The following is a 1153433-nucleotide window of genomic DNA, read 5'->3' on the forward strand; positions in this document are numbered from 1 at the left end:
TGTATATATCAAAATAATACAACAGATATTCAACTTCTGAGAAATTAGTTATCTAGCAGTATGCATTTTTAAATAGATTTGGACAATTAGGTTAAAAAAGTATACTTAAGGTCATTTGCAATCAAATTTAATTTTTAAAAACATTAAAAAAATTTAAAGAAGTTATTTACGTTGAAATTATATGCCTGGGAAATTTATTCTCAATTACTTGAATGACAGACTTATTTGCACATCAACCGGGAATTTTCTTTAAACTTAAGAGTAGGACAGCATGCAGTAGAAGCATAATTCAAAATCAAGCTATGTTTTTAGCCACTATGATTCAGTGAATCATTTTTATGACAAAATTATAATAAGCTAAGTATGGTATAAAATCCATCTCTTTTAACAAGGCAAGAAGATAGTACTAAATTACACCATCCTCATTACAATCCTAAGTCAGTCACTTCACATTACTTTTTCTCAGGTTGATATGCACATTCACAGTCATTGCCAGACTTCCATTACTACCTTCCCCTGTCATTTATTATTAGTGTAGGACAGAAAGCCCAAAAGAAAGCTAACGTGATAAAGAATATATAAATGAAATATAGCAAGTAGAATGAGGTGTTGCACGTAATATTCCTTGCATATTCTGCCATATTATAAATTAGAGGAAGAATAGTAGTTTTGCCTTTGTTCTCTCTCTAATATTGTAACACAACCCACATGGGAAATATGCTAATAAGATACTATTAAACAATGTATAACCATGTACCAATTTATAAATTTGTAAAGTAAATTCTAAGTAAGCTCCTTATCTCAGTCTCTCAGAATTCATGAAAATAGCAAAAAAATAAATAAAGACTGAGGTGAGATTACACTATGGGGAATTTGAACCTGAGACTAAGACACTTACCAGTAGTGAGATCCATTATCCCAAGAGTTATCCACTTAGAAGTAAATTAATCCTTGAAAGGCTAGGATGGAGAAAGATATTCTAACTATCTGGAAAAGACATAGAGCCCAGTAAATAGTATATAGGCTCTTGGGAATAGCCTATGTTATTTCAAAATTATGGGTTAATCTGTCACCAAATGATGTACATCAGTCCACAAATAATGTCATTTTGTTCATTGTTGTTTATTGTAACATTGATGAGATGCAATAGGAACTTAATAGTTTATATCAATTAGCCTGTAGTAAAAATGGTTTTATTACATAATAGTCCTTTAGAGTTCCATATCTTTATACTCTGTGTTCCCATAACTATTAAATCCATGGAGTCATCCTAATAATTGCTGCAAATCCAGCAAAAATGGATTCTGAGAAAAAAATTAAAGTAAGACAATAAATCATAAAGATCTTCACTTTAGTGATCATAAAAATACCAAATAAATTTTCATTAAATAATCAACTATACCACGAAAATAGTGACAGGTAGCCAGACAAGGAATAAGATTGAATTGCCTCAGCTATATTTAGACTCAGAGTCATTGGCTATCTGCATGAAGATTGTAATAGTGCTATGTATAAATCAAAATGTAAAATTAATCACAAGCCTCTGACTAGAGTAGAGCACATAGTTAATAATATTACAACAATGAAATAAGAAGAATGTAGGCAATTGGAACAAAGTCCAGTGTATATGTAAGGCAAGATTTTGATGAACATCCTTACTAGTGATTAACAAATTTGGAAAATCATCACCCTTAAATAGGCTTTTTTTCTCCAAAATGGAAAAAAAAATAACAAACAACAGTTTTTAAAATGGAAGTATTCCTCATTAAAGTGAAGACACTTAGATTATGTTTGATATGTTTGCTCAGTTCTCAACATCGATTTGCTCCACGTATGTGCCATACTGTATTGCAGAAACAATAATGCAAAAAACTACCTTTCCAACAATCTCTTGCTAGATGATCTAGATGCAAATTAGGTTTTAATAATTTTATGAAATAAAGATTTATTAGGTACAGGGAAGTGATATCATCTAGCTTGTGTTTTGTTCTTGTATTTAGCAAACAAAGCCTATGAGGACATAGGTGTCTCCTATTTCAGTCAGCACCTGCATGGGGTGTGTAAGAGAACTATATTGTAGATTTCGTGACAGCCTCCTGATCCTCTTTCTTAGACCTGGGACAATAGCTTCAGCAATGGCTACCTGCTTCTCACATACCTAATTTTACCAAAGGTTTTGTTAAGTTAAATATCTTTCTGTTTAAAGAGCCTTGATTAGGCCCTTGCCAAGATAAAATGGATAAAGCGTCCTTTCATTGTACTGAAGTTACGGGTTCAACCCACACTTAGGGCCTGTACAGGACACGTATGAGAAACAATCATTGAGTACACAACTAAATGGAACAACTGAGTGGAACACAGTGCTTCTCTCTCTCTCTCTCTCTTTCTCTCTCTCTCTCTCTCTCTCTCTCTGAATCAATCAAGTGGATAGACTAATTTTGATTCTTGAAATAAAGACTAATATACCAACAAAAAATGTGGAACACCAGTTAGTTTATTTCTAATGTCCAAAACAATCATAATTATTCTGCATAACAATCTACCTTTACCTGTGGAACAGACAGAAGTACCAGGTATGTAAATAGAAAAGATTAAAGTCGTTCTTTATTGTTCTGTCTTGAAATGTATTCACAAAATTATTAAATGAACAATTAATGATGCCGTGAGATCCAGTCTCTTAGGATCCACAAAATGAAAGAAACTATAAAAAAGTTGCAGAGAAAAGAGTATTACAGATGTACTACTGAAAACTTTTGCATTTAAAAAAAAACACAAAAGATGCAACAGAAATTAGTGATTATATTATAGTTGGAAAAGTTAACGTGAAAACAGAAACCACTGATTAGATTCTTATTTGAAACTTTTGATTAACAATAAAAAAATCAGCAACTATTAAGAAGAAAAACAGGATTGTCAAAGCTATTAAAAAACATCTTGGAAAGCTCTATACAAAAAATCATTTAGACATAAATTGATTAAGAAGATACCATCTCAATTTTTTCCAATAGTTATTTTTTTCTTTCTTTTTCCTTTAAATTTTTTTTTTTTAGTGAGAGATAGAGACAGAGAGAAGGACAGATAAGAGACAGACAGACAGGAAGGGAGAGAGATGAAAAACACCATTTTTTTTGTTGTGGCACCTTAGTTGTTCATTGATTGCTTTCTCATATGTGCCTTGACTGGGGGTGGGGGGGGGGCTACAGTAGAGCAAGTGACACCTTGCTCAAGCCAATGACTTTGGGCTCAAGCCAGTGACCATGAATGGGGTCATGTCTATGATCCCACACTCAAGCCAGCCACCCTGCACTCAAGCTGATAAGCCCACGCTCAAATGGATGAGCCCATGCTCGAGCTGGCAACCTTGGGATTTTGATCCTGGGTCCCCCGCGTCCCAGGCTGATGTTCTATCCACTGCACTATTACCTGGTCAGGCAAATAGTTAGTTGTTTTTTTTTTTCCTTAAAAAGAAAAGCATTAAAAGCCACATGAAATCTTATTACCTGTCAAGTAAATGCTCTGTTCAGCAAGTAATATGCATACTTTCTGCCTACAATCTTTGGCCAGAAGTAGTACAAGGAGCTATCTACAAAGCAAGGAGGTCCTAATTCTTCCAAATGCCAGAATATTTTTAAAAATGCAATTTATAAATACATCAAGCACTCTACAAGGCACTGAGTGTTTTCTTTTAGCTGAAGTAGTGTCTAGAATTTACTTTAGTGTGGGTCTGTTGCTGATGAATTTCCTGGTATTTTTTGTCTGAAAGTTAGTTTCTATAGAATGAGAATTCTGGGATAATAGCTTATTTCTTTGTAGCATTTTGAAAGTGTTACACACTGTTTCATTTTCTTGAGAAGTCAGACTCAGGCTGATTGTTTCCATTGAATTTCATTTTGCTAAGCTTACTTTCTCAACCAAATTTAAAGGTATAAGGCACAGAGAGTGTGCCTTTGCAATAGAATTAAGTTAGAACCAGGCACAAAAAGAAAACTAGAAAATACTCAATACTTGGAAATTAAGCAGTACACTCATGTATTAAGTAATATTTTGAAGTGCCATTAATAAAAACATTTCACATCAAAACTTGACTGATGCAGCTAAATAAGACAATGTGAAGATAATCTTTTAAAGCATATAATAGATAAGACTGAAAATTAATGAATTAAGCATTCTTCATAATATTTGGAAAAATATACAGCAAATTAAAATAAACATGTGGAAATAGTAAAATAATAAAGTAGAAGAAATTATTAAAATAAATATACTACATACAGAAAGTAATTAAACCAAAATTGTTTTTTGAGACTAATTAATGTATCTATAGAAACAAATCCAGAAATGTATCAAGAAGAGATAAACTAATGCAGAAGCAATATTAGTATTTAAAAAGTTATTTGGATGATGGACATACAATGCAATCAACAGCTCAAATGTTATAGAGATGTTCACCTGAAATCTATACATTCTTTTTTTTTTTAATTTTTAAAGACTTTATTTATTCAATTTTTTTCCAAATGAGAGAGAGTGAAAGAGAGAGAGAGAGAGAGAGAGAGAGAGAGAGAGAAGGGGGAGGAACAGAAAACATCAACTCTCATATGTGCCTTGACCAGGCAAGTCCAGGGTTTTGAACCGGCAACCTCAGTGTTACAAGTTGATGCTTTATCCCTCTGTGCCACCACAGGTCAGGCTTAACCTATACATTCATATTGACCAATGTCACTTCATTAAATTTAATTTCTAAATAAAATAAATTAGAGTAAAAGATAAAAATTAACTCTACTTTAGAAACTACAGTTATTATAATGTTAGTAAAATAGTCCTCTAAACAACACTGTGGAATAAATTTAAACAATATAAATTTAATGAACACATTCCTAGAAAAACAACTGTAGCCAAAACTTACACAAAAAGAAATAAAAACTTTGAACAAACACATGCATGCACACAAGCACGCACTCCTGTAATTCATAATTGTTTCCGAAGAAAACTCAAGACTCAAATGGCATCATGGTGAACACAACTTGGCATCATAATATTACTCGAAATAAAGGAAACTGACAAAAAGTGCTGCAAGTCCCAGTCACCACTCACCTTGCTTAAGACGAAAGTTCATGTTTTCAAATTAAATTTATTGAGGTGACATAGGTTAATAAGCTCATATAAGTTTCAAGTGCACATTTCTATGGTACATAATCTATATATTATATATTGTGCCCACCATTCACAGTCAAATCATCCCCATATAGTTTACCCTTTTTACCTTTAATGACTCCCACCTCCTTCCTCCTGGTAACCACCATATTATTGTCTGTGTCTACGAGTTTCAGTTTTATATCCCATATATGAGTGAAATCATATGGCTCCAAAAATTTTTGTTAAAAAATTAAAAATAAAACCAATCCATAACTGACAAAATTTTTAAATAGATTTGGGGAAATACAATGAAGATATAGAATCAATAAATTATTGGATTTTGGAACTGTTAAGTTGATCTGTAAGAAATTTTTCTTCAAAAACTACAGAAAGGATACTTACAACATAAATCCATCACTATATTAAAAATATTAATTACTAAATTAAAGAAAAATTTAATGTGTACCAATTAAAAAGAAGAAAGTTCAAATCCATATAAGGACAAAGTTGCACTAAATAGAGAAGGGCAGCACACTAGTGTAGGTTTTTATATGAGTTGGTTATTATATTTACATGTACATTGTAAGGTAGGTATAAATGAATTATATCACTGATACAATTGAGTGAAGTAGATATTATCATTATTGTCATTTAGCTTAAACTTGTCTATATTTAATTCTTACACCAGCTGTAAATTTGGTACTACTAACATCCACATTTTACAATGAGATAACTGTGTCACATGGAATATAGTTAACGCATCCAAAACCATGAAGTTCTGGGAACCAGAGAGATTACTCAAATGCACATTTGTCTGCCTTCAAAATCTGTGATCTGAACGAATGCAGTACGTTAGCTTGCCAACCTACTTTTTATTGTTTTCCTAGTTTTCAGGGTAAATATATACAACTCAATATTAGATAACAGCTTCTTTCTTTTTTTTTTTTTTTTTTTTTTTTTTTTTTTTCATTTTTCTGAAGCTGGAAACAGGGAGAGACAGTCAGACAGACTCCCGCATGCGCCCGACCGGGATCCACCCGGCACGCCCACCAGGGGCGACGCTCTGCCCACCAGGGGGCGATGCTCTGCCCATCCTGGGCATTGCCATGTTGTGACCAGAGCCACTCTAGCGCCTGAGGCAGAGGCCACAGAGCCATCCCCAGCGCCCGGGCCATCTTTGCTCCAATGGAGCCTTGGCTGCGGGATGAGAAGAGAGAGACAGAGAGGAAAGCGCGGCGGAGGGGTGGAGAAGCAAATGGGCGCTTCTCCTGTGCGCCCTGGCCGGGAATCGAACCTGGGTCCTCCACACGCTAGGCCGATGCTCTACCGCTGAGCCAACCGGCCAGGGCTACAGCTTCTTTCTAAATAGAGATAATTGAAACAAACTCTATCCAAATCAATTTTAGAGAATTGAAAGAAAAAGATGAATCGATAAGATGAACTACGTATCTCTGAAGACATTCCAGGTGAAAACCCATGATTTTATGATATCTAAGCAGAAGCATTTTTAAGTAAAGCATGCTCCTCCCAGACCTGGTTGCTTTAAATAAGCCTCAGAGATTATGGTCTCTAGACTTTTGCTATTCTTCTTTTTTAAATAGATATAGTGCCTCACCTTTTTTATCTACTAGCATATGTAATGATCTTTGAATAAAACAAAATATACCAAATAAATATTAAACAGCTTGTCAACACTGGGAGGATCTATTGCCCACAGAAAGGTGCTGTGCATCCTAATGTTTTAAGTGGATGGAGCCATACAGACATCTAATATATTATATTTTTTGATGCTAACAATAAACCAGGCAAGATACTGTTCTCTACAAATATTATGCCACTTAAGCTAATGCAGGCATGAGGCAAGGTTTTAGCATCCTTGTCTTGTAAATGAAGACATTGAGTTTCACAAAATTAAGATAACACTGGGGAACATTTTTTTTTTCATTTTCTGTTGAGTGAGATTTTAGAACTGTTTCTATATATATTTGCATTGCTGATTCTAAATCTGAAGTCCGTTTTTTGATGCATGCTCTAATTTTTATGCATTTTTAATTTATTTTTGTTACAGTTATTGGCATGCATTGTGGTTTTTTTTTTTTTTGTATTTTTCTGAAGCTGGAAACGGGGAGGCAGTCAGACAGATTCCCACATGTGCCCGACCGGGATCCACCCAGCATGCCCACCAGGGGGCGATGCTCTGCCCATCCAGGGCATCGCTCTGTTGCGACCAGAGCCACTCTAGCGCCTGGGGCAGAGGCCATGGAGCCATCCCCAGTGCCCGGGCCATCTTTTGCTCCAATGGAGCCTTGGCTGCAGGAGGGGAAGAGAGAGAGAGAAAGGAAGGAGAGGGGGAGGGGTGGAGAAGCAGATAGGCGCCTCTCCTGTGTGCCCTGGCTGGAAATTGAACCCGGGACTTCTGCACGCCAGGCCAACGCTCTACCACTGAGCCAAACGGCCAGGACCATGCATTGGTTTTTAAATTGGAGTTAAAGGGCAACAACGCTTGGATTGAACATAAGCACAAGGCAATTAATGTTTTACAAACATCACTTTTACATAATGGTAGTTATTTTTTAGTGTAAAAAATTATTATCTGATAAAAACACCCTCTTGTTTTGTTTTAAGATTGAATCATGGCTTCTTCGAGTAGGCGTAAATGTAAGAATAGTCCTGACACCTTCTGTTATATCGATATATGTGGCTGTTACACACTTCAATGTCAAAGGCGCAATATTTCATCATTTGTGACATGTACATATACTGCCTATTTTCAAGTTCCCCTTGGCGATCAAGACAAGAATTGGGCTTCTCATATTGTGTGTCATTATTGTGAAGAAATGCTTCATGACTGGACATAAGAAAAACGCAAAAGAATGCCTTTTGGTATTCCCATGGTTTGGCGTGAACCTAAGGACTGCAGCAGTGACTGTTATTTCTGTCTGATCCATACAAAGGGCATCAGCAAGAAAAACGGCATATAATTGCATATCATAATATTCCTTTAAAAATACGACCTATCCCACACTCTGAGACACTCCCAGTTCCAGTTTTCAATGGTTTTATTTCTTGTAAGGATGAAGAAAGTGATCATGGTGATCAAGTGTATTTTGATAAGATGCATGAGGAAATGGTTGTAGAATCTGAAGGGTCTTCTTCTGATGCCAAGCAGTCATTAACCCCTCAGCAGTTTAGCCAACCCGAATTGAATGACTTAGTAAGAGATTTGGGCCTATCAAAGAAAGCAGCTGAGTTATTAGCCTCCAGGCTTCAAGAAAAGAATGTACTTCACTGGTCAGCTAAAGTATCCCATTTCAGGAAGCGTGGACAAATTTTTATGGACTTCTTTTCCGAAGACAAACACTTTGTTTACTGTCATGATATCAGTAATCTTCTCAGCCAGCTAGGTGTTACCACTTACAGTCCAACAGAATGGCAGCTATTTCTTGACAGCTTTAAATGGAATCTGAAATGTGTTCTACACAACAGTAATGTTAATGCAGCGATTCCAATTTGTTATTCAACTCATCTGCGAGAAGATTATAATGACATAAAAATTGTCCTTGATTTTCTGAAGTATGAGGATCATAACTGGATCATTTGTGTGGATCTTAAAATGGTAAATTTCCTACTAGGACAACAGAGAGGTTTCAACGAAGTATCCTTGCTTTCTGTGTCTGTGGGACAGCCAAGCTTGGGAGAAACACTGAACACAGAAGGAGTGGCCAAAACATGAAACTCTGGAAGTAGGGATGCAAAATATTGTGAATGAACCTGTAGTTAATTGAGACAGGATCATTTTCCCCACTTCACATGAAACTTGGTTAATGAAGCAGTTGGTTCAGGCTTTGAATAGAGAAAGTGAATGCTTTCAACATATTATATCTGCTTTTCCTGACTTGTCTTTTGAGAAGATAAAAGCAGGTGTATTCGATGGACCTCAAATTTTAACCCTCATACATGATGAAGTATTTTCCAGGAAGATGAATAAGGAGGAGAAAGCAGCATGGCAGTCTTTTGTGGCAATTACAAAGAACTTCCTTGGCAACAAAAAAGCAGAAAACTATGAACTTCTGGTTCAAAGAATGCTGTTGGCTTTCCGCGACATTGGATGTAACGTGAGTGTTAAGATTCACTTCCTGGACAGTCACCTTGATAAGTTTCTCGAAAATCTTGGAGCTGTTAGTGATGAGCAGGGAGAATGCTTTCATCAAGATCTGAAGACAATGAAAGAGCGTTATCAGGGGCGATGGGACAGAAATATGATGGCAGACTACTGCTGGAGCATCAAATGAGATTGTACACAACAAGTACACAAATGCAAGTGCTACAAATACAAATTTTGCCTGAATAGAATTTAAATAAGTTTTGCGCAAATTTTATTTTTAAAATAAGTTTTTTAATATGTTCTATTTTGAAACTGTAAACAAATTCTGATGCAATCATATCTTTTAGTGTATTTACTGCATTATATAAATTATTATACTTTCACAAACATGATGCCCAAGAAGAAATTCTACTTCATTATGTTAAACTAAATGTTGAAAATTTTACAATATGATGAAAACCTGAAATCTTGAATTGCAAAAAAAATCCTGTAGCTTACAGAGAAAAACTAATGTCAGATTTGAGATTAGCACATTCAAATTAGGTAAGAAAAAGTGTTTTTGTGGATGCAACAAAAATTTTGTTCCCCAGTGTAATTGATTAGGGCTAAAGCTAGTTAATAATGGAATTGGTGTTCAAATCCTGGTCTAATCCAAATGTTGTTTTCTGCTTCCATCCTATATCATACTTAGAGGGAATGTGTATATAGGAATCAAAATTATTTGTAGATTAAAAAACAAAACTTTCCTCAAGTTTCTAACATTATTAGCATTGTTGAGAGAAACAACCTCCTAAGTGTGTGCAGGATACCCTCCTGGCATTTGCAAATTCAGGCTGCCTCATGGGATCACCTGAGCTTTTCCAACAGTTCAAATCATTTTCTTTTTTTCTTCTCTCTCTCTCTCTCTCTCTCTCTCTCTCTCTCTCTCTCTCTCTCTCACTTTTAGATGAGAGGAAGGGAGATAGTGAGGCAGACTCCCACATGCACCATGACTGGGATCCACCTGGCTACTCCATCTGGGGCCAGTTCTCAATTAGTGAGCTATATTTAGCACCTAAGGCTGATGCACTCCACAGATATATCCTCAGTGCCTAGGGCCATACTTGGACCAATTCAGACACTGGCTTTGAAAACGAAGAAGGGAGAGAAGGAAGAGATGAAGAGGGAGGGAAGCAGATCGTTGCTTCTTCTATGTGCCCTGACTGGAAATTCAACCTGGGACATCCATATGCTGGGCTGACTCTGTCCGTTGAGCCACTGGCCGGGACCCCAGTTGCTTTCCATTGTAGGTTTAGTCAGGATATTGGTAGCACCCTCTTGTTTTTAGTGTACCAAGAGAATCCCCTTATGGCATGCATTCTCTAATGTTTTTTCTATAGTTTACATAAGTGAGGAGAACAGTCATGCGAGAGAGAGCCAATTAATTTTTTATTGGTCTTTTACTCACACATCTAACTTTTAGGCCAGAGGGAAAACAACTGGATTTGTAAACATCAAACTCACATGAGTCTTCTGCATTTTCTTCCAATTACTGTTTACTTTCCTAAAACTCCGGAGGTTCATATCCCTATTATGCACTGTTTGCCAGTGTCTCTCTCATCATCCTAATTTATTCTCTAACTGCCACCCACTGTTATCATTTTATTTACCTACTCCAGGTACTGGGGATGTTTTCCCTGCTTTGTTTTATGAAATGGGCACGGAATGAAATAACAAATTTAAAGACATTTTCAAATTTACGGCAGTTCCTTCATGTGAGAAAGGGGCATGTAGATGTCTGAACTACAAGGAGACCTAATCTGTATTCCTCTTGTGCTGAGCTATTCCCTGCAGAGTCCTGAACAATCAATTGTTCATCGCAGCAGTGAGATTAGCAGTGCTCCCCTTCTATCTGACATTCGGTTGATTATCTCAAGTATGTCCTTGTATCACTGTCTTTATATTCTTGTTGATGAACGTTTGACAATTTGTGTCTGGTTTTATTCGTTTTCTTCTTTTTCTCATTATTATTTAGATCAGGAACAGGAGATAACAAAATTTTGGTATAATTCACTCCTCTTATTTTCCCCCTTAATCAATGGTAAACATTATTTCCCTTTTGTGTGTGATTTTCCTAAAACTATTTAGATTCTGTCTAAACTTGTGATGATTGTTTAGTGTGATGCAGAATAAGGCATATTCTAAATAATTTAAATTAGGCATTTGCACTATTAATACTCTGGGTAGTGCCCTCATGGGATCATTTATTTTCCCTTTTAATTAGAGCAGGAAAGATTGCTAAATTGGTAAGAAAGAGCAATTATCTTTCTGTGGCTTCTCTTAACATCTGTTTACAGTTATATGTTAATGTATCTTATAAGATTGGAAGCTTTTTACTTCTCTTGACTATTCCAATAGGAAGTTCAATATTATTTATGTAAACATATGTTGTTTCATGTTTAAACTGAGAAAAAGAATCAGACCTTTGCTATACAAAATCCATTAATTTTAATGGGATGGATATAACTAATGCTCTAAATATTGAATTCAATATTAAATATTAAATAGCACTTAATAAATATTAAATTATAGATTAGACTATTTGAAACAATTAACATGTAATCTTTTTAAATGTGCTAAATTGATGCTTTATAAATTATACATGATTATTTATTTCAAAATGTTAAGTGTCTGTATAGATGGCCAGTTCATTTAAAGCATATAAAAACACATGGAGAATATTGAAATGCTATTTATTCAGTCATTTATTAAAATTTCTTGGATAGATATTTTGTGCAAAAGACTTAGCTTAAGTGCTAAGAATGAGATATTTTTGGGGGAAGGTGACACCAGCGAAATATATGAAAAAAGAAATATTTTCTGTTGTTTTAGTAAATGATTGTAAATGTTTCCTAAGAAACAAAGATACATGCAATAATTCCACCTAAATTTGGCCCTGGCCAGTTGGCTCAGCGGTAGAGCGTCAGCCTGGCGTGCGGGGGACCCGAGTTCGATTCCCGGCCAGGGCACATAGGAGAAGCACCCATCTGCTTCTCCACCCCCACCCCCTCCTTCCTCTCTGTCTCTCTCTTCCCCTCCTGCAGCCAAGGCTCCATTGGAGCAAAGATGGCCTGGGCGCTAGGGATGGCTCCTTGGCCTCTGCTCCAGGTGCTAGAGTGGCTCTGGTCGCGGCAGAGTGACGCCCCGGAGGGGCAGAGCATCGCCCCCTAGTGGGCAGAGCGACGCCCCTGGTGGGTGTGCCGGGTGGATCCCGGTCGGGCGCATGCGGGAATCTGTCTGACTGTCTCTCCCCGTTTCCAGCTTCAAAAAAAAAAAAATACAAAAAAAAAATAATAATAATAATTCCACCTAAAGAGTCATGGAAATTTATTCAGGACTAATAACTGAGCTATGATGTGAGCAATACCGAATGTGATATTTCTATGAAGGACTAGAATCTAAGACACGTTAAACACATTGTTTACCTTGAGAATGGGCAGAAGTCTGCATCAGCTTCCTAGGGCTGCCTTAACAATGTACAAAACTGAGTAGCTTAAAACAATAGAAATTTACTTTCACATCTCTGGAGGTTTAAAGTATATAATCAGGGCAGGAGCCTATCCTCTGAAGCCTCTAGAGAAGAGTTCTTTCTTGCCTCTTCTAGCTCCTGGGGGTTGCCAGCAGTCCTTGGCATTGCTTGGCCTATAGCTGCAACACTCCAATCCTCTATAACCATCTGCTGTTATTCCTGTGTCCTCTCCTTTCCTATGTTCCAATCTCTTTATCCTTTTAAGGGCACCAGTCATTGGATTTAGGGCCCAACCTAAGTCTATAAGATTTTGTCTCAATTTGATCACATCTGTAAAGTTCCTAATAAAATTACACTTGGAGGTACCAGGATCAGGATTTGAACATACCTTTTGGGGAGACACAATGCAACCCATAACAGAGTCCAACCAAGGATTCTCTGGAAACAAGTTTAAAGCAGCTGAGTTTAGATTTGAGACATTAAGGAAATATCCAGATATCTGCAAAGGTTTTCATTTTTATTTAATAAAACTAAATGTTGGGGCCCTGGCCAGTTAGATCAGTCAGTTAAGAGTGTCATCCAGAAACAACAAGCTTGCAGGTTTGATCCCAGATCTGGGCACACATGGGAAGAAGCCATTGAGTGCACGACTGAGTGGAACAAATGAATGCTTCCCTTCTCCCACCTCTCTCTCTCTCTCTCTCTCTCTCTCTCCCTCTCTCTCTCTCTGTCTTTCTCTGTCTCTAAGAATCAATAAAATATTGTATGTGCCTGTAGGTCAAATAAGTTTGTAAGTATGATGTATATGTTTGCAATGGGTGTGGGGGACAGGCTGTAAGCAGGCAGGGTTGTTATAACCTAAGGCTTAGTTTTAAGACTAAGCCTTTCCCACCCTTTTAATACTAAGATCTTTTCAAAACTAAGCTTTTTCCCATACCCTTGACTGTTGCATGATGTGGGGTGGTGCACTCTCATGAGGAATCCCATTATGCCTCAGATAAGTGGCTTTGTATCAGAGACTTCCTTGTTTGTATATTGGATTAAAGGTTTTGATTTCTATACTATAAAATGGGGCAGAGGAGCCCATGTTGGAGGAGAGCAGAGAAAGGCTATGTGGAAGAAAAGAGAAGTAGCCAAGATGGTGGAATGCTGAAAGAGAAGCCAGTTTGTGCAGAAAGAAGGAAATGGGAACAGAGGTGAATAAGGCTGGTAAGGTAGAAACCTTTGATTCTAGGAAACTCAGATAAGTCAGTGGCTTTGGGAGCCTTGAATGGAAAGGAAAGTGTTTTCTCACTGTGTGTATTTCTTGCCCACCAGGTGAAAGCTAGGATTAAAGCTAATGGCCCACAAGTTCTTGGCTCCATTGTTTTATTACTGTCTGTCCGAATTAAATGCGAACCTGCATGGGCCAGGCAACTGTGATGGTGGCCGCGGCTACTGGCATTATAGTGCCCTGGCCAGATAGCTTGGTTGGTTGGAACATTGTCCAGGAGCATGGAGATTGACAGTTTGGTTCCCAATCAGGGCACATACAGGAGCAGCTTGGTTTTCCTGTGTTCCTGTCTTTGTCTCCCTGCCTCTGTTGAAGAAAGAAGAAAGAAAGAAAGAGAGAGAGAGAGGGAAGGGAAGGGAAGGGAAGAAGAGAAGAGAAGAGAAGAGAAGAGAAGAGAAGAGAAGAGAAGAGAAGAGAAGAGAAGAGAAGAGAAGGAGGGAGAAAGGAAGGGAAAGGAAAGGAAAGGAAAGGAAAGGAAAGGAAAGGAAAGGAAAGGAAAGGAAAGGAAAGGAAAGGAAAGGAAAGGAAAGGAAAGGGAAGGGAAGGGAAGGGAAAGGAAATAAAAGGAAAAGAAAGGAGGGAGAAAGGATGGAAGGAAGGAAGGAAGCAAAGAAGGAAGGAAGCAAGGAAGGAAGGAAGGAAGGGAGAGAAGGAAAAACAAAGAAAAAAGAAAACTAAATATTGAATTTGTGGGAAAAGAAATTGGAAGGTAGAAATGCATGGATTTAAGCTAAGAAAAGTCTACTAAAACTGGCAAGAGGACAAAAAAGTTGAAAAGATGGTTCAAAGCAACTGTTATGAATTTTTCAGTTTAACACTTATTAAGTGAAGCACAGAGTGTCAGATGATAAAACCCAGCTTAATAACAGACTACTAGAGGAATTGAAATAGAGAAGTTTATTACTCTTAGGTCCTGGAGGAAGTATTTGACATATATGGAAGGCTCACATGAGGAGGTGAGAGCTGAGTGCAAGCGGGGAGAGCCCTGGGGCACATGCCTTTGTTAGGGTCCATGGTAGGAATGTTCTGGAGTTCCTTAATTAAAGTCAGATTGATCAATTCATTTTGGTAAGCCACAGAGAGTTTTATCTAAGGGGAGTATAATGGGAAAGTCATAGAGGGCAGGGAGACTGTTAATCACTAGACCTTTGGGGAAGTCAAAGAAAGAATTTATTTTGCAGTTGACTCTGTGGCTGCTGTCCAGAGCATGTGTTTGCAATAGGGGCTAGGCTCAATTTAAGATCCCTGCAGGTTGCCTGGCAAAACAAAATGGAGGCAACAGTACCATGACACAGCCTACCTAAACTCTTGATGGAGAGGAAATGGGTGTGGGCTGTGTGGAAAAAGAGGAAGGAAGCAAACTTGATGCAACAGTTTGTGGCTTGGGTGATTAAGTGGAAGGCAATGCTCATATCCAGAGGGAGAATATAAGTATGTAGATTTGGAAGAAGAGAATTAGTTTGGTTTTACTTTTCTGTAAGGAAATCTTAAGATTAGGGGATGTATTAATGTAAAAAATGTTCCATAGGCAGTTGTAAATACCAATCTGGAATTCAGAAGAGGGTAAGTTGCTGAAATGATGTCATCAGATGTAAATGATGGTTGAAGCCTTGGAGACTCCATAGTATTGATCAGTTTTACTTGGATGCAAGAGAAAGATTGAAGTAGAAACATAAATAAGTCTTAGGGAAAACTCAATACTAACTCAAGTAAGACATTACCATAATTATCATATTGTTTTACAGAATTATACGAAATAAAAAAATCATTTAACTCATTTAAAACTGTGGCTGACATAAAAATGTTTTAGTAAATATTTGATAGCATTTATATAATCATCATTATTATAGTATAAATGAAGTATACTTATTTTCTATTAACCTGATAGGATTTGTACAAAGGTTTCCATATGTTTATACTCAGTCTCCCCATTGTTAAATCTTACACTACTGTAGTACATCCATTACAATAAGTGAACGATATATCTGTATTGTTATTAATTAAAATTGATAATTAAATTTTTACTAATATTTTTAATCCAATCATGTTTTTTTAGGCTCCTCTTGACTGCAAAAGTTTCTCAGACTTTATTGTTTTTGATAACCTAGACCATCTTGAAGTATTCTGGTCAGATATTTTGTAGAATGTCCATCAATTGGGATTTTTCTGATGTGTTTTTCATGTTTAGATTGAAGTTATGGGATTTGGGGAAGAACACAGCGGAGGCAAAGTGCCATTTTCATTGTATCATATTAAAAGTACATATTCTGAGCATGATTTTCACTGTCAAAAATTGACTTTGATTCCCTGGCTGTATAGTGCTCACAAAGTTTCTTTATTGTAAATTTCTATTTTTTTCTCCTATGGTAGATTTTCCTCCTATTGATAGATTTTAGAGAGATATAGAAAGAGATAGAGCAAAAAAAAACACATTAATTTGTTATTTTACTTATTTATGTGTTCATTAGTTGATTTTTTTAATGTGCTTTGAGCAAGAATTAAAACCACAACCTTGGGATATGGGTATGACACTCTAGCCAATTGAGCTACCCAGCCAGGGCTATCCTACAGAAACTTTAGAGGAAAGTCACTATGCAAAGTCCATACTTAGCAATGGGAGGTTTTGCTTCTCTTTTCTGAGAGCAGAGTATCTACATAAATCATATGAAATTCTGCATGAGACGTTTGTCTTTTCTTCCCCATTTACTTGTAATCATTATCTATGTTAGTATAGATTCAATTGTGGATTCCTTTTTTTTTTTAACTTGTCTGTGCTTTCTGGTGCTTTCCTTCTTTGGACCTAAAATCAGCCATTTCCCAGAGAACCCTGCTTTCTTTTATTAGAGAATAGTATTGAACACCAATTCTTAGTGCTATGTTTGTTTATTGCTGTAGGGGAGTCATTACTTCTATATTTATTTACCAACTGTGTATATTCATGCCTCTATAAATATTCTTATATGTAATTATTGTACATGTATAAAGCTGAACACGAATAACACTGATACCTCTAATTCTAATACATTATTACATAGATTATTGGAGATTCCTTTTCTGGTTTTTTCTAAATCTCTCTATCCAACAGTGAGAAATCTGGCCCCTACTATCCACCATCCACTTACATGGTTGTTCCATTCCAGTATACATGTATAATGGTATCAGAATTATCAATCTGAAACCCTGTGGAAAACCAGTACTATATCAAGTAGAGTCATGTGCTTTTGTACAGTCCTTTTGCCTTTAGCCTGACATATTTCAATAGCATCCAAAATTACTCAGGTTAATACCTTTTCCCAAATCTTTTTCAGTGAGTTCATTTTTTTTTATATTTGTACACACTTTTTAAAATTTTTAACAAAAATGATTTAAAAGTAATTATTAGATCTTCATATAAAAGATTCATATTTTAAGAAAATCTTAAATAATAACCATTAATAATAATTTTGAGTAGATGCAATTATAAAATAGTACTCTTCTCAAAAGCAAAAAAAGATACTTTTAATTATCATTATACTATGTTAATTCAATATTACATTGAAATTGTATTTGGCAGGATAAAAAAGGATTTTGAAATTATTTTAGTTAAGTCAAATTTTTCCAAATTATTTAAAAAAAATTTTTAAATGGCAATAGAGACTTAGTATTTATGTAAAAATTTCTGTACAACTATATTTCTGGGGTTTACAACAACTAAAAATACAACACCAACTATTTGGAGAAAAGCAAAGCAATTTGTAATGTCTTCAGGCAATCTTCATGTATCCCATTTGTTTAGATTATCAGTCAGCATTTTGGACAAACTAAACAAATTCTGAATCTTCTGAGGTTGCACTACAAAAATTAATCAAATAAAAAACCCTTATAGGTAGAAAGATCTTTCCTAATGAACTGCTAACATAGTGTTTTATTTTTTTGTGTGTGTAAAAATGTTTACTTGTACTACTGTTTAGAATTCATGAATTAAAGAAAGAAAAAAGACCTAACTCTGAAGCGGCAGTGAATGAGACCTGCCCACAGCCAAGGGGAAGGCCACTCCAGAGTGTCCAGGCATGGAGTGTCCCTCCCACCAGGCGGAAAACTGAAGAGTCAGGGTGTGAATATCTTACCAGCTGCTAGTGAGAGTGAAATGATACATACTTTATCATTTCATAATATCTTTCATCTTTCTACCTAACAAAAATACTTTGAAATTAAATATAATACGATCCTCGGCATTTGAGATTTGTTTCCCTCAGGAGCATAAAATTTCTCCTCACGGTACCCATCTTTGACAGATGACTCTTGAAATCTTACTAATTTTCTGGAAAACAATATCTAAGGTAAGATACTTAAAAAATCAAACTAAGACATGGAGGGGGTAGGGTGCAGGTAAAACCATTACTGTAAAACTGAGAAGATCTGTGTCCCAAACCTGAATTTTTCACTAAATTGTTTGTGACCTTGGGCCCCACCCTTACATTTTCGTGTCACCAATTCTTCTTTTAAAAGTTATGTATTCTAATGAATACTCTAATATGCATGTGTTATGACTTTCTATTAAAAAATTCACATGGGGCCTGACCAGGTGGTGGCGCAGTGGATAGAGCATTGGACTGGGATGCAGAGGACCCAGGTTCGAGACCCTGAGGTTGCCAGCTTGAGTGTGGGCTCATCTGGCTTGAGCAAATTAAAAAATGCTCACCAGTTTAGACCCAAGGTCGCTGGCTCGAGCAAGGGGTTACTCGGTCTGCTGAAGGCCCACAGTCAAGGCACATATGAGAAAGCAATCAATGAACAACTAAGGAGTCGCAATGAAAACCTGATGATTGATGCTTCACATCTCTCTCTGTTCCTGTCTGTCTGTCCTTATCTATCCCTCTCTCTGACTCTCTCTCTCTGTCCCTGTAAAGAAAAAAATAAAAATAAAAAAAATAAATAAACTTACTTAAAAAAATAAAATTAAAAAAAAATTCACATGCAACAGTCTCTGTTCCTCACATCATAAAACACACCACATGTAACATAGCTGCTCAAAACAAAATATTAGAAAGCAGCTAAAAAAAATCTTTATAATTCTTTTTGTTTTATTTTTTTATGAAAACCTACATAGTAATGAGCTCTACTTGTGAAATAATCATTATAATTCTGAATACAGATCTGATTATTTATCAAAATCTTATATATACCCAAGACAATCCAGTATGCCAAATATATTTTACTCTGATAACTTTTCCCAGTATGCATATTACTCCATAAAGGTGTTTAAAAATAATAGGAAGACATTGTAGAACAATTTAAAATCATTGTAGAGTCTTTTCTTGACACATAAGATTTGCTTTAGAGTCAGCTTTTTATAATTGTGTAGTTCTAAGTAATACATATCTCATATTTCAAAGCTCAATTATATAGAAACTATAAGTATATATTTATAGTACCTTGCTTAGGACCCAAGCTCTTCATCATTTGGTCCATGTCTATATCTCCAACCTCATGGCCTGCTTTTTTCCTAATAGTATACACGCTATACAGCTTTTTAAAATTACTCATGGCTGACCAAATGAGACTTTTTATCAAATACTTCATATACGTCTTCACACATGTGATTCATTTTGAATGCAATGATTTTATTTTTTATTTCTTTATCTGGATAATTTCTAAATATTAAACAGACTCATTTATTCTTTGAATGTTCCTACGTTTTGGAGTTTAACTACATTATCCTTTTTCTGATTCTAATTCTAATGCATTGTGTATTGTTGAGTAAAGAAGTCTTGCCCCTTGAGAGCGTACTCTCTTAAGACCAGGGACCATGTTATATGTTACTTATATTACCAGCACCTGATGAATGGTATAGTCACTCAGTAAATGCTTCCTGACTGAATCAGTGAATAAATAGCTTCTTAAAGATGTGTTTTTAAAAAAAAAAAAAAAAAATCTATTCTTAAAAAAAGAATACAGCCATTTACAACATACTTAATCTTTACAAGTTGAAATAGGCCCATTCACAAAAAGGACGGGGAATTAACTTCTGATCAGATTGATTCTGATTAAAATTTTTGTTATGACTTTCATTACTATGTTAAACTTAAACAAATTGCTTATGTTTTATGATATTCAGTATCCTTGTTTTAAATAAATGAATAAAAATAATTATCTGCAGCCTGACCAGGCAGTGACACAATGGATAAAGTGTCGGCGTGGGATTCCAAGGACCCTGGTTCAAAACCCCGAGGTTGTCGGCTTGAGCGCAGGCTCATCTAGCCTGAGAGCAGGCTCACACCTTGAGCACGGGGTAGCTGGCTTGAGGGTGAGATCATAGACATGACCCCGTGGTCACTGGCTTGAACCCAAGGTTGTTGGCTTGAGCAAGAGGTCATGGTTTTACTGTACCACCACCCACCTCACGTCAAGGCACATATGAGAAAGCAACCAATGAACAACTAAGGTGCTGCAACTAAGAATTGATGCTCTCATCTCTCTTCCTTCCTACATGTCTGTCCCTATCAGTCCCTCTCTCTGTCTCTCTTGCTAAAGAAAGAAAAAAAAAATTATCTGCATTGTTAAGAGGTTTGAGTAAGAAAATGACAATCTCCTCTACATGCAAGGCACAGAGTGAATACTGAGTCTATTATTCATATGCTCATTTTAAAGCTTAAATTATATTCAAAAGATTTAAATAATGTATGAGATTTATACATAATCCCCTAATCATGTAAAACTATCGGTCAATCAAGGCTTTAGATATTAATTTGTTTTATTTTATCTTAATAGTAAGTAAGTCAATAATTTTGCAAGTTAGGAGAATGCTATATTAAGGAAGTTTCATGTAGTATTTAATTAAAATAAAGTTACTAGTGTAAATGGACAAAATCAACAGATGTAATGGCCATATTAGACTACCTATTCAGAAGAAAATACAGGTAATGAGTACTGGTATCCAGTGTAAATTATTGACATTCAACTGTCTACTGTTTCAATTACTGTAGTATTTATACAATTTATATGTCATTTATATAGATTAAACTAATTTTATTAAGATGTAAACAATTAATTATTAAAAAATGGATTCAAAAGTAAAAAAGTTGATTTCTCTCAGTCACTTTTAATATATTTAGAGAGATTATCTGGAGTTTGTAGTGATTAGAATACATATTATCAAGTCATATAAAAACAATTGAAGAAAGCTGTAGATTATTTTGTTAGCTACAACATTAGATCAAAATATCAGATTTTGAAACTGAATTAAAATTTCTCCCATTTTAGACTTTCAGTGATAGCTTTAGTAATAGCTGGTTGAATAGTTAATGTCAGAATAACATATACAGTTAAATATTTAGATCAAAGTAAATGACATAAATATTCTAAAATTGTGTTATATATTTTTGACTTTTTAAAAATTTTAAACTCATACACTGTAAATTCAAAAGTTATTTTATTACAGTAAATATTAGCTATTTTGAAAACCCAAGATCTTCTACAGAGATTCCAACATCTATAACATACAAAGCCAAATGTGACCAAAACAAAAATGCAGCAATTTTTCAATTTGAAAAATATGAATACAAATCAGAAAAAACTAAGAACTATATGATTCCATACATAGGTGGGACATAAAAATGAGACTCAGAGACATGGACAAGAGTGTGGGGGTTATGGGGTGGGGGGGAGGAGAGAGAAGGGGTTGGGGGAGGGGAGGGGCACAAAGAAAACCAGTTAGAAGGTGACGGAAGACAATTGGACTTTAGGTGATGGGAATGCAGCATAATCAAATGTCAAAATAACCTAGAGATGTTTTCTCTGAACATATGTACCCTGATTTATCAATGTCACCCCATTAAAATTAATTTTAAAAAAAGAATCAACCAATGAATGTATAAATAAGTGAAACAACAAATTGATGTTTTTCTCTCTCCCTTGCTCTCTCAAATCAATAAATAAAAATTAAAAAAAAAAAATGCAGTCACACCCTCATTGATCTTCTCTAGTCTCTTGGCTTTAAATATCAATTAGCTATACTGAGTCGACTCATAAATGTATATTTTCAGTGAAAATTCTCCCCAAATTCTATATGTATATATTCAATTGCTTACTCAATATCATCATCAGAATGTCATCTCAAATTTGCCAGTCCAAAGCAGAACTCCCCTCTAAATTTGCTTATCCTACAGTGTTCTCAATTTGAGAAGCTGTACGGCCAGTGGCCGATGCAGGTTCTCATTGGATTTGGGCATAGTTAAGAAACAGTGGAGCCAAAAAATGGTGGGTCATTCCGTTTATTAGTCTTGTACCAGAGGATGAGCAAACAGGTAGGGAAGACTGCTTCCCTCTCATTCAGAGATCTCAACTCATTCTCCTGTTCCACAATCTGGAAAATATTCTTCGCTTCCTCCTGGAACCAAAGGCTCCCACCAGCCTCAGAGGAGCTCCCAAAACCCCTCAGCTCCGGTTCCACATCTGCAGTCCTTCTTCTCTTCCTGCAAAACCCAGGCTGGGAAAACAATTCCGTCTCTAGCAAACCTTAGCAATAAAATGACTCTTCCTGAGCAAGAAGGTGATCTACAATTTGCAATCTGCCGCCCTGAGGGCAAGCACCACAGCATTCACAGACTGCATCAGCCATGGCCAACATATGGCCACATCAGGTCTGCGTAATGAATTTATGCGGCCCACAATTAAATTTTTAATATTCTCTGCACTACGCACTGTGGAAATGAAATAGGTGGTACTTTGAAATCGTTATACATAAACTACGATATCTTTAGTAATCTTCAGCTGAACTTATATTTGTGAACAAACTTTTTCTTTAATGAATTTAAATAAAAGTACAACAGATCAAGGTTGAATGATTTACATTTGGAGGCTGTGTTAAGAATAGCTACTACAAGTATAGAGCCAGATATTAAAAAATAATAGGCGATGCAAAGCACCTCAATAGTCATATTAGTTCTTTTGTTAATTTGTTGTACTAAATTACTTACATTTATTCATAAACAAATTACATAATAAAATTTTGTGTACTTAAATGAATCATTTTTGTATTTAACATTTGTTCATTTTAATATTTTTCCGGCCCATGAAAATACTTTTCTTTCTAATCTGGCCCCGGGGCAAAAACTGTTGGCCACACCTGGACTATATACACATGGCACTGCCCAGGCCAATGCAAAATGTAAGCGAGCAAACCTAAAAAACACATTTTACAAATTTATTCACCTAATATTTTACCCCTTTTGCTCACTTTACAATCTATACCACAGTTATTCCTGTGCAAGTAATGAGGTACACTACATATACAAACTATAGTAACAGCAAAGGTTATAGAATTTCAACAATTACAAAGGCGCCCTTCACAATGTCTCTCTGAGCACTTTGCCCAAAGCACAAACTGGAGGCTCATTTCTAGCCCCCTACTCCACATTAGGTGAGAGGGCCTCAGGGCTGTGTCCGTGGAAACCTTACAAGTACCTTTGGGCTTGCCGGTGCAGGAAGGTCTCCACCAGAGCTGCCCCCCAAACTCCATCAGGGTCCCTCCTACTGTCCAAAAGCAGTATGTCCATCCAACAAGGGAGCCAATGCCCCCATCTGGTCGCAGTCCAAGAGTCAGTCCATGATAGACAGCCCAGCTGTCTGTGCAAATCACCAAGGTAAAGATCCATTACAGGCAACTATAATAGATTCACATGGGGTTCAGTCCTCCCCCCTCATCCCTGCCATTCTGTCAGCTCTAAAGACACTGCCCCAAGGAGGAGCATGTCGCAACAGTGGCCAACATCTCTACTTGTGCTCCAGAGAGCATGATGCCATTCACCCCTATGTCCTGCAATCACAGCAAACCTACCAGGGGCTTAGTAGGCACTCTTTGCTGCTGGGCTTTTTCCTTCTGGAGTCTGTGGATGGCAGCTTCAGCCCAAGCCTTCTTAGAAGAGGAGCTAGAAATGCCTGCTTCCGCCAACTCAGAGCAACTCTGCTGGCACAGCTCCATCGTAGGCTCCTGCAGCTGCTGGCTCTCGGCCTGTAGCTGAACCCACAGTTGTTCCTTCAACAACTGCTGCTGCCAACATTCAACTTCCAGGGCAACTGCAACTCACAAACCCATGCGGCCTCCTTTGCCAGAGCTTATTCTAGTTTCAGCCACCATTGGTGTTCAGACTGCTTCTGCAACTCGTGAACTCAGTTAGCCCCCCTTTCCAGTGCTTGCTCCAGTTCTAGGATCTGCAGCTCTTTCTCCGTGACCATTCCAGCTTCTCCATTGTTGCTGCTCGGTTTGCAGACTTTGGGCAGCCTATTGCACAGAGCTCTTTGTTTCTTCTTGCATGGCTATAAAAAAAAGCCTGCCAATGGTCCCCAAAAGGACAGCCTTGGAGAATCATAACAACAACCTGTCTTCTACACAACTTCTCATGGGTGGCTGCAGCTCCATACTGATTTGATCTGAATCCTGCCGACTACATGAGATGTATGGTATATGGCCAGTAGCTGCAGCAATCATCACAGCCACCTGGCCCATGCAGGTTTGCATTTGATTCAGACAGTTGATGATGAAACAATGGAGCCAAGAACTGGTGGGCCATTACCTTTAATCCTAGCTAGCACCCGGTGGGCAATAAAATACACACAGTAGGAAAACACTTCCCTTTCCATTCAGGGTTCCCAAAGCCTCTGACTCATGTGAGTATGCCTAGAAGCTAAGGCCCCACCAGCCTTACTCACCTCTGTTCCCTATTTTCTTCTCTTTGCATAAACTCTGCAAAAACTGGCTTCTCCTTCAGCACTTCGCCATACTAGCTGCCTCTCCTCTGCAATGCTGATGACAGGATCTCTGAGCGAGAGTGCCCTTGGTCTGCTTCATTTCATAGTGTAAAAATTAAAGCCTTTAAGCCAATATACAAATAAGGAAGACTCTGATACAAAACCCATTTATCTGAGGCATAAATGGGATTCCTCATAAGAGTGCACCACCCCACATCATATAACAGTCAAGGGTGTGGGGAAAAGCTTAGTTTTGAAATATTAGTATTAGAAGCATGTTGAAATTATCTGTAAAGCCAGTAGCTACACCCACCATCACAGCCGCCTGGCCCATGCAGGTTTGCATTAGATTCAGAGAGTCGGTAAAGAAACAATGGAGCCAGAACTGTTGGGCCATTAGCTTTAATCCTAGCTTGCACCCGGTGGGCAAGTAAAAACACACACTGAGCTCCAAAACCCACTTATTCAGTGCTCACAAAGCTACTGACTTATCCGAGTTTCCTAGAATCAAAGGTTTCTAGCTCACCAGTCTTATTCACCTCTGTTCCCCATCTCCTTCCTTCTCTCTGCACAAACTCTGTATAAACTGGTTTTTCCTTCAGCATTCTGCCATCTTGGCTGCTTCTCCTGGCCTCCTCCACGTGGCCTTTCTCTGCTCTCTCCTACAGCATGAGCTCCTCCTAGAACATAATCACTCTTCCCTTGGAACAACATGATCTCTCTTCCTTTTAAAACCTTTTGGCTCGAAAGCCCTCCCCCAACACATATTAACATAATCACGCCCATCCCAAGCAATCACAAGGGCGACGGGCTTCCACATGAGGAGCACCATCTTTAACAAAGTGAGCATAATATATTTTATCTGCCCAACATTATCTTAATATTAAAAGGGAGGGAAAAGCTTAGTCTTAAAACAGCCTTAGGCTATAATGACATTACCAGCTTATAGCCTGTCTCCCACAACACATGCAAACTATAAGCAAGCAAACATATATATCATATTTACAAACTTATTTGACTAACATATGGCCAGTGGACACCACCGTCATTGCCATGCAGGTTCTCATTGGGTTCAGGCTGACAGTAAATAAACAGTGGAGCCACGCCTGACCTGTGGTGGCACAGTAGATAAAGCGTCGACCTGGAAATGCTGAGGTCGCCGGTTTGAAACCCTGGGTTTGCCTGGTCAAGGCACATATGGGAGTTGATGCTTCCAGCTCCTCCCCACCTTCTCTCTCTGTCTCTCTCTCCTCTCTCTCTCCCTCTCTGTCTCTCTCTCTTCCTTTCTCTCTCCTCTCTAAAATGAATTTAAAAAAATAAAAAAATAAAAAGGAAACAGTGGAGCCAAAAAATGGTGGGCCATTTCGTTTATTAAAGTCTCCTATGGGCGGGACAAGCAAACAAGCAGGGAAGACCACTTCCCTCTCATTCAGAGCTCCCAAATCCCTGACACATTCTCCAGTTCCAAAACCCAGAAAATCTTCTCTGGTTCTTCCTGGAATCAAAGGCCCCCATCAGCCTCAGCAGAGCTCCCAAAGTCCCTCAGCTCCAGTTTCACATCTGTACACCTTATTTTTAATTATTAGTCACAATTTGTGTTGCCGGGGTTATTACCAAAATTAATTTGGATTTCCCTAGTATTTATGTGTTAAGCAGCAAGGATGTGATTAATGTGCAAAACAGAACTGAAAAGACCTACTGTCATGAAGTTTAAAGGCTGTATCTCCCTTCCCCAACCCCCCAAAAGTCTCAAACTCAGCATTTTCATCTGTCTAGGATTTCAGTGTGCATACTTTGAACTAGTTCTTGCAAAATGAAAAAGAATAGTTTTTGAACAGCAAACTGTTTTTTAATTTTTATTTAAAAATTTATTTGCTGGGGGAAAAAATCCCTTCTCCAGCAAACATTAACAGTACAGTGGCCCCGCCGAAGCAGGGAGCTACTCTGCAATTTACAACTTGTTGTTCTGAGGGCAAGCGCTACAGCCTTTCACAGACTACATATACATAGCCCTGCCCAGTCCAATGCAAAATATAAGCGAGCAAAACTAAAAAAAAAACAAACACATTTTACAAACTTTTTTGCCCAACAGAAGCCCTTGTATATACTTATGTTGAGAGCTCTGATCTATTTATCTGTACCCACTTCTTTCATATTGATCATGCTTGTATACGGAACACCTATATGCATGAGAATTATTACTAAACAAATTTTCCATTATATCAGACAAAAAAAAAAGTGTATAGGCCCTGAATGGGAAGATAAATCTGGGACAAAGTTCAGTGCCCTGAGGCAAAGGTCACAGTGACAATAGTACTGAATGCAGTACTGTGCAGAACACAGCACAATAGGAATAGAATTAGCAGATCTGATGAATCAGTGGGTGGGAACATTTCAGCTACTTCCTTGTCCTTAAATCTGCTCTAAAGAAGTTCACCTTTCTGATTTCCTCATTCTTGTTCCTGCTTCTATTTTGTGTGTATCAATAAATACCTATAAGGACTGGGGTTTGGACTGTCTCATGAAACTTGTATAGAGGATTGTGAAGAGGTCTCCCCTAGGTCCCTCGTTGCATGCTATGTGTTCTTTGAGTAGTCATTGACTTTGCGACAGGAAAGAGAAAAAAGGATTCATAAAAGACTACTGGGATGCCTGTTGGGAAGATAAAATGTATTATGCTCACTTTGTAAAAGATAACGCTGCCCACATGGAAGTGCCCAGGTGATATTAATGTGTGTTGGGGGCAGGCAGAATCGTTGTAGCCTGGGGCTTGGTTTTGGGATTAAGCCTTTCCCACCCTTTTTTGATGTGGGGTGGTACAATCCAATCATGCCTCAGAGAAGTGACTTTGTATTAGAGACTTCCCTATTTTGTATATTGGATTAAGAGTTTGGATTTCTACACTATAAAATGGGGACGGAGCGGGAGCTTGCGCTCTTGGTTCCTGAGATGATTAGCATGAGAGAGCAAAGGGAGCAGAGCAGAGAGCAGAAAGAGGCCATGTGGCCAGGAGAAGCAGCCAAGATGGCGGAGTGCTAAGTGAGATGCCAGTTTGTGCAGTTTGTATCTGGGATAAGGAAGGAGATGGGGAACTGAGGAGAATAAGGCTGGTGAGCTAGAAACCTTTGATTCTAGGAAACTCGGATAAGTCAGTGGCTTTGTGAGCACTGAATGTGAGTGGGTTTTGGAGCCCAGTGTGTGTTTTTACTTGCCCGCCGGGTGCAAGCTAGAGTTAAAGAAGATGACCCATTAGCTTTTGGCTCTGTTGTTTCTTTACCGACTGTCCTAATCCAATGCGAACCTGCATGGGCTGGGAGGCTGCTGTGATGGTGGCTCTGGCTGTGGCTGCTGGCTTTACAGATGCCCCACCAGGCAGTTGCATAGTGGATAGAGCATCAGACTAGGACATGGAGAACCCACATTCAAAACCTCAAGGTTGCTGGTTTAAGCGTGGGTTCATCTGGCTTGAGCACTGGCTTACTAGCTTGAACGCGTGGTAGCTGGCTTGAGCATGGGATCATAGACATGACCCCATGGTTGCTGGCTTGAGCCCAAATGTCACTGGCTTGAAGCCCAAGGTCACTTGCTTGAGCCCAAGGTTTTTGGCTTAAGCAAAGTATCACTGGCTTGGTTTGAGACACTTGGTCAAGGCTAATATGAGAAAGCAATCAATGAACAGCTATGGTACCACAATACAGAATTGATGCATCTCATCTCCCTTCTTGCTTGTCTGTTCCTATCTGTCCCTCTCTCTGTCTCTTTCTATGTCTCTGTCTTTCTTGCAAAAAAAAAAAAAAAAAAAAAGACTACTGGGCTTTCAAGCTTGCATTACAACAACGTTGGGAGCATGAAGTCTTGAATAAGGTCTTTAATATGTCAAATAAAATACCATCTCTGAAAAATCAATATAAAAAAACACTCATTAGCAGTAACAAAATCCTAGTGTAAACAGCTTTAGAAAAGGCATCAAAAAACTAGGAAAGGTCTGACCTGTGGTGGCGCAGTGGATCAAGTGTCAACTTGGAATGTTGAGGTCGCTAGTTCAAAACCCTGGGTTTGCCTAGTCAAGGCACATATGGGAGTTGATGCTTCCTGCTTCTCCCCCTTCTTTATCTCTCTCTCTATTTCTCTCTCTGTCTCTCTTCTCTAAAATGAATAAATAAATTTAAAAAATTTAAAAAAAACTAAGAAAGAAAAGTGCTGGGCAGATAAAATATATTATGCTCACTTTGTCAAAAATGGTGCTGCCCACATGGAAGCCCATTGCCCAGGTGATGGGCGTGATTATGTTAATATGTGTTGAGGGAGGGCTTTTGTGCCAAAAGGTTTTAAAAGGAAGAGAGATCATGTTGTTCTGGAGAAGAGTGATTACGTTCTAGGAGGAGCCCATGCTGGAGGAGAGCAGAAAAAGGCCACGTGGAGGAGGTCAAGGGAAGCAGCCATGATGGCGGAGTGCTGAAGGAGAAGCCAGTTTGTGTGGAGTTTGTGCAGAGAGAAGGAAATGGGGAACAGAGGTGAATAAGGCTAGTGAACTAGAAAACTTTAATCCTAGGAAACTCGGATAAGTCAGTAGCTCTGTGAACACTGAATGAGTAGGTTTTGAAGCTCAGTGTGTGTTTTTACTTGCCTGCCGGGTGCAAGCTAGGATTAAAGCTAATGGCCCACCAGTTCTTGGATCCATTGTTTCATTACCATCTGTCCGAATCTAATGCGAACCTGCATGGGCCAGGCGGCTGTGATTGTGGCTGTGGCTACTGGCCATACAAAAAGTTTGATTATTGTCTTACATAGATCAATTCAAATTTTCTCCTGATCAATATGAGGAAATATATCTTAACCTTATTTTTTCTACTCTGAAAAATTTATTCATGTAAGCAGTAAAAACATTTCAGTTTTCAAATACACTTCAGTTTCTAGAATAAATTCTTTGAGTACAGCTTTTTCCCTAAAGGCTTTGATATATAATTTACATATGATATAAAATTCACTCTTTTAAACTGTACAATTCAATGGCTTTGACTATATTTACTGAGTTATACCACATTGTAACTGACTTAAAAAATTTATTTTGTGACAGAGATAGAGAGAGAGACAGAGAAAGGGGCAAATAGGGACAGACAAACAGGAAGGGAGAGACATGAGGAGCATCAATTCTTTGTTGAGTCACCTTCATTGTCCATTGATTGCTTTCTCATATGTGTTTTGACCCAGGGGCTACAGCAGAGCAAGTGACCCTTGCTTAAGCCAGCAATCTCGGTTCAAGTCAGTGACCTTGGACTTCAAGCCAGTGATCTTTGGGCTCAAGCCAGTGACCATGGTGTCATGTCTATGATCCCATGCTTGAGCCAATGACCCCACACACAGGCTGGTGAGCCTACAATCAAGCTGGCAACCACAGGGTTTTGAAACTGGGTCCCCTGTGTCCCAGTCTGATACTCTAACCACTATACCACTACCTGGTCAGGCTGATTTTATAATATTTTATCACTGCAAAAATAAAAACCTTGTATGTAAGTTCTGATTGTGTTCCCCCTTCTCCTAACCTCTAGTATCCACTAATTCTACTTTTTGTCTCTATGGATTTCCTACTCTAGATATACCATATAAAACTAATTGTACATCATTAGTTTTTTTCTGTGACTTGTTTCTTTCATGTAGCATATTTTCAAGGTTCTTGAAGAATGTATCCATCCTTAATATTTTTATTGTCAAATATTATTTTGTCATATGGATATACCATATTTTTTATCTAGTCATCATTTTTATGAATATTTGTCTTGATTCTACTTTTAGATTATTATGAATAATGCTGATTTGAAGTTTGTATACAAATTATTGTCTAGGCATATGTTTTTAGTTCTCTTCATTATATATCTCAGAGTGGAACTGGTGAGTCATATGGTAACAGTACATTCAACTTTCTGTGGAACTACTAAACTATTTTCCAAAGTGGTTGGGCGTTTTACATTCCTTTCAACAAAATATGAGTTCTCTAATTTCTCTATATCTTCAACAACACTTACTGCCTTGCTTAAAAGAAAAAAAATTATCCTTATGTTAAGTGGCATCTCACTGAGCTTCTTTCTGTTTCTGTTTACTTTTTTATCTTTACGTATTTTTTGGTTCAAAAAAAAATCATAGACTCTCAAGTATATCATTTTGGTAAGAATATATAACAACATAAGTTTAACCATTACAAAACTAAAATAACACACACATTTCTCTTGAGTACAGGTGAAGTGTAACATCTTACCAAAAATGAATTTAGCTTCTTTCTAAACACTGGCACCAGCAGGAGCAACCTTGCCAGCCATGCTCAAGAAGGCTGCTGCTCAGCCACACTGCGGCCAACAGAGGGAGCTTTTGGGGCATGAGACTGGAGATGGCATTTGAATGGTTCATGGCATAATTCTCTTGAAATAGCTTTAATTAAACAGTAAAATAAAATGGGGCAGGGGAGAAAGATGTAAAGCTAGAAACATTTAAAAAATAATGCATTGGTGGGTATACCATGGATGGTATTATTCCTAGCAGGATGCAAACAAATGAGATGTTTTGTTTTAAATTGAGGTATAATTGATACATAACATATTAGCTTGACATGTACAGGATAATGATTTGGTATTTGTATATATTGCAAAGTAATCACTATAATTAGTTTCATTAGCATCCATTGCCATAGATAGTTACAAATTTGTGTGTGTGTGATGAAGACTTTTAAGAGCTATTCTTTTAGCAACTTGCAAATATACAATTCACTGTTACTGACTATAGTCACCAAGTTGTATATTACATCCCATGACTTATTTATTTTATAATTGGAAGTTTGTACCATTTGACCCCTTTCACCCATTTTGCCCTCTCCTTACCCTCCATATCTGTCAACCACCAACCCGTTCTCGGTACTTTTACGCTGGTATTTTCATTTGCTTGTTTATTTTAGATTCCACATATATGTGAAATAATCTGGCATTTGTCTTTCTATGTCTGTATTATCTTATTTCATTTAGCAAAATAGTCTCAAGGTCCATCCATGTTGTTGCATATGGCAAGATCTCATTCTTTTTTGTGGCTGAATAATATACCATTGTGTGTATATAATCACATTTTTACCCCATCCATCCATCCATCCATCCATCCATCCATCCATCCATCCATCCATCCATCGATGGACAGTTACATTGTTTCCATATCTTGGTTATTGTAAATAATGCTACGTAGACATGGGAGCACACAGATATTTTGAATAAATATTTTTGTTTTCTTTGGATAAACACTCAGAAGTGGAACTGTTGAATCATATATATATAAATATATTAGATCTATTTTTCATTTTTGATTTACAAAAAAAAGTAAAGGTATTAATTCACATGTCTTTAGAGACTATTTGTATTGAGCATCCTTTCATATTTTTATAGGTTATTTGTCTATATTCTTTGGAGAAATGTCTATTTAAACCTCTTACCCATATTTGAATTATATTTTATTGTTGAGTTGTAGGTGTTCTTCATATAATCTGGATTCTAGAGCCTTCTCAGATATATTTTTCCCATTCTATGGGCTATATTTTCACTTCTATACTGAAAGTATAAAAGCTTTTAATTCTGAAGGAGTTGAATTGATCTACTCATTTGTCATCTATGCTTTTGATGTCATATTTAAGATACTACTGCCTGCTGAAAGGTCATGGAAATTTATTCCTGTATTTTTTTCTAAGAATTTGATAGTTTTAGCTTATACATTCACATGTATCATGTATTTAATTAATTAATTTGACAGAGAGAGGGACAGATAGGGACAGACAGGAGGGAAGAGAGATGAGATGCATAAATTCTTCATTGTAAAATCTTAGTTGCTCATTGATTGCTTTCTCATATGTGCCTTGATTGGGAAACAAAGCAAGTGACTCTACTCAAGCCAGGGACCATGGGGTCATGTCTATGATTCCATGCTCAAGCCAGTGACTCTGCATTCTAGCTGGGTGAGCCCTTGCTCAAGCCAGCGACCTCAGAGTTTCAAACCTGGGTCCTCTGCATCTCATTTGGCTCTCTATCCACTGCACCACCACCTGGTCAGGCATATCACATATTTTAAAATAATGTTTGTATTTGGGTAAAATATGGGTCCAGCTTCATTTCTTATTTTTGCATGTGAATATACAGTTGTACTGCACTATTTGTTGAAAAAAACTATTCTTGAATTTCCCTGAAACTCGAGTCAAAATTCAATAGGCAGTAATTATAAGGGTTTACTTTTTGAATCTCAATACTATTTCATTGACTTTCGTTCTGTATCTGGAACCACATTTTTTGAGAACCACAACTTCATAGTAAGCCCTGATGTTAGGAACTATGAATACACTTATTTTGTTCACTTTAGAAGTTGTTTTTGGCTATTAAGTTTCTCTTATATTTCTTTATAATTTTAAGATCAGTTTTTGTTTTAATTTCTATAAATAGACATACATTTTATGATTTAAATACTTTTAATTTTATATGGCTTTTTAAGGCCTAATAAACTGGTCTCTTCTTAAAAATATTCCAATAAATTTTGGAAGAATTTGTTTTCTGATATTTCTAGGTTAGGTGTTTTGTCAATTTATATTAAGTCTACATGGTTTACAGTGCTCCTTAAGTCATAATTTTCCTTGATGATTTTCAGTTTATTTTTTTCTATCCATTCTGAAAGTAGGGTATTTAACTATCTAATTATTTTTTAATTAAATTTAATGCAGTGATATTGATAAATCAGGGTACATATGTTGAGAGAAAATATCTCCAGATTATTTTGACATTTGATTGTGCTGTATACCCCTAACCCAAAGTCAAATTGTCTTCTGTCACCTTCTATCTAGTTTCCTTTGTGCCCCTTCCCTGCCCCACCCCCTCTCTCCTTCCTCGCCCCCTCCCCCCTCCCCCCACCCCCACCCCCGGTGCCATCACATTTTTGTTCATGTCTCTGAGTCTCATTTTTATGTCCCATCTATGTATGGATTCATATAGTTCTTGGTTTTTTCTGATTTACTTATTTTACTCCGTATAATGTTATCAAGGTCCATCCATGTTATTGTAAATGATCCGATGTCATCATTTCTTATGGCTGAGTAGTATTCCATAGTATATATGTACCAAAACTTTTTAATCCACTCGTCCTCTGACAGACACTTGGGCTGTTTCCAGATCTTCGCTATTGTGAACAATGCTGCCACAAACATGGGGGTGCATTTCTCCTTTTGGAGCCGTTCTATAGTGTTCTTGGGGTCTATTCATAAACGTGGGATAGCTGGGTCAAAAGACAGTTTGATTTTCAGTTTTTTGAGGAATCTCCATACTGTTTTCCACAGTGACTCCACCAGTCTGCATTCCCACCAGCAGTGCAGGAGGGTTCCCTTTTCTCCACATCCTCGCCAGCACTTATTCTGTGTTGTTTTGTTGATGAGCGCCATTCTGGCTGGTGTGAGGTGATATCTCATTGTGGTTTTAATTTGCATTTCTCTAATGATTAGTGATGTTGAGCATTTCTTCATATGCCTATTGGCCATCTGTATGTCCTCTTTGGAGAAGTGTCTATTCATTTCTTGTGCCCATTTTTTGATTGGATTGTTTATCTTCCTGATGTTGAGATTTACAAGTTCTTTATAAATTTTGGTTATTAACCCCTTATCAGATGTATTGTCAAATATGTTCTCCCATTTTGTAGTTTGTCTTTTTATTCTGTTCTTATTGTCTTTAGCTGTGCAAAAGCTTTTAAGTTTGATATAGTCCCATTTGTTTATCCTGTCTTTTATTTCACTTCCCCATGGACATAAATCAGCAAATATATAGCTCCAAGAGATGTCGGAGAGCTTACTGCCTATGTTTTCTTCTATGATGCTTATGGTTTCACGGCCTACATTTAAGTATTTTATCCATTTTGAGTTTATTTTTGTAAATGGTGTAAGCTGGTGATATAGTCTCATTTTTTTGCAGGTAGCTGTCCAATTTTCCCAACACCATTTGTTAAAGAGGCTGTCTTTACTCCATTGTATTTCCTTACCTCCTTTGTCAAATATCAGTTGTCCATAGAGCTGTGGATTTATTTCTGGGTTCTCTGTTCTGTTCCATTGATCTATATGCCTGTTCTTATGCCAGTACCAGGCTGTTTTGAGTACAACGGCCTTGTAGTATAACTTGATATCAGGAAGTGTGATACCTCCACTTTATTCTTCTTTTTCAAGATTACTGAAGCTATTCGTGTTCTTTTTTGGTTCCATATAAATTTTTGGAATATGTGATCTATATCTTTGAAGTATGTCATTGGTATTTTAATTGGTATTGCATTGAATTTATAGATTGCTTTGGGTAATATAGACATTTTCATGATGTTTATTCTTCCTAACCATGAGCACAGTATATACTTCGACTTGTTTGTATCTTCCTTGATTTCTTTTATCAATGCTTTGTAATTTTCCAAGTACAAGTCTTTAGTCTCCTTGGTTAAGTTTACTCCTAGGTACTTTATTTTTTTGGTTTTAATAGTGAAGGGGATTGTTTCCTTAATTTCTTTTTCTGACTGTTCATTGTTGGTGTATAAAAATGCCTCTGATTTCTGAGTATTGATTTTATATCCTGCCACTTTGCTGAATTCATTTATCAGGTCCAGTAGTTTTTTGACTGAGACTTTAGGGTTTTCTATATACAATATCATATCATCTGCAAATAATGATAGTTTAACTTCTTCTTTTCCAACTTGAATGCCTTTTATTTCTTCTTCTTGTCTGATTGCTGTGGCTAGGACTTCCAGGACTACGTTAAATAAGAGTGGTGAAAGGGGGCACCCCTGCCTTGTTCCTGATCTTACGGGGATTGCTTTTAATTTTTGCCCATTGAGTATGATGTTGGCTGTGGGTTTGTCATAGATGGCTTTTATCATTTTGAGGTATGTTCCCTGTATTCCCACTTTGCTGAGAGTTTTGATCATGAATGGGTGCCGGATTATATCAAATGCTTTTTCTGCATCTATTGAAATTATCATATGGTTTTTCTCCTTCTTTTTGTTTATGTGATGAATCACATTGATTGATTTGTGAATATTGTACCAGCCTTGCCTCCCCAGAATAAATCCCACTTGATCATGTTGTACGATTTTTTCCATATATTGTTGGATCTGGTTTGCTAATATTTTGTTGAGGATTTTAGCATCTACATTCATCAGAGCTATTGGCCAATAATTTTCATTTTTTGTGTTATCTTTGCCTGGTTTTGGAATCAGAATTATGCTTGCCTCATAAAAGGAGCTTGGAAGTCTTCCTTCCTCTTGAATTTTTTGAAATAGTTTGAGAAGGATAGGAGTTAGTTCTTCTTTGAATATTTGGTAGAATTCAGTTGTGAAGCCATCAGGCCCAGGACTTTTCTTTGTTGGGAGTTTGTTGATAACTGTTTCGATCTCATTTGGTGTAGTCGGTCTGTTTAGGTTTTCTGATTCTTCCAGATTGATTTTTGGAAGATTGTATGTTTCAAGGAATTTGTCCATTTCATCTAGGTTGTCTAGTTTTTTGGCATACAGTTCTTCATAGTATTTTCTTACAAAATTTTGTATTTCTGTTGTGTCAGTTGTTATTTCTCCACTCTCATTTCTAATTTTATTTATTTGAGTCCTCTCTCTCTTTTTCTTGGTGATTCTAGTTAAAGGTTCATCAATCTTGTTTACCTTTTCAAAGAACCAGCTCCTGGTTTCATTGATCCTCTGTATTGTTTCTTTAGCCTCTATGTCATTTATTTCTGCTCTGATCTTTATTATTTCCTTCCTTCTACTACATTTGGGCTTTACTTGCTGTTCTTTTTCTAGTTCTTTTAGATGCAGGGTTAAGTTGTTTATTTGAGCTTTTTCTAGCTTCTTAAGGTGTGCCTGTAGTGCTATGAACTTCCCTCTCAGTACTGCTTTTGCTGTGTCCCATAAATTTTGAGTTGTTGTATGCTCACTGTCATTTGTTTCTAGGAATTATTTCATTTCTTCTTTGATCTCATTCTTAATCCATTCATTATTTAACAACCTGCTATTTAGTTTCCATGTGTTTGAGAATTTTTGAGCTTTTCTGTTGTGGTTCATTTCTAGTTTCATGCTGTTGTGATCATAGAAAGTGGTTGATATTAAATTTGTTGAGAGCACTTTTGTGCCCTAACATGTGGTCTATCCTAGAGAATGTACCATGAGCACTTGAAAAGAATGTATATTCTGCTGCTTTAGGGTGAAAGGTTCTGAAGATATGTATTAAATCGAGTTGATCTAGTGTTTCCAATAAGTCTGCTGTTTCTTTGTTAATTTTCTTTCTTGAGGATCTATCTAGTGATGTTAGTGGGGTATTGAAATACCCTACTATTATAGTATTGCTGTTGATCTTGCCCTTTAAATCCATCAAAGTCTGCTTTCTATATTTAGGTGCTCCTATATTAGGTTCATATATAATTATAATAGTTATATCTTCCTGTTGGAGCTCTCCCTTTATCATTATGTAGTGGCCTTCTTTATCTCTTACTATATCCTTTGTTTTAAAGTCCAATTTGTCTGATATAAGTATTGCTACCCCAGCTTTTTTTTTATTTCCATTTGCATGAAATGTTTTTTTCCATCCTTTTACCGTCAATCTATGTGTATCTTTTGTTTTAAGGTGTGTCTCTTGTAGACAAGATATGTACGGGTCCTGTTTTCTTATCCACGCAGCTACCCTATGTCTTTTGATTGGGTCATTTAATCTATTTACATTTAAGATTATTATTGATAAATAGTTGTTTATTGTCATTTTATTCTTTAAAGCTGTATTTCTTTTTTCCTATATTTTTTTCCACTTTGATCTGTTTACAACAGGCCCCTTATATTTGCTGCAGCATTGGTTTGGTTGTAATAAATTCCTTGAGTTGTTTTTTGTCTGGGAAGCTTTTTATTTCTCCTTCGATTTTAAATGATAGCCTTGCTGGATAAAGTAGTCTTGGTTGTAGGTTCTTGTTCTGCATTACTTTGAATATTTCTTGTCATTCCCTTCTGGCCTCAAGTATGTCTGTTGAGAAGTCAGATGTCATCCTTATGGCGGCTTTTTTGTAGGTGATAGCTTTTTTTTCTCTTGCAGCTTTTAATATTTTCTCTTTATCGCTTAGCTTTGGTATTTTAATTATGATGTGTCTTGGTGTAGGTTTCTTTGGGTTTCTCTTTAATAGAGTTCTCTGTGCTTCTTGAAGTTGTGAGAGTTTCTCCTGCATTGATTTAGGGAAGTTTTCAGCTATGATATGATTGAACAAAGTCTCTATCCCTTGTTCTTTTTCTTCTTCTTCAGGAACCCCTATGATGCGGATGTTATTTCTCTTCATGTTGTCACAGAGCTCTCTAAGAGTTTCCTCAAACTTTTTGAGTCTCTTTTATTTTTTCTTCTCTGCTTTCATGCCTTCATTCCATTTGTCTTCCAATCACTGATTCGATCCTCAGCTCTATCTATCCTGTTTTTAATTCCTTCCATTGTGGTCTTTATTTCTGATATTGTATTTGTCATCTCTGACTGATTCTTTTTATACTTTCTATTTGTTTATTTAGGTGTTCATAATGACCATTCATTGTTGTTCTAAGATCCCTAAGCATCCTTACAATTATTATTTTGAACTCTGCATCTGAGAGTTTGATTATTTCCATATCACTCAGTTCATCTTCTGAAGGTTTCATTTGGATTGCACTTTATTGTCTTCCCATTGTCTGTGTTTTGTTCGTAGAGTTGGTTGAGTCTAGGCTTGGTGTTGTCTGCCTCCAGTTTTCAGTTGTGTTATTTCTAGGTCTTCTTGGGTTGTTATAAGCTATTATTTGTAATCCACTTTTGGATTTGGGCAGCTTTGAAGTCTTGATTTGTTTGTTTTCTTAATAGGTGATAGTCTTGTTTACTGATCTCAGCAGGGGCCTTCCTTGAAACTGTATCCAGGAATGTGGTGGGTGTAACCTGAGACTCTGAAGGCCTCTTCCACCAACTAATCTCTCTGGGGGCAGGGTGTTTTTTCAGCTTCAGTAGGGGGAGATGTATCTCAGATCTCCATGGAGACTTGAGTTACTACCCCTCCTCCCCACTTCTTGTTTTCAGCTAGGTCTTGTTGCACTGATTGCAGCTGGAGAGATGTCTGGAGATCTCTGATCTGGAAGCAATTCAGTACTGTTTTGTGGGGAAGGATCATTCCCTCTCCCAGCTATGGCCGCCTCCAGCATGGATGAGTCAGCTTTTTTTAGATTGTCTCCTGCATTCCTTATCCCCTCACAGTCTGTCCCTCTCTCTCTCCTTTCCACTTGGGAGATAAGCTGGTCTTTTCAACACACCTTGCTTCCTGGTCCCCAGGCAAGTGGCTGTGAGCCATATTTTCTGCTCTTTTCCCTGGGATGAGATCCCCCCTGGGCTCTCAGTCTCACTCCCCCTTAGTAAGCAGGGGGGATTCAGGCATTCTCTACCAGGTTTGTTGTGGCTTCTTCTTTGCTTCTTGGTTTTTGAGAGCTGTTTTGTAGTCCAGAGTTGGTTTTTCATGCTGATTTTTTCTAAATTGATTTGTATTGCAGTTTAGTGGTGAAAGCTGGGTGTCTGTGCGTTCGCCTACTCCGCTGCCATCTTCAGGTCTCTTAACTATCTAATTATTATTATTAAATTGTGTATTTCTCTTTTAATAATATCAAAGCTAAAATAAATTAATACTTGATAGTAGATCAGAAGAATACACAATCATTGGCACCAGAATATTACTATATATTTTTTGAAAGGTCTGGTAACATTTTTCAAATGATACTTTGCTTTCATCTTAAAAAGGAGTCCTGTGAGTGACATCTAATTTGAACTGCCATTTTTTTTAAACTCTGTGTTCATAATTTTTTAAAAAAATTTTTAACTCCCTAACCATTTAAATCTACAGCTCTTGTGGCATAATGCTCAAGTATATAGAGTGAACTGATCTGTTTTTCTCTATTAGACTGTTATAAAAGCTAACAAAATCCCTAACAAATACTTATAATCATGTAGATTTATCTAATTAAAATATATTTCTAATATTTTCTAGACCTTGTTCATTACTAACCATTTCTTTTACTTTCCCAATGCAGCAAATTTCTCAGCTCCCAGAGAAGTATACTTAAACTTTTAACTCAGTTTTTTAACCCTGATATTTATATCCGTACCAGTTCTTCTTATATCTTTTTTAAACAATTGATGTTATATTTTTCTGTCATAATTTTTCTTCTATATCTCCACAATGTCTAAAAAATAATGAACACAGGCTTTGTCATAGATATCACCTGCAACTTCTTTCTAAAATATAATAAAGTTATTTTTTGAAACTCGAGACTTGAACTAATTTGTAATAATTGGTTCTACTTACGTAATAATTGGTTCAAGGAAGGAAATTGCCATTTACATGGTCTTATGTGCTGTTTCTAGGTGGCTGAGAGCCATGTCTTTAATGAGCTCCTACCTAAAAGACATGAAATACCCTGGATAAACTGCCAAAACAGGGAAAGGATCAGACTTTATATCTATCATAAAGGTTTTTACCTTAAGTGGGAGAACTAGATAAATTTTTTAAGAGAAATTATGGAGATATTTACCTGCCTCTGCCTTGTTCATAATGTGTAGAAAACACAGTAAATAAAAACAATCAAACAGGCAAACAAAAAACAAAAGCACAGCAACACGGAAAAAAGTGAAAAAATAAAAAAAGATTCTTACCTTATGGTGCTCCAAGTACTAACAGAAAAATATGAAGACAGAAGAAATTAAAAGTGGTTTCAGGTTGATAGTAGCCAAGGCTTAAGGCAGAACTAGATACTTTAAAAATACAGGCCTGAAAGTATTGCTACAGATACAAATAGAAAAACCATACCTAAAGAAAATTACAAGTAATCTTAGAAACAAACCATTGTGGCCCTGGCCGGTTGGCTCAGCGGTAGAGTGTCGGCCTGGCATGCAGGAGTCCTGGGTTCGATTCCTGGCCAGGGCACACAGGAGAAGCGCCCATCTGCTTCTCCACCCCTCCCCCTCTCCTTCTTCTCTGTCTCTCTCTTCCCCTCCCGCAGCCGAGGTTCCATTGGAGCAAAGATGGCCCGGGCACTGGGGATGGCTCTGTGGCCTCTGCCTCAGGCACTAGAATGGCTCTGGATGCATCAGAGTGATGCCCCAGAGGGGCAGAACATCGCCCCCTGGTGGGCATGCCAGGTGGATCCCGGTCGGGCGCATGTGAGAGTCTGTCTGACTGCCTCCCGTTTCCAGCTTCAGAAAAAAAAAAAAAGAAACAAACCACTGTGAATAAAAACCAGAAGATAGACATATAGAAACAATAAGCTATCAAGCCTCAGAGGAAACTTAAACATATATTACTGAGTGAAACCAATCTGAAAGGCTACATTCTGTATGATTCCAACTATATGACATTCTGGAAAAAACAAAACTAAGGAGGCAATGAAAAGATCAGGACTGCCAGTGAGTAAGAGAGGGGGGAGCGATGGATAGGCAGAGCACAGAGGGTTAAAGTAGTGAAACTAGTCTCTTTTAAATTATAATGGTGAATATATACCATTAGAACTATGGTCAAACCTATAGAATACACAACACAAAGATTAAACTCGAATGTAAATGATGGACTCTGGGTGATAATTGTGTGTCAGTGCAAGATCATGAATCGAAACAAACATATCTCACTTTGGTGGAGGATGCTGGTAAAGAGAGAAGCTACACTGTAGAGAGGGGTAGAGTGTATATAGCCGATCTCTGTACTTTCCACTCAGTTTTGTGGTGAACCTAAAACTGCTTTCAAAAATAAAATATTTTTTAAAAAGTCTATTTGTTATGTTTAAAGAAATAAAAAAATGATATTCGAAGCATAAGGAAGGAAGGAACAAGTATCAAAAGTGACACTTTTGAAAAAGAACCAAGTAAAACTGTATTAAACCTTAATAGAAATTAAATCCTTGAAAGTAAAATCCTGGTAGATTAAACAAAGAGAAAGAGAGAATTAATTAACTGAAAGACAAAGCAAAGATATTACACAGGAAGATAAGTGATACAATATATGCATATCAGAAAAGTAAAGATTTTAGACAAAGCCAATGAAATTTTTCTATGATATATAGAAATGATATACTGGGAAGTATAGCTGTGGTATGATTGGAGGCTAACAATAAAAAAAGTAGTTTAGTGGCGTTTACTACAGTAATGCAAACGTAAGGTTTTGAAGGCATACACTGGGGTAGAGAGAGAGGATATAGATAAAAAAGATGCAGAAGCCATTTTGAAAAAGACACTTTAGTACTTGATAGTTTATTAATAATTTTTGCAACATTTTCTTTTGATTGTGTACATTAATGAATCTAGAAAAATTGATAGACATTTTTAGAAACCAAAACTCTTTTAAATCATATTGTTTTACACCCAGACATACAGAATTAAAGTTATCTAATTTAATATAATCTGCTTGTTAAAATGCAGGGACCATTTAATTCAGTATTTGCAACCCTTTCAGGATGCATGCGTAATTTTGATTATGTTGTAACAAATAGGAAAATAATGCATTCCAGCAAAGGAAGTTTAAACATTTCAAACATTAAAATGCATATATACAAATGAACAACACTTACCTATTCTACTGCCCAAATTTCTCTGTTTGACACTGGAATATGCTTTGAAAATAATTTTTCTTCTTTATTTTAACAAAGCTAAAATACATTTTAATTTTTCTAAATCTGTCAAGTATTGATTCAGTAAAACTTACACATTGATTGACTGTATTGCAGCTGGGAATATAATTGTTGAACGACACCTTCATCAATATCTAGTTATAGAGAGAACGTAAAACATGTCTACATTTTATGTTTGTTCTCATTGTATTCTGATGGACTTTAAATGCCAATCATAATTTAATTTACCTTTAATTTATTTTCAAATTGAAAACATAAGAAAAATCTTATTAGTTCCAGAGTAGCAAAACTTTTTTTAACACTCCTCTATTTAAGAGGAAAAATGGTTACTTTCATCAATGAATTAATATGTAGCATCTTCCCTTATGGTCATCTTTCATAATCAGTTGCCCAAACTAGCTTTTTTTGTGTGTTGTGCAGGGCCAGTCACACTCACATATGGAATCCTTGAGTACATTATTCTATGTAATTTTAGAAAGTATTTACTTAATATATTTCTTTTCATCTTTCAATTATTAAATCTTTATCTGTTAGGTGAAACACCAAGACTTATTATTTTACCATATTTTGAGAATATCCATTAGAAACACGTTATTACCCATCATGTTTTGTATAGCTAGATAATGATAGGTCAAGTACTGGCTTCCGTGCTAGGAATAAAACAAGAATGGAACATAGGTACTAATTATTATTTCTATAGCACACTTTAATTTTAAACATTAGAAACATTTAGAATGAAAGTAACATTTCTTTGTAAAAAGAAAAGAACTATCAAGAATAGCATCAACAGTCTTTTGTTCCTTCTTTCCATTATACAACACATCCTGAAGAAAATGTCTTCCATGTGCCTAAGTTTGTATCAGCTTCCAACATTTTATCTTTTATGTTTTCAATGTCACGAAATATTTTCCAGAGTGTTCTAATACAGTTTCTGCTAGCATCACTCCCTCTGAGACATCTTTATCGTTTTCATCAACATCACTTTTATTATTTATTTCCATTTTTTATTTGACTAAGCCTATTTAGTCAATCTATCTGCTTATCTGGAGTCCCCTGGAGAGGGGCATTTCCATCATCTCCATACCCAGCTCTTTCTTTTATAAGTTAATTTATGTTTGATTTCAATTTTACTTCCCACATTATTGCTTTTTTTTTTTTTTTTTTTTTTTTTGGCTGCACTCTCATCTTAGTGGTCCATTTCCTTTTTTTATCATCTATGTTGGGAAATGACACATGGGTTCATCACTGAGAGAGCATGCAACCCATCTGCGTGCTTTGCTGACTGTGTGTGAGCTGAATAACATGTGTAGGGACCAATTCCTGTTGGACTTTGAAAAAAGTGACATAATTGGTTGCAGAGCATTATGTGTATCTATTATTTACTTGGTGATTGGTGGACTGAAGAGGTAGAAGTCAATCTTGTACTTCACACAGTTATGTACTTAAGGAACCATGGTAACTAAAACTGGAAAATGTTGTTGGGAGGCTGATGTTATTTAACTAAACTTGGTAACTAAATTTATGCATATCAGAATGATTTAAATCAAATGTTGCTTGCATGAAAAAAACTAAGTGAGATAAAATAAAAATATAACTTTTCATGAATATTTTCCAATAAGGATTAATAAACAAGATATCCATAGAATCTTGGTAAGATAGCTCTAGGTACTTGTATAGCTTTAGAGCTTCATAATAGTGATTTCAAAAGTTGAATATAATTAATATTACTGGTATATCTTCAAATACTTGACTATTGAAACAATAAGATCACTACAGTTAATATATATTACTAAAAATATCCTATATTCAATTCATAAAATTAGAATTATTGTCATTTTTAAATTAGCCAAGACTAAGACTAAACTGCCTATGACAGATTAATTAACTGGAAAATGCTAAAAAATCTGAGATAGATTTCTTACTTTTCAATTCCATAAACGAGAGTGCATATATGCTAAAATCTTAAGTGATCTTTTGATTTGAAATACACTATTAAATAAATCATATTGCACATGGGCAAAAATTCAATTTAAAACATTGGCCATATAGGTTTCTTTTAAGTGTACAACAGCTGGTATGCATCCCTAATTACATTTATTGTTTTCTCCTTTCAAAGATCTACTTAGTTGTGAAGAACACTGACATAATATTTAATTTTTCACATAATATAAATACATATCTTTAGTATGAAAAGCCCTTTTATATGTCAGCTATAAAACAATATACAGAAATGTTTAATAATAACAGTTATTTCATTTTAAATATAGCATGACCTGGTATACAATCACAGAACATATTTGTTGGAAAAATAAATAAGCCAAAGGTCAGGAAGAGCATGCAAAGATCCTTGACCTTCCCATTAGCCGATAGAGGGTTTGCCATAGTCTGAACTATGGCCCTCAGTGGGTTTGCAGTTACAAGAATTTAACCCATTACTCCATCTTCTACATATAACATTTTAAGCAGGTTATGTACATACTGCTGGGGCCAGGCAGTTAGGATTTAAATTCTACTTCTTTAGACAGTTTTTCTTGGAAGCACAGCTTAGGGCTCCTTTTGTACCTGGGAGAAATGACAGCCTCTGTATTTTGTGAGAGCTAGCCACTGGTGCTGTGGGTGAGTTGGCTGAAGCGCACTCTGGCAGAAGGTGAATGGGACAGGGTGGTCCAGCTATTTTTTTTATAAATTGATGCATAACAGATATTAGAAAGCAGTAGAAATGCAGAACCAACTTCCTTTCTTTCAGTTTTTTGCTGTTATTCTCAGCATTATTCCAGTACAACTAGTTCACCCCATATCTGACTTAATCTGCCATGCCCAGAACCAGGGTATGGTTCTATAGCAAGTACAAAAGTCCAAGAGCCTAAAACTCCTGTAGGTCCTGTGTATAAATGAAGGATGCTGGCATGTAAAATGGACTGGCTGCTGTCAACGTGAAGAGTGCAGACAGTCTGGTTGCCATGATAAGGAGTAATCAAAGTTCAGGATGTGGTTGTACTGCTGGTTCAAAAGTCCATAAGTTCATTGGTGGGATGAGCATAAGGCAAGCTTCTTCATGGGATTTTGGCTTCATTTTAGTACCTTTGACACAAATGACATTACTATAGCAATTTCCATTCATATTGTGCCTGGCATTTACACTGAAAATGACAAACCTTTGATATAAGAAATTAAAGAACACACCAGTAAGTGGAGAGATAATAAAAATTCAATATCATTTTACCCTTGCTAGAGCAGCTATATGAAGTTGGAACTCTCATTCATTTTTTATGGGAATGAAAGTGTAAAGTGGTACAACTTGCTATCTATAGAAAGCTATATACACGCACACTCTCACTCCTACCATGTGAGCCAACCATTCTACTCTTAAGTGTTTGTTATAGGTTAAGTTGTTTCCCTCCAGATAAAGTTATGTTAAGACTCTGACTCACAGTAGCCCAGAGCTCTACTGAAGTGTTTCATATGCATGTGTTTTTCCCTTGTCACCCTATCTAAAATAATCATTCTTCTCATTCTTTCTCTCTGCTTTATTTTTAGTCATAGCATTCATCAGCACCTACCATTTTGTGTGTGTGTATCTAAGTTTCTTGAGAGTAAAGGCATTTCTTCTTTTTCCCCTGTCTGTCACATAATAACTCCTCTATAATTACTTGAATCACTAAACAGATAAATAAGCTCAAGTGCGGGGAATATTTTTAGTTTTCATATTCCCTGGTTGTAAGATAGTCAGCATTTATAACTAACACTATGGTTTATGATGCTTATTTAGAACTCACAATGACACAAATAAAAATGAAACAAATTATTTCATGTTTGTCTTTTATATTTTAACAAAAGTAGCACCTTCCTGAAAGCAGTTACATAATTTAGCACATTGAAAAATAGTTCTGTCTACAGCACATGAGCCACATAACACAGAAGTTAAGTGTAATTAAAATTGATCAAATGGAGGCCTGCAAAAAGTTAATTTAATATTCCATACAAAAGGAAAAATAATAATTTATTTTCAAGTCACAAACAAGGATAATCAGAAAGAGGCATACTGCCAATGACCAATTAAGCTGCTTTCTATTAATGTAAGATGTTCATTGGTAACTTTGTAACAAAAAGATATTCTTGGATTAAATAAGAAAGGGCAAACCAGCGAAAGTATTATAATTTAACATGTCTTTCATAAATTTACAAAAAGTTGCCTTAAACTTGCTTAGGTATTGCCTGACTAGATGGTGGCACAGTGGATAGAGCATAGGACTGGAATGCAGAGGACCCAAGTTTGAAACCCTGAGGTCGCTGGCCTGAGCATGGGCTCATCTGGCTTGAGCACAGGATCACTGGCTTGAGTATGGGATCATAAAAATGACCCCATGGTCACTGGCTTGAGCCCAAAGTCGCTGGCTTGAGCAAGGGGTCCCTCATTCTGCTGTAGTCCCCTGGTCAAGGCACATATGAGAAAGCAGTCAATGAACAACTAAGGAGCCAGAACGAAGAATTGATGCTTCTCATCTTTCTCTCTTTCTGTCTAACTGTCTCTATCCCTCTCTCTGTCACAAAAAACAACAACAACAAAAACAAAACAAAACAAAAAAACCCACCAAAAAAACAAAAAAACTTGCCTAGGTATCATATAATTTTACTAAATTATTGTTTTCAAGAAGATAACAATATTAATAGTATTTTTCTCAAATTTTAGAGTGTTACAAAATGGCTTATAAAATATTTTAATAAAATCTGATCTACAGCACAAAGGCACAGAATAATTTATCTTTTTTTTTTTTAATTTTCTGAAGGAGGGGTGAGCAGCAGATAGGCTGACTCCCACATGCGCCCTACTGGAATCCACCCGGCATGCCCACCAGGGGCTATGCTTGGCCCATCTGGGGCATTGCCTTGCTGCAACCAGAGCCATCCTCAGCTCCTGGGCCAACTTTGCTCTCCTGGAGTCTTGGCAGCCAGAGGGGAAGAGAGAGATACAGAGAAAGGAGTTGGGGGAAGGGTGGAGAAGCAGATGGGAGCTTCTCCTGTGTGCCCTGGCCGGGAATCGAACCCGGAACTTCCACAAGCCAGGCCGATGCTAATTTATCATTTAAAGCATGTGTTGCTTGATAAATTGTTACCAGTACATTTCAACCTAATTAGAAAAAAACAAAAGATAAAAACAACTTTGGCCTATAAGCACAGCGTGATGAGTGATTTAAAATACCTACACATCTCTTTTAGCAATTTAAACTTTGTGTCAATTTCTGGAGGGACATAATGTAGATGCTTCTCATAACCAGAGTTTATAGAAAAAATAGGGAAAAAATTTGTATAGCTTGATAGGAAGATAATCTCCAGACACTCATTTGGAAACATTAAAAATTACATTTTCTTACTAACTTTATTGGTAAAAAGATATTGTAGTGTTTGTATGTACTTGTTTTTACATTTATTTAGTTTAACTTACCAATCTATGCAAATGAGATGTATTATTCATATACTTATAGCCTATCAGTCATAATAATGTGATTTATTAATCTATGGTTCTCTTTGCCACTTGTTAGAATATAAGAAGATAGTGCAGGGAGAATGAACACATATCTCAGTTCCACATGGTGTGAATTTTGGCTAATTAAACAGATTTTTTGACCTGAACTTCCTCTTCTGTATAGAAGGGATAGATTGGCTCCCACAGAAAAAGTACTAAAATATTTCAGTTTTTATTAACTGTAAATGCAGACACTTATTATTTCAAAAAATGTTGCATTATTATTAATTTTTTTATCTAAGAGAAAAATGCTATCTTCTTAGATATTCATAATGCTTAGAAAAAGAAATGCATTTGTTAAATGTTTATTTAATAAATGATTTATTGGTTCTTCTGGATGTATTTACTCTCACTACACAGAAAATATTAACAATTGGTTTCTGAATATTAGATATTAAAATGATCACTCTGTCCCTCAAGAAATTAAAAATTAACATTACAATAAAGTTTGAATACCAGGTATGACCTTCTTACAAAGTACAACTCCCAAGCATCAGACTCATGTGTGTGCTTCCATGCACACCCCAATTCCTGTCTATACTGACACAATTTCTCTCTAAGGAAACATGAAGTTAAAATGAGAATATTCCAACACCATCAACATGCACACAAAGTCCGTATGTATTCACAGTTGAAAAGTTTAAAGAATCATCTTGATAGATACATCACAAGGATTTCAAACATTTTAATTATTCACCAAGAAATCTCCAAATGAACAAAATAAGCATGTAGTAGACATAGGAATGAATTAAAATATCACTCTTCAGATTTGAGCAAAAAGGGAAAGCTGTAATAATAAAATCAGTAATAGAATGCATATTTAGACAGTAAAATTATTACTTCTTATCCTCAACTTGTATTGGCCCACTTAAAGACCTTAATTCTGTCTAAGTTCATACTAACCAGAATGCACCTGATCTGATCTGATCTCAGAAGACCTTAATTACTTTTTAGGTAATTAATATGTTTCCTAAATCCTCAATATCCTGAACTGTGATTTGGTAATCTTTCTATCTATTATCTGTCTATCTATCTATCTATCTATCATCTATCTATCTATCTATCTATCTATCTATCTATCTATCTATCATCTATGTATAGTGTGATGAATGCTGTTTAATGTATAAACATTGAGAATGAATAAATAAATGTGACACTTTTATTACTGCATAAGTGAAGCCAGCTTTTGTTAATTTTAAAAATAATCTCAACAGTATATTTTATATACTTTTATTCTTTTCAAAATGGAAGATTTTGAGCTACTCAGTATTGAATGGTGAATAATATACCATATACAAGAAAATTCATCACCAATATAATATCCTGAGTGAATGTATTTCTCTTTACCAACTAATGGCAAAAATGTCTAATATTATTATTCAGTATCCATATCAATTTAGTAAATATAGTAGTAATACCTTTATTTACTAAAAATCCTTTTTCTGTAAAAATATTGTTTGGCCTGACTGGTGGTGACACAATAAATAAAGCCTAGACCTGGGAAGCTGAGGTTTCAGGTTTGAAAGCCTGAGGTCGCTAGCTTGAGTGTGGGCTCATTTGGCTTGAGCATGGGGTCACCAGCTTGACCATGGCATCATCAACATGATTCCAAGGTGGCTGGCTTGATCCCAGATTACTGGCTTGAACAAGGTGTCATTGGCTCAGCCTGAGCCACCTCCCCCATCCCCCCCCCCCCCATAACCACCACACTCTTGTTCATATCTCTTAGTCTCGTTTTTATGTCCTACCAATGTATGGAATCATACAGTTCTTGGTTTTTTCTGATTTACTTATTTCACTCCGTATAATGTTATCAAGATCCCACCATTTTGTTGTAGATGATCCGATGTCATCATTTCTTATAGCTGAGTAGTATACCATAGCGTAAATCTGCCACATCTTCTTTATCCAGTTATATATATATATTTTTTTTACTGTGATTAAAGCCTTTAAGCAAACTCTTGGCCAATACAACCAGAATCCATAAAAGAGTAGTGTCCTTAACATGTTCACCAAGTCCAAGTTGGCACCAACACCATTCCAAATCCCTGCGAATGCAACCCAACCCCACCCTTTTAATATTATACTAAGGTCTTTTCAAAACTAAGCCTTTCCCCACACCCTTGATTGTTGCATGATAGGGGGTGGTGCACTCTTATGAGGAATCCCATTTATGACTCAGATAAGTGACTTTGTATCAGAGACTTCCTTATTTGTATATTGGATTAAAGGTTTTGATTTCTACACTATAAAATGGGGACAGACCAGAGGCTCACTCTCTCAGTTTCTGCTATCACCATTGCAGGGGCCTCCCTGATCTCTTGCCCTCTATGGGAAAAGCAGGTTTTCTGCTTTTCACTTGGCTTCTCTTGTGGCTTGCCTGTCTTGGTGAGACACCAATAAACAGAATGGCCCACCATCCTCCAACTCCGCCATTTTCTTTACCGTTTGCCCGAATTCAGTGGGAACCTGCATGTGAATGGACATGATGGTGGCTTCTGGCCTTACAGTATCACTCACAATTTACTAAATACAAACATAAAATATAATTGAAATAATAAACAAAGGTAACAAAACACATAAAATCTCTTTTCTACAAAAATGTAGAATTGCAATACCATTGTGCATTAATGCTCCATTAATTTGTAGATAGTGAGATAAACAGTAAACAGAAAAATAAGATACTAGAAGTCAATTTTATTCTACTGTATTAAATGTCTTGGAAACAGAACAAAATAAAAAAATGCCCTTACTACCAAATTCAACTTGATAAAATTGAAATATAGAAAACAGACTCTTACTAATTTAATTTTAATCTGTAGAGAATGAAACTTGAATATAGGCCATATTCATAATACACTGATAATGTAATTTAAATTAGATCAAAGTTACTTAATTGGAGACTTTTCAATAAATCTATTTATGAAATTATGAATTGATTATAGGATAAATATCAAAATAGCTTTTTGAGATATGCAAGAGATATTCTTTTCTGTAGACAAGGGTTTATTTCTTTCCCTTTTTAATCAAGATATAATTTAACCTGTTTGTAATAGTTTGATGAAGGAGATATTCGCCAAATAACTTTGTAAATATGGTGTATATGCTTGCTCAGTTCTAGTTTGCATTGGGTGTGAGAGACAGGCTGTAAGCTGGCAAAGTCATTATAGCCTAAGGCTTAGTTTTAAGATTAAGCCTTGGCCCTGGCCGGTTGGCTCAGTGGTAGAGCGTCGGCCTGGCGTGCGGAAGTCCCGGGTTCGATTCCCGGCCAGGGCACACAGGAGAGGCGCCCATCTGCTTCTCCACCCCTCCCCCTCTCCTTCCTCTCTGTCTCTCTCTTCCCCTCCTGCAGTGAGGCTCCATTGGAGCAAAGATGGCCCGGGCGCTGGGAATGGCTCCTTGGCCTCTGCCCCAGGTGCTGGAGTGGCTCTGGTCACAGCAGAGCGACACCCTGGAGGGGCAGAGCGTTGCCCCTGGTGGGCGTGCCGGGTGGATCCCTGTGGGGCGCATGTGGGAGTCTATCTGACTGCCTCCCCGTTTCCACCTTCGGAAAAAAAAAAAAAAAAAAAAAAAAAAAAAAAAAAAAGAAAAAAAACTAAGCCTTTACCACCATTTTAATACTAAGATATTTTCAACATTCTTCTAATACTAAGACCTTCTCAAAACTAAGCTTTTCCCCCACACCCTTGACTATTGCATGGGGGGGGGGTGCACTCTTATGAGGAATCCCATATATGCCTCAGATAAGTGACTTTGTATCAGAGAGTTTCTTATTTGTATATTGGCTTAAAGGCTTTAATTTTCTGCACTACAAAATGAAGCAGACGGAGGCTCTCTCTCTCAGTTCCTGCGATCAGCATTGTAGAGGAGAGGCAGCTAAGATGGTGGAGTGCTAAAGAAGAGGCCAGTTTGTGCAGAATTTATGCAGAGAGATGGAGATGGGGAACAGAGGTGAATAAGGCTGGTGAGTTTTGATTCTAGGAAAACTCAGATGAGTCAGTGGCTTTGGGAGCCCTGAATGCAAAGCAAAGTGTTTACCCACTGGTGTGAGCTAGGATTAAAGGTAATGGCCCACCAGTTCTTGGTTTTGTTGTTTCGTTCAATGAGAACCTGTATGTGAATGGGCACGATGGCAGCCTCTGGCCATACAGGAGACATAAAATGTCATATCTGATTATAAGATAAGTGTAAAGACAGTAGCCATGGCCACCATCACAGCTGCTTGGTCAATGCAGGTTCACATTTGATTCTGACAGATGGTAATGAAACAACAGGGCCAAGAACTGGTGGGCCATTAGCTTTAATCTTAGCTCACACCAGTGGGAAAACACTTTCCTTTGCATTCAGGGCTCCCAGAGCCACTGACTTATCTGAGTGTCCTAGAATCAAAGTTTCTACCTCACCAGCCCTATTCACCTCTGTTCCCCATCTCCTTCTCTCTGCACAAACTCTGCACAAACTGGCTTCTCCTTCAGTACTCTGCCATCTTGGCTGCTTCTCCTCTGTTCCATGTGGCCTTTTCTGCCCTTTTCTCTCTAATCCTAATCTCAGGAACTGTAAGAGAGCAAGCTCTCGGTCTTCCCCCATTTTATAGTGTAGAAATCAAAACCTTTAATCCAATATACAAACAAAAAAGTCTCTGATACAAAGTCACTTATCTGAGTCATAAGGGGATTCCTCATGAGAGTGCACCACCCCACATCATGCAATCAGTCAAGGGTGTGGGGAAAAGTTTAGTCTTAAAACTAAGCCGTAGATATAGTGACCTGGCCTGCTTACAGCCTGTTCCCCACACCCAATACAAACTATAAGCGAGCAAACATATATATGTATATCATATCTAAAAACTTATTTGACCAACAATAAGTCTTCAGGAAAGTCAAATTCTAAATTATTTAAAGAACATTATGTTATAGCTAAACTTAAATGTAAATTTACATTTTTATGTTATACATACAACACTGTTAAAAATAGAATTATGTATGCATGTTTCAAAATTATAAGGAAAATAACAAATTCCTCAATGAATTATAATGGGCTTATTTGCCCCATTCAAAATAACCATTATTTAATCTATTAGATTTACCATAGTTAAAAGGTAAATCCAATATAAAAGGTAAAAATAAACAATGAAAAGTTCTACAGAGGCTTCTCTAAACAATTTTAAACATCATGCTAATTAATTATAGTTTAATAGTGTAAAATGAAGTAAAACTACCTACATTGATTGCCAGTGTTCAGACTTGAGAGTATGTTGAAAGTAGATAGTCTTCATTTTAAAATGATATGTATGAGATAAGACAGAGTAATAGTACTTGAGTACCGGATATGTTCAATGTTTGTATACTCTTTTTGAATTCTCACAAAAATACTATGAGCTAAAAAGTTATAATTTACGGATGTGAAAACTGAAGTGAGTAGTCAGGATATAAAGCAATTCTGTTTGTCTTAAATGTATGTGACATTTTGCATGATGTTGGTCAAATAAGTTTTTAAATATGATATATATGTTTCCTTGCTTATAGTTTGCATTGGATGTGGAGGGACAGGCTGTAAGCAGGCATGATCCTTATAGCCTAAGGTTTAGCTTTAAGACTAAGTCTTTTTCACCATTTTTCATGTGGGTGGTACACTCTCATGAGGAATCCTCTTATGCCTCAGATAAGTAATTTTGTATCATAGACTTTCTTCTTTGAATATTGGATTAAAATTTTTGATTTCTACACTATAAAGTGGGGCAGACCAGGAGCTTGCTCTCTCATGTTTCCTGAGATTAGCATTAGAGGAGAGAGCAGAGAAAGGCCACTTGGAGGAGAGGAGAGGCAGCCAAGATGGTAGAGTGCTGAGAGAGAAGCCAGTTAGTGCAGAGTTTGTGCAGAGAAAAGGAGATGGAGAACAGAGGTGAATAAGGCTGGTGAGGTAGAAACTTTGATTCTAGGAAACTCGGATAAGTCAGTGGCTTCGTGAGCACTGAATGAATGGGTTTTGGAGCCCAGTGTGTGTTTTTACTTGCCCGCCAGTGCAGGCTAGGATTAAAGCTAATGGCCCACCAGTTCTTGGCCCCACTGTTTCATTACCATCTGTCCGATTCTAATGTGAACCTGCATGGGCCAGGCGGCTGTGATGGTGACCGTGGCTACTGGCTTTACACATGAAAAAATAGGTTGGAGAGAATAATGGTGGTTTGTGGCAATGGTGTTGGGCAGATAAAATATATTATGCTCAGTTTGTTAAAGATAACACTGCCCACATGAAAGCCTGTCGACCAGGTGATATTAATGTGTGTTGGGGTGGGCTGTGGGCAGGCAGGATCCTTGTAGCCTGGGGTTGGTTTTAGGACTAAGCCTTTCCCACCCTTTTTGATGTGGGTGGTATAATCCCATCATGCCTCAGATAAGTGACTTTGTATTAGAGACTTCCCTATTTTGTATATTTAATTAAAGGTTTTGATTTCTACACTATAAAATGGGGGCAGAACAGGAGCTTGCTCTCTCAGTTCCTGAGATTAGCATTAGAGAACAGGGAAGAGTAGAGAAAGGCCACGTGGAGAAGAGGAGAAGCAGCCAAGATGACAGAGTGCTGAAGGAGAAGCCAGTTTGTGCAGAGTTTGTGCAGGGAGAAGGAAGGAGATGGGAACATAGGTGAATTAGGCTGGTGAGCTAGAAACCTTTGATTCTAGGAAACTTGGATAAGTCAGTAGCTTTGTGAGCACTGAACGAGTGGGTTTTGGAACCCAGTGTGTGTTTTTACTTGCCCGCCGGGTGCAAGCTAGGATTAAAGATGATGGCCCACCAGTTCTTGGCTCTGTTGTTTCTTTACAGACTGTCCAAATCCAATGCAAACCTGCAAGGGCCAGGTGGCTGTGATGGTGGACCTCGATACTGGCTTTACAAATGGGTAAAATGACCAGACTCTCCATCCAGCCAGAAGCATCCTGGTTTACACCAGTTAAATGAGGATGATTATCAATGTGCCTCTTTCACTCCCCAATGTCTTCCTGTTTGGGTGACAGATTGATCTCTGGAGCATTGTGGAACCATGACAGGCTTTTTAGTGGGAAAATGATATGATGTGGACCATGCTTTCAAAAGATTAATCTGAAAGAATTGTGTAGACAGGAGTAAAGATACAAAAACCAGAAGCAGAGAAACCAATTAGGTGCCAGTTTCAATAATCTCAGTAAATGTATTGGATGTAGGGAATCACCCATCTAACCTTCAACCCTGTATGACAGGGGTTGGGAACCTATAGCTCGTGAGCCAGATGTGGCTGTTTTTTTTTTTTTTTTAAGACTAATTGCCTTGAATGAGGTTTTATTTATTTATTTTTTCAATCTTTTTTTTTCTTCACATTTTTATTTATTTATTTTTTTAGAGAGAGGAGACACAGAGAGAGAAAGAGACATAGAGAGGAAAGAAATAGAACAGAGGGAGGAGCAGGAAGCATCAACTCCCATATGTGCCTTGACCAGGCAAGCCTGGGGTTTCGAACCAGCAACCTCAGCATTCCAGGTTGACAATTTTACCCACTGTGCCACCACAGGTCATGCCCAGATGTGGCTCTTTTGATGGATGAATCTAGCACACAGACAAATCTTTAATAAAAAAAATAATAACATTAAAAATATAAAACATTCTCACATTGTACAATCCATTCATTTTTTACCGCTCATGTTTATGGTTGCGGGTGGCTGGAGACAATCACAGCTGTCCTCCAGGACAATACCAAATTTTTATTGGATAATGCTTAACGTACATGGGTTGTTGTATGCCTCTCACAGAATTACATTTTAAAATATATGGCGTTCATGGCTCTCCCAGCTGTTGGAATCCATGAGAGTCTGAAAAGACCAGAGCAACAGGCTTTATTGAAAGGAAGGAGGATGACGTCAGAGTAATGGCGCGGTAGGAAGTGATACCAATAAATCTCCCCCAAAACTCAACAAGATCTTCAACCAGAAACAGAAAAACCTATCCTTAGAGCCTCCAGATGTTTCGCAATACACCCGAAGGTATGGTTGAGTGAAAAATTGGCTAAATATATAATCAAATCCTGAAGGAAATAGGGAGTAAGAAATGCTCCGCCTTCCTCACTAACCTAAAAAGGGCTGCTTTCACTGGGAACTGAGAATATAGAAACTAAGGCAGGCAAAGGGTGTGAATAGATCCAGGCCGCGGCACAAACAGCCAAAACAGGCTGTGGCAAGGAGATCCAAGCTGAGGAAAAACTGTGCCTGTGGCAACCCAGTCAATACAAGCTAACACTCACGCCAAACCCAGACAAAGAAAGACAAGCAGGGCAGCCATTTTCCCCAATCTCCGGGTTGGCGCACGCAAATAGTGGGCGAGAGATTCCTTCGAGTGCCTCAGCAGTGGGTACTCGTGTTACCCCACAGAGAGGCAGAGTCAGAGGCCTTTGTGTGGGCCGAAGGCGGAATCTCTGGACCACCCCAGTGCCCTAAAAAAGCCGTGCATGGGAAGGGAACGAGAGCCAATTCCAACGCTGGAACTTTTCCGTGCGGGCGGGGGTTTCACTCAGAGGGTGAGGCGGCCGGCCTGATACCCTGGTCTGTGCGCACGGAGAGTGGGCAAAAGATTCCTCTGAGCACCTCAGGAGTGGGAGCCCGTGTTATCCCACAGAGGGGCAGAATCAGAGGCCTTTGTGTGGCCCAAAAGCAGAATCTCTGGGCTGCCCCAGCGCCCTGAAAAAGCCACGCACGGGGAGGGAGCGAGAGCCAATTCCAACGCGAGAACTTTACCGTGAGGGCGGGGGTTTCACTCAGAGTGTGAGACTGCTGGCCTGATATCCTGGTCTGTGTGAGCAGATTGTGAACGAGAGTTTTCTCCAAGTGCCCCGCGAGTGCGTGCCCGCCCATGTTACTGGACAGAGTGGCAGAGCCAGAGGTCTTTGATTGGGTGGAAGCCCCACCTGATTATGCTAGTAGCTCTGACTGACTGAGCCTTACCCAGAGCCCTGTGCTGAGTGGGAATAGAGTGGGGAGTGGCCAGCTCTTTGAGCCTCTTACTATCCAGGCAGAGGCAGCAGCAACCCCATAGCTGGATTATCAGGCTACTAATGGAGAGGTTCCAGGAACACAGACTCTCTCACTGTCGGAGCCTATAAATGCTAATGAGCCTCAACTGCCAACGAGACTGAAGCAAAATACATGACATCGCCATAGAGACTTATCAGCTGCAAACCTCTACCTGAGCATGCCAAAGGGGCAGAACCCGGGGTACAGAGTCACCAACCAGGAGAGGGAGAGAAAAGAAAAAGCAAGAAGATAACCTCTCAAAATCAAGAATAATCCGCAGACTTTATAACCTATCCCATTTTATTATATTTGTTCGTTTGTATCTCTTATCTTCATTCTTGATTTTTTTTTCCTCCTCCAATTTGGTTGTTTAACTCTCTGTCGGTCTTACTCTCTCCTCTCCTTGAACTTCACTACCCATAAGTGTTACATCTCCCATTATCTTTTCTTTCCTCTTCCTTTCTCTCTATGAGGATTGCACTCCAAAACCCTTAACTCTCTCTCTCTCCTCTTTTTTCTTTTTTCTTCTTTTAGTGGTTCCCTCTTTTTCTCTCTCTCTCTCTCTTTTCTCTCTCTATATTAGTTTCTTCCTTTCTCCTTTATGTCTCCTCTGATTCAAATCTCAATAACGAACAAATTATCTTATCTGGGATTCAAACTTATGTTTGTGGCATTTTGGGAGATTTTTATTTCACCTTTTTAACTCACTAGCAGTGCTCCCATCCCTGGTTCTCCATTTTATCTAGTTCTTGTTCCACTAAATACAATAGTAACTTTTTAATTTGTCCCCCCATTTTCCTGTTTCCTCTTATTCCTCTCATCATAACTCTTAGTCAACCAACACCTAAAAGCAAATCATTTTATTCTTGACCCAAAGTTTTTCCTTATATTCTTTTTGTGGGTCCATACCCCCCCTTTTTTCCCCTTTATTACTTCTCCCCAAATCAGGCCCTCCATTACAGGCATTGTTTGTTCTATTTAGTACAATATAATTCACAGTTCACCACAAGATATTCTCAAGAAAGAGGGGAGAGCAGAGGAGAGGAAAAAAGGAGGGGGGGGAGAATAATTTCCTTTTTTAAATTTTAATTTAATTTTATTTTTCTTTATTTAATTATTAATTTTAAAAAAAACAACTCTTTTCGATTTTTTATTTTTATTTTTTAACTCCTTATTCTTTATTAAATCTCATTAATACTATCAACAAAACCACTCTCAGATGCCATTAAGGAAGAGAAAATCGAATATTATGGATACAAAAGAAAGAGGGGTAACACAGATAGATGAGGAAAAATCTATGAAGAAAAAATTTAATATATTGGAAACCTTGGAGTTAAATGACAGATAATTTAAAATAGAAATCCTAAAAATCCTCCGAGATATACAAGAAAACACAGAAAGGCAATTTAGGGAGCTCAGAAAACAACTCAATGAACATAAAGAATATATTTCCCAGGAAATTGAAACTATAAAAAAATCAAAAAGAGATGAAAAACTCAATTCATGAGCTGAAAAACGAGGTAACAAGCTTAGCTAATAGAACAGGCCAAATAGAAGGTAGGATTAGTGAAAGAGAAGACAAGCAACTTGAGGCACAACAGAGAGAAGAAGAAAGAGACTCAAAAATTTTAAAAAATGAGATAGCCCTACAGGAATTATCTGACTCCATCAAAAAGAATAACATAAGAATAATAGGTATATCAGAGGGAGAAGAGAGAGAAAATGGAATGGAGAACATACTCAAACAAATAATAGATGAGAACTTCCCAAGCTTGTGAAAGAACTAAAGCCTCAAATTCAAGAAGCAAACAGAACTCTGAGTTTTCTTAACCCTAACAAACCTACTCCAAGGCACATCATAATAAAATTGGCACAAACCAACAGCAAAGAAAAAATTCTCAAGGCAGCCAGGGAAAAGAAGAATACAATATATAAAGGAAGGCCCATTAGATTATCATCAGATTTCTCAACAGAAACTCTACAAGCTAGAAGAGAATGTACCCTAATATTTAGAGTCCTGAAAGAGAGGAACTTTCAGCCATGAATACTATACCCATCAAAGCTATCCTTCAAATATGAAGGAGAAATAAAAACATTCACAGATACAGAAAAAATGAGGGAATTTATCATCAGAAAACCCCCACTCCAGGAATTACTAAAGGGGGTTCTCCAATCAGATACAAAGAACAACAAAAAAAGCCACAAGTAAAAGCTCCAAGAAGAACACAATAAAACCAAATTTAAACTGTGACAACAACAAAAAGAAAGTGGGGGGGAGAGGATGGAGATTAACAGTAGCAAAGGACTATGGAGTGCAAAAGTACTCACAAAATAGTGCACTACAATGAAAAGGGTAGGAACCCTTTTCATTACTTAAAGGTAACCACCATTGAAAAAAACACCACAGAAGTACATGATTTAAAAAAGATAGCAACAGTGGAAAGATGTATGGAATACAACCAAATAAAAACAAAAGATAGAAAAACAAAAGAGAAGGATCAAACAAGACACAAAACTAACAGAAAGCAATCTATAAAATGGCAACAGGGACCTCAAAAGTGTCAATAATTACACTAAATATAAATGGATTAAACTCACCAATAAAAAGGCACAGAGTAGCAGAATGGATTAAAAAAGAAAATCCAACTGTATGCCGCCTACAAGAAACTCATCTAAGTAACAGGATAAAAACAAATTAAAAGTGAAAGGCTAGAAAACAATACTCCAAGCAAATAACATCCAAAAAAAAGCAGGCGTAGCAATACTCATATCTGATAATGCTGACTACAAGACAGCAAAAGTACTCAGAGACAAAAATGGCCATTTCATAATGACTAAGGGGACACTGAATCAAGAAGACATAACAATTCTTAATATATATGCACCAAACCAAGGAGCACCAAAATATATAAGACAGCTACTTATGGACCTTAAAACAAAAACTGACAAAAATACAATCATACTTGGAGACCTCAATACACCACTGATGGCTCTAGATCGGTCATCCAAACAGAGAATCAACAAAGATATAGTGGCCTTAAACAAAACACTAGAGCACCTGGATATAATAGACATCTACAGGACATTTCATTCCAAAGTGACTGAGTATACATTTTTCTTCAGTGTACATGGATCATTCTAAGAATTGACCATATGTTGGGCCACAAAAACAACATCAGCAAATTCAGAAAAATCGAAGTTGTACCAAGCATATTTTCTGATCATAAAGCCTTGAAACCAGAATTTAACTGCAAAAAAGAGGGAAAAAATCCCACAAAAATGTGGAAACTAAACATACTTTTAAAAAATGAATGGGTCAAAGAAGAAATAAGTGCAGAGATCAAAAGTTATATACAGAGGCAGATGACGTCAGAGTAATGGCGGGGTAGGAAGCGATACCGATAAATCTCCCCCAAAACTCAACAAGATCTTCAACCAGAAACAGAAAAACCTATACTTGGAGCTTCCAGATGCTTCGCAATACACCCAAAGGTATGATTGAGTGAAAAATTGGCTAAATATATAACCAAACCCCGAAGGAAATAGGGAGTAAGAAATGCTCCGCCTTCCTCACTAACCTAAACAGGGCGGCTTTCTCTGGTAACTATGAATATAGAAACTGAGGCGGGCAAAGGGGGTGAATACATCCAGGCCGCGACACAAACGGCCGAACCAGGCTGTGGCACAGAGATCCAAGCCAAGGAAAATTTGATCCTGTGGCAACCCGGGCAATACAAGCTAACACTCGCGCAAAACCCAAACAAAGAAAGACAAGCGGCGCGGACATTTTACCCGGTCTCCTGGTTGGTGCGCAGTTAGTGGGCGAGAGATTTCTTCCTAAGCCCCGGAAGTGGGTGCCCGTGTTGCCCCACGGAGAGGCAGGGTCAGAGGCCTTTCTGTGGGCCGAGGGCAGAGTCTCTGGGCAGCCCCAGCGCCCTGGGAAAGCCACGCACGGGAGGGAGTGAGAACTAATTCCAACGGTGGAGATTTTCCGTACTGGAGGGTGTTTCACTCAGAGGGAAACGCGGCCGGCCTCATATCCTGGTTTGTGCGCGCAGATAAGGAGTGAGCGATTCCTCCGAGTGCCTCGGCAGTGCGCGCCCGTGTTTTCGCACAGAGGGGCAGAGTCAGGGGCCTTTGTGTGGGCCAAAGCGGAATCCCAGGCCGCCCAGCGCCTTGCAAAAGCTGCGCACGGGGACGGAGCGAGACTCAATTCCAACGCTGCAACTTTTCCCTGCGGTTGGGGGTTTCACTCAGAGCGTGAGACTGCTGGCCGGATATCCTGGTCTGCGTGCGCAGCCAGTGAGTGAGAGTTTCCTCCAAGCGCCCCGGAAGTGGGCGCCCGCTTGTGTTACCGGACAGAGTGGCAGAGCCAGAGGTCTTTGAATGGCCGGAAAGCCCGCCTGATTATGCTAGCAGCTCTGACTGACTGAGCCTTACCCAGAGCCCTGTGCTGAGTGGAAATAGAGTGGGGAGTTGCCAGCTCTTTGAGCCTCTTACTATCCAGGCAGAGGCAGCAGCAACCCCATAGATGGATTATCAGGCTACTAATTGAGGAAGGAAAGACTAGGAGAAAGGCTCCAGGAACACGGACACTCTCACAGTCGGAGCCTATAAATGCTAATAGCCTCGACTGCCAACGAGACTAAAGCACAATACATGACATTGCCATAGAGACTTATCAACTGCAAACCTCCACCTGAGCGTGGCAAAGGGGCAAAACCCGGGGTACAGAGTCACCAACCAGGAAGAGGGAGAGAAAAGAAAAAGCAAGAAGATAACCTCTCAAAATCAAGAATAATCTGCAGACTTTATAACCTATCCCATTTTATTATATTTGTTCGTTTGTTTCTCTTATCTTCATTCTTGATACTTTTTTTTTCCTCCTCCAATTTGGCCGATTAACTCTCTACCGGTCTTACTCTCTCCTCTCCTTGAACTACACTACCCATAAGTGTTACATCTCCCATTATCTTTTCTCTTCTCTTCCTTTCTCTCTATGAGGGTTGCACTCCAAAACCCTTAACTCTCTCTCTCTCTCGCTCCTTTCTTTTTTCTTCTTTTAGTGGTTCCCTCTTTTTTTCTCTCTCTCTCTCTTTCTTTTCTCCCTCTATATTAGTTTCTTCCTTTCTCCTTTACATCTCCTCTCATTCAAACCTCAATAACAAACAAATTATCTTATCTGGGATTCAAACTTATGTTTGTGGCATTTTGGGGGGTATTTACTTCACCTTTTTAACTCACTAGCAGTGCTCCCATCCCTGGCTCTCCATATTATCTAGTTCTTGTTCCACTAAATACAATAGTAATTTTTTAATTTGTCCCCCCATTTTTCTGTTTTCCTCTTAATCCTCTCATCATAACTCTTAGACAACCAACACCTAAAAGCAAATCATTTTATTCTTGACCCAAATTTTTTCCTTATTTGCTTTTTGTGGGTCCATACGCTTTTTTTTTTTTCTCTTTTTTCTTTCTTTCTTTTTTTTTTTTTTTTTTTTTTTGCCCCTTTATTACTTTTCCCCAATTCAGGCCCTCCATCACAGGCATTGTTTGTTATAATTCACAGTCCACCACAAGATTTTATCAAGAAAGAGGGGAGAGAAGAGGAGAGGAAAAAAGGAGGGAGGGAATAATTTCCTTTTTTTTTTTTTTTTAAATTTTTATTTTATTTTATTTTTCTTTATTTCATTATTATTTTTTTTAAAAAAACAACTCTTTTCAATTTTTTTATTATTTTTTTAAACTTTTTATTCTTTATTAAATCTCATTAATACTATCAACAAAACCACCCTCAGATGCCATTAAGGAAGAGAAAATCAAATATCATGGATACAAAAGAAAGAGAGGTAACACAGCTAGATGAGGAAAAATCTATGGAGAAAAAATTTAATATATTGGAAACCTTGGAGCTAAATGACAGAGAATTCAAGATAGAAATCCTAAAAATCCTCCGAGATATACAAGAAAACACAGAAAGGCAATTTAGGGAGCTCAGAAAACAACTCAATGAACACAAAGAATATATGTCCAAGGAAATTGAAACTATAAAAACAAATCAAACAGAGATGAAAAACTCAATTCACGAGCTGAAAAACGAGTAACAAGCTTAGCTAATAGAACAGGTCAGATAGAAGAGAGGATTAGTGAAATAGAAGACAAGCAACTTGAGGCACAACAGAGAGAAGAAGAAAGAGACTCAAAAATTAAAAAAAATGAGATAGCCCTACAAGAATTATCTGACTCCATCAAAAAGAATAACATAAGAATAATAGGTATATCAGAGGGAGAAGAGAGAGAAAATGGAACGGAGAACATACTCAAACAAATAATAGATGAGAACTTCCCAAGCCTGTGGAAAGAACTAAAGCCTCAAGTTCAAGAAGCAAACAGAACTCCAAGTTTTCTTAACCCCAACAAACCTACTCCAAGGCATATCATAATGAAATTGACACAAACCAACAGCAAAGAAAAAATTCTCAAGGCAGCCAGGGAAAAGAAGAATACAACATATAAAGGAAGGCCCATTAGATTATCATCAGATTTCTCAGCAGAAACTCTACAAGCTAGAAGAGAGTGGACCCCAATATTTAAAGTCCTGAAAGAGAGGAACTTTCAGCCATGAATACTATACCCATCAAAGCTATCCTTCAAATATGAAGGAGAAATAAAAACATTCACAGATACAGAAAAGATGAGGGAATTGATCATCAGAAAACCCCCACTCCAGGAATTACTAAAGGGGGTTCTCCAATCAGATACAAAGAACAAAAAAAAAACAGAGCCACAAGTAAAAGCTCCGAGAAGAACACAATAAAACCAAATTTAAACTGTGACAACAACAAAAAGAAAGAGGGGGAGAAGATGGAGATTAACAGTAGCAAATGACGATGGAGTGCAAAAGTACTCACAAAATAGTTCACTACAATGAACAGGGTAGGGACCCTTTTCATTATTCAAAGGTAACCACCATTGAAAAAACCACCACAGAAGCACATGAGATAAAAAAGATAGCAACAGTGGAAAGATGTATGGAATACAACCAAATAAAAACAAAAGATAGAAAAACAAAAGAGAAGGATCAAACAAGACACAAAACTAACAGAAAGCAAGATATAAAATGGCAATAGGGAACTCACAAGTATCAATAATTACACTAAATGTAAACGGATTAAAATCACCAATAAAAAGGCACAGAGTAGCAGAATGGATTAAAAAAGAAAATCCAACTGTATGCTGCCTACAGGAAACTCATCTAAATAACAAGAATAAAAACAAATTCAAAGTGAAAGCTGGAAAACAATACTCCAAGCAAATAACATCCAAAAAAAAGCAAGTGTAGCAATACTCATATCGGATAATGCTGACTACAAGACAGGAAAAGTACTCAGAGACAAAAATGGCCATTTCATAATGGCTAAGGGGACACTGAATCAAGAAGACATAACAATTCTTAATATATATGCACCAAACCAAGGAGCACCAAAATATATAAGACAGCTACTTATTGATCTTAAAACAGAAACTGACAAAAATACAATCATACTTGGAGACCTCAATACACCGCTGACGGCTCTAGATCGGTCATCCAAACAGAGAATCAACAAAGACATAGTGGCCTTAAACAAAACACTAGAGCACCTGGATATGATAGACATCTACAGGACATTTCATCCCAAAGTGACTGAGTATACATTTTTCTCCAGTGTACATGGATCATTCTCAAGAATTGACCATATGTTGGGCCACAAAAACAACATCAGCAAATTCAGAAAAATTGAAGTTGTACCAAGCATATTTTCTGATCATAAAGCCTTGAAACTAGAATTCAACTGCAAAAAGAGGAAAAAAATCCCACAAAAATGTGGAAACTAAACAACATACTTTTAAAAAATGAATGGGTCAAAGAAGAAATAAGTGCAGAGATCAAAAGATATATACAGACTAATGAAAATGACAATACGACATATCAGAATCTATGGGATGCAGCAAAAGCAGTGATAAGAGGGAAGTTCATATCACTTCAGGCATATATGAACAAACAAGAGAGAGCCCAAGTGAACCACTTAACTTCCCACCTTAAGGAACTAGAAAAAGAAGAACAAAGACAACCCAAAACCAGCCGAAGAAAGGAGATAATAAAAATCAGAGCAGAAATAAATGAATTAGAGAACAGAAAAACTATAGAAAAAATTAATAGAACAAGGAGCTGGTTCTTTGAAAAGATCAACAAAATTGACAAACCCTTGGCAAGACTTACCAAGGAAAAAAAGAGAAAGAACTCATATAAACAAAATCCAAAATGAAAGAGGAGAAATCACCACGGACACCGTAGATATACAAAGAATTATTGTAGAATACTATGAAAAACTTTATGCCACTAAATTCAACAACCTAGAAGAAATGGATAAATTCCTAGAAAAATACAACCTTCCTAGACTGAGTCAAGAAGAAGCAGAAAGCCTAAACAGACCTATCAGTAGAGAAGAAATAGAAAAAACCATTAAAAACCTCCCCAAAAATAAAAGTCAAGGCCCTGACGGCTATACCAGCGAATTTTATCAAACATTCAAAGAAGACTTGGTTCCTATTCTACTCAAAGTCTTCCAAAAAATTGAAGAAGAAGCAATACTTCCAAACACATTTTACGAAGCCAACATAACCCTCATACCAAAACCAGGCAAGGATGGCACAAAAAAAGAAAACTACAGACCAATATCTCTAATGAATACAGATGCTAAAATACTAAACAAAATACTAGCAAATCGAATATAACAACATATTAAAAAAATAATACATCATGATCAAGTGGGATTCATCCCAGAATCTCAAGGATGGTTCAACATACGTAAAACGGTTAATGTAATACACCATATCAACAAAACAAAGAACAAAAACCACATGATCTTATCAATAGACGCAGAAAAGACTTTCGATAAAATACAACACAATTTTATGTTTAAGACTCTCAACAAAATGGGTATAGAAGGAAAATATCTCAACATGATAAAGGCCATATATGATAAACCATCAGCTAACATCATATTAAATGGCACTAAACTGAAGCCTTTCCCCCTTAAATCAGGAACAAGACAGGGTTGTCCACTCTCTCCACTCTTATTTAATGTGGTACTAGAGGTTCTAGCCAGAGCAATCAGACAAGACAAAGAAACAAAAGGCATCCATATCGGAAAAGAAGAAGTAAAGGTATCACTTTTTGCAGATGATATGATACTATACATCAAAAACCCCAAAGAATCCACAAAAAGACTACTAGAAACAATAAGCCAATACAGTAAGGTCTCAGGATACAAAATTAACATACAGAAGTCAATAGCCTTTCTATATGCCAACAATGAAACAACTGAGAAGGAATTCAAAAGAATAATCCCCTTCACTATTGCAACAAAAAAAATAAAATACTTAGGAATAAACATAACAAAGAATGTAAAGGACTTATATAATGAAAACTATAAACCATTGTTAAGGGAAATCGAAAAAGATATAATGAGATGGAAGTATATACCTTGTTCTTGGCTAAGAAGAATAAATATAATCAAGATGGCTATATTACCCAAAGCAATATACAAATTTAATGCAATTCCCATCAAACTTCCAATGACGTTTTTTAAAGAAATAGAGCAAAAAATCATCAGATTTATATGGAACTATAAAAAACCCCGAATAGCCAAAGCAATCCTAAAGAAAAAGAATGAAACTGGGGGCATTTCAATACCTGACTTCAAACTCTATTATAGAACCACGACAATCAAAACAGCATGGTATTGGCAGAAAAATAGACACTCAGACCAATGGAACAGAATAGAAAGTCCAGAAATAAAACCACATATATATAGTCAAAAATTTTTTGATAAAGGGGCCAACAACACACAATGGAGAAAAGAAAACCTCTTCAATAAATGGTGCTGGGAAAACTGGAAAGCCACATGCAAAAGAATGAAACTGGACTACAGTCTCTCCCCCTGTACAAAAATTAACTCAAAATGGATCAAAGATCTAAACATAAGACCTGAAACAATTAAGTACATAGAAGAAGACATAGGTACTCAACTCAGGGACCTGGGTTTTAAAGAGCATTTTATGAATTTGACTCCAATGGCAAGAGAAGTGAAGGCAAAAATTAATGAATGGGACTACATCAGACTAAGAAGTTTTTGCTCAGCAAGAGAAACTGATAACAAAATAAACAGAAAGCCAACTAAATGGGAAATGATTTTTTCAAACGACAGCTCAGATAAGGGCCTAATATCCAAAATATACAAAGAACTCATAAAACTCAACAACAAACAAACAAACAATCCAATAAAAAAATGGGAAGAGGATATGAATAGACACTTCTCCCAGGAAGAAATACAAATGGCCAACAGATATATGAAAAGATGCTCATCTTCTTTAGCTATTAGAGAAATGCAAATCAAAACGGCAATGAGATACCACCTCACACCTGTTCGATTAGCTGTTATTAGCAAGTCAGGTAACAGCAAATGTTGGAGAGGCTGTGGAGAAAAAGGAACCCTCATACACTGTTGGTGGGAATGTAAAGTAGTACAACCATTATGGAAGAAAGTATGGTGGTTCCTCAAAAAACTGAAAATAGAACTACCATATGACCCAGCAATCCCTCTACTGGGTATATATCCTAAAAACTCAGAAACATTGATATGTAAAGACACATGCAGCCCCATGTTTATTGCAGCATTGTTCACAGTGGCCAGGACATGGAAACAACCAAAAAGCCCATCAATAGATGACTGGATAAAGAAGATGTGGCACATATACACTATGGAATACTACTCAGCCATAAGAAATGATGACATCGGAACATTTACAGCAAAATGGTGGGATCTTGATAACATGATACGAAGCGAAATAAGTAAATTAGAAAAAAACAGGAACTGTATTATTCCATACGTAGGTGGGACGTAATAGTGAAACTAAGAGACATTCATAAGAGTGTGGTGGTTACGGGGGGGAGGGGGGAATGGGAGAGGGATAGGGGGTGGGGAGGGGCACAAAGAAAACAAGATAGAAGGTGACAGAGGACAATCTGACTTTGGGTGGTGGGTATGCAACATAATTGAACGACAAGATAACCTGGACTTGTTATCTTTGAATATATGTATCCTGATTTATTGATGTCACCCCATTAAAAAAATAAAATTATATATAAAAAAAAAAAAAGTTATATACAGACAAATGAAAATGACAATATGACATATCAGAATCTATGGGATGCAGCAAAAGCAGTGATAAGAGGGAAGTTCATATCACTTCAGGCATATATGAACAAACAAGAGAGAGCCCAAGTGAACCACTTAACTTCACACCTTAAGGAACTAGACAAAGAAGAACAAAGACAACCCAAACCAGCCGAAGAAAGGAGATAATAAAAATCAGAGCAGAAATAAATGAAATAGAGAACAGAAAAACTATAGAAAAAATTAATAGGACAAGGAGCTGGTTCTTTGAAAAGATCAACAAAATTGACAAACCCTTGGCAAGACTTACCAAGGAAAAAAGAGAAAAAACTCATATAAACAAAATCCAAAATGAAAGAGGAGAAATCACCATGGACACCATAGATATACAAAGAATTATTGTAGAATACTATGAAAAACTTTATGCCACTAAATTCAATAACCTAGAAGAAATGGATAAATTCCTAGAACAATACAACCTTCTTAGACCTAGTCAAGAAAAAGCAGAAAGCCTAAACAGACCTATTAGTAGAGAAGAAATAGGAAAAACCATTAAAAACCTCCCCAGAAATAAAAGTCCAGGCCCAGACAGGTATACCAATAAATTTTATCAAACATTCAAAGAAGACTTGGTTCCTATTTTACTGAAAGTCTTCCAAAAAATTGAAGAAAAAGCAACACTTCCAAACACATTTTACGAGGCCAAAATATAACCCTCATATTGAAACCTGGCAAGGATGGCACAAAAAATAAAAACTACAGACCAATATCTCTAATTAATACAGATGCTAAAATACTAAACAAAATACTAGCAAATCAAATACAACAATACATTAAAAAAATAATACATCATGATCAAGTGGGACTCATCCCAGAATCTCAAGGTAGGTTCAACATACGTAAAACGGTTAATGTAATACACCATATCAACAAAACATAGAACAAAATCCACATGATCTTATCAATAGATGTAGAAAAGGCTTTTGATAAAATACAACATAATTTTATGTTTAAGACTCTCAATAAAATGGGTATAGAAGGAAAATATCTCAACATGATAAAGGCCATATATGATAAACCATCAGCTAACATCATATTAAATGGCACAAAACTGAAGGCTTTCCCCCTTAAATCAGGAACAAGATAGAGTTTTCCACTCTCTCCACTCTTATTTAATGTGGTACTAGAGGTTCTAGCTAGAGCAATCAGACAAGACAAAGAAATAAAAGGTATCCAAATCGGAAAAGAAGAAGTAAAGGTATCACTTTTTGCAGATGATATGATCCTATACATCGAAAACCCCAAGGAATCCACAAAAAGACTACTAGAAACAATAAGCCAATACAGTAAGTTCACAGGATACAAAATTAACATACAGAAGTCAATGGCCTTTCTATATGCCAACAATGAAACAATTGAGAACGAACTCAAAAGAATAAGCCCCTTCACGATTGCAACAAAAAAAAAATAAAACACTTAGGAATAAACATAACAAAGAATGTAATGGACTTATATAATGAAAACTATAAACCATTGTTAAGGGAAATCGAAAAAGATATAACGAGATGGAAGAATAAATATAATCAAGATGGCCATATTACCCAAAGCAATATACAAATTTAATGCAATTTCCATCAAAATTCCAATGACATTTTTTAAAGAAATGGAGCAAAAAATCATCAGATTTATATGGAATTATAAAAAACCCTGAATAGCCCCTGTCCGGTTGGCTCAGCAGTAGAGAGTCGGCCTGGTGTGCGGGGGACCAGGTTCGATTCCCATCCAGGGCACATTAGAGAAGCGCCCATTTGCTTCTCCACCCCCCCTCCTTCCTCTCTGTCTCTCTCTTCCCCTCCCGCAGCCAAGGCTCCATTGGAGCAAAGATGGCCCAGGCGCTGGAGATGGCTCCTTGGCCTCTGCCCCAGGCACTAGAGTGGTTCTGGTCGCGGCAGAGCGACGCCCCGGAGGGGCAGAGCATCGCCCCCTGGTGGGCAGAGCTTCGCCCCTGCTTGGCGTGCTGGGTGGATCCCGGTCAGGCGCATGCGGGAGTCTGTCTGACTGTCTCTCCCCATTTCTGGCTTCAGAAAAAAAAATGCAAAAAAAAAAAAAAAAAAAAACCGCAAAAAAACCCGAATAGCCAAAGCAATCCTAAAGAAAAAGCATGAAGCTGGGGGCATTACAATACCTGACTTCAAACTATATTATAGGGCCACGATAATCAAAACAGCATAGTATTGGCAGAAAAATAGACACTCAGACCAATGAAACAGAATAGAAAACCCAGAAATAAAACCACATATATATAGACAAATAATTTTTGATAAAGGGGCCAAAAACACACAATGGAGAAAAGAAAGTCTCTTCAATAAATGGTGCTGGGAAAACTGGAAAGCCATATGCAAAAGAATGAAACTGGACTACAGTTTGTCCCCCTGTACTAAAATTAACTCAAAATGGATCAAACATCTAAACACAAGACCTGAAACAATAAAGTACATAGAAGAAGACATAGGTACTCAACTCATGGACCTGGGTTTTAAAGAACATTTTATGAATTTGACTCCAAAGGCAAGAGAAGTGAAGGCAAAAATTAATGAATGGGACTACATCAGACTAAGAAGTTTTTGCTCAGCAAGAGAAACTGATAACAAAATAAACAGACAGCCAACTAAATGGGAAATGATATTTTCAAACAACTGCTCAGATAAGGGCCTAATATCCAAAATGTACAAAGAACTCATAAAACTCAACAACAAACAAACAAACAATCCAATAAAAAAATGGGAAGAGTACATGAACAGACACTTCTCTCAGGAAGAAATACAAATGGCCAACAGATATATGAAAAGATGCTCATCTTCTTTAGCTATTAGAGAAATGCAAATCAAAACTGCCATGAGATACCACCTCACACCTGTTAGATTAGCTATTATTAACAAGACAGGTAATAACAAATGTTGGAGAGGCTGTGGAGTAAAAGGAACCCTCATACACTGTTGGTGGGAATGTAAAGTAGTACAACCATTATGGAATAAAGTATGGTAGTTCCTCAAAAATCTGAAAATAGAACTACCTTATGACCCAGCAATCCCTCTACTGGGTATATACCCCCAAAACTCAGAAACATTGATACGTAAAGACACATGCAGCCCCATGTTCATTGCAGCATTGTTCACAGTGGCCAGGACATGGAAACAGCCTAAAAGCCCATCAATAGATGATTGGATAACGAAGATGTGGCACATATACACTATGGAATACTACTCAGCCATAAGAAATGATGACATTGGATCATTTACAGCAGGGGTCTCAAACTCGCAGCCCGCCGAACAATTATATTTTGAACTTCGTGGATTATTCTGCGGGCCACACAAAATTGTTCGGTGGGCCGCATGCGGCCCACGGGCCGCGAGTTAGACCCCTGATTAACAGCAAAATGGTGGGATCTTGATAACATTATACGAAGTGAAATAAGCAAATCCGAAAAAACAGGAACTGCATTATTCCATACGTAGGTGGGACATAAAAGTGAGACTAAGAGACATTGATAAGAGTGTGGTGGTTACGGGGTGAGGGGGGAGAGGGAGAGGGAAAGGGGTAGGGGGAGGGCCACAAAGAAAACTAGATAGAAGGTGACAGAGGACAATCTGACTTTGGGTGATGGGTATGCAACATAATTGAACGACAAGATAACCTGGACATGTTATCTTTGTATATATGTATCCTGATTTATTGATGTTGCTCCATTAAAAAAAATAAAATTATTGCAAAAAAAAAAAAAAAAAGAAAGGAAGAAAGGAACCCTGCTGGGCACTTCTTTGGGAAAAAGGGCACCAGTTACAGACTGTGAGGCAAAATTTATAGGGTTTGGGAGAATCTGAGGGGGTACTGAGTCAGAAATTCTGGTATGTTCCCATCTGCGATTTTATGATTTCGTTTTCCTGGAATGCTCCTTCTTGAGGCGGTTGATCAGCTTTCTGTTTCTGGAACTCTTCTGCCTCAGAGGCGATTATCCAGTCAGTAAGGGTGAGGTCAGGCAGCCAGGTGGAACAACCAAAGGGCAGTTGGAAGTCCTGGTAAATTCATTTATCTATCATCAGCCAAAATGGTTCCTGACCCCTGCTGTATGACTTAGATTGAGGTACTTTAGCTAAAATATCTGAGTGAATGTCTCTTGGATGCAAACACCAAAACACTGTGTGAGTGAGTGACCTTTGTGCAGACAAAAGGGAATGCATATGAACAGACTTTAGAAAATTAGCCTAGAGGTTCTAGATAGCCCCTTTCTTTGTGCTTGTAAATAAGAAAAAGAAAAAGAATGTACTGGCCAAAATTGGCCCTTTCTCCATATCAGCAAAATGGTTATTAGTCATTCTTTTATCTTATCACCTGGCCTCCCTTCCTTGTAATCCTGTTACCTCTGTTCTACTTCTGATCAATAAAAACTAAGGAAGAAGGAAGTTCAGGTCTTCTTTGCCTCCCTTGGCAGGCCTCCCCTTTTTCCTCTTGACATCAGTTTGTGTCTTGAGTACATTTTTTCCACGTGACACTGGTAGTTCCCAGCGAGGTAGAGTGCTACAACTGGAAATCTGAACTGGGACAATGACAATAGAAAGGAAAGGAGAATATACCTTATAAGCCAATTGGAGCTATAAAACAAATAGGATTTGAATGCTAAGTACTTATTATGAGGGAGATTGAGGAATTACCAGTGGTTTGTATCTTAAATTCTTGAGAATATGATACCATTCACGTGGGAATGGCATCATGACTGTTCTTGGTCAGAAGCATTTTATTCATTTACCTTTTGAAAAAGTTGCTTCAATTATTATGAATCTTCTCAGTTAATGTTTTCCTATAAATTGTTCTACTTTAAGTACCAAGATGCCAATTTATATTTGTCTGAAAAATCTCTAGCTCTGCAGGTCACTAGTATGGGTCCAGCTGATTCTAAAAACTGTATTAACATAAAAACTCTATGCTTCAATATTTTCACAATTAATTTTTTCCCTTGTTGTTTATATTATACTGCATAGCAAGCCTCTCTCCATCAGCACAAACAGTATTTTTAAAGGTTGTTATGGTGTCTATCATGTGTTCCCACACAATCAACATTATCTATCTATAGTAGAGGAGGGAAGCCCTAGATTTCTACAATCAAGTCACCAAATCAATGGTGCGATATATTGTACATTTTGTTGAAATAGCAGGATAATTATACTAGCACACTAACAGGTTAATGTTACTTAAATGCCAGGTTTATTAGTAAATAATGTTTGAGGTAATCCTGAAAATAAATGTCACTTTCCTCTGAATAAGAAAAAAATAATTTTACAAAAAAAACTGACACCTGAAAAAAATTATGCCTAAATAGAGGGTAACAATAAGATCAGGGAAAAGAGAGAGGATTGTGAAGAAAAGTGAGGCCTTTTTAATGGAATCATTCATTTATCAGCATTTACGTTGTTTCCACCTCTTGGCTATTATGTCATGCTACATTGAAGAGAGATATCAACTATTTCTTTTGCTTATATATCTGATGTATACAAATATACATATGATAATTTGTCAAGTGACCCCAATTCTGTTTTCCAGAGAAGCTATACCATTTTATGCCTACCAACAGTACACAAGTCCTGCAATTTCTTCATAACTTTGCCAACACATTTTCTGTTTTTGTTCTATTTTTATTTTTGTTTTTAATGTTTTGATAGTGATTAACTTAATGGTAGTGAGGTGATATTATAGTTTATTAAATTAAATTTATTGGGGTGACACTAGTTAACATAATTATACAGGTTATAGGTGCTCAATTCTACAACATATCTCTTATATCATATTGTGTGTTCAACCCCCAAGCCAAGGCTTCATCTATCACTGTAAAGCCAGTAGCCATGGCCACCATCACAACCACCTGGCCCATGCAGATTTGCATTGGATTTGGACAGACGGTAATGAAATAATGGAGCCAGGAACCGGTGGGCCATCATCTTTATCCTAGCTTGCACCCAGCGGTCAAGAAATACACATAGTTGGAAAACACTTCCCTTTCCATTCAGGGCTCCCAAAGCCACTGACTTATTCAAGTTTCCTAGAATCAAAGGTTTCTAGCTCATCAGCCTTATTCTCCACTTCTTCTTTAGTACTCTGCCATCTTGGCTGCTTCTCCTTGTCTCCACGTGGCCTTTCTCTGCTCTCCTCTCTAATGCTAATCTCAGGAACTGTAAGAGAGCAAGCTCCCGTCTGCCCCACTTTATAGTACAGAAATCAAAATCTTTAATCCAATATACAAACAAGGAAGTCTCTGATACAAAGTCATTTATCTGAAGCATAATGGGATTCCTCATGAGAGTGCATCACCCCATATCATGCAATCAGTCAAGAGTGTGGGGAAAAGCTTAGTCTTAAAACTAAGCCTTAGGCTATAATGACCGGACCTGCTTATAGCCTGTCCCCCACACCCAATACAAACTATAAGCGAGCAAACATATATATCATATTTACAAACTTATTTGACCAACAATCACCCTTTAACCCTAACATACACTCCTCTACCTCCTTCTGCAGTCACCACACTGTTTTCCATAAGATTTTCTCTTTCTTTTTTTTTTTGCTCAATGCCTTGACCCCACCAACCCAACCCCCCCATTTTGTCCCTTATCAACAGGGAGCAGCTTGTTATACTCCTTTATATTTCTGTGGTGTCTGTTGTTAATTCACCCCTTTCATGTCTGCTTTTCTTCATTTGGGTCCTCGGTGGTGTTTTGTTCCTGAAGAATCTAGTTAAAAGTTTATCAATTTTAGTTATTTTTTTCCTAAAACACAGCTCTTGGTTTTACTGATATTTTATGTATATATATTTTAGACTATATTTTGTTTGTTTATGCTCTGACCTTGATCATTTCCTTCTTTCTACTCACTTTGAACTTTTATTCATTGTTATTGTCTTGTTCTTTTTAATTTTATTTTTGTGTAATGTTAGATTGTTTATTTAAGATTTTTCTTGTTTCTTGAGGTCAGCTGTACTGATATAACTTTCTCTCTTAGGACTGCTTTTATTGTGTTCCATAGATTTTGGATTGTTTTGTTTTCATTTTCATTTGTTCAAGGTATCTTTTGCTTTCTTCCTTGATCTTATTGTTAACCATTTATCTTTGAGTAACATGTTATTTAGCCTTGATGCGTTTATGTATTTTTCAGTTTTTTTCCTTTAATTGATTTCTAGTTCCATAGCACTGTGGTTAGAGAATATGCTTGAGCCCAAATGTTGCCATCAATGAACAACTAAGGTCTCACAACTATGAGTTGATGTTTCTCATCTGTCTGTCTGTCTGTCTGTCCCTGTCTGTCTCTCCCTCTCCCTCTCTCACACACACACACACACAAAATTAAATAAAAGTAAAAAAGAAAATACCTTATTGAAACTAAATTCAATGAAGTTTGTACAAGTCTTTTGAAAGTCCAAGGAGTAAATGCTATTTTCTCTGACTTGTTCTTAGTTTATACATGATTATTGCTTTTTTTGTCACATCATTATCTTTATGATGACTATTATATTTTTATTTGAGCTTCATACTTATTGTTTCATCCTGCTCCTCTAACCCATCTTTAATACACATGTTGTTAGTTGACTTAAAGAAAAAATCTTTTAAGTTGTAGAAATCTCTCAAATTTGTAGACTTAAAAATTCAGTATATTCAAAACAACTTTTAGTAAGTATTGATTCTATATCATGACCCAGATACAGGTTAAGATTAGAGATTCTATAATAACATTTCTCATGGAGCTTGTGGTGTTGAAAACAGGATAGATGCTTCAATATGTAATTATACATAATATAATAAAAGCAATAATTTAAAGAAATTAAAGCTGCATTAACCATAATGTTGAGATGCACAATTAAGACTACAAAAAATAGAATCAGGAAATCTTCCTGAAGAAAGTGACATTTAAACTGGCATACAAAGAACTAAATAATTATAACCAGGTTTTAAGCTCTGTGATATATGAAAGTTTTGTTCGATAAGAAAAGAAACAAAAAGGAAAAATTTCAGTGTAGTATATGAATTTAACTTGGAATATGTTGTGTCATAGATGTCTGTGAATTATTTAATTCCAGTTGTTTAGTGAGGCATATGGCCCTAAACCCTGAATTTGGTCAATAAAATAGAGATGGTTGTAGAGGAGTGGAGGAAAATTTCAAGACAACATGTAGACTACAAAGAGAGAAGACTGGAGATTCAATCTCTGAGAAACAGCATCACAGAATAGAAAAGGAAGAGGATTGTGAGGACCAAGGAAAGATGGGAGAAAGAAAGGAAGGAGGAAGGAGGGGAGGGAGGGAAGGAGTAAGGGAGGGAGGAAAAAAAAAAAGATGAGAAAAGGAAAAAAAAGTAAAATAAAATAAAAGAAGCAACACAGAAAACAATCAGACTATTTGTTTAAAACACGAGCCTGTCATGTCACAGAAAACAAGAGAAGAATGTGTTTCAATGCAAGAGTGGTCAACAGTGTTAAATAATTCTGAAAGCTCAGGGTAGAAAAAATGCCCTTGAGATATATCGAAAAAAAGATCATTTTGACCCTGACCAGAGCCGTTTTCAAAGAATGTTTGGAGTTGCACATTAAAGATGACAGCATTTGGAAAATTAAATGAAGGAGAAAAAAGCAGAGATAGTCTATGGATTTAATTAATAATAATAATTTTTAAAAATGTCCTGTCTCATTCAATTCCTTTCCATAAACCTTATGCACACTATACTTTTCTAGACTAGATTACTTTTATAAAACAAAAAATGAGCTCTTTCATGCCCCACTTTGTTTTCCAATCCCCCCCCCCCCCCCCCCGCTGCCTGGAATACTTTTAGCCTTCTGTGAAGTTGTTCTTCTTTAACTCCTTATATCATACCTTAACAAAACAATTTTGCAGTAATAAAGGTTATGGAGATTACGTTGATGAAGTAGAAAGACTTTCTGAGTTAGGCTTGGATTAATTTTTGTTTATTTTACTTTACTTGATCTTCAATAATGGACAAATTAATTTACTTCTCTGCATTCCTGAACTGTGAATTGGGGACAGTCATAATAAACTCAAAGTATGGTGGATTATTAAAGAATCTAGCAGTGTCTGATGAAAAATGTTTTCTCATTTAATGCTAGTTCTCTTCCTTATAATTTTCACTAGATCTCTAGATGAAATTCCTTAGAAATACATTAAGTAGTTAGTTTCATCATAATGATTTTGAACTAAGATGAGTCTAGGAGGAACAGAAGAGGATTTGACAAAAGGAGACCAGCACGCTAACTTTAAAAAGCAAGGAGGCTGCTGAAATTCAGCCAGCTGGGTAAGTCACAACACTCAAAGAAGCAAGTAATTCACCATCAATTTTAAGTAGTATAAGATATTATGCATTTAACTAGCTGTTGCTTAATCAAGTGGGTGAAAGATGGAAGTAGAAAATACAAGCAAGCCCTGGCCGGTTGGCTCAGCGGTAGAGCGTCGGCCTAGCGTGCGGAGGACCCGGGTTCAATTCCCGGCCAGGGCACATAGGAGAAGCACCCATTTGCTTCTCCACCCCTCCGCCGCGCTTTCCTCTCTGTCTCTCTCTTCCCCTCCTGCAGCCAAGGCTCCATTGGAGCAAAGATGGCCCGGGCGCTGGGCATGGCTCTGTGGCCTCTGCCTCAGGCGCTAGAGTGGCTCTGGTCGCAATATGGCGACGCCCAGGATGGGCAGAGCATCGCCCCCTGGGGGGCAGAGCACCGCCCCTGGTGGGCGTGCCGGGTGGATCCCGGTCGGGCGCATGCGGGAGTCTGTCTGACTGTCTCTCCCTGTTTCCAGCTTCAGAAAAATGAAAAAAAAAAAAAAAAAAAAAAAAGAAAATACAAGCAAGCAGTAAGTACATCGAGATTCAGAGATCATGTATTTTCTATCTGAAAGCAATGTCCTTGGAAAATATCAGCAGTGCTTCAGAATGAGTTTTAAAAAACAGAACTTTAGTCTCTAGTATGAACAATCATAAGGCTCCTACTGGATGGACTGGAGTGATTCTAAGCATATTACGCTCTTTTAGTACTTATTACATTGCATTGTAATGACTTAGATGGATCTTATTTAAGGTATTACATATTCCTTGTTTTCATATATCTAACTTACATCATACTTGTTTCAGAGTAAGAAACTGATTTCTGTTTGTTGAATGGATAATTGAGGGGATATTTTGAAATAACCACCTAGGGAGAGGTTTGGTTCTTATTTGGGGGAAATATGGGTAGGTGAAAATGAAATCTTTACCTGAAAAACACTTAGCCATTATAAAAAGTGTAGAAAAAGCCAAATCATTAGTTCTAGAGTAATGTATCTGGATGAGAATGATAGAAAAATTATCTTGGTTCAGGTCAATACAGTGAAACATTGTTTTGCCAGCCTAATCTAAGATTATTTTAGAATAGATTTTTAAGAGGATAAGATTCATTTTACTTAGTTTCAAATAAAGATACAACCTAGGGAATAAATAAACTTATATATGAGGAAATCAGTGACACGTTTCAGTGACATGTTTTATTTAGGAAGCTAGAGAAGTCAGCTAATATGTAATTAAGGTGTCGTAAAGGGTTAATGCATATATAACTATTTCAAAATCAACTCAGTTACTGATATTTATCAATTGGTTTAAGTTATTTATGGTGTGGTATCAGACTAACAAACCTCCAAGCTCCAACCTGAAGCAAATTTCAAATTTTAGGACTCAAAACAATTAAGATTTATTTCTTGCTCAAGCTCCATGTCCATCATGGGTCAGTGTATTATTTGGGGTTTCTCAAAGAAACAGAACCAAAGGATGGAAAGAGAGAGAGAGAGAGAAATGGATGAATGGGCAGATGGGTGGAAGGATTGATGTATAGATAATGTTATAGGCTCACACCATTATGGACACCAAGAAGCACCACGATCTGCTGTCTGCACGCTGGAGAACCGAAAAGCTGCTGGTGTAATTTGGTACAAATCTGAAGGCCTGAGAATTGGGAAGAAGGGGAGCAATGGTGTAATATCTGGTTTGAGTTCAAAGGCCCAAGAACCTCTGGTCTGGGGACAGGAGAAGATGTATTTTCTAATTCAAAGAGAGAGTGAATTTTCCTTTCCTCTGCCTTTTTGTTTTATCCAGGCCATCGATGGATTTAATGATGCTCAGCACATTGGTGACAGACATCTTCTTTACTCAGGCTACCAAATCAAATGCTAACCTCTCCTAAAAACACCCTGACAACCGTACTCAGAAATATTGTTTTGCCCGCTATCTGGGCATCCCCATAGCCAGTCAGATTGGTACATAAAATTAAGGTGAGCAATGACCTCTCAGTTCATGATTGTCCCTCGGGAGTCCAGGCTAACTGAGCAGCTACAATCCCAAATGTTGCCTTTTTTATATATATAGAAGAAAGAAATGCTAAAAGATATTGCTATATTTTCAGCACAGAAGTGGCATATATAATTTCTACTCATAATTATATTTAGAGTAGTAGTAGATATCTGGCTCCACTCTGGAGACAATAAAATGTAATTCAAGCATATCCATAAGGAAAATTGGGATTATGAATGAGCAGCATTAATGAACACAGAAATACAGTGTGAAATTCTAATCTATTATATCAAATTGTTTCCAAGTTTTTTTATGGGCACTGTTTGATTTTTTTTTAAGTTTAAATCATTTCTGTATAATCTTACTAAACATAGAAATAGACACTATTAATGTGAGACTGCAAGAAAACTAACATATATAATATATGTTGACTTGTTCCCTAGTGTATTTCTTTCCAGATACTGCTGGTACCATTCTTGGGAACAAACTGGGACAGCTGCTTCGGCCCATGTGCTTTGGAAATATGTTACATATGGGGAAGCTAAAAATCACACAGTAAAAATAAATAATAATTGCTTACTTCTTCAAACTCATCTTTACTTCTATTCCAGGATTTAGAACTTTCTACCTATGATATTTCACTACTAATTTTCACCTGTGATCTTTCTCATATACTTCTTCTAGCTTTATTTCTATACCAATTATATAATCTTAGCTAGTTTTTATATGTTATTTAATACATGATATATTTATAATATATATTAGACATATGCTGGACCTTAAGATCCAGATCCTTTTCCATCCTTTCTCATCAGTGTGCTTGATGTGTAGCAAGTAGCTATGACAATTTGGGAAAAATTACCCCTCCATCTTGCCAAATATACTGTTCCACTTCTAACAGTATATATTCTTATACCTCTTACAACTTTTCTGAATTTGAGATTTACAGCCATAGTCTCAATATCCTTACATATTCTACTATCAAAGATCATAATGTAAAATATGATACTGTGTGTGCTTCCTTTGACATTAAAAAGTCAATTATTTTGACATTCCTAGAAAATTCAGTCTTTTCAATTAAAGACTGAAAGCAGCTAATTCAAATAGTGACATACAGATTCTAAGAGACAATGTAAATTCTGAAAATGTTGAAATGTAAATATATTACAAAAGTTTTATAAAGCCAAGTTTCATACCATATTTGTTTTCATGTATTTGCTTAATACTTTAAATATAACAATAAGCATTACCATTTTTCATCATAAATTTCTTTATTATTATGCATTTAAATAATTGTTTTGAAACAGAATTTGAGAGTACACAGGGCTGTACTCAAATTCTCATATGCAATACTAACATTGGCCAATAGATGCCCTAAGAGATCTCTTAAACACAAGAACTCGAAGAAGTAATATCACCTATTCGAGCATCAGTAAGTTCTTATGCTTTATTTTCATAGTTAATTACACTTGTGAAATGGCACGTTTTTTAGATTCCAAAGACTTCTAAGATTATCAAATACCAAACTGCCTTCCCTGAACGCTGATTATTAAAATAATAGAAGAAAGAAAAGAAAAAAATGTCCGGAATTGATTTTTAAAAACTATAGTGAAAGCTGTGATAAGGCTAAAACACTTAAATTGATTATTTCTAATTTCAACAAATGCAGCCAAAACCATAGTGCATGAATATCACTATAAGGTTAATTTTGCTTGAATAAGCTGATACATTTAAATACTTCTGGTTTTACTACAATTCCTATCATTTTCTAATAACATAGAGTGTACACTGAGCTCTACTAATGGAAGCTATTTTAACTATAGTTCTCTACTTCTAGATTTTTAATGTTAAAGTTTTTTCATAGAAAAAAAAGGTTACTCAGATATATTTGTTATATATATCTGGTAAAATGGAATTACGTTGTTTTCTATATTTCTTCACTTCATAAAAAAATTACTCCCAGATGTTTTGTTTGTTTGTTTGTTTTTCACCTAGAACCAAATTATTCCTTGCAGGACATATCATGTACATATCTATCATCTTCCTAATGAGGGGATCCCAAATCTTATAGACATGTAATTATATAAGACAATTTTTAATTTATTCAATTACATTCTCAAAAAATATCTCCTTGGTTTTTCATATCATTTGATAACTCCTTTTTGTAGAACAACACATTTTGACATCATTCCTGTAAGCCTGAGAATTCTATGCTTGGACATATTGGTAGATGACAGCTTTTATTAAAAGCTAACTCACGTTGTTTTCTGATTAAGAAAGAAAAAGAAAATATTCTTTACCAGGCCAAAACTAAAATGCCAAGTATAGCCTTGGGGAAAATTCATAGTTGTATCACTTGGAAATCAGAGGAAGTATGTCCTTAAGGAGATAAAAACACATGAGATATTGAAAACTAGATTAGCTAACACAACAGTGAGTTGGGTATATATGTCTGTTAATGTTCATTTCTCTTAATAGGCTTAGGTAAAGAGCCATTTTTCATTTTCACTTCACTTTAGAAGACAAAACTTAAAACAGTTAAGGAGCCTGACCTGTGGTGACACAGTGGATAAAGCGTAGACCTGGGAAATGCTGAGGTCGCCTGTTCAAAACCCTGGGCTTACCTGGTCAAGGCACCTATGGGAGTTGATGCTTCCAGCTCCTCCCCCCCTTCTCTCTCTCTGTCTCTCCTCTCTCTCTCTCTCTGTCTCTCCCTCTCCTCTCTAAAACGAATGAATAAATAAATAAATAAACCAGTTAAGGATACATGGTTATCATAAGAAAAATCTTAGATTTATATAGGTCTTTCCACACATAGCACCCACGGCAAAAACCTTTCATTGTAGTCAACAGTGGTCCCTTGAATGGTCCATTAAGATTTCATTCTGAATCCAAATTCAGAATTTGAATTTGACACCATATCATTGTTAATAATGACTGACAATAATGAACTCCAAATTATTGACCATATGAACAAATCTATTCCTTAAAAACCAAAAGTTCTGTTTAATGCTTTAGTTTTAGCTTTCTAGTTAAGTAGCATTCACTACATGTTTTCTCCTTTATATAATATTACCTCCATTGAAATCAACCTATTTCTTGAACCATAACTTTTATCACATTATATAGTTGCCAGGTTTCTGTGGAATTTGAAAAGCCCATTTACACACTGGAAACTAGAGTTCATATGTCCATTGATCTGAGAATTTCAAGGATAGAATAAAGAGTCATGTCCAAGTTTTAGCATGGTATTTCTGAAAACAATTGCAGATCTTTTATAAAATGTACCATTTTGATGGTGCATTCATGATTAAAAAATATAAATATATTATAGCCATATTGCTCTTTTTAATTAAAAAAGACTTGGTCACTTTTGGCTAGGGCATTTTTCCCACTCCTACTTTATTTTAATCTTCTAAAATTAAGAGTGAAAATTACCTAGAGAAAGCTGTGAACACTTGCTTTTCAAAATAAGTATTTTCTTAATTTGCAGCAAACCTCCTTATCATTGAGTCAAAAAATTAAGAAAGCACACACTGTTATTATCTTTTGAGTATTTTTAATTGAATGTACTACAAATACATTAGAATAATTATTATTTGAAAGCAGCTTGTAAAATTTGATGCCAGTACAGGAGTCCAAAAATAAAGAAATTGAAGGCTGAGTGATTAAAGGTAACTCTTTCATTCAAGTATAAATATACACATATAAGCACATAAGACAACAACAAATGAACTTCATAATTTCTGTGTATTCCATTTTAATATGCTCATGTAAATTACCTAAATTAAAATCCTTTAGTAATTGTTAGTCATTCAGCTTTGAAGACGTTTTCCTTGAGTACATTTACTTAATATTTTGGTCATCTTTCCAATGGCAATTTACAACTAAAAATCCATTTACTCACTTTCTGCATTTCTTACATTTCATTGTTGCTTTACAATTACTTTAAATATCCTGAGCAGTAATTAAATGTGTGATCTTTGAGAATATTATAATATTGCTTATATAAAAATAAGTGAATACTGTAACAGATCCATTCAGTCATCTATTTGTTTGGTCCTGGGTAGGTAAAACTTACTTTTGATATCATTAGCCTCATCTTTGGTACTAGACACTCATCCCCTCTCCACACTTCCCAAACTACTTGCCCTAAGGTCTAATTTTGAGTTTCAGTAACCAGATGCCAATCTATTGCACCATAGGGGGAAGTACTTAAGGTCTTGCATTCTAATGTAGAAATTTCTGAGGTTTTTAAATTCTAATATAGAATGACAGATATGTAAGGGATTTTAGAGATAATTTAGTGCAATTCCAAAATTTTACAAATGATAATTGGGATGAAAGCTATTAAATAACTGGCTCTGGGTCACAGAGCCAGTTAGGACAAAAATAAGTCTGAATCTCATAAGAAAGTACAGTCATCTCAATACTTTTTGGCATGTGTGCATTATAGTGCATGATTTTCAAAACAATTCTGTTTCTTTTATTTCTCTCTCTCTTTTAGAAAAATTGTCTGCCTTTCTTTCCATATTTAAAACAATTTTAGGGAAAATAGTGTTTTTTAATGTACTTATTTTGAATTTATTGGGATGACATGGTTTGCTAAACCATAGAGGTTTCAAGTGTATAACTCCATGTAACACCATCTACACCAGGGGTAGTCAACCTTTTTATACCTACTGCCCACTTTTGTATCTCTGTTAGTAGTAAAATTTTCTAACTGCCCACTAGTTCCATAGTAATGGTGATTTATAAAGTAGGGAAGTAACTTTACTTTATAAAATTTATAAAGCAGAGTTACACCAAGTTAAAGCATATAATAATAATCACTTACCAAGTACTTGATGTCAGATTTTTACTAAGTTTGGTAGAATAAATCTTTATAAAACAACTTACTATAGTTCAATCCATCTTTTTATTTATACTTTGGTTGCTCCGCTACTGCCCACCATGAAAGCTGGAACGCCCACTAGTAGTCAGTAGGGACCAGGTTGACTATCACTGATCTACACAATGCACCCTATACCTTCCACCCTTAAATCTCTTTCTGTCCCCATTTCTGCCTCTCATTTACTCTCCACCCCTTACCTCTAATGACCCCCTCACACACACACACATTCTTTCTGGTTATTACCCCACTGTTGTCTGTATCTATGTGTTTACATGTGTTTTGAGTAATCCTTTCACCAGTTTCGTCCCCTTAGGCTTTTGAATAATGTTATGCCTGCCTTAATTGAATTCCTAGCCCAAAGCAATATGATCACCAAAGTGAACTGAGTAGTAGTGTCTATTAAACAATGTATGACCCAGACTTTGGTGAAATTTTATGAGAATTTTTATAACATACTCTATATATTTCCACAGTGAACTTTTAAGTCCTTGCTGACATTTTGGCATATTGGCATGAAGCAGAACAAGAGATGCTGTGTGGCATTTCCAAAAGAAGCAGAGATCTGTGCTTTGATCAGCTTAAGTACCAGTTATACAGTTAGCTCTACTGTAGCTGCAAAAGGCCCATCTGCCTTCAATAGTCATTTTTTGTGCCCTACCATGGTGAGTGAAATCATTATTAAAATCACTTTGGGAATTGAGGTGCTTTTAGAATATGTGTGTGTATATGACTACATCTATGTAATAAGCAGTGCAGAAAGGCATGACACAAATCATTTACATACTTATATGAAATCAGTTATTGTCAGACAGCATAAAACATTGCAGATTACCTGGGTGTGATATGATCTAGATGTGTTGGAGAAATGTTCCCAGGAAATTGAATATTTAGGAAAGTAACAAACAACTTCTAGACAAAAGTTAAAAAAGAAAGGTTTATGTGGATGTAATGCAAAAAAACAAAATTCCCTCAGAAGCAAAATTACCTTTTTCCTTCAATTTTGCTCCTCTTTAAGTGACTCTTAAGAAGGAATTTATGTATATATAAAGTAAATATGCTTCATCAAATAATTTCTTAAACATCGCAGAAAATTAAATTTATTAAATCTTTTTTCTGTTAGAAGAAAAAGTGTATTCATTTCAAGAGAGTTCATGAAAATCTCATGAGCAGATCCAGTGCAAAACTATATTAGTCTCTAGGAATACAACACAGATCATATGTATGCATTTTTTGGGGGAAACAATATATTGATTGCTATAACATTTCTTGAATGAACTTTTCATGAAAAATGTTTTAACCAACTTAAAAAAATGTAGGCTTAATTTTATTTGCCCCCCCCCCCCTTTTGTACAACGAAGTCTTGATGGCTGCAGGTGGGACATAAGAGATAATATATGAATAATTACAGTTTTGGATGTTTGATCACGTCGGTTTGCCGTTTACAAGTTTAAGCAGTTAAAAATCTGCTGACATCGTATCCCCTCTTTCCTTGCTGTCAGAGCGTTACTGGGATAAGAAACAACACTTAAATGGAGAGAATTGCTAAAGGCTATGAAATACTTCCAGCATATCCCATCTTTCACAGGACAATTGATATATTAGACATAATAAATATTGCACAACTTTCAGGATTTCAGCAGTGAAAGTTGAAGCTGAGAACTTTCACTTTTTTCATTATAAAATGATTTTTATGTTAACCTTGTTTTCTCCAAATCCATTTGGCTTGACGATATAGATAAACCAGGAGAATGAAGCAAGAGGGTTCTGCACAGTTTACAGGAACGCACCTGGAAGTCTGAAATACACTATGCAGCACTCATATCAAACATTAAGAAGAGATTCTGTTTACGAATGATAATAAGCACTGCAAGCTTTCACATTTTCCCCGACACCCAAAGCATGTTTTCCTCCAAAACAAGTTTCTGCTGCAGCGCCTCCCTCTAGCTGTTCCGTGAACTGAGAAACAGGGAACGGAACACTGAACACATCCTCTCCAGTCAACAAACCGAGGCAGGAGGAGGAAAGTTTGCGCAGGAAGATCAAAAGGATTGGGGGAAATTTTGGAGTGGCTGGACAGATCCATTGTGTTCCCCGGTCCCTTCCCCACCGCCAGCCCAGCCCCTCCTCGCCGGGCTCGCCACCCCCTCCCGCGCCCGCCTTCCTGCCCGCGCTGTGCCAGCAGCAGTCTTTAGGGTGCCTACAAACGACAGTCCCAGCGAAGGCAGGGGCTCGGGCGAGGCCGAAAGCATTTAGTTTCTTTGGGACTGGTTGTGAATGGAGCGTGAGGTCCAATGATGCCCACGTTCATCAGAAACCTGGATCTTGCCGCCTGGATTGCCTCAGCTGACCCTAAGAGAAGCCGAGTCAAGAGGGTGGCCCCGAGCACCTCCCTGGGAGTTGATATGCAAAATAGTTACGTCAGCTGTGGGGGCGGGGCCATCCCGGTTGAGTGGCAGCAGTTCTTGCTTAGAGAGGAGGCGCGAGAATCAGCCTGGTTCAGTGACTGAGACAAACTGGAGGTGAGAGGAGCTGGTGCTGTCCACTGCGCTGCCGGTGCTGAACCTGGGACGCGAGTAGACCGCTTGCTTCCAGCACCTCGAGGCAACGCCCTCTGGCACCCTCTGTGCCCTGCTGGACCGCTTCACCAGCAGGACTATATCAACTTGACAAAGGAGTGTGGTAGCGGACGTGGGAGAGAGTCCTCTCTTTGCCACCTGGGCGCCCATTCAGGCGTGACTTTGGAGATTTCTGTAGTTTTAGACCAAACTATTTTCATCTTTTCCCAGTTGAGAGAATCTTTTTAGTTTTTTAAAAATTATTGTTTGTATTGTAATTTATATTTCCACACCGTTTAGGAATCTTTCTGGGAGACTTTTGTGACTGTTAAAATAAGGTAAGAAAAAATATTCTTATAAATTATTACAAATGGGAGGGGGTGCAGAGTGCCATTTAAAATTTCAAAACAAGTTATGATTGTTTTTATAATTTGAAACGGGGACTTTTGCTAATGATTGTAATAATTATTTAAATTATTGTTATCATTATTATTACAAGACCATGTATTAGTGATTATGCATTGAATTCTAGAGGGGAAGTTGAGGGCTTTGTTTTTTTGTGAAGTTAATGTCATCACATTACATCCTGCTTTATAAATATAAACATTTGTGGAGCAACACTTCCAGCATGGCTCAAGGTACAGAATCCATTCAGTGCAAACCCCCAAATATGTTAGTAAATTACATTACATAAATCAAAAACCAAGTTATTTAAAACAAATGTAATCTTAAAGAAATCTTTGAGTAGACTAATCTCTGATTAATTCTTTGGTATCTAAAGCACGGAATACAAAGTGCAGAGCTCTTTTTAACATTTTTGGAGGGGAGATGCTAGGGATAGGAGCATATATACCACGTTGGGTTCATTTAGAGGTATTGTTATGCAGTAGATCCAAATACAACTTGTGAAACTCTGTCTCAAAATTCTACACCCCAAGGTCATGTGTATTTCCAAGTTTGGGGCTGTTTGTTCTGCTATTGACTAGTAAATATCGTCCCCTCCTACCCCCTCAGGTCAGAGTTGGATGTAAATGGGAAGCTCTGATTTAATAATACAGTTTTAGCTTGCATTATAGTCGCTACTGTTGTTGGTAATTGAATGAAACTGGGAAGCGTGGGCTGAGAAAATGTCTCGCTATTTCAGCAATGTTTAACCTCTTGCATGTATAACAGAGAGCTTTTCTATACTTAGGAGGTTTTCTTTTGAAGCTGTGTTCCTTTTGTCAATTGGCAGTGTATTTTTTAGTGTGTTTGGAGAAAAAATTCAGTGCAGAAAACCACAGAATAGTACTTCTCATAGTGAACAATCCTAATGATAGAAGTTAGCTGGTACTGTGTATTTCTTGTTAGTATTAGACTCTATATGAGATGCATGATGGTTTGTCTGACAAACAGAATTATGATCTTTCATTTATGTCATTTAGTGACATTAAATTAAGTATAAATGATGGCTGGGAAAACGTTGGAATGGGGATTCCTTTACCTTCTATGGGAGAGGGTTCAGGTTGCAATCAGATGTCCTATATTAATAGAAATGGGTAAAATATAAGCTGTTGCAGAGTTAATAAGTGACTAGGGCTGTTTTTCTTTTTTTCTATAGCAATTAAAGAATACTCTAAGTATAAATATTTTTTATATTTTTAATTATCATAAAAATTTCTATGCTAGTTGCATTATACTTACAAAGATGAACTATAGCTCTAGAGTTTATGATTTAAAATAATTCCTCTGGGTAGTGATTATTTTATTACAGCACAGTCCTGCATTAGAGTTATTGCTACAAAACATGGATATTACTGCAAACACTAGAGCTCTTTAAGGTTTTCCCATGTTTTACCCTAACCACATATTCTTTGTAGGATTTGTCAGTCATGTGATCTTACATTAAATATTGCTATAAAATTTTAAAGACTAGGCAGGTGGGGGAACAAAATAAAATATGTAAAATACTGAGCCATGAAGCTTATACCAGACTTCTATCAATGTATATAGAAACATTCCTTCTATATATTTTAAAATTAAAGTTAATTAACTTGGTATAAGTACTCAGACATGGAATTTCAAATAGAATTATAGCTTCTTTTAATTTTAGCTTTGTCTTATTTTTTATTACATGGAAACTTCAGCATATATTTTTATTTTATAAATTACTTAAAAGGCTTTAGCATAGATAAACATTATATTCACCCAACTGTATGAGAATTTCATTGACTTATCTTTGCATAAAGTTTTCCAGGATGTATGTCTTTGTTTGAGTATGAACAGTTAGTTTTTATTACCAATCTGGAATTCTTTCAGGTGAAGTTTAATATTGTTAGGGTTTGATTCTTAGATGCTAAAATCAAAATACACTGCTGGTAATAATGAAATCAGCCAAAGCTAGAGTCAATGAGATTGCCAATTTAAAATATTGGAAGTATTTTCTCTTAATTATTTTATCACATTTGAGTTTTGTATTTTACTTCTGAAGAGATAAAATTAGTTGACCATAATTAGCCCAAATTTAGCCTATACAAAATATTATTTGGATACAGCATATATTTTTTACTATAATCAAATAAAACTGCCATCTTTGAAGACACCTATAAAATATTTAAATATGATGGTCCTTTATTAATTCTTTGTGTCACCAAGAAATGACCATATTTTGGAGTTATAACTTGTTTATGTGAAATTCAAAGGCATATTCAATATAATACAGAATAGCCTGCTAAAGTATTCATTTCATTACACAGGCACTGCAAATGTATATAGCACTTTTTACCTTAAGATGATGAACTTTTACAAAGTCCATAGAAAAATTACTAAAATAATTTAATTAGTTTATATGTTATCTTTCTTAATTTTTTCTCAGTTTCTTAGGACACTTTAATCTAGACCAAAAATAAAAGTTAAAAATGTTGCTGGACAAGTGTATTTTTTTTTTTTTTTTACAAATAAGATGGGTAACTGTGTGTGTTTAGTGGCATTTAATATAAAAATGAAACAATTTGGGATTTAAGTTATCAAGGCTACATATTACTTTTTTATTATGTACTAACATGTACAATTGAGAAATACTAAAAGAATAATAAGCTTAAAATATGATAAAATATTTGAGTGAATTGACTTTTTAACAGTAACTTTTATATATTTAAAAATTATGCAAGTAATAGTTTATTGACAATTTTCTTTGAATAATGGACATTTTTTAATGTTTAAGTCTCATTTATCAATAGGAGCAAAGACCTTGAAAAAGATGTTCCTATTAGTTCTTTATATTTGCCCCAAATTATCATAATAACTTTAATAATTTTTTTATTAATTAATATATTACCAAGTTCAAAAGACCTTTGTGGACAAATAGGCTAGAAAAAAGTACTTCCTGTTGTTAACTTCATTGTAACAGCTATGTGACCAATTATTCTTTACCAAACAGACTTAATCACTTCTGTTTCAACACTTCCAGTGTCCTTTGGGCATAGTCTACCTAAGGTGAGCTGCATGGTGCCCTGTGGAATATTTTTACTTTCCTATCAAATTGGTCACCACACAACAAAACAATTGGTCCCTTTGTGCTTTAATCATCTTGGTGTTGAGGAAGTTAATATTATTGTGATGGGTGAGGTAGTGTTTATGATAAATTCAGAATTCCAATATTCCTATGAGCCTTCCAATGGGTTTTCTGAGAGGAAATTAAACAATAGTATAAGCACGAGTGTGTGTGTTTGTGTATAATTTTAATAGTTTCTACTATACCATAAGCATGCAATAAGAATGATTTTGGGACATTTAAGTTCAACAAATGCTGCTTAATATAGAAATAATTTGCATAATAAGCTATAAAATATATATGTTATAGTGGCAAATATGTCTTCTAATTATTGTTATTTTTTATTTAGACTAGTATGCTTGAGCATACACCAGGTTTTTGTCATGAAGTTATCATTCAGGAGTTCTCTTGCTGATTGGCAAGGGAAGGGACAATTGGAAAAGAAAATGTGCCAGGAATAAGAAAGCAAAAGGATGTGTGCATAATTAAAAGTTTATGAGCTCTACATTGATTTTGAGAAAATATGAGTTCTGAAAGTTATTCTCTGCAAAACACACTTTAGGTTTACTTTCTACACATCTTTGGTATAAGCCATATACTGCTCAGGAACAGAGCCTGGATATCCCTACATCTAAAACATTGTTATTTCTTGTGAATCAATATTTTCATGCATAAAGGTGGTGAAATGTGGGAAGAACAACTTAACTCTAAACTTCTTTTCATTAAAACCAAGTAATTAATATTAATTTAATATGGCTTTTGGTATCAAATTATGTAAATCTCAAAAGAAAGTGGTTGCTTAGTGAGTTTATTTGTATATCAATACAGAGAATATTTTTCCAACTCATAACTTGTTCACAGCACTGCCAGTAATTCTCAAGCACAATGCAAAAGATTTGAAAATACTTTTTTCATTGAGTTTTATTTAAATATATTCAGTGTAATTGACAGTTAAGAGAATATTACTTTAGTATATATATATTTTCTCCATGTGGGTATAACTAAGGTAGTGATTAAAACATGCATACTGTAGCAATTAAAGCATACAAACCTGAACCATGTTCCCCAAAGATGATGATGAAATGGAAACAACTTACTTTTCATGGTTGGACCAGATCTACCAAACCCATTAGGTAGTTTTTAAATCCCCACCAGGGACTTATTTTTTCCAATTTCTAAAAGCCTAAGGAATGATTCTTGCTCTTATGAAGAGACAAATGCCCCCATGCACTCCATAATAATGTGGCCCTTTTTTCCCAGTCACCATAATTGATGTGATCTTGATGTCAACCAGACTCTGAATGACCTCAGTTAGGATTAAAAAGGTGGTCCCATTCGCAGTGAATTACTACTCGTAAACACATTTCCTATCTCATGATAGATTACCTATTGATATTTGGGCATAAGATCTTTAAGTCTTGATTTGAGACACATCTGTGAAGAAGAGAAGACAGATAAATATATGTTTAACTATATGTTTATTCATATTAAGACATTTCATCCATACTGCATCATGTAATATTTACATAACCATGTAAAAGGTTATATTGTCTTCATATTAGATATAAGAAAAAAACCCCTCAGATCAAAGCTTTCTACCTCCAGCCCATGGTCACACAACTAGGAACAAGTGAGTGAATCAGTTAAACCATGTTTAATTAAACTCATTTTTACCCACACTGCACTTTCTAGAACCTTTGTTTAGGTCAAATATTCAATCGGGTGTGTCTTATTTAAAACTATTTTTCTATGATACTCTCTTTGCTAAATGTGAACATCCCCAAATTTTTTCTTAATTATTGTTGTATTGTAATTATTATATAACATATATTTCTTAGTATCCCAACTTAGAATGCACAATACTAAAGTCTTTTTTTTTTCTTGTGGGAGAGACAGAGAGAGTCAGAGAGAGGGACAGATAGGGACAGATGGACAGTAAAGGAGAGAGATGACAAACATCAATTCTTTGTTGCGGTTCCTTAGTTGTTCGTTGATTGATTTCTCATATGTGCCTTGACCGGGTAGGGGACTACAGCAGACCGAGTGACCTCTTGCTTGAGCCATCGACCTTGGGCTCAAGCTGGTGAGCCTTGCTTAAACTGATGAGCCCTCGCTCTAGCTGGCGACCTCAGGGTCTCAAACCTGGGTCCTCTACACCCCAGTTCAACGCTCTATCCACTGCACCACCGCCTGGTCAGGCCACAATACTAAAGTCTTAAGGAGTTTTTTGTTCTCTGTATATAATGTTAGAGAGGTATATATTATTTATCTTATAGACTATTTAAAGTATTAGCAGCAGAAAATATTTATCTTTGTATCTCAAGTAGAATAAAAAAACAATATAATAGAGTGGTTTGTGTTTAAGGATCTTATTTCTTTGAAAAGTCCTACTGGACATCAAATTCAAATATAAAAACATGTTGAAACTTCAGCCCCCTTTTATCAGTCAGTACCTGCATTATCAAACACTACTCACATTTAAGCATTCAGACTAATTAGCTGCTGATATTTCAAATAGTCTAAGAGATCAAATAATGTAACCAAAATAAAATTAGTAGTCTTAAAATACAGTTCAAAACGAGGCAATCTCTTGAATGCTTAGGAAACATTAAATAATTTCTTATTTCTTATTCTGTTTGAGATACAAAAGGAAATATTAACCACTAGATGATACTTTTTGTTTTCATGTAGCATGTAGTTTGAGTAGAAGGGGTGAGCACTGGTGGCAGTAATTATAACACAGCTCCTGGGCGAGACACAGAGTTGCATCAGATTCCCTAGTGAATCCTCATTATCCAACTTTTGGGTTGTCCTTATTAAATGAATCCTAAAGGAGGTAGAAAAGTTTAATTTGTGCAGTAAGTTTATAAGGGCTTATATTATTTTATATATTGGTTAGCAATACCCAGTGTTTTACTTTTGAAATGAAGTCTGGTATAAACATTTTTAATCTTGAAATTTCTACGCCACTTTGTATACAATTTATTAAACTCACTGTTCCCAATTCTCTGAGGAGCCCTGCAGGAAGTTCATTCACTCAGCTACAATTATTCTCTCCTCATAGATATCTTCCAATTCTATAGCTCTGGCCCAGACCTGATCTCATTTAATATATTTACAAAGGTTTGCTAGAAATTTTAACTCTGATTCATGGTGACAACAAAACTCCATTAACTCATCATCTCATCCCTACCATGGTCCCCCACCCTAATTTTTCTGCCTGTAAATTAGACCTGCTCCTTTTTCATTCACCTAGGTCTAAAACTTCATAGGTGTTTTAAACTTACAGCATTCTTACTATACTATGTGTAACGATTCCCCAAGTTTGGACATTCCTTTGTTTATCATGTCACTTTACCTAAATCTCTGTTTTCTATTCTCTCCTTTTATTGAGTTAATCTGGACCCAGCCTGTCCCATTTCAGCCAGTATTATTCTGACATTCTCTACATTGATCTTTCCAGTTCTTGTTTCTTCTGCTGGAATAATAAATGATAGTAATAGCAACTAAAATATCGATGGTTTATAATGCATCATGAAAGATGTTCAGTGTTTATAAACATTGTTTTATTTTATATGTGCAACACCATATGAGGTGGATATTGGGAAACCAAAGCTTAAAGAGATAGGTTGCCCATAGAGCTGGGACTCAGACCAAGCTCTGCCTGAAACCAGCTGCGTGATCATAATCATTATGCTCTGCTGGTACAGACTTCAAACCTCTTCTAAATTCTTCTTGATTAAAGTAAGCTTTCAAATGTCACAGTGTTCAGAAATCATCAGTGGATCTCTACTTTTTACTATATTAAGTTGAAATTCTCTGCTTGTTTTTAAGATTATTCTAATTGATTCTACTGCTTGCAAGTAATCAGTCTGATTTTCAATTTTCTCATATATGCAATGTGCATAAGTAAAACAGTGTGGGTCAATATATAAAGTATGATTCCTTCTTTCTGTATAAACACAATGCCCTGTCTGGACTGTTGTATTTTCAGCAATCCCGACCTACACACATTCCTCTATTTCCAGCCAAGTTTTCTCATAGAAGAAGATCATATTGTGCTCATATGTGCTTTTCAGAGTCTATAATGTTGTTGCAACAAATGGCGTGTCAGTGTCACTGTGGATATCACCAAAATGTACATTTTTTATAAATGTATATATTTGTTTTATTACATAAAAATCGACATAACTTGAGTGGCTTAAATATTTATCATCTCATAGTTTCCATGGGTCACAAGGGTAGGTAGAGAATAGACTCTCTACTCAAAATTTCAAATCAAGCTTTTAGTATTTCTTTGCAGCTCAGAATCCATGGAAGATTGTTTCTTCAAGGCCAGATTATATTCTCAATGACTCCTTCAGTTTCTGACCTCTAGATCTGCACTTACAGAGCTCACCTCATTAGGTCAGGGCAGTTAGAATTATCGCCTTTTGAATATCCATAAAATCAACTGATTTGGAACCTTAATTACATCTTAAAATCTCTCCTTTTTGTCATATAACATAACATAATTGCAAGAGCATGTTACATAACCTTTGCAGTATTCTTTTGTCAAAAGCAAGTTAAGGGGTCGGTCTACCTACGCACAAGGTAAGAGTAGGTCACTGAGATTCATGTTAGAATTCTACCTACATACCTGGTTCAAATTCTACTTGAACCTCAGAGTCTTTCTCCACTGCTGTCATGCCAATAAGCTTATTTCTCTCCTCCCCAGAAATGAATGACCTGAACTATGCAGTGACAGTCTGGCATTGCTTTTGGAATTTTAAAAATGTCTCTTAGGCTATTTTTTCTAATTAATCTTAATCTCTTTTTAAAGGAAAAGGCCTAGGGATTTCATCCTGTGTACAGAACTTTGTGGTTTAGAATTTATTCATATACATATTTAATTCTCATTGAAATTCATTTCTTTTTATGTTTGCTTCAGTTGTGTAGTGTTTTGGACGTGTAAGAATATAATAGATGTCTGCTCATGAATTGATGAATGTTTTTAGATTTTGTTAATCTACTCTGATTTCACATTTTTGTTTTTCTCTAATTGTAAACCATGCAAAGGGATTTTATTTTCTTATTTCATATAACATGAAATCTTTTCATGCAAATCAGCAAATCATATTTAATATGATACTTTATAAATGACATAGAAGTTATATAGAAGGTGAAAATAATATTTATATTTACTATTTGGAAAGTACAAGAAATTTATAGTTACTTTGAAAGAAAACTTTATATTTTAAAGAATATCTTCAAAAGAATATCATATGGATAGCACTAAAAATTTTGTTCTTATTTAATTGTCTAAAGATTAGAAACTAATTGGTGACTACTTTACTAACATTAAATATACAGAAAAACTTCATTAAAATATCTTTTATAGTTTAAATATAATTAAGGTAATTTTATCTTGATCAAACCTAAAATAATTTAACTAGTGTATATATCCAATTTTTAAATTTAATAAACAATACTTTAAAATGAATAATCATATTTATTATACTAGAGAGTATTCAGTAAAGATCGAATTAAGGACTTTCTATGTTCAGGTACCCTTTAGGTGCTGGGGATTGAGCGGGAATGATAGAGACAAAGTTTCTTCTCTACTTTTTCTGTGAGAAAACAGACGATAAATTAACCGAGAAAGACAAAGGATGATGCCTGACATTGATAAGCGTTATAATGAGAAATAAGACAGGTAAAGAATTCCTAATGGATATGAGTGCCTTAGGTAAAGGTTATCTTAGGTGCCAACTTTGTCATTCTGAGGGACCCAGGAAGTAGTTTCTGATAAGTTAACATTAACTATGACTATTGTGAATAATGCTTCAATAAACACGGGAATGGTAATATGTCTTTGAGATCCTGCTTTCATTCTTTTGGGTAAGTACCCAGAAGAGTGACGGATGGTTTGTTCATATGGTAGATTAAAAAAAAATTGTGGAAACATCATACTGCTTTTCATAGTGATTGTACCAGTTTACATTTCTAACAACAGAGCATAAAGCTTCCAATGTTTTCACATTCTCAGCAATACTTACCGTTTTTAAAAAATTTATTTGATGATAGCCATCCTTACAGGTGTGAGGTGATATCTCATTGTGATTTTGTTTTGCATTTATCTGATGATTAGTAATGTCAAGCCGCTTTTCATATACCTGTTGACCACATGTATGTGTTGTTTGGAGTACTTCTCTTATATCTGAATGCCAAGTTATTGGCAAAAACCAAAATGCTTCCATCATGAAAGAAATGATAAGTTGTGATTTTTCTTTTTAAGGAATATTAGCTTCCCTCGTTGGACACTATAATATAATTAAAACAAGTTATTTAAGTAAATTTTTATTTTCATTTTTAATCACACTATACAAAACAGGTTGCAACTTAATCTGGGATTTAAGGCTAATTTATGAAAATCAATTAGTGTTCTTTGTGCATTGTACAGTTTATTTGTTCAGACCTTCACCTTCTTTCATAGAAAACTAAAGTGCTCAAAAATCTATGTTCCTTTGAGTCAGTGATCCAGTGAACTAGTATTTATATCAAATGATCCATTATCACAGACATTGTGGCATTACCAGGGAAAGAAAATGCTTAGAATGCCTTTTGGGTTTGTGCACATGCCTGAAAAACCACAGTGTTTATTAGTTATTATGCGATTGCATTTTTATTTTTTTACAAAAACTGTGACATCATGGGACCATAAAAATCTAAAGAAAATGAGTATAATAAAATACATTCACAACTTTCCAAAATAAAAACTATTAGATGCACAGTATTGTAATCTTTGGCAGATTCTCAAAAGTTAGTGCATTGACAAAAAAGTAAGGCTTAAAAGAACTTACACAAGTTTTGCCAGAGCTTTGCCTGAATTGTTTCTTGGGGTTTTTTTGGTAACATTTCTTTGGAAGCCATAATCAATTGAGCTATAAAAATTAAAAAGTGAAAGAGAAAATTTTCTAGAGAAAGCTTTGCATGTTAAGCCTACATATTTATAATTCATGGCAACAAACTGTTCAATAAATACCCTGTACAACTGTTTATTTTCTTTTGCCAAGTGCCCTATTTCTCTCTTTGTCTTGAGGCCTGAGGAAGGTGAAAAGCTTACACTGAATTTATTTCCCTGTCTTTGTACAAATATACAACTTAATTGATAATATCTGGAGTAGAACTGTGTGGCCAGCTGTGAAAACGGCTCTCAATGCTAGCACTCGACTGGACATCTCATTAATTACCTGTTTTGTTGAACATCTCGGTTAGGTTAACAACAGTCTAAAATTCAGGAGGGCATTCAGGATATGGTGATCCTAGCTTTTTAATGTCACCACGCTTTTCTTCAAAAATAGTCTTCTTTATGTATAGGAAATAAAGATATTTTTAAGTGCAAAATGATCTTTCTCAAGTTGTTAAATTCTTGACTATTCAAATAGTTGATGAACCTTCACCACTTCCCTTTAAATTGCTTTTCCCTATTTATTACAGAAGAAAAAAGAGTTTGGTTTATAAATTTTTCAAACACTTATGAAGACCGACCCTCTGTGACATTAAGGCTTTTATTGCCTTAGTTTGTTAGATCTTAGTACAGGGGTCTTGAACAGAACAGAGAACATGAAAAGTGGATGCTTGTATTCAAGGCACCTATAGAAAATATAATTAGATTTAAATCTGTGATAGTTGTACAAATATGTCACACCATACCCTAAAATTTTATGAGTTAGCTTAAATACATTGGACTTAAACACAGTTTTTGTTTTACCCCAGTAGCTATAGCAACATCCTTCCAAACATTTGAAAACTAGCACAAAGCTAAGAAGAGCAGTGCCCAGAAACTCTTGTTTTTAGTTAGCAACACCATAATAATAGCATGTCTCATATTTATATAAATTTAAAAGTAGCAACTATCTCAGGTTACGTTTACTAGGCTTTTGCTACATGATTTTTTTAGTCTTGCTGAAAATAAAAAGATGTTCATTTAAACACTTTTCCAATTAAAATTTTATTTTTTTATATATCAGAGAGTATCAAATATACCCTCAGGGCTGAAATAAAAACCTACTGTGCTGTGAGAATGAGCTATTAAATTGCAACCTTTTTGAAAACAAAGCAAACTTTTATTACTAACTTCTTAATATTGTTTCAGTGTGATAGTATTATTTAGTCCTGATTTAAACTAAATTAATATGTTCTTTTCTTGCATAATAACATTTTCAGATTTAATTGGTTTTTTAAAATATAAGACACTTAAATTCAATAGCAGCATATGTGACTTAGTAAGATCATATTAAATTTGCATATAAGTAAACTTTACACATTATTTACTGTTGTTTGGCATGGAGTTTTTATATGAATGATGAGCAATCTATTAACTTTTGAGATGCATATTTGAAATCCATTCAAAGTTTTTATTATTATACAATTTTCCCAGAACTTAAAATACTGAGTAAGGTCCCTGGGTTGTTCTTATGAGCATAAATAGCTAATATGATGTTATTTTCTATAATGATACATCAATCCACTTAGGCTAGTAATATTTGAGATATTTGGCCATAGTGTTGCATATTTTGATTTTGTTAATATAACAGTAAAAATTGCATTTTCTGGATTTTTATTTACATTTGCTTATTAGTGAATATAATGTTTTAGTATGTTTCTTAGAAGTAATTCTGTTATAAATTTTCTTTGTATGTACTTTGGCTATTAATCTAAGAGAAATCTTGCCTTGATTTTACATAATTAATGAAAATTAGATTTTATGAAATAATAATAATGGTTTATTGAATATTGATTGGGCCTTTATTTTACTAAAACTTTAGAAGATCTTTTAAGGTAGAACCAAGGCTGAGCACAAGGCTTCTGGGAAAGTTAAAGGCCACAATGTCACAGACAGAAAGGAATCACAACACAGGCCCTGGCTGGCTGGGTCAGCGGTAGAGTGTTGGGCCCACGTGTAGAAGTCCTGAGTTTGATTCCCAATCAGGGCATACAGGAGAAGCGACCATCCACCTCTCTCCATCCCCTTTCTCTCTCTCTCTCTCTCTCTCTCTCCCCCCTCCCTCAGCCATGGCTTCAATGAGGAAGGTGGCCTTGGGTGCTGCGGATGGCTCCATGGCCTCTCCTCAGGTGCTAAAAATGGCTCGGTTGCCTAGTAACAGAGCCACAGCCACAGATGGGCAGAACATCAGCCCCAGACCAGGGTTACTGGGTGGATCCTGGTCTGAGCACAAGTGGAAATCTGTGTCTCTGCCTCCCTTTCTCTCACTTGATGAAAGAAAGAAAGAAAGAAAGAAAGAAAGAAAGAAAGAAAGAAAGAAAGAAAGAAAGAAAGGAAGGAAGGAAGGAAGGAAGGAAGGAAAGGAATCACACATGGCCTCCGAAGCTCAAAACCAAAGCTGCATGACTATATATTTAATACCCTTAAATTTTAGTGTCATATTTTCCATGCAAACCTTCCCTACACCCAATATTAGATTCTTCAATATAAATACATTATGTCTGGTATGATTTTTTCTGAAAATCATTGAAGTTTCTTAAGTACATAAGTGTTTCTTCAAAGTGACTCACCTCTTGAGATTCTAAGATTCTAAACAAAGATATATTATTGAAAAGAAATCCTGATTATTTATTATTTTAATTAAGAAATAACTTGTTAGCTAAAAGCAAAAGCACCATAAATTAAAACATTCTCTATTTTATAGAGGATATAAAACTAATTTGATTAATACAATTTTGTCTCTTTGTTTTCATTTAAATCTTATCCCTAAATGGTAAAATCCCAGGACTTCTACTTCTGGCACTCTCCAAATCTTTTATCTTAGAAACAGATCTTAAACTAAATGTAATATTGAAACTGACTTACAAATAAGTAGAATTTTTTATCAGAAAAAAATATTTTAAAAAGTTGTTCTATTTTTCTAATACATATTTAGATATTTGTGTATCTACAACAATGTGCATATAAATATCTCTATAAATGAATGAGTTTACATTGATTTTTTTAGTGGCAGAAATCTTTAACACCAAATTTGATAATCAGAACTAAAATTAAGCTATTTTAATTGGGTTTAGACTCAACTGTGTATGGGTCTCATTTCAATTATTCCACACTTCCAGATTTTTACATCTAATCTTGAACAAACACATTCAGACACTTAATTTTGGGGGGTTTATTGTAATAACTTTGAACAAAAAACTGCTTTTAGGAGCCTTATAACTATGGTTACATAGTAAATGATATAGACAGAAGGTTTTGACTTTGACTTTGCCATGTTTTTCCTCATACAAGCTTGCATGCAGAGAGTAACATCAAACGTTGTTTTTTGTGTTTTCTTTTCTATGAATATCTGTTAAGGCTGAGTACTAAATGTGTACTTCTGAAGGGTTCATTTCTTGTAATCATTAAAGCACTCAAAATTCATTTCCAATTATATAAGCTGTATTGATTTGATAAATAGTTTGGTAGATTATTTCTTTTTGAAATGCAAGTTAATAATGCCTGATTCAGAAAACCAAAGGATAGTAATAAATCACATACACTTCAAGCTACTTTGTAGCTATATTGTAGGAAAATTTTGCATGTTTTCATTGAACAAAATTTTTTGTCTTCATAACTTTATATATGATAATTTATTTTTATAGTAAATAACTTTAATCATCTTTACCTTGAAATATGTTATATTCTCTTTTAATAATGTATGATATATATAAATCCTCTAAAACTTTTAAATCAGTTGGAATTATCATACTTATTAATATACTGATAAGTATATTATGAATTGAGTATTATGTTGATATATTTAAAGTTGCAGATCCACTAGAATCATGCATATAATATATATAATGGATGAAAGTGAAATAAAGCTTCAAATTCAAAGTATAGAAAGAATTTAAAATGACACAATAATTATCAAATAAAAAATACAAGTAGTGCATTTTATTCACCTTATTTTGAATTAGGTTTGAAAATTTCTTAATAATAAATTTTTAAATGATAGTTGTGGATATTGGAGAAAAGAATTGGTCTTTGATTCATTTTAATTTAATTTTTATATATGGGTACAAAGAGTAGTCTAGTTTCATTCTTTTGCATGTGGCTTTCCAATTTATCCAGCACCATTCATTGAAAAGGCTTTTGTTTTCTCCATTGTATGCTTCTGGCTCTTTTGTTAAAAATTATTTGTCCATATACATGTAGTTTTATTTCTGGGTTCTTTATTCTGTTTCATTGGTCAGTGTATCTGTTTTCTAGCCAATATCATGCTGTTTTGATTATCTTCACTCTGCAATATAATTTGAAGTCAGGGAATTGTGCTACCTGGGTTTGTACTTTTTTTTTTTTTATCAGTATTGCTTCGGCTATTTAGAGTCTTTTGTTGTTCCATACAAATCTGATCTATTGCTTTAGAAAAATGCCATTGGGATTTTGATGGGGATTGCATTAAATCTGTAAATTGCTTTGGGTAATATGGCCATTTTAGCTATGTTGCTTCTTCCAACCCAGGAACATATAATATTTTTTCATTTCTGTGTGTCATTTTCAATCTTATTAAATGATGCTTTGTAGTTTCCAGTATATAGGTTCTTCCCATCTTTTGTTAAGTTTATTTCTAGGTATTTTACTCTATTTGTTGTAGCTGCAAAAGGAATTGTTTTACCATTGCTTTTTCTGAAATTTCATGGTGAACATATATATATAATATATAATATATATATATTATATATATATATAGTGAAATACTTCTCAGCCATAAGAAACAATGAAATAACTCCATTTGTAACAACATCGATATTTTTTATTGAATTTATTAGGGTGACACTTATTAACATAACTATACAGGTTTCAGTACCCAGTTCTACAACACATCTCTGTACACCATATTGTGTTCACTCCTTAAAATCAAGTCTTTGTTCATTACCTTTTATGCCCCCTCCCTTATTCCACTTCCCTGTGTCCTGGCAATCACTACACTGTTGTCCTTGTCCGTGAGTATTTTGTTTGTTATGTTTTGTTTTGTCATGGTTTGCTCTATCCTTCCACCTCCCTCACCCAATACCCTCCTTTTTTTAATGAGAGAAAGAGAGAGAGACAAAGACAGACAGACAGAGACAGAGAGAGAGACAGATAGGGACAGACAGAAAAGAAGAGAGAGAGATGAGAAGCATCAATTCTTCTCACTATTGTGGAACCTTAGTTGTTTATTGATTGCTTTCTCATATGGGTCTTGACCTGGAGAAAGGGGCGGCTGCAGCCGAGCCAGTGACCCCTTGCTCAAGCCAGTGACCTTGGGGTCATGTTTATGATCCCACACTCAAGTTAGAGATTCCCGTGTTCAAGCTGGTGAGCCCACGCTCAAGCCAGCAACCTTGGAGTTTTGAACCTAGGTCCTCTGTACCACGCCCGGTCAGGCCCTCACCTGGTACCCTTGCCCAGCACCTCTGCCCCTTTCCCTGATAGCTGTCAGGCTGCTATCTGTGTAGGATTTGGTGTCTCTTTTGCTTTTTAATTCATTATGTTCATTAACATGGATGGATCTTAAGATTATCATGCCAACTGAAATAAGTCAGACAGAAAAAGTCAAGAACAATATAATTTCATTCATATGTGGCATATGAAACTGAAAGCAACAAATGATCAAAAAAGACAAACCAAAACTCATGACAGAGACAATATTGTGGTGGTTATCAGAGGGAAGAGGTGTAAGGGAGTAGTAAAGGGTAAAAAGGGTCAAATAGACGGTGACAAAAGAAGATTTCACTAGGTGGCAGGCACACAATGCAATGTACAAATGATGTATCAGAATTATACAATTGAAACCTATATAATTTTATTAACCAATGCCCTCAGTAAGTTTAATAAAAAAAAATTGGTCAGTCACTATAGATTAGTCTAATTTGTTCACAAATATGGAAGCTTCTGATAGCCACAAAGTTAACATATTTATATATTAGTTTTTATATCAAATTGTATTAAATATTGACCAGTTATCTACCAGATCTAGGTAACAGAGATTGTGATTTATGTAATGAAGGTGGGTCTGACAGTCAGGTATAAATAAATGCCTATTATTTACCTATAAAGTCTGCATAGTTTGAATGTTAATTTTGTAGATACAAATTAATAAATAATAGACAAAGGAAACTACAAATAATATAAAGTGCTTCTAAAATATCTCTTTATCCATAGAAAAGATATTGATCTCAGGTAGAATTTTAACTTAAATGGTATATAAAAATTTGAATCTGATTTGAAATTTTTACTCCATTTCATATTTTCTCACATCCATGGAGTGAATGTGTAATTCTATAACACAGAAAATCCCTATAGCTTATATTATAGAACATGCTTGGAAAACCAAGCACCAAAGAACTTTATAGATTAAAAATTCATTATTTGCTTATTATTGTAAGATTAGCTTCTTGTGAAATGCCTCCTGATGTTAGACTTGATTGACATTATTTGGAAAGCAACATTTCTATGTTAAGCTAGGGACAGTGTCCTAAAAGATATAGATAAATTTAAAACTAATTTCCCAATAAGAGTAACTGCAAAATATTGTAAAGGTAAAGTTGGAAAACAAGTGAGATTACAGTTAAGAACCAATAGAATCATGATGACTAAATGTCATGTGAAGTCCTCAATGAAATCTTGGCAAAGAAAAAGCTCATTAGATAAAAATAAAGACTTCATGAAAGTATGAACTTTAGTTAATAATAATTTATTGGTGTTGGTTTATTAATTTTGACAAATGTATCATATTAATGTAAAATGTCTATTAATTTTAACTAGGTTTTGGATATATGATTACTACTTAGCATATGCTCTCTGTACTATATTTGTAACTTTACTGAAAATCTAAAAGTTACAAAAATATAAAAATATTTTAAAATGTAGGAAATAAGAAAATGTGATAATAAGGCTACATTAGCTATAGATATAGTAATTTATTTTGTGAATGACCAGTAATTTTCTGTTATCAGAAAACCTTAGATTTGCACATACATTTGCAATCCTTTTTATAATGAACATAGAAACTATGACAGGTGTTATTAAGAAATTTGGAAAGAAAGTTCTATACTTGAACCTTCTATTAGATTCACCCCAATCTCAAAGGAATTTCAATTAAAGAGGAGCTATTCTTTATATAGATACATACATACATACATATATACATACATACATATGCACATATATAGAGATATAGGTAGAGATGATATTGACATGTAAATATCTTTATTCAAGTGTTAGAAAGAAAATAACTTTGTATATTGAATGGGTTAATGTCTGGGTTCCAAAAAATAGTTATATTTTCTTCATGATTATTCTATCTAAATAAGAAATTGTCATAATTAGATATATTTTAATAGTAACATATCAAAATCTTAACTACTATAGTGCAATTGTGAAATATTTTTAGCTTTTGTACTTAAGTTAACATATAACATGAACTATTTTAAGGTATGTTCATAGAAAACTAGTGCAAAAATATCCAACTCAAAATATGTTCAAGAAGTTTAGACAATTTAATATAGTCCTACTATCAGCCTTGGAAAATTATAATATATATTAGAATATTAGTAAAGGAACTGATCTGTGGTAGAAATTATTTCACAAAACTTTTTTAGTCTCCTCACTAAATGAATGTATAGAGAAAGATTGCACTGCCTTATCTTTATGAACTAGATATGGTCATGTGACCTGTTTGGCCAGTGAAAAGAGTAGGTACAGTAGGGTCACTTCTCTCTGGAAGTGTTTAATAACTGGTGTCTGATTCTCTATAATTTCTTCCCTTGCAACAGTATAGTCTATGCCTATGTTAGGATGATGATGTAATAAGTGTAAACTGGTACACATCACCATTTTTTTAATAACTCCACAAAAACATTTTTTCACATATGTATGTGTGTGTGTGTATATATATATATATTATATACACATGTATAGCACAGATAAAAATGTACTTTTTACAAAAATAGGTTCTTAAGATTTTTTTTTAGGTTCCTAAAATTTTGAAATTATTGTGTAACCTAGACAATCTTGACAATAAAAAATGTATAAAAAACCTCTATAGCCTGACGGTAGCGCAGTGGATAAAGCATCGACCTGGAATGCTGAGGTCGCTGGTTCAAAGCCCTGGGCTTGCTTGGTCAAGGCACATATGGGAGTTGATGCTTCCTGCTCCTCCCCCCTTCTCTCTCTCTCTCTCTCTCTTTCTCACACACACTCTCACTCTCTCTCCTTTCTTTCTAAAAATGAATAAATAAAGTCTAAAAAATAAAATTGAAAAGAGTGAATTAAAAGAAAAGAAAAACCTCTATAAACTTTGATTTTTATAAATTTTTGAAAATAAAGTTTTATTTTTCATTTTTATTATAGCAACTGGTAATTTTCCATAGACATTTTTTATAAATGTTTCTACTTTGATTTTTACTTCTTAAAATCCATTGTTATGATAATTATGATATATATTTTTATTTGTTAAAAATAAATTCTCATATTTTATGTTTATAACTATAATATATATATGTAAACATGCGTGCTTGTATGGATTTGCATAGTGTGTTTTCTCTGTGTGTGTGGTTGCAGAACTGGCTGTGTGTTTATTTAAAATGTGTACAAAACAGAAATTTTTAAATATTTTGAGAATTCTCACTTCTTAAATCACAATCAATATAAATAATAATTTTGTATGGATATTTACTAGCCCAAATTAGCTTCACATTCTAAAATAAATACTTTTATAAGCATTTTTATAAGGAGATTACAACCAAAAATTAGAATTTTAAAACTAATTTAATAAACCAGGTTACTATACTATATAGAGATCAGAGTTTACTTGTCTTGTTTTTTTCTGTTATTTCCTTGATATAATAGGCATCCACTTTTTTCTTATTTATTATTACATTTGTATAATCAAATTTTCAAAACAATCATGATTGTCCTGATGTTTACAACCTTATAATGAGGAAGCAAAACTTTGGCTTGTGCCCCCAGAGCTGACAAGACTGTTTAAAATATTAAGTTAAGTTTGATTCCATACTAATCACACACTCTGAGTGATTATATGCAACATAGCGTACTTTGACATGTTCGATTGTAATGAATGGAATACAGCTTCAATAGTAACCTAGAAATAAATTTCCATTTGGAATAGCCTTGTGGGAGAAAAGTTCAAATTAAATCCTCTTAGTACATTAAAATGCAAATATAAGAAGGCAATCCAATTGAGTTACATCGATAATAGAGCATATAACACAAATGGAAATTCCTCCCAAATAATTAAGTTATAGCTATATAAATCACTGATGTGTGCTTTTGAATTTTGTCCCTTTCATGCACGCTTGAAAGTTCATTAACTTTGGATCACATTAGAATATGTTTTGTTTATCTCATACAAACCAGTCACTAAGAAAGTCCTTTTCCCCACTGAGACCACTCAAGGCCCTTTGCCACTCTTCATTGCATTTACAATACTTTAACTAAAGCTTTCAACTCTGCCAGCAGGTTTTGTTTTAGACAAAATCATGGGAGCAGTGAAATTGGGGCATCACCCTGGGAGTTTTAATGTCTTGAATTTTTCCGGCAAATAGTTTTGACTCTATATACAATATTGTGCGAACAGTAATGTTCATACCCCAATGGTGTAGGTTTGAGGGAAAACAACAACAATAACAAAAAAAAAAAACTTTACAGAAAATTCTGCTTAGAAACTCTATAAAAGCATGCTTCTTCTGGGATGTGTGGTGTGTGTGTGTGTGTGTGTGGTGTAAGATAGAAGTAGAGGCAAGAGGCAATGTCACTTTTGCTGTTAGAATCTGAGATTCTAAGATTCAGTTTTTTAAAAATCTTAGATCTTAGTACTCAAAAAAATTGTGTGGCTTATAATAATTATGGAGGCCAAAGAACTATTGCATTTTTAAAAAACGGAAAGAAAATAATATATTTTGGATGTTTAAATTAGTAATGATGTCAATTACATATGCATTTAACAAAGAACATTAGCAATTATGTTGACCACTAAACATATGTAAGATTGTCTCTGTTCTTAAAAAACAATCAATTACTCTCAGATTGAAATTATATAGAGAATATAGGTAAGTGATAAAGTGAATTAATAATTAAAATTTATAAATAAAATAAAACTGAAAAAAATTAAATTTAATATAATTTATATTTAGAAAGCATATATAAATGTCTTAATGCAAATCAAGCTACACTCAACAGCCTTTAAAGTGGTATTTTTGAATTATTATATTTTAATACCTTATACTGGAAACAAAATGACCAAATTCAATATAAATTACAGACTGTTACTCATGAAAAGTAAGTGTTATTTAATCTACCATCAATACCAGTGCTTTTTAGCAAAACATATCCTATTTTAAGAAACGGTTAAGAAACTATCTTTGAGACTTTAGATAATAGTCAATACTATCTCTGAGACTTCAGATAATGATAAAAATTAAAGAAATATTTTAAGGATGAAGTAGTTGATTTTCTCATTAAAAAATCAGCACACTAATAATAATTATTTGATAGCAAAATGTGTGTCAAAGCAAATTTTTTGGTGTTATTTATATCCATTATGTTATTTAATTTATACAATAGCCTTATGAAGGAAAGATTGCACCAGTAAAAGCTGAAATAGAGAGAGTTTAAATAATTTGATTAAATTCATGTTGCTAATATTCAACAAAAGTTTTGGGCAAACAAGTGTGTTAGGCTTGCTCGCTTGTACTTTGCCTGGTTGGTGCATGAGCACGGGGCAGCACCACGTGTGTGTAGTCTGTGTAAGGCTCCAGGTGCTTGCCCTCAGGGTGGCAGATTGTAGATTGTGGATTGCCTGCCGCCATTGGGGAGGGCCATGTTTTGCTATTGTTTGTGAGAGAAGGGGTCCCCCTCCCATGCCTGTTTGCTCATTAGCTAGGAAAGAGGGAAGTGGTTTTCTTTGCCTGCTTGCTCGTCTGCCATTGCCAGGCTCTCTAATAAACCTAATGGCCCATCACCCTCCAGATCCACAGTTCTGTTACCATCTTCCCAAATCCAATGTGAACCTTCATGGCCACGGCCACCAACCTTACAAAAAGTCAAAATAAAGTCACACAGATATGCATATTTGTGATTGAGAATGCTTTTCCTTTCATATTCTAGTTCTGAAATACCTTTAGAATATATCAATTATTGGGTCACATTTTCTCTTAGCTTCTCAAGGACATTGCTCCAAGGATTCTCTCCTCCCTTTCTGCCTCATCAATTTGTTCTGCTCTGCTGGATTATTTTCATCAGCATAAAAGAATGTTGCAGTTTTCCCCTTCTGTAAACCCAATAAACAAGCAAAACTCTGTTGCCTGGGATTATCCTTCAGCTATCATTCCTTTCTCCCCTTTGTTTTAAAGCAGATTCCTTAAAAAGCAATATCTACTTACTCTCTCAAATTTCTTTCTTCAAATATATCCTCTCTTGAATACACTTTACTGATTCCTAATATCCAGACCTGTGGGAGTCAGCAGTGTCATGCAAATTACTAAAAATGTTGCTCAGTTTTTAGTTCTTAGTGTAATGCTCAAACTGTTAGTTGATTTGCTATAGTCTATCATTTCACCCTTCAAACATTTTCTTCACTTGTCAATTTCCCCAACTAGTCCTTCTTCAGCGATTTCTCAAAAGTCTTGGCTCTTTTTTCTTTCATAAGCAATTTAAAAGCAGCTTATCAAGTTCAAAGAACCCTGCTGGGATTTTGATTGGAATTGCACTGATTTCTATAGCTCAGTTCGAGCAATATTGATGTATTTATGGTAGAGAGTTCTCCTTTCCAAAATATAATCAGTCATCACTTACCTAATATTGTTTAATGTTTTCAATATAATGTTTTAATCTGTTCTGTTTTATGTATTTTTAATTGGCACTTTAAATGTTAATTATTTAAAACATATGTTTTCTAACTGAATGTTTTGGCCTAAAGAATTGCAATTATGTGTTGAATGTCAACCTTTTTATTTTGGTTCAGCAAACTTTATTTATTCTAATAAGAAAAATGCATTTGAAACTTTCTACATATACAATCACATCATTAAATATAGAGTTTTACCTATACATTTCAATTATAGATTTTATTTCTTTTTTCTTTTTTTAACTTCAATGACTAGAACCCCAGTACAATTCTAAATATAATGGTAATAACAAACATTTTTTTTGCTGTTGTTCTTATTTAGAATTACTTCAGTATATGTGATACTTAACATTTTTTCTTTTAGTTTTAAAAAATTTCATTTCTTTTTTTGTTTTTTTTTTGTGACAGAGACAGAGAGAGGGACAGAGACAGACAAGAAGGGAGAGAGATGAGAAGCAGCAATTCTTTGTTGCAGCACCTTAGTTGTTCATTGATTACTTTCTCATATGTGCTTTGACTGGGGGCTACAGCAGAGCAAGTGACCCCTTGCTCAAACTAGTGACCTTGAGCTTCAAGCAAGCAACCTTTGGGCTCAAGCCAGTGACCCTGCACTCAAGCTGGTGACCTTGAGATTTTGAACCTGGGTTCTCTGAGTCCCAGTTTGATGCTCTATCCACTGTGCCACCGCCTGATCAGGCAAAATACTTTCATTTCTTAGATTAACTTGTTATCTTTTAGTCTTAGTTTGTTCAAAGTTTACTTTTTATCATAAATTATCTTAAATTTAATCAAGGAATTATACCTGCATAAGTGAAGATGAGTTCCAATATTACCACCATTATCCTTTAATCTGTAAATGTGTTGTTATAGTAAACAGTAATCCAATTAATCAAATTAGTTAATTCTGAACTATTCTTTTCATTACACTGTGATTTCTCAAAAAAAATCTTGCTTTATATTTAGCTTAGAGCTGGATTGTTAGACTACATATATTAGCTAGGACACTTAAAAAGAGAGAATGCTTATGCTATATTTAGTTATATCTACTGTGTCTGTGTTCATGTGTGTATATGTATAAAGTGTGTGTGTGTGTATATATATATATATATATATATATATATATATATATATATACACACCAATGTATACATTTTATTATTTCTGCTCTCAAAATAGTGTTCCTTGGCTATTAGAGACTTAAGTAAAATTTTCAAGTTTGCATTAGATCTTGGCTTTGCTTCTTTTGTTTTATCCCACTTTCCCCCTAAACCCTCTGAGTGTTCATTGCAACAGAGAATCTTCCTGTTCATGGGGATACAGTGATCCCTGACATGTATTTCCATATCTGCTATCCCTAAATGTGTTTTTATTCTTCTTGAAAATGTATGTGGATTAATTTGTGATATTAGCTATTATTTTATGTTTGTAGCATAATATACCAATTTTAATTTAGTTAAAACTAACAATAGCTCTGTTTCCTTTCTATATAAATACAATTAATATATCACTAGTGTTCTATGGAATTCACTTTGGTAAATACAGCTTTGTGTAAGAAATGCATAATTTTACATTAATATTGTAAATTGGATTAACCTTCTTTTGGTGTGTGGCTTTTTGTGAAAATGGCTATATTCACAGGCCGGATTTCCTGGTACAGAGTTACAACACATTTGGCTCCTTCATTCAGTCAACTTTTTTAGAGTTCTCTGTAGGCTTTTTGTTAATCCTCTAAGCAAGTCTCCCTCTTAAACCCAACCCATCTGGTAGGAATTCTTATATCCACAACTCATCCAAAACTACAGATATGAATCCTAAATTTGTCACACTCTCAATAAATAATTTGGTTTGTTGATTTGGTTTGTTGTTTGGTTACCTCAAAAGTAACCAACATAAGCACGTTATTCCTCCAGATTGTCTTCAGTTCCTCTCATTTCATTCACAACTGGGTTCTCATTGTCTGTTGCAGCCAAGACCATTTCAGTTATAACAATTCCTTAAAGACATCACAGAGAGATGTCGTTATTTTGGGGGAGGTAAGAGGGTAAGTTTTTACTTAAGACATGTTCTTTCTGAGCTATATATGAAGTGTCAATGTGGAAAACTACAGTAAGCTGTCACATTTATAAATCCAAGAAGATAAGATCTGTGATGGATTTAGATTTAGAAAATATAACCCTCTAGAATGACAGTTGGAATCACAAGAGTGCATGGAAAGCTAGGTAGAGTATAAAAGATGAAGATGTAGAACTGAAAGTCACTATCATTAAAAGTATACAGAAAGGAACAACAGAATATAAATGGTTTTGAACACCCTTTAGTTTAAGTGATGGTTTATTGCAATGCAGCAAAGTGGAGGTATTGTTTGAAGATAAAGAACATGACCATTTATTTAACAAAATACCCAAGGAGCCATATTATGTGACACATACTGTATTAGCACTTGGTGACGATTATAAACAAGGTAGGGGTGGTCCCTGACCTCACAGAGCTTAAAATATACAATGATATTCAAGTACTTACAAAAAGGCAAGACAGATAAAATATTTAGATGTTTTCATTATATTTAACAACAATGAGTGTGTAAAAAACTCAGTGAGATAACTTTTTTGAAGCAGTAGTGGAAGAAGTTATGCTGAAATGGGTTGTACAGTAGGGCATTTATTTTAGAGAATGTGCATACAGAAAAAAACTGGGTTACACCAAAATACTAACTATTTTGTTTGTGGGCTGTGTAATTACAAGTAATTTTATGGCACTGTTTCTCATATGTGTTTTTACAAATGCCTATGATTAAGATATATCATTTTTATAATAATGAAATATATTATGTGAAACGGAAAAGATAAATTACTCTGTTCTAATAAATTATTAATTACATTTTAACCATAAATTAAATGGAAGTATAATTTATCTTTGAATAATAATATGATAAACATAAAGGGCTTAACAAAATGTTTCAAACAAATAATAACATGAACACAATCTGAGTAAATCCATTTTAATGACTTTATTATTCTGATTGGCTCTGTAATGATTTAATTAAATAGATAATTGCTAAAATTTGACTTGTACTATGCTGACAAAACACATGCACCAAAGAACTAGGGTTGCTTTAAGTTTTTAAAAAAGTGAAGTATGAGGCTTTAATTTATGTAGCTTTTAAGTTGGCACATGCTAATGCTTGCTTTCAAAATGTAGAATAGCTTCAATTCCCACCAGTTTAGTAGCTGCCATGATTATGTACATGAATCCTCCAGGAAATGGAGGAAATGGTAATAACAAACCCAGTTAACAAGAGAAGAAAAGGACTGACTGGCTGGCTGACTAAGTTTTTCATGTTAACACTGATTATAAACATCAGTGGTGGTAACCGCAGTCATTCCATGAGATTGAGCTGTGAGCATTTATGGGAAAATGAGATCAGCAGTCATGATTCCATTCTATTAAAACAACTCTTCTAAGGCTTTTGCAGAATAAGTTCCTCGTTGTTCTCCCTTCCTTCCAGCACGTTAGAGGGACTATAGAATGATCATCTCCAGGAGCCAATGGAAAAAGGGTTAAGTTGTAAACTTCTTTTAAAGTTATTGCATTGGGAAATAATACATCTTGGAAACCAATGAGCTACTAAGTTTTTTTTTCCTTCTTTTAGATACACTTCATAAACAAATGAGAACATTTTTGAAATATTCTCAGGTGGTCTCCTATGTCATTTAACAGAAAAGTGTAATTGCTAGTGCAAGATGAGAAACTATAGGGACAGTGTAATCATGGATTTTAAAATTGAATATTTTGCATTCCTGAATATACCACTAGGTCCCCTGACTAAAATTATTCTTCTCTAGCACACTTGACTCAAGCCTCCTTAGGCTGAAATATCACCATGTTTAAAATGTTCAGGATTATTATTATTATTATTATTATTATTATTATTTTGAGAGAGAGAGAAGAAGGGAGAGAGAGACAGAAAGGAAAGGAGAGAGAGAGAGAGGGAGAGAAGCATCAACTAGTTCATTGCCCCACTTAGTTGTGCATAGATTATTTCTTAAATGTGCCTTGACCAGGGATTGGATTGGTGACCTTGGGCTCAAGCAGAGCCGGTGATCTCAGGGTCAAGCCAGCAACTTTGTGCTCAAGCCAGCAAACTTGGGCTCAAGCTGGCACCGTTGGAATTCTGTTGGTGACTGCTCTCAATCCAGTGACGCAGGCTCAACCTGATGACCTCAGGTTTCCAGCCAGAGATCTCTGCATTCCAGGTTGATGCTCTATCTACTGCACCACCACTCATCAGGCCAGGATAATTCTTATTTCTCAGTATGTTACGATGTGGAGTCCCAGAGATCAACATAAGAGGAAATAAACTGTACAGAAATAGAGAGAATATTCAGAGCTATGAAATAGAAATAAGTCTTTTGAACTTGAAGAAATCATGAAGATCTGCCTGACCAGGCGGTGGCACAGTAGATAAAGCATCAACTTGGGATGCTGGGGATGCCCGTTTGAAACCCCGAGGTTGCCAGCTTGAGTGCAGTCTCACCAGCTTGAGTGTGGGGTTTCTGACTTGAGTGTGGGATCACAGACATGACCCCATGATTGCTGGCTTGAGCAAAGGGTCATTGACTTGGCTGGAGCCCCCTCCCCAGTCAAGGCATGTATGTGAAAGCAACCAATGAATAACTAAAAGTGTTGCAACTATGAGTTGATTTTTTTCATCTCTCTCTTCCTGTCTGTTTCTCTCTCTCTAATAAAATAAAATAATAAATAACTAAATAAATAGATAAATAAATAAAAGAAACCATGAAGATTTTTCATTTTAGGTACATGATTGACTGAAACACACCAAAACAATTTCAACATTTCTGCAGAGAGGCACCGAGTTGGAGGTGATCCCAGTTCCCCAGCTCTCAAGGTTAGCTGACTTCCAATGCAAGGACCAGTCCAGTTTCTTCTGAGGCAAAGCAGTCAGAGAACCTCAGAGAACTGGTGGCAAGGCACCCTGGTCATTAGGGCCCTCACAGAAAAAAAGGGGGTAAATGTTCATTCCAAGTTCTGTCATTTATATTTCAGAGCTGCTTACTTAATGTTCTTTAAAAGCAAAAACAGAAGAAATAAAGCATCTCTTTATGATACCAATTATCATGAATTTAGAAAGGTTCATAATTTCAAGGAAATGACCTGTGAAAGAGCTTTATGCCTTCACTATGCAAATATTTATTGAGTCTACCAAATGCCTGACACCAGCCAAAACTACAGACCCAGTCTGAGAGAAGGGCTGCATTTTAAAGTGTCTGGATATTTCTTTTCTTTTCTTTTTTCTTTTCTTTTCTTTTCTTTTCTTTTCTTTTCTTTTCTTTTCTTTTCTTTTCTTTTCTTTTCTTTTCTTTCTTTTCTTTCTTTCTTTCTTTCTTTCTTTCTTTCTTTCTTTCTTTCTTTCTTTCTTTCTTTCTCTTTTTCTTTCTCCTTTTTCTTTCTTCTTTTAGTTAAATGAGATTTGGGGAGGCAGAGACAGATTCCTGCATGTGCCCCGACTGGGATCCACACAGCAAGCCCCTACCAGGCAATGCTCTGCCCGGCTGGGCCACAGCTCCATTGCTCAGCAACTGAGCTATTTTAGTACCTGAGTCCAAGGCCATAAAGCCATCCTCTGCTCCTGAGGCCAACTTTGCTTAAACCATTTGAGCCATGGCTACGAGAGAGGAAGAGAGAAATAGAGGTGTAGGGGAAGGGTGAAGAAGCAGATGGTCTCTTCTCCTGTGTGCCCTGACAGGGAATCGAACCCAGGACTTCCACATGCTGGGCTGATGCTCCTCCACTGAGCCAATTAACCAGGACCTGGATATTTTTAATATTTATATTAAAATGAAATGTTACATAGAAGGCCTTTAAAACAAAAGGTGGAGGTGAGAAGAAGAAGAAGAGGAAGCCTAGGGAGTTGAGAAAAAGCCATCAGTAAACATGGTACAGTCTGCCTCTTCTGCTTTGTGTCCTGTAGAAAACAAGAGTAGGAAACATGGGACCTGAAATTTAGGGTGTGACCTTTTAATTTTCTATGTGACCTCAGAGAAGGCACCTCCCTGTTCTGTCTCAGTTGCTCAATTGCATGCTGCAGACCAAACACGCATCCCACCCCTTCTTTTAGTGTTTTTGAGAATCACATATTATTAAAAACTGAAATGCATATAAAAAATTTTAGTTCAACACTCTGAGCTTCAGAGCAAATCTTAAATTATAGAGTTATTTACTACAACTTCTCTGCTATTCATTGAGATGGTTTTGATCTATATATTTCTAATATTTAAAAAAAATCAAATAAGAAAATGATTACAATCACTTAATAGTATACAAACTTTCACAGGTTGTCCTCACTGGGTAGCTCAGTTGCTTAGAGCATTTTCCCGATAGGCCAAGGTGCAGGTCCAATCCCTGGTCAACGCACATACAAGAATCAACCATGGAATGCATGGATAGATTGAACAAATTAATGCTTTTTTCTGTCTGTTTGTCTGTCTCTCCCTTCACCTATCTTTCTAAAAGTGATAAATAAAATTTTTTTAAAAATTAAGAGTTCACAGGTTGATAATCGGGGAGCTAAACAACTTCCTTCTCTAGAGGATAAGCTAGAATTAGCTCCTCTAAGAGAGCAGATAGCAAAACCTCAAAGAGAAATATAAATGACTACAATCTTCTTGATTACAACTTCTCCATCATACCTCTAAAGATCATTTCATATGTCACCTATAGCAAAGATACTCCATTGGTAAACTCTTGGAAACAATTTGCAAGGCAGTTTTTTTGATGCCACTAACAATTTTATCTCAGGTTAGAACGATTAGATTTTTAAAATTCTAAAGTGTGCAATATTTTACCTCTTAAAGAGCACTGCAATCCTAACATTTTTTTTTCCCTATCTCTTAGCCCTGTAAATGAAAGTACTTAAATAGATTCAAGTCTGCCTGGCCCCGCTTAAATCAAGAACAAAACCAAATTTCAGGGACTGAAATCCCACAGTCAGTTTCATCAAAGAAGCAAAAATAATTACCCACAACTATTTTGCTAGACCTTGGATGCAAGTTTAATTTATATTCTTAGAGGTTAATATATTTCTTACATAAGTATAGCAAATAGCATAGTTTTTAACAAGTATAAGGCTCTATCCCACCAGGTTTGGCATCACCTTATGATGCCTTAAAATGCAGATTCTTGTATCTCGTACCAAAACCCTGAAGTCAGAATCTTTTTGTTGGACCAGAGAACCATTAACAAGGACTCCCTATCTAACTTCTCTTGCCCACCCAAAGCTGATAGTTATAGGCATCCTGGTCTGAATGCTGGGAAAGGGAGGGGAAGGCTAGGAGAGTCAGTAAGGTGGGAATGGCATAGAGCAGTGTCCATACAGACACTTGGAGGCCTTCTCATTGCACATCAAGCTTTGGACTTTATTTCAGATTCTGTCAGCATCCTTCCGGTCCAGGGACTCTTCTCTCAGTGAGAAACCCCTGCTGTTGTAGGTAGTCTCCAATTCCATACAATAATTTTATATCATTGTGACATTTGATTACTATAATCTCAGTAAAGAGAATTGAATGGCTTAGCCATGTGCTCCGGAGAATCAGAGTACATCTTTTGGAATGTGACTTTAATTCGATTTGATGCCACCAGATGGCCCATTGCAGAGAAGTCAGTGAACTTGTACCAGTGTCCAAAGGGTCCCCACAGTCTAAAACCTAGTTGATTTTGATAATTGAACATTTGCAAGCTTGTTATGACCACAATTGATATATATTTCTTTTTATATTATTAAGTATGTTGGTGTGACATTGGTTATCAGGATGATATAGTTTCAGGTATACATTGTTACCTACATAATCTGTATATTGCCTTGTGTGCCTACCACCCAAAGTCAAACCATCTTCTGTTCACTTACAATTAGCTTCCTTTACCCTTAAGTATGCCTTCACCTCCCATTTCACTGGTAACCACTGTACTATGGTCTGCGTCTGTGAGCTTCAGTTTTATATTCTATGTATGAGTGACATCATATAGTTAAGTTAGAAATATTTTTTCACTGTGTAAGGTCAAACAAATCCAGTAGTGACTCATTTATTAAATATAAAATATTAATAGAGCTTTATTAGCCCCAAAATAACAAATCACCCCACTCTCTTTATTGAGAACTCACATTCTATGATCACTCAAATTATCCAGATAATATCTGCAATTCTAGTTCTACTTAATTTAAGGGGTGACTGCATAGTAATGTGTTCCTACTTGTTTAGGTTCATTCTTATGTCTTTTAATACTGTGATTGTTGGTTAACACACATCAGAAAATGATATTAAACCCACTAAACCACCACATTTGCTGTAATACAAGTTGTATTCTAATTCAGATAGTGTGTTTGCATAAGCTATATATCTTTGGGTTAGAAAATATTACTCTCTAAAATAATAGATAATTAAAAGTAATTTTCTTTCCATTTATTCACATATCTAATGAATAATGTGGCTTGATGCTACCACAATTAGGATTCATATACATGTATAAACAAGGAGTAATCTGTATGTCTAAGGAAATAACTAAATATAGAAATATATTTGTAGCATACTTTTTTACCATATTTAATACTACATACCATATCTATAGTATAAAAATGTTTATATTATAAGCTGATAAATGATTAAAAAATATAATCAGTGCCTGTCCCATAGTAAATTGATAATTACTTATAATTTCTTGATTTTGGGGCATCGTGAATAACAAGGATCCAAATCCTTAATATGAGCCAAAATCACTGCACATCAGTCTAAGTTGTTGTTGTTTTCATAACATCAAATTGAATTAGTCATTCCATGTACTTAACATCAAGCCTTTAAGATGATAACTCAGCAAATGTTTGCTATTTTATTATTATATTGTTTTAACTCAGTAGGGCTCAGCATATCTGGAAGAGCTTTTTCTATAGTTCTCTCTGAGCTAGCACAGCTTATACAAGTATAAAAAGCAAGTAAGAAAAAATAACCACATTCACTTGGAGCTTTTTCTTATTTTATGTAGACAATCAGTCATTTAAAAATATGATTGTAAAGATAATAAGCTTCTGTTTACATAGGTCAGAGAGGTTTAGTTCACGAGTTTTCCTGATCAGTTGCATAGAAACTGCTTACAATGTTCAAGCTTGATTGAGCTTGTTTGAAAAGACTATAATTTTCAAACTCATGAAGCTATTTATTATGCACTTGATGAGGGGTGAATTTATAGTTATGATGAAAACTTTTATACAGGTAATACTAAACTTATGGATATAGGAATATTCTTTCTTCCCAGGAATGAACTCATATGGTCAGTGAAAACATAAAACAAAGTTTTTCAAAGACCAGACACAATTTTTTTTTTTCCTAAACTCTATCAAGTGTTCAGAGTGCACAATACAATCATTTTACAAGACCTTCAGTCTGTTGCTTAAAATGGCAGTATGATTTCAGGAAATGAAAAATGTTCAATACCTGTGTGGACTTTGTCCTTCCAGGTTCTCAGAATTCAATGGCTTCATATTTGTAATCTCACCAGATTGTCTTTGTAAAATGCATTTATAGTGCTAGCATGTGGCCCTTACAAAGAGCACATTCTAAACCTTGTGATGAGTGAATTGGAAAGAATTGAAGGTTGTGTTTGATTAAGCTCTTCCTCTCTTTTCCTCACAGTAGAGGTATTTGAGTTCTATCTCCAAGGCTATAAAACATGGAAAACTGTGTTTTAACTACTAGTTATTTAAATTTAACATCTGTATAAAAAATATTCATATAAAATATAAATTATTTTTATTTATACTTAAATTTATAATATGTAATTTAATTTAAATATTTAAATTTGATAAAATTTAATTTAATATTTAATAGAATTTATTTAATATAAATTATTTGATTTAAATATAACAGGTTGTTTTGTTTTTATTTTATTATGTTTTAAACAGGGAGCTGAGAGACACCTTTTATTAATGCTGTTGTGATTTAGTATTTCAAAGCCAATTCTGAAAGTTTTCACAGTTACACAGTATTGTTTTAAAACTCTTCTCTGGGGCAGACTGCAAATAATGTTCTCTTAATATATTTGATTCCTATGACTTAATTAAGAATTTGCTATTTAATATCAAGTGCACCATAAAGGTTTTTTTTCACTCATTTTTGTGAAAAACATAAAACTTGCTGAGATGTATTTGGAAATATTAAATTTCTGTTGAGTTTTCTGGGAGACATTTTCTAAACTTAAAATATAAACAATAATAAGTTACCATTATAATGTTCAAAACATTATACTTCATGTAAATTGTGGATTTGTACAAAACAAATGAGATAATTAAACATAAAACAGATCAAGTCTTAAGCAAGGAAGTATGAAAGCTAAATTTAACTAGATGACATGCTGCCAGTGTGACCAATCTCTTGTATATGAAGTCTTTTACACAATGATAAAAAAATGCATTTACAAACATTGTTACAGAAGTTTGCATACTAATTAACAAAACACATGGTAAGATTAGGACAAAGAAATTACCAGTAGCATTGTCCCAATTATTTTTTCTTTATTCAGTGAGAGGAGGGGAGGCAGAGGAAGACTCCCGGATTTACCCTCACCGACATCCACCCAACAAGCCCACTAAAGGGTGATGTTCTATCCATCTGGGGTGTTGCTCTGTTGCTCAGCAACTGAGGTCTTCTTAGTGCCTAAAGTGGAGGCCATGGAACCATGCTCAGTGCCAGGGCCAACTCACTCCAATCAAGCCATGGCTATAGGAAGAAAAAAGAGAAGCAAGGGGGGGAGGGAAACAGATGGGCACTTTTCCTGTGTGCCCTGACCGGAATCGAACCTAAGACATCCACATGCCAGGCTGATGCTCTACCACTGAGCCAACTGGCCAGGGCTGTCCCATTTTCTTAAGATAAGTATCTTTCTTCTACATATTTTATAATATTAGAATAATAATATACCGTGATTTGAGTAGAATATTCAATATATCTAGAAAAGAAATATAAGAATTAGGCACAGCGGTAGAGCGTCGGCCTGGCGTGCGGGGGACCCGGGTTTGATTCCCGGCCAGGGCACATAGGAGAAGCGCCCATTTGCTTCTCCATCCCCACCTCCTCATTCCTCTCTGTCTCTCTCTTCCCCTCCCGCAGCCAGGGCTCCATTGGAGCGAGGATGGCCCGGGCGCTGGGGATGGCTCCTTGGCCTCTGCCCCAGGCACTAGAGTGGCTCTGGTCGCGGCAGAGCGACACCCCAGAGGGGCAGAGCATCGCCCCCTGGTGGGCAGAGCATTGCCCCTGGTGGGCGTGCCGGGTGGATCCCGGTCGGGTGCATGCGGGAGTCTGTCTGACTGTCTCTCCCCATTTCCAGCTTCAGAAAAGTACAAAAAAGGAAAAAAAAAATTAGGCAATTTTATGTACAGTCATATTCCTATACATGCATCTAGAAATATTCTAGACATATTACAAGAAGTAATTAGCTAAGTGCCATCATGTTCAGCTTTATGTCACACTGACTCTTGTTCTTCATCTGTGAGAAATGACTATGGATTACATAAATTCCAGATATAAATCACAAGTAGCTCTGATGAAGAATTTTATGTGTTCCTTCAAAATGAATATGGAAGAGAAAAACATCAAGAATTTTTCTTACCCAATATCAAGGATTATTATCAAACTCTATTAATTACAATCTGTGGCATCTGCATAACAAGAAATAGGTTAATGTAATCAAATAGAGAATTTTAAAAATTCCTACAGATACAAGGAAACCCAAAACATTTAGCCAAAACAGAATGCTAAATCCAATAAACTTCTTCTGAAAATATAGTTAATGCCCTGGCCGGTTGGCTCAGTGGTAGAGCATTGGCCTGGCGTGCAGGAATCCTGAGTTCGATTCCTGGCCAGGGAACACAAGAGAAGCGCCCATCTGCTTCTCCACCCCTCCTCCTCTCCTTCCTCTCTGTCTCTCTCTTCCCCTCCGGCAGCCAACACTCCATTGGAGCAAAAGTTGGCCCCGGCGCTGAGAATGGCTCTATGGCCTCTGCCTCAGGTGCTAGAACGGCTCTGGTTGCAACAGAGCAACGTCCCAGATGGGCAGAGCATTGCCCCCTGGTGGGCATGCCGGGTGGATCCCAGTCGGGCACATGCGGGAGTCTGACTGCCTCCCCATTTCCAACTTCAGAAAAATACAATAATAATAATAATAATAATACATATATATATAGTTAAGTAGAACAAAAGTAAAAATAAAATTTACAAGTAGAATAAAATTAAGCATAATCTTCAGAATCTTTTAAAATCAATTAAAAAACTAAACTGAAAAACTTTGGATGAAAATGTGAGAATATTTTGTGAAGGGGTGGTGTTTTCTTAAACATTATAGCTTTGTTACCAACCATTAAACATGTCAAAGAATTTGTATACATTATAATTAAAAACTGTAAACATTATAATTAAAAATAAAAGTGAAAAAATAACTAAAACTTAATTTAAAAATATAAGTTTAGAAACCAAGTCTCTGGCCGGTTTTCCTAGTGAATAGAGCATTGGCCTTGCGTGTGGAAATCCCAGGTTCAATCCCCAGTTAGGGCACACAAGAAAAGCAACCATCTGCTTCTCTACTTCTCCCTCTTCTCAATCTCTCTCTCTTCCCCTCTCACAGCCAGTGGCTCAATTGGTTTAATCTTTGACCCTGGGTACTGAGGATCGTTGGGTGGTTCAAGCACTGGCCCCAGATGGGGGTTGCTGGGTGGATCCCAGTTGGGGTGCATGTGGGAATCTGTCTATCTCCCCTCCCATCATTAAATAATAAAATAAAATAAAATAATAAAATAAAATAAAGACACTATAGTTGAGGAAAGGAAGCAGTGTCCCCTGAGCCAGTTTCCATCCATTCTTTATATTCTAGTTTGCCCTCTAATATTGGCCTCACTGCTTTTTGTGTTTACTGTAGGACACTCGTGAGCTTAGTTAAGTTTGTACCTTTTTTTTCAAGAAAAATAATAAAATAAAAGAAACAGATGATTACTCGAATTACTGAGATGATCCCATTGTAAGGTATAATCATGTCAAATCCTGATATTGTACACCTGACACTAATATAGATACCCTTTGCAATAGATACCCTTATTAAAACCAATGTTAGATAGTATAGTAACTACACTTAAATAAAAATTATAAATTAAAAATAAAGAAAAGAAGTAGCTCGACCTGGGGTGGCACAGTGAATAAAGCATTGACCTGGAATGCTGAACTCATCTGTTTGAATCCCTAGCTTGCCCAGTCAAGGCACATATAAGAAGCAATTACTTTAAGTAGATGCTTCCCACTTCTAGCCCCTCTATCTCACCATCTCTTTCTCTCTCTCTCTCTCTACCCTCTCTCAAAAAATCAATAAATAAGACCTAAAAAAAGAAAGAAAAATAAATAAAAGAAACATTTTAGTGTGCTTCAGGGAAGTTTTGATAGCTTTTCAAACTAGTAGTATTTTCTTGGCTACTCTCTGGGTGTTCAAGGACCCCTTTTGCAATAGATACCCTTATTAAAAGAACTTGAGGCATTTCTCTTAGCCTCCAGCTGCAAGAAATCATTTTGGTCATTTCTGGTTTTAATTCAGTGAGAACAGAGAAAGGAAGATAAATTTTACTAGCAATTATAAGCCCAAACAGTTCTATTGGAATTTATATTCATTACCCTGAGAAAAAGAGAAATTAGAGAACCAAAGTTGCTTTAAAAATTAGTTCTCAGGGTTACTGTGAATTTTGCAGAATTGCAAGTATCCCGAAGCAGGTCATCTGTGGTGTGAATTTTGCTATTAAATTTTTGTTACAGTTATATGTAGTTAATTTCCATTCAGTATTTGTCCCTAGTTAATTAGAAGGAGTTATACAGAAAGATCTCATATGTGAGAGTCTCAGAGATCAAACTGGTATCTGTCCATGTTTTTATTTTCTTCTAGAAAAGACATTTTTGCTTCAAAAGATATATAATCTAGAGGATATTATAGATATATTGCCTGGACTCCTGTGTCTAGTCTACCAAATTTAGTAGATTTTGTGTTGATAGATTGTTCTCAGGTATGTGAAAATGTTACTGGAACAAGCCAGAATTCCTATTGTCTGTCAACCTTTTCTACCAATTTCCATAGAGACTGGGACCAAGTAGGTGTACGAGCATCGTTAATTCAAATTGCAGCAACTCAAGCAGTCAGGAGATTCCTGTACAAAAGAACTGCCTTCACAATCTTGGCTTACTGGTCAGTTGATATACTTTTGCAAGGTTAGTAACTCATCATAGAGCATGCAGTTAGTCATGTAGCAGTGTGCCAGAGGTGGAAGTCCAGTTTGCAAGGAAGCCTCTCCAGAGTGTCCTTCGGACACTGGCACAGATCTATTTGGTGTCCTTGTTACTCCAAATTGGCCAGGGTCTGGCACCTCTGCAAACGTTTTGCAAAAGAACTCCTTGTATTTCTTAGGCAACAAAGTAAAGATTAAAGTTTGTAAATTAAGCTTCTAATTAATCTATAGGCCTTCCCTTCTTACAGTAAATCCTGTGACTGGGCTCTTTCAAACAACTACAGTATTATGATTTAAGCTTCCCTTTCAGATATAAGCACCTGCCCCCCCCCCCCCTCTTGGGCAAACAAGTATGTTAGGCTTGCTTGCTTGCACTTTGCCTGATTGGTGCATGAGCACGGGGCAGCACCATGTGTATCTAGTCTATGTAAAGTTGCAGGTGCTTGCCCTCAGGGCAGCAGATAGTAGATTGTGATTGGCTGCCACCATTGGGAGGGGCTGTGTTTGCTATTGCTTGCTGGAGTAGTATTTTTTCCCCTGGTCTGTTTGTTCGACAGCTGTGAGAGAGAGAAGTGGTTTTGCCTGCCTGCTTGCTAGTCCTCCATCCTCCGTTGCAAGACTTTAATAAGTGGAATAGCCCACCATTTTCTGGCTCCACAGTTCCTTTACCGTCTGCCTGAATCTACTTGAACCTTTATGGCCATGGCCACCAGTCTTAAACCCCCTCCTACCCCCAACATCCTATAAACGTAAACTTTTTGCTGTATTTCAAAGTAAAGGCCAGTGAGTCATTAAGATAGAATAGCAAGCAGATTAACTATTTCCTAACCCTTATATATCTCCTATTCATTACAATTAAAAAGCTACTATTACCAAATCCTTGGGCTCCTGTACCAAAAGCAAGTGGCATACTTGTTTCTGGAATATGATAAATATACAATAAATACTTTTTAGCATTATATTATAAAACATAATATAATGTTTTGCATCTCCAGTTTTCTTTTTCTTTCCAAATGTGATCTAATTTATTTGAAAAATATTCAACCTTTTACTCGCAGTTTACTTTTTAAATTTGAAACACTGGTATAAAATAAAATGTAAGTTCTCTTCTGTCACTTTCTGAAAACTAACAAATTTTGCTATGTTTCTTTCTCATGACTTGTATTTTGATCACTGGCCATTGTTATCCACAGAACTAGATGAAACAATTCCTTTTAATTCCTGTTGGGAATTTCTTGGAAAGTTTCAACGATCTTGTCTGTTATTGATTCAAATCAATAAGAATTTGCTTGTCTTTTAATTAACATAGCTGAATTTTATGTGTCTGCTTTTACTCTCTACTTGATATTAATATCTATCTATTTATCTATCTATTTATTTATTTATTTATTTATTTATTTATGAGATAGAGAGAAAGGCAGAGGGACAGATAGGGGTCAAACAGGCAGGAAGGGAGAGAGATGAGAAGCATGAATTCTTCATTGTGGCTCCTTAGTTTATCATTGAATGCTTTCTCATATGGGCCTTGAAAGGGTGTGCTTCAGCCAAACTAGTGTCCCCTTGCTCAAACCAGCAACTTCAGAATTCACTCCAGTGACCTTTGGGTTCAAGCCAGTGACCATGAGGTCATGTCTATGATTCCGCACTTAAGCTGGTCACCCCACACTCAAGCTAGCAACCTTGGGGTTATGAATCTGGTAACCTCGGGGTTTGAACTTGGGTCCTCATTGTCCCCATTCAATGCTCTATCCACTGGGCTAACTCCTGGTCAGGTTCTAGTTTGATTCCGAAAAACGTTATGAAAATCCTCATATGGAACTCGGTGACATTAACATAGCTTTTCTGCACAAGAGGGTGGCCTACATCTTCTTGGGGAGTCATGAAGTCATTCAGGAAAATATCCTGTATCCCAGTGACTTTTACTGGTAACTGTGGACTTCATCCTTGGAACTTCCGCATGCTTTTCTAAATGTGAACTAGCATACCACTGAGGCTCTTGACCCGAACAAAGGGGCAGTTTTCCTTATGGGATTTCAGCCTTAAATACAGATTAAGTTGTTCCCTGTGTCTCATTTTATTACTTAACTGTGACAGAATTCTTTTCCTTATACAATAAACATAGTCTTGATTTTACTAGTCTTGATTTTAGGAATATAGGCTGCTAGAAACCTTGGTATACAATAGATTGAATTTAAAATCTGCCTGACATTGACAAAGCTTCAATAATTTTTTTTTATAGCAAATAAAATTGTTAACGTAGTACCTTTGGGATTTTAGGCAGAGTCAATCCTAAGAGCTGCATTCTTCTTTAATTTACATTTTAAGTGCTCATCAAGGTAGATGGCAATGAATTCAGAGGACAGAACCTATAATAATTTTCTTTTCTCTTGACTAAGGCAATATCTTCAAGGTCATACATTATTATTATTAAATTTAAAGCATCTCTATCATATTATGTCAAACAAAGTTATTGCAGTTTAGATACAAAGTAGGGTAACAGGTCTCTCATGCCAACCATATATTAAGAGTTAATCTTTAGCTAAAATTTTACAGTGTGCAATAAATTACACTCATCATGTTCAGGAGGAAATAATTTTTAAAAAACCACAAAACTAAGATCTATGTGACTGATAACTTTTAGTGTGCATAATTACTTCCATTTGTAACTTACTTTGAAAAGAATTAAGTAGTTTTTATAACTTTCAATTTATATTACCATGACTAGAGATGTTGTTCCTTAAAGATTCCTTGACTTATAATATTGAAAATAAAAGCTATAAAGAAAAAAATCTTTATTTTACGGATTAAATTTTTTTATGAATTTAACCTATTAAACCAATGATGTATCAGCTTTAAGAGAGTGAAAAATAAGTGGAAAAGGAGACTGCAAATGGCTAGAAAGGTGAAATTAAATCATGACAATATTGTGTGATTGAAGCTGAAGGGAGAGAGGTTAAGTAAATGCTTCACTTCTGCCCAAGCAGTTTTTATAGATTAGTTGGTAGAAACTGGAATGTATAGGTTGAGAACTGTAATGTGTTAAAAAGATCAGTATATGAACACAAACACTATTAAAATCTGTATCTTTGGACTTTAAACCTGTTGTTCTTTCTGCTATAGCTTGCTTCTGCTCAACATTAAAAATACCATCAGTACAGTTTTTTAGAAATATATATATTTTCAGTTTATCAACCACAAGAAGAAAAAGAGTCTGTTTGATGTCACATTTCTGTGAAAATAAGCCCAAGCTCAGAAAGTTAACGTGAGATAAATTGCATCCAAAAATAAAAGAAAACTATTGCAGTCACATCTTTTTTTGACCTTGTCACACATAAGCCAAGTGAGCATACAGTAGAGAAAAGCTAAGTGTAGCACGCTGAGATATATCATGTTATCTTGGCCATATTACAACATGGTTTTAATCAGTCATTTTGCATTCTGCCACAGACCACAGCTTTCAGCAAGGTGAAAGATTGATGATTCATTATGAATATGTACCAACATATATAATCCATAGTACTAAATTCAAATTTATTTTTAAATAACTTAGATTATTTGCTGTGAAAAAGAAACTGACAGCAGATGATTTAATAAACTGTATATGAAGAATTGAACAAAGTTTATTTTTAAATATTTTTTGTTGCAGGTCATCAAAGAAGTAGATCTAGGTATTTAATTTAATTTCAGGCTACACATAATATACCTTTTGACTATTGAATCATGCATGTACTGTGAAGTCTGGGGATGTCTTTAAGGAGATTGAATATGAGTTCCTGTATGTTGTGTTACCTTTTTTTTAAGGTTGAGGCACCAATGTAGACAATTTGAAACCCAGCCTATTGCAGGTTATACAATTTATAAAATTTCCTTGGTTAAATCAGCTAGACTCAAAAGTTCCTTCTGTTTTATAGTTGTTAAAGCTTCCTTAAAATATTCTATACTATATATAACTATCTGTATATAACTGTAACTATAAACATCTATGATTATGTATCTCTCAAGTTTCATATACATAAACAGATATTTACAAAAAATTAAATAAATATATAAAGTTTCTGTATAATTGCAATTATAAAAGCACAACTGTAACATCTATATATACCTTTAACCATAAATAAATATCTGTTTCCCCCGTGAAAAGCATTGTGATGAAAAAAATGCACAAAATTTTTTCCAAAAAATTGTATTTAAGCAATATGATTCTATAAATATGGAAACACTAATGTTCTTTCAGTGGATTTTTCGAAACTCTAGTGAGTAGTAAATACAAAGTTGTCAGGGCTCACAGAGATGGAGCATATGAACAATCCCTTAGACACGAAAGTACTTGTATGTTTGTTTTTTCCACAGTGAATGGATTCTGGTCAGGCATTTTGCAATATCAAAAAAAAAATAAAAAGCAGCCCTGGCCTGTTGGCTCAGTGGTAGAGTGTCAGCCTGGCGTGCTGGAGTCCCGGGTTCGATTCCTGGCCAGGGCACACAGGAGAAGCGCCCATCTGCTTCTCCACCCCTCCCCCTCTCCTTCCTCTCTGTCTCTCTCTTCCCCTCCCGCAGCCAAGGCTCCATTGGAGCAAAGTTGGCCCGGGCGCTGGGGTGGCTCTGTGGCCTCTGCCTCAGGCTCTAGAATGGCTCTGGTTGTAACAGAGCAACGCCCCAGATGGGCAGAACATCGTCCTCTGGTGGGCATGCCAGGTGGATCCTGGTCGGGCGCATGCGGGAGTCTGTCCAACTGCCTCCCTGTTTCCAACTTCAGAAAAATACAAAAAAAAAAAGCTATATGTGGAATCAGAACAGCTGTATTTGAGGCCTGCTCCTATTTGCATTACCAACACACTTTTTTTTCTCTCTCACTGATTTCTTTTTCTCCCCTATAAAAAGAAGGGACTAGGCTAGGTCTCTGGTATATTTTTTAGTTCTGTTGTTTGTGTTCTATATGTACTTTTAAATATTTTATTTAAAGTTAAATTTAAAATAATTTTATTTATTCATTTTTTAATTTATTCACTTTAGAGAGAAGAGAGAGAGAGTAAGGGGAGGAGCAGGAAGCATCAACTCCCATATGTGTCTTGACCAAGCAAGCCTAAGGTTTTGAACCGGCGGCCTCAGCATTCTAGGTCACACTTTATCCACTGCACCACCACAGGTCAGGCTAAATTTAAAATAATTTTAAAATGTAATTTTACAGTTATGAGGATAGAAAACAAAGTTTATTTTTGTACTCACCAAATATTGTGATATTTTGTATATGTACAACTATGAACTTACTTTGGCCCAACCCTGTATACTAATATAACTTTAACATCAATAGTTGTGCAAAGCAAAGATGGTTTTGTAATACAAATATTTGCTACCTTCTCATAATGTGGAGTTTTCATTTGTTAAAAGCAGTGTACATACATATTTTTAAAAATTCAATAGTCCTGGCTGGTTGGCTCAGTGGTAGAGCCTTGGCCAGCGTGTGGAAGTCCTGGGTTTGATTCCCAGTCAGGGCACACAGGAGAAGAGCCCATCTGCTTCTCTCCCCTTCTCCCTCCCTCCCCTCTTCCTCTCTTGCAGCCATGGCTTGGAAGGAGCAAAGTTGGTCCCAGGCACTGAGGATGGCTCCATGGTCTCACCTCAGGTGCTAACATAGCTCAGTTGCTGAACAACAGAGCAGTGGCCCAGCTGGGCAGAGCAGCGCCCTGTAAGGGGCTTGACAGGTGAATCCCTGTTGGGCGCAGGCAGGAGTCTGTCTCTGCCTTCTCGCTTCTCACTTAATAATAAAAAAAATTAAATTAAATTCAGCATAAATACTTTCTCCCAAAGCAAGTTTAAATTTTCCATTTTTCACTGCAGTCCCTCTGAAATGTCAGTGAATATATTTTATCTACATTTAGCGTCGTCTTTCAGCTTCAGATTAAACTGGCTATTGAAAGGTATAATTGATTAGAATCTGGACAGTTTTGTTTATTCAAATTAATAACTCAGATGTCATTGAAATTAAAGTTCTTCCTTCTTTGAAAGAGTAAAATTAATTTAATGATCATAATTCTCATTATTTAACACTTTTAATTCTTCTCTTATCTCAGATGTTGAGAAAAGAAGTGTACTACATATGTTATAATTTTTCAACATAGAGTATTACATTTAAAAGTTGTGGACACTCACAATATGAACCAATAAGCATATAATAAAGAACTAAAGAAAGTTTCATGTTTGCTATTGGTTCCATGTAGATCTGGGAAACCCTTCCTCATGCAGTCTGCACATAGAAGTCCCATAGTTATTGCTCTCTTGTTATCATTGCATTTGTTTGCCCTGCATCTTCACTTAGCTTGATCTCAAGTGAATATAAGTGAAAGATTTCTTTTCCAGTAGTATCCAGGCTGCAAAATTAGCTGTTTTTCTCCATGACTACTTCTTATAGGCTGTCTCATTATTTCTGCATCATTATGTATGTCTTTTCTTGTTAATTTTTCAATTACACTTAACTTTCAATATTACTTTGTATTAGTTTCAGATGTACAGTAGAGAGGTTAGAGAATCATATAATTTATAAAGTGCTCCCTCTGATATTTATTTATTTATTTATTTATTTATTTATTTATTTATTTATTTGGTGAGAGTAGAGGAGACAGAGATACAGACTCCTGGATGTGCCCCTACTGGGATCCACCCGGCAACCCTGTCTGGGGTTGATGCTGGAGTACTGAGCTATTTTTAGTGCTTGAGGCTGATGCACTCAGTCGAACCGAGCTATCGTCCATGCCTGAGGCCACGCTTAAACCAATCAAGCCTCTGATTATGGGAGGGAAGATGGAGAGAAGAGAAAGATAAGGGGAGAGAGAACCAGATGGTTGCTTTTTATGTGTGTCCTGACCAGAAATCGAACTCAAGGACAATCATATGCTGGGCCGACACTCTATACACTGAACAATTGCCCTCCACCAATATTTCAAGTACCCACATGGTACCATACATAGTTATTACCATGTTATTGATATTGTCTGTGTTATAAATTATGTGTGTCTTAAAAGTAGAACTATATGACAGAACCATGGGCTAAATTTGATTGGAGTCAGCCTTGGGTTCAGATACCAGTTGTGACAATAACTAGCTTTCTAAACTTGAACACTTTACCTTGATATGTTCATCTTTCTTCAAATATTGATTTAGCATAAGCAATAGTACCTATAAGAAAATATTTTTGGATAATTAAATACCACAAGCTATCATCCCAGTATGTCTAGTATGTTATATATGACCTTTTTTCTTTTGCTGTTATCCTTTATGGTTATATAACATAAGGCAATGACTCTTAGATTTCATGTTTTGTTTTGTACTCTTATTAGAATGAGCATTTAAGGTGAGTAAATTGATAAAGATAATCCACTATTCATAATAAAACTGAGTTCTTTGGGAAATAGTTTTTGTAAAAGGGATGTCATGATAGAACTTATCCACAGAGTTAAAAAATGGGTGTAAAGTTGAGTAGATAAAAGATGAAAACAGTTTCTATAACTGACTTGCCTGATAGATATAAAAGAAGTCTCTCTGGTTCTTCCAATTTCAGTTCAGCCAAGAAATGACAAGGCTGTCTGTTCTTGATATGGTAGACTTTGACAAAGGGACTTTCCATTGAAAGCCCAATTTTGATCCAAATGTAACAGAAAAGCTTTTTGTGATAAGTGCAACTTAATTTCTAGCTTGATTTCACAGTAAGTTTTAATGGTTTTTTTCAATTACATGAAGAATATTAACAATCCTTTAATGTATACCTACCATTTCAAATTAATTACTTATCACCATTAATTTATTCATCCATTTAATTATCCAAAAATATTTATTGAGCTCATGCTGTATGCTAGGTACTGCTCTAATTCACACAAGTGATTAACAAAGTACTGAATTTATGGAGTTAATATTCAGGTGGGATGCAGAGAGTAAGTAAACAAAGCAGTAAAAACATAGTAGGTCAGATGATAATAAGAGCTGTAGCTTCCAGTCATTCCTTTCCAATAAAAATTTCCATCATTGCTTTTTCCAAATTTATCATTTTACTATTTTTAGTTTCTCTACTTCTTATGAGCATTTAATCTTCTATAAATATTTTAACTAAACTTACCTGAGCACTTACAATTTGAACCTCTTCTCCCCTGTAACCTCTTTCCTCCTCATAGATAGATTAGATGACATGTCAATGTTAAGAACCCAAAACTAAAGAGGCATCTTTAGTCCACGCCTCTTTGCTGAACTTGTTTCCTGTGTTCTAATACCTATATAATATTTCCAGTTGGGCAACCAAAAGGCATCTCAAAAAACAAATTGTACTATTTTCTCTCAAACCTGTTTTCTTCCATATCTTCTGCAGAATAATGAGTTGACTCCAAATCAATAAGCTGGTACAGGTGCTAGACTATAGAGGGTCATAAATTCTCCTTACAGTTGGGGCCCAACTAAAGCAATTGGTTTTGCTTAGTCCATATTGTATGACACAGGCAGACTAGAAGTTAGTTTCTCTGTCGCATAGAATTTATAGTATATCAAAAAAAAGAGGGCACTAATGATCATTCAGGTCACCTCCGCATTACAGAACAGAGCAGAAAGAGGTCTGTGTAAGGTAAGAAATATACTATATTGTGACAGAACCAGGTTAGTGTGCTTCTTTCTATATATTATATAAGGGTGGTAGCCTTTCTTTAATCAATAACCACAGTGCAAAGTAAAAAAGTCGCATAAGGGAGATATGTAAAAATTGAAGCAGGGAACAACAAAGTCTGTGTGAGATTGACTGAGGTTTCACAAAAGAAGTGAATGGAGTTCTCTTAAAAAAACTATAGTAGTTTTCCAGTGTAGAGTAAAAGCCAGTGAGGGTACTCCAGATGAAATCCTCAGGACACTTGACTTCTCTGCAACATTTGATAATGTTGATGATGTAGGGAATTTGTTTCATCTTGACATACTTTCCAGTCATAGGCATGAAACCACAACATCCTTCCCGATCTCAAATGCTACATTTTTCCTAAGGCAATACTTTAACTCTCTTAATTTCCCCCACCCCACCGCCCCCACACACATGATTAGAATTGGGATGCTAGAGGCCCTGGTCGGTTTGCTCAGTGGTAGAGCGTCGGCCTGGCATGCGGGAGTCCTGGGTTTGATTCCCGGCTGGGGCACACAGGAGAAGCGCCCATCTGCTTCTCCACCCCTCCCCCTCTCCTTCCTCTCTGTCTCTCTCTTCCCCTCCCGCAGCCAAGGCTCCATTGGAGCAAAGTTTGCCCGGACGCTGGGGATGGCTCCATGGCCTCTGCCTCAGGCGCTAGAATGGCTCTGGTCGCAACAGAGCGACGCCCCGGAGGGGCAGAGCATCACCCCCTGGTGGGCGCATATGGGAGTCTGTCTGACTGCCTCCCCGTTTCTGACTTTGGAAAAATACAAAAAAAAAAAAAAAAAAGGCCCTGGCCGTTTGGCTCAGTGGTAGAGCATCGGCCTGGTGTGCAGAAGTCCCGGGTTCGATTCCCGGTCAGGGCACACAAGAGAAGCGCCCATCTGCTTCTCCACCCCTCCCCCTCTCCTTCCTCTCTGTCTCTCTCTTCCCCTCCCGGGGCCGAGGCTCCATTGGAGCAAAGATGGCCCGGGTGCTGGGGATGGCTCCTTGGCCTCTGCCCCAGGCGCTAGAGTGGCTCTGGTCGCAACAGAGTGACGCCCCGGAGGGGCAGAGCATCGCCCCCTGGTGGGCAGAGCGTTGCCCCCTGGTGGGCATGCCGGGTGGATCCCGGTCGGGCGCATGTGGGAGTCTGTCTGACTGTCTCTCCCCGTTTCCAGCTTCAGAAAAATACAAAAAAAAAAGTGAGATGCTAGAGAATGTGTAAACAAACCAACATCTATCAAATTTTAATTTACTAAATAACATAACTACTCTAAATCCTACCTCAATATGTAGTAGCATACCATTTGGTTTAAAAAATATATTATTTTTGAAAAAAAGAACTCTCTATCCCCTTTATCATTTTTAAGTCTAATTTTGTCAAATTTAATGTTAGGCAAATTTAAATACCTATGCATTTTGTCTTCTCAAAGTTAATAATGAGGGTGTTTTTTTCGTGCCTCCATATAAATGTTGAGGTTACAAGGAAAAGTCATAAGATCGTTATTTCACCATCTGTTGTAGCTGGTTTGTTTTAGTCATATGTTTTTTGTGGGTTCTTACTGAGCTGTCAACAATCTGCCAGTTAATTATAAAAACTTCTCAGGTTGTCAGAGGTTACTATACTGAAAAGTGAGCTACCAGCCTGTGTATCAAGGGATTGATTACTGCTGATTTACAAACAATTTCCAGAACACCTTCTGTGGATACGTAAACTTTTATAGGTGAAATCATGACATCTTTGGATCCTGTAGCTGAAGAGAACCAAGAAGATGATAATTAGTTTCCGAGCTTCCATGAAAAAAGAGCATGAATGTTTAGGTTGTTAATTGATAGCTATATAATTGGATTCAATTATTTTTCTTAGAAATATTTTAATGGAGACACTTTTGCAAAGTAGCTATTTATATAAAATAAACACAGAAACTGTCCTTTGTCTTGTTTAACAGTGCACCACTGCACTCAAATGCCTATTTGTAATAGAAATCAGAGTTCTTCTATATAAAAAAAAAGAAAAGTGGTCTGACTTTTAATATTAGTTCTGTTTTAGTTTATCTGTGATACCAAGTAAATTATTTCAATTGTCTCATAGCTTTTGCTGAAATAAAAAAAAATTATATTACATTTTATTTTTGTACAGTTCTTTTACTAAGAAATATTATACTTGGAAATCAAAATACTATCCATGAAGAAATTAATCATTGTTAACAAGATAAGAGAAGTCAATTAAAGTAGTACAAGTAGGTTGCGTATACTGCATCCAAGATTTACACACTTAGTTATTTTTATCAACTTTTTGTGAAATTTCTTAAAGCAGATATTCTAGCTGAGTGCCAGAGAAATATTTCAGTAGACAGTTGATCTAAATGTCAATGTATAGAAGTTCACTCACCCAAGGCTCATAAGTTTTTTAGTCACTTACTAAAATAAATTATTAATTTGCTGTATATTTTACATTAGATGAAACATTTTCAGCCATGTATGTATATATTTGAATATATACATACATATATATACACACATACACGTGTGTGTGTGTGTGTGTGTAGAAAAAGAGAAAGGGAGAGGGAGATAAAGAGGGAAAGAAAGAAAGAGAAACCTTTCCATGAGAAATAAGAGAATTCTAGGAAATTTACGACCTTACCTTTATCCATAGTCATCAGGGAGCAGAGCTGTTTGCATGCCTCTTCCCTCTGTTTCCTTGTTGACGACAGAAGGAGCATAGTATTCAGATACCTGAGAAAATATTCCTTCCCCTGAGCTGTTCCCATTTGCTTTATTTTTGGGCTCTATCTTGAATTCAAACTTTTCCTTTCATTTGTCATATAAACACATATTTACCTCTGAGAGAAGGATTAGACTGTATATCAAAGTGACAGCAAAGTGATGAATTACAATGAAAATATTTAGTTTTCTCAGGTTGGTTTTCAGATGTCTTGTAATACTAGTAAAAATAAGGATTCCATTCAACATTGTCAGAATACAAGAAAACATGATCCCTCTTTACCCTGAATGCAAGATGGCATTCGTTTATGCATTCATTTATTGAATATCTAGTAAGTGCAAGGTGATTTGCTAGACCCACATGATATAATGCTGAAAGAAAAAACACATTCCATAACCCTGCATTCATGAAGTTTGAATGAGAAAATAGATATATATTTAATCTAGTGAAGAAGGCCAACATTCAAGCAATCATATTAATATTGTATAATTATAAACAGATATTCTGAAATAGAGGAAAACTGACCTATGATTGTGAGTGACTAAAATCTCTAACCCAGGCTTAGTGTTGTGGGACTTGTTTGTTATGTGATGGCCTTTGGATGATAAACAGGATAGAGAAAAGGTTGCATTTCAAGTGGAGGAAATAGCATACAAAAACTGATAGTAGGAATGGACAAAATAATTTAAAGAACTGAATGAAAGTTAGTGTGGCTGAAGAACACAGATTTAGAGGATGAGAAAGGCGTGCAGGGCCTGGGCTCTGTGGGAACTTGTAGGCTATATCAGTAATTTTGTTTTTATCTTATAGTTAAATGAGTATATGTTAAAATTACTGACAAGAGCAATGACCTCATGATTGTTGGATCTGTCATGATCACTAAAGCTTTTGTGTGGAAAATGGATGGAAGGTTCATATGCATAAATGTAGAAGGATAGCAAGAATGGGATTGGGGAAATTTAGGAAGAGATAGTGCTGATAGGTTGAGCTAGGGTTGTGACTGCAGACTTGGAGAGAAACGAATGTTTGAGATATATATATATATATATTTTAAATTTATTTATTAAATTTAATGCAGTGACATTGATAAATCAGGGTACATATGTTGAGAGAAAACATCTCTAGATTATTTTGACATTTGATTGTGCTGTATACCCCTCCCCCAAAGTTAAATTGTCTTCTGTCACCTTCTATCTGGTTTTCTTTGTGCCCCTCCCCTCCCCCAACCCCTCTCTCCTTCTTCACCCCCTCCCCCCTCCCCCCACCCCCACCCCTGTTGCCATCACATTCTTGTTCATGTTCATGTCTCTGAGTCTCATTTTTATGTCCCTTCTATGTATGGATTCATATAGTTCTTAGTTTTTTTCTGATTTACTTATTTCACTCCGTATAATGTTATCAAGGTCCATCCATGTATTGTAAATGATCCGATGTCATCATTTCTTATGGCTGAGTAGTATTCCATAGTATATATGTACCAAAGCTTTTTAATCCACTCATCCCCTGACGGACACTTGGGCTGTTTCCAGATCTTCGCTATTGTGAACAATGCTGCCACAAACATGGGGGTGCATTTCTCCTTTTGGAGCCGTTCTATGGTGTCCTTGGGGTATATTCCTAAAAGTGGGATAGCTGGGTCAAAAGGCAGTTCGATTTTCAGTTTTTTGAGGAATCTCTATACTGTTTTCCACAGTAGCTGCACCAGTCTGCATTCCCACCAGCAGTGCAGGAGGGTTTCCTTTTCTCCACATCCTCACCAGCACTTATTCTGTGTTGTTCGGAGCAATATATTTGCTGATTTATCTCCACGGGGAAGTGAAATAAAAGACAGGATAAACAAATGGGACTATATCAAACTAAAAAGCTTTTGCACAGCTAAAGACAACAAGAACAGAATAAAAAGACAAACTACATAATGGGAAAACATATTTGACAATACGTCTGATAAGGGGTTAATAACCAAAATTTATAAAGAAATTGTAAATCTCAACACCAGGAAGACAAACAATGCAATCCAAAAATGGGCAAAAGAGATGAACAGACACTTCTCCAAAGAGTACATACAGATGGCCAATAGGCATATGAAAAAATGCTCAACATCACTAATCATTAGAGAAATGCAAATTAAAACCACAATGAGATATCACCTCACACCAGCCAGAATGAGAGATATATTTTGAAGGTAGAAATAACAGAACTTACTGATGGGTTTAGTATAAGAGGTGAGGGAACCAAACATGTCAAGTATGTCTGTCATTGGTTTCTGCTTGAATAAATGGATGAAGAAAAATCTGGGAAAGCATGACTTTACGTGGGGGGTATGTATACTATGAGGAGATGTATTTGAAACATAAAGGTGGGCTGTTAAGTAGGCTAGCTTTACCAATTTGGAGATTAGGTGGAAAGCAATACATGTATTTAAAACTACAGGCTATGTCAAAAAACCTATGCTGAATGGCTAGCCATGAAATTCAATAAAATATAATATTTAATAGCAAAGTAAAGGAGTAGGATTAACAGAAAATACTGAGAGATTTTCATTAATTCCATAGAAACTGAAGACAAGGTGTCATAAACACCATGCAAAGTGATTGTTTCTTGAAAAAGGAACTGTTACACATAGAAAATGACTGAAGTAGACTATGGACAGACAATGGACAGAATGAAATATACAACTCTTTACTAACAGGGTTAATCAATTGGTTAAGTTACTCAAGAAGTCAAATGTACAAATTGGCTCAGGAGGAGAAAGAGCTCCTCTATTGTCACGATAGGTACAAATATGTGTTGGGTAAAACTGGTGAAGTGAAATATAACTGAACTTGAGGAATAGGTTTGTTTGCAAAAGGGCTTAGCATTTATATAATAATAAATTTATGCCATTTTAGAATTTTCTGCTATATCCAAGAATATAGAATGTTGAAAAGAGTTATAGGATTTTTTGTTTAAAGCACCTATAAAGTAATTTTTTTAGAAAATCCTGTTTTATTTTTTAGTTAATTAATTTTTTACTTAAAGACATGCCCTTTTAGATACTATTGAGAAAATGTATTCATAACTTAATATAACCCATCTGCACAATTTCTTTTGTACCTTAGTTTATTACCAACCGTAGTACACTCTCTTGTTAACATCTCACCAATTTTTCACTAGTGAAATATAACTATAGTTTTGTTAAGCATTATTCACCAAACATACTCAGAGACAAATTCCAGATTTATACATATATTGATAATTGTATTTTGTGTGGATGGCTAAAGAGCTATCCATGGTTTAATATTTCTTTTTCTTTCTAAAATTTTCTTTAAATCTACTTTTATTAATTTTCTTCTCAATACATTTTTATTGGCCCCTATATTCTACTTACTAAGTATTGTGTAGGGCTGTATGAGTGAAAAAAGCAAACAGTATTTCTTACGATGAGGGAAATGATCATCTATATTTGGAGATGCTTACCTATTCTGGAATCAGTTCACAATGGCTGTGAAGATTTCTTTGTGTTATTTAATACTTCTTAATACATTTCTTCAATATATAATGTATTTTCTGATTATTTAAAATGTTAATTCTCACAGGTGAAAAGCAATAAGGATGTTCAAGTGCTGGTCAGCTGTTTTGTTTCTTGGATTCATATTTTTGGAGTCAGAAGGAAGGCCAAGCAAAGAAGCAGGATATGGCCTTAAATTCTATCAACCTCTAATAAGATTGCGACACAAGGTACAGTCACCATTCTGAATTTTCTCATAGTGCCTAGCAATTAGGAACTGAACTATTAGTTGTTCAGTTTATTATTCATTCACAAGCACCTGTTTCAGAATATAATTTTCATATTATGAAAATGCAAATAATATAAATAATAATTTTGAGGAGTAAATGCTTTTTGACAAACTATAGAGCTGGCTCACTTAAAACTATTAATGCTAACAAGCAATAATTATAATGAACTTATAAAAATAAGTAAATATGTTAAGACCTAATCAACCAGATAGTTTCTATTATTTTCACATTAATTAGTTTGAAACTTTTTAAACTAATGCAAATATGTTATGTTCTTAAATTCCCCATAAAGATAAATAAGAAAAAACAGATGTCTAAAACTATGTGGAAATATATAGGTTGGTATAGGATTAGTTTTTGTAGAAATGATTAAACATTTTAATTTTATCAAATAATCATAATTGTGGGCTATCTGATGTTCAGTACTCTTTTATGTTAAATAAATTGACATTTAGGCATATTATAAATTATATATATTACACACAGTAAATTATTTATTTATTTATTTATTTTCATTTTTCTGAAGCTGGAAACCGGGAGGCAGTCAGACAGACTCCCGCATGCGCCCAACCAGGATCCACCTGACACGCCCACCAGGGGGCGATGCGCTGGCCCTCTGGGGCGTCACTCTGATGCATCCAGAGCCATTCTAGCGCCTGAGGCAGAGGCCACAGAGCCATCCTCAGTGCCCCGGCCATTTTTGCTCCAATGGAGCCTCGGCTGCGGGAGGGGAAGAGAGAGACAGAGAGGAAGGAGAGGGGGAGGGGTGGAGAAGAAGATGAGCGCTTCTCCTGTGTGCCCTGGCCGGGAATCGAACCCGGGACTCCTGCACACCAGGCCAATGCTCTACCGCTGAGCCAACCGGCCAGGGCATACACACAGTAAATTAAACTAGTGCTTTTATTTTAATAACAGATCATGATATTGAACATAACAAACTCAAGTAAATATTAAATCAAATAAAAGTTTATAAAACATTTTAGTTTTCATAGAAAGTAGAAAAAAAGATGAAATACATGCTAATTATGATAGAAAATATATTTTTTAAGATTTCTTATAAACAAATTATGTGTCTTGAGGTCAAAACTATGCCTTCTACTCCTTTTATTCTTATGTTGTGAACACAGTAGATACTATTCAATTGAATCTCTGCAAGTCATTAGTTTAAATAATTAGAAATAATACATGATTGCTGGTATTAAAAGCCAGAGAAGCAGAGAAGTTCACTTAACTTGAGATAACTTGGGAGAGAAGTGAAATTAAGCAAGGAGGCATTCTGTGAGTATGTGTGGCTGTGAACATGTGGAAGTGTGTATATGAGAAGAATAAAGAAGCACCTTCCATTATGCCAGCCCCTGCAAGAACTACCAGATACTTTACACTCACACCTACACCAACCTGACCACTGGGAACTACCTTTCCTTACCCAATACCTTGACATTTAATCTCCATTATAGCCTTTAATTTTTACTTGTATCAGTCATTATTTCGATTTCAGAAATATCTGGCCATTCTTTTTTCCACTGATTATCATTCTACTTAGGCTTATATGCCTCTTGATTGGTGGGGCTTACCCAAACCATAATTGAAAATAGAACAGCCGCCTGACCAGGCAGTGGTGTAGTGGATATAGCATCGGACTGGGATGCGGAGGACCCAGGTTAGAGACTTTGAGGTCGCCAGCTTGAGCGCCGGCTCATCTGGTTTGAACAAAAGCTCAGCAGCTTGGACCTGAGGTCGCTGGCTCAAGCAAAGGTTTACTCGGTCTGCTGAAGGCCCATGGTCAAGGCACATATGAGAAAGCAATCAATGAACAACAAAGGTGTCGCAACGAAAAACTGATGATTGATGCTTCTCATCTCTCTCTGTTCCTGTCTGTCCCTATCTATCCCTCTCTCTGACTCTCTCTCTGTCTCTGTAAATAAATAAATAAATAATAAATAAATAAATATCTTAAAAAAAAAATAGAACAGCCATAAACATTACCGGTCTCTCCTTTTTAATTTATTTTCATCTGTAGAACTCATCACTGTTCCTCAAAATACATTTCACTTATTAGTTTATTGGCTGTTTCCTTCAATTAAGATGCAAGCTAGTATTCATCTTGCTGTACCCCAGCACCTAGAACAGTGTTTGGCTGATGGGAAACATTTAATAAATATATTTGAAATGAATGACTTTATCTGTTGACAAGAATAAGGCTTAAGTGAAAATGACTTATGGGCCCAGACCAGATAGGTCAGATGGTTAGAGCATTGTCCCAATATGGCAAGGTTGTAGTTTCAATCCTAGGTCAGGGCATAACAATCAACCAATGAACACACAATACAGTGTACAGAGTTGTGTTTTAGAATTGGACACCTGAAACCTGTATAATTATGTTAACCAGTGTCACCCCAGTAAAATAAAGGAAAAAGAATCAACCAATGAACACATAAATAAATGGGACAACAAATCAATCTTTCCCTTCCTCTCTTTAAAAAATAAAAAGTCAATAAATAAATATAATTAAAAAAAACATGACATATATTTTCTGCTATAGCTAATTACACATAATTGTATTATATAATTAATTACAAATTCTCTTATAATTATATATCATTAAAATTAATAAATTAATTAGGCATAATTTTCTATTATTTTATCAGAATAAATCAACATAGCAAAGCTTAGAATAATTTTATATAAATTTTTTATTTTATTTTTTTTTTTTTTTGTATTTTTCTGAAGCCGGAAACGGGGAGAGACAGTCAGACAGACTTCCGCATGTGCCCGACTGGGATCCACCCAGCACGCCCACCAGGGGTGACGCCCTGCCCACCAGGGAGCGATGCTCTGCCCCTCCGGGGCGTTGCTCTGCCGCGACCAGAGCCACTCTAGTGCCTAGGGCAGAGGCCAAGGAGCCATCCCCAGCGCCTGGGCCATCTTTTGCTCCAATGGAGCCCCAGCTGCGGGAGGGGAAGAGAGAGACAGAGAGGAAGGAGGGGTGGGGGTGGAGAAGCAAATGGGCACTTCTCCTGTGTGCCCTGACCAGGAATCAAACCCGGGTCCCCCGCACGCCAGGCCGACGCTCTACCGCTGAGCCAACTGGCCAGGGCCTATAAATTATTTTAATAGCATTAAATGAATTATTTTTTCCTATTTATTTTTTAATCTACATAGTTTTATTTAAATTGCAAAAAGTATAAATGTCTACAAAACTGGTGGAATTCACAGGAGATTTTTTTATTAGGATTAGGTTTCACTAATTTTAAGTATTATTTACTGACTAGAAAACTAAAACATAAATAATAAATACAATTTTAAAAAATGTATTTAGAGGCCTGACCTGTGGTGGCACAGTGGATTATGTGTCGACCTGGAACGCTGAGGTTGCCGTTTTGAAACCCTGGGTTTGCCTGGTCAAGGCATATATGGGAGTTGATGCTTCCTGCTCCTCCCCTCTTCTCTCTCTCTCTTTCTCTCTTCTCTCTAAAATGAATAAATACATAAAAATGTATTTAGGTATAGTTGGTATATCATTTCATATTGGTTATATTAAGGAAAAGTATACCATAAGTATAGAAAATCTTCCTAATTATATTTATTTTCCAGAAATAATTTATTCAGCTCTAAGTGGTGCCAAGATAGGGTCTTGTCTGAATTTATTGTGTTGACAAGGTTTTAAGTGTACCACTCAGCACAAAACCACATCAATTGATCTCCAGTTCTGATTAGCAACTTCCCACATCAATTGATCTCCAGTTCTGATTAGCCACTTCCCATATTTTCCCTAGAGAACTCTTAGTACTTTGAATCTTAACAACAAATATATCTATAGAACACATTTTTACCAAATATTTGTGTACCACTGTGTAATGAATCCCCTCTTGGGAGCGAAAGGTAAAATGTGAGACTTACTTCTGAGATCACATAGGCATATTGTAGATCTAAATATAAATATATATGTACATATTTATAACACTTGCAAATAGGTATTACACATATAAATAATTGAAAATATATTTGTGTCTCAAGATAAATACCAGTAACATATAAATCCATCATTATAATTGTAGAAATCTTAATTATTGTCCACAGTATGTGTCTGAAAGAGCTAATTATATACATATTTCATATAATGTGTTTATCCAACAAGCATTTATGGAATACCAAATGTAGAAATTCATTAGCACTCTAGAACTGAAAAATACAGTTACCAAATTTAAATCCTCAAAGTGGCTATCTTTTTTTTTTTTTTGTATTCCTTCTGAAGCTGGAAACGGGGAGAGACAGACAGACTCCCGCATGCGCCCGACCGGGATCCACCCGGCACGCCCACCAGGGGCGAAGCTCTGCCCACCAGGGGGCGATGCTCTGCCCCTCCGGGGCGTCGCTCTGCCGTGACCAGAGCTACTCCAGCGCCTGGGGCAGAGGCCAAGGAGCCATCCCCAGCGCCCGGGCCATCTTTGCTCCAATGGAGCCTTGGCTGCGGGAGGGGACGAGAGAGACAGAGAGGAAGGGGGGGGGGTGGAGAAGCAAATGGGCGCTTCTCCTATGTGCCCTGGCCGGGAATCGAACCCGGGTCCCGCACGCCAGGCTGACTCTCTACCGCTGAGCCAACCGGCCAGGGCAGTGGCTATCTTATTTATTATTAAAAATAAACAGTGTATACTTATATTGTGCTAAGTGCTTCATATACATTAATTGTTGTAAATTAATCTTATAATAGTCCTGGGTGAGAGGCAGAAACCATGGGCCAAACTGAAAACAGGATGCTACTGTTCCAAAAGGAAAGTTTATTTCAAAAGAGCCTGAATGCAAGCAGGCTGAGAATAGCAAAGGGTGTCAGCCTAGAACTATGGGTGGGAGTGTGTGTTAGATACAGCGGTTATTGTAAGCATTTGCTGGCATGGAGTTACCTGCACCTGGACATGCCCAGATTAGCAAATCCTGGTTTGTGGCCTTGGTTACAGACTGTCTCCCTTTCTCAACCCTCAGGTCCTTCATGATGACCTTGACCCAAAGACATTTCTCAGAACTTTCCCAGGGTGGGGAGAGTTGCTAAATGGGAGGCGGAGGTTGGACGAGGGAGATGCTGAATGAAGAAGTTATCCTAGTGGGAAGTTGGGTGAGGGGAATTTGTGTTTTAAATGGGCTCTGGATTTAAAGGAGCCCAGAACCTAAACCTAACACTGGAATGCAGGGAATATTATTTATGTTTATCCAAATGATATTATTAAAAACCCAGTGTGGTGAAGTAACTTTTCCAAGCACAAGAGAGGGAAGAGACAGAATTGAGATCAGTCAGAGTCAGATAAAAGCAAAGGTAAGCCAGAGATGGGGAAAAGCAACCAGAAAATAAATCACACTGATATCTTCCTGCCTCACTCTAAGCACAATCGCAGTATTCCTATATTCATTTCTCAACCAGACTGACAGAAATGTCTTCTCCTGAAGGTTGCCGTAGCTCTCTGGTTTAAGGCCAACTTCTCAATGAAGACTCACCAGAAATGAATAGTTACCACCCTACCTGCTCATCTCTAGCTAGGAATCTGAGTGTTGAGCATAGGGTTGTAACTATTCATTGCCCTGTGCATGGATAAAAAACTTCCGAAGTCTCTGGAAGTTTGAGCCTTTGGGAGAATTGTGGACTCAAAGCAGCCTTTATATCAGGCATATACACTAAATGCCTGATGATAAAACATCAGGCATTTAGTGTATATGAGGTGCTCGGTTAGATTCATTCTGTACCTTGGGTATTTTAATTTCGAGTATTTCCATGGGGTAAGTGACTTTTTTTTTAATTTTATTTTTTACAGAGACAAAGAGAGAGTCAGAGAGATAGACAGGGACAGACAGGAACGGAGAGATGAGAAGCATCAATCATTAGTTTTTCATTGCGCATTGCAACACCTTAGTTGTTCATTGATTGCTTTCTCATATGTGCCTTGACCGCGGGCCTTCAGCAGACTGAGTAAACCCTTGCTGGAGCCAGTGAACTTGGGCTCAAACTGGTGAGCTTTTGCTCAAACCAGATGAGCCCACGCTCAAGCTGGTGATCTTGGGGTCTCAAACCTGGGTCCTTCTGCATCCCAGTCCAACGCTCTATCCACTGCCTGGTCAGGTGGGATAAGTGACTTAATTGCTGTTTTATAGATAAAGAAACTGGGATTTACAAATGTGTATGTAGCATTTGCTTAATATCCCATACTGAACAAGTTAGGAAGCAAGATTTAGGATTTAATATACATAATATAAAATTTAACAAAAGTTTTAACAGTGAGCATCTTTGGTAGTAATTTGACCTGCATACCATATAGTTTCTATTCTCCCCTCATTCTGATCACATGGCAATAAGACAAATTTTATTTCTTGGTCCCTTTGTAGTTGAATGAGACTATATGTCAAGTTTTGGCCAAACAGTAGTGAGAAATGCCATGCAATGCATCTGGACTGAATGTTTGATTACCATCGTAAAATCTCCCTGAACTCTCTTTGACCTCTAACATCTGATCAAGATAGTGATGGCTTAATATTAAACTCCAAGTGTCTAAATAAGTAGGATAATAAACATGCAGGCAATTAATGATTCTCTCAAAATGTGAAAGGAGAGATAAAAAACAACTTGTTTTAAACTACTGAAAATCTTAAGTTGTTTGTTATCTCAGCATAATTATAGTGTACCCTTGCCAATAAAGACAAACTAGAATTCAAATTTATATCACCTAACCACAAAAACCTGTGCTCCTTTTTCTGTACCATCTTGACTTTCAGCTGCTCATTCAAGATTGTATTATTCTTTATTTTTTTCTCCATTTTTCCTTTCTTCTGTTTCTTGCTGGGTCATAATTTCCCATCCCAATTTAACATCCTGCTATATTGATAACCCTGCAATATGAATGTACTAATATGTCTGCTTTTACAATATACCTTCATTGATTGACTGTAAATCCTGTTGGCTCAATACCATATCTTACATCCCTTTTCTTTCAGCACTGGTCACACTGCTGCATTGTTAGCTGAGAATGATAAAGTCAGGCTTGAGGGAAAATATTAGGACAGTAGGAGTGCTCTTTGAGTATACCTGGTTGAACCACTTAAAGACCTTAACATGCTGACATCTTTATGTGACTGAAGAATGCTATCTCTAGCTTTACAATGCAGAGCTATTCCTGGCAAACAAAAATTGCCTTACGACTCCTTTACTACCTAAATCGAATTGTTTATTTGTGAGAGTAGTTACTGTGCAAATGGGCCAAAGAGTTTGTATAATTTAATAAGTCTTGAGGGTGTTGCTATGCACCATAATACAGTATAATTCAAGTAAGTCATTTGTGGGAGGTGATTTTTACTTTTAGTATTTAAAAAAAACAACGATAGATGTGGGTTGGTGAAGAGTGGCAGGAGGTAACTCTAGGGAAAGAGACACGCATTAAACGAGTCGTGAAAGCTGTGACTGCTTAGAGCCTGGAAACCTTCAGGCAAACCCAGGAGCATTATTTTCTGACTGAAGAAAATTTGTGTCATTCCATCTGAAATGCCCGACTGCTTGAAGCATGTTCAAGGCAAAGCCCTTTAAAACGTTCATATATTTTTCAGAGGTCAGAAAGCAATTCAGACCATTGTCTGCGAGCAAAAATGGAGGTGATGACAGGAGTAAAGTGGGTAATGGTAAAAAATTAACTAATTAAATGTTAAGGAATATACTAATTATTATTTCTTAATATATTTATTCTGTATATATTGTAATATAAATACTATTAATAAATCTCAAATGTTTTTCTACTACTGTAAATCATTTGAAAAATAAAAAAACACTTTTGAAATTCTTTTACTGGGAAATAAAATCCTAGTTTTTTCTCTGACCCCAATCCATCCCCACTTTGACACTGTGCAAGAACTATTGAAAAGTAATTTAGAAATGGGAGCCCGAGGTTAATAAAATCAAAGAACATATAAGAGTTCCAAATTCTTTATAACTAGGAGAAATTAATCTAAGCAATTTTATGAATTTTAGCAGAAATGCTTTCTTTGTCCTGTAAGAGTTTTAGGCAAAAATCAACACACAAAGATTTTTATTGAACTCTTTTTTTATTAGAAATGCCCAGCACTTAGATTTCAGATGGTGTAGATGCTTTCTTAATGTTATTAGTCTCAACCTAAATGCCTAAAAGGGACTCTCCATGTTATAATGATGATTCTATTGATAAGGGGTTATTCTTTTGAGCTTACCTGCTTCCATTTCTTCTTCTCAAAACTAGTAGGATAGAGAAATGTGTGAGGAACTTTTGTATCACTGAGTATCTTTATATACTGTCAAGAGCTGTGAGTGGTTTGAGATATTTTCCTTTTTGCAAGCTAATATGTTAGCTTGCCATGCATAGTTTCATGAACAGTGACAGAAGACACAAGACTCCTGGGTCAGAGATAAAGGAAGGTTTATTGCTCATAACAATAGCAGTAGCCAGAGTTTAAGCCGGTTCCTGGAGCCCAGTTTACATAGGGCAATGCAAGAAGGGCCAAGTTATACCAGCTCACACCATGGGGTATATATTACACAAGGAAACCTATCAGCTGAAGAATGTCAGTTCAGTTGTATGAGCCATAAGCATGCCTGGTTTTTGCACCAGAAGGAAACATTGTCTTTATTATACAGGACAGTAAGTAGCCCGGCCCTTTGCTCTGAATAAAGATACAATCTCTGTTTTCTAAGCTGTAAATGCACTTGCCCTTGGTTCCAGAGGGACCATAATTTTTATGTTCCAAGGTTGTTTGCTCAAACAGCCTTGAACAGATATTTCAGAGCAAATGCAGTCAGTGTCTCTGTGCATGAATGTGCAGAAACACGAGGGGCCCACCATGGAAGACTGTCTCTCAGTTCATTTGGAGAGTATCACCTGATTACAGGAATCAGAATTGCCATTAATGAAATCTGTCAAAAGCCAGAACTAAATGCTGTGTGGATTTTAAAGTTGATTTGAAAGCCAGTACATGACGATAGCGTCTTCGTACCTTTTCCCTGGTTAACTTAGTCCTTTTAAGAACTTTAAAGACTGCCTGACCAGGCAGTGGCGCAGTGGATAGAGCGTCAGACTGGGATGCGGAGGACGCAGGTTCGAGACCCCGAGGTCACCAGGTTGAGCATGCACTCATCTGGTTTGAGCAAAGCTCAGCAGCTTGGACCCAAGGTCGCTGGCTCGAGAAAGGGGTTACTCGGTCGGCTGTAGCCCCACAGTCAAGGCACATGAGAAAGCAATCAATGAATAACTAAGGTGTCACAACGAAAAACTGATGATTGATGCTTCTCATCTCCGTTCCTTTCTGTCTGACCCTCTCTCTGACTCTCTCTCTCTGTCTTTGTAAAAACAAACAAACAAAAAAACAACTTTAAAGAGAAAAAATATTTGTTGACCTTTGAACAAATAGTTTGCATGTTTATTATTCAAAATGGTATATTTGCTAATCTGGGTAAGATTAGCATGCAGTGGACTAAATCACTTTGCTTAACAAAAGTATCACTAAAGGAATATTTCTGACTTCTAAAATTGTCAAGAGAAGGATCTACTACAGAAAATTGTTTTATCCCTTAGGGAATGAATCTCAAAGTTGTACTATTACTAGAGAGGTGTAGGATGATATGCAAAAAGGATGTTTTTCTATACCTTTTGACCTTGTTTAAAAATATTTGAATAAAGTTTTAAAAGTACAATACTTAAAGCTCAGAATAATAGAGCTGCTTTTTAGTGAAGATTTGCTGTTTTGAAAATTTTAAAATGTGACACATTAATATTCTATTTACATCTATTTTTAAAAACAAGACAAAGTAGTCAAATAAAGAGAAAATTCATTTATTACTTTAGAGACAGGCTTGTCAGAATTCTGGAAAACTCTAGTTATGTCCCAGGCTTGAGCAAGTAGGATGTTTTTAACACTTGAATGTGGATTTTTAAGTGATCTCGGTTACAGAGCTTCTTTATAACAACTCAATAATTTTAAAAAATATATCTTGATAGTTAAAAAAAATATGGCTTTATTTCTGTTCTCTTGGTCCTTTTACTGATAGAGAAGCACCAAGATATTAATATCTACATGCAATTAAACAGTTTTTCTTTACTGTTCCTTTTCTTTTGATTGACTTCCAAAGCCTTCTTGTTTTTCAATATAGTTGTTTTTTTCTCCCCCTTTTTCTGGGAAGGCTTGTGCTAGATCCTTTCAGTTTGCTAAAGAATAACAAACTACTAATTCACTCAAACCTACATTAATTAAGTGCATTCAGCTAACTCCTATTCAAAATATAAAAGTATGGTTGTTTTTAACAGGTGAAGTAAGTAAAAATACATTTATCTAATCATTAATGTTAACGAATTGGCAAGCTAGCATTTGCATTCATTACTTAAATGTTTAAATTAATTATAAGTTGTCCCTGTATCTTTTTATTATTAAAATTCTATTATGAGTTCAATTACCAAAGTTCTGTTTTACAGATGAAAGAAATACCATGATTTATGAGGTTGACATTTTACATGTTTAGGAGATAAAACCCTCGTAGTATAGAAACTACAGTGGAAGGGAGTCGTGTTATTTTTAACTACTATAACTCACTGCTTATTTCTGGCACCAGTTCCCCTATATTTAAACTGAGTTAGTGTTTTTAGAGCCATAAGATAGTAGAAAATATTTAATTCATTAAGAAATTATATAATAGAGAAGGGAAAACTGAGAACCTAGAAAAAGAAATGAAACTTAAGTTCTTTGGTGAAGCTCACACAACCAGATACTGCTCAGCTAAGATTAAATTTCCCGTCTTCTTCTGGAACAGCTCTGTTTTCCTTTAACGCACTGCCCCATAAATTAACACTTTTCTTTAAGTTCAGTGTTTATCAACAGAAAAATACATTCATTCATTATTTCAACAAGTACTTAAGTACCTACTGCACACAAGGTACTGAGCAAAATAATTTGAGTTCTTAAACACACATTTATTTGCCTCTGATTATTGGCAAAGTGAACATCTCAAATGAATTGATTGAAAACATTATTCAAGACCTTATTTAAATGTGCAACCAGGCAATGATTCTTCAGAGAGAGCCAGTGTAAAGTTTGCACTCTAGGACCTAGGCAAAAGGGGATGACTAAGTACATTTGCTGAACTAAACACTAGAAAAAGATGCTTAATTATAATGTGGAACTAATCACCAGGTTGTCTGAAGGTGATTGCAAGTTTATCAGCTGTGTGGGTTAAACAAACAGCCCGGTCCAAGATGGGGATGTCAATCACCATACTATCAATGAGTGGAAACACAACAAAAAATGCTCTATTAAACATACTGTCAGTGAGGAGCCACTGCGCCACCTCACCCGCAGGTGTTGTAAAGTACCAAAAGCTACAGAATTAATATTAATATTTTGGGAGGCTTGAAGAACATTTTATTAATTTGGGTTAAGGTGTGTATAGAAATTGTGAGAAATAGTCCCTGTACTGTGTGATTGGCATGACCAGGATGACCCTTGGCATTGTAAATACAAAGGGGAGGAAAACATGGATTCCCAGACATTCCACCACACCTGTGGGGAAAGGGGTGAATGGCTAGCTAGGTGCAGGAAGAGAAAAGCCAAAATAAACCTTTTCTTATAGCAATGACTTGTAAATTTTGTTTTCTCCAAAATAATGTATGGCTTGCAAATTGAACGTGGTCCTATCATGTTAAAGGACATATGACTATAACCAATAGTGGTAAGGGGCTCCTAATTACAATTTTTGCTTCTGTACTTCCCACTTACAAAACTATAAAAACTAAGTAGAACAAAGGGCCAGCACGCTCTCCCTCAGATTTCTGTCTGAGTTGCTGCCACTTGACCAAGCTAGACAATAAAGCTTTGGTGTGTAATCGATGGACTTTGTTAGTGTCTTCAATGTTTCGGGTCCCTCCGGATTAGGTTTAACAGTTAGAAGTTTGTTTAAATGTGCTATTAGAAATGCTGACAATGTGTTTTTATCTTCTCTGAGGTAGAGGCCTCTTCACACTTTCTCAGTTTTTCAATAGACTATTTTTAGTTTTAGACCAGCTTTAGGTTCATGGCAAAACTGAGCCAAGAGTACAGATTGTTCCCTAGATCCTTCTCCTGGCATTACACCTATGCAAATTTCTTCACTACCAACATCAAGCACCGGAGTTGAACATTTGTTACACACCATGAGCCTACATCGTTATCACCCAAAGTCCATAAGTTACCCTAGGGGTTCACTCTTGATGTTATGCATTTTACAGATTTTGACAAATGCAAATGATTTGTATCCACAATTGTAATATCATAGAAAATAATTTTATTCTCCTAAACAACCTCTTTGCTCTGCCTATTCATTCCCCTTTCATCCTTAACCACCAAAATCACTGATCTTTTTACTGTCTCCATAACTTTGCTTCTTCCAAAATTTCACATAGGTGGAATCATGCAGTGTATAGCATTTCCAGATTGGCTTCTTTTTAATATAATATGCATAGAAATTCCTCCATATATTTTCATGAGTTGATAGTTCATTTCTTATTAATACTAAATTATACCACTTGTCTAGATGTACACAGTTTATTTATTCACTACTGAAAGATATCTTTGTTGTTTGATTTGGCAATTATAAATAAAGTTGTTATAAACATCTGTGTTCACGTTTTTGTTTGGACATAAGTTTTCAGCTCACTTGGGTAAATACCAAGGAGCACAGTTGCTGAATTATATGGTAAGAAGATGTTTAGTTTTGTAAGAAAGTGCTAACTACCTTCCAGAGTGACTGTATCACTTTGCATTCCTACCAAAGAGAATGAGAGTTCCTGTTCCACGTGCTTCAGCTTTTGGTGGGGTCATGTTTTTGGATTTTGACCATTCTAGTAAATACATTCTGATATCCCATTGTCATTTTCATTTCCAATTTACTGAATATATATAATATTTTTATACATAAATAAGTATTTTTATATACTTATTTGTCATCTGTATAGCCTTTTAAATGTGTCAGCTCAGGTCTTTTGCCCATTTAATAATTAGGTTGTTAGTTTTCTTATTGTTGTATTTCATAAATTTATCATATATTTTGAATGACATTTTCTCAGATGTGTCTCTTGACAATATTTTTTTCCTGACTGACTTATTTTTTTGTTCTCTTGGCATTGTCTTTTACAGAGAAGTTTTTAATTTTATTGAAGTTCAGTTTATCAGGTATTTCTTTCATGCATTGTACTTTTGGTGTATTTTAAAAGTCATTGCCATACTCAAGGCCATGTAGGTTTTCTCCTATGTTACTCCAAGAAGTTTTATATTTTACATTTCTATCTATGATTCATTTTGAGTTTTTATGAAAGGTTTAAGGTAGTTTGTGTCTGATTCATTTTTTTACAAGTGGATGCCCAATTGTTCTGACACCATTTGTTGAAAAGGCTACCTTTGCTTGATCATATTTGTTTTGTTTTATTTTGATCTCTGTCAGAGATCAATTGACTATATTTGTGTGGGATTCTTATGCTGTTCCATTCATCTATTTTTCTGTTTTATCACCCATACCACACTCTTGATTAGTATAGCTTTATAGTAAGTCATAAGTGGGATAGTGTTAATCCTCCAACCTTGTTCTTCTCCTTCAATATTGTGTTAGCTATTCTGGGTCTTTTGCCTTTCCAAAAAACTTTAGAATTAGTTTATCAATATTCTCAAAATAAGATGCTTTGAGTTTGGGTTGGATTGCATTGAATATATAGATCACATTAAGAAGAATGATATTTTAATATTGTCTTTCTTTCCATGAACTAGAGATATCTGTTTATTTAATTCTTGTAGCATTTTTTTCATCATGGATTTGTAGTTTTCCTCCAGTACATCTTTTGCATATTTTGTCAGATTTATACATAAGGATTTTATTTTGGGGTGTGCTAATAAAAATGATATGGTGGTTTTAATTTCAAATTCAATAAGCTTATTGTTGGTATTAGGAGATTTGATTTACTTCTGTATATTAATCTATATCCTGCAAAATTGCTATAAATCCCTTATTAGTTCCAAGAGTTATGTCAAATCTCTCAAATGTTAATTATGTCATCTGCAAAGAAAGACAGTTTTATTTCCTTCTCCTCAATCTATATACTTTTTATTTTATTTTCTTGTATTAATAAATTATTTAAGTCTTCCACATGGTGGTCAATAGTAATAGTGAGAGAATATCTTTGCCTTTTTTTTTTCTTTCTCTTTTTTTGTATTTTTCTGAAGCTAGAAACGGGGAGAGACAGTCAGACAGACTCCCGTATGCGCCCAACCGGGATCCATCCGGCACGCCCACCAGGGGTGACACTCTGGCCACCAGGGGGCGATGCTCTGCCCCTCTGGGGCGTCGCTCTGCCGTGACCAGAGCCACTCTAGCGCCTGGGGCAGAGGCCAAGGAGCCATCCCCAGAGCCAGGGCCATCTTTTGCTCCAGTGGAGCCTCGGCTGCGGGAGGGGAAGAGAGAGACAGAGAGGAAGGAGGGGGGTGGGGTGGAGAAGCAAATGGGCGCTTCTCCTATGTGCCCTGGCCAGGAATCGAACCGGGGTCCCCCGCACGCCAGGCAGACGCTCTACCGCTGAGCCAACTGGCCAGGGCCTATCTTTGCCTTTTTTTGATCTTTGCATGAAGGCTTCTAGTTCTTTACCCTTAATTGTAATGTTAACTAAGTTTTTTGTTTTGTTTGTTTTAGATGTTATTTATCAAGTTGATAAAGTTTTTCTTTCTATCAATTGGGGGAGAGTTTTTATCATGAATAGGTGCTGAATTTGGTCAAATACCTTTTCTGCATCTGTTAATATGATCATGTGATTTTCTTTGTTAACCTGCTGATACGACGGATTGCGTTTATTTATTTTTTAATGTTGAATTACTTTGCATACCTAATATGCATCTGAGTTGTTCATGGTGCATAATTCTTTTTATACATTGTTGAATTCAATTTGCTAATATTTTATTGAGGATTTCTGTATTTATGTTCATGAGAGATACTGGTCTTTAGTTTTCTTGTAATGCCTTTGTCTGGTTTTGGTTTTAGGGTAATACTGGCCTCATAGAATAAGTTAGGAAGTATTTTGTCTGCTTCCACCTTCTAGAATAGATTTTAGAGAACTGGTAAAATTTCTTCCTGAAATATTTGGTAGAATTTACCAGTAAACATGTCTGGGTAGTTCTGGCACTTTCTATTTTAATTATTGATAAAATTTCATTAACACATATAAATCTATTCAGATTGCCTATTTTTTAATGTAATTTGTGGCAGATTATATATTTCAAGAAATTTGTATATATCATGTAAATTATTGAATGTCTAAGCATATAATTGTTCATAGTTTTTATTATTCTTTTGATGTCCATAAGATCTCTCAATCATTTAAAAAACTATTTATTTTGGCCTGCCCTATGGTGGCGCAGTGGATAAAGCGTTGACCTGGAAATGCTGAGGTTGCCGGTTCGAAACCCTGGGCTTGCCTGGTCAAAGCACACATGGGAGTTGATGCTTCCAGATCCTCTCCCCCTTCATTCTCTCTGTCTCTCCTCTCTCTCTCTCTCTGTCTTTCCCTCTCCTCTCTAAAATGAATTAAAAAAAATTTAAAAATTAAAAAACTATTTATTTTGATAAATGTTTTAATGATTCAATTTACTGAAAATTCCCTATGGTTTAAAGTAGTTAAATTAAGGTCAGTCATTGGAAGATCCAAACAATATAATATTTCAAAACAACATAATTCTATTACTTGCCTAGTTCTCAGGATGTTTGCCAATAAAGCTTATATAAATCTATAAAAAGACTCACAAAAATGAGTATTCTGACAATACTACAAATAAATAATACTAAAGCAAAGAAACAAAAATTCAACAAATTTTTAAAATTTATATTTTATTTTTCTAAAATTTTAGCATAAAATTTTAAACACATAGCAAATTAGAATTTTACAGTTAGTATCCATGTAACCAATACCTAAATAAATATTTTACTCTGATTGTTTCTCAAGTATGTGTAAATTTTTTTGTGTATTTGTTCCCCTTGCTATTTTTCCATCTTATTTTTTTAAATTTCAAATTATATTATAGACATTAAACTCTCTTTCTTAAATATTTTGGTGTATAGCAATAACTAGAGTGAAATATATATTTAAATTTTTTTGATGTACTTTGATATATATTTTATATACATTGGAAAACACAGATCTATATCTTTATTCTCTGAATTTTTCCAAATGTGAAAACTTGCATAACAGACATTAAACTATAGATGTATCAATTTATAGAATGTTATTATCCTTCAAGAAAGTGTTCTCATGCCTCTTTCCTGTCAATCTCTTCCCTCATTCCCTCTGAGCTCAGGAATGTTCTAATATTTTATACCGTAGTCTAGTTCTTTGACCTAAAATTTCATGTAAATGAAATCATAGCATAAGTGAAGATTTGTTTTAATACTCCTTTCATTCATAATAATGCTATTGAGATTCATCTATTTATTTCCTTTTTATTGAATTCATTGGGTGATACTGGTTAACAAAATTATACAGGTTTCAGGTGCACAATACCACATCATCTGTACACTGTATTCATTGTGCATTCACCATCCCAAGTCAAGTCTCCCTCCATAACCACTTATACCACCATACTCCAACATGTCCCCTTTCCACTTCCACACTACACCCACAGTCACCACACTGTTGTCTGTGTCCATGATGTTTTTTTATCCTCTCTCTTTTTCTTTTTTCCTCAGTCCCTTAGTACTCTCTGACAGCTTCACCTGTTCTCTATCTATGAGTCTGTCTTTATTTTGCTTATCAGTACATTTTGTTATTGTGTCTCTCAATAGTTTAATTTCTTTTTCTTGCTGACTAGTATTTATTCATATGAATATACCACAATGTGTTTCGTTTTTAATCCACATTCCTATTGATGGAAACATGTTGAAACTTTCATTAAAAAAGCTGCTATGAACCTACTTGTTCAAGTCTTTTTGGGGGGAGATATATTATAGTTTCCCTTGTGTCAATACCTAGCAGCGGTAATCTTAAGAAACTAGCAGAACTTTTTACAAATTAGATACACAAATTGCCCTTCGCAAATTAATGCATGAAATGTATAGATATTTCACATTTTTGTAGTATTTTCTGTCCTCTCTGTTTTTAATTTTAGCCGTTCTGAAGGGTAGTATCCCCTGAATCTTTCATTTGAATGTTCTTGATGACTGGTGGCACTAAACATTTTTTCTTTTGTGTACTAGTCATTCATAAATTTTGTCTTGTTTGTAATATTATTTTATTCAGTTGTTGAAATGTTTTATGATTGCTTGATACTTCAAAGTAATAAAATTAATAAACATATTTATATCATTGTAAAATTTCACATAAGATAAAGCTACTTTGAGCCGCTTTAGTGAGATTTCATAGAAAACATTGTGAAGACAATAAAAGCAGTCCACATTTGGGTAGAAGTTTTAAATGTTCTAAATAATAATTGAAAGTGTAACTTCTAACACAAATTAGATAGGACTAAAATAATGCTATATTTTATTACAATATACCTGAAGATATATACATATTACCTTTATATATGTATATATTTATGTTATGTATATATATATATCTAAAATTATACATATATTATTATAAAACATCATATTTATTTTACCAATGTTTCATTATTAAAGATAGGAATTCAGCCCTGGCCAGTTGACTCAGTGGTAGAGCATCGGCCTGGTGTGTGGATGTCTTGGGTTTGATTTCCAATCAAGAAACACAAGAGAAGTGACCATCTGCTTCTTGACCCTCCCCCTCCCCCTCTTCTCTCTCTATCTCTCTCTTTTCTTCCTGCAGCCATGGCTCTATTGGAACACATTGGTCTCAAGTGTTCCACATTGGGGTTATTGGGGCCATTCAATATTATATTGTTTGTAAGGCTATATTGTTTGTCCATAGAACTATTCCTTTCTTAAGAATGGAGAACACACATAAATATTAGAGATCCTGAGAGAGAGTATGTAGGCATTTATGAGTTACTACAGCAAATTACTATCTCCATTCATTTTTATGCTTAGCTTTAAGGTTGTATGGACATAACCAAAATAATATGTGAAAATGAAAGGAAGCAGAAGGTTAAACATAAAGCCCATTTAATTCTACTCCCTCTTCACCTAGAAGTGGGATGGCTCCATGGCCTTGCCTCAGGCACTAAAATAACTCTGTTGCTGAGTAATGGAGCAATGGCCCCAAAGGAGCAGAGCTTTGACCCTACAGGGCTTGCCAGGTGGATTTCAGTTGGAGTATGTGCAGGAGTATGTATCTCTGCCTCCCCAATTCTCACTTAAGAAAAAAATACCTAGAAATTCATCTATAGCACTTAGTTTATGAGCTGCTAAATTTAATCAGTCACACTTAATTTAAGATCTAAAACAGTATTTCCCTAATATATCATCTCTATAACTCATTTTTCTGAGAGGATTAATGATTTGCAAACCATAAATAGAAAAAATAACATTGAAAAGAAGGAATTAAAACTTCAGTTAGAAATGAAAAGAGTGAAAGAACATATAACTATTATAATAAAAAATTTCTCTTGCTTTTTCATGTTATATTTTAGTTTTAACATCTTAAAAAGGAAGTACTATTCTATCTTTGAAGAATAAGAAAGTAAAAGATATTCAATTCTATTGAGTTCTACATTCCTGTCAGTACCTTAGGCATGTGAAAAGTGTTAATATAATTTCAACAATATACTCCTCACTGTATAAATTCTATTTCATCAATTGGGTAGCTTTTATATTTTCGTATTTATATTTTATTTTGGATTTATAGATATTTAAAAGATAGTGCTTGTTATTTTAAAGCAATATTATATTGAATATATGTAAGGCTATATTGTTTGTCCATGGAACTATTCCTTTCTTAAGAATGGAGAACACACATAAATATTAGAGATCCTGAGAGAAAGAGTATGTAGGCATTTATGAGTTACTACAGCAGATTACTATCTCCATTCAATTTTATGCTTAGCTTTAAGGTTGCTTGGACATAACCAAAATAATATGTGAAAATGAAAGGAAGCAGAAGGTTAAACATAAAGCCCATTTAATTCTACTCCCACTTCACCTAGAACATTTATGATTTATTTTTATATATTTTGATTAATAAAGTGTTTGAGTAAAATATTTTTGTTGCTTAAAAATTAAAATGTTGAAATAAATGGTCTTAATTACCTAGTAATTTTGTGAATTATGGTTTCAAATGGTTTAGATAGTTCCAAAAATCAAATTTATCTCAAAAGCATAAAAGTAAATAGCTAGAAGTAAATATATTTTTTAGCTAGCTAGAAGTAAATATATTTTTTAAACATCAAGGATAAAACCTTTTTCTAGGAGATGAATGAAACTGCTTAGAAGCATAATTGCATTTATTTAGATATTTCTTACAATAGCAATAAAGTTGAAATATAATTTATCTGTCTAGAAGTCTAATATCTTCATTTTGCTAATAAGAAATTTAAGCCCTATGTGTTATATGCTCAAGTTGCAAAATCAAATAGTAATAGATTTGGGAATAACATTTTGATTTCTAACAAAGCGTAGATAGGGACACAATACATTAATATTCTCTATAATATATGTGTTTAAAATGCTCTATCATAAGACATACGTACATGCAACATGTATGTATCATACATATAAATACTTCCATCATAGCATATTTCTACCAAGTCTACTGGGTTTACAGCTCTTATACAGAAACTTTTTCTTTCAACATTGGATATTCCAGATGGCTATATGTTCTCCCCTAAAAGCAATACCTTTGAATTCTCATTGTGAAATCTTACCTATTATTTAAATCCTTCACTGTAATAAAGCACACCCCATTTAACATAAATAAAATTCTTCTTTTGTGCTATAGTTCAAAACCTGTTGTTGAAACCAGTGTCCCTTTCTTTGGAAACTGTTCCTCAATATCTCATAAATTTTCCTTTTGATTATTATAATAAAGCCACTTATTCACAACTGAGAAGTCTATATTCATTGCCCCTGAGAACATTATTTCTCTGAAATGCTCTGCTGAAAATGGATTCTAATGACCAAGTCATTTGGAGAAAACTGCCTATTATGCTACTGTGGAAATCCACAATGCACAAAAGTATATTAAAGTCTGGGAAATATTCTAAACTTTGCTTAACCTAGAATTTCCCAACAAAATGGACTATCGAAAATTTAGAACACCTTCTGATGTTTTGAGAAACACAATTCAGGAAACTCTGCTTTTATTGTTAATCCTGCTATAAATATCAGCTGACTTTGGCTTCTCCTGAAGCTAATGATGTTAAAGATGAATGTAGCAATGTAGCAGAAATGTAGTGTTTTTATTACTCTACAGTGTCCTACTACACAAAATTCACAATTAGTTATGCATTTCACTACTGATGAATATTTGAATTGTTTCCATTTGGGTGCTATTATGACATCTATGTGCGTGCCTTTTGTTAGACATACACTCTCATTTCTCATGGAGTGTAATTCTAAGGTCATAGGTTGGCATATGTTTAATTTTAATAGATAATTCCAAAGAGTTTCCCAAAGTGTTTGTGCCAGCATATTTGTTGTTGTAAAATATTTCAGAATCACTCTTAGGAATTATTCTAATTCCAGATCTTCCTTTTATCTACCTTGATGAAAAGAAATGAGATGTGAGCAGATGTTATATTATTGCTGCTGCTGACAAATGTTGAGCAAAACAATTACAGGATGATTAAATGACTGAATATTCATCTTTCAAGAGATTAAAAAAAACTACTAAAATCTGAGCCTCCAAAATTTCTTACTAATTTTCTTTTGAAAGTTTAAGACAATTCAAACAAGTATGCAATATCTGACTCAGAAAAAGGGTCATTCTTTAATTATGAGTTTACCCGAATAATAAAAAGATCATATAACTTTATATTTTTTTCTCTAAGATATTTTCTCTGTTAACATGTCTGGAAACAGTAACTATCAATTTAAACTTCTTATAGCCTTTGTACATATTATAAACAAAAAAGGTTCTAATAAGTTATTTAATATAAAACAGTCTCTTAGGTATGATATTGCATAATTATGGCCTTTAAAATAAAATATTGAAACAGCTTCTATCTCTCCTCAATGCCTACAAGGATTGAATTTAACATTTTATTTTTGTAATGTTTGCTGACAATTAGTAAAACAAATTTTTACTATAGAAAACATTTTTCTGAATGGCAGTTTGCCACTGGAAAGCATAACATTGTATATGAGAGAAGTTTGAGATTTTTGAACTGGCATTTGACTTACCAAATAGTTCTTAGGCTAGTCCAAATTTTCCAGAAGTAAGGAACTAGCTAAGAGTCTGAGCTTACTAAAGCAATGTCAAAATCAACAAAGCAAAATTAACAACAAAAAAAGAGCACTGCATGCTTTGGTGGTTTTCATTTGTATTCATTGGAATGCCAAGTCTTACATTACTATCACATTTTTCTACCAGTACTTCTTGTGCATTCCAATATTGAGTCTACTTGATATTTACTTTGTGGATATCTTATTTTTTTCTCATAATCTTATCACTATTAACTGTAGTACTGAAATTATGTAAGTTTACAAGGTATAAGGCCTTATGCCACTGGGAGATGTTGACTCAGATCTTTTTTTAACTATGTGTCAACTGCTAGAATTACCAAGTGTCTAAAAGAAACTAATCTAGCTTCTTTTTTCTTTATCAACCTGTAAGGAAATAATTGTCTTAATCAGTTTGGGCTGGTGTAACATCAGTGGCAAATACAGGGTGACTTAAGTAGCAAACATTTTATCTATCACAAGTCAGAAGACTGGGAAGTCAAACATCAAGGTGCCAGTAGGTCTAACATCTGGTGAGAGCACTCTCTCTGATCCACACATGGCTGGCTTCCTGCTATCATCATCACGTGTTCAGGAGAGATAGAGATAGAGGAAACAAGCACTTCAGGCTTCTTATAGGGGCACTAATCTCATTTATGAAGGCTCATTCTCATGACCTAATTACTTCCCAATGGTGGCACCATTAAATGACTATTGTATGTATGTTATTAGCAGAGATTAGTCGTCAACACATGAACATTGGGGAACACAGGTATATATTCAATAGCAATAATTTCAAAATTACTTACTCCCATTGTTGTGTTATTGTTGTTATCAAGAATGTAAACCAGTTAAATGATTGTCAAAGAAAATGGTCATTTATTGGAAATTTTACCTATTCTTTGCGTGAAGAATAACACATACTACTGACTCTCAACAGAAAACTCATATTTAGTATCTTATGGGTGAAATATAGTATAAACCTTCCAAGAAAGATTTTGTATTTTTGTTGGATTCATTTCTTTTTGATGATTTAAGAATATTTCAAGAATTATAGATATACTGACTTTAAGGGTCTCTAAAACCACAGTTATAAATCTTGACAGATTATTAGAATCATCTGAGAGCATAAAAATTGCATGTGTGTGGTCCATTCCCTTAAAAAATTAAATTAGAGATTCTGAGATTGGGCCCACACATGGTTATTTATAAGGGTTTCTGAATGATTCTAAAGTGTGGTCAGGGTATATGAGCTTTATACTGATGACTAGAGTTCTGTATGCAAGAATTAAATGTTAAAAAGCCATAAGAGTATTGATTTGTGTTTAAAAAGCAGTATTCAGCATTTTTAACTTAGAAATTATATGTAATAAGTCATATAGCAAGATAATATGGAGAAAGAATGTAGAATTCTAGCATAGGTATAGAATTTCTAATATTTCTAAATTTTAAAATGTATGTATAAAATATACATATATTTATATAAAATAGACACATATTTGTGTAAGGTATGAATATATGTAAAACATACATCTATTTTATATAAATATACACATGTGCATAAAAGAGATATGTATAAAAGATATGTACAAAATATATATATTTTGTTTAAATATACATATATGTATAAAAGATACATATATACATATAGATATATAATTTGAATATAACTAATAAAGAAGAATGGTTCTATATAAAAGAAAATCATTTTGGAGAAAACTTTGTGCAGGTTGCAAATATTTTCAAAATATTTGCAAATATTTTTGGTTGCAAATGTTGGAAGACCAAAGAAAATAATAATGCAACAACATTAAGCAGATGGAATGTAAGTGTCATATGCAATAGGAGGATAGTTGAGTATAAAATGAACGTGATATTAGAGGAGGAAAATCACACCTATAATCTGTCGAGCTACAAACAGGATCTGGGATTATGAACTCCAAACAAATAATAAGAACAGAACTTTCAGAGGGATTATTTGCACCATCACTTTAATTGCCAGGTTGGCTGGGAAAAGATGCATAGAGACTTTTAATGATAACTCATAGTGAAGGAAATCTCAGATGGAGACAACACTTTGTTCAGGCCAGGTTAGTTCTGTTCATCATTAAGAAAATATATTTGTTTTTAATTGTCACTGATAGTAGTTAAGATTATTAAGCACGATGCTTATCTAAAGCTTAGATATTTAAAATTTCCCAATATTAGTATACTTTTATTTAAAACCTTACTAGTTCAGATATTTTAACAGTATAGAAAACTTAGATATTCGAAGAGATAGATAATTTAGTAAGCAAATCTTGAAGTAACTGCAGAGTGCAATGGAAGGGCACATGATGGTCATTCAGCTTGGTTTTGGAGGTATCCTAAGTGAAGAAACAACTTAGTTGAAACTCAGAAGAAACAATCATATTACTTAGTAAAAAGAAGGAGTAAAAGTTTTCTAAGCAAGAGGAAAGATATATATATATTACACACACACACACACACACACACACACACACACACACACACAGTGTGTCTGTAAAGTCATGGTGCACTTTTGACCGGTCACAGGAAAGCAACAAAAGACGATAGAAATGTGAAATCTGCACCAAATAAAAGGAAAACCCTTCCAGTTTCTGTAGGATGATGTGGCAGCATGTGCGCATGCGCAGATGATGATGTAACACCATGTAGACAGTGGAGCAGCCCACGGCCATGCCAGTCGAGATGTGGACGGTACAGAGGAAAGTTCAGTGTATTCTGTGGCTCGCTAAATTTGAATCCATGACCAAAGTGCAAGATGAATATTGCCATGTTTATAATGAAGCACCACCACATAGGAATAACATTACTCGGTGGGATAAGCAGTTGAAGGAAACCGGCAGTTTGGTGGAGAAACCCCATTCTGGTAGGCCATCAGTCAGTGACGAGTCTGTAGAGGCTATACGGGATAGCTACATAAGGAGCCCTAAAAAATCTGTGCATGAGCCCACAGTGAACTGCACTGAATAGGTATGAAACTGGGAGAGTTTTCCTTTTATTTGGTGCAGATTTCACATTTCTATCATCTTTTGTTGCTTTCCTGTGACAGGTCAAAAGTGCACCATGACTTTACGGACAGACTGTATATGTATATGTATAAATACATATAAACACACATATATTCAAAAACTCTGAGAATGAATTTAATGTTTTCAAAAATTGAATGCTTTCAACATATAGGAAAATAGGCAGAAGCCATGACTCAATTTAAAAAGATGAGAAGCAGAGAGGTAATGGGAGAGTACTATAAATAATAGTAAAAGTTTCAAATATTATTCTAGGGTTGAGAAGAAGTCAATTGAAAGGGTTTAAGAAAAAGAAATAATATATAGTTGGTAATTTCATATACTTTAAAGATTAGTAAAATATTTTTTAATGAAAGATAATTTTGTAAAGAAGCAAATTTTTATCATGCTTTATTCACCATACTTTGGGAAGCTAGCAATTCTGCACAATAGCCTGAAGCTCAAATTGCACTGCTGACTGGCTAGAAGCTTAATGATGAACTTGAAAGTTAGCAGCAGGGATACTCCAAACTCGCTTAAGTCAGTGGTTCAGAAAGTGTGATTCTAGAATTCCACCCAATTCTACTAAATTGGCCTTCTTGATAATTACAACTCATGATAAAATTTAAGAACTATTATTGCCTTAAGGACAAATCCAAGTCAAAATGTTTCTTCAAGTCTTCTTCACTTGAACATTTTAAGATAAAAATAGTCCCTTTGACCCCCAATTAAGTTAAAATTTCTAATAGGTATCTATGTGTTTAAATAATAATTGTTTCTTTTCTTAACAAACAATAAGATAATATAGTATGTTATATCTTTTGATATATTAAAAAGCATCTAGTTTACCTGATAATTACTCTTTTTTGATTGAATCCTCTCATATATGCCTGTTAAAGTCATTTAGCTTTATCATAAGTTACTTTGAATAACTTGCAACCACCAATAAGTGGATAAAACTTTGTTGCAGCTTTGAAGACAGGCTGTTTTGAGCTAAAATCTGTGTCCTTGCAGTTTAAAATTACTGGTACTAATTCAGCTTTGTGGATTATTCATAAAATAGTTATTCTCCCCACAGAGAAGCCCTTGAAATATTTAAATATGGCTGTCATATTCCTTAAAATGCTCTGTATCTCAAATGGAGCATCTCTGGTTTTTATTTATATCTCAAGTCATTATTTATATGACTTGGCTTTCAGTCTCTCTGCCTTCTTACTCTGTTGAATGCAGTCCATTTTATTCCTTCCCTGTGAAGTGTGATGATTCCTGGAATACAACCCGGAACTCTAGGTGTGATCTTCCCTCAACTACACTCAAACTTCCTTCTGGATATGACATATGTGTCAAAGTGCTTAGTTATAAATAATAAATTAGTTGCTCCTTTTTGTTTTATTAAAGATGACTCTCATTAGGTACACTAGAATCAACAATCTGGAATCAGATTACATGTGTTCAGTTTTTTTTTTAATTAATTAATTTATTTATTCATTTTAGAGAGGAGAGGGAGAGAGGAAGAGAGAGAGAGAGAGAGAGAGAGAGAGAGAGAGAAAGGAGCTGGAAGCATCAACTCCTATATGTGCCTTGACCAGGCAAGCCCAGGGTTTCAAACCGGCGACCTCAGCATTTCCAGGTCGACGCTTTATCCACTGCACCACCACAGGTCAGGCACATGTGTTCAGTTTTTGTGGGTTATTTTTGGGTGGCTGCGGTAGAGTTGTTTCTTTTCTATACTTTGTTAAGTTAGGCCATTTTATTGTGAATTTGGTGGACTCTGTATTTTGAGAGTTAAATCATTATCTTACCTTTATTTTTATTAAAGATTAAAAATTATTGTTTTATTCATTATTGCCACTTGTATTCATGTTACTTTCAAATTAATATATCATTTTTGTATATATGATAGTATCTAAGGCTATGAACACAATTTATAAAATTTTGATATAATCGTAGGCATTGAACATATAAATGATTATTCAAATAGATGCAAGGACACTTAATTGTTCTAGGATCAACCATGTAATTCAGAATTCCATAGCATATTATAAAATGTGAAATGAAGATCTATTCATCTACCCTTATGATAACCTTCAAAAAGAGAATTAAAATGTTAGTATACAGTGACTTTTATTTTACCCACTCTGCTTTCTATAGACTCTTAGTTTGTAGGCATCCAAAGCATGTTGTTCAATAATTGCTTTTGAGCCTGACAAAGTGGTGAGGCCGTGGATAGAGCATTGAACTGGGAAGTAGAAGGACCCACGTTTGAAACCTCAAGGTCTCAGGCTTGAGCACAGGCTCACCAGTTTGAGCAAGGCATCGCTGCTTGAGCATGGGATCATAGGCATGAACCCATGGTCGCTGGCTTGAAGCCCAAGGTCCCTGGCTTGCAGCCCAAGGTTGCTGGCTTGAACTCAAGGTCACTGGCTTGAACAAGAGGCCACTTGCTCTGCTGTAGCCCCATAGTCAAGGTACATAGCTGCAACAAAGAACTGATGCTTCTCATCTCTCTCCCTTCCTGTTTATCTGTCCCTCTATTTAATTCTCTCAGTTTCTCTAAAATAATAATAATAATAATTGCTTTTGAAAATTGTTCAGAACTAAACTTGAACTTTTTTTTTTGGTATGATTTGATAAATCTGTGCTTGTTTTTGGTGATTGGGGAGAGGGATGGATGGAATTCATTGAAACCATGACATTTGATTGAAACAGGAATAGTCTTTATAATTCTTTTAGTCATCTAGGGCTTTTACCTTTTACCAATATTTTTCTGAGGTTTTATTATCTTACCGGAATTCCAAACAAAGCAAAAGAATACTGACGATTTTTTCTTTTGCACAGCAATCATAATGAAACAGAGAACTTGTCATCTGCTAAATTTTCCCCAGATGCAAGTGAAGTTATAAACCAATATAATATATACCCAAAGACATTGATACTCAACATAACTTTCATTAATTAGAAGAGTCTTATATAAGCCACTATAAAAAATATTATTGCAGTATTTCATCTGGCTAAATTTAAATTACCAAATTACCTTTCTTTTTTCTTTTTTCTTTTTTTATTAAGTGAGAGGTGGGGAAGGAGGGAGGCAGAGAGACAGGCACCTACATGTGCCCAACTGGGATCCACAGGACAAGGACAAGCCCCTACTGGGCTTTGCTCTGCCTGTCTGGGGCTGTTGTTCTATTGCTCAGCAACCAAGCTATTTTAGTGCCTGAGGCAAGGCCATTGAGCCATACTCTGTGCCCAGGGCCAAATTTCTTGAACCTTTTGAGCCATGGCTGCAGAAGGGGAGAAGAGAAGAAAGAGAGAGAAGGGTAAGAAGGAGGGGTGGAGAAGTAGATGGTTACTTCTTTTACGTGCCCTGACTGGAAATCAAAACCAGGACTTCCACATAACAGGCTGACGCTGTACTGCTGAACCAACTAGTCAGGGCCCTTTCTTTTTATAAAATACTTTATTCATTTTAGAGAGGCAAGAGAGAAGGAAGCATCAATTTACACATGTGCCTTGACCAAGCAAACCTAGGGTTCTGAACTGGCAACCTCAGAGTTCAAGGTAGATGCTTTATCCACTGCACCACCACAGGCCAGGCTTGAATTACCTTTTTTCATTCAGAGGTAAGGCAGTCATGATAGTCAAGAACATAGGAAATCTACTAAATTCCAAACTCTGACTTACTGCATTTTATATACCAACAAAGCTGCTTTTTCTCATGGATTTCCTCAGATTAGGCACATCAGTAAATTAAATCTTTGTGGATACATATGAAAGGAATTTTTCTATCAGAAACAAGAGATCACTTCAGAATATTCAAAAATGGTCATCTTGGTAATTCACAAGACTATCTATAATGCTACTACTTATACACTTGGATTTTACCAAATATTCAAATAGCCTCTATTCTATTTAACCATTGAACATATTTCATCTTGCAAAATCTAAAATTATTTTCCTAAATAAAAGAGTTTATTGAGTGCAAAGGAATAAAGTTTTAAGTCTTTGAAAAAAGACAAAAATTTAGCTCTCATATCAATAAACATTTTGAAAGACAAGGAAAGCAAAAGAGGAAAAATAAAGCCCTTGGCAAAACTATATTTGGATTAGACCACAAAGACTGGCACAAATTCTGCATTAAAAAAGTAATAAAAAGGGAATTACATTTTAGACAGTGTCAGTTTTAGAAAGCATGCCACAGAGTCATCAAGCTTTAAAAAATAATAGCATGCTACATATTCATTATTCCAGAGCTGATAGTTTATAAATACCTTATATATTGTTAATGTTGCCAGTGGAATACAAGGTCAGGACATAAATGAGGAAACAAATTCTATTGTCAAAGTTAGAATTTGAGAAAGAATAGCAAAAAGAAAGGAAGAGGCAAGCAGAGGGAAAGTGAAGAAAGAGAAAGGAAATGAAGTAATGCAGAGACTGTGAGGTAGAAACAATGTAAAAAAATTGTGAGAGTATATTCTCTTTACCTCTGTTACAGAAGTTTTAATTTAGCCTGGTGGCTTGAGAAATTAAATACCTAAAGTTAATATTTTTATAAGGATTGAATAAGAACATATTACATTTATTAAATATTAAGGGAAAAGAGGAAAAAGTATTAAATATTGTATCTAGTGCCTACATTGACAATGCCCTGAGGCTAATAACAGATTCAATTCAAAGACCACCTGCCTTACATGCTGTAATTTTTTGGAAAAAAAATGATTACATTTACTTAAAAAAAAAAAGAAACTAGCTTCAAGAATCTCTACTTAATGTAACTATGACAGTTTGTGATGTAAATTAAATTACAAGATTTTATAGAACAAAATCCTGTAGCATGAAGTGTATATTTCAAAGTTACCAAATCCAAAGTTCTGCACTTTAGTATCTGGGAGACTAAATCCTTAGAGGCAGAATAAACCATCATTCAAGTAATAGAACTATTTAATAGCCGATCCACCATGACAAGGCAGGAATTCTTGGTGCCCCACTCCAAATATACAAGCACTATCATCTTTCTTTTTCACATCCTCCCCTGATAACATTTCCTGTTAATGAAGCTGGTGTTTCAGTGTCTGGCTAATGGTCATATATGAATACATTAAAGATAGATAGAAAAATTATACTGGATAATATAATTATAGGAAACTAAAATTTATATATTTAATTTTTCTTAAAAATTATTTTTTCAAATTTTTCTATACTAAAGCTAAAAGTAACCTTTTATTTAAAGAGATGATAAAAGTTTTAAATATTTAATAGATACTTAAATTTTCTTTGTTTCTTTTTCACTGTATTTTAACTTTTATTAACATATACTAATAATGGTTCCTATTATAAAGACATTAACATCTAGGCCCTAAATATTACAGGTTTTTTTTTTTAGTCTGTCATATAGCTTCAAAAATTTTTAGTGAAGAGTATTTTAAGTGACAAAAATTTTAAGTAGCCTGACCAGGCGGTGGCACAGTGGATAGAGTGTCAGACTGGGCTGCAGAGAACTAGGTTCAAAACCCTAAGGTCGCTGGCTTGAGAGCAGGCTCACTAGTTTGAGCACGGGATCTCTGGCTGAGCATGGGATCATAGACATGACCCCCTGGTCTCAGTCTTGAGCCCAAGGTCGCTGGCTTGAGCAAGGGGTCATTTGCTCTGCTGCAGTCCCCCAGTCAGGGCACATATGAGAAAGCAATCAATGAACAACTAAGGAACCGCAGGAAGAATTGATGCTTCTCATCTCTTTCCCTTCCTGCCTATATGTCCCTCTCTCTGTCTCTCTCTTTGTCTCTGTCACAAAAAGAAACAAACAAAAAAAAACCTTCAAATATTTACTGGTAATATTAAATTCTTTTATGTTTTTAAAATATTTTATTTTACTTATATAGCAATTATTTCCAATATTTTAGTCATTATGACAACTGTTATTTATTAATAGTTTATTTTTTCCCATTCTGGCACTGTGCCAAAGATAAAACATTCTGAAATATTTCTTATAAGATTAATTTAATTCTATGATTACATTTAAAAACGTAAGTATAGGCCCTAGACAATTGTCTCAGCGGTAGAGCATCGGCCTGGCGTGTGAAAGTTCCAGGTTCAATTCCTGGTAGGGCACACAGGAGAAGTGGCCATCTGTTTCTCCCCTCCTCCCCCCCTCCCTCATTCATCCTCTCCTGCAGCCATGGCTCAAATGGTTTGAGCAGAGTTGGCCCCCAGCACTGAGGATGGCTCCATGGACTTGGCCTCACACGCTAAAATAGCTAGGTTACTAGTAACAGAGCAGTGGCCCCAGAGCAACATAGCACTGGCTGGTAAGAGCTTGCTGAGTGGATCTCGGTCTGGGCGCATGTGGGAGTCTGTCTCTGCCTTCCCACCTCTCACTTAAATAAGATAAAAAAATGTAAATATACATTTCAAACAGTTTGGAAAACATCTTATTGTTGCTTTTTTGTTTAATTTTGTGTGCAGAACTTTTATTTCTCTTTTTCAAATATTAAGCATCTTTTAAAATATTATTTGTAAATTATTCATATTTCCCAACAACTTATAATGCTATTTGGTCATAAATTAAATTTCTAGATACAAATGAAACCAGGAAATGATATTCTAAATATTTTACAGTAAGCATGGTATGGGCATTGACCACTCAGAAGACCTGTTGCATGTATTTATCAACTAACAATCAGCCCTGTGACACTTATTGCCTTTAATTTATAATTTATATGATTGCCATATATTCTCATTCATTCTGGCATAAGTTCAATAGTATATAGCTTTATGATATTTTTTCTTTTTTTTTTTTTTTTTAGTGAGAGAGAGACAGCCACATAAGAATAGACAGACAGGAAGGGAGAGAGATGAGAAGCATCAACTCCTAATTGCAGCATCTTAGCTGTTCGTTGATTGCTTTTTCTTTTGTGCCTTGACTGAGGGACTCCAGCCCAGCCAGTGACTCCTTGCTCAAGGCAGTGACCTTGGATTTCAAGCCAGTGACCATGGGGTTATGTCTATGATCTCACACTCAAGCTGGCAATCTTGCCCTCAAGCTGGTAAACCCTGCATTCAAGCTAGCAACCTTGGGTTTTGAACCTGGGTCCTCTGCATCCTAAGCTGATATTCTATCCACTGTGCCACAACCTGGTCAGGCATTTTATGATACTCTTTAATATCAGAATGGGCATACTTCTTCCTTGATATAATTTACTTTTCAGAATTCTTTCTACCTACTGATATTTTCTTCCATGTGTGTGTTAGAATAATTTGGTAATTTGCAGAATGATTTATTGATGTATTGCATTAAAATGATCTATAAACTTATTTTTGTATCGAATATTTGTTGGCATTATATCAGTTTTACTTTGACAATAATAGTGAATTTAATTATTTTCTGTAATAAAAACCTAAATTTTTTTTAAAAAGAAAAATCATATTTTCTTTTAATTGGTGTTTTCATTATATCTTAGTCATATTTATAGTTACCCTAATACTGTTGCTACACATTTTGTTATGTTGATTTCTAAGAGTTTTACATGTTTTCTATTGTAAATTAGTCTATTTTAATGTTTTAAATTATTTTGTGAAAGTATCTGAAAATGATCTAGATTTTTGTAATTAATTTTTTCTTATATTCTCCTATTAATTCTCCTATATTTTTAGTTGACACTCTTGTTTTCCAGGGAGAAAATGTCTTTCAAAAGATGTTTCTCTGCATTGACTCAATTTCTTTCTATAAGTTTCTGCTGTCTTACACAGCTTAGTTGAATAAAAACATATGTTTATCAGACAACAAACTCATCTTTTAAAGTGAGGCAAATCTCAGTTTTCTTATGCTTTGATGAAGAGATGTGCATAATATTCATCCATGAGTGAACTAGAGTATGTCACGTGGTAATGCTTGTTTATTATTTTTTAAGATTCAACATTTTGAAGACTTTCATTCCATTTGCTTGACCATTAAATACAAAGCAATCATCAAGTATTTGTTAGTAGCCATATGTTTCCTGCATGTTTCTAATAGAAACATATCAATTCAATATTGCAAAAGATCATGTCCACCCATTTTGTTCACAGTGTAAAAAGGGATAAAATAGTATATTATCTTAGACATGAATATTTTTATTATAGGCTCTTTTCCTAACAAATGTCTTACAAATATTTGCCTTTGAGACAGCACTAAAAACTGGCAGTAGATTCTACTGATCTCACCCATTTAACAAGCTTATAATATTCCCCACTGTGAGGTACCTTCAAAATCACCATCTAACTTTGTATTTGATAATGGTTCACTCTGTACTGACTGAAGCATTGCCTCATTGGTTAGTTTCTGAGTGTGTTTGGATGCCAGATGAAGTTTAACGGATAAAAGTATGTTTCACTTTATTTCAAAAAAAGAAAAAAGAAAAAAATATATTTTGTGTCTTGAACTTGAACTGGTATGGATTAAATTTAATATGACTGTGTTATCAAAAGATACAGATTTTTATTTTTAATATTCTGTAACCTGTGAGTTTTCCTAGTTAATGTGTTGATGTTCCAGAGTTGTACACTCAAATGATTCTGGGAACTAAATATGTAGTATAAATGAATGAACTGGACCTGCTGAGCATTGCAAGACACTAGATTACTAAAATGAAGAGATATCATTAAACACCTTATTTATTGTAGCTCTGAAAATATAAAAATGTAATTGTTTATCTTAAAATTGGATAAAGTAAAAATCAAGTAAAATTAGGAATAAGGAATGTATGAAGTAAAAGCAAAAAATAATATGCTAGAGAAAAATTAGTAGAACAGGTAAATATTTTCAAACGCTGTTTCTTTAACTTGATAATGAAATGTATTATTATTTTTTAAGGCTGGCCAGTAAAATATTTGAACAATTATAAGAAATACCAGAAGAGCCTGACTGGTGGTAACACAGTGGATAGAGTGTCAACCTGGGACACTAAGGTTCCAGATTCAAACCATATGGTCACCAGCTTGAGTGCCAGGTTGAGCACTGGGTTGTCCACTTGAATGTGGGATTACTGACATGATCTCATGGTCGCTGGCTGGAGCCCAAGGTTGTTGGCTTGAGGAAGGTGTCAACTAGCTGGTCTGGAGCCCCGGTCAAAAGACATATGAGAGTCAGTGAACAACTAAAATGATGGAACTGTGAATTGATGCTTCTCATCTCTCTCCCTTTCTGTCTCTTTCTTTCTCTCTCCCAATCCTATCTCTCTCATTTAATAAAAAAAAGCAATTCTTACTGTAACTCAATGGTAGCAATTTAGAAATTTAGGTAAAATTGATGATTTCCTGGAAAAAATATGTTTTCAAAATCAAGTCAAGTGTAAATAAAAAACTTAATCTCTAACTATTATAAAAGACATTGAGAAGGAGATTAGAGATCAATATTGATAAAGGCACCAGAACCAGATAGTTGCACTGCTGAGCCATCTTTTTAAATTCTTTTCTTTTTAATATTTATTTATTTATTTATTTATTTATTTACAGAGACAGAGAGAGAGTCAGAGAGAGAGAGAGAGAAAGGGACAGACAGGAATGAAGAGAGATGAGAAGCATCAATCATCAGTTTTTCATTGGGACACCTTAGTTGTTCATTGATTGCTTTCTCATATGTGCCTTTATCGTGGCCCTTCAGCAGACTGAGTAGCACCTTGCTTGAGCCAGCGACTTTGGGTCCAAACTGGTGAGCTTTTTCTCAAACCAGATGAGCCCGTGCTCAAGCTGGCGACCTCAGGGTCTCGAACCTGTATTCTCCGCATCCCAGTCCAATGCTCTATCTACTGCGCCACCGCCCGGTCAGGCTTAAATTCTTAACTATAGTATCTAATTTATAAAAAACAAATAATACCAATGGGATTTAAAAATTTTCCATTTTTAATTTTGGAATGAAATACCTTAATTTTTAAATGTTGAAATTAATTTAAATATATTGTAAAGTATTTTGGGTTCAAAATAATTTTGCAAAGTATACTTTTCAGTTGTTTAAGATGTCATGTCATTAGAACCGAAGGCTGCTTAGAGGTGATTGAAATCTGTTTAGAAATCTTTGAAGTGTATATTCTTGTAAATCTGTCTACCTAAGAAAATGTGCGTATGTGTGTGTGTATGTATATATGTGTGTATGTGTGTATGTGGTATGGAGAAAGAAAGAAGAGGCTCAAGTAATTTCTTCCTAATTCTATTTTCATATACAAATTTTTTGTTTATGATATCTATGGGCAAGATTCCATACTATAAATGAGTACTTGTTTATCAAATTATTGTATTAGATCTATGGCATTGTTAAATAATAAATGGAATATGTTTGTAGTGATCTTCTTGTATTATATATTATATTGTTTGACTCTCCTGATTAAAAGTGTGAAATTTGTTTTCTACGTATTATATATGTAATATATCTTTGGGAGGGCAAATACAAAATATTGGCTGTGTTTCATTTTCTAGATATTGTTTGATTTATCTGGGTTCTGTTCACTGACAGGGAGAAATTGCTTTACAAATTGTCCTTTGACTAACCAAATGGCAGGCCAGAAATAAATGAGAATTAACATGTTTCGACTGGGTATTGCCTCTGATCTGCTTCATTAACATGGGGCCTTCCCACAGTGGTCCTTTGAACTCCTGGCTTCACTGGGATCCATTATATATTGTGCCAGTTGTGATCTGCTCTATTGGAAACTTTGCTTGTTAAAAGCACTTTGGTACCATTGACTGAGGAAAACTCTGATTTTGTGTAAACTCTAATATTGAGATTGGGATAGATGAGGAATGATTAAATATCTGTCTTTAAAAATTAGAATGCTCCTGAACTGAAGATTATTTAGAGGGAAGGAATAAAAATAAGCACTAAAATGCACTTTTTCAGCTTAACCTAATGTTGGATTCCTATCTTGGAACTTTAGCTCATATTTCCAAAAAAAATAAATCCCTTAAAATAATTTATACAGAATAATTGTGTCTAAAACAACAAGGCTTATTTATGCTTAGTTCACAGTAATGTTTTCACATGTTGGCAATTTAAATACCCTAGGGCCCTTTTAGTCAATTTATTTAGAACTTTCAGTGAAACAAAATGTGCTTTAGAAATTCATATTTAATCTACTGCATAGAGTTTGTCAAATTCACATTAAAAACTTTAATGACAAATAGAACACATGCAAATTTGGAATCGGGGAACTTTGTTCAAGTTCAGTTTTAAAATATTGATATTCAAACTAAAAAGTAATAATTTAGAAACAAGATAATGAAATATATCAGATACAAAAATAGTAAAACTTTGAAAAATGGATTGTTTTATAATAAACTTTAGGGAAAATACCAACCTATGGTTTTTAGAATGAGCCTTCTCTGTAGATTTTTTCAGATTGGTGCCCTGCTTCAGAACCTACAGAGTAAGCAACAGCAGATTCTCAATCCAGCCCCCTCTCTTTTAATTTGTCATTGCACAGTTTTGTGCACAGAAGGAAAAATATCTCCTTAAAACCATCTTGCAACCATCTTGAACTCTGCAACATGAGATTTTTTTTTTTTTTATGTATGCCACTATTTGGAGACATTTTAAGTATATTCAAAATAAATTCTTACACAGTTTGCCATGAAAATAAATATAATGAAAAAACTAAATAAAATTACCCTAAGGGTACTTGAAATAAATTGTATCTGAAGCGGAGTGGGAACCCGACATACAAAGCATCTCGATATGTTATCAGTTCAAGAGTTGCTGCTCAGTGAGTGGTTAAAAGAGACAGACTATTTGCCAGGCGTGGTGGCGCGCGCCTGTAGTCCCAGCTACTCGGGAGGCTGAGGCGGGAGGATCGCTTGAGCCCAGGAGTTCTGGGCTGTAGTGCACTATGCCGATTGTGCGTCCGCACTAAATTCGGCATCAATATGGTGACCTCCCAGGAGCTGGGGACCACCAGGTTGCCTAAGGAGGGGTGAACCGGCCCAGGTCGGAAACAGAACAGCTCAATAAAGATAGAATATTTAGAGTTTTATGTGGAGCAGCACAGAACATGTCATTTTGGGGGAGGGTGGTATAGTTTTCATGATTGCAGTTTATGGCGTTTTACTTTTTGACAAGTTATAATACCCTCAGGAATGTACACATCGTCTTTTCCATCAGTTTACTATCATTTCTGGTCTGCTTATGATTCCTTATTATTTTCTTAAAATATACAATACAATCGTTTTTATTCACCCAATCTATTGTGTTCCTAAAACAAATAATAGTTTTTCCCCCCATACTACACACTAGCATTATATCAAATTCAAAGTTGTTATTTATTATCTTAAAAAATCCTCACAATTCAATTGTATTGCATATTCTTATTAAACAATATTTTCTTCTATTCTTCCATTTTCTATAAATAAAGTTTTCTAAATCCTGCTTCCATTCTCATTTGTATAATTATTCTCTTTGTGAATTAAAAGGCCTTGAAGTTGCCTTGCCCCTATCCTGAGGAATATATAGTAATTTACCAATTAAATGATAACTGTGTCATATCCAAATATTTACACTTGCAAGTTTAAGAGAAAATAAATAGGAATCCATCTGTTTTATATTTGGATTTTTATTGGATTTTAAAAAAACCTTTATTTTTATTTATTTAAAAAATAGCGAGCAAGAGAGAAACAGAGAGAGGGACAGATAGGGACAGACAGGAAGAGAGAGATGAGAAGCATCAATTCTTCATTGCTGCGCTTTAGTTGTTAATTGATTGCTTTCTCATATGTGCCTTGCCTGGGGGATTCCAGTCCAGCCAGTGATGCCCTGCTTAAGCCAGCAACCTTGAGCTCAAACAGGCAATGTTGGGCTTCAAGCCAGTGATCTTTGGGCTCCAGCCAGCGACCATGGAGTCATGTCTATGATCCCATGCTCAAGCCAGTGACCCTGTACTCAAGCTGGTGAGCCCGCACTCATGGCAGTGACCTAGGGATTTCAAACCTGGGTCCTCTACTTCCCAGGCCAATGCTCTATCCACTGTGCCACCACCTCGTCAGGCTGAAAAAAAAAACAACCTTTAAATATATGTAATACTACAGAATATATCATAGAAACTCTGTGCTCTGAACCATCTAATGAGGCATTAACATTTTTCCAGGTTTTTTTCATATATCTTTCTGTTAAAAATGGAAGGAAATCCCCAGACATACCTGAAGACTCTCTCCCCATTCCTACCTTCTTCTCCATCTTCAGAAGCTATTTTCCCTATAATGTGATGTAGCTACCTGTCTTCCGGCACAGATCTATGTACCCAGAGGGGGATGCACTGAGTTCTATTCATCATGTAATGCCTTTGGGTTGATATTCATTGTACTAATTCATTCATAATCTTAACTTGATATGCTCTAATCTGAAAGCTACCTTAGTACGTCAACCAACACCTATAATACCTTGTGTAAAACCATAAGAGAAAGGTAGATTAACATGAAAGCACATTGGCTGATATTTATAGTAAGCACAGAATGCAAAAAAGGCAAAAACCACAGGGTTTTTTCTTTAGTTTGTAATTCTATACTGATCACAGTATCATATCTGGTGTTATAGTATCCTTCACTATTTCATGTTTTCTGGATCTTTTGGGAATGTGTAAGCATTTGGAGTTCTGTTGTTACTGTTGTGTTCTACATTAGGGTAGACTCACATTTTTTTTCTGAGGTAACTTGAGTCTTTTGTGATTTTTTTCTGTATTAGTTTGCTATAACTGGCTGTCAATATATACTGATGCATGTGAAAATATTATGAGTTAGTACAAAGGATCTTCTGAGTTCACACCAGATGCCAGTACACACAACACTATTCTTTTAAGAGTAATAGTCAATCTCCCAATTTTTTTCATTGCTTCAATTGCATAAAGATATATGGCTGTCAAGTGGCAATTTAAACATCCAATTCAATGGAAGATTTTTTTGTGTGTGACCTAGTGGGAACATTCCTCCCATGAATACTAAAGCAGCAGAATTTTCAGTTGAAGAAGGAATGAGCAAAATTCGTGAGTAGGTTATTCAGTGAAATAGTAAAAATACTTCTCCCACCCCCTTTGTTCCTTGGTATTCTGGGATATGGGGGGACAACATTATATATTACTTGCCAACTTATAATATCTATTTCATCTTGAATCATTGATTCACAAGCAATTATTTTTACTAGGTGGCAACATATCTAAGTACTCAACAAAATATGCTATTATACTTATCTGCAAAATCAGCTGCTTCTGAGTATTGGGGTTTGTGATAAGCCTAGTGAATGTCATACTTATTTTATATGAAAATAAGTTGACTTATTTGGTCCAGCATGAATACTGTATGGGATATATGGCAGTAAAAAAAGGCATTTGGTGAATCAAAAGAAGGTGACAATTTCAGAAATATTGCTGCCAGAAAAGATAAATTCATATCAGATTACTGTCTATTCTAGTGTAAAAAATATCTACCAATCCCATGATGCAATGTGACCAGCATAATCAACCTGCCACAGGTAATTGGCTGGTCCCTTTGGTACATGTCATATCAGGGATTTAGAGTTGATCTTTGCTGTTGGCATAACCATAGTGCTTTTCAAAGGTACTGGTGATCAATCGCTAGTGCATTGACAGACACTGGTCTTTCAGGGGACATTATTAAAGAGCCTGGGCCTGTAGTTTCAAGTATTCTAACTTAATTTTTTGAACTATATCAGATAAATTTAAGACTCTCAACATTTAGTATAAGGTACTACTGAGTAATCTAATTTTGGTTAATAAATCAAACAAAAGAATCAAATGCCATATTCTGAAACTAGCCTAATAAACCAAGAACACTCATAATCACATCCATATTGATAAATATAACCTTACCTACAGTCTTTTGTTTCCTATCTAATCCATTACTCTTAGATTTTATTCCCATATATATCCATCAGGTTTTTGCTGGTATAAATTATCAACATCTTGTAATTATTTTGGTGTGTGAGTCGTTTCCTTTCCAGGCAAGTTTTGTACTTGTTCCAGGGCATGCTGGATCTGACACTGAGAGCTAAGAATGGGGCAGGAAAATATTGGAATGCCATTGTTCGGACATTATTGCAAGTGAGATTATTATAATGACTGTAAGTATGGCAGGAGTACTTTGATTAGGCATATTTTGAGTTGATGGGACATGTCTCAAAATATCTATATCTATTCAAATCTATTCCAGATTTCAGAGACCTACTTCTTTCCATTTGTCTTTTAAGAGGCAGGGTGAAGTTAAAAATTCAGTTTATGTTGTAATTCAGAAATCTATAAGGTTAGATTCTGCAACTAATTTTTGGCTACATCAGCCTTCTGTCTACAAAGTAGAAGATATTATTTTAGGGAAATTATATAACCTATTTGGTCCTCTCATCTGAGTATGTGATGACTTTACATTATAATTTTCACTGTTTATTCCAAGGAAACCACTGCTCCAACCACATTTTTATATTCTTCTTTTCCTTCACAATGTTGTACCTGAGCAGATACTTTATCCACCAATGACTTGCTTCCAACTGGCCCTTTATGCCACGTGATCTTTAAGTATTTATTTGTCCCCCAAATCCTTGTGGATTTGTTTTACAGATGAGTAATCCAGAAATTAGAGAAGCTTTATGTTTTATAATGGGCTTCAAGAAACCTATTAAAGCTTTGCCTAAACATAATAAATACTATCTTTATTATATTGAATAAAAACTATCCTGCTCTCTACTCTGGAGAGAAAGAGGATTTCTGAATTTCAAAACTGGGCACTGGCCCTGGCTGGTTGGCTCAGTGGTAGAGCATCGGCCTGGCATTCAGGAGTCCCGGGTTCGATTCCTGGCCAGGGCACACAGGAGAAGCGCCCATATGCTTCTCCACTCCTCCCCCTCTCCTTCCTCTCTGTCTCTCTCTTTACCTCCCGCAGCCAAGGCTCCATTGGAGCAGAGTTGGCCCAGGTACTGAGGATGGCTCCATGGCCTCTGCCTCAGGCGCTAGAATGGCCCTGGTTGTAATAGAGCAATGCCTCAGATGGGCAGAGCATAGCCCCCTGGTGGACATGCCGGGTGGATCCTGGTCAGGTGCATGCGGCAGTCTGTCTGACTGCCTCCCTGTTTCCAACTTCAGAAAAATACAAAAAAATAAAAATAAAAAAACTGGACACCATACAAACATCTTTGACAAGATAGTTCAGAAAAAGAAGGCATTTGATGCCTTGCTCACAAAATGTGTAGACACATCCGAAACCCATGGAGAACTGTGTCCCAACCATGGGACTTTGAGATGTTACTTATGATAGGGTGTTCCTGGATTTAATAGTCCTGTTCTGGCTTCAGATTTTTACTTCTGCAGACCTTCCAATTATCTTGTAAGCTTTTAATGCCAATTTTCAAATATTTGTGCTTGAAATACCAAGAATAGTTTGTTTCCTGCCTGCTGTAATATATATCTTAATTTGGTGTCTTAGAAAGCGAAGTTGGGATAGAGATTTAGGTGCAGATGTACAGTTGGGGCATTCTCTTGGGTAAGTCAAGTTTAAGTAATTAGGGAAGCAGGATCAGGCAAAGAAATTAAACTGCAATGAAATTACAGCAGAGATTCCAGATGACCCCACAGGGATAGTCTTTTAGGGATGGCCCGACTTGAGACAAGTGTGGCAGCCTTCATATCTCTGCTATGAATCTGTCTCCACATGTGGCCGTACCTAACTAAAGGGGTGTGCAGTATCCTCATGGGAATCTCCTCATTGCCCTAGTGAGATATGAGCAGACATGGAAACCAGAATGTGCATGAAGTTCATGCTTTCAGCTCTGTCATCGTTTTAAAGTAATTTGCTTATGATCTAGGAAACTGGTATGTTCTGCCAGCATCCATGATACTGTGGAGGAAAAACATGTTAGCTTACAAGTTATGTAAATGTTCAGATACTTCTTAATTTTTGTCATCAAGAAGGTATTGGTGCTGCCACTACAGCTGACTCATATCCATGAACCTGATGACCAGACTCTGGAACATCGTATCAGTCTGTGTCTTTTGCCTTAGAACCTCATGGAAATGACTGCTGGATACTGGAATGCTAATTGTGTGTGTCTCAACTGTCTCTAGCATTCACTGTAACCACAATGCTTTCTGGAAGCAATACATCAGGAAGGTAACCTCTGCCTCAATGGTTGTGTTCCAGAGCGCACGCAAGTGTCTCTAATTTGGACAACTCAACTCAGAAGCAAACCCTCATGAAAAAGAAAGTTTGAGAAATATAAATCTTACCATTTCAGTCTATGTAACCAACAGTATGGGCAGAAAGTTGAGAGATAAGAAAGTTAAGGAATACAATCTATGGGATACATCCTAGGGTATATCCCTCTGGAAAGAATTTGGTTTTGATTCTACCTGGGGCCTTTGCAATACATTCATTCAGGGCCAAATTTTATGTTAATATCTTTTCCTGGGTTTTTATATTATACAGATATTTCATATTTAAAACCTACCCTGGTGGGCTTGTGGTTAATATTATGTGTTTTCAGAGATTTTTTCCAATCCCCCAGAAATAAATCAGAGACAGCTTTCTTCTTACTTTAGAATTTTTAGTCAGACTTTCACTAAGGGGACAGCCCACTGAAGGTGCAGATTTTTAAAAATTATCACAGATATAAACCAGTTTTTGGAAGCTCAATGTTTCATCTCCTTCTTCATATAAATGGGTAATATATCTCAAGTCCCAGAATTGCTGTGCCAGCAGATTATGGAATGTGCAGCATTAGTTTTGACTGTGGCAACTTGATTTTCACTTTTTTTCTAGTACCTTTTGTTTCTTTCTTATTAAAAGCTCAAGTATGCATTTGAATGGAAATTTGCTGCATTTTTACCAGAATTTTTATGTGTTTTTGGAGAAGTGTGAGTGTGCGTGTGTCTAATAGGTTTGAAGTTAGGGTCTACATTACCTTTATTTTAATTGTTTCATCCCACTTAACATTGCATAGTATATTTCTTTGCCCTTATTTATCGACACTCAATTTTGTCTGGTGGAAAATTGACATTTTCCTTCTACTTTTCTATTTAAAAGTGTTTTCTTATTCTTATTACCAGATTATTTGATGTCAAATTTCATTAAAGAACAACTCTCTTGATCAGCTTTGGACAATTTTCACACAGATATGAATCAAATCAGTGGGAGACGATGATGTAAACTCTATGCAGTCTTACTTGGAAAACATAAATTCTTTGAAAATGTTCTGCTGGGATAATTTCCCACATACCTAAAAATAAAAATAATGGCTTCTTTTTTTATTAAATTAATATCTTTTGTTCATTTCTGATGCTGATCATTTTGCATTGAATAAAAGATAAAAGAAAAATATATGGAACTTGCTTATAGGAAGGTCATGTCATGGTAAGATAGACACTGATTATAACAATCATGTGATGTGTATATAGTAGGAAGGACAATTAAGTCTGTTATATTTTATGGAATTTAATCTTAATAATTAAGTTTCTTTATATATATACATACATACATTAATGTCAATTTAACAAATAGTCATTAAGCTTTGGGTATATGGTGCCATTGGTATTCTATATTAAAATGTACAGTCTATACTGAAAAAATGTTTTGGTCACAGTTGTAAAATCAATATAGATAAATTTTGGACTAAACAGATGACTCAAATTAAAAATGGATAAAACTTAGCAAGCATTACTAAGAATACTACCACTTAAGCAATAGTAAATATTCAAAGGAAACTGCACAACAATGATATTAAATGCTAATAAGTGTAGCTGGCAGAAAAAGCATTTTAAAATCTCCTTAGGATAGGTAAAATGATAAATCTATAAATTACTAAGTGATGAGCAAAACACTTGTGCCTGGGGAATTGCTTGAAGTTGCAAAAGGCATAATTTAGAATCACCAAAAGTTGGAAAGTAACTGTGTCTAATCCAACTGACTTTGTGGTGGCTAATTGTGCTGAACTAATTTAATTTCTTTTTATAGTAAAATAAGAGATTTCGTAAGCAAGGAACCACTGAGATTAGAAATGCAAGTAAAAAGTTACATTTTAGGATACAAGACTTCTCATTGGCAAGCTGAAGCAATAAAATGGATCATGTTTATTTTTAAAATTCCTTGCTTCAAAAATCTCAAATTTCTCTGGAGATAGCATTTGCATTGCATTGGCAAAGACTTGCAACTACTACAAATATGTCCTGATCAAACTTATCTTATTACTGTAAAAGAGAAGTATTAAAAAAAGTATTCACTATTGCATGCACAAATTCCAAAATAAGTAGATATTTTACTTAGATCCATTAATTTTTCTACAGTTGTACCCATTACATACTAATTTGACAAAAATTAATAAAACAAAATAAACTATAACTGGTATACAACAAATATTCATTTTTTACACTTGCTATTATAATCAAAATTCTATATACTTTCTAATCAGAATCATATTTTCAAACTACAGCTGCTTAGGTCCTATATTTTTCTGCTTCTTAAAATATATTTTGATGCAGAATTTTTCTACTTTTGTAAAGACTGAATAAAAATATATATCACAGAAACATATGTACAGTTGCCTTTATATAAACAGCTATACTATGTTGTTGCAGGATAATCAATCAAATAATTTACTAAAACAATAAAACAAGAAACAGGTGACTTTCCTAAGCTATAAAATACATTTTTAAATGAAATAAATAATTATATTGAATTTATACCCATACAGACTCACACACGCACACATAGAAGCATAATGATTAACACTAATTTTTTAATAAAATGTATATTTGCATTCTGTGTTAATCATGATTCTCCAGAGAAAGAGAATGATAGGATATGTAACTATAGCTAGCTAGCTAGAGAATAGATTTATTACAAAGAATTGGCTCAGACACTTTTGGAGTCAGAGTGAGTCAGCAAACAAAGATCCAGGAGAGTAATGGTGTAGTGTCAGTGAGAGACTGAAGGCCTTAATACCAGAACAAATGGTATAGTTGGAGTCCAAACATGTGGAAGGCTTGAGAACAGTGCGAGCCAGTGTTTCAGTTCAAGTCCAAAAGACAAGGAAAAGCCAAAGTCAATATCTATGATCTAAGACAGTGGTCCCCAACCTGTTTTGGGCCATGGACCGGTTTAATGTCAGAAAATATTTTCACAGACTGGCCTTTAGGGTGGGATGAATAAATATATCATGTGACCGAGACAAGCGTCAAGAGTGAGTCTTAGACAGATGTAACAGAGGGAATCTGGTCATTTTTAAAAAATAAAACATTGTTCAGACTTAAATATAAATAAAACGGAAATAATGTAAGTTATTTATTCTTTCTCTGTGGACCGGTACCAAATGGCCCATGGACTGGTACTGGTCCATGGCCCAGGGGTTGGGGACCACTGATCTAAGGGAATCAGACAAAAAGAATTATGTCTTTTTCAGGGAGGGTTAGCCTTTTTGTTCTAGTTATGCCTTGAACTGTTTGGATTAGGCCCACCCACATTAGAACAGGCAATCTGCTTTACCCAGTGTGCTGATTCAAGTGTTAATCTCATCCAGAACCATCTCTCAGACAATCGCAGAGTACTGTAAGAACGAATGTCTGGACACTCTGTGATCCAGTCAGGGTGACACATAAAAATAACCATTACATATACCATCTGTTGATAAAAGTTCACTCCTTCTAGCAACAATCCACAGATGCAATCAGCAAAACATCATGCAGGTGTACAAAGATTAGTGTTGAGCAAGAATTCTGCATCAGTGCATTGTATCGCTGTTCTAAGAAGGAAACAACTGGCCTGAAGATGAGCCGAAAGGCTGGTGAGATAATAAAAGCTGTTGAAGAAATTTATACAGGGAGATCAAGAGAAGGAATATGAAAATACTAATGGAGAAATAGCTGAATAATGAAGAAATAAAAGAAAAGGTAGAAAATGTAAGTAAGGTAACATTGGACAAGAGAAAGAGAAATGTATTTCTTAGTTTATCTCTTTTTATTAGATCTGAGCAATCAAAGGTGAATTTAGAAATTTAACACAAGTCTCTCGAGAGAATGAACGCATGGCAGAAAAAAACACTTTCAATGAAATTTGATAGAATTCTGACAAAACAGCATTGAGTTATGGAGGAACTTAATGTGAGGGTTCTTTGTGACATCTCTGAGAATCGTATGTCTTTATTACTGTTATTATTGCATGTTTTTGTTCTGTTTTGTTTTTCTTTACGTGAGAAACAGGAGACAGAGAGATGGACTCCCACTTGTGCCCTGACCAAGATCCACCTGGCAAGCACCTACTGGATGATGCTCTGCTCTGCCCATCTGGGGCCATTGCTCCTTTGCTTGGCAACTGAGCTATTTTATTGCTGAGACGAGGCCATGCAACCATTCTTGGTGCCCAGTGTGCATGGCTGTAAGAGGGGAAGAGAGAGACTGAGAGAGAGAGAGAGAGAGAGAGAGAGAGAGAGAGAGAGAGAGGAGAGGGGGAGAGGTGTAGAAGCAGTTGGTCACTTTACTTGTGTGCCCTGACCGGGAATTGAACTGGGAACGTCCATATGCCTTGCTGAGGCTCTACTACTGAGCCAACTGGCCATAGCCTATTATTGCATGGTTTTAAAAAACATGAAAAAATTTGAAAATGTTGCTTAGAGTTTCCAACTAAGGTTTGTGCGTAAATATATATACAAGCAGATCCTTGAATAATATTGTGTTCTTCTATGTCGTTTTATAATAACATTGATGAAAAAAATAAGAGATTTCTATCTGGGGACACTCTTGGTGTAGAGTTTGCACACTTTTCTCATATCTGTGCAGCTTTTCTACTTGTACTTTGGTGTCCTGCCACATTTCCAAAGATGTGCCAATAAAGTGAATTGTAGTGTCCAAACTGTCCCAATCTGAGTGAGTATGGTATGTGTAGGGGCAACTTGAGATGGAAGAGTATCATTTTCAGGGTGAGGTCCTGCCTGGCTCCTTGAGCTGCTGGGATGGGCTCTGGCCACTAAAATCTGGAACAGGAAGGTGTGTTGGAAAAAAATTATCTTAACTTGTTTTTACTCATCTTCTTTTCTGTTTGTTCCCATTGACTTGAAAAGGGGAGAGAGAGAAAGGGAGAGAGGGAAGCATCAATTTGTCGTTCCATTTGTTCCATTTAGTTTTGCACTCATTGGTTGCCTCTCAGACGTACCTTAATCAGGAATCGAACCTGTGACCTGGGTGCTCTATCCATTGTTCAAGAGGCCCGGGCCAGGGCCTATTCGTCTTTCTTAAATGCATCTGTAGCTCACATTTTATTCAATGTTTAATATTAAAAGTGTTTTGTGTTTTTATTTAAAAGTTTGGTGATTTTCTGTGACCAGAAATATGCCATAAGAACGTATCTCTATCAGTTAGCCTATAGTCAAATTGGTTTAGTTGTATGTCATTTCACATAAAGTCACAATTTCCAAAAAATCTATCAATGAGATTAAGTGAGGACTCATTGTATTTTTAATATTCTTTTTTTTTCTTTTTTTGACAGAGACACAGAGTCAGAGAGAAGGACATATAGGGACAGACAGGAAGGGAGAGAGATTAGAAGCATCAATTCTTTGTTGCAGCTTCTTAGTTGTTCAGTGATTGCTTTCTTATATGTGCCTTGACTGAGGGGCTACTGCAGAGCATATGACCCATTGCTCAAGCCAAGACCTTGGGCTCAAGCCCATGACCTTGGGCTTCAAGTAAGCAACCTTTGGGCTCAAGACACCGATGATGGGTTCATGTTTATGATCCCACGCTCAAGCCAGAGATCCCACACTAAAGCTGGTAAGCTAGTGCTCAAGCCAGAGACCTCAGGGTTTTTAACCTGGGTCCTCTACGTCCCAGTCCTACACTCTATCCACTTGACTACTACCTGGTCAGGCTTTTTAACATTCTTTAATTAAACTTAATTTGCTTTACCTTTAATTGTAAAAGAGTACCTGAGGAAGAAAACAAAAATATTCTTTAAAATGTAATTATAATAATTTGGAATATTTTTCAAATCATTTTATTTAGAAGATGTATGAAAATGAATATGAAATGATGGAAATGTCAGGTGTGTGAATGTAAAGTGTTACAAGAAGAAACATAGAAAAAATATAAAGTGTTTATAAGCATTTACTAAAGCAATAAAAGCAACTACTCTGTTGGATAGAAACCATAATGAGAAGATTTAAATTTCTTTGTGGAAGTTCTATTGAAAATTTAAATAAGCAAAAAGCAACATAAGTATCTTGAATCACTCTGCCATATATATACTAGGAAGATGTTTTTACTTCATGCATATAATTCAGAGTTTAGAAAACACTTCTTGATCAAGTTGGCATTTGAATAAAAACTGGAAAACTCTCAAAATAGTAAGCCATTTATTTGTTTAATATTTGTATGTACATTATCAAGAGGGATGTGCTCAGCTTATTCACCATTTTAGTTTTTGAAATCAGTTAAAAAAGAAAACTAAAATTTACATGTGCAAGTAGCTAGTATAGAAGAATTGGAGGAAATTGATGACATGCTTAACCATACTCTCATTATGTTTATAATACTGTAACATATCAGTTCTTACCCTTTTCCACTTATGCACGAGTCCTATTCAGGCAAGGTTAGGTAGCTTGAAGACCTGTGACCTATGCAGTTGTGGGAGAACCCATTCTCAACAAGGCCACTGTTTGTATTTAAATGCTGCTGTCACTATCTTAAAATTCTTAAGCCTGGTGTGTTTCTACTGCACTGAGACCTGCTGCTTTTGTAGCTGACCCTGTCTTCAGGACACAAAGCCTCATTTATTTCAGGGAGTCCTGGGGTGGCAGTCCTCATTTATTTCGGGGAGTCCTCTGTGTGTGGTCTGTGCTGCTTTTGCCTTTCCATAAGAGCCCAAATAGGGACAAATGGCCCTGATGTCCTTTGCTGCACCTCACATCAACTCCCAACAGTCTGGTGCCTGAGGCATCTTGTCTGTTGCCCCAGAATAGAGATGATGATTCCTTGCATATGTCACCTGCCTTCCAACACACAGCTTCAGATAATTGCCCGTGAAAGTAGTGCCTTCAATTCCTCCTCCCTTTGTGTCTCCTGGGCAGTGAGGAGACTGTGGTCACATTTCCTCCATTACCTCAGAGTAATGGAAAAAAGAGAAAGTAATGCTCTTTCTTCTCATCATTTCTTATATTCCTCATCGTTACTCATTTTTTTCATTCTCTTCCTGTGTTTCTTTAAATGTTTCCTGCCTTTTTTATTGTAGCATCTTCTTGCCTTTTACCTGGAATCAGAGCCTTCATTTTCCTTACAAACAAGTAAACTAGCAGGCAAAATAAGAACTCAAAACCCACAAAGCATATATAAAAACTAAACTCATGTGAAATGGGTGTTTCGAAGTGAAGGAGCATTGCTGGTCTTCAATCTCCCAATATACTCAAAGTTCAATTTAATCATAGAAAAGTTACTTTGTTACAGAGGCATAAATTGAATTCTAAGTGATTCCCTGGATAAACACAAACCAATAGTTAACTTAAGAGTATTTAAAAGGAGAGTGTGTCAGCTCTCAATAATATTTATGCCAGAAATAATGTTAGTTTTTTTATATGTCAAGCCACAAGTTTGCTCAAGTAGACTACTGTTCCACTTAATAATAATGGTCACATGCTGGATTAGTTTGCCAGAGTGGCTAATAACAAATACCACCAACTGGATGACTGACGACAACAGAAATGCATTGTCTAGCAGTTCTGGAGGCTAAACATCTGATATCGGGTATTAGCCGAGTTGGTTCTTCTGAGATAAAGGGAAGGATAATGTGTTGCAGATTTTGCTCCTTTCTCTTCTAGTTCAGTGGCAATCTTCAGGGTTCCTGGTTATAGTATCCTTTCTGTACCTACCTATCATAGTCCCTCTGCACATGTATCCGTTTCCCCTTTTTACAAAGACCCCATTTATATTAGAATATATCCCGCCCTAATGAACTCATTACCTTTGTAAAAACTTTTATCTGCAATTAAGGTGACATTCTACGGTACTCGGCCTTAGGATTCCAATAGTACTGAATCTGTTTTGGGTGAATACAGTTGAGTCTATAACACATGACAACAAGAGAAAAGGAAAATTAACATTGAAAGAAAAAAAAGTGAAAAACACTCTTTAAGTACTTTATTCTGATGTAGATTTGTCCTTATTTTAAAATAAATTATGAATAAAAAAAGTGTAGGCTTATAAATATGAACTGCAATACAGTCGTCCCTCACTATATCACAGTTTACTTTTTGCGGTCTCACTGTATTGCAGATTTTTAAATTGTATACAATTTTGTATCATGGATTTTTCACTATATTGTGGGATTTTATGGTATATAGGTATTTTTATATATTTATTATTTGAATTATTTTTGTGTAAAATAAGCATTTTCTAGCCTAAAAATTGAGAACAATATAAAAATATTAATTAAAACATATTAAAAGAATATTAAATCAAAATAAAATACATAGCATACAGCAGAGTAGACAAAGACTCGCATGTATGGAAATCGCAGCTATGACCACTTTCACTTGAGCTAGTATGCCCACGTGCTCTTCTTGGCTGTGCAGTACACTCGTCTCATTGTCATCACCTTCGTTGTTATCAGTACTGCACCGCTAATTCATCATCATCTTCATCACTCAAGTTGTAGTATATTTACTGGTGAGTACCCATATAGAATTTTATGTGTTGTTTAAATTACATAGGTTTAAGAGTGTAGAGAGTCTTTAAAAGCATAGAAAGTGTTTATAAGAGTGTGGGAAAAGTTAATAACAGTGTGGGAAAGGGTTATAAGAGTGTGGGAAAGATTTATAAAGCCTTTAAATATATATAAATAATAAAATAAATATAAGGTCGCTACTTGGCGGATTTTTGCCTATCGCGGGGGGTTCTGGAACCTAACCCCTGTGATAGATAAGCACCACTGTATCTTATCCTTTTTGTTAACTGATTCATAATGTTGATTCTGAGAAACTAGACATGGTTATATTAGGGCAAGAATATCTTTTTAAAAATGTTATTACATTTAAGTAATTATCAATAAAAGAGCACTTATGCTTCTACAATATTTAAGTAGGGTCAGATATGTTTAAAATGTTCTTAAGTAACATGGTGTACCTCATAAGCTGCAGAAAGACAATAAGTGTTAGGAAATTTAAAATAACAAAAATCCAATGTAAATCCAGAGAATTTTAACAATGTAATAGGAGGAAGGCTTATAAACCAAACAAAAGAACAAAAGTGGCACCTATAGGTCTCATTTTATGAGAAAAGAAGCAAGGGCAAAGGTGTTTTAAGAAATAAAACAGGACTATTATAATCAGCACCAACTGAGAAGCTGCAGATTAGGAAGAAATTCTCTTTGAAAGTAAAATTAGTCTAGATGAGTTAGAGTTGAAAAAGTGTACAACTTATGACTGCACATTGTATTTTTTGTTTTGTTTGGCACATTGGAAACCTATGGCTTAAAACAATTATTTTATAGCCATTAGTTAAAAATAAAGTCATTTCACATCAAAAAAGGAAGAAAAATCATAATAATGGTCATATTTTTCAATACTGAACTGTAAAAGAATTTCAATTCAAAACATTTAAGAAAAAGTATTCTGAGAGTATATTTCTATTGCATTGTAGTAATTTTTAGGGTTAAGTGTCTTGAAGTAACCATGGTGGGATTCTGGCCAGCTAAAAATTTGTTTTATGGTTGAAGACACCACACTATAGCCATAGAATCTTTTGCTTTACAGTCGTTTTCTGACTTACAGTATCATAGTGTTATGTAGCTTTGTTAAATAGCCTATACCATCCTGTCTTTTTTGGTAAGAAGATAGCTCATAGGTTCACTGCTTATTGAAATCTGACATGATGCCAGATATTACTCAGATCTAAAATATGACAAGTATCAGAATGCAAAAAGTAAAGAAAATGAGTGTTACCTCCAGTAAAATATGCAACAACATGGATAGACCTAGAGGATTTCATGCTAAGTGTAATAAGTCAGAGAAAGACAAATATCATATGATTTTACTTATATGTGGAATCTGAAAAACAATGCAAACAAAACAATACAGAAACAAATTTATAGACACAGAGAACAAATGAATGGATGCCAGAAGGAAGGAAGGTGAGAGGATAGGAAAAAAAAAGGTGAAGAAGATCAACAAGAACAAACTGTCAGTTATAAAATTAGTAACAGAAAGTCCTGGCTGGATAGTTCGGTTGGTTAGAGCATCATCCCAAAGCTCAGAGGTTTTCTGTTCGGTCCCAATCATGGCACATACAGAAACAGAATGATGTCCCTTTCTATTTGTCCCTTCCTCTCTCACTGAAATGAATAAATTAAAAAAATAAAATTAGTCACAGGGATCTCATGCACAGCATAGGAAATATAGTCCATAATATAGCAATAAATATATATGGTAACAGATGGTTGCTACACTTATGAGGGTGATCACTTTGTAAGGTCTATAAATGTCTAATCACTATGTTTTATACCTAAAACTAACATAATATTTTGTGTTAACTATAATTTTAAAATAAATTTAAAAATGATTTAGTAATGTATTTATGAGCTTGCATAGAGTTATAAATATTAAGCTGGCTTTATTCTATTGGAAACTATGGAGCTCTATGATTCACTGGGGAACAATTTCTTTTAAATTTTCTGCTGCATGAGGTTTTAGAACTGTTTCTATATATTTCTGCATCACTGATTCCAAATCTGAAATCCATTTTTTGATGCATGCTCTAGTTTTTATGCAATTATAATTTCATTTTGTTACAGTTAATGGCATGCATTGGTTTTTATATTGGAATCAAAGGGCAACAACTCTTGGATTGAACATAACCACAGACAATTAATGTTTTACAAACATCACTTTTACATAATTGCAGTTGTTTTTAAATGTAAAAAATGTAAAAAATTATTATCTGATAAAAAATATATCTGAAAAAACGGCATATGATCGCATATCCTAATATACCTTCAGCAATACAACCTATCCCACACTCTGAGACCCTCCTGGTTCCAGTTTTTAATGGTTTTATTTCTTCTAAGGACGAAGAAAGTGAACGTGGTGATTAAGTGTATTTTGATAAGATGCATGAGGAAATGGTTATAGAATCAGAAGGGTCTTCTTCTGATGCCAAGCAGTCATTAACCCCTTAGCAGTTTAGCCAACCCAAATCGAATGACTTAGTAAGAGATTTTGGCCTATCAAAGAAAGCAGCTGAGTTATTAGCCTCCAGGCTTCAAGAAAAAAATGTACTTTATTGGTCAGCTAAAGTATCCCATTTCAGGAAGCGTGAACAAATTTTTGTGGACTTTTTTTGCGAAGACAAACACTTTATTTACTGTCATGATATCAGTAGTCTTCTCAGCCAGCTAGGTGTTACCACTTACAGTCCAACAGAATGGTGGCTATTTCTTGACAGCTCTAAACGGAGTCTGAAATGTGTTCTCCTACACAATGATAATGTTTATGCAGCGGTTCCAATTGGTTATTCAACTCATCTGTGAGAAGATTATAATGACATAAAAATTGTCCTCGACTTTCTGAAGTATGAGGAGCATAACTAGATCATTTGTGTGGATCTTAAAATGGTAAATTTCCTGCTAGGACAACAGAGAGGTTTCACAAAGTATCCTTGCTTTCTTTGTTTGTGGGACAGCCAAGCTTGAAAGAAACACTGGACACAGGAGTGGTCAAAACGTGAAGCTCTGGAAGTAGGGATGCAAAATATTGTGAATGAACCTGTAGTTAATCAAGACAGAATCATTTTTCCCCACTTCACATGAAACTTGGCTTAATGAAGCGGTTTGTTCAGGCTTTGAATAGAGAAAGTGATTGCTTTCAACATATTATTTATGCTTTTCCTGCCTTGTCTTTCAAGAAGATAAAAGCAGGTGTATTCAATGGACCACAAATTCGAACCCTCATATGTGACAAAGAATTTGCCAGGAAGATGAATAAGGAGGAGAAAGCAGCATGGCAGTCTTTTGTGGCAATTACAAAGAACTTCCTTGGCAACAAAAAAGCAGAAAACTATAAACTTTTGGTTCAAAGGATGCTGTTGGCTTTCTGTGACATTGGATGTAACATGAGCGTTAAGATTCACTTTCTGAATAGTCACCTTGATAAGTTTCCTGAAAATCTTGGAGCTGTTAGTGATAAGCAGACTACTGCTGGAGCATCAAACGAGATTGTCCTCAACAAGTACACAAATGCAAGAGCTATAAATGCAAATTTTTGTCTGAATAGAATTTAAATAAGTTTTGCGCAAATTTTATGATTAAAATAAGTGTTTTAATATGTTCTATTTCAAAATTGTAGACAAATTCTGATGCAATCATATCTTTTAGTGTATTAGTGTGTTTACAGCATTATATAAATTAGATATTATATTTTCACAAAGATGATGCCCAAGAAGACATTCTACTTCATTATGTTAAACCAAATGTTGAAAATTTTACAATAAGATGAAAATCTAAAATCTTGAATTGCAAAAAAACTGTAGCTTACAGAGAAACTAATAATGTTCAGATTTGAGATCAGCATACTTGAATTAGGTAAGAACAAGTGTTTTTATGGATGCAACAAAAATTTTTTCCCCACTGTTATATTAGAGAAATCCAATCACTATTCCAAAAATCAGAGAAAATATTTGGCTCTGCTATGCTATGATGCTTATGATGCTTGTAGTTTCACTCATTTATCTGCCTATCAATTACTGTTTAAATATAAAATAAGACTACAATTATTTCAAAATTTTGCAACAAAATATTTCACCTACAGGTTTTGTTTTATTAGAGCTGACATACAATATTATTTTAATTTCAGGCATATACAACATAATGATTAAATACCTGTATACATTATGAAGTGATCACCTTCTGTCAAAATTTCCCTTTTTTAAATTAAAAAAAAATTTTGTTTTATTAAGTGAGAGGTGGGGAATCAGAAAGACAGACTACCACATACACCCTGACCAGGATCCGCCTGGCAAGCCCACTATGGGGCTATACTCTGCCCATCTGGGCCCATTGCTCCATTGCTCAGAAACCAAACTATTTTAGCATCTGAGGTGAGTCCATGGTGCCATCCTCAGTGCCTGGGGCTAACTTATTCAAATGAGCCATGGCTGCAGGTGGGAGAGACAAAGGAGTGGGAGAGAAGCAGATGGTTGCTTTTTCTTTTTTTCCTGACTGGGAATCGAACCAGAGACTTCCACAAGCCATACTGATGCTCTACCACTAAGCCAGCCATCCAAGGCCTAAATTTTCCTTTTCTTATGGCTGGGTAATATTCTATTATACACCCACACACACAAATAGACATGCACATCTCCATTAATTTCTTGAGGGGCACTTCGTTTGCCTCTATATCCTGGCTGTGGTAAATAATGCTGCAACAAACACAGGGTGCATATATCTTCATACATTAGTGTTTTTTATTTATTCATATAAATATCCAGAAATGGAACTAATAGGTTGTATTTAATTATTTTTGAGGAAACTTCATACTGTTTTCCATAGTGGCTGCACCATTGTATAATCACATCTACAGGGCTCAAGGGTCCCTTTTCTCCACATCCTTGTCATTACTTTGCTATTTGTTGTCTTTTTGATAATAGCCATTCTGACAGATGTGAGGTGATATTTTATTGTAGTATTGATTTGCATTTTCCTGATAATTAGTAATAATGAGTATCTTTCCATGTGTGTGCTGAACATCTGTATGTCTTCTTAGACAAATGTATATTTGGTTTTATTTCCCATTTTTTAATTAGATTGTTTTCTAGGAGTTGAATTGTATGCATTCTTTATATATTTTGAATATTAACACTGTATCAGATCTATTATCATTTGTAAATGTCTTCTCACATCTGTAATTTGCTTTTTTGTTTTGTTGATAGTTTCCTTCTCTCTAAAAGAGATTTTTGTATTTTATGTCATCTCAGTTTATCCCTTTTGTTGTCCTAACCCAGTACACATATCCAAAATATATTGCAAAAGCCAATGTTGAAGAGTTCACTGCCTGTATTTTTTTTCATATTTTCAGATCTTAAATTTAAGTCTTTTTTACAGTTTGAATTTATTTTTTAAAAACTATGTGAGAAAGTGGTCTAGGTATTTCAATTTTTGGCATGTTCACCACATTTTTATTGATGAGATGGTTTTTCCGCATTGGATATTATGGCTTCCTTTGGGGAAGATTTATTGACCATTTAAGCATGCCTTTATTTCTGGGCTTTCTAATCTGTTCCATTGATCTATGTTTCTGTTTTTGTGCAACAACCACATTTTTTTAATTACTATAGCTTTGTAGTACAGTTTGAAATCAGAGAGTAAAATGGCTCTAATTTTGTTCTTTCTCACAATTGTTTTGGAAATTTGGGTCTTTCATGGTTCCAGTTTGAAAACTATAGTTATTAGTTCTAAGTTCAAGTTTTAGCAAACTTTAACCATGAAACTGTATTGTCCTCAGTTTTGTATTTTTGTTGTTTAGTGTTCTTTGATTCTCAATTCAATCTTATTACTAGTAATTGGTTTAGACCTCTGTAAAGATTCTTTTAACTATTGAGTCTTAGAAATTGTATTTTTCTATGTATTTATCAATTTTTTCTAGGCTGTCCAATTGGTTAGTACTTAATTGTTTATACTATCCTCATATAATTCTTTGTATTTCTGTGGTGTCAGTTGTAACTGCTTCTCTTCATTTCTGATTTTATTTATTTGAGCCACCTCTTTCTTTCTTAAAGTCTGGCTAAAGGTTAGTCTATTTTGATTATTATTTCAAAAAATTAGCTCTACGTTGCAATAAACTTCTCTATTTTTTTGTCTCTATATTATTTATTTCTGCTCTGCTATTTATTATTTCCTTTTTCCATAACTTTGTGCTTTGTCTGGTCTTTTTTCTATTTTCTTTAGGAATATGCCCCATCATTCCTCAGGAAAGGCCTCTACAATTGTGATTATCATTCCTAGTTGTACACTGCATCTCAGGGGCTTTGTTCTTGACTTGCTCTGTCCTTCCAATCCATCTCTATGGGGATTTTTTTCTATATCTGTGGAAAATTTGATCTGCACATCTTCAGATTATTCTTAGCAATAGTGACTCTCTATGTGGTTGTAGATTTGGTATGTTTGTAGGAGAAGGTGAGCTCAAGGTCTTCCTCTAATATCTTGATCTCTCAACCATAATTTTTAACCGAGTTATGAAATGAAAGACATTTAGGGACAAGAAAAACTAGCAAAACTAAAATTAAGGAATTGATTTAATACCACAGAAACATAAGCCTAATGATTCTAGCCTTTGATTACAAGTGCTTTTATGATGTTTTTGTTCCACATTTCCAAAGTAGTTTGGAGAAAATTATAATAAGTGGTTCCTATAAGGAATCTATTTTACAGATATTTTAGATAAAACGTATTGAATCAATTCACTCTTCTTGAATTGGAACCCATGGAAGTCTGCAGTTTAACAGGGCCCCCAGTGATTTTTTTTTTTCTGGATTTTTCTGAAGCCGGAAACGGGGAGAGACAGTCAGACAGAATCCCGCATGCGCCCGACCGGGATCCACCCGGCATGCCCACCAGGGGGCGATGCTCTGCCCACCAGGGGGCGATGCTCTGCCTCTCCGGGGCGTCGCTCTGTTGTGACCAGAGCCACTCTAGCGCCTGGGGCAGAGGCCGAGGAGCCATCCCCAGTGCCCGGGCCATCTTTACTTCAGTGGAGCCTCGGCTGCGGGAGGGGAAGAGAGAGACAGAGAGGAAGGAGAGGGGGAGGGGTGGAGAAGCAGATGGGCGCCTCTCCTGTGTGCCCTGGCCGGGAATTGAACCCAGGACTTCTGCACACCAGGCCGACGCTCTACCACTGAGCAAACCGGCCAGGGCCCCAGTGATTTTTAAACACACTAAAATTTGAGAAATTTGAAACTTTTTTTCAGACGTATGAGTCATACTGATGTGTGTAATTTTCTGGCTTCTTAATCTTGATTGTCTTTGAGCCCAGCTTTCCCCACAGTCTATTTGAATTTTGAGTATGTTCTTGCCCTGTCTTCTCATTGTTTATGGACATACCCTTCTCATTGCTTTGAGTTATAGGTTATACTATGTATAGACTATTATTAGCATTCCCATTCCATTGTGACTTGTGACTTTCCCTGACCTTTGTGGTTGTTTGTGCACTGACTTGATATAATATAATACTATAATAATCTGAAACAGAATGTGGTTTCCACAATGTACTTGAAAATATTGATGATAATTAGTAGACCTGTTAAATAAACAAAAATTGAAATTATCTTTATATTATTTTTCTCCTCAATTTTCAATATGAGGTTATAAAGTACAGTTATTTTCAACTGGTGTCCTAGGAAATGTTTTAAAACATAAAAAACCTATTTAGTCACTGGGGGGGCACTGACTTCTTTTTCTTTAGATTGTAAAATTTAAAAAATGACAATAGTCAACACAATAGCTGTCCAGTGTGAATGAATAAAAATTTTGTCTATTTTTTAATTTTTTATTATTAATTTTAATGCAGTGACATTGATAAAACAGGGTACATATGTTAAGAGAAAACATCTCCAGATTATTTTGACATTTGATTATGTTGCATACTCCTCACCCAAAGTCAAATTGTCTTCTATCACCTTCTATCTGGTTTTCGTTGTGCCCCTCCCTTACTCCCACCCCCTTCTCTCTCTCCTTACCCCCTCCCCAACCTCCACCCCTGTTACCAGCACATTCTTGTCCAAGTCTCTGAGTCTCATTTTTTATGTCCCATCTATGTATGGATTCATATAGTTCTTAGTTTTTTTCTGATTTACTTATTTCACTCCGTATAATATTATCAAGGTCCATCCATGTTATTGTAAGTGATCCGATGTCATCATTTCTTATGGCTGAGTAGTATTCCATAGTATATATGTACCAAAGCTTTTTAATCCACTCATCCACTGATAGACACATGGGCTGTTTCCAGATCTTCGCGATTGTGAGCAACACTACCATAAACATGGGGGTACAATTTCTCCTTTTGTTACAGTTCTATGGTGTACTTAGGGTATATTCCTAAAAGTGGGATAGCTGGGTCAAAAGGCAGTTTGATTTTTAATTTTTTGAGGAATCTCCATACTGTTTTCCACAGTGGCTGCACCAGTCTGCATTCCCACCAGCATTGCAGGAGGGTTCCCTTTTCTCCACATCCTCGCCAGCACTTAATCTGTGTTGTTTTGTTGATGAGTGCCATTCTGATTGATGTGAGGTGATATCTCATTGTGGTTTTAATTTGCATTTCTCTAATGATTAGTAATGTTGAGAATTTTTTCATATGCCTATTGGCCATCTGTATGTCCTCTTTGGAGAAGTGTCTATTCATTTCTTGTGCCCATTTTTTGATTGGATTGTTTGTCATCCTGGTGTTGAGATTTACAAGTTCTTTATAAATTTTGGTTATTAACCCCTTATCAGACGCTATGTCAAATATCTTCTCCCATTGTGTAGCTTGTCTTTTTATTCTGTTCTTATTGTCTTTAGCTGTGCAAAAGCTTTTTAGTTTGATATAGTCTCATTTGTTTATCCTGTCTTTTATTTCACTTGCTCGTAGAGATAAATCAGCAAATATATTGCTGCGAGAGATGTCGAAGAGCTTACTGCCTATGTTTTCTTCTAAGATGCTTATGGTTTCATGGCTTACATTTAAGTCTTTTATCTATTTTGAGTTTATTTTTGTGAATGGTGTAAGTTGGTGGTCTAGTTTCATTTTTTTGCGGGTAGCTGTCCAATTTTCCCAACACTATTTATTAAAGAGGCTATCTTTACTCTATTGTATACCCTTACTTCCTTTGTCAAATATCAGTTGCCCATAGAGCTGTGGTTTTATTTCTGGGTTCTCTGTTCTGTTCCATTGACCTATATGCCTGTTCTTATGCCAGTACCAGGCTGTTTTGAGTACAATGGCCTTGTAGTATAACTTTGATATCAGGAAGTGTGAAACCTCCCACTTTATTCTTCTTTTTTAAGATTGCTGAGGCTATTCGTGTTATTTTTTGGTTCCATATAAATTTTTGGAATATGTGGTGTATATCTTTAAAGTATGTCATTGGTATTTTAATTGGTATTGTATTGAATTTATAAATTGCTTTGGGTAATATAGACATTTTAATGATGTTTATTCTTCCTAACAATGAGCACGGTATATGCTTCCACTTGTTTGTGTCTTCCTTGATTTATTTTATCAATGTTTTATAATTTTCCGAGTACAAGTCTTTAATCTCCTTGGTTAAATGTACTCCTAGGTACTTTATTTTTTTGGTTTTAATAGTGAAGGGGATTGTTTCCTTAATTTCTCTTTCTGACTGTTCATTGTTGGTATATAAAAATGCCTCTGATTTCTGAGTATTAATTTTATATCCTGCCGCTTTGCTCAATTCATTTATCAGGTCCAGTAGTTTTTTGACTGAGACTTTAGAGTTTTCTATATACACTATCATATCATATGCAAATAATGATAGTTTTACTTCTTCTATTTCAACTTGAATGCCTTTTATTTCTTCTTCTTGTCTGATTGCTGTGGCTAGGACTTCCAGGACTATGTTGAATAAGAGTGGTGAAAGGGGGCACCCCTGCCTTGTTCCTGATATAAAGGGAATTGCTTTTCATTTTTGCCCATTGAGTATGATGTTGGCTGTGAGTTTCTCATAAATGGCTTTTATCATGTTGAGGTATGTTTCCTGTATTCCCACTTTGCTGAGAGTTTTGATCATGAATGGGTGCTGGGTTTTATCAAATGCTTTTTCTGCATCTATTGAAACTATCATGTAGTTTTTGTCCTTCTTTTTGTTTATGTGATGAATCACATTGATGGATTTGCGAATATTGTACCAGCCTTGCCTCCCAGAATAAATCCCACTTGATCATGGTGTATGATTTTTTCTATATATTGTTGAATCTGGTTTGCTAATACTTTGTTGAGGATTTTAGCATCTATATTCATCAGGATTACTGGCCTATAATTTTCTTTCTTTGTGTTGTCTTTGCTTGGTTTTGGAATCAGAATTATGCTCACCTCATAAAAGGAGCTTGGGAGTCATCCTCCTCTTGAATTTTTTGAAATAGTTTGTGAAGGATAACAGTTAGTTCTTCTTTGAATATTTAGTAGAATTCACTTATGAAGCCATCAGGCACAGGACTTTTCTTTGTTGGGAGATTTTTGATAACTATTTCGAATTTATTTTGTGTAATCAGTCTGTTTAGGTTTTCTGATTCTTCCAGATTGATTTTTCAAAGATTGTATGTTTCAAGGAATTTGTCCATTTCATCTAGGTTGTCTAGTTTTTTGGCATACAGTTCTTTATAGTATTTTCTTCCAATATTTTGTATTTCTGTTGTGTCAATTGTTATTTTTCCATTCTCATTTCTAATTTTATTCGAGTCCTCTCTCTTTTTTTCTTGGTGAGTCAAGTTAAAGGTTCATTGATCTTGTTTACCTTTTCAAAGAACCAGTTCCTAGTTGCGTTGGTTCACTGTATTGTTCTTTAGCCTCTATGTCATTTATTTCTGCTCTGATCTTTATTATTTTCTTCCTTCTGCTACATTTGGGCTTTACTTGCTTTTCTTTTTCTAGTTCTTTTAGATGCAGGGTTAAGTGTTTATTTGAGCTTTCTCTAGATTCTTAAAGTATGCCTGTAGGGCTATGAACTTCCTGCTCAGTACTGCTTTTGCTGTGTCCCATAAATTTTGAGTTGTTGTATGCTCATTATCATTTGTTTTTAGGATTTTTTTATTTTTTCTTTGATCTCATTCTTAATCCATTTGTTGTTTAATAACATGCTATTTAGTTTCCATGTGTTTGAGAATTTTTGAGTTTTTCTGTTATGGTTGATTTCTAGTTTCATGCCATTGTGATCAGAGAAAGTGCTTGATATGATTTCAATCTTCTTAAATTTGTTGAGACCACTTTTGTGCCCTAACATGTGGTCTATACTAGAGAATGTACCATGAGCACTTGAAAAGAATGTTTATTCTGCTTCTTTAGGGTGAAAGGTTCTGAAGATATTAAATCAAGTTGATCTAGTATGTCCTTTAATTCTTCTGTTTCTTTGTTAATTTTTTTCTTGAGAATCTATCTAGTGATGTTAGTGGGGTATTGAAATCCCCTACTATTATGGTAAAGCTTTATATCCATCAAAGTCTGCTTTATATATTTAGATGCTCTTATATTAGGTGCATAGATATTTATAATAGTTATATATTCCTGTTGGGTTGCTCCCTTTATCTTGGGTGGCCTTCTTTATCTTTTACTATATCCTTTGTTTTAAAGTCCATTTTGTCTGATATAAATATTGCCACCTCAGCTTTTTTTTATTTCCATTTGCATGAAATGTTTTTTTCCATCCTTTTACATTCAGTCTATGTGCATCTTTTGTTTTAAGGTGTGTCTCTTGTAGATAGCATATTTAGGGGTCCTGTTTTCTTATCCATGCAGCTACCCTATGTCTTTTGATTAGATTATTTCATTCATTTACATTTAAGGTTATTATTGATATATAGTTGTTTATTGCCATTTTATTCTTTAAAGCTGTTTTCCTCTTTTGGTATATTCTTTTCCCACTTTGATCTGTTTACAACAGGGCCGTTAACATTTCCTGCAGCATTGGTTTGGTTGTAATGAATTCTTTGAGTTTTTTTTTTGCCTGGGAAGCTTTTTATTTCTTCTTCAATGTTAAATGATAGCCTTGCTGGATAAAGTAGTTGGTTGTAGGTTCTTGTTCTGCATTACTTTGAATATTTCTTGCGATTCCCTGCTGGCCTCAAGTATGTCTGTTGAGAAGTCGGATGTCATCCTTATGGGAGCTCCTTTGTAGGTGATAGCCTTTTTTTCTCTAGCAGCTTTTAATATTTTCTCTTTATCACTTAGCTTTGGTATTTTAATTATGATGTGTCTTGGTGTAGGTTTCTCTGGGTTTCTCTTTAATGGAGTTCTCTGTGCTTCTTGAACTTGTGAGAGTTTCTCCTACATTAATTTAGGTAAGTTTTCAGTTATGATATGATTGAACAAAGTCTCTATCCCTTGTTCTTTCTCTTCTTCTTTGGAACCCCTATAATGCGGTTGTTATTTCTCTTCATGTTGTCACAGAGCTTTCTAAGAGTTTCCTTAGGCTTTTTTAGTCTTTTTTTTTCTTTTCTGATTTTATGCCTTCATTGAACTTGTCCTCCACCTCGCTGATTCAATCCTCAGCTGCATCTATCCTGTTTTTAATTCCTTCCATTGTGGTCTTCATTTCTGATATTGTATATGTCATCTCCAACTGATTCATTTTTAATATTTCAATATCCTTTTTTACACTGACTATTTCTTTATTTAGTTGTTGTTCATAATGACCAACCATTGTTGTTCTAAGATCCCTAAGCATCCTTATAATCATTATTTTGAACTCCACATCCAGAAGTTTGGTTACTTCCATATCACTCAGTTCATTTCCTGGAGATTTCTCTTGTGGTTTCATTTGGATTGCACTTGTCTGTCTTCTCATTATGTCTGTATGTTTGGGTGTTTTGTCTGTAGAGCTGGTTGAGTCTAGGCTTGGTGTTGTTTGCCTCCAGTTTTCCATTGTGTTATTTCTAGGTCTTCTTCAGTGAGCATCAGCTATTTTTTGTAATCCACTTTCAAATTTGGGCTGCTTTGAAGTCTTGATTTGTTTCTTTTCTTAACAGGTGATAGTCTTGTTACTGATCTCAGCAGGGGGCTTATTTGTAACTGTATCCAGGAATGTGGTGGGTGTAACCTGAGACTCTGAAGGCTTCTTCTGCCAGTTACTCTCTCTGGAGGCAGGGTGTTTTCTCAGCTTCAGTAGGAGGAGGTTTATCTCAGATCTTCATGGAGACCTGAGTTACTGCCCCTCCTCCCCAATTCTTGTTTTCAGCTTGTGTCTTGTTGCATAGGTTGGAGCTGGAGAGATGTCTGGAGATCTGTGACCCGGAAGCACTTTAGCCTTTTGTTTTGTGGAAGGATCCGCCCCTGTCCCAGCTATGGCCGCCTCCAGCTTTGGATGAGTCAGCTTCTCAGGTCGTCCCCTGCATTCCTCTGCCCCTCACTGTCCATCCCTCTCCCCCTTTCTTTTTGGAACACAAGCCAGCCCTTTCAACACACCTCGTTCCCTACTCAACAGGCAAGTGGCTGTGAGCAGTATTTTCTACTCTTTTCCTTGGAGTGAGAGCCCTTCTGGGCTCTCAGCCTCACTCCCCTCCCTCTGTTTTTGTAAGCAGGGGAGATTCAGGTGCTCCCTACCAGGTTTGTTGTGGCTTCTTCTTTGCTCCTTGGTTTTTGAGAGCTGTTCTTGTAGTCCAGAGTTGGTTTTTCTCGCTGATTGTTCCTAAATTAGTTTGTAATCCAGTTCGGTGGTGTGAGCTGTGAGTCTGTGTGTCTGCTTACTCTGCTGCTATGTTAAGAGTCAAATTTTGTCTATTTTTGTCAGATTGGCAAAAAATATATTTTTGGTGTGTCCTAGAATTTTATTAATTAGCTTATGTGTGCCATGAGATGAAAAAGGTTGAAAATTATTAAATTAGACTTTTGAACCTAATAAAATTATTCTATTGCAATTTAATTTTTTCTCTGAAATAAATTTAAAATATAAATGCTTTTACACAACTACAACACTGCTATAAAAGAAGATATGAGTTCTATGCATGATATTCTATGGCTAATATTTCAGTGGTGATAAATAAAATATTTTGACTATCAACAAGTATAAGAAATTAAAATGTTATTCTTTGGTCTTTCTCTTTTCCATATCCACCTTTCTTTTATCACAAGTATTAGTCATTTAATATATACTATAATTTAAACACCTATTAGTTTTAGATTTTCTCAGACTTCTGATATTTCTCAGACTTTTAGAAAATAAACTTGCTTCCTCATCACTTACGTCAAAGAACAGATCATATGAGTTCCTCATCTATCACTGTCTTTATTCTCATGTATCTCACTTATTACCTACACTAATCTTCACAATAATTGTACATATGTACCTTATCTAACTGCTGTGGACCAGCATGGCTAATAATTGTCCAGGTCCTGAGTGAGAATGGTGTGGAATGAAAAAATAAACTCAGAGAAAAAGGATGGGATTGGGAGGTCTCTTTGCACAGCTGATGGCTTGGAAGAGCAAAGCAAAGCCCCTAGTCTGCTTTATTATATAGTGCAGAGCCATATGCAAATAAGGACGTCTCTGATTCAAAGTCACACATCTAAGACATAAATTCTCTTAAGTCCAGGAATTCATTTAAGGCATAAACAGGAATGCCCCCACCATGCATAACTGAAATCATCCAACATCAGAACAAACAAAGGTGAAAGGAAGGGCATGTGAATTACCTCTAGCATCTTAATCAAGCAAGTGAGGTGGGAGGATGAGAGGAGTAGAAATACTCAGCTTCATAGCCAATATGGAGCTGTGGGGAAGAGCTTAACCTTTGGCTGTCTTAAACTGTGAGGGCTTTGCCAGCTTGCTGTCTCCCACATCTAACTGATAATTATTGATAGACTTAATTAAGAATGCACACACATGTGTAATTTGTAAAATACTGAAATTTTCTCATAATATGTCACACTTTTTCAGAGGGCATTCATGGCATACTACTTAGTCATTGCCAATACCACAACAGTGTATCTTTCAAACATAAAAGTACATTGACTGTTAAGTGAAATAAAGCTAAGTTTTAAAGAGCAATTGCGGGAATGTTTAATAAATAGATAGATGTATTTTATTGCCTTTTAAAGCAAAGTTGTCTAAATAGTTGTAAATATATTTAAATTGCATACTGGCCTACATTTTTCATATAACAAAGACAGTAGAAATAATTGAAAATTATTAATGCTAAGATCTTTTTAAAATTTCATTTTTAACAGTATGAAAAATTAGGCAATTAGTCTTAGCTGCTTTTTTTTACTTTAATTTGAGCTTAGGGGAATTATTTTTTTTCCAATGATGTGATAGCAGAGGATATAGAGAATTTATCAGGAGAGTAGCCATCTATGAGTAGAGTTCTTCAGGGAAATTGAGTTAAAAATAAATAAGCAGAGGGAAAGCATTTACAATCCTACTAGAAAGCTATGATTTAGTGAAATGAAGTTCCTGGAATTGAAAGATTAGATAAAAATAGAAGCTACTTGTCAGCAGCTTTCAACCTTTGTGCTAATTGGGCAGGTGGGCCACACACTGCAGCTGGGCTGTTCTGTCTCTCAGGACCTATTACAACCTGCTGCACACAGGTCTTTTTATACTACATAGCAGTTTAATCATATGCCTGTGGAGATGCACACTATTAGTTGTTTTTATGTATCAACGTATTTTTCTTTATGATAATGAAATTAACAGCAGATGTTTTAAGTCCTCGTATTTGTTTGATAGAATTTGCCATTTAAATAAATTTCTTTGTCCTTGAGTTTATTAGACTGTATTTCTAACAGACAATAACATATAAAAATAATTTAATATACCTTCCTGAATCTAACACCAAAGTAAGAAAAAATTATTTAAAGTATTGTTCAAGCCTTTCTGCACCTCTCCACAACCATATCTTTTCCTGAACAACTCTTCAAAAGTAACTGTTTTCTTGAATTTTGGGTTAAGCATGGAATTCTATTTTTTATGTTTAATGTATGAATATATTTATAAATATACTGCTCACAAAAATTAGGGGATATTTTTTCGCTTAATATTCATTTTGATATATCCCCTATTATTTTTGTGAGCAGTATAATTAATAGTGATTTATTTATTTATAGTGATTACAATTTATTTATTTTCTCTGTAGTTAATGCACAACATAAATTTCCATAGCCACCTTATGAGAGATAGTTTGTTCCAAATTTTTGTTAATAAATACAGTTTCCCAAGGAACATTCTTACATGTTTTTGCAAGGGTCCTTCATGCACAAATCATTCTTGAATACATTATTAAAAGTGAGTTTGCTATCTTATGGATATTTGCATATCCAAGTATAGCTGATATTCACAAATGACTCTAGAAAAGTTTTACTAATTTTCTCAAACAACATTTCTGATTATCTGGTGAAAGCCATCTGCATTGACTAATTCCCTTTTCTTTGGTAGACAAATCTTTGTTCAGATTTGTCTTCTATTTCTCTAGTTCTATTCAGGTCAGTGCTGTTCAACTTGTTAACTGGTTAGGTTATTTTGAACTATGCAAGTCATTGTATTTAAAAGGGTCTGTGCTATAATTACTTATGTACTCATAATTCTCTGCATCACCTTAAATATTTTTAATCTCCTCTCTTTTTTATTCTATATACAGTAATCCCAGTGTTTGAAATTTGAGGCGGCATAATTCTCTTGTTGCTTCCACTGACATTCAAATGTGTTTTATAAGTTTGGATTTAGATTGTTTTCTGTTTATTTCTGTCTTTGGGAACCTTATGTAGCATGAGTTGAGGGAACTCCATTCTAGAAATGAAAACTTCTGAGCTATAAAAGATCTTAAAGCACTGCCAAAGTGGAAACACTTTATTTCTTGAAATTTTGTGGATATTTTTACTAGTATAAATTTGTACTCCAAGTCCTTCCTAATTTCTTCTTCTTCTCTTTCTCTTTGTTGTTGTTTTTCTTCTTTTATTTTTATTCCTCAAGCCTCAATCATCTTTTTATAAACACTTGCAATGAATCTCTCTGCCTATTGGGAAGGGCGTTAAGTGTGTTTACACTTAGACTCGTGCTGTTGATCTCTGTTGTACTCATCTTCCTCACTAAGGCCCCTGGTTGCCTGAGCCCAGAGTACCTCGCATTAGTTTAGGTTCATTTGGGATACTTGGCTATAAGTCTTTTTATTGTCTAACTGCAGAATGTAGCTTTTTTAAAACAAAATATATATATATTCTCAATAATAAATGTTGTTTATTAGTAGCATCTGTAAAATATATGTTAGAAAAAGCATACTATGCTCCAGATCACTGAAAATTTAAAAATTAAATCATTAGGTTCCTATAATAATTATTACTTTTAGTCTATTTACAGACTTAATAAATTCCAAATCCAAATTTATTGAGAGATAAACAAAATGCCAAGAATTCTAATTAAAATGTCTGCATTTTAAATTATAATACTCCATTAATTTCCATGTCAAAATAATTAATTAGTGGTTTATATTTATCCCAAATTCTTTAATTGGTGATTTGTGTTAGGAAAATCATTATTTTCCACACTCCAAAAACACACTGTAGAAACCGTTATAATAATTGACACGTTAACTTAATTTCTATTGCTCTTTACCAATAGCTTCAGTTATAATATTTATGTGGGCATAAATTTTCTACTGGAGATAAGAAAATTTTTTCTTGAATATATTTTCATATATTATTTACAGGTAAAAAAGTATACAATTGACCTATGCTTAGCTATTCACAGTTTCTCCCTAAAGATGAAATATTTAATAATTCTGTGCCTTTGCACAGACTTTCCCCAGCAAATTATTTTACCATCCTTTAATTCTTAGTTCAAGGAACTCGTCACTGTGAATTCTTCCTTTGCTTAACACTCAGCATAGACAGTGGCTCTCCCCATTCTTGTTTCAATTTCATTTTGCTTCTACTGAAATAGTCTCTTATTCTGAATTTACAACCCATATTACTTAAGGGTTGTAACAAATATGAAAATTTTAATATTTTTTACTTTTGTCACCTAGCACATAGGAATCGTAATATATATATATATTATAATATATATATAACAAAAACAGCAATTTTTGTTTGGTGGTATTTTTCTAGGAAACATAATTATATGAAAGATGGGGCAAGAGTTCTAAAAAGTAATTTAAGCTAAGCAGACTACTAAAATTAGTAATTTATATCTTTATAGTTTTTTGCCCCCAAAATTTCCATTTAATTGTATATGTTTTTATTCATTCATCAATTTAAAAAAAAAAAGAAAGAGTACCTGTTTGGGTATGATAAATTTTTTTTAAAGTGACTTAAGTTTTATAGTACAAAATAGGAGGACACTTTGCTGATCATCTAATGCTTATAACTCAATGTTATCTTGGTGGGTATGATGCACTTAGAATTTACATGGTTGCTTCTCTTCCTAGAAACTTCATAGTGAGAAAGAAGAAACCAGGTAAACTATGTTTGAAGTTATTGTGGTAAGATATATAGTCTTTTTTTTAAGTGAGAAACAGACAGAGAGAGACAGGCAGAGATAGACAGGAAGGGAGAGAGGTGAGAAGCATCAACTTGTAGTTGCACCACTTTAGTTGTTCATTGATTGCTTTCTCATAATGTACCTTGAGCACAGGCTTCCACTCAAGCCAGTGACCCGCTTGCTCAAGCCAGCGACCTTAGGCTCAAACCAGTCATGTCTGTGATCCCACATTCAAGCCAGTAACCCTGTGTTCAAGCTGGATGAGCCCGCACTCAAGCTGGTGACCTTGGTTTACTGACCTGAGTCCTCAGCATCCCAGCCCGATGTCCTTTCCACTGTGCCACTACCTGGTCAGGCTACATATCTAGACTTAATCTTTTTATCATAAGAAATCAATTATTATGTGATAGCCATCATAAGATGCTAATAAATGTCATTTATAAATCCAAATGCTAGATTTAAAAACTCTTAATATCTTCCAGAGTTATATATTCTGCAAACTTAATGAACTAACAACCTGCATATTGATGTTATTTGGCTAGACTTCAGTTTGCCTGGATGCTTTAGGAATACCATATCACTTTAAAAACTGCTTTGAACTTCAACTTGACTTAATTTTGAACTGGTTAGCTAAGATCAACTTATTATAAATTTGGCCCTGGCCCGTTGGCTCAGTGGTAGAGCGTTGGCCTGACATGTAGAAGTCTTGGGTTCGATTCCCAGTCAGGGCACACTGGAAAAGCGACCATCTGGTTCTTCACCCCGTTCTCCTATTTCTCTCTCTCTCTTCCCCTCTTGCAGCCATGGCTCGAATGGTTTGAGCAAAGTTAGCTCCGTGCACTAAGGATGTCTCCACGGCCTCCACCATGGAGACGTAGCTCAGTTGCCAAGCAGCAGAGCAGCGGCCCAGACAGGCAGAGCCTCACCTGGTAGGGTGCTTGCCAGGTGGATCTCGGTCAGGGTGCATGCTGGAGTCTATGCCTATGCCTTCCGCCTCTCACTTAATTTTAAAAAAAGAAAAATTTATTAACATTTAAAAAATATTATCATACAATTGTGTGTTTTCTCTGAATCTCTTCTTCACAGCTTGTCTTTGTTCATCTTTATTATACTGCCTGCATGAATCTATTTGTTCATTTCTACCATTGAACTAAATTTCATGGACTCTATTTATGTAATTAATATAACACTTTGGGAGTCTTCCAAGAAATGATACAAAGCAAAACATGAATGGTTTGCTATTATTTGGCTTTGATACATGGCTAAAATATATTTCTTATTTTAATCCAATATCACTTTATCAGAAAAACTTTTGAAACAATATTAAAATTGAGTTATATACCAAGAGATTGGCATTCTGCTATTATGAAAAAGAACTAAGGCTTTCTAATATAAGAATATTTTTCAAATATATCATGCAGACAGGATAACAGATCTTCCTGATCACTTAAGAGTTCTCATATAAATAAATAATCACAATTTTCTCCTTCACATTTCTTCATTAAAATTAATATTTAGTCTATGACCATATCATTCTGAACACGCTGCACCTTGTCTAAAATTACCATTTAAAACAGTTTGTAAAATAAAATTGTAGAATAAAATATATTTCACCAGGTGAATAATGCAACATAGTCATAGAAGCAAGTTGAAAAACAGATATTACTTTTTAAATATTAAATTATGTATGTAAGTCTTTACTGACAGATTTCTAATACAAGTCTGGAAGTAAATGGAGTAGTTTATCCTTGTTTCTTTCTTACTTTACAAGTGTGTTCTCATTCTTCCCAGTCCAATAAATGAATAACTAATTTATCTTCTTTAAGTACAGTCTTCTGTATAATTTCTAGTTTGTATGGTATTTAAAGATATTTTTATTGGTAATTCATAAGTATATGCAAATGTGTAAAGAAAAAATTATATTTTGAGAAACAGATGCAATAAAATATAATATTCATGAGTGTTAAGCCTATTTGACTGTAGTTAAAATATGGCTAAGATTCATATCATAAATTTATGATGGTGAAACTTAGGTTTTCAAAAACACTGAGCTATTCTTCTACTCACCTACTTTCACACACACACACACACAGTAGCAGAGCATTTAAAATTTACTCTGTTTATTCAGATTTCAGACAATTCATTCTAAACTACTTAGCTGACTTTCTTTTTATTTTATAAAGGAAATAAATCACTGATTGAATATATTTAATTCAGCATATCAAACCTACAAACCTGCACCTATGGCCGTGCTTTCCTGTGCCCACCTGTTCCATTACAGGAACTGGTTCTCCTATCTAAATTCTTCCCCCACTGATGTTTGGTATTACATTTGCCATTTTAATACCCTTATAAAATCATGCATGTCATCTCTCCTTTTTAACTTAATCCTCTTAATATCTACTCTGTATCTCCTATCATTTAGATATTCTCAATTCTCAGTAGTGTAAATAATATATTATAAAGCTAAGCAAAATAAACCAAAAGACAAGCAAAAAAAAAAAAAAAACTACCTCTATGGACTTGACTTTCCTCTCCAGCTACATACGATTCCAGGGCTTTTTAGTTCTCATGTTGTTTCTCCAATTTTATTTTTACCACTTTATACATTTCTCAATCGACCAGTACTTTTTTGAAAAACATCCATTTTACTTCCAAGCCCAAAACACCACCAAAAAGGACTTTTCTTTGAAGTTAATTATTCTGTTGAATTCAATATATCCAATGAACATTGTCTTAGACATAATTGAATTTGACCTCTCAGAAGAATTCTATATTGTTGAAAATTTCCCTCTTATATAATATATCCCCTGGGATTTTATGATTCCATTCTCTCCCAGGTTTTCTTTCATAATTTGTCTCATTTTTCATTTTCTTAGTTGGCTGATTCAACCTTCTGTTTTTCTCACATTGTTTCCAATATTTCCTTTAGATAATTCATCTCTCTGTTTTCCAGATATAGTACTGATGATTTATACAGAAGCTAAATGATTTCTAAAATGATATGCCTTGTTGAGATATTGCCCATCAGTTCCAGATATTTTATTCCTCTTGCTACTTTGCATCCTCAATGTGATACTTAGGTAAAGTCAAAATCCAATATCAAATGCATAAATTTCCAGGCTCTTTATCTACTAAGAGGCAGAGTAAACAAGCATTGCTTTAAGTGAGTACCTAGAAAGGTGGAAAGATGAAAAAGATGAAAAACATGAAAAGGATGGCTAAGTAAGGGAAGATCAGAGGTTGTTTGAGATATTACAGTTCAGCTATAATATTGAATAGATATCCAAGTAGAGATGTCAAAAATAAAGTTCCATATATAAGTCTAATGTTACCCCAATAATTTAATCAAAATAAATAAATAAATAGGACTTAGTACCATTTGTACAGTATATTCCATAAGGACATATTTTATTTTCTGTTTTGTCCATCCTTTATCTCTTACTACCTGGAGCAGTATCGGGCATATAAAAGTTATTATACATATATTTTGAAAGACTGAATAACTAAATAAATATGTAAATGCTAAAAGAGAAAGAGAGAGACAGAGATTTTTAATTAACAAATACCTCTATGAAAAATGTAAATCTGCTCATCCTATAATTATAAAAGGAGAATGTATTTTTAAGGCAAATAATTTATATTTCAATTGTAATTTATTTGAACAGTAGATACTCTAAATTAAAAATAAATAATAACCAGAAAACTCAATTAATTAACAAAGGATAGAATAGCATTCAAACAGAAAAGCTGAATGAGTTAGGATAAAAGAATGAAAACACAAAAGTGCTAAAGTCTAATAGAATCATACATTGGATTAGTTGGTCCAATAAATAACATTTATCCAGATGCATTTTCTCAAATACTGACTCTGAAATTAATGCTTAAAACAAAATAAATTTTTTATATTTGTACTATGTGTATAAATTTTACCAAAATTTATTGAAATTAATAAAATTCTGCAGTCCAGTGTGAGTGTATGTATTATATATGTGTATATATATACACACATAGATACATACATATATGTAATTGTCACTTTATATTATTATAGAAACATATTTTAAAGTTATTTTTAGTTTGAGACCCTGAAACTTTTAGACAGAGTAAACTGTGCATGAATGTTAATTGAGAAGTCATAGAGTGCACAATTTCTACTTAAAAACCAAAAGCGAGCTAATTCTTTTGAGGTTGCCTGGTAACTAACAAGGAGTATGTCAAATTGAAAGACAGGTCTGACTGAAGCAGCCTTTGAATAAATAATGGAATTGTTGTCAACTTTAGCCTTAGAAAAATGAGATAGGAACCAATTCTAAGTTAAATTGAAGGAAAAACAGTTGAAACATCTTTTGTGTTTTTTAGTGAATTTGCCACTGTTTGCTCTTAAACTTTCTCACCAACAATTTATGATTAATGTGGAGATGTTGAAAGCAAATTCTGGAGACATCATTCATAATCTGTTTGTATTAAATAGAATAGCCTAAGGCATTTGAGAGGCATGACAAGTTATTTTTTATTCATTAGCCATTTGTTCATTTTTTATAAATTCATATTCATATAATGTATTGGTTTTCTAGAGAAATTTATGTCCCCTAAGAATGATTAGTACTCTAATAAAAAATTTTGACATAAGTATTTGATAAGGTAAGAATTGTATTACAATGACTTCTGGGTATATGTGCAACAAAACATTTGGATAAGTCTTTAGTTATACTGACACTTTATATCAGTCTGTTGAACATATATGCATAGATTTTGATCGATTTCTGTTTTAATTCCAGCAGGAAAAAAGTCAAGAAAGTTCAAGATACAAAGGTAAGGAATGATTGTTTTAAGATTATAGTCTCATTAATTCATGAAAGCATAGAAGAAGAAATATTAAATTTTTCATGCCACCTTGAAAATATAGCTAAAATTGAGAAAATAGTGAAAATTAATCTTCAGTGTGATTGTAAAGCCATTGTGAGCCCTTTTGGGAAATTTTAACACAATTTTTGTGTGTTCCCTGAATTATTCTCATGGAATTCTTCCACCAAGCATTGTCAATAAGAGTTGGTGTTCCGTCCCATTTATGATTTAGCAGATGACATTGTTAAAATATATAGTCACAGAGAAGTAATTATTTAGTCACTGCTGTCTTGTTTTATTTGCTATGAAAAAGTAACAGAAAATTTATTTCTATATTAAAATTGGTAATGGTTTTAATGGACCTTAGTCAACTCTAGTCAGACATAGGGAGACTTTCTTTTCTACAAAGACATTGATAAGTTTTGAAGTTTGCTCATTGAGATAATAAATGACTCTACGTAGGTTGTAATCTTATCAAACTTTGTGTTATTTTTTAGAAAATTAAAGTATGGATTGTTATTTTTTATGTGAAATTATTATACTTGTCTTTTCTCAAAATGCTTATAGCTCAGTTTTTTGCTTTTGTGTTACAAAAGGGAATTTCTATTCCAAGATGTGCTGGGTGACTAACATTTAAATAGTATAAGCATTGTAAGCATGTAAGTACATATCTTCCTCCTCATGAAAGGTCCTACTATTTCAGGTTATTCTTAAGTCATATTTATAATTTTAATATAGTTAAAATAAGTTGAGTGTAGCTTTCTTCTTGATGCTTTATTGCTGTGGGGTACATAAATCATACATTTGAAAGAGTAGAAATTATTTTTCGACTGCTGTCTAAGAACATGTTTTGCTTTATAATGTACTAAAATTTTCAAGATGACACTTGTCACTGCTTTTCACTGTTACTGGTTGACACATGGTTCCTAACTGTTACACTATGGATTCCAGACTACTGAATTCTAAGTAAATCAGTGGTACATGGTTACATCAGGACTTGTTGCCTGAGGCGGATTAAGGTTGGTTGAGACCTTGGGCACAGAAGAAAATATTGAGTCCCTTACAAAAAAGAGAGAGACAGGGAAAATAGAAATACATGTCAACCATATTTTTAAGTAAATAAAAAATATTATGTACTATTAATGTGAAAATTGCACATATGAAACCAAACTTGGTGTCATTAGAAAAAAGTGTAAAGTTGGGGTTTTGCGGGGCCCTTCAGAAGTCAGGGCCCAGGACGTGCGCCGGGCGAGCCCTCCATTAAGTCCACCTTTGCTTGTTGCTTAGTTCTACCTGGAATATCTCTACATTTTTGACCATTTATGGGAGTCCTCTTAAAATGTTATTTTAGAGTATATTATGGATAAGCCATTAAAATATTTTTTTGATAATTTTATTTTTAATGGGGCAACATCAATAAATCAGGATACATATATTCAAAGATAACTCCAGGTTATCTTGTCGTTCACTTACGTTGCACACCCATCACCCAAAGTCAGATTGTCCTGTCGCCTTCTATCTAGTTTTCTTTGTGCCCCTCCCCCTCCCCCTTTCCCTCTCCCTCTTCCCCCTCCCCCCGTAACCACCATACTCTTATCAATGTCTCTTAGTTTCACTTTTATGTCCCACCTACGTATGGAATAATGCACTTCCTGGTTTTTTCTGTTTACTTATTTCACTTCATATAATGTTATCAAGATCCCACCATTTTGCTGTAAATGATCCGATGTCATCATTTCTTATGGCTGAGTAGTATTCCATAGTGTATATGTGCCACATCTTCTTTATCCAGTCATCTATTGAAGGACTTTTTGGTTGTTTCCATGTCCTGGCCACTATGAACAATGCTGCAATGAACATGGGGCTGCATGTGTCTTTACGTATCAATGTTTCTGAGTTTTGGGGGTATATACCCAGTAGAGGGATTGCTGGGTCATAAGGTAATTCGATTTTCAGTTTTTTGAGGAACCACCATACTTTCTTCCATAATGGTTGTACTACTTTACATTCCCACCAACAGTGTATGAGGGTTCCTTTTTCTCCACAGCCTCTCCAACATTTGTTATTACCTGTCTTGTTAATAATAGCTAATCTAACAGGTGTGAGGTGGTATCTCATTGCAGTTTTGATTTGCATTTCTCTAATAACTAACGAAGATGAGCATCTTTTCATATATCTGTTGGCCATTTGTATTTCTTCCTGGGAGAAGTGTCTGTTCATGTCCTCTTCCCATTTTTTTATTGGATTGTTTGTTTGTTTGTCGTTGAGTTTTATGAGTTCTTTGTATATTTTGGATTTTAGGCCCTTATCTGAGCAGTTGTTTGAAAATATCATTTCACATTTAGTTGGCTGTCTGTTTATTTTGTTATCAGTTTCTCTTGCTGAGCAAACACTTCTTAGTCTGATGTAGTCCCATTCATTAATTTTTGCCTTCACTTCTCTTGCCATTGGAGTCAAATTCATAAAATGCTCTTTAAAACCCAGGTCCATGAGTTTAGTACCTATGTCTTCTTCTATGCACTTAATTGTTTCAGGTCTTATGTTTAGATCTTTGATTCATTTTGAGTTAATTTTAGTACAGGGGGACAGACTGTAGTCCAGTTTCATTCTTTTGCATGTGGCTTTCCAGTTTTCCCAGCACCATTTATTGAAGAGGCTTTCTTTTCTCCATTGTGTGTTCTTGGCCTCTTTATCAAAAATTATTTGACTATATATATGTGGTTTTATTTCTGGGTTTTCTATTCTGTTCCATTGGTCTGAGTGTCTATTTTTATCCCAATACCATGCTGTTTTGATTGTCGTGGCCCTATAATATAGTTTGAAGTCAGGTATTGTAATGCACCCAGCTTCATTCCTTTTCTTTAGGATTGCTTTGGCTATTCAGGGTTTTTTATACTTCCATATAAATCTGATGATTTTTTGCTCCATTTCTTTAAAAAATGTCATTGGAATTTTGATGGGAATTGCATTAAATTTGTATATTGCTTTGGGTAATATGGCCATCTTGATTATATTTATTCTTTCTAACCAAGAACAAGGTATATTCTTCCATCTCATTATATCTTTTTCGATTTCCCTTAACAATGGTTTATAGTTTTCATTATATAAGTCCACTACATTCTTTGTTATGTTTATTCCTAAGTATTTTATTTTTTTTGTTGCAATCATGAAGGAGATTGTTCTTTTGAGTTCGTTCTCAAATGTTTCATTGTTGGCATATAGAAAGGCTATGGATTTCTGTATGTTAATTTTGTATCCTGCGACCTTACTGTATTGGCTTATTGTTTCTAGTAGTCTTTTTGTGATTCTTTGGGGTTTTCGATGTATAGGATCATATCATCTGCAAAAATTGATACCTTTACTTCTTCTTTTCTGATATGGATACCTTTTATTTCTTTGTCTTGTCTGATTGCTCTGGCTAGAACCTCTAGCACCTCATTAAATAAGAGTGGAGAGAGTGGACAACCCTGTCTTGTTCCTAATTTAAGGGGGAAAGCCTTCAGTTTAGTGCCATTTAATATGATGTTAGCTGATGGTTTATCATATATGGCCTTTATCATGTTGAGATATTTTCCTTCTACACCAATTTTGTTGAGAGTCTTAAACATAAAATTGTGTTGTATTTTATTGAAAGCCTTTTCTGCATTATTGATAAGATCATGTGGTTTTTTTTCTTTGTTTTGTTGATATGATGTATTACGTTAACCGTTTTACATATGTTGAACCATCCTTGAGATTCTGGGATGAATCCCACTTGATTATGATGTATTATTTTTTTAATATGTTGTTGTATTCGATTTGCTAGTATTTTGTTTAGTATTTTAGCATCTGCATTCATTAGAGATATTGGTCTGTAGTTTTCTTTTTTTGTGCAGTCCTTGCCTGGTTTTGGTATGTGGGTTATGTTGGCCTCATAAAATGTGTTTGGAGGTATTGCTGCTTATTCAATTTTTTGGAAGACTTTCAGTAGAATAGGAACCAAGTCTTTTTTGAATGTTTGATAAAATTTGCTGGTATAGCCATCAGGGCCTGGACTTTTATTTTTGGGGAGGTTTTTAATGGTTTTTTCTATTTCTTCTCTACTAATAGGCCTGTTTAGGCTTTCTGCTTCTTCTTGACTCAGTCTAGGAAGGTTGTATTGTTCTAGGAATTTATCCATTTCTTCTAGGTTGTTGAATTTAGTGGCATAAAGTTTTTTATAGTATTCTACAATAATTCTTTGTATATCTACGGTGTCTGTGGTGATTTCTCCTCTTTCATTTTGGATTTTGTTTATATGAGTTCTTTCTCTTTTTTCCTTGGTAAGTCTTGCCAAGGGTTTGTCAATTTTGTTGATCTTTTCAAAGAACCAGCTCCTTGTTCTATTAATTTTTTCTATAGTTTTTCTGTTCTCTATTTCATTTATTTCTGCTCTGATTTTTATTATCTCCTTTCTTCGGCTGGTTTTGGGTTGTCTTTGTTCTTCTTTGTCTAGTTCCTTAAGGTGTGAAGTTAAGTGGTTCACTTGGGCTCTCTCTTGTTTGTTCATATATGCCTGAAGTGATATGAACTTCCCTCTTATCACTGCTTTTGCTGCATCCCATAGATTCTGATATGTCGTATTGTCATTTTCATTAGTCTGTATATATCTTTTGATCTCTGCACTTATTTCTTCTTTGACCCATTCATTTTTTAAAAGTATGTTGTTTAGTTTCCACATTTTTGTGGGTTTTTTTTCCTCTTTTTTGCAGTTGAATTCTAGTTTCAAGGCTTTATAATCAGAAAATATGCTTGGTACAACTTCGATTTTTCTGAATTTACTGATGTTGTTTTTGTGGCCCAACATATGGTCAATTCTTGAGAATGATCCATGCACACTGGAGAAAAATGTATACTCAGTCACTTTGGGATAAAATGTCCTGTAGATGTCTATCATATCCAGGTGCTCTAGTGTTTTGTTTAAGGCCACAATGTCTTTGTTGATTCTCTGTTTGGATGACCGATCTAGAGCTGTCAGTGGTGTATTGAGATCTCCAAGTATGATTGTATTTTTGTCAGTTTTTGTTTTAAGGTCAATAAGTAGCTGTCTCATATATTTTGGTGCTCCTTTGTTTGGTGCATATATATTAAGAATTGTTATGTCTTCTTGATTCAGTGTCCCCTTAGCCATTATGAAATGGCCATTTTTGTCTCTGAGTACTTTTGCTGTCTTGTAGTCAGCATTATCAGATATGAATATTGCTACGCCTGCTTTTTTTTGGATGTTATTTGCTTGGAGTATTGTTGTCCAGCCTTTCACTTTGGATTTGTTTTTATCCTTGTTGCTTAGATGAGTTTCTTGTAGGCAGCATACAGTTGGATTTTCTTTTTTAATCCATTCTGCTACTCTGTGCCTTTTCATTGGTGAGTTTAATCTGTTTATATTTATTGTAATTATTGACACTTGTGAGTTCCCTATTGCCATTTTATATATCTTGCTTTCTGTTAGTTTTGTGTCTTGTTTGATCCTTCTCTTTCATTTTTCTATCTTTTGTTTTTATTTGGTTGTATTCCATACATCTTTCCTCTGTTGCTATCTTTTTTAAATCATGTGCTTCTGTGGTGGTTTTTTCAATGGTGGTTCCCTTTAAGTAATGAAAAGGGTTCCTACCCTGTTCATTGTAGTGCACTATTTTGTGAGTACTTTTGCACTCTATTGTCCTTTGCTACTGTTAATCTCCATCCTCTCCCCCCCCCCCCTTTCTTTTTGTTGTTGTCACAGTTTAAATTTGGTTTTATTGTGTTCTTCTTGGAGCTTTTACTTGTGGCTTTTTTTTTTTTTTTTGTTCTTTGTATCTGATTGGAGAACCCTCTTTAGTAATTCCTGGAGTGGGTTTTTTTTTATGATAAATTCTCTCATCTTTTCTGTATCTGTGAATGTTTTTATTTCTCCTTCATATTTAAAGGATAGCTTTGATGGATAAAGTATTCGTGGCTGGAAGTTCCTCTCTTTCAGGTCTTTAAATATTGGGGCCACTCTCTTCTAGCTTGTAGAGTTTCTGCTGAGAAATCTGATGATAATCTAATGGGCCTTCCTTTATATGTTGTATTCTTCTTTTCCCTGGCTGCCTTGAGAATTTTTTCTTTGCCGTTGGTTTGTGCCAATTTCATTATGATATGCCTTGGAGTAGGTTTGTTGGGGTTAAGAAAACTCGGAGTTCTGTTTGCTTCTTGAACTTGAGGCTTTAGTTCTTTCCACAGGCTTGGGAAGTTCTCATCTATTATTTGTTTGAGTATGTTCTCCATTCCATTTTCTCTCTCTTCTCCCTCTGATATACCTATTATTCTAATGTTATTCTTTTTGATGGAGTCAGATAATTCTTGTAGGGCTATCTCATTTTTTTTAATTTTTGAGTCTCTTTCTTCTTCTCTCTGTTGTGCCTCAAGTTGCTTGTCTTCTATTTCACTAATCCTCTCTTCTATCTGGCCTGTTCTGTTTGCTAAGCTTGTTACCTCGTTTTTCAGCTCATGAATTGAGTTTTTCATCTCTGTTTGATTTGTTTTTATAGTTTCAATTTCCTTGGAAATATATTCTTTGTGTTCGTTGAGTTGTTTTCTGAGCTCCCTAAATTGCCTTTCTGTGTTTTCTTGTATATCTTGGAGAATTTTTAGGATTTCTATCTTGAATTCTCTGTCATTTAGCTCCAATGTTTCCAATATATTAAATTTTTTCTCCATAGATTTTTTCCTCATCTAGCTGTGTTACCTCTCTTTCTTTTGTATCCATGATATTCAATTTTCTCTTCCTTAATGGCATCTGAGGGTGTTTTTGTTGATAGTATTAATGAGATTTAATAAAGAATAAAAAGTTAAAAAAATAAAAAATCAAAGAGTTGGTTTTTTTTAAAAAAAATTAATAATGAAATAAAGAAAAATAAAATAAAATAAAAATAAAAAAGGAAATTATTCCCCCCTCTCCTTTTTTTCTCTCCTCTCCTCTCCTCCCTTTCTTGAGAAAATCTTGTGGTGAACTGTGAATTATATTGTACTAAATAGAACAAACAGTGCTTGTAATGGAGGGCCTGAATTGGGGAGAAGTAATAAAGGGGAAAAAAAAGCAAAAAAAAGGGCATATGGACCCACAAAAAGTAAATAAGAAAAAAAATTGGGTCAAGAATAAAGTGATTTGCTTTTAGGTGTTGGTTGACTAAGAGTTATGATGAGAGGAATAAGAGGCAAACAGGAAAATGGGGGGACAAATTAAAAAATAACTATTGTATTTAGTGGAACAAGAACTAGATAAAATGGATAGCCAGGGATGGGAGCACTGCTAGTGTGTTAAAAAGGTGAAGTAAAAAACCCCCAAAATGCCACAAACATAAGTTTGCGTCCCAGATAAGATATTGTTCGTTATTGAGGTTTGAATGAGAGGAGACGTAAAGGAGAAAGGAAGAAACTAATATAGAGGGAGAAAAGAAAGAGAGAGAGAAAAAAGAGGGAACCACTAAAAGAAGGAAAAAGAAAAAAGAGGAGAGAGAGAGAGAGAGAGAGAGAGAGAGAGTTAAGGGTTTTGGAGTGCAACCCTCATAGAGAGAAAGGAAGAAGAAAGAAAAGATAATGGGAGGTGTAACACTTATGGGTAGTGTAGTTCAAGGAGAGGAAAGAGTATGACCAGCAGAGAGTTAAATGACCAAATTGGAGGAGGAATAAAAAATATCAAGAATGAAGATAAGAGAAACAAACAAATATAACAAAATGGGTTAGGCTATAAAGTCTGCGTATTATTCTTGATTTTGAGAGGTTCTCTTCTTGCTTTTTCTTTTCTCTCCCTGTTCCTGGTCAGTGATTCTGTACCTCGGGTTCTGCCCCTTTTGCACGCTCAGGTAGAGGTTTGCAGTTGATAAGTCTCTATGGTGATGTCGTGTATTGTGCTTCAGTCTCATTGGCAGTCGAGGCTCATTAGCATTTATAGGCTCTACCATTGAGAGAGTCCGTGTTCTTGGATCCTTTTTCCTAGTCTTTCCTTCCTCAATTAGTAGCCTGATAATCCAGCTATGGGGTTGCTGCTGCCTCTGCCTGGATAGTAAGAGGCTCAAAGAGCTGGCAACTCCCCACTCTATTTCCACTCAGCACAGGGCTCTGGGTAAGGCTCAGTCAGTCAGAGCTGCTAGCATAATCAGGTGGGGCTTTCGCCCACTCAAAGATCTCTGGCTCTGCCACTCTGTGGGATAACATGGGCACGCACTGCCGAGGCACTTGGAGGAATCTCTCGCTCATTATCTGTGCGAGCAGATCAGAATATGAGGCCAGCAGTCTCACCCTCTGAGTGAAACCCCGCCCGCACAGATAAGTTCCAGCGTTGGAATTGGCTCTCGCTCCGTCCCCGGGAGCGGCTTTTTCAAGGCACTGGGGCGGCCCGAGATTCCGCTTTTTGGCCCACTCAAAGACCTCTGGCTCTGCCACTCTGTGGGATAACACGGTGGGATAACACCTCACTCCTGAGGTGGTGAGAGGAATCTTTCACTCAGTCTCCGTGTGCGCCGACCAGGATATCAGGCCAGCCGCCTCACCCTCTGAGTGAATCCCCCTCCCTCATGGAAAAGTTCGAGCGTTGGAATTAGTTCTCGCTCCCTCTCCGTGCGCAGCTTTCCCAGGGCACTGGGGCTGCCCGGAGATTCCGCTTTCGGCCCACACAAAAGCCTCTGACTCTGCCTCTCTGTGGGACAACACGGGTGCACACTCTCGGGGCTTTGGAAGGAATCTCTCGCCCACTATCTGCACACACCGACCCAGAGATCAGGGAAAATGGCTGCCCCACTTGTCTTTCTTTGTCTGGGTTTGGCGCGAGTGTTAGCTTGTATTGCCCGGGTTGCCACAGGAACAGTTTTTCCTCGGCTTGGATCTCTGTGCCACAGCCTGGTTCAGCCGTTTGTGCCACGGCCTGGATCTATTTATCCCCTTTCCCTCTCTCAGTTTCTATATTCTCAGTTCCCAGTGAAAGCCGCCCTGTTTAGGTTAGTGAGGAGGGTGGAGCATTTCTTACTCCCTATTTCCTTCGGGGTTTGATTATATATTTAGCCAATTTTTCGCTCGACCATACCTTCAGTTGTATTGCGAAACATCTGGAGGCTCCAAGGATAGGTTTATCTGTTTCTGGTTGAAGATCTTGTTGAGTTTTGGGGGAGATTTATCGGTATTGCTTCCTACTGCGCCATTACTCTGACGTCATCCCCATAAAATATATATATATATTTTTAAACATTTTTTTTAAACAAATCTTTTTTTTAAATTTTTATTTTATTTATTCATTTTAGAGAGGAGAGAGAGAGACAGAGAGAGAGAGAGAGGGGAGAGAGACAGGGGGGAGGAGCTGGAAGCATCAACTCCCATACGTGCCCTGGCCAGGCAAGCCCAGGCTTTCGAACCGGTGACCTCAGCATTTCCAGGTCGACGCTCTATCCACTGTGCCACCACAGGCCAGGCCCCATAAAATATTTTTAAATGTCAATATTAAGAAAAACAGTTGTGAGAAATTAAGTGAATTGTGGGCTATACCTAATCTGTTTAGTATGCAATTTTGAGGTTTACAGTTGTTTGAGATCCTTTCTTCAAGCGGAATTGAAGATAATAGCAGGGAAATGAAGACAGTTTCATAGTTTTGAAAGAAGGATCCACTCTTCAGGAAGCCATATTTTACAGTGTTCTTCAGTGACATTCTAGATAGGTTAAAATAGAGTACGTTATATTCTTTAAATCTATTTAGAATTTTATACACATTAGGAGGAAATGATTCCCTTTGAAAACGGTTCTAATATAAGGAGCACAAAACAATCAATTATTCTCTTCAAATATTTCACAAAGGAATATTTTAATTTGTGATTGGTTTATATATTTATCTTTATGAGTATCTTTCTAGAATTCTCAATGATAAAACAATAATAAGTTTTGAGGAAATAGCTTAAAATTCTCATAAATTGGCTGAGATTATTTTTACATTTTATTTATTCATTTTTAGAGAGAGGAGAGAGAGAGAGAGAGAGAGAGAGAGAGAGAGAAAAGGTGTGAGGAGCAGGAAGCATCAACTTCCATATGTGCCTTAACCAGGCAAGACCAGGGTTTCAAACTGGCGACCTCAGTGTTCCAGGTTGATGCTTTATCCACTATGCCACCACAGGTTAGGCTCAATTTGGTTGAGTTTTTAATTTTCCAAAATAGTTTAAAATATTTACTACAATCAGAAGGATAATATCACTGTGGCAAGCTTGTTATGGTTATGCTGTAGCATGCTCGTAAGTGTCAGCTTTACTCTTTCTCTGTCAATAAAAGTTTACTTTTTATTAAGTTTGTTGGGTGACAGTGGTCAGTAGGGTTGTATAGGTGTCCAGTGTACATTTCTATGATACATTATCTGTATATTACTTTGTGTGCCCATCACCCAAAGTCAAACCATCTTCCATCATCTTAATTTGCCAGCCTTTATTCCCTACTACCCCAAACTAAAAAGCTTCTGCACAGCAAAAGGAATAAAAGTTTATTTGTCCATTCAATAGAAAGATCCACTTACTTTTATCACACATTTTTTTCCCTATTTTCTTTTTGAGTGTATACTCTTGGCTCTTCCCATTTAGAAGTGATAAAAAATATCTATTCTCCTTTCATTCCTAGTTAAATTTTGGGTAAGTCTCTAATGATTAGGGGATATAGAGGCTGGCCTACCGTTAGGTCCTTAATAGTCACTTGCATGTTATATTAACACATATTTTATTAAATATTTAACAGATGTTGGACAGTGTACTGAGCTTTATACATAAAATGTTATCTCATTATAGTGCTCAAACATACATTATTAAGATGTAGCATTCAAACATTTCACCATTTAAAAAAAATGACACCTAAAGTAAATAATTTAGATCAATGTTATCATTTTGTTCTATTATAAATTTGGTCGTATTTTATTTAACCAATCATTGATTGTACATTAGGTGAATTTAGCATACTCTTATTAGCATTGCTTTTTACATTTTCACTGATATATATGGAAATTTCTATAAAACATATATACATTTTATTATTTATCCATTGTTTTTATTAAATGGTTACAAATATCTTGCCTACTGCCAATTTATATAAATACTGCTTAATGCTTTTTAACTTTAAGAAAAATATAGATAATTATATATGTGGCACAGTAATATTCTACAGGACATATGTAAGAATTGTGCCAGCTGATTCACTAAATACGTGTAATTTTGGATGAGTGTCTTATACCCCCAGAAGTAATGTCTTTTTATGGCAAATGTTACAATATCATACCTTATAATATAAACATCCTTTTCATATCTAATATCCCAAGGCTTATTATTCTATAAGTAAGGACATTGGACAATGCTATTGTTACAAACACTTATGCTTCAAACCTCTATTATCCTCAATTGGTTCTACATTGCAAATATTATGCCATATGTACAATGGCATACATTATGCCATTGTGTATATGAAAAAGGTAAAGTGCACTATCTTTCTTCCTGCAGTACATACATTCTAATATATATTTAACAATGGAGGAAAATATTAATGTTATAAATCTCCCTAATCAAGCCTGGCTGGTGGCTGTGCAGTGCATAAAGCATCAACCTGAAATGCTGAGGTCACCAGTTCAAAAACTTGGGCTTTCCCAGTCAAGGCACATATGAGATGCAACTATTACCAGTTGATGCTTCCCATTCCTCCTCCCACTCTTTTTCTCTCTCTCTCTCTCTTCTCACTCAAAAAAATCAATCAATAAAATCTAAAAAAAAAAAAAGAAGACCCTACCTAATCAAATTAAAAGGGCATGTTTGGGACAATATATGCTATTAAAAAACTATGGAGCCTGCATTTTTTACACTCATTCATATACACATATGAGCATACAAATGCACATACACCCTATTTTCTATTAATTCTTATACAATCATGCATTCAGATTTTCTTTTATTTCCTACTTCGCAAATTGACCACCAAGGGCATTAAAACCCATCTGATATGTATAGCGATATATATACCAGGCCAAAGGGGGGTACTATTGTGATTGGAATGCTAAACTCCTATTTTAGGTTTCCCGAAGAGTCAAAGCTCTTTTCTCTAGAATAATTTCACAGAGTTCCTGATATTAGCTCACTCCTTCAAGGTCAGGTAGCTAGTCAGGAACAGTCAGTGCATAGGAATGGACCTTCAAAGACTTATTTCTAAAGGCCATTGGATACCTTACATTAGCAAATGAAAATATTATGTAAAACTAAATGATGGTAGCTCATAGATATGAGCCCTCTAAGAGACTGCTTAATTGTTTCCTGTCTTTATATTTAGCCAGAAATAAAATATAGCCAGTATAATAAATAACACCTGAAATGGAAATATATGAAATTCACAATCACTATATTTTTAATGGATTGAAATGTCATACATTATGAATTTTAGGTTCTTTGGTATTTAGTTTAGAAAGCTATAACTGGGACAAACAATTGTTTGTAGGATTTATAAGAAATGTGTTTTATTTATTATATTCAATAGTTATAATCCTTAGGAAGTCTAATTACCTAAAAGACAAGAATGTTCACCTCTAGAAAATGTCAACCAAAGAACTGATAGATTTGTTTAATGTTTTCTTTGGTGAACAATAATTATTAATTATGAATAAATGCCAGACAAGAGTACCTCTGGAAGCTTTGTGATAATAATTCTTAAAAATAATTAAATATAAAAGAATGTATGGGGGCAATAGTGTTTTATATACATTTTATAGCATAGCAATAAAATTATGTCATAACAATTCAATTTTTACTATTTTTTATTAAAATATATTTTGGAAATTAAATGAGGGAAAATTGTATCTTATAAGTGATTACTGATTACCTTGAAGCAAAAAAATACAAAACAACAACAACAACAAAAATGTCACATATATACAACTTAATAATATATGATTGGCAACTTTTTATTTACTAGCATGAATATCTCAAATATTTCAGTTCCTTTTACTATATACCTAACTTAACAAAATGAATATAAATTGACTGTTGAGTAATGAATCAATTTAAAAAATCTAATGTTCAATTATTATAAACACGTTCTCAGACTTTTCTGATTTTAGTCACTGACATCTGTTACATTTATAATCTTTTACTTTTAAAATATGGTCACATTTCTTTATTCAAGTGATGTTTTATAAATATTTGTTGTAATATGAGTGAGTTTTTGAAAACATAATACATAGATGCAAATTTTGGAAATCACTAAATATCATTTTACTTGGAGAATAATTATTGCTTTGAAAGACTTTCAGAAATATAACAATTTATGGTCTAATGTATAACTCCATCAAAGAAAAATAAATTAATAGAAATATATTACTGGACATAATCTAAATGATGCTTTCAGTTGTCATATTCAATAACTTTTAAGTAGTGTAGATTTCATTGAAAGTAATAACTTTTTCTTAGACTTAAGGTAATATTCATTTTCCTTTATTTAAAATAATTATTTAAACAATGTGGCACAATTTTAGATGATCCTGATGCATGTCCTCCTGCCACAACCAACAGAACACAGATCCCTCTGTTCTTAATGATGCTATTATCATCACCCAGAAAGTTTCAGAAAAGTATTTGATTGCATTTTTCATTTATGTCAAAAAAGGCTCCATTTATATTAAGGCACACTCATCATTGCTCTCCCCCCATTTCATCTCAAACAATGGGTCATTTGTTTTGTTCTACATGATTAATTTTGAAGCTCACTTTGCCCACCAGGAAGCAGTGTTATCTAAAAGAAATCAAAGCATAATAGGTTTGATGATTTGGGGGAAACAACCCAGAATTACTGGATTTAATGTTTTTATCTGAATCAATAATGATTTAATGCTCTTTATAATATCAAATGAATATTGTTCATTGGCTTTTTTAAATGTAATTCAGTACTATTATACCTGGCAACTAACAACTCAACATTGATCTTCCCTTTAATCATCAATACAGAATATCTTTATTCTAGACTTTTAATAGAGCTACATGGTTTTCTGAATAAGTTTTTTAAAAATTTCACAAACTGTCTCCTAAAATAGTTGAACATCATGTTTCAAAAATGTTAAATGATAAACCAATATGTTTTTGATGACTTCATTTATTTAGCTTGACAAAATAACTTCACTTACTCCCATTGGTTAGCCTTTGTGAAAGGGCAGTTCTTGAAATGGTCATATGAAAATCACATTTTTTTTAACACAAGTCCCTGTATTATCCACCAAAAAAGATTTAATTTTCAGATTTAATTTTTGCTATCAGATTTTTCTTTTTGCTTTGTCTCCCCAGGCAATTTTCAACATAAAATTTGACTATATTAAAGAAAGTATTTTATTTGAGTTTTTAAAATAAATACTTCTGCCTACTTATTCAAGTTCTTAAATTAACATTTAATGTAATAGTATTTAAGTATTTTGTAAGTTATTTAAAATTTATTGAAGTATGAAGGATCTAAATTTTATATATAAGGGATTTTTAACTCTGTAAGTTATACTATATTTAGTGACTTCTGTGAGCCAAGCTGATGTACATTTGCTTGTCTAACTATGATGAATTAGTTAACTTGGAGTTTTAGTTACTGTGTCAAAGACCAAGTAATTTGACTTCTAAATAATTGGAAGATGCATTTCATACTCTTAACTCATTATATGAGTAATACTTAAAAATTATTTGGTGATAAGATGTAAATGTTTTTACTGGAAAATTTTATTATCATCCTAAGATTAATATTATTGTTTCTTAAATTATTGGTCTATGAAAACCTTATCCATGGAACATTGGAAAATGAGGGAAAACAGGTCAATTATGGATTGTGATATTGCAAAATTTCTCTATAATCCTCTAGTGATACTTATCTTTGCTTCATTAAGGATATTCATTGTACTGACTAAGGATCTTTTGCCTTCCATTAATCCTTTATTTTCAAGAAATAGCTATTCTCATTCAAAGCTCTAGAGTTACAAGAGCCACATTCTGAGATGAACTGATTTATATTAGGCTTTCCAAATTATATCATGGGGTGTAGATTCAGCATACTTAGGCTCAATTATTTATCCCCCACTGAAGGACTCAATCTCCTTTTATCACCTGTAATGTAAATATAATATACCACAAAATGCTATTTTTAGGATTAAATGAGTTAAAGTATATGAACATTTTGAGGAAAATAAAAACTCTTGATTTATGTGAGTTTTTACTTCAATATATTTTTGAAATGTCTGCCACTAGTTTAAATACATTATGGTAGGAACATATTTATTTTAAAAAGCTTTAATTTTATCAAATGTTAATATTAGATGTCAGAATATGTTAACTTTATTTTGCCTCATTATTTTTCATAGTTATAGGTTATAATCCACATTATTTTCTAAACTTGGAGATACCTGACCTATTGATATTAAGTAACCTCTAGGTGTCCTGTCATATTTATTCTTAGACTAAAAATTATTATTATTAAGCTCCTATTATGATGTATGGAGCTTCATAGAAGAAAAAACTAGTAGTGGATACTGCTAGTGTCCACTTTTCTTATATACAGTTTTGATATTTTTAATTTTTTGTTGTGTCAAATAAAAGAATGAATGTGGTAATATATGAGAAGTACATAGCACATTACCTGGAATTTCATAAGTATTCAATGAATGCTAATTAAATCTTAACCAAAGTTCTGTTTATAAATATATGTAGATACTTGTATAGATACACATATATAATGTTCATGTTAGGTGTACTATTAAACTTAATATAAACTGTTCACAAATATTAGGGGATATTTCAAAATGAATATGAAGCAATAAAAAAAGCATTTGTTTTTTTTTATTGAATAAGAACATAAGAAAAACAAACAAGTCAAAGAAAGTTGTTTTGGCCTATTGAAAATATGCATTAACAAAGACAATGTAGATTGGTGTAGGTTGAGCCAAACTTTTGAAATCTTAATGATGCCTAATGTAGTTAATTTGTGACAGTAATTTAATAATTGCTTTATTAGTGGCTAATTGCTTCCCTATTTTGTAGCATATTGGGTAAAAGTAAATCTTGAATAATTACAAGATGCTCTTGTTTATATATTCTAGTACATCCTGGAAACCACAAATACCATTTAAGTAATTCTCCCTTCATCCCTGTTGATATTAAAGCCTGCTTATTGTAGGTTTTTTTGTCTACTTGTATATTTCCCTGTGTTTTGTTCCTAGTAGTTTTACATTTTTATAATTAAAAAAAATAGTGCTACCTGCTAATTCAGTGTTCCTTCTCAAATTTCAGAAAGCTAGAGAAAACATTGTACATAAGCCCTAGTTTCTGTTCTCTTTGGGGCTCCACAGTTAATGCTTCATTTTGATGGTGCTACATATTTCTTTTCTTTCATTTCAGTCTAGACAGCTCTGTCTTCTTTACTAACTATGTCCATCAATCCCATACTGAATAATATTTTTTAATAACAAAACATTGAAACAAACAATCTGTAAAAGTCTAACTGGTTCACATATTTTTTATTTGGCTAGAGTATTTAATCCACTGGTATCTATCATAAATAGCTTTATCCTAGTCAAAGATTTAAATAACTTCTTAATATTGGTTTCCTAGCCCTTTAAGTATGCTACTCAAAATATTTTGGTCTGTAAAATTGACTTTTTTAGTCAGCATAAAAAACAAACAAAAAAACCACCTTTCTTTCTGAATCTAAAATATAGTATTTTTTAGAATATGGCACATATTTTCCTCATCTGAGGAAAATAGAATTTTGATAATACATGTATAATCCCTAAAGCATTTTATAAAATAAGAAGTTTGCACTGATTTTTAAACATAACATATGATCAAGATATGAATTCATTTTATAATTTATAATGAGAATGTATGCTTCCATATTTGCAAACCTACTAGGAACAAAACACAGGGAAATATACAAGTAGACAAAAAAACCTACGATAAGCAGGCTTTAATACCAACAGGGATGAAGGGAGAATTACTTAAATGGTATTTGTGGTTTCCAGGATGTACTAGAATATATTAGGTCTAACAGAAAGTTCTATCCATTTTTGGAATAAAACAAAATACAAATTTTTCTTACCGTCAATAAACTTTATTAAATAATATATTTCTACACCAATCCTATCTTCTGAATATGGTCCAAAATGGTTTGCTGAGCTGAATTAAGCCTTTCTGTGATCTCCAATGTAGTCAGAAAAGGATCTTGCTCCAACATGGTCTTAACAACATCGTCATCGATCAAAGATGGTCGCCCAGAACATGGCTTATCAGAAAGGTCGAAATCACCTGTTCCAAATTTTTTGAACCATCTTCTGCATGTCCTATCAGAAACTGTACCTTCACCAAACACTTTCAATAAATTTCTACATGCTTCTGTAGCAATTTTTTCCTTGTTGAAATTTGTATATAATACAGTGGCGTAAATGAACTTTATCAGTAGCCATGGGTACACTATCGCTTCACACTTAAGACTAACGTGAATCAACTTTGTTTAAGTTAATTTGCTATGTCAGTATGTATACATTAAGTGATAAAAATAGAGAGGCACACATGCACCAAATAAACATGTGCTTATGTGTCAAAACTTGTTGTGATAGAAACAGACAGAACTTTCTGGTAGACCTTATATAAACAAGAGCATCTTTTAATTATTCAAGATTTACTTTTACCCAATATGCTGCAAAATAGGGAAGCAATTAACCACCAATAAAGCAATTATTAAATTACTGTCACAAATTAACTACATTAGGCATCATTAAGATTTCAAAAGTTTGGCTCAACCTACACCAATCTGCATTGTCTTTGTTAATGCATGTTTTCAATAGGCTGGAATCTAAAATTTGTGGGTCCTGGACCAAGAAAGCAAATAAAGCACTCTACCTACACACCTTGGTTTGTCTTTGTCTTCTTCTTTTTTTTCTCCATATATCTACTTGCTACCCTTTCACCCATTGATATTTTTTTTTCTGTAAATTGTTTTATTTTACGTATTTCCTATTTACTTTATTAGGGTGACACTAATGCATAGAGAGGAGGCTGACTGCTCTCAGTCGGGGGAGGGGGGACTGAGTGAGGGAAGTGGAGGGAAAGATAAAAAGCCCTTAGGAATTTTTTTTTTTTACAGAGACAGAGAGTGAGTCAGAGAGAGGGATAGACAGGGACAGACAGACAGGAACGGAAAGAGATGAGAAGCATCAATCATTAGTTTTTCATTGCGCGTTGCAACACCTTAGTTGTTCATTGATTGCTTTCTCACATGTGCCTTGACTGCGGGCCTTCAGCAGACCGAGCAACCCCTTGCTGGAGCCAGCGACCTTGGGTCCAAGCTGGTGAGCCTCGCTCAAACCAGATGAGCCCGCACTCAAGCTGGTGACCTCAGGGTCTCGAACCTGGGTCCTTCCGCATCCCAGTCCGATGCTCTATCCACTGCGCCACCACCAGGTCAGGCAGGAATTTTTTTAAAAAAACTGGTCACTGAGAAATGGCCTGCACAAGTTCTAGAAGCAGGCCTGGGGCCATTGTTAGGAAATTCTAGGGTCCATTCACCTGCGACAAGGTCCAGAAGGAAGCAGAACAAAATCTTGTACTTAGCTCCATGAACTGCTTGCCTTGCCAAGAGGAGGACAGTCAAAGGAGGGCCAAGGGTGTCCTTAAATTAAAGGGCTCAAGTTGGGAATCCAACTGCCTAGCCCCAGTCAATATTGCTTGTGAAGCTATAATGAGATGAAAAATGGCACTTAAGAAACATGTACCAAATAGAAAAATTTGCATTAGGGGAAACTTAAAAAAGGGTACTACATTTGGAGAAACAGTGGCTTATCTGGAATAAATCCACAATTTGAAAACCTTGAGCATTTTGTGAACTTGTTATCAAATCTTTCTATACTAGGAAAAACTGCTATCCACTGTCGTTTGATTCTCTAAAATATTTTCCAGTCCTTGTTGACTTCATCCTCTTTTGATTCTACTATGTTGACTTCATAAGTCTGCTGAACATATAAAAATACATAGTTAAAAGGTGCAGAGAATCATATTCCTTCCAGTAAACCAACGTTGTTGCTGTTCTAAGGTTAGTCTGCATGCCTGACCTGGCGGTGGTGCAGTGGATAGAGCAACGGACTGGGATGAGGAGGAGGACTCAGGTTCGAGACCCTCGAGGTTGCCAACTTGAGCGCAGGCTCATCTGGCTTGAGCAAAAAACTCACCAGCTTGGACCCAAGGTCGCTGGCTAAAGCAAGGGGTTACTGAGTCTGCTAAAGGCCCAAGGTCAAGGCACATATGAGAAAGCAATCAATGAACAACTAAGGTATTGCAACGAAAAACTGATGATTGATACTTCTCATCTCTCTCTGTTCCTGTCTGTCTGTCCCTATCTATCCCTCTCTCTGACTCTCTCTCTGTCTCTGTAAAAAAAAAAAAAAAAAAAAAAAAAAAAAAAGAGAGAAAGAAAAAATTAGTCTGCTTTAAACTAATCTTTAAAATGTGGAAACTGTATTTTGAGTCACAGTTCCTCCATTGCATATCAAACATAAGTTCCCCTTTACGTGATCATCTCTTAGGAAACAGGCATCTTTTATAATATCTTTAATGTGATGTAATAGAATTTGAAAATATCAGGAGAAATTGTAAGAAAAAAAATACTTCCACTTATATTTTAGGGCTCTGAGTTGTCAGTGAAATCTGATAAACAAAACAAACCGAACAGAAACGCGGTCTGGTAGAGATGATGCAAAGTTTGGCTACTGTCTGGTCATTCTGGAAAGAACATTCTGGCAGATAATCTACAGGATGACAGCATACAGCCCATCTGGCATGTCGTCTGCACACCCCAGGCCCTATTATCTCAATCACAGCAGGCGGAACTTGCACCCGTGTCCACACAGACACTTGCAAAAGACTGACTTGAAAGGAAAATTACTAGATGAATAAGAAGAAAAAGAGTTTTACCTTCTTTATCTACATTTCTTAAAACTTTGCTTTTAAACTATTTAACTAAGTGATTAAGCCTAAATTCAGTCTGCAGCGGAAGCTTCCTCCCTGGAATTTACCAAGGCAGTTATAGGAGATCATGAAGTCACAAAGACAGTTTCATCTAGGGCCTCTGATGTACTGATAATTACTGTAGATTTTTTTTTCCCCCTGAAGACACTCAAATGAATCAGAAAAAAGAGCTTTAATTTTCAGACAACTCCTTTCAAATTGGAAAATCCATTTCAGTTTTTATTCCTTTTCTAAATTATGCCCTGCTATGTTGTGAACTATATTTTATCTAAAGTTATATATCAAGATTATATAGAATTAAGCCCTGGCTGGATAGTTCAGTTGGTTGGAGCACTGTCCCAAAGTAGAGGTTGCCAGTTCAATCCTCGGTCAGGGTACATTCAAGAACAGATTAATACTTCTCTCTCTCTCTTTCTCTCTCATTAATATTAATTAAAAAATATTATATAAAATTATAAACAAACTCTAAAGAAGGTCAAACCTCAGATATAATTATAAATCTCATTTTTGTTTGAAACCTGGGGAAGCCATTAAAGAAATTTAATCAAAAGGCTAAATCCCCATGTAAGTTAAAATCAGAGGTATAAAAGTTCAAACAAATTAAACTAAAAAAAAAACCCCAAACCCCCCCCCCCAACAACACCAAAATAAACATTTCTAGCCCCTTTAATTACAAAAGTTTTTTTCTTCACTTCTTAGCCTGTGGGATGTCAGAGGCTGGTTGTAATATGGCTCCTCAGCAGCTGCAGCATGGGCATCTGGCATCTGGTTTCTCCGGGGTTGGTATGGCTCTCAAATCAATGTCTCAGTTAGATAAATACCAAGTCTGATGTTCCTCTCTTTTAGAGAGTCCAAAGATGATCATAATTCATACTCTTATCCAAAAATATCATAAAAAACCTAATCTCTAGGACCCAGATGAAGTTATTTCAATCAGAATTATGTTTTGAGAACCTACGATTTAGATTTGGCAAAGACTAAAACAGAACTTCAATGCCATCTGAAAAATGAGGATAGAGAGTAAAAATATGCCATATTTCAGCCACTCTAGGATGCCAGTTATTCTTCGTCCATTGCCTATATCTGTTAACTTTGGAAGTAATTTAACCAGAAAAAGACTCTCATCGGAGCTTTTGGCACAATATTTGCCATAACTGGGAGAAAAGTAATCTCTTATAAACACTCTTCCCTTTCTCAGATAATTGCTATTGAGATAGGACCACTTTCTTTTGGAGTATGAAATATGCAGTACAATAATAACATATGTATACAATATATAATAAATGTACAATAAAATGGCTTTAGCAAGTCTTAATTCATATAGTTTTCTTCCTCATCCAGCATATTAAAACCTTTTCATTTCCTGTCTCAACTGAATTTCCCTAAAGAGTACAGCCTTTGGAAAGGCTTATGTGCTACTGTTTTATCATAAGTACATCCCTAGGAGGAGTAGAAAATATGGTAGAAGGAAAATGAATGTTGGAGAGCCATAGATGCAGTGGTCTACAAAGCTGGCCATCACACATTGCAACAAAGTAGTTATTTGGTCCAACAAGACATCTTTAATGAAACTGTACAAAGCTACTCATCTGTAAATATTTTAGCAATGGCAATGAAAGGAGAAAAAATTATCTCAATTTATCCACTGTCCTCCATGTCTATTAGTCATAGCTTGCCAGGGTGGCACTCACTGCCCCACACTGTCAGGTGGTATGCCTGCGCATGCTCAGCTGGATCTGGTGCCTCAGGATGCAAGGTGTGGTGTAGCATATGCTACTGGGGTATGCACATGGACACCGGAGAATAAGGTCAGTCACCATGGTCTATACTGAGGGCAGTGGCCAATGACTATATAACTAAGAACACACGTGAGTTGTTGGTTGAATCAGGAAGCCAACCAAGTAGGCAAACTTGGAGTAATCAATCAAACTGAATGCATTATCTTTTATCTTCCCTTGAAGCCTATGTTTCTGGTCCATCAATACTAATGAATGTGGACTCTTTTTAGTGATGGAGCCTCCGTCCTCTCTGTGGACCCAAAGTTACAGTGCCTTGTCTTAATAGGCTCATTGTACTGCCTGATCACTGTGGAACAGTTTAGACATATTAGTCTTAACCCCTGGGAAGGATTTTACTCCTATTTTGGTTCTGACATCCTCAGAAAATTTCCAACTTGAACCTGTTATTAATGATAGAATTTACAGTATGAACACAGTGAGGACATTAAGTCTTTCCTGAGTTCTTCAAGTTACTATCACTCATAATTTGAATGTTAGATCTTGAATAGTATTTCGAGCTGGTGTGTTTATGTAATAATGAGAGATAAATTCTATTGTTTTATCCTGACCTGTGGTGGCGCAGTGGATAAAGTGTCTACCTGGAAATGCTGAAGTCGCCGGTTCGAAACCCTGGGCTTGCCTGGTCAAGGCACATATGGGAGTTGAGGCTTCCAGCTCCTCCCCACCTTCTCTCTCTGTCTCTATCTCCTCTCTCTCTCCCTCTCTGTCTCTCTCTCTCCCTTTCTCTCTCCTCTCTAAAATGAATAAATAAAATTTAAAAAAATTAAAATGTGTTATATAAAAAAATTCTGTTTTATTTTTCTACTCTTTTTAGAAAAGGCATTGGTTATCTGTTTATAAATTTGATCACTTTCCTTCTCTAACGTGTAAAAAAGTTGCTATTTCTTGAATCCAAATGCCTCGCTTCTCTTACCATTATATGTTTCTGCCCAGCTTATTTATTTATTAAGACTTTAGATTCAGTATGTTGTTCTGAGTCTGCCAAATACACCCACTTTTTAAACAACTTTCCTTTCTTGGCTTAGATAATCCCATCCAGGAGATACTGCCATCTAACCACAGCATGGACTGAATTTATCATCATCCCATCTGCCTTCTTGACATATGTCTCTCTTATGCTGTGCTTTTTTTTATGGTCTCAGTTCCACAAACTTATCAAGCATGTTCTCTCAAGGCACAGCAAATTTCTGGATAGCTAACAAACTGTAACTTCATCACCTCACACTATTTTGTTACCTTTTAAAATCTCAGGCATGTGGATTAACTTCATGAATTCAAGTCTAGTTCTTCCACCGTTTCCTCTTTTGCCTTGAATGCAAAATAAAATTTGAAGCATCAAACCTAAGGCTGGCAATAATAATTTAAAACCAGAACCTCTTTAGTGTTATATAGCAAGCCTGGAATCCAGCTACCTTGAAGTATAAAAGTCATTCCCTGTAGACAAGGTTGAAAATCAAAATGCAAATGGCAAATAACTGTTCTGCTCTTTAAAGTCTCAGTGGTAGACAGGAATATAAGGAGATTCCCTTTTCCAAACACTTGGACTCTTGCTTCAGTTAAATCTGATAACTTGGGTCTCTGTAGCCCATTGGCACCATCAACACATGCCTGAAGATGGTGCAAATGAAGCTATCACAGACTGCACTCAGAGCCAGGAGTCCCTAGGACTGCCCCTATGAGGATTTTGAGTATGCTAAGGAATTTTCTGCCAACACACAGTGTCTTTTGGTTTCTGAGATCAATATAGCTTCTTTTTTGCTTAAATCCAGAATGCCTAATATCATTGCCAAGGTCAGTGCCCTTTTGCTTAAGGCCTGGTGTTTGCAGACATATCATTATATCACTTTTACAAATTGCCAATGGACAAGTCCTTTCTTAAGCTGCAATGATCAGCCAAGGCAAAAAAATAAATTGCAAATGTTGGACTTAAGGCTATTGACAGCCTAAAATTAATTTACACAGCCTAAACTAAGCTTCTACATAAACAAACAAAAAGACTCTTGTTTACTAATGTCTAGAAGAGCCATGTGCCATGACCCTAGCCTGTAAAGCCTAAATCACAGAGAGTGGAATATAATCTTTTCTTTTTTTTTAAAAAGGCACTAAACAGAATAAGCTCAATGTTTTGTTTTTTTCCCCTGAAATTCAACTCTTACAGTAGTCCTGCCTTCTCCCTAGGGAAGAATGAAAGAAGCCAGGAGAGGTTTTTGTTATTCTATTGTAGTCCCTCCATATTGGAAGGAAACATCAGGAGAGGCAGAAGTTTCTTCTACTCATTGATTGCTTCTAGTATGTGCCCAGACTAAGATACAGCTCATGACCTCTGCGTGCCAGGAAGATGCTTTATCCATTTAGCCACCCAGCCAGGGCTGAAACAATCCTGGGGGCTTCTATAAACAGTTTTAGTATTCCTGGCTTTATGGTGCTATATAGCACTCCTCAAAGTCTAATTAAACACAGACTTTCCATATGACCCAGCAATACAACTCCTAGGTATATATATAAGAAAAAATGAAAGACATATGTCCAGATGAAACTTGTACACCAATGATCTCTAACAGCAAGCAAGAAATAAACAATCTATATGTTTATTATCTAATGAATAGGTGAATAAATTTGGTTTAATGCCATGGAATATTATTCTGTAATTAAAAAAAAAAAATGAGGCCCTGGCTGGTTGGCTCACTGGTAGAGCATCGACCCATCGTGTGGAAGTCCTGGGTTTGATTCGTGTTCAGGGCACACAGGAGAGGTGCCCATCTGTATCTCCACCCTTCCCCTTCTCCTTTCTCTCTTTTTCTCTCTTCGCCTCCCACAGTCAAGGCTCCATTGAAGCAAAGTTGGCCCACATGCTGAGGATGGCTCCATTGCCTCTGCCTCAGGCGCTAGAGTGACTCCAGTCACAATGGAACAACATTCCAGATGGGCAGAGCATCGCCCCCTAGTGGACTTTCCAGGTGGATTCTGGTTGGGCACATGTGAAGTCTGTCTCTCTCCCCCACTTCTCACTTCAGAAAAATACAAAAAAAAAAAAAAAAAAAAAAAAAAAAAAAAACCCAGAAAGAAAAGGAATAAAATACTGATACGTGCTACAACACGGATGCATGAACCTTGAAAACATAACACTAAGTGAAAGAATCCGGACACAAAAAGCTATATATTGCATAGTTGCATTTATGTGAAATGCCCAGAATTAGCACATCCATGTATACAGAAAGTATATTAGTAGTTTTAGGGCAAGAGGGGTAGAGGAAAGATGTATAGGGGGTATGGAGTTTCTTTGTGGAGTGAAAAATATGTTCTAAAATTAGATGGTAGTGATGGTTGTAATATCCTTTTAATATTGTAAAAGTCACTAATTCTATACGTTAAGTGGGTGAGTGCCTGACCTGTGGTGGCACAGTGGATTAAGCGTTGACCTGGAACGCTGAGGTCGCCGGTTCAAAACCCCAGGTTTGCCTGGTCAAAGCACATATAGGAGTTGATGCTTCCTGTTCCTCCCCCCTTCTCTCTCTCTCTCTCTCTCTCTCTCTCTCTCTCTCTCTCCCTTGTCTCTCTAAATAAATAAATAACATCTAAAAAAAATGGGTGAGCTGTATGGTATGTGAATTCTCCATGATTTTTTATCCTTATAACATACAAATTATTATCCTAGACTATAACAGTTTATTTAACTTCTCTATGATCTTTAACAATAATACATCACCACCTTCAGTGCTTTGACAAATATATAACTTTATAGGGGTACAAATGCATTAAGAAACAGAAGAAAGGTTCTGAGATATATATGTATGATACAACCTTTTTATTTTGAAATAGTGTCATCTCCTAAACTCCTAAATTTAGTGTGCTGAACTCTATTAAAAGCAAATTAACCTATAGGTAGAAACAAAGCATCAAGTAATGGTTCAGAACCACCACTTATGTCTATATTCTGTATTAGTAAAGATTTAAGAACATTTTCAAAAATATGCTAGGTTCTATTTCTTAAAAGAAAATAAAAGGAAACAAAAGATACCAAGACAGTTTGCTTAAAATCACACATCAAAAACAAAACTCCTTATTCTATAAACTTAAAAAAAATTTTTTTTAGATATAGGAACAGAGAAAGACACCACAGAATGCTTTGGCTTCACCTAGCTGCAGGGATTGAACCTGCAACCTTGTCAACCATGTAGACAACACTGCAGTTACACTCGGCTTTTAGTTTTATTACTATTGATTTTATGCTGAATTTACTCCTGGGCCATAATCTTTTGTTTCTTCAGTTTCTTCTGGGATATCGTTTTCTTCTGTGCAACTTCCTCTTCTGGTTTAAGAGCAATCTGCTCTTTTTCAGTAGGATCCTCTCAGTGTGGCAGGGAGAGCTCATGTAAAGGTTCATCCACCCATGAGCTTTGTAAAGTTCTATGTCGCGCATCTCGGGAACTTTGTTCATGTGGATGTGCTCGATGACCAGAGAATCTACGACTCAACCCTTAAATTCAGCATTACTCTCTGCGTTTTAAAGCATGTGCAGCAGAAATTAGCACTCTTTTTTGGGTCACCAACCCTGTGCCCATCCCACTGTTTGGCCTGGGCCCACCTACCAACTCCACCATTGTAATGAAGGCATGGCACAAATTGCTTCTGTAAAGTGACATCCTTCAGGTACTTGGTGTCTCTGAGAATATGCATATGTTTGATGGCCTGAGGTGTTTCACGAATGTTCTTACAGTGAACAAGGCTTGAACTTTTTGATTTGCTTGATTTTGTGGGGTTTTCTGGGTCAAGTGGATAGCAAATGATTTTCAGAGGTCACTTATGGCTCATATAAGGAAGAGTGCTACTTTGTATCCTTACGGCATGCCACTATGCCACCTAATTTGTAGAAAGCTGGTCTGAAGTATATTGAATTGAAAGATTCACATAAAGTACCTAGGAAGAAACACAAAACATTAAATGATATTGAAATCTTAATGCATGCACAGAATAATTTAGGAATAAAAAAAATAATCTTAATTTTTGTGTATAGAGTTTAATTATTTTTATGATATCTATTTAATTTATCTATGAGTTAATGCTTTTAAATATTACTAATTATATATTAAGATGCATTATTTTCTCTTATATTGTCCACTGGTAATTTAAAGGCAAATCAGAGCTCTATAACCTTGAAATCTGAATCTAAGGAGTGTTTTTGTCAAAGGTGAAGTATTTTATAATTGTAGCCTTTTGCACTATGCAGGTTTCTACTGAAACAATTATTGTATTTATTTTGTGTTTTTGGCTTTTTGTAGAATGTTGCATTTCATTAACAATTAGGGTTATGTTCTGGTTCACTCCAAGTACACCTTTTGCCCCAGCCCCAGATCCTAGCAGGCTATTAATAATGCCAGCTCTGTTTAACATTTACATCAGCCTTGAGAGGCGATGTTACAGTGAAGTGCAAATTAAAGCCTGCTAAAATGCTGCTGCCAACAATTATACTGGGGCATTAGTACATTTTTTCATTTATTTCAATGGGTCAGATTAACAAGGCTGCATGCCACATTATCATAAAAGGTGGACCAGGCTGTCAGTTCTGATTATTGTTAAAAGAATGACATTTCTGGAAGGCTTCACTAAAGGAGAACACATCTATTGCTATAATGATTTAAATGTGTGAAATTATTGGACACTTTTTGTAGAATGTTAGAAGCTTCTGTCAATCAAAGTTCAATTTTTCATTTCCTCTTTTTATTTATGTTTTGTCTTTTCAATTTAATTTCTCTACAAAATCAAATCCCTTTATGTAAGCTAAATAGATAAAAGAAAAATTCTGGCATTTCAATAGCTTCTTGAGTAACTAAATCTGTTTAATTTAAAATACTATAATGAAAATTACTATTCTTGAGGAGAACTATGTAAATCAAGCCTGCATTTAGGCAATTTATCCTCCATATTAAATATTAAGAAAAAATGTGACCTAAAATCATTCATGCTGAAGGAGGTCAAAGCCCAGCATTTTTTCTATCTAGCTTTATTGTCTTTTGGATAATGATGTCTATCTCCTGAAACACAGCTGAAATTGTGTTTAATAACTCATTGTTTATTCCTGTAAAATATGAGCAAACATCACAGTGATTATGTCATTGTTTTTCTGGAACAGAAACATCAAATAAAATTTTTCTGTCCCTGTCTGAATAGTGCATGAGTTTTAAGCATCTTTAGATTAAGATAAAAAATCAAAGATGACTTTCTCTTAAATCACCTTTATGTAAGAAAAATAAATTGCAAGAATATAATTTGATGTATACCAGATCACTAAACAGAATATTACCATTCGCTCATTAATGGCTTCAAAGATAACCACAATTATGACTTCTGAAAATAAGTTTAATGTTACCTGTTTATTAACTGTATAAAAATTAAATAATTTAATTGTTTTGTGGTCAACATTCTAAAATATTTACGCACACATTTCCTATGAAACTGCAGTTTATTCATTTTTATAGCTATATAGTGTTCAATGTGTGAATACATCGCAATGTGCTTATCCATTGGGCTATCAACCAGTATTTGACTGATACAGAGCATTGATTCAGACCCAATTTTAGATATTTTTTGAAACTATACTATTTCAACTACACTTTTTTCTTTCTTTTTTTTTGTGAGAGAGAGAGAGATAGAGAGAGGGACAGAGAGGCAGGAAATGAGAAGCATCAGTTCTTTGTTGCTGTACCTTAGTCATTCATTTATTGATTTCTCATATGTGCCTTAACTGGGGGGCTATAGCAGAGTGAGTGACCCGTTGCTCAAGCCAACGACCTTGGGCTCAAGCCAGTGACCATGGGGTCATGTCAATGATCCCACGCTCAAGCTAGTGACCCTGCGCTCAAGCTGGTGAGCTTGTGTTCAAGCCAGATGAGTCCATGCTCAAGCCAGCAACCTTGGGTTTTGAACCTGGGTCCTCTGAATCCCAGTTCAATGCTCTATCCACTGCACCACCACATGTTCAGGCTACACTTTTTTCTTTAATGAGTGAAACATGGTGAAATAGGGGTTCTAGGTCCTGCAAAGTTAACATAATAAGATATACTTAACCACAATTCAAAATCTGACAAACCAAGACTGACCTGTGGTGGTGCAGTGGATAAAGTGTTGACCTGGAAATGCTTAGGTCGCTGGTTCAAAACCCTGGGCTTACCTGGTCAAGGCACATATGGGAGTTGATGCTTCCAGCTCCTCCCCCCTTCTCTCTCTCTGTCTCTCTCTCTCTCCTCTCTAAAAAAATAAATAAATAAATTTTAAAAAGTCCACAGAACAAAATCTGACAAACCACATGAAATATTTCAGTCCTCCATTTTTCCAAAAAGCTGAAGTATTCAAAAAGTTAATGGTTTTATACATTCTTATTATACACTTTTTTATGTTAAAAATTTTAATTGAAAAATACACTTTCCTGATTTGGGTAAGCATGGTACTTGCATATACTATGGTTTATAGTTTCCTACATAAATAGGTTCAGAATGTTGGGGAATAGAATTATCTTATTTTTCACCTTTTTTATGATAAGTAATAGGTTATTAAACACTGCTTATATCCTGTTTGTTAATTTGGGGCTTGATAAAGGTTGCCATCCCTTTAAACCCCTTAGATTGTAACCACCTGAAAATAAAATACTGATTATTTATCTAAAGTCAAAATATCGCAAGGACTGACATAGGATGTTAGCAGATGTTTTACACATTTAATTTGTTAATTAAAAAGTAATATTAACCGATCCAATAATTTAAAGACTTGGGCAATCCCATCATAAAGCCATAAGACTATTTTATTTTTTATTTTTTTATTTTTTTATATATATATAATTTTATTTTTTTAATGGGGTGACATCAATAAATCAGGATACATATATTCAAAGATAACAAGTCCAGGTTATCTTGTCGTTCAATTATGTTGCATACCCACCACCCAAAGTCAGATTGTCCTCTGTCACCTTCTATCTTGTTTTCTTTGTGCCCCTCCCCACCCCCTATCCCTCTCCCATTCCCCCCTCCCCCCCGTAACCACCACACTCTTATAAATGTCTCTTAGTTTCAATATTATGTCCCACCTACGTATGGAATAATACAGTTCCTGTTTTTTTCTGATTTACTTATTTCGCTTCGTATCATGTTATCAAGATCCCACCATTTTGCTGTAAATGTTCTGATGTCATCATTTCTTATGGCTGAGTAGTATTCCATAGTGTATATGTGCCACATCTTCTTTATCCAGTCATCTATTGATGGGCTTTTTGGTTGTTTCCATGTCCTGGCCACTGTGAACAATGCTGCAATAAACATGGGGCTGCATGTGTCTTTACGTATCAATGTTTCTGAGTTTTTGGGATATATACCCAGTAGAGGGATTGCTGGGTCATAAGGTAGTTCTATTTTCAGTTTTTTGAGGAACCACCATACTTTCTTCCATAATGGTTGTACTACTTTACATTCCCACCAACAGTGTATGAGGGTTCCTTTTTCTCCACAGCCTCTCCAACATTTGCTGTTACCTGACTTGCTAATAACAGCTAATCGAACAGGTGTGAGGTGGTATCTCATTGCCGTTTTGATTTGCATTTCTCTAATAGCTAAAGAAGATGAGCATCTTTTCATATATCTGTTGGCCATTTGTATTTCTTCCTGGGAGAAGTGTCTATTCATATCCTCTTCCCATTTTTTTATTGGATTGTTTGTTTGTTTGTTGTTGAGTTTTATGAGTTCTTTGTATATTTTGGATATTAGGCCCTTATCTGAGCTGTCGTTTGAAAAAATCATTTCCCATTTAGTTGGCTTTCTGTTTATTTTGTTATCAGTTTCTCTTGCTGAGCAAACACTTCTTAGTCTGATGTAGTCCCATTCATTAATTTTTGCCTTCACTTCTCTTGCCATTGGAGTCAAATTCATAAAATGCTCTTTAAAACCCAGGTCCCTGAGTTGAGTACCTATGTCTTCTTCTATGTACTTAATTGTTTCAGGTCTTATGTTTAGATCTTTGATCCATTTTGAGTTAATTTTTGTACAGGGGGAGAGACTGTAGTCCAGTTTCATTCTTTTGCATGTGGCTTTCCAGTTTTCCCAGCACCATTTATTGAAGAGGCTTTCTTTTCTCCATTGTGTGTTGTTGGCCCCTTTATCAAAAATTATTTGACTATATATATGTGGTTTTATTTCTGGACTTTCTATTCTGTTCCATTGGTCTGAGTGTCTATTTTTCTGCCAATACCATGCTGTTTTGATTGTCGTGGCCCTATAATAGAGTTTGAAGTCAGGTATTGAAATGCCCCCAGCTTCATTCTTTTTCTTTAGGATTGCTTTGGCTATTCGGGGTTTTTTATAGTTCCATATAAATCTGATGATTTTTTGCTCTATTTCTTTAAAAAATATCATTGGAAGTTTGATGGGAATTGCATTAAATTTGTATATTGCTTTGGGTAATATAGCCATCTTGATTATATTTATTCTTCCTAGCCAAGAACAAGGTATATTCTTCCATCTAATTATATCTTTTTCAATTTCCCTTAACAATGGTTTATAGTTTTCATTATATAAGTCCTTTACATTCTTTGTTATGTTTATTCCTAAGTATTTTATTTTTTTTGTTGCAATCGTGAAGGGGATTATTCTTTTGAGTTCCTTCTCAGTTGTTTCATTGTTGGCATATAGAAAGGCTATTGACTTCTGTATGTTAATTTTGTATCCTGAGACCTTACTGTATTGGCTTATTGTTTCTAGTAGTCTTTTTGTGGATTCTTTGGGGTTTTCGATGTATAGGATCATATCATCTGCAAAAAGTGATACCTTTACTTCTTCTTTTCCGATATGGATGCCTTTTATTTCTTTGTCTTGTCTGATTGCTCTGGCTAGAACCTCTAGTACCACATTAAATAAGAGTGGAGAGAGTGGACAACCCTGTCTTGTTCCTGATTTAAGGGGGAAAGCCTTCAGTTTAGTGCCATTTAATATGATGTTAGCTGATGGTTTATCATATATGGCCTTTATCATGTTGAGATATTTTCCTTCTATACCCATTTTGTTGAGAGTCTTAAACATAAAATTGTGTTGTATTTTATCGAAAGCCTTTTCTGCGTCTATTGATAAGATCATGTGGTTTTTGTTCTTTGTTTTGTTGATATGGTGTATTACATTAACCGTTTTACGTATGTTGAACCATCCTTGAGATTCTGGGATGAATCCCACTTGATCATGATGTATTATTTTTTTAATATGTTGTTGTATTCGATTTGCTAGTATTTTGTTTAGTATTTTAGCATCTGTATTCATTAGAGATATTGTTCTGTAGTTTTCTTTTTTTGTGCCATCCTTGCCTGGTTTTGGTATGAGGGTTATGTTGGCTTCGTAAAATGTGTTTGGAAGTATTGCTTCTTCTTCAATTTTTTGGAAGACTTTGAGTAGAATAGGAACCAAGTCTTCTTTGAATGTTTGATAAAATTCGCTGGTATAGCCGTCAGGGCCTGGACTTTTATTTTTGGGGAGGTTTTTAATGGTTTTTTCTATTTCTTCTCTACTGATAGGTCTGTTTAGGCTTTCTGCTTCTTCTTGACTCAGTCTAGGAAGGTTGTATTTTTCTAGGAATTTATCCATTTCTTCTAGGTTGTTGAATTTAGTAGCATAAAGTTTTTCATAGTATTCTACAATAATTCTTCGTATATCTACGGTGTCTGTGGTGATTTCTCCTCTTTCATTTTGGATTTTGTTTATATGAGTTCTTTCTCTTTTTTCCTTGGAAAGTCTTGCCAAGGGTTTGTCAATTTTGTTGATCTTTTCAAAGAACCAGCTCCTTGTTCTATTAATTTTTTCTATAGTTTTTCTGTTCTCTAATTCATTTATTTCTGCTCTGATTTTTATTATCTCCTTTCTTCGGCTGGTTTTGGGTTGTCTTTGTTCTTCTTTTTCTAGTTCCTTAAGGTGGGAAGTTAAGTGGTTCACTTGGGCTCTCTCTTGTTTGTTCATATATGCCTGAAGTGATATGAACTTCCCTCTTATCACTGCTTTTGCTGCATCCCATAGATTCTGATATGTCGTATTGTCATTTTCATTAGTCTGTATATATCTTTTGATCTCTGCACTTATTTCTTCTTTGACCCATTCATTTTTTAAAAGTATGTTGTTTAGTTTCCACATTTTTGTGGGATTTTTTTCCTCTTTTTTGCAGTTGAATTCTAGTTTCAAGGCTTTATGATCAGAAAATATGCTTGGTACAACTTCAATTTTTCTGAATTTGCTGATGTTGTTTTTGTGGCCCAACATATGGTCAATTCTTGAGAATGATCCATGTACACTGGAGAAAAATGTATACTCAGTCACTTTGGGATGAAATGTCCTGTAGATGTCTATCATATCCAGGTGCTCTAGTGTTTTGTTTAAGGCCACTATGTCTTTGTTGATTCTCTGTTTGGATGACCGATCTAGAGCCGTCAGCGGTGTATTGAGGTCTCCAAGTATGATTGTATTTTTGTCAGTTTTTGTTTTAAGATCAATAAGTAGCTGTCTTATATATTTTGGTGCTCCTTGGTTTGGTGCATATATATTAAGAATTGTTATGTCTTCTTGATTCAGTGTCCCCTTAGCCATTATGAAATGGCCATTTTTGTCTCTGAGTACTTTTCCTGTCTTGTAGTCAGCATTATCCGATATGAGTATTGCTACACCTGCTTTTTTTTGGATGTTATTTGCTTGGAGTATTGTTTTCCAGCCTTTCACTTTGAATTTGTTTTTATCCTTGTTACTTAGATGAGTTTCCTGTAGGCAGCATACAGTTGGATTTTCTTTTTTAATCCATTCTGCTACTCTGTGCCTTTTTATTGGTGAGTTTAATCCGTTTACATTTAGTGTAATTATTGATACTTGTGAGTTCCCTATTGCCATTTTATATCTTGCTTTCTGTTAGTTTTGTGTCTTGTTTGATTCTTCTCTTTTGTTTTTCTATCTTTTGTTTTTATTTGGTTGTATTCCATACATCTTTCCACTGTTGCTATCTTTTTTATCTCATGTGCTTCTGTGGTGGTTTTTTCAATGGTGGTTACCTTTGAATAATGAAAAGGGTCCCTACCCTGTTCATTGTAGCGAACTATTTTGTGAGTACTTTTGCACTCCATCGTCCTTTGCTACTGTTAATCTCCATCTTCTCCCCCTCTTTCTTTTTGTTGTTGTCACAGTTTAAATTTGGTTTTATTGTGTTCTTCTTGGAGCTTTTACTTGTGGCTCTGTTTTTTTTTTTGTTCTTTGTATCTGATTGGAGAACCCCCTTTAGTAATTCCTGGAGTGGGGGTTTTCTGATGATAAATTCCCTCATCTTTTCTGTATCTGTGAATGTTTTTATTTCTCCTTCATATTTGAAGGATAGCTTTGATGGGTATAGTATTCGTGTCTAAAAGTTCCTCTCTTTCAGGACTTTAAATATTGGGGTCCACTCTCTTCTAGCTTGTAGAGTTTCTGCTGAGAAATCTGATGATAATCTAATGGGCCTTCCTTTATATGTTGTATTCTTCTTTTCCCTGGCTGCCTTGAGAATTTTTTCTTTGCTGTTGGTTTGTGTCAATTTCATTATGATATGCCTTGGAGTAGGTTTGTTGGGGTTAAGAAAACTTGGAGTTCTGTTTGCTTCTTGAACTTGAGGCTTTAGTTCTTTCCACAGGCTTGGGAAGTTCTCATCTATTATTTGTTTGAGTATGTTCTCCATTCCATTTTCTCTCTCTTCTCCCTCTGATATACCTATTATTCTTATGTTATTCTTTTTGATGGAGTCAGATAATTCTTGTAGGGCTATCTCATTTTTTTTAATTTTTGAGTCTCTTTCTTCTTCTCTCTGTTGTGCCTCAAGTTGCTTGTCTTCTATTTCACTAATCCTCTCTTCTATCTGACCTGTTCTATTAGCTAAGCTTGTTACTTCGTTTTTCAGCTCGTGAATTGAGTTTTTCATCTCTGTTTGATTTGTTTTTATAGTTTCAATTTCCTTGGAAATATATTCTTTGTGTTCATTGAGTTGTTTTCTGAGCTCCCTAAATTGCCTTTCTGTGTTTTCTTGTATATCTTGGAGGATTTTTAGGATTTCTATCTTGAATTCTCTGTCATTTAGCTCCAATGTTTCCAATATATTAAATTTTTTCTCCATAGATTTTTTCCTCATCTAGCTGTGTTACCTCTCTTTCTTTTGTATCCATGATATTCGATTTTCTCTTCCTTAATGGCATCTGAGGGTGGTTTTGTTGATAGTATTAATGAGATTTAATAAAGAATAAAAAGTTTAAAAAAATAATAAAAAAAAATCGAAAAGAGTTGTTTTTTTAAAAAAATTAATAATGAAATAAAGAAAAATAAAATAAAATAAAAATTAAAAAAAAAAAAAAAAAAAAAAAAAAAAGGAAATTATTCCCCCCCTCCTTTTTTCCTCTCCTCTCCTCTCCCCTCTTTCTTGATAAAATCTTGTGGTGGACTGTCAATTATAACAAACAATGCCTGTGATGGAGGGCCTGAATTGGGGAAAAGTAATAAAGGGGCAAAAAAAAAAAAAAAAAAAAAAAAAAGAAAGAAAAAAGAAAAAAAAGAGCGTATGGACCCACAAAAAGCAAATAAGGAAAAAATTTGGGTCAAGAATAAAATGATTTGCTTTTAGGTGTTGGTTGTCTAAGAGTTATGATGAGAGGATTAAGAGGAAAACGGAAAAATGGGGGGACAAATTAAAAAATTACTATTGTATTTAGTGGAACAAGAACTAGATAATATGGAGAGCCAGGGATGGGAGCACTGCTAGTGAGTTAAAAAGGTGAAGTAAAAACCCCCCAAAATGCCACAAACATAAGTTTGAGTCCCAGATAAGATAATTTGTTTGTTATTGAGGTTTGAATGAGAGGAGATATAAAGGAAAAAGGAAGAAACTAATATAGAGGGAGAAAAGAAAGAGAGAGAGAGAGAAAAAAAAAGAGGGAACCACTAAAAGAAGAAAAAAGAAAGGAGAGAGAGAGAGAGAGAGAGTTAAGGGTTTTGGAGTGCAACCCTCATAGAGAGAAAGGAAGAGAAGAGAAAAGATAATGGGAGATGTAACACTTATGGGTAATGTAGTTCAAGGAGAGGAGAGAGTAAGACCGGTAGAGAGTTAATCGGCCAAATTGGAGGAGGAAAAAAAAAAGTATCAAGAATGAAGATAAGAGAAACAAACAAACAAATATAATAAAATGGGATAGGTTATAAAGTCTGCAGATTATTCTTGATTTTGAGAGGTTATCTTCTTGCTTTTTCTTTTCTCTCCCTCTTCCTGGTCGGTGACTCTGTACCCCGAGTTTTGCCCCTTTGCCACGCTCAGGTGGAGGTTTGCAGTTGATAAGTCTCTATGGCAATGTCATGTATTGTGCTTTAGTCTCGTTGGCAGTCGAGGCTATTAGCATTTATAGGCTCCGACAGTGAGAGAGTCCGTGTTCCTGGAGCCTTTCTCCTAGTCTTTCCTTCCTCAATTAGTAGCCTGATAATCCAGCTATGGGGTTGCTGCTGCCTCTGCCTGGATAGTAAGAGGCTCAAAAGGCTGGCAACTCCCCACTCTATTTCCACTCAGCACAGGGCTCTGGGTAAGGCTCAGTCAGTCAGAGCTGCTAGCATAATCAGGCGGGCTTTCCACCCACTCACAGACCTCTGGCTCTGCCACTCCGTCCGGTAACACAAGTGGGTGCCCACTTCCGGGGCGCTTGGAGAAAACTCTCACTCACTGGCTGCGCGCGCAGACCAGGATATCCGGCTAGCAGTCTCACGCTCTGAGTGAAACCCCCGACCGCAGGGAAAAGTTGCAGCGTTGAAATTGAGTCTCGCTCGGTCCCCGTGCGCGGCTTTTGCAAGGCGCTGGGGCGGCCCGAGATTCCGCTTTGGCCCACACAAAGGCCCCTGACTCTGCCCCTCTGTGCGATAACACGGGCGCGCACTGCCGAGGCACTCGGAGGAATCGCTCACTCCTTATCTGCGCGCGCAAACCAGGATATGAGGCCGGCCGCTTTCCCTCTGAGTGAAACACCCTCGGCAAGGAAAATCTCCACCATTGGAATTAGTTCTCACTCCCTCCCGTGCGTGGCTTTCCCAGGGCGCTGGGGCTGCCCAGAGACTCTGCCCTTGGCCCACAGAAAGGCCTCTGACCCTGCCTCTCCGTGGGGCAACACGGGCACTGACTCCCGGGGCCTAGGAAGAAATCTCTCGCCCACTAACTGCGCACCAACCAGGAGACCAGGTAAAATGGCCGCGCCGCTTGTCTTTCTTTGTTTGGGTTTGGCGCGAGTGTTAGCTTGTATTGCCCGGGTTGCCACAGGATCAGATTTTCCTCGGCTTGGATCTCCGTGCCACAGCCTGGTTCGGCCGTTTGTATTCACCCCCTTTGCCCGCCTCAGTTTCTATATTCACAGTTACCAGAGAAAGCCGCCCTGTTTAGGTTAGTGAGGAAGGCGGAGCATTTCTTACTCCCTATTTCCTTTGGGGTTTGGTTATATATTTAGCCAATTTTTCACTCAATCATACCTTTGGGTGTATTGCGAAGCATCTGGAAGCTCCAAGTATAGATTTTTCTGTTTCTGGTTGAAGATCTTGTTGAGTTTTGGGGGAGATTTATCGGTATCGCTTCCTACCCCGCCATTACTCTGACGTCATCTCCTATTTTATTATTTTTACCACTGTACATTATTTGAAAAAAAATCTACCACAAAAAATAGAAAATTGTGATATAGAAAATTGAATAGGATCCACAGGACTTGAATAATTGTCAAAGCCAGAAATCCTACTTGGAAAACCATTTTTAACAATATAAAAGAAATTATGTTGGTTTATTAAGCCATTTAGAGCAATGAATAACACAAGAACTTAGGAAATATGATTTTTTGTTTCTAAAAGAACACTAGTTCTAATTCCTGAATAATTGTTCTACTATAAAAACATAGGACAGTTGACATTAACCACAACTTTTTAAACTGGTATAGCAACAACATATCAATTTTCTCCTTACAAAAAAAAAACATAGAAAACTTGTATTTTCTAATTTTTATATTATTTATTTATTTCTCTGGCTCTCTATTTTTAAGCATCATAATCACTGAGTTTTACTAGTTTAATTTCAACTGAAGGTCAGAAATTTATTTTTTAATATTCTATTACTACCCTAATTTATTTTATTTTTCTCTGACTTTAAAGGGATCTAGGTCTTTATGTTTACACTAAGACAGGAAAATATTTTTTTGCATTTACTAAAATAGAAATATAACCAATAATGAAATCAAATATGATATGATAAAAGTGGCAGGAACCTCCCTAGACAAATATGAATTATGTACAAATATAATTTCTGCCTTTATATTGGGACACTATAGCATCTCACTCTTTTTTAGAGTGCTGAACTATATTATTCAATAATAAAATTCTGTTAAATTTGATTTTCCCATGAGAATTCATAAGGCTTAAAATGTAGGTATAGCTACCTCCAATTACTTGTGTATGTTTATAATGATGGTGGTGTCCCAGTTACTGGAAGCACTTCCTTAGAACAGTTACTGAACCTATCTCTGACTTAGTGGAGGTGTAAACAGTACCTATACCTCAGTGTCATACTGCATAATAAATGTCATGATGTGGAGAAAGTAGTTAGAATTGTGCCAGCCACATATTACCTATAACAGTGTTCCTCCATTTCCCAAAACAGATAAAATGAAGGGACTGAGAGAGGAAAGGGCTGCATTTGCAGTATTCTCTTCTATTCTCTTCACTTTCCCAGCCTGTTCACTGGCTTTGCATTCCTCTCAAATGCTGAAGGTTTTTGAAATCCTGTTCCCATCTCACTGGACTTTTAGTCATTCTCTCCTGTAACTTTATTCAATCACATGTTTTTATCTACCACTCACCTATTTAATAAAACATTAAATAATGGAAATAATACAGACAGAAAGAGACTGCCAAGGATATAGTGATAGATAGAACATGACTTACTGATGTTATGGTTTAAACTAAAGACAGAAAATAGACATATAAGCAGAAGGAGTTATGAGAACACTAAACACAAACATAAAAGCCTTACCTAGAGAGTGAATGGAAGACTTCTGTGTGAAATTTATATTTAAAGTTATATAAATGATATAGATAGAATGTACCTCCATATAAGAATGGCCATGTAGGACAAGCGGATAGCTAATATTACTCAGCAGTAAAAGATGAAAGCTTTTCCTCTAAGATCAAGAATGAGATAAGGGTGCCCTCTCACCACTTTTATTCAGCTTAGTACTGGGAGTTCTAACCAGAACAATTAGGCAATAAAAAAAATAAATAAAAACTCTTCAAATCAGAAAGGAAGAAACCACACTGTCCGTATTTGCAGAAAACATGCTATCTATGTATTCTGGAACCTCACCATTGTAATCTTTCAGTCTCTTTAAGACTTTGAATCCCTTCCTCTACATTAAACCGAGGCATTTCTAGCATTTCGGATTCACTCACAGTGAACCACCTTTTGGTCCATGTTTCAGCCCTCCAACCCAAAGTACTGTTGGAGCCTTTTCTAATTCTAATGGTTAGAGTTGCAACATTAAATACCCAATCTTTCCTTACTGAACCCACACCAATAAATTCAACCTGATTTAACATTATGTTTCTTCTAGTATTTCCTACACCCTTACCATCCATTCCCACACATGTTCTCAGATTTTTATCACTATAAATGAGAAAACTCAAGGGTTTTGTTTTTATTTTCTTTGTTTGTTTGTTTTTTGATTGCAGTACACCACCTCATGGGTCATACTATCTATGTGTGTCACATTTAAGTGTCTGCTGGGACATGAGTTTAGGTCTAAAAGCAAAAAGAAATGTTGGAGGATGGGTCCTGAGGAGAAATGGGATTGCCTTGAATGGCAACTGCCCCATCGTGTCTATTTCAGTTTACTTAAGCAATGTAAGGTTAACCCCCTCAGAAGTAGGTGGAGATGTTGATACCATGGGCTGGGAAGCTGCTACCACTGTGTTGGGAGAAACTTCTTCCGCTACCAAAGAAGACATCAGAATTTAAGTGCTCAGTAAATAGACCTGTCAACAAAATACAGATAATCCTATCGTTAACAAACTAAAATAAGTATTGCCATTAAATCATTGATAGGACAAGGCAAAATGTTAAGGCCACACCTAGCAGGAATTTGTATCCTCAGAAGCCCCTACTTTGGTTAGATTGGTAGAGGATGTGAACATTAATATGATACCTAAAATATGAGCACCAGTTCATATTTCATGAGATGGAAGGCTGGATTTAGAGAATTTTAGCATATATCACTTCCCCTGAATTTATTTTGAAACACTAATTTTTGTATTAGTATACTAGTTACAATTATGCAATGGAGCAGATAGTCTCATTTAATATAAAAATTGCACATAAAATAACAGTCTTTTTGAGTTTATAGTTAGTCCAAATGTTGAAATTTTTTCATATCATCTGCATACAATAAATATTCCTATATAAAATGTTAAATTCCATATCAACTGATTAAATAAAATAATTACTACTTTAAAAAATTTTAATATTTTTTATTTATTTATTTTAGAGAGGAGAGAGAAAGAGAGCGAGAAAGGGGGGAGGAGCAGGAAGCTTCAACTCCCATATGTGTCTTAGACCAGGCAAGTGCCAGGTATTGAACTGGCGACCTCAGTGTTCCAGGTCGATGATTTATCCACTGTGCCACCACAGGTCAAGCTATTTTAAGAAAATTATAGTACAAGCAATTTCAACTGATTCTTAAACAATATAAAATTATGATTACTTTTCTGAAGGCACTTTTTTTTTTTTTTTTTTTAGTGAGAGACTGACAGACATACAGACAGGAAGAGAGAGATGAGAAGCATCAACTCATAGTTGTGGATCTTTAGTTGCTCATTAATTGCTCATATGTGCCTTGACTGGGGGCTCCAGCTGAGCCAGTGACTCCTTGCTCAAGCCCATGACCTTGGTCTCAAGCCAGCGACCTTTGGACTCAAACCAGCAATCCTGGGGTCATGTCTATATGATTTCCTTTTTTAACCTAAAAAATTTTCCCAATGGTTAAGCACTTTATCCTTAGATGTCTGTGAACTACCACAATGCCTGAAATGATAACTTCCAATTAAATATGAAATTTTAAATAAAAATAGGGAAAAGGGAGACAAATTCATTATTTTTAATCTGCTTCAAACAGCAAGAGAATGAGAACTGCGTGGCTTTGGCACTAATGCAGTGGGAACACTTGTTTTGGTATAAAAATAACCCTGGGCTTAGTGCTAACACTTAAAAATAGCACTATTATTTCTTGAAGTACTAAACATGTGTACCCACACTTTTTGAATGTTATACATGTATATATACAATCCACAGGCACACACACCCACACAAGCACACACAGTATTATACACTTATTAGATGGAGCCATGTGTATATTTTCTACTTGATGGCTCATGACATATACATATTATTATTATTATTAAGCCTCTTAGAACAGTGAATAACACTGGGCCTTAAGAAATATTATTTCTTTCTTATTTGCACAAGAAAGTCAGTTTTAATTATTGAATTATCTTTTTAATTTTAATTTCTAAAATTAAAATTTAATTGCATAAATAAAATTTGTTGGTTATCCTGGTGATAATTCAGTCACATTAAAGTGTATTTATCAAATGATCATTTGTGTAAACATAATGCATTATAATATATATATGTGTGTATATATATATATTTTTCCCACTGTTAGACCCTTGAGTTGTGATTCAAATATAGAACTGTGTGACTCTTGACTACTATTCAACAATGCCTTCTTTTTGTAATTCTTTCTAACTTTTAAATGATTCCTCAATTCCACTCCATATATGATATTCTTCATACACAAACATAAAATACTTTTTTTTCCCTAAAGGGAATACAACAATATAATTTTCTAACTAGATGGCTTACTTACATTGTATTCAATGCACTAAAAATACGTTGAAAAGTTTTCTTCTTAAAAAAGTAAAATTGAGGCCCTGGCTGGGTGGCTTAAAGCATCGTCCTGGTGCACCCAGGCCATGGTTCAATCCTGGTCAGGGCACATGGGTGAAGCAACCAATGAGTGCACAACTAAATTGAACAGTTAAGTGTAATAAGATGATGTTTTTTCTCTCTCTCTTTCCCTTCCCCACTCTTTTCTCCTTCCCACAGTTTCTCTCAATTGGGAAAAAATTTTTTTAATGAATTTGATAAAAATATACCCGTAGTAGATAGATAATAATTGGTAGCTGCTAATTCTTATTTGCTATTATAAAACTAAATCAAAATTACAAAAATCTCAGGACTTCTTATCGTTATTATTGTTGTTGTTTGGATATATTTTGGAAATCAAGTTAAAGACCAATACACTTGCCAATACATTTATTTTACAATACATAGTTTCTAATATGTCTGAGTCAATGAGATATCAAAAAAATCATTGTTTTTACATAACTATATGCTACTATTTGTAATCCATTCATAGCAGTTTTAGTATTAATACCTTGACAGGCATTCTTGGGCACATTCTTTTTCTCTTTTTCTCTATCCTTATCTCTCTCTCTCTCTCTCCTATTTAACTGTTTCTTTATTTCATACCAAGGCCTGTGATTCTTGTGATTCATATTTTGCATCCACTTTTACAACTCCTGTACGGTAGTTTAAAATTGTGAATATCTCTGTAGAAAATAATAGCATTTATTTTACTAACATGATTTGTTAATCTCCCATTAATTAGAAAGCTCATTGTACAGAGGGGATTTTGTGCAATCATCCAAGAACACTAACCTTAGCTTTGCTATTTTATTTCACAGAAGTTTAATAATATATCTACTGGTAAGAAGTATAGAATTTTCAGTTTTTTATGATTGTAGGTGGTACAATGGAAAAGAGAAATATTTAATCTTCAATTTTAAAGCATAAAGTATTCAACCTTCTGGAGACTTGTGTCTCTGTGCCTGGTAGGCAGGAGTATAACCACAGAGATTTTGGCTGATGCTACCAGAAGTCAAATCTCTTGATGTCTGTTCTCTTAATAGCCCCTAAGCAAAAGAGCTTCAAATCCAATAGAACATATCACCTCATCACAGTCAATTTCAGTCTTCAATCATTTAGTACAGGCTGACCTTATGATGCCTGAAAAATCCAGCAAAAACGATGACTTGTATTTTTAAATCTTCTTGCATTTTACCTGGGAATCAGAACTGAATTTGATCAACCTCTGAAACCTTTTCTCACTTTTGACTAGAATAGAGATCTTTTTGTTGGTTTTCACAGAAATTGAGGAGAAATGAGGACAAATATGTTTTTGGCATCGTTCTTTATGTAGGCTACTAAATGTATAAAAGTCATGGATTATATTTAAATTTTTATTTCTAAACTTAATGTATAATTGAGGCATAAATAAAATGTATTGGGTATTATGGTGATAATTCAGCCATATTAAAGTATCTTAATCAAATGATTATTTATATAAACATAATGCATTGTAATTTTTCCAGAAAAAGGTAATTTTTTTCTTATTAGATTTTTGTAGACAATCTATTTGCTGATGAGTCCAAATATCTTAATGGCACCATGAAGTGTTTACTATCCATAGTTAATTTGAAAGAATTTTACTATGCAGAAAACAAGACAATTTCAAAATGAATTTGTTTTCTTATCAATATCAATTTTATTACCAGATTAAAGTTAATATTCTTTTTTATACTATCTTAAGTATATTTTTAATTTTTATATTTTAGTTAAATGTATTAGAGTGTCACAGGTTAATAGAATTATATAGATTTCAAGTGTACAATTATATGATACATAATCAGTATATAGCATTGTGTGCCCACCACCCAAAGTTAAATTTTCTTCTATCATCATATATTTGACCCCTTTTATGCTTCATACCCTCCACCCTCTTTCCTCTGGCAAGCATGATACTGTTTTCTGGATCTATCAGTTTTTGTTTGGTTTTCTTATTTGTTCATTTGTTCAGTTTTACATCCCTCATTCAAATTAAATAATATGGGTTTTACTCTTTCTGTCTGACTTATTTCACTTAGCATAATATTCTTAATATGTATCCATGTTATCACAAGTGGCAGTATTTCATCTTTTCTTATGGCTGAGTAGTATTCCACTGCATATACATACCATCATTTGGCCAAAGACACTTCAGTTGTTTCCATGTCTTGGCCATTGTGAATAATATTGTGATGAACATAAGGGTACATATATCTGTGCAAAGAAATGTTTTCAATTTTTTCAGGCAAATGCCCGGAAGATGAGTTGCTGGGTCATATGGTAACTTTAATCTAGAATTTTTGAGGTGCTTCCATACTCTTTTCCATAGTGGCTGTACCAGTTTACATTCCCGCCAGCAGTGAATAAGGCTTCCTTTTCTCCACACCTTCTCCAATACTTGTTTTTTGCTGTTGTTGTTGGTTTTTTTTTTTTTTGTGACAGAGACACAGAGAGAGAGAGACAGAGAGAGGGACAGATAAGGACAGACAGACAGAAAGGGAGAGAGATGAGAAGCATCAAGTCTTTATTGTTTCACCTTACTTGTTTATTGATTACTTTCTCATATGAGCCTTGACAGTGGGAGGGGGTGGCTCCTCAGAGCGAATGACCCCTTGCTCAAGCCAACAACCTTGGACTTCAAGCCAATGACCACAGGGTCAAGTCTATAATCCCACTCTCAAGCCAGCGACCCCATGCTCAACCCCGATCAGCCTGGTCTCAAACTGGATGAGCCTGGGCTCAAACAGGCAACCTTGAGCTTTTGAACCTAGGTCCTCTGCATCCCAGTCCTATGCTGTATCCCAGGGGCCGGGAACCTATGGCTCACGAGCCAGATGTGGCTCTTTTGATAGCTGCATCTGGCTCGCAGACAAATCTTTAATAAAAAAAATAATAACATTAAAAATATAAAACATTCTCATGTATTACAATCTATTCATTTACTACCACTCATGTTCGTGGTTGCGGGTGGCTGGAGCCAATCACAGCTGTCCTCTGGGACAACACCAAATTTTTACTGGATAATGCATAATGTACACGGGTTGTTGTATGGTTCTCACAGAATATTTTACATTTTAAAATATGTGGCATTCATGGCTCTCTCAGCCAAAAAGTTTCCTGACCCCTGCTCTATCCAATGTGCCACCACCTGGTCAGGCTCCAACACTTGTTATTACCTGTCTATGACAATAGCCATTCTAACAGGTGTGAGGTGGTATCTCATTGTAGTTTTGATTTGCATTTCCTGAATAGCTAACAAGGTTGAATATCTTTTCATATATGCTGGCCACTTGTGTGTCTTCTTGAGAGAAGTGTTTGTTCAGCTTCTCTGCCCATTGTTTAAATTAGATTGTTTAATTGTTTGCAATTGAGTTGTATGGTCATATATATATATATATATATATATATATATATATATATATATATATATATATGAAATTAACCCCTTTTCAGAGCTGTTTTTTGCAAATATCTTCTCCCATTTGGTTTATTGCCTTTTGTTTTGCTGTTGGTTTTTTTTGCTCTACTGAAACATTTTAGTTTGATATAGTCTCATTTATTTATTGCCTTTACTTCTCTTGCCTTTGGTGTCAAAATTATAAAATTGGCTTTAAGATCACAGTCCATAAGTTTAGTACCTATGCTTTCTTCTTTGTAATTTATTGTTTATCAGGTATAAAATTTAGGTCTTTAATCCATTTTGAGTTCATTTTTGTACATGGGACAAACAGTGGCCTAGTTTTATTCTTTTGCACATGGCTTTTCATTTCCCAACACCATTTTACTAAAGAGGCTTTTTTCCTCCATTATGTCTTTCTGTCTCCTTTATCGAACATTATTTGCCTATATGTGTGTGGGTTTATTTCTGGGCTCTCATTTCTGTTTCACTGGCCTGTGCATTCATTTATCTGCCTATACCATGCTGTTTTGATTATTCTCACTTTATAGTGTGTTTCAAGTCAGGTAGTGAGCTACTTCTGGGTTTGTTGTTTTCTTCTCAGGATTGCTTTAACTATTCAAGGTGTTTCATGATTCCATACAAATCTTGTGATTTGTTGTTTTTAAATTGCATTGGGATTTTAAGGGGGTTTGCATTAATTTGTGTATTGCTTTGGGTAATATGGCCATTTTAACTGTGTTGACTCTTCTAATCCGTGAACAAAGAATATCTTTCTATTTCATTGTGTTTTTTTCAATATCTTTTAATACTGTTTTGTAGTTTTCAATATATAGGTCCTTTTCATCTCATGTTATGTGTATTCCTAGGTATTTTGTCTTTTTGTGCAATTACAAAAAAATATTTTTCTGAAATTTTATTGTTAGTGTATAAGGGTGCAGTGGATTTTTGTGCATTGGTTTTTAAAAATCTCTTAATTGAATTTATTGAGGTGACATTAGTTAATAAATTATACAGGTTTCAGGTGCTCAATTCTATAATATGTCATTATAATATACATTATACATAATATAGTAATACATTTTAATGAGATGGGGATAAAATCTTTTTAAGTAAATATTTTAAAAAGTAAATTTTCTACAAAATAAAGCAAGATAACATTTATTTTAAAATTCAACTGTGAAGCAGGAGCAACATAAATATAAATTTAGAGTCTAATTTTATTATAAATATTTTCTTACCAATTAGACTGTTATAATTTATTTTGTTTAATAATATACTAAAAAGTGCTGATTTCACCTACTGGTAAAATTTGAATTCACAACATTATTTTCCAGTATGCCACTTCTTTTAACAGTTAAGCTTATTTATCAGCATTTTACATTTTTAGCTAAAGCTCACTTTGTTAATTTTTTAAAAACAAGTCTTGAGCTTTGAAAGCAATAGAATAACATTGACCTATATTATTTCTGTTAAGATTTAATCATTGGAAATTTTCCTAATTATTTAAAAATATTTTATTACTCTTACAGAATATTGATATTTTGTTTAATATATAAACACAGTAATTCCATATTTATTATTTCTAGGAATAAAAATACATATATAGTACTCAACTTGTTCATTTTTAAAAGCAAATTTAAATTTCTCTGTGTATTTTCTTTTATATAAGTCAATGACCTAGTTATTTAGCCCCATTTACATGAATGAATCAATTGAATGTGACTTGTTATTGATCCAAAAGCAATTCAAATACTCTTTTGGCTACATATATTGATTATTTAATGTGAAGAAAAATTGCACAGAACATTTTTTTAAAATGTGAACATTTTATTAAGGACTATTACAATAAGGGTCTAGACCAGTGGTAGTCAACCTGATCCCTACCGCCCACTAGTGGGTGTTCTAGCTTTCATGCTGGGTAGTAGTGGAGCAACCAAAGTATAAATAGAAGGATAGATTTAACTACAGTAAGTTGTTTTATAAAGATTTATTCTGCCAAACTTAGCAAAAATCTGGCATAAAGTACTTGGTAAGTAATTATTATTATATGCTTTCACTTGCTGTAACTCTGCTTTATAAATTTTATAAAGTTACTTCTCTACTTTATAAATCACCATTACTGTGGAACCGGTGGGTGGTTAGAAAATTTTACTACTAACAGAGATACAAAAGTGTGCAGTAGGTATAAAAAGGTTGAATACACCTGGTCTAGACTATGACAATAGGGAGAGAGATTGAATTCAACTCCACCAAAACAAAAGGTATGAGGATTTTAACTGATGAAGTGAGCTACTGGAAAAGTATGGAAAGTCTTCCTTTAATAGCTGGCCATTATGGTTAGGCCACCTCCTTTGCTAATTGTTGTTTATCAAAGTTAGGCTTCTACCTCCCACAAAGACGTGAAGGTAAGGGTACTATCATGATGACTATATTTCCAAAAGAGGGCTCCCAGATCCTTAAAAAAGACACCCCTAGGTTTTAAAAGATTTATATCACAAAAAATATATAATTGAAGATTTTCTAACATAAATTATGTAAGAAAATAGAATTCAGATATCTAGTCAGGAAAAAGCCTATTTAAAATTTAGTCAAGATGGGAGAAATCATAAAGGTATCATGGCCACTTAAGTTGCTAGTGGAAATTCTTCTAAAAGTAGACAGTCTCTTCCTTTGAATAATTTTAGATGAAGGATTATTAGAGAATTCCAACTTTGTTTGTTGTGTGGTCTAACGAGAGACCTCTGAGGCCACTCTTTCTTCATTTATGACTGTTGTGGGTGGTACAGACCTGTAATCTATGCTCACATTCACATGCACAAGTGTGCGCACGCACACACAGAAATGAAGAGAATTTAAAAACATTATTATTTGTATTACAGTATATTTGACTTACTTTCAATTGAAAGAACTATTTATAATAAGGAGCATATATATACCAACACTATTATATATAATACTGCTATATATACAGAAGATATTTAGGAATTTTACAGAGGTTGTATAAATTCTTTAAGATTGATAATGAATATGTGTTTATTTTGTATTTTTACTTAATGTTTCAGATTAATATTTTCTTAATTGTATCTATTTAGGCTACACATCTTAAAGTGTATCTTAAAACAACAAGAAAATAGATATAAAAGAAAATCTTTATATAAAAAAGTAAATTGTGTTTAATTTATCAAATAATGTGATAAAAAGTATGCTTCTAATTGTATTTATTTTTCTAATCTCTGAGGATATTATTTGTTCCATAAAAAATAATAGTAAAAGCTTAAGTAAAACATGATAAAACTATGAAATAAAAACATGAGTATATATCTGTCTGACTCATTTTATAAAAGACCTAATTAGCATGTGTTTTGAATGTACTCATAAATTTTATTGAAGTGGTGATTTCACACTTTAAATATAATTGCCTACTGAAATGGGGTGCATATTTTTACTATAAAAATAAGATTCCCCTGTCATAACATCTATCCTAAGAGAATGATTATTGTGATGTTAAAAGTATCTCCTAATTAGCAACAGATACTCTTAAGTACAGATGAAGTTCTTATTTAAAATCAAACTCTCAAGGCATGCAAAAATATAACCGCATACAAAGCAAATATACTTGGCAGATTTATCAGACAATAATCTGGGCCACTTATTCCAAAGTGGGGAGAGTGAAAACGGGGTGGTACCTAACGGCAGGCATTAGGATGCTAGGGGAAAAAAATTGATGTTTTAGGCAAAGGCTTTTGAATGATTTTAAATACAATGAGTTTTATATTATATATTGGCATGAATATATCAGCAGCTATGTGGTGCACAGATTAAACAAAGGAGATAGAAAAGGCAGGTGACGGGTGCTTGGGAGAAATATGAATGTCTAAATTATGGCAATAGTAATCAAGTTTGAGCGTGTGTGTGTTGGGCGGATGTTGTTAAGATATATGAAGGAGTTAGAGTCAGTGGTGAACATTCGGATGGCTTAGAAGTGCCTGGATATTTGCCAGACATTGCGAAGGTGAATCCTGAAAGAAAAGCATGTTCTGGAGAGTAAAATAATTTTACTGGTGAACATCATTAGTTAAAGGCACCTGCAGGCCATCCACTGAAATCTCATAGTTCATGGTTAAAATATGGTTTGGACATAAGCAGTGTTTACCTTGGGCAACTTGTTTAATATCTTGAGTGTTATTTTCTTGATATATTATACAGATTTTATAATCACTAATTTATAAAATTATTCTCAGGATTAAATTTATTAACAGATGTTACTTTTGGTTATTTGGGGTCTTGGTTCACTCATAATTGTGTTACTGCATTCACTCCAGTATACTTCTTTCTCACTAAGAAAGTGGTTTTATGTGAGGTGACTGCAGTTTAAGATTACCGGACAGCATTTGTTTAGGAGAGCAGCAGGCTCTAGGATTCTGAGAGGTGATCTGAATAGTGGTGTGGGTCCCCAGGGAGTTCTAGCTAACTCAGAGAAGTAGTGTGCTTTTCTTGGCTATTAAAGGGAATATAAATCCAACTACAAAAGAGCTCATTAAATGTTAATAAATCCTTTGGGTAACCATCAACATATTTAGGGAAATAGTAAGAGAATATTAATTAATAATTCATTAACAACTTAATGTTCTGTATCCTAATTTATATTTTTGATGTGATACAGTATCCTTTGTACAAAAGTGCTAATTATTGTATTGGTAGGTATTGAGAGATGAATAACACTGGTCCATCTGCTTAAGGCTGATAAAAACCCTTATGTACTAGACAGCATTAATTCAGAGAAGGTTTTTCTCCCAAAAGTTATAGGTGATAGATACATAAATATTTGAGACATTAATAGTAAGCCAAGCACAGCCTCTAGTGTTAGACTGGTTTGAACTCCTGATTTCTGTTTTGAAATCCTGATTCTGTTGCTTCCTCACTATGTAAAGTTGGGCAAGTCAATTCCCTTCATACTTTTCTTATTTGTAAAAAGAAATAATTCTTGATTTATCTGGGAGAATAATCATGAGTGATACCAACACTGTGCACATAGAAGTATGTACTATTATAGGTAATTAGCCTGGCATATGACACACAAAACATCATTATTTTATCATCATCATTGATTTTAACTTCAAGGTGAAGATTGGATTTTTCTTCCTAAATTTGCATCCCATCAGAGTAGTCCTTTCTTAATGACCTAAAATTTTATTGCACAAATTATTTTGAGTCAATTATATATTCTGTATGAAACAACTGTCTTACACATAGGCATGTGCATACACACAAATTCATTCACAAATGCTGAAAATCAGGTAAATGGAATTTTGCTGTTGGTTTTATTCACTGCCATTCCCCACTTCTCTCAATTTACACTACGGGTATTCTTAGTTCAAAAGCTGGTTTCTTGAGTCTCTTTGATGAGCCTGTAATAAGGTAAGACAAATTCCTATAATTACATGGGTTTAAAGTCTTTGATTTTGGCCCTGGCCAGTTGGCTCAGCGGTAGAGCGTCGGCCTGGCGTGTGGGGGACCCGGGATCGATTCCTGGCCAGGGCACACAGGCACACAGGAGAAGCGCCCATTTGCTTTTCCACCACCCCCTTCCTCTCTGTCTCTCTCTTCCCCTCCTGCAGCCAAGGCTCCATTGGAGCAAAGATGGCCCGGGCGCTGGGGATGGCTCCTTGGCCTCTGCCCCAGGCGCTAGAGTGGCTCTGGTGGCAGCAGAGCGACGCCCCGGAGGGGCAGAGCACCCCCCCCCCCCCCCCGGTGGGCAGAGCGTCGCCCCTGGTGGGCGTGCCGGGTGGATCCCGGTTGGGCACATGCAGGAGTCTGTCTGACTGTCTCTCCCCGTTTCCAGCTTCAGAAAAAAAAAAAAAAAGTCTTTGATTTCAATACACAACAGAAGAATAAGAGTTTATTGTTTTTCCATGTACTTTTGAGTAATTTACATGATGATTAAAACTCAAATAAAGGGAAAATTTCTTTTATATATAGTTTTGATGACATATATATATTTCCAGTTATAAACTATAAATCTAATTTTTCAAAGATTATGCACTATTTATTTTATGCCTTCTTACCTTCTTAGTAACTGATAAATATATTTTTTAATGGAGCTTGTTGCCATTTAGTAATAAAGTTAACTCATAAGCTTTTTAATTTTTTAACTATAACACTGTTTATTAGTGCATTTGGAATGGAGTGCAGTAATAAAACAGTATCATGATTTTTTTAGTTTGTGCACCAACCGTATCACTGCATTATTGAAAAATACATAATTATCGACAAAATACATTCTTTTGAAATCTTCATTTGCATTTGACATTTAAAGTCATGGGAATGACCACTTGATATCACATAAGGCATTATGTTTTTATAAACAAAATAAACACATGCACACCACCTATGAAACATATTAAAATATATCTAGCCTTGGCCAGTTGACTCAATGGTAGAATGTCAGTCTGGCATGTGGAAGTCCCAGGTTTGATTCCTGGTCAGGGCACATAGGAGAAGCAACCATTTGCTTCTCTACCCTTCCACCCCCCTTCTTTCTCTCTCTCTCTCTTTCTCTCCTGCAGCCATGGCTCAATTGATTTGAGCAAGTTAGCCATGGGCCTGGAGGATGGCTCCACAGCCTTGCTTCAGGTGCTAAAATAGCTCAGTTGCAGAGCAATGGAGCAGCAGCCCCAAATGGGCAGAGCATCTCCCAGTAGGGAGCTTGCCAGGTGGGTCCCGGTTGGAGAGCATGCGGAAGTCTGACTCTCTGCCCCCCCCACCTCTCACTTAATAAAAAAAAAAAAGAAATCTGAGAAAGCAATCAGTAAACAACTAAGGTGCCACAGCAAAGAATTGATGCTTGTAATATCTCTCCCTTCCTGTCTGTCACTATCAGTTGCTCTCTCTGTCTCTCTCTTTCTCTGTCACACCCACACACACAAAAGAAATATATCTATATTTGAGTAACTAAAGATATCTTAATATTGTTCTATCCAAAACAGAACACTTCTTCCTCCTCCTGCTGTCATCTCCTTCTCAGCTAATAGCCAGCCAAATCTTGCAGTCAACCCTGACTTTTTTTATTTTTTACCAGGAAATCAGTTTCTATGTTCCAAACTAACTCAATTAGCTCTAAGTTTCTCAACATTCTCAGCTTCTATTGCTTCTTTTCCAAGCCACTATGATCTCTTCTTAGAAGATATCCCAGTTACTCCCCTTGTACCCTGCCCTTCAAATTCTTTTTAGTCCATCAGCCAGAGTGATTCAGATAAAGTCACTCTTCTGCTCAAACCAGTCTAAGCCTATTTACTTAACGTGCACAAAGGTGAAAGACCTTACAGTTACTCACAAGTCCCTTTAGGACACGTTTCTGACTCTTCACTCGCTGGCCTCCACCTCATTTCTTCCCATTCACACTGTTCTTGCCAGACTACCCCCTTACTGCTCCTTGAGCAAGAACACATTAGATGGTCTCTTTCAGGGGTTTCTGCACTGTATCCCCCCTCTTTCTGAAACCTTATTTCTTTAGTTGTTTATTCCCTGTCATCCCTGTCATTTAGTTGTTATTCCCTGCGGCCATGGCTCAATTGATTTGAGCAAGTTAGCCCTGGGCATGGAGGATGGCTCCACAGCCTTGCTTCAGGTGCTAAAATAGCTCAGTTGCAGAGCAATGGAGCAGCAGCCCCAAATGGGCAGAGCATCTCCCAGTAGGGAGCTTGCCAGGTGGGTCCCGGTTGGGGAGCATGCGGAAGTCTGACTCTCTGCCCCCCCCACCTCTCACTTAATAAAAAAAAAAAGAAATCAGTTTCTATGTTCCAAACTAATTCAATAAGCTTTATCCTTGATGCTCATGTGTAAAGGCTCTATTCTCCATAAGGTCTCCCTGGCCTCCATATTAAAACCTGACATTTCTGGCCCTGGACAGTTTGCTCAGTGGTAGAGCGTCCACCCAGCATGTAGATGTCTCAGTCAGAGCACACAAGAGAAAAAACTAATTGCCTTCCCCCTTTTTTTCTCTTTCACTCTTCTTCTTCTTCTCCCACAGCCATGGCTCAGTTGGTTCAAGTGCATTGGCTCAGGTGCTGAAGATGGCTCTATGGAGTTTCTGCTTTAGATGCTAAAAAATAGCTTGGTTAGGAGCATGGCCCCAAATAGGCAGAGCATTGACCCCAGCTGGGGATTGCTGGGTTGATCCCTGTTGGGGTGCATATGAGAATCTGTCTCTGTATCTTTCCTCTTCTCACTTGGAAAAGAAAAAACAGAACAAAACAAAACAAAACAAAAAAACACCCTGAAATTTCTAAATGACAACAACAAAAATAAACTGAAAGTTTTCATTCCCTTAGCACTTCCTTTCTTTTACCCCTGCTTTCTCAAGCTTCATGGCCTTATCATTGTCCTCAAAATTGATATTTTATGTATTTATCCTGTTTATTGTCAGCCTCCCTCACTAAAATGTGAGCAACCTGAAGACAAAATTTCATCAATTTGGGTCTTTATAGTCCAGCTTGTCTGTCAAATATTAGTAGATAATATATCTTGGGAAAATATTTTTCAATAAGGTAATAATATGAAGGTTTGAATTGTATTTATATCTTACACTCTTTAATAGAATACAGAAGAAAGTTTCTCCAAATAATTATCTTCCAGTAGAAATAATGAACTGATCAAGTGAGAAAAAGAACTTACACAGTTGAGGATAATTGGTGCTGAGGGACAAATCATCTCATAACTTTGATTCTTCTAGTTTTCCTGGAACTCAGTTCTTTCTACTTCTCCCCAAGTTCAATTTTTCCTGGTATAAAACTGGGCAGAGATTAGGCAATATCATTGATTATTCAGTAAGTATTAGACAAATCAGTTAACTATGTGACCAATTTACATTAACACAAAATGTATAATTATTTGAAATTAAAACATGGTATTCCAACTTGAATACATATTCTTATAACCTATTTATTTTTATGTCTTGATGGTATTTTCAAATCAATTGAACAGAGTGATAAATATTGTTAGGAAATTAGTGTTGGGAATTTGGTTCACATCTAGAAGATTTTTTTATCACAAATTCTATTTTCATTCACTTACTTCTAGGACCTTATTATTAACATGATGTTAGTAACTGCTATATTTTGGTCTCCAGGTGCTGAAGGCAGCAGGTTTGGGCATGTACATCTAACACCTAACTAGAGAGAGTAATGATTTGGTACCTAAAACTTTGTGCTGTATCTCACACATTTCATTCTCTGGGAAGAGGTGAGGAGTGAATTGTTAATTTAGTCTACTTCTAACAAAACTTATGATGCTTCACAGTAAATTAAGCTAAAATGTTTACACAGAAAAAGAATAATATTGCATTTGAAAAGCAAAATAGACTTTCAGTGTAATATATATTTATCATCCTATGAATTTTCATATCTAATTATATTTCTTTTTATATTTCTTAATGAGCTACAATAAATAGAAATTTATATAAAGAAATTTATTCAATTGATTTGTATAAAATAAATTATATACTATATGATAATATTAAATTTATAACAGAATTAATATGTTTTATTATATTTTCACTTATGTTACCTTAATTTTTTATTGTATATGTTTTTAAAAGGTAGTATTATTTCTAGTTCATTCATATTTAAAAGTATTTAAAATTAACTTTGTTGATCATGATTTCATAGCACCATTTTATTGTCAAATGCAAAAACTGAATATAAACAAAATTGAGTGGTTTTTATTTTAGAAGTGTTTAGATTTTCAAAAATCTAGCATAGTTTATAATCGTATTTGGAAATGACAACATAAAAACTGCTTTAATATTTTTTATGTAGTCTAATTTTCTAAAACAGAGCTGTTTAAACAAGTACCCACTATAACTAGTTTGAATGAAAACCACCAGACTGCGTTGTATCTAAGTTTCATCTTGTTTTGTTGAGTATTTATATTTGACTTTAGTTAAAATTATGGGAACAGCTTCTCCAGAATTATTCCTTTTGTAATCTAAATTTATTTAATATAACTTTCAAAACAATTTTATTGAGCCCTGGCTGGAGAGCTCGATTGGTTAGAGCATCGTCCTGAAGCGCAGAAGTTGCTGGTTCAACAGATGTTCCTGTCTCTCTTTCTCCCCCACTTCCTCTCTCACTAAAATCAATGATAAAAAATAAAAATCAAAACCAACTTTACTGAGGTATAATTAAATTATAGGTGTTACCTAAATATTTTTAGTGACATATATTCAACCTTATAATATCATATACAATAGTGTCACTGCCCTCAAATTCCTTTATGCTCTGCCTATTCACCCTCCTTCCTCTGAAAACCTAAAAACACTGATCTTTTTACTGTCTCTATAGTTTCACCTTTTCCAGACTGTCATATAGTTGGAGTCATACAGCATGTAGCCCTTTTAAACGGACTTCTTTTACTTAATAATATGCAACTACGTTTTTTCCACATCCTTTCATGGCTTGATTGCTCATTTGTTTTAGTGTTGATTAATACTCCACTGTCTAGATAAATCACATTTATCCCTGTAACTAATAAAGGACATATTTGTTGCTTGTAAGGTCTGGAAATTTTGAATAAAGCTCCTCTAAAATTTACATACAAGTTTTGTTCTATGAATTTGATGATGTATTCACACATACAACCACCATCAACATAATTGAGAGATATATGAATACATGTATGTATTTATTTTTATTTATATCAATATCTATACCTATAAATATATATTCTGTCTACATACATATTTATAAAATTTATTAATATTTTCTATTTTTCATACACAGATCTGTGAGTTTTAAGACCTATTTAGCATCCTGTAATCATCCCCAAAATCAGGATACTGAACAGATTAATCACCCAGTAACACTTCCTAATGACTTTTCTCTACAGTTAAGTCCTCCCCATTCAACCTCTGCCAACCACTAATCTGTTTTCTGTTCTTACATCTTCACCTTTTCCAGAGTAACATATGAATGGAATCATGCATTATGTAACCTTTGAGATTGGACTGGCAAGTTTAATCTATCTAATCGCATTTACTATTTCAACAAAGTAGTATTTGTTAGAGTACGTAAAAGTCAATTTATAGTCAGGCATATTTTTTTAAGCTTTAATTCTATAGATATGCTTTGGCTGGTATTTAAAGTATGATAAACTGCATTTATGAAGTGTAAAACATACTGTAATCTTTTTAACAATATCTGGATTGAAAAATTCTGACATATTTTCCTCTTTGAAACATTAGCTCAAATTGACTTTAAGTGTTATATTACGAGGGCATGTTGATTATTTGGTATACAATTGACTGACCTTTTCTTTTCTTAGTGTGTTCAGAGGGAGGAAGCTTTTCATGTGCTAGTTTGTCTTTTTGAGAAGTCAATTGCAATCTTAGGCTTTCTTGCCTTGGCCCCTGTGAGAAACATTGTGAGACCCGAGGCCTGTTTATTTCCTCTAACCCTTAATTGCACCAGCAGAGAATGCCCTTTTCCAGATGTCTGCTCTATTTCTCAAGTTTTAAAAACTGTTTAAAGGTTAGTGGAATCAGAGATTCAGGTAGAATATACCCTTGGTAAAAGGGCATAAAGGTCATTGCCACATTCTATAAAATAATTATAGTTTCCCATCAGACACTTTTCAATCTAATCCAATTGTTATCAGAAAAGTCAATATTTGCATTCTGTTGAATATGACCACTAGTGTTTGAAGAAAGGTCTACTTAATATATGCACTTCTATGATTATCTTGTTTACATTCACAAGAAATTATCTGAAAATCCTCTAATGATACAGACTTGCTGTAAAGGCTTATTTCATTATTAGAATTAGTTCTGCTGCAACTTTAAATTTAACAGACTTAGCATTCCATATTCCTTAATTTAAAATAAATCACTAGATCCCTGGCCAGGTGGTTCGGTGGATAAAGCATCGTCTCAGCACACCAGGGGTGAGGGTTTGATCCCCAGTCTGGGCAAGTAGGAGAAGCAATTAATGAGTACACAACTAAATGGAACAACTAAGTAGGACAAGCTCTCTCTCTCTCTTTTCTTCTGTCCCTCCTTCCCCTCTTTCTCTCTTTCTCTTGCTTCCTCTTTCCCCCATCATCAATAAAAAAAAAAATTTTAATGTCTAAAAAATTACCAGAAAAGGAAAAAAATTAAAACATCTGAGAAATAATTTCTTTGTTTATAAATTGTTAAATATGTATGCAGAAAGATATTTTCCAAATTTTATCATATTCTTGATTGTCTTTTAATCGGAAAAGAACATGCATTAAAAGGATTTGCCTTTCCTGGGAGGTTTTCATATTTTAATAAATCCAATTAGCTTCTATTGAAAATTGTAATGTGGTAGTTTTAAATTGATAAACAATTTTTCAAGCTTTAATTTTCATCAATTTTTTTTCTTTTTGAGATTTTTGCAACTTTTTGAAAAATATTAACTATCCTTAAAATTCATTTACACATAGCCCAGGTTTGTTGTTATTGTTTTGCCTGTATCACCTTTTTATTTGTAAATGATCCATCTTCTCTTTTCAATAATACTGTTAGCTGAAATACAATGGGTATGTCTTGATCAAGTTGCCTGTCTGTGACTTCCCCATTTTAACCCTCATGTTTCGTGGTTTGTAGGCTATGAAAACAAAGATATGTTGCTAATTACCCAATGAGACCAAACCCGTGAGTTTCCTCTGTTGCTCTTTTAGCAGTTTTTAAATTTAATAATTCATTCTCACACAATAAAATTTGTAGTGGCTCTTTGTACCTTCAGTTTGAAGTTTCAAACTGTAATTACTTAAGGTTCTTTCTTCTCTGAGACTCACTTTCTAAGTCTGTAAAATGATGAGTTAGACTAGGTATACCATGAATTGGATTATCTCTAGTAGTCTTAGTCTTACTGATCTCTCAAAATCAAGCTAAAAGTGCCAAATCTTTTTTGTTCAAGAGGTATTTTGACTGAAGGTATGCTCAGGTCTGGAGTCCTTCATAAAAACTCTCAGCCGCAGGTTAGAATTTGTTGGAGCCATTGAGTTGGAATATTCCTCTGGATTCTGTCTTCCCTTATTAGCTTTGGTAAACCTAGCGGATTCTGTTTTTCTATAATATTTGGGTTGTTACTTAAGAATTATAAACCTTCCCTGTTTTTAGAAAGCTTTTTCTCCTGTCCCTAACTCTATCACTCCTTGGTTAACTGTTTCTAAAACTACTAGAAGAGATGCATATATTTGGATTACAGAAGTGCTTTTATGAAGACAAAATAATTAAAACAACAGTCACAATAAAACCTTTGTGAGTCATGTTAATATAAAGATAAAAAGCCAAATTGAGAAGTAATAAGTGTTTATTTGCAATTCAAAAAAATTGCTACTGGGAAAGTTCTGGTTATCTAGCATTATAATATAATTAATATATTATAAGCAATATAAAATTGTTATGAAAGACAAAATAATACTACACAGAAATGAGTTCATGAATACTTTTTAATGAAGTAATGAATGAAAAATCTGGCAATGTCTTTTGTAATTTTTCTTAACTTATTATCACCATAATTACTCATGCCTATAAATGAACGCTATATTCATTCCCACATCACATGTTAATTTAAGCATTATTTAAATATCATTAATGTGTTAAAATAATTGGTCATTTATAGGTATATGGATAGTTTTCTTAAACAGAAGACTATATAATATGAACATGGCCATGATTATACAAAAAGTTAGACTTCAACAAAAAGACAAGGAAGGGAGAGCATTCTTTTTTGTAAGCATAGTATGTTTCTCTTGTCCATAACTACATTGCAGAAAAAAATGACAATTATACCTAGAGAACCATTCTGTTTCTAATTGCTATCTGCCTCTTTCTCTTTACAGTAGACAGTGTTACCATTTGAGCTTCAATTTCCTGTGAGTAATATTGGTAGAAGAGCAATTCTCAAAAGCAAATTTTAAAACCAAATAAACAATCAATTGAGCAGATTGATTCTTTGTAACTGATTCTCATAACAGAACTCCTCACACAGTTTCCTTTGTTTACCCAGACCAGGTCTCAATCTGTTATTTCTGTTGCTCTTTATGAAAATATAGGTAATACTTGAAAATCATGGCCTAGCTTTTAACACAATTGCTGTACCTTTAGTTTGATCTGGAATAACCACTAAAGCCATAAGCTTCACAAAACAGGCTGTAAAATTACGTGAATCAAAGAGAAACAAATCAGAATTAACCTTTTCTATTGAAGGTTATATAAAAGTTAAACATAACATATATCAAAATATATCTATTTCTAACTGAAGAAGACTAGGACAGACTTTAAGAAATCTATAGATTTTTATATAAATCATGTTCACAATTAATATCTAACTGTGCAATTTAAACATGTAAAATACATATTAATTTTTAAGGGCTTATTTTAATGTCAACACATAATACATATACATACGTATAAGAATAAAAAAATAAAGATTATATTTAAATGCCCAAATATCAAGTTGAAGACTAAGTCCTAGTACCTGAGAAGCAAAATCTAAAACTATATTTGTTTCGAAGTATCATAATGAACTAGTCATGTGCTCTGATGTGATATTGTAATATTCATTATTCTAAAAACAAAAAGAACTTTAATGGAATATCACTAGGATAAAAGAAGAAAATATGTAAAAAATCTTGATGATTCTGGGTACGTGTGTGTGTGTGTGTTTGTGTTTAGTAACATTAGTAGCATTTTTACCAGTTATCTACACCTCCAGAATTAAAATAAGTAATTCCAAATTACGCAATGTCATGAAAACATGAAACTGTTATATTTTTATTGTAGATAATCAAAAAACAAAGAGCTTAATTAGAAAATATCTGAAAGTTTCTTCTCTACTCTGATTTCTTATTGGAAAGTTACTATAAAATGCAAATGCAAAATCATTATAACAGTAAAGCATTTTCATTATCTTTTAATAAGATCTAACTTATGATTTAGAATGTGTGCTGTGCATAATAGTCATTTTCAATTGAGGAAGCTAAGGGTTTTATATCTGTATTTTAGTAAGGAGGTAACACATGATTTAGTCAGTTGTCTTATCAAATCTTTTTCTATACTGATTTTTACAAAACTTACTTGATGAAAGTATAAACACATCATGTTTATCATTAAATTAGTTTTTTTATTTAGAAAAGAGATTGGTGCCTTGAATAAATTTATAGAATAAGCTATAGTCTAAAAATACTATTAATGCTCCTGTAATTTTACATAATACTAATGATAATGACAGCCAAAAGTTTAAATAGAAGATTATAACAAAAAAAAGAGAAGATAAAAATGCAAAGAATTACAGTAAGCAACCAAAGAGACAAAAAGGAGGAAAGAAAACCTGTCATATTTAAAAATAAAGGAAACAGAAAAAACAGGTGCTATGATGTAACTTGTCATTTGTTCTTTAGTCTTAGCAGCTGCTACTTCTTTCACCATATTTCTTTTTAAATCTAGTTGTCTCTTGATAATTCATTCAGTTCCTTAAACTTTCTTTATTTCTTTTTTTGGATGAAAAACAAAGTTTAGAAAATATTTTGGCCTTTAGATTTAAAAAATACATGATGTTGGCTTTATATTAAAGGTATCCATAGAAAATCATATTTTAAAAAAAGTATTCCATAGCTTTGTCTCCAAAAAACAGAAGAATAAGTATTTCTGAATAGCCATAAGCATCCTCTTTTTATTGAAAGCTATTTTAACACTCTAGAGAACATTTACATTTTATTATCAATAGCTTCACAAGATAAAATATAGGTATATACATATACATTTGAATAATTTATATTCTAATTTTCTTAAGTGAGACATACATAATATAATTGATGTCTAAGAAATTATCATGATTTGTGTATTGTTAGTAAGAGCTCTTAATAGCCATTAATAGCCATTATTTTTAATGGTTGTTACATACAAACTACATTAAACAGGCACAATAAGTTGTTTTTGCAGTAAAAAAACTACTAGACCTGATAAATGAATTTGCCAAGGTGGCAGGATATAAAATTAATATTTAGAAATCAGTGGTATTTTTATACAACAACAATAAACTGTCTGATATAGAAATTAAGAAAACAATCCCCTTCACTATTGCAACAAGAAAGACAATAAAGTACCTAGGAGTAAAGTTAACCAAGGAGGTAAAAGACTTGCACTCTGCAAATTAAAAGGCATTGATAAAAGAAATCAAGGAAGATAAAAACAAGTGGAAGCATATACCGTGTTCATGGATAGAAAGAGTAAACATCATTAAAATGTCTGTATTACACAAAGCAACTTATAGATTCAATGCAATTCCTATTAAAATACCAATGGTATACTTTAAAGATATAGAACAAATATTCCAAAAATTTATATGGAACCAAAAAAGAACACAAATAGCCTCAGCAATCTTAAAAATGAAGAATAAAGTGGGAGGTATCACACTTCCTGATATCAAGTTATACTACAGGGCCATAGTAATCAAAACAGCTTGGTACTGGCATAAGAACAGGCATACAGATCAATGGAACAGAACAGAGAACCCAGAATAAACCCTCACCTTGATATTTGACAAAGGAGGTAAAAGCATACAGTGGAGTAAAGACAGTCTCTTTAATAAATAGTGTTGGGAAAATTGGACAGGTATATGCAAAAAAATGAAACTAGACCCCCAACTTACACCATTCACAAAAAATTAACTCAAAATAGATAAAAGACTTAAATGTAGTTATGAAACCATAAACATCTTGGAAGAAATGATAGGCAGTAAACTCTCTGATATCTCTAGTAGCAATATTTTTGCCAATTTATCTCCACAGGCAAGTGAAATAGAGGACAAAATAAATGAATGGAACTATATCAAAATAAAACACTTTTGCACAGCAAAAGACACCATGAACAAAACAAAAAGACCACCCACACAATGAGAGAACATATTCACCAATACATCTGATATGGGATTAATAACCAAAATTTATACAAACTTCTAAAACTCAACACCAGGAAGGTAAACAATGCAATTAAAAAATGGGCAAAATAACTGAATAGACACTTCTCCAAAGAGGACATACAGGTGGCCAATAGGCATATGAAAAAATGTTCAATGTCACTAATCATTAGAGAAATACAAATTAAAACCACAATGAGATACTACCTCACACCTGTCAGATTGATACTAATTAACAAAACAACACATAATAAGTGCTGGTGAAGGTGTGGAGAAAAGGGAACCCTCCTGCACTGCTGGTGGGAATGCAGACTTGTGCAACCACTGTGGAAAACAGTATGGAGTTTCCTCAAGAAATTAAAAATTGAACTGCCTTTTGACCCAGCTATCCTACTTTTAGGGATATATACTAAGAACACCAAATCACTGGTTCAAAAGAAGATATACATTCCCATGTTTATTGCAGCATTGTTTACAATAGCCAAGATCTGGAAACAGCCCAAGTAAGTGTTCATCAGTGGATGAGTGGATTAAAAAGCAGTAGTACATATACACAATATCATGAAAAAAGAAGGAAATCTTATCTTTTGCAATGACATGGATAAACCTGACAATTATTATGCTAAGTGAAATAAGCCAGGCAGAGAAAGAGAAATATCATATGATCTCACTTATATGTAGAATCTAATGAACAAAGTGAACTGAAGAACGGAATAGAGGCAGAGGTGGGGTCACAGGGAGCAGAGGGACAGCTGTCAGAGGGAAGGGGGTTGAAGAGATGGGATCAGAGAAGGTGAAGGGATTAATGAAATTATATATACATAACATATAGTTACAGATAACAGGACAGCAAATCCCAAAGTGAAGGGGGGAGGGGGTTTGGCAGAGGGGGCCAAAGGGGTGTAATAGGGGGTAACGGGGTGAGATGAGGGAATTATATTGAGTGGGACAATTGAATCCATGTTAACACAATAAATTAAAATTAAATAAATAAATAAATAAAAGTTGCTTTTGGAGGTTTACAATTTAAGTAAAAGTAGAAAAAATAGTACTATTAATTACCTTTTGATACTCTTAGGGCAGTAACAAGAAATAAATGGATTTTGAATTATTATGATAGCATCAAATAACTTACAGATTCTAAATGGTAATTCCTGAAGTATTGTAACAGAGATATAAGCATTATGTATTCTCATTTCTAATTGATAAAGAATGTTATATATATGAAACTTTCTGGTCAGCCGAATTCTGGTTTAGAGAGGTATGGCCCATTATAAAAAGATGATGAGTTCACTTACGATTGAAACTTTATGACTTTGGTAACTGCTCTCTCTGAATGAATAATATAAAATAGCCATAATAGTCCCCAAGGAAAACAGAAAATATGGTGTTCATTTCTAGAGAAAATTGGTTATCTGGGTAGTATTAAAGGTTGAATCATGGAGACACAATCTCACTTGAATTTGTAATTCTCATATGTAGAAGACTTTCTTCTGTTTCAGAGGTCCCTTGGGGTTAGCAAGACTCATGAATATTTTTCAAACCTAACTGCACCTTCAAGTCACCTGATAAGCACTAAATATTCATGCCTGAGTCCTGCACCAAGAAATTTTGGTATCTATTTATTGAGAAACAGATTATCTCAATCTTCCTTTAGCAGCCTTTATGCATATTTGAATTAATTATCCATAATACAAAACCATCAAAGAGAGACCTTTAAGATTAGATGTAGTGAACAAAGCAATAAATAGTAGCATCTATTTCCTTTCCCCCAATACCAATCTTTATACTAAAGGGGAACATTGTCACAGTCTTGAGTTTTCCATTCCAGTTGAATGTGGGTGAGGATGAAATGCAAAGAAGTAATCAAGTGACTCCATTTAGCCCCTCTGTTTTTTTGGTTGTTCAGTTCTAGAAGGTGAGCCTGAATACAATACACACAGTTAAAGTTTTTCCCCAATTTTATCATCAGAATTGGGCGGTCCCCTCTCAGTTGCCTAACTTCTCTACCACTACCACAAATAGGAGTACTTTGCATATTCCTGAAGAATATTTGAACACTTTTTAAATAATTACTCTGCAGTTGGCTTACAACTATGTGCTTTCTAACCACAAATTCACTTAATCTTCAGCATAACCTTATGGGTTACACATAACCACAATGTAAAGTGTCATTTATATTGCTAATGCTGAACTCTTTATTGCAATGAAGAAACTAAAGCACAGGTTTGTTGAATCAATGTTGAATATTTTGAAATACTTCATTTTTCTGTGTATTGACTACCCCCTTAATTTTGTATTATTTGTAAATTGTGTATTACTTTTCATTTCCCTTAGCCACATTGTCAAAATATTTAACATAATAGGGCCTGTGTTAAGACTCAGTAATATCTTTATAACCACCACAGCTTCATTTGACACTATTTAAATATGCCTGAATTACCTTTATATGATATTGTGGGTAGAGCGCAGAGCACATTCCTAGCAGCTGTGGCTGATACAATGCTGTGAGAATACTCCAGCTCCCAGAAGCCTCCTGGGCATACCCAGGAAGGAAGCTCGTAGGCTATAAGGAAGTGACTTAGTACCAACCACGCAGCTCCCTGATCTTTTCAGCATTGGCTATGAAGGACATGCTGTAACACCCTATAGGCTGAACCTGTGTATATAAGCTAGCTTACTTCCTGAATAAAGTGGATCTGCATCACTGAACCTGGTCCCCGGAGTCAGGTCTTTGCGTCTCCTTCGTCCTCACCCCCTGCAGGACTTGTCCACATGTTATGGTGATACCTGGCCTACTAAAACTATCATTAAACATAACTTTCTATAAATAATACAAAAGATGAGACAATTTAGCAAATGACTGTGACTACATTACTAATAAGAGGATCTAAAAAATACTACCTAGAGAGAAAGATCAGAGGCTGAAGAAATGGGTAAGAGCCATATATGCAAGTTATTTTTAGGTCATATTAAAAAATATCAACTTCTTATGATCAGTGTGAAGCTATTAAACAAAGAATTTTAAGCAGTATATGGGGTTGGAAAAAGAAAGTGTAGTGATTAGTTTTACATTTTGTACACACAACTATTGCTGAATGGTGGAGAATGTTTTCAATGGTGCCAGAGAGAAGATATTAAAATATTAGCAATGCATGTGAGAGTGATGGTTACTGTGGTAACTCTATTTATGGTATTAAAATACAAACATAGAAGCTTAAAATAAAACACATTTTTATCTAACAGTTTGTATAAGTCAAAAGGCTGGGCAGAGTTTAACTGGATTCTCTACGTCTGGATCTCTTACAAGCAAGGTGTCAGCCATAGCTGGAGTCTCATCTAAACTGGGGAGGATTCACTTACAAGCTCACTTGGTTGTGGACAGCACTCAAGTCTCCTGATGGATCAAAGGTTTCTTCACTTGAGGGCCTTGGTTCTTTGCTGGCTGTTGACCAGAGACCATCATCAATATCTTAACCACATGATTCTCTCCACAGGGCAACTAACAACATGGGTGCTTGGTTTAGCAAAGTCAGCAAGAGAAAGAGTCTGCTAGGAGACAGATGTCAACCTTTTAGGGTCTATCAGTCCATTTCTCATGCTCTCTTGTTAAGAAGAGAGTCAGTTTCCTCCCACAATCAAGTGGAGAGTAGGGGGCAGATAGGAGGAGTTATACTGGTGAGTGAATATCAGCTACAGGGAACATTTAGGACCATTTTAGAATCTGTGTCATAGTAACTTTAACTTGATATAGTTACAATTGATGGAAAGTAGTATAGACAAATTGTTGAGAAAAATGGACAGTATCATCATCTTGGTAATACATTAGATAAAGTAAGGGTAAGAAAATGATTTCAAGAATTTTTGGCCATAAATTAGAAGAAATATGTTAGTATAATATTTACTGATATATAAATCAATATTTATATTATTGCTTGTTTGGCTTTTTTTGTTTAAGACATGCACAGTTTATAGCTATATTTTTGTGCATTGTTTTTGTAAAAATAATGACACTGATACCTTTTGTGTTCTGATATTTAAACAAAGGAAATTTATAGTTTTCAAAGAAGAAATCTATATTATTGATTTAAATATTTTCCCCAGGAATACTGAGGCAAACACAATTCTTATTCAGTGTTCCTGATCACCTCAAACTAATGTATTCATGTGTGAGGATTGTTCTCTGGTTTTATGAGAAAGAGAAGTTGTGGATACATTTAATAGGTATATTTTAAATAGTCCAGGATTATAAGAAATATGTTATCATCCTTAAAAGTACATTAAGAATACTTTAATATGTAATTTATAAAATTAATTTCTGGTGTCTTAAAGTGGAACTAGATGAAATTGCAGATATTTCAGTTTGTGACCCTTTAAAAAGAGCATTTTTGTGGTTCAGTGTGACACCACACAGTCAGAGTTGACTGACAACTTGTTATCAAATCTATTATCTCATTTGAGAACTGCACTTTGTATCATGAATTCTCCAATCTGTCATTTTACATTAATAAATTATACAAAATAAATGAGCATTTAGTATTTACTATTGATGTTATATCATGGTAGTTACTGATCTATGCATTAATATAAAATTATCATTTTCTAGTATAATAATTTATAAGTCCAGATGGAAAAGTAATTTCTAATGATGAGCTAGCTCTCTTTTTATGCAATTATATAACCTTCAGAAAGTACACAAATGAAATAAAATCCATAGCCAGTATTATCTATAATTTCTACATTATGCACTTGAATTACATTGTTCAAATATAACTAATGCAGAGTTGCTGAGAATATAAATTAATTTTCAATCATCTGTTGAAATCATATTACTCTTTTTGCATTGCCAAGGCTGTATTCTGAATATTTGCATGCTTTATCATGCGAATTTTATTTCTAATATTCTCTTTCTAATGGCCTTTTCCTTAAATGAGGATTAAAATTTTGTGCAATTTAGAAAAATTTCTGCTCAATATTCCAGTCTGAGAGTGTTTTGTGCAGGATAGAAAATCAGTTTCCACTGTATAGATAGATGCCTTCTCCATAAATTTTCCCCTTTTTCTCTTAGTTTGATTTGGATACCAACCTGTCTTTAATAATATAATTTTATGTGAATTAAGTATTTTTAAAATTTTTTATATCTTGAATAAAATGTAATGTGCCTAAATGAAACTTCAGTTATCACCATAGTATTGCATTTTTAAACAATATATTTCACAAATCTGTGTTATTCTCACTGCTCTTTACTTCCTAAATACAAATTAATTAATATTCAGAATCAACTACGGTTTTTCCATCCTGCAAAAAATGGAAAATATTGTTACTGATATAGTTAAGATAAACTTACCAACTGTAGAATAAATTCTGTGATTATAAATCTTCAGCGTTTTTTTTTTAATTTATTTCTACCTTTTTATTTTTACTGCCATAGTCTTGCTTCAGGCCCTTATTATCTCCATCTAGACTATTTTAATACCTGGAAACCATCTTTTATTTCACTGTTCCACACTCAGAAATATCTTCTTCATTAACATAACTCTTCTTAAAATTTTTAATAATCAAATAATTTCTCTGAATTCCCATCAAATCAAATTCATATTTCATAATCCAGCACACAAGAACTTATTCACACCAGCTTCCTCAACTTATAAACGTGTTCTTCTACACTATACAAAGAATAAACTAATTCAAGTATTCAAACTCATACCATACCTTTTATCATCTCTGATCCTCCCTCTTTGCCTTTGTAGTGTTATTATCACTACATACCTTATTTTTTTCTATTCATTTTAAAGATTGAGCTCATGAATCAATCCCTCTCCAAAAAATTCCTTACTCATCCTAAAAGTCAGTTATCTCTCTCCTATTTCCCTCCAAGGTCCTGTAATACATTCATATGGGCAGTTGTTATCTTTCTTTCTTGAACTGGAAATAAAAGTGTATCACACAATTGGTTGTATTTTAGATTCAATGAAATAGAGGAAAGGGTTGTTTCAGATTTGAGCTGTATGTTGGATCTCTTCAGTTTAACTTCCTATTACGTAAGAAATAGAAATACTTGATTTCTTCTAAAACAAAATACCGATGTGCTCCTTAAAAAGTCTGCTGTTTATCCTTCTACAACCACAATCTAAAACTTCTAGAGTCTATAAACAGATTTCTGTCCTCATTTATATAATCTTAACTTTATTTTTACCTATCCTCAAATGCTCAAAATTGCAACCAAATATTATTGGTTATTCTTTTATTGTTACATTGTTTCCTTCGGGTTGAGGGTCTATTGCTTTGGTCATACCCTCCACCTTTTTATATGCACTGCCCTGTATACTATCAACATAATCATTGTTATCTTTCCATTCTACTTTCCAATCGGCTTGGCACCACTCTGAGGGTAAGGTTTTGATATCAGAAAGATAATTTTCATATTCTGTGTATGATTGTTTTCTCAAATTTCACTACGTTTTCCTTTTCACCAACATCTCTATCTACACTACCTTTATGTCAAGTTATTTCTCCTTTTGTCTTTAACCATTTGAAATATGTCTGTGTTTGGGGTATTTTTTTATTTTTAGTGACTGGAGTCTGAGTTTTTTGAAAGAACTGTGATATTTAATTATATTATATATCTTATACTCCATGTTTTTAACACATCTCTTCCAATGATAAATAGAACCCAAACACATTAAAATATTTTCTTACAAATGCATTCTCCTTTTAAAATAAAAGCAAGATAAAGCAATTTGGATATTTGTGACTCTATATTATTGCATATTTTTAGATTACAAAGTAAATATTTGTGGAGTTTCAACATATCATGCCATTTTGATAGAAAATAAACTGTGTAACTATTGCGAAACCTCAAACGTCAATAACTTGGCGAAGTAGTTTTGTATAATCAGATCAAAGATGTTAGGTCTAACACTAGGGTGAAGAAAACACTTTGAAAATATAGGAAAAGGAAATAGTAAGGCAGCAGAAAGAGTATGAATTAAACTTACTTGTCCACACATAATTGGTCATATGATAGAGTAGATGAACTGATAGCTACACTTTCTACTAATACTCAACATGGATTCCTTTTTTTCACATATATTTAGCCTATACTTTTAAAAAAGACATATGCAGTCTTCTTCCGCTTAGAAATCATGCACAGGATATCAGTCAATGTGGTAAAAAGCTTCACAGTCAACTTCTTGGTTCCTAGTCTTTAAACATTTCTCTTGAATAAGAGATCATGTGTGTGCGCGTGCATTGTTTTATAGGTGTTAATTGGAAGCATAATAATAGGCTTTTTAAAATTTAGAGTCTATTATGACAAGAGTGGCATGCCCTTTCTTTTAAAATCTAAAAGGATTATTAATTAGAGGCTAAAGTGAATATATTTAGCTCTATGTGAACCAAATATTAGTATTTGGTTTGAATAGTTGAGATTCTAGAGACAAATTTGCCTGGCAATATGCAGTGCTGATTGTTACAAAGGTGTCTATGTAACATGGATGGAAAGATGGTTTTACTAAAATGTTTTTAACAAGATTAAATATCAGATAAATGGTTTTAGAATTTCTCTGAGGCACCTTGTAAACCCCAAATTACCTATTTCTTTTTAATATCTTCTTCTCAAATGACTAGCTTAATTATTAAGTGGAGGAATTCTGTTTTAAATTTGTGCTGTAAGAAACATCATGTTTTATTTTGTGTTTCTCCATGTAAGTTATATGCAGTACTGCATATTTGAAATAATTACCTATTTAATTTACAAATACACTGGTTTTCAACTACATGTGTTTTTTATCTCTTTTATAGATTATATAATTTATTTCAATGGTAAAATGACACTTTTTTAAGAACCTTGAATTTACATTTTATACTTGTATTTGATCTTATTCAGTGACTTAACTAATAATTAAAGTGTATTTTTTCCTAAATGAATTTCTTTGTAACATTTTTGTTACACACTGAACATTGCTTATATCATATCATTTAATTTTAAGAACAACACATTTTACACATGGGCGAACTGATGAGGAGTTTAATAAACTAATTCCTATTGTTTCATAATTAATAGGAGAGGAATTATATATTTTTAAAAATCAGAAATACACATAATTCTTATTCTTTTTAAATTTAATTAATTGTGTTTAAATAGATTCTAGAGTCACACCAAATGCATCTCCCTTCCCCCCTATTCCCCTCAACATCTCCCCTGCACCCCTCCCTACAGTGCCCTCCCCCCTTCCCTTCAGGTTTATCCCATCCTATCATCCCCTTTCCCTCTGTCCTCTTTTCCTCTGGTTCCTTTGATCCCTCCTCTGTCTCAATTCCATTCCTCAGTTCTCATTATTCCTTGGATTCCTCAAATGAGTGAGGTCATATGATATTTTTCTTTCTCTGCCTGGCTTATTTCACTCAACATAATAGTTTGCAGATCCCTCCATATTGTTGCAAAAGGTAATATTTCCTTCTTTTACATAGCCCCATAGTATTCCATTATATATATGTACCACAGCTTTTTAATTCACTCGTCTACTGATGGACACTTGGGTTGTTTCCAGATCTTCACTATTGTGAACAATGCTGCCATAAACATGGGGGTGCATTTCTTTTTTTCAGTCTGTGATATGGTGTCCTTGGGATATATTCCTATAAGTGGGGTGTCTGGGTCAAAGGGCAGTTCCATTTCTAATTTTTTGAGGAATCTCCATACTGTTTTCTACAGTGGCTGCACCAGTCTGCATTCCCACCAGAAGTGCAGGAAGGGTTCCCCTTTCTCCACATCCTCGTCAGCACCTATCCTGTTTTGTTTCATTAATGATCGCTATTCTGACTGGTGTGAGGTGGTATCTCATTGGGGTTTTAACTGGCATTTCTCTAATGATTAGTGATATTGAACATTTTTTCATCTGTTATTGGCCATTTGTATGTCCTCTTTGGAGAAGTGTCTATTCATTTCTTGTGCCCATTATTTGATTGGATTGTTTGCCTTCCTGGTGTTGAGTTTTACAAGTTCTTTATAAATTTTGGTTATTAATACATTATCAGATGTATTTTGAATATGTTCTCCCATTGTGTGGTTTGTCTATTTATTCTGTTCATATTGTCTTTAGCTGTGCAAAAGATTTTTAGTTTGATATAGTCCCATTTGTTTATTTTTTCTTTTATTTCATTTGCCTGTGGAGATAAATCAGCAAAGATATTGCTGCGGTAGATGTCGGTGAGCTTACTGCCTAAGTTTTCTTCTAGGATGCTTACGGTTTCACGATGTACATTTAAGTCCTTTGTCCATTTTGAGTTTATTTTTGTGCATGGTATAAGTTGGTGGTCGAGGTTCATTTTTTTGCAGGTAGCTGTCCAGTTTTCCCAACACCATTTGTTAAAGAGACTGTCATTACTCCACTGTATGCTCTTACCTCCTTTGTCAAATATCAATTGTCCATAAACATGCGGGTTTATTTCTGGGTTCTCTGTTCTGTTCCATTGATCTATGTGCCTATTCTTATGCCAGTACCAAGCTGCTTTGAGTACAATGGCCTTGTAGTATAACTTGATATCAGGAAGTGTGATACCACCCACTTTATTCTTCTTTTTCAAGATTGCTGAGGCTATTCGTGTTCTTTTTTGATTCCATATACACTTTTGGAATATGTGTTCTATATCTTTGAAGCATGTCATTGGTAATTTAATTGGTATTGTATTGAATTTATAAATTGCTTTGGGTAATATAGACATTTTAATGATGTTTATTCTTCCTAACCATGAGCACGATATATGCTTCCACTTGTTTATGTCTTCCTTGATTTTTTTTTAACAATGTTTTATATTTTTCTGAGTACAAGTCTTTAACATCCTTGGTTAAATTTACTCCTAGGTACTTTATTTTTTTTTGTTGCAATAGTGAAGGGAATTGTTTCCTTAATTTCTCTTTCTGACAGTTCATTGTTTGTGTATAAAAATGCCTCTGATTTCTGTATATTAATTTTATATCCTGCCACCTTGCTAAATTCATTTATCAGGTCCAGTAGTTTTTTGACTGAGACTTTAGGGTTTTTGATGTATAGGATCATATTATGTGCAAAAAGTGATACCTTTACTTCTTCTTTTCCGATATGGATGCCTTTTATTTCTTCTTTTTGTCTGATTGCTATAGCTAGGAGTTCCAGTACTGTGTTGAATAAGAGTGGTGAAAGGGGGCACCCCTGCCTTGTTCCTGATTTTAGGGGAATTGCTTTTAATTTTTGTCCATTAATTATAATGTTGGCTGTGGGTTTGTCATAGATGGCCTTTATCATGTTGAGGTATGTTCCCTGTATTCCCACTTTGCTAAGAGTTTTAATCACAAATGGGTATTGGATTTTATCAAATGCTTTTTCTGCATTTTTGAAATTATCATGTGGTTTTTCTCCTTTCTTTTTTTTATGTAGTGAATCACGTTAATTGATTTACAAATGTTGTACCATCCTTGCCTCCTCAGAATAAATCCCACTTGATCATGAAGTATGATTTTTTTCATGTATTGCTGAATCCGGTTTGCTAATATTTTGTTGAGGATTTTAGCATCTATATTCATCAGGGTTATTGGCCTATAATTTTCTTACTTTGTGTTGTTTTTGCCTGGTTTTGGAATCAGAATTATGCTCGCCTCATAAAAGGAACTTGGAAGTCTTCCTTCCTCTTGAATGTTTTGAAATAGCTTGAGAAGGATAGGAGTTAGTTCTTTGAATGTTTGGTAGAATTCACCAGTGAAGCCATTGGGCCCAGGGGCTTGGTTTTTGGGAGCTTTTTGATAACTGTTTCGATCTCTTTTGTTGTAATCAGTCTGTTTAGGTTTTCTGATTCTTCCAGATTGATTTTTGGAAGATTATATGTTTCAAGGAATTTGTCAATTTTACCTAGGTTGTTTAATTTTTTGGCATACAATTCTTTATAGTATTTTGTTACAATATTTTGTATTTCTGTTGTTTTGTTTGTTATTTCTCCACTCTCATTTCTAATTCTATTTATTTGAGTCCTCTCTCTTCTTTTGTTGGTGAGTCTTGTTAAAGTTTCATCGATCTTGTTTACCCTTTCAAAGAAACAGCTCTTGGTTTTATTGATCCTTCGTATTATTCCTTTAGAGTCTATGTCATTTATTTCTGCTCTGATATTTATTATGTACTTCCTTCTACTACCTCTGGGCCTTACTTGCTGTTCTTTTTCTAGGTCTTTTATTTTTTATTTTTTTATTTTTTTATTTTAATAATTTTATTTTTTAATGGGGTGACATCAATAAATCAGGGTACATATATTCAAAGATAACATGTCCAGGTTATCTTGTCATTCAATTATGTTGCATACCCATCACCCAAAATCAGATTGTCCTCTGTCACCTTATATCTAGTTTTCTTTGTGCCCCTTTCCCTCTCCCTCTCCCCCCTCCCCCCGTAACCACCACACTCTTATCAATGTCTCTTAGTCTCACTTTTATGTCCCACCTACGTATGGAATAATACAATTCCTGTTTTTTTCTGATTTACTTATTTCACTTCATATAATGTTATCAAGATCCCACCATTTGCTGTAAATGATCTGATGTCATCATTTCTTATGGCTGAGTAGTATTCCATAGTGTATATGTGCCACATCTTCATTATCCAGTCATCTATTGATGGGCTTTTTGGTTGTTTCCATGTCCTGGCCACTGTGAACAATGCTGCAATGAACATGGGGCTGCATGTGTCTTTACGTATCAATGTTTCTGAGTTTTGGGTGTATATACCCAGTAGAGGGATTGCTGGGTCATAAGGTAATTCTATTTTTAGTTTTTTGAGGAACCACCATACTTTCTTCCATAATGGTTGTACTGCTTTACATTCCCACCAACAGTGTATGAGGGTTCCTTTTTCTCCACAGCCTCTCCAACATTTGCTATTACCTGTTTTGTTAATAATAGCTAATCTAACAGGTGTGAGGTGGTATCTCATTGCAGTTTTGATTTGCATTTCTCTAATAACTAAAGAAGATGAGCATCTTTTCATATATTTGTTGGCCATTTGTATTTCTTCCTGGGAGAAGTGTCTGTTCATGTCCTCTTCCCATTTTTTTATTGGATTGTTTGTTGTTGAGTTTTCTGAGTTCTTTGTATATTTTGGATATTAGGTCCTTATCTGAGCTGTTGTTTGAAAATATCATTTCCCATTTAGTTGGCTGTCTGTTTATTTTGTTATCAGTTTCTCTTGCTGAGCAAAAACTTCTTAGTCTGATGTAGTCCCATTCATTAATTTTTACCTTCATTTCTCTTGCCTTTGGAGTCAAATTCATAAAATGCTCTTTAAAACCCAGGTCCATGAGTTTAGTACCTATGTCTTCTTCTATGTACTTAATTGTTTCAGGTCTTATGTTTAGATCTTTGATCCATTTTGAGTTAATTTTAGTACAGGGGGACAGACTGTAGTCCAGTTTCATTCTTTTGCATGTGGCTTTCCAGTTTTCCCAGCACCCTTTATTGAGGAGGCTTTCTTTTCTCCATTGTGTGTTGTTGGCCCCTTTATCAAAAATTATTTGACTATATATATGTGGTTTTATTTCTGGGTTTTCTATTCTGTTCCATTGGTCTGAGTGTCTATTTTTCTGCCAATACCATGCTGTTTTGATTGTCATGGCCCTATAATATAGTTTGAAGTCAGGTATTGTAATGCCCCCAGCTTCATTCTTTTTCTTTAGGATTGCTTTGGCTATTTGGGTTTTTTTATACTTCCATATAAATCTGATGATTTTTTGCTTCTTTTCTTTAAAAAATGTCATTGGTATTTTGATGGGAATTGCATTAAATTTGTATATTGCTTTGGGTAATATGGCCATCTTGATTATATTTATTCTTCCTAACCAAGAACAAGGAATATTCTTCCATTTCATTATATCTTTTTCGATTTCCCTTAACAATGGTTTATAGTTTTCATTATATAAGTCCTTTACATTCTTTGTTATGTTTATTCCTAAGTATTTTATTTTTTTTGTTGCAATCGTGAAGGGGATTATTCTTTTGAGTACGTTCTCAAATGTTTCATTGTTGGCATATAGAAAGGCTATGGACTTCTGTATGTTAATTTTGTATCCTGAGACCTTACTGTATTGGCTTATTGTTTCTAGTAGTCTTTTTGTGGATTCTTTGGGGTTTTCGATGTATAGGATCATATCATCTGCAAAAAGTGATACCTTTACTTCTTCTTTTCCGATATGGATGCCTTTTATTTCTTTGTCTTGTCTGATTGCTCTGGCTAGAACCTCTAGTACCACATTAAATAAGAGTGGAGAGAGTGGACAACCCTGTCTTGTTCCTGATTTAAGGGGGAAAGCCTTCAGTTTAGTGCCATTTAATATGATGTTAGCTGATGGTTTATCATATATGGCCTTTATCATGTTGAGATATTTTCCTTCTACACCAATTTTTTTGAGAGTCTTAAACATAAAATTATGTTGTATTTTATCGAAAGCCTTTTCTGCGTCTATTGATAAGATCATGTGGTTTTTGTTCTTTGTTTTGTTGATATGGTGTATTACATTAACCATTTTACGTATGTTGAACCATCCTTGAGATTCTGGGATGAATCCCACTTGATCATGATGTATTATTTTTTTAATATGTTGTTGTATTCGATTTGCCAGTATTTTGTTTAGTATTTTAGCATCTGTATTCATTAGAGATGTTGGTCTGTAATTTTCTTTTTTTGTGCCATCCTTGCCTGGTTTTGGTATGGGGGTTATGTTGACCTGATAAAATGTGTTTGGAAGTATTGCTTCTTCTTCAGTTTTTTGGAAGACTTTCAGTAGAATAGGAACCAAGTCTTTGAATGTTTGATAAAATTCGCTGGTATAACCATCTGGGCATGGCCTTTTATTGTTGGGAAGGTTTTTAATTGTTTTTTCTATTTCTTCTCTACTAATAGGCCTGTTTAGGCTTTCTGCTTCTTCTTGACTCAGTCTAGGAAGGTTGTATTGTTCTAGGAATTTATCCATTTCTTCTAGGTTGTTGAATTTAATGGCATAAAGTTTTTCATACTATTCTACAATAATTCTTTGTATATCTACAGTGTCCGTGGTGATTTCTCCTCTTTCATTTTGGATTTTGTTTATATGAGTTCTTTCTCTTTTTTCCTTGGTAAGTCTTGCCAAGGGTTTGTCAATTTTGTTGATCTTTTCAAAGAACCAGCTCCTTGTTCTATTAATTTTTTCTATAGTTTTTCTATTCTCTATTTCATTTATTTCTTCTCTGATTTTTATTATCTCCTTTCTTTAGCTGGTTTTGAGTTGTATTTGTTCTTCATTTTCTAGTTCCTTAAGGTGTGAAATTAAGTGGTTCACTTGGGCTCTCTCTTGTTTGTTCATATATGCCTGAAGTGATATGAACTTCCCTCTTATCACTGCTTTTGCTGCATCCCATAGATTCTGATATGTCGTATTGTCATTTTCATTTGTTTGTGTATATCTTTTGATCTCTGCACTTATTCCTCTTTGACCCATTCATTTTTTAAAAGTATGTTGTTTAGTTTCCACATTTTTGTGGGATTTTTTCCCTCTTTTTTGCAGTTGAATTCTAGTTTCAAGGCTTTATAATCAGAAAATATGCTCGGTACAACTTTGATTTTTCTGGATTTGGTAATGTTGTTTTTGTGGCCCAACATATGGTCAATTCTTGAGAATGATCTATGTACACTGGAGAAAAATGTATACTCAATCACTTTGGGATGAAATGTCCTATAGATGTCTATCATATCCAGGTGCTCTAGTGTTTTGTTTAAGGCCACTATATCTTTCTTGATTCTCTGTTTGGATGACCAATCTAGAGCCATCAGCAGTGTATTGTGGTCTCCTAGTATGATTGTATTTTTGTCAGTTTTTGTTTTAAGGTCAATAAGTAGCTGTCTCATATATTTTGGTGCTCCTTGGTTTGGTGCATATATATTAAGAATTGTTATGTCTTCTTGATTCAGTGTCCCCTTAGCCATGATGAAATGGCCATTTTCGTCTCTGAGTACTTTTGCTGTCTTGTAGTCAGCATTATCAGATATGAGTATTGCTACGCCTGCTTTTTTTTGGATGTTATTTGCTTGGAGTATTGTTTTCCAGCCTTTCACTTTGCATTTGTTTTTATCCTTGTTACTTAGATGAGTTTTTTGTAGGCAGCATACAGTTGGATTTTCTTTTTTAATCCATTCTGCTACTCTGTGCCTTTTTATTGGTGAGTTTAATCCGTTTACATTTAGTGTAATTATTGACACTTGTGAGTTCCCTATTGCCATTTTATAGATTGCTTTCTGTTAGTTTTGTGTCTTGTTTGATCCTTCTCTTTCATTTTTCTATCTTTTGTTTTTATTTGGTTGTATTCCATACATCTTTCCTCTGTTGCTATCTTTTTTAAATCATGTGCTTCTGTGGTGGTTTTTTCAATGGTGGTTCCCTTTAAGTAATGAAAAGGGTTCCTACCCTGTTCATTGTAGTGCACTATTTTGTGAGTACTTTTGCACTCCATCGTCCTTTGCTACTGTTAATCTCCATCCTCTCCTCTCCCTTTCTTTTTGTTGTTGTCACAGTTTAAATTTGGTTTTATTGTGTTCTTCTTGGAGCTTTTACTTGTGGCTTTGTTTTTTTTTTTGTTCTTTGTATTGGATTGGAGAACCCCCTTTAGTAATTCCTGGAATGGGATTTTCTGATGATAAATTTCGTCATCTTTTCTGTATCTGTGAATGTTTTTATTTTTCCTTCATATTTGAAGGATAGCTTTGATGGGTATAGTATTCATGGCTGAAAGTTCCTCTCTTTCAGGACTTTAAATATTGGGTGCCACTCTCTTCTAGCTTGTAGAGTTTCTGTTGAGAAATCTGATGATAATCTAATGGGCCTTCCTTTATATGTGGTATTCTTCTTTTCCCTGGCTGCCTTGAGAATTTTTTCTTTGCTGTTGGTTTGTGCCAATTTCATTATAATGTGCCTTGGAGTATGTTTGTTGGGGTTGAGACAACTCGGAGTTCTGTTTGCTTCTCGAATTTGAGGCTTTAGTTCTTTGAACAGGCTTGGGAAGTTCTCATCTATTGTTTGTTTGAGTATGTTCTCCATTCCATTTTCTCTCTCTTCTCCCTCTGATATACCTATTATTCTTATGTTATTCTTTTTGATGGAGTCAGATAATTCCTGTAGGGCTATCTCATTTTTTTTTAATTTTTGAGTCTCTTTCTTCTTCTCTCTGTTGTGCCTCAAGTTGCCTGTCTTCTATTTCACTAATCCTACCTTCTATCTGGCCTGTTCTATTAGCTAAGCTTGTTACCTCATTTTTCAGCTCATGAATGGAGTTTTTATCTCTGTTTTATTTGTTTTTATAATTTCAATTTCCTTGGAAATATATTCTTTGTGTTCATTGAGTTGTTTTCTGAGCTCCCAAAATTGTCTTTCTGTGTTTTCTTCTATATCTCTGAGGAGTTTTCGGATTTCTATTTTAAATTCTCTGTCATTTAACTCCAAGGTTTCCAATATATTAAATTCTTTCCCCATAGATTTTTTCTCACCTATCTGTGTTACCTCTCTTTTATATCCATGATATTCGATTTTCTCTTCCTTAATGGCATTTTTGGGTGTATTGCGAGACATCTGGAGGCTCCAAGGATAGGTTTTTCTGTTTCTGGTTGAAGATCTTGTTGAAATTTGGGGGAGATTTATCGGTATCGCTTCCTACCGTGCCATTACTCTAATGTCATCTCTAGTTATTTTAGATGAAGTGTTAGATTGTTTATTTGAGCTAACCCTTCATCTAAAAGAATGAATGCCTGTAGTGCTATGAACCCTTCATCTCTAAGAAGTAATGCCTGTAGTGCTAAGAACTTCCCTCTCAGGACTGCTTTTGCTGTGTTCCATAAATTTTGAGTTGTTGTATGCTCATTATCATTTGTTTCTAGGAATTTTTTTATTTCTTCTTTGATTTCATTGTTATCCCATTCATTATTTAATAACATGCTATTTTTTTTTATGTGTTTGAGTATTTTTTTAGACTTACTGTTGTGGTTGTTATCTAGTTTCATGCCATTGTGGTCAGAGAAAATGCTTGATAAGATTTCAATCTTCTTAATTTGTTGAGACTGCTTTTGTGTCCTAAGAGAATGTATCTATCCAAGAGAATGTATCATGAGCACTTGAAAAGAATGTATTTTCTGCTGCTTTAGGGTGAAAAGTTTTGAAGATATCTATTAAGTCGAGTTGATCTAGTGCATCCTTTAATTCTTCTGTTTCTTTGTTAATTTTCTTTCTTGAGGATCTATCTAGTGATATTAGTGGGGTATTAAAATCCCCTACTATTATGCTATTGCTGTTGATCTCACCCTTTATATCCATCAAAGTCTGCTTTATATATTTAGGTGCTCTTATATTAAGTGCATAGATATTTATAATGGTTATATCTTCCTGTTGGATTGCTCCCTTATTTTTATGTAGTGTCCTTCTTTATCTCTTACTATATCCTTTGTTTTAAAGTCCATTCTTTGTGATATAAGTATTGCTACCCCAGCTTTTTTTTTACATTTCCATTTGCATGAAATATTTTTTTCCATCCTTTTATCTTCAGTCTATGTGCATCTTTTGTTTTAAGGTGTGTCTCTTGTTGAGCGCATATATATGGGTCCTTTTTTCTTTTCCAAGCAGCTACCCTGTGTTTTTTGATTATATCATTTAATCCATTTATGTTTAAGGTTATTATCGATATATAGTTTTTTTTATTGCCATTTTATTCTTTAAAGCTGTATTCCTCTTTTGCTATTTCCTTTTCCCACTTTGATCTGTTTACAACAGGCCCTGTAACATTACCTGAAGCACTGGTTTGGTTTTAATGAATTCCTTGAGGTTTTTATTTGTCTGGGAAGCTTTTTATTTCTCCTTCAATTTTAAATGATAGCCTTGCTGGATAAAGTAGTCTTGGTTGTAGGTTCTTGTTCTGCATTACTTTGAATATTTCTTGCCATTCCCTTCTGGCCTCAAGTGTTTCTGTTGAGAAGTTGGATGTCATCCTTATGGGGGCTCCTTAGTAGCTGATAGCCTTTTTTTCTCTAGCAGCTTTAAATATTTTCTCTTTATCACTTAGCTTTGGTATTTTAATTATGATGTGTCTTGGTATAGGTTTCTTTGGGTTTCTCTTTAATGGAGTTCTCTGTGCTTCTTGAACTTGTGAGGCCCTTCCTTGCATCAATTTAAGGAAGTTTTCAACTATGATTTGATTTAATAAAGTTTCTATCCCTTGTTCTTTCTCTTCTTCTTTAGGAACCCATATGATGCGAATGTTATTTCTATTCATGTTGTCACAGAGCTCTTTTAGAGTTTCCTCATACTTTTTGAGTCTCTTTTCTTTTTTCTGCTCTGTTTCCATGCCTTTATTCATCTTGTCCTTTAACTCGCTGATTCAATCCTCAGCTTTATCTATCCTGCTTTTAAATCCTTCCATTGTAGTCTTCATTTCTGTTATTGTACTTGTCACCTCTGACTGATTCTTTCTTAATATTTCAATGTCCTTTTTTATACTTGCTATCTGTTTATTTAGGTGTTCAAAATGACCATCCATTGTTGTTCTAAGATCCCTAAGCCTCCTAACATTATTTTAAACTCTGCATACGATAGTTTGGTTATTTCTATATCACTTGGTTCCTTTTCTGGAGATTTCTCTTGTGGTTTCATTTGGATTGCACTTCTCTGTCTTCTCTTTATGTCTGTGTGTTTGGGTGTTTTGTTCGTAGGGCTGGTTAAGTCTAGGTTTGGTGTTGTCTGCCTCCAATTTTTAGTTGTGCTATTTCTAGGTTCTTGGGTTGGCATCAACTTTTGTTTGTAATCCACTGTCAGGTTTGGCTTTTCTAGTAGAGCGGCTTTGAAGTTTTGATTTGTTTCTTTTCTTCTCAGTTTTTTTTAACTTGGTTGTAGTCTTGTTTACTGATCTCAGTAGGGGTCTTATTTGAAACTATATCCAGGAATGTGGTGGGTGTAACTTGAGAGTCTGAAGGCCTACTTTGCCAGTTACTCTCTCTGGGGGTGGGGTGCTTTCTCCACTTCAGTAGGGGGTGGTGTATCTCAGATCTCCATGGAGACCTGAGTTACTGCCCCTCCTTCTCACTTCTTGTTTTCAGCTGTGTCTTGTTGCACTGATTGGTGCTGGAGAGATATCTTGAGATGGATGATCCGGAACCACTTGTCTTGTGTTATTTGGAAGGATCAATCACCTCCCCCAGCTATAGCTGCCTCCAGCACTGGATGAGTCAGCTTTTCAGGTCCTCCCATGCATTCCTTTGTCCGTCACCATCACCGTCTGTCTCTCTCTCCCCCCCTTTTCTTTTGGAAGATAAGCCAGCCCTTTCAACACACCTTGGTTCCAGGTCCCCAGGCATGTGGCTGTGAGTGATATTTTTTACTCTTTTCCTTGGAATGAGAGCTCTTCTGTGCTCTCAGCCTCACCCCCCTTCATTCCTGTAAGCAAGGGAGACTCACCGCTCCTCGGCACTTCATACCAGGCTTAGTGTGGCTTCTTCTTTGCTCCTTGGTATTTGAGAGCTGTTCTTGTAGCCCAGAGTTGGTTTTCAACCTGATTGTTCCTAAATTAATTTGTAATCTAGTTTGGTGGTATGATCTGGGAGTCTGTGCATCTGCCTACACTGCTGCCATCTTCCTCAATCCGTAATCCTTATTCTTAACTACAATACATTTAAATCAAACAAACAACAAAGAAAAAATTTATTTTCTTCTTAAAGCATATGTAAGCACAGAAAACATTTAAAGCAAATTCTTGAAAACTTTCTTATTTCTAGGCCCTGGCCGGTTGGCTCAGCGGTAGAGCATCGACCTAGCGTGCGGAGGACCTGGGTTCGATTCCCGGCCAGGGCACATAGGAGAAGCGCCCATTTGCTTCTCCACCCCTCCGCCGAGCTTTCCTCTCTGTCTCTCTCTTCCCCTCCCGCAGCCAAGGCTCCATTGGAGCAAAGATGGCCCGGGCGCTGGGGATGGCTCTGTGGCCTCTGCCTCAGGTGCTAGAGTGGCTCTGGTCGCAACATGATGACGCCAGGATGGGCAGAGCATCACCCCCTGGTGGGCAGAGCGTCGCCCCATGGTGGGCGTGCCAGGTGGATCCCGGTCGGGCGCATGCAGGAGTCTGTCTGACTGTCTCTCCCTGTTTCCAGCTTCAGAAAAATGAAAAAAAATATTTCTTATTTCTAGTATGAAATACTTTCTTTACTAATTTTTCTGAAAGAACATATATTTTTTAAAATTTAACTGCTTTTTTCAGAATAAATAGGAGGCTCTTTTAACCAACTATTTTCAATGATTAATGATTTTTTAAAAGAACTACACAAACTGTAATTCCTAAATAATAGCTAGAATACATATTTTGTCTGGCTTTATATCTTTATATTTTGTTTGTCTATTATTGCTTTACTTCACTTAACAAATCAGCAACTTGCAAAATTATTTCATTTCATATGATTGAATATTTTTTCTCTTTTCCTTAGATCTAGGACCATCTTATTTTATTACTTTCTTCTTACTTAGGGCTTTCTTTTCTTTTCTTTAATTTATTTTTTTTCTTTTTACTTTTAATTTCCTTCTCTTCTCTCTTCTTCCTTTCTCTTTCTTTCCTTATGGCTTATTTTTTATTAGTTTTTTTTGGTTTGTTTTAATGTTCAGGAAAGTATTGATTTTCTTCAGATTATAAGGAACTAAGCTACTTGTATCTAGCTCAATCAACTTTCAACATTATATATTTATAAGACAATTTTTTGAATGAGATCTAAATCTCCAATTATTAAATTAGTCAACTTTGTTTGAAATTGTTCTTTATAAAAATTAAAAATTGGGAAAGAATTAAGCTACTTTAGTTTCAAAATAGTTTATTTGTGTCATTTTCAGTGTATCAGTAATCTTTTGGAAACCTGAGAATTTACACAAAATACTAGATTATGTGTATAAAATAACATTTTTTATTTATTAAATAATTTAATTAAGATATGTTATAAAATTACTCAAATATAACTCAAAAAGACAATTCTAAAACATAGTGTTTTATTGTATTTTAATGACATCCTCATGATGCTTATAGAGCCTTTTCTACTATACAGAGCAAAAGAGGGGAGGAGAAAAAGTAAGTTAATTAACCTTGTATTATTTTTAACATGGAAAGGTTTATCAGGTTTGTTATGGGTAAGGTCATTGTGACTAAGTCTACCTTATGTAATATATTTTCACTTGAAGATCTAGATATTTTTGCACTTCAAGCAAAAGTCATTCTTTAATTTGAGTTAACTAAAACATTATTTTATAAAGATGGATAAGATGTGCCCCTCCAAAAGGATACCCAAACATGAAAGGAAGGTTTTATATATATTTGTTAAGCATGCCATTCATAGTGAAGTACCACATACTGGGTGACTTAAATAATAGGGATTAATGTTTTTCAGTTTTGGAGGCTGAAACTTCAAAATTTGAGGGCCAAGAAGGAAGGATGTGTTTTAGGATCTTTTCTTGGTTTATAGCTGGCTATCAGCAGCTTGTGTCTTCACCTTGTTTTCCCTTTATCCATATTTTGCATCCACATTTGCTTGTCTTATAATGGCACCAGTCACATTAAAGTAGGGTGAACCAAATGACTTTATTTGAAATAATTATCTTTATAAAGATCCTATGTCCAAATAAGGTCACATTAAGAGTACTGGGGGTTAAGATCTCAACATATAAATATTGGGTAAATTAACTTTGGGAAGGGAGATAATTCAGTTAATAACTGATTCTTTTTAAGTATTTTATTAAGTACTTATAAAATACTTAAGAAGATTTTTGGAGTAATTTTGTTAGTGTCTCTTTTATACGGAGCCATATAAAGTGAGGACTTAGTGAAGTATAGAATGAACAGCTAGAGATAAACAAAATTAAGAAGGATGTTCTCCAGTTGTAGATCTATAAGCTGAATATCTACATGAACTTCCCCAATCTCATGCATCTGATTAGTTTGAATCAATGAAAATATCTATATTTTGTTTTCTAGCTACATACATATTTTCTACCACAAGATGTTATTGTAACTCAGTTATCTGTTTGCCAATAAAAAAATTAAACACATGCTGAAAAACAAAATGAGAAATTTACACACATTCACAAATATACTATAATTTATTGTCCCAGGTGTTTTGCATAGAGTCTACCAAGTCAGGAACTTTCCTTAAATTAATAAACTAAATATGTGGGAACTTTATAAATGTGACAAATTATATATGGTCTACTGATAATTAGTGAAAGGAAAATATTATTTTCAAGGAATCTAAGTGAATTATTAAATATGCTTGTAGAAAATGACAAGTCTCTATCTTTTTTTATCTTTTAAATGCTTCAGCCTAGTGTTTGTTGCATGAACAAAGGCCTGAAGAGAGTTACAGTGTTCAGTATTAAGCAAGTTGGGAATTACCACTTTCTTATATGTGTATAAAAGAGTATGAAAAGCAAATAATAGCCTGCCCTGTGGTGGTGCAGTGGATAAAGCATTGACCTGGAATGCTGAGGTCGCTGTTTTGAAACCCTACACTTCTCTGGTCAAGGTACATATGGGAGTTAATGCTTCCTGCTCCTCCCCCTTTCTTGCTCTCTCTCTCTCTCTAAAATGAATAAATAAAGTTTAAAAAAAGCTTTAAATAAAGCTTAAAAATGCAAATAATAATAATAACAATGCCCTTGACAGTAGATATGTAGGCCACAATCCTCCCATATTTATTTCTACTGGGCCATAGCAAATCCATGTCTCAAGACAAAATCCATCTGAAATTCCTAGTCTCTAAAATAATATATAGTTTGTTCACACAGACATTACATTAAAAGTAAAAGATAAGACACACTAGTTAATATTCATCCCTTCTCTAGTCCAGATAAAACTTCCATTTACCATGCTAAGATGAAGCTTCCAAAACTCTTTAGCCTCCCTTAGGTTCAAATAAGATAACTAGAAGCTGTAAGTCTCTAAAATATATAATGATAGAGCTGTTCTTTAGTTGTATGAATTTAGAGCACTTAAAAAAAGTGTCTAGAAGGTGGTCATATGTCCAAGATCCTGTATATAATTTTGAAATGTATCATGAATGTTCAAATGAAGTTAAGCTTGAATATAAAGGGGAGTGGACCTGTTAGAGATATGAAGGATAAAGTATAATAAAAAATTAAACATTCTCATGAATAAACATATGTTTTAGAAAATTATTCAAAACAATTAATGTATGTTTACTGATAATTTCTCCTTTACCTGAAATAATGCTTGAAGAGACATATTAATAGGTTTATATCAACTCTGACTGCCTTATTAATTAGATAAGTATTATTTTGCTATAGAAAAAAATGAAGCAATATAACGATAAACCGGCAATTAAAGAGAGACTTATTTGTTACAAAGAAATGATTATATATTTTTTACAAACTCAAAGGAACACAATTCCGAAGAATTGTGACCATGTGTGTTACAAAATTTGGAAGTATTTTATTCTAAAATGTAACTTTTTAGACTAGAAAACTAAAATCATGTTTCGCAAATTTCTACTACTGTCATGCTGCTTCCTAGAAAGCAAACATAGGAAGCTATTAATATTTATAGACTATGAATGAAGCAAACATTATAAATTAAATATTTCTTGTTTTTATAGAAGAGCACAGTAAACTGATCAAAACCCATCAGATAATTTCTTATGGTAACAGAAAAAGAAAAACAACAGGGGGTCTTTAAAGTACTTAACCTCTGATAATATTAAAATTCCCACTTTGCTACATGCAAGAGCTTGAGATTTGAGGTAAAAAACAGCTACTCCCTAGAATTTTAGCTAAAACATTGTATTTTTTATTTCAACATAATATAGCTTCATTGTATTATGTGGTTTTGAGAGGAAGACCATAACAATCTATATGTAATTTGCAAGTTGTGTTTAGAGAGCTGTTGCAAAGCTCTGTAGAATCTAATAGAGAATTTGATAAATTGGCTGTTAATTAAATAATCAAAACCAAATATCAGTGAGCTGAAGTGTGAAGATGTCATTTTCTGCTAGAGGTGAAATATGACTTGAAATTTTCCACCTTGCTCAGATGACTGCCAATCCAGAACATACTCTCAAAGATATTCTTTAAATTATAATAAAACCACCTTCAATGCAGAAGCTTTAGGTAATATCCACTATAATTCAGGGCCACATTTAGAATTCAATAGAGGCCTAAATCATTGCAAGTATGAGTAGTCAGTATTTAACATTCATAATGTTTAAATAAAACTAGGGGAAAAAGGGCATTGCTTAAAAATTATTCTTTATTATATTTCCTGAAATCTTTGTCCCAGTAATACAAATATGTATATAATTTATAATTCATGGAGATATATTTTGAAATGCAAGTATTCTCATAAGCTCACTATTACAACCAATTTTCAAAGTCTGTTACTAAGTTCAGAAATTATTTAAATGATTACTCAGTATATTTTCCAATTAGACATGTGTCAATGATGAGCAGGAAAAAGCCTTTTGAATTTGTAAAACAGAGCTTAGTATCATATTAATACTTAGGAAGGGCCATTCAGTTATGATAATAGTAAGTATGTGCATTATGCTGAAAAAAATAGTTGGGCAAACTTTTGTGAAAAAGTAAATTTTAGGAACTCTTTCTACTAAATTGCATCAATCATTCACAAAAAGACGTTAGAAACAAACAGTTCATAGAAACATACCATTTAAAAAAATCTCATTTTTATATTTTGGTGTGTTTTTTGTTGGTTTGTTTGTTTTTGTTTTAGCGAGAGAGATAAAGAGGGAAAGGGAAAAGGTGAGGGACAGACAGAGACAGGAAAACAGAAAGAGAAAGAAATGAGATGTATCAACTCATACTTATGTCTTAGTTGTTCATTGATTATTTTGGTACTTTTTATGAGTGTTCAAACAAATATCCTAATATAAGGTTTTTTCAACAAATGTCTGAGTCTTTGTAAATTAAACATTTATTAAAGGAGGGTTGGATTATCTAAGGAGGAACCAAGTCTACTGTAGTATTTCAATCACAACAAAAATTTTACACAATAAATAACCCTGCAAATGAGGATACTAGGTAAGCATGTTTCAATTGTTTTTGATTTGTTTTAAACCTCAAAAGCTACTTCTTAAAAACTCTCTTCTTATAAGTATAGATAATATATGGGAGACTTAAAAATGTATCATTTTAATAAAGAACATTCTGTGACTTTAGGGTGACTCTATGAACTTGCTTTGAACAAAGGGAGTCTTTTTATTTTTATTTTATAGTTATTTGGTATCCATTTAAAGAAAATACAGGGAAAAAAATCACTGTCATGTATTGTAGTCAGGCATTCTACATATTTTATTCAATACTTTAATAATTTCATTTAAACTACATTAAATCTGTGAGGTCATTATTGTATTGCCTCTCTACTACAGTAAATTGGGGCTAAACAAATGACAGTTAGCCAGTGGCATATCTGGAATCCAAACTGAATTCTAAACCCAAAGCCAACATACCTACACACACTTATATCTTCCTTTGAAATATTCTTGTAAATTAAAATTAAAATATTCTTTTACTGCATGCTAAACATTTTTTCGTAGGAAAACTTACATATATTTAAATAGTATCTCTAATAAGTATTTGTATATAGAAAACAACCAATACTTATTAATTATATATCTACTTATAAAAATATATATTACTATTATTGATAAAATTCAGCTTTTAGAAGAATGGCCACTTTGTCCATAATTATAGTAATAGGTAGCTAGTTGAAAGAAAGGAAAAATGAATTCTGAGCTCAAAATGACAAATCTAGCATATAAAATTTTCACATCCATTTTTCTCAGCTGGAAAATGAATGTGTTTAAATGATAGTCCTTCAAGTGCCTTGAGAAATAAAATTTCTGTAGTCCTAGGGACATGCCCTAAATTGCACTTGTGATTATCTAAATAGTAGTGGTTTAAAGAGTATTAGGGCTAAGTTAATAAGCTGTCTCATTGACAAAATTCAATATAATTCGTGGTGCCTACCTTAAAGGGACTTAGAGGGCAGGGTATTGAGTTGTGAAAATTAAATGACAGATGACCATCAGTAAAGGTAATAATAGAAGATGCTATCATACAATGCCTATAATTCCATTTTCAAATGAGCAGATGGGCAATTATTCCTGAGTTAACAGGAAGATACAAATAAGAGTATTCTCGAGGGTTACCATAGAGGAAAAGGCATTTATTAAATTTCAGAAAGGGAACACACTTGGCTAGAGTGGCAAGCAGAAAATATTTTCTAATTTGTGTAAAAATAATCACACATTGAGAATAATGCTAAGATCTGAGACAAAATATTTAAAAAGCAAGTAAGGCTGTACTCTCATGGAATTTACAACCTATTTGGGAATCTTTATATAAACCACTGATTTTTATTATGTAACTTTCTTTTGAATAATGTAAGTTTTTAAATTTGAGAGTTGGATACACAGATACTTAGTTTATTAGATTTTAATCATATTTGACTTTTATGTGAGTATTTAGTGCTCAATTTTTATAAAATAAAGATTCTTTTGTAATAAATATATAACATGAGGTGATATTAACATTTATAATATTATAGTCAACACATATTAGCATAATTAAAATACATGTTGAACTACTAGTAGAAAAGTAATTTGTTCAGAATTACATAAGATCACCCAATTTAGGCAATAAGCAAATATATAATTACAGTATCTGTTTTATGAATTTTAATAATTATTATGGTAGAATTAAGTCATGTAATAAAGACAAGAATACTGATACGATTGTTAATTGAAGTTGGCCAGAAAAACATCTTTTTTATTAATAATAGTCAGGTAATAACCAGAATTTACAATTTTATAATAGCTAATTAACACCACATTTCAATGTGAAAAATGTTGATATTATTCTGTTCTATAGAGATCTCTTTTGCTAACAGTCAGGTTGGGGAATGAAAAGACAGTTTTCAAGGTTAAGAGAACTTCAATTTAATATGAAAAAATATATAGTCAATAAGGATGTTCTTCAGAATTGTGTGTGTATGTGTGTGTATTTATGCTTCCACTTTAAAGCGAAGTATTTACCACATTATTTATTTGCTTATCATCTCTTTAGGGTCACGTATACCAGTTAAGTTACTAAATATGCAGTGGTATCGTTCAGAATTTTAAGATATGTTATATCCAAAGTTACTCTTCAAGTTCACTTTCCTTTTCAAAATAAAGACCAAAATAAAACATATTAAAAGCATATATAATCTAAAGAGTATAAATAAGGAACCTTCGCCAAGTGGCTATATTTAATGAGATGTACATGTAGAACAATAATTCAAAATAAGAAGTTTTCATATTTAAAAACAAATGAACTCTCTGCATTCCCTTGTTTATTTTCATTATGACTCATGACTCTTTCCAATCTTGGATTGTTAACTTAGTTTTCCCACACAAAACTGAACCTTCGAAAGTTATTTTTACTGTAAACTGTCTTTTTGATGTCTTCTTAATATTTTAAAGCTATAACAGGCTTGCATTTGGTGGAAAGCAGATAATTTAGCAGGAGTTTCACTTCTATATTGAAATAAATAACAAACATTGATATACAAGAAGAGTAGTATAGTTAAATAATTTGAAAAAGCTTAGTTAATTTTTGCCAGTTACATAGCATATATGTTTCTACATAATGACCCAACATATTGGCTAGACACATCTAGGCATTCATTTATTTTGTGGTGACTATATATATAATATATAAATTATATTGTTTACTATATATTAAAATTCTGTATATTTCAACCTGTCTACTTATGTTTTAGCATAAGAATAAATAGAGAAAATATAAATAAGGTAACTGAACATTCAAGTGTTGAAATTTATTTGTATTTAATTACATTGTAGACAATAAGTGCGTATCTACCTTACTTGACTTAATTTGGAGTTTCTGTGTGATTTTAGTTTGGGATCTGGGAATGCTTTGAAATGCTAACTTTGTCATGCTTAGCATACAGGAAGTCAGAATTAGTCTTCTGTGTCAATTGCTCCCTAGATGTAAATTTAAGGCATAGTTCATTCTTCTAGGCAACTGGGACACCACTTAGTGAATTACTGTTTGTGTGAAAGGCTAATTCAATAACACACCTCTGAATTAGCTTTCTCAGTCAACCAATTCTCACCCAATAAATTTTAGGGCACAGAACTCTGGAGGTTAGAAACATTATTGAAAAAAATCTTCCAAATCATCTCTATACCAAGAAATACCTCTAATCTAAATATATAGTATTTCTCACAATATATTACTTTGTATTAATGTAGTTAGATATTACTCCTATTACTAATGTACTAATTAAAAGCTTGACTAAACTTCTTGCCATTGTTATTATCTCAATTGCTATTATAACTTCTGTTATGTAAGAGTATATATTATTTTTTAACATAAAATATAGTCAGTATGCATTAAGTAAAAAATTATTTACTTCAAGCATAACTGAGAGAAAAAAGTACAGTGAATGTAGAATGCCATTTATTCATTGTAAGACTATTTAGATACTACAAAAAATAAAATCCTGGTTCAACACTCATTTAACATCTATGTCAATTTTGGGGAAAATGTGCATCTTACTTGCAATGAAATGGGTATATTTTATTGCATATATGTCTTTGTGTAACATACTACAATAAAAGTTCTTGTCACATGGCATAAAATAATAGTGTTATAAGAGTACAAGTTCAAGATTACAAAATTTATACTTCTAGCCAAGATAAAGGAACAGGGATAGGATCCAGTCTCCTAACGGAATAAACAGAGCTAACACAGCTAGAGTTTAAAGAACAGAGTACTGGAAAGGAGGGAAATGCACAGAAAAATTATATCTGGACATCTGGACATGTAAAGAAATGTTCTTTTGGGGCTTTGAGATTTCTGAATAGCATATGCATGTGAGGAAATGATCTGTGATAGGAGAAAGAAGCTGAAGGAATTAGAGGGAACAATTCTTGGAACTCACATAGGACTAGAATTAGTTTCTTTTCCTATAATCCAAAGTAGAATACTTCACAATTCAAGAAGCAAAACCTAGGATAGAGTACTTGTAAGGCTGTTGGCTGTGGCCATGCAGGTTCACCTTGGATTCGGGCAGATGATAAAGGAACTGTGGAGTCCAAAAATGGCAGGCCATTCCACTTATTAGGGTCTTGCAATGGCAGATGAGCAAGCAGGCAGGGAAAATCACTTCCCTCTCTCAGGGTTGACAAGCAAACAGGTGGGTTGGGGTGGGGGAGACCCATTCTCTGGCAAACATTAGCAAAAATGGCCCCTCCCAATGGCGACAGGCAATTTGCAACCTACAATCTGCTACCCTGAGGGCAAGCACCTGTAGCTTTATATAGAATATACACACGTGGTGCTGCCCCATGCTCATGCACCAATCAGGCAAAGTGCAAGTGAGCAAGCCTATAGCACTATTTGCCCAACAGTACTCAAAGGAGTTTTACATGAGAAGCGAATGAAATTTAGCACTCACTTTAACAAAGCTTAAAAGCAAGTTGCAAAAGGATCCAACTGCTTCCAAAAATTTTAATTTTATCCCAGGAGAAAATTTTAGTTGTATTTATAGTAATAAAAAAAAATGAAGTGGCCCTGGCAGGTGCTCAGTTGGTTGAAAGCATAGTCCAGAGGTGACAAGGTTGAGGGTTGAATCTCTTGTCAGGGCTCACACAGAAAGCAACCAATGAGTGTATGACTGAGTCGAACAACAACTGAGTGCTTCCCTACCTCCTCCCTTCACACTCTCTTACTCTCTGTCTCCCTAAACAATCAGTAATGTGTGTATAAAGCACCCCAAAAGTAAAATTTACAATGCCTTCTATTCAATCAAAATTCAACAGACATAGAATAATAAAGAAGCTACAACACACAATGGAAAGAAATACCAATCAATTAAAAGCAACCCATGAGAGAGATGATATGATTAGTAAACAAGACATTAAAAGAAAGATTATAACTGTATTCCATAAATTTGTCACTAGAGGAAAGATTTAAGATATTAAGTAGAACATGAAATAGAAAATACAATTTGGCTAGAAGTAAAAATACAAGTTGAAAAAATACAATGGAGGAATTGGAATTAAGTGTGAATCAGACAATGCAGAAAAAAAGATTGCTAAAATTGAAGACATACTAATAAAAATTATCCAAAACATAACAAAGATAGAAATAAGAGTTGAAACAAATTAAAGAGCATTAGTGAGCTGTAGGCCAACTTCAAGCATCTTAATTTAATATGTGTAATTAAAGTCCTGGAAATCAAACATGTAATTAGAACCCTGAATATTGTTTCTAATTTGGTAAAAATTATAAATTAATATTCATGGAGCTCAGCAATCTCTAAAGGCTGGAAAAGTAAACATAAGTGTATATGTATATCAAAAATTATACTTTAAGGCCAAAGATGAGAACTCATATTATCTTGAAAAAAGATAATGACCAAAAAAATCATACTTCTATTTATAAATTTTTAAAACACAAATTTTCAGAACAATTTAAATTGTACATTGAAAATATATGTAGTTAAATTCAGATCTTTTATATCTCACTAAAGCTATTAAAATAAAAAATAATGAAGATTAAATTATAATGGTTATCTTAAATCTATTATTTTACACAAAATATATATTTTGTTTGGTTTGTCTAGGATGAACTTGGCCTTCCCCTCATACCTCTCTTTTCTTTTAGTAGCTATCCTAGGCATCTTTTTATTTATTAAGAAGCAAGAGAATCAAGAGAATAAGACTTTTTCAAGTCTCTGTTTGCATTTTTATTTCTAATATTCCATTAGCTAAAAAATGTCACATGAATGGGAGGAGGAGAAAAAAAAAATAAAGTGTATTACACTTTTGTTTCGAGACTGACATTAGAGTACAAATATTATTACCACAATATAAAGTGAAAAAAATAATATGTTTGTATGAAAGCATAATACTTAATTTTACATTCATTCAAAGGTAATATACATATATTTATTTATAAGTTTATAAATTACATTTGTCCACAGAACTAAAAATTGAAAATAAGACACCATTCTAATCACACATTCAATCTCAATCAAGTATTTACAGAGTTTTAAAAAAATCATGCTTTTGTTTATAGTCCAAGGATATTTTTATATTTTTACATCAGTTTATAAAAAGTTAATTTAGTTTTGTAAATGTTAAATTTGTTATACACTTTATATAGCTACTCTTTTATCATGGACATTTTTAAATACTATTAAAACCAATACTATGACAAATACCCTTGGGTCTAGGTTAATACAGCCAAGCTATATTTTCGTAAATAGATTTTTTTAAAAATATTTCTTAGTTATAAATTTTACATATTTAAAATTTTGCTATATAGTCTCACATCACTCTAATAAATAGTACCTACTTAAACAGACATTATCACTATTTGAGATGCCATTTTAAATGTATTTTCTTCAAAATATATTCATTATTTAACATTTAAAAATTTAGCCAATTTGATGGCTGAAAAATCAGTGCATTATTTTGCATGTCATCATTAGAGAGTCTCAGTTTTTTTTATATTAACTTCTGTTTCTCCTTCTATGAAGTAATAGTTTGTCAGTATTATTTACATCTTTTTAAATTAAACTATGCTATTATTTGTCAGTAGTAATTATTTATGTCGTAGATACTAATCCTTTTCTTAGTGTGTTAAATATGTTGCAAATATTTTTCTTCTTTTTTATTATAAAGAGGTATCTAAATTATATTTGATACAATCTATCAATATCCTCCTTTTCAATTTGAGGCAATTAAATAGGCATGCATGTGTCCCTAAATTTTTTTTATTCATTTTTTTTGTATTTTCCTATAGTGAGGTATAATGTCATTTTGTATGTCATATCAGTTTTTATATATTTTCTTTGTCTATTTTTCTATTCTTAGTTTTTAGTAGAGAACCTATATGTTTGCATTTTTAAGAATTAGATTTTGTATTAATTCTATTTACCTCTGAAATTCTTATATTTCAATTTTTCTATTCATTCTGTCTTTAATACTATTCTATTAGGTTAGCTATTTGAAAACTAAATCTCAGAGACTTAAATGAATTGCTTCTACTTTTATTTCTTCACCATAATAAAGTAGGTAACTGGCACAGAAAGTTAGTTATGATGTCAGTCCCCCATTCTCTTTTTGTTTCTCTGTTATGTTTAGAATGTGATTCTCATTCTTACATTTCTAAAGCTTAGGCACTTCCAGCCATCTCTCTGTGTTTTGAAAATGAAGAAGGGTAAGAAACAAGTGTTTATTTTGTTGATCTAAACTTTTTAAAATTTATTTTATTAATTTAATTAATTAATTTTTGAAAGAGAGAGAGAGTGAGAGGGACAGAGAGAGATGAGAAGTATCAACTTGTAGTTGGGGCATTTTAGTTGCTCATGGATTGCTTTCTCATATGTGCCATGATGGGGGACTCCAGCTGAGCCTGTGACTCCTTGCTCAAGTCAGCATACTTGCATTCAAGCCAGTGACCTTGGGCTACAAGCCAGTGCGACCTTTGGGCTCAAGCCAGCAATCATGAGGCCATGTCTACCATCCCACACTCAAGTCAGCAACCCTGCACTCAAGCTGGTGAGCCTGTGCTCAGGCCAGCAACCTGAGGGTTTCAAATGTTGGTCCTCAGCATCCCAGGTTAACACTCTATTCACTGAGCCACCGCCTTGTCAGTCATGTTGTTCAAAACTTTTAATCCTCTTATATTTCTCTTATTATTAATCAAAAACAATGTCATATGACCACCCTAACCACAAGGGTTACAGATACTAAATATCCTCAGCTGGACTCTCTTGCATATTACAAATGCAGATTCTATTTGCAGAACAACTCAACCCATTAGTTGTGTATCATATGGACATTCTATTTTAATGTGTTTTGTTGCTCATTTTGATCAAATACTTAGATTAACCTATTTCAAGACTTTTCCTTAATATTGAAATATATAAGGAAAATATTTTTGTGTCTGAAATATCTGTATCTTCTAAGTATTGCTATATAATGTTATATTTTTTAAAAATTCTAACTTTAGTTTTTATAGACTACAATATTTAAAACATATTTTTATTTATATCACTTATAGATTATTCTTTTATTATTTATTTAACATTTTATTGCCTTGAGGTCAAATAATGTAGTATGGAAGAGCTCTATTTTATGAAATTAGGGTTTCCTTTGTATGTATGTATGTAATCAATTTTTATAACTGTTTCTTAGACATAAAAGAAGAATTTACCTTCTCTGTACGGGACATAGTTTTCTTTGCCAAACCAACCTGCAATTTTAATGTACTCTTTGAAACTGTTACCAAACTCTACTAAAGTTTTATGTCTAATTTATATATCATACAATTATATAGAAAGCATTTGAAAGTCATTGTGAAGAAAACCTTTCTGTGGGATAATTATAGTGTTGGAGATATGCAATGTGAAACAATTTCATTGTTGTTCCCTCTGGACTTGAGATATGTCTACCCAATTTTTGAAGAGGTGTGTTTGTTAATTTTGTGTTGAACTACAATTCTCCAATTTTATTAAGATAACATGAAATTATTGTTATTTAACTATCAAAGCAAAATTAACCTACCAACTTAAAGAAGTATGTCAGTTCTATGAAATGCATATCTAATTTGTCAGCTGAATTCACATGGACACAGAGTTGACAGATTAGCTGTGTCTTCTATATATCTTTTATATTATATATAAAATAAATGCATTGTCCATAAAGAAATCTTTCTATATTTTATAATAGTTTTTAAATTGTTTAAGTGTAACTTATCACAAATTAATGAAATATAGAGTTACATTTTCTACTTATAAATCTAAAAGTTTCAGAAAGTTTATATTTTATAGTCATGTAATCTTACAAAGTTTTACATGAGGTAATTGTAAAAGTAACAGAAAAACTCACAGTTCTATTCCTGAAGTTGTGTACTCAAATTGAATCCACAAACTCACACATTATACTGTAGATTAGAGTACAAATCTTCAAAACGTAGAAAGCAAACAGTCATATTTTTACAGTATGCTCTAAAATACCTACTTAGAATACCTGTGATAATACATTCTTAGGGAGAAAAAGGAACTAAAATAACCCTTTGTTCAGCCATTTATCTTTAGGACTTTCAGGCAGATGAATGTCTAAATCATTCCTGTCTTGTATTATTGAAGATAAGGGACCTTGCCTTGAGCGAAGAGTAAATGGTCATATAATTTAATATGTGCTTAATTCTCTATAAACCTATCATATTTTTGTACATGGTTATATATTTAATAAAATGATAGTTCTTAAAGTTATGACTGTAATGGCTAAATTTGAGTTATATAACAGCATTTTCAGAAGCAGTTAAAAGTGAGATTCCTATTACCTGGCTTGATAGAAACTAAAACATAGCAATTAACACCTTAATCATTTTATTTCTGAGCTTAGTACCATGCCTAGGCTTTCCTTAAGTATTTGTTTAAAAAAATAAATGAATTTAATGAATTAGTTAAGTTTTATAATGAAGCTAATACCTTAACCATGTTTATTTCCAAAGCAAGGTGGCATCCCGTCACTGCACAAGAATGTTTAAATCCCAGAGATGATTTCTTATACTTTTAAAGTAGCTATTTTATATCCAAAACAAATCTCAACTAAAAGTTTCTGATATTTCACATGGCATTGGCCAAAAGTACTATGCGATATTTTTTTTCTTATTATTGTATGATAAGTTAAACTATTGTTCAATGACTTCAAATCAGTCTGTAATGGCCATTCAAAAACCACAGCATCACATTCTTTTCTTGTCTGAATTTTTATCTCTGTCTCACATTACATCTCCAGTTCTCCTGAGGCATATTTTTCAATAAGGTCAGAAAAGAACTATTGATTGTGTCTGACAAATGTCAAAAGTCTTTTCTAGCAAAAAATGAAAGACAAGAGAACAATACCAAAAGTCTGATCAAAGCTAGTAAGATGAATGGTGTCATTAAAAAGGAAGATCCATTATTTCACCACTTTCAACTCTTAAACACTGTTAGTTATTTGTCAAGTTATATTTCTGTAAAGCTTTGTTTTCTCAGAGATTATTTTTAATTTAATGTTCTTTCAAAGGGCTTATATTTTCATTACCTTCAATGGGTAAACATATGATAGATTGAAAGCTATATATATATTTCAACTAAATAAGGAGTTAGTAAATTTGATTGTACAGACATCCATATCTTTCTTCTATGCATATAACTGAGTTGGGAATTACATTAAAACATTTCTATAAAAGTAATTACTTTCCCACTGTTATTATTATAAAATCATACATAATTCTATTTTAAAAATAAAAACTGCATTTCCATGTAAGAGCACAATAATAGATAAAAATTCAAGCTACAAATTAGATAAATTTAAAATCTCAAACTATATTTCAGTAAAATTTCAGAAAAATGACTAAAAGACTTTTTAGTAAAAAGTTATGGATTTTAGCTTGACTAAGCGGTGGCTCATTGGATAGAGCATCAAACTGGGACAGAGAGGATCCAGGTTCAAAACCGTGAGATCGCCGGCTTAAGTGTGGGCTCATCTGGTTTGAGCACAGCTCACCATCTTGAACCCAAGTTCGCTGGTTGAACAAGGTGTCACTCGGTCTGCTGTAGCCCTGGTCAAGACATAAATGAGAAAACAATCAATGAACAACTAAGGTGCCACAACGAAGAATTGATGCTTCTTACCTCTCCTCCATCGTGTCTGTCTTTCTCTGTCTCTGTCACTAAAAAAAAAGTAATTATAGATTTTAACACCTTATGGCATTTGAATTTTTAACTTTATTTACACTATTGTCTTAAAGTAGCTAATAGATATAGTAATTTAAATATTAATGACTAAGTTAATTTTGAAGAAATGCTATTAGCTCAGGATCAGTTACTATACATTTAACATTAAGCATTGCAGACTTCTGTGTTTTGGTGAGACAAAGGATGCTACAAGAGAATACTATTTTCACTCTCATAATAATAGGAATCAAGTAGACTGACAAAATCATAGTTCTAAAAACCCATCAGAAATATAAGGGGTCATTCATAAACCCTAGTAATCTAAACTCCATTAAGTGATAAACCTCTCCTAGGAGAAAAGAGAGCTAAGTCTTCTTTCATCCCTGGTGGAGTGGATGAACATAGAGAAATTTGCCAGAGGACAGGGTAAGGTGAAACAAACCAAAATTAAAATGCATTAATAATAATAATAATAATAATAATAATAGCCAATGGTTGTCTGACATGGTTTAAAATCCTAAAGGGCCACAACCTCCAATCAAGTTTTTAACTACCTGCCTACTCTTTCTGAAGTCTTCACTGAGAGCCAGAGTTGTAGGCAAAACATCAAGGACAGAGCAGAAGAGTGGCGCTGAGAACCTTCCTAAGGCTCTTGAGCCATTGAAGGCTTAAGACGTGATAGTTGAGAAAAACCAAACTGAAGCATTCTGGGATTTAACTAACTAGAATGCTGTGCTGCTGCACATTGAGGTGGGGAGAAAAATTAAGATAAACTATTAAAGGATAAACAGGTAAATCCTTGAACCTTGGAAATATTAGGCAGGACTGCTATTACAGACTGTGTAGAGGATGAAATGAGAACGATTCCTCTTAGGTACATTGTGTCTTTTCAGAGTCTGAAGTACTGAAGACTAAAAATGGTGGAGGAAAGAAAAGTCCAAAGCAGACTTTTTTCAAAGCTTTCACCATATGTTGGACTACAGCCCTTATAAAACACACATACACACACATACACACATGCACACACATAACATATATGATATATCAGCTACTAGAGTATATAATGAATGTCTAACGATCAGCATACAATGATATATGATCCAATAATATGGACAAAAAACTTTGATAAACAAGAATATGAATACTGGTCCTGGCCGGTTGGTTCAGCAGTAGAGCATTTGCCAGTGTGTGGAAGTCCTGTGTTCAATTCCTGGTCAGGCACAAAGGAGAAGAGCCATCTGCTTCTCCATCTCTCCCCCTTGTCTTTCTCTCTCTCTCTCTCTCTCTTCCCCTCCCACAGCCATGGCTAGAAAGGTTCAAGCAAGTTGGCCCCTTAGCTTTGAAGATGGCTCCATGGCCTCACCTCAGGCACTAAAATTGCTCAGTTGCCGAGCAATGGAGTAGTGGCCCCAGATGGGCAAAGCCTCTCCCTGTCAGAGGCTTACTGGTGGATCCAAGTTGCGATGCATGCAGGAGTCTGTCTGTCTGCCTCCCTGACTCTCATTTAATTAAAAAAAATATGAACGCCTCATAAGTATATTAAAAGATGTTCATCATTTACCAGTAAAATTGAAATCAAAATTAATATAATGATATACCATCCCATGCCCACTATATTGACTAAAATCATTTAAGAAAGGTATAGCACATGGTGGACTTCCCTGTGAGAGTATAATATAATAAGCCACTTTGAATAGTTTGGCAGTATTTTATAAAATTAATTGCAAATGAACCATATGACAAAGAAATACCACCAATAAATATTTGTCTAAAAAATAAAAACATATTCCCACAAAAATATTTGTTTATAAATGTTCCTTGCAGCCTTATTCATCATCACTCCAAACAGGAAACAACTCAAATAAGTATCGATAGGTAAATGGACAAGAAGAAATTGATATATTCACATAAGAGAATACTACTTAGCATTGAAAATGAAAGAACAGATAGTATACATAATAAAATTTATAATCTCAAAAAAATTATGTTGAATGAAAGATGCCAAACTTAAAAAGAACATATACTTTATTATTGATTTTATTGACATGATACCCAAAGCAAACAAAACTTTTCCATTGTGATAGAAATTGAGATTCCATTATGTCTTTGTGAGCCTTAAGCACATTTGCCATAATTAACAACTTCTCCTGCAGGCAAGAGTGCATGGGGGGCACGTGCGAGGGCGTGCGCGCACACAAACACACACACACACACACACACAATTATATATACTTTATGACTCAATCAGTATAATGATGACAAATATATAACATTTTCTTTTACTTGACGTTTATTTGTCCTTTCTAATTTAAACTATATAAGTCATTTCCACGGACCCCTAAGGATGTTATGAGCACTATATCTGGACAGAAATCAGAATAGTGCTTCCTTCTCTAGGGTGGGCAGTTCAGCTTGGAAATTCAAGGAAGTCCAGAAGTGAACGTGATACAGTGATGCAAATATTATATTTCTTGATATGAATAATGTTTATATCAAGTATGTAAGATTGTCAAAACTGAGTAATTCAATCTATGCATTTATTGATATATAAATACTATCTCAAAACAAGATAAATATATAAGTCAAAACATCCAGGCCCTGGTTGATTGGCTCAGTGGTAAAGCATCAGCTGGCATGTGGATGTCCTGGTTCGATTCCTGGTTAGGGCACACAGGAAAAGTGATCATCTATTCTCCATCCTTCCCCCTTCTCTATTTCTCTCTTCCTTCATCCGTCTCAGTGATGGCTCAATTGGAGCAAGTTGTTGGCCCTGGGCTAAGAATGGCTCCATGGTCTCCGCCTCAGGTGCTAAAAAAAAAAAAAAAAAAAAAAAAAAAAAAAAAATGGCTCAGTTGCTCAGCAACTGAGCAACAGTGCCCAATGGCTGAGCATGGCCCCCTAGTGGTCCTGCCAGATGGATCCTGGTCGGTGTACATGTGGGGAGTCTGTCTCTCTGTCTCCTTTCTTCTCACTAAAATAAACAAAAAATCCATATTTAACTATATCATATCCTTAAATATATTAAAGAAATAATATTGGGTGAGATTGGGACTTAGTTCTTGCTTTCCGAAAAACCATTTTATTCCTTCATTCTCATTGCTCTATGATTGATATCCCAGATCTCACAAGAAATGTTACTGTGTCACAAAGTCCATCCTTCTGGTTCAGCTTAGTATTGTTTTTAAGTTGTCTATGCAACATAAACCTTCTCATAGTGAGACAGTACATGGCTCAATCTTTGTAAATTACAAAAATTAAACAGGAATAAATAATTAAAGGAATTTGTTCCTTCTGTCTCTAAAGATCCTTAAAAGAAAATAGCACAGTTTTTTATTTGTTTATTTTTTCCTACCTGATAATAATTACTTTTTAAAATTGCTTGGGTCAAGTTAGTAAAGCTACTTAGCCACCTTCCCATGATTTGCTTTAAAGAATGCATTCCACCACACCTGACTGCTTAGGTTACCCTTTTTGTTCTAAATGTATAGATCAGTGGTAGTCAACCTACCGCCCACTAGTGGGCGTTCCAGCTTTCATGATGGGTGGTAGAGGAGCAACCTAAGTATAAATAAAAAGATAAATTTAATTATAGGAAGTTGTTTTATAAAGATTTATTCTGCCAAACAGCGAAAATCTGACATAAAGTACTTGGTAAGTAAATATTATTATATACTTTAACTTGCTGTAACTCTGCTTTATAAATTTTATTTATTTATTTTACCACTGGTATTTATTTAATTTGAAATTCACATTTATTTTTTATTTATTTTTTTTTAGTTTTTATTTAAAATTTTTTTTTTATTTAATTAATTGTGTTTACATTGATTCTTACTTCCCTACTTTATAAATCACCTTTACTGTGGAACTGGTAGGCGGTTAGAAAATTTTACTACTAACAGAGATACAAAAGTGGGTGGTAGGTATAGAAAGGTTGACTACCCCTGGTATAGATTAAACCAGGGATGAGCACATGATTCAGTTAGGGCCAATTAGCAACCTTTTGAACAGGCCAGATCATAAAGCAGTGATTCTCAAAGTGTGCTCCAGGGCACACTGGTGTGCCCTAGAAGACTTCCAGGTACTCTCTATGGTATTCCAGAAAAATATGTGCCTGTTGGGGACCAAAAACCAACAGGGTTTTTGGGGTTCAGATTTTTGAGGGACAGAAGTGTGGGGAATTGGCTGTAAGCTGACAGTCTGCCCAACCCCTACCTCACTTGCCTGATTAGGTTGCAAAAGGCTGTTAAGCTGGGGTGCTGGATTGTTTACACTACCCACCATGTTCCCCGAAAAGACTGAAGGCAAGTTTCTTCTATCCTTTGTTTGGTGTCAAGTTAAGATGATATGTATGGTGGGGGTTTTGGGTTGATGATTAAACATAAAGAATTGTGTCTTGAAGCCTTTTAGATTTCTATAAAAGAAGAATATGTGGCAATATCTAAAAAGGCTTTGAACATTTTATTACAATTTTCAACACCCTATTTATGTGAATTAGGATTTTCTACCCTCAACACAATTAAGAGTAAAAAGAGAGGAATTCTTCAATGTATTGATGAGGAAATGAGAGTTAGCCTTTCAAATATATGCCGAAACACTGAAGAAATTGCTAGGACACATCAGGCTCATGTTTCTCATAAACACAAGAATGAAAAAACAACACATTTTCACTGAGACCTGCCGAATTTACTAAATCTTACTAAGAATGTATCAATATATATAAAAAGATAACTTTTTTGTCATTTTTAAATTTTTAACCCATCTTTTTTATGAATTCTAAAAAGCATAACAAAAAATATAGCATAAAAATGTTTTTTAATGTCAGAATAAGTTTAATTTTGTCATATTTATTTCATTTAATTACCATAAAAGCATGCTTGGACTTTATATTTTTCTTTAATATTTGACTTAATTATTAAAACATATTTCTCAGAAATTTGTATATAGTGCGCCTACAATTATTTGTAGGATTTTAAATATGCCCCTACTTCAAAAAGTTTGAGAACCACTGTCCTAAAGGATAATATCTCCTCTTGAGATAGGATGGAACTCTAGAGTACCCTGGAATCCTCTTGCTGCTGGGTGGAAAGGCTACTACAGAAAATGAGGCCAACAACAATAATAAGTTTGAAAGTATATAACAAAAATCACGATGACATGTACCAGTACCTAGAAAACAACCATGTCTAAAACCAAAAAATCCTGAGTTTCAAGTTACAAGGCCAGATATTCTGTGTTGTATACAGCCAGTTTGAGTGTGGTTCCTCTTAGTTACAAGTAAAAACAGTGTGACTAATATCATCTCTATTCAAAATCTTCACTGACACTCCCCCAAACCTTTCTAAGTACTCTCAAATTTTCTGGCAACTGCCACTATCCCTTGAATTTTTTCTGTGTAAATGTTTCACACAAACCCTGGTCAGGAGCTTCCCCTTTCTCTTTCCCACTACTCTCTACCCACTAATTATGAAATAAAGTGAACATCCCCTCACATGTGTGCTAACAAACACAAACCCTTGCTCTTAAGGAAGAAAAAAAGGTGGGCTATGGCAAGGGAAATTCAAGGAACAGTTTCACATTAATAATTTTCTGTCTTTTCTTGAAAAAATTGCTGGAAATACACCCATATTTTCAGCCATAATTATCGTTAGCTATTTATAATAATCTTAATGTGGAAATAAGAAAAACACATCTTGAATTTTAATAACTAATTTTGAGTAAAATAAATGCCATAATACTAGTATGAACATTTATGACTATTTATGTATTTTTCTATATATTTATGCACATTCATATGGGTATAAATATATGACATCTGTGCTAATATGTTTTAACACATCTGTCATCTATAGTTTAAAAAATAAAGCTAGCTTTTCTCTGAAAAAGAACACATGCCTTTTAATGTTTCAGTAAAACCTAAATTGCTGTGATGTCTTTTGTGAACTTTTGTGGGTAAAATTTTAAAACAATGTAAAACTTGTTTAAGCAACCACATGGGTATAGCAATAGAAGTAACATGTGTGCCTTTGTGATACACCTGGAACAAAATTACTTATATAGAAAGGCTAAAAGGTAATCCATTAGTCCTCGAACATTCTTATGTGTGCCCCATAATTCTATATCCATTATGTATATTAAGCAGTAGGACATCAACCATTTCTCTTCACTTATATCCCATGTCCTGTCAGTATGCTGAACTTAAGGAATATTACTTATATATAAAAAATAATATCAGGAATTGTTTTCTCCATAGCTACATTAGTATAGTTTTTATTTATTTAGAATTATATTTGCAACTTAAGGTGTTTTAAGTAATAACAAGAATAAGTGAATTAAGAATTGAGTTTAGCCTGACCAGGCAATGGAGCAGTGAATAGAGCGCTGACTGGGACGTGGAGGACCCAGGTTCTAAATCTCAAGGTTGCTGGCTTGAGTGTGGGCTCACCCAGTTTGAGCAAGGCTCACCAGCTTGAGCCCAAAATCACTGGCTTGAGTAAGGGGTCACTCGGTTTGCTGTAGCTCCCTGGTCAAGGCACATATGAGAAAGCAATCAATGAACAACTAAGGTGCCTCAATGAAGAATTGATGCTTCTCATCTCTCTCCCTTCTTGTCTGTCTGTCCCTATTTATCCCTCTCTCTGACTCTTTCTCTGTCTCTGTCAAAAAAAAAAAAAAAGAATTGTGCTTATTTGATCTAAAACTATACTTGATCTAACAGACCTGAGGCTTTATTCTTAAGATATTTTGATACTGACCAGAATCAAATATCCTGAGGCTTTAATGATTAAGGAAGGAAGTGGACAGACAGAAAGAAGAAAGGGCCATGTTATAGAAATGGAGTTTCTGCCCAGTTACATTGTTCTTAAATTACATTGTACAGACCAGATCCTACTGTAATAAAAACAAAATGACAAAATAAATGTATTTCCTATATTTTGCTAGGCTTGGAATATAGATTCATCTCTAAAGGTTCTCAAATGTAAAGTTCAAAATTCAAAAATTAGTTAAAACTGTGTGTAAAAAGCACAGTCCAAACACTCGTACCCCTTTCCAGATGTGCACCCTAAAACACTTTGAGGATTGCACGGAAGTTATGCTAACATGATTAACAGTCAACTGTGATGATTTTTTTACTTAATGATGTGAATTTACAAATTAAAAGAATTTTAAGTTTAAAATGAGAACAGGATCAAAGATCAAAGAATGGATATTCTCAAGTGCTCTTCAAAATTATTGAGGTATAGTTAACAATATTTCAAAAAGTATACCTCAATCCTCATTTCAATCTCTGAACCTCTCCTGCACATGGGGTCTCAGACTCTCTCATGTATGTGTGGTTTCCAAACATATGTGTGTATTAAATTTGGTAATTTTCTCTTACCAAATCATTTCTATTTGATTATTAGAACCCTGCGGGTAGAGGAAAGTTTCATTGTCCCCTACAATGATAATCAGACTTATTGTAGTGATCATTTCACAAGTATACAAATATCAAGTCAATAATTTTGTACATCTGATTTTAATGTAATGCTATATGTCAGTTATACCTCAATTAATAAAAATCTTTAAAAAACAAAAACATACATAACTCATTTAAATTTGCTATTTGATTTCATCAAAATATCTGTAATTCAATAAATATCTTGTGTTAGATAACTCAGTTTTTAAAAGCATACCCACTTTGAAGAGAATAGCATAAAATCATAGTAGGATTGCTTTGAAGTGGAGGAGAGGAAAGCACTTTTCTCTGCTGGTTTATGATTGGGATCGGGGAGCCTGGGAACTAATCTAACAAAGATTAACAGGAAAAAATGTTTATACATATGCATACTATTCACAGTGGAACCAACCAAAGAAGTAGCTGGCTGGGTAAAAAATAAAGTAAGGACTTCACATACCTAATGGTAGTAGGGAGAAAGAAATGGGAAGAAAAGAAACAAAAGGTTTGTTTAAGACCAGTGGGTTTTGGGAGAACAAGAATAAAATAAAGCTTCAATTAAGTTTGTTTATACAGGATAATGGTATTTCCATCTTCTTCATAGCTTTATGATAGGTTTATTTATTTATTTTTAACTTATTGATTTGAGAGAGAGAGAAACATTAACTCTGTTGTTACACTTATTTTTGCATTCATTGGTTCTTTCCTGTATGTGCCTGAACCTGCAATCAAGATGATGCTCTAACAAACTGAGCGATCTGGCGAGGGCTAATGGTAGTTTTATTCTTGTTTTCCTTTCTGGAAGTATACTGACTTGAAGAGGGAAATTATGGCAGCCTCCTTTTCCAAAAGTTGCTGGTATTTGTCACATAAGGGAAACTTGGAGGCTTCTTTTTACATCTGTTGACTCTCAATTGTCTTTAGTTCAAATAATCTTTATACCAACTCTGCGATGCCCAGGAAGTCTCTGCAGAATCAAATGAAAAACATGTTTAAAAGATCAACTGAGCTTTTTAATCCACTCATCCACTGACAGACACTTGGGCTGATTCCAGATCTTCACTATTGTGAACAATGCTGCCATAAACATGAGGATACATTTCTCCTTTTGAAACAGTGCTATGGTGTTCTTGGGGTATATACCTAAAAGTGGGATAGCTGGGTCAAAAGGCGATTTGATTTTTAATTTTTTGAGGAATCTCACTACTGTTTTCCACAGTCTGCATTCCCACCAGCAGTGCAGGAGGGTCCCCTTTTCTCCACATCCTTGCCAGCACTTATTCTGTGTTGTTTTGTTGATGAGCGCCATTCTGACTGGTGTGAGGTGATATCGCATTGTAGTTTTAATTTGCATTTCTCTAATGATTAGTGATGTTGAGCATTTCTTCATCTGCCTATTGGCCATCTGTATGTCCTCTTTGGAGAAGTGTCTATTCATTTCTTTTGCCCATTTTTGATTGGATTGTTTATCTTCCTGGTGTTGAGTTTTAGAAGTTTTTATAAATTTTGGTTATTAACCCCTTGTCAGACGTATTATCAAATATGTTCTCCCATTGTATAGTTTGTCTTACATATATACAATGGAATACTATAGGACCATGGAAAAGAAGGAAATCTTACCTTTTGCGACAACATGGATAGACATGGAAAGTATTAATGTTAAGTGAAATAAGCTAGGCAGAAAAAGAAAAATATTTTATGACCTCACTCATTTGAAGAATCCAATGAACAATATGAACTGAGGAACAGAATTGAGACAAAGGAGAGATCAGATGGACCAGAGGAAAAGAGGACAGAGGGAAGGGGGATGATAGGATGGGGTAAAGCTGAAGGGAAGGAGGGAGGGTACTATGGGGAGGGGAACAAGGGAGATGTTGAGGGGAATACGGGGCAGGGCAGATTCATTCGGGGCTACACTAGAATCTATGTAAACACAATAAATTAAAATTAATAAAAAATAATAATAAAAATAAAAGATCAACTGAGCATATTAAAAATGTTAAGGTTTTCTTTATGCAAAAATTGAAACCAAGCAGGCAGCAACCAAACAGGAGTGAAGCTCCCCACCACCAGGAGCCAGGAGATATGGAAAAAGTGTGGCAGCAAAGAAAAGAAATGATTTGATTGGCTAGCTTAAAGCTTAGTTTACTGTTTGTGAAAGGTTGTCCTTAGTTTTTTAATTTTGTAACATTAAGGCATTCACAGGCTTAGATGTTGGTTTCCTTATGTAGGCTGCCACAACATCAGAATCTCATCAGTCTGATGGCCTCCTTGTTTAATTAACTTAAAAACATAATGCTGTGGATTTGCTCATTAGAGGGCTATCTTATTCAATGATTTGGTTAACACTTTATATCTTCAGAGCCATATTAATAGAAAGAACTGGGTGAAGGACAGCAATTAATGAATACTAAATTAACCAGGTATGGCTGAAAGTTCAAAAGTCACCAGACAAAATTGGAGGCCATGAAATTTATAAATGTCATTTCAAAAATAAGTCAATAAATGAACACATTAGAGTGGTTTTTAAGTAGTTCTGACAAAGAAATTTGAAATGTGGTTTAGAGTGTGCAGGAGGAAATATACACTGCTCACAGAAATTAGGGGATCAGGGAACGTGCAGATACTCCAGTGCTTTCAGCCTTCTGTATAGTGCATTGTCACCAATGAAATAAAAGTTGGTATTGTGTTCATTTGCATAATCAAACAACTTTGACTTGTCATTTGCTTTTCTGATGTTCTTGTTTAATTTTAAAGAAATCAAATGCTTCTTTTTTATCACTTAATATTAATTTGGGAATATCCTCTAATTTTTGTGAGCAGTATATGAGTCTATAAAGAAACCACTGATAAGCTTAGGTTATATCATTTTGTGTAAATATATACTAAAATATTTTATCCATATGTAATTTTGATAATATTGATCGAAACAGGAAAAGATTGTTAGCAAAATTTTTAATTAAAATTATGATATGAAAGTGTTGTGAAATAGTCTTAAATTTCTCTCTTTCTCTGTCTCTGTTGTTTCAGAGTTCCATTTTTTTTGTTTATACTTTTCTCTTATTTCAGACCCTGATAATTTTGTGCCATCCTGCTTCAGGAATTTTCATTCCTCATTTGTAGTTTATGGCATTAGGAAAGGAGAAAATGATGTGTATAGAATTCTCCCTCATATAAAAAATCTAAAAATTAGCAATCTTGTTGTTTTATATAAGGTAAATTTTACCTGAAATATATCCCATATAATGCAGCATTTGGCTTTGAAAAATATTGTAATAGTTGCCATTTTTTGACTAATCAGAAACATTTGTTGCTAGATTATTTTAATAGCAACAACAAAATATTTCATGAAACAGTGAATCAAGTTCTCCTACATACAAATAAAAGCATTTCATGAAACAGTGAATCAAGTTCTCCTACATACAAATAAAAGCATCACCTGAAATAAATACTATGGAAAGACAGGACTGAGTTAGTTTCCCCAACTCTATCACTGAGTGTTTAGAGTTTTCCAAATTATTTTCCTGCTGTTAGCATCATATCTGGGTTGTGCAGACACTCTTGTTTCATTATGTATTTGTTCCCAGCATGGTTGGAAATTAGTTAGTGTAGGGGAGGACAAAAATAACTTTACCTTTACCCTTCTAAATTCTTGGCTGAGACAATCCCTCACTCCCCTCAGTGAGAGACAGATTAACAGGAGAAAAACAAACAAATTTTATAATATGTATGCCTCCTGAATACATGGGAGAGACCCAGGAAGACTGAGGAACTCCCTGAACTGTCCAACTTACAGCCTTAAATATCATTTCCAGCTAAAAGCATAGGATTTTAGGCCCCTTATGGAAGATTACCAGGAAAGGCATAGTAAACAAAGGTTAGGTTGATAAGTAGATTTAAGACCTTGCTTTCTTCATTAATAAAAATTTCTAGAGATTTAAATATCCTTCTCTTCCTGGTACAGGGAGGGAGAAACCCTTACAAATAGAGAGTCCCCCTGTAAATATACATACATGTCTTGTACAAAAGGGTAACTTCTACTTGTTTTGAAATGTTCTCTTTTTGTCTGCTGTTTTTTAAAAATAAACCAGTTTAATATAATCAATATTTTAGGGTGCCCTATTTTGCTCCCCTTCATAAATATTATAAATCTTTATTTTTCATATGTTCTGTGTCACAAATGATAAATAATAGATAATTTTAAATAAAAGTGATGATTTGGAGATGAGGATTTGGGAAAGGAACCTAGGCATATACAAAATATTTTACAAAGTAAAATTCATGTCAGCTATATTTATATAATATATATTATAAAGTATTAAAAATATTTTTTTTTTCTAGTGATGCATTTTAGGCATAGAAATCAGCACTTAGAAGTGTTTTGCCTGTTTACTTTGTTAGACAAAAGCTTCCATGGCCAACAGCTTTTTTTAAAGATAAGGTTTATTGAGCTAAATGCAACCCAGAAAAGGACCAGGTCCTGGGCATGCAGTCTGAACAACCAGCAGCAGGGCACAGGGCCTTCCTGGAGTTGATAGGCTCTTTTAGAAACTATGTTTTGGGAAAGAAAGATGTAAGTTTTCTTGAAAGAATTTTTATTGGCTACAGATAGGGTGGGTGGGAAAAGGTAGAGGGGATCAGTTCTAAAATAGGTGCACAGTTCATAAGACAGAAATGTTTACTGCGTTTGATTGGTTGTGAGCAATAGTCCTGTAAGTTCGTGCCTAAGCAGGGTGCAGTGGCATGGGGTGGTCCCTACAGAACTTGATTCCGAGTTTCAACATACATTCAGGAATGTGGACCAGCCTATTATTAGGTGACCCACAGCTATTAACAGGTGAAATACCCTGTTTTTTTTCTCTTATTCTTCTGCTCGCTGTAATGTAATTGAGGGCATCTCAGAATTTTTCTCCTGTCACTTTTGTCATTTCATCTCCTATTGATCTATTAGACTATGGCCTTTCATGCCAAGTAATTTTTTCTTTACTATCAATTCTATGTCAAAGGAATAAATATGTTAGTAAACTTGTATTATTTAATCAGTTTATTATTTCTCAACATTAAACATTGTACTACTCTAGCCTAACCGATGGTATCATATTTTAATCAACTGTGACACAGAAAAGATGAAAATATGTACCAATGTTTTACATGGCAGATTTTCTTATGTAATTTTTCTCAGAGATAAAATTTGTACCCCGACTATAGAAATTTTGTAGAATCATATTTGCTGAATATCTATCTATAATATATATTACTTTAAAATTATATATATATATATTTAATTTAACAATATAGTAGAATTTAATGATGCATTTTTATTTATTTTTTATTTTTTACATTTTGGAGTATAACATCATATACTATATCAAGTATTCACTTATTCACTTACAAAACATCACCAGAAACTCTGCTAAGTCCTGAGAATACAATTGTTGAACAAACCAATAGTATTTGCCCCTTAGAAGACAAATTATTGAGATACAGATTTCAACAGTAACCTTATAGCACAGTTTTGTTTAGATGCTATGGAGAAAAATACAAAGTTCTACAAAAGTTCATTGATACTAAGGAGTGCTGCTGCTGGTGGTGGTGGTGCAATATACTCTAGTAGTGAAGTAGTGTGAGGAGAGCTATAAAGGAAGGGTGTAAGTAAAGTCTCTTAGATAAGAAGACATGTAATATAAAACCTATATGATAAGCATGAGTTAGACAAAGAATCTAGATTTGTTGGTAGAAAGGGGGGATGATTTCAGAAGAGTCACCATATCAGAATATGATAAAAAGACCAGGGTATTTGCTATAGGTCGGACAACTGGCAGGGCTATAGTATGAATCAGGGAGTCAAGTAGAGCAGTCATATAGTTCAAGAGAGAGGTCTTTGCATTCTTTTGCTTCTGAGGTTATCATTTTATACCCTCAGCTCTCAAAAGTAAATCAAAGCAGAAATACATCCAAAGACAGAGAAATGTCTCCAGGATCAGGACGTAGAAGGGATAGCAGGCTCGTGGACTTCACCACCACAAGCTTTTGGTTTTCAGCTTTCTGGCTTTCCCTGTCATCGAGAATTCAGATAATTAATCCATTTTGTATGGCTGAACATTTTGTTTTTCTTTTTGGAAACTTGTAGAAAATTCTCTTTGTTTTCAATATTTAAAAATTTTACAATATGTCATTGTTTGAGTCTATTCTCATCCATTTTACTGCATACTGGGTAAACTCTGAATTTGTTAATTCATTTCCTTTAATTCTGGGAAATATTTTAATAATTTTATTAATTATTTCCTACCATCTGTTTTACTTCCTTGTCCATCTGGACCTTATTTTCTTTGGACTTTGATATTCTGGAAGTAATATCTTTTTCGTTTTATATTTTTATTTTGATGTGTAATCATTTTTTTCTATTTATTATTTTCAGTAAGACAGTCTTAACTTTATTATCCAAACTTCCTCTTTAACTTTTCATTTAAATTATCAGATTTTTTCTTTTACCTTTTTTCTTTCTTCTTTCCTTCCTTCCTTCCTTCCTTCCTTCCTTCCTTCCTTCCTTCCTTCCTTCCTTCCTTCCTTCTTTCCTTCCTTCTTTTTTTTTATTCAGTGAGAGGAGGAGAGGCAGAAACAGACTCCCGCATGCGCCTTGACAGGGATCCACCTGGCAAGCTCACTAGGGGGTGATGTTCTGTCCATCTGGGTATTGCTCTGTTGCTTAGCAACTGAGCTCTTCTTAGCACCTGAGGCCATCCTCAGAGACTGTGACCGACTTGTTTGAACCCTTTGAGCCATAGCTGCAGGGAGGAGAAAGAGAGAGAGTGAAGTGGGACAGGTAGAGAAGCGGATAGGAATTGAACCTGGGACATCCACATGCCTCTCCAGTGCTCTACCACTGAACCAATCAGCCAGGGCCACTATTAGGTTTTTAAATTCCAATTGTTCTTCATATTTTTAATACAGGTTCTTCTTACTCTTATTTCAGGAATTAACTTTATTTCTATGAGGGTATAAATACTGGGTTATTTATGATGCTTTTCTCCCTGAATATTTTTTATTTTACATTGGTTTTATCTATTTGTTTATTTTAGCTTTATTTTCCATCTTATACAGTTTACCCAGGTGTCCAATTATTACTGGCTTTCTGTTTTTTATTAAGAGGAAGAACATCAAATAGCTGATTTCAATTTCTGAGCACTAGGTAAGGTTTTTTGTTTTGTTTTGTTTCTGACAGAGATGGAGAGAGAGACAGAGAGAAGAACAGATAGGGATAGACAGAGAGAGAGATGAGAAGCATCAGTTCTTTGTTGCTGCTCCTTAGTTATTCATTGATTGCCTTCTCATATGTGTCTTTATGGGGGAAGCTATAGCAGAGTAAGTGACCCCTTGCTCAAACCAGGAACCTTGGGCTCAAGCCAACAACCTTGTGCTTAAAGCCAGCAACCTTTGGGCTTATCCAGCAACCTTTGGGCTTAATCCAGCAACTATGAGGACATGTCTATTATCCCACACTCAAGCTGGTGAGCCCGTGTTCAAGCTGGATGAGCCCATGCTCAAGCTGGCGACCTTGATGTTTCAAACCTGGGTTCTTTGCATCCCAGTCCGAAGCTCTATGCACTGCGCCACTGCAGTCAGGCTGAGTAAGATTTACAAATTTAGACTTCACTGTGGATGACCTGAGTGGATCACTTTTAGATAACTCCCTGGGTACAGCCCCCTCCCCCCCCCCCGAAGAGTTTGAATTACTTGTCTGAAAGCTATGCCTATAATTGTCAATGTGTTTGCTGATGCTTGGGTAGAAAGCACTGGGGGAAGGAACTGATCCTCTGCATTCAGCATTCAGTATTCAGATCTCATATGGTTAATGCCTCCAGCTTCTAACAGGGCCATGCAGGGGAAAAGATCTAGTAATTTAACAACTTCTCAGTTTCAGCATGTTTTAAAATCACTGTCACTCTCACTTCCTGAAGTAGTTGGTATTGCTAGTTTATGCACTTTTTGGAGGAATCTGTACAGTAAATAAGATTTTTGTGATTATCTTCTGAATTTTTAAATTTATCTTTATTAGAGCTGCTAAGTCAGTTCCCACTTAGCCATATACTTTCAGACTTCCAACATTTTGTTTTCTTTTCTCCAGTTCTTCTCATCCTTATATACACCTTTTAAAATAACTTTTTAGAGGTTTTGATGGATTTAAGCAGTAAGCCAAATGATGTTCAACATGCCGAAGTAAACCAGAAGTGCACATAGAAAAAAATAAGTATACCAGTGTATATATAATATATAATACTATAGTGAACAAATACATACTTAAATTACCTACCCTAAATAAACATACATATACTTAGATTACATATATTATATGTGTGTAAAATATATGTAAAAAAAGAAAACATTATTTTCTTAATTTTTACAACATCTAAAGTAACAATTACCCAGAAACTTTAATCTATTTAAAGTTTAAACTATTAAATAAATTTAAACTATTTAATTAAAGGAAGCTGTGTGTTAGGTGAAAGTAGTTTCCGTTTTAGTTTTTTTAAATAATGTCAGAAGAAAATTTGTTAATTGGGCCTCATTCGACAGAAGTTGAATATAAGGAAACTACAATCATATATGTAAAAAAAAAAAAGACTGAAAGTCAGAAGCAATGAAGTCATGTGCAAAGGCAGAATGTGATACCCAGAAGCTTGATAAAAGTCCTAATCTACTCTAGTAGGGCCTGTTCTATGAACAGGCCAACCTTTAGTTACCTCTTCTTGGTGATAGAGAGATGGCTTTAACTATGTAGCTCCAGATGTCTATCAGAACTTTGATTAAAGAGATGCATTCAGTGACCACCAACTTCCTTAGGTCTGTGAGGACAGTCATTGATGATCAGATGCTTATGACACAGAATAGGATATCCTTTACTAGAAAGACATCATGGGGTGGTTGATCTTGTATACTCCTTGTTGAGGAAAGGCAAGAAGTTCTGAACCATTGATGTTGTGTACCCAAGGACAGAGAATAAATTATAAACCAAAATTCTCTAGGAATCAAACTTGAGAGGAAAACCTGACCTGTGGTGGCACAGTGAATAAGGTGTCAGCCTGGAGGACTGAGATCACTGGTTCGAGGTCCTGGTCGTGCCTGGTCAGGGCACATACAAGAGGCCACAGCTTCATGCTCCTCCCCTCTTTCTCTCTTTCTCCTGTCTCTAAAATCAATAAATAAAATCTTTTAAAAATTGAGAGGAAGAATTAGTCTCCAGTGTTTGTCTTCCTATTACCTTAATGTTCTCATTCTTCTCTTTACTGACCTCTTACAAATGCCCTGCCGAATTGGAGCTGTTGTGCCAAAAAGAATCATTAAGTAAGAACTGGAAGAGTTGTCACTTTCATTACTTGATAAGTTGACAACTTGGACTGAAAATTTTCTACAGAAGAAAAAATATGGGTATGAGCGCCAAAGTTAAATAGCTGGCCCCATTTGTTTAAAAACATTTCATAAATAATAATAATAATAATAATAAATTATTATTTTATTCAGTGATAAGTGGAAAGGCAGAGACAGACTCCCACATGCACCCTGACCGGGATCCACAGAAAAGCCCACTAGGGAGCAATGCTCTGCCCATCTGGGCGTTGCTTTATTGCTAGGCAACTGAGCTTTTCTTAAAGCTTGAGGCAGAGGCCATGGAGCCATCCTCAGTGCCCGAGGCCAACTTGCTTCGGGAGGAGAAAAGAGAGAGAGTGAGAGAGACAAGAAAGGGGAGGGTGAAGAAGCAGATAGGCACTCCTCCTGTGCACCTTGGTCAGGAATCGAATCAAGGACATCTACATGCTGGAGCAACGCTCTACCATTTAGCCAACCATTCAGGGCCAATAATTATTTTCTAAAAATATCAGCAATGTGATACCATACTATTGAATCATTGCTGGCCAAGTAGAGTTTTGGGCTAACGTGGGGGTCTATCATATTAAATACTGTTTCAATGAATATTAAATAGCACATGGATTTTGAGTTATAATTCCTTTGAAAATTACCTACTTTTTTTGGTTGCTTATTAAAATAATATAAAATAACAGTAACAATTATATTGATATTAATAATGGCTAACATGAATGTTTCAGTTATTATTTAACAGGTACTATTTTAAGGGGTGTGTATGTATTAATTTATAATAACTATTTGAAACCAGTTCTGTTACCATATATTTTATTGATGAAAAAACTAAAGCAAAAAAAAAATAGAACAAGAAAACTTCCGAGATTACATAACCAGTTACTGATGGCACCTGGTTTTAACCCATGCGGTAGGATTATAGGATTCCAGGCCCAATGCTTCTAACCACTAGTAAGTAAATGACATTTTTTAAAGTTACTAGTTCCAGTTTTTCTATAATGAAAGGTGAAGGTATTCCCAATCCTCTTGAAAGTTCTTCCAAAGGCCAGTTGCTATTTTGAACTTGCCCTTGTATATATATTTGTTTTCTTACAACACATTCACTTATAACTTCATCTCTTTTTTATGTGGATGGTTGTCATATTCAGATTCCAACTTTCTTTTATTTTATTTTATTTTATTGATTTTTAGAGAGAGAGAAAAGGAGAGAGAGAGAGACAGTAACTTTCATCTGTTTCTGTTTGTGCCCTGACTGGCGATTGAACCAGTGACCTCTGTGCTTTGGGATGATGCTTTAACCAACTGAGCTATCTGGCCAGGGCCCTCTACTTTCTACTAAGCTCATTTTAATAGTTACCATTTTCTACAGTATATCTCTTATATATCCCACCAGAATTTTAACAATGAATAGGAACAAAATCCAGATAGAATACTTAATGGTTAATTGCTCAGACATGAGTTTGAAACCTTGAAACTATCACTAACCAGTTATGTTACCTAAGACATGACAATTAATCATTTTCAGCTAGTTTCTTCATTATATGTAAAACAAGAAACAAATAGCACTTATTTCAAATGTTAGTTACAATGATCAAAGAAGAGAAAATACTTAGGAAAAATGCTTATGAAAATGCTCTATTTAGCACATTGATTTGGAGATTGTTTTATTCTTCTCCACTTCAGAGCTACCACTCAAAGAACTAACCACATAGAAAAATTAACTGTATTGGTGTTGCTTTTTAGTAATTAAAAAAATATATGGTACGTAATTATTTAAAAATAAACTCTTTAAGAAGAGATATGGTGGGTTTTGCTAGATTTCCTTTATTGGAACAATAATAAGGATTGCCTTAACAAATTAGGAAAGTATCACTCTAAAATCCCTTGACTGGGTACTATAAATGACAGCAGAGTTGAGTTTTATGGGATACAAAGTATTGCTCTCCTGTCCTTTTTTAATCAATTTCTACCTGTCAAAATCTGACCTCTATTAGGATGGTTGTATTAGTTTTCCTCAAAATCAATGTATTTTTCCTCTAAAGTTCATATAACTTTATATCTCCCATTACTTTTTTACTTTATAAAGTATTTGTTTTAATTTTCTCATATCTCTGATATTATATAAAGCTATTCTGAACCTAAACAAATGATGTACATCTTATATACTTTTTAGTAATTAGGCGATTGCCTTTGTGTAGGGAATTCTATAGCATAATCTCTGTATTGCAGAAGGCGATGGTGCAGAGAACAAACAAGAATATTCACCAAGTTATAAACACCATAAAATATCACTTCAGTGGGATCCAGTGGACTTGCAGCCTAAGCGGCATAATGAGAAAAACCCCTGGAATGGAACTTTGATGCCAAATATGTTGGCAGATAGAGAGAATGAGATGCTAAATCATGAAATAATTTGTACACTTCCACTAAAACTGTCACATCTGCCTGCCAGCATGTAAAGTGAAGGAAACACAGTATTATTACCTAAGCAAATTATACATGATATGAAGGTGTATGTAAAAAAAGTAATCATATGAAAATTAAAAGATTTATAAAAATGTCTCAATGTATTGTAGTGTTTTGTTTGTAACTTGTAGAGAGTTTATTAATGGTTTAAAACTAACCAAAAGCCAATGATGGGAATAATACCAGTATCATAATATTCAGAAGGCTGAGAAAACTGCTCAATTAACCAATAAAATCAATGAAATAATCTTTTAAAATAACTGAAAAAGCTTTCATTTGAGTAATTAATTTAAAATATTGATTTTATTTTGTGGAAAAATGAAGAGTCCCAAATATGTAAAAGTCATAAACATAGAATAACTTGAAAAACCAACTTGGTTTTTCAAAAAGTGGAATATAATAAACAGAGTGACAAAGTGTTTGTAGAGCTACAGAATAGAGAGATCAATCAGAGCAAAGAACAGAAATAAATCAATAAGACCAAAGACTAGAAATCATCACAAGACATAGGCCAGATGAGATTTTAGATAGATAGATAGATAGATAGATAGATAGATAGATAGATAGATAGATAGATAGATAGATAGATAGATGATAGATAGATAGATAAATAGATAGATAATAGATAGATATTCCCTGACTAACAAAGGTTCAACCTACAGTTTTTGATTTTATGATGGTACAAAGCAATATGCATTTAGTATAAACTGTATTTAAATTAAGATTTTGAACTTTTCCTGAACTTACAACACGTGGTACAATACTTTCAGGATACTGGGTAGTGGCAGAAAACCACAGTGCCCAGTCTGCCTTGTGATTGTGGGAGTCAACAATGTATGCTCTCCAGTGAGTGTACAATGTTGCTGCATTTATTTGTATATTGTAGCTTCTGTTTTTGCATCCTATCATGTCTGCAAAACACCTATTTGTGTCTCCTGCTTCTAGTAAGAAGAAGGGGAAGGTGATTATTTTGGGGATGAAACTCATTCTAATTTTTACTGTATGTCTGTATGGTTTCTCTAATCTCACAAAACTGAAATTATACTGTATTTGTCCTTTTGTAACTGGTGTATGGACCTCTCTATACTTTCCACTCAGTTTTGCTGTGGACTTAATAGTGCTAAACAAATAAAGTCTATTAATTAAAAAAAAAGAGAGATAGAGAGAAGGCATTAAAAATACTTTCATAACAAAAAATTTTTTCAAAAGAAATAAAGCATAAAAATAATAAATTTAAGTAGATTTTAAAATTCAAACATTTAAATTCGAAAGCAATTTTCTTCTAGCACTCATGTGTTTCTATAATCATAACAGAAATTGCTATGTCTTTATCTCTTCTCGGTTTCCTATTAGCCATATGGCTGGTCTGACTCTAACAATCACCATTATTATGATATGAAGATCATCTAACCAAATCTACCCATCTATAATGTTTGATTTTTACTTAAATATTTTTATTTTCCTGTTTTAATATTTTTACCATTGTGTGAAAATAACTACATTATTTAAGAATAATCTAGCTACTGCTTTAAATAAGAAATAAGATGCTTTTAAAGTTTTGGATTTGTTACACGATCTGAAATATTTTAAATTTCACAGATGATTTTGCATGTGTCTTTCATCTCATTGTATAGAGTCATGTAATATGAAACAATTTTCTTTTATGTTTATTATTTTATTTTCTTATTTATTACCTAGATCAACATCACTTATAGGGAGGGGTGGCAGTTACAACTAAATATAAAAATGAATATCACTCAAAACATTTACAGGACGAAAGAACTTTAAAATATTTTGCTTTTAATAATCACAGTCATCTCAAAGAAGGTCTTAAATGCCATGTATTCAACTATGATCTGTGTGTGTTATCAACCTACTTGTTCATCTATCTACCTGATCTATCTGTAATGTCAAGGCAGTTCCACTTACTAAGTAAAATGATTAAATGAGATAAGTCACACAAATGATGAAAATATTTTTATCTGTTAAGCATGTAACCATACTTTCTATTCTAAGTCCTCAATAAGCTAGAGATGCTAAATTAATAGAGGAATTTTGGCTCCTAGATGGGACATGGAAAGGAGAAAAGTAATGATTAGGAAAAAATCTTTGTGTATTTTCTCACAAATGTCACAGACTGAGGTTGAAGTAAGTTTTGAGAATGTATCTTAGGTTCTTTTAGTATTCTGCTGTCATAATTAAAATAATTCTGCAGTTAAGAATATCAGTAAATGCTGTAGTAGATAATGATCTCAAATCATCAAACTTTTTAAAATGACACATCAAAATTCATCAATATTAGCAAAAATTTATTTTCATTAAAAAGTATAATTTGAATAGATGAAACTTAACTAAATCAATCCTTGACTCTTACAACGCCTTTATTTATATTTGTTTTTTTCTTCTTTTTTTTGTATTTTTTTTGAAGTTAGAAGCAAGGAGGCAGTCAGACAGACTCCTGCATGTGCCCAACAGGGATCCACCTGGCATGCCCACCAAGGGGCGATGCTCTGCCCATCTGGGGCGTTGCTCTGTTGCAACCAGAGCCATTCTAGCATCTGAGGCAGAGGCCATGGAGCCATCCTAAGAGCCCGGCCAACTTTGCTCCAATGGAGCCTTGGCTGCGGGAAGGGAAGAGAGACACAAAGAGGAGTGGAGAAGCAAACTGGAGCTTCTCCTGTGTGCTCTGGCTGGGAATCGAACCTGGGACTTCCACACACGGGGCCAACACTCTACTGCTGAGCCAACCAGCCAGGGCCTATATTTGCTTTTCTAAAAATAAATCTGATGGCCGAATTACATGCAGGAGCTTGCAGAAGTCTAATAGATTGTATGAAGTAAGACCGGAAAGATGATTCCAAATTCATTGAACTATAGATATGGTATCATTTAAACTGTCTTTCAGTAGGGACACAACTTGAAATCTTTTGGTAAGTCAGCCTTGTTTTGACTGACACACAAATTAGCAACAGGCAATACATGTCCCAATCATCAAAGGTCATAAAAATATCATACTGGGCTCAGTATTCTGCAGCATTGGAGTATTTACTTGAACGTCACTTGGCATGATGTTTTTGAGGACTGAATGTGTTTTTGTTACAGGCATTTGTATTTTGGATTTACTGTGGAGTTTTACAACTTTTCCATATGTGGGTACTGTAATGTTACCAAAATATTAGACTTATTTTAAATCAAAATAAATTATAATATAAACGTGAGCCTTTTTTTCTTCTCTCTTCTTTTCTTTTACAGACAAGGAAAAATCTCACTTAGTGAATACCTTAGAAAATTTTAAGTATATTATTTGGAAGTACACATTTTAATGTCTGTAAATACATTTCAATGGGTTTAACAGAAACTAGAATTGTCAAAGGCTGCTCTTTATTCTGATGTTTTTAAGCCAGCGTATTTTACATGCCAAATTCAGATTAAATGTTAATTCTTAATAATAATATTTGTTAACACATAGTCTATGCCAAGCACTTTTATTGCATCACCTCACATAATCTTCTCTACAACAATGTGATAATATGATTATTATTTTCTCCATTTATTTACTCATCTAAATAATACATTTATTTGTGTTCTCATTAGATAGGGAAACAGAGACTTAGTGTTTTTCTAACTTGCCTGTAATCATACTTGTAGTGACAGTTGGAATACAAATAAAGACGCTAATGTGAAAGTTCACTTTTTTAACTTTTATTTTTATTTATTTATTTATTTTTTTGTGGCAGAGACAGAGAGAGTCAGAGAGAGGGACAGATAGGGACAGACAGGAAGGGAGAGAGACGAGAAACATCAATTCTTCGTTGCGGCTTCTTAGTTGTTCATTGATTGATTTCTCATATGTGCCTTGACCGGGGGCTACAGCAGAGCGAGTGACCCCTTGCTTGAGCCAGCAACCTTGGGCTCAAGCTGGCGACCTCGGGGTCTGGAACTTGGGTCTTCCACATCCCAGTCCGACGTTCTATCCACTGCGCCACCGCCTGGTCAGGCCATTTTTTAAACTTGTAACCTGATATGAAAATAAAATAAAGGACAAAATCTTAGGGGAAAAAAATAAATTTAGAAAATCCAAGTTAAAAATAATATTGCATCTAGTATAGTTGCGGCTTTTTCTAGAGTATGTAAATATTAAAATTAAGAGAATTCTGAGTTGTCCAGTGGAGGTAAATTTAAATATTAGGCATTCTAGAGAAAGCTTACTAAATATATTTCTCAAAAATTAGCTTTTATTAGAAAGCTATGTTTTGACAAGCATTCTTGAATGAACACATTGTTTGTATGAAAGTAAAGATAAAGATGATTTATTAGTTCCTTCTTATTTTACCACTTGAATATCATACCCAAGTGGGGTCAGACAAATATAAAGTGGAAAAGCAAAGACTATAAAAGACTATAGTCCTATTCTCTGACCAGAAATTGTTTTGTTTTGTTTTTTACAAATCAAAGTTAACACAATGCTCACATTTTTTACTTTATTACTACTTATTTTTATGAGACAATACCTCAAATAACTTGGCACTTTATATCAATTATATTTATTGCTACTATAATTATTCCAGGTAGTTACCTCATCAGACTCTGGTTCTTCCCTCTCTCTGCTGTTAGTGTTTTAAATTCAGCATCAGTTTGTTTCTTACCCTGTCTATTCCTATTATCATCCTCTGAACTCCTAATTCATTCCTCAAACATAACTCAACTGTGGTTTCACACATTATCTGTGAGGTCTTACCTGATATAATCCATATCATTCTCCTCTGTGCCCCTAAAGCTGTGTCTTTCTACGGGGCCAATCTCAAATCCTGTCTTATGCCCTGTGTGAGCCACTAGAAAAAGTATCAATGACCATTCTTTTTACCCATTCTGTATCAACCTTACACATAAAAATAATTACATTTTATTAAAGTTTATTTCAATTTAGATTCACTTTAAATACCTAATTGATAGAGTATATTATATCAATAACTCAAAGAGAATATACTTATGATTTAGAATCTGAAAAAGACTATTTTTAGAATTATGCAGAATTATTTTACTTTGTGAATTGACATCTCTTATTTTTTAATGTTTTAGTTTTTTTAATTTATATTTTAGATGACTCAAAGGTATTTTTTTTCAATTTCTGTTTACTTTCAATATTATTTTGTATTGGTTTCATGTGTACAACTTAATGGTTAGACAGTCATATAGTTTATAATTGTTTCCCCTTGGTATTTCCAGTATCCACCTGGCACTATAGATAGTTTCTGCCATATTCTTAACTATTTTCCTTATGCTTTAGTTTACATCCCCAAGACTGTTTTGTAACTATGAAGTTGTACTTTTTGTTTGTTTGAAAGCTGGTGGAGGATTTTTGTAAACCTCTGAAGGCATAAAAATTATAAAATCATGTACTTGTTAAATATATAGCATTTTTGGCCCTGGCCGGTTGGCTCAGCGGTAGAGCGTCGGCCTGGCGTGCTGGAGTCCGGGATTCGATTCCCGGCCAGGGCACACAGGAGAAGCGCCCATCTGCTTCTCCACCCCTCCCCCTATCCTTCCTCTCTGTCTCTCTCTTCCCCTCCTGCAGCCGAGGCTCCATTGGAGCAAAGATGGCCCGGGCACTGGGGATGGCTCCATGGCCTCTGCCTCAGGTGCTAGAATGGCTCTGGATGCTACAGAGCGATGCCCCAGAGGGGCAGAATATCGCCCCCTGGTGGGCATGCCGGGTGGATCCCAGTCGGGCACATGCGGGAGTCTGTCTGACTGCCTCCCCGTTTCCAGCTTTGGAAAAATGAAAAAAAAAAAAAAAAAAAAAAAAAAAAATATATATATATATATATATATAGCATTTTTGTGGGAACAAATATTATTTTTTAAACTTATGAGATAGCAGGATATAAATGCTTGATTAAAATCCATTTAGCATGTTACCTCACTGAATTTATGTAAAAGAAATTTTTGACTTGTTGATTAGATTAATTTAATCTCGATTGAAACTTAAGTTCAGCATTAGTCATGGATAATTACTGACAGAAAGGATACATCTAGCTATTCAGTTATATAACATGAGTTTTCTTTTGGATTACATCTACATTAATTAAATTTTCTTTAATTATAGCAGCTATGTGCAACAAACAGCTTCTAGCTAGTGTAAAATAATTTATTAACTTCTCCAAAATAGCCAATATTCTAATATAAATCTCTGAACTGGAGTAAAGGCATTATGAAGAAAAATATTAAAAAGAGAGATATTAAAATATTAAGAGAAGCATCTCTAGGAGAGATGCTCACCATATAGATATAACAGAAATGACTTCCTTTCATAGTGGAGTATTCCTCAACTCATTCTGTGATAATAAAAAATAAGTTGGTTTTGATCATCTTAAATTCTTTAATTAAAAGCAAGAAAATCTGTGTTAGTAAAATAAAGAAAATATTAGATATAAAATTATACAAAATACACCTATGAGTCAAATTCCTATGTTATAATGGCAATCTCATTTTGAACCCTATAAGCATTAGATCAACTACTGGCTATAAAGATACTATAACTATACTATATATAACTACTGCTATAAAGATAAGGAAAATGATATTCCAAATTAAAATTGGTCATTACTGTATTATTATGATTGACAGAATTTTGGATTTTCTTTTTTAATGTACTACATTGCACATTAAAAAGTAATAATATAACGGCAGCAACATTTGCTCCATATCATTTTTTCATATCTTATCTCATTTCTTCTAAATATTTGCAGTCAATAATATGTGGCTTTAATAATAACATGAATATTTTATCTTTTCTCATCTATGAAAGAGCTTTTATAATTATTTACCTGGTCTTTTTTTCTGTATTATATTTATTTTAATTGTAAATTGGAATTTCAGTAAGTCAAAAATCCAGAAGAGTGATACCAAGTGCAACAGTATCATCATCACCTATAATCTCAGATACACAAATTTAGAGATGTACCCAGACCTACTGTCTCAGAAACTCTAAAGTTGAGTAGAGGCAGAATCTATGCTTTAACAACTTCTCTGGTGCATTCTATTGCATGCCAAACTTCAAGAACTACTGAATTAAATGCATTTTTCAAAATATCCTAAAATAGCTCAATAAGTCATTATAAGTTATTTAAGTCACACTTTTAGAAAGCTTTATTCAATAAATTATATTTTTTGTTTTAAATTTTACGTAATATTTTTTCAACAATTGGAATATAGTGTCAGAGAGTATAGTTTTTTTTTTTTTGTTTTTTTTTTTAAGTGAGAGTAGGAGAGTTAGAGAGACAGACTTCTACATGCGTCCTGGCTGGAATTCACCTGGAAACTGGCTGGGGTAAATGCTTTGCCCATCTGGGACCATGCTCGCAACTGAGGTATTTTTAGTTCCTGAGGCAGAGGCTCAACGGAACCATCATCAGTGTTCAGGGCTGACATACTTGAATCAATTGAGCTATGGCTTTGGGAGAGGAAAAGAGAGAGAGAAAGAGAAAAAAAAGAAGGGAAGGGAGAAGCAGATGATTGCCTCTCCTGTGTGTCCTGACCGGGAATTGAACTTGGGACTTCCACATTCTGGGTCAATGCTCTACCATAGAGCCAATGAGCCAGAGCCCAGATATTTTATACAATTCTAGGGGATGGTCTATCCCCTTTTTACAAATGGACAGTTTAGCACAAAGAAGTAATTTTTTCCAAGAATATAAAGCTAATAAGTGGTTGATCCAGGATTTGAACTCAGTTTAATTTTAGAGACCTTGTTCTATGGACCAAACTACACATTAGGGAAGAAGAAGAAAGCTCAAGGAGAGAAGGGGGAGGAAGGGAAGAATGACGGGAGTGTTCTGAAAAGGTTCATCTGCCGATTTTAAGTGTGTTCTCCACTGAGTACAACTGATACCTGATTGCCCTTAGATAGACAGTTTTTAAAATTTGAAACTTTGACAGGAACATATTATTTGGACATATAAATCAAAAAAACTTTCTGTTCTTTACCCTCAGGATTCCATATTCAGGATGACACTTTGGGATCTTGTGAAAATAAATATTGTGGTTTGGGAAGGCACTGTGTTATCAGCAGAGAGACAGGGCAAGCAGAATGCACCTGCATGAACCTTTGCAAACGGCACTACAAACCTGTGTGTGGATCTGATGGAGAATTCTATGAAAACCACTGTGAGGTGCACAGAGCAGCCTGCCTGAAGAAACAAAAGATTACCATCGTTCACAATGAAGACTGCTTCTTCAAAGGTAAATCCAGGGGGACCTAAAGGGTCACCCTCTCTATTTTTTTTCTCCTCTCAATTAAAGTTTTGAAATTAAAATTCTAGCATAATTTTTATATCAGCAAATGTCTGAAAAATGATAGGAAAAAAAAATGTGAGCTCAGCTACGCCAGTAAGCAGCAAGTGTGTAGAAATCTACGTGGATATAATTCGGAATCTCAGTTATGTGAACAAAGCTGGCCAAAATACGACTCAAATTTTAATATAGCTTACAGCATTGCACCAGATGGCTTCCCGAGCATGCTGTTGTCTTAGGGACATGGGGTGGTTGTCCAATTCAGTCAACAGGCCATATCCACCCAGAGAAAAGCACCTGGAGTGGGACTGAGGGAATAGTGAATGCCAAGTCATGTTGTGCTAACATCTCATTTCCTCTTTATTAAAAAGAATGGTTTCATTCATACCACATAATTCAAACAATATAGAACCCAGAAATGCCCACTATAATAAGCAAACAGGACTTAGAACCCATACTAAACTTATTTAGTAAATCTGAGACAACTGTAATTTAAAATTTGAAAGTATTGGTATTTATTTTCATGGTACACAAAATCATTGGTCCTTGTTTGTGGAAATGTACTGCTGACTTAATAATTTGACATTTTTTTAAATACGTTATATAAATAAATCACAGAACAGCTTCAGTGATTTATTTATGTTTAAATGTATTTGTTATTTTTGTTGTTGTTGTTTACTTGTCCTGGAGAGTATACTCTCTTGTTGACACTCATAATGCAGATTGCAATTCTGAAGTGTTAAATATATGGAATTTTTATTATTTGAATAGGTCAGTGATCAACCTCACTACTAATCCTTGGCTCTATTTCTCAAAATATTCCTGAACTATATTTACACTTAAAAATCTGTTGGGTGTCTTAATTCCTAGCTTAATTCATGCTCACAACATGTTGTTACACTTCATTTGCTCACCAATGAAGGTAAGTGACTATTAAACCTCGTCCTTTTTCAAATTTGCTAGAATACATAAAGTATTGTTTCTAAGGTGATGAAAGAAATTATGCACAGAGCTTTTAAATAATACAAATGAAATGCTGTGGCTACTAGAAACATTTTACTATAGAGGAAGAAAAAAATTAGGGGTAGTTTTCTTACCAGTACGACCTGTATGCATTTTACTGCGTGTTCAGATGATTTTATGAAATTAGATATTCTTCCCTGACAGAATGAACAGCTAGTTTGGTTTTAAGTTCAGCTGATCCCTCACTTCTATCAAATCTATTTTACAAATAACTAAATTTGATTTTATTAGCATTGTGCTTTACAGCACATACACGAATATTTTTTTCTATAATTTTGACCTGAGATGATGCAGTGGAAATTGTTCTATTTCACTGATGCACGATGTTTTAAAACTATGTAAATATATGCTATTAAGTTAATTTAGAATCATATTCTCCAGCAGAGATTTTTTCCAGCTGACACTAGAGAATTGATTATATGGAAATAGATGATATTATATACCACGTTAGAAAAAATCTGGTGTATTTAAATTTCTGCTTTATTGCTAGATGCTTAGGCATAATGGAACTCAATATGTAAATCAGCATGGAGCTAGATGAACTGGATATAGCTAAGAATGTTGTTGCCTTTCTTATGAGATTATACACAATGCTTTGAAAACTTTGGTCCTTCGGTCTTATACTAAGCATATTTATTAGGTCTGCAGTGGCTTCAAAATACTTTCTCAGTGTGTATAGTATTAAAATTTCATTTATTTTTCTGACTTAGTTAGCACATTTCCCGAGTCTTAACATTTGTGGGTCTGCTGTTTGTTGGCTTGTTTGTTTTGGTGTTTTGCCTAACATATATATCACCCATCAAAGGGTTTTATTTCAGCAGAGCAGAAGTAAGTATTAGAGTACAAAACAATAAATTGCCTGTCTTAGAAGTGTACAGTTGGCCAACTTTGGGGCATAAAAGAGGATTCTATATAGATGAAGGCCTGACATTGTTGTGATAGCTAAAATAAATTCTTGTGATTGTAACTTTTTCTGTGGAATTTCAGCTATTTATAGTTGCCAGTAATAGTTTTCACCAGTAATGGTGAAAAGGAAGAAACAAATTAAATCAAGTGTGGTTGGAACCAACCACACCTATTTAAGAATTGTTTTGTGGGATTTTTTACACTATAAAAGGAGAATTGTGTAGTTGTGACAGCAAGAGTTTGGTCAGCAAAGCCTAAAAATTACTTTATCTGGATCTTTTCAAAAAGAGTTTGTTAACTTCTGCTTTAAAAGATTACTAGTGCTTTAAATTCCTTTTTTTTAATTCATTTTTTAAAATGTTTGCAAATCTGTACTCTTTTGTATTTCCTTAGCTGTGGTGGACAAACACACATGATAAAATTGAATTGTAGAATACACACACCGATACACAAATGGATATAAGTGAAACAGGAAATTAATGAGAGATTACTAGATAGTATTGAAGTGGATATCCTGGTTATGATATTATATTAGACAGGGATTGGTAAAAGTAGGTTTACAGTTGTGAGTACATAAAACACAGAGTTTATTTTTGTTTAATTCTTTATAATCATTGTATTATTTTTCATATGAACAACTGTTGACTCCTTTTTGCCTACCTGTTTAGTTTTGCAAAATGTTACCATTGGTAGCAACTGAGAAGAGGATATATGGACTCTCTCTGTATTATTTCTTGTAACACATATGACTACAATAATCTCAAAATAAAAAAAAATAATAATAAAAAGGTAGTACTGAAAAAATATAGCAGAAACTGAAAACAATTTTAAAGAAAGTAAGATTTCTCTTTTTTATAATTATTTCAACTTTAAAGTAAGTTTTATTTATTTTATATGCTGAATTTATCAGATTTATATTTAGTATTTATACTTAAATATTTAAAATAGATTAAATTTGAAAAATAGATTATATTTTATAATCACTTATATTGATTCATTGTTTTAAATTTAAGATTAAAATCTTCAGTTAAAAATATATATAACTATATTTATATTTTATCTCTAAATATATTTATAATTCTATCTAAAACTATATATAACATTATTTTGTGTTAAGTATTTTACTACTTCTGTTATATGCTTAACATTTACTGTTACTGATTCTTAAATATAGACATGAATTCACTAAGAATTATCTTTCTGGTTTATGATTTGTACAACTCTAGCTAAAACATATAATACATCTACTAACATAACATCTTTCTAATTTTTTTTTCGTATTTATCTGATTACTAAAAAACCTGTCTATAGTGAGGTATACATTATTGTAGTATTTGTTTATTGGCATGAAATACTTTATGGTGATACTTAACACAGCATAATACTTTCTATTTTTATGTGATGCATTGTTATTTACTATGATAGTTTTGTCTCAGTGTCATTTCTCATCCCCACTCCCACCTTGAAAAAGGCTCGCTAGCTGCTGCGATCCCACGTCACTTATAATAGGTACAATTTCCTCTCTCCCTGACACCAGGTCAGTCTGTTACATACAGCAGAATTTACTTACTCAGAGTATAGATATTAGCTGGAGTAAGAAACTCAAGATGTAACCCATGCCAAATAGGGAATTAAACTTTTTATGAGAAGTCAATTGAATAGAAACCCTTTTGCTTTACTGTGCTGAGAATAAAACTGCCATAAAGGCAAATGTTCTGTGCACTTAAATGTGCATCACAAACAATAACAACTTGGGAAATATTGCTTTTATGGCTATATGTGTGCTCTTTGAATGAGAGCTGACATTGTGTTGTTTTTCCCTGGTATTATCTGAAGAGACATTCTTATTTCATTTTTTTAAATTAGTTGTCTTACTCTAACTTTTTATTTTCTTTAAGATAAGCCTGTAGAATTTAAGCTTAAACACTAGTCTACCAATAATATTTTAAAATATTTAAAATATATCAGTAAATGTAGTGTGCTAATCCACATTAGCTTTTAGATTGCATTTTCTTTTGGGGGGAAGGTACCTTGTAAAGCTTCTATTTTATGTGCAGTCTTTTATACATTTCATGAAACAATATCATCAAAACTATATAATTTTTTTATTTATTAGAATAATAAAACACTATACTATTTAGTATCTAAATAGAATAATGCATAATCATAATTCTATTTAGTATCTAATAGAATAATAGAATAATGCATAATAGAATAATAGAATAATGCAATAATAGAATAATAGAATAACATATAATTCTATTTAGTATCTAAATAGAATCTCAGTGGAGCTATAACAAAATTATTTTACTCCCCCACCCCCTAAATACAACTTTATTAACTAAGTTGGTTTCTTACTGCATTTAATTTTTGTCAAATTTTCCCATTTGTGACATATAAAAACTAAACTTAAATTTCAAATACATAGACTTATGTTAGTTGTACATTTTTATGTTATATCATTTTTCTTCAGTTTCAAGTTATAGACTAAGTATTTTAGTTTAATATTTTATTTCATATTTCTGCAGCTATATGAATATTTCATTAATAGTTATAAGCACAATAATCAGTAGTGACAGAAAAAATGAGAACATTAGTTCAAATAATTTGTCTTCTATCTTGAAGCTGTTTAAATATTGTATCAGTCATTACCTCTCACTGACACCTTCACTTATCATGTTTATTTCCTCAGTACCCTATTTTCAAATGCTGAATGTGATATTTATGTAACTTACAAAGTGAAGAACTTTTTTCAACAACTATTATTTTTCAATGTAGTTGATTTCACCTCTTTGGTAAGTTTTTTAGCAAAAACACAGTGATGCAAAACTTTCCATTGTTTGCACACAGATTTGCCTGCCAGTCCAAGGTTGAACTAAAATCTGTGATATGTAGAAATAATATTTAACCAAAATGTGATTATAGTTTTAATATGCATCCTGTATAATGCATTTATCTCTAATTCTTTTTTTTTTAATTTTAATTAAGTGAAAGGCAGAGAGGCAGAGAGACAGACTCCTGCATGCGCCAGACCAAGATTCACCTGGCAAGCCTCCTACTGGGTGATGCACTACCTATCTGGGGCCATTGCTCCTTTGCTCGGCAACCAAGCTATTTTCGGCCCTGAGACAAGGCCATGGTGCCATCCTCAGTGCCTGCGGCCAACATGCTCAAACCATTCCAGCCATGGCTGAGGGAGAGAGAGAAAGAGAGAGAAGCGGGAGAGGGAGGGATGAAGAAGCAGATGGTCACTACTGTGTGCCCTGACCAATAACTGAACCCGGGGCTTCCACATGCCAGGCCAAAGCTCTACCACTGAGCCAACCATCCAGGGCTATCTCTAATTCTTTTCAGAGTTATAACATGCAAAATAACTTAAAAAAAAAAAAGCCGGAAACAAATTGTCCTAACATAACACTGTGTAGTAATACTGGAAATTTCTAAATGTAAACTGTTACTTTGTTTCTACTATAAATCAATGACTTTCAAAAATCTATAATAATTTAACATAAATAAATAATTTTAAAAGCAGAGTAATGAAACAACTAATACTGTTTTTTTTAAAAAAAAAATACTTCCTAAAGATTCAGAATAATTTAAGTCCCAGATATATTTTCCTTGATGATTGTCATTCATTTAAATCATAATACTGTGCCTCAAAAGTACATAAGTGAAAGTGTAGACATTTATTTGTGAGTAACCCTTAAAAGATAGAGATAACAACTTAGTTATCTTTAGGTCAGGGAATCAAGAGGAAGATCATAATGTAATAGGCAGCCAAATCAAAATTTACAATTGAGGTCAGAATAATAAATTAAAGATCTTGGCGAATTTATAGAAAAATAATTAAAATGGTTTTACTCATAGAACAGTGAAGTAGAAAAGTTTTGCCAAAGCTGGATATTTTTGTTTGTTTTGATTTTAGATTAAGCTAGAATTTAACAGCACAGAAAAGCAAGGAGGAAGCTATAAGGTCAATTTGAACCTAATTGCCAATGCCCAATAAAAGAGATTGAGAAAATAGTGAATTGAATCAAGGTGACAAAAATGCCAGTGGTACAAGTTGTCTGTCTGTCTTAAACAATTCCCTGTGATTTGGAAATGGAGTTTAGAGTATTAATAAAATAAACTCAGCAAAAAATAAAAAATTATTTGAGAAGTCCCTTACTAAAATATGAAACATTTGGGGACACATAGATTTGGAAGTGTATATGAATATACATGTATAAAAGAATATTTATACAAATGCATATGCACTTAAGTTTAGTTAAATTTGAGTTCCTTTTAGATAAGCAAAGGAGGATGTCACTTATGCAGTTGGACATAAGTCAGAAAATCAAGGAGAGTTTGGAGCAGGATACATACATTTAGGAGTTATAAGTATATTAATAAAGAGACAAAGCAAGTTTACTCTATATAGTTGACATAAACTCTAAAATGAGTACACATTGGAAAACAGAGAGCTGAGACTACAACTCAGTTGTATTTCAACTTTTAAAAAGTCAGGAGTTGGACAAAGAAGAAGCAAAGGAAATAAATATTGGTCACCAGTAACAAAGGAGGAAAACCAAGACAAGGTAGAGAGATTTACAGAAACTAAGTAAGAAAGTTTGATGCAGGACAAAATGACATACTGAATTAAATGTTGCTGAGATCAGTATGATATGATGAGCGTTAGCAAATGATCGTTATATTTGCGAAGATTAATGCCAAAGTTAACTTTGGTAAAAATACGTAAGAGAAAACAGAGAAGTTGAGGAAGTGGGATAGCAAGAACAGAAAGCTCATTGGAAAAGTGTTCTCTGAAGAAGAGCAGATATGTGTGGGAATATCGATATATCTTGTAGATATAGGCACACATATAGGGTCAGGAGGGAGACATGGCAATAAGGATAATAAAACAGAGGGAGAAATTTACAGGGCAAGAAAAAGAGGAGGCAATTGACCAGAGCAGAGCTTTTAGATAGAAAGAATGCAATCCAATAAAGAAGGGGCAAGTTTGGATCGACTTAGGTGAGAGTATGTGGATTCAAACGGAAAGCAAAATAAGCACTTTCAGGTGCAGGTAAATGGACCTATTTCATGATATAAAAGTGTGTTGTTCTCATCATCTGGCTCCTTATATTTTCATGATGACATGAGAAATGAAGCATTCATTAAATTGACAGAAAAAAGTTATAGAGATTCAAGAAAAAACAAACAAAGAAAAGGTTATGAAATAATGAACAAGGAAAGAGAGAAAAGACTAAAGGGATATAGTAGGATTTCCAACAGTTTAAAAAAACCATATGATATCTCTGCTCATAAATTTAAAGTGAGAGGAGTCTTTTGTGGTTGTGTATTTTTTATAAATATAGTCAGCTGCTCCGATTAAGGCATTAAGAAGGTGAAGAATTGGTTTTAACCAGGACTTTTATTTTCCCAGGAAAGAATTATAGATAAAGAAAGAGTTCAAAGTCACATTTTTTATCTCTCTCAGGAGCAGTAAATTATGCAATCTATGCTTTATTATGTATACCTACTCTACTATTCAGAGATCGCCTGGTGGGTATCTTTTGCCTCAGCTTGCATATAGACCAAAATGGATTTCCCAACCATTTCTACAATCTGAAAATCATATTACTTATTTTGGCTTAAATTCCTAATGCTAACATTCAGTTTACAGCTGTGCCTCTTAGTTAAAATTTCCAGTAATAAAATCTGTTTAAATGAGTTTGTCAAGCCATACCTCTCCAAGCTATTTGGAAAGCACATAGGCCTAGAATAGCTGATTTATTTCAATAGTTTTCCATCTCTGTGATCAATTAGCAGTCATCATGATGGGCATAGTGACATAAGAAATTATCTGGAAACATATCTAACAATATCATTAATATTACTTCTATAGGGAAGCTGTAAGTCAGTGTTTTTGAGAATAACTATTGTAGGGAAGTTGCACTTTTACAAATGAAACTGCTTTATTTGGTTAAGCAAATTATTTAAAAGTTTGAGGCACTCAGGTATTTTCTACCCTAATAGTTTCACATTTAAAATGATTCGATTTATTTTATCTGTTTTAATCAGCCTGGTTCCTGATAATGTTGAAATATAATAGATTAACTTAGTGTGAATGTTTCCAGTACTGTTGGCATTTAATTCATTTTTTGAAACTTTTTTTTCTTAAAAAGAAAGAAAATGCTATTAAAAATTGAGAAAGATGCATGAGCATTTTGTGAATCTAATTGAGCATTAGTCTAATTAATTTAAAGCAATAATATTATATATGCTTGATTAATTCTAAAAATGCTCACAATTACATGCTTGTTGAAAGGCTTCAGGTAATAATTGATGTAAAGTAACTGGAGAAATAAAATACATGCATATGGGATGGTATGTATGTGCAAATATAATTTTTTAACTATTTGCTGATTATTTTTTAAAAAATTTATTTATTTATTTATTCATTATAGAGAGGGGAGAGAGAGAGTGAGAGAGAGAGAGAGAGAGAGAGAGAGAGAGAGAGAGAGAGAGAGAAGGGGGGGAGGAGCTGGAAGCATCAACTCCCATATGTGCCTTGACCAGGCAAGCCCAGGGTTTTGAACCGGCAACCTCAGCGTTTCCAGGTTGACGCTTTATCCACTGTGCCACCACAGGTCAGGCTATTCGCTGATTATTATTGACACCTATTCTTGTGGCAGACCCATTCTGAAGGCTCTATCTAAAGATGAAGATGATACAGTCCTTAACTTTCCCAATTGGGGAGAGTTGAGTAGCAAGACCAATCAATTAATGACCAATGGTGTTTTCCCCAGCGCTGGAAAAAAAATCTTGTGATTAGGTTTGATTAGGAAATGTACTTATGGTCAGGTGCATTGAACTCATTCTATATCAGAACAATTCTATCTGCCTTTTCTTGAGTGAAACCCATTTTTCCTGTAATGAGTAAGTGACACCATTGTCGCTCATTGTTGTTTATGGACATTTAGTGTTTACCCTTGGCAATTTATTATTACTGAGTATGAAGTCCAAATTATAGAGTGCAGAGATCCCTGAGAACCGTATTCAACAAGAAATGAGACAATCAAATTAAGAAAACAAGGATTGGGAAGTTAAAACTCAAAAGAAATATGTAAAGAAACAATTTCAAATTCTTATCATGCATGTTAACTCCAATAGCTTTGAAAGGCATGACGACATGTTTTTTTTTCTTTTTCCTTTCTTTATTTTTTTTATTAATTTTAATGAGGTGACATTGATAAATCAGGGTACATATATTCAGAGAAAACATCTCCAAGTTATTTTGACATTTGATTATATTGCATACCCCTCACCCAAAGTCAAATTGTCTTCTGTCACCTTCTATCTGGTTTTCTTTGTGCCCCTCCCCTCCCCCCACCCCCTCCTTCTTCTCCCCCGCCCATGGTAACCATCACATTCTTGTCCATGTCTCTGAGTCTCATTATTTTTATGTATTTACAATAACATGGATGGAACTTGATAACATTATACTGAGTGAAATAAGTAAATCAGAAAAAAACTAAGAACTATATAATTCCATACATAGATGAGACAACATTTTTTTTATAAACAGGCAAGGATCCTTTATAAGAGTTTACATCCTCAACCTTACTAAGTTTATTCTACCAACCTAGGAGATGCTGTTCATTCACTCTACTTTCAGAAAAGTTATGGTATCAGGTAAGGTGTAGTCCTGAAGCTAAGGTATACATATAAAAATCCTGAGAACCTAATGACTGTGTATGTGGAACATGGCATATTTTGACTGACTACTATAAAGAGGAGAAACAGTTTTGGAGATACTCATTTGCATTGGAGCTATCTGGTCATTGGACATTCATCTATTCCCAAACAGAATAGTACTTGAGAGCTCTAGCTTGAAGTAGAGTTTTTCTGCCTTATCAAAAGCCATAATTTATTTAATGAATCTCCTTATTTACTTATTTTCAAAATAGATATGTGGGTATAAGTTAATTATACAAGACACAACTGATCATTGTTTATTTTTCAGTTGAAAAATACTAATAGGCCTACATCAGCGAAACTTTTAGTGAATATAAAAGAACATGCAGTTTGGTATGAGAGTGTTTTCCAGTATTCAGAATAATAAATAAGGCACTTAGCTGTGATGACAGTCTACAAACATAAGAGTGTGATTTTGGGGCTTAATTAAATTTATGTCAAAATTACTTTCAAATCCTTGGAAAAATATGTTTGAATAAGATAGCACATGTTTTGGCCTTTAAAATTTTTAACAAGTGGAAACATTTACATGACATGTTGGCACAATCTGCATAGCTCAGAAACAGCTAGTATGCAACATACCAACAGCTTTGTTCATTAATGCCACAATAAATAAGCACACGGACTCATCTAAATTTGTCACTGTTGCCTCGACATCTACGGGAAGCAGAGGGGTGGGGGGGGTAGAAGTGTGTTTCATTTAAACATACTTATAAATATATGACAGAAAGATTATGCCAGGCCATTTCTATGTGATGCTAATTATTTCAACATCAGAATACTACACAAAACAAATATTTAAGTAGAAATTGTATGTAGATATACAGATACTACCTTATAAGCACAGGGCATAGAACATGGCTATATTTGACTCAGGTCATCCTAAATAATTAGAAGCTCTACTCGTAGTTATAGAAGATGGTTTGTTTCTCAGAGACAAAGCCTCTTTTCAGCCCATCCCCTTCAGCATTCCTCCTCATCCCCTGGCCCAAAGGGACCATTGCTGTCTGAGACTTGAAAGTAGTGGTCCTGACACAAATAAGTCATTACATTATGGCTTTTGGAAGGGACCACGGCATTGACCCCATTTATATTCCAATCTTTGACCCTGTTTCTTAAAAGAAGCTCAGGGGAGCCAAAGTGTTAAGTGCTTAAAAAGTAGCTTCTATTCCAACCTTATTTCCATTCAAATTAGAGTGAATGGATCAGTTTGAGCCATGGCCTTTAGCTTTTTCAAAAATCTATCTTCTTTTTACCACAGTGCCTAGCCTGAATCTTTCTGTCATTGTCATTCTCCAGCTGTCATTTCTTTCTAACTCCTTGATATTGGTGCAATCTCTTTACTTCATGTCCCCATCAGCAATTGGTAATAAAGAAAACGACGGTTCAACTGAATGATGTCAGTGAGCATTCCTAAGATCTGTTTGACTGTGGCTGGTTTCTTGTCATTTTCTTACAACACTTAGAAATGTCTTTTCCTCGGGATACTCAAATCTCTTCTCTATTCTTTTATCACACAATCTGTCTCTTATACTGACTCAGGAGTTTAGAAATTTTGAGTCTGAACTTATCATAGGTTTACACACGTGGGGCTCTAATATCAGAATTCCCATGCCAAAAATATCAGTTAAAACCTTGTCCAAAGTGGGTCCTGCAGAAGCTTCCAGGCTCAGCACAATCTGGAGTAGAAAAAAGCCTTTTTTGAAAACCAGTCTTTTCCTCATTTTTTTTTTTTTTTTTTTTTTTGGCATGGTTGTGCTTTGAATGCTCAGTGTCCTTAATAGTCAATAAATTTCAGCCGGGACTCTACTAGTCCACTCTATCATATGCCCCTTGTTTTGGATATCAGTGGCAAAGGTTATATTCTTCATTCATACCTACCTGTACATCCCCAGGGTCTTCCCATCAATAGGAGAAACAATGTTTCATTGTTTCTTTGCTTTATCTAAGCTACACATATGATAATAATCTTCTCTCAAAGTAAACGTGGCCTGTTAGCTTTATATTCCTATACAGTAGTCCTCCCTTATTCTTAGCTTTGCTTCCCACAGTTTCAGTTACCCTGCTGTTCAATCACGTTCCGAAGATATTACATGGAAATTTCCAGAAATCAACAGCGCCTAAGTTTTCCTTTGCCAGTCATTCTGAGTAGTGTGAGAAAAATCTCTCGGCAGGCACTCTGTCCCACAGGAGCTGAATCGTCTCTTTATCTAGCATGCCCATGCTTAGCTGCTCCCCACTGTTGTGGTATCACAGTGCTTGTGTTCAGGTAATCCTTATTTTATATAACAATAGTCCCAAAGCCCAAGAGTAGTGATGCTGTCATTTCGTATGCCAAAGGGAAGCCATAAAGTGCTTCTATTATGTGGAATTATAAAAACTCTCAATTTAAGAAAAGGAAAAAATTCATGCTGAGGTTGGTTAGATCTAAGATCAGAACAAATTTTCTATTTGTGAACTTGTTAAGAAGAAAAAAGAAATTTATGCTAGTTTGCTGAGAGAGAGACCACATTCTCATAACTTTTATTACACTGTATTGATATAATTGTTCTGTACTGTTAGATATTGTGGTTAATCTCTTATTCTGCCTAGTTTATAAATTAAACTTTGTTATAGGTATGAATGTATAGGAAAGAAACATATAGATTTGAGTACTGTCTGCGGTTTCAGGCATCCACTGTAGGTCTTGGAACATATCTTCTGCAGATAAGAGAGGACTATTAATAAAAACAAGCCATACAAGAGAATCTTCCTTAAACAGAGAATGTTGGTGATGTAGTCATAGCATCTTTAGGTAAACATACAAACTCCCGTTGTTTCTGACCGAACATCACCTGTTACACATGAAGTTGCATTACAGATACATGTTATTGTTCACTAAAATTGTCTGTGATTCTTGTAATTAAATTAAATAATTAACAAAAAATGCCTGACTTGTGGTGTCACAGTGGATAAAGCATCAACTTGGAATGCTGAAGTCTCCAGTTTATAACCTTGGGCTCTCCAGGTCAAGGCACGTAAAAGAAGCAACTACTACAAATTGATGCTTCCTGGGCTTACCTCACTTTCTTTCTCTCCCTTTTCTCTGTAAAAGCAATAAACAAAATATATTTTTAAAAAAAGATTAAAAAAATTTTTAAAGCAGCTCTAATATGAAAGAATATCTTCCATATAAGGATTGTTATTTGACGAATATGTTTTTTCTAGTTTACTTTATTATAAGGTAAATTTCTAATTATTTTATGTTTTTATTTTACACATCTTAATATAGGTGACTTATTTTTATCTGATTTTCTTATAAAGTAAATTTTATATATCAGTGTGATTAAAGCACTCAACTTGCTCATTACTGTGATAGTCATACAATAAATGTATAATAGTAAACAAAAATTAATTTACAAATATAAATTTAAAAATAGTAATGTATAGGTACATGTATACATATTGATATAAAACTTGAACATTTACAATAACATTAGTAATCTTTATTTTTCTAGATAGTATAACAATAGAACAATGACTTTTTTTTTTTTTTTTTTTTTGTATTTTTCTGAAGTTGGAAACAGGGAGGCAGTCAGACAGACTCCCGCATGCGCCCGACTGGGATCCACCCGGCATGCCCACCAGGGGGCAATGCTCTGCCCATCTGGGGCGTTGCTCTGTTGCAACCAGAGCCATTCTAGAGCCTGAGGCAGAAGCCATAGAGCCATCCCCAGTGCCCGGGCCAACTGCTTCAATGGAGCCTTGGCTGCAGGAGGGGAAGAGAGAGAGAGAGGAAGGAAAGGCGGAGGGATGGAGAAGCAGATGGGCGCTTCTCCTGTGTGCCCTGGCCAGGAATCGATCCTGGGACTCCTGCACGCCAGGCCAACGCTCTACCACTGAGCCAGCCGGCCAGGGCCTGAACAATGACTTTTTTAGAATAGCATTTCTGTTATGCTTATGTGCCTCAAAACTTGACTGGCCAGAAGTGCAGTGATTTTAACATAAAGTAACAAATTATATGAACAGAAATAGTAACATGCATATTATAGTCAAATCATTATTACTTTAACATTTTTTTTTCATTGAGTAAAAATGGGTGTGTATTTGGGGTTTTATTTTATTTTGTTGTTGTTTTTCTAAGAATAGCATATAAGCATTCTTTATGGTCTGAATTTTTGCTGTATACCAAACATACCTTTACTGCTAAGAAAAAGAAAAAGAAAAATTTGTGTAAACTAAACACTATCAGTATTGCTTTATATAAATAATTTACAATGAAGGAAATTTTCAACAATAAATTTTACTTATTCTGTGAAAAAGATGAATAAAATATTTTAAATAATTAGATCTAAGCATTAATCAATAATGGGTAAAATTTTGAGATAACAAACTTATTTCTAATTATCAAATCCTAAAACACTTGAATAAATTAAATTGTGAGCCACTCAAGGAATGATTTTCTTTAATCCTTAATTGTGTTTTAAGACACACAATCATCTCTCCTATGTTGTGCACCTGCAATTTCATGCTGAGATTGGCATTTAAGTACCAACACCCATGAATTTGACAGCTTCTATCAGAATATTATTTTTTGTAAATTTCTAAGTTAACAAATCCATAAATTCTAATGATAGTTAAAAAATATTTAAAGTTTTATAATTTGAGTTTATTTTAAAAAATAAGTTTTATTCCATACAGGACTATTCTAATGCATTTTAGGACATTTCAAGAAATTTTTCATTTTTTCTGATTGAATTCCCCCACCAGCTCCCCCAATGCCCCTTGTTTGACTCTTGAGTTTGTCTAGTAACACAGTTTTGGTCACTGTCATAACTCTGCCTTTCACCTTCGACTGTCTAGAACTGAAGACTTTAATAATAGGTGTGAGATCCACAGTAACACAGTAAGGGCTTCAGTGGCCAAGGACATTTAGTATCTGAATTTTAGTTAGTTATTAATCTATGCAACTCTGGATTTTGAAGTAAAAAAAAACTAAATACGTTGTGGGAAAATTCATGTATTTTCCCCCAAAGTGACATATTGCCTATGACTAAAGCAAAAAATGTTCCATGAACCTTAGTAAACACTGAAATCTAATTTGGGACACAGTCCAATGTGACTTTAATAACAAAGATACCTTTGATAAGAATTTTTATAAGTCTTTGGCACTATACAAATAATTTATGTCATATGTTTGCTATTGCTAAAAAACACATTTTTCTAAAATTCTAATATAGTTATAATAAAGGTGTTTTAATAAGCTATACCTAACCTGAGGACAGGTATATTCAAACTATTTGAATAGAACACTTAGCGCCGGTCATATCAATAATGTCTTTTAAATTTGTTAAAAGTGATGGTGCATAAGATGAGGAGAGAAATTTATAGAAGAGTTAATAACCTGACTAAAAGAAGAAAAAAAGAGAAATGAACTATATAAGAAAGTATTAGTACTTAGGATTTGATATCTGAATAACACCTATTGAAAACACATACACACAAAATCTGAAAAGGTGTTTATTATACACAGTTGTCACCTTTCACTAGGGTGAATAGCACAACTTTGCTGACCAATTAGACCTCACCATTTAAACATCTGTAAACTTCATATTGGTGGGCAAGTTTATGTCCCCTTGCTTGACCATTTAAAATAAGATATATTAAAAAAAATTAAAACACTTATCTCTATCATTGTGTAAAACAGAGAAAAGTAATTTGGCTAAGGCTTATCTATACAGAAAACCATATTTGTGGGAATCTTTGTCTTTACTTTTGAACTCAGATGAATAAATACTATTTATCAGGTTAAAAAGCCTATGATTCTATATGTTAAACTGATTTTACAGTGCCTTTTAGGTATTTATTTGTCTATCTATTTATCTATCTGTATGTCCTTGCACATTGGAATTAAAAAGGTAAAATGTAAATACACAAAATAAAATTCCCTATAATCTAAAAAGTATTAAATAAATAAAAATGCAATCTTTTTTTATAAGTACACTTTTTATGAAATTATGTAAGTACCTGATTATATAATTAGAAAATTTTAATAGTTCTCTGGTTTAAGATATTAAAATTTTCTTGTATTATTAGCTTCTGCAGCTGCAGCATTATTAAATGCAAACTCCTTGTTATATATTATAATCATTAATGTTTATTGAGAAGTGAAAACTAATTCTTAATATTATATAAAACAAAATTGAAAATAGGAACTTTTCCCAGTTGCATTAATCTGCTTTTCTAGTGATAACTTGGGAGTGTGTGTTGGGGTGGTAAACATCTCTCAAGCATTAAATAAAAAATTTAAATAGCCTGACCTGTGGTGGCACAGTGGATAAAGTGTCAACCTAGGAATGCTGAGGTCACCGGTTCAAAACCCTGGGCTTGCCTGGTCAAGGCACATATGGGAGTTGATGCTTCTAGCTCCTCCCCCCTTCTCTCTCTCTGTCTTTCTCTCTTCTCTCTAAAATGAATAAATAAATTAAAAAAAATTTAAATAAAAATTTCATATAAAGCATTAGAATATTGGTGGAGAATAATAAGTATTACCTAATAACTAAGATTAACACAGACATTTTAAAAAATAGAATATTATTAGTTTGAAGAAATTGCTAATATTCAACCATTTTCACCCAAAAAAAACAATTTTGTATTTCAATCTAACATGTTACCTATTATTTTCACCATTCATCATGGAATGAACTAGTTCTGGGAGCAAAACAATGAAGATACAAAAAAAGTTGCTTATAAAATTGTTGGCATTATTTTTTGAGAGTTTAGCATTATTATACAATTCAGAAGTTATGTTAACATATCAAAAATATTAAGGCTTTAGTACTTGATGTATTAATTATCTTGACACAGACTGATTATATGTATCTACTGTATGTTTCCATGGCCATGTAGATGAAAAGAAAACTACTACTCTCTTGTAATTCAGATGGCAGTCTGGTGTCCTTTATAAAGCCCAATATTGTCACATTGTATTTTAGTTGGTGGTGCATGGAAAGTACAAACTCTGAAATCTGGAGTACTTCTGAATCCCACCACTGTCACTTAGAAGTCAGTGGTTCTCTGGTCAATGAGTAGAACACACACAAAAAATATTGTGCACATGTGATATGTGAAAAATAATCCCAGTAGACTTTAGTGAAGATTAAAACACTAGAATGTATAAGTGTATTCATCACAGTGTTTGTTACAAAGTTAAGTATGCTCTAAAGTAATTTGAAATTATTCACCTTATTATTTTATTTTTTTGCTTCTTGCTATATTTCTGCTCTGACATATCATATATCACATCATCATCACAATTGCTGTGTAGAAGTTCTCAGGCAACTCAAAAATAATCTGTGTAAATTTAGCTTCATATTTCTCTCATAACTGAGCTCAATTTCTGCTTCTTTCTAACACTGTAGCAAGTCTTAGAACTTAACTGAGCTCCTCAGTTAAATGTTAGTCATAAACATCACTTAAAAACTGGTTCTAAATAAAAAACGATGCATAATACCTTTTTTTTTTTTACAAATTAATGCTTAATTGAAAGATAGAAAGAACTGTAACAATAGATTTTTTCTTATTCATGCAGAAAGGGCATTTCTAACATAATTCTGAAATAATAGCAATGGAGCACAGTGTAGCTAAGTGGTTAAGAGAACGGGCACTGTGGTCGGCTTGTTGTGCTTCCACTACTTATTAGCTGTGCAATGGTGAGCAAGTTAGCTAAAACTTCAAGTCGAAATTTCTTATCTGAAATATGGATGGAGATAGTAACAGTTCCTACCCTACAAGGTTGCTGTGCTAATTGAACACTGATGCATGTAACTGACAAAGCACAGTGCATGTCACATAGCAACTTGTGAACTATAATTAGAATGATTTCTCTAAGCTTCAGTTTACATTTCACAAGTACTGATAGAGCTAGGAGAGCTTTGCTAAATATTGTGCACATTCTTGAAGAAAATAATATCCTGTCTACAGAAGCTTCATGATCAATATGGGATATAGTGTAAATATGCACCACGTGAATTAGTTTGCGAGTATGCATGTGTGTCTACTGAAATACATTTCAAAGAAGTGTGTGTATCTTTGTCCACAAAGAAAGAAAGATGACCAAAAATAAAATTTTTTGAGTTGTTCAAATACTACATTAAAATAGACATTGGTGGTGGTCCTGTAGTTATGTGAGCATGAAGAATTCTGATTTTTCTAAAACCAGGATTAATTACTTGATAGCATGATGAAGAGGAACTGGAATTCTGGAATCAGGGAGGCCTGATATCAATCTATGTTCCACCTCTTACTGTGTGAATTTTCTAAGCACTCAAATTAGCATTAACTTTCCTCATCCATATATATCACATCGAGTTAAAGGAGTAGTAATATCCTCTTCATGTAAAATTCTAAAACTTAGAACTGTATACTAGCTCCAAACTTCAAAAATATTATTAATTTAGCCTATAGAAATAGAATTCAGAACACCTTTACTTATTTATTTATTTATTTTTACAACAGAAAGAATTGAATCTCTGCAGGCATTCTTTAGAAAAGTCTGACTAATGAAGTAAAAAGCTGTTTTTACCCTCCGGTTTAGAATATGAATCTTTAGAGAAAGGGAAAAAATACCAATTAACAAAAATTGCCGATGTCAACTTAGAGCACTGGAAAGGTGTAAGAGTGATTTCTGAGGGATTACTGCTGATACTGCAAATCAGTCAGCAGTATGCTGTGCTCATTTGTTTTGTTTTAATAGACTTTATATAGCTACTTTGGAATTACACTCGTAACAGAGAATGCAATAAATATATCCAATGTTGGGAAACAATTCTGAATTACCTGATAAGAAAAAAAAATGCATGTCTGCTTAGTTTTTACTAGGCAAAAGACTTTTAGTCATTTTTTTTAATGTGCTATTTAATTAGAAATAGTATGGAAACATTCTGATAATTCCAGTGGCTTAGCTGTAAGGATAATTTGATAGCTTTAGCTTACCCTGATGACAACATTAGAAAAATGAAGCAAACCCTAACCAACAAATTATAGTGAGATGACAAGTTTAAAATATTAGAATGGAATATAGAATTTGAAAACAATCTTTCCAGTGTTAAAAGCTAATTATGACTTAGAAGTTCCATTATCTGTCTTAAATTTAAAACAACTGCTAAATGGATCATTTCTCTGTTATTTAGCCATTCAAGCTTCTCTTTGATAAAGGTCTTTGCCATCCAAACGGAACATAAAGATTTTATTGGTCTCTAATGATGCCAACTACAGCTGTACAATCATTTTAGAGTCCAAGCTCTGCCTGCTCTTAGATCTGCTGTTACTTGATCACAATTGCAGAAGTATCTTTAAGTGTATTTGCTTAACCAGATGGTAAATGGCTGTAAAGGGAATACATTCATCTTTTTTACTGTATGACTAAGTGTTAAAACAGAAATTTTAGCTATGGTGAAAAAACATAGACTTGTATGATACTAAAAATAGTTTTTCTTGTTTTTTTGCAAGAAAAAGATTTAAATATCTGCAGCATGAGGATGCAACATTATGGTAAATGTATTTTAATATTCACGGAAATATTGCAATAATTATTTTAATGAAAAGTTAAATAAAACGTAAAATATTGGTACAAAATGTTACTCAATTTCTGACATATTTTTTAAACAAACCTAAATTATTTCCATTTGTATTCTTTTTAACTATTAATTTAAATTATCAGAATAACATACCTAAAACATTTATTAACATTTTAATATGATATATATTTGATGATATTCTATATGTGTATAAGTTAGTAAATGAATTTATAGTATGATGTAAAAATTGTCAAAAAATTATATGAAATACCTTGAGTTAATTTTGGGTTAATTCTTCACATTTTAAAAGCTGTGAGAATATATGGATGCATATATTTTATATATATTTGAAACTATAGACCTACAAGGTTTATATATTTAGAAGACAGCTAGGATTATAATTTCAGTGGCAAAGAAAAAACTTTGGTGGTGTCCTGTAGTAATGAATGTGAACTGAGAATTACAAATTATTACACAAAATTACATACTTTGACCCTTGTTTTTTAAAACCAAGACTTATGAACAGAGTGTAATGCATCTTGAATTATTTTAATAATTAAAATAATGTGACTAATGATTGATTTCTTTGCATAACAAAGCAAGCATTCAGTTTGTATGGGACTGTCACTAGAAGAAGAAACAAACAAAAGCTTGTGTATGTTGAGAACTTAGTAGAAAATAAGGAAATTATTGGTAGTCATTTTATACTTTCAGGTGGTATTTTAAATAATGACATGAATAAAATGAAAGCACAGAAATTTATAATCTCAGGATACTAGAGTGTAAGACACTCAAGTGTAAGATACTCAAGAACAAGCATATAAGAGAAACAAAATCTTCTGTGGACACAGATGGTTAATGAGGACTGGAAGTAATACTTCCAGGTCAAAACATATTGAAGTTACACTGCCAAAGTCAGTCATTCAAATGGCTTCTTTGTCGGTAGAAACTTGTGTGGAAGAGAGAGAGGGTAGTATCATTAGCTTTAGGTATTGAGAAGGAAATGAGTGTGAGGTGAGTAGAGAAATCTGAGAAGGGCTACATCTTTTTTATCATCTGTCTGAGCAGAACAAGGTCTGTAATCTTAGCACAAGTTCAGATTTCTGTATCTTTACTTAATAGTTGGGCTTATAAAATCTCAGATGGGATAAACTGTACAACATTAGTAAAGTGCTAATTCAATCATAATGATGAGTAGCATAAAGATGGAATATTTATTTTTTCAAAAAGTTCCACCAAATAACTGATAAAACATCTATAATTTATTGATTTCTGACAGTATGCCAATAAATGTGGATTTGCTTAAAACATAAAATGCCATCATAGATTATGTGGTATTACCACATTTAATTTACAAGAGGTTATTTTACTTATGAGATTATAATTACTTGAATAAGATCAGCATCTAGTAACTGAAGTAATTAGTGACATAGAGATTTGAAATCAAATGTATAAATCATCTTTAGCTATTATTATTGCTATAATAGTTATAGTATTTTATAATGCTATACTATACTAGTAAGTATTACTGTTATACTACCAGAGTACTTCTCCTGGCAAGTAAATTGTCTTTTCTGAAATTTTCCTAATACTCCTGCAAATAGAATAACATTATGCCTTTTATGAAAATAACAGAGCTTTTTGAATTTTCTTAATCCTATTCTGGGTAGGAAAGAACAATAGCAAAACTAAGAAAATAAAATTCTATAATCAGGAATTAATTTTTTAAGAATAGCATAGAGGCCCTAGCTGGTTGGCTCAGTGGTAGAGCGTTGGCCTGGCATGCAGGAGTCCCAGGTTCAATTCCCGGCCAGGGCACACAGGAGAAGTGCCCATCTGCTTTTCCACCCCTCCACCTCTCCTTCCTCTCTGTCTCTCTCTTCCCCTCCCGCAGCCAAGGCTCCATTGGAGCAAAGTTGGCCTGGGCACTGAGGATAGCTCTGTGGCCTCTGCTAGAATGGCTCTGGTCACAACAGAGCGATGCCCCAAGATGGGCAGAGCATCGCCCCCTGGTGGCATGCCAGGTGGATCCTGGTCGGGCGCATGCGGGAGTCTGTCTGACTGCCTCCCCGTTTCTGGCTTCGGAAAAATACAAAAAAAAAAAAAAAAAAAAAAAAGAATAGCATAGAGAAACAATGAATGAGTTGAAAAGGGAGATTTAATTGACCAAATAAAACCAAATAGAATAAAGAAGTGTAAATACATAGTAAACACTTTAGAAGCAGTAAGGAACAGACTGAATTGACAACTGAAACTCCAAATATTGACAATATCATAGTTAATGAAGATAAAAACTAAAATTGATTAAAGTAACTTGGAAACTATAGAATTTTAGACTGAAAAGATTATGAGGTTCTAGGGAAGGAAGATTAAAGCAACACCAACTATTTCATCTATGAATTCAGCATTATCAGGGTCCTATTTGATACTAGCTGTTTGCATTAAAGACACAACATATAATTTCAATGTTCAACCAAAAAGGGTGACAAATTGATAGAAAAAGATAAAAGGACACAGATTGTGAATATGAATATTTCTTCATTTTACTGGTTCCAAAGTACTTTCACTCATTTTTTTCTCATTTTATGCAAAATAATACTGGAAATAAATAAATAGGTACTTTTTTTTTTACAGAGACAGAGAGAGTCAGAGATAGAGACAGACAGACAGGAACGAAGAGAAATGAGAAGCATCAATCATCAGTTTTTCATTGGGACACCTTAGTTGTTCATTGATTGCTTTCTCATATGTGCCTTGACCGTGGGCCTTCAGTCGACCTAGTAACCCTTTGCTCAAGCCAGTGACCTTGGGTCCAAGCTGGTGAGCTTTGCTCAAAGCAGATGAGCCCGTGCTCAAGCTGGTGACCTTGGGGTCTCGAACCTGGGTCCTCCGCATCCCAGTCCAACTCTCTATCCACTGTGCCACCGCCTGGTCAGGCGAATAGATATATTTTTTAAGATGATTTGTTTCACATTAATAGAGAAAGAAGTTAACAGAGAAAAAAAAGGACATCTACTAAGGTCCATTCAAACTTGATCTGTGTGATATCTGACATCATCTTACATCTAAAATTCAGTGTGCCATCAACCTATAGCTTAGTAAAGTACATTACTGGGTACCATCAAACAAACTGTGGCATGTGAACTTCCTTAGCTTTCCAGCTCATGCCGTTCATCAAAATTGAGTTTCCTTTCCATTTGCTGACACAGGAGGCAAAGATGAATAACAATGAAACTGTATCAACTTGCTAAATCTTACATGATTCAGTACTACACCAGGCAGCTGGAATCTTTTCTTACTGTCTATGTTACTGAAACAACTTCCAGTTGGACTTTGGTGAAGTCAATGAATTAATGGGAGGAAAAAAGAGACAAAGAAATATAAACTTTAGTGAATATTACTACATAGGGACTAAATGAATCTTGATATCTTGATAAAGTATTATCCTTTCTAAACTTAACTGTCTCACTTGTTAATAAATTATTAGTAGGTGTGGTCCCTGCTGAACATTTTACTACTGAGGATTAATGGTAGGTAATCAGTCTTATGAAGACTAGTTTTAAAGAGAAATTTAATTAAGTTGGAAGATTACCAGTTGAATACGAGTGAATATTTAACTAATAAATGATATTGCTCATCAGTTTTAATAATGTATGTATTAAAGTAGAAAAATACTAGAAAATAAAGTAGACTAAATCTTAGAAAATATTAAGCGAGGTGGATCTTAAATATGTTTAAAAGATGCTATAGTTACCACTAAGGATGTAATAGCAAAAGATAAAAAGGTCTTAGAAACATTTAAGGAAATAAAGAGCCTAATATAGTATAAATAAGATAGTTAAATAGATAGATAGATAGTACATAGAGGCTCAAAAGTAGATGGAAACACTAAGTTATGAAACAATCATAATTGATCCAAAATGTGCCTGAATTGTGATGAGACAAGCTTGGCAATAGTGTATGAAACAGCATTAAGTTTTTGGTGTTCTTACTGCTGTTATTTTTCTTTCTTGATCAGTAGTCTGAATGCTAATTTATCTGTACTTAAATAACTGTCTGATACCCTTAAAAACATGCAACATTAATTTAGGTTAAATGACTCTCAGCCTTACCTGCTAATGCTGTTATGGGATTTGGGATTTGAGAATTTGCTGCACAGGCTTTCTTCAGATCCATTAAATATTGCATTACCTGTAAATTATGAAGCCAATAAAATGCTAGCCATCATAAATTTACTTATTTTAAAGCTCAAATTGACCAAGCTTGAGTAATATATTTAAACACAAAAATGTTTCATCAATACTATAATCTTTGTAGAGAAAGCTTATATCAGAAGTGTTCTGTTGATGACCAACCCAGAGAGATTCATGAATTGCCAATCAAATATTTCTGATGTGTTTGAAGATCAGATATAGCATGTGTATAACCTAAAACAGAGCATGCCCTTTTTCTTCTGCATTAGAAATGTAACCCCAGAATATACTACAAAGGTGGTGAACCTTTCAGAATATACTGAATGTTATGCTAAATGAATTATTATTAATTTACTGTAAGATACAGGTAACAAAGATCATATGTAGATGTACTCATTTGTGGTTGTCTATCATAGTTATTATAATATTACTGACTATGTCTTATGCTGTACTTTTCATTCCCATGATTGTACTGTAATTATCAATTTATACTTTTATGTCCCTTCACCTATTTCACACATTTTCAAACCTTCATCTGACAACTGTCAAAATGTTTTCTATATCTATGAGTCTGTTTCTGTTCTGCTTGTTCATTTATTTTGTTTTTTATCTTTTTATTTTTAATTGGATTAATTGAGGTGACATTGATTAATGAAATTAGATAGTTTCAGGTGTACCATTCCATGATACTCATCTGTACACTACACTGCACACTCATCACCCCAAATCAAGTCTCCTTCCATCATCATTTATCCTTCCTAGATTGAACCTATAAGTAATATCATATGGCATTTGTCTTCTTCTATATGACTTATTTCACTCAGCACAATACCTTCTTGATTCACCATACTGTTGCAGATGGCAAGATTTCATTTTTTTTTTTTATGGTTGTAAGGTTCCATTGTATATATTCACTACTTTATCTAGTCATCTGTTGATATATGATTAAATTGATTCCATATCTTTGGCTATTATAAATAATGCTGCAATGAATGTATGGGTGTATATGTCTTTTCAATTTAGTGTTTTGGGTTTCTTTATAAAATCCTAGAAGTGGAACTGCTGAGTCCTTCTAGGTCTCCCTGATAGTCTTCGTTTTAAAGATAGTTTTGTCTGGTATAAATATTGCTACTTCAGTTTATCTTTATGTTTGTTTTTATTTTCATGTAGTATCATTTTCCACCCCTTAATTCTTTCAGTCTGTGTGTATTATTCAATCCAAGGTGAGTCTCTTATAGACAATAAATTAAGGGTCTTGTTTAATTATCTATTTAGCCTCCACATTTTTAGGGTGACATTGTTTAAATAAATTAAATAGGTTTCAAGTGTGTAGTTCTATGATCCATCATCTGTACATTGCATTGAGCAATTTCCTTAAAGAGAGAAATTTTGTAGCATTGCTGTTGCTTCATGTCCAGCCTAAGAGTTGGTATTAAATAATTCTTGATTAAAAAAAAAGAATAGGTTAAGACTTCTAACTAGTTAGTTATATTATTTTTTCTTATTTATTTATTTTTTAAGACTTTATTTATTCATTTTAGAGAGGAGAGAAGGAGGAGGGAGAGAGAGAGAGAGAGAGAGAGAGAGAGAGAGAGAGAGAGAGAAGAGGGGAGGAGCAGGAAGCATCAACTCCCATATGTGCCTTGACCAGGTAATCCCAGGGTTTTGAACTGGCGACCTCAGCATTCCAGGTCAATGCTTTATCCACTGCGCCACCACAGGTCAGGCCAGTTATATTATTTTTAAGTTCTTTCAATAACTCCTCCTATCATTTCTTTCAATAACTCCTCCATTAGCTCAAAACAGGACAAGGAGAAATTTCAGATATTTTTTTAAATATTTTTTAAAAATTAGTATTTGGCCCTGGCCAGTTGGCTCAGTGGTAGAGAGTCAGTCCCGTGTGTGGAAGTTCTGGGTTTGATTCCTGGCCAGGGCACACAGGAGAAACACCCATCTGCTTCTCCACCCTTCCCCTCTCCTTTCTCTCTGTCTCTCTCTTCCTCTCCTGCAGCCAGGGCTCCATTGGTGCTAAGATGGCCTGGTGCTGAGGATGGCTTCATGGCCTCCACCTCAGGCGCTAGATATGGCTATGGTTGCAGGGGAGCAAATACTCCAGAGGGACCGAACATTGCTCCCTGGTGGGCATGCCAGGTGGATCCTGGTCAGGTGCATGCAGTAGTCTGTCTGTGCCTTCCTCCCCCACTTCTCACTTCATAAAAAGACACACACACACACACACACACACACACACACACACACACAAAGAGTATTTTACCCATTTAGCTGAGATAAAAATCTTTTTTTTGTAATTGTTTTATAAAATTCTTATTTAGTGAGAATAGTGTTGATAATATATTTTTCTTTTAATAAAATACACTTAGTAACATGGAGAGACATAAAGGAAAAGACTTTTGTTAATATTTAATACTTTCAGAATGTTTTTGTTATAGTAATTTTGTAAAAAGTTCCATTATTAAAGAGAGAGAGATGCAATCAAATCATTGTTTCACTTTGTTGTTCAATTTAGTGTGTACTCATTGATTGCTTCTCCTATGTGCCCTGACAGGCAGTCAAACCTGTGACCTCTGGCATGCCAGGTCAACACTTTATCCACTGAGCCACCTGGCCAGGGTGATATAATAGTTTCTTACATTTGTATAGTACAGAATATGAAGTTGATAAGAACCCAAGGCCTTGGCCCTGGCCGGTTGGCTCAGCGGTAGAGCGTCGGCCTAGCGTGCGGAGGACCCGGGTTCGATTCCCGGCCAGGGCACACAGGAGAAGCGCCCATTTGCTTCTCCACCCCTCCGCCGCGCTTTCCTCTCTGTCTCTCTCTTCCCCTCCCGCAGCCAAGGCTCCATTGGAGCAAGGATGGCCCGGGCGCTGGGGATGGCTCCTCGGCCTCTGCCCCAGGCGCTAGAGTGGCTCTGGTCGCAATATGGCGACGCCCAGGATGGGCAGAGCATCGCCCCCTGGTGGGCAGAGCGCCGCCCCATGGTGGGCGTGCCGGGTGGATCCCGGTCGGGCGCATGCGGGAGTCTGTCTGACTGTCTCTCCCTGTTTCCAGCTTCAGAAAAATGAAAAAAAAAAAAAAAAAAAAAAAAAAAAGAACCCAAGGCCTTTATAGCATAATAAACACTCTAGAGATTTTTAATCAAAATGAAAAATATTGGTTTCGAGAAATGTGGTATGTTCTAAATATCTTTAAAAATAATACTTTATTGGCCCTGGCCGGTTTGCTCAGTGGTAGAGCGTCTGCCTGGTGTGCAGGAGTCTGGGGTTCCATTCCCGGCCAGGGCATACAGGAGAAGCGCCCATCTGCTTCTCCACCCCTCCCCTTCTCCTTCCTCTCTGTCTCTCTCTTCCCCTCCCGCAGCCAAGGCTCCAATGGAGCAAAGTTTGCCTGGGCGCTGAGGATGGCTCTGTGGCCTCTGCCTCAGGCACTAGAATGGCTCTGATTGTGGCAGAGCGACGCCCCAAGATGGGCAGAGCATCACCCCCTGGTGGGCGTGCCAGGTGGATCCCGGTTGGGCGCATGCGGGAGTCTGACTGCCTCCCCGTTTCCAGCTTCAGAAAAAATACAAAAACAAAATAATAATAAAAGAAAAAAAAAGAATACTTTATTAAAATGTTTTTGTATATAAATTTATCTCATTTCTGAAACATTACATTTTCCATAAGTGGCCGCACGTAAATGAAAGCCCAATTTAATTAACTGGTGTTATAAGCTTAAGGCCAGCAAATATTTAAATTATATTGTTTAAACCATTTTTCTATTGCTCTTTTACTTTCTGTAGAAGGTGAACTCAATTTTAGATTCCGTTTTGCACTGTTTTCTATCAAATTTGTTTCCTAAGACAGAATAGAGGAAGAGAAAAGAGAGGCTAACATTCTAAACTGATATGGGGACATGGGCTGAATCTGGCCTCAATCTTCCATATTTGTTATCTCAGCTAATCTTGCTGCATGGCTTCTGAGGATGTACTGAATATAGTTCATATCTTTGTTTCTCTCTAGGCAATATGCTTTATAGCTCTGTTTTTGTTTAGAATTGTTTTTCTTTAAAATTGATTTTTCTGTAATTTGAAAATTATATGGCTCAGTTTAATTTTTTTGGCATTTAGTTTTCTTGTCTTGGTGTACACTCAGTTTCCCAGGTCTTTAGTTTGATGTCTGATACTAATTTGGGAGAAATTCTGTCATCATTATTGCAAATACTTCTCTGTTTTTTTTCCCTCTCTTTTCCCCATTATCTAAATGTTACACCTTTGGTAGTTGATACGCTGTCCTTGGATATTCCATTCTGTTTGTTTTCCTGATTTCTTGTTTGCTTTCCTTTTTGGTTTTCGAGAATTCCACTGGCATATCCTCTACTCTCAGCCATGTCCAGTCTACTAAAATGCTCATTAAAGGCATTCTTCATTCCTGTTACTGTATTTTTCATCTCTAGAATTTCTTTGGGTCTTTTTTAACATTTCTATTTCTACTTACATTACTCATTTGTTCTTGTATACTATGTTATTCATTAGAGCCCTTATCATTTAATAGAGATGGTTTAAATCCCAAGTCTGATTATTCTAACATCTCTGCAAGTATGTGGTTTCGATTCTTGTGTCATCTTCTCAAATTGTTTCTTTTCTTTTCTTTTCTTTTTTTTTTTTTTTTTTTTTTTTTACCTTTGTGTATGCTATGTAAGTCTTTTATGAGGGCCAGAAGTGATATCCTGGATAAAAGGAACTATTGTACTTAGACCTTTACTAATTTGATGGTAAGGTAGGGGACAGGGAAACATACAATTATGACAGCTTGGTGACTTAAAAAGACCCTTACATGAGAAACTGAAAACTAGAAGTCCATTTATGCTATTTCAAAGTTTATCTTTTACCTCCTGTTTTCAAACTTTAATATTGTGGCCTAGACAGGAAAAAAAAATCACATCTTACTAAATAATATATCCTTTCCAAATATCTAAGACATATCTTTAAGAGATTTGACCCACAAATAGAGAAGATGTATATTCTTTAGCAATTATTTCCCTGAAACTTAATAATTTTATATTGACCCAAAAGGGATATTATACTAGCATGTTGGAGAAATATCTTTTGAAGACAAAGTGAGATCAAACTATTCCTACATTTCAGTGAACCATTGAGCATTAAGTAAGCTTCATGGATAGATGACCAGAGAATCCTACTGATAATACTGCCTATTCTCTTATGCAGTCTATGGCTCTGTCCTCAACTGGAAAGATACCTTGAATTCTATAAAATGATTATTCTGTGGGACATAAAAATGGAAATATGTAGAAGAGAAAATGCATATGAAACATGTTTAAAAATTACTTTTTAGTGTTTTTGACCTATCTAAATAAGAAATATCCTTAAAATAGTATTTTTGTTTATCATTATTTAAGGGTTTAATTAAAAAATTTTTTCCTTAGCTAGCACTTGCTATGATTATCTTGGATTTATGGATAATATCATTGGGTTGAAATATTTATCCTAGATTTTAAATAGTACTATTAGGATCAACAAGTATAAAATAGCAAACAGAAAAGAAAATCTTTTAACTAAAACAGATGCCAAAGATGTGTGAATGTTTTCAATTTTCTAAATATTACAACTTTGTTTTGATACAACAGATGAAGTTTCTAAATAATCTGATGTCAGGGATTAGTTGGGGATTTGGAGTTTTCAAGAAGCAGGTCACTAGTGATTTTAGAAAATCCTGAATTAGAGGAACAATTTAAGATAAGACAGGGGATCAGCTTAAAGTCCATTATGGCTGGCTGAGGACTTAAAAAGGAAAAATATATAACTGGTGTTTACAGAGCCTGAAAAAATGTGGAAGAGAGGATGAAGATAACAAAAAACTGAGAAAAAAGGACTTGAATATAATTAAATGGTATTTAATAAAATATAACAAATATTAAAACATTATTTTGATCACTTGTAAAGCCACTAGATATTTCTGTGTTCAAACTGACTGATCAAAAAAGAATTTTAAGTGATCAGACAGAAATGAGTATGGATTTACTAACATCAGATATTCTGAAGTAATTTTGTAAAATCCCCCAATACCTGCTGACATGCTTAATAAATAATCTTTGAGAGAAAACACAAATTTACATTTAAGAAATTGCTATAGTCAGGGACAAGACACCATGAGGAGAAACCATGGAAATAGAGAAGTAAATCTTTTCTGACCCCAAATGTAACAATTGATATCAAAGGATTATGTTGCCTGTAACCTCTATTGTGACTGTAATGATGCCAGATGGCCCTAGATAAGCCTGTGTAAGTGAAAGTAATTTTCTTTCATAAAAGCAGAACAATCCCCCCACCCCCAAAAAAGACAATGACCTATGTACTTTCCTGCAATTAGTAGAATGCTAAGACTTGTGCATTTTTTACACTTGGGTATTTAAAACATCAGGCCACTGCTGACTGTCATAAATTTAAGAAAGAATAATAATAATAATAATAATAATAATCAGCAAAAACTGTGCTGAGTTTCAAATGTCAGGATTAGAAAAATCAGCATTAGTTTAAACAGTGATTTCTATAACTTAAATGTGAATGACAGAGATAGCTGTTTGCTTTTCATTGAATTGTTTTATATGGTGTCCCAGGTAATTATAATTATGGTGCTTGCAAAAATAGAAAAATATATTTACTGAATACTGTTGAATTCCCAAGTCCTAAAGTTTACTAATACAACTTCAGTATGTAATTTAACCCAGCTACCAAAAAAGTACGTATGTGCTCATGTGTGTATGCGCACATGTGTGTGGTGAGTAGAGGACAAAATATTGAATCCAAATTCAGTTGTTAAATGATTGCATGGAATTATTAAATAGCTACATCATATGCTTTTTTTAGAGTTGTCAGAATTAAGTTTCTCCCTCAGCAATATTACAAATTACTGTATTACATTATGGAACACCTTAAGGTTGATATTTTAAAATTTTACTGTGTAAAATTTATTTTTTCACCTCATTAGTATACAGCCAAACTTTATAATCAAGATACAAAGAAGTTTTCTTTTTTTTTTTTTTGTACTTTTCTGAAGCTGGAAACGGGGAGACAGACAGACAGACACCCGCATTCGCCCGACCAAGATCCACCCTGCATGCGCACCAGGGGGCGATGCTCTGTGGCGACCAGAGCCATTCTAGCGCCTGAGGCAGAGGCCACGGAGCCATCACCAGTGCCTGGGCCATCTTTGCTCCAATGGAGCCTTGGCTAGGGAAGGGGAAGAGAGAGACAGAAAGGAAGGAGGGGGGAGGGGGGAGAAGCAGATGGGCGCTTCTCCTGTGTGCCCTGGCCGGGAATCGAACCCGGGACTTCTGCACGCCAGGCCGACGCTCTACCACTGAGCCAACCAGCCAGGGTCAGCAGTTTTCTTACTTTCTAAAAATCACATTAGTTGAGTTTCTGTAGTCATACGCTTTCCTAATCTCATCATTTTTCCTATAATTTTGTGTTTTTTAGAATGTCTTATGAATGAATGGAATCATACAATGTGGGGCTATTTATTCTTTAACTTCTGATTTGCACCAAATGATTTTGTAGCTGGTTTTCAAGTGTCTAATAATCTTTAGAAAACACAATCCATTTAAACTGGATGAATGATATGTAAACTTTTCCCCATTGTGTTTATCATAATTGCTCTTGTGTAAGTATTTAAGAATGGTTGATCACCTTTTCATATCTTGACACCCTCTTGCCTTTTTTGTGACTATGTCATTCTGCAGTTCTCTTCTGAGCTCTGTGTTTTTTTGTGTGTTTGTTTGTTTATTTTGGTTGGTTTCACCTTCTCACTTTCCATTTGCTAGATATAAGTCTTCTTGGTGGGGAGGGGGTTTATTCTCAACTCATGTTATGCTCATGCCCTCTGTCCACTTACAGTCCGTAAGTTTTACTCTTATCATGGTGCATCTCTATGTATCTTTGTGTATTTGTGGTTCCTGTATCATTCAATTTTTTACTTCTGTATAATTCAACTTTTACAGCTGTTCTGAGTTATTCCACCAATGTTATACTCATAATACAACCAAAGTTGAACTCATTATTCACCCTCTCTAGTACTTTTAAAATAAGTTCATTCTGATTTATTGCACAACTTTTCCCCTATATTCAGCTTGTCTCCTTCCATTTATTATTAATAACTGTCTTTAATCTATATGCCCTGCTCTGGACTAAGTGTGACACTTATGTCATTTAATCCTCATTGAGGTAAATCATAGTATGTCCATTATATAGATGGATAAACTGAGCTTCATATGCCTTAGCTGGCTTGAATGTGGCCACACAGCTAATAAAGCATCATAATTCCAAAGCTAGTGAATGACTCCCAATCTCAGCCACCACTCCGTGCCTCTGTCAGAATAAAACTGCAATGTGTATGTTACCCTCTCATTACACCCTTCTGTGATTCCCCTAGTGCCCTCGGGATTCTATGTAACTGCTTCAATTAAAAGGTATTTCAGGATCTAGTTTGAAATAGTCTGTTTCTAAAAGATGAGTATGAAATACCTTGCTTGATATTAAGCTAACCTACAGAAAAGTAACACTGACACTGCTCTTGCCGTCTTTGGAGGCAGCTAAATAGGACCCCTTCCTCTTCACTTGGGCGACAAGAAATTTCAACAACAAAGGCTTCCCCCTACCCCCACTGATAAAATCAAGATCGAAAGACATGGCTTTATACTTGTGAGCCTAATGGTGTTAAAAATCCTAACCACAGAATTAGCCAGACCCATCCCCGGGTGCTCAAGTCCTTCCCCAGCAGAATCAAAGCTTCTGCAGAAGCCACTGAGTTGGCTCAGTCCTGGAGAGGGGCGGATCTCCTGGGAAAGATGAGGGAGTGGATCTGCGACAAGGTTGCCAAGTTATACTTTGTAAATTTGCCTACAAGATAAAGTCTACCTCCCAAGAGCGAAGCTAGTAAAAGTGAGAGAGAGGTAAATCACTTCACTTGGAAATCAAGACCTGGAAACAGCTAAATTTCTTATCCCTTGATCCCAGCTGAATATCTGTCACCTTATTTCTTTTTATTTTGCCAGCATCATTTCCAATCTGTCAGTTCTGCCACCAGCATGCCTCCCACATCTCATTCAGCCTCTCAATGTTTTCCATTTCTGTTGTTAAAACTGTAGAAACAACCTCTAACTGATTTTCCTGCTTCTTTACTTTCTTTCTGTGTTGACTTTCTCCAAGACCTGAATGCAAATATTCATCCTCCTGCGCCGCTTTGATGATGAAACCCCTTGATAAAATAAACCTGTTCTGTTATCACATGTAGTAAAAATCGGTCTGCAATCCAAGGGCTCCTATCCTCTGACATAAACCTACCTTTTTCATCATTATTATTCACTGTTTACATCTAACAGGATCATTTATTTATCCCTAAGCACAACCATCCATTTCCTAACACTGTGCCCTTTTATGATTCTTCCAATATGCCTGCAACAATATCAAAATATACAGGATTTATATTTCCATTGAAATATACATGCCTAAACATCATTGACAATAGTAAAACAAGAGGAGCAGGGAATTCTATAAAATTGGGTTTATGTGTATTTAAAAATTATTATGTATGAGGGAACAGTTTAATCAAATCAAATTGTGCTGTTATCACTGTCATTTGGTACAGAGAATAGTTTGTATTCAAGGGAGAATTGATGATACATACTTCTCTTCACTTATTCATAGCCTTATCATTTTTATTTTTCAGATAGTTAGGATTACAATAGAAGTGCATTTGTAAACTCTCCACTTATTTTCAGAAAAGATAAAAGGACAACCACTCAGAATTTTTAAGTTCTTTACAGTTTGTTTCCTTACACTGAATTCTTATAGATAATCCTTGCATATTTGAATATGCTATCTTTTTCTTAAGAGAGAGAGAGAAAGAGAGAGAAGGAGAGACAGGGACAAACCGGAAGGGATAGGTGAGAAGCATCAACTCTTTGTTGCAGTACCTTAGTTCATTGATTGCTTTTTCCTATGTGCCTTGACTGGGGGGCTCCAGCCGAGCCAGTGACCCCTTGCTCAAGCCAGTGACCTTGGGCTTCAAGCAAGTGACCTTTGGGCATAAGCCAGTGATCAAGCCAGTGACCCGGCACTCAAGCAAGATTAGCCTGTGCTAAAGTCAGTGACTTTGGGGGTTTCGAACTTGGGTCCCCAGTGTCCCAAGCCAACACTTGATCCACTGCACCACTGCCTGGTCAGGCGAATATGGTATCTTTCTGATATCAAGATATTACATGCTAGATTTTGATAGTGATGATATTAATTCTTTAAAAATAAAAGTGTAATAGAAAGTATTGAACTATTTTTATTATACCAAAAACTATTAATTACCTGGTAATTATGGATTCAAGTCTATCATTCATATTTATTCTTAAATAAAACAATTATTCATTTTTTTGGTTATATGTTTTTTTTAACTATTGAAAGCAAAAACAAAATACCACACTTTAAATATATATATGTATTTTTATAAAGTTATTAAATACATTTACTATATACATAATTAAATGAGCTGTTTTAAATGCTTTTCTATAGTATTTATTAAATGGGAAGTATTTGCATAAATAATTTATTCTCACTGAGAGTTAATTTGATCTATGTATAGCAGTTCAAGAGAAGGATTGAATTCTCTTGCATGTGATATGTTAGTTTTACCAGGTGAGGAAAGACTAATGATGTTAGATTACTTTTCAGTGAGAAAGAATGAACTAAATTTGCATCAAGGGAGAAATGATTTCTTAGCCACAGACACATGCATTGATCAGATTGTCTGTGAGTAGTTTATTCTATGTATTTATATATTTTCTTACCATCTTGCTGTCAACTATTATTATACTACATTTATCATCAGAGAATTAAAGTGAGAAAACAACTTCCAAAGACTGCTTGAAATGAGTTAAGTTTTCCCACTGAATTCTTCACCGTCTTCTCCAACAAGTGTCCAGAAGGAAGAGTCACCTCTCCCCATAAAAAATATAGCATTATCTTTATTTTTTCCCTTAAATTGGCCCGCTGAATTTTTGGTATCATATTTGAATGAGGGTCAATATCAGAGTATTTCTTCAAATTTGACTGATACCACCCAACTATTATTTAGTATTTCTGACAAGAAAAGAGAGAGGATATACCACACTCCAGTGGAATCAGAAAAAAGAGATGATAGCAACAGAAATGTTTACAGATATAGCACATACCATTTTTAATAGTAATATTTACTTGGATGTTGTATTTTTGAGAATATAATATTCTGTGGTTTTTTGTTGGTAGTAATAAATGTATACTATTCATCCAAGGTCCCTTGGGCTATGAAGATAGTATTAGTATTGCTTTGGATGTATACTTTAGCATTTACCCATTGCTAAACAATATTTCATCAGCATCTCTTGAAGTGTATGCCACATAAATATAATGTTATGGGATGTTCTGTAGGAAAAAAAATGAAGAGAAATACATGTAAGAAATATTGTATACTTTATTCTCTTCTTAGAGATTCCCCAGACAGAATATAAATGTACAAATCTGGGGAAATGGCTCAATTAATTTTTATCCAAAGGGTAGAGTATTTTATAGCCCCAGTGGCTCTGCCCTGCTATATGTTACCATTATCTTTTACATGGATTTTTTTAAATTTAGTTCTTCACCTCCTTGTTTAAGTCCCTGGAAACTTTCTCTACCCTAAATCTATACCCCAAAATCAAATCTGACCCTAATATTTCTTAATTCTTCAAGACTTCCCCATGATTTTGTAAAACATCAAAGTTTCCAATCATGGCATACAGTAACATTATGACTTACTCAACTTTGTTTCCCATCCATCTTTACTTTCTACTCTTCATTTTGGCCAAATCTGAGCTTAAACCCCATACTATCTATGGCATCTCAGAAAAGCATTGTAGTCATTGTTTTTTCCTCACTGACATCTTTCTTTTAATTGGTACAGTCTTTTTTATTTTGTAGCCCTTAATTTAAGTGGTATTTAATTTTTAAACCCTTTTTTGACATCTCACCTTAACAAATCACTCTGGGTTTTATTTCCTTCTAATATAGTGTATAGCCCACTGTACCTGCATGTGATAGTGTTTAATTGATTATATGTAGACATCAGCTTCTTCAAATTGGTTGAAAGCCTAGTACTGGTAAATAACAGTCCTGCTTAATTCATTATTTTCATCCCAACACTTAGTGTTTTGACTTTATATAGTTGAATTCTTAATTTGAATTCCTTTTCCATTTTTAAAAAAGTTGGCCTGACCTATGGTGGTGCAGTGGATAAAGCATCAACCTGGAATGCTGAGATCGCCAGTCAAAACCCTGGTCTTGCCTGGACAAGGCACATATGGGAGTAGATGTTTTTTATTCCTTCTCCTACCCTTTTCTCTTTCCCCCTACCCAGCCTCTCTAAAAATGAATAAATAACACTTTTAAGAAACTGAATAAATAAGTTTTAAAATAAAACAAAACATAATTTGGGGGGAAAAATCAAAAGATCTATTAATTGGGAGTTCCTGTTACAATAATAGTTATAAAGAAAACAACTATAGTTACCATTAGGTTAGGTTTCAGAGTTTTAAGTAACCAGATGAAAAAATTGAGAAATATACTGAAGGTCTAAAGTGACTTTTGGAAGTTTTTGTACATGGATGTAACCCAGTGTAATATGTTTTATAAGGTTAATCTGGTGGTAAAATGTATGATGACTCAAAAAGAAAAGTTTATGAGCTGAGAAAGCACTTATGAGGCTTGTAAGGTAGCACTTGTGTAAACCATAAATATAGTGCTATGATGCGAAGGGAGAGGGGAAGTATCCATCTATTCGACTAGAATAGAAATGAAGGCAGTGGGGAAGTTTGTGATGATAGGTAGGTATGCAGGGACCAGAGTAATAAGTCAAAAGTTTCACTTGTGCTACACCAAATGTTCCAAAAATTAAAAAAAAAATAAATCTGCTAAGAGACTAGGAAACAATATTAAGGAAGATTCCTAGAGAGGGTGGAAATGAGAAAGAGCAGATAAGGAACACACAAAAAGTCTCCTGAACAATATTGGTCCCAATGGAGATGGGAAACTAAACATTTGCAAAATCACCAGTTAAACATTTTATTAGATTTTCTCCAGCACTGTTCAGATGCACCCATTGACATAGAAATGAAAGCTATGTAACTGTATTACAGATTGGGGTTTAGTAAAAATTTGTGGCTGAAGGCACAGTTGAAAGAGATAAAGCTCTAGGCAAGAGAGTAGCCCCATGGGATAACAAAGGAAGAGAGAGGGATGAAGCCAGGAGCAAAGCACTCTTCTAGTAGTAAAATATGTGGCCATGTACCAGATAGCTCAGTGTATTTACATAGCTGAGCCAGTAGAATGATAAAGGTGGAAGAATTTGTGGATTGGAAATGAGAATTAGAATTAGAATTCCAGGCTAAAGCTTTTCAAGGCAGTGTATATGGAAGAGGTAAGCTAGGGTAGACTGGAGGTCAGGGTATTTTATGGAATTATTTGATTAATCTGTCTCTTCCTTTGAATTTGGTTTGCATGATGGCAGAACTTCTGTCTTCTCTAGCTCAATATGTTATACTCAGTGCCTATTATAATACCCAGCAATAGCAAGGACTCCCTAAATCCAGTTTTATGATAGTGAGTCATGCATGTAAATCATTGACTTTCAGAGTAGGGTATAAATGGTTACTCAGAAGAACTTTAAATTGTTACTTGACTAAAAATTAAGCTAAAAACCTCTTCCTCCCAATATTTAACTGATTGGCACTTGACAGTCAATGGAAGAGACAAAAATTGATAGAAACAGATGCTAGGATATAAAGTATCCTAGCATATAAAGGCCTGGAGAAAATTGGAGGAGAGACAAGTGAAAAGTACCTCGTACCTCAATAAAACATGTATTGACTTTCCATTTCAAGATCCTACTATTGAAAATAATCTGTGCACATAGCAGATACAGTCCCTGACTTTCTCAAACTTTTAATTGGTGATTGGAGGCCCAGTAGTCGCGGCCATCACCATTACCATGCAGGTTCCCATTAGATTCGGGCAGATGGTAAAGAAACTGCGGAGCTAAAAACTGGTGGGCTATTCCTTTATTCTAGGCTCGCATCTGGCAGGCAAGTAAAAACACAGAGGGCTCCAAAATCCACTCATTCAGAGCTCACAAAGCTACTGACACATCTGGGTTTTCCTAGAATCAAAGGCCCCAACCAGCTCAGTCACCTCTGGTTCCCCATTTGCCAACATGGCTTCTAACTCTGCAAAACTGTCTTTTCTCTCCTTCCTTTCCATCTTGGCTTCTTCTTCCTCCTTCTTCCTCACAAACTTTTCTTGGCATACAAACCCCTCCTCCAGCAACATTAGCATAACAATCGCCCTTCCCAAGCAGGAAGGTAATTAGCAGTTTCACCTGGCAGCACCATTTACCGGGGAAGTGGCCATATTTAACAATAAAAATGAACAAACATAAAAATCACATTTTATAAACTTATTTGCCCAACAGGGATCCAAACTTTAAATTGTTAAATTTAAAAAATGAGTAATAAAAACTGAGATAAATGTCTTAATTCTTATGTAGACTTGCAGAAAAAAATCTGTTGAAAGATATTTATACTGAGTAGAAAGAACAAGCAGCAGTTAGACCAGCGGTTCTCAACCTGTGGGTCGCGACCCTGGCGGGGGTCGAACAACCAAAACACAGGGGTCGCCTATAGCCATATGTCATTTCTGATGGCGGCCCCCACCGGGATCGCGACCCATAGGTTGAGAACCGCTGAGTTAGACTGATGAAAGGGGTGTGAAACTGGGAGGAGGTAGCATTCCATGCAGTTAAGTATAATGCAGCAGTTAAGAATGTTACAAATAATTGCCCCCCTCAGAATAATTTTTTGGAGATGTTACAAAAAATATAGTTCTACATAAATTGAAATATTTTTTTTCTGAGCTACTCAGATTAAAACTCGGAAACTATTGTTTACCCCATTCTTGCTTTTCTATCTCTCATTCCATCTCTCAGTTGGTCCTGTAGCCAACATCTTCAATATACGTATCAGATTTGATCCCTTCCCATCACATCCTCCACTGCTACTGTATCCAAGCCATTTTCATCTCTCACCTGTAAGGTAGCAGGTTTCTAGACACTACTTCTCTGTTTCCAGCTTTGCACTCAGAATGATCTTCTAAAAAAGGCAAGTCATATCATGCCAAAGCCACTTTTGAACATCCCAATGAATGAATTCTCAAGTGATTTTAAGAGTAAATCCCAAATGTCGCACAAAGACAGTGTCTCTGGCTTCTTCATCAATCTTGCACTTCCTCCCATCATTTTCTCCCCAGATTGGCTCTCCTTTTGTCTATTTGGTCTGTTTTTCCATTCCTTTAGCATTAAAACCTCATTCTCTCATTAAAATTCTCAGGGCTCTGAGTATTTTGCCTAAAGCTTCTTTCTTCAGGTGTTTGCAAGTCTCATTTTATTTGTCATTATTCTTGGTTCTGGACTCATTCATACCTTAGCTCTTTATTTGCCACTTGAACTTACTAGCTCTCTTTTATTTTTATGATAATTACTAATATTTGAGTTTACATTACTTGTTTACTTGTTTACCTGTCTGAGTACATATTTTACAATCAAAATAAGCAAACCAAAAACAAACATCAAGGCTATAAATATCTTTTTATTATTCTATTGAGCCTTATTTCTTGTTCAAACCTAGGTGCTGTTTCATAGTGTCTTCTCCTTTCCTCTGTGAACCATTCTTCCCAATCCAGCCCAAATTATGCACACTTCAATAAGTACTAGTTAAAAAATATATTCATTGATATAAGATTGCATTTAATTTTGAGTTGTCTCTTTTAGCAATCTGAGAAAGTTAAATGTTATTGAATTAACTTCATGTGATATGATTGATGTCTCTATTAGTACAATAGTCAAGTTGCTATATGATCAGGAAAAGAGGAAACTATTAAACAATGTTCAGAGTAGATAGATGTTTTAACCTTTTCTATAAGTTTCAGATATAGTTCTAGAACCATTTTTCCTCTTTACTATATTACTTTGATATTGATGTAATAAATAATTAGGTACAGATTTCTGTGAGTTCCTGTGAATTTCCAATCTAACTATAAATTATGATACAAATGTGATTCAGTACTCTGATTGCAAACAAGCACACTGACATTATATTGAATAAATAAATTCGTTTATGCTCAAAGGAGAGGCTTGTTTTGTTTCCGTGTAATCCTTATAAACCTGTATATATAATTTTCTTCTCTTGTGAAATTTCAAGGGATTGAAAATTTCAAGGGAAAGGAGCTCTGACTATGTCATTTTGAAAGCTCTTCAAAGATAATTTATGGCAGTGTTGCCCTGTATTTACATCAGCCAGGGCATCAAACTTTGCTAATCTTAATCTTCAAATGTATTGCAATATAATTAATTTACCACCAATAGCTCAATTAGAGCTTAATTGGACTCTCTTCACTTTAATATTACAACTTTGCATCAGATTCCTAAGAATATTCTCAATCTTTGTATCCAAGCTATAGAAGTTAGTAGTAACAAGACTAGAATGAAAAAAACAAACAAACTTGAAATTATATTTCTCAGAAGAAATGTGAAAATTGGCTTAGCTATGTTGTTATGTACATGTTAATTATTATCAGGTTTGGATTTAGTAAAATGATTTGGCTTTTATTTTGTTTAAAATATTTTTAAATTTTGTTTTAGTAATATATTTGAATACATCTATATGGTAAATATATGTCTGTTTTTAAAATTGTTTTTAAGATATACATAAATACCATGCAGCATATATTGAATTTCATCTATTCTAGTTTACCAACTACTGTTTTACCCAGTAGCTTAACATAATTCATTTATTCCTAGTATTTCTCATTTGAGTCAAACTCCTTGACTTGGGAAGTGTGTGCTTGTCTATGAAATTGGTGTTTTGTTGGAATAGCATGAGTAATCCCCATGGAGAACTAAACTCCCCATCACCACTATGAAATCAAATATCTTTTGTTCTCTTAGGCCACTTAAGAGTCATATAATCATTCCCAATGAATTTGAATGCTTTTAATCAAAAACACTGCCAGGAGGAATATTGTGTAGGGACTCCCCAGTAGACCACAGCACTTACCCAAAAACCAATACAGGCCTGACCTGTGGTGGCGCAGTGGATAAAGTGTCGACCTGGAAATGCTGAGGTCTCCGGTTCGAAACCCTGGGCTTACCTGGTCAAGGCACATATGGGAGTTGATGCTTCCAGCTCCTTCCCCCTTTTCTCTTTCTGTTTTTCTCTCTCCCTCTCTCTCTCCTCTCTAAAAATGAATAAATAAAAAAAAATTAAAAAAAAAAACTAATACAACTCTTTCCTGTGCAAGCAACCTCTGTGCTATGTGCTGAATTGTCTACTGAAAACCTCATTCCATACAAGAAGTCCCTGCTAAGAATGGAATGCACTTTTTTTGAGTAATGATTCTTCTTAGTTGGGAAATGAATGTCGGTCATTATTTTGTTTGTTTCCATAATGCACAGTACATATAACTGCCCAAGTCATCCTGAGTTACTCCTATCCACACCAGGCCCTTCCAGGACCTCAGCCAAAGGCTTTCTCCTCTACTGTCCAGCCTCACCCTTACCCAGCTCAGTTCTAGAATGTTTGTATTTAACATAAGAGTTATGACCCTGTGAATACAGCATCATTCTGGTGTGCCAGAGGTCATGAGTCCAACCCTTGGTCAGGGCATATATAAGAAGCAATCAACGAGTATACAACTAAATGGAACAGCTAAATGAAACAAGTTGATGCTTCTCTCTCCCTCTTCCTTCCCCTCTTTCTTTCTCTTCTTCTTCTCTCTCTCAAATCAATGGAAAAATTAAAAAAATAAATTAAAAATATGTTATAACTACAAAGCACATATACAGATTAAGATCTATATTTATAAATATGACTTCTTTTGATAGTTTGCTATTTGATATCTTGTTAGATTACTATTAGTTTCATTGTATTGGTGAAGAAAGTGAGTCTCCAAAGTTGTAGCTTATCTAAAGTTACAGAGAAACTGAATGGTAGAACTTCTATTTTCTTGTATACATATTTTTTGTTGTTGTTAGAATCTGATTAAACCATGTTAAAATGTATAGGGAAATGAAATCAGTTTTTCTGTATTTTTCTGACCAAGATGAAGAATAGTAAATATCTACCTAAGAACTAACTTTGCTCTCCTAACCATGTTAATAATTTTAAATTATTAAGAGTATAAAAATGTCGGTAGAAATTAACATATACCCAAGAAAAAAAAAATAAGTGATTAAATTTTAGGAACAATTAAAGCTTTCCCTTTTAAAAGTGAAGTGTGTATTTTTTAAAAACCAGTAAATCACTTAACACTTATTCATCTATATGATTAAGTTGTCTGGTTTCAGTACAACTTCCCTAAGGGTGAATCATATTATATTGATGTAATAGATAGAAAATGGCTGGGCTGGAAAAAATGAGACACAGTTAATTTGATAAAATTCTTCAGGGAACCTATTAGGAAACCAATTTGTCTTCTTATTACAATGGTACAAATAATACATAAGTGATGTAAATTATGAAAAGAGAACAAACCAATAAATTCTTAATTTCACCTTTGTTTATCCTAAAGGGTAAAATGCTCAGCAGAGTTATTTATTTATTTATTTTTATTTTGTTTTGGATTATATTCTATAATCTTTAAATAAGTTATTTTAGGCTGTTTCATATTTGATATTTTTTTTTAGAATTTGTGTGTATAATTTCTATCTAAGTATATATTTTATATTTTCTTGTGATAAAAGAGTATATTGAATAAACACTGAAAGGCTGAGGGTCATGTTACTAGCTTTCTTTAACAAAATGAGTTAAACTATGACAATTTTTGAATATGTTTCTTGGGTAAGTTTGAAAGAATATAATTAACCAATTTATAATGAGTTTTCTGATAATATTATAGCTTAACAAAGTTATTGAACCATCATAAAAATAAAATGCTCATAAAGTCAAAATGCAACTAAAGTAAATGAAATGCTTTTAAAAATCATGTTTGTGGGGTATGTGAGCATGCACGTGTGTGTGTGTGTGTGTGTGTGTGTGTGTGTGTGTGTGTGTGTTAAACAGGATTTTTATACTATTTGCTTGTCATTTAAAATGATTATAAAAAAGTAAAAGTATTCCTAATAGAGTTAACTGAGAGAAATCAAAGTTATAAATAAGGTAACTTACAAAGTGAAATATACTATAACTAACATTTAATTTTTCTGTTACTATAAATGTTATGCTGGTACTTAGATATTATAATAATGTTTATACTAAGATCAAGATTTAAAATTTTCAGGTGTGAAATAAATATAATAATGTGAGTTACATATGCACACACACATATATATATATGTGTGTGTGTATATATATATATATATATATATATATATATATATATATATATATTAATTTAGTGAGAGGAGGGAAGGTAGAGACAGAGACAGACTTCCACATGTGTCCAACCGGGATCTAACCAGCAAGCCTACTAGGGGGCAATGCTCTGCCCATCTGGGGCTCTTGCTCTGTTGCAACCAGGGCCATTTTTTAGCACCTGTGGTGGAGACCATGGAGCCATCCTAAGTGCCTGGGCAAACTCGCTCTATTTGAGCTTTGACTGCAAGAAGGAAGGAGAAGAGATAGAGGAGAAGTAAGAGGGGGGAAGGCTGGAGAAGCAGATGGGCGCTTCTCCTGTGTGCCCTTACCAGGAATCGAACCCAGGACATCCTTGGGTTGGCCAACGCTCTACTACTGAACAAACTGGCCAGGGCATGTATGCACAAATATATATATTATGTATGCATATAGACACAAACCTTTTGTTTTTTTTTGTTTTGGTACTGTGTCACTAAGAAAAACATATTGAACCTGTGTTTTTCAAATTGCTTGTTATTGTGCATGCCTGTGTTTGTATGATGTGACACTCACAGATATAACTGAAGATTCTCTACTCCAGCTAAATTTCATAGTAACACTGTAATAACAACATTCACATCTATATTTATGTTGTAAACATCTTACTAAGAATGTAGCTTTTATGTTTCTTTATATTTCATGTAAAAAAAAACTGTAGAGTTGTGATGATCAGTGTAAATTCTAGCTCTGTCAGTTATTAGCTAAATTATTGTGAGCAAGGAATTTACATTTTCTAAGCTTCAATTTTGTCATGTGCAACTGATGGGAACAATAATTTTTAGAGAAGACCAATTTTTACTTGAATTATTCTTGTTCTTGAAGATATGGGTAATTTAACTCAAACCACCAAAAATCTAATCCTTACTCCTCTCCAAATTTATACAGATGTTCAACTTTAATTGTTTACAATCAGCAGTGATACATTCCTGAAAAATAGTAAGTCATTTCAATAGCCTAACATTACTGTGATATTGCAATGCTGAAACTATTGTCTTTTCTTAAGACTAAATATCAAAAATAAAAATGAAATTATGTGTGCTGTATAATAGTTCTTGGATTTTTAAGTAGAAAGTATTTTAATATTATGCTGAAATTAAAATGTTAAGGTATATCTACAAATACTAAAGTAAAATTGGAAGTTACTCTGTTTTTACTATAATTCTACTTAGAGAAAGAGAGAAAATAAAACCTAAAAAAAAAAAAAACAACTGCTTTCTGAAAAGCAACTACCAGTGATCTTAGATGTGTCTTGGCTCTAAAGAGTCAGTACTGAAATTGTGGTGCTTGGGAGCCAGCCTGGAGACATTTTAACTGGTATTAAATCTCAGCTCTGCCACTTTAATATCTATGTGACCTTGAGCAAGGTACTCAACAATCCTGTGTGTGCTTCGTCATTTGTGAAATGATAGTAATAGCATCTGTCGCAGAAAAGAGTTGTATTAATTGATCTAATCTATGAAAAATACTTAGAACTATAGCTTGTACATTGGAATCACTCAACCAAAGTTATTTTTTATAACCATAATAAGAATTACCAATTCATCATTTTCTCTATAATAATTCTTTTAGAAAACTTTGGATTTAATTTTGTGTGGCCATTTCTTTCCTTTGATATTGATGTTTTCTAAATAGTTTATTGAATACAGATATTATCTAAATTAAACACAAATAAAAGTAATATAACTATTCTGACATTAAATATTTATTACTCTAGTTTGAAAGATTGTATGAGTTTAAAGGGATTAACCTATAATACTGTCAAGTACTTCCAACCAGTTCTTTGAAATAATAGTAAATCTAACATAAATTTTTAGAACACTGAAATATAACTAGAGATTAAGATTAAAGGTTAAATATATGTTTCAAAAGATATTCAAATGATATATATGCACACATTAACTTATTTTTTATCTAAAAATATATTTTCTTAATAAAGTATTAAAAAATCACACTAGACTCCTGACTCGATAATATCTGATTTCATGATTTATAGTGAACTATTGTTAATGTAGAGGTAAATGCTTAGATTCTAATCTTTTATTCAACTTTAGCTTGTTGACTTGTGTAAATACTCAAATTTTCAGTGCCTTAGTTTTCATATCTGTGTAATGTCCATAATATAAAACCTACTTGATCTTGTGGTTTTTAGAACAAAATGAAATAAAAATAAAGCCTCGGTAGAATAAATTTGTTGGTTAACCTTTCTGAATTCTCCTTATACTTATTTATGGAGTTAGTATCCATATGGTGTTTACTAGGGTAATCTAGTATTGAAATCACTGTCACTAGTGTTTGAGTACTAATGAAAACCTACAAATGCATGACATCTTAACAAAAAATCTAAAATAAATTTAAATTTAAGAGTTAGACATTCGTTTTTATAGCTTTTGATCAATGACAAAAGTTTATACCAAATCTAGATACTAAATTACTGTATATATGATTTTAGAATTTTAAAATATGGTAAATATATGGTAAAATCTAAAAACTTTGAACAAAGATGTCACTTTGAAAATAATTTTTATTGAACTTATTGGGGTGTGTAAAGCCAGTAGCCAAGGCTACCATCACAGCTGCCTGGCCCATGCAGGTTCACATTTGAAATGAAACAGATGGTAATGAAACAATGGAACCAAGAACTGATGGGCCATTAGCTTTAATCCTAGCTTGTACCCGGTGGGCAAGAAATGCACACAATGGGAAAACACTTCCCTTTCTATTCAGGGCTCCCAAAGCCACTGACTCATCCTAGTATTCCTAGAAACAAAGGTTTCTAGCTCACCAGCCTTATTCACCTCTGTTCCCTATCTCCTTCTCTCTGCACAAACTCTGCACAAACTGGCTTCTCCCTTAGCGCTCCACCATCTTGGCTGCTTCTCCTGGCCTCCTCTACATGGCCTTTCTCTGCTCTCCTCTCTAATGCTAATCTCAGGAACCAAGAGAGAGCAAGCTCCCAATCTTCTCACTTTATAGTATAGAAATCAAAACCTTTAATTCAATGTACAAACCAGGAAGTCTTTGATATAAAGTCACTTATCTGAGGCATAATGAGATTCCTCATGAGAGTGCACCACCCCACATCGTGCAGTCAGTCAAGGGTGTGGGGAAAAGCTTAGTCTTAAAACTAAGCCATAGGCTATAATGACCCTGCCTGCTTTCAGCCTGTCCCCACACCCAATACAAACTATAAGTGAGCAAACATATATATCATATTTACAAACTTATTTGACCAACAGGGTGACATTGATTAATCAAAATATAGGTTTTAGGCATACAATTCTATAATTCATCATCTGTATGTTGTATTGTGTGTTTATCACCCCAAGTCAAGTATCCTTCCATCACCACCTATCCCTCTTTTGCCCTTTTTTCTCCCCCTTTTCTCTCTTGTCATGCCCATACTGTTGTCTGTATCTGTGAATTTTATTCCTCTGTTTAATCCTTTCATATTGTTAGTCAAATAAGTTTGTAAATATGATGTATATGTTTGCTTGTTTGTGGTTTGCATTGGGTGTGGGAGGCAGGCTGTAAACTGGCAAGGTCCTCATAGCCTAAGGCAGTGGTTCTCAAAGTGTGCGCCAGAGCGCACCTGGTGTGCCCTAGTAGATTTCCAGGTGTGTCTTATGGTATTCCAGAGAAATCTGTGCCTGTTGGGGACCAAAGAACCAACAAGTTTTTGGAGTTTAGATTTTTGGGGGACAGAAGTGTGGGGAATTGGCTGTATGCTGACAGTCTGCCCAACCCTCCACCTCACTTGCTGGATTAGGTTGCAAAAGGCTGTTAAGCTGTGGTGCTGGATTGTTTATACTACCCCCCATCTTCCCCAGAAAGACTGGAGGCAAGTTTCTTCTATCTTTTGTTTGGTATAAAGATGATATGGATGGTTTGGGTTTCCTGCACTCCACACAATTAAGAGTAAAAATTAAGGAATTCTTCAATTTAATGATGAGGAAATGAGAGTTTCCCTTTCAAATATATGCTCAAATATTTCTCTAGGACACATCAGGCTCATGTTTCTCAGAAACACAAGAATGAAAAAACGTAACACATTCATTCTGGGACCTGCTTAATTTACTAAATCTTACTAAGAATATCTCTCTCTATATAAATATATAACACTTTGTTTTTTATTTTTATTTTTTAACCCCTATCTTTTAAGAATTCTAACAAGCATGACAAAAAAATGTAACATAAAAATGTTTTTTAATGTCAGAATAAATTTAATTTTGTATTTATTTCAATTAATTACCATAAAAGCACACTTGGACTTTATATTTTTTCTTTAATATTTGACTTAATTGTTATAACATATTTCTCACAAATTTGTATATAGTGCGCCTACAATTATTTATAGGATTTTAAATGCACCCCGACTTCAAAATATTTTAGAACCACAGGCTTAAGGCATAGTTTTAAGACTAAGCCTTTCCCACCCTTTTAATATTAAGATCTTCTCAAAACTAAGCTTTTCTCCACACCCTTGAATGTTGCTTGATAGGGAGTAGTGCGCTCTTATAAGGAATCCCATTTATGCCTCAGATAAGTGGCTTTGTAGTAGAGACTTCCTTATTTGTAAATTGGCTTGAAGACTTTAATTTCTACACTATAAGATGAGGCAGACCAGGGGCTCTCTTGCTCAGATAGTGTCATCAACATTGCAGAGGAGAGGCAGCCAAGCTGGTGGAATGCTGAAGGAGAAGCCAGTTTGTGTAGAGAGAGGGAGATGGGGAACAGAGGTGAATAAGGCTGGTGGGGCCTTTGATTCTAGGAGTACTTGTATGAGTCAGTGGCTTTGGGAACCCTGAATGGAAAGGGAAGTGTTTTCCCACTGTGTGTATTTCTCGCCCACTGGGTGCGAGCTAGGTTTAAAGGTAATGGCCCACCAGTTCTTGGCTTCGTTGTTTCATTACCATCTGTCCAAATTCAATGAGAACCTGCATGGGCCAGGCGGCTGTGTTAGTGGCCATGGCTACGGGCCATGCACACATTTTGCACCCAGGCCCCCAACACCCATGCCTTCTACGAATTGTCCAAGTCAGGGAAAGAAAAGTACCATATAATTTCAATTATATGTAAACAGACTAGAAATTATCTTTCCTTTATCTCAGTACACTCACACACACACACACAAACTGTTATTAACATCACAAAAAAAACCCTAAAAATAACTGCAAAAAATAACATTAGAGATTTGTGAACTAATTAGGTAGTGGGTCACATTATACACTAATATTCTTCAACTATCAAATCACAATGTAAAGGTATTGACATTTCTGAAAACATGTCTTATCTTTTGCAATTTCATCTGAATCCTAAATCAAAATGTTTCCAATATGTTCAGTGGTGGTAAATATATTTTCTTTAAAGTAGAACTCTATGCGTGGTGAATAAAATGAGTGATCAATCTCGATATCATTTGCAGAATTTTCTATTAAAGAATAAGACTGATTTCCGGTGTGACTTGGAAACTGGGTTGGGAAGCAGCTCCTAAATGGTCTGCAGACTTAAAAGACACACAATGTTCATTCTTGTTTTAAGATCACAACATTACCTTTCCCACAGCAAAAATGACAGCATAAATAAAAAGAGGCAATAGCCTTAGTTAAAAAAAAAAAACCAAAAGGGAAAAAAATGTGTTTACTTGGCTTTAAAGATATATAGGAATCAATTATTATAATTTAAAAAAGTACATTAATTTTATAGCTTGTACTACTGAAGTATATTACATAGTTTCTCAGACAGGTAATTTAAAGATCTGGACATTAAACTCAATAAAGAAATACTGTAGTATAGTATGGTTGAAATATTAAAAACAATGTTTTCTTTTTCCTGTTCTGTATTTTTTATTATTAATTTTTAATGTGTTTACATAGATTCAAGTGTTCCACTGAGTATAACTCCCTCCCCCTCCCCCACCCCTGTGTCCCTTTTTATACCCCATTTACCTCCCTCCCCTCTTTCCTCTAGGATTTGCTGTCCCGTTATTCATATATCTATCATATATAATTCATATATATATATATAATTTCACTAATCCCTTTACCTTCTCTGATTCCATACATTCTGTAAATATGAAATCAAGCAACAAATTCACAGGTATGTTATTGTCATCTAATTCTTAATAAACGATGAAGAATAGTAGCACAAAATAGCTTACTTAAATAATACGATAATTATTCAGCCCAGGCCTTTAAGAGGATATCTACAAAGTGTGTAAAATGTGTTTACAGAAAAATGCTACTACTCAACAAACATCAAAAATCTGGTTTAGCAATCCTAGGAAAGAAGATCAAAGTTTAAGGCAACATACTTCCTAATTTCAAACTTTATTACAAAGCATTTCTAATCAAAACTGTATGGTCCTGTGCAGTACTCCAGCCCGCTGGGAACTACCAGTGTCCTGTGGAAAAACCTACTCAAGACACAAACTTATTTCAAGAGGAAGAGGGGGAGGCCTGCCAAGGGAGGCAAAGAGAGACCTCCTGAATCTCCTTCTCCCTCAGCTTGTATTATCAGAAGCAGAACAGAGGTAACCGGATCACAGGGGAGGGAGGACAGGTGACCAGGGAAAAGAATGACTAATGAACTTTTTGCTGACATGGAGAAAGGGCTAATTTGGTCAGAACATTTCTTTTCTTTTGCTAATTAACAAGCACAAAGGAAGGAGCAATCCAGAACCTCTGGCCTAATTTTTTAAAGCCCGTTCACATGCATTCTTTTGTGTCTGCACAGAGATTCATCAGTCACACTTTCTTGGTATTTGCATCCAAGAGACATTCACTCAGGGCTTTTAACTAAAGTTTCCCAATCCAGTCATAGAGGGTTCAAGGTTAAATGGATGATTCTCTACAGTACTGGAATAAAAACAGACATATAGATAATTGGAATAGAATTGAAAGCCCAGAAATAAATCAAATAAATACAGTGTATGGCCAGTAGCCATGGCCAACATCACAGCTGACAGGCCAACACAGATTTGCGTTTGATTCAAAAAGATGGTAATGAAACAATGGAGCCTAGAACTGGTGGGCCATAACCTTTAATCCTAGCTTGCACCTGGCCAGTAAGAAATACACACAGTGGGAAAACATTTCCCTTTCTATTCAGGGCTCCCAAAGCCACTGACTCATCCGAATATTCCTAGAATCAAAAGTTTCTACCTCATCAGCCTTATTCACCTTTATTCCCCATCTCCATCTCTCTGCACAAACTCTGCACAAACTGGCTTTTTCTTCTGCACTTCGCCATCTTAGCTGCCTCTCCTCTGCAATGCTGATGGCAGATCTGAACAAGAGAGCCCCTGTTGGTCAAATAAGTTTATAAATATGATATATAGGTTTGCTTGCTTATAGTTTGCATTGGGTGTGGGGGACAGGCTGTAAGCAGGCAGGGTCATTATCGCCTAAGGCTTGGTTTTAAGACAGCCTTTCTCACCCTTTTGAGGAATCCCATTATGACTCAGATAAGTGACTTTGTATCAGAGACTTCCTTATTTGTATATTAGATTAAAGGTTTTGATTTCTACGCTATAAAGTGGGGCAGAGGGACCCCTGCAGGAGAGGCAATCAGAGAAAGGCCACATAGAGGAGGCCAGGAGAGCAGCCAAGATGGTGGAGTGCTGAAGAAGAAGCCAGTTTGTGCAGAGAGAAGGAGATGGGGAACAGAGTTGAATAAGGCTGGTGACGTATAAACCTTTGATCCTAGGAAAACTCAGATAAGTCAGTGGCTTTGGGAGCCCTGAATGGAAAGGGAAGTGTTTTCCCACTGTGTGTATTTCTTGCCCGCTGGGTGCAAGCTAGGATTAAAGGTAATGGCCCACCAGTTCTTGGCTCCGTCGTTTCATTACCGTCTGTCCAAATCAAATGCGAACCTCATGGGCCAGGTGGCTGTGATGGTGGCCGTGGCTACTGGCTGTACAGCCCCTGTTCTGCCTTATTTAACAGTCTAGAAATTAAAACCTTTAAACCAATTGTGAAGCCAGTAGGCACGGCCACCATCACAACCACCTGGCCCATGCAGGTTCGCATTAGATTCGGACAGACTGTAATGAAACAATGAAGCCAGTAACTGGTGGGCCATTAGCTTTAAACCTAGCTTGCACGAGCAAGCAAGTAAAAACACACACTGGGCTTCAAAACCCACTTATTCAGTGCTCACAAAGCTACTGACTTATCCAAGTTTCCTAGAATCAAAGGTTTCTCGCTCACTAGCCTTATTTACCTCTTGTTTCCCATCTCCTTCTCTCTAAACAAACTGCACAAACTGGCTTCTCTTTCAACACTCCGCCATCTTGGATGCTTCTCCTGGCCTCCTCTACATGGCCTTTCTCTGATGTCCTCCAGCATGGGCTCCTCCTAGAATGTTATCATTCTTCTCCCAAAAACCGTGATCTCTCTTCCTTTTAAAACCTTTGGTGCGAAAGCCCTCCCCCAACACATATTAACATAATCACGTCCATCCCAAGCAATCACCTGGGCTTCCACATGGGCAGCACCATCTTTAACAAAGTGAGCATAATATATTTTTTCTGCCCAACACCTGGGTCTTCTTTGTACTAGTCTGACTCTCTATTCACTGATAGAGAGAAAGACAAATACTTTATATTCTCATTTATATGTGTGATCTAAAAGAATCTGACTTAGAGAATTAGAGAATAGAATAATGATTGTCAGGTACTGGAAACTGGGGGTGTGGGGTGATCGTCATCAAAAGGTACAAACTTCCAATTTTAATATGATTAAGTCTTAGGACCTAATGTACTATTGCAGGAATCAAAGGAGGGCAAAAACACCCAGAAAACTTGATGAAGGAATTAGGATTTATTTGGCCGGTGTAGCTGCATGACCCCAAAAGAGGTGTCGGTCAAATAAATTTGTAAATATGATATATATGTTTGCTTGCTTATCATTTGCATTGGGTGTGAGAGACAGTTTTGTAAGCCTGTAAAGTCATTATAGCCTAAGGCTCAGTTTCAAGACTAAACCTTTCTTGCCCTTTTAATACTAAGGTCTTTTCAAAACTAAGCTTTTCCCCACACCCTTGACTGTTGCATGATGTGGGGTGGTGCCCTCTTATGAGGAATCCCATTTATGCCTCAGATAAGTGACTTTGTATTAGAGACTTCCTTATTTGAATATTGGCTTACAGGTTTTGATTTTTACACTATAATATGGGGCAGACTAGGGGCTCTTTCTCTCTCTTGGTACCTGAGATGAGCATTGTAGAGAAGAAGCAGCTGAGCTGGTGGAATGCTAAAGGAGAAGCCAGTTTGTGCAGAGTTTGTGCAGAGAGAAGGAGATGGGGAACAGAGGTGAATAAGGCTGGTGAAGTAGAACCTTTGAATCTAGGAAACTCAAATAAGTCAGTGACTTTGGGAGCCCTGAATGGAAAAGGAAGTGTTTTCCCATTGTGTGTATTTCTCACCCGCTGGGTGCAAGCTAGGATTAAAAGTAATGGCCCCCCAGTTCATGGCTCTGTTGTTTCATTACCATCTATCTGAATCAAATGCGAATCTGTGTGGGCCAGGCGGCTGTGATGGTGGCCATGGCTACTGACTTTACAAGAGGCAACAAAACAAGTGCTCCCCAAAGTTAGATTTCTTACATCTTATATATTTTTACAGCTTTAGCTTTCATGTGACAAATACCTGATTTCTATGACTTCTTTGTTTGCAGGCCTATGTGACTTTAGTGTCTTAGGAAGGGGAAGAAGACAGGAGACCTGAGGGTCTGTCCTTGATATTCCTATTATTCATTCTTCTTACTGTACTGGCAAGATCATTTCAACTGATAACAAGCAAGGTCTACACCTGTGGTTTGTTATTTTTCAAACTTTTCTGTCTGCTTTTGTTCCCTCAGTCAAGAACACTGAGGTCACAGGCTGGAGCTTAAGACCCCAGTTATTGTAGGCCCCTCTCTTCACAGCGTTTTTCTGGTTTCTCCTCCTTCTGTACATGTTGGTCAAATAAGTTTGTAAATATGATATATATGTTTGCTCACTTATAGTTTGCACTGGGTGTGGGAAACAGGTTGTAAGCAGGCAGGGTCGTTATAGCCTAAGGCTTAGTTTTAAGACTAAGCCTTTCCCACCATTGACTGTTGCATGATAGGAGGTGGTGCACTCTTATGAGGAATCCCATTATGCCTCAGATAAGTATCTTTGTATCAGAGACTTCCTTGTTTGTATATTGGATTAAAGATTTTGATTTCTATACTATAAAATGGGGCAGACTGGGAGCTTGCTCTCCCTTGGTTCCTGAGATTAGCATTAGAGAGGAAAGCAGAGAAGGCCACATGGAGCAGAGGAGAGGCAGCCAAGATGGTGGAGTGCTGAAGGAGAAGCCAGTTTGTGCAGAGAGAAGAAGTTGGGGAACAAAGGTGAATAAGGCTGGTGAGATAGAACCTTTGGTTCTAGGAAACTCAGATAAGTTAGTGGCTTTGGGAGCCCTGAATGGAAAGGAAAGTGTTTTCTCACTGTGTGTATTTCTTGCCCACCGGGTGCAAGCTAAGATTAAAGGTAACGGCCCACCAGTTCTTGACTTTTTTGTTTCATTACCATCTGTCCGAATCAAATGCAAACCTGCATGGGCAAGGTGGCTGTGATGGTGGCCGTGGTGGCTACTGGCTTTACAGTACATTACCATGACTATAATTACTAGTACTATATTATATAGTTTAGTGTTGCTAATAGAGTAGATTTTTAATGTTATCATCAAAAAATGGTAAGTGAATGGATAGAAGTTTTAGGTAACATTATTGTAATATCATGTAATTTCAATATATATCACATTGTACACTTTATCACATTGTACACTTTAAAGTTACATATTATGCCAGTAAGATCTCAATAATGCTGGAAAAACTATTGATCTTATTTTGCATTATTTTTAGAATTCAAGAAAGAAATATTAAATCACATGAATTAATAAAAATGTTAAAAACACAGTAGAGCAAACAGTCAAGTTGGAAAATATGTACTCAAATTATTCTGACCTTTGTATGGGTAATAGAGAAAGAATTACTGAGAACACTAGTGATTCTGCTGGGGAACTCAGGAGAGTTTCAAGTGAATAAGGTCTCAGAAAATTATTTTGTTTTATGACAGATGTCTATGTTTTTTGATAATTATAAATTATAATTGTTTAGTACAAAAATAAATGATATCAAGAAACCACTTGAATTTGTCAAAAAACAATAATAGCTGATTGTTTTTTCTCTTTGATAGGATAACATTTTGTTGGAGAAGAGAAATAATAAATTTTTAAAGGTTCTTTGAATGTAATACATTGTTAAAAGGAATATATATTTGTTTGCTTACTGACATTAAGAATAAGTTTGAAGTTAAACTTAAAATAGAGGATAGACTTAAAATAGATAGTTATTATTAAGTAGCATGTTTTTAAGTAGCCCATTTATCAAACATAAAGCGACAAATTTTATTTTGGGTGAGAGTATTTGTTTTATTTTGGATCATTTTTAATTTGAGAAATCACCTGGAAGAATGATTATACTGGTTTTTAGAAGAGCATTTTTAGGCTCATAGTCAATTCTCCATAACTGTATGGTGAACAGTACAAATGAACAGATGTTTAAAATTGCATAAACAAATATGGATAGCATGATAAAATAAAATTAAAATATTTTAAATAAAATTATATCAACAAATATGGAAGCTGACATAGATACACATTGGAATAAATTTACAGCTTTTATGCAAACAGCCATCCTGATTGCACACAGAGATTCACAGACTTTACCTTCAAAATACAATAATCACCGTCACATTTCAGTTCACATTTAGCCACCTGTTTTTGATTACTTGGTACCAGCTGTCAATGTGCAGCTATTTATATTGATGTCACAAGGTGTCCTAGTTCTGCTGGAGTCCTTCAGTTGACACCATGTAGAGTCCCTTAGTGTTTTTCCTGAAGCTCATTGTCAAGGCAACCCCAAATCCTTCAGTGCCAACACACTATCAAATCTGAACAGACATGTACCCTGCTGGGAGCAGATCTTCAGGCCCATTATGTGGGTGCCAAAGCCTCATCAGCATCAAAAACAGACATTGAAGAGCCAATGAGAAGAATACACACTAAAACATCAAACACACTCTTATTCACTATGCTTCGACTGCATTGGTCACTTTTCTGTTCTTGAAGTAACTAACTCCCTTAAAGAATCAGAAACAGCAGTGAATACTGCCTACAATTTTATGTATGTAATTTGTTTATTTGTTGCCTATATCCTCTCACCTAATTACAAGCTCTATGACAGCAGTAACCATATTTCTTTTTTCTTGCAATACATCTCCATCTCCTTGAATGCTGTCCAATAAATATCTATTGAATAAATAGAAATCATCCCCATGTTTTTATCCATGGGATTTTGGCCTCAAATATTATAGAAGAATGCTTTAGAACATATTTTGTACATATAAAATGGAACCAATTTTAAAGGATAATTTAAATAATTTTAATATTATCAGATGGAGAGGTATACATTCTTTTGTTTTTCCTGTTCTGTTTTAGTGCAATTAGGAAATTACCCACTAAATAAAACTTAGAAAATTTTCATTTATAGAAGACTGGGATTTTTCCTGCTTTCACACTTTGTTTATGACCAATGTTGCCATCATTTTAATTTCAATACATAGATCATGTTGGCCCTACAAAGATATAAATACATGACTAAGAAACTGTAACAGTAGCCTGACCTGTGGTGGCGCAGTGGATAAAGCGTCGACCTGGAAATGCTGAGGTTGCCGGTTCGAAACCCTGGGCTTGCCTGGTCAAGGCACATATGGGAGTTGATGCTTCCAGCTCCTCCTCCCCTTCTCTCTCTCTGTCTCTCCTCTCTCTCTCTCTCTCTGTCTGTCTCTCCTCTCTCTCTCTGTCTCTCCTCTCTCTCTCTGTCTCTCCCTCTCCTCTCTTAAATGAATAAAAAAAAAAAAAAAGAAAAAAAAAAAGAAAAAAGAAAAGAAAATGTCTCTAAAAAAGAAACTGTAACAGTAGAGCTCACATTTCCCTTTCCCTTTCATTTGTTTTATCAATAAAGGAGGTGAAAAAATTATCAAGTGGTTAACATTCTGTGAATTGCATAATGATACATTAGTGTTTATTTTATTGACCTTGAAAGTCAAACATATCTGCATTTTATAGATGAAGAAGTATTCATAATTTCAAGCCAGTCAGCATTGCTTCTGTGTGTAGGTAAAAGGCATTAAAAGCATAATGGAGAATATGCATCAAATGCATAGGCCATAGACTGTGTCTTTAACCTTATTCAATGCCGCAGTAAAAGTTAACCTTTATAAAGTGTTTTGTTTTTCTTTATGGTATTTCAAAAATTAGGGCTTGGTGTGTAATTGGACTGTCTTCTTCTTGAATCATAGATGTACAAAGGTAAACAGGACCTCACAGATTACATAGTATAATACTTTTATTTCACTAATAATATAAATATTTTATATAGTTTTAAATATCTTGTCTAATTTTATTATTTCAATTCCTTCCTGTCTCTTCACCTCAAATGATCTAATGCCATCTGTTTCCTAAAATCCATTGAAATTTCTTTGCCTAATTTGAGAGGCATTCTACTTAGTTATACCATATAAAATAGCATTTTTTTCAGGATTGATTTAATTTTTCATAATATTTGCAATATTGAAGCATTTTAAATAGTATCTGGGAATACTCCATAGTATTATTTTTTAAATTTTTCTCAAAACTTCTTTAATAGCATCTGAGTTTCTTTTGTGTGCTCCCATTTCTCCTTTGTTCTTAAGAAATAGTCTTTCTCAGATCCCTTACTTAGTGTTTTTTTCTTCTATAGTAAACTCTCTTTGGATAACCTCAACATCACCTCTGCTGAATTCCAAAGGATATTTTCTTTTCATTTGACAACCTAGGTTTAAATAAATAATAATTTTCTGATGGCTTCAAATATTACCTGTATTTTAATTAACTCTTAAATAGAAAATATTTCTTGAGCTTCCAGATTCATAGGTCTAAACACACAGTTAGCACCTGCAACTGGGAGTCACCCAATTGTATCTCAAACTCAGTCTATCCAGAACTGACTCATTACTGTTTCATGAAAACTGTTCCTTCTTTTTATTCTATCTCAAAATTGGAATCAATATCCACTCATTATTTAAATCATAAAATATTCCAGCTTTGGTTTTACAAAATTCTTTCTGCCCTCTTAACTATATCTTCATTGTATCTCCTTTATATATGTCCACCCTCATGTTTTATTTTACTATCTGAAAATAGTTTTTTAATCTAATATTTCACAATACCTAAAATTGTTTCTCAGCAGCCTATTATCAACATTGCTTCTAGAGTATATTTGCCAACTTCCAAACTTGATTATATAATAGCCTAGTTTAACATAGCCTCCCAGCTATAGTCTAAACTCATTAGAAGAGCTTACAAGAGTCTCCATGAACAGCTCATTAGCCACCAGACGCCATCAGCGGTTCTACCTAAGGAATGGTGCACTCTATGCAGATAAAGGAATTCATCTAACTTGTTACCACCTCCATGGATTTCTTCTTGTATTCTGGCTGTCTGGAATGATTATTTCTCCTCACAAAACATACGTTATTCTATTGTACACATCATTCTTTTAGTTCAGCTTTCATATCATCTACAAACTATTCCCTTGTCCTTGCCCTGAAACAAAAATTGATTAGTTATTCCTTTATCTGAAGTTTCCTACAAATGTCAACCATGCCTAAAGTTATTTTAACACCATGTTGCATTATAGTGGTTTTTGTATGTGTTGTGATTTTCCACCACCCTTACTATCAGGCATCTTCATCTCTAAACTACCTATATTTGACACATACTAAACAGGAGGCAATACCAATCTATTCAATGAATTAATGATCTTAATTGGATTATGTTTCCTATAATTATCCAAATCACTTAAAGGTTAATAAAATCGTAAATCATTAGTTTTTCTAGTCTTTTAGAATACAGCTTTTGGCAAATTGTCTCTAAAACCATAAGAATTTTTTTATTTTAATAATGACATAATTATTTATACTATTATCAGATACATTAATAGGCTATTCATAGGTATTTATCTTTTGAGTACAATAAAAATTATTTAATAAATGACATTACTTTAGGAAATATTCCAAACTGCTGTTAGGTTTTAGAGCTAAAATCTTGTGGAAATACACAGTAGAATAAAATATTACATTGATTTTAAATATATGTAAAAGAAATTTAACTTTAATTGGTCATGTTTAATCTCAAATATATTATAAAGCATTTTTTTGAAATTGAGAATTAAACAAAATATTAGCATTTTAAAATGTTTTTATATGACTTATATGTACTTTCTAACAACAGACAATCTTGAAAATGTGAAAATTTGCATTTTACTTCCAAATTTTGAATTTTCTCCTCCCAAAAATGGCACAAAGAAATTCATTCAGGTGGTAAAAAATGTCAATTTAAAAAGCAAGCAGATGGTGCTCGCTTGTCATATCAGATACACAATATGAGATATATTTTAAAGGGGAAAATTAAATTTAAATGTTGAAATGGAATTTACAATATGTCCATTGATTAGATATTAGAGAATGACAAAAAAGCCAAAATGTTTTTTATTTCTGAATCATGAAAGTCTCATTCAAATTTAGAAACATGTAAGAATTGTTAGTTTTAAATATACTAGGCATCAGCACTTTATTGCTAATAGGTAGCCACATGTCATCTTGTACAACTGTTTTTCTCAAAATAACAATGCAGCACCGTAGGGGTCAGAGAGATGAAATGCTGACTGATGACTGACTGATTTTCTTGAAGTCTTTAATATTCTGAGTTGTGAGGTTCAATGTGGACAGATTTAGAATGACTGTTTCCCAAACACTTTATCAAGGGACACTTCTTATTTAATTTTATGTTTTTGAACCAGTCAAGAGCATCTTGAGTGTAATACTACCAATAGTAGTTCCTTCATTTTATAGACAGATGATCTCAGGACCAGAGACTTCAAATACCTTCTGCAGGCCACAATATAAATGAACTGAGGAGCAAGGATTCTCTTCACTCATAACCAAGTGTTCTTCCCACTAAAAAAATAAACCTGCATACACAATTTCATTTTTAATTAAAATCTTAATTTAAGCAAAGCACAATAAGTTTTGTCAAGTTAAATGTTATAGACAAAAACAATAAACATTCATATTTTAAAAAATCCAATTATAGTAATAGTTACTATTAATTTTTCAATTTAAAACCTTAAAGTACATCATGACAGGTAGCAAAATCTTTGGAACTAGTTGGCAATATGTTCATTTATATCAAAGTACACATTTTAAAAATATTATATAGAGGTGTGCCAGAAGTTAAAAAAAAAAATAGTCTATACACAATTGGCCAATTGTTCTATTATAATTAAAGACTTCAAGTAACCACAGAGAGAATTCTACTTGTAAAATACCAAATACTTTTGTTTAAGTTAAAAGTCTATGAATGTTAATACATCAGAAGAAAATTTACAGATATTTGTTCCTTTTTAAATCAGTTATATTTATACATATATTTAAAAACCATTTAGAAAAAGATAATTTGGAAAGTCACTGGATATTCGCTTTCTAGTCCTTATTCATCTCAAAAATGCTTCTGATTCCAGCCTCTCACTATTATAAACTTAATTATTGCTCTTTTCTTAGGAACAAAATTGCAAAATGTGTGTGTTCCCTGTCATTGATGCATACAATCATTTAAGGGAAATTGGCAGGATGTATCTGAAATTTTGGCTCTGTGGTTTGAAGACACTTTGCTTACGCTGTGTAAAGGCAGGTGGCAAAATGTGAATCCAAAACTATATCCATTATGTTCATTTACTTTACCATTTAGAAAGCACAGATGTTAACTATATAACAACAAGGTGGTTTTATTATAATCACCTGCTGTTAGGGTCCCTCCTGGCGCAGTAGCCAAATAGATTCTTGTTTCCATCTCATTTACAAGGTGTTTGTTATTTGATGACTCAAAACAGAAAAGGAAATTATTTCTTATTCATAAGAAATGGTTAAAAGAAGGTAATTCTAAAGAAAAATCAGTATGAAATTAAATTGCATACTGTCATAGTTAATTGTATACATCTGTCATAATGTGATTTGCGTTGATTTCTAGCTTAAAATATCTGGTCCCCTCTTGGCTTATCTTTTGATTTGCTGTTGTTTTGACAAAATTTCTTCTATTCATTGACATTTCTGAAAAAAATGATGGCTTGATTTTTTTTTTCTTTTAGCTTTTACTCACAAATTGAAAAATGTTAATATTTTCATATGTGGACTAATAATTTATACTATAAAGAACTTTTGCTCTTAACTATGAAATCAGTTATAAATATGCACTTATAAACAAGTGTTCATGTAAAAAATATATTATATAACCCACATTTAATATATCTATAAGGTATACATGTCTTATAAGGATTTTTTTTAATCAGAGAAAACACTCGATATGAAATGGACAAGGACTCTGACCTTGATGTAGTCCATTTGGCTACTCTCTCTCATGATTTCTCGTGTGACCAAAACTTTTTTTTAACTCTGTCTGGGTTTTTTCCTTTTGAGTTTATTTCCCAAGTAACCCAAATTCATTACCTTTGACACTTACAAAGTACAGAGTCCTAAAGGTTTATTCATCTCAAAACTTGGCTCTTCACCTGAAGCCTGGTGAGGAACAACGCTTCATATTTTCTTCTACTGTCATTGACCGTGATATAAATTGAGCTTACTAGAATTGGTGCCTCTCTACAACTAGAGCTGTTGGTCTTTTTCATTTGCATGCATATCATAATTATAAAATGTTGAAGGGCAGGTACTGTACTAATTATATACAATAAATACAACTGCTAAGGAAAAATTTGATAAAAAGTGCATACATTTACTCTATAATTAAATAAAATGTATAGAACAGCTGCTATTTGCTAAATATAACTGAGCTCTGACCTAGAAAGATTAATAATGTACAACTCTACTCTCAGTAGCCAGGTGGGAGAAATCATAGATTCTAAAATTGTCAAATAAGTTTTCTAAACAGTCAATGCTTTTGTTATAGTCAAAAACATCCTTCTAAAAACATCATTTTAAAATATGAGTATTGGCCCTGGCCAGTTGGCTCAGTGGTAGAGCATCGGCCTGGCGTGCAGAAGTCTGGGGTTCGATTCCCGGCCAGGGAACACAGGAGAAGCGCCCATCTGCTTCTCCACCCCTCCCCTTCTCCTTCCTCTCTGTCTCTCTCTTGCCCTCCTGCAGCTGAGGCTCCATTGGAGCAAAGATGGCCCGAGTGCTGGGGATGGCTCCTTGGCCTCTGCCCCAGGCGCTAGAGTGGCTCTGGTCGCAAAAGAGCGACGCCTGGAGGGGCAGAGCATCGCCCCCTGGTGGGCAGAACGTCGCCCCCTGGTGGGCGAGCCGGGTGGATCCCGGTCGGGCGCATGTGGGAGTCTGTCTGACTGTCTCTCCCCGTTTCCAGCTTCAGAAAAATACAAAAAAGAAAATAAAAAAATAAAATAAATAAAATATGAGTATTAATATGGACCAAAAGAACTGATCAAATTTTCTTTATCTAACTCTTCATTGTCTTTATTTTTTCATTGTCTTTAAATAAAGCTGTCTTTAATCAAATATCATTATTCTAAAATATTTACAAACATAGTTTTCATTTGCAAAGCCTTTGTTTTGTAAACCACTCTTTGAATTTCAATAGAATCTTTGAAATATTACTGTATTAATTAAAGAATGCTAGGGTGTTCTAACAAATAAACAAAAACTTCATGATGGCTCATATATAGTAACCTTATACTTGTCTATCTAAAAACTAAAACATGTCTCTGAAGGACTGCTAATTCTCCTCCAAGTGCTAAATCAGGGACTCAGATTTCTTCCATCTTATAGGCTTCATTGTCTTCAGTATATGACTTCTAAATTGCCTCTGTTCACCAGCATCAGGGCCATGAAGGAAATGAGCATTGGGGACCACTTACAAGAGGCTCCTTTGATCCTAGAATTAACACATTCAGCTCCTGCTCATTTTCCACTGGCAAAATCTTTGCACTCAGCCACACCCTACAACATGAAACATTGAAAAATGCACACTCCTGTGAATCAGGGAAGGAAGAAAAAGATATTGGTTTGGTGAGCAGTTGTTCATTGTGTGTTTTAATGACCTATTTTATAATTAAAATTAGCGTGTGTGTGGATGTATACATAATATTAGTTTGCCTATATGTTGGAATTAATCCTTAAAATATACCTTTTGAATTCTGAGAATAATGAAACATTCTTAATGGTCATCTTGATTTTTTCCCCTTCCTTTATTGTTTCCATTAGTATTCTACCTTGAATATAGAGGAAACATAGGTAGTAAATCACTTTCTATATTCTTTCAAGAGTGTTTTTTAAATTTGTTTGTGAGTTAAAATTTAATTCTATGAATTGATATTACTTGAAACAGTAATATCAATGTAAAAGGAATATTCTGGTAAATTGTTGTACATAGTTTTCTGTATTCTCGAGAACTAGTTTTGGAAAGCTCCAGGATACACTACTTATTTTCCACTTTAAAAACATCCCATCAGAGAGTAAAAGATAAAAGATTCTGGCACTTTAATGGAACTAAAAGTCTTCAATGTTCTTTAAAGAAAATGACTGTGTAAGTATAAAAAATACTTAAATGATTATATGTTTTTCCTTTATATTATGACAAAAAATCTAAATATCAACTTTTGATACAGACATAATATTTTTAAAATGATTGATTCAGAAGATGTGAACTAAGTGTTCTTGAGCTAATATTATTGAAGTGTATGAATTAACTATGTATTTCTCATGAAAACTATCAGACTATACTATTCATACTTAAATTTTAAGGAAGATTACCATAGTTTAACTGTATTATTAGATGATCAAGACTAATTTTGGATTTTCTTTCCTAGTCTAAAATTTCCCCCATCTGATGTAATGGCTTTAAAATAAATTACAGTATTTCTGATTGATATATTTTTGCTAAAAAAAAATCACTTATGTATATATCAAAATGCAAATACTACTATATTTTCAAATGTTTGAAATCCATATAGAGAGACAGGAAGATTATGAAAACTGGAAAGTGAAGATTAATTTTGAGAAACTGCAGGCTCTCTTTACTTCATGTTAGTTATATAAAATAAAATTTCAGGGAACTATTTTGACTAACACTGCCATAAAATAAATGGAACCAACTCAGTGAACAAATTGCCTATTGTTTGCTAAGTAAGTTTTTTGACAAAGAAAGCTATTGCTTGTTTCCAATAGACATTCCTAATCCTCCATGAATATTAAAATATTCTAGTCCTTCAGGTTTTATAATAAAAAACAAAGAATGAATTTCACCAAAACATCATCAATTTGATAATTATTTTTAAGTAAACACATCACTTTATATATTTATATATAAAAATTAAGGTTAATTGTATATTTTATTGCAATAGGCAAATGAATGTGTAAAGCCATATATATTATTATACAGAATGGTTAAATTGTACAATAAATTTTATTTTTTTCAGTATGTGAATTTCATTTTATTTTTTATCACAAAATAAAGTTTGTATTAAGCCTCAAGAATGTGAGGAACAGAGTAAATTACTCAAAGTGGTTCCTCACTTAAAAAAATCTAGTATTTAAGGAAGTTACAATTTCTTGAGAAATATACCCAACAAAAACTAATAAGTAAATGGGGAGGGGGAGGCACCTATTAGTAGATATAAAACTCATAAAGCAAAAGTAGTTGTTGTAATTAGTGAACAGAAATACTTTAGTTTTGGAGTAACTCCCATGAGCTCATATTACAATGCAAATTTTGAGAGCCCTCAGAGGAAAGGGGATTATTCCCTGCTTCGTAAAGTAATATGTCACTCTAAGATTGACAAGGCACACTAAGATCCAATTATTTGACATAATTGAAATAACTCAAAAGTACTTGTGATCCCAGATCTTTACATCTGAAAGTCACCCCCCAACCCCCCCCCCCCCCAACACAGTATGTCACATTTAATTTTCGGGTGTGACCATCAACATTTAAATTTCTAGAAAACTAGAAAACTGTACTGTATGAATAGAATTAAACACTTTGAAAATAAAAGTGCTAAAAAGTTTTGAGATTTGAAAATAAGAATACAAGTAATCTTTCTGTTCAGAAATTTCGATCAAATGTCTCTTTTAGTTGTTGTAGAACCAAGTCAATGCTTCATCCCAGGCCATTGTTAAATGGCCACTGCTTACATCCACTGGTTTATGCTGGCCTCCTTTTGCTTCCCAGTGGTTTTGTTATGCTTTATTTACTCCTTCAATGCCTCTTTAAAATGCATTTTTTACTTTTTGACATAAGCAATATTTCTGCCGAGTTACATTTTTATCTCACCTCTAAGTGATTCTGAAGAACTATTAAACATTTTTTCTGTAATTTACAACACACTGTCATATTTGTGTGTCCACAGTGTTTCTGAAAGCCTTTTGAAGACCAGCTTCTGAAATGCTTTTTCAAATTAGTTTATGGAGTCTAAGTTTGTTCTTGCCTTTCAATTTAATTTTCCACAATCTTTTTTTCCAACCTCCACTTTGGCCCTGAATACATTGCGAATTTTGTTGTTGTTGGTGTTCTGTTTTGTTTTGTTATTCATTGTTGATGTAATCATTCTACTTGTTCTATATGTCTGGTTTTTAAACTTTGGTTGTAACGACACACTCTTTATTTTGCTCTGATTACTACACTGATGAGAAAGTTATAACTTTGGCTTATATCCTTACATGATTACTCATATTGGGATATCTATGTGGTTATAGCTCCATTCTAAGTAAGTTAGCATCTTTAAAATTAAGCATGGCTAATATATGTGATATGTCAAATCATTTATTTAATATTGCAATATACTTGATTTTTAAAATTATTTACTTTAATATTGTCTATCTTCTTAAGAAGCCAATCAGTCAAAATGTACTTATAGTGCTGAGAAATATAAAAGGCACTATTATGTCACAGGTGAGAAGGACAAGCAGATAGACATAGATTAAAAATGTCACAATATTAGACCAGATAGCTGTTCCTAAAAATTCTTTGTACTCTTTAGCCTCTCTATAAAAATAACACAAAGAATAATTTAAGGTCCATCAACATTACTATCCTTTAAAATTTTTTCTCATGATTTATCTCTCTATTCTGTTTGAATTGTAAATTTATTTTTACTTGGATTGTCTATCTAATTTCTAAGACTGTCTGTCACCCTGGGCTAAAGATTTCCATGTCCCATTCCTATTTAATTGCTCAGGTACAGCTCTTAGAGGCTTTGTTCCTGTGTGAAAAGGAATGAGGTAAGCAAATAATACCTTTAAGTTAAACTAGAAAAATTATAAACTAAAAAAATTCATTTGAAAGACACGTCTATATAATGGGAAAATGCGACTATGTCTGTATGGGAATAACCCACAAGTATTTTAATTGCTACTTGAATTTTTATAAATAAAGATATAAAACTATGGGAATTAAGCTTCAAGCATCAATGTCAATAAAAATTAAACATATTTATACCTCCTAAAATAAATAACTATATAAATAACTGTATAGTGTTCTGTTAAATATTCTATAAGATCCAAACTCAGAAAAAGTTTTGCACAGATACCTGGCCCTGCCTGCATGTAAACAAATATCTGTATCCATGTACAAGTGAGGGAGGACTCACTATATGCTGTTACATATATAAATATAAGTATACAAAAGCCTTTGAGGTGGAAAATATTTCAATATTTTAAACAAGAGTTTGAAAACATTTGAGCTTTAAAATCAATGCCATAAAAAAGTCAACATCATATGCAGCAAAAAAATAATAATTTCTTTATATAAAGCAACATTTTCTAGCACACTTCCATGAATCCACTGCAACCCAGAGTGAATGGAGAGAAATCTTCTTCTGTTTCGAAGATGTTTTATAAAGATGGCATTTGGAGTTTGTCTATTTAAAGTATTTTATGATGTCTGAAAAATCACTACAAATATTTAAAAAGAAATAATACATTAATAAGTGAGATAAAACAATTGAAAAGTGGAGGCAGACAACACCAAGCCTAGACTCAACCAGCTCTACAAACAAAACACCCAAACACACAGATATAATGCAAAGACAGAGAAGTGCAATACAAATGAAAACACAAGAGAAACATACTGGAAATGAACTGAGTGATATGGAAATAACCAAACTTCCAGATGCGGAGTTCAAAATAATGATTGTAAGGATGCATAGGGATCTGAGAACAATAATGGATGGTCATTATGAACACCTAAATAAAGAAATAGCAAGTATAAAAAAGGATATTGAAATATTAAAAAAGAATCAGTAGAAGATGACAAATACAATGATCAGAAATGAAGACCACAATGGAAGGAATTAAAAACGGGATGGATAGAGCTGAGGATCAAATCAGCAAGTTGGAGGACAACTGGAATGAAGGCATGAAAGCAGAGAAGAAAAAAGAAAAGAGACTCAAAAAGTTTGAGAAAACTCTTAGAAAGCTCTGTAACAACATAAAGAGAAATAACATCCACCATAGGGGTTCCTGAAAAAGAAGAGAAAGAACAAGAGATAGAGACTTTGTTCAATCATATCATAGCTGAAAACTTCCCTAAATTAATGCAAGACAAACTCTCACAAGTTTAAGAAGCACAGAGAACTCCATTAAAGAGGAACCCAAAGAAACCTACACTAAGACACATCATAATTAAAATACCAAAGCTAAGTGATAAAGAGAAAATATTAAAAGCTGCTAGAGAAAAAAAGGCTATCACCTACAAAGGAGCCCCCATAAGGATGACATCCAACTTTCCAACAGAAACACTTGAGGCCAGAAGGGAATGGCAAGAAATATTCAAAGTAATGTAGAACAAGAACATACAACCAACACTACTTTATCCAGCAAGGCTATCATTTAAAATTTAAGAAGAAATAAAAAGCTTCCCAGACAAAAAAAAACTCAACGAATTCATTACAACCAAACCAATGCCGCAGGAAATGTTAAGGGGCATGGTGTAAACAGATCAAAGTGAGAAAAGAATATAGCAAAAGAGGAATACAGCTTTAAAGAATAAAATGGCAATAAATGACTACATATCAATAGTAACCTTAAATGTAAATGGATTAAATGATCCAATGAAAAGACATAGGGTAACTGCATGGATAAGAAAACAGACCTGCACATATGCTGTCTACAAGAGACACACCTTAAAACAAAAGATGCACATAGACTGAAGGTAAAAGGATGGAAAAAAAATATTTCCTGCAGATAGAAATGAAAAAAAAGCTAGGGTAGCAATACTTAGACAAAATGGACTTTAAAACAAAGAATATAGTAAGAGATAAAGAAGGCCACTACATAATGATAAAGGGAGCAATCCAACAGGAAGATATAACTATTGTAAATATCTACGCACCTAATATAGGAGCACCTAAATATATAAAGCAGACCTTGATGGATATAAAAGGTGAGATCAACAGCAATATTATAATAGTAGGAGATTTTAATACCCCACTAACATCACTAGATAGAACCTCAAGAAAGAAAATTAACAAAGAAACAGCAGACTTAAAGGACATACTAGGTCAACTAGACTTAATAGATATCTTCAGAACCTTTCACCCTAAAGCAGCAGAATATACATTTTTTTCAAGTGCTCATTGTACATTCTCTAGGATAGACCATATGTTAGGACACAAAAGTGGTCTCAACAAATTTAAGAAGATTGAAATCATATCAAGCACTTTCTCTGATCACAATGGCATGAAACTAGAAATCAACCACAGCAGAAAAGCTCAAAAATTCTCAAAAACACAGAAACTAAATAGCAGGTTGTTAAATAACAAATGGATTAAGAATGAGATAAAAAAAGGAAACAACAAAATTCCTAGAAATGAATGATAATGAGCATACAACAACTCAAAATTTATGGGACACAGCAAAAGTGGTACTGAGAGGGAAGTTTTTAGCACTACAGGCACACTTTAAGAAGCTAGAAAAAGCTCAAATAAACAACTTAACACTGCATCTAAAAGAACTAGAAAAAGAACAGCAAGTAAAGCCCAAATGTAGTAGAAGAAAGGAAATAATAATGATCAGAGAAGAAATAATAGACAGAGAGGCTAAAGAAACAATACAGAGGATCAATGAAACTAGGAGCTGGTTCTTTGAAAAGGTAAACAAGATCGATGAACCTTTAACCAGACTCACCAAGAAAAAAAGAGAGAGGACACAAATAAATAAAATTAGAAATGAGAGTGGAGAAAAAACAACTGACACAACAGAAATACAAAATATTGTAAGAAAATACTATGAAGAATTGTATGCCAAAAAACTAGACAACCTAGATGAAATGGGACAATTTCTTTGAAACATAAAAACTTCAAAATATCAATCTGGAAGATTCAGAAAACCTAAACAGACTGATTACACCAAATGAGATCGAAACAGTTATCAAAAAACTCCCAACAAAGAAGAGCCCTGTGCCAGATGGCTTCACAAGTGAATTCTACCAAAATGTTCAAAGAAGAACTAACTCCTATCCTTCTCAAGCTATTTCAAAAAATTGAAGAGGAAGAAAGACTTCCAAGCTCCTCTTTATAAGGCTAGCATAATTCTGATTCCAAAACCAGGGAAAGACAACACAAAGAAAGAAAATTATAGGCCAATATCCCTGATGAATATAGATGCTAAAATCCTCAACAAAATATTAGCAAACCGGATCCAACAATATATGGAAAAAATCATACACCATGATCAAGTGGGATTTATTCTTGGGAGGAAAGGCTAGTACAATATTTGAAAGAAATCAATGTGATTCATCACATAAACAAAAGGAAGGAGAAAAACTACATGATAATTTCAATAGATGCAGAAAAAGCATTTGATAAAATCGAGCACAAATTTATGATCAAAACTCTTAGCAAAGTGGGAATACAGGGAACATACCTCCACATGATAAAAGCCATATATGACAAACCCACAGTCAACATCATACTCAATGGGCAAAAATTAAAAGCAATCCCCTTAAGATCAAGAACAAGGCAGGGGTGCCCCCTATCACCACTCTTATTCAACATAGTTCTGGAAGTCCTAGCCACAGCAATTAGACAAGAAGAAGAAATAAAAGGCATTCAAGTTGGAAAAGAAGAAGTAAAACTATCATTATTTGCAGATAATATAATATTGTATATAGAAAACCCCAAAGTCTCAGTCAAAAAACTACTGGACCTGATAAATGAATTCAGCAAAGTAGCAGGATATAAAATTAATACTCAGAAAGCAGAGGCATTTTTATACACAAGCAATGAACATTCAGAAAGAGAAATTAAGGAAACAATCCCCTTTACTATTGCAACCAAAAAAATAAAGTACCTAGGAGTACCTTTAACCAAGGAGACTAAAGACTTGTACTCGGAAAATTATAAAACATTGATAAAAGAAATCAAGGAAGATACAAACAAGTGGAAGCATATACCGTGCTCATGGTTAGGAAGAATAAACATCATTAAAATGTCTATATTACCAAAGCAATTTATACATTCAATGCAATACCAATTAAAATACCAATGACATACTTTTTTTTTTTTTTTAATTTTTCCAAAGCTGGAAACGGGGTGACAGTCAGACAGACTCCCGCATGCGCCCAACCGGGATCCACCCAGCATGCCCACCAGGGGGCAATGCTTTGCCCCTCTGGGGCATCGCTCTGTTGCATCCAGAGCCATTCTAGCACCTGAGGCAGAGGCCACAGAGCCATCCCCTGCGCCCGGGCCATCCTTGCTCCAATGGAGCCTCGGCTGTGGGAGGGGAAGAGAGAGACAGAGAGGAAGGAGAGAAGGAGGGGTGGAGAAGCAAATGGGCGCCTCTCCTGTGTGCCCTGGCCAGGAATCGAACCCGGGACTCCTGCACACCAGGCCAACACTCTACCATTGAGCCAACCGGCCAGGGCCACCAATGACATACTTTAAAGATATAGATCACATATTCCAAAATTTATATGGAACCAAAAGAGAACACGAATAGCCTCAGCAATCTTAAAAAAGAAGAATAAAGGGGGAGGTATCACAATTCCTGATATCAAGTTATACTACAAGGCCATTGTACTCAAAACAGCCTAGTGTTGGCATAAGAACAGGCACATAGATCAATGGAACAGAACTGAGAACCCAGAAATAAACCCACAGCTCTATGGACAACTGATATTTGACAAAGAAGGTAAGGGCATACAATGGACTAAAGACAGCCTCTTCAACAAATGGTATTGTGAAAATTGGACAGCTACCTGCAAAAAAATGAAACTAGACCACAACTTATACCATTCACAAAAATAAATTCAAAATGGATAAAAGACTTATATGTAAGCCATGAAACCATAAGCATCGTAGAAGAAAACATAGGCAGTAAGCTCCTTGACATCTCTCACAGCGATATATTTGCTGATTTATCTCCACAGGCAAGTGAAATAAAAGACAGGAGAAACAAATGGGACTATATCAAACTTAAAAGCTTTTGCACAGCTAAAGACAATAAGAACAGAATAAAAAGACAAACTACACAATGGGAGACCATATTTGACAATATGTCTGATAAGGGGTTAATAACCAAAATTTATAAAGAACTTGTAAATCTCAACACCAGAAAGACAAACAATCCAACCAATAAATGGGCAAAAGAAATGAATAAACACTTCTCCAAAGAGGATATACAGTTGGCCAATAGGCAGATGAAAGAATACTCAACATCACTAATCATTAGAGAAATGCAAATTCAAATCACAATGAGAAAACACCTCACACCAGTCAGAATGGCGCTCATCAACAAAACAACACAGAATAAGTGCTGGCGAGGATGTGGAGAAAAGGTAATCCTCCTGCACTGCTGATGGGAATGCAGACTGGTGCCGCCTCTGTGGAAAAACAGTATGAAGATTCCTGAAAAAATTAAAAATCGAACTGCCTTTTGACCCAGTAAACCCACTTTTAGGAATATACCCCAAGAACACCACAGAACTGTTCCAGAAGGAGAAATGCACCCCCATGTTTATGGCAACATTGTTCACAATAGCGAAGATCTGGAAACAGCCCAAGTGTCCATCTGAGGATGAGTGGATTAAAATCTTTGGTACATATATACTATGGAATACTACTCAGCCATAAGAAATTATGACATCGGATCATTTACAATAACATGGATGAACCTTGATAACATTATATGGAGTGAAATAAGTAAATCAGAAAAAACTAAGAACTATATGAACCCATACATAGATGGGACATAAAAGTGAGATTCAGAGACATGGACAAGAATGTGATGGTAACAGGAGGTGGGGTGGAGGGGTGGGGTAGGGGAAAAGAAGGAGAGAGAGGTGGTGGGGCAAGGGAGGGGCACAAAGAAAACCAGATAGGTGACCAAAGACAATTTTACTTTGGGTGAGGGGTATGCAACATAATCAAATGTCAAAATAATCTGGAGATGTTTTCTCGGAACATATGTACCCTGATTTATCAATGTCACTGCATTGAAATTAAGAAATAAAATAAATTAATAAATAAAATAAAAATAAGAAAAAAAAAGCAGTGGTACATACATAGAGTGGAATACTATGGGGCCATGAAAAAGAAGGAAATCTTACCAATTCCGATAACATAGATGGACCTGGAAACTATTATGTTAAGTGAAATAAGCCAGGCAGAAAATGAAAAATATCATATGATCTCACTCATTTGAGGAATCTAATGAGCAATGTGAACTGAGGAACAGAATTGAGATAGAGGAGAGATCAAAGGGAGTAGAGGAAAAGAGAACAGAAGGAAGGGGGATGATAGGAAAGGATAAACCTGAAGGTAATGGGGGAGGGCGCTATAGGTAGGGGGTCAAGGGAGATGTTGAGGGGAATACGGGGAGGGGAGGATGCATTCGGGGCAACACTAGAATCTACGTAAACACAATAAATTAAAATCCATAAAAAAAAAGAATTTCTCTCTGTCAACTCACTGCTTCATCTCTCCCATTGGCACCATCTCAACTCACTCTAATGTTCTGATTGATTTTTAGTCCTCATTCAAGACTCAGTTCAAGTAATAGCTTCCTTCAGAAAGTCCCCTCCCCTCAACCAGCTGAGCCCTTTTGTACTGCCATAGCACCTTATGCCTTTTATGGCATTTATCCCACTGGATTAGAGTTGTTAATTTTCTTATCTATCTCCCCTATTAAATTTGGAGCAACCTAAAGAGCTTGGCACATAGTAGATTCTCAATAAATATTTATCAAATGAGATAAAAAGGTTATGGAGATGGATGGTCTGATGGTTGCAACAACAATATGAATACACTTAATAACACTTAAAATGGTTTAAAACTATAAATTTTATGTTATATATGTTTTACTACAATAAACATGTTTATTGAATGAATAAAAAATAAAAAAATAAATAAGTGCACTAAATAACCCCCTGTTCAGGCCAGCTTGAGTCTCCCTGGATTTGTTACACAAATCATAACAGTACATTCTTGGCTAGAGCTGAATTGAATAATTGTATAAAACTATAATATATATAGTAACTTGACTGGAGATTTCAGGATTCAGGATTATTTTATCAGACTTTCACAGAGCAGCAAATGCACTGATACCTTATTTACATGCTAGTTCTCACTCTAATTTCATAGTTCTTATTCTTCTCTAGTTCTTCTTTCTTCCTTCTACTCATCTTTGTACATATTTATGTCTTCACCTATCTGACTTTATCTTCCTCAAACTTTCCATTTTCTTTTCCTTCTCTTGCTTTTCTCTTCTTCTTACTGCAATTTGTTCACTCTCTGTTCCTCCAGCTTCCTTTGCCTTACTCATTCATTTGCTAATCTGTTTTTCCTCCTTTGTATTCCTTCCTTAGCCTTTCAATATACAGAGACAAATTCTTTATTGAATAGGTGCTTTAGATGTAATTTACATTTTCTATTTAACTAAAATTTAAACAGAGAGACAGAACTAAAATATGATATGCCTTTTACTTGACTTTTCTTTCCATTTCCACTTTGTGAAGGTCAAAGATCTTCCTGAAAACTTTTTTCTCTCATTACCAATTCCTGAAATAAAATAATAATCATAATTCTGTATAATAAGAATACACTATCTCTCTGTACTCTGCTAAAAGTGATTTGTAAGTAGTTCAGCTAGATAAATTACTAAAGCCAAAATTTCTCGTCTGTAGAGGGTCGTAAGTTTCACAAGTTTAAGTCCACATGCTCTATAGTGTAGCAGTGCATAACCCACAAGATACTGAAGGGTCACAGAAGAGAAACACCAACTAGCCATTTGCACAACAACCTCAGAATGAAAGTTAAGATTCAAGGAAAATAAATAACTTTCCCACAATCACTTTGTAAGCAAGTGGTTGGTTCTGAGTTCACATTCTCTTTGCACTACAATGTGCTGCCTCTAATAACATTTTATTCAATGTAAATCTTTTAATCATTCACAGTTTAACATATTTATTAAATGTGGCCTTACGCCATTCATTAGTTTTATATCACCTTTTTCCTAATCTTGTTAGAACACCTGTTAGAGTCCATGACTCATTCAAACAGCATGGCTGACCTGAGAAGTATGTTATTATTGGTTCTTACTACTTCTGAAACAGAATCCCTTGGAGTGAGATTTGGTATCTTGAGTAAAAGTGTTCCCTTACACTTAAAGATTTGAATCTACATTCACTCAAAAAATAAGTAAGTAAATAACCTACTGAAGTATCATCTCTATAACATGAAAAATAACACAGGCCATGCTAATGTTATAAAAATGTGGAATAGGATAGTAGTGAAATGTCCTAAAACAGGATTTGGCATTAGTACATTGCTCATCAGAGATACTCCAAGGAACCATAGTGTCTTAGTTTGAGCTGCTGTAATGAAAATATCATGAACTGGGTGGCTTAAATGACAAATATTTATTCCTCACATTTCTGAAACTAGAAAGTCCAAGGTCAAAATGCCAACGGATTCAGTATGTGATGAAGGTCCTCTTTCTGGTTTGCAGATAGCCCTCTTCTTGCTAGCTTTACAAGTTAAAGAAGCGGGAGTGGGAAAGTCCTCAAGATGCTTTCTCTTTTTGTAAGGGGACTCCACCCTCATGACCTCATTAACTCCCAAAGGCCCCACCTCCAAATGCTACCACATTGGATATAAATTTTCAACATATGAATTCAAGGAAGGAGTGACACAAATATTCAATTCATAACACATTGTTATGACAGCCCACTACCAATAGGGGGGGTTCTTAGGGATGAAATACCACTTAAATCCTCAAAATATTAATTTTTAGTCTTTTTAAAAACTTCATGCAATCATTTTGTTTATTTCTTTGTGTGTGCGTGTGTTTCTTCCCCTTAATTTTAGATGGGAAAAGTGAGACACAAAGATGTTAAACAATTTGCACAAAGTCATACCTAAACAATGGCATAGCAGGGCTTTATCCCATCAGTGTGGTCACAGAGTTCAGCTCTTGGACACTCTTCCATAGTACTTGTGTACTGATTCTATTCAAAGAAATTGGGGAAAGCTGCATCTAGGTGATCCTTTCTTGAAAATTCACAGTGCTTTTATAAAAGGTCTACAAAATCTCTTTAAAGAGGTTTGCTTCAATATTTTCCCAATATATTGGTCTCATAAACTATTTTTCTATTATTATGTTTTTCTTTTTCTGCTTTTCTAAGTGAGAGGAGGAGAAATAAAGAGACAGATTGCTGCATGCGCCCCAACCAGGAGCCACATGGCAGCCCCCCCCCCCCCCCCGCACCCGTGGCAGATGCTCTGCCCATCTGGGGCCGTGCTTCCAGCTGAGCTATTTTCAACCCCTAAGGCAGCCTGACCAGGCAGTGGTGCAGTGGACAGAGCATCGAACTGGGATGAGGAAGGACCCAGGTTCGAGACCCCGAGGTCCTAGCTTGAGTGTGGGCTCATCTGGTTTGAGCAAAAGCTTACCAGCTTGGACCCAAGGCCGCTGGTTCGAGCAAGAGGTTGCTCGGTCTGCTGAAGGCCCGCGGTTGAGGCGCATATGAGAAAGCAATCAATGAACAACTAAGGTGTCACAACGCACAACAAAAAACTAATGATTGATGCTTCTCATCTCTCCATTCCTGTCTGTCTGTCCTTGTTTATCTCTCTCTCTGTCTCTGGAAAAAAAAATAAGCTCAACCCCTAAGGCAGAGGCTCCACAGAGCCATGCTCAGTGCTAGGGCAGATGCACTCAAACCAATCAAGTCAGGGCTGTGGGAAGAGAAGAAAGAGACAGATAGGTGGGGTAGGGGTGGAGAAGCAGATGGGTGCTTCTCCTGTGTGCCTTGACTGGGCATTGAACCCAGGACATCCACTCACCAGGCCAACTCTAGCACTGAGCCAACAGGCCAGGACCACTGTTTTTCTTTTAAATGAAATATTTTACAGAACTAATGTTGCCTAAAACACAGTTTGGGAACAAATCTCTCTACCAACTATTAAATTTTCAGCTATATTGCCATTTTATGTAGTTTAATATAAAAACAGAGATTCTAGGATTCTAGGAAAGAAACATTTCTCATTAATATTTATATTTTGTTCAACTATTTTCATTGTCAAATATCACTTCTACATTAAATCCCTGGTTAGAAACACTCTTAGCGTAGTCCTAGAAGTAGTTTTAGAAATAGTGATGCTTAGAACATTAAACTTGTATTCAGTGATGCAGAACTGAGAGCCAGTTAGAAATTTTTGTTATTTTAGCTATATTCTAAGTTTACATTTAATTCCTAAGATAAATATTTGAAGCTAAGGCACATTATATGTAACATTAAATATTTAGATGAATTATTTATGAAATTTGCTGATTTACAACATAATGATGGCATCTCTATGTAGTATTATTTTTTTGGTGATTTCATAGATTAACCATGTTTAATGACATATATATGTATGTATATATGTGTGTATGTATGTATATGTATATATATTTCAATCTGTGTTTTGATTTGAACATCAAATAGAATTTAGGGTCAATGTTTCATTTATGATTTCATCTCTGTGCTTTCAGACGTCTTTCTTGTACACTATGCAAAATTCACTTCCTTCTCAGCAGAGTCATTTTAAGATTAACTCTGTAGCTTGTTTCAGTGAAAGCTGAGTGAGGGGAATTTAGATTCAATTGTAGTGTATATAGAAAGTCCATTAAAATGCTGTCACAATGTACAAGTCATTCAATAATTCAAGTGCTTGGCATCTACATGAAGGGAAGACATTTAAAAAATCTCATTATAAAATAATGGTACAATTTTATTATCCTGCAAAAAAAAAAATGTAGTTTATATATTTGTAACTCTCTTCTGCTTTAACTTTAGTGAAATTGTACATGTTCGGTCCCGCTGTGGGCACTGTGGTTGTCTTTTCTTTGAATCATCTTGCTCACTGTTCAACAAAAATGGTGTTCTCTAAGACACTTTCCACAGCTCTCATTTCTTCTCAGTTTACCCACTTTGAATGAACAACAATAGGTCCTGGAGATTTTCAAGGATTTAAAGAGAAAACTCATGCAACATATTTTGGAGAGGGCTGGCAGAGTCACACAGTGAATGTTCCATGCCTCTGAAGGGTACCTGCTCTTGGAGATGGAAGCAACTTCTACTCAGTGGCAATACAAGTTTCTGCTGCATTGTCTACAACTAATTGGATATACATTTCTGCAGAGCAACAATTAGTAAACTCTGGTTTATGGGCTAAATCCAACCCACAACCATTTTTTGGAAATAACATTTTATTGGAATTCAGCCATACCCATTTACAGTATTTATGTATTTTCTATGGCTGCTTTTAGGTTAAAACAACAATGAAATATTTTCTGCAGAGATCTATGACCCACAATCCTAATTTACTGTCCAATATTTACAGAAAATATTTTCAGACCCCTGCCATTATAGTATCACAAGTTTTGCAAAATAACACCATCACAATTTCAGCCACAACTAGGATATGAATTCTGCTAAGCAATGCTTCTACATTTTCTGAGTAATGTCTATCTCCATATACCACAGTTTCAATTCCAGATGGTCTCCCTTTTCTTTATACTCTCTTAGTGAATGATCTTCAATCATCATTCAATGTGAAAAACATTGACATCAATGTTATACTTTTAAGGCAAGTGATTAGTCCATATCTAGGCCCATTGCTTTGGATACCTCCTATTAAAATAGAAGATATTCCTCTAACCCAGGCATGACTTGTCTTCCTATATCCAGGTTTGAATCCCTTTCTGGTTTTCAGATACTTTTCTTATAACTCTATCTCTTCTTTTTTTTTTTTGTATTTTTCTGAAGCTGGAAACGGGGAGACAGTCAGACAGACTCCCGCACGCGCCCAACCGGGATCCACCTGGCACGCCCACCAGGGGGCAACGCTCTGCCCACCAGGGGGCGATGCTCTGCCCCTCCAGGGGGTTGCTCTGCCCCTCCGGGGGGTCACTCTGCTGCGACCAGAGCCACTCTAGCGCCTGGGGCAGAGGCCAAGGAGCCATCCCCAGTGCCCGGGCCATCTTTGCTCCAATGGAGCTTCGGCTGCTGGAGGGGAAGAGAGAGACAGAGAGGAAGGAGAGGGGGAGGGGTGGAAAAGCAGATGGGCGCTTCTCCTGTGTGCCCTGGCCAGGAATCGAACCCAGGACCTCTGCACGCCAGGCCATTGCTTTACCACTGAGCCAACCAGCCGGGGCTCTATCTCTTCTTTAATTTCTTCTCTTCTCATTACCAATTAATCCTTTGAGTAGTTCAAACATTCATGTACATCCTCAAAGGGTTAACAAAAAACTCACTACTCAAAGGGTTAAACATTCCAATATGTGTACATACATAGGTGTGTGTGTGTGTATGGGTGTATGTGTATGTATGTGTGTATGTGTATGTATGTGTGTGTGTGTGTGTGTGTGATTACATATAAAATCTATGGTATATAAAAACATAAATTTTCTCTTGAACCAACATCTCAATTCAAATATTTCTATTGTCTCTAATCAACTCAGGTTCTGACCAACTGCAATTTGGCCTTACTTCTACCATTTCAGGGCATTTTTATAGTTATTCGTGTCTGACAACCATTATTGGTCTTTTTCTTACTTAGACTTAAAATTTCAGTCCTTTATTAAAAAATGTATTGGTTTTAGGGAGAGGAAAGAGAAAGAGAGATGGGGGAGGAGCAGGAAGCATCAACTTGTAGTAGCTGCTTCTATGTGCTTTGACTGGGCAAACATAGATAAAAGTGAAGTGGTTACCAGGGGGAGGGGCCTTAGGGGGAGGAATTTGGGAGTGGAAGAGAAGTAAAGAAGGACAAATATACAGTAACAGAAAGTGATTTGACTTTCAGTGATGAGCATACAACATGTTCAACAGTTCAAATGCTATAGAAATGTTTACCTGAACTCAGTGTTTACTGTGTACTCAGTGATCAATGTCACCCCATTAAATTTAAATTTTCCAAATAAAATTTAAAAAGAAAAGAATATCTGTCTTTCACTGTTGGACACTTATTTTCCCAAGCCTTTCTAACTTGAATTGACACATTCTATGTTTCCCTCCAATTACTCTTGACTCTTCTTTGAATTCTTGGTAAATTACATTCCCAGCAGTGGTACGGCATTGGGAAAAAGGGACACATGCACAAACAGACTTTCCAGAAACATTTTATATAAAATAATGTTTATTGTTTATTCAAGCACTTCTATTCTTTAATGTGTAATTTGAATAAATCTCTTTGTTTCTTATTTGTAACATATTTTAAGGATTAGATGACCTCCTAGGACTTAGTGTACACAAAGTGCTACAACAGTGCTTTGCACATGGTAGTATCTATAAACTATAGTGATCAGGAGTGGCCTCTGTAACCTTTCATTGACTAGCTCAGTGTTCATTGATTTTAGGATTTCCATAGTTAGAAATCCCCAAATTTTTAAGTATTTTAAGAGTTTTGCTCATAATTGACTATGATTTTCTCTTCTGTCTCATCTGATACTTAACCAAATAAACCTTCATCTCTGTTTAGAAACTAAATTTAATTATTGAAATTTATATAGATACACTTGCTTAAAACTCTCCAGCCATCTATAGCAATCAACAAATTTTTATTATATACCTCTTTATTTTTACTTAAAGGATGATAAAATACACCCATATTCTTAGCAATTAACTCATAAATAGGGCAAGTATGATAGCTGTTTTTTATTCTGAAGAAAAATGATTGTACAGATAATTTTTGATTATATGAAGAATTGCTCAAAATATAATCTGGCCATAATTTTTTAAATAAACAACAATGAGTAGAGTTTGAAAATAATGTGCAATTTAAATAATTTAATAGTGAAAAATAGAATATGTAAAATAACTCAAAAATATCTGTGGTAGACAGAAACTGTCCTCCACCCCTAAAGATACCCACATTCTGACCCCTGAATCTGTTAATATATCATGTTACACAACAAAAGGAACACTGTAGATATCATTATGGTGTGGAACCTGCATTATCTGGGTGGGTTTAACTACAAGAGCCCTAAAAAGCAATGAGCTTACTCCTGCTAAAGTCAGAGAGATGGAACAGATGGGAACATCAGAGAGTTGAAGCGTAAGAATTTAACTTGCCATTGCTGGTACTGAGGTGTAGGGGCCTCATGCATGTATTGCAGAGAGACCTGTAGTTGCTAGGATTAGTCCTACAATTTTAAACACATATATTGGTCAACAACTTGAATGGTCTTGGAAACATTTATCTCTAGAGTCTCCAGTAAGGAAGATGACCCTGATAACACCCTAATTTAAGCCTTGAACCCAGTGGAACTATGCTGTAACCAGTTATTCAAGCCAGAGAAACTGTGGAATAAGAAGTTTGAGTTGTTATAAACCACAGAATTAGTAATATTTTTTAGGGAAGCAATCCAAAGTTAATGAAATCTTACTACTATACTTTTTATGTAAATTATTGATAAGTATCTTTGCATATAAAAAAGCATCTTTTTATGCAAACTTAATGTAGTAAAATAATATTCACCATCACTAGGAATTTTTAATATTTTGAAACTTTGAAATTTGATTATTGTGAAGAGTTAGTAATAGAATATTTGATCATCAATGTTTTACAGGCTTATAGATATTAAAAGATGGTAAGATTGTATTATCTCTTACCAAGAAGGTATAGGCTATTACATTCCAATGCCTTATTTATATGGGGCCAGTTTAGATAGATTTCAAGCATGCTCTGAAACTTATTATGTTACCAGATTAATTTTACCAAGTTAATCAATCATGAAGCCAGTGATAAACACTGAGCCCTGCCATGCACAAAAAATAGAATAAAGGTTTAAGCAATTTTTGAGAAGCCTTATGCAGAAGCCATGTAGCATTCTTTTTACCATAGCAGCAAATTAATTCTTTACTGAATTTGTAAACCACGTGTCATGTACACGGGGTACTAGAATACCAGAAAAGCTCAGAGCTCAATATCTGATACTTGCACTTTAAATTCTCTCTGTAGATTCTTATCATAATCATAAGAGGAAAATAACTTTTCACAGATAGTGAATTATTAAGTTTCAAAAATTATTTTCAAGGAATTGCTTCAAAATTTATTCAACTCAGCTTTCTTCAAGTATAAAATTCAGGAGTATCCTTCTATTTAATAATGTCATGATTTTATTAGTGTTGGAACCAAATGATTTTTTTAAGTCTTTTATTCATATATGAATAATGTTTCCTCTTTCAATAACAGCTTTTGTATTCTTAGTCTCCTGTGTTCTCCCAGCAGCTAAACTTGAATATAAGACACTCTTTGATGTATAGTACTTGGCAGCCATTAAATTGTACTTAAATACACCGGAGCATTCTAGGTATTGATTGAATAATAAAGATAATTAATGCACTGGATTTAAAGGATGGACCATACGGGCTTAATAAAGTTGCTCATGTAGTAAAGTTTATTATCTCTTCATACTTAACTAGATGAACGAATATTGGAGTAGAGCAAAGGGAGAGTTCCATATCATTTTTTCTATCTCATCATTTGCCAGGATCCCCTGGTTTGAAAAATTCCAAATATGTTCAGTTTGTTATATTCAGAAAATATTACCAATATGTACACACACATACACACAAAGACAGTGACTGTACATTGACTGGTTATAGAAATGTTTAGACTAGAGTGACTATAATTAACATTCCAGAACTAAATTTTGTGGGAGACAGTTAGTTAACCTTTTTCCGTATCATGACCAATGACTATCCTTATTTTAGCCACATAACAGAAAGAGTATATGTGTAATGTGATTATATCTTCAAGAACATATGAAAAGAGAATCCAAAGACTCCATTATTTTCCTAATAAAGGAAATACCAAAGATTAACCAAAATACTCCTTTTTGCATGTAAAGAATAAAACGCTATCTATATAATATCTTAGTATACACACACATGAGAACTTTCAATGACTGCATGATTTTATTTCCTGATCATGGATTATTATAAAGTAAGATTTTATCTTTGGATACTGTGCAAAAAAGAAAAAAGACATCTGCAAAGAATGCCATATCTTATAGTTTATTTGCTGGGGAGAAGGAAGCACATTAGTACTAGAGGCACAGTAGGAATCTCTCTCCTTCATACATTTCAATCACAGCTCATTGGGTGTTCAAGAAACTTGATGAAATTACTGTTATATAGAGACATTTTTCTCTAAAAAAGCTTTTTTTTTTTTTTTGGCATGTTGTTACTATCCATGTGCTATTAACTAGGTAAGGTACTTATAAATATTTATATATAAAACAGTAATGAAATGATATATTCAACTACAATTTCACAAGAATTTATCAGTCATATTGAAAATTCTGATTCTAGTGTACTTAAAATTAAATGTGCTAGGTAAGAGATTTTAAATCTGTGACCTAGAATGTATGAAAAGAGGAGAGGATTTTTTTCTTTTTAATTAGTGATAAAACAGAAGAAATTCTTGATAGTGCAGAAATAATTATTTCTCATATTTCTCTGAGGAGTTTTTCCTCTAAAGAAGAATCCCAGAACCCTAGAAAGCATACGGCTGAGAACGGCTGCCAGAGCCCATTTATTTTTCCACAAAATAAATGTGCTTTGAGTGAATACATAAACCCAAATGGAACCCCTACTGTTTTCCAATTATGCTGTATCCTAGCCATGAAAAGATTAGGAAGAAGTAATAATATAGATCATATAGAAAATATATAGTTTGCACATTATTCTTCCCAGAAACACTACTACCCTTACAAAACATGCATGAACAACAAAAATTTAAACATTAAGATGTTTACAACAGTTAAAAAAAGGAACACCTGGGACTGCAAAAATGCTGCTTTATTTAGTTTTTATCTCTATAATGTGACAAGTGTATCACTTTTCAATACCTAATGTCATTCCCTGCAGCTGCTTAATGAAACATACCCACCATCATTTATCATTATTTTTTAATGGTTCTCAGTATTTCCACACTCCTATCTAAAGAACTAAAATTAATGTAGTCACATAGCCTATTACAAACTTATCAACTACTTAAAAGTGTGACCAAACTATATTTCATAGTAGTCACTAATTCTGTTATTTTATCAGGGATTGTGTAAGCTCTTATGAAAGTTAAATAAAATAGTTATTTATTTTGAAGGTATTTATACTATGTGCAGAACAACTTGTTCTGGTTATGTTGACACAGTTTATTGCTCACATTTTTCTAAACCAATCATTTTTCAAGACACTGTCTAAATTAAAACTTTGACCAAACCTTAATAGAAATGAACTCCTTAATTTCAAATTGCTATCTCAGTCACTTAGAAGTACTAATTTATCAAAGTTGAATTTGACATAATCTAAATTAATAGTTAACATTACTTAAGAGGTAAAGAAGACAGAGCAATTCCTTCTCAATCAAGAGAAAAAGATAGTCTTTGTATATTCATTTCCATCTGTCAACTTAAGGAAGATTTTCTTTTTTTAACGATTCTTTTAAAATTTAAATTTAGTCTACATGAAGGGTCTGAAATATCCTTTGACATAAATATCGAAAGGTGGAAATTGGCCAGACCATGTAGGGAAAGCTGCTGACAGGGCCACTTGTCTAGTGCTCACATAGAAAGAAGAAAATAAGTGTCATATTTGGAAATGTTCCTCTCAGTATCTTCTTTAAGAGTTGCTTCTCTCTGGCTTGAGAGAGTTTTATGTTATTTACTTAGATTTTCCATTTAACATAATTAATCACTGGAGACAAAATTTATAGCATACCTTTCTTTTCTTGAACCATTTACTTAAAAGTAATAGGTAAACTTTCCTTCAGATCCTCAGATCAGAAGCAAATAAAATAGAGATGGGAAAGGGATTTTATCTTGCAATAAAAATAAAATGTATAATTAATGCTTTAAGGTGAAACATCACTTTTTCAATAATCAGTTAGCCAAGTTTAATCTTTGCCTGCTTATGGAATTCTGTATAATATCTGTATGATGTGGAACCTAATTTGAACAAATGTCCTGGGTCTTTTTTTTTTTTAATCTTATTTTTATTAATTTTAATGCAGTGACATTGATAAATCAGGGTACATATGTTCAGAGAAAACATCTCCAGATTATTTTGACCTTTGATTATGCTGCATACCCCTCACTCAAAGTCAAATCTTCCTCCGTCAACTTCTATCTGGTTTTCTTTGTGCCCCTACCCTCCCCCACTCCCTCCCTCTCCTTCCTCGCCCCCTCCCCACCCTTCCACCCCACTCCCTGTTACCATCACATTCTTGTCCATATCTCTGAGTCTCATTTTTATGTCCCATCTATACACAGGTTCATATAGTCCTTAGTTTTTTTCTGATTTACTTATTTCACTCCGTATAATGTTATCAAGGTCCATCCATGTTATTGTAAATGATCTGATGTCATCATTTCTTATGGCTGAGTAGTATTCCATAGTATATATGTACCTAAGCTTTTTAATCCACTCATCCTCTGACGGACACTTGGGCTGTTTCCAGATCTTCGCTATTGTGAACAATGCTGCCATAAACATGGGGGTGCATTTCTCCTTCTGGAACAGTTCTATGGTGTCCTTGGGGTATATTCTTAAAACTGGGATGGCTAGGTCAAAAGGCAGTTCGATTTTCAATTTTTTGAGGAATCTCCATACTGTTTTTCACAGAGGCTGCACCAGTCTGCATTCCCACCAGCAATGCAGGAGGGTTCCCTCTTCTCCACATCTTTGCCAGCACTTATTCTGTGTTCTTTTGTTGATGAGCGCCATTCTAACTGGTGTGAGGTGATATCTCATTGTGGTTTTAATTTGCATTTCTCTAATGATTAATGATGTTGAGCATTTTTTCATATGCCTATTGGCCATCTGTTTATCCTCTTTGGAGAATTGTCTATTCATTTCTTTTGCACATTTTTTGATTGGATTGTTTGTCTTTCTGGTGTTGAGATTTACAAGTTCTTTATAAATTTTGGTTATTAACCCCTTATCAGATGTAGTCAAATATGTTCTCCCATTGTGTAGTTTGTCTTTTTATTCTGTTCTTATTGTCTTTGGCTGTGCAAAAGCTTTTTAGTTTGATATAGTCCCATTTGTTTATCCTGTCTTTTATTTCCCTTGCCCATGGAGATAAATCAGCAAATATATCGCTGCGAGAGATGTCAGAGAGCTTACTGCCTATGTTTTCTTCTAAGATGTTTATGGATTCACGTCTTACATTTAAGTCTTTTATCCATTTTGAGTTTATTTTTGTGACTGGTGTAAGTTGGTGGTCTAGTTTCATTTTTTTGCAGGTTGCCCCTTCACTATTACAACCAAAAAAATAAAGTACCTAGGAGTACAGTTAACCAAGGAGACTAAAGACTTATACTCGAAAAATTATAAAACATTGATAAAAAAATCAAGGAAGATACAAACAAGTGGAAGCATATACCATGCTCATGGTTAGGAAGAATAAACATCATTAAAATGTCTATATTACCCAAAGTAATTTATAAATTCAATGCAATACCAATTAAAATACCAATGACATACTTTAAAGATATAGATCTCATATTCCAAAAATTTATATGGAACCAAAAGAGAACACGAATAGCCTCAGCAATCTTAATAAAGAAGAATAAAGGGGGAGGTATCACACTTCCTGATATCAAGCTATACTACAAGGCCATTGTACTCAAAACAGCCTGGTACTGGCATAAGAACAGGCACATAGATCAATGGAACAGAACAGAGAACCCAGAAATAAACCCACAGCTCTATGGACAACTGATATTTGACAAAGGAGGTAAGGAATTACAATGGAGTAAAGACAGCCTCTTCAACAAATGGTGTTAGGAAAGTGTCCTGGGTCTTATGTCAATATTTGAATTGCTAGTATGGCTATGACTCAATATTACTTTGTAATCATCCTTATTTCAAGTGGCTTGAATCACAGTACAGAGGTTAAATACACAGACTCTGGTATTAATTGCCTGATTTGATAACTTAGCTCCATTATCCACTAACTATAACTTTTTTGGAGACTTACTCAACACTTCAACACCCTATGGACAGAATTTATCCATCCATGAAAAATAGATAGTTATTTTATAATATACTTTGCAAGGATTAAAAGTGTCAATACTCAGCTTTGTACTTATAACATGGTAAACATTCAATTATAATTGGTTGGCATTTATGTGTTCATTAGGTTTACTTCCCCATTTTCTTTTTGGAGTCAGGCAAGTCATGCATTATGCTAAAATATAGACTATGTGAACAGAATCTCTAGTGGAGAACAGGGATAGAGACAAATATCTCCTAGTTTTTACTCTCAAACCACTTGAGACAAAAAATATTTATTTTTTAATGTATATTTTATCTTTTCAAATATCAGAACTTCATAAAGGAATGTTTTTAAACTGAATTAATATCACTAACATCTAACCCCAAACAGTTGTAACTAGACTATAAGTATTTTTTATTTGATCTCTCATACTTATTGGGATGTATTTGGTTATATTAAAAGAAAAATCTAACATCTGGAGAGGAGGGGCTTAACTATGTGCCATAAACTGTGGTGAGCTCTTCACATATATAATTTTATCATTTTAAAAATGCATGAGTTAGGTTTTGATATCACTATATTAAATAAGAATCCTAAGGCATAGATATATCAAATGACTCATTCACACTTTCACAACTGGTATATATTAGAGTTAAGTTCTTAACCTAGACACCTTAGCTTTTGGTAATTGAGAACAGTTATTAAATAATATATGGTCTCAACATCCAACCTAATCCAAGGTTCACTTTTTTACCTTTTATTAGAATTTACTGTAATGACTTCTCACAGTCCATCATAATTTAACTCGAGTCCAAATTTCACCCTGCATCCTGCCTCCATAATTTCTACTTTCTTTCCATTTCATCCAGTTTAGAAGTTAATTTTTTTCTTTATTAATTCAGATTATTACAAAAAAAGAGTTTGCATTTAGTACAGGTCATGCTGAAAGATTGGCTTAGCTCATTTCTAATGTACTTAAATTTTGTGGGGTTTTTTTTTATGTTTTCAAATAAGCCTCATCACTGGATTATATTATTGTAACAACTAATGTGTTTAAAATTTGAGTTTGTTAAAACACAGAGTTTTGGACCATATACCTAGAGTTTCTGATTCATTAAGTATTGATTGGGCCTCAGAATTTGCATTTCAACCACAGTGTGATACCACTGGTAAAGATTAATATAGTACAGTTTTAAAAATATTTTTGATCACTATGTTCCTATGTATGTTTAATACCTTTTTTAGTCATTAACATTAACATTGTATTTTTAACCATTGAGAAAACTTTAGCAGAATATCTATAGTAGGTAGAGGTTGATAAACTTTTGATTCTAAGAGTATTTTTTTCTTCTCCATTTATTCTGTTGTAAAGTAGCGTACCTTAATTCCACGGGTTATGTAGAGCCAGCAAGGCAGGATACAGAAGAATTTTTAAGAGGAGATTCATTAATAAGCCGGCTGCATATGACTTACACGGGGTATAGCTGACCCAAATCGTGTAGCCTCAAATATAGCTCTAAGGCTAGTTATATACACTTAATCACATACAGGTTGGGAGGAAAAGGAGTGGGCTTACATGATGTCAGAAGATAAGTGTTTGTAAATCACCCATTAAGGAGAAATAAAGGGGAGAGGAAAGGGCTACCTAAATCTTTCTTCCTTCTCCTGCATTCCTGGCTAGCTGTTTATCTTATTCCTCACAGGTGTGGGGAAGAGAGGGGGTCCAAATCTCCTTCCATTCCATTCAAAACCTAGTACAAAAACCTCTCTATTTACAATATAATAGTCCTTCCTAAGCATGAATGCGATTGGCCATCTTGAGCTGATGTAAATCACACACAAGTATAAAAATCATATTTACAAAATCTCTCTGAATGCTTGGCCTAAATCATAAAATGCCTTTTAAGCCTCTTAGTAAAAATGGGTTTCTTATCTTAGTACATAGTACATCCTTGTAAGCCAGGAAGCTCCCACTTTCTTCTCCCTCCATTCTCCACAGAAAGAAGGGGGTAAAAAACTGACCCTTCTTTCTAAAATATTAATATTAATTTTTGCAATTCTTTGATACCTTATCACAATTTGATATGATTCTGTGTTTCATAGACTAGAAAGGAGGCTTTTGTGGAGCAGGAGGCTGAGATCCTGTTTGTCAGTTACCACTGTCTCATGTTGATCACTATCACCAGACAGGCAGTTAGGCAGCACAGATTCTGAGCCAAATTACCTAAAATTCAAATTCCAAGCCTACCATTTCTTAAACCTATCACCCTAATTAAGTTACTTAACCTCTATGTGCATAGTTTTCTGACACAAAGTATGAAACCATAACAGCATCTAACTCATTAGGTAGTTTTAATATCATATAAAATAATTTGTGTACATCACTTAAAATATATACAACAGAGGGTATATATGTTTTAGCTTTTACTTTAATGGTGATATTATGCTTTACATAGTGTAAAATGTTTTCTAGGAGAGTTTAGTACCTGGTAAGTAATGATGGACATAACAATCAAATGTCAAAATGAAATTGAAATCTCAGTTTAGCATGTTTTTGTTTTTGTTTTTATTTTTGCACTGATTTTATATTTTTAATTCAACTATATATTTCTGGAAGTTTTGTAATTGAAACATTTCTGATGGAAAATTTTTGAAAAACACTTTATTAATGAAGCACCAAATAAACTTTGTTATTTATTCTGAATAGCAATGCAGTCATTAAAAATCTATTTGAAATCCTTTAATAAACACAGTGTTCATAAAACAGAATCTACCTTTTGTTTTAAAATCCATTTTTTTTGTAAGAGTGTTTCATGTGCTTTATAACTGAACTTAATCATCAGAATGGATCAGTTGTTTGGCCAAAATTAATTTTAATTCCTAATTTTGGAGAAGACTTGTCATTTTCATGCAAGAATAGCTAATAGTGTCAGTGTGATAAAGAGTAGTGTTTTACCTGATTAAAACAAAATTAACATAAACAAACTGTTCTTGGAAAATTAAGTGCTATACTGAATATCATTAAGCAGTTCCCAGAATGTTATAGTGCCCAATTTATAATAATTTCATTATGTGTATGGACATTTAAATAATTTGAGTGAAACAGAATGCTTACTGTGCATCTTCAATAAGCTTTTTGTACCATGACCCCACTAAGTACACAGTATGAAATCTTCGATGAAAGAAATAGAACAGCCAATAAGCAGTCAGCTGTCAGAAATTTCAAAGGATTTGATGTAACTACACTAGACCTGAAGGGTTTAGTGGGTTAATGAAAGCAGGGCTGCATCATGTTTCTTTTTAGACAACATAGAAAGAATATCGAGCTATTCAAAAGTCTAAAGTAGAAAAGACACCTGAAAATGTTAACTTATACATTACTTTAACACTAATTAGATTGTAGTTGGCAATATTAAAAGCAGAGAGAGTTACAGTTTAAGCAGTTAAAAAATTAAAGTTTCCCAGAATCAGAAGAATGATAAAAAGTCCTGACTTACCTACTATTATTATGAATGGAGAACTTGCCTTATATAGTTTGTCCCCAGCCTAATCTAAGTCCTAAATAAGCCTGAGATGTGGTGGCACAGTGGGTAAAAGCATCGACCTGGAACACTGAGGTCACCGGTTCGGAACCCCGGGCTTCCCTGGTCAAGGCACATATGGGAGTTGATGCTTTCTGCTCCTCCCTCCCTTCTCTCTCTGTCTCTCTCTCTCTGTCTCTCTCTCTCTCGCTCTCTGTCTCCTCTCTCTAAAATGAATAAATAAAATCTAAAAATAAATAAATAAATAAGTCCTAAATATATCTGGTCAAGATCATGATAGGCCATTGTGGAAACAATGCATATCCATAAGAAAGTGCATGACTAAAGCAATATTTGTTGCTTTTGTGACTATGTATGAATTAAAAGAAAATATCAAATAGTGTCATATTTCTCGGCAATATGTAATGCTTACAACTTCAACATTTAACATTTATAATCTTCCAGAAAACAAAATAATGTATATTGCACATAGGTTTTATACAACCAAATGTCCTTAATATATAATATTTTCTATATGAGTTACTGAAATTTCAGAGAAAAATAGAAGTCTACTTGATAATATCTAGAGTCATTAAATAGGACAGAACAGCTGATCCATATCTCACTGAAAAAGTCTCCTCTTGACTATTTAACTACTTAACAAATAAACCAGGACTTATTTGAGAATACTGAATAATCATCTACAGAGGAACACAGACTGTTAAAATTATTTGAGTTTATTTGGTTGGTTTGGAGATAGTGGGAGGTTATTGAGGCTAGCATACATACTATGACCAATCAAAATGTTAAATGTCATAGGACACACATATGACAATATATCCTGACGGTCAGAAATACTGAAAAGAAGTAATGACAATTATCACATAATTGTGACTACCACAGGGACATGATTTTTGACAGGTGACATTTATTTAGATAAATTATGAATACATGATAATTATATTGAGATAAGAAAATTTTATAAGGTGAAATAACCCACATCCATAAAATATGTGAGATTTTTTCTCAAATCTAACAAGCTATAAATTATATATATAATTTATATTTATATTAATTTATTAATATATAATATATTATATTAATTTATTATTAATATATTATATATTATATATTAATTATATATTATAAATATATATTATAACTGGCATTAAAATTAAGATTTACAAAAATATCTGTCGTAAAACAAAACCAACTACGCTATGAATGTTGCTGTTGTGATGTTTAGTATATGGTGGTATTTGATTATGTATAGTTGTTTAAAATTAGATTTATTTTGAAAAGAATATTTCTCAATGTTAAATTTGATAGGATCAATACATGGACAGAGGTTAATGCCCATCCATGACTATCATCTACCCTGCTTGCTTAGCAAAACAAGAATAAGTTATGTGGTGTGCATGTATGTGTGTGTGGTGTGTTTGTATTAGAAAATATATCACAAAAGAAATTCTATTTTTCACTATCACTTTTGTATTTTTCTGTGATAAATAAAACAAAGAATAGCTGACATAAATTGAGGTAAAACGTATCTGAACTCTTGACTGATTAAAATGTTCAATGACTAGAAAAAGACATATGATTATGCTGATAACTAGAAATTTCTAACACCAAACCAGCTTATCAATATTGATAACACCCAGGGCTTATCAATAGACTTCAGAAAGAAATGAACTCAACCTCAGGTTTCTACTATAAACTGAGTATTAAACATAATGCTTAAGGAAGAATATTATGTTCCTATAAGAGTATATTTTTGTTGTTGTCGTCGTTTTTTTCAGACCAAGACACTATCTTTAATTGCTGCTTGATCTATATTTCCCTTGTAGAAGTATTACAGTTTTTTTTCTCTAACTGTGGTTCAGTAGGTTTGCCTGGAAATTGTATCACCATTTGATTTACATTGTTTGAAGTTATGCTGTATGCATACATAATCATAATGTTTAGGCAGGGTTGGTGAGTCATTCACATCATTATTGTACAGTGTTCCTGATTAAAGTAGGAAAAATTAAAAATCTTACCAACCAAAACACTTCTCTCTCAATATACAAGATGGGGAAAAAGCTTTATTATTGATTATGCATATCAGATCTTACGTCGTGCATGAAGGTAGTCCTCAGAAGACTGAAGTTCTCGACAAAACTCCACACACTCTTTTAGAATAACACGGAAGAAAAAACAGTTTAAGTGTTTTTTCTTGTCAAGAGACCAATAGATGCATGCAGTGGGTTTTATATACTTTATCAGAAAATTCTGTTAATTTATGAGTGATGAGCTTATAATTCCAGAGTGAGAAGTTCCTCAAATTTTCATGTATAGTCAAATCTCAAGCCTATTATTGGGCTGTCTTTGTTTTTAAGAATATGATATGGTAATTGTACTTGTTTTATAGGGTCTTTATAAAGATTAAATGAGTTATTTATAAATCTTAGAACACTACAGCATATAATAATTGCTTTGTAAGTATGTCATTATATTCCTATGACTTCACAGATATAAAGAGTATAAATTCTATAAACATTAATACAAATAATAAAATTTTCATTACAAACCACATTTTGAGTGATGTGATAAAATTTTTGAACAACACATAGTGTCAAAAGTACTAAGAAGCCGGTTCTTTTTTTTTTTTTTAGTGAGAGGAGGGAAGGCAGAGAGAGACTCCCACATGCACCCCAACTGGGATCCACCCAGCAAGCCCACTAAGGGGCAATGCTCTGCCCAACTGGGGCTATTGGTCCATTGCAACTGGAGCCATAGTTTTTTTTTAGCACCTGAAGCAGGGGCCATGTGGCCATCCTCAGCTCCTGCCGTCAACTCCTTGGAGCCATGACTGCAGGAGAATGGGGAGAGAGAGAGTATGAAAGAGAGAGAAGGTGGAGGAGTGGAAAAGCAGATGCGCTTCTCCTGTGTGCCCTGACCGGGATTCAAAGGACACCTGCTTTGTTTTGTTTCGTTTTTTGTGACAGGGACAGAGAGAGACAGAGGGACAGACAGGAACAAACAGATAAGGAGGAGAGATGAGAAGCATTAATTCTTTGTTGAGTTTAAGCCAATGACCATGAGGTCGTGTTGATGATCTCACACTCAAGCCAACCACCCTGAACTCAAGCTGGTGAGCCCACACTCAAGCCAGTGACCTCAGAGTTTTGATCTGGGTCCTCTGTGTCCCAGTCCCATGCTCTATCCCCTGCACCACCATCTCCAGGCAAAGCAGACCTGTTCTTAAGGAAGTGACTTCTTAGTTTTTACTATATTTGATGCAGTGATAATTACTTTTTTGTAACCTGGTTAATTTTTTTTTCACAATGTTGGTCAAATTATTTAAAAATTAAAGAAAACATTTTATATATTTTTATTCCTAGGATTAATATAAACCCAAGTAATATATATCAAAATATATAACCTATATAAAACATAGGCTACTACATAAAGAATGATATGATCTATGTAGTACAATGTTTTGGACAATATGCACTCACCTTTTAATAGCAATTATAGATTATAAGAAGATTGAAGGCTGACATATCATGTATAAAGTTTTGTAGGTGGGTTGCCAGAAAAAAATGAATCATTAGAAAAAAAATTCACACACTGCTTAACAGTAGCTTTTTAAAAACAATTTATGCAAAAAAATTATATTTAAAGATGTGACATTGATCAATAATAGTACATAGATTTCAGGTTAGCTTCTATATATTCTGTAGAAGATACACTTTTTCATGTGAAGTATGTATCTTCTAGGTTTTTACTCTAAAGATAGTGACTTAAAAGGTAAATTCACTGAACATCAAAATAACACATATGACCAGTTGTGATAATTAATGCTATAAGTTGTATTTATATCTGGTAAGATAAATTTACATTTTTCATTTATGTTTTCAAGCATTCTAAATAATCAGTTTCACCATTGTGCTGTGCTCTATTTTATTTTGTGGTGATTTCTGTCAGCATTCTCTGCTTGTTTACTTTATAATATGTGACTGTGTTTGGGAGAATGATGCGGTAAGGTGGAAACAGTAAGTTACAACTAAGCTGTGCACTTACTCCTATATGTGTCACCCCTTTGAAGAATAGAGTTGAAAACAGAGGATAAAGTGCCTAATCTTGTCCCCCAAAACATTTTAATTAATGTTCTCCCAGGGTTAAGAGAGCAAAGTGACTTGGTTACTAGTGTACCTTTATTGAAATTCAAATACATAATATAATTTGCTAAACTAGAAAATCAACCCTGTCTGGTTGACTCAGTGGTGGAGCATCAATCCAGCATGTGGATGTCCTGGGTTTGATTCCAGTCAAGACACATAGGAGAAACAACCATTTGCTCCTCCACCCCTCCCCCTCCTCTCTCTTTCTCTTTCTTTCTGTCTCTCTCTCCCTCTCTCCCCTTCTTTCTCTTCTCCTCCTCTAGCCATGGCGCAATTGGTTCAAGGGAGTTGGCCCCCAGTTCTGAGGATGACTCCCTGGCCTCGACCTCAGGTGCTTGAAAAAAGTAAATGCTTCAGTTGCTGAGCAACAGATCATGCCCCCTAGTGGGCTTGCCTGGTGGATCCTGGTGGCCCAGGCGTGTGGGGAAGTCAGTCTCTCTGATTCCCCTCCACTCACTAAAAAAAATAAGAAAATCAAACCATTATTTCTTTTTACTACAGCCTAAGTAGATCTAGACAGTTGTCAGTGACAATGCCATATAAGTGACAAAAGTATATCATCAGTAGTGAAGTATTTGGAGAATCAATGTTTAACTCAGAGTACTTTCCTTTTATTTCCAGTAAGATTAATTTCCAAAATTAATAAGTAAGCATGCTCATCTGATTGTTTTTAATTAGTTTCTTTTATTCAACAGTGTTTAAGGAGATAATAAATTAATCCAAATCAAATTTTGTATGTGGTAGAGTGAGGGGAGGGTAAAGCAACCAATGTCTCTTGTAAAATACAGTCATTATTGATTTTAAAAAATTCTCTGTAAAACAGAAAGGAGATATCAATACACATGTATTGTATTAGATAGAATGGCAAAACCCAGAGCATCGACTATACCAAATGCTGGTGAGAAAAAGGAGCAACAGAATCTCATACATTGCTGATGGGAACACAAAATGGTACAGACTCTTTGGAAGACAGTTTAGCAGTTTCATACAAACTAAGTGTAATCTCACCAACGATTAAGAAATTACACTATTTAATATTTACCCAAAGAGGTTTAAAAGTGAATATATATATATATATATATATATATAACTATAATATACTTTTTAAGAATATTTAATTGAAGTTCATGAAACACAAAATAATTTACAACCACCCATATCATTTTAACATTTAAATAGATATTTCAGTTAAAATTTGTCTTAACTCTGGACCCTGGCTGGTTTGCTCAGTGGTAGAGTGTTGGACCGGCATGTGGAAGTCCCGGTTTGATTCCCAGTCAGGGCACACAGGAGAAGTGCCCATCTGCTTCTCCACCCTTCCCCATCTCCTTTCTCGCTGTCTCTCATCCCCTCCCGCAGCCAAGGCTCCATTGGAGCAAACTTGGCCTGGGTGCTGAGGATGGCTCCATGGCCTCCCCAACAGGTGCTAGAATGGCTCCAGTTGCAACAGAGCAATGCCCTAGATGAGCAGAGCATATACCCTAGTGAGCTTGCTGGGTGGATCCCGGTTGGGCATATGCAGGAGTCTGTCTCTCTGCCTCCCCACTTCTTACTTCAGAAAAATACAAAAAAAAAATATTTTAAATCTGTTTAGACTGCTTTTAACCAAGATAATTTTAATTACTTCATACACACGGTTTAACAACTGACATCTTAATATGAATATAGTAGTCTTTGATATTTAATTTTTTTTATTTAATCATTTTAGAGAGATGAGAGAGAGAGAAAAAAGGGGGAAAAGGAAGAACAGGAAGCATCAGCTCCCATATATGTCTTGACCAGGCAAGCCTGGAGTTTCAAACCTGCAACCTCAGCTTTCCAAGTCAATGCTTTATCCCCTGCACCACCACAGGTCAGGCTGTGTGTTTAATTTGATTCAGATCAGCTTATTAAATCTATATACTAGTTTTGACATGCTCTTTTGCTATAAATACAAAATATGTCTAAAAGTATATAAAATAATTCTATTAGTAATTATTGAAAGGTTTGAAAAATGAGATAGTTTCAATATACTTTTCAATAATGAGTAGAATTGACAGTAAAATAAAATCATTCAATATTTATTCTTTAAATTTTTATTATTTCAACTTATATAAAAATTAAGTTAATCAAACTCTAAATATAGCCCTGGCTTATAAAGCTTTGGCCTGGTTTGTGGATCTCCTGTGTTTGATTCCTGGTCAGGACACACAGGAGAAGCACCTATCTGCTTCTCTACCCTTCCCCTTTTTTTCTCTCTTTCACTTTCTCTCTCTATTTTTCCTCTCCCACAGCCGTGGCTCCAATGGTTTGAGCAAGTGGGCCCTAGGCACTGAGAATGGCTCCATGGCCTCACCTCAGGCCTAGGGCCAATAAATGGATCAGTGGCTCCAGATGAGCAGAACATCACCCCCTGGTGGGTTTGCTGGGTGGATCCCGGTCAGGTGCATGTGGGAGTCTGTCTCTCTGCCTCCTTCTCTCCCCACCTCTCACCTAATAAAAAAAATCCCTCTAAATAAAATTCTAAATACAAATGTTAAAAAAAGAAAAATTGTATTCTTAAAAAGTTAGATTTGTATATTTTTGTACTGAAGGAAATTGGTACTTTTTATTGATGGATTGGAGGAGAAGTGTAATTTAAAAGAGATGGAAACAAATGACAGCCTTTGAAAAATTTAATAGTAAGCATAATTGATATATTCTATAATTTTTAGCATTTCTGTACTCAAAAGTAATGACTATATTATCAGATATATAAAATGCAGTTATCCTCAGTTCCATGGATACTTGGAGAGCCACTGCCAGCTATACAATGGGGGCCGTTTGAATGACAGAGTTTCTGCATCTTTCCAGACCCCACAAGGACAGATGGATTTCAACTCCCCTTGAAGATTCATTCTGAGTCAAGAATCAGCACAACGGCAGTGACATAGGAAGGAAGATGATATAGACAGTATTACATAGGGGCTTCCTTTGTCTTGTCCTCAGTGTCTAGAAGAGCATCAGCCGAGATTTCTTACTGGTCTCCCAAGCAGAAAGTGAATCAAGAAAGTATTTCTTTCCCATAGCAACACCAATGTACCACAGGCATTTAGATTAAGTGAGAAGGGAGACCTACCAAAGCATGCTAACAAGCAACCCAAAATTTCTTACCTTCCTATCTGATGTTGTTCTTAAATGAAGCCATGCTTTTTAAATATCTGTTGATGTTTATTTCTAAATATCCGTTCTTCTCACTTATTGACAGGGTTGGAATTTATTGAAAGGGTCAGAAATATATAATATTTCCAAATCTTCACTTTGTTTTTACTCCTTAACCCATTGAATTTTTAATTCTGTTCTATTTATTTACTAAAATTGTCCTTTAAAATCACCAGTTACCTCTAATATAAGCAAAGTCATGAACATGTTTTATTGTTTATCTTACTTTTATTCTAAAAGTTTTTTTTTTCCTTTAGTTTCCTCTTGAGAACCTTGGTATAATAGTTTCCTTACTTCTCAGACACTACCTTTTCTTTCGGGTTCATCTTTCTATACCTGTAATTTAAGCAGCAGTATTGCCTTGAATTTTTTATAACATTTATTTTTCACTTTAAAGATAATCCTTTGACAAACTTACTGAATCTATGTATAAGTTAATTTTAAAACTCACTTCTGAAGATAAGAGAGGTAGAGATGAATGGATAGTAAAGATATGGCTTGTGTATAATCATTCTGCTGCTTTTTTGTTCCTTAACTTTGAGTATGTTATATAATCTCTCTGAGCCTTGGCTCATTATCTGTAAAATGGTGATAATTATGTTGTTTATCTTTTTGGATTGTTGTGAGAATTAAGGGATTTAATAGGTACAAAGTTCCTGGTACATAGGATGCCTGCATTACATGTAATCTTTTATTATTAACAGATGCTCGTATCTATTACTTTAAAAAAATCTGTGAGAAATTTTTATTATTAAATTTATAAATTCTACAAAAAATTTTTATATAATTTTTAACTATTTATTATAAATTTCTGTAGGATATATATGTCTTAACTTCAAAGTTTTTATTTATATCTTCTTTGGATGGCCAGTAATACCTCAATGCTTAAACTTAGGAAACTTACAATATGGAAACAAAAGTACTATTAGAGAGATCACATTATTTGATTAGAGCAAAATGAGAATGCAACTACCCAAACTGTATCTCCTTCCCTGAAATGTTAATGTTAGTTAAAGTGTTTTCAGCATTTAAATTCTAGTTTTCATCTACCTCGCACCAACATTCTGATTCCTGGTTGCCTATGATCACAGGGCAGCACCTCCAAACTCCACCCCCACTCTGCTCCCCATATCAGTCAAATGAAAGGACATATACACTAGTTCCAGGGGCAATCATTGAAATCCCATAAGGGGCTCCTGGAGAGTCATTTATCCTTTTTCCCATTCTTTCAATACACATTTCTTTTTCTTCCTGAAGCACAGCAACATGTGCATATACACACACACACACACAGACACACACACAACGTATATACACACACCTACACAAACATATTCGAAGGCTTCTTTTGTGCTGTTTTCATGGACACCAAAATTGCTGCTTATCCTTCTAGATTTGATTTCTTCTCTCTTCTGTCAGTGATTTCTTTGCTCTGAAGAAAATATGTTCTTATTATTATTCTTTACTGAGAAGAGAATAATGTAAAATTGACTTAATCTGCAGCACAAAGTTTACATTTTGTTGTAAAAAAAGGTAGTTCCTGACAGGATTTCTAACCAATAAAATTGATGAATGACAGTAGTCATTTCACTGTCTTTGAAAAATACGGTAGTCTCTAATCTCTCTAGCAGAGATTGTTTTCTATCTTGTCTTAAAAGAGAATAAGACTTCAAATATTGCTTTTCAACTCTGGCTTCTTAGACATATATTTAAAATTCTTTAGAACTCTTCTTTTAAAATTGTAGATTCTTTCAAATCAAAATTGTCAAAGTTGGCCACAATTATAAAGTTAGCTTTTCCCTAAAAATATGTTGTAAACATTTCTTAGATAATATACCTACTATTTTATTTAGAAATTGCATTATGCACTGTATTTTCTGTAATATACTGTAGTTTATATCCTATTTGCTCTCAATGGTATGCAATATAAAAGTATAAACTTAAACTTTAGTTGTGGAGATGAAATTGGAAAAGTTAAAACTTTAAGATAGAAAATGTAAATATATATATATTATGTCATACACTGAGTGCTCCAAAAGGAGAGATAAATATATATAAGTAAATAAGTAAAGACTTTGGAAGATTATTATTATGAGCTTAGTAGAATTATAAATAGAATTAAGAAAAAATGTAAATATAGACACATATAGAAGCTTCTTCAAAAATAAACCTAAATATAAAAAACATACTTTCAGCCCTGGCCAGGTAGCATGGTGGTAACACCATGCATGGTGGTAACATTGTGCCAGCACACTGAGAGGATGGGTTTAATCCCTGGAAAGCAACCAATAAGTGCACAACTAGATGGAGCAACTAAGTAGAAGAGCGAGTTAATGCTTCTCTCTCTGAAATCAATGGAAAAGAATGCTTAAAAATATTAAAAAGCACCATGACTGGATAGCTAAGTTGATTAGAGCATCGGCCTAAAGAACAGAGGTTGCTGGTTTGATCCCCAGTTAGGCACATACAGGAATGAGTTAATATCCCTTCCCCCCCTCACATACACACACACACTCACATACACACTCACACACACATACACATACACACACATACTTCCCCTTCTTCTCTAGCTAAAATCAATCAATATTTTTTTTTAAATTTGAAAACATACTTCCAATTAAAAATGTGCTATAGAATTTTGAAGCCAGATATATATGTGTTTAAGTGCAAACTTCAGCACAAGCCCTCTGCCTTGGGCATACTGTTTCATCTTCCTGTGCCTCCTGTTCAAAACCTGTGAAACTATCAATGTAGGGATGTATTGTGAAAATTAAAACTAAGATGATATCTTTGAGAACTGGACTCAATGAGAGCTATCATGTGTTTCTAGGTCCTACATAGACCCAATGACTTGGGTATAGAGAAAATACACAGTAATTATATTGTTATTAAATTTGATACTGATGAAAAATGTCTGTCCTGCCATGCAAAATGCCTGGGTTTTTTTTCTTGCACAAATTGTAGAATATGCAAAGGAGAAACCTAGAGAAATTATGTACAAAGTATGTTATCTGTAAGATGTCAGCTTCTAAACATTAAAAAAAAATACATGGCTTGTTTTCAATAATATTGCTTGAAAATAACTTAGTTCTTTTGTTACAGGAGATAACTGCAAGATGACGGAATACAACAAGATGAAGAGCATGCTTTTAGATTTACAAAGTCAGAAATACATTACACAAGAAAATGAAAACCCTAACGATGATAACATATCTCAGAAGAAGTTGTTGGTGGATCAAATGTTTAAATATTTTGATGCTGACAGTAATGGACTTATAGGTATTAATGAACTAATTCAGGTATGTTTAATGATTTTATTAAGAGGCTTATTTAAATATAGCTTATAACATTTATATTTATATTAACTTATCCTATATTAATAAATTGTATGATATGTTTAAATCTACATTATTTGAGGTTATGGGCATACCAAATTTTTAAGAGTAAAATTTGACTACTCTGGAAGCAATGTTAATTTCAAGTAATTTTGCTATATTTTACATTTTTAACAAAGATATATTAGACAGATTTCTATACCTTAAATACATAAAAGACTTACCAGTTCTCATTCATTTTGATAAAATTTATAAATATCTTCAGGTATATTTTGGACCCTTTATAATATTTAATTTTGTATCAGTCAATAAAACCTTATTTATTCAGTATTCGAAGTAACTATTGACCAGCAATTAAGCACATCTATAACATAATGTAAATAAATTATTTAAGATAATATTGAATAGTGGACATAGTCCAGTACTTATTTCAATAACCAAGGATCAATTATAATATATTTAATTTTTATTTATTATGAAGTCCACATTATTAAATTTCATGTCTTTGAAAATTGTCACTTAAATATTTATACATGTCAAAAACTTGTTATTAAAGAGACTATATTAATAAACAAAAAGTCTTTATGTGAGCCATTTGGAAAAATAAAAATAGTTTTATGTATGTTTGTCACTGAAATAAATGGACTAGTTGTAAGGAAACAGAATCTAAACTAGTTCTGGATAGTACTGTAAATATAAAATAAGGGACATATAATTTCTCTGGAAATATGTATAGGTTTTAGGAAGAAATAGAGAGACAACCAATGTAGAGTAACTAGGAAGATAATAGCATCAAGGAATTTTGCTGACTTATCCGTATAGTGTACGTCAGGTATATTTTACTGCTGTGTGTAGCAGTTAATATAGTTTTTTTAAAAATCAATAATCTACTTCCATAACATTATACCATTCATCTTTTATGGTTAATTTTATGCCTTATTTTTAAAGTTTTCCATTATAGAATATTGGTCTTTTTATGCAAGTATTTCTAAGCTTTGAAATAGTAAAACTTAGTTTAGAGACTTCATATTAAAGTGACCTTGTGAGCAAATTGACCATAGTTTCTGTCATTCCAGTTAATTAAAATATACATCATTTTCATTATCTTTTATAATTCAACCTACATTTATTGAGTAGTTACTAAGTAGGATTTAAGCAACTAAACTCTAGAATTTTAGGGTAAAATTAGAAAACTTTTAATTATGATTTCTGTGTTGTCATATACCTTTTGATTTCTTTTTTAGGAATGAATCTCTTTGGAATTTTGTATTTATAATAATAATAACAAATTTATTTCCTTAAAATTAATTTATAATTAATACATACAGCCTAGATCTATGTGTGTCTGACACATTTGAATATACTGATTTTTTTCATTTTCCTTTTTTTATTTTTGTAATACTTTTTGTTTTATTAACATTTATAACACTGTAATCATTGACTAGGTACAAAATATGATCTGACAAAATCTAGTTTTTATCATAATACTCATATCTAAAGCCAAAAGGAAAATTGCTAGTCGTTATAGGACATTGGTAGCCCTTCCCCTGCACAAGTTTGAAATGTCTGCTCCGTTCAAGTTTGTATTAGTTTCACAGAGCGGCCATAACAAAATACATAAACTGGGTGGCTAAAACAACCTCTCTCTCAGTCTGTCCAAGTCCAGAACAAGGTGTTGGCAAGGTTTGCTCCCTCTGAAGCCTCAGGGGGAGACTTTTCCTTGTCTCCTTCAGCCTCTTCAGCCAGGCATATCTTGGCTTGTACATAACATCACTCTGTGTCACTCTGCCTTCTCTGTGTGTCTGTCTTTATATCATCCTGCCCCATAAAGGACAATAGTCATTTTGGATAAAGGTCCACTCTACTCCAGCATGACCTCATCTTAAATGACCTGTTATAGTGATCAGCAAACTCATTAGTCAACAGAGCACATATGAGCAGTACAATGATTGAAATTTCTTTTGAGAGCCAAATTTTTTAAACTTAAACTATATAGGTAGGCACATTGTTATTAACTTAATTAGGATACTCTTAAACTGGCCTTTGAGCCACACTCAAGGAGCCAAAGAGCCACATGTGGCTCACAAGCTGCGGTTTGCCGACCACTGAATAGGTCCTATTACATCTTTAACAGCCCTATTTCAAAAGAGACCACATTCTGAGGTACGGGGGATTAGGACTTTAAAATATCTTTTAGAAGGACACAATTTAACCTGTAATAAAGTTCATCACCTACAAAGTTTAGTTTTTTTTTTAACCTTTGATTGGAACTTGCTATTTCTGAAAAGTGTCCTTCCAAGTCATCTCAAAGTTATGATGTGAGAACAGAAATTGTCTTCTGAATCCCATTGATATCTTGGCCATCTATGAGGAACATGCATGCAAGAACCGGGGGAAGTAATGTCACTGACTTCTTTCTGTGTATATTCCACATCACATAAATCACTCTTTGTTTCATAAACGTATAGTGGAAATCTTACTATCTCATCCATCAGCAATCAACTATGAAAGGAGAAGGTTATAACAGGCACACTAGAGAAGATATAATAAATATCTAGCTATTTATAGCACAATTATTTTTTTTGATTTTTGTATTTTTAAGTTGCAAGTGCTTTTTAAGAGCCTACATATCACTATATAGTCAATAATTATAAGCTTTACTTATAAACTTAGAAACATATATCATAATTTCATCTAAAATATAAAAATATTTTAATTTAGAGTAAAAAGAAAGGATCTTACTGGTATATGTTAATAATTTACAAGCCATTATTAACAGAAAATGTAACCTAAGATACTGCCAATGACAAGTAAAAATTAAAGAACATGATTTGGCTGTGAGGTTTTCTAAATGCAGTGTGAATGCTAGCTGCACACATTGTTCTAACTTTACATAGGAGTACATATTCTAGAGTTGCTCTTGAAGATTTTCAAGTAAATTAGAACCTAGAGCAGGGGTCCCCAAACTAAGGCCCGTGGGCCGCATGCGGCCCCCGGAGGCCATTTATCCAGCCCCCACCGCACTTCTGGAAGGGGCACCTCTTTCATTGCTGGTCAGTGAGAGGAGCACATTGACCATCTCATTAACCAAAAGCAGGCCCAGAGTTCCCATTGAAATACTGGTCAGTTTGTTGATTTAAATTTACTTGTTCTTTTTTTTTTTTTATAATAATTTTATTTTTTTAATGGGTGACATCAATAAATCAGGATACATATATTCAAAGATAACAAGTCCAGGTTATTTTGTCGTTCAATTATGTTGCATACCCATCACACAAAGTCAGATTGTCCTCTGTCACCTTCTATCTTTTCTTTGTGCCCCTTCCCCTCCCACTTTCCTTCTCCCATTCCTCCCTCCCCCCCCCCTAACCACCACACTCTTATCAATGTCTCTTAGTTTCACTTTTATGTCCCACCTACATATGGAATAATGCAGTTCCTGGTTTTTTCTGATTTACTTATTTTGCTTCGTATCATGTTATCAGGATCCCACCATTTTGCTGTAAATGTTCCGATGTTATCATTTCTTATGGCTGAGTAGTATTCCATAGTGTATATGTGCCACATCTTCTTTATCCAGTCATCTATTGAAGGGCTTTTTGGTTGTTTCCATGTCCTGGCCACTGTGAGCAATGCTGCAATAAACATGGGGCTGCATGTGTCTTTACATATCAATGTTTCTGAGTTTTGGGGGTATATACCCAGTAGAGGGATTGCTGGGTCATAAGGTAGTTCTATTTTCAGTTTTTTGAGGAACCACCATACTTTCTTCCATAATGGTTGTACTACTTTACATTCCCAGCAACAGTGTATGAGGGTTCCTTTTTCTCCACAGCCTCTCCAACATTTGCTATTACCTGTCTTGCTAATAATAGCTAATCGAACAGGTGTGAGGTGGTATCTCATTGCAGTTTTGATTTGCATTTCTCTAATAACTAAAGAAGATGAGCATCTTTTCATATATCTGTTGGCCATTTGTATTTCTTCCTGGGAGAAGTGTCTTTGCATATCCTCTTCCCATTTTTTTATTGGATTGTTTGTTTGTTTGTTGTTGAGTTTTATGAGTTCTTTGTATATTTTGAATATTAGGCCCTTATCTGAGCTGTTGTTTGAAAATATCATTTCCCATTTAATTGGCTGTCTGTTTATTTTGTTATCAGTTTCTCTTGCTGAGCAAAAACTTCTTAGTCTGATGTAGTTCCATTCATTAATTTTTGCCTTCACTTCTCTTGCCTGTGGAATCAAATTCATAAAATGCTCTTTAAAACCCAGGTCCATGAGTTGAGTACCTATGTCTTCTTCTATGTACTTAATTGTTTCAGGTCTTATGTTTAGATCTTTGATCCATTTTGAGTTAATTTTAGTACAGGGGGACAAACTGTAGTCCAGTTTCATTCTTTTGCATGTGGCTTTCCAGTTTTCCCAGCACCATTTATTGAAGAGGCTTTCTTTTCTCCATTGTGTGTTGTTGGCCCCTTTATCAAAAATTATTTGACTATATATATGTGGTTTTATTTCTGGACTTTCTATTCTATTCCATTGGTCTGAGTGTCTATTTTTCTGCCAATACCATGCTGTTTTGATTGTCGTGGCCCTATAATAGAGTTTGAAGTCAGGTATTGTAATGCCCCCAGCTTCATTCTTTTTCTTTAGGATTGCTTTGGCTATTTGGGGTTTTTTATAGTTCCATATAAATCTGATGATTTTTTGCTCTATTTCTTTAAAAAATGTCATTGGAAGTTTGATGGGAATTGCATTAAATTTGTATATTGCTTTGGGTAATATAGCCATCTTGATTATATTTATTCTTCCTAACCAAGAACAAGGTATATTCTTCCATCTCATTATATCTTTTCCGATTTCCCTTAACAATGGTTTATAGTTTTCATTATATAAGTCCTTTACATTCTTTGTTATGTTTATTCCTAAGTATTTTATTTTTTTTGTTGCAATCGTGAAGGGGATTATTCTTTTGAGTTCGTTCTCAATTGTTTCATTGTTGGCATATAGAAAGGCTATTGACTTCTGTATGTTAATTTTGTATCCTGCGACCTTACTGTATTGGCTTATTGTTTCTAGTAGTCTTTTTGTGGATTCTTTGGGGTTTTCGATGTATAGGATCATATCATCTGCAAAAAGTGATACCTTTACTTCTTCTTTTCCGATATGGATGCCTTTTATTTCTTTGTCTTGTCTGATTGCTCTGGCTAGAACCTCTAGTACCACATTAAATAAGAGTGGAGAGAGTGGACAACCCTGTCTTGTTCCTGATTTAAGGGGGAAAGCCTTCAATTTAGTGCCATTCAATATGATGTTAGCTGATGGTTTATCATATATGGCCTTTATCATGTTGAGATATTTTCCTTCTATACCCATTTTGTTGAGAGTCTTAAACATAAAATTGTGTTGTATTTTATCAAAAGCCTTTTCTGCATCTATTGATAAGATCATGTGGTTTTTGTTCTTTGTTTTGTTGATATGGTTAACAAAACGTTAACCGTTTTACGTATATTGAACCATCCTTGAGATTCTGGGATGAATCCCACTTGATCATGATGTATTATGTTTTTAATATGTTGTTGTATTCGATTTGCTAGTATTTTGTTTAGTATATTAGCATCTGTATTCATTAGAGATATTGGTCTGTAGTTTTCTTTTTTTGTGCCATCCTTGCCAGGTTTTGGTATGAGGGTTATGTTGGCCTCATAAAATGTGTTCGGAAGTATTGCTTCTTCTTCAATTTTTTGGAAGACTTTGAGTAGAATAGGAACCAAGTCTTCTTTGAATGTTTGATAAAATTTGCTGGTATAGCCGTCAGGGCCTGGACTTTTATTTTTGGGGAGGTTTTTAATGGTTTTTTTCTATTTCTTCTCTACTGATAGGTCTGTTTAGGCTTTCTGCTTCTTCTTGACTCAGTCTAGGAAGGTTGTATTGTTCTAGGAATTTATCCATTTCTTCTAGGTTGTTGAATTTAGTGGCATAAAGTTTTTCATAGTATTCTACAATAATTCTTTGTATATCTACGATGTCCGTGGTGATTTCTCCTCTTTCATTTTGGATTTTGTTTATATGAGTTCTTTCTCTTTTTTCCTTGGTAAGTCTTACCAAGGGTTTGTCAATTTTGTTGATCTTTTCAAAGAACCAGCTCCTTGTTCTATTAATGTTTTCTATAGTTTTTCTGTTCTCTAATTCATTTATTTCTGCTCTGATTTTTATTATCTCCTTTCTTCGGCTGGTTTTGGGTTGTCTTTGTTCTTCTTTTTCTAGTTCCTTAAGGTGGGAAGTTAAGTGGTTCACTTGGGCTCTCTCTTGTTTGTTCATATATGCCTGAAGTGATATGAACTTCCCTCTTATCACTGCTTTTGCTGCATCCCATAGATTCTGATATGTCGTATTGTCATTTTCATTTGTTTGTGTATATCTTTTGATCTCTGCACTTATTTCTTCTTTGACCCATTCATTTTTTAAAAGTATGTTGTTTAGTTTCCACATTTTTGTGGGATTTTTTTCCTCTTTTTTGCAGTTGAATTCTAGTTTCAAGGCTTTATGATCAGAAAATATGCTTGGTACAACTTCAATTTTTCTGAATTTGCTGATGTTGTTTTTGTGGCCCAACATATGGTCAATTCTTGAGAATGATCCATGTATACTGGAGAAAAATGTATACTCAGTCACTTTGGGATGAAATGTCCTGTAGATGTCTATTATATCCAGGTGCTCTACTGTTTGTTTAATGCCAATATATCTTTGTTGATTCTCTGTTTGGATGACCAATCTAGAGCTGTCAGCGTTGTATTGAGGTCTCCAAGTATGATTGTACTTTTGTCATTTTTTGTTTTAAGATCAATAAGTAGCTGTCTTATATATTTTGGTGCTCCTTGGTTTGGTGCATATATATTAAGAATTGTTATGTCTTCTTGATTCAGTGTCCCCTTAGCCATTATGAAATGGCCATTTTTGTCTCTGAGTACTTTTCCTGTCTTGTAGTCAGCATTATCAGATATGAGTATTGCTACACCTGCTTTTTTTTTGGATGTTATTTGTTTGGAGTATTGTTTTCCAGCCTTTCACTTTGAATTTGTTTTTATACTTGTTACTTAGATGAGTTTCCTGTAGGCAGCATACAGTTGGATTTTCTTTTTTAATCCATTCTGCTACTCTGTGTCTTTTTATGGGTGAGTTTTATCCGTTTACATTTAGTGTAATTATTGACACTTGTGAGTTCCCTATTGCCATTTTATATATCTTGCTTTCTGTTAGTTTTGTGTCTTTTTTGATCCTTCTCTTTCGTTTTTCTATCTTTTGTTTTTATTTGGTTGTATTTCATACATCTTTCCTCTGTTGCTATCTTTTTTTATCTCATGTGCTTCTGTGGTGGTTTTTTCAATGATGGTTACCTTTGAGTAATGAAAAGGGTCCCTACCCTGTTCATTGTAGCGAACTATTTTGTGAGTACTTTTGCACTCCATCATCCTTTGCTACTGTTAATCTCCATCTTCTACCCCACTTTCTTTTTGTTGTTGTCACAGTTTAAATTTGGTTTTATTGTGTTCTTCTTGGAGCTTTTACTTGTGGCTCTGTTTTTTTTTGTTCTTTGTATCTGATTGGAGAACCCCCTTTAGTAATTCCTGGATTGGGGGTTTTCTGATGATAAATTCCCTCATCTTTTCTGTATCTGTGAATGTTTTTATTTCTCCTTCATATTTGAAGGATAGCTTTGATGGCTATAGTATTCGTGGCTGAAAGTTACTCTCTTTCAGGACTTTAAATATTGGGGTCCATTCTCTTCTAGCTTGTAGAGTTTCTGCTGAGAAATCTGATGATAATCTAATGGGCCTTCCTTTATATGTTGTATTCTTCTTTTCCCTGGCTGCCTTGAGAATTTTTTCTTTGCTGTTGGTTTGTGTCAATTTCATTATGATATGCCTTGGAGTAGGTTTTTTGGGGTTAAGAAAACTCGGAGTTCTCTTTGCTTCTTGAACTTGAGGCTTTAGTTCTTTCCACAGGCTTGGGAAGTTTTCATCTATTATTTGTTTGAGTATGTTCTCCATTCCATTTTCTCTCTCTTCTCCCTCTGATATACCTATTATTCTTATGTTATTCTTTTTGATGGAGTCAGATAATTCTTGTAGGGCTATCTCATTTTTTTTAATTTTTGAGTCTCTTTCTTCTTCTCTCTGTTGTGCCTCAAGTTGCTTGTCTTCTATTTCACTAATCCTCTCTTCTATCTGACCTGTTCTATTAGCTAAGCTTGTTACTTGTTTTTCAGCTCATGAATTGAGTTTTTCATCTCTGTTCGATTCGTTTTTATAGTTTCAATTTCCTTGGACATATATTCTTTGTGTTCATTGAGTTGTTTTCTGAGCTCCCTAAATTGCCTTTCTGTGTTTTCTTGTATATCTCGGAGGATTTTTAGGATTTCTATCTTGAATTGTCTGTCATTTAGATCCAAGGTTTCCAATATATTAAATTTTTTCTCCATGGATTTTTCCTCATCTAGCTGTGTTACCTCTCTTTCTTTTGTATCCATGATATTTGATTTCTCTTCCTTAATGGCATCTGAGGGTGGTTATGTTGATAGTATTAATGAGATTTAATAATGAATAAAAAGTTAAAAAAAATAAAAAAATAAAAAATTGAAAAGAGTTATTTTTTTAAAAAAAATTAATAATGATTTAAAGAAAAATAAAATAAAATAAAAATTTTAAAAAAAGGAAATTATTCCCCCCCTCCTTTTTTCCTCTCCTCTCCTCTCCCCTCTTTCTTGAGAAAATCTTGTGGCAAAATGTGAATTATAACAAACAATGCCTGTAATGGAGGGCCTGAATTGGGGAAAAGTAATAAAGGGGCAAAAAAAAAAAAAGAAAAAAAAAAGAAAGAAAAAGGAAGGGGGTATGGACCCACAAAAAGCAAATAAGGAAAAAATTTGAGTCAAGAATAAAATGATTTGCTTTTAGGTGTTGGTTGACTGAGAGTTATGACGAGAGGAATAAGAGGAAAACAGAAAAATGGGGGGACAAATTAAAAAATTACTATTGTATTTAGTGGAACAAGAACTAGATAAAATGGAGAGCCAGGGATGGGAGCACTGCTAGTGAGTTAAAAAGGTGAAGTAAATACCCCCCAAAATGCCACAAACATAAGTTTGAGTCCCAGATAAGATAATTTGTTTGTTATTGAGGTTTGAATGAGAGGAGATGTAAAGGAGAAAGGAAGAAACTAATATAGAGGGAGAAAAGAAAGAGAGAGAGAAAAAAAGAGGGAACCACTAAAAGAAGAAAAAAGAAAAAGAGGAGAGAGAGAGAGAGAGAGAGTTAAGGGTTTTGGCGAGCAACCCTCATAGAGAGAAAGGAAGAGGAGAGAAAAGATAATGGGAGATGTAACACTTATGGGTAGTGTAGTTCAAGGAGAGGAGAGAGTAAGACCGGCAGAGAGTTAATCGGCCAAATTGGAGGAGGAAAAAAAATATCAAGAATGAAGATAAGAGAAACAAACGAACAAATATAATAAAATGGGATAGGTTATAAAGTCTGCAGATTATTCTTGATTTTGAGAGATTATCTTCTTGCTTTTTCTTTTCTCTCCCTCTTCCTGGTCGGTGACTCTGTACCCCGGGTTCTGCCCCTTTGGCACGCTGAGGTAGAGGTTTGCAGTTGATAAGTCTCTATGGTGATATCATGTATTGTGCTTTAGTCTCGTTGGCAGTCGAGGCTCATTAGCATTTATAGGCTCCGACAGTGAGAGAGTCTGTGTTCCTGGAGCCTTTCTCCTAGTCTTTCCTTCCTCAATTAGTAGCCTGATAATCCAGCTATGGGGTTGCTGCTGCCTCTGCCTGGATAGTAAGAGGCTCAGAGAGCTGGCAACTCCCCACTCTATTTCCACTCAGCACAGGGCTCTGGGTAAGGCTCAGTCAGTCAGAGCTGCTAGCATAATCAGGCGGGGTTTCCGCCCACTCAAAGACCTCTGGCTCTGCCACTCTGTCCGGTAACACAGGTGGGCCCCCACTTCCGGGGCGCTTGGAGGAAACTCTCGCTCACTATCTGCGCGCGCAGACCAGGATATCCAGCCAGCAGTCTCACGCTCTGAGTGAAACCACCAACCGCATGGAAAAGTTGCAGCGTTGGAATTGGCTCTCGCTCCGTCCCCGTGCGCGGCTTTTGCAAGGCGCTGGGGTGGCCTGAGATTCCGCTTTGGCCCACACAAAGGCCCCTGACTCTGCCCCTCTGTGCGATAACACGGGCGCGCACTGCCAAGGCACTCAGAGGAATCTCTCACTCACTATCTGCGCGCGCAGCCCAGGATATAAGGCCGGCCGCGTTTCCCTCTGAGTGAATCCCCTACCGGCACTGAAAAGTTCCACTGTCGGAATTAGTTCTCACTCCCTCCCGTGCGCGGCTTTCCCAGGGCGCTGGGTCTGCCCAGAGATTCTGCTTTCAGCCCACAGAAAGGCCTCTGACTCTGCCTCTCTGTGGGGTAACACAGACACCCACTCCTGGGGCTTAGGAAGAAATCTCTCGGGCGCCGACCAGGAGATCGGGTAAAATGGCTGCCCCACTTGTCTTTCTTTGTTTGGTTTTGGCGCGAGTGTTAGCTTGTATTGCCCAGGTTGCCACAGGATCAGTTTTTCCTCGGCTTGGATCTCCGTGCCACAGCCTGGTTCGGCAGTTTGTGCCGCGGCCTGGATCTATTCACCCCCTTTGCCCGCCTCAGTTTCTATATTCACGGATCCCAGAGAAAGCCACCCTGTTTAGGTTAGTGAGGAAGGCAGAGCATTTCTTACTCCCTATTTCCTTCGGGGTTTGGTTATATATTTAGCCAATTTTTCGCTCAACAATACCTTCGGGTGTATTGTGGAACATCTGGAGGCTCCAAGGATAGGTTTTTCTGTTTCTGGTTGAAGATCTTGTTGAGTTTTGGGGGAGATTTATCGGTATCGCTTCCTACCCCACCATTACTCTGACGTCATCTACTTGTTCTTTATTTTAAATATTGTATTTGTCCCCATTTTGCTTTTTTACTTTAAAATAAGATATGTGCAGTGTGCATAGGGATTTGTTCATAGTTTTTTTTTATAGTCCAGCCCCCCCAACAGTCTGAGGGACAGTGAACTGGACCCCTGTGTAAAAAGTTTGGGGACCCCTGACCTAGAGGCTTGTCTACTTGAGAGAAAAAGAGAAATAGCAGAAAGCAGTAGATAAAAAGAATAAGGTCTTTAATATCATGTTTAGAGTCATGGCTGTGGAAGGGAGAGTGAAGGTGATGGAGAAATGGTCACTTCTCCTCTGTGCCCTGACCGGGAATTGAACCTGGGACTTCCACATGCCTGGTGGACACTCTACCACTGAGCCAACCGGTTATGGATATTTTTCAAAACTGATCTTTTTTATGATTATGGCATAGTAGTTAAGAACTTTGATTATAAAGCCTAGATTCAAATCACATCTCCACTACTTACCTTTGTAAGTTTTGGCAGGTTACTTAAACTCTGTCTTAGTTTCTTTTTCTATATATTGACAATGTTAACAGTACCTAATATATAAATTTAATGCGATATTTATATTATTTAGAATATGAAAGGTTCTTACATACATAACTAGCAGCTAGAAATCATAATGTAATTATTAGTGACAATTTTATTTTCAAATCTAATTATTTGTGAGAACACTGGGATAATAATGAAATAAAAAAGGCACATGTGCTTGGATTAGCAGGTGAATAATTGATCGATATTTTCATCATATTCAGCCTTTGCATTTTTTTAATGCTTACAGTTCAATGGTAGGTGAGAAAAAATCAAATATCATTAGTTAGCATTCAATATGACCTGAAAATCTATATGTACATTATTAAGCATGCAAAGAGTTAAAATACCAAGTTTTACAATTTAAAATAATGTCTTGCAAAAGAAGATTAATAGTTTTGATATTTCAATAAATCATGGAAAAAATGATAATGTCATGTTATTTATTTTGCTCGTCATTTGAAGTACTCATCTACTTATCTCATAAAGCTAGCATGAGTGCTGTTAAATCCTGAATTCTATATTAGAGACAAGTAAATGTGGTTCAGCAACCTGTGATGTTGGAAACTTTTCCCCCAGATTATGTAGTGCCCATAATTTTACAGATACAATGTTTAATTAAAGAATTATCTATTTTTTTTATTTTCAGATGATATATACTAAAATATCTCTCTATATCAAAATGTGAAATACCTAGTTTAACACAGTTTTTTCTTGCCTACAAAATTAAATTATAATAAATAAAATATATATTAACTGAGTTACAGTTATGTTAGTAGTAATAGTAATAGTTAACAGTATTATCTTATATTCAACATTTGTTGGATATAGTAATGTCTATTGTCCCTTTTTTACTTCTCTTTGAGTTACACACACAAATAAAAATATTCATTTGCAAAAAGCAATGTGAACTTCATTTAAGATGTGTAAAGGAGTCAGTAGTTGGGTTTACATCACATATTACATAAATCACAAATTAAAATCGTTCTGATGAACTTTCTACACTTTTCCCTTTCTTCGTTTTGGTCCATGCTCTGCCTTGCATCTAGTTTATCTCTCAACTTCAATGCTTCCACTTTATCCCAAGCTCCAAATTCCTAATTATGCAAAACAATATGGTTCTACTTTAGATTTTTATCCTCAATTTGCATAAACAAATAAATCACATTTCACAATTGCCAATATTTACCTTTATTAAAAACTAATGGAAAGATATAGAATATCAGAAACCAGTATCTGTCGTATTCTTCCCTAAGGAAGAAACATATCTTCAGTCCTAGAGACTAGCAGAACTTTCCAGCCTCTGTCTTCTGTCACACTTATTACACCCTCTGAGAGCAGTAAAATCCCATTATTTCTCACTTTTCTCCTGTGTATCAGACCTGCTTTTACCCATTGGCTGAGAATTTCTACCACCTCAAAGGGTATAGTGTTGGCTGGTAGGGTACTGTGAGATATCTATCAAATCATGTTTTTTTACAGAAATGAAACAAATTATTATTGTCTCTACTTCCATATAACTGTCTTAATTTCTATGTGCCAGACAAGATTTCAATCACATTTAAAGGTGTTTAGTGCACTTTTGTTTTTAAAATTCTGTTGTCCCTTTACTGGAAAACAGTTGATGGATATTTAATGTAGTCATAAGAAGCCCTACATCTTTTCTCAAGTCAGTACCCTGTTGCTTGGATCCCATTCAAAATTAAGACATCAAACTGAATGATCTCTGCCAGTCACCAATTCTTATGTTAAAGAAGATTTATGCAATTCTTATACAAAACCAAATGTTCTGGCTCTTCCTGAGGACCATTCTGATAAGGGGTGAAAACTTACTTGTTTGGTGCTCTACTTTAGTTTTGCTCTTTAAATCTAAATAGGTATCAGGTTCATATATGCTATCTGGATCTCTCTTTTTTTTTTTTTTCTTCCTGAAACTGTATTCTCCATCAGTAAGAATTCCACACTTTCTTTGGGCCTACTGTGAAATATGAACTTTAATAACACTTACTGCAGTGAAATATTTCTGGTAGCAATATATTCCAAATTGGTTGAATCTTTCAGTGCATATCTCAAAATAACTCACTGCAAAATTCTCAACAAACAGGTAAAGACTTTTCTTTCTTTGAAGCATGGTCACAAACATGACAAGGGCACCCTGGTATCCCCCCTAAATGACCTATGGATGACTAGTGTGGTCGGGCACTCAGCTCCATAATAGCACATTTGTGGTCTTCAAAACATATAATACTGGTATTCTTAAAACAGACCTGAACGTGTAATTCCTAAAATCAGAATTTCAGGATGATATCATCTAAGACAGTGGTCCCCAACCTTTTTTTGGGCCACGGGCCAGTTTAATGTCAGAAAATATTTTCACGGACGTATCATGTGACTGAGACAAGCATCAAGAGTGAGTCTTAGACGGATGTAACAGAGGGAATCTGGTCATTTAAAAAAAATAAAACATCGTTGAGACTTAAATATAAATAAAATGAAAATAATGTAAGTTTTTCATTCTTCCTCTGTGGACTGGTACCAAATGGTCCATGGACCAGTACCAGTCTGCGGCCCTGGGTTTGGGGACCACTGATGTAAGATATGAACCTGTTCCTCCTAGCAGGATGGCACATAGGAAAAGGTCATTGGAGGAGAAAAGGTTAATAAACATTTGTTGTGAAAGAGAGCATAGAGCACATCTGCTTCATTCACGTGAATATTAAAGTCACTGAGAACATTAAAAGAGTTAATAGAAGTGGACAGAAATATTGTGAATCAGAAGTTTTATCCATTCATTAATTATGGGGTAAGAATAGGAAAGAATCATGTAGCTGAATGACTTGAGATTCAAAAAGTAAGATCTATCTATCATCAGTCTATATTTATATCTATATCTATATCTATCTATCTATCTATCTATCTATCTACCTATCTATCATCTATCATCTATCTATCTATCATCTATCTATCTATCATCTATCATATATCCATCCATCCATTCATCTATCTGGTGAAGACTGGTTTGGAAAGAGGAAATAATAGCCAAATAGGGAGGCATGTAGTTATTTACCATCTTTGCACTGAGAGTATAGATCTGAGTAAAAACTATCCTCCAGTTGTTAAAATTATTGGACAAATGGTTTTTTTGAGAGAAAGCCAGAATTTTTTAAAATCAATATGGTGAAGAACATGTTTTATAAGCAAGACATGGCAGAAGAGAATGCCCTGATCAGAGCAGGATTCTCAGGGGGCACTTTGATAGGTTTGAGTTGGAAAGAAATAGAGATTGGGTCAGATTGGGAAATGTGCACAGCCACAAGAGGAGACGTGGATTTCATCGGCTCTCAGAGGTAATCCAGAAAACGAAACACAAAGGAATTTGTCCAGAATGCTTTTTGGAGAAGATTGGACAACTATTTTTTACATTGTGATCCTCAGAGAAAGATGAGAGGACACACAGGCTGATGACACTTGGTGCAATGGCACCCTTGAGTTTGTTAGCACTATTAAAAGATAAACTGAAGCATATTAAAATTTTAAGAGTTTATGTCAAGAAAGATCATTTTAAAATGAGCAGCTGTTGGGCAAATGAGTTTGTAAAATTTGTATTTTTTGAGTTTGCTCACTTTTATTGTTAAAAAATGGCACTGGGCAGCCATGTGTGTGCTTGCTCTCAGAGCAGGGGAGTTGATTGCAAATTGCTGATTGCATTCGGAGAGGCCATTGTTTTGTTAATGTTTGCTGGAGGAGGGTTCTTTGTGGACCCAGCCTGTTTTGCAGGAAGAGCAGAGAGAATGCAGATTGGTGAAGTAAAAGCCAGTTTTGCAGAGAGAGAAGAAGGAGTGCAGATGAGGAATCAGAGCTGAGGGGCTTTGCAAGCTCCACTGAGACTGGTGGGGTCTTTGATTCTAGAAGGAACTGGAGAAGATTCTCCTGGTTGTCTGAACCAGAGAATGCATCAGGGCTTTGGGAGCTCTGAGTGAAAGGGAAGTGTTTTCCCTGCCTGTTTGCTCATCGGCTAGTGTGAGACTTTAATAAAGGAACAGCCCACCACTTTTTGGATCCACTGTTTCTTTACCGTTTGCCAGAATCCAGTGTGAACCTCCATGGCCACAATTGGCTGCCCTTAGGTTTCAAGTTGGTAACCTCGAGGCATTTGTAGGCTTAGATTTTCGGTTTGCTTGTGTAGACACCTCTGCATTAGAGCTGCCTCAGTCTATTGCCTCCTTGTTTAATTAATTTAAAAGCAGCAAATATAAGATCCATAAGGTGAAATGGTATTAACAGCTTGGAAAATCTACTCCTTAGGTTTCTCTCCATTTTATAAAATAACCACCCGCAGAATTTAAATAAGCAAAATCATTCTCTCATGATTCTGAGTTTAAATAAGCATCTGTATTGAGTATATTGATTTAGCTTTTTCTTCATTTAGATTTTGTCATCTTAATTAGCCGATTCACATTAGGAATGCATATTAGAATGAAATATTTCCCTAATCTTCACACATGCCAACTCTTTATTAAAATAATAAAAAGAACTACTTGTTCACAGGACTTAGATTATTATGTTATACATATTTGACTTAAAAAGCCATTTGTTCAATGACTACCATATGTGAATACATTTATAAAATTAAATAAAAAGCAGGAATACATAAGATTAAATATTTTTAAGCTAACAATATGGGCATGGAAATGGTAATTTTTTGCAACCTTCATGCATAACAATTTTTTTTAAACAATATAAGAAATGTTACATGGGATTAGACCTTTAATCTTTATTTTGAGTTTATTAAGTCTATTACATTTTTAAAGATTTTTGTAAAAGGTTCTAATGTCTAGTCAGTGTATTTGTTTAACACTATGAGATTGGTAAGAATTGTTTTGTCTCATAAATAAAGAGCTGTCTTCCTGGGAACACATTAAATACAACTAAATAAGCACTTCTATGGATAGAAAAGAATGATAAGTGAGAACTTCCAGGAAATGCCATGTTGATTAATCTTATTTAACATTTTAAAAGCCCATAAACCAATCAGTATTCAGAAGAAGGCCATAGAAACCAGGTGTTTGAGTTAGAACAGCATTGGTGATGCCAGTAGTTGGTCCTAGTAGTACTTGGAATTTCCTTTCAATCACTAGAGATTTCAGAGTAATAATAACAGCAACAGTTAGCATTTAGGGAAAGAGGCGGCCTATAATAGTAGATTTTTGTGCAGCTTTGGGCAATAGTTTAAAAGCAGTACTTTCAATTGTATCTGGAAACATAAGTAACTGTTGCCAGAGGTAGAGTGGTCTGGACATAAGTTCTTGCTAAGTCATAGGAGATGAATTTCAGGAACTCATGTAAGAGGATTTGAGCAGTAGTGACAAGAGTTAGTAGAAGGGTGCATGGGGCATAGATGTCCCAGAAGAGGCTTTTGTACTTCCTCATCCAGAACTGGGCAAGATATAAATTCACCCTCTGGGTCTGCAGACTGCACATGGGCCCACCACACCCAGGGGGAGGCCAGGGCCAGAGATGCTGTGCCATTAACCTGACATCGGCATCCAAAGCTTCAGTAAACTAGCTCAGTCTCTGTTCCCCTCTGGCCCACTTTTTTCATGTGGCTGCCACCCAAGCCTGTGGGGCTGCTACAGGAGGAGAGAGAGGATATTTGACCTTTGTTAAGCTTTGGTTATACTTCCTTGGGCTTGGGGATGAGTAGGCTTTCTTTGAACTATGCAATGCCTTTCCTGGACCTTCTGGGGTTTCCTGCACTTATCCTATCTGATTTTCCTCCCAGATTTTCTCAGGCTAGACTCCTCCCTTTTATGGTGGCCATTTTAGCTCCTATTGTGCATGCCTCATAATTCTGCCTTGTTATCTGACTTCTGCTGCACACCTGCTTAGCAGAAGGGTTCTCCCTGTGCCATCTTGGCTTGCCATATTGTGCATGTCTCTGGAGAAGAATTCTCCTTGCTGGTTCTCTCCCCCACCCCTAATTCTCCTGGCTTCAAAGCTTCCACTTCCTCCGTAATCAGGCATTAATGTCTGAGTTCATTTGATCCCTTCCTTTGTTAGTAACTAACTGCCTAAGCTAAAAACTAGTTTTAAATATATTGAAATGCTATTTATAATATGCACAAGACAACTGAAAAATTAAAATTATTTTTGGAAAAAATTATGAGCATATAATTTGTAGCATCATTCTTTAGAATGTCAAGGTGAATTCAAATTTTTGGCATGCATGCTCAGAGGACCCCTTTGAGCTCACAAAAGGCTTTAAAAATAAAAAAAAAATACTTTTCTTCTCACTAGGTATTTAATAATGTTATTTCTTCAGCTGGTCTTTCAAAAAAATGAATGTTGCCTCTATATTATTTTTTAATGTTTTCTAACATAAAAGAGAACTCTAAATTTTTAAATATTTTTATTTAATCCTTGTATCTATTGTAGGATGACATATGTTACATACAATTAAATAATTAAATTATAATACTAATTATTTACTCTATCCTTACACCTTGTTTACTTTTGGAATACTGTGGACAATTAATTTTCTCATTTATTTAATTATTTGATTACATGTTCCTATTCATCCTCTATAGAATACTATCTCTATGAAACAAAAACAGTGTCATTCACATTTTCTTGCAAAAAAATAATAGAGGGGAAAGAAAGAAGGAAGGAGAAAAGAAGAGAGAAATTATACAAGAAGGTGTTTATTACTTAGTTCAGACTAAGTAATAAAGGAGCTAACCCATGTTGAGTATGAAGGGGAAGCTTAAAGCTAATGCCTAGAGATGGTTATTCCTACCAAAGGAATATTGTTATTTTTTTACTCTTTAGCTTTGGTGTAATGGACACATTTGCCAAGCAAAAGGGAATATATCTGCCTCTTCTCAACTTTACAAATATGATTGACTTTCTTTAAAATAGAAGAGTTCTGAGCTCTAATTTCACTAAGATCATTGAGACTTCGATATGGTGATAATTAATTTGAGAAAAAAAGTTTAGGTGATAAAGAGATCAGATAACTTGAACATATGAGTGGCATATCTGTCCATTAGTTCACAGTTGCCATCCTCATCTGTCCCTAACAAGCAAAAAAAAAGGGACATAGTACTGGTAGATTCCACTCTTCTGTCCTCTTACACTCTCTCACCTATATATAGTTTCATCACTGTGACCTGCTTTGAGACCATCAAAATCAATTCCATGTATATTATACCTTTCATGAATGCCAGTATAATAAGCTCGATTTCCAAGTCATGCCATATCTCCAGAGAGTTAATGCTCATACATCTCTATAGCAAGGAGACAATTTTCTATAGCTACCTCTGACACTTTCTATTTCTCTTTCCAGTTTTATTTATTTTTAGAAAACTTATCATCAACTGACATACTCTATGTTTAACTGGTATATTTCTTTGCTTTTCCTTCACTGGAATGTAAATTTTACATGGGCAGGATTTTTGTATGTCTTTCTGTTAGCCATTATCTGGATGTAAGAAAGTGTCTGACACATAATAGACAAAAATGATTTGTTGAATGGATGATGGAATAAACTAATGTAAAAGAATACTAAGGGAAGTAGTTTATTTTGGGGAAGAAGAATTTTTTAAAAAATTTAATTTTCTGCTTTGGAACAAAAAGAATCTAGTACCAAAATATTGAGTCATCTCTGAGTTATTACAATTCCACATACAACTTTGACAGTTCGGTTACATTGATGCTTAATGTACCCTCTCTTGAATGCTGTGTATCTGATTTCCCTTGGTGACATACATTCTGCTACTATTTCTATCTTGTCACACTGATTCTAACCTCTTCGGAGTCCCAAGATTCATGCTACTTGATGTTTAGTTAGAAAAAATTATAAAAATTTTTATTTTTGTCATCTTAATGAATTCACCAAAGCACTGGTAAGTTTAGGAAACATCTTTAATATTCTACAACAGAATACATAAAATTATGAGTAGCCTACTAGACTGAATCATCATCATAAATACTTAAATGCCAAATTATTCAATGACTCTAGTCCTGTCATGAATTATTAATTCAAAAGTAAATAACATGTTTTGTGGAGCTTAGAGTGGGGAGTTTTTGAAACGTGTTCTAAAGACAATATGAAAGAAGTTCAGGAAATTATCAAAGACCTACAAGTTTGTATCTCCTTTGCCCCCCCAAAATGCTTAATGTATTACTATATAGTGGGGAAAGAAATCTACTTAGATTTTCTAGAATGCTGTCTTCCCAGTAGTCAAATATTCATCACTGCAAGGTTAACAAAACTCTGGATATCTAAAATAATTTTTTCCTGCTATTGAAAGCTCAGTGGAAAGTGCTTCCCTCATGTGAAACACCCCAGGCTTTACAAAAGTCCCATCAGAAAACTTACAGGAGAGAAAAATTTCTGAGGAATTATGTTGTAAGTAGGCTACTTTATTGACCACAAACGAACAAATGAGGAAAACCTGTATTTAGAATACTGATGAATGGGGGAATGAATCACTTCTCTTCTGTACATGGCCATGATTCAGTGTAGATGAGTAAGGTTTTCTGTGAAAGATAACTGGCCAGACCATGAGCTTTTTGGGGCACTCTCATTAAAATAGCATGCCCAACTTAAGTTCTATAATTGTAATCAAATAAAAATCAAGCCAGTCTTATGCCAGAGCCAGAATTCAGGAAAAAGGTGGAGGTGTGTTCTCTAGGTCTAACACATGGATTTAATTGGAGTGAAAGATTTAAACAAATAGATATGAGTTTGAAAATGATGAAAAGTGTCCCTCCAACTTCCTCTTTCATCTTCATTACATTACAAAAAAGCATGAGAATAAAAGCCACTAAAAATATTAAAATGCCTTACCAAACCCTGGTGTCAATGCATGGGAAAATTATCACAATAGCATTACAAATATTCAGGTAGAGCTTAGTGAAGTATGTAAGATCAAATACATTGTTTCTCTTCCCACCCAAAGAAAGTCATTTTCCATGATCTAGCAAATAACAAGTAGAGAATGACTGAGAGTTCTGTTGCTTTCTAAGTGGTAAAGCAATATTTGCTTTCTCATTAGGCTAATAAGAAATGGCTGAAGCCATTAAGTAGTTTTGTTAATATCTCCAGCTGGACTGTCCTCAAGTGTAAGGCTTGATACTTACTATCAACAATACCTATTTATATGAATTCCCCATGATCCCTAGGCAGGGAATTTCAGTTTAACCAATGAAAGTTGAAAACAATGGTATAAGAACAGCAAAGTTCCATTAAGTTCTCAAAGCTATATTTAGTAGTGTGTGTGCTTTCATTACCTACCTTTCTTCAGGTGGCTCAAGATCGGGCTGGACTTTCTAGAGACTCAAGCTAAGCTTCATCTTCAGATCTTCAGAGCTGTCTCTACACCTTATACACACTCAGGCATGAACTTTTAACAAAGGAATATTCCAAAAAGGGTTAAAAAAAAAACCCCAACTCAAACATATCTGAGAATCTTTAGAAAGTAGAATCACAAATCTGTCATTGGTATAACAAAGAAAGACTGAAAACATTGTCCTACCAAAAGAAGCACAATATATTCACATTATATTGTGAATGCACAACCATAACTTGCACAAACTGGTGTGGAAATCTGCAGTGGATTATTTCTTTTTTTTTTTAATTTTTTTCTTTTTTTTATTAATTTTTAGAGAGGAGAGAGAGTGAGTGAGAGTGAGAGAGAGAGAGAGAGAGAGAGAGAGAGAGAGAGAAGGGGGAGGGAGGAGCAGGAAGCATCAACTCCCATATGTGCCTTGACCAGGCAAGCCCAGGGTTTTGAACCGGCGACCTCAGTGCTCCAGGTTGACGCTTTATCCACTGCATCACCACAGGTCAGGCTGCAGTGGATTATTTCAATAAGAAGAACATTATTTATAAAAGTCATTATTTTGAACTTTAAATGGTTACTTTTGAGCGTACTTTGTGTTAAGTCTTGCCTCTGACTGAATGTGTGTGTTTGAGTATAATTTTTATTACAACCAAAAGATATAGTTGTTACTATCCTCAGTTTCTAATTAAGGAAAGGTTAAATGATTTGCCAGAAATTATAGAGCTGTTATGTGGCACTGGCAGGACCTGAACCCAGAGAGGGATGACTGCAGAGCCTGAGCTTTCTGATTACACTGAATAACCTTTTGAAAAACACACACTGTGATGCACAGCTCCAAGCAGTATGAACTGCTGCCTCTATCTGTGGGAGACTGTGAAAGCCCATGGAGCAGCTATGCAGCTACCCAGAATAAATAGGAATGTTTGAGAAATCTTGGGGAGCTCCATTCTACGACAGGCAATAGTCAAAAGCAGTAGAGTATAAAAAAAAACTACCGCCTGAATCCATAGGACAGAGCACAGAGTAGAAAGCAGTTTGATGATTTTTCTCACCCATGCTTGGATAGATTTTCATCATCAAGCAGTGCATTAATTCTGTCTGGCTCCTGGAAACAGTCATTTGCTTAATAGCTTCTTACTGACCAAAGCAGTTAATGCACAATCCCAGTTTCCCCTCCAGCAGGGAGGAGTTTAAGAAAAGGAGAATAAAAAGTCTAACTTTATTTTTCACAAATAATACAAGGACAAAAGTTGGAACAAACTATTTCACTTGTTCTGTTGGAAAAGAGCCCTGTTTTATTTTGTTTTGATGCAGGACACTAAGACCTAGGAGGCTATTTTCATATGGAGGTATTTTCTTGAGTCAGTAGAAATGAAGCAAAGGGAATCAGTGAAATAAAAAAATATCCTTTTAATGTTCAGATTTTCTGTGTCCTACTGTGAGATTTTTGTTTTAGAAGTGCAGACTAAATTCTAAGTATCTATCTTTATAACTTTAAATCTTTGAAATGATTCGAGATAATTGCCCAGTAAATGAAAACCCAATTTTTTTTTAGATTCAGTTCGTTGCCAAACTGCACACTGAAAATGATCTATTAATTGATTATTACCTATAATTAATAATACTATAGAAATATCAAGACACAGATATAATTGTATGGTTATACTTTTCTTGGCAGGTGATAAAACAGGAAGAACTTGGCAAGGATCTTTCAGATTGTACTTTGTATGATCTACTGAAGTTCGATGATTTTAACTCTGACAAGCATCTGTCTCTTGAAGAATTTTATAGAACATTCCGTGAGTACAAGTTTTATTTTGTAATTCCACTTTTTTTTTTCTGTTTATTTACACATAAGGGTATGGTTGCTTGATCTAAAATACAAGCTGTTTCTTAAAGAGATGTCATATAATTGAGGTAAAATAAGTGGTCAGTGTATTGAAATATATATACAGTGTGTGCATAAAGTCATGGTGCACTTTTGACCAGTCACAGGAAAGCAACAAATGACAATAGAAATGTGAAATCTGCACCAAATAAAAGGAAAACTCTCCCAGTTTCATACCTATTCAATGCACAGATTTTTTAGGACTCCTTAAGTAGCTATCCCATATAGTCTCTACAGACTTGTCACTGACTGATGGCCTACCAGAATGGGGTTTCTTCACCAAACTGCTGGTTTTCTTCAACTGCTTATCCCACTGAATAATGTTATTCCTATGTGGTAGAGCTTCGTTAAAATGCACGGATATTCACGTTGCTCTTTGGTCACGGATTTGAATTTAGCGAGCCACAGAACACACTTTCCTCTGTACTTTCCACATCTCAACTGGCATGACCGTGGGCTGCTCTGCTGTATACACGGTGTTATGTCATCATCTGCACATGTGCACATGCTGCCACATTATCCTACAGAAACTGGGAGGATTTTCCTTTTATTTGGTGCAGATTTCACTTTTCTGTCATCTTCTTTTGCTTTCCTGTGATGGATCAAAAGTGCACCATGACTTTACAGACACACTTATAAGCTAAGGGAGTTAGTCGTTCTAAAATGAAGAGCTATGAACTTTTGGTAACCCTGATTCTAGTTTAAGACTTGAATCCACAATGCATCTTTCAATGTTGTTTTAGACTAGGAGCAGCGCCTGACCAGCTATCTGTCCTCATGTAGCAAAAACAATTTGATTATTTACTCACTGACTTTATTTTTACTTTATTAGGAAACCAAAGTAGATTAATAGAAGTTTTTATATTTTTAATTAAATTTGTTAGGGTGACATCAGCTGATAAGATTAACATAGGTTTCATGGGTACACTTATATAATACATGATGTGAATATTGCATTGTGTGCCCACTGCTCACAGTCAAATCATCTTCCAGCACCATGCATTTGACCCCCTTTACCCGTTACTACCCCCACCTCTGGTAACCTCCATATGGTGGTCTGTGCCTATGAGTTTTGGGGTTTTTTTGTTTATTCATTTGCTGCTTACACTTTTAGCCCACACATGAGTGAAATCATATGCTTCTTAACTTTTTCTGTCTGGCAGGTTATTTCATTTAGCATAATATTCTCAAGGTCCATCTGTGTTGTTGCAAATAATATATTTTGTTATGGCTGAGTAATACTCCATTGTAAATGTGTATAACATCTTCTCTATCATATATTTTTAAATACAATTCACATAAGCATGAAATTATATTATTTATATTTATTAAATATGTTCATTATATTTATTATTAAATTTATATTTATTCTATTTATATTTATTCTATTTATATTATATATTATATTTATTAAGTTCCTTTGGAATAATTTCATTATTTAAATTGCTTAAACAGTTGCTTAAAGTTGACTTTTTGTGCTTTATAAAGCAGAGTTATTTTTTTCCGTGCGCGCGCGTGTGTGTGTGTGTGTGTGTGTGTGTGTGTGACAGAGACAGAGAGATGGACAGATAGGGACTGGCAGATCCAATAAAAGGGAAAGAGATGAGAAGCATCAATTCTTCATTGTAGAACCTTAGTTTCTCATTGATTAGTTTCTCATATGTGCCTTGGCCAGGGGGCTATAGCAGACTGAGTGACCCCTTACTCAAGCCAGTGACCTTGGGCTCTAGCTGGTGAGCTTTGCTCAAAGCAGATGAGTCCGCGCTCAAGCTGGCGACCTCAGGGTTTCAAATCTGAGTCCTCTGCATCCCAGTCCAGCGCTCTATCCACTGCACCACCACCTGGTCAGGCTATAAAACAGAGTTGTAATGATGATTTGTTAAAAAAAAATTTTATTAAGGTATTCTTTTATTCTATAAAAAAGAAACAACTATGAGACAAAATACAGAAATGTTTAAGAGCTCTGTACAAAAAATATAAAAATAATTGGTTGATATTGAAAAACCCACCAAACAATCCATGTTAAATAAGATTTATTTCAGTACTTGAAACCATTATTTTATATATACACATGCATTATATATTAAAAATATATATACACATATCCAATATGCTATATATACATGCATTACATACTGCTTCCCAAATATGTATATTGCATACATATAGCTTTCCAAAAAGGCAAGAAATAGAATTTGTCCTTGGAATAAAAATATTTTTTAAATTATGACTCTGCCATCTATCAGTGGTCTGATATTGTGGAAACTTACTTAAATCTCTGAAAATCCATATGAGACCATTAATTTACTCTATCACATAATCATGTCTATTAAAACATTAAATTATATTTTATGTAATACTTGATATAAGCAAGTTAAATTATTTGTGAACTAGTTACACATTATAAGCTTTAAGGCAAGATATCACTGTGCTCCTCACATTCAATTAAATTGCATCTCTACTTTAAATGACAAGGCAGAATGCAACACGAAATGACTCAGGAAACTTATTCTTTAAAATTATTTTTTGCTAGACTACTTTTCAAAGATAACAAGAAAGCAGGATTATTCTTCCTCATTAAATGAGAAAATGGAAACAGAAAGAAGTTAAGAACTAAGAGCTGAGTTTATAATCAAACTATATCAAACTAATTGAAGTCTGTGTGTTTTTCACTAAGCTTTACTTTGTATTAAAGACTGTTTTGTGTATTCAGGATGGCAGGGAGAAGAAATTATACTTCACTAGGGAAAAATTATGCATATTATATTTAATACTGTCATGCAAAATAGAAAGGGGTAAATGTCATAGAGGCCTAAATAAGATACTAAGTGAATTGAGAATATAATCTCCAGCTCTGGAAACTAGGAGACTTTATGAAGATGGTAGTAGTTGAATTAGTCTTCAGGACGAGTGAATCTGGACTTTGGGAGATGAAAGATGGGAGATAGATGACAAGAAGAGCATAAATAAAACTAAAGTGCATGACACACCAGTGTATTGACAGAAACTAGCTCACCTACAAGATCTGTTTTAGGTCTAAAATTCAATAAAAATATATCAATTATTATTACTATTTTCCCAACTAACTAATCAAATGTTATCCCTCATGTCCATGATAATACATGGCTATGACTAATTAACAGTAGTTAAAAAGGGTAGTAATAGCAGAAAACATGTTTAATGTTATATAATTCATGAAGCATCCATAGGATAATCAAATGGATGTATATATTTGGATAGGGTTTTTTTATTCAAAATATACTTATTGTTGATGGTGGGATGATGGAGCTGGACACTAAACAAAAAGAACAATTAAAATAAGTGTAAATAATACATTATTTTTATGACAGCCAAGCCAAGACTGAGTAATGATTCCTGGCAATATCAGTAAATAAGATTCATGCCCAGAATACCACTGCTTGCAACTATCGCAAGGGAATATAACAGTGTTTAGGGAACTGTGCTTTGAAGCTGCTAAGGAAGGTAAGGTAGTCAGTATATTGTTCTGATAAATAAAACTCTGTGATTCAGAAATCTGAATCATTAAAAAACGTACTTAATAGAAAAGTAGTAAAACATTGTTTATAAAGTAGCTACATTGTGCTAGGAACTATAGGTTTGGATAGAAAATGTGTAGGGTTTTTATTAACTATTAGAAGGTAATATGGTTATGTTTATGGTGGTTATTTATAATAAATGCAGTGAATTTAATGAATATTATAATGATTTTGCTATTAAGTCAAAATTCTACAAAACACAGAAGGCCTACATTTTTAATATTTTGAGTCACAAAGATATTGGGTAATGAAAATTCTTGTAATCAGCAATCAGATTATGAGGGTTTTTTTGAGGATAATCACAAAATTATCTCTTAAGAATGATACAGTGATGCTCAGATAACTATTTAGAGAAGATAAATTTTTAAGTAATGCTGCAATTATATATAGAGCAGTGGTAGTCAACCTGAGCAACCAAAATATAAATAAAAAGATAGATTTAACTATAGTAAGTTGTTTCATAAAGATTTATTCTGCAAAACTTAGTAAAAATCTGACATAAAGTACTTGGTAAGTAATTATTATTATATGCTTTAACTTGCTGTAACTCTGCTTTATAAATTTTATAAAGTAAAGTTACTTCCCTACTTTATAAATCACCATTACTGTGGAACTGGTGGGCGGTTAGAAAATTTTACTACTAACAGACATACAAAAGTGGGCGGTAGGTATAAAAAGGTTGACCACCCCTGATATAGAGTATTTTAATATTCCTATGATCTCACCAAGCAATTTTCTGGAAGGTTGTTACATTTTCCTTGTTACATCTATGCTTAAACAGATCATCAAACTATATAATGGCCCTTCAGAGAGAGCAAAACTAACATTTTTGGATGAGTCTGCATTAGCAAAAAGGTATTTTTACTTAAATGTGAATAGAAAACATATATATTTATCTATTTCTCTCCATTTGTTACTGTGTTTTGCAACTCAACCTAATTTGTGAAGTTTAGTGGCAGGCTTTGTATAAATGGCATGATTGTCAAAAGTTACTCTATTATAAAACACTAGGTAGTATCATGAACAAAAAATGTATAACAATAGTGAGATAGCAATCTATTAAAAATTTTATATTAAGAACTTATGCATAGAGAGTATTGTGATAGTTAAAACAACTTGAAAAGATAGGATTCCTTTCCCTTAGGAATTTACTAATATATAATCTCAGGAAGTCAGTGATAAAAATGACAAATATAGTAAGAGTAAACAGTAATAATTTTTTATATCCAGAATGCGTTCCCCCTCATAGTTCCTAAAAAGAAAACTAAGAAAACTAGAAAACCCTCAAATGAATATTTACAAGAATAGACCAAGGCCAGAGAAGTTAAGAAGCTATTCTTGATTTACTGGTATACAATGACAGATTTCATGAGTTCCAGTGTTTTCTTCTTTCTGCCATGTTGTGAAATGGAATAAAGTAAAATAACAGGCAATTGGCAAACAGGAAAGCATTAATGGTAAAAAAAACCCAGTACATTATCAACTGTTAATTGTACTATTACAGTGTTATAGTACTTAGAAAGATTTTTATAAAAGAGATTTTTTTTCTGAATAAAATAAATGATTTTAATATTTCCAATAGGCATTACATGGTATTCTTCATTTTTCTCCTGAATTTTTGTAATTATTTAATATTTTTTTATTTACTAAAGTATATAAAATAAATTTTTTCTGTGAGCATCAACTTTTCTCTATCATTTATTTTTTGATGAACAAGCTTAAAACCCTACTTAATAAGATCTAATAAATCTTAAGGGAGATCAATGACATCATTTAGAATACATAGAGGAAATACTAAATCTTTGGTTGGATCAGGGACACTCCTTTCCCTGAAATTTTGTCTTAAATATTTTTAGCAAAGTGAGTAGATTTTTTTGTGCAAAGGTTTTTTTTTTTATTTTTTATTTTTTTTATAAATAAATTTTTATTTTAATGGGGTGACATCAATAAATCAGGGTACATACATTCAAAGAAAACATTTCCAGATTATCTTGTCACCTAGTCCTGTTGCATACCCATCACCCGAAGAGAGATCATCCTCCATCCAGTTCTCTCTGTACCCCACCCCTTCCCCCTCTCCCTCCTTCCCTCCCCCCACCCCCATAGCCACCACACTCCTGTCCATGCCTCTTAGTCTCGCTTTTATGTCCCACCAATGTATGGAATCCTGAAGTTCCTGTTTTTTTCTGATTTGCTTATTTCACCCCGCACAATGCTACCAAGACTCCACCATTCTTCTATAAGAGATCCGATGTCACTATTTCTCCTAGCTGAATAATATACCATGGTGTATATGTGCCCCATCTTCTTCATCCAGTCCTCTATTTTTTTTACAGTTATTAAAAGCCTTTAAGCAAACTCTTGGCCAATACAGCAAGAATCCCTAAAAGATTAGTGTCCTTAACATGTTCCCCAAGTCCAAGTTGGCCCCATCACCATGTCAAATCCCTGAAAACTGAAACCCAACCACAGTTCAGTCTGTTAGGAGCTGTCACAAGGAGCAGGAGTCCAGGAAATTTCCCCACAGGAAAAGTCCGCATGGCACTGGAATTGTTGTCACCATTCTATACTTTGCAGCTCATGTCCAAGTCCCAATGACCGCTGCTTCTAGCTGGTAATGATTCAGTAGACTGGAAAAAGCCATTTGCAGCATGCGTGGATATGGAGCTTCTGTTCTCCTCTGCCTGGAGAGTTGAGACCAGGTTGCTTTTCCCTGGAGCTCTGCGACTGTGGCCTGGTAAAGAGAACCTTGGGATACACTAAGCTGGGTGGCAAAGGTAAATTCATAATACAAGTTGGCAAAAGGAGGAAAGAGAGCTCTAAATTAGAAGTAGCTCCCAGCCTGAAATATGAGTGGGGCATTGAGGTAGGAGGGATAAAGGAAACACTATATATTAAGCAAAGCAGCAGAAAATAGGACTATCAACACCCACAACAGAGATCTTTGAGGGAAGAATAAAAAACCTGACTATTCAGGCAAAACATAGTTAAGTGGCCCTTGTGCGAATGAGATCAGTTTACCTGCTTCTTGGAAGAAATACCCTAGGCTCGTCCACAGTGTTGTAGATGGGGCCGACGGCCCTGGGCACCTTCAGCCTTCAGTGGAAAACCCCAGCTTTCTGGGCAAGGTTAGGTCATAGGTGGCTGGAGCAGGGCTGGAAGAGACTGAACCCTCCCTTAGAGGAGCGAGGGGGAAGCCTACCTTCCAGTGTCCCTGTTTCCTCACAGCAGAGGCGTGTAAGCCTGGCAGGCTTTAGCTCAATGACCTTCCTTTCCACTATTGAAGCAGGACCCAGATGGCATCCTATGAGACCCCTTTGGGGTGTTGGAGCCTTTAAGGGTGTATCCTAAAAGCTGGTAGTTCCCCTGATCTCTATTGGGCTTTTTCTGCCTCTAGGCATCTTAAAAGCCATTCTCAGAAAATCTCGCTGAGGGGTTTGAGGGTCCCCATCCGCCTATATAAATCTTTTCCATATATCTGGAGCTATTTGGAAAAAAGACAGAACAGTGTTATTAGCTAGATCTAATAAAGAAGGTAGTAGTTTGCAGGTGAAAAATATTTGGTGACTCCTGTTCATCAGCATTCAAAAGAAATGTAATTTTTTTTTTTTTTAAGTAAAAAGCATGATATGGTAGACCCGTTGGAGTCATTGGCCTGGTGTGCAGGATTCCCGGGTTCGATTCCTGGCCAGAGCACACAGGAGAAGCGCCCATCTACCTCTCCACTCCTCCCCCTCTCCTTCCTCTTCGTCTCTCTCCTCCCGCCCACAGCCAAGGCTCCACCAGAGCAAATCCACCCTGGGCACTAAGGATGGCCCCATGGCCTCCGCCCCAGTCGCTAGAATGGCTCCGGTTGTAACAGAGCAACATCCCAGATGGGCAGAGCATTCCCCCCGGTAGGCATGCCAGGTGGATCCCAGTCAGGCGCATGCAGGAGTCTGTCTGACTGCCTCCCCATCCCCATCCTCAGAAATATACAAAAAATAAATAAATAAAAGAAAAAATACTAAAAAAAAAAAAAGGGGGGGGCATTCCCTTGTGCTAAAGCTCCAGGGAGCATGGAGTGAGCTTGAGTATGTCCTATGAAACACGGAGCTCTATGTTTATATATAAGTCTTTGAAGAAGGAGGAACTGCTGAAATAGTTTATCAGCATTTGTCCCTAAGACAGCAGTCTTTATAGTGGGAACACCATATGTAAATATTTGCTGTCTGTCTATAGATTAAGGGGGGAATATGGCAAATGCTGAAAAGCCATGATCTTTGTGCCCCTCCCCCAACCCCCTCCCTCTCTACCCCCCACCCTGTAACCCCAACACTGTTGTTCATGTCTCTGAGTCTCATCTTTATGTCCCACCTATGTATGGAAACATATACTTCTTAGTTTTTTCTGATTTACTTCTTTCTCTCAGTATAATGTTATCAAGGCCCATCCATGTTGTTGTAAAAGATCCTATGTCATCATTTCTTATGGCTGAGTAGTATTCCATAGTATATATATACCAGAGCTTTTTAATCCACTCATCCTCTGATGGAGACGGGTTGTTTCCAAATCTTTGCTATTGTGAACAATACGGCCATAAACATGGGGGTGCATTTCTTCTTTTCAAACAGTGCTATGGTGTTCTTGGGGTATATTCCTAACAGTGGTATAGCTGGGTCAAAAGGCAGTTCGATTTTTAATTTCTTGAGGAATCTCCATACTGTTTTCCACAGTGGCTGCACCAGTCTGCATTCCCACCAGCAGTGCAGGAGGGTTCCCTTTTCTCCACATCCTCGCCAGCACCTATTCTGTGTTGTTTTATTGATGAGCGCCATTCTGACTGGTGTGACGTGATATCTCATTGTGGTTTTAATTTGCATTTCTCTAATCATTAGTGATGTTGAACATTTTTTCATATGCCTATTGGCCATCTGTGTGTCCTCTTTGTAGAAGTGTCTATTCATTTCTTTTGCCCATTTTTGGATTGGATTGTTTATCTTCCTGGTATTAAGTTTTACAAGTTCTTTATAAATTTTGGTTATTAACCCCTTGTCAGATGCTATGTCAAATATATTCTCCCATTGTGTAGTTTGTCTTTTTATTCTGTTCTTATTGTCTTTAGCTGTGCAGAAGCTTTTTAGTTTGATAAAGTCCCATTTGTTTATCCTGTCTTTTATTTCACTTGCCTGTGGAGACAAATCAGCAAATATATTGCTGCGAGAGATGTCAGAGAGCTTACTGCCTATGTTTTCTTCTAAGATGCTTATGGTTTCACGGCTTACATTCAAGTCTTTTATCCATTTTGAGTTTATTTTTGTGAGTGGTGTAAGTTGGTGGTCTAGTTTCATTTTTTTGCAGGTAGCTGTCCAGTTTTCCCAACACCATTTGTTGAAGAGGCTGTCTTTACTCCATTGTATTGTTTTACCTCCTTTGTCAAATATCAGTTGTCCATAGAGCTGTGGGTTTATTTGAGTTCTCTGTTCTGTTCCATTGATCTATGTACCTGTTCTTATGCCAGTACCATGCTCTTTTGAGTACAATGGCCTTATAATATATCTTGATATCTGGAAGTGTGATACCTCCCGTTTTTTTCTTCCTTTTCAGGATTGCTGAGGCTATTCGTGTTCTTTTTTGGTTCCATATAAATTTTTGGAATATGTGTTCTATGTCTTTGAAGTAAGTCATTGGTATTTTCACTGGTATTGCATTGAATTTATAAATTGCTTTGGGTAAAATAGACATTTTAATGATGTTTATTCTTCCTAACCACGAGCACAGTATATGCCTCCACTTATTCGTATCTTCCCTGATTTCTTTTATCAATGTTTTATAATTTTCCGAGTACAAGTCTTTAATCTCCTTGGTTAGATTTATTCCTAGGTACTTTATTTTTTGGTTGCAATGGTAAAGGGGATTGATTCCCTGCTTTCTCTTTCTGACAGTTCATTATTAGTGTATAAAAATGCCTCTGATTTCTGACTATTGATTTTATATCCTGCCACCTTGCCAAATTCTTTGATCAGGTCTAGTAGTTTTTTGACTGAGACTTTAGGGTTTTCTATATACAATATCATGTCATCTGCAAATAATGATAGTTTTACTTCTTCTTCTCAAATTTGGATGCCTTTTATTTCTTTTTCTTGTCTGATTGCTGTGGCTAGGACTTCCAGAACTGTGTTGAATAAGAGTGGTGAAAGGGGGCACCCCTGCCTTGTTCCTGATCTTAAGGGGATTGCTTTTAATTTTTGCCCATTGAGTATGATGTTGGCTGTGGGTTTGTCATAGATGGCCTTTATCATGTTGAGGTATGTTCCCTGTATTCCCACTTTGCTGAGAGTTTTGATCATGAATGGGTGCTGGACTTTATCAAATGCCTTTTCTGCATCTATTGAAATTATCATGTGGTTTTTCTCCTTTCTTTTGTTTATGTGATGAATCCATTGATTGATTTGCGAATATTGTACCAGCCTTGCCTCCCAAGAATAAATCCTACTTGATCATGGTGTATGATTTTTTCCATATATTGCTGGATCCGGTTTGCTAATATTTTATTGAGGATTTTTGCATCTAAGTTCATCAGGGATATTGGCCTATAATTTTCTTTTTTTGTGTTGTCTTTGCCTGGTTTTGGAATCAGAATTATGCTCGCCTCATAAAAGGAGTTTGGAAGTCTTCCTTCCTCTTGAATTTTTTGAAATAGCTTGAGAAGGATAGGAGTTAGTTCTTTGAATATTTGGTAGAATTCACTTGTGAAGCCATCAGGCCCAGGACTTTTCTTTTTTGGGAGTTTTTTGATAGCTGTTTCAATCTCATTTGTTGTAATTGGTCTGTTTAGGTTTTCTGATTCTTCCAGATTGATTTTTGGAAGATTATATGATTCAAGGAATTTGTCCATTTCATCTAGGTTGTCTAGTTTTTTGGCGTACAGTTCTTCATAGTATTTTCTTACAATATTTTGTATTTCTGTTGTGTCAGTTGTTATTTCTCCACTCTTTTTTCTAATTTTATTTATTTGAGTCCTCTCTCTTTTTTTCTTGGTGAGTCTTGTTAAAGGTTCATCGATCTTGTTTATCTTTTCAAAGAACCAGCTCCTGGTTTCATTGATCCTCTGTATTGTTTCTTTAGCCTCTATGTAATTTATTTCTGCTCTGATCTTTATTATTTCCTTCCTTCTACTAGCTCTGGGCTTTACTTGCTGTTCTTTTTCTAGTTCTTTTAGATGCAGGGTTAAGTTGTTTATTTGAGCTTTTTCTAGCTTCTTGAGGTATGCCTGTAATGCTATAAACTTCCCTCTCAGGACTGCTTTTGCTGTGTCCCATAAATTTTGAGTTGATGTATGCTCATTATCGTTTGTTTCTAGGAATTTTTTAATTTCTTCTTTGATCTCAATGTTAACCCATTCATTGTTTAATAACGTGCTATTTAGTTTCCAAGTGTTTGAATGTTTTTCAATTTTTCTATTGTGGTTGATTTCTAGTTTGATGCCATTGTGATCAGAGAAAGTGCTCGATATGATTTCAATCTTCTTAAATTTGTTGAGCCTGCTTTTGTGCCCTAACATGTGGTCTATTCTAGAGAATGTACCATGAGCTCTTGAAAAGAATGTATATTCTGCTCTTTTAGGGTGAAAGGTTCTGAAGATATCAATTAAATCGAGTTGATCTAATATGTCCTTTAAGTCTGCTATTTCTTTGTTAATTTTCTTTCTTGAGGATCTATCTAATGATGTTAATGTGGTATTGAAATCTCCTACTATTATAGTATTGCTTTTGATCTCGCCCTTTAAGTCTATCAAAGTCTGCTTTATATATTTAGGTGCTCCTATATTAGGTGCATAGATATTTATAATGGTTATATCTTCCTTTTGGATTGCTCCCTTTATCATTATGTAGTGACCTTCTTTATCTCTAACTATGGTCTTTGTTCTAAAGTCAATTTTGTCTGATATAAGTATTGCTACCCCAGCTTTTTTTTCATTTCCATTTGCGTGAAATATTTTTTTCCATCCTTTTATCTTCAGTCTGTGTGCATCTTTTGATTTAAGGTGTGTCTCTTGTAGACAGCATATGTATGGGTCCTGTTTTCTTATTCACGCAGCTACCCTATGTCTCTTGATCGGATCCTTTAATCCATTAACATTTAAGTTTATTACTGATATGTAATTGTTTATTGCCATTTTTTTTCTTTAAAACTGTTTTTCTCTTTTGCTATATTCTTTTTTTCCTTTGATCTGTTTACAACAGGTCCCTTAGCATTTCTTGCAGCCTTGGTTTGGTTGCAGTGAAATCCTTGAGGTTTTTTTTTGTCTGTAAAGCTTTTTATTTCTCCTTCAATTTTAAATGATAGCCTTGCTGGATAAAGTAGTCTTGGTTGTAGGTTCTTGTTCTGCATTACTTTGAATATTTCTTGCCATTCCCTTCTGGCCTCAAGTGTTTCTGTTGAGAAGTCAGAAGTCATCCTAATGGGGGCTCCTTTGTAAGTGATAGTCTTTTTTTCTCTAGCAGCTTTTAATATTTTCTCTTTATCCTTTAGCTTTGGTAATTTAATAATGATGTGTCTTGGTGTTGTTTTCTTTGGGTTTCTCCTTAATGGAGTTCTCTGTTCTTCCTGAACATGTGAAACGTTTTCCTGCCTTAATTGGGGGAAGTTTTCTGCTATAATATGTTTGAACAAAGTCTCTATCCCTTGTTCTTTCTCTTCTTCTTCAGGAACCCCTATGATGCGGATGTTATTTCTCTTCATGTTGTCACAGAGCTCTCTTAGAGTTTCCTCAGACTTTTTGAGTCTCTTTTCTTTTTTCTGCTCTGCTTCCATGCCTTTATTTATTGTGTCCTCTAACTCACTGATTCGATTCTCTGCTTCATCCACCCTGCTTTTAATTCCTTCCATTGTATTCTTTATTTCAGATATTGTATTTGTCATTTCTGTCTGATTCTTTTTTATTATTTCAATGTCCTTTTTTATATTTGTTATCTCTTTATTTAGGTTTTTGTAATGGCCATCTATGGTGGTTCTAATATCTTTGAGCATCCTAACAATCATTATTTTAAACTCTGCATCTGGTAATTTGGTTATATCTGATTCACTTAGGTCCTTTTCTGGGGATTTCTCTTGGTTTATTTGTGTTGTATTTCTCTCCCTCCGCATTTTCTCTTCACAGGAGTGGCTCTGATCACGTGCTCGGGTGCACAAGGGTTGGTGGCCTTGGCCTTTGCCCCGCCCCCGTGTGTGACGTTATGCTCGGTCCTGAGGGCACTGGCGAGCACCTTTGCTCAGCTGCGGGTCTCCGCCTGTTTCCGAGCTTTCGCCCTGCCTTTTCAGGATGATCCCACTCAAGGAACAGCTGCTAGCCTTGGCTCTACCACCAGGCAGGGCTGCGTGCCCAAGCTCAGCTCCATAGTGGAACTCCGCCTCTTCTGGGCTTTTGGCTCCACCCCCGCGGGAGGAGCCGGCTACCAAGTCAGACCGCAAGCCTGGGTTGCACGGGCGGGGCAGGGATGTGATCCTCTGCCCTTGCTCCGGGGCTGGTTTCTACTCTTTCTGGGTTTCCCGCCCTTCTCCCGGAGGCGGGATTACAGGCTGCCGGCAGCTGAGCTTGGCCGCTTTTGCACGCCCCCTTCTCCCTAGCCGGGCAAGGTTGAGCTCACACCTGAGCCCAGTGGTGGCCAGCCGGCTTCCAACCCTGCCAGCAGAACCGCACTTTTGTCTCCCACTGCCGCCCGCCCTCTGACGCGCCCTCAGCCGCGTGTGTGGGGGCGTTGCAGCTCGGACCCTAAGACTCACTACTGTAGACCCGAAAGCTCCCTCCTTCTATGCGACTCTGCCTTGAATGCTGCGGGGGAGCTTGTTTGGCTGCTCTCCTGCTTCCCTTTGCTGGTATTGCTGTTTCCAGGGGAAATATTCACGTCAGCTTTGGGGAGTGACTCGTCCCAGGGGTTAGGGTGGCTATCTCCCAAAATGTTTCTCCCTATGCCTCCTAGATTGCACTTTCTTGTTACTGTGGTTCTCTCCCCTCTCCCTCTGTCCCCAGGAGCCCCAGGTGAGTGTTTGTGAGAGAGATGTTCTGCGTGGTCCCTTTAAGAAGGATCCTGGGTTTGGGAAATCAGACTCTTTCTCACAAACAGTATCCTGACTTGTTTCCAGCTAAATACTGTCCTTACGCTTCTTCTGGGCTCTGGGGCTGTAGGCTGGGGCTTTGTTCCTGGGGCTCAGGACCCTTTCCCCTCTGCTAAACTCACTTCCCGCCACATGAGTCTCTCCCTGCTGCCGTTCGCTCCGAGAAGCTGGGCAGCCATCTCCGTGTTTCCGCGTTTCCGCTTTTCCTACCAGTCTCTGTGTGGCTTCTCCAGCGTTCCTTGGTTGAGGAGTCCTTTTAGTTTAGTCCAAAGTTGGTTTTTCTAGCTGATAGTTCATAAAATTAGTTTGTAATCCACTTTGGTTCTTGGAGGTAGATGCTGGTACGTCCGCCTACTCCAGCGCCATCTTGTCTCTCCTCTCTGCAAAGGTTTTTAATAAAGTTAAAAATGAGTTACTAGTGCCCTTATTAACCACAAGGACTTATATGAACATATAACAACTCATTGTTTTATTTTCTTTCCATTCAAAATTAAATTAAAATTTGTTTTATTTTAATTTTCATGGAAGACTGTATTTTTGTTTTAAATCAGTAGATAAGTCAAGTGAGTTACCATCAGACAAGGTGACCATATATGAATTCAGACATTTAATTTTAGAAGTGCTATTCAAATAAAGGTTTATATATACTTATCATTGCTATGATAAGGTGCTAATATATGGTTATTGATTTTACGAATCTTTTTGTTTTAATTTAGAATTTCTAGACAACCAAATTGAACAATCAAAGAAAGGTTATTCCTTTTGAAAATGCTTTCTCTGTAACTTTTGTTTTTTACTTAAATCATAAACTACTTTGTGGTACTAAATCTTAAAATTATATAAAATGAGGAGTTTGTGTAATTCTGATAAATTCTTGAAATCCTATTAAACTGATATGAATTGCAGTTTTCAAAACCATATGTGTGTACTTTAAGATGTGTATGTGTTCTAGTAGATCAAGTTCTAATGTCACACTTAAATAAATTTTTATCAATTCAAAATGATTTTTGTATGTGGAAAGATCCAAAGATGTGTTTCTACTAAAAATAAAATAATTAGCTCTTATCAGGCATAATGTATTAACTGTGAGCATTTATATTAAAACAAATGTCTTTCTTGAAAAGCATAGGTAATTAAGATTCTAAAGTTCAACAATATTTTAAAAAATGGAACAGTAATTTTAAATCACCTAACTATTCATGATTGTATTCAAAATGTCATCTTTATATGGAATGCATCTTAATAGAATATAGATTTGATAATGACACTATAAAGAAAAAAAATTATTTTTCTAAGATATCCAATTGCCATAATAAAATATTACTTATTGGACCATCTAATAACTGTAGAAATAAAATATGAATATTATATTAAAATATGTAAATATTAGATCATTAGTATATGAAAGACCTTTATTTTGAGAAAAATAGAGTTAGTGACCAGAATTAAGACTGTTACGGTAATACATGTCAAAGGTGATAGGGCCAGAAATGGAGAAACAGTAGTAATAATGCAATAGTAGTACTACTTGCAAATAATGTTAGAATTTACCACACTTTAAAAATAACTTATAAATTAAATAATCCTGATTTGATAAGTGGTTACATATGCATGGGAGAGAGAATGTAGAGCCAAGGATAATGTCCAGTTATCTAGCTTGTATACCATGCTGAACAATGATGCTATGTATCAAAGTAAGAAACACAGGGCGAGAAACAAGTCTGGAGACATATAAAGTTAAGACACATAGGTGGGATATAAAATTGAGACTCATGGACATAGATAAAAGTGAAGCAGTTGCCCGGGGGAAGGGGAAGGAGGGGAGAGAGGGACAAATATGTGGCAACAGAAAATGATTTCACTCTGGGTGACAGACACACAATGCAATCAACAGTTCAAATGCTATAGAGATGTTCACATGAAAACTATGTCCTCTTATTGATTAACGACACCCCATTAAATAAAATTTGTAAAAAAAAAGAAAAAAGAAAATGGCACCATATTCTATATTGCAGTTAAAGTCATCAATGAAGCCAGTCTCATTTCAGAAATTTATAACATTGCACAACAAAGTATATTCCTCCACACAAAACCTGTGTCTCTGGTCTAGGTACTAGGATTTATGCTATCAGTTTGGCAATTTTAGGACTAGCTATAATTTTATCTATATGTTAAATGAGAAATAATGTAAGAACTAAAATTCAATATTATACATCTTTGATAAACATTTATTTAGGATTTAATTTGCCATACCTGTCTTAATATAAAAATCTTTGTAAAAAAAAAAGTGAATATAAAGGAGTAAGGGGACCAGGAGGATAGAGGGGGGATAGATGATGGTCTTGGAGGCAAACTTGACTGGGGTGATGAACACAGTGCAGTGCACAGATAATCTATTATAGAATTGTTCTCTTGAAACCTATATAATATTATTAACCAATGTCACCCAATTAAAAAATTTTTAAAGTGAAAAAAATTTAAACATATTGACATTTTTAAATAGATACAATTGGTTATAAAATTTTATGGCCTCAAGCTCAAGTGGGAGCACTGGGTCACACATAGAAATATGATACATGTAGTTAAACTTTTATTCTCTGAGAAGCAGTGGGTTATTTATGTAAAGAGAAAAGAGATGAGGAAAAGAGCAGTAGGGAGCTAAAACTAAACCACAAACTATTTTGAAAAGTAGAAAGAAAGCCAAAAGCAGATAGCATATATAGTTTTTAATAAAGTTATTGATCAATAATTTCTAAGGTTGTGTTCAAGACAAGAAAGTTTACGACAGTTGAATGGCAACTGGATATAGCAAGAAGGAAGTCATTGGTGACTTTGCTCATAACATTTTCAGCTGAGGAAGGGAATAGAAGCAAAAGTACTGGAGGTTGAGAGGTAGATGTAAAGAATTGGGAAAAAACAAAGAAAACAGAACACAGAAGTATATAGCAAGTATATGTTGCTACAAAATCCAAAATAAGTAAAACTCATCTATGGTTTTAGTAGTTAGTATTATGGTTGCTTTTGGAAAAGTTGAAGGAGAACACAGGTGAGAAGTGGCCTTCGACATTGCGGGTAATGTTTTATTTTTTAACTCTATTAAAAATTCGACACTGAGTGACGTCATGGAAATGGCGCCGTGAGCAGCGCGACCGACAGATCTCCCCAAAATCACAACAAATTTATCAACTAGAAACAGGAAAATTTATCCTCGGAGCATTCCGGAGTTCCACACAAACTGAAAGCTAAAGGACTGTTATCATTTGAATCTGAGAGACGAGGGTGTGGAGGAAGCTACCGCAGGGACGTTCATTCAAACCGCGAGGAAGTGCGCCTGTGGTGAGTCAGCCCACACTCGGGAGCCGCGAGCAGCAGCCGCGAGCAGCAGCCGCAAGCAGCAGCTGTGAGCAGCAGCCACAGGCGCGCGCCCGGTTCGATTGCAGAGCGAGCACCGCCCACACTCCGGAGCGGCGAGCAGCCGCGAGCAGCAGCCGCGAGCAGCCGCAAGCAGCCGCTGGCGCGCCCGGTCCGGTTGCAGAGCGAGCACTGCTAACGTTCCCAGCGGCCCGCGCACTGCGAGTGAGAGTTGCCAGCCACCGGTGCCCGGAGCACCCCATTCGTGCGTGTACCCTGGGCATTCCACACGCCCAGAGCGCCCTGCTGGCCCACACATCCAGGGTGCCCCATCATCCTGCGCCCGGTGCGCCCCAGCCGCCAGCAGCGGGGGGAGCGGGAGAGGCCCCAGGGTGGTATTCCCTACTTGGGAGATTCTCTCCGCGGGCGGGGCACCTCACCCAGCCATTCAAGCTAACAATCAAGCCTTGGGGGAGGGGCGAGCGCAGGCAGCCTGAAATACCTTCGGGAGCACAGCTGCGACCCAATCACTGAAATTAGCTTAATCCCTGAAATCTTCCCACCCTCGGTTCTAATTGATAAGATCTCTCTCAGTTCAGCGACCCAAGACAAGAGGCGTGATATTTTTTAGTGCCTCTCGCTAAAGGGGCGGGGGCAACTTCTGATTGATAGAGCCTCCATATTCAGGGATAAACGCTAACAAGAAGGACTTGGCAGATAATAAGATCTATACTACACTAGTCACAAGCAGAGACTAGTGCCTCTTCTTCCCAGCCGAAACAGGCTACAAAGTCTGGAAAGCCTGGGTTGAGAGGTCCAACTGAATGCTAGGCGCTGAACAGTCACCTTGACAACAAGTGACTCCCACCCCTGCCTGATTACACTGGAGGCCCTGACTGCCAGAGCCTTTCCCAAAGCCTTCCACTGAGTGGGGATAGACTGGGGATTTCCCAGCTCTTTGAGCCTCTTACTCCCCAGGCAGAAGCAGTTGCAGCCTTATAGCTGGATCACCAGGCTGCTAATTCAGGAAGGGGGGACTAGGAGAGAGAATCCAGGAAAGCAAACTCTCTCATCGTTGGACCCTGCAAACGCCAACAAGCCTTGACTACCAGCAAGACTAAAGCCAATTATATGACATTGCCATAGAATCCCATCAACTGCAAATCCCTACCTAAGTGTGACACAGGGGCAGAGCCTGGGGTAGAGTCACCGACCAGGAAGAGGGAGAGAAAAGAAAAAGGAAGAAGTTAACATCTCAAAATCAAGAAAAATCCACAGACTTTACAACTTGTTCCACTAATTTTTTTTGTTGTTGTTGTTGTTTGTTCCTTCTATCTTATTGCCTTTATTTCCTCCACCTCGGTCCTTCTATTCTCTGCCCATCTTATGCTTCCCTTTTCTTGAACTACACTACCCATAAGTGTTACATTTTATTTCTCTTCTTCATCCTCACCCTCCTTTAAGTTTATACTCCAAAACACTTAACTCTCACTCTCTCCTCTTTTGTTTTATTTTGTTTTGCTTTATCTTGTTTTTTTTCTCTTCCTTTTTTATTTCTTCCTTCGTTTTTCTCTTTTTCTTATTTTTTCCTTTCTATTCGTTTTTTCTTTTCTCGTTTTACTTTCATCCCATTTAATCTTCAATCACGAACAAATTAGTTAATTTGGGACTCAAGGCTTTTTTTGGCTTTATTTTTCTTTTTCGCTTTTGTTTTTGTTTTTTTTCTTGTTTGTTTATTTTTGTGGCATTTTGGGTCCTCCCAACCCAAGGTCTCCATTGTATTTAGTCTTCGCTCCACTTAATACAACAGATTTTTACTTATCATTTTTATTTTTTTCTTCTTTATTATTCTTTTTTTTGTCCTTTTTTCTGGTTCCCTCTTATCCCTCTCATTATATCTCTTAGTTGACTATCACTCACAAGCAAATCATCTTATGCTTGTCTAAGATTTTCTTCTTTTTTTTTTTTTGCATTTAGTAGGTCCCTACTCCCCTTTTTTTGCCCCTTGAACTCTTCACCCCAAATCAGGCCCTCCATTATAGGCACGATATTTCCCTGAGGAGGGGAGAGGAGGGAAAGAGAAGAAAGAAAAAAAGGGGGAAATAATAAATTATTACTGTTTTTTTTTTTTGTGGGGTGTTTTACCTTTTTTTTTTTTTTTTTTTTTTACTTTTTACTCTTTATTAATTCTAATTAGTGCTATCAACAAGACCACCCTCAGATGCCAATAAGAAAGAGGAACTCGAATATTATGGATAAAAAAGAAAGAGAGGTAACACAAATAGATGTGGAAAAATCTATGGAGAAAATACTTAACATATTGGAAGCCTTGGAGCTAAATGACAGAGAATTTAAAATAGAAATCTTAAAAATACTCAGAGATATACAAGAAAACACAGAAAGGCAATATAGGGAGGTCAGAAAACAACTCAATGAACACAAAGAATATATTACCAAGGAAATTGAAACTATAAAAACAAATCAAACAGAAATGAAAAACTCAATTCACGAGCTGAAAAACGAGGTAACAAGCTTAGCTAGCAGAACAGCCCAGATTGAAGATAGGATTAGTGAAATAGAAGACAAACAACTTGAGGCACAACAGAGAGAAGAAGAAAGAGACTCAAAAATAATAAAAAACGAGAAAGCCCTACAGGAATTGTCTGACTCCATCAGAAAGAATAACATAAGAATAATAGGTATATCAGAGGGAGAAGAGAAAGAAAATGGAATGGAGAATATACTCAAACAAATAATAGACGAGAACTTCCCAAGCCTGTGGAAAGAACTAAAGCCGCAAATTCAAGAAGCAAACAGAACACCGAGTTTTCTTAACCCCAACAAACCCACTCCAAGGCACATCATAATAAAGATGACACACACCAATGACAAAGAAAAAATTCTCAAGGCAGCCAGGGAAAAGAAGAGTACAACATATAAAGGAAGGCCTATTAGATTATCATCAGATTTCTCAGCAGAAACTCTACAAGCTAGAAGAGAGTGGACCCCAATATTTAAAGCCCTGAAAGAGAGGAACTTTCAGCCATGAATACTATACCCATCAAAGCTATCCTTCAAGTATGAAGGAGATATAAAAACATTCACAAATTCAGAAAAGATGAGAGAATTTATCAACAGAAAGCCCCCACTCCAGGAAATACTAAAGGGGGTTTTCCAACCAGATTCAAAGAACAAAAGAAAACAACACCACAAGTAACAGCTCCACCAAGAACACAATAAAACCAAACTTAAACTGTGACAACAAAGGAAAAAAAGGGGGGAGAGGATGGAGATTAACAGTAGCAAAGGACGATGAAGTGCAGAAATACTTATAAGATAGGGTACTACAATGAATATGGTAGGTACCCTTTTCATTACTTAATGGTAACCATCCTAGAAAAAAACACCACAAAACCACTTGACTTAAAAAAGGTAGCAACAGAGGAAAGAAGTATGGAACACAAACAAACAAAAACAAATGATAGAAAAACAAAAGAGAAGAATCAAACTAGATACAAAACTAACAGAAAGCAATTTATAAAATGGCAGTAGGGAACCCACAAGTGTCAATAATTACACTAAATGTAAATGGATTAAACTTACCAATAAAAAGACACAGAGTAGCAGAATGGATTAAAAAAGAAAATCCAACTATATGCTGCCTACAAGAAACACATCTAAGCAACAAGGATAAAAACAAATTCAAAGTGAAAGGCTGGAAAACAATACTCCAAGCAAACAACACCCAAAAAAAAGCGGGTGTAATAATACTCATATCTGATAATGCTGACTACAAGACAGAAAAAGTACTCAGAGACAAAAATGGTCATTTCATAATGATTAAGGGGACACTGAATCAAGAAGACATAACAATCCTTAATATATATGCACCAAACCAAGGAGCACCAAAATATGTAAGACAGCTACTTATTGACCTTAAAACAAAAACTAACAAAAATACAATCATACTTGGAGACCTCAATACTCCGCTGACGGCTCTAGATCGGTCATCCAAACAGAGAATCAATAAAGAGATAGTGGCCTTAAACGAAATAATAGAACACCTGGATATGATAGACATCTACAGGATACTTCATCCCAAAGCGACAGAGTATACATTTTTCTCTAGTGTACATGGAACATTCTCAAGAATTGACCATATGTTGGGCCACAAAGACAATATCAGCAAATTTAGAAAAATTGAAATTGTACCAAGCATATTTTCTGATCATAAAGCCTTGAAACTAGAATTCAACTGCAAAAAAGAGGGGGAAAAACCCACAAAAATGTGGAAACTAAACAACATACTTCTAAAAAATGAATGGGTCAAAGAAGAAATAAGCGCAGAGATCAAAAGATATATACAGACAAATGAAAATGAAAATACGACATATCAGAATCTCTGGGATGCAGCAAAAGCAGTAATAAGAGGAAAGTTCATATCACTTCAGGCCTATATGAACAAACAAGAGAGAGCCGAAGTAAACCACTTAACTTCACACCTTAAGGAACTAGAAAAAGAAGAACAAAGACAACTCAAAACCAGCCGAAGAAAGGAGATAATAAAAATCAGAGCAGAAATAAATGAAATAGAGAACAGAAAAACTATAGAAAAAATCAATAAAACAAGGAGCTGGTTCTTTGAAAAGGTCAACAAAATTGACAAACCCTTGGCAAGACTCACCAAGGAAAAAAGGCACAGGACTCAAATAAATAAAATCCAAAATGAAAGAGGAGAGATCACCACAGACATCATAGATATACAAAGAATTATTGTAGAATACTATGAAAAATTATATGCCACCAAATACAACAATCTAGAAGAAATGGATAAATTCCTAGAACAATACAACCTTCCTAGACTGAGTCATGAAGAAGCAGAAAGCCTAAACAGACCAATCAGCAGGGAGGAAATAGAAAAAACTATTAAAAACATCCCCAAAAATAAAAGTCCATGCCCAGACGGTTATACTAGTGAATTCTATCAAACATTCAAAGAAGACTTGGTTCCTATTCTACTCAAAGTCTTCCAAAAAATTGAAGAAGAAGCAATACTTCCAAACACATTTTATGAGGCCAACATAACCCTCATACCAAAACCTGGCAAGGATGGCACAAAGAAAGAAAACTACAGGCCAATATCTCTAATGAATACAGATGCTAAAATTCTAAACAAAATACTGGCAAACCGAATACAACAACATATTAAAAAAATAATACATCATGATCAAGTGGGATTCATCCCAGAATCTCAAGGATGGTTCAACATACGCAAAACGGTTAACGTAATACACCATATCAACAAAACAAAGAACAAAAACCACATGATCTTATCAATAGATGCAGAAAAGGCTTTTGATAAAATACAACACAATTTTATGTTTAAGACTCTCAACAAAATGGGTATAGAAGGAAAATATCTCAACATGATAAAGGCCATATATAATAAACCATCAGCCAACATCATTTTAAACGGCATAAAACTGAGGACTTTCTACCTTAAATCAGGAACAAGACAGGGTTGTCCACTCTCTCCACTCTTATTTAATGTGGTGCTAGAAGTTCTGGCCAGAGCAATCAGACAAGACAAAGAAATAAAAGGCATCCATATCGGAAAAGAAGAAGTAAAGGTATCACTTTTTGCTGATGATATGATCCTATACATCGAAAACTCGAAGGACTCCACAAAAAGATTATTAGAAACAATAAACCAATACAGTAAGGTCGCAGGATACAAAATTAACATACAGAAGTCCATAGCCTTTCTCTATGCCAACAATGAAATATTAGAAAACGAACTCAAAAAAATAGTCCCCTTCACGATTGCAACAAAAAAAATAAAATACCTAGGAATAAACATAACAAAGAATGTAAAGGACCTATATAATGAAAATTACAAAGCATTGTTAAGGGAAATCGAAAAAGATACAATGAGATGGAAAAATATTCCTTGTTCTTGGATAGGAAGAATAAATATAATCAAAATGGCCATATTACTCAAAGCAATATACAAATTTAATGCAATTCCCATCAAAATCCTTATGAGATTTTTTAAAGAAATGGAACAAAAAATCATCAGATTTATATGGAACTATAAAAAACCCCGAATAGCCAAAACAATCCTAAGGAAAAAGAATGAAGCTGGGGGCATTACAATACCTGACTTTAAACTATATTATAGGGCCACGATAATCAAAACAGCATGGTATTGGTAGAAAAATAGACAGACCAATGGAACAGAATAGAAAGCCCAGAAATAAAACCACATATATATGGTCAAATAATCTTTGATAAAGGGGCCAACAACACACAATGGAGTAAAGAAAGCCTCTTCAACAAATGGTGTTGGGAAAACTGGAAATCCACATGCAAAAGAATGAAACTCGACTACAGCCTGTCCCCGTGTACCAAAATTAATTCAAAATGGATCAAAGACCTAAATATAAGACCTGAAACAATAAAGTACATAGAAGAAGACATAGGTACTAAACTCATGGACCTGGGTTTTAAAGAACATTTTATGAACTTGACTCCAATGGCAAGAGAAGTGAAGGCAAAGATAAATGAATGGGACTACATCAGAATAAAAAGTTTTTGCTCAGCAAGAGAAACTGATATAAAAATAAACAGACAGCCAACTAAATGGGAAATGATATTTTCAAACAACAGCTCAGATAAGGGCCTAATACCCAAAATTTACAAAGAACTCATAAAACTCAACAACAAACAAACAAACAATCCAATAAAAAAATGGGAAGAGGACATGAATAGACACTTCTCCCAGGAAGAGATACAAATGGCCAACAGATATATGAAAAGATGCTCAGCTTCATTAGTTATTAGGGAAATGCAAATCAAAACTACAATGAGATACCACCTCACCCCTGTTAGATTAGCCATTATCAACAAGACGGGTAATAGCAAATGTTGGAGAGGCTGTGGAGGAAAAGGAACCCTCATTCACTGTTGGTGGGACTGTAAAGTAGTACAACCATTATGGAGGAAAGTATGGTGGTTCCTCAAAAAACTGCAAATAGAACTACCTTATGACCCAGCAATCCCTTTACTGGGTATATACCCCAAAACCTCAGAAACATTGATACGTGAAGATACATGTAGCCCCATGTTCATTGCAGCACTGTTCACAGTGGCCAAGACATGGAAACAACCAAGAAGCCCTTCAATAGATGACTGGATAAAGAAGATGTGGCACATATACACTATGGAATACTACTCAGCCATAAGAAATGATGACATCAGATCATTCACAGCAAAATGGTGGGATCTTGATAACATTATAAGGAGTGAAATAAGTAAATCAGAAAAAAACAAGAACTACATGATTCCATACATTGGTGGAACATAAAAATGAGACTAAGAGACATGGACAAGAGTGTGGTGGTTACCAGGGGTGGGGGGAGGGAGGACAGGGGGAGAGTTAGGGGGAGGGGGAGGGTCACAGAGAACTAGATAGAGGATGGCGAAGGACAATCTGACTTTGGGCGAGGGGTATGCAACATAATCTAATGACAAAATAACCTAGACATGTTTTCTTTGAATATATGTACCCTGATTTATTAATGTCATCCCATTACCATTAATAAAAATTCATTAAAAAAAAAAATCGACACTGATTTGAGAAATACTGTGTTAGACATAAATATAGCTACTTATTTAATTAAAAAAATACACAGATCATTATTATATAAAACCTTGCAGAAAATTTATTTGGCCCATTGAGAAAATATTTTTTCTATAGTGTGATTACAAAATTAATCTACATATTTGTTTGTATGATTATAATTTTCATTGTTAGAGTTTATAAAAACTTGCCCTGACAATTTTGGGAAATACAGCTCAGCACCATTTGCTTACAGGTAAATTTCACATTATGATATTGTTACTGTTCTTTACAACTTACTGGGGACTGTCCAAAAGGTGATTATTGAGACCCAACCTATAGATATGTGTTCCAAAAGGACAGTTATTTTTTATCTTGAAAAAGATTGGTTATTTTTACATACTGTTAATAGAAAGAGAACAGGTTAAGGCAGTGCCAATTTGAACTATAACTTAAAAAAGGAAAAAGTCTTAAATTCTTCTTATTTTTAGAAGACCCTTCCTCCTCATTGTTGAGATTATTATAATGTGTAGTAGCTGGTGCACTGTTTTATTTCCCTTTTTACCTGAAGCCTCTGGCATTCTTCATACTCTGATTCTCACTGGTAAATTTTGTTTGCTGACCTATTTGTACCTCTTAAAAGCAGACACAATTAGATATTACAGCTTCTCTTTTATTTCAAGTGAAATATTCTATATATTTCTTAGGGTGTTGACTCTTTTTGACATATAGATATGGGAAGTAAGGGCTTTTCTTGAAACAAAATAAAATTGAAATTAAAGTGGTAGAGCATTGGCTCAGTGTGTAGAAGTCCCGGACTTGATTCCCGGTCATGGCACACAAGAGAAGCGACCATTTGTTGCTCCTCCATCCTCTACTTCTCTCTCTTTTTCTCTCTCCCTCTACCACATCCATGGCTCAAATAGTTCACACAAGTTGTCCCTGGGCACTAAGGGTGGCTCCATGGCTTAACTCAGGGGCTGAAATAGCTTGGTTGCTAAGCAACAAAGCCCTGGCCTCAGATGGCCAGAGCATTGTCCCAGTCAGGGCTTGCCGACTGGATCCTGGTTGGGGCACATATAGGAGTCTGTCTCTGCCTGCATCCCTCCCCTCCTCTCACTTAAAATAAATAAATAAATGAAAACGAAAAGCAATAAAATGAGAATTGAACAATCATTCTTATTTTAGATGTTGTGCCATATCTTATCAATCATAACTTAGTACATCTGACCTAAAAGTTTTTCTCCCGATTTCAGCATATTAGTTTGGCATAAAGATTGCACAAGACTGTTTTTAGACTCTCAAAATCACCTGGGTACCTTTGCTTTGTTAAACCCTAGGTTCTATTTATACCAATTTCTCAGAAACTCCTTAAATTCAACCTTGCATTATCTTTGTGTTGTTCTAAAATCTCATCGAGAAGATATCTCTTTCATAAAAGCTTTTCTGTGGAGATGGCCAGCTACATTGCTGCCCAGTCCAAGTCCTTTGGCCGTGGCAGGTTGCTCCAACTTGACGAAGCTTTAGATTCCTTTTATTTTGTTTGTTTATTTATTTATTTATTTTCCTTTTAAAAAAAATTTATTGTGGTGGCACTGGTCCAGAAAACCATACTGGTTTCAAATGTGTCACTGAAAACATCATCTGCACAGCACGATGTGTGCTTATCGCCTCAAGCAAAGTCACCTTCTGTCCCCATTTCTCCCCTTTGCCCGCCTCCTCCTCCCCCCCTCCCTTTTAGCTAACACCACACTGTTGTGTGTATGTTATATTTATATATAATATAATTATATATATATAATCTCTTCACCTTCTTGCCTCAAGCCCTCCACTTCCCCTTTCCACTGACAGCTGTCAGTCTGTTCCATGTGTCCATGCCTGTTTCAATTTTGTCATTTTATTTTGTTCATTAGATTCATTTTAATATATCTCAAATTTCCCAGTTGAGTTTCTACTAATGGCATTTAATTTTTAATTTGCCAAATATCGTTCAACAATTCAAGACAAGTTGAATGTAATATATCATGTTTCGATTGCTTGATGTTTTTCTGAATTTCTTCTCTAGATTTGTACAAAAAATGCATTTTATTTATACTTTTCAGTTGAATGTTTATAGGATTCTGCTCTGTCAAGCGATCCTTTATGGAGACATATATCTACCAACTGACGGTTATTATGAAATATAGTATCAAGTGTTTTTTAAACATATACTATAAAATAATTATACAAGTGTTTTATTTATCTGTAAAAATAAATTTTTAAAAATTCAAGAATTTGGAAGCTAGTAATTAGAAAATATATATTTGCCTAAATTACTTTACTATATAGTTATTATTCTCTACATTTTCTTTTTAACCAGATAGAGGTCTACTTTCTTGATTAAGAGAGTTCTAGCACTTTCACAAGTATAATCAGGTCAAACATGAAGCTTAAAAGAGGTCTTATCCATTGCATATAAAAATCATAATATTTAAATTGAGTACTTAACATTATATTCAGTCTATTCTGTCTTGTTGGAAAAAAAATTAATCAAACAAGAGAAATGAAGTTTTGAGTTTTCATAAATTTTAAGCCAAATAACATATTAACCAAATCAGCCAAAAGCCTTTGCTTTTTATAAACTAATACTCCATAATGCAATACCCTTTTTAACATCTATTTATTTTTTGTTGTTGTATAAGTTTAAGAAAAAAGAATAAATAGAAATCAAATTTAATTCTATCATTCAGTTTTAATTACTTTGAGATATATATAAATACACATATTTTATGAAAATGTGACTATATTAGTTTATATCTTCAAGATTTCTTTTAATTTTACCTTTTTAAATAAATATTGGGAACATACCGCAGCTTGAATAAATAAAATTTAACATTATGTTTTAATGACTTGTATTGTTGAAGGTACCATAATTATAAAATTATAATTTTTATTATAACACTGTTTATTACTATTCCCAACCTATCATTTCTCTCCTTAAATACTTACCCTGCCCATTTAAAATATAATACAAGCAAAAATTATTAGTCATCTTAATCATTTTAATTTTCTTACAGTAGTTTATAAAAGATAATAAGTAAAATTTATTTCAATAACGTTTTATTTATCCCAAAATATCAAAAAATATTATCACATATAACAAATATGATCACTATAAAAGTTTAAAAAAATACAGGTTTTCCTACTAAGTTTTGATATCTATCATGTACTTTACACATATAGCATATTTCTGTTTGGACCAGCCACATTTCAAATGTTTCATAGCCATATAGAGTTACTGGCTATCACATTAGAGAGTATAATATTAGAGAGGTAAAAAAAAATCTATGTACAATTTTATTTTAGTGATTTGAAATATGAAGTTAAGCACATATTCCAGTTATACAAAAATAACACAGTATGAACTTTATGTTCACATCTGTTTTTCAGGAAACCCGAATAACACACATGTATAAGGTAAACTTAATCATCTAATATACCCTGAACATAAATGTTTATTTTAAAAACAGATTTCAATAAAATGTATTTAACGCTACCTTATTCCAATGTCTCTCAAATGATGTATTATTCATTGATCATTTAAATCATGTGGCTCTTTCTTACAGTTAACATCTTTAAAAATATATTTTCTGATTTTTTAATAATCTTTCTTTTAAATGTACAACTATTTTTCCCCTATGCTTTAGAATGAATTCCCCAATTATTGCAAATCTTTTAGTGAGAACTTGTTCAGTCTGAGAATAAGTGTTACCCGTTTTGAGTTATTTCAGTCCCATAATTAGCAGTGAAGCACTTTTAAGGTGCCTATAACATATTTTATACCAAAAGATTAGTGTTTTATATTAATTTTTTTTACCTATTAAGAATGGCTCTGGACTATTGTTACTGCTCAGAACTCTAAAGAAACTTATGTACTACCCTGAACATAACCTGATAATGTTTTAATGGTTAGGAATTACTGACATATTTTGTCATGCCTCAGGGTCATCACAATGAAAAGAAATGCATGTACATATATATGTATTTATGTTAACAAAATATGTGCAAAGTACCTTATTAACATGCCTTAATTCAGTAATCATGCTTTGTATGGTGATTTCTTTTATATATATTCTAAAACCAGTAACAAATTAGTTTTTAACAAACATTTTAAGAATTAGCAGAATGAGTCATTAATATACTTCCTTCCATCTTTAAACCTTTATACAACTAATTATTTTGATAAATTTTTAGCTATTTAAATTACATATGTCTGACACTGTAGTAATTCCCTGTTGATTGTCGTACTCTATTTAGTCCAATAACAAAGTTTAATCTCTTAAGAAAATTATTTTACAGCTCTCTTCCTTTCTTTATAATAGACCTCTATTTCTGCAGTGCAAATTGATGAGTGAAATCTTTAGTTAAATCTACCACTACTATCATCCTTAGGAAATTTTGAAATGATCATTTTCTATAATATAAAAAGTATATTTATCTTATATTTCTAATGAATATTTGTCATTAGGTGACAATTTAAAAATAGATTGAAGTTAAATAAATTTCTCAACAGAAATGGAAAGGAAGCATTCAGACCAAAGGCTGTTTAGCTGCTTGACTGAGAATGTTGTGAGACACAAAATAGTGTTTACCATCTGCAATGTACTCACTGTGAACGTGTTTATCTTAATGGAAAATTGTTCTAATAGAAGAAAATTGCAGTAAACTGGTTACCAATCGTTCAAATAATGTAAACAGACCCCTGTTGGTGTCCAGGCAGGATTAAAGAAAGGCATTTATGATGTTGAAGGCATTACAGATATTACAGATTACAGATCATCTTGTGAGGTAATGCACATTTAGAGTGACTGCTTAAAGGACATCAGATGATTACTGTCTTTATTCTGATGTTGCTATAACTAGACATTAGTGACAATAATGCTGGAATAAATTAACAAATTAGTTAGACATCTTTGTATATGGTATATGGTACTTGTCTATTTCAAAAAGTTATTTTATTTTTTAATTTATTTTAACGGAATTTATTGAAGTGACATTGGTTAATAAAATTTTATGGGTTTTATATGTACAATTCTATAATACATCATCTATATTATGTATTGTGTATTCAGAACCCAAGTTAAGTCTCCTTCTATCACAATTTCTCTGTCCTTGATGCTCTTCTATGTGTCCTTACCCCCATTTCTTCCTGTAATCACCACATTTTTTCTTTATTTCATCCCTTCAAAAAAAAGTAAAAATGTCAGAAAGACAAGGTATAATGGAAAAGGAGGTACAGAGAGACAGAAAGAAAAGATATTGAAGAGACAGAAGAAATCCAGGCTAATAAGAAGTGTGGTTTAGTGTATGTATTTTGCAGTTTAAAATTTATGAATAGTTCAGTGCTCTAATTACATACTTATTTATATTTAAATTAAGATTTCAAGTCATAATGATTAACTGTATATGAAACAACAAACATTTGCTGTATTCTTATGTGATATTGTCAAAGCTAGTCACTATAAATATAAAGATAGAAAGAAGCCGTTTCTCTTCTCAACTCTAGGAAATTAAACAGGAAAAGCCAATTATGAAATAACATTGTGAGAGAAAAAAGTGACATATTAAATACGACAAGGCAACAAAAAATGTGACCATTCTCAGAGATGGATTCTGAACAGAAATATCTTCTGAATTAAATATACCTGTGAATATAGAAACTTTTAAGAAGAAAGTCAGAAACCAAAGCTTTTCTGCTAACAAGAATATTTCAGAAAAGACACAGGTGTGGAAATCTGAATGCAGTTAGATACTAGAGCAAGATAGAAGTGCAAAATGAAATTAGTGAAGAGAGGCTTAAGAGGGAGGTAGCATATAGCTCTCAAAATGCATGACGACAATATTGAGGAACTGAGATAATAGGCAAGATTCTGGCAGCAATATGGAATGTCAGATCTAAATTTGGAAAGATTATTCATGAAGCTGAGCACAAGATGTCGTTATAAAGCAAGATCAGAAGCAGAGACAGCAGTAGATCATTGCAATCAATGGAGTGTTAAAGTCCATGATTAAATTTTCAGAAATGTTGCTGTCAACCTGGTGTCACATTACAAACTAGAAATTGGACCATATGGGAATCTTTATACCACAGATATTGGCAAAACTATCTACAAGTTACAGCCCCACCCCTGACTCACATTGTTCCACCTCAAAGAGCTGGTTTCAAACATTTCCAAGAATTCAGACTCCAGGCTGCAATTCTCTAGGTGGTAAATTTAGAGCAACTGAACAGGGATAATTGGGTAGATAAGAAGGTGTGGATATAGAAAAACATTAAGAGAAAATATCCAAAAAGCTTGGTGAAGGATAAGGCTGATAATTTCTAGAAAAGATTCTTAGATTATATGTATTTTGCAATCCAATGTTTTTGTCCAAACTTCAAATGAAAAAATATTATCAACATATCTGAAAATTTTAATATAACATTTTATTATAGTAGACAGATGTACATGTGTAATGCAGTGGTTTTTGTTAGTTAAAAGAAGTTTTGAGAAATTTGTTGCAAAATCTTTGAGTGACTCAAGTAAGAAAAGTGTAACTTATTTTCTTACGGATGGAAAATGGAAATTGAAATGGTAAACTAAATTAGTTGAGCAAAGTAAAGATCTGTACCAATGATTGTGTTTAATGGTATATGTGCTATTCATATTTCCATTGACACAATTAAAATTACTAGAATAATCTTTTACAAAAAAATGTCTATATTAACATTCTGAAAAGCACAAAGGTGACAATTTTACACTTTTTTAAATGATTGGATTTTGCTAGAATATATGAGTGGTAATATTTCCTTTTGAGATCACTTTCTCTTACTGCTGTATTGTGGGGTTTTTTTGTTGTTTTTTTTTACTTACGGGTTGACACATTTTTTATATAAAGAATATTACTTTTGTAAAGTCTCATTAAAGGTGTAGATTATTATCTTGCCCTTTGCAGACATTTGACATTCAAATAAAAATGTATAATTAAAATTTTTAATGTCTTTTAACTATGTTTAAACAACAGATAAAAGTGCTATATACACCATTGTCTATAAATATTCACTTGTTATCATCCCATATTGTAATTAAACAACTTTATTTTAGAATCATGTTTAAAAATAGTTTTATATCAGCATTGCATGACCAGTTCTCATAACTCAAAAGTAGCATATTTTCACACACACATATATAGATAGATATAAAAAATAAACAGTGCCTGTAAAAGATTTCATATGAGATTACCCTTCCTCTTCTGTCAATATTTTTCAGTCTTTTGGGATTTTGAACACTTCCTCATTTTCTCACTTTTATTTCAAACTTGACTTGTCAAGTTATCACTTGCTGAAATATAAGAATTTTTGATATATGATAGTTTATGGAGATCATAGAATTAATTTATCAACTCTAACTGAAATTATTCTTCAAAATCCCAGTTTACACAGCCACCTTCTTTGCCCTTTTTGCAAAGAATTGCATTTTTTTTCTTCATAAACTACTTGCTCTTGCAATAAAGCAATATACATTGAATCTGATATTTCCTGTCTCTAAAACTCATTTTATAATTTATGTTATTTGGTCTTTTACCATTTTATATGCATGGGCAGCTATTTTAAAAATACCAATACCCAAAAGTATGAAAATTTGATTTTAATAGTATGTAGCTCTCTCCATAGAAACAATATCAGTTGAGATAGTATCCTTATTTTTAGAAGATAGGTAGCTTTAAAAATGTAAGTGGATTTGAACTGAAATAGTTTTATCCGTTTTTTAAATTTTATTTTAGTTGAGACATAATTTTAGAATGTTAAGAACAGACCTATGCCAATTTGGTCATTAAAAACTATTGTTTCTTGTAGTGTCTACTAGAGATTTCACATAGAGGAGAATGAATGCATTATAACACCTCCCTAACAGAAACTGCTTGCTTGGTTCCCAAGTGTTATATAAATGTTTGTATGTAATGTGCAATTTAGTATGTGACTTGCTTTCACATTTTATCACACTTTTGTTATAATACAAAGAGATATAATTAGAGATAAAGTTACATATTATTGTTGCTAATCTATTTTATAATGTTACAAAATATAACCCAACATTATAATAGCTGTAGGAAGGGAAGGAGTGTGTCAACTTTGACTCTACCAGTTAAATAGCCCCTGATATCTATCTATAGGAGTATATCATAGTCAGAAACTTTTGGTGCAGCTAGATTTCTAAAATTAGTTGGATAAGATTCTCAGAGATTGTTACTATCTAAAAAATTTTATACAGGACTTGCTCATTCCTTATGCATCCCTGACCATATGCTTTTACTACTCTTGTTTGTAATGTGAACAAGCCATCTATTAGTGAAACAAAAGAATATTTACTAACAACAACAAAACAAAACTTGTATTTGTCATGTTTTTATAATAGTTGAAGGCTTTGCACCTGGTTTAGCATAAAATTTAATGGTTCTGAAACTGTCAGCAATCTAAGCAAGTTAAATATATCAACTGGATTCTACTAGAGGGAGATAAGAAGTATGTTCTGTTATAAAAGTGTGCTACTTTAAAAAGATAATAAGTTTCAGTTAAAAATCCATCCCAGATGCAACTGCATAATTCTTCATTTTGAAAATCTTGTGAACTTTATTATCTCATCTATCAGTGTAAGAAATGACCTGTAAAATTTACAATTTTAAAAGCAAAGTATATTTATATTATAATAACTTTTCCTACAAACATGCTAGATTTAAAATATATTTGTAAGTCTCCTGGTCAGGTAGCTCAGTTGGTTAGAACATCATCCCAATATTCCAAGGTTGTGGATTCGATCCTTGGTCAGGGCACATACAAGAAGCAACCAATGAATGCATAAATTAGTGGAAAAACAAATTAATATTTCTCTCTCTCTCAAATCAATGAATCGTTTTAAAAATTTAAAATATATAGGTAAGACATTTCATGTTTATAGATTAGAAAACCTAATATAGTTAAGATTTCAGTACAGCCTAAAATGACCTACAGAGGCAATGTAATCTCTAACAACATCTGATTGGTTTTTTAAAAAGTTAAACCCAAAATTCATAAAGAATTTCAGGGGACCCTGGATAGTCTAAATAATCCTGCAAGTGAAGGACAAAGTTGAAGGCCTCACACTTTCTGCTTTTAAAACTTGGTGTAAAGCCACAGTCAATGCAGTGTGGCATTGGCATAAATACTGGCATATAGAATAGAATAGAGAGCCCAGAAGTAACCTCACATGCATGGTCAACTGATTTCAGCAAGAATGTCAAGATCATTCAATAGTTAAAGGACAGTCTTTTGAACAAGTGGCATGGGATAACTGAATATCCACATTAAAAAATATTAATAATAAATATGCCATACACAAAAATAACTTGAAATCGATCAATGACATGAAAATCTGAGCCCAACTTATAAAACTATTTGAAGAAAATATAGCAGAAAATCTTGTGACATTAGATTTGGCTGGCAATGACTTCTTGGATATGATGCAAAAACTACAGGCAACAACAACAAAAATAGATATATTGAATTTTTTTTAAATTAAAATCTTTTGTGAAAAAAATCATCAACAGAGTGAAAACGCAGTTCAGGGATTGGTAGAAATATTTTCATAACAATTATCTGATAAAGATTTATATCCAGAATATATAAAGAACTTTTACAACTCAACAACAAGGATAACAAAACCAACAACTTAATTAAAAATGGACAAAGAATTTGAATAGACATTTTTCCAAAGAAAATAGGCATATGGCCAATAGACACATAAAAATATGCTCAACATCAGTAATCATTAAGGAAATTCAAATCAAACCTACAATAAAATACTTCACATTATTATGGTTAGTATTGGAAAATCAAGAAATAATAAGTGTTGGCAAATGGAGAGATCAGAACCGTTTGCATTGCTGGGGGAAATATAAAATGCTGCAACTGCTATAGAAAATTCTAGTGATACATTAGAAAATGAAACAAAATTGCATTGCACTATGACCTGACCTGTGGTGGCGCAGTGGATAAAGTGTCAACCTGAAATGCTGAGGTCGCCAGTTCGAAACCCTGGGCTTGCCTGGTCAAAGCACATATGGTAGTTGATGTTTCCTGACTACCATCCCCCAGCTCTCTCTCTCTCTCTAAAAATGGATAAATAAAATCTAAAAAATAAAATAAATAAAATTGCAATAGGATTCAGCCATTCCACTTCTAGGCATATGCTCAAAAGTGTAAAAGCAGGGCCTGCAGAGATATTTATATACCCATAGTCATAAAAGTATTATTAACAATAGCAAAAGGTGGAAGCAACCCAAGTGTCTATCGATGGATGAATGAATGAACAAAATGTGATATATATGGACAATGAAATTTTATTCAACCTTATAAAGAAAGAAAATTATGACACATCTTTCAAAATAAGTGATCCTTGAAGACATTGTGTTACGTGAAATATGCCATTCACCAATGGACAAATATTATATGATTCCACTTATATGAAATATCCAGTTAAACTATAAGATACAGGAAATAGAACAGTGATTATCAGGAGCTGAGAGGAGGGGAAAATGATAGCTTGTGTTGATGGATACAGAGATTCAATTGGGGAAGATGAAAGGTTTTGGAGATGAGTGAAGATGATGGAGTTACAACAATATGAATGTGCCTACTACTACAGAATTGTACACCTATATGCTTAAAATAGTAAATTTTACATTATATATATTTAATTACAATGGAAAGAGATCAAAGTAAATTTATCTGTAAATATTTTGTCAAGTATATGCAAATAAGCAAAGGATATATTGACTTTTGCTACCAAAATTTTTATTTGCTGGGTAGAATGAAAAGCTTTCTACTGTTGCCTGAGGTGTCCAAGAAGCAATTAGCTATTCATTATGAGTCAGTTTTGTTAATTTTAGTTTATTGGCATCAATTAGTGCACTGCTGGAACTCCCCAAGGAGTAAAAGAAGAGAGGTCATACTTTCAAGACAAATTCATCCTTTGATCTGTATCACACTCACTTTGCTTTATTGTATCTAGTTATAAGCTAGGGACACAAGTCTATATTTCATGATATTCTCTGTATCCTTTTTTTTTTAACTATGTTCTCTAAGATCTGAGTCTAAAGTGATTTCTTCTTTTCAGTATACTTTTTATCTCTCACATGGTGATGACTACCTTACATTAATAATTTTAAGGATGTCAACTCTCTTTCCCTTTAAACAGTATACTTTCTATCAACTGTCATTATATTTGTATTCTCTTCTCATCCAAACTTTCGCAATTGCTAAGATTCACTGTTTGTACTTACCTCCCAACCTAATTCCCAGGCTGCCACTCCAATGAAGTTGTACCTGCCAATGTCAACAGTAACTTGTTTGTTATTGCACCAATGCAATGTTTTTAGACTTATTTTACTTGATGATGTCTCCTCAGTATGTGGAATTGCTTACTATTTATTCCCTCCAACTCAAATGTTTGCTTTCCCTGGTTTTTTATTCCTGGAAATCTGTTTGGAGTCATTCCTCATTTCGATGATGCATTCCTTCAGTCTCCACATTAAGGCTGAAGTTCTTCCTAGTGCTCCCCTATGACTTCCTTCATCTTGTCCAACTCACTCTCCTTTGGAGATTATGATCTATGTCCTGTACCTCCAGGCTGGACTTCTCACCAGAACTACAGCCTATCCTTGGCCCCCTGGATGCTATCTCATAGATTCTTTTCTGGTACTTCAATACCATTTGTTCAAACCTAAATTTACTGTGTGTCTCATGCAAAAGTTTACTCCTATTTCTGTGTTTGTGTCTCAGAGCATAACATCACCATATACCTTGTTACTAGAGTAATAAAAATGTATTTTTCTTCTTGACCTTATTCCTCAAGGTATCTAAAATCCATGTTAACTCTTTTTCCTAAAAAATCCAAATCAATCTGATCCCTTTTCTCTATTCTTCCTACAAGCCTCCTTGTTCAGGCCATCACCAGTTCTAAATGGAAAATGCAGCAGCTTTCTACATGATTTCCCTGTGTCCATTGTTGCTTCCTCTTAATCTGTTTCCTTCTACCAGAATACAAAGCTCATCCTGGAATCATTTTTAAAGGACTCTCAATTCCTTGAAGATACCAAGTACACCCTCCTCACTACATTTATCTGTATTTGGAGGGTTTTTTTCTTGTTTTTCTGTTTTGTTTATTCATGAGCCAAAACTTGCCATCCCAAACTACAATCCCAAAATGCCACATTTTTCTTGATTTTAGTCTTTCTACCAATGTTTATTCACCTTAAGCCATGACACTAAATCACACTTTTGTGAATTACAACTCATTCATCCTTCATGTCCCACTTCCTTCCCATTCCCTGCATTGTGTTTTGTGGACTTGCCTAAGTATTCTTATACTAATTCATATTTCTCTATTATACCACTTACTACTGTCTGCAGTGATTTCGTTTGTTTTTCAGAATTCGCCGGTTGTAGCATGCCTTTGATCAGGTATACCATCTACATGTGTTTTCTATTGTTGCCATAACAGATTACCAAAAATATAAAATTATTGGCTTAAAACTACAAGAATGTGTTATTTTTAAGTCATTGTGAGTCAAAATCTGGCATAGGTATTCCTGAGTTTCCCTTTCCTCCTGCTAAGGGTCCTTATGATATATTTGGGCCTCCTGAATATTCCCAATAACCTCCCCATTTCAAAATCAGTTGATTAGTAATCTCTGTTCAATCTGTAACTTAAATTCCCCTTTGCCATGTAGCCTCATATATTTACATGTTCTGAGGATTAAGATATGGATATCTTTTGCAAGAGGGTAAGGATAGTTACCACACTAGATAGTATCTTCTAAATATATATTTAATGACTGAAACAGTAATCACTCTATAAATTTCAAAAGATAATCAGAACCACTATTTTAATTCTGGTATAAAATGTAATGTTTTTGTGATACTAATGAAAAATCACTGCACAGACATAGCTCTACTGTGTGAGTCTGTACACTATGGTATAATATAAATACCATGGAAATGAAAGGATAGACTGGCATTTTGTCTCAGTGCTGCTTTTTACTATTCCTGATTTGAGAAAAGTTAATTTCTCTTTCTGAGTTTTTTTTTTCTTGGTTTGCTTTGCTTTTATATTGACACATGGGAGTTTGAAATAGAGACTGACATGCTTGCCCCATAAAAATGTAAAAATCAAATTAGATAGTACATTTAAAATCTCTTCTTAAATCTTATTCACAATTAGAATGTTGTCAATCAAAACCAAAAGGGGACACTATACTGTTTTCGACACTTGCGTTGTTATCTGAGATTATTTGTTTTGACTTTAAATTTAAGGATGGTTTAAGATGTAATATAGTCTACAAGAGACACAAGATAAATTTTTCTTGCCTCTATGGAGTTCAATAATACCTAGTTTTCAAAAAAAGAAAAAAGTGTGTGTTTTATTTATTTTTAAATTTAATTTTATTGAGATGGCACTGGTTAACAATTATTTTTTTACATGTTTCAAGTGCCCAATTCTTTTTTTTTTTTTTTTTTTTTTTTTTTTTTTTTTTTTTAAATTTTTTTTTTTAATTTTTATTTTATTTATTCACTTTAGAAAGGAGAGAGAGGGAGAGAGAAAGAGAGAAGAGAGAGACAGAGAGAAGGGGGGAGGAGCAGGAAGCATCAACTCCCATATGTGCCTTGACCAGGCAAGCCCAGGGTTTCGAACCGGCGACCTCAGCATTTCCAGGTCGACGCTTTATCCACTGCGCCACCACAGGTCAGGCCCCTACAAAAACAGTGGTCCTATATTCTGTGATTTCTAGTCTACTATAGGATCAGTTTTGACATATGGTTATGGTTATTTCGATCTTCCTTAGTATGAAACTTCAAAAGGTTGATTGAAGACCATGCTTTGTTTCTCTCCCCTCCCTCCACCTTTTTTTTTTATTTTCCACAGAACTGATGCAGAATGCTCTACAGAAATGCCGAATATTAGTAAAGGATTATGCCAGGGAGAATTATACATTGAAATAGAAAAAGAAAAACCTGAACTTTAGATATGACATTTCTCATAAACCAAAGCTGAAGCACCCACAGAGTTAATAGTGATTCCTTGTAAGTTTCCCTGGTTACTAACCTTCCTTGCTCTTCCTGTTCTCTGGTATTTCTCCAGAGAATTTCTTTCTTCATCAGAAGTCCATTTGGAAAATCTTTATTTAACTTTTGGCACACACATACCACAAAATGCTAGTAAGTTCCTATATCCATAGTCATAAAGAGCGAAAACATATTTTTCAAAAGTATAAAGAAACCTGGAGGATTTGCATATAATTTAAAACTATATCATAAAGCTGCAGTAATAGTTTTGTATGAATATAAATATAAACATATAGAACAATGGAATAGAAAGAAAAATCCAGGAAACAGCATATGTATATGGTTAATTCATTTTTGACAAAAGTGTAAATGCCATACGAGAAAAGAACAATCTTTTCAACAAATGCTGCTAGAACAGATGGATATGCACAGGCAAAATAAATAAACTTTGACCCTTAGCAAAAGCCATAGATGAAAATTAACATAAAGTGTATCACAGAAGTAAATTGAAGAGCTAAAACTATCAAACCTTGAAAAATATATAGAATAATTTTTTTTATTTTAATTACTTCCCTTGGGTGTGCAGATCTTGTAAAATATATATAAAAAACACCAACGACAAAAGAAATAAATAATAAAATTGCCTTTCATCTAAATCAAAACTTATGTTCATAATAAAACCCCACGACAAAAAAAAAAGACCACCACAGAATGAAAACACATTTTAAAATCATATAGCCAACAAAGGACATTATTTTAGAAACTATGAAGAATTCTTTCAACCTGATTATAGGAAGAAAAACCTCAATATTAAAAACAGACAAAATAAATAAACATTTTACTAATAAAGATATATAAATGAAAACTAATCCATATAAAAAATGTTCAATGCTATTTATCATTAGGGAGATGAAAAAATTCAATATTTATATACCTTACAAAGTGATTGCCACAATAAGTCTAGTAACTATTTATTGAATCAACTACTGATGCACAAGACAAAATGAATAAATCAAAATAATTATGCTGAGTGAAGGAAACCAGGGGGGAAAAAGTATATATTAGACTACATTTATAATATTTTAGAAAATGCAAACTAATCTATAGAGACAGAAAGAGAGTCTATGTTTCCCTGGGAATGGTGTAAGATTGTAAGTGGGGGGAATCCAATGAAGAGATTACAAAAGGATACATTAAAACTTTTGAAGAGATGAATATGTTCATTATATGGAATAATCATGGATGTGCACATATATGAAAACTCATCAAATAATATATTTACTCAAATATATGCAATTTAGTCTACATTGATTTTATCTCAATAAGAAGTAAATTTTGATATAGCAATTAAAGTAATAATAAACAAAACTCATTTGGTACTGACTGAAAATTATAAGTAAAAAATAATTAAAATAAAAATAAATGATCTCAAACTCATAGAATGTGCAACACCAAAAATAAACCCTAATGTCAACTATGGAGTTTAGGTAATTGTGATGTATCAATGTATGTAGATTCATGAATTCTAACAATTGCCACCTCTGGTGCAGAAGGTTGATAGTGAGGAAGAATATGCATGTGCAGCACAGGGGTTTATCGGGAAATCTCTATAACTTCCTCTTAATTTTGCTGTAAAGCTAAACCTGCTCTGAAAAATTAAAGTAAAAAATAATAGGCCCTTACTGGTTGGCTCAGTGGTGGAGCATCCACCCAACATGTGGTTGTCCCGGGTTTGGTACCAGTTAGGACACACAAGAAAAGAGACCATCTGCTTCTCCACTCCTCCCCCTCACCCTTCACTCTCTCTCTCTCTCTCCATTCCTCTCTCGCAGTCATGGCTCCATTTCTTTGAGCAGGAGGCAAACCAGCACTGAGGTTGGCTTCCTGGAGCTTATGCCTCAGGTGCTAAAAATAGCTGGGTTGCAGAGCAACATCTCTTGGTGATCACTCTAAGGGGCTTGCTGTATTGATCCCAGTGGGGATGCATGCAGGAGTCTGTCTCTCTGTCTCTCCACCTTGCATTAAAATAAAATAAAATGAAATATAATAATAATAGATGATCTTCAAAATTAATATACATATATATGTTTTTCTCCTTTGGATGAGCACTCACCACATATTATTTTTGTTAGCTTGTTTTGAGGTGATACGTATACCAAATTCTCAGTTTCTTCTATTTTGAATAATAGTGTTTTCATTAACAATTTTTATTATCTACCATAAGATTCCTAGTAATTCAAAATTCAGCAGCAAATCTGAAATCCTTCCAAATCTCTGTGGCTTCTAGATTCAAGGACAAGCAAAAAAAAATGTAAATTAGTATTGAGCAAAATTTATGGACACTTAGATCCAGTTTTTAGGCTTAATGAGGCAATGTATCATTTGGGAGAATGGTTAGATTTGTGAGAATCTGGCTGAAAGGGAAAGTGAAAGGTCAACACCTGAAGATTGATTCTGACAGTGACAAACGTTTTGCACTAGCTTGTCATATGAAGAGTAAAGGCCATTTATTAAGGATATACTATTGTAGGAAAATCCCAATTTGCTCAATACATTCTATATGAAAAATTATTTTAAATATATTTAAAATAATAAAAATAAATTTTACTTAAATAAAAGTATTGTAGATTAAATGAACAAAATATAAACAAATATAAAATATTTCCTCTATAAGAAATTGTTTTTGATTTAGGTGCAAGTTTTCTGTAAATGGGTTTAGAAAGTGTTGTATACCTGGAAAATGTTTTAAAACAATTATAATTCTTTTGAGATTGTATTCTACAACCAAAGTTTCCAATATAATATGAATCCTGTACAATTCTCAAAGGAATTTTAGTTTTATACAAAGCTCTTCTGCCATATAATTTAATATGTGCAAATAGAGAAGGAAGAAGAGGAGACGTAGGAGGAGGAGCCACCAAAAAAGAAAGAAATGGTAAAATTGGCATAAATCATATTCAAAGACATGAAGTTCATATGTGGAACCTAATGAACAAAAACAAACTAACAAGCAAAAGAGAAACAGACTCATACACACAGCAAGCTGACAGCGTTGGGGGGAGGGTACTTAGGTGAAAAGGTGGAGGGATCCAGCAACAAAATACAAAAAAAATGCACAATACCTCATGGACACGACCAACAGCATAGTAATGGCTGAGGAAAGGGGGCGGTGGAAGGGGGGATAGGGGATAAATGGTGATGAATGACAGCTTGACTTCAGTGATTGAACACTCAGTACAAGTGTACAGAGATGTTGAAAAATTGGGCACCAGAAACCTGTATAATTATGTTAACCAGTGTCACCCCAATACAATTCAATTAAAAAAAATTGACAAAGTAACAAAAACATTCATCTTCTAAAAGCTGAATGAAACACACAAACCCACAATTTCAACAATTGTTTAAAACATTTTAGGTCAGAATCACTTCTAATTTCTTATGAAAAATAATCATATACATTAAAAAACACTATAGTTATCTATAGGTAATGATCCCCGTTGCCTGGCCTGTCATATATCTAGGAGTCCATCACTGGTGTATTCCTCCAAATCCTCTGTATTGTGTAAGAGAACACAGGATCCTTCTCCATTGTTGCTATCTTCATGCACCTGAAGTTGCTTGGAATTCAGTTTTAATCACTAATTTCTGCCACCCAACTTCATCACAAATACCCATGGAAATAAATGAATACATGTATACAGAAAAATAAGATTTTTCTTTGCTTTTTTTTTAATCTAAAGGAAATAGTTTCTTCCACTTTTCAATAGATTTTCATAATTCAGAATTACCTTTCTTTAAAATATCTATTTGTGGTCTGCTTTCCAAATCTTTAAATCACTGAAAAGAAGAAAAAGGATATCAGTGAACATGATGAAGTGGTAATTGTCATTTTTTAAAAGTTTGCTGGGCTAGAAAGATCTGGTCTGAGGACAGAATGATTTAGAAGTATGTGTTTAAAACCCATGAAGCTTAAAATGTGACACGCTCAGCATCATAAAATATTCTCAACTGCCGGTAGCATTTGGTCCCACACACTTCTAAACTTGCACTACAGGGAAGTGATGGGTAGAGGACAGTAAAACATTCATTTTTATGAGAGTAATTTGGAGGTTATAAAAATGGAGGGGGTAGGCTAGAGAGTACGCAGTAAAACTTCCTTAAACCTAAATTTATCAACACATTTTGTTATTTGAGTAGCCCTCTCCGATGGGCTCTCTGGACTTGGAGGCAGGCAACAGGACTCAGTCTGATTGAAAGGAAACAACAGGAAGGCACACCTGGAGTATGAGTGCTGTTTTCTGAACTGAGGACTGAGATGGAGAGGTAGGCTGTACGTGCTGCCCAACAAACTGGCTTCTGTTGTAATATTTCCGAAAAGTGGTCCTAGGTTGACCATGCTTTTGTGGCAGGTTTCTGGGATTTTTTAGGCCATTTTCAGACTTATGCTTGGGTATATGCATAGGGACACAAAAAATTATCATGCTTTCCTGGTACTTTGTTTTCTTTATCTAGACACAGACACTATAAAAATTACATGCAAAACTTTTCTGTGCATTGACTTTTGCCAGAGCAGTAATGGAATCTTGGTAGGTTAGAATTCCTTGATTGAAAATAACTTCCTTGTTCTGTAGCATTTTGAAAATATCAACCTTCAGTTGCTCATTTTACTTAAACAGTTAGCAAATTAGTTACCTATTAATTTCGAGTAATGCACTTTTAACATTTATGATAATGAAAAGAATAACTCTACAATTTCTCTTTATAAAATATGTTTTAAATAATAATCATAGGTGATGCCTATAGAGTTAAACCTCTATTAATATTTTCTTCTAGCTTTTATGTTTATAATATATATAGGGTGGGGCAAAAAAAGGTTTGTAGCTTTGAGTACACAGAATTTTTCCTGTATTATTTATTAATTATTATAATATTTTCCATACAAACAACTCCAAACCTATTTTTTGTCCCACTCTATACATTTAGGATTTTCCCTCCATAATTAGATTAGATATTTTGTGAAAGTTACATTCTAATATTTTTCAATTATCATCTCATCAACATTTTTCACGTCACTACATTGTCTTTCTAGTTTGAATCCACTTCAAAAGCGCTATAAGACCAGAGAACCTGTGTTTGCATCCTGACATGGCTGCTCACTGGCTCTTTTACATTGGGCAAATTAGTTACCCAGAGTGTGTTCTTTCTTCAGCTATGAATGGGGATTATAATCCTACCAACCTCTTAGGGTTGTAATGGAAGTAAACTGAGTTAATTAATATATTATATACCGTGCTCAGAATGTTGCCCAATGTACTAACTCAGTAACTATTATCATTATTCCTAAGAATTAAGTACTCTTTCTCCTTGAATATCCAGATGGCTCCAACGATGGAAGTAGAGACTATTTTCAATTTTTATTCAAATTATAAAAGTTATTTTTTCACAAATGTACCAAATCACATTACCTGTAATGCTTTCTATATTCTTCATAAATACATTTATATACTAATTATATATGATATTACATGACATTTTAAACATAGTTTAGACATTCTATTTACATGTCAAGCAACATTTTATATGGCAAATATTTTTTAATTCTAAAATTAGATTTAACTATTTAAAATTCACACAGCTGAAAACCAGCAAGCTCTTGTAATTATATATTATGATTATTCTTTCATAAATAAAATATATTCACACACATTCATAGATGTGTGAATGTTTTATCTGTATATAGATATCTTTTCACTTACTTTGAAAATCATTTTGTCTGGAATGTGATGAATTTTTGTAATCTATGTATGTACGTTTCTTGTCGTTCCAAAAAGAAAGATTTTGGATGTAAAGGTGATCTGGCTGTGACGTCTGTCACCCCATTGATCGCCAGGGTCAATTCAGCTGATCTGACTGGCTAGGCGGATGTCCCCTCCCTCCCTCACTGCTCCGCCTGCGTCCCTCCCAAAACTGTGCTCTTGGTTGAAGAGGACGACCTTCCCAGGTAGAAGAGAGGACCATTCTTCGGTCAAGGGTATTAGAGTAGCTGGTTCCCCTGCTAGAACCTCCAAACAAGCTCTCAAAAAGAAAGATTTATTTCCTGTTAAAATTTGCATAACTTATTAAAAATGCTTATTTGATTGTTCTGCCATCTTCTCAGGAGCATGTCTAATATTTACGTTTGGCCTGCTCTCTCTCCTCCTTCTCCATCATCCCTGTTCATTTGTATTTTATTTTATTTTTTCTAGATACTTAGAGAAATTTTATCACATTTTCCCCAAATCACTCACTTGAGATTTACATGATTAAGGCTACTCTTCTGCCTTGATTTTAGTTCTTATTAAATTCTCCTGAAATTGTTTTGCTTTTTTTGTATCTTTTTTAAGAGCTTGTTCATTTCAATCCTAAATTTTACTCTCATTTCACCTTTATATCTTTTCAAAAATACTATATTAATATAGCCTTTATCTCCTTTATAATTTTCCTATTATTTTGAATTTTAGTTAATACCCAAACAGTAACTTATTTTCCTATAAAATTATCTCCCTGGGTATTTTTTCCCTCTGATTATGAACCACTTTCAAAATCCTGTGTTGGTTTGTTTTATTGGTTTCTTTCTTAAATCCAGTCTTCATAATCCAGACGTCTGTAGATGTTGATCCTCTGCAGAGGGCACTCCATGGTGGTTAACATCCACTTGCAGAGAAATAGGTGTATGTGTTTATTGATGTTCACACCTCTAAGCCCAGATCTTAGTTTGCCAGCCTTTTCCTAGCTTTTGAAGCCATTTTACTTCTGAGGATTTAGTGCATTTTAATATTCCACTCCCCAAATTCCCAAATGACTTTTAAATATTCATTTTATAAATATACATAGAAAGATAAACAGAAAGCAAAGGGAAGCAAAGTTTCTCTATATAGGATGCCCTAAAGACATTGCACCTCCCTAATATTCTGTATGGTACAAGTCCTTGACCTCCCACTTCAAGGACAGAATGAAGAAGAACAAGTTACCTATTTTATCAAAAGCGTAAATTGTCTACAGAATTTTTTTCTCTGTCAAGTACAGTCAATTTTATAGTCATTAAATGACCTTTCTAGACTCTGCTAAAATTTTCTTATCAGGCTGTTTTGTTTTAAAATTTTTTATCTATATTTTTATAGATAGGGGGGGCTGTTAATCAAATGTGTTTATAAACTTGACTTATAACTAAAAATCTTTCTATGTATATATTCATTTCTTTACAAGTAGCATTTCAGTAGGTCAAACTATGCCTTAAATGTGCACATTAATTATAAAAATGCCTTCTTATTTCAGAAATGTATTTTTTGGCTAGCCTCTTGGCCTTGCAGATTTCTGTTCTTATAAAATTATATGTACTTGCAGATTTCTGTTCTTATAAAATTATATGTACATTGATAGCAATGTAGCTGGTCTGGTCTTCTGTTAATGTAAAGGTGACACTTATAAGGGTGACACTGACTATTTTTAATAAAGACATATTTTAACAATAGCTATTCAGGGACCAGAATCCTCAGTGGTGTTCCAAAGGCCCAAAAGGATTAACATACCTCTATGATTTCCTTCTAGTGACAGTAAATTTAGCTTTGAAAGCTAATCAATCATGCCTTATGAGACATGCCATTTAAAAAAATTGGCTAAAAGTATAATTCAATATATTTCAGTGAATATAACCTGTGAGTATGATTACAGTGGAAGTTGTCTTGATGAAGGAAGTCACTAGGTAAGTTCCCTGGGGTTAGCTCTGCATATAGGCAGAACAGCAGTGCCATTACACAAAAAATGCATCATTGAAATTTACATACATCAGAATATTTAAATATTGAAAACACCAGTAGGAAAAAATCACCTAAAATAAATTAACTTAAAGGAGATTTATGAAATGTGAGCTGAATATCAAATGAGATTCATCTCCTGAGTGGGAGGAAAGATATTTAAAATTCAACAATTTTATAGTGAAAATGAACCTGGAGAGCAAAAAAAAAGACTTAGATGCCCTAACTATTTACTTTGAATCCAATCCATGTTGTGAATTAATGAAAACCTAATGGCAAATGTTGAATAAGACTCATTGTTAACACAAATAGATACAAGAGATCTTTAAAAGTGTAGAAAGAATTTTACTAAGGAAAATGTTTGAGTTTGCATTTAATTTCCCAGCTGTGTTTTTATATCAGTGAGAGGTTGAACATAATGTAATATTAACATATCTGAGAACTAATCCCAGACACCCACATAATCCTTAGAACAAGGAAGTAGGTGCTAGACATGTTATTTCAGAGAGAAATGAAAGAATAAGACGTCTTAAAAGTATTTTTAAATTTATATTTGCTTCCATATTATGTATAAGATGTTACCACTCTCTAAATATGATTTAACTCACCAGCTATCCTTTGTGACTCTTTACAATTCAATTACTTTGACCCCTGGCTCACCAGTCTAATGATACCTGATTATGCTGCTTTACACTAACCCTTTGCAAACTCTTTTAAAATTCACTCATTATGTTTGGTTTAATCATCACCAAAGGAGTAATTGGAAATTTTTTTATTACGTAGCTTTTTTCCAAAGAAAAATTTGTCTACATGAATGGTGCTTTTTTTTTTTTCTCTCTGTCACTTTTTTTTTCTGACACAAAATATCTTCTGTCCTAGTACCTGAGGTCATAGTCTTCAAAATGTGAGTCCTGGAGACTTTGCACTACAAAAAAAAAGCTGGCAGTTTTTTATAGGGAGCTTGGAAAACCTTGTATGTGGGACTTGGACTTCCTGATCAGCTTTTATCCATTTAAACATTGTGGGGTTTTTTGTTTGTTTGTTTTGTTTTTAAATTCCTAACTGGGCAAATCCTGGTGGGCAGTCACGCCCCAGGCACCCTTAGTAAAGAGTTTATCTTTGCCTTAAGTAAAGCCCTGTTCATTGTTTCTATGCATCTACATTAATACATCTTTTTTTTTCTATTTCTTTTTATTATTATTAATTTTAATGGGGTGACATTGATAAATCAGGGTACATATGTTCAGAGAAAACATTTCTGGGTTATTTGGACATTTGATTATATTGCATACCCATCGCCCAAAGTCAAATTGTCTTCCATCACCTTCTATCTGGTTTTCTTTGTGCCCCTCCTCTCCCCCCACCCGTAACAACCACCCTCTTGTCCATGTCTCTGAGTCTCATTCTTATGTCCCACCTATGTATAGAATCATATAGTTCTTAGTTTTTTTCTGATTTACTTATTTCACTCAGTATAATGTTATCAAGGTCCATCCATGTTATTGTAAATGATCTGATGTCATCATTTCTATGGCTGAGTAGTATTCCATAGTATATATACCAAAGCTTTTTAATCCAATTGTCCACTGATGGACACTTGGGCTGTTTCCAGATCTTTGCTATTGTGAACAATCCTGCCATAAACATGGGGTGCATTTTTCCTTTAGGAACAGTGCTATGGTGTTCTTAAGGTATATTCCTAAAAGTGGGTTTGCTGGGTCAAAAGGCAGTTTGATTTTTAATTTTTTGAGGAATCTTCATACTGTTTTTCCACAGTGGCTGCACCAGTCTGCATTCCCACCAGCAGTTCAGGAGGGTTCCCTTTTCTCCACATCCTCACCAGCACTTATTCTGTGTTGTTTTGTTGATGAGCGCCATTCTGACTGGTGTGAGGTGATATCTCATTGTGGTTTTAATTTGCATTTCTCTAATGCATGGGTCCCCAAACTTTTTGCACAGGGGGCCAGTTCACTGTCCCTCAGACCATTGGAGGGCCAGACTATAAAAAAACTATGAACAAATCCCTATGCATACTGCACATATCTTATTTTAAAATAAAAAAAAACAAAATGGGAACAAATACAGTATTTAAAATAAAGAACAAGTAAATTTAAATCAACAAACTGACCAGTATTTCAATGGGAACTATGGGCCTGCTTTTGGCTAATGAGATGGTCAATGTGCTCCTCTTAGAGACCACCAATGAAAGAGGTGCCCCTTCCGGAAGTGCGGTGGGGGCCGGAAAAATGGCCTCAGGGGGCTGCATGTGGCCCGCAGGCCGTAGTTTGGGGACCCCTACTCTAATGATTAATAGTGTTGAGCATTTTTTCATATGCCTATTGGCCATCTGTACGTTCTCTTTGGAGAAATGAATATTCATTTCTTTTGCCCATTTATTGATTGGATGCTTTGTCTTTCTGGTGTTGAGTTTTACAAGTTCTTTATAAATTTTGGTTATTAACCCTTATCAGACATATTATTGAATATGTTCTCCCATTGTGTAGTTTCTTTTTTTTTTTTTTTTTTTTTTGTATTTTTCTGAAGCTGGAAATGGGGAGAGACAGTCAGACAGACTCCCGCATGCACCCGACCAGGATCCACGCGGCACGCCCACCAGGGGCGATGCTCTGCCCACCAGGGGGCAATGCTCTGCCCCTCTGGGGCATCGCTCTGCTGTGACCAGAGCCACTCTAGCGCCTGGGGCAGAGGCCAAGAAGCCATCCCCAGCGCCCGGGCCATCTCTGCTCCAATGGAGCCTTGGCTGCGGGAGGGGAAGACAGAGACAGAGAGGAAGGAGGGGGGGGTGGAGAAGCAAATGGGCGCTTCTCCTATGTGCCCTGGCCGGGAATCGAACCAGGGTCCCCCACACGCCAGTCCGACGCTCTACCGCTGAGCCAACCAGCCAGGGCCTTATTGTGTAGTTTCTTTTTATTCTGTTCTTTTTGTATTTAGCTGTGCAAAAACTTTTTAGTTTGATATAGTCCCATTTGTTTATCCTATCTATATTTCACTTGCCCGTGGAGATAAATCGGCAAAATTATTGCTGCGAGAGATGTCGGAGAGCTTACTGCCTATGTTTTCTTCTAAGATGCTTATGGTTTCACGGCTTACATTTAAGTCTTTTATCCATTTTGAGTTTATTTTTGTGAATGGTGTAAGTTGGTGGTATAGTTTTATTTTTTTGCAGGTAGCTGTCCAATTTTCCCAACACAATTTGTTAAAGAGGCTGTCTTTACTCCATTGTATGCTCTTACCTCCTTTGTCAAATATCAGTTGTCCATAAAGGTGTGGGTTTATTTCTGGGTTCTGGGTTCTGTTCCATTGATCTATATGCCTGTTCTTATGCCAGTACCAAGTTGTTTTGAGTACAATGGCCTTGTAGTATAACATGATATCAGGAAGTGTGATACCTCCCACCTTATTCTTCAAGATCGCTGAGGCTATTCATGTTCTTTTTTGGTTCCATATAAGTTTTTGGAATATGTGTTCTATATCTTTGAAGTAGGTCATTGGTATTTTAATAGGAATTGCATTGAATTTTAAAATTGCTTTGGGTAATATAGACATTTTAATGATTATTCTTCCTAACCATGAGCACGGTATATGCTTCCACTTGTTTGTATCTTTCTTGATTTCTGTTATCAATGTTTTATAATTTTTCAAGTAACTGTCTCTAATCTCCTTGGTTAAATTTACTCCTAGGTACTTTATTTTTTTTGGTTGCAATAGTGAAGGGGATTGTATCCTTAATTTTCTTTCAGACAGTTCACTGTTGGTGTATAAAAATGCCTCTGATTTCTGAGTATTAATTTTATATCCTGCCACCTTCCTGAATTCATTTATCAGATCCAGTAGTTTTTTGACTGATACTTTAGGATTTTCTATAGTACATACAGTATCATATCATCTGTCCATAATGATAGTTTTACCTCTTCTTTTCCAATGTGGATGCCTTGTATCTCTTCTTCTTATTGGATTGCTGTAGCTAGGACTTCCAGTACTATGTTTATTAAGAGTGGTGAAAGGAGGCACCCCTGCCTTGTTCCTGATCTTAAGGGGATTGCTTTTAATTTTTGCTCATTGATTATGATGTTGGCAGTGGGTTTGTCATAGATGGCTTTTATCATGTTGAAGTATATTCCCTGTATTTCCACTTTGCTGAGAGTTTTGATCATGTATGGGTGCTGGATTTTAACTAATGCTTTTTCTGCATCTATTGAAATTATCATGTGGTTTTTCTACCTTTTTCTTTTTTCAGAGACAGAGAGAGAGTCAGAGAGAGGGATATATAGGGACAGACAGATAGGAACAAAGAGAGATGAGAAGCATCAATCATTAGTTTCTCGTAGCAAAACCTTAGTTGTTCATTGATTGCTTTCTCATATGTGCCTTGACCATGGAGCTACAGCAGACCCAGTAACCCCTTGCTCGAGCCAGCAACCTTGGATCCAAGCTGGTGAGCTTTGCTCAAACCAAATGAGCCTGTGCTCAAGGTGGCAACCTCGGCGTCTCGAACCTGAGTCCTTCACATCCCATTCTGACACTCTATCTGCTGTGCCACTGCCTGATCGGGTTCCTTCCTTTTGTTTATGTGATGAATCACATTGATTGATTTGCAAATTTTGTACCAGACTTGCTTCTCCAGAATAAATTCCACTTGATCATGATGTATGATTTTTTTCATATATTGCTGGATCAGGTTTGCTTTGTTGAGGATTTTAGCATCTAAATTCATCAGGGATATGGGCCTATCATTTTCTTTCTTTGTGTTGACTTTGCCTGGTTTTGGAATCAGAATTATACTCGCCTCATAAAAGGAGCTTGGAAGTCTTTCTTCCTCTTCAATTTTTTGAAATAGCTTGAGAAAGATAAGAGTTAGTTCTTCTTTGAATATTTTGTAAAATTCACCAGTGAACCATCAGGCCCAGGACTTATCTTTGTTGGGAGTTTTTTTTGATAACTGTTTCAATCTCATTTGGTGTAATTGGTCTGTTTAGCTTTTCTGATTCTTCCAGATTAATTTTTGGAAGATTATATGTTTTTATATGTTTTAAGGAATTTGTCCATTTCATCTAGGTTGTCTAGTTTTTTGCCATACAGTTCTTCATAGTATTTTCTTACAATATTTTGTATTTCTGTTGTGTCAGTTGTTATTTCTCCACTCTCACTTCTAATTTTATTTATTTAAGTCCTCTCTCTTTTTTTCTTGGTGAGTCTGTTTAAAGATTCATTGATCTTGTTTACCTTTTCATAGAACCAGTTCCTGGTTTCATTGATTCTCTGTATTGTTTCTTTAGCCTCTATGTCACTTATTTCCATGCTGATCTTTATTATTTCCTTCCTTCTACTACCTCTGGGTTTACTTGCTATTCTTTTTCTAGTTATTTTAGATGCAGGATCAAGTTGTTTATTTGAGCTATTTCTAGCTTCTTGAGGTATGCCTGTAATGCTATGAACTTCCCTCTCAGTACTTCTTTTGTTGTGTCTTGTAAATTTTGAGTTGATGTATGCTCATTCATTTCTAGAAATTTTTTTAATTTCTTTTTTTATCTCGTTAACCCATTCATTATTTAATAACATGCAATTTAGTTTCCAAGTGTTTAAGTATTTTTCAGTTTTTCTGTTGTGGTTGATTTCTAGTTTCATGCCATTGTGATTAGAGAAAATACTTGATATGATTTTCTCTAACATGTGGTCTATCCTAGAGAATGAACCATGAGCCCTTGAAAAGAATGTATATTCTACTTCTTTAGGGTGAAAGGTTCTGAAGATATCTATTAAATCCATTTGATCTAGTGTGTCCTTTAAGTCTGCTGTTTCTTTTTTAATTTTATTTCTTAAGGATCTATCTAGTGATGTTAGTGGGGTATTGAAATCCCCTACTATTATAGTATTGCTATTGATCTTGCCCTTTATATCCATCAAAGTCTGCTTTATATATTTAGGTGCTCCTGTGTTAGGTGTGTAGATATTTGTAATGGTTATATCTTCCTGTTGGATTGCTCCCTTTATCATTATGTAGTGACCTTCTTTATCTCTTACTATAGCCTTTGTATTAAAGTCCATTTTGTCTGATATAAGTATTGCTACCTTAGCTTTTTATTCATTCCATTTGCATGAAATATTTTTTTCCATCCTTTTACCTTCAGTCTATGTACATCTTTTGTTTTAAGGTGTGTCTCTTGTAGACAGCATATGTATGGGTCCTGTTTTCTTATCCATGCAGCTACCCTATGTCTTTTGATTGAATCATTTAATCCATTTACATTTAAGGTTATTATTGATATGTAGTTTATTGCAATTTTATTCTTTGAAGCTGTATTCTTTTTTTACCATATTCTTTTTCGCCTTTGATCTGTTTTCAACAGGCCCCTTAACATTTCTTGCAGCCTTGGTTTGGTTCCACTGAATTCTTTGAGTATCTTTTTTTTTTTTGTCTGGGAAGCTTTTTATTTCTCCTTCAATTTTAAACCATAGCCTTGCTGGATAAAGTAGTCTTGGAATGTAGGCTCTTGTTCTGCATTACTTTGAATATTTCTTGCCATTACCTTCTGGCCTCAATTGTTTCTATTGAGAAGTCAGATCTCATCCTTATCACTTTGAAGGTGATCTTTTTTTCTCTAGCAGCTTTTATTATTTTCTCTTTATCACTTAGCTTTGGTATTTTAATTATGATGTGTCTTGGTGTAGATTTCTTTGGGGTTCTCTTTAATGGAGTTCTCTGTGCCTCGTGAACTTGTGATACTTTTTCCTGCATTAATTTAGGGAAGTTTTCAGCTATGACATGATTGAACAAAGTCTCTATTTCTTGTTCTTTCTCTTCTTCTTCAGGAACTGCTATGATGTGGATGTTATTTCTCTTCATGTTGTCACAGAGCTCTCTTAGAGTTTTCTCAGACTTTTTGAGTCTTTTCTCTTTTTTGTGCTCTGGTTCTGTGCCTTCATCTAACTTGTCCTCTAACTTGCTGATTCTATCCTCAGCTTTATCCATCCTGTTTTTAATTTCTTCCATTGTGGTCTTCATTTCAGATATTGTGTTTGTCATTCTGACTGATTCTTTTTTATTATTTCAATGTCCTTTTTTATATTTGCTATGTCTTCATTTAGGTGTTCATAATGACCATCTATTGTTGTCCTAAGATTTTTGAGTATCCTAACAATCATTATTTTAAACTCTGCATCCAGTAATTTGGTTATATCTGACTCATTCAGTTCCTTTTCTGGGGATTTCTTGGATTCATTTGTGTTGCATTTCTCTGCCTTCTCATTTTGTCTGTGTAAAAGAAGGTTTTGGCCACTGGAGTCCAGTGGGTATGGCCTCCATGTTCCCTAAGTAGGTGTGGTTTGTCTGCAGGCTTGCCATCCCCTCTGTCAGATTGTGGTGTTTTTTGATGTAACTAAATGAAAGTTTGTACATGGATTGTTGGTGTCATTATTTCCCAAATGCAAACTATTGATTTCAACTTCAACTGGTTTCCAAAGAAATGTTAAAGAGCTTTGATTTAATCATTCTATCTTTCAAAGTAAAATTTAGTAACTAATTTGAATCTCAAGTAAACAAGTATTAGAAATTAAAAAAAGCATATAGTGATATAAAACTCTCAACACTTTTATTTGGTAGAGTATAGATGCTGGTGTACTGTCTAAATTATACTTTAATATACCATGATTTAGAGATGGGGATATAACAAATACAAACTTTGAGATCAAACAGTTTAATGAGAAACATAAAAATGATAATAATTCTGATTCTGTCAAATTGCCTCAAGATGCTACTCATAGATTAACAAAGGGCATTAATCTGAATGAATTCTTATGTAGTGTATATAGTTATCTCTAAAACTTTCAATACCATTGATAATAAACTAAAAACATGGTACAAATAATTTCCCATTTCTTTTTTTCAGTTATGAAATTAAAATTAGGCAAATCCACTATATTTAATGGAATTTGTTTTAAAACAAATTTTTCAAATTTAATATCATTACTTATAAATATCACAATTATTTTAAAAGTATGCAAATTGACTTTGAAAGATACAAAAAGCAATCATTTTATTTATCAGGTAATAAATGTAGATTATTTTTTCTGGTAGATTTCATAACATATAGTAAAAGTTTTTAGCATTTTAAAATGAATATTTCCCAGATTGAATTGATGAAGTACATACTTTTGATTACATTAGTCAAATATGTTATTTTTTAAAAGACTAAAATAAATATGTAACCTATTTAATAGGAAAATGGGTATATCTTTACATATGTAAATATCTAATTGGTAAAAACCTTTTTTAAAATTATATCTTAATCAAAAAATGAAATTTGAAATATATATATAGGATAACAATAAAAATGTAGATTTTCATCAAATTTATGAGGGTGACATTAGTTCACAAAACTATATGTTTCAAATGTACAACTCAATGAGAGATCATCAACACACACCTTATGCATCCTCTGCCCCAGGCAATGTCTCTTGCCATTCCCATTTGCCCCCACTTTGCCCATCTCCATCTACTCTTCTCCTCCTTTCCTTCTCTCTATCACCACACCATTGTCTGTGTCTATGTGTTGTGTATATATATATGTTTTTTGACTAATCCCTTCACATTCTTTCATTCAGCCGCTCAACCTCCTTCCCTTTTGAAAACTGTCAGTCTGTTCCATGCATCTAAGCCTCTGTTTGTATTTTTGAAGGCACATTTTTAAATGTCTTATTAAATTAAGATTTTAAAAAGACCAAAGGATTACATTGTTATATCTAAAAATCATATTTAACAACCTATATAAAACTGATCACAAGAAATGCATTTTTCCACTAAGTGGCTGTTCTTTGCACAATTATAAGAATCAAAGGTACCAATTTTCTAAAAAAGATCAATCCTGTTTATTTCACCTTATTGGGTTTTTGAGATGGAAATGATTGAACGTGTATTCATTTAACATTGACATGAAAGGTATGTGTTTGATGTTACATCTGTCTAGTTTAAAGAGCTATCCACTGGGACATAAGCCAGTGTGGTTAAGGCCTGCTATCACTTTAAATTCTACATTAATATAGGCATACTACTGCCACTGTAACCAGTAACAGTTTCTCATGATAAAGAGGAAAAGATCACCTTTATCTACTCAGCTATAGGAGTTCCACAGTCTTAAGTCCCCAGCATTGTATAAATATTTGTTTAGGAAAGAAAATATCTAAACAAAATATAATCTACATACATGTAGATCTGCCAATATGTTAATAAAAATTATTTAAATTTTAATTTGAATTATGGGTATTAAGGTTATGTCACTACATTCATGTCTTACCCAAGAACCAAAGGGTTTAATAAAGGCAATTTTCCAAAACAAAGCAAAAGTCTGTTCCAACATAGAGAATTTCCATCTCAAATAAAAATAAAAACAATATGTGTAGTGCTAACCTAGTGGTTTTTTTCTAGTCTAGCCATAAAAATTTTCAAAGCACTTTGAATTCTATATTGAAACTTCTGCACAGATATTTTTATGTAACCGTTTCTTGCTATCCTTGATGCCCTGACTTGAATAAGATCAGAATAACCTCTTTTCTAGACATAAGAAATAATCTCATCCATTCCGTTATTGTATTATTGGTATTGTATATCAATCACTTGCCAAGTTTGTACTTTGCACTGAGAATTTAAAAAGGGAATAAAGTACATAAAGTCTCACAGAACTCTCATTCTGTAGCATGGGTGTGTGCAGGGAGAGAGAGAGAGAGAGGGAGAAATGTATAAAATATCATGTGAAAATTATATTAAAAAGGTAAGAGATTAACAGAGAGATAGAGAACACCATTTTATATACAGTATTTGGGGAAGATCTTTTGAAAGTGGAGACAAAGAAGAGAGACCTGAATGCAGTAAAAGAAAAGGTCATCACACATTTGTGGTGGGGTGGGGAGTATTCAGTGTTATCAGATAAAGGGCGTGCGCAAAATTCCTAAATCGGGAGTGTGCTCTGTCTAGTCAAGGATCAACATGGAGACCATTTCACCAGGAGGGTGGGTATAAAAAATACATTCAGAGAGGCAGTCATTCCATCTTTTGGAACCCTGGAAAAATACTGGATTTGATTCTGAATGTGACAGGAAGCCAACTGTACTTTTTTAATGGACTTTCTCTAACAGCTCTGTAAAGAACAATTTATGGAACAAAGGGAGAACAGCATGGAAGTGAAGTGCTGGAATGGTAGTTCTGGACCTAGTCCAGGCTATATTCATATATATATTTCAAAGTTAGAACATCTCGTGATTGGATGTACAGTAGGTAAAAAAGGAATGTCAAGGATGGCTGTTAGAATTTTGCTCTGAACACTTGGACAAATGGAATTGTTGCTTCCCCAGATAGAAAAAACTAGGGAAGGACCAGATTGAGAATGTTATGTTTAGATACCTATAGACATCTCAGTGGAGATGCTCAGTGGGCCCTTAGAAGAGAGATTGACAATGAAAGTATAAATTGGAAAGTACACATTTATAAGAGATAGTCTCACCATAGAGCAGGTTTTAATGAAGAGTGAGGAGCTCACATGAATATTCTGAGTTGTGAAGGGTACTGTACTGGACAGTATAAAAGTCAAAAAAATAAAAACCTTCTAGTAATAACAGACAAAAACAAGTAGGCAGTAAAATTGTGAAGCTGGAAAGAAATGAACAAAACTAAAATGTATCATTTTGAAAACCAGATGAAGAGAGTATTTCATTAAGGTGAGAAAGATTGACTATTATCAAATACTTGGGCATTAGAAAAAACTGCATTGTTTTCTAAACTATGTGAAATTGTGTTGTTGGTCATATATCACTAGTTTTGGATAGTCATAAATTTCTGACTTTCAGTTTCCATTTTCAAGGGAGGGGAAAACCTACAAATATTTTGGATGCCTCAGAAGTATATAGTAGGCTCTCATGGTATTTCCTGCTTTCCCTCACCATTCTATTCCTCAAAATGTTTGTTGCTCATTTTCTCAATTAGAGCTGTATTCACAATATAGCAATATTAATTAGTATACATAACAAAAAATATTAGATATCCATTTTATCTAGTCTGTTTTACTACAAAAATAGTATTGCTTTAAAATTAGTAAAACCATTAAATGTACTCTTATTAAAATGGCTTTGAACACAGAGTGAAGAAGTTATTTTAAACTGACACTGAAATTACTAGTCTTTATACTTACTACATATTGAAGAGAGAAGAAAAAAATCTTAGGATCTTTGCACAAAAAGAAGTCCAAATTCATCTACACCTGCTCCGAAATCAAGCTGCACCTGTTTGCCTTTATCATCAAAAGATCATCAACAATGAAGCAAACTAATTTTTTCCTGTGCAGAAACCATAGCTTATATGAAAAACAAACATTTTTCAATTAGAGTTTATATTTTTCTGATTCCTTTTTTTTAGAAGAAACTAGTTAGTATGTAAAGGTGATAATGAGATAACCACCAAACTAAGCAGGTGACAGTATCAGACTTTAAGGCAGGAAGCGAGAATCCAGTGGGTGGCCCTGCAAATCCAGATCGCAGAGCGAGCATTGATTGCACAAGAATGGCTAATGGATTAGAAGATTTGTTAAAGGATTAGGAGATTTGAATTCCATTTTTTTTCTTTCCCTTTTTAATTCTTTACAATAGCCTTCATTGTGTATATTGTTTATGAAATGTTTTATGTCTGATCATTAATTAGGAAATTAATGTAGAATTAAGTAAGATGGAGCTTACTTTTAACAGAAAAGACAAAACTCTCCAGAGGACTCAGAATATAATGTTCTTATATGTATTCTAGTTCTAAGTACATTGAGTAAGAATTTTAGGTTTCTATTGACTTTCTCTTCACGTGAGAAAGTATGTCAGGAGATGACCTCAGACATGTCACGCACTTCAATTAGAGTTCTGCGTGCCCTCTGCGTCATCACCCCTTTGGATGAGAAGCTCCAGAAATAGCTTTTACCAAAGATTTTTGGGGAAAGAGGCAAATTAAAAAGTAGAAATGCAAGCAACAAATAAGAAAACCTCTTCAAAAAAAAAAAATAAGAAAACCTCTTCAGCTCACTAGTAAATAAAGAAAATTTTAAATGATGAGATTATTTTATACATTTACAAATGCGATAGTTTGAAAAAAACAACAACACAATTTTCAGTACTATGAATAAATTGTATTCCCTAGGACTGTAAATCATATATTTCTGGGATGAAATCCGGTACTAAAAGTCAAAAAGTTAAAATCTATATGTAACCTTTAATAATCTATTCTAAATCCAAGTAGAATAAATATAAATTAATTCTAACCTCATTAGTAGTGGACAAGTTAAATAGAATATATTATAGCCTGACCAGGCGGTGGCGCAGTGGATAGAGTGTAGAACTGGGATGCAGAGGACCCAGGTTCGAGACCTCGAGGTTGCAAGCTTGAGCGCGGGCTCGTCTGGTTTGAGCAAAGCTCACAGATTGGACCCAAGGTCGCTGGCTTGAGCAAGGGGTTACTCAGTCTGCTGTAGGCTCACGGTCAAGGCACATATGAGAAGCAATCCATGAACAACTAAGGTGTCGCAAGAAAAAACTGATGATTGATGCTTCTCATCTTTCTCCGTTCCTGTCTGTCCCTATCTATCTATCCCTCTCTCTGACACTGTCTCTTAAAAAAAAAAAAAAAGAATATATTATAGAAACAAAAACAAAGGCTAACTAAATGTAAAGATATTTATATGAAAATACACCTATTTTGTAATGCTCAGAGAAATTACGTAATATCTTATAGAGAGTAATGTAATAAATTGATTGCTTTAAATATCTTTGAGTGTATTCATAGAGATGTGTGTTTTTGTGTGGTGATTTTAAATGAATAATGAATATATTTTTGTCGCTGCGTTTGTGGGATTTCAGATTATATTCACCTTTTCATTTTTTAAATAAGGCATGCATTATGTTTTTCACTATGAAAAGAAGGGTTTTCTGTGAAAGAAAAGTTTGAAAGATATAGTGAATATTATCTTTTCACAGTAATGTCACAGAGCAAAAAAAAAAAAAAAGAAAGAAAGCCAAAAACCTTGCATTGCTCATTTTTTTCCCTCTAAATTAGTTAAACAGAAAACCTCTTTTGACAAAACTGCCTAGACAAAACATGGTCTGAGGGACATTCTCTGAGACTTCCATTCCTCAGTTTTCTGTGCAGCACCACCTCTTCCATTCCTGGCAGAATGAGTAAGAACATGCCTAGGAAGAAGATACGTTTTGCTATTTTGTTTTCCCTCACATTATTTATTATTATTCATAATGTACTGTATAAATGTTTCTATTTAAAGCAAGTTCACCAGAAAAAAAAAGGTACTGCTTTAAATCAGAGTTGTTTAGGGGAAGTTCAGACTTATTTCTGTAAACACTTCAATTAGACATGATAACTGTGTGAGCTTTGAAAACAATCACCTTTTCTGAGTGTTTTTTAGCATCAGGCAACTACTGGCATTAATATTCTAATTTTCATTTTCAAAGATCCTCAGTCTTTTTTTTTTTAAAAAAAAAACAACTTGTTTATTGATTTGAGAGAGAGAATGAGGGAGACAGACAGAAACATAGATCTGTTCCTATATGTGCCCTGACTGGGGATTGAACCCTCAACCTTCGTGCATGGGGATAGCGCTCTAACCCACTAAGCTATCTGACCAGGGCAAAAACCCTCAGTCTTAGTTCAATTCTATGATGAGACCTTCATTTCCTTTATGACATCTATGATGGTTCTTGCACAGACACTAGGAAGAATTTTGATCCTAACTGAATTTAGGAATGTTTAACCAGCATTTTTTTTTCTGTTACAGCAATTCTTGACCCTACACATTACTTTTTTTTATAAAAATGCTTTTACTTAGATGTATTTTATATACCATACTATTCACCTCACCTATTTTAAGTATACAATTCAGGCTTTTTTTTCTCTTTAGTATATTTGCAGAGTTGTAAAACTAACACCAACATCAATTTTGGAACATTTCTACAATCCCAGAAAGAAATGCCTTTTCCATTGGTAGTCAGTCTACATCTACCTCAAATGAGAAGACCTTTTGAAAACATTATTTCTTCATCCTACTCTTAGGAAGAAAGCATTAAGTCTTTCAAATTAAGCATGATGTTAACTGTGGGATTTTCATAGCTATTCTTTATCTGGTTTAGGAAGTTCCCCTAAACTTCTAGTTAATGAGCCTTGTTATCACAAAGGTTTTGGATCAGGTCAAATATGTCTTCTGTATCCAAATAATTATGTATTTTTTAATTCTATTGATACTGTGTATCACATAAATTGATTTTCTAACATTGAACCAATATTAGATTTATGGACTAAATTCCACATCATCTATATAGTTCTCTTTATATATTGCTGAATCAGGTTTGCTGTATCATGTTGAAAAATTTTGCATCCGTAGTCATAAGAGATACTGCTATGTAATTTTCTTTTCTTGTATTTTCATTGTCCAATATTTGCATTAGAATAATATGACTGCATGGAATGCATTAAGAAGGAAAGTGGTCATTTGGACAATATACTATAATAACTCTAAATATTGATTTCCTTTTCTAGAGCTTTTTGTTGCTTGCGTTTTTGCTTATTTTTTTTTTATTTAGAAATTTGGACATGATATTTAAGTGAAGTCTATTTTTCCTACAGAAAAATGTTCATCCTGTGATGTTGCAACTCCAACGACTTATTCTTGAGTTGCACACATTCACCTTGGACCCCAAAACATGTCAGTGGTTATAGTAGGACTCTCTTTGACTTCCTCTTTCCTGATGTCCTAGTTCAACTTCTAACTGATGTGCCTCTGTTCTTCCAGAATAGATGTGCTACCATGTGCTGCCTGCCATTATGACAATTTCTAGAATTTTTATTCTTTAAAAGTGACTTTTACCAGTTGTGGTTATTTTGCTCGGAAGGGAGGTGTCCATGCACCTCTTACATTGCCATTCCTGAAGTGCACTCCTTGCAGCATTTCAAAAAATTGTTTAGGAAAACACAGAAAGGAAGAAAGTGAATGTCTCATGATTTTTATATATTTGCAATATGTATGACTTTATCTTAATCAAAAACATAGTTATAATAATGTAGAAATAAAGCTCAATAATTCTATACAGAAGACTGATATAACTGAAAAGAATTATATTCAATTATCTCTCAGATAACTCAATAAACATTATATAATAAAACTACACACATACACATACATACAGTATATATATTACAAATATTTTATTGAAAAATTATTATGGATACCTATTGTTTTTGCCACCCATCACCTCTATTTGTTTTTCTTATTTCATAACCCATATTTTATATTAAGATAGGGGTTCTCTAACCTGACTAGGTATTGGAATTACCTGAACAGCTTGTTAAAAATCAGTTTGCTGGATCTCATCTCTAGAGTTCTGATCAAGTAGATCACTGTGTGACCAAGATTTGCATTTTCAAGACAAACTTTGAGAACCACTAATTTAAATAATTGTTTAGTCTCCCCTCGTAGCATATTAATCACTCATCTGGCTAATCTGAGCATCACATTCTTCCTCCATACTAATGGAAATATGACAATAAGGACCAATGACACAGTGAGTTGTTTTTTGGGTTGTTGTTTTTTTTTTTGGCATCACTGGGAGAAAAACAAGGGTTCTTTTTCTATAGAACCCTCTAGTACTAAGAATAATATTAGCCTGGCGCTGCTCACACTGCCTTATAAAGCAGATAATACAGCAAGAGGGACAGCCATAAAGTAAAATTAACCTGGTTTGATAATATTGTTTAGGACCTTTGAACAAGCAACATCTAAAGTCAGACCAGAAGTAGTCCTGACTGCCTTGTATAAAGCGCTATTATTCCATTATCATACAAACCATTTTGAGCTAGGTTTACTATTTAACTGTAACTGATATGTTGGTGGCCTATGCTGGGTAGCTCAGTTGATTAGAGCATTGTTCTGATAAGCCAAGGTTGTGGGTTCCACTCCTCAGTTGGGTCACATACAAAAATCAACCAATGAATAAATAAGGGGAACAACAACAAAAATTAAAATAAAATAACTGATACGTTGGTGTGCTTAAACTTATCTAATAATTACTATTTATTCATTATATTTTAAAAAGTATATAAAGTATTAAAAGTTCTTCAAATAAGTAATATTAAGGTGATCTTTACTGTTAGTGGCATGACTATTCCCATTAAAATGTTCATATTGTTTTCCATTTCCTGTTCTACTCTGAAGGTTCAAATAATAAAATATAACCAATTTTTTACTTTTCTAATTCAATATTATCATTTGTTAGACATGTATTTGAGAATTTATTGCATCTTGTTGATATTTTATCCTTTTTAAACACATATTCTACAAGAAAACTTTTAAATAAATGGAAGATAATATAATTTAAATACTTCATTTGATGACAATCCAATTATATTAAAAATAAGATGCATTTTTTCAAATTCATACTTATTTGTGTATTTGAAGTTATGTATCAAATTAGCTTTTGAAATATTTTCTGAAATATGTTAAACATTATAAGTAATAAAAGTGGGATAAATTTTTATTTATAAAATAAAAGTTGTCTCAGGACCACTGAAATTGTTCCAGTTATATTATGAGAAATAGCAACTAACATATTGAAAATAAACAGTGTTCAGTTTTTCTGTCACTTTAGATTATGAATAATCAATGCATAGTGGATTTTTTGCATAAATGATATTATAATAAGATGCAAAGAAAAAGTAAATCAGCAAATTACTAATATTATCTTAAATTTCACATTTTACAACTATTCTGTATAATACTCTACTCTGTTTTATGTAAGTTCACAGGAAAAAATCTATTTAGAAAAAATACTCAATATAAATTTCCATAGATCTAGAATTGACATTGTGTTTATGACTAGTAAGAAAATAAAAAAATTACTAGTTTTATTTCTACTATATAATTCATATCCCTTTCCCCAGTTACTAAAACAATACAGTTATTAGAACTGAGGGAGAAAGTCAGACAACAATTTCATAGGCACAGAAAGGAATCAAACTTAAAATGGTGATACTTATTTATATGAAAACAAATAATTTATGTAAGTGACCTTATTTGATACAAATAAATTTTGAAAAAATATAGCCTCTAAATGATACATATGTCATAAACAGCTTTTTTTTTTTTTTTTTTCTTTTCATTTTTCTGAAGCTGGAAACAGGGAGAGACAGTCAGACAGACTCCCGCATGCGCCCGACCGGGATCCACCCGGCACGCCCACCATGGGGCGACACTCTGCCCACCAGGGGGCGATGCTCTGCCCATCCTGGGCGTCGCCATGTTGCGACCAGAGCCACTCTAGCGCCTGAGGCAGAGGCCACAGCGCCCGGGCCATTTTTGCTCCAATGGAGCCTTGGCTGCGGGAGGGGAAGAGAGAGACAGAGAGGAAGGCGCGGCGGAGGGGTGGAGAAGCAAATGGGCGCTTCTCCTGTGTGCCCTGGCCGGGAATCGAACCCGGGTCCTCCGCACACTAGGCCGACGCTCTACCGCTGAGCCAGGGCTTGTCATAAACAGCTTTAAGAAGGATATTCCCTCCTCAGGGCTCACTCTTGTTCAAGTCATTGTGGGTTTATTATTTTAATTATTTTTATGTTGTTGCTCTGAATGTGTAACAGATTGAAGTACAACTATGCATTAGGTATGACAAATATTCTGTTATAGAACAGTGTTATTATATTGAGTGCAAATATAAACTATCAAACAAGTATCTGTTATTTTAAATAAATTCTAAGTAAATAGATGCAGAGGATTAATTTATTTTATGTAAGCTTAAGCTTTAAGTCAGTGGTCCCCAACTCCCGGGCCGCGGACTGGTACTGGTCCATGAGCCGTTTGGTACCAGTCCGCAGAGAAAGAATAAATAACTTACATTATTTCCATTTTATTTATATTTAAGTCTGAATGATGTTTTACTTTTTTAAAATGACCAGATTCCCTCTGTTACATCCGTCTAAGACTCACTCTTGACGCTTGTCTCGTAAGTTTGACAATTATATTTAAAAATACCACAGTTTTTATGCTGGTTGCATAATTTTATTTTGTGCATTTATTCGTCCTATCCTAAAGGCCGGTCCGTGAAAACATTTTCTGACATTAAACTGGTCCGTGGCCCAAAAAAGATTGGGGGCCACTGCTTTAAGTGGTCTGTTCTTTTCTTAAGTAAACAAGAGAAAAAAATGTAATATAAGAAAGATCTAGACATGTCACAAAGGAGCAAAGATATACAATTTTTCCTTTGCCCCTGAATTTGGGAGTAGACTCTAGCTACTTTCAGTGCTTAAGTTTAATGAAAATAAGAACTCCATTCATTTATTAATTTCCACATTGTAATAAAATGTGTTCACTTGGACTTTCTAAAATCTGTAATTTTTATAAACAGACATTATATTTCTACAACTGATAAATTATATCTTTACAAAAATTGGAAAGTATTTTGCAGGGAAAATAAGTTTTTATTCATTTCTAAAGTTTTGTTCTATATTTTTCTGTTTCATTGTTATCAGGTTTAAAAGCCAACTATCATTGAAATAAAGGGACTGTCTCCCAATTCTGTCAAAGATTTTTTTTTTTCTATTTGTTCAATGTAATATATCCTCTTATTTATGTCACCATTAAAGACATCAGTAATACTTGTTTCCCATTATGTAATAAAATTAAATTTACAAAATTCAGAAAACAAATTATATTTGGCAGAATAAGATTAAAATAGCAAGGTTTTGTGAGGAAACTTTGAAGTAAAATTTTGGAATAGAAATATGATTTCATTTTTACTAATAAGTTTTGTTAATTTATTTAAAACATTATAGGTAGGATATATTTTATTCTTTATGCCTGCTTTAAAAAGTTTTATGCCATTGAGACAATTGTCACATAATAAATAATATACAATTTCAAAATTTTATGTATTTTTCTTTTTGAACTCATTTATCTTCTAATAATTGTATCATAATAATTTTTAACTTTGTTAATAGCCAAATAGCCTAGTCATTAACAGTATAAACACAATTTCTCAATAATGCATGTCTAGCTCCTATAATAGGCGTTTGACCAAGAAACTAGATTTAAACTTCATTTCAATACGAGGTTTTTCTTACATGTGAAAATTAAACTTCTTGCTTGAGAAGTAAAAAGTATCCTTCAACTAGTAGTAATTATAAGCAATTTGCATTTATAGAAAGGTATTTTTCTCTGAACAAATTAACTTATAGATGGAAACAAATTAACTTTTGCTGAGATATTTTTGTTTAATGCTTTAGAACAGGTGTACAGTAAGGTAAATTATATTTGTAGCACTAACTACAATCTATATAAATATAATGTTAATTTATGAATTTATGACTAATAACTATATATAAATATTTAATTTTTTATGTCCTAATAATTGGATGCTGATGTTGCTAATCAGATGATTTTGATCTGTAAAAAATAATTTTGAGGCCCTGGCCAATGGCTCAATGGTTAGAGTGTTGATCCGGCATATGAATGTCCTGGGTTTGACTCCCAGTCAGGGCACATGTGAGAAGTGACCATATGCTTCTCTCCTCTTCCCACTCCACCTTCTCTCCCTGTTCGCCTCTCACAACCAGTAACTCAATTGGTTCGAACATTGGTATCAGATGCTAAAAATAGCTCAGTTGACTCGAGCATTGGCCCCAGACAGGGTTGCTGGGTGGATTCTGTTTGGGAGCATGTAGGAATCTGTCTAACTATGTCCCTTCCTCTCAGTAAAAATAGAAAAAATAATAATAATTTTGAGACCCCAGGTCAGAAGCTAAGGTTTGGATTACCCCGGATGATAGTTATTAATTTAAACAATCTAATTTAGATTTATCTCTTTGGGGTAGCAATAACTGTGATCTCCCCAAAATTAATTACATGTACCTTTTTTCTGTTTTAACTTTTAAAACCAAGTTAGTTAAAAAATATTTATAAACCATATTTAATCTACAAAAATATTTTTTAAATAATACAACATTTAGAAGAAGAATAAAAGGAGAGACATTTCAGTATTAGCAAATATTCTGTTTATCTTCTTATTTTTCTATATTATATATTGTAGAAGTTATCCTAATAAAAAAAAACTTTAGATTGATAATCGGGCATTTATGTTCTATGTTTTTTGAAACATTAATTAAATCCACAAGCTTGGATAAGTCAGTAATATTTTTAAATATTAACTACATTCTCAATAAAAATTTAAAAAATATGATAAATTATTCCTGATCCTGAAGTTAACTGATTTACTAAATAACGAATTGTCAAAAAATTACAAAGACTGCCTGACCAGGCAGTGGCACAGTGGATAGAGCGTTGGACTGGGATGCAGAGGACCCAGGTTCAAGACCCCAAGGTTGCCAGCTTGAGCGCGGGCTCATCTGGTTTGAGCAAAGCTCACCAGCTTGGACCCAAGGTTGCTGGTTTGAGAAAGGGGTTACCCAGTCTGCTGTAGCCCCACGGTCAAGGCACATATGAGAAAGCAATCAATGAACAACTAAGGTGCCACAATAAAAAACTAATAATTGATGCTTATCTCTCTCTGTTCCTGTCTGTCTCTACCTACCCCTCTCTCTGACTCTCTGTCTCTGTAAAAAAAAAAAATTACAAAAACCACATCTCTTTTAATTATAAAATTTAAAAATTATCACCTACTTTTAGACAGCTGCTTATTTGGGTTCCATATATTTACTGTTTGTACTTTATTGCATGTTCAGTTCTATATTAATCTAATGTTTTTATAAATGCTGGCAGGTATATTTCAAAAGGTGCCAGTTGAGTAAGAATTTTTTTCTCTTTTATCCTTGTTTGATTCTAAAATAAATAAACTCACAGACATAAATTCAGTGATTCATAATAGATAGCATCATAAGCCCATTATCAAAAAAGTATATTCCCTTCACCCTTATTAAAATGTAACTGTTTTTATAACCATAACTGAACTAATATTTAAAAATATTAAATACTAGTGAGGTGTGTTACATAACTTTTAACTTTCAGTAGTCCCAGTAACTCTTTCAAGGAGGTTAGCAAAGCAGGTATTATCTTTAGTATTTTATAGGTGAGCAAACTGAAATTCAAAAGATATGATTTGACCAAATCACAGACACAAAGCAGTCCAAGTGTAGGCCTGGAATTTAGGCCAAGGTCTTTATTTTGTAGGCCAAAAGTGAATTCTCTTTATAGTATCTAATAGTGTGTTTATTGTTCTTTTGAATGTGAACTGGATCATTTAAGTAGAGATAGATATTTCTTCTAACATAGTAAAGACATTTTTTTTCTATGATTTCCTAATGAGCTGTCTCTTTCTTTTCAGAATCAATTCTTCTGTTAATTTTAGTTTTGTTTGCTACTTTTTTGTGACAGTAGATGGTACAACTCATATAAATTTACTTGTAAGAAAAAATATCAATATATTCATACCTCATAATAATACATATTTTCATCTCCTCTAATTGGTTGTCATGGACAGGTTTATCCTATTTCAACATTAATTTATTTTACAGTGCTTACTGTAGAGCTGTAAATATAAATATATAAATATGTGTGCAAATTAATTTACATATAATTATAGAGTTGCAAAATGAATACTATGTCATATCTGTATCTGAGGAGTATAAAACTTACTGGGAAAGATTATTGCAAAATAATATGATCTGATTTAAAAATATAATAAAATATTTAAATACCACAGTGCAGCTGTGAATAGAGCTTCCAGAGTAAACAAATGTTGAAACACAATCTGAACTTCATTCATGATTTTTTTCAAAGGCTAGATGACTGAAGAGTAAGTGATGTCTGAATTCTAAGAATAAAAATAAGTCAGTTAAGAAAGTGTCAGGGACAACAATATTAGGAAAAGCACAGAAAAATAAACAATCTAGTGGTTCATAATGAGAGAGCAGATGGTCTCAAGTCACAGAAAGATAAGGTGGGATGAAATTTTGTTGTCATACGAATAACAACCGGTAGCTTTTCAGAAAGTAGAATTAAGCAACTGACTGATGAATTTGTCTTTAAACTGCTTAGGTAAACAAGGGTCTATAATGACCCTATTACTCTTAACAAGATTCTATATTTTTGTGTGTACATAGTTTACCAGTATTTTTAAAACAATTTTTTAAATTAAAAATTGTTGATTAGAAAAAAAACAAACTTGTTTTTCTTGGATGTCAGTTCCTTGTTGCAAGTTTGCAATAAAACTTTGACCAAAGTTAGCAATCAGTTCTAACATTCCCAAAGTGCATTTTTATAGAGTGTAAATAATATGTGAAGAGGGAGTTTTATGGTTGAATATGCTTAGTAAATTGTGGGTTAGATAAAAATTAAGGTGTATATTCAATATAAAAAAAACTTCTTTGTGATCTTAACATACCAGGTTAACATTTTCAAGTTCAAAGAAGGGGAAGTCCTATGACTGAAATGAAGATAGAGTTAGATCCTTGTATTGTAAGTTTCAATGTTATAGCAAGTAATTGAGAAATCAACTTCTATTTCGTGATGGTCTGTCCTGTGAATTCATCATGAAGTGTTAAAATGATAGCACTTCTTCTGTTAGTTATTCAGCAACATTTGGTCTGAGATTTTTCACGTATTTATGTGTCAAAAATAGAGTAATTGTCAAATGACAATCATTGTCTTACAGGCAACCATTAGGTCATTATTAGAAAAATCTACACACATAGAGGGAATAAAACTATGTCAACTGAAAAAGAGAGAGGTCATAGACTTTTTTGTTTCTCATGTTATTACTTGACCAAAAAGATGGATTTGAACCTCAGGAGCTGGATGATAAAACCCACCAGATGAAGATCACCAGGAACAAATCTGAAATCCAGCAAATTTAGGTTTCCTAACTTGCTGTGACAAGAAAGAATATAGGCAGCTAGGACTATCATAACAAAATATCACAGACTGGGTGGCTTAAACCACAGAAGTTTATTTTCTCACAGTTTCAGAGGCCACAAGTCCAAAATCAAGGGGGCAGCAGGTTTGGTGTCTCCTGGGTCCTTTCTCTTTGTTTGCAGTTGGCTACCCATCACTCTGTTCTCCCATTGTCTGTCAATCTGTGTACAAGTGCCGGGGTCCAGCCCCGGGGGGATCCAGGGGTCCCCCAGGAGGAGATGGCATCGGCGAAATCGAGTGAGAGAGCCGAATTCTTTTCTTTCTCTTTATTCTCTAGTTAGCATTTACTGCCAGGCATCTCTACCAAATGCTGGTCTAGCTTTCTTTTTATGCACACACACTAAGTTACAATCACATGGTATTTTGTTTCACTATGGTTACATGTTTCCAGATAACAGTTAATTCGTATCTATAAACTATAAATCAGGTGGTAAGTTATTCAAAGTACAGTTATACAATAGCAATAACAATATTGGTACAAACTTCTAAAAGATTAGTACTAATTAATAACTCTACTGTTGTTGTGAGTCAAGGGCGCAGAGAGAGATTAGCAGACGAAATCATTAAGGTAGTCCTTAATGTGGACTAAAAGGACCAAAGGTGGTCCAAAGGACCACCGCTTGCTTAGGCAAATGGCCTTGAGTTCATGCAGTGTCCTAATTTTTCTCACAAGACTTCAAAAGGCTTGCTTATTAAGAAATTGTCATAACATCAAGAGTAACTTTTGCTTAAAGATATATAGAGTGCACCTGCAAGATAGCTTAGTAGCAACATAATATCAGAAGGCATTAATTGCTATTGCTTCTATGGATTCTTCCATATTCCTCTTTATTATCTGAACAAAAAACCTTGGGAAAGTATATAAATCTCATGAGAATGTCTCACTGAGAAAGCCCAGTAACTGCCTTTAGTCATAAAACAAGTCTCTTAGCAAAACATTCTTTTCTTGCTGACTGCATTCTCATCCCAGGCCACGCAACAGGCCATTCTATTACTCCTTTCCTAAGATTCTATTGTCTAGTCAAATTTTATTTATTTACTATATTCACACACTAGTAAATTCTAACTATATTCTTCTTAGAGTGTACCACTATCTGCAGATCAAATAAGCAAGAAGAAAGGAAAGTTTCTCTACTCTATCACATGAAAAGACTAGGGAGGAAAAATGATGAATTAAGTGAAGGCCGAAAGGTGCTTTACGCACAGCCACTGCCTTCTACCCATTCACAAGTCACAATCTATTCTTTCTAACATGATTAAGAAGAAATTCTCCTACAAACTTAACCCTTTACGAGGGATATCATAGCCAGCCTCTTATGTTTATGAGCCCAGTTCAAGGGGCTTACAGGCTTTTCTGTGGAACTTACACCTTCTGTCTCATTTCCAAAGAAATTACTACGAATCTACAGGGAAAGCACGGTACTATTATTCCTGTGCCATAAATAATAGCACACACCCAGAAAAGGGGGGAATATAAGGCCAGATTAATTCAAAAGATTAAAGGGGGAAGTATCGTTGTGTCTTTCCTTTGCGGTGACTTTGTCAACCCACAGCTGTTGGTCTTTACTGCGGTGACTCTATCTTCTTTTGCTGTGACTTTGTCAACCAGCAGTTGTGGATCTTCTCCTGCTGTGACCTAGTTAGCCAGCATTAGTGGATCGGCTCCCGACATACAAGACTCCCAGGTGTATCTCTTTTCTCTTTATAAAGACACCAGTCACACTAGAGTAGGGACCTCAATTCTGGCCTCATCGCAAGGTATTTACTCCTTTAAAAGTCTTATTTCTCAATAACCTTATGTTCTAAGGTAGTAGGGGTTAGGGCTCCAACGTAGGAATTGAGAACACAATTGAGTCCATAACAGCTATGTGTCAATTGTTTTTGTGAGGAAGGACTAGTAACAGAAGCAGAGTTCAGCTTTGTGTTGGTTTCTGTCACAAAGAAACACAGGCTTAGCAACCAGTTAGGTCACACGTCTTTCTTTATAGAAGTCAGAATAGCAAAGTGGATCTGGCTGGAGACATCAGTGGTATGACAAGACAAGTTGCTTAATAGAAAGTGGTTCTTCTAGCTTTTTATAACAGGGGTGGCCAAAGAAACATGTTTATTACCTTTGAAGCTAGACGTGTCTGTGGTTGTTATCACCATCTGACAATGAAAAGATTTGATTCTTATTCTCTCACTCTAGAATGTGAAATGAAGTGCAGAGGGTATAAAATATTCAGTTTACTCTAAATTGTTACCCTGGTATGGCACTCCTTTGGGGGGATGGCTGCGTGACAACCCATGGATAAATGACCACTAATAAGTTGCTGTCCCTATGAGGCTCCTAAAAAACTGGCAGAGGAATTAGAAGTGTTAGGAGAGATAACTTTAAAAAGAATTTAAATGAACTAGATTGATTTGATACTTAAAAACAAATGACTATCATTGTGTAATATTCCTATCACTCTTCTCATCAACTTCAGGTAGACTTAAATTTTCATTTGATTTAAAAATATTTTTAAATTTAAATATTGGTTTATTCACCCTCGAAGTGTTGTAAAACAATCCCAAAGACATAAAACAGCTTGTACAGTGGCACCTTGACATACGAACAGACAAACATACTTTTTATTTTAAGATACGGCTGCGCCTCGGTCCGTATTTTTGTTTGAGATTCGAGCGAAATTCTGAGATATGAATCATGATTCGGGAAGCTGCTGCTAGTTGGCGCATTGGTGCACAAGTCCAGTATCAGCAGCACAACACCATCATCTCGTTTTTTCTCACGTGTTACCCACAGAATCAAGTCGAATCTCGTGCACTGTACACATTCTTGCATCATTTTTGCATTTTTTACTAACTTTTTTTGTCTGCTATCATGGGGCCAAAGAAAGTGAGTGTAAAGGACAGTGGTGAGAAGAAGAAGAGAATGATTTCGATAGAAGTAAAGGAAAAAATAATAGAAAAAAATGAGCGTGGTGTACGAGTGATTGAACTGGCAAGGCTGTATGACTGCAATACATCTGCAATTTGTACCATCCTTAAACAAAAGGATGCCATCAAAAGCACAAATCCAGTGAAAGGAACTACAGTTCTGTCCCAATTAAGGACAAATATCCATGAAGAAATGGGAAGCTTCTGCTAGTGTGGGTGAAAGAGAAAGAGCTGGCAGGAGATACAGTGACAGAGACTGTAATGTGAGAAAAGGCATGTATTATTTATGGCGACTTAAAGAAGAAAGAACCATCACCCTCAAAAGAGGCAGCAGAAGATATGTTTAAGCCAAGTCATGGCTGGATTGAAAATATCAAGAAGTGATCTGGCATCTACTTGGTGGTGAGACATGGTGAAGCTGTGAGTGCTGACATTAAGGCAGGTGAGGAGCATATCACATATTTTGCTGGGCGGATCACAAAGGAATGCTACATTCCCCAACAAGTGTTCAACTATGATGAAACAGGACTGCTTTGGAAAAAAATGCCCTGGAGAACTTTCATTACCACAAAGGAGAAGAAGCTGCCAGGCCATAAACCCATGAAGGACTGTGTAACCCTTGCATTGTGTGCAAAAGTAAAGCCACTGCTAGTATATCATTCCGAAAATCCTCAAGCCTTTAAGACTCACAAGATTCTTAAAGAAAAACTGCAGGTTATGTGGCGCGCCAATGCTAGGGCATGGGTTACGTGGCCATTTTTTATTGAATGGGTAAATCTTGTCTTTGGTCCTACAGTGAAGAAATATCTTCAAGAAAATAAACTCCCGCCCTGGCCAGTTGGCTCAGAGGTAGAGCGTCGGCCTGGCGTCCGGGGGACCAGGGTTCGATTCCCGGCCAGGGCACATAGGAGAAGCGCCCATTTGCTTCTCCACCCCCCCTTCCTCTCTGTCTCTCTCTTCCCCTCCTGCAGCCAAGGCTCCATTGGAGCAAAGATGGCCCGGGCTCTGAGGATGGCTCCTTGGCCTCTGCCCCAGGCGCTAGAGTGGCTCTGGTCACGGCAGAGCGATGCCCCGGAGGGGCAGAGCATCGCCCCCTGGTGGGCAGAGCGTTGCCCCTGGTGGGTGTGCCGGGTGGATCCCGGTCGGGCGCATGCGGGAGTCTGTCTGACTGTCTCTCCCCATTTCCAGCTTCAGAAAAATACAATAAAATAAAATAAAATAAAAAATGAAATAAAATAAACTCCCGATGAAAGCATTACTAATCCTTGAAAATGCTCTAGCCCACCCACCTGGTCTTGAAGATGAAATTCTCGATGAGTTCAAATTTGTGAAAGTCCTCTACCTCCCACCCAACACAACTTCAATCATGCAACCTATGGATCAGCAGGTCATTTCCAACTTTAAGAAACTTTACACAAAGCACTTGTTCCACTGCTGCTTTGAGGTGAGTGAGAATACAATTCTAATCCTTCGAGAGGTTCGGAAAAATCACTACAACATTGTGATATGTTTACACATTATTGACTTGGCATGGCAAGATGTTACAAGAAAAACATTGAACTCGGCATGGAAAAAGTTATGGCCTGATGTTGCAGACAGGGACTTTGTGAAGAATTCGAACTGGAGATTGAAACCGAGGTAGAAGCATTGGAGGAGATTGTGTCCCTCGGAAAGTCAGTGGGTCCGGAGGTAGATGAGGGTGATGTAAACGAGCTCATCGAGGAACATGAGGAGGAACTCTCAACGGAGGAGTTGAAGGAGCTACAGATGATGCAACATAAGGAGCTTCTGCAAGAGATTAGTAGTGAGGAGGAGGTAGAGTCGGAGGAAGTGATTTCTACAGGTGAAATAAAAGACATGCTGGCAATGTGGGGGAAGCTTTCAAGTTTCAGTGAAAAGAAACACCCAGAAAAAGTTTCAACTGGTCATGTTTCAGCACTTTTTAATGACACTTGTTTGTCACATTTCCGTAACATTTAAAAAGGCAGACAAAAGCAAACCTCTGTGGAAAGATTTTTATTGAAATGTCCTGCAAGTGAAAGTGTCGAAAGTGCAGCCAAAAAGGCAAAAACAGATGATGATTAAATGAAAAATACGTAATGTTAAGCTTAGGGTAAGTTTAAAGTTAAGAAAGTGCATTTTTTTACAATTAGGTTTTTGTGGTTTTATTTTAAGTAAAGAAAGTGCAGTTTTAGTTTCATTTAAAGTAAAGAAAATGTGCCTGACCAGGCAGTGGCGCAGTGGATAGAGCGTCGGACTGGGATGTGGAGGACCCAGGTTCGAGACCCTGAGGTCGCCAGCTTGAGCGCAGGCTCATGTGGTTTGAGCAAAGCTCACCATCTTGGACTGAAGGTCGCTGATTTGAGCAAGGGATTACTCGGTCTGCTATAGCCCCACAGTCAAGGCACATATGAGAAAGCAATCAATGAACAACTAAAGTGCCACAACGAAAAACTGATAATTGATGCTTCTCATCTCTCTCTGTTCCATTCTCTCTGTCCCTATCTATCCCTATCCCTGACTCTCTCTCTGTCTCTGTAATAAAAGAATAAATAAATAAATAAATAAATAAATAAATAAAATAAAATAAAGTAAAGAAAATGCAGTTTTAGTGTACTCTTAGTGTTAAGAAAGTGCAGTTTTAGTTTACGTCTCTACAGTGCTTGCATCCCTTCCTCCCTCCCTCCTCCTCTGCCATTCACCTCCATTAGCTGCACTGGTCTGTAGCCAAGGTAAGAATACAGTACTAATTAACACTTTTTTCTTTAATTTCATATATTTTGTTATGCACTGGTAAAGTATACATGTGTGTTTGTTAATTAAAAATGTCTTTTTTTATAATTTAGGATGGTTTGGGGATGTTTCACAGGGCTGGAATGGATTAAATCTATTTCAGTTATTTTAAATGGGAGAAATTTGTTTGATATATGAGTTGACTGACTTATGAACTTGGTTACAGAACGAATTAAACTTGTATCTCAAGGTACCACTGTATTTTATTTTGTAAATTAATAGAAATCATTAAGAGTTTTTAGTAGAAGAATGCCATGGTCAATTTTTCAACACTCTATTAAGAACAATAACAAATATTCTTTGTCCAATTTATTAGATTGGATATTGTTATTCAGGCTGACCAGGCAGTGGCACAGTGAATAGAGTGTTGGACTGGGACAGAGCCCAGGTTAGAAATCCCGAGGTCACCAGCTTGAGCACAGGCTCACAAGCTTGAGCACAGGGTCGCTTACTTCAGCGTGGGATCATAGATATGACCCCATGGTCACTAACTTGAGACCAAGGGTTGCTGGCTTGAGCAAGGGTCACAGGCTTGGCTGTAGTCCCCCAGGCAAGGCACATATGAGAAAGCAATCAATGAACAACTAAGGTACCACAATGAAAAATTGATGCTTCTCATTTCTCTCCTTCTTATCTGTCTGTTCCTATATGTCCCTCTCTCTGTCTCACTAAAAAAAAGAAAACTTGGTATTTGTTTCAAATGTAAATTTTAAATTTACCAAAAATGCTTTGGCCAGCTGGCTCAGCAGTAGAGCATTGGACTGGTGTGTGGAAGTCCTAAGTTTGATTCCCGGTCAGGGTACGCAAGTATAGTGACCATCTGCTTCTCCACTCCTCCACCTCCCCCTTTCTTTCTGTCTCTGTCTCCTTCTTCCCCTCCTGCATCCTTGGCTTGAATGGTTCAAACAAATTGGCCCTGGGCACTGAGGATAGCTATATGGCCTCGCCTCATACACTGATATAGCTTAGTTGCCGAGCAACAGAACAATAGCCCCAGATGGGCAGAGCATTCCCCTATAGGGAGCTTGCTTCGTGGAGCCAGGTGGAGGTGCATGCGGAAGTCTCTCTGACTCCCTGCCTCCCTGCCTCCCTACCACTCACTTAATAAAAAAAATTGCCACAAATTTTTTTCACATGTTCTACTTCTAAAAATTTATCTTGAAATTAATCAACTTGTTTTTTTTTTAAAAAAGGCTGTCTTTTGTACATGTTTGGTTTATTTAGAATAAATTATAATAAATATAGAAATTACCAAGATTCCAATATTATAATATATTTTATATCTATAGAATATAACATAGTATAAGTATTAAAAAGAAGACAAATAAATATGGGTAATGATATAAATTTCTGCCTAATATAATGTTGAGGAAAAGGTTACAAACTTGAAGATACAGCACTATCTTTGTATGTTTTATATTATAGTATGTATACATATACTTAAATGTTGCTATACACACATATACATACACATACTTAGCACAATTTAGATCTCATTATACAATTATTTGTATGTGTATAAAATATTTCATTATAGGAGGATTATGGATGAATATTTTTTGTATGTGAGGCAAATGTGATAATTGCTACACTATAGAAACAGGGTAGAACTTTCTAATATGTACTTTTTCTTTTTTAAATTTTATTAGAAAATTAACTTTAACAGGGTGACATTGATCAAAAAGAGTACATAAGTTTCACTTAAACTTTTCTATAGCATTTGAACTGTTGGTTATGTTGTATACCCATCACCCAAAGTCAAACCAGTTTCTTATATTTGTCCCTCTTCACATCCTTCCCCCACTTCTCCCCACCCCTCCCCCACATCTCCTTCCGTCTGCTAACCACTTCACTTTTATCTGTGTCCATGAGACTCAGTTTCATGTCCCATCTATGTGTGAAATCATACAGTTCTTAGCTTTTTCTGATTTACTTATTTCACCCAGTATAATGGTCTCAAGGTCCATCCATGTTATTTTAAATGTCACTATGTCATCATTTTTTTTTGAGTTAAATATTTTTTGTTAAATTTTTAAATTTATTGTGTTAACATGACAAGTGCCCCACTCAATATAACACCCTCACTCTCGAACAACATGCCACCATTATACCCTCTTCTCCCCCCTTCCTGAATCCTTCTCCCCTTCCCTTTGCAATTTGCTGTCCTGTTATCTATATCTCAGTGTTATGTATATATAATTTCACTAATCCCTTCACCTTCTCTGATCCCATCCCCTCATCCTGCTTCCCTCTGACAGCTGTCCCTCTGCTCCCTGTGTCCCTGCCTCTGTCTCTATTCCGTTCTTCAGTTCACCATGTTAATTAGATTCCACATATAAGTGAGATCATATGATATTTGTCTTTCTCTGCCTGGCTTATTTCATATAGCATAATAGTCTCCAGGTCCATCCATGCCATTTCAAAGGTAAGATTTTCTTCTTTTCCGTGGCTGCATAGTATTCCATTGTGTATATGTACCACAGCATTTTTATCCACTCATCCACTGATGGACACTTGAGCTGTTTCCAGATCTTGGCGATTGTAAACAATGCTGCAATAAACATGAGGTGCATATCTTTTTTTGAATCAGTATTTTGGAATTTTTTGTATATATTGCTAAAAGTGGGATAACTGGGTCAGAAAGAAGTGAAGTTCCATTTTAATTTTTTGAGGAAATGTCAGATGTTTTCTATAGTGGCTGCACCAATCTGCATTCTCAACAGTAGTACAGGAGGGTTCCTTTTTCTTCACACCATTGTCAGCACTTGTTTTGTGTTGATTTGTAAATGAAAGCCATTCTGACAGATATGAGGTGATTGCTATCTCCTTGTGGTCTTAATTTACATTTCTCTGATGATTTGTGACATTCAACATTTTTTGTATGCCTATTGGCCATCTGTATTTCTCTTTGGAGAAGTATCTATTCAGTTTCTTTGCCCATTTTTTAATTGGATTGTTTGCCTTCCTGGTGTTGAATTTTAAAAGTTCTTTATAAATTTTGATTAACCCCTTATCAGACTTATCAATGAATATGTTCTCCTATTGTGTGGGTGGTCTTTTTACTTTGTTAATGGTATCTTTTTTTGTGCAAAAGCTTTTTAATTTGTTATAGTCCCATTTGTTTATTTTGTACCTTTCTTTTCATTTTTTCTGAGTTATAAAAATTATGTGCTATATCTAATATATCATAAAATTATTAAAATGTGGAAGCAGCAGCATATTTTACATATATAATCTTTTATGATTTTTTTTTGTAAAGCAATTTGAAAATATGTACCAAGTCTTTAAAAAGTTCTTAATTTTGACCTTTAATTCTACTTTTGAATTTAGAGTGAGGACATAAACATGCTGAAACCCACAAGCATTCATCCGTAAATTGAAAAAGAGCTTAAAAGAAATGTACCAAACTATTTCTGATGTGTGCTAGTTTGCCTCCTAATTAGATGTTATAATTCTCAAATTTCCTGTGATGTGGTTTCTGTAGTGGACATTTTTTTTATATAAAAGAGAAAACAAACAAAAACAATGGTGCCCTAAAGTGTGCTATCCAAGTATTTAAACATTGTTAGTAGAATCATTTCTGTTCGATGAAGATCATTTTAAAATCAGAGAGAGAGAGGGAGTCTATTTTCATTTAATTCACATGACCCAGGGCTGGATTTAGCTGCTTCATTAATTGATTTCCATAGTTACTCCCTTCTGGAATGAAACTTTTCTTTGACTCTAATTCAGTTTGATTTTCGGATGAGTCTACACATTATTACCATTTGCAGTGTTCCACTTCACTGAACTGAATGATTTAATGTGTTTTTCTTTAGTGCTAGAGAGGGATTTACAAACAGGGGAGAGGAGAAAAATTGGAATTCCTTCAAATATAGCTATTTTCAGTCTTTTGGTACCTCATATTTTCAGGCGTCCATAATGCTACTGTTAGTGTTTTGCCTAAAACTGTTAGTTAATTATTTGTAAATTTCTTGGTGGGGAAAAATACTTGTTTTAGAGACATTGTTTCCCAGGAGAAACTTAGAAATTTAAATATATATATATATATATATATATATATATATATATATATGTAAAAATATATACTTTATTGTAATTCTTCCACCAATTTTCTTTCTATGTAATAGAAAGAAAAAAACATTTAAAATAAAAACAGATTCTAAAAGCTGGGAAGGTGGCATCATTTATATCAATTGGCAAGTGAATGTTTATACCACATCCTTGATCTCCAAGTGAAGATGACAGAGAAAAAAAGAAACAAACAAAAACAAAAGCAGAAATATTAAAGTTATTATTTCACTTCAACTGTATGTGGCTAGTTCTTATAAAAAGATTAAATAGTAAGTCTTAGTATGAACCTTAGTGAACCTAAAGTGAAATAGGGGATAGATGGGTTGAAGGAGAAAATGTATTGTGGAAGGGACAAAAATAGCTTTAAATTAGAACAATGCACATATAAGACACTGATTTGATTAAGAGCTCAGAATGTGTGTGATGTGACAAGCATAAGAAAAGACTTTGGATTGAGAATCACGTTTGAGTCTAGTAAACTTGAATCTTAAAGTTCTAGGTACCTAAACTGAAAACTAGATAATATTCATTTTAACATATTATTTTTTTCATAAATAAATATTCACAGAAAATAATTTTAATTGACTATAACTTTATATCATGTAATTTTTATTCAAAACTAATTGGAAGACTATAAATTAGGAATAAAAGTATAAGTATTTTAAGCTTGGTGTAATTTTTTTTTTTTACTTTCTGGAATATAATTTTGTGAAGACAGCACTATCTCTGTTCTAAAAGTGTGTAAAGAGCAGAGGAGTCTGTGCTTAATAAATATGTCAATCAAGGAAGTAAGAGATCATCTTGGTTTACCATTTTATCTTCTCAACAAGCTATTATTCCAAATGTTTCCTAATTCACTGAGGTTATTATCTATGCATTTAACAAACATTTATTAATTATCACACTATGACCAGGAAAATACTTTCTCAGTAATTCCTATATTTTGCAATTGTATTATTTCTAACTTATATTCTACTTGTATTTGCCCCTTTTTACAAATGCTAAGACTAGCATAGCATAATGGTAACACATTCCCTGAATGGGGGTGAGGACTGCTAGATTCATTCGCTATTTAATAGCTCTGTGACCTTAGGCAGATTACACAATTGTTCTCTGCTGTTCCTGACCTCAAAATAGAATGATAATTATAACTCATATAATTTGTAAATATTAAATAATTAAAACTAGTGAAGCATGAAAAACAGTATGGAGCACATAGTAAGTATTCAATGTATATTAATAACTATTGTGATTTTTAAAAATATTGTTTTAGCAAAACCCTTTATTCTTATATATTAATTTTATTTTTTCTTCTGTACATTTTATGATGTAAGTTTTCAAATTTTATATTATCCTTGCTTTACTACTTACAACTATACCACCTTTAAAGATTACTTAATCTAAGATCTAAAACCATCACTAAAATGTGGATAACAGTACTTGTTTCAGTATTTACTTGAATATTAAGATAAAAATCTAATACAATGCCTAGCACGTACTTAGTGTTCAATAAAATTTAGCTATTAAAATTATTATTGTTCTTAAAGTTATTGTTTACTAAAAATGGATCCTAGTTGTATGGATTAGAAAGTAATAATATATAACAAGTCATATTTTATTTAGTTATTTTACTGTCATATAGAAAAGTCTCTCCCATACTAATCCATAGGTAATCTCCAAACCGTGTTCTCTAACCAATGCACTTGAATTTGCTTCTTTCTCTTGGCCCTCCTGAGTGTTTCGTTACATGTATCTAAATTAAATCTTGTCTTGTATTGTTGTTTTCCCATTTCTCACTTTTCATCACTCTGAAAATTCTTTCCACCCTCCACGGGGTGCAAGTTATTTTGAAAATGTATCTGTAGCCCTGATAAATACATACTCTTCTTTCTGTTGATAAAACACAATGATACAACACTGTGAATTCAACTTGATTCATTTAATTAGAGTATTCTTTTTCTATATTTCAAATGATTTATTTGTATAATTTATGTTAGTAATAGTAGTAATAATGATAAAAACAAAACTTGAAAGAATGTGCACTATAGAAACTACAAAAATTGGTTTGCTGTTCTTTTGTTGCATTTCTTAGAGCCCAAATGTCTCAAAAAATAGGGCCAAATGCTGCAAATATTTTGTAAACATTTTATTTTCCCTGATGAGGGAAAACCAAGAGAGAATATTTATGACAATACCCTTTAATCCTTCTCAATAATCATACCCTTAACTAATTTAATGGAATTCTATGATGGAAGTTTGTATACACTGGTCACTTGAATTATCTCCAAGTGTGTGAGATATAATATATATTATATAATTCAGGTTTAGGTTTAAAGACTATTTAAAAAAAGCATATTTATATAAATGTTTCTTTGCAATGTATTAAAATCTAATTTTATAACATTCCCTAAGGGGAAAAATTATAATATTTTTTGTCTCACTAGAGTTTTAATATTGTACTCTTGGAGACATTACTATATCTAACTTTTTGCTTTCATAATCATATATTAAATTCATGCTTTGTAAAGCTACCAAATTAGAATTTTGATTAAAAAATATGGATGGTAGAAAATACATTCTATTTAACTCTGTTAATTACAAAGCTTTGCCTTTATGAGCATAATAGGAATTAGCTAAGGATCTTAGTGTGCTGCTGGGTTGCCACTTTAAAAAAATGGTGTGTTATCAAATTATCTGAAATGTATAAAGTAATATTTAAATGATAATTAAGCAATATTGGTAAAATATTATGTTCTATGTGTTTATATTTATTTCTATTTACAACATAAGTGAAATACTAGTAAATGTATATTTAAAGAATGTGATGTGACACACTTTATAGACAATATTCAAAAATCATATAAAATCTAATATGTTTTATCAAATTTCTTATGGAGGGAATAATACAAATAAAATATTTCCACATAATTTAAAGAATATATGCTATTACTTAATTGACACTTATTTAAAATATGAACAAATGTCAACTATTAAATTATGTATTTTCTACATAATTCAAATTTAAATATAAAATAGTGACATTTTATAATTGAATTATATACTCTGTTAACATAGATTTATTATAAAGAAATTAATATAATGTCAGAGGCTAGAATTCATTATCATATAAGTTTGAACCAATTTTTCCCTACTTAACCAAAAATAAGTCTTATTTTTTAATATGATGCAATATTTTAAGTTTTACTGTTTTTCAAGATTTCTAAAAATGCTTTTGGATTTGCCTCAGAACTTCTTTTAAAAAGAAAAACATTAAGTTTTTCTAGTTAGTGCTGTTCGCAAAATTTCTTCAAATGAATAAGATAAAAATAGAGTACATTAGTAAAATCTCCACAAAGTTGAGAAATTTACTACAAATATTGTGTTGACATAAAAGACTGAAAGTTTTATGTTAAAAAAAGCCACAAAATATAGATTCTAATATTTATTTTATTGGATTCTCAAATAATCAAATGAGCCATAGCAAATCTGACTTATAAAATTTAAATTAAAGCCATGCCAGTTTTAATTTATATAAATACATATTCATTTTTTTTTCTTTCTTTTCCAAATGAGAGGAAGGGAAATAGACTCCTGCATGTGCCCTGCCTGGAATCTACCTAGCAACCTCTATCTGGGGCCCATGCTTTGCCCAACTGGGACCATGCAACAGAACTATTTTTAGCACCTGAGGTGGAAGCTGCATGGAGCCATCCTCTGTGCCCAGGGCCCCTATGTGCCCAAACTAATCAAGCCAAGGCTGAGGTAGTGGAAGATAGAGAAAAAAAGAGGAGTGAGAAGGGCGGAGAAGCAGATGATCACTTCTACTGTGTGCCCTGACTGGGAATCAAACCCAGGACATCCACATGGCAGATGGACCCTCTACCACTGAGCCAACCAGCCAGGGCCTAAATACATTTTCAATACATGCAGTTTAAATCTAGTACATTACTTTTAGTAATCAATGTACAGAGCATCTATTCACACTGAGTTAAATGTGTAACATTCACATTTTTTTGTTGTTTTGATGACAAGTGAACCTAAATACAAGTTTTTAGGCATGTAGATAACATTTTATTTGCCAGAGCTTCCAACTGTACTGTAATTTACATAGGATTTGTAAAGACCTGTAATTTTCAAGTTAGTGATATTGTTTAATTTCATGCCTAGAAATTCTAAGAGAAATACATTTTAATGTAATTAAATCCTAAGGGGAATAAATTTAAGTAATTAAAAATATATTTTATATACAGAGAATATGTATCCTCAGCTTTTTTTTTAATTTTTTTTTTTTATTTCCCTGAAGCTGGAAACGGGGAGAGACAAACAGACTCCCGCATGCACCCGACCGGGATCCACCCGGCACACCCACCAGGGGGCGACGGTCTGCCCACCAGGGGGCTATGTTCTGCCCCTGGGGGGGGGGAGCTCTGTCGCGACCAGAGCACTCTAGCGCCTGGGGCAGAGGCCAAGGAGCCATCCCCAGCCCCCGGGCCATCTTTGCTCCAATGGAGCCTCGGCTGCAGGAGGGGAAGAGAGAGACAGAGAGGAAGGAGAGGGGGAGGGGTGGAGAAGCAGATGGGCGCTTCTCCTGTGTGCTCTGGCCGGGAATCGAACCCGGGACTTCTGCACGCCAGGCCGACGCTCTACCACTGAGCCAACCAGCCAGGGCCTATATCCTCAGCTTTATAAGTGATATAAACCCATCGTTGTGTGGAACTAACATAGGTGTATAAAGATCCTTAAATTTAGGCTTTTAAACATGATTTATTTATTTATTTATTTATTTATTTATTTATTTATTTATTTATTTTGGTACAGGTGTGAATAAATCAGGACAATTTTTTCCCCATCAAGTCTACACCTTTCTAGAGTTACAAACCATATATAAATGTTACTTGTTCTCTTATTAATGCTTCATAAACTCCCTGTCTCTTAAATATGAGTGAGAAGAAATGAAAGTAAGCAAATAATGGTGATTTTTCAGAACAAAATGATTTCAGATTGTCAATAAAAAACCACATAAGACAAGTTAAAGAAATAGTTTATTATGGCCCTGGCTGGTTGGCTCAGCGGTAGAGAGTGGGCCTGGCGTGAGGGGGACCCAGGTTCGATTCCCGGCCAGGGCACATAGGAGAAGCGCCCATTTGCTTCTTCACCCCCCCCCCCTTCCTCTCTGTCTCTCTCTTCCCCTCCCGCAGCCAAGGCTCCATTCGAGCAAAGATGGCCCGGGGGCTGGGGATGGCTCCTTGGCCTCTGCCCCAGGCACTAGAGTGGCTCTGGTCGCGGAAGAGCGACGCCCCGGGTGTCGCATCGCCCCCTGGTGGGTAGAGCATCGCCCCTGGTGGGCGTGCCAGGTGGATCCCGGTCAGGCGCATGCGGGAGTCTGTCTGACTGTCTCTCCCCGTTTCCAGCTTCAGAAAAAAAAAAAGAAAAAGAAAAGAAATAGTTTATCTAAGTCTTTTAATACAGAAGTTAAGACTACTGAAATAGAGAGTGAACTCAACTGCACTGAAACAAAAGCTAGCAGAGTTATTAAGCAATGGAATGAGCAAATAGAAAATACTGAAAAAGAATGAGGTAAAGATGAGAAGTTAGTCAACTTGATTAGGGCTAAGGTGTCTGCTAACTAGCACTTTTTAGACTGAGGCTTCTACTCTGTTGGGCAAATAAGTTTGAAAAATGTGATTTTTATGCTCACTTTGTTAAAAATGGCTGCTGCCCACGTAAATTGTACTGCCAGGTGAAACTGCTAATTACCTTCCTGCTTGGGAAGGGGCTTTGTTATGTGAATGTGTGCTGGAGGAGGGCTTTTCACCCCAAGAAAAGTTTGTGAGGAGGAAAGAAAGAAGAAGAAGGAAGTCATGTTTTTGCAGAGTTCGGGCAGAGAGTAGAAGGGAGAACATGTGCAGATGGGGAACATGTGAGCCTCTTGCAAGCTCTGCTGAGACTGGTGGGGGCCTTTGATTCTAGGAAAAACCAGAAAAGATTCCCCTAGTTGTGGAACTAGAGAATGTGTGAGTGGGTTTTGGTGCACTTTCTGTGTATTTTTGGTCACCAGCTAGTTGCGAGGTATATGGCCAGTAACCGTGGCCACCATCAAAGCCGCCTGGCCAATGCAGGTTTGCATTTGATCCAGACAGATGGTATGGAGTCAACAGAGCTGAAAACTGGTGTTCCTTTTTCCTCTATTCTAGACTCACACTCAGCAAGCAAGTAAAAACACACATTGGGCTCCAAAACCCACTCATTTAGCGCTCACAAAGCTACTGAATCATCTGAGTTTTCCTAGAATCAAAGGACTTCTACCTCACCAGTTTTATTCACCTCTGTTCCCCATTTTCTTCTCCTCCATGAACTGGCTTCTTCCCCCATTCCGCCATTTGGGCTGCTTCATCCACATGGCTTCCCTACCCTGTGCTCCTTCCCAGCCTGAGCTCCTCCTCTCTATAAGAACATAATCAATCTTTCCCCAAAATGGCTTCCTAGCTCCTCCTTTTAAAACCTTTTGGCCCTCCCCCAACATGCCCCTTCCCAAGCAAGAAGGGCATTAATATTATTGCCCCTTCCCAAGCAAGAAGGGCATTAATATTATTGCCTGGGCAATGGGCACCCCCATCTTTAACAAAATGAACAAAATATATCTTTATTGCCCAACACTAGGCTAGAATAAAGGCATGGCCTACCAGTGCTTGGCTCTGTTGTCCTTTTACCATCTGTCCAAATCTAATGGGAACCTGTACCTGCCTGACAGTGAGGGCAGCTGCGATGGCCATGACTACTGGGCCTACATACCCTCTCCTAAAGACTGGCATAGGGCACTATCTTACTGATTACATTGCAGAGGTATGGCTCCCCCATCCTCCAGAAAGACCTTAAGGTTGTGAAACTGACAAAAATCTGGGAGTAGATTTATATCTCAAAGGGGTAGAGAAAGTTTTTACAATTGCAAATTTGCTAAAATAAATGCTCTAAAGTAAGAGTAATCAGAGTTTTATAATCTGGACAGGTTTTGTGTACAGTTTAGTCACACGGAGGGAAACATTAAATCTGTCTCTGTCAGATCCAGGTCACCTTTGATTTCTTAGGGAAAGTGGTAGCAGAGTTGACAAGTGTCCCTTGGAAGATTTCCTTTCTCCAAAGCATTTCTTCTAAGACTGTTGGTGGTTAAAGGTACATTTGAATTAAAATGATCCCTATTAAAATGTAAATACTCTCTTGGAAATCAAGCTTGTTCACAGATTAGCACTGTGAACGATTTACATGTGATAATCAGGTTGCTTTCCTTCTGGCTGAGAAATGTGCCCTGGGAATTAGTAGTTTCATTGGATGTTAAGAAGGGAGAAGGAATAACTGTTCTACATGATAAACTTGTAGAAGATAGACCCAATATGATGTTATTATCAGGGAGTAAGAAATTGCATTTAGGCCTTTGCTGGTTAGCTCAGTGAATAGAGCATTGGCCAGGCATGGAAACGTCCTGGGTCAAGGCACACATGAGGAGCAACCTTCTTCTACTCTTCTCTCTCTCCCTCCCACAGTCAGTGACTCAATTGGTTTAAGTGTTGAACCCAAGGGCTGAAAATAACTCCATTGGTCTAAGCAGTGGCCTCAGGTGCTGAGGATAGCTAGGTAGATTTGATTTGAGCATCGGCCCCAGAGGGAGGTTGCCAGGTGGATCCTGATCAGGGTGCATGTGAGAGTCTGTCTATCTATCCCTTCCTCTCACTCAAAAAAAAAAAAGAAAAGAAAAGAAATTGCATTTAGACAGCACAAACTTAACTCATGTTGCACTGGACTCTAGGAATAACAACCGTCATAATTATTAGAGAAATTTTATGTTATTTACAAATGTGAGCCATTTTTATGTATTCTGTATGAAATTACCTTATGCTTAGTGTTCTGAACCTAGACAATGAGCATAATTTAATAGATCTCATTTAAACAACCAAAGCATGTGCAAGGAATGTAAAAACCAGCAAAGAAGTGTCTCAAAGACGAGGCAACTTTCTATAAAGGGCCAGAGAGCAATGTTAGGCTTTGCATACCAAAAATTTCCGGTAACAACTGCTCAACTCTTGCCTATACAAATATGCATGCATTAACAGTGGAGACTGTTCTGAGAAATTTGTCTGTAGTTGATTTCATTGTTGTGTGAACCTCATAAAGTTCAGTTACACAAACCAAGATGGTAAAGCCTACTGCACACATAAGCTAATGGTATAATCTTACAGACCACAGCATTTATTCAGTCCATTGTTGGCTGAAAAACCATTATATAGATAGAGTATAATATAGCTGAAATCAACCATAGACTACAGAAATAAATGGGTATAGCTGTGTCCCAATACTGCTATATATAATAAAAGAAAACAGGTGGTGGTGGGCCAGATTTGGTTCCTGGGCATATGCCAAGCTCAGGACTATGGGAACATTTGCTAATGTGAATAGGTTCTAATATACAGTACGCAACTCTTTTATAGCTTACCTGAGTTAATGCTCTACTTGCAAAAATGTGGGTGATGCACATGTTGTAGCAAAAAGGAGGCCAAGGACTAAGAATTTGTCAATAAACTTGGAAGTGACAAGAGAAAGAAAGGCTATCTAGACAGCAATGTCTTTCGAGTTGAAAAGGGCAATTCATTAGCTGATTAGAGCTTGACTGGCTTGAGAATAGCCGACTCTCTTGTAATTTTCTGTTCATCAATCTTGAGAAGTTTTTGACCTGTGCATTAGAAGGGAGCTTCCCAGGCTCACAGCTGACTAAACCTGATGCCTTTCAAAATGTAAATGAATAAATTGGCATTCCAGTATAAACAAAGACACCCTGTGATTTTGATTAGTTCAGTAAATCTCCAGTAGCCTAATTAATTCTGGATGAATTGTTAAATTTGTTTCTGGATTTGCATAGCTGAGACCCTATCGTCAGAGACTGAAGAGTTGCCAGAGGGGCACACAACAGCCAGTGTCCAATTCCCCATCTTTCATACCTATGTGCTGTGAAATATTAAAGAAACTCGAACTGTAAAACTTCCTAGTCTAGTGAAGGCTGGACCCCTGTTTTGGTTCCATGAGTAATAGCAGCACATTATGGCAAGTAGCAGTTTCTTTCATCTGTGTTGTTTTCATTAGGCAGACAATACTGCATGGAATCTTTTTCAGTCTGAAATGCTCAAATTCTGTTACACTGAATACAGGGACTAGTTCATTCATTAAGCTCTGTGTGACTGACAGTAATCTTAAAAATCGTGAGAATTTTTCAATTTATTGAAGACAGAGCAAATAATGTGTCATTTGATTGACTCCAACATTGCTATTGTGGGGTTTCCTTCAGATAAATTGAAGAAGTAAGTTGAAGGCTAACATTCTGTCCTTTTTTACTCTAATAGCTTTTTACCACACCACTGAGCACACTGTTAACATATAGGAAATGGATATTGATTAGCTGATTGCTTTACCTTGAATGACAAATGAGGATGTACAGTGAACTCTTCAGGTTAGATTCTCTCTTTCATAGGTCTATGCAACTTCTCTTCCTCATTTACTACATTGAATTCCATTTATAAATAATCACACTAAAACTTTAAAAAAGTATTAGAGATAGTGTACAACTCAATATAACACCATCTACACACCATATTGTACACCCTCCACCCCAAGCAAAGTGTTTTTCAGTCCCAATTTCCCCCACTTGTTTCTCCTCCCCTTTCTCCACTGTCTCTTCCCCTCTGGTCATTGCCACTCTGTTGTCTGTGTCTATGTGCTAGGTATATACCTTTTTGGATAATCCCTTCACCTTCTTTCTTTCAGTCTCCTCACCCCCCTTCCCATCTGACAGCCATGCATCTCTTCCATGTGTCCATGCCTCTGTAAATTCATTCAGTATTTTATTTATTCAGTCATTCAGGCATACAGAGTATAACACCACATTTTCTCAAATTATGTATGGTATTTATACCAACAACTCATACAGGAAAAAGACTTGATTACTTCAACATTTCATTGATATTTTTTATGATATTTTTATAAGCAAGAGGGGAGTGATTATCACTATATTCTATATACTTTTATTTTTTGATATGCATATATTTAAGTACAACCTCTGGGATATTTAGTTTACATATTAGAATAGAACTGAGGAATAGCATAAGCAGCCTTATGAGTCATGAGACTGAGTTTTTCTTCTCATGCCAAAGTATTTTCTATAAAAGCGAAAACAATATGATTCTACAAAAACAGTGCCTTTCTCAAATGATTATAATGTTATATTCCTAAACATGGTGAAATGGAGCCTGTCTTAACTTACAAACACTTTAATAGTGTACTGTTAGTACAACTGCAATGTATTCAGAGTCTGTTAAAGGCCAGGCACTGTAATAAGAATTTTAAAATGTCTTCACAATACTGTTAAAGGAAACCTTCTTTATTTTAAAGATAGAAGAATTAAGTCATAGATTTTAAATAACTTATAAAAGCCTTCCAAATAGTTTGCATTAGAAATCAAGCTGAGGCAGGCATCAAAACTATGTCTTGAATCTGGGTTTTATTGAAAATACAGTTCATGCTTTTATCCTTCATGCTATTCAGACTTCATTGTTAATAGCCTGTATCTTTTTAAGATGACTGTTTTACAAGATTCCAAAGATAAGAGGCATTTTCTCTTCTGACTAATTATGGTCAAGGTCCTGAACTCCTTCCATCTTTGCATTAGCCACCCTTCATGTCCTTAAAACATTAGGAAAAGTTCCTATCCAATCACAAGATGGCTGGTGAAGTTTCAATATATCTTTTCTTTTAAATTGAATTTATTGGGGTGACATTGGTTCAAAAGCCACACAGGTTTCAACTGTACAACTCAAAACATCATCTGCACGTTTTTGCCTCATACACCCATTGCTATAAGCAACGTCTCTGTCTGTCTCCATTTTCTTTCCCTTTGCCCTCTCCCCCTCCCCCACCCTATTTCCCTCTGGCTATTACCACACTGTTGTTTGTTTCTGTGTGTTTTATGGACACAAACATATGTGTGTCCATAAAACACACAGAAACAAACAACAGTGTGGTAATATATATATATATATATATATATATATATATATATATATATATATATATATATATGTTTGTTTTTTGCTTAAACCTTTCACTTTCTTTTATCCATCCCCCTAATCCAGGGCCCCTTTGATGGTTGCCAGTCTATTCCGTGGATCTTTATAACATAATCGCATCAGAAATAGGGAAAAAAAGAGATCAGGATTACAGTAGCATTTACTGCATCATGTAATTTTGAAGACTAAATAAAATAAATACTTAGAATGACAGCTGAAAATAGTAAGTGCTAAGTAAATATGACAATTATTCCTTTTTACTCTAATCCTATAAGAAGCAAGTCGCTTGTAAAGAAATGTTACACTTGAAATTATATACTTTGAACTATCAGTGCCTTATTTTTCCATCCTATGCACCTATAATGTTAAAATTATTCGGCTGTATTCACCTTTGAAGTTTTCCAAATCATAAACTTAAAGTTAACTTTACTACTTTGTGTGGCCACCTCATTCTCTGTTGAATACAATTGTGTTAAGTCAGGTGTCAAATGGAAATTATTCTTCATAAAAAGGAATTAGTTTCCAGTTGCTAGTATCATACATATCACTGAATGAAGAGACTTCTTCTTCATAAATTTCAGTTTAAAATTCAAATGTATATAATTCATTTGAAAGAAAGGAATTAAATAAAATTGAGGAGAAAAGCTGAATGGTAATTGTACTATATTCATAAGACCACAGAAAGAATGTCAAAGTCATGAATAAAAAAAGAAAATGAGACTCGCTATTGTTAACATGTAAAATTGCTTCAAGTATTATCAAAATATAGTCATGTCTATTATACTCTATTGTCCTTATTACAGAGTTATAAAGAGAATAAAAATTGAAGTTCCAATTTTGCACAAGAACCTTTGCTTCATTATTTTACAGAAAATCTTTTATTGAAGTCTTTTTATATATTTTCCCATAACTTGTAAATTCCACCAATGACATAAGAAGAAATGACCTTTTTGTTCTAATGACTAAATACTTTTATTTATGCTTGTGATTCTAAGTCCTTCTCAAGTCTCTTAGAACGTGTGGCAGAAATAATTTCATTCTCACTCTTATTCTTGGAATTCTTCTCTTCTAGCTTTTCTTCTTCAGGACAGATTCAGGATTCCTTTGTCCCATTCCTTAGCAGATCTTCTCTTTCCATTTAGATCTCTTGCTTTTCTCGTCTCAGTGAATTAAAGACAGCTTGAAAATTTATGCATGAGTACTGACACTCTTTATAATACCCAAACACTCTACATTCTCTATGTCATACTCTAGGCTTCTGCAAAGCTTGTGAATAACTTGCTTCTTGGAAACATGGACTAGCAGGTCAAGTTCGTCTAGAATAGGCATCACTTACCAATAGAGAAAAGTTTATATATGAATTTACACTTTTGTTCAAGGTATATAAGAATTTATGTTGCTTAATACTCTTTCTGATGCTTGCTATCACCAGATTTGGTAATTTATGCCCATCTGAAAGATTTGGATTAAATTTGCATCTCTTTCATGATGCATATGGTTAAGTAGTTTTTTAGATTTCTTTTTAAATTAAATAGATTACCTAGTCATGGGCATTTGTTCAAGTCTTTTTTTTTTTTTTGATGGTCCTTTGGAGTTATTTGTCTTTTCCTTATTGATTTTTAAGAGATCTTTATTAACTGTGCATATAAAATTGTAACTTGACTACAGGGGTCTGTCTGCCTGGTTACATCTAAGCCCAATAAGACAGCAACAGGAGCTTGCAGCAAAGAAAGTAAGGGTTAACTTTTAGGAAGCCCACTCCCAGAGACACAGGTAAACTAGTACTCCAAGACCTGGCTTTCCAGTGGCTTATAAAGGATGGGTTATATAGAAGAAAATTCATTAATCATGGTGACTAAGGGAGTTAGAGTTGTGGTCAGGGTCTTGGTCTCTACTGATTGTTTGATACTAGAATAGGGAGCAGTTGATCAATGTATCTGGTCCTTCTATCAACCATGGCATCCCTTTTTCTGGTTTCTAATCCAGACTTTTCTGGGCCTGAACCTGAAACATACTTGAAGCCTAAATGTTACTTCTAGTTTGACTGAAATTCTGTCTCTGTCGTCAACAGACTCCTAAGCTTTGTTTCTAAGATTATTTGATGCCTATTAGAACCTCACTGTCCTGAAGACTTAATGTTTAAGGGAGAGTTGTAAAAAGGAGGAGGCAGGTGAGTCAAGGTGCTGCATGAGGAGTTTGAATCAAAAGGAAAGAATGGAGAAAAGTTCATTTTAAAGAAATAAAGTTTCTGTGTGGTTACAAGGTCTTTGTTAGTTTTATGAATGGCACAAAACTATATTTTCCTACTAGGTGGCTTCCATTTAGGTCTCTTCATAATATCTTTTTAGGAATAAACTATCTAAATTATAAAGTAGTGAAACTTTTAAATAATTTTCTTTATGGTGAATTTTTTTGTTTTGTTTTGTTTTTTTCATTTTTCTGAAGCTGGAAACGGGGAGAGACAGTCAGACAGACTCCCGCATGCGCCCGACCTGGATCCACCCGGCACGCCCACCAGGGGCGACGCTCTGCCCACCAGGGGGCAATGCTCTGCCCATCCTGGGCGTCGCCATGTTGCGACCAGAGCTACTCTAGTGCCTGAGGCAGAGGCCACAGAGCCATCCCCAGCGCCCGGGCCATCTTTGCTCCAATGGAGCCTTGGCTGCGGGAGGGGAAGAGAGAGACAGAGAGGAAAGCGTGGCGGAGGGGTGGAGAAGCAAATGGGCGCTTCTCCTGTGTGCCCTGGCCGGGAATTGAACCCGGGTCCTCCGCTATGGTGAATTTTTGTGCCTTGTTTAAGAAAGCTTTCTCTTCCCCAAGGTATTAAGATATTCTCACATATTATCAGGCATTTTTGAAGATTGGAGCTTAATGTTAAAATTTAGTATAGTTAAGTACCTTTCCTCTCTTTTCTTTCTTGCATCTTGAGCATTCATCTAAGATCATTTTCCTTCTGTCTAAGACTATTCTTCAGAATTTACCTTAAGACAATTTACCGAAGTTGAATTTTCTGTTTCTTTTTTAATATTTACTTTTTTTACTTCATTTTAATTTTATATTATGAGTATAAAAATCTAAGATTGATTTTATTTCTTTCTGTCACTTCCACTTGCTTTTTATTTCTGTTTTGGCTAAGATATCAGTTACCCAACTCTCTTTAATGTGAAAGTAATCGTATTTTTTTTTATTTGCATGATTTTAAGATTTATTTTTTTCTTTATTTTTTTTCAGTGTTTAGGTGTGGTCTATTCTAGTTTTTCATTTTTTGTGTGTGGGCAATCTGATGAGCTTCTTTAATCTATTGACTGGGATCTTCCAACATTTATGGGAAATTCTCAGCTACTGTATTTTTTCTCTCTGTTTTGTCCTTCTCAGATTTCAGATAAACTTATTATTGTTATTCTTATCTGTATTTTCAAATCTATGAACTTCTACTCCATTCCATAATCTCTTTTCCAGTCTACTAATTCCCTTTCTTGCTATATTTAATCTGCTCATAAGTATATCAATTTAATTCTTAATTTAATTTATTTATATAATTTCTAGTTAGCTTTTTTATAAACTTATAATGCTTAATGATTACAGAGTTAATTTTTTTGTCAAATTTTCTAAACTAATTTTTTTTTCTTGAACATAATAAATTTTACAATCCAGGTGGGAGTCTTACTGTTCCAAGTTATTTCTGTATTCTCATTTCTTTATGTGCCATGTCATCCCTGGTCATTTGCTTGATATTGTATTTAAAAAATAGTTTATAACAATTATGAGATGACTAGTATGATAGTACTTTACTATATAATACAGTGGTTCTCAAAGTGTCCGCCAGGGTGCACTGGTGTACCCTAGAAGATTTTCAGGTGCACCCTATGGTATTCCAGATAAATATGTGCCTGTTGGGAACCAAAAAACCAACAGGGTTTTTGGAGTTTAGATTTTAGGGGGACAGAGGTGTAGGGAACTGTTAAGCTGACAGTCTGCCCAACCCCCCACCTCACTTGCCTGATTAGGTAGCAAAAGGCTGTTAAGCTGGGGTGCTGCTTTGTTTACACTACCCCTCATGTTCCCCAGAAAGACTGGAGGCAAGTTTCTTCTAACCTTTGTTTGGTATAAAGTTAAGATGATAATTATGGTGAGGGTTTTCTGCACTCAACACAATTAAGAGTAAAAAGAGAGAATTCTTCAATATATTGATGAGGAAATGAGAGTTTGCCTTTCAAATTTATGCCCAAACATTGAAGAAATCATTAGTACACGTCAGGCTCATGTTTCTCATAAACACAAAACTGAAAAAACTTAACACATTTGCGCCGGGACCTGCCGTATTTACTAAATCTTACTAAGAATGTATCTATATATATAAAAATATAATTTTTTGTCTTTTTTTATTTTTAACCCTTCTTTTTTATGAATTCTAAATTGCATAACTCAAAAAATGTAACATAAAAATGTTTTTTAATGTCAGAATAAAAAAAATAATTTTCACGTATTTATTTCATTTACTATAAAAGCATGCTTGGACTTTATTTTTTTTAATATTTGACTGAATTATTATAACATATTTCTCAGAAATTTGTATATAGTGCGCCTACAATTATCTGTAGGATTTTAAATGTGCCCCACCTTTAAAAAAGTTTGAGAACCTCTGATATAATAGGATGCTTTATGTTTTATGAGACACCAGGTAAAGGTCAGCTGCACTCCATACATTAACTTGCAGATTGTAGCACCTTAAATTCCTAGCACAAAGATGGAGGAAGTTCATTATTGTACCTATCCCATGTGCCTGGAGGAACAAGGTGACACATAATGGCACTTTGGCCTCCTTAGTCATCTTGTCAAGATGGAAAATTCCCAAAGTAATGTGTGACGCCAGGTACAATCTCCTTTCTCTAAGTTATAGTTCCTTTCAAGACATTAGCTGGACAATTTTTTACTGTACTGTTATCTCTTTCATGCTTTTAAAATATATTGTTTGTTTGCTCACTTTAGCAGCACATGTGCTAAAATATATTATTTGTATCCAATCCAATGTTGTTTGTTTGTTTTACTTCTTTATTGGAAGAATTAGTCTAATTTATCCAGTCCATTGTTAACAAAGAAAAAAAAGTTTCTAGATCTCTTAATAAATTATCAGTATCTAAATATTTTTATTTTTATAAAACAAATTTTAGTACAAGCATATGATAGTTTATAGATAAGCAATTGGTATCAAAAGTTCTAGATATTTTATCATAACTTAGTATAAGGTCTACCGGAAAGTTCTGTTCGTTTCTATCACAAGTTTTGACACGTAAGCACATGTTTATTTGGCGCATGTGTGCCTCTCTATTTTTATCATTTAATGTATACATACTGACTTAGCAAATTAACTAAAACAAAGTTGATTCACGTTAGTCTTATGTGTGAAGCAATAGTGTACCCATGGCTACTGATAAAGTTCATTTACACCACTGTAATTTTTACAAATTTCAACAAGGAAGAAATGCTACAGAAGCATATCTGTTGCATCTACCATATTCCCCGGACTTAGCACCCTCCGACTAGCACTTGTTTTTGTCCTTACAAAATTTTTTGAAGGGCAAAAAATTCAAAAATGAATAAGGTATCAGACAAGCACTGGTTCAATTTTTTGAATCAAAAGATAAAACATTGGCCCTGGCCGGTTGGCTCAGCGGTAGAGCGTCGGCCTGGCGTGCGGGGGACCCGGGTTCGATTCCCGGCCAGGGCACATAGGAGAAGCGCCCATTTGCTTCTCCACCCCCCCCTCTTTCCTCTCTGTCTCTCTCTTCCCCTCCCGCAGCCAAGGCTCCATTCGAGCAAAGATGGCCCGGGCGCTGGGGATGACTCCTTGGCCTCTGCCCCAGGCGCTAGAGTGGCTCTGGTCGCAGCAGAGCGACGCCCCGGAGGGGCAGAGCATCGCCCCCTGGTGGGCAGAGCGTCCCCCCTCGTGGGCATGCCGGATGGATCCCGGTCGGGTGCATGCGGGAGTCTGTCTGACTGTCTCTCCCTGTTTCCAGCTTCAGAAAAAAAAATACAAAAAAAAAAAAAAAGATAAAACATTTTTCAAAAATGGGATATACAAATTGCCCTCACGCTGGCAAGAAATCATTAATCATAATGGCAATTATATTATTTAATAAAGTTTATTGACTGTAAGAAAAATATGTAATTTGTTTTATTCCAAAAATGGACAGAACTTTCTGGTAGACCTTATATATATCTTGGCATCTCTAAATTAGATAAGCATTAGCATTTATTTTGAAATCAATTACTTCTTAAAAAAAGATACTGTCAGAATATCCCAATTAGTTAAGAAGCTTTTCTTTGAAAAACTGTCATTTTCTTATTATAAGAATTACTAATTTATTTCACCTAGGATTCTTAATTGCTTTTTTTTGTGATGTGTTTCTGACTTATTATTTTATTATTATCTGCTTTTAATTAGGCATTTCTTTTAATGAAATAGAGAAGGAGAAAATACATGTTATTCAAAAATATTACTGATAAAATTTCTTCTAGGTTTCATACTTATAATGAGAGTTATAAGCATGATCAGAGCAATAAGATGATGAGACTAGTATTTAAATAAATTAAATGAAATAGTCAACATTAATCTGAACTTAGGAACTTGAAAAAGTGTAAGTATTTAGAGAAACAATTCTGTTTATGATAAATTAGTCTCATGATTTTAAAATAATTGATTTTCAATCAATGTTACTAAAATTATCTTCTTTTTAACTGCTATATCACAATTCATATTATTATGTTTCCATTCTGTTCTATTTTAAAGTTACATACTATTTTTACCCAAGTTCCAATTACTATTTTTATTACTTAGTAACTGTCAGAACAAATGCTTTATCACTACTTACCTGCTGCGGTTGAAGTTGTACTCAACTGTACCTGTCTATTTGGCTTCAGATTCTGCCCAAGGAGACTTACAATTATTTATCCCTTTAAAGTGAGCTCTTAATATTCTTCTAAACCAAGTTGTGAAAATGTGAAAGGGATCCACACTGAGAAACTATTTTACTTGCTCTTAGCCTTCCTAAGTAATCAAAAGAAAAAATCTGGTGTGGAAATGGCATTAAGAGTTTTTATTCATAACATGAGATCACAGGAAACACCATAGCTTGAGCTATTTCCTTGAATACTTGAAATGGCCTCTAATAGGAAGCAAAACTCATATATTATAAGTAATACTAAAGTATTTTAAAATCTTAGTATTATCTGTTATGCCTAGTTGGTATGTTCTTAGCTTTTTCAGGGCATCAGATTACTTTTGGTATTATGTGATACATGATTTTAATTAAAGAGCTTTTAAACATGCATTATCATTGGAGCTAAAGAGATAGGGAAGGGTAAAAAATTATTCATATTATTTGTTGCAAAAAATGTCTTTACATAACCAGCATAAAAATTGTTGGTATAATGCTATAAAATAAAATATACTATCATTAATGTATATTTCTAAAATATAAATTAACCATCATTGATAAAGAATTATTTTCAGGCCCTGGCCAGTTGGCTCAGTGGTAGAGTGTCAGCCTGGCGTGCAGGAGTCCAGGATTCAATTCCCGGCCAGGGCATACAGGAGAAGTGCCCATCTGCTTCTCCACCCCTCCCCCTCTCCTTCCTCTCTATCTCTCTCTTCCCCTCCCACAGCCAGGGCTCCATTGGAGCAAAGTTGGCCCGGGCGCTGAGGATGGCTCTGTGGCCTCTGCCTCAGGTGCTAGAATGGCTCTGGTTGCAGCAGAGCAACGCCCCGGATGGGCAGAGCATCATCCCCTGGTGGGCATGCCGGGTGGATCCTGGTCGGGCACATGCGGGAATCTGTCTGACTGCCTCCCCATTTCCAGCTTCAGTAAAATACAGAAAGGAAAAAAAAAAAAGAATTATTTTCAGTATTTTTCTTTGACACTTATATTTCTAATCTAACAACTATAATTACCCAAATATACACAAAAACTCAGAAACAACTAATAGCTCTTAAATATCACTTTTAAATTCATTTATAAAGTCAAGTTATTATTTCAGGTTATTAATTCATTTCTAGACCTAATCATCATTCTTCTAAAAACAAGATAATGATAAAATGTATAAATATGATGTTTTATACATTTTAATGAAATTTAGAACTTAAGAATGAAAACATTTAGCATTTTAATTTTGTGAGATGAGGTATTTGCCTGTTAATAACTATAAGGAGAACTGGTAAATATGAGCGTGACCATTATGTAGGTAAAAGAAATCTTACTACTAATATATTTAAAGAAGAAACATTTGATTTTGATAATTAACAAGTGAGCATAATTGAATTTGTGTGTGTATTTTATATAATATATTAGGGGAGAGGTGAAATATGTAGCAAGAAATATGCAGGAATAAAATTTTAGAATTTCAAAATGCAAATCATTATTTAATACTACATTACTGAAATAGTCTTATAAATCATTTCAAAATGCAATCTCCAAATTAAGGAAAAAGCTTTTCTCTGCATGTTAATATTCCCTGGGTGGATATTAGTAATTCTTATTTCTAATTATGCATCCTCTCAAAAAATTACATTTTAGAAAGAGGTCCTATGTAATGTTATGCCAAATCTCAGCATTTATTCTAACATGTTCACATTATCTAATTATCATTGTCATATGTAACTACCGAAAGTACAAGCAGTTTGAATGTCCTGGGATCTAATACCAGATGCACGAGGTTAGGGAATGTATTCCAAGGTGGTGGCTTAATAGCAATTGTATTTTTAAATGTCAGAATAGGCAATGTGAATATGCTGTTTTTAGAACCAAATGTTCCATTATCTCTTACATAATTTTATGGGAACCAAAAGCTGAAATTTAGAAATGTTATTGAAAAATTATTGGTAATAATTTTTATATGATATGGTGCATGATATTATGACTTTTATAATGCCATTCCCATAGTGTATAATGTATAAATATATGAAGAAACTGTGTCTGTAAATTTCAAAATTTCTACAAATGTTGATCGACTTACGACCTATGCAACTTACAACCATTCGACTTTACAACCACAATTGCCAGTTACGACTGCTCCACATCTGGCAGCACAAGCATTGCCCAGCTGGGCATACGACAGTGAGGACCAGCTTCCAGCAGCACTACCATCTCTGCGTGCACCATTTCAACTGTTATCCCAGACTCGGTACAGCAATCTGTGTTTTGTGTCTTGAATATTTTTCATCAAACTCCTCCCAAGATGTCTACAAAAAAGAAATTGTCTTTGCAAATATTAAACCAGTTATACTGGTAATGCAGTGTTTTACTTAAACCTGATGAATGTAAAAATAAGAAACAAAATGGTGTAGAGTTGATACAAATGGCATTAAATGAACAAAGAAAATTATGCTATATAACAATGATGAAAGAAAATTATGATAAAATATGACTTAAAGATTTTTATAACATCATTTCACAGTACTGTACATATAGCCTACTCAATGTATGACCAAATCGTATTACAACTGGTCTGTTGGAACCAACCTTAGTCATAAGTCGAGCACTAGCTATATTATTAACTGGTCAACTATATTTTATTTTAGTGATATTATGTATATATATATATATATATATATGACAAAATTAGTATTTTAAAAAACAGATTGAAAATATTTATGTTCTTATTATTCAGGAAACACTGAAAGAAAATGTGAATATGGATAAATGTCATTAGGAAACATTTAACTGTCAATTCAAATGACTGAGCAAGATGCTATTTACCCATTTCATTTTTTTCAGTGATATGATAACCAAAAAACTTAATTTGGGTGGAAGGTCTTTTATAGGGTTTTACTATTTTCAAAGCATGCTTATTCCCTTCTTTTGACAACACAAAACAATGATAAGCTTGGCTTTTAAATTTAGAGACTAGATTTCATATAAATAACTATAAGAGTCAGTCTATTTCTATTTACTTTCATCAGATCATGGTGTGGTTACTAGTGACCCATGACAAGAGAAATCACAACATTAATTTAACATATGTATGTGGGAGATTACCCTGCGCTTCTCTTACAAAGATGTGTGCCATTTTTAACATCATTATTTGTAACAATAACAAATAATAAAGCACTGTTTTTTGAATATTTTGTAAATATTTTATAGAATTTATTGTGTTTCACTTCCTCCTCAAGTGGAAGAAAGAAGTCAGAAATTGGAAAAGAAGGTAGAATCATGAAAGGGAATGGAGGGGGATATGGAGCAGCAATCATTGCACCTGATCATAATTAGTACCAATTATAAACCACTTCTTTCTCCACACAACACCTGCCCCATGAAAAATATAATCAACTACAACAAAAGAACAAAGGATAATTATTGTGTACCCAACCACTATAGAAATTTAAGATAGAATAGTGATTTTTGATATTTATAACCTGGCTAAGATTAAGCAAATTCAAAATGCAAGACTCAGTCATGGTTTGGAAGTTAAAGTATCTGTGAATGTCAGCTAAAGGGTACTTTTCACCTGGCTGAAAACCCCTGGTAAGATTATCTGAGTTATCTCTCCAGATAATGGACGACAGAGTTCTTAATTCCCATAGTTGGTAAGGATTGTCTGAAGACTGAAAAAGAAAGCAGATCTGATTAAAAATTATGTTTTTTGGTTCAGCATAATTATTAGAAGAAATTTGCTCAATGGTTAGCTTAAAAATACGGTACTTTAAAATGTAAAGATCAAGAAGCGGGTGTACCAACGCTATCTGATCAAGGCAGCTGACAGAATTTCACTTAATTGCTGTTTGGTTGGTGAAATTGTTTTTCTTCTTTCACTTTACAAATAAATCTTATTCCTTTAGAGTCAGTTTATGTTTCCCAGCATAATGATGCATTTTTATCTATTCAGCTATGCTAGTGTTCTCTAAAGCCAGCCAGAAATGATCTCACCTCACCTACAATATAAATCTATCAGTGAATAAACAACATCATTTTTATTTCAATGCCAATGACACACTACATGTCGATTTGGCAGTTAAATAATTTATTTCTCTTCTGGGTGCAACTGCCAGACTTATTATAACTCTACTTCTGATATTCATTTCATGTTTAATAGTTCTTTGCCTCATGAGGATGCCTGTCAATCAATTAAATTGAAATGTCATTCTGACCTTTTATTGGAAACACTTTACTTTTTTTTCATGTCATCACAAGTTATTTTTTTCCATTTTATTTAAATTATAAGCCTTAATTACTAATATTTTAAAACTTTCTACAAAACTGTGTGCTCATCAACATTTACTGACACTGGCACTTTATCTTTACAGAGGTTATCCAGTTGAGTTTGCCTGAAGATCAGAAATTAAGTATTACAACTGCAACTGTTGGGCAAAGTGCTGTTCTGAGCTGTGCCATTCAGGGAGCGCTGCGACCTCCCATCATCTGGAAGAGGAACAATATCATTCTGAATAACTTAGATTTGGAAGACATCAATGTGAGTGCATAATAGATGTTGTTATGTAATTTGTATATTTCATGGGACATAGACTTGGTGAAGTCTTAAGCGCTTGATGCATGTTAGATGTAGAGTAGAAGAGCATTATTGAAACATAGCCCTATCAATTCTACTGATTGGGAAGTGTACTACAGAATAGATCTTCTGAAATAATTTAAATTATATAAATTCTTGCATAGATGTGGTATAAGCAGGTATGAAGCACTGTAATGGATATGAAATCATATCAACTTAAACCACAAAGTTCGGAAAAATACAAAAAAGAAAAAAGAAAAATAATTATATAAAAACCACAAAGGTCTGACTTTTAAAGTTTCTCTAATTTGCTTCAAATACTGTATAATATGTCAGAAACAGCAAATATTACTCAAACAAATAAAAGAATTACTTTTCTAGAAGAAAAGGATGTGTTTCTTCTTCACTCTGGCTCATTTCTAGAAATTCAGAATCTGAATTAAGATACAGCTCCAAAGGTGAAGAACAAACTTCATGGTATTTATCTGTTTATTCCATGCTATTTCCCGAAATTGAGCATCAAAAAGTGAACATCATCCTAGACATTGAAAAGAAATAAAAATTTTATATTATACAGTGTCTATGGAAAGGAAGAGGGTCAACCCTTTGCCCTAATGATTTTGGAGTTTTCTGATCTCTTTGCATATAAGATTTACTTATTTTTTTATAAACACTCACTTACTTATTCTTTCCTACTTGATAAAGAGCTTCTAACATAGATCAAGAGATTTAATTTTATTTGTTGCCTCTTATTAGTTCATTTTCTCAAGTAGTGTCCTTGAGTGATTGAAAAAACAGAAAGTTTCTGCAATTTTATTTTTATAAAATTTTTCTAAATTTGCTTACTTTGGAACTTTCCTCAGAGAGTATATGGAGAAAAATGATTAATTCAAGCTATCGAGAACATTGTAGTATAGAAAGCTGTATAGTCTCAGGAGTCTTCAACGTTCTTCGAGAGATTTGGCTAACAAAATCAACTGGGATTTGCTTTATTCCTTTTTATGTCTACATTTTACCTTTTATTTTATATCTCTACTCTTACTATCAACTTTTAAACTACTATTTTCAAGAAGTTCATGTATTTTAAGATGTCGTGGTTTGAAAAATCTCAAAATACACTTACAGTGGTACCTTGAGATACGAGCAGACAACATACAAATTTTTAAAATACGAGCTGCAGCTCAGTCCATATTTTTGTTCGAGATCTGAGTGAAATTCTGAGATACGATTTGTGATTCGGGAAGCTGCTGCTAGTTGGCGCATTGGTGCATGGGTCCAGTATCGGCAGAAATACCGGCATCTCGTTCTTTGTCACGCGTTACCCACAGAATCAAGTCAAATCTTGTGCACTGTACTTGTTCTTGCATCATTTTTGCATTTTTTACTAACATTTTTGTGTGCTCTCATGGGGCCAAAGAAAGTGAGTGTAAAGGACAGTGGTGAGAAAAAAAAGAGAATGATGTCAACAGAAGTAAAGCAAGAAATAATAGAAAAACATGAGAGTGGTGTACGAGTGATTGAACTGGCAAGGACCACAGTACATCTACAATTTGTACCATCCTTAAACAAAAGGATGCCATCAAAAGTGCAAATCCAGTGAAAGGAACTACAATTTGTCCCAATTAAGGACAAATATCCATGAAGAAATAGAGAAACTTCTGCTAATGTGGGGAAAAAGAAAGACCTGTCAGGAGATACAGTGACGGAGACTATAATATGAGAAAAGGCATGTATTATTTACAGCGACTTGAAGAAGAAAGAACCATCAACCTCAAAAGAGGCAGCAGAAGATACATTTAAGACAAGTCATGGCTGGTTTGAAAATTTCAAGAAGAGATCTGGCATCCACTCGGTGGTGAGACATGGTGAAGCTGCAAGTGCTAACGTTAAGGCAGCTGGAGGAGTACATTGCACATTTTGCTGTCCTTATTGCAAAGGAAAGCTACATCCCCCAACACGTGTTCAACTGTGATGAAGCAGGATTGCTTTGGAAAAAAATGCCCCGGAGAACTTTCATCACTGCAGAGGAGAAGAAGCTGCCAGGCCATAAACCCATGAAAGACCATCTGACCTATGCATTGTGTGCAAATGCTAGCGGTGACTGTAATGTAAAGCTACTGCTAGTGTATCATTCCAAAAATCCTCAAGCCTTTAAGACTCACAAGATTCTTAAAGAAAAACTGCAGGTTATGTGGTGCATCAATGCTAGGGCATGGGTTATGTGGCAGTTTTTTATTGAATGGGAAAATCTTGTGTTTGGTCCTGCAGTGAGGAAATATCTTGAAGAGAATACACTCCCGATGAAAGCATTACTAATCCTTGAAAATGCTCTAGCCCACCCACCTGGTCTTGAAGATGACATTCTCGATGAGTTCAAATTTGTGAAAGACCTCTACCTCTCACCTAACATGACTTCAGTCTTGCAACCTATGGATCAGCAAGTCATTTCCAACTTAAAAAGCTTTACACAAAGCACTTGTTCCGCTGCTGCTTTGAGGTGACTGAGAATATAAATCTAACCCTTCGAGAGTTTTGGAAAGATCACTACAACATCATAATATGTTTACGCATTATTGACTTAGCATGGCAAGAGGTTACAAGAGAACCTTAAACTCAGTATGAAAAAAGTTATGGCCTGATGTGGTTGCAGACAGGGACTTCGAAGGATTCGAACCAGAGACTGAGACCGAGGTAGAAGCGTTGGAGGAGATTGTGTCCCTCGGAAAGTCAATGGGTCCGGAGGCAGATGAGGGTGATGTAAACGAGCTCATCGAGGAACATGAGGAGGAACTCTCAACCGAGGAGTTGAAGAAGCTACAGATGATGCAACATATGGAGCTTCTGCAAGAGATTAGTAGTGAGGAGGAGGTAGAGTCAAAGGAAGTGATTCCTACAAGTGAAATTAAAGACATGCTGGCAATGTGGGAGGAGCTTTCAAGTTTCAGTGAAAAGAAACACCCAGAAAAAGTTTCAACTGGTCATGTTTCAGCACTTTTTAATGACACTTGTTTGTCACATTTCCATAACATTTTAAAAGGCAGGCAAAAGCAAACCTCTTTGGATAGATTTTTATTCAAAAGTCCTTCAAGTGAAAGTGCTGAAAGTGCAGCCAAAAAGGCAAAAACAGATGATGATTAAATGAAAAATATTATATGTAATGTTAAGCTTAGGTTAAGTTTAAGGTGAAGAAAGTGCATTTTTTTTACAATTAAGTTTTTGTGGTTTCATTTTAAGTAAATAAAGTGCAGTTTTAGTTTTGTTTAAAGTAAAGACAATGCGGTTTTAGTTTACATTTAGTGTTAAGAAAGTGAAGTTTTAGTTTTCGTGTCTACAGTGCCTGCATCCCTTCCTCCCTCCCTCCTCCTCCACCATTCACCTCCGTTAGCCACACTCGTCTGTCTCTAAGGTAAGAATACAGTACTTAATAACACTTTTTCTTCGATTTTGTTATGCATTGGTAAAGTATACATGTGTGTTTGTTAATTAAAAACATGTCTTTTTTCATAATTTAGGATGGTTTGGGGATGTTTCACAGGGCTGGAACGGATTAAATCTATTTCAGTTATTGTAAATGGAAGAAATATGTTTGATATATGAGTTGACTGACTTATGAGCTCGGTTACAGAACAAATTAAACTCATATCTCAAGGTACCACTGTATTTAAATTTTTTCAAAAGTAAGGATGATTATGCTATGTGTGATATTCTGTGTCCAACTTTCAAAAGTAAACCTAGTCTTTGGCCCTGGGCCATTAGCTCAGATGACTAGAGGGCTGTCCTGCTAAACCAAGGTTATATGCTAAAGTGGTGAGTTTGATCCTCCATCAGGACACATACAAAAGTCAAGCAATCAATGAGTAAGTAAGTGGTGGTACAACAATTGACGAGCTCTCTTTCCTCCTTTCTCCTCTTTCTCTCTCTAAAATCAATAAATAAAAAATTTAAAAAGCTTAAAAGTAGGCCTATTCTTGAACAGGGATCTTGTAAATTAATTTGCTTACTTCCTAATTCTTGATTCAGTTCTAGAAACTTCAGATTTCTAGAAAAATGATAATATGCAACTTAGGTCTTTAAAATATATGTAAATATTTAAAAAATTCTCAAGTTAATAAACTGATTTTTTATTGAGTAGAGTTATTTTGGATTCATTACATACAGTAAATTATGAAAATTTTAGAAACACTTCCAATACTTAAAAAGCTTCAATTTTATTTCAAACCATATTTAATTAAACTGACTCAACATTCATAGTCTATAGTGTACATATAACTACCAGCCTTTCAAATAAAACTGCAGAGCATATCCAAAGATATATTTTAAAAAGGTACATTTATTCCATTTTCCAATATAACCCTCGTGTTTTCTGTTAAGTACTATGACATCAACTGTTAAATTACCTTACATAGATTTAATGCATTGAAATACATTAAATCAGTGGTTCTCAAAATTTTTGAAGTCAGGGCTCATTTAAAATCCTACAAATAATTGTAAGCACACTATATACAAATTTCTGAGAAATATGTTATAATATTAAGTCAAATATTAAAGAAAAAATATAAAGTCCAAGCGTGCTTTTATGGTAATTAAACAAATAAATACGACAAAATTAAAATTATCCTGACATTAAAAAACACTTTTATGTTATACTTTTTTAGTTACGCTTTTTAGAATTCATAATAAAGAGGGGTTAAAAAATAAAAAAATTAAAAAAAGTTTTTTTTATATATATATATAGATACAGTCTTAGTAAGATTTAGTAAATTCGGTAGGTCCCAGTGCAAATGTGTTAAGTTTTTTCATTCTTGTGTTTATGAAAGACATGAGCCTGATGTGTCCTAGAGATTTCTTCAGTGTTTGGGCATATATTTGAAAGGCAAACTCTTATTTCCTTGTCAATACATTGAAGAATTCTCTCTTTTTACTCTTAATTGTGTTGAGTGCAGAAAACCCCCACCATACATATCATCTTAACTTTATACCAAGCAAAGGCTAGAAGATAGAAGAAACTTGCCTCTAGTCTTTCTGGGGAACATGGGGGGGTAGTGTAAACAATCCAGCACCACAGCTTAACATCCTTTTGCAACCTAATCAGGCAAGTGAGGTGGGGGGTTGGGCAGACTGTCAGTTTACAGCCAATTCCCCACGCCTCTGTCCTCCAAAAATCTAAACTCCAAAAACCCTGTTGGTTTTTTGGTTCCCAACAGGCACATATTTCTCTGGAATACCATAGGGTGTACCCAGAAATCTTCTGGAGTGCACCAGTGTGTCCTGGTGCATACTTTGAGAACTACTGTATTAAATATCTTTATCAATATTGTTAAAATGTGAACGAAAGCAGTTAGAAAATATTACTTATTGTGTTTTGGTTTGTAGTTATTCCTGCTTAAATGAGGCCTTAACCATATAAATAACATCAGTCATAACCGCTCTGGAGTGGTCGGCGTTCAGCTTTGTGGGCCTCACTGTGCTGCCTGTTTGCCATTCCTGACTTCTCCTTCCCTGAGGCTGACACACTTTTCCTGGATAGTCTATGAGTTTCCTAATATCTTCATTAAATTTCTTTTCTGCTTAAATGAGCAAGAATGCGTTCTATTGCTTGGCACTAAGAATGGTCTCATTATTTTCTTGGAACTATCTATGTTAAAAAAAAATCTAGCCCTGGCTGGTTGGCTCAGCGGTAGAGCGTCGGCCTGGCATGCGGGGGGACCCGGGTTCGATTCCCGGCCAGGGCGCATAGGAGAAGCGCCCATTTGCTTCTCCACCCCCCCTCCTTCCTCTCTGTCTCTCTCTTCCCCTCCCGCAGCCAAGGCTCCATTGGAGCAAAGATGGCCCAGGCGCTGGGGATGGCTCCTTGGCCTCTGCCCCAGGCACTAGAGTGGCTCTGTTTGCCGCAGAGCGATGCCCTGGAGGGGCAGAGCATCGCCCCCTGGTGGGCAGAGCGTTGCCCCTGGTGGGCGTGCCGGGTGGATCCCGGTCGGGCACATGCGGGAGTCTGTCTGACTGTCTCTCCCCGTTTCCAGCTTCAGAAAAATACAAAAATATATATATATATATATATATATAAATCTCTCTCCTTAAGATGTATTTGTTGTTGTTGTTAGATGTGGATTTCAGATGTGTTGAAAGATCAAGGTGATTTTACTGTGGTAAATGACATTTTCACTTTGTTTATAAACTACGGAGATTTTTAAAAAGTTCAGATCTGAATCAGTTTTTATACCCTTTTATTATTTTATCTATTTTCACAAAATGTGGGATGAATTCCCATTAAATTATGTGAAGTTAAAATTGGAAGTGCCCTTCTTGTCAAAGGGAATCAGTGACAGCTTTGCAATAGTCATTCTGATCATTCTGATTCTTTAACATACATAAGATAGCATTTGGTATATATTTATGTAGGTAATGCATAAATACCTTCTAATTCCAAAAGAAAAATAATATAGATTTAAATAAAAATAGCATAACCACTTCTCATCTTTTATATCCACTTATTCCCATCCTTACATGTGGAAGGATAGCCCTTTTGTGAATTGCAAACATAATTTTATTTAATAGAATAGATTCAGATTACTACTCATTATTATTTCACTACCTTATTATCTCATTAGCCCTAAAAACAACTCCATGAAGCAGGGAATGCTATCCTTCACTTACACTGTAGGGATTTATATGAAGAAAGTTGAGCCCAAGGTTGTTGAGCTAATAAGTGGTACAGCTGGGTTGTTACAGAACCTGATGGACACTAACTGCATCCTAAACTTAACTTCTGCATGGAAGTGAGATTTCTATAGTTTTCTGTTGCCCTTTGGAACATATATTCCAAATAATTTTGGTCCTTATATATGACAAATAGATTTAATTTTTTTCTATCATGTGTGGGACTGATTGATATCCAGTTGATGTTTGAAGCCTTTCCTTTCACCTGTCTTCTGTTTTGTACCAAATGAATAAAAGGACATCACTGAATTATTACAGAGAATATGACACAGTGGTTTGCAGAAAGGTCTGGGGTTACAGACTCTCTGGATTTCAATTATTATACAGTCTCTTGGGAATGGTGTGCCCCCAAGCAGATTATTTAACTTTCTTATGCCCCCAACCTTCTAATCATAAATTGAAGCTAAGAATAGAATAATCTCATTTTTTGTGTGTGAGAACTAATGAGATAAGCCTTTTTAAACTGGTTACACTTTATGAAGGTTACTGTAAATGTTCAAGTAAACTAGGATTTTTGTTTTCTCTTCTCTTCCCTCTCTTCTTCTTTCCTCCTTTTCTTCTTCCCTCTTCCTCTTTTTTCTTTCTTCTAATATGTGTTTCAAGGAGCAAAGATATACTCAATCTGCCTAAAACAATAGAAATCCAATGTTAGGATACATCTAGCAATAAGGAAGTTTGGAAATTCACAAAAAACGCCAGACCAAATTTTATCCAATTATAACCACTAAAACTGGAAGACTTTTTTCTGTTCAATCCATCTTTCATAATCATGAGAATTGATCTCCCCATTAGCAATCTGATATTAATCCCTGCTGTAAAGATATGCAAATTCACTTATCTAATTTCCTTTGTATGGGTGTCTTCAATCCTCTTTCTGCCCAAATTCCTGAAAAAAGAGTTGGTTTATTTTGATCAGCCTATTTGGAGTAGAAGTCAGCAAACTGCTATTCTGGTGTTACTGTGGCTGAGCCTGAGTCCTGATCCTGGTCTGATCAGCTATGACTAGGGATGCAGATGAAGAGCTATGAGGCATAAACATGGCTCTCCCATTGATCTTAATACTTTCCAGCTGCTCCTGGTTGCCAAGTTCAGGAAGCTGGATTTAGGAAAGCTGAATTAAGGAAGGTAAAGCAGATGTAGAGACAAAGATAAAGATTTGAAAGAAACATCCTTAGAAAATAGATTTGGCTGACAAGATTGGCAGGCAAGAGTGAAGGAATGAGAGGAATTAAAATACAGCACTATTTCAGACATGCTCACTTTACCAAGAAAATTTTCAGCAAGGCTTTGGATATTAGAGATTACTTTTTTTTTTTCCTGAGAGAAATTAAGTCTAAAAATCTTAGCCATTATAATTTATATCTTATTTATAATACCTGTAGTTTTTCACCATTTATTGTTATATTGTAATCTGGTCTTTATTCAACAGTGAAGTCAAATGATGACATACTAACCTAGACTTTAATTCCAGTTGTATAATTTATTAGATATGTAACACAATGAATTGATTGAACCAAATTGTTTTTGTTTCTTCATCTGTAAAGGGAGGGATTACCATGAAATCCAATGGCACATTCCAAATGTTCAATAGAATATGTTATTTCTTTTATCAGTATCAGTAGCTTGATTCAATATGGCTTTGCTGATCATTTATAGTAACAAATGTAAAACCCCTTGAAAATACTATTTCCTTGAAAATAACCTGATGTAAAATATATCATTATAACTTTCAACAATTTTACAGATAAACTTGCTATATAAAATATAGAACACAGGTAATTTTTTATTTTCAGGTATGCAATAAATAATTTTTTAACTATAAGTATATAGCAAATGTTGCATGGCATATACTTATACAGAAATTATTCTTGTTTATCTGAAATTCAACTTTAATTAGGTGTCATATTTTATTTGCTAAGTCTGGCACTCTATTTACATTAAACTCAAATAAGTTCAAATATAACATGAAGCCACTTTCCTGCAAATGACACTGGTTTATATCACTGAGGTGAGAAGTTTGACCCATTCACATGAGTTTAATCCATTCCTTTGCAGTTTCATATTTTTTTTTATTCTTACTACAGTATTTGTTCTGTGATGTTTTCTATATCTATCTAACCTGTGTTAGCAGTCATGTTCAGCACAAGAGTAGAAGAGGCTGAAAAAAAACCCAGTAAACTAAATCCACAGGAGTTAATTTTTTCCATAAAACATACTGTCCACAGCTGGCTTGATTGCTCCACAAAGCAGCTGGAACTCAAACTCTTCTTTTTGGCATTCCGAGAGCATGGCTTTCATCTTCAAGGTCATCTCAGGGTTCAAGAGGGCTATTGGATCTCCAGCCACCAATCTATATTCCATCAATCTGTAATCCAGGGCATGGCAGATTGAAGCAGGTGAAAGATAAATGGTACTTATTCCTCGAAGTCCCACACCTGTTTATGGGTCACTGCTGAGCAATAACGGCAATAACTGTGCTGGAGAGGCTGGTAAATACAATCGTTCAGGTAGGCACACTGCTCAGCCATCTGTTACGAAGGAGGCACAGGAGAGCAATCTCCAATTCTCTATCAAAGGCCATCCAACAAGATATAGAGTCTTCAACTTTATACATTTTTTGTTGTTTTTCTGCATTGATAAAATATGATTATCTATCTGAATTCAAATCTAAGCAGCTCTGCATACCATTTTGGCTTCCCCAGCAATCATGCCAGCCTTCAATTTATTTCTTTGATTGTTTTATTTTGCTTTTTATAAGCCTTTACTTAACTATTGTAATTTTCTTTTTTGCATCTAGTCTGATGAGTGTTCTGATCATTCTTAAAACAGTTCTATCCCTGCAATTTTTTGAAGTAATTCTCACAATGTGCAGTTGAACTCTACTTAAAACAAAGCATTCTGTTGATTAAAAAAAAAACATACATTCACTAACAATAAAACAATTGAAATAATTATTTTAATTCAAATCCAAATCCCATTATGGGTGTGGCAGCTTACCAGGTTTTATTTTAAAGTGGTAGGTTCTTGGGTACAAATCTGGGAAAACAAGCTCAGGGAGATAACATTTAAAGCATAATAAAATTTCCCTTATATGTCTGGCTTTTTAAAGCCATTTAATACCTAATAAAGAATATTCTATCTTATTCTTATAAAAAATTGTTTTATGATATGTGCTATGCTTCAAATATTGAAGTCTCTAGGTCATAGTAGATTCCCAAAGACTGAAAGGATTGATTTTAGTAGTAGGAAATTCTGACTCTCTTACTCAATTTTCACATTGATAGCAGTATGAAAATTCAACACTTTCCCTTGAATATTAAAGAGATCATGTAAAGGAAAGGACCATTTTTACCCTTTAAGCTATTCATTAATAGGACCCAAATTATTACCAATAAAAATAATCTAATTAACAAATTCACTTTAACTTTTTAGAAACCTATAATATTGCCTTTTAATATAAAACATATGAGTACATCATTAAAACTAGTTGTTTAAAATGAAAGTTATTGATTTTTCTTCTCTAAAAAAATCCATTGCTTTTCCTCCTCAACTAAAAATGTGAACATTTGTAAAATAATACATCATTTGCCATGTAATTTTTATCACTAATTCATTTTTAATATAAGCCTGAGGCCATTGTGCCTTTTAAAATCCAAGTCGAATAGAGAATATTTATGATTCAAATTCTCCAAAGCCAAATAAAACAGGAAGCAATCTCATGGCAGAGAAAGTTGAATTTTTTTTTTACAAATATAAAATATGCAACAAACATTCACTTTTTTACATAAATATGTTATACAGTTTCAATACTAATTGTTAAATTGGTGAAATTGCATGTGATCATAAATATTGCCAATGTACTGCTTTAAAATGAATATTATTCCTAAATTAGTTTTTTCTGCATAAATAGAGCACTGCATATTAGAATTCACTTCTCAAATAAATCTTAAAATCAATAATTTAAAAAATACTTTTAAGTCTTTGGCCATATTCTTTTGGAACTTATTCCAGAAAATAAAAATAGGTAAAATGAAATGTCCAAGTGAGTGAATGAAAGAAAATATTCAACCCTGGTGAGTTAGCTCAGTTGGTTAAAAGCGTTGTCCGGAAATGACAAGGTTATAGTTTTAATCCTTAGTCAGGGCACACAAGGGAAGCAGCCAATGAATGCATGACTGAGTGGAACAACAAATTAATGCTTTCTTTCCCCTCACTCCTCTTTTTCCCTTTCTCTCTGTCTCTCTGCAACAATAAATCAAAAGAAATTAAGCCCTGACCAGATAGCCCAGTTGGTTGGAGCATCATCCTGGAGTGCAGAGGTTGCCGGTTCAGGTTCCCCAGTCAGGGCACAGACAGGAGCATCTGGACATTCCTGTCTCCTTCTCTCTCCCTGCCTCTCCTTCCAAAAAAAAAGTATTTTAGTTTGTTGAGTAGCTGATAATTTAGGTTTAGTTTTCAAATTTATGACAGATCATATTGATTAAATAAGTTTATAAGGACTATTCATATGAAAACATGACTTCACTATGGCATTCTCTTTTTATATAAATATTTTAGTAAAAAACTTGGCTAAATAACTGTACAGATTCTTGTTGATGAAACATGTTTCTTCTGTTTTTTTATTATTATGTCTCTTTTCCCATGGATTTAATTACTGTGTTTAAGCTGATACATTCTAAGTTATATTTCCACTTGAGTACTCAGTACCTTTTTTTCCATTTGAATGTGCAAAATTCAAAGCAATATCCCCAAACCTACAACATTGGCAGTGTTTCTTCTTCAATATACATAGCAGAACACTGAGTTCTGAAGAGTTCTCTTTCACTTTTTTCTCAAATCTGATCTTCCACAAAACCTTGTAAATTTAATTTTTAAACTGATTTTAAATCCAGTCTTTCACCTCATTTCTACTATGGCTGTTTTAGTTTAAGCTGTTATTGTTTCTCACCTTCAAACTTTATCCTTCTCTACTAAGATAGTACTTTCACATTTTTTATTTATTTTATTTTTTGTGACAGAGACAAAGAGAGACACGCAGAGAGGGACAGATAGGAGCTGACAGACAGGAAGGGAGAGAGATGAGAAGTATCAATTCTTTGTTCCAGTACCTTAGTTGTTCATTGATTGCTTTCTCATATGTGCCTTGACTAGGGAGCTACAGCAGACTGAGTAACCCCTTGCTCAAGCCAGTGACCTTGGACTTCAAGCCAGTGACCTTCAGGCTCAAGCTAACGACCCTGTGCTCAAGCTAGTGGCAAAATCAGGGTTTCAAACTTAAGTCCTCTGCATCCTAGTCTGGTGCTCTATCCACTGCACCACCACCTGTTCAGGCAGCATCTTCACTTTAAACCTGCACTTCTTCTATCCATTGAACTATGTGTCTGTTTTTATGCCAGATCCATGGTGTTTGTTACTTTGTCCTTGTAGTATATTTTGACATAAGCTATTGTGAATGATACCTCCAACTATTTTGGTTTTTTCTCAAGATTTCTGAGGTTATTTGGGGTCTTCTATGGTTGTATATAAATTTTTGGAGTATTCGATAAAATACAACACCATTTTATGTTTAAAACACTCAACAAAATAGGTATAGAAGGAAAATATCTCAACATAATAATGCCATTTGTGATAAACCATCAGCTAACATCATATTAAATGGTATAAAACTGAGAACTTTTCCCCTAAAATCAGGAACAAGACAAGGTTGTCCACTCTCTCCACTCTTATTCAATGTAGTGCTGGATGTTCTAGCCAGAGCAATCAGACAAGAGAAAGAAATAAAAGGCATTCAAATTGGGAAAGAAGAAGTAAAGATTACACTTTTTGCAGATGATATCATCTTATACATCGAAACCCCAAAGACTCCACAAAAAGACTACTAGAAACAATAAACCAATACAGTAAGGTTGCAGGATACAAAATTAATATAAAAGTCCATTGCCTTCCTATACGCCAACAATGAAACATTAGAAAATGAACTAAAAAAAAATAATAATCCCCTTCATGATTACAACAAAAAAATAAAATACCTCGGAATAAACATAACAAAGAATGTAAAGGACCTATATAATGAAAACTACAAAGCATTGTTAAGGGAAATCGAAAAAGATACAATGAAATGGAAAAATATTCCTTGTTCTTGAATAGGAAGAATAAATATAATCAAGATGACTATATTACCCAAAGCAATATACAAATTTAATGCAATTCCATCATAATTCCAATGTCATTTTTTAAAGAAATGGAACAAAAAATCATCAGGTTTATATGGAACTATAAAAAACCCCAGATAGCCAAAGCAATCCCAAGGAAAAAGGAGAAAGCTGGAGGCATTACAATACCTGACTTCAAATTATATTATAGAGCCACAACAATCAAAACAGCATGGTATTGGCAGAAAAATAGACACTCAGACCAATAGAACCGAATAGAAAGTCCAGAAATAAAACCACATATATATGGTCAAATAATTTTTGATAAAGGGGCCAACAACACACAATGGAGAAAAGGAAACCTCTTTAACAAATGGTGCTGGGAAAACTGGAAAGCCACATGAAAAAGAATGAAACTTGAAAACAGTTTCTCCCCTTGTACTAAAATTAATTCAAAATAGATCAAAGACCTAAATATAAGACCCGAAACAATAAATTACATAGAAGAAAACATAGGTACTAAACTCATGGACCTTGGTTATAAAGAACACTTTATGAATTTGACCCCAAAGGCAAGGGCACTGAAGGCAAAGATAAATGAATGGGACCACACCAGACTAAGAAGCTTTTGCATAGAAAAAAAAAAACTGACAACAAAACAAACAAACAGATAACTTAATGAGAGATGATATTTTCAAACAACAGTACAGATAGGGCCTAATATCCAAAATATACAAAGAACTCATAAAACTCAACAACAAACAAACCAACAATCCAATAAGGAAATGGGAGGACATGAACAGACACTTCTCCCAGGAAGAAATACAAATGGCCAACAGATATATGAAAAGATGTTCATCTTCATTAGCTATTAGAGAAATGCAATTCAAAACTATAATGAGATACCAACTCACACCTTTCAGATTAGCTATCATCAACAAGACAGGTAATAACAAATGTTGGAGAGGCTGTGGAGAAAAAGGAACCCTCATCCACTGTTGCTGGGAATGTAAAGTAGTACAACCATTATGAAAGAAAGTATGGTGGTTTCTCAAAAAATTAAGAATAGAACTACCATATGACCCAGCAATTCCTCTACTGGGTATATACCCCCAAAACTCAGAAACATTGGTACGTAAGGACACATGCAACCCCATGTTCATTGCAGCATTGTTCACAGTGGCCAAGACATGGAAACAACCAAAAAGCCCTTCAATAGATGACTGTATAAAGAAGATATGGTACATATATACTATGGAATACTACTCAGCCATAAGAAATAATGACATCGGATCATTTACAATAACATGGATGGACCTTGATAACATTATATGGAGTAAAGTAAGTAAATCAGAAAAAACTAAGAACTATATGATTCCATACATAGGTGGGACATAAAAATGAGACTCAAGGACATGGATAAGAGTGTGGTGGTTATGGGGGGGCAGAGAGAGGGAGGGAGTTAAGGGAGTGGAGGGGCACAAAGAAAACCAGATAGGCCTGACTAGGTGGTGGCGCAGTGAATAGAGTGTCAGACTGAGATGTGGAGGACCCAGGTTCGAGTCCCTGAGGTCACCAGCTTGAGTGCGGGCTCATCTGGTTTGAGCAAGGCTCACCAGCTTGAGCACAAGGTCACTGGCTCGAGCAAGAGATTACTTGGTCTGCTGTAGCCCCCAATCAAGGCACACATGAGAAAGCAATCAACAGCTAAGGAGCCACTACAAAGAATTGATGTTTCTCATCTCTCTCCCTTCTTGTCTGTCTGTCTGTCCCTATCTGTCCCTCTCTCTGACACTCTCTGTCTCTGTCATAAAAAAATAAAAGAGAGAGAGAGAAGGTGACAGAAGACAATTTGACTTTGGGTGATGGGTATGCAACATAATCAAATGTCAAAATAAGCTGGAGATGTTTTTTCTGAACCTATGTACCCTGATTGATCTATGCCACTCCATTAAAATTAATAATAAAAAAATAAATAAAATAAATAAAATTTTGGAGTATTTGTTTCAGTCCTGTGAAATATGCCATTGATATTTTGATAGAAATTGCATAAAGGTATAGATTTCTTTGAGTAGTATAGTCACTTTAAGCATGTTAATGTTTTCAGTCCATAAGCATGGTATATGCTTCCACTTATTTATATTGTCTTCTATTTCTTTCTTCAGTATCTTAAAATTTTCCAAGAATAGATCTTTTACCTCCTTGGTTAAATTTATTTCCAGGTACCTTATTTTTTTATTGTTCTTGTTGTAATTGTTAATGGAATTATTTTCTTGTTTTCTTTATTTGGTAGTTCATTATTACTCTATAAAATTGATTTCTGAATATTAATTTTGTATCCTGCTACTGTACTAATAATTCATTTATCAGTTCTAGTATTTTTTTTTGTAGAGTCTTTAGAGTTTTCTATAGACAGTATGATATCATCTGCAAATTATTACAGTTTTACTACTTTCTTTCCAATTCAAAAGCTTTTTATTTATTTTTTTTCTTTTCTGATTGCTGTGGCTAGAATTTTCAGTACTATTTTAAATAAGAGTGGTGAAATCAGACAACTCTGTTTTGTTCCCAATATAAAGAGAAATGCTTAGTATGATGTTAGCCATCAGTTTGTCATATATGGCCTTTATTATGTTGAGGCATGTTCCTTCTATTCTCACTTTGCTGAGAGTTTGTATTATAAGAGGATGTGGATTTTATTAAATACTTTTTCTGTATCTATTGATATGATCATGTGATCTTTATGATTTGTTTTGTTTATGTGGTATATCATGCCTCTATGATTAATTAAATTTGATAACAGAGTTAAGAACATACAATGGAGCAAAGACAGTCATATTAGGAAATTGGACAGAAACATGAAATTAGACCAAACTCACACTATACCCATTAATAAAATTAAGAATAGAACTACCATATGACCCAGCAATTCCTCTACTGGGTATATACCCCCAAAACTCAGAAACATTGGTACGTAAGGACACATGCAACCCCATGTTCATTGCAGCATTGTTCACAGTGGCCAAGACATGGAAACAACCAAAAAGCCCTTCAATAGATGACTGTAAGACTTGAAGCCATAAAAATTCTAGAAATAACCATAAACACTAAAATCTCAGACATGTCTTGTAGCAATATTTTTGATGATACATCTCATCAGGCAAGGGAAATAAAAGAAAAAATAAACAAATGGTATATATTAAATTAAAACTTTTTGCACAACAAAGCAAAAGATCAACAATATGAAAAAGAACCCAATGAATTAGAGAATATATTTACCAATGATACATCTGATAATGAGTTAATACCCAAAATTAATAAATAACTCAAACAACTCAATGTTAAAAAATATTCAATTAAAACATAGCTAAGGACCTAAATAAACACTTCTCCAAAGAAAATACAGATGACCACTAGATTTATAAAAAAAAATGCTCAACATCACTAATCATCAGAGAAACATAAATTAAAACCATAATGAAATAACACCTCACACCTGCCAGAATGGCTGTCACCAAATAAATAAACAAACAAGTGTAGGTGAAGATATGGAGAAAAGGGAACCTATGTGCACTGTTGGCAAGAATACAGATTGGTGTAGACACTGTGGAAAGCAGTATGGAGATTTCTCAAAATATTAAAAATGGGCTCTGGGCAGTTGGTTCAGTTGGTAGAGCATCACCCCAGTATGTGGATGTCCCAGGTTCAATTCCTGGTCAGGGCACATAGGAGAAGTGCCCATCTGCTTCTCCCCTTTCCCCTTCTCTATTCTCTCTCTCTCTTCTCCTCCTGCAGACATTGCTCAATTGGAGCAAGTTTTCCCTGGGCACTAAAGATGGCTCTGTGGCCTTACCTCAGGCACTAAAGTAACTTGGTTGCCAAGCAACAGAGCAATGCCTCAGATGGGCAGAGTGTTGCTCCCAGTAGGCTCACTGGGTAGATCCCAGTTGGGGCCTATGTGGGAGTCTGTCTCTGCCTCTCCTCCTCTCACTGAATAAAAAAAAAAAATTAAAAATAGAATTTTCTTATGATCCAGTGAGTCCACTTCTGGGAATATATCCAAAGAATCCTAAAACACTAATTTGAAAGAATATGAATATCCTTATGTTCATTGTAGCATTATTTATAATATCCAAGATTTGGAAGCCACGCTCAAGTGCTCATCAGTAGATGAGTGTAAAAAAGCCGTGGTACATTTACACAATGGGATACTACTCAGCTGTTAAAAAAAAAATAAGAAGAAAGCCCTGGCCGGTTGGCTCAGTGGTAGAGTGTTGGCCTGGAGTGCAGGAGTCCCGGGTTTGATTTCCGGCCAGGGCACACAGGAGAAGCACCCATCTGCTTCTCCACCCCTTCCCCTTTCCTTCCTCTCTCTCTCTTCCCCTCCCCCAGCCAAGGCTCCATTGGAGCAAAGTTGGCCCGGGCACTGAGGATGGCTCTATGGCCTCTGCCTTAGGCGCTAGAATGGCTCTGGTTGCAACAGAGCAATGCCCTTGATAGGCAGAGCATCGCCCCCTGGTGGGCATGCCAGGTGGATCATGGTCGGGTGTATGTGGGAGTCTGTCTGACTGCCTCCCCATTTCCAACTTCAGAAAAATAAAAAATTTTAAAAAATTAAAAAAAAAGAAGTAAAAAGAAACCTTACTCTTTTGTGACAGCATGGATGGATTGGAAGAACATTCTGCTAAGTGACACAAACCAGTCAGAGAAAGACAAACACCATATGATTTCACTTACAAGTTAAATCTAATAAAAAAAATAGGAAAAGACATAGTTATAGAGCGAACAGACTGGCGGCTGTTAGGGTTGAAGGTGCTGGATAAAATGGGTGAAGGGATTAAGGAAAGAAAACCACTTCATAGACACAGACAACAGTATGGTAATTACCATGGGAAAGCAGGGTGAGGGCAGGCAGATGAGCGTAGAAAGCGAGTTAGTAAATGGTGATGGAAGGAGACGATACTATGGATGGTGAACACACAATGCAGTATACAGATATTCCATTATACACAGAATTATACAGTTGAAATGTATTTAATTAATGAATGGAACACAATAAATTTTAGTAAAATATATATATTAAAAAATAAATAAACCTGCACTTCTTATAGCCAGCCTATCTTCATAAATTTACATCTTGCTATTTCACTTTCCTCTTTAAAACCTTAATGGCGCCTGACCTGTGGTGGCACAGTGGATAAGGCATCAACCTGGAACGCTGAGGTGACCAGTTCAAAACCCTGGGCTTGCCTAGAGTTGATGCTTCCTGCTCCTCCCTCCTCCTTTTCTCTCTCTCTCTCTCTCTCTCTCCTCTCTAAAAATTAATAAAAGAAAAAACAAACACACAAACAAAAAACAAACAAACAAAAAACCTTAATGGCTTCTTGTATCTTTCAGGGAAAAAAATGTTAAAATGTTTGGCTTGGTCTAGAAATCCTGTTTCTCTATTAAATTTTCCTACTATTCACACATATTCACTCTTTACTACAGCCTCTCCAAAATTCTCGCTATCCTCTATGTTAAATTATGTTACTCCTACCATTCTTGAACACATTTTTGTGTCTATGGCAAAGTTTTCTTTGTCTCCTTCATATACCAAGATCACTGTTTCCTTTAAGAATAAACAAATTCTACTTATGACTAAATTTGATGTTTTAAAGTTCTTTTTGGGGGAACTATAGTACTTGTTTCATAATAAAACTGAATATTCTTACCTTTCTTTTATGCACTAGAAACTCTTAGCATAAGTACCTTTGCTTATTCAACTTTGTGTTATGTTGCTAACACTATACTGACACATGAGATAGTTTTTAAATGCATAAATGTCTAATGGCATAGTACTATTTCTTACATTTGCCAATATGCATTCCTATAGTCCCCCCTTATTTGCTTAGTTCCATGGTCCCCAGTGGATGCCTCAAACCATGGACAATACCAAACTCTACATATACTGTGTTTTCTTCCTACACATACACATCTAAGATAAAGTTCAATTTATAAAACTAGGAATAGTAAGAGATTTACAACAATAACTAATAATAAAATAGAACAATTATACCAATATACTGAAGAAAGTTATATATGAATGTTGTCTCTTCTACAATATCTTATTGTACTCATCATTTCATTTAAAGGAAGCACTTTACAGCTTCTCTTTGGCATATCTAAATTGCCAGAATCACCACTCTTAAATTTTGGGGCTATTATGAAAGAAAGTGTTACTTGAACTGCTATCCTGTGACAGTCAATCTGATAATGGAGACAGCTACTAATTGATTAAAGGGTCAGTAGCATACACAGCATGCATATGCTGGACAAATAGATAATACATGCCCTGTGCAGGATAAAGTGGACAGGCATGAGATTGCATCACTACTCAGATGGCATGCAGTTTAAAACCTATGAATTGTTTATTTCTTGAATTTTCCATTTAATATTTTTGAATGGTTGCTGATCGTGAGTAACAGAAACTGAAGAAACTGAAACTGAAAATAAGGAGATACTTCTATGTCTGGTATATTTGAATACATTTTATATTTAAAACTTTATGAGGAATTTTATTTACTTACTGTAACCACATGCAGAATTATAAATCAACTGATATTTATTGGCAATCAATCTTTTAAGTTTAGTATAGCTCAACATTTTCCAGATTCAATTTCCTTAATAACATTTCTCATTAAGAATATTGATTTTTTGCTACAATTTCAATTTAATCCTCTACTATATACAATAAGAAGGGTAAGCAAAACATGAAGAGAAATATATTTGGTTATTGTTTAATTTTCATGCACTCAGCAAATATTGATTTAATTGCTACACTTTTTCAGGCACTCAGGTAAATGCTGAGGAATATGAAATATCATTTCAGTCTTCAGAATCTCAATGATCAAAGCAATCAAAAAGAAAATAGCTGCATTACACTTAATAACACAATATGAAACTTTCATAAATGTCTCCTTTATATACAAATATATAAAGAATAGAAAATGGAAGTGTATTTTAAATTTCCAGAGTTATAGAGGACTTCTACAAATAGACTAGTCTCAGAGTTTAGATGATAGGTAATGAAGGAGGAGTAAATATACATCCCTGGGTGAGATATTGAGATAGTATGGTGCATTCAGTGAAATGAAAGTAATTAGTCTGTCTAAGAGTAAGCAAAGACAGTAGAATAATAAAGAGTTTGAATATACAGGTGGAGCAAAAGTAGGTTACAATTGTATGCTAAACAGTTTCTTCTTTCTTGTATTATCATTAATTAATTATTGCATTATTTCCATATGAAAAATTATAAACCTACTTTTGCCAAACCCAGTATTATATAAAACTAGGTTTCTGCACTTGATTATAGAGCTATACATTTACATTTATAGCAAAATACAAACATAATAATAACATTTGATGAATATTTAACATATACCATTGTAATTTGTCACATAAAAAATATATTAGCTCATTTATTTCTCAACACAAGACCTAAGTAAACCAGCACATCTCTACCCATAACTGTATAATTTCAATTTTTTTTATTTTATTTTTTTAATGGGGTGACATCAATAAATCAGGATACATATATTCAAAGATAACAAGTCCAGGTTATCTTGTCGTTCAATTATGTTGCCTACCCATCACCCAAAGTCAGATTGTCCTCTGTCACCTTCTATCTTGGTTTTCTTTGTGCCCCTCCCCCTCCCCCTTTCCCTCGCCCTTTCCCCCCTCCCCCCGTAACCACCACACTCTTATCAATGTCTCTTAGTTTCACTATTATGTCCCACCTACGTATGGAATAATGCAGTTCCTGTTTTTTTCTGATTTACTTATTTCGCTTCGTATCATGTTATCAAGATCCCACCATTTTGCTGTAAATGTTCCGATGTCATCATTTCTTATGGCTGAGTAGTATTCCATAGTGTATATGTGCCACATCTTCTTTATCCACTCCTCTATTGAAGGGCTTTTTGGTTGTTTCCATGTCCTGGCCACTGTGAACAATGCTGCAATAAACATGGGGCTGCATGTGTCTTTATGTATCAATGTTTCTGAGTTTTTGGGGTATATACCCAGTAGAGGGATTGCTGGGTCATAAGGTAGTTCTATTTGCAGTTTTTTGAGGAACCACCATACTTTCTTCCATAATGGTTGTACTACTTTACATTCCCACCAACAGTGTATGAGGGTTCCTTTTTCTCCACAGCCTCTCCAACATTTGCTATTACCTGTCTTGCTAATAATAGCTAATCTAACAGGGGTGAGGTGGTATCTCATTGCCGTTTTGATTTGCATTTCTCTAATAGCTAAAGAAGATGAGCATCTTTTCATATATCTGTTGGCCATTTGTATTTCTTCCTGGGAGAAGTGTCTGTTCATATCCTCTTCCCATTTTTTTATTGGATTGTTTGTGTGTTGTTGAGTTTTATGAGTTCTTTGTATATTTTGGATATTAGGCCCTTATCTGAGCTGTTTGAAAATATCATTACCCATTTAGTTGGCTTTCTGTTTATTTTGTTATCAGTTTCTCTTGCTGAGCAAAAATTTCTTAGTCTGATGTAGTCCCATTCATTAATCTTTGCCTTCACTTCTCTTGCCTGTGGAGTCAAATTCATAAAATGCTCTTTAAAACCCAGGTCCCTGAGTTGAGTACCTATGTCTTCTTCTATGTACTTAATTGTTTCAGGTCTTATGTTTAGATCTTTGATCCATTTTGAGTTAATTTTTGTACAGGGGGAGAGACTGTAGTCCAGTTTCATTCTTTTGCATGTGGCTTTCCAGTTTTCCCAGCACCATTTATTGAAGAGGCTTTCTTTTCTCCATTGTGTGTTGTTGGCCCCTTTATCAAAAATTATTTGACTATATATATGTGGTTTTATTTCTGGACTTTCTATTCTGTTCCATTGGTCTGAGTGTCTATTTTTCTGCCAATACCATGCTGTTTTGATTGTCGTGGCCCTATAATAGAGTTTGAAGTCAGGTACTGTAATGCCCCCAGCTTCATTCTTTTTCTTTAGGATTGCTTTGGCTATTCGGGGTTTTTTATAGTTCCATATAAATCTGATGATTATTTGCTCTATTTCTTTAAAAAACCTCATTGGAAGTTTGATGGGAATTGCATTAAATTTGTATATTGCTTTGGGTAATATAGCCATCTTGATTATATTTATTCTTCCTAGCCAAGAACAAGGTATATTCTTCCATCTCATTATTCTTTCTCAATTTCTCTTAACAATGGTTTATAGTTTTCATTATATAAGTCCTTTACATTCTTTGTTATGTTTATTCCTAAGTATTTTATTCTTTTTGTTGCAATCGTGAAGGGGATTATTCTTTTGAGTTCGTTCTCAATTGTTTCATTGTTGGCATATAGAAAGGCTATTGACTTCTGTATGTTAATTTTGTATCCTGTGACCTTACTGTATTGGCTTATTGTTTCTAGTAGTCTTTTTGTGGATTCTTTGGGGTTTTCGATGTATAGGATCATATCATCTGCAAAAAGTGATACTTTTACTTCTTCTTTTCCGATATGGATGCCTTTTATTTCTTTGTCTTGTCTGATTGCTCTGGCTAGAACCTCTAGTACCACATTAAATAAGAGTGGAGAGAGTGGACAACCCTGTCTTGTTCCTGATTTAAGGGGGAAAGCCTTCAGTTTAGTGCCATTTAATATGATGTTAGCTGATGGTTTATCATATATGGCCTTTATCATGTTGAGATATTTTCCTTCTATACCCATTTTGTTGAGAGTCTTAAACATAAAATTGTGTTGTATTTTATCAAAAGCCTTTTCTGCGTCTATTGATAAGATCATGTGGTTTTTGTTCTTTGTTTTGTTGATATGGTGTATTACATTAACCGTTTTACGTATGTTGAACCATCCTTGAGATTCTGGGATGAATCCCACTTGATCATGATGTATTATTTTTTTAATATGTTGTTGTATTCGATTTGCTAGTATTTTGTTTAGTATTTTAGCATCTGTATTCATTAGAGATATTGGTCTGTAGTTTTCTTTTTTTGTGCCATCCTTGCCTGGTTTTGGTATGAGGGTTATGTTGGCCTCATAAAATGTGTTTGGAAGTATTGCTTCTTCTTCAATTTTTTGGAAGACTTTGAGTAGTATAGGAACCAAGTCTTCTTTGAATGTTTGATAAAATTCGCTGGTATAGCCGTCAGGGCCTGGACTTTTATTTTTGGGGAGGTTTTTAATGGTTTTTTCTATTTCTTCTCTACTGATAGGTCTGTTTAGGCTTTCTGCTTCTTCTTGACTCAGTCTAGGAAGGTTGTATTGTTCTAGGAATTTATCCATTTCTTCTAGGTTGTTGAATTTAGTGGCATAAAGTTTTTCATAGTATTCTACAATAATTCTTTGTATATCTACGGTGTCCGTGGTGATTTCTCCTCTTTCATTTTGGATTTTGTTTATATGAGTTCTTTCTCTTTTTTCCTTGGTAAGTCTTGCCAAGGGTTTGTCAATTTTGTTGATCTTTTCAAAGAACCAGCTCCTTGTTCTATTAATTTTTTCTATAGTTTTTCTGTTCTCTAATTCATTTATTTCTGCTCTGATTTTTATTATCTCCTTTCTTCGGCTGGTTTTGGGTTGTCTTTGTTCTTCTTTTTCTAATTCCTTAAGGTGGGAAGTTAAGTGGTTCACTTGGGCTCTCTGTTGTTTGTTCATATATGCCTGAAGTGATATGAACTTCCCTCTTATCACTGCTTTTGCTGCATCCCATAGATTCTGATATGTCGTATTCTCATTTTCATTAGTCTGTATATATCTTTTGATCTCTGCACTTATTTCTTCGTTGACCCATTCATTTTTTAAAAGTATGTTGTTTAGTTTCCACATTTTTGTGGGATTTTTTTCCTCTTTTTTGCAGTTGAATTCTAGTTTCAAGGCTTTATGATCAGAAAATATGCTTGGTACAACTTCAATTTTTCTGAATTTGCTGATGTTGTTTTTGTGGCCCAACATATGGTTAATTCTTGAGAATAATCCATGTACACTGGGGAAAAAATGTATACTCAGTCACTTTGGGATGAAATGTCCTGTAGATGTCTATCATATCCAGGTGCTCTAGTGTTTTGTTTAAGGCCACTATGTCTTTTTTGATTCTCTGTTTGGATGACCGATCTAGAGCCATCAGCGGTGTATTGAGGTCTCCAAGTATGATTGTATTTTTGTCAGTTTTTGTTTTAAGATCAATAAGTAGCTGTCTTATATATTTTGGTGCTCCTTGGTTTGGTGCATATATATTAAGAATTGTTATGTCTTCTTGATTCAGTGTCCCCTTAGCCATTATAAAATGGCCATTTTTGTCTCTGAGTACTTTTCCTGTCTTGTAGTCGGCATTATCCGATATGAGTATTGCTACACCTGCTTTTTTTTTGATGTTATTTGCTTGGAGTATTGTTTTCCAGCCTTTCACTTTGAATTTGTTTTTATCCTTGTTACTTAGATGAGTTTCCTGTAGGCAGCATACAGTTGGATTTTCTTTTTTAATCCATTCTGCTACTCTGTGCCTTTTTATTGGTGAGTTTAATCCGTTTACATTTAGTGTAATTATTGACACTTGTGAGTTCCCTATTGTCATTTTATATCTTGCTTTCTGTTAGTTTTGTGTCTTGTTTGATCCTTCTCTTTCGTTTTTCTATCTTTTGTTTTTATTTGGTTGTATTCCATACATCTTTCCTCTGTTGCTACCTCTTTTATCTCATGTGCTTCTGTGGTGGTTTTTTCAATGGTGGTTACCTTTGAGTAATGAAAAGGGTCCCTACCCTGTTCATTTTAGCGAAATATTTTGTGAGTACTTTTGCACTCCATTGTCCTTTGCTACTGTTAATCTCCATCTTATCCCCCCCTTTCTTTTTGTTGTTGTCACAGTTTAAATTTGGTTTTATTGTGTTCTTCTTGGAGCTTTTACTTGTGGCTTTGCTTTTTTTTGTTCTTTGTATCTGATTGGAGAACCCCCTTTAGTAATTCCTGGATTGGGGGTTTTCTGATGATAAATTCCCTCATCTTTTCTGTATCTGTGAATGTTTTTATTTCTCCTTCATATTTGAAGGATAGCTTTGATGGGTATAGTATTCATGGTTCAAAGTTCCTCTCTTTCAGGACTTTAAATATTGGGGTCCACTCTCTTCTAGCTTGTAGAGTTTCTGCTGAGAAATCTGATGATAATCTAATGGGCCTTCCTTTATATGTTGTATTCTTCTTTTCCCTGGCTGCCTTGAGAATTTTTTCTTTGCTGTTGGTTTGTGTCAATTTCATTATGATATGCCTTGGAGTAGGTTTGTTGGGGTTAAGAAAACTTGGAGTTCTGTTTGCTTCTTGAACTTGAGGCTTTAGTTCTTTCCACAGGCTTGGGAAGTTCTCATCTATTATTTGTTTGAGTATGTTCTCCATTCCATTTTCTCTCTCTTCTCCCTCTGATATACCTATTATTCTTATGTTATGCTTTTTGATGGAGTCAGATAATTCTTGTAGGGCTGTCTCATTTTTTTTAATTTTTGAGTCTCTTTCTTCTTCTCTCTATTGTGCCTCAAGTTGCTTGTCTTCTATTTCACTAATCCTCTATTCTATCTGGCCTGTTCTATTAGCTAAGCTTGTTACTTCATTTTTCAGCTCGTGAATTGAGTTTTTCATCTCTGTTTGATTTGTTTTTATAGTTTCAATTTCCTTGGACATATATTCTTTGTGTTCATTGAGTTGTTTTCTGAGCTCCCTAAATTGCCTTTCTGTGTTTTCTTGTATATCTCGGAGGATTTTTAGGATTTCTATCTTTAATTCTCTGTCATTTAGCTCCAAGGTTTCCAATATATTAAATTTTTTCTCCATAGATTTTTCCTCATCTAGCTGTGTTACCTCTATTTCTTTTGTATCCATGATATTTGATTTTCTCTTCCTTAATGGCATCTGAGGGTGGTTTTGTTGATAGTATTAATGAGATTTAATAAAGAATAAAAAGTTAAAAAAAATAAAAAAATAAAAAATCGAAAAGAGTTGTTTTTTAAAAAAAATTAATAATGAAATAAAGAAAAATAAAATAAAATAAAAATTTTTTAAAAAGGAAATTATTCCCCCTCTCCTTTTTTCCTCTCCTCTCCTCTCTTTCTTCAGAAAATCTTGTGGTGAACTGTAAATTATAACAAACAATGCCTGTGATGGAGGGCCTGAATTGGGGAAAAGTAATAAAGGGGCAAAAAAAAAAAAAAAAGAAAAAAAAAAGGGGGGTATGGGCCCACAAAAAGCAAATAAGGAAAAAATTTGGGTCAAGAATAAAATGATTTGCTTTTAGGTGTTGGTTGTCTAAGAGTTATAATGAGATGAATAAGAGGAAAACAGAAAAATGGGAGGACAAATTAAAAAATTACTATTGTATTTAGTGGAACAAGAACTAGATAAAATGGAGAGCCAGGGATGGGAGCACTGCTAGTGAGTTAAAAAGGTGAAGTAAATACCCCCCAAAATGCCACAAACATAAGTTTGAGTCCCAGATAAGATAATTTGTTTGTTATTGAGGTTTGAATGAGAGGAGATGTAAAGGAGAAAGGAAGAAATTAATATAGAGGGAGAAAAGAAAGAGAGAGAGAAAAAAAGAGGGAACCACTAAAAGAAGAAAAAAGAAAGGAGAGAAGGAGAGAGAGAGAGAGAGTTAAGGGTTTTGGAGTGCAACCCTCATAGAGAGAAAGGAAGAGGAAAGAAAAGATAATGGGAGATGTAACACTTATGGGTAGTGTAGTTCAAGGAGAGGAGAGAGTAAGACCGGCAGAGAGTTAATCGGCCAAATTGGAGGAGGAAAAAAAATATCAAGAATGAAGATAAGAGAAACAAATGAACAAATATAATAAAATGGGATAGGTTATAAAGTCTGCAGATTATTCTTGATTTTGAGAGGTTATCTTCTTGCTTTTTCTTTTCTCTCCCTCTTCCTGGTCGGTGACTCTGTACCCCGGGTTCTGCCCCTTTGGCACGCTCAGGTAGAGGTTTGCAGTTGATAAGTCTCTATGGCAATGTCATGTATTGTGCTTTAGTCTCGTTGGCAGTCGAGGCTCATTAGCATTTATAGGCTCCGACAGTGAGAGTGTCCGTGTTCCTGGAGCCTTTCTCCTAGTCTTTCCTTTCTCAATTAGTAGCCTGATAATCCAGCTATGGGGTTGCTGCTGCCTCTGCCTGGATAGTAAGAGGCTCAAAGAGCTGGCAACTCCCCACTCTATTTCCACTCAGCACAGGTCTCTGGGTAAGGCTCAGTCAGTCAGAGCTGCTAGCATAATCAGGCGGGGTTTCCGCCCACTCAAAGACCTCTGGCTCTGCCACTCTGTCCGGTAACACAGGCGGGTGCCCACTTCCGGGGCACTTGGAGAAAACTCTCACTCACTGTCTGCGTGCGCAGACCAGGATATCCGGCTAGCAGTCTCACGCTCTGAGTGAAACCCCCAACTGCATGGAAAAGTTGCAGCGTTGGAATTGGCTCTCGCTCCATCCCCGTGCGCGGCTTTTGCAAGGCGCTGGGGTAGCCCGAGATTCCGCTTTGGCCCACACAAAGGCCCCTGACTCTGTCCCTTTGTGCAATAACACGGGCGTGCACTGCCGAGGCACTCGGAGGAATCTCTCACTCACTATCTGCGCGCGCAGACCAGGATATGAGGCCCGCTGCATTTCCCTCTGAGTGAAATCCCCACCAGCACGGAAAATTTCCACCGTTGGAATTAGTTCTTGCTCCCTCCCATGCGTGGCTTTCCCAGGCCGCTGGGGCTGCCCAGAGATTCTGCTTTCAGCCCACAGAAAGGCCTCTGACTCTGCCTCTCTGTGGGGTAACCCGGGCACCCACTCCCGGGGCTCAGGAAGAAATCTCTCGCCCACTAACTGCACACCGACCAGGAGATCGGGTAAAATGGCTGCCCCACTTGTCTTTCTTTGTTTGGGTTTGGCGCGAGTGTTAGCTTGTATTGCCCAGGTTGCCACAGGATCAGTTTTTCCTCGGCTTGGATCTCCATGCCACAGCCTGGTTCGGCCGTTTGTGCCGCGGCCTGGATCTATTCACACCCTTTGCCCGCCTCAGTTTCTATATTCACAGTTACCAGAGAATGCCACCCTGTTTAGGTTAGTGAGGAAGGCGGAGCATTTCTTAATCCCTATTTCCTTCGGGGTTTGGTTATATATTTAGCCAATTTTTCACTCGACCATACCTTCGGGTGTATTGCGAAGCATCTGGAAGCTCCTAGTATAGGTTTTTCTTTTTCTGGTTGAAGATCTTGTTGAGTTTTGGGGGAGATTTATCGGTATCGCTTCCTACCCCGCCATTACTCTGACGTCATCCCATAACTGTATAATTTCAATAGTAACTTCAGCCTGACCAGGTGGTGGCATCAGACTGGGATGCAGAGGACCTAGGTTTGAAACCCTGAGGTTGGTGGCTTGAGTGTGGACTCACCAGCTTGAATGCTGGCTTGAGCATGGGATCATAGACATGACCCTGTGGTCGCTGTCTTGAAGCCCAAGGTTGCTGGCTGGACCAAAGAGTCACTCACTCTGCTGTAGACCCCTGGTCAAGGTACATATGAGAAAACAATCAATGAACAACTTAGATGCCACAACAAAGAATCAATGCTTCTAATTTCTCTTCCTTCCTCTTTGTCCCTATCTGTCCCTCTCTCTGACTTTCTATGTCAAAAAAAATAAATAGTAACTTCCAATCTCTTTGTAGTTTATTTTCCTTTAGTCACTTTAGTTCATATATACAGATAGAACTTTAATTTAAACAAACAATGCAACTATAAAATTTTAAGCAATTTTTCATTTCCATAGCAACGGAGAAAGTAGGCTACATTTGAAGGCTTTATTTATGCCAAATGATCTTACAAATCCTTTAAAATACATACAATTCCATTCACCATAGACTTTCCATTGCCCTCTAATTATCGCTAATTTTCTTCCTAACCTTTTAATAATGCCCAGCTTGTGAGAGATGTATCCACTACAAAATTATTTTTAAAATACAAAGGGAAAATTATAGTGCAATAATTGCTTCCAAATACCAACAATCATAGGGTATAAAATAAAAATTTTCTATGTAAAGAAAGGCATAATAGGTGGAGAATTTTTAATATAGAAAGACAACAGTAATTGCTAACTCTTCTTTTCCTTATCTCCTTTTGTTCAAGTAGCAAAAGTTATAGTTTGATCTAAAATGAAGAAACAGTATTGTAATATTCTTGATCTGTTCACAATATCCATATAATCTATCAAAAATTATACTTCTGACTGCTCAATATATTAGAGTGAGACATTTATAAAGCTGTTAGAGTTGATTAACCAAAAAGAAAAAAAGTTGTAAAATACCAAATTCTGTTATTCCTTCAGGGATTTGTTATATTATTTCTGTTCAATTAGCAAGTTTTTGGCAGAGGTAAAAGACTTATCATATATTTCATTTCAAACAGTGCAAACTATTAGAATTAGACAAGGAAATAAAAACACTATTAATAGGTCCTGGCCGGTTGGCTCAGTGGTAGAGCGTCGGCCTGGCATGCGGAACTCCCGGGTAGATTCCCGGCCAGGGCACACAGGAGAGGCGTCCATCTGCCTCTCTACCCCTCCCCTTCTCCTTCCTCTCTGTCTCTCTCTTCCCCTCCCGCAGCCGAGGCTCCATTGGAGCAAAGATGGCCCGGGCACTGGGGATGGTCTCCTTGGCCTCTGCCCCAGGCGCTGGAGTGGCTCTAGTCTCGGCAGAGCGATGCCCCGGAGGGGCAGAGCATCGCCCACTGGTGGGCGTGCCGGGTGGATCCCGGTCGGGCGCATGCGGGAGTCTGTCTGACTGTCTCTCCCCATTTCCAGCTTCAGAAAAATACAAAAAAAAACAAAAACAAACAAACAAAAAAACCACTATTAATAAAGAACACTTTTTTTTGCTCACTAAAGGAGCCTGATGCAGAGGTATGTGAAATCAAAGTTATATTAGTGAAGCATTATAATGGGCAATTGCTTATAAATTATTTTTTTCCTCTTAGAATTTACATTTATGATATTGTAGGTCACTCTAGTAAACATTCTCAAATTTATATAACCAATGTACAAGTGTATTTATACTGACATTATTAAGATTCATAAAACCTTTGTTCTATGAGAAAATGCATTGGGATTTTATGACTTTTTTTAAAAAAGAATAAACCAACAATTGTTCAGAAGGAGGATATTAATTCCTCTCTTATTCAGAAGGAGGGTATTAATCTCTCTCTTATTTTAGTCATTTCTGTTCCACAGTAACATATTGAAGTCTAATAATTGAACTTAAATGTGCTTCTTCAAAACTTATCAATGAGTGGTTATAGAGTCAACTAATATGTATGAGTTTATGGCCGGGGGTGATATTTTATAATCTATGATTGTAAAGTTTACAAATATAAGGTTTAATTTATGCAAAACAAAATTATGGTATCAAATATAAAGATAATCTTTATTGGTTTGCCACTATGTGTATAAAATGAACAAGGACCATCTATTTTTTTTTTTTTTTGAGAGAAACAAACTGAAATAAACATGGTTGCAATGATATATTAGTTAATTTTCTGGGGTGGGTTATTAGAGGGCCATTTTCTGGCTAATGCTTTAGAGTTAATTGCTTAACACAATGTATCAGTGACCTCACAGAGATATGTAACAATGTCATATCTTTCAAAGCCATATTGGAGTATGGTTTAACACTTTGCTCATGAGGGCACTGACTCTGAGGTCATGCATGTTAATTGTACATATATTGTGCAAAAAAGATGCAAATTATTTGTTTTATAGAAAAGATAACTCCAAAATAATTGTTTTATTGCCCTGTAAGGCATTAACCATTTTGGTGTTTAATGACAAACATTTTGGCATGCGATTCTTCAATTACAAAAATCTCTGCTCCTCAAATGGACTTTGAAGTAACTTTATTATCTTTCTGATTTCTTTATTAAGAAGCTAAATAAATCTTTGTGTCATGTTCATTTTATATTGGTATGAGAATTGCCGACTCTTTTAAAATTACACTTCAACAATACTTTAAGCTCCATACCTTTGTGGTTCCTGCACATTCCAGCATAGTATTTTGTAGGATGAACTTTTTACTTCTTGCAATTTATCTGAGTAAAAGAGGCAGCTATTATTTAGTGATAATATTTGACATTAGAAACAACTCTTTTTGTAGAGTGGGAGTGAAAAAATTAAATGTTTCTACTGTTTTAAGACATTTAGAGACCTTAACATAATTCCTGACTTAACAGAGGTACCCATGAAACATCTCAGTCATTGCTCTGTTATTTCATAGGGACCTGGATGCTGGCAAGACATGAAATCCCTCTAACTCCCAACAATCTTTTTTTTTTTTTTTTTTTTTTTATAAATTTTTATTAATGATAATGGGATGACATTAATAAATCAGGATACATATATTCAAAGAAAACATGTCTAGGTTATTTTGTCATTAAATTATGTTGCATACCCCTCGCCCAAAGTCAGATTGTCCTCCGCCTCCCTCTATCTAGTTCTCTGTGCCCCTCCCCCTCCCCCTAACTCTCTCTTTCCCTCCCTCCCATGTCCTCCCTCCCCCCACCCCTGGTAACCACCATACTCTTGTCCATGTCTCTTAGTCTAGTTTTTATGTTCCACCAATGTATGGAATCATGTAGTTCTTGTTTTTTTCTGATTTACTTATTTCACTCCGTATAATGTTATCAAGATCCCACCATTTTGCTGTAAATGATCTGATGTCATCATTTCTTATGGCTGAGTAGTATTCCATAGTGTATATGTGCCACATCTTCTTTATCCAGTCTTCTATTGAAGGGCTTTTTGGTTGTAAAAAAATGGGAAGAGGACATGAACAGACACTTCTACCAACAATCTTATAAAGAAAATAAAAGACATCCCAGCAACTCACCATACAGATCTGTGAAAAAAAATTATATTAAACGAAGCATACATTTTTAGACTAATACCACATAAATACTAAAAATAAATAAATAAATAAGATTTACTTTTCCTTCTGTCACTGGAATATTTACTCTATTTCTTTTGTCCTCATTTAAATTCCTTTGTTCATTTGTTCATAGGGCTTTATTCTATTATATCTAAATATAAGACTGAAAAATCAACTTTTAAATAAATGTAAAAAAGGTATATAAAAACTCCAAAACATATTTTATAAGAACATTTAATACTTCCCTTCTCAATAAAAATACAAAAATAATTGAAAAGAATGTTTTTTATATCTCAAACTCTTAATATTCATAAAATATGTTTGCCTGATTAAAATTCATAGAGTAGAATGCAGAAGCTCCAATCTGTGGAATAGTATAAAGAGTATAAATATTTTAACAGAAAAGTATATGTGGTCATGTAATTTACTAAGAAAAAGATGTTATCCTTTAAAGAATAAAAATTTTCAGGACTTCAAAAAAGTACACACTGATGTCTAAATATATCATTGCCACCATGTATACTTGAATCTATTTTCCTCTTTAGAAAAAAAATAATAAACTTACCCCTGTGCAGTGTGATGCTGAGTTGAAAAGTGTTTTCTATTGAAGTTAAAGCTGATGTTACCACACAGTAATAATAAATCTTATTTGTACCAACTGTAAACTCAATATATTTCCAAATTAAAGGTAACTTTAAAGGAGAAGCAATAGAACAGAATTAATCAAGAATAAATCAACACAAATTGGAATGCTTTACCAGAGTTGCAACTAAATTAATATCCTTACACAGTTTGCTTTAATTACCAAATATATTTAGGTAAAATATTAAACTTATACTTGTTAAATGAATAATTAAAATACACTTTAAGAATTATAATGTTATTAGAATTGGCTAGTCAAAATGTTGTAGTAATTATATGTGCCTAATGAAGCTATGTGTCACTTTAAATCATAGTTATACTGTTAAATAAAATATAGCATCAGGTACCAAATTAGTGTTATAGGTCACATGAATTATTGATAGAAGAGAAGATTATGAATTAGTGGACTCAGAAAATTATTGGGGACATTCTAATCTTGGCCTTGAAATATAAAAAGTAAGAGAATAGTTCTAAAGAAAAACGTAGAAACTTTAATTGTAGGGACATTTTTTATGAAGTTTGAAATAGATAAATAATATTCAGGCTACACAGAATCATCCAACCCATCACCATAGTTGCTTTTAGTATAAAATTTGTGTGAAATTAAATTTTCTTAGGTCTGAATTAATACTGAAAAATTCCTGGGTACATCTATCAATTCTTAACTTGGCCTGTAAGGAATTCATTTGCTTAAGTTTTGCTCATTTGTTTGTAATTGAGCAAAAATGTATTACTGAAATGTTCCAATAGTCAGGGTAATATTTTGTGTCAGGTATCTATTAAGAGAACAGGTGCGTAGCAGGTAAGGGTCTGCTTTTATCACAAGTGAATATATAGGCACATCCTGTGAAGAGGTAATGGGAAAAAGAAGACATAAAATAAGACTCAAAAATTTGGGACCTGGTAACTTAAAGAATAATAGTATTATTGGTAAAAATAGAAGAATCAGATCATTTGTTTCTTGTGGGAAATAGAATATGGTTTTTATATGTAAATATGTTGACTTTGAAATTTTTGAATGACCTCTTTGAAATTTTTGAATGACTTTGAAATTTTTGAATTTCATTCAAATTTCATTTGAATGAAAATATGTGTAGTTTGTAGACACAGATTTATTATCTTATTTATAAAAATGTATATACCAAAGTATAAAACAATTCATATATTCAATTACTGTCACTTGCTGTTTTGGAGATCCTTCAGGCTTCCAGTTATGATTATGATTTTGAGATTGATGTTATTGAGTGCCAGTTTGATCCTAGGAAATCTACTTATACCATCTCACATACTTATAATGAGAAAGGTATTGCTATCCTAGTTTACCCAATGAGAACGGCTCAAAGAAGGTAGATGACTTCAAGAGCTAAGCTGAGCTGGACAGAGGTGAGCTGCTAGGTGTCATAGTATCTGATTGACACCACAAGCCAAAATGAAAATAACATACAAACCTTTAGTCACTTAATGCAGAAAATATAAGCAAGAAGCTAAAGTAGAGAACGAGCTGACTCTCCCACTGTTCCATTTTTCCCCATGAAAAGGCACCAGTTAAATAGTAAGGTGGATCAGTACAGATATGCCGGGAACCAGTGCAGCTAGTAATTCCAGGTCCTGAGTGAGAATGATGCAGAATGAACAAAATAGACTGCAAGAGAAAAAGGATGGGACCGGGAATCCTCTGCAATGCCTTCAGCTTGCCAGAGCAAAACAGCCCCCAGTTTGCTTTATTATATAGCCATATGCAAATAAGTAAGTCTCTGATACAAAGTCACATATCTTCAAGGCAACCCAAGAATTCTCCCTAGTGCAGAAACCCTCCACCTTGCAAAACTGATATCAACCAGCATTAGAACAAACAAAGGGTGGGAGGAAGGGCTTGTAAATTGCTTCTAGCAACTTAATCAAGCAAGTGAAGTGTGGGGGATGGGATGAGTGCAAATAACTCAGCTTCAATGGCAATATAGAGGTGGTGGAGTGGAGAACTTAGCCTTTTGCTAAGCCTCGAATTACATGAGCTGTGCTACTTGTAGTCTCCCACACAGATATGGTGAATCAAAGCCATCTCATTGCCAGGAGGGTCTGAACAAAAGGATCCTGCAGTTTTATGGGTGTGTGGGGAGAAGAGGAGGTAGTGTAAGGGCCAGGGGAAAGTACAAAGTACTGTCAGAGAAGAAAAAGTGCCTTCAGGTTTCCCAACACCCCTTTTCTCCAAAAGAGATCTCAAGAAAGCCTCTGCCATAGGTTCCTGTTGAAGATGCCTCCTATTGGAGGTGCTTGGGCTAATGACACACAGAACATGAGAACATAGTGGGCCAAGGGGTCCTGAATCCTTGTCTGCTTCTCCCTTCAGAGATGGCAAAGCATTGGCTACACACCACTTCTGGTGTGGAATCGGCGCGTTCCCCTGTAAGACCTGCCAAGTCAAATCTTTGATATTACCCGTGGTCAGGCCCGGGAGATCACACAGAGGTTTTTGACCAGGATCCAGATATCTCAATCATTTGGGCTCAAACTGATTCAAACCAAAATGTACACTTGCATAGCTTGAAAAAAAATTATGTACGTTTTAATGTGAGATACTGCTCTCATTAAAATAATTTTGGTAAGTTTCTTTTAACTTTATTGATATTCCTATAATCTCATAATTTTACTATTCTTTACTAATAAAATATGTGTTTGGAAAGTGTTTGTTATAACTTGGGATAGAAAACAAGTGGTGGTGAGGTGTTGTCTTATAGTTTCAAATGCCACTTAAAAAAATGGTAGAGGAAACCCTGGCCGGTTGGCTCAGCGGTAGAGCGTCGGCCTGGCGTGCGGGGGAACCGGGTTCGATTCCCGGCCAGGGCACATAGGAGAAGTGCCCATTTGCTTCTCCACCCCCCCCCCTTCCTCTCTGTCTCTCTCTTCCCCTCCGGCAGCCAAGGCTCCATTGGAGCAGAGATGGCCCGGGCGCTGGGGATGGCTCCTTGGCCTCTGCCCCAAGCGCTAGAGTGGCTCTGGTCGCAGCAGAGCAACGCCCCGGAGGGGCAGAGCATTGCCCCCTGGTGGGCAGAGCCTCGCCCCTGGTGGGCGTGCCGGGTAGATCCTGGTCGGGCGCATGCGGAGTCTGTCTGACTGTCTCTCCCCGTTTCCAGCTTCAGAAAAATACAAAAAAAAAAAAAAAAATGGTAGAGGAGAAAGTACTTGTGCAGGGACTTAGAGTAGATGTCCATAGGCTTTCGCTGCCCTGACATATCAAACTTAGATTTAACTAATGTTTTATTGAAGTCAACTCTTTCTACTTTGACAAATATCTATATACATACTGCCTTGGCTCCTTCACTAAATTCTAAACTCTTTGCTCACCAGCAGTATATTTTAACTCATATTTGGCTAACCATATCATAAGTACCAAGATGATAGCTGCATAAGAAGTTCCCAATTAATATTTTTTCATGATTTAATTTTTATTCTGAATTGAATTTATTGGAATACAGGTTCCAATTAATATTATCAAGTTGACAATTCTAAACAATCAATAATATAGAGAGCTTTTTTGTTTCTGGGGATCAGTGACTTTTTGGTTCATCTAGGCAGCAGAATAACATGGCTTTCCATTAGTAGTCTGGATCTTGGCACTGGAAATGAGTAAGTGACAGATTGTGATTGAGGACTTAATATTGGCAAGGCCAACCTCCTAGGAAGTCAAAAGGAATAAATTGCTAATTAGAAGTGGAGGTTTCAGATTAAGATGCATTATAAAATTCAAACTTAAATTTCATTGGGATTTAATGTTATACTTAATGGACTAAAGTGATTTCAAATGTCCTTTTCTGGCATCTCTCTGCACATTAAAAGCAATATGGCTGTCATTCAACTTTGGTTAATCCAAGGAAGTAAAATAATTACACTCTGATATTATGTTTTATATATTAATTTTTCTTTGGGCATAATTTTAAACATAGAGCTCCCATTTGTATGTTTCCTTTAAGTAGTTTTATCATTGTGATCATATTTCTGCTTTTACACCTGTAGACTTATCAAGATCCATTGCTATTTTAAACTCAGTGTTTTTTTTTGTCACAATTTCCTTTAACTAAAATGTTCTTCATAAGGCAAAACTCAGAAGTAAAAATAACTTCTAAGTTATTAACTAATGTTACCCCAATAAATTCAGTAGATAAATAATTAATAATTCTTCCTTGTGTATTAGATTTAAATTAAAAATGAGTAATTTTGCAGAAGTTGCCATTATAAAACTATTTCAAAGTGTATATTTGTATGATAGTATCAATATAAATTCAAACTGTTCTAAATAGTAATTTGTATTTCAGATATGAAATTAAGTGATTTTTATATATAGAATAGAAATGCTGTAACTTTAATTACTTCCTTATTAATATTTTAGAAAATATTTGATAATATTTACATAAAAATTTGGCTGTGCCTACTCTTGCCTATGTACTCTATTAAGTAATATAAAAATATGACAAATTAGCAAAACTTAATTCCATATAATTAACCATTAAGGTTTTTGAGCTTCTGTATTTTTCACAAAAGGCACCTAAAATTATTAGGAATGCTGGTATTAAAAATAATGAACGTAGAAAATAGTTAATTTACTAAGATTTAAAATTTGTATGTGACTAAAAAATACTTTTTGAAAGTTATTATCTTCATATGATGAATACTTTATTTTTTATTCCATTAATGAAAAATAAGATATGCTATTGACAATCACAGAAGAGCTAGAATGACAAACAGGTTTTCTTACCGCAGCCCCCAATGGTAGCTGCTGGGGTGCTGCTGTCCAAACGGGCCCCACAACACAGTGAATATGTGATTCTCTGCATCACTTGCTTCTCTGCTGTTTTCATGAGCAAAATGAAATAAGCAAAACAGAGACAGACTCATAGACAGGAGGCTGATAGTTATTGGGGTAGGGGGGAGATTGGGTGGGGGTAGAATTGAGCAAAAATAAAACAAAAAAAAAACCCACCTCATGGACACAGACAACAGCGTGGTGATTGCTGGAGAGGTGGCAGGGAGGTGGAGACATAGGATAAGGGGGACAAATGTTGACGGAACAAGACTTAACTTGCAGTGTTGAACACACAGTACAGTGTACAGGTGATGTGTTATAGAATTGGGCACTTGAAATCTGTATAATTTTGATAAGTGTCACTCCAATCAATTCACTAATAGGAAAATAATTTAAATTAAACATAAAAAACAAAAAATAAATAAACTACATTGGACTTCTGCATAGGATTGAAACTAAAGTTTTGTATACAGCAAGTATGTCTAAACTCAATAGTATCTATACTGCAGAAACTGATACAGATAAAAAATATACACAAAGGTGAGAAAGCAGATTAGAAGTGAAAATATTTATTTTAGTATTGCAATAGCATCCCTCTTTCTTGTCCTAGATGCTTATTACAGAGTAGTAGATGACATTTTGTTTTCTCAAGCAGTGCAAAGTTTTCTTTTTTTGAAATGGAGGTCTATAAGAATTTAATATAATAAAGATACAGAAAACAATTACGTTACATTGAAATTTTTTAATGTGTTATAGTTAAAAAAACAATAGACACCTATTGTTGAAAATCTATAGCTCTGTTTATAATATATAGCATTTTTTAATAAGTATCTATGAGATTGAAATACAATATATAATCATGAAATTTGAAGTGCTCATCATTTTATGTGTTCTCTAATTATTCTCTAAATTACTATATCAGAAGACATCCTGAATTTCAATTTTTAAAGCAAAATATATTGATATATCTATGACATATACATATAGAGAAATATTAAAATATCAAAATAAAAGTGCTTATCTCTGAATTTCAGAATTAGGAGTAATTTAGGATTTCAAAAATTAGCATACATATTGTTCTATTAATGTAATAAAAAGAAAAAGTTAAGCAAATTTAGTGCAATAAATTATGGAGTAGAGGTCTACTCTTCAATTTGTCAGGCAAGGGGAATTCAAACTACAAGTAGGATAACTGCTGTTATTCTTTGGTAATTGCTTCAAATGTATTTTCTTAATTGGTAATAGCTATTTTATCTCTTATGAAGAAGCACTTATTTTTTCCATTGTCTTTGTCTTACATAAAATAGTACATAGCCAGTATTGGAAAACTGTACATTTTCACTTCCAACCCTATAATCATTTTTATCACTTAAAAATTTCTCTTACAAACTTAATTGCCTAAGAGCTTATGTGATTTAATTAAAGAGAAATAATAAATTTGAAATTCAGTAAATTGTTTTTGGGAGTTTTACCATGTGAAATATCTCAAATACATAACATTTCAGCTTTCTGAGCAAAACGTGCAAAATATTCTGCATGACTCTGCTCTAATAAGAAGTTTTAGCTAATGAAGAAAAGTGGCAGACTTCTTTAATAGAAATAAACAGAGAACTGTCATTGAATTAAAATATCATATGCCAGAAATCAGTCATTTTAAGTAGGATGTACAATACAATGATTTTATTATTTTATTTTATTGAAAATATCTCACAAGAAAAAAAAGAATGAACTGGTAAAAGCTAAACCTAAAACTAGTTTATAGTAAAATATTATAAAAAATTACATAGAGAATGGTTTTATTGATAAAGGAAAATTTCACTGTAAAATTCTGACAGATTCATTTAACCAATATGAAAAGTCTAAACAATCCTTACTGCCAATAATTATAATATAGTTTATAAAGAGTCTAACAAAAATTTAAAATATATGACCATTTGGTAGTCATTAATTTAATCATTACCACAGAAATTTTATCATAAAAATTAAGATAAAGGAAATAATTGGAGTGAATGTATGTTTATAAATGATAATTTAAAACTATTAAAATACAAAACCAAAATTCACCTTATAATCAAATTTTTGTCTTTTTTTTTTCCTTTCCCAAATGAGAAGAGGGGAGATAGAGAAACAGACTCCCACATGTGCCCCAACTGGAATCCACCCAGCAACCCCCTGACTAAGGTCGATGCTCTGCCCAACTGGGGCCATGCTTGCAAATAAGCTATTTTTAGCACCTGAGGCAGAGGCTCTATGAAGCCATCCTCAGTGCCCAGGGCCAACACACTCAAACCAATCAAGCCATGACTGTGGGAGAAAAATGGAGAGAGATAAAAAGAGAGAAGAGGAAGGGGAAGGGGTGTAGAAGCAGATGGTTACTTCTTCTGTGTGCCCTGATCAGAAATCAAACCTGGAACATTCACATGCTGGACTGATGCTCTACCACTGAGCCAACAGGCCAGGGCCTCAAATTTTTTGTCATTTTTGTTGCTAAAATTGAGAATGAGATGACAATGGCATTTATTAACACCATAACCTCTAATTTAATCCATTATACATAAAATAAAAAGTGAAACAAAGGTTTAGAAAACTCCTAGTCAAGAATTAGTTCCAGATATAACCCAAGCACAGCTGTATATATGCAGATATAACCCAAGCACAGCTGTATATATGCATGTATTTAAGTATAATTTTAACCATCTTTCCTTGTGATGCTTGATATTTCTGTGCAGGACATCAAAAACTCAAGAAATAAAGCTAGAAATAGAACTGAGAATATCAATCTCAAAATTCTATTTATTGATTTAAAAAAATCTTTAAGTGTTGATGTATATAATATTTTTTTACGTCAAAGACTTAAGTTTGTTAGTTAGATGTATTTGTACGTGACACTTTGTTGAAACTTCATTAGTTTGTCCTAGTATATTTGAATATTGACACGGTTTTCCTTTTCTGTCCCTATGCTTTTATTCATTTTCCTTGACTCATTGCGCCTCCTCAAAATTCCAGTACAATGTTGAATGAAAGTGATGATAATGGGAAATTTTCACTACCTACAGATTCCAAAAGGAACCGGTTGTTCAGGGTTTGATTCTTAAGTATGATGTTTACACTAAGTATTTTCATTGGTTATTTTATGTTAAATGTGGTTGTTTTTTTTTCTCAGAAGTTATTGGAATGGTCTAATGAGTTTTCCCTTTTAATCTTTCACTGCAGTTAGTTGATTTTTATAATATACCCCAAACTTGGTTTCCTGGATAAAGTGATTTGGTCATGATTTATTTTCATGGCCAAGATACATCTTATCAGATTGAGGTAGTTATCTTCTATTCCTAATATGCAGAGAATTTTGTTGTAATGAGAGTTGAAAATAGTTAAATGTTGTGTCTTATTGATAAAGACAACAAAGTAAATGAACAAGCAGAACAGGAACAGACTCGATGACACAGAGAACGTTTTGACAGTTTCCAGGTGGAAGAAGGGTTGGGGGGATTGGGTGAAAAAGGTGAAGGGATTAAGAGGAACGAATTGGTTGTGACAGCAAGTCATGAGGATGTAGAATACAGCATTGGGAATATAATCAATAATATTCTAATAACTGTATATGGTGTCACATGGTATAAGATTTCTCAGGATGATCATTTAGTAAGTTATACAGTGTCTATTCACTTGTATGGATACTTGAAAATAATATAATTTTGTATGTTATCTGTAATTGAAAATAAAAATTTAAAAAATAATAAAAGTTGGAAAAGTATTATAATAGCATGGCTTTACTATTATTTTAATATATTTAGGATCTGTGATAATAGCAACTATTTAAATTCTGGCATAATATGGAAGGTTTATTTTCTTTTCCTTCATTATCTATGAAAGGCTTATCCATTTTATTAATCTTTGTTAATTTTTCTGTTTTTGTTCTAATTTATTAGTTTCTGCTCTTGTCCTTATCATCTTCCCTTCAATTTAATATAAATTTAATTTGTTAATTTATTCTACCTTCTTAAGGTGAGCTCTTAGCTAATTTAGGTTAAACATTTTTTACTTTTCTATAAAAGGTTTAAATCTATATGTATCATATTAACTGCAACCCACACATTTTAAAATCTTATATTGCAATTACCGTATATTCTCATGTATAAGACACTCCCATGTATAAGATGCACCTTAATCTTGGGGCTTGAAATTTGAAAAATGTATTACATAAAGTTATTGAACTCAAGTTTTATTCATCATAAAATTTATATAACTCCTATCGCTGTCAAAACTCCCATCCATTAGCTTGTCTTCATCTGTACCTGCTGACAAATCACTGTCTTCAACAATGAAAACAAAAACATGTGAAAAAGTGGGAAATGCAAGTAAAAAATCTACAAATACTGTATAAGACACACCCAGTTTTTAGACTCCAAATTTTTTGGAAAAGGATATGTTTTACACATAGGGAAACACGGCATAATTTAGTTTGAAATATTTTCTAATTTCACTTGTGATTTCTTCTTTAGCTTATAGATCGGTGATGGTGAACTTTTTTATAAAAACTGCCCACTTTTGCAGTGCTGGTCAACCTGGTCCATCCCACCCAGTGGGTAGCGGAGCAACCAAATAGCACCATGACTGGTCCACCATAAAAGCTGGAATGCCCACTAGTGGGCGGGAGGGACCAGGTTGACCAGCACTGCAAAAGTGGGTGGTTTTTATAAAAAGGTTTGCCATCATGGTTATAGGTTAATTTAGAAATACATATTTTATAATTATATATAAATATATAATATAATATATTTGATCAATTTGTACCCAAAGCCAGAATTTCCAGATGCTACATATGATATTAACAGAATGTCTGCGAAAAATAGAGCAAAGATGCACAATAAATATGCCTGACCTACACTGGAAATATGATCAAAATAATTAAATACAATGAAAGCAGTATTAGATTAAATCAATCCATTGTTTTAATTAGGGATTGACTATCGCTACAAGCAACGGAAAGCTAAAAAAAAAAATGCCAAAACCAAAAAAAAAAAATGTAGTCTTTGTATATAGAGCCGGAGGAAGTAAATATATAAATTCTTAATTATTCAGGAGGCTTTTAATTTTATTTATTTTACCTGAGAACTTCATCTGTGTTGACTGATTACAATTTCTGTCATCTGAATGACTCTCCCTAATTGAAGCCCATAAGCAGTAGTAATGGAAACTTGATTGCAGTCTATATTAAAATTGAGATACTCCTTTACTACAATATTTTTGGGATTGTCAACCATCAAATGATAAAGTGGTATTGATGAATTTTTAATGATTGTGAGTACTTAGTCCCTGAGAACAAAATTATTTTAAACATAGTGCATTGTATAATGGATGGAATACAGGACTAATTTGCTATCAGAGCATAGGTAGAAGATTTATTAATGAGAATAGATGGTTGGATATAATTATAAATGACAATGATAGTGATTGCTTGCAATTTGCCAGGGACCCTATGTGCATGCATCATGCAACATAAGCATTTTTATTCTTACTAATCAATGAAACCAGTTGTCTAGTGAAACATATACAGCAAGAACAGAATGAAATTAAAATTCTTTTCAAGGCCCTGATTTCAGAATTCTCACTTTTGTCACTCTGCTTACTTCTTACACTTCTGATTCAATAATGGCCTATCTAGCGATTGGTAGTATACTAGAAGATACACTGACCTAAGCCTATCTCAATTTTCTTGGAAGGGTATTAGCATTTAAATTACAAACACAAATGACCTTAAGATGGTGATTGAAATAATTGACTGCTCTAGGAAGTTATATTTGTATCTTATCATCTCTTGATTTCACATGCCCTGACCTTCGTCAAATTATTCAGGTCTATGTCAGTTTATTCCTTCCTGAAATAAGTATGCTGAATTATTAGACAAGTAATTCTATATCTTCATCTTATAACCTTAAATTTTAATTATGGTGCCTATTTTGTCTTAGAGTGAGTAAAGGGGCTAAGGAGAATACAATATAATTAGAGTCTATTTTTTATTTCAAATTGTACAGGAAATTACCAGAGAGAAACTATGGCACATATAATTTTCACAAAAACTTTACCCACAACCAAGTACAAAGAAAATAAATTTCAAAGAAAATGATTTAATAATTAGTAATTCTATATCAATGTATAAACAATCTGCTATATTATATCAAGAAAAAAGATTGTGGCAGAATTTTTTATTTCAACTCTTTATTATTTAATTTCTAATTTCAGTCTCCACTAGATAAGCATTGTTGTTTGTACTGAAAGGGTCCTCCTAACTCTCCTGTTTGGAGCAGTCCCAGTCCTGACTTAGATTTTGGAAAACTGAACTGTTTTTATTGACCTAAGTCATACTATCATCTTTTGTTTCTCAAATTTAAAGCAAAACTGGGCTATATAAGGAATAGAATCAGTTGTCTTCAGAGGCTAGCAGCACAGGTTGAGAATGGAAAAGGCGTAGAGCTGATTTTCGATGTTCAACATGGTCTGCATCTCTAAATCATCTCTTAGCAGCTGCAAGTTTAAGGATTCTCTACTAAAACTGTCATTTTGTGATTAGAGAACCTGCCACTCTGACACCATCCAATGGAGAACTTTCCCAGTGGAATTTAGAAATAGAATCTAGGAGAAGGGAAGCCAATGTTCAATACGTATTCTTAAAACCTCATATTGTTATCCATTTTACTAGCAAAAAGAGTATCAGTAAACCAGGATACTTGTTAATTGGTTTAATATAGAGTGGGATCAAAGTTGCCAATTGAAATATAAAAATTCTAAGTGACACATACATAAACTTCTCTGAAAAATAAAGAGGTTATTTCAAAATAAAAAATGCAAGATTTGCATTAATATGAGAAGAGCATACTAGGAAATATATAGTTTTTCATGAGTCTCTAATATTTTGCATGGCTTGCTAGTAGAGGCAGTTTTATTCTGGACTATATTGTTCAAAGTTTTTGTGTAGTACAAGGTCTGAAAATAAAAAGAGTATCTCCCTATAAAACAGAGTCCAGGAGTGTTTAATGTTTGTATCATTCACCCAGACACCTCTCCCTCACTGCCATAGGACTCAGGGGACAGGGAAACTGATGCGAGAATGAAGCTCATGCTGCTTGCTGTGCCAGGAGTAACAAGACCTTTGTCTCTGATCCAGGAATCTCACGTCTTCTAACAGCATTTGTAAAACTGTGGCAGGCTTACTTAGCCTGTGAGTAGAAAAATGCATCAGATCATTCACCATTCTTTTTTTTTTTTTTTTTTTTTTTTTTACAGTGAGAGCGAGTCAGAGAGGAACAGACAGACAGACAGGAATGGAGAGAGATGAGAAGCATCAATCATCAGTTTTTTGTTGTGACACCTTAGTTGTTCATTGATTGCTTTCTCATATGTGCCTTGACCGTGGGCCTTCAGCAGACCAAGTAACCCCTTGCTCAAGCCAGCGACCTTGGGTCCAAGCTGCTGAGCTTTGCTCAAACCAGATGAGCCCGCACTCAAGCTGGTGAGCTCATGGTCTCTAACCTGGGTCCTCCCCATCCCAGTCCGATGCTCTATCCACTGCGCCACCGCCTGGTCAGGCCATTCACAGTTCTTGATAGCTTGAATTGAACTTAATTCAGCAAACTAACCACCTTATATATCAAGGTTGAATTTAATTTTGATAACCATCTTTAAATGCATTTTAGTTTTGCTATGCTGTTCAATGAAATAAATCATTTAAATGTTTAAGTGAATTTGTTGTTTTTAAAACTGGAATACTGCACCATAACATTGTATAATAATATAAATAAAAACAAACATTTGAAAAAGTGTTATATAAGAATGTCTGATAAATCTAAATTATTGATATTCCACTTAACAGATCTAGTCAAAGATAAAAAATTCTAGCATTATATATATTTAAAATTTTGTTCATAATGAATTATTTTGCAACTAAATGCCTTTAAAAAGGAATAATTATAATTCATTATTTTATTAACTTATTTCTCTGTCCATTATATACTTCCTGTATTGAGACACTATGTTACATTACACATTGAAGATCACATAGTGAATCACACAGGATCTGCCTTCATGGATAAGGCTATGGAACTGGAGAATTAAAAATATTCACACAATATTGAAAAGCTTATAACCGTTATACTTGATCCTTGAACACAAATCACATGCAAAAATCAAATGATGAACGCATAAATAAGTGGAACAACAAATCAGTGTCTCTCTCTCTCTCTCTCAAATCAATAAGTTTAAAAAAATCAGTCATGACTTTTACTGTATTATTTTTCATGATTTAAAAAATGTGTACAAAATTACCTAATTATGAAATACAGCCTTACTTTCAATTACTCCCCCCTCCCCATTTTTCCCTGCATGGGAAACTATTATCTGAACAATGAAGTTATCAGCACACGTGCATCTCGAAGGAAAGAGATGATTAGCGAGGCAATGCTTCCATGGGGAAGCATACCCAGTTTCACCCACAGAAGAAATTCCGAGCATGTAGGTTCACCAGCCACATGAAAAATATACTGATTGTTGATGTTGGAGTAAACTATCAAAAGTAATTAGAAAATTTTAGTCTTTATTACTTTAACAAACTTACGCCCATGTAGGAATCTGCAATGCATACAAAATTGACAAGTGAACTCGAAAGAACCACTGAACTAAAAGCCGACCCGTATGCATGCAAAATTAGATGTGCCAATATACAAAATATTAATTCCCTACCAGGAAGGTAATTAATTGTCTCACATTTTATTGTAATTTACAAAGTGCTTTCCAAAACATTGTTTTAGTTTTCTTCTTACATCTACTTGTGAGATAAAGTAAGCATATGTTCTTATTTCCATTTTGTACATATTTGGAAACTGAAACTGAGGAAGGGGAAACAACTTTCTCGAGCTGTTTGAAACCAGTCAGTGACAAAGCTGGGTTTCAAAATCCAAGTCTTTATTTTTAATAAACTTGATGACCTAAATGAGTAATTGGATTTGAAGTGTTGCAGAGTTAACAAAAGCAACAAGACTTCTCTAAGAAGCACAGGTTTGATGGGGAAGGTATTATGCACATGTGGAGATGTAGTATCATCTAACATACCTGAAGCAAGCAGGGAGAGAAGTAGGAGGAAAAAAAATTAAATATAATAATCAGCATCCTATTAACACTGGAAATATCTGTTTTTCTATATACACATACATTAAACTTGAGAGTTGAAAATTATTTAAGATTAGGAACAGAATAAGAATCAGCTGGCTTCATTCCAGTCCTCAACGCCAGTTACATATTTCCCTTTGGATTTAGTTACAAAGAAATCATCCCATCCCTTAGCACATCTGAAAAGCCCTCTCTGCAGTCTTTGCCTGAGATTTGCAGTGGCTGGCAAAAAAAGGGTACCCAATCAACATTTCCTAAGAAAATAAATTCTCTTAGGGTTTTTAATGGGCTTCAGTTTTATGATTCTTATTTACTCTTATCTCAGAAACAGACAGGTAACATTAATATAAAAAGGAGTCATTGATTTAGGACATATATATTTTAGCTGTGGTGCATGCAATTAGAAGAATACTCCCCAATTCTCTCCTGACCTGTAAAAGACAACTGAGCCAACAACAGTACCTATTGTGTAGCTGCATACAGAAGGAATATTCATAAAATTTTTCATATCAACTATATTTTTTGACTAATCATGAAATCAGTTATCCCAAATTTCCAGAATGATTCAGAACATAGGACTGTTCAGTGTGTGCATCATTTCATCTTTATTGTATAACTGACAGAACAATCAGACATCTGATATTACTTTATAACCACCTGAGGGTCAGTTCATGCTTAGTGAAACAGTCAGAGGTCTAAAGTTATTAAATTATCACCTATTATAAACATTTTCAAAGGATTTCCAAAGCATTTTATTTAACCCTTGTGGAAAACAGATCACTATTGAATAACTATAAGTTTAAATCTTATTTTTCAATCAATTATATTATTTGGTAGACTCAACATTTATAGATTTTCTATTTAAGTTTTTTGCTCTTGCCAAGTAACCCTAAAAGCTCATGGTATACAATGTTTTATATTTTCATTGTAATGTAATTTCTAGTGAAGAAAAATGGCCTCTAGCTATTAAGAAAGTCATGTAGCCTCATGTGAAAATCTGAGTTTTGTTTTTGTCTCTGGTTTGGTTTTGATTTAGTTTGCCTATGTAGTAACTCCAGTGAACTGCTTTGAACATTATTTCTTAATAAAACAAAACAAAATTTTAAAAATTAAAAAAAAGATCTAGTGAAAGAGCAAACTTCAGTCAGTTAAAAACATATGCTAGATAGATATAAATAGTTTAATCTCCATGACATGTTACTTCAAATTTTAATGACTTAAAAACACAACCATTCATTATTTCTCACAAGGTCTTGGGTCAGCTTGAAGGTCCTGCTGAACTGGCTAGACCTTGACTGATCTTGGCTAAGATAAGTTACCTCTGTTTCATGTGATCTTTTACCTTCTAGTAGGCTAGTCTTGCTGTATTCTCATGTTGATATCAAGGATCCAAAAGAAAGCAGGCCATGTCGAATAATGCACTTTTCTTCCTTCGTGTTTCCACTTACATCACATTTACTAACATTACTTTGGCAAGAGCTAGTAACATAGCAAAGTTTATGCTCAAAGAGAGGACTAGAAAGTTATAGAGCAAATGGTATTGTTTAGCAAAGCATTTTGTGGTGATTATTGAGATCGTCAATAGAATCAGTCTGCCATAAAAGATGCTTTATTTGTTAACAACACCGTTAAAAAGACAAATCTTCTGAGACATGGAATCATTCTCTATTAAAGGGTAAAGGCATTTCAATTTTGGGGCAAAGCTGGCATCCAACTAGCAAATTTCAGTAAAGGGCAAGAACTTAGTGGATGAAAAGAGGATCATTTGGTTTTTACCACAAAAGAATACTGTTGGAAGCAGCTTCCATATACCATTTATAATGGCAATTATCCTTATTTAGAAATAAACTAAGGACCTCTAAGAAATCATAAAAGAAACATGTTTTGAATGACTGAAAAGTCTTTACTTCCAAAATAAACTTGTTCTTCAATTTGTCAACCTTTTCCAGACCCTATAAAAAATTGTTTTTTGATTCAGAATCATTGCAATTAAGTAGGCAATTATAGAGAAATTTGTGTCAATAGGACTTAGCACATAAATTCTATAATATGCTCTGTATAGGTGAACTATGATCAGATATTAAACTGTACAACATGGGTGTTTTAAAAATTTTATGTTTTTAAAAGTTTTATGTTTCTCTTGAAATATAAAAATGATGCAGACAAGTGCAGAAACTATAAGCTTATTGCTTGATGACTACAAAAGATTGCAAACACTAATGTAATCAGCTCTGGGACACTATTTTTTTTTTCCTTTTCATTAAATTTGTTGAGGTGACACTGGTTAACAAAATTGTACAGGCGTCAGGTGCACAGTTCTATAATACATCATCTGTACACTGAATTGTGAGTTCACCGCCCTAAGTCAAGTCTCTGTTCATCACCATTTGTCTCCCCTATTCCCTCAGGCACCATGTCCCTCATGCCCGCCCACCCCTGCAATCGCCACATGGTGTTTTCCATGTCCATGAGTTTTTCTCTCCTTTTTTCATCCTTGCTCAATCCCTCCACGCACCCCCCAGGCCCTCCCCCAACTGCTGTCATCCTGCTCTGTATCTATGACTCTGTCTCTGTTTTGCTGGTTAGTTCATTTTGTTGATTAGATTCCACATATGAGTGAAATCATATGGTGTTACTTATCTTTCTCTGACTGGCTTATTTCACTTGGACACCTTTGAATTTATTCTCTATATCCCCTTTCCCCTTATTCCCCTTATTATTGGTGGATGATTAAGGTATAAAGTGGGTGTAGTACAAATCACGTGGCCTACATTTGTCAGAGAGCTGGCCACTTGTTTCCTTGGTCTGGCATTTTTCTTGAGAGATATTGAAAATTGATATACTAGTTATGGATGAATTGTCTGTCCTCCCCAAATCACACTTGAATGACTGCTGTGCAAATACTTATAAGTATTTCTTCTGTGGCAGGTGGCTTTGTTAGTAGAGTACCAGAGGAATACTAGAGTAAAAAAGGAGTTTCCCTTTCAAACTCTAGTGTGCTTTTCTAGGCAGGCTCCTGAACTGTGTTCAAATTTATTAGTGCCTAGCCTCTAGCAAAGCATTTAGCTTCTGTAGTCCTTTATTTCCAAAGTGCATGACTTACAGGATAGTCCCCACTGCAGACATCTCTGGTAACAACACCACAACTACACTTCTCAGTGGAGGGTTTTCAGCAGGGAACCTCTTATTAAAATTTCTTTCCCAACCCTCTTGTGACCTTTTCTACCCTCTACAAAGAGGTCTCAGTGTCAACAGGACAAGAGAGGAGGCATTTCTATCTTGGGTTCACTGTTCTTCTCTAGGGGTGCAGGTTGCCCCTCTATCTGTTATTTCTATATTCTTTAGAGTGTCCTTTATAATAGACAGTCATCCATTACTCCAGTTTTCTGTTATAGTTAACAGTTTTTAATTAAAATTTCCATGTTCAAATTAATGTTTGGTTTCTGACTCTTAGTTGGTTCCTGAATGATGTGTGTGCATTCTTTAGGTTCCCAGAGTTCTTCAAATACCAGACTGATGAGTCATGAAGATAACACGGAGTAGATTTTTGCATAATGTTATTTACTGATTTAATCCATACATTTTAAATGTCTATCAATGAATATTAAACTCAACTAAATATTACATTCGACCCAAGAAAATATTGAAAAGATAATTATCAAAATTACATCAGAAGAAACAAATGTTCTTGAAAAGAAATTATCAGAAATTAATATTAGTGAGAGAAAAAGAAATGAATACTATTTGAATTCAAATACCAAGAGAAAATTAGTTTTAGCATTTCAATATATAATAACATCAGATTGATTATTTCCTTTTACAGTTATATTTGTTACTATACATGCTCATACAATTGATTGATTGAATTCTACAGTAAGGCTATAGATGACTGATTGACTCAAATTCTTTTAGCCCAACAAAGCATCTTTTATGCTGGGCAATGGACATTGTTACCTCACTTCTCTGACTTTTCTTAAACAATTTGGTAGATCATTCACTCATCTAAATTATACATAATATTTTTTAGGTATGTTGATAGCTCTACCCTGGTTTTACCTGTTATCAAAGACCTGGAAGACTTCATTTTTTGAAGATGATTGTGGACTTTTCTCTGACGGTCTATGGTATTTCTCCTTATCTTTTGTCTTCAGTAGTATGAATTTGTTTCTAGATTGATTTTAAATTTGCTACTTTTGGAAGATTCTTGATTCTTGATTCATTTGTAGATATTTTTCTCTTCAATCTCCCACTTTCTTCCTTCTAGGATTCTAATTACATATTGTAGGCTGATTTTGGCCTATATCTCTTGCATTCTAGTCCCCCCCCCCCCCCCAATTTCCTCTTTGTATTTCCATTTGAGTAATATCTACTGACTTATATTTAAGGTCACTGAGTCTTTCCTTCTGATGAGCCTGCCAAAGGCATTCTTCATGTCTGGTACTGTGGGTGTTTAAATTTATTTCTAGCATGTCCTTTGACACTTTCTTATTATTTCTTTTTTTTTCTGAAATTACCCATCTATTCATTATTGTCTTCTAGTTTTTCACAAGAGGCTGAGACATATTAATCATAGTCCTTTTAAATCCCCTGTATGACTCCTCCAACAAAAGATTTATATTTGGGATTAGTTCTATTGATTGTTTTTTCTCTCAACAACAGATTATCATTCCTTTTCATTTTGTGTGATACATAATTTTTAGTTGAAATCTACATATTGTATGTAGGGTAGCAGAGACTGAGGTAAATAATATTTATGCCTGGAAATAGACATGCCTCTTTTTCTGCTAAGCCTCTACTGATGCGTTGTGCTGTTTAATTTTTGTTGGTTGCTATGATTACCTTCATTCAATATTACCAACTTCAAATTCCTCCAGTGGCACCTTGTGGTTAGCGTTGGATCTAGATTGACTATCTGAGCAAATTCTTGGTCCACCTTCAGTTTTAGGTTTTCCCTGTGAGCCTGTTCCCGAGAGCTTGTCTCTTCACTGCTGGCAGCCTACTGTTACTTGTTCCCTGGTTCTTGTGAGGAGCGTGCAAGCATTCTACCTTTTTCTCATTTGGCCTCAGCCTTAGGCAGTGCATTTGTCTGAGTCTTTAGAGCTGAGTTTTCTCAGTGATCCTGCTTGCCCCCATTGGTAAAGGACCAGTAATTTTGTGCAACTAAGAGGAGTTCTTGTCTCTCTTTTTCTGTGAGTTTTCATCCACTCAAAGTGATAATATTTGCTGCCTTTCTTAAGCAGTTTAAGAGGTTTATTCACTGGGGAGAAGGATCCAGGTAAGAGTTGTTCTGTTTTCTCTGCAGCAGCTGTCACACAGCAAGGGACCTACACTAGAGGGATGCTTTCTCTGATCTCCCTGCTCCCAGTCTTTTTCATGAGCAAACAGTGAGGCTCGTGGAACAGAGGCTGCAAGTATTTGTGCTCCCAGGACTCTGTACTCTCACAGTCCTACATGTTCCGCTTTTAGCAAATTTTTAAATTAGTTGATTTATTTTTCATCTGTTTCTATGACTGCCTAGTTATTTTTTCTTTCATTTAAAATTTTTTTTCTTCTTTTTCTAAATGAAAGGAGTGGAGGCAGAGAGACAGAACCATGATCCCCCTCCACCCCGGCAACCCCTGTCTGGGGCCAATGCTCTGCCCATCTAGGGCCATGCTAGCAACTGAGCCTTTTTTAATGCCTGAGGCTGATACACCATAGAGCCATCCTCAGCGTCTGAGACCTATGTGCTCAAACTGATTAAGCCATGGCTGCGGGAGGTGGAGAGAGAGAGAGAGAGAGAGAGAGAGAGAGAGAGAGAGAAGAGAGAGGGGGAAGGGTGGAGAAGCAGATGGTAGCTTTTCCTGTATGCCCTGACTGGTAATTGAACCTGGGACATCTACACACCTGACCTACACCGTACCACTGAGCTAACCAGCCAGGATTTTTTTTCTTTCAATGCACTAATATATGTGGATGATTTCCTACACTCTATAGGGAATGCCTATACTATTATGTTGTCTCTTTCTGGAGGCTAACTTCACCTTTCCTCATATTTTAACATCTTCAGTTGCTATCCGAAGCCAGCACTCTGATGGGTTCAAGATCAGTATGATTTTCATTGACCAGCTTCTTGTTGTTTGTATAGGTATGACAATCTTTCTATCAATTTATCCTTAAAAAGAGCCACAATTCTGTAATACTCATTATAAATCTACAGATTATATGTTACCAAGATTCCAGGTACCTTTGGTATTCTGTTATTAATATTTTTGATGAATCAAAAATAAGAATTAATTCACTTTCAAAATATGCCAAAATATAGTTTAATATCTATATGATACTTTTTTCATTAAATTTTTAAGACATGCGATACTTGTATTTAGAGTAATAAGAAAGAGATTTGGGACTTTCCACATATACCTAGAAGCTATGTATGTTGACATACATGATTTAAGGTATAATATAATTTTTAATTTTTTTTATATTTCATAATACACATCACAAGAGTATATATAAATAAAATTTAAAGAATAGTAATATACTGATAACTATAAACTTAGTAACTATTTAAAAAATATAGAAATGACAACAAATTGGAAGCCCCTTGTAGGTTGCTCTTCATTCTATCTTCCTTTTTTAAAAATATAATCCTACTAGGAGTTATATGTTTATCAAGTCTTTGTTATTCTTTTTATTTTTATATAAATATATAATGTACATATACTTAAAACATAGTTTACTTTTCCTGTCTTAAACTTTATATATAATGCATCATATATATATATATTGCATTGTGTTTGGGGGTTCATGCATGTTGATACCAGTATCTATGAAGTAGGGATTTTCAAAACATAGACTCTAGAGCCAGGTGACCTAGTTTTGAATATTGGATCATTAGCCTTTATGGATAAGTTAATTAACCTTTCTGATTTCTGTTTTTTTGTAAAACATAGCACTGTCAAACTGTAAAGAATTAAAATAGTCAGGGTGGCTCAAGGTGATGCGGCTCTTGGAAGTTTTAAAGCACAAATATAAGACCATAGATACACATAAGAGGGCTACTTACAGATCCTTGGTGGACAAAGAGGAGCTCTGAAACTTAAACTTTATCAGCTTCATGAAAAATCTGGTTCTGAATCTATGTAAAACACTGAATACTAGCTCTATCAGTGTGATACATTTTTAATTTGTTTATTACTATTGTATTTATGGAAACTTTTATTAGCAAGATTTTTCTTAAGTGAAATAAAATATGATTAACCTGATTATTTACATATGCTATGAAATAATATTGTTACTCATAGTTTTATAATTTTAGTTTTTACTTTTACTACCAAAAAATACAGTTGCTTGAGGTTTGGTAGGCTTACTAATATGAAATAATAATTTTAGTCTGCATTAGTATACTTATTAAATTTTTTTAAATACATGAAATGGTTTACTTTAGAAAAATGATTTTTAAAATAATATATTTATAAAATTTAATTTATATTGTTTAATTTCATATTTCTCTGTGCTATTTTTTGATTGATTAAATATCTAAATAAATAAGCTCATGAAAAACTTTCAGTTTTTAGAAAATCTAATAAATCTTGAGATAACGATACTTTAGTCAATTTCAATGTGTAAATGTTTGCTTAAATGACTTTTATTGCTATTTTGTGAAAATATATTTTTTACACTTAAAAGACTAGAAAAATAGCTTTCACAATAATGTTCCAAAGTAATAGCATACTAGCATATTCAAAACTAGAAAGGAAATTACTTTAATGTCAGTACACATCAAAACATTGCATACTATGCAGAAAACCTCATTTAACGTATAGTGATACTAGCATCATGGAATTTAGAACTATGAGAAGAAACATAATATGAATGGGAAAGTAAGCTTAAATTTAAAATTCACAATTCCTAATGGGCAAGACTTATCTTTCAAATTGAGACAAATGCTTATGATTAAATATAGGCCTGAATTCAGCTATTGTGTTCTGGTATAATCATAACTATGTTTATTGCCTTGTATATTTTGATTAATCAGTGTTCACATATAGGTAGTTAAATGCTTTGATTATTACTTTTATACAATCCATTATAGTCAATAGCAGTCATAACATTTTCAAAATTTTAGAAATGTGCTACAAATTTTCCTTCCACAATTCCTTGTTGAACTGCCTTAAAGAAAATATAAGCAATCAACTCAACAAAATAAATGATTTTGTTTTTCTATTGACTTTCTGAACATCAGTGCCTTGAGGCAACTTTTTAATGCTGTAGAAACTCATAAAGATTTAAGTGGGAAAGATATCTTTATGGAGTATCTATTGGCAACAAGATTATAAAGGTGTAATGGAAGTTCAGAGTAAGTGTTAGATTTTGTCTCTGAATTCAGGGATGTCTGTTCCAAGGCCATAACACTCAACCACACTTAGCATCAGAATTGCACATTTGATTTAGATGCTGAAATGAAAGATTAAAAGATTTAAAATGCTGAATCAGGATGGAGATAAAAAGCAGGATTGATACATTTGTATTTAAAAACAAGTATTTTGGGGGTCTGGCTAAAATAATGAATCTGGAAAAATGTCAATTTTTTAAAAATAGCATAATAACAAGAGTAGATCAATTCTGCAGTCTGATCCTTTGGATGCTAATCTTAGACACTTGCTTTGGTTGGTATCTTACTCTGTTGGGCTGCTAAAACAAAATACTGCAGACCAGATAATATAAACAGAAATATGTTTCCCACAGTTCTAAGCCTGGTAAGTTCAAGATCAAGATGCCAGCACATTAATGTTCTAGTGAGAGCCCTCTTCTTGGTTCACAGTTGGTGCCTTCTCCCTGTGTCCTCAGACGGTGAAAAGAGCAAGAGGGATCTCTGTAGAGTTTCAATTAAAGGATCACTAATCCCATTTATGAAGGCCCCATCTTCATGACCTAATTACCCCCCAGACGCACCACTTCCTAATAGCATCACATTGGGCATTAGGACTTCAAAGGATGAGTTGAGGATAAACATTCAGACCATAGCAGTTAGTGATTTCAAGCTTAACATCACCATATTTCAGTTTGCTTATATATAAAATGAGACTTATAATAGTGCATTTTGAAAAGGTTGTTTGAAAGATAAAATCTGATTATTTAGCACAGTGCCTGGTGTATTTAAGGGCTCAATAATTATTTATTAGGTTTTACTTTAAGTATATTAAAAAGATTCATGCTTTATTCAAAGTTGTAAAAGAACATTAGTCTTGCTTATTCAGAAAAGCTGTATATTGGAAGAAATTGAGGATGGAAGATAGTGCTTCTATTTAGAAGAGGAAAAAAACATGAATAAAGATATATAGATTAGAAAAGATCACTCATACACTCATTTCAGTGTATGAGTGTATTTAGAGACTATTCTAAGTTAAAGAGATTTCATATGGTAAAATAACACAGATAACAATAACATATTAAAATAAACATTCTCAAGGTTTTATTCTTTGATAATTTTCAAAATTGTTCAGTGAAGAAATCTTTATTATAGTAAATAGGGGAGGACTATGCTGTCTAGGTAGCTCTACAGGACAACACATTTATTTTTGATTTTATGGAGATTTGAAAAGGATTTTTTGAATATCTTCTTTGATATACTTACTAACAGTTTGGCATTATATGAATATGAACATAATTACAAATACCAGATATACTTTGGGTTTTTACAATGATTTCCAATTATTCTTGCCCAGTGAAGGATTCATTTTTCAGACCATGACTTGCTCTGTTGGTGATGAGTCTTTCTTGTATGAGCACACCCAGTGTGCTTGTCTACCTTACACAAACTGGATATCTTACTAGCTAGTGTAGGTAATCAAGGATTGTTTCTGGCTCATAATCTTTCTCAAAATATTTTAAATATAATCATTTGGAGTAACATTTTCCAGAAGTTTGGCTTTCCAACATTATAACCTACCCAATGTCAACTATTTGCCTAAGTCTTTCTGTTTGAAATTTCTGTTCTCTAGCCTAAATGCTCTTCTCTAAAAACAGTGATTTTACTGGTAGCCTGTGGTAATGCAAGGAGTTTTATCACATATTTGCTTTACACAGTTACTTCCTTGTTTGGGTACAAGCTCCAAATCCTCTCTCCTCTTATGCATGTCATGAGGTATTTTCCTGGGACTCCAGAAAGTTTCCCTGGGAGTTGTAGAAATGTTTGGTATGATTAATCTTATATGAAATGATGTTGAGGAATTTTATTTTGATAATTGCTAAGGAAATATTATTCTTCACTAAATAACATGATGACCACAGTATACAGTATGTTTCTTCTTCCTTCCTGCCCTTTCTCCTCTTGACCTTAACTTTTGGGCGCTCCTTTTCCATTCCTCCTTGATCATCTCGTCACCCTTGTTCTTTCTTTTCCTCCTCCTCTTTCCTCCTGTTCTTTCCTCTGCTTCTCTTCCTCCTTCTCTTCCTTCCCTAACTCCGTATTCTATTTTTATTCTTCTTTCCTTGCCCCTCTTCCCCTCTTTCTTTCTCTCCTCTCTCTCTCTCTCTTGACAGAAAGAACATTATTTTCAGCCCCAGATTTGATAGCCTCTAGTAATTTTCTTGATTGCAATCAATCTGTACTGAGTATCGGGTAGAGGAAAGCTATTTTTAACAGAAATGCACATAGTATGAATATGTTAAAATTATAAGGTGTACTTTTAGAGCACTGATGTGTGAATATTGGTAAGTCATTGTGTACAATCATATTTTGAAGATAAAAAGATAAAAAGTCATAAATGGGGCAAAAATGTTTTCTTGACTGAATGATACTGGCATGATTACAGTTTAGAAAAAAAAGGTGAATGCTCACTTTATAATATATATATATATATATATGTGTGAAATATTAAAGAATTAGATACAATTTTTACAAACATAAGAAAATGAGAAGGCATTATCGAGAAATACTTATATTAAATCAGAATGAGAAAGGGTGTTGTATTCATAAAGCTGGTATAAGAAATAAAAAAAATCTCCAAACCCAAAATATTTTACACAAATTTAAAAGAAAAGCAATACATTAAAATATTTGAAAATCAACATAATAAATGCTGGTCTCAAAATTTTAAAATTAGAAGAAAAAATAAACAAATCATTCTTAGAGGGTAAATCTTAGTAGTTACCAGAAATATGAAAAAGAACTTTTAATAATACCTATAATAACAGATTGAAATTTTTATAATTATAGCTTAAGAAGAATGAGTACAACAGTAGCCTCATATTCATCTTTATTCTCTGCTATTAGAAAGGAAAATGAGCCCGTTGTTAAATTAAGATTTAAAATGCTGTTGTCTTTAGATCTTAGGTGATTGATCCAGCTTTCCTTCTTCTTTTTCCATATGTATTCTCATTATACTTCTAGCTTGTTTTCTTCAGACCTATATGAGTATTTGACTTTCTTTTATCTTGGGCATTTTGTCTTGACTTTCTTCTTTGTTCCCTTCTCCTGTCTTTATGCCTAGTTCAGTCCATAATCAAGAAAGAAGGCAGCGTGGTATACGGCAGGGGTCCCCAAACTTTTTACACAGGGGGCCAGTTCACTGTCCCTCAGACTGTTGGAGGACCAGACTATAAAAAAAAATATGAACAAATCCCTGAGCACATTGCACATATCTTATTTTAAAGTAAAAAAACAAAACGGGAACAAATACAATATTTAAAATAAAGAACGAGTAAATTTAAATCAACAAACTGACCAGTATTTCAATGGGAACTATGCTCCTCTCACTGACCACCAATTAAAGAGGTGCCCCTTCTGGAAGTGCGGTGGGGGCCGGATAAATGGCCTCAGGGGGCCGCATGCTGCCCGCGGGCCGTAGTTTGGGGACCCCTGGTATACGGGTTTACAGCATAGGCTCTGGAGTTAGCTCTACAAACTACAGGCCAAGGGAAACCGAGGAGATTATTTAACATCTTACCCCCAGCTATAATATGAGAACATTTTAAGAGCTTTTCTTTGCATGGGTTTAATATATGAATCAAATGAGTCATTATTTGTGACTCAGAGCAGTCTCTGGCATATAATAAGTGCAATGTGAATAAGGATCAAAATGCTTTAATTTAAAAAATATTTTGCATAGATAATCTGTTGTTATTGTCTTTTTTGTGTTATAATGTTTTGTAATGCAGAAGTTATTCTTCTTTATATAATTGAATTGATAATACTTTTTTGATTTAAAATTTTTCATACTCAGCTGGACTTGTGGTGGCTCAGTGTATAAAACATCAAACTAAAATGCTCAGGTTACTGGTTTGAAACCCTGGGCTTGCCAGGTCAAGGCACATAGAAGAAGCAATTACTGAAAATTGATGCTTCTTCCCACTCCATTTAAAATATATATATATATTAAGAAAATTTTTATACTCAATATTTCATAGGCCCAATTGATAGTTTTATTTTAGCATACTTATTTTTTATATTTAAGTATTATTACCCATAGGTATAGTAATACCAGTTTTATTGAAATATAATCATCATATTATAAAATTAACCTCTTAAGGTGTGCTCAGTGGCTTTATTATATTCACAAATTTGTGCCACCATCATAACTATCAAAGTTCAGAACATATCCATCATTCTAAAAGGTATTTCATATCCATAAGCAGTTGTTTTCTATCACTCATTCTCTTCTGCTCCTGGTAACCACTACTATATTTTCTATCTCTGTAGAATTTGCCTATTTTGAACATTTCACTCAAATAGACTTAAATAACTTATGGCTTTTGTGTCTGGCTTCTTTCATTTAACATAATGTTTTCAAGATTCATTTATGTTGCAATATATATCATTAGTTTATTTCCTTTTATTTCCAAGTAATATATTATTGTATATAATATATATATATCTATTTATCAATAGGTAGGTATTGAGTTGTTTTAATTATTTGGTTATTATCATGATACTATGAACATTCATGTACAATTTATGTGTAGAAATATGGTTTCTTTTATTATTTTGAGTATATGCCTAGGAATTAAATTGTTAGACATATGATTAATGATTCTTAACATTTTGAGAAACTGCCAAAGTGTTAACCAAAGTAGGCATAACATTTAATATTCCTACCAGCAACACCTGAAAGTTTCAGTTTTTACAAATCCCATCATACAGTTGTATTGTCAGTATTTTTTTAAGTTGGTCTAGAAGATGTAAACTGGTATTTCCTAGTGGTTTTTATTTGCATTTCCCAAATGACTAATCATGCTGAACCTCTTTTTATGTGCTTATATTGCCCATTGCAAATCTTTTGAGAGATATCTATTCAAATCCTTTACCATTGTTTTAATTGGATTATTAGTCTTGTTATTGTTCACTTGTACTCATTATATATTTTGGAACAAGAATCATATAAGACAAATAATTTACAGTTATTTTCTATCATTCTGTGAAGTTTTTTTTTTTTTTAACTTTCCTATTGTGCCCTTTGGGAAGCAAAACTTTTTAGTTTTGATGAACTATGATTTGTTGATTTTTTCTTATTTTGCTGTATGTAGTCACTGAAATCTTTGCTCAGTTATTTTGTTGGTGAACTAATGGTCAAACAGAGATTTAATTAAATACCTTGAATCAGTAAGTCTTCCAGACTTTGCTGAGATGCTCTATATCTATTATTTTTCATGCACTGGAAGCTCCTACAAGCACTTACAAGTCTGCCTTAGCTGTAATCCTAAAACATAAAGAAAATACATCTTTTCTGGTCATGCATACAACCCTGCATGCATTTGTATAGCCTTCTAGATTCCTAGCAATCTACAGGTCTTTTCAAATCTCTCCATGGACATCTCATTCTTGTTTTTCTTTTTGTTGTTGTGTCTATTATCCACAACTAGTAAACAACTCTATCATAAGAAGCTGTATGTAATGTTAAACAACTGTTTTTTTTGTTTTGTTTTGTTTTGTTTTGTTTTCAATAAAGACTCTAGAGATAAAAATATTTACAAATGAGACCTTGGAGGAGTTCTAACCTTGTTTCCTTGTTTTTACTCCTCATGTCCGCAAGGATGATGAGTTAGGAAGCTGGTGGGTCCGGGCATTGAAAGCAGTTGTGGAGAGAAGGATGGCACAAATCCCATTGTCTGTCTTAGATTCAGCTCTAGTCTTTTCTTCACCAGTTTTTGTTGTTGTTGTTTTTTGGTTTTTTTTTTTTAGAAATAAGGGATATATGTACATGGCATTTTGATTTACCTATATTGTGAAGTAACTACTACAATTGGTGGTCTCTAACTGGTCTGAGCATTTGTCTATTTCCAAAGTTCTGCAAAAGTTTATTTTTGATAATTTGCTATTATATTCATTGACTTTGCAAGAGAGAAGGTTTTCTGGTCTTTACTGTTCCAAAAGTGCTTCTTGGATTTGATTTTGACAAATAAGTCTGAAACTTTATTCTTTTTTTTTTCAAAGTGGTTATGCAATTGTCCCTAAAATTTTAAAATGTTATGGTAATTTTTTAATGTTTTGCTTGTTTCTGAGTTTAAATATTCTGTTCTATAAATATAGCTATAAATTTTATCTGAGAAGACACTGGTTTAATAATATTTTTCTGGGTAAATATAAACTATAATATAATGAGCAATTACAAGTGGGAAGAATGTGATAAAGAGCTACATTTCAGCTACAAATAAGAAAAAAATCATGGTACAATTTTATTAATTAAAAATGTAAACTGAATTAGAGAAAAAACCTGGAAAATTAGTTTACATATAAATCCATGTATTTTAAATAAATACTAAAAAAAGCTGTGTTTATGAGTGAAACTATACTTTTTAAATAAAACATGTCTTACAAAAATGGTAATTACAGATCTTCCAACTTTATAGGACTAACTATGATTATTTTTATAATTGAAAACAATATTTTATTCTATTTACTTTGTTCCTGGACACACACTGCTAAAAAGTAAATTGTTAAAAAATATATTAAATACAAATTGACCTCTTTGTATTTAATGTATTTTTATTATATTTAATATATTTAAATTTTACTTTTTTTCTATAGGACTTTGGAGATGATGGATCCTTGTATATTACTAAGGTTATGACAACTCACATGGGCAATTATAGCTGCTATGCAGATGGTTATGAACAAGTCTACCAGACTCACATCTTCCAAGTGAATGGTAAGAACTGTGTGTTGTTATAATTACTTTTTGCTTCACTAGATACTCAGAATATCTTAATTGACTGGGACAGCAACACTTTATTTTTTTCTTTTTTTTAGTCTTGGGACTTAGTCTTAATGCAAAACCTTTTTCAATTAAAAAAAAGTGTTTAAATTGAATAAGTACTGTAAAGCTGTACCTCTTTCTCATCATGAGTCATTGGAAAGTAATACATTCTAATTAAAAAATTAAAGAATAGAAAATTGAAATTGCTTTTTGAGTTTAAGACTATTAACAAATAAGTGACCATAACAATTTTGGAAACTAAAATATATAAACATTTAATTAGATCATCTTATTAATGATATTAAAAACTGTTGTTATCTACAGTAAATTTTATATTTTTAGTGGTTGACTTAATGGCTATGAACATTGGCCAAGGAAGCTGATATCATTCTTATAATCAGAGCTTTGTTTTACTTCTGATTTAATTCAAATATTAATTTTTTAGTTGAATTGATGATATACGGTTGCACGTTTGATTAATACACACTGATTCGTTTTCATACTACTCTCCATGTTAATTTACTTGATGATTTACAATAGGGAGGCTGACACTTTCTTGGCTCTGTGTAGAGCAGAAAGAGGGCTAATGTGGTTGGTATGAATTAAGAGGACAATGGCAAGTAGGAATTTGGAGAGGGGACTAGGGACAGGTCTCATAGAGCCCTGTGAACTTAAATATTAGATTCCCATTCTGAGTGTAATGGGAAGCTCTCAAAGTGTTTAGTGTCTGATGTGGCACATTCTGATTTGTGTTAAGGTGACTTGAAGAAATGAGATCTGTTAAAAATATTTTCATAGTCTAGGAAGAGATAATGGTGGTTTAAAATATAGTTTAATAGATAAGAGGTAAAGAAGTGATCACATTTGAAAATACTTTGAAAGTAGATCTGATGATATCACTGAAGAATGGTATGTTAGTATAAAAAGAAGAGAACTTAAGAAAAAAATTAACCCAAGGACTTTGAAGGATGTATGGGGGAAACAAACTTTCCTCTATCATTAAGGTTCTTGTGGCTTATCTAACAGTCAAATAGACGTGAGGAAGATGAGCATAACAAAAAGAAAATGAACCAAATTTAATGAGACATATGTATGAGAGAGCCAGAGACCCCACATTAAAGAGAGGTTCAGAGGGAACATGGGCGTATAAGACATCCTAATCTAGGAATGAAATAAGGTTCGAATTGGCCTAAGACATTTGGAGTTGAACTTTCAAAGCATTTGAACCCAAGGATACATAATATTCTTACTACATGACAATTCTATATAAGGGGGGTTCTTTATCAAGGTGCTGCATCCATGGGGAAATGGTTGTTGTGCAAGTCTGGTCCTCACCTCCCTCTTTGTTGTGCTTGTATACAGACTAACGACCTATTAGACAAAGGTAATACTCTGCAATTTGGGGGCTGTGATGGGGTAATTTGTCTTTTATCTTTTAACCCCATTTCCAGTCCTGGTTCTTCTAGCCTAAGGACAACCCATGTGAGATTTCCTGGTAGTTTATAAAACATTGCATGGTTCATGTTTTACTTGCATCAGAATCATGTGAAAAAATAAAATAAAATATGTAGAACCCTGACTTCACTGGCACCCTCTAGAAATTTGATTTGAAATTTACAGTTTGACAAGTTTCACGCGTAATGGTGATGCCTAGTGAAGCCTGAGAAACATTTGTACATGGCCGTTCTTCAGGGGTTTCTGCTCCTCATCCATGTCTGGTGTGGGTTTCTTAGATGCCTCATTCATTTGTCGTGCTCCAGCTGGGAGGTGCAGAGGGAAGACGTTGAGCCAAACTTCAGGCTTTTATGTTGCAAGATGTGCCCTGAGCTGCATTGGGGAAATGCAGCTTCCTATTTCATCCTTTTCTGGGTGAATTGTTTACTTTCTGATCTCAGGTTTCTCTGATGTAGAATGTGAGAATAAAAGAATAACAAGGTCTCAGAGCTCCCTTTCCCCCACTATCAAACTTAACATTATGAATTAGTTAAGAGAAATTCAATATAGTAACCCCCCTTTATCTGCAGAGAATAGATGTTGAAAAGTGCAGATAGTACTGAACCTTATCTATACTATCTATGTTTTTTCCTGTACATTTATACCTATGATAAAGTTTAATTTATAAATTAAGCACAATAAGAGACTAACAAGAATAACTAATAATAAAATAGAACAATGATAACAGCATACTGCAATAAAAGTTATGTGAATATAGTCATTTGTCTCGGTATCTGTTGCTGAAGTCTTTGTACAAGCTCAGTGTTTGCCCTAATTGGAACACGTTTTCTGTTCATGTTTTCTACCCACAAATTTAATACCTTTTCCATCTTAACTAAGCACTTATCATGCACTGTGACCGTAACTTTTGCAGTTTAAAGTGTGACAACCAAACCAACAGAAATCCTTTTGTCTTCTTCACAATTTCGTGCATAGAAAATAGATTCTTATTGTAGATCTTATCAACCTCCACACACAATTCTTTTCTTTCCTCATTAAATTGAGAACGTTCAGCTTTACACTCCATGGAAGCACTTTATGATTTCTCTTCAGCATATCTGATTTTCCAACATCACTAGTATTGTGCTTTGGGGACATTATTCAGTAAAATAAGCACTTAGATACCATGACAGTAGATCTGATAATCAAGGCTGCTACTAAGTGACTAATGGTCAGAAAGCATACAGAGCGTGGAGACCCTGGAGAATGGTGATTTATGTTCTGAGCAGGTGTAGTAGGACTAGTAGAGAATTCATCAGGCTACTCAGGATTATGTGCAATTTAAAAATTATGAATTGTTTATTTCTGGAATTTTTCTTTTAAAAATTTTGGCTTCAGTTGACCATTGTAAGGCCGGTGCCTTGCCCATGCAGGTTCACATTCAGGAAGATAGTAAAGGAACTGTGGAGCCAGAAAATGGTGGGCCATTTTGTTTACTAGAGTCTTGCAACAACAGATGAGCAAGCGGACAGAGAAAACTGCTTCTCTTCCTCTCTCTCTCTCTTTCTGCACTCACAAACTAAAACCGGCTGTGGGTAGGGAAACCTCTTCTCCAGCAAACAATTACGAACAATGGCCCCTCCCAATGGTGGCAGCCAATGCACAATCTATAATCTGCCGGCCCGAGGGCAAGCATTTGCAGCCTTACGTAGAATATGCACACGTGGTGCTGCCTGTGCTCATGCACCAATCAGAAACAGTGCAAGCAAGCAAGCCTAACACACTTGTTTTCCCAACAACCATAGGTAGCTAAAACTACAGTAAATAAGACTGTGGAAAAGGGGATACTACTGCATTAGGAGTGGTTGTCTAGGCTGAGCACTAATGATTTTCCTTTTGTAGAAAGGTCCCTGAAGTTGGGAGAGAAACCAGTCCTCACTATTATCTCCTACTACATGTGATCTGCCTCACAATCCTTGGTGTAAATATTTTTCATGAGCAATGCGGTTTGGAAAGAGAAATGGTTATATTATCATTGCTGAACAAGAGGTGAAAGTGAACAGAGAGAGAACTCTGCAGTAGCTGGCGAATGATGTGAGGTCAGGGGAGGGAGTTTTATAAAATTAGAGGTGTGATCATCTTTTATGCTAGGGAAAATAATCCAGTAAATGTTACCGGGCTAAAGAGGTCCATGTGCATACATGCATCAAAGTCCAGTAAGACATGAACAGGAGTTTGCAGCAAAGAAAGTAAGGATTTATTTTTAGAAAGTGGTCCACACCTGGAGATTAGGTGAGCTAATATTCAAAGACCTGGCTCCCAGATAGTTTTCAGGGGATGACTAATGTAGGGGGAAAAAGCCATTAATAATGATGACTAAGAAAGTTACTGTCATGGCTAGGACCATGCATGGTCTTGACTGGTTAGTATTAGGGTAGAGACAGTGATGGAATTCAGCTGGTTTGCACCGGTTCAGCAGAACTGATACCTAATTCTTTGTTTGCTTTGGCAAACCAGTTGTTAAAATGGCACTTGTAATCAGGGTTCTCTCTAAGATGGGTGCCTGGGCAGCCGCCCAATGTGGAAATCACAAATATATATCCCTTACTCTCTTTTTTTTTTTTTTTTTACAGAGTCAGAGAGAGGGATAGATAGGGACAGATAGACAGGAATGGAGAAATGAGAAGCATCAATCATTAGTTTTTCATTGTGCATTGCGACACCTTAGTTGTTCATTGCTTTCTCATATGTGCCTTGAACGTGGGCCTTCAACAGACTGAGTGACCCCTTGCTCAAGCCAGTGACCTTGGATCCAAGCTGGTGAGCTTTGCTCAAACCAGATGAGCCCGCTCTCAAGCTGGCGACCTCGGGGTCTCGAACCTGGGTCCTAGGCATCCCAGTCCGACGCTCTATCCACTGTGCCACTGCTTGGTCAGGCCCCTTACTCTTTTTTAATGTTCATCTGTGCAACAGCATATTCTTAATGCCCCTAGTAATTTTCATTCTGTTCATAGGTGAAAAAATACAGAATTATCTTAAATGACAGTTTTATTGCTTTTGTCAGGTATTCTTTAACATTTTTTCATTATTATTTTAAAACTTTGTCTTATAACATAATCTAGTTTTGTGTACTCCTTTTATTGTTCTTAAGTATTAAATACATGAAATAATAAGCTACCATTCAGTATATCATTTTTTTTACGCTTGAAATGGTCATTAGGGCAGAGAACCGGTTGTTAAATTACTTGAATCCCATCGCTGGGTAGAGGGCACCCAGTCATGACTGATGTCAGCCATGACATCCCCTTGTTTCATTTCCCTAATTTTCTGGACTTGGAACTAAAGCACAATTGAGGCCTAGATGTTATCTCTAGAGTGACAGAAATTGTCTCTGTCTGGAGTCAACAAACCCAAAACTTTCCTCTTAAGATTATTTGATGCTGACCAGAACCTCATTTCTCTGATTGCTTAATGATTAAGGGAATGGACGTGCAAAGAAGAAGGAGGCAGATGAGTCAGGGTGCTGGACAAGGCCAGTTTGAATCAAATAGAAAGAAAGGAGAAAAGGTCATATTAAAGAAATGAAGTTTCTATGCAGTTATGTGAAGATGAAAAGCAGCTCTTTTAAGAGAAAAGGGAATAGTTGCAGTAGTCAAGACCTTAAAAAGTTAATGTAATGTAGTTATATCAAGAAAGAATTGGTGTTTGAAAAAAAAAATAGTTCTTCTGTTGAAACAGAGCAAGACAGAGTAGGAACAGGTGCTCAAGGCAGGAGGAAGCACATCACTCTTTACATCACTTGGATTTTTTCAATGCAGTGAGGAAAGCCAACCATTGGAAATGAGGAATTTGTGAGAACATTAGTGGTTTGAAGAGGGGAAGGGATGAAAAATAGTTATCTTGCAAGACAGGAGGGTGATGGAAGTAGTAGTATGTAGTTGTTAGGTAGGTTGTGCTGATCTTTCAGAATTCTGGAGAAGATATATATTCATATGTTTTATTCTGTTGTGGTTGGCTGTGATTTTGCATAATAAAAAGAAGCAATTTGGATTTAACCAGCATTTTATTTTGTCAGGTAAGTAGGAGAGAGACATGCAAAAGAAAGTTAAGCAAATTTATAAAAGAAGGATTACAGTAAGGTGCCATAGAATAAGTGGCAAGATATGGAAAAAAGTGAGACCATGAGAAATGTGAAATGAGCTGAAAAATTGATTGTGACTTCCAAATTGGTCAGCTACTATTAGAGTGAGGTACAAGAAAGAAATGCAATCCCTTCACCCAAAGTGTTTCCTTAAAGCATCTGATGATTTCTGTTTATAAGAAATGCTTTTGATTATATTAATTCTCTATAAAAAATATATGGACCATAAATTAATGAAAAATGTTTAGACAGTATAGCACTTCTATATCTAACTTGTTACTTCTGCCTTTAACTGGAAAAAAGAAATGAAGTATAATATAATACAAATTCATCAAATTCAAGCATAATTGACCAAAAACTTTTTCTGATGTATTTATATCAATGAGGAAAGACAATAAGTGCATTTCAAGAATCATGTTGAATATCTAAACCTATCTGAAGAGGCAGCAAGCTGTAGAAAATATATTATGTATGTATCTATTAGAGATTGCCTTTAGCTGCTATAACAGCAACCCAAAGTAGCAGGATACTGGTATGTGTTTTTTTATGCATGGAAGAAGCCCCAATGTCAGGATGGCCACTCCATAATGTCATCATCGTCCTGGGATTCCTCTATTGTGGTTAGCACATGGTTTCCCTTCTCAATGTCATCCCTTGTTTTCCAAATGGTGTTGAAAAATTTGATCATGTTCAAAAAGGAAGAGAGGAAGGAAAAGTGCACGGGACACCTGAGAGGGCACTTTTAAAAGAACTTTAGTGGAAGCACTAATAACTTCCACTGCTCCTCATTAAATGCAGAGATTGTCATGTACATTGTGTGACCTTAATCTACAACAATTAAGGGTTAAATGAATTACAAGAACAGGAAGAAAGGGGGGATAAATTTTGTAGGTAACTAGCTATCTTTGCCACAAAAGTGTCTGGTATGAAAAAATATTTTGCAGAACAGTAATAGAGAAAGGACTTCTAACCTACAAAATTAAACCAATTAAATTTGTAAATCTAATTGGCTATATTAAGTGATTCATAAATAAGACAGTATCTCATCTGGCAATTAGAAGGAACTCGGAGGATTTGGATAAAATGGAAGCTTCTTATAGAAAGAAGGGTGGGGCAAGTGAGCTATTAAAGAAAGACAGAATTATTGCATTATTTTGAGACCAGGACATCTATTCTTTGGGGGAAGAGAACATGAAAAGTTTTTAAACATGCAGATTACCTCTTCTTTCTATAGGGGATGGTGAAGGTCCACCTGACAAATTATCTTACTGGTGCTTGACCGAAAATTCCAGACTAAGATTACATTTCTGAGAGATTGAAATTGCAATTAGTTCAGGTATTAAATCTAGGTTTAGCACAAGTGACATTATTTTAAACCTGTGGATTTTCTCTTTACCACGACACTTTCTAATAAAATATTTTGAAGTAGTAGAATTAGCTGTAAAGTAGCCATTCTACAAGTAATTTGCTAAACAAGCTATTTCTTCCTTTTTTTTTTTTTTTGTTTCCCTTTCCTTTGGTTTTAAGATGTTTTATATTTGGCAAAACTTTAACCATATGTTTTTGTGTATAAATAAGTATAGTAAACTTGAGATCACTCAGAATATTGTTATAGTCCACTCACAAAAAACTGTTAGGAATGAGCTTTTAGAGTGGAGAAACACAATGAAAATGCAAGAAAATGCAAAGTAACCAATAGCACATTTATGGGCCCAATAAATCTCTAAAACTAGTTTAACTCATTTTCCATTTTCCATACACTTTTCAGAAAAGGTTAAAAAGACCTTTAGGAAATTAGATTTTCATAGCAAATTTAACATATTTATCTTAACAATTTGTCAATTAGTTATAAAAATAAAATATGTCATTGATTACCATAAAAAAGCTCTGAAAATATCATAAGTTAATGGAATTTGTGTAAGAGTGTTTTTGAAGTGCAAAGTCTATTTAAATAGCCTAGGGTGCAAATCAAATAAAAGTCTATGTATAGCCCTCCCCCTTTTTTCCAAACAATGCAAAACTAGATCATTGACATATGAGAGTGCCTCTGTGTCCTTGTCAGATGAAATATTATGTAGAAATCAAAGGAGCTTGACTCTATCAGTGGAATTCATTTCATGCTTTTCTTTTACTGTTTATATAAAGTAAACTGTCTTTCGTTCTTCAGCTTATGATACGGAATGTTTGAAATTTTAAAAGTTATTCAGTGTTTACACCACCCTCTGGGCAGAAAGCTTGTCAATATTCACAATGGACCCATAGTATACTGCTGTTTCTTGTCCACGTTGTTTTAAGGCCTCACACATCATATCAAGTGCACTTTATTTTTCCTACTCGTATCAGAAATTTCTACACAAAATTGCTGGTTATATGATGGCTATATATATGAGCCAGGATAGTAAGAAGCTAGGAAAATTGCTTGGCAAATAGAATGGGTAAACTGAGACAGAAAACTGAATAAATGGGCTGAGCAATTTACAGCCAGATACAGAGTTTCACCTCCTTAGAAATGACATTTAGGCCGCAATTGTGTTTTGGCTCCAGACCTAGGTGCAAAGTGATCCTCCTGTGGCTGATGGTACCCTTCCCTGTGGCTGACTAATCGCTGCAGCCCTGGGTGGGTTGGGAGATCACACCTGAAAAACTGATGGATATTCTCTTGAAGTACTCCCCTAAGACCACTCCTAACTCTCAGTCTTTAAAAAACCCTCAAAACAAAGGACCCAGGGTGCACACTCTGAGGTCCGGGAGTAAGCCTGCACCTGCACCCGCACGTGCCCCTCTTTCTCTCCTTCTTTTCTGCCCTCCCCCCATAGGCGTGCATCTCCTAAATCGTAAGGGTCTTCATGAGACTTGCAACCAGGGGAGCAGTCGGTAGTCGCCAGCTTGCCATGAGCTAACCCCTTGATTCTGTCTCTAAGGCCCCCTTATGCTGCTTCTTTCTTTCCAATAAGGTTTCTAGAGAGCCAAGGCCACCCAGCCTGGGATCTCCTGTTGTTGGTTTTTGTTTTGTTCCTTTTTTTTTTGTTCCTATTCTAGGCCCTTCCTTGTTTCACTGTCCCCAGCTTTAATAAACTTATAAACTTTCTTTTAAGATCAACTGGACTCGTGTTGTGAAATTTTTCCTGCACAAAGTTCAGATCCCATGCATCATGGACTGGCCCTAGGCAGACCCTAAGGGCCAGGTCCCCTGTTGGATAACATATAGAATACCACTTTAAGACTAGAAAGTGGCTTAAACCAAAGGTAACAATGGGCAGCTTTGTTTGCATCATAGAATTGAAATTTCTTGTCCATTCCCAGGCAGCCTTCCCTGTTCATGCTGCCAAACTTTCTGCATGGTGAGGATGAGAATAAAACCCTCCTGCAAACAGTATGATCCAGAAAGCAGGGAGTCAGAGGCCTCCTTTCTTCTTTCTCCTCTTCCCACTGTGCGTTATTAAAGGAAAAGAAGAGAAGCCTTGAAGGTTACTGTGGCTCAGTGGTTCTCCAACGGTGGTTCTTGGGCAACCAGCATCGCCAATTTGTTTTAAATGCAAATTGCCAGGGCAGTATGCACCACCCCCACTTCAATCAGAGACTCTGGGCGTGAGGTAAAAGAATAACCTGGGTTTTTACAAACCCTCTTGATGGTTTTGACAGTGAAGTTTGAGACTACTACTCTAACAATTCTATTGGCTAGAAACATGAGAAGTGGGGGTATGTGTTCCTTCCTCACATTCTCTACTTTTATTCTTTTAATTTTGATTTGAAGCTAAACTTTTTGTGATCTCCGAGAATGGCTCTTTCTTAAGGCAATAAGATCAGACATCTATTAAGTCAGTCTTCTCCTTCATGAGGTCCTACAGCAAATAATCTTGATGTCTTGCTCCAAACCCATCACTCACTGACTGCCTCAGCGGTGGTTGTGGTCTTTTGACAGCTTGTTACTATAGAAACCAGTCTTTCTGCCATTCCTTTTTAGAACTTTATTTGACACAGGAAACTTTACCAGATGCACTCAAGGTAGCTCAGCTGTGCCAGGAATTTAATGCCCCTTGGGACAGTCCTTAACCAAAAAGGAACACAAGTCAATGAACAGCCCAGCCTCCCACTTATTCTGTGGGAATTGCTGAGCTGCCTTGTACATGATTCTTCAGAAGGTCCACACTATCTGGAATTGAGCCTTTTTTGCTCATAGTGATAACATGCTCATGAATCTCATGAATGCACCTTGCACTTCCTCCTTCTTCCTCCCTTCCTTCCTTCCTTCCTTCCTTCCTTCCTTCCTTCCTTCCTTCCTTCCTTCCTTCCTTCCTTCCTTTTTTCCTTTCTTGTTTTTCTTAACGTCTATCTTATTTTTCCTGCTCTCTAACTTGGGCTTCCTGGGATCACTTCCCAAATCAACTATCTGAATTTAAATTCTTTTCTCAGAGCTGCTCTTGGGGATACTCCAACTTAGAAAAGTCCTTCCCTTAGTTACCATTGCCCCCTGAGAACTACTGGTGGGCACTATATGCTTGCTTCCAGAAGGCTTTGAAATATGATAGAACAGTACATTAATTTATTAACTCCAAGGCCTAAAAATTCTTTCTATTATTTCTCATGCTAAATTATGTCCAGTTAACGCTGTACAGTAGAGCTCTTCAGATCTTCTGCAATTAGATTAATTCATGACATCAAGATACTTCAATTATGCAATACTGAGAGCATAGAGATGCTCAAAATTTAATATGTAATTTATTAAATTCCCAGAGAGAAATAAAACTTCAAAGATTAAAGTTCCAAATAAATTAGTCCCAAGTAATTACTATCCAAAATTAAATTCTTCTGCTACTGCTACATAAAGTTTAAAGAAAGTCCAAAAATTTTAAGTACAAATAAATTCTAAAGAATCAAGTTCTTCTCTGATTTCCTTTTCGGTGAGACAGGTCCTCGAAAAGTCTGTGGCTTCAGGATCGCTTCAACATGTGTATGTGGGGCGAATTCTCATTGGACTAAGTGTATCATTTTTTATTGTTTTTTAAATGGTTATATTAGTTTTATATTCATTAATTTCTTGTATTCTTTCTTCTGTTCGGTTGCATAACTTTTAGAATTTTATTTCCTCTCTACTGTTGATGTACTAGCTGTGCTTCTTTTTTATTTTATTTTTAAGTGTAGCTGTAAGGTATAGTTACAATATACAACTTAAACCTGTTACCATGTATCTTCAAATATCACCACTTGATATATAAAATAAAAATCTTAAAAGAATATAGTTTGATCTCTCCATTCTATTTCTTGTGATAATATTGGCAAACATTTTACTTCTACATATGTTATAAACCCCATATACATTATTTTATTTTTGCTTTAAACAGTTGAAAATTTCTCATAATTCTTCTTTAAATAAGTGCACAAGATTATTACATTTAGCCTTTCTGAGCCATCTCATTCTTTCATGTAACTCCAAATTTCTGAATTGTTCTTTAGACTAATAAACATCCTTTAACAGTATGAAATTTGAGTTTTATCCATGTCCTTACCCCAATCTGTGAACTATTTATTATCTGTTCATGAAATAAAGCATAGAATTTATGAGTAGGCTTTAAAAAATGTTTTATAGTAATTTCTTACTGCTACATCACCTATGTAAGTGATCTTATTTTATGGTAACTGTAGAAATTGAATGGGAGAAAATAAAACAAGATCCCTACAACAGATAGTTCTAAAACCACCTCCCTAAGGCCTTGGAGTCCTCCAGGGGATCCTCTGTGTTTGTTTAAGTGACAACAGAAGAGACAATGTGTGTAGAATTGCCTAGATATTTGGGACAGGCCTTGTGGTAGGTAGCAGATGGCATTCTTGCCTGGTAGCCTGCTAACAATTAGTGTATTCTATTGTAAGGGAGTCTGAGAAAAATAAGCTAGCTCTGGGCTCAGAAAGAAGAGGGAATACATTTAGTGTACACCTAGTCTGATTTTACCACAAGAACACATGCTCTTCAGTTTTCTAGGAGAAAGAGCGAACCATGCAGACTGCCACCTCTTCTGCAGACATTGAAGGCCACCACGTTGTCTTTGGAAACAGACACTTTGGACTGAATGCCACAGTGGAATCACTTGCATTTGTGGCACCAGGCCCTTAGGGATTTCACCAACATTGTTTCAATGGGCCTGTATACTTTTGCTGATTCTGAAACTAAAATGGTGATTCGTGATTTGAATACTGTACACCTTCAGGGGGATAGCAGAGACCCAGACCTCACTGTGAGCTCCACAATGACCATTTTCTCAGTTTAGAAAGTTTCTAGACCTGGTGCTATATTTATTTCTGCTATATTCCCTCCTGCTTCTAAAGTACTCTTCCCCTGAATTCTTCCCTTGTTTCTTTCAGGATGGTTTGGTCACTTTAATCATATTCTTGATTTGGACTCTCCTTTAGTTTTTTGATAGAGCAGTCTGCTGAAATAATTGTCTTCCTTCTTTTTTATTGCTCTCCACTTTCTGGCCCCAAACATTTTCGTTTTAATGCATTTCTCCATATGTTGTCCTGTGGGATCTGTCATAGTGAGAAATTTGAAAATATTGCATTTATTCTGCCAAAAACATTCACAGTTCAAAAAAAATATTTTCTACCTTGTCCTTACTGATTTGAGCAATCCCACCCAGGGGCTATTCTTATATTAGAACCCTTTCTAACCTATGTCAGTACATGATCCATCAGTATTTTGCCTAGATTCCTTTTAGTGTGTTTCATCTTGCCTGTGATTTTCCTCAGAGTCTTAATTCCATAGATTTCCTGGCCATATGCCCTTAGCTACAGAGGATAGCTCTATAGCTACCTGTAATTACTGCCACTTTGAAATATATATCCAGGAATGGCATGAGAATTTTCTACTGTTCTTCTGTTTTTCTAACACATTTGTTTCTCACAATTTGTGTAAATACTTGGTAAAGATCTTGGAAATATCAGTCTTATTTTTGTGCATACCAACTTCACATGCGTGAGGTCAGGTCACATCCCCCCTGTGTTTATAAGCCTGTTGTGGTTCCTAGTGTTACACAGATTAAAAGCCAGTCTTTTGAGTGCCTTTCAAAATTAGAAATGTTCTGATTTTGCAGTAACTTTATATCCTATTATTCGCCCCTTTGCAAACTTGACTCCCACTCCACTTAACGCTCACTGCAGTTTTGTCCTTAAATATAACAAGCATTTGTAGCTAGTTATTCCCTCTGCCTGAAAAACATTTCCAGATTTTTGTATGGCTCAATTTTGACTTCATTGAACTCTGTGGTGAAATGTCCCTTTCTCAATGAAGCCCACCCAGACTACACAACTGAACATTACAACTAGTGCCTACCTTCCACACTTGAAGTCTCTCTGAACTTTATAATACCATTATGTTCTATCAAGTTGCATATGCTACTTACACTGGGTTTTTCCTTTCATATTTTAACATCTTTGATAAGGCATCCATTCTACAATATATGGTTATAAAAAATAATGTAATGCCTGACCAGGTGGTGGTGAAGTGGATAGAGCGTCGGACTGGGATGCCGAGGACCCAGGTTCAAGACTCCAAGGTCGCCAGCTTGAGTGCGGGCTCATCTGGTTTGAGCAAAAAGCTCACAAGCTTGAGCTCAAGGTCGCTGGCTTGAGCAAGGGGTTACTCAGTCTGCTGAAGACCCGCGGTCAAGGCACGTATGAGAAAGCAATCAATGAACAATTAAGGTGTTGCAACACACAATGAAAAACTAATGATTGATGCTTCTCATCTCTCTGTTCCAGTCTGTCTGTCCCTGTCTATCCCTCTCTGTAAAAAAAAAAAAAAAAAAAAAGCAATGTATTTATTAAACTGGCATAATTTTTTTTTTGTTGTTATTGTATATAAATAATAGCATCTTAGATTTAATTAATTAAGAACATATGTTTATAGCTTATTTTAGGTATCTCTCACTAAAATAAATCCTTTCTTTCTCTTCTTTCTCTTTTTTTCTCTCTCTCCTTCATTTATATTTCTCTCTCTCTCTTTCCCTTCTTTTAGATGCCTAGTGCAGTGCCTTGCACATAGTTATGACTCTATAAATATTTGCACATGGATAGGTGAACAAATGTTTCTCAATAGTTCCTGGTCCAGGATCCCACTGAAGAATCACTCGAGTTGGTTATCTGAAATATCCTCTACTGTCAGGTTGCTGGGGGTGATTTATGCTTTTATTAAATAGGTAACTAAAACATTTTCTCATTTTAAAAAATTGATTGATTTTAGAAAGAAAGAAAGGTAGGGGTGGATAGAGAGAGAGAGATTGATTTGTTGTTCCACTTACTTATATATTCAATGGTTGATTCTTGTATGTGCCCTGAATGGGGATAAAACAAATAACCTTGTCATATTGGGATGATGCTCTAAGTAACTGAGCTACCTGGCCATGGCCCTCACTTTTTTAATAGTAATTTTTTAAGAGCCTCTGCTTTATAGTGTGTGTGTGTGTATGTGTGTGTGTGTGTGTGTGTGTGTGTGTGTGAGAGAGAGAGAGAGAGAGAGAGAGAGAGAGAGAGAACTGGAATTTAAGATCTAACTTTCCTTTTCATATTTGACTGCTCTGTCCTCTAAGATGCCCCTCTAAGTAAAATTTTCTTTCTCTAGTTTGATCAGCCTTCCTTTCTTTATTTTATTCTCATTGTCTACTACTGATAACTGATGGAAATTGAAGAATATGTTTTAAACCACTTCAGTTCCTCCTTAACGTCCTCAGCAAACCTAATTCTTAGAGACAGTGAAGGTATAGAAGTTTAGTTGCTGTCTTAAGCTTGAAGGTTTATCTCTAGCCCTTGAGACGTGTTTCTCTAAAACAAGGACCTTTTATGTTGTATTTGTTTATGAATCATATATGTCATTTTTGTTTCGGTGAAGATATACTGTTAATCTTCACAATTTAAAGCCATGATTAAAGTTTGTATAAATGAGGAAACCAGAGTCCAGGTTTCTCCCGCTATCTGCAAGGATTCCTATTAAACTTTTCATAAACGGAAATGGTGTCAAATGTACACACAATTACCTTAGGACAGATCTAGCTAACAGATGCACAAAACAAATGGAGCTGAGGCACAGATGCTCACAGACACAGTTCAACGCTCTGGTGCTTGATGCTGAGATGTTGAGTGTAGTTCCCAGGAAAGGAGCTTCTCGGACTGGTCTGGCTGTGCTGGGTGTGTGCAGCCTCTGTGACAATTAGGGAAAAAAGGTACTGCGGGAGGTCCTTTGTAAAAGCAAAGTGGTGTAACGTGAACTTTTGAAAAGTAGTGATACTTGTACTTGTTACCACGTAGAGTGGTACCCAAGAGCCTTTGAACAAGCCCCACTTTAGAGAAAATTACATCAGCAGGATCCCTTTTTTGTAACTAATGGTAGTTAATGGAACTTGGGTAGTCAATACAGTACTGCCTCCCTAGGGCTGCTACTAATAACTTAAAGCCATAATCCACACTTAGTGTTTTGTAACATTAACAGAAATTAGCTGCTTGTGCATTAGAGGGGAAAAAACCCATAAAATTGTTTCCCACAGACCTGGTTGAATAACATAGCAAAAGCCACTTACTGATACCTAATGGGCAATCTACCTCTGTTTTAGCCTCCACTGAAATACCAGAAGGAGGTGTGCCTGCATAATTTAAAGTTGAACTATGACAGCTCATACACAGGGTGACCTGCTTCCTATTTGTTAAACAGAGCTCTTCCTGCATAACAGAACTATTCACTTATGGGAAAATATGTCACCCACTGAGATAAAATAAAATTAGCTCATATTTATTAAAACTTAGACACTGAAACCATGTGCTGAGGCAGCAGCATATAAAAGCCAACATTGTTACTATTAAAAAAAAATCAGCTCTGAGGCACACATCCACTGGAGCCACTTCAAAAGCTGCAATTTCTCCTAGTGTTAATGTGTCAGCCACACTTTTTGTGAATTTTGCATGGCTTCCTAAAAGCATCACATATTGGGCATTTCAGAGATCAGTAAATGAAACTTTCTCATGATTTTGTCTTCAGAACTAATTTAGAGAAAGATTCAGTAGACAGTTACATAAAGAACAAAATACCTTCTGCATTACCGAAAAGCTGCTTAGGAAGCAGGGTTGAAATATAAGGTGATTATTTAACAGCCATGATTTAATTTACCCACCACATCATGAACATTGCTATTGACTTCAGTACATAGAGACAGAGCCAATATCACTCATTTTGCCAAAAGAGCTGAAGAGAATGCATCATCTTTGCAGGCAGACCCAAAATGTAAGAAGGGATGAGCAGAATATGATCAGTCTTTCTCAAAACACCCAAACGTCTCAAAATGTCTAGCATCTGAAAATGTCTCTCCTCTTACTTCTGGACTTAGTATATGGTCTGGGGAGAGATAAAGTAGAATCAAAGAAGTGTCTGGAGTGTTTTTTAATAGGAGCAAATCTCCCGGGTAGATGACTCATTCTCAGCTACTACTGTTATGTATTCAACGACAGTGGGCACAGTTAGCCAGAATTCTTTTATGTTGTAACTAAATATACTTGTGTACTTTTGTGGGTAAGTGGGTGCACTGAATTTTGTTTTTTTTTTTAATATTACAATTATAGTTTTTTATAGTTTTTAATATAAAATTATGATTTGATTATATCTACATGTTGAAATTAGTATGATTTGGTTTACTGGACTAGGTTACATAGGTGGATAGCAGTGATATTTCACAGATTACTTCTGTGTATACAAGTACTGGGTAATGTTACAAAACACTCACAATGTGGTCAGCACTTAAAGAACAGTGTAATGACTAATTAATGTAGTGACACTTGTATAACAAGAGTCAAAAGAAGGTTAATGTGATAATGAGGCTTGCTTGATCTTAAAGAATTAGCATGAGGGCACTCTGAAGATAGCTTAATTGGATTTAAAGCACCTTCTGGAATTTGCATGTGTACTTCTTAGTCTATACGTTCTAAAAATAAATTTTACTTCATTTAAATTAGTGAATTTGCCTCTTCTCTTTCCCTGTGTTGTTTTACTGTTACTGGCGGTGGTGTTTTCCTGAATTTTTCATTTGATGTATATTAATTATGATAACTTCTCCCATATTGTGCTTAGATTATAGTTCAAGTCAAAAGAGAAAAACCAATTTAAAATTGCAAAACAATAACAGTGTAATTTAGGCATTTAGGACAAGTCGTGACTAGACCATTAACTAACCTTTATGCCATTTAGTACCCTTCACTACCATACAACGTATCAGTAAATTTGATTTCACTTTGTGATATGTTTATCATTTTAAAACCTGACCAAATTAAAAAAAAAAAGCTTGAGAAATTAATTTAACAATGAAACAAAACATTATTGCTAGCACTAATTCACTCAATAGAGTACTGTTTTCTGAAACATTGAGAAAATAGAGACTTGCATTTATATGTATTCTGTATTTAAACTTCTGTGAGTTCTCCAAGTTAATACCTTTTTATGCCTTTCTTATACATATGATTGATTATTATAATTGATTTGTATAATTTTCATTAGTCATTTTTTATTTTTTAATGCAATTTACACTTATAGCACACCTTAATTCTTAAAGTTCTCAAGGCACGAGTCCTGCTATGAGGAGGTCTCTTTTCCTCTGGCCTGGTTAAGTCAGATCCATGTTCTAAGGCTTGATTCACGTTCCGTGTTTTACATGAAATGATCAGTGAACACTGAAGCTCACAGCCATCTTCCACCTAAGACATCTGCATTACTAGCTTTCTTTTCATTAAAAGTAATTAATTTGATTTTTATACCACTTTCCTTTTAGGTTTTTAATGTATATGAAACTTTGTATTAGATATCCAAAAACAAGGGTTATATGTCGAAAGTTCTTTGCTTTCTCTATAGGCTTAGTATTGTATTTCATAAACAGGAAGTAGTGAACAAATCTTTTTTCATTTTTTTTTAAATTGAACTGAAAATGTTTTTAACATGCTAAAGTAAATAATCAACAAAAGGGTATGGGGCTGCTGAAAGCAGGTCGCTCTGCATTTGTTCATGGCACCTGTGTCTTAAGATCTGTTATCCCCACAATGATGAAGTCAGCACTTAGACTAATCTCACAGCAGGTTAGGTCATTAACTAAATGTTCTGGTGACGTAAGCAAAGACACAGTTCCAACCCATACAACCTTTTTGAAATTTGAGTTTTCACAAGAAAGTACATAGAAGAAAGCATAAGTACTAAACTCATGGGCCTTGGTTTTAAAGAGCATTTTATGAATTTGACTCCAAAGGCAAGGGAAATGAAGGCAAAGATAAATGAATGGGACTACATCAGACTAAGAAATTTTTGGACAGCAAGAGAAACTGATAACAAAACAAATAAACAGCCGCCAACTAAATGGGAGGTGATATTTTCAAACAACAGCTCAGATAAGGGCCTAATATCCAAAATATATAAAGAACTCATAAAACTCATCAACAAACAAACAAACAATCCAATAAAAAAATGGAAAGAGGACATGAACAGACACTTCTCCCAGGAAGAAATACAAATGGCCAACAGATATATGAAAAGATGCTCATCTTCATTAGTTATTAGAGAAATGCAAATCAAAACTACAATGAGATATCACCTCACACCTGTTAGATTAGCTATTATTAACAAGACAGGTAATAACAGATGCTAGAGAGGCTGTGGAGAAAAAGGAACCCTCATACACTGTTGGTGGGAATGTAAAGTAGTACAACCATTATGGAAGAAAGTATGGTGGTTCCTCAAAAAATTAAAAATAGAACTACCATATGACCCAGCAATCCCTCTACTGGGTATATACCCCGAAAACTCAGAGACATTGATATGTAAAGACACATGCAGCCCCATGTTCATTACAGCATTATTCACAGTGGCCAAGACATGGAAACAACCAAAAAGCCCTTCAATAGATGACTGGATAAAGAAGATATGGTACATACATACTATGGAATACTACTCAGCCATAAGAAATGATGACATCGGATCATTTACAACAATATGGATAGACCTTGATAACATTATACGGAGTGAAATAAGTAAATCAGAAAAAACTAAGAACTGCTTGATTCCATACATAGGTGGGACATAAAAATGAGACTGAGACATGGACAAGAGTGTGGTGGTTACCGGGGGTGAGGGAGGCGGGAGAGGGAGAGAGAGGGGGAGGGGAGGGGCATAAAGAAAACCAGATAGTAGGTGATGGAAGACAATTTGACTTTGGGTGATGGGTATGCAACATAATTAAATGTCAAAATAATCTGGAGATGTTTTTTCTGAACATATGTACCCTGATTTATTAATGTCACCCCATTAAAATTAATAAATATCCAAAAAAAAGAAATTTGAGTTTTCAGACAATTCCAAAAGTTATGTGTGATGTGCAAGAGAAAAACTGTTTTAACATAGACCAAGGAAACATTGTTGGTATACTTCAATGTTCTCTGAAAACCAGGACTGCCACTCATGTAGATAAATAATTACAGATGAGAGGGAGAAAGATGTGGTTAGGCAAACAGCATTTTCTCCTCAAAAACCTACAGATTGATTTGTTTCAGTATACTTATTATTGAGAAACCATTATGGCCCTGGCCAGTGGCTCAGTGGATAGAATATCGACTTGGCATTTGGATGTTCCAGGTTCAATTCCTGGTCAGGGCACACAGGAGAGGCAGCCATCTGCTTCTCCCCTCTCGCTCTGCCTCTCCTCCCCCCTCTCTCCTTCTGACAGCCAGTGACTAGATTGGTTCAAGCTTGGCCCCAGGTGCTGAGGATAGCTCCATTGGAGCATATCATTCTCAGGTTCTAAAAATAGCTTGGTGCTAGCATATTGGCCCCAGATGAGATTGGCAAGTAGATCCTGGTTGCAGCATATGCAGGAGTCTACCTCACTATCTCCCCTCCTCTCACCTAAAAAAATAAAATATAAAAAAATAAAATAAAGAGAGAATACATTAAATAAAAGGTGTTTTAATTTTGTTGAGATTATTAGGAACATACTGCTAAAAGTTTAATGCTAATAGATGTTCCATATTGATCAAGTGCTGAATAATGTTGTAATTATTGCTAATTATGATAAGATGATGATGCCAGATAAAACATACCCTGCCAAAGAAAGAGAAATCGAGTATGAGCGGAAGATTTTGATTATTTTATTGTTAGTAAGGTTCTGAAAAATCTCTTCTTTGCTTTTGGCTCTACATTTCTGGGTAACATAAATTTGTTTAAATAAGCTTTTCCAGAGGGTGTGAGTAGGAGATTTGCTATACACTGGCATCTTAATAATGGCAACTTGGAAGTACACTTCACAACAAAATGTAGATAATTTTGTCTCTCTTTTTGCACAAGATTAACAGTAGAAAATATATCATTTTTGGCAATTAGTGCTCTATCACTATTAATAGATTATGCTATTAAATTTTGAGTTTCCTCCAATTCAGTTTTTAATTTGAGACCACTGGTTATTTAAAAAAAAAAAGTAATTTGCAATCAGAACACTGAAATCATAGTAATGCTCCCACAACTAAAAAGTCATTTCCCCATAAACTCTACTATAAGTTACAATGTCTTAAGAAAATAAAAAGATTTATTAACAAGTATCTGGGAAGTTTTACGAATGATAACAATGTATTATATAGTAATTATATATGAAAATTGTTAGTGTCACTTTGATAGTAAATCTTTTTAAAGTACTATCACTATGTCAAAGAAATAAATTGTTTATGGAAAGTACTGGCTTTTAGAGGGAAGAAAATATATTATTTAATCTACTGATATACTTCAGCAATATTTTAAGTTATAGTGTATCAAAAAATATGGTAAATAGTAGTGCCATCTATTGATAAAATTGAAAACTACAGTTTCTTATTAAATAAGAAATCAAAGACTTTCAAATATATAGGAATATATTTCTAAAACACTAATAACTCCTTATTTTGTGATCATTTAAAATTATTATTATGTCACATTGAATACTGGGACCATATTAAAAAGATTTATTTTTATATGTGCATATGTAAAAGGTCTACCGGAAAGTTCTGTCCGTTTTTGGAATTAAAAAAATACAAATTTTTCTTACCATCAATAAACTTTATTAAATAATATAATTGCCATTATTATTAATGATTTCTTGCCAGTGTGAAGGCAATTTGTATATCCCATTTTTGAAAAATGTTTTATCTTTTGATGCGAAAAATTGAACCAGTGCTTGTTTGATATCTTCTTCATTTTTGAATTTTTTGCCCTTCAAAAAATTTTGTAAGGACAAAAACAAGTGATAGTCAGAGGGTGCTAAGTCCAAGGAATATGGTAGATGCTACAGACATGATTCTGTAGCATTTCTTCCTTGTTGAAATCGTAAAAATTGTAGTGGTGTAAATGAACTTTATCAGTAGCCATGGGTACACTATCGCTTCACACATAAGACTAACGTGAATCAACTTTATTTTAGTTAATTTGCTACATCAGTATGTATGCATTAAATGATAAAAATAGAGAGGCACACATGCGCCAAATAAACATGTGCTTATGTGTCGAAACTTGTTGTGATAGAAACGGACAGAACTTTCCAGTAGACCTTATATGTTTATATGTGATATTTGTGATATGTACATATGTGTATATGTAATAATGTGATATTTCTAATAATAAATATCAGTTATTAGTTTAAGTAAAGCTGTCATTTATTTGACTAATAATACATTTAATCACTGAAGGAAATGAAATTTAATATTAAATACTTTCTGCCAAAAAAATAAACAATAAATACCTATATGGAAGAAGATGGATCACTGTCTCTTTTTTATTCATTCTATTTTAATACGAAAAATATTTTAAAATGTAAAATTTTGCATATTTTTTAGCATCATACTATATCTCTTAATATTTCTTACATTCTTTTTATTTTGGTTCAGTAATATATATATAATAGATGACAATTTGAAAAACTCAAATTATGTTGTTTTTATTTTCTATAATTTTAAATTATACCTTTGTGGATTAAAATCCACATATAAGTGAAATCACACTTGAGACCTATATAATTTTATTAAGCAATATCACCCCAATAAGTTCAATAAAAATTTTTAAAAATTATAACTTTGATTTATTTTTTTCAATTTTGGTTATGGTACATGTGGCTAGAACAATCTGTGTGCTTTCTGTTTAGAAGAGTTAAATTTTTAAAGACATGTATAAAGTAAGGGACAAGACAAAAGAAAGGAGCAATAAAGTGAGGGTAATATTCATTGACCTCTAGGGTATGACAATATTATATGTTGCAGGTGATACATGCAAGAGTATTAATAAGTGCAGCAGAGGGAACCGTGTGATTAACAAGAGCAGAAACTATGAAAACAGGCACAGCTTTAATGGGGAGGAATTAAAATGGAGGCTGAGGTAAAATCAAGGCTAACTTTGGCATGTTATGATGGTGACTACTAGACAAAGCTGATATTAAGTTCTTGTTCATTCATTTACTCATACCTGTATAATTTATCTCTTTCATAACTGTAGGTTGAGATCTATTATGTACTCAGCTGGATGATAAAGAGCCATCAGTAAACAGATAATTGTTATATTCTTTGAAAAGCTTAATGTTATTCTTCATGCTAGCACAACCTCCCCTATCTTGAATAAGCTGTTATTTTCTCAAAAAACAAAAACAAAAACAAAAAACAAAATTTTCTGCCATTGGATTGATCATAAAATAAATAGTGAAGTTTGTGATGAGCGAAATATGAATGTGACTATGAAATTAAAAAAATCAAGATGGTGGGATACTGACCTAAGCTATACATGTAGATCAATGAGACAGAATTGAGAGATTTGGAGATGGGAACATGAATGTTAAATGGGGAAGGACAAGGAAAAATGCAAACATGTGAACATGAACTGGATGTTCACATGATTGGCTAGAACTCATGTCAATTCTTACTGACTCCAAATTTGATGAGTTTAGTGTTCTAAAATTCTGGCTGTGTTTTATACAGAACAGATGCTCACCTTCCCCATGGACTGACAAAGCCCAAGGGAAGCTGGAGCAGTTGCAGGCCTGGCTGCTACCCCACATCGACCACATGAACCCCAATAAGCAACTATGTATGTGAACTACATGATCACAGTGACCCTACCCCAACATTCAAAAAATAGCTTTACTTCTGCTCAACAAACCTTGGACAAAATTAAAAATAAAGTAACATTATCATCTGAACTGGAAACATGCTAGAGAGGGAATTCTTGGAAGTATAGTTCAGCTAAGCCAAATTAAAACATTATAAACCATTATTCCTTTTTACCCTGTCTTCACACAGATGAGCACATACTATGCTCACTGTTGTCTTTCTTTTCTTTTTGCTTTATATTTTTGAGCTATAATTCTCCATACAGTTCACCCTCTGAAAATGTACAATTTAGTGGTTTTTCAGTGGTGTCTCAGAGTTATACAAATATCACCACTAATTCCACAGTATTTTTACCACCTCAGAAAGTAAGCCTGAATCAATTAGCAGTCACTTGGCATTCACACTCAACTCTCCAGCCCCTGGCAACCACTAATCTACTTCTCTTCCTATGGATTTGCCTATTCTCACACTTTCAGTCAACCTTCTCTTTTTGACTGTCTGCCCTCTGGACTTCAAGCTCCAGGATTAGACAGGAAGACAACAGCTTCACAGAGGCTGTATATTCAGCTCAGACAGTAGAATTATGTAAGGTCAAATTCATGTAACAAGTCCAAATAGATGATAGATGATAGATAGATGATAGATAGATAGATAGATAGATAGATAGATAGATAGATAGATGATAGATTCTACATGTAATATATATAATTAAAATTCTATCTATGAAAATAGCTATATATATATATATGTAGATAGTGACATTGAGTGAAAAATTTACAACTAAAACATGAATAGAAAAATTGGAATATGAAAAAAGGAAAATATAGGGAGAAAGGAAAAGGGAAGAGTTGGCAGGGTAAGAGAAAACAGAAGGAAAGGAAGAAGAGAAAGAGGAGGAGAAAGGATAAATAAAAAGGGGAAGGAAGACCTGAAGTAGGAACAGAATGAAAGGGGCACATGATAATTTGGAAACATTCCCACAGGCATTGAAGAAAGGGATGGCGAGATATAAATTTTGAAAAGGAAGTGCAGACCGAATAAAGGTGGGCATTATACCTTAAGGAGTTTGGATATTATTCTGGAAAAAAAGGATAGTATAATAGAGGACCTTCAGTAGATGATGTGCAACATTCTTCTTTCAATGAAAAGATAATTTCTATAGTGATATGGACAATAGATATGAGCAGGGCTGTGGGGCAGAAGGCCAGTTGAGAGATTAGAAATAGTGAACTTTTTAAGTGTAGGGTATTTTTAAGCTTAGTTAAAATCCTACATTTAAAGTAGAAAAGAGGAGATAAAATTGAAGAAAAATTAAAAATATATTAAGGTAGCCTGACCAGGCAGTGGCACAATGGAGAGTGCATCAGACTGGGACTCAAGGACCAGCTTTGAAACCCTAAGGTCCCTGGTTTGAGCATGGGCTCACTCAGCTTGATCGCAGGGTCACTGGCTTGAGCATGGGATCATAGGCATGACCCCGTGGTTGCTGGCTTGAGCCTAAAGGTAGCTTGCTTGAACTCCAAGGTCTTTGGCTTGAGCCCAAGGTCACTGGCTTGAGCAAGGGATCACTCACTCTGCTGTATTCCCCCCCACGCCCCGTCAATGCACATATGAGAAAGCAATCAATGAACAACTTAGAAGCTACAACAAAGAGTTGATGCTTTTCATCTTTCTCTTTTCCTGTCTCTCTGTCCTTATCTGTCCCTCTCTCTGACTCTTTCTCTGTCTCTGTCAAAAAAATCTATCATCTATCTATCTATCTATCTATCTATCTATCTATCATCTATTTATCATCTATCTATATCTATCTATCATCTATCTATCTAAATACCTTAATACATATATATTAAGGCAAATAGTTATATTATGTATTGTTAATGAATTAGAAGGACAAAACAGAGATGAATCCTAGTCTTTTCATTTGGCTAGTATTGTTAATATTGGTGGCAACATTATTTTCAAATAAACTTACAGAAAGCATGCCATTTTGTGGAGAATGCGACATTAACTTCAGAGGTAACCTACAGGAGTTGTGGGTAGAAACCCTCACCAAGGTGCAAAAAAACAATAACAACAAAACAAAAACACAAACACTGTTGTCTAGTCAGGACACATATTAGTAGTTGAGATGTCTGAAGAAAGATTTTAAGGAACCAGAGCTGTGAGGATGCAGAGTGTGAGGGACCAGGAATAAGGGATTGCCTGTGAATGATAGAATGCCATTTTGATGGTCCCAGTCAGGAGACTGATTTCCTTTGAATTACTCAGGGTGGACTTTTCTCCACTACTGAAATAACTTATCATTTTAAAAATGAATTTACACTGTTTTTATTCAGTTTTTCATTTTGAGATAACTTAGATTCTTACATGGGTTTAGGAAATGATGCAAAAAGACCCTTTGAACCTTCTCGCTATTTCCTCTCATTGGTAAAACTATAGTACAACACGAAGGACCAGGATACTGAAATGGACACAGGATGCAGAACAGGCCCATTGCGACAGAAAGCCTGAATATTCTCACTCAAGTCTCCTGTCTTCACCACCTTCTTAACCCCTAGCCACCATTAATGTGTTCTTCCTTTTTATAATTTGTTATTTTAAGACATATAAATGCAATAATACATTGTATTCTTTTGGAATTGGCTTTTTTTTCACTCAACACAATTATCTGCCGATTATTTGTACCTTTTTATTGATAATAGTAGTTTATGATGGAGATACACCTGATTTGTTTAACCATTTACTTGTTGAAGGACACCTGAGTTTATTCTGGGTGTTAGCTATTACAAATAAAGCTGTAAAAAAATATTCATGTAGAGGTTTTTATGTGAACTTAAAATTTCATTTCTCTACCATATGCTCAGGACTTTAATTGCTAAGTCATATTGTAGTTGTATGTTTACTTTTCTTTAAAACTGACAAAAGTACTTGTATTATTATATATTATCACTAACAATGAAGAAAAGATTCAGTATTTTTTTCATCCTTGCCAGTATTTCACATTATCACTTTTTTTATTTTAGCCATTCTGATAGTTGGATAAAAATGTCTTATATTAATTTGCATTTACTTAGGTAGTTTTTTAGATATTCTAGTTACTAGTCTTTTGTTGCATCTATGATTTGCAATTATTTTCTTCCACTCTGTAGCTCGTCTTTTAATTCATTACACAGAGCCTTTTTCAGAACAAAAGCTTTTTTTCTTCTTTTTGGTGAAGTCCATTTCCAATTTTTCTTTTTTTATGGATAGTGTTTTCGATGTCAAGTCTAACTTTTTTTGCAGAGTCTTAGATAATAAGAACCTTTTCTTATGTATTCTCCTCAAAGTTTTATTATTTTCACGCTGCATTTAAGTTTACATCCACTATGGGATAATTTTTTCTACAAGCCGTGAGATGTAAATCAATAATAATTTTATGACAGAGGATAATATATTAACATTAACAAAAGAGAGAAGAAGTCTCCATCTATGAATATGATTTTATAGTAAGTAGCAGGTGAAGGGAGAGAGACATAGTCTGTGTAGTTTCAGATTGGACCACTTCAGCTTATAATTACTTATTTGTTTCTTTGGAAAATATGTGGATCTTTGCATTCTAATATGTAGGTTGGCCAAAAAAAAAAAAAAAATGACTTCCAGCTCCACCATATGACAAAGTTTTTGCTCATGCTGTTTTACTTTTTTCAGGGTTAGGAGAGGGTGTGGGAAACAAAAAGAAGTAAGCCAAGAAATTGGGAAATTCTGTTTTGGATGGAGATTGTCTCATATAATTGGTAGGAAGTAGCTGTTTTTTAATTCTTGGATGTAACTTAACAATAAGGTTTTCCTATAACAGTTAAAATAAGAATTACACAATAGCAGGAAGAAGGGAAAGGAATACAAAGAGATTTTATCAGTGTACTACAAGTAAGAAAAAGAAAAAAACTGTTGTATTGTACAACAGCAGTGTACAATATATTTATCTTGATTGATATATATGGGTTGAATGTCAGCATCATATTGAAAAGTTAAGTTTAAAAAATTAGTTATGTATTATTTGTAAGAAACAGCTATAAAGAAATGATAAATATGTTAGTAATGAAGTGGTTAGTCAATACTTATATAGAAAGCCAAGAGTGGTATACTTAAATTTGCTGAATTTTATTGATTTTAAACCTATTGCCTAGACTACAGAAATATATTTTCTCATAGTAAAGAACATATGAAGAGCTTATAAAAGTCAAAACCTTTCATGTGCCCAAGTAAAATATAAAAATCAAAGGATTTCTTGATATCAAAAACTATAATAATGAGGATTTCAATGCAACTAAAAAAAGAATTTGACAGATAAACTGAGTAAAATCTATGCAAAAATAAAGTTTAAATACTTCACTGAGTATGTTTCAATTTAGATGAGTATGTTGTGTTTAGATGACTGACAGATGTCAAAATTGACAGATGGCTGGATGGCTCTATCATCAGTGTTCTCCCTTTATCTTTAAAAAAATTACATATTTTACCTCAATGAGAGTGATTTTTTAAAAAATCTTATAATAATAAGATTCTAAGAAGTATCTGATAAAATTAATATACCATTTCCAAATAGACAACTTTTTTATATATTTGTATAATATTCAAGGAAAAAGATCAGCAGGAAAATTCAGATTCTACCATAAAAAACATAACTTTTATAAAAAGGCTTAAAACTAATGCAAATAAGTGGAACAATATACCATGTCCCTAGATTGGGACACATTCTATGTTAAAATAATTGCACACTTTCTCTAATTACAAGTTTAAAACAATTTCAAACAGAATTCCAAAAGATCTGATTTTCCTATCTTTCTTGGTTTATTTTCTTTCTTTTCTACATCTCCTCCTTTTCTCTTTCCATGCCACTTTCTTCCAATAAAATAATTAGATTAGAAAAATTACTAAAAAGTATCTGATAAAATAAACACAATAGTTTGAATGAACTTATTATAAAGAATATTAAACTATACTTTAGAGCCACATTAACCAAAAAATATGATCTGTGTTCATGGGGTAGATAGAATTGATACTAGGAAGAGATGCAATTGATATATATGTAAAATTATTTTAGGTGTGAAGGTATATATGTACATATATAGATGATATATAAAATAAAAATGAAAAAAATTATAATGAAAGTATATATAGTGATTGAAAAATTATTAAATATAGTGTATGATGAAGAAAGAATATCAAAGTATAGAGAATATATTGTTTTATTCATGGGTAATGTATAAAAATAATTAGCACTACAGAAAGAAAATTATATTTATATAGACATTACATAAAATATTTAAAAATCAAACTGGAAATTGGATGGCAAACTAAATTGTAATCTAATCTTAAATATAATTGTGTTAAAAGAAAAATAAATTAAATATTAAGACATTATTATTTAAGAAAATATTTATACAACTGATGGATGGTGGCGTATTTCTTTAGCAAGACAGGAAATCCAGTAGTAAAAAAATAGATGTTTGATAGGTTGCATTAAATAAAAATATTCTGTATTGTAATTATTCCAAATAATAGATTAGATAAAATATTTACAACATGACTAAGGAATAAAAAATCATTGTACATTCTTTGTTGAATAAATAAACATTGAAAATGTTTTTAAATTTGAATAAGAAAAAATTAGGTAAAGGCTAAAAACTGGCCACTCATGGAATGATTCAAAATGACTAATGTATGTATAGAATCATATATATTTAGCAATCAATAAAATTCAATTTATATAAAGTGAAAAATAATTTGTTAAAATAAAATGTTTAGTAACATCTATTTCAGATGAGTTTGTGGAAAAAATGGACCTTCTCATATATTGCTTAGTTTGGGGAAAAGGAGTTTCTACAAAATATTAGCAAAGTGGTCTAATGTTATCTATCCAGTTTTAAATACAGGTACTTTTTAATGTATGCATTCATTTTATTAATTCTTGTTTATCTCCCATAGGTTTAGAAAAACAACATCTTTTATATTATTACCTTGAATGCCTTTGTTATTTTTTGTGTGTGTTTCAGAGAGCATTTCTAAAAATGATGGTTTTTGAAACTTCATAATTGGGAATTAAAAGAACCACAAACATTAAGAATCCACAGAATCCTTAAAGAGGTAGATTTAGGTTAATTAAACTAGGACGAACCGCTGTTCTTTTCAAAAGAGATTAGAAGGATGTGAGATTTTACAATACCATAAGATAAATGGGAACACAAATTAAAAAAATCACAAAAGTTTGTGACCATAAGGATATTGTTTTAATTTATATTTTTCTTCCAACATTTGTTGCATCCTCTACACTTTTATGAAGGCTGCATAATGTGATCAGAGAGTTCTGTAATATTGACAAGAGGCAGTGTGAAAGTCATGAATATAAAAAGACTGCTTTGGGACAAAGTTAAAGAGAAATTGATGGCTTTAATAATGTCAGAGACAAAAAGCATTGGACAAGCTCAGTAGCATTTAAAATATTTATTAAACCCAATCTGTAATTTTTCATAGGAAAGTTGCTTAAATGACAAAGGAATCATAATACAAACAGAACAATCCAGATGCCGCTGTGAGTCAGCACTACTTCAGACACATTTATATTCTTGCCCTCAAGCTTTCTTAGAACCTTTTCTCACAGTTGCAGCTGTGTGAATAATTTGTGGAAGAGCAGTGATAGAATCCTTCAAAAGAATACAAGATAATGACATCAAGAAAAAGAGAAAAAGTATCCAGTGTTTAGTTGTTTACATACTTCTGACCACACAATTCTTCTTAAATTTATTTTTGTTTTCAGTTAGAATGAAGTCATTGTGTTGGGTCAGTGATCTCTGACTCCTGACTCTAAAATCAGGCTTTTAAATTATCCAGATTATGCTGTTTCCATACTTTCTGGCAATAGTGCAGAAATTTCTAAGGAAAGATTGCAGAATGAAAGTTGAAAGATGGAAACCAACAAGATTTGATACTATAGAGCAGTGGTCCCCAACCCCTGGGCCGTGGACCAGTACCGTTCTGTGGGCCATTTGGTACCGGTCCACAGAAAAAGAATAAATAACTTACATTATTTCCGTTTTATTTATATTTAAGTCTGAACAATGTTTTATTTTTTAAAAATGACCAGGTTCCCTCTGTTACACCCGTCTAAGACTCACTCTTTTTTTTTTTCATTTTTCTGAAGCTGGAAACAGGGAGAGACAGTCAGACAGACTCCCGCATGCGCCCGACCGGGATCCACCCGGCACGCCCACCAGGGGCGACGCTCTGCCCACCAGGGGGCGATGCTCTGCCCATCCTGGGCGTCGCCATGTTGCGACCAGAGCCACTCTAGCGCCTGAGGCAGAGGCCACAGAGCCATCCCCAGCGCCCGGGCCATCTTTGCTCCAATGGAGCCTTGGCTGCGGGAGAGGAAGAGAGAGACAGAGAGGAAAGCGCGGCGGAGGGGTGGAGAAGCAAATGAGCGCTTCTCCTGTGTGCCCTGGCCGGGAATCGAACCTGGGTCCTCCGCACGCTAGGCCGACGCTCTACCGCTGAGCCAACCGGCCAGGGCCTAAGACTCACTCTTGACGCTTGTCTCGGTCACATGATACATTTATCCGTCCCATCCTAAAGGCTGGTCTGTGAAAATATTTTCGGACATTAAACCAGTCCATGGCCCAAGAAAGGTTGGGGAACCACTGCTATAGAGATCTATTATTTTTCCACTAGATCCTTTCTAATATTCGATTAAAAGGGTTATTATATTAAAAGAATTCTAGTATGTCCATCCAAATACTGAGAAAAACACACTGATTTGTTATAATACAATATCTTTATTATAGGGTTTCAAGAAACATATCTAGTGCCCTGGCCAGATAGCTCAGTTGGTTAGAGCATCATCCCAAAGCACAGAAGTTGTCATTCAACACCCAGTCAAGGCACATGCAGGAACATCTCTCTCTCTCTCTCTCCCCTTCCTCTGTCTCTAAAATTAATAAAATAAGCATCTAAAAAATAAATATGTACATCAATCTTAACCCAGTTTTATATTTATCTATTATTATTATTATTATTAAATATTTCTTGGTTTTGAACTGAGAAATATTTACAACTGATTCTATATAAACCCCAAAGTTTCCAGAGAGAAAGGCCTAAGAAAATATAGTTATATTAATTATACTTTATTTTCTGTAACTCATCTACTTTTCTTGGTCTTTCAATTTAATATTTTTAGTATCACAACCCCTTTTCCATTTCTAATTTCTAAGCCCAGTTAAAAAGCATTAGTTTTATGTATGTATTCTGGGGGCAACTAGTCTTCCATATATAATTTACATTTTATGCTCCACAGTTAGATAAATTCAATATAATTGTATTATATTAGTTTCTTTTAGTCACATGGTATTATTATTTATTTTAACTGGATGATAGAAAACAAATAATTAATCTTCCTTGGGAAGATACATCTATTTGAGATGAATTATTAATACCTCTCCAAAACACTATAAATGAATTGATCATTTATGTGGCCTTTACATTTTTAAACACAGTTTTTAAGGATCTCATATATGCCTTATATATTATTGTTAAAAGCCTAATTCAAAAATTTATATTAGCTTCCAAGTGTATACTTCAATGGGAACATTTATTTTATAATCAGTACCAGCTAAGAAAATTTTGACCAAGAATACATTTTTTTTCAATTTTCTATTTGGCTAATTTCAAAACCTGAATTGAGCACTTACAGAAGAATAATATATAAAAGAGAGCATGTGAGATAGAGAAAGTCACCTAGCACAATGTGCGACATGAAGCAGTTTCTCAAAAAATATTTGTAAATTGTTATTTTAAAACTTGAAATAAGTCAGATTTTATACTTTTCTTAAACTTTATGCATATAAAAAACAAAAAACTTTATGCATGAATAAAATTTATATATTTATATGTTCTTATATTCTATCTTAAGTGACAGAAACTTCTTGGTTATATTTTATAGAATAAAATGAAATAATATGTAATCTCAACTATTTACTAAATATTTGTGTATAGATGCACAAATATTATATATTATTTTATAATAATAATATTTGACCTTTCATGAAAATATTTTGTCAAATAAAGCCAACTAGTTAAAACTGTTTTCTGAGTTAGTTTAGTGACATTGAAAGTCATTATGAAATTCTCAGAGTATACAGACACTTATTTTTAAATATCACCTTTTGCATACAATGTTAGGAGTCTTATTTAAAGATTTTCATGATACTGCACACAAATTCGATTGTGAATCCAATTTGAAAACCCTTTGGTGTTCTTCATCAGTTCCTTTTCCCATGCACTGCCAGTAAGAAGCAAAGACAAGTTTATAGAGTGCACTTCCTAACTATAAATGACTGGAACAAATGGCTTGAAATGTTCTCTGGGGGATTATTGACTTTTTAATTCATGCTGCCATCAATCCTCATTTATATTTCATATTATGTGTCCTGGGAAAAATAACCTACTTTTTAAATGTGTAGCTTGTCACTGAGGTTAAATAGTTGTTATGCCAATCACTTATTCTTCAGTTCTATGTGCATGGAGAGATTTTTCAGGTGATCACTTGATAACAATTCACTAAATGAGAAGTATGTTCTATGAGAGTACTTTTATTTTTTAAAATATATATTATCTATTTGGGTATAAAAGTTCAATATGACAAAAATTATTAATCACTGTTTTCCTTTCAGTGTATGCACAAGTATCTTAGTAATGTAGAAACAACTAGGAATGCCAAGGGAAATTAAACATCTTATTTAAGAAGTTGTCTTTTGGGGAGTAGCAGTGACTAATATAATATCTATGTTTTCTAATATGAATAATGAAGAATCCATTATTATTTTGGGGTTGATTGAGGTGCTTCCTTTCAAACTAATTGTCAAATATATTTAGATTGTTTCAGTTTTTTATTTTTCCAAAGAATGTTGCAAGAAGCATTGATACTTCTTTTGTCTATAAATTCTATGGGAAGGTACACTTACTTTTATTAAATGTGTCTTCTTAGGATAAACCTGAAGGGAAGGAGGGAGGGCACTATGGGGAGGGGGACAAGGAAGATGTTGAGGGGAATATGGGGGAGGGGGGATGGGGGAATGCATTCAGGGTGACACTAGAATCTATGCAAACACAATAAATTCAAATCAATAAAAAAAGAAGCTCATCTCTTAACTTCCATATTGTTAAAAGATTAGCCGTTAGGTGTGAGTATTTGAAATAGTGTCTTTACTCCAGATCTAGTGATGAATGTGGTTTTGCTGGAAGTATATTAACAAATATCTTTTAAAAGTTATTTATATATGCCCTGACTGGTTGGCTCAATGGTAGAGCGTCGGCCTGGCATGCAGGAGTCCCGGATTCGATTCCCAGCTAGGGCACACAGAAGTGCCCATCTGCTTCTCCACCCTTCCCCCCTCCTTCCTCTCTGTCTCTCTCTTCCCCTCCTGCAGCCAAGGCTCCATTGGAGCAAAGTTGGCCCAGGCACTGAGGATGGCTTCACGGCCTCTGCCTCAGGCGCTAGAATGGCCATGGATGCAACAGAGCAACGCCCCAGATGGGCAGAGCATCGCCCCCTGGTGGACATGCTGAGTGGATCCCGGTCGGGCGCCTGCGGGAGTCTGTCTGACTGCCTCCTCATTTCCAACTTCAGAAAAATACAAAAAAAAAAGTTATTTATATATATTTCCTATATTATAAATGTGTAAATAATTCCTCTGTGCTAAATATATCAAAAAAGTGTAGTAAACATATGCTTTATGTTACCAGGAAGGCACGTGCCCATTTATCCAAAGATCTCTGGTATATTCTGGTAGATAATGATATTTGAAAACTAAGATCTGTAAAAATATGCAGTATTGTTAAATATGTTATTTACATTTTTCTTATATTGCAATTTTTATTTCTTTGTTTTAGAAAATCAAGGATGGATTCCTAATTCACTCCTTTTTCATGTTTTTTTTTAGTTCCTCCAGTAATCCGGGTGTACCCAGAGAGTCAGGCTAGAGAGCCTGGGGTAACTGCCAGTCTGAGGTGTCACGCCGAGGGCATACCAAACCCTCAGCTGGGCTGGCTGAAGAACGGAATTGATATTACGCCAAAGCTGTCCAAACAACTCACGCTTCAAGGTGCTTTTATTTGCTTTTTTTCTCTTAAATGACCATGTAGACATTTTATACTCATATTTATATTACATTTGACATCATTTGGTAAAAGGAAAAATAAAGAAAAGAAAATGAATCTTAGTGTCAACAAAAATGTCATGAACATGAAGAAAATGTGGTTGTACTAAAGATATTACATTTGAAATAGTCTTTTTATATATTTAATGTTTTATATAATAGTCTTGTTATGATGATAAATTGGGTCATAATTTTGGTGATATGTAAAACATTAAATTATACATCTTTTAAACACTTGTCTTCTGAATTATATCAGATATGCTGAACAGAATAATTGGATCTCTTCATAGAATGCAATTCTGAAGTGACTGTTTAAGTGTTTAAGTCATACATTAAAATACATATGATGGAGTCAATAACATAGAAGTTCTTCAGTGAATGTCTTGCAGCACACTTTGCAAATAAAGGGAGAATAAATCAAAATGTTACTAAATGTTTCACATTTACATTGTGTTAGATTGTTAAATTATTGTATTCTCATACCTAAAATATTCTACTTGTTCTAAGATTCTAATATATATACATAATTATACTAATATATGGTAAGTGAAAAACAAAAAAAAATCTTTGCAATGTTAAATAATCTAATGAAAAAGCAGTTATACATATGTTGATTACACTAGCAAGTGAGAAAATGTACAAATTTTATTTCCATTGTCAGTGGTAGCACACAAGTCATTTTACTAGAATATCTGTTGCATGACATTCTATTCTTTATTCATACCTTTAAATTCCTTCAATTTATACTTTTTAAAATAAGTATTTTTTTATTTTTTAAAAATTTTGTAAGTAGCCTGACCAGGTGGTGGCATACTGAATAGACCATCAGACTGAGATACAGAGGACCCAGGTTCGAAACCCTGAGGTCGCCAGCTTGAGCACAGGTTCATCTGGTTTGAGCAGGGCTCACTAGCTTGAGCCCAAGGTTGCTGGCTATAGCAAGGGGTCACTCAGTCTGCTGTGTCCCCCTGGTCAAGGCACATATGAGAAAGCAATCAATGAACAATGAAGGTGCCACAACAAATAATTGATGCTTCTCATCTCTCTCCCTTCCTGTCTGTTTGTCCCTATCTGTTCCTCTCTCTGTCTCTGTCACACACACACACACACACACACACACACACACACACAATTTGTAAGTAGAAACTTATATTATTCCAGTTTAATGGTGAATATGTTTTATCAGAATTTTTAAATACATCTTTTGAAACATTTACTTATATATTTTTGCATGTCAAAAATGACATGTGAAAGTGGTTTTGACCTTTAAAACCTGCATCTTAGCAAACTCTACTGATATAAGCAGGCCCAACAAATTTATATGTTTACATCGACTGATTACATCTTGCTGTCTACAATCTGAGGAGAAGATTGCTCTACTTAACAAAAATTAAAGTGAAGAAAATTCTAATTAGCTTCAGATTTTGTCATTTCTTCCCCATTTAATAGAGGTAAACCCTAAGAAAATATATGTTTATTTCCAGGAATATATAGGAAGCAAATTTAGGGAGTTGGTTACACTCCAGACTCCACATTGAAAGTAGGAACCCTTATAAAATAGCCATTGCCACTTTAAAAACAAGGTAAAACAGGTCGAGCTTTGAGACTTTATGTTAAATAACAGAAGCAGAATGAAGAGCACGACCTAAGAGATAAATCTGGGTGTAGAGTATGAAATTCCATGTGGCTTTATATACAATTGCATATTATTTAATACTGTAGCTACTTAATTATTCATTTATTTATTAGATGCTTATTTAGCACCCTATGTGAGGTCCATGTCTAGGCACTAACTGAATAACTGGTCATGGATAGGATACTAATGTTAATGACAGGAAGCAAAACCCAAGGAAAGCAGAAATATTTCATTGGCAAGCAAATCAAGACAGATAACACAACAGACTAACACTCAGTGACGATATAGGACAGCAATGTGATGCTACAGAAGGAAAAAGAACGCTAAAGATGGCAAAACATTTAATGTCAGATTCATAGAAAGGTCAAGGAAGGTCATTAAATGTGTCCATGTGTTAGGTCATTCGTTTGATCTGTGACATTTAGAAAAACAGCATTGGTAACAATCAGTTTAGATATAAAAAAGTAAGTAAAAAGCATAAAAATCTCTTTCCAGCTTTTGAAAGGAGGAAAAAAAAAGTAAAGTGATATATGCTATTGGAAAAGGTTAGGACTAATGAAGATGGTTCTTTCTCTTTGGATGATTTATCAGTTTGAAGGAATATCAATAATGAGAAAAATCTGTAGATAATGGAGGAGGGGAAGAATAAACAAAGAGGTTGTAGAAATCAAGAAAAGAGGGAAGATTTGCCTGGGAAACAGAAAATTTATGTTGAGAAGTAAATAAAGGTGAAGATTTAGATCAAAACAGGATGGTTTGGGTTTATTGTTTTTCAGATTTTTATTGAAATATAATCGATAGGTAGCATTGTATAAGTTTAAAGTATATGATGATTTGATGCACATATATTTTGCAAAATTATTTAGGTACACTTTCTCATCACTTCTTTGTAGTTCATGATTTAAAGAGCAAGATAACTTACTTAGAGTGAGATGTAAGTATTACAATGGGAAACAGCAAACAAAGACTAAAGACTCAAAATAAAGGCAGAGTAGGACATAAAGACATCTAACTGTAATTGTCAAGTGAAATGAATATCAGGTTGTATGGAACATACTGCGAATTGAAAACTATGTACAAATTTCTGAATTTGCTCATTCAGTAGTCTTATAATTTATGTCAAAACCTAGGTGTAGGAACACTAGCTGTACAGATATGTCAGCTTGTCCGAATTCTGGGGGTTAGTATGGCAAGTGAATCATATAAGACAATTGAGAAGAGAGAATTTGAAGATGGAATACACTGACTTGCTGTTTCAAAAACTCTGGGGAATTTTGGTGAGTCTTGAAAGAAATGTTCTGTGGAGACCTAAAACAAGAAGATGATGCAGGCTTAAATACATCACCTACTACCTATCTTTTATAGCAGGGGACTACAAACTAAGGCGCCCAGGCCAAGTTTGGAAAGCTGCCTCCTATTTTTGTACATAAAGCAATTTTTTGCCCATTTTTTGTTTTTGTTTTTAGAACACAGCCACACTTATTTATAAAAATTTTATCTATGGCTGTTTTCATGCTACTATTGCTGAGGCAAATGGTTGTCACAGGGACTGTATGACCCACAAAACCTAAAATATTTACTATCTGGCCTTTTCCAACCAAAACAAAGGCAGAAACAAACCACTGCCAATCAGTATTTTGGACAAGATTATCTACAAAGAATTTGAGGAATGAAGGTGTGCAGTTATATTTATAAATTGAGAAAAAATTGCAGGTGACGTGAATGATTACCTTTCCTCAAACACTCACCGCCTCTCCATATCCCATTCACATCCTTAGAGACGGCACTCAAGAGCTTCCCCCAGTGCTTCCCTGCTTTCTTTCCCCAAACGGCCACACTGATTATTATATCCTGTCACATAGTCATGTTCCTTTCTACTACACTCGATGCATAGCATTTGTGTGAATGGATAACGTGGAATACCCCCACACAAACACACTCAGAGACACATACAGAAAGAAAAATGAAAAGAAAAGGAGAGGAAAAGAAAAGGAAGGGAAGGTAAAATAAAGGAAGGGAGTGGGTGAGAAGGGAAGAGAATGGAAGGGAAGGAAGGGAGAGAAGAGAGAAGAGAAGAGAAGAGAAGAGAAGAGAAGAGAAGAGAAGAGAAGAGAAGAGAAGAGAAGAGAAGAGAGAAGAGAAGAGAAGAGAAGAGAAGAGAAGAGAAGAGAAGAGAAGAGAAGAGAAGAGAAGAGAAGAGAAGAGAAGAAAAGAAAAGGAAGGGAAGGGAAGAGAGGAGAAGAGAAGGGAAAGGGAGGGAAGGGAAAGGAACGGAAGGGAAGGGAAGGGAAAGGGGAAGGGGGAAGGGCATGAAAAAACTCTATACAAATGAGTACAACAAACACAGTCTGATAGAGCCTGGGTCCAGACTTTCCCTTTGATTTGAGTGACTTGGATAAGATCATTCAGAATCTCAGATTCTTTATCTGAAAATTAAACATTATTTGAGATGATTAAGAAATAATGTATGTCCCTGGCCAGTTGGCTCAGTGGCAGAGCATTGGCCCAGCATGTGGAAGTCCTGGGTTTGATTCTTAGTCAGGACACACTAGAGAAGTGCCCATCTGCTCCTCCACCCCTCCCCCTCTCCCTTCTCTCTGTTTCTCTCTTCACCCTCAGCAGCCAAAACTCCATTGGAACAAAGTTGGTCCAGGCGCTGAGGATGGCTCCATGGCCTCTGCCTCAGGCGCTAGAATGGCTCTGGTTGCAATGGAGCTATGCCCCAGGTGGGCAAAGCATTGCTCCCTAGTGAGAATGCCAGGTGGACCCCAATCAGGCATACCTGGGAGTCTGTCTCTCTGCATCCTTGCTTCTCACTTCAGAAAAAATACAAAAAAAAAAATATATATATATATGTGTGTGTGTGTGTGTGTGTGTGTGTGTGTGTGTGTGTGAAAGTATCTTCCATATGGCAAACATATAATAAGTAATTAATTATATCGTGGTTTCCACACTGGGAAATGCAACTCATTATTTAGGAATTAGCGTAAAATATTATTTTGTAAGATTTAAAAGTTGAATTAATTCCCTTAGCCCTTTGGTTACACATTGACTATATCAATTTCCATATTACAATATTGTTTACTTTAGGTATATTTATTGCAAAAGAATAAAAATCTTGCAGACAAATTATGTCTCATTAATCTTTCTGTTCTTCTTACCTAATAACTCTAGATATATAATAAAGACTTAATAACAAGCTTGATAAGTGGCAATCATATTATACTTCCATGACATTTATTTATGAATTTTTTGTATGCATCCTTCTATAAATTATTACTTAAAACTTTTGTGAAATCTCAAGGCAAAGTAGATTATAAATATTAAAAATTAATACATGAATAAAATTATAGTTTTCAATGTGAAATGCTCCTTATACAGTGTAGGAAATGGGAAATAAATATCAAATATAAAGTGTGTGCATTTGATATTGAGTATTGGGCTCTTTGTAATACAATGACAGCACAGTTTATGAAACACTTGAATGCTTTTGGAATAATTTGGCATGCTTCCAAAGCATGGAAGTAAGGAGGAAAATAGTTTAATTAGGACAAACTAAGAGAATCATTTGACTGTGTAATCAGAAAGCACTGTACCAAAACTGAAATAGTTTACAAGTTGCATTTGCTTTTGGTTTTCAGCAAATGGCAGCGAGGTTCATATAAGCAACGTGCGCTATGAGGACACAGGAGCATACACTTGTATCGCAAAGAATGAAGCGGGAGTGGATGAAGACATCTCTTCTCTTTTTGTGGAAGATTCTGCTAGAAAGACCCGTATGTACCCCATCACACACACATACATACACTGTACTCAGCTTTACAATCAAGCTTTTTTCAAAGAGCAAAAGAACCAGAAAATTCTAAGAAATGAATAATGCATTAGAAAATGTCTTATGCAAGATAGGCATGTTGAAATGTTAAAAATAGATTTAAGAATTAAAAAACAAGCTTATGAAATTTTTTAAAACAACACTGGAATGATTCTGTTTCTTTTGCAAGTGTACATGAAATGTTTCAGGTCCTGTCTTCCCATTTGCTCATGAAGGAATTCAAATTCCTTGCAGAATCCCTCTCCCAAGTGACTTGGAGAATTTAAGGACACAAAATAGAGCCAAGGCACATCCTATAGGTTTAATAAGTTAGTATTTATCTTTTTCTCTCAGTTGCATTGCAGTCAGTGGCATGATAGCTGTAGAGCAATGCTTCCCTGCAGTGGGCACTGTGGTTCCTGCTACCACGTGACACGCACTGACCTGGCACTACTCCAAGGCTGTTCTTTATTTAGTGCTAAAAGTCTTTTGTCATCATTCTACATGTCTTCTGGTTTAATCATGAAATAATAAGAAAAATGACTGTTCTTTATTTAAAATTATCACTTGGTTATGAATGGGTTCAGGATACTAAAGATGGATTTTGGGTTACCATTGAATTGCTCAGAACTCGAAGTACTGTAATAACATTTATCAAGTGAGCTCTCTATAAGCAAGCCCATAGGCACTTTCTTCCTCTGGTCCACATGAGCTATGGTATGGTTATTTGACATTAGGTTTGGATGGACAGTGCACCCTTGAACAACATGGAGGTTGGGGATACTGACCCCCTGCATGTTTGAAAATCTGCATGCCACTTTTGAATCTTCCAAAATTTAACTACTAATAAAAATAGTCAATTTATATATTGTATATATGTATTATATACTGTATTCTTACAATAAAGTAAGCTAGAGAAAAGAAAGTGTTATTAAGAAAGTCAAAAGGAAGCAACAATACAGTTTCAGTATTAATTGAAAAATTTCCACCTATAAGTTGACCCTGCAGTTAAAACCTGTGTTGTTCAAGGTCACCTGTACTTAGAATGACTTGCTGCTCTGCTGTCTGATTTTTTATACCCATTTACACTTTCGTTAATATAAGTATTGGCAGGACCCTGACATTTTGAAAGTCCATTGTTCAAAAACTCAAATCCAGTTTTTGAACAATGCTAAAGCTTTGTCCAGGAATCTTCTTTTTTATTTTTTAAATTAATGAGCACATGTAGATGTGAGTAAACTTAATGAGGAAGGAGGATCTTATCTTTTTGACTACCAAGTTACCTTTTTCTATATTTGTTCTGGTTAGAACAGCCATCATTACAAGCAAATATTCTTTAGAAAAGGTTGAAAAGTAAAAAAAAAGCTAGATTTAATGACCTGAAGAAATTCCACCATAATTGTTTTCTGTATCTTATGTATTTCTGCTAAATACCAATTTGCAATTCACTTCTTATTAATATTAATTTTAGAGTGACAAGTAATTGAAGACTTTAGTTTTCTTTGTTCTTTATGATGACATTTGAGAAACAGATTTTAATTTCAACTTTGTATCTTGATTTTTTTTAAATTTTGGTCATGTATTTTTCAACATATTTTTCTGTTTACAACATTAAGGGATCTTGTCATAGTTCCTTTGATTAACTAATCATTATATACTAGCATATAAATTTGAGAAAAATTGTAAAGGAAGATTTAATATAATTTTATTCATATATTTAGTCATGTATATGTTTTTGTTTAATTATAAAGTTTCTGAAATTATGTTTTCACTTCTTTTTACTTCTCACATTGAACTCATAAACGTCAAAATAACACATTTAAATTAGTAGCATGCTGTTAAAAACAGAATTAACATTTTTATGATATATAGTGGTACAGGTATTACTATATCTATACAGAACTTTCAAAGCCATGAAGAAATTTTTCCTATGTCTAGACATAAAATATTTATATTTATGAAACCTATAAGGTTTCATAAACCTATATTAAGAAACCTATAAGGTTTCTTCTCTATTTAACCCTTTGAGTAGTGAGTTTTTTCATGCTGGCTGACCCCCAGCAGTATTTTTTCAAAATATTAAATTAGTTCCAGTTACAGTTTTATTAACTTAAAATCATATTTGTTTGATAACCAATTTATGGAAACAAGAAGAACATACATTTTCATTTTTTAATGTTGCTTTACATAGGTACAATCATACTCTGGATGGTCAGGAGGCCCAAAGACATACATGAACATTTGTACTACTCCAAGGGTTCAATTATGTGACATTTTCAAGGATAAAGAGTGAAAACAAATACATTTTATTTTTTAAATTAACCAGCTTATTTTGTTAAGAATACTTATAAGTTCTACCCTCTTAATAATGTTTTAGTGCACAAAACCATATTGTTGACTACAGGTACTAAATTGTACCTGTAGTACAAAAGATCTTCAGAACTTTTCCATCTTATACTACTGTAACTTTATACTCACTGAACAATTCTTCATTTCTCACTGCTCCATATCCCCTGACAGCCACTGCTCTGTTTTTTCTGTTTCTATGATTTCTGATTCTTTTAGACATCTCATATAAGTGCTATTATATAGTATTTGTCTATCTGTGGCTGGCTTGTTTCAATTAGCACAAGGTCTGCTAAGTCCATTTATGTTGTCACAAGTCATAGAATATCCTACTTTCTAAGGCTAATATTTCATTATATGTATATACAAAATTTTATTTATTCATTCATTTTTAATAGATAATCTGAGTTGTCTCCATATCTAGGATATTGTGATTATTGCAAAGAACATGTGAATACAAGTATCTCTTTGATTCTTAATTCAAATATTTTAGATATATATCTAGAAGTGAGATTGCTGAAACATGTGATATATTTATTTTTAATTTTTTTGAGGACCCTTCATAATGTTGTCTATAATGGTTGCACCATTTTACATGCCCACCAGCAGAGTAAAAAGGTTCCAATTACTCCACAACCAAGCCATTACTTTTATATTTTGTTATTTTGATAGTAACCATCACAACAAGTATGAGATGATATCTCATTGTGGTTTTTATCTGCATCCCTGATGATATAAAAAACTTTTCATATATCTGTTGGACATGTGTATAGTTTTTTAGAGAAATGACTATTCAAGTTTTGTCTAAGAGAGTTAAAAATGAATCTCATTTACAATGACATCAAACAAATAAAATACCTGGTAATAAGCTTAAAAGACTTGTACATTGAAAAACTATGATACATGGATGAAATTAAATGAAAACAAAAAAATAGAAAGACATTTTATGTTCAGGGATTAGGAGACTTAATACTGTTAAAATGCAAATATCTACTATACAAAGTAATCTGTGGTTTAGTGCTATTTCTGTTGACATCCCAATGACATCTTATAGAAATAGATAAAAAAATAGTCCTAAAATTTATATGGAACAACAAAAGATTCAAAGTGATCTTTAGGGAAAAAAAAAAACAAACCAGAGGCAGCACACTTGCTAATTTTAAAATATATTACAAAGCTCTAGCAATTAAAACAGTATAATACTGGCATAAAGACAGACATATAGACCAAGGAAACACAATAGAAATCCCAGAAATAAACCCACAAATACACAGGCAACTGATCTTTGATAAGGATGCCAGAATACACATTGGAATAAAAGGAGTCTTTTCAAGAAATAGTATCAGCAAACTGAATATCCACATGTAAAAGCATGAAATTAGGTCCCCGTCTTATGCCATACACAAAAAGTAATATAATACCTGAATCTATAAAACTTCTATAAGAAAATATGGAATAAACTTCATGATATTGATCTTGACAATGAAATTAACAGATTTTATTTGCAAACCAGAAGTCTCAAGTACTACAAATTATTGTTTATATTCTACCTGTTTATAGGCATGCAAATACATATTCTACCTCTCATTACATATATAACAAATTTACCTTTCATTTAAATAAAGGTCTTTAACTTTTACATTTTCCCCCACAAATATGCTACACTGATTATTAAGAATATATCATATTTACATAGCTGTTGATCTCAAAGTGCTGATTTTTAAAAGAAATTTATGTACATAATTTCAATGAGGATAATACTAAATAAGTAATCCAACTGAATAGAATATTAGAAGCTACAGAAGAGAATAAATTGAAAAAGTAAGAATATCTATGCTGTAGAAAACAGTTTCCTTTGCTGTGTTTCCCAGTACTCAGTAAGCTGTCAGAGTTTTATATAGCAAAAATAAAACCAAAATCAGGTGGAGATTGCTTTAGGAAAAACTAAGGCCTTTTGTAACTCACATTTTAAGGATTGCTCTGTGTTCCTATCTGATAATTCCATGGACTATGACCAATATTACTTTAACAAGGCACATATAAATTTTGACAGTTATTTTCAAAAAACTCAAAGAAAACAGTCACAAACCCATCAAGAATGACTTTACTCTTCTTATTTGTACATATTAAAATTTTATTGACTTGTCCATGTTCACAAAAATAATCTAAGAGGCCTTTTTTCATTTTAATAACAATGGGATACACTGTATATCTAAAAAGCAGAGTGGTATAATAGTAGAACATGAACTCTGCAATAAGACTTGAGTTAGAATTATTGTTCTACCACATAATCATTCGGTGTTTTGGGGCTATTACATAACCTAATTGAGCTTTATTTTCCCTATTGCTAATATGGAATAAATTTAACTCACTAGGGGATTTCTGTGCAGATATATAAAGCACTTACTACAGTGTGAGACATAAAGCAGCTCTTCCTCTATTCGTGCTTATTTCTGAAAATAATTACTTTTATATTGCTAGAAACGTTGACAAATAATTTTTAAATAGCCTGGAGACTGAAGTAATTGTTAGCCTCCAGGCTATTTAATTGTTAGTAATCAAAGAGTTGTGAACATGAATGATGCGTATAGAGAGAAACAGAAATTGATATAGATATAGAGATAAATGTAGAGATATATGGTAGAGATATCTATATATGTATATATAGATATGAGGATATATGGCCACCTATGCTATTGTATATCCAGTTATAAAATACTATTATTTCTCTTCACATTTAAAAATAATAGACTCAGCTGATTAGAATACAGTATACATCTTTATTTGTTTGTTTGTTTTTGTTTTCTTTCTTAAAGCTGGAAACAGGGAGAGACAGTCAGACAGACTCCCGCATGCACCCGACCGGGATCCACCCCGCACGCCCACCAGAGGCAAAGCTCTGCCCACCAGGGGGCGATGCTCCGCCCCTCCAGGGCCTCGCTCTGCTGCGACCAGAGCCACTCCAGCACCTGGGGCAGCGGCCAAGGAGCCATCCCCAGCGCCCGGGCCATCCCCACTCCAATGGAGCCTTGGCTGCGGGAGGGGAAGAGAGAGACAGAGAGGAAGGAGAGGGGGAGGGGTGGAGAAGCAAATGGGCGCTTCTCCTATGTGCCCTGGCGGGGAATCGAACCCGGGTCCCCCGGCCGACGCTCTACCGCTGAGCCAACCGGCCAGGGCCGAGTATACATCTTTAAATGAAGCTATTAAAATATTTTAAATAAAAGACCAGAATTTTTGTCAGAGCCCACTTTTATCATTGAGTCAAAGCAAAACTATACTTTATATTCTCTTTACATTGGTGAGTTACATTCTTATTATATTTATAATATTCTGCCTAATGATCTTCTGTTTTCAAAAGATGTAGAGAAGAGAGGTATTGAATTCCATGTAAATAGCAATAAAAATGAGGACAGATTTACAACTTTTGAGCTAAATAACACAGCACAGACTTACTTTGTTTAGCTACAGCTGGTGAGTAATCATGCAGGTATTTTCTACTTAGTAGAGCAATCATGATAATATCAATCATTTTTTCTTACACTATATTTCACAGCAATATGATACCGTTGAGTGAATGATTCATGCAAAGCATCATATGACTAAAAAATTCATGTTTTGTGTGTATCCTAATCTTTGAATTAGGAAACCTGGAGTTACAGTGCCCAAATTTGTCAACGGACCTCCCTGAAAGTTTTCTCATGTGACCAATTGAACTATGAAAAAGTGCTTCAAAATAATAAACTCCTACAGTTACAGTGGAGATAAGGTTTGATAAGTAAGATTTAATGAAGTGATATACAGGGAGGATTTAAATGTAAAGAAGAGTAGGAATGGCCCGTAAGGGATTGTGTGATGCTTGTGACAGAGTAGAAGAAGATGATGTGAAAAATGTTTGGTGTTTCAGATAGAGTAAATATTATTTATTTGAAAACATCTTTCATGAAGTATAAGCACTTCCTACATTTTCATTCCCAAGGGGAGTCAATTCCCAGATGATAACATTCATCTTCAGTATTAAGGTTAATATGAAGTGGTGTGTATACAGGCTGCTGTTGAAAGCTTTTAAGCTACTGGCTGCATTAAGCACTGAGCACAGATTATCTCACACCTTGTTAGGTTTTAGTAAGGAATATGATCAAGCTAGCTCTTAGTAAATATTGGAATATAGTGTCTGAATATATTATATTATGATAGTATATGAAACTTTTTATCATTGTTACAGACAGCATTACATTTGGCAATATTGGGCTATTGCAACAATCCTTATTTAAGAATTAACTTCAATAAATTAATATTGTTTGGCAATATGAAATAAAATTAATTATAAGATTCCTTAAAAGAGTATTTAAATGTGTTAAACTTTATAACAATATTACTGAATGAACAAATTATATTATTCTCATATAAATTAATAATTATTATAAAAATACAATGGGTGTAATTCACAATACATAAATTTAAAAATATGCTAAATGTAGCTATTTCTACCTTAATATTGCAAAAGACATATAAGTGCTTAATAAATATTTGCCTATTTTCGAAATAGAAGAAAGTGTCTTAAAATAAGTTAAAACATGGCCTTTTAAATATAAAGGCACTTTGAATATGTTATTGCCAACTTTGGAAATAAACTATATTTTGGTAACACAAAGTAATTAACCCCTAGGCTTCTTTTACTTCCCATTTTTAAAAAATAGAGGCCTGACTTGTGGTGGCACAGTAGATAAAAGCGTGGACCTGGGATACTGAGGTTGTCAGTTTGAAACCCTGGGCTTATCTGGTCAAGTCTTATCTGGGAGTAGATGCTTCATGTTCCCCCCCACACGCACACTTCTTCTTCTCTCTCTCTTTCCTCTCAAATAAATAAATAAATATATAAAATGTTTTAAAAATGGAGAAAATATTTACTTCAAATGGGCAGTTGTATAAATTTAATGATTTTTTTAAAGTAGAATCTTGATATTTACAGAGGCTGGGAAGATAATACAAATATATGACTAGTATAGTCTATAAAAAGGTATAGATGAAGCCAAATACAGCAATAATTGATTAATTTTTTTATACTTAGCCAGCATGGAATAGAATAATTAAGAATATGGAATATCCATAGTTAAAAATAAAGTGCGGCTATCATAGCTGGGGTGAGATTTTCATTCTGATAGTTATGAGCTAAGTGCTAGAATAACAAGTAATAAAGTAAAAACAAATACTGGAGGAAAAATTAAATATATTACTAAATGAAAAATATGCTTAATATTTATTTAACATTCACTGAATATTATTCAATAGATAGGTTATAGTAAAAACATTTTCAATCAGCATAAACAATTCACATTTTTTTGATACACAAAAAAAGCACTAATATTTGTCATGAACATTTACACATTAGTAAGCTTATTACAAAATAAAATGCACTTAGGATGATGACTCATGTCAAAATTCACCATGCTTGATAAGCATTTATTATTTTATGTGCTTTGATTGTTTATTATAAATTCAAATATTCATGCTTGCAATTTGGCCAAAGCATTGTCGCAAGCTGTGAAGTAACTTGTTACATAAATCTTTTCCTCTTTTGACTCAAAACATGCTGAAATTATCTGCCTTATGATTTTCATTTCTGAAGGCTATATATTTAAATAACATCCTTTTCAGTGTCATTAAATAGATCTGTTTGTAAGACATTGCCATTTTTTGCACATTAATAAAACTTTGTTAACTAACAAGTTGCTATGTAATCTGAATGTGGAATTTATTGGTTTACAGCATCATAAGAAATTGAGCATCTCTGTTGCCTACAAAACAAAATAAGATTTAAAGTTTTTTTATTTTGATTTATTATCTACATTTTGTCTGTAAGGCATTATATACCTTCAGGTAGATATCACTATCTGATTTCAGATTACACAATACTAATTTGTCTAATTTATGCTAAAATTAATCAAATGATGGTGACATGTTATTCATATTACTTCAGGCATGTAGACTAAATAAGCTTATAGACTGACAATACTAAGTACGAAGTCTCTATGAAGCTTTTAGAAAATCTACATACTGATATTTTGTTGTTGGTGCTCAGGAGAAAATGTTAGAAATCATTTTTTAAGATTCCACGATTCTAAAGACTTTATTGTTGGTAAATACATTGCAAAATAATTGTGTACTTAGATTCCAAAAGAAATTAGAATTATCATCACTCCATGATTTTCTTAGAGTCCTCTGATTTAGAAATTCAGTCAAAAAATAGTATAAATATATGAGGAGATTGAAGGATAATAGAACAAATGTGTCATTCAAATACGTGCATTGAGGTAAAGGACTGAAGTGAGATGCTTCTTAAAGTTTCCTGTGGTCTGTTTTTATTGACTGTGTGCAAAGAGCTCAGATTATACAGCTATGTGTCCTATTGGGCTCTGTTTGCCCAGATTTCTGAATTCTGATACAACTGATTGTAAAATGAATATGCCAGAAGGAGTGAGTCAGAAAGTTTGATTATTGTTCTGTTCTATATGTGTTTTAGTTTCTAACATTGTGCACATTTGCATATTTGTGTTACATGTGAAATATAACATTACATAGAAAATGTTATTAAATGTGGAGTTTATAGGAAAAAACTTTTCTATGTCATGCAGTAAAATTGTGTGCCAATTTTAATATCATTCCCCTATACTTATCCATTATTTTTCTAATATATATCTTCATTTGAAATTCTAGTATAAATAATGATAAAAGTTTTAGAAACATTTTGGCAATAGTGAAACTTTAAAAATAAATACATTATTAGTAAATAAACAATTTCTGTTCTTATCTCAAACATGTCCTACTAGAAAGTCAGAATGAGTTTTGTGAAATAGTTTAGATTCAGAAGATTGAACTGATACTATAGATTAAAGACAAAAGATGTTACTTTCTAATATAATTATGATAATATTTAAATAAAGACTATATATACATAATAAATGCTTATCAATTATGAGTAATCTTGACATGGGTTCGTGATTATGCTAAGTGCATTTTATTTTATAACAAGCTTACTAATATGTGAATGTCTGGAACAAATATTAAATAAATATTTTTTGTCTTTTCTAAAGTTATATGAATTGTTCTCTTGCTATTTAAAATGTTTTTAGTACAACCCCTTTATTAAATAATACTCAGCAATTATTAAATAAAAATTAATAATTGTATTGATTGATTGATTTAATTTTTCTTAAACAGTGATTATACTAAAGTTAATACCAAAATATAATGGTAAGATTGTTTCAAGGCAGAATACACATCAGATATAATAGTACGATTACATTAAATTTAAGGCGTTTGAGTCATAAATATTTATTCTCAAGATACTGTCAAAATAAAAAAGTTGACAAGAACTTAGTGTCAGAGCTAGATAGATATATACATGATAACCAGACAGATAGATGTAAGTGAAATAATGCAAAAGAAAACTAAGGCATAGTTTTAAAAAGACCTTTCAGAGATAAGGAAAAATAAAATATTGATATACATTATCAAAAGATGTTAATCCTCATTAGTATTCAATGTGAGGTTTACTTATCAGTTACCAATGGAACATGCCTTTAATCACAGAGAAATCCCATTTCACATGCACTAGAATACCAAAAGTTAAAGAGCTGCATCATACCAAGATCTGATGAGATTTGTAAAAATAGGAGTCATTATTAATTGCTAGTAGGAATGTCAGTTCACCAACCTGTGGAAAATACTTTGGTATTATCTATTAGTTGATTTTGTATATGCTATAGAAGTCAGCAATCACAAATAGAAGTGAATCATTGACCTGCCACACAATCAGAAATTATTTAGGAAGAATCTGCCATGTACTTAATATTTTGTTATAATTTATAATTACTTTTTAATTTGCCTTTTAATTACTTCCCTACTTCCATGGTAACCAAACTAACTTAATTCAAATACTTTTTATAATGGCTGTAATTTGGTTTATGTAATTTAAATGTGTGTGAAGCTAGCTACTGTTGCAAGTATTACTCCAAACTTAACTATTTGTTTCTTGTCTATTAAAAAAAAAAAAGGTTGCAAAATTTATAAACAAGTAAGAATTTTCACTGCGAGGAGAACAAAAAAATCTACAGGGGCCATTAGGTTTGTTCATTTGTGATTTCACCTATTAAATATTTATTGAGGAGTGAACAAACACAAACCATGTTGCTAGCATATGGATAGCACTGAATCAGATAATTCTGGTTTGTCAGAAAGTCTTTAATGGAGTTCAGAAAGGGCAGCCATAATACATGGTAGAATAAAATAATTGCTGTAACAGACATACAAGCCAAATGTGATAAGATCACAGGCACAGAAATATCAAATTCTAACAGAGCTGTGTAATCTTTATTGAGATGATGACATGTGAGATGGCATTTGGTGGATGTATTCATACTTGCATAGCTAGAGACCTAAAAGTATTTCAAACTCAGGGAAGACACACGAAGTCCATGTTAGATTTCGTTGACTTTATGTAATATACTGCTCACAAAAATTAGGGAAATTTTCAAAAGAAATGTGAAGTGATAAAATATCCCCTAATTTTTGTGAGAAGTATGTATAATCATACAAATATCTATCTGCTGAAAATCTGCAATGTCTGGGGAACATGAATTGTTGGGTAGAACCAGATTAAGGGAGGTTTTAAACTTGGTCAACAGAGCCTGACCAGGCAGACGGTGGCACAGTGGATACAGTGTCAAACTGGGATGCTGAGGACCCAGGATCAAGATCCCGAGGTCGCCAGCTTGAGTGTGGGCTCATCTGGTTTGAGCAAAGCTCACCAGTTTGGACCCAAGGTCACTGGCTTGAGCAAGGGGTTACTTGGTCTGCTGTAGCCCCATGGTCAAGGCACAGATGAGAAAGCAATCAATGAACAACTAAGGTGTCGCAACGAAAAACTAATGATTGATGCCTCTCATCTCTCTCCGTTCCTGTCTGTGTGTCCCTATCTATCCCTCTCTCTGACTCTGTAAAAATCAAACAAACAAACAAAAACAAAAACACTTGGTCAACAGAAACAGCTAGATTAGGAGTGATTTACAAGTTATATTTCTGCATAGGTAAATTTCTACATATTCATTATTTAGTGTTTATTCTAGAAATATCAAAATAAGCATTTTGGGGCTGGATTTTATTGTTAACATACAGAAGGCATTGGAGGTGTGTTTCTTGTTTTGTTTTGTTTTATTGCCCGGGTAGGATTAACCAAATTTGAATGCCCAACAGTCTTATATGTTTACTATTTAATCTCAAGATGGAATACATATTATGGAAAATCATCACAGCGGGCTTCTGGAAAACAATTAGTGTGAGCATTTGATGTGAGGAGTTATTATCTTCCTTTACCCAACTTTTGAAGAGTAGTTTGGCAGAATGGCATAGCCCAAATGGCAGTGCTACTGAGTCATCAGCCTGTTTAAATTTCTCTGAAGAAAACTGTATCTTTCATCTACAATAATAAATATAATGATAGATACAAAATAGTCTGTTAACTTCACACTTTTTCAGCCCCCTGAGCAGCTTTTACCTCTTGCAGGCTATACCATTGGTACAACGTTGGATTCTGGCTACTGAGCCTAATATGAAAACATCCTGTGTGCTGCTTAAACAAGTGGTGCTCTGCTCATCAATTTGTTTTTAGAACATTATTCTACTCCACATTATTTGATTAGCCACTTATATTTTTAACACACACTTGTTTTATTTTTCTGGTTTAGATTAAACTGGCATACAAATGAACTCAATTAGAGACATTTGTAGCAATGTACTTTTAATGGCTTCAATGCTCTGAAATACTTGGCACAGTGTTTAACATATAATGAGGGCTAAATAAGTGTTTGTTCTGATTACCATTATTACTCTTCTGGGGCTATGACGATTAGCTTTAATGTTTTAAATATATATGGAACAATGGATGAAAATGATGTAAACAGTTAAAACTGAGTAACAGTGATAGTACCCTGTGCTAGATATGGGACTAGTCAGGAGTTACAAATTAGATACATTTATATTTAACAGCAAACTATTTTGAGGATCAGATGTGTTATTTTCAGGAGTGAGCAGTAATTGAGGGTTGCACATTGGTGGCGTCTCAGTGCTATCAGAAGACTTCAGCAGAAAATGCTCACACATTTCAGTGCCGGCATTCATTTTACCACAGCTATGGTTGGCTACACTTCTGCTACTTGGCCCAGTTTCTTTGCTCTCCTTGTCACTTCTCTGCTGAGCATCTTTGACCTCATTTACTTTTTCTCTGTGCCAGTAACTGTAGCTGCTGGAGTATCATTGATGCCTGTTTTTTGTCTGCCCTTTGTGCATTGTGCACAATGGAAGGAAGAAGAGCAGCTGGCATTGTTCTCTCTTATTAACACAGAATTGGTATTGTGTGGCGGTGGGGATAGGAAAGAGAAGGAGAGAGGACAGATAGGATTAGAGAGAGACCTGAGCAGTTTATTCCTTTTATGATGTTCTGACACTTGCTTCTACATTGTAATAATTTGAAATAGTGATTCAGCTCCCAGTAGTAACAATCATGTTCAAATAATGAGGACAGTATGTGTTCAAGTAATAGGGGCAGTTGCTCCAGATTCCTAATTTTAGCTTGTAGTGGTAGGACACCTTTTGCCTTCTTTACCAAATCTTAGACATTAATGTCACTTTTTCCTGCTTTAATTTTCCTTTCTAACATGATGAGAAAGAATTGTGGTTTTCAAACTCATTAACGGGCATTCAACAGCAGTAATGACAATAATTTAACAGGGAAGAATTTAAGATCTTGAAGACTGGAGATTTAAAAATGGGTAGTATTATGACCAGGAGTTTTAATGTAGCAATGTAAAAAGCATGTTAGCTGTTGTAAAGAAAAATTGTGGATGACTTGAGACATTTTTCTGGTTCCATTTTATTTTATTTTCTCTTTAAATATACTATTAAATGGATTCTTGATGTATGATATTTAAAACATCATGATTTTCACTTAGTTCATCTGAATGTTATTTTAAAGCTGGTAGGTAAGTTTTAATAACTAGAAACATTTCAGTCAAGACTTTTAGAAAAATGCAGACTAGTAAGTGACAATATCGTGAAGCGTTGACAACAAAGCACCTAGAATTGATTATGTCATTTTAAGCAGAACCTGCCATTTCCTCTCTACCAATGCAAGCAAAACAAAGAGACTAATTTCTTTTTAGTAAGTACTCCTTTCATAACTAAGTAATAGAGAAGAAAAAATACAGTCACAGAGACCTCAGGCTAAAGTTGAGTTGTCAGTGCAGAATAAGCCTATTCAACCAGATGACTCAGTGAGCAAATCAGACATTCAGTGAGCAAATCAGACACGCAGTGCCGAGTTAACTCATGTTCTTGGGACCACCAAGATTCTTTCTAACTTAAGACTGCAAGTTCTTTCCTTTCCTGATTAAGCTTACATTTTTTTATGAAAGTTATTTCTTTGACATCAAAATTCTTACTGCATAACACAGACACCTGGGCTCTCTGTCTTGAAACTGTATAGGAGCTAACATAAAGGATTTGGGGGAAGACAATCTCGGTCATCTCTTTAATTCAATTACACATGACCATATTGATATAGGATGGGGATTTAACAGACTGAGAATGTTCTTTACACTTTTGTAACAGAGTGCCAATGCTGGTGTTTGTTATGTCTAAAAGCAAACCAAAAGCAATATGGAATTCACTTTAATAAACACATTATAAACACTTCAAGCATTAAAAAAAAGTTTTTAATTTACTGCAGAACTTGTCCTTGGCCTGCTGAAGCTTCTAGTATTTGACAAAGAAAATCTGAAGGGACATTCTTGGTATCTATTCCTCAACACTGTGTTCACAAAATTATTTTTCTTTATTAAAAAAAGATATATAGACTATATTATTGCTGCAAGTTGCTTCATATTTGAGTCACAATATAAAATTCATATCTTTGAAGATATGTTTCTCTGTTTAGTAAAAATGTTTTTGTTTTCAAAAATATGTGTGTGCTTACAAACAAATGTGCATATACACATTTGTGTATGTTTTAAAATATTTGTGCAGGTACTGTTTTAAGAAATTTAAAATTTTTAACTCATTGAATGCTCATAAAATAATCATACTATGTAATTTGTCTATTTTAGTTCATGTAATTTCTTCAGAAATAGGTTTTAAAAAGTTAACTCATCTTAACTTGGAGTCATATTGTTTTAGAGACATTATGTCATTTTCTCCATGAATAACTTTCTCAGTCAGGGTAAAATCCAATATTTTCCTTTTATTCTTGTGAATACTAGAAATTTCAGATATGAAGTTTATGGCTTACTGCAGTGACTATGCTGTTTAGGTGTCTCATGCTTTTTTTTTTTGTCCTGCTATTAGTTTGTTTAGTAATTTGTTTTTGTTTTTGTTTTTGTTTTTGTTTTGTATTTTTCCAAAGTGAGAAGCAGAAGGTAGGCAGACAGACTCCTACATGCACCTGACCGGGATCCACCCGGCATGGCCACCAGGGGGTGATGCTCGGCTCCTCTGGGGTGTTGCTCCACTGCAATCTGAGCCAAGGCACAGGCCATGGAGTCATCATCCTCAGCGCCTGGGCCAACTTTGCTCCAGTGGAGCTGTGGCTGCGAGAAGGAAAGAGAAAAATAGAGAGAAAGGAGAGGGGGAAGGGTGGAGAAGCAGATTGTTGCTTCTCCTGTGTGCCCTGGTTGGGAATCAAACCCGGGACTTCCATACGCCGGGTTGATGCTCTACAGCTGAGCCAACCAGCTAGGGCCTTGTTTAGTAATTTCTTTAAAGGTAAACAAACTTAACAGAATTATAAACTTTATTTTTACCAAGAATGCTTTAAATATTAAGATATTTAATGCATTTAAAGCTTAAATTATAATTGTAATTTAACTCACAATGTATTTATTTAAAAATTCTTGTTTATCTTAAAGATAATGTTTAAAATAGTCAATTTCTTTCAAAGAAATTGATCTCTTATTTACACTATATTTAAATATAATTATATTTATTGTAACATTCTATATAACAATATATATAGCTAAATACAGATTAAATAGCGAGTTCAGAGTACAAAAGAAGTAATAAAAAATTATTAAAAATGATAGCCTTTTATAAAAATTACATAACCAATATCTATTGAGCAATTCACTGTGTGCCAGGTATTACTTAAAATATGTATGTTATGCCTGACCAGGCGGTGGCACAGTGGATAGAGCATTGGACTGGAATGTGGAGGACCCAGGTTCGAGACCCTGAGGTCACCAGCTTGAGCGCAGGCTCATCTAGTTTGAGCAAAGCTCACCAGCTTGGACCCAAGGTCGTTGACTTGAGCAAGGTATTACTCAGTATGCTGAAGGTCCATGGTCAAGGCACATATGAGAAAGCAATCAATGAACAAGTAAGGTGTAGCAACCGAAAAACTGATGATTGATGCTTCTCATCTCTATCCGTTCCCGTCTGTCTGACTCTCTTTCTGTCTCTGTAAATAAAAAATAAATAAATAAATAAATAAATAAATAAATAAATAAATAATGTATGTTATAATCATTTTATTTTGTAGTTATTTAAATAACCCTGTCATGTATTTTCTAGATGAGAAAGCTAAAAGAAAAGAGGAGGTAATTTTGCTTGTCATCTACTTATAATGGTAGGATATATGAATGAGTTAGAAGTCAGTGCTTTTCCCCTATATAAGCCAATTAACAGCAATATTCTAATGATGTCTTATTTATTGTTCATCGTGTAAAATCATAATTACTCATTTGTATGAAGAATTATCAAAATCGTGTTACTTCTTTGAGTGGTGGGCTTAGGACCTTTATATTAAAAACAACAACAAACTTTAGGTATTGATGGTCTGGCTGTTACCTAGAAAATTTTTCTTAAAACTGTTTGTTTACAAGGCAGTCTGTTAACTAACACAATGTGGTGTCCAAGATGGTCCTAATGACCATTCTCTTGAGTTATTCACAGCCTTATGGTGTCTTCCACTATTGAAGTAAGTCTCTATAACCCTGAAAGTAGGATGAAGGTGGAGGCATATGCCAAAATCACAACAAGGCTTCTGCCTTGTTGTCTTGGTTCACTCATTGTGGCAGAAGACAATTGTCAGTATTTGAGGACATTTAAGCAGGTTGGGGAGAGTCCCATGAATAAAGAACTGAGGCTTTCTATCAAAAGCCAGCACCGGCCCTGGCCGGTTGGCTCAGTGGTAGAGCGTTGGCCTGGCGTGCGGAAGTCCCGGGTTCGATTCCCGGCCAGGGCACACAGGAGAGGAGCCCATCTGCTTCTCCACCCCTCCCCCTCTCCTTCCTCTCTGTCTCTCTCTTCCCCTCCCGCAGCCAAGGCTCCATTGGAGCAAAAGATGGCCCAGGCGCTGGGGATGGCTCCTTGGCCTCTGCCCCAGGCGCTAGAGTGCTCTGGTCGTGACAGAGCGACACCCCAGATGGGCAGAGCATCACCCCCTGGTGGGCGTGCTGGGTGGATCCCTGTTGGGCACATGCGGGAGTCTGTCTGACTGCCTCCCGGTTTCCAGCTTCGGAAAAATACAAAGAAAAAAGCCAGCTCCAAGTTTCCTGCACACAAGTAAGCCACCTGGAAGTGGACCTTCCAGCCTACATCAAGCCTTTAGATGACTGACTACTCTTAGGAGATAACCCAAATCAGAACCCTTTTTCTTTAAATTGAATTTATTGGAGTAACATTGGTTAATAAAATTACATAGCTTTTGGGTGTACCATTTCATGATGCATCATCTGTACAATGGACCACACATTCACCACTCCAAGTCAAGTCTCCTTCCATCACCATTTATTTATTAGCCACACTATCACACAAAAATCATACATGTTTTTTGTTGTTTAGAATCACTAAGTTTGAGATTTTTTTTTTACACATCATGCAATAATCACTGCAAATAATATGCACATATTGTTTGGCACTGGAACAAAAAACTGATAGAGTTTTTACTGTTTAGCATGATGCTTTTAATTTTTTACATAACAGTTCTTATGTAGTATTTGTTTCTATTAGACTTGTTTGTTTACCAGTTAGACTTGTTTGTACTTGACTTGTTTGGTCAGGTACAAGTTGTTGTAAAATTGATGAGAATGTTAAACGGGTAACGTGGAGCAGTCAGGGATGTATCCACCTTCAGAAGCCAGAATCTGACATGGTATAGCTCTCTTGATTTCCCATAAGTTGTACAGTCACTTCCTGCCTTTCATGTCTTCCTGAGTCCTTCTGTGCATTGTCACAAATTTTCATAGCCCTGCCTCTACATTACAGTGCCTTTAGCTATACATTTTTACCATTCTGGTTTTCTGTGCCTTTTGTTTTCTAACATGATTTCTTGATTTGAGTTATCCCCCAAAATATCTGATTATCCCATCTTATAACTTTATAGAAATTAAACCATAAATCCCTAACCAGTGTCTAGATTGTATGCCCTAGTGCAAGCTGGGCTCTATAACTTAATCATATAATGTTAGACACTAAGTTGGACATCTGTGTAGTGACAGAGGACAATTGTCTTCAATTAGTGCCAAAACAGTGACAGTTTCACTTAAAAGTGATTTTGAATTTGGCATATGGAAAGCAATGCACTTGATATATATTATATAGCTTTCAATACTAAAAATAGTATATTTTAAATGTCTCACTTCATTCTCCATATGTACATTCACAGAAATTTCAACTACCATAACAGTAACCACACTTTTTTTCAGATATGTTAAATTATACCTACATTTTTAAGCGTTGCCCTTTTTCATGTGCCTTCTAAAGTTGTCAATTTCCCAGATCTAAAGGCAAAGCAGTCAATAAAATATATAGCTGAAATGTTATCCTTAGAAAAATGTAACCTATAAAAAAATATTTAGCATGCTGAAAATCTTACCCTTTCAGACAGAGACAAGGACAAATAACAGAACTTATTTAGTTGAAAAGCCAAGTAGTTTACACATGAGTTGTCAGGAAAAATAGCTGTTCAGGACTAGAGCATGTGCTATGTAGTTAATTCTTATCACTGTTGCTTATATAATATTCAACTTTTCACATGCATTTCCACACAGTGATAGCATATTTAATATGAGAGTCCTCAGTTTGAATATAATTGAAAGTATACAATACATAAAATAAGACAATTTATAAAAAAGGCATTCATAAAGATTCTGTTATTAGTGTCCAGGCATCTGTGCCATTGAACCACATTTTCATTATAAGGCATATGCTATCTTCAGAAAGAATTTTACATTAAAGTTGTCATAAGTACTACATTACTGAGGGTCAGTAACTTTGAGAATTTTACTATTTAATTATAAGTAAAGGCTTTCAGGAAAAAATATTCATTTATGGCATATTAAGGAATAAAATTGATATTTTACGGGATTCCACATATAAAGAAAAAAAGTCACTTAGCCTGAACTCTTGGTTACACAAGCTAACTATAGAAAAAACTAAGCTGGTTTAAAGAAAAACCAGGGGGAAATTATATGAAGAATTATACTAAGATTATTACTATCATATTTAACATATGAGTAAAGGATAAGAGATTCAAACTGATGTGATGTTTGGAATGTGAGTTTAAAATGACAGGAACATCATGGAAAACCTGAGGACTTTGAGCTTGCACAAAATCACACACACATTTATGCATGCATTATGTGTTTTAGCATATGAGTGCATTATGAAACCTGAATTGAGTGTAAGTAGCTATTTATATTGTATGAAGTGTAAATTAATATGACAAAGTCATTCCCCTGTGTAAATAGCTATTAACATATTAAAAATATAAAAATAACATGTATTTTTGATACTTCTATTCATAAAAATGGTTATATTGGTCTTATATTGATCTCTTTGGTGTAGCAGAAAGTGTGTACTGTTACAACCTTATTCAACCCTCTTCACATTTTGTAGAAAAGGGAAAGGTTTCCAGTGGTGAGGGATTTCAGCTGGAGCTGAAAGGGAAAGAGGAGGAAATTTGGAAAGGGCAAAGCTCTTGGTTTATCTGGACATTTGTGTAGTTGATTTGCTACTACAAAAGAAATTGAACATCCAGTATGCTCATTCATAATACTAGCATAATTTCTGCCTCTACGCTTAGGTTGTCTGCTCTTAGAATCACTGGGGAACAATTTATTTTTCATTTTCTGTTGCAGGAGGTTTTAGAACTGTTCCTATATATTTCTTCATCGCTGATTCCAAATATGAAGTCTGTTTTTTTGGTGCATGCTCTAGTTTTCATGCAATTTTAATTTCTTTTTGTTACAGTTAATAGAATGCATTGGTTTTTAAATTGGAGTTAAAGGGCAACGACTCTTAGATTGAACATAACCACAAGGCAATTAATGTTTTACAAACATCATTTTTACATAATTGTAGTTGTTTTTAAATGTAAAAAAAATATTATCTGATAAAAACACCCTCTTATTTTGTTTTAAGATTGAATCAGGCTTCTTGAGTAGGTGTAAATGTAAGAATAGTCCTGACACCTCCTATTATATATGTGGCTGTTACACACTTCAATGTCAAAGGGGCAATATTTCATCATTTGTGACACGTGCATATATTGCCTATTTTCAGTGCTTCCAATTGGTTATTCAATTCATCGATGAAAAGATTATAATGACATAAAAATTGTCCTCAACTTTCTGAAGCATGAGGAGCATAACTAGATCATTTGTGTGGATCTTAAAATGGTAAATTTCCTGTTAGGACAATAGAGAGGTTTCACGAAGTATCCTTGCTTTCTGTGTCTGTGGGACAGCCGAGCTTGGGAGAAACACGACACAGAAGGAGTGGCCGAAACATGAAGCTCTGGAAGTAGAGATGCCAAATATTATGAATGAACCTGTAGTTAATCAAGACAGGATCATTTTTCCCCCCACTTCACATCAAACTTGGCTTAATGAAGCAGTTTGTTCAGGCTTTGAATAGAGAAAGTGAATGCTTTCAACATATTATTTCTGCTTTTCCTGCCTTGTCTTTCGAGAAGATAAAAGCAGGTGTATTCAGTGGACCTCAAATTCGAACCCTCATACGTGACAAAGAATTTGCCTGGAAGACGAATAAGGAGGAGAAAGCAGCATGGCAGTCTTTTGTGGAAGTTACAAAGAACTTCCTTGGCAACAAAAAAGCAGAAAATTATGAACTTCTGGTTCAAAGGATGCTGTTGGCTTTCCGCGACATTGGATATAACATGGGCATTAAGATTCACCTCCTGAACAGTCACCTTGATGTTTCTCAAAAATCTTGAGCTTTTTTGATGAGCAGACTACTGTTGGAGCATCAAACGCGATTGTCCTCAACAAGTACACAAATGCAAGAGCTACAAACGCAAATTTTTGTCTGAATAGAATTTAAATAAGTTTTGCACAAAAATTATGATAAAATAAGTGTTTTAATATGTTCTATTTCAAAATTGTAGACAAATTCTGATACGATCATATCTTTTAGTGTATTAGTGTATTTACTACATTATATAAATTATTATATTTTCACAAAGATGATGCCCAAGAAGACATTCAACTTCATTATGTTAAACTAAATGTTGAAAATTTTACATTAAGATGAAAACCTAAAATCTTGAATTGCAAAAAAACTGTAGCTTACAGAGAAACTAATAATGTTCAGATTTGAGATCAGCACACTTGAATTAGGTAAGAACAAGTGTTTTTGTGGATGCAACAAAAATTTTGTTCCCCAGTGTTATCATTTTCTTTCTTTATTTTTTATTTTTGTTTTTCTTAACTGAGAAGCAGGGAGGCAGAGAGACAGATTCCCATGCCCACCCAACTGGGATCCACCCAGCAAGCCTTCTATGGAGCAATACTCTGCCCATCTGGAGTCATTGCTCTGTTGGTAGGCAACCAAGCTATTTTAGCTCTTAAGGCGCAGCTATGGAGCATCCTCAGCATCCAGGGCCAAAGTGCTCCAACCAAGCCACGGAAGGAGAAGAGAGAGATAGAGAGAGAGATGGGAGAAGGGAATGGATGGAGAAACAGATGGTCACTTTTCTGGTGTGCCCTGACCTTCTGAAAAGATAGAGACAACCGGATGCTGGCCAACACTCTACCACTGAGCCAACTGGCCAGGGCCTAGAATTATCATTTTCAAACTACTTGGCCTCAATAAATTTTTACAAGCTAGTTAAGATACCTTTCTCTATCTTGCATTAAAAATATTTCAGTTGAAATAATGAGTTAAAGACATAAATAGAAGAAAAGTTTTTTTAAATATTTGCAATTATCATATTTAATTTATAGTCAATTATATTAATTATATCCTGTTACACCTTAACATATATGTTATGTACAAACATATACATAGTACATATACATATATACTATAATATCTATTTTTCCATTAGTAAATTATTGCACATGTGCATGCATACACATATACAGTAATAGTTCACCTTGAGAATAGTGAGATGACTACTTTTAAAGACTCTTGGTGGTGCTGTAGCAACCTTTTAAAAATGAACCTGGCAAGATGTGTCAGTGAGTTTACATGTTTCCTTACCTCATGTAAAGATATATATGCTACATAGAAAGATGGCAATTTGCCCAGGCCAGTTGCCTCAGTGGTAGAGCATAGGCCTGGCATGTAGATGTCCTGGGTTCAATTCCTGGTCAGGGCACACAGGAGACGTGACCATCTGCTTCTCTAGGCCACCCCCCCCCCAATCTCTCTTTTCCTCTCACGCAGCCATGGCTCAATTGGAGCAACTTGGCCCCTGGCACTGAGTATGGCTCCATGGTCTTACTTCAGGCACAAAAATAATTCGGTTACTGAGCAATGGAGCAACAATCTCAGATAAGCAGAGCATCACCCGGTAGAGGGCTCACATGCCTGTCTCTCTGCCTCCCTACTTCTCACTTAAGAAAACAAAAAAAAAAAGATAGCCATCAGAGTGAACATACACATGCATGTATATATTTATATACACATACATCTATATGACAAAGTAAACATTATTTATTGAGTTATCTATAATTTATACTAATTTCTGATCTAATTATTAAGTTTAAATTAATGGAAAATGAACAGTAATAGTTTTAAAAAAAGAAATCCTTATGAAAAAATAGTGCAAAATGTTTAAAAGTGTATCTGTAAAGATGAGATTAGATTTATGATAAATGAATAAATAATTTAAAATTATTTTTATTACATATTTATATATTGTATCAAAAACTTTTTGATATATATTAACATTTACATAACTCAAAAACATAAGAAGACATAAATATAAAAAGGAAAAGAGATTTTATTATACCTGCATAATTGAATTAAATTCAAAGAATTTTTTAAAAATTGTATTGCATATTTTAAATTACACAATAAAATGGAATGCATTCTAAATAACAATATATGCAATTTATAAATTAAATAATTTCAGAATAAATTTTATAATAATATTCTCTTGATCTAGGAATAATATAGCTTTCTATTCAGCAAATTTTTAGTAAATGTTACACTTGATTTGCTATTGTTTTTATTTTTTTAGTAAATCATTGATATACAATAGTATGCTTTGAGCTATTATAAATAAACTCTATTGTATTTTTTAATTTTTATATAAGTATAAAGATTTGTGTATATTTATCTTTTTCTTGTCACCTAAGTAAACTCTTACTAACTTTATGTGTACTTATTTAATCTTTTGTGACTTATTGTATCTTTCCATTTTGATTACTTTATTTTCTGATTTACACTGTTCATACAATTTATATTTGTTTCTTGGCTCAATGAATTGTCCAGTTCATACAAAATTAATTTCTCATGACAATCCACTATTTTGACTTACAATTTATTTTTTCATTGTTTGCTATTTTTGTCATCATTATGGTCACTAAGAGTATTTTTTTTTATATTTCATTTATTTTTTTATTTTTTTTATTTTTATTTTTTTATTTTTTTTAAATAAATTTTTATTAATGGTAATGGGATGACATTAATAAATCAGGGTACATATATTCAAACAAAACATGTCTAGGTTACCTTGTCATTAAATTATGTTGCATACCCCTCGCCCAAAGTCAGATTGTCCTTCGCCACCCTCTATCTAGTTCTCTGTGCCCCTCCCCCTCCCCCTAACTCTCCCCCTGTCCTCCCTCCCCCCACCCCTGGTAACCACCACACACTTGTCCATGTCTCTTAGTCTCATTTTTATGTTCCACCAATGTATGGAATCATGTAGTTCTTGTTTTTTTCTGATTTACTTATTTCACTCCTTATAATGTTATCAAGATCCCACCATTTTGCTGTAAATGATCTGATGTCATCATTTCTTATGGCTGAGTAGTATTCCATAGTGTATATGTGCCACATCTTCTTTATCCAGTCTTCTATTGAAGGGCTTTTTGGTTGTTTCCATGTCTTGGCCACTGTGAACAGTGCTGCAATGAACATGGGGCTACATGTGTCTTCACGTATCAATGTTTCTGAGGTTTTGGGGTATATACCCAGTAGAGGGATTGCTGGGTCATAAGGTAGTTCTATTTGCAGTTTTTTGAGGAACCACCATACTTTCCTCCATAATGGTTGTACTACTTTAGAGTCCCACCAACAGTGAATGAGGGTTCCTTTTTCTCCACAGCCTCTCCAACATTTGCTATTACCCGTCTTGTTGATAATAGCTAATCTAACAGGGGTGAGGTGGTATCTCATTGTAGTTTTGATTTGCATTTCCCTAATAACTAATGAAGCTGAGCATCTTTTCATATATCTGTTGGCCATTTGTATCTCTTCCTGGGAGAAGTGTCTATTCATGTCTTCTTCCCATTTTTTTATTGGATTGTTTGTTTGTTTGTTGTTGAGTTTTATGAGTTCTTTGTAAATTTTGGAAATTAGGCCCTTATCTGAGCTGTTGTTTGAAAATATCATTTCCCATTTAGTTGGCTGTCTGTTTATTTTGATATCAGTTTCTCTTGCTGAGCAAAAACTTTTTATTCTGATGTAGTCCCATTCATTTATCTTTGCCTTCACTTCTCTTGCCATTGGAGTCAAGTTCATAAAATGTTCTTTAAAACCCAGGTCCATGAGTTTAGTACCTATGTCTTCTTCTATGTACTTTATTGTTTCAGGTCTTATATTTAGGTCTTTGATCCATTTTGAATTAATTTTAGTACACGGGGACAGGCTGTAGTCGAGTTTCATTCTTGTGCATGTGGCTTTCCAGTTTTCCCAACACCATTTGTTGAAGAGGCTTTCTTTTCTCCATTGTGTGTTGTTGGCCCCTTTATCAAAGATTATTTGACCATATATATGTGGTTTTATTTCTGGGCTTTCTATTCTGTTCCATTGGTCTGAGTGTCTATTTTTCTGCCAATACCATGCTGTTTTGATTATCGTGGCCCTATAATATAGTTTAAAGTCAGGTATTGTAATGCCCCCAGCTTCATTCTTTTTCCTTAGGATTGTTTTGGCTATTCGGGGTTTTTTATAGTTCCATATAAATCTGATGATTTTTTGTTCCATTTCTTTAAAAAATCTCATAGGGATTTTGATGGGAATTGCATTAAATTTGTATATTGCTTTGGGTAATTTGGCCATTTTGATTATATTTATTCTTCCTATCCAAGAACAAGGAATATTTTTCCATCTCATTGTATCTTTTTCGATTTCCCTTAACAATGCTTTGTAATTTTCATTATATAGGTCCTTTACATTCTTTGTTATGTTTATTCCTAGGTATTTTATTTTTTTTTGTTGCAATCGTGAAGGGGATTATTTTTTTGAGTTCGTTTTCTAATATTTCATTGTTGGCATAGAGAAAGGCTATGGACTTCTGTATGTTAATTTTGTATCCTGCAACCTTACTGTATTGGTTTATTGTTTCTAATAATCTTTTTGTGGAGTCCTTCGGGTTTTCGATGTATAGGATCATATCATCAGCAAAAAGTGATACCTTTACTTCTTCTTTTCCGATATGGATGCCTTTTATTTCTTTGTCTTGTCTGATTGCTCTGGCCAGAACTTCTAGCACCACGTTAAATAAGAGTGGAGAGAGTGGACAACCCTGTCTTGTTCCTGATTTAAGGTAGAAAGTCCTCAGTTTTATGCCGTTTAAAATGATGTTGGCTGATGGTTTATCATATATGGCCTTTATCATGTTGAGATATTTTCCTTCTATACCCATTTTGTTGAGAGTCTTAAACATAAAATTGTGTTGTATTTTATCAAAAGCCTTTTCTGCATCTATTGATAAGATCATGTGGTTTTTGTTCTTTGTTTTGTTGATATGGTGTATTACGTTAACCGTTTTGCGTATGTTGAACCATCCTTGAGATTCTGGGATGAATCCCACTTGATCATGATGTATTATTTTTTTAATATGTTGTTGTATTCGGTTTGCCAGTATTTTGTTTAGAATTTTAGCATCTGTATTCATTAGAGATATTGGTCTGTAGTTTTCTTTCTTTGTGTCATCCTTGCCAGGTTTTGGTATGAGGGTTATGTTGGCCTCATAAAATGTGTTTGGAAGTATTGCTTCTTCTTCAATTTTTTGGAAGACTTTGAGTAGAATAGGAACCAAGTCTTCTTTGAATGTTTGATAGAATTCACTAGTATAACCGTCTGGGCCTGGACTTTTATTTTTGGGGAGGTTTTTAATAGTTTTTTCTATTTCCTCCCTGCTGATTGGTCTGTTTAGGCTTTCTGCTTCTTCTTGACTCAGTCTAGGAAGGTTGTATTGTTCTAGGAATTTATCTATTTCTTCTAGATTGTTGTATTTGGTGGCATATAATTTTTCATAGTATTCTACAATAATTCTTTGTATATCTATGATGTCTGTGGTGATCTCTCCTCTTTCATTTTGGATTTTATTTATTTGAGTCCTGTGCCTTTTTTCCTTGGTGAGTCTTGCCAAGGGTTTGTCAATTTTGTTGATCTTTTCAAAGAACCAGCTCCTTGTTTTATTGATTTTTTCTATAGTTTTTCTGTTCTCTATTTCATTTATTTCTGCTCTGATTTTTATTATCTCCTTTCTTCGGCTGGTTTTGGGTTGTCTTTGTTCTTCTTTTTCTAGTTCCTTAAGGTGTGAAGTTAAGTGGTTTACTTCGGCTCTCTCTTGTTTGTTCATATAGGCCTGAAGTGATATGAACTTTCCTCTTATTACTGCTTTTGCTGCATCCCAGAGATTCTGATATGTCGTATTTTCATTTTCATTTGTCTGTATGTATCTTTTGATCTCTGCACTTATTTCTTCTTTGACCCATTCATTTTTTAGAAGTATGTTGTTTAGTTTCCACATTTTTGTGGGTTTTTCCCCCTCTTTTTTGCAGTTGAATTCTAGTTTCAAGGCTTTATGATCAGAAAATATGCTTGGTACAATTTCAATTTTTCTAAATTTGCTGATATTGTCTTTGTGGCCCAACATATGGTCAATTCTTGAGAATGTTCCATGTACACTAGAGAAAAATGTATACTCTGTCGCTTTGGGATGAAGTGTCCTGTAGATGTCTATCATATCCAGGTGTTGTAGTATTTCGTTTAAGGCCACTATATCTTTATTGATTCTCTGTTTGGATGACCGATCTAGAGCCGTCAGCGGAGTATTGAGGTCTCCAAGTATGATTGTATTTTTGTTAGTTTTTGTTTTAAGGTCAATAAGTAGCTGTCTTATATATTTTGGTGCTCCTTGGTTTGGTGCATATATATTAAGGATTGTTATGTCTTCTTGATTCAGTGTCCCCTTAATCATTATGAAGTGACCATTTTTGTCTCTGAGTACTTTTTCTGTCTTGTAGTCAGCATTATCAGATATGAGTATTGCTACACCTTCTTTTTTTTGGGTGTTGTTTGCTTGGAGTATTGTTTTCCAGCCTTTCACTTTGAATTTGTTTTTATCCTTGTTGCTTAGATGTGTTTCTTGTAGGCAGCATATAGTTGGATTTTCTTTTTTAATCCATTCTGCTACTCTGTGTCTTTTTATTGGTAAGTTTAATCCATTTACATTTAGTGTAATTATTGACACTTGTGGGTTCCCTACTGCCATTTTATAAATTGCTTTCTGTTAGTTTTGTATCTAGTTTGATTCTTCTCTTTTGTTTTTCTATCATTTGTTTCTGTTTGTTTGTGTTCCATACTTCTTTCCTCTGTTGCTACCTTTTTTAAGTCATGTGTTTTTGTGGTGGTTTTTTCTAGGGTGGTTACCATTAAGTAATGAAAAGGGTACCTACCATATTCATTGTAGTACCCTATCTTATAAGTATTTCTGCACTTCATCGTCCTTTGCTACTGTTAATCTCCATTCTCTCCCCCCTTTTTTTTTCCTTTGTTGTCACAGTTTAAGTTTGGTTTTATTGTGTTCTTGGTGGAGCTGTTACTTGTGGTGTTGTTTTCTTTTGTTCTTTGAATCTGGTTGGAAAACCCCCTTTAGTATTTCCTGGAGTAGGGGCTTTCTCGTGATAAATTCTCTCATCTTTTCTGTATTTGTGAATGTTTTTATATCTCCTTCATACTTGAAGGATAGCTTTGATGGGTATAGTATTCTTGGCTGAAAGTTCCTCTCTTTCAGGGCTTTAAATATTGGGGTCCACTCTCTTCTAGCTTGTAGAGTTTCTGCTGAGAAATCTGATGATAATCTAATAGGCCTTCCTTTATATGTTGTACTCTTCTTTTCCCTGGCTGCCTTGAGAATTTTTTCTTTGTCATTGGTTTGTGTCAACTTTATTATGATGTGCCTTGGAGTGGGTTTGTTGGGGTTAAGAAAACTCGGTGTTCTGTTTGCTTCTTGAATTTGAGGCTTTAGTTCTTTCCACAGGCTTGGGAAGTTCTCGTCTATTATTTGTTTGAGTATATTCTCCATTCCATTTTCTTTCTCTTCTCCCTCTGATATACCTATTATTCTTATGTTATTCTTTCTGATGGAGTCAGATAATTCCTGTAGGGCTTTCTCGTTTTTTATTATTTTTGAGTCTCTTTCTTCTTCTCTCTGTTGTGCCTCAAGTTGTTTGTCTTCTATTTCACTAATCCTATCTTCAATCTGGGTTGTTCTGCTAGCTAAGCTTGTTACCTCGTTTTTCAGCTCGTGAATTGAGTTTTTCATTTCTGTTTGATTTGTTTTTATAGTTTCAATTTCCTTGGTAATATATTCTTTGTGTTCATTGAGTTGTTTTCTGATCTCCCTATATTGCCTTTCTGTGTTTTCTTGTATATCTCTGAGTATTTTTAAGATTTCTATTTTAAATTCTCTGTCATTTAGCTCCAAGGCTTCCAATATGTTAAGTCTTTTCTCCATAGATTTTTCCACATCTATTTGTGTTACCTCTCTTTCTTTTGTATCCATAATATTCGATTTCCTCTTTCTTATTGGCATCTGAGGGTGGTCTTGTTGATAGCACTAATTAGAATTAATAAAGAGTAAAAAGTAAAAAAAAAACAAAAAAAAAAAAAACAAAGGGTAAAACACCCCACAAAAAAAAGCAGTAATAATTTATTATTTCCCCCTTTTTTTTCTTTCTTCTCCTTCCCTCCTCTCCCCTCCTCAGGGAAATATCGTGCTAATAATGGAGGGCCTGGTTTGCGGTGAAGAGTTCAAGGGGCAAAAAAAAAAAAAAATGGGAGTCGGGACCTACTAAATGCAAAAAAAAAAAAAAAGGAAGAAAATCTTAGACAAGCATAAGTTGATCTGCCTGCGGGTGATGGTCAACTAAGAGATATAATGAGAGGGATAAGAGGGAACCAGAAAAAAGGACAAAAAAAGGAATAATAAAGAAGAAAAAAAATAAAAATAATAAGTAAAAATATGTTGTATTAAGTGGAGCAAAGACCAAATACAATGGAGACCTTGGGTTGGGAGGACCCAAAATGCCACAAAAATAAACTAACAAGAAAAATACAAAAACAAAAGCGAAAAAGAAAAATAAAGCCAAAAAAAACCTTGAGTCCCAAATTAACTAATTTGTTCGTGATTGAGGATTAAATGGGAGGAAAGTAAAACGAGAAAAGAAAAAACGAATAGAAAGGAAAAAATAAGAAAAAGTGAAAAACGAAGGAAGAAATAAAAAAGGAAGAGAAAAAAACAAAATAAAGCCAAAAAAAAACAACAAAAAAAAAAAACAAAAGAGGAGAGAGTGAGAGTTAAGTGTCCTGGAGTATAACCCGAAAGGAGGGTGAGGATGAAGAAGAGAAATAAAATGTAACACTTATGGGTAGTGTAGTTCAAGAAAAGGGAAGCATAAGATGGGCAGAGAATAGAAGGACCGAGGTGGAGGAAATAAAGGCAATAAGATAGAAGAAACAAACAACAACAACAACAACAACAAAAAAAAAATTAGTGGAACAAGTTGTAAAGTCTGTGGATTTTTCTTGATTTTGAGATGTTAACTTCTTCCTTTTTCTTTTCTCTCCCTCTTCCTGGTCGGTGACTCTGTACCCCAGGCTCTGCCCCTGTGTCACATTTAGGTAGGGATTTGCAGTTGATGGGATTCTATGGCAATGTCATATAATTGGCTTTAGTCTTGCTGGTAGTCAAGGCTTGTTGGCGTTTGCAGGGTCCAACTATGAGAGAGTTTGCTTTCGTGGATTCTCTCTCCTAGTCCCCCCTTCCTGAATTAGCAGCCTGGTGATCCAGCTATAAGGCTGCCACTGCTTCTGCCTGGGGAGTAAGAGGCTCAAAGAGCTGGGAAATCCCCACTCTATCCCCACTCAGTGCAAGGCTTTGGGAAGGGCTCTGACAGTCAGGGCCTCCAGTGTAATCAGGCGGGGGTGGGAGTCAATTGTTGTCAAGGTGACTGTTCAGCGCCTAGCATTCAGTTGGACCTCTCAACCCAGGCTTTCCACACTTTGTAGCCTGTTTTGGCTGGTAAGAAGAGGCACTAGTCTCTGCTTGCGACTAGTGTGGTATAGATCTTATTATCTGCCAAGTCCTTCTTGTTAGCGTTTATCCCTGAATATGGAGGCTCTATCAATCAGAAGTTGCCCCCGCCCCTTTAGCGAGAGGCACTAAAAAATATCACGCCTCTTGTCTTGGGTCGGTGAACTGAGAGAGATCTTATCAATTAGAACCGAGGGTGCGCAGATTTCACGGGTTAAGTTAATTTTAGTAATTGGGTCGCAGCTGTGCTCCCGAAGGTATTTCAGGCTGCCTGCGCGCGCCCCTCCCCCAACGCTTGATTGTTAGCTTGAATGGCTGGGTGAGGTGCCCCGCCCGCGGAGAGAATCTCCCAAGTAGGGAATACCGCCCTGGGGCCTCTCCCGCTCCCCGTGCGCGGGCCGCTGGGAACGTTAGCGGTGCTCGGTCTGCAATGCTCGGTGTGCAACTAGACCGGCGCGCGCCAGCGGCTGCTCGCCGCTCCGGAGTGTGGGCGGTGCTCGCTCTGCAACCGACCCGGGCGCTGCTCGCGGCTGCCCGCGGCTGCTGCTCGCGGCTCCCGAGTGCGCGATGACTTACCACAGGTGCACTTCCTCGCGGCTTGAATGAACGTCCCTGCGGTAGCTTCCTCCACACCCTCGTCTCTCAGATTCAAGTGATAACAGTCCTTTTGCTTTCAGTTTGTGTGGAACTCCGTAATGCTCCGAAGATAAATTTTCCTGTTTCTAGTTGATAAATTTGTTGTTATTTTGGGGAGATCTGTCGGACGCGCTGCTCACGGCGCCATTTCCGTGACGTCACTCAAGAGTATTTATATTATGCTTAGTCTGTGATACACTTATAATATCAAATTATATTTGCTTATATAAAATAGTTAAATTATATAATTTTTTTTATTTAAAAATAGATTACTTCTGTGTTCAAAATCTTGTGTTTATAAGATCTATTCTTGCTCAGTAATATTACATATTATGTAGGAATATTACATATTTGATGATTAAAAATGTTTTAAATACAATTTTTTCAATTAGTAACTTTTAACTCTACTGTCAAATAAATTAATAGTTTAATTACCAACGCTTGTTCTAAAGCTCTATTTCAATACAATTAACTTAAAAATCCCATTCTTTTCAGTGATGCATAAAATGTTCTTTGTTTATTAACAAAATCTTTATGCCAAAGAAGAATAGGCTATTTCAAGAAATGAACAGAACATTTTTACTTAGTCCCAATTTTTACTGTCTTGTTAGTTTGTTGAATTTACCTCACTACTTTGAGGTACATGCTTTATCTCAGAGATTGTGACCTATTTAATAGTTACTTGTATTACTGTGCAACTGAAACCCTCTTTACTCATTTTTCTTTCTCTTCTTTTTCCTTTTAACATGCTGCAGTAGCTAACATATTATGGAGAGAAGAAGGTACCAGAGTCTATTAATTCTTATATTGTTGTGATTATTTTGCTTAATTTTTAGATTTATTGGTTATCAGTTTTAATAACCAGTTTTTATTTTAATTCAATATTTTTTGGATTATATTTCAACATTTTTATATAAACCTCTACCATTAAAAATATCAATACTTCTCATTAGCTTGTATCATATTTGATAGTGGATATATAGTCAGAAAATTAAATTGCAATATATTGATATGCATTTAAGAGTGTAAAATTAAGTCTAAAAATAAAAGCAACCTTAGTTAAGCATAATTTACATAGTAATTCCTCATTAGGTTAGAAAACAAAAAATTACAAAAACCACTGTTTTACCTAGGAAATGTAACAAATTACTTAAGAAAATGTGTTGTTAATATGCAATAATAATATAATATTTTTCAGGCTAACTACAAACGTAATAAAGATTTATTATTTGAAACCATTTTTATTTATTAAAAATGCATTCTGATAGTTTTAGGACAAGAGACATCTATTTGCAGATATACTATGTGTATATACATATGCACATGTATACATACACATGTGCATATATATATATAATTACTAATAGTAATTACTTAGCAAACAAACACTATATTATAGTATAACTTTTGTTAGGTTAATCATTAAATGTGAACTTAATCATGCAAATTCAGTTTCCAGCATACTTTTAGAAGTTCAGGGAATTATATACTGACTCAGAAGAACTTTTTTCTTGGATTAATATTGCCTAGTAAAAATTTTGACTCATTCACTCTCAAAAACTATTTAGTAAGAATGAAAGAGTAAGTCTTATTTTAAGTGGATGTGATATGAAGATCTTATTGAGGTACAATGGTGTGATGTTACTCTGTGTGAAAAGATTATTATCTCCAAAGTATAGATACAAAAAACAAAATAAAACAAAAGATGATATCATCATCAATCAAAACTCTACCCCTGCTGACTTACTCAAGGTGAGAAATGCAATGTGTAAAATCTATTCTTTTCTATGTTTATCTTTAGCTAAGAAAGGAAAAGATTTCTTCTATATTTCAAAATAAAGATGAATGAGTTTACAATCACTTGAAAATAAAAATAATAGCATTAACCTGTAAAGAGCTTTATTTAACACTAAATCTTTTTGACTCACTTCTGGTTACCAAATCACTGCATTTCAGAATTATAATTTGCTCTTGACCGAAACATAAATGGTACAGTAATGTAAAATTAAGTCAGAGAAAGACCATTATCACCACAAAATCTCTTTTGTTATTGACTTAAATATTCATCCAGTAACCAGAAATTAACCAAAATTTACTGTTGATATAACTTACATAAAATATTTGCTATATCTCATGAATAATATAATTGTATTATCATGATACACTATCATTGTTGAGCTGCTATGCTCAAGGTATTGAGACAAGAATGTGCATTACATCTACTTTTTTCTCAGTCTATTGTATGTATTTAAAGGTGCAATATTGATTAGAAAATTCTCTGGAAAAATAATTCTTTCTTAGGAGACTGCAGCAATTCCTGCTTATGTCCTCTTTCTGTATAGAAAGAATAACAAAGCAAAAAGAAAGCTCACAAGGAACAAACAAATTATGGATCACATTCTGGAGCCACTACACTCTATTAGATTAACAATCGACCTGTAAGAGATAAAGTACAAGTGTCTGGCTTCACCAGGGGATGGGAAAGAAAAACAAGCAAACTGCACATAACATAGTCCCAGTCTTCACTGTGACTAGAGCTGTGTAGCTTTCACAAAAGTCAAGAACTTTTGTAATATACTACAATACAAAGCATTAATAAGGAGAGAACTGTAACTGACACCTCCATGGTTATCAAACCTTTTGGGTCTCAGGACCGCATTACACTTTCCAATATTCTTTAGAACACAAAAGCTTTTGCCTATGGGGGTTATTTTCAGCCACTTACTTCTATTTACCATATTAGAAAGTAAGGCAAAAAGGTTAAATGGGTATTTATTAATTTATTAAAAGTAACCATAATAAACTGATTATATGTATCCATAAATAACACATTATTTTCAAATCTATAGTTTCAGAAAAGAATGAGGATACTCACATTGTTTTATATTTTTCAAATCTTAAAAATATGACTGGATAAGAAATGCTGGATTCTTGTACCTGTCTCTGTATTGAATTGTTGTGACATCGTGTGTCATATAACCTGTAGAAAACTGTACTCTATTTCTGTGAGAATCTAATTTGTAAGACTAACAAGGAAAAACACAAAGGATATCTTAGTATTATTGTGAAAATAGCTTTGACTTTGTAAATTCACTGAAAGGATCAACTTTGAGAACTGCTCTGCTAAAAAATCAACTTGAACTTTTCATAGTTCATGGATTCATAGAATTTGATATCACAGGAACTTGAAACTTAGCAGTATATCTCACTGTATGGATTTGAGGAAAACATGAGGGCAGTTATCATATTTAGGTGATATACATTTCACCAATAGTTCCTCATTGATGTTCCAAAGAAGAGATTATGTCAGTTATAATAATAGTGACAGTTACTGTTTCTTGAAATCTTTCTATGTGTCAGTCACTCTGCTAAATGTTTTAAATTCTTTATCTCATTTAATCCTTACAACAGCTGTGTGATATAGGAGTATTATTATCTCCAAATTAAAGAGGGGGAAATAGTGACACAGGCTAAATTTTCCTTGGTACACCAGAAAGTTTTACAGTCATGATTTGTCCCAGAACTGTATGAATCCAGAGAATGGAGTTGATCTCCCTTTGTTATATTCCACCTATCCCTTCTCAAAAAAAAAGTTAAGACATAGAAACTTAACAGCTGTAATGAATATATACAAATATGTCATTGCTTCCTTACAAATAAAGTGAATGAATGCCCCAAATGAAAATCTGTATTTGTCTTCAATTACCAACATCTCTATCATCAGGTAATTTATATTGTTCTTTGCCTACTCTATTGATAATAAATGGATATATGTAAAAAATTATAGCAGCAAATTTTAAAGAAACACAGACTCATCATATATTCATATAAAAATTTAGCTTCTAAAACTCAACTATAACTTGATGAAAAAAATCTCTAGCAAAGAAATAATGGCAAAATATGCCTCTTGTGGACGGGAAGGGACTCAAAGCTGATGTTAAAAGTACAGATAAAGTTTTATTACCCAGGAGAGTGATTGATACATAGCTGTTCACTTTATAATTATTATTTGAAGTAGATATTTACCTATGCTATTTTGCTGACATTACTATTTCATAAACACTAAGGAGTTACATCCCTGCTGAAAACAACAAAATGCAAAAACAAACTAAACCGTACATAATAATGACTGTATTTCTTCAGTAACATCTAACCTAAAAAGTAGCTTATGCTTTGTAAAAATGTTGATGTGCCGTTCATATTTTTAAAAGTAAGCAAATAGTCTCCCAGATGAAAAGGGTGATTTGGTTGGATTACTTGGGTTTTAGAGGAAAATACAGCTCAGAAATTTCATCAGTACAATGATACAGTGGAATCCCACTGACTGTATTATGTATAGAATGTGGTAAAGTAACATAATAAGAAAGAGCAGGAATTTTTCGAGAAAGTTTACAGTCTCATTTTATAGTAATGTCAGGTTTAAACTTCTTCACATTCCTAATTGTGGGGTACAATTTTGCACAGCTGAAGAACACAGCGATTGATGTTCATTCAAAAGTGTTATGAGCTTTGTAATAAGCCTCAAACATAGTATGTAACTATCAACTGCCGGTCAGATACCACATTACTACTTGGTTATGTTCATAAGATTCAACAACAATTAATGTTAAACTGATAGTCATTGATCAATCTTAGGTTAATTTTTACTAGAAGCTTATTGATACAAATCAATGTTTTGCATAAAAACTGATGTGTTTTTTTTAATCTTATCCATAGGGCATGGAATTTATAGTTCTTTTTGCACAACTATGATCAAAAGAATAGCTAACAACAACTAAATTTTATTTTTTTAAAAGAGATGACTTGAATTTAGTACTTGCCATTTCTACTATGATTCAGGACTCTCTATCCCACTGTAATGAAGTCCTCTCTAGACTTAAAATGTTTAATGAATTGATAAAGATGGCATGTATTAAAATATAAGTACTGTAAAATATTTATAAAACAATAAAGATGCATCAAAACAATCTGGAATCATTTAAAATGTATATGTAAGATTAGATAGAAATAATTTCACATGAGATAAAAATAATGCCTAGAGGATTATTTTTACTTAAATAAATTAGTTTTCTGTTTATAGCTATTTTTGGAATTTAAACATTTCAAGCAACAATGGTTTGGCTTTCCAAAGTATCAAGATTTCTATATCAATGTTACCTTTTAAAGAACACGTGCTATCACTGAATAATGTACAGTATAATTAGAGTGAATAAAGATGGTTGTGGAAACCAACAGAACTGGGAAAGGGAGCTATTCAGGTGAGGATCAGAGGAGGAGAGACTACATGAGGCTAGATCTCTAGACAGGTGGGAACAAGGCATAAGCAGAAGAAATGAAAAGAGCAGGTGTGCAAGAATATGCAGAAGTTCCCCAGGTGCAGGCCTCAGTGAACCCCCACTGCATGCCAGGTATTTCATGTCTAGTGTTCTGCACCTGTTAGGTTTGTATTTATAAAGTGATATGAAATCCTCAGATGCCACACACTTAGTTAGATGTCTAATGTGAAAAAATAAAAGTATGTTCTAAATTAGTACACTGAGCTTTTCTCTAAAACCTTAAATTAATTCAAGTTTTAAAGTATAGAAATAGGCCCCAAATACTGCCAGGATAAAAAAAATGACATATAAAATATCTATATAGAATTGTACTTAAAAATGACTTTAAAAAAATATATATCTCCCTCAAATCTGAATGACTTGTATTTTTGTTGTTGTTGTTTCTAAATTGATTGTATAAGCTATACTCCTAGAAAGAATAAAATCTTATTTTCTCTAGAGAACTCTAGTAAAAGTACTAGAATATATATCCTATTCTTTAAAAGGTACTTTTATTTCTTAACACCTAAATTAATTGGAAAAGGTATCAAGCATAACCTATGTATCAAAGAGTTTATTCCTCCCATTTATAATTATTCTAAATATATGAAAACTTTATTGACATATTAAAGAAATCACTGAATTGCAGATTCGGGAGAAGAAAGCAGAATGTCTAGATACTATCACAAAGGTGCTTGGGCAATGGATAAAGGTCCCATATGGTTTGCTTTACTAACATTACACGACTTCACAAACTAATTTGTCAGCAACAAGAGGGGCACCCAGCATCAACTGTAAAGTTTTCTGATGATTTCATTTTGAATGTGTTTTTATTTCTAAGGCCTGGGAATTGGAAACATGTTCTATGTTTTTTATGAAGATGGAATCAAAGTGATACAACCCATAGAGTGTGAATTTCAGAGGCATATTAAGCCTAGTGAAAAGCTCCTTGGATTTCAGGCAAGTACTTTATAACTTTTTTTTTGCATTTTATGCAACAGTTTTGTTAGGTAGAATTATATTTTTTTTTATATTTTTAGAAATATAATGAAATATGCACATACGTGAGATGTGTCGGGAGAAAAATATTAAAACTATGATGTTGGCTGTTATTTATGCGCTGTTATATTTGAAGTGAAAATGGTATATTTATAGTATGCATTCCTAATTATTTGTTTATAATTAAAATAAAGGCAACAGAAGCAAAATACCAAAATTGAATGCAACATAATAACTTCACCTGCTTCTTAATTTGGAACATCTCCCATTTTGGTAGACAAAATTCACTTTAACAAAATGGAAGGAAAAAGCATGTAAATAATCTGGTAGAAAATTGGAGGATATTCAGTGTTTTATAAATATAGGTTTCCTTTTACTCTTCATTGCATTTTTTTATCAGGTCTCAATAAAATGAAAAATTAAGATTTACATGGAAAATATGAATTTATGTGTACTTTATAAGAGATTATATATATTAAGGGCTATTTTTTACAATATAACAAGGAATTATAATTATTTTTACACTGCTATAGCTATACATATTGCCACATAAATACGTATACCAGGGGTCCTCAGGTACAACACAGTCCCGTTCCTACAACAGTGACGTAATTGGAATTTTGCTGTAAGTCTAAACACATCCTAGCCTAAGTCACTTACCTATCCTAACACAGGTATAAAATCATAATCTAGAACATAAAAACACAAGTAAGCCACAGAAAAAGGAAAAAGACATAAATATATTGTAATGTACACTGTACTGTAGTGACAGGAAAAATGACAGAAACTGAGTGTAAAAAAATTCCTTACCTTTATTCCTGTGGTTGGCTTGTACACCGGAAGGGGCATTGCAAGGTGGGAGAGAGTGACCTATTGGGAAGAGGAAGCTGGAGAGGCAGGAGAACCTGCAGAAGGTGCTGGAGATACTGGGTCAGGTGAATCAGTCACCAAAATAAGCAATACAAATGAAATATTTGCACTTTTAACAGTCCAGAACGGCATAGGTAAGTATACTGGGGGACACCAACTCCCTCACTCATATGCCATGTTACTGCATGTTCTTCTGCTGCGTGCAACCATACTAGTTCACCCGTGAAGTCCGTAAGTATCATGCTAACAGAATAAGCCGAAACACTCAAGTCTCAATTTTTTGTGGGAGTGAGCGTTGTAAACTCAAAACGTCTTATGTCGAGACTGTTATAACCCAAGAACCCCCAGTATACCAAAATATATAACACTAAAGTATCTATGTTCCTGCCTGTTGTCACACAATTTCAGACATATCCAAACATCAAAAATAAGTTACTGGCCGACCTCGTCATGTAACCCTCTCTTCGTACTCATTTATAAGGTCGGCATGGCCATGAGATAGGACTAAAATAAATATCAATGCCATAGTTGAGATCCTTTATTTTCAAATCTTATTTCCAGCCTTCTAGTAAACAGTGTTGTTGAATATTGATATGTAAGGGTGGGAAAAAGTAGATTTACAGTTGTAATAAATAAAAATATGAAAGTAAATAATATTGCAAGAATAAATATACCTGTGTTCACAACGGAAAACCTACTTTTGCCCACCTCTGTAGGAGATAACAATTTATATCTTAAAAGTCTTGCCCTAAAATGAGAAGAAAAAAATTATGAGAGTGAGATAAAATAGGTCAGCATTCCTCCAGATATTCTGTAGAACAAAATAATCTAATGACCTCTTAATTTAAATAATAAAACAATTTAACTCAGTATGTCTGTGATTGTTTAAAACAAAACCATGTTTAATTGAAAAATATTTTAATTATAGGATAAATTCTAAATAGTATTGTTATCATTTTTAAGCTATAGTTTACAAATAAGAAAACATTTTAAACTAACCTGGTGGGTTGGCTCAGTAGGTTAGAGTGTTATCTTGAAACAAGAAGGTTATGAGTTAGATCTCTGGTAGAGGCACACACGGGAAGCAATCAATGAACGTACTATTGAGTGGAACAACAAATGAATGCTTTCCTTTCCCTTCCCTCTCTCTACCTTCCTGACTTAGTCTCTCTAAAAATCAATCAATAAATAAAAACTTAAGCCCTGGCTGGATAACTCAGTTGGTAAGAGCGACATGTCAAAGAGCATAGGTAGCCAGTTCAACAGCTTAATATTCCCTTTTCTCTCTCTCTCTCCTTGTCTCTCTCTCTAAACAAACAAAACAAAAAACCTATACATTTAATTTTATTTTGTTTTATAACCATATTATATCAATACTAATTAAATCTATTTTAAATAAGTTATTTGTGTACATGTCTAAATAATAGATATATAAAACTATAAATATTTTTCTGATAATGCAAATCATTCAATTTTATACCAGTCATATTTGTATAAAAAATTATAAATTATAAATCTAATATAACACATAGGTATAAAAATGTGGCATTAAATTATTACCTAAGTAAAAGCAAAATAATCTGATAAGAGAGTTTCTCTCTGATTCCTACAGGACAAGTAGTTTTGTAGTTAACTGACACAGATGTGTTGGTTACATCACAGAAGCTGAAACTTCAGTAACTAATAGTTATAAAATTTTTCTTCAGAGAAACAGAGCAAAGAGCATTATTTATATGTATATGTATATCTGTATTTGTCCCTCTATGTTTATGTCTTTATTTTAAGAAATTGGCTCAGCGGCCTGACCTGTGGTGGCGCAGTGGATAAAGCGTCAACCTGGAAATGCTGAGGTCGCCGGTTCGAAACCCTAGGCTTGCCTCGTCAAGGCACATATGGGAGTTGATGCTTCTAGCTCCTCCCCCCCTTCTCTCTCTCTGTCTCCCCTCTCTCTCTCTCTCTCTGTCTCTCCCTCTCCTCTCTAAAATGAATAAATTAAAAAAAAATTAAAAAAAAAAAAAAGAAAGAAATTGGCTCAGCTGGTTATAGGAAGGATGGCAAGTTTGAAATTTGCAGGGCAGGGCAGCCAGCAAGAAAATCAGGTAAGAGTTCATGTTGCAGTCTTGAGTCTCAAATCCACAGCTAAACTCAGCAGACTGGAAACTCAGACACAAATTGTTATCATACTCGTGAGTCTGAAATATGTAGGCAGGCTGTAAATTCAAGCTGTATTTTTATCCTAAAGTCTGAGTCAGAATTACATCTTTGGGAAACCTCATTCTTAAATCTTAAAGCCTTTAACTGATTGGATCAAGCCCCCTCAGATTAGGGATCTGTTTTATTTAAAGTCAACTAATTGTAAATGTTAATCCCTCTACAAACACCTTCACAACAACATCTAGATTAGTGTTTGAGCAAACACATGGATATCATAAACTAGTTGGCCATATAAAATTAACTATCACATCTTACTCTCTATTAGTCAAGGATCTTGTTTAGTTAGTGTTTGTATTCCCAACATGCTTAGTACAGTGCCTTACACATGGCAGGTGGTCAGGCACCACTTGATTAATAAATTTAGTGAAAATTCTGTTGCTTAGAGAAGGGGGCTTTTCATTCTTTGATGCAGTCTTTACATTTAAAGATGTATACATCTAATTTCCTTCTCACCATAATACCTCTCATTATTTTACAATACCCACAAAACAATACTGTTCTTTCAATGTGTTTGTAAAAAATGTTTCATAGAATAATTTATCATAGAATTGTTTCAAAGTAAATATAATCTCATGGGTCTATTTAGTATTACATATTCAGAATGTAATCTGCAAATCCTCTGTATGTGATAGTTAGGAGTTACACTATAAAAACAGTATTAGTTCATCAGAATTTTAAAAGATAAATCTCTTGAGGGTGAGCAGTGGAAATGAACCTTCTGCAATCATTTTTTTCCTCAAGAAAAAGGACTAAAGAGGGATATCATATTTTTTCAGATTCACTGTTGATATTAAGAGAGCAGCAATGCAATTCCCAAAATAACTCACAGGTCAATAAAGTTTAGATAAAAACTGAAATATTTAGAACATAAAATCTTCCATCAAACCTCTCAGAAGATGCTGTTTGCTTGCTCTAAATAAAAATTCAATTTTGGTGTAATGTCAGATTGCATCAAGTTTCATTCTTCTGATAGTGATTTAGCAAGAAGTCATACATGTTTTCAGTTATACTTTCATTTTTTTATTTTATTCTTGTTTGTAATGTAGCCTTACTAGGTAAGATTCTTGTTATATTTATCCTAGTTGTACACACGATTTCATCTTGTCACCAGCAGTATGAACTTCAAGCAAATAGAATTCTAGTCTGGACTTATGAATTCAGGACTAAAATTGAAATGGGTTTGGCAAAATGTTTAAATTAAAGGCTCAAGAATGACAGGCTTTTCCAAGGTTGCCAGCTTTGCACTCTTCTTGTTTTCAACTATTGTGACATCTTTCCTCTCACTCTTTTAAACTTTAATACTTTTAAACTCAATTATTTCTATGTTTCTTTGTTATATAGGTAGATATAGCTGTTATTCCTTACATATACCCTGCTGTTATCTATATGCTTTCATGGTTATTAGAAGAGTTTAAGTCAGAGACACACACATCTTACTATGCTTGGGTCTTATATTTTAGGAGACAGATGCTCTTCTATTCTTGGCGTTAATGCTAAATAATACTAAACTGCATAGCAACATCCTTTCTACAGAATATCTGATGTAAATCACCTCTAAAATGTCTGTTTTCTTGGTTTGGGATTTTCACATATGAAAATTACTCTACCTTCATAAATAAATACTGTTAGTGTTCTATTAGAATGAAATTTGTGAATAAGAGCAGATTTTCATAATATCCAGAATACTTAAGTCTCAATAAATTGAAATGGAGATTAGAAATGGGGAACACAGCAGTCCCCATTCTATCTCTTTTGGTGTCTCCCCTCCCCTCAAGCATCTTTTAGGATATTCATCAATTCCCTTAGTCACACTTCTAAATCTCTCTTTTCAGCATTTCATTCTGTTTCTAATCTAATTACTACTTCTCTAAACTCTATCTGCAAAAATACCTGTTAAAAAACCAGGCCCTTTGTATGATGCAGACAATGCACTTCCCCATGAAGCCATCGAGTTACCTTTTGAATCCAATATCACTGTATGTTTTAGAAAGGTAGTCAAAATGTTTTCCCACTTACTCTTTTCTCAGTGGGTCTCTATTCAAACACAACTTCACTTACAAAGAGTTATAGAATGATAAAAATTTAAGCTATCATCCCTTTGTGGTTGCAATGATATCCTGCAAAGAGCTTTCTAAAGAGAGTAAACTACATCTAACTAGTTCTCAGAAGATTACTCTGTAGATTTTAAAAGAAATTTATAAAATTGGTCTTTGAAGCCCTAGACTTAAAGAGGACTTTTCATCTTTTATTAAAAATCACAGTTTTAAAATTCTTATTTTGTGCTTCTGTTAGGTTTTATGAAAGCCTAATGCTGGGAGAACAACAGTGAGAAGCATGTTAATTGTGCAAGAGCATTTTAATGGAGTTGTATAGCATGTTAATTGGGTCATGTAATTTTATCAAAAGTAGTATATTAAGTCTTCTTTAAGAGATTATTAATAAGTACCAACCAAGTTATTTGAATGTGACCAGAATGATGTATGTGCCAGATAATCTATTGCTATAACTTTAAACATTTTTATGTGAGTAATAAGGATTCACTATATACATATAAGAATGCATTTTATGCACCATAGGAAGAAACATATTTACACTAATTTAATACAATATAGATTTTTAAATAGAAGCTTCTTAAGGGTAAAATGGAACTGTTTGACATAAAAAATTCTTCATACAAATGTATTTAAACAAAATTTTTTACTTGATATTTTAAATAATCACATAAATTTATCTTATATGGATCTTAAACTAGTCTGCTTAAGATTTAGTTTTACTCACAAAAATGTACTATTTTCTTTTAAAGAAACAGATTTGCATGGTAAAAATAATCTAAAAATGCTTAGATTAAATATAGAATACAAGTATACATTAAAAATAAGTACATCACAATCAAGTGGGGTTCATTCTGGGGGCACAAGAATGGTTCAACATATGCAAATCAATCAACCAATGTAATATACCACATTAACAAAATAAAAAAACATTAACAAAAAAACCTATAATCTTATCAATAGATGCAGAAAAAGCATTCGACATGATACAACATCATTTATGATTAAAATATTCAATAAAATGGGTATAGAAGGAAAGTACCTCAACATAATTAAGCCCAAATATGACAACCCCCCACCTAATATTATACTCAATAGAAAAAAACTGAAAACTTTTCTTCTAAGATCAGAAACAAGATAAACATGCCAGCTTTCACCACTTTTATTCAACATAGTAATGGAAGTCCTAGTCAGAGCAATCAGGCAAGAGAAAGAAATAAAAGACATCCAATTTGGGAATGAAGAAAGAAAAGTGTCACTTTTTGCAAATGACTTAATTCTTTATATAGGAAATCATAAAGACTCCACCAAAAAAACTATTATACGTAAATACAGTAAAGTTGCAAGATACAAAATCAGTGGAAAAAATTCCACTGCATTTCTATATATTAACAATGAAATTTCAAAAATAGAAATAAAAAAATTCCTTTTACAATTGCAACAAAAAGAATAAAGTACCTAGGAATAAACAAAGATTGTGAATGACCCATATACTGAAAATCACAAAGCATTATTAAAAGAGATTGAAAATGACAGGATAAAATTGAAAGTTCTTCTGTGTCCATGGATTGGAAAAATCAACATAGTTAAAATGTCCATATCACCCAAAGCAATATACAGATTTAATGCAATCTCCATCAAAATATGATTAACATTTAAAAAAAGAGAGAACAAAAGAATCATTAGATATGTATGGAAGAACAAAAGAACCTCAAATAGACAAAGCATTCCAGAGGAAAAAAAGAACAAAGCCTGTGGTATCACGTTCCCTGTCTTCAAATAATACTACATAGCTACTATAATCAAAACAATAATGTGGGCCAGAAAATAGACACACAGAACAATAGAAAAGAATTGAGAACCCAGAAATAAACCTACATGTATATGAGCAGATAATTTTCGACAAAGGCACCAAAAACGTAGAATGGAGAAAGAAAGCCTCTCAATGAATAATACCAGGAAAATTGGAAAGCCACATGCAAAATAATGGAACTAGACTATTTGTCCCCTATATGAAAATTAACTCAAAATGGATCAACAACCTAAATATAAGACCTGAAACAATAAATTACACAGAAGCAAACATAGGTAGTAAATTTATAGACCTTGGTCTTAGAGATTTTAAGAATTTGACTCTAAAGTCAGGGAAGTAAAGATAAAAATAAATGAATAGGACTATATCAAACAAAAATCTTCTACACAGGAAAAGAAACCTGCAACAAAACAAATAGACAACCAACCAAATGTGAGAAGGTATTTACAAACAACAGCTCCAACAAGGGGTTAATATCCAAAATATATAAAGAGCTCATACAACTCAAAAACCAAACAAATAATCCAATTAAAAAATGGGATGAGAACCTGAATAGGCACTTCTCCCAAGAAGACATACCATTAGCTAATAGATAAATGAAAAGATGCTTAATCTCACTAGCTATTAAGAAAGTGCAAATCAAATCTACAATGAGATACCACTTTAAATCGGTTAGAATAACTATTATCAACAAGACAGGCAATCAGATGTGTTGGAAAGGTTATGAAGATAAAGAAAGCTAATTCATAGCTGGTGGGAATGTAATCTGGTAAACAACTGTGGAATATAGTATGAAGGTTCCTCAAAAAATTTAGAGTTAACATATGACTCAGCTACACCTCTTCTGGGTATCTACCCATCAAGTTTGAAAACATTTATTTACAAAGATATATGCATGACTATGTTCACTGCAGCTTTTTGCACAATAGCCAAGACATAGAAACAACTGAAGAGACCTTTGATAGATGATTGGATCAAGAAGATGTGGTACAGATATATATATAATGGAAAACTCTTTAGCCATAACAAAGACGAAACACTGCCATTTGTGACAACATGGATGGACCTTGAGAATATCCTGCTAAGAGAAATAAGTCAGAGAGTAAAAGTTAAAAACCATATATATGATTTCACTCCTATGTAGCATATAAAACTGAAAGCAAAAAATGAGCAAACAGGCCCTGGCCAGTTGGCTCAGTGGTACAGCATCTGCCCGGCATGTGGAAGTCCCAGGTTTGATTCCCAGTCAGGGTACACAGGAGAAGCCACCATATGCTTCTCCACCCTTCTTCCTCTCCTTCCTCTCTATCTCTCTCTTTCCCTCCCACAGCCAAGGCTTCATTGGAGCAAAGTTGGCCCAGGCACTGAGGATGGTTTTATGGCCTCCGCTTCAGGGGCTAGAATGGCTCAGGCCGCAAAGGAGCAATGCCCCAGATGGGCAAAGCATCGCCCCCAGGTGGGCATGCCAGGTGGATTCCAGTCAGGCACATGTGGGAGTCTGTCTGACTGCCTCCCCACTTCTAATTTCGGGGAAAAAAAATGAGCAAACAAGAAAACAAAAACATTTTATATTTCAACAATTTTTCCCAAAATTTCAGTTTAATACTGAAGACTTGTCATGTCTTCCATATCATTTATATTTCAGAAAGGTCATAAAACTCAGATGAATAATTGAGATACAGTGGTACCATGACACATGAATACTTTAAATCACTAGCAATTTGAGAAATGAGCAGTCACTGGCAGGATTTTTTGCTTTAAGTCACGAGTGAATATTTGAATCATGAGCTTTCTCCACTGTCCACTAGATAGCCTGCCGAACGTTCTGAAAGGGAGGAAGAAAACTTCCATGAAAAAGTTTTTGTTGAAACGGCCTCTAAGTGAAAGCAAGGAAAGTGTGCGAAAAAGCCAAAAGTCAATGAAGAAAATGATAAGTTTTGGGTAAATGAGTTTGTAAAATTTGTATTTTCTGAGTTTTATTGTTAAAAATGGCGCTGGGCAGCTGTCTGTGAGATTCCTAATTAATCTTCCTGCTTGGGAAGGTCCATTGTTATGCTAATGTCTCCTCAACCAGCATCTTTGCCTGACCTTGAAGGTAAATACATTTCATAAACCAGTTTATTCCGCCTGACCAGGCTGTGGCACAGTAGATAGAGCATAGGACTGGGATGCGAAGGACCCAGGTTTGAGACCCCAAGGTCACCAGCTTGAGCACGGGCTCATCTGCTTTGAGCTAGGCTCACCAGCTGGTCGCTGGCTCCAACAAAGGGTCATGTTGTCTGCTGTAGTCCCCCTATACCCCCGTCAAGGCACTTTTGAGAAAGCAATCAATGAACAACTAAGGTGCTGCAACGAAGAATTGATGCCTCTCATCTCTCTTCCTTCCTGTCTGTCTGATGTAACCAGATTATTTCTTTACATTTTTAGTATGTATATATATACAACTAACCATATATATCTTATATATATATATCCAATTTATAAAGTACATTTTCTTATTTAAAAGCATATAAAACAAAAAATTCATGTGATTTTTGGGGGCTGGAATGGATTAATTGCTTTCCCATTCATTTAAATGGGGAAATTCGATTTGACGCATGAGCAAATTGAGTGATGAACTTGGTCATGAAACAAATTAAACTTGTGTGTCAAGTAAAAAAAGGAAAACAATACAATAAATTAATGTCTTTATTAAGAGTTTGAATTGTTAAAAAAATTAATTTATTGCTGAAAACTTAAAACGGTGTTTGTATTTTCCATATATAGTGTGTCCGTAAAGTCATGGTGCACTTTTGACAGGTCACAGGAAAGCAACAAAAGACGATAGAAATGTGAAATCTGCACCAAATAAAAGGGAAAACCCTCCCAGTTTCTGTAGGACAATGTGGCAGCATGTGTGCATGCGCAGATGATGATGTAACACCATGGCAGCCCACAGCCATGCCAGTCGAGATGTGGATGGTACAGAGGAAAGTTCAGTGTGTTCTGTGGCTTGCTAAATTCAAATCCATGACCAAAGTGCAACGTGAATATTGGCGCATTTATAAGGAAGCGCCACCACATAGGAATAACATTACTCGGTGGGATAAGCAGTTGAAGGAAACCGGCAGTTTGGTGGAGAAACCCTGTTCTGGTAGGCCATCAGTCAGTGACGAGTCTGTAGAGGCTATACGGGATAGCTACCTAAGGAGCCCTAAAAAATCTGTGCATGAGCCCACATCGAACTGCACTGAATAGGTATGAAACTGGGAGAGTTTTCCTTTTATTTGGTGCAGACTTCACATTTCTATCATCTTTTGTTGCTTTCCTGTGACCGGTCAAAAGTGCACCATGACTTTACGGACACACTGTATTTTATTATGTTATGATTTTGTTTTCTATATTGAAATTCAAGATACAACTGCATAATAAGAATTACAAAGAAAACAAAACTTAAACTTCAAAATTACTATCAATCTCTTAGTTACTTAAGCTGCTATTTTATTGCCCATTAAAATTCCTTTTTTCCTATTTTAATAGTTATTTTCAAATTTATTAAAGCATTTTAATGGCTTGCTTAACAAATGAATTGCAAAACCTACAAGAACTTTAGGTTTATAGGCAACTATTTCATCCTATTTTAAATCTCAGCCTTCCAGCTTGAAAGAAAATGTCAGGTGAGGCACGATGAAGTGGCACAGCTCTTGACCATAGTAAACTAAATTGCCTGAAATCACCAGGAAAGTATTTCTTGATTCAGAGACTGGATCCATTTACCTACTCTTCTTAAGTGTTCTTTCTTCCATCCTGAAAAAAGGACAAAAATAATCAGTCCTATCTCACTTCCATATTAAGAAGACAAATGTATTCCTTATGATAAGAGCAAAAGAAATTGAATTAAACATATTTAAAAATTTATATGCTAGTATTATTTTCATTAAAGTATAACTCTTTACTATGTAAATTTCAACATACAGTTATTTATGAGTATGACCTCGCACAAATTTAACATATCTGATAGTTCATTTTTTTATTGTTTTGAAAATTTAAAGATAGACTAAAATAATATCTCATTATATAATTTGTATATAGTTTTAGAGATTTGCGTTGTACTAAGTTACAAAGGTGGTTGGGTAAATTCTTCCTCAGTGTTGTTTCCATGTTATTACCAAGAAATTTTCTGAACTGGATAAGTGTGGTAGAACTCCTTCTTAATATGTCAGTGAAACAAAGAAAAAAATATATAATTCTGTGGACAATATAGTAAATAAAAATATAGTTTTAAAGAGGAAGGAGAAAGTAAATGGACCTTTGGTCTATTTATCTTTGCTACCTATAAACAATGTATGTGCAGAGCTAAATAATTTTAATGTTATATTTTCTTCTAAACATTGATAAAATATGACTTAACACTATGAAATAGTTTATATTAATAAAACATAGCAAAATATATGTGTGCACAAATTATTTGCTAGTATTTTTCATTAAATACTCATAAAAAACATAATGTAGGTCATTTACAATAATAACTAACCAATAAATAATATAACCCAGGCAAAAATAAACTCTAAACAGTGTGTCGATTGCCAGGGCGTGTGGAGGAGGGCTTAGTGGTGATTAATGGTAATGGATGAAGACTTGACTGGAGGGGGTGTGGTGAACATAAAATACAATGTGTTCTAGATGTGTTCTAGAATTGGTCACCTGAAGCCTGTATAATTGTGTTAACCAGTGTCACTCTAATAAAATGCAATTTAAAAAAATAAAATAAACTTTAAAAAAGGTTGACCTTACAGGTCCAGTATAAAGTTATTTTAGTTAGGCATTTATATGTGGAGCAAACTTATGTTGAAATTAGAATAAAGTTTAAATATAGAAATTCAAATAGATATTCTATAAACAGCCTTATAATTTTTGAAGATTAGTCTATCACACTTCAGAATAAATATTTTCAGTCAATAGTATTCTTACAAAAAACTATTAAGCCTATCTTCCAAATAAGGTGCTTGTTTCTGTGTTAGACAATATGAGAAGGGAAAACTCAATCAAAATGACATCACCATCTTCATTGTGAGACTGTGTGCTAAAGAAAAAAGTTAAATTCAGAAAAATGCATTCTGTTTCATTAAACCAAGTGAAGATAATCCAATCATAAAAGTAATTTATGTCTTTATGTTAACGTTATTTAAAGTTACAGGACAGAGTTATAAAGCCATTCACAGGGAGAGATTACATATGCATACTTGCAAATGTAATTCCTAAAACCTTGATCACTCCTCAACTATTTTCCTTAAAAAGAGAAATGTGTAAAATGTACGTTATCAAAACTCATGTCCCACTCCTAAAGAAAAGATAAACATTTAAAGAAGGGAAGATGAACTTACATAGATTCTGACATTTATGCTATTCCAATTGTTTTATTTTTTTTCTTAAAAGTGTACCCTTATTTTCTCTTTATCTAATAGACTTGTAACAATAAGAAATAATTTAATTGCCTCCATTTTAAAATGAGAATTTCAAAGCCTCAATGTAAACTAATTCAAATAGATTTATTTAAAATGTCTTTTAAAAACAAGCAATTGTATTTTTATAGATATTACTTCTCTGCATTCTGCTCATATTACCAAAGCAAATATAGATTCTGAAATAAATCATACCTATGATTTGGGTAATCCAGCAGGCAAATGAAATGAATTTCACAACAAAGGACTGAAGTAAGAAACCTGAAGTTCAGTTTTAACAGCCATGTTTTAAACCACACTCACAAACTATCTTTAAATATGTGATGGACTTTTATGTCAAATTTGGAATAGAGTATGTTGCTTCAAAAGGAAGAACCACGTTCTGGATGATTGGAAGATGTAAAAAGGCAGAGTTAAGCTCATTAGCCAAAATTTTAAAATCCGCCTTTTGAAGAAGTCTTCTTATTTTCAAAGTTAAAATAAAAAATTGTTAGATATCCAGATGTCAGAGAAATTGTAGAGAAGCATGTATATACTTTGAGTCTTTAAACAAATGTTGTATTGATCTTTTAAATTATGAGTCTATTAAGCATTAGTTGAAAGGGTTCATTTGAGTAAATATTCACTACTACTTAAAGAAGCTAGAGTATGGAACCTATTCGGAAGAGGGAAGCCCTATCTTCCCATGATATTCATTAGTGTTTATAGCGGTCATGATTAAAACGAGCTTTTCATCTTATTAAAGAAAGGTTTACACACTGCTGCTGGATTTTTTTTTCCCAGGGGGAGGGTTCAGTTACTTGATGTGTTACTTGGTAAGAAAAAAATGTGTTTTTCTTTTTTGATTTGATTGGGGTGACATTGGTTGACAAAAACATACATGTTTCAAGTTTACAACTCAGCAAAACATCATCTGCACACTGCATTGTGTGTCTGTCATCTCCTGCAAAGTCTCTGTCAGTCGCCTTTTCCTCCTGTTTTGCCCACCTTCAGCTACTCCCCCACCCTAAGTAACTCATTAATTGACTTTGTAAAACAAAGTTAGGAAAAATTATCCTTGCTTTTATACAAATCAAATCTTCATTATATTGGGGGGAATAAACAAAACTAATTCTTTAGTTCCAGCTATACATACTACCATTTAATGAACTTGATCAACCATACACTATGGGTCCATATAATTTACATTTTCTGCTACATACACCATAATTATCTGATTACTTCAGTGCTTAATGTTAGCTTTTAATTCAATCAACATTTTGTTAATCTCTATTTACTTGTTCTTCAACCTAACTTAAAATTTTGCACTTGATATTTAATTTGATCTCCCCTTATTCAAATGAATGCCTCTCCAACAGATGGTAAGTGCCTGTCTCAGGGATTCTCAGTGGTCGATGGCATCTGGACCAACCGTATCTAGGATTCCAACTCATTTACAAGAAGCAGGAGAGAAAGAACCTCCTGGTTCTGTATTTACAAAATGTCTGGAGTTTCCTTCTCTTATGTTCTGTAGGCATTTGAAATTTAACCATCTGAAAATTTATTTTTAATTGACTATTTTAACCTAATATCGTAGGTAAAACTTTTTTTTTTCTTTTAATAGCTCTGAATTACTATTTAAAACAACTGGTAATATCTTAAGTTAATCCTTTTAATATCCAGATGGAGAAATGAGAAAGGTGAAGTGGTGTGCTCAATGTCACAAAACTGCCAAATGATAAAAAAAAAAACCACTTCTCCTCATCACATATTCAACAGCCATTCCATACTTAAAGTAACTCTCTGAATCTTTTATATATATATCTAGTAAAATTCTCTTTAAAAAATCATGCCAATTTGAGAAAAAAAATTATTGAAACTGTGTAGATTGTTATAGTCTTCATGAAATGTAGCCCATAGAGACTTTTCTGTATGAAAATAACAGATAGCATTTGTTGATCACATTCAAATATGATTCATTTAACCTCTGTACTAATCCTATGTATTATTATTTTACCAGTGAGGTAAACAAAGATTAAAAAGAGTATTAAGCCCTGGCCGGTTGGCTCAGCTGTAGAGCGTCGGCCTAGCGTGCGGAGGACCCGGGTTCGATTCCCGGCCAGGGCACACAGGAGAAGCGCCCATTTGCTTCTCCACCCCTCCGCCGCACTTTCCTCTCTGTCTCTCTCTTCCCCTCCCGCAGCCAAGGCTCCATTGGAGCAAAGATGGCCTGGGCGCTGGGGATGGCTCTGTGGCCTCTGCCCCAGGCGCTAGAGTGGCTCTGGTCGCAATATGGCGACGCCCAGGATGGGCAGAGCATCGCCCCCTGGTGGGCAGAGCGTAGCCCCATGGTGGGCGTGCCGGGTGGATCCCGGTCGGGCGCATGCGGGAGTCTGTCTGACTGTCTCTCCCCGTTTCCAGCTTCAGAAAAATGAAAAAAAAAAAAAAGAGTATTAAAATAGTTAATATGAGTATAAAACTGAATATTACATTGAGGTCTCGTTCACCTAAAAAGCCTGTTTTCTTAGCATCTCTAATCCGTGTCCCTAAAGGGAAACCAGTCCTTGGTTTATGACAGTGTAATGTTATTAGCTCCATTTTTACTATAACACTGAAAGACATAAATACATTATTTTTATGTCAAAAGAAATGATGAAATGTCTTTAATATGGTCTTTGTACCTTGATCTACTAGAATCAAAATCCTGCTATGACAGTTAAGCTAGATTAAGGCAAATCAGCCTCTAATTTGCCATGACTACTTATGCTTTGACTAATATGAACTAGATGCTTTATGACATTTTAATAAATGAAAAGGCAAATAGAATGAGATAAATTCAATATATCTAATTTTAAAAAAAGAGCAGTTGTATCGCTTGGGTTATAAGCAGTGATCGCAATTAAAAATTGATTAAAGTAGTTTTACTTCATTGTTTTTTTTTTCTAATGGCCAAATAAGTGAGATAGCCATTGATATTAAATTGTTTAATATATTATTGTAAGATCTAGTTTCTTAAATGTTATAAAACAAGATTAAAAGAATATTAATATACCTAGTATATTCACAAACAGCGCAACCTTAATGATATGTATTTCCACTTGGCTATAAAAAGTATTCTGAGAATCCAAACTTAAACATTCCAATCCAGAACAAAATAACCCTTGTGGGTTTTTTTTGCCTTGATTCATGATAAACTAAACAAATTCTCAATAAGAACAATTATTCACATTCTATTGTATTTAATTTAAAAAATCACTATTTTTTAAGTGTTCTATTGTTCACTTTTCTATCTTAACAGACTCAAATTGTTACTATTAGATTCAAAGAGAAACTATTCAAAAAAAAAGAGAGAGCTAGAAAATAAAGCAAAGTCAAAATCAGTGCTTTTAGAACTATTTGTGGGAAAGAATTACTTTACTTTTTGCTCATCTTTTTTTTTAACCAGTAGATAATTTCTATCCCATGACACCCTTCAGGCAGGCTTGCCAGGACCTAAACTGGTCCAAATCCTGTTCAAGGAAATAGGCCCAACGCATGTAGATATTATGGCAATGTCAAACTGCTATAAAAGATTCTAAATTATTTAAAAATTTTTATTACTGTCAGCTCAATAATAAGTAATATGCCAACTGGTACCTCTCCACAGAAGATACAATTCTGTATGACGAGGCATAGTGTTTAATAGCATGATTGAAAAATATACATTTTTTACTTTATTTTTGCTGTGACAAGTGATAGTTAAAATTTAAACACATATTTACTAAGGAAGTATTTCAAACTTGAGTGTTTATATTTACATATTTATCAAAACATCACCCCCTCTCTTTCTACCTTTCTTTAACTCAATATACATTTCTAGTTGTTCGACACTATCTAGGAATGTCTATTCCACCACCTTGAGTGAATCTACACTGCTGCCTACTTCAGTGCCCAAACTGGGTATGTACATCTTAGGTCACCTTATTTGTTCCATACTTATCACTACCTTCATTATAACACCAATGCCAGCTTGTTTTCATTCAAAGTTATGTATATTATATAATGCATTTGTATTCCAAATTTTGTAGAAGATCAGATATTTACTTTCTTTATGTGTTAGAGAAACTAACCTAAAAATGTTTAATCAGCTTGCCTTTTAAGTGCTTTCGTTACCATGCAAATAGGCCTGGTGTTCCTTAGATTAATAAATCTACTCTTAAACTTTTTTAAAGAGAATATATTTTACAAATCAACTATAATTATATTCTAGACATAGTTTTACACATGATTATTATTGTCAATTTTACTATTATTGCTTTGCTACCTAATAGTTTTATTTTATTATAGAACTACTTAGGATTTTAAACTTCTCTAATATAAATCAAGCCTTGTTATCTACCTCTAGATAGGTACCTCTGTATCTTCTGTGTATCTATCTCTTACCTATCTAATGCATCTATCCTCTATCTGTATATGTGTGGTCATAGGTGTGAGTATGAATTTTAACTTTTCTTGATTTATTTTCTATTTTGAATCACCTTTACTACTCCCATTAATATAGTATACTTTCCCCTCAATTATATCTTCATTTCAAATTGCCTATACAACAGTTTTGTCTATAATGAGACTGAACAAGGAAGACCTTGGTATCTGTCCTCTGACCTTGACAATAATGAAACAATAAAAATGAATGATTTTTCTGAAGAATTTAACGTAAAGGAAATAGAGCAGAGAACCAAAGTCTGAGGTTTAGCTTTCTTAAAGTCACAATTAGAGAACAGAAGATAAAGAAGCCATTTTAGACAGAATTTTAACCAATAGGATTAAAATGATAACTAGGGTTAGATATATCCTAGAACTCCTGTTAAGCAGCAGTCTATTCTGCCAAGGTCCAGATAGTAAATATTATTGGTTTTGCAGTCCATGTGGTCTGTGCCATTATAGTATGAAAGCAATCATAGACAGTATTTAAATAAATGGGTGTTACTATGTTCCAATAAACCTTATTTATGTAAATATGAATCCTATATAATATTTATATGTTGCAAAAGTATTTTTTTTTGTTAACTTTCAACCATAAAAAATTTTAAAACATTTTGAGTTTTTGAGCCACATACCAAAATAGGCAGTGGGCTGAATTTGGCTGGGGCTCTTGTTTGCTGATCCTTGCCTTATAAGAATAAAGAACATTTTAAGAAGAATCAGTTGTCTGAAAGACTCAAATGCAGCAGAAATTATAAGCAACTTGAGAGTAGGTGTTCTTTCATATTCATGTTTTTATTTTCAAACATAGCTGTGCCCAATATCTTTCACATAGTAAATGCTCAATAAATGCTCCCCAACAAGAACTGGAGTCGAATGATTGGAAATTCTGAGGGCACTGGTGACTTTTCAAGACATCTGTTTTGGAAAAGATAGTGGCATGAAAACCACTCTGATGTATGAACAATTTCCAGTGAAATGTCGGGAAACGGAAGTAAAGTTCTAGGCATTTTGTGCAAAGTCTGAGGAGAATTAGATGATTAAAAGGGAAAGCAGTTGATGGCAAGTAATATTGTTTGATTCTTAAATTATGGGAGAATGTGTGGCATGTCTGAGAACTTGGAGACATAACTAAAGTAATAAATGAAATGTAGGGCCGATCTTTCCAAAGGCAAAGGATGGTGGACAAATCTATGATTAAAGAAGGATGAGAGGAAGGAATGATGACAGAAACTTGTTGAGTTGGATGCAAGTAAAATGGAGCTACTTGTGACAAATACCATTTGTCCTTGGCATGAATGATGCAAGATGTGCTAAAATGTGGACTATAAGATAGAAGAAAAGGAGGAGGAGGGAGAGGAGGGAGAGAAACAACAGGAAGGTGAGGAAGGGGTGGGGAGAGAGATGGGAATTTGGAGATTTAAGGGCAAAGTATTTTCAGTAGGTAATCAATGCAATAAATAAAAATGATAACGTCCTATAGATGATGAGTGCATATATTCATATATTTGACCAACTTACATTTAGCAAATTAAGTATATCAATACAATTTTAATTGCTAAATCAAACTTCCATCATGACTAGTAATATCTCTGGTATTACTTTCAAATTTTGGAAAAGAATAATACATACAAAGGAAATATGTTGTTAAGTATGGAAATAACGCAAAGGAAAAGAAATAAGTTCTAATTATGAACTAAAATGGTCATTTTCTTATTGACTCTCATCCTCATTACATCTAATATCTTACTAATTCCTTTCAGTGTAAATGGTAGTATACATGTCTTTTTTTTCTTTTGTTACCTGCTCTACCTTTTCTACCCCAACTCCAGAACCTATGCCCTACCTTCATTGGTTTATTTTTTTTTTTTAATTTTTTTTTTTCTGAAGCTGGAAACGGGGAGAGACAGTCAGACAGACTCCCGCATGCGCCCGACCGGGATCCACCCGGCACGCCCACCAGGGGCAAAGCTCTGCCCACCAAGGGGCGATGCTCTGCCCCTCTGGGGCATCGCTTTGCCGCGACCAGAGCCACTCTAGCGCCTGGGGCAGAGGCCAAGGAGCCATCCCCAGCGCCCGGGCCATCTTTGCTCCAATGGAGCCTTGGCTGCGGGAAGGGAAGAGAGAGACAGAGAGGAAGGAGGGGAGGGTCGGGGTGGAGAAGCAGATGGGCGCTTCTCCTGTGTGCCCTGGCCGGAAATCAGACCCGGGACTTCTTCACGCCAGGCAGATGCTCTACCACTTGAGCCAACGGCCAGGGCAACTTTTCTCTTTTTATTAGCATAGTAAAAATTTAAAGTTAAAATGTAAAATGTAAAAGTAAAATGATTACTGCTTTCCCAGTAATGATATACAGTCTTTCTAGTCAAATAGAGAAATGTACATCTGAGCTGTCCTAACTCCCTTTTAAAATTTATTTTATGGCCCTGGCCGGTTGGCTCAGTGGTAGAGCATCGGCCTGGCGTGTGGAAGTCCGGGTTCGATTCCCGGCCAGGACACACAGGAAAAGCGCCCATCTGCTTCTCCACCCTTCCCCTCTCCTTCCTCTCTGTCTCTCTCTTCCCCTTCCGCAGCCGAGGCTCCATTGGAGCAAAGATGGCCGGGGCGCTGGGGATGGCTCCTTGGCCTCTGCCCCAGGCGCTAGAGTGGCTCTGGTCGCGGCAGAGCGATGCCCCGGAGGGGCAGAGCATCGCCCCTGGTGGGCGTGCCGGGTGGATCCCAGTTGGGCGCATGCGGAAGTCTGTCTGACTGTCTCTCCCCGTTTCCAGCTTCAGAAAAATAAATAAATAAATAAATAAAATTTATTTTATTTATGGATTTATTATTTTTTACTTGAGGTAAAATTAATATGTATCATTATATTAGTTTTAGGTTTACAACATAATGATTTGACATTTGCATGCACAGCAAAATCATCACCACAAGTAAGTCTAGTTGCCATCTGTTACTATACATAGTCACAAGTTATTTTCCTTGTGAGGACTTCGAAGATTTACATTCTTAGCAAATTTAAAATATGCAATACAATATTATTACTTAAAGTCATCATGCTATTCATTACATCTCCATAACTAATTTTTTTTATACTTGGAATTTTGTAACTTTTGCCTCCCTTCACCTATTTAACCTGCCCCTTATCCCTGCTCTGGCCTCCTTATCAGAAAGACTGGGGTGTGTTTTAGTCTCTTATTTTTCTTTTTATTTATTTAAAGTGTTTACATAAAGTATGGGGTTGCCCCGAATGCATCTGTCCTCCCCTTTATTCCTTTCAACATCTCCCTTGTTCCCCTCCCAATAGCGCTCTCCCCCCTTCCCTTCAGGTTTATCCCATCCTATCATCCCCCTTCCCTCTGTCCTCTTTTCCTCTGGTCCCTTCGATCCCTCCTCTGTCTCAGTTCGGTTCCTCAGTTCTCATTGTTCATTGGATTCCTCAAATGAGTGAGGTCATATGATATTTTTCTTTCTCTGCCTGGCTTATTTCACTTAACATAATAGTTTCCAGGTCCATCCATGTTGTTGCAAAAGGTACTATTTCCTTTTTTTTCATGGTCCCATAGTATTCCATTGTATATATGCACCACTGCTTTTTAATCCATTCGTCAACTGATGGACACTTGGGATGTTTCCACTTCTTCACTATTGTGTACAATCCTGCAATAAACATGGGGGTGCATTTCTTTTTTTAGTCAGTGATATGGTGTTCTTGGGATATTTTCCTAAAACTGGGATGGCTGGGTCAAAAGGCAGATCAATTTATAATTTTTTGAGGAATCTCCATACTGTTTTCCACAGTGGCTGCACCAGATTGCCCTCCCACCAGCAGTGCAGGAGGGTTCCCTTTTCTCCACATCCTCACCAGTACCTATCATGTGTTGTTTTGTTAATGAGCACCATTCTGACTGGTATGAGGTGGTATCTCATTGTGGTTTTAATTTGCATTTCTCTAATGATTAGTGATATTGAACATTTTTTTCATATGCCTATTGGCCATCTGTATGTCCTCTTTGGAGAAGTATCTATTCATTTCTTTTACACATTTTTTTTTATTGGATTGTTTGTCTTCCTGGTGTTGAGATTTACAAGTTCTTTATAAATTTTGGTTATTGACCCTTTATCAGACTTATTGTTGAATATGTTCTCCCATTATGTGGTTTGTCTTCTTATTCTGTTCTTATTGTCTTTAGCTGAACAAAAACTTTTTTGTTTAATATAGTCCCATTTGTTTACCCTGTCTTATTTCACTTCCATGGTGATAAATCAGCAAATATATTGCTGCGAGAGATGTAGGTGAGCTTATTGCCTATATTTTCTGCTAAGATGCTTATGGTTTCACGACTTACATTAAAGTCTTTTATCCATTTTCAGTATATTTTTTGTGCATGGTGTAAGTTGGTGGTCTAGTTTTATTTTTTTCCAGGTAGTTGTCCAGTTTTCCGAACACCATTTGTTAAAGAGACTGTTTTTACTCCATTGTATACTCTTACCTCCTTTGTCAAATGTAAATTGTCCATAAAGGTGTCGATTTATTTCTGGGTTCTCTGTTTTGTTCCATTGATCTATATGCCTGTTATTAATGCCAGTACCAAGCTGTTTTGAGTACAATGGCTTTGCAGTATAACTTGATATCAAGAAGTGTGATACATCCCACTTTATTCTTCTTTTTCAAGATTGCTGAAGCTATTTGTGTTCTTTTTTGGTTCTATATAAATTTTTGGAATATGTGTTCTATATCTTTGAAGTATGTCCTTGGTATTTTAATTGGTATTGCATTGGATTTATAGATTGCTTTGGGTAATATAGACATTTTAATGATGTTTATTCTTCCTAACCACGAACACAGTATATGCTTCCACTTGTTTGTATCTTTTTTTTCTTTTATTAATGCTTTATAATTTTCCAAGTACAAATATTTAACCTCCTTGGTTAAATTTACTCCTAGGTACTTTATTTTTTTTGTTGCAATAGTGAAGGGGATTGTTTCCTTAATTTCTCTTTGTGACAGTTCATTGTAATTGTATTAAAATGCTTCTGATTTCTGTGTATTAATTTTATACCCTGCCACTTTGCTAAATTCATTTATCAGATCGAGTAGTTTTTTGACTGAGACTTTAGGGTTTTCTATATAGATTATTATATTATCTGTAAATAATGATAGTTATACTTCTTCTTTTCCAATTTGGATGCCTTTTATTTCTTCTTCTTGTCTGATTGCTGTGGCTAGGACTTCCAGGACTATGTTGAATAAGAGTGGTGAAAGGGGGCAACCCTGCCTTGTTCCTGATCTTAAGGAGATAGCTTTTAATTTTTGCCCATTAATTATGATGTTGGCAGTGGGTTTCTCATAGATGGCTTTTATCATGTTGAGGTATATTCCCTGTATTCCTACTTTGCTGAGAGTTTTGATCATAAGTGGATGCTGGATTTTATCAAATGCTTTTTCTACATCTATTGAAATTATCATGTGGTTTTTCTCCTTTCTTTTGTTTATGTGGTGAATCACATTAATTGATTTATGAATATTGTACCATCCTTGCTTCCCCAGAATGAATCACACTTGATCATGATGTGTGATTTTTTTAATGTGTTGCTGGATCGGTTTGCTAATATTTTGTTGAGGATTTTAGCATCTAAGTTTATCAGGGATATCGGCCTATAATTTTCTTTCTTTGTGTTGTCTTTGACTGGTTTTCGAATCAGAATTATGCTCACCTCATAAAAGGAGCTTGGAAGTCTTCCTTACTCTTGAGTTTTTTGAAATAGCTTGAGAAGGATAGGCATTAATTCTTCTTTGAATATTTGGTAAAATTCCCCGTGAAGCGATCCAGCCCAGGGCTTTTGTTTGTTGGGAGTTTTTTGATAACTGTTTTGGTCTCATTTGTTGTAATCAATCTGTTTAGGTTTTGTGATTCTTCCAGATTGATTTTTGAAAGATTATATGTTTCAAGGAATTTGTCCATTTCACTTAGGTTTTCAAATTTTTTGGCATACAGTTCTTCATAGTATTTTCTTACAATATTTTGTATTTCTGTTGTGTCAGTTGTTATTTCTGCACTCTCATTTCTAATTTTATTTATTTGAGTCCTCTCTTTTTTTCTTGATGAGTCTGGTTAAAGGTTCATCAATCTTGTTTACCTTTTCAAAGATCGAGCTCCTAGTTTCATTGATTCTCTGTATTGTTTCTTTAGCCTCTTTGTCATTTATTTCCACTCTGATCTTTATTATTTCCTTCCTTCCATTACCTCTGGGTTTCACTTGTTGTTCTTTTTCTAGTTCTTTTAGATGCATGGCTAAGTTGTTTATTGGAGCTTTTTCTAACTTCTCAAAGTATGCCTGTAGTGTTATGAACTTTCTTCTCAGGACTGCTTTTGCTGTGTCCCATAAATTTTTTTTCTTTTTTATTATTATTATTAAATTTAATGCAGTGACCATGATAAATCAGGGTACATATGTTGAGAGAAAACATCTCCAGATTATTTTGAAATTTGATTGTGCTGTATACCCCTTCCCCAAAGTCAAATTGTCTTCTGTCACCTTTTCTTTGTGCCCCTCCCCTCCCCCACCCCTCTCTCCTTCCTCGCCACATCCCCCCTCCCCCCACCCCCCCACTCCCATTGCCATCACATTCTTATTCATGTCTCTGAGTCTCATTTTTATGTCCCATCTATGTATGGATTCATATAGTTCTTAGTTTTTTTCTGATTTACTTATTTCACTCCGTATAATGTTATCAAGGTCCATCCATGTTATTGTAAATGATCAGATGTCATCATTTCTTATGGCTGAGTAGTATTCCATAGTATATATATACCACAGCTTTTAAATCTACTCGTCCTCTGAGGGTGTGTCCCATAAATTTTGAGTTGTTGTACACTCATTATCATTTGTTTCTAGGAATTTTTTATTTCTTCTTTGATCTCATTGTTAATCCATTTGTTATTTAATAACATGCTATATTGTTTTCATATGTTTGAGAATTTTTCAATTTTTCTGTTGTGGTTGATTTATAGTTTCATGCCATTGTGATCGGAGAAAGTGCTTGATATGATTTCAGTCTTCTTAAATTTGTTGAGATCACTTTTGTGCCCTAACATGTGGTCTATCCTAGAGAATATACCATGAGCACTTGAAAAGAATGTATATTCTGCTGCTTTAGGGTGAAAGGTTCTGAAGATATCTATTAAATCCAGTTGTGTCCCTTAAGTCTGCTGTTTCTTTGTTAATTTTCTTTCTTGAGGATCTATCTAGTGATGTTAGTGGGGTATTGAAATCCTCTACTATTATAGTATTGCTGTTGATCTCACCCTTTATATCCATCAAATTCTGCTTTATAAAATTAGGTGCTCCTATATTAGGTGCATAGATATTTATAATGGTTATATTTTCATGTTGGATTTCTACCTTTATCATTATGTAGTGACCTTCTTTATCTCTTACTATAGCCTTTGTTTTAAAGTCCATTTTGCCTGATATAAGTATTGCTACCCCAGCTTTTTTTTTCATTACCATTTGCATGAAATATTTTTTTCCATCCTTTTACCTTACATCTATGTGCATCTTTTGTTTTAAGGTATGTCTCTTGTAGAAAGCATATGTGTGGGTCCTGTTTTCATATAATGCAGCTACTTTATGTCTTTTGATTGGATCATTTAATTTATTTACATTTAAGGTTATTATTGATATGTAGTTGTTTATTGCCATTTTATTCTTTAAAGCTTTATTCCTCTTTTACTATATATTTTTTCCCTTTTTGTTCTGTTTACAACAGGCCCCTTAACATTTCTTGCAGCATTGGTTTGGTTGTAATGAATTCCTTGGAGTTTTTTTTTTGCCTGGAAGCTCTTTATTTCTCCTTCAATTTTAAATGATAACCTTGCTGGATAAAGATGTCTTGGCTGTAGGCTCTTGTTTTGCATTACTTTGAATATTTCTTGCCATTCTCTTTTGGCCTTGAGTGTTTCTGTTGAGAAGTTGGATTTCATCCTTCTGAGGGCTCCTTTGTAGGTGATAAAAACTTTTTTTCTCTAGCAGCTTTTAATATTTTCTCTTTATCTCTTAGCTTTGGTATTTTATTTATGATGTGTCGTGGTGTAGATTTCTTTGGGTTTCTCTCTAATGGAGTTCTCTGTGCTTCTTGAACTTGTGTCACTTTTTGTGCATCAATTTAGGGAACTTTTCAGCTATGATTTCATTGAACAAAGTCTCTATGCCTTGTTCTTTCTCTTCTTCTTCAGGAACCCCTATGATGCAGATGTTGTTTCTCTTTAGGTTGTAACAGAGCTCTCTTAGATTTTCCTCAGGTTTTTTTCATTCTCTTCTTTTTTTCTGCTCTGTTTCCGTGTTTTCATTTATCTTATCTTCTAAATCACTGATTCAATCTTCTGCTTTATCCAGCCTGCTATTAATTGTTTCTAGTGTAGTCTTCATTTCTGAGGTAGTATACATTTATATAAAAAGTAATTTAATGTTACTCTCTGACATAATTCCTGACAATTTCCCTCATCTGTATGTATTATCTTAATCTTATTTTGCATCTCTTATATTTTTAGCTTCTCTTTTATTCCATTAAATGTGTAATGCATGCAGAAAACACTCCTCTACAATTTTTATCCACAGAAATAAATATTAAACTATGCAATCTAAAAAAATAAGAGTGTTATTGTAAAACGAGTTCTAATAGACTATAATCAGAAACAATGGCATGAAGTAAAGCAAAGAAAATTCAGGCTGACTGTCAGAAAACTTTTAATGGCTTTGTGAAAATGATTGTGAGTCTAGTCAGGGACATCCTATGGGGACAGCATACAAATAGCTAATAATTCCCTGCAGATCCATTTATTTTACTGTTGAATAGCTTTATAGCAAACAAAGGGGTGGAAATTGCTCCTGGTTCAGCAGTTGTTTGGCTGACAGTTATGTGTCAGGTCAGTCACACTTTTTGTGATATTGGCAGGTTTCATTGGTAGCTTTTACACAACAGCAAAGACTTTGTAAACAATTTCCCCACATTCTGAGCCTTTCATCAACTGTAGGTCCCACTTTTTTCTCACCTCTTCAGTCCTCCCAAGTACGTATTTTAATAGTGTTTGATTCTCACAAAATAGGTTCTTGTCAAAGATATTTAATATGCTTCTGAGGAAAAATGTTAGCCATGGAACACAACATGTCAGTGAGTTGATGGATAAAAGTGCTGTACTGTCCATTTCTGGGCACATGCTGAGGACAGATTTCTGCCTTCTGATTTGTGCTGCCTGCCATGGATCCTACTCGGGATGTCCCCACAGGTAGTCACTTAGAATGACTATGGTACATTTCATGAAATGGAGGTAATTTCATACCTGCAAACCTACCAGAAGCATACATTAGACGTTTCCTTTTGTGACTTTGTATGTGCGTGTGCGTGTGTGTGTGTGTGTGTGTGTGTGTGTGTGTGTGTGAGAGAGAGAGAGAGAGAGAGAGAGAAAGCTTACATCCTAGAAGCCTGGAACAATCAATATTGTTTAAAGGAATTTACTGCTATATATTCCTGCAGTTCTGGATGAATTTGGTATTTACTGGACTGGATCTTAAAAATTAGAAGACTCTCCAGGTTCTCTCTGAAGCAGATCTGAATTTTGGAGAACAAATACAGTAGAACACATACTAAGCTTCTCATTCTAGAGTTCTTGGGTTTTTATATTATCTTTCAAGTTTTATGCCAACAGGAATACAACCTGTTATGTTTGTGCTGCCTGAGAAGGGTTACATTGTTGAGGTGTTTATTTAATAATTAAATTCTAAATGTGCTTTATTGCTGTCAGTATTATCTTCAAATTAAAAGCAATGCTTAGTGGTGTTGATAATGAAAATTGCTGATTTTGTTTTGTGATTATTAAATACAAATGGTGAATGAAATCTTGTCAAAAATGAGGTTTCTTATTTGAATCAGAGAAGAGTATTCTAATTTAGCTTAAGAGTTACTAATGGGTGCGTACAAATCAATAAATTTGATCTCATTAATCAATAATCCGACCTATATCATTAAACAAATGAAATACGTAAACCTGTGTTTATTGTTATATCATCAGTATATACATATTTATCATTACACATATATTTTATATACAGTTCAACAAATCTCTTCTTAGAGGTTTTTCTAAGTACAAGTACACTGAGAGAATTATGAAACCAATAGACCAGTGAATAAAAGGAAAATCTGAAACAAAAGTAGTGAGCTAAATGACGTCTGCTTTGCTTACAATGTACCTGTCAGTGCAAATCACAAAGGTTTATATATACCTTCCACTTTCACTTATTGACAAAGAGCAGGAAATTAAGAACTAGAAGGTATATTTTGTCTCATTTATGGTCATCCAGGCCATGCTGTGCAATATTCAACCAGAAGGCAAGTTATAGGGTAAAGGAGTGGAATAAAAAAGCTTGGGCAGACTAAAGAATTCTTGTAAATTTTGGCCTTCATGCCAAATTGAAATTAAGTAACCATTCTGCATCACTACCTAATAGTCCCATTCATTTCTATAAATGTTTAACAAGCTTAAGTATGTCGTTGCACTGTTTTGACTGATTTACCTCATTCTATATTTATATTTATCAATTATTATATTTAACTTTTGATGCTGAAAGTATTATGACATCAATTAATTTTATTCAGAATATGGCCATGCCCACTTCATAACTTAAGATACTCATTTCATTTTTCTATTTTTTAAATTATAGGATGAAGTCTGCCCCAAATCTGAAAGAGATGAAGTTCAGAAATGTGTGTGGGCCTCAGCTGTTAATGTCAAAGACAAGTTCATCTATGTTGCACAGCCAACTTTGGACAGAGTCCTCATTGTGGATGTGCAGTCCCAAAAAGTTGTCCAGGTATGAATGTTTCCTACTTTTGAAAGTAACTAAAAATATTTACTTTAATAGTCTGTACCCAATAACTTGTGCTTTACCATTTGATTTTTTTCATAACTTGTTTCATTACTTGAAAAACATATGCATTATCTGCAAACAGTCCTCTCATTCTGCTCCTTGAGCCTAGTGAACTAAAGAATTTAAATATCATTTGTTTTCAAATATTTGATTCTGTGAACTCATCATCATGCTAAACATGACCAATTTCAGAAAAATCATTATTACAGTTGTTTATTCTGCACAGAGCAAAGATAGTCCCAGTCAGAGGCCAATTAAGGTATCACTACTTTTCATCCCAGAAACAGTATTATGTCTTTCTCACTTGATTCTTAACAAAGGCTGAGATAATTAAAGGCTTTACTAGATAATAGTAATTTAGTAGTATTACTATAGAAATAAAACGAGTACTAATATGCATGTAGGTCAAAGACTGAGACAATTATCTCTTACAAATAGTGCTATGGACACAGTTATCAAAAACCATTTTGGTTTGAGCCACCAAGTGCTCATTTCCTGCTCTTTTCCAAAACTTTTCAACTTGGGAAATCTACTCGAACTCAGCTTTACAACAACCAAGGAAGGGCAGTGCAGGATTTGCATCTAGGCAGTCTGGTTCCAATATCTGGGCTCTTGACTATTAAGAACTATGGCTTTTCAGTTCCAAGGAAACAAATTTAAAATAGCTTTATGAGGTATGGATAAATAGAAGTAACAAATGTGATGTTGGAGGCACATGCGGAGACCAAGAAAGAGCTTCACCCAGTGGCAGAGTCTAGGTTCTTGTCCCTGCAACAAGAAAGAATTCAAGAATAAGACAGATTCAGTAGAGTTTTATTAAAGTGAAAGTACAACAGTTAAGAGAGGGTGGGAAGACTCCAGAAGTGAGTCACAGCCCCCCATAGGTTTTGGGTGATAGGCTTATATTTTGGGCTAGTGGAGAGAAATTGATGAAAGAATGGATCTGGGCAGAGTTGAGGTACTGCCTCCCAAAAGGAGAGTGAGCTTTTGTTCTTATCTGGTCCTTTCTGGAAGTGTCATGGCATCAGTGCATGATGGGTACTGGTCCATCTGCAATGCTAATAATATTATAATAACATTATAATTAGCTATAGGTCAGCTTTGCTCCTGGTGTGTGTTCCAACTGGCTAGAACTGATTCTTCTTTATCTCTGCTGTTTCTTTTGTAGGCCATTTCCTCTTTTTTATTTCCATGATTTTTAGAGAGAGAGGATGGGGGAATAGAGAGAGTGAGAAGCATCAACTTTTGAATTTGTTGTTCTACTTATTCGTGCTGTCAATTGTTATCTCTTGTGTGTTCCCTGTCTGAGGCTTGAACCCACAACCTCAGCATGTGTAACAACGTGCTAACCAACTGAGCTATCCAGCCAGGGCCACCTGTTTCCTATTGCAAGCCTGTGTCCATAGAGAAGGGGAGAGAGGAGGGACCCGGTATTCCAATCTAGCTAGACATACAATGTCATTTCAATCTGCAGCTTTTAAAGTAAAAGGTTACAGTTTTTAAATGGAATCTCTAGCCTGGGTGTTGCTTTCAGCATCAAATGGCTATTGCTTTTCTCATTATTAAAATTGTTGTAAGAATGTCATACAGGTGATGTTTTGCTCTATAGACGATTAACTAGTAAGCAACTGACCTCATTTTGTCTTCTGTGGAGCAAAATCAGGTTCTGCTTGGATGCAGAAGAGGCTTATTGTGACACCTCAGGAGTATTCTTAAGTGTCATCAGCAGTCTCCTCCAGCCATTAGCATGTTATCTTGAGAATCTACATCATTAGTTTAAATTAGGTTCACTTAATTAGCCAGCTGGTACTCTCCTTGTCGGCCTGATAAACAAGCTGTGCCACACTGTTCCTTTCTGTCAAGATTAAACCCCCAGTCTGTGTATCTGCTGCTACTCCCAGTATTTCACCCTTACAATATAAGCCACCTTTTAGGAGCTGACACAATGGGTCCGTGACCAGCGGAGCAGGCATTTTAGATTTTTTGTAATGGTTGCATCCCCTCAAGAAATATTGATGAATTTGTGTGCCTGCAGTTATGTTGGGATTTTGAAGCATTTAAGGTTTACAGATCAAATCAACAAAGAGAAACCCAGACAGTGTAAGTAAATTGTAGCCTTTAACAATGTTGTAACATATTAAAGAAAAATATTTCTAGCAATATATTTATAAAGTTGCAATGAATAAAAAACTTTATTATTACATTATAAAGCATATTTTAAACATTTTTACAAAGCAATAGGATAAGAAATTAATTCATTGTGATAACACTCTGAAAAAGGTACTCTCACATGGATGATTAAGGAACACAGAATCTAGGATGTAAATATTTAGATCATTACTATTCATGAATTATAATAATAAACTATTGAGTTATTTGAAAGATATTTATGAAAATGATTAATAAATTAATAAATTTTTGGATAAAAGATTGTGGCTTAATTATCTGAATGTCACCAGGCCAGGCATAGTATGCTCTGTGTACAGTGTAGCGTTTATGATATGGAAGAGAAATTTCCAAATTATAGTATCAGAACCTTTGATTTAAACAGTCTTATAGAATTATCTAATAGGTCAAAGCTGATCTTTTTTGTTTTATTTTGGTGAGCATTCAAATCATCTGCTACAAATAATTCTTATTCCCACTTGCTTCTCAAGGCAAAGTTTGAAAACAATTATTTTAGCAAAATAATGTTGGTAATCAAATGCAAATGTATACTAAGTAACAAATGAACTTTCTAGGTAGATTAATTTTGAGGTGAAAGATGAGCATATAGAGAATGCCGTTTCCCTCTGGGACATTGTCTTTTAACTTACATTGTTTTTCCTGCTAAATCATTGCTGGCTTTAGACCAAAAAATAAAAAATAAATACACCAATATTCTCCAAAGTGGAGTGTATGCAACACAAGGCAGGTGAAAGATGACTAGTGTTGGGAAGGGAATTCTACGATGTCGTTCATAGTGCCTTTTATCTTAAAAAATCATGTTGCAGTTAAACATCTTTAATATATGAACTGATGTTGGGGGCCTGGATTCCTCTGGCACGTTGGGTGTTGACCTAACACATAGTGGACAGACAGGAGGGTGTCTTGAATGTGGGAGTTTTACAGATAGGGAGAAATTATCTTTACTTTTATCTGTACAAAGGGGATAACAAAAGTGCATACCCCTACAAAAAGATGGTTGTGACCATTAAATGAAAATAATTTTTATTTGTAAAATATTTAGAAAAAGGATGTGATCAGATAAACTTGGGGTAAAATATAATTGTTTTTATTAAACAAAATAATAATGATGCTCTTAATAGTAAGCTCTGGCATTGTCAATTTTGCAATTTGCTTTTTCCCAAATAACTAGATTTAGAGGTTCATTAATCATATACTATGTACTACTATTTACAAGATATTGTTCTTAGAACGCAGGAAATATCATTGACTTAAATGCAAAAAGCTTGCTTTATTGTAGTCTAGAATCAATTGCATGGAGACAAACAATGAAAAATAAGAATACTGAAATGCAAATTAAATTATCTGTAAGGTGGTCGTTTTTACTGAAAAAAGTAAAATGGTCAAGATAGGTGATGGAAAAGCTAAGGATGAGGGGAAGCACACAAAAGGAAGGCTGCTTACAGTATGAAATAGGATGGTCAGACTGGCTCCCCAAAGGTGCCTTTTGAGGGCAGCAGGTGTTGAGGAGGCTGAAGTTGAACTATCTGGAAAGACCATTTCCTTGACAAGCCCTCTACACGGCGTACGTACGTGCAGCTCCTTGGATAAATGGCCAGGAGGATAAGAGCATCTGGATTGGAGAATCAAAGGAAGAATAGTGGGTGAGGGCATTTAAGAAAAAAAACAAAAACAAAAACTGTGGAGTGACAAGTCAGGTCATGCCTAGCTGTTATTATAAAGACTTTTAGGTTTTATTTTGAGTGACATACGCAGACACTATAGTGTTTTGAACAGATTAGTACCATGATCTGTCTAATGCTTACCAAAAATAAACAAATAAATAAATAAATCTGACAGATGTGTTGTTGAGAAAGTCGAGGAGTATAAAGTTGGAAGTTAGACATCACCTGATGAGCTTAGAGACGCTAGAGGCTCCCTGGTGCTGGCAGCAGGGGTGTTGCTGGAAGGAGGTTATTGCTTGGAAGGCAGACCCACCCACTCATGTTTCCTGAGCACGTGGGGTGGGGCAGGATGAGGGCACTCAGAATAATAGAATCTTTGCAATCCTTTTCCTAAAATGTTTCATAAACCATTTTAACTCCTTCATAACACTGAGACATACAGGCTTAATTGTGAAAAGAAACCTCTTTTAAAAAGTGTCAAAAATGCTGCCTCTCTCCTTTACAAAAGCTAATGGTTTCAATTTTCTGAACATTTAGAGTAACTTCCAGAGCATGCTAGCAGGCATTTTTTAAAACCCTACACATCTAATTTATCCCTTTCAAAAGTGGATGATGTAAGTAGGAAAAATATCTGGAGTTTTTTTTTGGCTGAAAGTTGGGTTATAGCAAAATTAGTGTGAAGAATTTTGTTTGGAAATATTTTTGTCGTTGTTATATGATTTTGTTGCTGAAAACCTTATAAATGTTCTTTCTCTCTGTAAAATGTGTTAGAGCTACACACTTGAAACTTGTAAACAGATTTTTCCCAAGACTTAAACAGTTTCCAAATTAAATAAGTTAGATGTACTTTTCTCCATTTTGAGCTGCCTATTTTTTCAGTTCTGGTGTGCTTTTATAACTGAACACCAAGATAAACTGAATTCTGTACCAAACCTTTGAAATGCTGAAGCACAAAATGTTCAAAATATTTGGAGATCACTGAACATTTTTTTAAATTCTGAAGTCATTTTGAAAATTGATTGATATTTTTCTCTTTCAAATACATATATCTTACTTTACTTGAAAGCTATTAATCATGAACTGCTTCTGAAGCTCCTGGAACATTTTTTCATAAGTTAACTTTAAAAAATAGTGTCTGTTCCTATTTATAAAAATATTCATACTTTAAGTCTCAGTTAAATAGCATCACCACTTCTTCTTATTCCTCACCCTGGATTGTACTTTTTCCTCTGAGATTTCATGGCATTTGTCTTTTCTTGTTATTTTGTGACATGCAGCAAGTTATTTTAGTTCTTTCACACAGTAGCCTATAAATTTGTCAAGGACAAAGACTGTTTATTTACTTTCTCTTCTAGGTCTTACTTTTATCATTTGCTCAGTCAGGGTATTACATCTCTAACTTTGAAACACTATGATGCTAACTGTTGTGAAGGTATCTCTAGGTCAATTAATTTTTTTAAAGATTTTATTTATTCATTATAGAGAGGGGAGAGAGAGAGAGAGAGAGAGAGAGAGAGAGAGAGAGAGAGAGAGAAGGGGGGAGGAGCAGAAAGCATCAACTCCCATATGTGCCTTGACCAGGCAAGCCCAGGGTTTTGAACTGGCAACCTCAGTGTTTCCAGGTTGATGCTTTATCCACTGCACCACCACAGGTCAGGCTCAATTAATTTTTCTAGTAGTAGTAGTAGTAGTAGTACTTCCACAGTGCTTATTATTACCAGGCACGCCCCTTACTACCTCACCTAGTCTTCACAGCAACTTTTGCAAGTTGCTATTATTGCTGTCTTCATTGTATTTTAGAGGAAACTAAGCCACAAGAAAGTTTTGTAACTTTCTAAAGTATAAGTGATTTTTGTTTGTTTATTTGTTTTGAGTGAGTGCTAAGATTTGAAGTCAGCTTTGGAGTGCCTACTCATAAGCATGGTGATTCTCCACTAAACTGTATTGCTTATACAGAGGATAGTGCCTTTATTTGAGCCCATGGGTTTCTTTTCATCTTCCAAAGAGAAAAAAAAAAGAACATTTCTTATAGGTGAGACATAAATAAGAAGGTGACATGGCCACCTATTGTCAGCAATTAAACTATTAACTAGGAGGGATGGTCTTCTATGTGCAAAGAGGTTACCACACTGGGAAGGAACACAGACTATCAAATCCCAGACCTGCAGATCACTGGCTAGATGACTACTGGTAAGACAAAGTTTCAGTTTCTGTATTCTATTTTAAAATATTTTCTTATAACTTGTGAACTGTGACATGCCCATATTAGACAATGCTTATGAAAGGGCCTGGTGAAAAGATAAGAACCTTATGAGAGATAGGAGACTATATTAAAATTGTTTCCTAATATTCAAATATATTTAAAGATTTTGTTATTTTTATAAGTGGGTCTGAACAATTGAATGACAATGAGGTCTTTATTATTGTGTTTCTTTTTGTATCGAACTATTTATCTTTAATATTTTAAAGATCTGAAGGTTATTCTATTTTAAGCCACATACAAAATAGGCTGGCCATTTTACTCATACATAGCTCAAGTGTAACATGTTAAGGGGAAAATATAAAAACATCAAAGAAATCTTATTGCTTTGTTGTTGTGTAATAATCAGTGATGGCTTTTTTCCTACATGTGCATTGAAATTGCCAATCAGCACATGAAGAATTTACATGAAACATTTGACATGCATTTGAGCACAATTAAAATACCAGACTAACTATTCCTTAAGGAATAAAGTCATTAATTATTTCAAATAACATTAAGCCTGAGGATAGTTAGTCTAAGTCTGTGTAGCAACTTAAGGTTATAATCAAGAATTCAGTCTCCTTTTATTTTTCTCTGGCTGAATCCTCAAAGTGTTGACTTCTCCTTCTTCACTTCACTGTTTTATGGCCTCAAAGTGGCTTTGGATATTCAGGCTTAAGTGTCTCACAGGACAACTAGAAAACCAGAAGAAAGAGAAAGGGCGGTGCAAGGAAGGCTCTCCCTGTTTTTGTCTCTTTTGATGGAAATGCAATATCATTCCTGGAAATCATGTATCATGCTAATCTTTATAATATATAAACTAGAATGTGCTATGCAACCACTTCCAGCTTCTGGAGAGGCTGGGAAACTGTTTGTCAAAGCAAAGTGGGGTTGCTCAAATCTCTGGTGCTCACCATCCCTGAGAACACTGCTGCTCATCTAATGTATACATAAACAACATCCTGGCTCTGGTATCCAGGAAGAAAGAAATGGGGATACTGACGCAAAGATGCTTAAACAGATATTTTCAGATATCTAAAAATTACTTCAGCATTCTAAAAATATAGATACAATGCAGGGCAAGGTTTTAGAAAAATAATACTTTAGCAAGACCAAATTGCCAACATGTTAGATATCCATATGTTCAACCACAACAGTAATTTACCTCTAGCTAAATCCACTGAGAAAAGGATTATATTACAAACCAGCACTTGGGAAATTCTCCATGGATAGTAGTCAACAGAGCTTTGGAAAGAAATGATTTCAATATTGAATAAAGGCTGTTTTATTGAATATAGTTTATTTTATGTTATAAAATTTATATTATTTGAAAAGGGGGTTAGCTTGTAATATAAATAGCAGAAACTAAGGTGAGTGAACTAACTGCCTGAAAGCAATTTGTTTTTTGGAAGTTTTATTTTAAGTGAATTCTAAATATATATTATAAATATTAGCAGGAAAACACATTTACCATAGCATGTATGCTACCAAAAAAAAAAAAAAAAAAATGCTTCTTCTCATGTCTATGGTTTTAGATTTCTCATTAAGGAAACTAAATTAGGTAATCTGTTACTAGAGTTACAGCCATATATCATATCATTTGCATCTTTGCATTATAGATGGTCTAGTCTCATACCAGCTTTGGGATGGAAATACTAAAGTATAAACTTAGTTCTCACTTGTATTTAATAAATGATTAAAGTTCACATTTTAATCACTTATATCTTGAGTTTTTAAATAGCTTCTCCATGACACACAATTTCACAGGCAACGAATGAACATAGACTTTATAGAAGGCTGCAAAAGCATGTTTAGTAAAGTATCACATTTCCAAGTTAACCAAGTAAAAGTTTAGAAAATTAGAAATTGGCAATATAAATTTTTAACCTGACATCTAAACTCTTGGATTCTTCTATAATTGCTGGCCAAGTTATAAACTAATGTTTAGTCTGAAAACATTTTGTTTTCCACCTCCTGTTCACTACAGGCAGTAAGCACAGATCCTGTTCCAGTTAAGTTACACTACGACAAGTCACACGATCAGGTCTGGGTGCTAAGCTGGGGGACAATGGAAAAGACATCTCCGACACTACAGGTAAGTCCATCTCAGGACATCTGAGCAAATAAGGAGCTTTAAACCTTTAACTACCTCATTGAATATTTATCACCGTTAAACAATGATATTCTTCCATCTGAGGACTATAATCACATCCAGATCTGCACAGAAAAAGGTAAAAGAAAGTTGATTCTCAGTAATTTTTTTTTTTTGGATTGAATAATACTGTAGGTCATAGTTATCAAAAATTGGATGTATATGCTCAAAGAATAACCTCTACAATAAAGCCACTGTTTGGAAAAAGCAAAAACAAAACAAAAAAGTCAAAATTTACCTTTTAACAACTCTCCTTGCAATTTTCATAAGAGTTTACCTTTCAACAAGTCTCCTTGCAATTTTCATAACAATTTTCTTATTTCCATTTTTCTTTCATTTTGTAGGGTGGGATACATGAAATAAAGACCAGGAGAGGTAAACATGGTCTCAAAGAAGATCTCTGTTTTTCTCCAAATAGACAGAATTTTTCTATATGAGCCAGGCTCATTTCTAATTGAGAAATATGTAGTGTAATTGCAGAAAACTTGCCTCTGTCTTAAAGTTGTTTACGTGAGAACTTGACAGATATATTAAAAATTTAGTATACACTTTAACAATGAGTTTTTGGCACAGTCTTTAGATTTTTGGAATTATAATTTTAAGAGGAAACAGAGAGAGAATGGGAAGGAATGTTTGTCCCTGAAACTGTGATTCATCTATTTCTCAATCCACCTTAAGATTATAGTTCTGCCTTGTATATGTCTCTTCTTACATAGTCCTAAATCCATAACCTTTAGCTAATTTTCAATAACTCCGTTGAATACAATGTTATTTTTAATCAATCGTCACTACCAATACTTTTAATATTTTTAAAGCATTTTTAGTATTATAGTATTTACCTTACAAAGATTGATTCTATTGAAATGAAATATTTCAAAGTAACTTTTGAAATTAATGGTTTATATTTCACTAGAAATATGTGTCATTTGAAACATCTATAATATGATATAGTATTTCAGTTATCAATTGTTACAAAGCAAACCACTTCAAAACTTGAGATCTTCAAATTGAAGGATGATTTAGCTCTCACAGATTCCATGGCTTGGCAACCTGGATATTTCTGCAGGCGGAATCAGGGAGCACTCACATGGCTGCAATCGTTTGATAACAAGAGCCAGAAGGTCTTAAATGGCCCCACATGTGTCACATGGTGTGGTGCTTAGTTGAGTGCTTTGTGTCTCTTGCATGTGCCTGCTCATCTGGTAGATTTGGCATCTTCACCGTATAGTGGTACCAGGTTTCAAAACAGTGGAAGTCGCAAAGTCGGTTACAATATGGGCTCCAGGATTTCCATAAGTAAATTCCCCCACAACCTGTTGATGGAAACAAGTTACAACACCTACGTAAATTCAGGAGGATGGCGTAATAAAGATGATCTCTTAGTGGAAGGAACACAGTCTTTGTTGTTAGAGTGATCCATCACAATATAGTCATAGCCTCTAATCATTTGGTATTTTGTACTTAAATATAATCTTGACAAGATAAATAAAACAGGTATAATTTTTAAAAATGAACAAAACTTTAAGCCAGCATCTTTAATATCATACAGAAAAGGAAGAAAAGCTTTGTAGAGGTGATAAGTAACTTTCCTCATATTATCTAGCCATCTAAAAATGGATTCTTTTTCTCTGAATTAAATATATATATATATATGCTTATAAGATTTAGTGAATTTTAGAAAAATATTTTCTGGGTATGAGTGACATACCAAATATATAAAGTAAAATTTAGGAATAGAGAAATACTCTTAAAATAGTATATACAAGAAGATTTATTTACATGAAGGATGTGATTTGTGTGTGCATATACACATGGATATATATGTAAATGATAGATGACAGACAGATACAGGGTCCATGGTCAGAGACTAGACCATTTCTTACCTGAAGGACATGTTAGTGCCGGTGCTGTTGCCCCGACCCCCATAGGGTGATGTGGTGAGATGAATGTTACCCTGTCTGTGCAACATAGTTGTACTACAGGCAAAAGCACCCTGAAAATGTCTCCCTACATTTTTTTAGGCTGCTAGCCCATCAGCCCATCAGCCCATCCTCCCCTCTGAGAGATAGAGATTATTACTCTGGAATACACACAAATCTCGCCTGTGAAAGGAGGAACAGTTCAGTAGCCTGGAATGGCAGTAATTGCCTCGAAGACCTTAGTCTCTAAATCTCTCAGGAGCAAAACACCAGCCCTGGCTTCCAAGGCATTTTCACTATGCCATCGTGCTTTAATCAAATTTGCCAGTGCCCTTTGCTCAGCATGACCTGACTCCACAAATGTCAAAACACTCATGGATAATTATCTCCCAATGGATTTCTCAGGAAACATCCCCAATGAAAATGAGATTTAAGATGCGTTTGAAAATGGGAACACTTTTCCTTTGGAGAAAGCAAATTTACCCAGTGAAAAACATGGGTGCCCTCTCACTTTTGCTAAAGCGTCTCTGTGCCTCAGTATTAAAAGGTTAGATTGGAGAGAGAGATCGATGCTAGAATGTAAAGGCTAGAAGGTAACTATTTTGCCCTAGTGCAATATATCTTATAATGGTAGCCACTGACTCTTGAAGGAGTAAAAGCATTTTATCAAGGTTCAGAAAGTTCCACCCATATTCCTTATTTGTGTTCTTTCAATTATAAGTAAATCTTTGCCAATTATGAAAGCAAAACATATTATATTCTGTGATTTTTATAACAAACTAATAAAAACCCTAAAACTGTAATTTTAGTTAGGTAAAACAGTGATTTTTCCAATTAGTGTTCTCAAATGAATTTTCAAAGATTTACCATAGTTTATTTTTTCTTTTTAAAAAACATCATCTCAGTGAATTCTGTCTTCACTTTGCAGCAGAAGGCTGAAAGACTAAAAGAAGGTACAATGGTTATCCCAAGTTCCCACATGGATCATTAAGGGTAGACTCACTACCTAAGCCCAGATTTTCTGATCCCAAGCTTTGTACTAGAAGGTTGTGAGTAAATCAAGCCCCAAGTTACCCCTATAATCAGAGGGTGGACCTTAAGGATAGGACTGCATTTGTGTGTATCTCTGAGGGACCCCTGGGCCTCTGCAGAAAACTGTAATGTGATTAGTCAGATCAAGTATTAGGAAAAAAAACACATCATGACTGATAAAAAATTTTAAATGCTATTCTAAAATCAGTACAGTTTTACAATTTCTATGCAATATATTTTCAAATGCACACACTTAGAGAGGAAAACATTCCCAGGAAACAACTTGGAATAAAGTCTTTAGATTTTGCAATTGATCAGGAAGTAGGCCATGACTGGGGGAGGAGCGGGGGGGATAACATTGGGAGCTTGTGGCTCTGGGTCAGTGGAAGGCATCACACACATGTAAAGAGACCAATGGCAGGATGCCTTTAGGAATGAGCCAGGGGTTGTTGAAAGATAGGGTCTATCGATCAAGGTGCATCAGATCAATTGGTGCGTCCTTGCTTTGAGTCAGGTCAGTCCTGAACTTGCTTGGCAATCCATCACTTCCTGCTCAATTCGAGCAGTGAGAAGGCCCCAAACCACCAGGGAACAAAGTCCAGGTAGAGGGGAAGAGGGCAGTGCTGTTGTGGGGTTTTTTTTTATAAGTTAACTATGCCAAGCACATAAGTGATGATCAGTTAATATTCCTTCAGTGGCATAAATGTTTGTAACAGTAAGTTTAGGAAGGCTGGGATACAATGCACACATTATAGTGTTGTTTAATTATTAAATTCTGTGATACCTGTAAATGACTTAGAACACATATTGACACACAGCAGGCTCTTGGAAAGTATTGTTATTGCTGTGGTCAGTCTAAGTTGTATTAATTTAGAATACAAGTATATGCATTTTGAGAGCTAAGCACTTCTATACAATCCAATGAGAAGAAAATTTGGAGATTTCCTTCCCTATTACCTGTTGATCTTTATGAATGGTTACAGCCCAGTGCTGACTTTCTCACTGATATTTATTAACAGAATAGGTATAGTGACTTTAAGAGGAGCCATATGATTAGTTCTGGCAAATGAGGTATGCTACCTATGGACATATTCCAGGTGGTCAGAGGCTCATTCAGCATGGAATTCTGAATGACAACCGTAGATAGCCTGCCAAACGCTCAGGGAAAATGACACATGTCAAACAAAATCTTTATGTCTTAAGCCACTAAAACTCAAAATTTTGTTTCCTGTTGTTGTTTTTCTTTAACAGTAACATAACTGAGCTTATCCTGACTTGTAACTAACTTATTAATACTGAACATTGGCAATTTTCAGGGAAACTCAATGAAAATATACTCACTTAAAAGATAATGACCCTTTCAGGGAAAAAAAAACAACTCCTAAAATAAAAATGCTATTTGCTTCTGTCATAAAAAAAAAAACAAAAGAAGACACCCAGTAAAAGAAGGGAAGTCTGTTTGACTTGGAGGGTCAGTCAGTACTTAGGAACTTTGATTTGGGGCCGTACGTGGAAAGGATTTAAAGGGGAGAAGGAACAGGAATGTCCTTTAAAAAGCTAACAGCACTCTGCTTATGCAGCAAAGAGAGTAGAAAAAAATGTGGAGGTATGAGAAACTGAAAAAATAACTGATAGAATTAGGTACATAATGGGGTATGAGAAATAAAAGAGTTTAAATGCAGTTATCTTTTTTTTTTTTTTTTTAAAGATTTTATTTATTCATTTTTCAGAGAGAGAGGAGAGAGAATGGAGAGAGAGAAGGGGGAGGAGCAGGAAGCATCAATTCCCATATGTGCCTTGACCAGGCAAGCCCAGGGTTTCAAACTGGTAACCTCAGCATTCCAGGTCAATGCTTTATCCACTGCGCCACCACAGGTCAGGCGTAGTTATCCTTTCTTTAATGGATTACAAAAGTTTTCTGTTAACCCATTAATGATGAATCACTGGAAAGAAGAAACCTCTGATTAAAACTTAAATCTGTTATTTTCAATGTCTAGGAGGAAAGGATTTTAAAATAAGATTTTATCTATTCTAGAATTTCTAAGATCTAGTCTATTTCATACGATTTTTGTTTTGTTTAGTTTTGTAGTTTTCTGTGCTATACTTCCCTTTCTGTTCTACAGCAGGGGCAGTTGTTTGTACGTCAATTAATCTTCACAAAACTGTTTTAGGAAAAAGAAATGAAAGAAAGCTACCATTCTCTTTACATTTGTGTGCTTGCTTTTATTTTTCTCATTATACCAAAGTTAAAAATGTTATAATACAGTCGATTACATGTGTATTTTTATATTTTAGAAAGGAACTGTCCAAGACAAACTGATTTCTTTTTTAAAGTTTTTTGGTAGACACAGAAGTTTATACATTGAAAATAAGTAATTACAGAATTTCAGTTTTCTTAATAATAATTTCAGTTTGCTTAACTGTCACCCTGATTTTGAGAGTGACAATAAACAGTTTGTGCCAGGAATTTTTTTCTTCTTCTCCAAGTTAAAGAAAATGGGTACTATTAAGGGGAATGCATTGCCAAGATCTAAACAGGGTGTGTTCCGTGTAGGTCATAACCATGGCCAGTGGGAACGTGCCACACCACTCCATCCACACCCAGCCAGTGGGGAAGCAGTTTGACCGAGTGGATGATTTCTTCATTCCCACTACAACACTCCTCATCACCCACATGAGGTAAGTGCTGAAATGAGCGGTCAGCTTTAGATGTCTCTCTGATCTTGACAGAGAGCCATGAGAAACTATACCAAACATTTCAATTACCCAACAAAGACATATAGAAGTGCACAGGAGTCAGTTTTGTCTGAAATGTGTAATGAACTTTTATTTATCAACATGAGTGATGAATTTCTTGTCATATATTTCTTCAAAAGCCTAATAGAGAAGTGAATTTATAAAGATAAAATTGCCTTTTTAATCAACTGTATAGTTAATATTTTGCCAATACTCACTAGGGTCTTTTTATAAGGCTTTTGCAAATACTGACATTTGACCTTGACATAAGAAAAGATCACTCTCAGAAATCTATTCAATATATTGCTATAACATTCTTGCATCACTTTTGCCCATTTAGAAATTAATATAATTTTTTTTCGAAATATAGTTAGGTTGAAATAAAATGTTTGAGGTCTGCACTTTGAGAAAGCATGTGGTTGGCATGTTCTATCTCTATGTATTTACAAGATGTAAAAGGTAGTAATTTCTAGTGACATCACATGAAAGTTTTATAGAAGCCGTTTAAATGCTAAAAGGGGGAGACTTTGGAAATATCACAAATTCTGGTAAGTGTTATGTATCATAATAATTTATTGAAAAAATTTAAAGTATTGCTTAACAGTGTTAGTGAATCTAAACCAAACTAATATTTTGTTCTGTTTCTTAAGTGAATTCTGATGAGTGAGGACTGCCCTAAATATATGTCATTGTTTGATTCTTGTGTATATTTAGTTCTCTGTATTAAATTAAAAAATATTTCACCTAAAAGTTGGAGGTGTAAGAATTCTAAAAGTGTATAAAATTCAACTTGCAAAAATAAAAAGAAAGATTAATAAATCAGAATTATGGCTCACAGTCAAAACATGATCTAGGACAGGTTTTTGTGTGGCCAAGTATGTGTTTTCAAAGAGCTTAATATATTTCTCAAGTTGACCATTATTTTCAGAATGCTTATTATGTGCTCAGTAATTAAGTTGTTAAAAAACATAAAGTTCTCCTGACTTGTGGTGGCACAGTGAATAAAGTATTGACCTTCAATGCTGAGGTTGCTGGTTCAATACCCCAGGTTTGTCTGGTCAAGGCACATATAAGAAGCAACTACTATGAGTTGATGCTTCCCACTACTCCCCCCGACCCCACTCCCGCCTTTCTCTCTCTCTCTCTCTCTCTCTTGCCTCTCTCTAAAATTAATAAATAAAATATTTTTAAAAAATCACAATTATTACATGTTTATATGGAAAATAAATAGAACTGAAATGTATATTATTTGCATCAAAGTAATTTTTAAGGTCTGGCTGCAAACACTATAATAAATAGTTCAGAAACAAAAGAAATCAGCATATGAACTAAAAATAGTACCACTTGGATGTTACCTAATAAAATATGTTTTTATTCTTATTTGACAAAGATAAAATTTTATTTAATTGGCATTGAGTATTACGATTAATAAATATTCTCTTGTTATTTTCACATTGATAAATTACTAATAAATTACTAATCAATAATTTATTGTTAGCACTTGCTTCTGTATACTTCATTCTCTTATTCTCCATTTTTGTATTTAATATATAAACTATTATCAACTTTGCTTATTTTCTTAAAAAATGCACTATTAATACAATTTTTAGGATAAAATTTCTTTGGTTATGAAACCAATAGGGTTAACAGTGTTTTAGGTATTTCTTTTACCTTACAACAAGTAAATTGTAGCATTATGGTAATAGCTTCCAGAGGCAGGAGTTTAACTTTGGATGCAGTAAGTGCTATGAATAATTCTGTTTGTATAATATATATAATTGATATACTTTCAGAACACAACATTTGTTTAGGGTCAAAATGATTACTACCTAACTGAAGTTGGAGCTAACAGTAATTAGAGCATCTACATAGTGTGAACACATATAAGACAAAATTTTATTCTAGTTATATCTTTGCAGTATTAAAAAGGTCTGAAAGGTAGGCATGGGATATTCTTAACTCTTTCTTCCTTTTAGAGATGTATAGTGAAATGTGTATGTTTTGCCAATACCTGTAAGAATACTAAATTAAATTATAGTAATCCTAGCTGCATATAGATCTCATTTTCATGATCATCAAATTTCCTGTTGCAATTCAAAGTAATTATTTCTATTAGAATATGTATTTTAAAAAGTATTTACAAAAGTAAACTGTTCAATACTTAAAAATTTTTAATGTAATGAGGATTTACATTACATCAGGAAAACCTGAGGGGTAGATACCATCTTTTTCCTACCAATTTCATGTATCATATCTTTCTAAACAAATTTTATGTATGTTTACATGGTGGCTGCGATTGATTTTGTTATACAATGTGTTTTGCAGAATGTAGACCATTTTCTCACAGTTAGGCTTGGTATAATGTATGGCCAGTAGCAGCCACCGTTGCGGCCATTCACATGCAGGTTCACATTAGATTCAGACGTGGTAAAGAAACAGTGGAGGCAAAAATGGTGGTTTATTCCTTTATTCTAGCCTCGCACCTGGGGGGCAAGAAACACACAGAGTGAAAACACTTCCCTTTCCGTTCAGGGCTCCCAAAGCCACTGACACATCTGGGTTTTCCTAGAATCAAAGGCCCCCACTAGTCTAAGTCAACTCTGGTTCCCCATCTGCCAACATGGCTTCTTACTCTGCAGAACTGGCTTTTCCCTCCTTCCCTTTCATCTTGGCATCTTTCTCTTCTTCTCCTTCCTCCTTCTAAAAAACTACCTGGGCCGACAAAGACTCCTCCTCCAGCAAACATTGGCATAACAAAGCCCCTTCCCAAGCTGGAAGGTAATTAACAGTTTCACCTGGGCAGCGCCATTGACATGGGCAGCACGATGTTTAACAATAAAAGTGAGCAAACTCAAAAATCATATTTTACAAACACATTTGCCCAAAATTTCACCCCTTTTGCCCACTTTGCAATCCACAATCCATACCACAGGCATTCCTGTTCAGGACATGAAGCACATCACACAAATTACAGCAATGGTACAAGTCATACAATTTCAACAATTACAAAGGTGCCCTTCACCAGAGCTGCCCCACCCCATCAGGGTCTTTCACATTGTCCAAAAGCACGTCCATCCAACAGGGAAGTTGGTGCCCCTCTGGTCACAATCCAAGAGTCAGTCCACGCACATGGGGCCTCAGGTCCCCTCCCCCATCCCTGCCATCTTGGCAGCTCTTAAGACACTGTCCCAACGAGGAACACGGGACAATGGTGACCAACATTTCCACCTCTGATCCAGAATCATCCACCCCTATGTCCCAAAACCACAGCAAACCACTTTGCTGCTGGACTGTTACCTTCTGGAGTCTGCAGATGGCAATTCCAGCCTTCTCATCTTCAGAATAGGAGTTGGAAACGCCGGCTCCCACCGACTCAGAGTCACTGTGCCCGCACGGCTCCATCTTAGGCTCTAGCAGCTGCCGGCTCTCGGTAACTTCCAGGGCAAACTGCAACTCACAAACCCGTAACTCCTTCTTCAGACACTCCTCCATTTCCAGGTGCAACTCGCAAACCTGGTTGGCCTCCTTCTCCAGCGCTTGCTCCAGTTCCAGGATCTGCATCTTTCTCCCGTGGCCATTCCAGCTCCTTCCGCTGCTCGGTTTGCAGGCCTCAGGCAGCCTCTTGCACAGAGCTCTCGGTTTCCTCTCACAGGCTGTAAAAATCAGCCAGCCCACGGTCCTCAAAAGGACAGCCAACAGGAACCCCAACAACCAGTCCTGTATTCCACCCCTCAAGGGTGGTGGCAGCTCCATACCAATCTAATCCAAATCCTGCCACAAACTACACCAGATGTAGGGCCATTAGTCTCGGCTGTCACGGCCAGGCATGTGCAACTTCCCCTTAGATTCAGACAGACAGTAAGGAAACAGTGGAGCCAAAAGCTGGTGGGTCATTCCTTTATTCTAGCCTCACACCCAGCTGGTGAGTAAAAATACACAGAGGGCTCCAAAACCCACTCACACATTCTCCAGTTCCACAATCAGGAGAATCTTTTCCAGGCTTCCCTAGAATCAAAGGCCCCCACCAGCTCAAGTCACCTCTGTTCCCCATCTGCCAACATGGCTTCTTACTCTGCAAAACTGGCCTCTCTCTCCTTCCCTTCCATCTTGGCTTCTTTCTCTTCTTCTTCCTCCTTCTAAAAAACTACCTGGGCCCACAAAGACCCCTCCTCCAGCAAACATTAGCATAACAACGGTCCTTCCTGAGCAGGAAGATAATTAGCAGATTCACCTGGGCAGTGCCATGTTTAACAATAAAAGTGAGCAAACTCAAAAATCATATTTTACAAACTAATTTGCCCAACATATATATTTCCAGGTCAATCAGAAAGTTAGACACATGTGTTTTTCATTAATATTAGTTTTCTTCCTCTGATCCCTCTTCACATTTATTTGCTTTTCTCTCAGATGGCTACACCCTCATTTCAAAAAACTTATGTCTGCAAAGCTCCTGGTCAAGTGTCAGGATTTTATATCCTTTGTGCCTAAAAACCTGTAGGCACTTAATTCATGTTTCTCATAGGAATGGAGATAAAGAAGGAAGAAAGTGCTATACTGTTTCCTAAACCAGAATATATAGTATCGAGGGAAGGTCTATATATTTTTATACCTTACTGGGTTTCTCAGCATGTGACAAAATATCAAACATGCAGTGAGCTTTGCATCAGGAGGGCATGAATTGTGCCAGCAGTGAAAAGCGGTAATAAGAACTTCCATCCTGTCAGACACATCTAAGCCTCAGTGTTCGGGCAACACTATTTGCCATTGGCTCTTGTGACATTTGCCAGCTTACTTCATTTTTTTCCTATGTCTTGGCATAAAATAATGTTTGAATATTAAATTACCCATAATAGTTGTTCAAACTTGTCATAATGTTGCTAAAACAATGCTGCTAAAAGTCTCTATTTTCCCCTGTTTGTTTCGTCTTTTTTTCTCTCCACTTATTTTTTCCATTTAGATAAATGGAATGTGTCTATAATTCTCAAGCTGGTTTAATCCAGTCTGTAAAACATAGCAAGACCTGAGGAATTATAGAGAACAAAATTTCTTTATAAGCCTATACTGAAAGATAAACTGATATTTTTTTTAAAAAACTAATCAATCTTCACAAAACAGTTTGAAATTCTCAGCACTTTAAAAATCTTTAAGAATCCAATTTAGGTCCCTTTTGAATGGCCTGAGGAATTTGAATTTCAGGATACTAACTTTACTATGGGAAACATATTTGTGAGTGAGGGCTGGACTCACCCACTAATTCAGCTCCTGACTTGAAATTCAGCCCATTCCTGTGCCTACATGAAGTTGTTCCCATTTTATACTATAAAGTAAGAGCTTATTAGAAAATAATATCATTTTTAATTTTATTTATACCTCACTTTTCCATAGAAATCAGATTACCTGAGCCCTAGGCTGGGGATAAACCAGATACATCAATGCTAGCCTATATTTGATCTAAATCACAATGGTCTCTAAAACTGTAGAATTCCAGTACTGAACCAACTTGTGTCCCTGACTTTCTCTTTTTAAATATGAGTGTTTGTCCCGGAGATAATGCAGAAAAACTCCAGAGTAATATGCAACCATTTTTTTAAAGATTTTATTTATTTATTTTAGAGAGAGGAGAGAGGGAGAGAGGGAGAGAGAGAGAGAGAGAGAGAGAGAGAGAGAAAGGATGGAAGGAGGAGCAGGAAGCATCAACTTGCTTCTTGTGTGTGCCTTGACCAGGCAAGCCCAGTGTCTCAAAGAGGCATCCTCAAGCATTCCAGGTCGATGCCTTATCCACTGCACAACCACAGGTTAGGCCAGTATGCAACCATTCTTTAAAGCATGCACCTGTGAGCCCCACTTGTGAATACCATTCACTGATTAAACTTCCCGTCAGATGAGAGAGATTGCATCATACTCCAGTCTCCTCAGTAGTTCTAGCTACTTGTTGAGTTTCTGAAAGGGACTGAATAAATGTCCATTGACTAAGTTTATTTTTAGAGGTCATTAAAACTATATAGTAGATACTTTTAATACACCTCTATGTGAGCTGATTTTTCCACTCCTCAATTATTTAGGGAAAGTTTAAATCACTTAAAAATCAGTTAAAAACACAGATGATTTTCTTTTTTTTTTTTTTTTTTTTTGTATTTTTCTGAAGTTGGAAACAGGGAGGCAGTCAGCAGTCAGACAGACTCCCACATGCACCTGACCGGGATCCACCCGGCATGCCCACCAGGGAGCAATGCTCTGCCCATCTGGGGCATTGCTCTGTTGCAACCAGAGCCATTCTAGCACCTGAGGCAGAGGCCATAGAGCCATCCTCAGCACCCGGGCCAACTTTGCTCCAATGGAGCCTTGGCTGTGAGAGGGGAAGAGAGTGATAGAGAGGAAGGAGAGGGGGAGGGGTAGAGAAGCAGGGCCACAGATGATTTTCTGATGCTTATCGAAGTATACTGATTCAAATCACTCTGTAATTTTATGACTTTTTGTTTTTAGGTAAGAATAAAAATTTAATATCTTACGTTTTGTTCATTTTCACAGAAATAGTTTCATCAAATATTTAATAAGTGATAGGTTTTTTTAACAGTATTTCGCTGCACATTTCAGTTAACTGGCAACGTGTATTAATTAAGTACTCATATTTCAGACTTGTAGTTAATAAGAAATTTTCTTTAAAAATCTTACACTTCAGGCCCTGGCCAGTTGGCTCAGTGGTAGAGCGTCGGCCTGGCGTGCAGGAGTCCCAGGTTCGATTCCCGGCCAGGGCATACAGGAGAAGCGCCCATCTGCTTCTCCACCTCTCCCCCCCTCTCTTTCCTCTCTGTCTCTCTCTTCCCCTCCCACAGCCAAGGCTCCATTGGAGCAAAGTTGGCCTGGGCACTGAGGATGGCTCTATGGCCTCTGCCTCAGGTGCTAGAATGGCTCTGGTTGCAACAGAGTGACGCTCCAGATGGGCAGAGCATCTCCCCCTGATAGGCATGCTGGGTGGATCCCGGTTGGGCGCATGCGGGAGTCTATCTGACTGCCTCCCTGTTTCCAACTTCAGAAAAATAAAAAAAATAATAATAAAATAAAAAATTTTACACTTCAGCAAGTAATTCATAAACCATGAATCATAATTCTAAAATAAAAGAGATTATACTGTGCAAAAGAACTGTGTTTTGTAATGACATGGAAATATAAATTTCTTATGTAAAGAATTTCAACTGAGATTTTTTTAAATCTATATACAAAAATTATCCAGATAAGTCATATTAAAAGAAACTGTTAGAATGAATATGCATGTATAATACTCAGAATAACCAATTATGTCTGCTTAATGGTATAGAATTAAATGATAATTTATTATTTTTAATCAAAGTACTCTACAAATGTAAAGCAAAATATTTCATTATTCTACTCATAATTTGTATCCAAAGAATAAAGTTATTATAATATCATTATATGTAAATAGATATATTTAAGCAATATTATAGTTCTACTATTAAATTTTTATGATATGGCTAATTCATAGGAGGATTTAGTGAGTTTTGTTATTATTTTTAAATTAGCCAGAAATTAAAAAGTAATTAGAAAATACATTTTTTTGAGAAAAACTGGTGGTGTTAAGTGGTTGTACTACAATGGTATGGTTAAATTTCAAGTGAATGTGATTTTAAATCTTATAAAAAATAAACATTTGCATAATTATGTTTTTGGTGCCACTCTGAAGAGGAAAAAAATGGCAATTTCTTGTCATGATCTGTGTGAAGAATACAACTTTCTCTGTGGGTGCTACAAGAAATGAAAAGACATACTATGGTTTGCCATAGTTTATCACATTATCATGTTGTAAATTCTACGTAAAAATTAGAGGGATAAGCAGAACTGAGAAAATAAGAGAATATAACAAGGCAGATACCCAAGCAATGGGTGATGAAATGGTTGCCTAGGTCCTTCCTTGAAAAGTTGTTGATAATTCCTCCAAAGGACGACTTCTTATTGGTTAGTGGTGAATAAAAGTGAGAACTACGTGGGGGCCAATGTGATGCAGAGATAGGAAATTTGATAAAGCTTAGCGAAGGATTCCAAGAAGGCCAGAAAATATAAGCTACAATGAATGCACAAATCAGCAGGTCTTTCTTAGAGGTTTTTACTTGTCATTAATAAAAAAGGTTGGAAGGTTGAGAAGAGGATAGCAGCAAGATATTTTCACCTTGAGAAGAGCTTACCATGAGCTACTTAACGTTATAAGTGGAAATTGTTTGAAATTTTCATTGACTAAGTCATATCTTTGATACAATTTAAAACAGGTGCCACTTCTAGCCTGACCCTTGTGACATCTGCAAATCATGCCTCTTCCATCTTTTGTCCTCTCTCAAGTTAGAGTGTGACTAGAGACACATTTAATTCCATCTAGTTCAAGCATATCAATGTCAATTGCCTCAGAGGATACTTAGAGTAAATACAAGAAGGAAATTACTTCTAATTTGCATACTATTTCAGGACTAGTTCTGTAAGTAGAAAGGAAGATGTCAGCTTAGGTGATGCTATTTGAGATGCTTTGAAAGTCTTGCCTACCCTTTAAGTCACCCCAACACTACCATTGATTATGTTGCCTAGATTTTCAAACTCCTCCTCTTGTTTCTTTTGGTTAAATTTCCAGATACTTACCTTCAGAATGCTCCCATTTCTTGAGAGAAAAATAGAGCAGTTAGGAAATTGTTATTTTTATTGTTATTTTTCTTTGTGGGTTGATTGGTTAGTTTTGCAATGTTTTAAAAGTAATCTTTATACTTGTGAAGATGTGTGTGTGTGTGTGCCTATTTATTTCAATCAATAATTACGTGATAAGCAATAAGATGAATAGAGTATATCTGTAAATCACAGTGACAAGGAGGCCTTGAAAGCAGCAGTCAGTTATAGAAAATCTTGAATATGCCAGTTCCCATACCTTTTTCCTCCTTTGCGCTTAACTTGCTGAACAAAATTAACAAATGCAGATACAAATAATGATTCCAAAATTTCTTTGTACTACTCTGCCTTATCCCACCACATACCTACCCCAAGATACTGTTTGTTAGTGTTGAATGAATATCTCTGATTGGCTAATTCAGAAATATTGTGGAAAGTGGATCTAGTGTTACTCTTCAATTTGGATGAACTGAAAAAGAGCAGGGTAGCTGGAGGCACTCTAGTAGGATCCTCAAACAGCAAAGCAGTGCTAAGAGTATAATGTAACAATGTGTGTGTTAGGTAGGAGACCTTGAATCTGCTCCAACTCCTGGACAACCTGTGAATGAGTGATGTTCACACGGTCCTGTCCTCCACAGCCCTGCTCAGCTTCTGTAGATCCGTTCCTATGGCTTCTTTTATTAATTAAATCAATCCATCTCTTATTTGGTATTCCTCTTTTCCTGCTGCCTTCTATTTTCTCTAGTATTATTATTTTTTCAAAAAATTTTGCATGTTCATGATGTGCCCAAAGTAGGACAGCTTTAGAATATAAGAGTGCCTGCAGTCAAATGTGACTGAGGATACAAGGGTTTATCCTGTTTCGGATCAACCAGTCCCGACAGCCAGGGGCTGTGGCTCCACTGCAGGAGATGAAGAACAGGGAAATAAGTAGTGGGCACCACTCCGGCAGGCTGGAGAGAAGACTAGAGCACTCCTTCTGTTATAAACTACAGCACAGAAATGATTAAGAAGGGGTTGGGCTTGATGTATGTTTCCTTAAAGCTTTTCCAAGGGGAAAAATAAATAGTCTGTGAAAGTGAAAGTAAAGTATATCATTCTCCCTCATATTTTATCAAAAAATGTTAAAGCAAAATTATATATATGGCTACCCATATATCAAGACAACTGGATATCTGTGACTTGATTCATGGCCAGGCCAAGTGTATGGAGACACAATTTTAGCACGGAAATTGTCTGGTTGCATTGAAATCCTAGCATATCAGAAATTTAAAATATCAATTATTCAATGCATTTTTAGAAAAAGTATCATTTTAGGATAATAAGCTGCAATTGAAATTGTTTCAAAAAATGGTTCTCAGATAAAGATCTCACAAAAATTACAATTCAGTGCAATTCAATATTTTTCTTTCATTCATACTTATATATATGCTAATTCCTCCCACAAGGAGAAATAAACTAACAAACCAACCAAAAAATGATTCGGAATAGCCTATCGCCAGAGCTCTATCTATATTCTCACAAATGGTGCATGTCTGAAATGTAGATTCTGAAACTGTGACCTTTCCTTTCTCCTGAGTTCTTTGCTTTGTCAGTCCCTCTTTCTACTGTGCATAAACAACAACTCTAGATTGTTAGAAGTTAGTGTTCTGCTATTTCTTGAGATCCATACATCCCCTGAGCCTAAGGTCTTCTCTATCTGAAAAAGAGAACGTTTGTAAATAGTATGTGTAAATAGTATATACAGTTTCCCTTCTTTTCCAAGTGAGAGGAGGGCAGATAGATTTTTGCATACACCCAGATCGGGATCCACCTGGCAATCCCTGTCTCGGGCCAAAGTTCTGCCCATTTGGGGTCATACTGGCAACCAAGCTATTTTTAGTGCCTGAGGCAGAGGCTTCATGAGTCATCCTCAGTTTCTGGGCCAATAGCTCTCAAACCAATCCAGCCATGACTGCGGAAGGGGAAAAAAGAGAAAGAGAGAGGAGGGGTGGGGTAGAGAAGCAGATGGTCGCTTCTCCTATGTAGGAATCAAACCCTGGACATTCACATGCTGGGTTGACACTCTACCGCTGAGCCAACCAGCCAGGTCTTATTTTTATGAGTGCGTATGCACATACATATGCAAATCACTACTGGTAAAACTTTCAGCAGTCTTACGTTGGTGCCGAGCTTACTCTGCATCGATACCTGGGAACTTTCTTCATCTTATTTCTAAAAAAAGTAAACGCACCATAGCCTCAAGCTTTAATCTATAATGTCATTCTATTTTTTTTTTTTCATTATGGTTACTGGATTTTCCTTTATTTTAAGCAGTACTTTTAACCTTTAGCATGTTAGAAGAGCCTAACATTGAGTGTAAAATACTTATACAGAAAACCACTGACTGCTTGAAGCCAAGTACTATATGTTGTATTTAGTTTGTTATCTCTAACTTCTTAAGTTAGAGAATCCTGTCTGCCTCCCTGCTTGGTTCTATATTAACAGGGCTCTGAGTCTTGTAAGAAAAGAGCCTAGTACCCAAAGTAGGTGAACCAAATAGGCCAAATAGGCCAGCACCTCTTTTGACAGAAAATCACTTAGATGAGTAGCCTGCATTTGCTATGTGATATTTTGTTGTATGAGAAAACAAAGTTGGATTTAAAGAGCAAGCTATATTCTAAGTGTGGAGATTTCCTTAGTTTAAAAAGTTAAAGTTTTGTACAGGTGTGATTACTAGACACCAAGCTCTAAGATTTAATAAGTCCTACAAATAGATTGATACTACAACATTTTTAACTGACAACATCAATGGAGCACTAATGACATAATTTAGAAACACTCTGTAGTGAAGATCTGCCTCTTGAGTTTTATTATGCAAAGTAAAATAGCTCTTGTGTTTTCTCTCAGAGGTCCTTATGCTAACTCATCAAAGTGTTCAGTAAAATATAAGGCCATCCATTTTATAGGATCCAGTAATCTCCTTAAGAGATTGTAAATTTCTAGGGGTTTTTGTCCTTTGTCACATAGTATTTTGGGTTTTGCTGGAAATGGTAATTCAAATGTATTTTACTCTAAACAAATAAATAATATGGTTGCATAGATTCCATGTCTCGGCTTAGTAGTGTCAACTGATGGTCGGCACCAATTCAATTCCAACAAGAATCCCCAATTCGGGGAGCAGTGAAGGACTTGATTCAGTGCAAACAGCTCAGTTATGATGTAGCACATCTGTGGGGCAGCACAGCTGTGGAACAGCTCAGTAGTGTCACAGCTCAGTGATTAAACAGCAAGGCTGTGGGAGAGCAGGGGCGGGTAGAGACCCTCAGGCTAGAGGCAGTCCTTCCATGAGTTCCATCTCTGGCTAGACAGCTTAGCTCTGCTCTGCTCCACTTTGGCCCATGGAGACAGGACAGCTCCATTAGCTCTGTTCTCTGTTCTTGAGAAAATTCTCCAACATTTTATCTTCAAGCAGGTAAACACAGTGTTCTATGGAAAGGAACGCATGCTCTCAGAGCAGAGGGGAGCTGAATTTACTGTATTTTTCACTCCATAAGACACACTTTTTTCTCCCAAAAATGGAGGGGGAAATGCCCATGCGTCTTATGGAGCGAATGTTCATTTTTGTTTTAGCTGCTGCGGGCGCTGTGCTGGTAAACATGTCGAATGGGCACCAGCGGAGCGTAATCATACCCACCACAGCAGCGTGTGGAACCCCGGCATCTGCTGAGTGATCTCCTGGGGTCCTACTAGCCAGTTGCAACCTCTCGACGTTTCCATTAACAAACTGTTTAAAGTCTTTTTTTTATTTTTTTATTTTTCTGAAGCTGGAAACGGGGAGAGACAGTCAGACAGACTCCCGCGAGCGCCCGACCAGGATCCACCCGGCATGCCCACCAGGGGGCGCTCTGCCCACCAGGGGGCAATGCTCTGCCCCTCCGGGGCGTCGCTCTGTTGCGACCAGAGCCACTCTAGCGCCTGGGGCAGAGGCCAAGGAGCCATTCCCAGCGCCCGGGCCATCTTTGCTCCAATGGAGCCTCGGCTGCGGGAGGGGAAAAGAGAGACAGAGAGGAAGGAGAGGGGGAAGGGTGGAGAAGCAGATGGGCGCTTCTCCTGTGTGCCCTGGCCGGGAATCGAACCCGGGACTTCTGCACGCCAGGCCGACGCTCTACCACTGAGCCAACCAGCCAGGGCCAAACAATTTCAACTCTTTACGCGAGAAGAGTGGAACAAATGGAAGGCTGCTGGTAATCGTGATCTGACAGCAACTGGACGAATGAAGAGACCCACCATCACTCAAGTTTGTGCATGGGTGAAAACATCATGGCAGTCAGTAAGGAATCAAACCGTGGTACGGTCATTCAAAAAATGTGGCATTAGCAATGCCTTAAATGGCACTGAAGATGGTATCATATATGAAAATAGTGAAGAAAGTGACACCAGTGACTGTAAGCAACTGAACTTCTAAATTCTGACACTAGTGATGATGAGTTCCTGGGGTTCCTGAACAACTGGAAGAGTATTTGAACATTAAAGTCTCTTCTCATTTGTTAATAACAGTGCTAATGGCTGTTAATACTGCTGTTGAGTTTACATTGTTGAAATATTATTGTGGTATATTTTATTAAATATTTTAAAACACTATTTGGATAAAAGTATTTTTTTTTTTTCTTATTTTCCTCTTGAAAACCTTAGGTGCGTCTTATGGTCAAGTGCATCTTATGGAGTAAAAAAATGGTATATAATGAGAAGTTCTCAATCCTGGCACCTGGCTATCTATTCTCATGCAAATAAGGACTCCAAATCATCACAGTTTGATTGGTTCAAAAAGCACTGTCCTCATTGGAGGGAACAGAGCTGCTTTGATAAGCTAATTAGGATATGCTCCAATTGGACTTGGAAAGTCTCAGTCTTTTGGGCTGAAATAGGTTTCTAGGAACTTCTTTATAAGGATTGGCTTAGGTCAAAACACTGTGCTGGCAGGCAGTTCTGTGCAGGCTTCTCCCTGAAGCATGGTTTGCAGGAGAGGACCCTGTTTAGCAAGGGCTGGTAGGCTCTGTTTATACATTTGAGCTCAGTGAGCCGCCAGAAGCCCTTTCCAACAGGTACATTCATTCTTGGGGTCAACAGCAGTAAAAACAAACTCATATAACAATTGAGATAAACAAAGAAAAACACCAAAATTTAAGATATAATGCAATATATCATGAGAAAGGGGCAGAACTCATCTTAAAAACTTAAGCAGTTTATTATATGAATTTAATATGCACATTGCATAACCTATTTTACACATATATTTAATAGATTAGACGATAAGATAGGGTTGGGCAAAAGTAGCTTTACAGTTGTGAGTATGCAAAACACAGTTTTATTCTTGTATTATGATTTATTGTATTATTTTCCATATGAACAACTGTCAATCTACTTTTGACCCACCTTGTATTTTGATACAAAGATATAAGGCATTAACTAGTTCTCAGAAAACATGTGCACAGAAGTCTAATGTGTACTAAGGTTTCTAATTTAAACTCTAAGCGAATGTATTATCTTTTTGCTGAAGGAAGATATTTTACCATGGCATCTTCTTTTATGAATCTATAAATGTTTCTTGATGGCGTTTTATTAAAATGTGAAAACTTTACATTTGAGTGTAAAAAAACTTTTTTTTGAATGAAATTCTTCTACTATAGCTCAACAAAGCAACTCTATTAAATAAATAATTTTGTTATTGAGGACACAAGTATAAATTGATAATAGTCAATAGACCATTTTGGAAATGTTCTGTGACTGTGGCTAAATACTATTATATATATCTATATCTATATCTACATCTATCTATCTATATCTATATCTATATCTATCTATATCTTATCTATCTTTTAAATGTTGTTTGGCCACTTTTCTATTTTGTTTGGCAAAGTTAATTTAAAATTAATGTTGGTAGTGGGGAGTGTCTTTAGGTAGACAACATTGGTGGCACTGATATTCTCTGTCTGGAAAATAATTTGTAGCTCTAGAAGTTATCCACTCTGAATCTACCTGAGTTAATATTTTGTATTATTTTAAGTTACTGTACATCTGTAGCTATAGCCCCACTATGTCTATCCATATAGAAAAAAGAAATTAGTAATTTGTTGTGAGTCAATCAAAAACTATTTGGACAAATGCATTCTGTTTTCCAGTATTTATATTTTTCTTCATTTAAGTAAATTAGTTATCAATTGATTATTTTGTTATAGGATTTATGAGGGTGACATTGGTTACTAAAATTTTATAGGTTTCAGGTGCACAATTCTATAATGCATCTGTATATTGCATTGTATTTTTAACCCAAAGTAAAATCTTCCGTCACCATATCTTTAACCCCTTTACCCTTTATTACCTTCTCCTGCCCCTCTCGTCTGGTAACCACCATACTGCTGTCTGTGTCCCTGAGGTTTTGTCTTCATCCTTTATTGTTTAAATTAAGGTAAGAATGCTCACTGTTAACATTCACTTGTTAGATTACAATGTTCTATCTCTTGCTTCTCTTTTTAAAAAAGAAATGGTGTAGATAAATGTCAGGTTTAAAAGTTCTTTAAGATTTTGTTCAGGCAAAACTAAAGTACAGGAAAAAGATGTCAAAGAACCTTTAAAATTAAATCTAAAAGAGAAACCCACCAATTAGTAGAAATATGGAGAAACTGCCTATTGAGTCAAATCTGTCATTAGTCATAATTAGAAATATTTCACATAATCCCAGGAGTGTATTAAGACTATTAGGCAACAAACCTCAAACTAGCAATGTTTTATCCTTTGGTATATACACCAGAGTGGTGTAAGGTAAATACACCTCACGCAATAATCAAAGTAGACAGCTTCAAGGGAAATAAAAATGAAATTTGCCTAAAGAGAATCTTAACTGCTAGTTGAGTTAGTTATGCTTAAAATCTCCTCTGTATATGTTTAGACTAAGGATAGGTGAAATTTTTACTATACTATGGAAACTTTTACTTTCTTATTTTTCCTTTATTTTTTTTAAAAAGGAGGGATAATGAAATATTTACATATCTTTTTATGTATTAATAATTGATTTTTAAGAAAAAACAACTTAAATTACAGTAATTCATTTTTTACAATAACATGGCTTATTTTATGCTTATGTAACTTTGGATACTTCAATATAGCTTTTAGTTTCTTTGAAACAAAAGGGAATCAGGGTTTGCATATTCTATGAAAATAGTTGCTGCTTTATGTAACTAAGCCAAGGAAATCTTAAAATAACCTAGACTTTCCCCCCTAATTATAAATTAAGATTATTCATCAATTTTGAGGAGTGCTGGAAAAAACTGCTTACATTTTGAACTAGTTAAAAAATATACTGTTTAGGCCCTGGCCAGTTAGCTCAGTGGTAGAGCATCGGCCTGGCATGCAGGAGTCCTGGGTTCGATTCCTGGCCAGGGCACACAGGAGAAGCGCCCATCTGCTTCTCTACCCCTCCCCCTCTCCTTCCTCTCTGTCTCTCTCTTCCCCTCTTACAGCCAAGGCTCCAGTGGAGCAAAGTTGGCCCGGGCGCTGGTGATGGCTCTGTGGCCTCTGCCTCAGGTGCTAGAATGGCTCTGGTTGAAACAGAGCAACGCCCCAGATGGGCAGAGCATCGCCCCCTGGTGGGCATGCCGGGTGGATCCCGGTCAGGCACATGCGGGAGTCTGTCTGACTGCCTCCTGGTTTCCAACTTCAGAAAAATACAAAAAAAAATAATAATAATAAAATAAATAAATATATATATATATACACACACTGTTTATATTTCGTTTAAACATTTAGTTGTATTAATATCAAATACATAACGTATTTTGAATCCCTAAAGATATTTTATTAGAAAACCTGACAAAATTAATTTAGTTGATACATAAGAATATTTTTAAATTAGATCAATTTACATAAGAATATGATGCTAAGAAATATTTTTAATAGATCATAGATACATGTATTGTTATGTTGGTTAAACACACCTTCTTGATTTCTTGCATACAGCCTTAACTTGCTTGACTTTTTTGACATCAAAAACCTCTACTTTCATACAAATAATGAAATCTAATTTAAAGAGATTTTGTTGAGCACTAAAGACTGTTAAGAATAAAAGTATAGTAGAATAGAACCCATTTGGCAACAGTCATTTGAGATGTACGTTATGGTAAAGTAAAAGATACACTGTTTGGGTATCATTATCAGAGTCCTTATGAAAATAGAGGTTGCAATAACCTACATATCATATTTTCACTTTCTGAGTCTGACCTGTGCCCTGCCAACATAACATTTATGCTGAAAATCCTTTTAAAGTTACCACCACTTAGCTAATTTAAAGTCATCCATTTTATCTTTTACTATTTTAAAATACTTGAAAACACTTTTTGAACCACCATATTTTGGGGTTTACAAAAGTAGGATAAGTTATATTTATTCTTCTGATTCATCAAGTCATTATTAAAATTTCAAATTCATTAAGAAAACATTTTTCTTATTGCATTTATACAAGTGAAAAATATAATAACATTAATTTTATTGTAAGCTGACAATGTACATACATACTGTAAAGAGATTCACTATTTATTATAATAAATTCAAGACTTTTTAAAGTTATATACAGAATTAAACCAAGAATTTAAATTTAACAGGAAATAAAGGAATGCAGTGTTAAGAAAAAATGGGCCAGGAATCTAAGAAATTTACTTGAAATACAAACTATTCCCTACCATCTTTTCATATTTTCTAATAGAGTTTCCTCAGTAATTGTCTAACTATCTCCTTGTCCTACATACAGTAGTCATTTTAATAATTCTCTATAATTTTCTTATTTTAGTATAACGTTAAAGTATAAATTATAGTCTAGTCTGAGTTTACTGTACTACTTACATGCCTTCAGGTTGTATTCCTTGGTTGTAGTTTTTTTCTTATTACTTCCATTATTATGTAATATGTTAATAGTAGTTTAAAAATATCCAACACTTACTAAGCAAACACTGAGCTAAGAATATATTATGCACCGTCTCATTTAAAACGATCACCTACTAAATTTTTATCCCTATCCTACATATGGTAAAATCTTATCTGATAAGTATTGGAACCAGCTATAAACTCAATTCTGCCTAAATTCAATGTCTTAGCACTTAATACATTAGAATATATTGAAGTGGTTTTTTTTTTTTTCATTTTCAGAGTTCAAAACCTGATGCTGATGTGCTCTCCACATTAATCTCAGCTCTCCTTTAAGACGTTCCCTTCTCTTGCTTTCCTGTGCCTCTGCTGCAATAAAACTCTACTCCTACCTGCAGACCTACACTCCATTTTCTTGCCTATCTGCAATTATTTGCAGAATGCCTTGTTTCTTCATTGTCTGCCTAATATACCCTTCAAAGCTTATCTCAAAACCACCTTTTCTAAAATTTGCGATAATTTCTCTAATTGGAGTCCCTTTGGCATTTTCAATTTTCATTATTTTTCACTTGTCATTGAGACTCACACCGACCTAGATTGGAAACTAGCTCCTGAACTCCTTTGAGACCGTTAACACAATATTTAATATCACTTAGATCAGTTTGATTTTCCTCTTCCAAAGGTAAATGATTTCAGAAGGGACAGAGAAAAAATAAGGTGTGGTGTCTACGGTCTCTGCAAAACCTGCAGTAATTTTTTGCTGTCTGCTCATGTCTAACTCTATAAGGTCTATTTATTAATCTGTTCCCCTGTCCCTCATACACGGCCCTAGGCTGAGTTCACTTATCCCTCCCCTTTGTAATGCAATTAACACTTTACTGCTTCTTCATGCTTCTCATTTTCCCTATTCTACTTCAATTCATTAAACAATGAACCACTGATTTCTCTATGTTTAGAGCTGTGGTAATACAACTATGCGTTGGAAAGAAAAAAAAAAGAAAAAACTTAATATATTTCTTATTGCATATTCATTAAATCCAAACTACACTGAACCTGCTTCCATTAGCAGTCTGAGCTCTTAAAAGTAATCTACATATATCTTGTGGTAGAGCCAATGTAAACCTGAGCAGCCCCCATACTTTCTTCCTTCCCCTTAACTATTTATCTTCTCTAAAGATAAATAGAATCAGATTTCTGATTCTGCTTTAGATATCTTAATTTATATCAATATCCTGGCTGAACTCAAGTGCACTGTAAATCATGCGACTTTTTTTCTTTTCTGGTGTCATTTATGAGCACTCAGTAAATATTTGTTTAAAAATAATGCATTTAGTCAGGTTTCTCTGTATGTCTGTCTGCATGGTGATTCTGTACAAAAAAAAAAAAAAAATCCAGCGAGCTACATCTCAGTTTGTAGCTCACTGAGAATGTCTCCATGGCCATAGGTTCGGTGGAGCCAGGAAGTTGCCACTTACCAAGCTGTTGTAAGACCATATGGAGACAGCTCAGTTTGAAGATATTTGAATCACTTGATTCAGCGCAAGAGTAATGCCAAAGCTGTAGGATTGCCATCTGTGAGTTTTCTCAGAGTCCTGCAAATGGTAACAGTTTGAGATGGGACTACTTATTTATTCAGTCTGAGCATCTATCTATCTCTATGGCTTGTACAAATCCACATTTTTCTCTAAGTGTCAAGAAAATTGACTAGGTCTTTTCTCAAAGGGAAATTTTACATTTTATTTAAGATTTGACTAGAGCTTATGATTAAACAAAACCTTGAATCTTGGGAATATTATAATGCTTCTTAGGTTAGAAAATCTACTTCTTTCTTTCTCAGGTACATTTCATTATAAATCTCCTGGATTGTTTGCTTGAGATTTATGTCTTTCATGTTTCTCTGAAAATGCTCTGGAGACATCTACTCAGTGAATATTTTCACTGGTTCAAAACAATGTATATTGGAGTGGATATTTTAGTAAGTGTCTCAGTTTTAATGTACTATCAACCTAGTTTACAGCAATGTTTAATAATTGCTGAGCTTTGTAAGTGAATTGGAACCCTACCTCTGCCATGGCTAGTATCTCTAAAGTATATTTCTTTTTTAAGTGAAATTTATCAAAGTGTAACACAATGAAGAACACCATCTGCAATTGACATTTAGTGTATTAACTCATGAGTCTCAGGAAAGCCTTGTTTATTTGCTCAATTTAATTTAGAATTTTAATATTAGTGTTGAAGAGAAAGCTGATTATACTCTTCAGCAAATATATAATATAAGAAGAGGTTTAAAACCGAAGAGTTGTTTTTTTGTCAGTCACAAGCTCTGATGACTCACACATTCCTATGGTGAGCTCTGTGAAGTGCTTCATTTATAACCAGAAATATTTTGAGAAAAAACAATCTATCAAAAAGATGACATAGAAGAATTGATATGGAATTGTGGATAATTTCTTTTTAATACCAGTATCAAACTTAAAAAATGCTAAACTTTGTATGCTTATTACCTAACGAGCATCAGGCAGATAAATGTGTGAACTCTATTAAAATATATCACTCAGTTTACTAAAAATAGCAGTATGTACTCAAAAAATTAATACAGAATCTCTCACAGTTACTTCTATTACGCTCTATATATGCCGCTGTAAACATCAGTCCCACAGCGTAACTCATCTCAGGCCCTTTGAAGTAAAACACCATTAGGGGTTGAAATCACAGCCATGATAAAGACCTCTATTTCCACAGAGCTGAAAAGAGAATGTGGTAAAAAACAAAAATCTCTAAAATAAGGAGTCATTGAGATGTGATCTGGCAGGTCCCGAGGCAGGTCGGTGTTTTGAACAGAATAAACAAATCGCTGGCACGGTAGATGTACATTAGGAGACTCAGAACAGCATGAGGAAAACAAGACAGAACCCCATTCCGTTGAAAATGAGGTTGTCAGAAACTTTCTGGAGGTGTAGAGGGAAGGAAAATAAACATTGCACCAACAAGTCCAGAGATGTGATTACTCCATTGCATTCTCTGCAAAATAAATAAATAAAACAAAACAGAAAACGAATGTAACAAACATCTCTATCTGTAGGTTGGTGAATCTGTTACATGCTTGATGATGACACGCTCATTTTTCAGTGCTTCCTATGGAACATTATGGCTATTCTCTTTTCTGCTTAAAAAGGGAAATTAAAATCAAAAGTTGTATTGTCATTGTGAGATGACCTGCAAAGTCCTCTTTTTCTTCTCCATGACACTAATAATATTAACAGATATTGTATCCTTTGGCATTATCTGTTTCTGTCAAGACCTGCAGCTTTTGAAAATAATAATTCACCTTCAGTCACTTACAGAAAATATGCCAGACCATGGCATGAGTAAATGCCTCCCTCAGAGCCAACTGGCATTGGCCATTACTTGGAGAACTTACCTGACACAAAAGGATATCTATCTCTACAGCTTTGGTACATATGTAACAATTTTTGAGTAACACAAATTTGAAAGCATGTCAGTTGGTTTCAGATCACCCTGTCTGTACATATATTTTACATTTGCACATTTGTGTATGTGTGTTGAATAATTAGGGACTGTATTAAGCAGGTGTTCACCATGCTGTCATGCATACTAATTGTTAAGTGCCTGTAGCTTATCAGTCCTCAAATACTCTGAATAGCAGTTCACAAATAACTGTGCTTTATTTAATGTTTAATCTGTGCAAGGCAATGTTTTAACCCATAATTAATCATAACTACCATACTTTCCCCGTTGCATGAACAACATCATGCCATTATTAAATAGTGGAGCTGGTGTACAAGCCAACGCAGTCATGCTGGAGCATGTTTTTGGGTGTTCTTCAACACTTTGGTCTGGTGATGGCATTCCATGCCTGGAGCTTCCCTGCTTCTCTAACACATATCTCCATTTAAAATATGCTTTGATTTGGTTTACTTAGGAATTTGTGTTTGTGTTTTGTGGAGAGATGTTGAAACTATTATTTGGTCAGATATATTTCTAAAATTTGTTTTACAGGCAGTCCTTTGAGAGATTTCCATTGTTAATATGCAAAAAAAAAATAGTATATCACATTATAGAACATAAAACTATGAAATTATATTGATTAAAATATGTATTTTATATTAAATGGGTAGTGTTTATATTAAATGGGACTGATGCTTAAATTATCTTCTTTTTAAACTATTTTCTACTTCTATTAGAAAATAAACATGCTAATTCCTTATTTTTATCATCATTTAAAACCCTCCTTCATAGCTGCCAGTATGTTAAAAACTGTGATCAATTATATATGAGCTTTAGTATTGCCATAGGCTGTAGAAAAGATACAATATATACCTCCATTAAAAGTATCCAAGAAAAGAATAAATAGAGTTTTGTTTCTAATCTATTATACCAGAGCTGATTGCTTGTCTCTTTGAAAATGTTATTTCACATATGATAATTAAATATTCTGTAAAAATTTTCAAGCATCTGGTTATAGTAGTTAACACATTATATTAGATTCATCGATTTAATTTTACTTTTGAATCCTTGTTTAGTAATGATATACTTCATTCAATTATAATTTATTCATTTAGATATATAAATTGGAGAACTGAAAAATAACCCCTGTTTTTTTTCAGGCTTTTATACATTTTTTTCCCATGAGACATTGTAAAGATACCATTTCATCGCCATATAAGATGCTAATTAGGCAGCTTTTTTTTTATCACCAGGAAGCAATAAAAGGGGAAATTGAAAGACCACAAATGAAAGATTTTAGATAATATGCTTTTGTTAAATGGGATATTTTTTTTCACCATAAGTGCCTCCAGTACAATGAGCTGCTCACTTATTTTTGAGTTGTTATTGTCTCTCTGGAATATTACAAACATTATAAAGAAAAAAAAAACAGTACTGCATAGACTTGGGCGTACTTAGAGATGAGAGTGAAACACCCCAAATGGCCCAACGCGTTTAAAGGCAGAGAATCAGTTGAGATGCCTCAACATTATCTCACTTTTATAAATAGCTATTTGAGTTAAATTTACTTACATCTACAGATTTTTTCACCCTATGCCCTTGCCTTTACTCAATTCTCCTTATTGAGGATTTCTTTTGCACACTTGCCTGGTATTCTCATTCTAATCAGCCTTGATGTATGTGGGATGAAAGAGTCCTTTGCCTTCATAATTTTTGCCTATACTGTCATTTACAGATCATAAATCCTCAACCAATATGAGAAAAAAAAAACAAAACACAAAAGCATTCCTTCTCTAGAGATCACTAAAAAGTATGGCTGTGATTGTCTTCTTCATAACTAAAATAAAAAATTACCTTTTTTTATTAAGAGATTTGTGCCCTTGCCTGACCAGGCGGTGGCACAGTGGATAGAGCATCAGGCTGGGACGCGGAGAACCCAGGTTTGAAATCCCGAGGTCGCCAGTTTGTACGCAGGTTCATCTGGTTTGAGCAAAGCTCACCAGCTTGAGCCCAAGATCACTGGCTTGAGCAAGGGGTTACTTGGTCTGCTGTAGCCTCCCGAGTCAAGGCACATATGAGAAAGCAATCAATGAACAACGAAAGTGCTGCAACGAAAAATTGATGCTTCCAATCTCTCTCCCTTCCTGTCTGTCTGTCCCTATGTATACCTCTCTCTCTCTCTCTGTCAGAAAAAGCAAACAAATAAATAAAAAGAGATTTGTGCCCTCAAACTTGAGAGGAAAAAGGTCATGTGATAGAAGTTAAATCAGAATAGTTTCTGTGCTAAAAACACATTTGCATCTGCCTATAGGATTCTGTCTTTTGTTTAAAACCCACATTACATTGTATCAGTTAGTTAAGGATTTTTCCTGTACATTCCCTTTCAGCACCTGTAATATTCTGTGCATTCCCTATATTTTCAAAGCTGATTGTGATTACGGCTATTGCAACATTTATCATATTGTATTTTATATTAAAGTACTTTGTTTATCTGTGCACTCTCTAGTCATATACTTCAGTTAAGGTATTAAAATTTGTAAAACAGTTTACTCCGTGCAGTACCTAACAGAAAATGGTTATTAAATACATCTTATTTGAATATAATTTTCATTCTACTTCAGTAAATTTTATCTCTGCATACAGTAAAGATGTAAATCAAAATATTTATAACTCATGCGACCTGAATAATATTAAGCAAATAGTATAAGTTGATATACTATGTAGAAGATAGTACACTTTTTCCCTTTAATTATGTTTTGGAGAACACTTCTTGTTTTAGAATCTTCAATCAATTCCTAAATAGTTAACTTTCCTTTTTCTTTATGTGCCAACTTAAAAAATAAAAGAAAATTTTCTTACTCTAGTTTTAAGCTCTGTTCACTACTGTCTTACTCCTGACCTGAGTGAAGAACAGACTAGACTTTAAGAAGGTAAGATCTAACCCAAGCTCTTCAATAAGTGAGTTGTGTGACTTCAGGTATATCCTTTAATCTCACTGGGTTTCAAGATTTTCATCTGTAAAAAAAAAAAAGGGATTAAACCAGATCATCTCTAAAGTCTCTCCAGGCCCAAAGCAAACTCTAAGTTTTAAGATTGCCTCAGACGAGAACATCTTGCTCTGTGCTGTTCTAATGCCTTCTCATATTATAGAAGAACTACCAAGTGTTAATAATTCTCTCAATGGAGGCAAATGTTTTTTGGAACAGGAACTTCCTGGGCAATGAATAGCTATTAAATATAATGTATAATCACTCAAAGATCTGTGATATTTGTAATATAATTCAATTTACTACATTGCCAATATACCCTTAACTGCAAATAAATTCTAGCCTCAACCTATTTTGTTGACATTCAGCCAGTAATAGACACTATTGGTATTTTGGTATTTAACATAGCTTTAACAGCTATTTTGGTACTTAACATAGTTTTGTATAGTTAATATCTAAATAAGGAAAATATAAACGTTGCATCAACATATTTTATGATATATATATATATATATATATATAAATTCTTTACTAATTCCAGCTTCCCCCTAACCTTAGTTTCTACCTTTCAAAAAAATTATTCTATTACCATATGACCTTTTCGTATTTTTTAATTTCTTAAAACTGAAGTTCATTTGAAGAGTTATCTGCAAAGATCCAAAATAGCATTCTGACACGTTCTAATTTAAATTCCAAATTTGATACTTAGACACTGCACATTTATAAAGACACTGCACATTTATTTATCAGCAAACTGAGTCCTACAGAAAAGTAGTAAGGAAGCAAGATTCCCTTTTTATAGGAAAAAAATGAATAAAAAGATTGAATGGAAAAAACTTTTCTCTAAAAGAAAGTGTGTGTTCAACAGACACTATTTAGAAAATTGTCTCACTGAGCCTCAAAAATAAAACCTCACGAAAGGTAGACTTTACCTTCAGGACATTGTATTATTTACTGCTGTACCTATGTCTCCAGTGAAGAGTAAGTAAATATTTGAATAAGTTAACATTCTGTTTCCAATGTCAAAATAATTATATTAAAACTACTGTAAGAATATCTTTTACAGCATGGATAATGAGGGCAATCTTTTTTTTATTTTATTAATTTTTTAGAGAGGAGAGAGAGTAAGAGAGAGAGAGAAGGGGGAGGGAGGAGCAGGAAGCATCAACTCCCACATGTGCCCCGACCAGGCAAGCCCAGGGTTTTGAACCGGCGACCTCAGCGTTCCAGGTCAATGCTTCATCCACTGCGCCACCACAGGCTAGGAATGAGGGCAATCTTTCAACCTCAGCACAAGCTTTATTGCTTCTACTCCCCGCCATCTGATGATGAGCAATATAAAATACTAGAAAATGTTGGGTTATGACAATGGTCTCAGGTTACCTTCAAGATGACTTTAGTTCAACTGCTATTTCCATGTTCAAGGCTGAATATATCATATCTGGAAAAGAGGGTCTTTTCATCATGGATTATATCTGTCCAATTATCCCAAAGGTAGAATGCTCACTAATATCTTAGCCTTGATCATTTCAAGCTAAAACTGAATAAAATACATGATAAAGTGAATGATTCCATTTCAAAATTCAGACACACAGAGCCAGTGAAAACAATTATGAGGAATATACACATTGCATAAAAGATAAGTTAGTGTTTCCTTAGATAGTCAACATTTCTGACATAAAGTATGATATACATTACTAGAATTTACTCTTCACAATATTTTTCAGAATAGTTTCAGGAAGTCCTTAAAGAAAGATTATAATATTTTATTTCATACTGAACTCAAAGCGCAACTGGTTTTATTTATTTTTTACCAGCCAAGAAATGATCTTGGAAAGAACTTTCCATATGAAGACAGTGGCGATTGTCTCACATGCCTTTGAAATCTGTTTCATGTAAAGAAATGGAGTTTTGAGCCTCATCGATTTTTAAACAAAAGGGAAGTACTTGATATGCCATAGTGAAAAAAAGTTATAGTCTCTCATTATTAATTCACAGATCAGTTGTTCCAGCAAAATTGTTTCTGAATTTATAGCAAACTAAAAGGAACATAAAAATTATTTCTTCCTTGTGGTCTCCATAAATAGCTTTAACATGTACTATGTAATAAGTGCAATATAAATGCCATGTCCAAATAGATAAGTGAAGCTGTGATCACATTGTAATACACTGTGATGTGTTTTCAGTCCATAGGTCCTTGCCAAAGGAATGCAATGGCTTCTATATCAGGAAAAAAATGTGTTACATTAACATATATTTTATTTCCAAAAAATTAAATAAACTCCCCAGGTCACTTGAAAAGTAGCATTTGGGAATCCTGAAGGAAAATCTCATATCACTTTTTTTTTTTTCCGTTACAGTCAACCAGAAGAATTCAGGGGTAGGCAATACAGCCAGCTTTAAAGCCCAGTCTTCATGCTCACATTATGTCAGACTTCCTAGTACCTCCACACTTTAATTTTAGCCCCTTGGATTTCTAGTTTTATTTTCTTTAGGGTAATTCTGAACCTATTATTTTTTTGGATGGTTTTAATTACAAAGGTAGAAATGTTCATGCAATTTGTATGACCATTGGGAGTTGTTGGGTTGGGGGCCAAATTTACTAGTGCATTAAAACAAACATATAAACCAGTTACATAAATATTTACTGCTTCATAATTAGGCTACTGTTGAAATTTAAAATAGTATTATTTATCTTTGCTAAATAAACAGCATAAAAAGAGATAGTGTCCAACAAAGATATTAGTATAACATACGAAATGTTAAAAGTAATTCTAATTATTTTTGAACCTAGATCTGGGAAATGGATAATTTATATGACTAGAAAGGGCACCACTGTTGGGTATGGTTTCATACAGGATACTTTTAAAACTCACAGAAATTAATTCAGAAGAAAAGTGCTAGTGAATCCACACTTTGTATGTAACTAAAGTTTGGCCTGGTAAGAGAACAGGTAATGATTTCAAGATTATTTAAAATAAAATGCCTGGCTCTGGCTGGTTGGCTCAGCAGTAGAGCATCAGACTGGTTTATGGAAGTTCCAGGTTCGATTCCTGGTCAGGGCACACAGGAGAAGTGTCCATCTGCTTCTCCACCCTTCCCCCTCTCCTACCTCTCTATCTCTCTCTTTTCCTCCCACAGCCAAGGCTCCATTGGAGCAAAGTTGGCCTGGGTGCTGAGGATGTCTCTATGGCCTTCGCCTCAGGCACTAGAATGGCTCTGGCCGCAACAGAGCAATGCTCCAGATGAGCAGAGCATCACCCCCTGGTGGGCATACGGAAGTCTGTCTGACTGCCTCCCCACTTCTAACTTCAAAAAAAAAAAAAAGAAAAAAGAATAAAATAAAATGAACAATAAGAGGATAGAATCATCACTGGAAACAATAAAAAAAAAAGAAAAAACTTGTGAGAAATATATTATGACAACTTAAATTGTTAATGGCACAAAGCAATTCAGAGTGGTAAGTGAAGAGTCACTAGCTCTGTCAATTCTCTAAATAGTTGTTTATTTTAATTAGCCATGATAACGAGACAATACACTTGATCTCTCATAGTCATCAGAAGAAAGGAGAAATATTTAATGCCCTATCAGATGAACCTTTAAAATATTTCCCTTGAAAGAATAATCATACAATTATGTATTGCAATAGATTGTTGGACTTTAGAGAAAATCATTTGTTATTGCATATTTTAATGTTGACAGATTGGCATCAAAAACCTCATCAATAATAAAGATATAGAATTAGGTGTAAAGTAAACAGAGACTCATATGCTTTAATGTGCTAAGTGGAAATATTTCACCATTCAGTATCTCTAAATATCTGGATGCTAAATTCTCTGAGTAAAGAAATGATCTACGCAGGCTATCCATCATTAACCCACACATTGTAGACATAAAGAATAACATCAAAACAAATTAGCTGCTGGTGCTTTGAAATGCTGAGTATTTAGCCCCCATAAAGCAACTTGTATCTTTTTGAGTAAGTAGAAGATGAGAAATTTTTAAAGTAAAAAAAAAAGCTAAGTGAGTCTCAGAACAAAGTGAACACATAAGAAAACCTGCTGAAGGGAAAAGAATCATAGTTCTTAAATGTATTCATCTTCCTTTTTCAGGGAGATTATCTAAATTCATACATGAAATAAATTGGTAACTGATATTTGCATTATTTGTAATTTTAATATGTTTTCTTGACATCTTGTAATTATCGTTAGTGATAATAGCTGTAATTTACTAAGCACTTACAATATATCAGACTTCACACATGTATTTCTCTAACCTTCATGGGTTATGCATCATTTGAATATATAATGAAGAAAAGGACAAAGGCTCAGATAAAGCAATTTATTCAAAATCACAAACTACTAGTACATAAGAGACCAGTACTCTAATCTCCTGACTCCAAAACATACCTGTTCACTACACAATCATTAGGTACCTGCACTGGAATAATCTTGCCTGACATTAGATTTTGTATTAATATTTAGAGGAAGAAAATAACAGGTTTGTTAATACTTTCCAGATTCCAAAAAAAAACCAAACAAAACAAAACAGAATTTTCAGTTAATATGCTTCTGAAATTGCTTATTATTCTCCTCTTTATTTGTTTTCTAAATTATGTTTGGCTTTTGTTTCTTCCTAACCTTCAACACTCTTTTCTTCCTTTTTTGATGAGTTTAATGATTCTTAGACATATTAGAAAATTATTTAGGTTGTCTTCATATATAAATATGGAATAAAATGATTTAAAATATCTGACTGATATTCCCATGATAAATAAATGATCCCTTTGAAATAAACATTGTAATTACTTACACTAAGGATTTGGGAAGCACAGCTCTTAGATTATGGTAGATTCAGAGAATTTCTAAATGAATACATTAAAAATGCATTTTTCTTTGCTTCTTTCAGGTGCATAAATTAGATAGATGATATTTTTGTTTTGTTTCTACATCTAATGACTACAGTGGCCTTCTATGAGATGTTTAATTTTTATTGTTTTTTGATTAACCATTAACCAAAATTAAGAATGAACTGAGGATGTAGTAAAACTACTCTTCAAAAGTGCCACAAAGCAGGGACAGAGTCTTTGATTTTATCAATGTTATCTTAAGTTAGATTTTTGTCAATTTAAACTTTTTTGCTGTTAATTATTTATAGCTTAGTCAATATTTAGAGTTCAAACCCATTGCCAAATCCAAGATCATGAAGATGTATACCTAATTTCCTAAGTTTTTTTATAGTTATAGATTATATTTAGAATTTTTAAACTTATTTTGAGTCAACTTTTTTTATATGATATGAGGTAGGGAACCAACTTCATTATTTTACATATGTATATCCATTTGTCTCAGCTGAAGAAATTATTTCATCCAATTGAATAGCCTTAGAACCTTGACAAGTATTGTAAAACAGTGGCAACCATCTAATTTCCATCTAAGTGAAATATAACCATTATTATAAATATTATACATACTTTTCCTTTGCCCTTCCTAGGAATTTTAAGATTCTTTTTCTTTTCTTTTTTTTTGGGTATTTTTCTGAAGTGAGAAGCAGGGAGACAGAGAGACAGACTCCCACATGTGCCCAACCAGGATCTGCCCGCAAGCCCACTAGGAGGGATGTTCTGCCCATCTGGACTGTTGCTCCTTTGCAACTGGAGCCATTCTAGTGCCTGAGGCAGAGGCCTTGAGCCATCCTCAGTGCCTGAGCCAACTTTGCTCCAGTGGAGCCATGGCTGCAGGAAGGGAGGAGAGAAATAGAGAGGAAGGAGAGGGGGAAGGGGGAAGAAGCAGATGGGTGCTTCTCCTGTGTGCCCTGGCTGGGAATCAAACCTGGGTCATCAACATACTAAACCAGTGGTTCTCAAACTTTTAGAAATCGAGGCACATTTAAAATCCTACAAATATTTGTAGGCACACTATATACAAATTTCCAAGAAATATGTTATAAAAATTAAGTCAAATATTAAAAAAGTAAAAAGTCTAAGCATGCTTTTATGGTAATTAAATGAAATCCATATGACAAAATTAAATTTATTCTGACATTAAAAAACATTTTTTGTTACATTTTTTGAGTTATGCTTTTTAGAATTCATAAAAAAGAGGGGTTAAAAATAAAAAACGCCAAAAATTATCTTTTTATATATATAGATACATTCTTAGTAAGATTTAGTAACTTCGGCAGATCCAGGTGCAAATGTGTTAAGTTTTTTCATTCTTGTGTTTATGAGAAACATGAGCCTGATGTGTTCTACAAATTTCTTCAATGTTTGGGCATATATTTGAAAGGCAAACTCTCATTTCCTTGTCAATACATTGAAGAATTCCTCTCTTTTTACTCTTAATTGTGTGGAGTGCAGAAAACCCCTACCATATATATCATCTTCACTTTACACCAAACAAAGGATAGAAGAAACTTGCCTCCAGCCTTTCTGGGGGAGATGGGGGGTAGTGTAAACAATCCAGCACCACAGATTAACAGCCTTTTGCAACCTAATCAGGCAAGTGAGGTGGGGAGTTGGGCAGACTGTGAGCTTACAGCCAATTCCCCACACCTCTGTCCCCCAAAAATCTAAACTCCAAAACCCTGTTGGTTTTTTGGTTCCCAACAGGCACATAGTTCTCTGGAATAGCATAGGGTACGCCTGGAAATCTTCTAGGGCACACCAGTGTTCCCAGGCGCACACCTTGAGAACCACAGCACTAGACCAACACTCTACCACTGAGCCAACCAGCCAGGGCCAAGAGATTCTTTTCTTTTTTCTTTTTTTTAAAATAATTTTATTTTTTTTAATGGGGCGACATCAATAAATCAGGATACATTTATTTAAAGATAACAAGTCCAGGTTATCTTGTCGTTCAATTATGTTGCATACCCATCACCCAAAGTCAGATTGTCCTCTGTCACCTTCTATCTTGTTTTCTTTGTGCCCCTCCCCCTCCCCCTTTTTCTCTCCCTCTCCCCCCTCCCCCGTAACCACCACACTCTTATCAATGTCTCTTAGTTTCACTTTTATGTCCCACCTACGTATGGAATAATGCAGTTCCTGTTTTTTTTCTAATTTCCTTATTTCACTTCGTATAATGTTATCAAGATCCCATCATTTTGCTGTAAATGATCTGATGTCATCATTTCTTATGGCTGAGTAGTATTCCATAGTGTATATGTGCCACATCTTCTTTATCCAGTCATCTATTGACAGGCTTTTTGGTTGTTTCCATGTCCTGGCCACTGTGAACAATGCTGCAATGAACATGGGGCTGCATGTGTCTTTATGTATCAATGTTTCTGAGTTTTGGGGGTATATACCCAGTAGAGGGATTGCTGGGTCATAAGGTAGTTCTATTTTCAGTTTTTTGAGGAACCACCATACTTTCTTCCATAGTGGTTGTACTACTTTACATTCCCACCAACAGTGTATGAGGGTTCCTTTTTCTCCACAGCCTCTCCAACATTTGCTATTACCTGTCTTGTTAATAGCTAATCTAACAGGTGTGAGGTGGTATCTCATTGCAGTTTTGATTTGCATTTCTCTAATAACTAAAGAAGATGAGCATCTTTTCATATATCTGTTGGCCATTTGTATTTCTTCCTGGGAGAAGTGTCTGTTCATGTCCTCTTTCCATTTTTTTATTGGATTGTTTGTTTGTTTGTTGTTGAGTTTTTTGAGTTCTTTGTATATTTTGGATATTAGGCCCTTATCTGAGCTGTTGTTTGAAAATATCATTTCCCATTTAGTTGGCTGTCTGTTTATTTTGTTATCAGTTTCTCTTGCTGAGCAAAAACTTCTTAGTCTGATGTAGTCCCATTCATTAATTTTTGCCTTCACTTCTCTTGCCTTTGGAGTCAAATTCATAAAATACTCTTTAAAACCCAGGTCCATGAGTTTAGTACCTATGTCTTCTTCTATGTACTTAATTGTTTCAGATCTTATGTTTAGATCTTTGATCCATTTTGAGTTAATTTTAGTACAGGGGAACAAACTGTAGTCCAGTTTCATTCTTTTGCATGTGGCTTTCCAGTTTTCCCAGCACCATTTATTGAAGAGGCTTTCCTTTCTCCATTGTGTGTTGTTGGCCCCTTTATCAAAAATTATTTGACTATATATATGTGGTTTTATTTCTGGACTTTCTATTCTGTTCCATTGGTCTGAGTGTCTATTTTTCTGCAAATACCATGCTGTTTTGATTGTCGTGGCCCTATAATAGAGTTTGAAGTCAGGTATTGAAATGCCCCCAGCTTCATTCTTTTTCTTTAGGATTCCTTTGGCTATTTGGGGTTTTTTATAGTTCCATATAAACCTGATGATTTTTTGCTCTATTTCTTTAAAAAATGTTATTGGAATTTTGATGGGAATTGCATTAAATTTGTATATTGCTTTGGGTAATATGGCCATCTTGATTATATTTATTCTTCCTAGCCAAGAACAAGGTATATTCTTCCATCTCATTATATCTTTTTCGATTTCCCTTAACAATGGCTTATAGTTTTCATTATATAAGTCCTTTACATTCTTTGTTATGTTTATTCCTAAGTATTTTTTTTTGTTGTTGCAATCGTGAAGGGGATTATTCTTTTGAGTTCATTCTCAAATGTTTCATTGTTGGCATATAGAAAGGCTATTGACTTCTGTATGTTAATTTTGTATCCTGCGACCTTACTGTATTGGCTTATTGTTTCTAGTAGTCTTTTTGTGGATTCTTTGGGGTTTTCGATGTATAGGATCATATCATCTGCAAAAAGTGATACCTTTACTTCTTCTTTTTGATATGGATGCCTTTTAGTTCTTTCTCTTGTCTGATTGCTCTGGCTAGAACCTCTAGTACCTCATTAAATAAGAGTGGAGAGAGTGGACAACCCTGTCTGTTCCTGATTTAAGGGGGAAAGCCTTCAGTTTAGTGCCATTTAATATGATGTTAGCTGATGGTTTATCATATATGGCCTTTATCATGTTGAGATATTTTCCTTCTATACCCATTTTGTTGAGAGTCTTAAACATAAAATTGTGTTGTATTTTATCGAAAGCCTTTTCTGCGTCTATTGATCATGTGGTTTTTGTTCTTTGTTTTGTTGATATGGTGTATTACGTTAACCGTTTTACGTATGTTGAACCATCCTTGAGATTCTGGGATGAATCCCACTTGATCATGATGTATTATTTTTTTAATATGTTGTTGTATTCGATTTGCTAGTATTTTGTTTAGTATTTTAGCATCTGTATTCATTAGAGATATTGGTCTGTAGTTTTCTTTTTTTGTGCAGTCCTTGCCTGGTTTTGGTATGAAGGTTATGTTGGCCTCATAAAATGTGTTTGGAAGTATTGCTTCTTCTTCAATTTTTTGGAAGACTTTCAGTAGAATAGGAACCAAGTCTTCTTTGAATGTTTGATAAAATTCGCTGGTATAGCCGTCAGGGCCTGGACCTTTATTTTGGGGAGGTTTTTAATAGTTTTTTTCTATTTCTTCTCTACTAATAGGTCTGTTTAGACTTTCTGCTTCTTCTTGACTCAGTCTAGGAAGGTTGTATTGTTCTAGGAATTTATCCATTTCTTCTAGGTTGTTGTATTTAGTGGCATAAAGTTTTTCATAGTATTCTACAATAATTCTTTGTATATCTACAGTGTCCATGGTGATTTCTCCTCTTTCATTTTGGATTTTGTTTATATGAGTTCTTTCTCTTTTTTCCTTGGTAAGTCTTGCCAAGGGTTTGTCAATTTTGTTGATCTTTTCAAAGAACCAGCTCTTTGTTCTGTTAATTTTTTCTATAGTTTTTCTGTTCTCTATTTCATTTATTTCTGCTCTGATTTTTATTATCGCCTTTCTTCAGCTGGTCCAAGAGATTCTTAAAGCTAATTTATTCACCTGACCAGGCAGTGGCACAGTGGGTAGAGCATTGGATTGGGATGTGGAAAGACCCAGGTTCGAGACTCCAAGGTCGTCAGTTTGAGTGCGGGCTCATCTGGTTTGAGCAAAAAGCTCACCAGCGTTGACCCATGGTTGCTGGCTTGAGCAAGGGGTTACTTGGTCTGCTGAAGGCCCACGGTCAAGGCACATATGAGAAAGCAATCAATGAACAACTAAGGTGTCACAACGAAAAACTGATGATTGATGTTTCTCATCTCTCTTCGTTCCTGTCTGTCTGTCCCTATATATCCCTCTCTCTGACTCTCTCTGTCTCTTTAAAAAAAAGCAACAACAACAACAAAAACACTAATATATTCTGGGAATAAACTAGTATAATCACAACTGTATAAACAAATACAAACAAAGAATTTATAGTATTTGGGCAGATATAAAGCATAAGTATCAAGCACACTTCGGTTTTTCTATTCCAACTTGCTCATAAAACTTCATATATTTTGTATAGAAGTATGTGCCAATTAAAAGAATTCACCAGTGCAAGGCTATTGCATTTAGTAAGATTAAATATTCAAGTAGAATTAATAAAATAGTTATACAAATTCAACTACTTCAGACTTATGTGTGCTTGGTTCAATCTCTGAAATAAATATTCTCTTTCAGAGATTTGCAATTAAACCACATTCTTATGTGCAGTCACCAAATTACATACATAGATTTAAAATAGAAAATCTTTCAATATTGTTGAAATGAGTGTTAAGACAATTATAATATGAACCATTTTGAGTACAGATGTTATAACAAACAAAAAACAGTTATGCCAGGTTGGATTTCAAAACAGAGTTTCAAAGAAAGAATAGTTTAGAGAAACATAAAAAAATGTAAGAAAAAAATCTCTGATTAACGTTGTAGAATGACATCTTGAAAAGAGAAAGCTTTCCTATTTCCAAATGTTCCATGTAATTCTTTCTGCTTTACCCTTCTATCTACTGAAATCACCATTGCTAGCAATTTCTTGTAGCAAACTTTTACTTTTATTCTATTACTTTAATTTTTGTTGATATTGTAGATCACAACATTTCTCAGTAGTCCTCTAATATTTAGTTACTACATCTTTCTTACTTGTATTATGAATTTATTGTTTCATTATCCCCTTGGTTGATTCAGTATAAGTAGTCATTGTATTTACTTTTTTTCATTTCATTTCATATGCAAACATATTTTGATGTTTCAAGAATTTTTTTGTTGTGTTTATCTATCTTTGATGAGTCTTTCCATGGATTAGTCTCTTTATTGAAGCAGCAAGCACAGTTTGTACATTTATCAGAACCCTTAGTAAGTGCATAGTCAAGAAAATCCCTATCAGTAATTATCATGAAGTTACCTGAGCTTCATTTTATTTATTTATTTATTTATTTATTTATTTATTTATTTATTTATTTATTTAGTGGCAGAGAGTGAGGGACAGACAGACAGGAGGAAAGATTAAAAACACCAATTTGTCCTCGCAGCTCCTTGGTTGTTCATTAATTACTTGCTCATATATGCCTTGACTGGGGGCTCCAGCTGAACCAGTGACCCCTTGCTTAAGCCAATGGCGTTGGTCGTAAGCCAGTGACTATGGATCATGTCTGTGAACCCAAGCTCAAGCTGGATGAGCCTGTGCTTAAGCTGGTGACTTTAGGATTTTGAACCTGGGTCCTCAGCATCCCAGGTCAATGTTCTATCCACTGCACCACCACCTGGTCAGGCTGCCTGAGCCTTTTAATTAGAGTTCTTACATATTGTTTTATTTCTATTAATACATATATATGTTTTTATAAAAAGTAGACAATGCTTTTGAACAATGATTGCAAACTTAAAACCAGACAAAAATGAGCTTAATTAGTTTCCAAACTTGACTAGTTAATTTTTAGGCATATTTACCTTCAGTCAAACATGGGCTTTGCTTGTTTTATTTTTAATGGTTTAATCATACCATTCACACAATAGTGTGCTCTTTTCATATAATTTTATTGAATATACATTAATCCTAAATTAGTTCTTTACTTAATTCTGTTGTATATTGTATTGCATCATGTCTATATAATCATTTATATAAATATTCACTTATATTTGGACTTTTGAGTTATTTACAAACTTTTATCAGTAAATACTATTATGAATATATTTGTGCCTAAACCTTTAACTATATTTATTATTTTTCCCATATGACAGTCAAATAAGAAGCAAGTTTTTACTAAAAAGGGCAGATATATGTGAATGATCTTTTATGCTAATCACCGTTTTCTACATGCAAGTTACACTTAGCAATACAGTAATATAGAAAAATGCCAATCAGATTAAACACTCTTTAACATGATGCATTCTAATTTGTCAAATAAAATGGCATCTCACTGCTTTAGTTTTATTTAGTTGAAAATAATAAGATTGCATAGTATATATATTTTGGTGCACATATATGATACAATATTCAAATCATGCAGAAGTATATATAGTAATAAGTGAAAATTTTCTTTTAATTTTTTTTTTTTTCATTTTTCTGAAGCTGAAAATTTTCTTTTATAAGCATCCATAACACTTTTCTTTTTAGGAGAATAGATTGATGAATAAAAATCTTTCAATTAATTTTTTGAAGTAATTACATATATCTGCATTAAAATATATAGTATTCCTTTTAATCTGATATGTACTTATATATTTAAAAATGAACAGTTTTGAAGATACCTCTGTATCATTGCTAATACGTTCTCATTTTTATTTTATAACTGCAGTATGAAATTTCACTTGGTGGATATTTCATGGTTTATTTGAACATTTTTCTACTGTTTGACATTTATATTATTTTAAAATTTTTCTTATTACAACTTGTGCTGCATAAATATGCTTGTGCATGGTACTTTGTAGTTATTTTATGAGCATTGATTAAGGGAAGATACTGTGAGACATCATTGCTTCATTAAATCAGAGTCATATTTTAATTTCAGAGGTAATAACAAATTATCCTCCAAAAAGCTGAAAACAATTATGTTTCCACCAGTAGTATATGAGAGAACATATTTAATCACATCCTTACCGGTATTGAATCTAAACTCACTTTACTATTGTTACCTGCAGATTAGTAGAAATAAATAACTCAGGTTTTACCTTTAATTTATTTTCTTAATCATTTGTGAAGTTTTAAATCTTTTGATATTTGTTGGCCACTATTGCTACCCACCTCATATGAGGAATGGCTAGTACTCTAATATCTCCTAGTCTCAATGCCTTTGGGTAGTCCACTCCCATGTTGACCAGGTGATTTATGTTAATAAGACATATGCAAACATGAGGCAAGAGCTTTAGCTCTTGGAATGCTGAGTCACCTTTTAAGGAAATTTTGTATAGCATCCTTAGAAATCTTCATATTCTGACTCTTTTTTTGCATAACAATTTCTTCTTCATTTCATTTCTCTCTTTGTGCGCTATATTGTCAACAGTCAAAAGGCCCTTCCTTCAACACATTGCTTACAAACCTCAACTGAATATCCAATTTCATCACTCCCAAATTCTGTTTTCCAAAAAACACTATAACTCTAATAGGATTCAACCAAGTCCTTTGCCACTTTATCACAAGGATTGCCTGTTCCTCTAGTTTACAATAACAGACTTCTCATAACTGTCTGAGACCTCATCAAAACGGACTTTACCAACCACATTTCTCCCATACTGTTCATGATTATTTATGTATTCTCGAAGATGGAGGCTTTCTCTCCAGTTCTCCTCTCTTGCTTCTGAGCCCTCACCAGGATTGCCTTTAGTGCCCCTTCCAGACAAGGTCGGCTTTTTCTAGCAGGCACCTCCAAACACTCCCAGCCTCTGCCTATCGCCCTGCTCCAAAGCTGCTTTCCCACTTTTGGGTGTTTGTTCCTGCAGCAGCTCACTTCACGCACCAGTTTCTGTCTTAGACAGTTCAGCCGGCTTGAACTGTGTGCCTTAGGTAAGAGGGGTAAGAGGGACTGATTTAAGAGGAGGCTGGAAGCCAGAGAACAGTATGCCAGCACACTTGGGTACGGTGAGGACCCTCGGCCTCGCTTGCAGGCTGTTTTCTTGCTATCTCTTCCTATGGCCAAGAGAATGATCATCTCTCAATTTTTTATAGAAGCACTAAACTCCTCATGAAGGCTCCATTCTCATGACCTAATTTCCTTCCAAAGGGTTCACCTCCAAATCCCATCGCATTGGGCATTTAGAGCTTCAATATATAAATGTGGTGAGGGAGGAGGGCATAAACATTCAGTACACAGCAGTTATTAAAATTATTTTACCTATAACTAAAAGGAAAGAGACATTTTCTATAACTTTACCAGAAGTAAGAACATGCTATTTAAAGAACTATTTATCCTCAGCTCCCAGGCCCCACGCTTGAACCAATCAAGCCTCTGGCTACAAGAGGGGAAGAGGGAGAGAAACAGATGGTTGCTTCTCAGGTGCACCCTGACCTGGGATCAAAGCCAGGACGTCAGCACACCCGGCTGACAGCTATCCACTGAGCCAACATCGCCCCAGATGGGAGTTGCCAGGTGGATCCTGGTCGGAGGCATGCAGGATCACTATCTCCCCTCCTCTCACTTAAAAGGAAAAAAAGAAAAACATTTATCTCAGGTGTGGGGAAAACAGCTGTGATTGGCTTGCTCACTGGTTTACCCGGCTGCAAGCACTTTGCACAATTAATGCGTAAGCACGTGGCAGAGAGCCACCTGTTTGTCTATGCAAAGCTATGGGTGCTTTCCCTCAGGGGTGATTCTCCCAGAAAGCACCAGACACTGCGAGGTGGTGTTTCCTGATTTCCACAGGGTGGTAGTTTTCCTGATCCCTTACCCTCCACTGGGAAAAGTGGTTTTCCTTTGTTTATTTGCTCACCTGACTCTTCGAGCCTCCAATAAACGGGAATGGCCATAGACTCCGCAGTTTCTCTACCATCTGCCCGAATTCATTGTGAACCTGCCTTGCCTCAACCACCAGCATTACATCAGGTTAAAAAAAAAAAAAGAAGAAAAAATTCAAGAATTTTTCTTCTTCCAACTTGAAGTTACAATATTTCTCTTTATCAAGTGTCAAATGATCCCAGTTAGAAACTAAATGTATCTATTAGTTTCTGTCGTATCTTTGGATATTCACCGGACTTGAGTTGTTCAGACACTTTGGTCAGGGAAGTCTGTACTTGCATTTTGAATTGTATCCTCAGGTACACACCCTATCATTCTCCATCACATTTTCTGTCCCAGGAGGCTGACTAATATGGCCTCTGGTTTGATTGACATATGAGAAGCCTGACAAGAGATCTGCATGAAGAAGGACAATGGGAGTGAAGTATGTCATCCCCACCCCTCTGCTACTTGTCTGCTGATTTGTAGGAGACCAGCTATTTCTTGAGATGAAAGGTCTCAGCCCCTGACAAGAGACACCTCCCCACATAACTCTTTCCCTCCAGGGAATAGCAGGGACAACAATCTTATTGTTACTTTCCTTGTATTACTGTACTGTCCCTTGTGATCAATTCCTATTACTCTGTAAACAATCTCTTTACTTCACCCTCCCTGATTTATTCTAATTGGATTTTCTCCTTTTCCTTTGGGTATCTAGCTTAATATAAACTGTTTTCAAGTGAAAGCTTAGCATGACAAAAAAGCTGAAACAGGGATGTAGCTATACCCATTCCTCCTCTAATCTCTGAAGAGTTTTCCTAAGCAATCTTTGAAAGTCCAGGGTATACAATTATAAGCACCCATTGCTTGACTATAGTTACATTAAGAATAGGAATTATTATTTATTCTCCATTTTCTTCATAAAGTTTTACAAAGCACATTGAACATAGTATGTTTGGAATAATTACTGAATTTGACCACAGAGAATCCAACTCTGATCCATTTATCAACTCCAGTGTAAAACATACCTTAATCAGAAAAATGGGTGAGATCAGGGAGGCTGTTATTTTCAGATTTTCATGAATCTGAAAGCCAAGTTAAGAAGAGCCGCCAAACTTTTAAAATGGCATCTTAGGGCATAATGTCATCCCCCCCCCCCCTTAAGCTCTTAGCTCTTCAAAAAAGAGGTAGAGAACTTTTTTGGTATTTGAAATACAGTTTGTTGTATACAGAGGCTCCTCAACTTACAATGGGTTATTATGTCCTGATAAACCCATAGAAAGTTCAAAATATCATTAAGTTGAAAATACATTATATATGATACCATAGAGTATCAGCTATTTATCCTTGTAATCATAGGGCTCACTGGGATCTGTGTAAACTGCAGCTGCCCAGTGTGACGAGAGAGCATCGTGCCATATAATGCTAGCCAACAAAAAAGTCAAAATTCAAAATCAAAGGACAGTTTTTACTGAATGTATATGGCTACATACCCTTATAAAATAGGAAAATCTTAAGTCAAACCATTGTAAGATAGGATGTAAGTATATGCTGTGTATATAATTTGTAATAATTCTTTTTATGTATGTCCAGTTACTCACTAGAAGTGATAGAACTTTAGCACTATCTTAATTCTGTCAAGCAATTAGATGTCTTGAATATACTGTAATTAAAGGATGCCTGTATGTCTCAATGCTTTGTAGAAAAAAACAGAGTTCCTACATATCAGAGAAATAAGATATCAGAGAAGAAAGAAAGTAGGGAATTTAGTATTCAGAAACACATTCTACCTTTTTTTAAGGAAAAAAAAAACTAAAAGTTAAAGTAGGGAAGAAGTGATGTAGCTAAAGTCTTTAATATAGAATTTCTATGATATACTTGTAAAAATCAGGTAAGAAGGCATCTTGTGATCCATTGTAGTTTCTTCAACCTATGTGAAAACAGAAAAAGTCAAAGTACTTTCATATCTCAAACACATCTAAGCATTAAGCTATTCAGAAACTGTCCTTGTTCTAGTTATAAATATTCCCCAAATGTGTCAATTCTGTTTCTCTGTGCTTCCCCTCTCCCGAGTATGAATGTGACCACTCTTTATGAACAGCTACGTTTTACTGAGCTATTTATGTGAAGTTCAGATAAAACTAAATCCTCTGGTGCTTGAATAGGAACAGCATTCAATCTTTTCTTACAAGGGTCAGTCTGGGATAATAGAAAACAACTAAATATAAAAGAATTCATAAACTAGTGAATGGATAGCTCGTGTCAGATTTATGGTGTGTTTCTATGAGAACTCTGTCAGCTGTAACACAGTGGAAGATGTCATTGCAAGAGCCCATTGTTTATGTGAGTTTATATATTGATGATGTGGGAGAGTTATACTTTTAGTTTCTTATCTATTTGTCATTTATTACCTTCTAATTGGAATAACAGGATACTTATCGTGCAATTGGAAAACAAGCTATTAATAATCCTACTCACCTTTATTTATGAAACACTAACTACTTGACCCTAGATTTTCATTATAGATTTTCACAAGTTTTTGTTTTAGATGTAGATTGCAGTAATGTTGTTTTATAATAGGATAGAGTGGCTAATTTAATGCCCCAAAACATTCAGTCTCCACTCACTGTCTCCCATTTGCATCCATTGATACACATGGAAAGACTTGTTTTAAAATCTGGGGAAGTACAGGTGATAGGATTTGAGTTAGGAGATAATATAGGAATGGAGAGGGAATATATTGCGCCCTTCCCAGCTTCTAATGTAGGGATTGATCCTAAGTTTATTTTTAACATTGTGGGAATAGTAGCTAAACAGAAAAATTAATAATTTTTTTTGGTTTTTCTCATCCATGGATTTTATTTGACTCAGAATGGGAAAATGATGCTACTTAAGGAGTAAATCAAGGACAAGTTCTATTTGTTGAGAATTTGTTGTTTGGCTAATAATAAACACACTGACTCCCATCCTCAAAGCAAGCTAGTACTTTTATGCTCACCCTGCTGAGAAAAACTGAAATTCATGGAAGTCAAGGACATTATGTAAGGTCATGTATCTGTTATTGTGGAACACTGGATCATGAAACTAAATCAGCCTAGACTGAAAACCTTTACTTTATTGAAAGCACCTTCTCTGTGTCTGAATCATTTTAGCATCCCACCTTAAAGCACGAAAAGAATAATTAAAGTTGAGCTTTTTTTTTACAGTACATGATGTTTCCCTTATATTGAATTGATTAGGGTGACACTGGTTAATCAAATTATACAGGTTTTAGGTGCCCAATTCCACAACACATCATTTGTACACTGTATTTTGTCCACCACCCCAAGTCTGCATTCATCACCATTTCTCCTCCTTATCCCCCCCAGCAATCACCACACTGTTGCCTGTATCCATGAGTTATCTATATCTATTTTTTAATTTCTCAATCCTTCCACTCTGCAATACCATCCTTCCACATAGCTGTAAGCTCTAAGCATTTAGAAAATGAAAATAGTTTGAGAAAACAAAATGTTCTAATTCTCCTTACCAAATCTAACAACAATTCTACTTAATGCCATGCTGAGCAATGGCCACATTTTCTTAGTTGGGTTTCTTTTTTCCTAATAAAATAAGTGATTTCAAAATTAACTTTTAACTTTCTCATTTTTTTCAGTCTGCAATTTCTTATACACATTCTGATAAATATTAGACAAACTACGTTAAACCAAGCACTATGCAGGATTTTATTATACTAAGGAGGCATGAAAGTTGAGAGCCTTGTAAATATTAATCACAGACTAATGAACAGTGGGAGGTTTCTGCATATCAATCTGTACTAGAGGGAAATTTTGAATTAGAGACACTGCTTCCTACCCCGTAAATCAGTAGTGAAAAATTGAAGGCATTCTCATGCATCTGCTTATGTAGCTAGATCTCTAATTCTAAAGGAGCATGCAGTGTGGATGTCAAAATAGGGATAATTTTATCAACGCACATGGAGTTTTTACATTTTTTACCAAACCATTTCTTTTTCATTTTAATTACTTCCAAATGAAGTTGGATTATATCACAACTTAAGTACATTCTTTAGTATCAGAGTTACAATAGTTCAACAGTAGTTAAAGCGTGTCTGGTTTTTCCTCATTAGTGTTCAGGAACCACTGCCCAAAGGAACTAGACTTAAGGTTAAGAGGATTGAAATGCCATAACTTGGTCAATCACTTTTATTAAATGTGTATATTATAGCCCTGGCTGGTTGGCTCAGTGGTAGAGCGTCGGCCTGGCGTGCGGGGGACCGGGTTCGATTCCCGGCCAGGGCACATAGGAGAAGCGCCCATTTGCTTCTCCACCCCCACCCCCTCCTTCCTCTCTGTCTCTCTCTTCCCCTCCTGCAGCCAAGGCTCCATTGGAGCAAAAGATGGCCCGGGTGCTGGGGATGGCTCCTTGGCCTCTGCCCCAGGTGCTAGAGTGGCTCTGGTCACGGCAGAGTGACGCCCCGGAGGGGCAGAGCATCGCCCCCTGGTGGGCAGAGCGTCGCCCCTGGTGGGCGTGCCGGGTGAATCCCGGTCGGGCGCATGCGGGAGTCTGTCTGACTGTCTCTCCCCGTTTCCAGCTTCAGAAAAAAAAAAAAAATGTGTATATTACTGCTTTTGCCTTTGAACACATTTATAATGTATAACAGAAAAAAGACAGTACATTTAATCATAATTTATAATTTCACAAATAATAGACACAATCGTACATCCACACACACATTCTTAATGACTGTCCATTAATGGAAAAGCATCCATTTTAAATAGAGTTACTTATTTATTAAGACAAGGAAGAGAGTGGATAATATTTAGCATTTTATGATGTTTTTGTTGCTGACAAAAAATGGGACTCAGTTTTCAGTTTGAGTGTTTTTTTAATTCTTTAATATTTAGGTAGTATTTAAAACCTCCACTGTGCATTAATACTTTAATGGGAACATTTAGAAGTAATTGTTAATATGTTTCTTTGTAACTGTAATCAGAACAAAATTTTATCCTGAATAGGTATGGTATGGGCTGAGTTTACTGAGCAAACACACATAATTATTAAGGACATAGGAAAAGAGAAAATTCCAAGATACAAGCCAGAAATGCTAAATGTCATTTTAAAATACACTAGGAATACTACTTTCAAAATTATTACTTTATTCCATTGCAAGTAAATATAGAAAAAGTTATAGTTACTAAATTAAGTAATGGTATAGCATAATTCTAGAATTAGGCATTGGTTACTATCTTGTTTTTAATTTTTATCACTAAAAATTTCTACTCATTGTAAGCAGGAGTTTATTGGTCTCCAAAATATTCCAAGTGCTTTGTATTTGAATATATAAGACATCTTTTTAAAGGAGTAACTATACACTTTTAGTTGTTCTTCTGTATAGAAGACTCTGTACTCTCTGATATCAAATAGTTTCTTCATAAATGTTCATTTAGTTAAAATTATAATATGGTACCCAGTTGTGTGTAATGTAAAAACATAGCAGTTATAATTTTATTTTCTTAAAATACTTTTGTTTATGCATTCCCTGCTTACACAATTACAAGACTAATTTTTGGGAAAATTCACTTTATTTTTCTGATATTAAAAATATAAATTAAAAATATATAAATTTATACTTTGAACTTAACATGTGCTTATATCAATAGTTACAATTTTAAGAAGCTATTACCCTGGATGATCCATATTTGTACATTATATATAGAAATGGTTATTTTTTACATAAATAAAACTGTATGGATTACCATACTGAAAATGAATTGCACAGATGACAACATAATAGAGTATATTTAGAGGTTTTGTTTGTTTTATTTTGCTTTGTCTTAATACAATGAAGTTATTTTTATTTATAAAAATGTAACAATATTTCTGATTTTTATTTTTATAGATATTTTGGAAATATTAGGAGGTGCTTTAATCAATATTACTAACAAAAATAAAAAGTCCTTCACATTTCTATTGGCCAGTATATATTTTAGATATAATTTTGTATAGTAGTTTCTATCTTAATTTACCTTATTAACCTACTTATCTTTGATAGGAAGCCTCAATGTTATAGGTCAGGGTTTCAAAATATATCTAACCTTGTGACAGGGACTTCTAATACTTTGCAATTAGTATTCAGGACAAATGCTTTGGAAAACATTAAAGTAATTAAAGAGGTCATTAAAACAAATTTTAAAATATTTATTTTTAATTAAATTTAATGGAAAATGCCAGAAACTTTTAAAGTTTAATATTGTTCAATATAAGATAACCAATAGAATGCAGATACATCATTAAAAGCAATAGCAATATAAGCATGCAAGAGTAAAAAACGCAACTAGTATTTAAAATGTACAAGTGTTAAAATCATAAAGGTGATCCTAAAATGTAATATATAAAAGTCTAATAGTTGTAAATCAGAAAACAATATATCTGCATCTATTAAGGTAGTCCTGTGAGACAGATCCAATGAGAAAAGTGTGGATAATTATTTAAATGGTTATGTGTTAGCCTGACCAAGTGGTGATGCAATGGATAGAGCGTTGACCTGGGATGCTGAGGACCCAGTTTCAAAACCCTGTGGGCTCACTGGCTTGAGCGTGGGATCATCAACATGACCACAAGGTCGCTGGCTTGAGACCAAGGTCGCTAGCTTGAGCAAGGGGTCACTGGCTCAGCTGGAGAGCCCGGTTAATTCATGTATGAGAGCCCGGTTAATTCATGTTAATTCATTTTCAATGAACAACTGAAGTGCCACAATGATGAGTTGATGCTTCTTATAGCTCTCCCTTCTTCTCTCTTCTCTTCTCTTCTCTTCTCTTCTCTTCTCTTCTCTTCTCTTCTCTTCTCTTCTCTTCTCTTCCTCTTCTCTTCCTCTTCCTCTTCCTCTTCTTTTTTCTCTTTTCTCTTCTCTCTTCTCTCTTTTCTTTTCTCTTCTCTTCTCCCCTCTCCATCCCTCCCTTTCTTTCCCTTCCCTTCTCTTTTCTCTCACTAAAAAAATAAAAATAAGTAAATTAATAGTTATGTTTCAGATTTATTAGGTGATCATAAGACAGTAGAAGAAGTAAAGGAAGTGAGTGAAATATATATACACATTCTTTATTGTTTCGTTTTTGTACCAGTTAACCAAGCTTGTTCAATATCAGAAAGTTTAGTGACATACGAAATAATGTTTACTTTCTTACTGTCTTTGTCAAAGTTAAAATTCATTGTTTCAATTAACTAGATATATTGCTTTTAATTATTTTGCTCTCTACAGCATGAATTATAATTGTTCAGCTATAATGAAAGAACAACCTGGAGTAAGGAGGCGGGCCACACACTTTCAAGTTGAAATCTAACACAATGTAACACAAGTTGCTACACAGCCTGGCAGCAGACACCTGGACGTGTGACAGCCCTTTCCACCTGTCCACCGTGCGTCTTTTTCCAGTCACCACTCTGTTTTCCTGCCTAACTTTAGTTTTTCATCTTTTCAGGTTTGGATTTATTCTTCACAAAGATGAAGCTGCACTGCAAAAAATTGATCTTGAGACCATGTCATATATCAAGACAATTAACCTGAAGGACTATAAGTGTATTCCTCAGTCGCTGGCGTACACACACCTGGGAGGATACTACTTTATTGGCTGCAAGCTCAACAGCACTGGAGCAGTTCCCCCACAGCTCGTGGTGGACAGCGTAACCGACTCAGTCATTGGATTCAACAGAGATGTGACGGGCACTCCATATATCTCTCCAGATGGGCACTATCTTGTCAGCGTTAATGACCTTAAAGGTCTTGTCAGGGTCCAGTACATTACCATCAGAGGAGAAATACAGGAGGCTTTTGATATCCACACGAATGTGCACATCTCCGACCTGGCATTCCAGCCGTCCTTCACGGAAGCGCACCAGTACAACATCTACGGCAGCTCCAGCACGCAGACTGCGGTGCTCTTCGTGGAGCTCTCCTCGGGGAAGGTGAAGATGGTCAAGAGCCTTAAGGAACCTCTCACGGCGGAAGAATGGCCTTGGAACCGGAAGAACCGGCAAATCCAGGACAGTGGCTTATTTGGGCAATATCTGATGACACCTTCCAAGGACTCTCTCTTTATACTAGATGGACGACTCAATAAGTTAAACTGTGAGATCACTGAAGTTGAGAAAGGAAATACAGTGGTTTGGGTTGGCGATGCCTAGGAACCCTAATTAAATAATTATCAAATTAAGAGTTCGCCAGTACATTGCACTCAAGTCACTGTTTAAATTTACAGCTTAATTTTTTAAGTTTATATCCTAGTCAAACATAACTAACTTGGTTGGCCCAAACAGGTTTTTTGTTTTTTTTTTTGTCATAAAGAAAACACACACTTAGTAACATAGGTTAATTAGAAATTTTTAAGACAATATTTAATGAGAAACTATATTAATCACAAGAATTCTATCTATAATTATGGTTTAAACCAATAAAATAAGAATTTATGTACTTAAACCATTGCAGGGAATTTCAGATGACTTTCAGCACCATTTTACTTCAAGGGTGGTTTATTGGTTTTTTGGGGGTATTTTTCTCTCTGGGTTTTTTTTTTGTATGCTTAAAGCAGAAATAAAAGGTATTGTGGAACCCTAAAATTTTTAAGTCAAAATATTCTGTCCCATTCACTGTTTATAATCTTTTGTGCCTTGAAGGGAATGTCACAAGAGGAAAAGGAAAATTAAAAGCTGCATAATGAACACTTATAACTATACATCCCATCATTAAAAGAGAGATGTTTAACATCTCTTGCACTAAATCCTGCCTTTCGTCATTTGCTTAATGGAGTATCATTTGAAGGCATAAATTGGCCTTAGGTTGTATGCAAGTGAGGAATTCGATTTGACACTTATGGTGCAGCAGGTTTTGGAAAATGGGGAAATGGGAGGAAAATATAAAAATGTTTGCAATGTATTCACTATTCATTTTGCTTTCAATCACTAGAGTGTATTATGTTTATAATGCAAATTTGGAATGTCAACTGCTTATAAATGTTTATTATTAGCAGAATAGATTTTTTTTTCGTGTAGCCCAGTGTTGCATCAGCAGGAAATCTCATTTCTAAAAAGAGAAGCATAATTTGTCTGCTTAGAGTAAACCCCATATAGGGAAATTAACATGAAGGAGAGACAACTGGCTAGAGAACTGATGAGTAGTGTTTAGGAGAATTAGTTTACAAATTAGGATTAGGGGACAGCTCCACAGTGATGAGTAAAGATGTATGGCATTGCCTTTGCCATTTAAATGTAACCTACCAAAAACTTTATTTTCTAATAACTTCCCTAAATGACTTCTTTTCAATTCCTTCATAATCCTTAAATGACCCACTCACTAACTGTGTGCTGTAGTTTGAAACCTAACTAAACCTCTCATTTGAGACACTGCATAGAAGTAAAAAAGTATTTCTTTTTTTTAGGGGTAAACATAAAGCCAGTGGAAGTGGATTAGATCTAGAGAGTTGGCTTATTGAAATAAGCAGATAATTATAGAATTAAACAATAGCTTACTTATTTTGAGAAGCTACTTACTTAATTTTTTGCTTTGTTGCTGCTAAAAATGCTAATGGACTGTTGAAATGACCTCCATTTACTGAAGGTAATCCAAGAAGGTCTTTTTTAAACACAAATTTTACTCAAGTTTCAATTGTGTAAAACTGCTTAGAAACCTGAAATTTTATAGTGTGTAATATCTTCTGTGTATATAGCATCCTGAACTGTGTGATACAATAGATTTCTTAGCTTAAGGAAACATTCTGAGGTAGATTTCATAAACAACAAAAGTCAGTTTATGTTTCTACTTAGCTGCTTTCCTTTTTAGCAATTTCCTTCTTTGTAAACATGAACCATATAAAGTGTCCGTGATCTAATGATTTAATGTAATTCAATGTAAGTCTTTCTCATACTCCTTCTTTGATAGCTACACCATGTGGATGCTCTGTCTATAGATGCTGCTTGATCAAAGGAGAATAAATCTCTTACATTTTAATCTTTGAGAGTTCAGTCCATTGTTTTAATGTGCAGACAAATGTTTTGGTTTTCCTTGTATTGCTTCAAACAGTCTGGTATTCTGCATTATTTAAAAAGTGATAGGATGTGGTAGAGGGTGATTAATATCAATTAAGATAATTTATTCCCTTATAAAATGGAATATTACTAGGCTGTAAAAAATGAAAAAAGGAAATTTTACCTTTTGCACCAACATGGTTGAACCTGGAGACTATTATGCTAAATGAAATAAGCCAGTCACAGAAAGACAAGTATGATGTAATTTTACTTATGTGCAGAATCCAATGAACAAAATAACAAACAAAATGAAACAGACTCATAGATACAGAGAGGAGATTGACAGCTGACATAGAGTAGGGGGCGTTGGAGAGCTGGGTGAAAAAATTGAGGTGATTAAGCAAAGAAAAAAAACTCAGACACAGACAAGAACATGGTGAATAGTAGAGAGAAAGGGGGTGGAGGGAGCTAGAAGAGGGGAAAGGGCGAATAAACAATGGAAGGAGATGACTTGGGGGGGTGAACGCACAAAACAATCAACAGATGATATACTCTGATTTATATACCTTATATCTATATAATTTTATTAACCAATGTCACCCCAATAAATTTAATAAAAATATTTTAAAAGCAATTTAGTTTGTCTTTGTATAAACAATTCTAAGTTGCTATATCCCTTCATATACATGTTTAAAGCAAGGAATTTATCCTTTTTCCGGTGTCTATTTTTTTAGAATCCTTTCTTCTGCATTAACCCTTTGAGTAGTACGAATGTTCACGTGCCACCTGACCACCCAGAGTACGATCAATTTATTTTAAAAATGTGTAAGGCAACATTAAAAAAAGGAAAATGTATGTTTTTCTTGTTTCCATAAATTGGTTATCAAACAAAGATGATTTTAAGTTAATAAAACTGGAACTGAACTATTTTATTTTTGGAAAAACAACTCACTCCTGGGGGTCAGCGAGCATGAAAAAAATTCACTACTCAAAGAATTAAAGGAGTGAGTACAGAATGGAATATCTAAAGTAAAAAAGGGAAATCCTTTTCTTTCCACATCTGTATACCATTAACCAAACAAATACTTAGCCACTCTTTTAAACATTGTAAAATAAAACTGACATTTGTGATTCTTTGAAAAAAGCAGATGCAATACCATATATTTTGAGGTAGATATTTATTTTATTGAGCATGGGGGAAAGAAAGTAAAAGCAAACATACACGGCATCAGCATTATTATATGCACATCCTGATAAAAGTATATTTCAAATAATGATTTCATCAATAATGTGTAAAAAACTATAATAAAATGATGTGGTAACTGCTCTATCAAGGAGGTCTAACATCAAAGAATAAATTTTTAATAGGTAAAAAAAAGTATAAAGTGATAAAACATGTTGAAATGATTTTTTTACCTCATGATAATTTTTGGATGCAACAAAGGGCATTACATGAGAAAAGGTGTGAAACCAAGAATGGGAATAAGATGTAGAAGAAGTAAATATTTATATAAGGAAAGTGATATAGATAAGGTAAGAAAATAGGTTCTCATCAGATTTTGGAAGGAGGTGAGAAATAAAACCAATTTAAAGAATATGAATGAAATCAAGACAATAGGGACCAACAATTACTTTCAAAAAGGGAAATGGCAGTTAAAACAACACTTTTAAATTTATTATTATAAATTTTTTATCTATTTTTTTAAACTGACCTTTATTGAGGTGACACTGGTTAACACAGGTTAATACAGGCTTCAGGAGCTCAATTCTACAACACATCCCTGTAACCGTATTGTGTGTCCATCTCTCCAAATCAAGTCTTCATCTACAACTATTTATCACCCCCATGCCTTTTCCACTTCCTCCCTGCTCCAACCCCGCTACCCCAGCAATCTCCACACTGGAATGAAGATTTGAATGAAGAAAAAGGGAATTAGAGGACAAGATATAAATTGGGAGACCACTGCCACAATGTAAGTTTATGGTTTTTAATAATCTTTAATATGACAATTATTGAACACATTAAATTATATATTATAAAATAGGGCTTGTGAAGGAAACATACTTAAAATGGCAAATGGATAAATATTAATCACAGAGACAGACATGAAAGGTCTCAAACATAACATCCTTAATAGAAATAAGAAATTCAGGAAGAAGAAACAGATCTAGGTGAGAGAAAAAAATTTTTTTTTTATTTTTATTTTTTATTTTTCTGAAGCTGGAAACGGGGAGAGACAGTCAGACAGACTCCCGCATGCGCCCGACTGGGATCCACCGGGCACTCCCACCAGGGGGCGACGCTCTGCCCACCAGGGGGCGATGCTCTGCCCCTCTGGGGCGTCGCTCTGTCGCTACCAGAGCCACTCTAGCGCCTGGGGCAGAGGCCAAGGAGCCATCCCCAGTGCCCGGGCCATCTTTGCTCCAATGGAGCCTTGGCTGCGGGAGGGGAAGAGAGAGACAGAGAGGAAGGAGAGGGGGAGGGATGGAGAAGCAGATGGGCGCTTCTCCTGTGTGCCCTGGCTGGGAATCGAACCCAGGACTTCTGCACGCCAGGCCAACGCTCTACCACTGAGCCAACCGGCCAGGGCCGGTGAGAGAAAAATTTAAGTAAAAGACAAATTAAAATACTGGGCAAGGGAGTATATTTTTAAAAGAGTGTCATCATGTATAAGAAACCAAAATAATTTTTCAGAAGTCATTCCACTTTCTATTTAATTATATCGATGTAAAGTTAAAGCATTTTTTAAAAATATGCAATTTAAAACCTCATCACCTTTCAGATCCCACTCAAAAGTCTGTTACAGGATTTTGTTTAAAAAAAAAAACAAAACAGGTGAATTGACTGAATTTTACATTCACTAGTTAAGAGTTTACAAAATGGCCTGACCTGTGGTGGCGCAGTGGATAAAGCATTCATCTGGAACACTGAGGTCACCTTTTCAAAATCCCTGGTTTGCCTGGTCAAGGCACATATGGGAGTTGATGCTTCCTGCTCCTCCCCCTTCTCTCTCTCTCTCTCTCTCTCTCTCTCTCTCTCTCCTCTCTAAAATGAATTTTAAAAAAGTTCTAAATAAAATTTTACGAAATGAAATAGTATGTTCAATCATATCTGACAATGTAATTTTTTGTGTGTGTATTTTTCCAAAGTGAGAAGTGGGGGGCAGCAGACAGACAGACTCCTGCATACACCCTACAGGGATCCACCCAGCATGCCCACCAGGGGGTGATGCTCAACCCATCTGGGGCGTTGCTCTATGGCAGCTGGAGCCATTCTAGTGCCTGAGGCAGAGGCCATGGAGCCATCCTCAGTGCCCCGAGCCAACTTTGCTTCAGTGGAGCTTTGGCTGTGGGAGAAGAGAGAGACAGAGAAAAAGGAGAGAGGGAAGGGTGGAGAAGCAGATGGGTGCTTCTCCTGTGTGCCCTGACTGGGAATTGAACCCTGGACTTCCACACGCCGGGCCGATGCTCTATCTCTGAGCCAATCAGCCAGGGAAGACAACTTAAATTTTTAAAGTGAGAGAAATAATAAGAAAAATATTATCATCATGGAAATCAATATAATTTAAAGTAAAATCACAATGTACAGCCCAACATTACACTGCTAGGAACTTGTCCATGGTCACTTGTCCATGTATAAATATTTATCATTTAGCTGTTCTAATATGAATGGGTAATGAGAACAAAAGCAGTATCTATCAAAAGTCTCTTTTTACATTTCCTCCAAACATTTACCTTCTCATCATCCTAGGACACTGTCTTTACAAGAGCATATTAGCATGGTTTTATTTATTTGCAATTAATATATCACATAATCCTATTAGTAAGTGAATAAAGTGCTTGGCTAATATTCATCAGTAAAATGTACCCACTGCACAGCTATTTTACAGTAATTTACAGCTATGGTTGGTGAATTAGAAAAGTTTTAACGTTTGTCATTTTATAGTAGAGTTCAGGAATCATAAAATTCTCAATATGCCTATCCACTTTGTCTATATTCATTTTCACAATTTTATTAACATCTAACATGCTATATAATTTACTGTGTATTTGTTTATTAGTTGCATAACCCTATGTAACACATTCACATTATGCAACCTAATGAAAACAGTGGTTTTTAGGGCTTTGTATGTAGTAGGCACATATTAAATAGTTAATAAACATATATGAGATGATTGAAGTGCTATTTTAATTGAACTCAAAATATTAGTCTTTATAGAATGTAAGTTTAACTTTTTGAGAATCTCAAATCACTACAGCAATGCCTTGAATGTTATTAAATGGTGATAATTAAAAGTAGCAACATTCCAGCAGGTGTTTTCTATTTAATATTCTCCAATTCTCTAGTGTATTATAGCTAATAAACATATAATGAATATTTGGATAGATGAGGTCTTTTTAAACATTTGCCATCTCAAATTAAATGTAATTGCTATGTAAACATGATGCTTGTTTTCTGAAAGATTAATTCTTTTCATATAATATTCAACTCTAGATTAATATACATCATCTTTTAATTATTTATAGGCAAATCATCCTTTATATATAAACCTTGCCACAAGAAGCATGCTTATATTAAATAAAAATATAGCATCCTGCAAAAATATCAGCATATTTTGAGATAAAAATTTGTATTTCTTGTTTAAGATGAATCCATCAAGTCAAAACTTTATCATTAATAGTTGAAATTAATGACATATATATATATACATATGTGTGTGTGTGTGTGTGTGTGTGTGTGTGTATAATTAGCAACAGATATATAAAGAGAGACAAAGAGAGGGACAGATAGGGACTGCCAGACAGGAAGAAAGAGATGAGAATTATCAATTTGTTGCAGCACCTTAGTTGTTCATTGATTGCTTTCTCATATGTGCCTTGACCAGGTGGTTACAGCTGAGCCAGTGACCCCTTGATCAAGCCTGTGACCTAGGGCTCAAGCCAGCAACCTTGAGCTTCAAGCCAGTGATCTTTGGGTTCAAGCCAGCAACCCCTCACTGAAGCTGGTGAGCCCACGTGCATGTCAGCGACCTCAGGATTTCAAACCTTGGTCCTCAGTGTCCCAGGCCCATGCTCTATTCCAGGGGTCCCGAAACTTTTTACATAGGGAGCCAGTTCACTGTCCCTCAGATTGTTGGAGGGCCGGACTATAAAAATAACTATGAACAAATCCCTATGCACACTGCACATATTTTATTTTAAAGTAAAAAACCAAAACGGGAACAAATACAATATTTAAAATAAAGAACAAGTAAAAATTAAATCAACAAACTGACCAGTATTTCAATGGGAATATGGGCCTGCTTTTGGCTAATGAGATGGTCAATGTGCTCCTCTCACTGACCACCAATGAAAGAGGTGCTCCTTCTGGAAGTGAAGTGCGGGGTGGGGAGGATAAATGGCCTCAGGGGGCCACATGTGGCCTGCGGGCCATAGTTTAGGGACCCCTGCTCTATTTGCTGAGCCATCACCTGGTCAGGCAACAAGTATTTTTAAACTTCTATTATTTGATGAATTTATGTTTCCCCCAAAATGCAACATGATATAATAATGAGCCTTGATTTCTCACTCTTTGTCATCATGCACTGTTATCCAACTATATTCAATCTTTCTTTCCATTATTGTTTCAGTTTCTATTTTGCTAATATTATTAGTTATGAATACTTGGACCAAGTGCCACCGTCCAAATATAATTATACTGTTTACAAAACATCATAGAAAGATATAACCAATGTACTTACTATACTTGAAATGCTGAGGTACGTTATTTAGGAATTGTAATTTCAAACTGTCCCAGATAATTTCACACTCAATATTTCTTCACTAAAAGTTTTTCTATTTTTAAATACTCTTAATTCTTTTCTATAAAGCTCATTATTATGATATATTTGTTTAACTTATAAAAACCAAGCTGATCTATGTTTAATAGTCCAAGTTAGGAGAAATACACTTAACACGGAGGACTGTGGAAGAAGTTATAAGGAAGATACATAGAGTCTGTGTAAGGTATGAAGAAAGGTTACCTATAGATCCAAGGTAAGTAAATTTAAGGTTCACAGTTTAATAATATTATAAAAAGTTTTAAAATAACCATTATTGGTAATGAGATTCATGCTGATTTGATTTATAAAAGTTTTGGGTCGCAATATTAGGCACCCTGCTACTTGGTTTGTGTTAATTCTGTAATCTCATTGTTACTGGAAGAGCTTCTATTAAGTCCTCCTTAGGTTTAGAGTATATCCATGTCAATATTTTGCCAGAAAAAAATTATTGAAATGAAAGTATTCTCTTGCTTACTACTGGCAGATAGCAGAGACTAACCTCTTGATCATGTCAGACAACGTTACCAAATGACTAAAATATACATTATGAAATGGATATTATCCAGTATGTTGAGCAAAAATTTGATGTCCATAGCAGCCCACTGATAAGGCAGAAAACCCACCCTAGTCTAGACAAGCCAAAAATACTGAGGCCCTGTTCAACTTTGCCCCAACTTATTTTCATGTTGAAGTCTCAGTCAAAGTAAAGAAATTCAAGAAGACCAAAGACTACATCAGCCTACTGTCACCCAGAGAAAAATGTGTCACTGTTTCTACCTCCCATTCTAGAGTGGTAACCAGATTATGCAGAGGAGAAGCAAGCCATAAGAACAAATAACTTTAAAGTTACCCTAAAAAAAAGGACTTTGTTGAAATATTTCCAGACAAACAAACCGAAATTATATACTGCTTATAGAACTAAAAATAAATTCTTAAGGAAGTTTTCAGCATAAGAGTACATGACCCACAAATAGTATGCAAATCATCTAAACCAGTGGTAGTCAACCTGGTCCCTACCACCCACTAGTGGGCGTTCCAGCTTTCATGGTGGGCAGTAGTGGAGCAACCAAAGTCTAAATAAAAAGATAGATTTAACTATAGTGAGTTGTTTTATAAAGATTTATTCTGTCAAACTTAGCAAAAATCTGACATAAATTCTTGGTAAGTAATTATTATTATATGCTTTAACTTGCTGTAACTCTGCTTTATAAATTTTATGAAGTAAAGTTACTTCCCTACTTTATAAATCACCATTACTGTGGAATCAGTGGGTGGTTAGAAAATTTTACTACTAACAGAGATACAAAAGTGGACAGTAGGTATAAAAAGGTTGACTACTCCTGAACTAACTGAAAATGACCTTAACAAATTATCCAACAATTGCACTTTTAAACATTTATTCCCTGAGAACTGAACTGTAAGCTTTTTACTTACAGAATTTTGAACATGAATGTTTATAGCAGCTTTACTTACAATGGCCCCAACCAGAAAGTTTATTTAATGCTTTTCAATGAGTTAATGATTTCACAAACCATGGAAGCTCTATATCATGGAATATTCCTCAAATATTAAAAAAAAAGTCAAACTACTGATAAATACAACAATGTAGACAACCTTCAAGAAAATAAAGCTGAATGAAAAAAGGCAATCACAAAAGAACACATACTGCATGATTTCATTTATATAACATTTGTTAAATAACATAATTATAGAAATGGGGTGACTATTGACTACCACGGTTAGGAATGAGGTGGAGTGGATAGAGCTATAACAGAGGGAGTTTGTGATGGTATAGTTAAGTATCCTGATTAATGGTGGTTACAATAAGCTATACATGTAAAAAAATTACATAGAGCTACACACACATGTACATGTATAACTGTTGAGATAGAAATAAACTCTACCTTCTGAATAAAGGTAATTTCCTGGTTTTGATGCTACATTTATAGTATGCAAGATGTTAAAATTGGTGGAGACTCTATGAAGAATATGCAGGATTTTACTGTATATATCTTTATAACTTCTTGTGAATCTATAATTATTTAAAAATAAAGTGTTTTAAAATTTGCATTTATATTGAAATAGAGTACTACATTTATATTAATGTCAACTATTATGAATGTAGTGAGTAAAATATATATTTGCCAGAATGAAAACCTTGATTTACAGTCTAGTCCTGTAGGTTCTTATTTTGTGACACAACCCTGGGAATAAGTGTCATTATGAGTGTCACTATGTTCCTGAAGAAACAGAAGCCAAAGCCAAGAGGTGGCTGTGATAGTCACATATTTTCTAAAACTATATATCATTTTTAATTTTTATTTTTATTCATTGATTGATTTTCAGAGAGAAAGGAAGAGAAACATTGATTTGTTGTACCACTTATTCATGCCATCATTGGTTGATTTTTGTATATGCCTTGATGAGGGATCAAACACACCAACTTGGAGTATTGGGAGAATGCTCTAACCAACTGAGCTATCCTGTCAGGGTATGTATTTTTTAATAAAATTCTATGTAAAATTTAAATATATTAGGTTGAAGAAATTTGCAGAAATATTTCATTTGATATGATAATGCAGCCATCAGAAGGCAAACAGTCTTTAGAGCTTTGATGTCTACAGATTGCCCTGTTCCAAAGAGAACTTCTGTGTCTTCACTGTCCCATGCATGGCCACGTGTCACCTGGGATTGGTGGACACTTGAAATGTGGCTAGTGTGACTGAGGAATAGTACTATATTTCAGATATAATTTAAGTTAATTAAATTACATTCATTGCATTTTAATTTAAATTTTGGTGTCAACTACATATGACTACTATCTTCCGTATTTGACAGAATCAGCCATTAAATTCTAATTTGAAACCACTAACTTGACCCTGATTTATTAATGTCACCCCATTAAAATTTAAAAAAAAAGAAAGAAACTATTAACTTAGTGGAAACAAGCCTTCTGATTGAGCACATAAGATATCTGGCTTCCAATATACATTGTCTGTTTTAGTACTTCTTATCTGTGTAATCCCTATTAGGCCATAATCTGTGTGACATTGCTCACATACCTTTGAAATGAAAGAATTACAACACTTTAAGGTCCATGTTTCTGTACATTATCTCATCTCCCATTTTATTTAAAATATTTATGTCTGCCTGTACTCCCTGCTGTACCACTTATCTTCATCTCAGTTGGTTCATATGCAATAGATAATATTTTTCAATACAAATTAGATTGTAACCCAAGGGACTAGAAAGCAAGGCTCTCTCCCTCAATGGCACTCGTGCTCTGTTAGAAGTGGTGCTTTTCGAAACGGATTGATTGGATCACAGAGGTGTAAATGCACTTTCTCCCAGAGTCATACATAGTCTTCTATGACTTCTGTCAGGTAGTGGGTGGCAACAAACTGTCTGACAAGACAGATTTTCAGAGCATACTCCAAGTGATGGGATTACAGAAAGGACAACATTTAAAAAATCAAATTAGTGTCAATCCTATGGTTCTTTCACACTAGAGGAGCAATTGCTTCACCTTACCGGTTTTACAGGAGATTTAACAAAGTAACAACACTGGCATTCTCTTCTTACAGAGATTAAGACAGGCTTTATTTGATATGTCAGGGTGTCTGTTTTACTGAGAAAGTTTCTTGGGATTTAGTTCAATTAAATTAATAAAGGCATGCTGACTCAGAATTGGATACTGTGTGTTGCCAGGAAACAAGGTGAATGAGATACTGTTGCTGTCCATAAAAAGTTTCCAATCTGGTGAGGAACAAGGACCAAATAAAATAAATATGTTGAAGTTGTTCAGCAACTCTTAAACTTTGTCAAATGATAGCTTGCAATTTTGTTTTGTAGCACTGCTAGTTTGAGCACTTGCTAATAGGTGTTATATAAATGTGATGTTATTTTGTTTTATATAGTTATATAGCTTCTTCCTCCAAATCAGCAAAGAATTACTTTATTTTTAATTAATTATTATTTATTATTATTGATTTCATTGCCTATATTAGCAGCCTTACTCTTTTAGCAGTTTTCTGTGTCCCTAGCTACATTGATTTATTGATCTTCAAATTCTGCTTTTTCTATGCTACTTTTATTCTTTTGTTCACCCATTTATAATACACATATTAAGTATCAACTATTGCTAGGCCCTGCTCTAGGCACTAGTTATACCCAACCAAAACAGGCAAAGACTCTTCTTGAAAGGGGTTGAGTACTAGTGTGTGTGTGTGTGTGGGGGGGGGGTTGGGCTGATGGAATATATTATGCACACTTTGTTAAGGATGGCGCTGCCCATGTGGAAGCCTGTCGCCCCAGTGATATTAATGTGTGTTGGGGGCAGGCTGTGGGCAGGCAGGATCCTTATAGCCTGGGGGTTGGTTTTAGGACTAAGCCTTTCCCACCCTTTTTGATGTGGGGTGGTGCAATCCCATCATGCCTCAGATAAGTGACTTTGTATTAGAGACTTCCTTATTTTGTATATTGGATTAAAGGTTTTGATTTCTGCACTATAAAGTGGGGCAGACCGGGAGCTTGCTCTCTCTCTCTCTCTCTCTCTTTCTCTCTCTCTCTCTCTGTTCCTGAAATTAGCATTAGAGAGGAGAGCAGGGAAAGGCCACGTGGAGGAGGCCAGGAGAAGCAGTCAAGATGGTGGAGTGCTGAGGGAGAAACCAGTTTGTGCAGAATTTGTGCAGAGAGAAGGAGATGGGGAGCAGAGGTGAATAAGTCTGATGAGCTAGAAATCTTTGATTCTAGGAAACTCAGATAAGTCAGTAGCTTTGTGAGCACTGAATGAGTGGGTTTTGGAACCCAGTGTGTGTTTTTACTTGCCCACCAGGTGCAAGCTAGGATTAAAGATGATGGCCCACCAGTTCGTGGCTCTGTTGTTTTATTACCGTCTGTCTGAATACAATGCAAACCTGCATGGGCCAGGCGGTTGTGATGGTGGCTGTGTATACTGGCTTTATAGGGGGTAATGGTAGGGAGCCAGGAGGACAAAATTTTCTTCTCTCTAAACTTTGCCTTCTTGCCCTGGCCAGGTAGCTAAGCATTAGAGCATTTTTCTCATATGCCCAGGTTTTAGGTTTGATCCCTGTGGAGCACGTAGAAGAATCAACCAACAAATGCATAAATAAATGGAACAACTAATTGATATTTCTCTCTCTTTTCCTCCCTCTCTCTTTCTAAAAAAAAAAAGTTTAGACTCTTTGACTCCTTGCCCCTGTGCTGCTGCTATTCTTCGTGGCTTCAAAAGCTAAGCTTTTGCCAATTTCCATTTCTATTTTCTGTGCTTTGTTATTTATCCCTTTCCAAGTGATTCTATTATTTCCATTTTAATTACTGTTGTTCTCAATCAGAGTGTACAGACCTCCCTGGGGAAAAGCATATAAGTTGAGAGACACACAGGTACACAAACATACTGATGTTAATTAAGTTAAAACATAGTTAGATGAGACATGGAGTTTCACACAGCTAGCCTGGGAACTGTTCCCCATAGTTATTAATGCCCTTTTTATCAAGCTTGGCAAGTTGTTCTCAACGCAACCTACAGTCACTGACTCCTTGCCTGGGCAGGTACTAAGCTGCTTAGAGCATTTTCCTCATAGGCCAAGGTACAAAAATTAACCCACTGGACATCTTCCAAGTTAAAATGTCAAATCTTACTCATTAAAATCATTAACTGTAGAATTAATTTACAAATACTGGTACAAATGAGCCACTGTAAATAGTTTGATCATGGTGTCACCGGAAAAGGCGTTCTTGCCCTCCTTCAAGATAAAAATCAAGAGAGGAGCCCAAACAGATTCAAAGGAAGAGATTTACTGAAACAAGGTGGAGGGAATGGTGAGAGGGAAGGAGCTCGATGCACCAAGGGAGCACACATTAGTGAAGATTGTGGCTCTCCAAACTGCTATAGCCCTGGTCTGGCTATAATATGGGGCTGAAGTCTTCACACAAGCACACAGCGGGGGGTTGCCTATATATAGGTCATGCAGGTGCAAAGCAGATTTCTTTCCCTTTCAGGTTCCTGTCCTAGGCTGGCTTCTACTGGTGCAGGTGCAGAGCAGAGTTTTGCTTTCCAGATTCTGAGAGTAAAAGTCTAAGATGAAGGAAAAAGTTACAAACATTTAGGACAAGCTCTGTTCTGAGTCTCATAGTGAAATTACAATAGTATGGTAGGGATAATTGTAGCCCAATGCTAAAGTGGTATGGGGATTTTAACCAATGCTGAAACCTTGCTGATGTATAGAGTGCCCTCCCTTTTCCCAGGTTTATGAAGACATACTTAGCAGAAACCTCTGATGTTACTAAAGCTCTAAGTAGCAGAACATTTAAAACAGTACCAACTCTTAAGAATACCTAAGAAAATATGACTTCCAATTAAAGAAATGATATATACAAAGGGTTTACATATAATAATAATAATAGTCCCTGGCCAGTTGGCTTAGTGTTAGAGCATCAGCCTGGCATGTGGAAATCTTAGGTTCGATTCCTGGTCAGGGCACACAGGAGAAGCAACCATCTGCTTCTTCCTCCCTCTCCCTTCTCCTTATCTCTCTCCCTCTCTCCCTTCTCCTCCTGTAGCATGACTGGATTGACTCAAGTACAATGGCCCCAGGTGCTGAGGATGGCTCTGTGGAGCCATGTCTCAGGTACTAAAAATAGCTCAATTGTGAGCATGGACCCAGATGGGCAAAACATTAGCCCAAGATGGAGTTGCTGGGTGGATCCCAGTTGGGGCACATGCAGGAGTCTGTGTATCTCCCCTCCTCTCACTGGGAAAAGAAAGAAGAAGAAAAGAAAGAATAGCAAACACATAGTTCTTTATACGTCTAGGTACTCTATTATACGCTTTAAGTATTTTAACCATTTTAATGTTCAGGACAACTCTAGGAAGTAGTTATTATTAAAATTCAATGTACTGATTAAGAAAAATGAAACACAGAGAGATTAAATAACTTGACCAAAGTGACACAGCTGATTGAAGGTAGAACTAGAATACGAATCCAGGATGCCCAGCCTCAGAGTCTCTGTTTTTAATCACAGAGAAAAGCGCAGCTGACTGGGGAATGATACACTGTTATTGATCTTGTTCAATGTAGCTTCTCCCATTAAAGTTTTGCTATTATAAAATTTTGCATTTACTTGTGAAAAGATCAGACAACCTTTAAAGTCTGTCCTAGCAAAAGATGAATTCTACTTTAATGATACTAATGTAGCATGAAAAAGTATAATATATCATGACAGATTATGGTACTCATGACCTATCCTTTGATAGAAAACATTGATGATATAATGTATAAGTAGAAAAATGACTTCTCTTTTTCAGAAGGCACATGCTATACTAAGATAAGTTGCTCAAAAAGAAAGAAAAGGCCCTAGCTGGGTAGCTCCATTGGGTAGAGCATTGACCTGATAAACCAAGGTTGTGGGTTTGATCCCAGTCAGGGCACATACAAAAATCAACCACTGAGTATATAAATAAGTAGAACAATAAATTGATGTTTCTCTTTCTCCCTCTCCCTTCCTCTCTCTCAAATCAATCAATAAATAAATTTTAAAAGAAGCAAAATTTTTAGAATAATTACTTCCAAATTTGACTTAAAGTGAGACATCAAGATGTGAAATTATTTCGATTTTGTTCAAACCAAATCCTTAAACTGGATATAATTTGAGGACACCCATCAAACCACATTAAAAGGATGTTTCTGATGAAGTTAACAAACTTTCCTAATCATTCAGTGATATTTAAGATAAACAGAGACTGGAACTTCCAGAAAAAAAATTATCAAAAGTTATCCGCAGTGTCTATAGTTTTTGTATACAATGACTTCTATAAATATTGCTCTGTAGTCCTTCTTTTGGAAAGACAGTGACTAGTCCGATGCTTGACATTGATTGAAACTGTCAGCAGGCTATGATCTACAAGATCCTAACATTTCTCAATACCTAAATTATGTCACAGGCTAATCTTGCTTCCAGGAACTGAAAAGGATTCCTGAATGCAAAGACCAAGGTGCCCAGTGAAAACACTAGATGGCGATGAGACATTATGTGCAAAAAGGACATGTGTACAAGGGTTGAGTGCAACATAATAACTACAAATGTCTAAAAGAATTAAATCCCTCCACAACACAGCCTGTAAATACAGATCCCTTTCTGGTTGAGAGGAGGCGTGCATTTGAGCATGAGCTCACCATTCTCCATTCCTCAACCAAAGAATAAAGTTTCTGCTTCTACTTTACTCAATTCAGTCTCACTTTACTGGCATGAAAGGCACTGGGCAGAGGGCCTTTGGTGTGTGTCCCTGCCCTGGAAGGGTTGGTAGCAAAACTGGTTCTATTCTTGAAGAATATAAAATGACTACCAAAAGAGATCCCAATAGTGTTCTAGGTGATATCAAAACTGCATTTAAACAAGAACGTTCCTGCTCAACAGAGCTGATCGTATATATAGAAAGAGTACATGCAATAGTATAATTTTTTTATAAAAGAGGAGCGGAAGAGGGACAGAAAGTTTTCAAAAAAATGTGGCAGATACCTTTCTCTCTGACCCTATCACCCCTTGTCTTCCCAGATGTCTGTGTCCAGGGATGATGAACCACATGGACTAAATCAGTGGGACTCTAGTCTTCTGTATGCACAGTAGGCATCCAGAATACCACACAGAAGACCAGTAAGGATATGTACCATATTTCCCCATGTATGAGAGGCACCTTAATTTTGGGGACCTAAATTTGAAAAAAAAAAAAAGTATTACTTAAAGTTATTAAACTCAAGTTATATTTATCATAAAATTCATACAACTCCTCATCACTGTCAAAACTCTCATCCATTAGCTTGCCCTCATCTGTGTCTGATGACAAATCACTGTCTTCATATATTTCCTTGTTCTCAGTTCCATCTGTGGCATTTGAAATGCCACAACCACTATATAAGATGCACCCAGTTTTGAGACCCCAAATTTTTTGAAAAAGGGTGTGTCTTATACATGGGGAAATGCAGGTATTTCCTGGCTTCTTATCTACTGCATCGCCATGGGATTGCCACTCTAACAGAGAACACAGTTGTGTTAGAAAGCCTTCCCCATTCAGCCTTCTCTCAGGTCCCAGTCAATGCTCCCTGCTTTGCCACTTCCGCCTGGAGATGGGCTTCCCCATGGGACTAGATTTGGAGGACTGCACAACCCCTTTCTGCTATTTCTAAACCCTTCCTGTGTCTGTTTAAATGGTGGGAACTTTCCTTAAAACATATACCACATATCTGTTTCCTGTCAGGGTCCTGATTAATACTGCATATAAGAGTAGAAATGGCCTGTGGAAAGCAGAAACTCAGGATAGGATTTCTCTGTTATAGATCATAATTTTGTCAGTGTCTGGATATTCCTGTACCTCAAGATTTCTGTTCATATATCTTCCTTTTATTAACATTAAAGTAATATTGACTTAAAGTACTCCTCTCAGGTACAATGAGAACATAAGAGTTTATTCAAATATTTTAAGTAGTACTTGTTTTTATCTGTCTTTTAGCTACAACAGACACAACATATTACTTTTGCTGAATTTTTTGCCTCTAAATTTCCAAATTACCACCAATTCAAGCAATTCTTGAAAAAAAATTGACTGACTCTTGGAAAAAATGGATTGAGATGGTTAAAAACACTACCAACACTTCACAATACTTTAAAGTTAAGTAGTAGACATCCTGTTGTTTATGAATCATAGAAGCCTCACAACACTAAGCAGCTAGAATATGACTGACCTAATATTTGAACCCTGGTATTCATCACCCTTTAGAGTAAAATATACTGGATTTGATACTGTAAATAGACATAATTTCAAGTGATAATACAGGGGGTCCGTGCATTACAACAGTCCTGACTTACAACATTTTGAGTTTATGATGCTCACTCCCGTAGAAACTTAAAAAAAATTGATATGTGAGTGTTTTGACTTCCACTGTTAGTGTCTTACTTACGGATTATGTGGGTGAACTAGTTTGGTTGTGCACGTGGTGGAAGAACATGCAGTAACATGGCATATGAGTGAGGGAGTTTGCATCCCCCCAAATGCTTACCTACACCATTTTTGACTTAGTTGTATTTTTTTGTTCTAGATTATGATTTTACAACTGTTAGAATAGGTAAGTGACTTAGGCTAGGGTGTATTTCGACTTACACCAAAATTCAGTTTACATCCCTGTCATAGTAAAGGAACTGTGCTGTACATAACCTGAGGACCTATATATGAAGTTTTTGGATTGCATTACCCCTTTCTAAAAGAATTAGAGCATTGATAGTCTCTTTAAAACTTGTGTTAGCAAACTTGTATAATTATATTAACCAAAATCACCTCATAAATTCAATAAAAGGATTTTTAAAATAAATTTAAAAATACTTGTGTTGGTAATATTTTTGGTCCAGATTTATATCATGGGTGTTTTATATCATTGAAATCTGGAAATACAGAATGTGAATTATTTGCATTATGTCTTTGCTTTCTGTTTCCAGTTTAGCATAGTAACATCTTAGTATTGTAAATAATCAATAGGGAAATCTGTATATTTTACTTAGTCTATTCCACACTTACTTACTGACTATTATATCTGTACCATTGTATTTGTTTACCTTCAGGGAACATAATAAACTAAAGCCTCTGCTTTCTGGAAGCTGACAACCTTGGTGTTGGCAAACAGAAGAGAGACATTCAGTACTAAGAAATGATTTCTTGAATGCTATAATAATAGGTTTGTAAACAGAATTCGGCCAGGGACACAGAAAGGAAAATGATTAAAGGCCTTATAATTGAATAGTACCCTGTAGATTATGTGGCACTGTCAGATGCATTGGTTTCTTTCATCCATGCAACAATCCAATGAGGTGGCAAATGTAGATATTATTTTTAAACATTTAACAAGGGAGGAAAGCATCCAAACTAGCAAGGCTCCAATGGCAGACCTAGATTGCCACTCTTCTGACTCTTAATAAAGAATTTGTTTCTGCTTTTCTGTTGTCTATCTTTGCTATCTAAATTTAAACCAGTAGAATTCTAATTTATTTCAATTTAAAAAGTTAATGAAATACATTCACTTTCGCTAAGTGGATACTTAACAACAACAAAATGATCCAAGGGAACCATTTAATGCAGAAAGTGTTAGACAGCATCAGGTACATGGCACTGTAACAATTGCTCTGTGTAATTTTAAAGAAAAGAAAAAATAAACATGAACTATCCGGAACAATAATTCGAAAACAGTCTGTCCTGAAGCTTCTACATGTGCTTGCTTGAAAGCAAGGGGCGAGAGCAGATAATCTCCTAGGAACATTATTTCTTCTTTTCTATACCAAAGTCAAGCTCTCTAACTATACTCAGCATCAGACACATCACTGTTTTTGAGCCACTTGGGTGTTGTTTGAACAGATACATGCACCGCAGGTACTAATGGTCCTCTCTAAGTGTCTATTTACCCACAGGGAGAGACTTGAGTTCACAAAAGAACCAACTTCAGGGAATGGTTTCAACAGAGAATTTGAGAAACAAGTGTGAATACAAGCCTTGTAAAATAAAATTAACTTTTAAACTGGAAGAGGCTCAAAGAGAATGGTAGCATTTGAAACAAACATCTAGATTGTACCTATAGGATATGTAAAATATGATCACTGTACTATAAGATCAAGCATAGGGGTGTTTTATCTGGATCTTAAATATATGCCAAGTGCCTTGAATTTATAATGAGAATTTATAAAGGAATTTATAATGAGAACTCTATTTCTTTCCAAATAAAAATAAACTAATGAGATTATGTTTTGGATAGATAAAATGATTACTCAGTTGCCATCTCGAGAACAATGCAGGCCTGAAGGAGGAAGAACTTACTTAGTAACCTGGCTCAAACCTCCCCGACAGCCTCATGCTGATAAGGGACAGATGAGTCAGGGGGTACAGTCAGATTTTGAGGAGCTGTGGTGTCACTCCCATCCACAAACAGAGGAAACTGTCTTGCACCAGCAGATGCAGCAACATCAGCCACTTTTGCCCAAAGCCCTTTGATAAGTCCATACAAACGCTGCCCTATTCCAGTCTCAGCCCGCTTGCACCCAGGTGTTTTTAAAATACATTTCCTTTTTGAATACACTCGCCTTGTGTTTTAGGTTCAGCCCACTGTTTCTGCCTTTTAGTTTTACTCATTAACAACAACAAAACGTTCTAAAAAGAAGCTGATTACATACAAAAGTTTTACTGTTAATTCTTTTGACATATCAAAAAAAGTCTTTATTTGTAGGTGATTACATTGTTAATTTCATAATAGTATGTATAGTATCATTACTGTTGTTCTTCAAGACTCTGATTGTCTTTGCTCTCAATGCATTTGCTTGTGATATGACTAATTCTATGTTCTTAGCTTCCACACCTATTTCATCAACCTCTTCCTCTTCATTCTCTTTTTTGGAAAATTGGAGTCTGTGTTTTCTTGAATGTTTCAGACAGCTTCACCTTGAACTTTAAATTTCTGAACAACTGCCACGTTGTGCTTGCTGAGATACATCCTCTCTCATGGCTTCCCCCTAAACTACATAGGTATCTGAAGATGGGCTCTTACAGCACCTGGTTTTGTGATGAAAAAAGATATTCTTAGAATTCTGGATAGTGACCCTAGTGACCTCTGGAACCCATAGAAGACCCCATTTGGACACAACATTCCATGATTTCTTTTCACTCAGCTCTGTTTTGCATTAGTGACTGGTTCTTCATGGATTTCAGCCACAGCTGCCAGCTGGCTTGTTATGTGGTTGCCTGTGTGGAATCTTGTTCCTCAAGTTCTGGAGCTGATTCATCACTGTCAGATTGTGTTCCAGACCCTGTGTCAGCCCACGCCTGTTGCTACTCTCAGTCTGTATAGCAGGGACAGTTTTTGCGCTTCACGCTGCATTTTGTGAGGGGAATGTGGACCCAAGATGGTGGCAGAAAGAGGGTTGGTGAGAACATGACCCACACTTCTTGTAGAAGAGAAAGCAACTCTTTTTTTTTTTAATGTGAGAAAGCAACTCCTGCAAAGAACTTTTACTTAAGCAATTATGAGGACAATAGAAAGAACCCCAGGCATAGAGAAGAGCACTGGTGATAAGACTGGTGAAAAAAATCAGGTCTTTGTCTAAAACTGTAAGAAAATTGAGTTAGTTCTAGTACAGGGTGCCTTTAAGCATGGCAATGGAGAAGTTGAATAAAAGGTAAATAAGACTTTGAATTTATTCTAAGTGAAATGTGACAATTGCTGAGGAAATATATTTTAGACAGGAATGAGTCTAATCTACATATTTTTTTATGATCTAGAGACAAATAATGTTATTTGTCATTTAACATAAATTCACGGTAAGGAAAAAAACCTAACCTAATAAATAATTATGAGTAATTACATATGTTAGAAGTTAATATAAATGAGATATTCTTTATTATCACTTCATCATTTTGAACACAAAACAGAAAGATAGATTGCAAAGTGGAAAAAGGATGGGAGTGGAAAACAGACTGACCTTAATCCCATTTTATAACATCTTCTGCTCCAGACATACCAAAAAAATGTGATTATTCCCTTTGATATTTGTATGGCTAGGGGCTGCCACCCTCGTGGCCATGCACATGCAGGTTCTCATTGAATTTGGACAGACAGTAAAGAAACAGTGGAGCAAAATTATGGTGGGCCATTCCTTGATTAAAGTCTTGAACCAACCAAGGAGCAAACACACAGGGAAAACACTTCTCTTTCACTCAGGGCTCCCAAAGCCACTGACACATTCTCCGGTTCCACAACCAGAATAATTTTCTCTGGTTTCTGCTAGAATCAAAGTTCCCACCAGTCTCAGCGGAGCTCGCAAAGCCCCTCACCTCTGGTTCCCCATCTGCACACCTCTTTTTCTATCAGGATGGCTTCTTCTTCAGCACTTTGCATTCTCTCTGCTCTCCTGGCAAACATGGTTTCTTTCTGCCTCTTCTCCCTCTTTTCAAAACTTTCTGGCATGAAAATATCTCCTCCAGCAAACATTACCAAAACAATGGCCTTTCCCAAGCAGGAAGGAAATTTGCAATTTCACAGACCACATATCTGGCACTGCCCAGCTCCCAATGCAAAATATAAATGCAAGCAAATATAAAAATCATATTTTACAAATTTATTTGACCAACAATATTGTAACATAGTATTTATTACAGAAACAATACTAGCTATAGCAGTATAATTACTTCAGGAAAATTTTCATTAATCTATATTGTATTATACATCAAGTAATACTACTGAATTTAAGTAAAAATCAAGTTAAATACTACTGAAATAATTTAAGTTTATAAAAAAATAAATGCCTGCATATGAAAATTATTTATGAAGAAAAAAGTTTTGAAGAGTTTAATAGAAGTGTTCTAATTATAACATAAAGTTTATCATTAAAATATTTTAGCCAAATTTAATATTTGTGTATGTATGTATGCTTGTATTCAAAAGAATACACAGTATTCTTACTTGTATTATTTTCAGCTGCAAATTATAAGAGACACTTCATCACAATCTTCACATTAATGAGAATGGAACTGTTTGGAGAAAAATTAGGAAAAACATTACAGTGAAAATCTATCTTAAACACAAATTTCATATTCCAAACACATTTTTAAGGATAAAAGCTAAAGGTTTAGTCTGAGCAGGTGGTGGCGCAGTGGATAGAGTACTGGACTGGGACACGGAAGACCCAGGATTGAAACCCTGAGGTCATCAGTTTAAGCGCGGGCTCCTCTTGTTTGAGCAAGGCTCACCAGCTTGAGCCCAAGGTCACTGGCTTGAGCAAGGGGTCACTCAGTCTGCTGTAGCCCCCCGGTCAAGGCACATATAAGAAAGCAATCAATGAATAACTAGGGTTCCGCAATGAAGAATTAATGCTTCTCATCTCTCTCCCTTTTTGTCTATCTGTCCCTATCTGTCCCCCTCTCTGACTCTCTTTGTCAAAAAAACAACAACAAAAAAGTAAAGATTTAGAGTAGATAAAAACACACTTTTATTTGTCTGTCAGTTATATTTACATACTTAACTTAAGATCCAATATATTTATTAACAGAAAAACTTGGCTAAGAAACTTAGCTATTCATTTGTCATTTAATCACAAACAACTGGTTTTGAGATTATAGCAAAGACGGGGCATTTTAAGAGATATGAGCTTGTGCCACATCATAGATTTCCTGAGACAGCACATTTCTAGTTGAGGGTGCAATAGAGACAGGCACTGACATTCCACAACCAAACCTTTCCATAACTGAGTAACTGAGAGTTTTTGAAGGGTGGACCCATTAGGGATGGTGGATTCACATAATTGAGAAATGTAAAAGACTGGTTGACAAGTTTAGATTAAAGGTGACAGAAAAAATGGAGTCAAATTACAGTGTGTGAAGGAACATTTTATGAGTTTTCCTGGCAATTTTTTGCAATATGCATTGGGGCAGGAATCAGAGAGGCCAAATAAAAAGCTATCTCTATAAACCCATGCCAAAAAAAAAAAAAAATCAAGCTTACTAGAAGAGTGCTCGTCTAGTAACATGCAGTTTGAGAGATTGGCAGTTCTTAAGTAAACACAGCTTTAGTCTCTTCTTCCGAGTTCACAGCATATTGTTTCCCCTTCTATTGCCTTACATCTAACAGTGTTTGCTTCATTTTGCTACAGCTTTCTTAGTTTGAGTCTGTCTCAAGTTTTGATTCTCAGATTGTAAACTTCCGGGCAAAGACTATCAACTTTTCATTTCCCGCAATGTTCAGTGTCCTGTATCCAGTGACAAAAACAAAATAGCTACTGAAGAAGTAAATTAAATAAAAACTGAATTTCTGAATTTCACCTTCCTAGGCATCTTGAGTCAGTACTTACTACACATAGCAAAAACAAAACAAAACAAAAAAAAACAAATAATAATAAAATAAAGAATATGTGTAATTTAATTCAGAAATTGAAAAACAATTACATTTTATTTGATGCTACCAATAATATAAAAAGTTATTGTTATTGGAAACTCTAATGCATACCCTCTAAAGAAAAGGAGAAACTGTGTGAGAAAGCTCTTGAGAGGTAGAGTGTCTAACAATTTGGAAAGCATGTATAACTAAAACCGACGATGAAAAGATAAAAAAAGAAAACAAAGACTTTCTTGGAAAATGACTAGATCATGTAGGTTAATAATTTATCTTTCTTCCTCATCATTTTGGGGGTGGCAGAGACAGAGAGAGTCAGAGAGAGGGATGGATAGTGACAGAAAAAACAAGGAAGGGAGAGAGATGAGAAACATCAATTCTTCATTGCGGCTCCTTAGTTGTTCATTGATTATCTCTCATATGTTCCCTTACCAGGGGGTTATAGCAGACCAAGTGACTCCTTGTTGGAGCCAGCAACCTTGGGTCCAAGCTGGTGAGCTTTGCTCAAAGCAGATGAGCCCGTGTTCAAGCTGGCGACCTCGGGGTCTCAAACCTGGGTCCTCCACATCCCAGTCCGACACTCTATCCACTGAGCCACCGCCTGGTCAGGCTCTTTCTCATTTTAATAATACACTCTGCATAGCCATGAGCAGCAAGTTTCAGGAGGACGGATTCAAACACAGTATGTTTTGCCACACAGAATGTGTTGCTGCTTTTATGATTCCAAAATGTACTGTGCCCCTGGAACTGCAAATGTTGTCATATTAAAGCACTTGCATTTGAATTTGCTAAAACAATAGCTTTTGCCAGAATTTGCTTTCTGAAAATGGTTGCCTTTTAGGAATTCTCACAAATAGATTTATTAGCTTTCACACTGGGTAAAAAGCAAGAGCTTGCTATGCAGATCGGCCCCAGAAGCTGTTATAGAGGATATATTTCCAACTTATATGGCAACATTCTTTACTTTTATGTTCTAGCCTCTCTCAAATTGATAAATTGAGTTTTGTTTAAAAAATACAAGAAACGCTTTTTATATACCTAACTCTCAGAGTTCCCTTGGTTTTAATGTATACAAGCTTTTACAGGAGCAGTTTTCATGGTGAAGTTGCTAGAAATTAGGAATCAACAGGATGGACTGAGGCAAATTTAGGAATCAGTAACAAATAAAAACACAAAGATTATTTAGGAAACATAGTGTCCCTGTAACTTCCTCCTTCACAGGGGCTTTATTTTGTCCTGCTTTTGAGGGTGTTGGTTGCTGTTCAGAAGGATTAAGTAAGCGTATCGAAATATTGTCTTGAAAGAGCAAACTGTTTTGTCAGGTAGAAGGTTAATAAATTTAATGAATCAAAAATGCTTTAAATTATGGAGAAAACTTTTGATATGTAGAAAGAGGGTGGGAAAAGGGAGTATGTGAAAGAGAGGAAATGAAGACGAAAGGGGAAAAGAAAAAGAGAGATTTCTAGGACCACAATAACTGATTTTCAGTGTGAAAAAGGAAGGCATATCAACACCAGAGATATTTATATCTCACATTAGGTTAAAGTGCAGGTATTGCAGTAATAAATGTATCATGTTGTGAGACAATTTACGTAAGTAGATTCCACTCTTTTTATACTTATTTCTTCTTTCTTCCTTCCTTCCTTCCTTCCTTCCTTCCTTCCTTCCTTCCTTCCTTCCTTCCTTCCTTCCTTCCTTCCTTCCTTCCTTCCTTCCTTTCTCTTTCTTTCTTTCTTTCTTTCTTTCTTTCTTTCTTTCTTTCTTTCTTTCTTTCTTTCTTTCTTTCTTTCTTTCTTTTGTAGACTGAACGAGGACTAAGAGAACTCAGGGACATCTCCTCTTTATATTTCTCCTGCCCTGTTGTATGTTGGCTGCCAGTTCCAGGAAGTTCTCTTCTGAAATAGAGAGAAATACAGTCTTGGACTTTCCAGGACGACTTATGAATGGATCTGGTGGTGCACATTGTTTATTTCTCTGCAACACGTTATATACTCCTAGAAAAATGTAGCACATTCAACTAACTACTGGCCATATTTTTTAGTAGAAAATATGTTCTCATTTAAAAAAGTAGTATCCTATGATTAGAACCCAATTGGCAAAGTTGAGGTTTTTCTTTTGTTGTTTTTGTTTTCTTTCTTTTGTGTGTGACAGAGATAGAGAGGAACAGATAGGGACAGACAGACAGGAAGGGAGACAAGAAGCATTAACCTTTCGTTGTAGCATCTTAGTTGTTCATTGACTGCTTTCTCATATGTGCCCTAACCAGGGGGCTACAGCAGACTGAGTGACACCTTTCTCAAGCCAATGACCTTGGGCTCAAGCTGGTGAGCCTTCCTCAAATCACATGAGCCTGCGCTCAAGCTGGCAACTTTGGGGTCTCGAACCTGGGTACTCTGCATCCCTGTCTGATGCTCTATCCACTGCATCACCGCCTGGTCAGGCCAAAGTTGAGCTTTTATGATGTATTTTGTCAAATCTGTCTCTCCACCACACTGAAAGTTTATAAAGTTTATACCTTTGTTCTGGACTATTTTGTCCTCTGATCCTCAAAGAAGTCTCAGTGAGGCAGGATCAGCATTGAAGGTGAGAAATAGAAAGCCTTCTTCAGCCTGAATTACTTACAGGTAAATGGAGATAGTGTGAGAGGCCTGAAATGTGCTCACCACCTATAATGGTAATGGACCCCAAGCTTTTCACTGTTCCAACCTCAGCTTCTTGTAGTACTTAAATTTCTGGTTATTACCAACTTTTTAATAATTATCCACACATGAAGCTAATAAAAGCTGTGGACCCTTGCTTTATAAGGGACAAACTTACACAGGTACCTCTTGCTTTTCAAATGTTCAATTTACACAACTTCACTTCTACAAAAACACCTACATTAAAGCCTGTTATCGCTAACCAAAAGAAAGCCAAAGAGGATTTTCACTCTTACAAAAAAGGTGAAAGTAAAAACACCTTCTTTGTTTTGTACCATTTTGGCTTACGAAAGGTTTCATAGGAACACTTTACTTTTGGATAGCCAGGGGAACCTTCACATTGAAGCTAGATGTTAGCAGAAAGATGCTAGGCCAAGAATTGAGAGACCCTGGGTAGCCTTGGTTCAACCACTACACTGAGGCATTCAGCTTCTGGAATGCAGCTCCATTACCAATAAGGAAGAAGGATAACCATGATAAGTTAGAATAGAATATATAAAATATTTATACCTTAAAAAAACAGTTTACATGTATAAAACTTGAGTATCAGAGAAATCTAACACAGGAAAGAGCTGGCCAATAGTATATATGTTGGGGGTAGGAGCTAAGGGGAAGTGCTGCTCCATTTCCCCCCCAAAACTAGAAAAATACAGGCTTGAGAAAAGTTTTTCTAAATAAAAGAGACTTCATAGCAATCTTACTTTATCTGCTGTTGTTTCCTACAAGGAGTATGAAAAATGGACATGCCATTGGCATCTGCCTTCACATTTCTTCCGTGAACATATGGTATGGGAGAAATGAGGGGGAGGCAGTGTTTTCTCACCTCTTTGTACCTGAGCAACTCTCTTCATCAGTGGTGTGAAATATAATGATGGCTATGCCATCCTAAGCTTTTATATGTATTAACTCACTAAACTCAGAGTCCTTGAGTTAGATAATATTTTTTTCTTCTTTTCCAAGTGAGAGGAAGTTATCACTTGGAAAAGGTATCACTTAGAGAGATAGACTCCTGCATGTACTCTGACTGGAATCCACCTGGCAACCCTGGTATGGGGCAGATGCTCCCATCTGGGGCCATGCTCCCTACTAAGCTAATTTTAGAGCCTGAGGAACAGCTCCACGGAGCCATCCTTAGTGCCCAGGGTTAACCAATTGAGCCATAGCTGTGGGAGGAGAACAGAGAGATAAAGGGGAGAGGGAAAGGAAGAGGTGAAGTAGATGGTAGCTTCTCCTGTGTGCCCCGAATGAGAATCAAACCGGGACATCCACATGCCAGGCTTTCACTCTACCACTGAACTAACTGGCCAGGGCCAAGTTGGGTACTTTTAAAATGCCTGTTTTAGAGATGAGAAAACTGGAACACAGTGCACAGAGTTTGAATAGTTTATTCAAAATCCCAGAACTAGCAAATGGCGATGCCAATTCTGTGCATTGTGGTTATATCAGGTGGTTCAGGTGAACTGGTTAAAATGAAAATATTACTAGACATTTTGGAATCACCATTCTCCCCACACACACACACATACACACAAATACACTTGGAAACACACACACTCATTATAATAGTTAATATGCTTGGTAATGTCTAACTTTCTTTTAAATCTTGGATATGTGTTCAGATTTTTAAAAATGGGATAGAGTGAAGAGAAGTTTGTTTGATGAGGGAAATAGAGATATTGGCACAAATTTTACTATTTATTGTTGAAAAGTTGAAAACTATTAACAGGTTCTGGGAATACACAGTGTTGGTTAAAAATGTGAGGGACCAAAACCCACAAGATATGGCACAAGAGTATGCTCCCTCACTTTTCCAGCCAGCGTGGTTTCAGCTCCGTCAGCTCACGGCTGAGCAGAGGATAGCTTTGCAGAGTAGTATTCTCATCCAGGCTGTGAGAAGCAGATGCACTTGTGTACTTATACCCACACTTATTTAAAAAGTTATAAAATGTACAATTTCTTTTTCACCCAACAAGAGACTTAAATTAGGTGATCCACCATTGCAAAGACATGGGCCAGGAGAGTTTATTAATCAGGGTACTTGGCAGGAAAAACAGAAATCAAATTAGGTATTTGAAATGAAGTTATTGAAAGGGAGTTGGTTAAACAGATTCTAAATAAGCTGAATGAGTAAAAGGAATAATAATAATAATAATAAAACAAAATAAACAAAAATACTGAAGTAAGCCAGAAAAATAACTGTGACAAGAATCTATCAACCCTATATCTGGGGAATACATGAAAAGTTTAAGATTATCATAATACAGACTCTCAAAAAAGTAATCCTGCATAACAGCAACTCAGACCTTTCTTTTTCTTTTTTATAAATCAGTGAGAGTAAGGGAGGCAGTCAGACTCTTGCATGAGCCCCAACTGGGATCCACCTGGCAAGCCCACTAGGGGCAATGCTCTGCCATCTGTGGCACTGGTCCATTGCTCAGCAACTGAGCTCTTCTTAGCACCTGTACTGAGACCATGGAGCCATCCTCAGTGCCCAGGGCCAACTCACTCCAATCAAGCCATGGCTGCAGGAGAGGGATAGAGAGAGTGAGAGAAAGAGAGATAAAAGTGAGAGGGGGCGGGGTGGAGAAGCAGATGGGTACTTCTCCTATATTCCCTGATCAGGAATTGAACCCAGTATATTCACATGCTGGGCCAACACTCTACCACTGAGCCAACCAGCCAGAGCCACATTGCATATTATTAACTTAATAAAGATGCATTATGACTAAATGCGGTGTGAGTTAGATTTTATATAACTGAGTAGAAGTAGTTTATTTCTAGAGTACTTAGATGAGTTGATTTTATACTATGCTGGAATAAAAATAATTTAAAATCTAATAAAATTCTTAATCGAATGGCCTGTGTTTTTTTTTAAAAAGGAAGTTAACTAATTTGTTAATTACTATTAGGTTTACATGAGTATGAGATATTAGTTAACTGCAAAGAAAAGAAAATTGTTTTATTTAGTATTTGACTTCCTTCTAATAGTACTTAATTATTTGTTTCTAGTTTTCAATATAATAAATTTATAGTATTTTTTGTCTCAGACCTCTCTAAGAAACAGTTGTAAGCCCATTGCTGCTGGTACAAGGGGGAGTTTCAATGATGTTGGTTCTGGTCGAGGAAAGGGAATTGGAGTGGGGAGCCAACAGGTGCTACTGTGGCTAAAGTGCTGTTTTGAGGTGATGGTGACAGGAATAGTAAGTAATCTGTATATGAAGAAGAATTTAACTTTAAGTATAAATAATATTTGGCATAACACTAAGGCAAGAAGCGCTCACTGATTTTTTGCTAATTTGTTTGCAACACTAGGATATGATCTGGGTCTTTGCCTTTAGCCTGAGACAATTTCATAGTGTTTGTCATACATCCTGCTGAGGCAGGAGTGGGCTGTAAATGACATCATGTGCTTTGCTGATGTTCTGGACCAATTGAGAGGTCAAATTATGAGTGGAACCTTTAACCCATGGGATCTGATGCTAACTCAGATAGAGAGCATCAGAACTGAGTCAAACTGTGTGACACCCAGCTGGTGTCAGGGAATTGCTTAATTTGTGGGAAAAAAATCACATATTGTATTTCAGAAGTGAAGCATTGGAAGTAAAAGAAAACAGTAGCATTTTCCTTTACACCAGTGGTAGTCAACCTAGTCCCTACCGCCCACTAGTGGGCATTCCAGCTTTCATGGTGGGCAGTAGCGGAGCAACCAAAGTCTAAATAAAAAGATAGATTTAACTATAGTAAATTGTTATATAAAGATTTATTCTGCCAAACTTAGCAAAAAAAATCCGACATAAAGTACTTGGTAAGTAATTATTATTATATGCTTTAACTTGCTGTAACTCTGCTTTATAAATTTTATGAAGTAAAGTTACTTCCCTACTTTATAAATCACCATTACTGTGGAACCGGTGGGCTATTAGAAAATTTTACTACTAACAGAGATACAAACGTGGGATGTAGGTATAAAAGGGTTGACTACCCCTGCTTTATACCATATTCATGGATCAGGAGACTGAGAGAATGCTAGCAGCCTCTCCAGGTCTTACAATGTGACTGAAGAGAGAAATCCACTCAAGAGGAAGGCAGAATAAAAACTGTTCTTTGTAAAACACAAGTTCCAGTTAAGAAATGGAGTAAGGATCAGTTAAGGGTTCCAATCATAAAAATATTTGAAATTTGTTAAGAGAAGAGCCCTGGCCAGTTGACTCAGTGGTAGAGCATTGGCCCAGCGTGTGGAGCCAGGTTTGATTCCCAGCCAGGGCACACAGGAGAAGCGCCCATCTGCTTCTCCACCCCCGCCCCTTCCTCTCTATCTCTCTCTTCTCCTCCGGCATCCAAGGCTCCATTGGAGCAAAGATGGCCTGGGTGAGAATGGCTCCATGACCTCTGCCTCAGGCACTAGAGTGGCTCTGGCTACAACGGAGCAATGCCCCAGATGGGCAGAGCATCCCCTCTGGTGGGCATGTGGGGTGGATCCCAGTCGGGCGCATGCGGGAGTCTGTCTGACTATCTCTCCGCTTAACACTTTAGAAAAATATAAATAAATAAATAAATAAATAAATAAATAAATAAAAGAGAGAAGAGAAGAGCAGTTGATAGTGACAGGAAAGTTAAGCAGTGAGAGAACCTTTCGTTAGGTTAGGCTTTTAGGAGGCTTTTTGGTTGGATGACCGCTGGGCAAATAGAATGCATGCTCAGCATAGTGATACTTTCATGGGCCAGATCAACATAATCCCAGGCCATGGCAATCCAGGGAAAAAGTGGATTTAGAAGAGATTGAAATCTGTATATTATCATCAAACTAAAACAAAAAGGAGTAGTATAGAAATACAGATAGCTGAGGTTACAACTCTTCTTGACAAAAGCATTTTAAGTAAATTATTATTATAATTATAGTAACCTAAATCACAATTAATTCTGTATGACTGTTCTTACCCAATTTAAGAATCATATCTGAATGTTATTTTAAATAAGTTAAAGTTCCTGGGATGTTAGCAAGCTTTTAATTTGATGTAAGAGTATGTTATTTCTCTTTTGGGAATGAAGTCATGAACATCTAAACTGGGGTGAAATTGATCAGTAAAGGGAGCCCTAGTGCTAGAAGACTCAGGGACACTCACACAGCAGCAGCCTAAGAAACTCGGAAAAAAGACATGCTCTTACTAGGTCATAGAGTAGAACCAACCAAATGAAAGGTTAACTTGATTATTAAAATTTTGTTAGTAAATGTAACATTTTTCTTGAACTAGAAAAAATAAGTATTTTTAAAATTAGGTGATGAGTTTTTCATGACGTTCTTTTTTATTTTTTTTTTAAAAAGGTATTGATTTTAGAGAGAAAGAAAGGGAGGGAGAGAGCACAGCACATTGATCTGCTTCTGTATGTGTCCTGACCAAGATCAAACCAGCAACTTCTGCTATTTGGGGTGATGCTCTAACTGACTGAGCTATCCAGTTATAAGCCAGGTAACTTATTCTTAAAGTGAAATATATTTCTCATATATCAACCAAATGACAACAACAAACACTATATAAAATTTAGTCCTTGCTAGTTAAAAAGGTAAAACACACATATGTGCATATATAAATATCATATTAACATACATACTACAACATACTATGACTCACAAACACATACTTAATAATCAAATACACATAAATACAAATGCCTGTGTTTTTGAAATTATCTTTTGTGGAACTAATTTGACAAAGCAAACTGAAATATTATTTATGAAAAGCTAAATCATTATTGAAAATGTTTGCAAAATATTGATATCCATTTTTGCATGTAAAAGCTATAGCATTTTGCAAGTGCATAAATGGAGTGAAGATTAAAGATTTATTTCAGATTTGCTTTCAATATATGTATGGTGGTTTAAATTTTTGATTAAGCAACCTATTTAAAGAGCAGGAGGTCAAACATATACTTAATGGGTTTTTTTTTAAATGAAAGAAAAAAAAAAGTATCTTGAGAGGGAATTATCATACCTTTAGGTACACATATTTATTTTTTTCAGAAACTTTTTGACCCAATGTGCATTGAACAAGAGGCATGATGATGTGCTTGGTGATATATCCTTTGACATAAAGCAAACTGTACTGGTCAAAAGTTACTACTAAAACACTTAAAGTCAATAAATATTATATTAATCCTTCTAGGTAGCTCACTCAATCCCTTTCATAGCAACATATTTGTTTATAAGAGGGTTTTTATTCATATCACACTTTTAAAAATTATGTAAACAATGTATAAAATACAAAAATTAGAAAAATATATAACCTATTTAGATAATAAAAAATGATAAAATAGCTCCACATTATAGCTACAGCCGAAAATATTGATTGGAATGGAAAACCATTAACTCTGATTTAAAACAAGAACAGATGCAGCAGACATGATTCTTCTGGAACAAATGTTACTAAATACAGAACTCCTTGCTGTTGCAATTTTTAATGTATTGGAGAAAAAAGTACTGGCTATAAAGAAATGTGACACTGGAATGCTTACAACTCAAAGAAAAGTTTAAATGAGGCAAAAACAAAGTAGGAAATAATTTCCAACTTTTAATAAACATTTTCAAGTATAGTTCAATTTATACTAACGGAACTCAGTATTTATTGAGTGTTTCCTATGGGCCAGAAAATGTGAGCACAAAAGGAAGGAGACATGGTTCACTGTCACCATACTTCCTCCTTCTAGGAGCTTACTCTTCAGAAGTAGGTTCAATGTGAATATACTAATCATAACAACGACGACAAAAATAGGTTAGAGGATAAAGAGAGAAAGTCATAGCGGGCTGAAAGATCACATCTGGAAGGCTCTGAGAAGTATCCTGAAGGTAGGTGTTAAAAAACAACCTGTTATGGGTCTGAGATTTCCCCTTACTTAAAAATTAACATGTGAGCCTACCATAATGTTTTATACATATATCATTGACTCCTGAATAATATGAGGGTTAAGGGTGCCGACCTCCCATGCAGCCAAAAATCCAAGTATGACTTTTGAGACCCCAAATCTTAACTACTAGCAGCCTACTGTTGAGCAGAAGCCTTACTAATAACATAGTTCACTACAAATATTTTGTTTGTTGTATGTATTATACACAGTATTCTTACAATAAAGTAAGCCATAGATAAGAAATTATTATTAAGAAAATCATGAGGTGAAGAACATACAGTTACAGTATTTTGCTGTATTTATTGATACCATAAGTTTACATCATCTGTTTCCAATACAAATTGTCTGTCTGTTCATACATCAATATTGTCTTATATGATACAAAGCCAGGTAGATGTTAGAAGTATTATTAACATGAGACATCAAAATAGAAAAAATAATTGTGAAAAATAAATTTATATTTATTTACAGGTATGATCACTCATACATTGATAATGAAAAATAGCAATGTGATTGCTTTATGGTAGCCTAGTGTAATTGATATGGTTACTTTTCGGTAGTAAGGAAATCTCCAAAGAATTTTCCAGTGTATTCATTTTTTTAAATCTGCATATGAGTGGATCCTCACAGGTCAAACGTATGCTGTTCAAGGGTCAACTGCATTAATAAAATATGAGAACCTTATCTTGCAGACATGAGAGGTAACTCATGATAAAAGCAGCATCCAGAGCAATATGTTGCATTGGCTCCTTAAGCCCTGATCCCAACCAGAGACACAGTGAGGGACAGATGGCACCTGCACATGCACTGGGTGCATCACAGAGAAGGGCTCAGAGATTAGGAAATGCTGGTCTTTCCTAAGGCTGCTGGTCACCTACTTATTCTCTCCTCAAATGAGAAAAAGAGGCCTTCTCTTAATGCTGGAAAAGTAACAAATCTTCCTCTGGGGAGGAGAAGGAGCCAATATTTTCTTGGGATGATTCCTGGAAGAAAAGAGTAGTAAAACAAAGTTCTCCCTCTTTATTATAATCATCAGCAAGAGAAATCTTCCATTTTTTTTAAGGCTTTGCTGTTATTGGTGAGAAGAGTAATTAAAAGAAAGTTAGAGAAGACAGTCACACTGTGACAAATTTAATCTATTGGGTGACATTTGTGGGTTTGATGTTCCGTATATGGCTAGTAAAAGTTCCTAATTGTAACTAGAGAACCTCTGCTTCCAGATTGCCACCATATTCTAACGAGTTAATTTGTTAGAGATATGCAGTCATAAAGCAGCATGAAATTTTCAGAAAACTGCAAGGTGACTTCAAACTAGTTATGTTTACAGGAAAAAATTTCAAGGTGAGAAGAGTAAGAATATAAGGCTGAAATGTCAAAGGTTTGGAGATTTCTTTACTGAACAATAGAATTTTAAATTGGGTAATTTCTCTGGTTCCCCACCATTCTAACAATTCATGATTCTATTTTCATAATGACCTTTCCCAGCTAAAATCATTTTATTTGCCTACATAAAAAATCATCTGACAAGCCCTGGCCGGTTGGCTCAGTGGTAGAGCGTCGACCTGGCGTGCAGAAGTCCCGGGTTCGATTCCGGCCAGGGCACACAGAAGAAGCACCCATCTGCTTCTCCACCCCTCCCCCTCTTCTTCCTCTCTGTCTCTTTCTTCCTCTCCCACAGCCGAGGCTCCATTGGAGCAAAGATGGCCCGGGCGCTGGGGATGGCTCCTTGGCCTCTGCCCCAGGCGCTAGAGTGGCTCTGGTCGCAACAGAGCGATGCCCCGGAGGGGCAGAGCATCGCCCCCTGGTGGGCAGAGCATCGCCTCCTGGTGGGCGTGCCAGGTGGATCCCGGTCGGGTGCATGCAGGAGTCTGTCTGACTGTCTCTCCCCGTTTCCAGCTTCAGAAAAATACAAAAAAACAAAAAAAAAAATCATCTGACAGCTTTGTTTACTTTGGTGTAGCTTGTCAAATCTTAATAAACATTCTCATACTTGTCAATATTTTGAGGTTATCAAAAATATATAAAAGTCATTAGGGATTTTACCCTTATGAAGTTTGTCACAATATTTTTGGCACTAGGCGGCCAAGTGATGGTTGAACAGTTAACTCCTCTCATTAGAACACTGTCCCAAAGAACCCTGAATGTCAGAAGTATTTACTAGTTGCAGCTCAAACATTTTCTCCTCTGCAAAATATTTTCTGAGATTTCAGTCATACTTGATCTCAGCTTTCTGTGTCATCAGTACAAACTATAGAGGATGCTGTAGACCAGGGGTAGTCAACCTTTTTATACCTACCGCCCACTTTTGTATCTCTGTTAGTAGTTAAATTTTCTATCCGCCCATTGATTCCACAGTAATGGTGATGTATAAAGTAGGGAAGTAACTTTACTTTATAAAATTTATAAAGCAAAGTTATAGCAAATTAAACCACATATTTATAATAATAATTACTTACCAAGTACTTTATGTCAGATTTCCGCTAAGTTTGGCAGAATAAATCTTTATATAACAACTTACTATAGTTAAATCTATCTTTTTATTTAGACTTTGGTTGCTCTGCTACTGCCCACCATGAAAGCTGTAATGCTCACTAATGGGTGGTAGGGACCAGGTTGACTACCACTGCTTTAGACTATTGACATCTTCTATGTAAATATATTTTAGCTAAGGTGCTGTGTTTCCAAATCTATTTTCTGCTACTGTGAAAGTTCTGTGAGTAAATGTCTCATTTGGTTAGTTTCTCTTTTTCTCATACAGCTTCTCATATAGATAAATTTATAAAGAAGTAAAACATTTACATAACACTCAGTACAGAATAATATTTATTCTTATCCAAAGTAATATTGATATATATCAACTGATGAAAGAAAAATATTTGAAAATAAAGAATATCAACCCCATGGCCCTGGCTGGTTTGCTCAGTGGTAAAGCATCAGCCTGGCGTGTGGAAGTCCCAGGTTTGATTCCTGACCAGGGCACACAGGAGAAGCACCCATCTGCTTCTCCACCCCTCCCCCTCTCCTTCCTCTCTGTCTCTCTCTTCCCCTCTGCAGCCAATACTCCATTGGAGCAAAGTTGGCTCGAGAGCTGAGGATGGCTCCATGGCCTCCACCTCAGGCACTAGAATGGCTCTGGTCAGATTGGATCAACAACCCAGATGGGCAGTGCATCACTCTTTTTAGTGGGCTTGCCATGGGGGTGGGGGGGATCCCAGTAAGGTACATGCAGGAGTCTGTCTCTCTGCCTCCCCGCTTCTCACTTCAGAAAAAAAAAAAAAAAAAAAAAAAAAAAAAAAAAGAATATCAACCCTAATTATAAAAATATGAGTGTATTTGTAAATTAGCAGATTAAAAACCAAATATATGGAGAGTTTCATCTGCATAAAAAAAGACTTTAGAATTGAAAGAAATCTTTGTGATGATTTTCTGTTTTCTTAACTTCAGTAACTGTCACTTGACAAATGAGTCTGAGCAAAAGAGACAGTTCACAACTAAATCACCCAACGTTAGCACTTGGACCTATGCCTTTTAATTCTACATTGATTTTTTTCTTTCCATTATACAGATTCAAGATTCAGAAAAGACCTACAGGAACTGTCACTATAGTTTAAATAACAAATAATAATGCATGCTTTTTATCATTGGTAAAAAATTATTAGAAAAATATCCTATAGTAGCTTATTAATTTATTATAGTAATATTTGGACACTGTTATAACTTGTGAGTTTAGCATCATTACAGGATATTATACCATTTCAAAAATACAAAATTTATAGGTATAACACAGAAATTGACAGACCATTGGTCTATGTTTAATGTAGTCATTTAAAATATATATATATCAGTATATATATATATATCAGTATATATATATCAGTATATATATATATATAGTTTTTATTTATTAATTTCAGAGAAAAATACAGAAAGGGAGAAAGAGAGAGAGAGAGATCAATTTGTTGTCCAACTTATTTCTGCATTCATTGGTTGATTCTTGTATGTGCCCTGACCAGAGATTCAACCCACAACCTTGACATATCAGAATGATGTTCTAATCAACTGAGCTACCCAGCCAGGACTAAAATAGTCATTTTAAAGTTTATATTATTTTTAAGGTTGGATAATTCAAGAATGGAGAAAATTGGGAAAAGATATGATAGTGAAAAATAATAATTAAACTATATTGATGATTATAGCTCTCAAAGGAATGTTTCAATTAATATACCACAAGTGAAGCCAGATATAAACAAAGTGCAGAATATGACACAAAGCTTTCTACCTTTTATTTTTAATTTTAAAATCTTTAAATATTTATAACTTTTCTGTCATATTGGTATCTAAATGTATAACAGTTATTTTATAATTTTTCTAGACTCCTGCAGTTTCACAAATACAGCATAAGTTTTCATTCTATTATTTTGAGAAATTGAACTTGTCAACAAAATATTGTAACTTACAGACAGGTCTGTGTGTGTTAAGTGCTGTTGAGTTAGCTCTGACTCCTTGCAAGCCTAGGAATGAGTGTCCTGCCCTCAACAGCTCTGCTCAGCTCCTAGAGTCTCATATCTAGGACTTCTTTAATAGAGTCAATTCATCTCATAGTTGGTCTTAATTTTTTTCTGTTGACTTCTATTTCTCCCTGCATTATTGTTTCTCTAAAGAACGCTGCCTTCTCATAATGTGTCCAAAGTAGGAGAGCTTCAGTTCTTTTATTTTTGCTTCTTATTTTTTTGCCTCCAGTGATGCTTCAGGCTTAATTTGCTCTAGGACCCATTGGTTAGCCTCTCTGAAAGTTCAGGGAATTTGTAGAGCTCTCCTTCAATATCAGGTTTCAAATGAATCAATTTTTTTCCTGTCCAATTAATTTTTTTCCTGTCTTCACTGTCCAACTTTCTTGTCAATACATAGTAATTGGAAATACAAGGGTGCAGATGATCTTAGCTTTGGTCTCTAATGACTCATCTTTGCTCTTGGCAATCTTTCCTAGTTCTCTCATTGTTGCAATTCCAAGTCTCAGCCTTCTCTTGATATCTTGGCTGCAGTCTCCATTTGATTTGATGACTAAAATAAGGTAAACAAAATATTTAATAATTTCTATATCTTCATTATTTATGTTAAATTTGTGGGTTTTGTCTGTAATAATGAGTTTTGACTTATTGACTTTCAAGTGCAGTCCTGTGTTAACATTTTCTTTTTTACTTTAATAAGAAGTTATTTCAAATCTTTATTATATTCTGCTAATAAGACATGGTCATCTACATGTCTTAAGTTATTGATATTTCTTCCACCAATTTTCACCTCTACTTCCTCTGAGTGTAACCCAGTTTTTTTTATATAATATATTCTGTGAATTAAACAAATAGGGAGATAAAATGCACCCTTGTCTGACACCTTTGCCTATAGGAAACCATTCTTTTTATTTATATTCTATTCTTACAGTGTTTTTCTGGGAATAGTACTATACAGGTTAGGTATTAGAACAGCCAAGTATACAGGCATGCCCATTTCTCTGTCAAAGCCTTTATTGTAGTCTATAAAGCATAGGATAACCTTTTCTCAAATTCTTTGGAGGCAATTCCTCTGATGAGATGAATAAACATGTTTCTATCTTCTGTATAGATATCTCTCACCATTCATTAAGGGTAAGTTATAGAAGTTCTTATGAATAATATAACTGAAATATGTCATTAGTTAAGTACATGTTATATATGGAGGATCCCCAAACATAAAACTGTAGTACTTACAAAAGCATATTTTGATAAGAGTAAATGCATAATGCCAACCCAAACAGTAAATAAGTGATGAAATACTTTAGAACCATATAAAATAAATAAATCTTCATAGTAAAGCCTTTATCCCTGTGTTTAGTAAAAAAAAAAAAAAAGGGCAATGGAGTAGTTCTGCCTGAAAGTCTGAGTGCAGCCACAAATGCTTCATTTTCCAGAACTCACTGTATTTAAACTATCAAATGACTTCATGATTAGATTAAATAGCTTTGTGTATGATATAAAAATTGGTTAATGCATTAACTTTTTCATTTTTTTATTTATGTTTAATTGAATTTATTGGGTGGCAGTGGTTAACAAAATTATACAGGTACAGGTACACAGTTCTACAACACATTTCTGTACATTGTTTTGTGTGTTCAACTTCCAAGTCAAGTCTTTATTAAGCCTGACCTGTGGTGGCGCAGTGGATAAAGCGTTGACCTGGAAATGCTGAGGTCGCCGGTTCGAAACCCTGGGCTTGCCTGGTCAAGGCACATATGGGAGTTGATGCTTCCAGCTCCTCCCCCCTTCTCTCTCTCTCTGTCCTCTCTCTCTCTCTTTCTCTCCCTCTCCTCTCTAAAATGAATAAATAAAAATAAAAAATAAATAAAAAAACAAAAAAAAAAAAAAAAAAGTCTTTATTAAAATAAATAACTGTGTTATTCAAAATTTCTTTTATGGCACATAATTCAAATATAGTATATTGAATTATTTCTAAATTTTTTATTTCTGGATCTCAAAGCAAAGTAGACATGCTAGCATTTGCTGCAAAAAACTTCACAATTTTCAACTTTCCCTTCATTTCATTTAATATGAGCGAGTGTTTTGAAAACATACTCATCATGCCACTACCACATTTACTAAGTGTATATAATCAGTGACATTTTTAATTTTAGTAATTATTACACAGGATAGAAACACTGCACTTCCATTGGTTTGTCCTAGAGACTATCATGCATAAAGTAGACAGATCTACAACACATTTTTAGCAGATCATTTAGAACTGGAGTTCAAGAGACTTCAGAATGCTGGGTTGAGAGAAAACAGTGTGGACTGCAAAGCAAGCAAATTTTAGGACCCATAGTAGTAAATCATGCTTTTTGAAAGTATTTAATGTCTCAAGTGCTACACTACTGCAAACAGATAAAAACACATAATTTCATAGTGCTGCCTTTTAAACTTTTTCTTACATGCATCTTTGACATTTTCATGAAATTAAGCTCAGAGGAATGAGAATTAAAGTATTAAATTTAAAAGAAAACCATTTTAGTTGCACAATTTATAATGTTGATTTTCTGGATGTCACTAATATTATATTACTGGATAACATACTGTGCAAGTTTTCTGTGTTATGTTTTCTATGCCCTTGGTGTATTCATTTATGGTACATAGTTATTTTGAATCAAGATCAATTTTTAAGTTTCATGACATAATTTCTGTTAGCAGTTATACAGAGCTAATATGTACTTCTACAGAGTATGCCCAAAACTTGAATGACAGTAGACTAATGGTGGCATAAGAGATACTCCTGATCTCTCCCTTTAAAATTTCAACACATTGAACAACTATAATACAGCAAAGAAATCCCAACTGGGTTCGCAGGTGTGCCTGAAAGATCCACATACCAAATGGATTAAAGGTTGGGTGGAGTGAAAGATATATATAATGCATTTACAGTGGACTTTGGAGAGAAAAGGAGACAAACCTGGATGACCGGTTGTTGTTTTTTTTTTTTTCCTCTGCAGTACTGTGGGGAGGAGGGAAGCTCAAGATTTTTGGATTTTTTCTGAGGGGTACAGAGAGGGAAATTCAGAATGACTGGGTCTCCTTCTGCCACGAGGAACAGTGGGATAGATGGGCAGAGTGGTAGATAAACCAAAGTAGCCAGGGTATGGGGTCACAGCCAGTGCTCAAGTGGTCTGCTTGTGGCCCACACTTGGCAGAGACAGAGAAAAATAAAAGGTAGCCCCCCCCCGTCTCCCATATTCCACCTCTCTCACCTTGCAGTACTGAGAGTGGCACAGACAAACCTTAGAGCTAGGTCTCCACAGCCACTCTCTCCACTGAAGATCAAAAGTGCTCCTCACCCTGTCCCCAGGTCTGTTGAGACATGGAAGAAGTGCCTGGAAGCCTGATATTGCCATCGCTAGAGCCATAAAGCCAGAAAGCTGAAGCTATAAAGCCAAAGCTGTAAGGCTGATGTTATAAAGCCCTCACAACATACCCCACTCACCAATGCAACTGCAGCCCCACTTAGGTCATTGTGATAGCAACATCTCAGCAGAGGTTAGCCCAGGAACTTCATAGAGCTAAAGTTGTTACACAGCAACATCTACTGGAAGAAACCTCTCAAAATTGAAATTTATTTTTCTTTCCCCCCCCCATTTTTTTCTATTATTCTCTTTTGAATTTTATTTTCTTTAATTTTTATATTTTTTATTTTATGTGGGTGATTTTTTTATTTTTTTGGTTTGATTTTAATCTTTTTCTCTGTGGTTTTACTTCTTTATTTGTCATAATTTTTAAAATTTTATATTTTTATTATATTTATTTATTTTAATTTTTTTAGTTTTATTTTTGTTGTTATTAAGGTTACTAACAATACAACTCTCAAATGCCATCAAGGAAGAAAAAAATAAAATACCATGGCTACACAATACAGAGACATAGTTCAGAAAAAAAAAAGAATAATCTCCAGAAAAAAATCTCAATCACATGGAAACTTTGGAGTTAAATGATAAAGAATTCAAAATTGAAGGTCTGAAAATATTCAATGAGATGAGAGAAGACACCAATTGGCAATTAATGAGCTAAAAAACAAATTAATGAACAAAACAAATGCTTCACCAAGGAGATTGAAACTTTAAAAACAGAGTTAAGAACTCAATATATGAATTGAAGACTGAAGTAGCAAGTTTAGCTAATAGAACAAGCCAGATAGAGAAAAGAATCAGTGACACTGAAGACAGGTAACTACAGGTGCTACAGAGAGAAGAGGAGAGACTCATGAATTAAAAAAACTGAGAGAGCTCTACAAGAATTATATGACTCCATCAGAAAGAATAATATAAAAATAATGGGTATATTAGAAAAAGAAGAGAGGAAGAAGAAAATGGAGAGCCTATTCAAATAATTGATGAGAATTTCCAAAGCCTATGAAAAGAGTTAGAGACTCGAATCCAATAAGCAAACAGAATGTCAATTTACCACAACCCAAATAGACCTATTCCAAGGCATATCATAATAAAATTGTCAAAAATCAATAACAAAGATAGGATCCTCAAGGCAAGTAGGGAAAAGAAGAACATAACATAAAGGAAAGTCCATTAGGTTATCATCAGACTTCTCAACAGAAACTGTACAAGCCAGAAGAGAGTGGACCCAAACATTTAAAGCACTGAAAGAGAGGAATTGCCAGCCAAGAATACTAATATATGCATCAAAGTTATCCTTCAAATATGAAGGAGAAATAAAAACTTCAGACATAGAGAAGCTGAGGGAATTTATCAACAGAAAACCCCTACTGCAAAAAATCCTCAAGGGGGTTATTTGACCAGATGCAAAGAACAAAAATCTAAACTACAAGTGAAGGCTACAACAAGGTGACAATAAAAATAAGGATAGTCTGTGACAACAATAACATAAAAGGGGAGAGGATAAAGATCTGTAGTAACAAAGGAGGATGGAGTGCAGAAGCACTCATAAGACAAAAGATTCTTGTACATATGAACATTTTCTCTTAATAATCTAATGGTAACCACCTACGAAAAAGTCACTATAGAAACACACAGTTTAAAAAAAGAAGAAACAAGGTAAATAAGTATGGACTACTACCAAACAAAAACACTTGACAGAACAAAAAAGAGAAAAACCAAACAAGACGCAGAGCTACCAGAAAACAAAACATAAAATGGCTATGGGAAATCTTCAAGTGTCAATAATTATCCTAAATATAAATGGACTGAACTCACCTATAAAGAGGCACAGAGTAGAAGATTTAATCAAAAAGCAAAACCTAACCATGTGCTACCTTCAATAGATACTTCTAAGCTGCAAGGACAAAAGTAGATTTTAAATCAAAGGTTGGAAAATGATTCTCGAAGAAAATAATACCCAAAGAAAAGTAGGTGTAGCCATACTCATATCTGACAATGCTGATTTCAAGACAACAAAGATAACCAGGGACAAAGATGGACATCTTAGAATGCTAAAGGGCACATTGTATCAAGAAGACATAACACTTCTTAATATATATGCATCAAACCAGGGAGCACAAAAATATATGACATCTACTAACTGATCTAAAAATGAAGCAGACAAAAACACAATCGTATTTGGAGATTTCAAAACAAAATTGATGGCTCTAGATAGATCATCCAAACAGAAAAATCAATAAAAAAAATCAGCCTTAAACAACATACTGGACCAAAATGGACATAATGGACATTTACATAACATTTCATCCCAAATGTCAGTTTATATATTCTTCTCTAGTGTGCATGAAACATTCTCAAGGATAGACCATACATTGGGCCACAAAAATAACATCAACAGATTAAGGAAGATTGAACTTATACAACACATGTTTTCTGACCATTAGGCTTTGAAATTAGAATTCAACTGTAATAAGTAAGTAAAGAAACCAACAAAATGTAGAAATTAAACAATATACTTCAAAAAAATGATGATCAAAGAAGAAATAAAAGCAGAAATAAAAAGATATATACAAATGAAAATGAAAACACAACATATCAACATTTCTGGGATGTAGTGAAAATAGTAATAAGAGGAAAGTTTATATCATTACAGGCTTTTATCAGTAAACGAGATCCCAAGTAAACAACCTGAAGTCACATCTTAAGGAACTAGAAAAAGAAGAACAAAGGCAACCCAACGTCAAAAGAAAAAAGGAAATAGTAAAAATTAAAGCAGAACTAAATAAAATAGAGAACAAAAAACTATAGAAAAAATTAATACAACAAAGAGCTGATTCTTTAAAAAGATCAGTAAAATCAACAAACCACTAGCTAGACTCACTACAGAAAAAAGAGGAAGGACTCAGTTAAACAAAATCCAAAATGAAAGAGGAAAAATTACCACACACATTGTAGATATACAAAGGATCAGAGGTAGATTTAAGGGCAGGTGCACCAGGCACACGCCTTGGGCTCCAACTTCTGAAGGGCCCTGTAAAACCCTAACTTTACACTTTTTTCTGATGACACTAAATTTGGTTTCATATGTGCTATTTTAACATTAATAGTACATAATATTTTTTATTTATTTAAAAATATGGTTAACATATATTTTTATTTTTCCTGTCTGTCTCTTTTTTTAAGGGGCCCAATATTTTCTCTTGTTCCTGGAACCTTAATCGACCTTAATCTGCCTCTTCAAAGGATCATATTAGAATATTGTGAAAGATTATAGCTACCAAATTCAATAACATAGAGGAAATGGATAAATTCCTAGAACTATACAATCTTTCAAGATTGAGTCACAAAGAAGTGGAAAACCTAAATAGAACTATAAGCAGGAAAAAAGTAGAAACAACTATCAAAAACCTCTGCAAAAACAAAAGTCCAGGATCAGATGGCTACAATAGTAAATTCTAACAAAATTCAAAGATTTGGTACCTATCTTTCTCAAAGTCTTCCAAAAAATAGAAGAAGAAGCAATACTCCTCAACACATTTTATGTGGCCAATATAATCCTCATACCAAAACCTGGCTAGGACAACACACAAAAAGACTACAGACCAATATCTCTAATGAATACAAATGCAAAAATCCTAAACAAAATACTAGCAAATTGAATACAACAACACATTAAAAAATAATATATAACAATCAAATGGAATCCATTCCAGGAGCAAAAAGATGGTTCAACATATAGAAATTGATCCACGTAATACCGTAATACACCATATCAACAAATCAAAGTAAAAAAATTATATTATCCTCTCAATAGATGCAGAAAAGGCATTCTATAAGACACAACATCACTTTATATATAAAACAATCAATAAAATTGGAATAGAAGAAAAGTACCTCAACATAATAAAGGCCATATATGACAAACCATTAGCTGATATCATACTAAATGGTGAAAAAATGAAGGCTTTTCCTCTAAAATCAGGAACAAGACAAGGCTGCCTACTCTCTCCACCTTTATTCAACATAGTTCAGGAAGTTTAAGCCAGAGTGATTAGGCAAGAGAAATAAATAAAAGGAATCCATATTGGAAAAGAAGAAGTAAAGGTATTAGCTCTTGCAGATGACATGGTCCTTCATATAGAAAACCCCAAAGACTCCAACCAAAAAACTATTGGAAACAATAAATCAATACAGTAAAGTCATAGAATACAAAGTCAAATATACAAAAGTCCACTGCTTTCCTATACACCAATGATGAAACATCAAAAAATGATTTTAAAAAAGCAATTCCTTTTACAATTGCAGCGACAACAAAAAAAATACCTAAGAATAAACTTAAAGGATGTGAAAGACCTATATACTAAAAACTACAAAACATTATTGAAAGAAACTGAAAAAGACACAAGAAAATGGAAAAATATTTCATGTTTATGGATTGAAAGAATCAGTATATCAAAGTATATTATCCAAAGCAATATACAAATTTAATGCAAACCTCATCAAAACCCAATGCCATTTCTTAAAGAAACAGAATAAAAAATTACCAGGTTTTTTGTTGTTTTTTTTTTTTTCTGAAGCTGGAAACGGGGAGAGACGGTCAGACAGACTCCCGCATGCACCCGACTCTCTGACTCTCTCTCTGTCTCTGTAAAGAATAAAATAAAATGAAATAAAATTAAAAAAATTAGAAAAAAAAGAACAAGGAGGAATTATCTACACAAAGTTAATTGGGAGTAGGAATTAATTGGGAGTAGGTCTGCCTTCAGCAGACCGAGTAACCCCTTGCTAGAGCCAGCGACCTTGGGTCCAAGCTGGTAAGCCTTGCTCAAACCAGATGAGCCCACGCTCAAGCTGGTGACCTCGGGGTCTCAAACCTGGGTCTTCCGCATCCCAGTCCAATGCTCTATCCACTGCGTCACCACCTGGACAGGATCCTCCTTGTTCTTCACGCTTAGGTTTAGTCATTTTTCTCTGAAGTTCTTCTACCAGGTAGCACTTATTCAGATGTCCTTCCTACTCACTTCACAGTTGCATTTTCTACATTCTATTATTTTTTATTTATCTGAATTCTGTTGGACTCTAATCTTTAAGACAAGATTTCTGTATTATTCACTGGTTTATTTCTAATACTAGCCTGGTGTTATACATGAATAGTAACTCAGACCCATTTGTTTAATTGAGAAGATTAATTTGGGATGATCTATGGAATAACAAACTAGGTTAAACCTATAAATATATCATAAAAGCAAATTTTGACATAACTACAAATTATACAGTATATTTTATTGTATATCTGGCTGTGACCTGTGGGAAGTAGCTAAGGTAAACCTCTTAGATTGTAAATAAATTCCACATATAAGAACTTAGAACTCATAGTTGAGAACACGGAACTATGGTTTATTTTAAGTATATATCTTATTTTATTCATATTTTGTTTTCCATTATTTCTTTCTATTCATGTAAGGACTAAAATGGTTGTTCCTCAAAGCAATAATTCAATGAGTAAGGCAGATCCCTTTTTTAGGCCCAACATCTCAATAAGCTTTTCAAGGTTGCTATGCTTATCTGAATCAACTTGACAGAAGAGAAATATTTTGGAGAATGCACATAGGAGGTTTTTAGAGGATAGTCTTAGAAGTGGTTCACATCAATTGTGCTTATATTATATTGGTTATAATTCAATTACATCCAAATGCAAGGGAGTCTAGCAGGTATTCTGAAACTGGTTCTCCAAGAAGAGGAAATGGGTTTAGTAAGTACATATGACTGCCACAAGAAAACTCATCTGGTCACACAATATTAGATTCACCTTTGTTCCCAAAATAGAGAAAAAAATTCACTCCGTTTTTAAAGAAGATAAACAAAAACATCCAATTATTTCACCGAACTCAAAGTTTAAGCTCTCTAAGCTATCTATTTGGCCTTGGTGAGTTCCCAGTTGTTTGAAAACCTATAAATCAAATGACATCTTATCTGTTTTTTAGATGTCTCACTTTATATAACTAAGGAGCAAAGGCTGGAAAACTGTAGTGACAATTCTCATCTGGAAAAGTACAGAATGAAAGGCACACTGAAATCACTTTTCCAGAGCAATAATCAAGTCCCACAGTCCAGGCATTGTAAGAACTTCTGCTTTTAAGAATCACCTTAGTGGACCCTCGAATTTTCCTCTCTGTACATTGTTCTTCATGATTACTGGATCTCTTCTTTCTAATGGATTCTTCTTTATTTGTTATTCTCCAACACTAAAGCTGAAGAATGTGCAAATTTTATTTTATTTTATTTTATATATATTTTTTTACAGAGACAGAGAGAGAGTTAGAGAGAGGGATAGATAGGGACAGACGGCAGGAATGGAGAGAGATGAGAAGCATCACTCATCAGTTTCTCGTTGAGACACCTTAGTTGTTCATTGATTGCTTTCTCATATGTGCCTTGACTGTGGGACTACAGCAGACCGAGTAACCCCTTGCTCAAGCCAGTGACCTTGGATCCAAGTAGTGAGCTTTGTTCAAACCAGATGAGCCCGCGCTCAAGCTGGCGACTTTGGGGTCTCGAACCTGGGTCCTCTGCATCCCTGTCTGAGGCTCTATCCACTGAGCCAGTGATTTTCAACTTTTTTTGAGCCGCGGCACATTTTTTACATTTACAAAATCCTGGGGCACACCACCTACCAAAATGACACTCTAACACAGTACATATTATACATGTAGTTAATAATATAGTTTCTAAATGTATTTATATTCACTTAGTGTAAAACCTGGGCCTGTTTCGATGAACACAAAAGGGATATCCTGGCAGGAATGGTAGAAAGACACACACGAAGCTCTTCCTCAACAGTTCTCAGTCTCTCTCTCTTTTTAAGTTTTTATCGCAGTCAAGCTTGAGAAGCTCAGCTCACATAGATATGTGGTTGAAAACGGGAGCAATGTCAAAATAGCTTTGTTGGCCAGAATGGGGAACTCCTTGGCAACAGATAACCAAAAACTGTCCAAAGGAAGATCAGCAAACTTTAGCTTTAAAGTTAGATAACATTGTGATGCATTGTATATCACCCTCTGCAGGGGCCTCTTTTAAAAAGAAAAAGGTCAAATATCTATATACACCATCAGGATAGACATAACCAGCTGAGGCTGAGGCTTCATCTAGTGGTGGCAACATTTACCTCCAGTCCTGACCAGGATTAGAAATCGGGACCATGGGGAGGAGTAGCAGCTTCAACTACTCGCTGCGGCCACACAATGACAAGTGCACGGCAGCCGGAGCGGGGACCTTCCTGGGTGTGGATGAGAGGCGGCCTACTATTGGTTCATCGCTAGTGGTGGGGATGAATCCTAGAAGGTGATTGGTCAGTGAGCGTTCCCTGTGCCTCCACTCTTCCTGTCGCTGATAGCTGGAGGGATTGTGAGGGAAATGTTTATGTTCAGATGGAGGCAGCTGGCAGTGGGCTGGATAAATAGCCTCTGTGGGTCGTATCTGGCATGTGGGCTGGATAAATAGCCTCTGTGGGTCGTATCTGGCATGTGGGCCATAGTTTGGGGACCCATGTTTAATTTCCCCATGGCACACCTGACCATGTCTCAGGGCACACTGGTTGAAAAACACTGCACTGTGCCACTGCCTGATCAGGCTGAAGTATGTGTAAATTTTAAAAATTACCTATTTGGTACTATAGAGTTTTTACAGAGTTCTTCGTGTTAGTTAGATACAAACAAATGAGAAGGAAGCAAATGGAACCAGCTATCAGATTAAGCCTAATTAAGTAGGAAAACACAGTTTATCAGTCACCACCCTCAGGAGTCCATCTGACTAACTATTGGGGGGAGGTGATGCAGAGAAATTCCTCTTACTAAGGGAGAAGTAGGATAGTTTGAAAGAAAACCTACTGTTTCCCAAACCCAAGGAAATATAAGGCAGTTTAACAAAGACCTCAGGGCAGCTGCTGCCCGCTACCCTGGCCATTCTCTGCATCTCCAAGAGTGCACTGTCAGTTTACTTCTTTAACAAACCTTGCCACCATCTCTTAAACTCCTCCATGAGCGTCCCTGAAATTCTTTTCCCATGACTCCGCAGAAAGACCTATTTCCTCTGGTAACATTCTTCCTTGTGCAGCACTGAACAGCAGTTTGAAATAAACAGTCAAAGGGTTTTTTTTATTTTTTATTATTCTGATTTTGTTGTTTTTTTTGACAAAATAATTTCTGCACAATATAGTATCTTTCTGATCTTTATGCCTGCAGTCATTTCAAATATGCCAGCAAATTCAGACAAAATTCTCTAGGTGCATAATTCTCAGGTTTTCTTTCTTTATTTGCTTTATTCATTTTAGGCTCCTCTTCCCATTCAATTTGGCTAATTTGAGATAAACTGAAGAAAACAATTCAAGTAGGCCAGTATGAGCTTGAATTATCTTTATCTCAGGACTAAGACACGTTTCCAACTAAGGAATCTTATTAAACCTTTATTGCTAAGCCTTTTCCAAAACCACAACTTTATTTCTAAGTTTTCCCTATTCACATACACATTTGAAAGGCAATCAATTCTTACCCAAGCCCCTATCTGAGAATGTTTTGCTAAAAACTGCCAATCTTAGCTAATACACAGTCTATTTGTTTGTTTGTTTTTTTGTTTTTTGTTTTTACAGAGACAGAGAGAGAGTCAGAGAGAGGGATAGACAAGGATAGACAGACAGAAATGGAGAGAAATAAGAGGCATCAATCATCAGTTTTTCATTGCCACACCTTAGTTGTTCATTGATTGCTTTCTCATATGTGCCTGGACTGTGGGCCTCAGCAGACTGAGTAACCCCCTTGCTCAAACCAGATGAGCCTGTGCTCAAGCTGGTGACCTCAGGGTCTCGAACCTGGGTCCTCTGCATCCCAGTCTGATGCTCTATCCACTGCGCCACAGCCTGGACAGGCCACAGTCTACTTGTTTTAACTATATTTACCTGAATTCAGGTTTAGGAGGCACACAGTCTGTTTTCAAAATTTTCAACAGTTGAGGGAAGTAGTTGTAATGAATATTTTGCCATTCTAAAACACAGGTCTTCAGCTTTCTAATTTGCAATATCTATTTTTTTATCACCACCATCCAACCACTAAGCCACTGTCATGTCATATACTCTAGGTCAGTGGTCCTCAACTCCCGGGCTGCAGACCGGTACCAGTCCTGGGCCATTTGGAAACGGTCCACAGAGAAAGAATAAATAACTTACATTATTTCTGTTTTATTTATATTTAAGTCTGAACGATGTTTTATTTTTAAAAAATGACCAGATTTCCTCTGTTACATCTGTCTAAGACTCACTCTTGACACTTGTCTCGTAAGTTTGACAATTATATTTAAAAATACCACAGTTTTTACGCCAATCGCATAATTTTATTTTGTGCATTTATCCGTCCCACCCTAAAGGCCAGTCCGTGAAAATATTTTCTGACATTAAACTGGTCCGTGGCCCAAAAAAGGTTGGGGACCAGTGGTCTAGGTGCTTGTAAAGGCAGTGAGACATTTTCATTTTCCAATTTAAGTAGAAGCTCATGTAATGGTAGCTGCTTTAATAAATAAATGTACAAAGATGTAAACATGAGTGAAGTTTATTTTTTATTCAGGTAAATTCCAAATCTAGTGTTTCTGAATGGCCTGGGTCATTCTTCCTAGTAGTGATTTACAAATCAGGGTTTCTTTTAGCTTGAGTCTTTGTGTTTTTGGTGCTTAGGTTTCATACGTGTTGGGTCAGGTCCAAATAAAGGCCAAAGGCATGGAGAATTGTGTACAGGAATTATCATGGGTCAAGCCTAGAAATAGTTCCCAACACTTTCACTCAAATTCTGTTACTTAATTAGAGTGTATGACCATGCCTAAATCAATTTAGTCTACCTGAAGAATAAACAGTTTTGTATCCATTTTCACATCAGCGTATAATGTGATAATATAGTTTCGATTTCCTTCAGAGAGGAATTTCCATTTTTTTTAACATACCATTTGGTAAGGAGTCATCGGAAAGTCCGGAAGGATGTTTTTAGGTCATGGAAGAATTGATGCCATTGTATAAAGCTGTATCCTGGGGGGGGGGGGGGGGGGGGGTATTAGGGACAATTTGAGCAAGTACTCCTTAGGTAAGAGAGTGTGTCAGGAGAATCAACACACTTTTTGGAAAAATAAAAATGAATGTTTAGGGAAAGCATAAACAAAAATTCTTCCAGCTTGGTTTTACATTAAAATGTGCAAAGGTAGTCAGGAGTTTTTATTTAAAAAAATTTAAAGCAATAACTGGGAATAAGAGGCATATATTTCAGATACAGTGAGTGCAATTCTGTTTAGATTTACCACAGCATTATGCATGCACATTTTTCTTTTGTTTAATCAAAGATAGAATTAGTGGTTCTGTAACTGAATTAAAATAAGTGATGGAAAGTTTGTGAATATTATGATAGAAATCATGCAAAACCTTAAACTCGTATTCATTATATATTTCCCGAAATGTAATGGAATGGTGTGGAAAGTATGATTTTGCAGAGTATTTTTTAGACAAAGCTATTTAATTAAATTTCTTTTGTCAAAATATAGCCTTCTAACTATATATCTGGGTAATGTCATGACTATGCATGTTTAAGATTTACAGAAGTATTTTCAAGCTCTGCGGCTTTTCCTTTACTGTTTTATTACTCATTAATTTTTTAAATCATACCATCAAGCTAAGCTTTTTGAATTAAAAAAATATAGTGACAAAAAATTGTGTTCTCTGGTTCTCAAAATAATTGATAACAGAGAGTTATTTTCTTCATAATTAACTTCAGATTGTCTAAGAGAGCAAGAGAAAATTAGTTTGTATTGTAAATATTTTTATATACACTATATTTTAAATTCTGTTTTATATATAAGCATATCTCATTAGAATACATATGAGTAGTATGCAACCATTGTTTTTAAAGTTTAAATTTTCATCAGATATATTTGGATTTAAAATATATTTTGAATTTAATGAGGAGGCAGAATAAATATCTCACCATTACAACTATTTTTATTTTCATGGTCAAAAATGAGCAAATATGGGTAACTTGTTTGTTTTTATTTCCCATGGGTCAATTAAAGTAACGTTCAACTATGTCTTGCTTTTGTGTTTTAAGTTAGATTTTACTGGCATTTTGAAAGAACATGACACTGAAAATTAAAGCCATAAAAGTAAGCCCACATAGAGTTACGAACACTTGAAAAGAGCATGAGAGATCAGAACTAGCCGAGAACAGACGAAGGAAACTCTCTCCCTTAGAGAATCTTAAAATCAAAGGAAACAACTGCATAAATACGACAAAAACGCTGTGTTCTAAGTGACCTATAGGAATAGAGCATTTTCTTATTTAAAAGCAATTTGAGGAGCTATATTTTTAATATGGGTCTGTCATTTGAGAACATGACAAATGATTTTATAGTTAAATTTTATCTGGTAGCCATTTTCCTTAAAATTTATTCTTTGTCTTTAAAAAAAAATAAGGGCAATGACCTTAAGGTTAGAATAGGTTTCAGTAATGGCCCCTATTTTGCCAGCTTAGGAGCTAAAACTCTATTGACCTAAAAAGTGCTCTATTATACACTTTAGTGATTGTAGCCTCCTTTTAAATCATGTAGTTGTTGCTATTTGCAGGCCTAAAAGCCTTAAAATGCTCAGAAAACCGGTGTATTGTATTATTCTCCAGAATCCACAGCAATATGTCTCTGTGTCTCATATTGGAAGGTTACATAGCTGACATTGTTAATTCTCTTTAGCAAAGGCCCTCTGGCAGCAGGATTTATCCTTGAATTGTTTAGAACGGTCACACCAATAAATAATTTTTAGTCAACTATGTTCTCAGCATTTAAAAAATAAATGAAACTGAATATACCATATTAAATCTAATCGTTTGAATGAAGTATTAAAAAATGTCACAATGAGGGGGGAAAAAGAGGATTTTGAACCTAAAATTTTCACTGTCAAGTGGTACTTAATAAGACTGACTCAACAGCCCAATAGTGACTGCAATAGCAACAGATCCCTCCAATGTTCATATCTTCTTCTTTCTCATACTACAGTTCCAAAAAGAGGATTAAGAGATTAAAAGAAATAACATTTCTGTCCTAAATTAGGATTTCTTTTCTTAATTCTTTATATGTTCATGCACTGCAGGTCACATTTATATAAAGATAATTATATCATACTTTCCTCTTTAACTATGTTCTCAAAATACATTATAAAGTATTTTACCTCAGTCTCTATAAAAATAAAAGGTTGTATCTAGAATACAAGGGAGAAAACAAAAAGAATTAAACCATAAACTTTGATAATATTAAAAAATAAAAGAATAAAATATAGAGTCTACATATATTTCATGTTTCAATTGAAGTTCACTTATATGTATTATTCTAAATGTGATGTTTAGACAAAAATTGCTCAATGGGATTTTATTTAGTGTCATAAAAAAGAGACATTGAAGGGTATTTTTTTTTTCAGCCAAAGATCACCATTCTAGGTAAAGTTATATGAAGTTTTAGACTTGATTAATAATTGAGGCATATTTACATGTAATGAGAATTTACTATTTGTGGATGGAGCACAGAGCGTATTCCTAGCAGCTGTGGCTGATGCAATGCTTTGAGAATACTCCAGCTCCCAGAACCCTCCTGGGCACACCCAAGAAGGGAGCTTGTGGGCTGTAGGGAAGTGACTTAGTGCGTTAACCACATAGCTTTCTGATCTTTATAACCATTGGCTATGAAGGACATGCAGTAACATCCTATTGGCTGAACCCATGTATATAAACTAGCTTACTTCCTGAATGAAGTGGATCTGCATCACTGAACCTGGTCCCCGGAGTTGGGTCTTTGCATCTCCGTTGCCTTCACCCCCTGCAGGACTTCTCCACAACTATTTTCTAGATATTGGTCTAAAGACATTGTATGTCTGCACTTATTCAATTCTCATAAACACTCTTAATTTATTTATATTTTCCTTTTCTTATAAGAGAATCTGACAGTAAATTTTCTTACAGTAAATTGTCAGCAACTTAACCAGTATCGTTCAGTTACAAAACAATGTAGTTAGAATTAAAAGGCAGTGTGGCTGCAGAACCAGAATGACTCACCAAGGCCATACAAACTATAATTTAGCTATTGCTGTGATAACATTATGTTTTAAACAATTGCCAAAGCTGAATGGTTTGCAGCAACAAACATTTATTTTTCTGGAGTTAATGGATTTTGGCTGCAGTTTGGCTGATCTCAGCTAAATGTATGTGGTCTAAGCTGGGCTTAGCTAGATAGACTCTAGGCTTCTTCATTTGTCATCAACATTTTGCGGACCAACAATCACCCAGGGCATGTTCTTCTCATGGGAAGTGTAGAAGCCTGAATGACTGAGCTAAACAACAACAGTCCACTTTAAAATCTCTATTTATACACCATGTTTGTTAGCATTTTATTGTCCAAGCAAGCCACATGGTCAGTAAGATGATGGTAGATACTCTGTCTACTTTACTGATGGCCTTTGAAAAGGTAAGTGGCAAAATTACATGCAGGTATAATCAATAGTAGAGAGTTGGTGAAAGACAGGGTACAATGATCAAATCTATCACAGACGCTCTCACACCGAGTCTCCATTGTCATTTCTAGCATCTTACTTACCTGTTTTTTTTTTTCCTTTAGTTCAGTATTCTTTACAAGATCTCATCTTACACATAAAGGAAAGAGGTGTAAGCCAAATACTTCAAAAATCCCTCTTTTGAGGTTTTCCTCTATCAAGTATCAAAGGATTATAAAAGCACAAGTGTGCCTAACCAGGCGGTGGCGCAGTGGATAGAGCATCGGACTGGGATGCGGAAGACTCAGGTTCGAGACTCCGAGGTCGCCAGCTTGAGCAGGGTCTCATCTGGTTTGAGCAAAGCTCACCAACTTGGACCCAAGGTCTCTGGCTTGCGCAAGGGGTTACTCGGTCTGCTGAAGGCCTGCGGTCAAGGCACATATGAAAAAGCAATCATTGAACAACTAAGGTGTCTCAACGAAAAACTGATGATTGATGTTTCTCATCTCCATTCCTGTTTGTCTCTGTAAAAAAAAAAGAAAAGAAAAAAAGCTCAAATGTATTTTTTAAGTTAGATTCCTGCAGAAATCAGGGAAGTGTGATGAATCTTTTCATTACAGAGGTCCAGGGGGATGGAAGAAGATAACTTTTTATGTTTATGTCTGTTTCCCATCTCCTAAATGACAGTAAGAGATGATAAAAATGTATTTATTTATATATAATTTCTTTACCAAAATTTGAACACTGTACTTTCATTATTTTGTATTTGATTCTTTAAAATAATTTAATTTCATCATAAATGCTTTTTTGAAAAACAAACACATAACACAGCAAGTTAGTTCAGGAGAGAACCTCATTGATATTATTGATCAAATTTTAGCCTGGACAAGGAGGGTATAGGGGGACAAATGGTGATGGATGGAAACAAGAATTGTTGGGGCAAGTGAACAAACTATACAGGGTACAGAGAGGTGGTGTTGAATTGGGCATCTAAAACCGGTATATTTTTTGTTAACTAATGTCACCCCAATAAGTTCAATGAAAAGAACACCACATTTTTCTAATAAACTATCTCTATTCATAGAAAAATAAACATAAGAGTATGTACATAGAAATGTTTATAGAGAATTTTTTCTAGGTTATCAATAAACAGAATTTACTTTTACTGTAATTTTCAAGCTTTATTTTATTTTATTTTATTTTATTTTTTACAGAGACAAAGAGAGAGTTAGAGAGAGGGATAGACAGGGACAGATAGATGAGAAGCAGCAATCATTAGTTTTTCGTTGTGCGTTGCAACATCTTAGTTGTTCACTGATTGCTTTCTCATATGTGCCTTGACCGTGGGCCTTCAGCAGACCAAGTAACCCCTTGCTCGAACCAGTGACCTTGGGTCCAAGCTGGTGAGCTTTGCTCAAACCAGATGAGCCCGCACTCAAGTTGGCGACCTCGTGGTCTCGGACCTGGGTCCTCTGCATCCCAGTCGGACACTCTATCCACTGCGCCACCACCTGGTCAGGCTTACCATAATTTTCTTATTCTTAATTTTTAATGTTTAAAATGTTTAAATTAATTTACATATAATTTTACTGTAAAACATTTTTTAAAACTTAAATATAATCAAATCAGGTAGGTAGCAGTTCAAATATATTTTATCATATAAAATATATTAAATAAATATGTTGTTTAATTTATCAGCCTTGTTTAATACATATTTATTTAGTAAAACTTTGCCCTGTTTCTTATATGGATAATCTTCAATGGAAAATATCTTTCCAACTCTATTTGAATATGTCTGTTTTTTCATAGAGTGTTGTAAATTGACCGTAACTAGAAGTAGAAAAAGTCTTTCAAACCACAGATACCTAACAAGTAGTAGAAATGGAAAAATATAATTTTCAATGAGAAATAAAAATTCAAATGGAAGCTCAAATATTTTCTAGCATGTACCTTTAAAACAATTTCTAATACATACATATATATATATATATATTAAGATGTTTTCATGAAAATACATTATAACTGATTTTATTTAATTACAGAGAATAATTTTCTTCCCAAATATGTTTCAGGCAAACAAGATAGCAACTAAATTAACTAAATGTTTACAGTCTATTATTTGATTTCAATATTCATTTATGTTTATAAATGAATATTCTGCCAAGCATGCAGACTTAGAAGACACAGGAAAGCATTCAGACATTCATTTTGTTGTTGTCAAATATTTCAAATTAAGAACAGATACCCTCTATATTTTATTTCATTCACTTTCTAGTTTTGTTTTTCATAGGAAGAGTGATATTAAATTTGACTTATCATATGTGCAGAAAAGGAGCGTTTTAGACAGTTAAGCCCAGAGCAAAAATAAAAGCCCCTTAGGAAAACATTTAGCATGACAGGTTGAGAGCTGTGTTCTTGTTTATTCTAAATACTCTACCTAAGAGGTTTGCTCTTCCTACTCATCCTTAACTCTTATCGATGTTATGATAGACATCCTTAAATACTCAATGGAGCAAGCTGTTTGACTTTATTTTATCCTGGTAATCCTTTTTTTAGACACTAGAAGTGTGACAGGCAGAGAGAGCTCTTTTGTTTTATATGAAAGCTCTTAGAAATACCTTGTTTTGGCTGCTGTTATACCTTTTGAAAACAACATGTAACTATTTATAAACTAGAGTATATATAAAAGATCTGTAGTGCTAGAGTATGGCCACATGCATTTTATGTGTATATTATCTTTAGAAATTGAATTTTAATTTCATTCTATCATAGCAATGGTGTTTGTAATATTAAAGATTCACAAATCTGATAGCAATAAATATAACAATGACAATAGTGGTAATGATGTAATATGTCTTTTTTTTCTCTCTCTTTTCTTTCTTTCCTTTTTTCTTTCTTCCTTCCTTCCTTCCCTCCTTCCTTCCTTCCCTCTTTCCTTCCTTCCCTCTTTCCTTCCTTCCCTCTTTCCTTCCTTCCCTCTTTCCTTCCTTCCTTCCTCCCTTCCTTCCTCCCTTCCTTCCTTCCTTCCTTCCTTCCTTCCTTCCTTCCTTCCTTCCTTCCTTCCTCCCTCCCTCCCTCCCTCCCTCCTACCCTCCCTCCCTCCCTCCTTTCTTTCTTTCTTTCTTTCTTTCTTTCTTTCTTTCTTTCTTTCTTTCTTTCTTTCTTTCTTTCTTTCTTTCTTTCTTTCTTTCTTTCTCTTTCTTTCTTTCTTTTTTTTCTTTCTATCTTCTTAACCAGAGAAAATAAAGGCACAGAAAATTAAATAAGATTACTGGTCAAAAGTTCAAAATTTATCAGTGTTGCAGCTGTTCTTATTCTAAGGTTCTCCATGCCTTTTAAATATTGTCCACTACAGGCAATTGACTCTAATTAAACAAGAACTCAAACTAGCATTTGCAATAATTTTTATTTGTATCCAATGTTTTGTCAATATTACTTGACATGTTTAAAGAAAAGCTGAGACCACTTTGCAGGTAGAGTTACAGATCTCCATTTTAAAACATATGTTAAATCAAGAAATGGAACCATTTCTTCTTCATTCTCAAGGTAGCTGGCTCAGTAAGTAAGGTTGATAAGCAAAGTTGCTAAATTCACAAGTTTTATTGTTTATAAATAATAAAATTGGATTTTTAGATCTTCAATAGTTATTTTTAAAATTTCTCTTTAAATGCTCAAAATCAGTAAATATTATTATTAAGACATTTCATAACCTATCAATAGTCACTATTTATTTGGCATCATAGTATAACCCTTAAAATGAATTTGCTTTAACTGCCTACTTCTTAATTAAAAGTAGAAAGCTTTTATGCTATTGCTTATAAATGTGATATGAATTACAAGATAAACCCCCCACATTACTGCCATCCATATCAAAGAGTTTCTTTATGTTAGAAGTAATGATTTGTAAAAATGCCAGTGAAAATTAGAAATTTAGTGACAAGTTATTTATTTATTATTTTAAGGTAATTTCAGGATCCCTCTAAATCAGTGGTCCCCAACACCAGGGCCGCAGACCGGTCTGTGGGCCATTTGGTACCAATCCACAAAGAAAAAAAATAACTTACATTATTTCTGTTTTATTTATATTTAAGTCTAAACAATGTTTTATTTTTTAAAAATGACCAGATTCCCTCTGTTACATCCATCTAAGACTCACTCTTGACACTTGTCTTGGTCATGTGATACATTTATTTGTCCCACCCTAAAGGCTGGTCCGTGAAAATATTTTCTGACATTAAACTGGTCCGTGACCCAAAAAAGGGTTGAGGACCACTGCTCTAAATGATATAGAGCCATTAAAAACTATATTCTTCCATATTGGTTATACCAAGTTTAAATCAGTTTAAATTCTGATTCCTTTTTACTAGCTCCCATCTCTAAATGAGCTAGAATGATTTGTCAGTGATGGCTATGGCTCCCCACTGAGTGCTCTGCTGTCAGTCTCTTGAAGAAGACCATTTGAAATAGCTGACTACATACAGATGCACTGTGTGGGGGAGATTTCTTATATTGATTTTTGAACTTGAAGGAATTTGATTCATCACATCGTTTTTGTTCTTTAAACACTAGTTTGCTGTAGATTTTTATTTAGAATCCATAAAGTGTGTCTTAAAAAATAATGAAACCAGCGACAGACTAGAATGATCAATAGGTAGCTTTATCTTTATTGGATTCTTTAATTGGAAAGTAGTTGGCTTATTTACTTGCATTTTGGTATGGCCATTTTAAGTTAGTTTTCATTTATATTGTACATATATTTACATTTAACTTCCTTATTAAATGTTTCCATTTTTGGTAAGTTACAAACAGTTGAAGATGCTTCATACTCTTGCAATCCAAATTGTTTAAGGACAACACTGATGGGAGAAAATGTAGTTATAGCTTCCCGGAGGATGAGGAGAGAGAAGATGGAAATATAGAAAGCAGAATATGTAAGTAATACAAAATTTGCATCAATTTATAAATCCTTCTCACTCCCTACCCTAATTTCAGATTAAGGCAAATTTGACTACTTTAAGTACATTTAAATCTCTACATTTAAAAATAAGAATAGTCACAAATTTACTTTATGTGTATTAACCATGTTTCAAAAGCACTAACCATGTTTAATTATCATATAAAAGTAGTTTAGAAGTGTAAATTTTGTGTTTAATACCATTTCTCTAAAGATTTAGTCTGCTCGTTTTCCCTTTGCAGATGTCATTAATATGACTTTTGCCTAAAGTTTTAGTACCACTTGCAGAGGACAACATCTCCATGTAAACAATTTTATAAATGGGCTAGGGCACCACCCCTCAAGTTATACTGTGACAATTATTTGTCTGAATGAGCCTTTATAAACCAAAGAGAAAATTGATTGATTATACATTTCAACTGAAATATAATACTTCCATATTTTATAAAGCAGACCAATATTGGCTTTTAAATATTTTACTGAAAGCTTCTGCTAATACAATCACTGTTGTATTTGGCAAAATATTTGTCAAATAAAAATTCTTTATTCTCAAAAAAGAAGTCATGGCTTGCACGAAGTCAGATAACTGAAGAAAACAAAATCAGGCAATTTATACAACTACGTTATAAAGCAGCTAAATATTTAACAGTATTAAGAGCCATATTATAAATTATTTCCTTGTTTTGTCATATATTCATTAATTTATTTAATAAATGCATGTTGAGCACATGCCCTGTACTAGCTGTGTTGAGGATGCAGTGGTGAACAACTTCTAACTTCATAAAATTCAGATCATTGTGTGTTGGGAACAAGGACACAACAAACAAGTAATCCTATGACTTGCTGTGAAAAATACTATGGAAAAACTGTAATCAAATTCACATGGAATAAAACTTTGGTTAGGGATGTTGTACAGTCCTACCTTAGGGACATTTGGTCTAGAATTAACCTATTTGGGTAAGTCAAAAATGTAAAGAGCTAGGTGAAGAGAATTCTATGTAGATGAAGACAGAGAAAAACGCACAGAAGTTGTATCTAAAGAACAACAGGAGGTCATGTTCTATTCTGAAGAGTTTGGAAAGGTAGGCAACAGCCAGAGAATTCATGGCATGATTGTGGGTATGTGTGTGTGCTGAGAGTTTTTTTTTTTCTCGTAATAAATGATATCATTAAAAATAAACAAATATTTATTAATTTAAGTGTTATTTTAAAGTTACTCTTTACATAAATAACACAAAATACATAGGTGAGATTTTCATTCCTCCATATTTAAAAGTAAAAACTAACATTTATTCAGTACATAATAGCTTCTAGCCACCATTCTAAAATGCCTTATATATTTTAATTCATTAATTTCTCACAGTAACTCTGAGAGAAATGTTGACATTTAACCATTTTACACTTAAGAAAAAATACCCAGAGGACTCTAGTAACTTGCCCAGAGTTACTACTGCCAAGTGACAAAAGAAGAATTTGAATCTAGCCCATTTGGCTTTGATGTTTCTGCTCACTATTTTTCTTTTTTTTTCCCTCACTACTCTTCTTTCTCTTGTGAATATACATAAAAGAATGCCAAAAACCCTAGAATATTTCAAAACTTAATAATGAAATGAGTACCTATAGCCACCCTCAAACATAAATAGAATATTACCATTGTAATCAATTTTCTCGTTCGTTCTGGTCTAAAGGGATCATCCATTTCCCTCTTGCCCAAGAAAATCATTATACAAAATTTTGTTATTTATTCTTTTATGTTCCACAGTGTTACAGCATATTCATGTGGCTTTAATTTAAAATTTTGTACAGATGATCTTTATTTCAATGTAATTATGCATATGTACTCTTCTGTGACTTGATATTTTAATATCTTTATAAGGTTCATATATGTTGATGAATATGAAGGCAGTTCATTAATTTTCACTGTTGAATAGCATTTCTTTATATGACTATAAAAATCTTAATTATCCATTCAAATGCTAATAGGTATTTGAGTTCTTTCTAGTGATTTGTTTTCAGAAATCATGCTGGTATGTGCATTCTTGTACATATCTACTGGCACAGTTATGCAAAAATATTTCTAAGAATAAAGCCGTAAATCTGCAATCTCACTTGGTAATCTCAAATTGTTTTCAAGAGTGTTAATATGAAGTTATACTCTGCCTACATTATTAATTGTTCTATCTTTTATTAACCCTTGATATTCTTCCAAACTTTTTCTTGGTGTTTATTATTTTGTTTTTCAATCTGGTGGAAGTGAAATGATATGTAATTCAATGGTTTGTACTTACCAGATTAATACTGAAGTTGAGCTTTTAAAATCTATATCATCTAGCTATATATTTCTATTGTGAAATATTTGAGCATGAATTTAGCCTAATTTTCTGTTGTGACCCTTATATTTCTTTTACAAGAAATAAAGAGGAATACAATATATTCCAAACTAAATTTTTTTTTCATTGTATATGAGGCAAATATTTTCTCCCAGTTGATATCATGTCTTTTCTTCCTGTTAATAATAAAAAGATACTGTTGCCCTGACCTGGTAGCTCTATTGGTTAGAGTTTCACGTCAGTAAGCTAAAGTTGCAGGTTGGATCCCTGGTTATAGCACATACAAGACTCAACAAAGGAGTGCATAAATAAGTGGAAAAGCGAATCAATTTTTCTCTCTTTCTCTCTCTTCTTTCCTCTCTCTCTCTAATAATCAAAAATTTATAATATAAATATACTCTTGACATCATGTAGTCAAATTTATAAATCTTTATTTTTCTGGTATACAGAGATGTGTTATAAAATCAGGCACCTGAAACCTGTGTAATTATGTTAACCACGAATCCAGAGATCTGTCTGCCATAATGTAAATAATTAATATAAAAAATAATTAATAAGAGCTATTGCAAAGACACATATATATTTGCAGTATGTATATATACATATAGTTGCAATATAGATGAATGAACTCAAGGACATGCAATGTATGTGGTTTATGTAGAACTTGGAAACATCATGATTTATAAACACAGGCACATAATATAATTAACAGTTCAAAAATAAAGAGAGAGAAAGGAACATTATGTCTTATAAACATGAAGATGTTATACCTAAAATTTGCAAGAATGATTTTTAAAATATGATTGTTTCAGTTTAATACTATATGTTATTTGAAACTTGTAGAATTAAAAGCCTCTACAAAAAATGAATCAAATGCATTTTTGACAGTATTAGAATTTAGCTTTGATAGTCATTTGAATTCACTTTGGAGTTTTTCATATCTCTATGAATATAGATACAAATATTTTAGCTTGTGAAAATATGGTACCAGAACTATTATAATTTGCACACACTGAACTGAAATGCAATCTATTACTTCACTGTTGTATTTGCATTTCATATCTCCTTCTCTGTTCATCCTCTTCAACTTCGTTTACATTTCATTGTAGTAACAATACTCATTATGTTATAGTCACCTTCAATTTAGTCAAAACTCAGTTCAAATTGAAGCCTCAGTGTTTGTTCTAGTAAGGGTATTGATCTTATCTCTGCATTAATGTGCTAATTTAATATTATCAATGTCTTATAAAGCACAATTTATAATTTACATGTCTGTGAGAGCTTCACACAGTCATATATTTAGTTGATCTAAGAAATCTCCATTCAAATGAATACAGACTGATAGTCAATAAAAGTATTGATAAATAAATAAGCTATTGGGTAAAATTCTCTCAAAGAATAAAGAATCAAAAATGACTTAAGTGGCAGAGAGAAAATGGTTGTGTTGCTTTCAAGAGAAAATGCCTTTCTAATGTGAATAGTTTTTATCTAAAATGTATAGAATAGATTTTGGTAGACTGTCATTTTTATGCATGGTTTAATGGATAGGTATTACAATGTACAATTTTAAATTAATAAATCTTCTGAAAAGGGAATAAGTGGTCAGATTGAAATAAAATGTTTCAGTTGGAGTAAACCTAAAGCATGTAGGAAGACTTTTAAAGATAATACAAGACCACTCTGAAAATGGTAAATATTCTTTTTAAATTTGGACCTATGATATGAGTTGTAGGATAAGAAGAATTTGGAAAGGGACTATATTGTAAAATGCTATGATTATTTTATTTACCTCTGCTAAAGGTATTAGTGTTTTGGTTAGGGGTGTATTAACTTTTTAAAAATAGGATATGTAAGTAAATAGAATTAAAATTTTATGATTATTTATCTGATCAAAAAGTTATAGATGTGATTATAGAAAATCCAAGATATAAAATCAGTCTAGAAACATAATAAAGAACTGACCAGGGAAAAATTTATCTGGTATGTAAATTAGGGAATAATTAAAATAACTGTATAGAGAAAAAATAAACATATGGAAAATAGAGTGTGTTATTGAACAGCTATTTATATGCTTAGTGTTTTGTTAATAACCTTAAATACCTTATCATATTTAATTTTTATAAAAATTCATATGGAAGGTATAATGCCCATTTATTCCACAATGACCTTGATAACTTCTCTTTCTCGCAAGTTATTGCATTGGTCCATTGTATTGAAGACCTTAAGTTGACTGGATCTAGTGACTGAGAGGTTATCTACTAGTCTAGATTTATTGGTAATACATTTGTGTGTTAAGGGTTGAGAAATGCATCTGGCAGAAATTCAGGGCCTTATACCTCAGTGAAATTTGTAAAGGGTCTAGTCATGTGGAATATGTTGAGATATCCATTCTGAAGTAAAATAAATTGTTGCATCTGCTCTTGCCTACAACCAAAAAAGAGGCACCACACCCACTGGGCCATTGGGCTTCTTTGGATTTTGGAGACAACACATTTCTTATTTGAGTGCTACTCTGAGCCATTCATTAAGTGATTTAAAAAGTTGTTAGTTTTGCCCGACCGGTGGAGACACAGTGGATAGAGTGTTGACCTGGGATGCTGATGTCCATGTTTAAATCCTGGGGTCACCGGCTTGAGTGTGGGCTCATCGGGCTTGAGTTCTGGCTCACCAACTTGAGTGCTAGGTCACTGGCTTGAGCCAAAAGACTGCTGGCTTGAGCCCAAGGTTGCTGGCTTGAGCAAGGGGTCACTGGCTTGAGCTAGGAGTCACTAGCTTGAGCAAGGGGTCACTGGCTTGGCTAGAGCCCCCAGTCAAGGCACATATGGGAAGCAACTAATGAACAATTAATGTGCCACAACTACGAGTTGATGCTTCTCATCTCTCTCCCTTCCTGTCTGTCTCTGTCACTTCTGTTTGTCTCTCTCTCTCACACACTAAAAATACATAATACATACATATATACATAAATAAATAAATAAAATTGTTAGTTTTGAGTGAGTCTATGACAGGAGAAGGCTCTGCAACAGATCCAGACCACTCCACAAACTGCTCTTATACTTGGGACATATGATCCAGCAGACCCAATGGGAGAATGTCATTCTAACATATATTACCAGCTAGCTGGGGCAAAGTTTCCGGAAGGCCATGTATTCTTTGAATCAATGTCCAATATTTGGTGCTGATTTTCCTATAGCCAGGATTTATGAGTCCAAGAACCACATGGTAGAAATGGGGCACCACTTACTATTACCCCTAGAGATCCACCAAAAAACCTTTTGCTTTTTCTCATTTTGATATTATGCATTGCTGGTCCAGAGATATTAGTTCTAAAGGAAAGAATACTTCCAACAGGTGACACAATCATGATTTCTTTGAACTGGAAGTTCAGGCCGCCTCCCAGGCATTTTGGGCTCCTCATGTCTCTGTATGAATTGGCAGAAACAGGGAGTTACTATACTGCTCAGGGTGATTAACTATAATTATCAATGGGAAACTGAGTTGCTACTGCACAATGGAGGTAAGAAAGAGTAGGTCTGAAATAGGGGAGATTACTTAGGAGTCTCTTACTATTAATATACTATGAAACTAAAGTCAATGGTGAATTTCAACAACCAAAGTCACAGAATTACTTTAAGAGTGTTGTTTTGGGTCTTCCCATCAGGTAAAGATTTACAACTAGCTGAGGCTCTTACTGAGAGAAACAGGACTATAGAAGGGGCAGTGGGGAATGTAGTCATAAGTCCTAGTTATGCCACATAATTAGTTGCATAAACTAGGGGTATAAATATTATGAGTGTTTCTTCCTTATTTTGTTATGACTGGTTATGTTAATATGGTTTATATCAGATTGACTTAATGTTTTTCCTCTCTTTTTTTTATGATAACATAAGATGTATTGATAATAGCAAAATCATAGTATTTAGATTACAGAATATATCACCCAAGAAATTTTTGTCCTCCTCTGGGAAAAGGGTTAATACAGTTTTGTTTGTATTCAGGATAGCTGTATCATGTTAGGTGGCTATATGATTTTTCTCTTATCATTACTTGGAGATTGTTATTTAAGGTAATGTGTATGTCAAGTTGCCAAGGAATGGAGTGTAATAATTATTTTAATGTGTCAACTTGGCTCAGTAAGCAGTTATTTGATCAAACACTAATTTATGCTCTGAAGTGAAGGTGTTTTGTAATGTAGCTAATCTGTAATCAGAGAGTAAAGAGGTTCTCTGTCATGTGGGTTGATTTTATCCAATCAGTTGAAAGTGTTTAAAAGATAATCGAGATTCCTCAAGAAAGAAGAAATTCTGCCTCAAGATTGCCTCTGCTTCCCAGTTCTCAGCCTGCTAACCAGCCATGCTGATTCAAACTGGCCAGACTCCACAATCACATAAGCCAATTCCTTGAAATGACATCTTTACATACATACACACACACATACACACACAGACACACAGACATACTTTGTTTTTCCACTGGTTCTGTGTCTCTGATAACCATGTAATCCTAAGATAGAGTTTCTATCCAGAAAAATTAGGCAGGAAAAAGAAATAAAATATATTCATATTTTTAAGAAAGGTAAAACAATCTCTATTTGTACATAATCCTAGATCTTAAATATTTTAAGGAATTCACTTGAAAAGCACATACACATACACATTAGTGAAGAAACAAATTTGCAAGATTAGAGAATATAATATCAATATAAAAAACTGAATTGTATATTTATACACTCAGAATAAACATTCCAAAAAAATTTAAGACAAAATTTCCCCTCTAACAGCACCTAAAAGAATAAACTGCACAGCCTGACCAGGCAGTGGCAGAGTGGATAGAGCAGGCGTGGCCAACAGTTTTTGCCTTTGGGCCAGATATGAAAGAAAACTTTTTTCATGGGCCAGATGAAATATTAAAATTAAAAAATGTTAAATACAAAAATGATTCATTTAAGTAAACAAAATTTTATTATGTAATTTGTTTATGAATAAATGTAAGTGAGTGAAAAAAATTTTAATATACAATATTATTTTAATAAAAATATAATTACATACCATATAAATATCCAAACTATATCACAATCAATCAAAACAAAATTTAATTAATAGAATAAGCTTGAAGGGGTTATATGGCAAATAAAATAATTATTGCATTTTACAAACAGCCTGGACACATTTTTATTTATCAACTGCAGCTATTGTCTATACTACAATGCCACTTGATTCAGCACACTTGACCACAAAAATAACGAATTACTTGACCTTGGGTGCACACTGGCAAACTCTGCCTAAAAGAACGTGGGTTTCATATCGCCACTAAATGTCAAACAGTTCATATCGAGTACAGACGAGTACAAAAGTTGTAAATCTTTATAATAGAATTTTTTTAAAAAATAAAGAAGTTTTGCGAATCCATTTGACCAATTATTAGAAGTTAACATTAGTCACACATGGAATTCTTTTCTGCATATCATTATCTTCTTAAATATCTTGATTTCCAATAATCAAAGACGCTTTCGCTTCTGAGTAGCTGAGATTTTCAAGTAGCAGAGAATATTAAAAATTTAATTGCAGGCCACATAAACTCATTATGCAGGCTGGAATCGGCCTGTGGGCCTTATGTTGGCCATGCCTGGGATAGAGCATCAGACTGGGACGTGGAGGACACAGTTTTGAAACCCCGATGTTGCTGGTTTGAGCGGGGCCTCATCTGGTTTGAACAAGGCTCACCAGCTTGAGCCCAAGGTCACTGGCTTGAGCAAGGGGTCACTTCATCTGTTGTAGTCCCCCCGGTCAAGGAAAATATGAGAAAGCAATCAACAAACAATAAAGGAGCAAGGAAGAATTGATGATTCTTATTTATCTCTCCCTTCGTGGCTGTCTGTCCCTATCTGTTCCTCACTCCGTCTCTGTCAAAAAAAAATAAATAAAATAAATTTAACAAAGGAAGTACAAAATTATTTTCTGAAATCTAAAAAATAATATTAAAAAAAATTAAAAATATTTAAAACAAATAGAACATTATTTTACATTTATAGATTGGAAGATTTAATATTGTTAAGATAGCAATACTTTTTTATTAGATTGTTTGTTTGTTTGTTGTTGAGTTTTATGAGTTCTTTATATATTTTGATATTAGGCCCTTATCTGCACTTTTGTTTGAAAATATCAACTCCCATTTAGTTGGCTGTCTGTTTATTTTGTTGTCAGTTTCTCTTGCTGTGCAAAAACTTCTTAGTCTGATGTGGTCCCATTCATTTATCTTTGCCTTCACTTCCCTTGCCTTTGGAGTCAAATTCATAAAGTGCTCTTTATAACCAAGGTCCATGAGTTTAGTACCTATGTTTTCTTCTATGTAATAAAAATAGCCAAAGCAATCCTAAGGAAAAAGAACAAAGTTTGGGGCATTACAATACCTGACTTCAAATTATACTACAGAGCCACGAAAATCAAAACAGCATGGTATTGGCAGAAAAAAAGACACTCAGACCAATGGAACAGAATAAAAAGCCCAGAAATAAACCACATATATATGGTCAAATAATTTTTGATAAAGGGATAAACATTACACAATGGAGAAAAGAAAGCCTCTTCAACAAATGATGCTGGGAAAACTGGAAAGCCACATGCAAAAGAATGAAATCAACTACAGGTTGTCCCCTTGTACTAAAATTAATTCAAAATGGATCAAAGACCTAATATAAGACCTGAAACAATAAATTACATAGAAGAAAACATAGATACTAAACTCATGGACCTTGGTTATAAAGAGCAGTGGTTCCTCAAAAAATTAAAAATAGAACTACCATATGACCCAGCAATTCTTCTACTGGGTATATACCCCCAAAACTCAAATACACCAGTATGTAAAGACACATGCAGCCCCATGTTCATTGCAGCATTGTGCACAGTGGTCAAGACATGGAAACAACCAAAAAGCCCTTTAATAGATGACTGGATAAAGAAGATGTGGTACATATATACTCTGGAATACTACTCAGCCATAAGAAATGATGACATCGGATCATTTAGAACAACATGGATGGACCTCAATAACATTATACGGAGTGAAATAAGTAAATCAGAAAAAAACTAAGAGCTATATGATCCCATACATAGGTGGGACATAAAAATGAGACTCAGAGACATGGACAAGAGTGTGGTGGTTGGGGGGAGGAAGAGGGAGGGGGTGGGGGGTAGGAAAAAGAAAGATGGGGTTTGGGAGGGGAGAGGCACAAAGAAAACCAGGTAGAAGGTGACGGAAGATAATTTGACTTTGGGTGATGGGATGCAACATAATCAAATGTCAAAATAACCTGGAGATGTTTTCTCTAAACCTATGTGCCCTGATTGATCAATGTCACCCCATTAAAATTAATAATAATAATAAAAGATAGCAATACTTAAAGATTAATTTGTAGATTCGATAATCCCTAACAGAATCTCAGATGATTTCTTTGTTTCTGCACTATCATACCAAATTTTCTGTATATCTGAGCCAAAGAAAAGTAGAGCAAGAGGAGAAAACTAAGCATTTGTGAGCTTCTGCATAGAATGTAAGCTTAAGTGGCTCATGGTTTACATTCTAGGGAATAGTGACTGTTTATGCTGAGGGTAACTGCTTAACCTAAAAGAATCTGGCACCAAATAACAGCAAACAGTTTTCCTTCCATTTCCTATGTCTCCCAAGGCAGAAAAGAAAAACAGACAAGGTAATTATAATCAACTTGCAATTCTAAAATATGCAAGAGTCCATAATTTGGAATTTAGTTCAGGAATTATCTGATCACTTTTTTTAATACCTGTTTGATTAAAATATCTTGTACAATAATTAATTTTGTCCAAATATTAGATATACTAGAAATTAGAATGCTATTTATTTTGGAAGTCACCCTGACTCCTTTGACAGAAAGGAAATTTCTCATAATTTAGGAACATAATTTAGAATTTTTCTTCTTTCAGTAAATTATTAATTTGGTCATAACTTACTCAGTGCAAGAATATGACATATTTATTTTCTGTGTTATAGAATTTTGGGTTTATCTGCTGAACAACTGTGGGTAATTTGTCATCTATGATATCTCTCCTTTAAAATATTTAATTTCCTTATGTTGGTGGTCCAAGTGTCATAAGAAGGGCCAAAATATTATTCATAACACTTTTATTATATATATATTTTGTTTATCCTTTCGACAAATATTCAGTGAGTTAAAATCTATGGTGTTTGGTAAGTGACTTACCTGGTTAATTTTGTCAACAAGTGAGACTTGCTCATGGTTGTGTGGTCCTTGAATTCTGAAGCAAATTTCTTCCGACTACGGTAGAAGCTTGATGGATCTCTAGTCTATATTCTTACTGTCTCCTTCCCTACTCATTGTTTTAAAAATATTTTTGCATTCATATTATTGAAAACTTTGATGTATAGATATATACAAAGTATCATATGTCTTGTCTTATTTTCTCAACCAAGGTTCCTTAAATATTAGATTAATTTGACTCTGAGGAAATCTAAAAGAAAAAAAAATTAGATTTATCTAGCATACATAGTCTTAAATAACTGCATGTATTGGTAGCTCTCACAGAGGCCTAAACTGCAGATATACATAACAATTATTTCCTAAACCTTGAATACTGCAGTACCAAGTTCAACCAGATAGAAAATGGTAGGAATTTAAAAAGTGTTTGCTTTGTTCCACTTACAGTGCCTCCGTATTAATAAATGAATCAAAACAGGAAATTACAGTAAGTCCTGCACCTTTAAGCAAAACATCATATAATAAAACCAACTTTACCATAGGCTGATATAAACTAGAATTAAGTTCCTACAGCAATTCATTAACTTGATAATGAATGACAGTGAACTAAAATGTTATTCAAGGATGTGCTGTATATAGCATCTAATTTTATGATATATTTTTGAAAAGGTGATATATTAGGACATTGGGAAGAGCTATATAAGACCAGCCGGTCCATTGGAATAATCAAGAAATATACCAGCATGTTACATTTTCAGCCTTTTATTTTCACTAGAAGGTTACATTTATTCTCATCATACTATACCAGCAATAATTAACAGAAGAAAAAAGGTAGAAGACTGCAATGTGTCATATATACTCACCAAAAAGGTTAAGAGGGGTACTTGTCATTTGAAAAGAAAAAAAAACAACAATAAAGATTATTATGATATGCACCTAAATAGAAAGTGGTTTTGTTGAACCCAAGAAGTTTCATGAGTATATTTTGCTCAGGTGACTTATTGTTGTTAAGGAGTCTTTTCTGTAAGCCAGATCATATTGGTGTTACAGAGGATGAATTCCTGTGAAGCCTTTCTGTGCTGTTTTCAGTGCAAGGCTGTACTTAAGCAGAAAATATATTTATAACTTTTAAAAAATAAATAATAGGCATAGACAACAAATGGATTAAGATACATAGATGTCAGCCATGAAGAGTGGAGAACGTCTTCAGCTACAATGTAGATATAAGATTCTCTTACAATGCCTCCTCTCCTCCCAAATTACCCTGCCATGTCCCCTCTCCATCAAAATTTATGTGAGGGGATCATTCCAGCCATATGTGTATAGATAGAGTGTAAAATAAGGGAAGCTAATATTTGTGAGTGCTTATTATGCTCCAGGCACTGTGCTATCACTTTTCTCACATATATCATTTTGGCATCATTTGACATCTCCTAAACTGCCTCTTACAGCTGGAAAGAATACAAAATTTCATCGTGAGACCATATGCCCCGATTTTTCATTTAGAAAGCATTGCCAATGCACTGGTTAAGACAGAATCGTAGAACTATAGGATTTTAGAGCTGTAAGGGGCTATATAGATTTTTTAATATAGTTCTCTCATATTAGAGAAGATCTGAGAACAGGCTTCTTAAAAGAATAATCAAGTTCATACAGGTTATTACGGATGGTACCAAACCACAGTTAGCTGTTTATTCCAAGACTCAAATACCTCCAATTACACCTGGCCCTTCTTCAGCTAAAACCATTTTTTAATATTTTTATCTTCTATTATTGTCAGAATTTTTATAAAACTGCTGATTACCTTGCTCCTGACACATCATAAATGAATGCTTACTGTAAGGTACGCAAACAGCACCGCATACTGCTTTTACAAGTCTCCTTTATTCATGGAGAGTAATTTCCAGAACTTCTCAGTGGATGCCTGAAATGGCACAGAGTGCCAAACCCTATATATAATGTTTTAGACTTTTTCCTATACATGCATACCTCTGATAAAATTTATAAATTAGGCACAGTAGAAGAATACTGACGACTAATAGTAATGAAATAATTATAACAATATGTAGTAAAAGTTATGCGAATGTGGTCTCTCTTTCTCTCTTCAGTAATTTTTATAATTTTCAGTCCAAACCAATTCTTGAATCTGTGTTAACATCCCTTAATTGTAGTAAATGGTTTGGTGTCACCTGTCTCAGGAGGTCCTTTTTGAAGTCCCCACATAGGCTCAATGCTGTCTGGCACAACATGTTGCCCTCAGTTGAAATACATTTTCTCTTTGTGTCTGCCATCACAAAAGTTAATGTCTTGTGCATCTTAACTAAGCATTTAATCAATCAGTGACCATAACTTTTGCACTTTGATGTGCAACAGGAAAACTAACATTTTTTTAAAATTTTTCTTCACAATGTCATAGAAACCTATACGATTTTGTGAACAAATGTCACACCAAAAATTCAATTAAAATATATACACATTCAAAAAAAACTTATTTTTTATTCTGTAGATCTTAGCAACCTCAACATACAATTCTTTTTCTTTCTTTACAAAGTTAAAACCTTTCAACTGTTCACTTTTTTTTTTAATGGGGCAACATCAATAAATCACGATACATATATTCAAAGATAACATGTCCAGGTTATCTTGTCATTCAATTATGTTGCATACCCATCACCCAAAGTCAGATTGTCCTCTGTCACCTTCTATCTAGTTTTCTTTGTGCCTCTCCCCCTCCTCCTTTCCCTCTCCCTCTCCCTCCTCCCCTCGTAACCACCACACTCTTATCAATGTCTCTTTTATGTCCCACCGACGTATGGAATAATGCAGTTCCTGGTTTTTTCTGATTTACTTATTTCACTTCGTATCCCCAAAAACTCAGAAACATTGATACATAAAGACACATGCAGCCCCATGTTCATTGCAGCATTGTTCACAGTGGCAAGGACATGGAAACATGGATAAAGAAGATGTGGCACATATACACTATGGAATACTACTCAGCCATAAGAAATGATGCCATCGGATCATTTACAGCAAAATGGTGGGATCTTGATAACATCAACTGTTCACTTTAATAGAGCACTTTGTGGCTTCCCTTTGGCATATCTAAATTTCAGCATTACTACTCTTGTACTCTGGGGCCATTATTAAATAAAATATGGCTACTTGAACATAAGTACTGTAATACCAGGACAATGGAGACCCGAGATGACTACTAACAGGAGAGGAGTGTATACAACGCTCATACTCTGAACAAAGGGATGGTTCGCATTCTAGGCTGGATGGAGCCAGAATGTGTGAGGTTTCATCAAGCTACTCAGAATGATGTGTTATTTAAAATTAATGAATTATTTCTGAAATTTTCCATTTAACTTTTTTAGAGCATAGCGGACCATGAGTAACTAGAACCTAAGCAACCAAAACACAGACAAAGAAAGACAACTGTACTGCTAATTATTTTCAATGTAGTAAAATTGATATACATTATATAAGTTTCATATGTACAAAATAATAAATCAAAATTTGTATATATTGCAAAATTATCACCAATATAAATTCACTTAACACTGTCACTTTTTTTTCTTGTTATGAGAACTTTCAAGATTCATTCTCATAGCTACTTTCAAATAGGCAATACAGTATTATTAACTATAGTAAATATGTTGTCCATTCCATTCCATGACATTCTTTTTATAAATGGACATTTGCACCTTTTGACCCCCTTCACCCATGTTAGCACCCACATATGAACTCAGGAAACCCTCATCTGTTCTATTTTTCTATGTACTTGCTTCCTTTGTTTGTTTCTTTTTTTTTTTTAGATTCCATATATAAGTAAGACCATGCAATACTGCTTTTCTCTGTCTAAATTATTTCACATACCATAATGCCCTTATAATGACCTCAAGTTCCATTTATATTGTCAGAACTATCAAGATTTTATTTATTTTTATGGCTGTTTAATATCCCATTGTGTATGTCTATCTATATCTATTTCATATTTTCTTTATCCATTCATCCTAAGATGGACAGGTAGGTTGCTTCAATTATCTTGACTATTGTAAATAACACTGCAGTGAATATAGGGCGCATAGATCAGTTCTATTTAGTGTTTTTGTTTTCCTCTAATAAATACACAGAATTGGATTGTTGGATCACATGATAGTTTTCTTTTTTTCTTTTTTGAGAAACATTTATATTGTTCTCCCTAGTGGTTGTACCAATTTTACATTCCCACCAGCAGTATATAAGGGTTCTCTTTTCTTCACATTCTCACCAACATGTTATTTTTTGTCTTTTTTATAATAGGCATTCCAACAGGTGTGAGATGATATATCATTGTGGTTTTAATTTGCAATTCCCTGAACATTAGTGATGTTAAACATCTTTTCACGCTGGTCATTTTTCTGTCTTGTTTGGAAAAATGTCTATTCAGATTAATTTTTGATCACTTTATTTTAATACATTGTTTTCGTTGTTGTTATTGAGTTCTATGTATTCTTCATGTACTTTGGATATTAAGCCCTTAATAGATATATGATTTGCAACTATGTTCTCCCTTTCAGCAAATTGGCTTTTTACTTGGTTGATGGTTTCCTTTGCTGTGCAGAAGCTTTTTATTTTGATATAATCTCATTTGTTTATCTGTTTTTGTTGCCTAAAACTTTTTTTTTAAATTGCTGCAGAATCCAAGTTACAGATAATTCCATTATATTAACTATAGATATTATTATTTTATATTTATATATGAATTAAAAGGAATAAAATATATGGGCAACCTAGTCAAAATGATAATTAACAATATATTAAATATAAATGTGGTTTCTGAATTTTACCTTCAAATTTAAAATAAGTAGAATTTAGATAAAAAGACTTACATTTCAAAATATCTATTTTTCATTCTGTACCACTATACAGACAAATTACTTTTGTAAATTTTCCATTAGAAAATACATTTTCAAAATATTCTCAGTTTTTTGGAGGGATATTAACTTTCAGATAGTTTTATTTCCTTTAAAGATAATTGTATATTTTATTTGGTTTTTAAAAAATTATGAGGGTTTTATATTCTGGTGATTTTGAAGATAAAATGGTTTTACAATGTAATGAAATGCTGAGATCAATTTATCATTTTATAAGGCACTATCTTTTGAGACATACTAAATTAAGTGTGTGAGATCAGGGATTATCCTGGAGTCATTGAACTTTACTGAATTTCAGGCTTTAAACAAACATACAAATTATTTTCTTCATTTATTGAATTTTTAAAATATAAAAAATCCCAATAAAGTAAAATTTACAGGATTAATTTCAAATGATGCAAATATGTATTTGGTAATGGACACTTATATTCAACAAATAAGAATTCATTAATCATGTACTTTTTTTCTTAAATGGTTTCCTGTTTAAATTTTTAACATATCGATATGTCAATAACATTAATTCCCAGTATGTAAAATATATCTTAAACAGAAAAAGTACTGTGCATGATTAATAGCAGTAAAAATATCAGAAGGGGGCTTTCCATTCAAAAGAATAATATGTGGAGCCAGTAGGCATTACAGACAACAGGTTATCTAGCATTTCTTTATCCTATGATTTTGATCTATGTAAAGTTTCGGGTAAGGCCATTTTTTTTCACTGAAATAACAGTTTAAGAAGATATCTTGAGAAATTAACAACTGAAAAGAGTGTGTGTATTGTAGGACAGCTTAGGAATCTTTTTAACCAATAATACTTGTACTCCTAATCTGTGAATTAGTCTGATACTATCTGTAGATAATTATTCACCTTTGTAAAAACCACACATCCAGAAAAACATGCCTAAATAAGTTTTTTTAATATAACTAGAAAACTGCTTATCTTGCTCTCAAAGAGTGTGAGATTTATGAGATCTATGGTATGTAACAGATATGAAAATCTGAAATGTTTACATCATAACCAGGAAAAAAAAGATTGGCTTTCAGGTAGCAATATTAACATAAGAAGAAAAAGAGGCACTTAAATGGATGAGATTGAGTAGCAAAACGACCAAAGAAGGGAACTTGTTTAAGGAGGTCCTGCTTGGCAGAAAAATATGACACTTCAGAGTTCTGCTGTTTCTAAGAGGTCATGCTTAACTCTGTCTTGGTTCAGGTGGGCCTTGTGCACTCAGGAGGCCTAGTAAGATGGGTGAGATATGATACAGTAAGAAAATAGGTGCCAAGCTATACTTACAATCAGACAGGAAATAGTGACCAGCCTGCTTAAAAAAGTACCACTGATGAAGTAACAGTGTGCGCAGACTGGCAAAAGAAAGACTGAGTGTCAAGGCTCCAACCAGCGTGCTTCTGTTTGGTGTAGTGCCAGAATTTCTGCATCCAAGAACAAGGTTATCCAGGAGGATGAGATCCAGTTTCACTGATGTAGTAATGCAGCAGTGGGAGGGGCAGAGATGAGGAGAAGGAAAACACAGTGGTCTTACCTATAGCCATGGGTTTTTCTGCACACTAAATACCAGGTCTTCAGTAAGACTAGCCACAGAGCCTATGAATTGCTGCATATGAGATCGCCAATATATTGCCTACATTGCTCAGGATATGGGCAGATGAACATGAGCTGCTAAAAATAAAAAGCATTAATTTAAATTGAGAAATGCCAGGGAGTGAGGCAAGTGTGAATACCATAGTCTGGGTGTAATAAACCTATCAACAATAGCAAATAAGAGAGTTATTAATATAAATGGACATGATAGTGCAAAAAAATACAAATAACGGGTCAGTTATTCACAAATAACTGATTTATTTTAAAATAATTTCCCCTATTTCCATTTTTAAATTTGCAGAATCAAAATAGCTGCATTTTTTTATAAGCAAGAAGTACTATCACATTTTCTTTATATAATTCAAACATAATAATTAACAGTGACTTATAATGGCTGTTTCAATTTCCTTAGCTCTTCTGCCCAATATGTTTGCACATGTGTCATCTTATTTCTAAGTGCAGATTATCTGGGACAATTGAGGCAAGTTTACACCAAAACTAAAGGTCAGCCCATTGTCCGTGTGCTCAGGTTACTTTGATACTTGAAGTGTATCACTGTGAAGCCATTACCTCACAATCCAAAAGGGCATGTTTTTCCCTCAGGTAAATATAATATGAAAACTTTGCAACTCAGTTTCTCCTCCTGTATTTACTTAAAATTCCAGTATGGATTCAGACAACTTGATATTCTAAGTGAAAAAGATCTTGGTCATGCTTTGTGCACTTCCAACTTGGTTAAGATGGAAGTATGTTTTCAAGAATCCCTTTTCTTGAATGGTTCTGGGTGAGAGTTGGCAAAAAGAGAAGTATGTAAGAAATTTGGGAAAGAAAAGTAAAGCAGGGGCCATTACTGATGCTTGTCACAAACACATGAGTTCCAACCTCTTTTTGATCATGTTTCCTCTTTTGGATCATCTTTCCAATAGCTGAACTTGGTAACTAACCTAGGCCCTAAGCTCACCACCATATGCTTAGCTGTAAATCTAGACAACAGCTGCTCAGAGGCAGCAGCTGCCCATAGATCTCACCCTGAGTTCCTTCTTCTCAGGCCCATGTTTAAAGGTGAATGTGCTTGTCTTTTCAGATTAATTTGTTAGTGAGTTTTTTGTCCCTATAATTCCCCTTTTAGGCATTTGCTTTCTGAGCTCCATCCACAAATATAAAAGGTCAGATAGTATAATAAATCCCTTATTCTACAACATTCAGAATAATTCTGCTTCTTTGGTTGAATTCTGACTGAAAAATTAGCCTGTATAAACATGATATTTATGCTTTGATAAGTCTCATTTTCTCCCCAAACTATGTGCATAAGCTGTCCTTACCTATTTAGATGCATGACTATGACAGTCTCATTCTTATGATCTCACCTCTCAATTAGTATAATCTTACTTATATATGCAGATGCTTAAATCTCAAGGACTTATTTCATCTTTTCTCTGAATAGTTTACAGGTCATAATTAAGCATAGCAAGAAACCTTGTAGCAAGACTGTCCAATCTAGAAACATCTGATCACCTTCTCTATGATTTTTTCTTTCTTTATGTGAAAAAAAAGACACTGTTGTGCACTGCTGGAAAGAATATATATATATTGGTGCAGTCACAATGAAAAATAGTATGATGTATCCTGAAATAATTAAAAATAGAACTGCCATATGATCCAGTAATTACACTTTTGAACATTTACCAGAATAAAACAAAAACACTAATCCAAAAAATATAAGTACCCCCATATTTTTTGCAGCACCATTTACAATAGCCAAGATATAAAAAGAGCCTTAATGTTCATCTATGGATGAATGGATAAAGAACATGTAGTATATATTCACAATGTAATACTACTCAGCCATTACAAAGAATGAAGTTTTACCATTTGTGACCAGATGAATGAACCTTGTGGTGATTATGGTAAATGAAATAAGTCAGCCGGAGAAAGACAAATACTGTGTAATATCACTTATATGTGAACCCAAACAAACAAAACAGAACTCAGATACAGAGAAATTGATGGTTGTCAGGGGGGAGAGGAGGTGGTGGGTGGGCAAAATGGATAAAGGGAATCAAGGGCTACAAAATTTCAGATATAAAATATATAAACCATGAGGATTTAATGTACAGCATGGTGACTATAATCAAAATATTATATTGTAAATGTGAAGGTTGCTAAGAAATTAAATCTTTACATTTCTTAAGAAGACAAAAAAATTGTAACTTTGTATGGGACTGAATAGCAACTAGACTTGTTCTGGTGATCATTTTGTAAATTTTGTATTCTAAAGATAATATAATGTATGCTAATTGTATGTCAATAAAACAAACAAACAAAAAAAAACAAAAAGAAGTTGTTCTTACCAAAATATAGGAGGTACAATGATATTCTTTATTTAGAAATATAGATGATGTCTAGCAGGAGTGATAATTGGGTATCAAAAGTTTAATAATCTATGTCTGACGTTGACATGATTTAACTAAAACATGTGAGGAGGGAGCCAGTTTTTAAATCAAAACAAATCAGGAAAACTATCTCTTTAAAAATATTTCTCAGCCAATGCTCCTGGAATTCTATACTTAAAATTCCTTTAAAACTGTATTCCTCTTTTGCTATATTCTTTTTTTCCTTTGATCTGTTTACAACAGGTCCCTTAGCATTTCTTGCAGCCTTGGTTTGGTTGCAGTGAATTACTTGAGTTTTTATTTTTTTGTCTGTAAAGCTTTTTATTTCTCCTTCAATTTTAAATGATAGCCTTGCTGGATAAAGTAGTCTTGGTTGTAGGTTCTTGTTCTGCATTACTTTGAATATTTCTTGCCATTCCTTTCTGGCCTCAAGTGTTTCTGTTGAGAAGTCAGAAGTCATCCTTATGGGGGCTCCTTTGTAGGTGATAGTCTTTTTTTCTCTAGCAGCTTTTAATATCTTCTCTTTATCATTTAGCTTTGGTATTTTAATTATGATGTGTCTTGGTGTTGGTTTCTTTGGGTTTCTCCTTAATGGAGTTCTCTGTGCTTCCTGAACATGTGAAATGTTTTCCTGCCTTAATTGGGGGAAGTTTTCCGCTATGATATGTTTGAACAAAGTCTCTATCCCTTGTTCTTTCTCTTCTTCTTCAGGAACCCCTATGATGCAGATGTTATTTCTCTTCATGTTGTCACAGAGCTCTCTTAGAGTTTTCTCAGACTTTTTGAGTCTCTTTTCTTTTTTCTGCTCTGCTTCCGTGCCTTTATTTATCATGTCCTCTAACTCGCTGATTCGATTCTCTGCTTCATCCATCCTGCTTTTAATTCCTTCCATTGTATTCTTTATTTCAGATATTGTATTTGTCATTTCTGACTGATTCTTTTTTATTATTTCAATGTCCTTTTTAATATTTGTTATCTCTTTATTTAGGTTTTTGTAATGTTGGGTTGCATTTTTCAGGGATTTGGCATGGTGATGGGGCCAACTTGGACTTGGTGAACATGTTAAGGACACTACTCTTTTATGGATTCTTGCTGTATTGGCCAAGTTTGCTTAAAGGCTTTAATCACTGTAAAAAAAATAGAAGACTAGATAAAGAAGATGAGGCTCATATACACCATGGTATACTATTCGGCTAGAAGAGATGATGACATCAGATCACTTACAACAAAATGGTGGAATCTTGATAACATTATATTGAGTGAAATAGGTAAATTGGAAAAAAACAAGAACTGCAGGATTCCATACATCGGTGGGACATAAAAACGAGACTAAAAGACATGGATGAGAGTGTGGTGGTTATGGGGGGGTGAGGGGAGGGAAGGAGGGAGAGGGGGAGGGAGAGGGGGAGGGGTACGGAGAAAGTTAGATCGAGGATGAAGGGGACAGTCTCTCTTTGGGTGATGGGTATGCAACAGAACTGGATGACAGGATAACCTGGACATGTTTTCTTTGAATGTATGTACCCTGATTTATTGATGTCACCCCATTAAAATAAAAATTTATTTATTTAAAAAAAATTCCTTTTATATTAGACAATAATTATAGCCATGTCTATTATAATTTCATTTATAATAGACAAAAATTCAAATAAATTTTGCAGGCACAAATAGTGTATATGTTGACTTAGTTAAATCGAAAAGACCAGAAGTTTTTTTATTTCAAGTACAGCTGAATTTGGACAAAATATTGTTATCAGGGCTAGATTTCTCTTTCTGTTCATATTTCTGATCAAAGAGAGAGGGTCTCTTTCTAAAAGTAGTGAAGGAACAACGAATTATTCTGTGCCGTGACTTAATCTCATTCCTACTCCTGAAACAATTACTGTGATCAAGGGTACAGAATAAGGTTATTCTGGATGGTGTGCTCACCTCTGGTGCAAGGGAGAGAATCAGCTCACCTCAATAGCATTTCCTTTTCAGAGTCTGGACTTAGACTTCATATAATTAGACTAACTAGGACATAACTTCTTTCAAAAAATTTTGTGTTTTTATAAAGCTTAAATATGATTATCTTCATAATCATGAACAATATAGTACTTAAAATAGCTAAACTAGAAATGTTTCAAAGATGAGATAGATAATAAGGAAGGACTATTACAGAAAGAGTAAACAAAATTATAATATAATGCAAGTTTAATTTATACTTAGGATATTAAGTGGTGTCTGAATAATACTTACCAGAGTTTTTAGTTTAGAAATACCTCTGAAACATTTCAAAGTAAGGCATTTTCCTACTTTCTTGAAATATTGCTATGGAAACAATCTCATAAGATTATTTCCAATTTTTGTTTTGTTTTGTAGGGGGTTTTTTGTAGTGAAAGGAAGGGAGGCAGAAAGACAGAGACAGGTTCACATATGCACCCTGACCGGGATCCATCGGGTCCTTGCTCTGTTGCTCAGCAACTGAGCCATTTTTTTAGCGCCTGAGGTGAAGGTCACAGAGCCATCCTCAGCATCCGAGGCCTACTCACTCACACCAATTGAGCTATGGATGCAGGAAGCGAAGTGAAAGACCCAGACAGAGAGACAAGGGGAGTGGGAGTGGGGGAGAAGCAGATGGCTGCTTCTCCTGTGTGCCTTGACCAGGAATGGAACCCAAGACATACACACACCAAGCCCATACTCTACCTCTGAGCCAATTGCCAGGGCCAAATATTCTTAAAATTATTTAAATGTCACTTGATGTCATTTATTTTATTTAGTTTCTTAAGAAATCTCAGCCTGTTAACTCGCCAATGTTAAGCATTGCTGATATCCCTGTAACAACCATCATATTTCAACTAAAGAACAAAAAGGACAACCTTAGTTGAACTGAATCCATTATTCCACATTCCTTTCAAAGCTTGGTATGAATAAGATATTCCATTCTGAGGGGAAAAAACAAACAAAATATTTATTTGAACAGTTACGGAACTGAAATCATCTAGATACAGTTAAATATTTGGTTCCAGTTGGACTGTGCCTTCCCAGTGTGAAAGAAAATAACTTCCTGATTTGGCTTAGGGGGAAAAATGGACTTATTATCTGAACACTCATTAATTTTTCAGCAAGGGGTTAGAAGAAATCCTGCCATTATCTCTGATCTGTGTTTGTGCAGTAAAAGGAATCCTTGTATGTTAATCTTTCAGAGGGCTTCTGTGAGCATGAAGTTTGCTAGGAAGTGATTTACTGTCTACTGACTTCAGATTCCTCATCTTTGTATTTTGTTAATGGAATTGATAAGAGAAATGGGTCTCCCCTGGCTTTTCCTTCCTTTCCTATTTCCTTCGTACTTCACCTTGGCAGAGATTTATCTCTAGGCAAGAAGAGAAGTCTGGTATATGAACTGCAGTGGTGCTTATCTCCCTCTGAGGTCACTGTAGTGTATGCCTTTCCTTCTGTAACAAGCAAAGAATAGATTGATCATAGATGCATGATAGTGAGTGGATGCTATTTGGAAAGCTACTGCTTTCTCACAAGATACAAGAAGTCTTTGGAGGGAGGTCATAATCATTCCAGTTAGATATCTACGAACCACAGTGGTTTAATTTTTAATTTCAAGTATAATCATAAAGTGAAAATTAGAAACTATTTTAAAATTATTTGAAGAAAGCATGGTTTAAAAGGAAAGGTGATCTTTAAATGAAAGTAAATATTCTGATGAATCATATTGTGCCCTAAAAATATTTAATTTACACCCAGATAAGAGAAAGTGATAAAGCTCCCAGAAGTTGGCTCAGAATATCCTTTCTCAGTTTATACTTCTATTATCACTTTCTCAATGCATTTATTCTTCACTAGAGCTAAAATTTGTGGCCTCCCAAATTTTCAAAGTAGAGTATTTTCCTTCCTTTTTCACTGCTAGAAAATGCATTACACTTTTCTCTATACATAAACGAGTTAGGCCTTATTCCCACTGGTACCTTTAATAATTTATTTTCTCTCCTTCGGAATTACAGAATAGGAACAGTTCTCAGGTGACAATGGCAGTGTGTAAATTATTGCCATTGTACTGAGCACCTCTGCTTTTACCTTAACCAGTCCTTTATGTTTATATATATATTTAAATTGGAGACACTTAAATATCCTTTATTTGTGGAATGCTTGAGAATATTATGGTACAACCATAAACTGAAATTCATGCTTATTATAGTTAATAATTTTAAATAACTTTGAAAATATATACTTTGTAATATATGTAAAAATATCAACACAAGATTTAACTATCTAACCTTTAATTGATTCTAAAAGGTACATGTTCAGAATAAAGTCTAAGATAAAAGAAACAAAAACAATAATAGAATTTGTATCTAGGGTGTAAGACTAAATTACTCTTAGTTTTCCTTTTTATAAGTTTAGTTTATAATTTAATAAAAATAAGGACTTCTAGCTTTTATAACTAAATACAGGGGTGGAGTGGGCAAAAATAGGTTTACTACTGTGAATATGTGAAACTGAAATTATTCTTATTAATTGTTGTATTATGTAAACCAACTTTTGCCCACCCATCATGGATACTTTAATCTTTTCTTTTTTCTTTCTTTCTTTCTTTTTTTTTTTTTTTTTTTGGTGAGAAGAGGGAAGATTGTCAGGCAGAATCCCACATATGCCCAAACAAGAATTTACCCAGCAACCCTGTCTGGAGCAGATGTTTGATTTGAGTACCAAACTATTTTTAGCTCCTGAGGCTGATGCACTCAGACCAACTGAGCTATGGGGGCCACGTTTGAACCAATTGAGTGACTGGCTACTGGAGGGGAAGGGGGACAGAAGGGATAGGGTCAGGGGAGAAGAAAATGGTTGCTTCTCCTGTGTTACCTGACCGGAAATCGAACCAGGGACATCTATGTACCGGGCCAACACTCTATCCACTGAGCCACCAGCCAGGGCCAGATACCTTAATTTTTAAAAGTTCTTGCTAAGTGTGTTATAAAAATAAAATCAATTAACTTTAAAATTATTTTTATTATTTTTTCTGTTTATATTCTCTCCTTATTATATTCCTTCTATCAGTCATTAAAATATAGTCTGTTGATTTTAAGAGATAAAAGAAAAAAGTTCATATAATCAAAAATGTCAATTTATTGTTTCAGACAATATTCTATATACTAAATTTGGTGGAAAATACATTTTTTTAGGTTAACACTATTACTAACATTTTCTAATATTTTCAAAGTATAATGTTCCTATTATTTTATTTTTTAAAATTAATGTTTAATCTCCATATAACTTTAATTTTTTTTGGATCATTGTATTTTTTATAATACTAAATACATACCAAAAATTGTGTTTATTTGTCATTTCATACTCAACAAAGATATGAAGTCTTTTTATGTGATATCTAACTTAAATATTAATGTTAATTATGATACAATGTTCCAGCCTTCAATAATTTTGATAACTACATTATCTTCTTTAGAATTAAAAGTAAAATATTTCTTGAAATTTCACTTTTTTGAATAATTTTATTGCACTTAAACATTTAAGAAATTATCAAATACACTTTATACAATTTTAATCACAATATTTTTATCTTAGACATTGTTCAGAATTAACATGAAATTTGATGATAAATTAATAAAGTCAATTTTTTACTATTAAATAAAAGAGTATGTCTCTCAAGATTGAATATATAGAGAAAATGAAGTCCAGTTTAACATAGTCTGTAAATCTCCTCAAATAATAAATTACAGAAAGAATCTGATGAATGATTCTACTCAAAGAAAAAAGAGCATATATTTACATCAAGGTGTGTGTGTGTGTGTGTGTGTGTGTGTGTGTGTGTGTTTAGAGTTGTTCTTGGAAATAATGTGGATTTGCCAGCTACTAATCTCTGATTACCAACTCAACTCATATGCACTATACTATATGTAAAAAAAAAAACAACAACAACATAATTGCAAGTCTTGATAACTTTAGGACGTGGCTAGAACAAATTTCATCCAATAACCCTATACCAAGATGTCACTAAAATATGACTTATGGACATACACGAATGGTGGGATTCCATATGGAAAAGCATTGTGTGTGGTAGACATACCATGTAAAATACACTGGAAATGGAAAAGAAGATATATAAGATAATCAGATGTAAAAAAAAAGTTATCAAAAAGTTGTTTTATTTACAATATACTGTGATTTTTGGTTGGATATGCAAGATAAAAATGTTAATAAAGACTTTGTCTCAATGAATTACAGTATTAGGAATGTTTTAATCCAAATCTTGGTTAATAAAAAAAGTTAGCTATAATAATGTTTATTATACTGGTAATTTAGGTCATAAGACTGGAACTTGTCTTCAGACTACTTGTGTACTATGCTATGCACCATGTTCATTTTAATTTGAATGAGAAGAGATAAATTACAGCCTATATCGCATAATCCTGATGATGCTACTAAACAGCAGTGTGACCTTGGGTGAGTTACTAAGAGTTTCTGAACTTGAGTTTTATCAGAAAATAAGCATAATATTTTCTATCACACAAGATAGATATGAGTATTAAGTAAAGTACAAATGTAGAATCCTGGCAGACATTCCATAAATGTCAGTTTTGTCCCACTTCAATTATCTTCTATGTATTTAGTGATTCATTTATACATTTTTAAATCCATGCCAAACATTTCTATAGATTTTATGAATAGAAACACTAATAAATCACAGCTTTTGTCATTCTAGAAACTGAATTCTGTATTTTGATTATGTTCTTGTTAATGAGTCAAACTACATAGGGATCCCCCCTACCACTGATGTTAATAGAATTATAAATACAGCCTTTTGTATAACTTGAAACAGTTGTAGAACAGGCAGTGTAAATAAATAAAACTACAAAATAAGCTGTTAGATGCCATTTGACTGTCTTAAAAATATTTTTGAACTTCTGATAAATGAAGTACTAAATATTGTTTTATATAATTTTAGAAATGTAAAAATGAATGTTCTCTTTGTATCTTAATTGATATATATCTGCATTTTATCCCTAATTACTGTTCCTTCTATTCTTATATTTTCCTTATCCTATCCCTTTTCTGTCTCTTCATTATCTAACAAGTAATGAAAACAGTGATAAATAATTGTTGTCATATATTAAACATTTACTAGTTGTAGCACACCTAAAACTAGACATGAAATAATCTTAATCATGTATATAATTAGCCCCAGTTCAGCATTCTAAAATAAAGGCTTAGAGACGAAAGTCAATCAGTTAATTTCATAGTTAGTAAGCAAGCAAGTGATAACTTTTTTTATAATATCTTAACATTTCTTTTTAATTGTACACTGGGTTAATAGGTTAATAGGCAGAATTGCAATTTTATTAACTATTTTCTTCTGTCTTTCATTCACTTAAAGTCATTGTGTGATGTTTAATTTACTTTCTCTTAGAAATAGCAATAAAATTATGGTTTAAAAGTAGATGCTTTTAATAGTCATTTGCACTACAAAGAAATACATGCTGAAACATAATTTTCATTATATTCCAAAGTTAAGAGTTAATAAAGAGAATACCTAAAGAAAAAGAGAAACAGAGAGAGACACACTTAGGTGAAAAATAAAATCTGAGAAGAAGTCATGACAATTAAGAAGATAGGAATAAGAAAATACTAAAAATGTCCACCGTGAAGAAAAAAAAATGTATCAGCATTTCAGTAGTGAGACAAAGCATTTGGCCAGTGGGTAAGGTGGAAGATCAGAATCTAAAACCATCACATTAAGCCAGAGCAGATGAAATGAGGTGGTGTGGTCTGGTTTAGGAGTAACTGTGAATTCTAGCAGCAAATGCAAACCTGCTTTAAAAGACAGCCATCGAAAAATTAGGACCCAAATTTCCAGTTATAAGACCAATTTATAAAGAATCTAACATCAAAGAGTCAAGAACCAATCACCATGTGTACAACAAGCAACGTCTCCAGGCTGAATTGGTATTCTTGCATCCCTAATTCAATATACACACTTTTTTCTATTTTATTTTATTTTTTTACAGAGACAGAGAGTCAGAGAAAGGGATAGATAGGGACAGTCAGGAACGGAGAGAGATAAGAAGCATCAATCATTAGTTTTTTGTTCAACATGTTCGTTGTTCATTGATTGCTTTCTCATGTGTGTCTTGACTGTGGGCCTTCAGCAGACCCAGTAACCCCTTGTTGGAGCCAGCGACCTTGGGTCCAAGCTGGTGAGCTTTGCTCAAACCAGATGAGCCCACACTCAAGCTGGCGACCTCAGGATCTCCAATCTGGGTCTTCTGCATCCCAGTCCGATGCTCTATCCACTGTGCCACCACCTGGTTAGGCTACATTATTATTTTTCTGTACTTACTCTATTTTATGTATTAATAAAAGAAAGTAGTTTGTATTGTGATTGAAATAAAATTCACTTAAACATATTTTGAAAATAACCACTCTCAGGTATAAGACATGTATATTCTTTGAAGTTAAAAGTGTTTTTTTTTTAATCTGACTCTGGTTTTTACACAAGTTTAATTATACTAGCTCTTCCTAACTTAGCTTGAGTTATCAGGATGCAAAGCATTAGGCATAATTTGTGCTTGATGCTGATGTAAATTGCTTCTAGGCTCCCCTCCTAGCAACTCTGTTTACAGCCCTTATTTCTATTAGAGATTATTAGGACTAATTAAGGAAACAGACTTAATTTTCTTTTCAACCTTTGAATCAGTATAAGCTCCTGGTGTTATTACTACTGACTCGCTTGTTTTCTTACAAAATAAGAAAGATAAAATATTAGTCTTATAAGCAACCATTTTAGATTTCAGTATATAAAATATTCATTTCTAATTTTTACCAATTGGAAAAAGGTTATATGAACCTATTTGCTAAAAAGAAATAAAATACCTGTCATTTTTCTCTCCTTTTTGTTAAGATTTTCAAAATGATGGATGTAGCTCATAAACTTGTCATGGCTATGGAAATCTGTTTTTAGCACCAACTGATTTGAAAGAATTTGTAGCTTTTATCATGGATCATTACATCTTGAACAATGTTTTAAAACAGAAAAATAAAGAAACTTTTCAAGCAGTGATTTTAAATTGTTTTTGTCACAGAAGCAAACTAAATTTGCTGCATGTAGATGCATCGTATTATGGTGATTCTGAATATCTTATCTCTTCTGTTATAGAATCAAGGTTACATTAGTAAAATCAGGGTGAGGAATAGGAAATTGAACTTTCATTCTATTCCTAAGCACTGAAATCTTCTTAAAGATATGGTAATATTTTGGAATTGACAAATAATGGATCCTAAACTTCACCTATTTGACAGTGTAAGGAACAGGCATCAAGGTCTTCAAGAAGGTGATTTCATCTGAAATGTTTTTATTATTATTATTATTAAATAAAGATTACTTTGAATCTATAGATTGGTTTAGGAAATTTTGCCATAATAATTTATAAACAGGTGATAGCTTTCCATTATTTTGATATTTTAAAAAAATTAGAAATTAAAAATTTTAGAATGTTTGGCATACTGCTCACAAAATTAGGGGATGTTTCAAAATAAATATGTAGCAATAAAAAAAAAACAAAGCATTTGATTTTTTTATTAAACAAGAACATCAGAAAAGCAAATGACAAATCAAAGGAACTTGTTTGATTATGCAAATGAATGCAAAACCAACTTTTATTTTATTGGTGAAAATGCACTATACAAAAGGCTGAAAGTACTGGAGTATCTGCACATTCCCTGATGCCCTAATTTTTGTGAGCAGTGTAGTTTTCAAGAGACACTATTTCACTTCTTTTGCTAAAGTTATTCCCAAGTATTATATTATTTTTGATGCTAATGTTTTACTATTTCTTATTTCATATATTTCTGACCTACTCAATTTTATTTGCTTTCTTCAGCTTGTTTTGAGTTATATTTACTGTATATTTCATATTTTGTTCAGTAAAAGGTTATTTTTGTTATTATATATCTTTTTAATATAGTTATTTATAGCTATAAATTTTACTTTAAGAACACTTTGGCTACATTTCATAATTTGATATGTGTGTGTTAATTTTCTTTCATGTAAATATATTTCTTAGTTTTCTTTGTGGTTTATTAATGAACCCATTAGTTTATTTAGGGGACTTTAAATTTCCATATATTCATGGGTTTTCCAAATTTTCTTTTGTGATTAATTTCTAATTTCATACTATGTGGTAAGAGTAATATTTTACATAATATCTATCCTTTTAACATTATTGTTTTATGATTTAACATATGATGTTCTCAGAGAATGTTCCATGTGCACTTAAGAAGAATGTGTAGAGAAGAGGCGTAAGGACAGTATTTAACTGGAAACAAGTCAGGATATTGTTTGGGAGAAAGATTCTGATTTCTCAGACCCAGGATCCTTTTTAAAGGGACCGTGCAGAACATCTCTCTCACAACCACTCACCTGGGGCTCCTGGGGACGGGGAGAGAGGAGAGGACCAGAGTAACAGGAAGAGAGTGTAATGTAGGAGGCACAGGGAGAAACATTTTGGGAGATAGTCACCCTAACCCCTGGGATGAGTCACTCCCCAAAGCTGAAGTGAATATTTCCCCCAGAAACAGCAATACCAGCAAAGGGAAGCAGGAGAGCAGCCAAACAAGCGCCCCCATGGCACTCAGAGCAGAGTCGCATAGAAGGAGGGAGCTTTTGGGTCTACAGTAGTGAGTCTTAGGTTCCGAGCTGCAAAGCCCCCATCCACTTGGCTGAGGGCTCGCCGGAGGGCTGGCGGCAGCAGGAGACAAAAGCACGGTTCTGCTGGAAGGGGCAGAAGCCAGCTGGCCAACACTGGGCTCAGGTGTGAGCTCAATCTTGCCCAGCTGAGGAGAAGGGGGCATGCAAAAACAGTCAAGCCCAGCTGCCGGCAGCCTGTAATCCAGCCTGTGAGAGAAGGGCGGGAACTCCGGGAAGGGTGGAGACCAGCCCCTGAGCAAGGGTGCAGGAGCACAGCCTTGCCCTGTCTGTGCAACCCAGGCTTGCAGTCTGACTTGGTAGCCAGTTCCTCCCACAGTGGTGGAGCCAAAAGCCCAGAAGAGGCAGAGTTCCTCTACTGAGCTGAGCTTGGGCACGCATTCCTGCCCGGTGGTAGAGCCAAGGCTAGCAGCCATCCCTGCAACGGGCTCCTCCTGCAAGGGAAGGGCGAAAGCCTGGAAACAGGCGGAGACCCGCAGCTGAGCAAAGGTGCTCGCCAGTGCCCTCAGGACCGAGCATAATGTCACACACGGGGGCGGGGCAAAGGCCAAGGCCACCAACGCTTGAGCAACCAAGCGCGTGATCACAGCCACTCTCGCGAAGAGAAAATGCAGAGGCAGAGAAATACAACACAAATAAACCAAGAGAAATCCCCAGAAAAGGACCTAAGTGAATCAGATATAACCAAATTACCAGATGCAGAGTTTAAAATAATGATTGTTAGGATGCTCAAAGATATTAGGACACCATAGATGGCCATTACAAAAACCTAAATAAAGAGATAACAAATATTAAAAAGGACATTGAAATAATAAAAAAGAATCAGTCAGAAATGACAAATACAATATCTGAAATAAAGAATACAATGGAAGGAATTAAAAGCAGGATGGATGAAGCAGAGAATCGAATCAGCGAGTTAGAGGACACGATAAATAAAGGCACGGAAGCAGAGCAGAAAAAAGAAAAGAGACTCAAAAAGTCTGAGAAAACTCTAAGAGAGCTCTGTGACAACATGAAGAGAAATAACATCCGCATCATAGGGGTTCCTGAAGAAGAAGAGAAAGAACAAGGGATAGAGACTTTGTTCAAACATATCATAGCGGAAAACTTCCCCCAATTAAGGCAGGAAAACATTTCACATGTTCAGGAAGCACAGAGAACTCCATTAGGAGAAACCCAAAGAAACCAACACCAAGACACATCATAATTAAAATACCAAAGCTAAATGATAAAGAGAAGATATTAAAAGCTGCTAGAGAAAAAAAGACTATCACCTACAAAGGAGCCCCCATAAGGATGACTTCTGACTTCTCAACAGAAACACTTGAGGCCAGAAAGGAATGGCAAGAAATATTCAAAGTAATGCAGAACAAGAACCTACAACCAAGACTACTTTATCCAGCAAGGCTATCATTTAAAATTGAAGGAGAAATAAAAAGCTTTACAGACAAAAAATAAAAACTCAAGTAATTCACTGCAACCAAACCAAGGCTGCAAGAAATTCTAAGGGACCTGTTGTAAACAGATCAAAGGAAAAAAAGAATATAGCAAAAGAGGAAAACAGTTTTAAAGAAAAAAATGGCAATAAACAATTACATATCAGTAATAACCTTAAATGTTAATGGATTAAATGATCCGATCAAGAGACATAGGGTAGCTGCGTGGATAAGAAAACAGGACCCATACATATGCTGTCTACAGGAGACACACCTTAAATCATAAGATGCACACAGACTAAAAATAAAAGAATGGAAAAAAATATTTTACGTTAATGGAAATGAAAAAAAAAGCTGGGGTAGCAATACTTATATCAGACAAAATGGACTTTAAAACAAAGACCATAGTAAGAGATAAAGAAGGTCACTACATAATGATAAAGGGAGCAATCCAAAAGGAAGATATAACCATTATAAATATCTACGCACCTAATATAGGAGCACCTAAATATATAAAGCAGACTTTGATGGACTTAAAGGGCGAGATCAACAGCAATACTATAATAGTAGGGGATTTCAATACCCCATTAACATCATTAGATAGATCCTCAAGAAAGAAAATTAACAAAAAAAGAGCAGACTTAAAGGACATATTAGATCAACTCGATTTAATAGATATCTTCAGAAACTTTCACCCTAAAACAGGCATACCTAAAACAGCAGAATATACATTCTTTTCAAGCGCTCATGGTACATTCTCTAGAATAGACCACATGTTAGGGCACAAAAGCGGTCTCAACAAATTTAAGAAGATTGAAATTATATCAAGCACTTTCTCTGATCATAATGGCATGAAACTAGAAATCAACCACAATAGAAAAATTGAAAAACATTCAAACACTTGGAAACTAAATAGTATGTTATTAAATAATGAATGGGTTAACATTGAGATCAAAGAAGAAACTAAAAAATTCCTAGAAACAAATGATAATGAGCATACATCAACTCAAAATTTATGGGACACAGCAAAAGCAGCCTGAGAGGGAAGTTTATAGCATTACAGGCATACCTCAAGAAGCTAGAAAAAGCTCAAATAAACAACTTAACCCTGCATCTAAAAGAACTAGAAAAAGAACAGCAAGTAAAGCCCAGAGCTAGTAGAAGGAAGGAAATAATAAAGATCAGAGCAGAAATAAATGACATAGAGGCTAAAGAAACAATACAGAGGATCAATGAAACCAGGAGCTCGTTCTTTGAAAAGGTAAACAAGATCGATGAACCTTTAACGAGACTCAGCAAGAAAAAAAGAGAGAGGTCTCAAATAAATAAAATTAGAAATGAGAGTGGAGAAATAACAACTGACACAACAGAAATACAAAATATTGTAAGAAAATACTATGAAGAACTGTATGCCAAAAAAATAGACAACCTAAATAAAATGGACAAATTCCTTGAATTGTATAATCTTCCAAAAATCAATCTGGAAGAATCAGAAAACCTAAACAGACCAATTACAACAAATGAGATTGAAATAGCTATCAAAAAACTCCCAAAAAAGAAAAGTCCTGGGCCAGATGGCTTCACAAGTGAATTCTACCAAATATTCAAAGAAGAACTAACTCCTATCCTTCTCAAGCTATTTCAAAAAATTCAAGAGGAAGGAAGACTTCCAAACTCCTTTTATGAGGCGAGCATAATTCTGATTCCAAAACCAAGCAAAGACAACACAAAAAAAGAAAATTATAGGCCAATATCCCTGATGAACTTAGATGCAAAAATCCTCAACAAAATATTAGCAAACTGGATCCAGCAATATATGAAACAAATCATACACCATGATCAAGTGGGATTTATTCTTGGGAGGCAAGGCTGGTACAATATTCACAAATCAATCAATGTGATTCATCACATAAACAAAAGAAAGGAGAAAAACCACATGATAATTTCAATAGATGCAGAAAAAGCATTTGATAAAATCCAGCACTCATTCATGATCAAAACTCTCAGCAAAGTGGGAATACAGGGAACATACCTCAACATGATAAAGGCCATCTATGACAAACCCACAGCCAACATCATACTCAATGGGCAAAAATTAAAAACAATCCCCGTAAGATCAGGAACAAGGCAGGGGTGCCCCCTTTCACCACTCTTATTCAACATAGTTCTAAAAGTCCTAGCCACAGCAATCAGACAAGAAAAAGAAATAAAAAGCATCCATATTGGAAAAGAAGAAGTAAAACTATCATTATTTGCAGATGATATGATATTGTATATAGAAAACCCTAAAGTCTCAGTCAAAAAACTACTAGACCTGATAAATGAATTTGGCAAGGTGGCAGGATATAAAATCAATAGTCAGAAATCAGAGGCATTTTATACACTAATAATGAACTGTCAGAAAGAGAAATCAAGGAATCAATCCCCTTTACCATTGCAGCCAAAAAAATAAAGTACCTAGGAATAAATCTAACCAAGGAGATTAAAGACTTGTACTTGGAAAATTATAAAACATTGATAAAAGAAATCATGGAAGATACGAATAAGTGGAGGCATATATCGTGCTCATGGTTAGGAAGAATAAACATCATTAAAATGTCTATATTACCCAAAGCAATTTATAAATCAATGCAATACCAATTAAAATACCAATGACATACTTCAAAGATATAGAACACATATTCCAAAAATTTATATGGAACCAAAAGAGAACACAAATAGCCTCAGCAATCTTGAAAAGGAAGAATAAAGCGGGAGGTATCATACTTCTGGATATCAAGTTATACTACAAGGCCATTGTACTCAAAACAGCATGGTACTGGCATAAGAACAGCACATAGATCAATGGAACAGAACAGAGAACCCAGAAATAAACCCACAGCTCTATGGACAACTGATATTTGACAAAGGAGGTAAGGAAATACAATGGAGTAAAGACAGCATCTTCAACAAATGGTGTTACACCACTCACAAAACTAAACTCAAAATGGATAAAAGACTTAAATGTAAGCCGTGAAAACATAAGCATCTTAGAAGAAAACATAGGCAGTAAGCTTTCTGACATCTCTCGCAGCAATATATTTGCTGATTTGTCTCCACAGGCAAGTGAAATAAAAGACAAGATAAACAAATGGGACTTTATCAAACTAAAAAGCTTCTGCACAGCTAAAGACAATAAGAACAGAATAAAAAGACAAACTACACAATGGGAGAATATATTTGACATTGCATCTGATAAGGGGTTAATAACCAAAATTTATAAAGAACTTGTAAAACTTAATACCAGGAAGACAAACAATCCAATCCAAAAAAGGGAAAAGAAATGAATAGACACTTCTCCAAAAAGGACACACAGATGGCCAATAGGCATATGAAAAAATGTTCAACTTCACTAATGATTAGAGAAATGCAAATTAAAACCACAATGAGATATCACCTGACACCAGTCAGAATGGCGCTCATCAATAAAACAACACAGAATAAGTGCTGGCGAGGATGTGGAGAAAAGGGAACCCTCCTGCACTGCTGGTGGGATTGCAGACTGGTGCAGCCACTGTGGAAAACAGTATGGAGATTCCTCAAGAAAATAAAAATCGAACTGCCTTTTGACCCAGCTATACCACTGCTAGAAATATACCCCAAGAATACCATAGCACTGATTGAAAAGAAGAAATGCACCCCCATGTTTATGGCAGCATTGTTCACAAGAGCAAAAATCTGGAAACAGCCCAAGTGACCATCAGAGGATGAGTGGATTAAAAAGCTTTGGTATATATATACTATGGAATACTACTCAGCCATAAGAAATGATGACATAGGATCTTTTACAACAACATGGATGGCCTTGATAACATTATACTGAGCGAAAGAAGTAAATCAGAAAAAACTAAGAACTATAGGATTCCATACATAGGTGGGACATAAAGATGAGACTCTAGACATGGACAACAGTGTTGGGGTTACAGGGTGGGGGGAGGAGAGGGAGGGGGTTGGGGGAGGGGAGGGGCACAAAGATCATGGCTTTTCAGCATTTGCCATATTCCCCCTTTAATGTATAGACAGACAGCAAATATTTACTTATGGTGTTGCCACTATAAAGACTGCTGTCTTAGGGACAAATGCTGATGAACTATTTCAGCAGTTCCTCCTTCTTCAAAGACTTACATGTCAACATAGAGCTCCATGTTTCATAGGACATACTCAAGCTTACTTCATGCTCCCTGGAGCTTTAGCACAAGGGAATGCCCTTTTTTTTCCCCTCTTTTCTTTTCTTTATTTTTTTTATTGTTGTATTTTTTCTTTTATTTATTTATTTTTTGTATTTTTCTGAAAATGGAAATGGGGAGGCAGTCAGACAGACTCCCGCATGTGCCTGACTGGGATCCACCTGGCATGCCTATCAGGGGGGAATGCTCTGCCCATCTGGGGTGTTGCTCTGTTGCAACCATAGCCATTCTAGTGACTGAGGCAGAGGCCATGGGGCCATCCTTAGTGCCCGGGGTGGCTTTGCTCCGGTGGAGCCTTGGCTGCGGGAGAGGAAGAGAGAGACAGAGAGGAAGGAGAGGGGGAGGGGTGGAGAAGCAGATGGGCGCTTCTTCTGTGTGCTCTGACTGGGAATCAAACCTGGGAATCCTGCACACCAGGCTGACGCTCTACCACTGAGCCAACTGGCCAGGGCCTAGGAATGCCCTTGTTGATCAAGCTACCCAAAAGAAAATTATATAGAGCAACCATGACAGACCGAGCAAGTCAGTCTCATACTATTCATCACCAGAACGCTGCAGCCCAGTGTAAACAGTTTCAACTTTCTCGGGAAGCAGCACGGCAGATTGGGAAATCCTGTCCAAGGGGTCCTATACTGCCCCTTCATTTAAAGTTAACCCTCAAGGACCCCTACCAGGACAACTTTGGCAGATGGATGTTACTCATATACCTTCATTTGGCAAACAGTCGTATGTCCACATTACAGTGGATACATATTCCGGATCTATAGTAACCTCTGTCAGAACAGGAGAGGCTTCTAAGCATGCTATAGCTCATGGTCTGTATGCATTGTTCTATTATTGGATTTCCTAAACTGGCTAAACTGAAAATGCTCCTGCATATGGAGCAAAAGCATTTACTGTATTTTGTCATGCTTACAATCTTTAAAGTTAAGGTATTATTAAAGTGTACTCAGCAAACATTTTAAGGTCAATTAAAAAAATTTTAAAAGGGGGTAGTCATATCCTGGAACTCCTACAGGTCTACCATATCATACTTTTTACTTAAAAAAAAAATTTACATTTCTTTTGAATGCTGATGAACAGGAGACACCAAATCTTCTTCGCCTGCAAACTACTACCTTCTTTATTAGATCCAGCTAATAACACTGTTTTGTCTTTTTCCAAATAGCTCCAGATATATGGAAAAGATTTATATAGGCGGATGGGGATGCTCAAACCCCTCAGCGAGATCTTCTGAGCATGGCTTTTAAGATACCTAGAGGCAGAAAAAGTCCAATAGAGATCAGGGGAACTACCAGCTTTTAGGATACACCCTTAAAGGCTCCAACGCCCCAAAGAGGTCTCATAGGATGCCATCTGGGTCCTGCTTCAATAGTGGAAAGGAAGGTCATTGAGCTAAAGCCTGCCAGGTTTACAAGCCTCTGCTGTGAGGAAACAGGGACACTGGAAGGTAGGCTTCCCCCTCGCTCCTCTAAGGGAGGGTTCAGTCTCTTCCAGCCCTGCTCCAGCCACCTATGACCTAACCTTGCCCAGAAAGCTGGGGTTTGCCACTGAAGGCTGAAGGTGCCCAGGGCCGTCGGCCCCATCTACAACACTGTAGACAAGCCTAGGGTATTTCTTCCAAGAATCAGGTAAACTGATTTCATTTGCACAAGGGCCACTTAACTATGTTTTGCCTGAATAGTCAGGTTTTTTATTCTTCCCTCAAAGATCTCTGTTGTTGGTGTTGATAGTCCTATTTTCTGCTGCTTTGCTTAATATATAGTGCTTCCTTTATCCCTCCTACCTCAATGCCCCACTTATATTTAAGGCTGGGACCTACTCCTAATTTAGAGCTCTCTTTCCCCCTTTTGCCAACTTCTATTATGAATCTACCTTAGCCACCCAGCTTAGTGTATCCCAAGGTTCTCTTTACCATGCCACAGTCGCAGAGCTCCAGGGAAAAGCAACCTGGTCTCATTTCTCCAGGCAGAGCAGAACAGAAGCTCCATATCCACACATGCTGCAAATGGCTTTTCCAGTCTACCTGAATCATTACCAGCTAGAAGCAGCGGTCATTGGGACTTGGACATGAGCTGCAAACTATAGAATGGTGACAACAACTCCAGTGCCATGCGGACTTTTCCTGGATGTGGACTTTTCCTGGACTCCTGCTCCCTGTGACAGCTCCTAACAGACTGAACTGTGGTTGGGTTGCATTTTTCAAGGATTTGGCATGGTGATGGGGCCAACTTGGACTTGGTGAACATGTTAAGGACACTACTCTTTTATGGATTCTTGCTGTATTGGCCAAGAGTTTGCTTAAAGGCTTTCAATCAATGTAAAAAAAATAGAAGACTGGATAAAGAAGATGGGGCACATATACACCATGGTATACTATTCAGCTAGAAGAAAAGATGACTTCGGATCACTTACAGCAGAATGGTGGAATCTTGATAACATTATGCGGAGTGAAATAAGTGAATCAGAAAAAAAGAAGAACTGCAGGATTCCATACATTAGTGGGACATAAAAACGAGACTAAGAGACATGGACAGGAGTGTGGTGGTTACAGGGGGTGGGGGGAGGGAAGGAGGGAGAGGGGGAGGGGGAGGGCTACAAAGAAAACCGGATAGAGGGTGGCGGAGGACGATCTCTCTTTGGGTGATGGGTATGAAACAGAACTAAATGACAAGATAACCTGGAAATGTTTTCTTTGAATATATGTACCCAGATTTATTGATGTCACCCCATTAAAATAAAAATTTATTTATAAAAAAAAAAAAAGAATGTGTATTCTGCTGTTGTTGGGTGAAATGCTCTATTTTTGTTCCTGGATATACATATTTGGATTACAGCTTTGGTCAATAAAATTTTAATTAGATTATTAATTTAATCTAATAAATGATGTGCTGAAACCAAAGTATTAAGTGTTTTTATTTTACTGTTAGTGAATGGGAGTGAAAAAGGAGTACAAATTACTTTTACTTATTATTTTGTACTGTTTTATATAATAAGATTATTATCTATATGTAATAAGATGTCTATGTCACATAGAGAAAACATATATTAATTCCATGTTCTTGGGAAGTTTAGGGCAGGTATTAGGTACAATTTTTTAACATATGAATTAATAAACAAAATTAACACTTTAGGGAGTTGTTAGGTAGTAGACTGTAATAATGTGTTTATGTCCAACACACTAGAAGTACCAAGTATCTGAATCTTAATACATAATAAAAAAGAAAACTATATAGTTTTTTTTTATTTATTTATTCCTTTATAGAGGGAAGAGAATGAGAGAGAGAAAGAGAAAGGGGGGAGGAACAGGAAGCATCAACTCCCATATGTGCCTTGACCAGGCAAGCCCAGGGTTTCGTACCAGCGACCTCAGCATTCCAGGTCGATACTTTATCCACTGCACCACCACAGGTCAGGCAAAACTATATAGTTTTTAATTTAAGCTATAAATAAAAACAATTGAGGTTGAGTTTAGAATTCAAATCTGGTACTATAGAGAATCTCACTGTGTACGGATCAGAAATATGAGCATTTAATCATATTTAGGTAAGAGAAAATCATTCTATACAAATGTAATATTTATAATAAATAGATTTATTAAGAACCTTCAACTTGTAACACCAGAACAAACCAGTTTTTATGTAATAGAATAACTGCTTTGCAAATAATAGATGAACTCCTCTATTTAGTATTTTTTCTTAAACTACTGATTCATTCTGTTACTAGTTAAATTCTACTGTCACAGAGAAAAGTCATAACCTAAGCCAACAACTTTTTTTTATAATGTACATACAAGCATGTGATATTTTAATATTATACAACATAGGTATGGATAACTTGTCTTTGTGCTTTTTTTCTCTGCAAAATTCATTTTTTAAATTAAAAATTACTTTGTATTTTATTTTGAAATAATCATTTATCATATTATATGTAATAGGTACCTAAAAATTGATATTTAAATCTAATCTTCACAATTATAGCCTTTAATAAAGAACATACTATTTCTTTTAGTGTTCTAATCACACAAGAAAATCTTAACTTATTTTAATGCTATGTAGGTATTCTTCATGTTAAAGAGAAAGATATAGAATTTCCTATTTATAGCAGAATCTTGATAGCTATTTCTTTATAAAAGGACTGATTTAAATATTCAGATTTTAAGTTTATACCATCTTTCTGTGTTTTTTCTTAATTTATCTCAACATTCTCCAGCCTATATATATATGTGTATATATATACATATATATATGACATAGTGTACAAGGTTATGATAAAAAATGAACAGTAAATATATAATTTAAGATAAAATATTCAAATTGTGGTTGATATTATATTTTAATTATTTGCCAAATTTTATTATAAAATTTTCATAAATACAGAAAAGTTGAGGGATATCAGAATAAACACACTATACCATTTACCTAGTTTCACCTACATTAAATTATAACATATATTTTGATATATTAGCTGCATATCACTGTATAAATAGAGGAGATATTTTTAATGTTACTGGACCACTTGAAAGTCAGTTGGAATATCAAAATATTTCACCACAATTTTCTCAACATATATCTCCTAATGTTAAGTATAATCTCTTCCTAACCACTCTACCATTTCTACAGGTTTCCCAATCTAAGATCTCATCACCAGGAACTGTCTTCTTTCAAATGGTACAATGTTTCCAGGATACTTTTGGCCAGAAACTGATGTAAAACTCAACAGAACACTATCTGCACACTGCATCGTGCACCCTCAGCTCCAAGCAGTCTCTTTCTGTCCCCATTTTTCCCTTTTTGCCCACCCCCAGCATGCCCTGCCCCCTTTTCCTTTGGCTATTGCCACCCTGTTGTCTGTATCTAATCGTTTTTGGCTGGTCCTTTCATCTTCTGTCATCCAGACTCCCCAACTCCTCCCCTCTGACAGCTATCTGAGTTCCTTATCTTTTTTAGTATAACACGATGGCAAAAATATATAAAAAACAATAATAATGCTTGAGTGTAGTCACTTTTATGACACAAACTCCTGTAATATATTGCTTTTAATTCAAATAGAATTTTATTACATTACCGGAGAGCAATGCAGTTTCTAGTATAACATTTAAGATAATACACCTTCTGCCCTGTATAAAAACTCTGTTTTCATTAACCGTCATTTGCCTTATTTAACAGAGTGCCTGACCTGGCAGGGGTGCAGTGAATAGAGCATCGACTGGGATGCAGGGGACCCAGGTTTGAAACACTGAGGTCCCCGGCTTGAGTGTGGACTGATCTGGTTTGAGCAAGGCTCATTAGTTTGAGCACATGTCACTAACTTGAGCGTGGGATCATAGATATGACCTCATGGTCGATGGCTTGAAGCCCAAGGTCCCTGGCTTGAGCTCAAGGTTGCTGGCTTGAGCAAGAGGTCACTTGCTCTGCTGTAGCCTCCCAGTCAAGGTACACATGAGAAAGCAATCAATGAACAAGCAATCAACGATAAGATGCTGCAACGAAGAATTGATGCTTCTCATCTCTTCCCCTTCTTGGCTGTCTGTCCCTCTCTCTGACTCTATCTCTTTCGATAAAAACAGTAAGAGTAAGGAAAGTTTTGAGACTATGCACATGGATTTGACTTTAAATGAAATTCCTTGAAGTCAGACAAGGGATGATCAGGTAATTGAAATTAAAACAGCCTATGTTTGGCAAGGTGCTGAGTAGTAACTCCATTCTCCAAGAATTTTTTAAAGTAATTTCAAATCAAATTTGCAGCTTTCTTTCAATGTTACACCCATAAAAAATCTTGCTGAGTGATGAATATCATGGCTCTTTAGATTTCTGTACCTCCTTTGAAAGGATAGTAAAGGCTCAAATAAAATGACTGTAGGCACTTGAAGTTTCTCACCTGTGAAAGACAAAATGCTGTTGGAAGTAAGAGTCCTTGGAGACCGTTAAAAAAAGATTCATTTGCAAATATGCTCAAGTGCCTTTCAAAGAGAGAACTTTGAAAGCACAGAACATTTTTTATATTTGAATTTTCTTATTACAATTGCAGTTGTGAGAACAAATGATATGCCAACTTAGGGTATGTCTTTGAAAAGTCACAATTCTGTGAAGATAATTAACATCTTAAAAAATTGTTGTTTCTCAGTAAAAACAATAGGTTCATTTAAAATAAAGATTGAAGAAGGAATTACAAACCAGGAGGACAGAAAAAGGTTTATTGTTTGAGGTCATTATTTTGAGTGTTTTGGGGAACTCTGAATCTCCTGGCAAACTCTGCTTTCTCCCTCCTAATGTCAAACGTTTCATTTTTATTAGATGCAACTTTTCATTGTTACCTCGTCTTCACATATTTGTTATATTTTCATCTTCCCAATCTTGGTTTTATGCAATCTTCCATACTAGTTTTCTATGAATCTCACACTGCCTCTAATTCCCATTATTGTGCTTTTAAACACCCCTTATTTATTTGCAGGAATAATTACATCATATTAAATAATTAAGTGTCTAATTATGTGCTTAAAATCTGTTTCCACCTCAGGAATACTAACTCCATGATGTTATAGATCTTTCTTTTCTGCTGGTTTTTTTTTTTCAATGTTAATCACATTTGCTTATGTTTAGAATATTCCAAAAAAATCTCATATCAATGATACATAGACATAGATTCACACATGCATTATTCTATTACAAAATATATCCAGCACAGTCATTAGAAGAAGAAAAAAAGTGATACCCTTAAGATCCTGGCTTCTTTTATAGTGATGGTTGATGATTAGACTTTTTTCATCTTGAGCAATAATAAAATGTCTTATTTGTCTTTGTGTGCTTTCAATATATTCAAACATGCATTGAATACAGAAACTTTGATCAGTATCAACAAGTTAATGAATAAATAGACATATTACCTTTCTTCTTTATCGAGTCCATGGAGATACCCATAAGTCAGTGCAGGTTCAACTATAATACATATTATTCATAGATTCTGATTTATTGACACTGAGGAAAAGAATATTACTCATGGAGTAAGCCTTTATATCCTTTACGCTGATATTATTTTAACTTTATAATGCGCACTTGTAAATGGGCACTTACTAAAATTTGTATTTGTTATTAAACAGAAATTATATTCCTTATTGAAAATACAATATTTATTTAAATTAAATCTGCACAATTATAGGAGCCAACTTGCATGCATAAAATTATAAGGCAGCTTTGATTTGGATAGTTGCTTGTTATATTTCCAGAAAAAACAATTGGGAATAAATAATGTTTAAAAAGTTATGCTAGTTCAAGGGTGATGAGTTAAAAAAAAAACTTGTCTATTTATTTGGTCTTTTGCACAATGACATAACAGATTAGTTTTTTTTAATTTAATCATTTTTAGAGAGGAGAGAGAGAGACAGAGAGGGAGAGAGAGGAGAGAGCAACAGAGAGAGAGAAGGGGGGAGGAGCTGGAAGCATCAACTCCCATATGTGCCTTGACCAGGCAAGCCCAGGGTTTCAAATCGGCGACCTCAGCATTTCTAGGTCGACGCTTTATCCACTGCGCCACCACAGGTCAGGCTAGATTAGGTTTTAAGGTTGGATTATTAATTGTTTAAGTAAATACTTTTAGAAAATAATAGAATATGATTATAAGGAACCTGAAAATCTTTATTATTTCATGAACTATAACTATATAACAAAAAAATGCATAAGAATTTATATCATCATAAAGTATAGTTGATAAGCATAGACACAAGCAAAATATTAAATGACATGAACAAATGTCAGCAATGACAGCTTGAAAAGGTTATCCCTCTAAAGGAATGTGACTAGAGCATCTCAAGCAGTTGACTGTGGACCTCTGTCATCCAAAGAGGTCTAGACATATATGGACAGATTATCCTTTTTCAAAAATTCATTTTTTTTCTTAGTAACAGAAGCTTTTTTTTAATGTATATTCTTTAGAAAGTGAACAACACTAACTGCAATTTGACAAGAGTTTAATAAACCTTTTTGAAAGGTGCAGGTGGGGAATAAGAGAAACCAATGATGAATAGCAATGGAGCCCAGGCTTGCAAATAAGGGATACATCCCTCTGCCTGAGGTTATCTAACCTGAAGAGATTAGTTGTAGCTTTCATTTTTAAAAAGTTTTTAAAGCCTTCAAAAATAAAAACAAAAAGGCTTTAGCTAATCTGTACCTACCTTGCAACCTTGCAGAGATGGATTCAAGAGAAACACTGTACAACTAAATTCATTCCACCTGCTAATTTATTGCTAGTACCTCTTGTTAGTGCAATTGGATGCCAAAAGCAAGCATGGAGAAGTTCCTTGAATGCATTATATAAAGAGGTTAGTCTCTCTGGCACAGAGCATGGGAGACAGGTATGGCGAGTGTATTTAATAAGGCAGAAAAAATACTATACGCTTACACAGACAAAGTCTATTTGACTTAATTATACCTACTAAAGTGATCATCTGACTGCATTTCAAATATTTCAGACATAACTGAATTTTGCTTTTTTTCCTAATGACTTTCACTATGCATTTATAATTGGTGTTGCAGTGGTATAAATTCTTTGGCAAAAAAAAAGAGGCTATTGGGAATGTAAAGGCAATATTTTCACTTCCATTGTTCCAAGCAATGGATCAAAATAAGTTTGCTCTTAGCAGGATGTACAGGAAGCATTGCCTTGGGCTTCATGTCCTGAAAGTGCTACTTACTAACTCCCAAATGCTTCATTACTGACTTTACTTCATGTATTATATACATCTGATGTTAACACACATTCAGTGATATTTTTCCAAATGATATCTCTAAAGTTTCAGAACATGATTAGAATTAAATGTTGAGCCAAAAAAACCTAAATATCCCCTAACGAGCATTAACATACTCTCTCTTTTTAAATCTACAGTGTGTCCGTAAGTCATGTTGCACTTTTGACTGGTCACAGGAAAGCAACAAAAGATGATAGAAATGTGAAATCTGCACCAAATAAAAGGAAAACTCTCCCAGTTTCATACCTATTCAGTGCAGTTCAATGTGGGCTCATGCACAGATTTTTTTAGGGCTCCTTAGGTAGCTATCCTGTATAGCCTCTACAGACTCGTCACTGACTGATGGCCTACCAGAATGAGGTTTCTCCACCAAACTGCCAGTTTCCTTCAGCTACTTATCCCACCGAGTAATGTTATTCCTATGTGGTTGCGCTTCGTTATAAATGCACCGATATTCACGTTGCACTTTGGTCATGGATTCAAATTTAGCGAGCCACAGAACACACTGCACTTTCCTCTGTACCGTCCACATCTCAACTGGCATGGTCATGGGCTGCTCTGCTGTGTACATGGTGTTACGTCATCATCTGCACATGCTGCCACATCATCCTACAGAAACTGGGAGGGTTTTCCTTTTATCTGGTGCAGATTTCATATTTCTATCGTCTTTGGTTGCTTTCCTGTGACTGGTCAAAAGTGCACCATGACTTTACGGACACACTGTATATTATAAGCATAATGTATTTTTTCATGGTGGTTAGACAGTCATATACTTCACAAAATGTTTCCCTGATATTTTCAGTACCCACTTAGCACCATACATAGTTATTAGAATATTTTTACTATATTCCTTATGCTGTACATTACATCCTTGTAACTATTTTGTAACTACCAATTTGTACTTCTCAGTTCCTTCTCCTTTCTGACCCAACCCTCCAACACTCTTCCCTCAGACAACCGTCAGTCCATTCTCTGTATCTATGAGTCTGTTTCAATTTTAAAACACTTCTTAAATTTTGTCAACTTTAAGTTATCTCTGCTAATGAAACTACACATAAGCAAAAGAATGAATAACCTATAAATTATTCCCTTTTGTTTTGAAATGAAGTAAGTGGTGATGAAAAATTATCAATCAAAAACAGATTAAAATTGAGTATAATGAGTTAAACATTTTGATTTGGTCATGTGAATAAATAAAATGGCTTATATAATTTTTCAATTCTCCTGATGATTATTTTCATATAATTCAGACATATATTAAAATATATATTTTTCTAAGTCTTATCACATACAAATCTGTGGTTTACTTTAAATACATGTGACTTTCTAATTTAAGGAATCATATTTATTGACTAAACTTATTTAGTGCCTATAATATTAACTAAACATATTGCTGTAATAATTAATAATAAATAGATGCAATAGTAAACATTTAATACAAAGATAGAGTACTAAGCATTTCCAATCATTGTTTTATTTAATTTTTATCAAAATGCTTAATAAGAGTAGAGTAGTAGTGTTAAAAGTTCAGAAGGGCACCTTAATATAATGAAATAGCATGGCAATGGCACAAACACCCGAAAAAAGAAATCACAAAAAGAGACAAAACTGCCTGATACAGTGCATTTATAACAGGACATTTACTTTTTTAACTATAAATTTTATGATAGAAAAGTTTATTAAATGGAGTTTCTAAAAATTAGAGAAATATTCTTTTGTTATCAGTGAACTTCTTTATGACACAAATATATTTGGGAATATGTGTTAGCTTTGTTACTCTCTGCCTTCAGGTGTATCTGCAAATTTAGGTCTACTTATAATTGATTCTTTAATCATACTTGCCAATACACAGCTTTCTACAAATATGGTATAGCTAAGGGTTTTCTCCTTCTCCCTAACTTTTCCTGCCCCTAATTCATGGTAAACCTGACTAGGAAAGTCTTTATAAGCCCTTGAACTATGATCTGGTTTCTCTAAACAAGGCATGGATATTTCTCTTCCCAGGTGTGCTGGCTCCTTCAGATAACTGTCTGCCAGGCCTCTCTAAAATCTTAAGCTGTAGGAGTTGGCTCTAGGCTGCTTGTAACTATCCTTTATCTTGTTCTGTAAAGATGGATTTTGTATATCTCTCTCATTCCTTGTGGTATTTGATGATTTATAAGACAAGGGGGCATTCCATGTATACTCTACAGCATAACTACTATAAATAAGAGGGTTTTTTTTGTTGTTATTTTGTACTGATTAAAAAAACAACAACTAACTAGGTCAGTACATTGAGGCTAAATCTAAAAATCAAGGAAAATAAAATGCCTGTGCACAGCTCACAAAATATTGTTCATTATCTAGTTTTGTTATGTTTTTTGTTTTGTTTTTTTGTATTTTTCTGAAGCTGGAAACAGGGAGAGACAGTCAGACAGACTCCCGCATGCGCCCGACCAGGATCCACCCGGCACGCCCACCAGGGGGCGACGCTCTGCCCCTCCCAGGCGTCGCTCTGTTGCGACCAGAGCCACTATAGCGCCTGGGGCAGAGGCCAAGGAGCCATCCCCAGCGCCAGGGCCATCTTTGCTCTAATGGAGCCTCGCTGCGGGAGGGGAAGAGAGAAACAGAGAGGAAGGAGCGGGGGAGGGGTGGAGAAGCAGATGGGTGCTTCTCCTGTGTGCCCTGGCCGGGAATCGAACCTGGGACTTCTGCATGCCAGGCTGACGCTCTACCACTGAGCCAACCGGCCAGGGCCTATCTAGTTTTTAATTAAAGCAAAATTATTTTCAAGTACGTATACTGGAGATATCTAATTAGAGTAACCCCGAATTGTAGATCAAGGGTGGTCCAAAGATAGGCACAGTGGGTCCAAGTTAAGTTTAACTATGTTATTTTTGTTAATATCCACAGTACAAATGTGGTTGTTTGTTGAACAGATCATTTTACCTAGATGTTTTGGCACAGCCCTGGCAAGGTCAATAGGAGATATAACAGTGAAAATATATGGCCTTTTATCTTTATAAGTTTGCTGTTGGTAGGAGAGATGAATAAATTTTTGTGAAAGGCACAAATTTCTTATTAAAAAAGAAAAAGAGAAAGATGTATTGTGTTACCCGAATCTTGAACATGGAGAAAGTGCTTTATTAAAGAGTTCATTCTCAAAAGCAGAAATGATTGAAAAACAAGGAAGACAGAATAGATGCCAGAAAGGAGAAAGAGCACGTGTGGAGAGAAAATACTACATGGTGCATCTATAACAAGTCCATAAATTTGTCTCAAGCACAAGAAATATAAAAGGTATCAGCTGAACAGAAGTTATTGATAGAAAAGTAGAAACATTCAAATCCTAGGCAAAGTCATTCTGTCTGTTTTCCTTTGCCAAAGTAAAAAATGAGTTATAAAATACAAAGATAATACAAAAAGTTTTAATTAACAAGGTGAATATTTTTTTCTTAGAACAATGTTAAGTTTCCAAAACATTTGTGCTTCTTTTTGAAAACATTATAAATAAAACAGACCTAAAAAATACTTGAACTATACAGTTATACTATTCACAGAATAGTATAGAATCCTACTTTGTCCTGGTTTCCATGGATCAATGAGAACAAAACATGTTTTGACCCTTTTGCTAAGTTGCTGCCTACTACTCAAAGATAACTGTGAAAAATTTTGTGTTTATTCTGTTGGTGTCTTCATGAGATTTTTCAAATAATAATTAGCCTCTTCAGATCTTGCTGCACAACAAGTATGTAATGGTGAATTTGAATGGGAAGCAATAAAATTCTGATAGATACATGAATTTACCAAAACTTCCAAACTGCCCTTTTGCTGTTCCACTTGTCTTTCTGACCCTACCCTTACTTACTGGACTATCACCCCTGAAACAGAACAGTTCTAGAAAGCTGGTCCACCGCCCTGAGGAGAAGCGTTCCAAGAAGCTGATATCGTAAAACCGCAGAAGGAAGCATAACAGGACTTTTGACTCAACACCCACTTGCTTGAGACCCTCCTTTTAACCCTATAAATTCATCTCCATAGCTTGTATTGAGGCTTTTCTCCTCTGGAGAAGTGCCTGGCAGGGTTCCTTTCTTCCTTTCAATAAAGCCTGTTACTCTGGTCTTTCGGACTCCCATGGATTCCAATAAATTCAAACTTTGGGACTTTCAAATGCATGGACTAATTTTAAAGACCCAAAAATGGCTCTGAGTACTTGTTCCTGCAAGTCATATAATTTTGCAAAGTATGCCAAAGTAATATTTTCAGTGCAATTGCTAAAGACTAGGGCCTCTTAATGGTTTACCTTACCATCTGTCATTTATTCTCTCATTCTGGCTGATATTAGACCAGACATGGTCACCTGTGGGCTTTCATTGAAGGAATATTGAGTACAGGATTCTTACTTTTGGTTTAGTAGAATATATTTCTGGGATTTGCAATGTGTGGCTGATCATCCTCAATTTAGGACTTGCCCTCCACTGTGCTGACTCACCCTACATTGTGACACGAGGCCAAAGAACTTCACCATGCAAACAGAACCGCCATACCAGGCTCTAAAGACATGCAGCTCATGTAGAAGAAAATAATACATGGATCCAGAAATGATTTTGTAGAAAATTGCTCTAATATGAGCTGTGTAAATTGCAAGTGTGATATTTCTCTTGACTGATCCTTAGACTATATGTTCTCTCCTGTCTGACTATACCTGTAATTCAAATTTTATTACTGTATGAGATGCATAGATAGAGAGATGATAATTATAGACAGAGAGATAGATGATAGATAGATGATAGATTGCCAAGAGATAATTTGGAAATGGTCAAGAATTGTGTGAAATAGAAATCATGAAAATTCAGGTGTTTACATGGCACAAACTGCATCCCATACTTTAAATAGTAAAAATATGCCTATATCTAAAGTTTCATATTATAAGCATCTCAATGTATCAAATTTTTTAGTATGCTCCAAATGTTTTCCAGACAAAAGATGGCAGTCCTGAAAGAAATGCTACACAAAATGGCCTCTGGTGTTTCCAAATGGTCTGAAAACAATACTACATTGATAAAAACTCCTATACATATCAATATTGATAAAATTAGAAGAATTTGAATGTGAATTTTGTAGCCTAATACACAGTGACAAACTATAAAATCCTTTGAAATATTCAGGTGTATGCTTTGATTTCAGGATAATTTTAAATAGTTTATCACAGCCTGACCAGGTGGTGGTGCAGTGGATAGAGCACTGGACTGGGACTCAGAGGACCCAAGTTCAAAGCCCCGAAGTCACCAGCTTGAGCACGGGCTCATCTGGCTTGATTGTAGGCTCACCAGCTTGAGTGTGGGGTCACTGGCTTGACCATGAGATCATAAACATGACCCCATAGTTGCTGGTTTGAACCCAAAAATTGCAGGCTTGAATCCCAAAGTCCCTGGATCGAGCCCAAGGTCAGTGGCTTGAGCAAGGGGTCACTCGCTCTGTTGTAACCCCCTATCCCCCTCCATCAAGGCACATACGAGGAAGCAATCAATGACAACAAAGGTGACACAATGAAGAATTGATGCTTCTCATCTTTCTGCCTTCCTGTCTGTCTGTCCCTATAAGTCCCTCTCTGTCTCTCTTTGTGCTGTCACAAAATAAACAAACAGTTTATCACAATTCTTTCTCTTACAATATTTAAAATATAACCTAAAGAAAGCATCCTAGTTGAAGCCAAAAATGTAAAAAAAAAAAAAAAAAAAAAAAGACAGCTGCCAGCCTCACCAAGCCATCAAACATTTATTGATTTTGTCTGTATGTTTTAGCAGGCTGTTAATTTGATTTGACTCAAACAGAAAACTGTCTTGCAAAGAAGCACAAACCTAAATTGTTATTTAATCCTTTGCTGCTTATTGTCTGCACACATATGTGTGGCTCAAGGGCAATCCAGATATTTAGACAGTGCTGACACACAGACTTGGGGGCAATATCCTTTGTCTCTCTTTTTTTTTTGAGATTTTTTTTTCACTGTTCAGCCTATTTAGCCCTGTTGTTGTCCCAAACTCTGTACTCTTCTAGATGTTCTAAACTAGGCTTTGCATTTTCCTTTGAAGCTGTAGTCATTCATGTAACACTGCCAGTAGCCTGCCTTAGGCTAAAAGTCATAAAAACTGGAAACTCACCCAGAAACATTCCTTTTTACCAAGTGCCAGCCAGACCTTGCCTGCTTTTTTGTTCACTCTCCATGATCTTCAGATAGTTGTTCTTAGTATTTAATTTAAAGTTTATTTGTTATCTGCAAAAGCTTGTTCCGATAGAAGCTTACTAGGCTAAAGTCTAAGTGTAGATTCTTCCCAGTCTTTAGATTAAGAGGACAGAAATTTCTGATTCTTCAGAGCTATCAAATCATTCTATCCCTCACAGGTATTGAGTTTATCTCTTTAGCCTCTTCCTACACATTTTTAACATCTGATTTATGCCTTGAGGGAGAGAGTCATTGTGCCTGTGTAGCCAGTACTTTCTGAGTCCCCCTGTTCCTGGATCAGTGAGATTTTTTTATACTAAGCACTACTACATTGTGGGTGGTTCTACTTCACCTTTCTGGCCAAAACACCTACCTTCATGTGGCACCCTAGAATTCATAAAATGACATGGGTAAATTTGCCTGTTTTATGGATTGACTAATTTCAAAACTATCAAGTTAGTCCTGGGTAACTCTGAAGATTTCACTGTTTATTTTCCCCCTAGAAGAGACTGTTCCACTGGGCAAATCTGATCAGCATACCACACAAAGCTGGCAAATATCCACAGGAGAGAATTATGTCTGCTGATGATCAAATTAGTTATGAAGAGTTCTCCTTTCAGTTAATCTAATTTTCAGCCATTTTCATACTCATTATCACCACAGTCTTTTGATATTAAAATAAAAAAAGACCTTAATGGTAAGAAATTATATGCTTTCTCCCAAGATCTGAAACAAAATTATCCTCTTTCTACTCCTCTTCAACATCACCTTAGAATATGATGCAATAAGACAAGAAGAATAAAAGGCAAAGATGTTGAAAAGAAAGAAATAAAATTGTCTTTGTTCAAAGACCACATGATTGTGTATCTATAAAATCCCAGTAAAACCACAAAAAATATTCATGAACGTAAGAATCAATTATAGCAAGATTACAAAACACAAGGAAAATAATGAGTCAATTGCTTTTCTAGATATCAACTAATAGCAATTGCAATTTGTAATTAATAATACCACACATTTATATTAACACCTTAAAATGAAATATATAGGTATAAATCTAATAAAATATGTATAAGATGTATATAAGGAAAACATAAAACTCTAATAAAATGAAGAGATATTTCATGTTCATGGATTGAAAGACCAAATAGTGTTAAAATACCACTTCTTCTCAAAATTATTTATAAATCAGTACACTTCCAACATCCCAGAAAGTTTACATACATATTAGAACACCTGGAAATTAAAATGCAAAACAATGAATCTAGTCACTAACATTACAACTTTTATAAAAATTAATTCAAAATGAATTATGCACTAAATTTAAACACAGACTGAAAAAATTCTAAAAGAAAACAGAAGGGAAAATCAAGGTAATCTGCAGTTCAGCAATGAGTTTTTAGAAACAACATCAAAAGCATGATGATAAAAGAAAAAATGATTAATTGGACCTCATTGAATTTAAAAATATATGCTCTGTGAAATACAGTGTTAAGAGAATAAGACAAGTAACAAACTGGAAAAATTATTTGCAAAACACATGTATAGTAAAGTACTTGTATCCAAAAATATATCTTAAAAAATCTCTTAAAACTCAACAACTTCAAAGCAAGCAACCCCATTAAAAAGTTGGCTAAATATATCTATAGTCCCCTCAGCAAAGAACATATATGGATGTCAAATAATCATATAAAACTATTTTAACATCATATTTCATCAGGAAATTATAAAGAGATTAAGATGCCATTATATGTCTTTTAGAATGGCTAAAATCCAAAACACAAACAACATCAACAGCTAATGAAGAGGAGGAGCAGCAGGAACTCTTAGTCATTGACAGTAAAAATGTAAATGGTTTGCTACTCTGGAAGACAATTTGGCAGCCTCTTACAAAGGTAAAAAATTCTTACCATACAATCCAGTGACCATGCTCCTTGGTACTGACCCAAATGAGTTGAAAACATTTTGTACACAAATGTTTATAGCACCTTTATTGATAATTGCCAGAACTTGGAAGCTATGAAGATGCTCTTCAATTGGTGAATGGGCAAACTATGTACATCTACATCATGGAATATTATATAGCGATAAAAAAATGAGCTATTAACTCAAGAATAGACAGGCAGAAACTTTAAAAGTATACTGATAAATGAAAGCAGCCAATTTGAAAGGCTCCATTCAGTGCTTAATAGCATTTTCAAGAAAAAAAAAACCATAATTACTTTAATTTAATGAATTTAGCTACAAAGAAACTAAGTTTCTCCCAAATATTTCAAAGTGTTTACACTATTTTGATAAAATGTTAGTTTACAGATATCTCTAGACATTTCTGGGAAACAAAACAATGAAGTCGTTATGTCTACTACACATGAAACAACTGATTTTGAAACATTCTGCATAGAACTGCCTCCAAGTCAACAAAAAATCCATTAGAACTTAGATCATTTAAATTTTTGTTTCTAAAATATTAGCATCTATTTTAAAGTTGTCCAATTTCTTTTAAGAAACTTAATATGAGTCTTCTAGGAGCCAATTACAGAATATAAGTAAATTAAACTTGTGGTAAATCCATCTATTTTACATGCTATAAAGAATAAAATGAAACCATGGTAGGGTGTTGAAACAAATAATTAAGTAAAGATGGAATAGTTTCAAATATGGGTGATGTGAAATCAGCTTTATTAGTTAAACTTAAAGACAGAGTCTAGTTTCATCCAACAATATTACATGGTGTTTTATATGTTCTCTAGAGAAGCAGTATTTTCTTTAACTATTTTGTCTCCAGACAAAAGAGAATTATTTTCAGAGTACTCAGAATAATAAATTTCTATAATAAAGATCATTTTATTTTAGGGCAGGGGTCAGGAACTTTTTTGGCTGAGAGAGCCATGAACGCCACATATTTTAAAATGTAATTCAGAGCCATAGTGTTTAACACTAAATACAGTAAATGTGTGCATTTTATGTAAGACCAACAGTTTTAAAATACAATAAGTCTCTGAATTTTTTTTAATAACGTTGTTATGCTGTTGCTAACCAATGATAAATAAAGTACTTCTTACCATTAATGCGACTTCCGGTGCTGCATGGTTTTGCTGATGGCTTTGTAGTCTGGTTGATATGTGGTTAGGTTAAGCTTCATGCAGGTGTTGAGACTTTCTTCCGTTAAATATGATCATAGGTTGGTCTTAACGTTCTTTAGATGTGAGAAAGACTGCTCACATGCATACATAGAGCCAAACATTGTCAGTACAGCAAAACTCACATGCTGCAGTGTGCGGTATGTGACAGGAAGAGCGTTCCAGGTTTTGACAATCAGCTGGTCCGCGGGTTGAAGTTTTTTCACTTCTCCCCACTTGTGTTTGCTCGCCAACTCTTTTTGCTGTCGAGCAAGTCTTTCCAAATCTTTATTAAGTAACTTGAACTTATTCACCCACATGTCTGAGGCCTTCAGGTCATCAGCTTGTAGCTCAAAATCTCTGACAGAGACACTGGGGATGTAACTGAGGTCGGCGCTGTCCACTGCACACTCGTGTGGATGGGAGATGAACTTAAAAAGACAAGCGCACTCACAAAATTCTCCAAAGTGCGCTTTGAATGACTGCAGGAGATTAGATGTGAAGCCTGCTAGCTGCTGGAGATCAAGATGTTGAGCAAGGTCATTTGCTGTGCATGCATTTTTAAACTCTCCCAGTTTTTCAAAGTGTATTAAACAACCTGTTTCAATGTCGGCGATGAAGAGTTCCAGCTTATTTTCAAATGCAAACACTGCTTGTTGAAGGTTTAAGACTGTATTTCCAACGCCTTGCATTTTCACATTGAGCTGGTTCTGATGTTCAGTTATGTCCACAAGATAGTAGAACTTCAGGAGCCACTCAGTGTTAGCTAACTCAGGATGCTCGATGTTTTTTATTTTGAGAAAAGTCCGAATTTCACTCAGACAAGCCGTGAAATGGCTGAGCACCTTCCCTCTTGACAACCAACACACATTGCTGTGCAGAAGCAGACCAGGATAATTATTCCCAACTTCATCCAGCAGTGTTTTAAACTGGCGATCATTTAAAGCTCGGGCAACAATAAAGTTGACCACACGAATGACCAGTGATATCACCTCACTAAGTTGTTCGCCACACATCTGATCACAAATCACCTCCTGATGTAGGATGCAGTGAAACTTAGGATGGGTCTCTTTTCATGTTCACGAAGAAGCGCTACGAATCCTCTGTTTTTTTCATAATGCACGGAGCACTATCAGTACACACCGAAATAAGTCTATCCATTGGTAGATTGTTTTCTTTAGTGAACTCAGTGAAAGACTTGAATAAATCCTCCCCTCATGTTGTCCTTTTCATAGGCAAAACAGCAAGACTTTCCTCATGTAGTGTGTCACCGACAACATACCTTGTAATCACGCTGAACTGGGATAAATGGCTTACGTCTGTTGACTCATCCAAAGCAAGAGAAAAGAACGGTGCTGCATTTATGTCCGCTTGTGTTGCCTCAATTTGATTTGCCATCATGATGGTACTATCGTGAACAGTTCTTGCTGACAGAGGCATGTCTTTTATTCGTTTGATTATCTTTTCTTTATCTGAAAAGTTGTCAAAAATTTCATTGGCAAAAATCAAGCATGAATGTTTTGGCCTACTCCCCATCTCTGAATGAATGGCTTTCCGTTTCTCACCTTGTTGGGTCAAAACACGAAGTTGCTGCTGACTAGCTTGCACTCTGCACAGTAGATCTTGACATGCTTTCTTCCTGCTGTCCCCCACTGGATATTTCGATGCAAATGTAGTATGGTGTGTGTCGGAGTGCCACTTTATATTTGACCGTTTCATCGGTCAAATATAATTGCATATTAGACACACTGCAGAACCTGCTCTCTCCACAAAGGCAAATTCCTCTGTCTATTCCTGCTGAAAAGTATGATATTTTTTTCTTTTAGCCACCTTCTTTGTCAAAAGGGTTTCTGCGAGTAGCTAGCTGACTACTTGATTAAAAGGAGGGAAGTTTACTTCCTGAACTCACAATGACCTGTGTATGATACACATTATTCAAAAAAATTTGGTGTTGTCCTGGAGGACAGAGTGATTGGCTCCAGCCACCCACAACCATGAACATAAGTGGTAGGAAATGAATGGATTGTAATACATGAGAATGTTTTATATTTTTAATCTTATTATTTTTTTATTAAAGATTTGTCTGTGAGCCAGATGCAGCCATCAAAAGAGCCACATCTGGCTCACGAGCCATAGGTTCCCGATCCCTGTTTTAGGGGATTCACTTTTTGGCAGTGGTTTCATGGAACCAAATGAATAGCTTTATTTTCTCTTTGGCTTTAGCTACTTTTTTTTTCCTTTTTCCCCTTAAGGATGCATTAGATATCTTGTTTATAATATTTTAAACAGTTCTAGGTACAGTGAGCTTTTGCAACACCATGGCATTTACAATAACTGAAAGTTTTCTCACCTTGGAATGGCAAGTAGGTATGAATATATATTCATGCTCCAATGAATCTACTATCATGTTTATATAGCAGCTGTTTGCTTTTTCTCAGCTGTTGTGATATAGCTGGCTCTGAATTTCCTCTTGCTTTTTATTAACTCTCTTGAAAAAAGAAAAGAAATAAGACAGCCACCGGATATGAAAGGAGACATTTGGTACATGTAAAATTCTGACATTATAATGCAAATATTTATCCACCAAGTTGAAACTTAATATCCTATGTATACAAAATATATCAACTATATTTATTTTAATATTCTAACTTATTTTAGTTAATATGCAATATGTGACTACAAATAAATAAAACCAATTAACATAGGTACATTAAACATCTTGATTTTATTATTATTTTTTCCATCCTATCTCACAATCAAAGCCTTCCTAGGTTAAACCGTTTCTGTATTTTTGTTCCATTTTTCGCTAAGTCTACCTTAATTTTCTGATTTCAACATATTAGAGAGTTTCATAAAGTTGAGAAAGTTTGAGATGAATGTGGCAAAATAAATAAATAGCTATCTTTGATGTACTTACACTTTAAATGACAGAAAATAAAATAAAGGTGTTAACTTATTAAACCGTTTTCTAAAGATTGGGGAAATATCTGTCACTTCTGAACTAAAACAAGCCTGAGAACTATATATAAGTTATTTGCAATTTGTAGATGTAAGTGTATTTCTTTCAGATTCCCATCTAGCTCATAGATTGTGGAAGTGTCAACTGCATACCCCATATGTCAGTAAATTCTTGGAGTCTAACATTTTCATGGCTGTCTCATCTTTTAAATATTAATAAAGAAATCTAGCCATAGCAAAAATATTGTAGGTGCAACAGATGTCCCTAATGGTTTGGCAGCTGTGGTATAGTGAACATTAAATGACCATCTCCTTGTTTCTCTTTCAAAATTAGAAGAAAAAAATAAGAAATGATTCTAAGTTGTTTATTAATTAATTCATTGATTTTATAAATGTTTTGTGAACACTTGTTAAGAAGATTCCAAAAATTCAGCAGAGAAAAGAAATTGACTATATGTCTTCCCTCGTGATATTCTAGTCTGCTAAATATTTTAAAAGAATATTGTAATAACTACTTGATATCATGAGTACATATATACTGGACACACATCATCCTACCCAAATAAATTGCTTTACCCCAAGAAATATAATGATTTAAAAACTGCACTATTTTATTTATTTTGTTATAAATATTATGAAGTGAAAAAAGTTGGTATTAATATTTGCCAAATTTTCCATTGACTTGGTTTTTCTCTTATTAAATACCAATTTGCTATTTTATATAACATCCCATATGTATAATCTGAATTTCATGACTGCATTGTTCACTTATATATTTTAATTTTAAAATAAAGACATAAATTTTAAAATTGAGGGTGCAATGTATAATAATAATTTAATTGCTAATATTTGTTTTATAATTAAATTTGATTATCTAAATTTCTGATTGTTTACTTAATATAGATTTCTTAAAGAAGGTAATTTAAATATTTGACATTTAATGCTAATAGTTTATAATAATTCTTAGACTTATATTTTCACTATTATTGTATGAGAACACACTTATCATTTCTAACCATTTGTTCATGTTATAGCTTAAAATTTTTGTTAATTGAAAAAGCAAAAAGAAATTCCCACTTTAATTTAAAAAATATAACAATTATTTGATTTTTCATTAGGTAAATATATTTTCATATGGTATAGCATTTAAATTTTTTAGTATATTATGTATGTTATTATTCTTTGAAATGTAATATATTCACATATTTTAAAAGAAAAATAGAATGACTTAAAAATGAAGCCATCTCCTACTATTGTCATCTTCCAACTCCTATTATTGTTCTCCCAAACAACTTTCTTTGGCACTTTTTATTCTTTCTTTTATTAGTTATAACTATAGATCAAATCAATATGCTTTTACATATGTGCTTGATTTATCAATTTTAGATATTAGCTATTATTAGAGAAGAAATTAGCTCTATTATTTCAACTTGCAACTTTCCTTCTTACAAACAAGTTCCCATCTCACAGGGTAAGGCAAAGGGAGGTTTACAGTTTTATGGAAAATAATACAATAATTAATAAATAATAATACAAGAATTAATTCTTTGTGTTGTGAACTCACAACTATAAACTTACCTTTTGCACAACTCTGTATTTATATCCTCGTTTTAATTTCTCTATTGGTTGCTTTCAATTTTTTAATACTTTGTAACATTCATATTTACTTCTATCAACTAACTTAACTCCCTATTTTGAAAGATGAAGACACCATGAAGATTATTTTTCTTTTCTTCCTTCTTTTTTTTTTTTTTTAGAAAGAATACTGACCAGAACAGACAAATAGAGAGGGAGAAAGATGAGAAGCATCAACTCATAGTTGTGGCACCTTAGTTGTTCACTGATTATTTTCTCATGTGTTCAACTGGGGTGGGGGCAGTCCAGCCGAGCCAGAGACCTTCTGCTCACACCAGCTATCTTGGGCTTCAAGCCAGCAACCTTTGGGTTCAAGCCAGTGACCATGGGGTCATGTCTATGATCCCCCGATAAAGCTGGTGACCCTATTATTTTACTTGGGTACTCAGTGTTCCAGGCCAATGCTCTATTTACCATGCCACTGCTTAGGCAGGTGACTCTTTTCTTAAGTTTTATACCCCTGACCCCAACTTTTAATATCTTTACTCTATATTTCAATGTTATGTTTTCTTGGTTGGTGATTTACATCATGCCCTTTATACACAGCATAACAATATCTTTAGTTTTAGTCTTAAGTTAAAGAAAATAAATGGAGTTTACATTAATTTATATAAAAGTTTACATATCCAAATAATATATTTTAGAAATAAATTCTTCCTTATATTCTTTTTACAGTTACTAATTTACATTTCTTTCTTATGAAATACATGTCTATTTATTAATCAGGTATTTTCCCAAACTTTACAACTTATTGTCTTATGTTTTGATTTCTGGGTTTTTTTTGCTTGAAACCCTCCCCTTCACCCTTTATTTTTCTGCTCCAATGTATTATTTACTTTCTCAACCAATTAGCCACCATTCTGTAATATTTTTCTAGTTTGGTTCCATGCTTTTCTGGATCTTTTCCTTGAATCATCCCTTCACTTACTTTCTGTAGCACATCCTTTCTACACTTGATCTTAGCCAAAAGGCTGAGAAGCAATGTAGCACATCCTTTCTATAAAGGCAATAATGAGTTTTCAGGCTGAAATATTTTGAGTTATTTTGAGTCTTAAAAATGCATTTATTTTACCCATATATGATAATTGATCAGTTAACTATATGTAAAAATTTTTAAATGTTATAATATCTAACACGTACTGAACATTTATTGTCTTCTAGGCACTATTATAATTGCTTATATATGGCCTGACCTGTGGTGGCACAGTGGGATAAAGCATCGACCTGGAACACTGAGGTTGCCGGTTCGAAACCTTGGGCTTGCCTGGTTAAGGCACATATGGGAGTTGATGCTTCCTGCTCCTCCCCTTCCTCTCTCTCTCTCCCCTCTCTCTAAAACTCAATAAATAAAATATTAAAAAATTTAAAAAAATAATTGCTTGTATATGTGTTAACTTATTTAATGTTAAAGTTAACCTTATGAAGTTTATACTATTATTATCACCATTTTCAGTATAAACAGTTTCAGTAACTCAGAAAGTTCATATAGCTAATAAATGGTGTGGACAAACAATGGAAGTGTGACTCCAGAAATGCAGTTCCTAAATATTATACATTCTATTTACCTCTAGGTGTCTTAGTCCCCACCTGCTACTCAACCTCCTGAGGCAGAGATAGACAAGAGAAAGCTAAAGACAGCACTTGAGGTCCATCCTCATAATGGCGATACAAATAAATGTGTTCTCATAGCCAGGTATTTTGCATGATTCAAAAAAGCAAGGTGTTATTTACCTACATTCATTTAACATTTAGATGACTTTCTACTTTATTCATTTTATCTATGGTATCTTGACCTTCATTTTAAATTTAACGACAAAATGTCTTCTCTCAAAAATCACAAGAAGGAAATCTACGGCTCTAGGACAATGAACAAACTCCAAAATGAGAGAAATTACTCTTTTGACTATCAGTAAATAATGCAAGCTGAACAAAATTGAAATTTCCAGATAGGGTACAGATCTTAATTTTGTCTTATAGGTGGTAGAAACTGGAAGAGATTTTATGCTGGTGAGTTGAATGGTCAAATTTTTAATTCAGAGAACTCACCCTGAAAGCATAATAAAGGTTGAATGAGTGTGGAAAAAAAATTAATTATGAAAACTATAGGTAACTGAGAGAGATGCTTTAGTTACATCTAACTAAAGCAGTGTAAATTGGAAGAGAGAGCAAGAGCGAGAGAGAAGGAGAGAGAGAGAGAGAAAGAGTTTGAGATTTATTGCACAGGTAGGCACAGTAGCAATTGATAAATTTAACAAGGGCAGATGAGGGGTCAGGAACAGTTTGTGAGATACAAAAGTCTTCTCTTGCTTAACTAAATAAATACTTGTCTTGACCTTTGAAATTTGTCACATGGAAGGAGAAGAAAGTTGAAAGGAAAAGAAATATGTCCATTTCTGACATGGTGAATCTGAAGTATGTCCTAGAAGAGCTATTATACCTCTCTTCCCCATACATTATCCATCACCCCATGCCTTTTTATGATAGAAGCCCAGAGGTTTTGTTTTGGTGAGAAATACTGACTTATTGTCTATCAACACAGTCAAACATATGTTTTCTGACTCCAAATATATGTTTTTAAAATTTATTCTTAAGTATAATTTACTATTCTCGTCCATTTTTGTACATCGCAACAGTAAGACGTTGCTGCTTAAGATCTCTTTGTAGAGGCTATAGACAATGCAAAGGTTGTGAGTTTCGCCTCTTCTTACTTATATGCTTTTATGTATAAGTATAACATATTCAAATATAGTGATAGAAACATCAATATATAATATCACTGAAAAGAATACATTAATTTAAAAAATGTAAAAATTTGGCATCATCTCTGAACTTAAATAGTAAAAATAAAAACTACAAAATGAGTTTCATATCATAAATGTATTGTGTGAAACAGCAAGCATATTCAAAAATATAAATTTACATTCAATTTCTCTGGTCTTGTCATAGCACATTAGACCCCTCCATAATGATAATGTGCTTTCCTTTCGTTTTTAAAAATACACTACACAATTTTGCCAGAGCAAATTTAATTTGAGAAAAAAAGTTTCTTTAGATGTGTTTGGGTTTCTCATCTCTGCAAGTTTGTTGTTGTTGTTAATACTTCCAAGCCAACAAGGTCTTTCTCAGGTTTTAGAATCTATATTATAGAAAGGAGAGAAAAGGAAAGATACTCATTGCTGCTGCTTAAGATGCTGCTGTTCATAATTTCTATAATATTTTTCTCTATTTTTTATTAGAAATTTATCTCTCTGTTGATGTTTTTAAGATCTTAGTCTTTGGCATCTACATATTTTTGCAATATGCGTAGATATAATTTAGTTTTATATCTTGTTTGGGATATGTTCTGCCTCTTTTGGGTTCACATATCTTTTATCAATATTCAATAACCCCAAATTTTTGTTTTAAATTTCTTTTCTTATACAAATGGCCAACAGATATATGAAAAGATGCTCATCTTCTTTAGCTATTAGAGAAATGCAAATCAAAACGGCAATGAGATACCACCTCACACCTGTTCAATTAACTATTATTAGCAAGACAGGTAATAGCAAATGTTGGAGAGGCTGTGGAGAAAAAGGAACCCTCATCCACTGTTGGTGGGAATGTAAAGTAGTACAACCATTATGGAAGAAAGTATGGTGGTTCCTCAAAAAACTGAAAATAGAACTACCTTATGACCCAGCAATCTCTCTACTGGGTATATACCCCCAAAACTCAGAAACATTGATACATAAAGACACATGCAGCCCCATGTTCATTGCAGCATTGTTCACAGTGGCTAGGACATGGAAACAACCAAAAAGCCTGTCAATAGATGACTGGATAAAGAAGATGTGGCACATATACACTATGGAATACTACTCAGCCATAAGAAATGATGACATTGGATCATTTACAGCAAAATGGTGGGATCTTGATAACATGATACGAAGCAAAATAAGTAAATCAGAAAAAAACAGGAACTGCATTATTCTGTACGTAGGTGGGACATAAAAGTGAAACTAAGAGACATTGATAAGAGTGTGGTGGTTATGGGGGGAGGGGGGAAAGGGAGAGGGAAAGGGGAAGGGGAGGGGCACAAAGAAAACTAGATAGAAGGTGACAGAGGACAATCTGACTTTGGGTGATGGGTATGCAACATAATTGAACGACAAGATAACCTGGACTTGTTATCTTTGAAAATGTGTATCCTGATTTATTGATGTCGCCCCATTAAAAAAAATAAAATTATTTAAAAAAAAAATTTCTTTTCTTGGAAGTCTTTCAACATTTCTCTTATCATAATCTTAAGCAGTGTACTTCAAGAAGTTTGATAAAGTTTGAAAATAAATTACATTGAAGAAATTTTAATAGATATTACCAAAACTAAAACAAAAAAAAATAAAATGGAAAAGAACATTAATAGTACATATTATTGCCATTCAATGTCAAATGGTCTAACATACATGCAACTGAAATTTCAGAAGAGATAGAAAAATAATGAGGCAGAAAACTATCTGAAGACATAATGATTAAAATCCTTCTAAAAATGTGAAAGATAGCTAAACATTTCTTACAAATTCAGAGAACATCAAGCAGACTATTGAAAAAAAGCAAGGAAAAAAAATTAAAATCTCCTAGACATATCATATTCAATACACACACATTCAGCCACACAAATCAAGATTAAAATGATCTTGAAGGTAACCAGAGGAAAAGGCATTACATTTGAAGGAAAAGATATAAGAATTATGGCAGTTAATAGTTTTTCTTGTTAAAAACTATGTAAGTGACAAGAGAATAAACTGAAACATTTAGTGTTAAAAAAAATAAAATTTATCAAGGTAGATCCTTTATTAAAATGTTTGTCTTTCATTTTCTTTCTATCTTTCAAAACTGGAAGAGAGAAATTGACTTTCTCAGGTAAAGTAATACAGAAGAAGTCATTACCAGCAGACCTATACTGCACTATAAGAAAATTAATGAAATTTCTTCAGGCAGAAAGAATATTGTAAACTCATAGAGAATACTACTCTGATAATATAACAGTGAGAAACTTCATCTATACAAGCAATGGGAAGCACTAAAAAGAGCAAAAATCAAGTAGAAATGAATATATTTTTAAATTTTAATTTTTCTAAAAGATAATGGACTGTTAAACCAAAAATAGCAGTATGTAATGATGTTTACAGCATATGGAAAAGGGAAATGTATGTCAGTAACACCAGAAAGAATGGGAGGCAGAAATTGTGAGTTTGCTATTTTAAGGGTCCTAAATTTTTGTGAAGATGTAGAATATTATTTTAAGGTAGACTATGATTAATTGAATATATATTGTATTCTTAAGGTAACAATCTAACAATTTAAAAGTTGTATAAGTCAATAGTAGTGAAGAAATATGATCATAAAAATAGTTAATAAGCCAAAATATAACACTTTCTTATATGAAACAAATAATGTTCACAATATCTGTGGTAACTCTACTACCTCAAAAGAATTAAGAAATATATTTTTTAAAAGGTAAATATCATAGCCACATTAAGTCAATAAAAGGTATTCTCAAAATGTTTTGATTTTTTTTTTTTTAATAAGGAAGAAACTAAGTGTAAGCTGACTATAGTGTCCCCAGAGCCTGCCACACTTAGTTTTGGGTTAGGCATCCCAGCACACAGATTGATGCTGTCTTTAATCTCCCTGATCACCTTCTTCAGTGGTTTTTCTTGACACTGACTAATGATAAATTCTTATCATTGCTCCTTTTGTTATTTATAAATGGGATTAGATTGAGCTGTTTCTCCCAGTGGAAACTCTAATTGCAATACAGTTTTCTATTCTCCCAGAAATGACCTGAAGGATCTTTTTTTTTTTTTTTTCTTAATTGAAGACTTCAGGCTATCTGCCTTTATCATGCAGTTATTGAAGCTGTGCATTCAGATGGCTATGGCTATTAGATCATAACACACACAAAAACAACATCTGTTGTTTATCATGCAGTGAATCTTCACTTGGTACACATTAAAGGCACTTATATCTCTTATTCTATTCACTCTGCAAATGTGATAAAAATTCATCACTGTATGTTATAATTATCTGGGAAACACTTTGATTATTTTGATTGTTTTTTAAATAAGCCAATGCAAACTGAGAATATAATAGCCAGTTCCAGTTATGGCTGATCTTTCTTTTATTTTCTTTAAAATGAGATCAGGTACAGCCTGGTATTTGTACTGACCAATTGGATTTTTATGTCAATATATGATAGTTCAAAGATGTCTGTAGTACGTGAAATGGAATAGCAGAAGGGAAGACTCCTCTCAAAGGGAGAATAGGTCAAAATAACTTGGTTGCCTAGGGTATTAAAATTAGTACAAGCTATAGCTTACTAAAAAGATGAAATGGCAAGTATAAATAATGTATCCAAACATACTTTATATTTGCTTTTAAATTATTATTTCCTATCTTTCATTATGAAGTGAAATATTTTTTAAAGTTTATGTTTTTAACAAGTTTAATGACCAAAGTACTTTCTTTTAGAATTATTGTATACTCTAGACCTGTAGTAATCATACATATATAATATATATTATATACATACATATAAACATGTCTGTATATATACATACCATATAATTAAATATATATTACATAATATATATTATATCATGCATGATTATATATACTAATTATACAGATGCCCAATTATGGACATTTTTAGGATTTATTATGATATAAACCAAGTTTAAAACAATACTCATCACAAAAAACTGTGTAGTATTTCTCATATCCATTGTTGTTTCCTGGAGCTCTGCTTTCTCTATATATTCACCCAGGATAACCTCATCTGGACAATTTTTTGATGAGACATATAAACCAAAATTCCCAATAACTCCAAAACTTACTCTGTGACAATTCCATACATCTTTACTTGTAAAGCATTATTAACAAAGTATTAAGGTAAAATGTCCAAATAAAACAAACATTCTTTCTATACTGACTAAAATTTGACTATTTAATAAGTCATCCTATTTAGCTATTATTCCTTTTATATTAATAAATACTATGTTCATGTTTAATAAAGCTGCATACATCGTGCTTAATGTTTCTTTTACTACTATACTCATTTAATACATAATTTATAACATTCAGATATCCTTTGAACTACTTCTTTGTTTTTGATTTGTTTCTCTTACTGTATTCTTTTGTTGATTTAATATCAAGAGAAACTATACAATAATATTTAGGAATGTTTTACTCCAACACATGAAGATATGGTTGACACAAAATTCAAATATGTGCTGTAAAGAATTATTATGTTGAGAGAAATAAACTATTTTGTAAAATGTTATAATTAACAAGTAGTAAAACTTTCTTTGCAGTCTGATGACTATGCTGGTTTTTTATGTTTGTTTTTTTCCTTTTTTTTGTGAGAGAGGGCATGGGGAGAGACAAGGACAAACTGAAAGAAAGATGAGAAGCATCAGTTCTTCGTTGTGGTACCTTAGTTGTTCATTGATTGCTTTCTCATATGTGCCTTGACAGTGGGGGCTCAAGCTAGTAATCTTGGCTTCAAGCCAGCAACTATGGGGTAATGTCTAGATCCTACACTCAAGTTGGTGACCCCATGCTCAAGCTAGTGAGCCTGCACTCAAGCCAGATGAGCCCGTGCTCAAGCCATCAACCTTAAGGTTTCCAACTTGGATGCTCAGCGTCCCAGGTCGACACTCGATTCACTGTGCCACTGCCTGGTCAGGCAACCATTAACTTCTTCATTGTAATGATTTATCTCCATTATAACCACAAATGTTTTGAAATATATATATTTTTTCAGCTCTGTGGTTCAATGTGAAAAATTAAGTCCTGTTTTCATGTAAAATTTAGTCTGGTTTTCTTTCAACATAATGAATTGGCCTAGCAAACCTTCTTTTTATAAGATCTTTAAAAAGTTTTCTGAAAATGAAGGTTATTTTTTAAACAGTATTCTTATTCCTTTTTAGGATATATCTTTACCCATTTAGAAATGTTCTAAAACTATACTTTGGCTGACTGATTATGTGGTGCTGTTGGCTTAAAAATATTCATTTATTGTTCATTTTTTTCTTTCAGCAAAGATTTAGAATTGTGTGTTTGTAGTAAATATTCTCTAATTTCATTAAAATTTAAAATAAAGCATAAACATTGTTTTGATCAACAGATAAAAAAACAAGTAAATCATTTTCTGAGATACTTTAGAAGATTTTATGGAATGTAGTCAGTGTATTTTTATCATCTGACTGCATATAGAATCAGAAAATAAGTTTATATAAAATATTAATCATATATAAGAAAGTAACTGAAAAAATATTTTAAAGAAATATAGCAAACAAAATATATCTGATGCCAATTTCAAGCTAAATGTAAACTTGTTAAAAGAAATTTAAGAAATACATAAACTGCTTCTATGCTCTGTCAACTTTGATTACAATTTTAATGCATGGTGAGAATGCAAAACAATTTTGGTAGAAAGGTTAAATCTGGGACGGAGAAAGGGAAATGTGTTAAACAATAAAGAGGATACTTGATTTTCACTTTGTATATATTCTAGAGTGAGTGGAGAAATAACCTCTAATGTATGCAAACAGCATCCATCAGATGATCCTTGACTATATATCCCAACTTTCCCCCCAACCTTATTGAGATATAACAGTCATATAATGTTATATAAGTTGAAGTTGTATATGTAGTCATATTATATATGTATATTTGCAAAATGATTATCACAGTAAGGTTAATTCATCCATTATTTTATATAGTTACAATTTTTGTGTGTTTGTATGGTGAGAACTTTTCAAACCTATTTTCTCAGCAACTTTCAAATATACAATGCAGTTACATTAACTATAGTCACTATGTTATACATCACATCCCCAGGACTTACTCATTTTATAACTGGAAGTTACCCCCTTCACCCATATTCCCCACACCCACCTTCACTCCACCTCTGCCCTTGGCAACTACCAATCTTCTTTTTTTGCAGTTAGATGTGTCCACATTACTCAATTTCAGTTAAAGACATTTGAATAGAATTTGTGTGTACTTTTCAGTTTTATTATATTAATATATAACTCTATGATCCATAAAACTTAAATATTTATTCATTTTTTTACAATTTTAGTTGAGAATTTTTATATATATTATTTAAATTATTGTTTGGGTTAAATTTTTTATTTAAAAATATATATTAAATTTCTGCTTACGTTATGGTCAGTATTTAGTGGTATCATTTTCAACACTATAAGATAAGGCTATTATTAATCTACACATTCCTACATTCTGCCTTCCTACTTCTACATCTCACCTTTAGTCAACTACACTTTCTTCTCGGGTCTGTGGTAGTATTCCTCTGCATTTTCCTCATAAATTGATTCTATATTTAAAAATAAATAACAGAAAAAAATTATTCTATCATGGTCATGATTTAATTTATCTCATATTCTACTCATAGATTGTTTTGAAGATAATACTGTTAATAATCTAATAGTAATAGTGATGGAGTAACAATGTTATTGTGTTCTGCTGACATAAAATGAATTTTTTTTGGCCTATTTACTTTTATTATGCCTTCAATTTATTTTCTGTTTCCTCAACTAAACATTCACATTTACTGAGTTTATTTATTGTACTTTTGAGAGACTCTCTCATTTTCTATTCTTCACCTAAAACTTTGCTCTCTAACCTGCAGTTGGCTGTGACTGATTGTAGAGAACACAGTTACCTGGTTTCTCAGATTTTCCTTCCTTGATTTACAGTCTCAGTGTGCCAGAATACATCCTCAACTAACTTTTCTCCTGGCACCTTGAGCTGTCAGGACAGTCTCTGGCCCCAGAGACCCTGAAATGGAATACATGGGTTGGAAAATCATTAACTTACTTGTTTGATTAATCTTTCTTAAATTTATGTATAGCTCACATGTATTTCAATCTTTAATATCAAAAGTGTTTTGGCTCTTTATATAGAAGTTTGGCAATGTTCTTTGTGATCAGAAATATGTCACAGGAACTCTTGTTTATATCAATTAGCCTTTGGTAAAATTGGTTTCATTGTATTTCTTGTAGTTGCCATGAATCTATAGATGCCTTTAAGTGAAGACCTTACTATATACAGTAATACAATAGTGCAAGCCAAATGGAGGGGGATAAACATAAGGAGCACATGTAAGTTCTAATTAAACTTCATTTCAAATACTTTGGATGAGAGATTACCTTGTTCTAAAATAATAATTTATATTAATCATTTAAAAATATTAGTGTCCCAAGAATATTTAAAGATATAAAGAAAGGAATATTTAATAAGAACTTAAAAATCTTAGAATTAAAGGGCATATTCACATAACTGATGCCTCAGATGTATTAAAGAATGATAACTGGAGACCAGGTAGGACTGTAGGCTGATTTTATAAATGGTACATGTGTGTTTACTGCTATACTGAGATGAGATCAGGATATGTTAAAACCTCTGGTTTTTCTATTAGGATAAAGCTATCTATTATTGGGTGGTGGGTGAGGTGAAAATGAGCTGAACTTGAAACTTAAAATAAAATGAACCTTGTGAGATAACATGTGTGGGTCATATACTATCAAGTCAATTAGAGATAAGCCTCAATAAGAAAAGGTTTAAATAACTATTTAACTTTAGGAAAGATCATTATTTAAAAAATGTCCACACAGATTCAATCCATGTTTCATTCAAACTAATTCAAATATCTAAAAGTTTTATAATTATGTCTTTTTCCATAAGCTCCAATATGTAGACTTAAGTATCTAATTAATTATAACTATAATTTTTTTCTCTCTGTCCCTTTTTTGATTAGTATCACTTCTACTCCAGGGAAATTGAAGGAGTCTATAATAAAGAACTGAGCTACAAACTGCTAAAGCAAATTAACCTTTGGGGAAAAGTATCATAGTTTCTGTAATTAAAATAATAAGTCTAAGAATAATAGTGTTTAGTTAGGCCTTTTCTTCATAAACAGAAACTCATTTGTAGCCAAACAGCTAATCAGAAGGCAAACTGAAATTATATATTCAAAAATTCCATTATTTTACATCTTTGATAAAATACTTTCATTAATAAATGACTAATTTCAAACAAGGGAAAATTTGACATTTGCCAAAAAATCACTGTTTCTGTAGAATGTCAATGTTAAACTTTATTGACTTTGATTCATATATAACTGCAGGAAGGTTTTTTATCATTTATAATCTTAAAAGTTAATTTTTATATTTTACCAATAATCTTTATTTTTATATCCAAAATTTAAGTAATTTTGAAATGTTTAAATGTCACTGTTATTTTTGAACATAGAATATCACAAACTATTTAGTGACTGGTATGATGTGGGTGGCAATCTGACATTCTGATGATATGATCAAAGGGCTTAGACAGGAAAACTGGGTATAACACTATCAGAGAAGTGTGACATGGATGAAGATGACCACATGCTATGATGCCTTGCAACACTGGTGTCAATGAATATTGACAAGAATAACACAGAGGAGCACATAAGAAAAACACATAAAAGACTCTTACTTTTATCTGTCACAAATTATTTTCTAAGATATCATAAAAACAATATATATGGTAAATTATATAAATGGTAAAAAAGTAAACACAGAACAAATTGAAAATTGTAACAACTGAAATATAATGTAAAGTATTATAAGAAAAGTGTATTTTTTGAGATTTCATAAAATACTAAAATTTTTGTGTTGATAATTACATTAGAACTGTTTAAAAAGTCTTTTAAGCAGATGTAAAATACATGTGTGTAATCAAGTCTTGTTTCTGAGAAATGAAGTAGGTGATAACAAATACTGTGAATTCTGATTTCCTGGAGAGCTTCCAAAAAGGATGATTGTAAGGTCATCCAAAATATAAATTTAAACAGACCCAACATGCTCTTAAGAAGGTATCCCCAATTTTCTCATGTATTTTAGTGATTTTAACCAATTCACTTAGCATTATAGTTACCTAAATACACATTGCGAAACCCAACATCCTTTATGGATACCAGTGGAGACTATGTTTGTGCCTCTGTTGAATCAAATTAAACCCAAGATAAGAGCAGGTAATGGACAGGAACCTATGCCCACAGCCTCAACAAATAGTGTGGAAATGTTTTCTCACCAAACATCTTAAACCCACTTTATTTTATTTTAGTGAACAAATAATGGTCATAAAAATGTGAGCATTTACCTATAGCATTTTGCATTTGCACCTAATAAAATAAATGTAAAAAAAAAAGATGTTTCTTACTTTTTAAGGTAAAACTTTATAAGGAATTGCAGTGTAGATAATAGTAACTGTAAAACAGAGTTCCACTAATGGAAGGAGAATAACTCTCTTTAAGAACAGTCATGGATGTTTATGTAATGATAGCAAAAATAGGAAAATGCTCAGATGAGTAGGTTATTGCTGTGCTGGTTTTCCACATAATGCCTAACTACTTAGGTTTTTATTCCCTCAACATCCATAATAGCAGAATGTTATCCAGTGACAAATATACGCAAAAATTGAAAAAAAAATTTCATGTAAAAACTGAGAGTTGTACTTCACATCTGACCTCTAAATTCACTGCATCTGCCTATTTGTTTTTCATCTCTGCTTGGTATCCTGAATATAAAGTGTTTATAATTAATGAAAAAGAGGCTGGGTCATTAAATTTAACAAAAGGTTTAAGAAAAGAAGGAGGACGCAGGAAAGGGGAAGAACGACTCTTGTGAAATGAGAGTGCTGAACTGGGATTTAGACATAGGAGATTTTCAGAAGACATGTCAAATAAATTGGGTAGAAAAATAAAAGTTTTGAAAAATTTTGACATGAATTTTAAATGAAATATATTTAAGTAATCTTTCTCTTTTTTTTCCTTTGTTGACAGAGAGAGTGTCAGAGAGAGGAACAGACAGACAAGAAGGAAGAGAATGAGAAGCATCAATTCTTTCTGCGGTTCCTTAGTTGTTCATTGATTGCTTTTTTATATGTGCCTTGATGAAGGGGGCTACAGCAAAGCAAGTGACCCCTTGCTCAAGCCAGGAACTTTGGGCTCAAGCCAGCGACCTTGGGCTTTGAGCCAGGGACTTCTGGGCTCAAGCCAGTGAGCATGGGGTCATGTTCATGATCCCACGCTCAAGCCAGCGGCCCCCATGCTCAAGCTGGATGATCCTGTGCTCAAGCCAGCAAACCCAGGTTGCTCCTCTGCGTCCCAGTCTAATGCTCTATCTACTGCTCCACTGCCTGGTCAGGCCTTTTAAGTAATATTTAATAGATACAAGTAAAGACTGTAATTTCATTTTAGCCATATATTTTCTATCAGCTGTTTTAGAAATAATTCAGTGTAGAGGTTAAGACATTTATCCCTTGATATTGAACAGTTTTTTCTTTGTGCATTCATCTTAGATTTTGGAACATGGGTCTAATATCACCCTATTGAGTAAATCTATGTATTTCAATAAATTCAGAAATATAACGTATCTCCATCAGAAAATAGCAAACTGGTTATTTTCCCGCACAACTTTAAGAACACAAATTGGCTTAAGAATTTGAACTTTCTGGATGATGAAAAGGTAAATAGTTAAGATCATTTTATAGTCTCTGCCAGACAAAACCAGAACTTCTAGAATTTGAGTAGCTTTTATAAAAATATGGTGGAGTTTTTAGTAATATAGGCAAATTTCTATTAGAAACTTGAGTAATTTTTGTTAACTAATGTTCCATGACTTGCATGATTTGGTTTATACATATACCACTATGGTCAGGAAATAATATTGAATTTGTTTAAATATGAGTTAGTTTAGAGCTCAATATTTCACCATGTGAGAATTTATAAGGTCCACAATAGTGGATCTTTATAAAATCAAGCATCAAAGTAGTCTTATATGTAACATATTTTATTAATTGTTCTAGGAATAATACATATACACCACTTTGCTAAGGTCAAAGTGCGTGCCAAAATTATGAAGTAGTATACTATGTTGAAAATATTCAAACTCTATCAAGAATCAAACTTGGCTCATATGGTAATTCTATTTTTAATTTTTTGAGGAACCACCATATTTTCTTCCATAATGGTTGTACTACTTTACATTCCCACCAACAGTGAAAGAGGGTTCCTTTTTCTCCTCAGTCTTTCCAACACTTGTTATTACCTGTCTTGTTGATAATAGCTAATCTAACAGGTGTGAGGTGATATCTCGTTGTAGTTTTGATTTGCATTTCTCTAACAGGTAATGAAGATGAGCATCTTTTCATATATCTGTTGGCCATTTGTATTTCTTCCTGGGAGAAGTGTCTGTTCAGGTTCTCTTTCCATTTTTTTTTATTGGATTGTTTGTTTGTTTGTTGTTGAGTTTTTTGAGTTCTTTGTCTATTTTGGATATCAGGCCCTTATCTATGCTGTTGTTTAGAAATATCATCTCTCATTTAGTTGGTTGTCTGTTTGTTTTGTTGTCGGTTTCTCTTGCTGTGCAAAAGCTTCTTAGTCTGATGTGGTCCCATTCATTTATCCAATCCAGCAATCCCTCTACTGGGTATATACCTCCAAAACTCAAAAACACTGGTACATAAAGACACATGCAGCCCCATGTTCATTGCAGTATTGTTCACAGTGGCCAAGACATGGAAACAAACAAAAAGCCCTTCAATAGATGAATGGATAAAGAAGATGTGGTACATATATACTATAGAATACTACTCAGCCATAAGAAATGATGACATCGGATTATTTACAACAACATGGATGGACCTTGATAACATTATACTGAGTAAAATAAGTAAATCAGAAAAAACTAAGATCTATATGATTTCAAACATAGGTGGGACATAAAAATGAGACTCAGGGACATGGACAAGAGTGTGGTGGTTACTGGGGCAGTGGGGAGGAAGGAGAAGGAGGAGGATGGGGTAAGAGAAGGGCACATAGAAAACCAGATAGAAGGTGACGGAAGACAATTTGACTTTGGGTGATGGGAATGCAACATAATCAAACGTCAAAATAACCTGGAGATGTTTTCTCTGAACCTATGTACCCTGATTGATCTATGTCATCCCATTAAAATTAATTAAAAAAAGAATCAAACTTGACAACTAGAATTATAAAGAAATAATTATCCACAGAATTAACAAATATATATATATATATATATATATATATATATATATATATATATATACCCTGCTCTTTTGTCATCTTTTGGTGAGAAATGTTTGAACCAAATACAGCTAGAAATAACACTGTTCCCTACACAGGTATTTTCCACAAAAATGTTCTATATTTTAATGCATAGTTTTGAGTACATTTAAAATAATAAAATAGTAATCTAAACTTGGGTACCAGCTGCTCCATAATTGCACTGGTATCACTGGAAAATCTTAAAAGATGCTGAGACCGAACACTTATTCTCCTACTGCCTGGGAGTAGGACAAGCTGATTCATTGCCTAGCAATGCAAAGAAAATCATCACGGTCATTAATCTTGTAGAAAATCCTGTTTTCTTTTCCCAGCCAATCCCTGATCTTAAGGAATTACCAAATTTAAGCCCTTTTTATCAGGTACTATAATTAAGTTAATCAAGAATAGAAAAGAGAAAGCTATTCTACCCTTCCAGCCAGTACTCATAACTAAGCAACTGTAATTTCAGTGTATTTATTATTAACCTTCTTTCATTACAACAGACAACATTCTGTTACCATACGTAATCTCGAGCAACATAAGAGAGTATCTGTGGAACCATCTGAAATAAAATTAGGGTCAAAATTGTGTTCATCCTGCTGCCCTTCATCTAGGAAATGGAAGCCATCCATCTGCCTTCTAATATCAAAGCAGTTATGAAAAGAGAGACAGCTATGTACTACCCCTCAACTCTCCACCCTCCCATACTCCTAGGTTTCTAGTTTTGTCAGGGTAGAGAATTTGGGTATTGCTTGTCTCTCTTTGGTGGACTTTTCTACCAGCATTATTGTTTGCAATGATTATTCTTTTAAAGCCATAAGCAAAGGTCACAATAATCAATTCCAACTGCCATTTTGGCACATTTACGCTGAGCCAGTAGAACAGTAGTCACTATCCAGTCCAAGAAACTTTGCAAAGCAGGTATTTGAAATAAGAATTAATGGTTTGGATCTTTAAGAGTCAATTCTTTTCCTGTTTGTACTCTTTCTAATCTATGTGGTTACTTCTAAAAACTATTCTGCTACTATATCCAATGTGCCCTGTCCTTATAAAACCTTTATCTCTATTTTTGTTCAGCCTCAGTTCTCTGTTTTTTTATATCTGTCCCAGAGAATCATCTACTGGAACGTTCCCAGGGAAATCACCTCGCATAAGAATCATTCTAGGCCTGACCTGTGGTGGCGCAGTGGATAAAGCGTTGACCTAAAATGCTGAGGTCGCCAGTTCAAAACCCTGGGCTTGCCTGGTCAAAGCACATATGGGAGTTGATGCTTCCTGCTCCTCCCCCTGTTCTCTCTCTATCTCTCCCTCTCTCTCTCTCTCTAATAAAAATGAATAAATAAAATCTAAAAAAGTAAATAAATAAATAAAAAAAATCATTCTAGACACTTTCATTAGTCCCATCCATCTGCCTTACATACCTGTCCAGGTCCATTGGCTTCCAAGGGTTTTCCCCATAGAGAAAGCCATTGACAAGTCCCTGGAGAGCATAGCTGTGAGGATTAGAAAAAGCAAATGGGAGAATACTACCAAAGATACAGTACTCAAAACTTCTAGTTTTGAGAAGTCTAGCTTTTCTATAATTGCAAACCTGAAATATTTTAGCTGGACTTAGATAACTAAAATAAAATATCAGATATACTCCACTCTCACCTATTGGATTTCCAAAGGAACAAGACTAGCAGGTAGAAGAAAATATTCCCATATATTTGATCTGAAATTTTTAATATCCAATGAAGAGTTAAACCTTGGGAATATGACCATTAATTTTCTCTCTACAAATAGGATATGATGTCACAGTGGGACTACTTTAGCAATATTATCTATCAACTATGGCTTACTTTGACACTAGTATTGCTTCCTCATTTCATAAATATTTTGGAGGCTGCAGATGGTTTTGTATTTGCTTTGGTTGAGACATAGAAGCTTTCCAATGGCCACTGCAACATGAATCAACTATTGCCTTATCCTAAGATGCTTACTTCTAGAAGAAAAGTATGTATAATTGATCTTTGAACAACATGAGTTTGAAACTCATGGGTCTTCTTCTGTGTAGAGATTTTTTTTATAAAGTGCCTGAACCGTTTTTGATCTATAGTTGGTAAGCCACAAATGAAGAAGGCCAAGTGGATTCATTTTTCTAAACCATTTTATATAAGGTAATTGAGCATACACAAATTTTGGTATCTACAGGGGTTCCTGAACCAATCTTATGGAAGTACCAAGGGACAATTTAAGTTTTTTGGTAGTCACAAGTTATACGCATATTTGATTTTGCAGGGGATTGACATCCCTAACCCACTTGTTGTTCAAGGATCAAATGTATGAATACGTTTTATAGTTTTCTTATTCATTTCTCAGAAAATCTATTCCCATTCAGCAGTCTCCAAGTGTCATCTAAGTGATTCTGATAGTAAAATTCCTCCTGACTTATTAAACATGTCCCAGAGAAATCACACAAATTCCCAATAAGAAGAGAAGCAAGAGGAGGAACTGAAGTGTAAATAGAATAGCTTTGGGGTGATATATTTAAAGATCTTTGTGTTTGCAGACTGGCTAATAAAACTTTACCAATAAAGAAATTAATATGATATTCAAATATTTAATAATTGATAGAAAGTGAACATTAAAGTGCTGACACTTGTTCCAGGGGTATCATTCTGGGCTAACCATTAACTCTTTTTATATAATAATATTAAACATATCAAAACTCTTATTTAAAATTTTATTAAATAGCATGGTATTGCCAGAAAAACAGACACAGAGAAAAAAGGAAAAGAACTGAGAGCCCATAAACAAACCCACATGTATATGGGCAAGTAATTTTTGACAAAGGAGCCAAAAACATAGAATGAAAAAAAGAAAGTCTCTTCAATAAATGGTGCTGGGAAAATTGCAAAGCAACATACAAAAAACTGAAAATAGATTACAGTTTCTCCATGTTCAAAAGTTAATTCAAAATGGATCAAAGATCTAAATATAAGATCTGAAACAATAAGTGACATAGAAGAAAACATAGGTACTAAACATATAGGCCTTGGTTGCGGAGAACATTTTAAGAATTTGATCCCAAAGGCAAGGAAAGTAAAGGCAAAAATAAATAAATGGGACTACTAAACTAAAAAGCTTCTGCACTGCAACAAAACCAAACATACAAATAAAAAATTGCCAACAAAACAAAAAGGCAACCAACCTAATGGGAAAGATATTTGCAAACAGCAGCTCCAACAAGGGGTTAATATCCAAATTATATAAGGAACTTCATAAAAAAAGGAAATAAATTCATGTTTCAAGATGTTCTGAAAATTAAGTGGGATAATTCTTTTTATTCCTACACTATGCCCAGCCGATAGAGAAAGTAGTTGTTAGATAATAATTATTGTGATGGGAATTAAAATTGTAAGCTTAACATTGTCTGTGTGAACAATCAGCCCATTTTCTACACCAAAGGTCCCTGAACCTTTTACACAGAGGTCCAGTTCACTGTCCCTCAGACTGTTGGAGGGCCGGACTATAAAAAAAACCTGAACAAATCCCTATGCACACTGCACATATCTTATTTTAAAGTAAAAAACCAAAACGGGAATACAATATTTAAAATAAAGAACAAGTAAATTTAAATCAACAAACTGACCAGTATTTCAATGGGAATTATGCTCCTCTCACTGACCACCAATGAAAGAGGTGCCCCTTCCGGAAGTGCAGCAGGGGGCTGAATAAATGGCCTCAGTGGGCCACATGCGGCCCACGGGCATAGTTTGGGGACCCCTGTTCTACACAGTGATCAGTCCAGAGGCCTGGGCAGAACCACCGGGGCCTAACAGACGCCAGAGAGGAAAGGAGGCAAGAGTGAAGCCCCCAAACCAATCAGCTTTAAAGATTCAGGTTTAAATTACTTTAACTACTTGCGTAACTTCAGCCAAGTCATTTTACTTTTCTAGACTTCACTTTTCTTAGTTTGTGTAAGGTAACAATATATATGTTTCATGATTGTTGTGATGATGGAACCAAATAATAATAATGTAATAATAGAAAGAACAATACTGGGTATGTTTTAGTTACTTAAGGCCTTTGCATTCTGTTTAATTCTTACAGAAATCACAACATATAAGTGACAGTATTATTTCTATTTTATAATTGATAATATGCTTCCTGTAAAGAAGAAACTTGCTTAAACACCGTACAAGGTCGCTCAAATTCGAATTATGTCTGGCTCCAAAGCCTGTTGATTCCAGCTCTCCACTAATACTTCTGGCACTATACTTGATATTTGATAAACACTTGGCATTTGGTTAGCACTCAATTATTTTTATTAGCTTTCCCCTTTCCCTAATTAACTTCTTGTCCTGGGTAAAGGAACCATGTATCCTATGCTTGTTGGAACAAAATTAATTGCTCATTATTTTAAGAAAAGAACAACATAACAGACTATTTATTTTTCTTAAGCTGAAAAAAGATACTCTTTTAATCATTAGCTTTGTATACACACAAAAAGATGCATGAATTCAATGAGTCAATTCAAGCTTCAACTATTTTATCTGCCTGAAAATAAGCACTTAGGTTAGGTTTACTTCTCATCTTTAACTGGTCATATGATAGTCACTGCCTACACTTAAAAGAACTTGTCTCACATTGGTAGTCAGAAATGGAGCATTGTAAGAGTCTTTGAGGAGCAAGAAAGCATAAATGCGCAACAGTGGTGACAATGGTAATTTCTCTCTTGTAAGTAATGTCATACATTTTCCAGCGCATCAAACTAAACTTCCTTATTTTCAATACTTTACATATTAACAAAACAAGATAAAGCAGAATATAAAAGGGAATGGAAAGCATTTAAAATTCATTCGCAGATAAATGTTTGTATTTTGTTAATGCATTTCTGGAAGCCAGTTGAAACAAATTTCTGTGATCTTTACTAAACATGGCATCTTTTCCAAGTAATACAGTGTAACTAACTTGTTTCCACATATTTCCTGGCACATTACCAATTGCAGTGAGTGAACAGATGGTATTAAAACAGGCAATTAGGAAATATCTGTCTCCAGCGTTTCATTTACATTTTATAGCTGTGTCCGTGTTTGACCAGAGCAAGTCTTTGGATGGATGTAACTTTGAAAAATGAGGTGTTGACTTTTTTTGTTGGTGTTTATTTTGTTTTGTTTTAATATCAGAAGTGGTTCCCTCAAGCAAAAAGTCCAAAATTGCTGAACTCTCTTAGGATCCAAGAAAATTACCTGGGGCATAAAGTGTGGTGGTAAAGTATTTTTACTATTTATCAAGATGTAACCCAAGAAGTCAGTTGGGATACATATGCTTTCACATTGCTATTAAAACATAAAACTAGTATCACAGTGACCAACTATTTATATGCAACTATATAAAAAGACCAAAGAGAATGGTCTTTCTTGAAGTCTCTAGGTTTCCAAAGTGCTCTAGAAATATAATCACATTCCATAGTGGAATAAAAGACTCCTTTGATACCTTGGTATTTAAAAACCCTGGTAATAGCTCACATTTAGCAAATTTTAGCTGAAATATAACTTGACATTTATGAGATGCTACATTTGAACACTGTAATTTTGATTGAAATAAACTTTCTCCTGTAACAAGCCAAGCAAAATATCTATTCTACATCTGTAGCTATTACAGCACATTGCTGATTTGTCTATATAGAGCTTGATAATGTTTCCAAAGCTGGCACGTTTACGGGGATATTGCATCATACTCTTTAAAATGATGAAACGGAAGCACTGAGATTTTAAGCACATTTATAAAATCACACAGCAAATAAACTGCAAAAATTGCTGTTGTCCCTAACTTGCAGTCTTAGGAGTTTCTGCTTCTCATACTCGCAGCCTCAGTGTGGAATACCGTGTGGCAGTTGCTTTGGTTGTGATATGTGCCCTTATGTGTTTTCTTGGTGTTGGAAATCTATTCCATAGGATTTATGTGAAGATAATTCTACCTCCTATCCACGCCATATAAGTACAAAGCTTGGATTTGTCTAGTTTTTGAGAGATGTTTTGATGAATTATCATGGGAAATAAAAGATCTTTCTTTAAGATGAATACTTGTGTCAGTAAATGGATTGCCACGCATTTTTCTGGCCTTATGAAGGAATCAGAAAGAAACAATATATTATATAAAGAAAAGTGTGGTTGATAAACAGAGAAAAATATGAGCCAAAATACCACATTTTTAGTGTCTAGATCTAATTGCATGTAAAGGCAGACTAGCACTCTGTCTTTGTTTTGTGAACAATGAATTCTTCTAAGCTTAAGCTTAAAGAGCACTTATGAGAATCTAACTCTCCTGCACGCTGAGGAGGCAAACTAAGAAATGCCAACTTTTTATCCACTTTCAGTTCCTTGAAAGCTGAGGTTATATGCTTCTCAACCTTGATATATCTGCACATGAAGGCATACAAAAATATTTGTGGAGTGACTGACGGAAGGAAAGATGGGCTCAAAGCTAGTAACTGAAATTATGATAACGGGCAAAGCAGGGCCACAACCAAGAGAGTTGACCATTTGATTACTATGATCCATTCACTCTATATGTGATGGAATTTATATTTAATCATTTTTATCATCATCATCATATTTTAAAAATGTTGAAGTATTATTTACATATAATAAAATTAGGAGAACTCAGGACAAACGATGACTTTAGACAAATGCATACATCCGTATAACTCATATCTCTATCATAATCACTCCTTCACCACAAAAACTGTACCAGTTTTTCCCAGTAAATCCTATCAACCCCAGTTACCTATTCTAGTTTCTATCACAGGTTAGTTTGGCCTGCTACAAAAATTTTATATAAATGGAAAAATTTAATAAAAATTCTTTTGTGTCTGGTTTCTTGCTATCTAGATGTTATTAATATCCCTCTTTCACAGAGAAGAAAAGTGAAATAAAAAAATAATTAATGGCTAACTCTTATAGCCAAAGGTCATCCAGACAGTAAATGTTACACTACGGCTTCAAACTCAGCACCTTGATTCCAGAGTCCATATTCTTAGTAGTATGTTTAATGACCATTTACTTGAATTTTCACATATTTACATTTAATAATTAAATATATTAGCAAAGGCTTAGGGTTTGATTTATTATAGAATATGTTCATTGTTTTAAAAAGTACTTAACCAATATTGAATCATGGTTATTCTTTTATTTTACTTTCACACACTTTATTCACTCAAAGGGAAAATGGAACCAAGATAAGCATGTAGAAATTTTAATAATAAAAAGATAGCTTTCGACAGAGCTATCTTACTTATTCAGAAACAGTTTTTACTAAAGTGTTTAAAATTAGTCTCAAAATATTCTATTTTACCCTGCAAATGTAGACCATACTTTTTGGTAAAGTACTACAATTAAAACAGATTTAAATTATATGTTAAACAGATAACACATATAAGTAATACCACAAATATAATTTACAATGACATTAATAGGCTCATTAGTTTACTTTGTTATGACTTAAGTATTGATAGAATGACACTGGAAATAACATTGTGAATTCAACAACATATTATTGTTGCAAGCTTTTAAAAAAAGACTGGTGTTAATTGATGCTATAAGAATTAAAAAAAAACTGTTTACAATGGTATATTCCTATTGAATTATTTGAATGAAATTACTTAGTGAAATATTTGGTATATGATGACATACAATATTGCCCGAGAATGAATTGCTGCAAACTCTTCACAAGTTCCCCAATGGAAGCACATTCTTTATTGAAATTTAAAGCCTTTCATTAAGAAATCAGAAAAAAATTATTAATACTCTGTGGGACTTTCCAGGGTGAATTGAAAATTATCTGCTTTTTTTCAACATCATATAAAAATACATATGTAATGAAACAGATGTGATTGAGGATAATGCACAAAGCTGCTTTTTAAAGGATTAATTATTCCTCTCAATAATTAATTTCTTTGGGAAATTTAACTGCTTTTATTATGGTTATTGTCAATTATATATAGCTCATTTTAATGGTATGTTCTAGGAATAAATATAAAATTGTGTCCTCCCCAAGAGTGATCTGAAATTCTGTCACTTCCCCCACAACCTGTCCCCTATTTCTTCATGCCCAACCCTGGTAAACTGAGATGGTATTCGAAAAAATTAAAAATAAATTGGTGAAAGGAATAAGGTTTATATAATACACATAAACATTAATTGGTCAAAATATATTTGTTTTTACGTTAGCAGTATTATAGAGAATAATGTAATTTGTACCTATCAAAGACATTATTTAAACCATGAATTTGTAAGGAGAGCCATATTACCTTTAAAGGGACAAAAATTGGTCCTTTGAGGCAAACATATCTTAGATATTACAATGGGCTGTGTTCTTCCAAAGAACCATGGTACATAAACAGATGTACATACACATTGTACTAAATTTTTATGGTGGAAGCTAGACAGTTAGAAAAAATGACTAAAAGGAAAGTAATAATGAATGAAAGAGTTAAGAAAATACTAAACAATGATATGTCAAATATAGTAGTTTTGATTCAAAATTTATGATGATATATATATATATATGTATATATATATATTAATAAATAGAGTCACAGAAATAATGGAGTCAGATAGCTTGGTGCTACTGACAGTGTTTATGCTCCCATCCCCCCAAACTTCTTATGTTGAAACCTAACTCCCATTGTGATGGTGTTTGGAGGTAGAGCCTTTGGGAGATAATTATGTGATGAAGGTGGAACCCTTGTGAATGCAATGAGTGCCCTTTATAAAAAGAGATTCCAGAGAGCTTCCTTGCAACTTTCATCATGTGAAGTCAAAGCAAACACATGGATATCTGTGAATCAGGAATGTGCCTTTCCCCAGGCCCTGAACTTTCTAGTACCTTGAGCTTGGACCTCCCAGCCTTCAGAACTATAAGGAATAATTTTCTGTTGTTTATAAGCCAACGGTATTTCTGTTATAGCAGCTTGAATAGAATAAAAGATACTTGGTATGGAATGAAAGGGTGAAGGGAAAATAAAGTGTAGTTACTTAAGTTACTTTCTCATGGACAAGGTTAAGTACATATTTGCAAATAGCTCATTGATTTTCCATAGCTCACATTTTTATATTTGGACAAATGTACATACAATTATTTTTTTGTTAAAATACTCTTATAAGCCAATTAAATGGCAATAAAGGGGAAAATCTGTCTCTTAATATATGCCATTGCTTTGATTGGTGGTTTCTAGGGCAGCTGTTGCATCTTTGAATGCCAAGAATCACAAACACCTCTCTCATTGTCCATTTCTTTTATGTATACTCACATCACTATCTACAACACATTTTGCCAACGTCTTGACTCTAGATATACTGAAGCTGTGAGATTCACTGGGCTGTTACTTCAGCAGTTTCCACTAACCTGTTCCCACTTGTTCCGTTGATAGAGTGGGAGGGCTGAGGTTGGGAGGAGACCCAGATTCTTTGTAGCACACAGTTTAGAGCACAGGTGGGGAAATTGAAAGTGGTTATCATGGTCAGAGTTTTAGGGTAGGTAATGTGGATCCCACCACCACCCTTCATTTTCTTATTCTTTTAGCCTAAAAAAGAGTCATGTTAATTCTTCAAAGTCTCTCTAGCTAGGGTTCACCTTAAGAATATGAATGATTCTTGTGAACTATAACATTTTTGAAAAATACTGAGGCTCAAAATCTTTTCTTTATCATAATTGACTCAAGCCAGTAACTTGTAAAGAGAGAATGTATATATTTTTTTCATATCGAAGTATTCTGGTCCTATCCCAGATCAATGTTATAAATGTTCTGATGTGTCTTTAAAGAATAGAAAAAAAAGAAGATTACTGGTGTGTCCTAATTCTAGTAGTTTTTTTATTTCAAAATATTTTATATAGGCGATCTCAGTGTGAAAATTTTCCCCTGAATACACCAAATTGAAATTTTGTCTGAATGTGGCCTGCAGCCACACAGGATCAGAAGAACCACATTCTCATAATCCCTACTTTCTATTCTTTTCAAAAAGGTGTCCACAGATATCTGCATAATCACTAGGATCACAGCATTTTTTTTTAATTTTTGGAAATAGCTCACCCATACTTTCCTTAGCCAATCTATAGATCAAAGTAGAAATCTACAAAATATTTCATCAATTAATAATAATTCCTTTGGGTCCTTCAGCATATCTCTTGTGTTCTTGTATTTATGAGACATATTTGCACATTTCAAATAGCCTGTTTCCAACTTCCTGCCACATGATGTCCATCCTGTGCATACTTCTATTATTTTCTTCACTTTTATTTTTTCCGATTATTGTACCAAACCTTATTCCCAATCTAGGGAAACTGCAGTCCCATCTACAATGCTTTAGGGTTATATAATTATATCTGTTGTGGTACAGCCTCTAGGTAAAGATACATATTATAAGGCTGGGTCCTTTGAATATTTGGGTAGGTTTCTCGGTAGCTCAGCCCACATCCCACTCCTGTAGTAAAAACGAACACTTTCCCTGTAGTATCATCCTCAGATATTTGAAAAGTAGAAATGACTGTGTTGAAAATATTTAAAACTTTCATCTTTTGTACTGAGCATAAACAGAGAACAAGGAATATGACTGGGTATATGACTCCTCCCATACTGTTGATATAAGAGGAGATTATCAAATTATGATTTAATGTTAAATAAGCTTAAAAAATAATTTTGCTGTGTTGAAATTTAATGAAAACAAACTTGAGTTAGTAGGGAATTTAACCCTAATGCTGTGTAGGGCTCACTGGCTCCAGCTGGTATTTTATGGTATTTACCAGTCAATTCCACAACTTTCCAAATAATGAGGAGGAGCTCCTAAAGTGGGTGTCCCAGTGGCTTGCTAAGATTGAGGTACAGGTAACAGGGTACCACACATTTTGTAAAGAATTGATGAGCATAAATAAAGCCAACTGAACATTTTATTGTCTACATTAACTGGAAATTATAAATAACATAAATGTGTTATTTAAACACCCACACTTGCCTTAACAAATACTTTATTTTACATATATTCTTCAGGTAAATTAACTTGGAAAATTCTCAGCTGTACAGTGAGTTCTTAAATCACATGGATTTTACTTTTTAGAGTATGCATATTTTTTAAAGAGTAAATTCATCACAATTGGAATTTACATTTTAGCTCACTTCAAGCTCAATTTTCCCCCTAAATTTGGCAGCCTACATTTTCCTGGATTGAACCAGTGGCTTTGAAGTAAACAATGATAACACAGAACTTAATAAAGACAAGGAAACAAAGCTGAGTTGTTTCAATTCTGTCTTTCTATGTGACCATGTAAAAATTGTGTTTAACATCTAAAATCATGAATCAGACTGTAAATTATGAGTTACAATATTTTTGTTTGATATGTACACATTTTTTATCATATGTTTAATATTTTTGTATCCTATTATCTGTGAGTGGGCAGCATGTCTGTCTTGTTCATTGTTTTATTCCCAGAACCTCACACAGCACCTGCCATTGGGCAAATTCTCCATAAACAGTTATTGAATGAATGAATAAATAGCAAATGAATGAGTTACTTTAGTTCTCTCAAGTCTCTAGCCTGCTCAAGTAAGATAAAAATAACTATGATGTATTACTGGAGCTATGGGACAATTTAAGCTCATATATCTTAGTGTCCTTCTTAGTTTTTTGCTTAATGAGGATATTTTACTTCGGAATCTATGTCATTATAACATGGGTAGTCTTTAAGTAAATATATGGGGAAGAGAACTAACAGTTATTTAGAGCTTGCTATTGTTGAGGGATTGTTGAGGACACTCAAATTCATTTTTAAAATTTTTAATTTTCCTATATCATTAAGAAATAGCCATTATTATTCCCTTAATACAAATTATGGAATTAAGACTGGGCATTTAAGTACTAAATGTGAGCATGTTTTTTCTTTAGCGATTTTGAAACGTTTTCTGGGCCCTACTAGGTACAGGGTGTACTCAAAGAACACTGATCAAGTCCAAGAGGTGCAGAGAGGATGATAAAAAAAAAAAAGTCCAGGCCCTGGCCGGTTGGCTCAGCGGTAGAGCATCGGCCTGGCGTGCGGGGGACCCGGGTTCGATTCCCGGCCAGGGCACATAGGAGAAGCGCCCATTTGCTTCTCCACCCCCTACCCCCTCCTTCCTCTCTGTCTCTCTCTTCCCCTCCCGCAGCCGAGGCTCCATTGGAGCAAAAATGGCCCTGGCGCTGGGGATGGCTCCTTCGCCTCTGCCCCAGGCGCTAGAGTGGCTCTGGTCGCGGCAGAGCGACGCCCCGGAGGGGCAGAGCATCGCCCCCTGGTGGACAGAGCGTCGCCCCTGGTGGGCGTGCCGGGTGGATCCCTGTCGGGCGCATGCGGGAGTCTGTCTGACTGTCTCTCCCCGTTTCCAGCTTCAGAAAAATACAAAAAAAAAAAAAGTCCATCCAAACTTCAGCCAAAACCATTGATATACACTTTGAACAAAGAAGTGAAAATTCTTTTGAAGGAGAGACAGCTTAAAACTGTTTATATGAGTGTACTATGCATTTTATCTCCCACAGGAATGTTCAACAGTCCAGACAAAACAACTCAATTATTCCTGGATAAATGATTTGCCCCCCAATTAACCCCATCAATGCACAGAGATCATGGCAAAGAAAAAGGAGGAGGAGTGAAAAGTTTTGAGTATGTCACAGATCCCAGATGTTCCAAGTAATTATCCATGGACTTCAAAAACACGCTGGGAAGTGTTACTACCCCATGAATGCTGGTTGGGTTATTCGCTTGCACAGTCATAACAACCAAACGAGGAACCAGGGAAAAAAGGTACTGATTGAGGATGAATTCTGAATTTATCAGCATTTGAATAAAGAGCTTCTTAAGTGATAAATTTTCCTACAGTATATTTCTCAAATAAAGCAGCCTCAGCACATTTGTGCCATTCATTTCCATATAATTTGTAAAGTTATTACCTACTTGGAATATTACCCACTTTTCTTCATGTACAATATAAAAATTTATGATGGATACCCTTTAAATGTGTATCTAAATGTATGCATATAATAAAGTATGATTTGTGATGAGAAAACGCATTGCATCTTCATTTTTAATTGTCTTTCTCTTGTAGATGAACTCAGAAAAATCTCAAAGTAAAATGTGTCCGATCACAGAGGAATACATCAGGACGACTTGCACACTATTTTAAACATTCCCCGTATTAATAATCAGAGTTATTTCTGTACTAAATAACCACAAAGGTCTGAGTTCAGTCTTTTTATGGAGATGATTGTTGAATTACACACTCTATTTTCTTTTGCTCATTATACCATAGAACAGAAATATTCGTAGGATTTAAATTATGCCCATTGAGTTCAGAGAGATTCTTTCATGTATTTTCTATTGTCTTAGATGACAATTATGTCCATATATTTTAGGACACTAAATGATTCATAATTCTTCTACCCTAAAATATTTTATTTTGTTCCATAAAATATAGAGAAGTGTAAAATAAAACTAAGCAGCTTAGTCATATTATGAAAATGAACACTTCCAGTTAACTTTGGGAGCTATAACTTTATGAGTAATGAGCAATTTTGCAAAGAAAGAAAGTTTAGAAATACACAATTGTGTAGAAATCACAACATACAGAGTAGAATACAGTGCTAAGTATACATGTTCATTTTATTTTATAGTACATTTACAAACTATGGTGTAAGTCAGTGATAGGTTGTGTAAAGACAGCCATACTCTACAGGATATCAAATGTAATCAAGCCATTGCCAAATCCCAATGCTCTGAAGCATGGCTCACCCTGCCATCTTCCAGCTGGTATCAGAAGCCATCCTCTCAGAGAGCACTCCTTTCTTCCTTTGCTAAAAGCCCCCCCTCCAAATGAGGGTATCCTCAGGAGTAGACTTTAAACCACGCCATTATTTATTATAGTATACTTCAAATTCAATTCATGACAGTGAAGATAGAAATCAAAACTCCACCAATCCCTTAATATTTTTTAGATGTAATAGCCAGCCACAAGAGGTCCCATATACAAGAAGACCCCAGAGTCAAGGGCAGAAACACAAAGTAGGTTTAGGGGCTTAAGCTACCAAGCTCTGGGTTCAGTTTACTTTCTAGCCTGAAGAAGACATTGCATTTCAATTGCAGTATTATATATACTTTTACTCTTCAATAAAAACAGATAAACTTCATAAGTAAATATTTGACCTGAATACTGGAGGGTACATTTTAGGGACAGTGACTTAGCCAGGCCCTTGGGTCACTGAGGAACAGTGGGGCAGATCAACATCTTGCAGATAACATCTCTTAAAATAAAAACTAACAAACATAAAGTAAGATAAAATCTAAACCAAGTACTGTGTTTAATATTTGTATGATTGTGTATTTTCTAATCATAAAAATGAGACATTCCAGCGGTAGAGCGTCGGCCTAGCATGCGGAGGACCCGGGTTCGATTCCCGGCCAGGGCACACAGGAGAAGCGCCCATTTGCTTCTCCACCCCTCCGCCGCGCTTTCCCTCTCTGTCTCTCTCTTCCCCTCCCGCAGCCAAGGCTCCATTGGAGCAAAGATGGCCCGGGCGCTGGGGATAGCTCTGTGGCCTCTGCCCCAGGCGCTAGAGTGGCTCTGGTCACAACATGGTGACGCCCAGGATGGGCAGAGCATCGCCCCCTGGTGGGCAGAGCGTCGCCCCTGGTGGGCGTGCCAGGTGGATCCCGGTCGGGCGCATGCGGGAGTCTGTCTGACTGTCTCTCCCTGTTTCTAGCTTCAGAAAAATGAAAAAAAAAAAAAAAAAAATGAGACATTCAATTAAATAATTTTAATTACTTAAAAAATAACATAGGAAATAAAAACAGAATTTTTTCATCATATAACCCATAATTAACCAATTATTATGTGAAAAGTGTATTATGTCAAAATTAATATATGTATTCAATATATAGTAGCTTATTAGCTTTTAAACATATAAAATTTCAATTTATTAGAAAGAGCAAAAAATGTCTTTATTATATTTCTATCTTTCTTCAATATATTCTATTCTAACAATAAGTAATATTTTTCATGGTTATGTCATTCTTCTAATTCTTCACTTATAAATATTAGAATGGAAACTATTGACTTTCTACAACAAAATAACAATTTATTTTATTATAATCACTGTTCACTCCAATTTTTATTCAACCCAATATGGAATAGTTATATTATTTTCCAAACCTTAATAGAATATTAATTAAAATATCAGTTTCAGACAACTTTAAACATTATCCATTAAGTCACCTTCTTCTAAGGTAAGGATATAAGAACTTGTCCTGAACTTATGTAAGCTATAACTTTATTTTACTTTTTATTTGACAAGGTGAAAATTTGATTTTTTTGAAACTATAATTAAGTCTAATATACATTGTTAAGACCAAATGTTACATATCAACATGGAATTTCACTTCCAACTGTGGTATAGTAAATGATATTGGATTAGACTTTCCACTGTAAACAACTAAATAATTAAACAAAATATATAAGTCAAGTTATCATAAATTAGAGAACAGGCAACTGCTAGAAACTTGGCAATTCATAAGATAGCTTCACAGTCATCCTTTCGCCAGCAGAAAATTTCCTAATGACAGCTCAGCAAGCTGGTCTCCAAGAGGAAACCACAGTGTTTGAGCTAGATGAAGAGGAAAAGGTCAGGACTTATGGATGCACAAGCAGCTAAATTCTGCAGAGCCACTGAAGAAGAAGAAGCCATACAAAGTTGATTCCCACAGATATGCATGAGGTTTTCTAATAAGTTTTATGCTGAAGACCAGGTCTCACACACACAATGGTAGATTCTACACAATCTACCACACAGCATTGACTACAGGCATAAGAATGAATGCAATTCTAAAGGTCAAATAGTGCACCAAGATATTGGTAGCCCAGTCCAGCTGAAGTGGAGAAACCTTATTACCACCTCTTGTTCATGCTGTTTATAGCAGACATCAGAAAAAAAAGAGCTTATGGGTAAATATGATGATGTAAGTAAGGACTACACTATATGTTCCCTAATACCATGAAAAATGAACCCTAACAAGTTCCACAGGAGAGGCAACAACTGAGATTGAATCATACCAAGTTAGAGGAGCTTGAGATGTTTCTTGAACCTCCTATAGATCCTTTCTAGAAAAGGGTTAACAAAGCCTACTTAGGGCAAGGTGACAGTCAAGAATTAAACTCCCTACCAGAAGAAAATAAATATAATTTAGAGGAAGCTAACAGAATCTAGAGTCTTTATAAAGATTCATCAAAATCACATTGTTTTCAGTACAAAAAAGTAATTTAAAAAGTAGATATGAGAAGAAACTAGACTATGTGACTAATAGTCAATAAAACAAATAAAACAAAAAGTCAGTATAAATCAAGCCAGTGATGTCTTAAATGTTAGATTTAGCAGATAACAAGCTTAAAGTAGGTATAATTTAGCTCAAATAAAGCATGCTTTATAATTATTTTCAAAGATTTAAGCAAAAGTAAACTATAAGGCATAATAAAAGCACAAAAGTATAATCTAATCAGAGAAAAGGAATCTAAAAAAATGAAAATTCTAAAACTGAAAATTATAATAACTGAGGTGAAAAACCTTTCTGTGATTCACATTTGATTGGGGATAAGGTAAGAGTCAATGAACTTGATTACTGATCAACAGAAAATAAAACATATAAATAACAGAGGAAGATATGATTGAGAGAAACATACACAAAATTACCAGCAATTGCCATACAAAAGAAGTCTCATATACATGCAACAGTAGCTCCCGGAAGAGGACCAAGTGAGAATGGAGTGGAACATTTTTGAAAAAACAATGTAAAATAATTACCCCAAAGTGGTAGGAATGAATCAGCTTGCAAATCCAAATAAATTCAGTAGAAAAATCAAAGATAATCTGAAAATATTCAGAATAAAAAGAAATGTTACATACAGAAAAGAATACAAATGCTTCCATTCATTCCTATTCAAATAATGATTCCCAAAGAAAATAGAAAGATATTTTTAAAGGCTGAAAGAAAAATAAAACAAACAAAAAAGGTTTCTTCCACCCAGGGTCTATACAATGTAAATATTCTTGAAAACAAGAGTAAAATAAAAACCTTTTAGGAAAACTGGGAGAGTTGGTTGCCCAAAGACCTACCTGCATGACAAGAAACACTAAAGGATATTTTTTCAAGTTGAAAAATAACATAAAACAGAAATGTGAATCTACTGTAAGGACAAAAGAATGGCCATAAAGTAAATATGTGGGTAAGTATAAAGGACTATACATATTTTGTTTTGTTTTGTTTTCATAACACTCTTAGGAGTGAACTACCAAAAATAAATACAATGTAAAATGTGAGTTGAATGAACATAGAAACACAAGATATGACAACAACACTTGGAATTACACTTCTATATACATTCGAGAATAGATATGAGGAACTAACTATATGCCTGGGAAATTCTTTCATTAGAGAAGTCAGAAATGTAAGGTTGGAACTAACAATTGGCAAGTATGAGGTATGAAATGCAAAGTTAGTAAAAGGTAAAGTATGAAATGCAAAATTTAAATAATAACAATATTAACTCTAGATGCCCTTTCCTAAATTATAAGGCCTAATTTTTTGTCTTTTTTTTCTCCATCCCTCTACCTCTCTCACCCAAACCCTCACCCCCAGAAAGCTAGACAGTTGTCAGCCTGTTTCTATTTTGTTTGTTAATTCAATTTGTTCATTAGATTCTACATATGAGTGAAATCATATGGTACTTTTCTTAGCATGAGAATCTTCAGGTTCATCCATGCTGTCACAAGACATATGAATATCTTTATTATTTATGTCATATTTTGAACTATAAAAATAGCAAAAGCCCTAGCCAGTAGCTCAGTTGGTTAGAGGGTCATCCTGATGACAAGGTTTCATGTTTAATCCCTGGTCAGGGCACATACAAGAATCAACCAATGAATGTATCAATAAGTGCAACAACAAAATCAATGTTTCATTCTCTCTTCCTCTCTTTCTAAAATCAATCAATAAAAAATATAATAAATATAGCACTAACATTAAAGAAGAGAAGTAGGCCACAAAATTATAAAGAAAAGATATAGCATACTTAAAAAATACTAGAAATGTGCTCTGCCATGCATGTGGAAGTAACTGGTATTCAATATTATCTTATGGTCTAAATGTTTAAGAAACAGGACAAAATTAAAAATAGATTTTTCAACCTTAGATCTCTTATTTTGGGTGGTGGATATCACTTTCTTGTATGTAAAATGGAAGACATTCTTGAACAGCAATTACACAGACTTGCTATGTCAGAATTTTATAAAGAATCTGTTCTATCATGTTTCAAATAGAGATTTCTGGCTTCCAAGAGTCTTACTGAATAAGAACTTCTAGCAACCAACATAACGTGAAATGAGAACCACAAAACAAAATAGATTTCAATCTCTGTTGCAGCTCTTACATTTCTATTCACTAAATAAATTAATTAAAAACTTAATTTTAAACTTATATGCTTGCTGTTTTACTTCCAGTAATGATTTATTTTAAGGATTTTTCTAGTACTCATGAAAGTGCGATTACAGCTCATCATTTAAATAGGCTTGCTTATGAATTTAGATGTTTAATAACCTTTCCAATGAAATGTTTCATGTTAATACCCCCATGCTATAAATGTGTCATTAAAGTGAGAAGACTCCTAGAAGTATATAGAAGTTCTGAATTTATAGAGTCAAACGACAAATGATAAATAGTACCAAATTGGGTAAACACCACCAATTAAATCTTCAGAAACCTAATAATTACTAGCCCGGTATGAAAAACCAAATAATATGTTTGCTAACATAATCTCAAATAATTACAGTCCTGGGAATAACTGTGAAATTATGAACTGTTACATAGTGAATGATGACCAAGAATGCTGTGTATTTATCATTTTTCTCCTTTCATTTTCAAAAGTGTTTAAGTTTACCTGCCAATGGGATACTACCTAAGAGCCCATTACCTATTCCAAACATTGATTTTCAATTAATCTGCATCTTCCCTTCCCACCTCTAGCCAATATACCTCCAGGAAACACTGCTCGCTGAGAACATTAATTCATGAAATTTGATTAGATGACACTTAATAGGCTCAAACCAACACTTACTTCACCTCCTTGGGACATGTTAATTACACACTTGGTTTCTATAAATAAACATAACTAAATATAACTCTTAAGACTGTCTCCCACATAATTGGAAACCGGGACAAGAGTATTGATGATACGTAAAGGGAGATGAAATACCTCACTATGTATTCACTAGGGACATGTTCTGAATAAGACTAGTTATACCTGCCCTTTACCTAGAGATCTCTGAAAATGTTTCCTAGTGATATATGTTCTGATATAAACTTTATAACCTGTAAATGAATGTAAACAATGACCTCTCTTTAAATGAAACAAACACAAAGAAGGAGGATATAAATTACATATGCCAAATTACTCCGTTTATGTGAGTCAACAGCATGAACACACAAACATAGATACCTGTTCTCACAACAGGGACACAAAATGAATTCAGTGCCATGTGAAGGAAGTTATGTAGCCTTCACGTCTCCTTTGTCACACAAGGCAATCGCACAGTATGCCTCTATGACTGGTCCATGGCAGTCTCTATATAAAGTGCCTCCTTCCACATCAATTTCTTACAAAAGGAGCTGGATTCTGCAGCTCTGGAACTTCTTTTTTAGCCCTGATCTTTTCTTTATAGTCCTTAAAGCTAGTTTGGGCATAAAAGGATACCAAGCAGGGCTTATATTATGATCTGCCTATTATATATTTTCCTGAATATGCCAAACTATTATAGAATTGAATATATGTTCTTCTTTTAAATTAATAATTTTGTTTTAAATAGGCAGAACTGAAGTTTAAATTGTCTATTAACTGAGTAATCAAATAATTTAATTTTTAAGAGGTAATATTAGTGATTAATGAAGTTGTTACAATTTGGGGCCATAGATTTGAAGCCTGTAGTTTAGAAACCTGGATAGGTGAGACTCTGTGGAAACTCTTTGTAATTTTTATCATATATTTTTTTGTTAGCATTAGTCTTAAACCCTAGGGAAAAAAAATTTTGCTTTAAGTAGTTAATTATTATTTTTCTGAAAACACTTAAATTTGGCCTATGTTATTCATTTTTATAGTTCTTCTTCCTGTAAATTGAATTACCTATCTTATCTGCTATCATTTTTTTTCACCTGAAGATTTTCTTTCAATATTTATTTTGTACAGGCCTCTCAGCTGTTAGTTCTATCAGATTTTATTTCTCTGAAAGTCTCTATGTCCACTTTCCTTTGGAATAATATTTTCAATGGGAAGAGATTTTTAAGATGACAGAAATTTATTTCAACACTTTAAAATGTCATTCCATTATATCTACCTTTACTATTTGCCTTTCTTATGAATAATCTGCAGTTATTTTTTGTCTTGTATATGTTCCCTTTTCTAGTTGATTTCAATATTTTTCTAATGTAATTTCATTATGATATGCTTTGATGTGTTTTCCTTTTTACATATATTGTTTGAGGTTTGTCAAGATTCTTTAAATGTGTGATTTAATAACTTTTATTAAATTAGAATTTCACCATATTTATATTAATGACTAAATTGAGATTATTATACTCTCATTGATATCACAAGTACTCTTGAGCTAATAAGCTCATAATTTATTTCTCTATCAATCCTTTCTTCTAGCTTCAGTAACAACTCCTCTGTCTCTGGAATCACTTTATTCCAGAGTATTGATCTCGGACTTTCATAGATGCTGGTTGGAGCCAATGATCAGAGAGGGAAATAAAGCACTCTCCTTTACACATCACATATACAGCACTCTCCATTCATTTCCTGTACCACTGATAGCACTACTCGGTATAACTTTTGATGAGACAACTTCAAGATATAAGGTTAATAGGTATAAAAGCAGAACTCTCACACACAATAAACTTTAATTGTGACAGGATCAGGCCACATTTCTCAACGTTAATGAACTAACTCATTCAAGACACTAGATGTCCAAATTCCTCTGTAACAACATTTTACTTTAATTTTTTAACCCACAGAATCAGCACTTTTCAGTTAAGTTTAAACAGAGGCCAAATTTCATTTCTAACAGAAATCTGCTTTGCACAAAAACAAAAAGCCCAAAGTGTAAAAGTGCTCAATTAATCATTAAAAGGGATGTCATCAAACTAACTTTTCAAAATCTCTATTAGTTTGTCATTAGATTTGTTTTCACATCTCAGGGAAAGGTACCTTCCTAAGAATTGTTCCTCACCAAGGAGTTTGTGACCTCTTTCACACTAGTATCTTTGCCCTGGGGGCTAGTCTCCTCGTAAAATTTCTAGTCTTGAAATTCTTTAGGATTTGGCTTTAATACTACCTGATCAGAGATAGTCCTTAATCTCTATATCACAAACTATACTCTATCACTTTGTTAGTTAACTTAGTAGTTTGGTTGTTTTCTATTAGTACTTGTAGTTAATATATTTGTTCTTTTAAGTTTATTTTTGAACTGTGGTTGATTGGCTCAGTGGTAGAGAATTGGCCTGGCATGTGGAAGTCCCAGGTTCGATTCCCAGTCAAGGCACATAAAAGAAGTGAAGATTTGCTTCTTTCCCTTCCCTTCTATCTCTCTCTCTTTTTTCCCCTCCCACAGCCATGGCTTGAATGGTTCGAACAAAGTTGGTCCTGGGCACTGAGGATGGCTTTATGGCCTTGCTTCAAGTGCTAAAATAGCTCAGTTGCTGAGAAATGGAGCAGCGGCCCCAGATGGGCAGAGCATCTCCTGGTAGGGTACTTGCCTAATGGATTCCAGTCGGGGCACATGTGGGAGTTTGTTTCTGCCTCCCTGCCTGTCATTTAGTTAAAAAAAAAAAAAAAAAAAAGTTTATTTCTGAAACCTAAGTAGAAAATAAACTACCTCTGGGTCCTTTTAATTTATTAATAAAGGCCAAGTGCCTCGCTTTTTTACAAAACTTAAGTGGTTCCCGACTAGGGATGCTCTATGTAAAAACAAGCTGTGGTTATCTCAATGTAGTTTTATTTACTTACAGCAAGGAAAGACAGGGGATTCACAGCTAAAGTTCTGCCTCCTAAGAAGAGAGGCTTAGCCATTGCTTATATACATTATTTGGTCGATTACATGTTGATTTTAGTTGGCTGGCTTTTGGATTGGGTTTTTATCAAGCTCATCCTGTTTATAGCTGGTTTGCAAAATACTGTTACATTTTAACATTTAGCAAGAATATTATTGAGTAAAAAAGGTCCAGACTTTGAGACCCTTGTCCTGTCTAGCAGCTTTGAAAGATAACCTTGGAAAATCTTTTGGAAGCATTATAAAGAGTGGATTATTTAGGAGTGTGGCATAAAGCAAAATGCAGGAGGTTGAATGGGAGGGGGGTTGAAGGGAAGCTATTACAGATGAGAAAAAAATAAATGTTTCTCACTGCCACCAATAAATATGACTAAACAAAACAAATGTAAATAATCCCTGTATTAGCTGAAATTGAACTGGAATCAAAACAATGGGTGAAGGCCATCCATAGATTTATCTCTGAGTAATCAGAGAAAATAAAAACAAAACATGGCATCCACTAAGTGGAAGATAGCAGAAATTATACTTTTCTCTTTCCCTTTATTATATTGGCCCTCCTATGGCAGAAATAACTTCTTTTTATCAGTGCTGAATCCTGAAGCTATTCAGTAAGCCAGGGCGTCGTTTTTGTTGTTGCTTTAGAAATCACTGTAAAGTGGTTGAGTAGGAAAACGGTGTTCCAAGATTGTGAAAGAGATTTATAGTATCAGTTTTAAGAGGAACAAAATTAGCGTGGAGTGATTGAGTGAGAGAGACATTTGTCTGCTTCGAGCAGATCATTTCATAGCAGCAGAAACAGCAGGATGGACAGAACACAAAATCACCAAGCAGAAGGAAATGTGCAGGAAAATATAGTGAAGGGCATAAAACTAATGAGCTCCATAAAGAAGGGCACCCATAAGGGTTTACATAAAACAACAATAAATTTATAATGAATTTGCAAAGCTCTCGTTGACATAATATTTAGATTCTCGGTAAGTACAAAATTTGTTCCTGTACCTACCACAATGCTAAGAAAGATGATTAACACTATGGTTCACTGTCATAATTCCAGGCATGCATGAGATCACACCTATTTTATTTTGTTATTTTATTTTTAAAAAATTAATGGTTTTTCCTATTCATTGATTATATTAATAGGAAAACAAATATATATTGAAATTTTTGCTTCTTTATCTTTAATAGTGCAAACATTTATAAGGGTTTTACTCATTCCAAAAAAGTTAAATGTATTTTCAACAGCCAAGCCAGAGAAAGCCTTGGGGCAGGAACTCAATACCTTTATCAGTAGAACACTGTTTTACCAGCTGTCATTTCATAGAATCCATATTGTGTCATTTTTGTAGGATGTTTTCTTACTCCTTTCATTCTCCTGCTGTGGTCATACAATCACTCTTTCAGTTCTTTCCATGAATCAGAAAAATGGCAGAGCTTGGTCTTCCAAGTTAACAACTCTTTATTTCACAATTAAATGAATAGTAACTGTTCTTAAATAGTAAACAAGTAACAAAATCCTGCACCTAGGGTTAAATGAACCCGGGAATCATGGAAGAAAGAATGACCGGCTTCTACTCTTAGTCCTGGTCTTCCAGACACAGTCAGATCTAACCAGAAGCTGGAAACATAGAAGCATATCTGTTTCAAGAAAGTTTGGTGTCTAATTTTAAAAAGTGATGTTTACAAATAAGGTCTACATAACCTAAAAATATTTATTTTGTTAAAGAAGTGGACATAGGGACAAAAGTAAAATTAAAGAAAAAGACACCCAGAAAAAAATAAATCTTTTGGCAAGTTAGCATAAGGAATAAACTGTCCTAGTAATTATCAGACTAGATATTAACTTTCTATATAAGAATACATAAAATTATTTATTTACCTTCTTTTTAGTAGCACTGGCACTGTCGAGTAGCTCTCTTTGGGTATTACATTAATTGACCTTAATCGACTATGGCTATGTAAAATACCTCTTTAATATAGCATATGTTATTAAACCTGATTGCCTGATCTCATGATAAATCAAGGGAATACTACACTGGACTGGGAATACAGTAAGTCGTGGTTAGAAACATCTGACTTGTGGTTCTGGCCAGTTGGCTCAGTGGTAGAGCATTGGCCCAGCATGCAGATGACCCAGGATATATTCCTGGTCAGGGCACAGAGGAGAAGCAACCATATGCTTTTCCAGACCTCCCATTCTTTCTCTCTCTCTTCCCTTCCCACAGCAATGGCTCAATTGTTTCAAGTGCATTGGCCTGGGCACTGAGGATGGCTCTATGGAGCTTCCAACTCAGGCGCTAAAAATAGCTTGGTTGCAAGCATGGCCTCACGTGGACAGAGCATCAGCCCTAGATGGGGGTTGCCAGTTGATCCCAGTCAAGGCACATGCAGGAGTCTGTCTCTCTGCCTCCCCTTCTGGCACTTTGAAAAGAATGGGAAAAATCAAAACAAAAAAGAAACAACCAATTTGTCTACAACTCAAACCTATGAACGGAGTGACATAAGAACTATTGGATCAACTGCAGTTGGACGTCAGTAAAGTGATACTATAGAGATACTCGATTCCCATGGCAAAGAACTAACCAATGAAGACCTTATGGAACTAGAGCAGTGGATGATAGCATTTAGGAAGAAAACAGGGACATAGAAACTTAAGAACCAAAAAAATTTCTATAAAATACTTAGCTGATACTTTTCATCTCATTGAATCAGGAATAGCAAAGTTAGAGGAGAAAGACCCTGATACAAAGAGGTTCACCAAAGTTTTTTTTTATCTTATTTTTATTAATTTTAATGCAGTGACATTGATAAATCACGGTACATATGTTCCGAGAAAACATCTCCAGATTATTTTGACCTTTGATTATGCTGCATACCCCTCACCCAAAGTCAAATCGTCCTCTGTCACCTTCCATCTAATTTTCTTTGTGCCCCTACCCTCCCCCCACCCCCTCCCTCTCCATCCTTGTCCCCTCCCCACCCCTCCACCCCACTCCCTGTTATCATCACATTCTTGTCCCTATCTCTGAGTCTCATTTTTATGTTGCATATATGCATAGGTTCATATCATTCTTAGTTTTTTCTCATTTACTTATTTCACTCCGTAGAATGTTATCAAGGTCCATTGATGTTATTATAAATGATTCGATGTCATCATTTCTTATGGCTGAGTAGTATTCCATAGTATATATGTACCAAAGCTTTTTTATCCACTCATCCTCTGACGGACACTTAGGCTGTTTCCAGATCTTCGCTATTGTGAACAATGCTGCTATAAACATGGGGGTGCATTTCTCCTTCTGGAACCGTTCTATGTTGTCCTTGGGGTATATTCCTAAAAGTGGGATGGCTGGGTCAAAAGGCAGCTCGATTTTCAATTTTTTGAGGAATCTCCATACTGTTTTCCACAGTGGCTGCACCAGTCTGCATTCCCACCAGCAGAGTAGGAGGGTTCCCTTTTCTCCACATCCTCGCCAGCACTTATTCTGTGTTGTTTTGTTGATGAGTGCCATTCTGACTGGTGTGAGGTGATATCTCATTGTGGTTTTAATTTGCATTTCTCTAATGATTAGTGATGTTGAGCATTTTTTCATATGCCTATTGACCATCTGTATATCCTCTTTGGAGAAATGTCTATTCATTTCTTTTGCCCATTTTTTGATTGGATTGTTTGTCTTTCTGGTGTTGAGATTCACAAGTTCTTTATAAATTTTGGTTATAAACCCCTTATCAGATGTAGTCAAATATGTTCTCCCATTGTGTAGTTTGTCTTTTTATTCTGTTCTTATTGTCTTTGGCTGTGCAAAAGCATTTTAGTTTGATATAGTCCCATTTGTTTATTCTGTCTTTTATTTCCCTTGCCCGTGGAGATAAATCAGCAAATATATCGCTGCGAGAGGTGTCGGAGAGCTTACTACCTATGTGTTCCTCTAAGATGCTTATGGTTTCATGCCTTACATTTAAGTCTTTTATCCATTTTAAGTTTATTTTTGTGAATGGTGTAAGTTGGTGGTCTAGTTTCCTTTTTTTTTTTGCAGGTTTCTGTCCAATTTTCCCAACACCATTTGTTGAAGAGGCTGTCTTTACTCCATTGTATGCCCTTACCTCCTTTGTCAAATATCAGTTGACCATAGACCTGTGGGTTTATTTCTAGGTTCTCCGTTCTGTTTCATTGATATATGTGCCTGTTCTTATGCCAGTACCAGGCTGTTTTGAGTACAATGACCTTGTGGTATAGCTTGATATCAGGAAGTGTGATACCTCCCCCTTTATTCTTCTTTTTTAAGATTGCTGAGGCTATTCGTGTTCTCTTTGGGTTCCATATAAATTTTTGGAATATGTGATCTATATCTTTAAAGTATGTCACTGGTATTTTAATTGGTATTACATTGAATTTATAAATTACTTTGAGTAATATAGACATTTTAATGATGTTTAGTCTTCCTAACCATGAGCATGGTATATGCTTACACTTGTTTGTATCTTCCTTGATTTCTTTTATCAATGTTTTATAATTTTCCGAGTACAAGTCTTTAGTCTATCGGGTTAAATATACACCTAGGTACTTTATTTTTTTGGTTGTAATAGTGAAGGGGATTGTTTCCTTAATTTCTCTTTCTGATTTTTCATTTCTGAGTATTAATTTTATATCCTGCCACTGTGCTGAATTCATTTATCGGGTCCAGTAGTATTTTGACTGAGACTTTAGGATTTTCTATATACAATATCATATCATCTGCAAATAATGATAGCTTTACTTCTTCTTTTCCAACTTGAATGCCTTTTATTTCTTCTTCTTGTCTGATTGCTGTGGCTAGGACTTCCAGGACTATGTTAAATAAGAGTGGTGAAAGGGGGCACCCCTGCCTTGTTCCTGATCTTAAGGGGATTGCTTTTAATTTTTGCCCATTCAGTATGATGTTGGCTATGGGTTTGTCATAGATGGCTTTTATCATGTTGAGGTACGTTCCCTGTATTCCCACTTTGCTGAGAGTTTTGATCATGAATGGGTGCTGGATTTTATCAAATACTTTTTCTGCATCTATTAAAATGATCATGTGGTTTTTCTCCTTCCTTTTGTTTATGTGATGAATAACATTGATTGATTTGTGAATATTGTACCAGCCTTGCCTCCACAGAATAAATCCCACTTCATCATGGTGTATGACTTTTTCCATATATTGTTGGATCTGGTTTGCTAATATTTTGCTGAGAATTTTAGCATCTATATTCATTAGGGATATTGGTGTATAATTTTCTTTCTTTGTGTTGTCCTGCCTGGTTTTGGAATCAGAATTATGCTCACCTCATAAAAGGAGCTTGGAAGTCTTCCTTCCTCTTGAATTTTTTGAAATAGTTTGAGAAGGATAGAAGTTAGTTCTTCTTTGAATATTTGGTAGAATTCATTTGTGAAGCCATCTGGCCCAGGACTTTTCTTTGTTGGGAGTTTCTTGATAACTGTTTTGATCTCATTTGGTGTAATCAGTCTGTTTAGGTTTTCTGATTCTTCCAGATTGATTTTTGGAAGATTGTATATTTCAAGGAATTTGTCCAGTTCATCTAGGTTGTCTAGTTTTTTGGCATACAGTTCTTCATAGTAGTTTCTTACAATATGTTGTATTTCTGTTGTGTCAGTTGTTATTTCTCCACTCTCATTTCTAATTTTATTTATTTGAGTCCTCTCTCTCTTTTTCTTGGTGAGTGTAGTTCAAGGTTCATCAATCTTGTTTACCTTTTCAAAGAACCAGCTCCTAGTTTCATTGATCCTCTGTATTGTTTCTTTAGTCTCTATGACATTAACTTCTGCTCTGATTTTTATTATTTCCTTCCTTCTACTACATTTGGGCTTTACTTGCTGTTCTTTTTCTAGTTTTTTTTAGATGCAGGGTTAAGTTGTTTATTTGAGCTTTTTCTAGCTTCTTAAAGTGTGCCTGTAGTGCTATGAACTTCCCTCTCAGTACTGCTTTTGCTGTGTCCCATAAATTTTGAGTTGTTGTATGCTCATTATCATTCGTTTCTAGGAAATTTTTTTTCTTTTTTTGATCTCATTCTTAATCCATTTGTTATTTAACAACCTGCTATTTAGTTTCCGTGTGTTTGAGAATTTTTGAGCTTTTCTGCTGTGTTTGATTTCTAGTTTCATGCCATTGTGATCAGAGAAAGTGCTTCATATGATTTCAATCTTCTTAAATTTGTTGAGACCACTTTTCTGCCCTAACATGTGGTCTATCCTAGAGAATGTACCATGAGCACTGAAAAGAATGTATATTCTGCTGCTTTAGGGTGAAAGGTTCTGAAGATATCTATTAAATTGAGTTGATCTAGTGTGTCCTTTAAGTCTGCTGTTTCTTTGTTAATTTTTTTTCTTGAGGATCTATCTAGTGATGTTAGTGGGGTATTAAAATCCCCTACTATTATAGTGTTGCTGTTGATCTCGCTCTTTATATCCATCAAAGTCTGCTTTATATATTTAGGTGCTTCTATATTAGGTGCATAGATATTTATAATAGTTATATCTTCTTGTTGGATTTCTCCCTTTATCATTATGTAGTGGGTTTCTTTATCTCTTACTATATTTTTTTCTTTTAAAGTCCATTTTTTCTGATATAAGTATTGCTACCCCAGCTTTTATTTTTTTCATTTCCATTTGCATGAAATGTTTTTTTCCATCCTTTTACCTTCAACCTATGTTCATCTTTTGTTTTAAGGTGTGTCTCTTGTAGACAGCATATGTACGGGTTCTGTTTTTTCATTCATGCAGCTACCCTATGTCTTTTGATTGGATCATTTAATCCATTTACATTTAAGGTTATTATTGATATGTAGCTGTTTATTGCCATTTTATTCTTTAAAGCTGTATTCCTCTTTTGCTATATTCTTTTCCCACTTTGATCTGTTTACACCATTCCCCTTAACATTTCCTGCAGCATTGGCTTGGTTGTAATGAATTCTTTGAGTTTTTTTTTTGTCTGGGAAACTTTTTATTTCTCCTTCGATTTTAAATGATAGCCTTGCAGGATAAAGTAGTCTTGGTTGTAGGTTCTTGTTCTGCATTACTTTGAATATTGCTTGCCATTCCCTTCTGGCCTCAAGTGTTTCTGTTGAGAAGTCGAATGTCATCCTCATGGGGGCTCCTTTGTAGGTGATAGCCTTTTTTCTCTAGCAGCTTTTAATAGTTTCTCTTTATCACTTAGCTTTGGTATTTTAATTATGATGTGTCTTGGTGTAGGTTTCTTTGGGTTTCTTTTTAGTGGAGTTCTCTGTGCTTCTTGAATTTGTGAGGGTTTATCCTGCCTTAATTTAGGGAAGTTTTCAGCTATGATATGATTGAACAAAGCCTCTATCCCTTGTTCTTTCTCTTCTTCTTCAGGAACTCCTATGATGCAGATGTTATTTCTCTTTATGTTGTCTCAGAGCTCTCTAAGAGATTCCTCAGACTTTTTGAGTCTCTTTCCTTTTTTCTTCTCTGCTTTCATGCCTTCATTCCAGTTGTCCTCCAACTTGCTGATTCGATCCTCAGTTCTATCCATCCTGTTTTTAATTTCTTCTATTGTGGTCTTTATTTCTGATATTGTATTTGTCATCTCTGACTGATTCTTTTTTAATATTTCAATATCCTTTTTTATACTTGCTATTTCTTTATTTAGGTGTTCGTGATAACCATTCATTGTTGTTCTAAGATCCCTAAGCATCCTTACAATCATTATTTTAAACTCACATCCTGAAGTTTGTTTATTTCCATACCACTCAGTTCATCTCCTGAAGGTTTCTCTTGTGGTTTCATTTGGATTGCACTTCTTTGTCTTCTCATTGTGTCTGGATGTTTGGGTGTTTTCTTTGTAGAGCTGGTTGAGACTAGACTTGGTGTTGTCTGCTTCCAGTTTTTACTTGTGTTGTTTCTAGGTCTTCTTGGGTTGGCATCAGCTATTATTTGTAATCCACTTTAGGATTCAGGCCGCTTTGAAGTCTTGATTTGTTTGTTTTCTTAACAGGTCATTGTCTTGTTTGCTGATCTCAGCAGGGGGCTTATTTGAAACTGTATCCAGGAATGTGGTGGGTGTGACCTCTGGCTCTGAAGTCCTCTTCTGCCAGTTAATCTCTCTGGAGGCGGGTTGCTTTCTCAGCTTCAGTATGGGGAGGTGTATCTCAGATCTCCATGGAGACCTGAGTTACTGCCCCTCCTCCCCACTTCTTGTTTTCAGCTGTGTCTTGTTGCGCTGATTGGAGCTGGAGAGATGTCCATATCTCTGTGACCTGGAAGTACTTTTGAATTTTTCTTTGTGGAAGGATCAGCCCCTCCCCAGTTATGGCCTCCTCCAGCACTGAATGAGTCAGCTTTTCATGTCATCACCTATATTCCTCTCCCCCTCACCATCCGTCTCTCTCTTTCTCCTTTCTTTTTGGAAGACAAGCGGGCCCTTTCAACACACCTCATTTCCTGGTCACCAGGCAAGTGGCTGTGAGCAGTATTTACTGCTCTTTTCCTTGGAGTGAGAGCCCAGCCTCATCCCCCCCCCCCCATTCCTGTATGCAGGGGAGATTCACGCACTCCCTACCAGGTTTGTGTGGCTTCTTCTTTGCTCCTTGGTTTTCATAAGCTGTTCTTGTAGTCCAGATTTTGTTTTTCATGCTGATTGTTCACAAATTAATTTATAATCCAGTTCAGTGGTGTGAGCTGGGAGTCTGTGCGTCTGCCTACTCCACTGCCATCTTCAGGTCCTCACACTGCTTTCTATATCAGAGGTTCACCACAGTTCACTGCACAGTTACCAGAGGCCTGAGATTCTACAGGGCCATTTATGATGAAAAAATAAAAGGTTTGTACGAAACATCCCTTGATGCCTACTTCAAGAAATTGACTCCAGCCTGACTTGTGATGGCGCTGTGGATAAAGCATCAGTCTGGAATACTGAGGTTGCTAGTTCAAAACCCCAGGCTTGTCTGGTCAAGGTACATATAGGAGTTGACATTTTCTGCTCCTTTCTCTTTCTCTCTCTCTTTCCCCCTTCTCTAAAATAAATAAATAAAATTTTAAAAAAAGAAACTGACTCCAGCAGCAGAATCAAACCCTGACTCTCTAACACCAGTCCCATCCTCTCCAACAAGTCCATCATCTTCTTTATCATCTAAGACTGTTTATGGTTGTATTTGAAAATGATTTATATGCACAGAAAGGTAAAAATGAATACTATGTTAAGACAAACATAAGTCTGAGTTGCATTTAATAGGTAAATATACCTATTCCAACTTACATACAGAATCTATCTCATTCGTAAGCCAGGGACAGCCTGTCCATTCTCATTGAGCTCTATTTGAATGCTAGTTGGACTAGTATCAGTAAATCAGTAATATGGCATGTTTATTCATGGTTAACACTACTTCTCCTTGCTTCCTATGTCCTTAGGGCCATTTCTTCATACTTACGCTCATTGTCCGCTTCTGAAAGTACTGATAGTAGGAGCCAGAACTACCAAGTATCCCCTCTTGCTTTATAATATACTTTTATATTAGTGCATTATCACTCTTTTGTTTCATTCTCTGTTTTCAGATAATATTTTTGTTTATATCAGTATTTTAAAACTCCATATACAAACTCTTGACTATAGTGGTCATATTAACAACAATGAGCAAAGTTTACACTCCATACAGATATCCTGCTTAATTAATCTTAAATAATAGAGATTTGTTTTGAAAATATTTCCAATTTATTTCTGTCACATCTCCTAAAGATATGTCTAAATCCTAGTTCTGAAATTGTTTGCTTTCCTTTCACTATATAGGCTTGCTTTTCTTTTTTTTTTTTTTTTCTTTTTTTTTTCTTTTTTCATTTTTCTGAAGTTTGGAAACAGGGAGAGACAGTCAGACAGACTCCCGCATGCGCCCGACCGGGATCCACCCGGCACGCCCACCAGGGGCGACGCTCTGCCCACCAGGGGGCGATGCTCTGCCCATCCTGGGCGTCGCCATGTTGCGACCAGAGCCACTCTAGCGCCTGAGGCATAGGCCACAGAGCCATCCCCAGCGCCCGGGCCATCTCTGCTCCAATGGAGCCTTGGCTGCGGGAGGGGAAGAGAGAGACAGAGAGGAAAGCGCGGCAGAGGGGTGGAGAAGCAAATGGGCGCTTCTCCTGTGTGCCCTGGCCGGGAATCGAACCCGGGTCCTCCGCACGCTAGGCCGACGCTCTACCACTGAGCCAACCGGCCAGGGCCTAGGCTTGCTTTTCTTCCCACAGATTTAATTATAAAAGTACCAACCTCAATCAAATGTCTCTTAAACAAGAGGAAATTTCTTACTTAGCCAGTTAGAAATGTGTGTTAGAAACGGAACAATTTATATGTCAACAGAGACAGTGCAGTATCCTAATGCCAGCCACTCCACCTACCTATCAAGTTATCCTCACTGCAAGCTAATGTTTATCCAATATATGAGTCTCGAGAAAAAATTTCCAGAGTATTTATTCGAATGATTTGGTAACTCCAATTCCAATAACTCTAACAATTACTGCTTTCAGTCTATAGAAATGAAAGATTGTCACTCAGAAAGAAAACATAATGTATAATAAATGATATGTCTAAACATTTGCCACTGCTTCCCTTTCACGTGAAATTAGACAATTGGGTGGGAGAATGATAAAGTCTGCTAAATTCTGACCTAACACTGAGCCAAATGTCTAAAACAGGTTTGGGAGACAACTAGCTATGATTTTTAAATACTAATATTTGAAGGGAACTACATGCTCCTTCCTGTTCTTTGTTTTTTGATGACATACTTCTCCAATCTTCCTTTGAATGGAGAGCTGCATTACTCTTCTCAATGCAATGATGTGGTACCCCATGGGATTATAAACTTTGATACTAAAGTAGTAAATGTTGATGTATGTGTGTGTGTCAAACATTTTTTAAAATAAATCAACCTCCTTATAGCATGATAAATGGTTTGGCAGCAAATTGGTTCACCAAGTCCTCTGGCAAGCACTGTTCCATGCAAAAGGCTGAATATATCTGAGAAACAAAAGAGAAAGTAGAGTCTTTAATTAACGTGAAAGTGTTCAGTGTAGCTGCAGAGAAACCTACAGTGTGTGAATACAGACATATACATGTGTGTGTATGTATATATATATATATATATAGATATATATATATACATATAATATATATATCTATATATGTACACACACATCTATCTTTAGAGACTTTCTCAATGAAGGAAGTAATGCATCATTGCATTGATTTATATTATAATGCAGTGCCCTCTCTCTTTATCTCTTGTTGACCTATAATAGTATTTCTACCATTTTCACCTAAATTAACTCTTACTTAAATAGAGGACATTGTTTAAAGTTTCAGGTTCCTAATGTGGTAGGTATGTCCTGCTTATTGGAATCTATGGTATCTTATATGGTATCTATGTATGTATACTTCTTCTTTCCCTTTTTTTTCACTCCCATTTTATACCTAGTTCCTCTGTATAAACATTAACAGTATACCCTTCTCTCTCAAGTTTGTGGGTCTGGACAATATTACATGATGTTTTATGAATAAGATTAGATTGTAACTGTAATCTTCTTATAAGATATTAAGAAGCAGGAGGATAGACACTATGATTTTTTGTATGTATTGAATAGTTTATTTTTTCAGCATCTGATGTTTGATAAACAATATTTATTAAATATTGAATAATATAGGTTGATTGAATCTACACTTTATTTTTTTCTCAGTTTTTCTATGAGAAAATTAGGAATGTTTGAGAAGTATAACACCTGGCACAGAATTTGGAGCCCAGGGGTACTGTTGGTCTACAGCCAGTTGTGGTGCAGCCCAACCCATCCCTTTATGTACACAGTCACCTGCAGAGCTGCTTAATGGAGGTGTCCTTGTGGGAGGCAGAAAATTCAAATAGTGGCTGCAAGGTAAATTCCACCACTGATACACGCTTCTGCTACAATGCAGTATGTGCATCAAGTGTCTTACCAGCTAGGCTGGCAAGAGAGGAAGGAAGCAGAGAGCCAGAGATCTTCAAAGAAAATATCCTACTTAAGAGTCTGCTTAAGGTGTTTCTTCTTCTTTTATTTTTTTCTTTCCTTCAAGTGTTGATACTGAAAGATCTCCCAAGAGTCAAGAATTAGGGTGTCTGTTTCAAGCTATGAAATTATTATTTTCACAATATAATTGTCAACATTGGGATAATAAGAATCCTGACTTTATATTTTGTTTCTTAGAATGCCAACATGGTTCTAGGTGCAAAGAAGCATTTGATAAATGCCTTTAGATCATGGTGATCAAAAATTAGAACTACAAAATCATACACAAGAAATGTTATATTGAAAGTAAATGCTAACATTAGCCAATGTCAGCTCAATAAATTTTTTTAAATGTAAGTGCTAGTATACAAACTCTCTGGGGAGGAAAAGGTTTTCTAGTGTTTGTCCATTTTTATAGCATAAGTACTTTTACCATAATCAATTTCAAGTTACTATTGTGGTATCACTGAACACAGACTTGGGAAGAGATGCAAATATTTGATCATCATAATCTGGTGTTAACCAGTTCCTGCTCACTAGTGTTATATGTTAGCATTATATCACTGTTTCTTTTAAAAAGAAAACTCTTATAACCCCTATATATTGGTGCACTGTTAAAGATAAGCAAACTTTATGAGGTTGATTAAATTTATTTTTATTATTGTCAGTCTTTTCTCAGTTTATCTTTAATTTTGGTTTGTCTTTCTACTTGGAATACACACTTTATAAACTTATTTCACAATTTATATCAGAAAATATATTGAATCATTAAATGTTATCGTGAATGAATTTAGGCTATCTGCTATCCTAAAATAAATTTGCTTGATAATACATTATCCACCCTGAGTCCTCTGCTGTTGGCTTTTCCAGATCCCAAGGACAGAAATCCAACTCAAACCAGCTTAAAGAGAAAACTTTTTGGCTTAGGTTAGGCCTTATACCATCTCTAAATATTGATGGCTTAAATCTGGAGGCCTCTAGCTAGAGAGAAGTAGAATCAACATTGATCCATTTAAAAATTAGGAATTTTTTCCTAGCATATTATATTCTCCCTTTTAATTCAACTTTTACCTTTATTCTTTCTTTGTTTCATTATTTTATATGCTTCATTATTTAATTATTCAATAGTTGCCATCTCATCTACATAAATGCACTGTTCTGATATATAAAAATAAAATGTACAGTACTTGTTATTTACATCTATCTCTGGCTACTTAAAAGTTTGAAAGCAAGTAAAATCTAGAGATTAGTTTTTAAAAAGAAGTCCTTTCCAATAATTCATGGCTTATTTTGAGTAAATATTTTAAGTGGACAGAAAAAAATGTTTTAAAATTTTATTATAGAAAGCAATTGAATTAATCAACTTAAATGACTGAATGTACAGATCTGATGAAACATAGCTTTCTTACAGTTTCATAGCTTACTTTGGTATTTTTCCAAAAAGCCTCCAATGATTCTAGGGATGAAGATGATTCTTTGATTAAAAGGAGTCTTTCTCAATGGGTATCAATGTCATGTTCAATGTCACATTGGCTGTGCAAACATACATTCCGGTTCTTCATGTGCATTCAAGTGATTGTTTAACATTAAAGTCAGTTTCCTGGCCCTGGCCCGCTGGCTCAGTGGTAGAGCGTCGGCCTGGTGTGCAGAGGTCCTGGGTTCAATTCCTGGCCAGGGCACATAGGAGAGGCACCCATCTGCTTCTCCACCCCTCCTCCTCTCCTTCCTCTCTGTCTGTCTCTTCCCCTCCTGCAGCCGAGGCTCCATTGGAGCAAAGATGGCCCGGGCGCTGGGGATGGCTCCTTGGCCTCTGCCCCAGGCGCTAGAGTGGCTCTGGTCGCAACAGAGCGACGCCCCGGAGGGGCAGAGCATCGCCCCCTGGTGGGCAGAGCATCAGCCATGCTGGGCGTGCTGGGTGGATCCCGGTGGGGCGCATGTGGGAATCTGTCTGACTGTCTCTCCCAGTTTCCAGCTTCAGAAGAATACAAAGAAAAAAATAAAAATAAAAAATAAATAAACTCAGTTTCCTCATGTATGAAATGGGAAAATAAGGACCCTAGGACCTACCATGGGATGTTGCTATAAAAATAAGATAAAGTTCTATTTATAAATGACATAAAATTAAATAACACATACTATGGGCTTAATAAATGATAACCATCATTACTATCAATGTAAATAATATTAAGAAAAAGCCTACAGATGCTAAGTGAAGTAAACAAGCACCATTTTTCATTGCAAAACACTAAATTACAAAAGATTACTTTCTTCTGCGGAAGCAAATGAACTATTTATATTATTGGGGGGGGATACAAAGGCAACATTTACAGGACTGGTAATATTCTGTTTCTTTTGTCAGAGTTTTTTGGGTGCTCAACATGTAATCATTTGTGATAATGCACACATAAATAACATTATCCTTTCTACAGAAATATTTCACAGTAAAATAATAATATAGTTACACATATATGTACATGTCACATGATATATAAATTATTATTACATTATATGTAATATTTATTTATATGATATGCTATTTTATGTCATATTATATTATAAATGCATACCAATATATTCCTTATTTATTGACATTTATATATTAACATATAAACAATTTATAGAAATACTATTGATACCATTAGTTTAAAACACATGTTATTGAAAATATTTGATGTCTGGAAATCAAGAAATATATATATATACACATACACACACACACACAAAGAAAATTTATTAACTGGTTTGTAGACATTTCAGGCATTCACAACAAGCAGTCTTAATCATTCTCACATTTTACAAATGACAAATACATCAGGTTAATGATTTCAGTGCTACAATAAAAGAGATTTTTGAAAATACAGATAAAAGAATAAAAAAATGTCAATGTGGCTCTTTAAAATTAAAAATGATCAGTATGCATCAGCCACATAATGAAAGAAGAAAAGAAGTTATTTTTTTTAGCTATATGAACATATCACAATGATATTTCATAGTTATAAAACTATTGCTTTCCCTTTTAAGCTTCAATGATCTAAAATTGTAATGTAGAGTTCAAGTGGCTATGTAATTGTCTAATCTAGTTAGTGAATTGTTTCTGATGTAGGTCTGTATTTGGCAAAATAGTGTGTGTAACGTTTAGCTCATATGCTGAAATTGATTGTTTTGTACTAGTTAGGTAATTAAACTCAATTTTATATGGTATTAAATTATGTTAGTAATTATAGTACAATCATAAGACCCCAGGGTATTGATCCTAGGGTATTTGTACTTTCTTTTGTTCAGTGTACTGTTTGAAACACAATTTATTACTGCCTTAGGCCAGCATTGGTTAAAAGGAAGATCTGAATTTAGGATTCCTTTAGGTCCCCTTTGGGAACCTGAATAGCTTTCTTCAATCCTTGTCCTGAGATCAGAGTTAAATATAGTAATGAAGAAAATGGATATTCTTTTCATGTTAGTTCAAATATGAATATTCTTTAAATAAATAATTACAGGTAAAGAAAAGAGCAAGAAAGAAAATAAGAGAAAAGAGAATAAGGAGAAGAAAGAGTTAGAGAGAAAACAATGAAGAAAAAGGAGAATAAAGAAGAGAAGAGGAAAGGTGCACAAATAGAAGAAGCAGACGTAGTCACAGCAAAAGAAGCAGCAGAAACACAAGCAGGAGAATGAAGGGGCATGGGAGAGAAGAAGGAAGAGGAAGAGCAAGAAAAGGAGAAGAATAAATTTACACTATTTTTTCCCCTCTTATGAGGACAGAACACTCAATTTAACAGCATTTTGGAATTTCTTAAGTCTAGTTGAAGTACCAATTTATTGGACAATGTGATTTTTCTAGCTAAATTAATGCATATAAATGGCCACTTAATTATAGTAGTTCAAAATACTTGTCTTCAAGTGTATGACATTTTCAAGTAAAGATAACATCTCACAAATTCTATTTCTGATAAATGACCAATTTATTAACAAAATTGCCAAATCTATGTCCTTATATTTTGCTTATTTTTATTCATTTATACTTATTTCCAGATTGCAATACATTTTATAGCTCAAAATGTATCACAACTTGTACTTCTGTAAAAATATTTACAAATCTCTAAATTATTTTAGTGTTGTAAACTTCCATGAGATATCAATCACTAGAGTGCTAATTTATCCTACAATGTGAGCTCATGAGGACCAGAACCTAAAATACCCAGACACTGGAACAATGACTATAAAATAACAGTCACTCAGCTAATGTGTTTAATGAAGAAATAAATAATACATGCATTCAAGGACAGAAAGAAAATGAGAAAGAAATATGAGCTCTATGTAAGTTTATTTAGGTAGTATAACATATTTAGCATTTATTATTTTGGTAGATATATCATCACCTGTATGATGCCACTGTTATTTTTATGCATATTGATTTTAGCAGCTTTAAAAGATAAGCTCCAATGTCTCCAAAATGAAGGTAGAGAAAATTAGAATTATAGAAACTGAATGGCAGCCTGAGCAGGCGGTGGCACAGTGAATAGAGCCTCGGACTGGGATGTGGAAGACCCAGGTTCAAGACCCCGAGGTTCCCATCTTGAGCATGGGCTCATCTGGTTTGAACAAATATCAACAGCTTGGACCCAAGGTCACTGGCTTGAGCAAGGGGTTACTCAGTCTGCTGAAGGCCCACCGTCAAGGCACATATAAGAAAGCAATCAATGAACAACTAAGGTGTCGCAACAAAAAATTGATGATTGATGCTTCTCATCTCTCTCTGTTCCTGTCTGTCTGTCCCTGTCTATCCCTCTCTCTGACTCTCTCTGTCTCTGTTAAAAAAAAAAAAAAAGATACTGAATGGCAGTAATACAAATATTTTCCTAATGTGAAATGACTTAGAATATATGATTGTACCGTTCTCCTCATTGTTAATTAATTTCAGGAAACAAATAACAAGAAAGAATATAGATATTGACATGTTCAGTTGATAAATCAAAATGCTGGACATTCTGTAGAAACTTGCAAAATTAGTGGGCTATTAAAAGAATCTGAAACATGCAAGCTACTGCCATTGGCATCGCCATTTTTGTGGCAGGCTCAGTCTGTACCCGGCTTGTAAATGTAAAATTTATGCCTTCTATGATCAGTATATATATATATATATATATTTGTGTGTGTGTGTGTGTATTTTTCCGAAGCTGGAAACGGGGAGAGACAGTCAGACAGACTCCCGCATGCGCCCAACCGGGATCCACCCGGCATGCCCACCAGGGGCAACGCTCTGCCCACCAGGGGGCGATGCTCTGCCCCTCTGGGGTGTCGCTCTGCGGCGACCAGAGCCACTCAGCGCCTGGGGCAGAGGCCAAGGAGCCATCCCCAGCGCCCGGGCCATCTTTGCTCCAATGGAGCCTTGGCTGCGGGAGGGAAGAGAGAGACAGAGAGGAAGGGGGGGTGGAGAAGCAAATGGGCGCCTCTCCTATGTGCCCTGGCCGGGAATCAAACCCGGGTCCCCTGCACGCCAGGCCGATGCTCTACCGCTGAGCCAACCGGCCAGGGCCTATGATCAGAATATTTTTAAGAAAAAATATTTTTATTGATTTTTCCCCACAACAGACTACTTATCTGAAGATGTCAATGAAAGATATTTTATTTAGTCTCTTGTCTTCACAAACCATTAAATTCAACCCTAGTAGCCTTTCTTCTCACTAGAAAGTTTAGTTCATTAAATTTCATATGTAATCGTTGACCTTCCTAATCAATGACATTTACAGAAAGAGCATCCAACACAGATTTCACAGACTACTATAATAAATATCAATTTTAACTGTATCTATTTATCTTCACTATTCTCAGGGAGCGAACATGGTGGCAGTGTTACTGGTTTGTGTGAGTTCAAATACAAGTTCTTCTGTTCATCTAATCTAACTCAGTCACAAACCCTGCTAATTCTCCAGTTTACCAGCATAACCACTAATTCATTTACTTATAAAACGATAAGTAAATAAAGCTATGGAAATAGACTACTTCTGCTACCAATCGTTAAAACAAAAAGGCAGTAATGGATTTAACGTAAATTTGGCTTTTTTATTGTATTCATTCATTCATTCATTCATTCATTCATTCATTCATTTTTGCTCATATAGAACATTTACTTTTGTAAAGAACCCCACTTCTTAAAGGTCTGAGATGAAGTGTGGGAGAGGGCATTACTTTATACTTTATGTTACTTTATAAACTGAGGCCCAAATCATTTCTGCTTGAGCTAAGAAATTTTAAAGATTTATGTTTGCTTGTTTGTGCTCTTGGAAACTGTTGCTGCAGCTGTTAATTACAGCCATCTTTCCTTCTAAGGACCAATTATCTGCCCTTGAGGATTGGATAAAGAAGGGTTAGACCTATAGCTAACAGGTTATATTGACAATTACTATTCCATTTTGAAAACTTTGGATCACATTGGTTAATTGCATTGTTCAGACAATTCTACCCTTGAGAAAAATTTTCTACTTTTGTGCTCCCCAATTTCTTTTTTTCTTTTTTTTTCTACAGAGTCAGAGAGAGGGATAAACAGGGACAGACAGACAGGAATAGAGAGATGAGAAGGATCAATCATTAGTTTTTCGTTGCACATTGTGACATCTTAGTTGTTCATTCATTGCTTTCTCATATGTACCTTGACCGTAGGCCTTCAGCAGACCGAGGGACCCCTTGCTTGAGCCAGTGACCTTGAGTTCAAGCTGGTGACCTTGGGGTCTCGAACCTGGGTCTCCACATCCCAGTCTGATGCTCTATCCACTGTGCCACTGCCCGGTTAGGCTGTGCTCCCCAATTTCTTATGCAAACAGAGTTGTTAAATTTCTTCAATTTTCCCTATACTTTACATGAAACAATGCTTCTTTATTTCAACGTGGTGGATAGAATTTCAAAATGGCAGTGGTCAGGATATGATAATCTATACCTTCATTTATAAGAACATTTAATTCTTAATGTGGATCCAGGCTGGGGTCCTTCCAGTGTGCCTGTACTCTCAGGACAGTATGCTGACCTTTAATAGTTCATAATGTTCCTGGGGACATTATAAATAGGCAGCCAACTAGAAAGTTGCTTGGTCAATAGGATCAACATAAAATTGAGAGCCAGTGAGAAAGGTCAATGTGCCTGCTACCACAATAGAAAATAATGGAACCTGTGGCAATTTCTCTAGATAACTGTGCACTTGAGAAAAGGGAATTCCAAAATTTCAAGGAGAGATAGGGCAACTGTGCTAACACAGATACCTGCTGAATACAGAAGTTAGAAGTGACAATTCCTAACTGTGTAAATGAGATAGATAGCAGGGGAACATGAGTGATCAAGCAATAAATCCACATTTACACTCCAAGGGTTTGCCTCATATGGAGCTTCGGGATTTATGAATCACAGTGGACACAAAAGAAAGGCTAGGGTCTCCTGCACCGCAAGGGAGAACTTCCCTTTATTCCTATATAAGGCCAAGACCTTTGAAGAAGCACAGCCTCAGTGAAACAATACTCAGAAAAAATAATCTGCATTTTTAGCAAAGAGACACATAACCAAATACGTCTGCTTTGATCAGGATCTAGCTGAAGATTATTTTGATATAAAAATTTGTAAACAGAGGCCTATACTTAAAATAATGTGGGATTTGAGGTAAAGTCTATCAAAACCAACACAGGATCATTAATTGAGAATGATTCTAGTGGGAGCTGTTCAGAGTGTGTAGCAGAGACTAAACAAATCTGTATGAAGTGAAAAGCCCCTGACCCAGCCTCACAGGAACCACCAACTCAGTCATCAATTCACACGTAAAATGTAAAAGCACAGAAAGTAAGCCAAGTAAGAGATGAGAGGAATAACAGAAGGTTTAAAGGCAACCTTAGCTATGACCATAGATGCAAAACAGTCCCAAAGGCAGATATAAATAAGATTATTCTATCAATGTAATGCAATACATCAACAAATTAAAGGATAAAAATGTATCTCAATAATTTAAAATAAAAAAGCCCTTGTAATTTTCTCTCTGAGTTATAAAAGTTTGTCCATTTGTTTCACTTTCAAAAGAGTACCATAGAACTGTTCCAAAAGGAGAAATGCACCCCCATGTTTATGGCAGCATTGTTCACAATAGCGAAGATGTGGAAACAGCCCAAGTGTCCGTCAGTAGACGAATAAATTAAAAAGCTTTGGTACATATATACTATAAAATACTACTCAGCCATACGAAATGATGACATCGGATCATTTACAATAACATAGATGGACCTTGATAACATTATACGGAGTGAAATAAGTAAATCAGAAAAAACTAAGAACTATATGAATCCATACATAGATGAGACATAAAAATGAGACTCAGAGACATGAACAAGAATGTGATGATAACGGGGGGTGGGTGGGGAGGGGGCGAGTAAGGAGAGATGGGGGGTGGGGTGAGGGGAGGGGCACAAAGAAAACCAGATAGAAGGTGACAGAAGACAATTTGACTTTGGGTGAAGGGTATGCAACATAATCAAGTGTCAAAATAATCTGGAGGTGTTTTCTCTGAACATATGTACCCTGATTTATCAATGTCATCGCATTAAAATTAATAAAATGTAAAAAAATAGCACTTACGATATCTTACAGCAAACACCATTCTCAAGGTTAAAATAGTAGAATAATTTCTTTAAATCAGAAACCAACAAATTCCTTGATAGTTAAAGATAAAATGTTATTTTACAAATCAGTTAAAAGTTATTCAGTAGTAAAGAAAAATAATTTATACTAAAAACAAAGTTAAAACCCTGTTAGTTATTCAGCCAGGTAAAAATATTTGCTACTTAGTACACTTTTTAATGACAAAAAAAGTCAGCTTTCATAATTTCTTCCCTACAGCAAATATTCAAGCACATGTTGGGATTTTATATAATTGCCAAAACTAATTTAAATTTTTTGTTTCAGATTCAACCTAAATAATTATCAGTAATTACAATCCTGTTTTATACGTCTGTGATTTACATAATCAATTCTAGAACCATTTCTCAGTGTTTGTGGTATTTATATAAGTGCATAAGTATCTGTTTTTTCCAATAGTAGTTAAAAAATGTGTCTGCAGAAGAATAGTACAAAACATTTATGTCTAAGTACAGGAATCACAATTTATTATCATCGTTCTTTATAGTCTGCTTTAACTTTTTAAGAAAATGCATATTACATTATTATAATCTTTCTACTGGGAATGCTATGAATTATTTGCATGAGGCTTAACAATCTTATTTAATTTTATTTTAATCACTGAGATATACTATCCTTAATATAGCAACACATACACCTTTTAGACAGAAACTTTCTTTTCTTTATGGTATAATATTATATTTTTCTTTACCATTACAAATAAAATTTGAAACTGTCCTAAATAGGTTTCTAGCTTCAAATAAACTATATTTAAAGGAACAGGAACAGAAAAATCTGTAAATATGATTCAGACACAGATTTAGTCCAAACACTCATTTTTAAGTTGGCTGGTTCATGCTTAGAAAGATTCTCTCTTGAGCAAGTGCTTGAAACAAAGCTAAGCCATAAAATCAATATGCCATATGATAGGATCTGTATACTGTATTTCTTCAGTGGATGCAAAGAAAAATCATGTTAATAATTTAAAAGTGCAGGTTGTTTAATAACATAGCAATGTTTGCATTGATTAGTAAGAACAGTTTACATTTTATTCTGACTATTGTTTTCTTGAGAGAAAGCAATTTCAGAATAAATATTTAGATGGAAGTTAATTGAAAATTCTTATGAAAATGCTTAGACCATTCAGAAGTTTGAGAGACTGATGATGCTTATTTGATGTCATACCTAATTTTCTTTAATAACTCTTATTTAATTGAAGAAGATTTCATTTTTTCAGTTGTAGATTATGATTTACATATTTGCTGGGTCACTAGCGAAATAAAGTTACAATTAAAACAATTCTCCTTGAGGAATCTTGGAAATAGAAAAAGTTTGGGTGATGAAGTAAAAAGTATAAATAAATTATTTATACACATATGAAAAAGAAATAATGTAATATTAAATGAACTGTAAGAGAAAACTTTTTTTCTCAATTACTTATAAGCCTGCATTCATTCAGCTTTATTTATAAGTGCTAATAAAGAGAGCCTGGTGGGTGTAAAATGAAGCTCAGGAGAACCCCAGCAGAGAAGGCTGGGCCGCTGAGATCCCGGGACCCCTGACGACCAGAGGGAGCCAGAATGGACAGGCCAGCGTTTCTGCAGCAAGTCCACTCCCTTTCATTCACTCCTTCAAAAGCTGAAGGAATTGTGCCTCCGTTATAAAGAAAATCCACATAAGGCAGCCAGAAAACCTAGTGCATCCACTTAGGGCTAATGTTACATGCAACGTGTGTGGGAACAGTAGCTACTTGTCACTTCTAGAAGTCTGAATGCAGCTTCTGATCTTTTATTTTACCAAGAACAAGAAAAGCATTGACACATTTTTCACTACAATATTCTGAAGTTCAGAGTCAAACAATAATAAGAGAGTTTCTGGGTGGAGTCTCCCTTGGAGACCTGAGCCCAGATGCTTAGGGGAAGGCGACTCAGAGGGGCTGGGTACCGACTTGCCTTCCTTGGGGCATCCTGGGCTTGTCCCCCTCTACAGCAACACTTGGAAGGGTGCCACAGTCTAGGTGTATTCTTCTACACCCAGACAGCTCTGGAAGAATATCAGCTCTACAACCATGCCCAGAGGTACCTCGTTGGCCATGCTTCCTTCCTCCTCCTTCCTGGACTTCATTCTCTGTATCAGAATCTGTGCTAATACGTTCAGGCTACCATCACATACTCCGCAGACTGGGCTGCTTAACTTACTGGTATTTATTTCTCACAGTTCTTGACTGAGTCCGAGGCCAAGATGCTATTAAGGTTGGTCTCTTCTAAGGCCTCTGTCCTTGGCTTACAGATGATCACCCTCTCCCTGTGTCCTCACATAGTCTTCCCTCTGTCCAAAATTATTTTACTTTTGTCCTGGTCAGTTGGCTCAATGGTAGAGCATCCCACGGCATGTGGATGTCCCAGTTCAATTTCTGTCAGGGTACACAGGAGAAGTGCCCATCTGCTTCTCCACCCTTTCTTCCTCTCTCTTCTCTCTCTTTTTCTCTCTTCTCCTACTGCGGCCATTGCTTAATTGGAGCAAGTTGGCTCCAGATTCTGAGGATGGTTCCATGGTCTCTGCCTCAGGTGCTAAGAGCTCAGTTGTTGAGCAACGCCCCAGATGGGCAGATTATTTTTCCTAGTGGGCTTGCGGGGTAGATCCTAGTGGGGGTGCATGCAGGAGTTTGTCTCTGCCTCCCCTCCACTCATTGAATTAAAAACAATTATTTTATTTTTGTTTCAAACATATTGATTTACTCTTTCCATATTCCAGTGCTGTTGATGAAAATGATGATGCTAGTCTAAATCTCTTTACTTTTTGGTCCATTCAGTTGATTTTTGTCCCTAGTATCTGTGAAGATATCTCTTCATATTGGGATCTCTGGCATTTTACCATAATCTGTCTCCTATGACTCTTTAATCATTGTTCCCATTCTGCAGTCAGTGGGGCTTATTAATGTAAATATCTGTGCTTTTTCCAGCTCTTGGGAAAATCTTATTAAAGTACTTCATCAAATCTAAGATGTTGTTGACTCTAAGTCACACCATATTTTGTGTACTATTAAGAAAGAGAAAAACTGCCAGAGAGGTTAAAATGTAAAAACAAATGGGAGTTCTGGAATCAATGGGAATTGTATTACTTCTCCACTTTTGTTCCTGTTCGTCCTCTCTGTACCTTTCATTACATGGACTGCCAGCCTTTAATCTATGCCCATGTATTTTCATTTTTCCCTGCCCACTCTCTTTCTTTATGCTTATTGTTGTACAAATAATTTTGCATTATAATATTAACACATTTTGTTGTGCTTTTTCTGCGTTGACACTTTAAGTGCTTTACATTTTTCACTCAGCGTAGCTGTTGTGTCCCAAGTGCAAAGTAAATACTAGGTGTGCTTAAAGCTTAATTATGAGTATCAAAACTTAAAAAAAGATTAGGAAAAGTATACAAAGGACTCCATTAATTCATCTTGGGTAGATTTATTTAAAAAGTACCAAGAAATACAAGTAATAAAGAAAAAGTGATAACACATATATTTCCCAATAAGTAGATGAAAAGATGCTCAACACTACTAATCATTAAGAAAATGAAAATCAAAATGACAATGAAATATCACCTCACATAGGATGGGATGGTTATTATAAAAAAAAAAAAGAGAGCTAACAGGTATTGGTAGAAGTTGGAAGCTTCATATACTAGTGATGGGAATATAAAATTATGCAACTACTATGGAAAACAATGTGGAGGTTCCTAAAAAATTAAAAATAGACCTATGTATTATTCAACAATCCCTCTTTTGTATATATATTCAGAAGAATTGAAATTAGGATCTCAAAGAGTTTTGTGCACTAACACATTCATTACAGCATTATTCCCAATAACCAAGAAACAATCCAAATGCCCATCAGCAGATGGTTGGATAAAGAATATATAGTATATACATACTATGGAATATTATTTAGTCTTTTTAAAAAAAGAAATATTGCCATATGAGACAACATTGTGCAAAAGGAAATAAGCCAGATACAAAATGACAAATACAGCATGATTCCACTTTTAGGACGTATATAAAATAGACAAACTCAAAGATACAGTGAATGGAATGAGGTTTACCTGGGGCTGAAGAGAAGGAGAAACAGGAGAAACAAGGAGTTGCTATTCAACAGGTATATTTAGTTTTGCTAGATAAGTTTAAGAGATCTACTGCTGCACACTGTAGTGCCTATAATTAATGATTCTGTAATGAGCACTTAACATTTGTCAAGAGGGTAAATCTCACATTAAGTGTTCTTACTACAACAACAGTCATTGGGGATGGATAGGAGCTAACCTCTTGTTTCATCTCTGAGAAGTGGGAAAAAAGAACTTTAATGAGTTAAGCCATCTGGGGAAATGAGTGAGGTGAGGGTGTCTCAGGCAGTATTGTCACTCAGCGAAATTTATATGACCTTTGAAAAGTGCATTTTGTTTGCTTCTTCAACATTACATATTTTTATATGACAAAGTTAAATAAAGCAATAACTCTCAAAAAACTATTTCTGTAGATTGTAAATTTTCTATCTATTCTTGTCCCGTTATCTCTTATATACATTAACTCTTTTATTATTGATTTGTAGAATTTTGTTTCATATATTACAGGAACTTACTTGTCTGTAAAAAAAGAAATTGACAAATCAATCTTCCTTAATGAAACATATATGACCAAAAGTAAGAAAAACTAAAAGTGAGAGGGCCAGTGTGAAGTAATATATTTATATCTGGTATAGTCAACAAAGAATTGGTATTCACAATATAGGAAAGCTATATTTTAAAGGTAAAAATATTTAAAAACAAGTAAAAAGCTAGTCACATTGTATAACTAAAAAAATCATAGATGTTATTGTTAAATGTGCATAAAACAGCTCATCTAACTTGGTGGTCTGTGACATGAAAGTAATGCAACACTTATTTGTCATACCATGAGGATGGCACACGCACTAATAAAACAATACCACACATTGGACAGAATGTGGAAAAATGGGATCTCTCTTAGATTGCTGGTGGTAGGGGTTCACTAGTAAAAGCAATGTGGAAATATGTCTGTTCAAAATATTCATAAAATTGAAAAATGAACCAATTTAGCTGTCAGTTCTACTTCTAGTGAAAGAAAACCTACACTTGTACCAGGAGTATAAATATGATTATATCCATTCTGATATTTTATGTGTTAATCTGCTAACTATTATTTTCCGGGTTTCTTTTCACTTTTGACACTTGACAATATTTGCTGTTGATATCTCTGGTTGTTCTGTTTTCTTACATGATTACCCATCAAACATTGCTATTTAAGATTATTTCCTTTTCCCCACATTAATAAATCAATGCCACACAAACTATAATGAGCCTTTAAAATTATTTTATGTATCACCAAATACAAAACAACCTCTGCATTCATAACATTACTGCATTCATTCTCAAATTAAAATCAGAGATGACATGTACTATCTCCTTCTCACTGAGTTTAACAAAGACATACCACAGATTTCAAAATGCATTAGCACAACTTTACTAAGCAAATCTGATATGGTTCACTCTGACTTACTCAAAGTCTGTTACAAGGCTTTACATACTATAAATAATACTAGCAAACTTCACAGTTATCATTGGCTCTTCCTAAAACCTGATATCAGTTAAAGACACTGCAGTCTTTAAAAAATAACCATAAATAAAAGAAAAAGAATTCACAGTAAACTCATCTGGAAACAAATATGTTTTCCTTTCAAACTGATTTTTTTTTTTCAGATTGAGAGAAGATAAGTTTGTGTCTCATATTATCCTACAGAATATCCTGAAACTTGTCTCGAGGTCAATTTGCACATCTAGATTTAAACAACTGTGCAATAAATCCATTTTCATTTATATAGGAATAAATATTTTTACTTATGGCTTTGCCCGAAATCTCTTCAAGTTATTTCTGAAAGTGAAAAGTATAACTGTGAGTGACAAGTCTCTAATATCTTAAGTTATCATATTCTGATCTTATTTATACCTCAAAAGTGTTTAAATTTATTGAATATTTACCATCTCTGGTGGACCAATAATATCTTTTGAGGTTGGGGAGCATTTTATTTAACACTGAACAGTCCATTTATAATATTTGGCAAGTTGTTTCTATAAAATAATCTGAACCTCAGAGGGAATAGTTTAGATTAACTCTCCCAACTCTTTTGTACAATCATTGCTTCATTAGTATTTTTTTTTCTTATTCTTGGTCCAATTTTGATAATATATCATTTCCTAGAAAATTTCTCACTTTATTTATAATGATCTTATAAATATATTGGCATAAATTCAATAGAATTATATGTTATAAATATTATAATTCCAGGATAGCTATCATCTATCATTGATCTTGTTTGCAATATTTTATCTTTTTTAATTATGACATTTCATTTTTTCATGAATTTAACAAACACCTTTAAATATTAAATACCTTATATATTTTAACATGTTTCTCAGGACTTTAGAGTAAATATATTATACTTAACAATCTTTGGAAAATAAGAAAATATTTCACTTTACTACCAAATAAAAAAGAACCAGAGTGACGTCAGAGAAATGGCACAGTGAGGAGCGCGACCGACAAATCTCCCCAAAATTTCAACAAGTTCATCAATCAGAGACAGAAAAATCTATCCTTGGAGCATATGGAAGTTCCACACACTGAAGGGCAAAGGTAGGATCGAGCGAAAAATTGACTAAATATATAATTGACCCTGAAGAAAATAAGTCAGACAAAGAAACACTCTGCCTTCCTCACTAACCTGAGCAAAGGCTGTTTTCACTTGGAACTGAAGTCGGGGGGAGCTAAGGGTGTGGAGGAGGCTAGGCTGTGGCATGGATGTTCATTCGAGCTGAGTAAAGAGTGTGCCTGTGGTGAATCAACCCACGTGAGCAACTGCCCGCCCACGCGCCACGAGCAGCCCAGCCTCTGGCACACTCTGTGAGCAACTGCCCGTGCCATAAGCAGCAGCTGCCAGCAGCGCACAGGGAGTGCACCAAAGTGAACTTCCCTACACCAGAGCTTCTCTATGCAGGCGTGGTGCCTCACCCAGCCATTCAAGCTAACAATCAAGCCTTGGGGGAGGGGTGCGCGGGCAGTTTGCAGTCCTTTCTGTAGCAGATTGGCAGATCCAATTACTGAAATTAGCTTAACCCACAGTCTGCTCACCTCCCAACTGACCTATGCGGCTCTAATTGACAAGATCTCTCTCAGTTCAGCGATCCAAGACAAGAGGCGTGATATTTTTTAGTGCCTCTTGCTAAAGGGGTGGGGGCAACTTCTGACTGGCAGAGCTTTCATACTCAGGGATATATGATCAAAAGAGGGACTTGGCAGATGCTAAGACCTCCTGTACTGCAGGCAGTGACTGGGGCATCTTCTTCCCAGCCAAAACAGGTTACAAAGTGCGGAAAGCCTGGGGAGAGTGGTCCCACAGAGTGCTAGGCATACTGAACAGGCCTGGAGGCTCATAGAAAGTCACCTTGAGAGCAATTGGCTCCCAGCCCTGCCTGATTATGCTGGCGGCTCTGACTGCCAGAACCTTACCCAGAGCCCTGCATTGAGTGGGGATAGAGTGGGGATTTGCCAGCTCTTTGAGCCTCTTACTCCCTAGGCAGAGGCAGCAGCAACCCCATAGCTGGATCATCAGGCTGCTAATTAAGGAAGGAGAGACTAGGAAAGAGGCTCCGGGAAAACAGACTCTCTCATTGTCAGAGCCTGCAAATGCTAACAAGCCTTGACTACCAACGAAACTGAAGCCAAATATATGACATTGCCGTAGAGTCTCATCAACTGCAAATCCCTACCTAAGTGTGCCACAGGGCAGAGCCTGGGGTACAGAGTCACCGACCAGGAAGATGGAGAGGAAAGAAAAAGGAGGAAGAATTTAACCTCTCAAAATCAAGAAAAATCCACAGACTTTATAACTTGTTCCACTATTTTTTTGTTTCTTTCATCTTCTTGCCTTTATTATTATTTCTAATTCCTCCAACTTGGTCCTTTTATTCTCTGCCCATCTTATTCTTTCCTTTTCTTGAACTACACCACCCATAAGTGTTACATTTTATTTCTTTTCTTCTTCCTTACTCTCCATGAGGGTTACACTCCAAAACCCTTAACTCTCTCTCTCTCTTTTTGTTTGTTTTTTCTTTTTTCTTCCTTTCCTTTTCCCCCTTTTCTTATTTCTCTCTTTCTATTAGTTTCTTTTCTCCTTTTACTTTTCCTCTCATTTAATCCTCATTCATGAACAAATTATTTAATTTAGGACTCAAGTTTTTTTTGTGGCATTTTGGGTGCTTTTTACTTCTCTTTTTAACTCATTAGCATTCCTCCAAACCCAGGATCTCAAATTCTATTTAGTCTTTGCTCCACTTATTACAATAGTTATTTTTTTTCCTTTTTCCTGTTTTCCTCTTATCCCTCTAATTATATCTCTTAGTCGACCATCACTTACAAGCAAATCATTTTATACTTGATGCAATTTTTTTTCTTTTTTGTATTTTGTGGGTTTCTACTTCCTTTTTCACCCCTTGAACACTTCCCCCCTACTCAGGCCCTCCATTATAGGCAGTTTTTGTTCCATTTAGCATAATACAATTCACAGTTCATCACGATATTTTCCTAAAGAGGAGGGGAGAGGAGGAGAAGAGAATAAAGAAAAGGGAAGAGAATAATAAATTATTATTGTTTTTTTTCCAAAATTTTTCCCATTTTTTAATTTTTTTTTACTTTTTATTCTTTATTAATTCCCATTAGTGCTATCAACAAGACCACCCTCAGATGCCATTAAGAAAAAGAAAATTGAATATCATGGATACAAAAGATAGAGAAGTAACAGAGAGATGTGGAAAAATCTATGGAGAAAAAATTTAATATATTGGAAACCTTGGAGCTAAATGACAGAGAATTTAAAATAGAAATTCTAAAAATACTCAGAGATATACAAGAAAACACAGAAAGGCAATTTAGGGAGCTCAGAAAACAACTCAATGAACACAAAGAATATATTACCAAGGAAATTGAAACTATAAAAATAAATCAAACAGAGATGAAAAACTAAATTCATGAACTGAAAAATGAGATAACAAGCTTAGCTAATAGAACAGGCCAGATAGAAGGTAGGATTAGTGACATAGAAGACAAGCAACTTCAGGCACAACAGAGAGAAGAAGAAAGAGACTCAAAAAAAAAAAAATGAGAAAGCCCTACAGGAATTGTCTGACTCCATCAAAAAGAATAACATAAGAATAATAGGTACATCAGAGGGAGAAGAGAGAGAAAATGGAATGGAGGATATATTCAAACAAATAATAGACGAGAACTTCCCAAGCCTATGGAAAGAACTAAAGCCTCAAATTCAAGAAGCAAACAGAACTCCAAGTTTTCTTAACCACAACAAACCTACTCCAAGGCACATCATAATGAAAATGGCACAAACCAATGACAAAGAAAAAATTCTCAAGGCAGCCAGGGAAAAGAAGAATACAACATATAAAGGAAGGCCTATTAGATTATCATCAGATTTCTCAGCAGAAACTCAATAAGCTAGAAGAGAGTGGACCCCAATATTTAAAGCAATGAAAGAGAGGAACTCTCAGCCAAGAATACTATACCCATCAAAGCTATCCTTCAAGTACGAAGGAGAAATAAAAACATTCACAAATACAGAAAAGATGAGAGAATTTATCATCAGAAACGTCCACTCCAGGATATACTAAAGGGGGTTTTCCAACCAGATTCAAAAAACAAAACAAAACAAAGCCACAAGTAAAAGCTCCACCAAGAACACAATAAAACCAAATTTAAACTGACAACAAAAGCAACCATATCAACAAAACAAAGAACAAAAACCACATGATCTTATCAATAGATGCAAAAAAGGCATTCGATAAAATACAACACAACTTTATGTTTAAGACACTCAACAAAATGGGTATAGAAGGAAAATATCTCAACATGATAAAGGCCATATATGATAAACCATCAGCTAGCATCATATTAAATGGCATAAAACTGAGGACTTTCCACCTTAAATCAGGAACAGGATAGGGTTGTCCACTCTCTCCACTCTTATTTAATGTGGTGCTAGAAGTTCTGGCCAGAGCAATCAGACAAGAGAAATAAATAAAAGGCATCCATATCGAAAAGAAGAAGTAAAGATATCACTTTTTGCAGATGATATGATCCTATACATCGAAAACCCCAAAGAATCCACAAAAAGATTACTAGAAACAATAAACCAATACAGTAAGGTCGCAGGATACAAAATTAACATACAAAAGTCCATAGCCTTTCTATATGCCATCAATGAAATATTAGAAAAGGAACTCAAAAAAATAATCCCCTTCATGATTGCAACAACAACAAAAAAATACCGAGGAATAAACATAACAAAGAATGAAAAGGACCTATATAATGAAAACTACAAAGCATTGTTAAGGGAAATTGAAAAAGATAAAATGAAAAAAAAAAAAAAAGAAAAACATACAATGAGATGGAAAAATATTCCTTGTTCTTGGATAGGAAGAATAAATATAATCAAAATGGCTATATTACTGAAAGCAATTTATAAATTTAATGCAATTTCCATCAAAATTCCAATGACATTTTTTAAAAGAAATAGAACAAAAAATCATCAGATTTATATGGAAGTATAAAAAACCCCAAATAGCCAAAGCAATCCTAAGGAAAAAGAATGAAGCTAGGGACATTACAATACCTGACTTTAAACTATATTATAGGGCCATGACAATAAAAACAGTATGGTATTGGCAAAAAATAGACACTCAGACCAATGGAACAGAATAGAAAGTCCAAAAATAAAATCACATATATATGGTCAAATAATTTTTGATAAAGGGGCCAACAACACACAATGAAGAAAAGAAAGCCTCTTCAATAAATGGTGCTGGGAAAACTGGAAAGCCACATGCAAAAGAATGAAACTGGACTACAGTTTTTCCCCTTGTACTAAAATTAATTCAAAATGGATCAAAGACCTAAATATAAGACCTGAAACAATAAAGTACATAGAAGAAGACATAGGTACTAAACTCATGGACCTGGGTTTTAAAGAGCATTTTATGAATTTGACTCCAAAGGCAAGAGAAGTGAAGGCAAAAATTAATGAATGGGACTACATCAGACTAAAAAGTTTTTGCTCAGCAAGAGAATCTGACAACAAAATAAATAGACAGCCAACTAAATGGGAGATGATATTTTCAAACAACAGCTCAGATAAGGGCCTAATATTCAAAATTTACAAAGAACTCATAAAACTCAACAACAAACAAACAAACAATCCAATAAAAAAATGGGAAGAGGACATGAACAGACACTTCTCCCAGGAAGAAATACAAATGGCCAACAGATATATAAAAGATGCTCATCTTCATTAGTTATTAGAGAAATGCAAATCAAAACTGCAATGAGATACCACCTCACACCTGTTAGATTAGCTATTATCAACAAACAGGTAATAGCAAATGCTGGAGAGGCTGTGGAGAAAAAGGAACCCTCATTCACTGTTGGTGTGACTGTAAAGTAGTACAACCATTATAGAAGAAAGTATGGTGGTTCCTCAAACAACTGAAAATAGAACTAGCTTATGACCCAGCAATCCCTCTACTGGGTATATACCCCAAAAACTCAGAAACATTGATACGTAAACACACATGTAGCCCCATGTTCATTGCAGCATTGTTCACAGTGGCCAAGACATGGAAACAACCAAAATGCCCTTTAATAGAAGACTGGATAAAGAAGATGTAGCACATATACACTATGGAATACTACTCAGCCATAAGAAATGATGACATCGGATCATTTACAACAAAATGGTGGGATCTTGATAACATTATATGGAGTGAAACAAGTAAATCAGAAAAAACAAAGAACTACATGATTCCGTACATTGTTGGGACATAAAATCAAGACTAAGAGACATGGACAAGAGTGTGGTGGTTACCGGGGGTGGGGTGAGGGGGGGCAGGAGGGAAGGAGGAGAGGGGAAGGGAGGGGGAGGGGCACAAAGAAAACTAGATAGAGGGTGACGGAGGACAATCTGACTTTGGGTAATGGGTATGCAACATAATTGAATGACAAGATAACCTGGACATGTTTTCTTTGAATATATGTACTCTGATTTATTGATTTTACCCCATTAACATTAATAAAAATTTATTTATAAAATCAATACAAAAAAAAGAACCAATAAAAATCATTTCAATTTTAATATCCGTGATTTCCACCATTTGTTAAATTTCTTGGTCAAACCATAATAATGGCTGTTTTCAGTCATTTGGTGCATCTCCTCATTTGAAATTTGCTTCAGAACCCTTCACATATCTTTTGGGGCACTAGCTGAAAAGGTGGTGCATGCTACTTGGTGTGTATTCTGGCTTTTATATAATGGAACATAAGATTAGGAGACTGCATTGATTGTGTGGGGTACTTTATTATCTACTCAATTGGGCGTGGGTGCTTCATTTATCTTCTACATATGACAGGCTAGATGAGCCATTGCTCTCTTTCTTTCACCCCAACTCACATTGTCACCTCTCCTGTGTGATGCACATGCATAACTGCTGTCAGGATTGAGGGAGGTGGCGATGAAGTCTATGCAGGGCTCGATTCTACAGGAATCATACTGCATATACTTTAGTATTATATTTCTGATCTTGAAAATTTTTCTCTTTCTTGTATCCAAACCTACTCATGGAAAGGACTATTGATGTCTCTGGCACATATTGCTAGTTATCAATCCAATATCCATTCGAGCCTTCTTCATTACTAATAGAAACTATAAAAACTTCAATTTAGCTTGGAAAACCAATGTGTAGAGCTAAGCAAAGAAAATGAAAGCTACATTTCACAGACTCTCTTTTGATAGAGATTTCCATAGGTCAAACTTTTGAATAAAGAGCTGTACAAAAATGTTTAAAAAAGGGTCAGCTGACATAGGCTTCTCTCCTTTTTAAATTTACTTTTCTTTTTTGATCTGCCTATGACCTGCTCTTGATTTCTGGATGTAGAGGTATATTTCTGAACCTCCAAAGTATAAACTCAACACTAATAACAATTGAACAGAAAAACTTACAAAGCCTACCACATTAATGAAACATGGAATTCTGAAATTCTTACCTTGAAAAAATAAAATAAAATAAAATAAAATAAAATCCTCAGTTTATTATTATTATTGGTTCAAGTCATAACCAAACTGAATTACAAATTTTATAATTCCATACATAAATTTTAAATGGTTTTGCTAAGGTCTAACTGACATGAATTAAGCTGCACATGTTAAAATATGCAATTTAATATTTAATACATATTAAACCATCACTACAATTGAGATAATGAACATACTTATCACCCTCCAAAGTTATTAACATTGGTATTTCCACTGACCCCTTCACAATTGCCATTCCAAGATGACCACTAATCTATGTCACTATGTTTCAGTGTAGAATATTACATAAATACTTTCTAAATGCATTGTACAATGTTACATTTCCACATACAATACATCAGAGGTTGAATTACTTCATATCCTAGCCAATACTTGGTATGGTAAGCTTTTCAAACTTTAGACATTTAATTTGGAATGTAGTGGTATATCATTATTGTTTTAATTTTTGTTTTTCTAATAAATAATTATATTGAGTGTCTCTTTGTATCCTTATTTGTCATCATATTTTTGCTGAAGTGTCAGTCTTGACACATTATTTGTCAATTTTTTAATTTGAATTGTTTTTTTTTATTACTAAATATGAAAAGTTCTTCATACATTCTGGATAAAAATTCTTTATCAGTTATAAATTTGAAAATATTTTCTTCTTCTCTATGGGATATCTTTTAAATATTTTAAATAGTGTCTTTTTGAAATGTATAAGTTTTTAATTTAGATAAATTCTATATTACAATTTTTTTATTAATCATGTATTTGGTGCTATATCAAAATATTTTTACCTAAATGGTGATCACAATGATCTTCTACTGTTTTCTTCTAAAAGTTTTATAGTTGTGGTTTTACATTTAGGTCTAAGATCTATTTAGATTTAAAGTTTTGATGAAGCATGAGATGAGATATGTATCAAAGTTTATTTTCCAGTATATGCAAATCTAATATTTCCTGAACTGTTTATTGATGAGACGATCCTTTCTCCTTTGAATTTCTTTTGCTCCATTGTCAAAGACCAGACAACTATATTTGTGTGACTCTATTTCAGTATTCTTTATACTGTCCTATTAATATACTGAGATTTTTATGTACTGGGATTGCTGAGATATATAAACTAGTTTGGGAAGAAGTCCCCTACATATATCTGCACTGTGAACTCTAGTTTCTGGAACCTGTTTGGACTTGCAGCTTCAATCTCCTTAATGCAAAAGGGCTTTAAGAGTCTGAATTTCCCCTTTCTGCTTCATGGACTGAGTCACTGCTCCTGAGTAAGGCAGGACAATTCTGGAAATTTCTTTATTTATCCTCCCTCAGTGAGTACTATGCTTTGTTATCTGATGTCCATTATCTGGACAACATTTGTGGTATATATGATACTTTGTCTACTTTGTTGCCATTGTTTTAAGTGAGAGAATTAATTTTGTCCCTGACATTTAAATTTGATCATATATATTTTTATTGCAAGCATTTATCACTGTAATGTTATTCTTCCACTAATATACCTTCTATTTTCCCTAATTTCTGAAATTCTTATAATTTTTTGTACACTAAGATCCATTTGTAGTTTTTTGGTATATATGATATATATATTTATATATATATACACTATAGATTTTTTAAAATATATGATATATAATATACATTTAAGTAGGTAAAGGACAGCTAAGTTAGGTTTCAGCCCATTATCTTGAAATAACAGGTTTTTATGAGAAATCAATAATTAAAGGGCAGAATTCATGTACCTTTATAAGATTTCCATGAAGTAAAACAAAATAATGAAAATAAAATTTTTTATAACATTCTGCTTTTGTGACTTTATTATGATTTTTTGGTATTGTTTGATTTTTTAACAAAATTAAAAAAATAAATAACATTTTATTGTATATTGCAAAATAAAATGTTATCAAAGGAGAAGATGTGATATATTTATATTTTAGTTTCATATTTGCTACCAATTATCTCTATGAGGCTGGGTAGTTCACTGGCTTAGTTTTTGCTTGTAAGAATGAAATAGTCATGAATATTTCTGTGCAATACTCTCAGTGATTTTCCAGCACATAGCAGTTGTCAATCATTTTATGGGTGAGTTCCACCCTTTTTTCTTGTTCTTTAATTCTAAGACATTTCCCTTAGTAAAGCTGTAAAGTCTGGGATATATTCAGCATTTTGCAACATAGCTTTCTATTTTTACTTTTTTCGAGCTTACCTGATCTATTACCTTTTCTTTTCAAGCTCTTGTTATTTAAGTTTAACTTAATATTAACTTATTTTTTCCCTAGAAAAATTGAATTTAACATATTAATTCTCTAAGGAGATAGCTAAGGTCTTTTTCTCATTATGGTATTAAGATCTCTTGCTAAAAGGGTTGCAAATATCAGAAAAATTTCATTGAAATTAGAGTATCTTCCCAGAGGTCAATAAATTCATGTCTTTAAATAAGCATTTATTTACTTGCATGCAATATAAATCTTTCCTATTAGGAATTTGAAAATCAGGATTTAATTATATTGGTGCACTATTATATAATCATATAGTTTTATGAATATTATGTTAATTTTATATTTTATAACTTAATATATAATTAGAAAATACAGAAGATCTAGGTGATATCAAAGTAATACTTCAGTAAATGTATACATTAAATAATAAATAGAGAGAATAATTAAAATGTAATCTGCAAGTGGTAACCTTTATAAAGAAATAAAGTTAAGCGTCATTTAAAAAGTTTAGTAATCATCACTTGCATCCTTATGACAACAAAAGACTAGATAAATGAAAAATCAGTAATTTTTATTGGACTCATCAGATAAATGAATTTATAGGAAGAACTACCAGTTAAAAATATGGAAAAATCAGCACATTCTAAGTTTCTGAAAATTTGTTTACCTGGAATTCAATTACTGAAGTCCTAACGAGGTAGGAGCACTGACCTGGCCATGTTCATGATTGCTATAGGTTACATGAAGATTAATAGGAGAATGAGAAACTTCTGGGGACCCCTGTCTTAAAGATTACCCAAACTTTTTAATGTTTTAAATCTAGGAACCCTTTCAGGTTCTCATGGTGAAGAGGTAGTGGAATAACCCATTGCATGGCCTTGGATGGGAACACAGCCAACAAGAAAATAATGTTTTGCCAAGAAAATTGTTTTGTGACTTGAAGGTGGGTCACTGAAACAGGTCTATGTGACTGAAGGCAGTTGCTGGGCTTTTCTCATTAAAACATTCTCATAAGATTTCTGTACTTTCCAAGGTTATCCCTTAAAATAAGGAGAGGAATGTTATGGGATCCATAGAAGCAATAGCAATTAATGCCTTCTGATATTATGTTGTTACTAAGCTATCTTGCAGGTGCACTCCATGTATCTTTAAGTAAAAGTTACACTTAATGTTATGCCAATTTCTCAGTAAACAAACTTTTTGAAGTCTTGTGAATAAAATTAGGACACAGTGTGAACTCGGGGCCATTTGCCTGAGCGAGCAGTGGTCCTTTGCTAGTCCTTGATGATTTCATCTGCTGATCTCTCTCTCTCTGCACCCCCGACTCACAACAACATGAAGATCTAAGGAAGCTGCCAACTTGGCTCTGATAGGTGGAAGAGAAAGGTAAATATTGTGAAATCTATCAAGAGTTTTCTTCATTAGAAAGGCCTAAAGATCAGGTGAAAGGATTTTGTCAAAGGTTTATGACCGCTGGGCAAAGGGATTATTCTCATTTCAGGTCCTTCTAGCATTTCTCTTACAGATAAACAGGAAAATAGTCAATGTGGGGTCTGGGCTTCAAAGAATGTATTGGGAATATTTTAGCCATGGAGGAAGTATAGAAGTAAGAGAAAAACAAAATTATATTACTAGATAATTTCTTGTGAAAGTCACAAACTTGATTGATAGGGCCATGTATACATTGTGATTTAATGAGATTACAGAATAATCTTCCACATACTTTTTGCTACACTGACAGGTTATCAATATACTAACATGAGTCATAGCTGAAAAAGCTCTAAAACAGAGACTTTTCTTACTCTAAGTTGTAGTACTTACAGTAGACCAACAGCAAGAGATGAAAAACCAACAAACAACAACAACAAACAAGGACACTAGAGGAAGTTGAAACTTCTGGCACCTACAACTACATCAAAATCAACACAGCTCATATAACTTCACACAAAAAAAGTTTATTGAACTCAGTTTCTATTACCATTGTCAAAGAAAACAAGATCTAGACAGTAAAGTGATACAAACAGATTTTATTCAGGAATATAGTGATAAAGGGAAAGAGATGCCAATATAGAGCTGAGTTCGATTTTGAATATAAGAAAAAGTAGACATTTATAGTCAAGGAGCTAGTGAATAGATGGAAAATTACTAAAAGGAAATACCAAGATTGGAGAGAATTCTGGCTAATCTAACGAAGTTCCTACTGAAAGCAGACCAGAGCACCATGTCAGGTATCAGTAGATCAGGTATCAGCTGGGGGGTGGGGGGTGGAGGATGATGAGGAATTGAGTCAGATTTTGAGGGTGAGGAATTCTGGCTAAACTAACTGAATAAGGTTCTTGCAAAAAAAAAAATGTGACAATGGAAGTACAAATGGCTAGTCCTAGTTGGGAAAATGATTAAGAGGAGCCTAACTAAAGTTTTGTTAATGAAAACCACTTTCTCATTATATATATCATGCCCTGTTTTCAACAATAAAATTATAAAATACAAGAAAATATATGGTCAGAGAAGACCAAGAAAATATAGAACCAGACTTAGATATGGGAGTGATTTGGGAAATATATAATTAAGAGTAATTTGATAAGTACTCTAATGGAACACATAAAAATATGCAACAACAAATGGGCACATAAATAGGTTATCTAAGAAAGAATCAAAAGGAAATACTAGAAATAAAACATGCTGTGAAATAAAGAATGTTTTTGGTGGGTTAAGCAATAGATTTTACATGGGGAAGAATCAGTGAACTTAGAAAAAGGTCAGCAGAAACTTCTGAAACTGAAATTCAAAGAAATAAACAAACAAGACCGACCAGAACATCTAAGGACTGTGGGACAATATCAAAAGGTGTAACAGATGTGGAATTGCAATGCCAAAAAGAAAAGAGAGAAGAAATATTTGAAAGAATGACACATATTAAGCCACAGATGCAGGAAGCTCAGAGAAAATTAAGTATATAAATATAAAATATAAGTCAATAAATAAATGCACTAGGTATATACAAACATTAGAAAAACAGGCACAATTATTTTAAAAAGCCAGAGAAAAAGGTAAAAATCTTAAATATGGAGGAATGAGAAAAATAATTAAAATAGACTCCTTAAAATAAACTATGATAATGTACTGAAACATTAAATATGTTTAAAAAAACACATCAACCTAAAATTTTCCATACAGTACAATTATTCTATAAAGTAATAAGAAATAAAGTCTTTCACAAACAAACAAAAACTGAGGAAATTCATCTCCAACAGACCTGCCCTACAAAAACAATTAAACAGGAATTCTTCAGACAAAAGAAAAATGATGTAGATCAGAAATTTGTATAAAAATAAGAAGATTGAAAAAGGAATAAATAAAAATAAAAATAGATTATTTTATTTTTCTTATTCTTCTTTGATTCAAAACATGACTCTACATTTTAAAGCAATGGTAGTTATCACCAGGCAATAACATATAGATAAGTTAAACAAATGGTAGGGACCTCACCTGAGATGGAAGGGAGGAATTGAAAACACTCTGGTAAAAAGTACTTGCACTACCCGTGTGATATAGAGCTATTTGAAGATGGACTTAGATTAGTTAAAATATTTATTGCAAACTTTGGGATAGCACCAAAACAGTTTCAAAGAAGTACAATTGATAGGTTAAGAGGGGGCATAGAGTAAAATTATATAAAACATCAATTCCAATCAGAGAAGGGGGAAGACAACCCCCAGAAAACACCAACATGGCACATATTAGTAACACTGTATCAATGATTATTATTAAATAAGTGATATAAATACATCAAATAAAAGAAGTTAGATTTGATTAAAAAACAAACAAGATATAGTTATATATTGTCTCTAAGTCTGAATCAATAATTGTTTTTAAATAAATGACCTAAATTCAACAAACAAAAGAAGTTAACATTGATTTAAAAAAAAAAGCAAGATCCACTTATATATTTTCTCAAAGAAATCCACTTTACATATAAAAATGTACATTAAGTGTAATGTGATGAAGAAACATACACCATGCTAACAATACAATAAAGCTGGAGTGTCTCTTTTAATTTTAGACAAAGCATACTTCAGAAGACAAAAGATAATAAAAGAGAGCATTTCATAGTGATTAAGAGAGTGGTTCTCAAAGTATGCGCCAGGGTGCACTGGTGTGTCCTAGAAGATTTTCACGTGTGCCCTATGGTATTCCAGAGAAATATGTGCCTGTTGGGGACCAAAAAACCAACAGGGTTTTTGGAGTTTAGATTTTTGGGGGACAGAGGTATGGGGAATTGGCTGTAAGCTTATTCTGCCCAACCCCCCACCTCACTTGCCTGATTAGGTTGCAGAAGGCTGTTATTAAACTGTGGTGCTGGATTGTTTACATTACCCCCCATGTTCCCTGGAAAGACTGGAGGCAAGTTTCTTCTATTCTTTGTTTGGTGTAAAGTTAAGATGATATATATGGTGGGGGCTTTCTGCATTTGGTAAAATTTTTGGGTTGCCTTGGAAACATGATAAAAGATCTTATTGATTTGCTAATGGCCCATTTTGCCCTATAAATAAAGCAAGGTGCGGTTTTTGGGCGTGCTCTGTTTTTGCCAGCAGCAAGTACAGGGCCCTCCTGACGCCGTATTTTCTTAATTTCATGTATTTTCTTAATTCTGCACCGTTCTCACTCAGGACCTGGAATTACTAGCTGCGCTGGTTTGTGGCATGTGCCCAGATATAAAAATAAATATAATTACTCTATTATACCATTTCATTATGCAAATACAGTTCTTTTTGTTAACACATCATTATTATATTTATTATTAACACATCTTTATATTATTTTTAGATAAATGCACCCAAATAATATGGATAGATTTCTCAAAAAGAAGTGCGATATTGAAGAATCCGATTCTGGAAGTGAGCAAAAGTTAAGTGTAAATAAAATAGGACTTGAAGGCTGATGGGCAGAATTTAATTTATAGCATTTTCCATCACTTAACACTGAACAATACAATTGGATCAGAAACTCATTTATGGAAGCTTCAAGTGATTTTGATTTAACATTAAAAACAGAAGATGAATGGCAACTATATCCACTGATCATGGATTGATGATTAAACATAAGGAATTGTCTCTTGAAGCCATTTGGATTTCTATAAAAGAAAAATATGTGGTAATATCTAAAAAAGCTTTGAACATTTTATTACATTTTTCAACATCCTATTTATGTGAATTAAGATTTTCTACCCTCAACACAATTAAGAGTAAAAAGAGAGGAATTCTTCAATGTATTGAAGAGGAAATGAAAGTTTGCCTTTCAAATATATGCCCAAACATTGAATAAATCACTAGGACACATCCGGCTCATGTTTCTGATAAACACAGAATGAAAAAACTTAACACATTTGTGCCGGGACCTGCTGAATTTACTCAATCTTACTAAGAATGTATCTATATATAAAAAAAGATAAATTTGTCATTTTTTAATTTTTTTAACCCCTCTTTTTTATGAATTCTAAAAAGCATAACTCAAAAAATGTAACATAAAACTGTTTTTAATGTCAGAATAAATTTAATTTTGTCATATTTATTTTGTTTAATTACCATAAAATCACACTTTGACTTTATATTTTTTCTTTAATATTTTACTTAATTATTATAACATATTTCTCAGAAATTTGTATATATAAGGTCTACCAGAAAGTTCTGTCCGTTTTTGGAATAAAACAAAATACAAATTTTTCTTACCGTCAATAAACTTTATTAAATAATATAATTGCCATTATTATTAATGATTTCTTGCCAGCGTGAGGGCAATTTGTATATCCCATTTTTGAAAAATGTTTTATCTTTTGATGCAAAAAATTGAATCAGTGCTTGTTTGATATCTTCTTCAGTTTTGAATTTTTTGCCCTTTAAGAAATTTTGTAAGGACAAAAACAAGTGATAGTCAGTATTATTCCTTCATCAAACACTTTCAATAAATTTCTACATGCTTCTGTAGCATTTCTTCCTTGTTGAAATTCGTAAAAATTACAGTGGCGTAAATGAACTTTATCAGTAGTCGTGGATACACTATAGCTTCACACATAAGACTAACGTGAATCAACTTTGTTTTAGTTAATTTGCTAAGTCAGTATGTATACATTAAGTGATAAAAATAGAGAGGCACACATGCACCAAATAAATATGTGCTTATGTGTCGAAACTTGTTGTGATAGAAACGGACAGAACTTTCTGGTAGACATTATATATAGTGCACCTACAATTATTTGTAGAATTTTAAATGTGTTCAGACTTCAAAATGTTTGAGAACCACTGGATTAAGGGGTCAGTTCTCCAAAACTACATCACAGTCCTAACAATTACACCTGACAACATAGCTTCAAAACATAGGACACAAAATTGACAGGAGAAATAGACAAATGCATTGTCATAGTTGGATCCTTTCACCTTTCCCTATCATTAGCCGATCAAGTAGGCAGAAAATTACTAAATATACACATGACTTGAACAGCACCATTAATCAACATTATTTAATTTACATTTATAAAAAAGTCAATATAATTAATTAACCTTTAGTAAGTCCAACAAGGAAAATAAGTAAAGAGATACACATTAGCAACATCAGAAATAACAGAGGTTATTAATACTGATCTCATGAATATTAAAGAAGTACTACAAAAGCATCAGGTGAAAGACTGAAGACTTTTCACAAAAAATGAGAAACAGACCCGATGTACTTTCTCATTATTTTTATCCAACATAGTACTAAAAGTTTTACCTAATGCAATAAGAAAATATTAAATAAAAGATACACAATTTGTCAGAAAAAAAAGAAATACTTTTTTTTTCTTTTTTTTTCCACATATTACTTATGTGGAAAACCCTAAGAGATTTATTTTATTAAAAAAAATAAGCCCTGTAATGAACAAATGAGTATAGCAAAGCTGCACTATACAAGATCAATATGCAAAGGTTGATTGCCTTCCTATATACCACTGATGAACTGAAATTACAAAACAATATAGTTTTCATGAAAAATGAAGTACTTAGGCATTCACCTAACAAAATCTATGTAGGATTGATATCTGGGAAGCTACAAAAATTCACTAAGAACAATCAAATAAGTGGAGAAATATCCCATACTAATAAATTGAAATACTTAATAATGGTAAAATGACCACTGTTGTAAGCATGGTCTATCTTTGCAAGCTATTTTGCAGATATAAGCAAAATGATTCAAAATTGCATATGGAAAGGTGAAGAGCCAGGTTAATCAGCACAATTCTAAAAAAGAACAAAGTTGAAGGACTCACACTACCTGATTCTGAAACTTAACCTAAATCTTTTACAATCAGACAGTATGGCAACAGCAAAAGAAAGGTACACAGATCAAAGGAACAGACTAGAAAACCCCAAAATAGACCACCCAACTACAGTTCACAAATTGTTGAATAATGTGCAATGACAATAGGAAAAAACAAGGCTTTCAACATGTGCTTGGGAAATTGGATGAGCAAAACTCTTCAAATCATAAATAATATAGAGAAAACCTTACAGTTTGTATAAAAATTAATTAAATAGAGATCATAGCTCCAAATGCAAAATGCAAAACTCTAATATTTCTACAATAGAACAAAAGAGAAAACTTATGAAATCTTGGTTTTGGCATGGATTTTCAAATGCAACACTAATAGCACAGTTGATGAAAGAAATAACTTATGTCAGAGTTTATTAAAAGTAAAATTTTCTGCTCTCTAAAAAATTCTCTTAAAAGTATAAAAATACAAGCCACAGTTTGAGAGAAAGTGCTTTCAAAATCCAGATTGGAACAAACTACAAAAATTCTTAAAACACAATGAGAAAAAAACCCTCAATCTGAATTGGGCAAATGATTGAAACACCAAAAAATATATACAGATGGCAAATAAGCGTATACAAAAGATATTCAATCTCATTTGTCATTTGAGAAAGGCTTACTAAAGCCATTCTAAAATACCACATATTTATATTAGAATGATATGATGAGCAGCCTGACCAGGAGGTGACACAGTGGATAGAGTGTTGGCCTGGGATGGTAAGGTCCCAGGTTTGAAACCTGGAGATCTCCAGCTTGAGCACGGGCTCACCCGGCTTGAGCATTAGTTCACCAGTTTGAGTATAGGGGTCCCTGGCTTAAGCATGGGATCATAGACATGACCCTATGGTTGCTGGTTTGAGCCCAAAGGTCACTTGCTTGAAGCCCAAGGTCACTGGCTTAAGCAAGGAGTCACTTGATTGGCTGGAGCTACCCCCTTCTCCCCCGGTCAAGTCACTTATGAGAAGCAATCAGTGAACAACTAAGGTGCTGCAACTACAAGTTGTTGCTTCTCATTTCTCTCTCTTCCCATTTGACTGTCCCTCTCTGTCGGTTTCTTTCTCCTGAAGATAAAAGAAGGATAGGAACAATAGGTTTGTTGGTATATAAAAAATCTCTGTATTGTTCCCTAAAGTGTTTTGTAAATCTAAAACTATTATAAAATAAACAAAGATTATAAAAATAATTAACATTTTTATATATTTTGCTTACTGCTTTTATTCTTAACAGTTTAAATATATTCCAAGGTTATTATATATTCTTAGTAAGGTATTATTTGAAGAAAGTATAATATTCTATTTAAAAACTATGGTATATTTTATATATATATTGAAAGCTATGATATAATTTCTTAAACTCATTTTTATACTTTGCAATATATATTTGTGCCCTGGCCGGTTGGCTCAGCGGTAGAGCGTCGGCCTAGCGTGCGGAGGACCCGGGTTCGATTCCCAGCCAGGGCACACGGGAGAAGCGCCCATTTGCTTCTCCACCCCTCTGCGGTGCTTTCCTCTCTGTCTCTCTCTTCCCCTCCCGTAGCCAAGGCTCCATTGGAGCAAAGATGGCCCGGGCACTGGGGATGGCTCTGTGGTCTCTGCCTCAGGCGCTAGAGTGGCTCTGGTCGCAACATGGCGACGCCCAGGATGGGCAGAGCATCACCCCCTGGTGGGCGTGCCGGGTGGATCCCGGTCGGGCGCATGCGGGAGTCTGTCTGACTGTCTCTCCCTGTTTCCAGCTTCAGGAAAATGAAAAAAGAAAAAAAAAAAAAAAAAATATATATATATATATATATATATATATTTGTTTGCTCTAAATTTGGTGGTATTATATATAAGAATATAATAAATATTTGTAATCATACATCTTTGACCATAATTCATATTGTTTTTTTAACTAAATTACTGGAGGTGGAAATGACTAAATAAAATATCTGTACATCCTAAATATATGTTTGTATATACATATATTTATATGTGGATGGTTTTAAAAGGAAGTTTGGGCTTATTTCAGATTAACCTATATTTAATCTGAATGTCTGTTTAATTTGCCATGTAAAATACTATTTATAATCCTTATTAAGTGTATACTTTTTAACTTGTTATAAATTTTCCAATGTTTGTATTGAAAAATTAATATTCTATATTCATCAGCCATTTATAGTCATATTACTATTTATTGCCTCTTTTATGTCTTTATCAGTTTCTCACCCTAGTATTACTAAATTGAAATGGCTCTATTGCTTCTTTATGATTTCTGAGTTTTCATTTTATTAATGTATTTTTAATTCTCTCACAGTTTTGTTTAAGTATGATTTTTCACATTGATTAAAATAATTAAGCATAATCTCTTAACAAAAAACATAAAAAGGTAATTTACTAAAAGATGTGTCAAATTATTGAAATTTAATTAGATTCTATCCAGTAGCACAATGCTTTATATTTGCCAAATTTTACACCTTGTAATAGGTTTTCAAATCCATTATTATTTATAGAATAGCAAAATGTTTCAAGCCACATCTCATTCCCAGATTAAACTTTGTCAATAAATAACAATTTTTGTAATTTCATTGGCCTCTATTTTCTTCTTAAAAAAAGACAAAGTGTCTATACAGACCTACCTCATAGGCTTATTGGACAAATTGAATAAAAAAGAACTTTCTTTTTTTTTTTTTTTTTTTTTGTATTTTTCCGAAGTTGGAAACGGGAAGGCAGTCAGACTCCCGCATGTGCCTGACCAGGATCGACCTGGCATGGCCACCAGGGGGCGATGCTCTGCCCATTTGGGGCGTCACTCTGTTGCAACCAGAGCCATTCCAGCTCCTGAGGCAGAGGCCACAGAGCCATCCTCAGCACCCGGGCAAACTTTGCTCCAATGGAGTCTTGGCTGTGGGAGGGGAAGAGAGAGAGAGAGAGAGAGAGGAAGGAGAGGGGGAGGGGTAGAGAAGCAGATGGGCGCTTCTTCTGTGTGCCCTGGACGGGAATCGAACCTGGCACTCCTGCACGCCAGGCCGACACTCTACCACTGAGCAAACCGGCCAGGGCAAAAAAGAACTTTCATATAGAAAGCATTTTCATGTTATTTATAATATTGCTGCTGCTGACAGTGCATAATCTTCATTTTTGGGTCACTGTACTGCGTAATTCCTGTTCTAGTTAACATTGTCGACAGTTACACTGGTGATAACATGGCAAATTTTTTGTCAAATTGGCAGATGAATCTCATCTCAAGGAAGAGCCACCAATTTTGGGGGTGACAGAATCAAGATGCCATAAATTTTTTAGAGGGCAAAATTTAAATATTCATTGCTAAAAAGCAATATAAATAATATAACAATATGAATATTCTGCAAAATAACATTTGTAAATAAATGAGAATGGAGAGGACAAATATTAATAGTAAGAATTAAACATGACATGAAAAAAGAATGTGTTGAGTGACTTGTAATTTCAAAATAACATTATGTGCTGCTAAAAGTAAGTGGAAATGCTACTGGCTAGATATTGTATATAAAAAATTTGTTAAATCTGTATCAAAAATTTTGGCATAGCTAACGTGGTCATAGCCCTTGTAAGACACACTATTGTTAGGCGCCACGATATAGTGAAAAATTGATAAAATGAAATGAGTTTGAAATGCTGTAAGATCTCATAACCTTGCTATATAAACTGTGTTACATAAACTAGATGTTTTTGATATAAAAATAATAGGTCTTTAGTACATACTAAATATTTTAAGGTACACAAATATGATGAAGTTTCAATAATTTCCCTATGTAAAGTGATTCTCATTGAAAAAGTTAAAAGGGAAAAAAAGAACCATTGTAGCCCTGGCCAGTTGGCTCAGTGGTAGAGCGTTGGCCTGGCATGCAAGGGGTCCCGGGTTCGATTCCCGGCCAGGGCACACAGGAGAAGCGTCCATCTGCTTCTCCACCCCTCCCCCTTTCTCTCCTCTCTGTCTCTCTCTTCCCCTCCCGCAGCGAGGCTCCATTGGAGCAAAGATGGCTCGGGCGCTGGGGATGGCTCCTTGGCCTCTACCCCAGGCGCTGGAGTGGCTCTGGTCGCAACAGAGCGACGCCCTGGAGGGGCAGAGCATCGCCCCCTGGTGGGCAGAGCGTCGCCCCCTGGTGGGCGTGCCGGGTGGATCCCGGTCGGGCGCATGCGGGAGTCTGTCTGAATGTCTCTCCCCATTTCCAGCTTCGGAAAAATACAAAAAAAAAAGAACCATTGTAGTGTTGTGACAGCAATAATTAGGTTTGTGACACAATTTAGGTTTGGATCTTGTGGCTCTACTGATTAAGTTAGCAGTCTCTGGTTATTAGTATTTGGAGCCAACCTGAATTAAATAGACAAAAACTCATTATATTTTTGATAGGACAATATTTTCTAAATAGGTATCTGCAGGGAAACATAACTATTCAAGACCTAAAACAAATCTTGTTCCCCCAGACGTCTATGTTCATAATATAGGCTAAAAAAAATTTCTCTTACAGAATAGAGATTTCACCAAATCCTTTTAGGTAGAGCTAAATGAGATAATGAAAAAGGAGTAACAGGCAAAAGGCAGAGTCAGGGATCTTTAAAGAACAAAGGAGCTATTCAGGGGGAGGCTACCATCCTCACTAAATTGTTTGCCCAAAGGCATCTAAGAGTTGTGATAGGCTCCATGCTTTGTTTATTCTTCTTCTATCTGAATAAAGGTATTAATTATAATTACATAATCCCTGTTCCAATTATGCAGTTTGAATATAGCAATCTTCCATCCACGGGGCATACATTCCAAAGTCCCTAGTGGATGCCTGACATTGTATAGTACTGAATCTTATAAATACTATGTTTTTCCTATACATACATACACGCATACATACATACAAACATACATACCTATGATAAATTCTATAAATTAGGCACAGTAAGAGATTAACAACAATAAGTAATAACCCAATAAACAATTATGACATTACTGTCCAGTATTTTTTATATTTTTTAGTCTAACCCCATTCCAGAACCTGTGCACTGATCCTTTACTTGCAGTAAATGGCTTGAGTCACTAGCTTCAGGGCATCCCTCGCTGAAGTTTTCCCAAAGGCTCTATGTTTTCTGGTGTGACACATTGCCATCAGTTGGAACACATGTTCTGTTTATGTCTTCCACTAATAAATTCAATGTTTCTTCCATTTTAAATAAGTACTTATCATGCACTGTGGCCTTACCTTTTGCAGTTTGAGTTGTGACAGCAAAACAAGATGAATTTCTTTTCCTTTTCTCACAAATCATGAATAGAAGACTCATTTTTATCCGGGATCTTAGAAATCTCAGTATATGATATTTTTTCTTTGCTTATTATGGGAAAAACTTTCACCTTTTCCTGAAAAGGAAGCACTTTACAGCTTCTCTTTGGCATATCCCAATTGCCAGTATCACTCCTCTTGCCCTGTGGGGCCATTATTAAGTAAAATAAGGGGCATCTGAATATAAACACTGCAGTACCGCAACAGTCGATCTGATATCCAAGAGGGCTACTAAGTGACTAAGGGGTGGGTAGATAGATAGAACTAATATAGCTATATCCATATAGATGTCTATTTACATATATTTGTGTATTTCAATACATATCACATGTGTAGCTACATATAAAATTTGATATAAATAATCTATAACCTATGATTATATGTGTTTGTGTATATATATATCAATATTTAGATGGATAAATTCTAGTATATTTATAGATAGTTAGAATTATTTGTAAAGATAAAAAATAGAATTATGCAGGACAAAACTGGTAGAATTATACCTTTCAGAAAAGAGAGGAAAAGGAATCTCAGGTGTAAGTATAGACACTAGCTTTTAGAGAAGGCTGAGCAGTTATTTGTAACAATAGGATGAAACTGGAAGGGAAGAGAAAAGTGGTAAATTATCAAGTAGGCGGCAGTTACAGAGAATACACAATGTCCTTGATAAGAATGGTAAATACAGAGATTAAAAAACAGTTCAAGAAAAACTACATTAGGTGGAAACTTCAGAAGTTTGTAGAAACGGATTCTATATATAGATATTGAAGTACTTAAAGGTGTCTCTGAATTTCTAGTGTAGGTGTCTAGACTTCGTAACATTACTGATCTGAGTTAAACACATGGAGAAGGCAGGTCTAGGGTAGTGTTCATGGTTTTACATGAACACTGAAAAGATAAACAGTGTTCATGTAAAACCATCAGCAGTACAAAGTACTGTGTAAAACTAATCAAGGTTTTCTGAAAGTGAACTAAAATCACTAACATTGTTCATTATCAAGCAAATAAAAATAAGTTTCCATAATACCCTCAATGAAAAAAATAACTTTTTTCTATATATTTTACTTCTTTACAGTTACATTATGATCCTTGAACAAATATACAAATGAATATACAAATTTAAGTAGGTTAACTCTTTTACAGGCTAGTTTTAATTAATTCACTTTTTCCCCCTAATTCTCAGAATAGTCACATAAAAGAGAAGTTATATTTCTAATTTTATTGAAAAATAAAAGACAGAGATTAAATACTTTGCCCAGTTGACACAGTTAATAAAAGCAGAGATCAACTTCAAGCCCATTATAAATAATTTTGGATACCATGATTGTTAACAGGAAGATAAGCTACCAAATGTCTTATAATCATTATTTTTTTTATTTTTTATTTTTATTTTAGCTGAAGTATTTTTCTGAGGTAAGAAGCAGGGAGGCAGAGAGACAGACTCCCACATGCACCTGACTGGGGTCCACCCAGCATGCTCACTAGGGGGCAATGCTCTGCCCATCTGGGGATCTGGGGCATTGCTCCATTGCAGCCAGAGCCATTCTAGTGTCTGAGGCAAGGCCATGGAGCCATCCTCAGCGCCTGAGCCAACTTCTGCTCCCATGGAGCCTTGGGGTTGGAGGGGAAGGAGAGCCAGAGAGGAAGGAGAGGGGGAAGGGTGGAGAAGTAGATGGGTGCTTCTCCTGTGTGCTCTAGCCAGGAATCAAACCCGGGACATCCACACACTGGGCCAATGTTCTACCACTGAGCCAACCAGCCAGGGTACAATCATTATTTTTTTAATCATTAAGCAAAAATGTCCACCAGCATTGAACCCTATATACTACCTTGATCACTGGACACAGTCTCTGCAAAATTCTTTACTATTCTGAACAGTAGCACATGCCTTACTTTTTGGATACTTCTCATTTTACCAGAGCAAAGGAAGTGAATGCTTCACATCACATGACAAGGGAGTTCTTTTTTTCATAGTATCTACAATTAGAGATCCTGTTGGGACCAGCTGCTCCTATTGATATTAAGCCAAGACTATGTCATACACAAATTTGATTATGTTCATGAAGCTATCCTGTTCAACTGTCATAATGAATAACAACTGTATTAACATTTGGTTAATGAGATTCTCTGTCATAATAGGACTGACCATTTGTGTTCTAGGTGTTTATGCCTTCTTTATATAGTCATAATTGGCAGTTAAAAAATAGAATTCTTCTTATCTCATCTAAGCCACTAATACACATGGCATTTTACTTTGTTCAGTATAAAGAAACTATTTTATGATAAATCTCATTTGAGAGTTTGGACCCACAACAGACCTCTGAACAGATTTCTATCTGTTAGTTGCATTCCTATTTCCAGATGAGTGTTAATCCTGCCAAGCAGAATGTATGCCTTTAAACTGCCACTGTATGTGAAGTGTTAGACAAAGCAATACTCCTACAAAGAGTTTCCTTTTCAAGCTAAAATTACATCAAATATATATATTTACGTGAATTAAGTTCAATCAAAGATAAATTAAAAAGAGGAGATAAAAACAGAGCAGCTATTTCAATGGACAGATCAACAATCGAAAATTTCCAAATATTTTTCTTCTGTAAATGCAACTGTACTTTATCAGTTTAAAATTAACATTTCTATAATCATTTTTTACATTCCTATATTAAATGTGGCATGTTAAAGAGGCAAATATCCAAACCTCAACTTATATTTACACTTAAGCTGACAGAAAATTTACAAAAGAAAATAATAAACTGCTTGACCTGTGGTGGTGCAGTGGATAAAGTGTGACCTGGAATGATGAGATTGCACGTTCAAAACCCTGGGCTTGCCTGATCAGTGCACATATGGGAGTTGATGCTTTCTGCTCCTCCTCCCTTCTCTCTCTCTCTTTCTCCTCTTCCTCCACACCTCTCAAAAATGAATAAATAAAATTAAAAAAAAGAAAACAATAAACTATGTACAATGTTCTCAGTATAAAATATATTTAATAGATATATTTAAACATGAACAACAGATTGCCTTAAGACCTATGTGACCCTCCACCATTCATCTTGAGAAAAAAACATTAAATTTAAAATAAAAAAACTATATATGTTGGAAAGTAACTAGCAGAGTTGTGTTACATTTGATGTTTACAAATTTAGAGGGCTAGAAATGAATTGGCATGTTCTAAATTTTTCTTTAATGTAGGAAAAAGATTGAAACATTCTTATAAAAGACACTGAATCATATAAACTTAAATAACATTATAATTATTATAATGATTAAAATGCTCTCTGTTTGTTACTTGCTAAAGTACTCAAATCTCTCTTTCACTTCTGAATATCTAGAATTAGTCTCACTGATTTTGAAAAGTGTGTCATTGCTATTGTTGGGGGATTTTTGTATACACCTTAATTTACTATATGTTTTGAAATATAAAATCACAAACAGATAAATATTAAAACCTTCTATTAATATGCAGCTTAATGAATGATAACAAAGGAAATAACTGTGTAAGCAGCACCCAGATAAAGAAATATAAGAATACCGCAACTAGGAAACCTTCACTGGGTCATTTCCTGTCATAATCTCCTCACCCCTTCCCAAATATTAACATTAATTTGATCTCTTATAGTATTGTTTTTTTTCCCCCTGTTTTTACATAAGTCAAATCATGTATTAATATGGTGATATATATATTTAATCACACATGTGTATCCTTTAGGCCTAATTTCTTTGACTCATCACTGTAATTGTGACTCAGTCGTATTTATGCAAGTAGCAGTAGTGCATTCATTTTACTTGCTATATAGTAGCATTCAATGGCACAACATATTGCATTTGTTTAACAATCCTTCATTTGTTAGAAAAATATGTAGTTTGTTTCTAGTTTTATTTATAATAAATAGTAATGCTATGAACATTTTTGTTGTTTCTTGTATATAGATGAATGTATTTATTTTGCTATAACTTTGGACTTGCTAAATTAAGGGTATATGTTGCTTCACCTCTACTAGATACTGTCAATCTGAATTTAAAGCTATTGTGCCACTTGAGCCTGACCAGGTGGTGGCGCAGTGGATAGAGTGTTGGACTGGAATGCGGAAGACCCAGGTTTGAAATCCCAAGGTGGTCAACTTGAGCGCAGGATCATAGAACTGACCCTCTGGTTGCTTACTTGAGCCCAAGATCGCTGGTTTGAGCAGGGAGTCACTAACTCTGCTGAAGCCCCCACTCCCCCTCCAAGGCACAGATGAGAAAGCAATCAATGAACAACTAAGGTGCTGCAACAAAGAGCTGATGCTTCTCATCTTTCTCCCTTCCTGTCTGTCTGTCCCTCTCTCTGTCTCTGTCACACACACACACACACACACACACACACACACACACACACACACATAAATACATTGTATCATTTTATATTTCCAGTATCAGTGTAGGAAGGTTTAATTATTTAACCTTCTCTCCATCACTTGTTATTTTCAAAATGCTTAATCTTCATTCTTCCGATGGGCATAGAGTTGTATTTCATTATAGTTTTACCTTTAAATTTCCTGATTACAAATTAAGTTGGCCAACTTTTTATATTTTCAGTTAGATATTATCTTTAGTGAAGCTCCTATTTATAAATTTTGCCCAATTTTCAAATGGTGTAATTATAGTTTCCTAAAAGATTTGTAGAGGTTCTACCCATAATCTGAACACTGGTTTGGCTTGTCTGTTCTGTTCTATTTGTTGCAAATATCTACTTCAATTTGTAGCTTGTCAGTTAATACTTTACTTCCTTAACTATTTCTCTGGATAAATCTAAAGTTCTAATTTCAATTAATCCTATGTTTTACTATTTCTTCTATAAATATTGCTTTTTGTATTTTTCTGCCAATGGAAACACATTACTAATCTCAAGATGATAGGTTATCTTCTAAAAGCCTGTGATTGTGTCTTTCATACTTAGAATACATTAACCTAGAATTTATATAAATGTATAATATAAGGTAGTGGTCAAGTTTTATTTTTAAAATATTGTTATGCAATTAATATGAAAGCATTTATTTTAAAAGACTATTATCCTGATATCCAATGTCACCTTTATCACAAATTAGTTTTCTATCCATGAGTAAGACAGTTTCTACTTTTTGTCCGAGTAGTCATTTTGTAAGGTAGGACACTACCTTACAATGAGAAGCACTATTTAATAAAACTAGCTTTTGTAGGTCTTAATAAATAGTAGCATAAATCATCCCACATAATTTTTCTCTGCAAAAATGTTTTATTTATAGTTGGCTCTCTACTCTATCCATTTATGTTTCAGATTCAGCTTGTAAATACAACCAAGAATAAATAAATAAAAACTATTAGAATTTTGACTGTGATTATACTGCACCTGTCAGTCACTTATGGAGGTGTTGATATCTTTACAACATTGACTTTTCAATACGTAATCATGATATTTCTCCCTATTTATTTAGATATATAAAAATTCCCTTAAATATGTATTTTGTTTTAAACATATAGCAATATCTTAAACATTTTTGTTAGAGCTATTCTTAAGTATGTAAATGTTATCCTTTAAAATATCATTTATAAAGTAAATGTAATACAAAATACAATGGATGCAGAAACCTGACAAACTCAATTCATGATTACTATAATTTATTGATAGATATTACAAATTTTATATTTACATAATTATGATATCTGATAATGTCATTCTTTTCTTCCTTTCTAATCTTTATGTAATTTCATTTTTTAAGGGAATGTCTAATACAAGCAATAAAATGTTTGATACCTGAGCATCTTTACCATTCATGATCTCTGAGAAAAACTTACAAAATTCACCATCACGTATATAATGTTTGCTGAAAGATTTTTAAAAATAAAAACCCTTTATTAAGATTAAGGAAGATTAAGAAAGTTCCCATCTCTTTATTAAATTACTTTCTGCATATATTGAAAGTTTATTCTTTTGTTTCTTTTGTTAATGTGACAGATTATATAAATACATTTTCAAATATTATAAGAACTGAACAATATATAGGTGAACCTAATTTACTTATGATATGATTTAAATATATATATCCCTTCTGTTTAAAATACATTGCTTTCCAGCAGTAGAGCGATAGCCCGGTGTATGGATTTCTCAGGTTTGATTCCCGGCCAGGGCACACAGGAGAAGCACCCATCTGCTTTTTCACCTTCCCCTCTCCATTCTATCTCTCTCTTTCCCTCTTGCAGCCAAGGCTCCATTGGAGCAAAATTGGCCGGGGCACTGAGGATCGCTTCATGGCCTCCACCTCAGGCACTAGAATGGCTCCAGTTACAGCGGAGCAACACCCCCAGATGGGCAAAGCATCGCCCTCTAGTGGGCTTTCTGGGTGGATCCCGGTCAGGTGCATGCGCAAGTCTGTCTCTCTGCCTCCTTGCTTCTTACTTCAAAAAATAAATAAATAAAATAAATAAAAATAAATAAAATAAATCTCTTTCCTCATACTCTATTTAGTATTATTGCATTTATATTCATGAAGAATTTTGCCTCAAATTACCCTTTCCTGTAATATTTATGTTAGAGTTTGGTATGGTAACAAAATATGAAAATTACTAAAACCCATTGGGAGAAATTACTCTTCTTGTCTTTGAAATAATCGCCATAAGATTGGCATTAGTTTTCTCTTAAAAGTTTGTAGAACTGACCAGTGAATAAGTTCAGCCTGGGATCTATTTTTTGAAAAGAAGATAATTAAGTTTAATTAAGATTTATTTCATTTAAAAGTTACAGGGCTGTCTATATTTTTGTATGTCTGTTTTTTAAATGCTGAATGGCTAGTAATGACCAATTTCATTCATATTTTCTAACAATGTTTGCATAATGTCTTTATCTTATCTTCAATAATTTTAAGATGTATTGTGATGCTTCTTTGTCATTACTGACATTAGATATTTATATTTTCTTACTCTTGATGAATCTCCCCAATTCTTTACTGATATTTGTTTTAAAACAAAATTATTTTAATCTTCTTTATATACTGTTTCTATATATTTTAATTAACTTCAGTTTTATAAATATATTCTCATTTTACTCTACACTTATTAATTCGATGTTCTTTTATTACCTTATTGAGAATGTCAACAATATGTATATTAAAGATTAAGAAACTGTAAATACCTTCCTGAATAAATGTTAAAAGCATCATTCTCAATAAGTAATAAAAGAACATCAAATTAATAAATGTATCAAAGGTTTCCTGTACCAATTTCTAAGCAATATGACCCGATTATAATCAACAATCTGATTTCTAACTTTATCCCTTGTGCCAGAACTTTAAATGAATAAAATACATTCTTTTGACTACTAAAGTATAGCATTCATCCATGTTGTTGTATTGGTGTATTCTTTTTAATTATTTTTTAATATTCTATTATATGAACATAAGTCATTAAGCTATGTCTTTGTTGACAAATATTATATTATTGTGAATAAAATTGTGAACATTCTTGTATGTTTCCTTTTGGTGCACAAAGGCACATGTTTGCCTTGTTCAGTGTTATGAAGGAGTAGAGTTTTCTTTGTCATATGTTAAATACATATATATATTTAGTAAATATTACTAAATAGTTTTACACAACTATTGTACTAATTTGCATTCTAATCTGCAAAAAATGATTGTTATGAGTTACCAATATTTTAAATTTTAGCCATTCTGATAAGTATATAATTATATACATAATTGCCTGTGATTTCAATTTGTATTTTCCTAATGAGTAATAACATAGTACATTTTTTAAATACTGAATGGCTATGTGGATATCCTCCTTCATGAAATGCAAATCCAAGTTCTTTACCTAATTTTAAAATCAGTTGTTTGTCTTTGTCTTATTGTCATATAGGAGTTGTGGGTTTTTTTGGATTGTTTGTGTTATTAAGAGGTGGTAGGCAGAGAGGCAGAGACAGAATCCTGTATGCATCCCAATTGGGATCCACCCCAAAGACACCCTACAGAGCGATGCTCTGCCAATCTGGGTTCGTGATCTGATGGCAACTGAGCTATATTATTTCTGCACCTGAGGCATGGCCATGGAGCTACCCTCAGCACCCAGGTCCAAAGTGCTCAAACCAATGGCTGCAGGAAGGGAGGAGAGAGAGGGAGAGAAAGGGGGAGAGAGAGAGAGAGAGAGAGAGAGAGAGAGAGAGAGAGAGAGAGGGAGAGAAAGAAGGAGCAGGGGGAGGGGTGAAGAAGCAGATGGTCACTTCTTCTGTGTGCCCTGGCTAGGAATGGAACCTGGGACTTCCACATGCCTGCTGATGCTCTACTGCTGAGCCAACCAGCTGGGGCCAACATATAGGAATTAAGAAAGATGTCAAGATATAATTTATTTATTTGATATATGTAGTATGAAAATCTTTCTGTCATCTAGTTTTCCCTTTTTACTTTCACAACTGTCTTTATTGGAGTAAAGTTGTTTTTAATATTAATAAAGTCTACTTTATCAACTTTACCTTTGAATGCTTAGTGATTTTTGAGAGCATAAAAAATGTGACTTCCCCAATATCATCAATTTGTTTTATTTTTCTTATCAACTTAATGTATTTTTTCACATCTATTTTATAGTTCACCAAAAATTAATCCTCGTATTTATATGAGGTGGGGGTCAAGATTTATTCATTTTCTCTGTAGAGTAACTTAACATAATTACTAAACAAACTATCTTTTCCTTTCTGAAATCTATTTCTGGATCTACCCATGCACTTTGTATTCTATTAAACTGTTGAGTTTGTTTATTCTTGCACTAATAACATACTATTGTGATTATTGCTGCTTCATAGTAAATTTTGAATTATAATTGTATAACACTCAAATTTTGTTCTTCAAGATTGTCTCTGGTATCGTAGACAATCCTATATGTTTTCATAATATTTTTAAACAAGTTTATCTTTTTGCCAAGATGCATTGAAATATTTATTGTTATTTCTCTGAATATATATTCCAATTTTTGACATTGACAACTTTAAAATATAGATCCAAATCACTGAATTAGGTATTGGATATTGTTTCCATTTATTTAGGTCTTCTTTAATTCACCTAATCACTGTTCTGTTGTTTTCAATCAAAGATGGTGAACACATTTGAATGCTTTTATACTTAGCCATTTTATAATTTTTTTAAAAAGCTTAATCTTTTTTTTAAAATTTTTTATTTATTCATTTTAAAGAGGAGAGGGAGAGACAGAGAGAGAGAGAGAGAGAGAGAGAGAGAGAGAGAGAGAGAAGGGGGGAAGAGCTGGAAGCATCAACTCCCATATGTGCCTTGATCAGGCAAGCCCAGGATTTCGAACCGGCGACCTCAGCACTTCCAGGTCGACGCTTTATCCACTGCGCCACCACAGGTCAGGCCATTTTATAACTTTTGATAATCTGGTATTTTAATATTCATTTATTTGTTTAGCTATTAGGTAAGTTAGGTGTATGTTCATCAAATGACAAACTTTTCATCTACATAGTTTTGTACCCCCAAACATTTCCCCTACCTGATAATGGATTATATGTTAAATAAAATAGACTGTTTGATATTTATTTAAACAAAATATGAAATCATTTTATATGCTATATATTCTCAATCTGGGCATAAAATCTTCATGGAAATGTGGCCATGTATTGGTGCTAATGTCCTTTAATCACCCTAATTATTTATATTTTCAGCTTCCAGACTAATGTAATACTGCCCAAAATGTATTTAGACTCTCCCAAGAATATATTTCAATGAAAATTATATTTCTTTAGGAACCTGAAACCTGTATGATTATGCTAACTAGTGTCATCCTAATAAATACAATTAAAAATTATATTTTAAACACCAAAGAGAATAAAATTATATATAAAATCTGTTTAAGATTTTTAAGTCTCTTTTAAGTGTTTCTCTCTTTCTTGCTCTCTCCCTTTCCTTCTTTCCCTCCTCCTTTCCTTCTTTCCTTCCCCTTTCCCTCTTCTCCTTCCTTCCTTCCTTCTTCTCTTCCTTCCTACTACCCTTCCTTTCTTCCTTTCTATTACTCTTCCTTCCTTTCTTCTTTCAAAATATATTTATTTAAAAAGGGTGTTTTAAAACTGGTGAGTCATAACAAGTACTTCTTCAAAACACTATCTAGAGCATAGCTTCATGTCAAATTTATGAAAACATTGAGCATTTCCAATTTAATCATAAGTCAGGATTTTATTTTTTCTTAATTTTTTTTTGTTTTAGAGAGAGTCAGGGAGAGACAGAGAGACAGGAACATGGATTTGTTCCTGTATGTGCCCTGACCATACAAAGCTCCAACCAACCAGGATATTTAGTCAGGGCTTAATTTTTTTTTTCTATTAATTGATTGATTGACTTTTAGAGAGAAAATGGGGAGGAGGAAGGGAGGCATTAATTTGTTGTTCCACTTAGTCATGCATTCACTGACTGTTTCCTAACAGGGTAACAAACCCACAGCCTTGTTGTTTCAGAACGGCACTCTAACCAACTGAGCTAACTGGCTGGGTCTTTTTTCTTAATCTTAGATTAGGTAGACTGCCCTTCTTACATATTTTTTACAGATGACTTAAGTGTGAACTAAAGTCTTAGGTGGGAGCTGCCTCCTCGATGCAACAGTGATAATTTTAGTAGTTGCAATGTTATCCCCGTAATGAGCTGTTAAGTATTCAAAGGCAAAAGTTAGGGCCTTCTCTTTTAGAACAGAGCCATTAAGTGGTGATGTTACTGTCAGGATCAAAATAAATCTGTCAAAATTGACTAAACATATTTGCCACAAAGCAATTTGAGAGTCTTATTTGAAATAGGTTGTGGAAGAGTCAGTGAGGAGGGGTTTGATTTCCCTGTCAAGAAGGTCATATACTTTAAATCACATTTCATTCTTAAGACAAAAGTCAGAATGCCATTCTGAGCAACACTGAAACCTTTTCTGTTATTTTGATGGAGAGCCCTATGCAGCTTATAAATCAAACATAAACTGAGTGCACTAAGGCAGGCTGGGTGCTCTCCTCATGTACCCGATTTGTTGCACAAGAAGAACCGAAGGCCATCAATCTTCAAAATCTTCAGCACAGCAAGGTGAATTGCTGGTGCCTCATTCCCTCACTTAGATTTCTCATCTCAGATGCCAGAGCAGTAAAGTCCGCTTAAAAGCCTTACTCAGAGTCTCTTGTTCCTATTCTTTGTCAATTCTTTATAACTTTTATTCAAAATTCACCACTATGTTCCTTCCTGGTTCTATAATAGTATTCATTCCCTCTTCTTCCCAACTACCAGGTGAGGGACCACAAGTCTGTGCCTAAGTCATAGTTCACAATCATGTGTCTGAGACAGGACAGCAGAGACTATGACTCGAGAGACCCCAAGTCTAGTTTGCTGGAGACAATTTCAGTTTGTGCCCATTGTTCCAACATCCCATCTGGTACTCCTGGTCCAGAGCCCTTTCAGTTTGAAAAGCACTACGTGTTGAATATGAAATTTGTCTCTCTCTCTCCATAATCTGAAACCTCTACTCTTACCTAGGAAGTAGGTATCATACAGTCTGTGACAATTTCTGAGCCTAACATACAATTTATTATTTAGTTTACTACGTGAAATAGGGACAGCCAGTTTCATATAAAATAATGAATAGCAACTGAATCCTTTTTTTCCTTTCAAGAACTGTCTATTTCAGTTGAAGGAAATGAGACAGGAAGACAGTTTTTCTTATGCTGTATATACTTCATTATAGATAGAAAAAGCCCTATAAATTTTAGAGAGATTTTTTCTATTCATTTTTCTGTTATTTAAATGAACTTTAAATACATGCTGCACGTACCTCTGGAAAGACACTTAAGAAACTCTCAGCAGTAGTTGACTTTAGTGATAGAGGTTCTGGAAATTTGATAGAAGGAGGTTCCTCCCTAGGTTCCAGTTTGTACTTTTTGAGTAAGAATTGTACAAATGTAATATTTGTTAAAAAATAAATATTAAAATTAAAAAATGAAGACAAAAATAAATAATTTTTATATTATTAGTCATGCTAAAACAGAGATTAACTCATAAAAAAACTTGAGTAATAAGTTAATTTTAATTGTGAAATATTGATATTACTAGTCATAGAACAATGTCTTTTTTTCTTAAATTAATGAAAATTCTTATTTCATATTTTAAAATTGGTTATTATATTTCAAATATATGTAATATTATAATCTACATTATTTATTATATATAATATAGTGCCACATAAAATTAAGTGATAGCCAGCTATTTTAATATCAAAATATGTATTTTTTAATGAAAAAAATTAAACACAATAATTTGAAGGAATGAATAGTTTTCAGATAGGTGTTCAATAAAATGTGCTATTATGACTCTTAAGAAAGCTAAGATTTTACAAGAGCAAAACATTTTAAATAAAAAACTATAGCATCAATATTCAATGATAATTTAATATATTATTCAGGCATTTCTCAAATACCTTTTAAATTTTTTTAAGTTTTTTGTTGAATAATATATTTTCTTGTCCACTGTAAAGGTTTTGTTTGATGATTTATGTCCATTGCCCAAACCTGAGAAACCATGGAGGCCAGAAGCCATGAGAGCACAAAGGAATTATTTACTACATGATAGTCAGAGAATTGTTGGAGCGGCCAAGTCAAGAGATGAACTTGGCTAAATCTTGCTCTTTAATCAAATCATGCTTCAGTGAATTGGAATTGCTCATAAGTTAGTTCAAGAGTAAGTGCTGTGGTTTCATCAGCCTAAATCTCCTCCTTGGATATTGTGACTATTGACCAAAAAAAATTATATTAAAAAATCCTCTTGATCTACAGACACTCACTGCAGGGTTGGTTTTTCTTTGTTGTTTTAATGATGTGCCAGATTATTGGGTTTTCCAGAGAAGAGAGCTCAGAGAAAAATTGGTACAAAAAAAAAGAATTGAACTATGGAATCTTTTCTGGGTTAGATGATCACAGTCCTTTAAAATGCTACAAGATAGATGTGATTGTATTCAAGGGAAATGGGGTCCTTTTAGAACAGGAATTTAAAGAGATTCAAAGATTATGCCATTTACTTCTATCCCCTACAGCCTTGCTGAAAGAAAAAAAGGGATATTATTGGAGCAACTACCTCTTGCCTAATTGATGTGTCCAACTCTGAGATGACTCGGTAACTAGTTTCACTGCTATCCAAGAATATGTGTTACAGTGGAACCTTTCTGAGTTCGGTGATATTAAAAATAGATTTAGTTTTGCAGTGGCTTTTGATGTGTACAGTAATGACTTCCCACCAGCTCTGATACAAACAGATCCAATTTTGATGAACAATTTATCCAGCTGTATTCCAAGGCTCACGCTCCTTATCTTCATGGATTACTTTGTACATGCAGATAAGTTTTTTGCAAACCTGTTTCCATTGTCTTTTGTAAGTAAATAAAAATTTAAAACAAACAACAAAGAAAGAGTAAGTGCTGTGTATATTGATGTTTGTCCTCAATGCAGTTGCTTAGAGTTTAGTCCTTGGAAGTTTGAGGGAGCATCCTCACATGTTTCATAAACACACGAAGCTAAAGTAACTGAAGTTGATGAAAGAATCAGTCAGGGTCATAAAAAATGCTTACTCTCTGAATAAATAAAATGTCTAATTCCAAAAACATATTTTCCCCAGGGGGAAAATGTTCTGCTTACGAGTCCCTGATCAGGACAGACCCGCAGGTCCAGGGGAGCCTTGGTTATGTATCTGCTACCATCGGCTGGAAAGTCTGATGAGGTTTGGCCTACTGAGTCTATATGCGCTCTTTCACATGTCTTGGGCCTCGGCTTAGATGAATCAGCTGACTGCTCCATTTGGCCTCCTATCTTCCAGGAGCCTCGTCTGGTCCTGTTCATATGGACACTGTAAGAATCCAAGAAAGTGAACAGAGCCATGCAAGGCCTCTTGAATATGAAGCAAGGAAATATTATAACATCACTTTGCTTCTCTCTCAGGCAAAGCAAATCACCAGACCAGCTTAAATTCAAGGAGTAAAGAGTCTCTGCTTCTTGTAAGAAGACCTGAAAAGTCACTCTAAAAGAACATGAACGTAATGGACTGGGAATAATTGTGGCCACTTTCTAATCCATCATAAGGGGCCTTACATATTTGTAAAGAAATTATTAGCAGTTTTCCTTAGCATCTTGCTGCTCTGATGTTTTTCTTAAAGAATCAGGGGATTTGGCCCTGACCAGGTGGTGGCACAGTGGATAGAGCATTGAATTGGGATGCAGAAGACCCACATTCGAAACCCCAAGGTCGCCAGCTTGAGTGCGGGCCCATCTGGTTTGAGCAAAAAGCTCACCAGCTTGGACCCAAGGTCACTGGCTTTGAGCAAGGGGTTACTTTGTCTGCTGTAGCCCCCTGTCAAGGCATGTATGAGAAAGCAATCAATGAACAACTAAGGAACCAGGATGAAGAGTTGATGTTTCTCATCTCTCTCCCTTCCTGTCTGTCTGTCCCTATCTGTCCCTCTCTCTCTGTCTCTGTCACAAAAAAAAGAAAAAAAAAAAAAAAGAATCGGGATTCTGGATTCTGTCTATATTGTTATAATGTTAGAAACAATTTATTACATGATTTCCAGTTGCTTGCATATAATGTTACTCTTCGTCTCCTATCTCTGTGATACTGATCAACTTGTACCCTTGTGTTTTATCTCCTCTGGATGTTGCTAACCTGTAATAAAGCCTGTCCCTTACTACTGAACCCGAATGCAGCAGTTAATTGAATTTCAGCACTAGTCAACCTGAACAAGGTCATCTATGTCAGATTCCATTTTGACAGAAATCTATTAGTTTCAGGAAACATCAAGCAGTTAATAGCTACAGTGTAAGTTTGGTTATTTTCAGTTTTTCTTTCCTTACTTTCTAATAAATGGAAACACATATCAAACTTTACAGTTATGAATTAAAATGCCTTTCCTACTAAATGACTTATTGCTGCTGAAGTGATTAACCTTTCATTAAAACTTGATATAAAATTCTTCCCTGCATATATCTATGTTTATTACTCAGGCCCCAAAGGAATATACATCAAACATAGGACACCTTGCATTTTTAAAACACTTTTGTAACTCAGAGACTCATAAAATCAGGGGTTTTCTAATTTCTCCTCCACTCTGCCTATTTCATGAGAGGAGGGAGTGGGTTTCATAAATGTACACATACTTTTTTCAATGTAATCTATTGTCTACCTTCAAGATTAATATATAAAATTAACTAACGTGATGTTCTAGAACGCCCATGGAACATCTAAATAGGTGTAAATAAGTCTGTTTTGGTTGAACATTTTACATGTGAATCAGCATGGTGCATAACTTTATCTCTTCACAGTAACTCAGTGACATAGTTGACACATTGCATAAGGGACCTAGTTTTTCAGGACCTGGATGTAAATGTAGTGTCACAAGTTCTGTGACAAAGAGGAGTTATGTGTCTCTTTGCAGAGGAGCCTTTCAAAGCCTCTGACTATTTATTCTTTCTGATCCGCAGGGGTTGTGGTTCTGTCATCGCAACACAGATGTCAACGAACACGGAACCATCACCTTTTACCTTGTCTTCTGCTTTGACTCTGCTTCTCTTTGATAAAATTCACATTTTCAGGCCTCCGGAGGCCAACACTGTCTCCAGCTAGTACTCCTGTGGGCTACAGATGCTCAGAACTGCCTGCTATGCTGCTGAGTAAGGTAGCTGGTGCCAGGGCAGTGACCCTGCTCTCTGACAATGTCCACTGAAGTGCTGTTTGGTCAACACCAGGCTTCTCTGAGTTTGCTTCACTGATATGGACAGAACCCCTTCCCTGGTGCTGTAATCTGTCATATTAAAAAAAACAAAGCTGTCTTATTTGCCAGACTTCAGAGTTTTCATGTGATATCAACCCTTAAGCACACATTACAAAGACACAAAGAAAAGAAAATCTCAGTTCTGGTCATCTCTGTCCTTCCTGCCCCTTCCCCCTGCACCCAAGTTCTTTATATGAATGAGGCTGAGCCTGGGAACACTGGGGTTAAAACACTATGCTTATTGAGAATCTGATGGCTGATAAGCACGACTAAATGGAGAAACTTGCAGATGTTTTTTTTTTCCTTTTCCTTTCTTTACTGAGTGATTTCCTAAACTTTGCTAGTTATAAAACCTAGATGACTCAAGACAATCCAAATTAGATTTGGGAATAATTAACTTTTTACTTAAGATTCTTGATCATGAAAATTAGTTAAACATTATAGCAACTATTAAGACAGCATTCCACTATAATTTCTTTAGCTTTACTGAGATATAATTGACATAAAACATTTATAAATTTAAGGTAGAGATGATGATAATTTGATACACGTACATACTGTGAAATGATTATCACAATATGGTGAGTTAGCACAGTCATTACCACACTCTTCCCCCCACCCCATCCCCCATAACAACGTTTAAGGTTGGCTCTGTTAGCAACTTTTTTTTTTTCTTTCATTTTTTTTTTGAAGCTGGAAACAGGGAGAGACAGTCAGACAGACTCCCGCATGCGCCCGACGGGGATCCACCCGGCTCGCCCACCAGGGGTGACGCTCTGCCCACCAGGGGGCAATGCTCTGCCCATCCTGGGCGTTGCCATGCTGCAACCAGAGCCACTCTAGCGCCTGAGGCAGAGGCCACAGAGCCATCCCCAGTGCCCGGGCCATCTTTGCTCCAATGGAGCCTTGGCTACGGGAGGGGAAGAGAGAGACAGAGAGGAAAGCACGGCGGAGGGGTGGAGAAGCAAATGGGCGCTTCTCCTGTGTGCCCTGGCCGGGAATCGAACCTGGGTCCTCCGCACGCTAGGCTGATGCTCTACCGCTGAGCCAACCGGCCAGGGCTCTGTTAGCAACTTTCAACTATAGAATGCACTATTGTGAACTACAGCCACCATGCTGTACCTTAAAGCCCCAGAACCTGATCATCTTATAACTGGATGCTTGTACCCATGACCACCATCACCCATTTCCCCACATCACATAACCACCAATAACTACCAATCTACTCTCTGCTTCTATAAATTTTCCATTAATAGTATATATTTTAAGGTGCAGTCACATGTAGTAAGAATATTCCCATTGATCTGCAAATTGAAGAATGAGGCTGATAATATTAAACATTTATCATCGTTGTGAATGAGCAGAAGCTGTAGAGAAGTAGTTGAGCAAAGCATTATTAAAGTCAAATTGCAATTTCCAGCTATGGATTTCATTCAGTAATACATAATGACATTTAGGATCTGAATTTTTTGGTATAAAAAGAAAGAGAAAAGACAATTCACCCTTAATAACTGAAGACCAATTACTAGTCTGGCAATGGGCCAGACAATGGGGACACAGTAAGGGAAAAAACAGATATCTTGGTTTTTGTGTCCATGCATATTAATAGTGAAAATAAATGTTAACAAAATATCATAAATATATGTAATATAAATGAAAAGAGAGGCATAATGGAAATGTATAATTTTATAGTAAATATTAAATGAGGTCATTAGACGAGGTGAAGGTGTAGTGAAAATACATCTGTCCAGTTTGCTGTCTCCTATCTGGGAACATACCTTACCTCCTAAATAGAGTGAAAGATCACATTTTTGGCCATGACTTGAAGTGGGTTATTTAGAAATTCTTTAAGATGTTTCAAACACAATTGAAGTAAAATTGTCCTTTTTTTTTCATAGTGAATTTATATGTATATAAACCCAGAAAAATTAGTGTTGTGGAAATAAAGAAACATTACAGGTCCTAAAGAAGAGAGTAACGTTGATATTGAGATCTCAGGCTGACTGCGCAAATGTCGGGAAAACCACAAACTGATTCCAGCTAGTGTTGAGGGAATAAAATGCCAGTGCTGTGGTGAAGAGGGCAGCTAGAATGCTGTTGATGGATAGGGGGACATCAGGAAGCCCAAGGGAATGGAAGCACAGAATCCAGCCCCTCCTCTTGCTCCAGTCTGCCTCTAGCGCCCCCTCTTGGCAAAACCCATTAGATAGTTCACTGTTGCTTCAAAATGTGGCTTGTGACATCTTAGAACTGAGTCTATGAGACAGAGAAATAAAAACTTAACTAATGTAGTCTTATAACTATTTTCAGTAATGGGTAAATAGTGTAAAGTCTTCTTCACATCAGGCCCAGAGAGTTTTATAGGGTGTCTTAACAATAAAAAAAATTAACCTCTGCTGAAGAAGAGATAAAAAAGAAATATTCCCCACTGTTTTTATTAATTTAGTATAATCTTGATAGTAAAACTAGACAATACTGGTATAAGGGAAAAAAAATCACAGGCCTAAATCTCACTTTAAAACAATCGACTTTGAGAGAGACGTCAGGACTAGAGGCCAGCATAATAGGTCTTGCTGACCTTGAGCTCAAATCATAAACAGTTTCATTAATCAATATTTTCCCATGTTGAAGTTCAAATCAGTTTTCTGTGGCTTACAATAAAAAAGTCTGGCTTAATACAAAAATTGCTGACTATAAGTGTTGCAAGTGACATCGTAAAAAGGGAGAGTGGTTGTGCAAAGTGGAGTCAGGTCATAAATGTTTCTCCAAGAAAAGCTGTGAGGAGCTGTTACTATTTGCTATGCTATAAACAACAGGCTCCTTAAAATTGTACATGTATATGCAAATATATCTATAGCTGCTATATATACAGTATCTTAAAATATCATGGCCTCCAATCATTTGCCTGTTGATGAGTATTTGTGAGTGATTGACAGAAATATGTAAGAGTATGATTTTGCTAATTAATTTTTAAAAGTTTACTTAAATAAAAGAGGAGAAAGAATTTAACCAAGCTATCTGATCTGAATAATGAGTTGGAAGAGTGGGATATATAATATTCTTTTTGTGGACTCTGGTAATTTCTGACAACTTTTTCAAGGAATTCTCAGTACACCTGGGTATAGATCAGGTAAGAAAAGGTGTATACTTCCTATGTATTAGTGTTTAGTATGCTGAGTTTTATAGTCCTGTATGAAAAATAAATATCAGTTAACAGTAATCTTATATTGTTATGTGTTGAAACAATATTTGAAATGTGTGGAATTAATCAATCCTATTAAAATTAGTTTTAACCCTTTCCTTCCACTTTTGTATGACTCTTCATGAAAAGCTAAACCCAAATATGTGATCTACTTTATACTTTTCTTGTCCAACACTGCTTTAACATGACAATTTTTATCGCAGTCTAATAATTACTGAGGTATCTTATAATTATTTTTTTATTAAATAGAGGCTAGTAAACTATGGTTTGTGTGACAAACTTATTTCACAGCCTTTTTTTTTTTGTAAATTTAATTTAATTAAAACCCAGTTACTTCATTTTTTCATGTATTGACATTGGATGTCTTTATACTTAAAAAAGAAATGTATCATTGAGTCAATGGTATTATTGAGCCACACAGCCCACAAAGCTTGAAATACTACTACCTATGTCTTGACCACTGTTCTAGAATGATGATACATAGTATTTGTCTTCTGGGCATTTGGCTAATAAGTATGAAACTTGGAGGAAGGACACAAGCACCAAAATGTTGAACTGAGTGTCACAAGATGCTGAAAACTCAATGGAAGGGATGGCTGTGGGGAGACTTCTCAATACACACTGGCCATTGTTACTGTAACCGTGATAAAAGGACAACACAACTTTTACTAAAATTCCACAGGGCAGAGAATGCTAACATTGGGCAGAAATGTGACTTTTGCAAGGAGAAGGCAAGACACTCTTTTTCCTCTCTAATATACAAGATTTGTTCTAAGTGTCTATTGCAGAACTAGGTTTGTGATAATACACTGCTCACAAAAATTTGGGGTTATTTTCAAATAACTATGAAGCCATAAAATATCCCCTAATGTTTGTGAGCAGTGTAGTAGTCCTAACCTCATTATTTACAAGCATGTCACACTTTAATAATGCTTTGTATATTCTGAAAAAACAAACAAAACAAAAAGAAACATCTAAAATTAAGTTTCTCTAAAGTCCCAAGGCCATGGCTATCGGAAAGAAGACTTTGAAATAATTTAAATCATTGACTTTCTGTATGACCCTTAAAGTCAGATAGAAGACAGATAGTTCAAAATGATAGTAATTTATGAGTCAACTGTTACTAGCCATTAAGAAAATTCATATAAAAACTGTGATGACATACCACATCACAACTACATGCATGGCTAAAATAATTTTTAAAAACAGAAAATAACAAATACTAGCAAGGAAGCAAGGATGTGGTAAAGATGAAAAATTGGAACCCTCGTGTGTTGCTGGTGAGAATGTAAAATGGTTCATAGTTGTTGTGAAAAACAGTTTGGTGGTTTCTCAAAACTTAAAGATGGAGTTACCATATGACAGCAATTCTTGCTCCTAAGTATATATCTATATAGATCTGAAACATTTGAACACAAGTGTTCAAATACAAACTTGTACATGAATGTTTAAAGTTACAATAGTTACAAAAGCCCAAAGTTAAAAACAACCAAATATGTGTCAATAGATAAATAGATTTAAAAAAAGCCATCTCTCAATAAAATTAAAAACTATTTAGTCATATAAAAATGAGGCACTCTTACATGCTACAACATGAATAAATCTTAAAAGTATTATTTTAATGAGAAAAATCAGAAACCAAAGGCCATGTAATGTATGATTTCATTTACAAAAATGTCCAGAATAGAGAGAAAGCAGATTAACAATCGTCAGGGCTCAGGGAGAGGGAGAATGGAGAATGACCACATTCTGGCTACACTTTCCTTTGGGAGGATCAAAAATGTTCTAAAACTAGATAGGGATAATAGTTGTACAACATTGTAAATGTACTAAAAGCCATGCATTATACATATTAAAAAGGTTAAAATAATAAATTTTATGTTAACATTCATTTTACTACAATAAAAAAGATGGTTTAGAATATGAACTAGGGTATCACTAAAATGTTACATAATTATCTTGAATACAATGGGTTCTCTTAAAGGAGTAGTGAAGTCCTGAGACAACCCGCATCTCTCAGCTGTTGAATTTGATGACTTCTAAAGATCCCATAACAATTCTATTTAAAAAAATAAAATATCCGATCTATTTCTTCAGTAATACTTAAAAATTGTTCATATATTTAAATTGCTATTTAAATTGCTCAATCAGATGTCTACTTTTGAAATTTTTAAGTGATACATGCAGACATGTGTTTTTATTAAAACCATCATTTTTATATTGCACACACCATATTTTAGTATTATGAGTTGACTCCTGCCAAATTCTATTGCTTAGAATTTATTTCAGGGTATCTGCTGGCTACAGAGCAAGTCAATATGAGTTTACATTCCCTGGGGGACCTCCTGGTTCCTCTTATTGTATAGTTTGTGCTGTATATAGAATTGGCATTTTTATGGTATAGCTTTTGAGACACTAGGGGGGATGTAAAAGAAGGTTTACAGTTGTTTTTATGGAAAATAATACAATAATTGGTAAATAATAATATAAGAATAAACTCTGTTTCATGTACTTACCATTAAAAACCTAGTTTTATCTCATCTTGTATATGTAATTATTTTAAAACAATAATAATGATAATTACTTTTGTGAGCTACTTTGGAAAAAGTGGGAATGGAAGAGGTGGACATACATGAGAATTTCATAAAGGAATTATTATTATTTATCAGGTATTAGGAACCGAGAACTATTAGAGTTGTTTCCAGCATGAGTTGCAAATCTGGAAAAAAATCTCAGTAGTTAAGACTAGAATAGAATACTTCTAGTTGTTTTTCAAATGCATGGACTCAGAATTCTCAAAAATCTTATTGTTTTTATTATTATTATTTAATTTTTTGGAAAATCATTTAAACAATATTCTATCAATGCTGTTTTATAAAAGTAACTGTGCTAGATGAATTCTACTTAAATATTACAGTTAGAATTACGTGTCCATTGAGACGCATAATTCTCCATGTGCACCTTATGTTCACAGAGTGGATCTTCTCAGTGAAGGGCACCGATAAGCTTTGCAAAGATATTTGCTTACTTGCAAAAATATATCCCCTTTACCAGCCTTTACTGTCATGAGTAAACACATCCAATTGACCTTGAGACTCAGAAGTTTTCTATGCATAGCAAATAAATAGAAAATATTCTTTGAAGACATAGACAGTGTCTCCCTTCATGCCAGAGATGGCAGCATTTTTAATTGTGGAGATAGAGAATGGCGCCATCCTCAGAAAATTTTCCAGGAGAGTAAGATAGTAAAATACCACTTCCTTCTCAGAAGAAGATGTTTTTATATTCCAGAGTAAAAGCAATCTCTCTCTCTCCCTCTCTTCCTCTCTTTCTCTCTCAGATGGACCACACAGCCCTCCACAAGTCACCCTGTGCAGACTGATGCTCAAGAAACTGACCCAAAATAATGCTATGGTTGATGCCATTTCTAACAAGTAAATGGTCTTTGTCTCTGGACCAAAGACTGAAATTGAAGATGTTTGATAACACAAATCATTCATTCCTTATGGACCTCAGGCCTATAAGTTGAGGCTGATCTCAGGAGGAGCATTGTAAAACCTTAAGCAAAACATACAAGGTTTATATACCAAAGGGATTACAAGATTTTCTAAGTTTTAATAACAAGAACCTCATAAGCTTGTGTGGGGATGTACTTTAAGAGTATTAAGCTAAAGAATATGGTTCCATTTGACTGAAATTATCTACATACAGACAGCTTATCATATTTATAGATTTAATGTACTAGCATCAGCAGCTGAAATTAGCTCTAATAATTGGTTTGGTTCAGTGCATAAAGAAAGCCTGTATCTAACAGTGTTATATCTACATTCAATGATATTAAGGTTTCTGAGCTCCACTTGGTCTAATGTAGAGAAAGAAATGTGGAGGTGCAAATAATGTGTTGGATGTATTGTATAAAACTCACTTACCTTCCACCAATAGGTATTTGCAGAAAGGACCCAACTATACTCCTTTTCCTCATCTTTGAAAAATGTGTTAGTGATTTGAATACCAACATTCTTAGAAAGCTCTTTGGATTGAGAATAATAGAAAATCTCACTATTGAAATGGGGTGCCCCTTCAACAGTACTAATGAAATACTGGAGTGCAAAGGTCAGGTGACTATGCATAAATATCATGGACAATATAGGTGAAATGACTGTTAATCAGAAATATAAATGGAATGGTAATCATTGGTTTGGCATCCAATAATCTGTAGTTACTACTTGAGCACAGCACCTTTAAAACGAAATAGATTAAAAGAAAAATAAATGAATAAGAAACTATCTCCTTTCTCAAAAAAAAAGCAAAAGATGGTAATCAAATAATGTATTTAAAATATTTTTATAAAATTTGGATCAGTGAATCGATTATTGATTTGACTTGCTATAATGGGAAGTCATAGTTGCAAACTAGTTCTTACATGAAACCAGTAAAATGACCCACCTCTACATAAGAAATAATCACCACCGCACCGCTATACACACACACTATAAATTTTCTTCCAAGCCTCCCACAAAGGAACCTGGAGATATATATCAGAACAGCAACCTGGTGCCTAAAAGTATCCGAAATAAATAGATACCAGCACTGATTGCTAAATTTCAAAAATAATATGTTGACCCCATGGGTCTGCATGAATGTTTATGGAGGCTGCTAAGTAGTAAGTAAAGTTTTGGCCAGATTCTGTAGTACAATGATTCTCACAATAGGATTGTATAGTTTGAATAGACCTAATGAGCAGATTGCAAAATTACTGAATTTGGCTCTTTGATAACTAAGGTATTACTATAGAAAGGGTACAGTTAAATGGTAAATACCCAGTACTTCCCTTTCTTAACACAATAGCAAACTATAAGCAACATCTCATTCCTGGAGGAACTGGAGAAGTAAGTGGCTGTACCTATGATTTGAAATATACAGGAGTGCTGGTTCCTCTTAGATCTCCATTTAACGAATGTGTTTGGCTGGAGCAAAGCCACATGGATTGCTTGTTACTTAAAACTAAGCAGATAATGACTCCAAGTCCAGCTGTTATTTCACATGTTGTGCTTTGACTAGATTAACCCACAGCTCACTGCCTGCAAATTGGTGGAAATTATATTTTTCTCCAAAGGTATTAACAGAGATGAGGAGAAGTAATTCACTTGCATCAGGCAGAAATAACAGTATACCCTGCTTGTCTTATTTCCGAGCTACAGCAGCTCTCATGCTCTCTGTCTTGAAATAACTGTAAAGGATATCAAGTATCTGAATATTCTACAGAATTTTATGCTTCCTACTGTTGGTAACTCAAGATGATAGGATCTGGTAAGCAGAAAGTAGCTACTAACCAGATATTCTAGAAAATATATGCATGGTAAGAGTCACCCAATAAAAATTCTAGGTACTGTATAATTATTAAAGTTCTTAGAGGTTCACAATTTTAAACATGCTGGGAAATCCCTCCTAAAGTGAGAGACGCAGCCTGATTCTGAAAAAAGTGGCAAAATTCATGGTGGGTCTCTGGATTTTAGAGCAAATATAAATCACATAAATCACATTCCTGTGCCAGCTCATTATTATTTACCTCATTACACTGAACATTTTTTTAATAGAGTCAAGAGAAAAAATAAGGCTCTACAGCAGATTTGGACGAAGTGAAATGTGCGTGAAAAATAGGCCTCAGAATCCAACAGGTACAATGGAGCTCACACTGCCAATCGCAAAGTGACGCTTTGTGGATTCTCTGGTTAGCCCTGCTATAATAATTATTGCTCAGATTCCAAGCAGTTTGCAGCAAAATCATGTTCACCTCTAGTGATAACTCTTCTGTTTTTGAAAGGCAGCTTTGATCTTTTACTGTGCAATGACAGAGATTGAACATATAACTTAGGTATACCCTATGACTATGACACCTGAATTGACATCATGAATTGAGTGAAATTTAACTCACCGAACCATAAAATTGATTTACAGTATTAGTTTTCTGCAACAAAATTGGAAAAGGAAAAAACATATTTAGAGTCTGTGGTATTCACTGGGATACCTCTTAGTATTTCCATGACCAAGTTCAAAGGGAGTATACAGCAACTTAATAATATCAAGGCCCAAAGAGGATTCAGGCCCTTTCAAGTGAAGGTTTAGATTTCCTCAGCCGGTGAAGAAACCTGTCCAGCTTAGTTTCTAGCTGTGTGCAGAGTGGTAGATGAAAACATAATAAATGCCAACTACAGCCTCATGCCAGAACAGCTAAAAGAATTATAGCATCTCAGGATAATTTTATTACTTGTATATCCACCAATATTTTACTTTTACCCACTACTTTTCTCCCCTAAAGTATGGTGCTCAACTACACAGTTTAGATCTTGTGGGGAGAGCCTGTAGATCAGTGGTCTCCAACCTTTTTTGGGCCACAGAACGGTTTAATGTTAGAAAATATTTTCACGAACTGGCCTTTAGGGTGGGACGAATAAACGTATCACGTGACCGAGACAAGCGTCAAGAATGAGTCTTAGACGAATGTAACAGAGGGAATCTGGTCATTTTTAAAAAATAAAACATTGTTCAGACTTAAATATAAATAAAACGGAAATAATGTAAGTTATTTACTCTTTCTCTGTGGACCGGTACCAAATGGCCATGGACCGGTAAAGGTCCACAGCCCGGGGGTTGGGAACCACTGCTGTAAATCACACTGACTTGGAAATGATGTCTAATAATAGTTTGGATTTACTATTCTTAGTAAAACAATGAGATCACTGCATGATAAGTATTAACTAAGGTTAAATGTAAAGATAAATAATTTTAAAAAATAAATACTTTATATAATACAATCACATAATTTCTGAGTTTCATCTCATTTTTTGAGTGTCATGCTAGCTTAAAAGGTTATCTGAAAATTTGAGTAATATTTGTTGATTGTTCACAGTAAATTTCCTAGTGACACAAACTGTTGTTGACTAGTATAGGTATCTCCATGTACTCCCAAATGATTTTAGATTTTATTTTTCCTATTGATACAGTATTAATATATTGATCTTATGATCTTATTGATAACTATATTCTATTTAATATCAATATTTCTTAGACTTTTATATATATATTGTGACAGAGAGAGAGAGAAAGAGACAGAGAGAGGGACAGATAGGGACAAACAGACAGGAAGGGAGAGAGATGAGAAGCAATGATTCTTCATTGCAGCTCTTTAGTTGCTCATTGACTGCTTCCTCATATATGCCTTGATGGGTGGGGGCGCTACAGCAGAGCCAGTGACCCCTTGTCAAGCCAGAAAACTTGGGCTTCAAGTCAGCAACCTTTAGGCCCAAACCAGACACCATGGGGTCATGTTTACGATCCCATGTTCAAGCCAGCAACCCTGTGCTCAAGCTGGTGAGCCCAAGCTCAAGCTAGATGAGCTCACACTCAAGCCAGCAACCTCAGGTTTTCAAACCTGGGTCCTCTGCATCTCAGTCTGATGCTCTATCCATTGTGACACTTCCTGATCAGGCTAGACTTTTATACTTTTAAATCATATGGATTCTGACCCTTTCATAAACATAATAAATAAAAAAGTTAAAACCTGTATAACCTAGCTATCAGACATATTTTACTTGAGGCTCAAATAATTTTTTAATTGCTAAGTCTATCAAAAATATATAGTTTAAATATAATAGATTCTAAAGACTGACTCTAATTTTAGAAATTGAAATAGTAGGTTATTATTAAGAATTTTTTCACTGAAAAAATTTTCATTAAATTAAACTAAGATTATATTGATAAAATTGACAAAGAGATTTCTAAAAGCTTTAAGTGACCATCTTTACCTTCTTTTAAACTTCATCATTAAAATCAATGAAAAGCTGCTTACTTGTAAATGGAAAGTGCTGATCTGTTCTCATCATGCACTTGAAAGCCAAAACAATGGTATATAAATAGTCTGTGGTCCAGTTAGAATATGTTTCTCTTTTGTTCCCATGTATTTTGGTTCAAGATACCATACTACCCATGAATACTTACTATATGCAAACTACAGATTATATTCACAAATAAATGATGGCTATGGTTTCTGATTCTATAGGTGATAGTTAATCTTTGATTTTGCTTATATTAGAAAATAATCCTCCCCCCCCCCAAAAAAAAAATAGAGTGTGCATGTCATTTAAATCACCTGAAGCTACTTCTACTGTTTTTCTGAAATATTGAAATTTCCCATCACAGACTACTGGAGCTCTCAACTATAGTATATATTTTTTTCTTTAGAAATGAGAGGTTTCAGAGATCAAAGCTGCTGCAGCATATGTGGGAGCCAATCTATTATCAACAGGAATGTCATCACTCAAAATCACTCTATGCCTTGTCACTTCTCTTGATATTCTTGTAGCCACAAGTTACAGAGTTGACATTTATGCTTTTGTTATGATGAGTAGTCCTGCTAAAATAAACTGTCAAAAACATGGTCCCCAATCACAACATCTTCATGTTAATAAGATAATCTAATAAAGAGAATCTAATTACTGAAAGTCACTTAAAAAAATCTATAAACTTACAAAATTATGCAAATGTTGAAACCAATCTGAGTTCGTGCCACACTGATAAAAAATCATGTAAATTAATGTTTTAAACGTTGAAATAGTTTAAAGAATATTTTCAGTCTCCTTATCACAATATTTGATTTTATTTACTTTTTGAAACAACTTAAATTGAAGTAAAATGTATTATCTCTGAGAAAAATAGTTTATAATTATTGAAGATTTTTTTCTTCCCTTAAAATCAAAGTAATTATACAGTTATGTATTTCTACCAGCACTCAATAGCCATTTACCTCACAAATAAGTACCAAAATATGTGTTTAAGGAATGAATGAATGAAAATATGATATTAAAACAATATATTGATAATAGCATCTGTGTTTTATTTTATTCTTCTAAATATTTGATTTGTTATATCATCTTTATATCATTTATCCTACATTCTTTTGAAATGTTACACACACCTATTAGAAATAACATTTTGCAAATGCCTCCAAGGAAGAAAAGACCTACATTAGGTAACTAACCATAAGATCATGTATATAAAGTGGAAAAATGTGAGGAAACTACCATAATTTTCATTACAAATAATATTCCATATAATATAGATCCTCATGATTTAGAAGTACATAGGTAGAATGAGGTCTAATTGCATATTATAGTCTTGCATTCTTTTATAATGGAAAAGTCTTCCCTACTCATGACTCCTTCTCTTTTATCAATATTTTAAGCAAATTTTTTATTTCAGTATTCTTGTTAAAAATACTTGTATTTTACAATATAGGTAGCTATATATTAACCAAAAATTGAAAATTTCTTACAGTGAAAATTTTGGCGGACTTTATGTTACCTAAACGCAATTGGTGTATTTAGTTCAAGATTTTTTTCTGAATAAACATCTAGTCATCTCACATAGAAAAGGTTCTATTTCTGGGACAGACCCAGTCAGCTATCTTATTTTCTGAAAATTTCTATGAGCCTTCACAACAAACACATGACTATTTTTGTAAGAACAGAGTTTCTTTCAGAAATAATAGAGAGGTTATTCTTCCTTCTTCAGGAACTATATGAACTGCTTTTTTAACATTATCCTCTGCTGAAATAATTTTGCATCACTGTAGTTACCAAGTGTTCAATACAAAATCATTTAAATAAAAAACCCTGTCATTCTTATTAAGAAGATCATTCTCAGTATTTTTTTTTTTTTTTTTTTTTTGTATTTCTGAAGCTGGAAACGGGGAGAGACAGTCAGACAGACTCCCGCATGCGCCCCACCGGGATCCACCCGGCACGCCCACCAGGGGCGACGCTCTGCCCACCAGGGGGCAATGCTCTGTCCCTCCGGGGCGTCGCTCTGCCGCGACCAGAGCCACTCTAGCGCCTGGGGCAGAGGCCAAGGAGCCATCCCCAGCGCCCGGGCCATCTTTGCTCCAATGGAGCCTTGGCTGCGGGAGGGGAAGAGAGAGACAGAGAGGAAGGAGGGGTGGAGAAGCAAATGGGAGCTTCTCCTGTGTGCCCTGGCCGGAAATCGAACCCGGGTCCCCCGCACGCCAGGCCGACGCTCTACCGCTGAGCCAACCGGCCAGGGCCGATCATTCTCAGTATTTTTTAAGTGATACATTAACCTAAGATTCATATTTAAGCATTACATGTTATGACTGCATTCATACTGAGTAATCTAATAAACTGAAAATGTTTCTAGTCATTTACCATGCATAATAGAGGAGAAATGATTAGCATATGGTCATAATAAACCAGCCACTGTGATGGCATTTTATATGCATTATATCACTGTTCATAAAGATCCCATTTGAATTGTAATATATTTTGACTACATAGTTAGGGAGAAGAGCTTAGAAAAATTTGGTAACTTAGTAAAGCTTACAACATGGTAACATGAATGTTTACAGGGGACCATCTGACTCCAACATTTCACATTGGTTAGTTTTGTTAGTGTGATAATCATTTATATACATTAACCATAAATATTCTAGCATAAACATTATATTCTATTCACTTTTTGGAGTAGAAGATTTTAATACACAATTGTCTAATGTCAAAATTATATTACTCAAATGGGAAACCGTGTCCATTCTATGTATTATTGATTAGAAAGGTCATAAGCCGTTAATTAACTAGGCTAGCCAAATGTGCAGGGACAGTTATTCTCAATATCAGATTACATATATTCTTCTTTTATCTTTGCTGTCTATGTTTGCCATTTTTTTGACTGTGCTACTAGTGTGCATCTGGAAGTGTCCAAAATGTATCTACACAGTGACTTACTCCCATAAATACAGTGTCCATGCACATTAGCCTTATATACTGTTGACTATTGGAGTTGTTATTGAAGGACCAATTATAATCACTATGCACTTGAAATGTAGTAGTTTATACCCATTCAGACTCCTTGAAAAAGGTTAAATTCATTCTTTTTGCTTAAAATTGTTGAAGACACACTGCTCATCCTAATACATTTTCATGCGTAAGATCCCATAGAAAAATGTGTTTTAAGTTGTGCATCTAAAATGATCTACATTCCTTTTCTGTTAATAAGAAATCATGTACAGTATTTTTTATAGTTGACAGTCACAAATTTTGCATTCAAATTAAATGCCCATGTGCTATAACTGTTTCAGCTGTTAATCATTCATTCCTTAAAAAAATATTGAGAACTTATTATGTACCAGCAACTTCTCTAAACATGAGAACACAGTAGTAAATAAAAGAGTTCTAAGGAAGACATTTAAGAAAACTATAGTAGTAAATAGCTAAAGGAGAAATACCAGCACATTACAAAATGTTAGTAAATTGTATTTTCCTTACCACTTAGTTCAAAAAATTTTTACTTATTTATTTTAGTAAGGAAAGAGAGAAAGAGAGAGAAGGGGGTAGGAGGAGCAGGAAGCATCAATTCCCATATGTCCTTGACCACCCAGACTGGCAAACTCAGCATTTGAAGCTTTATCCACTGTGCCCCTTAAAGGTCAGGTAAGTTAAAAATATTTTCTAATTTCACTTGTAGTTCTCTTTGACCACTGGCTATTTAAGAGTATGTTATTTTATAAAATTAGGGTATTTCCCAGATACTTAAAGAAAGATATTTTATTGATTTGAGAGAGAGAGAGAGAGAAAGAGGAAGGGAGAGAGAGAAGCATCAACTCATCTTTTTCACTCATTTTAACTTGGTTACATATGGATAGAGCTTATCTACAATCAGGTCACATTTTGAGATACTGGGTGTCAAGACTATAACATATGAATTTTTAGGAAAACAATTCAAACCATAAAAATCACATACAACAGATATATATCTAATTATACAAATAAATCAATAAATGAAGGTTGATGTAATGAGCTTATTTCATACGCTTTAGTTCTTAAAGTATGAAACAGATATTCTAATTAAAATATTTATCTATGGCAAAGAAAATTTCTAATATCATAAATTAGCATAAACATGAGAGAAATTATAGGAAATTATCACAGGAAATAGAAGAGTAATAAGAGTATACTCTAATCAGATTCCAAAGTAGTATATTGATTTTGCAAACTTCAACAAAGTATTCTTTTAAAAAACATTGTATATTAAAAGCTAAATAAGACACAAGATTGGCCTTTATAGAGTTTGGATTATAGTATGTTGTAGCAGTTATACACTACTCTTAAATAATAATAATTGTATTGATAAAAAAGCAAAACATTCTATAAACATTGTCCGAATCATAGGGTCAAATGAAAGCAATTAGGTCTTAACATGAATTTACTAGTAATCTGTAATTTTTTATTGTTGAAAATATTTATAGCATTTTACAATATTTTTTCATGCTTTGGTTTTGAAATTGTAATTTTATTCTTATAAAACATAAAATAATCATTATTTTACCCACTTTATTTAAGAGCACAAAGAATAGAGAATAACTCCATGAATTTATTGTCATTTGTGTGCATATGGTACAATCATGACTGAAAGATAAAAATAATGAATGTCTTCAGTTATTTCACACTACCATTACCTAATATCTACAGTTTATACTTATTCCATGATTGACAATGTTTAGGCATATTACAGAATAACACTATTATTCTGTTGAAAAAAATTTCTTTGTAATATATTACCTGTATAAACTTTAAACAGTGAGGATGCTGGTCCTACATTTTTTAACTTTTTGTTTAACACATATGATTTTTATAAGTCAAAGAGTTTTAAATTTTCTACTTCCTCCATTAAATTTTTGTTACTTTCTACCTATTAGGAAAAAACAGATGTGGTTTTAATTTTTGACATCAAACTTACCTATTCAATTTAAACAAAATGTATTTTTTGTCTGGATTTCTAAGATTTTTATGTTCATTCTTCTAAAAAATTCTGCATTGTACCTTTAAGTTTTTTTTTTTTTGTTTTTTTTTTTTGTATTTTTCTGAAGCTGGAAACGGGGAGAGACAGTCAGACAGACTCCCACATGAGCCCGACGGGGATCCACCCAGCACGCCCACCAGGGGCGATGCTCTGCCCCTCCGGGGCGTCGCTCTGCCGTGACCAGAGCCACTCTAGCGCCTGGGGCAGAGGCCAAGGAGCCATCCCCAGCGCCCGGGCCATCTTTGCTCCAATGGAGCCTTGGCTGCGGGAGGGGAAGAGAGAGACAGAGAGTAAGGAGGGGGGGTGGAGAAGCAAATGGGTGCTTCTCTATGTGCCCTGGCCGGGAATCGAACCCTGGTGCCCCGCACGCCAGGCCGACGCTCTACCGCTGAGCCAACCGGCCAGGGCCTGTACCTTTAAGTTTTTATATGTATCTTTATGCTATTTTCTTCCTAAAACATTTTCTTGGGAATACATTTTTCTTTTAAACCTTGATCATTTTTTTTCTTAATCTTTTTGGAAAGAAAATCTTAAATATGTTGTTAAAATACTTTTTTTAAATTCAGTGAGAGGAGGGGAGGCAGAGAGACAGACTCCTGCATGTGCCCCAACTGAGATCCACCCTGCAAGCCCACTGGGGGAAATCCTCTGCCCATCTGGGGCATTGCTTCATTGCTCAGCAACCAAGCTCTTCTTAGCACCTGAAGCAGAAGCCATGAAGCCACACTCAGTGCCTATGATCAACTTGCTTCAATCAAGTCATGACTTCAAAGGGTAAAGAGAAAGAGAGAAAGAAATGAGAGGGAAGGGTGGAGGGTGAAGAAGCAGACGGGCACTTCTCCTGCATGCTCTGACTGGAAATTGAAGCCAGAATATCCACACACCAGCCTGGTGTTTTATCACTGAGCCAAACAGCCAGGGCTAAAATATAAGCTTTTCAATCCCATTTTACATTAAGTGCCCTAAAACTTTCTTTTAAAGCACTGTGTGTACACATTCACACATTGTTGATTTGCTTATCTGGCCTCTGCAGAACACAATTATGTGTGAGAAGAACCATATGATTTTACTCCTATGTGGATGTAAATCTGAAAGCAATAAATGAACTTACAAAACAAACAAATGAAAATGCATAGACATAGCACCAGTATGTTTTAAGGTGGTTACCAGAGAGAAAGAGGGGTATGGGGTAGTAAAGAGTAAAGGAGTTCAAGAATATGGTAACAGAAAGAAATTTGACCTTGGATGGTGAACCCACAATGCAATATACAGATAATGTATTATAAAATTGTATACTTGACGCATACATAGATTTTATTAACCAATGTCATCCCAATAAATTTGATAAATAAAAGAATCTTTTAGATTGTTAATTGTAGTACTGAACTTTGTCCTTCACTTAGGAATACAGTATTACTGTTGGTTTAAACTTTGCTATGGAGCTGGAACTCCCTGGCATTTGGCCTATGTACCTGGCCTTTTCTTCCATAATAAATCTCATTCAAAGATTTAGGTAGCAAATTGAAGGATTTGAGGTTTCTAATTATAGCTAGTCTAATATTTTATTTACTGACTGCATGTGTGTGTGTGTGTGTGTGTGTGTGTGTGTGATGATGATGATGAATTTGTATATACTGGGGACACTTCAAGACATTTTGGGGAAATATCACACTGATTACCTGATCACCCTGAGCCTTAAGTCTAATCAGCAGACGGCAGTGCTACTCCGTATTTGAGGAACAATCATCAGTTTAGAGCAATGTCCCAAAAGTCCTAGGATTGGTTTATTTTTTCTTTCCCTAGAGTTCTGTTACCCTAGCAAACAGCCTGTGGTCCTTTTGGGGAAGATTAGGAATAAGATTGATAGTATGTGCAAATTTGTAGTGTGACTGAAAAATCTTTTCTTGAGATCACACACTTTCCCTTTGAGAGTCACTAGATTTGTGAGCATAGTTATATTTGGGAATTGGAGAAGGGACCATTAATTTTCATGGCAACCAAAATTATATCTGAAAGAACTTTAGTTTCTGCTATATGAATGAAGTGGTCCCTTAATGTGGTATTCAATTATTATAGCTATTGATACCTCAATATCACTTAACCATAGCCACAGAACACTGTTGTTTAAACCTGAGGCCAAATTTATCTCTGGAAATTGTAAAGAACTGTTCAGATTCTTCCAGTCCGAGAGTACAGTATTTCCAGTACAATCAAGGAGTGGATATCAATGGTAGTATTGCCTACCTTAAGCCAGCCTTTGGAAGTTAGGCATTTCAATATTTTTTAATGATGCTTGTGCTTTCCTCATCAACTCTGGCAGTACCATATTTCAGGTTACTTTTGGGGATACAATTAAAAATATATGAGAGAATCACATGATAGCCCTGCCACTGAGAATTTATCTCTCTCTCAGTCATTTTATGAGTTTCTCCACATTAAAATAAGTAATACTTGATACCTCAAATTTATTTGGGGATTCCATCAGGGTCCATGTTTTAGTCAACTAAACAAATAAAGAACTAGACAACTCACAGAGTGATGCAGTCCTTGTGGTAGGTAGATTCATGCTGATAAAATTCTGCATTTGAAATTATATACCACCCATATTCTTCATCCTATCTTTTGAAGATTGGTCATAATATTAGGACAGTGGTTCTCAAAGCGTGTGCCAGGGTGCACTGGTGCACCCTAGAAGATTTCCAGGTGTTCCCTATGGTATTCCAGAGAAATATGTGCCTGTTGGAGATGAAAAAACCAACAGGGTTTTTGGAGTTTAGATTTTGGGGGGATGAAAGTGTGGGGAATTGGCTGTAAACTGACAGTCTGCCCAACCCCCCACCTCACTTGCCTGATTAGGTTGCAAAAGGCTGTTAAGCTGTGGTTCTGGATTGTTTACACTACCCCCCATGTTCCTCGGAAAGACTGGAGGCAAGTTTCTACTATCCTTTGTTTGGTGTAAAGTTAAGATTTGCTAATGGCCTCACTTTGCTCTATAAATAAAGCAAGATGTGGTTTTTGGGTGTGCTTCGTTCTTGTCAGCAGCAATTACAGGCCTTCCTGACCCCGTATTTTCTTAATTCCACGTATTTTCTTAATTCTGCACCGTTCCCACTAAGGACCCAGAATTACTAGCTGCGCTGGTTCACGGCATGTGCAGATATAAAAATAAATATAATTACTCTGTTATACTTTTTAATTATGAAAATACCACTCTTTTTGTTAATATATCATTATTATATTTATTATTAACCCATCATTATATTATTTTTAGATAAACACACTCAAATAAAATGGATAGATTTCTCAAAAAGAAGTGTGATATTGAAGAATCTGATTCCAGAAGTGAGCAAAAGTTAAATATAAATATAAATAAAACAGGACTTGAAGGCTGACGGGCAGAATTCAACATTTTCTATCACTTAACACTGGACAATACGATTGGATTAGAAACCTATTCATGGAAGCTTCAAGTGATTTTGATTTAACATTAAAAAAAGAAGAACTGGCAGCTATATCCACTGATCATGGATTGATAATTAAACATAGGAATTGTCTCTTGAAGCCTTTTGGATTTCTATAAAAGAAGAATATATAGCAATATCTAAAAAAGCTTTGAACATTTTACTACAATTTTTAACATCCTATTTATGTGAATTAGGATTTTCTACCCTTAACACAATTAAGAGTAAAAAGAGAGAAATTCTTCAATCTATGGATGAGGAAATGAGTTTGCCTTTTAAATATATGCTTAAACATTGAAGAAACCGCTAGGACATATCTGGCTCATGTTTCTAAAAAACTTAACACATTCATGTCCCGAACTGCCGCATTTACTAAATCATACTAAGAATGTATCTATATATATAAAAAGATAATGTTTTTGTCATTTTTTTTATTTTTAACTCCTCCTTTTTATGAATTCTAAAAAGCATAACTCAAAAACTATAATATAAAAATGTTTTTTAATGTCAGAATAAATTTAATTTTGTCATATTTATTCTGTTTAATTACCATAAAAGCACACTTGGACTTTATATTTTTTTAATATTTGACTTAATTATTATAAGATTTCTCAGAAATTTGTATATAGTGCACCTAAAATTATTTGTAAAATTATATATAAATGTGCCCCGACTTCAAAAAGTTTGAGAACCATAGTATTAATACATACATCACAAGATTATTATAAATTATTATGAAAAAAATTAATATTTGTAAATCTCTGAGAAAAGTACCTATTGTTATGTAACTAATAAACAAATATTTACAGAGTATGTAAAAGCCTTCCAGGCATTGACTTTGCTTTTGTTCTTTGTCCTTTTGATCTCATAGTTTTTCTAGATGCTTTTCTTGCTCTTTCTTTAAATTAAACACATTCCGGGTAAGAAAATTTTAACCTGGAGCTTCCCCTGGTATAAGGAAAATGCAAGTACCAGTTCCTTATTCACTTAACATTTTCTTACAACTAAATATTAAGAGTCTCTAACAAAGTTGTATGCAAATACAATATATTGTCTTTTAGGAACTTATAAAAGAAAACACAAATTAGGATGTGATATAATAAATAATAAAAAGAACTAAAAATGTGATCAAACAAAATAATTTGACCCCAAATTACTAAAAAGTATTCCACTCATACTTCATTGGTTAAACATAATAGTCATCCTTAGTTGCAAGGAGCCTGGGTAAATCATTTAGCTAGGCACTTAGCTATCCCAACAAAGATAAGAAGAAAGGGAAATGGATATTGGATAAAAATTGTTGTGCTTTATCTCAATTTTTGCTAATAACTTTATGGCTTGCTAAGAATACTAAAAGTGTTCTTTTCTCAATAAAACCATTTCTTTGCCTTTTAATATTTCCTTTGACTCCATGGCTCTACCCTCAATTAAAAATTACAGCAGTTCGTTTAATATGTGAGACTCACTGCTTTGTAATTCAGAGCATTCAAATTGAATCTCTTATAGACAGGAACAATATTGGAGAATTGTACATCCTTCAATTCACTATGCATTCTAACTGAATGCCTATAAATGCAGGCAGGACACTATGTATTCCATTCCAATGAAGTTATTTAAAAATTCTTGATTGTGCTATAAAATTTCCATTATATGTTTATATTCTTTTGCTAATAAAGTCTATAACATTTGTAGCTATAATAGATATTGGTTTCAAGCTGTCTCTTTTTACAATAAAAAACAAGGCTATACTGTCATTGACTTCATCTAGTCTTTGTGGTTCTCAAAAATCTCGTACACTAATAATTCAAAAGTAATCCTCTAACAAAATGATCCACCAATTTCATAACACTCAATTATCAGCACAATGTTTCATTAGAAACACATATGAAACACTTGTAGTATAAATCATGTTTTATACTACTGTGCTAAAATGATAGATATCTGATAAAACAAACAAAATAAAAACATAACAGAATTCCTTGCCTGACTTGTGGTGGCACAGTGGACAAAATGTTGACCTGGAATGTTGAGGTCACTGTTGATAACCCCAGGTTTGCCTGCACAAGGCACATACGAGAAGCAACTACTACAAGTTGATGCTTCCCACTCCATACCCCTCTTCTCTTTCACCTCTCTCTCTCAAAAGGTCAATAAATAAGATATTTTTAAAAATAACAGAATTCCCATACTCAGCTAATACAGGGATTGGGAACCTTTCTGGCTGAGAGAGCCATGAATGCCACATATTTTATAATGTAATTTCGTAAGAGCCATACAATATGTTTAACACTAAATACAAGTAAATGTGTGCATTTTATGTAAGACCAACACTTTTAAAGAACAATAAGTCTCTGAATTCTTTTTAATAACGTTGTTATGCTGTTGCTAACCAATGATGAATAAAGTACTTCTTACCATTAATGCGACTTCTGGTGCTGCATGGTTTTGCTGATGGCTTTGTAGTCTGGTTGATACATGGTGAGGTTAAGCTTCATGCAGGCATTGAAACTTCCATCTGTTAATCGTGATCATAGGTTGCTCTTAATGTTCTTTAGATGTGAGAAAGACTGCTCACATGCATATGTAGAGCCAAACATTGTCAGTACAGCAATACTCACACACTGCAGTGTGTGGTATGTGATGGGAAGCGCATTCCAAGTTTTGACAATCAGCTGGTCCACGGGTTGAAGTTTTTTCATTTCTCCCCACTTGTGTTTGCTCGCCAACTCTGCTTACTGTTGTGCAAATCTTTCCAAATCGTCATTCAGTGACTTGAACTTATTCACCCACATGTCTGAGGCCTTCAGGTCAGCAGCTTCTAGCTCAAAATCTCTGACGGAAACACTGGGGATGTAACTCAGGTCCGCACTGTCCACTGCACAGTCATGTGCACGAGTGATGAACTTAAAAAGACGAGTGCGCTCACGAAATTCTCCAAAGCGCGCTTTGAATGACTGCAGGAGATTAGATGTGAAAGCCGCTAGCTGCTGGAAATCAAGATGTTGATCAGGGTCACTTACTGTGCATATATCTTTAAACTCTCCCAGTTTTTCAAAGTGTAGTAAATGACCTGTTTCAATGTCGGCGATAAAGAGTTCCAGATTGTTTTCAAATGAAATACTGCTTGTTGAAGGGATAAGACTGTATTTCCAAAGCCTTGCATTTTCACATTGAGCTCGTTCAGATGTTCAGTCATATCCACAAGATAGAAGAACTTCAGGAGCCACTCAGTGTTAGCTAACTCAGGATGCTCGATGTTTTTCATTTCAAGAAAAGTACGGATTTTGCTCAGACAAGCCGCGAAACGGCTGAGCACCTTCCCTCTTGACAACCAACACACATTGCTGTGCAGAAGCAGATCAGGATAATTATTCCCAACTTCATCCGGCAGTGTTTTAAACTGGCGATCATTTAAAGCTCGGGCAACAATAAAGTTAACCATCTGGATGACCAGCGACATCACCTCACCAAGCTGCTCGCCACACATCTGAGCACAAAGTGCCTCCTCATGTAGGATGCAGTGAAAACTTAGGATGCCTCTCTTTTCATGTTCACGAAGAAGTGCTACGAATCCTCTGTTTTTCCCCCACCATGCACGGAGCACCATCAGTACACACCGAAATAAGTCTATTCATTGGTAATTTTTTTTCTTTAGCAAACTCAGTGAAAGACTTGAATAAATCCTCCCCTCTTGTCTCTTTCATAGGCAAAACAACAAGACTTTCCTCATGTAGTGTGTCACCGACAGCATACCTTGCAATCACTCTAAACTGGGGTAAATGGCTTATGTCTGTTGACTCATCCAAAGCAAGAGAAAAGAATGGTGCTGTATTTATGTCCTTCACTTGTGTTGCCTTAATTTGATTTGCCATCATGATGGTACGATCGTGTACAGTTCTTGCCAACAGAGGCCTGTCTTTTATTCATTTGATTATCTTGTCTTTATCCGAAAAGCTGTCAAGAAGTTTATTGGCAACATCAAGCATGAATGTTTTGGCATACTCCCCATCTGTAAATGGCTTTCCATTTCTCACAATTGCTAAAGCACCAGCAAAGCTAGCTGAATTTCAGTCACCTTGTTGGGTCCAAACACGGAGTTGCTGCTGACTAGCTTGCACTCTGCGCAGTAGCTCTTGACATGCTTTCTTTCTGCTGTCGCCCGCTGGATATTTCGATGCAAATGTAGTATGGCGTGTCTCAAAGTGCCGCTTTATATTTGACCATTTCATGAATGCAATTTTATCATTGCATATTAGACACACTGCAGAACCTGCTCTCTCCACAAAGGCAAATTCTTCTGTCCATTACTGCTGAAAAGTATGATACTCCTCTACTTTTTTTCTTTTAGCTATTTTCTTCATCAAAAGGGTTTCTGCAATTAGCTAGCTGACTACTTGATTAAAAGGAGGGAAGTTTACTTCCTGACCTCACAACGACCCGTGTACATTACACATTATTCAAAAAAATTTGGTGTTGTTCCGGAGGACAGCTGTGATTGGCTCCAGCCACCCACAACCATGAACATGAGCGGTAGGAAATGAATGAATTGTAATGCATGAGAATGTTCTATATTTTTAATGTTATTAATTTTTTTATTAAAGATTTGTCTGTGAGCCAGATGCAGCCATCAAAAGAGCCACATCTGGCTCACGAGTCATAGGTTCCTGACCACTGAGCTAATACCGCAGCACAATACATACTAATAAAGTATATCACTATTAAGAATGCTAGTTTCTAATAGTCTTCCTTCCAATATTAAATTTGTATTGCTTTGTTGTCAAATAATCATTGTCTCCTCCTCCCATTTTTAGTGTTTTAGTAATTATTTCTTGAAGTATTTATTTTCAATTTATGTATGAACAATGTAACTTATATATCCATATGGCCCTTTACAAATAATTTTCCAGAAATCTAAAGTTATTTTTATAGATACATAAAAAAGAAAGCTGATATAGAAATCAATATTAATATATACATGTATAGATAGGTAAAGATATGTATGTGTATTAAGTATCAACATTTGTTAATAAATTAAAGAACAGGACTTATTTTTTTTTTAATTTTAATGTAGAAAAGTAGAATTTTAAATTAGATGTTTCTACTTCTCTTGTGTATTAACTATCTTTTTCATTCCTGAAGGTACACAGCCACATTTGGGAACTTGTCTTCCAGCTGGAGCTGTAACTAAAATTTAGTATTATTAATCTTATGTTCTCTTGAAAGATTCTATTTTCTAACCTACTTGATATACAATCCATATATTAACACATTTACAGAAATGATTTGTATATGTTTACTTTGTTCTCACACAGCTTTCTTTCAATTCAAACCATTTCTAAGTACTTTGGGATATGTTTAAATGTATTTATTATTTAAACTGAATTAAATTTCACAAATTTAATTTTCCTTGTTCTTTTTGTTATGGTATCCTGATTTCTATCAAACAATGATCTTTGAATCTTTTTGTCACTACTTTTTTTTTCTCATTATTGACAATAGAAAAACCCTCAGTCCATAGAAATGTAAAACATATAGTTTCTCATTTGGAAACCCATTTTAAATGAACTGTTATTTTTTTTAATAAGGGATTGTCGATATTTTATATACTCTACTATTTAGATCTGTATTCATGATAACATTTCATTTGTCTTTTTTTTCATACCTTGAGATATGGACAAGACAGAGATAATTAAGAAATAAATGAGTGCCCTGAGAAAATTAATTTCAATAATGTAGAAAAGCAGAAACTAGAATGTATTAAGTTGGGAACTAGAAAGTAGTTGATGATAGAGGGAATGTGAAGGATGAAATTCTAACTGATTTGACAATGAGTTAGGAGATTCAGTTATTTTTAAAGTATAACAGAAAAGGAGAGGTAGTTTTAGATTCTGATAAGCAGGGATAATTGAAGTAGAAATTATTTTAGGTAAAGTGTGAGGTCACCAAGTCCTTGTGGAGGTAGAAAGAATAAAATCATTAGAAAACTCTGGTCAAAACTAGAATGTCGAATTAGGAATCCCAAAATAAGCCCTTGCTTGTTGGCTCAGCAGTAGAGTGATGGCCTGGCGTGTGGAGGCCTGGGTTTGATAGTCAGGACACAAAGGAGAAGTACCTGAGGTGAGGCCGTGGAACCATTCTCAATGTCTGGGGCCAACTTGCTTTAACCAATCAAGCTATGGTTGCAAGAGGAGAAGAGTGAGGGGAGAAAGTGAGAGGTGGAGAAGTAGATGCAGGCTTTTCCTGTGCTCTGACCTAGAATAGAACCTGGGACTTCCACACGCTAGGACTATGCTGCTCTCTATCTAGGAGTCTGTCTCTATTTTACTTGTTAGGTCATTAGATTTCACACATTAGTGGAATCATTTGGTACTTGTCTTTCTTTGACTGGCTTATTTCATTTTAGTATAGAGCCTTTCTGGGAATATACACCAAGAATCTCGAAGCAATTCAAAAGAATATATGCACCACTATGTTCATTGAGCATTATTTACAAAAAAAAAAAAAATAAAAATAGCTGAGATGTGGAAACAGTCCAAGTTCCTATCAATAGATGAATTAAAAAGCAAAACAAAACCTGTGGTAAATTTACACAGTGAAATACTACACAGCCATAAAAAAGGAGACAATCTCACATTTCTCAAGAGCATAAATAAACCAGGTTGATTTTCTTTTAATTTTTCCAATGACCATGGCTGGTATATGGATTTCTGTACTTCTCATGGTGCTCAGTGCCTTACTTGCATTTTACTTGCTAAAAGACTTTGTAGGGCAGAGGTCGTTCCTACCTTTTTTTCCAGGAGCAGGTGGATTTTCCACCTCCCTCAGCAGCAGCGAATCTTTGTCACAGATCCAGCACAGGAGGAACAGACATGATTTTATTTCAGTGTAATACTAAGGGATGGCTCTCTTAGGTAAGGCTGTCTTTTCCTTAACCTGATTTGAGAGTTCATAGTCAAGCCCATGTAAATTGCTGATGGGTGAGTATGGATTCCATGTGTGTTTTTGACTCCTAGCTATTCTGCACTGTCACTGTAGCCCACCCTCAGGCTTTAAGAACATGTCAAAGCTCAACTGGTTACTCCTTTGCTTTAATGGCAGAGACTGGGACCACTCTGAAAAACGGAAAAAATTTTATTTGTCCCAACCATTGGTTTCCTTGCAATAACCCTTCCCTTTTCTCAGTTTATCATAGTTCCCCTTGACCCTCAGAGTTAGAACATATCAAACTGAGCATGATTCTAGTGTTTATTATTGTACATTTTTCACAGATCCTAAAATTAAGCCCAGTTTTCACCTTGTAGTCAAGGAGAGAAGAATATTTTCTAATATTAAAGCTAATAATGTTGGATTCCTGGGAGCAAAGATGTGTTTCTAGACTGGTACCTTCCAGAGAGGTTGGTGAATGGTGATTTGACTGTGATATTTGCATAACTTGTTGACTTTACAATTTGCCCCTCATATAAATGACAAATATCCTGTGTATAATTTTAGGGTTTCATATATTAACCTGTTTCTTTTGAAAGTATAACCTAAACAAAGTCCAGAATTATACTCAATAGCTTCACATTATAATAATGATTTTTTTCTAAATAGAACATTTAGAATGAAAAAAGAATTTTAAGTTTTACTGCAGTAACTAATTTTTTTCTCTGACCTTAAAGAGGTAATTTAATTCCAATTTTGTTCCATGTAAATATTAGGGTTCTCCATCTCTCTTTTAAAAATTATGTCAATTAAGTAGGCAGTGGTTTAGATCCTTCCAGGTGTATAAACTACTCCCTGAGTGTAAATTACATTGCACTAACTGTATTAAGCCACCGGTGCCTGAATTTAGTGAATTACTGTTCTACTGAACTAAATGTTCCCCTAATGACTTGAATGAATCAACGTACTTAAAAAAAAAAAATTTCCAGTTTATATACTAGGGGTTTTGTAATATTACTTTCTTTAGAAAACTTAGAGAGGCATATTACCTACACAAGGCATGTTTTCTCACTACTAGTAGAAAAACAAAACTGACAGAAAGCTTGAAACTAATTAGATTTTACAATACAGCCACCACCTTGAATTGATGAGATGTACTTTAAAGGGAACACAAAATATGCAAGTTAAGGAAACCATTTAAATTCATCATGCTAAACCGTATATCTGAAGCATAAAGCAAAGGGTGTCCCAAAACACTTGGTAGCATAATATCTGTCAAAATACATGCTAATTAGTAAAATCTAAGAGCAGTTCCTAGTGAAATACACAGCAGTTATTCAGACTCTTGAAATGAGTACATTTTAAGGTCTTGAACCATCACTCTATATTACCATTGAACAGAATTTCTTTGAGACTTTCATTAGGCACTGAAATGTGTTACAATTTTAAGTAAGTATACCTACACGATTATCTATTGAATAGTATTTTTTCCAAATTGTTCATAATAGTTTGCTGGTATATTAGGTTTTTTATGTAAATTAATTTCCAAGTATCTTGATGTAATCAAGGATATTACTAACTTGAATATAATTTAGTTATCTCTCCACAGACCTATAAAAATCCTAAATATATAACTCAGAAACCGGAGAACATACTATAATCTCTCAACTTGACCCCAAGAATCAAGAAACAAAAAATTACCAGATATATGACAAGAAGATACAGTCGTCCCTCGCCTAATTGTGGTTCACTTTTTGCAGTCTCACTGTATCATGGATTTTAAATTATATATACCTAATTTTGTATCATGGATTTTTCTCTATATCGTGGATTTTGTGGTATATAGATATTTTTATATATTTATTATTTTAATTATTTTTGTGGTAAAATAAGCATTTTCTAGCCTAAAAAATTGTAATGCCTTAATATATATATACATACACACACACACACACACACACATACATATATATATATATATAATAAATATAAGGTTGCTACTTCATGAATTTTCACCTATTGCAGGGGTGGGGGGGAATCTGGTACCTAACCCTTGTGATAGAGGAGGGACCACTGTAATGTGACTCAGGAAAAAAAGTCAATATAAACAAATATAAATATGACCCATGCATTGGAATTAGAAGTCAAAGACTTATATATATGTTACAGTTTGGAAACTACTCAATGTTCTGTACGTAAAATTAGTATAAATTTGTCCAAGAACTTAAGAAAAAGTGGCACTATGAGTAAGCATATGAGAAATCTTACCAAAAATTTCAAAATTTTAAAATATAAAATGTGTGTCATCATCTGCTGTCTCATATTTTTACTTTTATCTTATTTTATTTTTACTTCAACATATTAAATAATCATGCAGGGAAATAATCCACCAAGTGTTGATTCCAAGCTGACTCACCAAGACATGATGTTTGGTGCCCTTAGCAGCAAACCTTTGCCATTTAGAAGGAGTACTTCCAGGTTAACACCTGAGCAGCCACAGGGACACCCATGTGGCCAGAACTGTCAGCTCCACTGTCAGAGACTAATCCACGATGGGTTCTTGATATTTGTGTTCAAACCAAGATTACACACTTGCTATTACTGGGGGTGTCCTTAAAAGGCAGTGAGTAGGAGAAATCCTCACATTGAGCTGGCTTTGGGTAGTGCGTCTAGTTATCCAGCTTTGTTTGGAAATAAAAGTATCCAAGTGAGAAGAGAGTCAGATCAGGAGCAGTGGAGAATAGTGTTACTGGTTGGTCAGAAGTCTGGCATAGTAAAACAAGGAGATAGTATATATCTATAATGCATTTATTTTATTGTAGGAAATACAATATATAAGTAATACATTAAATTAGAAAAACGTTTTATGCCCAAGGACTAAAATTCCAAGGTGAAGCCACTTCAGTGTTCTAGATGTGGAAACTCAAAATTTCAGGATCAGTTTTACTTCAAAAGTGCAATAGAAATTAATCTTTCGAACTCAATGTGGAGGAACCAATCTCATGACTGGAGCCAGGAGTGGGGTTGCTTCCCTATAAAATTAATGGATGGAGAAAAATAGCTAATGGTCTGACTGGAAATATATTTTATAGAAACTGACTATCCAATTAGTGAAGGACTATATATATATACATATATATAATCAAACCAATTACTGACTATATGACTATATGTCTGACTCTATTATCCTAAATATGTTCATGAGACTAAAGCTCCAAATTTCCCCTAATTCCTGGTCTACACCGGGTGCAAAATACACAAACACACACACACACACACACACACACACACACACACACACGCACAAACGCATACACACACACACACCCTGGTCTACATTGGGTGCAAAACACACACACACACAAATGCGCACACACACACACACACACACACACACGAGTAGCAGAAGGGTGTGTGTGCAAGCAAATGTAATAACCCCCCTCAAATAAAAGGAGGAAGAAAGTAAATACATAAATTTCCCAAACATCCTCAGAAACTAAGTCTGCCAATCAAAACTCACATAGATAATTGTAATTTTAAAAATATAAACATCTATGGCCCTGGCCGGTTGGCTCAGTGGTAGAGCATCGGCTTGGTGTGTGGGGGACCCGGGTTCGATTCCCGGCCAGGGCACATAGGAGAAGCGCCCATTTGCTTCTCCACCCCCCCCCTCCTTCCTCTCTGTCTCTCTCTTCCCCTCCCGCAGCCAAGGCTCCATTGGAGCAAAGATGGCCCGGACGCTGGGGATGGCTCCTTGGCCTCTGCCCCAGGCGCTAGAGTGGCTCTGGTCGCAGCAGAGCGACACCCCGGAGGGGCAGAGCATCGCCCCCTGGTGGGCAGAGCGTCGCCCCTGGTGGGCGTGCTGGGTGGATCCTGGTCGGGCGCATGCGGGAGTCTGTCTGACTGTCTCTCCCAGTTTCCAGCTTCAGAAAAATACAAAAAAATAAAAATAAAAAATAAAAAAAATAAAATAAAATAAACATCTAATAGTTATAAGCACAGAAATGATGAAATAATGAAACAAAGCATAAATGGGAGGTGATAATACTCAAAATATATTAAATTTAACTTAAAAATACAATATATGAAATAAGTATTAGTCTTGATCAAACCACAAAGTTGGCTTTTCAGGACCATACTCTAATCAACTGAGCTACCTGGCCAGGGCCTCTTTATGTCTGATCTCTACACTGAATTATCCAGAAAGTACATTCCATTTATTTTAAATCTATGTTATTAATTGCATTCTTAATTCTGAATTGAATATTCAAAATGAAATAATTTGAAATTTACACAAATAGCAAGGACACAAGAAGTTTCTAGACATTAAGAGTTACTAAATAAGATAGTTTTTGGTTTTTGTCATTAAGCTATTACTAGGCTTAAAAAAATTCTCAATCATTTTAAAGAGGATTTTACTAGTTCTTATATTATTCTAGCTCCAGTGAATACTGTTTGTCTTCAATTGTAATTGCTCTTTATTGTATTCTATTGTTATTTCTCTCTGGGCCTTAAGATGTCTATGGTTTTGTTTACTCATTAATGCTGCTAAAGTTCCTTATTCTGTTGCTGCTTCAGTTTTTCCAATTTGCTCACGTCAGTCTCTCACAGCTTGGAGTTTACCTTGAGTCATAAAAATTTGAGACTGTGACTTAAACTCTAATGATGTAGAACACTGTATGATTCTAAAGGGCTCAGTGGAATTAATGGGTTTGTGTATTTTTAAGCAAGTGCTATAATGAACATATTTTGAGTGTTATGGAATGGATGCAAGATAAATAGTCATATTAGGAGGAAAAAAGATGATGTGCTATACCACATAAATAAAATGATGGGGGGGGGGGAGCAAGTGCTACCAATCTCTACTTAATATGAGAATCCCACTGAGGATTCACAATGTGTTCTTAACTAATGGCCACAAGAAAGCATATATTTTATGTAGTATAATTAACTTTTAAATCTTTAGGCAGACTTTAATAGTAAAAATCTGAAACAATTCATGAATAACAAAGCACAGGGAAGAGGAATGTCTCTTTCAAAGTTAGGTATATTATATTTATTAAGATTTTATAATATTTAAATAAAAATAATTGATTAAAAGCAGGAAACTAAATTTTCCCCAGTTTATCCTTAGATACTCATCTCAGTTTACTTCAGATAACTGAGGGAATTGAGGCAAAGCTGCTTTAATCCAGAAGAAGTGAGAGGAATGAAGCCTTTCGACTGTTAATGGTTATTTGAAGGAAGCCCCATGTAGAGAAGAATCCTGGGCTACTTGTGGGTTCAGCAGGCAGAAGCACTGTGGAGCAAGAGAAGTACTTACAATGAGCTGTAGAAAGGTGATTCTGAGTCTTCATTATCATGCATTTCCCACACAAAACCTTAATTTTTGTCAAGATTAAATAGATCAATTTCAGTGTGTGTGTGTGTTTGCATCTCTTAAAGCCAACCTTCCTTTTATCTTTGTCAAATTACTTAAGCTGTAATTAGTTTTGCCTAAAGACACATACATACATGATTTTATATAAATAAAATTGCATCTTACTTTTAAACAGATTTTTAAAATTTTATTAATGATTTCTTTCTTATTCCTCCACCCACACTTTTCTTCAACTCTTGGCAATATCTCAATATCTCACCTATTCTTACAACATAATGTGTACCTTTGGAATTTTATTTTTATGTTCGGATAACCTTGTAGAGACATATCCACATGCAATTAGTTATAGAGGCATAAGTGTATATAAAGGAAATTAATGTTATGGTTTATAGTAAAAAATAACATATTATGCATCTTTGGGGCTTCTTGGATTTTTTTTTACCCACAAAACAGCATAAGATGGGATCACTACATACTACCTGTATGTGGTCATGCATTAGTCATGCTTTTTTTTTTGTATTTTTCTGAAGCTGGAAACGGGGAGAGACAGTCAGACAGAATCCCGCATGCGCCCAACCGGATCCACCCAGCACGCCCACCAGTGCGCGATGCTCCGCCCACCAGGGGGTGATGCTCTGCCCCTCCCCGGCGTTGTTCTGTTGCAACCAGAACCACTCTAGCGCCTGGGGCAGTGGCCAAGGAGCCATCCCCAGCGCCCGGGCCATCTTTGTTCCAATGGAGCCTCGGTTGCGGGAGGGGAAGAGAGAGACAGAGAGGAAGGAGAGGGGGAGGGGTGGAGAAGCAGATGGGCGCTTCTCCTGTGTGCCCTGGCCGGGAATCGAACCCGGGACCTCTGCACGCCAGGCTGACGCTCTACCATTGAGCCAACCGGCCAGGGCCTAGTCATGCTTTTTAATGTCTACTAACCTGCTTTGTATATTCCATAATTTTTTGTCCTTTTCATATTTAAGTGTATGTTGCCAAGTTTGCTTGTTAAAAGAGATCATTTCCAAAAATAAAAAAAATAAAAGAGATCATTTCCCCATTAGAAACATGTATTAATGTCTGTCAAATAATATTTTATTGATTTACATATTTATATATGGCATCTTTGGTAACTATTCATGTATAAATGCCATTATTTTTAGAGTTTCTGAGTTTAAAAACTTGTTTCAGTATATATCCTCTACTTCTAGAATGTACATGTAGTTTTATTCATATTTGTAAAAGTAGGCCTATTGATTTTCTTAAGATTAATATTATTTTTAAAGTACAATGAGATGAGTGTCTATATTCTTATAAAGCTCAGCTGGGTACCAAGATATGCCAGGCTCATTAATTAATTTTGCATCAAAATATCATATTTTGATTATTCTCTCATAAAATAAAGTGTAGCAGATTATAAATATCTTGTATATTTCTATTCTAGCACTATACTGATTTTATTACAACTATTCTACAATGTGTTTTTTCATTTAGATATTCCCCTATAACTGTTATACTTTAGTAGTATTCTATCTTTTAGTAAGAAAATTAGTTCTTTCAAATGAAATTATCATTATTTTAGAAAATTTAAAATAACAGAAATAACTTTTAGGGGATTCTCACTATAGTTTAGCATAATATATAGAAGTTTTCTGAAAATTTATATTTTTATAATATGTGTTTCTAACCAAGAACAAAGTATTCAAGGGAACAATCAGGTAAGCACACAGGGAAAGTTACAGTACTAGAAACCATGTCCAATATGCATTTATTACCTAATCAGGCAATTTCATCACATAAAATTAGTATATAATAATAAATCACACCCATGAATAAAAATGCAAATAATCTGAAATTTTAGTAGCAGAACCCAATAGAGATATTTAGATCCAATAACCAGAAAACTACCTTGTTATGTAAAAATTTGGGTGCATTTTGTTATTAAATGTATACTGATTTAAATACTATAAAGTTCTTTTTGTGTTTATTTGATCACTTTCTTAAATGCATTGTACAATTTTTTTTTGTATTTTTTCAAAGTGAGAAGCCCGGGGGGAGGGCGCAGAGGGAGGTGGCAGACAGACTCCCATTTGTGCTCAACTGGGATCCACCCAGCATGCCCACCAGGGGGAAATACTTGGCCCATCTAGGGAGTTGCTCCACTGCAACCAGAGCCATTCTAGCACCTGAGGTGGAGGCCATAGAGCCATTCTCAGCACCCAGGATAACCGTGCTCCCACTGAGCCTTGGCTGCCAAAGGGGAAGAAAGAGATAAAGAGAAAAGAGAGAGGGAAGGGTGGAGAAGCAGATGGGTACTTCTCCTGTGTGCCCTGGCCAGGAATTGAACCCAGGACTTCCACATGCCAGGCCAACGCTCTATCGCTGAGACAACCAGCCAGGACTGTACAATTATTTTTCATACTAACTTATTATTATTATTATATTATTAGGTCAATGCAGTCTTGAGGGATATGTCATGGTATCTTTTATATGACAGAAAAATATATTCTATCAAGATGTCTTATATTTCTAATTATTTTTTATGTATTTATTTTACACCTTATTCAATGCACCCCATTATCATATTTTCATCATTCATCTTTATATATACAGTAGTTCCTCCTTATCCACAGTTTTGTTTTCCATGATTTTAGTACCTGTGGTAAACTGCAGTCTGATATATTAAATAAAAAATTCCAGAAATAAACAATTCATAAGTTTTGGGTTGTCTACCATGATGATATCTCACACTGTCCCACTACAATCTGCCCAGGATGTGAATCATCTTTTTTTTCAGCATGCTGGATACACTACTCTCCTGCTAGTCCTTTAGTAACTCCTCAATTACCAAATGTATTGTCGCAGTATAGCACTGCTATATTGCAGTTATTTCAGATAATAACCTTTACTATACTAATGGCTCCAAAGTGCAAGCATAGTGATGCTGGCAATTCAAATACGCCAAATAGAAGCTGTAAAGTATATGTATTTAAAAGAAAAAAAAAACATAGTACATATTATAGGTTTTGGTACTATCCACTGGGGGACAGGGGTAAATCACTATATATATTTGTATATTTTTATTATTGTCTCTTTTGAACTTCCATTTTTCTGACATTATTAATATCTCCATTCTTACTTTCGTGCTTCCTTTTCCTACTATGTTTTATACCATTTCCCCAATAAATTTAACATAAAAATTAGTATTTTGATCCATTTTTTGGAAAGAATATGTTATTGTATTTAATCTTCAAACAGGCAAGATTAAGCTGAAATAACAAACAACTCTGAACTCTCAGTAGCTCAGAATAGTAAGAGTTAATGTATCACTAGTATTTTATACCTAGTTCTGGTTGGAGCTGGGATACACACCGTCACTCAAGAGCGTAGGTATAATTAGGGTCAGTGTAGTTTGTAGTTAATAGTGATATTAATTTTAAAAAATTTATAATGCCTCCTTTGTTAGGACATATTGTATTTTGAGCCTATGATGTTTATAGTAAGAAAACAATGTTGATACAAAGCCCAGAGGATACTTGAATAATTGAAGTATCATTGATAAATTTTGTGTAACACTAGTATTTATTTTCATAATTTGTTACAAAGCTTTACAAAATGTAGATGTCTATAAAATTAAATTAAACATTTTTTAATGTATTGGATTCATCTATATAGAAATAAGCTCAAGATAAGACAAATATTAGAGCCGATCCAGATCTGTACATATAAGGAAACCAGATAATTATTTCATTTAAGATTACAGTTAATAAAAGCATTTGTGAGAACTGTGCATATAAACACATTTATCAATTACACATAATGAAAACACTGTGGTTTCTGATATAGATCTATATATTTCCTACTGATTAAGAAACATGAAATAGTATTTAAATAGTTTTCCAAGACAATACTACCCCTTTATAGTGAAGCTTTGTGCTTCTTCTGTTTGGGGTGATACTTACTTGGTTCCTCTTTGCCTGGCCCTTTTTACCAATTATTGAAGTCACTGATATTTATTTATAATTTCAAGCAGTATCTTCATGTTCCATGTTTCCATACATTGACTTCCATAGGAAAATTTTCTTCACTCAAATATCTACTCTGAAATTCTACTGTATATGTTACTGGTTAATGACTATAGTTTTATGATATTAACTCCTTCTGGGTCTTTTTAGCCTAACTGTGCTGTGTCTATGTTCTGTATATTGAACAATGAGAAAAACAATAAAGAACTCAATGGGTGGAAAGTCACCTTCTGCTTATAGTCATATTTGAGAAAGGAGTCCCCTATTGTGAAGTATTATTAAACATCTTCTAAGCTAATATATTTCTGAGGCATTACTCTTCAAAGTACTCATGTTCTATATGCAACTAACATTTATTAAAAACAGTATTCCTGTAATATATATTTATATTAATATTTCTTCTATTTAATTAAAGCAAATTTCTGGTTTATTTCTTTGATTTATATTGATCAATTTCAATCAGTACCTTGGCATTTCTAAGAATGCAGAAATAAATAAATTAATACTCAATATCCAATATTATTTTATCAATAATTTAAAAAATGACACATATTTATTTTTTCATGAGCAACTAAAAAAGAATCAAATTTGTTTTATTTTAAATGTTATTGCTCTCACATGTGAAGATTCTTTACCTTCTTCTTTTCTCTTTCAGTTCTTGTTTTGACTGAATCAAGTGGCAATGTTGAGTGTAGACCTAAATGTCAAGGAACTGATATCGCCTGCCAGTTGCAAGTAAAAGAACCTGAAACCAGCTAACAGAGTTATGATTGAGATTGGACGTGGTACTTCCCCATTCAAGCCTAAAAATGACTTCAGGCCTGCTTTACACCTTGAGCCTGCTTTACACCTTTAGCCTGCTTTACACCTTGATTGCAATCTCTTGAAAGACACCAGGTTGGAGCCATCTATACTCAGTTTACTGACCCATACAATCTGTGAAATAATAAATGTATGTTGTTTTAAGCCACAAAGCTTTGGGTAATTTGTTATGAGACAATAAATAATATTCTGGTAAAATATACATTAGAATTTAACTTACTATAATTTCATTTTTATTAATATTATAGTGTTTTCTATATTTGTTAAATTTATATTTGATTCCCCAAAGCTTGATATGATATTTAATTCATTTACAACTACTTGTAATAACATGTCATGATAAAATATTATATATCCCAGACTGGTTTTGGGAAACAAGAGCAAAAAGGTTTATTTACATAGAATAAAATATTTATTCTTGCTTCCACTTATTTTAATTACTCCTTTGTCAAGAGTTAAAGTAAATATACTTTGGCTATGAATTTGGTTATTTTTATTATGAAGATGCTGTGGGGATTTCTGGGACTATGTATTTTATTTATAGACCCAAATGATTCATATATAATTTGTTAGTTTCTCTTCCTACAAAGTATTAATCTCTTTACTTTTTTTTTTGTATTTTTCTGAAGTGAGAAGCAGGGAGGAGGAGAGACAGACTCCCGCATGCACCCAGCCGGGATCCACCCGGCATGCCCACCAGGGCACAATGCTCTGCCCATCTGGGGTGTTGCTTCATTGCAAGTGGAGCCATTCTAAAGCCTGAGGCAGAGGCTGTGGAGCCATCCTCAGCACCTAGGCCAACTTTGCTCCAATGGAGCCTTGGCTGTGGATGGGAAAAGAGAGAGAGAGAGAAAGGAGACAGGATAGGGTGGAGAAGCAAATGGGCACTTCTGTGTGCCCTGGCTCGGAATTGAACCTGGGACATCCACACGCTGGGTTGATGCTCTATCACTAAGCCAACAGGCCAGGACCCAAAGTATTAATCTTAATTTTTTCAACAAGTATGCTTTGATATCATTAATATGGATTATAAAATTAATTATCATAAAGATATTATAAGCATATGAAATAAAATAATAATAATTTTATAATCTAGACACTGATATTCTACTTATAAATATGAAATTCAAAGCAAACATAATTTAGTTTGATAACTAATGTTTATACAAAGTGCTATTAAATCTATCACATGGAATGTTATATAGTCTAGTAGAGTCTAGCTCATTCAAATGAGAAATAAAGCAAAAAATTCAGTCTTCATACTAAAAGTAAGCATATCAGCAATCTAGTTGTATAATGTTCTAGTTTAGTAACTAGTTGTGCAATACTCACAAAAGAGGACATTAGAAAATGAAAGAGTTGTCTGATGAAGCTGAGCTTAAATTCAATTAGAATATGTAAGGGAAATAAGCAGGTGGGAGGACTAAAGATTTATTTTAGGTGATTAGACTATGATATCAGTCAATATATTATATCTGATGTAATGATCAGCCTTTGTGGTTTAGGCTCACAACAGGGATATATTGCATACACATCTTTGCCCATATTCAGCAACAAAATTTGCTTTTATTGAATATTTAAAATGTCTAGAATGACTGAACTGATAGTTTATGCATTAGATGAAGAGAGGCTGTTGACTTTGATTGAAGTGAATGGTCTTAGATTTAGTGAGATTGTGATACCTCTGGCCAGGAAGAATAAAAAGATTTCTGTTGTTTCTGCAATTGATCACTCCACAAAATCCTAGTACACAACAGAGAGATGTTCTCATCAGAGGCCACTGGCCACATAGAGGGCTCAGATTAGACAATATCTTAATCGTTTATTTATATACATACTATATTTTAATATAAATATTATATATAGTATATGTAGCATTATTCAAAATGAAGAATTTAACAATTATAAGATATCAGGTTGATTCCAGAAAAAATTTCCAAAATTAGTTGTTAATGCTGTTAATTATCTAGTATACATAATACAATAAAATTACTTTAAAAAGAGAATCATAAAATGATATATTTACATTTAGAGAAAATAAAGTACCCATTTATTTGAAAAATGGGAGAGAAATATTTATTTCAAATCATACATACAGAGTTTATCCATAAAACTTGTTTTTAAATTAGTTAGAATAAGTCACACTTTAGTTGGGTTAATTGAGCATCTATTACAATCAATATATTTCATGAACCTAGCTGGTAAAAGTTTTATTAGATTTTCTCTGTGTGTACTTATCCTGTTCTTATATTCTTTAAAGTTGAAATTTTCACTGCCCTTCAGAAGACTTTGAGTATCTCAAAGAAGTATTGTTTTCTGTTGTATTTTTAAACTATTTTTTATGATATCTCCATGAAATACATAAAGAAATGAAATTAAGTGAAATAAAGAATATACCTAGCACAATGGAATTTGGCTCACAATTCAAGAAAAATGCCTCCAACAAAAGAAGAAGGAAGGCATGTAAATTCAAGACAAAAACTACAACTATAACTGAAAATGTTACCCTGACCAAGTGCCTCTTCTGTCAGCAATTAGGGCTGTGAACCTGAGCAATGGTAACTTTTCCCCTTGTATAATGTGCATCCTATAAGTAATTACTTCCACTATATGCTGTAAAAATTAAATAAAATGATGCACATTGAGATCATAGAATGACTTTATATTAATTATAAAATCAATTCATATATATTTTTAATTAAGAGAGAGCAGGGGAGACAGAGAGACAGATTCAAACATTCACCCTGACTGGGATCCACCTGGCAAGCCCCACTATGGGGCAATTCTCTGCCCATCTGGGACATTGCTCTATTGCTTGGCTACTGACCTATTTTTTTAATGCTGAGGTGGAGGCCATGGAGCCATCCTCAGTACCAGGGCCAACTTGCTTGAATCAATCGGGTCATGGCTGTGGGAGGCAGAGAGTGAGGGAGGGGGAGGGATGGAGTAGCAGATGATTGCTTCTCTTGTGTGCTTTGATTGGGATTTGAACCCAGGACATCCACATGCTGGGCTGATGCTCTACCACTGAGCCCACTGACCATGACCATGGCAAAATTAATACATTTTAAGTTAACCATTATTTTCATTATCAGTGTTCTGAATATTCACAAGACTTGTCTAAAACTGTTTATGTACAATGTCAGGAAAGAATTTAGAAACTTAAACTATTAAAGGATAATTGGCTAGCTAATAGATATATACCAGCAGGGCCATTGTATCCCAAATATTTTTTAACATAAAGCAATTCTCACTTTTGCATGAAATTATATTAATTGAAACCCATGTGTCCTGGAACCTTGTCCTCATTTCCACATGGCTCCATAATAACTGGGCCTGACGTTAACATAATGCCTGACGTTCAGGGCTAATTGCTAAATTCTTGTGGATGTGAATTGAATCACTGGGGAACAAAATTTTTGTTGCATCCACAAAAACACTTGTTCTTACCTAATTCGAGTGTGCTGTTCTCAAATCTGACATTAGTTTTTCTCTGTAAGCTACAGTTTTTTTGTAATTCAAGATTTTAGGTTTTCATCTTATTGTAAAATTTTCAACATTTAGTTTAACATAATGAAGTAGAATGTCTTAATGAGCATCATCTTTGAGAAAATATAATAATAATTTATATTATATAATGCAGTAAATACACTAATACACTAAAGATATGATTGCATCAGAATTTGTCTACAATTTTGAATTAGGACATATTAAAAGACTTATTTTAATCATAAAATTTGCGTAAAACTTATTTAAATTCTATTCAGGCAAAAATTTGCATTTATAGCTCTTTTTTTTTTTAATTTTATTTATTAATTTTTAGAGAGGAGAGAGAGAGGGAGAGAGAGAAAGGGGGAGGAGCTGGAAGCATCAACTCCCATATGTGCCTTGACCAGGCAAGCCCGGGGTTTCGAACCGGTAACCTCAGCATTTCCAGGTCGATGCTTTATCCACTGCGCCACCACAGGTCAGGCATATAGCTCTTGCATTTATGTACTTGCTGAGGACAATCTCGTTTGATGCTCAGCAGTAGTCTGCTCATCACTAACAGCTCCAAGATTTTCAGGAAACTTATCAAAGTGACTGTTCAGGAAGTGAATCTTACCGCTCATGTTACATCCAATGTTGCGGAAAGCCAACAGCATCCTTTGAACCAGAAATTCATAGTTTTCTGCTTTTTTTTGTTGCCAAGGAAGTTCTTTGTAACTGCCATGCTGCTTTCTCCTCCTTATTCATCTTCCTGGCAAATTCTTTGTCACGTATGAGGGTTCGAATTTGAGGTCCATTGAATACACCTGCTTTTATCTTCTTGAAAGACAAGGCAGGAAAAGCAGAAATAATATGTTGAAAGCATTCACTTTCTCTATTCAGAGCCTGAACAAACTGCTTCAATAAGCCAAGTTTGATGTGAAGTGGGGGAAAAATGATCCTGTCTCGATTAGGTACAGGTTCATTCACAATATTTTGCATCCCTACTTCCAGAGCTTCACGTTTAGGCCATTCCTTCTGTGTCCAGTGTTTTTCCCAAGTTCGGCTGTCCCATAAACACAGAAAAGCAAGGATACTTCATGAAACCTCTCTGTTGTCCTAGCAGGAAATTTACCATTTTAAGATCCTCACAAATGATCCAGTTACGCTCCTCATACTTCAGAAAGTTGAGGACAATTTTTATGTCATTATAATCTTCTCGCAGATGAGTTGAATAACCAATTTGAACCACTGCATAAACATTACTGTTGTGTAGGAGAACACATTTCAGACTCTGTTTAGAGCTGTCAAGAAATAGCCACCATTCTGTTGGACTGTAAGTGGTAACACCTAACTGTCTGAGAAGACTACTGATATCATGACAGTAAACAAAGTGTTTGTCTTCGGGAAAAAAGTCCACAAAAATTTGTTCACACTTCCTGAAATGGGATACTTTAGCTGACTAGGGAAGTACATTCTTTTCTTGAAGCCTGGAGGCTAATAACTCAGCTGCTTTCTTTGATAGGCCCAAATCTCTTACTAAGTCATTCAATTTGGGTTGGCTAAACTGCCGAGGGGTTAATGACTGCTTGGCATCAGAAGAACACCCTTCAGATTCTATAACCATTTCCTCATGCCTCTTATCAAAATATACTTGATCACCATGTTCACTTTCTTCGTCCTTAGAAGAAATAAAACCATTAAAAAACTGGAACCAGAGGCCTGACCTGTGGTGGCACAGTGGATAAAGCATCGACCTGGAAATGCTGAGGTCACTGGTTCGAAACCCTGGACTTGCCTGGTCAAGGCACATATGGGAGTTGATGCTTCCAGCTCCTCCCCCCTTCTCTCTCTCTGTCTCTCTCTCTCTCTCTCCTCTCTAAAAGTGAATAAATAAAATAAAATAAAATAAAATAAACTGGAACCGGGAGTGTCTTAGAGTGTGGGGTAGGTCATATTGCTGAAGGAATATTAGGATACGCGATCATATGCCATTTTTTTCTTGCCGATGCCCTTTGTATGGATCAGACAGAAATAACAGTCGCTGCTGTGGTCCTTAGGTTCATGCCAAACCTTGGGAATACCAAAAGGCATTCCTTTGTGTTTTCCTTTTTTCCAGTCACAAAGCATTTCCTCACAATTATGACACAATATGAGGAGCCCAATTCTTGTCTTGATCGCCAAGGGGAACTTGAAAATAAGCAATATATGCACGTGTCACAAATGATGAAATATTGCGCCTTTGACGTTGAAGTGTGTAACAGGCACATATATAATGAAGGTGTCAGAACTATTCTTACATTTACGCCTACTCAAAGAAGCCATGATTCAATCTCCAAACAAAATAAGAGGGTGTTTTTATCAGATAATAATTTTTTACATTTAAAAACAACTACAATTATGTAAAAGTGATGTTTGTAAAACATTAATTGCCTTGTGGTTATGTTCAATCCAAGAGCCATTGCCCTTTAACTTCAATTTAAAAACCAATGCATGCCATTAATTGTAACAAAAAGAAATTAAAATTACATAAAAACTAGAGCATACACCAAAAAACAGATTTCAGATTTGAAATCAGCAATGCAGACATATATAGAAACAGTTCTAAAACCTTATGCAACAGAAAATGAAAAACAAATTGTTCCCCAGTGATCAACTTTAAAGCTAGATGAAACTTTAAAACTTATCTGGGTTATTTTAATTCTTCACTTTTTTTTCAGAACTGTTACATATATAATAGCATAACAAGGGTTACTTATCCAATGTCACCAAATCTTTTCCCTTGCTTCTTTCAGGGTTTCCTCCATTCAAATTTTTCAGACCTGCATAATTTAATCATCTCATATTTGAACAACTATATCTAGGCAAGAGGCCGAAATACAATTTCTGTGCTCTTTATTTATTTAACTGGTAGAATTTAAACTTAATATATATGCTATATTCTTTTCTTGTGTTTCCTTTGTAAAATATATCTTAAAACCCAAAAGCATTATAAAACATTTATGTAAAAGATGGGTTAGGCAACTTAAAGCTGAACCATGTAAAAAGGCAAATTTTAAGTTCTTTTAAAGCACATCGATGCTTAGAAATTATTAATTATAAAAAGAAGAATCCATTTCATATTTTTGATATCTAGCTTTCCTAGTAAATCTGAGCTATAACATTTTACAAAATTTTCTGTCTTCAGTGCAAGCATGGCCAGGACAAGGTGAGACAGAGACACATAGTGGAAAGTGCCCAGAAGGCAGGAAGTGATAGGTGCTGCGCATGGCTCAGCGACTCACTCACACCAAAGTATTGCCTCTGTTAGAAACAAAGCTCAATGGTAATTTCACATTATTTCATGTATGCATTACTTTGAAATCCATTTCTTAATTTTTAAATTCATGTAAATATTTTCTTTGTTGTAAAAGTAAAGCTAAGGCAATATAAGCTTACTATCTGGAATACCTAAAAGACTAAATAAATAATAGCTATTTTATTCATTTAGATACACTTCTATACTTATTTCTCTGTGCTTTACAAACTGCCATTTAATCCTTTCTAGGATTAATTTACATTCAGGTCTTAACAGTTGTATATTGGAAAAAAAGGTTACAGCTTTGAAATAATGATAAATACTCTATTAATTTTAATTGTTATTTTCTAGAGAGCATGCAGGAGAGTGTGACAAGAACATTACCATAGGCAAAGGTCTATTAGCCAACTAGACCAATAAAAATTATACCTCTTGTCAAAATTGGAAGGGCCAGTAATTATAAACAAGCCTAATAAAGAATTACAGTATTAATTTAAAAGTTTATTTTTCTTCACTTGTGAACCTTGGACTAATTCCAGAAGTCAAATGAAGGAAATGGAAAATTGCTTGTCTAATCTCCCTGCCTGCTTTATGCATTACAAGAATAGGGTTAACTCTCCAGTCAAGAAATCAATTAGGCAGTGCAAACATTATTTTAATTGAGAAGAAATATGTCTCTAAAAGGTTGTACTGTTAAATTGATTCTTTCCTTCTCAACAATTTCTACAGTCAGACATACACCTCCTCTCCTTCGACCAGTTACAAGATTTCTACTTAGGTAAAAGGGTTTTAAAGTGTAGAAAAAATACTTTAAAAAGCATTTCTATTTATACCTTTTTCATTCCAAGGGTCTCCAAATTTTTTACACAGGGGGCCAGTTCACTGTCCCTCAGACTGTTGGAGGGCCGCCACATACAGTGCTCCTCTCACTGACCACCAATGAAAGAGGTGCCCCTTCCGGAAGTGTGGCAGGGGCCGGATAATGGCCTCAGGGGGCCGCATGTGGCCCACGGGCCATAGTTTGGGGACGCCTGCTAGACTATATGTGTTCACTTTAGATTTAACTATTCATCTCAGAAAATTCATTTGGGAAAAACTAGAAACAAAAACCAGACATCTGACTGACCAGGTGGTGGTGCAGTGGATAGAGCGTCGGACTGGGATGCGGAGGACCCAGGTTCGAGACCCCGAGGTCGCCAGCTTGAGTGCAGGCTCATCTGCTTTGAGCAAAAGCTCACCAGCTTGGACCCAAGGTCACTGGCTCGAGCAAGGGGTTACTCGGTCTGCTGAAGGCCTGTGATCAAGGCACATATGAGAAAGCAATCAATGAACAATTAAAGTACAACAACAAAAAACTGATAATTGATGCTTCTCATCTCTCTTCCTTCCTGTATGTTTGTCCCTATCCCTGTCTCTGACTCTCTCTCTGTATCTATAAAAAAATAATAATAAAAAACCAAACATATAAAACTTCAAAAACATTGGTAGTTAAAACTGACTCACTAATAGAATAGCCAATAAATATCAGCCACTAAATAATTCTAACTAAACAGTTAAAAACTGAGAAATAAGGGCAAAGTATTATTTCCATGTCATATAAATTATGTTATACATGTGACATACTCTGTTCAAATCTCTATTCACCAATACACCTAATTATACAATATTCCCAGTAACATAGCACTGGGATAAGATTATCCAGTGCTCCAAATATACACCATATTGATAATATAAGCTTCTAACATTTATTGAGATGTATTATGCACTAGATAATACTGTACACAGTATTCAGCTATAAAGGGGCCCCTTAAAGTCATAGTTACTATTGAAGAAACTAAGAAGTGCAAAGAATGAAATACGCTTACTCTCATATAGTCAAAACAAGTGGTAAGATTTGCTTCCAAGTGTCCATCTCCAGCCTGTAAAATATTTTGTCTAGCTTATTTATTTTCAATTATCAAAAAAATTAAATTGTAAGAGAGTAAGATATGGCAATATCCCTTTAGTTCTGTAGAAAGTAACTTGTAACATTTTTCTTCAAAAACATTGACTGTTTTAAGATTCTTTCTTAAAATTATAAAGTTAAATGTAAAAAAAAAAGATAAATTTAAGTTTCCAACACTCTGAGAGTGAAACAATTTTTATTTCCCTATTCCATTGTTCTTTTGACTGGGAATTGTAAGGTGGAGAGATATCACCGTCTACACAAAATCATTAAATTCCTTACTCTGTCTATTGAGGAACATAACTTCCCTTGCAATCCATTTTATCTCAATACAGAGTTTTTACAATTTCCTTTTCAAAACAATAAATTATTGCAATATTATATGTGCTCTCTAAATCATTGTCTTTAGTGTTAACAACCATGACTACAAGTGTACACATTATTGGTTTCTTTGGGGGTTGGCAAGAATTCACTAAGTTTCTTGTAATGGAAGGATTTGATTTTGGCATATGTCCAAAGAAAAGAAAACCTATTCTGCTGGTTATTTTCAGTAATACCACAGAATAAAATCAGTTTTCATAATATAATATTAAATAGAAATTACATATATAATAGTTAATGTATATAAATCAATACCGTACTTATTGCAATTTTTTGTTTGAAAACTCTCCCAAAATAAAAATGGAAAGAGTAAACATGGGAAAATATTTTCTTTCCTCTTCTCTCATATTTTTTTTTACTTGCTTATACTTTATGAAACTTGGACTTGTAGGAAAGAAAAAAATCATTATTTCCCATGACCTTATGTTAGTATTATTGACAAAAAATAAAGCAAATGAATACATTATCTTTCTTTACTTATAAGAAAGAATAATAAAATGAGATTTGAAGTAAAAATAAAGACAAGAAAAGCTATTTTTTTTTCCTGGACCCGTGATTAAAACATCTTTTGTGTCTGCTAAATGAAACATAACTTGGAAGCACAACAGCAAAGAACTGTGGTACCTTTGGGTGTGAGAGAAGCTGAACTGGATCGCCACGATCTACTTACTGCCCAGTACCAGCTGTGGTCTTGATCCTTGTTGGAGGGCAGCACTCTTGCTGAGAGCACAAGCAGAAAATTCCACCAAGTTCTTTAACAAGTAATTAAAAAGCAAACTGTGCTTCACAACTTACATATTTGTGTAATATATGCTCACTCATTCCAAGAAATTTTAACATCTCTTTTCCTGTGATAAAACCAGGTATTCCAGTTACTGGGTTTTTGTTGTTGTTGTTTTTTTAAAGAGGATCCTCTGTGATAGCAAAAGTGACTTTTCTCCCTGGAAGGTTCAACACTAAAGCCTTGTTAAATGGCCATATGCCTGTCTATAGTTTAATTCTAGGTAGAGTTAAAAATCCTTACAGATTTTTATTTGTTTGATTATTGTGAGTAAAAGGTGCTGCTTACCTGTTTTCTGCCAACTTCAAAAATACACCAGTAATCTATAAATATTGGTAGAATGTGCATCCTAAATCATGAAGACAAAAGAAAAATAATTCTAAATCAATATAATTTGCAGTTTAGAATCCCTTAGTTTCCTTTCAGACATAAATTCTTTCTTACATGTTTATGTTTTAAAATATTAGTTCAAATAATAAATCCCTATCATCAATAGTAACTTATTTTGCTACACAGTAAATATAGTTTTTCTTTCCTCTTTTTTCTTTTTAAGTGAGAGGAGGAGAGATAGTGAGACATACTTCTGCATGCATCCTGATTGGGATTCACCTGGCACCCTCATCTGGGGCCAATGCTCTATTACTGAGCTATTTTTAGTGCCTGAGGCTAATGCTCTCCAACGAAGCTATTCTTAGTAACCAGGGCCATGCTGGAACAAATTGAACCATTAGCTGCAGGAGGGGAAAAGGAATAGGGAGAAGGAGAGAAGCAGATGGTAACGTCTCCTTTGTGCCCTGAACTGAATTGAACCTGGGACATCCATAGGCCAGGCCAATATTCTATACACTGAGCCACAGGCCAGGGCCTAAATATAGTTTCAAAATATGTGGAATAAGGCAGACAACAACCAACTCTCAAATTTTGATTTAGCTTTTTTTTCTGAAATGAGAAGTGGGGGGAGGCAGACTACCACATGCGCCCAACCAGGATCCACCAGCATACCCATCAAGGGGCAATGCTCTGCCCATCTGAGGTGTTCTCTACTGCAACTGGAGCCATTCTAGCTCCTGAGGTGGAGGCCACAGAGCCCTCCTCAGTGCCTGAGCCAACTTTTCTCCAGTGGAGCCTTAGCTATGGGAGAGGGAAAGAGAGATAGAGAGAAAGGTGAGGGGGAAGGGTGGAGAAGCAGATGGGTGCTTCTCTTGTGTGCCCTGGCCAGGAATTAAACCCGGGACTTCCACACACCAGGCTGACACTCTACTGCTGAGCTAACCGGCCAGGGCCTGATTTGATTTTTAATTGAGGGTTAGTCATCAACAAGAAAATGAGCAATGTTGAGTGTTACTATATCCAAATTTATAGAATTAATTACAAATTCCTAACTTTTAAATTAGTTTGGCTATATTTTTTATTAAAAGAGAAGACTACACCATAGCAAGCTTAATTTGTTCCAGGCTTTTTAGCTAAATCAAAAGCGAGATAAGCTGTATTTGATGTTAAGTTGAAATCGATTAATTGATCTGCTGTTAGAATCTTACTACTCTTCCATGTGTTATTAACTGCAATAGATAATCTTATTCTCACTTTTCCTGGAGCAACTTGAACCTTTTCTGAGTATTAGTTAAAATAAGAAGATATCATTTGTTAGAGAGAGATCCAGAACCAATGTATCTGAATCTCTTTAAATGTTTCTTTAGAATTACTGGTAATTTTGTAGAATTTAATCTACTAAATTCAGTTATATATTCACTCTGATACTTGTAACTTGGTTTCACTATTCTCTGTAGAACTATTTGTATTATTCTAGAGGATAATTAGACAAGGCTAATAAAAGCTCCTTAGCACCTGCCAAATCATCTCAGCAGGAAGAAAATGTCATGACCTCTATGCATATTGATGAGTGACATTCTTTTCTGATCAAGATCTGTGCTTGTGTGTGGAATATGTAATATTATAAACAGCTTTGAGCTGAGAAATGTTAAATTCCAACACTTTGACATAAACATGTGAAAAAAAGAGTGTAGCTCCTCTGATATTCTCTCTGGGTCCAGAAAAGACAGAAAAGGTTATTTTATTCTTTTTCATTATCCATTTATGTGTGTCCAGGTGTAAGTCCTTAGTCAAACAATATATTTTATCACCTGCATTTGTCTATAGATACTGCTCACAGTTCATGTGCAAGCCTCTGTATAAAAAAGTCTCTCCACCTGAAAGAATAGATTTATCAGTTCAAAGTTTGTATATCAGTTGGCAAAACATAGCCTTTCTCAGTGATACTGGCCCAAGATGAGATTTTGTAAACTTTCAAAGACATAGTATAGAATTTAAACTGTCCTTAGACTTACTAAGAGAGATTAATAAGAAAAAGCATCAGCAGATGACAGCCTATGATGCCAATATTACACACTTGTTTTGATATTCCAAATGCTGAATTGGCTGGCACCAACTTAATACTATTTAATAATAATAATAATAATATACATAATCAGAAGAAGAAGAAAAATACAAATTCATTTAATTAGGGTTTACTATATTTCAAAGATTGTTTTAAATAAGCTCTTTATACATTACATCTTTCAACATATGAATATACTATTCCTTTTGTACAGATTAATGAAAAAGAACACTAAGATTCAGTGAGAATAAACCTTTTGCCAAGTTAGCCAATAGCAGCATGTTACAAACACATGTGTTTGACAGTGAGAAACTACCGTTTAAGTAATAGACATTTCAATGTGAACTGAAAATAGATAGTCTTCACAGTTAATATACATTGTAAATTAGTAGAAATTCTAAGCATGGCAATTTGGAAGTATCCACAATATAAAATAAACTAAATATTTTATGCACGGTGTGTACCTGCAAAAAATTAGCATGCCATAGAGTAGGGATATCCAATGAAGCATTTTCAATAACAAAAACATGATGGATTTCAATGGAGTTACCTAAAAGAATTATAGTGATATGTCTCTGATGATATAGAAAAATCTTCAAGGTGCATTATTATTTAAAAAAACAAAACAAAAGGGGAGTAAAAGAACAATGATCTCTGAGAGTCAGGAACAAAGGTGAGCGGGACCCCTGCTGGTGTTGGCCAGCTGAGGAGAGTGTACAAGCCCTGGCGCAGAGATGTTGAACCTGGGGTTGGAGAGAGGGAAATGGGCATTTGAGGAGGCCAAGGAGGTCAGAGCCCACAGTGCTGAATGGGTACCAGAGAAAAAAGAGCAGCACAGACAGAAAACACTCGGTCAAGACACTTAATGCAGAAGAAAGTAGTATGAGCACTGGCAAGAATAAGCTTAGTATAAAAAGACTGGCTGAGCCTGGGAGGGAATAAAAATCCATCAAAAGGGGCTAAAGTAAATAATACCCAGAGCTCAAAACAGTCGAGGGCACAGTTCACAAACCCGGAGATATCTGATACAGTATACAGAAGTGTTTTGCCACAATAGTGAGTGAAATTAGCCCAAAACACTGATCTTGTCTCAACTAACAAACTTTAAAATCAAGAAGAATCAAACATTTTCTAAATAATTTAACAAAATAGTAAGTTAAATTCAGAGATATTTATAGGAACACAAATAACCAGCCTACAGTAAAATTGAAAATGGCTAGCTTTTAATCATAAGTGAGCAGCCATTTAAAAAACAAGAAAATAAAGTCCATAGTAAGGAAATAACCAACCAAAACAAATCTAGAAATGAGAGGATACTTTAATTAGAAGACAAAGGTATTGAAAGTTAATTAACTGTGTTCCATATGTTCAAGAACCTAGAAGAAATATAAAATATACGAAGTATAGCTATGGATGATATTTTTAAAGACGTAGGTTGAATTATTATAGATGGAAACTGCAATGTCTCACACAGAAATTATAATGGATGAAATCAATATCAGATTAGATATTGCAGAGAAAAAATAATGATGAACTTAGACACAGCAATAGACTCAATCAGCAAAAACAAACAGACACTAGTGAGCTGTGGAACAACTTCAAGTGGACTAGGTTTTGTGTGAGTTGGGTCAATAAAGAAGGCTAAGAGGGTAATATGGAAAAAAACTTCAAGAAATAATGGTAAAGAAATTTCTTAATTTTGTGAAAGCTATCAACTCACAGATATAAAAAGTTAAACATTCAAATAATTCATAACAAGACTTCAAACTGAAAGAAGGTAAACATAATGGTATATACAATATTATTTTATTCATATAAAATTTAAGAAAATGCATACTGATAGGAGCTGAAGGTAGAGATTACAATGGAGCATGAGGATATTTGGGGCCTAATATTGATAGTTAACTGTATTATCTTGATTGTGATTATAATTTTGTGGGTAAACAAACAACAAAATTTACCAATTGTACATTTTAAATGTGTTTATGGTATGTTAACTATGCATTAATAAACTTGTTTAAAATTTTCAGTAGAGATTAATTGGGAGAAAGATAAAAAGCCTTAATTCTGCATGTGTGCATGTGTGCTTGGTATCTTTCTACTTTTTGGTCTTTTTTTTATAGCCCTATTTATAGTGTGTATATATACACACATACACACATACATTCATATATGTACACATATATATACAAATAATAATGGTAAGTAGAGTTCTGGTGAAAACACATACAAAGAAGCTCACAAAAAAAAGTTGTATGTCTATATGTGTGCAAAACGGAGAAAAGACTAGAAGAGAATTATTTCCTGAAAAATTATTAAGGCAGTTCAAATGAAAATGAGGTATGTGACATATTAGTATAAGTAGGGCAGAATATGTGGAATATGAATATATGGAAAGTACTTGAAATCTTCCTTATCACTAGAGTATAACTATTAGTAAAATAATTTGTGAGAGTTACTGAAGTAACATGGGTTATATTAACAATCACCCAAGGTAATGTATTTATCATATAGAAAACTGTTTTTCAATAGAAATGGTATTGTCCAAAGTGGCATCTGATAGACAAAATAACTCAGTGAAACTATTGGCATATAGTGAGTGAATTCAGGATTGGTCAACATCTTGCAAAGTAAGGGACAAACACAACAAAAAAAAATTTACTTCTGACATGATCTTCAAATGACCTATTTAATAGTTATGAACATAAATATTATCTGTACCTAGAACCTAAATCTATTTTACATATAAATACAAAAGTTTTATGTTTTAATACCTGGTTTTAATATGCCCTGTGATTTTCATAAATACATCTATCATTAAATTTGAGAAAATAATTTTATTTCTCAAAAAATTTATTAAGGATCATCTCCTATCTTGCAGAGATACATTATCTATATATCAATGTTACTTGTGGTATTTAAATACCCAATACTGCAAATTTGAATTGCATATGTATTTATAGCTGTAGCCATCCACTCTATTATATATTTCATGCTTATATCTTGTTATAAAGTAATATTTTGAGTAGCTTTAATAAAAGAGGCAAAAATCATCATTTAAGGGATCAAGTGTTAGTTTTAAAGTTCCACATGCATGAGGTACTAATGCCCTACTCTGCTAACATATATTCTTTCTTTACTACTATAATAATGAATGCATTAAGACTAAGTGGATATTTTAAAAATAAAAATGCTAGTAAAATATATGTGTATATTAATTCCCATATTAAACACCTTGAAACAATGTTATTATCTAAACTATGATTTAAAACTCTTTGATTATAACAGTGCTCTCATTATATTGTCTTATTTTTTGTTGTTGTTGAATAAAATGAGTAAGAAAAACTTGTAAGCCACATAATATTAGAGAATAATAAATCTTACCAGCTGCACAATGCATTATTAATATAGTGATGGAAAGAAATCTAAATGAAATAATTTATTCTGTTCCATTGGGCAATGATATGGTTTCATGAAGAATCAATGGCATAGCAAAAATGTTGAAAATCAGATGTGTAATGAACTGCAGTGAAGCATATTTTCATTGTAAGTAGAAGAAACCACACCATATGATAATGAAGATTGACTACTTGCATCTGTAATCTTTCTAAGAAAAGTTGAGCAGAAAAAGATAGTTCTAATATTTATAAGAATGAATCAATAAACTTTTTCGGTTAATAGAATCTTTAAGTATTATTTATTAGAAATATATTTTTCTAGTCTGTGTGCCTTAGAAGAAATATCAGTTATTGTGATCAGCAGCATGGATGTTGGTCATTATAAAAATATGCCAGAAATTTTTAACAATTCATTATATTAATTATCAGCAACATTTAGAAACTAAGAAGCAGAGAAAAGTAAAAAAAAATAGAAATAACAATATCACTAATATTTACTAATAATAAAAATAATGTAGCAAATACATTTTCTTTTAGGCTGTGAAACAAGATTTTTAAAGTTATTATTATTTTAACCTACAATTTGAAGCAACATTAATTTCAAAAGAATTGTTTAAAATTATTTATTTTGAAAAATGTAGAATTTTTTCATTCACTTAAAAAACCATTGTAAATAAATTATTGCTAAATTTTATATCATGTTTTTGTTATATATGTAAAGTTCAATGAATATTTTTATGCTAAGAAATAAAATTACTTATCAAAGTGAAAATATTTCTTATAGAATGTATAAATTATTTTAATTTTCAAAATTTTCTTATTTTCTAAGGGTTTTCAGTTTCTAATTTTTCAGGGTTTTTTTTCTTAAAAGGAAATTCTTATTGATTTGAAAGCATAGTAATAGAGGAGGGGAGAGTGGGGATGGATGGTGACGGAGGGAGACTTGGGGTGGTCAACACTCAATGCAATATACAGGTGATGTATTGTAAAATTGTGCACTTGAAACCTGTATAATTTTTTTTTTATTTTTTTTTATTTTTTTTTTTTTGAATAAATTTTTATTAATGGTAATGGGATGACATTAATAAATCAGGGTACATATATTCAAAGAAAACATGTCTAGGTTATTTTGTCATTAAATTATGTTGCATACCCCTCGCCCAAAGTCAGATTGTCCTTCGCCACCCTCTATCTAGTTCTCTGTGCCCCTCCCCCTCCCCCTAACTCTCCCCCTGTCCTCCCTCCCCCCACCCCTGGTAACCACCACACTCTTGTCCATGTCTCTTAGTCTCATTTTTATGTTCCACCAATGTATGGAATCATGTAGTTCTTGTTTTTTTCTGATTTACTTATTTCACTCCTTATAATGTTATCAAGATCCCACCATTTTGCTGTAAATGATCTGATGTCATCGTTTCTTATGGCTGAGTAGTATTCCATAGTGAAACCTGTATAATTTTATTAACCAATGTCACCCAAAAAATTCAATTAAAAATTTAAAAACATATTTCTCTTTTTGATACTCTTATGATATAATTAGTAGATTAAAAGATTTGTGCTTTTATTCCTCCTACCTCAATGCCCCACTCATATTTCAGGCTGGGACCTACTCCTAATTTAGAGCTCTCTTTCCCCCTTTTGCCAACTTCTATTATGAATCTACCTTTGCCACCCAGCTTAGTGTATCCCAAGGTTCTCTTTACCAAGCCACAGTCACAGAGCTCCAGGGAAAAGCAACCTGGTCTCATCTCTCCAGGCAGAGGAGAACAGAAGCTCCATATCCACACATGCTGCAGATGGCTTTTCCAGTCTACCTGAATCATTACCAGCTAGAAGCAGAGGTCATTGGGACTTTGACGTGAGCTACAAAGTATAGAATTGTGACAACAATTCCAGTGCCATGTGGACTTTTCCTGGATGTGGACTTTTCCTGGACTCCTGCTACTTGTGACAGCTCCTAAGAGACTGAACTGGGGTTGGGTTGCATTTTTCAGGGATTTGGCATGGTGTTGGGGCCAACTTGGACTTGGTGAACATGTTAAGGACACTACTCTTTTATGGATTCTTGCAGTATTGGCCAAGAGTTTCCTTAAAGGCTTTAATCACTGTAAAAAAAAAAAATAGAAGACTAGATAAAGAAGATGTGGCACATATACACCATGGTATACTATTCAGCCATAAGAAATGATGACATTGGATCACTTACAACAAAATGGTGGGATCTTGATGACATTAAACGGAGTGAGATAAGTAAATCAGAAAAAAACAGGAACTGCAGGATTCCATACATTGGTGGAACATAAAGACGAGACTAAGAGACATGGACAAGAGTGTGGTGGTTACGGGGGCGGGGGGGGGGGGAAGGAAGGAGGGAGAGGTGGAGGTGGAGGGGGAGGGGTACAAGGGAAACTAGATAGAAGGTGATGGAGGACAATCTGACTTTGGGTGAGGGGTATGCAACAGAATTGAATGACAAGATAACCTGGACATGTTTTCTTTGAATATATGTACCCTGATTTATTGATGTCACCCCATTAAAATAAAAATTTATTTATAAAAAAAAAAGATTTGTGCTGATTTACATGATCAGATCGGGTGATTAATGCATTTGAAGCTTATATTAAGACATGTTAGTCAAAATTCAGGAAGAGTTAGTTGAGCCATGGTATAATATAATCACTGTAAGAATATAATGTTTTAGATACAATTCAATTTTCTATACACACTTCTTTGGAAATAAATAAACATTTTTTTCATTTTATTTCTAAATGTACTATTTTAAGTTGGTTTTAGTGGAGCGTGCAATTACAACAAAAGCATTAAAATGAGCAGCAGAATCATCTTTTAGAGGAAGGATTTATCTTGGTTCCTTCCTGTGTGAAGGAGGAATCTTCCTGGATGGAAGGACTCTAGGCTTCATGGTACACAGATGCATTAACTACGCCTGCCTCCAAGGGAGGACTCCGTGCCCCAGCTCTCAGCACTGACTGCAGCTGTTCTTTTGCTCAGCTTTGTCTCAGCTTATCTTCCTAGGGCAGGTCACATCCAATGACTGATTACAGTGCGGGGTAAAAGGCCAGTCATCTGTGAGGAGCCATACATACAGCTACACTTCTGTAAGATTGGCTGAGGTTGTTTTCAGGCCTATAATGCAGGTATAGATTTTTATCTTTTTCCAAATCTACTTCCTTCCCTTTCCTTCCACAGATAGATATTGATACCTGATGAATACCATGCATGCCAAACTCACATCTGCTCTGAAGAACTGAGCCCACAAAGGTGTTCTTAATGAAACGAGGGCCCACTGATACCTGTTTCTGCTGCCTTGTTATCAAGTCTCCCTCAGCACAGTACTGATATTATATGTAATGCAGACACATACAAAAACTCTCAGCTCACCTAATGTGTCCTGATTTTAACATAACTCAATACTTATTCAAGTATATTAGTGTTTCATTGAAAAATGACTTTAACTCCTGAAATTCACCCATTCTTAGCCTATCCCTCCACCCAATAAAGTGACATCTTATAAAAGAGTATGAGAAGTTTACATTTTCCTTTCAGAAGGAGAAAGCATAATCAAAAAGCATGAAACATTTCCTCAGAGTTCTAAAGTACTTAATAAATAGGGGGTCATTATTCATTAGCCCATATAACAATCATTGGTACGCAAAACTAGGGACAAAGTACTAGTTGTACTTATCACTAAAAATGTAATAGGAGTACATAATATATTTCAATGTGTCTAAAATGTTAAAGAAAATGTTATCTTTCCTATCTGAAAAGTATACTATCATATGCAAATGTAAAATTTTCTTATTTTTACCTGTGACCTTAAAAAAACAAAATATTAGTTTACTTTTGGCAATTTTAGCAAATGGCATAGTGACTATGCCTGTTTTTTTTTACTCTTTAGAAGCAGAAAGAGCAATTTAAAAAGACTTGCAAAATAGCCTATGAATACTGCTTGCAAATACCTGCCTGGAAATTCTACCAAGAGTTAGCTGTGAAAATTCATCCCAAAATTAATATTTGAGGGTGAAGTGCTAAGGATAGTGACAAGAGATATTTTGGTTGAATTTTACTTTTTGATATTTATATTTAATAACAGCAGATCCTAGTCAATGCTCAGTTTTTCACACTGTAACAAAATATAGGTACTATTCTGAAAATGATGCATTCTTTTTCTAGAGTTATAAAATAATGTGCCTAAGGGTAAAGAAACAATTTGTGCATCAGAACACCCTGGAGAGTTGTCTAGGCAATGAAGATATAAGCTTTAAAATTTATATTATAAGTCAAGAAATAATACTGGGATTTGCTTTGTAGTTGTCTAGCACAGCCGCTGCTGGAACAGAATAAAAGTCTAACTTCATTCTCCTGCAGTCACCAGTCCTCACCGCCACATCTCCCCGAGTCTCTGCCTGGTTTATGAAATAACTGTGGTTTAGTCAGTAAGTTGTAAGAATGCCAATTTAGTGTAAACAACAGCAATCTTTTCCTGCGGGATAACAAACCTTTGTCTCTTTTCCTGATTAGCATGTCTATATCAGCTTATCCATGTTTAATGTTATATCTCTTTAGATTTCTTATAGATGGTATTATTCAGAGTTTCAGCTATTTCAAAAATGCATCTAAGGATTTTAGTATGAAATTAGAAATATGAGCTCTTTTGTATTTCTAAATAGAAGAATATCTCTTTTACTGTTACCGGTAGTAGGCCAATGTGATAACCCAAATAAAGTTACAGAATCAATAGCCCCCCAGAATGCACATATTAATAAGTGAATATTTTTTACAAACATTAGGGAAATCACTGATATTCTAATAGGAAGCTACATCAAAATATTTTTGAGTCCTGCCCATGAAACAGAATAGTTATTTGACTGTTAATTGAAGAATACCTGAGAGAGATTATAAAAAATAATTCTCTATCAACTATGTTTTTATATTCAATGAAAATTAAATTATTGTAATTATAAAGTAACCTTAACTGGTATTCAGGAATGATAAATAATATTAATAACTATAGCACTTGGGTAAACATTTATGATAGCGTTTTCAGTTTGTTATGTACTCTTATTGATCAATGTCACCTCATTAAATTTAATTTAAAAATAATAAAATAATAACAATAAAAATGAATTAGTTACTTAGGGACCACAGAATTCTTAGTTCCAGCAAATAACAAAAATGTAAATAATCACAAACATAACAAAAAAATGTTTAAAACGTTACAGAAAAAAAATTGGCCCTAATGGTATTACATCATGTCCAGTTTTACAAATTTATAGATGACAGTATTGCAAATAAACTAGACTATATAATGGCAGATTATAGAGACTTGTTGAACTGTGTTATATCCATCATAACAAGGGGATATTTTTAATATTAAGTGCACAAGGATCTTGTGCACAGGAATCTAGATTCTCTTATTTGCAGTATATTAAAGTGATTAGTAATTTTGGGAATTATAATTTCTGAGAAATTTTTATGTAATTTTGATAATCCTTTGTATATAAAACAAGGCAATATTCACTTCTCTATCACCTTTTCACTGCACTATAACTTAAAAAAACTTTAGTACTCAACAATACACTATTAATTTCACATATTATTGATATTTTCTAGTATGTAACAAAGATATAATGTATAATTGTTTGCACAGTTAGGTCTGATGGTATTGTTGAGAATTTTGAAAGTGCACACATTTGGAAGAATCTAAAATATAGACCCATACATAGGGTATATAAAATATCCTATGCACACTTAAAGTTAACAAGAAAATTAGTGTTTAGAATTTGAGACTAATTAACTCATGTTTATTTTAAAACATTTAGATTAATGAGAAAATGTATGTACTATTTGTAGGCTGGTGTCACATGAGACACCAGACCTGGGAACTTGGCTAGAACCACCCACATCCATGCCGCCAAAAGAAACTTCCCAGGAGCCCTTTGGAAAAAAGCGATGGTCCATCAGCCAGTCAGATTTCACCACGTCATATTAGCTCGACCACCCTAAAGACCCTTTAAATATCTCCCATGCGGGTCAGCCTAGTAGAAACAGGCCAGGCCCCCCATGCAGCAGAAGGTAACTCTCCAAACTCAGACTCTTGTGGCAGCATCTTCCCACCTACTCCTACCACTCCTGACTGAAGGCTCTCCCACTACCACAGATCCCCCTAACCCAATCACATCTCCTATTCCACCAGAAGTTGTCAACCCTCAAATCTGGGACACTTCTACCCCTGTGGTAGCAACCCACCACCCACCTGTATACATCCGCTTAAAGAATCCCTTCCCTGCCTGCCTCAGAAAACACACTGCCACCCTTCTTAACTTCCTTGCCATGAAGGGATATTGTATCTCCCCTACTAATCTTTAACTTCACTCTCAGTCTGTAATCTATGTGGGCATCACCTTAACCCCACCACCCAAAGTCTCACCCTAAATCAAACTCAGACCCTCTCAGTCTCCAACCACCTACCACCGCTAATCAGATTCTTACTTTCCTCAGTCTAATAGACTTCTTTAGACACTGGATTCCCAATTTTACTCTCTTAGCTAAACCCCTGTATGAGGCTGCAAATGAGACTCCCACGGGACCTCTCACATCCCCCAACACCATCAAAAGGGCTTTCTGTACCCTTCGAGACGCCCTTATCTTCTCTCCCCCTCTCGCTTTACCTGACTCCAAATGCCCCTTCCACCTTTTTACTGATGAAAAACATGATAATGCTGTTGGCGTGTTAACTCAACCTGTGGGACTTACATACCTTACCATAACATACCTCTCTAAACAATTGGACACCACCATCAAGCCTGGCAGACCTGTTTCCGGGCACTGGGCAGGGCAGCTGAACTCACCAAGGAAGCTACTAAGCTCACCCTTTCCCAAACCATCACTGTCTTCTCCTCCCACAGGCTCACTGATCTCCTTATCTCTTTCTCTGTTAAGTCCTTCTTGCCTACAAAAATTTCACCTCCTGTTCATTGAAAACCCCTTAGTCATTCTTCTATCCTCTCCCCAACTCAACCCAGCCACTCTATTGCCAGTTCCAGTGACACTTCCAGAACCCACCCACTCCTTTATGGAACTAATAGATTTCTTCAACAGATCTCGAGATGGATTATCAGATTCTCCTTTAAAAGATCCAGATCTAATAATCTTTGTAGATGGGAGCTCTGTACAGGGACCCGACAGACTACAACAGGTGGCCTACATGGTGGTCACCACCTCCTCCACCCTAGAAGCTCAACAGCTGCCAGAGGGCACCACCTCCCAGAAAGCAGAGCTGTTTGCCCTCACGCGGGCACTCACTCTGGCTCAGGGAAAACGCATAACTATATATACTGACTCTAAATATGCTTTTCTTATCACCCACAGCCACTCTGCCCTCTGGAAGGAAAGGGACTTCCTCACTACCAACGGGTCCCCCATAATCAATGCTACCCTCATTTTTAAACTTTTGCAGACATTAGAGCTTCCCACTGAGGTGGCTGGGGTACATTATAAGGGCCACCAAACCTCTCAAAACCCGGTGGCTTTGGGAAATGCTTGGGCCAAAGTGACAGCTCGAAACCTCACCCTGGGAACCTTGCCCACTCCTCTCATGTTTCTCTCCACCTCCTTGAAACCTTCCTACACTCCTGAGGAAGAGCAGACCCTCCTGTTGCTCCTGTCTCTCCCACCAGGAACCTGCCGCCAGAGTGAGCTGAAGCAGGGAGCAATGCTGTTCAATAGGACTGGCCTGATAAAAGAAGCTTCAATCTCCTCAACCATCTGCGAGAAAAATTAAGCAAAAATCTCTCCTTCTACAACCGATTAACTCCTAAAGGCAGCCGCCCATTCTTACCTGGGCTGCCCCTATCCTAAATCTTCTTTTAATTATCAGCATATAACTCATATTTGCTTCTCTTTTGTAAATTCTTACAGAACCGCATCCGCGAAGTTTCTCAACTCACGACCAAACAGATGTTCCTCCCGACTCCCCTCAAAGCCACCACCTTCCGACCTCCCCCTCCCCACGATGCCCCTAATCAGCAGCAAGTAGCTAGATGAATAAGCAGCGCCCCTAATTAACACAAAAGGTCAGAATGTAGGGTGGTGGGCAAGGAGAAAGGTCATGTGAGACACCAGACCCAGGAAATTGGCTAGAACCACCCACATCCATATGCACCAAAAGAAATTTCCCAGGAGCCCTTCGGAAAAAAGCGACTGTCCGTCAGCCAGTGAGATTTCACCACGTCATATTAGCTCGACCATCCTAGAGACCTTTTAAATATCCCCCACGCGGGTCACCCTATGCAACTTCTCTGGCCTCTGTCCCCAGGACCAGAGAACCTTGTTGGGAGGGAAGCGCTGTACTCAATAAAGCCTTTTATTATTCTACACTTCGTGGCTCCGGCCCCTTCTTCCTCGGCCGGGAAAAATACCTTACACTATTTATGAACAACATTTGATGAGAGAGAAATATGAATTACTGAAACTCTCTGGCCTTATTTTTTATTTTTATTTATCAACATTTATTTTGGAAGTGCATGGCAGCCTACTGCTAAGGTGACACTATCAGTGAAGTGTATTTAATAAACTCATAGTGATTCATTTTCCTTTATATTTAATAATGCAAAGTTTTGCCAAGATCACTTCAACTTTCTTATAGTAACAATCAAATATTTTTGCTAAAATTAATCATTTATTAATAAATATTATTTTGTGCCCATCGATTCTTCAATTTTAAAATTACATATCCTTGAGAGCAGAATCATAATTGTGGATTTTATCTTTATGCAATATGATTCCATAGTTCTGTTTTATCTATTATAAATGCAGATATAACTTTAGAATCATTTTCACATGTGTTTCAGTTTCTCTCTCTTTTTTTTTCCATATATTTCTGGAAAGAGCCTGTAGATGCACTTATGAAATAAAGGAGAAAGTAAATATAATCATCTCTTGTCTTTCCTTTTTCTTTTGAGAAGCATTTGTGGAACACCCATAGAAGGATAAAAGCTTTTCTCCCTATTTTAATATGTCTTGCATCTCTCTTCAGAATTTTTCTTAAGAAAAATATCCAGCTCTTATTTTTGCATAGAATTTCTAGACCACATTGTAATAAAAAATATGTATGGGCCATTGTGTCTGCCTGTAAATAATAAGAATGCAGTCACGATGAGGATCGTAGAAATTCACCTCACATGGAGATCACTGTTTTGCATGCTACTTCGCATTTCGTAGGTATTCGCATTGTACCTTTTTCACCATCATAAAAAAGAAAAGGTAAGTTTTGAAGAAAAGACATCGTCTAACAGGAAATCTTGGTGAAGACCCATTAGCAGCACATCAAAATACAGACTCAGTGCCTAAACAAAGGAAAATACTCTATTACATGAAGGGGAATCTGGAGTGCATTCTTTTAGGGTGCTAAATTCAAATGTATGGGACAGTTCATATTCAAGAGACAAAAGCATCTAATGATCGCAAAAAAAAAAGGAGTGCAATTGCACAAAGACATATGTCTTTACCTAATTTAATACTGTATCTCTTCTTGTTCTAATTAAATAATCACTATTTTGCATAACCCTATTTAAACAAATTTTTACTCCACTTTGATCAGAGCAAATCTGATAACTCAAAACATAACACATGAAGAGAATAATGGACCAAATTACAATTCTAATGAGAACACTTATTATTTTATTAAAATCTAGTAAGAGCTTCAAAACCTTAGAGTGTTTGTCATTATTTTCACCAAGCTAAAAGTTCAACTTTTATTACAATTTAAACCATAATTAAAATTTCTTTGCATATAAGCGTAATTTTAAAGTAGATAGTGAATAAAAAATTAAACAAGTTTATTACACTTAGTTTATCTTTATTTAAAAAATCTGATAAAAACAAAATACAATCAATTTTAATGGTTTCATTATTATTTTTTCTGGTAACCAAATGATGCTTTTTCTGTTACACTATCATAGCACAGAAATGGTCACCCACCTCTTTCTCTTAAGCCAACTCCGATTAAAGATAGTCATTGAAGTACCTTCCGAGGAAAAAGAAAGGTGGAGTCTGGAGAGAGAATAGCAATAGAGTTGGAAGTAGAAGTAGTAGGAGAAACAAAGAAAGTTAAGGAGAGGGAGAGAAATAGAAAACTCAGAAGAAAGAGTTGAAATCCTTGTTTACAATTACATGAAGCAAAAAATCATAATTTATGAAAAGAACCCAAGAGATAAGGAGTCTATATGAATATTTGCAAAGTAAAGACTCCTTACATATAAGAAATGGGTTAAGGAGTTCAAAAACTGTTCACATAATAGAGTATACCTATAAAAGATCTTTTACTACAATGATAATAAAATTAAAACTATTTTTAATTAATTAGATTGGCAACACAATGAAGATCTATTTATGGTCACAAGTTTAGTGAAAGAAGACCAGCTGTGTGTTACTTAAAGAGAGTATGCACCCTGGCTGATTGGCTCAACAGTAGAGTGTTGGCTCAGCGTGTGAAAATCCCAAGTTCGTTTCCCAGTCAGGGCACAAAGGAGAAGCAACCATCTGCTTCTCCATACCTCCTCCTTCTCTCTCTTTCCCCTCCCACAGCCATGGCTCACTTAAGTAAGTTGGCCCCAGACACTGAGGATGGCACTATGGCCTCGCCTCAGGTGCTAAAATGGCTTGGTTGCAGAGCAACTGAGCAATGGCCCAAGATGGGCAGAGCAAAAGCCCATAAGGGGCTTGCCAGGTGAATCTCGGTCAGGGTATATGTGGGAGTCTGTCTCTCTGCCTTCTCGCCTCTCAGTTAATAATAGTAATAATAATAATAATAATAATAAAGAGAAAGTATGAACTGATGAAACCTTAATGGAAGTCAACTGAATATATCTATCAAAATTATCAATATATTTACATATTTGCAAAATGATGTATCCAATATTAAATTAATTGTATTTTTCATTGGAAAAAAACCTGTATGCCAATTAACAAGGACCTGTTTAAGTAAATTAAGGTGTGTTGATATACTTTGGAATTCCATAAAGTTGCTTAGAAGTTTGGAGTAGCTCTATAGGGACACATATGGAAAGATTATATAGATATATCATGATGTTAGAAAAAGACAACTGTATTAGTTTTCTGTTATTATTGTACCAAATTACCACAAACTTAATGACTTAAAAAAAGAATTAATTATATTAGTTTTTTGGATCAGAGTCTGGCACTTTGCTTGGAGTCTCACGAGACCAAAATAAAGGAGTTGCCAATCAGTGTTTGGAGACTGGAGGGGTAAATGTTTCCCTGCTCCATCAGCTTGTTGGGAGAATTCAGCTTTCTGGCTGAGGCTGCATGACTGATATTTCTACATCCTTGTAGTTTATTAGCTGAAGGTTATTTCCAGCTTCTGAAGGCCATTGCCATTCTTGGTTCATGGCTACCTTCCTCATTCTTTAAAGCCTCCAACCAAGATGGAATCTTCATTTTATACATCTCTAATCTAACATTCTGCCTTTCTCTGCAAAAGCATCCATTTTAAGTGCCCATGTGACTGCATTGACTGTACCCGGATATACATAGACAATATCCCTAGAGAAAAGTCAGTAAACTTAATTTCTTTTGCTAAGTCTCCTGTGCCATTTAATAAATCACATGGAGAGATTCAAGGGATTAGGGTGTGGACAACTTTGGGGGAGTATTATTCTATTACAGTATCTAGTATGTTAATTTTTGTTTTGGAAAAGAAAAACTGCAATCAATTTTGTTATGTAATGAATACCTCTGGTAGTTACTTGAAAAAATTAGTAAATGTTTGAAGAGGGAATTTAGGTTTCTAAGAGAGAGTGCATGGGTAGATACTTTGCAATACTTACCTTTTGTATATTTTAAATGTATCTGTTTATAAACATATATATCTATATTGTTTATATATAGTACATATATGTTATATATAGTATGTATGTATTATATATATTATATAATATGCACAAATCTTGAATTTGTATAAACATGTAAAATATAAATAGATACATTAAAAAACATAAAATTACCTATTCAGAATTGTTTTAAATAATAAAGATAATATTGCTCTGGTGACAATTAAACTAATTTTAACAGACCTGGCCGGTTGGCTCAGTGGTAGAGTGTTGGCCTGGCGTGCAGAGGTCCCGGGTTCGATTCCCGGCCAGGGCACACAGGGGAAGCGCCCATCTGCTTCTCCACCCCTCCCCCTCTCCTTCCTCTCTGTCTCTTTCTTCCCCTCCCGCAGCCAAGGCTCCATTGGAGCAAAGATGGCCCGGGCGCTGGGGATGGCTCCTTGGCCTCTGCCCCAGGCGCTAGAGTGGCTCTGGTCGCAACAGAGTGACGCCCCGGAGGGGCAGAGCATCGCCCCCTGGTGGGCAGAGCGTCGCCCCCTGGTTGGCGTGCCAGCTGGATCCCGGTCGGGGGCATGCGGGAGTCTGTCTGACTGTCTCTCCCTGTTTCTAGCTTCAGAAAAATACAAAAAAAAAAAACAAGAACAAAAAACAAACAAAAAACTAATTTTAACATATCTGGAAATTTGGTAGTGGGAGATGCCTAGTGAGCAAGATATAGTGTAAAGAGAAAAAAACAACCTTGCATCTGTAGTGAAAAATGATTATATAAATATTTTTCTCCCTTCCTAGCTGTCTGTTCCTGTCTCTCTGTCTCTATGTCTCTCTTTCTCTCTCTCTCTCTCTCTCTCTCTCTCTCTCTCTCACACACACACACACACACAAAAGATTTTTAGAATCCATTTTAGTTATTCAGGGGATGTTAATAGGTCTTACAAAGAAGACTCTAGTGGAAAAAATCTTTACAAAAAAAAAATAGCCCAATATGCAGTATAATATAATAATGAGCATAGACTAAATTTTAAAAAAACAACTGAAGAAATTAAAAAAAAAATTTAACAGAAGAGTGGTTTAGTGAAAGAACTAGAAGATGATAATTTTACAATGACTGAGATACCTATAGATTTTGTGTATGTGTGGTTATGTGTATGCATATATATTTTTCCACAGAAATGAGCAAAGATGCATAAGATACAAAAAGTGAGAAGAAAACTCACGCAACAAAGGAGCTGCTCATGTTGGCACTGTTTGAAGGGGAAGAAAATTTACAATGGAAAACCCCACTTTATTTAGGACATAAAAAAATGGACTAACCAGGCAGTGGCATAGTGGATAGAGCATTGGCCTGGGATGCTGAAGACTCAGGTTAGAAACCCTGAGATCGCTGGCTTGAGCATGGTCTCATCCAGCTTAATTAAATGTGGTGTCACCAGCTTGAGAACTGGGTTGCCGGCTTGAGCATGGGATCATAGACGTGACCCACAGTCATTGGCTTGAGGTCAAAGGTCTCTGGCTTGAAGCCCAAGGTTGTTAGCTTGAACCCAAGGTCACTGACTTGAGCAAGGGGTCACTGACTTGACTGGAGTCCCCCCTCAAGGCACATATGAGAAAGCAATCAATGAACAACTAAGATGATACAAATAGGAGTTGATGCTTCTCATCTCTCTCCTTTCCTGTCTGTCCCTGTCTGCCTGTCTCTAAACACTAAAATAATTTAGTGACAGTTGAACAAGTCAAAAGGGGGTGAAGTGCTTATGAATATGATGGTTGACACTTGATCCTAGTAGAACTTTTAGATTACTGTGAGTAAACCTCTGCAGGCTCTTTCATTTGAGGGAAGAATGAAATAACCAGGAAAATTAATGAATAGTAAGTTTTCTTTTTTAAAAATAAAAATGAAAAAACATTGGCATAGAAAGATGCTAAGATTATTTAATAGTAATGAATAAAAAATTTCATTTTTCATATTAGAAGTTTTTGTCATCAGGATTGTTTTTCCCCCAATGCAGGATAAATAAAGAAAGGTGTATAATAGAAAGTCCAGTGATATATTATGCTAATAGCAAAAGTAAAAGATCAGTGAACCATAAAGAAAGCACAGAATATTCAAAAGATGGCAGAGTGAAGGGATTTTTTTTGAATAATATTTTTATAGAGGAATAATGTTCTTGTTCTTTAAAAAGACATATCATGTCAACCTGAACTTCCTGGTTGTCTGACAGAAATGATCAATATAGTATACCTCATTGTCCATAAGAGCATGCAGACCTTGATTAAAATACTAAGAAAATGAATGAAGACTTATTACCCTTTCCAGGTATATGTAGTTTGTAAAAAACTACAAAGAGAACACATTTATAAATTTTAAAGTGTCAAAAAATAAAGGATACAAAGCATTGCAAGTCTAAAATGAGGTAGATCAAATAATTTAATAATTGTAAACAATATAGCTAAGTGAAATATATTTGAATATATTGGAGCAAGATGAAACAGATCAGTAAAACATTTGGGATATGCAGAGAAATTATATGCTATTGGATTAATATATATAGCAAAAGAAGAGAATGCAGCTGTGAAAAAAATTGACATGCATTTTGAAGGGAAATATCCATTCCCTTAAAAAGGAACAGGTGATGATTACAGAGGGTTGGCATGAGGGACAGAAAGATGTCACAAGGTCTACTTTAAGATAAAACTACATTGACAAAGTTATGTAAACCTGTAAGAATGGTTATACAGAATAAGAAATAATGAAGTTGGTTTCCAAACATAGGCATGGTCTCCCTTTTCCTCAAAAATTCCCACATATCCATAAGAAAAGAAAAATTCAAGAACTTGAATTTGACAATTTTGTGAGAGTTTTTTATGCTCTCCTAGCACTTGTAAACTTTTCTGAAAACTGTGTGCACAAGGCCCCACAGTGTGCTTGTATCAGGAAACAATGCCATGACCTCCCTGAAGGTTGACTGTTATTTGAGTGAGGCCAAGGTCAATTTTCCTGTACTATCTTTATCCAAAGCTGATTTGATTTCAAACCCTCCTGAAAGGCTCAGAAGGAAAGAATGGAACTATACAGGTAATTGGGAACTTATCTTTGGATTACAGGAGACTATTTAATTGAATTCTTAGGTCAATCATCTATTGTGTTAATTATATGTGACCATCACTAAAGCGATCTCATCAATGAGATCCTTTGTTTTGATATAAATGGAAGAAACAGGGTTGGAATGAGAAAAGTAGCATTAAAGTAACATTTAATGCTTATACACCATGTTTTTAAAAGCAGAAAATATTCATAATTTGTATTGGAGCTCTTCTTATATTTTTTTAATTCTTTGAAAGTCTAGTGGGAATGGAGTATTCAAGTAAAAAAATGCAGTAATTTTAAAAAGGACATAATATAAATTGCACATGAAGATAATGCCTGAGAATACAGTACAAATTTTGTAAAAACCCAAGAAATTTATTAAATGGAGGCAAATCAAATGAGTTATTTAGCTTAAAAGAATGTTACTAAGAATGACAATAAGAAATTTATTTTACTGGGTATGATAAAAAATGGATGAAGAAAAAAGAAAAAAAGAGAGACAAAGGAATGGAGGGAGATAGGGACATAGGGGAGGAAGTGAGGGAGGGAGGAAGGGAGGGAAGAAGGTGAGGGAGGGAGAGAAGGAAGAGAAGAAGGACTGAAGGAAAAAAGCCAAGGAGGCTGACCCCAGTAGAAGTCATTCCAGATAGCCATGTCCATATGCTCTCCCTCTCCATCCCTTTGTTCCTCCTTCCATCTCTGCTTTTCTTCCTTCCCTTTTGCAGGTATGCTTTATTAGATTAAAAAAAGTTTCCTGCCCTGGCCGGTTGGCTCAGTGGTAGAGCGTCGGCCTGGCGTGCAGAAGTCCCGGGTTCGATTCCGGCCAGGGCACACAGGAGACGCCCCCATCTGCTTCTCCACCCCTCCCCCTTTCCTTCCTCTCTGTCTCTCTCTTCCCCTCCCACAGCCGAGGCTCCATTGGAGCAAAGATGGCCCGGGCACTGGGGATGGCTCCTTGGCCTCTGCCCCAGGCGCTGGAGTGGCTCTGGTCACAACAGAGCGACGCCCGGAGGGGCAGAGCATTGCCCCCTGGTGGGCAGAGCGTCGCCCCTGGTGGGCGTGCCGGGTGGATCCCAGTCGGGCGCATGCGGGAGTCTGTCTGACTGTCTCTCCCTGTTTCCAGCTTCAGAAAAAAAAAAAGAAAAAAAGGTTTCCTAGCCCTGGCCAGTTGGCTCAGTGGTAGAGCGTTGGCCCTGCGTGTGGATATCCCAGGTTTGATTTCCGGTCAGGGCACACAGGAGAAGCACCCATCTCCTTCTCCACCTCTCCCCCTCTCACATCTCTCTCTCTCCTTCTCTCTCTTCTCTTTCCCTGCTGCAGTTAGAGCGAGTTGGACCTGGGCTCTGAGAATGGCTCCACGGCCTCTGCCTCAGGCGCTAAAAAATGGCTCTTGTTGCAACAAAGCAAGGGCCCCAGATGGGCAGAGCATCACCCCTTAGTGGAATTGCCCAGTGGATTCCTGTTGGGGCGCATGTGGGAGTCTCTCTCTGTCTCTGCTCATCTCACTGAAATAAAAAAAAAAAAAGTCCCCTTATATTTCTGATTTGATGAGAGGTTTTTTTCTGTGGGCTTTTTTTTTATGAACTAGCATTAATTTTATAAAACATTTTTCTGCATTTATTAGATGACAGTATAATGCATTTCTTTTGTAAATTTATTAAACAAGATTGATTGATTTTCAAATATTAAACAACTTTTCATTCTTGGAATATATCCAAGTCATAACAGGTTTTTCTTTATATGCAGTGGTACCTTTGATCTGGAATATTTTATTTACTGTATTTTCATTAGGCTTGTAAGAGTTATTACCCAGTAATTTTCCTTATAGTATTGTGTCAAGTTTTGCTCTTAGCCTTCAGCCGACCTTACAAAACACACTGGAAAATGTTTCTTCTATTTATTTGTTGAAAATGAATATTCTTTGCTGCTTAAATTTTGGGGCCTGACCTGTGGTGGTGCAGTGGATAAAGTGCTGACCTGGAACGCTGAAGTCACCAGTTCAAAACTCCCAGCTTGCCTGGTCAAGGCACATATGGGAATTGATGCTTCCTGCTCCTCTGTCTTTTTCTCTTTCTTTCTCTCCCCTCCACACCGCCATCTCTAAAATGAAAATTAAAGTATTTTAAAATGAAAAAAAATTTTTTGGAAGAATTTACAAAGGAAGCTTTTTCTGTGGCTAGCTAGTTTTTTTTTTTTTAATATAAAGTTTTAAAATAAATAATGTATTGGGTTTTTTTTTTCCTTTTCTTTTTAAGAGACAGAGACAGTGAGAGAGAGACAGAGACATAGGAAGGGACGGAGATGAAAAGAACTCATAATTGTGGTGCTTTAGTTGTTCATTGATTGCTTTTTCATATTTGCCTTGACGGGGTACGGAGGGGCTCCAGACAAATCAGTGACCCCTTGCTTGGTCAAGCCAGCCACCTTTGGATTCGAGCCAGTGACCTTGGGCTTCAAGTTAGCTACCATTGGGCTCAAGTCAGTGACCATGGTGTCATGTCTATAATCCCATTACCCAAGCCAGCAACGCAATGCTCAATCTGGTGAGTCAGTGTTTATGCAGTTCAGATTTTTTGTTTTTCTTGTTAGTTTTAGGAAGTTTTTTTCAAAGAATTTTCCACTTTATCTTAATAAACTTTCAAATTATATTAACATAAATATTCTTATCTTTTAATATCTCCAAATTCTATTCTGATATTTTATTTACCTTATTTTAAAACTTTAGTTTTTCTTTATCTTTTTTCTTTGATATTTCTAAAGGTATATCCATTTTATTTTTATAAAATTTGAGCGTTGCTTTTTTTTTATTAAACTTGTGTTTATATTTCATTGATTTCTACTCTAATATATACATTCATTCCATTTATCTACTTTTTTGTTTTTGATTGCCTTTTCCTAGCTTCCTGAGATCTATCAAAATTTTGGTTATTAATTTTCTAGCATGTTTATTTTCTTATATATGTATTTAGAGCTATTAGGATGGCTGTAGCTATATCCCAAGATTTAAGATTTCATAATTTTATTATGGTTCAATGCAAAATGTTACTAAAATTTTATTGTATTTCTTTTTGACTCATTTGATATTTTTAAGTGTGTTGTTTCATTTTCAAATATTTGAGAATTCTCTATTAATCTTTCTGGTACTTATTCTTATGTTAATTCCACTATAAGAAGGGAACATAATTCTTTACATTTGTTGTTTTTAAATATGTTGTGCTTTGTTTTATGTTCCAACATCTGATAACTTTGTTAAACACTCTTTGTAGAGTGGGGCAAAAACAAACAAAAACACATTCCTTGTATACTTAAAAAAAATTTCTTTCACAGTTTTGGGCTGTAATGTTTTATATATGTCAATTAGGTCAAATTGATTAAATGTGTTTTTTAATTGTTTTTATTGTTACTAATTTTTTGAGGAGTGGGGAGTCTGCTTCTTTTATCAGGTACTGAGAATGGTGTGTTAAAATGTCCAACCATGATTGGTATTGTTTATTGTTTTTTCCTTTTTTGTTCTATTAACTTTTGTTTTATATATATTTTAAATTATGCTATTTAATAAAAACAAAATTAAAATAACATTGTTTTAATAATGAGTAAAGGGGAACAGCAGAATAAGACTACATGTACTTGTGAGGCAGGCATGGCAAATCATGGAAGACCATGTAGGTAACTGAAAGAACTGACTTTACTAGGACTGAAAGGGAGCTATTGCTGGGTTTTGACCACACGAGTGATACGAAGTGACAGACTTTAACACATTATGGATTTAAATTAGTTCTTTTGTAAACTACGTAAGGTAGATTTGTTGCGAGAATAAAAAAGGTGAAGGAATTAATTTTCAGGAACTTTGTTTTTTATAGACTTTTCAGTAATTTAAATATAAATGATAGAATACAAAACATATTTACACTTGTTCTATTTGTGTCTCCTATAAACTTTATTTGTCCTCTATCAATTCAGATAATTATGATTTTATTTCTCTCAAACCGGCCCTGGCCGGTTGGCTCAGTGGTAGAGCGTCGGCCTGGCGTGCAACGGTCCCGGGTTCGATTCCCGGCCAGGGCACACAGGAGAAGTGCCCATCTGCTTCTCCACCCCTCACCCCCCCCCTCCTTCCTCTCTGTCTCTCTCTTCCCCTCCTGCAGCGAGGCTCCATTGGAGCAAAGATGGCCCAGGCGCTGGGGATGGCTCCTTGGCCTCTGCCCCAGGCGATAGAGTGGCTCTGGTCGCAGCAAAGCGACCCCCCGGAGGGGCAGAGCATCGCCCCCGGTGGGCATGCCGGGTGGATCACGGTCGGGCGCATGTGGGAGTCTGACTCTCTCTCCCCATTTCCAGCTTCAGAAAAATACAAAAAAACAAACAAAAACCATTATACATGTTTAGTTTAAATTTAACTTCATATATTTAGCATAATTCCATATGACTAAAAATGACACCTTCCTCTAATTTGAAGAAAACACATTTTATTTTCTGCTATGGTTTAAAAGTTCCTTCTCTCTTTTTAAAAAACCCTAAATGTTATGTAATGGATTTTAATTTTGATACACTTTCTTGGGTTAAATTGCTCCATTTTCATCAGGATAAATGCCTCCTCTGTATCACCAACTAATCATCATTCTTTTGTGTCCAGTTCCAAGTGAATTTTTAGATCCTCTTCAAATTATTAATAAAAGGCATTTTAATATTGATAATAGTTAGATAACTTATACAGTATAATGATAAAACCCTTCGATATAATGATAGTATCTTTCAATAAAAAAATTAGTGCCTGATCAGGTGGTGACGCAGTGGAAAGAGCATCAGACTGGGACACAGAGGACCCAGGTACAAACCCCGAGGTTGCCAGCTTGAAGGATTCATCTGGTTTGTGCAAGGCTCACCATCTTGGATCCAAGTTCGCTGACCTGAGCAAGAGATCACTCTATTTGCTGTAGCCCCCAGTCAAGGCGCATATGAGAAAGCAATCAATGAAGAACTAAGGTGCCACAATAATGAACTGATGCTTCTCATCTCTCTCCCTTCCTGTCTGTCTCTCCTTATCTGTCCCTTTCTCTGGCCCTGTCACACACAAAATAAGAAAATGGTAACTTAAAAGGGAAATAATTAAAATCTTTATAAATTAGTGAGATTATGTGATCACTTAAATTCTACTGTTTCTGTTTGTAACAAAAGGGTACAGTAAAGACAGAATGAAAACTGAGAAAAAAAAATTAGATTGTGACTTAAAACTTAAATTTACAACCAAAAGATAAATACTTGAATTATGCTATCAAAATAAACAATTCTACAGTACTAATGTATATGTTTTTAAATAAAACTTTTATTAATATTTTAAAAATATTAATGTGATTTTATATTTTCTTTAGAATTTATTATTTATAAAAATTTATTTTTCTGTCTGACCAGGTGGTGGCACAGTAGATAGAGCATCGGACTGGGCAGAAGGACCCAGGTTCAAGACCCCGAGGTCGCCAGCTTAAGCACGGGCTATCTGGCTTGAGCAGAAAGCTCATCAGCTTGGACCCAAGGTTGCTGGCTTGAGCAAGGGGTTACTAGGTCTGCTGAAGGGCCACCGTCAAGGCACATATGAGAAGGCAATCAATGAACAACTAAGGTATTGCAAGGAAAAACTGATGATTGATGCTTCTCATCTCTCTCGGTTCCTGTCTGTCTGTCCCTATCTATCCCTCTCTCTGACTCTGTCTCTGTCCTTGTCTTTATAAATTCTTTTTCTATTCTCCAGAATAGAAAAAGACCCTGTATTGAAAAGGTTTCCAACTGGGAAGTACCCTGTCTACCTTCAATAAGACATCAAAATCTGCTGTGAAGCATTTGGATTGCTTTGTTTTCTCAAATTTTACCAGCTGTGATGTGACTATGCCATCTGGCTTTTTTTTAGTTGATGGGTGGAAATCAATCTCTGAATTCTTTCCTTTCCAGCTGAGACTTATGTTAGTCCATCAGTGTTCCCTGTGCATCTTACGACCCTCATTGAGGGCTCTGTGTACACCATGCAATTCCAGGAACAAATAAGTAATTTTTTAACAATAGCATCTACGTAGGGACCACCTGTTGACAGTGTGCATTCATCACCTTGTTCACCCCTAAAGTGACTATCTTGGTGCTTTTTAAAGAAGTCACAGACATCCCCTGCCTTAACAGAGTTAGGAGTTTATTTCATTAGATTCAATGGCTAACTCTGGATTCCTTCCTATAGTTTCTAATAGCTCGTCTTCTCTCCAAGACTATAAAAAAGAGTAGGAGGAAAACCAAGACTCTAGAAAACAGCTACTCATCCTTCCATAATTTTTTTTGCTATAGTCCTTAAATCATACAACACTTCTTTCTTAGGCAGAAGAATGTATGGCCTAGTCATCATAGATTGAGAAGATATATTCCAAACATGCTGGAGGAATGTTATAATACTCTGACTTGGTTTTTATATAATAGAGATTTTTATGAGATGACCCCCTTTAGGAAAAAAAAAAACTGGATTTAAATCCTAATGTTTTGGGAAGCAATCCAATCTGGAACACCAAAAATTTAATATTGAATAATAATTCTATCTTTATTTTTTTCTATAGCAATTCTAATCACATCCTCCATAAAATTTTGTGGTAGTTGAATTCTTCAGATTGATTGGAATTCTGTCATACAAAATAAAGTGTAAAATAAAAAAACCTGTATATGGTATTTTTTAAAAAAATGGTATATATGTAGTAGGTATATTTACTAATAATATTTCTGTGATTCAGATACCTTTACTCCTTAGAAGACTAATTAATGTATGTAGAGGCTTTTTACATATCAAGTTATGACAAAAAATATTGAAGTTCATACAATTTTCTTTTGCCTACTTGAAAAAATTCTATGAACATTGAAAACAGCTTAAATAATAGAAGAATGCATTACAATATAAATTTTAAGGTTACTATATTATAATTTAAAAGTAGGCTCATCTTTCTATACATATTTTCTTGCAGCTAAACTTTATTTATATTTCTGCTATAAATTTCTCCATAGTGAACATAGACTACTATTAGAAATACTAAATATGTAAAATATTTTGGTGGAATAAATTATTTCTCTATGTTCTTGCTTATAGTGACAGAAATAATAAATGGTGGAAATAAAATAAAGAAAAGACAAATTTGAAAATATAGTATGCTGAGATTAAAAAGTTAATTCTGATGATATTTTATTAATGATATCACCACATGAGAGATTTTCATTTCTCTTTGTTTTCTATTTATTACAGTATCACGAGTATATGGTTTATGTATATTTTATTTATTCATTTTAAAGTAGAGAGGGAGTGAAAGAGAGAGAGAGAGAGAGAGAAAGGGGGGAGGAGCAGGAAGCATCAACTCCCATATGTGCCTTGACCAGACAAGTGCATGGTTTCGAACCGGCGACCTCAGCATTCCAGGTCGACGTTTTATCCACTGCGCCACCACAGGTCAGGTCCAAGTATATGGTTAATGAGAATTCATTTGAGTATATTAGGCTTTTAAAATTGTTAAATAATACCTTGACTGATCTAATAGTGTAAACCTTTCAAAATATCTTTATCATTCAAAATATTTTTAGCCCTAGCCAGTTGACTCAATGGTAGAGTATAGGCCCAGTGTGTGAATGTCCCAGGTTCTATTCTCCATCAGGGCACACGGGAGAGGAGACCATCTGCTTCTACAGCCCTCCCCCTCTTTCTTTTCTCTCTCTCTCTCTCTCTCTTCCCCTCCAGTAGTCATGACTCGATTGGTTTGAACACATTGACCTTGGGCACTAAGGATGACTCCATGAAGCCTCTGTCTCAAGCGCTAGATATAGCTTGGTTAGGAGCATGACCTCAGATGGGCAGAGCATTGGCCCTAGATGGGGGTTGCTGGGTGAATCCTGATCAGGAAATGCGGGAGTCTGTCAATCTCCCTCCTCTCAACATGGAAAAGAAAAAAATATATTTTTTATAAACATACTATTTTAAGCTGTGTTCAGAAAGAACTTAGCTTTTTTTTTTTTTTACTTTTAACATGGTTCATAAAAAAATACTAAAATTTTTCCTTCTCATTTAATACATACAATTAAATGCTCTCTTCTCAAACATATTTTTAATAATTAACACAGCAGATTCATTTCATATTTCTGAGTAGAAGTTATATACTAAATTCTTCATACTTTTTTCATCATGTTTAATTTTAAAAAGATATGATTCAAAGGTATTTAAAATGTATACCAATATTTGCAGTAAATAGAACAGATGAATAATTTATGAAATAAAAAGAATCTCCGTAGACATTTTAATCTTTTAATTCCTCTCTTCTTAGCTTTCTTAATGTCAACCTTTCATTTCAGTCATTTTGTATATTAAAATGATAATTTTAATAAATCTAATTGGTTTTTGTCCCTAGTTCCTTTGTCATTTAATCACCCAAAACCCAGCCGCAATATTTCTAATCTCTACAAAATAAACCACAATTAAAAATGCAATAAAAATAAAATTTCCCCAAGAATAAAGTGAAAACAAAAAGAAAACAAATAAAACTGCAATAAAACTATCAATGTTACTCCATACCATCATAATTAAATCAAAAGTTTTGAACTACAACTTGTCTTTTCATTATTTGTTTTCATATTTGTCTTCTAAATATAACTCTGCAATTTTTATCTACCAAGGACACATTCAAAGAGATGACTTGTGCAGGTTCTCTCCCTTGGTTCTTTTCACATGAAATGCCATATACATAGATAATAAATATCCTAAAATATATAATTATACTTTAAGCAAATTTCATCAACTAAATAGTTTTTAACCCTTGATGTCATTCTAATGTCAAAGCAGAATTGATATCTCCCCTTTTCAACTCATATTTTATTTGTTTAAACAAATAAATTTTAGATATGCCTTTATATATCTCATCTCATTAATCATGTAATACAAATCAAAACTTATTTTTTAGGAACACCTTTATGCTCCCTCCTTGCAGTGCTCTCTCTATATAAATACTTTATAACTCAATACATAGAATGTAAAAAAAAAGTGTCATTTTCACAACCTTAATTATTTTTCTTATTGAATGACAAAAAATTAATGAAAGATAAAATAATTAAGTAGATGATACATAAGCATTCTCATATATAAATATGAGTATTTTCTTTTGGAGAATATTTGATTTTATCCCACCTTTTCCAGGATGTCTGTTTTCTTCACTTAACCACACGACCTGAAAACGCAAATCAAACTTACCAATATGCTGATGAATACTTTAAAAATTTTTTTAAAAAGATGGAAGAGAAGGACATATTTTATACTATTCATGGACAAACTTTTTTATAGTACTTGCGAATATCTCTTCGTCCTTGCTCTCCCCTTACAAAGATACCATTAGGTCTCTCTTTCCTCCCATACAATATTAAGTAATGTACCAGATGTGTATCTTACACAGAAATATAAAACCAGTCACATAGCGGATCATATTATATATGCCAACTCTTGAGAAACACCAACATTGTCGTACTGACAATTGACGCTACCGATTTGAAATTGTGTAAATGTAAATGCAAAGATTCTAATAAAAATATTCTTAACAAATATTAAGCAGTATATGTATTAAATAACCTTATCGGAGTAGTAATTTTGCAATATATACATATATCAAATCATTATGTTATACACCTAAAACTTATACAATATCATATGTCAATTATATCTCAACAAAGCTGGAAAAAGAAATATTAGACAAACATCTATTGATAAAAATTTAAGGCAAGATTGTACTACATAAAAATTATGAATCAACCTACTTATCTGAGTTAATTCATTCCCAATCATTATTCCTTTTGATAGTCGTCATGGGTGTCTTCTTTGAAACAGTGTTACAAGTAAAATCCCCACAGAGAAAATAACAATTAAATCCTTGAGTTTTTCTGAAGAAAACACCTTTTCCTCACACTTGGTTTTGTTATCCATGTGTGGTAATATCTAATAGCTTCTATTCCAGTGGAAGGGACATCTATTGTAGAAACAAATAAAGAGAGAGAAAGAGGAGAGAGAGAAAGAGAGAGAGAGAGAGAGAAGCAGAAGAAAACTTGAATTCCCTCCATACAGCTGACCAAAGTGAAAGAAAACAGAAGGATCCTGGAATACCTACCATGGTTTGCTTCCCAAACTTGTTAATTAGATCTACTTTCCCAGGAACAGTAGTAAAAGAAGCAGTGGGGAGAGATACACTACTAAATCTTGCTTCACATAGAAAGCGAAGCCAGGAGTGGAAAATGTTTACCTCCTATTATTTTCCTAGTTCTATTTTCTTAACCCACCGGTTTTAATTTTTAAGACTTCAATTAACTAAGAATGTGGATATATATTTCAAGGGATTAGACCAGCTATTTAAAGTTTTATTTGAACCCTCACAGGAGCAATTTCTCAATAACTGCTACTGTCTCTTTTGGGCCCATAAGAAAGTAAATTATAACAGAACAGTGAGTTAATTAAATCTATCTCAAAGGCACCCTTTGTCAGATCCAGATATTTACTCTGTGTTTTATTCCCCTTTCCTTACTAGGTCCAGCTTTTAAGTCTATCATCCTATAAGAAATCTTGTACTGTAATTAAATGGCATAAGAATTACTCCAATTACAAGACACACCATATAAAGATTGTTTCAATAGTAATGCTAAAAATATCAAAATGTTACTAATTAATAAGAATCTCTCCCATTATAAAATGTCCAAGAATTAAAACACAAATATTAAAACCTCGTGAAACTTAAAGTGCATAATGTAAAAATTCAAGCATTAAAATCCAAAATTGATGTATTTTTCTTGTGAGATACATACAAAAAAAATTGAGCATTTGTTATTCGTATTATTTAGTCTCAATCAGATGCCAAGATGGGGCTAGACTTGCTTTCAGCAGGTACAGCCTTGGCTACCGCTAAGTAGATTGACATAACTCCCATCATGGCCTCATATATTATATAAATATATACTATTCACAAAAATTAGGATATATATAAAAAATGAATATGAAGCAATAAAATATCCCCTAATTTTTGTGAGAAGTATAGTTTCAAAGCCTTCATGAACCTCTTTTATAGTTATAGTAAGATTCTTAATCCAATTTCAGTGTGTATCTGTGTATGTGTGTGGAAAGGGTCCTTCTTATACAACACCAGGCAATTCGTGGATATCAGCTAGATGTCCTATACTTCAACTAAATTCTAACACTATCAGTTCCATAGGTTGAGGTCTCAGTCCTATAAAACTGCCCATCCACGCAGATTCCTGTCACAAACCCAGGCTTTTACTTGTGCTTCTGACCCATCAGCTACAAATTGGAGGATCCAAGGATCTATTTCAACTTGAGATGCCCATCACAAATTCAGTGTGTTAACTATGTTTCTGACCAGTTCTGTAAATCAGAGGCTCCCAAAATCTCCTCCTTAGATTCAATTAATTTGCTAAAGCGGCTCACAGAACTCAGAGAAAGTTGTTAATATAGTACTGATTTGTTATAAAAGAATACAACTCAGGAAGAGCTGGATGAAATAGATGCATAGGGCATAATATGTGGGAAGATGGGCAGAGCTTTCACGTTCTCTCCAAGAGTGCCACTCCTCCCAGACTTCCACATGCTCCAATGTGGAATATCTCCAAACACGCCTTTTTTTTGTTGTTTGTTTGTTTTTATGAAGATTTCATTACAAAAGCAAAATTAAATCACTGGCCATTGAAAATTGTTTCTAGCCCTTTTCCCTCCTTGGATGTTAGATGGTGGGACTAAAAGTTCCAACCCTCTAATGATATCATTGGCTCAACTGACAATAAGTTTCTGTGCTTAGGTGCTTTCCAAAAATTACATTAACATAATATCACTTTCAACACTTAAGAAATTTCATGGGTTTTGGGAGTTGTGAGCCAGAAACTGTACATAAAGTATCTATGAGAAATATATTTTGATAACCTGAATAACCAAATGTACATTTTTCATAAATCACAATACTAGCAAGAGCATACAGAGTTAATAGGACACAAAAGATCCTTACAAATCTCCATATACCAAGTTTAGAAGCATCCCTGCTGCCAGAGCACTGACTTTAGACACTGTGCTGATTCTAAAACACAGTTCCTAATTTTGCTGTAGGACCATATTAAAAATAAAACAATATCTATAGGATAAAAAGTAGGCAAGAAAAATCCTGGTTTTCACTTCACTAGAATCACAATCAATACCAGTTGAGCAATCTAAAACCAGTAAACTTAAATTTATTGGTGAAATATACTCCTGCAAAAGGTTAATTTTGGCATGGTTTAAATGCCATGTGATATATTACTTCAAGAATGTGGAGAAATACCCAACTATGCATATGTTTTCTCTCTTGGCTTTTATTACATGGAATTGAAACTATTCTGGGGAAATGAATTTGAACTGAGTCTCAGTGACTATCTGTTGCCACATAGAATATAAATCCTTAGGTCTATCAAATCTGTCTCATGAAAAATGATTCATCCTTCCTATATTAATAGTGAAGAAGAAGCCAACTTGAGACTGACAAGTGGCAACGCCCTTGTCTACATGCAGATTACATGAGTTCACAACTCTCTTCCTCTTTCACCCTTACCCTGAATGAAAAATGGGAATTGGAACAACCAATCCAGAGTTGTCTATATAGATGAGTCTAAAATTTACAACCAGTGCTGCATAGCACATGTTGAACTTAGTTTAAAAATAGCATATGTTTTTCTGAATCCTTACATCTAAAAAAATATTTGAACTGCCTGCTTTTGCTTTCTTATATAGATCTTGCTTCATTGATGCCTGCTTAAGTAAGGTTAGGCTTTTTTTAAAAATTATATTTAGAAAATTGAATTTAATGAGGATGCTAGTTTTGATATAGAAAGGTCTAGTCATTTTGGAAAATAATCAGCATAAGCTACAGTCACCTGTAGCATCCACCGGGTACGAGAACAAACGTCGGAGACTTTCAGGAGTTAAGATGTTACTTTATTGGCCAGTTTAACCTGCGCAGGGGCAAACTCCCGAGATGTCCGGAGACACCGTGCTCACAAGGAGCTGCAAATGGGAGCCGCGCCTGGAGCTTACAGCCAGGCCCTTATATATCCTAAGTGAGCAAGTACATAATACAGAAGCAGATGTGGCAGTTTAGCTATTGGCTAGGGAGGTCGCATGCAGCATAGCAACAGGGGCCAGTTTTAGCTTAGTGGCGAATTTCAAACCTAAACTTCTGATAAGGGTCTCTGACCTTCTTTGTTCCCAGCCTCACAGGAGCCATATCAGCACTTACTGTTCCTTCAATAGTTACACTCTTTGGCAGCCCCAGTACTCCCTGAATCTAACATCACCCACTAAGGTTATAATACCATATGGCCTTTAGATAACATTTCTTGTTTTGACTGAAATATAATACAACTGGAAAAGCTAGCTTCATAATTCAATATCAACTTTGGAAAACTGCTAATTTCAAAATGTCTGTCCACTCAGGAAAGACCAGAAGCCAAAGCTTGACTGTATAACAAATCACAGTCACTTAATCTGTATCTGTTATCCTAAAAATTTACTCAGCTATTTCTCAAAGTCAAAGGCCAGTTCCTATAAATTAAAATTGCTTCCCAAAGGCACAGTCTCCTAATTCTTGACTCCTACTCCCATGCGCACGTGTGCGCGCCCACACACACACACACACACACACACACACACACACACACACACACCTGGCAGGGTCTTCCTTTTATAATGCACACCTTGGAGAAAAGATGAGAATGTGGGCTTTCTACAAGTAACTCTTCACCAAGAAAAAATAAGGATATTAGGTTAATTGATTCAAGCCAGGTTTCTTACTTTTGGACAGATAAGTTTGTAAACTGTCATTTTATGCTCACTTTATTAAAGATGGCCACTGCTCATGTGATGATGCTCTCAGGTGATAGAGCTAATTGTCTTTCATGCTTGGGAAGGAGCTTGGTTATGCTAATGTGTGCTGGAGGAGAAACTTTTACGCCAAAAGTTTTAAAAGGAGAAGCTAAGAGGCCACTTTGGGAGAGAGAGGCCACGTTGTTGTAGTGAGGAGGAACCCATGTTGTAGCCAGGCAGAGAAACCATGTGCTGGTAGGGGAAGAGGCAGCCAAAATAGTGGTGTGAGGTTGGTTGGCAATGGGGGATGGTCATGTGGGAAAAGAGGCCCAGGAACTTTGGCTGGAACCACCCACACCCATGCCTGCCAAAAGAAACTTCCCAGGAGCCCTTGAAAAAGAAGGACCATCTGTCAGCCAATGAAATTTCACCACATCATATGAACTTGCCATCACCCTACCAATCCTATAAATTACCCCTAAGAGGAAGAATCTGTGCGACTTCTCTGGCCTATCTTGCAGACCAGAGAACCTTGTCCAGGATGTGCTGTACTAAATAAAGCTTTTGCTATTCCACATTTAGTGGCTACACCTTTCTCTTCCTCAGCAGGGAAAATACCTTACATTTGGTGCTGAAACCCGGGAGGAGTTTGAAACTCACTGGGGCCGCTCCTTTCCCCTTCCCTTCCAAGGAAGAACTAGGACCTCCGACTTTCCACCCACTTTGGCGCACGGTGCAGTAAATCCCCTGCCTCAAGCCTCCCCTCAGTTCTCTCAGACTCTGAGACTTCCTGTCTATAACCGCAGCTGTGCCAGGGACCTCTTATCTGTTCTGAGTGCGTGTGTGCCCGTGGAGACGTCCCAGACACACCCACTCTACCTAACCATCTGGTGGCCAGAGTTTGAGTTGCAGGACGCCAATTCACATCTCTGATAACTCCAAGAACTGAGTGTGGCCACGAGGGACACAGGAATCTAAACCTGACTCAAAAACACTCTTGGAGTGCCTTATCTGGAATCTCTCCTTCCCTAAAGAAGAAGAAACTTATCTTCTTCTCTGCTGTGACCAGGCCACAGAACCCACTGGATAATTGAACCAGGTGGCCTCCTGAAGGGACTTTAGAGTTTAACACCCTCACCAATTTAACTATTGCCAAGGAACTGGGAAATGGTTGGAGATCCCTTACATTCAGGGTTTCTAGTATTTGTGTTCCCGTCCTAATCTCTGTGCCACCTGTTCTATGGTGCAGGCCCTTTTTGGCCAGAGAAATCTCAACTACACCCTCCACTCCTGATCTTTTCTCCTTCACCAACCCCCAACTCTCTTCCCCTCCTGCCCAACCCCTGGAGACACCCCTCTTTTGGGACCCCTCTCTGGTCCCTCTGCAGACCTCTTTTGCTCTGGTCTCTTTCCTCAAGGAAGCCCCCACCCCTGCTGGCCCAAAGCCCCTCCCTTCTCCTCTGTGTTCTTAAGCTCCTCCTCTGTCAGGCCCTCCTCCTCTGGCCATTGGTCCTCATGTGGGTTTGCAGGGCTCCTAATCCCATGGCCCAGCCCCGGTCTTCTTGCAGGAAGGCCTGGCCTTGTCCTGCCTCTGGCTCTGGCTTTTCCAGCTGGATCTGAGTTCCAGCCTCCCCAGGAGCCCCCCCTCATTACTCTCAACCCCCAAGCCCCTATCCAAGACCTGATGAACACAGCATTTAATGTTAGTAATGGTCACGGCTAGTAGAAAAAGGACAAGGCTACTCACCAGGCCCACATGCAGCAAAAGATGACACTCCAAACCCAGGCTCTTGTGGCAGCCCTGAGGCTGGCAGAGCAACAGGGGTAAGGCATAGGGGTGCCGACCAAATCCAGGCCTCAAAGAGGAACCCCAGAGGGAACTTGCTTTAACTGTGGCAGGGAGGGTCACTGGTCCCAGCAGTGGCCCTGCCCGAGGCCACCCACTAAGCCCTGCCTTGACTGCAAGCAAGGTCACTGGCAGAGCGATTGTCCCTTTTGGGCAACAGGCTCTTCCTCAGTGCCTCTACGCAGAGGACAAACCACCCAAATAGGAGGCCAAGCCAGCCAAGCAGGCCCACCACTCGAACTTCTAGGCCTCATAGACAACTGATGCGACCTGAACTCGAAGAACCCCATCACCCTCACCGAGCCCAGGGTAATACTACAGGTAGCGGGTAAGTCCATCTCATTTCTTGTGGACACGGGCCTACCTTCTCTGTTTTGCCATCACACTCTGGACATCTAGTTAGCTCATGGGTCTTGGTTATGGGGGTGGGTGGGACCCCATACAGTAATAGTGACTACTCCTACTGCAGCCAAACTCCTCGGGCAAACACCTTGGTACCATGTCTCTCACCTCAAGCTTGCCCCCATGCAGGACTGCTGGTAGTCAGAACCACTTGGCCCTACCTGTCTCCGGCTCACTAAAAGGTTGGGCCCTATAGATCTTCCTGTTGCTCCTGTCCCTCCCACCGGGAACCTGTTGCCAGAGTGAGTTAAAGCAGGAGGGAATGCTGTTCAATGAGGCTGGCCTCATGGAAGAATACATCAATATCCTCAGCCATCTACAAGAGAAACTACACAAGAATCTCTCCTCCTACAACCTGTTTAACTCCTGATGGCAGCCACCCATCCTCACCTGGGCTGCCCCTATCCTAGTTCCTCTTCTAATTATCAACATATTACTCATATTTACTCCTCTTTTTTAAATCCTTACAAGACCGCATTCACGAAGTTTCTCGAGTCATGGTCAAACAGATGCTCCTAGACCCATATACGTGACTCCCCTTAGAGCCACCACCTTCCGATCTTCCCTTCCCACAATGCCCCAACCAGAAGGAAGTAGCCAGAAGAATAGTGGCTCTCCTATCTAACATAAAAGGTCAGAATGTGAGGTTGGTTGGCAATGGGGGAAGGTCATGTAGGGAACCAGGCCCAGGAAATGAGACTGGAACTGCCCATACCCATGCCCGCCAAAAGAAACTTCCCAGGAGTCCTTTGAAAAAGAACCACCATCTGTCTGCCAGTGAAATTTTGCCACGTAATATCAACTCGCCATCACCCTACCGACCCTATAAATTACCCCTAAGTGAAGAATCTGTGCAACTTCTCTGACCCATCTGGAGGACCAAAGAACCTAGTCCAGGAAGCACTGTACTAAATAAAGCTTTTGCTAGTCCACATTCGGTGGCTATACCCTTCTTTCTTCCTTAGTGGGAAAAATACTTTACAGGAGGAACGTTGAAGGAGAAGCCAGTTTGTACAGGAGAAGGAGATGGATAACAGAGGTGAATAAGACTGGTGAGGGCCTTTGATTCTAGAGAAAAAATAAATAAAAACAGAAAAAGTCAGTGGCTTTGGGGGCCCTGAATGAAAAGGAAGTGTTTTCCTACTGTGTGTATTTCTCGCCTGCTGGTTGCAAGCAGGAATAAAGAGGATAGCTCATCAGTTCTTGGCTCAATTGTTTCTTTACAATCTGTCCGAATTAAACCTAAACCTGCACAGGCCAGTCAGCTGTGATGGTGGCTGTAGCTACTGGCCCTACACTTACATGAGTCAAATAAGTTTGTAAATATGTTATATATGTTTGCTCGCTTATACTTTGAATTTGGTGTGGGGATAGGCTGTAGGCAGGCAGGGTCGTTATAGCCTAAAATTTAGTTTTAAGATTAAGCCTTTCCCACCCTTATAATACTAAGATCTTTTCAAAACTAAGCTTTTCCCCACACCCTTGACTGATTGCATGATGTGAGGTGGTGCACTCTCATTAGGAATCCCATTATGCCTCAGATAACTGAATCAGAAACTTCCTTGTTTGTATATTGGATTAAAGGTTTTGATTTCTACACTATAAAATGGGCAGACTGGGAGCTTGCTTTCTCTTAGTTCCTGAGATTGGCATTAGAGAGGAGAGAAGAGAAAGGCCACATGGAGGAGAGGAGAGGCAGCCAAGATGGCGGAGTGCTGAAGGAGAAGCCAGTTTGTGCAGAGTTTATGCAGAGAGAAGGAGACGGGGAACAGAGGTGAATAAGGCTGGTGAAGTACAAACCTTTGATTCTAGGAAACTCAGATAAGTCAGTGGCTTTGGGAGCCCTGAATGAAAAGGGAATTGTTTTCCCACTGTGTGTATTTCTCGCCTGCCAGGTGCAAGCTAGGATAAAGATGATGGCCCACCAGTTCTTGGCTCAGTTGTTTCATTACTGTCTGTCTGAATCTAATGCGAACCTGCATGAGCCAGGCGGCTGTGATGGTGGCCGTGGCTACTGGCTTTACATTTGGTGTAGTCTGTGGCAGGATTTGATACAGATGGGTATGGAGCTGCCACCACCTTTGAGCGGTGGAGTAGAGTACTATCTCCTGTTATGGTTCCCCATGGCTGTCTTTTTTGGGGCCATAGGCTTGCTGACTTTTACAGCCATGCATGAGGAAACCAAGAGCTCTTTGGAAGAGGCTGCCTGGGACCTGCAAACCGAGCAGTGGAAGGAGCTGGAGCAAATGTGAGAGAAAGAGATGCCAACTCTGGAGCTGGAGCAAGCACCAGAGGAGGCCAACAAGGTTGGTAAGATTCGCTTGGAAATGGAGCAGCAGCTGGAGAAGGAATCACAGGTTTGTGAGTTGCAGATTTCCCTGGATGTTGTGGAGAGTGAGCAGCAGCAGGAGACCAGGGCTGAGGCTGCAGGGCCCGTGGAACAGAAGGGTTCAAGCCCAGCAATGGGAGCTGATGTTTTCAGTTTCTCTTTGGACGATGAGGAAATCAGGCTGGAGTTGCGATCCACAGTCTCCAGAAGATGAGAGCCCAGCAGCAAGGGGTACTTACTATGCCCCTGGTAGGTTTGTGATTTTGGGACATAGGGGTGAATGCCATCATGATCTCTGGAGCAGAGATAAAAGTGCTGACTGCCATTGCCATGTGCTCCTCCTTGGGACAGTGTAAGACCTGCCAGGACAGAAGGAATGAGGGGGGTGGCTGAGGCCCCATGTGCGTGAACTGATTCCTGGACTATGACCAGAGTGGAAAGTGGCTCCTTTGTTGGATTGACTTATGAATTTTGGACAATGTGAAATACCCTGATGGGGGTGGGGGGAGGCTTTGCTGGAGGCCCTCCCCCTGCCCAGGGAAGCTTTTCAAACAGCTAGAAAGAAGGCTGAGGACATTTTGTGCTTTTCGTAAAGTGCTCAGAGACTGGTGAAATGCATCTTTGTAATTGTTGAAATTGTATGATTTGTCATGTTGTAATTTGTGTAATGTGCCTAATTTCCTTGTGCAGCAATATCTGTGCTTTAGATTGTGAAGTGAGCAAAAGGGGTGAAATGTGGTTCAAATAAGTTTGTAAATATGATATAAATGTTTGCTTACTTATATTTTGCATTGGGTGTGGGGGACAGGCTGTAGGCAGGCAGGGTTGTTATACCTGAAGGCTTAGTTTTTTGGGTTTTTTTTTTTTTTTGTATTTTTCTGAGGTTGGAAACGAGGAGGCAGTCAGACAGACTCCCGCATGCGCCCAACCGGGATCCACCCGGCACACCCACCAGGGGACGATGCTCTGCCTCTCTGGGGTGTCGCTCTGCCACAATCAGAGCCATTCTAGCACCTGAGGCAGAGGCCACAGAGCCATCCTCAGCACCCAGGCCAACTTTGCTGCAATGGAGCCTTGGCTGCGGGAGGGGAAGAGAGAGACAGAGAGGAAGGAGAGGGGCAGGGGTGGAGAAGCAGACGGGCGCTTCTCCTGTGTACCCTGGCCGGGAATCAAATCTGGGACTCCCGCATGCCAGGGCAACGCTCTACCACTGAGCCAACCAGCCAGGGCCCTAAAGGCTTAGTTTAAAGTCTGATCCTTTTCTACCCTTTTAATACTAAGATCTTTTCAAAACTAAGCTTTTCCTCACACCCTTGACCATTGCATGATGTGGGGTGGTGCACTCTCATGAGGAATCCCATTATGCCTCAGATAAGTGACTTTGTATCAGAAACTTCCTTGTTTGTATATTGGATTAAAGGTTTTGATTTCTACACTATAGCATGGGGCAGACTGGGAGCTTGCTCTCTCTTGGTTCCTGAGATTGGCATTAGAGAGGAAAGCAGAGAAAGGCCACGTGGAGGAGAGGAGGAGCAACCAAGATGGCAGAGTGCTGAAGGAGAAGCCAGTTTGTGCAGAGAGAAGGAGATGGGGAACAGAGGTGAATAAGGCTGGTGAGGTACAAACCTTTGATCCTAGAAAAACTTGGATAAATCAGTGGCTTTGGGAGTCCTGAATGGAAAGGGAAGTGTTTACCCACTATGTGTATTTCTTGCCCACCAGGTGCAAGCTAGGATTAAAGCTAAAGGCCCATCAGTTTGTGGCTTCGTTGTTTCATTACCGTCTGTCAGAATCAAATGCGAACCTGGACAGGCCAGGCGGCTGTGATGGTGGCCATAGCTACTCGCTTTACAACTTACCAACCAGATACCTACATCAACTTCTAAATCAGGAGAGTGAACAAAAGGGTAGAAAGAAGCAAAAAACATTACATTATAGATACTCTCCACTGTAGTACTCCAGCGCGCTGGGAACTACCAGTGTCATGTGGGAAAAACCTGCTCAAGACATAAACTGATGTCAAGAAAAAGGAGAGGTTGCCAAAGAAAACAAACCTCCTGAATCTTCTTCCCCCTCAGTTTTTATAGATCAGAAGCAGAACAGAGGTAACAGGATTACAAGAGAGGGAGATCAAGTGATAGGGGAAAAGAATGACTAATGGACTTGTTGCTGACATGGAGAAAGGTCTAGATTAGGTCAATTCATTCTTTTTCTTTTGCTAGTTAAAAAACACAAAGGAGGAGGGAATCTAGAATGTCTAGGCTAATTTTCTAAAGGCTTGTTCACATGCATTCCTTGTGTCTGCACAATGGTTACCCACTCACACAGTTTCTTGGTGTTTGCATCCAAGAGACATTCACTCAGGGCTTTTTTAACTGAAGTTCCCCAATCCAAGTAATAGAGGGTTCAAGGTTAGATGGGTGATTCCCTACACTCCACATGTAAGAGAGCATCAGAGGATGTTTAATTCTATAATAGTACATCATCTGTATATAGAGTTTACAATCCTATATCCCAATGAAGTCTTGTCTCTTCCCATTAATTTTCCACATTTTACCAAAGATCTCCTTGTAATGCAGATTTTATCAAGTGACTTTCCTGTAAGGTATTTTTCCCCGCCAAGAAAGAAGGAAGAGGCCAGAGCCACAAAGTGTGGAATAGCAAACAGCTTTATTGAGTACAGAGCATGCATCCCGCCCGGGGAGGTTCCCTGGCCCCAAAGAAAGAAAGATGGAGGAGATGGAGGCTAGGGAAGTTGCACAGATTAAACCACGTGGGAGATATTTAAAGGGTCCCTCTAGGGAAGTGGAGCTAACATGATGTGGTGAAATCCCACTGGCTGGTAGACGGTAGCTGTTTTCCAAACGGTTCCTGTGAAGCCTCTTTTGACGTGCTTGGTTGTGGGCGGTCCTAGCCAAAGTTCGTGGGTCTGGGTTCCCCACGTGACCATTCCCCATTATCCACCAACCTTACATTCTGACCTTTTGTGTTAAATAGAAAAAGGGGCGCAATTTATTCGTCTGGCTACTTCCTTCTGAATAGGGGTGTCATGGGGAGGGGGAGATCAGAAGGTGGTGGCTTGAGGGGTGTCAGGAGGAACATCTGTTTGGCCGTGAGTTGAGAAACTTCGCAGATGAGGTCCTGTAAGGATTTGAAAAAAAAAAAGAGGAGTAATAGGGGATTTGCAGGGTCCAGCTTTTTGGTGAGCTGGAGATGGATGGATTCCAGTGGTTCTGACTGCCAGTGGTCCTGTAAGGAGGCAAGCTTGAGGCAGAACTGCATATCAGGAGTGGCGTAAAAAGGGGAAAGGAAGGGGTCCCATCCATTCCCATAACCGAGACCTGTGAGGGAATTAGAGGTCCAGAGTATGATGGCAAAACAGAGAAGGTAGCCCTCATGTCCACAAGAAATGAGATGGATTTACCCACTAGTTGCAGCATACCCTGGGTTCTCCGAGTCCAGGCCGTGTCCTAGGAGTTCGAGCGATGCACCCACCTGGCTGGATTGGCCTTTCCATTTGGGCGGCTTGTCCTCCACGTAGAGGCGCTGAGTAAAAACCTGTTGCCCAAAGGGGCAATCACTCTGCCAGTGACTGGGCTGCTTGCAGTCAGGGCAGGGTTCAGTGGGCAGCTGCTGGCAGGGGCCCTGCCAAGACTGGTGGTCCTGCTTGCCACACTTAAAGCAAGCTGCTGGTGGCTCTGCTGGTCTCAGGGTTGCCACAAGAGTTTGGGTTTGGAGCGTTACTTTCTGCTGCATGGGGGCCTGGCGAACAGCCTTAGCCTGTTTCTACTAACTGGGACCGCTAAAAACTTTAAATGCTGTGTTCACAGTTTCCAGATAGGGCTTTGAGGGTTTGGGAATAAGAGGAGGGGGGCTCATGCGGAGCCCGGCACCCAGATCCTGCAGGAAATGCTGGACAGGGCAGGAACTTCCTGCAAGAAAATTGGGGTTGGATGTCCTGAAAACCGGTGTAAGAGCCAATGCCAGGCTGAGAAAGGCCTGACGGAGGAGGGACTTAAGAACACAGTGATAGCAGGGCCCCTGGCCAGCAGGGGAGGAGAAAGAGATGGTAGTGGTGAATAAGAAACAGGTTTTTGAGAAGGGAGGGGAGAGGGCTTTCAGAGGGAAGAGAACCGAGCACAAAAGAGGTCCGCAGAGGGACCAGAGAAAAGTCCCAAGAGAGGTGCACCCCCAGAGGTCAGACAGGAGGGAGAGAGAGTTGGGAGTCCACGGAGAAGGAAAGATCAGGAGTGGAGGTTGTAGGTGAGGTTTCTCTGGCCAGAAAAAGACCTGTGCAGTGTGGAACAGGCAGCACAGAGATTAAGGATGGGTGCACGAATAATTAGAAGAGTGTATGTAAGAGATCTCCAATCAGTTCCCAGCTTTTTGGGTGATAGTTAAATTGGTGAGGGTGTTAACACCGGAAGTCCCTTCAGGAGGCTAATTCAGTAGGTTCCGTGGCCTGGCCACAGCGGAGAAGAAGAACAGTTTCTTCTTCTTTAAGGAGAGAGATTTCTGTGCCCCAACAGCTGCCCTCAGTCCTTGGAGTGGTTAGTATTGAGTATTAGCATCCTAAAAACTCAAGGTCTGGCCATGGACAGAAAAGGTAAAGTGGATGTGCTTGGGGACAAGCACACGCTCTCGGATGGATGGAAAAGACTTCCCTGACGTAGCTACGGTTTCGGACAGGGAGGCTCGGAAGAAAGAACTGAGAGGAAGGCTGGAGACAGGGAACTTACTGCACCATGTGCCAAAGTGGCTGGAAGGTCAGAGTTCCTGGTTTTTTCTCCTGATTCTTTCTCCTGGTTCTTTCTCCTCGTTCTTTCTCGGAGAGGATGGGAAGAGGAGCGGTCCTAGCGGACTTCTAACTCCTTCCGGGTTTTTGGCACCAAAATGTAAGGTATTTTTCCCTGCTGAGAAGGAAGGAAGAAGCCAGAGCCACAAAGTGTGGAATAGCAAATGGCTTTATTGAGTACAGAGCATGCATCCTGCCCTGCAAGGTTCCCTGGCCCCGAAGAAAGAAAGATGGAGGAGATGGAGGCTAGGGAAGTTGCACAGATTAAACCACGTGGGAGATATTTAAAGGGGTCTCTCTAGGGAAGTGGAGCTAACATGACGTGGTGAAATCCCACTGGCTGGTAGACGGTAGCTGTTTTCCAAATGGTTTCTGCAAAGCCTCTTTTAGCGCGCTTGGTTGTGGGAGGTCCTAGCCAAAGTTTGCGGGTCTGGGTTCCCCACGTGACCATCCCCCATTATCCACCGACCTTATATTTCCTATTAACATTTTTTATTGGGTTTTAGTATGAGGTGTGGTATGATGATTTGAACTAAGAATGCCTGAGACTGATGATGGTGCTGGCTGTGGACCATACTTTAAGAAGCACTTCTCCAGAGCAGGTGTTAGCAAATTGTGGTGGCCAAATCCAGCTGCTTGTTTTATAAATAAAGTTTTTTTGAAACATAGCCACCCATTCTTTAACACATTTTTATACTGGCTTGGTGTTACTAAAACCCAGTTAAGCCACTGTGTCAGGGACCATTTGGCCCTTTACTCTCTGGTCCTGTACAGAAAGTTTGTCACATCTTAAAGAGCAGTTTTATTTCCTTTCTTGCAATTTTGTTCATTTTATATTGAATTTAATAAATTGAAATTAGTTTTTATGAAAAGGTAAAATGGGAAAATCAACTAATTGTGGTTTAAAAAGTAATTTTATGACATTTACCTGTTCTAAGTCTGCTGTCCATAGACTATCCAATTTGCAGAACTCATCTCAATATTTGCAAACCTTCTAATCTTATTCTTCAAATGAATAAATCACATGTTAATCAATGAATAACCTCTCTCATAGTAAAGCTTCAAAAAATATATTTTGAAGTATATTTGTAAGGCCAGCAGCTGCTACTGTTGTCGTCATGCAGGTGCAGGTTCCCGTTAGATCGGGAGAGATGGTAAAGAAACAGCGGAGCCAAAAAATGGTGGGCCATTCATTTATTCAAGACTCATTATTGCTGACAAGCAACACACACAGGAAAAAACACCTCCTTCTTCATTCATTCAGAGCTCACAAAGCGACTGGCACATTATCCGGTTCCACAACCAGGAGAATCTTCTCCGCTTCCTTCTAGAATCAAAGGCCTCACCAGTCTCAAAGTTCCTCACCTCTGGATCCCCATCTGCCAACATGGCTTCTTACTCTCTGTAAAACTGGCTTCTGTCTCTGTACCTGCCATCTTGGCTTTCTCTGCTCTCACTCTGCAAAAATGTCTTCTCTCCCCCTCTCCTTTTCCTTCTCTCCTTTTGAAACTTTTCTGGCATAAAAACCTCTCCTCAGCACACATTAGCAAGACAATGGCCCTTACCAAGCAGGAAGATAATTTGCAATTTCACAGATCACATACCTGGTGCTGCCCAGTACCATTTTTAACAATAAAAGAGAACAAGCTGAAATAACACAAAGTTTACAAACTCATTTACCCAACAATACTGAAATAAGCTTTAACTTCAAATTAAATTATGTAAATACAGCATGCAGTAATACAATATTACAAAGGGGCACATTTAAATGAATAACTATGGAAGTTAAAGAACAATCTAAAAGATGTAAATTTTTTGTGCTCTTAACCAGAAAGAAACAAATTCAACACATGTCAAAAAAATTTAACAAATAAGGCCTTTAAAGATTCACATTCTAAGCACTAAAATATAAAATACAATACTCTGATCCATAGAAACACATTAAAATAGTAATGCAGTTAAGGTGCCATTTCTTTATAATCAAATAAAAACACATTAATTCACTACCTTTACAAATTAGAGTGTAGAAAGAATATTTTTTAGTAAAAACATACTAAATAAGTTTACCAAGGCATACTTAAATAAATAAATGTTTCAAGAAACTGAAATAAATATTTAAATTTTTGCTAAGTTAAATATTTAAAATATTTTGTGAAAACAGCTCTTGCTTATCACTGAAATTGACTTATACTTCTGATAAAGTCACAATATTATAAAAAAAATATAAGTTTTTATATAAAATAATTCTATTTTTATATTTTTAAAAATATCCAAGTCATGAAGTGAATAATTAGTTTGGAATTATTTCTGGTTTGAACAAGCATTTTACAAAGAGGTTTGTTGATCGAATATGTTTGTAAATATGAAATATAAGTTTGCTCGCTTGTAGTTTGCACTGGATGTGGGGGACAGGCTGTAAGTAAGCAGGGTCCTTATAGCCTAAGGCTTAGTTTTAAGCCTAAGCTTTTCCCACCCTTTGACTGTTGCGTGATAGGGGGTGGTGCACTCTCATGAGGAATCCCATTATGCCTCAGATAAGTGACTTTATATCAGAGACTTTCTTGTTTGTATATTGGATTAATGGTTTTGATTTCTACACTATAAAATGGGGCAGAGGAACCCATGCTGGAGGAGAGCAGAGAGGAGAGCAGAGAAAGACCACGTGGAAGAGAGGAGACGCAGCCAAGATGGCAGAGTGCTGAGGGAGAAGCCAATTTGTGCAGAGTTTGTGCAGAGAGAAGGAGATGGAGAACAGAGGTGAATAAGGCTGGTGAGGTTAGAAACATTTGATTCTAGGAAACTTGGATAAGTTAGTGGCTTTGGGAGCTCTGAATGGAAAGGAAAGTGTTTTCCCACTATGTGTATTTCTTGCCTGCCGGTTACAAGCTAGGATTAAAAGGTAATGGCCCATCAGTTCTTGACTCCATTGTTTCATTATTGTCTGTCCGAATTCAATGAGAACCTGCACGGGCCAGGCAGCTTTGATGGTGGCTGTGGCTACTGGCTTTACACCATCTCAATAAGGAACTCAACAATAGAGGAATTACAAACACATGTATATGTTTGCATATATATAAGTATATGATCATAATTTTTACAATTATACGGCAGCTCTGTTATAACAAGAAAAAAACATGTATGTAACATTGTTGGGCCAATAAGTTTGTAAATGTGGTCTTCAGGTTTGCTCACTTATATTTTGCATTGGCCTGAGCAGTGCCATGTGTCTGTAGTCTGTGAAAGGCTGCGGTGCTTGCCCTCAGGGAGGCAGATTGCAAATTGTGGATTGTCTTCCTGCTTGGGAAGAGTCACTGTATTGCTAATGTTTGCTGGAGAAGGGATTTTTACCACAGCCTGGGTTTTCCAGGAAGAAAAGAAGGAGTGCAGATGTGGAACTGGAGATGAGGGGCTTTGGGAGCTCTGCTGAGGCTGGTGGGGGCCTTTGATTTCAGGAGGAACCAGAGATTTTCTGGGTTGTGTAACTGGAGAATGCATCAGGGCTTTGGGGGTTCTTTATGAAAGGGAAGTGATCTTCCCTGTTTGCTTGTCCGCCGGTATACGAGACTTAAATAAACCAAATGGCCTACCATTTTGTGGCTCCATTGTTTCTTTATCATCTGCCTGAATCTAATGAGACCTTGTATGGCCATGACTGCGGCGGCCACTGGCCTTACAATCAGTATTGTTAATATTTACAAATGATGAAAAAAATAATTGTTTTTTTGTAACTATCTATTATTGGTGACTAAAAATATATTAACTGTTTTCATTTTACTTTATATCTCCAACTTTCATTAAAGTGTTTTAAAATTATTTATTTGTAATTTTTATTTGTGTTATAAATGTAAAATAATTTCTCTAATTTCCAATTGTAGGCCCAGTAGTCACGACCACCATCACTGCCAGGCAGGTGCAGGTTCACATTAGATTCAGGCATATGGTAAAGAAACTGCAAAGCCAAAAAAACTTGAGGGCTATTCCTTTATTCTAGCCTCGCAATGTGGTAAGGTACCAAAAAGCTGCAAAATTAATATTGATATTTTAGGAGGAAAGGTCAGGTTTTCTGTCCCGTGTTTTCCTTGGGGAGGGGAGGGAGAAGAACATGGAAGCTTTCTGACTTACAAGGACAATGGGTCATTTAGTTTTAACTATAGAATAAAGGTTGTCTGAGGAATGTCTTTTCTCTTACAATAAGGGACAGAATTTACATGCCACCCTACATTGATTTTGGTTCTTCCTCCATTCCTGGAATCCTGAGAGTAACATACCTCTAGGCAAAGAAGGGGAGATAGACACTGAAAGATTTATAAATGTCTTTGATTGTGTTACCTTAAAAGTTTTAATGTTTCTATGGATTCCCTAAACAAATGTTATAAGCTTGTGCCATGATCCCCTCAGCCTGTATGTGATCAAAGGTAATAACCAGCCTCTGAAATATATTTGTGCGAATGATTTGGGTCTGCAATGCCCCCCGTGTTAGTCATATGCAGCTGGCATATTAAGAAATATCCTCCTTTTAGTAAAACCTTTCAAAATTCATCTGGACTTGGTTTCTCTACATAAACTCGCAGAAGTGAGGTACAGTACTTTACAGCAGCAACCGACTGGAAAGTAAAAACACACAGGGCACCAAAACCCACTCACACATTCTTTGGTTCCACACCAGGAGAATCTTTTTCGGGTTCTTCTAGAATCAAAGACCCCACCAGTTTCAGTCACCTCTGGCTCCCCATCTGCACACCTTCTCCCTTCTCATCTCTGCACAAAGATGGCTTCTCCTTCAGCACCCTGCCATCTTGGCTTCTTTTCTTCTTGCTTCTTCTAAAAAACTACTTGGGATCACAAAGACCTCTCCTCCAGCACAGATTAGCATAACAAAGCCCCTTCCCAAGCAGGAAGGTAATTAGCAGTTTCACCTGGCAGCACCATTCACGTGGGCAGCGCTATTTTTAACAAAGTGACAAAAATCACATTTTACAAACTCATTTGCCCAACACCAATTATATTTCAATTTTGATTATACTGACTGATATGTATTATACAAAATGTTGAGTTCCTTTTTTTATGCCTTACTTTGTGATTTCCTAAAAATTTTTCTGAAACTTTGTTTTGTGTTTGTTTTCATGTAGAACTAATCTTTGTTCACCCTTCCACAATCACACAGCAATGTGTTCCCAAGGGAAACTACCTCTACTAAATAATATATTATCCAAGTCCTCTTGATAAATTAAAATGTAATAAAGTTACAGACTACCGAATATCCTTATGATTTTAATTATTTTTATAAAAATCAGTACATATATCTGGATTAAAAAAAAGATCTTTAGTGCAAAAATTGTAATATAAAATGTAAGGTATTTTTCCCTGCTGAGAAGGAAGAAAGGGCCCGGAGCCACAAAGTGTGGAATAACAAAAGGCTTTATTGAGTACAGTGCATCCCGCCTGGCGAGGTTCCCTGGCCCCGAGGAAAGATGGAGGCCAGATGGAGGCCAGGGAAGTTGCAAGGATTAAACTGTGTGGGAGATATTTAAAGGGGTCCCTCTAGGGAAGTCAAGCTAATATGACGTGGTGAAATCTCACTGGCTGGCAGACGGTCGCTTTTGTCCAAATGGTTCCTGTGAAGCCTCTTTTGGCGCGCTTGGTTGTGGGCGGTCCTAGCCAATGTTCGCGGGTCTGAGTTCCTCATGTGACCATCCCCATTATCCACCAACCTTACATTCTGACCTTTTGTGTTAAATAGAAAAAGCGGTGCCGTTTATTTGTCTGGCTACTTCCTGCTGATTAGGGGCATTGTGGGGAGGGGGAGATCGGAAGGTGGTAACTTTGAGGGGTGTCAGGAGGAACATCTGTTTGGCCATGAGTTGAGAAACTTTGCGGATGTGGTCCTGTAAGGATTAAAAAAAAGAGGAGTAATAGGGGGATTTGTAAGGTTCAGCCTTTTGGTGAGCTGGAGATGGATGGAGTCCAGTGGTTCCGACTGCCAGTGGTCCTGTAAGGAGGCAAGCTTGAGGCAAAACTTCATGTCAGGAGTGGCATAAAAGGGGAAAAGAAGGGGTCCCATCTATTCCCATAACCGAGACCTGTGAGGGAATTAGAGGTCCAGAGTGTGATGGCAAAACAGAGAAGGTAGCCCCCGTGTCCACAAGAAATGAGATGGACTTACCCACTAGTTGCAGCATACCCTGGGTTTCCGAGTCCAGGCCGTGTCCTAGGAGTTTGAGTGATGCGCCCACCAGCTGGTTTGGCCTTCCCATTTGGGCAGCTTGTCCTCCACATAGAGGCACTGAGAAAAAAACCTGTTGCCCAAAGAGGCAATTGCTCTGCCAGTGACTGGGCTGCTTGCAGTCAGGGCAGAGCTCAGTGGGCAGCCGCTGGCAGGGGCCCTGCCGGGACCAGTGGTCCTGCTTGCCACACTTAAAGCAAGCTGCTGGTGGCTCTGCTGGTCACAGGGTTGCCACAAGAGTTGGGGTTTAGAGCGTTACCTTCTGCTGCATGCGGGCCTGGCAAACAGCCTTGGCCTGTTTCTACTAGTTGGGACCATTAAAAGCTTTAAATGCTGTGTTCACAGGTCCTGGATAGGGGTTTGGAGGGGGGTGAGAATAAGAGAAGGAGGGCTCATGTGAAGCCCGGCACCCAGATCCTGCAGGAAACGCTGGAGCCAAAGGCAGGACAGGGCCAGAACTTCCTGTAAGAAAATTGGAATTGGACGTCCTGAAAACCAGTGTAAGAGCCAATGCTAGTCTGAGAAAGGCCTGACGGAGGAGGGACTTAAGAACACAGTGAAGGCAGGGGCCCCTGGCCAGCAGGGGAGGAGAAAGAGATGGTAGTGGTGAATAAGAAACAGGTTTTTGAGAAGGGAAGGGAGGGGGCTTTCAGAGGGAAGAGAACCGAGCACAAAAGAGGTCCGCAGAGGGACCAGAGAAGTTCCAAGAGAGGGGTACCTCCAGGGGTTAGACAGGAGAGAGAGAGAGTTGGGAGTCTGTGGAGAAGGAAAGATCAGGAGTGGAGGTTGTAGGTGAGGTTTCTCTGGCCAGAAAAAGGCCTTCGCAGTGGAACAGGAGGCACAGAGATTAAGGATGAGTATGCAAATAATTAGAAGCCGTGAATGTAAGAGATCTCCAATCAGTTCCCAGCTTTTTTGGCGATAGTTAAATTGGTGAGGGTATTAACACCGAAAGTCCCTTCAGGAGGCTAATTCAGTGGGTTCTGTGGCCTGGCCACAGTGGAGAAGAAGAACAGTTTCTTCTTTAAGGAGGGAGATTCCTATGCCCCCACAGCCGCCCTCAGTCCTCAGAATGGTCAGATTTGAGTATTAGCATCCTAAAACTCAAGGTCCAGCCACGGACAGAAAAGGTAAAATGGATATGCTTGGGACGTCTCCGCAAGCACACACTCACTCGGAACAGAAAAGACTTCCCTGACATAGCTACGGTTTCAGACAGGGAGTCTCGGAGGAAAGAACTCAAGGGTGGCTGGAGGCAGGGGACTTACCGCACCGTGCCCCGAAGTGCGTGGAAGGTCGGAGATCCTGGTTCTTTCTCAGAGGTGACGGAAAGAGGACAGGCCTTGCAGACTTCTAACTCCTCCTGGGTTTTCAGCACCAAAATGTAAGGTATTTTTCCCCATTGAGAAGGAAGGAAGGGGCCTGGAGCCGCAAAGTGTGAAATAACAAAAGGCTTTATTGAGTACAGCGCATCCCGCCCGGTGAGGTTCCCTGGCCCGGAAGTAAGATGGAGGCCAAGGAAGTCGCAAGGATTAAACCGCATGGGAGATATTTAAAGGGGTCCCTCTAGGGAAGTTGAGCTAATATGACGTGGTGAAATCTCACTGGCTGGCAGACAGTCGCTTTTTTTCAAATGGTTCCTGTGAAGCCTCTTTTGGCGTGCTTGGTTGTGGGCGGTCCTAGCCAATGTTCGCGGGTCTGAGTTCCTCACATGACTATCCCCCATTATCCACCAACCTTACATAAAACCTAAAATATTTCAAGATGCCACTTTTGAGAGTGTATTTCACACTGGGTAGCTTAAGTGGCATTGTGTTTTAGGTTTAAATTTCCTCTCCATCATGAAATATTGGGCACTGAGAAGAAAGTCTTGGTCTCAAACTTCCCTCAAGGCTCTATATGTGGACATCACCCCTAAGATCTGAGAGCTTGCAGCTAGTATTGTTTTTCAACTTCTTGTTAACTGGATAGCAATTTGGAGAGATTTTCTTGCATTAGCTATGCAATTCACACCTGCCTCCCACCCACTTAAGTCAGCAAGTTGTCTCTTTAGGCTTACTTAAAATGCCTCTTTTGAATCAATTGCAGATCATTTTTATAAGCAAGTTAAGAACAGCCTGATTATAGCTTTGGTAGACTGCATTTGAAGTGGCCCTATTGTGACTGCTTTCTGATTATAACTATGAAAACCTTTAAAACCTGTTCATGAAAATAAAAACTATACAGATAGAAATTCAGATACAAAGTATGATTGCTTTTTTATAATTTGATTATCTATCACATTCAAATAATTTTCAGATTAGTTTGATTTATATTTATGTATCCCCAAATTTCAAACCAGTCAATGTAAGACATGTCCAAATGTGTAAAATTTTTTATAAATTTATTTGAACCAAACTGATGACAATTGCCAGGAAGTAAAATCTCAACAGATTGAGAAAATGCTCCAGAAAATGTTAGTTTCATCATTTACTTTATACTTCAGAATCAAAGGGGAAGACATAAGTGGAGTTACATGAAATCCACTGGCAATAAATTGGGGAGGTGGGAAAAAGCAAAGAGGGGGGAAATCTTTGAGATTGAATCAAAAGTAAAGGTACAGACACAAACTTCCTTTTTGTAAGCTGGTACAGGATAGTTCACAGTTAACAATTAACATGATAATTACAATAAAGGGATTTGTGGGTGGCTGTACCCTGAGGAATATGGAAAAGAAGATTACTCTTATATTTCAAAAGTATGCTATTCTTACATTTCAAAGGTATGTTAAACTAGATGCAAAAAGACAACAGACAGGCTCAGTTAAGGTAAACGTTGGCCATTGTTAAAGAAAAATACCAGCCCTAGGGTGTGACTACCTGTCATGAACTGCTTTTAGTTCAAATGTTTTCATTTCAGACCATCCTGTGTGGTTACTTGTGGTCTCTGAGCTCTACACCACACAGGCCACTCATGAGCTTCTCAGGTTTAGTATATGACCACATCTTGGTCATAAACTCCTTTTTTTTTCTTAGTATATTAATATCCACTGTCAAATGCTCATTTTTAATCTTTATTCTAACTTGAAGACATTAGATTATAAAAAATCAGATATTTATGATTGAAAGAAATACAATTTTCAGTTAACATAATATACTATGTATGCATAATAGAAGCAACTACATATTCAAATAGTTTTGATCCTTAATACAGCTAATGTACTCTGATATTTTCCATTTTATTCTTCTATTCTATTGTATTTCATTCTATTGTATTCTGTCCCATTCCATTCTATTCTATTCCATTCAATTCTACTCTATCCTATCTTATCCTATTTTTAGTCCTATCTTAGATATTCTTTAACATCACTTGCTGCAATCTACTAAATTGATTTTATAATGAAACAGGATATACATACAATATAAGATGCTGTTAGCTCAAAGTAGAAGAGTATACATTGTTGTTAAATACTTGTTAAGAAAAGGTATAATTCCAAAGAAATATGTGTCCATATTTATTATTTTATAGAGCAATTCTATAGTACATTAATTAATTCATTAAGTGAATAATATCAACAAAACTAAAGGAGCATTTATGCCTTCTTTATGCATCTTGACTTTTGTCCATAACCTTATATCCTAATGGTTGTGAATTGACAGCTATAGCTACTTGTATTCCAGCTTTACACAGCTGTTTAGAGAAACAGAAGAAGGCTTACTTTTTTTTCTTAAATGTATAATTTTTGGCCAAAATCTCTTGTATTATATGCCCAGAGCTAAAATAATCACTAGCAAGGAGAATGGAATTACCATGATCAGCAAAGAATAATCAACATTTTCTACAGAGGCTGAGGAAGGGCCAACTTTCCTAAGTACATTTGTAAAGCCAGTAACCGTGGCCACTATCAAAGCTGCCTGGCCCGTGTAGGTTTGCATTTAATCCGGACAGATCGTAAAGAGACTGTGGAGCGAAAAACTAGTGGTCCATTTTCCTTTATTTTAGACTCAAACTCAGCAAACAAATAAAAACACAGAGCAGGAAAACACTTCCCTTTCCATTCAGGGCTCCCAAAGTCACTGACTCATCCGAGTTTTCCTAGAATCAGAGGCTTCCACCTCACCAGTCTTGTTCACCTCTGTTTCCCATCTTCTTCTCCTACACAAACTGGCTTCTCTTTCACCATTCCACCATTTTTGCTCCCTCCTCCACGTGGCCTCCTTGTCCTGCTACAACATGGGCTTTTCCTCTCTGCAAGAACCTGGTCACTCTCTCTCCTGGAACAATGAGGTTTCCTCTCCAAAATGACCTTCTAGCTCCTCCTTTTAAAACCTTTGGGCGTGAAAGTCCCTCCCCCAACATACATAAGCATAACCAAGCCCCTTCCCAAGCAAGAAGGGCAATTAGCTATATCACTTGAGAGCATCAGCACATGAAAGCAGCAGCCATCTTTAACAGAGTGAGCAAAAAATAACTTATCTGCCCGAACAACATTACTACTTACTGCCTAATTTGAACCATGTTTCATTAGTAAAAAAGAAGGTAAAAAATGGTTGCTGGATGGGTGACAGAGAGAACAGTGCTGATGTTCTACACATGTCCCCTTAATATTATTTGTAGGTATTCTGGCCCAATGTTCTAGGTGAGTGAGCCCAGTCATCCAGACATCTTAGGCAAGGCTGTAGAGATGTTATTGAAACTCATTAATGAACCTTCCAGACTAGTTCATCTGCTAACTGAATACCACTACATAATATATTTCATTGTCCCATGAAAGAATAATCAACCAGTTGAGGCTGGCCTGAATATCTGACCAAAAAATGAGGAGATACAAAATTTTGGTGTATTAACCCACTAAGATTTTATGTGAATTTGCAATGAAAGAGGTAACTTGAATATTCTCTAATATATTCTTACCATTTGAGTGTACCTGCTGGCTTTAGTTTTCTTTTCCTTCAATCAGCTAGCAATTAGGAGTATTTTTCTGAGAAATGCATTTGGGCTAATTAAATCTTCTCTGCTCAGATAAAGGGAGAGCCTGGGGTGCCTGGGAATATATGTCACCTCCTGGAGGAGGTGTTTATGAAAAGCCCAATGAATCTGAAAGGAGAAAAGCCACAGCAACCTTACTGTGACCTAATTTATACTCTAAAGTTTCTCCAAAGGATCAGGCCAAAGTAAATCTCTCTAGAACTTGGCCTGATAACACTCTTCGGCTTGCTCACCATTCCCTCCCGTCTTCATTCCCTTACAAGTCTGAATACATTACTTGCACTTGAAACCTTGCCTTAGGGTTTGCTCCTGGGGAACCCAACTCACAGCAAGAGACTTGGGCTCAGTGATTGGGGGGGGGGGCAGCTGAAACTGCTGCACTGCCTAAAATTTAGGTCAAAAAGTAAAGACATCAGAATTTACCGCTCTTGAACAAGGTGCCCAAATGGGTCATCTTAACTAAGCATAACCCTTGTCAGTGTGATATCTTTTATTTAGCTATTATTGTTATTATATCTACACAGTGTTGCAAATATATCTTTTGACAGCACAATTTAAGCACTATAAAATAAAATTATTTTACTATGATTTATTTAGCCTTATATTATTTTATTTCTGTTTCTTAGAACTTTAGTTAAAACAAGATCTTCATTCTGCAACCATTGATTATAAAAATGCACATTGTCAATGTAAATAAAAATAGTTCACATTTAATAAGTAATTAGTTAGTGTCAGACACCATGCTAAATATTTTTTAAAATAATTGTAAATTAAGTATATCAGAGTATTACACCCAGTTTACACATGAGGCCTGTAGAGAATGCCCTATTAACGGGAAAATATTGTGGGTTTTGCCATTGACTCTCCTAAACCACCTGGTTCCTGATCATTTCCTCACTACAGCATTCTAGCCTTCATGAAGTGTTCACTGACAGCAATTCAAAACTTCTTCCTTATGACAAAGTTAGCCATAGTCTTTTTGTTGTTGTTTATAAAAAGAATAAAAATAAAACCTCTACTGTTAAGGTATAGCTAAGTGAAAGCATTTCTTTCTTTCAAAGTGTGCTTATAAAATCAAAATCATTAATATACAGATCTCAAACATTTTGTTTGCATTACAAAGTGTGAATTTAAGTACTAAAAGTTCCAGTTTTGGCTTTCAAATACCTAGCTTGGGCCAAGAAATCATTTAAAACAAATAGATTTCTAATCTCACTTTAATTAAATAAAAATGACAACTAAATCTCTAAATTCAAGACATGTCTGTACTCAATGTATATAAATTAAATAGCTTAACATTTACTTATGCCAAGTTTTTATATTAAATAAAAAAAAAGTGGATTCATAGTTTCAAGAGTTAATCAACAAATACCTGGTTACATTTGATAGAATAGATTGTTTGGATAGGATTATACAAGGTGGAATGAGGCCAGGGGATATCCCAAGGCTAACATATCTAAGTCAGATACTCATAGTAAATAACAAGAGGTAAGAAGCAACCATTGCAATCATGTGATATGTCACATGATTTATGTCCAAAGGCCTATAACTGAAGGTACTCTATCATAAGGGGGATATTGTACTCCTGGTTTATGATTATTCCCTGTTCATGCTGGTCTGCTGGACTCTTTAACTTGTCAGATATGTATGTGTTGCTTATACCATTATGGTCTTTGTTTCCAATATATATGTTCTGTATTCTCCTAGTGTTCATGCCAGTCTCCTTTGGCTAAAGCAAATATACCATCAAAAGGTATGAGAAATAGTGTTATTAGAACTATATCGGTGCCTTCCTACAGCACAGATTGATGTGCATTACTTGAAACTATAGGCATAGACATAGACAATCTAATCAGCTTTATTTATTATAGTATTCTCACACCATGTTACATGTGAAACTTAACTGTATGACTTGTGTCACACACAAACCTTCTTTCACAGAATACCTACTATAAATATTATGGTTTAACTATACCATCCTTCATCCTAGATCTCACCCTAGCAAGGTACTGTGTTCTAGTTCAAGGATCTAAGCTGCATTTAGTCATAACCCTGACCAATCTCATCTCCCTACTCACTTTTTTTTTGAAAGTAGACAAAAGGCTCCTTCATTCTTTATTAATATGTCTTTTTATGGTTTATAACCTACAATATTAAGACTTAGGCATCTTTTCTCCTATTTACTGATGTATGTCAATAGTAGGACAATTTTACAAAAAGATTAAAATAAAAACAGTGTTATGAACTGTAAAGTGTCTAAGATTTAACCCATTTTGGAAGCTAATAAGTTAGCACACTATCATTTACAGTTTCATGCATTCTCACAAAAGACATAAAAATTGTGAGCAAGAGATAAAGGAAAATTTATTGCTCACAGCAATAGCAGTAGCCAGAGCATCAGCGTTGTCTTTCACTGAAGCCCCCAACACCAAACCCATAGGGCAACATAAAGGGAATCAGGTGACATCTGCAGTGGGTTTGTGTTTTAGGACAGACACTCTGAACTTAGGGAGTCCAAACATTTTATAATAGGCAATAAGCACATATACTCTATAGGAAAACATTATTTTATTGAATGGTAAGCACACTTGCCCTTTCTTTTATAGGAAGGCACTATTTTTATCTTTCAAAGATGAAAGCAAATATGCCATTTGCTATAGAGAGAAACATTACTCTATCTTACAGGTCTCTGACTTACACACATCCTTAAAAAAATAATTCAGAACAAATTAACCAGTGCCTCTGCTCAGAAGGCATGCAGAAATGGGAGACAACCATGAAGTAATTCCTATCAAGAACACCATCATCTATTTCTATACCATCTTGGCTCCTGCCAAATTTCTCCATGTGTGTAGTCCATGAGCCATTTTGATTAGTCTGACAGACAGTCTGGAACCAAATCTGTTTAATTTTTCTATTGACTCATTTAGTTAAGGCTACTATCAATAGGACTCTAAAAAAAGAATGAGGTCATCCTGTAGTATTGATCTCAATCACATCCCCCAGGACTACAAAACCAATCAGCTAAACAAATCTCATAAACTCACAAGGACTGTCTTGTAAAACCAGATGCCATTCTTCTTAAATTTCTGTACTGACCTTTCTACTAGGGCCAAAGCATTGATTCAGGTACATTAATATGTAGTAGCAATTGCACAAACTCTGCTTTGGCCCTCAAGGAGAACTTCTAGGGCAATCTAAACACCAACAACCCTCACCAAGAAGCTGAGGCTGACCTGAATGTCTTCTAGAGCCAAGTGTTACTAATCATTTTAGCTAAAATTAAGGACAAATTTTATAGCACCTTTTTCTAATTGGATGTTTATCATTGTAGAGATAACTGCCTGCTTAAATAGTTATCTCTCCAAGAAGCTTGCCCAATTAACCAAGCTTAGGTTTGGAGATTTATCTACATGATTGGTCATTATGACATAATTCACTGATAGTTTTGTGAAATCCTTGATGTCTTATGACCCAATATTAAGATGCACGTCTCTGTATTTTCAGGAGGGAGGTAAGTTAATACTTGGCTTTGACTCAAAATGTATAACCCTAAGCATGCACATGTCACCCCTGGAAATAAAGCCATTACCCTCTTTCAAGTGGGACCTATTTCAGTGATAGGACATAGGTTGCCACTGCTGTTGTTTGGCCTCTTGAACTGTTGTTAAAACTAGCAACTCCCAATTCAACTTTAAAAATTAAATCTGGTACTTGATTTTGGAGTGAAAATCTCAAGGCAGTTAGTCCAACCATTCTGTTTGTCCATGAAACCAGCTGGGTGGCATCCATCCACCCATGAAATGACTGAGTGACATCTATGGGAATGAGCACAGGGAGAACATATGGAGGCATTAACAGGTGTTTTGTGTAGCTGGTATCACAATAGGGGACATTGTCTGATGTTTCTGATAGCCTTCTCAGTAAGATTAAGAAGACTGGAGATCAATTCTTGATCATTACTCTCTGGGGAGGGATAAAAATTCAAATCAATTGAATTTAATCTGCTTGAAATTTTGGAGGAGAAACAAACCAGATGTTTTCCTTCATGGAGGAGGTTTCAGGAGTGGTTCAAGGCAATGTCCATCTTCTGTTCATATATCTTCCAGACGAGAGTGTTGTTTCTCTTCTTAAATAACCCAAAATTGGGTCTGCATCATTCTAGTAGTGCTAACTTCCCTGCTCACATTCAGCTCTTTGGTTCGAAGGAGTTACATGCAAGAAGAGTGAGGCCATTTTTATATAACTAACAGAGACTGATTATGTCTCACACTTTGGCTAACATAGGCCATTGAAGGTGGTTTTGGTAGGCAGTGTACTAAGTCAAATGGTGGTTATCGTTATGATTTATGACCATGTTAATTAACAGGAAAATCCAGATGGCTAAAACAGAATGAAATGTGAATCTCCTAGGCCTCTCTCTGGTCAAACTGTTACTCAGAATTATTGCTAAGGAAAGAAAGAACCATCATGCCATGATGAAACTCAAATTTTTAAAATAGCTCTTTCTAACCCCCAAACTCTTTCATTCTGATTATAACCCAGACATTGGCCAAATAGAGATGGCTCTTTTAAAGAGACAACCACACTTTTGATCAAAATGCCCTTATAAGGTATGTGTGCTATGAAGAATGAAAGAGGTAGAGTCAGAAATATTTTGAGGTCAAATTCTGAGGAAAATATTTTAGTGTTTAATAAATGCCTGCAGATTATACATATGGTTCACTTTTTCTATAGGCCATCGTTGAGGGACAACATCATTGTCAGACTGAAAATGGTATAGAAATGTAAAAACATGACACAGATTAATTTCAAATACCACAATTATGATTCTGGAATCAGTTGATCAGACTAGAACATCAATATTATTAACCTATAAGAATGTCACCAACACTGAGTTCCCATAATTAGCCTCAAAGAAAAAGTAAAAGGTCGATGTTGTCAACAGCAAGGAACAGGCAAAGGCCATGCTTCTTACAATGCAGCCATTTGCATATGTGTCAACTTCTGCCGAGAGTCTCAGTCAGCACAGGTAACCTCTGCATCAGAAACAGAATACTTTAATTTGCTTCTAGGACAAGATAATAGATTCCCTAGCATGCTGTATTTGATGGAGGATCAAGTTAGCAATAGTGCCTGGATAGCAAATTAGTAAAATTGTAGAAAAAGGAGTCACAGTTATTAGTGAGATTCCATTTCATCTCACCAGAAAATTTTCTTTACAAAGGTATCCACTTGAGTATCCCAGTAAGGATTACTTTTATCTGCCACTTGGTAGTTTTTCACCAAACAACTCAACTATTGGCAAATACCCAAGAGACATTAAAAATATAGTAGGTTTCATTAAGAGGAGCATCAGCCCTTAAGAGAATGGCAGCAAGTTTTGACCACTTAGCAGAGCGTTCACATCCATTTTTGTTTCTGCATAGCTGTTGCAAAAGTGGCACAGCCAGAACCATCCTACAGACTATCACTGCTGATAAATTTAGCCAAACCATCAATGAATCACGCCCCAGCATTTAAGGGAACCTCTGTGGATTGGGGGCCCTGTTGAGTCAGTGGTTTTGCTTACACTGACAGAATGAGAAAGGAAGGTTGCCACTTTTTCATATAAAACTGAGATGTCCCTTAAGTCAGACCAGCTGCATTCTTGCATAGACAATTTCCACTTGAGAAGTATGGCTTGCTGGGCCCTTCCTGCAATGTTAGTCTTTGAGTTTGATCTGACCAATCTAGTTAGCCCCCAAAAGGGAATATCAGGTTGGGGAGTCACAAGGCCTCTAGAGGTAAAAACTTCAGTTTTGAAGAAGTGCCATAGCAAACTGCTTTTCCAAAAATATAGCTAATAGCAACATCGGGAAGGTGATGAGTCCATCTCCAGGGGTACCTGTAGATAGGGTCTGCCTCCTTTTACTAGGGGTTCCAATAGATAAAAACATCAGTCATAGAGACTTTTAGCCAAAAAGGGTAATTAGGATTATGGGGTCTCAAAGGTATAGCACTTCTCTATATGTAGTTCTTTTTGATAGGGAGAATGCCTTCATCCACAACATGTATATATAAAATATCAGTATTAACTATATATTCAGTGCATGAAGCTACAATAATATCATAATGAATTGGCTCAAAAGGCCTCACCCACACAGTTGTACTGGCTTTTACTGCAAATCTTGCCCTAACTCAATTAGCTAAATTCAGCTGGTCCTACCACCAGAGAGAGAAGATGGTACTTGGGTGCCTCTAGCAAAAGAGCCACTAAAGTCCCCTCATCCCTAAATTACTTCACAAATGCATATGGCCTTCTGGGGACAGACCTCAGCCCTGCCCAATTATTTTACTCCTTAAATAAGTGGAGTTAGAGCTGAAAGAAAGTGAAAGCTCAGCAGGCCTGGAAGGAGACAGCAGCTACCTCAATCATGGTGAATTGTGGGAACTGCTCAAGGTTCACAAAATGAATCATTGCCAACGTTTCTGGTGTACCCACAGCCCTATATTAGACAGCAAGTTCATCTTTATCGATAACATCTATGTCACTTAATCCCTTGACTCTGCAGTCAAAACCACATTGCTTTGGACCAGAGACCCAAAGTTGATGCCTTTAATTTACTTAGTCTTGACTCACAGAGTGGAAGAATTCTTTTAAGGAGCTCAATTTAATCTGGGAAATTTGCTGCATGATTGTCATAATAATAACTCTTGAATATAGTCTCTAACTTAAAGGCTATGGGAGTTTTCAAGATGACAGGGCTCCCCATTGTCAGGAAGAATTTTCATAGATTATTCTGTGTCACTTTCTCATTTGCTGGTGGCTCTGTGATGTTCATGGAACAGGTGAATGAATAAACAAATTGGTATGTCCATACAATGAAATACTACTCATCAATTAAAAGGTACTGTATAAACATTTGATTCATGCGACCAACTGAATGAATCTCAAACTATTTATGCTGAGTGAAAGCAGGCAGACCTAAGAGATATTCAAATAAAATTATTTACATATTTAAATAAAATGTAAATTAATTTATAGTTACAGAAAGCTCATTTGTGGTTGCCTGGCAACTGGGAGCAGGAGAGGCTAGGCGAGATTAAAAAGAAGTCTAGGGACATTTTTAGGGTTTCTATCATCTGCATTGTGGTGATTATTTCAGGTGTATGCATATGTCACAACTCATCAATTTTATACTTTAAATATGTGCAATTTATCAAGTCAATTATATTGTAATAAAACTTAAAAAATACTACTGGAAAAGTAATAAAAATATGGTGAAGAAAAGAGGATTTAGAAATAGCTCTGTAAATAGATAAGAAAATAATGACATGTAAAACCAGTAGCACAGCCACCATCACAGCTGCCTGACCCATGCAGGTTCGCATTTCATTCGGACAGACAGTAATGAAACAATGGAGGCAAGAACTGGTGGGCCAGGCCATTAGCTTTAATCCTAGCTTGCACTGGGTGGGCAAGAAATACACACAGTGGCAAAACACTTTCCTTTCCATTCAGGGCTTCCAAAAGCCACTGACTTATCCAACTTTCCTAGAATCAAAGGTTTGTATCTCACCAGCCTTATTCACTTCTGTTCCCCATCTCCTTCTCTCTGCACAAACTCTGCACAAACTGGCTTCTCCTTCAGCACTTCGCCATCTTGGCTGCTTCTCCTCTCCTCCATGTGGCCTTTCTCTGCTCTCCTTTCTCTGCTCTCCTCTCTAATGCTAATCTCAGGAGCCAAAAAAGAGCAAGCTCTAGGTCTGCCCCATCTTATAGTATAGAAATCAAAACCTTTAATTAAATATACAAACAAGGAAGTCTGTGATACAAGGTCACTTATCTGAGGCATAATGGGATTCCTTATAAGAGAGCACCATCATATTTCATGCAACAGTCAAGAGTGTGGGGAAAAGCTTAGTCTTAAAACACTAAGCCTTAGGCTATAATGACTTTGCTGGCTCACAGCCTGTCTCCCACACCCAATGCAAACTATAAGCAAGCAAACATATATATCATATTTACAAACTTATTTGACCAACATGACACGTTCACACGGACAATTCTAACTACAACTGTTCTGACAAATGCAATAAAAAATTTGACTTTTTGCCATGGTACATTTAGTAAGAGGTCTCGAAAACAGCAGCATGCCCTGGCTAGTTGGCTCAGTGGTAGAGCATCAGCCTAGAGTGTGAAAGTCCCGGTTTGATTCCTGGTCAGGGCACACAGGAGAAGCGACCATCTGCTTCTTCCCACCCCTCCACTCCCTCTCTGTCTTCCTCTCCACAGCTATGGTTCAGATGTTTCAAGCAATTTGGCCCCAGCACCGAGGATGGCTCCATGGCCTCACCTCAGGCACTGAAATTGTTCTGTTTAGAACAACAAAGCAAGGGCCCCAGATGGGCAAAGCATCGCCGCCTAGTGGGCTTTCCTGGTGAATCCTGATCGGATGCATGCAGGAGTCTGTTTCTCTGCCTTCCTGTCTCCCTGCCTATCACTTAAAAAGCAAACAAAGAAACAAACAAACAAACAAAATCAGCCAAATCAATTTGGAAAATTATAAAAAGCAATGAACCATAGAGTGAGTAATCAAAGATGTTGATCTGTTTCAGCAGGAATTCAGATCACAAATGTGAGTGTGTGTGAGGATAATGTTAGAACTTTATTTATTTATTTATTTATTTATTTATTTATTTATTTATTTATTTTGTATTTTTCTGAAGCTAGAAACGGGGAGAGACAGTCAGACAGACTCCTGCATGCGCCCGACCAGGATCCACCCGGCATGCTCACCAGGGGGCGATGCTCTGCCCACCAGGGGCCGATGCTCTGCCCCTCCGGGGCATCGCTCTGTCGCGACCAGAGCCACTCTAGCGCCTGGGGCAGAGGCCAAGGAGCCATCCCCAACGCCCGGGCCATCTTTGCTCCAATGGAGCCTCAGCTGCGGGAGGCGGCGAGAGAGACAGAGAGGAAGGAGGGGGGGTGGAGAAGCAAATGGGCGCCTCTCCTATGTGCCCTGGCCAGGAATCGAACCCGGGTCCCCCGCACGCCAGGCCGACGCTCCACCGCTGAGCCAACCGGCCAGGGTCAATGTTAGAACTTTTGAAAGTTCAAACTCCCCTAATCATGGTTATCTTCATATTATATATCTCTATGTGCATGTATGTAGCATGTGTATACCTATATACATCTATCATCATTTTTATGATCTTCATGTTTAATTGTTTAGATTCAGCAGGAAACAGACCATGAAATGTAGAGTCACATGTCCCTATGGGGTGGGCTGCCCTTCACATCTTAATCATCCATGCTTCATTTCTTTTGATTGAATAAATTGAGAAATTCTCTTAAAGACTGCCAATCTATCTTGTCCCTAGGGACTCTATATTCTATTTTTAAAATTCCATAGTTTTCTGACTGCCTGGTTTCTCATTTCTACTGCAGTTTTTCTGCTCTCTTCAATTAATGAGCCCATCACTTTTTTTTCTAATAGATTCAGTTCTGTAATCTGGAGTATTATTTTGTGATCCTATTATCCCCATTGCTATCAAGCAATTATATACCATCAGCCATAGCCTATGTAGAGAGCCACCACTGACCCATATCTGGTGACTCTCTCACTGTGCTTTTTCTTATAACATTGGTTAATGTGGCCTTTCAAAAAAAAAAACAAAAAAGGCCCTGGCCGGTTGACTCAGTGGTAGAGCGTCGGCCTGGCGTGCAGCAGTCCCGGGTTCGATTCCCGGCCAAGGCACACAGGAGAGGCGCCCATCTGCTTCTCCACCCCACCCCCCTCCTTCCTCTCTGTCTCTCTCTTCCCCTCCTGCAGCGAGGCTCCATTGGAGCAAAGATGGCCCGGGCGCTGGGGATGGCTCCTTGGCCTCTGCCCCAGGCGCTGAAGTGGCTCTGGTCGCAACAGAGCGAAGCTCGGGAGGGGCAGAGCATCGCCCCCTGGTGGGCAGAGCATCGCCCCTGGTGGGCGTGCCGGGTGGATACCGGTTGGGCGCATGCGGGAGTCTGTCTGACTGTCTCTCCCCCTTTCCAGCTTCAGAAAAATACAAAAACAAAAAACAAAAAAAAAACAGCTGGGATATTTTTCAATCTTACATAGTATATCCACTTTAGCCTATTCACTTCACTGAGCCTTTTGATTTCTTCTTCTCCCACTCAATATGGAAGTCCAAGTATTTCTATTACACTTTGCATGGCCTATCACCTTCCCCAATCTTCTAAGAACTATCCAAAAAAATGTCAGTCCTGCACTCCCAGGTTTTTTGTTGGGGGTATGAAATCCTTAATTAGAAAGAGTACTTCCATACTAATAAGAATATTTGTTTTCAACTTTATATTTAGACATTCTTAGTCTAGTCTCCTTAGGACCTTGTCACACGAATACACTCCTAGCTCCTGATAGCACACACTGCCTGTGTCCTACATTTTTGTTGACATATAATCCCTTTCATTTCTTGGTAGCAACTTTCTTGATGGTATACATTGGGACTTAATCTTCCTTATTAGTCTAGCGGCATGAGGGGGTTTGGATACACCTTGAGAAGGCACAATTTGTCTTTATAAGTTACAGGCCTTGGCATCATATTCTAGCAGAGGTATAAGCACTAGCCTTTAACAAGAAGGGGTATATTTATAGACCCAGAGGGTTAAAACAAATCTGAGGATTTAGGATTTATGACCTAGGTATCTCCATCCTATGTTTCTTCTCCCTTTTCTTTCCAATAAAGGGCTTATCCTTGGTATAACACCCTGGATTGAGAATTTACATTTTCTATTATTTTAGTTATCATTCTAATAACATTTCATGCCTGAATTTAGTTTTTTCTTCTCTGTAGATGTAAGAGGATGATTTTTTTAAAATTTTTTTTGATATCCTCTGTTGTCTATAATTAGTGAGTAATCACTCTAAGCCTTTCATTGTCCCTTGCCCTCTAAAGCTGTAATGGCCTCAGCAATACCTATCCCATGCTACAGTCCTTATAATTATTATTTCTCTGGAATTCCTCAGTTGACTGAATCTGAGATATTTTATCAAGCAATATTCCCCTCCAATGGAACCCCATTCTGGTTTATTATCTTGGAAGTTTTAATGATTGCACCATTACTACATCAAGAACTCTCATATTCCAACTACCACCAAAGACAGAGGTTTCTTTGCTAGTTGACCAGCAGATGCTTTTGTTCTAAAATTTTCATTTCAACTTTCTTTGCTAGTTGACCAGCAGATGCTTTTGTTCTAAAATTTTCATTTCAACATCTGCCTTTTTAGATGATTGTTTGCACCAACTGACATAGATAAGGTTTCCTGAAAAAAAAAAAATACAAAAAAAACAAACAGACTCTGAGACGGTTATTTGAATGATGGCAGTAGACAGAGATGAATTCACTGAAGCAATACCTGACTGACAGTGAAAGAAGTAAGACTGGGCAAAGCTCTCTGGTGTGGCTTTCTGGATAGGTCTGCCAGATTTAGCAAATAAAAATACAGGGTGCCCAGTTAAATGTGAACTCCTGAAACATGTAGATTAATTTTTATTGTAAGTATGTACTTTATTCTACTTTGGTGTAAGTATGCCACAAATATTACTTACATGGAACACACATAAAATAATTATTTGTTGTTTGAATAAAATTCAAACTTAACTGAGTATCTTAATTTTTTTCTGGGAAATCCTACTTTCATAGTTGTTATGACTGAGTCAAGAGGCCCTATCATTTTTCTCCCCAAACTAAAAAGGTTTTAGATGTAGGCTGTCCTCCAGAAGGAAGCCAAACTTATGTAAGGCAGCATTCTTTGCTCAAAGGCAATTCTCAGAGATTATGTTAATTATCAGTTATTAGTAATGGTAACTCCTGAGGCAGTAAGTCCCTTCATTCTTAACAGAGGAAATGAGGAGTTGTAAAATCAAAATTTTTTATGATTACACGTGTGGAACGGGAAGGGAGGGAGAGGAAGGGAAGAATGAGAGGGGGGAGGGGGGAAGGGGGAGGGGAAGGGAAAGAGAGAACAATGGATTACAGGCTGGTACTATTTCACTGATCTAGATGAGATACACATATTACATATCATCAATCTCAGGATTTTACAGAATACAGTAAGACTACAGTGTACACTAAGCAGGCATAAGCTCAGGCTTCATTCAAAACTTTTGGCCTCACCAGACCAATGTGTCTTCCTCAGGTTATCACAGTCCTATAGTCCTGGACTTAGTGCTTTGGAATGGAACCAGAGCAATGCAAACAGACTCCTAGACTAAGCTATGCAGCTGAAGCTTCGCTATCCAAAATGCAGTCTATATATTCAGTATTTTTTCTGTCTAAAGTACCTGAAAGTCATGCGAAAGGTATGGCTTTGAAGACCATTGTCTATACTGCACTCTCATTACAAAAGTCTACCTAAGTAACCAAAATTAAAGATGCATTGATTTATCATGCAGGCATACAAATGGAAAGCATAGTTGTTGCCTAAATGAGGGAAAGAAATGTAGAGGTAGAAATAATAATACATTTCATAATAAAACAAGGCTATATATTTATCATACACACCATTGAAACATATTAAGAATAAAATTGCCCTGACCAGGTGGTGGTGCAGTGGATAGTGCATTGGACTGGGATGCGGAAGACCCAGGTTTGAAACCTCAAGGTCGCCGGCTTGAGCACGGGCTCATCTGGCCTGAGCACAGGTTCATCAGCTTGAGCATGGAGTTGCTGGCTTCACTATGAAATCAGACATGACCTCATGGTCGCTGACTTGAGTCCAAGGTCACTGGCTTGAGCAAGAGGTCACTCACTCTGATATAGCCCCCACCCCAGTCAAGGCACATATGAAAAATAAATCAGTGAACAACTAAGGAGACTAAGGAGCACAAAGAATTGATGCTTTTCATCTCTCTACCTTCCTGTCTGTCTGTCCCTATCTGTCCCTCTCTCTGTTTCTCTTTCTGTCTCTGTCACACACACACACACACACACACACACACACACACACACACAAGAATAAAATTAATGTAGGGAATTCATGAGATTGTTAAATTAAAGTGGATACAGAATTAATAAAATAAAACTATGCCAAATAGAGAAGGATTATAAAATATTCGCTCCTATTTCTATGGACACACAGATTCATTAAATAATTATGAAGAAGCATATCATAATCATCTTATTTCAACTTTTTTTTTTTTACAAAGTAGATCAAATAGAGAAAAAGATACATAAAAACCTGTCAAACTGATGTTTAATAATAAGAAATCTAAGACTCACTTATGGTTAGAAATAAATTCTATCAGAATTTGAAAACAAATTTTTTTACATTAGAAATGTTTTCTCCTTAACTCCATACTCTGTCATAGTTATGAGAATTAATGAGGAGTCATCTAGATAAGTGGTACTCAACTTGATTCATTTTTTTCCTCCCTAGGAGATATTTGGCATTGTCTGAAAATTTTTGATTGCTACAACTTGGAAAGGAAAGCTGTTACTTATATCTAGTGGGTAGAGGCCAGGAATATCACGAAACATTCTACAAACTACAAGCTAACCCTTAAGAATTGTCTGCCCCTAAATATCAGTCATGCTGGGATCAGAAATCCTTACTCTAAATTTGTATAAAAATAATAGGCAAATATTCATCATCTGTTAAGAAACATCTATTAAACATATTAATAGATTGGAATTCAACCAAAAAGCTATTGCTTCAGTCAGCTGCTCATTTAACAAATATTTATTTATTTATTTATTTAGTATTTTTCTGAAGCTAGAAACAGGGAGAGACAGACTCCCGCATGCGCCCGACAGGGATCCACCCGGCACGCCCACCAGGTGGCTACGCTCTGCCCACCAGAGGGCGATGCTCTGCCCCTCCAGGGCGTCGCTCTGCCGTGACCTGGGCAGAGGCCAAGGAGCCATCCCCAGCGCCCGGGTCATCTTTGCTCCAATGGAGCCTCGGCTGCGGGAGGGGAAGAGAGAAACAGAGAGGAAGGAGAGGGGGAGGGATGGAGAAGCAGATGGGCGCTTCTCCTGTGTGCCCTGGCCGAGAATCGAACCCGGGACTTCTGCACGCCAGGCCGACGCTCTACCACCGAGCCAACCGGCCAGGGCCCAAATATTTATTAAGGATCTATTGCATATGAAGTACAATGTTACTTGTCTTCAGTAAATGCAGAACATGATGCCCACTCTATCATCATTATGTACCCTTAGGATTCATAATGCTCCTGCCTAGTATGGGTCCACCAGCTAACAAATACAAAGATGCTATTCTGTACTACTGGTATTGTTAGATAGCTTGGAATGTAACCTACGCTAGGGAATATATGAAGGAGAGATAGACTCTTGCATATGCCCCAACTGGGATCCATCCAGCAACCCCTGTTGTCTGGGGCTAATGTTTGAATCAAGCAAGCTATCCTTAGCCCCTAAGGCTGACACTTGAACCAACTGAGATGACACTTGGACAACCCTCAGTGTCTGGACCAATGCTCAGGAAGGATGCCAGGAAGAGGGGCAGAGAGGCTGATGGTCACTTCTTATGTGCGCCCTGACCAAGAATCAAAGCTGGAACCTCAGCAATCCAGCCAGGGCGCTAGAGAATATTTAAACACCATTACAACTAGAAATCTACATGTCATCTCTACGTCATCAAATTTTGAAAAAAATGTGCGGAATTTAAATATTTTTATCTAAGGAAGAAGAGTGTCATCCTGTTTTAAATGCCTATAATTATCACCAAAAATAGGTCAGAAGTGACTAATTTAAAATATGTAAGACAGTAATTCAGCTGTGCCCCAGATCTAATAAGGGCACAGTAACTATGTGGTTAGTAAATAAATAGAATATGTAGGATATTATGCATGTAAAAACCAAGTATCATATATGTTTATGTGTATCATATAACCAAAACTTTGCAAGATACAGATGAATTTCCTTATTTAAATAAAACTGATTTTCTCATAACTGAAAATGTATATATTTTAAGATTAAATATGTAAAATTAATATAATTCATAGGAGATGAAGAATATTTTTTCTAATTCCTCTACTGCATTCTAAATTAAAAAAGAAAGCAAAATTAATAGTCTATTCAGTGCTTACCAAGTTTGTCTTGGAGGAAAGATGTGCTGTGAAATGAAGAGCATACAGACAAAACACATCTCAATCTATACTGCTTAAAGGACAATAAAGTAGGTAGTAAAAGATGTATTTTTGTGATCTCTTTTCCAAAATCAATTTCCTAACAATAAGTGTTGAAATATACTAATTTAAAAAAGCCTTTTGATCCCCCCACTCAGAATACCTCAATGTTAGTAAAAATAGGCATATTATACCATCATGAATAATTGGAGGGTGGATATTTCTAATATTCTATGGCCTATATGTCAACTCCAAAATTTTCTAGGGCTCACTTATATTGATACATTCTGGATATTTCAAAATATTTGGGTGAAAATTCTTGTAAAAGCACTCAGAGATAAGTAATTTTCTTTATTACTGTTTTAATAATTCTATTATTATTTCCAACAACTTATCAGTAACTTAAAAATATCTAGGAGGGAAAATCAGAAACATAATCTAACCTAGAGTAATCCCTAAATATATTTATCCTACTTACACTCAGTTCTGATTTTTATGTCTATGAAGAAGCAAGTAGAATCTTTGTGAGAAAGTATGGCTTACTATGATTTCAGCTAGTCATCTATAGGGATTTAGACTAGTATTACTAGTGGTAAGGATTTTTTGTTCTGTTTCATGTTTTCAAAAAAAATCACATGTAATTTTATTAGGAAATGCTCTAAAATTATATATTTTACCAGTTAGTAAAGCTAATTAATGACTGTGTTCTTAGACATTTGATGTGTTACAGTTGATGACAAAAATAAAAAGTTAGAAATCTTTTGGAGAGAGTGGTTGATTATTCAAATCTACCATGTGTCACTCAGGTCATCTTTGGGGATATAGAAAATTAATTATTCAGTCTGTATTTTAGGATGCACTTTTTCAAAGGTTTCCAAATGGCAAAGGAAAATAGTGGAATTTACATGCAAAGGAGATTTTTATAGAGAACCCCATGAATAATAACAAAAAGAACACAAAATTGGAACTGCTCTGCTAAGAGCAAATAAAAACAGACCTAGCTTCTAACTAGAATAAATCTACTTGTATCTTCCAAAGATAAAATATCAATTCAAAGGACTATAAAGAACAATGAAACCTAAAAACAGCAATCAGAGACACAGATCATCATTTAGAAAGAATTCAGATTCTGCCAGGAAAGATACATCAATACACCAGCATTGTTCAAATATGTCAGTTAATATATCTGAATGTGTCAAAAATTTTATATGAAATGATTCATCTGCAAAGAAAAAATGGCTTACCTATATTCTACCTGAATAAAAGTTTGAATGTCTCAAAATTATTCTGACTCTAAATCAGAAGAATGGGTGCATTCAAAAGTACCGAGAATTGTTTCTCCTTTTGAATGTCATACCTTTACATAGGTAGCTTCTTTGTAAAGAATCAGGACCATAATAAACTATGACATACTTATTGCAATATTTTTGGATATTGGTTCTTGTCCCTAAAACACATCAAAACTGACATATGAACAAATAAAATGTTTACCAAAACAAAAGTGGAGGGTGGAGGGTAGAAAGCAATGTCATCTGAGAACATAAATGCAAATGCTATCTGTGGTAGGTTTTGAACAGATGAAAAAGAAACACTGATCAATGAACCACATTGCATGAGAGCATAATGACTGCTAGAGTATTACAGAAAAAAAAATTCCTTTAAGGAAGTAAAATGTATAGAATGCATCTGAAACTATTGCCAAAATGTTACAGAAATTTAAATAGTGAATATAATTATCCTATGAACTTGAAATATTGGCTTCTGCAGATAAAAAGTGATATGATCAAAATCAAATTTTTAACTAAATTGAAACATCAAAAACAATGTTTTAGACGTTGTTATATAAAAGTAAATTATTTTATATTTCAATCTTATCCCTATTCCCAATTGTTGAGAGAAATCTTTGATGAATATTCTCCTTTTACCTTGAAGATGGGTCTACAAATTATTTGTTTGGACTGCCGATAGATAGCAGGATTTCTCAAGTATTGCAAACTTGAGCTGTACAGATTTCCCCTGAGTTGTGCGGGCAGGCTGATCTGTGCACTGTAAAATGTATAGGAGCATTGCTGGATCTACCCCCTAGATGCGGTCGCACTTCCGCCCCAGCTTGAACAACGAAAAATATCTGCAGGCTTTGTCAATTAACCCCATTTAGTAATATTAGTAGGTATGAAGGCTCATTAAGTGTTACGAATGTTGAAAAAATAAAAATGTCCAAACAAATTCAGATAAACATATTATAGATGGGAAAACATTGTATAAATATCAATATTGGCTTACGAAGTTGATCTCTTATTTGCTCTGGTATGGTTATATAGAAAGAGGCAGAGTATTAAGCTAAAGTAAAATATGTAAATTAAATAAAACTATAGAATCATAAATTAAGTTTTGTAGCATTATTGCATTTTTAGTTATTATAATAATTACAAATCAGTGAAAATATTCAAATATAAAATAATACTTAGTTTTTGGAACTCTATCAGTCTTTACATTGTGTCACATTATAACAATATTCATTTCATTCCACAGAAAATATGAGGCAGAATATTTATCTAAGAAAAACAAGGACAAACAATCAGGGAAGGTTCTGCATTTAATAACCTAGACTGATGAAATGTCAGTACTGTGTTGCAATAAGGGATGGAGGCATAGGCTCTTCTTCAAAAATATTATGATTTAGTAGAGCGGATATATGTTATTTTTAATATAAAAAATAGCTATAAAGTTTCAAGTGTGATTAATGAAAGGGAAGGTATCCTAGATGCAATATAAGAATATGATTCTGGCAAATACTGGATGGGGCAAAATTAGGCTTACAGTTGTAAGTACACAAAACACAGAGTTTATTCCCATATTATTATTTATCAATTGTTGTATTATTTTTCATGTGAACAACTGTAAACCTACTTTTGTCCTTATGGTAGGTTTATCTGTTGAGATCAATTTCACAAATGATCTTGACTGAAAAATTACTAGGAATTTAGTGGTCAATGGAAAGGAGGAAGTGCTCAAGCTGACAAAACAAAATGTGCAAGGGCCCTGGAGTTGAAGTGAATGTGATTTTTCTGAAGCTATTAAGGGGCCACTTTACTCACTTGGAGTAAGTAAGTGAGTTTGGCATAAGATGAAGAAAAGTGTTTTATAAATAATACATCACCAAAGACTTATAAGCAATAAAAGTACTTGGGTTTTATTTACAAGAGCAATGGGAAATCATTAAGACTTTAAACAGGGACATGTAATATAATTAAATTTATAACTTTAAGTGACTATATAATATTGAAGGAAAAGAACAAAATGGAGGACAGATGCTAACTCACTTCAACAGGTATTATGAAGTAACAGTGATCAACACAATGTGGTACCATTGGCAAAAGAATAGACAAATAGAAAAACGTAACAGAATAAAGAGTTAAAAAAAAGACTATTAATACATCCACTACGATGGAGCAAAATGGTTTCCTCACAAACAGTGCTGGAACAACTGGACACCTACATGCAAAACACTGAATCTAGAAACTAACCTTACACATCACAAAAATTAACTCAAAATGACTCATAGACCTGAATGTAAAATTCAAAGTACACAACTCCTAGAATGTAGGAGAAAACTTAGACGACCTTGGGTATGGTGATCCTTTTTTTTTTTTTTTTTGTACTTTTCTGAAGCTGGAAACAGGGAGACAGCCAGACAGACTCCCGCATGCTCCCGACAGGGATCCACCCGGCACGCCCACCAGGGGCAATGCTCTGCCCACCAGGGGGCGATGCTCTGCCCATCCAGGGCATCGCTCCTGCACAACCAGAGCCATTCTAGCGCCTGAGGCAGAGGCCACGGAGCCATCCCCAGCGCCCGGGCCATCTTTGCTCCAATGGAGCCTCGGCTGTGGGAGGGGAAGAGAGAGACAGAGAGGAAGGAGAGGGGGAGGGGTGGAGAAGCAGATAGGCGCCTCTCCTGTGTGCCCTGGCCGGGATTCAAACCCGGGACTTCTGTTGGTGATCCCTTTTTAGATACAACACTAAAAATGTAATCAGTGAAAGAAAGGACTGATAAGCTGGACTACAATAAAATAAAAAATTTCTGCTCTGTAGAAAATATTTGTAAAAGGGACATTTGATATAGGATTGTTATACAAAGTATACAAAGAACAGTTAAAACTGAACAATAAGAAATCAAACAACCTGATTAAAAGATGGGTCAAAGACTTTAATAGATATCTCACCAAAGTAGATCTACAGATAGCAAATAAGCATACAAAGATGTTCCATATCACAGGTCATCAGAGAAACACACATTAAAAAAATGAGATACCACTGCATGCCTACCTACTAAAATAGTGAAAATCCAGAACATGACAATATCAAATGGTGGTGAGAATGTAGATCAGCACAAACTCTTATTCATTGCTGATGGAAATGCAAAAATGGTCCAACCATTTTTGAAGAACAATTTGGAAGTTTTTACAGAAGTAAACATACTCTTACAAGTATCTCTCTAGCAGTTGTACACCTCGTCATTTACCCAAAGGAGCTAAAAACTTACACCTACACATAACATGCACATGAATGTTTACAGCAACTTATTCATAATTGTCAAAACAGCCTCTGGCTGGTTGGCTCAGCGGTAGAGCTTCGGCCTGGCATGTGCAAGTCCTGGGTTTGATTCCTGGCAAGGGCACACAGGAGAAGCACCCATCTGCTTCTCCACCCTTCCCTCTTTCCTTTCTCTCTATCTCACTCTTCCCCTCCAGCAGCCAAGGCTCCTTTGGAGCAAAGTTGGCCTGGGCACTGAGGACCGCTCCATGGCCTCCGCCTCAGGTGCTAGAATGGCTCCAGTTGCAGCTGAGCAATGCCCTGAGCAACACCCTAGACGGGCAGAGCATTGCCCCCTGGTTGTCATGCTGGGTGGATCCCAGTAGGGCACATGCTGGAGTCTGTCTTTCTGCCGCCCCCTACTTTTCACTTCAGAAAACAAAACAAACAAAACAAAACAAACAAAAAAACTTGGAAGCAACCTAGATATCCTTCAATAGCTGAATGGATACAAAATTGTTACCTCCAGATAATCAAATATTATTCAATGGTAAAAAGAAATAAACTATCAAGCTATGGTAAGACATGGAGAAACCTTAATGCATGTTAATATGTGAAAGAAGTCAATCTAGGAATGCTATAATTTCCATTACAAACATTCTAGAAAAGGCAAAACTATAGCAACAATGAAAAGATTAGTGGTTGTCAGGGGTGAGTGGGTGAGGGGTTGGAGAGATGAGCAGGCAGAGGGGAAATAAATAAAGTAATTCTTTTTCTTTATAGGTGAGGGGAAAGGAGATAGACTCTCACATGCACCCTGACCAGATTCACCCAGCAACCCTATCTGGGCGATGCTCAAGTACTGTGCTATTTTTAGTGCCTGAACCTGCCATGCTCAGACCAACCAAGCCATCTTCAATGCCTGGGACCATGCTCAAACCAATCAAGCCACTGGTTGCAGGAGGGGAAGGGGGAGAGAAGCAGATGGTTGCTTCTCCTGTGCTCCCTGACTGAAAATCAAACACAGGTCGTCCAAAGGGCCTGCCAACGCTCTATTCACTTAGCAACTGGCCAGGGTCAGATTTCCAGTTTTATCTCTGACATATCAAGGGTTGTTACCTCCATCCTTACAATAAAAAACAAACAAACACTGAAAATCAACAACTGTGAATGCCATCACAGTTAAAATCTGCTTCTCAGGAGCAGAGACCGACAGACCATGTGCTAGTATAAGAACATGTCAACAGTATTTTTGACAAATTGTTGAAGGCTGAGTATGGACTAGCATGAAAGTGAGATAATCCTCTGGGCAATAGTCTTGTGGGAGGAGTCCCAAATACTCATGGGTTATCCCTTCAGGAACTCTACCTGGCCGTCATCACAGTGAAAATTTAGAAGGATACATTTACCACTCTGGCAGGTGGGAAACAGATCTATGGCCTTCCCCATAATAGAGGTCTAGCTGGAAAAAAAAACTGCTAAGCCTCATTCAAACTGGAAGAACGTCATTTCTTCCATTCTAATCCTTACTACACTTCCAGTGCCTCCTAAGAGAAAAAAAAAAAAAAATATATATATATATATAATATATATATATATATATATATATATATATATTATATATATATATCAGTGTCAAAAGGGGTCAGTGACTTAAGAAAACAGTTTGGGAACATGGTAGGCTGGGAAAAGAGTAGGGAGCATTGATAGAGAAAGCTGTAGCCCTGGAGAAAACCTTGCCCACTACATACAGTTCACTAAAAGACAGATCCAATTGGAGGATTGTAGAATGACCCCTCACTTCAGCCTACCACCACCCAAACAGACTTCAGCATAACAAAAGTGAATTGTCAACGATAAACAGGGCCAGACATTAACGTGATGAGAACAGATTTTATTCAGTACCTACTGACAGTAGGAAAGAGGTGAGCTCCATTCTGGTTCGTGTGAGGCTGTCCTGGCATTGTGTAGGGATGATGAGGGAGGGGAGGAGCGAGGCTCAGAAGAATCAGAGCGGAGAAAAACCATAATGGGTCGGTCCACGTAAATGGCATTAGCTGTGTTTGCCCACTGGCACTTTTCTAAATTAGGATTCTATCCTCCCAGAGAAACTGGGATAAAGACTGGGATAAAGGGCCCTATATTTCCTAATGGCTACATTAAAAAAAAACTGGCTTTCAGGTACTTGAGAAAAATACTTATGAATTGTAAGAGATACATGTTCACAATTGTAAGTCATTTTTAGTAAATGCTCAAAGTAAGTGTTATCAGGGCCCCTCAGGTGTTGGCTAAGACAAGCATAAAATCTCCTAGCTGCTTTGAGGTTTTTCAGGCAGCATTTTAATGGGGGTGCGGGTGGCTGAGGCCGTCTTAGATCCACGGATTTGTGCACTAAGCAGCCATGTTAGACTTGGGTCTGTCTTAGTGCCAAGGTTAGGACGAAATTACTATAGGCCGAGAGTTCCGCACCTCTCAGGATTATAGCTGAAAGAGCCATAAGGCACAGGCTTTGAGTAGGAATCCTTTAAAAAGCCCAAAGTCAAAATGGGAGACAAAAACAAGGGCAATAAAAGACTCTAGAGCCTCTTGTACCTACAGCATAGCAAACTTTAAATGCAGTTCAGCTTCTAGAGGGATAAACATAAAACCTCACACTAAAGGCCAATATACTTCATTTTCTGTTACCCAATAAAACATGCCAGGCTTTCAAACAAAAATTCAAAGGAGGCTAAGAGGCAAGAAAAAGAACACTGTGAAGAGAAAAAGCAAGCACCAGACTTAGTAATGACAGATACCGGATCGTTAACCTGAGTATTTAAAATAACTTAAAGGCTCTAATGGGAAAAGTAGGGAACCCAAAAGAATAGATGGGTAATATAAGGAGGAAAATGAAAATTCTAAGAAAGAATAAAAAATGTACTAGAAATAATAATTTAAGAAATCCACTGTATTAGAAATGAAGACTATTTTGATAGGCTGATTGGTAGCTTTGACATAGCTGAGAAAAGAATCAGTGAGCTTGAATATATGTGAATGGAAACTTCCCAAACTGAAATGCAAAGATAAAAATAGAATGAAAAACAGAAAAGAACAAAATATCCACTGGTTGCAGGATAATATCAAAAAGATATAGCACATGCTTAACTGGAATCAGAGAAAGATAAATGGGAGAAAAGGTGCAGAAGAAACACTGTTAGTAGGAATGGTCAAACATGTCACAAGGAGCTGGTCACAAAGTACATACACTAAATAATTCCATTCCTAAGAAAGCCCAAAATAGGAAAATCTACAGAGACAGGGGGTAGAATTGAGAATCCAGGGCAAGGGGCGGATGAGGACGAGATGCAGGGTGACAGCAGAAGACCTCAATGTTGCTTTTTGAAGTGATAAAAATGCTCTAAGATCGACTTTTGTGATGATAGAACAAAACATACTAAAATGATGGAACTGTGCCTATACTAAAAGCACCTGAATTGTTTACTTTAAGTGTGTGAATTTCATACTATGTGAATCTTATCTCAACAAAGTTGTTAAAAATGAAAGTAAAATTTAAAAATTAATGGCCCTTACACGTTCCAAATTAATGGCAGACATCAAATTATCAAACTAAAGAGACAGGAAACTGATAGAAACACTACACTAGATAAATATCAAAACAAAGCACAATAGAGAATCAAGACACCTAAAAGAATCATATTTAATAGTTTCTGAAAACCTCACAGTGAGAAAATTTTGAAAGAAACCAGAGAGGAGACAGCCATTTCACATATCAAGAAACATGGATAAGAATAACAGCTAACTCACATCCAAAACCATACAAGTAAGAAGTGAGTGTTGAAAAAAAAAATCCATTTACCTATAATTCTATAGCCATTAAAATTATCCATCAAAAATGAAAGAGAAACAGAGACTTTCTGATACAAAAAAACTGAGGAAACTCACTGCCGTCAGTCCTGCCCTGCAATGAGTGTTAAAAATCCTACAGGAAGCGGAAAATGTTGACGACAGAATCTTAGATGTACCTAAAGAAAACAAAAGCATCTGAGAAGGAATCAAAGTTAAATAAAACATTTGATTTTCTTATTTTGTGTGATTTACACTGAAACTCATTGTTAATAGCAACAATGCATTATAGGGCGACTAGAGTGTAAGGATATGTGAAATGATAACAGCAATGTCACAGGGAAAGGAAGGAGGAATTGGGAATAAGATGGTTTAAACGCTTTGTACTACATAGATAGGGTACAGAGTTATTTGAAGTTGCACTAAAATTAGTGTATCATAAATTTGGAAATGGTTACTCAAAAGCATACAAAAAATATCATATTCAATAGACTTAGAGAATTGATAAATGGAAACAAAATTATAAAATGTTCAATTAAAAATGGAGAAGGCTGAATAGAAAAAAGTAACAAATGTAGAGAATAGAAAAGACACATACATGTTATATATTAATGCAACTCTCAACAATTACTTTAAGTGCCTAAATGTGCATATTAAAAGACAGTGATTGTCGTAGTGGATAAAAAGGACAAAACCCATATATATATATTATCTAGAAGAAATCCATTTTAATTATGGTTTCACATATAGTAAAATAAAGTAATAGAGAAATGATGATACCAGGCTGAAAATAAAAAAAAAAATGATAAAGCTATATTAATTTCAGATAAATAAGACTTTAAACCAAGGAATGTTATCAGGGATAAAGAGAACATTAATAATCATAAAAAAGTCCATCCTCCAAAAAAGAATAACAATCTTAAGTGCATATGCACCTAATAACATAAAGTAAATCCACAAGACAAAAACTTATAATGGTGAAAGGAGAAACAAATAAAACCACTATTACAGAAAATTCAACACCCTCTTGTCAATAATTAATAGACAAAACAGGCACAAAATAACTGGGGCTATAGCAGAACTAAAACTATTAATCAACTTGCTCTAATTGACAGTTAAAGAGTACTCTGTCCAATTGTAAAATACATCATCTCAAGCTCACAAGGAACATTCACCAAGATTGTCCACATTCTGGGCCATTAAACACACCTGAATAAATTTTAAAGAATAGAAGAAGTCCAACAAGGTATATTCTCAGACCATAATGAAGTGAAATCAGAAATCAATAACAGAAAGATACCTGAAAAATTACAATATATTTGGAGAATAGACAACATACTTATAGCTTGAAGAATTCTTAAGAGAAATTATAACAGTTTGAACTACATCAATATAAAAATAGGACCCAAAATTTGAAGGATGCTGGGGAGGAGACAGATTTTAGGGTATTTATGACATTGAATGCACACGCTAGAAAATACTTGAAACATATAATCTAAACTCTTGTTATAGATAACTAGAGAATAGAAAGTAATGTAAGGCTAAAGTAGGTGAAGAAAAAAAATAATTATAGCAAAAATCAATTAAATTTCAAACAGGGAAACACAAGAAAAAAATAATGTAATAAGAAGTGAATTCTTTGGAAAATATCAAGAAAATTGAAAAAATAAGTGACTTTGAAATAGTGTATAAGCCCATATAACAAAGTACAACAACTCATTAAAGATATTACTCGGTGTAAATATTTAAGGTGGCAGCTATTTAAGTATAGAGGTTGCATTAACAGAATTATTCATCTCATAGCATAAGTTTTATACCATGATGACATGGGATTTTGTTAATTTTGTACCGACGTTATACTTTTCTTTTAATTTGAAAATAAATAATATATCTAATATGAGGCAATAAAACTCTAATATTACTATAAGAAAATTATTCTTATTCAACATTAATACTTTTTGGTTTTATTTCTTTTTTTTAATCTTTATGTCATATTGTGTCAAAATCAGCAGATTTCAGGAAAGCCACCCTAAATACTGCAATTATTTTAATAAATGTCATGATATTTAAAAGACTGAATAAAAAAACAACATACAAAAAAGCATAATGAAATCATCTGGAGAATAAGAAAGAACTTATCTATGATAGTTAACATAACAAAGAAGGTTCAGAAAATAGAATAACAAATTAGTTTTATCTAATCTATTTTTAAAAATAAGTCCCTTTTCTTTGAAGTCTGCCTCCTAAATTGAAATTTCTTGTACACTATAGATACTTGTACATAAAAATATAATACAGACAACCACAAATCTAATAGGATTGCATCGGGGCATTCTACAACATATGAGTCCCCATCTACTCAATACAAGTATAGAGAAAGATGAAGACCTTAAAGTTTATAAAATGTATGTATTTGTATGCATGCAAAATCATGAAAATGATGGGTTCTCCTCCCTTTTTTGGGGACATACAATTAACATGCAATCAGATATGAGGAGCATAAGAGTTATGAATACATCACAGTTGAATCTTGGGAGAGATGTAAAGACAAGAATTTCAGGGAGCCTCATCCTTGCTGACTGACTCAGTCACTGGAGGGGTCTCCAATGCACTAAGAAAAAGCTGCAGTTGCATATATACAAATAGTATCTGTCAGACATATTTTGAGGTATAAAAAAAACACAAACAGATCTCAGCAACCACCAGCCGGCAGCCTCTGTGTCCATACTTGCAGGCATCCCTGAAAGCCGGGGACTAGATTTCTAGTTCATACAGTGACTCACTTTCTTTTCTTATTTTGTATTTGTTTTCTCATCATATGAATGGTTTCCTTTTACATTCTAGCTCTATTTTCATAAAAAAACTGCTTTTTTAATCATGCTTATAATTTTGCCCATGCCATGAATAGGGCTTTAAAAGCACAAGACCATTGTCCCCAACTGAATTTTAACATTTTATTGATTCCTCAATTTATAGATTATGTTACTTTATTAAACTCAAACATATAAAATACACTTAAATGCATTACCATATGAGTCTGTGAATAGACAAAACTCAGCATAAATTAAGACTATCAGTTTGAAACTCTTGAAGGGTGAAATTTTGTTAGAGATTAGAAAAGGATACAACAAATCCTATTTTCATAAAACTAATAAAAACAAAACATTTCAGATAATCATCAATAGAAAGAACAGAATAGATCTCTTGACCAAAATGATGAGATAAATAACTAATTTTTCCCCAAATGACTTCCACATAGATTTCAAAACAAAATATATATTTCTAAGATTGTTGCCTATTTTTCTAAGCAGGGAATTATGAATAGGTAAATACAGACTCAAAAATTAAAAAAATAATCTGTAGGTATTGTTCTCTTTAGTCTCTGTTCACCAAACATTCGTGTATGCAACTAACATTTGACTTTTATTGGTAAGAATAATTCTAAATTAACTTAACATGGAAAAGACAGTTTAAGATTTGAAACTGAAAAGTGTTTATTTTTCAAATTCAACTGACTGTAAATACCCCCAAAACTCATTCTTCATTGCACTTTGTGTTTCGTACTCCACACTTTAATTATAAAAGCATATATTCCACTTAAAAGTCTGGCAGACATTTTTATGCATATAATAAAGATAAACCACCACAGGTAGGCTTTCAAGATGGTAATTATATTAGATAAGATTATAAAAATACCTTTTGTGTGTGAGAAATAAAAGTACTCTTTAGAAACGGAAGATAAAAATTCTGTGCTGTTTGAAGAAAAATATATGCATGCTTTGGGATTCAAGAGGTGAGCAGGCAAGTTAGTGCCGGAGGAAAATGACGAACAATCCAAAAGCTGAAACTGCAGAATTATTTTTTTAGAGAAATAAAAATTTCGTATTTGAAGCTGTGAACTACTTCAATGATTAAATAAGTTTTAATTGTTTATACTAAGCAGATTATTCTTTGGGACAAGAAAGTAGAAAAGGTTAAGTTGCTGTTAATCTACATTTGTTAATGTCTCATGCATAGGTTCAATCTTAGACCACAAAATATTGAAAGATATAATGACTGAGGAATTAAAAATGATCCTGATGGAATAAAAAAGACCCTTTTATGTCCAAATTCCTTGGAAGAAATGAAAGATAAATGTTAAATCCACTCAGAATTTAATGTTCAAATGTGCTAGAAAAAAATACATGTGGAGTGTTTAATGTGTGTAGGATACTGTTTAAAGTGACTAATAAAAAACAACTCATTTAATTCCTACAGAAATGTTTTGAGTCTGGTTTCATTGATATCTCAATTTTGCAGAATGGCAAAGCATTTTATCCAAGGTTACCTAGTTAGTGGATAGTGAATCCTGAGTTTGAATCCAGGCAATGACTCAAGAGTTTGATTCTTACTTATCAAAAACACTGTTTCTCAAAACGAAGTATATGTACTTCCTCTTGACTTAGAAGAAATTAAAGTACAAAATCAAATTATCTTGCTCTTTTGAAATAAACCTGAAATTCCATATTCTTAAATTATATCAAAGTCCAAAAATTCATGCACCCCAATTTTATTTTCTCATCAAGCTGTGGATGACAGGAGAGGGCACTGTGAATACTTAACCTTATAACAACTGAATTGGTCAAATGTCAAGTCTCTTTATAGAAACCAGCAATAAGAAAAGTAAGATCATCATTATGTTCTTCTAATACCTTTAAGGTTTAGAAAAGTGGCTTACTAATAACCATTTTTCTATGTTCTTTTATATATTTTTATAAGTTCTATCATATATAAATTAGATCAATAATATATGGTCCTTTATATGAGCCTCCGACTTTAAAAATAATTTTATAAATATGCCTTGAAGAGGACATGCCCAGCATTTTGTGCCTCAGGACTTTTGTACAGGCTGTTGCCTCTCCTGAGTTGCTCAAATAATCATTTAAGTTAACCCTTTTGTCTTCATGAAGCCATCAGGATGTCCCTATATGAATACAATTATCTGTACTCCCTGGGATTCCAACCCATTTACTCAGCTCTGTTTTTTTTTAATAACATTGATTTATAATATACTCAATTTATTTAGAATAGTTTACTTTCTGTTCCTTTGCCTGAAATATAAGTGCCATAAGGACAGACAACATCCCTTTTTCTGATGTAGATCAAATGCCAAATGAGTGTCTAAAAAATGCTTAGAAAGTAAATAAAAGGGTTGAATGAATGTATTCTCATTAATGGCTATATTAGTTTCCATATATTCTGGTTATAAATATGAATATTGGTAAAATTAGCAAAAGTTAATGTGGTTTTCTTTCAATTAATTTCTGTAGTTGTACTACAAGACACAAAAATATCTATATTTTTGGTTTTGGTAGGTATTGAAATTTGTCCTTTAAACAGCTTGCATCACTTGATACATCCCCTAATTGGTGTTTCTTTCTTCAATATACTCATCAAAAGCGATAATAATATTTTTATATTTGCAGTGTGGTAGGCAAAACTTTTTCTTTAGTTTATTTTTTCAACTTGTACTTATTCTTTCAACAAACATTCTTTCAACTTTGAGCATCCTGTTATGGACAAGTGGTGGTATACAGGAAAGAGAACAACATTTGACTTGTCAGATAATGCCTTTACACTTATGAATTTTTCCAGCAGATGAGCTTAAGAAAATTAAACAACCCAATATCTGAACTAATTAAAATGTATTAGAATAATGGTTATGAATGAAATGATTGGGTAGCTATTTCGCTTAGATGGTCAGAAAACTCTTCTTTCAATAAATAACGACAGGAAGGAGCCGTAAACACAAAGATGGACAGAGATGGCAGTAATGAGCACCAGGGCAGTGAACACAGCTGAAACAAAGGCAAGGGGAGCAACAAGCCTGACCTGCAGTGGCACAGTGAGTAAAAGTGTTGACCTGGAACACTGAGGTTGCTGGTTCGAAACCCCGGGGTTCCCTGGTCAAGGCACATATGGGAGTTGATGCTTTCTGCTCCTCCCTCCCTTCTCTCTCTGTCTATCTGTCTCTCTCCTCTCTCTAAAATGAATAAATAAAATCTTAAAATAATAATAAAAAAAGGGGAGCAACAACAACAGCATGTTTTGGAAAGTGAAATAACAAGTTAAACAACAACAACATGTTCAATAAAGACTGGGGTAAGTGAGCTAGAGGGCCTTTATAAGGGAGAGAAATATGAGATCTGAATATCACATGATTGTTGGAGAGTAGAGGATGATGGAGCAGGAGAGAAGAAACATAAAACGCTGTAGAAGGTGTTTTTATTTGGTAAATAACTAGGTATGCTTAACCTAAGTATTCAATTACATTTCAGTTCTACACACCATTTATCCAGAGCCATGTTCAGCAGATAAATAATGCTATGTGAATTTCAGAACTAGTTCTACTACTTTGGTCAAGCTTTTAAAATGATTAAAGCTTTCAAGTCCAGTATCAATAGACTTTAATATATTTTCATTTATTACTTTCATTGCAAGTTAGAGGTAATGAGACAGTAAAAAAAAAAAAAGAAAGCTCTTCTAAATCATGTTGATTGTTTAGTTGGCTCTGAATGATCCTCAATGATTAACCTATTTGTAGTACTCCAGCCTGTTGGGAACTACCAGTGTCCCGTGGAAGACACTTACTCAATACACAAACTTATGTCAAGAGGAAGAGGGGGAGGCCTGCCAAGGGAGGCAAAGAAGACCTCCTGACCTTTCTTCTTCCTTAGCTTTTATGGATCAGAAGCAGAACAGAGGTAACAGGAATACAAGGAAGAGAGGCCAGGTGATAAGGAGAAAGAATGGCCATTTTGCTGACATGGAGAAAGGGCTAATTTAGGTCAGTATATTCTTTTTCTTTTGCTAATTAACAAGCATAAAGAAAGGGGCAATCTAGAATCTCTAGGCTAATTTTCTAAAGCCGGTTTATGTGCATTCTTTTGTGTCTGCACAGAGGTCACTCACTCAGAGTTTCTTGGTGTTTGCATTCAAGAGACATTCACTCAGAGCTTTTAACTGAAGTTCCCCAGTCAAGTTATAGAGGGTTCAAGGTTAAATGGGTGGTTCCCTGCACCTATTTAGGTAGATATACAAGGAAGTATATAGACACTTTCACACATACTTTATTTTGCAAATATTTAACATGCTCCTATAGAAAAAATCCACTAAAACCTATTTATTTCTGTTTAATTATCATATAAAAACAATATATATTTTTTCCCAAAGGAAAAATTGACTCTTGCAAAAGTACTGTTTGGTTAAAAAATGTATTATTTTCACTTCTTTGGAACAATCAGTTTAGTTCAAGGTCGTGTCAACTAGAAAGGAGTGAGATCTCTGAACCAAAAGCAGGAAACACTGATGTGTTAAATAATAACTATTTTTTTTCATTTTTTCTTTATTTGCTTATGAAGAGAAATAGTATGTACACTGCTAGAATGTTATAGTAGAATTTGTAGTGGAGAAGATTACAAAAATAAGTTGAGAGAAATACTTATACTCAGAGAAGATTAAAAAATAAATGGGAAATAGAAGAAATGCATATCATCTAAATACTGACATTGTAAAATCACTTATTGACACATATACTCTTATGACAAAAATCATTAATATGTATATATGCATTTAGTAGGAAATATAATATTTCAAGAAAACTTAGAAAACTTTTTTTTAAGATTTTATTTATTCATTTTGGAGAGGGAAGAGAGAGAGAGAGAGAGAGAGAGAGAGAGAGAGAGAGAGAAGGGAGAAGGGGGGAGGAGCTGGAAGCATCAACTCCCATATGTGCCTTGACCAGGCAAGCCCAGGGTTTTGAACCGGCAACTTCAGCATTTCCACGTTGACACATTATCTACTGCACCACCACAGGTCAGGCTAGAAAACTTTTTTGGGGAGTAAATTTTCATGCATTATTTTATATCTTAGGAGGCATAAAGATAAAACTTGTTATCAAAAATATTTATTCTTAAACAAACAGGAATCTTTTCATACTCCCAACTCAATATGGCAATCATTTCTAAAAATTATTTTCACTAAAGTATTAATGATGTAGTCCTATGGCCCAGAAGATAATAATGTTGCTAAAAGATCTTTTTATATACTTACTATGGGTCAAATAAGTTTGCAAATATGATGTATATGTTTGCTCGCTTATAGTTTGCATTGGGTGTGGGGACAGGCTGTAAGCAGGCAGGGTCCTTATAGCCTAAAGCTTAGTTTTAAGACTAAGCCTTTTGTACCCTTTTAATATTAAGATCTTCTCAACACTAAGCTTTTCCCCACACCCTTGACTGTTTCATGATGTGGGGTGGTGCACTCTTATGAGAAGTCCCATTTATGCCTCAGAAAAGTGGCTTTGTATCAGAGACTTCCTTATTTGTATATTGGCTTAAAGGCTTTAATTTCTACATTAAAAAATAGAGGAGATGGGGTGGGGGGTTCTCTCTCTCTCTCTCTCTCTCTCTCTTTCTCTCTCTCTCTGTTCCTGAAATTAGCATTGCAGAGGAGAAGCAGCCAAGATGGCAGAGTGCTGAAGGAGAAGCCAGTTTGTGCAGAGAGAAGGAGATGGAGAACAGAGGTGAATAAGGCTGGTGAGGTAGAAACCTTTGATTCTAGGAAACTCAGATAAGTCAGTGGCTTTGGGAGCCCTGAATGGAAAGGGAAGTGTTTTCCCACTGTGTGTATTTCTCACTCACCGGGTGCAAGCTAGGATTAAAGGTTATGGCCCAACAGTTCTTGGCTCCGTTGTTTCATTACCATCTGTCTGAATCAAAGGCAAACCTGTATGGGCCAGGTGTCTGTGATGGTGGCCATGGCTACTGGCTTTACAGTTACCTTTACCTTCTTTTATCCAGCCCTCAAAACCCACCCCTCAGACAGCTGTCAGCCTGTTTCATATATCATGTCTCTGTTTCTATATTGTTCATCAGCTTTTTTATAATGAAGTAAAAATAAATAATATACTCATTAAGTAAACAGTATTATGAATGCATAGCTATTCAACTTATACATGTGTTTTAAATAACCAGAATATTTTTCCTCTGGTTGAAATGGTAATAAAACCTTTTAAAAATAATGAAAGAAGAACAGTCAATACTCTAAAGATGTCTATCCAAGGGCCGTTCATAATGCCAAGAGTCAAGATATTTTATTAAAATATATCCTGATTGAAATTCAGAAGTGGGAGAATGATGTTCTAGAACCATTTTGCTACTAATTCACTCACTGTGGATTTTTAAACACGTTGTAGACTCTTTACACTCTCTCCTGAATTTCAATTTTTAGTACATAGTATAAAAGTTATGAAATGCTTTGATCACTTATGAAGAAAGGAACTATATAATCTAAGAAGCTGTTTGGTATGTTATCAATTTTAATAGTGAAATTTTGGCTTACATAAGTAAATCAAGCACAAGATTCTCACCAGTATCTTATAGATCTCTCTACTTTACATAACATGTATTAGAAAACAGGGCCTATTTGTCCAGAGTTACTCCACTTTACATACATTCTACTTCTATTACATGAGCCAAATTTGAGCCCGAGACAAAAGATTTTAACCAATAGGAAAGCTAGGATTTGGTAATATTGTATAATGCAACTCTTAATAAGGACTTGTCAAACCTGAGATTGGAATATCAGGATCTTATCCTTTGGAAAGAAGCTATAAAATATCTGCAATGGTATTTTGTGACTACAAATGTGATTTCACCTTGTATAATATTTTAATTTCTCATAGTCAAAGAAGCTGTTTAATTACATTTTAAGCCAAAACTATAGATTATACATGGTTTTCTATGTTTCCAGATATTTCTTTTATTATGATGCTATAAACTACCAAAATGTTTATGATTATTATTTGCTTTACTAGCAAATTATTCTGTCTAATACAACTACATTAATGAAAGTATCTTTACAGTAGTTACTTTTAGGTGAAAGTAATAGTAAATTTTCAAAAAATCAGTGGCATTATATATTTGTTTTTAAATTATTTTCTCTTTCTTGAAAACTTCACATTTTAAATAATAAAGTTTTTCAAAACGTTTATTTTTATGACCTTTTGGACAACATTCTAACATTAATAGTTTAATTCCGATAGTAAAATTATTCAATATGTGTAGCAAAATTAGTTCTATGAATTAAACAGATTTACAATTTAAAAAATCTAGATTTTAATAATTTTCTTTATTGACTGCTCAAAAAAAAAAACCCCTACATATTTTATCTTGAAATGTATGCCCTAAGAAAGCAAGAATTCACAATTTATATCAAAGGCAAGTAAATGCCTTTAAGCTCATAAAACAGCACTTTTAGTTATATAGTTTATTATGTGTTGACTCTCAGACCACTTGGAAGTTCAAGGCTGAAATGTCTGATGCCCAAGTTCCAAGTTTATGAAGACTAAAATGTAAGAAATAGTCTTTCACTTCAGGTTTTAAAAATGACAGGCCAAAGATAAAAGCAAGTGATCTCAGCGATGGGGAAGAAGTATGTGCTTATAGAGAATTTATGGTGTGTACCACAAATGGTGAGGATGGAAGCCTCTCAATTTAAACCACTGTGCAGCTCCGGCTAAGATGATTCCATTTTAAGACTTCTGTCCTTTATGACATACAGAAAAAAAGTTGTGAAATTGTCTTCCTTGTCCCCCACACAAACACCTTTTTTATTTGTTACCAATTGTAACAAATAATAGTACCTTTGCTTTTTTAAATTCTACTCTATTTCATGCCATCTCTTCCATTTTACTTCAATAAAAAATATATAAATGTCCATGACAGATAATTACACTGGAGAATAATATCTAGCATAGATATTATGTTCCTCTAATCAGTAAGACAAACACAAAAAACTTGAAACTTCATGCTGTGACACTGTAATTTTAGTTTACTAAGCATCATAGCTATTCAGAATGCTCTAATTTTAAAGTCCAACTATAAGCACAAATCTCTAAAGAATAATATTTTTATTAGGATTCTTTGGTTGCATGCAAAATAAACTAATTGTTTTGTTAAGATCTAAAAGAATTAGCGTGGGACCTGGAGAAAAAGTTAACAAGTTAGTGGAAATAATGTAAGATTTGGAAAGCTATGGATAAAAAATGATGGCTTCCCAGGACAGTTAGCTCAGTTGGTTAAGAGGATCATCCCAAAACAACAAAGTTGAAGGTTCAAATAATAATAATATTATTATTAATAATAATAATAATAATAATAAGTGCTTTATAAATCAGCTATTCATTTTGGTGAATATGTATTTACATGTATAGTTATCTGATATTCAATTAAGCCCTCTGAGGTAGTATACTATTTTCAACTCCCATTTTCTACAGTTGCCTTTTTATTTTTTTATGGGCAAGATAGGCAAATATCAGCAATCTACCAGATTGCTAAGGCTACTAATTCTAATTATATACAACTGGAAACTGGGCATAAACACTAGATAGATCTAGAATCCTAATACCTTAACAAGAAGTTGTTCGTGTCGCTTCTCAAACACCTAGAAAAATATCAACTAATTAATTGTAGGGTCAGCCACATTTTTTTTGTAAAGAGTAAGAGAGTAAGTATTTTAAGCTTCTCAGGCCACAGATGATCTCTCTAAGACAGATTGAAAGGCCTCCCACTGGCCAAATATGAGACAGTTGAGCATAATAGATTATACAGTATATCATTGAATACAATTGATGCTGGTAAGAATAAATAATGAAAGCTGCCTCACCTGTGCTGGTGCAGTGGATAAAGCATTGACCTGGAATGCTGAGGTCACAAGTTCAAAACCCTGGGCTTGCCGGGTCAAGGCAAAAATGAAAAGCAACTACTATGCGTTGATACTTCCTGCTCCTACCCCCTCTTCTCTCTCTTACTCTCTTCTCTCTAAAATCAATAAATACTTAAAAAACAATGAATGCTAAACTAGTTTAACAAAAATGGACTACTTACATAATCTCAACATATCTCCTATAAAATAATTATTAGTTACAAAGGTAAAACTGGGAACTTTGCAGTAGAGAAAACTGGCTGTCACCACACAGTCTGGCTTACACTGTTTATATAACCAGAAATTTGATACATAGAACTTGTATAATACCTGATAAAGTGCAATTAGAAAATAATAAATAAACTAGATTTATGGCTGTGCTATTTCTGCCAAAATAAAATAAATAACCTGGGTTTATCTGTGAGGAAGCATCAGACATATCCAAACTGGGAAACATTCCACAATTGTTCTTGCAATGTTTCTGTAGGGTTGAAACCATTATTAACATAAATAAGCAAAAATAAAATGAAACCCTGAGACCTAGGCCAGAACAAATCAATCACAATGTCTGGAAATGGTACCTAGAAAACTATATTTTAAAAATCTCCCCTCAGTATGCTAATTTGCAGCCAGCTTTGATAAATGCACATTATCTACATAAGGTACCAAACAGCCATGCACAGGATCAAGTGTAGTGTTCTGAGGTACATGATCAAAACATAAAAGTACTAAGTTTACCAAATTCAGTTTCAGGGCCTATTATATTACATGAAGATATATCTCATGAGATATGTCTATGTGAGACATTATGCAAAGCTAAAATCAGGCTTTCTCACCCAAGTATCCTGAAACTTTATTACATGATAAAACAAATTTAAAAGTGTTATTTTATGTATGCTTCCTTGGTATATGCTAGCATCCTATTTTAATTACTTAACTGGTAAATGTGAGAAAAATTAATTATCACTATTAAGTTTTTGTGGGAAGAATATTCAAAACTGTTCGATCCTCACTGAAAGCCATTATTTGTGTATTAAGTTTAGAGAAACTTAAAATTCTTATAAATAATACTATCCCAATGATCAGGGTCTTGGTATTCCTCAAATGATGTCCTAATGTTCACATAAGTGAGTAGAGAGGTTAAGAATTCAACTGACATTCGCAAACTGTATAATTAAATTTTAATTTTGTTTTCAGGACTCAGTCATGAACCTCCATAAATAAGATGTCATCAGAACCATCATAGATTTGGGAATTTTAGTTTGTGCACTCAGAAGCATATAAATATAAAGTTCAGGTGAAAGATTTTGTTACAGAAATATCACTGGCCTATAGTAGGCATAGAATATGAAGCACAGTTAGATTTCATAAGCTCTGGTCCTTGCAATCTCTCTTGCCCAGAGACTTAATTTTCTTTTGCTCTTATTTTCTTTCTTTTCTTCTCATGGAGTGGTTTCTCAGCCACTTTGAGGATGTAAGGAACAACATCCTCATAAGGTCACAGGCTCCTGGATCTTTTAGCTCTAGTAACCCAAGATCTGACTATATTCTTTGTCTTTTTTTTTTTTTTCTTTTCTGTATTTTTCTGAAATGAGAAGCAGGGAGGCAGAGAGACAGACTCCTGCATGCGCCCGACCGGGATCCACCTGGCAAGCCCATGAGGGGGTGATGCTCTGCCCATCTGGTGCGCTGCTCCATTGCAACTGGAGCCATTTTAGCGCCTGTGGCAGAGGACATGTAGCCATCCTCAGCACTCGAGTCAATTAGCTCCAGTGGAGCTTGAGGTTGGAGGGGAAGAGAGAGATAGAGAGAAAGGAGAGATGGAAGGGTGGAGAAGCAGATGGGTGCCGCTCCTGTGTGCCCTGATTAGGAATTGAACCAGGACTTTCACATGGTGGGCCAACACTCTACCACTGAGCCAACCGGCCAGAGCTATTCTTTGTCTTTCATTACAAATCTCACAAGAATCTAACATGTTACCAATTATCTAATTTTTGGCCAAGTAGAACAACTACTTTGGTCTAATTATTTATAACCGAACCTTTACATTATACAGATACATTGATGTTTTATCATTCAAGGAGAGTTATAGGAGCATATTTTAGGATAAGTTTTGAACTGTGCATGTATAAATTGAGGAGTTAGAAAGAGCTTTGATTAAATATTCAAACAAATCATTGTGCATAATCTAGTTAAAGAGACAGAGAGAGGATACTTTATAGTAAGATAAGGATGCATGAGCAAAGATATAAGATGGTAGAAAAGAAAATCAGTGAATTGTGTTTAAATACAAAGAGAAACAAGAGAATGGATGGATGACTGGCTTCATCTACACTGTGAATTATCGGCACTATGAGCTTATGGTTTGATCTTCATATGATGGAAAGCTGGTGTAGCTTTTAAAGGAAATATAGAAATATAGACTTTAGCTGAACTTTTTTTTTCTTCTTCTTTTTTTTTTTTTTTTTTGTATTTTTCTGAAGTTGGAAATGGGGAGGCAGTCAGACAGACTCCTGTATGTGCCTGACCGGAATCCACCTGGAATGCCCACCAAGGGGCGATGCTCTGCCCATCTGAGGCATTGCTCTGTTGCAGCCAGAGCCATTCTAGCACCTGAGGCAGAGGCCACAGAGCCATCCTCAGCACCCAACTTTGCTCCAATGGAGCCTTGGCTGTGGGAGGGGAAGAGAGAGACAGAGAGGAAGGAGAGGGGGAGGGGTGGAGAAGCAGAGGGGCACTTCTCCTGTGTGCCCTGGCCGGGAATCGAACCCAGGACTCCTACACGCCAGGCTGATGCTCTACCACTGAACCAACTGGCCAGGGCCTGAACTTCTTTTAAATCAATTGCCTAAAGCAGTGGTCCCTAACCTTTTTTTGGCCATGGACCGGTTTAATGTCAGAAAATATTTTCACAGACCGGCCTTTAGGGTGGGACGGATAAATGTATCACATGACCAAGACAAGCATCAAGAGTGAGTCTTAGATGGATGTAACAGAGGGAATCTGGTCATTTTTAAAAAATAAAACATTGTTCAGACTTAAATATAAATAAAACAAAAATAATGTAAGTTATTTATTCTTTCTCTGCGGACCAGTATCGGTCCGCAGCCCCAGGGGTTGGGGACCACTGGAGAACATGGGAGCATGATTTCACTGGGTCAACCTACTCCCAGAGATGACACTGGTTAATAAATATAGTTATGTTTCAGGTGTACAATTCTATAACACATCATCTGTATATTGTGCTATGTGTTCACCGCCCCAACTCAAGTCTCCTTTTCATCACCATGTATCTCTGTATTATCCTCTTCTATCTCTCCCCAACTCCCTTTCTCTTAGGTAATCACCATACTGTTGTCTGTGTCTATGAGGTTTTATTTCCAAATATCACTCTAATAAATTCGATAAAAGTAATCTACCATTCGAGAAAAGAGTTTGGATACTCAAGTAGTAAATGTCTGAAACACGGCAGTGAAAGGTAATAGAGATGAAAGTAGGAAACAGAATCACGAAACAATGAAGAAGTAAAAGCAAATGGACTTTGTGACTCAGGGTGGAGAGGGAGAGGGAGAAGTTAACTTGTATTTGATGGCTGCAAGGTCAAACAATGACACAGATGAGGACTGTAGGACAATCTATTAGCTAAAGATGTGATTGAATGTTGAATATGTTGAGCTTACCTTTCCTATGAGAGACCCAGAAAAATATTTTCAACAAATATTTTGATATTAATCTTAATTTAAAGGAAGATGCACGAGAAGATGATAGGAGTTGAGGAGAAAGCAGTTTCCCTTATAAGGTTAACGAGATTAGGTAAAGTGGTAAATGGCAGGTGTCCCTGTGCATGTTTACATACAATTATTTCCTTCCTCCAAAACAGCTTTAGATTTTCAGGAGATTATCCAGGTGTCTGGTTAATATATTCCTGGTGACATTCTGACAGGAGGTAATTTAATATCATGTTTACTGTTCTAATTTCAGTGCCTAGCATAGCCCTAGAATATTTTAATAGCTTTTTAAAAAATAAATCAATAAACAAAGTAATGGATAAAAACATAACCTTGAGGCAAGTACAAATTGGAAGGATATGAAGAGAAAGAGGGACATAATGGTGACCATAAAACAACTGATGAGAAACTGAGAAGAAACCCACGAGTGTGGTACTAAGGAAGGTGATGGCAGAGAGAACTTCAGAGGGAAGCAGTGAACTCTGCCATTGAAGGGGAACAGAAAGCCTCTGTAAGAAAGAACTAAAATCAGTTGGCTTTGGCAACAGGATCTTTGCTGATAGTAGCCAGAAATATTTCCATAGAGTGAAAAAAGACAATGTGAGAACTCAGTGGAGTGGGATGGAGAGTAAGGGAAAGAGAAAATTAGAACAGATTGCAGCCTACTCTCTTAAGAATGTGAGTGAAGAACTATAGAAAATATAGACTTATTAGAAAGAGAGGTTGGATAAAGTGATGTTGTATTTTGATTGCAATGTTGTACCTGGGAAATTTGCACATGTTTTTAAAAAGCTAAGAAGGTCTAAGTAGAGAGAGGTTGAAGATTTAAGAGGGGATAAATAAAAAGGAATGACTACTGCGACCAATTCCCCATTGGGAGGAAATATCTCTAGTAAAGAAAGAAAAGGAGAGTGTGAATAAAAAATTATTTACAGATTCTTAGGAAGAGATATGGCCACATGATTTTCCTGGGGCACTCATTCTTGAAACCCAGATACTGCTATACTTTGAAAAAGCTCTGGCCAGTCAAAGAGGTCATGGATGGTGGTTCTGGCTCATACTGCTAGCTATACTCCTGCCCACAGCCAGCTTTAACTAGTGAGCCACATGAATGAGCTGTTTGGGTTGTAGATTTTCTCACCCCGCCCAGCTGTTACCACATAAAGCAAAGATGAACCTTTCCCTGCAAGCCCTGCCTACATTGCAGATGCATGAACTAAATTAATGTCAAGTTACTGTTTTAAGCTACTACAATGTGGTTTGGTATGTTATGTATCAATAGATATTTAGAACAACAACATTATATAAATGCTATTAAACATTTTCATGCAGGGCGAAACCCACAAACTCAGGGCCCATAAAAAAAGCAGAACCTTGACCATCCTTTTTCTAGAAAATACATATTTTACATTCTCTCTAACCTATGACATATGCAAACTAAAGGATATTATTTATTTCAAAAAAATCTTTTAAAAAGTTTTTGATTTATCTATAATTTTCCTTAAAAGTTGTCCTTACTGAAATATTTTAGCAACATAAACTACTGTGCAGAAATGATTTAGATGAGTGGACAGATTTAAGACATACCCTTCACAATCATTAAACTATACTATTTATTTATGGGTTATTTACTTTTCTATATAGACAAGTTGACAGTTATCTCTTGATTAATTATCAGATTGTTTGCACACTTTATAATAAATTATAATGGTTCTTAAAAGTATTTTGTTGCTATTTCAACAACATACATCTGGAAGAACTGTCCCCATTGATGCCATCCTGACTATTTGACAATGAAAATTATATGCTTCTCAGTGATAAACAGTGTTTGTGATTGCTTAGTACCATATTAAACATAGAGTTTCCCCTAGATGGTGCAATATTATATAAGCAGAAAACTTATTTCACTGTTAATGTCTAAAGAAAATAAAAACATCTGCATAAAATAACTCAGTCAATAAAATAAAATAATGATAAGTAGACAGTACTATGTTTAATAATATTAGCTTCACTTTATTCCCTGACAGTTGTTAATTGTTCTCTTGCTAATACTACTTTTGATTCATAAAATGTGTTGAACAAAAAGAAAGTAAGACTATATTTAAAGAATCAGCATTAATGCAAAAATGCATTTATCTATGACGCTATTAGTTAGACTAAGAAATTGAAAGATATTATCAGTGTAATAATTAAAGCTTTTTTATTAAATGGGAACTAAGAAATTTTAAAAGCATAATTATGCCTTTTTATCATATGTATGTAAAAGGATTTGGAAACTGAAAAGTATCATATGAGATTTTCTTAAATGCTTATAGATATTAGACTTGAAAAATAACTATAGTAGATCGAGAGATAAAAACTTTTTTTCTTAAGAAGAAAGAAACTAAAGAAAGATGTGATTATGACTTAAATTCACTGAACAGCAGATGGAGTTATTAGTGAAGGACAGAGATAAAAGATAGGAAATAAAGGGACAATGTTATGGGGTTAACAATCCGGGAAAACATCAAAGCATCAAAGCTAAAAAGGAAGATGTATCTATTCAAATATGGATCTATTACTCAGATATTCGTAAGGGCAATCCTGTGGGTGTTTTGAAATCAAAGTAGTTTCATCTGAACACTTAAAAATGGAGACATAAACCATGTAGAAAAATGTGAAGACCTGAGTTGAATGGAAATATCAGAATAGATATATCAACCTTTAGAAATTTAAACAAAGGCATATAGAGTTTTAACGCCCTCTAACAAGGTCTTATAAAACATTTGAAATAGAAATTATACCCAAGGAATGTGACCTTTTGTTCTAATTTTTTTTATTAATGCTTAATTTGCATAGAGTAAAATCAAAAGAAAATGTCTATTTCCTTCATATCATATATAGAAATAATTTTAGAGACTATATATTGCATATAATTAAAAGAGTAAAAGAAACATTGTACTGTGTATAATATTATAAAAGATAAATTTTAATACTAAGTTTAGGAACAAAATTAATTTATATTATAACAGTATATTAAAAAACAAAATATTTAAATGTAATCAAATTAATCTATTAATTTAATGAACATCTAATAAACATATGAGAACTTCTAGATATTTTAATATTTATCAGAATTTCCTAATATATACATAAAGTAGAACTTTGGAACAAATTTCAAGTGATAAAATAGTCCTTTGTCTGTCTGACTACTGTTTGTCTCTATATACAAAAATGAACTCAGAATAGATCAAGGACATTAATAGAAAACCTAATACATAAATTACATAGAAGAAAGCATAGGTACTAAGTTTATGGACCTTGGTGTTAGAGGATTTTATAAATCTGACCCTCAAAAGCAGGGCAATTAAAGTTAAAAATAAATGAATGGGATTATATCAATCTTAAAAGCTTCTTTCACAGCAAAAGAAACCACTAACAAATAAAAAATGCAGCCAACAGAATGGAAGAAACTATTTGCACAAATATCAGCTCCAACAAGTGGCTACTATTCCAAATAAATAAAGAACTCATACAACTCAACACCAAACAAATAATCCAATTAAAAAATAGGTAGAGGACCTGAACAGACATTTCTCCCAAGAAGACATACAAATGGCCAACAGATATCTGAAAAGATACTCAACTTTACTACTTATGAAGATTATGTTTTAGAGCAGTTTTAAGTTCACAGTGAAATTGAGAGAAAGGTATATAGATGTCCCATATGCCTCCTGTCCCAAACACACCTACATAGCATCACCAATGATCAACATTACCCATCGACTGCTACATTTGTTACAACTGATAATCTACA

The 1153433-nt window shown here is 35.0% G+C and overlaps 1 protein-coding gene and 1 pseudogene across 4 annotated transcripts; one reads left to right on the plus strand and one right to left on the minus strand.

Moving 5' to 3' along the window:
• The first annotated feature begins 86959 nt into the window (after positions 1 to 86959).
• Positions 86960 to 790781, plus strand: FSTL5 (follistatin like 5). 4 transcript variants are annotated; one of them, XM_066387204.1, is made up of 17 exons: positions 86960 to 87338; positions 128738 to 128870; positions 138654 to 138795; positions 212174 to 212207; positions 337518 to 337766; positions 437366 to 437562; positions 460145 to 460265; positions 562045 to 562211; positions 623676 to 623796; positions 657517 to 657678; positions 663010 to 663144; positions 694767 to 694793; positions 700168 to 700286; positions 727868 to 728017; positions 736155 to 736262; positions 741825 to 741949; positions 788260 to 790781. In XM_066387204.1, the coding sequence occupies exons 3-17, from the start codon at positions 138670 to 138672 to the stop codon at positions 788960 to 788962; spliced, it is 2544 nt and encodes an 847-aa protein (XP_066243301.1). In that variant the 5' UTR covers positions 86960 to 87338; positions 128738 to 128870; positions 138654 to 138669; the 3' UTR covers positions 788963 to 790781. The 4 variants fall into 4 exon arrangements, with proteins under 4 accessions (XP_066243301.1, XP_066243320.1, XP_066243310.1 ...); XM_066387223.1 differs by having other exon boundaries at positions 212177 to 212207; XM_066387213.1 differs by lacking the exon at positions 128738 to 128870.
• An 18121-nt stretch (positions 790782 to 808902) lies between these two features.
• LOC136388225 (nascent polypeptide-associated complex subunit alpha pseudogene) lies at positions 808903 to 810587 on the minus strand (annotated as a pseudogene).
• Positions 810588 to 1153433: the final 342846 nt, after the last annotated feature.

The sequence above is a fragment of the Saccopteryx leptura genome, chromosome 1 (genome assembly GCF_036850995.1).
Source record: "Saccopteryx leptura isolate mSacLep1 chromosome 1, mSacLep1_pri_phased_curated, whole genome shotgun sequence".
Classification (NCBI taxonomy): domain Eukaryota; kingdom Metazoa; phylum Chordata; class Mammalia; order Chiroptera; family Emballonuridae; genus Saccopteryx; species Saccopteryx leptura.

Bases quoted from the DNA above. Each gene is read 5' to 3' on its own strand.
- FSTL5 (XM_066387204.1), top strand. From the start codon at position 138,670: ATGTTCAAGTGCTGGTCAGCTGTTTTGTTTCTTGGATTCATATTTTTG. The intron at 663,145-694,766 runs GTATGTACCCCA...AACATGCTGCAG, and splicing joins AGATTCTGCTAGAAAGACCC to TAGCTAACATATTATGGAGA. The intron at 694,794-700,167 runs GTACCAGAGTCT...TTTATTTCTAAG, and splicing joins CATATTATGGAGAGAAGAAG to GCCTGGGAATTGGAAACATG.